At 39.4% G+C, this 956,262-nt stretch overlaps 5 protein-coding genes across 8 annotated transcripts; 2 read left to right on the top strand and 3 right to left on the bottom strand.

Moving 5' to 3' along the window:
• Positions 1-518: 518 nt before the first annotated feature.
• Positions 519-25,428, top strand: PANK3 (pantothenate kinase 3). Its single transcript, XM_068417231.1, has 7 exons — positions 519-796; positions 10,300-10,652; positions 12,440-12,693; positions 13,770-13,946; positions 15,561-15,684; positions 17,419-17,544; positions 18,938-25,428. The coding sequence occupies exons 1-7, from the start codon at positions 769-771 to the stop codon at positions 18,986-18,988; spliced, it is 1,113 nt and encodes a 370-aa protein (XP_068273332.1). The 5' UTR covers positions 519-768; the 3' UTR covers positions 18,989-25,428.
• A 23,533-nt stretch (positions 25,429-48,961) lies between these two features.
• LOC137672792 (rho GTPase-activating protein 7-like) lies at positions 48,962-94,202 on the top strand. Its single transcript, XM_068417198.1, has 11 exons — positions 48,962-49,015; positions 80,888-80,959; positions 82,473-82,554; positions 83,980-84,043; positions 85,310-86,670; positions 87,133-87,303; positions 88,009-88,168; positions 89,573-89,771; positions 91,485-91,704; positions 93,487-93,601; positions 94,055-94,202. The coding sequence occupies exons 1-11, from the start codon at positions 49,009-49,011 to the stop codon at positions 94,070-94,072; spliced, it is 2,469 nt and encodes an 822-aa protein (XP_068273299.1). The 5' UTR covers positions 48,962-49,008; the 3' UTR covers positions 94,073-94,202.
• A 1,149-nt stretch (positions 94,203-95,351) lies between these two features.
• On the bottom strand, positions 95,352-114,082 carry RARS1 (arginyl-tRNA synthetase 1). 2 transcript variants are annotated; one of them, XM_068417166.1, is made up of 16 exons: positions 114,026-114,082; positions 112,107-112,205; positions 108,255-108,389; positions 107,552-107,740; positions 103,656-103,767; positions 102,535-102,635; positions 101,991-102,112; positions 101,558-101,678; positions 101,114-101,243; positions 100,682-100,786; positions 99,573-99,751; positions 98,929-99,038; positions 98,098-98,203; positions 96,698-96,870; positions 95,869-96,116; positions 95,352-95,499 (listed from the first exon to the last, which is right to left on the bottom strand). In XM_068417166.1, exons 4-16 carry the CDS (start codon positions 107,702-107,704, stop codon positions 95,390-95,392), a joined length of 1,770 nt encoding a protein of 589 aa, XP_068273267.1. In that variant the 5' UTR covers positions 107,705-107,740; positions 108,255-108,389; positions 112,107-112,205; positions 114,026-114,082; the 3' UTR covers positions 95,352-95,389. The 2 variants fall into 2 exon arrangements, with proteins under 2 accessions (XP_068273267.1, XP_068273265.1); XM_068417164.1 differs by lacking the exon at positions 112,107-112,205 and having other exon boundaries at positions 114,026-114,077.
• A 567-nt stretch (positions 114,083-114,649) lies between these two features.
• WWC1 (WW and C2 domain containing 1) lies at positions 114,650-187,320 on the bottom strand. Its single transcript, XM_068417186.1, has 23 exons — positions 187,118-187,320; positions 153,815-153,924; positions 147,745-147,948; positions 145,975-146,051; positions 144,948-145,027; positions 143,885-144,014; positions 143,235-143,381; positions 142,115-142,188; positions 136,643-136,885; positions 135,079-135,168; positions 132,178-132,716; positions 127,840-127,948; positions 125,995-126,075; positions 125,000-125,086; positions 124,047-124,239; positions 122,525-122,677; positions 121,829-121,929; positions 120,914-121,061; positions 120,053-120,217; positions 118,504-118,596; positions 117,424-117,654; positions 115,902-116,023; positions 114,650-115,369 (listed from the first exon to the last, which is right to left on the bottom strand). Exons 1-23 carry the CDS (start codon positions 187,234-187,236, stop codon positions 115,303-115,305), a joined length of 3,363 nt encoding a protein of 1,120 aa, XP_068273287.1. The 5' UTR covers positions 187,237-187,320; the 3' UTR covers positions 114,650-115,302.
• Positions 187,321-202,357: 15,037 nt separating this feature from the next.
• TENM2 (teneurin transmembrane protein 2) lies at positions 202,358-725,827 on the bottom strand. Of its 3 annotated transcripts, XM_068417288.1 has the most exons (30): positions 725,602-725,827; positions 681,434-681,709; positions 509,193-509,276; positions 432,451-432,660; positions 380,596-380,830; positions 368,414-368,652; positions 329,246-329,368; positions 319,137-319,342; positions 311,462-311,657; positions 308,521-308,622; positions 288,650-288,844; positions 281,965-282,165; positions 280,239-280,451; positions 253,885-254,031; positions 243,636-243,846; positions 239,141-239,260; positions 237,385-237,646; positions 236,396-236,663; positions 234,343-234,486; positions 232,564-232,813; positions 229,595-229,615; positions 225,479-225,711; positions 223,763-223,917; positions 222,394-223,268; positions 216,320-216,495; positions 214,518-214,753; positions 209,906-210,202; positions 207,397-209,011; positions 204,288-204,418; positions 202,358-203,119 (listed from the first exon to the last, which is right to left on the bottom strand). In XM_068417288.1, the coding sequence occupies exons 1-30, from the start codon at positions 725,825-725,827 to the stop codon at positions 202,358-202,360; spliced, it is 8,409 nt and encodes a 2,802-aa protein (XP_068273389.1). The 3 variants fall into 3 exon arrangements, with proteins under 3 accessions (XP_068273389.1, XP_068273390.1, XP_068273391.1); XM_068417289.1 differs by lacking the exon at positions 509,193-509,276; XM_068417290.1 differs by lacking the exon at positions 509,193-509,276 and having other exon boundaries at positions 280,266-280,451.
• Positions 725,828-956,262: the final 230,435 nt, after the last annotated feature.

The following is a 956,262-nucleotide window of genomic DNA, read 5'->3' as shown; positions in this document are numbered from 1 at the left end:
GGCGGCGCGGGCCGGGCCGGACTGCGGCTCCCGGCGCGCCTCGCGCCGCCCCGTGAGGGGGCGGGGGGCAGCGCTGCGGCAGCGGCGGAGCGGGCGCGCAGGAGTCGCTGCGCTGCCTCGGCCCCATTGTGTGGCGCGGCCGCGGCTCCCCGGTGCCGGCCGCCATCTTGTGCCGGAGGGGGTCCGCTCCGGGCCGCCGCGCGTCCGCCTCGGCCGGGGCCTCCGCAGGGGGCCGGGGCCGCCCGCCTGCCGAGAAGGGCCGCGGCGGCGGTGGGCAGCCCCTGCGCGCCGGGCCGCGCCCGAGCGGGGCCTCTCCCACGCCTCCGCCCCCAGGAGCCGCCCTGGGCCGCTGTTCCCGGCCGCTGCCGTGCCCCGAGGCGGCGGGAAGGGCTGCCCTCCGCGGCGCGACGCGGCGGCCCCGGCGCTGATGCTCGGCGCCTCGCAGCGGGCCGCGGCGCAGGGCCGGGCGTGAGGGCCGCCGCTCCGCGCCGCCTCACGCCCTGTCTCCCCGCCCCAGCCCGAAAGCCGATGCCGCCGCTGGACGAGCACCTGCCCGGGCCGCGGGCGTAGCGGTGGGCGCTGCCAGCGCCGCTCCCGAGGAGGCGGGCGCCCGCCGCCCACCGGGCGCCGATCAGGAGACCGAGGGCCGGCCCCGAGGAACCGCCGCCGCTTCCCGCCCCATCAGGCGAGGGGCAGGAGACGCAGCCCGAGCGCGGCGCCGCGCCCCGCCCGCCCCAGCCGGCAGGAGAACGGGGCCGCCGCCGCACCATGAAGATCAAGGATGCCAAGAAGCCGTGTAAGGCCGCGGGCGGGGGGAGGCGGCGTGCGGGGCCACCGTGGCGGGGACACCGGGGGCCGGCTCGGCGGGTGGTTCTGATCGTGCGTTGGGGAGCTGCCTCCCGAGACCCATCTCGCTCCTGGGCGCCCTTTTTAAGTGAGGGTTCGGGGTTCAGGTGGTCTCACAGCCCCGTGTTTGCGTTGGAAGGGCTTCTCTTTGAACAGTGAGACAGCCAGGTTTTTGGGGCTGGGTGCTGTTTTTAACGAAGATGGCACTTAATCCGTGTACTAAACACCTGCACAGCCGGCTGCAGTTGCTACAGTTTTGTTTTTTAAGGGCTAATCAACTTATGGTTTTTTTTTAGAGAGAATATTTGTTAATGTTTGGATACAGGTCTTTCACTGAAATAGGCTGAATGCTCCCCTTTAGTAAACACAGCTGTAATAATATTTAGTACTATTTATTATTTTGGAATATACATGTTTGTTTTGGAGGGTACAAACATAGTTCAGATTCAGGTGAATGCAAACAAACCGTCTAAGGCTACCAGTACTTTTTTGTGGAGAGAATCTGATTGAGTAAAGTTAGTCTACGTACAAGTGGTGTTTTCCCAGTGTAACAGATACACAGCTGGTGAGTCAACACACCTGTCAGACTTACACAGGTGAAAAGGGGTGCAGGTATTACTCCACTGAGACTATTTTTCTTTGTCATAGTACTTAAAGAGTTATTTTTAGGGTGAGTTACTGTATGGAAAAGATGGCTGGTCCTAAAGAGCGAGGCCTGCTGTTACTCTCAGTCATATGACATGCCTGTCTAATGAAGAGCATGCAACTAAGAGAGTATATTCGAAGTGTATATTTTAATACATTGTTTGAGCATCCCAATGAGAAGAAAATCATCAAACATTTATTTAACACAGGAAATATTAGTGTAGCTCTAGAAATAGCTGTAAACATGGGATTGAGTTTGACTTAAAATACTTTGTTTCTTGTGATGTGTTAAGGAAACCCCAAATACACATCATGTACCACACAGCCATCACCTCTTATTAGTGCCAGTGTGTGGAAATTGCTGAATTGACTGTAATAATGTTTCTGAAGAGTACAGTTCAGACAGCATTTTTTTCCCTAGTATAATATTTAAGAAATGATATCAAGACTCTGAAGCACCAATTGGCCATAAGATGTTGTAGTGGTTTGGTAATTTAAAATGGTGAGAGTATGGCTGCTTCTAGTGCAGAAACCTGCTGATTTCAGGAGTGTCTCTGCTGGGCCTCAAAGACTTGTTTTCTGTAGTGATGGATTTAAACCTCACATTTAAGTAAGAATGCCAAAAGTTATCAAGGACTTTTAACTGCTTAAAAATGCTAAATCTGTAGTTGCACTCTTCCAGTTCTTGAACCTGAACTTTGATGTTGGTTTTATGATGGGAATAAGAAACAATTGGAACTGCATAAGCAGTGAGGGGGAAGAATACAGTGTCAAACTACGTTGTTTATTTCAACTTGACTCTCTAACATACTTTGAAGCCGGTGGCTTTTTTAAAGATAATAGCACTTAGTTTCCTAGGCAGTGAACTTCAGACTCATTCTGCAGATCTCTGCTCCTGGTTAGTCACACTGTGAAGTGGGAGAGCAGCTGAATGTTCAAAGAGGAGCAGATCCACAAAAGCACTGAAGATGGAGAAGTCCATTGATGTTCAGGGGCTCTGGTGCCCAGTTACTGCTGTCTATTTAGCTTATATGCTCACGTTGACCTGAAAGCTGAATTGGGCTCACAATACCACTTTTAGACTGTCTAGTTACAAATTATTTGGCTAGGACAGTTGTAGACACTTTTCAGCATGATTGCTGAGTGGGCATACATTTCTTAGGTGAAGTAAGTATTTAATCATCTGTGCTGGAGCCAAATTTGATGCAGGGGAAAGATGGTTAATCATTATTTAACGAGAGGTCATTAACCTGTTGTAGAGCCTGCAAAGTGGAATTGAGAAGATTGCTTTCACCTACCTGCACTTTTATCTGTGATGTTTTGCATAATGAAAGAAAGTGTGATTGCACTGAGTGCCATGTCTGTCATAAGAGAGGGGAGGGTAAAATGGAGACACCTAACAAGTTCAGAATTTCTGATGTGGATACACTGCGTAGACATGCTTGTGCGGTCCTCCCTTTTACATCCTCACCTGGCTAGTGCTGTTGATACTTTGTTCTTGTAAAACCTGTGAGAAATGCAGCTGAATTCATGGAACATGGCTTCTGAGATTGGCTGTCTTGAAAGAGGCTAGTAAGTGATGGGAGGTGATAGGCATTTTAAAGGAGGATAACAGAAATTCAAATTAGTAAAACCTTGTACTGTTAGTGTAGCAATGGAAGCTGGAGAGGTTGTGGAGTCTCCATCCTTGGAGGATTCTCAAAAAACTTAAGAGGTCTTCAGGTCTTGGCTGGACAAAGCCATAGTTGACCTCATCTAGTGCTGGCAATTTTCCTGCCAGTGTGACCAAGAGGTTAGACTAGGTGACCTCCAGAGGACCCTTCACCAGCAGTTGTGTGATAGCTCTTCTGAGGAAATGCCTATGGGGAAGAATGGCTGGCAATTTTAAGAGGAACTCCCAAAGGTTATTTGTAGGTGGAGATGATAAATGTGAGAGCAAAGAGCCTTGCAGAACTGTTGCTGTGTGAGATCTGTCTAAAGGGAAGAGAAGAACCAGTCATTCAGAGAGGGCTCTTCATGTTGGCGGGGGAAGGCAAGGCCTCCGAGAGGAGGAAAGTACCCACGCTATGTATGTTCTTCAGGGGAGGTGGAGTCCTTCCTCTTGGCTCTGGAGTGCAATGGGCTGCTGAAGGAAAGGCAAAGACTTCCAATATTTAATGCACAGTGTATGTTACTTTATACAGTGTGTTTCTTTTAATTGTTTATTAAAATAGTTTGAGAACAAATGCCTACATTTCCCTTGAGGCAAACTAAGACACATTAATGTATGAAAGTACATAGCAGAGATTTGCAAAATGCTGTATCAATATAAAGAAAAGATGAAAACCTTAAGTTTATATTCCCTAATGTGGTTCTATGGACACATGTAGTCATTGTGGACACAGTGATCCCATGCAGGATTTGTCTAGTAAAATTGATGAAAAATCCATTTAAATTGCTGGAGAATCTCTCTTAAATTGCTTTTTCTGTTCACAGAACTTGCTGCGTAGTCTTGTGGTATCCTAGCATTTTCTTACTAGTCCTTGAAAGCTGATTATTAGCCCATGGCAGATGTTACAGGCTCTCATTTCACTGCAGTTGAAAAATATATTTCTAATAATGGGTTAATAATGCCGGGCACAGTTTATACTGTGTTTGCATCTGTAAGTGTTAGATTATGCCTCTGCATGCTGTATCTTGCTATAATAAAAACACCTACCCCCAAAGAGATTGCTGCTGAATTGTCAACAAAATTAACAGAATGAGCAAGGATGGAGAAGATGAAAGCAGCGATATTTTGTCTTGTATTAGCTTTACATGGTAGCCACTTGTAGATGTGATAAACCTAATGAAGAGCAGTTACAGTAATTGCCAATTACCACCTGTCCTTCCACTGGTAATCGTGGCCTTTCTGTAGTGTGATCAGAGGTGGCTGAGTGGGAAAGTGTGGTGAGTTTAGAGTTTGATGGAGAAGTTTTCCCGTGAGGGAAATGGGAGGATGTGACAGTGCACGTTTAATTTGTGTGTTAATTCTGTCCAGCCCAAATCTATTTTGAGCTGGCCTTGGGATATTTGAACCAAAAACCTGTTACAAAACTAGTTAAGCAGAGAAACTCTCTGGTGTCTCAAGGGCTAAGGACGCTTGGTGTGCGGTTTTGCTCCGTAGAGGCTCATAGGCACACATCCGTGTACCGTGGGTACACTTTGCTGCCTAGCCATCAGGTTAATCCCACTTGATTTAGCAGTTCAGCAACCTTTGATGTGTTTTCTCTTAACCTGTCCCTTTGGACATGTTAGCTGCCTTAGACTGCTAGCTGATTTAGGTGCTAGAGTTTGCCATTAATTTTTATTCTGCTGTATGCAGGTGTTTTAGGGAAGTACTGGAAGCGTAAGAATGTGTACATGTACATAGGAGAAAATGCATTTGGAGAAACTAAAAGATACATTTAAGTTTCCGTGTTTATAAACACTGTGTAATAGTTCAGTGTAACTTTTATATAGTTAACTTGTTTGCCTTGTCAGTAATCAGATAAGAATGGGATCAAGGTTAGTTTTGTTATCAAAGGCTACGTACTGAGCTGAATTAGAAGATAAGTTTTGTGCATCCGAACTGATAATACTGCATACTTTCATAAAGAGTTGTTGCAGTGCTGGCAGAAGTAAACATAAGTTTTCATGTGATTTCATGATCATTTTTCTTGTATTTTAAGCCAATATAGAATCCCAAACTGCAGCACGCTTTAGCGGCTGTTCCCCAAGCCACACTTGTACTTAAAGTGCAACAGTCTTATGTCTTAATAGTGCGTAAGCTTTCTTACAAAGGTGACGCAAAATTTGGTAGCCTGTTCTCTGCTTCACTGACAGCTGTGACTTTATTTTTTTGTTATGGTGCAAAGCTCCCTGCTTGAATTAGGAGGTAGCTACTCTTCTTCAAAGGTTAATTCTTGTTAATTTAATGCAGCATTGACCCAGGCTGTTATTTTATCTTACAGTGAAGGAAGTATTTTACAGGTGTTTGTGTTTCAAATGTGACATTACATTCATAGGAAGGAGTTTACCCGTAATCTGTTTCTCAGTCTTTAAAAGCTGAATACAAATAAAGCATTAAACTGAAGAATCTTATGCTTGACTGAATAAGGGGGAGATAATGAAGTCTTTGCGTGTGTACTTCTTGCAGCTTTGGATCCAAAATGGATGTACAAACTCAAAATACTAATATGTGGTCTGTGTGGAGAACTTTGAAGGTCCTCTGCTCTGCTGAAGCAGAACCCATAGAAAAGGAAAACACTTCAACCTTTGTACTTGTATTGGCATGAGAAAGACATTTTACTATAATTATTTCCTTCTGGCATGTAAAGACCTTATATGATAAGATATAAGTAACCTTAAGATTGCTGCCAGAAACGACATACACCAAGAACTTGAGAAGTGCAAGCACAAGAGAATGAGACCTCCCTGTGTAGCTATAAAGAAGAATCTAAAAAACAACCAACAGCCATCAGCATGGGTTTTCTTACTAGGCAGAACTGCTACATCATTGCTTGACCACAGCGCCTTGTGACAGCACTCTTCCCATGCAGGAAGTGCTTTTCTACATTGCAGGAAGCAGTTCTAGGGAATCCTCTTAAACATCATTATTTTTTTAACTCTGAGCAGGTTGCCTCTCACTTCATGGCACGTACAGAACAATCTGTTGCTTTATAGCAGAGGTTCCTGGTTGCTGTGGCTACGTAGGGACCAGAGTGGGTCCTGGCAGAGCTGGGGAATGAAAGAAAGTCTGGATTTGGAATTAAGGAGGTTGGATATTTTGATAATCCTCTTGCTGTCCTGTTGGAGACAGTTCAATTTGGTCAAAACCCCATTAAACCATGTGGGTTTTGACTTCCCAGTTTGTGTTCTATTTGCATATTTGTCTCTTCTCAGATAGTAAAAATATGTATTTTGTGTCTTCTTAAGTAGAGCCTGGCTTGACTTCCTAAAAGCAGAAGGCATGTTTTTGAAGCAGCTTTATGTAGTCTATTGACTTGTTGAGTAAAGGGCTCGATTCCTGCTTTTCTTTTTTCAGATTGCAGCTGACCTCTGCAGAGAGGAGATGAACTTCGAGAAGACAGGGCACTGGATTTGTTCTGTGAATAGCAGTTAAATTCTCAGCAAGGAATACTTCTGAGCTGTGCATCTTTTTGTAGTCTTCCTAGGAATAAGAACAGTTATAAAGAGGAAGAGCTGAGAAAAATCTTTTAATGACCAAATCCCCATAGAGCTGCAGAAAAAACCCAGTTTTAATGCAGGTGCATTGGCTCTTATGAACTGAAGCTGCAGAATGGTGGTTACAGTTACGCAAGTCCTCAAACTTGCTATCTGCAGAGCTGTGGGCTTGGTACGAAGGCTGTGCAGTTGGTATTGGTCTCATCCAGGCATGTTTCTTTCACGATGACTACTGTAAGGATAAAGCTGATACCTGGGGATTTTTTTTTTTTCAAAAGATTGTGGTGCTGTAATTCTACTCCTAAATCTCTCACTCAAAGCAGCATGACCCATAGATGTGAGTATAAAAATACTTTTTATAGAATCGTTTATATAGTCTCAGCCCAAGGTACACACAATGCTATTTTTATCTTGTTCCAAGACAGCTTTCAAATACAAGACTGCCTCAGAATTAAATTTTTCATGGATTTGAGAGACTATCCCAGCTACAGAGGCTGATGTGTATGCTGCAGATACCATGTATAAGAGTGAAAACTCCTGTGCTTCGAACATGCCTCAAAGAGTAGCAACGTCACCTTAAGCAGAGTGCTCATACATGTGGTGTAGAGTAATGCACAGGTTCCTCGTATATATGGCATGACATAAAGTAGACATGTCATCTTCAGTCATTGCCACTACTAGCCTGGCTGCCCTCTGGAGGGGAGGTCTTGTAGGAAACTGGAGCATGCTTTCCATAGTATATTTTCTGAGTAGTCCTCCACCCTGAATCTCTCTGTGGCCCTAGTTTAACCCTGCAAATGAAATCACTTCTTCAGTAATTGGAAGAGAAACTGGTGTTTTCATATGGGTTCCTGTTTTCTCCATTCACACTGTATCCAGATAGGATAGATCCTGAGCCAAGATCCACCCAGAGCAAACTGATGTGAAGGCTGCAGCAATAGGAGGAGAGTTCACAAGGTTTCTGTGTTGTGTCTATGTACAGTTACATTTTAGCTCTGTAGAATCAGTGTATTTCTAATATTTAAAGGTGGCTCAAGCATGGATAAATCTTGTATCCTTGCAGTCCCAAAATCGCAGCTACAGTTCAACTGATTGTGCACTTGCCGTATATGTGTATGTGTATCCCCTTCTGTGTTTGGAAAACAAAATGGCTTTAATTTTCCTGACTAGACCTGTATGTAAATCAATCAAGAGTGGCTTACATACACAAGAATCCTCGTGTAATATTTTCTTCTGGGTTCCTGGTATAAGGAGTAAGTTGGCAGTACGTGGGCCCAGTTGCTTGTCAGAACTCCTCCACATTACAAATGAAACTTGAGCAATGTATTTACCAGCCAAATCTTGACAACTTTTCAGTAGAAAAATGTGAAACTTCTTGAGATTTGTCTCAGAGGTGAAAACTGACCTATTTCTTCGGTCTTAAAATCCTTAAATTGCTGTTAAGATCATTCAGTTAACCCAGAAAACCAATACTGTACAGCATGATCCCATTTTTCAGCATAAAATATGTTCTCATTTGAATTATGGAATAAACTTCCTTACAGTTCAGCTGTTCTTGTTTTTTACTTGGTATACAAGATTCATAAACCTTAAGATTTTTGGAGATGTGACTAATGCTGTATTTGCAAAAGCCTTTAGGATCATTTAACATGGGATGCAGTGGATCTTCTGACAAAGAGGCATGACTTGCACCAAATCTTCCTTAAGCTCATTACTTGAACTTTCAGCTGTTTCCCCCTTTCTTGTTGTGGAGGCCTAGATCCTAGTTATTAGGTAGACCCACTGAGCAGGAAGAATCCCAAGTGGTTTAGGTAGTACTTGGCTTGCTGTGTCCTGATTAAATTCTGAATGGGTTGGAGTGACTCCTACAGACACTTTCTGGTCTAGGTGAATCAACTTCCCTTCTTCTGTTTTGGTCTTGTGACATTGTTTACGACAAGAGGCTGGAACTTAGTGAGATCACTTAATAAATCATCAGTTAATTGTGGTCAAACAGTAAGATGAGAAATGTTCTTACATCCAGAGTCACAGTGCAAAGAAGTCAGATAGGCAGTTGTAAAGTCAATTCATATGTGACTTTATGCTTAGTCTTATGCTTAGATCTCAGCTTTATAGAACAGATACCAGGTTTATAGAACTACTTTATTCCAACTTGGAGCTAGATTTTATTCACAGAATTTATCCTTGTATTTAAATTTTGTTTTTTAAGATAAGTAAGGTGACCGACTCAATCTTGTTTGTTGAAATCTGACAGTATTCTCCGGACATCCATTCCTGAAAGTTGAGGCAACTTTTATGTTTCTTTTCTTTTTCGATTTTGCACTCATGCTATAAATGAACTGGCATGCAGCCAGCCTTGACTAAATACATTAAAATATTTTGGTAGGCCATTCTTCTCATGAGTAGATCACACTGGTGATGTAAAGCCAATGTAATTATGTCTTACACATGATGAACGTGTTACCATTCTTTTGGTTTTGTTCCTGAATTTCGTGCTTCTATAATATATGAATTGCATCTGAAAAAATAAATTGGAACTCTACAGAATATTAAAAAAAAACAAAAACAAAACAAAACAAAAAAAAAAAAAACAAACCACCAAACCCAACAACCCAGCAAGTTATACTGTCAATTAGGAAATAAAAATACAAGCTTCCCAGCTGGATGTTCAGGATCTTTCTTAAACACAAATTAAGTTTGAAACACTGTTTCTGGGAGATGACAGTGGGGAAACTGTGAGATGAAGATGTTCTTTGGTTGCTGAGTATCTCTTTCACCACACACGGTTAGGAAGATTTATTGATACTGGCATATTCAAACCGTAGTCCTAGATGACATAAACCATAGAATTGTTAGGAATTGTAGTCATGCCACAAAAGTGACAAAGACAAAATACTTGTGGTTTAGTGTTGTTTTGTAGTACAGATACTCCCCCTTCCTATCGAAGACACAAAAAAAAGAAAAATGGAAGCTAGATTCAGTAACATTAATTTTCTCTCTTGCGTGTACTTCTTGATACTTTTTGTTAGCCCTTTGTAACTTCAGGGGCTATATGAACAGCTCTCTTCAGCTTCATGAATTGAGCATCTTAACTGTGTCAATTTTTAAAATACATGCAAATAAATTAATGCTTTCCTCTCAAACAAAACATGTGAGCAAGAGATAACTGTTGGAGGAGGAATACCTGTCCTGCTGCTGTTGTCAGCTATAATGTGTAACCTGCTTTCTCACAAGTGTGCATTGCAGTCTTTGTGCTAAACTATGTCAAAACGAATACTTCAGGAGTGAAGGTTATTTTGATCTTTTGTTCTCAAAAAAAAAAAAAGTGGTTGAATTTTGTTTATGAGTTGTTATGAAAGATATTGTTTGGGGAGTTTTTAGTTGGGCTTTCTGAGCATGTGTGACAGCATTTAATGAGTAAATAGAGTTGCTCATTTTTTCCGTTTTTACTTGCGGCCAGAGGGATATTTAAGACCATTTAATGGAAATTAGTATTAATTCTTTGTTCCTGTGAGGATTTTTGTTAATGTCTTGTTGAAAAGTGTAGTGTTGGTTTAGTCTTAAGTTACATCTATTGCTTTTGTCTTTAACAAAGCTAATAGATCAATTCTTGTATCTTTGCAGCTTTTCCGTGGTTTGGCATGGACATTGGGGGAACTTTGGTGAAACTTGCATATTTTGAACCTATTGATATCACTGCAGAGGAGGAGCAGGAGGAAGTTGAAAGCTTGAAGAGCATCCGCAAATACCTGACTTCCAATGTAGCCTATGGATCCACTGGCATTCGAGATGTCCACCTTGAGCTGAAAGACTTAACGATTTTTGCTCGAAGAGGAAACTTGCACTTTATTCGATTCCCAACTCATGATTTGCCTACTTTTATCCAAATGGGAAGAAATAAAAACTTCTCAACACTACATACGGTGCTCTGTGCCACCGGCGGTGGTGCTTACAAGTTTGAAGAAGATTTTCGCACAGTAGGTAGCCTGTCTTTCCTCGGACTGAAGCTGATGCTAAAGGCATTGCTGATGATGGGTTAAAATAAGCAGTATTTTGAAAAACTGTGCAATGCTCAAAGATTATTAATTGTTCATTTATTTTTCAGTTTTAAGTATGATAATCTAGAAATATGCTTTCTGACATCAGCATCATAAACATGAAGATCTAATGCTAACAGCTCGTTAGAGACTTCCATTAATGCAGTGAAATGCAGGACACCTTTGTGGAAGTTAACCATTTTCTAACCTGTGTTTTCTCTGATGGGAAATGTGCTTAAACTGCTGAGGTGCTTGAGTCACTTTGGGTTTTCTTTCCTAAGCAGTCTTTGATGACAGGTTTTCAATGTTTGTGGGTGGGAATTATCATCATTAATTTAGTCCAGTGCATTGTGATCTGTGACCAAACACATCTCAGTCTTTTTTCAACTGGAGAGTGGCTTGGGATTTTCCTGAGCTGTTTTGACTCTTCCCTTGACAATCAAAATCGATCATTTGTTTAGCTGCAGTCTCTATCCAAAGATAGTTGTTACCGAGAATCTTATGACAGTATCCAGTACGCACAGGTCCGAGTTTTCAAGTGGCTGCAGACCTCTTGTGCTTCTAGAGACAAGAAGACTTCCAATATCGCAAAATGTTTGGTTTCAAAACTCTGCTTGTGTTTCCATTCCTGTGCCAGTCCTGCATTGAGCTGGTACAACTGTTTGTGCGGTAGGGTCACAATTTATACATCAGAGCTAATTCATTATCTAAACCCCCACAGAAATATTTTATGTTGGAACAGTTCCATGATCTGCTCAACAGTGAAGCCTCACAGTTGTGCCATGGCAAGAAAAGCTGAAGGGCTCTGGGGGAGGAGGAGAGGAGTGGCAGTGCTGTGGTCTGATACTGATGTCAGTCAGCAGTGTGCAATCCGGTCTGATTGTGCAACTTCATAATCTAACTGCAGGCTGCTTTCTAGATGTGAGCTCAGCTGATTCAGAGATAGACTTTATGGGTGTTTTTTCTTGGATTAGCTGCCTAATTGGACTCTCTCACTGTTGGAACTCTCTGCTGTGGCAAGGGAGAGGGTGTGGTGTGAAATCGCAGCCATCCTGGAATCCACAGCATTTGTTACATTGTCTTTCTGCTTTATGAGCGCGGCAACTTTAATGTCATGTGCAAGACTGAGGAAGAACTGTAATAAGGCTAAAGTCCCATAGAATTTCTGACCTGTGGTTTTCTTATGATCCTTGGAGTGTTAATACTAAGTTGCAAGGATAGTCAGTATGATGCCATTGAAGATTTTATCTTAGGTTTTTATCTGCTGATGTCTTAGAAATGAGTGTTTGACTTCTGAGATGGGGGAGGAAACCCACAAACCTTGAAAAGATGTGCAGATGTGTGTTTCACCAAGATAACACACGATGGCGCCTCCAGGGTATTTGGTGGCCTTTTTTTGATTAAGATTGATGAAAAATGTTGCTAATTTTTCAATGGATTAGTGTCTTGAGTATCTCAAAAGTTATCTTTGGGCTTACCAAAGCAGATATTTATACTGCCTGTCCTTGATTCAGGTATGAGATTTAGAGGCAGAATAATTGCTAATTGATGTATTCAGAATTTATGTCTGAATTCTTTGTTGGCTTTATAGTGGGATTGAAGTTCCTGAATTAGTCACCTGAAATAGCTTATTGAAGTTAGGCAGTACAAATATACTCATAAATTTGTAGCATGTTTAAACAATGTTAGAACATGTTGACACTGTCTTTTTTTCTTTTTTTTAACAGATTGGAAACCTCCAGCTGCACAAACTGGATGAGCTTGACTGCCTTGTCAAAGGCTTATTGTATATAGACTCTGTCAGCTTCAATGGCCAGGCAGAGTGCTATTATTTTGAAAATGCCTCAGATCCTGAGAGATGCCAAAAGATGCCTTTTAACCTGGATGATCCATACCCATTGCTGGTTGTTAACATTGGTTCAGGAGTCAGTATTTTATCAGTCCATTCCAAAGACAACTATAAAAGAGTAACTGGAACAAGGTAACTTAAAACCCTAAGTTGGGGATGTTACTCTATGGAACAATGAGCCTTCTGTTTTCAAAGTGGTTTCCCTCCCCGACTCCCCCCACCTATCCCTTCCTTCACTCTGTAGTATGGAAAAGTATTTTAACTTTAATTTACAGCTCCATTCATTGAAGCCTTTCCCCATAATTCTGTTATTGAGAAGATTTAGCCAGTATCTTCTTTATCAATCTATGAGTGTGTCCTGGTTTCATTGGGATTTGGTGGCCAGCCATGGTGATCAGGGCCATTAGCAGTTAAATGCAGGGCAGCTGCCCCAGGCTGGCCCACAGGTCTATTCTATAAAATTAACAATCACGTTCACTGTAAAAGGGAGGGCTTGCTGGGGAGAGGTGGGGCTGGTTTTGCTCTCCTCTCTTCTGGCCTCCCTTTTTCCTCATTGCTGATGATTGCTATTCCTGGACAACCTGCTCCAATCTGTAGCTAAGTATACTTTTGTGTGTTTTGTGTTAGCATTTATATTGGTTTCTTTATTTTATTAAATCTGTTTAATTTTAACCCATGAGTCTCCCTCCTTTTCCAAATTTCCTTCCTCAGTTGGGAAAGGGACATTGGGTGAGAGAAAAACTGTTGTTTAGCCCTGGGTGTGGGCTAAACGAAGGCAGAGTGCTAGAAGTGCTCTGTAGTGAGAGTTTTATAGGTTTTGTCTTAAGTTTTGATAAAGTGTCCAGTGAAGCTGTGTTTCTCTTGCTTCATAAGAATAAATACATCCACACATTGTACAGAAAATGATCAAGGATCAGTCAGAGGCATGATGTGGGTATTTAGGGAGTTTTAGTCTCTGATTAAGTCTTCCAGCTACATTTTGAGAGTTTATAACTATTTGTTAGCTCTTACTGTATGGCTGGCTTCTTGTAAGTGACTTATATAAATGTTGACTTGATTGACAGCTGTTTGTGTAGTGAACCTTGAGAAAGAAAGCAGACAGCTTGGTATCTAAGTTGGAGGGCTTGTTTATCTTGTTGGTCAGACATAAGAAAAGAATCTTTGATGTGAGGAAATACTGTTTAAAAACAGCTAGTTTTCTTTCTTAGTCTAGGTGGAGGGACCTTTCTTGGTTTATGCAGTTTGTTGACGGGCTGTGAAAGTTTTGAAGAAGCTCTGGAAATGGCATCCAAAGGAGACAGCACACATGCTGACAAGCTGGTTCGGGATATTTATGGAGGAGACTATGAAAGATTTGGCTTGCCAGGATGGGCTGTAGCATCCAGGTGAGTAAGAGATCTTTTTGTTGGTTCTTTTCCTGGTTTGGAGGGCTTCAGAAACGAGACTTAAACAATTAATAGAGAGAAAACTGCTTTTTGCAAACTTTTATTGTAGTCAAGTTAAGTTTCCATCCTAAAAATATATTTACTCAGTTTTCCTGAAGATTTAAAGCCACATGCAACTGCAGGTGCCTGCTAGCTAGGTGTTGAAGAAACCTCACGTGATATGTCGTATACAGCTTTACATGAGCCAGAGAGAATGTGAGGTGATCACAGGAGTGACAAGAGCAAAGTGCAGAGGAAAACCAAAGCAGATTACTTTTGGACTTCCTAGAATCTTTTAGTAGGGCCATTGTCCAGAGGGAAGGTGAGTGGAAGAAAGCATTCTTGTTGCTCTTACACTAATATCTCTTCATTTTTTTTGGAAAGACTCTGCTCTTTTTGATACATAGTTGTCAGTACAGGCACCTGGCATAATGTTTTAACTACTTTTCTCACTGATGAAAGCTGTTGAACATAAACAGTTTGCACCATGAGAATGAATGTGTTTTACTGCCAGTTTCAGAGGATTTTTGTCAAGGATGCAAGTTTTATTTCCGTTGGGGAAGATTATTGGTGATGTTACAGCTTCTCTACCCTTAAGAAATGTAAGAAGAATAAACTTTGGGAGTGAAACTAATGTTTACATAAGAGAGTTCATTAAATCTTTGCTCTTATTCAGTAGTAAGAGGTCTTGATTCACGGTAACTTAATTCTTCCCCATCTCCAGCCAGCTGAGTCCAAGCCTTTTCAGAGAGCATATGCTGAGAGGTTTTCGTGTGTGCAAACTTCACACTTTTAGTCAGCACACCTTAACTCGCTCTGTATGTAGGTACTTCTTGTTCTCATTTGCTTTTTAAGATCCTTAGGATCTTTAATGACTGTGAGTTTTAGAATAATCAGGATTCTGGCTCTCGAACTGACTTAGATATGGCACAGAGTCCTTAGTGGTAAAATATAATGCATAGCTGTAGATTCTTGTCTTGTTTTTTCTTTTTTATAATTCATCTGTCTTCTGTGTGTAGTAATGGAAATGTCCTTCTAATCTAGAACTCTTCATTTGTACAACCTAAATAGCAGTCTGTCAGCTGTTTATGTTCTGTTTCAGAGGATTTTGTCCCATCGTAAAACCATTCAACTCGTCTCTGTTTTATTTCTGCTTTGAGAATAGAGGATTGGATAGATACTGTGAGTGAGGAAGCAAGCATGAGGAGTTGGAGTCACCAGTCAGATTTAGGCATTGACTTAATTTACAGTGACTAGGTTTGCAGAGTAGTCTTGCCTAAGAATAAGACTACTTTTTGCTGTATGTACTTCTTCATGAAAGTTAACAATCTAAACAAAAATACTTTTTCAGGGGTCACTATTGTAACAAGACTGACTGTTTACTGTGAAGGAATAAATACACATGTTGTAGTGTCAGTTGTCAAATTGCTATATTTAATACAGACTTAAAAAGGAGGGAGCTCCTTAAGAAGAAACATGAGACTTGAGTTTGTTATAGCATAAAAATTACATTCTGAAATTATTTCAAATGCACATGAATCACTTTGTACTTAATGGAATTCTTTCCTGTTATAGTTTTGGGAATATGATCTACAAAGAGAAGAGAGAGTCTGTTAGTAAAGAAGATCTTGCAAGAGCCATATTGGTCACCATCACCAATAACATTGGGTCTATTGCCCGGATGTGTGCAGTAAATGAGGTAAAAACTTTGGACAAGGAAATGATCTATCTATAGGTCTATTATTTGGTTTCAGATTAAATGACTGCTAAAATGATGTATAATTTTAAACCTTTTAGTATGTTCTCAAATGAAACAAACTTACGTAGTATTAAAGAACTAGGAATTGGTTCAGAATATTTTGACTGTCTTTGGAGAAGTGGGACATGGATATCTTTGCCAGTGGGGAGGGTAACCTGATGAGGAGGGCTTCAGACTAGGTTTGTTAGGGAATGGAGCCCAAAGCCTGCAGATAAGTGAGGGAGCAGGTGAGCACAGGTTGTTGTGATGAAAGGACTTGAAGTCCCCTTGTGAAAGCAGGGTAATTGGGGGCCCAACTTAAGTCTCTGTACACAAACACATGCAGCGAGGGATACAAGAGATCTGTGGAGGTGATAGTCTCAGAAATATCAACAACGTTGTTAGCCGCTGCTGCAGCTACCCTCCTTTTGCTTAGAAGCCAGACTATTGTATTTTTCTGGTTTTAATATTGCAAGTCCTCCCTCAGTTTCCTCTGTCTTTCTTTCATGTCTGTCTTGGAGAAGAAAGTTAGTTTTGTGCATATTGAGTTAATTTTGGCTTTTTTTTGCTTTATGGCAAGGCTTGATAAAAAGAGAGTTAAAATGAGGGTGAAGTTGAAAGTACATACTAATAGTCTGAGTCTGAGGCAAATGTATGCATTTTATATTTAAGGGTGGGGATAAATGAGTACAAATAAGAAATCATAAACAGCACAAATTACCTTTATTCCAAGGGTTTTTTTGGTCTAATTCCAACTACATCACAGAACTACAAATCATAAGAAATGGTTAATAGGGATCCACAAACTAATACCGTGAACTGATGTATAAAGATAAAATGAGTTTAATTATTTTGACTTCCTGCTGTAGAGCAGAATTATGTGTGACTGGGTGCCTTAACAGTGTATTTATTTTGTCTTCACTATGAACTAATCAAGACAGTGAAAAACAGTTGCATGTTAGTCATTTGAATACGGGTTGAATTGTCATACTAGCTTTTGCAGCAACTTGCATATGAGTATTCATCTAACATAATTAAGTGCTTATTTAAGCACTAATACAATTACATTTTCTTTGGTTCTTGCTCTCATATCATTAAACCAGTGTTTAATGTTGCTTCCACTTAATGTTGGATTTATTTCAGTGAATGGGGAAAATTGAACGATTTTCACTTTTTTACATTTGACTTGATTAAAATCACAGCTCACTTCTAGTATTTAAGTCTTAGTCTAATCTTATACTGAGGTACATTGAGGTCTGAAGATGAAAGGAACATCTGTTATATCTTACTGTCTTCGGCTTCTTTACAGTGCTGCCTTGTTGCATATGGATCAAGCAGCATTGTACAGGGCTATGAAGGCATTGAGTCTTCTCTACCAGATATAAGTATTTTTCATTCAATTTCACTTTTAGCTGTGCTGTTTCTTTGGATTAGTTACTGAAAATGCTCACTTAATTTGAAACACAAATGCTACTTCTCTGCAAATTAAGTCCTTTAGTTCTTGAGGGTTGCATGACTTTTCCTTTTCCCCAAGTATGCTGTGTTTTAAATTTTGGAACCATGTTTTAATTGTGGGTTGTTTGGGTGTTTTATTTTTTTTCTTGCTCAAGACAGTCCGTTCTTTCATAGCTTAATTTTTCAAAGCTGTGTTAAACAGTGAAAAGATTTAATCCTTTGCTGTTTTTCTCTTTTTAGAAAATAAACAGAGTTGTGTTTGTTGGCAATTTTTTACGTGTGAATACTTTGTCAATGAAGCTTCTTGCATATGCACTGGACTACTGGTCAAAAGGCCAGCTGAAGGCCTTGTTCCTGGAACATGAGGTATGCTGTGGTTCATTTATCTGTATGTGGTGTTTTACCCTAAATCAAAAATGCACGTATTGAGTAGCTCTCATGTGTGGTAACCTGAGACACCAAGTACTCAGTAACAACTGAAAATACGAGGAAGTTTCTCATACTGTATGGGTTCTCTGGGGACATCTCTCTCTGCCGGGGGAGTACTTCAGTCACTTTGGGGTATCTCAGTTCATGCTATAGATCTTTGGAGAGGGACAAGAAAATGTTAAGCTCTGCACTAAGGTTCAACAGTTTTTCTTGGGTTTTGGGTGGCAACAATAGTTAAGTATTGTATTTCAAAAGATTACAGAGAGATCTCAAGCATGGGCCTTTGAAATACTTACATTGTTCTCAGCTGAGCTTGAGCAACATCCTGCAAGTCAAGACTGCTTTTAGCAAGGACTGCTTTCCTACCACCACAGATAAACCTTAAAGTTGTTGTAGTGATTTTATGCTCTGAGACTAACCTGCTTTTGGGCAGCTTCTGCAACCTAGATCAGTATGTAATGCTGAGAGCGCTGTCCTGTTTTGGTTAAAATATAGGCTACCAGTATTAATTACAGGTGCAACAGTTGAGAGACTTGTAGCTTTTTGGCAGTGGGCTGGCAATTTTTGTCCTCAATTTGTTTGTCTGCAAATATTACAGCATTACATCTATTCCACTCAGTTGAGTCTCACAACTTTTTTCCTTTGTTGCTTATCCTGAGACTGACAGTAGTCTGTCTTGGTGCTAGTATCTGCAGTAATAGCAGAATGGTTGCTTGTTAGTTCTACCCCCTTCAGATTTCTCTTGGATAAATTTTAAGTTTTTGCATTTGGTCAAGTGTATGTTCCAAACACTTCTATATTTTGTAGTTATAGGGAGAGGGAACATCTTGTTTCCCCAGAGGGGAAAAATAATCCAACAGGAGAACATGGTTTTTTTGTATGCGGGTAAGTAAACAGTCCAAAAAGGTGTTGAAGCTTGGACGTAGTTCTTAAAAAATGTGAGGTGCAGTTAGTTTAAGAAATTTTTGATTTAGGAATAGTGTTGCTGTGGATATGGAAGATCATTTGGCAACCAAAATATGCAGCTCCTATAGGAAAAACAAACCAAACCTGATTTCCATGCGTTAGGAGTCAGTGATACATGTCCTAGAAGTCTGGCAGTGTATGGGGAGGCTTATGGTGAAATCCCCTAAAGTTAAGCTAGATAAGCATAAAATGTTTGTTTCACAAAGCTTTAAAAAATTATTATGAAAGATTATATATTGAAAGTGTATGGTGTTCTTTCTGTAGCATTGGTCCACCAGATGCTTTGTTGTCTTTGAAATATGATCAGTGCAGAATTTACTACCCTACTTGAACCTGAAATATTTTTTTTGTTTGTTTCAAACAGGGGTACTTTGGAGCTGTTGGTGCTCTTCTTGGGCTGCCAAATTTCAGTTGAAATACCAGATGTCACTACACTGAACTGTTTTCCACCTGAATGACACTTGTGGCAATGGGAACTAAATCTGGGGAGGGGAGAAGAAAATAGCAGATTTTCTGTAACTGTTTTTAAGAAGTGATGAGCTACTGAATATTGCCGTTATAAGGAAGGGGTTTTCACTCTGTTGGTTATTGAAAAGTAAAATGTTCGGGGATGTCATTTATGTTCTTTGGTACATGTAGCCAGTATTGAGCTTTTAATACGCAATACATCCTCTGAAAACAAGCTTCCAAAAGAAGGAATGCCAATCCTTTAAGTGCTCAGTGTGAAAATATTGCAAGTTTATTTCTGAGGCTTTAGGCCCATCAGTTTTCTATAATTGATGAACGAAAAATTATTTTCATTAATTATACTAGCTTATGAGCACAACTTCCCATGTGTACTTACAGAAAACAATTTTAAAAACAGCAAGGTACTATCTACAAGATGAGGAAACTGTTGGTTTCCACAGTAAGAATAGTAATGATTTTATTTTTATGTGTAATGGAAATAATATTAATGCTTTAATTTTGAGTGGGAAGAATAGAAACACAAAAAATCAGCCAAAGCAGCAGATTAAGCTGTTGCTGTTTTGAAGGTTTTGTGAAGATATTCACTTGCCCTCTTCATTTACTTGAAGATGCAGCTGGTATTTTGGGAAGATCCCCTCTGTCTTTGGTTGGATTTGAAAAAGAATTTAATGATTAATGAAGGCAGGTTTTGGGGGTTGGAGTTGGTTTGTTGTTGTTTTTTTTTATTTGAGGACATGACTTCCAAAATGCCTTCTAGGTTTTTTGGTGTCAGAATTTATAAATTCTGACATCATACATCGTTATTTGTAAAGGTACCACAAAGCCTGAGAGAGTTGAAGAAATCCTTATAAAATAGACTAAATATGGACCTCATAATTCTGATGCTTTGGCTCATTTCTGTGGAGGTTTGGAAAATTTCTGCCCCACCCTACTAATTTGAAAATGTGATTTCTCCTTAATTTTATAATAATTAGAATCTAGTTCGATGTTGAAAATTAAAGGTTGTTAGCTTGCTTTTGGATTGGGAAGTTTGTTTTTGAAAGTTGAGGGCAGCATCAGAGTTTGTATTGCAGCACCAAATGGACCAATATTTAGGTGCACTTACAGTATGGAACCGTTCATCAAATTGTGGCCTTGGGATAAAATCCGTACTCTGGTACTGATCCTTAGGTTTTTCTGTATACTTTTAAAATTTACAGTTGTGATTACTGTAATAAGTTTAGTCCTGAAGCCAGGGCATGAGATCTTAAACTTGTAAGAATATTATACAGCCATTAGCTATATGACTCTTTGTGGACTAAAGAGCTACCCAATTTTATGGTATCATTTTAATGTTGAATATTTCGTGTAAGTGCATGAGGAGCAACCAGACTAGAACACATTCATATGTTGGGTTTTACGATGTTTTTAAAACTGATGGCTCAAGTATTCCACAGCGTGGCTGTGTTGTATTCACAGACACATCCACCTAGTGTATTAGAAAAATATGTGCTATTTTCAGTCTTCTCTTTCTTTCCTTAAAATTCAAAGCCCCATACTAACATTATATGTTTTTTTTAAAAAAAAAATATTTCTGTGCTCCTTCAAGAGTACAGTAGCTTAGAGTAGCCACTATGCCAATGGCAAATGCAGTTCCATTTATTGTTGCTTTTCCTGGTACTCATACTACATGTCCATTGTGCTTGCTTTGGTGTTTCATTTGAGATGTAAAAAAACCAAACAAAATTACACTCACAGTTCAACTGATCTAATGCTAAATCAGAGCACTTCAGAAAATAAGTGAATATGGGTTTTAAATGCTGTATACTGTTCCTTTTAAGTTACGGTTAACTATAGAAAGTAACCTTTATTTGGTTATAAAACTTTGTAAAAACTTAATTTTCTGAATGTTTTGACAGATGCCTGAAAATTTTGTGAACCAACTGTGTATTTTTCTTGCAAAGAGAAGTACTTTAAGACACATACTACAGCTTGATTGGAGACAGTTCCTTTAGACCGTATTTATTGCTACTTCACTTCTCATTTTGTGATACTGAAAGAGAGCTGCTCTTGAAGCAGTAGTTAGAAGTTACTTGGATATGTAACCAGAAGCACATGCAGAAGATGATTACCTAGTGACCATGGTTAATTTAAACCATTTGAAGTTGATACGACCTACGATACATTTTTAAAGTAAATTGTACAGAGTTACAGAATAAATCAATGGAGTAATTCTTGAATAGCTGTACTGTATAGAAACTACTGTGAGAATCAAAAAGTATGCCCTACCTCTGTTTTACTTTCTTGAGCTTCTAAAAAAATTGGCTTGCTTTTGCTAGTTTTATCAGCACAATTGTTCCTTCATTACAAGGGCAACCAGAGAAGTTTTCAAGCCCTACTGTAAAGCCCAGAGGTCCTGTATTTAAGCCACATCTTTGGGTTTCATCTCATTTTCTCTCAACTTGGAAATTGTTACTAGAGTCTCTAAAGATTTACTCTATCACCAGTAGAAATGCTAGGCATCACCGATAGTTGCAAGATAAGCCTTAAAGTCCTTTTATCTAAATTCTCTTCTAACTGGGTTGAAAAGGCTTGTTTCTTTCGTACAGATCACTGAAGTAGCTTGCTTTTTGCTGATCTTCTGTGGTTTTACTTTCACCTTGCCATTTCTTTTCCTCAAAGCTAACTGGTTGAAGCGGCTTTAGAGTGAATTGATTCAATGGGATGTACTACAGTAGAGAAAATTTGGGGTTTTCTTAGGGCTACTGTTGTCTTCTCAAGTGGAACCACTTCTCTAGAGATAAGTTGTGTGAAATGTCTTCTAAAGTGAAATGTAAAGCTCATTTTGAATGTGTAATCATTTTCAGCTCAGTCAGCCATGTGAGTGCCTTTTAATTTTTTCATATAATGCCAATTTTGCTGGTACTGGGACTTTATCCAGGAGGTTTCCTAACCAGTGTTGCTTACCAGAGAAATGGCAGACAATTTTATTGGCCATGGAGATGATCCCTTCAATCCAGCGTAGCTAGAGACGCCAGGAAAACAGCATCAGGTTTCTGGCTTCCTATCCCTGTAGCCCTTATCTTGGGGTAATGCTTTGGCATTGCTTGGTCTCATCCCTGCAGCTTGGTCTTTTTAAGTATTACGCACAGTTTTATTGTATCTCCCTAAAAATCATGCAAGTTTTTAGTCATGTAAGTACAGACTATTTCTGGCCAAATAAGTTAATTTTCAGATGAAGCTATTCCAAGTTGGGATGGTTATTAAACTTAACCACTTCCACCTTTCTGGTTCTACTAGGGTAACTGCAATTTGAACAGGTAGGGAACTTCTACGATACATGTTGAGTATTCAGCAAGCTGGAATGAACACATCCTCAGCGTTCTTTACTGAAGCTAGCAGAGGTTTAAGTCTAAACACTTTTTCATTCTATTAGTAAAGCCTCAATAAATTTAACAGTTTGGAGAGAAGCAGCACTGATACACTTTCTTTGTCCTATAGTTTGGTCCAGATTTTCAAAGGGCGTTCAGGTATCTCACCTGCCTTTTGAAGATCTTTCCATCTCTCTCTGTAGTGTTGTGCAAGCAAGCACCTGTGTGATTCTACCAACACCTCCATTCATAATTTGAGAGTTGCGGTGTGGGAAGAATATGAGACCAGGTTGTCCCACTTACTCTCAGCCTGTCTATTAAGAACAAAAGTTCAGTTCTGGCTTCTCATTAACAGATTACATATTCCTTCAGTAGTACTGTGAGATTTCTACTTGCATTTGAGTTGTTGGTAGTACACATGCAAGGTGATTATATTGCCTTTAAGGGTTGTAATACTAACTCTTTGTCTCTATAAAGTATAGGTCTTCAGGAAATACCTACTTCCAGATAAGTTGCAATAACTTCTCATTTCTGAATGTTTCAGAATAACAGTAGGATTTTAACATTTGGAACTAATTAAAGTGTCTTTTATCTAGAGCAAATCTGCGCTTCTTAAAGACTAGATGGTGTCTTATGCATTCAGTCATTAACTTACAGTAATGCCTAAAATTGCGTTCAACCTATTTTTAAATATCACTTTCACTGTTCACATTGTGGATACTAGGTGACTATAATCCTGAGGAAACAGTTCAGTTGAGCTCGGAACAGAGATGAAGGTCAGTGCGGTTCTGTTGAGCTAGTTGTGGTCAGCTTTTTATCCTGAGTCCATTTGCACACGTAATAAGATGAGTGTTTTCCTAGTGGCAGGGCTTTCTGCATCTTTTTTTGGATTATGTAGGCTTAAAAAACGTGTAATAGAGCGTTGCTTAGGTTAAAAAGCAAACAAAAATCTGTGGGTCAGGTTAGAAGTATGTGACCAAGCCCCGCAGGTCACAGTGCAGACCTAGGATCATGCTTGGCACATAGAGTTACTGTTTCAGTTGTGTTAATTTTTCTATTTCCTGTTAACGCACAGTGAGTGGGGGCAAACTTAACAATCATTGTGGATAAAATGAGTGAATTAAGTCCTCAGACATGACCATGGGAGATTAAAAAAAATGCTTTATCACAGTATAGAGGGATAAATCCCTACTTAACTTATTTAATTTTTACTGATCTGTTCCAAAGTACATCGCCAGTATTCTGTTGTCTGTGATAAAATTACTGATTCTTTAAGTTTAAAAAAAGTCTGCGAAGAAGCCTGTTTTATTAGTTGTGTTTACTTCACACATGTAAAGCATATTAAGTATTCTTAAAAACACACTTTCTGGAAACATCTCAAAAAATGCTGTAATATATTTGTAATTATTAATGTGCTAATGGAATATGTTTGAGCAGTCTGGGTTTGCATAACTTAGTGCCAAATCCTGCTCGCTTTAGTTACTTGAGTAGGTGATTCTCTTAAATGGGGACTGTTTGAAACTAATGAGCAAGATTTGGCCTTGAGGTCTTCTGCCTGGGAAACACAGTAATGCTACTTTGCATATTCCTACTGGTGCTAAATCATTTGTTGAAAATAAAGAGTCTAAATAGAAATTGTAAATAAAATATTTATGGCCTGGTCCTTTTGACAGACTTAAATTTTATCATTTGCAAATATTTTTTGGCCATATTTCAAGTTTCCCTTTTTTTTTTTTTAGAGTATGTGGACTGTGTGTGTTAATGTGGTAAGTCATTGGCAGGTTTGGCTTCATGTGCTGCTTTCTGTAAGGCCCGTAACATTCCCATTGTGCTTTGTGATAAGGATGACTTTTCATTGCTGGATTTCGGTGTTACCCTTCCTCTTGTTTTGTCATTGTAGCTGTTAAAACAAATGCTATCAAGTAGAACACTATCAGCATTTGTTCTCTGCTAAAACTTCAAGAAGATCAGCCATTACTGTAAGCATTTGGGAAAGTTATTGAAAATGCAAAAATACCCATTTAAAATAATTTTAAAAGATAAATGTGTGAATTAGTCTTGCCTATAAAATAAACTGGAATATGGTGTGTCAGTTGCTAATCTTTGCTATAAATTGCTAGCATTTCATAATTCTTCTAGCATCAATTTAAGAACACTGTAAATACAAGCTTTGGGAGGAGGTATATTAGTTTCAGATTGTGCATTACAAAAGCATTTAATTATGAGACTAGTGAATTAGTATTTTGAGACATTCAATTACGACATCTAGAACATTAAAATTAGTGTGTTGATGTTATAGAGATAGGATATAGAGGGCTTTTGATAATTGCACTTTTTTACATTTCTGAGTTTTGGCATTTTAACAAACGAGTCTTTAATTTTCCATCTACTGTCTTGTCATACGCAGGCCTTCTGATCACCAATTGCTGTCTTCAAATATTTGTTTTAGTTAGCAAAATGGACAGGCAAACTTATAAATTATAAACCCTTGTAGGATGGAAGTTCTCCAAAGAGCCATTTGGTTAAGTTGCCTTATTCTATTACGTTGCACTCATGTTACGTCTCCACTTTCTTGTTTACTGTTCAGACACTGAAGATGTGATGTAAAAATATGTGCTACAAATTTTTATTCATAAATTACTGATTAATACCTTTGTGTCACCTGTTAATACAGCTCTTGTAAATGATACCTTTATGCCATCTGTAATACAGCTCTTGTAAATTGTTTAAATTATTTTTCTTTTTATAGATTCTCATTACTGAATGTACAGATTAGATCCCTTTAATATGTCACCAAGTAATTTGATTGGGGCCCAAATATGGCCAATGCTGTAATTCATCCCATCAAAACTGTAAATAATTCTTACTGCTTGTCTGCATGAACGAAGTTTGGGTTTCATTTACTATGTCATAACCCAGCTCCTCTGTGATGGGCCTACTTTTTACAGTTTATTTTCCTGGTTTTATTGCCTTTTGTTCTGTATGAATGTTGAGACAGTACTTTGTCTTTTCCTAATAAATAATTTGAGATTGTTCATTGTTTGCCTACATTTGTGGGTTTTGGGGGAGGGATTTCTGGGTGTGATTTCTTTTTTCCTTTAGGATAATAAATTGCTGTGATACTTGATACTGAGGGTTGTTGCATAACATTTTCTACTAAGGAAACATGACTGGTGTGGTTTTCGTGCTCTCCTCTTTTAATAAGCCTATAGTTTAACAGTTCTTAGATTCAGGTCCTGTTTTTAAAAACATGTATTAAAGAACATTAGTTTTGCAGTCTTGAAGTAGAAAGCACGCCATGAAGCTACCGTAAGCTTTTGCCTTCCAAATTAACTTGAGAGCACGTGCTGATTCATGCACAGAGGTGACTCAGAGTGATATTTTCCTGTTGAATAAAATACTTCATGTATAAACTGCACATTATATATAAACTGCAATTACTCCTCTGTTGGAATTGTTCTTTGCTTATGTTTTGGAAAAGCCAAATTACATTGTCCTAAAGTTTTTCTGAGTGGATGCCTGATGGGCAAGAAGTTGTCAGGAACAAAGTCTGTGCTGCAAGCAGCATGCTGGCAATGCATCTTGTGACAAGCTTGCTGTGTCAGAGACTGTGCTTCGGGGTTCACTGTACAGATATTTTAGCCATCCAAACGACAGATTTTTGCTTTAAACTGGCTAAAATTAAACCCTGGAAATTCCATTGTGTGTTATATCTCCATCGAAGTCTGGCAAAGAGGAGCTCTGCACAGTGAGTCTTTTTACCTAGGGGAAATGAGCTTGTAAGAAATACAAGTTCCTTTACAAGTTTATGGGGTGTTGATTTGTTTGGTTTGCTATTTTTTTAATGCAGTAATCTCTCTTCTTTCTCTGAGAGAACTAATAGCCTTTTGTGGAAGCTGGTTTGCATTTCAGCTGGGATCCTTAACTGCTTCCTGGTGCAGCCTGTGTGCAAGCTCAGGGGACGGGGTAAGCTGTGTGAGGTTCATTTAGTTCTATCTTACCTGTGGATCTGATTAAAAAAAAAAAAGTTAGTATGAAACAAGTGAATTTCTCTTACTGTAAGACTATTCAGCCAGCTGTATTTGAATTTTTATTGGACTCAGAAATGCAAACCTCTAATTTAATAATCCTTGTAACTTTGCTCTTTTTAGAACTATAGATTAAAAATGAAGTTTGCCTTTTGTCCCAGAGTGCAACCCCTCTGCTCCGAAGACATTTCTGTCCATCAACAGGTGTTCAATAACTATATCCACTTTCTGCCATTTCGGGCTACAGGATGAAAAAGCAGCAGCAGTCGCCTTGTGCACAGCATGTGGGAGGTACCGGGGTGGTGACCACGTTCTCCTGTTTCCAGTCTGGAGGGAGCAGACAGAGCACCGATACCTCAAGACTCAGCACAACGTCTGCTGCACCACGAGCATCTCTCTGCCTCGGGGAGGTGCATCATTAGGGCTACAGAGCAGTCGGTGTTGCTCCGTGTTCACAGGCAGGATGGGCAGGGAATTTTTATGCAACCTGTAAGTACGGAGTTGAGAGAGTTAATTTGGCGATGGTGGCTCCTTTGTAACCTTACAGGGTCACGGGGGAAATTCCCTCCAGGAGGCTGCAGTAGCCCTGTGGCGGGCCCTGACTCCTTGTGTGGGCCCTGGCAGCTGGATGCAGGAAGAGAAGTGATGAGAGTAGCTATGTTGCAGCAGAGTAGCTATGTTACAACTTCCTAAGCAGTTATGGAAGAAGGAATATGAACTTTGCAGGTAAAAATTTCCAAGGATGCAACAAAGCTCTTCAGTTTCTGAAGGTGTCTTTCTTGGAAAGGGCATAAAGCTATGCCATGCAGGAAGGAAATGTGTGCACTGAGAGTGCTTAAGGTCTCAGCAACATGCTTGAGTTGGCAAGCAACTTGGCGAACTTTTAACGGGGGGAGGACACGGATACCAATGTGGTGTACAAACATTTTATCTCAACCCTTCAGATCTTGGCTGAGCAGTGTTGACTGAATGAAGCTTTTGACCGTGGTTTATTGCAGCATTCTGCTTTGTTTTTCTTTACGTAATTATAAAGGGGATTTACATATCATTTGTTTGCCCCAAAACAGCTTACGTATTGAGCAATGAGTGGGGGAAGTGTTCTAGCAGATTTCTGCATGATGAAACCCGAAAGGAGGAGGGATCCAAAATGACAGCGTATTTCAAGCAGATGATTGAAATGCATTCCATCAGCTGAGGGGGAAGAAATGCAAAGAGTGAAGATTCATAGCCAAACTCCAGACTCTGCAAGTCCTGAAAGGTAAAGGGCCTGCAGCCTGCGTGATATTGAGGCAGAGTAAGCACCTAAGAAATTACTTGCAAATTAAGTTTTGAGTAGTTTCTGTACTGCTTGTGATAGCCCTTTGAGTTTGGTTGTTCAGCCATTTTTTCCATCCTCCCTGTTGTCCACCTATTCACTCTGTATTTCACCAGTCTGGCTCGAAGTTAACTATGAGAGCTGACGTGAAAGGCCTTGCTAAAGTCAGGATAAACACCACCCGATGCTCCTCCATTAGCTGCAGAGCCAGTCATCATAGAAAGCTATCGGGTCGGTCAGGCACAATTTGCCCTTATTAAGGCTGTGCTGTCCCTCATCACTGCCTCATACTTTGTGTGCCTGGATATGTCTTCCAGTAAGACTTGCTCCATAGCCTTCCTGGGCACTGGGGTGAGGCTGACCAGCCTGTAGTACCCCACATACACCTACCTGAGGATGGGTGTGACATCTGCCTGCCTTCTGTCACCAGGAGCCTCCCTTGGTGGCCATGGTCAGCTCCATCCTTGACCTCAGACAGAGCCTGTGTGGTCCCACGGCATCATGTGTACTCACCCAGCTCCAGGGCTCCTTAACTGGTTTCCTCTCCAGTGGGGAATGCCTTGCTCCACTGCTTCTGCTCCAGAGGGAAAACCTTAGAAGTGAGAACCTGAGGCAAAGAAGGTACTGACTACTGTAGCCTTTTCTGCCCCAGTCTCCTGTTACTGGCGATCACAGGGCTTAAGAAACAAAACAGGGTGCTTCTGTTGAAGACCAGTATATCGGAGTGAGTGGTATCAAGGTGAATGGCCCTGAGTTTTGGCCAGAGACTGGTGGCAGCAGAGGAATGCAAGCCCTGAAGCAGCAAGGGAGCAGGTGTTGCTAGCAAGGGGATGCAAGGAGAGGTGCTTTGCACAGTAAATGCAAAGATCTAGTACCCAAATAGGTGGCATTGGGGATGTAGGGGAGAGGTGGCACTGGAGGAACTGACTGCAGCAAATTAAGTTTGCTGCTTTTAAAAAGTACTCTTAAGTCAGTGTTATTGACCTGGAAGCAGTGCTAGCTGTTAACTCCAGAACTGATGTCATCTGCACTATTAGACTTTGAGTTTACAGCCGCTTATCACTTTTCTGCTATGATCAATTCATTACAGCTTATCACTTCACTTGAATTCCCTGGCAAGGTCCTTCCAGAGGCCGTGCGTCCCTACAGTCTGCTCATGGCAACAGGAACCAGAGCATTTTGCATTTTCTCATTCTGAGTAGATACACCTCTTTCCAGGACAATCCTTAGCAGTCCTATCACATACCTGTCTGTAACTTTTCTTAATGGAAAGGATGATTTGTTTCAGCATTTCAGGCTGATGGATACACTTGGAGCAGTGTAACCTCTTCTAGGGGGAAGTAGAGAGACTTTGCTCAGTTCTGCGTTTAATTCCCGTGGAGTTATGTTTCACTTAAGGATCTAAAATCTTAACCAAGATCTACAGGTTTATGGCTGCTTATTAGCTTGGAGATCAGCCTGCCATCTGTGAGCAATAGTGTTCCCCTCACTTCTGTGAAGGGGCTGTATTAAATGTATTAAAGGTTGTGAGTCTTTCATAACCCAGATGTGCCCAGATATGCAAATTATCGAGTTATCTCTGACATAATCTGTTTATATACTTTTTATATCACAGGCTTTTGCTGGTTTGCCATCTGTGGAGAGTTATTGATATCATTTGATAGTAGCCAATAAGATTTCCCAGGGAACGTGTACGAAGTACAAGGATTTACATCAGTAATTTAAAAGTAAGAGGGAAAGACATTACTTCTTAAGAAAGGCTTTTCAGGTCACCGTTGGAGAGCTGCGTGCACGGCATGGGGAATGCTGAATCGCTGTTTTGAAGCCAGGTGTGGGACTTGTGACAAGGTCAGTGCTGGACAACACAAACCTGCTCACGGATGCCTCTTTTCCTTCTTCCCACCAAGTACGTTGCTGTTAGTCATTTGTCCCTGGTGAAGCAGAGGTTTTAGTGAAGGATCTACCTTTCATGAAAGGCACATTGCTGAGCTAATGGTGTGCACAAATACCCAAGAGTAAAGTGCACCTGTTCTTACCGGAAAGGATAATGGCGGGGGGGAAGCTACAACCTGGCATGGGGAGGGCGGGCAGAGAGTTGCCAATGCAAACACCTCTGCTGCCAGACCAAGAGAGGAGCTTTAGGCAAATATTGCAGTATGCGGGAGGCTCCCTTAGCACACAGATACGGTTACAAAACACCCCACAGCATGTTCCAGCCTGGGAAATTAAAGCAGTATTAATTTTAAGCTGTTTGGTGACAGTTCACTAGCTGTGGTTGTGCTTCGGCTCGGTGTTCATTTCCTCTGTATCAACTAACAAACCCCAAATTAATCTTGACACAAAAATAGGGGCTCATTTCCCACCCATGGCTCCATAGGCGCTGCCTCGGTGTGGTGTGTTCCCCTACAGCTGGATATGGCTGATCAGGACGGGTGGGAGTCCCCTCTTGCCGGTAGCCCGTGACAGTGGCACTACATGCCCACCCCATGTGGTTTTGTATCATGTTTTAACTTCTTCAGCTCTTTGAAATCTGGAAGTGAAGTCTCTTCTATTGAGTTTTCCCTGTATTCTCAGTGTGTATTTCCTAGTTTTCCAGAATTGGCAGCAGTTTGAATGGGGAGAGAAATGTTTCTGCACCTTCACCAATTTTTTTTTTTAAACTTTTCACTGTTAGCGATGGATCTTGGCTCAGGCTCTGACATGCCACGTCCATGGAAGTGAATGCAATGCAGCGTCATGTTCTTGCATACATAAATGCAATCTCCTGAATGGCTTTGATACCAACAGAGTGGTGATTCTGGACTTAGACTGCTGCAGTGAGTATCAGAGCTGAGCTTATGTGTTCTTTAAAGTGTACATCCTATAGATGCATTATGCATATGCGCATGTGTGTGTAAAGTAAATATTGAAGCCCAAGCTTGGCCCTTACACAGGAGGCTTTGTGGTGAGCGCTCTTTGAGTTGAACTAGCACAGAGGGTGTAAGCTCCTGCCCGAGCCGGTGTGAGCAGCGCTTGCACACCCGAGAGGGCCAAGGCAGGGCAGTTGCTACGCCGGTGTTTTGAGCAGCCTCTGTGTGGTGCCAGGGCTGGACTGTTGCAGCCAGGGCCACCACAGTGACCCTGCAGCAAGGGCAGGAGAGAATGCTGGGGCCTGCAGGAGGGCATCAGTAACGGGGCGATGGCTGGTCATTAGCACCCGGAGGGCCCCGCAGATAACAGCTGTGCGGGGGCTGCTCCCGCTCCTCGTTGGTATAGTGATGAGTTCCCTCCTGTCACGCGGGAGACGGCGTTCGATTCCCCGAGGGGGAGATTAGAGTGCCTTCTACTGTCCTGCGCCACCCTGCTGGCATCAGCCGTGCTGCGGTCGGTGAGCGCCTGCCAACCAAGGATGCGGGGATGTTTGTTGACAAGGACGTGAGTCAGGCCGCTGGCGGTGAGGAGGGCTGTGGTGGTGCGATGGAGATGCCACGGGTGTTGCAAATACTCTGATAAAATAATTGAGATTTGATCATGTAGAAGAGTCAGATTTGAAACAGGTAACCATAGGCACTGTTAGGTTTGAAATAGGTAACTTAGGTTTGAAATCTTACCAGGAAGTTACTGGAGTTTCCTATGTTTTGTTTAGGAAACTAAGGAGACCATCAGGGACACCAGTTATGCTGCTTGGAAACCCCCTTACCCTTTCCATCCTGATTTGAATATCAGGGATAGTTTCCAATCAGTAGAGTAGAACTAACCAATGATTGTTTTAGAATAAGATTATTGATAAGGTTAAAATTAACAGAACCAATCATTGTAAAGGTTAAATTTAAGAGCGAGCGTACTATGCATTTTTGTGTAAAAGAACTTATGTAATAGTGACTCAGTGTATAAAAACCATCTGATGGATTTTAATGTTTGGTTGGACACTTATGGTGGAGCTATGCCCTGTGTCCCCAGCACTGCAATAAAGTGCCTGCTTATCTGCTTCGTGTAGATGAGTTTTCTTCCCGATTGCTAACACGGGTGTCCTGTGAGCACTGCAGGGCTCACGGCGAGAGCCAGCACCGAGGGGCTCACGGCAAGGGGCAGCGCCGGGCACGCCGCCCTCCTGGGCAGGGTGCTGGGTTGTGTGCGGAGCAGAAGCCTTCCTCCTGCTACAGTATGAATACTCGTAACAGAGGCAGTCATATTCCCCTAAATGAATTTCCGATTTAGCTGCCTCTAGTGCCTGTTCCAGAAGAAACCTAACCTTAATTTTTAAAATTAATTAATCACAACCCTTGATAATTTGCAAGAGACCTAAATTGCCCTTATTGTTATAATTTGGTACCTTATTGGCTGCCAGCATCCACGTGCCTCAGCTAATCCTACTGCCCATTCTAGAGTTTTCTTGCTTTTTCTTCTAGAGTTTTCAGCACCTTTGCAGGTGGTGACTGATACTGGTATGTGGGACTGAAAATGTGAGATTCAGGAACTGAAGCTGCAAATCCAGGCTGGGTCAGCTGCAGGTCCTGCTTGTGTGCAGGGGGGGACTCTGCAGCACAAACCCTTTGAGTCACAGGCTTCTTGGCAATTGTCTTTGGTGAGAATTATTAAACATCTTGTACAGAAAGAATACTTAAATTTAAGTTTCTTCATGAGCAAGAGTGAGTTTGATTGTTTTACTCCAAGCAATGTGTTTGCAATAGGAGTCACAGCTATAACCCCAGGTCTAGAGCTTCTCCCTGAAAATTTGCCCGTCCCTCATCTATACTTGCAGAGGTTGATCTAGCTCTTCTGGAGCAAGGAAATCCAAACCTGCTTCAGTCACCATGTTAGCAATCATCTGTTAGTTTGTGCTGGCTTCTGCAACTCTTTCTCCCAGCAGTGGTGGTTGGTTCCAGGTGGGCTTCACTGGGAGGCTGAAACCACTAAAGAAGTGAACCTGTCTCAGCTTAGTTCTAACTTTGTTTTCAAATGTATTTGCTAAGTTTTGTTAAACTGTTTCATCCAACCTAGACCGTACTCTGGGACACCTGCTCGATCTGGGAGCGCTTCCACGGACGCTGGGGTCTGGGGCATCCCTGGGGTGTGCCCCCACCCTACAGCCCACCACAGGCGAGGGCACGGGCGTGCTGCGCCCCTGAGCTGGCCCTGGGGACCCTCTGCCACTGTCACAGGGAGAGCAGCGACAGCCGACAGTGACACATGCTCGTGGATGATCCCACTCGTGGGCGTATGAACTGAAACCTGCAGTGACTTAGAGATGTGTTTAGCTTCTCTTCCGAGAAGGCTCGTGCAGCTGCTGCGGGACGTGTGAGCGTGGTGTGTGACGTTGTTTGTGTTCCTGCTGTCAGCGAATTCTGCACGATGTGAGTATAAACCGATGGGCGGCTCCGGAGGAAAGGGTAAGCCTTTGCTTCTTGAAAGGTGAGACACTGGAGCAGAGGCTACCTTTCATGCACAGATGCAATGTTGAAGGTAAAGTCGAGTTGCACACTTCATGGGCTCTCACGTTTAGGACATGCAGTTTAACATCAAAAAAACTTGTGTTAGAATGCAGTTTGGCACAATAAGGCTTTCGGTCACTCCTGGCAATATTTGATATAACACATTGCTGGTCTCTAGTCACTTCAGTTACCGAATTGTAGGATTTGGAACACATTTTTCCAAATCAGAGGGTGTCAACAAAATACTAAAAGAAATGTCACACCTAAAAGCTTCCTGCCCAGTCCTTGCAGCTCGTGCTGATGGAAAGTGTTGCTGGAGAAAAAAAAATTCAAGTGCTTTTGGAGAGAGTTCTTAACAGCTCTTTCAACAGATATGTGAAGCTAGACGTGTTGAAATAACACTTGTCACTTACATGTTTATTTGAAATAGGATTCTAGTTTATAGCATCATTCATGATTCCATTAAAATGCCTGTGTTCTCTGAAGAAATACAAGACTGCTGTCCTGCCCTGTCTTACTCCCACACACACAACAACAGTATTTTACTCAGTGAGTGTCTTTTTCAGGCTCTAATAACCTGCTTCTCAGCTCTTCGTTCTCTGTCTTCAGAGATGTGGTGATCCTCTTGAGCTGTCAGTTTTTAGCCTGGTATAGACTTATAAATGTATCATTCTGAGACTATGAAAACTAAAGCTGGGTTTTTTTGGCACAATATTGTCCTTTTATAGAATTTCCTGGGAAACTTGAGAGCATCTTATTTTAAAAATAAATTAATCATTCCTTCAGCTTTGGACTCTGCTTTCCCTGCTACTTAGCTATGGATAACCTTTGGGTAAATTGCTGGAAAACATGCCTTCATTTTTTAAACGTTATTTTCCAATCCCTATTTTTTTAAAAAGGTGTTGGGTGAGTTGGGTGACTCCCTCAGGCCCCATGGAGCAGCTCTGCGGGGCACAGCCTCTCCCCAGCACGTCGCTACTCGCTCCTCAGCACGCAGGAGTTGCCGCTGTGGGTCTGGTGAGCACCACGTCTGTTCCACTTGCTTTTCTCTACCTGTAGGTGCTCCTGAAAGCCTGCACAGGCTGAGCACCTCCAGCACGGCATTTTTGTGCTTGGCCCCGGCAGCGCACACAAGCCGGTGCCCATCAGGCCCGTAAGTGCTTCCTCGAATGCGGGTCTGGCCCAGCTGGAGCTTGGTGCTTCTCGCACATCTGCAGAGCTGGGCTGCAGCCCAGCCTGGAGGTGAGTGTGGTTTGTAGGCGGGCGAGCTGGCCCAGCCAGGACTAAATGCCCTTCGACGCCCTGCGTGCTTGGTACGGCTGTGTTTCAGAGGACACAAATGAATTATTTATCCAGTAAAAGCACTTGCATGATTGACACGATGCGTGTAAATAGGCTGAAAGAGCTGAGGGAGGTGTCGCAGACATACGGTGGGCTCTTCTGTAACCCTGGGCAGTACGAACCTCTCCTCGCCACTAACCCTGTCCTTGGCAGGGTGATGAAGTGAAGGCTTCAAGTGAAACCGCTCAAACAAGTTTTCTTTAATGATTTAGGCAGAATAAAATCTTCCTTAAGCCTCTAAATTGCTTCTGCAAAACCTGCCATTGGTCCTTCTGAGTCATCAGTTGTCACCTTCAGCCCTGGTGCTATTATTAAAGCGGATCTCTGTGTTCCTTCATCGAGATGGCACCCGGTTCTGTAGCTAATACCTTTCCTTCTAGGGCAGCAGCTCCTGGGTCTCTCCTTCGGGCGCATCCAGCGGTGCTGGTTGGCACCTGGTTAATGCCTTGTGGTGGCAGCTGAAGGAAATGCCTCCAGCTGGTGCTTACATCTAAATGTTTGCACTAGCATGTTCCCACTAGGCTAGCTGAACAGCAAAATATTGAGTTCAGTGCACTCTCACTACTTGATGTTTTTATCATTTAAGGCTTGAGACAACTTGTAAATGTTTAAAATAGCGTGAAAATCCCTGTGCTGGCACGGACTCCCAGCCTTATTGGAATCCAGTCTGCTGTTCTCCTGGTGTAAAAGTTTCATATGTTCCACAGAACAATTATGGTAAAGCGAAATTTTAAATAAGCAAACCTAAATGACAGTTATCATTTAAAAGGAAATCCGTAACTTAAGAGTGAAAGATAAGAGTTGATAATCAACCAACTGTCTATCAAGTGAAAACCTTGGCTTCAGTGAGCTCCTGTAATGCCGTTGATTTCCACAGTTTTTCCACAAAGGTATTAACTGAATCTTTGTCCATATAAACTACAAATAATTACATTATTGCCGGGTTCTGTGCACTGGGAATGTAATACGTAACAAGCTGAAAAACTTTTCTGAGTGAAGGAAGAAGGAAGGGGGGAGAAGTGTTATGGGAAGCAGGTGAGTGTCTGCTCCTGACCACAGCTCAGCTGCGGGAGAAACAGCTCGTCCCGGCACAGGGAGACAAACCTTTGCAAGTTCCCGGTGCCAGCAGGTCTTTTCACATGGACAGGCTGAGCCCACTCCTCATTTTAGCAGCTCTGGCCCTGGCCTTTTCCAAACTCCAGTTTTTCCAGCCGCGGATGCTTCAAACTATGCTCTCTATAGAGTTGAGCTCACACGAGTCTGCCCTTTTCCTGCTGTGAAACCTCTCGGCCCTGCAGAGGTACCAGCACTGGGAGGGCTGTGGCTGCTGCAGTTGGTAGCTTGGTTCTCGCTCATTGCTCCCTGAAGGTCTCTCGCCTTTGCCAACAGTGAAGCGTGTCTTTGAGCAGAAACGGGAGTGTTGGCCTGTGTGTGCTTGATCCTGCCCTTTCCAAGACTCTGACGTTAGCTCCTACAGCTCTCCACAGGCTATCTGCTGATGCCTGCAGTCCCCATGGTTTGGCAGACAGGGGACAGCACATGCTCGCTTGTATTTTTTGGAAATGCTGAATCCAAAATAGGAGGCACCGACCTGAGCGACTGGATGGGTGCAGCACCCCGGCCCCCTTCCACCCATGAGGGTCTGTCCGGAGGGTGGTAAGTACCTGTGTCTGTAGGACAGCTGGAGGCTGGCAGGTCGGGGTCACACCCACAGGGCAGGAGAACATTTATTCATTTCAGTGCAATAAAATTAATAACAGGTGACCAAAGTTTTCCTATGGATGTTTCAGATTGGTTCGACTAAATGTAATTGCTACTTTAATTTCTCTGTAAAGGCAGCCCTCAGAAGTGGCAGCTGACTTGCCCAAGAAAACACAACTGACAGTGTGTCTCTGTTCGGTAACACAGTGCTGTTTTTTCCTGCCTCGTATAATTAATCCTAAAATCTTGGTTGAACATGCCTCTTCTTGAGGAGGAAAGAAGCGACCTCTGTGTTGCTATTTGTAATGGAGGAATATGACTGGGGGTGACAGAGATACAGGCTGCTTTTACCACCGTGGTATTTGTAAATAACATTACGGATGACAGCAGGTTTGCTCTTTGCTCTGAGTGTGAACATTAACCAGGGATATCTGATCTAGTTGTAACCTCCCTCTGCGAGTGACACCTCTCCCTTGGCATGGTCTGTTTTGGGAAATGACAGCTTTAGCTGTTAGACTAGAGATGGGAAAGAAATCTCTTACGTAGGTATCTACCAGCCGAGACGGCCAAATTTTGCATATAAAGAAAAATCCCTCTTGAGACTATGGGCATGTTTTGGTGCCGATGCCCAGCCCTGCTGCTCAGTGCCTGCCCACTGCAGACAGGCACAGGACATGCCTTGGCTCGCTGACAGTGTGCCTTGAGTGCTGTGCGAGGCCTTTGGCCAAGTGACAAGCCACTTATCTTCAAACTGTATACTTTTTTATTTAACTGAATAAATACTTTATGCTGGCTAGTAAAGCTGTCTCTTTGGGCAAAAGAATGACTCAAGTTTAACCTTAGCTGTTACGTCATTAATTACCTATCTTTTTTAACAGTATGCACATGCTCACTCACCCCTTTACGTATTTCTGAGGGAGAGTGGCAGTATCCAGACACGTGGGTATCGGCTGCAGCCAGCGCAAGCTGAAACATCTTGCTCAGGTGCAGATGAAATCCAGATGTACAACGCTCGAGTTCTCCACAAGGGAGGTGCTACGTGGTAAAACAGTTGTGTCTTGGCCTTTAATACTATGGGCAGGTTCAGATGATTTTTGCAGCGACTCAAATGACTGGTTGTTGGCTTTTTTTTTTTTGTTCAAAACAGTTGTTTTACCATTCTGGGTGATTTTAAAATGCCAGAGTTTCTTAGACACATCTGCTGAGCAAGGATGTTCACTCCATCTCGAGATGGCTTGATGTTTCAGGAAATGTTTTGGCCCTTGCAGGAGTCCCTTGGTGGAGCTGTGAATGTGAGAAACTTCTGGGAATGCGGAGCAACTTTGCTGCTTTTTCCTACCCACAGCTTTATTTTTAGCGTGCCTAATGTTTAAGCCCAGGGTCATGTCTGGGAAACAACGGGAGGTACTTTAGTTCCTTTATATGCATAGTCTGACTGTTCAGTCTTGATTTTGTTGGCTTTGTGAAACAGATTTTGTTCTTTACAGCTGTGATAGCTCCATGAAATTGTAGGTGACTCTCACAGACTCACTAGGCATCAAGGAAAAAAATTAAGTGAAGCAAGACGAGTTTTATGCAGTATGGCCAGAGTGTGCCAGCGCTGCTGTGGCTGGGACTGCTGGCAGACACCAAGCCCAAAGGTCATTCTGTGGAGCAGCCGCTTGCTGTCCCCACGCAGGGAGCTGCCAGCTGCCCGCCGGAGGTGTCTGAGCGGCGTGCAGCCCTCGTGCAGGCAGCAGCCGTGGCCAGCAGCAGCCACTGCCCGCGGCGCTGCCCACAGCAGAGCGGCTGCACAGAGCTGCCACCAGCAGTTATGGCACGTTATGGGTCTGGGAGAAAAGCTGCCATGGGCAGGAGGCATGTCAGCAATGACGGGTATTCCTCCGCTGGCCTGATTCTGCCCTTCTAAATCTCTCATGACCTTTTCTCAGCAGCAGAAGGAAAACTGCACTTCCCCAGGATCAGGCTTGAAGCAGAGCTCTGCAGGTGGCACAAAATGCATTTAACAGATTTTTTAATATTAAACAGCTCTGGGTTTGGTTAGAAGCATTGCCAGCATAATTACAGTGGGAGGTCACATTAAATGTATCGAGCAAACTGAAATGAACATGATTTTGTTGCTTTGTTATCTCTGTCCCTGCTGCTCGTGATGCTTTTTCCTTCTGAGCAGCAGCCAAATCTAAGGGCTGTGTGATGCCCTCAGCTGCCTTGGGCCTCGTGTCGAGGAGCTCTGCTTTGCCCTTGGAGGGCTCAGCGTGTCTCTCTGTCCCCCTGCGCAGCCCTCCAAGCACTGGGACAGAAACCAGCCTCTTGCACAAGTTGCAATATGTATCTATTTCTGCCATCACTCTTCAGGCGGCTGCTTACGTTGGTTTTAAACCGAAATGCTTTCATCCCATTAAGTCTCATCTTTGTGGAAGGATTTTTCCCTGTAATGCATCCTGAACGTGGCCAGGGAGGTGTCTGCAAACCGTCCTGCGCAGGGTGAGCTCGCTGCTCCGAGCCTGCCCCTGGCAGGGAGCGGTGGGGAACGGCTGCTCGCGTGGTCTGGACATATTCGTGGTTCTCTCTGGGGGCTGTGGAGTCCAAAACCCCTAATGACTCTTTTTGAAATGGAAGCACATACTTAGTGCTTTCTCTTCATTGTGATACTAACTTCAAGTGTCTTAGAAATTCAGGCCATGAGACCAGCTGTGGATATAAGTTTGTTGTATCAAATGCATTACGTGTGGCTGAGAACTACTTGCTCTGCTCTGCAGGTCTGGAGCATGCAGTGGCTCTGAGGAGGGGATGCTTAACGCTGTAGTTCACAGCCTCAGAGCAGTCACGGTGCCTGTCACCAGCTGTGCCTCCATTCCTCAAATTTCCTTCTGCTGGGGGACATTAATTAGGTTGTCTTAATCAGGATGCAGGCTTGCAGCATCAGTCCACAGCATAAGGAATCAGCTCTGAAGACTCCCAGGGTGCTCTCAGACCTCCCCAGGATGCAGTTGTGTGCTCGGTGAGGAGCATCCAGCTGTAGGGCTTTGGTGATTTATCAGCTGAGGTATAGACAAGTGTGTGTGTTGGTGATGTGTGTGCTGGAGCAGCCCGGTAAGGATTGCTGTGCACTGAACTTACTTCAAGAAATACCAGCAAAATTTAGTCCTGTGAGATGCCAGACCCAGACCTGCTGCCAGAAATAGAAATAGTGGATGTGTAAAGCCCACATGTAACACCAGCAGCCATTCAAGTTATTTCCCCATCAATTTCTTTTGTTTTTCAGGACAGATTTTGCCAAGGACCTTCATCAGTGCTGAGCTACATGGCAGGTATTTGCTTTTTGGCCATACACAGCGGCTTCTGTTATAAAGCTATTTCATTCTTATGTCCCAAATGGGGAGGAACCTAAATTGAATGATTGGATGTGTCTCCACTTCTTCCAGCATGCTCTTATAAGAACATTTATGTGGGCACCACGATACAGGCGTGTAACTGAACAGGTACGTGGCGGTGTATTTTTGTACGTCCCCGTCGCTGCTTCCAGCCCCTGTGTGAAAGCCCTGCCCAGGCAGCGTCCGCCGTGTTCTGGAGTTCGCCCTTATGACAAAGAGCCAAGGGCACCCTGCGACAAGGCGTTTGGAGGGAGCTGTGTGGTGCCTGAGAAGATGGTTTCCCTGTGTCTTGCTGCGTCTGCACCAGCCTGTGTTTGTGTAAGTAAAATAAGGCTGCAAGGCCTGAGCGTTATTGACCCCTCTGTATGGGGCAGTGAGTGCATGAGCGAGCAGACAGCACAGGACGGAGGTGCCTTTGGAGCGGGGCTTCTCTGAGTATGTTCCTCAGGTAACTGATGAATCTGAGTCCTGGAGAGCTCTCCTGTTTGAGTGGTCTCTGCACAAAACCTTCGCTCGGGTTAATCCCATAACACAGGACAAACATCCCACTCTACTTCTAGACCAGGCTGCTCTGTTCAAAATAAATATTTTAAAAAAAACAGCAAAACCCACCCCAAACAGACAACTGCACACTAGTAAAGGAGACAGCAGGCACGCAGCCTACCGCCCAGGCACCGTAAATTACCAAGCTTGGAGAGGAGGAGGAAGCTGTCACACGGACAGTTAACGCAAAGGCACCGCGCTCCCAGAAACACGCGTAGCCTCGCTCCGTATTCATCGCCCTGCGCGGCGGGGAACCGCTGTGTTTATACGAGGTGGGAGCGGAGCCTTGGAGCGGGGCTGAGCTCGCGGCGGGGGCTGCTGCCCTGGGCTCCGCTCCCCGCTCTTGCCAGAGGGGTGTTCACAAAATACCCCCAGACTCCTCCTGCAGAGAAACTTCTCCAGTCCAGCTTAAGAGGCAAACGCCAGGAGAATGGACTTGCTTTGGTCCTAACGTGCTGCAGTTTCTCTGGATCCGTAGGGGCGAGGATGGAGGCGCCGGGGAAGCCCCCCCTGAGGCGATGCCTGAGCGACCACCCCGGGGGCTCCACCAGCAAGGCTGGGGACGGCTTCTGGAAGAGTGCAAGGGAAAAACGCCTTGCAGGTCAGTCCAAAGGCACATGCCATCCTGTGCTGGTGTGAATTGAGCATCAGGGCTATGGCCTCGATCGAGGAATGGAAACGTCTGCGTTTTTGGCAAGCGTGCTCCTTTCAACGCTGCTGCGTCGTGCGCTGTACCGGTGTGTCGCTCCAGGGTACCTGCCTGTGCCTGCGCTGCTTCTTTCCTTTGTGGGACTAAGTGGGTGTACAGCTGTGAATTTTCAGATTTATCTAGAATTTTGTTTCTAGCTTTCAGTATTTATGCTTGTTCTTTGGCTAGAGTTTTGTAGGCATTTTAAAACGCGGAGGTGTCAGTCAGCTGCACGGTGCCAACAGCCTCTTCTCAATGCACGCGAGTAGTTTTTAAAGCTGTATGGCCACAAGCAGTTGCAAGGACAAGCCCAGAAATAAGCCTGAGGGAGTAAACAAAGGAATATTCCCTTAGATACCAGCTCTTGGGTAATGCTACATAAAGAACTCAGTACAATATAGCAAAAATCATGTTCTGAGAAACTGGTTGTTAGTGCACAGACAAACACACTGCTGGCCTGTTGCTTGGGGAGGGAGGTGTGAGCGTTGCACGGCAGGATGAAATCAGTGTTTATGATGTGCATGCGAAATGAAACCTCCTTCCAGAACAGCAGTGTTGCTAGAAGGATCTTTGGGGACTTTAAGCCTGGTATATTGTGGTAAAAATACATATGCTCTTAGGAGCAGTGAGGAATACTAGGTAGGTGAATACAAGGAGTTTCTTCCAGAGCTTTGATTTCAGATCTGGCAGATTTTCAGGGTGAAGTTGATACACAAGTGCTGGATAAGCCCAGGTGTAGTGGAGCTAAACTTTTCCAGACCATCTCTGATTACACAAAGTACTGTCATGTCCTGTTAACAGCTATTGCGGGCAGCCCAGCACTGGAAGGCAGTGCTGAGGTTATTTTGAAGTTGAACTCCAAAGTTTTTAGTGGACAGGGGGTAAAAAAAAAAAAATGCATTACTCGGCTTTTGCCAGCACTGACTGCAGTAGGAGCCAATTTGATGCATGGCCAGGGCACTCCTATTCCAGTTCATGTTCTTCCTGCTGCCATCTATTGTCGTTATGCTTTTGGGTGTTGCTGATCTTCACAAGGACTCCAGTGAACAACATGGGCAAAAAATAAGATGGTAGGTAGTGGGGGTAGCCTGACTGAAATAACTGAAACGTGAAATCTCCGATTCGATCCTTTCAGTCTGGAAATCTGTGCCCATCAGAGCAATGCCGGGGTTAAGGAAGGACACCTCAGGAGGGGGGCTGTAGAGAAGAAGGCGATCCCGAGGGCTGGCGTGAAGGCAGAGCGAAGCTCTGACCAGGCTCGTTCTGCTGGTACTCCATAACAAATAGTAGTGGATCTGCTACATGTACAGGGTAAGAGTAATAAATGTTTTAGTTACTGAAAATGGCTTTCTAGATGATTTCTTTTAAGCAGCATGGTGGGTTGCACATAGCCCTTTCCGCCTGTAGTTCGCCTTCATCTTTGCAGAGACAGATTTTGGTGGTGGTATTTCCACACAGCAATCCACTGTTCTCTTGCCAGTGAGGCGTCCTTCTCTCCAGGGCTTAACTGTTACTGCACACATCCCCGATCCTCTTGCAAAACAAGAAGTAAGTTATTCTTTGGGCTGAAGGTAAGGTTCGGTTTGGAAGTTTATTGATGCTGCCAGTGAGACGCGATATGCTCCTGCCCTAGGATGGAGCAAAGAGGTTGCTGGATTAATTTGGGACTTTCAGTGGAGGAATAGGAGATAGGGAATTGTGTTTGTGTGTAAGTTCTGTGATTTGAGGGTCTCCAAGGTCCTTAAACTGCTGTGAAAATCCTAGCTTTCATTTGTGTGGGCTGGTCATGACTCTGGCATTGGAGCACTGAGGTGTCTGAGCTGGATGGAAAGATAGCACCGAACCCATAGTCACTGCTTGAAGCTGTGGAGCCCATCACACCAGCCTAGCACTACAGGCTGTTGGAGGCGGTGAGGGTCTATCACGTGTACATACAAGATGTGTTGGTCAGAAGGAGTATTGAGCGTGAATATTACTGAGATGGGGAAATAACACAAATTCTACCAGATGGATAGTCTCTTTCTTCTGTAAAACAAGAGCCAGAACTTAAATTACAACTTTCCCAGATGGTGTGAATAAAGCTCACCAGGATCAGGAAGCTTTTCGAGGAGCTCAGAGTTGCTGTTTCTCAGGAAGGTTTGCGTTATCCCTCTGTCCTCGGGTGGTGTAAAGGCACGAACTCCCACTTCTGGTTCTGGAGCATATAACACAGGTCAGCCTTCAGGACCACAGTTTACTGCAATTCTGAGTTTCTCAGAAGTTGTAAAATAGCAATCCTGTTATTAGTTGGAAAATATACACACATACATTGAGAGAAACGGTGTATCAAAATATGTTTTGCTTTAGAAAATAACCCTTCAAAAAATAGAAACTCTTTCAATAGTTTCCTATGAAAAAGTGCATACCGCTGATTGAACTCAGCCTATCCCTTCCCAGGGCAACACAACTTAGGTAATTCTTAAACACCCAAGCTACAGCTGTCTTAAAAATCCATAGAGATGGTCTCTTATTCCAAATACAAGCTAATGGGCTTTTGGCAGTCTGGACCTCTGCTCTTTAAGGTCTTTAAATTCTATTGAGCCTTTCACGACAGCTGTTCTGGCACTTCATATGGCCAAAGCTGTTCCCTGCTGCCGTCGTGTGTGCGCCAGAGGCACAGGCCTTTGTCCCGAGGGCTGTGCTGGTACGCGTGCCGTTGTTGGTGATACGAGTTACAGCTTCATTTTCTCAAGTTTCTGCAGATATCAAACATGATCCGTTATTTGTCAGAGGAGAAAAATTATTTTTAATATAGTGCATTTGATAGACTTGCATTAGAGAAAGATGGGGGAAAATTAGGCGTGACAGACTCCTTGCTTTGTCAAAGGAATTCTTCATACTCTAATTGTATTGTTTTCTGTGCAACAACAGAGGCATTGTAAGTTATTGTGACTGAGTCCAGTCATGCCTGAGATATTACTAGTTCTTCTACTTAATGGTGTTAAAACCAAAGCTAACACCACAAAAGCAACCATATTCAGTAGAGCAAAAATTACATTTTCTTCTGCCTAATATCATTGCATCTGTTCTCTTCTAAAAACAATGTTGTCGTAAGGCTTTCCCATGAAGGAATTGGGGAATTCCTCAGTGCACTTGTATTTCTGAGGCAATGCAGAGGAGAAAATAAAGCCCCAAGAATGGTATCAGACCTGCACGTGCCCAGACGTGGAGCTGTGCAAGCCCTTCGCAGGAGCTGCCTCCCCCGGTACCCGCCAGCTCGCGGGCATGGGGCATTACAGCGAGCGCGGCCGCGGGGGTCCCTCAGCAGGGTGTCAGGCACTGCTGTCACCCGTGTGCCGAGCGACACCTCGGGCAGAGCCGTGGTTGGTCCCAACGCCCCTCCATCGCACCTTGAGGTTTGGGCTGCATTTGGGAAGGGAAGAAACTCCTGCGCCGAGCCACATTTTCAGCCATTTGTTTCTATTTTGGGACATAATATAAACCACACCGAGAGCTTTCGAGGGGGAGACAAGCCAGAGCCTTTTGAAACAAATCACTTTGTGTCAGTCCAGCCGCTGCGTATTACGAAGGGCTGGGAAGTAAAGAGTTAGCAGCGTGTTTGGGGCTGGTCTTCCTCTTTCCCCTGCATGGCAGGTTGTGCTCGGTGTGGAGGTCTCCCAGGTGGTCCTCGGGGCTCGCAGGAGCAGAGGGGCTCAGAAACCAGTCCGCCATGCTGGGAAGGGGTGGGGGGCCAGGTGCACCCCTTGGCTCTCCTCCCCTGGGCTGTCGGGGGCTTTTTGCAGGACGCTGGTGGCTTTGACAAATACTTTGCAGTGTTGTCACGAGCACCCAGTGAGACAGCGGTCCCTCCCTTCTGCCCAAAGGCTGGCGAAGCCGTACGTAATCCTACAACAATAAAGCGTGCCGTGGCCCGTGCTGCGGGGCGGTGGGTGGCAGCGCTGGCTGGAGGGGAGGGCTCCCTCCGGCTCCTGCGGCGATGCATCCCTGTCCCCAGCGGTGCCTGGCCCAGCCCTGTCCCTGGGCTAACGCAGCCCACCCCGGCCAGGCGGAGACACTGATCCCCTGCCTGCTGGATGCACAAGGTCCTCTCCTGGGGTTTGACAGGCCCTGGATGGGGGGAGCTCCCCCACGGGCATCACCAGAGGTTGCTTTGTCTTCAAGGGAGGTCACCGCAGGCTTTGTAATTACATTGCGACCTGGTGCTCTCTTCTCCTGCCTTGCCTGTACAAACAGAGCGGGTAGGAGCAGTGTTTTAGCTGTGCCACAGCTCTGTAGGCAGCTGGGCACATTGCAGAGCCCTAAGGTGGAGCCCTGAACATGCCTGGTGGGAGCAGCAGGGAGGTGAGACCTGGCCTGGGCTGGAGGTGCTCAGGGTGCTGCAGGCCATACCCGGGAGCAGGACAAGGCTGTCCACCACTCAGCCAGGTCTCTGCCTCCTCTCCCAGCAGCAGCGGCCTTGCTGAGGCCCTCCTGGGGCTGTCACTGAGCAGGGCAGAGCTCTGCCATGGCTGAGCGGGTGTGGAGAGACACTCCACCCAGGCCGAGCCCACACTGCTCCTGCTCATCTCGGCACACCACCAAGCACTGCCGACCTGCCCAGGAGTGCCTGCGACAGCAGTAGGGCCAGGCCCTCTGAACATGGTTTTTAGGGACTGGAGGGTGATTTGGCTCCGCATGGGTTGATATTTCCCCACCTTTCTAGTCTTGCAGTCATCACCAGAGACTTGTGTTGGCTCAAGCTTTCTTCTAAGACACCCTTTCCCTGCCTGTCCCTATTGGCCGCCTGTAGCCCGGCCTCTGCAGGGCTTGTGTCTGAGCACACTGCTCTGCTTTGAGATGAAACATCTTGTGTTGACTCATTTTGACCTGGGCAACCTTCCAGAACAGACAGTTGCACACAAGTTACACTGGGCTGTGAGAAAGTAGCATGGACTTTTTTTCCTAAATATAAGGGACAGAGCTGTGGGTAGTATTTACTACTCTGTACCAGATGCAAGAGCTTTCATACAACTGCTTCTTGGCTTGTTCCACGCTCTGTGGAGCAGAGCAAGGGATGGCTACCTGGGCTGAGCCTCCTCCTGGCTGCAGAGTGGAGCAGGTTTTGGGATGTACCTGGCTGGAAGCTTGGACACATCCTTCATTTGCTTTAAGGAGAGGTTCAGGGTCTGAAGCCAGGGGCAGCGGGGAAGCATGATGAATATCAGCTAGTGCTCTCACAGCCCCCACCCCATGCAACACGCACAGGTGTTATGGGGCTGAGGTGGTATTCGGTGAAGGAACTATAACATTGTCCTCACCCAAACCTGCTAACTGGAACAAAACCTCACAACTGGTAGCTGTTGGGAGAGGGGCAAATGCTGGTGTTACAGCGCAAGGTTTAGGGTGTTCACACTGAACCAGACCAGGTGGCACCTACCTGGTGTCCTCTACCCAGCACTGGCCAGATGCAGAGGCGTGGGGACTCCAAGCCTACAGAAGCACACTTGTGTGAAAACAACATACATTACAATATTGCTCCAACTAAAAAGTATTTAAGATGGAAGAAATGGGCATCAGTGACCCTGGAAACGTCTGCAAAGAAAAGGGAAGACGATACCCTGCTCTGCATGTGACAGGATGGCCAAAATGCTGATGTGACTTGTGCACATAAACTCCAGGTGACTTCAAGGAGGAGCTGAAGAAGGTCATTACTTTTCTGACAACAGTTGTGATTGCTCCTGGGCTGCTGTGCTTAGCCCAAGCATCGCAATTCAAAAAAGAAATTGGTAAAGAGGATAATGCTTTCACTGGAGACCATGTAGGAGATGCAGCTACTGGATTCCTGCGGTTCCTCTTGGCCCTGTGGTCTCCAGCAATGACAGAGGGGAGCAGCAGGAGCCTATGCTGCTCCCGCACTGCTGCTCCTGCAGAGCTGGGTCGCTGGCTGAAACTCTTGGCACTCAGAGGAGCCTCAAAACAAGAAAAGTTTATTAAAGGAAAGGCAAAATAGTCACATTCTCCTGGTGCTCTTTCTGGTTCTCTTTCCTCCTCTGATGCCAGCATCTACCCAGGCAAACCACCACTGCCTCGCTGCCCCGATGGCTGCCAGTTGACCCGCCGACTACACAACTTGTGCTCACTGCAAGCCGCACAGAAACGTACTGCTCTGTCTTTGTAAACAGGCTAAAAATACCGCGGTGCTGTTCCCTGCGGGCCCGGGAGGTCAGAGAGACTGGGAAGGAAGCCGGGGTCAGGTCCCCTCTGGGGACCAGGCATCACACGTAGGCGCGGAGCCACGAGACGGTCCCCTCGGGCTCTGCAGAAATGGGGGCTGGCTAGAAGAGACCCAGTGCTGGTGTCCTGCCGCCCCGGCCCCGGTGGCACGGGGAAGAGCCTCGGAAAGCCCCAGAGCTGTGGGAAGCCCAGTGCGGCAGCGGGGAGCAGCCTGGGCTGGCGGGACTGCTCACAAAGCTTGGGTTTGGTTCTGCTCCTCTGCTGAAGAGTAATTCTTCTCTTTTCTCTGTCAGTGCGTGTGCTGGGTTTTGGTTCAGATACCAGTGTCCTACAGAACGCTGCCTTCTCCAGGCAGTGCCAGCCCCAGTCAACCAGGGATAACACTGGCTTCTGGGCCCCTTTTTTGAAAGGTGCCCTGTGTGAGGCTTGTGTCGCCATTTCCTCTGATTTCTGGAGTCAGAAAAGACTATTCTTTCAGACACTTTATTTCAGAAGCAATCAAAAGCTAATTTCTGTTCTCATCTCACCAGCGTACCTTGTTAAATTACGTGGCTATCCTAACCACAGCCCGGTCAGGGTGATCAGGACTGAGTCTGGATGACTCCCTCCACAAATGGTGCAGAAGTGTGTGCCAACTAGAAACCTCATCAGGAGTTATTTGAGTTTCCTATATAGGTCTGGCAGCCACGAGGACCTGGAACATTTTTGGGTTTTCCTTCATTAGCGCTTAACCTCACTACCTCGTGCGAGACTGTGCGGCACAGAGTTAATCAGTAATGAGCGCTGGTGCCCCGTCAGGCGTCTGTTGTGTGCTGTGAGCAGCTGAAAAAACAGAGACCAGGGATCAGCTCTGGTCTCCCAGCAATAACGGCAGTGATCTCTGCTGTCATACACTACCTGTTTTTCTCCAGCTTTCCACTGTACTTGTGAATTTGAATTTCCCCTGCGTGAGCTGTGGCGGTGGGAGCCAGGGATCGGCTGCTCTCCTCGGGTCTGTGGGAACGGCCTGGTGCTGGCCAGCTCAGTCTCAAAAGAAGAGGGAATAGGTCCAAAACGGAATAAATGCACATGGTGGGCAATAAACACATTAAAGCCCAAATGTGCTACTAGCATCCTCTGAAAACCCAAGGGAACCCCACAAGGCCCAGCTCTCGGGGGTTGCCGTGGAGGTGGGCGCTGCTGTCTCACCCACCCGCATTTGCCCTCCTGCAGCCCCTCTCGCCGTGAGCCCGCTGCCCTCTGCGGCAGCGCCTGGCCACGCTCGCTGTTCACTGCGACATGAATTCAAACCGTGGCCAGCTGCCTCTTCTCCAGCCAGAATGAATTCAACAGAGAGATTGTTTTAAAGAAAATAACCTTTGCTGTGTAAAAGAGTTTCAGTGTCAAAGCACTAGGTTTAGCATGCTTTTCCCACTGCCTCTGACAAAACTAAAGCAGAGCATCAGGGGTGGTGTCCGCATTATAGTACTCGGCGATTTGCTTTGCACTGAGCTCATTCAGCTGGGCCACGCTCCAGTTTATAGAGGATTTCTCACTGTCGGAACTCCAGTGCTTTGAGTACCTCTGCGCATTTCATTCATCAGTCCTGCAGCTGATTTAAACTCTACGTATCCTGCATTTACATCCTGACTGTATTTCTTGGTGGGGCCCGTGCCACCCACACCTTTGGCACTGTCAAACTCAATCCCTGTTGCAAACTCGGTTGTAGATGCCGATGTGAGACGGCAGAAGAAGGGGCTGCTCCTGAACACGGAGGGAAAGAGGAAGGACACGGCATGTCAGAGCCCCGCCGAGATGCGAAGAGCTGCTGCAGGGAGCTGTGACCGGGCTGCTCGTTCCCAGGGAGGACTCTCCTCCCCGTCCTGGGTGGGATCTTGGCGGTCCTGCTTAAAGCCGAGCAGACGAGGTTGGAGTTCAGCTGCCTGAGGCAGGACTTGCTCGCTTGCAGGGACACAGGAATAACTTCTGCACAGGACAGCGGTACGTTGCAGTACACTCTCCCCATGGAAGGTAGGAGGAGGCTTATTTCCTTTCCTTGATTATTCTATTCCTTTAATGTTATTACCAGAAAGCAGGGAGTGAGCTCTTTTGGGGGATGGGACAGCAGAGGTGTGGGTCTGGCTGTTCCCTCCTGGGATGTGCTGCTTCTGTTGGGGCTCGTGTAGAGCGAACACGTGAAGTTTTACAGTGACGGGTTTTGTTTGGGATTTAGGGAGAAAAAGATGCGGTGGTTAGCGATGGTGAAAGCGAGCGCGCAGCGGGCGGCAGCCGCACAGAGGCAGCTCGGGCTCGGCACCGCCGGCCGCGGAGGGACGCGGGGCGGCGGGAGGAGCCGCGCTGGCCGCGGGGCCCCGCTAGAGGGCAGCAGCGACCCGGCTCCGACCGCGCTCCGCGCGCCGCGCCCCGGCCCCGCAGCGCCCCCCGCCCCGCCCCGTTCGCGACGGCTCCGCGGGCCTGCAGCCACCGGGAGTCCCTGCGAGGACCGGCGAGCCCTTGCGGGGGTGCCGGTGTGCGGTGCATTCCGCTGTACCTCCCGCAGCCGCTGGCCGTGGGTGCCCCGCGCTGGCCAAGGAGCGGAGCGTTCCGCTTGTGAGACACGGAACTCTGGGCCTCGCCGTGTGCCGGCCCCGGGCGGGCGGGGCAGCAGGACGGGGCACCGAGGCTCCGTGCAGGGGCACCGGTACCCTCAGCGCTCGCCGCTGGAGCCCCGTCCGTGCCCGTGTGTGTGCAGCCAGGGCAGGGCAGGCTCCGCCGCAGGGACGCGGGGGGGTGGCGGGCGGCGGGGACAGCAAAGGTGTCAGCCCTTGGGCAAACATCAGCTTCGGAGGACAAGTCACCCTGAGCGCTGGTTGCCCTTCCTGAAAAGCAGTGGCCACAGCGATCTGTTCACTGGGAGGGAAGAAGCCGAGAGGGGACCTTTGGGGTGGGTGTCCCGGCACCTGGCAGGAGCAGGGGCTGCGGAGGGGCAGCGGGTGCTGCTCCAGGCTCCAGAGCCCACCTGTGCTCCCAGGTCCTCCCCGTCCTCCTCATCGCCGGAGGAGGGTTCTGGGTACGGGTGGAGCATGTTTGCTGTCTCAGCTGGGTCGACCCCTCGGTTGCTCTCCCGCCTCCCTCCTGCTGTGCCCAGCTACCTTGGGCAGGGCTGGAGCACCCGCAGCCTGGGGGAGCTGGTGCCCCCATGCTGGGGCAATCCTGGCATTGCTCTGGCCATCAGCTGCGCCAGCTTCACCTCCCGCCTTTGCCAAGGGCTTGCTCTGTAATGCTGAAAAAATCCTACAGTAACTCTGATGGATCTGTAGGAGGGTGTTAAGTGTCTACATGTCAGATGATGGATTTTATTTTATTGCTCCGTGTAAAATATTTTGTATTCTCTGGGCAGGAGGTGGAAGTGTTACAGTGAATGTTTTCAGAAAATGAATTAGTGTCATGTCGCCCCTTCCCAGGGATGCTCCCCTGACAGACGGCCGCCGGGGCCTCACCGGCAGCTCTGCTCTCGCCTGGGCTTTGAGGACTGTTTGCCAGGCCCACAACTGGGAATAACACTGCATTTCTTGTCCTTTGCCTCTCTATAAAATAAATCAAGCTGAGTTTTCAACCCTCTGTTTGCTGGTGCTTTCTGGCCAAGTTTTGAGTCAATTTATTTCTCATTGCTTTGCGTCACCCTGGCGATGTGCCGAGCACGAGAGCTGAGAAGAAACACAATTAGTTCGCTGCATTTGAGGCCAAGGCTGAGCATCATTCCATTGGTAGAAACATGTCTTCCAGGCGTTGGAAAAGATTTATCTTTTAAGGTAGAAAATTACTTGTGTTTTGGAAATGAATAAATAGTTGACACAAGCTGAAAGTCATAAGATGAGAACGCATTACGCTGCCAGATATTCACCATAAGAACGTGATGCACTTGAGTGCTGGTACAATAAATGCAGTGGGAAGCAACCCAGAGGGATGCTGGCTGGAGGGCAGGAGGGGCTGAGGGCAGGGAAGGACCCACCTTGCCCCACGGCTGCTGCACCACGGGGGTGCTGGGCAGGGAGAAGCCACCATCCTTTTGCTCTCCTAGGCACTGCATTCACTGGTGAGAGCTGTTTGTAAAGCTGGTAGAAGTGCTCAGCACAAAGCACAAGCCTGAGGTGGGCAGCAGGGCGACCCAGGTGCCAGCAGTACCTGTTTGGGGTGTGCAGCAGTGGGGAAACCTGCTGGGGTACTGCAAAGGCCCCCCGAGTGATTGTGGGGCTGCTGGGGTCAGCGCTCCCGGCCATGAGCGGGGGTACCCCCCGTCCCCAGCACTTGTCATGTGGTCAGAGAGGTATTAAGAGACCAGGAAGTGGTTCTGAAAGCGTTTTCGTGTGGTTTGCTGTTCTTTTTGGTATAAATTTGCCATTCCCGTTTCTGAAGTCCACCATTTAAGAACACTTCCAGGGTCAGCATTATCTGACACCTGCCAAAAACCTGGCCCTCATGGTCTGGCAAGACCCGTGCAGCAGGGGCTGAGCGCACACACTGCCCGCTGGACCCATCCCTCCTCCACCTCTTCCCGTTTCCCTTGATGCTCCTGGGAAAAGGCAGGACCTGGAGCTGTTGGAAGGCATGCTTGTGTGGGAAAGGAACTTGGCTTCTCTGGTGAATAAATAATATCAAATAAGTAGCTGGTTTATGCATTAAAACAAAGCTTTATGAAAGACAAAAGACAAAGAAAAAGCCCTGCTGACAGCTCGGTAGGTTTTGACTGTGGTGCCTGACGTCTTCTGGCTGCTGGAGCCTGGGGACCACTTGTGGGTCTCAGCTTGGTTCAGCAACCTTAAGCAGCTGAAGTAGGATTGCTGGCCACCCTGGTTTCAGCTTTCCGGGGCTGTGGTACTGCAGACCTTGCTGCTGCTGCCATCGTCTTCCAGGAACGGGGCAGGAGCCGGGCGTTTGTGGTGGGTACACAGGGTGGTTATGTGAAGGGCCCAGTGCTCATGTGCTGCACAGCAGCTTCCCGCTTTCCTTCCCAGCTCCGAATTCTCACACATGAATGAGGATCCTCTTGAAATTTGACCTTTTTTTTCAGTTTTTAGTCCTCATATTTAATAATGGTTCCTCCCTTTTTTCACCAAGCAGCACAGGAATCAGATGACGTCCCTGACTCATGCCACCCGACCTTGCATGATGGGGCCTTTCTATGTGTTAGGCAAAGCCTATTGATTTAATTTCTGTATCATTATTCAAGCTAATGTGGAATATGTCACTGCTGATGATGCATTGAATCGAACAGGGCCTGAAAAATAGGGTGAAATATTAAATAAACCCTGCCAAAGGATGGGAAGGAGATGGAGGTGAATGTGCACTAAGGTTACATGGTGCCATGGCTGCTGCACCTCTCTGGCTGCATGCACGCTGTTAGTGCCTTTGGCTTCTGGGAAATGTTGGCAGGGCCACCTGAGCTGCTCAAACACCAGCACCGGTTGCTGCTGGGGCACATGGATTGGAAGCCACGTCAAATAGCAAATGGCCAAGCTTGCATCCAGCCCCGTCTAGCTCCTGTGCCGCTGTGCAGCTGCAGCCGTGGCTCTGGAGGTGATGCCGGCGGAGCAGTTCGCTTGATGGCTACCTGGGGCAAGAGGAGGACAGGCCCTTTCCCACCTAGTGCAAGGAAGATGAGAGCTGTGCATCGAGGTGGATGTACTGTCCCTTTCACCAGCACGTCTTGGCCTAAGCAGAAATAGCTGTCACACTTGCCGTTACACTGAAATACGTGATTGTGCATAAAGATGCGTCTGAAGAGTGTGCAATAAACAGATAATGTCTGTGGCTGCTTGTCCAGGGACGGTGCAAAGCCCTGTCAAACACAGCTTTCCCATGGCTCTCGGGGTAACTTGCCACTAGATGTCACAGCATGCTTGGGTTTGCGGCGGGGACCAGGAGTGCCACTGGCTCCAGGACCCCCACCCAGCCCACCCTGAGCATGGATGAAGCTGTTCCCTAAAGTCCCTCCGTTGGACTGAAGCAAATAAATAGCATCTTCATGTCTGTCCTTTTCTTTTAGAGCATTTAGGAAACATTCTTAGATTTCATATGTCATTCAGCAAAGCCGGAGAGACCAACAGGTGAGTAAAGAGGTTCACCTGCTGCCAGCCCGCAGGGGTGACCCCGATGGGACCCTCCCCTGGCAGGTACCCAGCGGCCCTTCTCCCCCTGCAGCAAAGGGCAAACTCTCGTTAGCTGCAGTTAATTTAGCAGGAGCGCACTATATGTGTGTCAAAAGCTCTTGCTCTAAGGGGGACACAGTTTGCCATCAGTCCCGCTGCCGCCAGCACAAGGCAAACGGCAGCCCGAGATCGTGCAGCCGCATGGCACTGGCCTCTGCCTAAACCACAGCAAAAGGCTATTTACAGGCGCATGGGAAACCGCGCTGGGCCCCGTGCTCCCTCTCTCACCTCAGCTGCATCTTTAATCAGCTTGGCAGCACAGGGAATGTTGATTTTGTGTGCTTTTGCATTGGATGTTGTGCCGAGCGGTGGTAGGATACGTATGTGGTCGGGTTTGGGCAGGCTGGTGACAAGACAGGCAAGTCATCATCTAAACTTGTTACAGTTTTATTAAAAAATGGATGTATCTTTAAAAGACTAGAAGTAGATTAGTGTGATGCATTTGCTGAATAAATGACAGCATTTAAAACCTCCTGGTCGAAGTGAGTTATGTGCAGACCCAGACTGGCGAGGCCACACCACCACCTGTACCCAGGCGGTTCTTCAGTGAAGTGCAGCTGTTGGGGTAATGATGGCACCACTCTTCCATCTCAGTGTGCCCTCCCTGGGGCCTTCACTGGAGGCGGTTGGATGAGTAGGGAACGCGGTGGCTCTGCTCCAGGGGCTGTACCTTTCCCGATGAGGAGGCAGTGATGATGCCCCAGAGCCAGCAGCTTTCCAAGTGGAAACAACCCCCAGAACCACTCTGCGCCCGGTGAAAGCGCACAGGAGAGGAGCTGCCCAATATCTACCTGAATTAAGTATCTGGCTCAACATCAGACCAGTCGAGTCAATGGGCATTCTTCCTTTGGTTTCAGAGCTGTGGGGTGGTTCCTCCATGACCTGCTGCCCAGACCCCAGGATCCATCTGCACTGTCAGGCGCAGTGGTGAGCTGGAACGAGGGAGGCATGCTAGGCGTGAATAGGAAGGACTTGAACCGACATCCCAAGACTGCCGAATGTTTCAAGGCAAGTTGTGCACACTCTTCAGCGCACACAAGCAGAGCTCACGTGCAGCCCCAAGGTATGGGATCCACCCCTCGGTTTGACCTGGAGTTGCCACAGCCGTTGGCACAGGAGTGATCTTCTGTTGCCAGGAGAAGAGAGCACACGATGTTCAGGGAGGAGAGGTCAGGTCTCTTCCTGTTTAGATGTTTTCAAAAAATGCTTGAGCATTTTAGTGGAAAAATGACTGAGGGAACCATCCAAATTAGGAAACAGGAAATACTGCACTAGCATAAATATAATTTTGACAGCTGAAATGAGAGGCAAATGGTTGTCAGGTAGGGCTGGTAAGCATGCTGCTGGGCCAGCAGCTCGTGCTGAAGCTCAGCAGCCGAGGGGCATGTTCTTACTGCCCTGCACTGGGACGTACCTACTCAGCAGCCACTACTAGTGTTGTGCCAGCTTGGATGTCGGAGCCAAATCCCTGTGTGTCTTTCATCTCCGGTTCTCCCAACATAGTGCCAATAGTCAGTAGATGTGTCCTTCAAGTGGAGGACTCCTAGTATTTCCAGCAGCGGATACTGAAAACCATGACACTAAAATCAGAAGTTTTATGGAGTATAAATTAGTAGCAGACGTTCCAGTGCCAGGTTACCTGTGCGATGAAATTAGCTGTTCATCTCTCATGTCAGCCCTGCTCTTGACTCTTTCTCCCCTTCAGCAAATCACTGAACCTCCCCAAGCCCCTTTCTAGCCATATGTTAAGTTGATGTAATGCTGCTTTGAAGTCTGTGTAATTACTCAATTACTCCTGCATCTGATTGCAAGTAATATTCCCTTAGGGCTATGATTCAGTTTTGCCCATTGATTTGCTGTGTGACCTTGAGCACCGCATTAAATATACTTTTAATATTCAAAGCAGTTGTGCTCATTTATGCTCATGATCATGCTATCCAATCTCCTACTCTATACCCAACTTTCCAAGCAGAGTATGCTTGTTATTTATTGCGAAATTTAAAGACAGAAGCTAACCTCTTCTAAAATACAAAAGAGATTTGGGAGCCTAAGCTCCATTCAAGTTCACCTCAAGCGAGTTTCAATGGAGCTTGAAGAGTCTAAGAAATTTAGATACTTCTGAAAATGTCACCCTAGCTGTACCTCCAGGGTCTGACATTACACAGACACCTGAATTACTACGGCAAGTTCCTTTCGCTGATCCACCCTGATTGCTGCAGAGCTTGCAAAGCATTAGGTATGCACATATTTAATGTCTACTAATGCTGGAGGGGGAGGATGCCTCAAAGTGAAAACTATTGTACATTTAAATGTGTTCTTCTTCAAAGCTAATCTCAACCCCAAGCCGAGTAAGAACATCTTCCTCCAGCTCCCTGGGAGCCGTTTGGGAGGGCTGTCTGGTGCTGCTTGCTTTCTTATTTTAGTCACCTATATGTTCTGTGCATTGGAGGGATGAGCTCTTGAATCAAGGAGTGGTGGCTGTTTGAAGAGAGGTCTTCTAGAAGCATGAGTGGCCAAGGGAGAAGTGTGGTAGAGCTTGTCCCGTCGCTAGGATTGGCCCCTGCCTGTGACGATACAAGGGTTTTGAGAGTGGGTTTTTTTGTGCATGTTTCTATAAGGAGCAACTGTGGTTTTCTTTGGCTTTGTTGGAAGATTGCTGTGAAGTAACACCGACAAGATGCAAACCTGTTTTCTGAGTATTTTAAGTACTTGTACCTTAGTTTTTTGTGTATGTTAATTGAAAGTAAATGAGGCTTGGAAAAGCAGCCAGCATGGGTTTGACCCTGGGACCATTCTGGAAATAAGCAAACACAAATAACCCTTTCCTAAAAATGTTCTTGGCAACCCCACCCTTCAGGAGCAATCTTCTCTGCAACAGTGTAAGCCTGGACAAGGTCGGCAGCCAAGGGCTGAACTTTAGCTCTTGTTCGTGCTCAGTAGTTAGTTACTCTTACGGTACAAATAGCTCCCTGGAGGCAGGAGGTAACTTGCTGAGAAACCATGTACCAGGTAGAGTGAGTGAGGATTGCAGCGTCTGGCTGCTTATCATCCCAACCCAATGAAAAGCCATAGGCTGGGGGACAAGAGCTTGGAGTGGGGCCTCAGTGACAGCAGGATTTCATCCCCACTCAGTGTTCCTCTCCGTACCTGTATTGCAAAGGATTTAAACTGCAAACTCTCTGTGCTGCCATTAATGCGTTAGTGTTGTGAGCAGCTAGTGTCGGCACACCTGTAAACAGGGGCTCTGCTGTGCAAGGTGCTGCTTTGAATCTGCAAAGGGCTTCATGCTCCTTGCCTGTGAAACAACAGGGGAATAAGTGCGGTGTGTAATTTCTACAAATACTCCAGCTTCTACAGAGGAAGCTCTCAAACCACTGAAGCAGTTACACAACATCAGTGAAGACAAGGGTGGTGACATACTTGAATGGTTTAAAAAAGTAAAGCCACCAGACCTCAGCTATGTTCTGATTATTTTCTTTGAATTTGCTTCCTTTTCGTTGCTTTTTTTATACTGAGATATAAATAATGTTAAATTCCAGATCACCCATGGGTCTGAAATTTAGCTGTAACAAGGACTTCTGCCAACTTTTACAAAAGGATTTTGCTAACGTGAAAGAAAAACAGCTCATACATAATAAACACTCCTCCTGACCCATGTTATTCTTTTGCATTTAAGGTCAAACATCTCTGAAAGGAAAAAGAAAAAAAAAAAAGATAAAGGGGATGCAGAGAGTCAGCTGCAACAACAACCCAAACCTCGGTGTGAAGGTCCTCCCATCAGGCTTTTGATTTTCAGGCTGCTCACAGCTGCCACCACATTTTTTCCTTGGCCTAAATAACATAAATACTGGGCTGGTAGTGCTTTTCTTTACGCTGGTGTAAATCTAGGTTGGACCTCAAACCTTGACTTGACCATGCACACACTTTATCCCTGGGATCTCGGCAGGACAGCATGTCATATAAAATTAATCATGGGTGTAAATCTATGCAGGACTTCTGCCCAGTTCTGTGAATTTGACTTGAGGCGACCTCAGAGCAGTTCCTCTGGACTTCAGCTGGTGCAACACAGGCTGACTTCGGCTCAGTACATTCTGCTGTACCCACCATGGAGGTTCTAGCCAAGAGCAGCTATTTGGTAATGAACTGATAATTTTGAAATTCTTCCAGTTTTCTTTTTCTTAGTAATATGTCTCTCTGTCCTGCCAGAGAAAATACCTACAGGTTTCATAATCAGCTTATTCTGCTGCTGAAGTGAGTATGTGTTTTGAATGGCTAAATTAGATGTTCTTTTTGCAGATATTGAGCAGAATACTTCTCTCCTCCTTATATTAACTCCTTTTTCCAAGCCCATGGCCTCATGATTCAAGGAAGACTAGTGAATATTTAAGAGGTGTTGGGAACATGCTGGAGACGAGGTATTATCATACAGTAGCTAATTTCACATTCTGCTGATGGTTAAGTGAAGATGCTAAAAATGCACTTGAAAGAGGACTGGCTGGTTTAGAAGACTGGCAGCAGGAAAGAGCTTCTGGGCAGTCAGGGGCTGCTCTGCGGTCCGCATGCTGGGTCAAAGCGTGGCCAGGCTGAGGAGGCCAGGCTGCCTTCTCCCTGCCACCCTGAATGCTGTCTGGCATGCCAGGGCTGGGATGCTCTGTGCTAGCCATGACATGAAGCTGGCCCTGGGGGGCTGCTCTTCTGGCAGCCCACCAGGCTCTCCCCTGGGTGCAGTCAGAGGAAACATCAGCTTTCAGAGAGTTTTCTGATCCAACCACTGTCTTTTGACCATTTTCTAGGGTTTGGGCAAGCCTGACTCTGCTTTTAAAAAGTCATCTCTTCAATCTGTTGTGATGCAAAAAAAAGTAAACAAAATAATAAAAACTCTACACAGAAAGCCATAAAGTGACTAGGCCCTGCAGTACAGCCCACTCATTCATATATGCTGGCTTCACCTCCTGCCTAGACAAATCCATGTTATAAAGAGTGACTGCTCAAGTCTGCAGTGAATTAGGGGGAGGCTGTACTCACGTGAACATGTGACGATCTTCACGAGTTGTGGCATGGCCTAACACTGGTTCTCACGTGAAGACATCTTTCTTTACATTTCCTACAGTTGGTGCTTACTGTATTGATCCTTTTAGACTGCTGCTGCTCAGCTGAGCTTTGAGCAGTAGCAAGGACCCTCAGGGAGCATGCAATGCATGCCCCAGGAACCACCAGCCATCATCTGAAGACTATCATGACAGCAGTGGCTCCTGCTCTCAACTCCTGAAAGCCAGGGTGAAATATAGGCATTTCTACATGCCAGGTTGGTTGACACAATCCTGAGTTCTCCTGAGTAGGCAAAGAGCACAATCCTCCAGCCAGGGAGCTGAGATGCTTGGGTGCCCCACTGGTCAGCGCCCCAGCCAAAGGGGTGTTCATACCCTTGACAGTCCTCAAGCCCAGTTTCCCTGGGCTTTCTCCACCCACCCTCTGGTAAGGGGATCTGCTTCCTCAGAGGAGTATGCCACCCTTTGATGCTCACTGCTGTGTTGACAGAAGGGCTGAATTCCTCTTGTTTCTTGAAATAAACTTGCAAAACCCTTGACCTTCCTGAGATGGAGGAATATGTTTACAGATTATTTAATTCCATTTGTCTCCCTGAGCATGTGAGAGAGACGGCAGTGGGGTTCAGGGAAGGGGAGGAGTGTGACCAGCCCATTTCAAGATCATAGATAAGACACCGATGAATCCCATCTGCTTCACAGTGTGCAGACATTCCCATTAATTTTTGGAGGGGCAAGGAAAGGAATTATTTAATGGAATCCTCTGTAATTTTTCCTTTATATAAAGTTCACGACACAGCAGTGTGCCAGAAAAAAAATAATCTTTTGTATTGTTATTGATACTTGCAATGTCTTCCAGGACACCAGTGCTTGCAGACTTCTAAAAAAATATCAAGAGATAATTCTGCAGCAGCTCTTTTCTAGTGTTACACCATCTAAACTCATCTTTAGATGGTGTATCTGAAGTCAGGGTGGCCAAAAGAAACAAATCTTATCAGAGGACAAAACAGGCAAAACACAAGGAGGGGAGGTTACTGGTATACCTGAATTAAGTGTATAGTTTTATTTAAAGGTCTTCGCAGCTGGAAAAAGCTCTTTAAGACAGAAACTATCTTTGCTCTGAGGCTGTAGTGCTAGGAGGTCTCATGGGTGTCATCACCAGGTACTTTTAATAATGTCACCATTTCCAGGACTCTTCGCACGAGTAGCATGGCAGGAGAGGAATTGCTAAGGGTAGCTGACTGGGGATAATAGATAGTAGGATGAAATTGAGAGGAAAAACTTAATTGGAATTAACTAGCTGAGAAAAGCCTCTTGATCTGTCAGACAGTGAAATTGCCTCCCAAGAGCCGTGGTATAGTCCCAACCACGTGTGCATTTAAAGCCAGTCTAATGTCTATGATTCCCTGAGTTAACTGGAGTATCTCAATAATTGGAACTGACACAAAGATTTATCTTCTTTGATTGACTGGCTTTCATAAAGGCTCATCTCTTTGTGGTGCTGCACAGAGCTTTGGGGGCAGCTGTTTGCACTTAAACTGCCAGAAGCTGACAATATGTATCCGTTTCAGCTCTTCAGATGTGTTCTTTGAAGAAACACTTAAATCACTGCGATAGACAGTACTAATCAGTCTGCGGGAAAATGGAGCATCCTTACCTGGGGCTCACTGCTATAAATCTTCCTGTGCCAATGCTCCGTTATCATACACGGGTAGAAAGCCATTTAGGTGCATTACTGCGAAATGCCCGATCAGCCTGAAAAATTGGGCTGATTTTGGCCAAGACAATAAAAGGAAAAGGTGTTTTGCCAAATGCATAAAAACAAATGGTTGGTTATTTTAGCAGAAGCTCCCATTTACAATAGAGGAGGATTAATCCCACCAAGATGATGGAGATGATAGCCTGTGCTGATCTCAGAAAAGGCAGCATGCGGCAGCAGGCTGGCCCTAAGGGTGAGGTTGGTAAGGAGGGTTTGTATTCAGCATCGCCCGTTCTGCTGCTGTGTGACCTTGTGCAATGGCAGCATGTCTCCTCTCTCGGTCTGCCTTCTCAGATCCAGCATGGCTCTGCAGAGCAACACTTTCTCCTCATATTTTGGTCCTTTTTACCGTGTGCACACAGGACCTGGGGAGCTGAGATGCCTTTTTTGCTATGGTGAAGCACAACACTTTGGAAATCAGAATTTACAGAAACATCAGCTCTCAAGCTCATTAGTGTATGAGATTTACGAGATATGCCTAAATGCATCAGGTTGGCAGCAGGTAGAGGAGTAAGCTATTGCTACCAAATATGAGATCTGCTCAGCGTGTTTGCTAGTTGCAGCACCTGGACAAGCTTCAGGTAATAGCTCGTGGCTGTTACTTCATGCTTGCAAGGCTGTGGGAGGACTGACTCACAGCCTGACTTCTCAGCCTCTCGAGCACACCTGCCTGTCAGCGTAGATATCTACGAAGAAAAGTTGTGCAACGCCAGCCTACAGGGAGAGAAGCCAGAGCAGTGCTGCTGAATCTCTTGCAGGTTTCCTTTGAGCAAGTCGCTTCATCTCTGGCTGTTTCCCTCAGACGTGTCTGTTTGCCAGTCCCAAGGGCACCTTCACTGTCCTCCCAGCGTCTGCCCCATCTGCAAAAAGGAAGCTTTATGCTCTGATGATTTCTCTCATGCTTCAAGCTGGCTGAAGTCTTGCTCTCCCATTACACCTTCAAGGTCACTAATTGGTAGACGTGGATGCTCTCGCTCCTCTGCAGGCTCCTCTGCTGGCCACGGCCACAGCCCTGCAAGCCGCTGTGGAAGGTGTGTGTGGGGGTGGGACATTTCCCCTGCACCAGGATGCCTGTGTGTGTGTGTGTGAGTTCGTTTTTCTTGCTCGCTTTCCCTGTTGCTCCTCGGCCTTGCATGGTGAGACGAAGGAAGCAAGAGAGCACAGCAGATGGGAAAACAGGAGGCCTCCTCCCTCAGGGACACAGCCACAGCTCCTGGTGGGACCCCACAGCCCAGAAGGGACATGGGCGCCCGGGGGGGTTGCAGATTCGGGACGTGCGGCCATACGGCACTGCCCGGCAGAGGGGCAGCTCTTACCCAGCGGGTGAGAGACGCCAAAGCCATGTGGAAACCACTTGTCTCGTCGTACCGGTCACATCCTGGTCACCGGTGCCTGTGGTTTCTGGAAGGTGCTAAGCTCCCTTCTATTTCAAATAATTTATTTTCCTAAGGTTTCAAGGTCTTCAAGCGTGGAGAGCCAGGTTGCCTTTCTGTATGGTCAGTGGTGCGGTTATGCCTCTGCTGTTCATTGCCTAAATGAGACCTAGTTGGGGAAATTAATGTAAATGAGATATGCTAATGTTTTGCCTGGGATGTTGTCAGGTATAGCACTACAGTGATAATATTCTGATTTACTTTTGAAGCGTAAATGGTTATAAAGGAGCTTGCATCTCACTGGAGCATTCTTGTTCAAACTACTGTTTCTTCTGCTATGAGAAGTTTAGGTCAAATATATCTATACAGATACAGGGAGAAAAAGTTGAAAATCTAAAGTGAAATTTAAGGAGTTGATAGAAGATGGTTATTTAAAGAAAAAAAAAGAAAAAAGGAAAAGGTTAAAAATACACTTTGAGAAATTCAGGCTTTGAGTGATATCTGCCAAGCTGGAGCCAATTGGTACAACAAAGAATTTTACACAGATGTATATTCCTTATTACACTCTTCTATTAAGTTTCTTCATTCCTTCTATTGTTTATAAAGTCTTCTCAGTAGATTGTACGTTCTGCTGAGCTTGATTGTCTCTGCATGTGGGCTCTTGGGTTATCAAATAAATCCTTTTTTTTTCAGAAGAAAAAAACCCCTTCAGTCCAGAATGCCCCCAGTGAAGCAGCTGGACAGGGACTGGGAAGGGTCTAATGGAGAGCCCTTTAGCTGATGGACATGGACCAAATCCAGCCAGTGATGGCCACCAAAGTGTCCCAGGAACAGAACCTGTGGTAAGAAGGCTCTGCTGCCATTTCAAACCCCGCACAGTGGGAGCAGCAAGCAGCCTCTGTATTTGCTCTCCACTTGGCTCCGGAGGGTTTTGCTCCTGGCTCCCAGGCTGGTTTCCCACACCTGTCCTCCTTCAAAAAGTCCTTGAAGAGTGCTGGTCTGAAACTGCCAGCTCGTATTACAAGACATGAATTCTGCTACTTCCCATGTTGTGCAAGAGTGCAAATAAATACATATTGGTTGTAAAATAATTCAGTGTTTACAAAATCCAACTAGACTGCTTGGCTTTTAATAGCATCAGCCCTGAATTACACGTCTGGACTAGACACAGTGCAGAGATTAATTTCCTTTAATTTGTTCCAGAGTAACTCACCATTTAATTTAACTGAGCAGTTCCTTGTTCTCCTATTCTGGAATGATGGATTGTGAAATGCACTCCTTTAAATTAATCCAGATGCTTGATTTCTGTCAGCGGAGTAATCTTTCTCAGTGGTATGCTAAGTATGCTTTTAAAAGGTATGGTGAATATGAATGATATGCACTTGGTTGATGATTTAAGTGTTTACACTTTCCAAACATCACAGAAAAAACAAATACGGCTCAGCTGCATTTTTTATAACCTTTCAAAAGTGATCATTCAAATAACATCAAAAGGACTTAAACGGATTTCTAAACTCGATGGTGAGGGCAACTCCCCTCTCATCAGAGAACCATCAATTTGAAATGGGACTGAGCAAAGCTTATAATATTTCTGATTGCAGGGCTTCCATAGATCATCCAGAAAGCTTTCTATTGGAGCCATTAATGGTAAAATATTTCATGTGGGTGCTGTTGCTGCTTATGCTGGCTTGATATTGCAAGGGAACGGTGCCCATTTTTTTTTTTTCTTTTGCTGTTTTTACTTCTTAAAGAAGAAGTGGGGCATTTCTGGAGAAGACAAAAGAGGGAGTGTATGAGCATTTTGTATTTCTATACTGTCTCCTTTACAAGAACTGCAAAAAGTTATAGTGAAGTTGAGTAAGTGATATTGATGTAAACCAACCCATCAGGCCCTATCAGCCCAGGCACTCCCACACTCTGTGTTATCAGAGGTAAGGACTATCTGAATGCCACAACTAGAAACTGCACAGCATTCCCTGGGTCCAGCTGGAACCCAACAGCAATAGTTATTCTTAAATGTGGAAAGACAAGACAAATCCTCCTGTCACTGAAATAAGTGACAGTGCTTTTTAGGCAAAGGTAGATGTCCCTAAACTTTTAGTGACACATGAACTGCGGTACACACCTGCCTACCCATGCATTCTTGGCAGGTTTACACCTCCAGAAAACGGCACAGCTAACGACTGACCTTGGCTGAGATCTGGGTTCCTACTTTGTGTGTCGGAGCAATGTGTTGGAAAGGGCATTTGGAATCAGGCAGCCTGAATCCTTTTACTTCACTGCCAGTGATAGACATAGAGATGGTATCTTCTCTGCAAAAGAGATTTAGAACTTACTGAGAAAGATGTAAAAGGCTTGTATCATCCAAAATATTAGGTCAAGATGTTTTGTAGAAAGTGGGAAACTGAGCTCTTCTGCAGGGCACAACTTACTGAGTGACTGCATGTGCTGACATCCTGGTATTGACAGGATAAGGTGCTTTTTTCTTGATCCTTCTAAAGCCTTTTACATATGGAATACATACTTGACTTGTTACCTTGCCTAGGTAGCTAACGTGTACCTTATACCTTCCAAATCTGTGATTCTGTGATTCTGTGATTCTGTGAAATCTAACTCTGCACCAGCCTACGACATTTGGCTCAAGTAACTTTGTGGATATTTGGCAAGCAGAGGAAATGACGTGTATTTTCTGCTATTCTGACTTAGTCACCTTTACCTGCCTCATTGCTTAAAAAAGAAGGTGAAGAATTGAAGTCTGCTTCACACCTCTTCCCAGCCATCTCTCAGGACAACACATACTGCTGTGACCTGCCAAATCCACGTCCTGTAACAGCCTACACAGCCAAGCCATCCAAGGGAAAGTTGTTTGACTCAATAAGCTACGAGTTGCGTTATGCCTGGATATAAAAAAGAACATACGCAGCCTCCCATCGTAAGCAGGCTGGCACCAAGCTTTACTTCAGTCAGGCAAGGACTGGGTACTGCTGAAATCTGAAGTGAGCTAAAGCAAATCAAGATCTTTTGATCTGAAATGCCTTTATTAATGGGTTTTAGTGGGTTGGGTGGTTTAATGTCAGTATTTCTTTTTTGAACATCTTAGCAGCAATATTCTTCAAATTCAGAATGTGTGAAATATACTCTTCTTTTGAGTTTTGAAAGTCTGTTATAGCAAAGTAGTTCAATAACCAACCCAAAGGCTTTAAGGTCTTAAAACCAAGCTTTACTGGCCTTGCTATGTTTCCAAACAGAAACTGATTATAATATTGGTTTACAGTAGTGCCTGGATAATGGATGCCTTTTACACCCATCACCTGGTAGTGGAGACCTTATGGTCAACTAGAGATGTTTTGGAAGATACAACCATGTATCTTAAGTGTATATTAAATTAGAATCAAAATCCAACTGGGCTTTTCGGTTCATGCTGCTGCGTGATAGGACCATTGGCTCAATTAGTCTTCAGACCTAGGCTTACAGCCTTTCTTAGAACCAGCAAAGGTTTGTTAGCCAGCACGGGTGCTTTCAGCTCCTCTAGGAGAGGAGCTGGGAGAGGCTGAAGGACCTGACAGACATCACAGAACCAGAACTGGGTGTTGATGTCTTCGGTAGTGACTTTGGGTTCTTTGTTATCCCCTAAAATGCAAATCACTCCTAAACCACAGTTAAGGCTTGGTGTCTCAGGCAGTTGCACTGGCAGTACCTAGCTTGTCTCACAAAGGACTTTTTGCCGGGATGCCGAGAGCCTCCGAGGCGCTTGCCAGGGGCTTTGCATAAGCCGCTGTGAGTCACGGGCCACTCCATAAGCGGCTGCAGTGCTGTGCTTGCTTTGGGCCAACCAGCTTGGGTACTCTTGACATTTCTGGATGTCTTCTAAACATGTAATGCTGATAGAAATGTTGTTTAAATATTTGTGAGTTATTTAAAAATAGTGCGTCAAATAAGCAGCCTTGTGACGCCCGACAGATCTCTGGCTGGGACGAGCGCTTCGGTGCCGAAGGAAGAGGTCAGCATGAGTTATGTACACAGCTTAGACTCTGACGAGAGACGTGCTGGATCCATAAAACACAGAGCAAACTGGAGAGCCCCAGTGCACGTGGGGCCTGAGGCGAGGGAGTTCAGTGGTGCTGAGCAGCCTGGAGCCTGGCTGGAGGGATGCTCAGCCGCCCTCCAGCCGGTCCACGGCTGGGCTGGGGGCGGCTGCCCGGGTTTGGGCAAGCACTGGTGCATGGTGGCTGGGGGAGCACAGCCATGCAAGCAGAAATGCCCTCTGGGGGCTGGAGGGCATCCCTGCCACAGCTTTGAGGTGTTCAGACTCTCATAATATTTCCCCTGCTTGGTGCCCATCTGCATTTTTAGGAAGCTCAAGGGAATGGATTTGCAATCCAACCTAAGGTCTTTCAGCAGCTTCTTCTCAATATTATTAGATGGAGCATTGTAGGCCAGGACAGGTGGGTGCTGGACAGAAGGGAAATGGGATTCCTGTGATAGGTGTGAGAGCTGGACATTATCTATTAATTATATTAAATATATTTTTAATGAGCTTTAAAATATTCATAAAATGTTTTAAAAGCTGTTTTCATATGTGAAGTGCATTCTCTTCTTTCAATAAACAATTACCATGCAGAGATTAAAATAAGCTACCAGGCATTGCTGAGATATGTTACAGTCTGTTAAAGAGGCTGAGCCTACTATAACAGTTGAGTCTAGTTTTATGTTGCCTTTAAATCGATTTGACACCAATTCCAGACCTATTGTAAAAATGAGATACATGATTAGAGCAGCACTGTCATCTTTCCAAGGTTTTTCCACATTTCAGAATTGCTGCAAAGGAAATTATTTTTAAAGCATTCAGAATATTGACCTGTTTCTTGGCTCTTGTCACGAGCCATATAATGGCTGCAACTGGAGATCTGCTGTAGTTACCTGTCTAGACGGCACATTTTGTACATCTTCAAAATGGATTTACAAGTTACCACGGCAATTTTGCATTTTGCCTTACAGATTCTGATCTGCAGTCTCTTTTTTTTCCCCCCTCATTGGTTGCTTTATTCTCATTCTCTTCGACATCTTCTCATTTAAAGTGCCAAAGTGAAAAGCTAAAATGAGTCTCAGCTTTTGTGAGGCCCAGATACAAGCTGTTCTCCTTTTCAGATGAAGATGCTACACCTACTTATGGAACTTAATTGAGGCTATTTACTGAAATCTTTTGGCTATTATTTCTTCCAAATGGCAATGGCATTTTCAGAAGTTTACTATAGGCCTAACACTAGTGATTCAAATGAAAAGTTTAAGCATGTCATAGAAAGAGTGCATAGAAAAAAACATGGATAAAGAATTGCGGAGGTTTCTGGAAAGCGCTCAAAGATTTCAAAGAATTATCTGTTGATGATAAACTTGAGCTGGGAAAATAGCAAATGACATAAATTATGTCATAAAATCAGTTCATAATCTATAATAATAGATTTGGCTGAAATTAACCACCACACTTTTTTTCTTTGCTCTTGTTGACACATTCCTGGAAATAGATTGGTAAACACTCGTCAAATACCTTTGAAAGTAGTTTCAGCCTATGGGGGGAATACGAACGGATCAAAGTTGCTGTACTGTTGGTTGTCCATACCGAACAACAGATTTGCTGGCTGTAGGTAAGATCTATTGGTGCCCAACAGAACAAAATTATGATTTCACAAATTCTTGCAAATAATGAAACAAGGATGTGAACGTGGCCAAGCTGAACTACTGTGGAGAATTCACACAAGTATTTGTTAAATCTCTTTAATCTATTAAAGTATGGAATATTCTATCCAAACCTCATTACCTTTCAGATTTTACTATTCTAATAAGTAATTTCACCAATAAATTATCATGATTTCCAAAGTTTATATATTCTAGTGCTTCTTATTCATGTGAGCTATCATACCTAGCTCTCCTGTAATAAAATACTGCATGTTCCTTTGCATCACATCTCTCACATTGATGGCAATACCACATTGATGGTAATAACACTGGACCACCAGTTCCAAGATACTGAAATTCAGATGTCTTTTTAATTCTGTGACATTTATTTAGCTCAAAAGCAAGAAGTTCTTGGGAAAACTCACAAGCAAACCTGTTCTCAGGAGATTTCCAACCAAGCAGATCTGAATGCATGTGCAGATAAGCTTGGGATAGTCTTTGATCTAGTATGGCTCTTGCCTATTTCTGCTTCCTGAGCTGTTAAGGCAGATATTGTTAGAAACCAGCAACTGTCTTTCCATGAGTAAAATCAATCTGATAAAATTAGGAGGTACTGGCTTTGGCTGATTGATCGGCAAAAAATTGACCTGTCCAGCTGCTTTGATTTGTTGCTGGAACAAGCATCCACTGGATTTTTGAGGAATCCTCTGTCCAGCTGCTTTGTTCAACAGGTTAGGTATAATGAAGATAAGAAGAAAAATAAGCACAATGCACTATTCTGCTTTTCTGGTTAGGCAAGAAACAGATGTTTTTCAAGAATTATGACCAAAAGAGGATGCAGAGTTTGGATACAGATCCTATTTAACAAGTCTTGGTTCACAGCAATATCATAGCAGCATCTGAACTCCAGAGGGAAAGACTTGGCTGTCTGTCAGCCTGAATGTTACATCACCTGCTTAGCAAGGGACGGTGGCATGCTGCAGCGTCCTGAGGAAGGTTCATCTGTGACACCGTTTCCCTACGTAGCAAGCCCCAACCCCGGTGCAGTGGCGGTGCTGCCAGCAGAAGGGTTAGCGTCTGCGTGCAGCCTCTGCTGCGTCGGTGCTGGAGGCACACAGCTCGCGCTGCCTCTGGGCTGGGAAAGGAACGGGTTAGAAGGGATTGTTGAACAACTTTACACCTTCAGGCCTGGTCTATGTGTCAGAGGACATAGCGGCATAGAAGTGATTGTCAGAGTCCCATGGGGCTTACCTGCCAGAAGCAGATGCTGTACCCGAGGAGGTGGTCAGCGGTGGGCAGAGGGTTGTGAAAGGCGGCTTTGTGAATCAAAGCTAATGGCAATCTGTTGGCTTCTTATGTGGGAAGAGTTGAAAGAAGATACTTTTCCATATAATTCCACGCATATTAAGTAGAGGAGTTTCATGACATTTTGTTTCCTCCTGTGCGATCAGCTGGCTCTCCCATTCTACGCAATGTCTTTGGCAATGGTCACCACTGTCCAAGGCAGGACACTGTGTTTGCTAGTGCCTGAACAGGAGCTGGCACACATCTCCAAGGCTATGCCATGCCTTGCTCTTTTGGATTTCTTTCTCACATGAAACCCCTCTAGGGTTCCCTTCTAGGGAACATGTTATGGCTTCTAAAATTTATTCTGGAGAGTCGCAGATCCCAGCATGATTGCTTTGGTGGGAAAAGCATTTTGTCATTTGTGAAATAATACTGCTTTGAATAAAAAACCAAGTGTTAATGACAGTGAATCTGTACGGGCCCATGTGTGGTGCATGCAAAAAAAGTTGAGAGTCATCTATTCCCAAATACCTCAGGTGCAAATATAAATACGTGTGTTCTAAAAGCTTCCTCAGGACCATTTCAGCAGCTTGTTCATTCCACTGTGCAGGGTCTCCTCTAGCTGGAGTGTAAATAAACCAAGCACAAGTATTCTTATGATTCTAGGAATGCACTTTAATAACAGAGATGGCAAAACCTTTCAGAGAGGATGCTTTACTGGAAGTAGGAAAAGTAAGAAGACAGATTTTGTGGAGCTCTGTTCCTCAAGCATCTGGGCCAATACACTGTAGTGTTAATGCTTTTATGTAGAGACTTCAGAAGCGTTGGTGGCTCTGCCTTTAGTGTCACCTTTGCCTTTGTGATTGGCTCTTGAGATAGAAGAAAAAGGTAAGTGATTGAGAAAATCAAAGTGCTCATTTTTCTCGGTCGACAGGGGGTCAGAGCTAGGGTTTTGCTCTGGGTGCCCTGTTCTCTGCACCAGGCAGTTAAACACTGCTGTGCACTGTTCCCAGGCAGGAAGGTTTGACAGGAATATACATCCCTGGAGGGGAGACTCCTCAGGGAACTCTGTGCGCCCAGTACAAGCATATTTCTCCTGAGCTTTTTCAAGTTAAATGTTCTTGGTGAATCTATGAAACAAGATCTTATGTTCTTTTGTTGCTGTGTTCTCTCACCCACATTTTAGGAACTTGACTAGTTCTGGAAGAATTCTTCAATTTGTTTAGTCTAATCATAAAAATTCCTCGAGAAAATCCCTGGAATTCATTGGGATAGCATAGTGTTTTCTTCTTTAAAAAATGCTTGACTTTTAACAACAGAAGACGGAAGCTGAGTTCCAGCTTGAGATTTGACCTGCTCTAATGACAGGCAGATTTTAATGAAAATAATAGGGGTGCAGGGATTTAAAGAAGGAGTGAAGATCCAACCAAGTCATTGTCACCTGCTGGACAAGGTAACACTCCATGCTGCTTTCCAGGATCAGCAATTCCATGATATTTCCTTTCATACCAACGTAGAGTAGTTGTGATTATTGTAGCAGCAGGTAAAGAGTCATATAAAAGGACCAACTTCTTCTAAGGGATACAGGAATAACAAGAATGCTTTACCTTTCCCTTTAAAAAAAAAGGGTTTGTGTTTTATTCTATCTTAGTTCTGGTATTAGAAGGGGAATTCTCTCTGGTTTTTATTTTGCAGGGATTTCTAGAAGAGGTAAGGAGTACATTTTCTACCATTGTGGGTTGTTGTGACCTAATTGTTGAAGGCTGAGTTTGGAAAGGAAGACATAAAAATGAGAATTAATGACTACCTGACCTTGTCATGGACAAAAATCCATAGCAGGAGTATCTCTAGATTTCAGGTCTGCGTTTCCTAGGTGAGCTTGGACATGTGAGAGCTTTATCTGCTGCAGGTTTCACTGAAAGGTCCCAGTGAAAGCAGCCAAGCAAAGTTCATTGGGAGATGGAGAAAATACTATGAAAACTATTTAAAAGATTTTAATTGTTTTTTAAGATTTTGATGGTGAAGGCTATAAACATCAGCTCTGAGTGGTTTTCAGTGACTACAGCCCAGACAAAGCATGAGGGTATGTTTTCTGTAATCCAACATCTTTCTGACTGACTTGGAGCCACACCAGTTTATCTTGATTTTCAGGGGAAAAATCTGCTGTTAATTTCAGGGGGCCATTGAATATGCTTATTTTCTCATACTTCTGTTCTCACACAGATGCTTTCTGACAGAAAGACCAGAATGATAACTAGATGCAACCTTTATAATATGATGGGTTAATGCTTTGTCTTCATCGCAGCATCACTTTACTGTATCCAAGAATCTATCTTTAACAATATTGTCTTCCTCTTTTTAAGCAAGGTTAAAGACTTTATTCAGCTTACTCTTGTCACAGGAGAAGAAAAATAGTCACGCAGTCCAGGTTTTCGCTCATACATCTTTGCTCCCTGAAATACACATAATAGCAGTTTGTCTAATCTGCCTTGCATCATAGATGATGAAGTTTCAGTCTTTGTCCTTGGGAAAATACTTTTCAATCAATGGATTTTCTTGTCGGGCAATTTTGGAGTTTGTTAATCTCTTTTTTCTTAATTTTATCTGATTATTTCCTATTTTAAATCCTTTTCTACTGAGCTTGTTAATTTTCTTCTTTGTAACTGACAATTCTTCCCCACTACTTTTAATATTGATCTCTTTTAACTCTGTCTTAATGTATTGCCTGTATTTTGTTCTGCAATTTTTCTCCCAGCTGGTCTAACTCCTTAATTAATCATGCAGCTTTTCTCTGAGCAACTTGTTTCCATAGAAATATCTTTCTTGATGCCTACTAGTATAGTCACAGCTGAAGTTATATTTCCTGATCTCCTACGTTAACTCAAAATCATCAGCAAGGAAAATGGAAAACAGTTACTTTGGGATCTTACAAAGAGAAAGACAGAAATGAAATTCTATTCAGCTTTGATTCCTGAAAAGTGTTTGTTGTGGAAGGCAGTAAGAGGGAACCATGGGAAGAAAGGAGTGAGGTGATCTCTGGTGAACACATTTGCATGGGAAATATTCCAGTGACATCACAATTAAAATATGCAAGAAGCTTGGCTTTAATGAGATGTGACTCCATTTCTTGGCATAGTGCCTGTCTGAAATATCTTCAGTAACTTGGGGTGTTTGTACAGTTTTGGTTACGTATGAGTGAGGGATTTAGAAGCAGCAAGGCCATTTTTGAAAATTATTCATTTTGTTCATGCAGTATTTTTTGAAGTTGTTTAAAATGACCGGCCCTGGGATTGTCTTTCGCCATATTTGAGCAATCTCCATGTCTAAGCGAGGTCTGGAGATGCTCTGTACAGAATCTCTACATGTGCTGACCTACAGTAGGCTGATGGCTGTTTTTTTGGTCAAGTTACGTCAGCTTTTAATGCCAACTGTTAGAAAGGTTCTGGAGAGTCTTCAGCAAGGGTAAATGGTTTCAGAACACAGGAAATCAAGCACTAATGACCATTTGAGGAAAAGATCCCATTTTCCAGGCTGCAGTCCCAAACAATGGCGTAAGCTTTGGGGCTTCAGTAATGTTATTGGGTGGTCCTTGGTGAGCTGCACAGCTGGGAACGGAAAAGCCCAGATGAGCAGGAGATGGATTGTCTTGTCATCTTCCCCCCAGCATGGGAACCTCCATCGGCAGCCCCACAAGTCTGCAGCCAGGCAGCTGGGTGTGGAGGGCTTGACACTGTGAAAACACCCAAATGTCTCTTCTGAAACTGAGACATCGTTGTTCCAGACATCCTTGTGAAAACAGTAATTCCTAATTCATGTATAGGTGCTAAGGACCAGCTTCTGCAGAGTGTAAACGTACCGTGTGTGGGCTGAACCTCCTCTGGTCAGAGGCTGGTGCAAGGATCCCTCAGGTTCATTGAACTATAGGATGGATAAAATGGTCAAGAGAGGGGAATGGGATTCCTCCCTGAAAAGCCTTCAGAAATTCTTTACTTAATGCTATGTCATACTGAAGTAGCCCCCCCCATAATATTTTCTGTAGGCCGTTTCTTGATCAGTTACCCATACAACACTAGGAAGCTTGCCATAAGTTTATTGTTAAAGTAACTTAACCACCTTAAAGAGAGAGAAAATGAGCATTTTAGGACTATGCAGTGTCACCTCATGGCCCAAAGGAAAATGAGAGTGGGGAAGAGAAACTGCATGGTTTAGTTAGAGCATTTCTGTCATATGGAAGCAGTCTAGTGATGTTATCCCCAGATTTAAATTATGCATTCTGTCTTCCTAAGCCAAGCACATAGCTGAGAGTTTAATCAGTGGAGGGTGTGTACTTTTTATACTGCTTTGGGTGGGTCTGGCAAAGAGCATTTTCTTAGCTAATCACAGATAGACACCATATATCATGCTGCCTTAATTTCTTTTGCATTGTGTACCCCAGTGCAAATATCAAACATCTCTTTTATTGTGCCATACAAATTGCCAGTTTAGGAACCAATTCCATGACAAATGAATCATAAGTCTGTGCAAATTGTGCATTTGATTGCTATATGGGAAACAAATCTAATGCTAATGAAACACACCTATAAATTGCAACTTCATTAGGGTATAATGAACCTAAATGAGACTGGGGTAAATTAAATGAAGAGAAAAAATGCATTACTTCACTTCTTAAATCTTCATTTAAAAAAAAGAAAACAGACACAATCCGGAAAAATTATTGTTTTAAATAGAAAATTTCAGCTTATCCACTGCATTCAACCTCCTTTCTTTCTGCTGAGTTTTAAGTTCCCAGCTGTAAGAGCCTAAACATTACAAGAAGTTGTACAGAAATTTAGAGCCTGATCCAGTTATCATCTGGAGTGGTTCGTAGAGTTTGAATTATCTTTTGACCTCTGTAAATTAAGACAGCATCACACCCTTATGTCTGCCCTATGGAACTGTAATGCCTAACAAACAGTCCAGCAGCTATAAAGTTATTAGTGAATTAAAGTGAACTTCCAGGGAAATAATTTTAAATGTATTAACACTTTTGATATGTTCTTCAAAGACCAGCCTCCAGGACACTCTACCTTGTTGAGTATCCCTGCACAATGGTTGTTTGGGTTGTAAAGGCTGATCATCTATTTTTATTAGAAAGCTACAATTTTGTATTGCTTATCTTGGCTTAAGAATCAGATCAAAAGCTTTTCTTTTTTTCTTTTTAAATTTAACGTGACAAAATAGACCATCTACAGGTTTTTGGAGGGGGGAGGGCTATATTGGGTTAGGTTAGTAAAACAGCGTCATTAAAATCAGAAAATAAAATCATAGCAGCAATGAACTACAGCAAATGCAGACAAATCTAGTTAGTTCAAAGGTCACAAAGTGCGCTGATGTTTCTAGCACGCAGATTCATTGCTCAACTGCATATGAATTTTTCAGACCACAAACTGTTTTTTGTCTAGACTAAGTCCATATAAGCAAAATAAAAGTAAAGGTTCTGTCTGTTCCATGAAAACTATTGTAGCAAGGGACCTAACTGCAACACTAGAAGCACATCGCATGGCTGGGTCACACTCAGTAGATGGATCCCAGCTCCTGTTCTGTGCCATCTAAAGTCAAAAAGTCTGCTGCTAGGCACAGTAGCTCCTTTGCAGGATGCAACATCAGTCTTATTTTTTTGTGTGCAGGGTAGAGGCACCATTGTTCTAGGTATTTGTTGGGAAGGAAACACTGGAACAGTAGCTAATTTTGTAAAAAATTGAGTAATCGATCAAAATGACATCATCGGCAAAATGTTAAAACATTGAAGTAAGCCAGCAACTAGGCCATGAGGTGTTGATTTGCCTTCAGTTACTCCTTCACTCTGAATGAATGCAGGTAATTGTCAAGAGGATGGGGCCAGACTCTTCTCAGTGGTGCCCAATGACAGGACAAGGGGCAACGGGAACAAACTGAAACTCGGGAAGTTCCATCTGAATATGAGGAAAAGCTTCTTTACTGTGAGGGTGCCAGAGCCCTGGCACAGGCTGCCCAGGGAGGGTGGGGAGTCTCCTTCTCTGGAGATACTCAAAACCCACCTGGATACGACCCTGTGCAATGTGCTCTAGGGGAACCTGATTTGGCAGGGGGTTGGACTAGATGATCTCAATCATGTACAAGAGTCCTGTAAAAAACAGCCATAAGGAGCTTCTGTGTCAGAGAAACGTTGTATCTGTTTCCAGCCAGCAGGACTGAAGCACAGAAAAGCAATGTATCTGGGGTCAGACTGCAGGGAGCTGAAGCCCCTGTTTCTCTCCCCATTTACCTGGATAAGAATTTTCAAGTGTGGATTTGGAAATTAGCGTTACCCTCCCATTTCTCCTGAAGTCGATGGGAGTTAGATACCTAATTCCCTTAAGCCCTTTGGAATTCTTATAAAGCAAACACCACCTTCTCTAACTTAAGTAGAAGCAATTAAAAGACCAGTTAATGTGGTCTGCAAAGAAAATGCCTTTAAACTTGTCTAAGCCCCAGTACCAACATGGCAGGCTAACGAGAAGGACCTGAGTAAAGATCCTACTGTCAGCTTGGGAGCCCCAGTAATCAGTTTAGGAAGCTAATGCCAAGGAGCTGGATAAAGATGGAATTAAGGTTGCCACAAAGTACTGGGATACATTGCAATTCCCAGCCGTGATAACTGAAGAGTTGGCTGCGGTTCCAAAACACCATCATGACAGTAAAGTAGGAACGAAAGGACAAACATCTTGGCTTTTTCATTTTCCAGGCATTTATATTCACTATCTGCATGGAGCCTGAATTATCCTGGCAAAATTCCAAGCAATAATGCTTTTTTATTCTCTTCCTCCAGTGGGTTAATAAAGTACAATTAGGCTTTGCTATTTTGCATTGCACAAGGGACAACAGAATAAACATTTCCACTTATTTATGATCCATCTCAGCTTTTGGGGATTTTGACAGTTTTACAAGTCCCTGCCTGCTTACCCTGGTCAGTGCAAACCCCCTGCTTTGAAAGCATCACATTTGAGCCTTCAACACTGTGTAGACAACATGTTCAGACTCTCTAAGTAAGAGGAGATAAAACTTAAGAAAAAACAGTTCTTGAAAATCCTGTCACAGGTATAATGCAGTTCTCAACATCCTCAGGAAATCATAGTTTTAACACAGCAAATGCATTTTTCACAGAGTGTGTATAAAATGAAAAATACCTTATTAGCAGCTGTTAAGTCATAGGGAAGTAACAGAAATCCTTATAGCCCCAGGAAGATGCACAGACCAGAAAGTTGCAATGGGAAACTCGTAATTTTATCTTCAAATGGACCCTGAAAAAACCTTTGTGCTCCCACCGCTGCCAGCACAGCTGATAATGGCAGGATCTACATCGCTGCACAAAGGACCTGCCAGCTTGCAGCCGATGGCTCGTGAGCTGTAGGAAAAATGCGTTGTGGGGTTTGACACGTGGCTGCCAAGCGTGCCCAGTGCTTGTTGACTCCAGTTCTGGAGGAGGCTGAGGGGGACGACAGTGCGAGATTGTCGGTGATGAGAGGAGGCAGCAGCATCTCGCTGTGCTGGAACAGTTGGCTGTGCTGTGCTAAATCAAGCAGGTCTTGAAGTGGGGGCTCTGGGCATCTGCTTGCTTGTTGCCATGGGGAAAAAAAATCTTCCTATATAATGACAAAGACTGGGTAAGAACAAAATTCTTTGGGTTGGTTTTTTTTTTTTTCTTTTTCCATTTCCTTACAGATTGGTGTAATATGTAGTCAAATTCAAGAGTCAGCCCTACCCTCTTCTCTGTTCTCCTGTCTGTACTTGCGTGGTGCAGGGAGGAGAGGCTACGCAAGTGCCTCCTAGCTGGGCATGTCAGGAAAAAAAATCTGTTCCTTTTCACAAGCACTGCCCTTCCATGCTACATGAAAGTGGACATGAGAGTAACTAATGTAGAGGTGCTGCAAACAGCATGAAAACCTCCCAAACTGCTCACTGGCATGGTTTTGGAAGATATTCAGACTTAAATACAAATCGCTCTGATAAATTAAGACCGGACGACCATGTGATTCTTACCTGTCAAAACTGGAAAACTATATTGTATATATGGCAGTGCATGTTCCCGTGTCTCTCCCTGCGTGTGCCTACCACTGCCCTTGCCCTGCCACTGAACATGTGGTAGCCAGTTCAGGAAGCCAAAGCATCCCAAACCTGATCTTGCCAACAAAAGCGAATGGTTTCCTGCCAGTTCGGCTGGCCGGGCCCGCTCACACAGGCTCGGCGGTGTTGGTGCAAGGAGGGATGGGAACACAAGGTCAGGGAAAGGCAAAGAACCAGGACTCCTGCTTTGGCAGCAGATCTGTGCGACTCAGAAGTCATGCTGCATCCCAAGAATAGGTTCATTGTACTTATGCCTTCAAATAGAAAGTTGTGTCCTCCCATTGTATTTAGAGCAAGTATTTTTAAAAATTTGAAGTACAGTTTGACACTCTTCTATAGTTGAAGTTTGTGATCATCTTGTAGTAAGGCTGACTGGCCCGTTTGATACACAGCTGCTCATTGGTTTCAGTTGCTGCCTCTCCCTTGTTGCTTGGAAAGTGCTTCTTTTTGTGAGGAAAACATCTCAGAGAGAATGGCTGAATCTCAGCACAGATGTCTCTTCATTATTGCAAGCATCCTGTCAACACTGATGTTCATTCTGATAGCGATTTAATACACATTGTACCATCTGGTTTCTGAGTACCTGATGAATCTGAGATTGCCCTCCAGCCTGCAAACAGGATAGTGCTCAGATGGGGGAACGCATTTTTTTTTTTCAGGTCCTAAGCCCAAGTGGATGAAGCAGAGGAGCTGTTGGCCAAGCTCTGGGGCTCCAGGGAGAAGGAGGCAGTGGAGCACAGAATGGCACCACTGTGGAGAAGAGGGGGGCAGCAGCGTGGAGGGCAGGGTTTGCTGGGGCGTTGGGACAGGCACGGCCATCAGTTTGAATGGTGTTTTCAGTGGGACTGCGCTGAATCATCTTCAGCACAGAACAGACCTATGTGACATAGCACAGCCAAAGGATGGCACAGGTCACGTACTTGTGTGTTGTTTCTCATAAAAAATCTGGTAGTAACCTATCGCCCGCAGCCCATGGGGAAACAGCTGGCTTGGCGTGGAAATTTTGCTGGCAGCCTCTAATCTAAGGTAGAATATTGAGCTTTGGAGAAAATGAATTTTTTTCCATCTCCTTAGTTATGAAATCGGTTCATGAGAAGGAGGTGACATGTTTGGGTTGCTCTGCTATTTCTCTTGTGCAGATAGAGCCCGAAAGATCCTAAAAACTTGTCCTCTTGTATGACACGTAGCTCACAAGCAGATACGCTGCAATTGCAGTAGTATTTGGGGGTGCTGCTCCATACCGGCTTTCTGAAGGCTCCCCCAGTTCCAGTTTCTATTCGGGAAGAGTGAACGTCTCGCCAACAAGCATCTGAGCAGCTATTCTAACCTCAAGAAGAACTAAGCAATTGCTATCAGCTCGTGTTTATTAGTACATCTATTTTAAAAGCTGGTCAGTAAACCTGGTATATTCTTTTGTAGTGACTGTGTAGCTATAGAAATGGGAAAGCAAATTCTGACCAGTCAGTGGGGCTGGCTGGGAAGGTGCATGTCATCATGGCATGGCGAGGTGGAGTAGACGGGCTGTGAAGCCAAGCGAGGATCAGAAGCTGGAATGGGTCTGCTGCACAAATGGCTCATCTACACTACCTGTCTTGGCAAAAAAATAGTGTGAGGGTCCTCTCAATAGCCCCAAAGAGTCTTCAAGAAGATTGTCTCTGCTTTTTGTGCAAGTGTCTTAGATAGGAGACTGAACTTTGGCAGCTTTTAAATGCATGCCTTAAAGCATCATGCAAGCTGCCAGAACTGTGATTGTTAGTTTAGCACCTTCGTTAGGGCAGGATTTATAAGTATCTGTTGCATGTTTATAACAGTTGCTGCCCAAAGTGGGTATGTTAGTGTTAGCTGTTAATGCTGCTCATGATCGTTGCTCTTCTTTTACGTCTCTGTGGCTTTTATTCCCAGAGCTTTAGAACTCCCTGGGCTCCCTGACCGAGAGCACTGCTGGGGCGCTGCATCTGTATTCTGCCACCACTATCGGATGCGTTCTCACTTGTCTTTCAGGCTGCACAGCCCAGAAAAGCAAAGCAGTCTTGCACGTTCAGTACTGAGTGCAGCCCTATGGAGAGCAGTTACTTCCTTTTGAGCAATTATTTCTTATTTTCTTTCTATTTCCTTCTCTCATATTGATCATTATCATTGTAATACAGGCTGGTCTGGGAATTTCCTTTCGTCAGAGTAAAATTTCTAGGCATCCATTATCTCTTTATGATTTCAATTATTTCAATTTCCAGTAAGACTGGGAGGAGGCAGCATAGATGTCCCTGAAATACAGAGGTATCAGTAGGACCCTTTTGGTAATTATTTTAGCAATTAAATAATTGCAGCAAATCTAATGGCAAATAAATGTAGACATGCAGGCCAAGAACTTACTAGTGCTTCGTGTGTTGTCTTCTAACAACACAGCCATGGCATTGCAACATGGGACTGTGCAAAGGTGTGTTAACAGGGCTGAAGATTTACATTAGCAAAGAAAATTCCCCCAGCTCCTGTGTCCTTGTCCTATGGAAGAGGCCACCTCTAAGTGTGAGAATGCCACTGTCTTTTCAGTCGTATTCATTTAAAATGTCATCACTAGCTGCAAAATATTTTCTAGCCTGTTCTTATTTGCATCACTGTTCATAGCTCAGTTTGCTCTAAAAATAGAGTTGTACTTCAGTCATGTTGGGAACTGGGGAAGCTTCAACTCTTACCCAGTTACTCCCCGGTCGGAGCTCAGGAAAGCTGTGCACAGGCTTAAGCTGACTAGTTTAAAGTGAGGTCTGGAATGAGGACAGCTATAGTCTCTCCACAGCTGAGCTGGTCGAGTGTGTCTACTGGGTTTTTCTAAGTGAAAATCACTTTGTGAAGACTCTTAGTGTTAGACTGGTCATCCTCCTGGCTCTTTTCTACAGATCTTTTTTCTTTCGTGTTTTGCTCTGTGAGTACAATGCTTGCGTTTTATCAGGCCCCTCCCTTGGTATTCAGTAAATGCTGTGTTGTGATAAAGATGATGATAAATTATGGCACTGAGTATAGTAATAAATGTAGACATAGTGTATATAAGCTATTGCGGAAGAAATTAGTTTCTGTTCTGCAGTTTGAAAAAAGAAAAAAGCAGTAATGCATCTGTTTTATGTAGAAATAACCTTATCATCCTGTGGTATCGCTTTATTCTCAGATGAAAAAGCCACAGAGCTTTGTGCGGGGAAGCCTTTGTTACGGATGGCATTGTCCAAATGAATCAAGTGATTTAAAGTTTAGAAGTAGAATAATAAAATCATGGAAGTTCTGTAAGTTTTTGATGAGTTTCTTCAGTCTGTTGCACTGATGACTTACAACTGAGCAGTTAGAGCCAAGCAAGCAGTGAATTTGAATTAGGTGTGTATGTGAAGTGCCGTGGAATCCTAATCTTTGTGCGTATGTGTGAAGAAAATAGTTTTAAGAAGCAGGTGTGTTCCTCTAGCCTAGCATGCTGCATTTTAAGGTGCTTTAAAAACATTTCTTTCTGCTGACCATGCTTGTTTTTAAGGTACTTTTCAAACATTTCTTTCACAGTAGTCTTTGCCTTTTTGTTGGTGTCTGTTGTAATGTGCCCTGGAATACACGCAGAAGTACAAAAAGTGTAGTATGAGAATCCTCTCCTCTTCAATAGACCCCGTAATTTCCAGTATTTGTAGAGTTTAGAGCCTGCTGGCGTGTACTCATGCTAAACATGTTTATGTTTTTGAGGCATCTGGTGAGTGTGCTGTGATTCTGCGAAGTTATATTCTGCTCCTGTGGGAATGTTGCAGTATTGGCCATAGGGCTTTATGAATTGTCACAAAACGAGCAGTTAATTCTTGACATCTGCTGTGCTGAAGTGCCTGCCAAGTCGCGTTGGTAGTTGGCAAGGAAATAAATATTGATAGACCCTAGCAACAGGTACTCCTGAGAACTCTTGTTCTGGGAATGCTTAGGCTGTGTCCAGTGTTATTAATGTTGTGATAGCATTTTAAGTTTATTTATAGGATTTGTTTGTGCCTTATCGCCATCTCTCAGAACTGGAATGCGTGAATGGGCTTTGCTGTGCAAGGGCATAGACATGTGTATCGTACACCCTTCGCTGGTGCCTCATTTTGACATATAACAGATGCTTCGCTGTCCAGATCTCAGGGGTAGTTGTGTACACCGATGTATGACACCTCAAGTATGTGCTCATATCCAGGCTGTCGTATGTTCGCTATCCGTCCTATGTTGGAATGACTACTCCAGAGCTATGGACATGGCAGGGGGGTTGGAACTAGATGATCTTTAAGGTCCCTTCCAACCCAAACCATTCTATGGTTCTGTGATTTAGTAATATACTAACAAAACATTCATGTACAGGATCCTCTGAAAATAAAATCAGCTTGCTTATATTGTGAAAGCACTAACTCTTGTGAGCAGTGTAAGTGAACAATTTCATGTTCTCGTTGCAGAAATTGAAGCCAGAGAAGCCTGCGACTGGCTGAGAGCGGCCGGTTTCCCCCAGTACGCTCAGCTATTTGAAGGTACAATCGCAAAGGCTGGTCATGCACCTGACACTGAATTCAAGTAGAATTGTTTACATAGATAATCTCTTAGAACCTGACACTTTTGACGGAAGCGCTTCCGAATTCTGTCATGTCTTCATGCAAACCTGTAGAAAAATAGCAACCTGGTGTGTGTTCTTGCAGAAGTGACATCTTAATTAGCTTAATACTCAGTAGTATTCTGTAAAGGACCAAATCCTTCCTGGTTATTGTTAGACTGTAACTCAGTCAAATTTCTGCTTTTGTGATTTTTAGTTGCTGACAATTTTTTCAGGCTCTTTTCCTTGGAGTGTTGGGTTTTTTTTCCGACTCACTGATTGCAACCAAAACTCATCTAAGACTCTCCAGCCTGTGGTCTTAGGCAAGATTGTTTTCTATTGAAAAAGAATGTTGGAAAAATCATCTTGCAATCATAAGTTTTTAAGATAGATAGATACTCAAAAGCAGCCAGCCACAGTCACACACTGCAATTTCAGCATGTTTTCATGTTGTTAAAGATACAAAGAGTGCTTATTACTTGTGGGGGAGATAGGGATTTGTTGAGAACTTGTATAATTTTCAGACAACATTTGTGCGTATACCTTAGAACTGTTCTTCTTTGAAATATGTTTATTGTTACAAACATTGAATGTAACAAAAGCTAATCTATTTTTAAGACAGATTTTTATCAAGGAACTACAGTTAAAAGAATGAACAATAACTTCTGCCTGCTCTCATTCGCATCTCCCCTGTTCATTGCAAAATTAAACACAGAAAGTCAAGCAATAGAAATTTGAAAGCTGTATGAAACATGATGTCTCATGGAAATGCTTCCTGTTTGACTACAGCAAATTTTATTCTATAAGCGCTCAATCTTACAGTTTGTTGGAAATGTACATTGCCTTGCTTCTGGATAACGAATCCTCTGTATTACCTTGCTGTTTATGCAGTGTCCTGGCTTAACTGGGTAAATTCAGTTTAAAAAATAAGCCAAGAAAATACTGATGGATCTCAGTGGTTCCCTCATCTGCAAAGCTAAATCTCAAAAGCTGAAATGTTGAGGTCTTCAGCCGGTTTATTGATTAGCTTCAAGCACAGCATGATTTGTCAGGCTCGCTACACCTCAAAGAGCGTATGTCACGTGCTGCATTGTACCTTACCAGCAGCAAAAGCCCATGGACGTTCTCCTCATTTTATACTGTACTTGAAGGCAGAAGGTGCAGAGAACCTAACCAAAGCAAAACTTTAATTTTGTATTTCATGGCTATGTTAGTCACTGCAGGCTCCTGGAAATGCAGCAAATGCTTGTCTACCTATAACTAATGACAGCAAGCAGATACCTACATTTATTCTACTTGCTCTAAGGAACTGATCCTCACTTACTTGAAGGACATTTGTGTGAGTATATAGCTATAGAAATAGATTTAGATTTATTTCACCTATGATAAATATGTTGCAAAATTCAAAGTCTTTGCAATTATAACTCAGATCGATTCTACTTCTTTGTTCACAGACATGCAGTTTCCTATTGATGTAAAAACTGTGAGGAAAGATCATGAATTTTTAGATGGAGATGCAATTGAATCACTCTTCAGGTAAACATTAATTATGAATCATCTTTAATACCTCCAGGCTCCATAGTTACTTGTCACGTCTTAGTTTTTGTCAGAGATTAACAAAGTCACCAATGCTGTGACTGAAGGAAACCACTTAAGCACATACTTTAATACCACTGAAGTTGGTTGTTTTAAGAATTCAAAGGCACCATAAGCATGTGTCTGCACGTCTTCAGCCAAGGTCTCAGTGACGTTACACTAAGCATCAAATCTGTCTTTTCTGTAATGTGAAACGTCTGCAGGCTGAATAAGAATAACCAGTCCCCTGCAAATGTAGGGCAGCATGGCAGTTTGCTGTTTAGAATCGCGTATTACAGAGCGCAGGGATTTCCTCTGACTGGTGAGCTTCCCCAGAGCTGTTCCACCAGCTAAACAGCAAAAACGATCTGCACAAGAGATATGTTTTCTGTTTTGTTTTCCTGAATATTTTTTGGAGTGAGAACCAAAGGCATTGATTTAAAATTATTGCTTTGCCACAGCTGTTCACAGCACACAAGTGAAATTGCGTTGTCAGTGCAGTCAAACTCACGGCACTCTGGACTCTCCCCCTGTAAGAGTGCCAGGGTAGTGGAGAGGCATTCTTCTTCATTAGTTACTGCAGTTTTTGAAGCCTTCTTGTTAGGAGACGGTTTGGCAGGTGAAGTGAACTCCAGACTGTCAGTGCCATGCCACTTGGCCGATCCAAGGAAGGCAATAAGGATTTCTAGCTCCTAAGAGATCGGGAAGTTATCCTTCTGGCAAAGTGGTTTGGTCCTTTTCTGTATTGTTAGGTCACCTGAATTCAAATTGTGCTTCCAACAGGAGTACCAGAAGGAGCTGTTTGCATATACATCTCTAATGCACAGCAGGTATCAGAGAACTTTGGATATATTTTGTTTCTTGATATGACTTCTGTTCTGAGTGTTCCTTGAAGGCTGCCAGTGTGCCTCCCTGTTGATGCCACATATTTGTTTGGCAGTTAAGTGACTGACTAGTTTGGGGCCTTATTGATTCCACAAGTTCTAATTAAGATAATAAAGTCCTTCCAAGGATACAGGTTAATGTCTTCATTTAAAAAAAATTTTTAAAAGAAGCCCACTCAGAGTTTCTTTCATTTTTCAAAATCTTAAACCAATATACAGTTTTTCACAATCATTAAAGCTCATAATGTGATTTTTCATTAACTGATTAATTATGGTCCTTTTTAATTTTAAGATGGCAAGACTGGAACTGTGAACATTATGGGGTTGTTAGCTGGTGCTGTTTTTGGCAAAACATATGGAGAACTTCTAACAGAATATCAGTTTTTGACACCAATAATGAAGAAGCTGTAGTAGAAGTTCACAGCTAGTTTGGTGTATGTTTGTTTTCAAGAAATAAAATAGTTTAGATTTAAAATTTCTGTCTTTTTTTCTTACACCCTAGACGGTTGAACACACTGAACAAGTGTGCATCAATGAAAGTGGAAATAAGCCGTCAGAGGAAACAGGTATGTTTGTAAAATATAGTTAATTTGCTCATTAAAAATGTGTTGAGCTATTTTATCAAAAACCTGATTTTAAAAGGTGTATGAAGGATTAGCAATTTCTGAACTTTTTTTCTATTCTCTTCCATCCTGCAAAGCTCTTCCATTTGCATTTTCTGCTGAAAAAACATAGTGTTGGAGATTGAAATAATGTAATGTTCATTTTGTAGCTTTGTAAGGTAGGTTAGGGGTGGGTTTTGAAACAGTGTTTAAAAACAATTTGCCACACATTACTGTCCAGTAGTTGCACCAAGGCCCCACCTCAGCATGTGTTTTATTGCTTTCTTAAGCTGTTTCACATCTTATTTAAGGCTTGAAAATGAAATTTCACTCTTATTGACTAAATGAAAGATAAGAAATTAAAATGGACAATCTAAACATTGTCAGACATTGTCAAATGTCCAGCCAGTAGAAGGTGGATAGGTTTTAGCTGTGCTGGCTTTGTCCTCTCCTGCAAAAAAGTACTGTAGCTAAAACAGAGTTATAGCCACATCTTGGCTAGTTAACACCAGGATTGTAAAGCCTCTTAGGCACCATGGATTAACTGCAGGACTAGTGAGCAAATAAGGTCATCTTTTGGAAAAACATCTAGTTTTTTGAGAAGTTCCACTCTGCTGTCAGGGAAGACTGAGTCAAGCAAGGGTCTGCAGAGACGAGGCAAGTCATTCCCATCTCTCTAACAGTTTGCTGGCCAGGCGCTCACTTGGAACGGGCCTGGGGCAATGGAGCACCTGGGGCAAATGGCCAGGGAGGCTGAGGTCTCCAAGGGGGTGCACCAGATACTGATGCTGCCACAGTCCCACAGCCAATGCTTCTTTACCTGAAAATGGATGAGTTTTGGTCACAGAAGTGTGAAAGAGTGTTTGATCTGTTTGGCTTTAGGAAAGGCCATGTAACCCCAATGTAATTATCTTTTAAAACCTTTGGATTTGCCGCAAAATGGATTTTTTCATCCTCAGATCAAATCTGTCATGTTTTCCTGTGCTAAACTTACCAGATTTGTCAGCATGCTTGGGAGTAATTTCTCAGCATGTTTTTCAACTAACAGAACAGAGCTCAGGGCAGACCTTCAGCAACTGAATGGTTACATTTCCGTATGTCGGTCTTGAGGGTTTTGGAGGTAGGCAGAAAATTTAAAAGTCCCCTTTTTTTGTTACATTTTTTGTTAATTTACAGTTTGCCAAACTTTGCCCTTGAACTGTACTTGTTTTTTTTCTCTCTCCTTCTAAGAGTGATGACTCTGAAGATGATGAACCTTGTGCAATAAGTAACAAATGGGCTTATGAGAGGTGCAGTCGGAGATGGTCTCGTATTGAGAGCCTAGAAGGTTTCCCAGGAGAGGAAGGTGCTAGTGCATCAGTCCCAGGCAGTCCAATACTGAAGGGCATCAGCAACGAGGATACTATCTTTCTGGATCACGGCGAGAAACATGATGTGTCCTCAATTCACAGTACTAGCAGTGGTGACAGTGACATTGTTAGCTTCCCAAAACCTTTTGAAGATGTGGAAACCAGCACGAGTTCCTCAAGATGTTCCTCAATTAAGGTGGCTTCACTGGACTCTACTTTTAGTTGTTCTCCTCCCTCCAGTGAATTTTTAAATATCTCCAGTGAGGAGAAGCTTTTGGATAAGACACCATATAAAAAGAGGAAGAGCCTTCTAAAGACAATGGAGAAGTTGCACTTAAGGAGCTGCAACTTAAGGAGTGGTCACCCAAAGGTCAAACCCATCATAAGTGAACCTGTTCTTCTGGAAGGACTTAGTGAAGAAAAGATGAAGATACTGAACTGTGTAACTATTTCCAACCTCTCTGGCATCCAAACAAAGAACAATTCTTCCTGTTCTCCCCAGAGCTGCAATAGCAGCAATCAGTCTGAAAACAGCAGCGCAGTGAGCACTCCAAGTCCTGTTATAAAACCAGGAAGCCACTGTGAAGGAATGGGGGTGTATGCAGAGGACTTGGATTCTAGCCAGGTCTTGCTCTGGAATGATCTATCTCAGCAAAACCTAAAAAATGACGTGAAGTTACGAATGAACCAGATGATGTTTCAAATACCTCAAGGCCATAAACCTGGGACTTTCCCCAAAGTACTCACAAACAGCTTCCTGTCTCCAGTAGACAATGCTTCTGTCAACTGGAGAACTGGGAGTTTTCATGGGTGCAGGAGGAGCCGGAGCAGAAGCAGTTCCAAGGACTCCAAAGCCCCCAGGAGTCCCCTTTCGTGCGCAGATAACAGGCTAAGTGTATATGACAACATGCCCAATATTGAACTTGACAATGTGGAGGCAGCACAAGTTGGTGATGATGATGTTTTTTCAGAACTGAACAATGTTATAGAAGATGTCAAGGGTCTCAAAAAGTTGGTTGATCAGTGGACAGAGAAGTTCTCAGATGATGGGGATTTGGACTTTGCCAGTGACTTGACCTCTTTGTATCCATCCTCACCTAAAGACATCTGTCTTGAAACAGAGGGCTCAGAAGATAAGACAGCAGACCTCCCAACCACTGAGGGAGAGAGCAGCTGTGAACTGGGCAAGGAGATCAGTTCTGTGGACCTGACATACATGACAGACTCTAAGACAACCAACAGGTCAGCCACCCTTGGGTTTCCCTAGTAGACTGCCCCTTGGGAACCCTTCCCCATTGAGTCTCTCCACTTGCAATGTAATCGCTTTTCCAGAGCAAAGTACTCTTAAGCGAGTCTGTTCTGGGCAGCAGGAGCTGCACCACTGGTGCCAGGTACTGCTGGTCTGTAGGCACTCTGGTGTCTACATCTGCTCTGACCTCTGTGGAAAGTAGGGTGCTCGTAATCTGCGTGAGCACTCAGACATTTGGAATCAGACTTTGTGGCTAGCTTGCTGCGTTTCTGATTGAAACATCTTGTAAAGCCGGAGTACCTCCTGGGTGAGAAGTACCTTGTTTAAATGCAACTAACCATACGGTGTTTGGGAACTGCAGGTCACGTAGAGGCCTGGGTGCTTCACAGATGCAGGCAGAAAACTAACAGGGACAATGGCAATAGTCCTGAGCTTAAACAATATTTATCCTGTAGGCACAGGAAGCAGCACTGCTCTGTGGAAGAGAGCGTGAACTTGGAAAGCCTTTCCCTCCAGAGCGATAGCCTGTCAGCTGCCCAGCTAGCCCGGACACAGAAGCTGGCTTTGTTGAAACTCACTGCTTTAATGGACAGATACTCCCCTTCCAGTAAGCAGGGCTGGAACTGGTAAGTCGTCTAATATCAAAGCAGCCTGTGTTGGAAAGAGAGGCTTTGATGTAAGCAGGTGAATTTCCTTGTCTGCCTAGATGACACATGCTCAAGATGAGGAACTACACCCTGTTAAATCGCTGACAGTTTCCTGGCTATTTCAGTGGCTCCAGGATTTCCTCTGCTCTGGACTGCACTTTTGCTCCTTGCTGGTGGTCGCGTTGTTACTGATTTTAAAGCACATGACAGTTTCCTCTTTAAATTTTCCCATTGGCAGGGCTTTGTCAGAGGTCCTGCACAGAGATTGCAGGGCCTGAGGGGAGAGCTGGCTGGGCTGGGAATCCATCTCTTCAGCATCAAGTCCCAGTTTGAACTAAAACAATGACAAAAAGTCAGTCAGTCAGAGGACTTAGAAATATCAGCATCTTGTGGTAGGGATCTGGTACTTGAATATAGAAAGAAGTGAAAAAAGCCTGCAGTGTCCTAAAGGGATGGAATATATTTCACATGAGGATGCTTTAGTAAAGCTAATTTCAGTTTTGAAATGAGAAAGTAATTCCTGTAATTGCCCTTAATGATTTTCTCTCTCTGTTATGATGCTATGTGTACAGGTATGGGGCAGAATTTGGGGTTGTGGCAGCCTCTCCCATGCGTGTAACTAAAGCAGCAGGTGGGACTGTGCTGGAGAGCTACTAAGTTGGATGCACTGGCTTTCGTTTTCAGGACTATACCGAAGTTCATTAAAAAACTAAAAGCCTCTGACTACAAGGACAAAAATGTGTTTGGGGTTCCTTTGCTTCTGAACGTTCAGCGAACAAGCCACCCACTGCCTAACGGCATACTGCAAGCACTGGACTATTTAAGAAGCCACTTTCTTGACCAGGTAAGAACTTGGGGCAGCCCAGAGCAGCTCTGTTCCATAAATGGCTCTGCTCCAGGGAACCAGTCTCTGCTTCCAGCTTTTGTGAGGGACTTTCTTGCCTCCTAAGGCTCTGAATAGGCAGAAAGGGGTAGGTCTGAGTAGGTGGCCTGCAAGGACATACTGATGCTGTGTCCTTCTGGGAATACCTTTAGTCCTGTATTGTATTTTTGTGCCTTGCCTCACTGGAATCATCTGCAGTCAGTTCTCTTGGTGCAGGCAGTCGAGCTGTCTTCTCCTGGTGAGGTGGCATGTCTCTGCTGCCTTAGGAAGTAAATCTACCCCACAATGTCATTATTCCCTCTGTTCTGTAGTGCCAGAGCTAATGTGATGATTAATCTTGTTTTAGCTGAAATGTACCACTAAGCAGAGATAAAACAGAGCAGTGCCTGCAACATCTTTTTCTGGATCTCAGATCCATAGTTGCCGTAGTGAAGATACGTGCATGGCAGTGACAGTCTGTGTTGCATATGCTATTTCCGTAGCATAGGTGCAGAAATGGGAGACCCCGTGACATGAGACATGTTAGTTAAAGAAGGGGCTTTCTTTTTCTGTGCTTTGCAATTGTACAGGTGTGTACTGTTATGCCGAAGTACAACAATGTTTGCTGGGAAGTTACAATGCAGTGTGGTGTCACATACTAGAGTGTGAGCAGTCAGTGTCCTATGAAGGCAGTGTGCTTCATTTTGAGGTCATGGTGTCTATTCAGTTAATATAAATAAACCAATGAATTTAAATACTGTCTCAGTGGCACACAGCAAAGCTTTCAGTAGAAGCTTTGTGAGGTCAAGTTCATGGGAAACTTTTATAAATCTGTGTTTTGTCTGAAACAAGATCGACATTCATGTTAAAAATCATAATTTCCCTCAGAATGGCAATTGCCCTTTGCCAGCCTGCAGATATATTAGATGTATCAGACATATCAGATGTTAAACCTGAACCTTGTGAATCTCACAGGCTGAGTTTGTTTGCTCCAGCATGGGCATCAATATACATTTGGTTTTGGATGAACACACGTTGGTGCACTGGAAACTTGCAGTTCTACTGTGTGAATGTAGCTTGCTCAAGCAAGATAACAGATGTCAATAGTAACGATTTTAAAAGTAAAAAAGAGTAATTTTGCATTAAATGAAAAGCAAGCAAACAAACATGAAAATTGGTGTCTTTCACAGCTGGTTCTGTGGGTGTCAGTCCTGGTTTGCCTGGGAGGAATATCCGTGCTGCTTCTAATGATGCAAAAATATTTGGGTGTTAGATCCCACTACCATGGGATCTTAGCTATCAAAGGAAAGTGAAGGATCACTTACTTGTCAGAGGTTTGATTCCTGATGAGTCCTCTTTGTCTTTAATATTTTCTTTTACCTGTAGGTTGGCCTCTTCCGAAAATCCGGTGTTAAATCCAGGATTCTGTCTTTAAGAGAAATGAATGAAACCAACCCGAACAACGTATGTTACGAAGGGCAGTCAGCATTTGATGTGGCCGATATGGTGAAGCAGTATTTCCGAGACCTTCCCGAGCCTATATTTACTAGCAGGCTCTGCGAGTCCTTCCTCCACATCTACCAATGTAGGTCACAAAAGCTATAGTTTTCCAATTCCCTTGAATATCTCAGTGTTCAGCTGTACACGGCAGTGGCCAGACTAGGACTAGTACCATGTCCCCTTGTAGTCAGAGGAGACAAGTCAGGCAGGACATTTCTGAAAAGATGAGTTTATTGTGGCTCTACACTAAACAGCCTCACAGCTGCATCCGATGGGCCAGCTGTTTTCTAGCATTGTGTCTTGTCCTTTGAAGGATGCGGGTAATAACATACTGTGTCTTTAAACGGTCATTTCCTTATGCAAAATTAAGAAAGAATCCAGTCCCCTTGTTCATGGTATGATGTAGCTCCTTGTGCAAGAACTCATGTTATATTGTTGAAATGTCTTTATTAAGGTGCCCAAGCACAGTTGCTGTGAAACAGCATCTTTGCCTGGGAATGCCGGCAGCTTTCTGCTGTGCTCTCACTGTTACTGTCCTTGAGACTCAACCTGGAAAAAGACAGAAACGTGAAGCTGAAATCTAGCACTAAATATAGTTTTAAACAGGTTCCATCTCCAGTACTTTGCCCTCAAGGGATTCACTTTCAAAAAGCAGCTGGGTTGGGGAAGGAACCTGCTGTAGGGACTAATGATGGTGTTGCTGTAGGCAAGTTTCTTCTTTTGAGAAAAGGTTTTGAAAGGCAAAGGATGGGATTTCTGAGTGGACTGGTTTTCAGCCTGTTGTATGTGACTTTTATTGACGTGAGTACATGAGCTCCTGCTGTTCTGTGTATGGTGCAGGTTTGTGAAAGTTTGGTTGAGTTTTATTTTTTAACCTGTTAGGCTTTTAGAATTTTGGCTGAAAACAGTTTGTGTATTTGTTTGAAGCAAGTTTTCTTTTAGCATCCACAAATCCTTTTTGTGAGGAGGTCCACAATTCCTCTGTCCAATGGATGTGGAACTGTTTTCTTCCATTTATTATAACCTGGCCACTGTCCACCTCCCGTCTCTTGTTTTGGGATAGAGACAGTAAATAACTGAATTCTACTCACCCTACTCACCCATTTTGTGCCTTTAGCAAGTGCCCAGATTAAATTACTATCTTTTGGAGAAATGTGCTGCTTTCACCAAGAAGCATGTTTTGTGGGTCCTGCATATGTGTTTCTACTTGAAGGGAAAGAGAAGTGATCTTCTGCCCTTTGCAGTGGTGTAAATTGGAGCAATCCTCATGACAGGAGGATGCACGGCAGGTTGAATCGTACAACCCTGCAAGAGCTGTCTGGGCACACAGGCTCGCTGGGTTTCAGTGTGAATTAAAATCTGTTGGCAAAACATTGTTCTCTCAATTGACTTATCCGAGGGCATCTGTTCTCTTCATGCCCGAAGCTGAAAGAAAAAGATGGTACAGTAGCTATATCTGCTCTGAAATGTCATTCCAGGGTAATATTTTATGGCGAGACAAGCACTTATTTGGATCGTAACCAGAGCCGGTTCAGGACAAATTCATTAGCAATGGTGTTCAAGATAAATTACAAGTCAAGCACCAGCACCACTGGGTGCGAATGTGCATCTTGACAGGCAACAGGAGAAAAGTGTACTTGTGCGGTGACTGTGGTAAATGGCCTTTGTGTTGTCTCGTGTGAGCTAGAGTGACAGGAAAAGGGATGAACCCACCGTTTCAATGCCCTCCTTGGGGGTCTGTTGATGGATGCTTCCTCTGCAAGTCACGTGCGATTCCCATCAGTTTTTTTGTTTTCAGATGTGCCAAAGGATCAGCAGTTTCAGGCTGTCCAGGCTGCTATTCTCCTTCTCCCAAAGGAAAACCGAGAAGCTTTGAAAATCCTCCTGTTCTTCCTACGAGATGTGGTTGCTTTTGTTGAGGAAAACCAGATGACCCCAACCAACATCGCTGTCTGTCTTGCACCTTCTTTGTTTCACCTCAACACCCTGAGACGGGATAGTTCCTCCTCCTCCACTAGGTATTAGCACCTCGATGCTGGCATTGCTGCTGTCCGTAGCGTTCTTTGCTGGAACAATCTTCTGTAGCTGGCCTGGGATCAGTGTCTGCTTTTAAGGGGGAAATAGTGTCTGTGTCTTGGGGTTGTCTCAAATGCAGTTGTTGAGGTCCAGCGGGAGCTGACCACAGTGCCTGCAGCGATCCAGCAGCTCGTTGTCCAGCGTAGAGAACAACCTTAAGGCCCCGTTGTCCTGCTCCTGACTAGTCTGCATGCGAGCTAGCCTGCCGGCGGCTAGCAACCTGCAGTTGCCCACAGGTCCAGCAGCCCAGGAACCAGGTGTGTGCCCCACTGTTTGCTTTAAGGTGGTGCTGGCCATCGAAAATGTAGCTCCTGCACTGGCAACCTGAGCCCAAGTGCAGCTTTAAGGCCCTGCAGATACCTGTCAGGTTGTAGCAGTTGCTGGCACTGGTTCTGCTGGGTGATAGCGGATCGTTCCTGCCAAACCGAGCCACAGGGATTCTGTACATTTATCTTAATAAGTAAAAGTATCTGGGTTGCATAACACCCCCTGTTCCTACGTGCTGGGAGGAAGGTGCCCTTGGGCCAAAGCAGACAAATAATCTCTGAGAGCATTCAGGCCTTATCTGGTCTCCTGAGGCAGGGCGGTTTGCATTGCTCCGTGCTCCTGTGTATGGACAGACACGTGTCAGGGTAGAAAAGGACGGCTGGCTTTGATGGAAACATTGTGCACCCATCAGAGTAGCGAGTTCATCACCTCATGGGGGGATCTAAAGCCTAGTTCCAAAGCAGAAGCTGTCAGATGTGCTATTGGCATCTTTCAGGATAACAACACAGGCTCTGGATAGCACAGAGAGGGGAAAGAAAACATGAAGGACTGCTCTTGTGACTGGCACAAACCATCTGGCCATGCCTAGAGCCCAGGGCTGCCCAGCTCTGCCTGGGCTGAGCTGGCACACGGCCAGGGAGCCGTGTGGGCACTGTGAGGGCAGCTACAGATGCAATGAAGCTGTAGTGGCAGCAGGTCCCTCCCGGACTGCGGTTGTGTTCGAGCGCCTGGGAATCGTCCTTTGAGAGCTGTACCTCTTCGGTTTACATGAACATTATGCTGAAATAGTAGGACCAAAAATAGAAACTGAGTTTTCTCTTTGTTGTCACTGTTTAGAAGCCAGGATGCTTTGAAGCTTTAGCTTTTTTGTAACTGGGCATTAATGCCATAGTGCAGGGTTCCGACTTCAAAGGGTGGAAGCTGACAGGTCTGACTCTGAGGAGCAGAGCTGAGGACTCTTATCTTCCGCCCAATTTTCAAGCCATTTGGCAGGAATGCACACAGATAAAAGCATCAAAAGCCAGGATTAATGATGTCATCTCATGATTATGAATTAAAAGAGGGGACTGTTTTTGAAATGTGTTTGGTGTGGTTTGGGCCAGAGGATTTCAAAGGTTCTGCACAGGCTTTGCAGGGTATCAAAGGAGCATGAGATTTGAAGGCTCCGCACACAGCAGTTTGGAGTCTTTCACCAAGTGCGTGATGATGTGCTTGGGGAATAAAAAGCCTTGACTTGCCTTTCTTGGGCATACAGTACCACTGGTCAGGACGGTAGGGGCACTTTTGGGGTGTGCTGTCTGTGGACCTTGCTGCACATGAGCCCCTTCGATGCAGCGTGTTTTTGCTGGAGCTGCTGGTCTCCAGCCCCCAGGCAGCCCGGCCGGGCAGGCACGGTGTACTGGCGGTTCACAGCACCTTGCTCACACAGCCTTCCTTTCGCCTTCCCCTCTCCATAGATCTAGTCAGAGGAAGTGCAGCTTGGGGAAGCCAGACCAGAGGGAGCTGAGTGAGAACCTGGCCGCAACGCAGGGCTTGGCCCACATGATAATGGAGTGCAACAGACTCTTCCAGGTACGTCGCTTGCTGTAGGGAAGCAGTAGCCCCGAGCAGCCTGATGTAGGCAGCCTGCTTTGGGCCAGAGCCCCACAGAGGGCCCTGCCAGCCCAGCTCTTCTCTGAGCCGGTGATGGGTGTGAGTCCTGCTGCCTCCAGCACAGAAAATCAATGTCATTGCACATGTTACCGCGACTATTTGTAAGGGCTCTGAGAGCACTCCTCCATTTCTCCCTCCAACCCGCAATGGCTGTGGGGGTTTGACTCCCTGGGCTTGGGGCCAGCTCAAGAGTACCTGTGGGGCGGAGGTTGCCATATGCTCACGCAGGGAGGCCCCGGCCAGGGCCAACCATCCCTGCTTGTGGGAGCAGGTTGAAGTTGAGGTTTTGCTGCTGGGGCCTGGCTGGAGCAACAGCCATGCCTGTGCCTGGCCACGGACCCCAGTAATCTGGACCCGGACCTTGACCCACAGACTGACTTCCCGGCTTGACCTCGGCCTTTCCTCGTCATTACGGACTCGCCTGACGATCACTAGACTGTGGCTGACCCTGGTTGCTGTCACTCACCTGATCCTGACTTCCCTTTGCTGACTCACCTTGGACTCCATTACCATGGATGTGTCTGATGATCTGGACTCTTGGTTGACCCTGGCTGCCATCCCTGGTCCAGCTCAGGTACTGTGGGACTGGCCAGCTGTCCTGCCAGCCCTGTTATCCCACTCGACTCCCAGCCCCTTTCCCTCAGGGGGCTGCCGGCCCTTGGTGCACCCTGACAGTCAGCTCGGACCTTCTCACGCTCCGCTCCAGCACCACGGCTGGGCAGCAGCCGGGGCTCCCCAGCACTGATCCCCCCCCAACCAGCCCCTTGCTTCTGAGTGACACCTGCCCCCCCCAGCCCAGCCTGGGGTCCGATCGCCCCATGGCATCAGTCCCCAACCTGGCCAGGGCTCCCAAGTGACCCCCTTCACCCCCAGCCCAGCTGTGGGTCCCCATTTCCTCAGCGGTGGCCTGAACCCCTCTGCCCAGCCCTGATGCCTGCTGCCTGCCCCACACCTTAGTCAGCCCTGGCAACACGGGGGCTGGCCCCACCCTGGCTGCATGGCCCCCCGAAACAGCTCCACGGGGACTCTGAGCTGCCCTTGGAACCGCAGATATCCTGCATGCTCCTGCTACGAGGGGTGTGGGGGCCCTGCCGCTGTGCCCCCTGCCCCACCACAGGAGGGGCTTGGTGCAGGCACCCAGGGACAGCCTGGAGAGCGCTGTCCCCCTTCTGCTGGTGACCTCGAGGAGAGGCTGCTGAGGGACGCCAGAGATGACATCTAAATCTGGGTGATCTGCTCACGCCTGGCAAATAAGGTAAAGAGGATGGTGGGAGTCATCAGAGTAACGTTGGCTCTGGGAGCGTGGGTGATGGTACTGTGGTTGGAGGGTTTCCGGAGGTGCTCTTGGGTGTTCTGAGTCCTCAGTCCTTAAACTGCAGACTGAAGCAGAGCAGCCCTGGCCATGGGCCTGTGGGGTTTGGTTCCTGCACAGAGAATTGCTCTGAGCTGTGCCCATGGCCCCTGTTGTCTGCCTCTCTACCTGGGCTTCTGAAGCCATGCTCCTGTTCGCCCTCTCTTACTTTACTTCCTCCCTCCCCGCTCCTTTCCTTCCTTCTTCCCTTACTTCTTCCTTGCCTTTCATTTCTTCCTTTCTCTCCTAAGGGGGTGCTGCTCCCCTAGAGCATCTTCCCTTCCCACAACTTCACCCCAACAGACACAGACACCTCCAGTTGTTTAGTCCCTTTATTGTCACCCCACAGGGAACAGCTACATCCTCTGCACAGGCTTAATCCCCAGGATGTCAAATCCTTTGGCCATGATGGTGGCAGTGGCTTCGCACAGCAGCAGCCTCCACATGTTCACCTTCACGATCTGGCCTGCAAAACACCGAGGGAGGAGCTGGAGCAGCTGCTTGGAACTAACACCACCTTACCCAGGGGAACCCCATCCACCCACAACCTGGCCCTGGGGTTGGGCAATCAGAGCCCCTTCCCGTTCTCCCCAAGCCAGGCAGACTGACCAGCCCTCGTGTTTCCAGGTGCCTGGTTTCTCAACCCTCCTGCTCCACAGGCAGATGACGACACAGGCTGTGCCAGCCACCTTCAGTCCTCCCACATGGACAACACTTGCTCTGCAGCAGCAAGTAGTGTGACAACATCCTTCCCAGCACAGGGAAACACCCTGCAGATTGCCTGTACTGTGGTATGTGACACATGCACATACAGCACCCCTAGGCCAACACTCACCACTCTGCCTGTCCTTTTCGACGCAGTAGCAGTTGTCGTAGAACTCGGTGAAGGTGGTGGCCAGCTCATACAGGTAGTCACAGAGCGTATGCAGTAACAAGTCCTCCAGGATCTTCTGCAAGATCTCAGGGAACCTCAGGATGCACTTGCCCAGTTTCCACTCCTTCTCATGGTCAAGGATGAGCACCTCCTCCTTGGCAGCCTTCCGCAGCATCTGTTCGTTAATATTGGCCAGGCGAGCAATAGCCCTGCAATGATCCAGAAGACAGTCACAGCTTGTGAGGGTCTCCCTGCTCAACCTGCCCCATGGCCACTGACCACCTTGCCCAGTCCCAGGCTACCAGGCCAGAAGAGAGCAGTCAGCCCTGGGAATGCACGGGGCGGTGCTGCCCTCGGACATGCTCTGGGCACACACGTCGGCACGGACAGCTGATGCTGCTAAGCAAACCAGGGCTCAGGGTGCCAGAAACAGTGTGGGGTACGGTGACACCTGAGGCGAGCAGCTGCTGGAACACAGGCTCACCACTCTCCAACCACCTAAAACCCCTTATGGAATTACCAGAAACTCCCCCAGTTCCCTCCCTGCCAGCTAAAAGCCCGGGATGCGTGTCGCACAGAGGAGCCCTGTTTCGGATAGCACACGACACCATTTCCAATAACAAATAAAATCTTGCCTATGGCACATACCAGTGCAGCTGGCTGCTCTTACCAACTACCCCTAACAGCACTGATGCAAGTAAGTCACCCCTTTCCCCCATCTCCCTTTGTGATAAAGATGCAGAGAGCATCAGAGACCAACTCCAGGCGACTCCCAGCACACTCAACCTACCTGATCCGCGTGAAGGCATACAGCAAATATGCAGCCGTGTTTCCTCGGTCATCCAGCATCTTGTCAAAGGAGAACACGTAATCGTTTAGTCTGTTGTGGGAGAGATCTGCATATTTAATACATCCAAAAGCGACTGACGTCTGGGCAGCTTTCAGCTCTTCTGCTGTGAGGACCTGTTGCAATTTCGAAACAGGTAACAGTCGTGAGGAAGAACGTTACGTTGGCATCACAAACCGCAACACGCAGCCATGGCCACTCGGCACAGCTCAAGAGGAAAGCCCAGGCTGCTGAGGGGACTTTCCCCACGTGGTACTCAGGGAAACGCTCCCACCCACTTTTCCACCTCGAGACACCAGATAACCCCATATCCACTCCTCACTGCTGCAATCAAATGGCACTGCAGCCCTGCCCAGGCTAAGGCTGACTCCCTCTACTCCTGAAGGCCTGCAGGACTTCTGTGCCCCATGATGCCATACAGGTTTGATGCTCATACTGTGCTCCTGCTTCTTACAAACCTCGTGTACGCGTAACAAACACGTAGCCCTCCTACCCTACAGAGCATTTTGGGCAGTCCAAACACCCACAAAACCCCTCTCTGGTGGAACAGCGCCCTGTCAGCATGGCAAAGCGCTTTGTGTCTGACTCAGAGGAGCCCTTGGGAGATTTTCAAGGTAGTTTGTTTCTGTGCTTCCTCGTGTTCCTGTTTAAAAAGGGACCTTTCACTTTCACCCTATGCTGCACAGCACCAAGGAGCTGAACTTCCCAATCCCACTGCCTCACACAGAGTTTGATCCTTCTGTTCCATTCTGTGTCCCACGCTGTCCAGCTCTCTCCAGGCCATCATGATCAAAGAGAGACAGAAATCTCATGAAGCAAAGGGCTTGCAGCAAACTCAGCCACAGCCTCCAAGGGAAGGGTGAAGCCTGATGCCAAAGCCCCCACAAATCCCCAACCATCCATCACCAGAAGTCACCGCTAGCCCAGCAGGCCAAGGCTGCAATTTTACGTTCTGCCACCACCTCCTGCATCCTGGAGGAGTCATCACTGTTGCCATCATACCAGTGAGACCTGATGGTACCTGCAAGGCCAACTACCCTGCCAGGCCCAGTTCTCCTCCCCTGTCCTCAAAAAGCTCTGCAGTACCAGCCAGAGCCCAGTGTGCTGCCTGCAGCTCACATTTTCTCACTGCTATGTACTCAGGGATGCTCCTCTTTCCCCGTGAAAGCACCTTGCCCGAACTGCTATCAAATAATGACAGTGATTGTGCACACAACCCACAGCATCCCCTGGGCAGTTTGGCAGCGTCCATGTTCTCCACTCACATCCAGAATGAGGAAACCGTAAGTCTGTGAACAAACCTGGGAAGTTCTCAGGGAAGATAAGCAATTTGTCACAACTACCTTGTCCCGTTCCTTGTCTTTCAGCTTGTCCATGGCTCGTTTCAGCCCTTCTTCCAGCAGATCTATAAGACGCACTGTATCCCCTGAACGAGTTTTGAACTTCTTCCTGAAAGCACACAGCCAAAATGACCACCTACCTAAGAGGCAAAACACTCCCACAAAAAAACAGGAATCTCAGAGAACACCCATGGGGTGGCCAGGAGGGGTGAGCAGGAAGGCTCCAACAGTCAGAACCGCCCCAGTTCCAGACATCAGGCAGGACACAATTCCAGTGCCAGACCCCTGCCCAGCCCAGCAAGTCACCTTTACTTTTATAACAAAGCTACAGCAAACCCATCCAGTCTGCAACAGCACCTGACCATCAGAGCACAGTGGTTTAGCCACACCTTCACAGAGACACAAGAACAACTCTGGAGCACAAGGGCCTGGCTTACAGACCAGGACACAGAGGTTCTTTTCCCAGCGTTCATTTCATCTACTGTAAGGCAGGCAGGCAATAATGGAAATCATGGCCTTTACCGTTGCCATCTCCCAGTATTCACGTCAGCTTCCACTGCACTTCCACCAGCCATTCCCAGAGCCCCTCCCCAAATGCCAGGCAGCAGAAGCCAGGCCCAAGAGGGAACCTGACCACAGCACCAGTGACTATGTGGATCAAGGACCATGACACACAATGAGATGACACAGTTACAAATAACAGCATGGATGCGGCGCTTTTTTTTTTGGCATGCCACATACATACTTGTCAACAAACAAGAGCAAGTCTTCTGCTTTCACTCAAACATCCTCTTCAGAGAACATACAGAGCAAAAAATACATCCAAAGACTTACTTGTCTTCTCCCAGCACCACTCCAAATGCGGCATGGGCCACTCTGGTTACTTTGGGATCATACCAGCCGATCATCTGTCCAGCTGCAAACACTGTTTGTAAATGCACCGACTGCAAGGAACAAATACCAACAACTAGTTCTCAACCCACTCCTCCAGGTACATTTTCTTTGCAGCTTTATCTCCTTCACAGTGCTGCTTTCACAATGAGACTTAAAATATTTCTAGCTCCACACAAAAATTCCACTTCAGACAGTTCAACCTTTCAAGAGTTTTCCTGGCTTACAGAAGCAGCAACTTGCAAACTCCCATCACTGCTCAGAAACAGAGCTGACAACTTCGCATTTCGTCACGTAAGGAGAGACCCAAGTAACAGCAGTACAAATCTCATTCCAGATCTATTGAGACTTAGGCTTCACCCACCTCCAGTGGTAACTGAGTCTCTCCCTAATCAATCAGTTCTAGGGGCTCTTCATGGAGACTGCCAGCCAGCAAACCAGATTCACCAGTACACTGATAAGGACAGGAGTGACTATACCCTGCTGAAAACCCTACAGCGTTCTACCTGTGTTACTGTTGCATCTGTCATTTAACACACCTTCTGATGATCAGTACCAGCAGTGACAGCACAGGTTGGCATACTCACCTGGCCACTATCGACAACATAAATAAGGATATCAGCCTTCTCTTCACACAGCCTGTGTTTAAGAGCAGCTAAGTCAGATGTGTCGTATGTGTAACCTCCATCTGATTTCATGATCGTCAGTGGGACAGGGAAACCCGGGACAAACACGATCTTCCGGCCATCATCGACCTGGACAAATCCTAGAAAAGCAATGGAAAACATTCTGAACATATTGAACGGGGAGGTTTGTGGGCCAGCACAGGCAGAAACACTTGCCTTCCCAGATGCTACCAGAAAGAAAAGGCCATGCACTCACATTATCAAATAATTAATGGCTTAAAATATGAAAACACCTAAATGAGAACTCCCCTGCCAACCAAGTCACATTCTGTACTGCACTGCCAGAACTCACACTACGCACAAGGAAGCGCATCTGTACAGATCCGGCCTTACCAGAAGATACCTAACTGGATTTAAAAACTCCTGTCACAGATCCACCTTTACAGCCAGGAAAACAGCATCACAAAGTATGGCATTAAAGGCAACAGAAACTCTATGGAGATGCAATGAGGACATAGCACAAAGTCTTTCAGAGATAGGGCTAGTCGGAACACTTCAGATGGTGAGATTCAACAACTGCCAAATCCAGACAGGAAACACATCAAACCAGAGACTTGTTATGCTCCACTTGGCTTCTTGCCAGTCTCAAAGTGGATCAACATGATCCAAAAATGCCACTGTCTTCACACAGATTTCTCAAAGTTCCCATACAGGCACAACACTAAGACCAGGAAGTCTGTCCTATATCGCTCCTTGACTATTTACTAAGGATACAATAAAATCCAGTAGTACCTCATGCTATTGCCTACAAATATCACAGACAAACTGCTTTTGGTGTCAGCAGGAAAGATTCAAGCTTTCTGGAATGAAACATACAAGAATCAATTCTGCTAATGCTTCTCTGGGAGGAAACAAAAGATCCACTCAGGAAATATGACTGAGAAAAACAGCAAGAGTGGAGAACATACACCTTCAAAAACATCAGTTCTAAGTCTCGCTCAAGAAGAGTGAGGTTACTTTGCTCATTCTGAAAGCTGCAGAATTTCTGACTCTGAGACCAAAAGCCTCACCTTTATCTTCAAATTCTTTCACGATGTCTTTCATCATCTCGTGGTAGAAGGATTCCCCTCTCTCTATGAGTGTGATGTCCAAGCAGTTGTAGATTTTCTGGAACTCTTGAGGGAAACAGAACAAAACACTTCCATTAAATGCACACAGTGGGAATTGGTGGCATATGTTTGCTAAAGGGCACAGCAAGTCCCTAAAGGCATTTTCCATCTCTTGGTGAAGCCATCAGACTAGGACTCGGGAGACAAAAGATTTAGCTGAAAGCGTCCACAGACAGCTCAGTACGTTGGTTGTATCAGCTTTTTTCTTTAAGCTTCTCATAACAGTGTGGCAGCGATTTCCAAAAGAAAACTAGAGGATGGGCTCAGATATAAAGGTGAGCAAAGCCACACTGTTCTACTGCTGAGACATGTTTCCCAGTCTGGCAAAGTCACCTTTCCGCGAGACGTCACAGATCAGCTCCCACGCTTTAATGAAGTCTGGGTTTTTGCTCTGCAGCAGCACCACACATTGGTAGGCACGTTTCTTAAACTCCTCCTCTGTGTCAAACCTCCTCTTGGATTCCTACGGTAAAACGCACTACATGAAAAAGCACCTCTTTCTCCCCTGAAACAAGCTAACATTCCTAACAGGCTCTCCAAGCATAGTCATCTCAAAAGACAGAGAGGCAGCATGCTTACGAAGTCCCTTAATCGTGCCCCACACAGACAATGCAATACCGGATACTGCAATTCATTACCCACTGGCAGGTTATTGCAATATTCTATTAACAGTGATTCAATTCTTTTATTTCTCCAAAACTACACTGCAATTTGTAAAGCTCCTCAATCTGCTTTGTAGATGTTGACATAAATATCACACTTATTTGCTACAAATACCTTGTAAAAAGCTTGGAGATCCCCAATGGGAGGAGAAACAGTTAAGTAATCCGGAAATTTGTCTTGGAGGTGAGCAATGAGCATTCCAAACTGGGTGCCCCAATCTCCTAAATGGTTTAACCTTGAAGCAATCAAAGAGCACAATGATAATGATTTCTCAGACATATGCTTTAAAGTACACACATTTAAAAATACATATATTCTAAAGGAAGAAACACAGAATCAGAAATCACAAACAGGCAAGCCCCCTCAATGAAGCTGCTGCCCATCTCGATTCCTAACCCAGCTACACTTGCTCACCTTAGTCCTACTACACATAAAGGATTATTTATTATGTGCTTATAAAAAAACACCAACACAGACCAAAGCATCGAGACAGGTATTGCACACATTTAGTCAAACAAGCCCAACCCACCCAAAAGTTGATTCTCACCTCAAAACATCATAACCTGCAAATTCGAACAGTCGGCACATACTTTCTCCAATGATGGTAGACCGCAGGTGGCCAACATGCATCTCCTTTGCAATGTTAGGGGATGAAAAATCCACCACCACCTTAGACAGTACCAAAGGAAAGAATGAATAAAAGGCAGCAGCCATTCCCACCCTCCCTGTGTTTTGCCAGGTTTTGGTGAGGTGGGGGGGGAGCAGGGGGAACAAGGCTCACCTCCACTGACCCTCACAGCCTCTTTGCTGCCAAGGGCACAGAGCAGCAGAGGCTCAGGGATCGCTCTCAGCCCGACCCTGGCACGACACGCCATCCCCGGGGAGCCCTGTCCCAGAGACCACACCAGGCACACGCAGACTACCCCATGGCCCCCAGTCCCTAAGTCACATCCCATTTACTCCGCTGTAACAACCAGCTGACATGGACATCTGCTCTACAAATCGCTTCAGGGGGAGAATTTCAAAGCTGCCTGCAGTCCAGCGCATTCCATCCACATGGGAGCAGGATGCCCACGCGCTTACTGCCATACCTTTTTCCTTTTGCCAACAGCGGGTGGTTGAACTCCGTTCATCAATAAACTGCTCAGCTGCTTCGACACAAAATCCTTCCTCAAGTGGACATTGATAAAGCCTTTAGAGAATAAAACCAGCAATGAGTGCTGGGGCTGCAGAAGTGCCTCAAACCACTTCTTGTTTGCTCTCCCTTTGGATTTCTGTTTCCTCGCATCGAGGACAAGAGCATACAAGGTTAGCTTGACAAAACAAAAAATGTTTTCAGCAAAAGGACAACAAAGCTGTCAGTAAAAGACAGTTTCTGTTCCCAGATTACAAGAGACTGTTTCGCACCACTATAACCCTCACTGTAGGAGTTAGATTCTGCAAGTTAGTCCACTGACATAACTCCTTTTTGCACACGGTCACTCAAAGGGGAATTTATAAAAAAATTTTTTTAATGAGAAAATAAATAATCTTGCCAGGGTTTGCAGAATGCAAAAACAAATCCTGCTTTGTCTCCCTTTTAAAAATGAATATCCTAAAACATCGTTACACCTGGGATAATCCATGCTTGTGGAAAAACAGTTTTACTTTTCCTGCTTCACAACACTAATGAACGAGCTTCTACCCAAGCACTCAAGGGCTGTGCCATGTGATTTTTGTGTTTATGCTGCAGCCCTAAGGAATATGAGCCTTGTATTTCTTCCTGTGGTTCACAGGGACAAAACAGAGGCATCAATTAATAACCTCCTTGCTATTCCAGCATCTCGGTGCTGAGAGGACACGGTCTCCTCACCATGCAAGCAACAGCGAGAAGGGAATATCGATTTTTGCTGTGATTTCAGGATTGTGGCCTGATACCCATCACCAATATTTGAAGGGGAAAAGCTGGTCCCTTAAGGATCAGTGGAAAAATTGCTAATTAAAGGGCTCAGAATTTCACTTGCCAATTCTAATAGAGAGGCAGATTTTCTGCTGCTGCACAAGTCTGAGGGTTACAAAGCTCACCAAGACAGAAGCAGCTGATTCACCCCGTAACGGCAGTTTTAAATCACAAAATAGTTGAACCCAACTCAACTTCCCCGATCACCATCCACTATGAAATTGCCCCATCAGCTTTAAAACATACAAAGTGTGTAACACAAAACTACCTTACCAGGACCGGCAATTTCAACCTTCTCAATGCATTTGTTGGCAGGAATATTTTTTGTTATTTTCTCAGCGATTTCTCTTGGGCTAACCTTCTGTTCCTTGGTTTTGAGCAGTATCTGAAACCCCACAAGAAGATCAAGTAAAATTCAATCCTCCAAAACATTCTACACAGTGAAACAGAAAGCATAGATACTGTGGCACTGAAAGATCCTCACGATTCTTTAGCTTCGTAATGCAGAGACACACACAAAGAAAAACATCTCTAGCAAATTTTACAGATTAGATCGTCTCTCTCTACAGAGAAGGCGTCTCATTAGACCCAATGCGTTCACTCCCTTCTGCTAAGGGCAATGAGAGGACAGTCCCTATGTCAGAAGAAAATCTTCCAGGCAAATTTTCAAAACCCGTTAAGTGGTTTGGCAAATTCGTATTTCTCGAAGCTACTAAAAGGTACAAACTTTGAAAATCAACATATCTGGCACAGTCCTTCACACTGCTTCAAAATCCTGTTCATCGGTCTCACGGGTATCCTCAGCTCTGCCAGCATTCCTGTTTGAAGTTTTGAACTATGCCTACAGTAGATGCTGAGTGTGGTTTCAGAGCAAGTCTGCTGATTTGTGATTAAAAGCAACCAAAACAAACCGCCTTCAGTCCTACCTTAGACTCAAACTCAATAAATAAAAAAGTGAATAAATAAATAAAATCCAACAACCCAAGCAACCAAAGATAATCCTAGCACTGCCCAGTTTTCTTCAAAGAGCATTAGAAAAACTGCTGGTAAAGTAGCTCTCCTTTTCCCTCCAGACATTAATGGCCCACTGTGAGGAACTCCAACAACACGATGCAAGTTCACGTACAATGATAGCATCAGAATGGTTTGGGTTAGAAGGGACCTTCAAAGATCATTGAGTCCAACTTCATAATTTCTCTGCCCATTCCCAAAGCATCTTCTCACACAGCTTTTTGCAAACCTTACAAAAACACCCTTTAGGAGGACTGTATGAGCTAGCCCAACCCATCCCTTGCAAAACACTACATTCACACTGTACAGAACTACCACAACTACTTGCTTCTGAACACATGATTTTCCATTCTTACTGTGATGTGTTTGAAAATAACCCATCACCTCACCCCCATCAAGGCCACAAAGAGCACATACCTCTTGGTCAACTCAGAATTTATACTCACTACTGCTTGGATTTGCTAACCTGCAGTCTGCTGCAAAATGAGACTTCTACTTAAGTTTCAGTTTCCTGTTTAACCTGTCATACAGCTGATCCTAACAGGATCCTTACAAGATGGTAAAGGCTTAGAATGGGCAAGAAAAGAAAACCTGTGTAGCCGTTAATGCTACTCAAAGTGCAAACTACAGGAAAAATAAATGCAAAACCAGATTAAGGGGATGCTATACCAGATTACAGGCATGTTATCTGCATCATTCCAGAAACAGTCACTGTACTCCTATTGCTCTAAGGAGCAAGCAGAGCTCCTGGCTCAAACCCCAGGCATTAATATGCTAATGAGCTCCCAGAAAAACAATATGCATTTGTGAGGGCTGTTTCTACATGGGCGCATTGCAGGGAGAGGCTGCTGCCTGGCACGTACTAGTGCTGCCCGTGAGTCAGGGCACTCGCTGCTCCTCTGGCAGTCACAGTGACCGGTGTTCCAGCTCTGCGCAGGGGACACCCTGGGGGAGCAAGGCTCTGTGGGGAGACATGCACCAGTCACATCCCTAAAACTTAGGCCAATGGAAAGTACATAACCCTGCTGCTCTCAGAGGGAAATGACTGCACTGCATCCCCTGGCTCTGCTGTGCTGATAGGCCCTGAGCATGCTGCATGGGTGCGTATTGCCGAGCTCAGGTCCAGCAAATACGGCATGCCTTTCCAGGGAACAAACTCCATAGCCAGTACTAGGAACCCTGATTCGCCAGAAGAGCTGACAATCTGGAACTTGAAACCCTGGCTTTAAGGGGACTGTTCAGACACTGAGTTATGCAAACGACATCGACACTGAGAAGCCAGGACTGCTCGAGAATCCCAACTGTGACTTAATTGGGGTAAAGCAGTGGTCAAAAAAATGGCAAAGCTCTGAAAGCCCGTGTCAGTGCAGTCACCCAGGGTGCTCCTCTGGCTGGAGCCCAGTCACAATGTGCTAACGAGACCATGGGAAGACAACATGTATTTGTGAGGGCCGTTTCCGCCTTGGCACTTCAGACCAAGAGCCTGCTGGCTAGCACGTACCGATGCTGCCCGGGAGTCAAACTCACTGTGGCAGGACAACAGACACAGCGGCTGCAGATGACAACGTGGAAGAGTAGAATGCCACGCGTGTCGGTGCAAGTTGGATGTCAAGATTATCAGTCTAATAGGTCGATAAAAGTGAACTGACAACAGAACACTTAAAAAAAAAATGTTGCTTAAGATTGCAAAATAAAAAATCTGTACTTACAAAGAGTCTATCTCTTCACTCAAAGGCATCAACGCATTGAAAGTCTGGGTACTTCAGCACCTAAGCTAGGATGCGCTACCTTCTTTCTCCCCACCTCCGGGTTTTACTTCAGGACAGTCCCAGCCCACTGAGCAACTTGTGAAGTATCTCTTATTCTGTCTGCGTCCTCTTTGGCAAAATATCTTCCAGAAAACAGCAATGCCATAATTTTCAAAGTAACTGGTGATACTAGCCAGGTTAAACCCACCCCCTCCTTCCTCTGCACACACGTAACATGTGTTCCGTAAAGTGGAATCATTCTTACACTTGCCTGAAAACCTCCAAGATCAGAACATCACAACAAAAACCCCGTTTCCTGCCTTTTGCTCAGTTAAAAGAAAATATAGATTCCACCAACCATAGATGTGGGGATGCCCACACAGCCTCCCCTCAGCAAATGCTTGGATAACAGCCAATAAGAAAGGAACACAAGCACAAAAAGTGTGCAGAACAGCGTGCTCAAATCCATCTGAAAGAGCATTTGTCACAAAACTGAAAATGCTTGAAAGAACACACCACCAATCAGTCCAATTCAGCTGTGACCAGGGAACTAACAGGAGACTTCTAAAACAAAGGAGTCAGCTGGAGCAGTGTGAAGGACGGTGCCCGAGCAGTGGCCTCTACCTGGCTGGACACTGCGAGAAGGTGCTTCACGCACACCACAGCCTCTGCGCAGGCCCAGCGATGACCTGTGCCACCAGCTGCCGCGAGCGGCCCGTGCCGGAGCTGGCGCTGGGCAGTTCAGGATGCAGCACGCAGGGACCCCCGCGCCACCCGGGCATGCAGGGGAGGGCTGGGGCCCCTTCTTGCTGCTGTGGGTGTCAGGAACCTGCAGCACCCACACCAATGGGAGGTGTGTGCAACGAGAGGAACCCACACTCCCGGAGACGGGGCACCTGCCCTGTAAGGAGGGGGGGTGTGTGTGCACATAACTCTGTGCAAATGTGTGTGGGGACATTATACTTCCCTGTCATTACAGAAGAGCATTTGGAGATTTGTAGGTGTTTATCAACATTTTGTAACTGTCCAAAACTGTGATTTATTGTTTTGCTGATATTAGTTCCAAACATATAGCTCACTAATTGGTAGTTAATTGCACATCGTTAGTAAATCAATGCAGCACTTAAATTCTGATTTGATTAAGATCCCACAAACTGAACAGTTTTTCTGTGTGACACACATGTAACTCTCTCATACCAGTCATCTAAACAGAGGTTTAAAGGTGTACTCTGTGAGGGCCAATGCTTCCCCTAAAATGCCATTAGATATTCACTGAATTCTCAGCCCAGAGGCCTGCAACAAGCCTGAAACAGGTCCAATGCTGCAACTCTCACTGTGCTGTCTATCACTTAGCTTCCAACAGACCACATCCCCATTTTTAATTCTCTTTGCAAGATCGTTCAGATTTACCTGTGTTATGCCCATGGCGCTGTTACACTGGTAATCCCCAAATTTGGGCTGCTGACTTGGCGTCACCACCAGCGGAGGGTTTTCTAAATCTGGGTAGGCAGCCCGAATAGCAGCTCCAAAGATCTCCTGAAGACAGCTGTTGATATTAATCATACTTTTTGCTGTTTTACTTCTTTCCTCTTGAAGGCTCTGAAAAAACAAAATCCAGAAGGCTAAACTGACAGCATCTGAGGAGCCGTTACATCCCACTTTTTTTTTCCTTGGTTGCCTGGCAAAGCATGGCTGACAGATCTGGCTGACACCTCTAGGCACAGGAGAAATATACAACTTAAAAATCACATGATTCAAGAGCTGCTTCTCCCTTTGAACCTCCCATCACCGACACTTCCCCTGAACGCAGGGCTGCATTACTTCTCATGCCTTTGTCAGTGATCCTGGTAGAGACCTCAGATCTGCTGCCTGTTACATGACTAGCCAAGACTTGACGGTGTGGACTCATTAACCTACTGACGTTTTCCATAAAGTAGGTTTCTGTTTAAGGAACGAAGAAATATCTGACGTGCCACCAACAATTAAGGTGTCAGAATGCAGACCGAGCACGCTGTCACACATCACTAGCTGTAACAAACTGACACCATTTATTTAGCTTGTTTTGATGAGAACAAAACCCACATGCTAGAGCATTAATTCTTTATTCCCTTACCTTTTGAAGGAAATTTAACCGATACTTAAGTTTTGCGTTTTCGTCTCGCAACCCTTCCAAACTCGGGGAGACTCCCAAGCATCCAAAGTTCTTCAGACGCTCAATTTCTGCAGTCAACAACTTGATCTCGTTTTCCTGAAAAGCAAATTAAATTGTCACACAGTAATTCTTGGAGGGGGGAGACAGAAGTTGAGGAACTGCAAAATCTCAGATACAGTTCTAGTTTTGCCTCATAAAGGTAACAGCAATGACATGTAAGTTGAATAATACCAAAAAATTAATGTTTAAACGTGGTTTCTATTTTTGTAAAAAACAAGAATTCTAAAACATTCTTAAAAAAAGTCAGTGAGACAATAATCTCACTAATATCAAGAGAGAAGTGCAAGAAAGGCAACAGGTCATGCTAATAAAACGTATTCCCCAAATAAGCACTTTCTCCAGCTTTTTTCATCTAATAAAGATGTCACATGATTTGAGTCAAAATTCCCCAAAGCCTCCTCCAGCCAGTTTCACCATCTCACAGGCCACAGTTTCCAGAGGATGAAACCACACTCACTCACACAACCCCAGTAAGCTCAAACACCACCTGGAGACAGAAACGTCAAACAGCGCAGCGTGCTGCTTCACAGGGGAATCCACAGGGCCACTGCTGCAGCGTGCACTCACGTCCACCTCGCCACACCACCTTTCCTTCCCTACCTCCAGTGTGGCTTCTCCCTTAAGACTGACGTAAGGAGACAATTCAGGACATTCAGGAGCAATCAGGAATTCCAGGTGGACCTCTGTGCTCCAAATAAACAACCTTCCCTGTGCTTCCCCGTGCTCCTCCACACTTCACAGCCCGGGACAGAGGCAAATGCTACAACAGACAGTGTTAGCCCAGTGGCTGGAGGCTGCTGCAAGAAGCAGTAATTTTCCTCACCCCACCCCCTAAAGAAACCAACTATCTGACACTTCAGCTCTGTCGTCCATTTCTTGTCCTCCCGCATAACAGCCTTTGTGTCCATCAGCCACAGATCCAGCTCACAAATAGAAGTCTGGAGGCTATTGAGAATTTAAGTGACTCAGTGCAGCTACGGAGGGAGAGGGAGCTAGAAGAGGCAGGGAGCATTCCCCACCCTGGCTCGTCACCCCGGCTCTCCTCTACCAGAACTCCCACAGCAAGAGGCACCTCAGCTACTACTGTAGTCAAATAGGCCACCGAACCTTACCAAAAAGGGCTCATTTACTTTGTTGCTCTTAAAACAATCAGAATATTTAATTAGGGAAAAAAATTGGGCCATCAAATATTCTGGTCTTATACATCCACCTGAACAACAGCGCCCACAAATGTCACTGCAACTAACTGCAGATGCTCAAAACGCCTACGCTGAGCCAAAACAACCTTAAGACTGGGCGGTGTATGGAGCAAGCTCAAAATGAGCCCTTTTGAGGTCATTCTTCATTTATGCTTCAGCTTCCAGCACACTTTACAGCCTCAAGGTCTTCTCTGCTACAGGAGAACAGGATGCTTCCTGCAGGCTCAGATGTGAAGGAAGAGGACTTTGAGAAAGAAAACCTTTATCAAAACCTCTGGTTTGGCATTTAGCCAACTAAAAGCATTGAAGAGCACAGCTGTAACTCAAAAATAACTCACTTCAAATAGTCCATCACAGCTTTTCCTTTCGCAGCCTATTACTTCTTTTTTTAACCCAAGGCAGGCACCCCCAAAAATCAGACTGTTTTTCCCTCACATACATATACACACCTTCCTCCACATAACCAGCAGGAAAGATGTTTTTCTTTTCGATTTTTTGACCTGGTTTTTCAACCTTCTTTTCGATTTTGCCTGACCTGGTAGCATTTCATCTAACTTACAGACCCATCTGAAAAATTTTCAGACTGAACTTCAAGTTTAAAATAGCACAGGAGAGATTTCATTGCATTATGTTACAGTTGTTTCACTGTAAGTTTAAGTAAGCGTTATTGCTACAAACTGACTTAAAGGAACATCGGAGCAGTAACATGTGTAACTCATTCCCCCAACCCTGGAATGTGCTTTAAGAAAAGCACAAAGATATCTTCTACTCTTAATATCACGCTATCTGTAAATTCTGCGTCCACCCAGTATTACTTTCTCTCTAGCAAAGTCACCAGCTTCAGGACAGGTTAGCAAGATCCTTAGGAGAATTTTGCATCGAAGATAAACATTGTCCAGATCCAGAAATTCACATTCTGCTTTTGAAATTAAAATCACTACATATCCAAGCCAACAAGCAGCTCACACGTATTCCTCCTGCATTAAAAGATTCCCCCAAAGCTATAGCCACTGAGATACTTCAGTACCATTGGCAAGCTTTTCAGAACAGAAATTCGATTTGGATTTTCCTCCACAATCACAAATGCCTCCAGCCACCCCAAGTGAAGACTCGCAGCAGGCAAGATGACCAGTATCTTACTGGATCTTCTTTCCGTATCGTTAGACTACAAGAGAGGATGAGGAAAGAAGTTTATCCACGTGCATGGCCAGAACCCACAACAAGGGTTCTCAGCAATCACCGACCCCTGGGGCAGACATCTGGCCCAAACAGCTTTTCCCACACAAATACAGGGTGACAGCTAGTATCCTAACCGCTTGCATTTGGCCAGGAGGTAAAAAACTCCAAACCAATGCCACAGCTCAGTAACTCCCATCTAATTCTTTCCCATGACTGCACCAACACAGTAAATTCACAGCAGACACTGCAGACAGGAGGCATCAGGCTGGCCCCATTTCAGATTTGACCAAGTCCAACATGCCAGCCCAGACGGGCACATTTTCCTGTCATGTTTTGTGCCCCTCTTCCGCAGAAAGTTTCCGTGACAGTCTTTTGTTACCTGTGTGTGAACTGACAGCACAACATTTCACCATGGTGGTCTAGCTGCCTACCCCAACATTGCTGCTGCCATTTAAGTCTCCCTTTTTGTGCTCATCAACAGCTAATACAGAGGATGAAATGAACTTTTAATTCAAAACCACACAGCAGAAAAGCCTGAACCCAGCAATGGTTACAGTGAGTTCCAGAATGGATGGGGTTAAGATCACAGCTGGGACAGCCACAGGGCTGGGTACAGCAAACAGCTCCAAAACTGGCAACAAGGGCACCCTGGTTCATGGGCCAGTCAGGAGGGGAACGCCACTCACGACACTCCTCTCTCTGGTGACCAGCGATAGGACATGAGGAAATGGAATGAAGTCACGCCAGGGGAAGCTCAGACTGGACATTAGGAAAAGGTTCCTCCCTGAAAGGGCGGTCAGTCACTGGAACAGGCTTCTCGGGGTAACGGTCATGGCACCAAGCCTGTCAGAGTTCAAGGAGCATCTGGACTACACTCCTAGTCATATGGTTTAGTTGTAGGTAGTCCTGTGAGGAGCAGGGAGTTGGACCCAACGATCCTTACGGGTCCCTTGCAGCTTGAGATATTCTATGATTCTACACCCCACACCCATAACCACGTTGCCGAACTCGCCTGGAAAAAGGTCTTTAGATGCTTGCATATTATAAATGCCCCTTACCACAGCAACCTGTGATAAACCTAATTCTCTAGCAAATCACCTATGAACATTAGATGTTATTAAAGTGATATTATAAATTCTACATTTTTCTGAAATACAAACTGCTACATTAAACTACAGATACCCCTTGTAACTCGTGTCTCACAGTACCATCCAAGTGAGGAAGGGAGACAATGCCAATACATCTCTGATCTACAAAATGTATAACTGAGAAAACGAAGGAAAAAGCTCCTGTTCAGGACAAAAAGTGTCACCCCCTGGATTATGCTACCTGCACAGCCCTGGACATAGCACAACTTGTCAGTAAAGGGTCATACCTGATGACCACCTCATGAGAAGCTGCGGGAACTACATGAGGCCATGCTGACATCTCCAAGGCTCTTTGGTCAGCTGAGTACTAGAAATCTTCCCCTCACCTGTGAATACAAAAAAACTATAGCTTTTTCAATAGGACCAAAATCATCCTTAAATTTTCCCTTAGCACATAAGAATGTCTTCCAAAGACCCCGCTGAATTAACATGAAACTTGTGTAAGCTTCTGTCTCTGGGCTTTAATGTGATTGAGCTTTTCTCCATCACGTTTGAAAAAAAAAAAGATAAAATGGCCTGAGAAAGCATGGCAAAGGGGTCACAGCATCTCTCTCCCTTCCTGCCTCCTGTGCAGTTCTATCTCTGCTCCTACTACACTAAGCCTTTGCTGAGCCGGCTCAGTGCAATAACTGGCACATGCTCTTTGCTCTTCGTTGGGATATTTTCCTGAAAAGCCGGTGATTCCTGCTGGACGGCTCACAACAGGCACCGGGGTGTGCTGGAGCTGGCAGCAGGGAGCACGTTGCTGGGAGCGAGGTGACAGGTAGATTCAGGCTCAGTAATTCCACGTGGCCTCCTTCAGCCTCCTGGAGTTAAAGAGCTGAACACTGTCCCTCTTGTTCTGCTTCAGAGTGACTGGAATTTGTTTATGGACTAAAGACCAGATAGCAGTGACAGCAAGAGGAGAACTACCTTGCTGGAATACCTGAGATGCTGTTCCTCTCCTAGCAGCTACAAAGGAGAAATGCACAAACACAGGCAAAAAGGAGTTACAGAGATTCAACAGCCAGATTTATTACCTCAGTATTTTATGGCAGTGCTTATCGTATTGAATTGTGAGTAGAAAACATACTGAAAAGTGTGTATGGTAGGCAAAAACCCATGAACCGAATGTCCAGGATCTCTCAGTTACGTGCTCTTGGGGCAATATACAAGAAGTTTACCTGTAGGATTCAAAATTTTCCTGAAGCTGCCTCTGTACTCTACTGTCAGCATCAGTCACTGGCTAGGACAGACCTGGCAATTCGATTTTTTTTTCATTATTCTTATCATAGTTGTTGAAAAGGGAAAGGGTCATCACCATCTTTTTTCCCAACCCAAAGCACCTTATGGTTGCAATACTTCTGAGAAAGCCAGGACTGCCGTTAGCATACTGCTCTCCACAGGTCCTCTGAAAGCGCCTCCCCAGCTACTCTGGGCTCCCAGGACCCCCCGACCCGGCGCTGTCCCTCCCGGGGGCAGGACCCCCTCCTGCTCATCACCCGCCTGGCAGCAGGGCCATCCTTGCACAGCTACCGCAGCGAGCAGCCCGCTAAAGGGGCAGCACAAAGAGCGAGGGCGGTAACGCACAAAGCCGTGTCCGACGCCTTCCTGGGGCTTTTTTTTTGGAAGTTTTTGGCAGAACTTCACCTTGACCCCCCACGCTCGCTGGGAAGTGCCGTGAGCTGACCCACACCCCCGGCCTCATGACACAGGGTCCCAGGAACGAGAAGGTGCTGTTAGTCTTTGTCTCAAGAGAAATAAAAGCTGCGGAAGGTGCTTCAGCCCCCGCCTGCTTGCTGCCTTCCCGACCCAGCCCTCGCCTCCCCTGCAGCCCCCGAGCGCACGGCGGGGCCCCCGCTCTGCCCAGGGACCCGCCTCGGGCTCCGGGCACTGCTGAGGTTCCTCCGCGACGGTGCCCCGGGAGCCCCCCCGGCCGCGCGGGGCGGCACTCGCCTGCCCGGCGGGCTCGCCCGCCACCTGCGCCCCCGGACAGCCCGGGGACCTGCAACGCCTCCCCCGGGGGAGGCCTCCGGGCCGTGCCGCCAGGCCCCAGTCGGGGCGGCCTCCACAGGGCCGGTCCCGCCAGGGCGCCGGCGGGGCAGGGCCGTCCCCGGGGCCCTGCCGTGCCGCTGTGCCGCGCCGCCCCGCCCAGCCCCGTCCGCACCTGCCGCGCCAGCCGAGCTGCCGTCTGCGCCACGCGCGCCTCCATCCTCGAGCGGCCGGAAGCGGAAGTGGCGCACGCGGAAGCGGAAAGCCCAGGAAGAGAGGTTCGAGCGCGGCGGCAGCGCCCCCGGGCGGCGGGGAGGGCGCGGGGAGCGTCCTGCGTGTGACGTCGCGGCCGGCGGGTGCGGGCGGGAGCGGCGCGGCGCGGGGGGGGCGGTGTGGCGGCCCCGGGGCGCGGGGGGAACCAACAGAGACGGTGTCTGGTGCGACACAGCGACCGCAGGGCCGCGCTCCCGAGAGCAGGGCCGGGGCTCCGACCCCCGTGTGGGCAAAACAGCTCTGTCCTGTACCCCACCAGGGCGCGGGGAGCGACATCTCCAGCACCTTCAGTAAAACCTGTGTTGAGGATAAAAGAGAGCATCGCCGGAGCACGTAGGTGATCCCCCCCTGCCTTACAGAAGGGCCTGGGCTGAAGGACTTACAAAGCCAAACACGTTAAAGCTATATACATGCAGCTAGTGACGGAAACAAACCACCAAAAACAACCCCCCAAAAACAACTTAGGTGCCACCTGCTGAGAACATTCACACAAGACAAAAAGCGAGAAGGCATGTCTGTCCAGAAAGGTCACTTTATTGGAAAAGCCTAAAATGCAGCCCTCCTCCCACAGCAGTGGTTTCAATGGGCTCCCCAAGTTACCTTCACACACCCATGACAGACATGAGCTGCAGTACAAATGTTAAAAGTGCAAGTATCCTCGACTTCACACCCACTTTTATGACCTGGCAGGAAACACAGATGCTTCACAGCTCACAGAGAATTCGTTCACAGCACTTGGGAGTCAAAACTGGCTCCCTGCATTCCCCACAGGGTACAAAATACATCACTCAAAGGAGAGTCCGATGCAGAACATCATAGAAGGTAGGGGTGAGGTTCCTTCAAATTTATTTTATTGCAGTAAAACCTCTAAAAGGTAGAGCTGTACAAAAAGTCTGAACAGCATTATTTAAGAATAACAGCACCTTACGCTGCATTTGTTCTTATTTAAAATTCTATTTCCCAAAAATACATTCCTAAATATACAAACTATACAATCTTGTCACTTTAATGCTGGTTTCTGTGATGATATAGCTTTAACCTAAAAATCTTCAAAACATCCACATACTGACAAAAGCTCTAATATACAAATGCCTTGGTACCTTCATAATTCCACATAAATAACTTCAAAACCCAAACTGCATTTGTAGAATTGTCCGGAAAGTAAATACTTTATGGTGATCACACATCATCCGCAGAGAGCGTTGGAATGTTTATCCTCGGCCGTGTGAAAAACGCCATTTTCTCTCTTAAAAAAAGATGATCAGTTGTTAATGCAACAGAAGCCTTGCCAGAAATGTCCATCATCCACATTAAAATTTATCCCACCAGCTGTCACCACAAGGAGCGGCAGCACGTCCTCTCACAACCTACACCTCTGATTTACATATCAGACATGAGGCATCCTTACAGTTACGCTCACAACACTGACCTTATCCAAAAGCCCTTTCAGAAAGGCTCAATTTTTTGGCTTTCTAGGCACATTACTGAGGGAAGCAAAGAGATGCTTCTGTATTAAACAAAGGATTTGTGAATTTGTTGCCAGGTGGGGAATGATTTGGAGTGCTGCCAGTTGCTCCGAGATCACGTGCAGTGCTGCAGCTAGTTTCCCCGACTCTCAGACCTTACATTTTGATATAAAAATACAAAAGTTTTTGCTTAAGCAGAACAGTTAACTACTTCTACAAAGATTAGCTTTCCTCATCAGCATCTTAGCCATCCACAGAAAAAACACGGCAGCAGTCAGTTTTTCCTCCCCTTTATCAGTGACCTGTAATTACCTGAATGACTGGACTTCCAGAGGCTCCTTCCGACTCTGCCCTCGCAGCCTGTGGACATCCTTGGCAGCAGCTCTCATCATTTTATCGGCCTTGAGCTCACACTGGTGTTCTGTTTTTTCCACCTAAACAAATAATGGAAGAGAGTTGTTTGTGTTTCCAGGAGGAATCATTTTATCCCAACTCATCTCCAAATACAGCAGTATTTCAGCTGCAGGTCTAAGGGGTTTGGAAGCTGCTGACTCTGGAAATCACGAGCCACAGAAGCTAAACTGAAGGCTTGTCAGCTAACCATTGTAATGGAGAGAGCTTTTTGTAAGGTCTTCCAGCCCTTTGGTAAGAATTATGGGTGCTATCTGCACCTCCTTTGTATCTTCTTGATATATTTTTTAAGCCAGCAGATCAGCTCACACAAGAACATGGCAACCCATGTTCCAGCTGCGCCCCAAAGAGCCCCTCATACCAACTCACTCCTACATCTGGTGCCATCATAACTTAGTTTCTGCCTTGTGTGAGCAGAGGTGCCCCAATAAACCACAGAAGTTGAGAAGGAGCCCTGTATACGAGTGAGAGTATGATGTAGGTGGGGGTAAGGTAAGTGCTAGCCATGACATACCACACCTACTACAGACCAGGAGGCTGCACTTGACAAAACAGACAGCATTTGTGACTCCTCGTATTTGCACCTGTGCTAAGGCAGGAAATCTCTGTGCTGGTAAATGCATGGGTTTGGGACAAAGAGAACTCTACAGGAAGTTAAAGAGGGGACAAACTCCAGCAAAGAACAAGAAGTCCAGCATCTACAGGATTAAGATGATAAGCTACGGAACAATACTTTTTTTTTAAAAAAAAAAAAACCTAAACATGACAGAAGGCTGCCCACCTTGTTCATCACCGACCCAGTAAAGCTTCAGAAATGTCTGAAGCTTTACCTACCTTATCTGTAAATACATTCCTTTTGAAGCTCATGATTTTTATTCAAACCCTCTCCAGAAAAGTGATAATACAATGAAAGACAACTTTCATAAAAGCAAACAAAATGTTCAATGAACTGTTTGTTGAAATTCTTGGTAACTAGTTCTGTCTCCTTTCCATCCCTGTCCTGCAGTCCACCCTTCCTAAGCAGAAAGATACTATTAAGCTCTTAAAGCCAGAAAGTCTGCTATCATCTGACTTATATTATCACTTCATATGGATAAGAATTCTATTCTAAAGCCAAATGTCATCCATGCACAAGTTTTATGCAGCCGTTATTTCTCTTAGAAGAGGCAAAAGACATAACTACTATCTTCCTAACCCTCATATCTGTGGGAAGGCAGGCACAGACTCTGCAGTTTGTAAATACCACACCTGAGAACAGCCAGACACTCAAGGACTGCAGCTTCCATTATCAACCGCTTGCTTGATGGGAGCCATAAGTGGAAGACATGAATGACTGTAGTGCTAAGGCATCATTTCTTGACTGTCCAAAGCCCCCTGTTTCTCAAATCATGTTGAATAAAATCCAAAGGCAGGTATTACTCACTCGTTTTTCCACTAGCCTCAGCAGAAGTCGAAATCTCTCATCATCCTTCACCCACTGCGGCAATTCTTTTTCACCCTGACTTTGAGCTTGTTCCAACTGTTCCTTCAGTTCCCTCAGCACCGAGATCTCCTGAACCAGCCGATCGTGCCAGGTTTTCGAAGCCTGCAGGTCCAGCTCCAGGTCTAGTGAAGTGCGGATTAGGCGCTCAGTACCGAAGGACTTGATTGAAGGCTAGAAAAGAAGGGGCGTATGAACACAGTGATGAGAACTGTCCCGACCACTCCCCATGAAGGGCCAAATACATCATGAGACCCATTTTTCCCATTTTTTCGCTATTGATCCTGCTTTCCAATCTGTCTCAAGACAGAAAGCACAAACTCAAGCAAGTCTTATAGATAAGCCTTTTGATTTTTTTGTTTCCACTAAATTTCTTCCTTGGCAGCTTCTCCAAATCAAACAAGACTTGTTTGCGCACCTTGCTCCTAAGTTTAATGTCTCATCTTCTGATGAATCTACAACGCAGCAGAAAAACCTGTGCTTGTTTTTTTCCAGTAACGTATTATGTTGCTTTCTGCTAGTTTCAAACACAAGCTGCCTCAAGAAAACCATCTCCTTAGCAGCTCAGCATCAGTGTCCCGGGGGAATTTCAGTGACTGCCATCACAATGTGCACAGGGGTTCATTGTGTGCCATGGAGTCACCACAACGCAGTCACCTGAGCATCTGAGACATCATTCTCCTCACCTTTTTCCCCAGCTCCTCACATTTATTATAAGTTCTTATAAATCTCACAACAATAAACACAGCAAAACTGTTTGTGCTACTTCTGCTCTGACAAGATGGAAAATACCAGGAGCCATCTTCCTAAACTGATTGTTCTAAATGAGCCCCAACTTAAACATTCCTGTCATATTCTGATATATCAAAGAAAAGTAGCCTTGAGAGACTTCTCACACACAAAGGTTGTGAAAGAACACACATGGCAACTGATTTATGTTTGCAAATTCTTCCTCTAAAACAGTTTTCCAGTTTTTGTAAGTGTCTATGTGAGAGAAAAAAAAATAAGCGCTGATGTTTTTACCCGTTTCACTCTGACGCTTCGTCTCTCCATTGCATTTCGAACGAAGGGGGGCTTTTTGGATAGCGTTGAACTGTCACTATCACTGCGATTCAGCTGGAAATGAAAGTGAAACCCACATATTTTTCATGAAAGAAATACAAGCAGTGCATACACACACAGTTAGCAAGATCAGAGGGTTCTGTAAGTGATTATAAGCAGTGATGTAAGCAGAACTATGAAGTTTTGTGAAAGGCTGCAGCGGACAGGTACCACCCCAGTCTGAGTACACAACATGCAATCCATTTAGCACGGCCAGATCCTGCCACAAGCCTTGAACGCTGTCCCCTTCTGGGAACAGACTGCACGGAAAGAGAGACACTAAGTTAGGGTATAATATGGGACTCTACGCCACTGCCCTTCTCCTGTGCAAGTAACTAGGCTGGGCAAAACAGCCTAGAAAAATAAGCTCTAAGTAATAATAATAAAAAAATTATTCTTTTCTATCATCTGTAAAACATTGGCCTATTTTATTAGAGTTTCCTGTTTTCTCTGGTCACCTGTATTTTAAGCTAGTGGTGCAAGAGGTAGGTTTACCTGTAACCTATCCGTCTGTGTTTTTCCACTTAAGAGTTGTCATGTTACACATGTACAGTCTACCTTCTTTTGTGATTGTCTCTAGACCCTTAAAAAGAGCTCAACTCAAGTAGGGCGTAACTCTCTTCTCAAGTTCCTTCTCAAAGTTGGGGGCGGGGGATAACAGGCTGTGGGATCTGTATGTGCTGGGACACAGTGCCTCTACCACCCAAGCACAGGCCACTGCTGCAAATTGAAGGAGGTTTGTTTCTATGGAAGCACCTGCTTCTGAATTGGAGAAAACCTGCACATCAAATCCGGCTCAGCTGTATTAAGAGCATGCCCACTTAGGACAGGTCATGCGTGATAAAATGCAGAGCTTGTTTGTGTGCCAATTCAATTTAAAAGATGAGTTATTTATAGTTTAGGCTGACCCTCAGTCCAGGAAATAATTGTGGACAAACATTTCAAAGCAGTGGCAGTGACATCCTGACCCAGTATGTGGCCTGTTCAGTTACCTTCAGACAAAGCACACTGGAGATTTTCAAGCTTCCAGTTTTTTTGCTGACATTATCAGGTACTTACCTTTCCATTTCTACCAAGCTTTCATGTTCATCTCATCTAACGTCAGGTGGACACAGCTAACTCAGTTCAGGTTAGCACACAACAGTCTTAAAGCAGCAGGAAAGGGCTTGATATGCAGCTTATTCATCACTGTCTTACAGCAGCCCTTTCAGGTTAGTTTGGGTATCTCAACATGCTGTATGTACCACAAACATATGTGCACATATATATTTTACAAATTTGTGCTTAATACTACTAGTTCCAAGGAAAGATACTGTCTAGGAGGTGAGGACAGAGCAACTTCTGAAGTCAAAGGGGGAAAGAAGAAAGCAGTGTCAGGTCTCCGTGAAAAATTCAGACTAAGTGAACACTGATACCATGCATTCATTAATGAAAAACAGCATTTATAACCTCGGGATTGCATTTTCCTTACCCGACACACATACTGACTTTGTGGTCCTGGTGAAAATGTTTTTGAGCGGATGATAGTGCTACCTCTGACAAACTGGGTTTGGGGTGGATTTGCTCCTCTTTTGTCTTTTGGACGAACTACGGTAGAAGACTGTGCGAGGCTCTCTGTGTTTGTCTCTTTATCCACCTGAAAGACAGATACTGCAGAGTAAATGCCAGCTTGCTGTCTTACCGGTGACATGTACCCAGGGCTGTCTGACAGCCGCCTGTGATACATCTCTGCTTTCAGTCCCAGAGGCATCGCATTCAAAACCAGATATTCTTTAGCCCTTTTGATGCAGTGTCGTGACACTTCACTCTTTGAACTCACTAGCTGCTACATTAACTGTATCGCTCCCTAAGGGCTCTGCATCCATTGATCGCTGTACAACACAATTGATTCCAACGAGCTTTGCCTGTTGATCCAGTACATCAATGTGACCTGGCAATCTCACATGATTTTAAAGACCATTCCCTTACTTGCTGTGCATCTGCAGCAAAGATCCAATTCGCTGTATGTACATGCACAGAGAGCACGTGTACAGCACACGTTTGTTAGACTACAACGACATTCAAAATTAAACAAGGTCAAAGCCACTGTCACATTAATGAGAACAGTTTTCATGAGGAGCAAAAAGGCGGCATGAAATGATGCTATAATAACTGTGAGACAAAATGGTCACGCAGCGTTATTTAAAATAAGATTTCAGGTAGATAAACATTTAAACATCAATGATGAACTTTCAAATAACTGCTGTAGCCTTGCTCACGTCAACAGCAATCCAGTCAGCTGAGCAACGGGAAGCTTAACTCATCTTTCTGTTCAAAAGGCCCTTGAGTTTACCTTCACTGCTATTTCCACGTGCAGCTGGGAATTCAGACTGTCTTCTGTTTCCCACAGCGATTTTCCGGCACAGAATTCTTCCTCCTCCTCTGCTTCGTTTTCACTGATCTCATCCTGTTCTTCCTGATCAGGAACCTCTTCGTCTTGCCTGTTAAGAACAGCTCCATTATTGAACTGGCCTATGGTGGGCAATATTCCTGTAAGATGCTGGATAGAAACACATCCCCAAGGCAGCCAGTTGTACCTGGCAGGTCCTGCAGCCACTGAGATTACACAAACACAGGCTTATAAGGGAATAATTGAAACTGGAGTGAAGCTGCACCAGAAGGCAACCGTTACAGCCAAAAACTTCTTACTGATCTTGCTTCTGAAGAAGCAAGCTGAGGGTTCAGCCATGTGGTCTGAGCTTAAGGTGAATGCATCTTAAGGGGAGCTCTCAGAATGCCATTAATCTTAGTTTAAAAAGTGATGCTGGACAAAATTGAAGCATTGTTTTAACATCCTTTTCAGCTCCTTTGAACTCACAGCTGGCTTCTCCATCAAACCCACTGCTTGCTTTTTATTTCAAATGTTGGGCTTCATTAATAAACTCTGAATCTGAACCATGTAAACAACTGCCAAAATTAATACTCAAGCAAAGCCTTGCACCATACAGTGGAGCTTTCATGGACATCCACAGAACATTGTACAAATAACAAAATTAGCACAGTGCTATTGAATATTTTCAATGTTTATCAGCTTTGTTCTCATTTCCCAAGCACAACCTCCAGAACAGAAGAAACAGGATTTTTCACCAAAACAGAAAGAGACAGAAGCAGCCTCCCACAGCTCTGTATCATCTGCTTTTTTCTCTGCACACGAATCCCCAAATGCTCCAATCATCCCACAACACTAAGATGGTGGGATGATACCTACCAGCTCTCTCCACTAGTTAAAGTGCTTCTGCTTTCCTCCAGTTTCTTCTCCACAGCTTCCAGTTCAACAGCTGTCTGCTCTAAGAGTGCTGAGACAGAGTCCTGAGGAGAGCAAGAGGCTTCTTGAGAAGATACGACTCTCACAACCTGCAAAGCACCCAGCCTTTCTGGTCAGAACAGCCCCAACCAGCTTTCCTGTGGCAGCAGGAGAGAGTCGTAGTCTCTCCACCTGCGTTGTTCAAGCAGCCTAGTGCTCAGTCAAGCCTGTGTGAGCATACCTGGCCCACCTCCCCCAGTTCCACGAGCATATGCACGTGTGCAGCTATAGGCTGAGCATATTGCATGCCATGCACGTGCAGAGGTAAGTCTGTATCTTGACTCGTTCAGCAAGTTCACTGCAGCAAGGTGAGCTGTCTAGTGGGAAGAAAGGCAAGAGCTCACACATCACTTACACAACACCACATACCACATCCCTCAGCTTGTGAGGAGCAGGTATCAGTAAGTATTTAGCCCAGGACAAGGGCATATCTGTAATCAACATGTTAATTATTTTGCTGCACTTAATGACATTTTCAAGTTCTAAATATAAACACACTAGCCTTCACTTCTTGTCTACTGTAACAGTCCTTCAGCCACATAAACCCTCCCATTAGTACTGTTTTGAAGAGATTTGTTTGATTAAAGTGGTTGTTCTTACTGTTTTTTCAGTGCAGGGTATTTCAGAGTGAATGTTTCCTTGTTTACTTTTCCTGTTTTGCTTCTGCAGATACTTATAACTAAGGAGGTTATACCAACGGGTTGATTTCTCTCCGGATCTACATATTTCAGCAAGGCTAATTTGTGCTCCACCCTATTGAGAGCAAAACCACAGTTTTAGTGTAATAACAAAATGAATGATTATCACACCAGTAAGAAGAAATGAGAATGAAAATCCAGGACTATGTGACTTCGGCAAGTTTGACAAAAACAAGAATTGCCCTGTTTATCCCCATTTCAACAGCACTAGTACTGCTTTATGTTTAATTATTTTTAACATCGTTCAGGGCTTCCAATCCAAGTAGCAAGTGTTTCACTACAGCTCCTGTGTACAAGAATCCAGAAGTATGAATAGTGCTACTGCAGCCAGGATAAATCACAGCCAGAGCTTCAAAGAAAAAGAGAAAGGAACAAGAGATGAAGACTCCCTTTCAAGAAATTTGCAAGGCTGACAAAAATCACTGCCTCAGATTGAGATGCTTTAGCTTTGTATGTTCCATTCCTCTTCATTTGCCTTGTCATTTTTTACTGCATTACATTTAGCACACATCCTGACATACTCAAAGCCAAAGTAAAACTGATTTGCAATTTAATGCGTGCCTGAGTGGACTCCATTGCACCAGCCCAGTCTGGCAGACTGCATGCTGAGCACACCTCCTGCAAGTTAGCATGCTCTCACCAGGAGCTCAGGCACTGTAGAACTGTACACGCTGCCCAAAGGAAAAAAAAAAAACACGTTTGGAAAACAGATGTTTTCTTGAACCAAAGTGTGCTTTGCAAAGCAAGTGAAGGAAGAAATGCAGAGGCACTATAAAACATGCACCCTTCCAGTCAAGGGAGAAGCTATGGAACCCGTGCAGGATGAAACATCAACTTTTCTGTAACTTAACACTTGCTTATGTCCCAGCTCAACACACCCTACTCACGTTCTGGAGTACAATACTCTAGAAATAGTTCTATTAAAATCAACTTGCTCAGGTAATACTGAGCAACAAAAAGGCTCTTCTAACAACAGGGGGCAGCTGGCTATGGCAATACTAGCACTCAAAAAACTATGTTCATATGGATTTCAATAGTGTAGATTAATAGCAGTTTTAAAAAAATCCTTTAGAGATCTTTAATATTCTACAGTGGCTTCCAAATTTCCTCTAAGTCCATTCTCAATTACAATACAACTAATGTTTCCAAAAGGAAGAAAAATAGGTAAGGTTTCACATTAAATCATGAGAGAAGGGAAATCTAGTAGTCTGACACCAGTAGTTCTGTCACAAAACATTTATCTAACAGATCTTTTTTTCCTGATTAAAGTTGTTATTGCGAAGAACACTATCTGGGAGAGATAATATAGCTAAGGATCATCAAGAAAACTTTCACAGAAATTGCCATACTTCAGAGTTTAAAGTTTTGTCTAATTAAAAAGAGGAAACAAACACAAAAATATTAAAATAGAGATTAATACTAACCAAACATTCTTCAAGGTGAGACTTATCTACAGTGCAAACATCGACTCTTAAAGTCTTCTGGCGTAAAGCCGGGTAAGAGATAGAAACCCAAAATACTTCATTGTACACAAGATTGTCTGAAGCTTCCACCGGCCTTGTGCGAAACAAGCAGCTTGTGCTTTCTGAACAGGGCAGGACAGCCACGCGGATGTTCCTATTGAAAAAAGGGTTGCAATCAGCACTACCATACAGGTTTGCAGTTCCCTCCATTGCAACAGCTCCATAAATCTGTAAGTGAAATTCATCCTAAGCACTGTGGACACTACTGTCCTATCCTATTCTTCACAATATCAGTCAGCTGAGAAAAAAGGCACATCTCGTCACAACATCAGAGACACGAAGAGGCATGAGTTGCTGTGGACTTCATCCTTCTGAATCCTTTAATCGAACATCATGGGATTACGTTTTACATGGTTGCTTACGTCTGTGCAACTTGTCACACTGCTAACGTACCCTTTCATAGGTAGAAACAGCTACCCAAAAACGAATCCAATTTTTGTCAGCTTATTCAGCACACGGCTGAATTTAAACCTAGAATGAGTCTAGTAGAAGCTGTACATTCCCCCACACATGCATATGTGCAGGTGTCTGAGGATGAGTTCTGTAGCAGAATGAACACCCCCTCTCCACTCCACGCAGTTGCTCTGGGCACTGCGACAGTGAAGAACCTTGCTGGATAGTGCTAATTCCAGGCAAGTCCTTTTCTAGCAAATACAGTCATTGGAGGAAAAAAATGCACCTTATCTCAGTTTGCGGGTTTATTAGTTCATAAATGTTGCTACCCATAATAAAGTGTAGAAGCATTTCAGAAAGGGTAAATTTTTAAGAGTGTGAAAAACCAAAAACTAGTATCTGTTTAATTCTCACTGGAATCTAATAAAAATACTTCAAGCCTGTTTATTGCACCCACTTACACTTTTTGATCTTGTTGTAACAGCAGTGCTGGAACATTACTCAGCTGGATGACCAGTATCGCAAATTGCTTATTTTTGTCATCATATCTGAATTGGAAAGACACAAAAAAGCATTATTAGAGAAGTCTGCCCTGGACTCCATGAATCAGTATTTAACTTGTTTCATTAACACAAACAAACAATGCTACAAATTTACAAACAAGACAAAACAATAATGGGGCCATGGCTGGCCCATAGTTTAAAACAAAACCAGTTTCATATTACGTGAAGTTTTGCTGCCAGAAGATCCATAATTTAGAACACTCCAGAACATCGGAATTCAGATACAATGGACCAGAGATTTGAGCTTTTCCTGAGGTCTAGCTAACTTGCTGTGTTGTAACTAAAACCTTTTGAAAGCCCTTATATAATGACCGTAATATAAACAAGTTACAAGTAGCAATACTTGAAGTACAACAGTGAAGATGTTATGGGTAACCATTGTTTTACTGTTGATGGCCATGACAAGAGAGTTTTGCACTACTTATTTTTCCTCAAATCATAAATAACCTTCCACTAAGTCACTTAAGGAGGATGCCTCTGTGCCTGCCTTCCTATGCCTTACCCACTACTTGCGGGATTCAGGTGTGGTCAATGATTATGATTGCCATTTACTTTCAGCAGTTTTTCCCCTACAAGCTGCACACTAAAGGAGACTGCAAGCCAGCAAAAGGCTTTCTCCAGCCCAGCGCTGTCAGTGCTCCTAATGCTGGTTTGCACCCTCATACCACACTATCACCAGTTGATTTCCACTGATATGGAAGAGGATAACTGGGCCATGGACCTCCTGGAGTCGAGTGTAATTCTCAATTACACTACAAAGAGGGTATTAGTTAGTTAATACTAATAGGACAGGATAAGCAGGATAAGAAAACAGAACAGAAAGCACTATCTTAAATCCCATATATCATTCTTTCCATTGGAAGGAAAATCCAACGAAAATGTGTAGCGCTTACCTCATTGCAATTTGCACTTTAGCTGTCCCAGCTGCTTCTGTATCATCACTGTCAAACACCATCACTTCCGACACACATGGTCTGAAAGAAATCAAAGACAATTAAGGACTTGATTTCCCTCTTATTGAAGTGCTAGCATTTAGGTGATACAAGATCTTTTCCCTTCCATTCAGGGGTTGGGTATATGGATTTTGTAAAATCAGCAGCTGAAAGAAAGCCCTTTTAAGAAGTAAGTGCAATCATCCTTAGAGGTACATATTACAGTGCTTATCAGCAGAAAGTCATATGCCTTCCCCCTTCACTGCCAAAAAAAGCCACACAAAAGACTGCAAAAACAAGGCAGTGGGGGATTTTTGAAAGGGTTCCCTTGACTGGATTTTAGTAGAGACAGCTGACTGCCCAGCAACAGAAATAAGACTTAACAACTGCAATCCTGTCCTGCATCACGACAGCAAAAACTCGCAAGTTCGATTAGACTTAAGTCATTCCTTTGTTTCTTTACGAAATCAAACTTCCTTAAGCACATTTAAAGTGACAGAGTACACTGACTGGTCTTCCTTGAAACAGCTACCTGCATCATTTCCCTCCCAATGTACTACTCCTCCGAAGTTTTATGCACTGAAAGTCCCCAAAACTACATTCATTGTCTAATTGACTCGGAGGCTATGTTGTAGCACACGAAAACAGGATTAGCATTCTTCTAAGTATTTTCCATATTACTTAGCACTCTCTTGCATTTCATTACAATTCAGCTACAGAGGACAAACGTATTGCTCATCCTACCCTCACCATTTATTCTAGGCATCAAAATGATATTGTAGGCATTACAAAGGCTGGTAAGTCAACAACCCAAACAACACTAAGTAACATCAGACATGCGAGTGTGCATGGGATGCTTCTGTAACTGTCACACAGTGTCCCTCCTCCCCTCTCCGCAGAGCTCCCTATCCCGCTGAGGGGACACGGGACCTAAGACACCCAACTGTCTGACTGCCTGACTTGAGCCCATGAGGGCTAATTTAAAGAAGCACTGCACTTTCTCGTCAAAGTGAATTGTGCTGTAAACATAAAAAAATTACTCGTTTATCTAGAGAATTAATGAATATAATGAATGAATGGGGGGAATATGAGATGAGCAATTTTTTACCTCTACAGTTGTGTCTTGCAACAAATGACCCCAGAATTCATCTCAATGCCAATAAAAACAGTAGGAAAACCCATGTTAGATGCAGCCAAACCAGTAAACTTTTTGTCAAACCACCCCAGACAGTTTTAGCAAGCAGCAGGGGAGGTCCAGAAATCCAGCAAGAGCCACGACGCCCAGCTCCAGCTATAAGCTATGCACTTGGGGGGAGAAGTCCTGCAGAAATCACATACTGGATCCAAGCAGTAAGGAACTGCATCGCAGCACGTACACATCCATAAGGCAGTTCAAGGTGCTTCTGCTATCTTCCTTAAACATCCCAAAGTCCTCTCACACTGCCTGCGGGCTGTCATTGACACCAGAACAGCTGACTGACAGGAGGGGAACTTTATACCTGCCAGATGGCTCTGCTACCCCCATCAAGGCAGCAGTCACAGCTTACCAGCACCTTCCCAAACAGACCAGCTGTTCACACAGTTCTCTGTGAGCTTGCTTTCAGCTACTTCTGTTATGGGAAGCATGGGTCACTTTGATAATCAAATTCAACCTGCTCATAGTTTTTTTAGAAGGATTAAGAAATCTGAGATTGAGAACTTTAGCCACCAAACTACAAAAAAGGTCATAACCAGCAGTATTCCAGCTGACTCCTGTGTGCAAAGCTGAGTCATTGGCTTCTTCCTAGAGAGAGATCTGATATCTACCTTTGTACAGACGCCTCATACACCCCGCTATCTCCAGCAACAGATTCATCAGACACTGCAGCTGACACACACGCCACTTTCAGAGCCGTCCCTCCGGCTGTATTTATACCTATCAGAAAAGCACAGAGGAAAATCAAAAACAGGTGTTAATGAAAACAGTCTGCATCAGGAGCAGCTTTTTTTTCCTCATCCTCCCCTTGAATTGCATTTTTCCCCCACCCAAGTATTGTTAAGCAACAGCACATTTCTGAAGACAGAGAGGACACAGGTAGGGCGGGCTGTGCCCAACAGCCACTGTGAAGTTAGTGCTTCAGGAACGTGCCTGACTGCCCTGGAGAATAAAAAGCCCCTGGACAACCAAGGAACAGCCTATGTGGTGGAGGCAAGAGCCAGGCTTCACTGCACAGTCAATGCCCATGTAATACTCTGGCCCTGCAGTAGCGTACCCACAGGGTGAGGTTACACACCAGTTGTGCTGAGCGCATTACAAGGGGCTGCCCCAGCACCTCCACAGGTGCAGGTCCTCGCAGGCAATGCGAGGAGAGGCTTTCAGAGCACTGGGAAGGCAGGGATGTACCCATGACAAGATGAGCAACGTGCAGAAGCAGCAGAACTTCTAAATTCTAGTGAAGTTATAAATATGAACCAATAAAACAGCTCCTACTGCAAGTCACCCTTAAGCTGGTAGCAGGCCTTCTGGTCCTACCTACCCAGAGAGCAGCGGCCAGGCAAACGTGACTGACCAAGCTCTGGCCAAGTAAGGGTTATGCAGAGGGAAACCGCTCTCTACCCTGCCTGGAGAGCTTAAACCAAGTTTAGCTTCAAGGAGGAGGAACAGCAAAAAACCACCACCCGCCTACCCCTAAACCCCAAAGGTCAGTGTACACAGGACAGAAGATAGGTCCAGAAAGGTCAGGTTAACTAGCTAAACATGGAGAGAAAGAGAGATTACAGGATTTAAAGTAGCAGCCACATGCAGGAATGCAGGGAAAAGGAGATAGGGAAGAGAAACAGAGGAAGCTGAAGCAAGGAGTTTTGCACAGAGGTGTTATCTGGCATAGACTTCTTATGCTACAAAACAGGGAAAGATACACCCTGGAAACTTCTGCAAATTCTGCACCTTTTCACTTGAACCATCCCATTTCTGCAGACATATGCTTCAGGCGAGAGTCTGGAGAACTGTCTGCCAAGGTGGCTAATGAGTGCTGGGACGTAACTAGCTCTTAGCTCTCCCTCACTGTCAGGGCTTTGGGAGACCTGCTCCAAGAGGGAGGAGGTGCCGTGTTGTCACACTGGGAGCACCTGTAACCCCACAGCAGAAGGGCAGCAACACACTCCAAGGGGCTTTCATCTTTCAGAAGTGGTCCAGCTTTCCTGTAGCCTTAGGAAAGCACATGCCCCCAAACCAATAAATGGTTGCTATCCCATATTTTCTTTATTACAAGGCAAGTTTGTGTTGTTTTGGGTTTTTTTTTTGGCACAGTCTCACAAAGCCACTTAAAGAATTAAAAGCAGCTTTGAAAAAACATTGGTGCAAAAAGTGTGCAAGCTCAACATAGGGCCGTGGGATAACATAAGGACCTGTTCTACAATCAACAGAGGGTGCTACAGGGAACACCAAGATACTGCACTTTGGGCCCATTCATCCGCATGTGTTTTGACAAAACCCTGAATGGTATTTTTCATCTTGGTATTCCCATGGAACCGCTGGACAGAAATACATGTCCAGACCTTTTCCCCAGAGGCCAAAGCACATGTAAAAAAGTTAGCATATGTAACACACACAGTATCAGTCATTAACTGAAACAAATGGATCCATCTAATACTGGCGTTCCCAGTTTAATCCATCCTCCCTCCTGCCGTGTGCTAGGGCCTGGCCCCTGCTGCACTCTTGATCATAGGCTATGCTGGAGGTATGTGGGCAGGGTCAAAACTATGTTTCTTCTTTCCTCAATGCTGCTTTGTACCTCCTGTTCTAGGGTTTTAATATGAAAATAATTTATCCTCGCTGGCTGGCTTTCTAGATCAAGTTGTTGGAGTTTTACACACCACTGCCAGAAATGCCGCTCCGGGAAGCCCTCTGCATGAAGCTTGCTTACTGGGAAGGACACCGCAGGTTGGTCTCCATACCCTTAACCTCTTTTTCTCTTTCAATTACCGATGTCATCTAGTCATTTCAACCCAGAAAGCCTTCATTTTTGACCACTTCGCCCGAGCATCTTGTGGCCACGGGGGGCAAATACAGAAGGTGCACAAAACCTGGCAATGAAGTGGGTATCTGTTTGTACAGCAGAATGCTGAAGTGCAAACCTGAATAAAGATGAACGCTTCCCTGAAAAGGATTCATCATGGAACCATCCTTTTCCTTACTTTTTTAGCAAAGGACTTGGAAGCTCAGCCCTGCAAGTCTTACACACACACTGAACCTGTAACTTTTTCATGTGGCTAATTAACACAAAATTTGGATCTTCCCTTTTAAGCCTTAAGTCTCTAAAGAGGTATCCCACTAAAAAGAAAGTTTATGGAAGGGTTCAGCACTGACTCAACTCACTTCTATATTTCCAAGCAGGCAGATAACACTTCCTATGTTTTTTCCCCCATTTTTTTCATTCATATCAAGAATTTAAAGTTTGCTCTTCACTTCCTGCCATCTTCCCTTCCATGGGCTCTCCTGGGCACACCGTGAGAAGGCCCTGAAGAGCCATGTCATGCACTGTCCTCACATCCGCACCGTTTCCTCAGAGAATGCCAGACTTTGCCAGATTCCAGGTTTTGCTATTAGTTTCACCTAAATTGCTCAGGTGTCACTCAGGTGAGAGAGGAAACCTTATTTCAGCCTCAAAGGTAGCAGAGGTTCTGTTCTAACAGAAACAAAAAGCAAATCCCTCATATGCATGCTGTTCAGCTCTACTCACAGGAACACGTGAGCATGCTTTGCCCATAAGGCCAAGTACCAACCACCCCAGATCCAGCCACCATGTTTCGGGTGTTACACTGAACACCGCCCCCCCCACCCTGAAAATGCCTGAGGAGTAAAATCTCATCTCATTAGTGCCCTGAAATAAACTACTTATGGTGATTATTTTGTCTGCTGACTGGCTAACAGCAATAATCACTTAATCTGCTTAACACCTGAGCTTTCACTTTAACAGCCTTGACAAATCTTGAAGAGCTAAAAAGGTGAAAACTAATCAGGGCCCAGTTCTAATAAGAATAATTAGTGTTTCCTACTCAAATGCATAATACCTCTTGCTTGTAGGAAAATAGCAGCTCGAAGGGGAAGATCTGCACTCATGTCTTTTATTGTATTTTAAACAGTGTCAGCCACCTTAATGCAGAAGGCAGTGGTAACATGGTGCTAGTTCCCTTTATTCACATAGGCTGTTTTATAATCCTGTGAAAAACAGAAACAAACTGCACTGCTAGTTCATACCACTATAGCTTGCAAGTTTATAATGCCTTTAAAGCTCTTCACTGCAGTTACAAGTACAGTCATTTCACTCATCTCCATTGGATTTAACCCAACTAGAGTCACAAGGGCTTCAGACAGGCCCTACACGAGTGCCCTGACTGCTGCTTACTGCTTTCCATCCCCTTCAGCCCAGCCATCATCATTCTAAAAAAAGGATGAACCCTTCCCACCCACCAATAAGCCATATGCATGTATGAGAACATCCACTATCTCTAAATGTCTTATTTTATCACGCTCACAATTTAAACACATTTTTGTTGCTAAGAGACCATCCCCCTCAAAAGAGCAGAAATTCAAGCACAGCCTTGACATGTCTGCTCAGCTGAGGTTAATAAATTCACTGCCACTGATTTACTGGGAACCAGAGCAAGACGTTGTGCATGCTGAGGTGGCGGGGAAGGATTTTTATTATAATTTGTTAACTATTAAGCTAAATGGCTTTCCCAGCCTTCCTCAAAAGCTTGGCCAAAAAGTTTGTGTCAATATGGCATTATGTGCCTCCCAGACCCAAAACACTAGATGACATTCTGAATAGTTTAGTGCCAAATTAAACCAGGAATCCCACCACAACCATTTACCCTCACACATGAAATCCCTGTAAGTTGTGTACGCATGCATATAAGTACACTAAAAACACACCTAGATACAGTCTTCTGCAAGGCTCATCAGATCAGCAGTATTTTTCATGTACAAATTAAAATACCAGTCCTTTCTCCCAAGCAAGATAGGACACCCAGCTGAATACGCTTTTCAACACAAAGACATCAAGATGACAGACAGCTTTAGAAATACTTGCTTCTCAATGCTTTATAAACTGTATTAAAAATAAATGCACGCATGTGCATGCAAATAGTTTGTTACCATACCTTGACCTAGATGTTTATCTCCTGCTCTAGGCTCTTCCAATCTACAGTTGCCACTCCCAGTGTTTAGGGTGAGTTCTGAGAGGTTTGTACTTATCTCTGCATCATCAAAATCCATATGGCTTGAAAATGCATCACCAGTTAGGAGTGGGTCTATCACCAGTGGAGAGCAAGGTGGAGATGGAGAAGAGAGAGATGACCTTGGAGATAGCGATGTCATGGATTTCGGAGTACCAGACAATGATCTCAGGGCCTGCACGCGACTGGTGGTATCTGCTTTGTGGGTTTTCGCTACTTCGTTTTCGTGAATAGTGGTGATACAGCCTGACGGTCTAAATCCAGTGGCTCCTTCTAAGAGCAAGTCAAGCTTGTTTTGATAGTCTGAGTCCAACTGCTCCAACTGCTCCAGGTGCTCATAGTAGAGATCAGTGAAACTGGCTGAGGTGGATGAATCCTGGCTGGAGGTGGCAAGAGATCCTCTGCTAGATGCAAGAGAACCAGGGCTGCTGCTCGAGGAGAGGGAAAGCATGCTGGTGGAGAGACTGAAGGAAACAAGTCAGAAAACCATTATACTGTATCTCCCGATTTCTCAGGAAAACACTGCAATGTCACCAAATCTCTACGCCCACATGGTACATTTCGCTTTGTTAGCTCAGGCCATACGTATTAGTCCCCACAACAATCCAGAACCACAGCCTACCCAGTGGAAAAGTTGTGTCGCTTTTCAATAAAAATAATATAGTTCATACACATTTTTCTACTCACCACATCGACCTCATAAGAGTCCTTGTTTAGCCAAAACAACTCTAATGAATAGTTTCAAACCAATTAAAATTAGTGACAACATTCTCCTCCCACATCTGTCTGGAAAACATCTGTGGTTCCTGTTAATCTTGAAAGCAGACCACAAAAACCAGCAAGGCCCATGCAAGAAGATGAAGTTACTGCAACAAACTGTCTGACCATATGGAAATTTTCTTCCATTTACCTCAATCTTGGACCCACAGCCAAAAGGCAATATCACAGCTGCCTGGGACTGGCCCTCAGAGATCACAACAGCTAGCAGTTACCAGAAGACTGCTACATGGAATCCAGGGCCAGGAGAGCAAGGGAAAGAGTTGGGGCTGGGCTCTGAAATCCATTCACACAAATTACTTATCCCTAGAGATCTAGGTTCAGAACATAACTGACAGCAAAACTAATTTTAAGCAGGTGCTGAATAGAAGTCTGTTCAGATGAGAAAGCTCAGATACTACAGCACACTGTTTTCTGCTCAGAAGACCCAACAAATCCTCCAGTACTGACTACAATATATAACATCCCTAGAAATTCCATTTAAACCAACACTCCTGCTCCGGATATTGAATACCTTGCTCATTACTGACTGTTTAAAGACCTTTAACCCTCACTTCAGATATGGATTAGCTATTGAAAAATTTCTGCATATGTATAAAGGGCTTAAGTTGCCCCACTGAAAAACAGTGAGGATGTTAATAAGCCTAATAATCCCTTATTTATTATTTATGGAGTAAAAGCTAGAAGCTGCATGTGTATAATTATGCCCATGACCTTATGAGAAAAAGGCAAGTATGCAGAATTTAGTATAATTTTGGCACAAAACATCTTCTGCATTTGCATGCCAGATGTGCACTGCATCATGTTCATTCAAAAAAGCTTTTGGGTGAAACATAACTGAAACATGATAAGATGTTTTTGCATTTTGGCAGTATATATAGATCTAGAAAGGACTAATAAATTTAAAGCTTTTCAGTGTATTTCACTATGAAAAGGGAGGGGTTTTAATTAATCTTTTCCTTATCAACAAACAGGGCTCAACTTCATTTTGTGCATACCTTTGAATGCCAGACATTTTGCATTATGGGGTTAATAACAAATGCTTATTCTTATGAAGGCGCATGCCAAGAACACTGGGCACATAGTTAGGAAGAAATTAGTTTCACATGCTTCTTGGTCACCTCAAAAGATCCCTAATCAGCTAGATGAAATGAAAATACGATGTATTTCCACTGCATAAGAGCATCACAGATAGCTATTCTCCATGGTGGCTTATTTACATGTCAGTCTTGTGCTAGGATTTCTTTCCAGTCTTTTCGGTGTCATCTTCACAAAATGAAACAGAATCCAAGTGGAGCAGAAGCTACAAACAGAGTAAATTCAGTACACGCTGATAGCAAAAACCTCAACCAAACAAAAACCCCACGAAACTCTCTTCCTAATCAAAAAGAAAAAAACATAGTTTTAGCTAATGATGATTTGGCCTTACTGCCTGTGGTCATGCATTTGTCTGGAAACAATAATCCTACTCTTCCAAAACTACAGCCTGAACAACCAGACCACATTACGACTGCAGAAACATTTCTATATACCATACGAACCACAACAGATTCAGGGATGTCTCAATATATTGTCTACATTGCAAGCAACAGCACACTTGGAATTAATTCAGAGAAATATTATCATGACATTCACACATGAATGTGTAGTTGCATTACTAAGGTTCACTTCACTTGCTGTGTGTTAAGCTGTCTGTAACATACTTTATTAATATAATACTTCAGTAACCAAACATTAGTACAAAAAACTCAGCTATCCTTAGTCACCTAAATGTTACATGTCCAAAACAGAAGGGATTGCGCAAACTCCTCCCGTTCTCAGACAGAGGCACCACCACAAGGTTATTTATCCCATTCTCAACCATCCATCTGAGTGCGATGTATAACCCTCCAGGCTTCTCCTTCCATTGACTACACAGGGGTCTTAGGTCACTACTGTAACTGAAAGGCCTTTTCGACCTCTCAGTTGGGAGATGAAATTGTTAGCAGAGAAAGGCAGTTACACCATGTGCAGTTAAAGCACCTACAACTTCTGTAAAAGGTTACATACCTTTTCAGCTGGGTGTGCAACATTGCAACTAATCGTGTTGTTTCTTCCAGTTCTCGGACTAGCTGATTTCTTTTGCTATTCAACTTCAATCTAAGAGAAGACAGAAGAAAAAGATGAGCTAAAGCAGCATTTACTATTTAAAATGAAGAGTAAAGGCAAATTCTATTTTTTCAATGAAATCCTACAAAAGTTAATACACACTGTAACATGGGACAGAATTTGGTCAAGATGTGTAGGTGTTTATCAACTTCTAATACTTGTAAAATGTGGAACCCAATCCTGCAAACATTCACAACAGGGAAAATAATTACAGCTAGTACTATAAAAGTTAATGTTTCTAGGATCAGGCCTCAAAAAGTCCGGCAGATTTTGCTCGTTATACACTGTTGCATTCTTATACTTACTGTGCTAATAAAGGTGTAAATGCTTTCATTTGCTTTCAGTAAGGTCTATGGATGACTAAGGTTTATACGATTTAGTTATTAACCATCTCATTACGGCTTTACATGAATTATGGACTTCAGCAACATCTCAGTTTTATTTCACACCTGAATTGGTTTGAGACACAAACATGCGCACTTGGGTGCTCATACCCTAACTTAACAGGGCCCTGGACAAGAAATCCTTCTCCAGAAATATGCTATTTCTTTGGCACACTAGAACAGGACCATATTCCTAAAAACCACAAACAAGTGTGTTAATCTTACGGCAAGACCAGAAACACTTGTCAAACCACAGATATTTCAGTCTGGTAAAAGTCCTGCAGCTGAAACATCTGAGATGCCTACATTTTTTCCAGCATGACAAAACCATGAAAAGACTATGTAGAAAATTGGTATAGTCTGGACATTGAGCATGTAGAAGAAATGAAAATATAGAGCCACAGAGAGTGAGTGCAAAAGGCCTATTCCATATACACTCAAGAGAGTGCTCCTAGAAGTAACATTGCCATAGCCACCCACATTAATACATCCAGATTGTAAAGCGCTTGTAGGCAATGCCTAATGCAGCATTCACCCTCACTGTACATTCCCATGAGATCTCCCCCTACAACACAAGTAAAATTATAGAGGATAGCTGGTTTTTCAGCTAGTTTAGATTCACAGGATATTCCATGCAACTCCCACAGCCCTGTCAAATACCAGTTCCTACAGGAATCACACACAAGGATGCTCAGAACAAACAACAAATTTTAAAAATTTTAAATTCCATCTGTTGACATTTACCAAGCTCCAGACGGCACAGCAACTGTGGAAGCTGCTGCGAGGTGCTGGCTGCATACAGATACATTATAGTACGCTAACATTATACTGGGCTATTTTGAGCATTTCTTACACACTCATAAAGGATCCATTTGTAGGAACAACAATCTTTCCCCAGCTGGGGAGTAAGACTTGCAGGCAGTTTCTTTTGGGAGATGATTTCAGAAAGATTATAAGTAGAAGTGGTCTCCTGGAAATCTGAGGGCACGCTGCTATGAGCATTCAGCCAGGGGATGTTGCTGCTTGCTCCCGATTACCTCTTGTCCAACAAGGCAAGCTCTGCCCTATGCCCAGTCACCTACCTCTCAGTTAGAGCTTTGCTTTGAGTGTCTCTAGCAGCCTGAAGGTCTTCCTCCAGGCGCCTTCTCTCCGTCTCCAGTCTCTCCACCTCTCCTCGAGTCCATTTTCTGGGGCTAATAAATCGCATTTCTTTTAAGAGCTCCTCCTTCTCATTAATTAATATTAGGCGATCCCGCTCAGAGTCCAGCACGCCAGGCCAGGCCTCGCTGTCAAGCTTAGCCAGTTGTATTTTCAGGTTTGCTATTCTACAGAAAAAAAAAACAACAACCCAGTTATTCCATGAGAAGTGTCTGAGCTCCTGCTCCAGACACACAAAGGTACAGCACAACCAACCACATCTTCCATGGCTGTGAAGAACGCTCTCAGCTCAGGGACAACTGCCCTCACCCCTCATGCCCTCCTTACCAGGGTGCTGGCCAGTGATGGCACCGCCACGAGCTGACACGCAGAATGGGACTGTAACTGAGGTTTGCTCCCAATGGTAAGCTTCTCCAGCTAACCTCCAGTGTCCACCAGTCAGGGAAGAGTATAACAGAAATTCTGGATCTCAAAAAAAGCTGTCAGATACACTACAGGGCATTTCATATGCCTGACAGCTAATGATCTTACAGTACTTGGTGTGGAGAGTATATATCTGGTCTTAATCAGTTTTATGGACAAGAACTGTATACACTCTGTATACGATTCAGATAGGCTGATAAAGACCAGTGGTTACTCAAAAGTTTAGAAACTATTTTTGTCTTTACAGTGAGGAAGTTAACCATATGCATGCTGCTACTGGAAGAATCCAACTATTGACTCAACATTAAGCATTTTGCACACATTAAAGAGCTACACTACTTCTGGTGCAACATGCACCTCAGGATGTGAAGACTCGAAGACATAAATCCAGAGCCACTTACTTGCATGAAATTTAAAGTCTCTTTTAATTAGAGGCATCATTCCAGATTTCAGTTTACAGTCTGTATCACTAATCCTTCAGCATCACACCACATTATCTCAGGCAGGAACATGATTACTAAAAGCAACAGCAACACAGATCTAGAATTTAGCAAGAGTTTTGATTGAGAGCAGAAGAGAGCACAGCTCATGGCAGGTAAGGAGGCGGCTCACTCCAACCATCTGCCCATTCCCAACTTCTCAAGTATCTGAACTGCTCAGATAGCTCCACAAATGGTCAGCTTTGCCATGCAACATAGAGAGGGAAGCAAAAAACAAGCAGCAGGCCAGGACACAGAACCAAGGGCAGTAATGTCAGTCTTCCCAAAGGAAGCCGTCTCCTTTGGACTCACTGACCTACAACTCTTCATTGCCTGATGGGGTGATCATGGTAGTTTGGTGAGAAACAATAGTACAGATAAAGCTGAATAACAGTTACCAAAGACTTGCATTTCTGGAACTCAAACAATCAGAAATGATCGAGTGGGGAGCAGAGAATGGGTAGGGCAGAATGGGCTGGGGTGGAGAAATTACAGAAGCTTAGAAGGCAAGCAAGGACAAAAAGTATCTTGCAATATAAGGCATAATATTTGCAAAAAGAATTCACCTGACTGAAGACCAGAGAGTCAAGGCATACATGCCCCTTCATGGGATTAATTCAGGTTAATCTCTCAGGTTTAGTGAATACATAAGAAATGGAAGTGAAATGCGATACATGTAAAATGAAAGTCCAATATTCATCTCCCTTTGAAAAGGGCTTTGTGATCTGGTGGCAGAATTACCAGACTTAAATTGGGCACAACATGTGGCTACTAATCTGGATTCATCTCTTTTGAGAGCTTGGTTTATGCTACAGAAGCGCACAGGACGGTGCACGCTTCCTCCAGCAAACCAGCACGCATGCAGGCACAGGGCAAATTCAACACCAGCTAGCAAAATCAAAGTGTGTGGAGTAAGTAATAAGATGCAGATCTGGGCAGCAGCAGCTACACGACCGCTGAATGGCCTCGAAGAATAAAGCTTTGTCTTCCAAGCTCCGAAGGCCAAGAGCAACTTGAGCCCCGAGAGAGCCTGTGAAGGATTAGGCTCACACAGACTGACCTGCCTCCTCCATCACAGGAGACAGACTAGAGATCACCTTTCTGAAGGGAAGCCTCACTTTCTGTAAATGCATTTCCCACAGCAGGTTCCTTACTCTAATTAAAGTTCCATAATTGATAGATATTCAGCTCAACTATGTTTAGGTCTTCTTAGGAGCTGTTTTGTTTTTGAGTGCCTGATTAAGTGCAATACTGTGCTCCAACAAAGAATTAACAGTGGCATTAATTCATAAGCCAAGAATTCCTCTGTGCATTTCGAAGGGATATGAGTGTAAGAGGATTGGTTGGCATTAATCTGATCACTTTTGGCATACATTTGCATGGATATGGCTTTTCCACTGGAATTTGTTCTCTATGCATTTCCGAGTCTAACAGCTTTGTCAAACTAACCTCAAGCTTTACCCTTTGTAAATGATCATTCTTTTTCCCCTTCTCAGTTAAAAGGAGGTTTATGTATTCTGTTTTCCCAATAAAACAGCATCATTACAAAAGAAACGCTTTTCAGACTGTCTGGCCTTTGGCTGCAAACTCCAGCCCTTCAGCATTCACCGACCGAGTCTGAACTACATCATTGCCGAACCGTGCCAGGTTTGCACTGCAAACCAGCAGTACTGGGCTCAGGTCATACCATCTTTCTGAATGGTCACTAGCTTGCAAGATTGAACAAAATACAGAACAGGAAGCTCAAGTTTTATTTAACTGTTCTCTTTTTACCTAGAAAAGGCAGTTAGATGATTTATTCATTGACATACAAAGTCTCTTTTTTCTGTACTGGGGAAGGCTGGTACTTATCTGTGATACAGGCATAACACGTAAAATTTTTAGTCTCTTTGGAGATCGTTCAGAGCACATGCATCTCCACAGAAGCATACATTAAGATGTGTCTCCACAACCAGTAATTAGCAATCCCATATCAGATCAGCCTCTGTTCTTCAGAAAGAAAAATCTAAGTGGGAGGTGTGGTCTAAAAACTGACCAGTCAAATACCCACCATTGTTGCAATGCTGCTAAATGTGACATTTAAATATTCCACCCTAGGAGATTATAAAACATACTTTTAAAATCCCAGAGTTACCACCAGTCACACAAAATCCAAGCTGAAAATTTAACTATTGAAGGAACTAAAACAGTGCACAGAGCACAAGTGCTACACAACTGAGTTACTACTATATGTCTGAAATTGTACAACATAAGTTAGTTGCACCTCTGATTACATTTCTGCTGCAGCAGCTATCTCCTTGTTAAGATGCAGCACTGACATCTCTTTTGACATGATACCCATTATCAGTTTCCAATCCAATTAAGCTGAAGGTCTGTCACTGCGGTTGCCCTTTGTTCTTTTTTGCAGGTTTAACATTATCTGCCCTATGGCTCTTGTTGTCTCACTGAGCTGTGAAAGGAAAGGACTTAGTGGTGGGTAAGGGAACACGCAGAATTGTACTCTGACAGTTCTGGTGTGGTGAAGTTGAGCAAGATACTCACATCTCTGCCTTTAGTCTAGTCCACCGCAATGGTGTAAACAGTGTCTGCAACAGTCCACTTTCAAAATCATCAGACTCTTAAATCTAGTAGTTCTAACCTAATTAATATGGGATCACCTTGATTTCAGGCCTTAAGTTTTACCTTTCCAGATAATGCAGAGCTAATAAGACAGATGTACTTCCACCATTTGGCTCCCTTCATAATACGTACATGGGCAAAGTACTTGATCGTCTATTGTGTTTTTGGAACATTTTAATATGCTGCTGTGGGGACAGGAAACACTTCTAACATCACAAGGAGGAATTTTCACAGGAGCAGAAGGTTCCTTGTGAGTCACTATATCCATAGGACTGTTGCAGCTTAAAACAAGTTATTTGTTTCTGCAACTCCTGCTAAAGATCATGCCAAAACCACAGTGCTCTGATAGCTGGAGATCTTTTCATTTTAGCATCAATTATTCATGCCCATTCAGACCCATCTTTCCTCATGATGTTTTTTTAAATTCTGAGAAAATCTATAGATAATCTAAGGCAGACATGAGGTATCAAACATTATTTAACTGCAAGGCTGTGCTGTATGCCCTTCATCATTACTTCAAATGAACTGCCAAATGTGCTGCCTTTATAAAGTTCTGTCTCTTTTTAAAGAGCATATTAATTATCTTCTCAGGTTTGTCATTATTAACTCGCCCTTCCTTGGAAAAGATACAGGCTAAAGTAAGAGTGCTCCACTTCAATCTGAAGACGTAAAGTCAGTATGAATTAAATTGCAGTCTTCAGCAAAGCTTAAAAGTAAAAAGCAATTTTAACACTGAAAAAGTAACCACTGCATCTGGAGGATTAATAATTCTAATGTTGTTTTAAAAAGTCACAGAATGATTTGAATGTCAAGGTAAATCTTGGATTGGCAAAATAGACAGTTCTGATAAAATTGCTCCACCTGGGAAGACAAGTGTAAGCACATGTCAAAAGCAGCTGGGTACACACAGTCTTTGACAACTGCCACAGATACAGATCAGTTTTTATGCCGCTGAGAAACATGGCCTATTGGCCATGCCAATATACTAAAATGAGAACATTATGAGTAACCTCATCCTTAAAGCTCTTATCTCTAACCAGAGACTGGAGAACAATCCTTTTCTTCGCATATATCCCAAGTACAGATTGTACCATGCATCTGAAGTTTGTTATTCCGCAATTGCAAAGTCCCTTTAGACCAGTTAAAATTGAAGTCACCACCATCGATGGTTACCTCACTGAACAAGGACTAGGCCAGCCAAAGGCTAAATAATAACACCTGGTGGTTTTTCATTTAACTAAACAGATGAGTTAGCTATTATCCATTTAAAAAAGTAAATCCCGGAAAACTTTTGCTTAAATTGGCCTGTTAAGTAGATATGAATTTTTAAAACCTATTTTTCATTCATCTCAGATCAGAGGGCAAGGGTGAAAACTTACATTCTTACAGCTAAGCAGATAAGCTCTGGAATGATAGCCAGAGCTGGAATCATAGCAGATAAGCTCTGGAATTGTAGCCATTGACCATATTTTGATACGTTAGGTGTTAACACAATATACATTTCTCCTTATCAGACTTAAAGGCATGCAAACATTCATTTCATTTTGAATAAGGTAAGGAGATGCCTTGCAGTACAGTCGCCTTATTAGGAATGGGGAAGCGTTTGCAACAGGTAGCAAAACCACTTATGTCCCACAGGTGTGGCCAGACAGAATTCTTCATGTATTAGTCACTCCTTAGTAATTTGTAGGATGGTTATTTATTTCTTGAATGATAACATTGGCCCAGAAAGCCTATTGCCTCACTGGCTCAAAAATTACCATGTTTATTTAGCAGTAACACTGGGTTTCAATCTGAGTGGCACCTTTTCTAGTGAAACCTATCTTCAGAATAAGCTGTGTGACAGCCAAAAGGTACAACAGTCCAGAGAATTACCTTCTCTTTGCTTCTTCATATTGAAGGCGTAATCTCACTTTCTCAGCCAACTGGTTATTGCTGCTGGTAATAAACTGAGACACAAAATATAAAATCAGCAACTTAGTAACTACTCCTCTTTTGATATTTCCTATTGAAATTAATGATGTTACAAGTTACACTTGCTCTTGCCAAACTCATTTACTAGTTAAACCAATCACAGAATAGGAAAAAACTGCCTTTGATTAAATTGTTCATGATTTCTTCAAATACTTAAAACCCCACAAGATTCAGAGGCTCTTTTCAGAAAAAGAAAATCTACCACATCTATCTCGGGCTTCTATTTTCACACACACACAAAGAGCTTTGTAATCTTTCTTTTAAATGCTGTTTGCAATCTTTAAGTGCTGCATCACATTTTGTTTTGGATGACATCTTGCTTTGGCTGTAAAGTCTTAAAGACAAGGGACATCCCATCACACAAATCTGCAGATCTTTAGTCACATGTGTGGCACTGACTGAAAGTGGCTGCAGGTGTTTAAGTGAAGGTTCACAGGAGAGGCTTCTGTGATGTCCTGTGAGACATATGATATACCCACAGCGCTGACCCAAGTCCTTGCTGAGGCTGGCACCAACCCCACAGTTATGATGTTGTTGCACAAGTGGGACTGAAGGTTTATGAGTACTACACGTTTGATGGCATCAAAATATCTGCACATATGCTGTTCATTCTCACTTGTAACACACTAAAACCCAAACGCACTCTTAAGGGAAGAGTCCTCATTAGAGCTCAGCCCATACGTAGCTGCTGAACATTTCTTGTCTAGTAGCATATCACTGCTATAAAGAGCTAGGGGAATATTTGTATCACAAGAAGCTACACCTACAGGCAAAATAAAACTTACTTCCCTTTTATTCCCACTTGGGTTGTTCTAATAGAGACAGTGTGGGGAAACAGCAGGCTGCCTTTAGAGATACATTAACACAGCACACAAAAATGAAGGTCACACTCAAGTTTAAACCAGGAAAGGTTATCATTTCATAGATACTTGCCCATGTTTGGAAACTCGTACTAAGGCAATACTACATATAGTTCAGAGGAATGTCTCCACATGCACTTGGTTTCTCAAGTATTACTCACATTTCCTGAAACATCCGTCTGGGAGCTGACATCCAGGTACTGCCGGGGTAACAACGGGCTGGAGCTTTCCACGGACACGCTACTGGCCCACAGGTCTGACTGGGATCCTCTGTCATTCACAAAGCTGTCTTTTAACCTGGCTAGGCTCTAAAACCATAAAAGGTCATGAGGGGAGCTCACTTCTGCTCAAAGTACCTCAGCAGCTACATAGCTTTAGCCTAAACTACATGATTAAGATCTGAGCATGTTTACTGTGTGCACTCAGACTCCGCAAACATGAGGTCAGGCATGGCTGGACTGCACCTCCCACAGCATGAAGCGGCTTTTTGTGGCTTCTAGAATCTGCTCTTTGACAGTAGCACAGTCACTGTGCTTTCTTGGTTCATTCTTGATCGACAAACCCCGAGACCAAAACACTCACATCTAAGCAAGTGAAGTGCTTACCACAGTCAGTTGCTATATTTTATACTTCGTATTTCCAGGATCTGAAGAACAAAAAGGCTGCAGTCCAACCACAACACAGAACTAATTTATGTTAATAAAAATCTCAATTACATATTTGAAATACAAAGTACCTAAATAACTTCTCAGAAGTTCAAGCTGATAGCAATGGCAACAGAAAATACTATAAAGTCATCCTGTTTTAATACCTGAATGAGGTCTTGTTTTTCCTTCTCCCCTGATGTGATGGCCTTCTTGAGAGCTTTCATTTCACTTAAAATGGCTTGTGCCTCATCAAGTTTGTAGCCACCTTGAGTATCAGACATTTTCATGTCAATTCTGCATGGAAATTAAAAAAAAAAAATCAGTAAGCTAACACTTCATGAAGTCCAGTTCATTTAATCATCCTAGATGCATGCATCTTGACATTAATTTTTAAGAAAAACACACTCCGAAGTATAACAAAGACAACAGAAGGAACAAAGAACTGCACTCATCACCACCTGAGTGACTCCATTCAGACATACATTAAGCTTCAGAACTCTGATTTTAGCCATATCATCTCTTTGATTCCTTAGGGAGGACAAAGATGCACATGAAACCCCCAAAACAGTATGTCTGGGCAGATTGCTGCTAGTTACCTTGTTTCTAACCTAGAGAGGATCAACTTAGCCATCTATGAGAATGACCCTATTTTCAGTCATGATTTCAAAAACCAGGCACAGACCTCACATGAATGAATATATTTGCTTGCACAACCTAATTACAAGCTGCCACATCCTTCCCTCTTCTCAAAGGAATTCTACCACAGCTGATGTCTATAATAAATAAGATATTAACCAGTGACATTATTTAAAACATGCCAGATATCCAGTCATACAAAGGTAAGTACCTGAAACTTTTCCTCCCCTTCCACTCGACCTCATTTTTTTCCCCAGTGCCCTAAAACAATGGCTCTTATAATTAAGGTTGTACTGTGTCATCCATATTGAGCAATACTAAGTAAAACAGAATGCCATTTAACTGATGAGATCCTGGTTCAAAATCTTTTTGCCATGAAGTCAGTTCTGATGTGGTCAATCACATACAGGCATTGATTTGAACTACTCCATGGCTGCGTACTGCTTTCAGTTGCATAAGCCTAAAGATATCAGCAGCAACATATTTCAGCTTAGGTTATTTAGGCAGCTATTTATAAATAAATGTAGAGGGGGATGCATTACAAGCCAGAAATGTTCTACGCTGAAAATAAGATCTTAAGAACAAACTTACTTCTTCAGTGTTTGAAATCCATGCTCTTTGTACTGGAGCTCTTGCTTCATGTGAGCTACTTCTCTCTTGAGTTTATTAACCTGCAGCAAGTGTCATATGTTTAGAATGATATTTTATATGAATATTACGGTACAGCACTAGCCATTCAATTCAGAACTTACTCAGTGTAGAGAGCACTCTAAACAAAGTTTCCAGATAATCAGTTCATCTCAACAGCAGCTAACAGCCCTGACTGCATCCTCCCTCATCAGGACACTGTCCCTGGCTAGGGCTTTATCTAGTACCCAAACACTACACCACTTAATAAGGGACTCAAGGGAAGTTCCAACCTCATAAGTGGAGAAGCTGAGAAAAATTCAAGAGAGACAGGAATGACACACATGTCAATTTTAGTCAGAAATGTTTAAAATCTTCCCAGTCATTAAAAAAAAAAAACATCAAGCAACAGGACAGGAGTTACACTGCAGCAATAGAAGCCATCCTCCAAGATAACAAACTAGAAGACCCCACTGCACGAGTAACACACAGCAGGATCACAATCCATACTGTAAATTCACTGACCCTACAGCTTGCTGTTTTATATTCCTCCACAGAGGCCAGACTGACCTACTTTACTTTAGTCCTTCCTCCTCCCCAAACTGAGCTCTGCATGAGAGCTCACACTGCCGCTGCTAACAACCCACACTAAGCCCAGGACAAAACAGCTGCCAGTCTCTGGAGAGAACTCGCAGCTCTCCAGAGCTGTGGCACACCGAGGAGCCAGCATGCAGCTGAACACCCCACAGAGTATCTGCACAGCAGTGTGTACTGCCAGCTTTCAAGGAAGTCTGAAGTCTAAGCAAAAAAAAACATGTTTCAAACTCTTAAGACGACAACGTTTGAGAACTCTCAGAAATTATCTCCTAGATTAAGAATGGCAACTTTAGCTCTTTCAACTGCTTTGGCATCTCCTTTTAGTACTTGCCACGAGGTCTGGAAATATCTGAAGATTACTCGTAGCAAGCAAAGGTCTGTTTGTACTACTTACCCTGGATTTTGTAGTAGCAATCTCTGCTTTGAGGATCTCCGGGTCATACTTGGAACTTGACGATGAGCCAGAGAGCACTAGAACAAACACAACACCTAGTTTAGCAGCTCTACCTTCCTCCCCACTCTTCTACCAGCCCTACCACAAATCAAGACCTCCCATCACTCCTGCACACCCAGATCTCCACACATTGCTGGTGTAGGTCTTTTACCCATTTTTCAGATCTTTTCTCACCCCTCAAAGGCAGGGCAAGGCAATAGTGCAGTCAAGTACTCCACAAAAAAGCGTATACTAAACAGGCCAAAGCACGTCCTGTATCTCCAAAGTCTTGACTTGTTCCAAGTTAACACACTTAACTCGAACTCCCAAACACGATCACTCCATTCAATAGTGTACCTTCCTGCATTTTCAAAGGCATTTAACAGAACTGAAGGGCCAGGCATTGCATAAAAGTTTATTTTTTTTTTTTAGACTTTCTCATTGAGTAAACAATTCACTGAATGTTTAGAAACAAAGAAAAGCAAAGAATGAGAAGAAACTGAAAAATGTGATGCAAGTCTTCTCACAGTGTTGAGGACACGACTGATCATACAATGTGTCACACCGGATTAAATCAATGTCCCATTAAGAGCAGAGCTCTCTTCTTAGCGGTGGTTAAAACTCTTCTGCTTCAGAAGGTATAGAAGCTCCCCAATGTGCAATGTTTTTAGAGGTAGCTGTAGGCAAGGGAGATATTTTGATCCTTGCAGTTTATGCCCTATAAAACGTGGGAAAGCATTTCTAGGTCTTTCTGTTTGGTTGTATTTTTAGACACAGATCACATCACACCAATGTAATTCACATTCACAGCGTTCTCAGGGTATGTAGGTAGAGTACTCTTAAGAAAAGACCCAAATCTCTACTTCAGAGATGACAGACGGGACCCTAGTCAAATAAGAAACCTTCAGTTGACAGAAAACTGTTTAAATACTTTTTAACATCAGGCACAGGATTAGCCAGTGGAATTCATCACCGTAAGGCATAACTCAGGAGGAGTGAAGTGTGGAAGGTCAGTCCACTGATGTGGCTAGCAAGAACACAGAAAGTCTGCAATACTAAGGATTATTAAAAAAATTCTGAAGACTTGCAGGAAATAAATCCTCCTCTAGACATTTTCTAGCTCCTAACTAGGAACAATAAGGAAGTCTGGCCTTCCATAAACATTTCTGCACCAACTCTTGAAACAACAGGTATTGATGTTTCCTGTGTGACAAAGAATATGGAGCACAAAACAACGTTCTGCATACGCAGAGAAAAAATCCACCAATGTTAGCTTTTATGTGGCATAAAATATAGACCCTTATCTCCCCGAGACAGTCATGCAGCTACCTGGGATGTTAAACTCCAAAAGGGCCTGGGAATGCTATCCGAGATGAGCCTTCTTGCCTTGTTTCTATACTTTGGACAGGGGAAACAAGGAAAATACTGTATAACTTCACTTTTTCATGTTGACCAACCACCACATTTTTTTTCACGTTTGTTGAAGCCCATGCTGAAAATCTGCACGCTGACTCCAGTGACTGAGCCAACCACAATAGTGTTTCATAACAATTATCCTTCACCAAACAGGTGCAAACAGCTATTGCTTTTGAGACAAACTGAGCAAACGTGGAGAGTGACACAGCATAACACATCCCAGTGCTCTATCAGAGGACCAGCTTCAAGCATTCTGCTGCCTTAGTGGGTTCATGACTGAGAAAGCCACTGGATAAGAGTTCACCAACTACTCACAGCTGGTCTGAGAGCCCAGTTTGTGCTCCCAAACATCATGCAGCTGCCGATATTCCTGCTGGGCCAATTCAAGCCTCTGCTGTTTCACTTGATAGATCTCCTTCTGTGCAGCAATCGCCTCCTGGGCCAGGACAAGATAGTCTTTCAGCATATGCTCCTGCTCCCGCCGCCACTGCACACGAGGGTCTTCTATCTGTGTGGTTTCTTAAAGAGAAGACAGAAAGAGGCAAGATCAATGGAATGCAGGTTTGTACTGCTGCCTGGAGAAGCTCCACCATTTATAGCAGTATTTTAAAATAGCCCCTTGCCCCATCCTGTAATAAAAAAGTGGAATAAGGACATTTTCCTGTTTGCTTAGGAGGTGACCACTGATCCACAATGAACTCCAATGAGCTCTGCAACACTGAATCACTGTATAGAACAATTCATAACAAAATCATCATACAACTCTCCAGCTCCTCTGGTGCTAAAGCCATACTGGTTCTGCCTCTTAAAACATCCCCACAAGCATACGCACACACAAGCTCTAAGATACTGACTTGGACTGTTAGACTTACCTTTATTGCGACTGCTTTATAACATTACTAATAAAATACCTCTACTTCACTGATTAAAAAACTTTCAGAAAACATCATTGCCACATGACTGCATTATACTGCATCCAACAACATGAAAGCAATCACAACTCTGCCCATCCTCATTGGCTGCCAAGTGGCTTTTATTAAAAGGGGAAAAGAAAACCTTCTCACTCAGACTCCATATGTAAGTAAAAATAAAGCCTCATTTAATCACAGAACGTATTTATGAAAGCATCTCAAGCAACATTATGTAAACAGCATCTCAGAAGGGGAGCATGCATTTCTTCACTGAAAGCAGGCACAGCAGTAAATCACTGCAGAATACAGGAGGCGGAGTTTAAGAAAAATATTTTTTGGTAACACAGGCAACACAGTCATGACCAGATACATCACTTCCATCTCCATTACCCCAACAGAACCAATGCACTGCTTTTCAGATTTCTAATCATGAAAAAGGCATAAGGTCACAGACATGCAGCTAGTCCTAATACTAATTAGGCAAATCTATTGTCAGTGTTTGTCACTGTTTTGTGAAGAAGTGTCCAAAATATTTTTCATTTCTCTTTCAAGGCTATTATATGCTCTTGCTTGGGACAGGTTCCACTATTCAGTTGACTAAGTGCTCTAAACTGTCTAAACTACTGTGCTTGAATGAGGATGCCTAGTTACCACATAATGAATAATTAATAAAAAGGAGCTACTTGAGACTATCAGTAGGAATCTAATCTGCATACCTTAAAAGCCTCTTTAAATATTTAGTAAAAGCGGCCACAGTGGAAGGTATGAGCAGCTCTTAAGCGAGTCAGACATAAGACTAACATCGCAATACACAGGACGCAGGGAAGAGAACAGTTTGACAATAATCCTAGGAGCAGAACAAGAAATAAAGGATTTTACCCAAGGGATGGACACTCAACCGTTTTCACAAGCTGTCCATGATCATGCTGAGGAGAAAATTAACAGGACACTCCAGCAATAACTTGTTTTAACAGTATCTCAAGACCCGAAAGAACACATGGCATTTCAAGTTACATAGCAAAACTCAGAGAAGCTACAAAAGATGACTAAAAAAACCCTTTTAACACACTAGCAGTATAGTTTGTAGAAGAATTTCAACAAAAAGTCCTTTATAGGTACTGTTAGCAGAAGCAGCATTTCAGCTAACGTAATATTAAAGCTAAGCCTGGACCTGAAAAACTGCCCAAAATAACTTGAAAAAGCAGCTACCTGTGCCACTGTAGGTGCTGGTGCCCTCCCAAACAGCACTGTGGTCTCTCTTCACGGGAGCAAAAGAAAAGCGAGGAAGACACAGCAGCATATCAACAGTAAGAGCTTGAAAACCCCAGGCTCCTGTCTCTTCTTGCCTCCAAATCCCATTTTCCAGGTAACCATCACGCACACCCAGATGGAATCACTCCCTTTACTCCACAGCTGACCCAGAAGTGGAAAGCCTGCTGCGAGTTACCCAGAGAGCTGCCCCCCATACTCCCAGCCACGCAGCTTCCCCAGGCCAGACTGCACGAACAAGCACCAGCAACCATGACTCAGGGCTCTTCATTTCAAGCTTAATGAGTATGTTGGCAAAGTACCCACAACTCTTGAAGTCTAATTCAGGACACTGGGTCATAAGTCTACCTGTACCTATGGCTTCTTCAAGCTTGGTTATTTCCAGTTTTCCCTTAAACTGGCAGCCCAATCTTCCCATAATTGCAAGAAGGGTGGCGGAAGCTGCTGCTGAAGGGAAATCCCTCTCTTATGAGCAACCAGGAGGAAGACTATAAAAATCTACACCATCCTGAACGCCTCTGTTAGGCGGTGAAACACTGACACTGCCCCAAACACACAACCACCTGACAAAGGGAACGCTCGGCAGCCAGCTCATGGAGAGGACGGACAACACGCTTATGTACTGAAACTGCTTTGTTCCCATTTTTCTAAATATTCACCTCAACCTTTTCAGTAATCACAGCACTAGCTATCCCCTTGATTGCAGCTTTGATTTTCAAACATGTAGTAACAATCTATGAAAATGTTGGCCAAGGGCTCTCGATCTGTTCCAGCTACTAAGAAATGTAAAATACATTTAAAAGTCAGATGAAAGGACTACAGAAAGGCAGGCTATTACATCATTTGTTGTCTTGTGAATTTTTGATTTAACATTGAGCTTGTCATAAATAGATCTGATTGTTTCATGTTTGAAGAATGCAGTCTTAATATGCTTGCATCAGCATCTGGCAAGAAAATCATAGTTTCTTTGTGCAAATCAAAATCCAAAGAAGTTCTCCCAGAGACACTGAGGGCTATGCATTAATACTGTATTAGGAATATTCTGGGTACTCAATTTAATTGTATTTATTTTGCCTCAGAGAGAAGGTTAGAAGTGTTCTCCATCTCACTTTTTTAAATGGTTCGTGGCTTTAGATTTAATTTACGTCTGTCCTTGGGCTTGTTCTTGATAATTAGTCTCAAATACTTCAAATATGCAGCAAGAACCAACATGCCGCCATCCCCTTCACACCCTATGATGACAGTTCCTTCCTGCACAGGGAATCTGCAAGAGACCTTGGAGAGGAACAAGGTTTTGGACACTCTCCAGAGGATACTTCAACATAAACCACAAAGATGAGCCTCTTCATTAGCTGAAGGTAAGTGGATTTGGTTTGCTTTATCATGATTTGGATTAGAGCTGGCATAAGAAATAGGGTCATGATTTTGTTTCTCTTCTTTTTAACCTTTTAATTGAAATTCTAGGTCAGGTCTTGTAGACTCTGGCATCCCATAGAAGTGAAACTTTTTAAGAGCAACTGCTATTAAGCAGGTGTCAGCATGGTTTGAAGCCTTCTCTGCACACCCTTGAAGCCTGTGGTGCTTGAGTGGCACAGACCAGGGGTAGCTGCCCCGGACCACACAGGGCTCAGACCTGCAACCAGATCTTTGCACATTCACCCTGGGGCCAACTCAAATGTACAACTAAGATCATGTTTGGTTTGTCCCACCTACATGCTGCAGTTTCTGCTAGCTGAAACACTCAGGAGGTCTGACAAGCTTCCATGTCCCACAACAGGCTTCAGATCAAGGGGTTTTACCTGTACCTGAACTGTGTCCCCCCAGAACCACAGCTAGCCATCCTTGTTTAGGCAAATGCCAGTGGAGCAAGTTAATGCCTCAGTTTTGGCTAGGATTGGCCACAGAGACAAGCCCTCAGCTTCCTCCAGTGTGGACGGGAGAGGAAGACCAATGAGAAGATAAAAATATATCTCAAAGTTAAGAGAAAGTTCAGAGGGGACAAAGAAAAGACTCTTGGAAATATCTCATTTTACTTGAGCCAACTTTTTCTTGTGGTCAGAGGTGACCCTGATGTTCACTGCAGAAGGTAGGCTGAAGATTATTTCTTTTGGAGAGAATGACAGCTCCCACAGCACCTGCAGAGGCTTACATCTACTGCAACAGTCCATGTCACTGCCTGATTCAGAGGAGGAAACTGATCCAAGGGAAAAACCACCAGGCCCCACAGATGTTTCACTAGGAAGGGACAGGGGACAAACAGCTCCCCCAAAAGCACTGTACAGGTAAGACTGAATTGGCAGGAACCTCTTAATCCAACACTTCTGCCTAACACAGCAAAGCCCTTCAGAGTCACTGGAAGGTGGCACACCCCTGTCTCTGGGCCTGGAGCACCCTGGTAGACATCCCAGCACCTGATAACAGCAAACCTCCAACCATCAGAGAAGGGAAGAGAAGTCCAACCATATTTTTAACTCTGGAGAACTTGCCCAGGCTCTTCTCCCTTCCTGGCTGCACACAGTCATGAAAACATTAAATCATTCTGAAGGAGGTAAAAAGGAGTCTTAACGAGACTTCTAAACTCACCTCTTACTCCTTTTGTAAGTGTGGTCAGCACAGGAATAACCCTGACCCAAGTGAGACTGGAAAAAGCATTAAGATTCAGACTGTCTTTAAAAAGCCACCTCATTGTTGACTCTCCAGAGTGCTTCCTTGTGGAAGTGAAATGGACACAAGACACAGTCTTACAGACCTTCAGGAGACCCCAATTTGTGTCTTGCAATTTAGCACCTTCTCAAGCAAAGTTTGTCCAGTCCTCTCCCCTGCAGATCTCCCTCATGTTATCCTGTATGCTTGTCTACCCTTTATTCCCCACTAACCTTTCCTGTAAAAAGGAAAAATCAACATCCCTTGCCTCACAGAAAAATAATTAGGATAAAACCATTTAAAGATATGTAAATAATGTGATATTGGCATGACATAAGGTCTAAAAAATATTTGTGTCACCTTCACATCTAGAGACATTTGATCTTTGTATTGTGGAGGCCAGTTAGTGCTTTTTGAGAACAGGCTTTTTTCATTCTGCATTTTTAATAACCAAGAGAAGCTGCTAAAACCTGGAAGGTGCTGTCTCAGACCAGGTGAAAATGTGGCTTTTCTGAAAAAGGGAAGGGTGTGAAAATAGCCAAGAAAAAGAAAAAAAACAGACTTCCACATTTTTATTTAAAAAAAAAAATCTTGCAACTTGCTGGAAAAAAATTGCTCAATTTCTCAGCTGAAGTCCTAGAAGCAGATTTTAAAACAAACAAACAAAAACCCCAGCCCCGCCCCGCCCCCCCCCCCCCAAACCCAAGAAACTTCAAGGTACTTCTGTCTTTTAGAAGTTTTTCTCTTCGCATGAGTTACAAACACCCTCAAAAGGGCCTGAGCATGGTTCTGCTGTGAACTTCTGGACTGCAAATGGAGCTGTTCTGTAAAGAGAACCAAAGTCACTGATTTATTTTATTAATTTTTTCAGGGGATTTGTTCTAGCACAACCCAACACACATTTCCTAACAACATCTGTAGTGATATATCAAGTTCTGTATTTTCTTGTAATTCCAACAAGCTTATAAAGCTCAACACTTCTGGCCTATCAAGCAATCTAACAAAGACAGTAAGCAGGGGCTTAGTTTGAGGCTACAGATTAAAAACACCACAAGCCTGAACTTAGCTCTTTTCCCACTTGCACACCTCTCAGGATACCCCCAGCCTACTTGAGCATTTCCTCTCCAGCGAAGGCAGTGCCAACTGCTGCAGCTCAGGGAGCTCATGCAGTCGTCCAGCTTATCCCTGCCAGGGGGATAAACACAAGACCTTTGCACTGTTCCCGATGGTCTTGCCACAAGGACGAATTCCAGGCTGAGAACAAACTCCAGATCACAGCTACCTAATCGGACTCCTCAGCAGAGCCAAATCTCACAGAGGTGTGTCCATAGTATCAGCTGGAACACAACTGCTGATTTGAAGACTGAAAACCAAAAGGTTTCAAATTCCTGTTTTAAAGAGGGAAGTAACTTGCACAATGGAGGACAGGATTTGATTTCACGAGCTGCAGATCCCATCTATTCTCAAGCATGTTGTCAGTGATTTTGTGGTTTTGTGGTCAGTGTATTCTAACACAGGCACAGAACAATCACTCTCTAAAAATACGATAACGTGTCACTTACTGGTGTTGTGGTCTATGTAATAAACTCCAACCTGAGGGTCATAAGCTTCTTCCCATCCTAACGGCAATTCATCACTAATGCAGTCTGCAAAGGTTAGTGGTTTAGTATACCTGAAATGCAAAATAACATAAAAGATGAATAAAAGAACACTCCCACATGTCTATTCCAAATAATTGATCAGAAAACAAGTACAAGGGCTTCAGTATAGAAAACAAAGAAAGTTCAAAACTATTTTAAAGCTTTTGTTCTTATCAAATAATACTTCACAAATTATTCTCTTTCTTCATCTCGAGTTACAGCAAGATGAATTCATTTTGACAGAGCTCCCGAGCCTTGCCCGGCTCAGCCAGTACTCGCTCGACAAAGGAACATTAAGAACTTTGCCAGAAACAATCCTTGTCTCTCAACTGAAAGAACAAGACTGTTTGCAGGCAAGTCCTGTATCAAAAATATGTAGACAAGAAGGAGCAAGATGAGAAATGCAATTTGCATTGCATGAATAATTAAGACTGCACAATCAATAGCAAGTGTTGAGGACTGTGGGACCACTTGTCATGCAGCTCCACTCATTTGCATTGCAATATGTTCTGTTTCATTAATGACAAACTAGATTAGTTTCTCAGTATCACAAAAATGTGTAACCCACTCCGTTCAAACGAGGAAGTATTTCCACAATACTGCTCTGATGAGTTTTTCTATTAGAGACCACATCCAGCAACAGTCTGAAGGCTCGTATGGCTAAAAACAAAGCTTGGAGTACCCACTCCTTGAGTGACCCCACAGATTTTAGTCACCAAAACCATGCCTCTTTCCTCCCTTTGACTCCAAGCTGACGAGGTTCGGCTTGCACCAACAAAACTCCCGACCAAGTGTATCACTGCAGGGAGGCACAAGCCAGGAAGAATTAAGCCTCCAGGTATCTCACATATCCAGCTGCCAAAAGCAAGTCACAGCCCCACAGGCCCATCCCGCAACCCCAGCACACCGCATGTGCCCTATCTGAAAGGAGGGCCATGACTTCGTGTTGGGGCCCGTGAGTCAGACTTACCAGAAAAGCCCTTTGGGCAGAAAGCCCAGGACACACCGCAGACCACCACACCCCCCTCGAAGCAGTTATGCTGCACATACTAAGAGTAACTCAGTGAAAAAGCAGCCACGGAACTGTACCGAACTCTGCCACATACAAGCAGTGTGCCACAGCAGGGTAAGGTGGTTAAGAAAGCAATTTTCCAACCCACTGTAAAAGACGGAACAGGTTTGCAGGAAGTGTTTCATATCCAAAGGTAATTCAGCAGGGCTTGCAGTTAGATAAAGAGTTTTATTAAGTTTTCAGCAGACTTGAGCACGCTTTATCAGAAGGCAGTGAGCAACCAACTGGCAGCCTGATGTTAACATCTTACAGTCACTCATTAGTGTAAAGGGAAATTTTAGGAAAAAAGCCTCCAACCGTAAGATGTTCAACATAAAATCAACATTTAATGACCAACATAATTCCCGCCCAACATGACCTGGAAGTCTGGTACACGGTAAGAAGAAGGTAGAAACATTTCTGTAAAACCTGTGTAAGCCACTAAGACCCCTACTTACCTGCTGGTGCATTTCACTTTCAACACATTGCCTTGGCCATCTGAAGCAGTGCTTGAACCACTATTTTCTCAGAAAATTTCAATTTAATTTCAAGCTCTGCAGTGCAGAAAAGAACTCAGAGCTTAACAGAACTGTGAAGCTTTCTCAGTAAAGTTTCACTGAAAGGTTTATTTTTACTGTTCTTACTCTAGACTGTGTACCAAAAGCATGTTTGTATAGAAAATAGAGATTACCTGAAAGTAAAATAGAATCTCAATACTTCTGATTGCTGTCCCTTATCCCATGTTTTTCCCTGTGGATCAAGCGGTTTCCTCAGCCCAAGCGTACCCATTATGTGCTGCTCTGAGCTGATCAAGGCAAAGATGCACAAGAGTAAAAAATGCAGATCAAGGTCAGATACAAGCAAGCCTCTGGAGATAACACAGATGAAAGCACTGTTGCAAACGTGTCAGCAATTTTAACTTAAACAATTTCACCTCTCTGAAAATCAAACTGCTAACATTAAATAAAAGCAAGTGGAAGCAGGACAGGTAGAGAAGAGGGAAGGAGCAGTGCTGAGCACTGGACTCGGGAGCACCTGCCCTCACCCCGTAGAGGGGCACAGACCCACTGGGACAGCACGGCAGGTAACAGGGAGCACAGCTCGCCCTGCCCGGGCTGCCCCAGCACCTCCGCCGTGCCACGCGGCAGGGCACGGCCGCCGCCGAGCTCCCTGGGCAAAGCGGACACAGGGGTGCTCCTCAGGGCGCCTTCTCCTTCAAGCCCATTAAAACAAAACGCAGAGAAATCTCAGTGTCTTCGGGATAGTCATGCATTTGCAAAAAACAGCAGACAGCCACAAGAACTGGTCTGCTTATTTTCTTGCGACGGAACAATCAAGCTGATTTTTAAAAGCTGTCTAAGGGCTGGTCTCAACTTCACATACATCAGAAAACCACCTTGATGATACTTCAACGTAACTGCTGAGGATGTGTGTTGTAGTAATTATTTGATTGCCCTGATAAGCACAACATTGTTCTTCCATGGCCAAATATTTTATTAAAAAAAAAAAATCAGTGAAAAATTTTCACTTATAGTCCATGATAAAGCCTAGATTTAATGCTTATAAGATGCTATTTGGAACAAGGGAAAGGAGAAAAAGTTAGCATTTATTTGTAAAAATATATTTAAAATCAAGAGGGATAGAGTGTGCCATCTAGGCCACACAAAGTCCAAGTGGTCTTATCCAGTGCATCATTTGATTAGTAACACAAAATATTGCTGCGAGTTGGTTTCATGATTGCTGTTTTGCAACTTCTACACAGAGTTTTGTCCGAAGAGGTGTCATTTCATCCTGGTTTGCACAGCCTCTAATCTTGCACACCAGCTTCCATTCAGCCCTCTGGACTGATTAAACCAGAAGCCACGCATTTCCCATGTCCCAGCTGCAGTGCCAAACATTTTTGGCAAGTGATCCAAGCTAACAACCCTCACCATGGGGCAGTAATTAAACCCATACTTCAAGTACACTAGATGAGGGTGTGCTGCAGGTATAAAACATACCTCCATAGCTTAATTTGTATTACACACTGAGCGGAGTTTTCTGCGGCAGAATTCTGCTCATGAATCACATCCAAGATTAAAATAAAACTTTTTCTTTTTAAAAAACCAGCGTTGAGCTGCACTATCAGCCCCAGGACTTGGGACTACTTTGATCAGGGAATGGTGCTGTAGTGCCAGCTTCGATGCTCCAAAGTTTAATACCAAACTCAAAGCTTCTGCTCAGCTTTTGTCCAGTCCTGTTTTGCTAGAAGCAGCTGAATGCCTTCTAGATGTGCTCAGTAACTGTCAGACTCAATAGGAAGCCAGGACCAAGGAACTGAAGGATGCTTATTGCTATTTTCCATATGACGTGTAATGCATAAACTACATCCAGTCAGTTCTTTCAGCCGGAGTTTTGCAAAAAAGGAGAGAAAAAGCAAGGCAGGATCAGTCTGCCCAAGCAATGACACAAGCCAACTGGAGACCTGCCAGTTACTAGGGCTCAGAAACCAACAATAATTTCACCTTTGAGATTCAGATTTTCAGCATATTTCACAAGGAGCACCCACCACCAAGCACAGACTAGTGCTGTCCTCACTGGCTGACCACAAGCTTGCAACTATCCCATTTGTACAGAGGAGTAAGTACTCATTAAAGGAAAAAATCTGTCATTCAACTAGCAAACAGAAGAGTAATTAGTTTTAGAATTAAGAGAGTAATTCCATTTATTAGAGACAACATATGTCATATAGCTATTTCCCCAAATAACTACAGCTTCATAACCAAACTACTTACCCTTCTAAACTCCTTTCCCTTGCTGTTGTAGGAAAAACTGGTACAAATCAAAGCCGCAATGCTACAATTACAGATGAAAGACATGGAATATGTTGTGTAGCCAGACTATGAATAAAGCATTAAAAGAAAAAGAAGATTGTTTCCTTGTTTTAAGATATGATTTTAGGGGTTGTTATGAAGACTGAAATAAAACTATTTCCAGAAGGGGTCCAAAATCAAGCATCTCCCTAAGCATAACTCACAATGTAGCAGGACAGATTAAACAAGTAAAAGGTAAAGTTTCTTTCTCACAGCAAGACATGATTCAGTCAGGGTATTATTTCTGCATAAACCAGGACTGTTTCTGCATTTAGGAAGTTAAAGCTAGGGCACATCTGCAGAACTATTTCTTTTGAAACATCTCCTTTGCAATTCACAAAGCTTCCTAGCAGCCTTGGAAAAATCCCATCAACTCAGTCAAACCACATTACCATATAATATGTCCTCTCAGTAGCTAGACTCAAAGCAGCAATCTAGAAAAACAGACCCCTTTCACCCACTGTGCTTATAACTAAGGAAAGAAACCTACAAAGTGATTTATGCATTCCTTACTCTCCTCTGTTAAGGAAACTTCCAGATACATTCATCCAGCTTTCAAAAGAAAGCAATTCACCTAGAAGTTCAGAAAATCCTGACTTTGACTTCTGATCTCCGGTCACAAAGAGGAAACCAAGGGGGAAAACTTGAAGTCTGTAGGTATAGCATTTTTTATTAAACCCAAACTAGCCTAGTTAAAGGAGACACCACTTTCAGACACATAATTTGTCTGCATCTTCCAGCCACACTCACTTTGCTCTCACACCCCTTAGAGCATCAGTTAGACCACAACTACCCCTGAAGTGCTTCATCTGCTTCTAAGCCAGAGGCTAAACTTGGTGTGGAGTTCCTGCAAGAGAAATCAGCCTGAGCTAGAGAAGATGTTTGTAAATCATAGCCTAAGTCTGGCCTTCTAGCTCACCAAAAAGTAACCCACATGTTCATCTGATATCAACTTACCTGTATCTCATGTTCATCTTACTTGTGACTGCCCTTCCCCATTAGCCAAGTTTTAATCAGGGTCATTTTTAGGATCATTTAGTGTTTTGAAAAAAGACACATCACCTTAGATTTATCAATGTCCATCATATTTTCTTAGTTTTCAGTATGTTATTTTTTCATTTGATTTCATTCAAGAAATTCAAATTTACTTGAGCAAGTGTAATTCCTCATTAGGACACCTAGAAACCAGGTACCCTCAGCAATCACCACACACAGCAAGTCAAGGACACAGTTTCAGAAACTAATCCTGATAACAGGGGTAAAAGATAACAACATCACCCAACCTCCTAACCCGAGGAGTATCTTATGGCCTTCAGGCAGAAGCAGGCTGAGGGGAAAGCCATTGCCCATCCACCCACCAGCCACTGAACGCACCGAGACACTTCCATCTTTGTGAAACATTTGCCCCCAATAGCTCGAGAATTTGTACACCAAATGATGTTCAAATCCCGCTCCCACAGTAGGAAACAGAAAGTTAGTTTCCTAGCTCTAGTTTATAAGTCACATCATTTTTAAATGAGGTTTTCTATATTTCTTATAATTTTTGATCTACCACCTTCAGCTTCTTTCACAGATAAAACTGGAAGCCAATGTTATCATGTGCAAACACTATTAAATGGAAACTTGCTCATCTCAGATTCAGAAAGCCTTTCTAGAGTATTTTAACTCCACTGTTGTCAATCAAAAACCTCATTACACAGGAAACTGAAGGCAAATAATCCCTGTATAACAAGTTTTTGATTGACAGAAGGTTTGTTAAACACGGCTCTAAGATCAGAGGTTTCTGACAGGAGCAGGAGATGGGTGAACTGTGCCACTCACAAATCTGGAGTTAATACTACAAAGGTAACAAATTCTGAACTTCTTAAAACAGGAAACATTATTTTTGGAATTACCAGATTTCAGTGCCAATTGGTGGCCTACAGCAATCTAGCAAACCCACTCATAGCTTTTGAGTTAGGCTCATGGCTGTGAGTCCATATGTGCACATACATATACGTGCAAAGAGCAAACAGTGCACTTGGGTCACCAAGACATTAAGCATTTATAAACCAACAGTGGATTGCCAAGTTTCTATGCTGTACATAAACCCACTTAATCCCTGTGTTTCCAGAGTTCCTCAAACCCCCAGAACACAGTAAAGCCATTTAAACAGTAGAGCCTTATTTTAATCAGTTCAGCACGGATCACATGGCCTTATACAAAAGCCTTCATGACTATGAGTGAAACCACAGACCAGGGGATTTCCTACAGTTCACTGTACGTACAGCAGTGGCTCACTGCGTAAGGAACAAAGATAGCACCTGGATCACTCAGGACCTTCATGTCAGCTCCTCTTAGGGCTACAGCATCAGCCACCAAAACCTAACAGCTCAACAGCTCCATTCATTTCTCCCCATCCCTCCCCTGCACTCACAGGTACACAGCAAGTGTATGAGGCACACAGGTTTCATGGGCAAGAAGTCAAGCAAGATAAAATTATGAGTTCTGGCAGATATTTCCACTCATACCATTTCTCTTACAAAACCAAATAGCTTCTAAACCCAGCATTTTGTGGGAGAAGCTTGGAGTCAAGTTTTATTTTCAATGGCTTCTACTTCAATTATTTATTTTTTACACAGCATTTCTTCATGTCTCATTTGAATAAAACTCACTGCTCATTACGTGCCAGGATGTGCTACACAGACCAGGACAGAGAACAGGCTAAAAGCCCCTCGATTCCAGCTGTGACACTGGGGTAGCTGTACACAAAACCCTGAGTTTTGAGGAACCTGTCAATTGGTAGAGCTCCTACTGTAACTCAGAAGGCTGCTGCAAGAATCACTGCCAGGAGGCTCGACATGATGACATACAAGCTGCTTTGTTTTTAATGAGGTCATCCCATCCTCAAGACAGACGATGATTATTTTTAAACTTCAGCATAGAAAAACCTATCACTTCACAGACAAATTTTCTAGGACTACAGCAATCTCCTCCTCACAAAAGCTTTTAAAAATAGACTCCTACACATTTATTACTCAACTCGGTGATCCAGCCCTCAAACACACCAGGGCTATTCGTCACTATAGTAACTATTTTCCCTGGGAGCATCTTTCTCTCACTGCAGATAGAATTGCCTTTGGAGGCTGGAGGTGTGGCAGTGAAGAGGCTCTTTTTTATGATCTTGCTGGCAAAGCTTTCCTCGCCCTGTCGCTACACACCTGGGCATGATGAAACACTCCCTTGGATTCCCACTCCAACTGCAATTCAGGGAAAAGGTGATGAGAACAGCTCATCCCTAACAGCCAGTATCCTCAGCTGTGACACAACAGGCAGCTCTGGGCCAAACGACACCCTCAACTGCACCAACACCTCAGCAACTGCAGTGGGTTTAGAAGGGAAGAACTCCACACCAAGGGGAGCAGAAAGGAGTAATTCAGGACCACCATAAGCAGACAAGAACTATGAATGGGAACGTGCTTCCCAGGCAAGAAGGAGAAGCCTTTAAGAAGTGATGACAAATTTGAGAAGCATCTTAACTATGCTCCAAGGAGTCTGACGAGATCAAATATGACATTTCCAAGTTTTGGAAGCCAGACATTATTCCAAGACCCACACAAAGGCACCGTCACCCCAAACAGATGTCATTTCAATGCCTGTGTGTACAGTATTGCAGCCTGGTCCTGGTCTTGCTGTGATAAAGGATAACTAGCAACAGAATTACACCTCTTACAGTAAAAATGGGGTAGAGTCTGAGAAAAACAAATTATTTGAAGTTGCTGCTGTAAACCAAATTTGCTTAAACTACAACCTAAACATCACAAACACATCTCAAGCAACTCAGACTGCAGAGTGTTTTCTTTTCAGAAGTGGTTCCCTTTGTTGCCACGGTTATTTAGCATCTTCTCAGACTCCCAAAGATCTCATTCATCTTGCATCTCCTCCTGGCCCCTGACGCTCCAGGCACTGGGCCACCTCTGGGATAAGCAAGCCCAACATCTATCCTCAGAGCTTATTTTCCAAGCTATCATAATTTTAAACAGTTTTATTGACACTCAAGGACTCAGTGATGTTCTCTACTGCTCTTTGGCCAGGACATGAGAATAACCCCTGCACCTCATTAAGGTGATCCCGAGTTGTACGTAATTTGCCAGTTTAGACCCTCTACTTTCGCATGAGTTGGTAACATCCAAATTCTTCTTTTTCTACAGAAATTAGTCACATGCTGCCCAAGTAGATTCTACACAAAGCAGATCAGGAGACACCAATGACACCTGAAGTCAGGCAACAGCCTACATTTTGAGCATTCCAAACACAAATACATTTATACCTGTAATAGCAATACATTTCTATTACTCAAACAGATTCACAGAAGCATTGAGCTATATAATACACAATTTACCACACCACCAGCCACAACGAGCATGCCTAGTATGTATCAGAAACAGTTAGCTGCTTGCTTGTTCTATCCACTTTTGAAAAGGCTTGCATGTTTACAAGCTCTACTTTGCACATACTGACAGTCTGTTTGCCTATGCATTTCTTTTCAGTACAGATCATTTGCCCCTGGAAGCAAGGAACTACTAAGTTATTTGCAAGAAGACTATCAAAAACCACTTACAGATTTTTAGATCATTCCCAGAGATTAACAAACTGGTTCTGCTAGCAGGAGGGAGGCAGGAGGTCAGTCATACCTTCTTAATCACTCAAATGCAAAATTCCTGGGATAGTTCAAGGTTAAAAAGTCAGGAAATGGGAGCCGAGGCTTCTCACAACATTAACTTGCCTGCCAGCCTGTATATCCTGCATGCTTTCCTGAACTGATTAAGCAGAAAAGATTTAAAAGAGTAAGGTACAACTTGATGAGAACAGTGCAACAGTACTAAACTAAAAGCATGCATGAGTTGGCATTTAACTGTGCAAGTAATTCAAATGTCTTTAGTTTTAAATAGTTGAAGTTAAGTTTGCCTTCAGTTCTTCTAGGATAAGAAGCAGCCTTGCCACCTCCACAGCCTGAACAGACTAACTAAAACCAAGTCAGCTCTCTCTTCACTCAGAGGTTTGACTGTTCTCAAAGAAGGGGCCTGGTCACTTCACAGCAAGGGGTAAATAGTCTACCAAACACCCAGAGTTGTTAGACTAGTTTCTTGACATATTTGGCAGATTATGAACTGGAAGCCTTGTCTCTGTTCTTACAGCCTGCACTCCTACTTCTCTGAAAGGCTGCCTGTAGTGTGGGTGGCAGCAGTTTACATTGGCAAGATGCCTCAAGATAAAGAGGTGTGTAGGACAGACTCCCCCCCACAATACAGCTCCTGTAGCAGGGAACCAATAGCTACTGTCAGCAAAAGATAAATATTTGAGATTTTTGGCAATGAGGTAAGCACTGAACAATTGCTGTACCTCAGCGTTCAGGAACACATTATCCCATGGACAGCAGCATGTAGAGACAGACAGCGACAGCAGAGTGGACTGACCCTTTGGATGTCTATAACGGGGAATGGATTTGTGGTTCACCCCACAATCTGACTTCATCAGAAGCAATGCATGTTGCTGTATTTCTTACCGGCATGTTCTATCCCTACTGTGAAAAAGAGCAGTATGACAGCAAATACCTCCTGCAACACTACCAGCTCCTGTGCCCTTTATTCACATGGCATTTGAAGTGGGAAAACAGACAACTCTAGGATGTCACTGGACTCATGTAGGCTCCCTAGTCTACCCAATGTAGAAACCAAGCAATGCTAGAACTGAAGTGTTTTTCGAAAGGGACAAGGGAAGCACAGGAGGCTGGTCTTACATGCATGTAGTTTGTATGCTGCTCCCCAGTTCACCTCCTACTAGCACTGGGCTAATTGCTAACTCGGTACAGCAGCTTTAGTAGGACTGCCTGCCTGCTAGTTCTGCATTATAAGCATTCTTATTGAGTTACATAGCTATTTGATGTTCCCCATCCCAAACAGCAACATTAGCAGGCTCTTTGTTCTGCATCACTTGCAGAACGTAGTCCAAGCAAGCAGTAGGGCATCATCACAGCTTCTTCTGCTCTTTGGCCTAAGACAGAACAGCTGCAGCCACTTAGCTTTTAGTCAATCCCTAGATCAGTTCTGGAAACATTACTTCACCACTCACTGATCTGACAGCAGCCTGTCAACTCAGAAATCTTGTCCAGATCAAGCTGAATCCAGCTACACATAGGAAGCAACCAAGTCAAGCAAACCCTGAAGAGGTCTAAGTGCAGTCATAGGACATGGGCCCCTTCAATGCCACTGTAAATTCAGCAGTACCAGGTATGAACATGAATACCTGTGCACACGTGCAACATGCTCTAGGTGACCCTGCTTTGGCAGGGGGTTGGACTAGATGATCTCCAGAGGTCCCTTCCAACCCCAACCATTCTGTGATTCTCTGAATATTTCTGGCTGCCTGTAAGAATCACAGGAGACACCTGGTCAAAATGATCTTGGAGCAGTGAAGAACACAGAAGAACAAAAATCCTTCTAGTTGCAAAGCAATTGTGAATTCAAGATACAGAACACATATTTAAGCATAAGCATTGCCCTGCAAACTATAATCCATGCCATATCCTTCAAGAGGGACAAATCAAAACTATTTCAACAGACTCAGCCTTGCGGATTGGCACTGAAGGCAGCCTTTGAAAATGAAGGCATGGCACCTCACTTCTGCTCCAAAGAGGAGAAAGCCCAGGTCACACAGCACCCAGCTCACAGCTGCAGTGACTGCTGAAGCACATAAGCAGCTGGAATTCACAATATCAGCTTTACTATCTACTGCTGTTGCTATTAATGCAATGCCTTCTCAGTTCCTGAAAAGTCATACTGCATAAAAATAAATGGAAATGTCATAACAAGAACAGATGTCTAGAACAACCCTGGGAGAATAAAGCTTTAGGAGATGCAAAGAGCTAGAAGCACAAGAGTGAAGCTAACAGGTTTACTACCTTTTTCATCCAAAGTAACAAAGCCTTGATTTATTATGTAGTTAAGCCACAAAAATATTATTCCAAACTGCATTTATTGACAGAACTGTACAAAGCACAAAACATAGCTCAGTACTTCACACATTGCAAGGGAGTCAATACAAATCAACAACAATTGAAGTTTGCTCGCTCATTTGAGGACAGCAAAAATGAGATTTGCATCACCAAGTGAGTTTAATTGACTTACTCTTACAAACATCATTTATTTTGAATGACCCACTATCAATATATTTTGCCAACAGATTAAATTTGTGTTAACACAGAAGTTATAATGCCACTTGCTCTTTGCATTCCCCTTCCTCACCTATCTCGCACAGCTTAAAGCCCACTTGCAGTCCTTCTACCAGCTCTGAAGTGGCACAAGCAGCCTGCTGAAGATCTGCATGCCTGGCACTCAGCTCAGGAAGAAAGAAAATAGTCCACCTGCAGAGAGGCACAGGCCAGAGACTCAGGGACCACAGCTCAAACTGGGAGAAGGACTATAGTTTTGGTACTGTTTACTTCCAAGACTCTGGAACAGTGCCACTAAGGTGAAAGCCTTCTTCAGGTTCAGGACAAACATGCATTTCATCACATGCAAAGCAAAACATATCAGTGTCATGGTATCTTGAAACTGGGATACTGCTCATAGCACCCTTTGCCATCCCCAGCTGCCAGGTCTGGGGCAGTGAGGGAGACAGACCCTGTGCACGGGGAGTGTCCACAGGTGGAGTGTGTGTGACATCAGGAGAGCTGCCCACTCCCTCCCAAAACACCAGCCCACAGCCAGCTGGCTCCTCCAGGGACACTGTGCTCATGGGGGACCCTTTCCCTCTTCTTTACATGGAATTTACACAGCCACAGGAAAAAGAAATGAGTTTTCCCAAAGCATTCTAGATTAGTGTATGAGACTGAGAAAGGGGACAGTAACTCCTGGATTCAGCACAAGGTTCATTACACCGAGTTCCCTTGTCTCCTGACCAGGAGGAGCATCTTAGTCTTACTCAAAATTTAAAAAAATTTGAGACAAATCCCAGAAGCACCATGTCATTTTTCAGAATTCAAGGGAAAACTCCTTGTGAAAGATTCATTTCCCAAGACTGTTTACAACTCAAATATTATTGCAGGTAGAATTACCTGAGGATCTCTATGATTTACAGCACTCCCTCTCAGGGAAGAGCAAAATATTGCAACTTTTATAAAACAAAATAAAAAAATCAGAGTAGCCCCTGAAGACTAAATTCTGGTTTTGGTGATGACGTTATAACTTTACTGGCATTGATGCTATAGTACAGGAAAGTTTCACCTCAACAGTACTGGCCATTCACCGCTGGAAGTCACAGAGCTAATCAGAACCGCCAAGGCCTCCTACACCCACATAAGTGACCGAGATACAGATTCTTGTGAGAAGATAAGCAGCATTCTGGTAAGTCAAGGTGAGAGCAAGCTGGTGGTCCTGCAGACAATTCACTCCTCAGAAACCCAGGTCACAAACTCTGCACTGGAAAGGTGTAGGTAGGTTGGCATTTAATGATCCTCTCCCTCAATTTTCATCGTAACTGAATGGCTGGTGGTTATTGTTTCATTACTAGTGGTTTCAAGGTTTACAATGACAGCCTGCCAAAAAAGTTAGCTTCAAGTCTCTAAAGGTTCTGTACTTCATTCAAGCTCCTGGCTCATATGACAGCAGAGACACCAGCTTCAGTACCACCATACTAATCGCTCCACACTAAGAAGTGAAGGAGGTGCATCACAACAGAACAGGCTGCATTTCATCCTGGCCTTACAAGCTGAATAACTCCAAAGCAAAACACAAAGATGCTACATTTGTCTTAAGTATGATGGCAAACGAAAGCTGGGGTTATGGCATCAAGCTCGGACGAACAAGGAAGCTGGCTAGCAAGACCATCAGTTTTGAGAGAAATGGTGTGTTCATGCCATCCCATGCTTTGCCCAGGAGCAGGCTGTGGACACACAGCATATTCTCTGTAACCCAACCAGATACAGCACATGCCAGCCTACCAATCCTGACAGCTCCGCCACTCAACAGGACCAAATGCTACTTCCAGAGAGCACCAGAGGTGATGGCAAGACTACTCATCGCACTCCTCAGCAAGTCAATTCAGCTCATTCGACTGGGAGATGAGTCTTCTCATACGACAGCAAACGGACTGCCCCAGTCAGCAGGAGCAAGCCAAGCTCTGTCTCCCTGAGCAGAGGCCACACTGTTCCACAATAGCTAAAACCAGACTTCCCAAGATCCTTAGCACACATCCAAATTCCTAGCACACATCTAGATCCTCTAAAACTGGAAAGGATCCAAATTTGATATGCAAGATTTTTGCCCAAATGCTCTAAGCTAAGCATTTAGAAAGCAATTATCTAAAAGACACTGGCAAACACCTGAATTCCTCTAACAAAAAACACACAGCACACAAGATTAAGTTCAAATAGCCATGGAGAAAGAGAGAGGTTTTTAATTCTATCCTTGTCAAGAGAAAAAAATACCAATGAATTTTAAGTATCTGCTCCCAAAGTTGCAGCACAGTCTCAGCAATAAAAGTGCCACAGTCACAGTAAAGCTGTAATGACACTTAGATTTCTTCAGGAAAGCAGCATTTATCATTTTGCGGCACACATTCATAGTAGTAGTAGCAAATGTTGATTTCTTTTTTGCACTACAAGGGTTGCTTTATCTGTACCGTGACACTTTCCTGGGGCATGCTTCACGATTAAATGCATCCAAAAAAGCATTTTAAAAAAGGATCAATTTCTAGGCAATGAAGTTTCTTACCCTGAATCAGCATGTTACTGTACAAGGACATGTGCTAGTACAAGCGAGGGAGAATTGTGTCAGATCCACAGCACAAAGACATCAGCAACTGAGCCAGGCTAACGGCTTGTCAATCCCATAAAAAGCATCCCTCCCACCTTCCACCCTACATGTCCTTTCCTTGCTCCTCTTCCCAGTCCGGCAGCTCCGCTCTCCCCATTGCACCCTCCAAGCCCCCCCACAAACTGCTTCCATTCAGTAACACAACACACGAGTACCCAGACTTTTCTGCCCAGTGATTTACAGTCGGGTTAGCAGGACTCAGCAGTCGATGGCACGCCAGCGACACAGGAGTGTCAGGAACTGAAGCAGCGCTGGGGAAAACCGCAGCCCCCCTTGCTGGTTGTGATGAGCTGTCTGGCGCTCACCAGATTTCTGGACACCAAACTTAGATAAGCTTCATCTGCCGTGGAATCATAATTAAAACTGGTCCTCTCGAGCAGCCCATCTTCTCCAGCTGCCAGACATTGCCTTCCTACTGCCTTCAGACTCATTACTTATAAACGAAGAACATAGAAACAGTCAGCTTTAGAAGCTGGTCCCTCGGATTTATGTGCACCCTTAGACTACGCCAGCCCTGCCGCGGGGCCGGTGGACGCCCTGCCGCCGGCCGCGGGAAGCCATCTCCCGAAGACACGACCAGGAGCTGTTGGCTGGAGCTCTGTGCAGCCGCAGGGCTCGCTGTCGGCCCAGCCGGGCCACACGCTGTGCACATGGCTGCAGAGGAATGTGCTCGCTGACTGCACCTTTTCATCTCGATAAGGATTTTCAAGGTCATGTTCGCTTCCCTGCCGGCTCCTCCCCAGCCCCGGTGAAATCCCAAGCATGCAGCCCTGGGCCCTGGTGCACGTTCCCACCCTCCGCGTCTCCCAGACGCCAGCACAACCTGTCGCATTCCCCGCGGCAGTAAAGCCCGGCCTTCCCGCTCACTGGGGCCGGCTCCCCGGGGCCACCAACACCTCTCCCCAAGAGCAAGCAGGCGCAGCACCGCAGCGGCAGTGCTTCGCCAGCAGGCCCAGCAGTTCTGTGCTGCAGAGTCAGGATAACTCTGCAGTGAGTCTTGTGACCTCCAGGATTAACATTTCTGAATTAAATACCTCATATTAAAACAGCTCGCAGCCTGGGCCACAGCCTAATCAAACTCACAGCCCCAGAGAAGGGCTCTAGTCGTAACTCACACTGCGCACGCCAACGCACGTGGCTGCACAATCTGGTGAGCCTGGCTTCAAGGGTGCTGCGTGGAGGCTGCCTTTGGGGACAGCCCCCATCACCCTGTCCCCACACCCACAGAGCAGGCAGCCAAAGCAGCCAGCATCAGCAGCCAAGGGGGAAGAGCTGCCTGCCAGCGCAGGGCTCAGAGGAGAGGCAGAGGTGGTGGTGCTGGGCCTGGGAAGCACCTCTCCCCCAGGGCACAGGGGATGCAGCCCCCTCTCCTCTGCCCAGCAGTTATCCATGCACAGATAACAACAAGCTTAGGACCCACAGACACTCCTCACACCACGTAAGATTTCTACATAACCACTGAAGAATCATACACACTGCCTGCTTACAAAGCCAGCTAATTATACAATCTGTTAAGCATGTACGCACACACAACGGTGCTTTGAGTCATTAGAGGACGGGATTTATACTTCACTGCACGCATCTTGCTCTTTGTGAGTGCGTGCCTGGATACAGCCAAAACGCACACAAGTATCTGGAATGTCTGCAGCTCGCTTGCCAGCGCATCTGAATACAAAGCTGAGCCCTACCAGAGTGACTGCCTCTGTGTGACCCCAGTTGCACATATCGTTCCCCCAACGATGTTTGAAATCCCTGTTCCCCTTTTTACCACTCCGAGCACCTGAAAGCAGAGTACGGCATAATGTTTAAGCCATATTCTGAAGCTGTAAGAGTGATGTTAGCGAGGAAAAAGCAGCAGTGTAGGGGATGGGTTGCGAAGACAAAGAGCTCCATATTGGAGCCAGCAACTCTGCCTGCCATAATGCAGCTGTCCCGGCCTTAATCCCAGCAGAAGGGCCCTGGCACTCGGGCAGGCAGGGACCTCGGTTCCTATGGCAGCAGCCACTCCTCGACAGCCAAGCCCATGCCAGATGGAGAGCCCTCTCCTAGGCGTTTGCCAGACCGATAATGCCGTGGCACATCAGAGATGCCGTCTCTGATTTTCCATTTCCATGTGCCGGATTTTCCATTTTTACCTTCTACGCGTTACCATTTAGCCTGATTATTTAACGTGAACTCCAAAATAGAAGGATTTTAAGCATTTGGTGCATAAAGCACAAAGTATTATTTAGAGGCTTTGTAACGGGCCAAGCTAAACCACCTCCATTTTCACACGTTTCTCTTCCCTGCAAGACAGGGGAAGCAGCAAAAGGCACCAACTCTGTCAGGGTTTCAGGTTTGTCTTGGAAAATATGATTTGGTCAAAATAAGCTCTTAAAATCTAGTATAGACCTACAAACCTGGCAAGAGACCATAGGAAATCACATCCTCCTTTATGCAATTTCAAGCCCCAGCACCTGCTTGTCTATGTATTTTCTCTCTTTCACTTTTCAACACAGGGGATGTAACCAGGAAAAGAAGATGCTATGCTCACCTCACAAAATAAGCCCTCCTTGTAGAGCAATCTAGCAAACGAGTCACAGGATCTTCAGGTGCTTTAAGGCACAAGACATTTCACTCCTGAGATTTTATTGTGGGTCACCAGAGACATCAGGCAGAGCACACCCTGCCTTTCCAGGAGGAACAGGACAAGAGGCAGCATTACTTTCCAAAAAGCCATGCTTAAGAGCCAAGTTAATTAGCAACTCGATTGCTATGTTCAACTCTTTTATACACCCACCTTGCTCACACAAGAAAGTACTAACAAATTTGACTATTTAAATCACCACTACTGGATTTCCAAGCTAACACCTCCACAAGGAGATGCTCACATGTCAAGAGATGTCAAATTCCAGAACAGAATATCTCTCTATACGTTTAGGTTGTTCTCATCTCCAGTAACCTTAAACAGCACCTTTCCTTGAAATTTAGAGAGCAAGGTTCTGCAAAACAAATTACTTCAGTGTCAGTCTTCTCTATGCACAATCCAAACCCTGAATAGCTGACATTATTAGAAAGACATCCTTGTTCAGCTTACCTCAGTCATGTTTTCCCTTCTTCCACCCAAAAAAAGGAAAAATCTGGGGTTTTCTTTTAGACAGTGTAAAATACTATTTTGTTCCAAGATGCCTCAATAACATTTTTCTCCATAACTATCAGTTTTTGTAGCCTTTATAGCCGCCAAAGGATAAGCAGCAGTTGAATACGTAAAGCCCCATTTTAAGTATTACTCAGTGAAAACCAGTATCTGTAGCAAGACACTTCAGGTAGAACTAAAGCAGCCGGGGAGGTGGGCAGCATTATCAGAACCAGACCTCTGCAGGTACACACCTCCCCATAAGGGAGCTCAGGGCAGACACCAATGAGTACAGCCTGCACACACCATGTGTGCTGCTCTCCAACCAAATTATGCCAGGCACTGGCATGTGCCAGTGAATTATCACTTGCCTATGTGAATTATCAGTTGCCTGATCTATCCTCAGCTGTAGCTTGTTTATAACTTACTGAAGTTGTTAGAATACAACCAGCACTGTTGCTCAAGGCAGTTACCTAAAATATCTCAGCTATTCATTTCCATCCTTCTTTTCAAGTCAAAGCTGTGTTTACTGGATCTGACATTGTGCCTTATAGCACTGTACATCTGGTCTTAAGCAAGCCATCATGAGATGGAGCGAGTCCAGAGGAGGGCGACCAAGCTGGTAAAGGGTCTGGAGGGTATGACCTACAAGGAATGGCTGAGAGGGAGCTGTGGTTGTTTAGCCTGGAGAAGAGGAGGCTCAAGGGTGACCTTATTGCAGTCTGCAACCACCTGAAGGGAGGTTGTAGCAGAGTGGGAGTCAGCCTCTATAGGCCTAGCAATATAGACATTGGAACGGGCTGCCCAGGGAAGTGGTGGAGTCACCATCTCCAGATATGTTTAAGAAAAGACTGGACATGGCACTTAGTGCCATGGTCTAGTTGACATGGCGGTGTCAGGGCAATGGTTGGACTCAATGATCCCAGAGGTCTCTTCCAACCTGATTGATTCTGTGATTCTGTGAGAGCTCACAGGTTTGAAATTTGCTGCTTAACTGAGTACTGCTTCACCATCAGCACCTGAATGAAATGCAACTCTCATGCCAGCAATCTTTTCAGCAAATAGTTTCACTGTGTTATCCATTTTATTCATTTCTACCCAAATGCTGATCTACACTATCAATGCAGAATTCTCAACATGTATATTAACTTACTCCTACCAGCTCAGCTAAATAAATCATTATCCATAGTTCAGGTCATCTGCAAAGACCAAGCTGAAATTCTGTGGCAAACAAAATACTCTTGTTGCCCTTGTCTAGTATCTTTAAGCTAACTTACAGACCAATCCAGAGAACCAACTTCCTATTAAGTTCCAAAAGCAGTGATGAATCTGCAGAACTATTAAAAACACAGACCTTACTGGCAGAGGTCTTTGAACACTCCTCCTTTCCATTAAAAATGTCCTTTATTCAATGTCCTTCTAATAATTGCCAAATCAATAGCATAAACAGATGCTTCTACTGTTCCAGACAAGAGAAGACAAAGGACAGCAATATTGCAGAATCTGCAGTGCTTGGGATGAATGAAATATGACATTGAAATTCTCTCTAACAGCATTTCAGAGAAAAACGTTGAGTGCTTTGCTAGGCTCCCGAGCACCCGCATGCTGAGCAAGGCCAACATGCAGGTAAAATGGTGCCTCCAGTTATGCATGCAGAAGATACAGGGAGGACATCCAGAAAGCAGCACACACCTTTTTAGGTGTTACCTTCACAGTGTCGCAGCAGATGGAATTACAGTCCACAGTGCAGCACTGAGAAAGCATCAATCTGATATATAAGCTGTCTGCTTTGAAAGACAAGCTACAAGTGACACGGCTGCCTCGCTGATCCCATGCTCACTACCCGCGGTGCCAGGCAAGCACAGCACAACTGCACCGACTGCAGCTCGGGAGCAAGCCATGGCTTCTAGGGGAACCACGTTTGGTGGGAAAGTCACTGCCACCCAGCAGGTCACTGCTGCAAAAGACAGTCCTTGGGCCATTTCAACTGCAGCAGCAGAAACTGGGGGAATCAAATTCACATCCCATTCAGCCTCTACCTGAGCAGCGCTCATTTAAAAAGGGAGGGTTGTTAATAAATTAATCCCTTCTATTTTTCCTCATTAACATAAAATACAAAATATTGACATAAAACCAGCTCATACAGCCCCACAGTAATCAGAAACTTCACGCCTTGCACATCAGCTATTCCCCTGTCTGCACCTGAACTGCTTGATGGGCAAAGTGTCCACCATATAAAGCCAAGAAGTCACCCACTCACAGTTCAGTTTAAGAAGGACTGCGTTTGTTTACCCCAATTTTATCCTTTCTGTGGAACTAAACCAATTCATATTCTTCACGTACTCAGTGCTGCATTTTCATCCCCTTACGTGACTAGCCAGCAGCTTAGACACACCGATGCTCTGACATGGCAGACAATAACAAATTCTCAGTGCTCATTGTAAAAGCAATGACTTTTCACAGTTACCTGGAAACATTATTTCAAATCAACCAAAGTACAGCTTTGTACAGCAGAGCCCCCAAGCACCAAAGGGGCATCACCTCTGCTACTTGCCTCCCTGATCGCAACACAAGACAGCCACAGGGAATCCAGGGCTCTTTGATCACCGAGGAGCAGAACCTACCCGTGACCAAATGAGAAAAACAAGTAAACAGGAGCGAAAGGGCAATTTATTACACCTGTGCCAGCCAGAAAAATGCATATGGAGTCCTTAGTGCATTGAGTGCATTGCCCTGTTTTCTTGTTCAGTTGAATCAAAGCATCCCAGAAGCAGGCTGTTACAAAACAGGAGCAGGAAAGCTAAATCAGACAACACAACTCCCAAAGAGGGACTAACCTCAGTGGGGAGGAAAGAACACAAGAACTTTGCCAGCTTTTCCCATCCACCATGGATGTACTTTATATTCTTCCCAAGGCAAAACTGCTGCGCAAAGGAGAAAGCTCACAAAGCTACAAAAAGGAGCAATTCCAAAATGAGCCGTCAGGAACACGAGAGAGGGCAGTAAGCAACACTTTCTCATGGTCCAGATTCAAGAATAAACCACAGCTTTCCCAAGGGGTAAACAGAGAATTTAGGCTGATGTAACTGAAGATGCTTAGGTCCAGTTTTAAGAACTGAGTAGAACTTTAATCCAAAAAATTGTGATTCTTTAGCGACTGACCATAGCAATACAGAAAGACCTGCCGTCACAGAAGTCCAACACTACCTGGTCACCACTCTGCTGCGCAAGCAAAGTGGTGACCTGGTGAATCTAGAGAGAACGCAGGCTGCTACTTCCAGCTGCAAAAGGATCCCAAAGAAGGCGAGGGCAGGCACGGAGCATACAATACAATTGCATGACAAGTCCCAACCTCATCTTATCACAGTAATATTACAGGTGGACACTGAACTCTGTTTTCTCAGCAGGATGCCTGTCAGTTGCTGTCCCATTTGCAGAGTACCATTTAGTCCGATGACTGAAGGACAAGATAAACCAGTCACATCACCCCACCCTACGCTGCATTGTCACAGAGCACTCACCGGCCATAACCCCGGTTGCAGGAAACAGTTATTCTATAGCAGTATTTCTCCCCATTCATGATGTTGGAAGGTGTATACTTTGTGTATAATACTTTAAAGCTTTTGAAAACCAAAAGCATCAGCAACAGTGCATTCATATTAGTTTTTTTAGCATTATATGAAGAACTGAGGCTACAGCCTTTAAAGGCAATTCACTTCACTTGTACAAAGGCTACCTCTTTCAGACATCGGCACTCCAAGCTCTATTACTCATCTGCCTCCTTCCTTACCTACAGGATATTAAAGTTTAGACAAAGGTATTTGACATTAAAATCAGTTGAGAAAAACATCCTAACAAGTTTCCAAGTCTATTTGCTTTTCTTCGCATGACAAGCTTTACAATATTTCTTGCAAGTCCCTGCTTCACGTTTTGTTCAAGACTTACTGATTATCCTAATTAAAATAATGCCCAAAGCACACCAAAAATCTTTTAATAGAGTGAAAACTAGAGTATCAGATCTATTACACCACCCAGCCTTTCCCCTCCACTGGAGAAGCATTAGAGCCTTTGGACATCTCATTTCAACAAGAAGGTTATTTAGTTCTAGAGTTTGGAGTAAAGTATTTAATCGCTAAAGGATTTGCAAATTACACATGAATATGCATGTAGCACTTCTCACCATGACATAAATCCTATTGTATATTTATGAAAGGATTGCTTTGCCTCCAGCTTCTACATGTATATAAACACGTTTTAATCTTCAATTCCTTCCTCCCTCCCTTCTTTTTAAGGAATTGCTTAAACAAATCTGCATTTTCAGAATCTATTATCTCCAGTGTATTTCTTACTTTTTTTAAAAAAAAAAAAAACAAAACGCTGTAAACCTTCTCCCTTCAGGCAAAATGCTTACTTTATGAAAGGCTTTAAAGACCCTGTAAGCATGGCCATAAGAGAACTAAGCAGCAGTGTTATACAGCTTGTGAGAAAGAAAACAGAAGCAACAATCACTCGGAAAAGGAGTGCTCTGAGCACCGGAGCTGGGAACACAAAGACATGAAATGACAGGTCAACAGCTTGCCTTGGACTGCAAGGACACTAGCTAAGGGGAAGTAAACCCTCCATAAGCATCTAGGAAGCAACACAAATAAGAAAACTCTTATTGTAAAATCCTTAATTCATACTGACGTAAGTCCACCATTCCCCACACCTTTCATCAGGTATCCAGGCTGGTCACAACACAGCTGGATCAAAGCCACACTTCAGCCTGTCTTCAACAGTGTGCCTGGCAAGAGGCACTGCTGTCATTCCACGAGGTGTTACCACACATCTCTGCCCAGCAACTCCAGGGAAGTAATTCAAATAACACCTTTAAAGGTCATTGTTAAAATCATTTAATTTAGGTTCTTTCCCTGCAAATCTATTCTGTAACAAATCTGATTGCAAAGAGACACTTACCAACATGCAGCACTCCATCAGAAGCAAGTATCACAAGCAGATTTCCAGGCAGAACGATTACGGGTGTGAATTACCATTTGGACTGTTCTCATTTTTGTTACCACACAGCAAAACCCTAAACACCAAGGAGTTAACTGCACCAGCTGCCTTCCTCTTTCAAGGACCTGGTGTCACTTGGCTCTGTGCAGAAAATGGGAGCAGCCATTGAGTCCCAGCCCCCATCTTGCTGCCTCGGAGTAGAGAGCACAAGGGCTCCAGCAGCAGCCACAAAGACACAATGAGACATGGCCTGACACAAGACCAAGTCCTCCCACCCCCAAATAGTCACTGCCTGTTCACACATCTAAACCAGGGTGTGAACTGCGGCACGTTCAGATGCAGTCATATCTTCCTCCAATATCTGAGCGATCTTTTCCCAACAGGAAGGAAGAACCACCACAGCATATGACTCAAAACCCATGGTGACCACACTAGAAAGGACCACCAGCCCATCTCAGCTACTGAAGATGCAACACAACTTGTCAGAACTACCATCCAAAACTGCAGGAGCCTGTGTCTGGGAAGCAGAGAGAAAATAAACCAGGAAGCACTATGGGGTATTAGCTACAGACTACTGGACAAATAGAGAATAAAGATGAGAAAATTCAACACACAACATTTGCTTTAGGGATAAGAGTGGCATTTACAAAGGATGTGTGAAAACAAGCCTGAGTGGAGGACTCTGTGTGATCAGTTCAGCTGCAAATTTGTCTTTGCAAACTGAGATTTTTATCCATGCAACCCTTTTGCAAATGACCAAGGCAGGTTCCTCGGCCACATACCCCCCGCTTTCCACCCACACATTCTTCTCCTAAAAAGAAATCTTAAAAAGGAAGCGAGGAGTAATGTCCAAAGAGTAAGAGATCAGACAAGCAAACAACATGTGCTTTAAGAAAGTATTTACATTCAGGTTGTGCTTCCCTTAGCATCATGCAAAGGCCATGATGGCAGATACCTTCTAAATTGAATTACTAGTGAGCCAGTTGCACAAGAAGCTAGCAATGCCATACAATAGTTTATGAATAATTAACAGATGACATATGGCAATATATCTACCTTTATTCAGAATTATAGACCATCTCAACTGAAAAGAGATCACATTAATATTTGACAAACTGGATTTAAGTTAAATCTGGAAGCTCCTACATACAAATTTAAAAAGCAAAAAATAGGAAAGTTAAGACATCTAAGATCTTGCAAAACCTTGGTGCCACAGAAAGCCATGGGACACTGTAGCAGCCATGACATTCCACTTTCCTGCATATATAAGTTAAAATAAGACCAAATAACACTCACTAAGGACTGTAAGGGGATCTCTTTACCAGACAAATCTGCCTATGTCTAGAATATTGGAAAACTTTTTTTCAGAACTAGCTGTTAAACAGCCTAAAGCCTTCTATGTATGTGTCCACGTAAGAATTAAATAGTCAGTGTCCCATCAAGGCAACAGATTGTTTAACTTTGATGCTTCGAACTTGCGGTGCAAAATACTTACTAGTGACATAAGAAAGACAAATTGCAAGTCTGGCTTACTGCCTTGCTGGCTGACAAGCTATTTAGGTCAGCTGGATGTAGAGATAACTTCAAGGAATTTCAGAAAAATCTAACCTAGTGAGTGAACTGACAACTGAGGTGGAGAGAGATCAGATGTTGAGAAATGTTGAACAATGTACTGAACAGGAGAGTTTAATCTCATTCTCTGCAGGGTTAACACATACCACTAATCAAATACACCCGAGCATCACCACATACATGCTCCAGCAAAAAAGTCTGTTCAAAGTGCTGATTTGATTTCAAGTTTAACCATGCCAAAGCTCTGCAATACAAAAATGTTATTCACATTAAAGATTTTTTTTGTTGTTGTTAAAACACAATTCAATATGAAAAGCTGACCTGGAATGCTACATACAGTACAGGTCATCCTAATTTAGACAAGCCTTACCATTTTATCTTAAAAAACCTTCCTTTTCATACCAAGTTCTCCCTTGAGAAAAGTTTCCATCTCTGCTATACAGGAATTCATTCAGAACAACAGCAAGCAATGAAGCTGCATCATTAGCATCACTCTACTAGCCATAGGGAGCATCTGGAAAAATCTTAAAAAGAACACAAAAGCTGCTACAGCAGCAGAGACCTTCCAAAGAAGGTCTTCTAAAGTCTTCCAAAGAAGAGAGGGGCTCAGCTAGCCAGAGACTTTCCTTGTTTGGAAGGTTTCTGGCTATCTGAGCCCCTCTCTTCCCACCAAAACAGCAAAAGCCATAAGCAGCAACCAGAAGACTGAACCAAAGTCACATCAGATGTTGAGGAACAGAAGTGGCACCATTCTGAGCAAAGGCCAGGGCTGAGCAGCAAAAGCCTGTCTAAAGAGCATTGCAACAATCCACCAGCTGTTAAAAACCAGAGCAGCATCACTAATTGAGCATGGACCTTACCCTGTGTGCACTGTTGCAGTAGAACTGTCACATCTCCTAGATCAGTGACATAAGGTGCAGAAGCACAGCACACGCGTGCTGCCTCGGAAATCCTAATAAACCCCCAGCGAACCCTGGGAGCCCTATGGAGGGGCAGGCAGTAGGCAGGCTGAAGATTTCCCCTCAGGGAAAGCAGCACTGGGGCAAGCAGAGGTTTCAGCTTCAGAGCACCATGAAACACCCATTGCAATGCAGGCAATGAGGAGCCACCCTGGCCTGACTGCCCAGTCCCTGCCAGCCCAGGACAGCAGCTGCCCTGTTCCCAGGGTGCTGCCTGTTTTCCCCACCCACCCACCTCCTCCCTTGCATTTCAGCAGCTGCAGAGCAGGCCAATTCCACCAAATGAGTATGATAAACTCCATCCTCCCAAAGGGGTTACTACGAGCTTCTCTGTAGGCTGAATCAGACTGACTGAAACAGCACCACCCAAGACAGGCCACCAACCTGAGATACTTCATAGGAAACAGACTGGATAATTTGCAGAGCTGCACCATGTGTGACAGTCAAATACTTTCCATTCTCATCCCCACCCAAACTCCTTTTGAGATAATTTGGATAAGCAGCTCAAAAACATACTCAATCTTTCAAACAGTCCAACTATGAGAACTTCAAGTGTCCAGGATGAAGCTGCCAGGGAGATGACTCTTCCCATTCACTCAGGAGTTAGGTGCACCGTCCAACAGATCGCTGCTGCCAATCCATGGTGCCAACCTGCCTGAGCCCCTCGAAGGATGTCCCACACTGGATGGCTTGGTGGCTGCACGGGCAAGGGGACAGCCTGCGCAGCTGGGCCACCAGCATGCCTTCTAGCAGCTGCAGAGGCTCAGCTGGCTCAGATGCCATGTGAAATCAGAAGCTGTGCCTGGCACAAGCAAAATTAACTGCAAAGTTACCCACAGCACAGCTTCATAGAGCAGTTCTGGGGCTACCTACGTTTCCCCGTGCTGCTCTAAGGGTCCAGAAGATTATTTTGGCCACTGCTGTTCCTCTGCAGGCCATCCACCCAGTGGAAGGGTTGTGAGGGATGAAATAGCAGTGAGCCCTCTCCTCAGCAGGGGACAGCCCTTGTTCTGAGTACAGAGCTATTAAGGCAACCGTAAGCAAGGTATGAGAAATTTGCAAGTTGTTGCAGGGTCATTTAAGCAATAGTTTCACTTACATTTTAGTTCAAAATAGTTATGTGACCACCTTGCATCCTAACTCTGCATAGAGCAGATATGAATGACTGCCTCTTGCAAATCAATACTGTTTATTGCATGCTTTAAATCAATAAAGCTTTCCTCCACAGAGTAAATTCTTCTAAAACAGTGATTAGGCATTTGAGGAGAACTAAATAGTTTCACTGAACAATACCATTAGTCCTGAAACACCAGCTTGACATCCCAGCCAGAAAGCACTTTGTCAGAACTAATTAATCCCCACAGCACCTCTATAAGATTGAGAAAGCAATTCATCTGCTTTTTAAATGTGTTGGGTACTTATGTTGCAGAACATAGTGTCTGGGGTGGATGCCATAAGCACCAGCCTAAACAGAGAACAAACCAAGCCAGCAGAACCCATCCAAAAGCATGAAAAACCAGAGAACACTGACAGCTGTAGGATTTGGCTTATCTGCATCTTCCTCTTACACACCAAGCCTCCTGTGACTATCCAGAGTCTTCCAGATGTCACTTGACTGGATGAGTGGCAGTGAAAAGCCATTATTATTCTACTGGGAGCAGTTTTGTCTGTTGTTTGTTCAGCCAATTATCTATGCATGTAGCTTAAAAGGGAGGGGGGAGCAGTAACCTTAGGCTCTGTGAATAAAAACTCTGGGTTTTATTTGATGAGTTAAAGCTAAGTCTTCATTACCACAAGCAAAGCACGTAACTTTACTAACCACGTCTCAGGAATGGCAACCATTCAGCAGAAAAGTATTTCTCTCCAAGGAAGCAGTCGATCTACATAGCACTCATAGATGTGTATGCAGTAGCACTAATCTACATACCTCCACTAGTCTACATACCTCCACCTGACTTTGCCTAGCTGCTGCCACTCCCCTTTATTCACTTATTTTTTCAGCTAGCACTTGCCCTGTTTGTTGGGGCACTCAAGGCCACCAGGTTCAAGCCGCCAGCCCCTGCACAGGGAGAACATCAGCAAGGCTTTCCCAAACCAGCTGTATGATCTCTCCTCCTCTTTGAGAGAGACTTGAAGTTCTCCCATACTTGAGACAACCAAGTGTCAAATCAAGCCCAGGACATTTCAATCCCGGCAGACAGCGAGATCAGCAGAGTCTCCATGATGAGTGCAGGAACGCATTGTGGGGTGGTGACACTCCTCAGCATGCTGGGCAGAGTGCAAGGCTAGCCTTGGCAGTGTGTAGTCACCTTCAGGAGCACAGAATATGAATCAATCATTTGCTAATAGATTCCTCCAGCAACTGAGATAAGAGCCCAGTCGGAAAAGGTGGTGTGGCAGGTCAGTGACAGGACCACCCTCAGCTACCTAGCACACAAGTTACTTCATTAAACTTTTTTGGAAAAGTCTTCCCATGTCTTCCAATAATTTTTTTTGTACAAGCTAGAGGAATTTAAATCAGATTCAGAGATGAAAAAGTTTGCTGCAAACTCATCTTCCCATATCTATGCTAGCTATGAAGACACCAGTGCAAATTACACCTTTAGGAGATGTTCTACACCACTGCTGGTTTCATCTGGGCTCCAGCAAGTGAAAATTCACTCTCCCTGTAAAACTCAATCAGAAATCACAGGGCACAGCTAAGCACCTCCAGCTCTGGGAACGCCTCCTTGGTTGGGCTGGCAGAGAGCCCGGCCAGGTCAAGTGTCTGGGGACAGTTTCACAAGCACACCCTCAGCAGCATTGCTGGGTTGCCACCAGAGCCAGCCCCGCTCCCACACCTCGTAGCCTCCCGCTCAGCCCCAGTTGTGCCAGCACAAGTTTCTGCACAAGCATACACAACCTGGATCAACCATTCCTTTAAAATAAACCCAGACAGTAAAATAACATTTCTCAGCCAGATCAGCTTCTGGACCTCGCTCCCTGCACTGATACAGAATTTCACTCTGGCACCAGCAGCTTAAGGTGCCCCATCAGGAACACCACCGAGCACCTGCCCCAGGTGACCAATGCAGCAGCCACCTCTCACCTGCCATACCCACACTTACTAGCCAATTTTCTGCCATTCCACTGGATGAAGTTCAAGATAACTACTTCAATATGAAAGTACATGACCTACATCGGGATGAAACTGTCGATCCCCTTGCCAAATAAGTTTCCAGTCCGTGGCAGTGTCGCTCACTTCACAAGCCGTGAGTCTTTGAGGCAAAATTGAAGGACTGATTTTGTGAGCACAATGACCTTGCCAGAGCAGAAGATGAAGCTCAACCTACATATTTCTAAACAATGGAATTTACAGAGATTTCTTCAAAAGCAATTCTGATCTTTTAAGACTCAGAATTCCCCAAGACGCATTAAAAAGCTGCTGAGTTGAACAAAGCTTCACGTTTGTCATCTTTTTTCGACGTTCCATAGGGAAGTAAGATAAAATAATGCTTTTAGTAGTTCTAAAGTCACTGCCAACATCCTCTGCCACTACACACGTGTGTGTACCACACCTTTAACAGTGATGCCCTTGTTAAAAAGCATCATACCGGTTGTTTCCAGCCGCCCTCCCCAGTTCGAAGTGAGCCCACACAAGTGAGGAAGCACACTGGCTCTGAAGGCCATCCCTGCAGCCTCCAAAGCAATCATTACATCCTACCACAGGGTTTGTCTGGGGAGTCTCAGGAAAAAAGAAACCAACAATAAAGTTTGTTTTTTAATAACTTAAGAGGTCTGATTGATTTCAGCTCCAATCCACTTTTCCAATTACAGGTGCAGCCTCTGTTAATTCATCTAGGAAGACTCTTGATATTAATAAACTAATAAAATGTCAAGTGTCACAATAATCTTACTTGCTGCCTTTGTCTCCCTATATACTAGCACTTATATAAAGCAGTGAATTTTCATTTACTGTGGGGAAAAAGATTATAAGAACAGCACAAGTCCTACATATTAAGACACCTGTTCCCAGAGATGGCACTTAGGTATCTATGAAGACTGCATTTCTGTCACTCACTTCTGCACTCATGGAAAACTGTTATCAACAGCTTCTATGGGCACACACTGAACTACCTGTTCTTTATAAAATAATCAGCTATTTTGGGGAATGTAAACATGAGAAAGCAGCAGATTCACATACATATGACAGGGTGTTTGGCTAGCTATCAGTACAAGAAGGCAACATGAGGCATCAAACCAGCAGCCTTCAGCTGCATGACCTATGCTGCTGCCAGTGATGAAAGAAAAATCTAGGAAAGAGAAATGCTCCACCTTTGAGAATTCTTCTCTTACTGATTTTCATCTACAGAAAAGCACAGCTCCTTTTATTCTTGCTGCTTTTCATTGGCCTCACTTCTTCTAGCCCTTTTATTTTGGAGAATTCCCACATTCAAGTTAGCTATACTTAGCTTATTCCAGTGATTATAGTTATGCTATAAGCAAATAATCCAAGTAGTGGACAGTTACATGTGAAATTTTAGCATGATGTTCGCATTTCTAAACCTTTAATACAGTAAGTTTGGATAACAAGTGTGCTGAGCAGACTGGGGATGAAAAGCTTCAAAATCAGAATAATGAAGAGGAGACAAAATACTCTGCAGTATTTCACATCAAGCCTAGAAGGCAGACCCAGCGGGGCACGGCTAGGTGATTGTGCTCTGTATGCAACATGCCTAGCTTTTCTTCAGTAAGATCCTCAGGCTCAGCAAACCTGAATCTTCCTCAGTAAATAGGTGGCCCTAACTATTTTAAAAGCACAAGGTCTTCTTCATGTGACAACACAACACATACATTGGCACATATTGGCCCTGAGCCTTGGCAAATCTCTTCCCTAATTCTCTTCACCAAAGCTCTACTTTGTAGGTTCAGACTGGAAAAACCCCCATATGGAGTAGGAAGGGGTTTCAGGGAGCACCTGCAGAATCTAGGCTTTCAGTTAATAAACATCTCCAACCCTTTATGTCACTAAGAGCCTTCAAGAAATGAAATGCCACCAACTGAGGCACTGCTGCCTCCCAAAACTGAAAATATCTGCTGCTGTTCAGCAGCTTCACCAAACTTAAGCTAGAAGTGCACCTATTTCACACTCAACAGGAGTCCAGTGATTAGGGTAAAATGAGAAGTTCAATCAGCTCCATTTAAAATAACCGTGAAAAAACTGCTTACACCACCTTACTAGTAGGAAGAGTATGAGAATACAAATATTGGAGAGCGCAACAGGTTATCAGACATCTCCAAATCCTCTGTGCAACCAGGAAGCTTCTGGGTTGAAAGGCAAGGAGAAGAGAGAAAAAACTACCCTCTGCCAAGATAGTTTGAGGGAGAGTAGAAGTTCCCCTAAACCTGTAAAGAACCCAAGGACAGCACACCCACAAGAACCCAGATATCCACCTCCAACCCTCATGTCTGATGAAAGCAGAAATCTCATTTGGGGCACGCTGTTGGGGCAATTCCTGATTCACAGTGATGTGTAAGAAAGGCAGCAGCTGCTTCTAACTGTTCTGAAACACCATTTTCTGTCTGGTCATCAGGACAGCAGCTTACAGTGCAGACCCCCTGTGTTAAGAAAGCAGCTGGGACAACTCTCTGGTATGTTTTGCCAAATGATGTGTACTGGTGCACACCGGAAAGATCATGCTTGCTTTTAAAACTCAGAATGACAAACTTCCTCCCCTAGCTCAGTAAGGTTTAATCTCCCATTACACTGTATCCAAATCCTGAATTATCTAATTTCAAACAAATCTACAAAAAAAGTCAGCTACGTGAGCTTCCTTTTATACAAGGAAAAACACAGGTAGGTTCCCTCCCACCTGGTCACTAGAACTACCTTACAGCTTTTTCACCGAAAATTCTTGCTTACAAGGTACCTCGATTCTTTTCTGTTACACCATACCACTGGTACAGCAATGGTTAAATCACAAAATTCTTCAGATTATTTAACCTTAGAGGACTTCACAAAGTGCTCTAAAATCCACAGGCTTCCCAGGACTGCCTTGAAGTCTAGTATACCCTTAAAAGGCACGAGGTAAGAGTGCTCTGGCATGCAGTTGCTTCAATCAAGATTTCAGGCATCTTAGCATCACTCAAGACAGCTTTACAGGAGAGTGAGATCCCACCAGGTACCAGTGACTTCCTACTGGCAAAGTCTAATGGCCCCTCTTAGAACTGGTGTTATGAGTTACCAGAGAACTGGAAAACCACCAGCCCCACCAACCCAGCTTTTGATTTCACACAGCTCAAGGCCAGCTGTGGTCCCACCTCACACGCCCTGCCTTCCCTTCCCTGCTGCCAACACCCACCCCCGCGTGCCCACGGCCTGGCCCGCTTCCCTAGCAGCCCATGAAACCAACCTCATTTAGCACAACCACAAACCTGACACCAACTGTGGTCACAGAAACAATGGGAAAGCCCATGCCCTGAAGCTAGAGGGTATCCCTGCTCGTGTTTACTTCCACTAAATTAAGCTAGAATGAAAGATTTAGGGAAGGTTTAAAAACCTGTGTGTCCTATCTTCAGCTACCAGTTGTTGCTCCCTGAATAAACCCATCAGGTATTACAAAGGTGCAGTCTCACTGACAAGGGTTCAGAGCAAACCCTAACACATACATCTTCCCCCACAGCCCTCAAACTTGCAGTTTCCTAATATCTATTGCTTTTTGCTGGGTAAGAGACAGCATGTGTAAGCACAGCACACAGAGAGCACTGGAGCAAATACTCAAACCAACCTCTCAGCTGCAGCAATTTTAAAGATGACTTGTAAAAGGCTAGGGTTACAAATATTTAAACTTAAAATACACTTAAAATACACTGATAAAGCTCAATGACCAGTGTGTAAATCCAAGTTCACTACTGCAGGGAGTAGTAATCTTACTGCTCAAGCTAATCAGAAATTCCCCATCAGCTGGTTTTCACAGACAGTGGTAGTTAGTTGAAAGAGAAACTTCCTTCCTGTATGCCAGAGCAGGGTTTCAACTCATACAAGCACACGGCCCCCCAGGTGATGAGTAAGTATTGTGTAACATAGTTGTTCTCATGTTGGACCAATAAACTCTTCAAAACCTTGAGGATTTTCAGGGGGAGTGTCCAATCCAGCTTGTTTTCTTGGTGGCACTACTGGAAGATGACTCAGATGCAAAGCTCGTCAGGGCCATGTGTATTCAGGTGTATTTCTATGTGCACAACAAATGTCATGTGATACGAGTTATCAGTATGTGTCTGAATATTCTCCTTCAACAGTGGTGAGCAGGTAATGGTTCTGCAACAGCTCAGTACACATGTGTAACTAAGGCACCCATTTAGTTATTCCTGTCATTTTTTAATCACTAACCAAGGACATAAGAGAATTTTTATAAGCCAGTATTAGGCCTATTAGATTTCTCACTTGCCTTCATTCTCTGTAACAAAATAAAGATGCCAGGAAAGCACTCCTAATTTAAGCTTGTATTAACTTTTATGAAGGTTAAAAAACACACCTTGAAACAACTGTGTTACTAGCCCTTCTCAACCACATTACTGTAACAGAAGCCCCAAAACAAGTTCCAAACCCCCAGCTGGCAGCAGGTTACATTTGTGTACAGTACACACAAGGATTATTCCTGGAATGCAGAACACTCCTTGAAATCTTGTAAAATTGGACAATCATTCACTTCCATGCTTAACAAGAAAACATCTAAGTAGAACTGGAAAGAAGGCATAGTACTAACATCCCACTGACAATGGAAGCCCCTTCAAGGAACTGATTGCTGGGGCAAGGGGAAGAAAGGAAAACAAATTCAGAAATTACCCCAGCTGCCCCGTAACAAGAACACTCACTGTCACATGGGGGAAGTGGGTAAAATTTATGAACAACAAACCTCATATTCAGATTGTTGGGATTTCCAGCTTATCAAGATGGATTTTTGAGTTGCTGTGTTCAGGAACTTCAGCTAACACAGCATTAAACATGAACTTTAGAAACTTCTGATTTCAACAGCGATACAGTCGTTGAGCTTCCTGCATGCTCAAGCTACTGTACACCAGCTTGCCGTAACTGCCTCAAGCATGGAACTAGAACATGCTAGGACAGAGCATTGCTTGGAAAATGGCCTGGGTCTCAAACAGTAGACTGTTTGCTGTTTCTCTTACTTCTAAAGTGAGCAATATAGGGAAAGAGCTCATCAGAGCCAGCAGGCACAAGAAGAGACCTGCTGGGAGGCAGAGGGCGATCAGAAACGCACCCTGAAGTCAGTGACCTCAGCGATCGCCACACTGACCAAAGCCACAGAGCACTGGCAGAGGTGGGCCACGACTCAGGACACGACCCACCGACACCTCGGACCCCCCTCTGCCAGTTCCTCCCCGCTCCCCCGAGGCGCGGCTGTCCCGGCGGTGAGCCAGGGGGGCTCCAGCCCCCGCACGGCGCGGAGGGCAGCGTGACGCCAGCCGCGTTACACCTGCGCTACGGGCAGCGTGCACTGCGGCTCTGCAACATGTCTGGAGACGGGAACGGGGGCGGGCAGGAAGATGCGAAGGATAAAACAACAAACCCCACTGCTGCCCCTCCATCCCGCACCTCCCGAGCAGCGCCCAGTGCCCAGCCAGGCCCGCGGGTAACGAAACGGCCGCCCTGTCCTGTCCTCAAACGGAGCCGGGAGCCAGCCCCGAGCCCAGGGCCGGCAGCAGCCACCGGCCGGGAGCTCGGAGCAGCCGCGCCGGGCGGCAAGCGCCGCTCGGACCGCCGCGTCCCCCCGCCCCCGCCCGGGAGAAGCCGTGCCCGCCCCGCTCGCCCGGCCCCGCCGCCACCCACCTGTCGCGGGGGTCGACCCAGCTGGTGGTGCGGCTGCCGTGGTCGATGTAGTACACCTTCCCGTCGTAGTCCCGCGCCTCCTCCCAGCCCTCGGGCAGCGGCAGCTCCTTCCGCGGCATCGTCCCCACCGCCGGCCGCGCTGCCCCATCCACCGCTCTGCTCCGCACCGGGGCGGCAGCGGGGGCCGGCCCCAGGGCAGGGCCGGGCCGGGCCTCCCCTCCCGCGGGCAGCGAGGAGCGGTGCGGGGGCCGCGCCGGCCCAGCCGCGCAGGGAGGCGCCGCCGCCGCCGGCCAGCCCTCACATGCCGGCCCCGCGGCGGGGGCGGGGCGCGGGCCAGCCGAGGCGGGGCGGTCCGGGGAGGGCGGCGGGGGAGCCCGCGATCAGCCCTGCGGCGCGGGGAGCGCCGGCCCGCCCGGCCCCTCACGCCTCCATTTCCTGCTCCGCCGGCGGCAGCCCGGCCAGTCCCGGGGCGGCCCCGCGCCCTGCCCCACGCCCCGCCCACCACCGGCGCCCCGGGCGGGGGATGCCGCTTCTTAAAGGCTGGGCCCGCCCCGCCCCGCTGCCGCGCGCAGGAGAGCGCCCCCTGCCGGCGGGGAGGGTGGGGGCACCTGCGGCGGGGGGGGCCGGTGATGGGGGCGCGCCGTGAGGCGGCCCGGGGAGGGGGGGGGGGTGCCCGGCCGGGGCACCGGGGTTCGGGCGCTCGGGGCAGAGCGGGTGGGGAGCTACGAGGCCAAAAGAGGGGGGGCTGCCGTTATAACCGCTCTCTTGCACACAAGGGCCTGCGGTTCAGCCTGGCCCTTCTGAGGCGAAGCACAAGAGTTGGAGGACAGGGGCGCGATGAGGGTGGCCGAAAGCAGAGTGGGGTCTGCTGGGTGCCCCCGGTGAGGCACGGGCCGGAGGGCATCAGGGGGGCTGGCACTCACACGGGCAAGCATGCAAGCGTCTCCAGCCTGGGTGGCATCCCTCAGGCTGCGAGGTGTCCATGGCTCCTGGGTGTGCTGCCCTCCGGGCTGCGACTGACCCCCGGCAGTGCAGGCCCCAGCAGTGCTGACCCCCGGCAGTGCTGACCCCCGACAGTGCTGACCCCCGGCAGTGCAGACCCCCAGCAGTGCTGACCCCCGGCAGTGCAGGCCCCAGCAGTGCGGAACCGCCCCTGTGCTGGCTGGGCCCCACACAGGCGTTGCCGCTGCCAGGCCGCATTTGCTGTCAGTGAACGAACAGCCAACGGAGCTGCCCATGCAGGCCTCCACAGGGGTGACATTGGTCACTTTTCCATTTATGTAGCTTTAAGAGTGAAAGCTCTTTGCAGCTGGGTGTGTAGATACAGTGAATCCATCACCAGAAGGCAGGGTCATAAAAATAAGTTAGGGTAGCACAGGAAAGTCCCAGGCAGAAGCCATAAGCCAGCGGGCGGGTGACGGTGTCCGCAGCGCATGGCACATTACCCCTTCCAGAGCAGGCTGCTGCTGTGGCTTGGCTGTTGCCAGTACCTGAGCATGGCTCTGGCATAGCTGCGGTGCAGTATGGAAGGAGCTATGAGGATGTGCCTTCCCCAGGCTCTGTCCCTAGATTTCAGTAATTTAGGCCTGAACAGACTGCCTGTGACAAAATGCCACAATAAGCTCAGGCGGTGGCATGTGATCAGGCTGTCAGCTAGCGCAGGTGACCTGCACAGCATGGCAATGAGTGCAGTTTTGTGTGAGATATAGCGTTTTCCCCAGGGAGCACCAGCCAACACCAGTTTCCTGCTGTCAAGGGTGGGGGAAAGGAAGAAGTTTTGTAGAGCTCCAGCTATTGAAAGAGCAGAATGGAGCAGGGAGCCCTGCCAAGCACAGGGGTGGAAAAGCAAACTGGAGGATGGGAAGACGGGAGCCCCGAAGGGCTGGAAAGGAAAAGTAAAAGCGAGAAAGACAATTAGAAATAACATCTCATTTTTGTGCCAGATTTTGAGGGTAGGATAACTTCTTTCAGGCTTTCTGACAACCTGCTGGGAGTCAGAACTGCTAATTCTCCGGAGGCCAAAGCATAATGCAGTAGCAGTTGGCTGGTGAAGTGGTTAAGCAGGGAAGAAAATGAAGACAAGTAAAATTGAAAGTGAGGCATTTGGAAAATAGCCTGATTTAACCCCATTTTGTCTGAAGCCAAACTTGGAGGGGCCACTAAATGTATTGCTTTGATGAACAGGACCATACACAAGGCTTTTAAATTAATAATAAAGCAAGAATAAGGGAATAAACACTGTATCTGTCCACAGCTCTGAATGAAGCTTGTGGTTTCTTTTGGAAGCGAAGGCTCGGAGCACTGGGAGCAGTGCCGCTCCAGCGAGCAGACACCAGGACTGCCGGGAGCCCTGGGCCGATGCCAGTGGTGTGCAATGGATTTCTCCAGGGCACTGGGCTAGTCACTGTGGCTGTCATTTTCTCTGTACTGCTTTTAATCTCATTGATAATGGCATTTCTGTCTTTGTAAAACACTCAGCAAAGTACTTAAGACATTTAGAAGGGGGAACTGTAACAAGAGAAAAAAAAAATCAGCAAAACCTAATGTTTTTAAATATTACAAGAGAATAAGTGAATAACAAAGTAATAACAAATTAATGGTTATTTTCATGTTCCTGTATTTGTGGTCTTGTGTTCAAGCACAGATATCTCCAAAAGGCATGTTTTGTTATAAAGTGTTTCTTCAAATTTTCAGAACATGGGTAGATCATACAGAGAAAGGCTATATGTAAAGAAGCTGACCAAATACCTTTTCCAGATGGCATCAGCTGTGTTTATGAAGAAAGTAATTGTGTCTTTTTAATGATAATTGCTTTTGAAATAAATATCTTGGAAAATATTTGCAGGTAGTTCTGATTCAAGTTGAAAGATCTTATTTTCCCCACTCCTCTTTATTTTTTAACTTAACTTGTGAAAAAAAATCCTCTCATTGAACCATATGAATTTATGAATGCGATCAGGAATGTGTGTGTATGGTAACTTGCTCCCTTTTACCACTCACACTCACAACAGAAGAATTCAGCGTTATCAGAGCCTGTTTGAACTGTAAAGCAATAAACAAACAGGTGATTGTTTCTCATGAGCAAGGAAAGGGAAGGTTTGGTTCGTAGGTAAGCTCTTACCTATGTGAAAAGGAAGAACAAGAGCAGAGAACAAAGTCTGCAGAAACATCATGGTTTTTTTGCTGTGGGGTCAATGTCTCCAGCACGACCTCATGTGCTGCACACCGCCGTTCCATCCAGCTTTGCAGAGTCCACAGCGGGCTGGCTAAGAAATTACTCAGTAACGAGAGCAGCCATTTTCTGTTGGTGATTTCTGTTTCGAGGAAGCTAGTTGCTTGCTGCTTGGGTGTTTTTTTCCTAATACAGTCAGAAGTCTGTGTTTTTATACTCAAGACTTAAAGCTCTATTCTTAATTGACTGTGAATAACAAAACCACAAATGTCAAAAGCTACTAGAGCACACTATCTGTCTCTCAGCCCCCAAAAGGTTTCTTCAGGTGTCTGAACTGAAATAGGAGGAAAAACTGGGTTTAAATTCACTCGCCAGGGAATGATTACATTTACCTGAAATACCACATATTTGTTAAAACCTCCGGCACTGGTGAACTTGAAACAATCATACCTTTTCTGTGGAGGGTTACCTTACCCTTCTGGAAAGCCTCTTCCCCAGCCTGCCCACCCCCAGACTGTATGTCAATTTTTTTTCAGTTTCCAAATGGCATTTTAGTTTTTTTAAAAAAGTCAAAACCAGCTTTGGAAAGATGGAACATTTAATTTTGGAAGTACCCCAAAGCCTTTCTTCTTTCAGAAGCCATTTCCAGCCTGGCAGGAAGAGCAGAGGTCCCAATATGAAAGGAACTTTCTGTAAACATGGGCAAAGCTGCTTCATTCTTTTCTTTTAAACTACTCCTTAAAAGACCCATTGCTGGAGGCCTTAAAAAAAAAAAAAGCAGCTGACATCCACAAAGCCGTGCGGTTGCTCTGGCAGGTGTTGGCTGCGCCTTGCCCGGTGTCCAGCCGGTCCCTGCACCCCCTGTTCCAGCTGAAGCATCTGTCGCTCTGTTCCACACGCACACAGCGTTTGGTACCACGCTTCCTTGAACACGTTGTTGTGTAGCCTAGATGAGGTGTGTGGGATGGTGAGAGCTTCAGGTTCAGCTAGCAAGGTGACTACTCAACAGTACCTGTGCGGCAGGCTGGGTTTCCCACTGCCCCAGGAAGGCTGCTGGCTGGATTTCTGCGGTGTTTTGGCTTCTCACAAGAAGGTCGTAAGAAGTCCCTGACTAGTTTTTTGGTGAAACAATACGCTATAGAATCATAGAACCATTTAGGTTGGAAAAGACCTTTAAGATCACCAAGTCCAACCATTAACCTAGCACTGCCAAGTCCACCACCATGTCCCTATTTAACTATGCCCTAACTGGGCACAGTCTGGGACAAATAATTTCACCTGGGACTTGCTTTTTTGGAAATGTGCTGATCACTTTGCCACAAAGTGCATCCATGCAGGCAGATGCTCTTCTGGTCAAGTCTGCTGCATGGGCAACTCTGTCTCTGTTTATCCCGCACTGAGGGCTAAACAATAACCAGTTGTTCTATCATGCAAGACCCCTCCCCAGCTGAGAAAGGGAACTGGGAAAAGGAGGGAAACTCATGGGTTGAAATTTAAACAGATTTAATAAAACGAGAAAACCAATATCGATACTGATACAAAAGACTCAAAGTTATACTCAGCCCATAGAGTGGTGGCAAGTTCCTCCAGAGATCACAACCATTGAGAAGAGAGAAGAAGAGGAGAAGAAGAAGAAAGAGGGAGAGGAGAGCAGAGCAAAGAGGCCCCCCCACCCCCAGCAGCTTTCCCACTTACAGTGACCCCGCCATTAATGTTACAGAACACACCTGTGGGCCAGCCTGGGGCAGCTGCCCTGGCTTTCACTGCTGATGGCCTTGATCACCACCCCACAGCTGGCCACAGACTGAAACAACATGGAACAGAAAAGGGATTCTATAATTTTATCCCCATGAAACCAGAACACCATGCTTAGTGATCCAACAAGGCTGCTTAACTCTTTGACTTTGTTGTACAGAAAACAAAGCTCTGGGACATTTTGTCCCTTTAGTAGTAGTAGTTAAGGTCTTACCTTCTGACATTTTTTTTTTTTTTTTTTTTCCTCCTGTTTCCCACCTCACATGACTGAGGAGTAGAGCAGTGGCACTGATCAAACCCCAGGGGATTTCAGGAGTCCCCCGAAGTATATTGGGAGAGCGTACAACCATCCTGCTGTATTAAAACCAAACCCACTTTTTATCTTTTATTATGTTTTCTGATTTATGGTTTCATACATTCTTAGGTGTCTACGCAGGAAATAAAACGCTGAGGTAGTTGTTAGCAAATACTCTTGAACACACCTGAGGTGCTCTAGTGTAAAAAGCCTCTTGTATCTGACTCCTAAGCTCACCGTAGAAGGAGAAGCCTAAAACGTACAGAGGCACCAGTTGCACCAGGCGTCAGGAAACCAGACTCGGAAAGCTTTGTGGTTCTGGGGCGAGGAGCTCACAGTCCCGCTGGTGGCTGGCTTTGGTGGCAGCACCTTAACACAGGGTTAAGCAGCTCCGGGCCCTCCAGCTTTTGTTTCTGTTCCCACCCTTACTGACAGCTCCAGCTGTGTGTGGGAAATATCATCTCTCCCCTAGACAAACTACCCAGTCCCTGATCTTTCCTTCGGGAATTATTTTTTCTTTTATCCCATCATCCCAGGTTGCAGCATGACCCACCAGACACCTGCACTTGCACAGTGAAGCAGCCAACAGACTGACTTAAACCACACAGGCTTCTTCAAGGGGCTTGTGTTGAAGCTAGCAGAGGGTGGAAGAGAAAGAGTGATCAATAAAGAAATTTTTAAAACTAATTAAAATAAAAGGACAGCTGGAAAATGAGTGTGGGAAGGTTTAAGACTGGCTCATCATAAGCAAATCAAACTAAATAAAGGTTTCTGACAAAGAGGAAGGTTTAATTCATCCTTTAATTAAAGCCTCAGGCAGCAGATTCTGGATTTCTATGGTAAATTTCAAGCTACCTTTGTCATGCTCTTTACCATGAACAGCAGTAGTAAACATAATGCAGCTCTTTATGCTACCCTAAGCACTGAAAAAAATGAGCAGAATCCCCCACATTTGTTTATTAAGTAGTAAATATATTGCTTACTTTTGTAAGTGTGTAGGATAAAAATTGTGTATCTATCTAAGGGAAAAGTCAAGAATGTCACATGGCATCTAAAACAAGAGTGAAAAGTAAAGGCAAGAGACCTAGGGGTGAGCCTGGAAGCTACAGCCTTAAGGAGCCTCAGCCACTGCAAGCCTTGTGAAAATACAAGTGTGTTTGCAGCACCAAGCCTGTAGGACTCCGTCCAAGTTGACCCTTCCCCACCCTTCCAGCCCTGAGCCCCTCGTGCGGCGCAGGAGGACGCAGGAGTTCTCAGGCTTGCACTGACCAGATGCTCTTTGAGCTACAGCTGCATCACCGCACGCAACAACAACCTGCCAGGTCTGAAATAATGTTTTCCAATCCTTTGCTCTGGGTATTTTTTTTTGGTGATGCTGTTCAGAAGTAACTTGCCGTAATCGGGTGCTGAAAGCGAGTGTGTGGCGGGGCCGTTTTACACAGGGCTGTTGATGAAACAGGGTGAGATCCTGCGGTGCGTAGGACAGCCCCCAGCCATTGCTGAATCAGGGGTCTCCCAAGCCACGCGTCAATATTTACACCAGCACGTTCAGGCCATCCCCTGCCCCAGGCATGGCTGGCTCTAACACGCCAGCGTCGTTAACCCCCGAAGGCAGGAAAACCCTCCAGCAGCTGAGCTCTGCCTTGGAAGAACAGGACACATTGCAGGACATCTTTGATAGGGATAGTCCTCGTGATTCCTGGAGCTGTCAGGACTGCCACGAGCACGTCCCTCAGCCACAGGTGTGCTCTGTGTCGCCTTCATGATCCTTGGCACTTTGTACACCCGCACCAAAGATCTCCGTCTTTCAGCAAACAAGCCTGCAGCAAGGGAATAAATTCCTGACTATGACCTTTGGGTGCTCTGAGATTTTTTTCACCTACTAAAAAAACCAGGATGGGTTTTTTTTTCCCCAAACAACCCTTATCTCTGTTGTTTTCTTAGACCCTTGGGTGCCCACTGGAAGCACTGCACTGCAGTCACCCCTTGGTGTTGCTGGGAAGGTTGGACCTCTGTCTTCCCTGAGTGTGGGGACATCCCCTGCAATGTACACTAGGAGTTGAATGTGTGTTTTCTACCGTGCAATAATTGGGAGCTGCTTAACCCAAATGGGAGCGTGCCCCAGCGGAGCTGGAGCTGCTGCCATAGCGGTGAGTGTCTCCGATCCCAGCATGAGCCCCTGCACCAGGTGCGGGGCTGGGGCCCCTGGCCACCCCGCACAGCTGAAGCTGCTCTGTGTGATTTGCTGTGGGGCTCAGCACAGGGCAACGCTGACACTTCGCATTTCTGTGAACATCAGCACGGCAGCATGAGCTCTCTGCCCAGCTGCGGTGGGGGACTTGGTGACATGGAAAAGGCTGATATACTCAGTACCTTCATGGCCTCTGGCCTTTCCTGGTATGATCTGCCTTCAGCTTGCCCAGGGAGAAAGTCTGGAGCAAGGAAGCCTTACTCTCTGTGGAGCAGGATCAGGTAAGGGAGCAACAAATGGGACATGGACAGGTCCCTGGGACTTGGTGGGATGCACCCAGGAGAGCTGAGGGAGTTGCTATCTTTGAAGGGTCATAGCAATTGGAGGAGGTTGGGGCAATTGGGGCAGAGTGGCTGATAAACCAGAGAGTCTTCTGCTATCCAGGGGGACAGGCTGAAGAAAGGTGCTGATGGGAACCTCATGAAGTTCAGCAAAGGGAAGTGCAGAGTCCTGTACCTGGGGAGGAACAACCCCAAGCACCAGTACAAGCTGGGGGCCACCCACCTGGAAAGCAGATTTCCAGAAAAGGACCTGAGGGACAAGTTGACCATGGGGCAGCAATGTGCCTCTGTGGCAAAGCAGGCCAACAGCATCTTGGGTTGCATTAGGCAGAGCATCACCAGCAGGTTGAGGAGGTGATCCTTCCCCTCTGCTCAGCCCTAGTGAGACACATCTGGAGTGCTGGGTCTGGTTCTGGGTGACCGTGTGCAAGACAGACATGGACATACTGGAGAGAGTCCAGCAAAGGGCCATAAATATGATGAAGGGACTGAAGCATCTGATGTAGGGGGAGAGGCTGAGGGAGCTGGGACTGCTCAGCCTGGAGAGGAGGTGGCTCAGGGGGGGTCTTGTCAGTGTGTATGAACATCTGAAGGGAGGAGTAACGATGAGGGAGCTAGGGTTTTCTCAGTGGTGCCCAGTGACAGGACAAGGGGCAACAGGCACAGGCAGAAATACAGAAAATTCTGGTTAAACATAAAAAGTACTAATTTTACTGTGAGGGTGACCAAGCACTGGAACAGGTTGCCCAGAGAGGTGGTGTTCTCCATCCTTAAAGATATTCAAAACCCAGCTGGACATGGTTCTGAGCCCCTGTTCTTTACAGCAGGTGATCCTCACCCATCCTGTGACTCTGTGAAACCTCAAGAAAGGAGCTGAGCTCCAAGCCCTTCATCAGCCTCCACCCACACCACCACCCCCTTCTTTTTAATAAGGGCCCTGTGCTGTGTCAGGTGTGAAAACTCTCCTCTCACATGCTTTGTCAGGGACTTTTTAATGGCCTGCCTTCCCCACCTGGGCAGAGACTGAGGATGTCTTCAAAAAGATCGCTACAGTCCACAGAGGCAAACAGGAATCTGATTTTTATCTCTAGGAAGAACTTTTGATAGATGAAAATGTCTCATTTATCAGGAGGAGCCTATTGAGTCATTGACTGTTGCTGACCACTAGAAAAGAGATAGGTGGATTACTGATTTATAGCACTGGGCAATATTTCTTAATATTTTACTTTCATGTATCTGATTGCTTCAGTTGATGAAGTTTGGGGAGAAGTATTTGACACAGTCACAAGGCCTGGGCTTCAGCAGAACAGGCAGTAGTACAGCCAACACAATTCTGCTGGCAGATTTGCTTTTTATATGCAACCACAAAATTAGACTAAAGCCTGCCAGAAGCTGTCATCTAAAGATGTAAAACTTCTGTAAATATAATTTCTCCAATAGCAATGCTGCTGAGCAGCCGTAACACAGCACGGAGAGTGTTACAGTATACTGCCTGCCACCTTCTGTACTCATGATGGCTTAACTGCCACTTCCATTGTAAATCCTATTTGTTACGGATTTATAAATTGGCTGCATTCGCTTGCTTCTCTCTGAAAGCTGGCACACAGCTCTCTCCCATGGTATTTTTTACCACATTTTACTTTATTACTTGCTTTTTTTTTGTCCGTGGCTCAGAAGCACCGCAGAAGTAGCCTGACCCTAACCCCAGAACCATTAAATACTCAGTAGAGGCTAAGATGCTGCACAAATATTTTAACAAACAAGGAAATAAGGGAAAGCCTAACCTGCTACACTAGATACATTTTGAAGAGCTACTGCAGAACTTCTGGCAAGAGGAACACCCCAGCCCTGCCTCAGGAGGTGTGGGGAAGTCTGGGCTGGGCTGGTGGCACCTGCTGAGCACTGGTGAACTGAAGCACGTGGGTGAGTGCAAGGCAGCTGCTGGGGCACTGGCTCTTGCCTTGATGCAAAACCCACATTCCCCAGGTTAAGAAGTGGCTCTCGGGGCCGGCGGTTGCAGAGGTTGACCGGCCTGCAGCGTGCAGGGTGCTCGCAGGCAGCCACCCAAACGGTGCGTGGGAGAGGCTGGCAGGGTCGAGTCCCTGCCTCCGCTGCCATGCTGGTTCCTTGCCTGGGCCATCTGGCTGAATGCCTGATTGGGGAACCTGAGCACATCACACCGGTGCTTCCACCTCTCAGTTTTTATTTATTTTTGGTGGTGGTGGGGAGGTTGAACTGGCATAGTGAGCTCTTGGTCAGCTGAGATTAAAATTACCAACTTGGCCCCTTAGTCTGATGGGTCCAGCTGTGAGGCTGCTGCAAAGCTTGTTATGATGACTGTGGTGTGACCCAGTCTCGACTGCTTGTTAAATACCGCTTGCTTTTCCGAGTAGCTCAGGTAATCATCTGTCAGGTCTTGCTGTGGACACACACAGTTTGTGACCATGACTCTGGATCTGCCCAGCACTGCCGCGCTGGGCTAGGCAGACGCAGAAAAGGTTTTATCAACACAGAGGAGTTTGTGCTTTGACACTGGCAATGGTATTTGCCTATCTAGAGCTCTTGGTCATGTTGAAGCATTGCATAAAACTATGTTTATGAGGGAGATGACAGACATACATGGTAAGGGAGAGAGAATTGTTTAGATATTATGGACCTAAACAAGCAGTTAGGGCATATAAGGTATGTCCACTGGTACCTACCAACACCAGGAGCCTCCTGTGCCAGCCGCTGACCCATGGAGCCACCTGCTAGAGCCAGTACTCCTTCACTGTTTTCCATGGGCTGAAAGTGACTGTAAGGCTGCAAGTTCTCTCTGCTAATTCAGAGATCTGGCAAGTAAAATGTCTTTTGCAGCTGCCTCAGCAACTGTACTGGGGCGGACGATGACCCTGTCTTAAACTCGTCTGTGAGCACGCAGCCCTCGGCACTTGGTGCCACTGAGGTGGAGAAGTGGGTTTGATTCCAGAGGAGTGGCAGATTTCAGATGCAATGAGTAAGGTTTAAACTAAGTAATCCCTGCAAATAAGAACGCTGTATGCTGCAGGCTGTACCTGAAGAGGTTGGGAAGGAACTTTCCTTGTTGGCATCAAACTGAGAGGCAGCCCAGAGGCAGAGGGGTCCCAGTACCTCTTCATTACCCTGCTTAGGTAAAGCCAAGGAGCCTGTTACACTCTACATCTGGCTAGTAAAGCCCCATTCCCCATTCCCATATTTGAAATTGCCCAGAAACATCTACTCTTAGTTCCATCTTTGGAGAAAAAATTACAGCTATAGAAGGTCTTGTCTTCTGCATAAAATCTGTGTTTCCTGAGATTAAGGGCCTTGTGCCTAATATTTGGATGGTGTAGGACTTGTAAGGCCAGTCTACCTTAGTTTGTAAGGTAAGATCTCACCTTTGAACAGAGGCACAGTTAAAATAAAGGCCACCTGAGTATATGACTGACCTTAACAGGTGGTTCTCATGCAAGATCACCAGATGAACACAGGACAGGATGATAGGGTGACAGAAACTTTACCTTTTGAGTTTCCTAGGGCTGTAGCCTCACAGCTGAATGTCGAACATGATCACCACTGAGTGCTTTAGGAGTGTTTGCAAGAAAACTTGCCAAAGGATCAAGCTCACAGAAATTATAGCACAAAGCAGTTAATGCAAATTATTCAATGGTACTCAGTGATGATGTGGTTTTCTTGGGCTCCTGGGGAAGGCTGACGCTTGTTTGTGCAGGAAACTTGACCAACAAACATGAGACAGCCTTGGGAGGAGGCGCTATGGTTGTGTCCAGTGCAGATGAGGGATACCTAGCTCTTCTGCTCTTACAGCAATGATGAGCCTGGGCTACATGAAGATCAGGGGCTTACAGGGTAATATTACAGAGGCAGAATACTGTTGGCGTATTCATTTCTGGCAGGAAGCTTCTGAGAGGCTACATTACCCAAGGAATGGGAGATGAAAACTAACTTTACCAGAGCTCCCACACAGGTTTCAGACTGGCTCTGCACATTCTCAGAGCCCAGCCTGTGTGCATGTGTCAGCTCTTGCCCTTCAGGTAGCAAAGGAAAAAAAAGGTCTAAACGCTTCCTTCCCCATGTTCGTTCCCATGAGACTATCCATTGGCCTGGCCCAGCTTTTAGGAGGAGCTTCTGTTGGTGCCTTTATTTGGGACACACTGAGGCTGCTAAGGTGGCTAACAGGGCACTGCTGGGGGACTGGCGCAGGCAGTGGCAGGAGGCAAAGGCCAGTACCTCGGAGCACCTCACGGACAGAACTGCCATCATGTGGCAGGAGTGCCATGGGGTGCAGCCTTGAGAGGCAAAACACCAGTGGTGGTGAGGAGCAGGGTGTGCTGAGACACGCGCCTACACCGACAGCCAAGTCCCAGGCTTCGGGCTAAGTCAGGAAGCAAAACAGTTTTGAAATGCAAGGTTATAAATATACTAAATTCCTTCAGTTACAGCAATCCAATAGGAAAAAAGGAAACGTACTCTAATGGCGACTTTCCATCTGGTTTAGCTTCAAACAGAAGCCTGCTCTTGGGTTTGTGTTTGCTCTGCAGACACCTCAGCTTACGCTCAAGTGAGTCAGGAAGGCAAACCCACGTTGGTAGCTCTGGGGCTGGCCTGGCTCACACACTGCACCTTCCCACAGCGAGGAGTGCTTCTCAGGCCAGGTCCTTGCACGGCTGCCCTCAGCCCATCCTGATCACAGTGCTGTTGGGGACACAGCCACAATGTCACTGTTAGAGCCACCACTTAACTACTCTCCCATAAGAAGGATCCCAGTTCATGTCTCCTTGGTGTTGCTTTAGGTTAATCACCTGTTCCATACAGAGAAGTGTATCAAGGAGAGGAAAAGTGAGAGCTTTGAGAGGAACAGGAGATACCAATTTGAGGGGAGTGAGGAAAGGGAGGGTTATAAAAAGGCAAAGGGAGAAAGATATCTCAGGATATAGGGGAAACTCAGATGGGACCACAGGAGAAGAGGCAATAAGTGGTTGGCCATGGCCTGGAAACCACAGATAGCCCTGGATAAATGGTCTTTGGTGAGTATTTAGTTAGCGTGACTGGACTGCTTTCAAAAGTTGTGTTGAAGAACACCCTGATGATGTATAGGTTATCTGCAAAGGAGCTGGGCAGGGAGCGTATCCCCTGCAAATCTGTTCCATCTCCTCCCACAGTAATTAATATTAAAAAGTACTTCACTTTTAGTTTAACTAAGTTTCCTTTTGAAGTAGCAGAATCTCTAATTCTGAAGAGTTTCAGCTTTAGGAGAATGGGAACAGAATAAAGGACATGGGGGACTGTGCAACAGGGTCTCATTTCAACCCTCTCAACTGCAAGAAAAATTCCATTCCAAAAAATGACCGAAGCAACTTACCAGTACAGGGCCAGGGTGATCCAGGAAAACTGTGATAATGAAAAGCGTCTCCACCTTGTGATGTCTTATGCCTCCATTAAAAAAGAAGTAACAATACTTCTTTAAGAGGTTTCACTTGTAAAGAACAGGCTGATAATGTAACAGCACTTCAAGTCCATCCGCACAGAAACACATCTGCAGCGATGGCCATACAGGACTTCATCTGAAAATGCACCCAGACTCATCCTTCAGAGGAGGAGTAACAGGGCTTGGGGCCCCAGGGCGTGCGCTGCACAGGGCAAACACATGGGTGTAATGCTCTGCTCAGAACGGGATGGCTCGTGTTTGCACAGCCAAAATGAGATGCCCTTTCTGCTTTAAAAAGGCCCTAGAGTGAATTAATGCCCATCATCAACCCGAGCAGCTTTGTCGATATCATGAATCATTAAAAACCTCATTTGCAACCCCAAAAGCAAAACTGTTCTCAAAATTAAGTAGAGCTCCCCAGCTACATATTTAAATGAGATAAAAGCAGCGGGGCTCTGGTTGATGGATGGTTCCCTTTCAACATCAGGAGTGACTGTTTGCTTAGGAGAGGGTCTTTGATCTTACCTCCAAGTTTTAGATGTGGTAGAAATAAGCAATCTCCCAAAGACGACAGATTTCATGCAGACTTCCTGGCTCACAGCACGGCCTTCCATGTTCCATTTAACGTTACGTTACTGCATTTTCAAACTGTTTGGATGTTACTTGAGTGCAATTAAACTAATTCCAGGACTGAAACATGGCGGTTTGAGGGTCGCTGGCAGGAGATGCGGTTTTGGGTGATGTGTATGCAGGACTTTGCTTACCCTGAGATCAAAGGACCAGCCCTCTGTAGAATCCACGGTACAACAACAGCAAGTCATTTCGACATAAAAGATGCTGTGTGCATTAGGCGACAGCGAGGCACTGATATTTTTTCATTTTTAAAAGATTTCACAATGGAAGACATGTAATTCACAGGAGTTTTAGAGACTTTATTTATGTATAAACAATTTAAACACTTTGCCATAAATTATCTTTGCCTGTCTCTAGTCTTTGCTTAGCAGCAAATTAAAATTAATATAAAAACTCAATGAACAATTCATACATGTATATTACAAAAAAGTTCTTGTACCAAAGTTCTTATTAGACTTTTTTTTTCTTTTTTTTTTTTTTTTTTTTGGTGACTGTAATGTGATTGTCTCAGTTTCTCGACCAAACAAACACACCAATAATTTTTAAATCTGAAACAGTGATTGTGCCTTCTGGCTGATGTATGTACAGGGTGATCTGACGTGGTGCCCATTTGCAATAGTGTAACACAATGCCCACAGCTCTACTGGAACTGATACCAACAAACTACTGAATCTAAACAGACTACACCCTGTAACTGTGTTATACTGTCCACAATGGAAATCTTCAAAGACAAACAGAGTATGAAATTTATTTGTAGTGATTTATAGCCACCATTTTGAATGTTAACTTTACACTCTGCCCTCTTTGAATAAGTTAAGCTTCAGGCCAGACAAGTGGAGGGTCAGAGTGCAAGTGTGGTTTTGTTACTTTTAAATATATTTTTCTTTACTATTTCCAGTGCGCTCTCACTTGCATTCTCATTGTCCTCCAGTTGCTACGCACAAATCACCCCAAAGTCATGTTTTAAATGCACCTGTATTTTGCTTTAAATGAAAACCTCCTGGATATTTATCAAACAAGCAGTCTGAATCACCTGTGTTTCACCAGCTGGTTAGTGACAGTGGCCCACTTGGATTTCTTAGTTTGCTCACATGTGAATGGAGTGAGGTAATACAATACGAGGCCTTCTTTTTTGTTTTTCTTTAGACCCAGAACAAGTGGGTAATATTTCAGGGGTACTTTTTAATTTGTATGGTTAGAGTTTTCAGTCTGGCTTTAGTCCACTTCAGGATGTGGTTTTTAATCACATGAACAGTAGCATCTAACTCAAAAAATATGAGCTTTTTTGCCACTTACTATCCCAAAGTAGCTCAGCCTAGTGCCCCCAGTTAGGTCTTCATCTCCTTAGGAGAGGAGATAACAGTTACGACTACTGATTCATCCAGCAAAGGATGACAGCAGGTTAATTTGTTACCTCTTTCCCATTTCATTCTGTCTTAAAAACTGGATGTTGCTGCTACTGTCTGCTAGCTCTGGGTACTGCTCCACGGGCAGGACATAATATCCCTCGTAACCTTGAACCCTTCCCGTGTTCAGGAGCTGCTGCCTCTCTCCATCTGTCCATACGCGGCTGCCCTCTCGGCCATCCCGTGCCTTCTGCTGCTCCTTGGCCCAGGCTGATCCCAGGGCTCGCTGCCGAGCCTGGTCTAACACTCTCGCCTTTTCCTCGTCCAGCGTGTCGGGGGTGAGCCCGTAGCGGATGTTGATCAGCAGGGTGGAATACTGAAACTCAATATTGGTAAACCTTCGAGTCCTCCCATTGACGAGGAGCGTGGGCTGGGAGACGGTGACGTTGACTCCGCTCTCCAGGACCTTCCGCCCGCTGGTCATTGCGAGGGTGACAAGGTCGCTGTCGGCCGAGCCTATCTTGACAAAGTAATGCGTGTCCTTCCCCTCGATGCTGTAGTGCATTTTTTCCAGGTAGTGAGCACTGTTAAGGACAGAGGCGATCTTTCTGCTATCGTCCGTGGCTATGCTGGAAATGCCAGTGGTGACACGGCCTTCCTTCACAGCAAACATGACTCCCTTCCCAACGATAGGAGTGGTTGTTGCGAACCAGTGACCTGCTTTTTCTCTAATATTGGCATGTAATCTTTTAGATATGACCTGTCCCTCCAGAGCCATGAAAGCCTGGTTGTGCCTTTCTGTCGTCTGCTGAACTCCTGTAATTAGCTGGGGAAAACAAAACAGAACAAAAAAACACCAAAGAAGATACAGATCTGAAAACAGTCATTTCAGGGAGCGATACTAATATTTGCTTTGCTTTTTTAAAGGAAAGCCACGCAGTGAAAAATTCTACGCTATGGGAAAACCACCCTCAGTTACCCACCCCTACACATATCTGTTCAGAATCAGGTAAATACTCATTTGGTAAATTATTTTGCTATCAGTAATACCAAATAAAATAGTTCTCATTAATCCCTTTGTAGCATATATGTACCTCAAATCTCAATTTTGGAAAATTATATGATGTCTGTTACAATCATAAGACCCAAGTCTAGCACAATTTTAATCGGAGCTTAAACCAAACAGATTATTAAAAGATGACACTTAACTTCCAGACACTTCTGCCCAGAGATTTCAACCAGTATATGTAACTCAAATGCTTATGAAGGTAAGCCTTTTTGAAAATAGATGAGATTTGAGCTCCAAAATACCAAAGCAATTCCTGAAGAGAGGATTTAGATTCTCAAATTACTTAGAAGCCTGGAAAAGCGGTTTGTTTAGGTTTATATGGCCATTTCACTTGTCTCACCACAAATATGAAGTGAGCCTTGCATAGGCCAGTACTCTTTCCAAGTTTATTAAATGGGTTGGAATTTATTATAAAGGTGGAAAGCATATATCATTTTCCACCTTACACTGACAAGTAAGTATGAATGCTGTAACTGAAGTTAACTGGAGTAGCAAACCAAAGCCTCTCTGAAAAGCATCAAACAAAAAATGATGAGAAATCCTATTCCAGGGTGAGATATAGTACCTTTTCTTAGCAGTACAGCAAGTACCAACCTAAGTTTATTGCAACACATATGTTGTTAGGATGGTTTTACTAAAGGTATAACAGATGATAAATTACCCTGACAACGTCTCCCTTTGTCATTGCTAATCAAGTTAATCGAGTTACAACTTGTTAATCAAGGAAGAACTCAATAAACAACAAACTAATGACACTGTAATTATGATAACAATGAAGGCTGGCAAGAAAGGCATACGTTTGTTAGTATAAAATCTAGCTATACTCACTTCCATTTTACAATTTTGTAAGCGCAGAAGAGCCAGCCATTCTATTCACAGAGTGAGGCAAATTTATCACGAAAAATAACTTCATATTTCTGCCTACCTGTCCATTTTCACATGCTTGACTCTCAGACAACTCGTACGGTGGTGACACAAAGTACATTTTTGCTCTAGGGAAACCAGGAATAATGTTGCTAAGCTGAAATCCAAACATCACCAACCAGCTTTTGACATCTAAAAATCAAAAGTAAGCAGGCAAGTGAGAAATAAATGTGTGTAATAAATGCAAGAAATCAAAAACTTTAGGAAATCCATCCTTGACCTCCTCAATTTCAAGTAGCAGTGGAACTCACCATTTATATTACAGCGTGGCACTTTACAGAATTGTAGTAATCCACCATGAACAGGCACAGGAAATGTTGCTTTAAATTTACCCTAAATAGTTCATCAGGGACATACCATCTCTTTCATTCTTTTTCCATTACAGCACAGGAATTATGCAAACATTTTACTGTATACAACACTTGTGCCATCTCTGACACCTTCTGATGTGGCTACTGTAACCTATAAACTGTATTGTAAAATGATGTTTTATTAGGTCAGTACTCCTAAAAACATCTGCAAAGTCCTTAGGGAAAACACATGGCTTCTTTTCTACGTCCTACTTCTATTAGCTGGCATCAGGTCTCGGGAGGCTCCATTAAATGCCGTGCGAAGCTAGACTTGTAATGCAGATGTCTAAATTTAGGTGCCATGAATATCCTCCCCATCCCTCCAGGCCCAGTATGGAAGGGTAGGAGCTCCACGGGAGGGTTACAGCTCAGCTCCGGGGTGAGCTTCGGGCAGTTCCAGCTCTGGGTTTGACCAGTAAAACTGTCTTTATATCTAGTTGAGAAACCTGAGTAACTAAATGAATAACGGTAATTCTCACTCAGCAGGTATTAATGATGTTTTTAACCAAAAAAAAGCCCACAACCCCGTTTTGCATTTGTTTGCTGCTTCTCTTTTCTGGCTGTCACAGAGATAAGCAGCAGTGTGGGAGCATGGGCACTTCTCACTGGATTTGGACCTATGTTCGTGACTGTTTTTGTTTAAAAAATCTCTCCTGTCTTTTCCAGTGGCTTCCTCTCCTCGCTGGCCTACGATGGCTCCCAGTGCTGCGATTGCCACTTCTTCGTGTGAGCCGAACTCCGTGTTTGAAAAGAGACACGACTGTGGCAAGGCTCTCTCGACGCAAGGGTCACTGCCTGAACTTGGAGCCCTCTGGGCACGGTGTCTGCAGCAGGTCGGCGCACAGCGGGCTGGGGGGCTGCCCGCGGGCATGCACTGCCTGCAGAGCACCCGCCCGTCCATACAGACCTCCGGGACGGGCTCAGGCTCAGCCACCACACGGCACCTGCCTCCTATTGCAAAGCGTGTTTTCCCCGTATTTTTAGCAGAGGTAATGTTACATCATAAAAAATGTAATACTTCTTGGTTGTGGGCACTTGACAGCGAAAGTCTTCTTTTCTTAGCCACTCTGACACTAAACTAAATAGTAAAATACTCTGCTTCTACGAAGATGTTTGTATGTATCTCCCATCACATACTGCCTACCACATTTTTCCTCTAGCTTTGGACAGCACAAGGCTTTGGTTTATTTTACGGTATAATGGTATCTCCCAAACAATTCACTTCAGCTGCCCTAATTCTGAAAAAAAAAAAAAAGAGGAGGACCTATATACAAGGTCGTTACTATTTTCCTTAGCTAACATGCTTTGCAGCACTGCACTTGCTACAGGAATTCCTTTCCAGCAAAACCTGTGAATAAAGCAGTGTCAGGGGTTAACAGTAAGAAGGGACTGGGGGGAGGTTTTTTTTTTCTTTTTTTTTTTTTTTAAACTATGACAACTAAGGTGCCACCATAATCACTTCTTGTGCAAGATAATCTGTTTAGTCCACACAGTAACAATTCTTATTTTTATCACTGATGAAGTATTTTTACAGATTACAAGGTATGTCTTATACCAAAATGCAATATAACTTCCTAGATTTCATCCAGTGGATGGATAAATTAAATGAACGCAATTTCAGAACGTTGCAAAATATCATAAGATGACACTGGAAATCTAAATCAAACAGTGGTGGATGAAAATAGGAATTCTGTTGAATTTAGGACAACAGAATTTGATCCTAAAGTAAATTTAGTCACTAATATTTTCACACTATCAGACACGAATCACATTATCTTCAAATTGCAAAGTAGCAACAGCAGAACCGATGGTGTGTTACACACACGATTATGTCCCAATGTACTAATGAAACTTACTAGGATTTTCTTTGAAGGAAATACACACTTTTCTTGACATTCAAATTACTGCTAAAATTAAGATCGCTCCTTTTAAAAAATGATATCACTGCTCTAATTATTGCATATTCAATTCTGAAAAAAGCTTTTCCTAAAGACATATTAATTACCTTTCTTTTTAGAAATTGCCAGCAGCTAGTTCAAGTACTGTGTGATCTTACTAAGTGAAAAATTATTACTAATTAAGAAGAGGTTACAAGTTTTACCCAATTCCAACATACGCGATCAAAACTACTTTATTGTTTCTCTTTCTCAGCTCTACACATTCCATAAAATTTCTCAAGTCTTTCAGAAGGAAATAATTTTTAAAAACATCAAGATAGTTGTTTTAAAGACTAAACACTGTTTGCATATTAAAAGTTAAATGGGAAAAGGAGGTTTAATTACATCCATTCTTGGTGCTAATTCATAATGTGCCCATGGGCTCAGTCAGCAGTTGATTTGGAAAGTAGCCCTGAAGGGAAGAGACGCTGAGCCGTTCTCGTTCCCCATTCTGCAACTAACCTGCTAGTGACTCTTGTAGGTGACTTCACTTTTGCTTATATCAAATTAGAATGAACACATCTTCATACAGTACTAGTTCAACAGGGAGCACACTATGGCTGTGCTGAAACCGAATATTTAGGCAAAATTTTAAAATTTTTTTTCCCCCTCCATAATTCATTGTGGCTTCTCATTTAGTGCCCTTCATTCGGGGAGCAGTATCAAAGGATCAGGACTAGCCAGCCCCTTTCATAGCACAAGAAGGAAAATAGCCCAGCCTTAATGGGAGGATTCAGCACATGGCTAGTAAGAAGTCTGCTTTCTTTCCCAAATCAACTTCCAAACTGTAGTGTTATTTATAAGAAACGTAACGAAGTCTCACCTGTTACATAGTTCTTTAGATCCAGTTCATTGCTGAGAGGGTTGTTACTCTTGAACATGTACAGATTGAAAGGAGCAGGTTCTTTACCAATGTTTTTCCACATGGTGTAATCAGGAGATGTCCAGCGTCCAGCCAGGACATCATAGTCCCTTTGGGTAAAATGGACAAGTTTGGTTAAAGGATCATACAGCCCTCCATGGAACCCAATAACCAGCTGGAAATCGGGGTTAGAGTCGTAATAAATCTCCCCATATGCTGTGTACTGAAGCTGTTTGATCATGAGGCCGTTGATGCTGAACACAGCTAATGGAGTGCCTGTGTTATCAGAGGCGACATAATATTCTTCCCCGCTGCTACTCTCCATTGCAAAGAGGTGGCCTTGGAGATCGTAGTACAAAGAGGTAATTTCTGAATTGGAATGGTTGTAGACATGAGTTACCCTTGTGGGATTGTGAAGATCAGCATAAAAGTACTGTAGATGATGCCCTAGGTTAGTCTTACAGGAAGCCCTTCGGCCGAGTCCATCATAACGGTACTGAACGCTCCACCCATTTGCTTTGTTGTAAGCTCTTGTTAAGAGTCCTTTAGAGTTGTACTCAAATACATCTGAGCCTCGCTGACACAGGAATCCATCATCATCGATTTTGTATGGTATGTCACCTAAGCGTGTAATTCTGTCTCTTAGGTCATAGCGCAGAGGCATCAATCGAACGCTGTTTCCAGGATTCAAGAGATGAAGGTTTCCATTCAGATCGTAACTGTATCGCCAGGTTGGCCTGTCGTTTACTGCTACGCTTTGCAGTTGCCCATCTCCATCATAATCATAGGTATACTTGGTTGTGTTGGCATATGGACCAAGTTTCAGTTCTCTTTTAGTTACCCTTCCCATGCTGTCATATTGTACGGTCATCCAGTACATCAGGGATCTGAACATTTCATATTGAACTTCTTTAATGCGTCCATGGGTATCAAAGTGCTTACTCAGTGTCATAACTGCTGTAGTAATAATTTGATTTATATCATAATAAATAACTCCAAATTTGCCAAAATGCTCTACTTTGCCAGAAATTTCATCGTAACGGTAAAGATCAACTGGAAGAGGCGTCTCACTGATTATGGGTTTGATGCTTGCGATTCGAAAGCTGTTATCATGATATGTATAATCGAACCTTGCATTGACCATCCCTTCTTCAGAGAATCTGTAGATTTGTTTGTCAACGAGAGGACCAATTTTACGATAGCGGATTGTACAAGAAAATCCTCCACTTTGCAAATTCACCATTTTTAGGACACCTGTAGTTTCATCATATCCAAAAGTAACTGCAGTGCTGTCATAAACAATTTCTGATAATTTGGAGAGCTTTCCATACTTGTAGAAGACTTGTCGGCCAGTACCTAAAAATGATGTTTTCAAAATCCTCCCATCATCACTGTAATCAAAAATCACTGATGCATTGCTTTCAGGAGGATTATAAATATTTCTAATGTAGCCAACAGAGGTGTGAGTTGACATGCTGTGCCGAGCAACGCTTGGCATGGTAACAGCATGAAGTCGGTCTGAAGAATCATACTCGAAGATGTACTGTCGTTGACTCTGAAGCAGTAGTACCATCGACTATAGGGAAAAAATTAATACACAATTACTAGCTTTCAGCATGTGACCTCTGCAAGGGCATTAAAGAAAAGTTTACTGAAGAAGCACTAATGTTAAATGAATAAAAAGAGAATGAGATACATTAGCTAGGGGCACAAAGCTGCTCAGGAATATTGTCAGATTGCCAGCTGAGAGGATCTGCTACTTGGAAATCAGTATGCTGACACCCCAGAGAAAGGGTGGGTTAGCAACCCATGACCTGCCATCCCTTTAGTGGGACCTTATTTTTTTCTTTTTTTTCTGAGGGATGCAAAGGAGTTAGATAAACGACTTGATTTATCTTTCCACTAGCAGCTGTAATTCACAACTGTTACTGAGAAATATGCGAGAAACTAAGCAGAGTACATCAGCTCTGGTTTGCTCAAAACAACAGATTCAAAGAAGGAAAAGGGAAAATAATATGCAATTTTGATGTATTTAAGACACTTTTATGATTCAAGTGTCTTAATTAGGCTAAGTAAAAATGCATTACCATATTTTCATTTAATAAGTAATGATTAGAGATGAATTACCTGCTTCTACCTGAACCTTTTGATAGGTTTAGTCATGCATTTTTGTTCTGAAGCACAATTCACTGCGTTAGTTTATGCTGTTATATGGCAGCCCAACCGCTTTCAGGAAAATATCAAAAGACCAAACCATGAACAAAGTATTTCCCATTAAAAATTAGTCAAATTCACTTGAGTAATTGAAAAAATAAGGAATTCTGAGATCAGGTACAAAGGGATTTCAACAGCTAGAACATGTCAAATTTTAGATCATTTGTGCGTATGTTACGTACAGAGCTTAAAATGAAGCCAAATTGTACCTTCTCTCTTTGTAGCTAATGTCAGAAGGTAAAACGTCACCACCTACTTTTTCTAGATAGGTGTAGCTCCAAACTTTCCCATCTGCAAACATGCGCGATATGATCCTGCCTTGCTTATCGATATCTGTCCGTTCACTCATGGCGCCGCGCTGAAGCCCAGCCAGGCGCCCGTTGAAGAAATAAGACACGTTGACAGCAGCCAGGCCGCTGCTAGGCAGCCAAAGGAAAGGCCGTCCTAGCTGATCGTAAATTATCCTCAGTGTAAATTTCCGGTGATCATCATAGATTTTTTCTGTGCGTATGTTCCGGTCGTAATCGATGGACAGTAAATTCCTTCCGTGCACCTGTTGAATGAAAGATGGCTGCGTTCAGTGAGCAGTGGGCACTACGCCGCTGTGGATTTTCAGCGTGAAAATAGCGTGCACATTGGACAGCTCCATTTCCCCGCGTTTTTGAAAACTGTAGGACATCTTCCCATTAACTGGCTTTTGCTTTCTACTTCTCGGTATATTCAAACACGTAACTTTGAGTGTTTTACTGAGATATTTCCCATCTCTCTGCAGCACGGGAGCTGTAATCTTACAGAGAAAGGCTTCCCTTATTGTCGTAATGGACAGACATACTGCACACCTAGGTCTAGTGCAGTGTTAGCACTTTAGCAGAGAAACTAATTATTTTGCATGGAAGTAATCTTTCTACTGCTGCCATCAGTAGTTCTTCACCTTCTTCCCTACAATGACTCCAAGAACAACAGAAGAAATTACAATTTTGTGTGTTCATTGAGGTTTAGCCACTTACGTTCTGTAGCTACAACAGCTTGCATATGAATTAATTCATTTAATATTTTCTTCATTTACTTTCCAAATATTCAATAGATCCCTCAGCAACCCAATCACTTGGGATGGGTTTCATTTCTTCTTATTAAAAATCCTGATCATACAGGCTGGGAAAGATGGACTTCTAGTTTTGAGAAACAAAAGTGCTAAATAATTAGGTTAAATATTTTTATTTTTCAGTTACAATTTTCAAATCAAAGTACAGCATGAAGTGTTACAGTGCCAGGTTTTAAGGTTTTTTTAAATAAAAGAGAAAAAGATAACCAAAGGAGCATAACAATGCCAAATGGAGAGGCTTCTAGTGCTATAATCAGAGATACATAAATATATTCACTGGAGGCTGAGCCACAGAATTCAGGCTAATGCTGTAATCTGATAAAGCTTCTTAAGTAATTTAATTGTAGATCCATCATTAATAAAGTAGAAGTCTTTAAATTAGATATGATTTGAGAGCAGTGACTACTTAAAAAGTATTCATCAGTTTCTGGGAATTTGTTCTTCAGCTTATATTTTACAGTAGCTTTGATTAAGCAAGGTTTTCTCTTATCCAAAATTAAACTGCACATCAAACAATATGTAAATTAACCCTGAGCCTGTCTCGAGGACATAAAAAATATTCTGAGATAATTTCACTGGCAGGGGTAAACTCAATTCCCATCCCAACCAACTCTGCAGGAATTCAGTTATACAGAAAGCAAATGTAAAATTAATACAATTTTCTGTTTGCAAAGAAATAATTATTTCAAATTATCGCCCATTATCCTAATTTTTTCCATTAATAAAATTTAGCTCTTTAACAGTTTGCATTTCCTTAGTGAGCGTCATTAGAAAAAGCTCTTTTTTGTGGGTTTTCCTGAAGGTTATCCCAGCAACAACTTCTCCTCCTCAGAGAAAAGACAGGGTATTTTTTTTTAAAACACCTTGGCAAAATAAATCATATTCTGCTCTCCCATTGTAATGGAAACAAAGCCAGGGAAACCAAACTCAACATTACTACTTTCTCAACTGGTTACTCTAGTTGCGTAAACGTAGGGTCAATCCCTTCCCTTCACAGAGCTCTTGGGGAAGCAGAAGAGAGCTTTAACTTCTCAAAAACATTTAGCTAGAACATTAAACGGCTCGTGTATGACTGAAAGGCCCCAATTTCTTAAGGACAGGCAGAGTTTGTAAAAAGAAAAAAAAAAAACCAAAAGTCTTTCAAAAAGATTAAGAACTGAATTGTAGCATTTGTTTTTTTTGTGCGGGTTTTTTTTTGTTTGTTTGTTTTGGTTTTATTTTTTTTAATTTCTGAAGCTTTACAAAGCTGTTGGGATTTCCGGGGTTTCTTCCCTCCATTACAGTAACTGCAACTGTAATCTGCATGTAGGAAAGTCTGACTCCAGGTATCCTCCCTTTTCTCAAAAACATTATAAAGTTTATTAGTTTTGTGTTTGTTTTTTTTTTTCTGTGAAAAGCTAAAGTATTAGGGTTTTTTAAATGATTACACAGAAGAGCTATGCACACACAAACATCACTTGGAGAATAAAGCAGCACCTGCTTGGATAATTCAGTAACTTCATTTTCATTTGCAAAATAAGTAAAACCAAAGGGTGTAATTGTAGTGTCATGTTAATTATATAGAAACCCAAACAAAATGACTAACTCCCACTCTTCCTGGGAACACTAATAATGCTATTACAAGTACCACGACTGAAGATTATCTAAGCAGCTCCCTCTTTTATTCCACTACCTCCATGCGCATGTGGGTTTCCCTTGGCTGCTGCTGACCAAGTGGCAGTGGGGACGAGCCCTCTGTGCCCTGGGTAAAGGTCTTGCAACAAAAATCACTGATGTGATGCTGCGCTGTAACAAAGCCTCTTCAGAGGGAAGCTTATCAAGACTTTATCTGAAACTACCGCAAGACACTGAGCGTGTGGCATGTAAAATAGCAGCAGACAGTAAGTGGGATAACACAAAGGTGAAGCCCAGGTCTTCCTTTCGTGGATTAACGAAGTCTGCCCAGGCTCGTTCGTGCCGGCCGGCAGGTCCAGCTCAGTGTGCCTGCGGCATGGACGCACGGCGCTGGGGGCACAGGTAGCAGCAACACCTGAAGAAAAGGGCTGTGGGCTCCAGTAAGTACTCCTAAGAGGCGAATCCCATACAATAACAATCCCTTTTGGTAGTTCTGGATTCTGCACTGGGGATTCAGGAAATGGCTCCGCACGCCCTCCCACCGGTCATCCCGGCGCTGCGTCAGTTCTGCAGCAGTGCCCCACGTCCGTACCAGTACGTGCCACAGCTGTCCCAGCTGCCGCAGCCCACCCTGCCTGCTGCCTGCTCCCCGCAACGTTCCAACACACTCGCTCTATTTCATTCACTAAACAATTTATAAAGATGAATTAGAATAAATGAGATGCAAACAAATTCTACGCTTTCTCCCTCATTTTCAAATTTCATTTTCAGTCCACTCAACCTGTTATAATCTCATAGTGATTTTCATTTAAAAGAGCTAAACGGATATGTGATTATTTACAGGAACTAACACCAGACAATTAAATGTTGAGGTGTTGCTAGATAAAGCGGTGTTTTGATTTGCATAAACATGATGCAAGAAAACCCATCTCAGGCAAGATTTCAGCTCTAAGATGTGTTTAACTTCAGCTAATTACCACAAGTACCTCTATTAAATTTTTAGCATTGAGAATTAGGATTACAGCAATTTCATTTCAGGGTCCTATTTATTTTTATTTTGAACACCTAGTCAGAATGCAGAGCTGATCTATTTTCTACTTATAATCAACTTCTGCAGGTCAACGCATCAAAAATCAATTACGCAGCCGTGAAGTCTAGTCATTAAGGATTAGCTGCTAATCTCATTCCATTTTTTGTCCAACCTTCCCCCTCTCCCCAATAGGTGCACTCGGAGGTTTTGTGAGAATACAGAAAGGCTTGTTAATTCAACACTGTGAATTAGGTGTTAAGGAATAGAAATATACCAAAATCTAACATCCCAGTCTTACTATTTTTTGTAAATTACTACACAGTTGTTTACATCTAATAGAATAAAAAATATATTGCATTTAATATATCATCTTGAACACACAGAACTGTATCTCATGTCCAATGATGTTGCAAGAATTATTAAAAGACCTTGATCAGCGGTACATTTGTTTTCTGCCCAGTATCTGAAAGCCCTGCCAAAACTGTACCTACTGAACAGCCAGTGAAAGTTTAGGTACTTAAGGGGTGAAAAGCAGGCCAGCTAAGCACAGAATGGGATTAATCCGGCTGCAGCAGATCTTTAATTTGGCAGGGGATGGATTACATGACCTGAGTGTCTTTCTTATCTTATGCTTATGACTTTGTAATTATGGCAATTATTTTCCAATCGTGCCATTTGGGAAAGGGAATAAACACAATATGCCTGTGTCAATGAATCTGTAGGGGGATTTTACAGCAGCAGAACGTAACTGCTCAAGCTGTGATTGTGTTTACTCCCAGGACTAACTGTGGTAAGTGTGCCATCATTTTTACAAATGGTGAGTCGTTGGATTCCCCCCCCCCCACACACACTTTCAGAAGCAGAGTGACTTGCAGCAATATTCTGGGTATTTTTTCCAACCTCTTTTAGAATACTTTTAGTAATGAAGCTTCTGTAGCTGATTGCAGCAGATGATCCCATGCAGTTCACTGACCTCTCAAATAAAGAAAAGACTGTCATACCAAAGACAATCCCAGAGGTGTACATTTTTAACAAAAATAGGAAAGATGTCCTTCAAAATGGAAAATTAATATTCTGCCCACAGAAGAAAAGATCATTGTTGTAATGACAGATTCTACTTACCCTGAGCTTTCTTCCAAACACGGTCACTTTGCCTTTAATCTGTTCCTTCCTCAGACGCCATTCAATTGAGTTTAAACCATTTTCCATTGGCAGAGAAATATTACACCGTCCTATGGTGGGAGTCACAGTCCCAGCCAGGACATGAGGTTCGCTGTGAAAGCTAATGCTCATGCCATTGGCATACATCACTCTCAAAGTACCATTATTACAGAGCTGATAGCTGTTCCTCACTTGATCTACAGCAATAATGAAAAGAAAATAATTTAGCTACTCCAGTCATAAAGAAAACATATAGCTTAATTTGATTGGTTTTTTATTGCACTCCTGTTGATGTTAAATGAAGTCAGCCTGCAATTACCATTTACGTGGTACTATGGTGGAAATTACAGATGTTACAGATTCATGTAAAGAACAGTAGTGTAACAGTGAGCCTGCAGAGATACTGTGTTTATTTCATTATGTTTTCCCTTTGGTCTTAATCGTGAATCAAAATGCACAGTGATATGTGTTCAACCACGTAATTTATTTCTAATACGAACAAAAACTCCTGAAAACTGAACTGCTGTATAAACAACAAACCATTAAACTCCAGGACAAAAAGAAAAAAAGACTGCTGGACTCTTTATGAGTAGGAAGAAGTAAGCGCCTCTTCTTTTTCTTTCCCCCTGTTTAAAAGCTGTCTCCAAGCAGAGGCTTTGTACAGCAGTACAGTTTGGCTTTAAATCCTCAAGGTGTGAGTTTCCAGCAATGCAAGCTGGCAGCCACACTCCTTCACTCGCCTGCCTTCCTGCTGCCCCTCCCAGACATGCGCTAGCCTGATGTGCACACCCACAGCCTTCTGGCTGTCGGAGAAGAGTTATACAAATAATCCCGTACTTTTATGGCCGTGCAGTTCTCCAGCTGTTTGACACAGCCAAGTCCATTCTCAGGATGGAGCGCTACAGTGTGCAACTGTCACCAAAGCATCAATATTTGTCTGACAGAAGGACAGCATCTACACAATTAATCATCTGGTATAAGAGAAGTCAAGTCTTTGTAACCAGACATGTCACGGTCTAATAGTCTATAAACGTTGACACTTACGTCAGGAGGAGACTATTGTTCGATGATATTTTTATTCCAGTGACATTATTTCTTAATTAAAAATCCCCACCACTCATCAAATTCCTTTCAGTCTATCTTTGATAACTGACTGTTTTCACTTCATCAGATACGATGCCTGTGCAGTGCTGGAAAGCTCTACGCAAACATTTAACCACTTTCTTGCTGATCTCTCCTGCCATACTTGGGCTGTAATGCTGTTCTCGGAAGTGCTCACTGTGGCACAAGATCATCCACTGCCCTAATTGTTCTACATTTTAATTAATGGTAGTGTATAAACTGGGAAGATTTCATTTCTAATAGCGGGAGGCTACTTGAGCCTCTCTCTCCACAAGGATCTCTACCCAGGCAGTCAGCAGTCAGACTGTGTCTCTGGGGCACTGAAGTCAGAACCAATTTGGCAGTGACGTACAGAGAAATATGCGAGTGGGTAAAGTGAACCTGACCCGAGAGGTAACGGCAGGAACTAACTTAGGCCAGCAGATAATGACCATACCTATTTGACAGAAAGCATGACTGCGAAATGTCTCTTACCTGTCCTGAAGACCTGTCATTTTAGGAATAAGCTTTATGGGAGTTTTCCTTGCAAACCTTATACGTTTTTCCCCTGCCCATGGGTGTACTAATGACACAGATCTGTTGTGAATTGCTTTGGCAAGTTGTGTGTGTGGTTAGATGTGCTGAGAAGTGCGCTTTGGTACCTTGAACAACTGTATAGGAAGCCTCCACAGAGGAGAGATTTGTGATGACCGTGACATCGTCATCCCGATTAGAATTCTCAATGTCGATGGTAATAGACTTTTCCATTTCTCGATGAAGGCTAGTTACCACTCCAGTGGGACGCGTTACATTGGTCAGACGCCCTTCATGATCATAGCTAATAGAAAAGTTAGTGAGAGTGAAAAAGCATGAGGATATATGTTCATCAATACCCAATGTATTAATAATGCACCACATTTGTGCAAAAAAAACCAGAAAGAAACAGATTTTCAAGAACATCCTGGCCATACCTATTTCTCTGTTCTTGAAAGAGTCTATAATGATGAAATAATAATTTTTAGAGATACTGATCTCAACTACATGAGTGTAAATCCAGGTAGCATCTTTTAAATTACTGAATTAATTAAATTATTATGGATATACAGAGTGATATTTGGCTCAAACAATTATAATTTGTAAATTCTTCTGTATTTTAATAGTTGCATTTCACTCTAAGGACGTGGACTTATGGTGGATACTACAATATACAATTGCATACACTGCATATTTGCAATGGAATACTTAGTGAAAACTACTAAGTATGGCCTTAAGTGACATATCAAGGAAAGAACTTGCCATAAGAGATTAAATAAGACATCAGCTTGAGAACATAATAATTTCATTTAAATCTTATCTGTGGTATTGAACTGCATTTTGGGGTCAGTATTTTGGCTCATAAAGATGAATGATGAGAAGTTACAGCACAGGATAGGTCGGAGGTGCACAAAGGGCAGCAGTCAGCACTCAGAATATACCTTAGAAGATAAATTAAGTGCTCCAGAGGCATAAAGACAAAAACATAAAAGAAAAAGGGCTCTCCATGAGTTTATTAAGTTAAATTTATTTAGAGGTATAAAGCCTGAGGAGGAGGAAAAGAAGGAATGCTGCCTGAAATAAAATCATACTGTTTCTCCCTTTCCTTTAGTATGCTCTATTTGTGTGCATACGTATGCTAAAGAAGCAATCCCTCGGATCTTAAGGGCAAGAAATGGGGACCTGAAACAAAATCAGTATTCCAGTCTGACACTCTGCTTGCTGCAACTTTCTACTTGTGCAAGAGTCTCTCACCCAGCCGCTACCAAAGCGCACATACTTCTAAACAGCAGAAAGGCAAGAAAAAAGTGTCCTGTGTAGATAAAGGGAAAAGTTTAGGTAGAGATTGAAACCAACTGGTCATCCTTCGAACGTAGAAATCCAGGGAGCAGGAAGCCTGGAAGAGAACTGGTAAATCCATTGCACTGCCTGAGAGTAACAGAAGAGAAGAGGAGCACGTTTAGTATCACGGAGCTAGCCGAGTTCTTTGTACGTCGTGGTTAGCTGTGAAGATGAAAAAAAATCAGTGCGTTCAACATGACTTTTTACAAGTAAAACATTCAGAAACCTCAAAGCAGGCCACTTGAACTGTATAGCATATCTCCAAAATTAATACACAAATTGGCTCCTCAGTTAATACAACCATAAAACATGCCTTTCAAATCCATTGCAAATGGTTGCACTCATTCAACTGAATATTGGGGAGGAAGGAAAAAAAATCACCTGTGGAGCAACAAGCCTTACCAGAACCAATGGAAGTATTAGGCAAGGAAGTAAATCAATAAAACAAAGCACCACGAGACCTAAAAGGGACCAATAATATATTGGTCTCATTTAAGCAGTTCAGGATCAAATAAAGATTAACCAGCATGGTTTTTCTTAATAAAAGTCACAAGCTTCTACCGAGAGATAGATAGATATATATATATATATATATTTACCATATCAACAAGATACTGGCTAAAAGACAGTATGTTGAAATAATCTATGAACGGGGGTTTGGCTGAGTCTATATAAAAGCCTCCACAAAAAAATATTGAAAAGTACTCGTAAAGTATAGATGAGGGAAGAAGTTGATCCAGTCAAGCATCCACCTAGCAAGGAAAAACAAAAAGTACAAAAAATGGACAGTTTCAAAAATCTTGAAGGTCAATAATGAGACAGGCCCTAAGAGTCTGTATGGGGACTACTTTGGTATGTTTAGTGATTAGCAGAGTGACAAAAAGAATACTTAGGTGTCAAATATTACAGAAGGGACAATGTTATTTAAGACAAACTAAAAAAGTCTATGCATGGCTTGAGCACAACTATGCAGAGTTTGGTGAACATCCAGAAAAATGGTTGGCCAAATTCCCTATCAGCAAATATATTTTAGGCAATGCAAACGAGACATTAATTTAAACTCTTCATTCACATTGCTGGGTTTTTAAATAACCCAGGAAAGATTCCTGGGGATTGCTGTGGGCTACTCACTGAAAATCTCTGTTCAAAGTGCAAGGGCAGTCTAAAAAGTAAATATGGATGAGGATGTACAAAGACTGAAACAGAAAAATGAAAATATTCTAGTGCTATTTCTAGAAATTAGTGTTTTGCCCCCCACCATGAGGCATGCTTTCCAGTGCTTGTCACAACTTTTGAAATCAGCAATGGCTGAGATTGAAAGGGTTTATAAGGAAGCAATGGACGTGCTTGAAGTGATACATACAGAAGTACTCTCTATAAATATCTGCAGACCATTTAGTTTATGAGCTAAGCATATAAAATATTCACTACTTAAATGTTATATACACACGCAGTACCAATGTATAAAGAAGGCATTTCTACTTTATCCATTGCATCAAAAAAATCCTATTAAAAATTACCTTAAAGGTAAAAAATTTTAAATTAATAAAACAGTGCTGGATGCACTGAAGGCTGTTCTCCCATGCCCAATATTATGGCACCTCTATGTCTTCTGCACTTTCTATTTCTAGCATTCTGGTCTTGGAGGTCTGAGACATGTACTGCTCGACAGCTTGTAGGCAGGAGTAGCTAGGACAGTGCCATACACAGTACTGCAGCAAGGAGTAACAGCAGCTTCTGACTGAACACAGAGCAGGGTGAGGTGCAGATCCACATACATTTATATATATCCCTATTTTCTCTCCCTTATGAAAATGAAGCTGATTCAAGAAGAAAACTGCAGCATTCTTTTAGGATGCTCCCGAGACCAAGCAGAATACCACTGAGGACCACTTCAAAGATCTGTGCTTCATGCCCAAAACCTAGCTTAAATTACCCCATGTGAGCCTGCTGGTAGCTGTTATATTATTTAAGAGCCTTGCCTGTTCCTGCCGCAAATGAACTGCATGCATATACCTACACACTATATATATATATATGTATGGAGTGTGTATACACACATAGATAAAAATAGTTTGTGTATGCATTTCTCTGCATAGACACATGCATGCCTAGACATACTGCACAAATTTAGTTCTATGAGCATTTTCAGGGTGCAGTTTCAGAGAAAAGAAAGGAATACACCCAATAAGATAGCCTGGGACTTCAACAACTGGTTGATATAAATGCACTGAAATAAATTTGTCATAAGAACTTTAGTTCATGTAGTATTTTACTAATTAAAAGACATTTGTTCTTTTCCAGTTCTGCTGCCATATTAACAGTTTTGGGTATTGATTATCTCTGTATGAATACATGAATGTAATGGCACAGAAAACTACTTCGTTGTCCTTATAAACTCTCATTGGCTAAGTATTTCTTTCATCTTCAATTGATATCAACTTATAGCTACCAAAATAAATTGCATAATGATGAATACAGAATTTTCCACTTTGAAGCTGCTTCGAAGAACAAATAGAAACCAGAAACCAGTACTGAGTGACTGTGGACTGTGATTGTTTAGGTTTGTAAATTTGATTTAAATAATTCTCATAATCTTATTCATAAACCCCTCAACGGTGGGGGTACATGAGATGACAAAGCATATTACGGCATCACTTTAAGTCAGCTGCTTAGAATCAGCCTAAAGGAGGGGCCTCTATTCTTCTAGTATTTTGTAATTACTATCTCCAGTGCATATAGCCAACCTCTAGTCCTCACATAGGCTTTTCCACGCACATATACATACCTTCCTTTAACGTCTTTGTGAATGGGATTTTATGGTTTTTTTTCTAACCTAGGCAGGAGTCACCGTGTATAGTTTATTTTATACACGCACTATAAAGTCTATGCATTTTTAATGCAAAAAAATGTCTATACTGTCCTCTCATCTTTGGGCTCTATGCTGATGAGAATGTACGTACAAATCTGGGAGAAAGTAAGTTATTTCCGCTGCCTCATCAAAGTTACTAATCATCTAAGGCAGTACCTCAGGCTGTACTATTTAGACTTAAATATGGTACGTAACTTCCACTGACGTGAGGCAAGGCTTGCACATCTTTTCTTATTTGATCTTGGAAAAAAATCTAGTCAACATGTCAGCACTATATACACATTAAATTATATTTTCAGATGCATCTCAGTAAGACATCAAAGCACCTACCTTCTATATTTACTTAGGAATCGTAGTACAATTTTTCTGATAAATTATGCTAACTTAGTACATCACGTGATTCTCAGCCACCAGTTATACCAGTTTTGTAACTTGTAACTTTCTGATGACCTTTTTTAACGTTTCATTGATTTTGATGTAGAGTTTTAAATTATGTTGCTATTTAATTTTCTACAATTAATTACTGGTGTTTTGAGAAATAACTAGTTTATATGACTTCTGACCTGAATATTGAGCTAGCTACTGAGGAAAAAACAACAACAACAAAACCTATTTAGAAGGGCATCCAGATCTCATCACCAATAATGCGAGATTTTACCACCGTCTAGTACAGCGAGCTCTAACTTGATCTTCTAATCAGCAGATAATACCCTCATGCATTCACATAACGGGATTATTTTTGTAACTAATGTGTGGTAAAGAAATACTGCTTGCAAAATATTAAGGAGAATTGCAGTGGTTCAATGTCCAGGGCCACATCAGGAGGGGCCCACGAGAGGGCACTGCTTTCCTTTGTACGGAAACGAAAACACAGTGTGGACAAAATACTGCTGTGAAATGCTCAGTTACATCTATTTTGAGCAGACTGAACACAGCTCTTTCTATTCTCGCATTGCTTATATTTTCTCTAAAAAGAAAGAAAGTGGTGGCCAAGATGAATGCATTAATAAATTAAAATAGGTGTGCGTCATTGCTAGTCTGTAACCTTAAAAATAAGCCTACAATTTAAAATTAAATATAAAGCCCTATTCATACCTTCTACCCACTAATTTGAGAAATGGTATTTAGTACTCATTCATTAACTATTTGAAACAAAATATATGACATCAGACTTGCCATACATATTTTCAATATATCATTTAGCTTCTGTTTTTAAAATTTTGATCAATAAATGGCAATAAGACTACTAAGGATAGGACAACTATTAATAAAAATCTGACTAGTTTTTCTAGATTTTTAATATACTTTTGAACTTCATCTCTGATGAATTTCATTTGAAGAGGTAGTTCTGTCTTTTTAATCTATTTGCTCACGAACACCAGTGTGCTTTTGGGTTCTCTGCAAATTATGGAAGTTACACCAGGGGTCTGACAGATAGCTGGGGATCTAATTTCCTCACTTGTCTCAAGAATGAGCCATCAGTGAAGTTAATCAACATTTTAACAACCTTGAGTAATACATGAGTCTGATCAGAAAGATATATAATTTGAGTTCCACCAGAAACCACAGCATTAGGGTTCCTAGAGAGAGGCAGCTCAGTAGGAGCCAGGGATTGCTGGGGGCTGGTCTGGATGCAAGCTATCTGCAGCCTCGCTGATGACTAAGAGCAGGGGCCCGCTCTGGTAAATCAGACACAGGTTTCTGAATGCGGTACATAGTCCTTGGTGCTGGAGGTGGGTGAGCTGCCCCGCTGGCCTCAGACTGCGGGCAGGAGTTTAGGTGGTTTGGTACCCACCCAAAGGACCCCGCAAAACCGATGAAATCAAGAAGCCACTTAATCATTTCCAGTATCATACTAGACTGAGATGTAACGGCCTTATTCAGTACCAGTGAAATGCCTACAACAAATTTCAGTAGGATCAGTTTAGGGCCTACTCACTACTGTTTGAAAAATAAATGTACGCTTAATATATCCAAAAACATTCTTACTCATAAAATGTTGTCCATCCTGTTTCATCACTCTTCGTTGCTAAGAGACCACTGTTTCCGTTATATGTCATTAATCCGAGCTCCAGGGTCTGCGTTGAGACCAGCTTGAGTCCACCATTAGTGCCAACAGCCAGTGTGACAATCTGATTATCCGGCATCAGTAAATGGCGGGGCATCCCACTGGCATCCCGACGGACCTTCAAGGAGTTGCCACTGTTGTCCATCACCTCCGTGACATCGTTATCGCTGCTATAGGTGAAATTGTACAAGTACTCCCCGGTAACAAGGCTGAGAGTGTACTGGTGAATCCCGTCAGCATTGAAGACATACAGCTCCTGTTCTCCTGGAGATGCAGCTTCATATTGGTTAAAAGAATTAAGAATGGGCCTGTTTTTACTGACAGCCCTAATGCGGATATTTCCAAGATCAGCTATGTAGATGGTACCGTCTGGGGCCACAGCTAAGGAAGATGGTGAATTTAAGATGGCATCAGTGGCATACCCATCATCCCCAGCATAGCAATTACAGTTGACATCATTTTTGCAATCACAGTCTGAAGCTGCCCCTGCAAGAAGGCATATTTCTCCATTGGTAGTTACCTGGCGTAGCCGATTAATTTTTTTTTCATCTGTCTCACTGATGTAAAGAACTCCTGTGTGTGAGATGGCAATGGCACTGGCTGATTCAAGTGCAGAATGAATAGCCAGTTTGCTAAGAGAGTAGTCTATACCAGGAACCTGGCAGTGCATGGGGCGTCCAGCAATAATGCTAACTTGATGATTTTCTGTGATCCGTAAAATAACATTGTTCTCTAGGACATAAAGGGAGTTGTCCATGGGATTGACAGCGAGATCAGTAGGCCACTCCAGCCGTACCTATGAGTTGCACAAATTATTACTGTAAAACTCATAACTGAAAAGTACACTTCTAGTGTTTAAAATTCCATGTGTAACAACAGCAAATTAGTGAGGGGTTTATCAGCGTAAATCATGAAACCAAGTCATGAACGGCAACTATTTCAAACAATGATTTTGTTTTTCAGAAATATTAAAGCTACGTGCAGTGGTAACTTTGGCTAATTGTGTTGCTGTGCAAAGAATGAAAGCTACATTGTGGAAGCTCTACAATAATTATAGAAAAACAGGCAATTAAGACAATAACTCCCATTATCTCAACCTTATTTCTCTACAGTTGCATAAATAACCTGTGTTAGCCACAGTAAAAGGATGGTTCACTCATTTCAGTAATGAATCAAATATGCTATCATCTTGTGCTGCATAATATATTTCTTAAGTGGCCAGGCAGTCATCCAAAATAGATGCACATCTCTTCTAAGGCAGAGAAGAAAAGACATGCAGTAAGAATCTACCTGGGTGACATCCATGCTGGAATCACAGCTGAGAGGTCGAACAGCAGTTAGGTCATTGGAGCCCAGCAGGGTTGATATAATTCCGTTCTGATCCACTTTTCTAATCATAGTGGCATCAACAAAATACATGAGTCCATACTTATCCACTGCAATTCCTGAAAATATCAAAACCAGGCATCAGTGAAGCAGTGAGGCTCCCAGCTTCAAGGCAGGCTTCATCTTATTAAAAAGCTTACAAGATGGTGACGTTTGTTCCCTTCCCCTGTTCTTTCCTCCCTTCCAACCTGAGCACTGTTCCTGGAACCCTCCAAGTACCTGTAGTTCTGCTGAATAAATGGCGTCAAGCAAGCGAATAAATGGCATCAAGCTGCTGAATAAATGGCATCTTTAAAGCCCCTTTGGGGCTTTGAAGAAAAGAAAACCGCAGAAATCCCCAAAACATGCCAAAAAGCCAGCAGAATGCATCAGCTTATTTATAAATTCAAACTCTGTATGATAAAACAATACATAAAACCAATTAAAAAAATATCTCCTAAGTTTTAATCTCAGAAATTTGAGGTGTTGCTTTCTTCATCTGAAGGATCTGATGAGGATGAAGAATTTTTAGAAATCTTTTAAAATTTCTTTAAAAATTTTGAAAAATTAAGAGAGCATTATATTCTTTCAGGATACTTTTTAATTCTTTGACCTGTTGCAGTAAGGAATATGGGAAGAACATCTGGTGTTTCCAGATGAAGACACAGGGGTTTCCAGCCTAGAAAAAAAAGGAAAGCTTCAATGCCCGTCGCATTGGGAGTCCTTGGAGAGGAAAGGCACAGCATGAAAGGGTGCTCCTTTGGAGAACAGAAGGGTGCCGCTGTCTGTTGGGAAGGAGCGCAGGCTTTTCCTCACCTGCCTTTCCCGCTTTGATTTGGCGCACTGCCTTGTCCGTTTCTTGGGCTGAAAATAAAATATTGATCTAAAAATTTTGTCTTCAAATGGTTGCAGTGCTCATCCTATTGGGCAGTGAGAGAAGATAAAGCTGTATCTTCTTCACTTCTATCTAGAGGTTTAACTTAAAACATGCAAGCAGCTCTGTCCTGTTAATATACTCTGTATGTATTAACTGAAACTACTACTTATGCAAAGAAACAGGATCTTTCATTTCTATTCGCTTTTAAGATCATCTGGTTCTTTTCAACCATTGAAATAAAAACCGAAGATGTTTGAAACACCTGATTAATTCATCCTTCCAATAAAGATGAAACAATGGGAAAAAAATCTTAAAAAGAAACACATCCCCAAATCTCTACATAATCTTGAAAACTTTTTGTTAAAAATTAGAAACTGGAAAGGGCAAAAATCCTTTAATTTTTCCTCCGCCTCTGAAGAAAAAGGGGATACATAGAATAAAAACTCATGAAAAAAGCCACAGCGGGCAGCTTTTCTCCCCAAAGACTATATCTCAAACAGCAATTTGTCTCCCAGTTTACAATCTTGCTTCTTGGAGTGAGCGATACCCTGCTAATTTGTGTTCTGTTCTCCTTTTGCGGCATTCAGTGTCGGGGTAATAAAGTTTGCTTTAACTAAACAAAGCACGAACACTTGCCAATCCACTGTAATTAAAGCCCAGAATAAAAATTACCGAGCAAGGAGTGATTTAATTGCCAGATAATTATTTCCACATCCAGCCTAGTCTCACGCAGTCATTTTCTCTAGCTTCTTTTCCTACTTTACCTCGAGGGCTCATTAGGGTTGCGTCCACTGCCTTCCCTCCATCCCCACATCTGGCTTCATCAAAGGGCAGGCATTGCTCTCCAGTCCCCGCTACCACTTCCGAGTTACCAGCCAGGTCTTTCGTGCCACTGAGGGACTTGACTCTGTATATCCGTCGGCTATTGGTGTCCGACACGTACAGTGAGCCTGAAACAGGGTCCACGGCCAGATAGTATTTATGAGCGGGATTGTTGCTTTAGAGAAAAAGAAAGCATAAAACAGAAACAGCTGAGCAGTCTAGAAACTTCACAGGCTTTCAGAGCGTAGATAGTCATCAGGCACAGAGAGATCTGGAAAGCGAGTCTGACACCTTCATACAGAGGTGGGGTCTGAAGGACTGCCGTCTGAGGACCTAACTTGATTAGGGATTGGTCAGTGTTTCAGAAGGATTGTCATTTTAGATCTCATTCACCCTGCTACACCAAACATTCCACAGCAGAGCCCAATAAGCCAAAGCTGCACAGAAGATTTTCTTCTTGATCTCTTTAGCCCTTTAGATCTGCTCCAGGTCAATTCTCTTTGGCTTATCTCTATCTGCTGCCGCTCCTCCCCGCCACCTTGTTTAACTTCCCTTGAAAGCAGAAGTCATAGGAGTAAGATGAAAGAATCAGCTTCTGAGTTACTTATATTATGCCACAAGATTTGTGAGGTCTTGTATAAATACGAGGCAGAGGCATAACAAATTTATTCCTAAAGCTAATTTGTTCTCATTCATTCTTATCAAGAATCTCATTTATGGCAGATGAAGTTGGTTCTATTAACCAAAACCAGAGACCCCGAGTGTCTGACTTCAACTCCAAACCTTCTGTTATTGAAAAACTGGTCCTCAGTTTGCGATTAGAATGGGTGCTCATACAGAAAGCTACTTCTCTTCTGAAATATATGTTTTCTGACAGCTTGTCACATTTTGCAACTACTTTAGCAAATCATCTGCAAATTGAGAAATGTCAGTCTTGGCGATATATATACATTCACACACACAGAAGTGCAGTGCAGAAATATTTTCAAAATCTTGCCTGGCTAGTTTAACTCAATTTAGTTGGATTTTAAGCATGATGTGAATTTTCCAGCCTTTGGAACCTATGGGTGAGCATAAATAAGGTCAATGGTGGTTTCAAAGAATAGAAGACAAATGAAGACAGAAAGAAAAAAAATGAAGGTTACTTACCAGTAACCAGAGATATTTGCCTCCAAATATCCACACTCCTAGTTTCATGTGGCAAAAGTGCCCATCTCCAAGAGTGAGGATACACAGAGGTAAGTTATGATGGACATAAGCCATTTCTTGATCAGACTCACTGAAACTATAATAAGGCCACTTTTGGCAGCACAAAGACAACTGCATTCATGTGGTCATGAACAGATCTGGAGGAATGAGGAGGCCCAAAAATACCACTTTCTACAGTTATCTTCCTCTATGCCAGTCTTTGACATGGCATGATTTTTAGGTCAATAACAGTTTTTTCTAAAACTGTAGAAAGTAGGAAGGCGATTGGTTTGATCAAAATTCAGTAGGCAGAGGTAATACCATCTGCTGAAGTCTAGGAGTGTAGAAATCAGAGATGAAAAAATACAATAAACAAAAAACACTTGGCAGGTTTATTTCATGCATGGATCTCAAAGAACTTTAAAAAGATGGGTATTACACCCATTTTACAGAGGAGGAAACTGAGGCACAGAGAGGTTAAGTGGTGTAGACAAAGTTATGCAGGGAGACTAGTGACATGCTTGAGATTAGAGTGCGATCTCTTTATTCCCCAAGTTCCTCTCCTTATCTTCAGCAACAGACTGCACCTCTTCACTAGACCCTTATCACGTTCCTTCTCATCTCTCTAAAACAAAGCTCAATCTTCTTTGCCACATAGAAAAATATTTCTTTCCACTTACAAGATTTCTCCAGTCTCTCGAGTATCTGAGCCATACAAACACCTCCACATTTGTTACTGTTTTGAAATTCTGCTCTCTTCTTCCACCATGCTTTCCCCTTACACTGAAGAACAAACTTTGCTGTGATATGGTGTGCCATACCTCATAAATACACCCAAACTTCACTCAAGGCTCTGCAACAGCAGCAGATCAGCTGAGGATCGAGCGCTGCAGCTGCAGGCTTGCTGCTGCCCGCAGTGCCTTTTGCCTGGCCCTTCTAAAACATGAGGCACCCCCACCTCTGCCAAACGCAGAGACCGGAGGCAGGGACAACCTGGAGCTGGGCACTGACATAGCCGCTTGCTGCCTGAGGCAGAGGCCTTGCTTGGTCCCAGGGGTGAGAGCTGCTCCCAACAATGCCTGGGGGAGCAGCAGCCACTTGCCCAAACTGGCCAGGTCCCTCTGCTTTTCGGACATGACTTTGCCAGCCTGTGTCTGCCTTCCTGAGGGAGCACCCCCCTGCTCCCTTCTGCCCACAGCTAGCCCCAGCTATGTCCCACTGTTACGAGGATGGGGTAAGGTGTGAGTCAGGGTACAGAGCAATGGCAGACCATGGGCTTCTTTCCCTCTCCTCTCCTGCAGTCCTTAGTGTGTCCAAGCAGCTCTCCCTGACTTTCTCCACTGGAATCTCCCCCAGGGAGTCAGTCATGAGCTTTTGTTCCAGATCAGGGAGCTGCAGACCTGTTGCATGCATACTCCTTTGCTCTTTCCTGAGCTCCGTAAGGAACAGGCAGCTGGAGACTCTAGACGTAAAAATATCTGGGGGACTTTGGCAGAAGATGATAGGTGAAAGGCAACATGCACTCATCGTGTCCCCAAAGAAACTCAAACATTACCTCAAACAGGGATGTATTTTATAAATGAGTAGTAAATATTTCTCAAACTGGCATCTGAGCAGTTAAAGACCTCTGCCTCTCTTTTCTCCATGCCATTGTAATGTTATATTTGAATTATAAGAAGATATTCAGTATGGCTCAGAGGTCTCTGCCAATAATGTCTCCGCCTCTAGCCCTCCCTGATGAATGCAGCAGTTACCACCACGTGCAGCCTTACTCTGGTCTGGGAGGGAGCCTGGTGCCTGACAGCACGTACAGGCAGGATCAGCTTGTCCTCCCTGTTCTTCTCATACGTGCATCACATTCACAACGTTGCAACAATAGCTTTTCTTTAAATTTAACCAAAAAGAGAAGCTGCCCAGAGCAAATCTCTAAGCACCTGAAAAATTAACTAAGCTTATAGTTGCAAATGAGGACCCTCCAGCATCACCAATAATCATTAGCAAATTGTGAATGAATTCATCCAGATAAGAAAATTTAGTGGAGTTACACTTGCTATACCAAAATATATTGTAAAGGGGAAATTATACTGTTTAGTCCAGACATCTTTTGCATCTAACTTGTATCACAGAAATGGAAAGTATGGTTTTAAAAGGGTGATGCACAGGACACTCTGGAATAGTTTACAACAGCTCTTCTTGTTCTTGCCCTTGATATTCTCCAGGGTGAACATCCTCCCCATCCCAGGTGTGGCATGGAAGAAGGTACAAGCGCTTCCTATGCTGCTGCCATCCAGAAGGCCCAGTGCTCAGGTGAGACAATGAAAAATCTTTTCTCCTAATGTCCAGAAAGGTTATGCCTCCCTCATGAATCTTGCAGTGACTGCATCTAGTGCAGGTTGACTAACTGTTAAATGTATTTGATGAAAGAAAATAGAAACTAAATTATGAAAAAGGACAGAGGGTTCAGAAAATCATTAATGACCGGAAAATGAGTTTTTGACCTATTTGCAGTCATTAGTGCTTTTGTGAACCTTTCTGGCATTTGTAAAACTGCTGTTGTAGTTTACCTCAACCATTTAGACCAATTATAAACAGCAGGGAGAAGTGTTTATATAGAAGTTAGCTTGGGGTTCATTATACTTGCATTCTACTAGAAATTTCTAATTACTGTCAGAACTTATTTGGTTGCTTTTTGACTGCATTTCATAATTGCTAACGCTTATCATATTCATAACACACAATTAGCACATAAAAATGTTTCTATATATGGCATATGAAGAACATAACATTACACAAGAAGCACAACACAAAAAGCAAACACAATGAAGCAAACAAACCATATCAAATTATATGGGAAAGAGCTCGTGTCTTACCTATGTTTAAACTCTTTATTTCTTTATAGAAAGGGAACAGAAGAAAAAAGAACAAACAGTTAGCTGAAGAATAGATGGTAAAGCAAACATAGTATTTGTTTTATTTTACAAAAGGACACAGGAGAAGATATCTCTTTTTAGCACTAGCCTTAGCTTGGTTTATGGATGAAGAGTGACTGGAAGTGATAGAGTTGCAAGCTAGTTCCCTAGTAGGATACCCTTGTCCCCAGCCCCCACACCCACGTATCTTACAGGAAACCTTCTGGACCATTGAAAGAGTTTTCACGTGGAAATTTCTGTAGCTTGTAGGCTAGGAGAGAGAGAAACTGGCAGTTTTCTGAATATAGAACTGGAAAGGGGGAAGCACTGGGCTTAGGATATTGTCCATGAGTTGGGGCAACCTCTTTAATCAAAATAGATTTCCAACAGGCTATTTCTAAACAAATTTCTACTACACAGTTTACTTTCCTCTCCCCCAAGTCTCTAAAATAACTGCTTAAAGCAAGTTTGGATGCTACATGGTATCTATTTAAGCCCATCAAAGAAAATCTTAGGGTAAAAAAAAAACCAAACCTTCTAAGTGAGCAGTAAGACACTGTACAATGGGAGATCTATAGCATTAATGGATCCCTAGTGTACTGTCTAGAAACAATGCAAAGGAAGAGTGTCCTCTACTTCCTCAGAAGTAGATGAATACATTCTCCACACCACAGCGTTTCACTGTGTTTATGTCATTTCCATTTAGGAATATCCACTGAGTGAAACAAGGAGGTGCATGACTCCTGAGCTGCAGCACTACTGCACAGCCCCAAACTTGCAATACCAACGTTAAGTGTGACGTGCGACATCCTTGAGTCAAAACTCCTATTAGCCACTCAGATCAGGCACCTTCATAAAGGACAGTGTGAAGCAAATATGCACACTGGGATATTCTGACTTATAAAGCTACTCAAGATTTATGTTGGCTTACGTAAAACCAAAATTACACCCATTGTGAAATGTAAATAAAGTGATGTATTTGGTTTATAATACTTACGGACATACTATTTGCAATGTTATTCAAGCTACTTGATACGCTGCTCTCTTTCATATTTAAATGGCTCATATCTTCAAACTCTTACCCGGGTAACTCATACAGATTTTAAGATGACCACTGAATAACAATTACTGCTACAGATGATGTTTGCTGGAATAGACCTTAATTTGCTTTAGAGGAACAGGGGGGCAAAAGACATCACTGCAAATCCTAAAAATCTGTGTGTCAAGTCATTTGCAGCTGTCCAATAGCACTCAAAATACAACAGCTTTATTGTTCGTTGCTAATAGTTATAACAGAAGCTAAAGAAACTATGCTATGGAAAACAGACTTTCATCAAAGAAAAGAGAAAGTGGACAGAAGCAGATTAAGAAGTCCATCTTCTGTTTCTTTACTGATGTCCTTTCCTATTTCCCCTCACACGTGCTGAAAAGCCCAAGTTCTCTCTTGCATAGAGAGAAAGCAAAGTATTCAGACTGATACTGTTGTAAACTTGGAGACATTTTCAAATACCAGGTGTGCTAGGAAACTGTCACTGGCTGATATGAGGAAGTGAGGTGCCTATAAATGCCTTAAAGTAAGTATCCTAATTTGAAAATGTTTCTCTTCACCTATAAGCCTTAGTCCTATTTACTAGAAAGCTAAACAGAACTGAACAAATCAGAAAAAAATCAGCATATTCTATATAATGCAGAGTTATAGTGTATATTGATACAAATATTTATAGCAGATCACACATCCATACCAGCTACCTTCTGTGGTTTATACTGAGCTGCTAGCAGAAAGCACTGGATGATCTATGACTTTTTTTTTTTTCCCTTAAATATAACGAGGCAGCCTGATGGTGTATGAGGTAGGTGTCAGAGAGTTATTTCAGAGTAGAATTGGCCTGAATCAGATCTCTTTTCTCTTATATAAATTGGAATTCACAACAGTGACATCAACAGAATGACATGAATGGAAGAGAGGTGTAAAATAGAGCTAGGCCTCCTATTCTCTAACAGTCCAGTCATTTTGCGCTTTTTCCCACTAATTAAAAACCAAAAGTACAGTGGAAGCAGAGGAATTGGTTATTGGCCATATCATTAAAAAAAAGGCTAATGACCTAAATTCACTCAATGTACTTTGCAGCTATATCCAATTATAAGAGCATTAATCCTATCCCCTGAGTGGGCTGCAGAAGTATCAGAAGACAGCCAATGCAAGCTATTTTTCCTCATTTTTCTGCAAATACTCAACAATGCTGCATGAGTCATGGCTTGAAGCAATATCTCTTGCCTCTCCTAGAAGAATGAAAAAAGGAGATGGAACAGAAATGGGTGAAGGGGTACACTCTACACTCATGCCTTCCCTATTAAGTGACCAAATCTTGCTGTTGGGGGCGGGAGGGGACATGGGATGGGGGGACAGAGATACAATCTTAAAAAGAGTTCCAATGATGCAAAGTGACTCTGTGCGTCAATCTTAACTGCACTTACCAACCTACAGAAATAGACTTACGTGTATGGAAAAGAAGTGGGAAAGTGGCTCTCAAAACCATTGATAGGAAAACCTCCCTTCTAACCTCATAAGACTGTTATACCTTTGCTTGTCAGTGTGGCTCAATACCTAAGGGCAGTCGATACTGCAGTTTTCAAACAAACAAACTAAATGATGTACAGTACTGACGGGAGATTGTATCAAATGATCACCAGCAGGACAGAAGACGGTGGTTTGTACTTTCTGTACAAGTTGGTTTGTACTGTTTAGTCCTTCTCTATAGTCATTGCTCTGATAAGCTACAGACTTTGAACTATGCATTTCTGTGCCCCATTTCTCCACTGGAATTTAAATAGGTTGAAAGTGACAATGTTTTACAAAATTATAAAAAGTAATGGTAAAGGCTGATTTGAGCACAGGCTACAGAAATTAAATGCCAAGAGTAACATCTTACCTCAGCTCCAATATACTAGTAACATTCCTGGATGGGAAGATACGCCGAATATAGTTAAAATCTCCAACAAAGAGACTTCCATCAATACCCACTGCCAGTGCTACAGGGGCCAAAAGTTTATTTCCTTCTGCCAGACCATTGCAGCTAGGACAGGATATGCTTCTTCGGCGCCCGTTCCCCATAATGCTGGTTATCACAGCTGGCTGCTGAGTTAGAAACTGATTTTCTCCATTGCCTTTGTGCAATATACCTAATAACGAAGAAGAGAAGAAGTGGTTATTATCGTCACTCATTGCAGGGGACTTCAGGTAATTCTCTTTTCAACAGCTGCTCTTAAGGATTGTACCCTGAAACGACTCCAGCATTTGGTTCTTCAATGGTGCAAAAACAGTGAAAGAGCTTGCAGTAGTAAAAATAAAGGTGTAACGAAGATTCTCTGTTAAAAACCACACAGATACACAATCACAGACCCAAACCTAAATCCAGAGTCCTTTGGTATTCATTAAAAGAAAACTCTGCCATACAACTCTTTGGCCTGGCACAATGGTTTAGACTGTCTTATTAACTGGGAAGTGAAAATGCAAGCAGCGGAGACATGCTCCTTATTTGTGTCCCTGGATCCTCTCACTCCAGTTGCCTATGTTATGTTTCGTTTGGAATTTTGTACCAACCTTACTGTTCTCTTCCCCTCTCAGTCTTTCACACTTTTTTTTCAGGAAAATTGAAAATTGAGAAATGGAGATGCCAGAGAAGACAAAAGCACAGAAAATGAAAAGATAGGAGAAAGATGAAACACCTACAAGGGCTGCTAAGGATCAGTGATGAAAGGCGAGAGGGAAGCTAGTGGTAACCATCTTTATTAGGCTTCAAGAAATGCCTTTGAGATAGGATTTATTTTCAAAATATTGGTTCAAAGAACAGATCCCAGCTCCAAGAAAGGAGCGTATTCTCTGACAGAGGGACCATTTTCAATGTATCAAAGATTGCAGAAATCTGGCTGGAAACTTTTAGCCTCATGTTCTTTTGGAAACGCAGCTGTATGATCCTAATGTAACTGGCTCCCCACTGGTGACAACAGTGAGTATCAGGCACTATCCAAATGGCTATCTCAACAGTGTTTGCTCCACTGCACAGCACTTACAGTGTGTTCAAATAGCCTGATCTCACCTATTCTGAGCACTACTTTAGATTTCTTGAGCAACAATATACTTTGCAATTTCTAAATTCAGGGATCAGCAGGGAGGCTGTAGAAAACACTTTACAGGGATCAAATGAAAGATATGCTAAGCTTTCAACTCCCTAAAAGCCTCTGGTAAAATATGAAGACCAGGAACATTCAGCTTAGGATATGTAAAGACAAAGAGGAGTGAGGAAAAACAGAAAGGTGACAAAAGAAAAAGACAAATGAGACTCTCAGTCCTCTAAGCCCCATCTCAGATTAGAGGGGAAAAGGTAAAGAAAAGGAACCAGGAACGGGTGTGGTTAATATCAGAAAAACAGGCAAAGAAGACAGGAAGACATTACAGAGGAATAAGTGAACAACTGAACAGAGGATAAAGATTTGGACTTTAAGATGCTGTGCAGAATAGTAAAAAATTTGTTGGAATTCTACAAAAATTTTCTGACAACTGAAACATGTCCCATACCTTACTGAGCTAAAGAGGAAACAAAAAAAAGTGGAGATACTGCATTTTTTTAAAGTGTAAATATAATGGAGATAAAAAGCGTTCAGACAAAACTCCATATAGCATAGAAAACACATGGAATTAACTAACTCACCACTCTTAACATTAAGTACATGATGTTTATCCAAAGACCATCCTCCTAAATTTGAAGGATCTAGTTCAAATCCTTGCAGCAGTGCTGTCCTCTTCTCCCATAAAATGAGACTGGGGCAAGTCTCATATTCAAAACCCACAGAAACTGAAATAAAATAAAATCGAATATACTTGCTGAACAAACAGTGAATTAAATGTCCAGAGCACATTCAAATCATTCATCATTCCAGTTCCCTAGCCCCCTCAAGAAGACGGAGTGATTATATTCCTCTCTTTTATTCTACAATATTAAATTGAAATCTTTGACTAGACACAAATTTGAAACTTCATTCACATGTACTCTGCGGGGATCCGATCCCTTTTCTTTGAGTAGCTGGCAAGGGGAAGTGACTGGTTTGGTGAGAGAAGAGTAAGAAATATAATTTTAAAAATATAATATCAGATAACAGGACAAGATCAAACCCTGAATTTGCCAGATGTGCACCGCATTATTGTGTTCATTTTACATACCTTATACCAAAGAGCAGTGAAAACTTTGTGTGCTTTTAAGCACACATGCACTGTAAGCATTAGTCAGGAAGGCAATATCCTATGCAATAATGTAAGAAAGAAAAGCTATAGTAAAGAAGATTTCAGAAAATATAGAAAAGAAATAAGATTTTAAAAATAAGTTTTTGTTTCCACACTGGCACAGCTCTGATGCCCATTTTTAGCACTGTTGTGCTATCACAATTGTTCCATACTCAAATGAAAATGAAAACTTAAAAATATTATGATGATCACTCTTTTTCCCACCCACTAGAACCAAGCGAACTAAAAATAGCTCTAGAACTACGAGACTGAACAGCATTAGAAAAACACCATTTTCATTTCAAACACGTTATACCACAAGAGGCTATAACAACAACATGCGTGAAAATCCAAATGCCCTGAAGAATGCCAGCCAGTTCAGCACGAGGTTCATTTGTTAACTGAAAGAAAATAAAAACATAGTGATGGACTAGGTTTCACCTAAGTTCCTGTGGCCAGTTTTTCCCATTGTCTGGTCTACACCTTCTGAGTCAGCTACCAATCAGGAAACACAGTGTCCTGGTTTGGCCTAAACCAGGCCAACTTTCCTTTCAGTGATTTTTACTTTCAGCTAAGTCTCCTCTAAGTAACTGCACTTTCTGAAACTAACTGCATGTTTTGCAGACAGTGTCTGCTTCCAGGACTGATAACGCTCGAAGTTTGTAGTTATCGCTGAGGCACCTGTAGGGATGTTATGCAGAAAGGCTCTTGCTGTACTTATTCCTAGAGAAACCGAGGTCACTGCTAAATTCCTCACTGCTTACGAGTGAAGAGCCACAGGGCAGTTGCACCTGCAGGGAGGAGCAGACAGGGCAGGTGACCCAAAATTGACCAACGATGGTATTCCATTCCATACACGTCATTCTCGGTATAAAGCGGGGGGATCACGAGGGTCTTGCCCTCTTGCTGCTATGGCCGGTGTCCGAAGAGGACTCTGTCTGTTTTCCTGCTGCCCCCGATCCCAATCTGTGCATCCCTGAATCCAGCTCTCGACCGTCGCTGGGCCCAGCCTGGGCCTTCCCGGAGCCTGCCCTGCAGTGCTGGTGGTGACGTGGCCGACATCAGGGGAGCTCGATCTTGGTTTTGTATATATATTTGTATATATTTGATTATTTCTATTATTATTATTATACTCTTTTTCATTATTATAGTTTATTAAAACTGTTTTAACTTTCCAACTCATAAGTCTCTCTCCCTTTTCCCTTTCCCTTTGTGGGGTGGGGAGGGTTAACAGAGAGCATCTGCCACAGGTTTAATAGCTGGCCCAGCTTTAAACTGTGACACACAGGCATGATGTTGGAGTTTAGACCCTCTGAATGTGATATTTAATGTGCAAAAGAAACATAATACAAAGATAAATGGTGTCAGGAAGACAAGAACTGTTTAGTCCGTATTTGCTTCTCCATAAGAAATCTTTGCAATTTTCTTACTAAGAATTACAGGTGTTATTTGGAAAGTTTTGGAGCTTGTATATGCTGACTTACCTACAGCATCCGACAACCCATAAACCTTCTGCCCATATGCATCTGTTTTGTCCCAGATAAATGTATACGCCAAGTTGGGAGACGCCTGAAATGATTTTTGAAACAGATGCCCTTCTACTGCTACCATCAAATGAACTTTGATTAGATTCAGTGGCACAAGTGACTGAGTCATGGCGATCTTAAGTAAGGATTTGTATCCAGCAGTACGGGAACTCAGGTAGCTAAGCTTTATACTAGAGCCAGGGATCTCAATTTCTTCATGAAGAACCTGAATAGGAAAAAAGATCAAACATTTTACATTACTGCTTTGTTATTTTTTTAGAATAATATCTCCTTGATTATTCTTATGGATTTATGACTTTCTGCTACTGGGAATGCTTATCTTCAAATGAGTGCAGTGATGCAGTTCAGCTAACATTTCTGGACAAATAATTATTTGGCGTCTGTGTACACTGCTTTTTAAGAGCCCACTGCTGGCAAAAGTGCAAACAAGTACTAGTTTTACTGCAAGTTATATGCAAGGGAAACAGAAGAAATACAGTCATAGGAACCTGCAACTTGCACTAACACTTAGTATAAAGTAAAGATGAACTGAATAAAGTAGTGAAACAATAACACCAGTAGTTTTCCTTTGTCCTAAATAACATATAAGAAAACAGCCTGCGGTTGGCAGCACACACCAAGCCTTTGCAAAATTCTCTTGCAACACCTAAGCTGTCAACTGAAACACAGAGATATACTTGATATATTGTATGATAACTAGAAAGTGCAAGGTAGTCAAAGATAAATGTGTCTGGGTGACATAAACCTAGGATATCTCCTGCAGACCTCATTAGAAAACCTGGTATCTGTCAGAATGAATGCAATTCTACAGAGGCATTTGCTACAGCAATTCCAGGGGACAAATGGTGACTCTGTGGTAAGTGCTCAGGTCAGCACTAGCATCTGACCACTGATTTCTATATTCTTTTCACTCACACTGTTCTCACCTGGGTTTCTGGTACAATGGGATTCCGGCCAGGAGCATCACTGAAGAAGGTTGAAAGCGGTGATGAAATGATGACTGGATCAGGACGGACAAAGCCACTTAGATCACAGCTGGGAATGGAATTCTCTTCTGTCTTCATCACAAGCGTGTCCATGGCATAGAAGCTATTCCACGGCAACCATACTGTCCTTTCCTGACTCATAAACGGGGCCCGTTCAAAGTGCAAGGTTAGGGATGCTCCACCATTTGCAACCAAGTCAAACCTAGAAAAATGTGGGCTTTAGAAGTGACAAGACTGAGTAATTCCCGTAATAGCATTCCTGGCTAATGAAACAGGTATATAGGTATACCTACAGCAATAGGTATATCTTAAGTGTCATGCTTCAAATGATCAGTAATGGGATGTGAACCTTGGCAACTAAACAACTGAAATCCAGCCAAGACAAGCAATGATTTGAAGTCATCCGGACAAGCCTTGTTCCTATATATTATAAAATCTGCATTAAATAATTAAAAAATACCCAATAAAAACCCCATCACATTTATTATTACAAGTCACCTTTATATATAGAATCAGCAGAGAAGCCAAGTTCATACTGGGCCGGACACTGAATTATCCCTTTCTTAAAAGATGCTGTCCATCAAGCACAGAATGGGACACATGGCAGTAAGAGAATTGTAATGAAAAGTTTTGCTGTTTGTATTCTACAAGATAAGAATTCCTGTCCCCAGGACAACTGATCTACTGTTTCTCAGGGAGATGAGGTATTTACCCCCAGCCCCCTACATAATCATAGCAATAATGTGGAGCTGCACAGGCGTTTTGAAATCTGGCCTAAATAAGTAAAATACTTCTAAGTTGTTCTGACAACAGAAGCAGGTATCAGTTGTTTCATGTAAATGCTGGTAACAAATTACTCAATGATTTCAATAATCTATTCAGATCTAAATATAGTTCAGTGCAGCATTTACTGTAGTATTAAACCACTGAAATCAACAACAAATTATACTTTTATTATAACAGCATAATATTCTGGGAAATGTGGAAATTAAATACTCCCTATAGTTCAGTTGACTCATGTGAATTATTTCAATTCAATTGTTTGCATGCAAGATCAAGAGAAAATGGCAAATGTTTACAATGCATGTGTCACAGATAAACTGTTCTAGTTACCAGCCAGTAAACTAGATAAACCACAATACACTGATTTTTGTTTGTCTGAATTTGTCTGCATTCCAAATCAACTGATACAAGGGGGAAAAAGCACTTTTTTGCACAGCAGGAAGTTGTCTAAATATATTCAATTAGAATCTTTTGATTACATTCTACCCTGAAGAAACTCAAAAGACAGTGGATCTTCAAAAGGAAATAGAGGCAGAAGGGAACTTTTAACAAAATATACTATTCTGTAATGATACTGCTTTTTTTTTTTCCTAGCAGTGTTAGCCTGCCTTGCATTTTAAAACAAACTATTTCTGGTTTCAGCTAGATATTGCTGTAGTCTACAAATGTTTTCATAGATACAGAGCAATTTAATTGAAAGGAGTCTAACATGTTATTATCAAAAGTCAGCCTTTTCATATTTACTTGCAGTTAGTATTGAAAATGGCATGTGAAAAATTACTTTTGTGTTTACTTCATAGCTCTTTGCCCTGGAAGGAATGCAATGCATGATACCACATGGTTCCTTTAGATCACACCATCTGTTAATCAGCAATGATAGGAAATAGGTACTCAGTGAAGCAAGGAAACTCACGTGCCATCCTGACGAGTGATGGTATAGCCATACTTTGGATACTTGACAAATGACACATTGACCCCAACTAGAGGAGTTCCATCTGTAGTCACCACTTGGCCTCTTACAAGGGACACAAGACTGAAGAAGAAAGATAATTAAAGGTATTAAAGTTAGTTACAAAAGCAAAGTTACATTGTTTATAAACTGAGTAGTGGAACACTTGTGCCTCATTTACTCTAAATCCAATTTACTCCAAAGTTTTTTGGAATACTGAAGATACCACAATATTGCCCAGCTCTCTCTATATATCTAAATCAAGAAATTGCTTATCTGTGCAGTGAGGTCTGTGAATACAGAATGGGAGTCAGTGCCTTCCTTGTCTAATGAGGCTTTGTCTCACTGTCTGACAAGGCTTTGCAGAGTAGAAAGCTACCTCACATTCAGCCAAGCCAGGAGTGTGACCCTGAAGTCCCACTGAAACAATGATCGGGCACTTCTCGAAAACCACCCTGGCTACAACAGCATGTCTGTGGCTGCCTAATACACTTCAAAAATATGGTGCAATGCCATACCTCTGTTTTATACAACCAATTTTCCCAATTAAGGTTCATAATCCTTCATCTTAGGGAGTGACTGATGTTTGTACGCTGCATTTGGTCCCGATTTGTAACCCTTGCTTTTCACTTTGTCAGCAGGAGAAAGGATTTGGTTTTAAGGCCAGCTTTACGCACGGGCAAAATAAAGAGTTTTCTTAGCCAACAGGTCAAGCAACTTTGCTTAACCTAAAGGAGATGATGGCTGGTTATTCCTGTAAGAGGCACAGTCAATTTTTCTTTTGAGAGTGCTTTGCTGCTGCTAAGTGCACAGCGGGCAGAAATTGCTGCTGCCTGCCTGGCTGCATCCTCAGCCTCCGGAGCGCTGGAAGCAGCAAGCCCCACTTCCCCCTGCTCGGCTGCTCTCTGGCATGGCCAGTCTGTTCTTGCCCCTCTCCTCTCCTCTCCTCTCACCCAGCTGGACAGGAGTCTCCAGCCCCTGGCTCCTTTCCCTTCCACCTTCCCTGTACCCGGAAAGGAGGAGATTGGTGAGTCGAGGAAGCTGCACGGTAAAAGGGAGACGGAAAAGCAGAAGCTCCTTGTAGACGGCTATCCATTTCTACACTGGAAACGTGAAAAAAGGAGAAGGTGATCCTGGGAAACAGGGAGAGAGTTAAATCCTGCTGCAACCCATAGTCTCAGGGATCACAGAATTGCGTTGTGCTGTAGTCCTAGGTGAGAAGATTTCCATTTCAGCACTAAGTGCTTCCAGCATGAGCCACCAACTCTCATCTGTAGCTACAGAGAGCCAGAAAATGAAAAGCCCCGTTTCTGAACTGACTCTGTGCTGGCAGGAGTGGAGCTGCCCCTGAATCCCAGCAGGCTTCAGGCACACCAACAGGCACAGCATCCTGACCCCACAGATTTCTGGCCTCAGGCTTGTAGGACAATGGGATTAAACTGAGCTGGGTTTTGCGGAAAACTGACAAAATGCAGTTGAGTTCTGGGACAGCTACGATGCTTGCATCATCCCCATATCAGAGAACATCTACTTTCATTAGTAATATCAGGAACTGATTTCAGGTCTTTTCTATTAAACTCTGAAATGTTCAAAGTGCTGTGATGTAAATTTCTAACTGTATTATACTGGCTATTTAACAACTACTTCCTCATATTTTTATTCCAAACAAGGTGTAATATTTTCTTTGACACTACATAAAGAAGAAACTAATTAATGAAAATGAGCCATTTCTGTTACTTTTCTTTTAGAACTTTCAACCATTTCTTGACCCTCCAGGTCAAATTTTAACTTCCAAAATCAACATTTTGTAATAGAATATGTAATTTAATAGAAACTGATACCTGTTGAGAAAATCTACTTGGGAATACATTGGACCAAGTTATGTTACACACACACAGAGCAATAGTTGTAGGAAGATAGTCACTCAAGCTTCTACAGGGGAACAGTGCAGAATGCAGATTTAGAAAGAAATCACATAGCAGAAGAGAACTAATAATTTTTTTCTACCTTTAATTTCATGACTTAATGGATATTAAAATTTGTAGCTAAAATCTGGATTTATAAGAAGTAATATCTTGTCTAACAGTCACACATAGGACAACAGTTTTTTTGGTAATCTTTTAGAAGTGTAACTGACAAATTAAGCTGATATATTAAGTATTTTTTTTTTAACATGGAAGTTAAATGTGAAAACACATAGTTATTTTTTTTTCCTGAAAACTTCGTTTCATCCTGTTTCTGCACAGAAATGATCAGCGAGAGCTAAGTAATTTTGCAGTCAATACATTTTGTTATTTATTGCTTTAGCAGGTAGGAAATAAATTCCTTTGCTTATACTAGTACTGGAAAAAATCATAACCACTGTTTTGTTCCAGGTTTTCTTCTCTTCCAGTAGAATGAGAGGTTGAGCTAAGAAGAGAGAGAGGCCATTATCTTTCATGGCAGCTACTTCTTGAGACTATGGCAGCTTCTGTATATGTGAAATGGAGTCTAACCCTGTGCCACTTTTAAAAAGTCAAAACCCTTAGTTTTAAGACTTTCAATTTGACACTATATATTAGATTTGCCTGAAATCGGTACCTAAAATAACAGCTGAGCTGTAGAATTCTCAAAAATACTTTCACAACTTAGAGGCTAAGGCCAATTTTAAAATGTCATTAATATGCCATTTGCAAAGGCATGTTAAAATATGCGACGTACTTCAGAGAAATAAAACAGAACTAAGACTTCTGCCACCAGGAAGCCTAGAAAACGTATTTAAAAAAAAAAATCTAAAATTTCAAATGGGATTTTTTCAAAGGAGCCTCAGGATTGAAGTGCTCAGCTCCCGCTTAGTCTAGAGCTCTAATTCTTAGACTGTTTCAAAGACTCCAACCCATATCCATACATAAACAGCTTGTTTCTAATATAATTTCTAACATTCTTGGATGGCAAAAGAATGTCTGCATATCACTACACTCATCTAGAAATTGGAACTGATAATCACCTGCTTTTACAAAATACTTCAAGATCTAGGAATAAAGTGTTGGATCATATTAATAAGACAACTAATGATTATCAGATGATTGTGGAATAGAGATACAGGGAATACACCCATTTTCATTCTGGGTGGCTTAATGAGGCAACAGCTCAAGTGCTGGTTAGCATACAATACGTAACAGGAAACTGCTCCTCTTCACTCAAGGGAATTTTGCTGACTGTAACATATATAGAGCAGCATGTACCAAACAGCCTGTGGACTATACGCTTTTTATGCTGTAGCCTGTATTCCTTTTTGGACAAATTATTTAGCCTCATGAATTAGTAAGCTTCTTTCTTGTCTTGCTTTCCTTTTCATGCAATATTGCAGAAAATTGCAAGAATTCCCTCATTTTATTTTTACAGAGCTGAAGAAAAAAAAATCACAATCAATTTAGATGAAAACAGAACAATTTTTTCCATTTTTCTAAACAACCCCATGTGTGTATGCACAGAGCATTTTATAGAATAGAATAAAGTCCATATTATACAGAGTAGGATCCAACAGGGCTTTTCTGATAGAATATAGAAACCATTGTGCTATTTGAGCATCGCAGGGATGAATGCAATGGGAACCTGCCTGCTGTATCCAGAAACATTATGATCCTAATTTTACACACAAATATTTAGTGATTTGCTACACATCACCCAGTAAGCCTATAATGAAATTCTGTCTGAAAAAACAGTTCCCTGTAATGAAGTCCAATCTTTTGGGCATTATCTCAAATTAAGTTCCTTCTTCAGTTTTAACTTTGGCAATATGAACATAATTAACATATTCTTCAATTTCTTAGTATCTTCCATGGAGACACATTTAAATAATATTGATAAATAGGAACACCACTCTTTTTGTAAGCATACAATGGCATCAAATACCAATTAATGATATGCTGGCTTTTAGATTCATTATAAATATATAATTAACAATCATAGGAAGAACAGACATAGAAAAAGAAAATGAAAATCTAGTCAGATGCATTGATGACACAAGCAAAACAGCAAATAAAACAGTTTTATATAAGGAATAAATAATAAACTCCCCTAAGTTAATGTATCTTTAAAATAATTCAAAATGTTAATCCATGTGTTAATTGCACTAAATAAAATGTGATCTCTTTCTAACTGGAAACTAGTTCGCATTTTTCCCTTGTTCTAGATTGTAGTCTTTGTAAAATGTAAATCTCAGAAGCTCCTACTCAGTGGCAGGAACCTTCTTCTAGTGTTGCCAGCATGTTAAAATGCTACTAAAAGTCCGAGTTATAAAATAAAGGCCACATCATAAGCTGCAACAAAGTGCCCTCAGTGGGAATCATGCCTGAGGTGCAAACACACGAAGCACCTGAAAGTAGCATCTAATGTTAAAACATGAATAAATTCTCTGGGACAAATATTCCCATACCGTGCAACTGCACAGATACAGCGTCATATTTATAGCTGCTACCTGCTGTTGAAGGGATTTTCTCCGGGGATGATATGAGTGCTGTCCTTCCCCACTAAGAGCTTGATTCGATCATAGAATGACTTCACAGCTGGTGAACCAGAATGGCTCTGTGGTATGATGTCAAGAGGATCACGTGAACCCCGGCACAGCAGGCTGTTTTGACAAGTAGATTGGAGGCAGCAGTCTGGGTCTAGGCAGTCAACCAAGCCATCTGAAAGGTAACAATCATCAAGATACAGCCGGCTGCACAGTGCTATCAAGCAATCATATCTAATGGGCATCTTAAGGCACTGGGAAAAAATGTTAATGCTTGCTCTTCATAACATCTCTACACCATAAAACTGGTAATTGAACCAATAATGCAATGAGGATGGGACTTTCTCAAGTACGCTGGTTAAACAGCATTACTGCTACAATTAATTTAAAGCAGTGTTAGATGAGAATCAATCCCAAAGAAATCTGTTAAGGGTTGAAACTAGGAAGAAGGAATAGCAGGAGGAGTACAGGATTTTTTGTTGAGGTTTTTTTTTTGTGTGTTTTTCTCTAAATCTTTCCATTTGTTTTACAAAGTTTTTAGATTTCCTTGCTGGTCTATAAGAGTCTTGGGAATTATGCTGTTTAATTTCATTTGTTCCATTTGGGGACACGAGGGAAGGAGATGGGGGTGACAGAGTAAGTTGTCATTACCTAAGTAAAATAAAAATTACATTGTACCCATTTTGGCAATTAATAGGAAAGTGCTGCTGGAACTTCCACCTCCCATAAATAGCTGAATCAGAACTTGTTTGCCTGCTTGGATAAGGAGGGATCAGTCACAAAGCTGGTAGGTTCAGTCATCATATCGCATATTAGGTTGTCCATCAAGAATATTTCTTAAGAAGTATTTTTAAGAAAAATTAGAATTTAAACACCAGAAATTAAAATGGAATCCTCAATGGGGAGACCGATGTGTATACTTAGATATATCACAACTGACTATTTTTAGCATACAGAGTAACAACTTCTAGCATCATCCTTTCCTTTGGTATCATCATTTAACTGAAATATGTTCTCTCAATGGAGTTCTACTGCAATTTATAAATTAATAACCATTTACTTTAAAATATTATCTCTAACAATTTAGAAACATTTGTTAATCTACTCTGGCAAGAATCAGGCATTCAATTTGCAATCTACTTAGGTCTGTAAACTTTCAGAGGCTCCCCAAGGCATATTAATCTGACTTTTGAGTACAAATATGGTCTGGGCACATACTGAATATCATACACAAGAGAGAATGCTCCATCAGGTTAGCTGACAAAAGTACCTTAAAGTAAGATCATGACTCCTGTATTTTCAGGATTTTCAAATGCCCAACAGACCAGCATTACCCTACACAGTGATAATCTGAAAAACAACAACAAAAGAAAAACCAACCCAAACCTACAAAAAAAGCTTTCTTATTTTACAATTAACCATGTAATTCCAATGGATTGTATGTGCCTGAAACGACTGTTTCTGATTTAAAACCAAACTTGCCAAGGTATGCTGACAATGTTTCATTCAGCCCTCTAAGGAAATTTAAGTTAGACAAACTACCTTGTTGTGAGAGATATACATTGCCTTTAGGTCAGTCGCCTGTTCACATTAAGAGCTCCATTCATCTTGAAATCCTTTCCAATGTGGTGGTAAGAATTTTCTTTTTTTGCTACAGTCCATTTTCCACCCACTTTCATTGTAAGGACACCATAAGCTTCAGACTATAACTCGAGGCAGTTTCCCTGTTAAGCTCTGAGAACTTTTTGTCGGCATCCTGCATTCTTTCTCGGTTTGTGACACCTCTACAACTATGAACTCAAAACTGCCCACTGTTTAGTCCACTCAGTTCTTTTATTCAGACAACCACCAGTCAAGAGAATCCTATCAACACATTAGAAATAACAGAAGCAAAACACAGGATATAAATTACTCCCTTTGACAAATTTACATTTACCTGCTCAAGCTGCACCATATTTCTGCGATACCTGTTACCAGAGGTGAGCGTGTGTTCTGTCTGTAATGACCTCATCACACGGCAGATTATGGGCTGCTGTGAACGAACGCTTCTGATGACACCATGAACTTTCAATTGGCATATCAATCTCTCAGCATCCTGTCAGTCATGCGAATCACATCTTTATGCTCACAAGCCCCCTTGGATATAGTCTGACATTGCAATCTTCAGTAAATTACCCTGTCACTGCCAATCTCACCGTTATCTTACAAACAATCAAGCAGGCAATCAAACTGCTCTGAATTGCCAGTTCAGGACCTGGGAGGCTAGAAACATCTCCGTTCAATACCAGTGAGAAACCTGCGTATGATTCCTTTCATGTAGGAAGGTTTTGATGTGGTTATGTGAATTCAGACTCGCACACTTTCAGATGCTTACAAGAATATTTAGAAAAGACAGGCATATACCGTAACATAAATATACATGATTTACTTGTTTGGAACATTATTACTTATAATATACGGCTATATTCCCCTGTACTAATTTATTCCCAGATGGTAGGATTTGGGAGTTAGGATGTTTTTAGCTTTTGCCAACTAGTTGATCCAGCTTGTTGCAATGGCAGAATGGAGGTATAGCTCTGTTCAGCACACGCAGCCAGAACCTGAGCACTGCTGTTTGGTGTCACAGGCTTATACACCATTATACTGTTTGCGTTCATAGTTGCATTGCTGCTATTATTTACTTTTTTGCTCTAAAATCTCTGACTCTATGTATGAAAGAGTATTGATTACTGTCAGAATATATTTGTTTCTAGTTCATGTTTGCCTAATTTGCTATCTGGACATATTATCACAGAATGGCTGAGGTTGGCAGGCACCTCTGGAGGTCATCCCATCCAACACCCCTGATCAAGCAAGGCTACCAAAAGCCGATTGCCCAGGACCATGCCCAGACAGCTTCTGAGTATCTCCAAGGATGGAGACTCCACAACCTCTCTGGGCAACCACCTCCAGTGCTCAGTCACCCCCACGATAAAAAAGTGTTTCCCAGCATACATTTGTGCCTGTGGTTGTTCCTCCCCAGGTGCAGGACCTTGCACTTCATGAGGTTCCTATCAGCCCATTTCTGCAGCCATATTGTACCACTACATATGAAGTGAAGTAAATACTTACAGAATCATTTAGTTGCATTAGACTCAGTTGATTAAAACAAGGGCTAGAAAACATGTACCTTCTGTAAGAGAAAACTCTGCCATAAGCATGAATTTTAATTAGAATTCAGTATTTTGTTTTTTAATATATATTTCAGAGCTTGTCGTCTTCCAGATTTCCTCAGGCACACTGAATTATTTATATGGTTAATTCAACAACAAAAACCTCACCATTAGCCTCACCAAGATATTGCTGCTTTTCATAGCATACACATCTGAGTTTGAAGTGAGTTAATCTGAGTTTGAAGTCAGCAGCTCTCTGAAACTCTGTGTGCTAAAGGGAAGAGACTGTAGAGGGAGTTAAGATGGTGCTGAACCTCCTTCAACAATTTGAGATCAAAAGAACTCCTGACTTGGCCTTAACTGAGAAGAAAGAAATAGGAAATTTTGATGCGATTTAAACTGGCAGCACAGGATTAGCTCTCCATCGCTGTTCGTGGTTTGTCTGAATTCCCAAATCTTTTCAGAAACAAATCAAGCGACATAGTATTCCTCTTGAAGACTTCACTTCTGCTAATGGATACACACATTTCTCGACATTCCGTGATCTGTTCCACAAGCTTTTTGGCAGACTTAACTACACAGTAAAAATACATTTTTAAAGTATTACATGTAAGTAGAATAATCTACTCGTGTGTGCCTTGTTTTAAGATGGCCTTATTATTGTGTTCCTCTTGAACATCATTACAAGGCCTAAAAAGCTCTCAGTAGAAGTAGTGAAATATTTTACTGCTAATGTACTTAGAACCTCTCCTCATCAGTTTTCTTTCACCACTGAGTATCTTTCTCACCACATTCAGGTGACTGGATTCCAGATTTGCACTACACCTTTCTTTGGAAAGTTGATGCTATTGTGGTTTTTTCTTTTTTCAACTTCTATGAGTAAGTTATCTTTAATTTCCACTCTTCATCAAATACTTGCAGGTTGTGCTTCAGGTTCAATTCACGATGAACGTTAGAATGAGTCAACTTTGCCCTGACATCCAGATGCTTGAGAAACTCCTTTCTGTACCCAGCAGGGGACAATTTTGTTCCCAACGCAGCACCTCAGAGCACATGCTCAGCAGAGGGCATCCTTACACCTCACCAGCTCCAGGAGCTGGGGGCTTTCAGAGCCTAATTCCTGGAAATTTTTCTTTTTCCAATAAACATTTCAGAGTGATGATTAAAACGGAGGCGGGGAAGGGGGGGGAACAGCAGCTACTATGAACCCTGAGGGCAAAAGGGCCTTTGATCACTCTAAGGGCAAATTAGTTAATTTATCATGATCTGATTTTAATTATGTGTAGTATTAATATACCCAAGGTGAAAGAATTAGAGATGCTCTATCAGATTATCAAAAGAGTAGGCCTTCTCTCTGCCAACACAGAAATATTTTAATTGAGCTCTAAAATGGCATGCAGAACTCTTTCCATAGACAGGCTATTCTACAATCCAGTATATCTTATTACCAGGAATTTTTTATCTAATATTTAACCCAAATTTTCACTTCTGTAGCTTGATCTGATTACTGTTACCTATATTGGCATACATCATTCAAAATAAGTCCTCAGAAGTTCCTGGTGCTAACAAGAAAGGAAATGCTTATGATCCTGTTCCAGCCCCGTTCCTCGATTACCCAAACCGGAAAGCGATCTGTGCACTGTCAGGATATCCATTATACATCTGGCTTTTATAACAAACCGTGTGCACAACGGAGTATTTCCGGAACCAGCACCAAAGCTGCCTTTCAGGAAAAGCTGGACTGTAAATCCCAAATTGTGGTAAAGTAGAATAAACCTGGCTTCTGTGCAAGCTGGGTGTGCCTCTGAACACCCCAAAAACTCCCTAATGAGGTTTTAAAGTACCCTGGAACATGACATTGGTAGAGCAACAGCCCCATGTCCCTTGCCCACTCAGCATCCCTGGGCTTCCCAGAGCTCTGGCAGTCAGGAAAACCCTCATCCCTAAGAGCACCAGCTGGAAGAAACTACTGCAGGCGTAGCTCCAGCTACGCACTGAGCATATGGTGGTCCTTCAGAACTGGTGGGTACGGGTGCATTATTGCTGCTCCAACTTCAAACCACGCATCGCCTAGAGCAGAGCTGACCTAGAGGGCTCCAAGAGGAAAACAATCTTGAAAAAGATGCTTGTTCAGTTCCAGTGCACACATGGACACCTACGCAGCAACCGGTGGCTTTTTAAACCGTGGAATTTGTAGTCACTGAATTTCTTGCTTTCGCTGCTCCGCAGGTTATAAGAGCATGTTATTGTAGTAACATATCCCGCGAGGGACAGTGTAAGGATAAGCTGGCTAATGTGTGAAAAGGCGATTAGAGGCTGACATGAAGTTTTAACAAAATCACATACAAGCACACTCATTAGCTCTTGTCAAACTCACATAATGTCTAGTTTTGATACAGGTTTTATACTCGAGCCTACGTGACTCACTCTAGTCCCCATCCACAATAGATTTCAACTACTCATTACATTTAATGTTCTAAAACTGACTATTGTACAGGCTCTGGGAAGGTATTTTCAGCGCCAAGAGTATTCTGGGTATTTATATTGAGAACTTCATAAAATCTTTTGTCTGTGCTGAATTAGAGACCCCTGCTGAGGCAATGCTTGTCGAGGCAAGCTAAATTACATGATTTGCTTTTGTGCTGTGAAATACTTGTATTATCTTAAATGTCACGAGCCTGATGCAGTATCAAGTCACAGGATTTGTAATTTTCTAAAAGCAATTTTTTTCTACATGTTTATTGCAGGAAGACACTTCTCTTTTCTTTCTATTTTCTTTCTGTCTAATTTCAGAGATGAGTTTTCTAAGACAACTCAAATAAACAGCCTTTCAATCAGTCAAGTGCACTGTCCTGACAGTGAACTTCTCTAGAAATGTATTTTTCTCGTGAATTGAAGAGAATTCACACTGGAGCAGATAGTTGGCTTTCTCTCATTCATTATCTTTAATGTATTGTGCCAAACAGAATTACCACCAACTGTACTTGGTGGGGTTACAGCTATATAGCAACAAACTGAAGGGCAAAATTTGCCTTCTGAGATATGCACAACTCTCTTTGGAAAGCCAAGTGGAAATAAATTAAAATGTACTGTAAAAAGAATGTCCCACTTAGCATAACAAACAAGGAATTCCTCATTCTATTTAGCTTAGTATTCCATACTGCTATGGGTTGCTTCCTTTCCTTCCCCACTCAATTTTAGTTCAGATAATTATATTTCGAGGAGAAATGCTATCTGTGAAGTGATATAAGCAGTGACTGCATTTAAGCTTTTTTTTTCTTTTAAAATCACCTGCACCTCCCCTCTCTATCCTGATCTAATCTGAAACAAACCAATTTAGCAAAATTTTGGCTGTTTTCCGTTCTCTGAGATTACATCATTTAACTGTCCTGTCTAAAACAATTATAAACATGAATAGAGTAAGTTTGAAAGGATGCAAAAGGTGGGGGAAGAGAGAAAGAAGTAAAAGAAAAACCTAGAAAGAGTAACCCAAGTGGGTGATACAGGACTCCTGCCAGGGCTGCTTTTGCAGAGGCCAGAGTTCTTAAATCTCTCTCCTGAATTATCCCATAGAATTCAGGACAAAGGGCCCTCAAACGAGTTCCTGAGATCAACTGCATCCAACATCTAGTGAAACTATTCTTTAGAAAATAAATATGATGTTTGCTATGCATTACATGGTCCATTTCACTTGGAAGCACTGTAAGGTCTAAGGTGAAATCTAGTTAAACACACACAATTTATGAAAACTGTTCCACGATACTAAAAGCATTTCGCAATTTAGGAACAACTACACTATTACAAAGAAGTCATTGTAAAAAGATGGGTATAAATAGCCCCGTAGTGATTTCCTTACGCAATATGTCAAAAGAAATATGAACTTAAAAAGTAACGTACCTTCTCCCATTCCTCAAAATATCATTTCTAATCCCTTCATTTCCTAAAATAAATCCACGGTGAATTAAATGGGTTATACGTGTCTATTGGGGGATTGTACATTGTAATCACAAGTACAGGTCTTAAAATAAAGCTATTTCTAATCCCCCCAAAAGATGCTTAATAACTATTAGACTAATGGGGGATTAAGGAAAGGGATTAGATTTAGAAGTGGCCACAGTAAGTAAATTATGTAATCCAAACATGTTTTGGAAAACAGAAGCATTTTCCAATTAAAGTTATGGTTCAGTTTTGAGTTTTGTTGTAGCTCTTGTGACTGACGGTTTGACAAACTGATGGGAATGACAATGACTCTGACCTTACAGCACGTACTGGAAAGGACCCCATGCAATCTCAGAGAGATCTGAAACTCAAAATATAATAAAGCAAACCGAAACAGCAACAATCACAAAGGCATGAGGGAGAGGAGCTCTGCAGTGCCACACAGCCTGTGGGTAACTCAGCCTGCACCACCTGCGCCATGTACAAAACACAGCGCGGCTGAATCAAAGGGTTTGTCTGTTGGGTTTTTCAGGTATACCTTGTGAGTATGTGGAGAAACAGCTCGGTGAGCAGGTGTTGAACAGCACCTGAGCTCCCTTACAGAAAAACTCTACAGAAACATAATAAGGATGATACCGTTAGAGAGTAGTAATGATCGCCACATTAAAGTACTGAGCTAAGGGTCAGAAGACAAGAAATTAATTTCTGCCTTTATCATAAAATCCCCATGTGAAAATGTGTGGGTCAAATGGACTTTTCAGGTTGTTTGGACCTTGGAACAGGCATAGATTTTCAAACCATCTACCCTCTCACAAGAAGCAATGAGCAGTAACCTCTCCAGCCTCTGGAAAAAAACAACTTCACCCTGCAAGCGTCGAGAACGTCTGAAGAGTTCTCCCCTTAATCTTTCTAGCTCTCAGCTAGACCAAACAGTTTTCTTTCAGGTGTGACTATGGAAAACAGAAAGCATGCATGGAAATGCTGATGAATATTCTCTATCTGTAGTATGGCATATTTATTCTATGTATTCTTTCACTTTGATGAACTATTTGCCTTCCATGAATTAAGTTTTAGAATTCTGCCGTTTTAAATTGGTATGAACGGCTGAATGGTCTCACTTGTCATTTTTTCCTCTGTTTGCCTCTCTGTTTTACAAGTGCAGAATATTGTCTTGGGTAAGTAAGTAAACATCTTATTCCAGTATTTCTAATAATGTTTCCCAAACTCATGCCTTGTTTTGAGGAAAACCTGGTGATACATCCATTTTCAAATTTTCCTTCAAAGCCTGTAAAAACTGCAAACCGAAGCAGTTCACCTGTCAGTTTCTTACATTGCATCTTAACACAAGTTTAGTGGGTTTTGTTGTACAGTTAAATGCCAACTAATGTAATTTGGCAGTTAGATTCTGCTCTTTACAATTCAGTAACAGCTATAAAGCAAGTTTCAGTTTTCTGAAACTGAATCAGCTTCAGCTCTTTTAAAATATTTCTGTAAACACTGATTACATGTGAAACCAAGGAACTAACAGAGGACTTACAGATTAAAACCAGCAGATGACATTCAGAGGTGGTTAATATCACGTAATCAAAACCAAATATACCTGTTCTTCAGTTTGGGACTTAGGAACAATTTCTACACACTGAAATTTTACATAAAATTAAAGCACTCATCTTAATGACAATTTTACCCTATAAGCAGCCATTCAAATAAGCCAAATCTTTCTTTGCAGTTTTAGGAAATACCGTAAGAAAGACATTTATTAATCAAACAACAAATGCACCTTTTAGTTTAATTATTGGCCAAAGAAAAGTGAAGGAGTCTCAAAGCTGTGTCTGATGTTTGTCTTTTAATAAAGAGCAGAAGTAAGTGAAAAAGGATCTACCTGACTTACTGAAGACATTGAAATGAAAGGTATAAGAAAGCTACTTCAAATGAAGGAGATAGATTAAGCAATCTTATTTAGATGGCACAACTTCTCAGCACTGCTTTCAGCCCAGCGTAGCCTAACACACCATGGAAGGCTCTACAAAACAAGACAAACTACAGCCATCTCTGAAGATAAACACAGAACACAAAATCTGTATTTAATAGGGATATGTCTGATAACGGAGAGGGAAAATTGAACTGGGATCTCAGAGCCTTACCATGTATGACTGTTCAGCACACCTCACTCAGTCCTTTTGTCTCTGTTTTGCCTGCACCCAGGGGTAAACAATACCCAGTTGTTCTATCACCCAAGACCCCTCCCCAGCTGAGAAAGGGAACTGGGAAAAGGAGGGAGACACGTGGGTTGAAATTTAAACAGATTTAATAAAGTAAGAGAACCAATTATCAATACTAACACAAAAGACACAAAGTTATACTCAGCCCATAGAGGGGTGGCAAGTTCCTCCAGGGATCACAACTGTTGAGAAGAGAGGAGGGAGAGGAGAGCAGAGCAAAGATCCCCCTCACGCTCAGCAGCTTTCCCATTCATAGTGAACCTGATGTTAATGTTACAGAATACACCTGTGGGCCAGCCTGGGGCAGCTGCCCTGGCTTTCACTGTTAACAGCCTTGATCACCACCCCACAGCTGGCCACAAACTGAAAAAACATGGAACAGAAAATGGATTCTATAAATTTCATCCCCATGAAACCAGGACAGCCCTTTGAAGTCTGGCTCATGAACTGTGCCACATGACAGCAAGCTACAACTGCTTACACAGGTTGTGTACATGAGAGTGTGACCCTGGCCTCTAGCACAGAGCAGCTAAATATCCCGCTCCATCAGCCGCTGTGCCGGCACACACCAGCACAGAAAGTTGTTTTGCAATTCACAGGTGCCAAGAGCCCGCAGGAAAAAGTTCTGGTCTGCTGGGCCATGCTCTCCACCGTGGGCATCAGTGGAATGTGGGGCGGGACTGAGCCTGCCTGTTTGCTCTCGCCGCTGGCACTGTGGGTCCCCACGTCCCTCCACGAGGCCACATTTGTGGCTCACTCAGTTTCATTTGTTTTGGAAGCGTAACACCACCACCTGACAGCAATAACAGCCAAAGCCTTTCTGAAGGAAAAGGACTCAGGAAGAAAGCCTGTGTAACCCTGGGTTCGTTAGGGACAGGGAATTGAAAGACTTTTGCTCACCTCCCTCATTATCCTTGTTATCAGCACAGGCGGTTTCCATGGCGACGCTGCATCCGGGCCCCCTCCAGCCGGCCTGGCAGACACACTGCCAGCTGTTCTGGCCCAGCGTGCACCTCCCGTTGCCATTGCACAGATCGGGGCAGCCATCTGGTTGAAGAAACAGAGAAGGTAAGTACAAGACGCTCTCGTTCACACCGCTGCTCACACTTCCGACAGTATTACTGTGCAGACAAAAAAGCCTCCTTCCTGCGCGTGGGACAAACGCTCTCCTGGCCCAGATCTGCAGCCCTGGCGTGGAGAAGGAGGGTAAAGAAAGGGGATGCCTCAGAGAAGCAGGGATTTAACTCAAGCCAAAAGAGAAGTCCTACCATCAGCCATAATATGTTAATATTATCAGCCATAATATCAGCCATAATATCAGCCATAATATCAGCCATAATATCTGAACCCTGTAAAGGTTCAGATCTTGAGTTAAAGGCAGTAGAGAGAAGTAACAGTCTGCTGACAGAAGATCACAGCCTCTTACAATTTTCCCACTGCATGTGCATGTACACATGTATATGAGGGAGAATGTCTTCTGCAACAAGCATGTCAGTGGTCAGGGTGCCTTTTACAGGGCGCATTGCATAATTCTCCACAGCTTCTCTAAACACAAAGTTTAAATAAATAGTTTTGAAAATACTTTCCTTCTTTAACAGTCACTTTAAAAGACCTACTTACTTAACACTAAGTTTACTTATATTATGGCAAAATATTTCATGCTTTCTGATAGATATGTTAGAAGAGGTATCCCACAAAAGATGTATGTTTTGAATTGATTATGGATATGATATGACTTACTGTATAGAAGAGCTGAATTAGGAACAAAAATATTCATTTGCTAAGGTAATGTTCTAACAAAATGCCCATTGGTAATAGATTAACTCTATTTTCCTGAAACTAAATGAGTCTCAGGAGGCACTACTGTATCTTACTGAATATACATTATCAAAAAAGGGTAAGAAAACCAAATTCCATCCTGCAAGGTGCTTGAAGCCTTGGCATACACAACCAAATCCATCAACATCCAATCCACACAAGCGTGTGTATTTGTGGAGGTTAAAGAAGATTTGAGTGTCCTGCAGCAGACCTCTCATAGCAACTTTTCACTAGTTTGAGCTGGAGGAGAAGACTGTGTTGCCATACTGACAGTAGATGTTGGATCCCAATCATTCACAAGCTCTCTCATTTGGGTTGGAAATAGAGTCTAATCCTACCATCTCTACAGCCACCAGACGACATAGAATAATTAGACTCATTGCTTGGTCTGGGGCAGAAAATTTCATCTCAGCTCACAAAGCTTCACACTCATTTTCCCCTCCACCAGCAGTGATGGGTCACTATCAGCATCAAGATCTGCAGGGACCTGCTGCAGCCCTCTCGGGTCTCATTGACTGGCTGGGTTAGCCCTTTGCATTTGCCACCATGACCCCAAGATGTGACTATGAAGTACTCCACTCCCTTCCCCAGGCATTTTAAGAGCACCAGGGAACTAAAGGGCACACTACCAGAGTGTGGATACTCTTTCCACCAGCTGTGAGTGAGGAAGGCAGCAGTGGGAAATATCCTGAAAGCAAATAAATGTTTTCTTCGAGCCACACCGCTTCAGATGTGCAGCACTGGAGAAAGACTAAGACTGGAGAAAGGTATGTCGCCTTTGTGCCCCTTGGCCTCTGCAGGTTACTGGGAACAGGAGCAACTGTCAAACTAGCACAGCTTTCATACTAGTGTGGAAAGGCTGAACAGCCTTCCAGAAATCACTAATTTACACTGCCTGGGTGTTTCTACAAACCTGGTCAGAAAGTCACAGCTCTGAGTTTGTGTCTCTTCCCACTCCTCCCAGCTGCCTTTGCTGCAGCCAGGTGATGTTAGAGTAAAGCTCCTCTGATCTCATACTGGTTTTCACACTGCTGCAGGGGTTTCCCATGCAGGAAAGAGAGCTGCCTTGTACCCCCCAGTACTCACACAACTGGTATCACAATAAGTAAGCATTCACTTTTACTTTTCCTCGTTGGGTTGTTACCTGATACATTGATAGTGATTAATTAAATTGTAATAGGACTAAGTAGTCCACAGCCACATTAATTTTCAAAGTAATTCTGAAAGCTTCCTTTACTTTTTTTTTTTTTTAAGAAATGAATGCTGGGCCTGGGGAAGCTGCCAGGCTGAGACCTTAGCTGTCCCACAGAAAAGGTTCTTTATAGATAACAGCAACCAAAGTTCCTGTGCCTTATCCTACCAAGGTGCCTGAACCTGCATCATTTGTAGCACTGGCACAGCAGCTTGATCTCCACCAAAGCTCTGTGGAGTAAGACACCAGACCTCTGTGAACAGGGCCAAGACCATTCAGTTCATTTTATACAGAAAGCTATCAGCAGACAGAAACAAGTCCTAGAAGTTTTATTTCAATGCTGTTGTGTATTAAAAAAATACAGTGCCCCTTTCATGTAACTGTAAGGTTATTTTGACATTACATATCTTAGCTATAAAAACTTGCACTTGCTTTGCAGTACAGGTAATATATTTTCAAGGCATTTATTTCATCTCTTTCATTTGTCAGGTTGTTTGAATGACCAAAATGATAACGTTTGAGGGGAGGCACCATACCGTTGGAAAAATTATTTGTTTAAATGAAAAACAAATAGTAATTGTGAACATACACACACAGTTGGCTTTATACTGAGGCACTGAGGAGAATTAAATCACCAAAACAGTTTGCTTTGCAGTATATGAGCAAGATGAAAATATGAACAGTAGGGAGCTAGCAAAATCTCTGAAAAGTTTTACGTGCAGCTGGGGATTAATGGACACGACTTTGCTTTTAGCTTAAAGAGAGAAGCAAGCATCACTGGTATAGGCATGATGTTGCTAGGAAACACTATGTTACCTCCACAGAGTTTATTTAAGTGTGGCCTTCCAAAGACAGACTTGGTGTTTCAATAACATAAACATCAGAAGGAAGGGAAAAAACCAGCAGCAGACTACAATAAGATCCAAGTACTTTGCCAATAATGACTTGCTTAAAAGATCTATTAAATTAATGATGTATTAACTTTCAAAACAGCTTTAAGTAATGGACTATTTAGATATTTTGCATGGTTATGTGTGTTTCCGTACATGCGTGTGTGCATATATGCATTGCTGTTTATGCCTGTCTGTCTTCAAGCAAATATTTACAGAGCATTAGAGTCTATTAGACCAAAATTTGTTCTAAGAGCCTGTTGACCACCTAGGCAACAGAGCTCCATTATGATCTATTAATAACAAGTTTTCTTCTAAAAAAAAGTTTATATTTAGGCAGTGCACTGAATATCTCTATTTAAATCTTCCTACATGTGCATGTGCGCAATGATTAGTACCAATGAACATCCTCTGCACACACAGCATTTGCACATGGCTAACGGGCCTTGATGCACTTCAACGGGTTTTGACAGTGGACAAGGTCACAAAGTGCCTAGCTGAGGAGCGCTCAGAGTCTCAGCAAATGTTCATTGCTCACAGCTGGACACATGGCCCTTGCTGGAAACGCACACTGTACGAAGCATATCCTAACACTAAGTGCTTTGTTAAAGCTTGCTTTCAGTCTGCAGTCCTAGCTCACACCGAGCAGTGTATTACCTCCTGGCTGTCTTATGAATTCACTCACAGAGTAAGGTAGTCAAAGAGAGAGTAAGGTAGTCACAGAGGGAAAAGGGCTATCGACATCTAACCTTAAGAAGTAATCCACCATGGTATGAAGTGCTCAGTCACAGCACAGAGAAGGGCCCTTCAAGCTAAGCAGACAGGTTGCTATTCCTGGTGTGCACAGAGATTCTACTCATCTTTTCTATTACAGTATGCTTAATGGAAAATGTCAGAAAGCTAGGTTAAAAAAGAAGAAAGTGCTTGTTTAAAGTGCTAGATTGACAACCTATTTATTCACAGAACAGGCAGAGTACGGGCAACAGCAGTTCAAGTGTCTCACACTTTTCTAGCAATGTCTCTGCACGGGCTGCTCCTGCTAGAGGGGAAACACTGATGCAGCCTCCCTTCTCTTTCAGTCTCCAACTTGCCTGTGGGATGGTAGCTGGGAGCTTTAATAGAGGTACATATGCATTTACAATTAAAACAGCAAGAAAGACTTCAGTACTTTTTGCAATGTAGCAAAAACAGGAATCTGTGACTAGCATTGTGAGGGACCGTCAGAGTAAGAGAAGGTTTCAAAATCAAAATACTAAAATTCATTCCTCTCTGTACCACAGATGGATCAAATGCCCAGCAATCACGTAAAGTGAACGCTGGAAGGCAGTGGTAAAGGAAAAGGAGAAAATAAAGGCATTATATCTCTGGATCTCACAGACAATGATGTAAACCGGTGTTTTGTACATATGAGATCCCGAAGCACTTTTTAGCATTCTCACTGAACAGAACAGTCTCTATCATCTCGCAGTTCTGGAACATTAGGGCTAGTGTTTAATGCCTGAATTTATTTCCTCTCAGTTTTTTTCCCCAACTACACTGGAGTAACAGAACAGATTCATTAATGGATTTCATGGTGTTTCTTGCTTCTCTTTGTTCAAACAGGCTGTTACATTCTTACCTTGCTCATGGTGTAAAAAGCCCATTTCTTGGCAAGTTAACATCATACCACATCTACAGCAGCAAGTACCATGAGAACACTGACTCTCATGGATCACAAAAAAGGCTTGAAGACAACTCTGAAACTCTACAATTTGGTAAGCAGAGATTCAGCAAATTTAACTGCTTCAGTGCCTGGGGACACTTTCCCCCCTCCCCCCCCCATATACCTACATTGTTTTTCAGTACTTGAAAGACCTTCACTTACAATTCCTCAGCTTATCCAGCGCAATGCACATAGGATGAGGGTATATTACCATGAAAGGAACTTTAGTGATACATAGTACAAATGAATACTCAGTAACAACAGGAGAGGACTGTGGCTTAGGAAAAAAAACAGTGTATCTTTGCCATAAAATAGTTGAGTTCCCTCCTCTAGGAATCAATTAGATTTCTGTCTCTTGACTGTGCCTGTTACTAAGAGGATCTACCATGGATGCTAAGTAAATAACATAGTATCAGAAGAACAGGAGGCTATTTAATAAAACACCACGAGAAATGAGAACCTGTCAATATGAGCAGGAGTATTTAGTCAACTACTACTATTTATATACAATTATTACATTCATCTTATTTCACATTATTAATATTCATGGCAGAAATAGATCAAGAAGGTTCAAGACCTTTGGTTAGACGCAATAGGAACAGCAAGCTCCTGTCTGAAAGCCCTTATAATCGAAAAGACAAAATGAGCTTAAAATACTAGATTTTGTTATTTGTTTGTAGAGCTCCACATTGCCACAGTCCATGACTGGACCTAGAAGATGCTATAACAATACAAATGAAAGTGTTATTCACAGCAACAACAGAAAAATATATAGTCTAGAAAACAAACGTTGCTGTTACTGAGGTCATTGTAAGCAAAATTAAGTCTACTGCTTCCTCCAGGCCCATGTAAGCTTTAGCTATTTCTACAGTTTCATATTTTCAAAACTTATGAGAGATTTATGAAAAGCTGAATTTAACAAGAAAGTCTGCAGAATCATTACGACTAGTAAACAAAATCACTATGGACAGTGCTTGTTTCTAAGAAAATGATAGGGCTGCATATATTTATAAGAGAATACTAATAGATTTTATCCACAATAAAATTATTCTGAGACTAAATTGTAAGGTGATTAATTCATTTTTTAACTCAGCAAATTAACCTCCATTATCTAGGCAATACATCAAAAACTCTAATCCAGTTTTGGGTAAATTCTGCACAGAGTTCCTTTTCATTCCACTGATACTCACAAACTTCAGGTATACAAATACACACGTACCCAGCTACTCAGGCATATACAGATTTTCCTTTGCATAAACTACTTTAAAACTCCAAAACAAACATTTTAAGTAAATCAAAATATAAAGGCACAAATTTGTGGTTTCAATCTAAACCTTAATAATCATCAGAACTCCCAGTTACGGTGGGGCCAATCACTCTGAAAAAGAAGAAAAGGAAAGGGCAGCTAGGGAAAAAAGTTAGAGAAATCTTCTTCTTTTTAAAGTTTTCAAAATTTTAAGGACTAGGCAGCCTCTTAGTATAATTAAAGGAAAAAAGGGAATAGGGAAAAAAAGTAAAATCTCTCTAGGTGATATCTTGTAACCACTTAGAGAAGCAGACAATGTTTTTAGCCTCTACTCAGTTTGTACATGGAAAATTACACATAAATCAAGAGATCATATCTTCTGTTTAAGGGGAACATTTAAACTGCATTTAAATCCTCCTCTTTACAGCTGTTAAATACAGAACTGTAGCAATTAAAAATAGTCTGGTACCTACAGAATATAGAGAAATGGCATAAAAGCAGTAATGGTAATAGCCTGTTTAATTTGGATTTTAGAGGATGATCGCTGTTTTCATATTTTCTGTTCATTCCTAGTGAGTTGCTGGCATGCTTACAGCTATCTAGTCAATAATAAATGAGGTACATAGAATGAGGTACCTAGCAACACTGAAAATAAAATTATGCTTTTTATTTGCTATTGTTATTTTTTAATCCTTCAATTCCAAAGCCTACAGGGCTTAGTTAAAGCCAAAGAAAGGGCATACAAATAAAAATGACACATAGTATTATGGTAGGTGCACACACACACACGTTATCTTCTACACAGTAATATTTCAACTAAAATAAACTCAAATCCAAAACACATAACTAAACGTATGTCAATGCAATATAGTAATGGTTGAGTGAGAGGTGAGGCCCCTTTGAGTGACTTTGGATAGTTCCAGAACAGGCCGGAGAGCCATGCAGAAGCACGAGCTCAGGTCTTCGAAGCAGGATAGACATATAGATTGACAAACTGTTAAGAATTAGCCCAGCCTTTCAGTGTAACAAAAAGCCTGATTTCAGTGTTCAAGTACCACAGCCGTGCTGCTTGCGGTTCCAGAGAGTGCCCACACAGAGCAGGGGCTTCTCTGTGGCACCGAAGCATTTGTCACCAAGATGCTTTGCCTGCCTTCCTTGCTTCTTTTTTTTTTTTCCTTTTTATTTTTCAGAGAAAACTTTTTTTTTTAAATTACCCGATACCATAAATATTTATTTAAGCTAGATATCAAACAAAGGGATGTATGGAATAAATATTTGCAGATGTATTGGGAGAGATAAATACATGCCTGAGTTAAAACTAAAGAATGAGCCAGCTACAATTCTATTTATTGAACAGGCTGAAAAAAATGGAAAGGCCGAGAAGTTTCAAGAATCCAGAATCCTGATTTCTTCCACTTTAATACTTTCTGTGCAGGCAGACAATTACGAATGTTAAGTAAGGCTCCTTAAATTGTCTGGGATAAGTAAGCCAAAACAGAATTTCCTCCTAAATTCTATTTACTATATATCTATGCAATTTCTGTCTTTCACATGTCAAGGCAGGAACTCAGAGAACATCCAGCTTTCCAAACAAAATAAGAAAATGTGAGCAAAACATGCGTGACTGTTTAGAAGGAGAAGTAAACCTGACACAAAACGGAACTACAGGTATTAAAAAGGAAGTCTCAGGAAAAGTTACTTGCATCTTTCTGAAGAAAAAAAACTATAAAAAAGATACAGACACCCACCCACACACAAAAAGACAGAGGAAAGCATGTTGTAATACAGGTCACACAAATTTGAGACTGAAAAAAACCCCCACGGGTGTCAGAGCATCATGCCTTGTTAACAAGGGATTGTTCCCAGCAGCACATTCCATTTTATCCAGCCTCATTTTAAGCGACTCAGGCAGTTGGGCTCCCGTTCCTTTCTCAGAGGGAGACACCCTCGAGGTCTCCCTCTTGTGCACAATCAACCAAGTTCTCTAACCAAGTTGGTGTGACCCCCCTTCAAGCTGCCAACAGCTGTGAAGGGAAAAGTGGGTAACAGTTTGTGCTACACTGTCCCGAGACTTGAGGAAACCAAACAGATCAATAATCAAAAAATCCATGTCTGCTCAGAAGGCTGGGTATACACAAAGAGCTTCAGCTCAGTCCAAGAGTTTGGACTATTTATAAGAGACAGTTTCAAGAAAGAAGGGAGACTGCTTTGATGGGAAGTTTAGTCATAAGACTGAGAGGCTCCTGCAATGCTAAGAGACCAAATGCTCTGCTGTAGCCAGGAGACTAGATCCAGTCCTGCAATTGTGGGATGTCCATGGGATCCTGTCTCCACACAGCCCCCACAAGCTCCACAGACTGCAGGCAGGGGTACGGGACGGTGCGAGTTTGCTACTCAACCTCCTTGCACACAATGCAATTCGCTTTTTAATTATTGGAAACATGTTTTGGTAAAGTGTTGGTATACTTTTAGATATACTTATTAACTACAAAGCTTCAAGAATCTCACACATGCTGATGCACAAAGTTGTGTCATGTTGCCATACTCCTTACCCATTCTATCCTCTTCACATCATGGGGAGAGACAAAGAGGAAAAAATACAACAATTCTTATGTTAAGTGATATCTGTAGCTGGCAAAAAGGTATTTGATATTGTGCTGCCAAAGCCCAGACAGATTTCAAAAGCTTAGTTTCATTTGGCTAACTGAAATTTATAAAATTCAACATAAATTACCTATTTTTTCCTTGTTTCAGATAGAAAACAATGCAAACCCTAATTTTGCAATTGTTAACAGCTAAGACTATGTATGAGCTCAGAATCATACCCAGCTTACTGAAGTACCTCTAGTATTCTATTCTAACTTTGGAGGAAAGTTCATATGGTTTTAAACGTTTTTCTGGTTTCACATTCCGTTATGCAGTTTTCATAGAGAACCCAGACAACAAAGGATGCTGCTACTCCATCCCGCGCTCCCAGTCAGACTCAGCTTGCCAATGGAGATGGCGTGGTGCCATGCTTATCCAAAGCTGAACCCCATTTAATGATATTGTGAATGCAGCCTGTATAAAACTCGAGGTAAGCCTCATCCTTCACCTGCTCAGATATGAACTTTTAAAATCCATGTATACCTCAAGATGCTACAAAGGTAGGACCTAATTTCAAATATTTTCAATCTAAGACCCTGCCGATATAAAAAGTAGAAGATCAGGCTTGAAAAGGGCAGGATCGCTTGTTGCTACCAAGGCTTTGGCTGGTAGCACAGAGTACTCCCAGATCTCTCATTTGATTGAAAACCCTCCAGTGAGGCAGATGGACTTTTTCTCTGTGAACGCCCTGATGGGTCAGCAGAGGAGACTACATTGTCACTGGCTAGCTTTTCTCAAGGCATAAATGCCACCCAGCATTTGTAGGGCACTGTAGTGAGGACAAGCAGATATTATACCCTTATGTTGCTCAATATGCTATAGAAGACGCTTAGCTATGGCGTCGAGTGGTGAGTAACAGCCCATCCAACGTACAAGAGGGCTGTAGGAAGTCTGCCTTAAAAACTGTGGGCCTGAGTCTAATGCCTGACCTCATAACTAACCCTGCTTTGAGGAAGAGGTTGGACTAGACGAGCTCCTGACAACCCCTCCAACTTGAATTATCTATGAACCCTTCAGTTTTAGCGCTTTATAATTCATAATTCTCAGGGCAGGGAATCCCAGTTTTCTCAGGCATTATTACAACATAATTATTTGCTATTCATCAGATATCGATGTAGAATTTATAATTTAGCAATTAACTTTCAGGTATGCAAATGCAGATCCTGTATAAATGTGCAGGTTATCTCTATCAGAAGAATAAATATGAGCCTTCACATAAGTATGCATTTTCCTCCATTACTGTCTAACAGATTAGCATGCTCTATGAGCAAAAATCCCTTAATTTGGTACAGACCTTTGGAACCCCTTCAGGATGACAAGAGCTATACAGACAGGTGTATTACATTTTGCACCTGATCATCTTAAAGTATTAATAACATGGATTCCAATAAATGGCCGCACACTGTATGGTTTCAGACTACGGAGTCCAAACATTTCAGCTGTCCCACAGGAAAAATCAAAAGAAAGCACTGAAGAAAAAAAAGTAGTTTTTAAGAAGTATTGTGGGATAGTTTGGAATCAAAAAAGCCTTGATAACATATACTAAAAAGCTTCTCATATCCTTCTGGATTGCAGGAATCCTAAATCTTCATGATAGTAAAATATGCTTAAGTAGTGACAAAAAATAATGGATATTTGAATACTAAAATAAATATATCTCACATGTTTGTTAGAGACAGAATTTATGGAGTTTAAACATATACAAATATAAAGGATGAAATAATGCTCACAACATAGGAGCAGTATTCTGCCACATAGGCAACATACGTAAAACAAATTAAAATACACAAACAATGCATTCTGGGTTATGTGAGTATTTGTGTATGCTGAGCTGTTTGGCAGATGTGGGATAGAAAATGAATATTTCACTACATAAAATACATTTTATAAACATGCCTTTAATTATAAAGTGCTACGCATCCATTCTGTATCCCTTTTCAGCATACATAAACCTCATGAATATCACTCAGTTTTCCAGTTTTTATGTCTACCAACTGCACAACTAATAAAAGATACAGAAATAAAAACGTTGTTTTCACAAACAAACTGTTTTTAATCCTGCCTGCACAGACAAAGCGTAGGATAGCTTTCTTTTTATTCCTTCTTTATCTGCCTAAGTGATGAAGGAAAAAACCTCATAATCCTTCAAACATAGCCAGTTGCTTTGATATTTAAAATACTAAATAAATCTGGGAAACTGATTTTGATTTACTGGGGAGATCATCTTCACCATTTCACCCCCAAGAAAGCCAGAAGTATTTAATCTGCACTTGGAAGAAATCTGAAAGAGAAAAGATACCTTAAGCTCTGCTTGCTTTATATTAAAAATATTTACTATCTGGCAACTGATAGTACTGTTCCTCCCCTAGCCTCACTAGAAGTGACCTTAACGCTCTGGAACAAATACTTAAGTCTTCTGCTTACAGACAGAGTATTTCTTTTCCATTTCTCCACTGAAGTCATTAGAAGCACCAATGGGGCGTTTAACTTGGTTGCCTTGGATCTATATTTGACAGAGTCTTTAAGCCATGCTGGGACAGGCAGGATGTTATTAGTTATAATGGGACTGTTTGCTATGAGCACTTCTCTCCGGAGGAGAAACAATATCTAAGCGAGTTGGAGATGCAGCCAAGAAATCTAGAGATCGCTCCACCTCGGCTGCAATACGATTGTATGATCAATACATTGGATGAATCCACTTTAGTCACTTGTTCCTGTCAGGTGAAAAGGCGCACAACTACGTATTGTCATGATATTTGCTTCAGTTTTAAAAAAGAAAAACAGGGAAAAGCAGACTTAACATTATTAAAAACAAAGACCAGCCAAATTTCGAATAACAAAAAAACCCCCAAAACAACAACAAAAAAATCTGTTGCATGAGACATCTAAAGGACAGTTCGCTACAGTTTTGTGCAATATGTTTGCTCTTTGCAACACTGAAAATACAGCATGAGTAGCTAATAATATCTCTAAACATATCAGATGCATGTCAAGGAAATTTTACTTCTGTTTTCTATCCAGGTTATTAATTAGCCTTATTTATCCTCAGTGTTCAAATAAAATTATAACTCTGGTTACCGCACTCTGCCCGTTTCACATAATTTCAGCTGGGTATAGTATTATTTTTCACTTATTATCCATAGTTGAGCTGTTACCACATTTGAAGGAACATGTCAGAAACACACATTAATTAGGCTTTCCTTTAGACAATAACGATTTGTACAAAGCTGTGAAACCAAGCAGTATATAGCAGCCTTTCCCACTGCACAGCAATATTTCATCATTTTGGAGCAGAAAATGAGAAGTACTGCTCTCACTTCAACTGCAGAGGGCTTCCATAATACTGCACTCTCTATTCCCTGACTAGCTAACAGAAGAGCACCCTGCAACACCCAAATGTTAGCTGAAGGTGTCACACCTGAGGACTGCTGCAGTTTGTCTCCATTGAGTTTATGAGATCTCCACAGGTCTTAATCAAGCAAAGTGAACTTTGGAATGGCTTTAGGTTTCAGAGTAAATACATACTTGGGAATATATTCAATCAGGCATAGTGCATATCCAGTTTACTGTCATAACTTCTGTAAGCAGTTAGGAAGTTTTCGCAAGAATCCTTCTTAACTGGGTATCACTCACTGGAAAAACTATCCTGCAGTTCAATGACATCGCCTTTCTCCTCAAGGTACAAATCAGTAAACCAAGGACATTTAAGTGCGTTTTCCAGCCTGCATACCTGCTTCTCATTCTGAATGAAACAATTTACTAATTTTAATTATTTCTTAAGTTGGAATGAAGTTACCTAATTCAAGTAAGGGATCAGTAGCAGCAGCCTTGTGAAACATTATCTTTAGCAAACCTGTAATTTTTAGTCATCGGACAAAAAAAATACAAGCAACGCTGAAAAAAACAGACATCTTCCTTTTCACTTCACTGTCATTTGTTCCCATTTGAATGACATCCCACATTTTATAACATCTTTTTCTCAAGCAATAAAATACAGAAAATAAAATAAATAATTAAGATCTAGAGGCATGTTCTGCAAATAACTTTCTTAAAAGTTCCCATTTAATGTCAGTAGGAACATTCACCTTAAGAAATCAGACACATTATATACAACTTACTAGAAATTTTTAAAAATACAGTGTTTTACCTCAGAAATGCTGACAAAAATCCTTAGTACAGCAGGGGAAACTAACTATAAAGGTTGAATAAGCAGACGCAGTTTTAAATGGAAAGCAAATATGTTAAATTAGCTCAATACTGTAGAATAAATATTTCCCTTCACAAAGCATCTCATACTGAAAATTTTCCATGCAGTAACACTTTTAAATTAGGTAATAAGGATTTTAGGAATTCCATGGTGACTAGAAATACAAATACTGGTGAAAGAAGACAGATTTTACTTATCAAATTCTCTCTGTATGGAAGATTGAAAGATTAAAAGGACAGGAGAAATCATTGGGGTTTAATAAGCACTGCCTTCATTTTATTTTACCAAATTTCATGTGGTATGAAAATATTAACAATTTGAGGAGACACTTCAGTGTACCCACAAAGTTTGGTGTCCGAGTGATATCTCATATGTAATTAATTCTTTTGATAAAGGATATGAACTACTGTTTGAAATTAAGGGGAGGGCTGACCAATTTTGATTCACTTTTTTCTTCAGCATATAAGCAATCAAAATGGTTATACAATATATAACAAAAGATTCCAATGAAAAAATCATAAAATGGATAACCTCTACAGGCCCCTCCGGATTTTAATTAAGGAAAGCTGCAACTACAAGCTAATCCTTGAGCATCAGTATATATTTTTTCACTTCCCCTTCAGCCTTCTAGCCACATATGCAAGAGTAACACAGTATATACATTGTTAAGGCTTCTGGTCCATAGCCATTCTCTGTAGAGGAATCATGCAGAAACAATGAGTGCAGACCTGTTTACACAAGCTTAACAGTTTCTATAGTGTAACACCCACCTAGTATTTCCTTCAAGCAACTGTTGCCCTCTCAGCTTTCACAAACAAAGTGACCTTGACTCTGGTAACCCGTTCTCTAAATATGGAAGGCTTTCTCCATTCTAAATCAATATTTCTGACTTACTTTTTTGGGGGAAAAAAAAAAAAAGGTTCATTCACAGGGCACAGTGAAGATATATATGGATTGGCTTCATGATAAAGAATCAATTAATAACGATCCAAGGGAGGCAGTAACAAAAAGCATTTTTACCCCTAGTTTCCAAAGAAGCCAACAAAAAGATGCATTTGGTATAAAAATCTATGTCACTATACCCCCTCCCCGCCCCAATTCAACCATCTATTTACAATGCTGCATGGTGAGCAACATCAACCTTCATTTCATATTCCTAACAAACTCCTGTGCAGTGATTTTCTGTCTTAAGTCTAAAACATCTTTTCAATTTTTTCTGAAACAAGAAAAGGCATATTGCCATTATTTTTCCTGTAGTGTTCTCAAATTACTCTGAAAAAAATATGTAAGGAGTAGAATTAATCAGAATCTGCTAACATTTTAACAAATTCATACTGTGCTTTCACTTTTCAGCAGTAAATAATGATCTACAGCTTCCTGCTTTCAGTAATACTTTTCCTGTTCAAATGCAAGAGACTCTGCAATTTAAAAATAAAATAGGGAAGAGAGAGAGACACTCAACTTCCTTTTCTATAACTGCTTAATTCTGGGCACACTATCTTGCACTGTAAAACTGTACGCTATAATGCTAATTCCTCTATTAACTTCAGAGAGAGGTGATCTGTAGCCCAGCATATACAGATTTTGCCCTGCTTTATTAAACAGAAAGCAAAGAAGTCAGATCAGTTTATATTTAAAATGTGCTGAAAAGTTGATGGCACCAGGCTGCATTAGGAACTGAGTTCTGCTCTCTGATATTCCCAGTGGTTAAAACAAAAAGTCAGTTCTCTCATCTGTACTAATGTGTCTCTTGGTTTAGGAGAATCAGCATCTTCTGGGACATTTAGGGTTTTGTGTTTGTACATGCTGAATTTACAAAAATAACTTCAGTGCTATTCTTGAGGAAACTCATTCCACAAGCAGCTCAGCAATCCCTTTTGATTCCTAACAATTGGAAAATAACAGTATTTGAAGCAGTACTACTTTTAAGATCAATAAATCACCATGTTCTAGGTAAACATGTTATTCCTAAACTGATTTTTTTTTGTTAATTTGTTCTTTTGGATAATTGTCCTCTTAGTATTGTTTCTAGACTAAAATAACAACCTAGTAACATTTTTCATTACAAACTGATTTAGTTTTTAATTAAAAAGAATGGTTTTAAATCATGATTACACCATAACATTTTTATTTCTTAGATAAAAAGCTATTATCACTACTATTTCTTTTCAGAACAGGGACTGCATCTTGATGCACTGTGGTTCTTTAGCTCAGTTGTTCAATGCTGTGACAAACTGACTATCTGAAGGCAAATTAAAACCTATGTGGTCCAGATGCATTATGAATCTTACGCATTTGCCACACTCATGAATAACTTTACTCTTTCAATATCTCCCTAAAAAAAAAATCTCATCTGCAATTTTATAATTAACTGGAATGAATACAGAAAAGATTAATCTTTACTTTGTACGGGTTTCTGTAAAAATATACTAAAATGTTAAAAGTGTATATATTTTTCAATTATATGAAAGATTAACTACCAGCTCATGTAGTTCAGTGCACCCTAATCACTCCAGAACATTCAAGAAGAAATACTTAAACTTTGCAGCTATTTTGTATGGTATCTTATTTTACAGCATTTTAAAAGTGAGCCAGTCTATTGATGCCGAGTTGATCAATCTGCTCCACGCTGGACTGTTAAAAACTGCGAATAGAAACTAAAAATACAATGGGATTAGGAAAAAGCAGTAAACCCTGACATTGACTGGCAGTTTGTCAAAATTATGGCTCCCTATTTACAGAATGCAGGAGACCCACAGCCTTTTAAAAGGCATTGCACAACAGAGAAAACACAAATGACTTGGGTAGGACTTATGTGCCATTATGTAAGCTGGGTTTGAGAGAACGCAAAAATTGTTTTACACTTGAACATCTGGACTCACTGCATGGCTCCCAATAACCAATGAGACAGCACAAGAAAAAGCGACAAATCCCAGATGTTAGACATCAGTCATGGGCCATAGAACTGGCAGATAACAGTAAGGCGAGAGTAAAAGTTATCTTCTAAGTTTAGTAGAATGAGAGGGAGAAAAGATTTACATGGATAAGCAGACAACCATGTCTCCTCTGCCTAAATTTTCTTTAGGGATAATATTATGATCCATGTCACACTAAAGTCTTTGTGAAAGGAAAAGTCACTACTTTTCCATGGAAATTGCTTAACTATTTAAGAGAGGTACTTATTTAGAGTGAAATATTTAAGTCAAGTGTGTAGCAGCCAGTGCTAAGGGTCAGCTCTCAGATTTGAAAATGTTCAAGGAGACAGCTGGACCATGAATCCTTTCTGCTCTTGTCCTGTTACTGAATAAAGAGAGAATGAGGATAAATACAGTAACCTTCATTTCTCATGTCCCACTTCTCCTTCGGCTTTTAGTACTACGACTGTGAACTGCGGCTAGATGAGACACCGGTATTGCTCTGCCTCTATCTATCCCAGCATGGATGTGTTTTGAATACAACTGTCAGAAGGAGATGGACAGTTATATGTCAATCAATACTATATTACTGAAAAAACTACAGAAGTATGTCCTGGAAACTGCAGAAATGGAAACACTTAGTTACCATTTTCATGGCAGCTAGAAATCAGGTAATAATGACCCCAATATTACTCCAACTATCTCTACTTTCGACATACAGAGATGAACATGGACCATAACCTCAGACCTGAACACCTTCAAGAACACTCAGGTTTGTATTTAGTTCTTACATTTCAGTTCCATAAATGATGTTTGTTATTTCTTTCGGCAAACAAGATACACTACTTTATATGACTATTTCTGCTGGACAGAAAACTTTGCTTCTTTTTATATCTATAGAAGAACTATATCTAAAATGAAATAGACTGAGGCTACCTAGAGGAATAATCTCCAGAAGCGCGGTTATCCTAATAAGCATTTCATAAGCAGGTCAGAATAGGAATGGAAAGAAAGAACAAGAGAAAAGAGACGAATAACATAAATTTTGTAAAAACTTTGTTCAGTAAGAATGGCTCAAGATACCTCATAGCTGGTACCCTGAACAAGTCCTCATATTCAATTCTTAAGATCTTAGGATCTTTTAAAAAAGTGTCTTAGTAAGGGCTTTTAGCAAAAGAAGGATGTATCAAAATTCAACATCAGTGTGTATTTCACCCTCAGTGAGTAGTTACTGCACAAGAGATAACTGACAGTTTAAAGATAAAGCTTTCAATAGTTCCATTTTTTCCCCAAAGCCCTAAATAGATCACACAGCCAAATCCTGAACTGACACTTCAGAGATGCCTCAGAGACCATTTTTTCCTTTTTCTTTTTGACACTAATGTTTTTAATACAACATTCAACTACAAAAATATTAAGCAGAGAATTTCAAAAGCATCCAATATCTTTGGAAGACAAGCCTCTAACTTCTAATGCATCCTGCTGGTAATTTGATACTATTTAGGAATCGGAGACAAAACTGACAAGAAGCTGAAAAGGTAAAGCCTTGTGTCTGAATTGTTATTCCACAGAGTCTGCAGCAGTCAGGCAAAACACGTTTGGCTTTATTTGCATCTTCAAGCATGAAAGATTATGTGAAACTGATATTGAAGATACAAGAATTATACTTTGAGAATGTATAAGCAATAATGCAAGTGATTAAGGAAAAGAGCTTTAACAAGCAGGCCTCAAAAGGATGGGCAGATACTGTTCTCTTTTGTATTTGTTTCTTAGTAATAATAAATATTTTATATATATATACACACACATACACACATATATATATTTCTCAAGATCCGTTGCTACCTTTCTATCTCCATACAGCCTATGTCACTGACCTCTCGCAAGTATTCCCGTGTCTCTGTTGTTGTGTATCCAGCAACACCATGCGGTTCACTCACTTGCTGAAGCTGTGCTTGACACCACAGGGTACAAAATAATACAGAAAACATTATCTGTGGAAGAAGAGAAGATTGCCTCACGCTGTGAATACTCCTACGAACAGCAAAATCAGCTTTGCCCTTTCAAAAGTTAGATCAGCTGCCTGATTGTTCGCCCTACCCCTCTTTTTGTGGTCTTTTAAGAGTTCAAGAATTGGCCAAAAAAATCAATATAACTCATACAGAAGCCTCTCCAAAAGGAGAAAAAAGAAACGTGATTTTAGTTTGGGAAGCTATTCACCATTATCTCCTGGGTGCATCTCTGAAGACAAAAATGCAGGAAGCTTTGCTGAAAACACACTCATTAAATTTTTTTTTGGCTAGAAATGGAAGAAGTAAGGTCATGTTCTGTAAATATCCTATATACAGAGAAAGAAAAAAGCCACTCAAGTGTTCTGACATGTCACTGTGACATATTTCAATCATTTACAGGAAGTCCTCAGCAAAGAATGCAAACAGGAAAGTTCTTCCTCATGAACAAGCTTGCCTTTTAAGCCAAAAAAGATCCCCAGCTGCCCTGTGTAAATTCTGCAGATGAAAAGAAATTATGTTTCTAAACTCCCTGAAAGTCAAACCACTCTCACTGTATACAAATCTCTGCACAGAATATTTCCTTCCAAATATATATAATCAGCTATCTTGCTCAGCTATGATGAAGTAAGAGGATGCATACGGTAATTCTGGATTCCTTAGTGCTACAGAAATTGCTTAGAAAGTTTACTCATCCCTGATATAGAAAAGTAGCAAAGCATATTTTAGTTACTGGGATAGGAATTTACAAAGTTACAAATCAGAAACAAAAATTAGCATGAGATTCAAACCAAGAGCTATTTACACAGTGTGTAATCTGGGGACTTTACAGCCAGGAAATTTTATTCAGAAGTTTTGGAGGTGAAATAAAAGACACATTTACAAAACCAACAAAGCACTCCAATACGAAATGTAGTTGGAAAAGATAAAAGGCATTATCTTTCCAGGAAGAAATTTCTAATTGCCTGTTTACTGGGAACTCGCATCTTTACTGAAGCACAGTGATGTTGGGCTAGACGACCACTGGTCTGACTGACTAGTACATTTTCATGGGTCGGTTATAAAACATAACATGATATAACATAACATACATGACCAGAATGTCATTTTATAAGGAAAACTTCTACCTTATGAGTCTGTCTATGCTTGCATGATGGAAATGAAAATGTAAATTGTGCGCAGAGAATGACAGAAATCGTTGAGAATCTCTCAGATTAATTCATGAGGTATCTGCTACTCTTCTGTTTTGCTGAAGAAATGCACGGAGGGGGAAACCACCCTATCACACTCCACATGAAAGCTTGACACCACATACTTAAAAAACAGCATCACAGATGTGCTTATCAAGAAACCTGCTACCAGGTGTAAAGACAACAGGATAACTGTATTATACAGGTGAAGAACCTGAATCTGCAGACACAGAAACAGCCAATGTCTCTGACAATTGGTCATGTAATCATACATATTACCAACATATTTCTGTATAATCAGTAATGAAAAGTGGTCATGACCCAAACATTCTATGCATTTTTCAAATCAAATGAAAAAATGTGTTCCTTTCTCCACAGAGCATGCAATCTAAATTTCTATCATCGTTATTAGAGGTTTTTTATGCCTTGATAGATTATAAACTGCCACAGATTTATTTTAAGTTACAAGTGCATTGGAGAAGTCTAATATATCTAGCTCCTTCTAAATTGCACTTTGTCAGATACGATGGCTTTCCACTGTCTCCTCCCACACACTTTCCATCTCTCTTGAAAATTGCCTCATCTTTGAATCATTACCATTGTAATTACAAGACGAAAAGTCAGTAGTAGAAGAAAAAATCTTTGACACAAAGAGCATTATCATGGGACAAAAATATCCTACTGTATCCAAAGATAACACAATGCTGCATTATTAATGTTTCTATTGGTTATTGACTTCATGATAAGATATAAAGTGTAAAGATTTAAATTTTTACGTGGTATTCCTTCCAGTCTAAAAAAAATATAAACACATCAAAAAGCTGGAAAGGGTATAGTCATCCCAAAACACTCAGGGAAAAAATTTCTAGTGAGCTTCTTAGTAAAAACAGAGGTGGAATACTATCCATCTAGTGTTGCGCTGAGTGAGTCTTGGTACTTCAAGTATTTACCTATTGGGTGTAATATTTGCTCTTCATTTGGATGTTTCAGAGTGGCTCAATATATACATTGACAACCCATTGTTCTGCAACTACAGAACACATAGATTAGTCTCCTTGGTTGGATAAATGATCAATTCTACTTCTAAGAGCGGCATTAGATTCTTAAAGGGGATGACAGTACAAATCTTAACATAGGCCATTATAAAATAAGCTACTTAGAAGGAATGCTTCCTTTTAAGCTGATTCGAAATCAGACTGCAAGAGAGCTCATGTAGTTAAATGATTTCCTAGTCAGCTTTCTGCCCCAGGGCAGGATGAATTATCTCTCTGCTATTCCTGACAGACATTTGTCTAAATTATTGTTAAAAGCTCCATTGATGAGGATTCCACAACTTCCTTAGACAATCTACTTCAGTTTTTCATTTACTGTTACAAGGCTGTTGCTAACACCTAACCCAAATCTCCCATACTGTAACTTAAACTCCTTATCTTAATCACCCTGGACACACAGAGTCCTCCCTTTTTCCTGCACATTTTTACATATCTGAAAATATTATGTTATTTCTCACCATGCAGGTGATAGGATCGTGGTTCTTTCAAATCTTTCTTCTTTATTCAAAGACCTGAAAATATAGAAGATAAAGTATTCCAAATCCGTTATTTACTAAGGAACACGTCCTACCATTTTACACTTCCAGTACAGAGGCCAAGGACTCAGTGGAGGAAAGGGAGTGGCAGACCCTCACCTCTGGAGCTCGATCCTGAACAGCAGTACTGATACCAGACGGTTTAGTAAAAGTAGGCCACAGAGTAGGCCCTAAAAGGCCTGCTCTGTGTAACCTTTAGACAGAATCAATTTTTCTTTCAGTAATTTTCCTTTCAGCTAAAATAACTGCACTTTCTGAAGCTAACTGCATGTTTTGCAGACAGAGTCTGCTTCTAGGACTGATAACGCTTAAATTTACAGCTATCACTGACTCTTGCTTGTGCTTATTCTTAGAGAATCCAAGGTCTCTGTTAAATTCCTCACTAATTACAACGAAGGGCCAAAGATAAACAAGACTGTGAACAACGTCTTTGTAGTGTCTTAAATGACTTGATTCACAGCTCTGGCACCAGGAGTAGAGATAAATCCTGTAAGAACCAGAGCAGGATCTTCGCCTCGGAGCCACCTGCGTGTGTCAGCAGAAAGGCATCAACCACGCTTGCGCAGAAGCGGGGTCACACAGCGGACAGCATCACTATGGGGGGATCACGACCCCCAGAGACCACCAAAGACCCCTTCCCCAATTTAGTACGCACGCGCAAGGACATTACATATTAGCATATGCATAAGGTTTCTTGGAATATGTGGGCTTTACTCAGGAATTGTATGAATATTCATTTTTCTATAATGTATATAATGAGTGTGCTTTTGTCTCTCGGTGGACATGTTAGGTGGAGCGATCCCCCATGACCCTGGCGACGTAATAAAGTAATGCCTGCTCGTTCATGTTAAACCCAGAGTTAAGGAGTTTTATTCCCGATTTTGGTGACAGTACCAAGGCCAGGGAGCAGAGTCTGCAGAGATGCACACATCAGCCCTGCTTGCGTTCTGCTGAGCAGGTTCAGCTCTTATGGCTGTCAAAGGGGGTACAGTTTATTTGCATTGAAAATAAAAGAAAAAAGGAGCAGAGAAGATAAGAATTGTCCTGATTGTAACCTGCAGCACAGTATCCATATTATCAAATATTCCTTACTGCAAAATCTTTCCTCACTTTCTATCTGAAAGCAGAGTGCTTAACCTACATGTAATGTAGGACGTGAGGAGACAGAGCAAAGCTTTGGGAATACGACAGGCTGCCACAAAGAAAACCTCATATATCATCTTCTGGTGAGAGCTTACCTTACAAGATACAATATGTTTGCAGACTTTTAAATTTTACTCATAAATATTTAGGGTTAAATCCTGGTTTCACTTGTCTCTCAGTGAGATTTTTACCAATGACTTAATAACAGTCGTATTTCACGCTGCAGGGATATGAATTACAGATGGAATTACGCTTTTAAAATTGTATTTTTGACTGCTTCTTAAGTTCTCCATATATATCACACTGTCCTTAGTATACAATCCTGATAGTCTATATGAGAACACTGTCCACAACATTTAAAACCAACAGTTTTAAACATCCGATTATTATGTTCACTGAAAGTAACAGATCTGTTTTATAACAGCATGCTTTAACAACACTCAGATGATTCAAGGGAAAGCTAAATCCTCCATCTTAAAATTCTGGCATGAAATTGGTTCAAGATTTAGCAACTGCTATATCCTTAGTCTTTTGCTTTGTTATTAGTTTTCCAATATTTTTTTCCTCATCTAGATTACCCTCTATTATTTAGTTATAACTTCCTCCATAATTGCAATCAATGAATAGTAATCAGTTAATAAACATATCCTGACAGGTCTATTTTTGCACTGGGAAAGGATTAATTTTCTTTATCATCACTCCAGTAAGCAATTTTTCTTCTTACCTGAAGTAGCAAAGTAAAATGTAGTGCCTGGTGTAGAGTTCTGCTCTGCTATGTACAGTATTTGAGCAAGACCAGACAACACTCCTTTCATTTTCATATTATTTGGATATAGATTTACCAAAATCTGTGTAACTTGGAATTTGCATTCACTGATTTTTATGTGTAATTCTATTGCTGCACATAGATAAAAGCTGCTTTGTACAATCAGCTTGTTAATGCTGAGCTAATAGTGGCATTCTGGGAGACTTTTCAGAGTGTTTTTGTTAAAACGCAGGTAATGCAGGAAGAAACCGCATTTTTGCTAAATTTTTTGAGCTCAGATACTCAACGATGAAGTGCCAAAGAGTGTGCATTCTCTCAACTATCTATAAAGGCCTAATTTGATATTAAATAGAATAAAATATCCTGAATGAACTTGGATACCTGCAGGTTGCTATAATGATTTCTTTTCCACTGTCATGTGAATACAGCACATGAAACTGGTAAAGAAACACAAGCATAAGAAAATATATTTTGGTTTGTATATAGAAACCTGGGGGTTTTTCCTCACAAATTAGATCTATTCATTCTAAGTGGGCAAGTTTTTCTCCTGTCTTCAAGAGATTTCAGAGTAGGTGTAGCAATAAATGGAAATTCAGAGTAAATACACTCTCCTACAGGATTCACGGTTTTCTGATTGAAGTCCAAATGAGGAAATTCTCAAATGTCTTGTGAGGTAAGCCTGGCCATTCATTGCTCCTGAAGACCTAATATGGATACTCAACATTCAAACTATGTACAGGGAAGGGAGAGTTTCAACCTTTGTTCATATGGTATTTTACTCTGGTCCGGCCTGGCTCTGCCTTAGGACAAACAGACTGTGCAGTTTGCCAGGTACCTTTCAAACAGGCCTAAAACAATGGCTTTGGATTAAAAAAATAAAATAAAATATTTAAAAAAAAATTTTAAAATCAATGTTTGAATACATCAAATTTTCATTCCTGAATATTACCTTTTTAGGTGGACACCCCTCCGTAAGTAATTCTGGCATTAAATGGTCCATCAACCTTTCAGTTGAAAGCAAAACCATAAAGGGAGTACTTTTAAATTGAGTTTCCGTAAAATTTAAGTACACTTTAGTTCTTCACACTAACGTTTAAAACATCTTGAGCAACTCGTCTTTGTTCCAAAGTATCAGTCCACACTAAGGACAAATTTTCCAGTGGTAACTTCTAACATTTTTTGTACAAATACTGACAAATATCAGTTTTACCACCATAATCGTCTAAACTCTCTCTGTTTCAGCCCCATATAACAGGAATCAGTGGGATGAAGCTGAGCTGTCCCTCCGAACTGAATGCCATTTCTGGCATCATGTTTTGTGCTTTTGTAAATGGCCTCACAATCAGGCCTGATGATATGAACATATGAAAATTCTTACTATTACAGGCCTGTCACAAGAATATATATCTGTCTCCATAAAACAGGCAACTTATGACTGCACAAATTTAATATATGATGACTAGAAGAGCAAACCTAAATTTTTTTGTCCTAGTCTCATCTTTGCCACGGGCAGACCCACGTTAAGTTTCAAGGAAATCATTCTAATACACACCAAACAAAAAAAAAACACATGCATATTTTAATCACTTTAGCAGTGTCTCCATTTAGCCTGCATCCAGGACTAAACAAGAACCAGTTATTCTATCACCACAGACCCCTCCCCAGCTGAGAAAAGGAACTGGGAAAAGGAGGGAGACACGTGGGCTGAAATTTAAACAGATTTAATAAAATAAGAAAACCAATATCGATACTAATACAAAAGACACAACATTATACTCAGCCCATAGAGGGGTGGCAAGTTCCTCCAGGGATCACAACCACTGAGAAGAGAAGGAGAAGGAGCAATGGGAGGGGAGAGCAGAGCAAAGATCGCCCCCACCCCCAGCAGCTTTCCCATTTATAGTGACCCTGCCATTAATGTTACAGAATACACCTGTGGGCCAGCCTGGGGCAGCTGCCCTGGCTTTCACTGCTGATGGCCTTGATCACCATCCCACAGCTGGCCACAAACTGAAACAAAATGTAACAGAAAATGGATTCTATAAATTTTATCCCTGCAAAACCAGGACAAGCAGTATCACCCTTCCTCTGAAAAGAGGAACTGATTATATACATCAATAATAGGGGAAATATTTCACAGCTCTGAAAATTAGACTAAAAATCTCACTTCAGAGTTTACTAGTTCAGCTGGTAATATTCAGAATTCTTTTAAGATATCAGTACAAGGCATCCTTTTGTGTGCACAGTAATGAAGACTTTAAATACACTAATTACCTCTAAACATAGGCATTTTACTAAAAGATTATAAAGCAAAACAAGTTTTGTGCAAAGCAGCAACTTTTAAAATAAGCAATTATTACACAATTTAATGCAAAAGAAATTTATAAGGCATTTTGTAAAGATCTGGGAAGTAATATGAAAACAAAATGCCTGGATTAATGTAGCAGAGATATGTTGACACAATGGAAGTCAGAAAGCAATTGTGAAAAAACACTCTGCATCTATGCTGGTGACAAAGTGTTCAGTCATAAAAGCTTTGATTTAAGTCATATTAGCATAGTGTGGTGGAAGCGTGCAGCACCACAACATCAAAGGATATGCCCCAAAAATATGTATCTATTTTTTCTTTTTTTTTTTTTTTCTGCTCTCCAATAAGAGCATACTTTTAGTTTCCAACTCATGTGTGTATCAGAAACGCTTGTATATCCAGGGAGAAATCAGAGGGGAATGAAAAAGAAAAACAGCTTGAGGGATGCAAGAATCTCACCATACTTTTAAGTAAAGAAATAACAATTCACTTGTAATAGGACTGTCCCATTAGGGTCCCTGATTGCCATGAAAATCTCAATTGATCTACTCTTTTTCTTTGTTAAATTTACCACTTTAAGATAATTAAAACAATTTAACATTGGATTTGGACTCACTAGGTTTCTTTTAAGTTATACCTCACAGTCTTCCAAAAATTCTTCAGAGAAAAATGCTCTCGCCTGAATCTCACATTGTCTCAGCAGTGGGATACTCTTGTTCCAGATAATTTTGCTCAGGCTTCTCAGAAGAGATGCGACCACTCAGAATTTCCCATTTTTGATTACAGCATAAGGAAAATTACAATTTTTCCTTTGTTTTCAGTAACTTTACAAAATAATCCAAATATACTACCTGACTGCTTGGAGAGACAAAATAAAGAACTTCATTTAGAAGCAATTAATTCCTCTTCAGAATAAATTTTCAAGCACTGTAACTGAGAGGATAGAACATCATTGCTTTGTGTAAGTATAACCTTTTTGAACTTCCCAGGCTGACACATCACAGCTGAGATGCAATCGTGTTAGTCACAGCACTCTGCATGATGCCAACGCTGCACTGAGCAGCACACTATTAGGCAAGGGTACAGCAGCATGTGGCACTGCCACCAAGGCCCTCCCATGCTGGGATGGTCTGTACGCGAACACCATGCCCACTGTCACAGCACAACACAGGAGAACGCTAGGGAGCTATTTCTGTAACACCAGGAACACTTATTCCTCCACAACTTGACCCCTGCTCTCTGCGGTGATGGTGGTGATGTGTTTCAGATGTGATGTATAATAGCAGGAGAGCACTGATGCATCAGACCAGGAAATTAAAAAAGATGCCATTCACACAAAGGAATGTTTAGTTAAGTTTGAAAACCTTGGCTCAGAGGATGCTGTGATGGACCATTTGTTACATCTTTACTTACTTATGTTCATTTGCTGTGGAATTTGTGGTTGTTTTTTTTTTTCTCTACAAATCAGTTTATTACTGATTTTAAATGATTCCAAGGCCTCATCTGCACTTCACCCAACACGTTTTAAGTCAGAGATAATATTTGAAAGCACTAGGGTCCTTAAAGGAACAGCCTATTACAATACACAACAGTAACTATGTTTCTACGATTTATGAAAAGAAAGCAATATGTGCCTGTTTCGGTGCCTGTCGTTTGCCTACCAATGGTGCAGTGCTCCCCATTCCAGCCCTCTCTGCATTCACATTTCCCATCTTTACAAGTTCCGTGCTCCGTACAACGGGGATGACACACGCGCTGGTCACACGCCACTCCTGTCCACCCTTCTTCACAGCGACACGCTCCACCAATGCACACCCCGTGAGTGCCACAGTCTACAGAGCACACTTCTAGGAGAAGAAAAGAATAAAGATCACAGCTAGCTTACGCCAGCGGCAACGGGGGAGAAGCAGCAGCCTGGTCATGAAGGGAAGAGTGAGTAGAACAGGCACGCTTTTGCTGAAAATGTGTGCTGTCAAAAGCTGGCCTGTTCATATTATGATCAAAACCAGCATGTAACTTTTGCTTAAAACCAAACTAAATTATATTAAAAAGGTGTTTAAAAAGATCTGCTACTGTATGCTGGACAGACTGCTGTAGAGCTGCATCCTCTATTCAGATACAAACAGGTTTCAGCGGTAGCTTCCTCAACACCTGTCAGCAGTGCAGAGGGGAGCATGTAGCTCTGTTTTACTCAAACCTGGACCTCTGGTGATTTTGATACAGCTATTACTCACCTAAAACTCATTCAGCAGAGAATGGTGACAATTCAGGGTCACTTAGATTCTAGGAGTGATGGGTAAAAGACACTTTTCAAGAGAGAGATTTTGGAATCCTATTACTAACATGGTGAGTTATCCGGTGTCTCACTCCAAAAATTCTTCTACTGCGCTCTGCCAGGTGAAGTTGTAGAAAAGCAGAGGGGTCTTTTGCCTCATGCATCATCAAAGAAAGTGACAGTGAAACTCTAATTCATGACTTTTTCTGGCTGCTGATGCATGAAGCAGAAAAAACACATCTTGATATTCATTTCACTGGTGGGGTATTCTAAGTCGTTAATCTTAAGAAATAACTGAGTAAGTATGAAAACTGTAATTATTATTTTGAGATACATGCTTATGGCCTACAGCTCTGTCTCAAGGTTCATCTCACAATATAAATGCAAAATTCCCAGTGTTTTTTCCCCACAAATAGAACATTTGCTGTCTTGTCAAAATTATTTTTTTCTCTTTATCTCCTTCTGTTAGAATAATCAAGTTGTACAACTGTAGCTTTGGAGAGGATGAAATTTTTTAGCCTACACTTTTGTGTCTGCTTTTTAGTGTCTCTCGCTCTAAAACTATTTTTTTTAAATATTCCATGTACAAGTGAAAAGGGAAAAACACATTTCATTTGAAAAGAGATTTTCCTGTTCTGTGATGTTTTAAATAAATGAGTAGCACTTTGATGCACAGTAAAGCAAACCCCAAAAACGTACTTAGTTGTAGTGTTTTCCATTCACCTAATGTTATAAACATAGTTATAAATTACAGAAGTGCTCCGTAGTTACAATTTGTAATTACAGTTGGGAAACAGATTTGAAGCACTTAAGTAACTTTTTCAGTCCAAATGAGGGTCAGTATTAGAACGAAATACAAACTCCTAAACTGCATCCCCCTTGCCCCCCAGCTGACAGTCACAACTTATGTCACAAAAAATAGTATCAAAGATACATGAACACTTCTTCCCAACATAACTAAACAGGACCAAACATGTTCCAGACACAATCTCCAAAATTATTTACATTTCAAATTTGCCATACATATTAACTTTTTAACAAAATAGGACCATTATTGCAAAATCAGGAAGAAATACTTTTCTTACCAACGGAGCAGTCAGGACCCATCCAGTTGGGATCACAGCTACAAAGACCCGTGTCAGACAGGTAGGTACCATGCCCACTACACTGGTCTGGGCACTGGGCTCTGGGAAGCTCACAATTTATTCCACCCCAACCCGGGCTGCAGAGACATTCTCCATTCACGCAGACGCCGTGGCTGGAGCATGTTGGATCTAAGCAATCAACTAAAGAAGAAAAGAAAAACAATGTAGAGAAAGGTCAGTTCACACAATACAATGTTTGGAAAACACGTAGATGCATGCTCTGCAAAGTTTGTATCACTGTGATAAACAAAGCAAATTGATGTAGTTCTTCAAGTCATATTAACACCTGGCCTGAGAATGGGAAAGTGCAAAGTAATTCGTGCTTTACATTAGCTCCAAATAAAACAGGGTGTGACTGAACAATGAAAGCTTACTTCAGGAATGCTGTAGTGAAGAAGCACAAGGACGTAAAAATAACACTTAAGTATATATAATAAGAGTTCCACACATAAGCCTTCACCTAAGGACATTTCTTCTGAAATACATTGAAGTTCCAATGACTCATGTACTATATTTAAATAACAACAAAAAATAAAAAAATTAAAAAATCGCACATTTTAAAGGATATTTTTCTTTGGAGTATCTTCATCAATACTGCTATTATGACTATTGAAATGCTAAAGCATTGTGAGAATACCATCATGACATCCACTTTAAGTACCCAGAAGTCAATATATCAGTGGCTTTCAGCTTCATTTAGACTCCTAAACTATTCAGGCACTTCTGAACATTTGATTCGTGTTCCATTAGTAGCTGAGCTGTGAAACTGAGAGTCCTAGTTACTTCAACCTGTATTCTAACCAGAAGATAATTCCTCTTAAAGAAATAAAGAAAAACTGATATAGATACAATTAATCTTTTCTCACTCTAGAAACAACAGAATAAGAAAGTGAAAATAGTTATGATGGAAAATCATCCAATGAAATTTCACTTGCCATTTCAATCCTGATAAAGGAATGTTATGAGCTGTCTTTCAAATAAACTCTATCAGTAACATAATGGTTTTCCAAATTTTTATCTTATATCATGAATTTGTCTAAGTACACTATGCTCTACTGCAAATACCAACATAGAGGCTTTACCAGCTGCTTTTGCTGTGGAATTAAGGGCCAAGGTCAAATTCATGGCCTAAATAAAACGAATTCATCTCATGACTGGTAGATATTAGCTCACAACAGAAGGACCAAGAATGATTGGCATTCTCTCCTGCAGCTCTAGGAAGATCTGAGTTTATAATGAAAGCGATTTATCTCTCATCTTTTCCAAATTGATCCTTCTAAATTAAGGCAGAGACATTTTCACTCTACCTTATGTGAACAATACTTCATCTTGCAAATCTCAACTTTTCTATAAACATAGAGTCTTGTCAAATTATTTTATGTAGTTGCAGAACATTTAAAGTAAGTGTATAGATTAGATACAATACACAGGATTGAGGCAGACACATTTAGAGATGCAGTAACATGAGTTATCAGAATAGTTTTGATTTTAATTCAGATTACAGTAGTACAGGAATAAATTACTATAAAATTTGTTATAAGATTTTAATTTTAATGATGACACCGGCTACACTTTTTTTTTCTTTTCCTTTTCTTTTAAGATTTAATGTTTAGTTAATTGGACATGAAAATATTATAATGCAATTTCATATTTATAGGTAAACCAAGATTGTTTTGTGGTTCAGATAAGATCTGATAAATTCATAAATTGTTCTAAAATTATCCAGAGTGCTTGTCCTGTACTATTATTCCTTCTTGGTGCTTAACAAAATTAGAAACCGTCCAAAGTTTAGAATATGTCTTTCATACTATTTCTGTTGCACCCGAAAGACACAGAGCTGTGATAAAACAATCTGACTGAATAAAGAAATAAAGAATACAAATATTTAGACCAATTTACTTTTAGGATGAAGGTTATTTTTCCCCCCTAAATTCAGTCTACTTTTTTAGATGATGATATTTTAATGGAAAATTTAAAAGGGTAATATGTGTATAACATTGTATGTGGCAGGACAGCTAACTTCAGGAGATACTGATGAGTCCTAATGTACTCTCCATGTCATAGATGTATCAACTTCCTTCTCAAATGAAAGTACTAATGAAAGCAATGTGGAGCATATGAAAACCACCACCTTTTGCTACATAACTTAACTGTCTTTCCTCTATCCTGAATTACAGTAGTCATGCAGACAAGACTTATTTCTGCAGAATAAGCCTATCAGTGCCCCTAAGCCCCCAATCTTCCTTGTTTTAAAGGATAACACACTAACCACCTTTGTCCTTTGTTCTAGACATACATACTTCATAGCTGTTGTGTTCAATGATATGGGTAAGTAATAGCTTTCAAAGTTTAAATTGAAGAGAGTTTTTACTTTGATCCTCAGCTGCTAAAATTAGCATAGCGTGATTACCTGCAATAGAACTAAACTGACTTATGCTGCAAAGGTTCTGGCCTCAAGTCTTCAGAAGGGTTTACGGTGCTATTTAATAAGGATTTATAAACGGAGCTACTTTAGTGTTTAAACAAAGAACGCGCATTAGCAAGTACGTTAGACTTAGAATTCATAGCCCCTTGGCAGCTCAGATCATTAGAGCTCATTTAGTATCGGGCCCTCTGTAGATTTGACAAAAAAGGTACTGAAAGCAATTTATATCCCCCTAAGGACAAAAAAGGAGGTCAAGGAGTTTTCTGAACAATATGTACCACAAAGCCCCCAAAGAGCCATGAATTACACTTACAAAGTTAAATGTCATTGAAAAATGACTCGACCATGAACCTGACAAGAAAACCACCCTTAACTTAACCTAATTTGGCAATTTCACTCGTCTCCCCCCAAACCAGATTGAATGAAACCTGACAAATATGCCACTTCATCTTGTGTGCAAATTTGTTAATAGAACAACAGTGTTTATGCTGCAAAAATTGTGCATCACAAATATTGATTTTGGTGCCACTTTCATTTCAGGTAAATTGTTTGAACAATATGACAGTGATGAATATCAGAAATAAAAAGCTAACGGGAAGAAAAAAATGCTGCCCCACTTCTAATTCAATATCCTAGTTGGAAAATAGCAAATGAATCAACCTTCATCATTCCTTTTGGAAGCTCAGATCAACAGAGGAGATTTTATATATTATATATAAATGGGGACGTATTTATTTGTATCATTCTACCATTAGAATGGTAGAATTCTAATTAATGCAAAAAATTTAAATAAGATCAGATGACTACCTGCAACTGGAGACACACCACTTCATATTATACCTTTTTTACTGTAGCTCTTGAATTAATGTGAGAAATATGTACAGAAGAAATGGAATTTTAGCGTAGAAACATAATGGTTGGCTTTTATTTATTTGTAAATAAATTTATTGACTTACTTATTGCCCACTGATGTATGCAAAAGGTTATTTTAACCTTTCTTGTCATGTTATCAGCCCCTTCCAAGTTTGCAGTCAATACCTCCTGCCTTTGTAATCCACTTATCTTTTTAAGAAAAAACTCATCCTTTCAAGCACAGTGTTGATTAAATAACGTATATCCTTTCACCTCACATAGTAATTAATCTCCCCAAAAACTTTGTTCACTGACAATATTTTGTAGTGTTTCCCACTTTGGATGGCGTTAACACCTTTGCAAGAAGATATGCTCTAGCTTGTTCTATAAACCTCTGGAGTTGGTGATGCTTTTGTTGCACCCATTTCAAACATTCACCTGAGGATAAGCTGAATGAAGCACTACAAGAGCCTATTTCTCTTATAGGAGTGCTAGGGGATTCAAGATGTCTAGCCAAATATACCACAGCCATTCTAGACAACCGAAAGCAGAGAGAGAACTCCATGCAAGTATCTGGAAATTACAATCAAGATGAGAGAGGAACTGCTTATCAGGTAAAATTTACAGAATCAAATGAGAGAAAGATCATTTTACGCCATCTACCATAGTCTCTCTAATAATATGAGCATTTATACAACAACAGAAAACATGATGAAATTTATATAACTTAACTAGACTAAGCAAACCATTGCAGTTAGTACCAGAAAGAGAGCTTCTGCATTCCTGAGGAATAGACTGGATGTTACAGAGCATGCTATAAGACAGTCTTTTCCATCTTTGATTTTGATGGGAATGCTAGCTATAGCAAGGCATTTCAGATAATTTTAAAATATTTCCTATAATCATACACTCAGGGTGACCTGCGAACTATCAAGTCTAGCAGACAAAACAGAATTTTCCAGATACAGCTTAAAATGTAACCCATTAAAAATAGTGGAAAAACTCTACTGACTTCAGTTGAGTTCTGGATTAGAGCTTTAATAATCAGTGTCGTGAAGCTTTCCTGGAAGGAGACAACAGGAGTGAACTGAGGAAACAGTTGCAATGTTGGCAGTCCCACTAGTGAGGATCCTTGCCTTTTTTTTTTTGCTTTTAGCAAAATAAGTTCACTTAGAGTAATCCAAGATCTTGTCCTCAAGGTAATGACTGTAGTCCACGCCCAAAGAATAAAACCCTTAGTGGTTTGGGTCCCTGTAGTTTTCTTCCCTTTCTTTCCTGATAGGAGAAACAGCTGTTTACTACAGGGTAAGATAAAAATCGATACACGTGTGGACAGCTCTGCATCCCACTCAGAATACTCCATAGAAACTCTTTAGTCCTAAAACCATGCAGCTCCAGGCCTATCACTTTAGTTCTCAGACTGCTCCTCCTTTTGGAGGATTAATAAACTCTGGAATGTCACAGAATCACAGAATCACAGAATGTTAGGGATTGGAAGGGACCTCGAAAGATCATCTAGTCCAATCCCCCTGCCGGGGCAGGATTGCCTAGACCATATCACACAGGAACGCGTCCAGGCGGGTTTTGAATGTCTCCAGAGAAGGAGACTCCACAACCTCTCTGGGCAGCCTGTTCCAGTGTTCGGTCACCCTCACCGTAAAGAAGTTTTTCCTCATATTTATGTGGAACCTCCTGTGTTCCAGCTGGCACCCACTGCCCCTTGTCCTGTCAAGGGATGTCACTGAGAAGAGCCTGGCTCCATCCTCATGACACTTGTCCTTTACATATTTATAAACATTAATGAGGTCACCCCTCAGTCTCCTCTTCTCTAAGCTAAAGAGACCCAGCTCCCTCAGTCTCTCCTCATAAGGGAGATGTTCCACTCCCTTAATCATCTTCGTGGCTCTGCGCTGGACTCTCTCTAGCAGTTCCCTGTCCTTCTTGAACTGCGGGGCCCAGAACTGGACACAATATTCCAGATGCGGCCTCACCAGGGCAGAGTAGAGGGGGAGGAGAACCTCTCTTGACCTGCTGACCACAGCCCTTCTAATACACCCCAGTGTAGGGGCCTGGACCGTGGGAAAGTTATAGAGAGAACATACCAGTACACTGTTATGTAACAGCATGAGATAGCGAGAAAGCATAGGGATGTGGCTTGCTTAAGTTTATAGTAAGTATCCAATTAGAACAGTAGAGGTGGCACGCAGCCAGATTATGGACAATACTTGTAGCCAATAGCTTAGTGTGTGACCGTTACATAAGAGAGTATGTAGGTTATAAAAGTGTGTGTTAACCAAAATAAAGAAGCTACTAGAGCACCATATTGGTGTGCTGTAGTTCCTTCCTCGCGCGGACCCCAACACCCCAGGATGCCATTGGCCTTCTTGACCACAAGGGCACACTGCTGGCTCATGGTCATCCTGCTGTCCACTAGGACCCCCAGGTCCCTTTCCCCTACGCTGGTCTCCAACAGGTCTGCCCCCAACTTGTACTGGTACATGGGGTGGTACATGTCATTATAAAGTAGCTTGAACTACTATTGCTCTGAGGATGTGCCACGGTATGCTGAACTGTCTATTTAGCAATCGTCTGGGGAGTTAAATTCCCTTTTAAAACCATACTAATATATTTTAAAAAGAAAAGTGGTCCAATCTATGTTGTGCATTCTAACAGAAAACACTGTGAATAAAACCAGTATCGAACTTTATCTATGACCACATTTTGCATGGGTTATTTTGTTAAATTTGCCAATTCTACGTACACATGGAATTGGACACTTTCAACATGAAGAGCTTTTCTGCATTTAAAGGACAGGTATTATTTGTGTGTGCCATCTACCTTTCTTTAATCTCATATGATTGCAGCTAACAGGAGTAATTTGTCCTACATTAAGTCTGTAAGTAACATGGATACCTAAGTCTTTCAAATTTGTTTCATCAGCTTCTGCCTTAATAATGACTGATATGTTTGCTTTGTGTGGAGCTGCAGCTATACCATTTTGTCTACCACTGTTCGTTTTTCCTCTGCATTTCACATCTAAATTGTTCAATAAATATAATCCATAAGAAAAGATTTATCTTCACTCTTCAACAAAGGTATTATTCAGGTTTACTTGTGGCAGACATTCTTAGTACTGCAAAACAATGTATACAGAAGGTCAGAGGTTTTGTCTGAACTTTGATAGATCAGTAAAATTGTGATGGACTACATTTTTACCCCTCTTTTACAATAATCTGTTACAGTAGTTCTACATTTAAATTTTTATTCTGTTCTTTCCATTTTTTTCTATCTGTTAAGAACTCCAAAACCCAGAAAACAAACACACAACATAGAAAGAAAATGTCCTACCTTCTTCACAGTTTTCTCCTTTATAGCCAACAGAACAGACACAGTTCCCTTCGATGCAGGAACCATGACCTCCACATGAGGGATCAATACACTGGCTGATGGGTACGTCACATTCTGGACCTTTCCAGCCACTGTAGCATAAGCAAGTGCCTTTAGAGTATTGACCGTTGCCACTGCACAGAACCGGGCAGGCAGCTGGAAAATTGAACGAAAGAAAAACAGCATATAGGGTCATACATGTATTCATGTAAAAGTGCACTAAGAATCCATTACCAAATACTTATACATATATTCCATTATGTTAATTTACTGGAAAAAACCTAACATAATTTGTAGTAGTTCAGTTCTTCATTTCCCAAAGAAATAATTTGATTACTATTTAATAAAGCACACATGCGTTGGGAACTTCTGAGAATACAACTACTATTCTTTATAGACTATTGATGATATTTGGGATAACTAAGGAGGCAATGTGAACAGATTTGAGTCTGACATTACTCTGCTTTGTTCCACTAGTCAACATTCAATTTTCACAGACAGCAGAAACATTCAGCCCCCAGAACATTTTATTATATAGCATCTATCTTCTTCCATAACACTTTTTTAATGTCCCAGATATGTTTAGACCCTTTGACTTGTTTTTTTCCAGTGTAAGAATCTCGAACACAGGAATAACACAAGTTTTCAGCTACAACAATACACCTTGCCAGCAATACCCCTGCTGAACCTTGTTTCCCCAAATCCCAGAGTGACTGCTTTAACCCTGTGTGTATTGCCAAGAGAGCACCATTAACCCTTATCCCTCTCTCTTGTACTATTAAGGGGGTAAGACACATTCTGAGCAACTATTCATTTATGCAAATGAAGTGAAGCCTATGAATAATAAAGGTAGTCAGCAGGTCTTGGATGTCAGGAATCAGATGTTGTACGTATGCAGAGCAATGAAAAGAAACAAGTGGTTTATTAAAAGCCAGTTGCACATTAATGTTACACTAAGGCATATTCACACTCCTATATGCCCACATCGCCCATGTGAACATGGCGATCTGTGAACTTACATGCCTGCCAAAGTCTGAATGTGTGGTCACCGGCCAGAGAAATGGAAAAAACAACAGAGGAATAAGAGAAAATGGGAGTAATGAAGTGAATCTTTGAGAGAAGGTACACTTTTGTGCTCTTCTCTCTGATGCAGTTTGATGAAGACAGAAAAGTATTTCCCTGTCTTTTCACCCTTCAAAGTAATTAGAAACTAACAGCTAGTTTTACAGTGCCAAAAATATACTCAAAAGCTACTATTAATCATTAAAAGGTCATAATGTCTTCTTGCTTCTATTATCCCTTTAACCTGAATGATCAAGAAGAACCCAAGTAATTGATCTCCTACAAAGAAATGTGTAATTGTCCAGTTACACAACATCTCCACTGTTCAGTCCTGTAACCCTTATTAATCTTAGCTGTTTTATTGATCTGCTGCAAAAACACACTTCAGGATAGATTTTTTTCACAAATTTTCTTATTTGAAATGGGAAAAAATTGATCAGAAAAAAATATATTTAGATTTGTAACCTGAGATGTTATCTAAAATTTAAGAGTGCTGAGAATTATTTCCATTAAGACTATAGGTTGGTGTGCCACATGTCACATGTATAATCATTTTTAGTCTATTTTTTCTACAGTAGAATAATAACAAAATCAGTATGCTGAAGTTTGGTTTTATTTTTTTCACTACCCCTCCTCTGTCTTAGGGCCATATTGTCCATCCTTTGGTAGCAATAGACTTCTTTCTACTTCATTCCTGGTATTCTCTCTTACTATGAGTCTTGTTAAAACTTTTTTTTCCCCACTCCAAAAATGAATACAAATCTGAATAAAATATTTTCAGCAGCAACGTTCTGATTTCAGATGTGACATATATTCACAAGTGCTTTACTGAGTTCAGTGAAAAATTCTATGCTAAAGTTCCACTGGTTTTGCTTTTTGTAGCTGGTTTCAAAATTAAGTTTACTGAACCAGCTGGACTGAATTACAATACAGACAAATATCCATTATGTCCATACTGCACTCTAGGACAGCCTATTTTACATCTTTTTGCACGTCATCATCAAACACCCTTCCATGATATACATATGCTGAACTAGTAGCAACTTGAATGCTGCATGACTAACTATTCCTTCTCTCCGCATGCGTTACATCATGGAGTCTATCTCAGTTTTTCAGCATGCACTGCTTTTCGCTGCCTACATATGCTAACTGCTGCTACTGCAAGTCATATAGGCGGGCCATAAAGAAAGGGATCAAACTAGGAACACTTCCACTCTTCAGGTATGAAGACCTGGGGAGACAAACAATTCCTTTGTCCATAACTCTCTACTTCACTGCAATTACAAGTCTTGTTTGGGCTGACATAGATACATTTTCCCAAATCACTGCAAGAAAGGTAATCACTTCAGTCCTGCTCTCTTTACTTGTCATGGTGTAGAGGATCTCAAGGTGAGTGATCAGAAGGCAGCTTGTCCTGAAGACCTAGAGTAATCATGAGTGGTAGGTTTCTTGGTGCCACCTTCCATACCCTGATACGCTGTAGAGACACTGTCCCTTTATCTGGGCCTCATCTTAACACAAAAATATCTCTCTCTAGGACAAGGCACCTCTCAGCTCCTGTATGTGGTGGTGAAGCTCGCAGTCCCTTTGCTCAATTCCACCGCAGAAGGAAGTAATATTGTTAGATGCAAATTCTCTACACGCTTCTGAGCCATTGCAGAGACTCAGTTATCATTATTAATGGCTGCTCAATGTGGATTCTCCAACTGCACTGGGACATGCCAGCATATGGCTTGCTTTTGCCCATCAGCCTCCTCACCATGCTGTGGTAAAGCTGCATAGAAAGAAAAGGTCCCAGGAAAGCTAAACGAATCAGTAGGCAGTAGACACTGTCTTCAAACAAACCACATTTGTTCAAGTAGTCATAAAGATAAAAGTTAGAGTTGACTTACAAGCTGTATACAAGCGAGGAGTAGCTTTGTTTTGCTGTTTTACAGGTCAACAAGGCACTCAACACTTGAAAGGACTTCTGTTCTGCAAACCTCTCCTCTGGAGTCAAAACTCAAATAAAAACAATAACTCTATTTGAACAGCACAGTCCCCTGCAAGAGGGGCTGAGCAGAAATAAATCCATTATTAAAATAAATTAGAAAACAAAACCAAAAAAACCCAAGCAACTTAGATGTGACCACTCTAGATCTAGCCAGATAATACTATGCCAGCCACCTGCATAAGACTGCTTCTCTCCTCGCCTTGCCCCTAAGTCTCATTAAGACATGAGCAACTGTGGTCCAACTAAAAGAGATGTATATCTGCTATTTGGAATGTGTCTATGGGAAGGCCATTCTCAGCTCCCACTTTTGACCTGAATTTTCAGGGTTCAACTTCTGGAACACCAAAGACTGGCACAGCAGAAGAAAGATTACTAGATGGTGCTGGGTCTTGGGCTAAAGAGCTCTCACAGTAGTTTTTCAGTGTTCCCTTACTCTGCTATGGTGCTTCAGAAATTTAAGTAAAGCTGAAAGCCATGTCACAGCTTTTCACTCCTCTATTCATCCTCCTACCAGGTGAAAGGTCTTGCTATGGTTCATAAATCTGTTCAGTCCTTGTGAAGCTTCTAAATTGAACAGTAATCTGTCTTCAGTGGTCTGCCACTGCAATGTGCATTGCCAAGATGTCAGTGACACCAGAACTGACTTTGGACAAATGAGAGAATCTGTCATTTAACCTTAGGGATGAAATGAATACAGTTAAGATTAGGATACTTGTAACCTAAAGCCACAAAGTTTAATCTACAACCCTGTGCTGGGATTATTCTACAAACTATATATCAGGAATATCGCTTTGAGAATAAGAAAAATGACAGAGGTTCTTGGTCAGATTTGGGCATTTCCAAGACTGCCATGTCACTAAGATTGCAGGAGAAACATGTAAGCAAGAATGCAGGCAAGTGTAGGTTATAACAAGCTGGCTTGTCACTGCTGTAATAAATAGCTCTTCATTAATGTTTCTGCTATGGGTTTATAGGCTGTCCTAAGCCTATAAACCTCTTGATTCTCTAGAGAGAGAATCAAGCTACTCTTCCACAAAAAACAGAAGTAGGCAGTCTAAAAAGAGGTCTGCTATGCTTACTTGCTAGACTGTGTTGCTGCAGGGCGAGACCCAAAACAGTCCACTCTAAGTTTACATCCAGGTGGCTTCAATTAATGTGCAAACAACTCAATAGTCATCTGGAGTTCTTGTTATCTAGGACTGCTTATTTTCCCAACGCAAAGTGGATGGCCCCTATTCCAGGGCAGAATTGACTGTTCAAAGTCCGTTGAAGGAGGGTGAAGGAAGGTTGGTTTATGTAATGGAACAATCAAGTTCCATCTCATTTCTGTGGACAGATAGGCTGCATAAAGACAACTGTGTATCACACACCAGCACTGTCAAAAAGTGGATAGAGGTCTTCAGGAGTAGTTATGGCAACACTCAAGTAAGTTAAGCACAAAGGTATATCTCCTGAGTGAAGTCTGAATAAGCCCAACAGGTATTAACCCTAAATGTGATGTGACTCTGCCCTTTACCAGTATTTGAACAAAACCAGACTAAGTTCTTAATATGGGTCTCAGGTGATCAATAGATACTACAAACCTTTGAGTCCTGTATGTTGCACACATTTAAGACCATGAATTGAGCAGGAAAGACCAGTCAAACATCCCTCTAAAAGTTCTCTCTCTAAAGGTTATCTTTGGATAGGTATTTTGGAGTAATGTTAATATTCCCTGATGCATGAGGAAAGGTGATTTGATAACAGCCTGTTACACATGGACTAGGAGGGGAGATGGTAAGGGATAATGCCCAAATGGTCTGCCATCAAAAGCCACCATTTTGTCCAGTGACACTTAACACACAGGTATCCCAGCTGCAGTATGTGTACACACTCCTTTCACCCACCCTTATGATATTCACATGTACGTACTCACCAGAGGTGTTCTTCTAAAGCATGGCAAGAAACCAGTAAAGGATATCTGAGGAGTCAAACTCTTGGAGGCTGTTGCAGAACTTGGTTTAGTTACACAGCTGCTTGGTTGAGAGGCCTTCCCTTGCTACTTGAAGTTCCAAACACGATTTGGAGGCAGAGTTCTGGCTTGGTTCCTCTTGCTGTAGAGCAAACATTACCCTGGTGCAGAGAGAGTCCTGTACCACTAGGATCTAGGCTGTCAGTTCTCTACTGCAGACTTTTTTTCAGTTCCTCCTCATAAAATAGACAAATTGGTATACTTCTCTTGAAAGATATTTGAGTCCCTGGGCACAAAAATATGCAGACTTGAAAGGTTTTTGAACTTGCATCTGCAATGCTTCCCTGTCCTGGATCAAGTCACAAGCAATGCCTTTATATTGCTCTTATTTTGCAAGCAGCTCAATTTTACATCCAAATATAAATTTTCAAGCAGGGCAGAAGGAGGTTAGCTTCCTTTGTGCCATCTACAGGTTTATTCAGAGCCCAGCAAGCTGTCAGGAGTCACTCTATATCAAATAAAAATTTTTCAACATATGTATCACAGAATTTTGTGGTGAGATGCTCATAGCAGGCTGGTGAGGGGATTCACTCATCTGGGTGGACAGAATTGCATCAAGCCTGTTGGGGTACTGTTTAAGTAAGGACCAGAATGGTTGTATCCATAATTCTTTTAAGTCCTAATCTTGCATATAAATCCAATTCTTCTTACCACAAGTTGGTGTGTATAAAAGATGAGCTTGACTGCCTATTCACAATGTACGCAGTAAGGAAAATTAGAACTGAGTGTTGAAGTGCAAGTTTAAGGCTGCACTAACAGAGCGCTTAGACACCATCTAAAGTGCCCTAACATCCTAAGTACTGCCAACTGTTCCATCAAGCAATTTTAACAAGATTACCTGAAAAGCTAAAACTCATGGAAGAATATTCCCTGATTGAACACATAATTAGACAGATTTGTGGAATGAAAATCTACAAAGGCTACTATACACAAAGAGACATCATCTACTGTAGGAAGTCCTAACACAAGTTACCTCTAGAACCAAAAGAATTTACTGGAGAAGCATCAAAGATACAATTTTTACTCTTCCTCAACTATCTGCTGTACGCTACCATCAGAGCTGAAATTCTGGGCAAAATGGAATTTTGGTCTGAGCTGTTAGAGCTTTACTTGCGTAATACAAGCTCTATATGAACAAACACATTCAGAAAAAAAACAATATGAAGTATTTATACTCCTATGTAAGGTTTGTTCAGGCCTTGTTGAACTGTACAGAACTTTGTCAGATCTAAGAGAAATAAAGATTATTTTTATCTGTAGATGTTCCTGTTTCGGCAGAGGAAGTGAGTTTCAGTCCTGAAACTTTTGCTAAAGAGCACAGATTAAAAGAAATGTGCCTGACAGCATATGCACTTACAAAACTGCATAAGGGTCACCTGTTCTGTACATGTGGTCACATACTTGTACATCTAATTGATCTACTGTAACTATTATAATCCAACAGTGGAGGATACGCACTACTATTGGCATGCATAGCGCTTATTGAGGCTTACACAAAGTTTGCTTGGGGTGAGACAAAATCTTGGTTCTGTTTCCAAACATACAGACATATTTTGAGTCTTCTCATCCAGAAGAATTTCCAAATTTTTTGAGTCTGGTTTTGCCCAAACAATTCTTCCTTATATTCATTGGTGCAAGTCAGCCCAGTGTCTCTGATCTTGGGGGAAGTCATCATGTATCACCAAACAGAGTAAATGTTTTTCAAGTCTTTAATACAACCATATTAACATTCTATACTTGTCTCTCAAAAATCATCTGAACCTACAGATTGGGCAGTTTTGATACGCTCTTTGGACAGAGTTGCACAAATTGCTAGTTATATAAAAAAAATGAAATACACACTAGCATAATACAAATGAATTTCTTTGTTTCACTGGCCACCAGGAATTGTACCTGAAGACAGATGTAGGTCAAATTTCTTACCAATGAACCTTACGAGTGAACTTTCTGGGTGCAGTTCCTCTAGGGGATAATTAATTCAGTCTCTGTAATAGCTCACACTTGGACTTCCTTTTAGCAGAGATTAAGCTGCTACTGCTGAGAGATCATGCATGATTTTGCCAGTACATAAAGAAGATGGATTAGCGTTTATGACAGTCTAATCTGAAATCAATAAATGCATTCCAGGTCAGCTCCAAACTGGAGTAGAAATACAGGAAAGATCCAAACCCAATCTCATCTACAACCCGCCTGGTTTCAAATACCTAAAAAATACGAATAGGGTCACATAGTACTGTTTTTTTTCCTCTTTTTGGTCTTTATCTTGGTGATGCATATGTAGCATTTAGTCTACAAATGCTAATTTCTCTTCAATGGACAAATTAGATTAAGATGTATGCAGGTGAACACATATTTTACTGATGCTAGAGCTCAATCCTACTACAATTGCATACCAAAGCCCTGAATAATTTTAGATTCACTCCAAAAGCTACAACCAAGTTCTTGCCTACAATCAACTTCCTAAAGTGAAGTTATATCTATTTAGACATAAACAATCTTCATTTTTGAATGGCTTAAAATGCACAAAACCACTAAAACCAAAGGAATCACAAACGTTTGCATTTTAGAAAATCAGCCCAGTTATTTAAGAAGTTAATTTCTGACAATCTAGAGCCAACAAAATGTTGGCTCTGGACTTCACACTATTATTTTAAACAAAACAGTACTGAAACACAATAAATTATCCCATCCCTTGTTAAACAAAGTGTATGCCCATAAGTTATTTTTAAAAATTAAGAGACATTAAATATATGATTATTCTTATTTATAGTTTAAAACCACAATTGTTTTGTTTGACAACACTTTCCTTCATCTTTTATGTTTAAACCTATTTTAATCACTTGGGTGCACATTTCACTACTTGTCTGCATGCCTATTAGTTTTAACCAGAGTTCATTTATGGATATGAAAATCTGAAATAACTTCTAAGACCACTCCATGATTTACACTGTTTCACTTTTACTAGTTTATGCTATTTTTCTGCTACTTTCCTGGTAAGAAGCTGCCCCATCCCTAGCAAACAGCCCCAAGAAAATAATTCTGTAATGAGAGACTGAATGAGTCCAGGACCATTTTCTCTCATCTGTTCTTTATGCCACATAAACATGATATTTGCATGGTCAGGAAGAATGGTGTTTGACTAGACTGCCTGCTCTTCAGAGATCACTAACTTCCCTCAGACTGAAATGTTCTTGAGAACAGTGACAATTAGGAAGATCTAGAACATCTTTTAGGTTGCTCTAAGACCTTGTGCTCCTCCAAGCAGAAGTCGTCTTGTAGAAATTCACTCAGAAGCAGAAGAATGAGCATCTATGACTAACTGTTACTAACATTATATGCTTTATTAGTTACTTCATGAAACTGTTTACTTTGACTACAGAACCACAAATAATTTAACTGATTTAATAGTAGTGTAACTCTATGCTTGCAGGCATCAGGTCAGTATTAAAATGCAATGTACAGCCCTTCATAGTTGTCATGCTCCTCAATCCTTACCCTCAGTTGCCCAAACCCCAGCCTTACCAAGCTCCCTTGTCTTGCTCTGTCAAACTGCACATTAGTAAGCAAGAAAGATTCACAGAAGAATTTCCAGAAGGACAAAAAACCCATCAGGTGTGTCAAATCTCTGACATTCAGAAACCATTTGGGGAAAGCAGCACACGCTGACTTAAGCACTAAAGTATGGATGCTTTAATTAATCCGGGGTGAATTTAATTGCTTTAGTTAAGTGGAAATCGGGTTAAAAATGATGCAGAGCATGCTGGGGTGTGTTAAAAACATGACATATGAGTTGGATGAATCGATAAATTAAAAGCGCACAGATGTTTTAATTAAACCCAGGAAAGTTAACGAAGATCACTAGAGACTTTTAAGCCTATGATTAATTCGATTCATTTAAAATACCTGTAGAGATATGGAGATGCCTCCATTTTGGGAGTTATAGAAGTTCTCAATCGATAAGTACTTAAGCTGTTCTACAAAAAAAATAGCAGGATTTTTATAGAAGTGACTGAACAGCATTAATTGCACAATGAATATTTACATTATTCTGAACACTCAGCAAACTTTTGCTTTGGCCAAGATTTATCAAACAGGTCATAGTTTTTCTCATTGCCTTCAGTGTGACCTTATCTGTCAAAAAGACAACACCTGCTGTTCCCTCCTCTACCATTCTATAAAATATCTATTTCCATTAGATAACTGTTTTGCTTACAACTGTTACAAAAAAAAAAAATCTATGTGAGAAATACAAATATGTCTTCCCACACTATCTCACAGCAATTTCCAGAACCACAGCATATTTTTAAAATGATCTCTGTGGTTATTCACTTGGTACAAGAAAATTCTGCTTCATGAATAGACCCTTACAATATTTTTAGTAACAATAACAATGCAATCTGTAAGAATAGGCAAAATAAAAATTAAGCAAATGTCAGATACATTGGAATTAATTTAGTGGTGGATTGAAAAGGTTGAAGCCCCATTACTGCTAGCGTGAAGATGAGCTTAGACAATCTAGCTAACCATCAAAGATCTAAGTCTTAGTTCTCTAAAGGTATTAAGAGTCCTAAGAGCAGAGAGACAAAGGCCACTGTACCGCCTCACTGGAAAAGTCACAGCTGAACATAAAAAAAAATTTCAAGTAGTATGAAACAAACTACAAATTGGAGACAGAGAGAAAAGAGGACATTTGAGCTCAGCTAGACACTTGAATGATCAGCTAGGTGTGCCAGGGTTCAAATGTCTCGAGGACTTTCTCTTGTCAGTGCATTCTGGATTCAACACTTCGTCAGCCTGTTGGTTCCCCCTCCACTACTGCAGCAGCTCTGCAACTGTCTCTACCTACATTAAAGGAAACATCGTAGTTCTCTGTGCAGTACACTAAGATGATATGCAAAATGGTAGATCGATTTGCAGCCAATCCAGTTCGGGTCCTCCCTATCTTCTACATGCTTAAAGAGCAGCACAGTTCAATTTCTCTTTCACATGCATCAATGCATTCAAGGAAATGGGTTTTACTCTGCACTGGTTCTGGTTTACCACAGGAGAATGCAACTGACCAGTTTGCCATATATTTTGTGCCTTTGAAAATAAAGGCAAAAAAAGAAAAAAAAAAAAGCAAGAGGGAAGAATACTTTTCAACTGTCTGCATGATAAATGGGATTGGAAGAAAATGTAGATGGTGGATACACATGTCCTGAAAACACTGCCCTGCAATCTAAAACTCTTTTTCTGTGGGAACTAGTAACACAGAATCAGAGCTGTGACGTTCCTGCTTTAGATATTAGCAGTGAGGTTGATACGACTAGAAGAACATGCAGAGAAATAAATTTTACTTTCTACAAACAGATGGAAATAAACAGATGTTGAAATCGACTACTGTCATAGACAAGCATGTAGATCTTCATTTGTATGTCTTGATAACTTCATCACTAGAAAAGCTGAGGAGGAAGGGAAAACTAAGCTATTTCAGAGGTTTCGGTAGTTATCTCAGTGGAAAGAGCTGTTGAAGAATCAAAGAGATGATGCTTCAAACTCACACAAAGCAACAGAAAGGACAAACACCAAATACAAGAATTATCCTTCCAAACATATGTGATTCATTACAGAGAAGCACTAACAGCATGAAGTCATTCGTGCATCTAGAAAAAGAAATGAAAAAGTGAAACATTTCTTCAAATATTTTTGAAGAATTTGGTAAGATTTTACACCATTCCCAGTGAATGGTGTAAAAACTGTTACTTCTCTGGTAATGTTTTAGCTCTGGCTAAATAGCAGTGCAGCAGATGTAGGACTGCACACATAGGCTGCAGTACTCAGGGTATTTAAAACCCAGACTGCTTTGGTCTCATTTACATTATTATTATTTGCCTTATTAAATTTACCAGTAAAGGTTTAAATCATAACATGATTAATTGCACAGTTCCACACTAGCTGCAGATATGTAAACATTTTTCTACATTAGAATTAGAAATTTTTTTGTTTGTTTGAGAAAGCAAAGGGGGATGACAGCTAACTGAATTTCATCTCACCCAAATAGGGTCTAAATATAGGAAAAGACCTAAATTACAGGTTCAAATCTAGATATAATGTAGATATGAAAAAAGTCACACATGCTGAAATCTGAAGCTGTGCTTCAGGGCTGTTTCTGTTATTCAGGGATGGCAAATGTCTAAGGATCTCTTAACAGCTGTATTTCTATAACGTGACTTACAATACTACTTAATCATAGTCGCTTCAATGACATTTACCATCATCACAAGGACTCCAAGATGATCCCAACACAACTGCAAAGACAAACTCTTAGAACTTGATGAAATAAACAAATACCAATACAAGTCCACGGAGACAATGCAATCTAAAACCAAAACGTAGATCGCAACACAATTAAATAAGCTAACCAATTAAACACAAAAAACAAATTACAAAGCATACATCACAGTGAGTACAATTCAGCTCAGCAGAGTATAGTTAGAGCAGAGACATTCCTAGCCACTAATGTAAGTATTATAAGATTGAAAGACAGAGTTCTGGCTTGCCAGAAACTAAGCTGCAAAATGGCTTGCGTCCTGCATGTATTTGTATGCACGTCCACCTCCTTGCAGCACTGGGAACCTTTTGAAATAGTCTATTTATTGGAATTCCATTGAAACAGAAAATACTTGTGCAGATAGATGTGCTGTTACTGCACGTGTATAAGAAGGGAAGAAAGATAAAGTGAAGTAACTGATAATAGAGAGGGCTTCAAAAGCAGCTGTTAGAGCTCAAATGAATGTACCCAGCTTTTAATAAGTATGAAAATATTACTAGCATGCTGTTGAAGAAAAATCCATTAATAAGATTTTACTGCGTTTCCATTTGCTTTCCATCTTGGACATAAGTAAAGCAAACTTCCTTAACATATTAAGCCAATAAAACATGGTTGCAGTTTGTAGGCCTCAGCTACAGTACTGCCTGTGGCTCTGCCTTTGGTCTCTGAATTTCTACAGGCTGGGTAACGAGTGATCAGAGAAAGATGCACTGGTGTTCACTGAAATCAGAGACTCATAATCACTTACATGCCCACATCTTTTTACCTACGATGTTTTGTTCAGCAGTGGTATTAGCAACTTTTCTCAGTTATTTCCTTCCTCCTTCATTACCGAATTTCTCAGCATTCCCCATTTTTTTCTTAATCGTTTTAGCTTTGTCTTTGAGATTTTCTCCTAGAGAAGTAAGTCTGCCTTCTTAGCTGCACCACTATCCTGCAAGCTCTTTGGGAAAAGGAGTCGTTCATAATTGCAAGTTCATATGCTGCAACATGAATTTAGAAACATATGAAAGGGCAATGCAATCCATGGGCACAAATTTGGCTGTATGTTTACTGGTGGTTTAACACAGAAAACAAATAGTAATTAAGTTGCTATACTAGATGCAAGTATTTGGTATATTTAACAACATTAAATAAATAACTTAAAAAACTTTAAAGCATTTTTGCTGCCCTGTAAAGGCACAACTCTAACAAACAGAAGGATTTGGTTTTAAACAACAGGAGCATCCGCACTTGAAATTATTCAGGACAAGCTCTTCGGTAAATAAATTCTTTATAACCCTGAATTTAATGTTGAAATAGGCAGAAGCCATAAAAGCTTTAAAAACAACGAGAAGTTCATATTTTACTTGTTGAAATCCATACTTTTAAAGTCCGTTTTCTCAAATATTTACAACGCTAAAAGTAGCTCCTGGGTTCTATTTCACCTTTGGAAATATTCCCTTTGTAAATATCCCATAAAGGATATGAAGCACCAATTCCAGCCTGGCGCAGGCTAGGGAGTAATCTGAATACTCTTATGTCACCACCTCTTACTAATAGCACATGCCTTGCAAACACCTGCTAATACTCACATTTAACCTACAATGTACTATACGGACAGGTACATATTATTAAAGAGCAATGAAATGTTAGGATGCTAAATGACTTGTGTTGTAAAAGAAATTTAACAAGGTATTTGTTGTAGAATTCTGGACTCTCCAGTCCCCTGTTTTTACCTCTCATCTCCAACAGAGTTCATGAGGATCGATGAGGAAAGCTGCAGACTAGAAATGATGGTTCCTGTATTCTATTCCATGTCATGCTACTGACTGTGTGCCTTGAGCCCCTTTTGGAGCCAGCACCACTAACAATCAGAAAGAATTCAGCCTGTGACCCCTGCGGTTCTTGTCTCCTGTTTAAATTACCAATTAGAAACAGTTAAGAGTGGTGGATTTTGTGTTGGCTCTACTTGTCTACCTGATACTGGATCAAAGCTACTATCTTATTTCATGCAGGCAAGCTAGCAGCTGATAGACAGCAATGACTGTCAATCATTGTCAAAATAGGTTACATGTCCATTTATTTATTCTGTAATTATTTTAGGCACAGTTAATGGCACAAAACCCTTTCCAGGGTGTACTGCAGTTCCGTAAAACTACGAAAACTAAGGGCAAGTACTGCCCTGTATATAGAACTCATCGGAAGGGAAGTGAGGACATGATCCGTTTGCCAGAAATGAAAAATGTCTGCTAATAAAATATGAGACTGGGAAAACGAGAAAAAAAATTATAACAAAGGCATTTTAAGGCACTGAGTCAGAGAGGTGGGAACTGATGGAGAGGAACATTGCCAAAGACAGCCTTGTCTGTTCAAGTATCAAAATGATGCTTCCACCCACTGCGAGAGAAGATTTGAGTGACAAGCCAGGGCTGCGCTGCTGCTGCAGCACATACATAAGTTGGCACACATAAACACACAAAACCCCAAAACAAACCCACCCAGAAAGAGAAAATAAGAGGGAAGCTGAACATGCTGAATTTTATCAACTGCAAGAAAGGATGCGAGATGTGTGAGTGACAAGTCATGAATGTGGTATTTGCAAAGGAAAGCTCACCTTTTTTTTTTAATGAGAACGGTGTAAGTGATGAGACATGCTATGATTACGAACACATAAAATGTTTGCCAATAAAGTTATTATTTCTCTAATTTCTCTCTTCTCTCTAACTCACTATTTCTCAGCCCTCCCCTGCATTCTTGCTCTGTCACAGTGGACAATACCATCGTTCTACCTGTCACTCAGGTTCATAATCTGGATATTATTTTTGATTCATCCGTTTCCTCACCTCACATTCAGGCTTTGACAAAGTCTTACAGATCTGTTCTGCATTGCATCTCTTTGTCAGAATTCTTGACCTAGCTTTCAGCAAATGAAATCTACATTAAATCAACACCATTTTTCCCAGCATTGATAAATTCAGTCTTCTTCAGTCATGTCTGTGTGCAACAGTGCTGCAAAAAATCATGTTAATCTGTTAATCTAACCTTCAGCTACATGGCTCTTCTTTCCCTGTCTTGTTTCAGGTCTTTTCTTCTTATCACATAGAACATGAACTTCATGCTCCAACTTAGTTTACAGACCCGCTTCACCCCAGACTGCTCACTGCTAGAATTCTGACTTCAACCTCTCCCTGACTTACAACGCTTAAACAAGTAACATTTAAAAAGAGCTTTTCTGAGCCCTTTCCTATGCTCTGTCTCCTTTGGAGGCCCCACCATCCACATGATGTTATCTATCAGTCCCATTATCCCTCTTTAAAGCTGCCTTTTACCACAGTGTTTCCCAAAACTGACAACAGTCACACAGCTAGTGTGTTTGTAACATTGCCTGTCACATTTTTTCTTTATATCTCCACATCTGTCAATTGGTTCCCATTCATTCCCTTTCAACTTTCATTGACATGGTAAATTCCTGGAGGTAGGTGCTGTTTTTATTTGTTTTGCTTGTAAAGCACTAACCACAATAGATTAGCTTTAACAAGTACTATTGATCAATTGACAATCTCTTTATAATGCCATAAAAATAGCGTTTTTCCTGTACTATTGTTCCTTTCCCACTCTTTTCTCTGCCAAACCAATCTGCTTTGGGTACTATGGTTTACTGCAATCTACTTCACTTGTCTGATCTGTAATTTGTTATTGCATAAATTTTCAGTGATTCACTTGAATAGTAAAAGACACACATTTGCCAGTTTGACTGTGCCACCGAAGACTCGCAGTGCTGCCTCTCCACAGGTCCCATCTCTTCCATCAGGCTACGAACGTATGCAGGACAGGCAAAGGAGAAAGGTTATTCAGCATCACCTCTCACCTGTCCCTTCAAAGCCCAGTGAGCTTCTGTCTGCTTGCACTATTTTCAGTTCCTAAAATTTCTAGTCGAGTTATGAAGGCAAATCTTGTTTTTCTTACTCACACAGAGAAGATATACTAACTCCTACACATTGCCAGCATACGCTGGACACCACTCACTCATGTGGGCCACATGCTCTGCAGCGATGAACTCAGTACTGAATTAATCAGCAAGATGCACTCCGAAATGCATGTTTTCCCCACTGCAATCACTCCCAGAATCTCTTACGCCACTGGGAGCATTCTGGGCACGGCACTAAGAGAATAGTTTCAAGCAGAGTATTCAATGGACAAAAAAACCATTGCTTTATGCACTACTGCCCAAGCAATAAGCCTCTGAATAACCTCAGAGCAAGAAGAGTCCCAAACAACTGAAATTTGAATAATAACACAGAAAAAGCAAGAGTTGCTACTTCTAGCAATTATACCTTACTTACCTAATAATTGACAGCTTTTTACATTTTTATACAGAGATTAACAGTACATACATAACAAAGAAAATGTCAGTGGTAGGAACTCTCATTGTGGTGTGGGCAATCATCAGAAACAGCAAAGCCATTAGAATAAATTTAAAAAGAGACAGACTACAGCTTAGTAACTATTTCAAACTAAACAGATGTTGCAAAAGAAATAAAAAGAAATTTTAAAAAACCTACCCTTCTTTTTATACTTATTAAAGTGGCGCCGTCCTTTGCCAGTAAGCCAAAAACAAACAGAATGAAAATAAAATAATGAAAAACCCACACAAGGAGAACAGGAAAAGAAACTGTGTATAACACAAATCTGAATCATTAGAGTTCTTAAAATCAGATTAAAAAGTCAACTGATCAAACATGATACAAATTTCTGGTTTAAAAAATCCAAAAGCCTTCAATCCATTTAGATTAAAATATTAAACGTTTCTTATTACATTGCATAATCAACTAGAAGTATCCGCTAAATGGCAGCTTCATGGCAGCTAACATGAGCTACTTGACTCATTTTTTTTCCTTCTTTTACAAATTGGACACCATTTTGTAACAGGCTATGCTCATCGTGTCAATGTAGAAATCCCATGTGTTGGTACACTGTTTCTCCTTTTCAGATTAGCTAAATATGCTTATGATGCAAATCCACTTAGTATTTTAAAATGCAAAATTAAAGGGAGCTCTCAACACATTTGCAAAACAGTGCATGACAGTGTCTTTGGAAGTATTTTTGTTAAAGGACTGGAAGAGTTGCACGCCCTTCAAAAATAGTATGAGATGAAACAAAATTATAGCCAACTCTCAGTCACATCTAGGAACCCAACTCATTATAACACTGAACTCTACAAATGGTGGAAAGCAGGACACAACGAAGGATGCCTGCTTGCAGAATTACCACAGAATTTGGTAGTTGAAAGACCAAACTATTATCAGACATTAACAGCGAGAGCACTAGGTAAGAAGGACACCTTAACATACTTGGGCGATTATGTCATAGAGGTTACAGAAAAATAGAGATGAATACAAAAAAGAGACAACACACCAAAATAACATAATCATAGACGCATGTCTGATTCTTTAATCAATCCTTGGCCATAGCATCGTTTCTTATCACTAACTCCTACAGCTAATGTGCACAAGAGGTTACTCACAGTGCAGTTCAATTTACAGCAAATCTATCCACATTTTCTTTATCAGGATATATCTCTACCCACTGAATTATCTTTTGATTATCAGACTTTCTTTTTCTTTATAATGCCATATTTTATCCACATGAGATTAAAATGTATCATTACCTTTTTTGTGTGTTAGATGGAATTCTTAATAAGGGTAAACTCCAAATGATTTCAAAGAGAATCTTGGCTGAGCAAGGACTGAGTAAATCTGTTGATATTGGCTACATGAGAATAAGTTATTTCCACAGATAAAGAGGAGAAATAAAACCCCCAAGTATTTGGCGTTTGAGAGGGTGAAATTTCCTCCACTTCAATCAAGGTATGAAAGTGTATTTCAGCCTGTAGCTTGGGCCAAAAGTTCATCTCTTTCTAATAATTTTCATGGTATTTTCCTGGAGCTAATGGATCTAAAATCAAATCTGTGCTGTCCCTCATAGATTTCCTTCATTTTCATCTTTTAGAACTACATGGATGGAGTAAAGTAACAGAGGGAGTACCTGTGCACTGCCTGCAAATAGTTTGCAGATGACTCCCCTCAAGATTCATTGCCTCTGATGCCCTCAAGATCAGCCCTGTAACCGAGGATTCACTCGTATAAAGGATCATGTTACATGTATATCAAACTTGGGTTTCATCCAATGGGAAGCTCTGAGACTGCTGTGTTATTGCATTAATCAAGTTCTAAAAGCCATCTGAGGAGCTTGTTCACATTTTCTCCACATTTCTCTATTTGAGTCTTGCCTCAAATTATTTTACAGTGTAGAACTGAAACATTGAAAGATGTGTTGCTAGGGAAATAATAATAAAATCAGATGGAAAGAAAATCATTACCCTTCCATATTTGTGACAGCTTAAATATAAATTTAACATTATGGTAAATGTATATTAAACATGTGTCCATACATATAATATGCTAGAAAAGATTTAACTCTTTATCTCTTTTTACTGTGTTTTACCATGAATACAATCCCAATTTTGATTTCTGTCTTCTGAAACTGCTCTCACATATAATCAGCATTCAAGTAAGCAGAAAAAAATCTGTGGACATGTGAACAGGTATGACAGTGCCTGTGAAATGGGTGAGGCTTACAGCTCTTACACCCTAACTCAGTCACACACTTCTGGGTACGCCTCATAGTATCTAGATGTGCAGCTATGTGCTTGCAGAGGAACATGAGAATTCTGTCAACACACCCATTTTGTCATTTTAGGTAGTTCTTCAAGCTGCTTTGTTCTTTAGAGACACCATGACGTCTGACAAGAAAACACTAAGAGAGTTGAAAGAAGCTTCCAAGAAACCATTTCTGCTTTGGAGGGGGAAAAAGACAACACAGAAAGGATGAAGCAGGAAGCAGAGGGAATGCACTGAGGGGTAGGAGAAGCCTGACAGATACAGTTTGAGAAGTACCCTATAAAAAAGCTATTTATGTGGCATAGCCTGAATGAAGTATTTTCTAGAATTAACACAGAATACAGTGTTACACAGAGGTTCAGTACACAATGCAGGTTGCTCCACGACTCAAAATGCAAATGAGTTGATTTAATGGCCACGTATGTGTGAAGAGCGGCAGTGAAGCACACAGTCACTGCATGCACACTGTCACAGATTAACACCACGGAAATGCATATAGCTGTCAACGTGTATTTATAGCACACATCATCACACCATTTACTTTGTAATATACAGGTATCTCCCCTACGTATTTGCCAAGTGTCTTAATTTCTCAGGTAATGAGACAACATGCATGCTGTATTTGAAGCATTCTTTAAAATGAGTAGGGCTAGCACTGAAATAACATCATTAGCTTTCCAAGGCCCTTGGGGTCTTTTTCTTTTTTTTGTGCTGGGACACCTTTAAGAGCCAAATATGGAGACACAAAATGGAAATTACTCCCCCAAGTATGACTATACAGCTAATCAAGGAGCATTTCATAGACACGCATGGGTATGCTGGATGCCACCCTACTACACCAGTGAAAGAGGTGGGGCACAACAAACTGTCCTCAGGACTGGATCAGGAGTCTAAGAAGAAATGACCACATTTCTAAGGCCCTTCAAGGCATTTCAAAAAGCTTTCAAACACCAGGCTTTCTCCCTTTGAACACTAACAACCCTATGCCTGTGGAAAACAATTGTAAGCACCTGATATTGATAGTGGGCCTAAACCTCACACAAACTAAGAAGGAAGCAAACTGTACAATGCTATGACTGTGCTCAGGAACAGCAGGCAACTCAACAAAGTCATTGATTTAGACAATATATGTGCTACTAGCTGTGTAAAACAGAGGCTCTCCTTTATGAATTTTTTCCCTACGACAGCTATCCCAAACTCTCAGAAAAACGTAGTAAACACATACTGCCAATCCATAGTTGTCTTTTAGATCGCTGTTTACTCCTTGATAATCATGCATCTTCCAGTTTTAGTTGTTAAAATTTACAATCGACAATTAAGAAAAGTTTTATTTCAAGACTTTATCAAGTCCTACTTATTTTCCTAAAAAAGATTAACTTCCTTTGGTCAAAGAGTAACTGTATAAGAAAGAATGATGATACAAACTAGAAGAAAGGCTCAGCCAAGCCAAAATATACATTACATGCTATCGATGATGATAATCAATCTTCTGTTGCAGACCAATTAATGATTATCAGAAAGCATTGATGATAATTCCTCCCGTTTTACAGAAAATAAATCTTTTCTGCCATTTCTGCCTACTACCTTTGACACAAAAAAACCTGTAGTTATGGCAAGCTCATCAGCAATGTAGCAATACTTCCACCTGATCATATTTAACTAAGCGAGCTAAGGAAAAAAAAGCATATTGATCTATTTGAATCTAGCTTGGACCCATGCTAACTAGCAGGCACTGTAGATCCATACATCACAAACACACACTGTGGTTATTTGTAAACATAGGGAAAACGATACCTTTAGCACAATCTGCTCCATGAAATCCTGGAAAACAGTGGCAGACACCTGATACACACTCGCCGTTCCCATGACAATTACGTGGGCAGTCTTGCACTGAATCTGAAATACAAGCATCACAGGCATGTTAGTTGGTTCCTATCTAGGCTACAAATTCTTTGCCTGATTTTTCTTCAGTTTATTTTGTCTTCAATACTTAGAAGAACAATCCCTAATTCTATCAACACCACAAAGTTCAGGTGAAACAGAAAGGTACCAAGTTTTATGGCAGCATGAATAAGTGTAGAGATCTAGTGATATACTAAAGTCACATATTAAGTCTCCGAGCAGCATTAGAACTCAGTCTTCTCATCGTGCTCAAGTCCTCTGTTCCAGCGGGCAGACAGGACTGCCTCTTAAGACCTCTACAGCTATGTTTGAATTCCTATTATGCAGCAAACATAATGCCTCATTAGGAAAATTGACAATTTCCCTTCTGCAATGAGACTTTGATCTTGCACAACCACTTTTCCATGTGAAAATGATTATCCAAAGTATATCTTCTTTTCCTTCTACAGACATTTAAAGCCTCATAAATTAAGCTGACAGAAATATCTGAACATGACAAAGAGAAGCTCTTTTGCTCCAGCAAATATTCTTTATCCTAAAAAAAAAAATAATAAAAAAAGGTGCAAGTAGCTATGCAAGAGGATGAAGAGGTCTGTAAAAACAGAGGACAAAGTTTACCACTAGAGTTTAAGTGACTGACTGAAGTGTTGATGACTTCAATAATCTGAGTAAGCACACCAGCCTGATGATAACATTTCAGCTGTACCAAAATATTTATTTTCTACAGTTTCTGTTATTATTTGGATAATATATACACTACTTTGCAGAATAACAACCTAGAAATCACAGAATCACAGAATGTTAAGGATTCGAAGGGACCTCGAAAAATCATCTAGTCCAATCCCCCTGCCGGAGCAGGATTCCCTAGAATTCCAATTCTAGGAAATAAAATTCCAATTTTCAAATTAATTCTTAAAATCACTTTCCTTTGAAAGCTGTTGGATTTCAGCGGAACATATTTTCAACACTGAATTATTGGAACAAAAATCTAATTGGAATGTTGTTACTCTTCACTTTTACTTCCTGTTGCTGTGGGACTTGTGGTCCCAAACTAAATGGCTGTGTTAGTCCCAGACACCAAACAAACAGCAGCTGTACAACACAGAAAATGAATTTTGGATTTGGAACTAGCAGAAACATACAGAGTATTTTTCAAGCATAACTTTACATCTAATTTCACAGTTGCAGGACATTAAATAAAAAAACCCTAAAGCAAACTTTCAAAGAGATGTCATTAGCTTGGCCTCTTGAAATGATTCATGTAAACAATGAAAAGAAAAATTGAAACATAATGCTCAAAGATATCAATTTGCCTCATGAAGAAGCTTGTCTATAGATTTATTCATTATTTTGCTTCATGGCACACAAAAGCATTTTCTATATATTCAAAATCATGGTAAATTTAGTACTGTCTGTGAGTTAACATAATTTCTGTTATTCTTTCTCCTCTCCCACATCAGAGAAACTTTCTGAACCAGACAAAACACTATACTTTTCTCTACATTTCAGTCCAATTACTATTATTGCACTATCGAGTAGTCTACCTATTAGACCTTTGATGCTCTTGAAAGCTGTAGCCTAGACAAGGCAACTCTTTTAAGGACAGTTTATCACACCTGAAGGTCCTCTAAGCACAACAGGGGCATAACAGATATAAGCACAAATGTTCTTGTTGGTTTTGGAGAAGCAGAAAAAGCCTTCTGTGGGCAAATATGCAAATATATATATCAACCTGCATAGCACCTAGTAACTCTCACAAAACCACATATAAGCTATGGAAGAAAAATAATTTTTTCATCTTAATTGAGGTTAACAGAAACAATTATATTCATACTTAAAGACACAGTATTGTCTATCCTCTTACCTCTGTTGGGACTGAAGCCAACAAACTGAATTTTATACTAACGTATAAGGAAAAAATTAAGCTTCGTATCATTAATCAGGCAAGACTGGAAAAGACCTCCAACTATTTTTCATCAAGCTTAAAAAGTCATTTGGACTTTTTGCAATTTCTCTTTCCCTAAACTAACAGGAATTATAGATTTATACAATGTACTGCCATTTAACACTTCACCAGCCAGGACAGAATAGCACATAGACTATCTCAGAATTTTTTATGCCACTGAGACAAGATATTCAGCAAAGTTCATTAAATGCTTCAAAGTTCAACAAATCTTCTATACAAAGCTTGGAGAATTTAGACTCAGTTTGATTTTCAACTAAATGTAAGCCTATTCTTCTAACAAAACTGCAGGCTTCTCAGATCATAGGCTAGATGTTCTTCTGCTCTTGATTTCACCATGTTGAGGAGATGACCCAGTATTAGGTGAGTAGTAAGCTATTAGCCTACGGCTAATTAACCGACTCAATTAATGTGTGGGGTGACTGCAAACAATAACCTCATTCGCAGGTGTCGGTTTCTTGTGCTGTCTTTCGACTAAGATTAAACAGCTCTCTTGTTGGATACTATTCCACCTGGGTGTAAAGAAGCTTCTTCAGAGAAGCAAATGACAAATATAAAAATGACAGAGATAAGGGAGAGGAATATTAACTGGGGAATGCTTCAACCCAGACTGAACTTATCTGAGTCTTGTTTTCCAGAACTAAACTCGAGATCTATGGGAATGCTAAAATCTTAAAAGAGAAATCAGCAAATTAAAATCAGCACCCCATTACAGACTTTTTGACAGAGTAGTGTTGAAGAAAAAAAATGCACAACATAATATAGGGATAAACAGGCTGAATACTGAAGACTGCAAGAAAGTATTATGACTTTAAGTAAGGGAAGGTATTAAACAGAGAGGAAAAATGCTCAGCTTGTGATGATACCTACCCAAAACAACTGTACTGAAAGACACCACTTCTTTGTCCTTGCCATCATTGTAAAACGCCAGGTGCCACAAACCCACATCCAAGTACTGAACAAACACAGCCTCATTCTGCACAAGGGTCTGAATACTTCGACGTTCCCGTGGGGACTCCACCACACTCCATTTCTCTTTCCCATCCAAGCGTTCCATGAAATCATACTGCAGGGTAAAAAAACAGGAAAAAAAAAAAAAAAGGAAAACAAACAAACACAAACAAACAAACCCCCAAACAAACAGAAGTGAATAGAGAATGATACTTCAGCTCAAAATCCGACACTATATTTTCTCTTCTACGTTGTCATAAAATAGTATTTCTGGAAGATATGTCAATGTGAAACTAATATTTACTAGTCGACCATAGAACACAGAGATTCTGACTCTCATGCTTTCTTAAACAGTGACATAGAATTAGGCATCTTTGCTCTGCATAGGTGATCAAAAAACGTACAAGTGGTGTTTCTTGAACGGTTGGGTTTTGAGAAAGTTGAAATCAATGATTTGGCCTATCAAATTTTAGGTTCCTACACAGCTTTCAAAGCTGTAAACCTTCAGCCTATGGAAGACACCCTTTTCTAAGTGATCGTCTACAATAATTCTTGCTGCAAGAAGAACAGAAGTCTCAGATGCAGCTCCAGTGATATAATCAAATGGAAGCCCCCAGAACGTGAAAACAAACAGGAACAGCACAAACATGAAGTGTTTATCTAGTGTTAGCTAACTCAGCACCCGATAAAAATGCACTGTATAAATTTTACATCATAGAGTAAGAGTTGTTTATCTGATTTTGTATGTGGAACAATCGGGGGCAAGTAGGATACAAAAACCAGACGGAGCATGGAAAGGAATAACACAAATCAAGTGGCTGAAGACATTGAACTTTTATTAAGGAAAACTAAGAATTTCTGGTTGGATGGTTTCCAAGTAAGGTAGAACATTACATTAATCTTTAGAAAAGGGATCAAACAGAGCAAGTGATTATTTAGAGTATAAGAGGGATGGCACCATTAATGGCATGAAACTAAAAAAAGGAAGAAAGAAATTTAAGATGAATGTCACATAAGCTTCCCATTTATTAAGCTCAGTAATAGCCTCCCAATGGAGATGCCACTGCATCACACAATTAAACAGGAATGGAAAAAATACTGGTTAACCTACAACAGGGAATAACTCTGCATAACAAAGCAGCTGGACTAGGTGTCCTAGTAGGCTTTTTTTCTGTCTTTAATGTCTGTTATTCTGAAGCTCTCAAGCTGATGCTATGCTCAACTTACTAGCTCTCACAGTCCCTATCTAAGGGAAGCCCTTAAGAAACAACGAAAACAATATATCTAATCTTTTGACACTTGGATAACAAGTTCCCTATGAAAACACATCTTTAGACACATTTATCTATGTAGGAGTAGATAGAGACAGATGGACATTAAAGAAAAATGTACATGTTCAATAAAATACAGTACTAGTATGTGCTTGCTGCCAGTAGTTTCATTGCATTTCTCTGTTATCTCTAGCACATACAGTCTGTGCTTGCAATAGCTCTGAGAAAACATACACCTTCACTTGCTTTCAGTTTAAATAGCCATACTCTTGCATCCTAAACTGACTAAACATCCACAGAGGGCTGTCTTGTACACTGTATTCCACTCATTAACAGTGAGTTCTAGCAAATAATACACACTATATGCAATAAAGAATTTTGTATAAGCAATATTGAGTCCTTGATACACTTAGCCATACAAAAAGAGGGAAAACTATGAAAATACTATTGCCTTCCTGTTAAACATGTGGAACTGACACCAATATGCAGCCACAAAGGGAATCCATGGCAGGGTAGGAATTTGAGCCCAGGTCTACTAATGTTGAAAGCTATTGCCAAAGTAAGTGGGAAAGAGTAGAAGTGGAATAAAAAGTTTCACCAAACCATTATTATCATATTGCCATCCACTTGAGCCTTTTTTTTCACATAGGATTTTTGCAGGAGAAGGTAGATTAGTACATTTAAGCCAACACATGCCAGAGATCTAGAGAATTCTGACATGTCAGTAACTTTCAGAGTATCAGACGTGCCAAACACTCATATATCTCTCTCTTAAATCAATGACATTTGGAAATACTGCTAAAACCTATTGTCTAACAGTCAGAGGTTAAGGACAGACTCATCATCTCCTTGGGAAATGTTATTACTCGGGAAACATCTTGGGAAAAAGAAATCTTGCTCTTCAGAACAATTGTTCACAAAGGGTCAACTAAGGAAGTAGCAATAAAAGCTGACATTTCTCACTGGCAACATGCTGTTCGTCTCTGCTTGTGCTGGCAGGTTCCTCTGCCTCCCCTCTGTTTGATGCTGATTCTACCTCATCTAGTAGAGAAGGCTCAGCAGTTGGCAAGATCGAAGGGGAAGAGTATTCAGGCTGAAACTGCTTGAAGTAGTTTTAGCTGCAGAATCTCTTTTCACAACGATGGGGTGTGATCTAGTGAGAGCAGGTCCCTTGTCATGACTCCCCACAAGGCTAGAATTTTAACTTTGGTACAGGTAAGACTGGTATTGCCCCTCTTTAATCAAACTATGAAGAACCATTTCATGCTCAGGCAAAAGCAAAATGACTAAACCTGAATAACTTTATGAATGGTGGCGTACCGACACAAACTGATACAGAATATAACAACACATTTTTATCTCTCTCTGGATTCCTCAGGACTGAGGAAAAAAGAAGGAAAATGATGTATCTGCTCATGGTTCCCTGGGTGTACAATCTTTATGTGTCAGCAAGTACTAGGTGTATGTACCCCAAAATCTAAAATCCCTGCCTGAAGGGTCACCGAGATGGTACTGTGAATGCATAACCAGATAAGATTTCTTCACACGGTTGGCTGAATCATCATCTTGCTTCTTGTGACCCTGTTGATTTTCTGATTTACTAGACTTGCATGATTAATTACTTTTATATAACGTTGTTCTGAAGATATCACTCTTACTTTAAAGCTACTTATTGACAAATATGCATAGATTAGAAGACCCATCTAGGAAAAGAATGAAAGTACTTTCATGATCATTAAGAAGCAACTGTGGAATTTTTAATCTAACACATACAACTGCTAAGGAAGAGACAACTAAGTCACATGAATTAGGGAATGATCTGTCAAACCAAACTAAATCTCTGAAGTAATTTCGAAGTTTCACTGACTTTTTTTTTTTAATGATCTTTTATATTTCATGGCTTCATACTGAAAGTCACGCAAAAATGGCAAAAACTGCTCAGAAACAAAACACACCAGAAATCCCAAATGACTACGTCTTCAGTGTTCAGTTTTGCAGGGGGGAGTACCCACTATGATTAAAGATCCATCTAAGCAAGTGACTTGCCAGCCTACTTCTCTAAACAGATTCTAAATTCACATTCTCAGTGAGTTTGTTTATTTTTACTACACAGCATACCAAACCCCTACCACATACTTCTATTTACAAACCTAAATCTCATACTAAGTTCTTTCTGGGCAATTTGTTTTTATAATTTCTCCATTCAGTGCCTTCTATCCTCCGATGCATCTTATTCATAGGCTAATAAGAACTTTCTTTTTCCAGTAATCAGGGGGAGTCAGCAAAACAGTTTTGGAACTTCATGTATATGGCAGTGACTGCACTGCACAATGCCATCCCTATAGCACAGATCGACTGAGCCCAGCTGCATACATGAAATGAACTACTTGTGAAAGCACGGCGAAGCAAAGAGAGCTTACAGGGGTCAAGACTGAAAATGCAGAGAGCCTGCATAATCTTTGGGTTTTTCTTAGATTTTAAACTATTTGCATGCCTCCACAAAAAACCCTAACAGTGTTTGAAATTAGGAACTGAAAAGGAAGACTTCTCAGAGCTCTTGTCTTAATAACGGATGCATATTCAAATGGAGGGGGGAAAAAGAAGTAAAAAACGGGTTTGGTGTTGTGGCTAGCATTCGTCTTTATGCCAAAGCCCTGTAGGACCTAAGCAGCTAAGAAAACATGTGTCAGGGAAACTTGTTTGCAAAGTGCTTTAAAATTAGTTCTTCATGAAATCCCGTTGGTAATTATTAATTAAAACACACCCATGAAACATCTGGTACCCACAGTGACAGCCAACTGATTTGTTTCAACATTTGAATGTGCCACAACACAACCAGTACAATGCAGCACAGCATTCAGTAATAACAGCACAGTTGCCATCAGACAACTTTAAAGTAGTCAAAGCACCTAAATATAAATAAATAAAACACTGAAGCTCCCCAGCTATTCAAGTTGTTTCAAATAAAGCCATTTTCTGTTCTAAATAAAAACAGTTTTCATTTTGACATGAAAAATTTGTAAGTATAAAACACTCTGCTGGAAACAAAAACAATACAACTTCACGCACTGCCTTCTCCAGACATTACAGTGATGTTTCTATAAGGTTACCTTATTTCATGCGTCATTTGGAATGTTCTAACAACGTGTAGTAACATCATAATTGCTATAATCTCTGTAGAGTCACTTCATGCATTATTTGACATTTTCAGTTCATTTTCTATACATTATCAATTTTATTCATATGGCTATCTTCTACTAACTCCCTATTGATCACTCAAGCCTGCAATGTGTACTTTGTTATTTCTATGTAGTACTACACAGGCTGGAAGAATTTTGCTTGAAAGCAATGCATACCTGTTTCTAGTCTGCCTGCCACTCAAAACTGCATTTTTACCTCTTCTCTAGAGCTCCATTCCCCATGCACATGGCACACAAGGCTGCTCCGAGACAAGTTTACAGCTACATCAGTTTGACTGACTAAACCAGGCATTTGGAATATTTGCTAAACAGTAATACTGAGAAGGTTAAATCTCAGCAGGGTTCTCAGACAGGAACTGCATCTTGTTGTCTCAGGCTAATCATGTACCTAATTTGCTGATTATTGATTTGCTCCCACAAAGGATTTTACTTGGCTTGACATATTAGCACTGATCAGTGATGAACTGTCAAGTTTAGTTGTTCACTGCTTTACAGCTCATGTCCTTAACCTGCAGAAACAAGGATTTTAAATTTCAATTTTAAAAAATTGTCTGGTATCAACTTCAGACTATTTTCATTAATACAAAACCATTCTGCTCCTTTCTGTCAGAAAAAGGCTTCTTCTCACTAACTCAGGTCTGTAACAGCTTGCCTTTCTTTTTCCAAAATATTTCTCTTGGTAGCAGGTTGGCTGAATTTTTATTGCTGAGCAAAAATGCCAATCTTCTGCTGTACCACTCTGTTGATGAGCAACAGGACCCTGCATGAATATGGGAAAGCAATTCTGCAGATTATACTGGTGGATTTTATTAACTCCACTTATGGAAGAGGGAGGGCTGGAATTGCTTCCTCTAAAGACTGGAAAACAGGTTCTCTGGGGAGAAATCCAGCTCAGTAGGAAACACAGTTGATATTTCTCATTATTTAATTTAACAGAAAGGTCACGAAATTTATATCCTATCCACCTAAGGTGGAGTGAAAGAAATAAGAGAAACTTTGCCTGATCATAGCCTTCTCAGATGAGAACATCATAATGAAACCTAGAACAAATACATTTCATCACAGTGCAATAGAAATTAAAGTTCAGCTTGAATTAAAAAAATATTTTGCACTACCAGTTACATCCAAATGGATTTCTTGTAAAAGATATAGGCATACCTCCATCATGTCTTAGTCAGACAATTATAATTAACTTGTATTTATAGCAAACCTTGATGATTGCTTAGGAGCTTTGGTTGCCCTAAGCCATTTTCACTTCATGATTTATACTTTTGTTTTCCTCAACTAAATTGCTGAGGTTTTTTTTCACAGTGGAATGACAGGGGAAGTAAGCACCAAAATTCTGAATTAAATGAGACATGCTCAATGAATTATGCCATTACCTCATTGCAACAGTTAAAGATCCATAGACAGAATTTTGCTCTCAAGACAACATATTGAAGCATTACAGCCAAAATCAAAACATTCTTAAGAAAGGCTCCCACCCTGGAACATATTCTCTGTGGATATCTTCTGTGTTGCATGGATGTCTGGAAATGGCTCAAAATTAGTCAACAGCCCTCTACAATTTCCCCAATTTATCTAATCTTCGTATGGAACTTCAGGATGCTGTATGCTAACCTCTAGCTATATGCAAAATTGACCAGTTGTACCCCCCTCCTTGGGTTGTGGACTGCTGATCCTTATTTCTTACCAGTCAGATATATTCAATAACTCACAGAACATTTTAAAACAGCATACTACAGGAAGTTCATGGAGTTTGGACAGCCAAAGCTCCTTGCTCACAAATTCTTAGAAGCAGAGGTCATAAATCCACGTAAACCTCTTCTCTCCTTTCTTCCCTACTCTGTTTAAAGTTGAATTCCTCAATTCAGACTACAGGCAAAAATAAACACCAAGGAACAAGAGGCAATGCTGAATAGTCCCATAAATTTGCCTCACATTGGGAAGGCAGATCCAAAATTCAGTTAATGTAAGTGTAGTTTTCCCCAGAAAATTAATTGGTTCACTGCACCATGAGTTTGTGCATGCACATGGACACAGTTCACTTAGGGTTGACATCTCCTTGCAAGCAATATGAACATACTTTCCCTAGATGGCAATATGTAGCAATGCAATTATGTTAAAGCCTCTGGGCTTTTCGCTTGGATCGTGCATTTTAACCATTTATGTAATTCCAGTTTGCTTTACCAAATGAAAAAAAAGTAGTAGCAGTTCTTTGTAAATCAGGGCAAGGCATCTAGAAATGTTACATGAGGGTTTTCCAAAAGGGATCGTGGAGTTCTACATTTGCTTTTTGGAAATCACAGACTAAATAAAGCATTTTAAGTTTAGGTGGTAATTTCTGAATGAAAAGATACTTAAGTTTGGTCTGACTAACTTTAAAACTATCTTTACCTACAGCCCTTAGCTCTGTACTACAGGGTCACTGTAAAAATGCAGTGTTACTGAGTTTTCATCTTTGAGGCTGGTTACAAATCAAGAAGAACTGGGTTTTCCAACTGCAAGATTTGCCCCATGTTTGAGTCAGATATTATACCTAAATACTGTCTTTGAGGGAAAAGTAGTAAAATTAAAGCTCTCAAACATATGACCACTGCATTATGTTCTCTAATACGGCTGGGTAGCAGTGATGGCAAAGTCTGTTGCATACCCCAGTGATGTCATTCCAACAGCCTGCAGAGATTAAAACTTCTATGAAGATAAGATAATTATATGTTAACACATCTAGCTGTGCATGCATTCCAACTGTATACAGTGCTTTGATATTGTGGGTTTGACCAACACCACTCATCATTTTTGACTGGTGTATAACTGGAGAGGTTTATCCCAACTGGTGCCAAGATTTTGTCAGAGACGTAAAACCTTGAGTGCCAAACTGCAAGTTATCTTAAAAACCTGAATGGCAAGAACATCACTGATTACTTCTTTTATCACTGTACTGTTGAGGTATGTAATAACCTAGAAAACTTAATATCAGGGTGTGCAGTCAGATATCAAAAATGAAATAATTCCCAGGAATCCCTAAACTTGAGCTCCATAAGCTCCAACATAAATCTAACACAGACGCTCTAAACTTCTGCATTTTGACATTTAAAGCTAACAAATACATTGATAAAGTACCTGGGCATGTGATGGTGGGAGTCCTCTTCTTATATAAACACCAAAAAGAGCATCCTTCCCTAAGGAGATGTTGAACTTCAGGAACTGTGGCTGGCTGATATGGATCTGAGACCGCCAAAACACTCCAGGGGGCACTTCCTGGGTGACCCTGCGGCCAACTTCTGTTTCTCCACTATCTATGCTGCTATTCCTAGCGACCCATGGTCCTATAAAACAAAAGCAAATATAAATCAAATGAGATAACTGCTTTTAATACAGGTATTTTTATTGACTCAAGATGAACATCTGTGGCAATACCACCTTTTAAATCAAACTTTCGTTTCTTATTCTGATGCAATCTGCCTGCTGTTTCAATCAGCATGTAAGAATTTGGCCCCTGTATTTGAAGAAGGCTATGAACCTTTTTCTGTGGAGCATCTGCAATCTTCTAATCCCTCCAACCCTTTAATTCTGAGATTGCTCTTTCCTGATCAAATACAGTAACAGTACAGAGTCAATTAAGCACATAAAAATCTCACTGTGGTCTTTTCAGCTGCATCTTGTAGCAACCAGGGTATAAAAAAAAAGATATCAGAAAGATGAACTGAAGGGGTAACTTCAGTCTAAATGAACTGATTGCAAATTTTTATTACCATTGTTTTATATATAGTAAAGCAGTCCAGTAAACTCCAGGTCATAGACAAGAGTTGACAGAAGAAATGAAATGCACAGAAAAGGATTTAGAGGACTGTGTCCGTACTCTAACATGCATCTTCGCCCTCTGTGAAAGAAAGTTAGTACAACTCCATGTGCTGCCTATTAAGTTCTCTCTGCCTGCAGCAGGGCCCATCTACCAGTCTTTCTCCCTTGTGCTGTGGTTAGTTAAAATCCATCATTTGATGGTTCTTCAGCATGCATTATTGAAGACAAGACACAAGACCTTTCTGGTTGAGTGCTCTGGTCTCCAGCCCATGAAATAGTCAACCTTTAAAACATGATACGAATCCCTTCTGTTCTCAGATGGACAGGATGGTTCTGAGGCTACACATATTTTAAACATGGAGTGTGATATGTGAAGAGTTATCAGTGCTTTAAAGCTACAGTACATAGCAATGTTTGATCTTGTGTTCCATATTCCCAAACAACATGGTGATAAACCCATTTAAAAATTATTACAACGGGCACCATGAAAACCAGAAAACCACAGAAAATCCCTGCTAACATTGGATGGTAGTGATACCTCTGATACAACCTGACAGTATTTGTTAAAAGCTTAATGTTTACTTCATGTTTTTTTCATGGTATAATACTATTTTCAATAATTGGCAAGTTACTTTTGAAATATATTCCAGCACTGTATGAATGTAACAGGATGGCACAGAATGACATATAATTCCAGCAGGTAAGTACATAACAGCTTTTCTGGCTTGACTATCTTTAATTGAGAGCGCTGCAATAGCATGGTTTCAATTATACATTCCAAATTATCTATGTTAGCAGCATTTAACACTTGTACATAATGAAACAGATATTACGCTAGCACTGTTTTGAAATGGTAAAAGAATGCTCTGAATAGCAACTGCTATACAGTTTTGGGCAACTTGTTTGTTTTTTTCATTTTCTGTGTTAATGGGTCTACAATAACACCACAGCACTAAGAAAAAAAGAAAGAAGCAGCAGCTGCAAGGCAGGCTGCAACGAAAGGAAAAATGGCTGAGAACGTCAAGTAACGTGCTTTTAGAGCCACCCAAGAACACAGACATATCAGCCAGATTCAACCATGTAATGTTTCACAAAAACTACATGATTTCATTTCTAATGGATTACCATAACCGAGGATATCTCAAAGTTCCTATCTCAATGATGTCAGGCACCATCTCACTAGAATTTCAATTAGACCTTACCCACATGGATAAGAAAACCAGGTACAGAGCACATAAAATCACCTGTTGAAGGCTATACTGGAATCACTGGCAGAGCTGGGAAGTCAGCCTAAGGCTAAGGGCTCCTTCAGCTTCCTTGAGTACAACATTACGTTTACTTCGCTTCACAATTCCAAGTTATGGCAATAAATGATGAATTTTTTTTTCAACATTCTTAAAAAGTGTGCTGTGAATTATTTCTTTGGAAGCAGACTCTGCATACTTAAATGAACAACTGTATCTAATCCGAGAACCTTCAGAATCACAGAATCAATCAGGTTGGAAGAGATCTCTGGGATCATCGAGTCCAACCATTGCCCTGACACCACCATGGCAACTAGACCATGGCACTAAGTGCCATGTCCAGTCTTTTCTTAAACACATCCAGAGATGTGACTCCACCACCTCCCTGGGCAGCCCCTTCCAATGTCTAATAACCCTTTCTGAGAAGAAATTCTTCCTAATGTCCAATCTGAACCTCCCCTGGCGAAGCTTGAGGCTATGTCCTCTTGTCCTATCGCTAGTTGCCTGGGAGAAGAGGCCGACTCCCACTTCACTACAACCTCCCTTCAGGTAGTTGTAGACTGCAATAAGGCCACCTCTGAGCCTCCTCTTCTCCAGGCTAAACAACCCCAGCGCCCTCAGCCATTCCTCATAGGTCAGACCCTCCAGACCTTGACACGCTTCTTCAGGATCAGTATTTCCATAGTTAAAGTGAAACAGTCAAAGAAAAAGCTATTTCCAGGAAGTATTAAAGTAGGCATTATTATGATAAAAGCTGTATGAGTAATAAAGGTGGGAAGATTAATAGACCAGTGCCTCTTTCAGTATTCTGACTCTGTCCACAGACTCCTTATACTCAATGAATTATCCGCATTATATAATTTTTCAATTTGGTTAATTTCATGACTACAATAAAGCTGCTCCAGTCCACAGAAGCTAGTGCTAATCTTCGACATAAGGAATAACGAAGTCAGTAAGTGTAATCTATTTCTGAAATCCACACGTAAAATTGGTGGGAATCTGGAGCTTAGATCTGTTTGAAATCAGAAGCCTCTCCCCATGTTGGAATCTGCTTCTCATTTAGTTTCTTTTTAAGCAATACTTTATCTTTATACTTTTTAATACAGTGTACATATATAATACTTTATATTTTTTAATACAGTTCCAGAATTCAATGGAGCAGTGGTCAAGTACATTTAGAGATATGGCTTGTATTAGCACAAATCTAACATTCCAATTAGTTAAAAAATAAGCAGCTTATAGTCACTTAACGTCATGTAACATATATATAAAATATATATATAAAAACATACACATACACCAGGGCTATTAAGTACTGAAACGGCTCCTTCAAGTGATGTGGTGTTAAATGCAAAGTAGATATGACCACTGAACCTCTTTTCTTAGTTAACAGGTTTAAGTTTATTTTTTTAAACCTGAAAAGCAGAACATTATCCTAGCTTTATATTTGCAATGCCTTTTTCCGCACTAACAGCTTCACTTATAAACTCTGTCTCTAGAGACTCTTAAACTTTTTTTTATAGCTCTCTTCACTCTTCACCTCCTAATGTAGAGCATGCATCTTGCCACCTGCCTCACTCCCCTCCAGCTATTTTTAGAAGCTTTTCCATTTTGATGGACCACTGCAAATCACATTCAAAGAACATCAGCTGCATTTAAGTGAAGCTACAGATGTGACAAACTGACAAACCTGGGAAGAAAGACTAACCCAAACAACTCATAATACTGTGAACAAATAAATCCCAACATCATTATCTCTGCTGTGGGGAACTGTTTTAGATTTTTGCCTGCTTACCTCACAACCCCATGGATACTTGATTTTTTTTTTTCTGTGATTTCCTCTCTATAAACATTTACAAAAAAGAGTTTTAAAAGCATACTTCTTCGTCTTACCAGGGGAGCCATTTCAATTGCTCAGTCAAACATCTATTTATCAACTAAATAACACTTATTCATTTAAACTGCTGTGTTATTTACCCAGCTGAATTACTATTTTAGCATATACATTTGAAAAGACAGTTTTAGCACTCAAGGATATTTGCCTTTGAAGCTATCAAATAGGCAGTACATGACAACAGCAATGGGAACTTGTCAGCAGGTCTCATCTCTGAGCTGGAGGTCAGTTTCAAGGTGGCAGCTGACAGGACATGCCCAGTCAGCCTTTAATTTAACTGATGTCAAGCAGTGTCAGCTATGGAGGCAGAACTGTATCTACATTCAGAGCAGATATACTTGAGTATTTATTATGGGCTCCTCTCCCATACTGTAGTTAAAATTAAAAACTAAAAATGAAATCTGGCTACCAGCAGTGTCACGCTACAGACATCACATTTAAATAGCAATTAACTCCAGTGCTTTGACTGCGTGCCTTTATAACGGTGATGACTGTAAATTGTGTCTTGATAACACTTTTGAAAAATACCTAGCAGAATAACCATTCTAATGGATCCATAATGAACTACCAAGATAATTTGGACAATTTCAAATTAAATATAAGGAATAAATATCACCAATGTTGGTTAAAGAAAATTCTCTTTCACTTCTCTTCCTGTACCTCTGCATTTCTTATAGATCACTGCTGCAGACATAGCTTTCCTTCTCTTTTTATCTAACTTATTTTTCTGTTGTTTGTTATATAGTCAGGGATTTTCACAGATGACTTGGAATTCCAAAGAAATTTATGGTACAGCTGTGTAAAGGAAACCATTCAATATAAAAATACACTCCACTGACTTTTTGCCAAAAAAAGAATGCGTGGGCATTACTATGGTTTTCAATGATAGCTTGATTTTTTCCTCAGGTAAATTTGCTACTTATGACCAGACATTTCTCATTGTTTCAGAAAGGCAAACGAAAAAAAAAAAAAGTAGAAAACGTCTTTTCTACACAAATTTCTTCAGTGGAAAGATCAGTTCTATGCACTATTACCACACTGATCACTTCCTATATGAACTTATGCTTCAAAATACCTACTACTAACACTTAAGTGCCCTAGGACCCAAGTGAAAACAGATTATTTTTGAAATGTGTACAATAGATTGACTGTTGATGCAAAACAAATTCCCACAGATGCAATAAAGTAAAAAGCCAGGAAATGAGAGTTTGTCTGGAGACGCTGTTACGACATATCTTGAACTTCAGTTATGCTGAAGATGCTGAGGTACTAATGAGCTCTATTTTGTGAAGTGAGGAGGAAGGCAGCTTCTGAATTTGCATGAGCTTTCAGGAGTCCAGTAAAAAAGCTTCTGAAACGAAAAAAAAATCTCAGGTTTTCTGGTCACTACCCCATATATCTATCGTGGCCAAAGGAAAGGAATTCTGCAAAGGAAGTGTCTGTTTCAGACCACTGCTCTGGCTCAGCTGTAGTCAAACAATCTAGCCCTGCAGGTGAAATTAAGAAATATGCCTTAATACCCTGAAACACCTAAAAATTTAGGCACATTTTCACATTCACGTGGGCACGGCTTCACAGGATTCATTGTTTTCAGAATCAAAAGCAAATTGTAACTGAAATAAAATTAAGATCTGTTAGTTCACTGCATTTCACAAAGAACAAATACATACTAGCATGAATTTCTACATCAACATAACAATCATCTATGATGGTATATAATACACTTCCTCACCTAACTTTATACATAGCAACTCATACTATCACCATCAACACAATCACATAAATAAAACTCCTGTTCTGTTGAACTCAAATACTTTGCTTCTGCTAAGACAGCACTAGAGCCTGGTATATTTTCAGAAGACCACGTCTGCAAGCCTCCATGGCGTCCATATTAATACTTCTGCTTGATAACGTGTTAATTAAGATCTACATTACATTAGCCACATAACTACTTAATAAGATTAATCCACCTGGAAAACGATGGCATGTCTTGATTAAACTGAATGAAGGTAACGGAAGTGACATTTAAAATACATTGATTGTTATTATATTTTGATCATCTGTTTCAAAGAGTCTGAAAGGAAATAGTAGAAACCAAAAGAGTCATGTTGTTTACATTGCTAATGAGGTATGAGTTTTTCGTCTTTTTATCTTTTGCAACATGACAAAGACTTCCCTTCAGTTGTTCCTGAGTCCTTATACCGTCTAATGAGTAGGATTAAGTTCCAGCAGGAGCACAGCTGGGGCTAGTGCCAGTGTATCGGGCAGTCAAGTCAGGGCCTAATCTATTTGCAACTGAACCCCAACTCACCAACATGGAAGGGTGCCAAATCTTCCCATTTAATAATTTTGTTATTCCTTTAACGTTGCCTGCCTGCTGCACTGCCAGTAAAATATCTTAACTATTAGAAAATAATAATTTCTGTGTGCAAACCAAAATGTGACTTGAAGCTGCAGCATCTGGCAGAGGTCTTAACATCCTTTGGAGAGAGCTGAAGACAACCTATAGAGCTTCACAATGACTGCTGCGGTTAGCTTTCCATATCTACTCAAGGCAAATTTCTGCTAGATTAGTAGAAAACTGTTTTTCCCCCCCTCTCATGTCAAGCAAGTAAGATGGTGTCAAATTTAACAGCAATTTAACTTTCTTCATTTAATTACTGCCATTTTATTTACAATGCTGAATTTGATAACTGAAACAAGCCAATTTTCGTAACTGGAAACAAGTATTTTTCATGACACTTCAATACTTTACCATTTAATTAACTGTAATGGTCTTTTCAAAATCCACACACAGTGGTAAACTCAGTGAAATATCTCATAAACTGAGCATGAACCTGGATCAAGCTGGTTGGTCCCATGAGACACAAACCCTGGGTTATGTGTACCAGAACACAAATTAAAATCTACCTTTTCCAATTAGTCAGTGTATTTACGTTATCTGAAGTGATCTTTCAGGTCCACAATCCTTGCCCATAATTATCCCAGGTGCCTTTTAAAATGTGGGTTTCTAGGATCAGAGCCCACAATTTCTTACTGTGTTTTTCAGGTTTATAGAACCTTACTATAGCAAATAATTAAGATAAAAAATACTAAGTAAATTTTGAATTAGCAGAAAATCTGCTAAATTTGTGAGCACACCAAAGACAATATGTCATAAACAAAAAAACCTCTAAATCAAGTATTCTTTACTTGGATTTGCACCTGGAGTTAATTTGGATATTTCCACATAAATGGTAGTTTATCTTAGGTGTCCTCTGAAATCATTAAAGTTGACTTTTATAATATATTCTGTCAATTAGAAAGGAAACGGCACATAGACAGTCACATATTTTATGGAAATGCGTGTCTAGCCTACTACATAATTTTAAATGTAGAATACATTTTTGGCATAGATTAACAGAATCTAGGCATAGAAAAATCCCATAAGGTCATTTAATTCACATCTTTGTGAAGAAGCAATTATTCCCAAACATGCTTCCCCCCCCCCCAACACTTTCTCTCCTAATTTAGATTTATTACATCAAAATTCTAACATTATCCTTATGCAACTGTAACAGACAAATGGGCTTTACTCTTAGAAAGTTTTTTTTTAATGTCATTACTATCTCATCCCTGTAGCAATTCCACAATTCCATGGCAGTGATAACTTTTTGGTTTTTAAGTACTATAAAGGGATACTACCTTATCATTTGTATTAAGAAAGGAATTTTTCTTTACTTTTGTCTCTTAAATACCTAGTTCACCACAACTTCCAGAGCCTAAAGGCAAAAACCAAAAAGCTATCTCATGTTTTGTTTACAGTCAGAGCATGGTGGACTTCACTTGGAGTTTTACAGCAGCACTGAGGATTTTTCTACCCATTCCACTTGCCTACTCCTTTCAGACATCCCCAGTATTAGCAAGATGTAGTGTGTAATTACAAAAAAACCTGCAACTGTGTTATCTTAATAGTGATTTTTGTTTTCATTCAGATAGGAAAATGCAGTAATAAAGTAATTTACATTCCTCTTAAATTGCAGTTTTATTATTTCATACTAGAATTTAGTCTCTTAATAAGGAACAAGCAGATCAAATTGAAATATCTTTTTTTTCCTTTCAAATTGCTCTGCTTTAAAATGCCTTGCTTGCTGAGTAGGCACAGCTTGCCTTTAAGTGGCCGTTCTCAGTCTAGGGGTTAAAGGTTTCTTCGGGAGACCCATGTTTTGAAAAGAAAGGCTTCATCCTGAGTTGTGTCAATTATAGAAAGGTCACTCTCCACAGCTGGAGCCCTGAGCCCTGAAATGGCTGTTGTGTTAAAAGCTGTCAGAGGCTTTCCTGAAAACTGCTGGGATAGCAATATTAACTTGGACATAATAAAAGGAAAGGTGAGGTAGAAAAACTTTTCACCCTTCCCTGCTATAAGACTTTGTCTTTTAGATATTCCTTGTGTTCATCCAAACCTGTCATTCATATTATTCCACTGTGGAAGTTTACTTGCCTAAAGATTGTTCTTCCCTCTTCCCCCAGATTATCAACATTTCAGCAACCTTCTACAAAACGTCAGAAGAACAAGTAAACTTTTCCAATATGCTCTGAGGAAAGCTAACTGCAGCAATTCAAGACATAACTAGCGGTTCTGTCTCCTTGTCTCCTCTACAGGAGGTTACCACTCCCAAAAGAGCTGGCATCTCAGCCTCTTCACATGTGCAAAGCTAATTAGAGCAGGGCTGGGATAAACTGCCAGAATTTGCACTGAAGTGCCCCAGGCAGATGAGCACATTCCAATTCAACAATCCTGCTGCCCTATATTTGCACAGAGATGGCAACAAAAAGCTGCAGGGGAGGGAATTTGAAAACGTGTTAAACACTGCAGTTGTCTGCTAAGTGACCATAATTGCAGACCTGAGCTCTTCAGGTTCCTGCCTAAAACCATAGGGTCTCTCACCTGTGCACAATCTGGAAGAAGTTCAGCAGTAATATAAACATTCTGCCTTGTACTTAGGGATGGGCCACTCATCCAGTTTGACCTACAGTCAGTCAGAGGTGAAGGCCAAGCCAACAGCTGTCTGAAAAGCTACAGTTTTTTGCCACCCTACGATGCAGGATTTCATGAAAAGGAGGAAGCCAAAATTAGTCCCACCACAGAAAACGTCAAGAAGCTGAGATGCAGCAGCATCATTTATTGAAAACAGAAGCCAATCTCTGAAATGATGGTGCACACCAAAGAACAACTCAGCTTCCTTTCCCAGGTCTATTTTAAGGGAATTTTTTCCAATACATCCAATGCAACTATCCTGTGTTAGCGTTTGTTTCTAACACTTGCTAAGGCAATCAGCAAGTTTAACACGAGCCACAGGTCCTGAGAGCAAGACGATGCTCAGCTCGGAACTCTTGTGTTGACCAATAGCAAGTGCTCTTCTCTTCCGTTTCAGTCACCTCATCCCACCTTCACAGTACACTAAGGCCTATGAGGTGCTTTAACTAATTGAAACGTTCTGTCTTCTTATAATTTTTGCAATAAGCAGGGAAAGTCTTATTGTGATGCAGCAAAGAAAACACCTGAACCTCACCAGTAAAAAGCATTCAATTTAAATGATTAAAATCCTTTCCATGACATGTAATTTCTCTGTATTTTTAATACATGTTTTCTCAGTTTAAGAAAGTATTTCTGTTTCTAGATTTTCCCTCATTCTTCTCATTGCCCTGTCTCTGCCATCCTCCAGTGGAACACAGTTATTCTTTAGGAGAAAAAGAATCCATTTGTTGCCTACATTGCTCAAACTAATATCACAGGAAAGATTATTTACTATGGGTCACATTCTGCTGTCCTTGACATTTTCTATTAGAATTACATCCGAGAAAGAAGAAAAAACAGGCATTTGGTCCCCGCTGGAAGCCAAAGTTAATGACTTCTCTCAAGCAGCACAATGTACTTCTCCTACTAAGTCAAGCTTTTTCTCTTTCTTTGAGATCTCTAAACTATACCTGGAAACAGGACCTATAGCCAGTGAAATGTACATTTTTTGACTGAGCGCTTCTTCATTACTGTCTGAGGGAGCACATCTTCATTAGTAGATGAGGTTCTAGATATTACATAGTTTTGTGCACTAATGTATAGAGGAACAGAATAACAACAGTCGTACCCAGGCAGCAAAGCAGCAAACAACTACCAGCAATAGAATGCAGAAAACACCAGCAATGCTAAAAACAGCCTTAAAAAAAGATTTTGCATACATCGCAGTGTGAGTATATATATCAAAAAGTGCAAGAGAGCTGAACCCGTGAAGTGCCGAGCGCCACAGCCTCACCTCTGCCTCCCGTCGGCACCGCCGCCCCGTCCTCCGCGCCCGCCGAGGCCGGCCGCAGCCCGTTGTTGAAGGTGTGTCCGTCCGCCGGCTGGAGCTGCCAGTTCAGCCCCAGGAGGTGCATTGCTGCCGGAGACACAAGGTCGTGACAAATAAATATGCCGCGCACAGATAAAAATGTTGGGGGAGAGACTACAGCTAATTTCAATTAAGCATCTTTTGGAAAACACGGTAAATCAACTTGTCTCAGAGAAATGTTAATATGCTAAAAAACCAGCAACAACAAAAAAGCCCTGATGACTCACATAAATCTGTCTTATTTTTGTTCAGCTGTCAGATCTTCTAAATTACAGAAATACAAAAGGAAAAATGCTTACGACCCAGTATATATCAAAACAGAGAGGTAAGCATTTTGTTCAGACTTTGGCATCGTGTACTACCTTGCTGATTCACACATTACAGGGGGATAGACCCTTGGAAACAAAGTGCTACGGCAAATACTAGCTGCACATTTAAATTATATGTGATAATTCGTATGTTGATTATAAAAATAGCTTTAGCTCTATGTATACTAATGACATTGTAATGCAATTATTTTGTGTTTATTACAAGTTATTTAAATCAATAGATTTAACAGCCTCTGTCTTCATTTTGTAGATTAAACTTTGCTGACAAACCCAGGTCTTTGACCTCATAATTTTTTCTAAACCAGTGCATGACACTCATCCGTGTGGGCCACACGACGGAGAGCCACGCGCAGTGCCGGGCAGGGCAGGGCAGGTTCGCCTGCCAGCAGAGCTTTCCGGCAGCACCACAGCACCTGCCCCCCTCGGCCGGAGGCAGGCCGGGGTGGCCCCAGGTGCGGCGGCGGCCGTGCGGCTGCGCCTGACACAAGCTGTGAAGTATGAGAAAGGCCGCGGCAGCACCTTCGCAAGGGTGTGAGTTATAGGCACTGTGGTAGGGGCTAATCGAATAAGTCCTGTGCATAATGCATGAGACTTGACAGGTCTGAATCATTCAGCTAGTGGATTTATGGGCATCTTCACCTTGTATAAACAGAAGGTACCGGAATACATCTCCATGCTTTCATCATATTAACCCTATGGCATCCTCCCAATATAGAGTGGTGGTGAGGGATAGAAAAATCCGCAAAGCTGTTTTTATTCACTTTCTTTACATCCACCATCAGCACTCTTCCTGTTTACGTAGGATGTATGTAAACCTACATACCACAGAGAACAGCATTTGCAGTTACATACTAAAATGGTGTTTGCAGGGATTCACTGACAGTTTAGGGGCAGAAAATACATATGATTATGGGCACCTTTATAATTGTTCACTTCTGCAGTGTCAGATCCACATAAGATTAGCAGATATTTTGCATCCAATTACCAGCCATTGTAGAAGAGCTGTTGTGGTCCCAAACAGACCAGCAGTGGCCACACAGTTACGTGTTCAGAGATTAAACCTTAGGGATAGGTATGGCAAAAGACTTATCACAGGAACTGCAATTCACAGTGCTCGAGACATCACTCAGACAGATAACCTCCGAATACAGGGAATCCATTTAGATGTGACCAATTCTTACACATATTCCTAAAACCCAAGAAAACAAACCAAAGCACACCCCACCCCAGAATCCACCTATCCCATCTCCTGAAAATGTCTCAGCACACAATCTATGCAGAGTTTAACCTCCATATTTTTGACAAAAGCAGCTGAGAAGCAAGACAGCTTTCATAACATCACCTTTCCCTAGACATTCCAACGGACCAAGCAGATGTCTAAGAATAGTAACCAAAATTAGGAGACATTTTGTGTGAAGAGGGCAGTTGCCAGATTTTGCATTCATGCTCAATTTGCAATTTTTTTTTTTTTCAATTGGAAAAAAGATTTGAAAATACATTAAAGCATCTGGTATTTTAAAAAATACCAGGTATGAACCTGAAAAGGATGTTTTGCTGAGAAACTACTCAAAATTTATTTCTCAGGAATGTTTAAGAATTCCTGGAGAATATACAGAAATTTTATGTGGGGTCAAATGTTTTATTCAATTACAACATTTCTGTTTCGTCAAAACAAATATTTTAAAAGGCTTTTTAGTCAAATCTCAAGCACCTGATTTTCTTTTCAGTATGGCAATGAAATTGAAAAATTATTCTTAGAGCTCAAACAGCAAACAAGTCGCTAGCTCATACAGACTCTCCCCATCGAGTGAGAGACATCATGTGTGCTGTGGACGTGGGAGGGCCGGGGGATGCCAGGGAGCAGAGCAGCTTGTGGCGTGTTTGTGCTGTCAGCAATTCCCACGCGATACACACGCACCAGGGCTCCAAAGGCAGGGTTCAGCTGGCCCAGCCCCATAAGCAATGCGTGCATCAAGATTAAGTGACTTTCAGAGCCCCGAAATGAAAACAAATCATAGAGGAGAATTAAACTTTTGTGATTTATACTCTCAGTGTCTCTATTCAAAGTTCCATTTTTTTTTTGTTTTATTGCAAGCGCAACCATAAATGTAGGTCAATTGCAGAGATGAAAGTCTGCTGCTTCAAGTGTGAACCATTCCTCACAACAAAGAGATAAGGAAATCATAACTAGTAGTCTGTCCAAAAGAATTATAGTTGCTAACTTATAATTACCAGGTAAATTCAGACAAGGAATTAAAAAAAGATAATACCATTATTAACGTGGTATTAAGAAAAGCTTTGATTCATCTGCTTCCAAGTACGCCATGATTTCATTAATAACTCCATTGTTCTGTGTGTTAATCATAGATGCACATTAGGTAGGAGCAATTAGAGCTCCTTCCTAACGGGGCAGGGATTTGCATGTCTGCTATAGTCCCTTTCAGAGACACAGAAAAGATTACTATCTCCTGCACAGCTCACATATCCATTACGTGATCTACAAACTTCCACTAAGACAACTGAAACATGAGGAACGCTCACCTTCTGCCAAGAACACCTCGAGAAAAGTATGTCACAGGGGCCTGAGGGGAAAGCTCTGTGTTTGCATTGCACATAACAAACCTGACTGGCAGCCGAGCAGGGAGAACAAGGAGCTACCTATTCTCTCCTGCTTCAGAACGCTATGAGATGGCAAATCTATATGATTAACCTTTTGTTCTGTTAATCAAACAAAAATGCCTCCGGCAAAGGAATAAGTAGAAGCCCGTTTAATTAGAAATACGGGGATCCACTCAGAAGTTGAGTGCATGTGTATCAGAAAAGAAATTTGGGCGAGTGAATTTGTGTCAGTTACCTTTTTTTTCTGTTGTGGTGTTTGCTTTTTTTTTTTTTAAACTACAGCTGAATAATCCGTGATGCTGTGGCTTTGCCTTCTTCCCCAACGACACACCTTCATGAGATGTTACAATACTGGCCACATTTTCTCCAAAGGATATTCACCAGACAGTTGAGTTGGGATACTCAGCTAGATCCAAAGCTGATCATCAAGACGAGCACTGATTTTCCAAACCAGCCCACTTAAAACTCATTTTCCAGAACTCCCCATTTGGTTTATAGACTAACCTTCACCCCTGAAGATTTAAAGCACAAAAAAGTGCCATTTTATCTGTTACATGTATGGTATATTTATAAATTATATTTTACAGAGCAGTTACGTTACGTTATGTTTTGTAGGTATTATTTGCGTTTGTTTGCTTTTTTCCCCTCAACATTTAAGCATATTTTCTAAGCTCTTGTCCCTAATACCTGATTTTTAAACACTGAGCTTGTCAGAATTTATCTGGTTCATTTAACACTGACATCTAGTTACTCGGGATAGTGAATTGTGTATTTATATGCTCTAAAAAATGAGAATATAAAACCAATAAATTATTTGAGGTTTAGGTAAAAAGTAATAATCAATTTCTCACTCTCACCCCAGCAACACACACATATACACAGAGTGAAAGCGCCTCAAACTGGAAGAGAAACCTGCATGCACATCAAGAACAAAAGCAGAGAACTAGTTCATCACTCCAGGTGGTAGAGCTGTCACAGATCAATCTAAGGCTTACATAAGATAGAGGTTGCTATAGTGAATCACACACTATTTTAAGAAATCCCAAAAGGTATACAAATCCACAGAAAAATGACAAAACTTACATGCAAAACTTTCTTGAATGTTCTCTAAGACTCAGTAGTGTCCCCACATTCCTCTCTCAGCCTTCCCTTGTTCTGGCCATAAACCCAGTGCTCACTCCATGCAGAATTTAGTCTAACAGACAATGGTTTCCAAGTTCAGAAAGCTCTCTGTCTTCCCTTTGTGCTCTCCTGTCACTTTTGACCATGTATTTTTAAAATGAGAGACCCCTGGTGTCTTCATGTGCTAGAGATCTCCTTATAGTACAGTTCCGTGTCTGCCAACAGGCAGGGCAGAATCAGGTTTTGCACTTATCCCTTTACTCTATGGTATTCCTTCTTAACGGGGGAAATATGCAGATTAATGATCTACCATTTTCCCCATTCCTACTGCACCTTCCCAGTTGAGGTCTGGGAGATACGCACCACTTGCTTGTTAGAAAATTCACTAATCCCTAAGCGACCCAAAAAGATGGGAAGATTATAAAAGTGAACAGAATTCAGAATGTTTCCACAGATTAATTTTCCAAGTTGTCAGGCTTACTAAACCCTAAATTATTGTCAACCAAAATGAACACATCAAACCACGATCTCATTTTGTCAGGATATATCTAGTCATATTATGTTGAACTGTAGCAGACCAGTCTCTTTTTATGTGAAAAATACATTGGTCCATTATACCATGAACAACATTAGCAAAGAAACACTCAAAGCACGTTTGCTGTATGTAGGCTGTTGCATTACAGGCGAGCGGAAACACTAGAAGTTTCCTTTCCATCCACTCATGAGGTGAACAATGATGTAACTCTTGCTATTCCAGTACACTTAGTCTTGAGCAACATCAGTGTGATTTCCAAATCAGGCCTAATGAATCATAGGCCAAATGAATCACAGACATAATGAAACAAAAGGTACCTAACAAATCTTAGCAGTATGTAATTTTATAGCATATATATTCAAAGAACTATCTGCACATCTATTTTTTATTTCATATGGTCTGTATATTATTTTAATTCACCACAATACTTGTATGAAGCAAAAGAAATTTAGTGTTTTACACTTCTGTGTGCATATAAATGTGTAACCTGGATAACCTGAAAAGAATAAATGTATCCCCCCCCCGAAAAAATAATTAAACATTATTATATGCTTACTTTGTATTGAATTTTATTCAGCTGAGACTTGTGGTTCTTTACTAGTTACTACTTCTTGATCATGCAACAGAACTCCAGGAATATCAGAAACTGATCTTACTGATCTCAATTAGTATTCATAAAATAAGTTACTTAAAAGACTAGACACATAGTAGTTTAATGTTCTACTACTATTCCTCTGGAGAAATAGGTTCAAGTTAACCCAAGTCACAAGTGAAATGAGTGCGTTAGGCCTATTCCCTAGTGATTACTTGCCCCCATTACAAAATGAATGCACAATTCATCACAACTGACAACCTCTCCTCAAGAGACGCCCAAGACAGGAATAGCAGGGGTCTGAAGGTCAGAAAAGAGCAATGGAGGAACTGCATGGCAAAAACTCACACGGTGCCTGAAAACACTACACTGGATTCTAACTAGCTCTTTCACGTCTCTGTCTGAGGAGCATGGATTACTGGGTAGCTATAACAAGAAAAGTAAGAAGCCTTCCATAGCTCCTCCCACATCTGAAGAGGTTACAAGACAGTTCACAAATACACACACAATCAGAATTTGCTGAACTAAATCTCATTTGAGATCCATATTTTGCTAACATGTCTTAGAATTAAAGGAAACTGAACACAGAGGACAGCTGGGCTTTGTCAGATGGGCAATTCTGCAACCGTTATTTATGTATAAAGTACCTCATCATTGTGGACATCAGTAAAAGTTCTCTCCCACAAAATCTGGACTTGGCAACAAACACGCCTGACAAAGATTTCAGAAAGTCTTAGATGTTTTACAGAGGCTGACACCATCCTTTGCTCGGTACTGTTGCTGGCCAGCCTTCATCCGCATTTGCAGCAGGAGGAACACAAGCACTGTCAGTATATGCAGATAGAACGGCATGTATGACTCCTCCTATCAAACGATGGCCGAGGCAGTTGTCTCAAAGAAAGCTGCTGAATCCAAGGACCCAGACTCACAATTATACTAATGCCTTTTCACATTCTGTTACCAGCAGAAAGAGACACTGCCCCCATGAAGTTCTAATCTGTCACTCCTCCACTTTAACATATATTAAATGCTTGGAAAATCATTACCAAAAAAATACAAGTCTTTGTTACTGAAAAGCAGCAGTCTTAAAATAAACAATGTGAACAAGTATCACCTTTCCTTGCTAAAGAAACAATGATGTCTCTCATAAAATTCAGGACTAACTGCCAGAACTTTCTATTCTTCCCTGAATACCTAGTGTGACCGTGACAAGGATGCCAGAGTTCTCCGGAGAGTATCCAAGAGATCTCAGACAAATTCATCACATTCCCAGGCCTTTTCCTAAAAGCAAGCACCATATGGTTTGCTGGGTAGATGTCTGCCATTTTTGATGTATTATCTACAGGACAGTTAAAAGTAGTAATTAAAAAAATCCAAACCTATCATACATATGATAGAATTCCAAACATAAAACAGGCCGTGCAGGGTGGTGGAACAGTCTGCTGCTGCTACTGCATTATTCAAAAAGAGGGCTGGCTGAGAACTGCGTAAGGCCATAACGGAACCAAGTGACTGGGCCATAAAATGGCAGACGAAATCCAAACCCGGTTAAGATAAAATAACATATGCTAGAGAGGAATAATCTCAACTCCACGTACAAAATAATGAGCTCTGAACTGACTATTATCAAACCAAAGAGAAATTTTGGGCTAGATGATAAAGTTCCCTGAAAATGTCAAGTAAGTCAAACATTGAATCATTACGAGAAGAGCGAACAAAGCAAAGAATATTGTTATGCCACCTCCCCCCAACTCATAAAAGACCTACAAGAACCAAACCCAGCTGCTCCTACACGTATATAACACTCCTTGGTGTATCCACTAGTCCCAATGTTTCTTGAAGTGTTTGATGCATTTTTACCCCTACACTGTACCACAGCATGTCCCTACCTATCCACCAGCCCAGACAATCTAAGGAATGTTTAGATCAACACATCCCAGTCAAACCCTTGAATTTTTATGCTGCAAAGCATTTCCTAGAAGCAGTACGATTTTTAGGTACCCTAGGGCATAAGCTTCAGTACATTTAAATCGGCTGAGAATGTAGTATATAAAATGGCAGTTGCTGACATGCCACAAAGTTTGTGCAGGTTTCTCAACGTAGTGTAGTTATTCACCAGCACAACAGTAAATACTCTATTTAATAGCAAAGCAGAGTCAGTTATGATTATGAGAGACGTATTTTCAAAATATCTTGTCCCTATCTCAGGCACACAGGAGATAAGAATTTAATTTTTACATTTGATACCAGAGATTAAAGATCAGGTAAAAAAAAAATTCTGTGGACTACCAGTACTTAGGGAATTTATGAACTCGTGTTGTAACATTAATGATGAAGAATCCTATAGACTTCACATTTAACATTTGGATGTACTCCTGATCATATTGTCTCCTCCACTTGTGAGCATTCAATTGTTTGCAGGAAAGGTTAAAGTAGTATTTAAAAAAATAGATCACTTTATCTAAATTTAATATTACTGTTGGTAGAATGTATGCAAGAAGTACTGCTTATTGACTGTGACCACTGAAGCTCAACAACGAATAGATGGCTTACTTTCAAGGTCATTCATTCTCAGTAAATCATCTTAATCATCAGTATGCTATTTGGTATGCACTATGTTTTCTTAATAAATTTAAATTGAAAGTTCATTTGGGAACCCCATTTAAAGCACCACCAAAATACACAACTTTAAGAACTAACAGATCACACTATTTTCATTAAAACAATAAGTTTTCCTGTATTATGGCGAGAGAGCACAATAAAGAACCATTTTTCTTTTATCCTACACACAACATTGAACAAGACCTTTCACTTCTCAGAGTCACTTCTTTAGTTCACCATGTTAAAAAGGAGAATTCCATCAACCACAATGACACTGCTGCATATTTTTATATCGTGTAACTTGTTTTTTTCCACTCCTCCATCAATTGAATTAAGCTGATATTGTTATTCACATACAAGCTTCTGTATGATACCCATCTACAAGTTTCTACTCTTGTTAACTGTGCCTGAGCTCTTCAATAGTTTTACTTAAAATAACAAGAATAACTTCTTGTAACTTTCCAGAGAAAGACACAGTGTATTTTCTGATTACATGAGGAAAGCTGTGAGGACTGATTACCCAGGAAGTTTATGAAACAATGAATGTAATAAATATCAGGCTAGTGGACCTGTCAGCCTTCTCACAGCTGCAGAGAGAACGTAGCTTTGTGCTTCTCCAATCCACGAGTGATCCTATAAACGCAGTCACAGTAAAACTCGAATTTCAGCACCTCACTTTCCGGGACGTGAGCTGAGGGAAACCCTCAGCAGAGGCAGACCCTTATCTTTGCTTCTGCACTCTCGGTGAGGACAGCGCTTCCTGCGTAAGAGGGGAAAGCACAGTGCCTCCGCGCTGCGGCAGAAGAGTCAGGCATGCTCCTTCCGCTCGCCAGGGAGACACGGGAGACATTGTGCCTTTGGAAAACACAATGGAAAGGAAAGTTGACTTCATACCATCTTAAACATAAGAAAGCAATCCTTAGGCCTGATTTCACCCTCAACATGTAAACTCTTTCAGACAATAAATTGTTTAGAACAGGGCTTTTGCTTTATGAAGCATCCAGCCCCAAAAGCATTTTCTAGAAACACACCATAAAAGACCTATGAATGAGTGTATTGGTATAATCAACATCAAAACTTTGCTGGGATTTATCAGTTGCTTTCTTTTGAATAAATGTTACTAAAGATGAAAAAGGAGATGGAAGGAGGGCTATAGGATGGTTCATTGTCACTGTGTTCATATGGAAGAAACAGAGGCACCTAAAAAAAGCAATTTTTTTTTTTTATTTGGTCACACCTCTCCTCCCAAGCTGACGGATTTCTTTCCCTGTGCACATCAGCAAACTGAATGGAATGAATTTTCAAAGCACAGCATGAAAGATATACCCACAAATCCCATTAGTAGTAATATGATTTGTGTGCTTATCTGCCGTGCAATGCTTTGAAAGTTCATTCCTCTATGTCCAACTTCAGTCTTTCTACTTCCAAAAATACTTGAAAAGCTTACACACGCTTGCAGTTACTTTGGGGGTGGGGGAAAACTGAAGGACGTGAAGACCTGGCTCCCCATTCCAAGGATAACAACAGGAGAGCAGAGCTTCAGCCTGCAGGAACAAGAGTTGTACCTTGGGTAGCTGCTCGTTCCCCGGTCACCATTCTAACTGGGACCGAGAAAGAATCCCTGGTTTAGACTTTTCGACTTTTCTCTTGTCACTCTTCTTGACTGAAACATTTTGATTTTGTGCCATTTTCAGCAATCTTTTTTTGTCACAGAAAGGGTAACAGCATTGCATGCTACCTTCAGAATCTGGAATCTCATGACAAAGACCTTAAAAGAGAAGCAGAATACAGCGCACTATTCATTTATTCTCGTGACAGGCCTTAGATAGTACAGAGCATAGAAAACTGTCACAAGATTGATCAGTTCCTGAGACTGTATAAAATGACTCACTTCTTAGAGCAATTTTAAGAGTCAAGGCTGCAATCGTTTTGGTCTTGCATCTGAAATAGACGGCTGTAACTACTAAGAAAAGTGTTTATGTTCTTATTTACCTAACGCAGCATCTTTCAGCCTGGAAGGTCCCAAATCACATTATACAATATCCACTTTACCAGCCTTGCCAAAATACAGCCACTTTTAGAACAGTAGAAAGGGATGCTCTTGACTAAAACACAATAGAAAACCTATTTTTTTTTTAGCAATTGTGAGCATTTAATGCTAATACAAAGTAAATTGAATCCAATTTTAATTTCACACCTAAAAGACACCATTATCATGAACAAAGTACCCAGCTCGTCTTTATTCTGTTCCCGTAAGGAAGAAGAACCTGGTTGAGGCTTGAAACTAACGCTTCAAGGAATATAGACACAAATATACCCTCTTAAATCACTGATGCCTGAACTTACAAGAATTAGAGTAACTCCTTGACTTTTAATACTGACTGTAACCCTAAGGCATATCATGTCAAACATTTATTCGACTGCATTCTTCTTCCGAAACTGCAACTGCCCTAATCTCCACAAACTTTGAACAAGATTTTCATAATCTAACTGTTCCAAAGCATTCAGACCTTAACTCAACCTCTGACTGTTAGCCATATGGATAAGAAAATAGTTTTTACCTTTATTACTCCTTTGCATACACTAAATGAAGCGGAACGGCATGATTACGAACGGCCAAATTTCTGTCCACAGTGCAAAAAAGTATAATTTCTACTCACAGAGTATATTCTTCCCTTAAGAGAAATTGTATGGAGTAGTTTAATTTAATCACCTGACTGTAAAACCTTGCATGAATGATAAAATTTAAGGTTTTACTCTCTACACAACTAATTATTGGAGTTAAAAGTTCATTGCAAAGCAGAAATAAATGTGAGGATGAAAAGTAAATACATTTCTTCTCCCAAAGCTTCTCATTCATTTTCAACACTATAAACTGTTTATACTTCATTATATGCTTCAAAAGGTATATATAAACATAGCCTAAATTGTACCTTGATATTGCGATAAAGGTACAGATCATATTTAGCATCTAGGCAGATTTAGACCTTCTGTATGCCTTGCAAAGCTGACATTATTAATGTATTGTGAATTAGATGTCCTACTGATTCAGAATGGAAACATATATGAAAATGAAACATATAGATTTTATTTGATAAATATCTTACACAACCAGTCTGTTACAGACTTGTAACTCATACTCCATTGTGGGTTTTTTTATGGCAACTTTTTAAAAAATAAACAATTATCAAATTGGACTTCAGTTATGTTTTCAGAAATTTTTTTTGCATTGTCCTTACATAATTTCTATTAAGCATTTCCCATAACGGGTTTACTATAACTGGGATATATTCTATTTTTAATCTTATACCTGCCTTATTCTTGGCAGGATTCAAAGTCTGAAATTTGCTTATTTTGCCTTCACAGGAAAAATAATTTTTCTAACAAAGCAGAGGGTGAAAGCTTGCCCTCCTGCATCTCATCTTCCCACCTAGAATTCTAGAGCAGGTAAGGAAGTGCAAGCTGCAAGTGAGGACATGATTTCAGTGTGATCACACCAATATGGAAGTACATTAGAAAACAGAGAAATCAATGAAGGGTTTATATGATGCCAGGATTTTAGTTTCAGATCACTGCTTTATTTTGAAGTGGCAGAGTTACAAGTTTTCAGACTGCAGCAATATACATTTTACAAGGAATTTCTATGTGTATATGTGTGTGTGTTCATATATGATTATCAGCTGCATCACCAAAACATCCTGTTACACAATTTCATCAGCCACTATAGGAATGAAGAAAAGCTTGCATATGCATTTTAAGTCCCAAGAAACATCATGATAGCATACCAGTCTACATAAACCCATTTCAAGCACTGTGCACCATGCATAATGGAAGACAACTATATTTAATTTGGATACCTACATCCCGATTCAGCTAAGGAACATCATCATAATATACATTTAATTAAATATTAATATTTGTATTACTTTTCTTTATCTATTATGTCTTGAATCGTCTTTTATAATATGGATGTCTTCTTTTAGCCCGCACCCAGGGCTAAACAATAACCAGTTGTTGTATCACCCAAGGCCCTCTCCATCTGAGAAAGGGAACTGGGAAAAGGAGGGAGACTCATGGGTTGAAATGTAAACAGATTTAATAAAGTAAGATAACCAATATTAATACTAATACAAAAGTTATACTCAGCCCATAGAGTGGTGGCAAGCTCCTCCAGGGATCATGACCGTTGAGAAGAGAGGAGAAGGAAAAAAAAAAAAGTAGAGGAGAGCAGAGCAAAAAGCCACCACCATCCCCAAGCAGCTTTCCAATTCATAGCAACCCGTTAATGTTACAGAATACACCTGTGGGCCAGCCTGGGGCAGCTGCCCTGGCTTTCACTGCTGATGGCCTTGATCACCACCCCACAGCTGGCCACAAACTGAGACAACATGGAACAGAGAAGGGATTCTATAAATTTTATCCCCGCAAAACCAGGACACATAAAATTCACAGCAGAGAGTAGAAATCACTGTTACAGATGGAACTGCTGTCCACAACAGAAAGATGAAGCCAGCTTATCGTATAGAGCATCTGATATCTGATCATTTTAATGAAGCTTTCCATCTCACATACAAAATGGTGCAAAAGCCAATTCCACTGTCTGAGGTCAGCAATGCAGCATGCTCATCATCAGTCAGTTTAGAGCTGTTTAAAATCAAGGCCCATTGTAATCAAGGTCAAAATTGTCACTGACTTCAGTGGAGAGAGCTTCACTCCAGAACTTGTCTATATATTTTAAGTATCTGAGACTGCGAATATCGTAACAATGCCTGAAAAAACAGTGTTTTCTGCAGGCAACAGCGATGCATCTCGTAAAAAACTTTACCCTCCAAAGTCAAAGGTTTAAATTGCAGGGCGAATTGGACATAAGTGATAATGCATTAGCACACGCATCACTGTATACAATTAATTAATCATAGAATAAAATACGAACTAGATTACATACCCTCAAAACCCTTTGCCGTCAATTACATACACTTTGTAAAGCATAAGTTAATTATGTTAAATGATTAATACAATAAATTTTAACATATGTAACAATGTTACTTAATAATACCAATAAAATAACCAGGAATTATCCTTCAAATATACGGTAGCTAGAACTACACATTAGTACTTCACAGCTAACACTCAAGTTCCACTTCTTCATGTCTGTAACACCCAGCTGGCCAGCAACCACACCAGGATTATATATCTTTTTTTCTTTGATGGATGAAACAGTAAATAATATCTTAAAAAAGCCCAACCAAACCCTAAACTATATTGAAAATCCATCTAGCATTTCAGCCTCACTCTTCACTATGAAATTTATTTTCCTTTTTCTTTTTCCTTTCAAGAATTTCCTTCATCTTGGAAGCAGGTATCAAAGCTGCTCCTTAATAACTTAAATGAAAAATGACTAGAAACTCCTCAGCGTCACTGTATCTGACAAGTTTATGCAATGTATTTACCTTCTTTCACAATATTGCTAACATTTAAGTACCCAGAAAGTGCTACAGCTGAGATTTTTTTCCCATCCATTTCAATTTGAAAATGATGCATTTGATTTTACGGTCTAATAAGAGAAAATCTGCTTCTGTCTACTGGAAGTGGCTGTCCACACTAATTAGTGAGAAATAAAATATACACAACCTTTATTTTGCTAGGATATGAACAGATATTAAAATGAAGACACTACCAAACCTATTCACAGATCTTTACAAATCTCACCTTCCAGGACAGGTTTAAAAAAAAAAAACCAACCCTGTGATAACACCTACAGTTATTTCCCCAATTTTTCCATTTAAATGTGATTTTGACAACTTAATGACTGCATTCTTTCAAAAATAACCATGGTATTATATGACTGCCATGTAAATGTAGCTCAGGATTGCTATCAGTTCATAAAATTATTTCAGAAACCTGTTCACATCCCGTGTTTTTGCAGTTTACATAAACTGCAGCTCTCACTTCATTCTTGCAAAGTATTTTAACATTTGCATTCAAGTCCTCAGAGGTAAATTTTCAGCTCGGATGCAGGATTAACAAATTTTCATCCCTATATTACGCTGTGGAATTTTATGCAAAAGCAGTTCTCTTTTTATAGAGGACCGCAGGCCTTTGGGACGAAACAGTCTCTGGAGCATTGCATTGTTAGCACTCAGGTTGCAGAAAGCACCATGAAAAAAACCTGCTTTCTCACTGTGCTTTCTAAAACGTAACATTACCCAATGCAATAAGTAATGAAGCTGAAATGATCAGATATTGTCCTGAACAAGGTAACGGACTGCACAGTACCCGTGAGATCTGAAGAAGGAAGGCATTATACTCTGCTGTATATTTCTGAGTCAGACCTATGAAGTTCTTTGAATCAATTTTGTATTTGAAATATTTTCAGAACTTACCTTCTTCATTTTAGCAAGCTAGACACAACACACTCACTGACTCTTGTCAGGGAACAATGGGAGGGACTGAGCGCGCAGGGGCTAAGCACTCTCATTGACAAAACCCGAGGATGCTGCAATAATCGTCCTGAGAGGCTAGAAAGGAAACAAGACTCTATGCTGACAGCTTAGCTCAGCGTGAACTCTCATTTTTCACACAGAGCTAATTAAAAACTGAAATTAGTTAAATATGGAAATGACACTTGCAAGCACTTTAGCTGAATTCTGGCAAAATCCCTCTAGAGTGCTGCGACGCTACCCGCTGTTTCAAAACTCCCCAACTGAATTTCACAGTTAAAAGGCTGAGCAAAGCGAAAGTTATTACAGAGATTTCCAATTCAAAATGTGTCTGTAAAATTCTAAATTAAATTTCATGGTAGCCCTTTTAGTAACTAGGGACATACTGTGCAGTCCAACGATATGGTGCTCAAATAACGTCCCCACATGTATTCTCTGATTATCTCACCTTTAGGCACTGTGCTGGTTGTGCCAGAACTGTGAGGCTCACAAGGATACCGGCACTACAATGCAACAAAGATAAGCCATGTACTGCTACAGAAGCAGTTATTTGGAAAGCGCGGACGCATGGCGCATAAAGGAATTACTTCCACAGTTTAACAGCAGAAATCTCAGAAAATTAGAACCCAACAACCAAAATATTTTATGCCTCATGATCTTAATTTATAGTTGTAAGTGCTGAATAAATATGCAGAGAAGGGTCTATACTGTAATAAATTGCATGGCCTATATATACCAGTGCTTTACAGGCAAGGTAATAATAAAAAGCACTTCTGCATATTTAAACAGGAATAAAGAACCAAGGGACTGGATATGCATAAAAGGTATGATGACTGACATTAGCTTTTTGACTAAAGCACCATGTGAATTCCATTTTGGTGCACGTGACTTGCCTAGTATGCATAAAAGCAAGGATATTTGCCCAAGGGCAAATATGATTTCTGAATGCAATTTAACAAAACCCACGCATGGAGCCGATAATTTTGGATCCACACCAAGGCATTCAGGAGAGCCAATCACTTTCAAAACAACTGGAGCGTTCTGATTTTATTGTTTTTCCTACATTCCATCCCTTTACCCTGGAGGCAATCCCCTCCCACTGGCCTGCTGCCACTATTGCACCAACAAATTTCTGTCTAGGAAAGTCAGCAAAAAATGCCACATAGCATGAAAGCCACTGTTACTCCCAAGTCTGCTGGCAGGGGGTATTGCTGCACCCAGCCTGCCAAAACCTCTTCCCTGGCAACTATCTGTATAATCTGTATATTACACCCAGGCTTTGCTAGACCAGGGCCTTGAAACATCCCAGCTTACCCAGCTGGAAGGGATATGCTGCAGCTGCACCATCATACCCTCTTATTTTATTGAATTTTGAATATGCAGTTTCAAAGCAATTCAAATGAATTTGCCCAAGGCCTCAGATCAGTTAAACTACTGATACCATCTGCAGCAGGCTTCCTAAATTTGAAGCATTTAAAAACAGGTGACAGGATAGGAGCTTTCAATATAAGGACTGACACTCATGAAAAGCCTGCTAAACAAACTTGGTTATGCCCCATTTTGGCAAGGACGGAACTGTATGGCTTTCAGCCCAATTCTCACAATAGCACTCATAATAAAGGGAAGTTCCATTTTAAATTATTTTTTAAATCACATGTATTTTTCCAAGTTAAAAAGGAAGCATTTATCTGATCACTGAGTTTCATCTATTTTAGAGCATCTACATGAGTGGAGATAAAGAGCAGACTATGATGAACATGAACTCTTAACAAGAGGGTGTATTAAGGAATCCAGAAACCAACATCTAGCAGGTTGAGGCCTGTTTCAAGTTTATGAAACTCCAATGAGGTCATTAAAACATGGGTTGCTCTAAAGAAGGAAATCCAAAGGCATGATTGTAATATCCTTCTCTTCAAGTAATATTTTTAACAATGCCCGTTGCTTAATCATATTCGATACCCTTAAACATCCCAGATGATGCTGAAAAGTATGTATACACAGTATCATTTAAGTCCTGCAGGGACACGGAGACTAACAGCAAGACTACAGTAAACAGATACTGCATTTTAACCAAGGTGTTCTACAAAACAGTGGAACTGTAAATATCCAGAAAGGGCAGAATAATAATTAAAAATATCTTGATGCCCAGGACCATATTCAGTTACACTGAGCTGAGTCTCCTACAGATTCTGCACTGCCAACAAAACCCAGATCTGCCAGCTTAGGACACCACTAATGTTTCCCCACTCATAATGCCATCCAATTCTTCTTCCAGCAAGCAGAGGCAAAAGATTAAATTCCCTGTCTAGCAGTTGTCCACGCCCACGGTCCATTTAGAATATGCCTGATTAATAGGTACAAGCTTAAAAACTACTGGGACGTATAGCTGGCTGGCTATCAAACCGGGAGCCAGAGCCTCAGTCAGAGGAAGCAGAGCATGTCAGGTACCTCCGTGAGCCAGGTACCCCCAGAGAGTTTACAAGCTAGTTCTTCAAGCCATAGGCAAGAATAAGACTCCTAAGATCATTCAGTCTCACTCTGAACTGCTGCCTCATACCGATTTTCTTTGTAAACAGAGCCTAAAATCATCCCATAAGAGGTGGAAAGAGTCACTTCTTGACTTTGCCAAATACAGGGTCCTCAGTGGGAGCTACAGAGATTTTGCCCCGTAAAGTGATTCTGGCGTTCTAGATTGTCTAAGTCATTAAATGAATTCTTTGAATTGTAAAACTTTAGTCAAGGTCATTTGCAAATGCAAACTTTGCATTCAATTATGTTTCACCAGCGGATGACACAATTACAAGAAACAAAACTATTTTTATAACTCAATAGTCTTTTCCCCTTGGTTATCAATTTTTAAGCACAAGGCAAGAAAAAAAGTGTGCTTTTCAAAAAATTCTGAACACATAAATGTTTCAGATCAGTTCTACTGCACAGAACAAGAAAATGTTTCTTTTAATAGGTGATTTGATGTAATTTGCCTCATGATTTTTCTTAAGGTACAGCAAATGTCGAACAGAAAACAGCACATATTTCGTTTCAAGATACAGAGCCAAATTCATCCCTGCATCTTCTTCATGCCCCATTGGTGTAAGACAATTATTTTCAATGTAGCTATATCAGTGTGAAAAAGGAATAATGCAATCATGAATCAAGTCCATACTATTTTTCATGACAATTCCTCTTCAGCAAAGACTCAGATATAACCTAGTGAACCACAGATCACAGTAATATTTTATAAAATTTATTCAACAAAATTTATTAAATAAACTTACCTTTCTGCCTGTATCTTAGCAACCCTTAAAACACCAGAACACGGAACAAGCCTACAAAAATTTTACCTACAAATGCAGACTTTGCTTTTGAGAATAGCTGTGCCAGCATTGATGGCCATAATTACGAGAATAAATTTTGCAGATTGGGGCCATAATGCATACATTTTACCTGTTCCTGCACCCAGTCCTTAAGGTACCTCTTAATTAGTGGTATAATTTTCTAGACTATTCACTAGATCTGTCATGTAAATTCAATAGCAAGGACATTAAGGCTTCATTACAGAAGACATAAAAATAAAAGTATCCTTAAATAGCTTAAGTGTTCCATGGCCACTTGTCCCATGTTTCATGGTTTCCACTGATACCAGTAACAGTGAGCTGGAGGAACAAACGTGGCCAAAGGCATTGCATCTTGGGCTCGGGCATCCTTCACAGGACCAGTTTTATGCGCTGTGACCCACTATGGCCAACGAAGTACCACATACATGTTATGTCTTACTACAAACCCATCACTAGAGAGCCAAGAACAGTGCCATCGAACTGAGGTTCAATAGCTGCATGCAGAACAGGGAAGTGAAACTTGATTCCTCATAGAAAAATGCCATGGGACTATATGAAAACTGCAGGAGCTAGTCCACAGCAGTTTAATCATATCTTTAGATAGACGGCAGTAAATCCTTCATATTTGCAAGGAAAACTGGTTTACACTAAAGCAACCTGCAGTTTTCCTTTCTAAGAGCCAAGAAGCAACTTTATAATCTACACATGAAGTATACAACCACTGTCAGCTTTGTGAAATGAGGGAGAATGCAGTGTCAATAGGACTGTGTCTAATTGATAATTAGACCAAAGAAAGAGATACGGGGTTAAACCCCATACTCTTAACACAAGATTGTTCCCTCAGTACCTTTTCATCAGCTTCTGCATGATTCAGAGTTTAAATTAAAGCTTCTAACCCTGAGCTCAGTGTTGTGAAAAAAATCATAGGATCGTTTTGGTTGGCAAGGACCTTTAAGATCATTGAGTCCAACCACTAACTGAACACTACCAAGTCCACCACTAAACCATATCCCTAAGCACCACATCTAGTTGTCTCTTAAATACCTCCAGGGATGGCAACTCCACCACTTCTCTGGGCAGCCTGTTTCACTGCTTGATAACCCTTTCAGTTAAGAAATCTTTCCTGATATCCAATCTAAACCTCACCTGGCACAACTTGAGACCATTTCCTCTCATCCTATTGCTTGTTACCTGGGAGAAGAGACCAACACCCTCCTCGCTACAAGAAAAAACAGTTCAGGGAAGCCAGGGTCTTTGCTCAGCTACAAACAGGGCCAGATCCTCTCTGCTTGAGCCCTGGGACTCCTTATCTATTGTGGGCAAAAGAGACATTTCGTGATCTGGGAAACTAATTTCTTTATTAGCACCAGGCTGACATCGCAGATGTCGCTAGTCACCCCCTAGTTCCTCACACCCCTCATGGCTTCTCACTGGCACTGAGAGCCCTGCTGTGGCCTGCAGCCAGGCCAGGCGCGTCCCTCTCGCCTGCCGGGCCCCTCGCGACTCTCCCCCCGCTGTCCTGCCACCAGCACTGCACGGCCTTGCTCTGCACAGAGCCCGGCCAAGCCTGGGGCACTCATCCTCCAGCAGTGCCAAAGGCTCCGTGTTCCCCAAGAGAAACGGGACAAACACGGCCCCCACCACTTCAGAAATGCTGTAACCAAACCCATGTACGATAAATGCGGGAAGGAGTGCAAATGATTCAGTAATGTAAATATCGATGCAGTAGACACGTAAGAAATGAATTTAGCAACATCCCCTGTTAAATATCCTCATACAGGATTTGTCAGAAATACTGTCAAACGCTGTAACTAAAAATCTGAACCGTTCTCAAGCAGCCACAGCAGCACTACTCTGGTGTACATAAGGCACTGGTATCCTGGAGACTGAGCTGGCAAAAAGTTAGAAAACAAAGCATAATACTGATGGTTTTCCTCCTTTTTTTCTAAAGGACAAATATGAATTTATCATTACTAAAAAGTATTCTTGACACAAGCACTGCAAAGGACAACTAGCTGTGACAGGGACACAAAACTGACTTGTGAAGGCCTGCCTGGCAGCTGCTGGGAGAGCAGAGAGGTGGGAGGCGCGGGGTCCTGGACCCCATCCCCGTGACTAACCCCGACACAGAAGCAGGCTGTATTCTTTGACATCACCCAGCTGCCAGCCATGGCATGCTGCTTAGCTTAGTTTACCTTGAAATCTCCTCATGCATGGCTGTACGATGCATTCACGTAGGCTGATGATTTAGTGGTTGCCCGCTAGTATCAGAGAAGTATTTTTCCCTTCAGTGTCTGCTTTGTAAATCAATTGCTAAATTATGTGCTTCACAGTTTTTTGGGCCTCTATCTGATATAAGACACCTGCTGTGGCGATAACTGACAAAATATATGGAACCTGGGCTGAGGATGAGGAAAAGACAAGGAGGACTCTGACTGTCTTCAAGCATGCGACCTGGTGGCAGAAATGCTCAGGCAATGGCAAGCGAATGCTGTAGATTGGAGCTATTGAACTTTTTAGTAGCACAAGACACTGCACACCATTGCTTGTTCCACCAGAGTACAAGCACTTAAAGAGCAATCCTCAAAACAGTAAAATAAGACGTACTCAGTTGTGTTTCAATTCATATACATCAACAAGAAAACTTGCATTTTTCTATACTAATTCCACAGAGAAATCAAAGAATATAAAGCTATCAAAAAAATGAACAAAATTCTACAGAGTCAAACTTTAATGATCAAGAAAAAGAAATCTAATTTTATTAATCTGTATCATGGAAATATAAGCGATTTAAAGCAGCATTGCAACATCTCTCCTAATTAATCTAGATCAGGTTATTTGGATGAAATCACAATCTTACTGCGCAGATCAAAATATTCACTGTCTTCTCCACAAAACAACTATTAAAATTTTTAAAAGCAATTTGGGACCATTGGCAAACAGAGTTGTCGACATTACAAATAGTTACTGCTAACATTCACATCTCCTTATATTTTTTTCTTTCTTTTGCAAGGACTTATAATTTTTTTTTCAGTAGAAACATACAAATTACTTTCCTTGAAACCAGACTCGATTCCTGCAGATTCTGAAATGAGAAAACAAGTTATCACCACTAACAGTAACACAAACAAAACAGAACTTCTACATGTGATAGCACTGAAAGAAGGAGCATGTAGTAGCACCATTAGAAGACAGATGAGTAAACCAGAGGTGGGAAAGGGAGATTACTGTGCAGAGTAATTTTGAAAGCTTCACTACAGGGTTGGGATCTGCTCCCTCCAACAGAGAATCAACCAGAAAGCAGAAATAACATGCTGGTCTTTCTCCTTGTTCTGTAAAGTTCTTTTCATCAAGTTGCATAGGAAATAGAATAGAACTTGTCATCTTTGCTTCAGAACAGAGCATTAATGCAAAATACTTAATTATTATTGTTACAGTTTTTGCCACATTGGATTGTACTTTAACTCATTTTACTTTTTAAGGTGAACATCCTGCTAATACAAGACACCAGACTGATAGCCCCAGAACCTGGTATTTGCCACTTATTCTCAGAATAGGAGTAGCACTGAAAGATTCCCCAAGTGGTCCAGTTTCACTCCTACTCTGAAGAATTTTCTCCTTTATCATTGTCTATTCTGGAAAAATAACATACCTCGGCTAAAATAATGATAAAAAGTGACTTAACACTGAGTGTGGGCAAAAGGGTGTTGTGCTATACCTGATATCCTGGCAACAACCAGTGGATTCACTTAATATCATGGGCTTGGTTCCCCTCAAGAGAGCCTCCTCAGAGCTGGGCAGTGCTGATTTCTATTTCCCCTCTTCTCAGCTTACAGGAGGAAAAAAAGCGCAGGGTGCGCTGCACTTCCTGAAGGAACAGTGCTTCCACAGTAAACAGCCTGAAAAGCAATCTTTTGCCCCACAGGGACAATAATTTGGGGTCCTGAAATAAAAACGGATAGATAAGGTTGCTCTGGGAGAGTAAATCCTGCATCCTAAAAAAAACAGGAAGATTTTAATTGCTTTGGTAGCACCCAATGCTACAGCCCTCTCCTTGCATAAAGTTACCTGGGAAAATCAAACTAGCTGGGGAACAAGTGGTTAGGTGGAGCAGAACAGTGAGAAAAATCCTGACGCACAAGTCCCCAAAGCTCAGTTGACCCTCATATTAAGTCCTAATAGAATATCAGAACTCATCTTAAATAGTATACCAATATTCTTCATTAAAATAACTAACAAGATGTTAGTTATTCACAATTAAAGGTGTTGAGATGTTAGTCAGAAAAAAATATTTTGCCTATTGTAAGGGAAAAGAATGAGAAAACATTGCTCCAAATGTGATAGGAACATCTAGGATTCTTCGGAAGGTGAGTGTAGTGAATCTCGTGTTATCATTCCAGCTCTTGGTGAAGAAGTCGCTTCATTATCAACAGACAGAAACATTCACACATATCTCTCCTCCTGAACTACCTGAAAACAGGCATGAATTGTCTATCATACTTTACCACCCTGTGCTATGATTTCTTTCTGAAACCCAATGCTCTTCATTAGATCTAGTGATCACATCATTTTTAAATACCAGAATATAGAGCCTGATACCACTCAAAAGAGACACTCAAAACCAGCAGACCCAAGATCCATTTTTTACAGTAATGTAAAATATATACATTACTGAAACTCAATTTAGTCATCTGGAATGTAGGAATAATAACATTTAGTTTCCCCACAGTAAAGTGCTTATAAGCTAAATTAGCATTAACAACTATTCATCTCAATTCTAGAAAACAGTGAATCATAGCCTTAACTTCAAGCATTATTTTTAAAAAATGAATAAATTTCATTGAGCAGGAAATAAAACTTTTGTCTTTCTTTTCAATTCCTCTGACTATCATTATTTACCAGAAGCTAATTTAGTCTATTTACAGAAAAATCAAGTCCTTTTTTTTGGCTCTTCTGTGCCAGAATTAATCAGAAGCAGCATGATTCCATGTTTAATTTCAATCACAGCAGCTATTGCTTTACAAATAAAACTTACAAAATTTATTGCTCCTAAATGAGATGCTTGCTTTTTCTTAAGGAAAATAAAACTTAGAATAATGGGTTCCTCATGAACTTTTGCTTAATTATGAGAGTGCCACAGAATATGTGTTTTCCCTTAATAAAATCCCAGTGCATAATTAAAATTGCATTTTCTTGAAAGATATCAGCAATATCTGGGTCATCTAGAAGATGTCCAAACCATCAAGCATTAAAATGCCCATAAGGAAATACAATTTGGGGAAGGAGGAAGAAAAAAAAATATTTATGATTAAAAGAAATCTATCAACCCTAACTTCGCCCACGGGGGCAAGCGCTATGAGGTGGTACATGCAATTCCTTTTGTAGACCTGGGGACTTAGTTTATTTCAGTTTAAGTTGACAAAGCTGGTTATCAATTTTCTAGCTAGACTTACTAAGAGGATAGCAGAATTTAGCCCCATCTGTTAGTCCTTGGCTAGGACACCAGTGCTATTTGTTTTCCTAGCATGGTATCCCCGTCCATTTCTGACTTGCAAGCTCATACAACAGATTGATGGTGCCAGAGAGACACCGTGAAGCAGTGTCTGCACCACTGCCAAGGGCAGGGAAGAAACGGATGGTCAAATCCAGATGATCTTACGTTAAGAGAGGAGGAAATGAAAAATCTGCACGGACCCCCCCACCTCCCCTCTCACCCCGTGCTCGCAGGGCACCTTCGGCCAGTGAAACAGAGAAGACTTTGCTTTAAAGCCTTAGAGGTGCCTGAGGATACTTTCAGCTCAAATTTTGCCCAACCACAGCCTGGTTTTAAATCCATACCATCAAAATGAGAGTTAGAGGGATTTTCCTCAGCTTCGTAACTGGGACAAACTGCTTTGTCCTAAATGGCTTTTGCCTAAAGACTTTCTCTAGTGCTCTCTTTCACAGAAACGTACACAGGGAACAGCAGTTTTTTGCAGACCTGGCTGATCTGTAAATCTGTTGGGACAGTCTAGATTTAGTGTTCAGTGAACCTTACGTATGGTGTACTAAAACTTATATAAAATATTGCACTGAAACAACAGCTGACCCTGTAGCAACCATCGGTCTAAGTCACATTTCTCATTACAAGAGTACAATTTTATAACTTATTATCAGTAAGTATTAGTGGCCAATATGTACTAGATTACTCCAAAATACTAAACACTCTGAGATACTGTGAATTTCACCAAAGAGAAGTATTTCCAGTTACTGCCTCAGCTATTTTTGTACACTTCTCCCCTGCTGCAGAACAGCCTACACAAACTATGATTAATTTTCCCGTTCCTGACTTTACTCACATGTGCACTTCCAACAAACTTCAGAAAGGTATACGTGGAATAATTTCAAGAATGGGCCTAGGGTAAAATTCTGACAAATACATAAAATAAGCAAACTAAAGAATAGGGGAAATATTGTAATTGGTTCTGTCAATTTATAGTAATATTAGTTACTTTTAGTACAGAACAAAATATTACCTACATAGGACTTAAGTGCATCTATTAACACACAATAAAAAGCAGGTGAAAAAATCAGTAAAATATAAACATAGAAATCAGTTCAATTTGTAGGTATCTATACACATAGACACAAACAATAAGCAAAACTAGAGACATGTATAATATAATTCTGTCTACTACAAATTTGGCCTTTTCATAATCTGCAGCCCAAACTCTATTCTAAGCTTGCCATTTCAATCCAGACCTTTTACTTCCAAAAAAAGGCTCTAGGGAAAAACTGTTTACATTTAGGAAAAGCTTTAAAAGGTAAAACTATCATAGAATAATATCATCGTTATCTTACCAGACTAGTCAGAGAGTTCAAACTGAAATGGCATTTTATGCTAAGCCATAATGTCTCAATTTGTAAATGGCATGCAGGGCATCTGTATTACTGAAAACCAGGGATAATGACTGCAGGATTTCCAGTTCCTGAGCTGACAAAGGGGATATTTCACGAAGGTGACACACATGGGTTTCAAAGGCCTCCCCCAGTCCACAGCTGGCACTGAGAAGTAGCGTGACTTACTAAAGACTGAACACACGTTGCATGCTGCGCGTGCATGTTGATGTAAATGGTATTTAACAAAAGACATCCCAGCAAAAGAGGGTAGGAAGAAGCCCCACAGCACTACAGACACTTCAGGTGAGAAGAAAGCATCTAGGATTTTGTATTTTCCTTCAGCCAAGAAAGGACGTGATCGTGTTCAAATTTCCAGCCAAGGGAAGATTCACTGTTCTCTTCAATACAATTATATTCCTTCACCTTTACCTACAAGTACTCGCATGCCTAACCCTTATGAGACTAGCTAAACAGTGACTGCTTAAAAGAATCAACCTAGTTTCAAAGCATGTCTCCCACCCTTCGATCAAATCAGTAAATCTTTCATCTGAAGATTTTCCTGAGCCACCTTACTGAGCAAAGAAAAAGACTGAATTACTGCCACCTCCAAAACCCCGTATCTTACCCTTGGTACCTGAGGCCTGTTTAGCCTTGTGAGAAACACAAAAGTCTTTCGTCTCTGAAAACAGAACGATTTGGGGTCACACAGTAAAGCTGAGTAAGAAAACTCATAAATTTTGGCTAAAAGCACCCACACAGAAACTTAGTGGTGACCTGCTGCGTTAGGTAATTTACCTATGGGTCAAACCCCTGAGCACTAAACTTAAGAAACTGCTTTGTACAACTATAAAAAACCCATACAATTCCAGAGTCATGACTATACTAAGAAAAAGCAAGGTATGCAATATATGCAATGCCACCTCTTTTGCAAACTGCTCTGGGACTGTCAGAGTACACAAGCTGTAGCACGCAGCCAAAGCTGTTAATGGAAAGCATTTAAAACAAAATCTGCTGAAAGCACGTGAAGGTCAGCTTACAGGTCAAAAAAATAATCTATGTGTTGAGAGAACTAGAATTCCTAAGCTTTGGGCCCTGAGCTTTGGTTTGGACCTTTCTATTAGGAAAAGCTAAGGTTTGTGCTCAGGATAAGGCTCCATACTCCAAAGGTAAAAAATAGGATGGGTTTTATGAAGTCAGTCCAAGGCCATGTGCTGCCCCTTCCCTGGGAAATGACTGAGCGCACACTGGTCACAGGGCAAAGGCATCCACCATGTGAGGTGACATTCCAAGGTCCAGGCCACGTAGCTGCCAGTGCTTGGCAGGGGAGGGTCTGCAGCACAATCCACAACCTGCAGTTCACTCTTTTCCCGTGTCTCTGGGCCCCTTGAAAAAGACAGTGCCAGAAGAAGCCCAGGGACTGCATGGATCATTCTAGCACACTACAGCTGCCCGATGACCTAAAGCCCTCAGTTGTGCTGTACTGAGGACTACTCATCAGCAAAACACTACTAAAAGTAGCTACTAAAAGGGCTCTTACTTCAGACTTGGGTTGAAATGCAGGATGGGATGCAGATAGCTCTGAAACTGGTATCCAGGAATTCTGAAATGGTGAATTCCACACTAAACATCTGTTCCTCAAATCATGGAAACTACAGTCAAAAGTGTACACTCTCAAATGCATACACAGTCAAAGCAAAGCAAATTCCCACTCTTTCAATTTACCTGTCGTGTATCTAGTATTCCAGGAGTTTCCAAACAACGTTAAGCAAGTTACACTGGGTTTAAAAGTATTTTTCTGTTCTAGCTGTTTACAGTTTTCTACTGGTAAATATAGGAGAAAAGATGAGTGATTTACGAATGCGCACTTGAAAAAGGCAAACAACATATTAAAACAATACTTCATAGCACAGTGAAGTAGAGCTAAGCAGACCATTTTCACAGTGATTTTCATAGAAAGAACATGCAGAGATTTTTGACAGGAAAAAAATAAAAAATCTAAAGATGGAGAGAACTGTGAGTATTAGATGTTGTTAAACCTTTATATGTCCTAAAGCAAAAGATAAAACTCGTTCTGTCAGAGATCTATATAAAATCTAAAAAAGATATGAAAGTTACAGCTTTTCAACCTCAGTAATTTCCACTTACAAATATTCTGAGATGAGATTGACTGAAACCCTTCACCAAACTACATCCTAAAAACCAATACTATTTCCAGTCTCTCTGTTAATATGAGAGCGAGTAGTGCTGATCAAATGACCGAAAACCAATCAAGTAGCAAGATGTATCTTGCTGTTTTCTTGGATGTCTATAAATTCACTGCTTTCAGTAGCGGTAACACGCTTTCCTTAGCTGCAGGCCTAATTGTCAGTACTTGCCCGTGGCTGCTTAGACAATTGCACTGACCCAGGTTGTGAAAGCAAATAGTCCCTGAATTGACTAAGGAGTGTCAGAACGACAGAAGGAAAAATTGGCTAAGGGAGCACATCAGCAGCTGCATGTGTATCCTCAGGTGGTGCTCAAGGAAAATGTATATTTTAATTCGTAGCCCATTTGCTGCAAAAGGATAGAAGTTTAAGATATGCCATGGAGTACAATATGGCAATCCAAGCAAAGAAAAGGAAAACGACTTTTCTGTATTTCTGAGAACAAATAGCTGTATCTACCATCACATCATTGTTTTACGATTACCAGCTAATACAACAGCAGACAGAAAGTGCAGCTGCGGTCCACAGAATATTTGGCATTTCTGGGCCAAGCATAATCCCTCATGTAATGAAAAACCTATTTCTATTTCTGCATCCTCGCTACTCTTCATACTGAAGAGGCTTGCGTCTGTCTCCCATTTATTGAAGCTTATTCTTCATCTAGACAGCCAGGTCTGGTTTGTATTAGAAATTAGGTTTTAAATCACTGTTTTTCTATTATTTATTTTAGGATTTTCAGGAAACCTCCAGAGGTGCAGAAAAATTCTTCTTGTGAAAAAGACCCTAACACTCTTAATGAACCAAGCCCCAAATCCCTGACCCATGTTAATGAACTTTAATGTTTTTAAGGTTCAAAATAAATTCTGGCTATAAAGACAATAACATTATTTTAAGAGTTAAAATGGCATAAAAATGACAAAGAAAAGTTAAAAACTCCCCATGCAAGAGTAAGACTAATCAGATCCCTGAGCTTTTCTTAATGAGCAGGCTCCATCATGGGCCCTTCCTTTCTTTTTTCTCATGTAGTTGGGGTTTTGCATTTCAGCGATTAATGGAGTCCCAGGATGTAGAAGGGGATATATATATATGAAGAAAGAAACAACAGGTGAAATAAACTTTTGGCTCAATAAATCTTATGGGCCTAAATTGCATCTTTCTCTTTGTGCTCTCTGCTGTCTTGTGGACACTTTTAACACAATTCTCTATTTTTGGGTCCCAGCTCTGCACCACGTTCTTATAAACATGCACAGTTCTCTCCTTGGAAAAGACCTTATATGATATAGGCATAATAACCCACTACTGCGAGGTAAATGTGACTGCGATGTTGCATTGCCTTTCCCTGGTAACTGCTAGCATGCGTGCTGGGAAATTATTTAACTTCTATTTCACTTTAAAGTATTTTGCATTTACCACAGACCAGCAAAGATGCCACAAGTTCACACCTGCCCTTATATCACCTGGGGATACTTGCTACATACTCCTGACATTTTTCCAGCATCTATTAATTTTCTCAGCGTATCAAGCACTGTTTTCCTCTCTTTTAAAAACTTTTAATAACTGAACACAGAAATCCTCTAGCAACAGTACATTCTTACAGAAGAAGAATCTCCTTTCTCCTGCAAAAGAAAACATTACCCCACAACTCCAATTCAGTTGAGACCGATTCCCGCTGCCAGGAGCAAAACCTGAATTTGCTGATAAACCACAAGCCTTGGATCAAACTAGCTCCCCTAGAACTACACAGGGGTTCCATGTTGTCCATGCTTAGGAGGCATAGCTGTAGCACAAAGTTCCTGATTTAAAATTGAAAATTTGTAATTTTGTTCTTCTGACTACACAGGATTATTTCGGCTACAGTGCCAAACCTTTTCATAGTAGCAGTTTGCACTTGCTGTTGATACAATTGCACTAAAGTTGGTTTATGTGGCCAAATTGGGATCCTGAGAACCAGGATTTGAGGCCTTGGCTCCTGCTGAAGTACACACGGATAGGGCCTTCTGGAAATCTCCCGCCTTCCTCATGTAACTCTTCAGCCTCTGATTACTACTTCAGTTACACGCAGTCATCTGCGCCTCACAGAAAGCAGGAAGTCTCTTGCAGGAGGAATGAATAAATTGAAAGGAGAAGATGCAAATACACAAAATATGAAACATAAATGCAAAAATATCGCACTCAGATTTAAACAAACCAGCAGTTAACACTGAGGTACAGGCAGCATATATGCAACAGACTGACTGACCTTTCCAAGAGTCTGGCCTAATCCAGGTCAATTCCTGCAAGGCAAGTAAAGTGCCGCAGAAAGAGGGTACCCCTTCCCACCCAGCAGATGGGGAACCTATTCTGCCACACTGGCACTAGTATGTGAAAACAGCTCCTATTCTGTGGCTTTCCTCAGAAAGTCTTTAGTAAGAAAAATGTTGGAAGAAATCAGCTGATCAACCAAACAGTAAATTAAAAAGAGCTTAAAATTAAATTAACTGCAGCACTGTTATGTATCATGTATATTACCTTTTAAAAATTAAACACGACACAGGGGGATAAATCTGTACATCCCAGAGAAGAAAACAAACTAAACCCAGAGCATATTTAAAGTTTTAGGTAAGGTCCTGTGAGATCAACATAAAGGAATGAAATTCCTTTTCCATTCAGGAACTATATTAATACAAATGCCTGTCTTTTCTAGTAATTATTTAGTAATAGCCAAGATAAAGACATTAATAGTGTCTAATAATCACAGTGGGGCTCAGTAGTGATTCTCTCATTATCAAATCTGCTCAACATACAAGTCAAAACATGATTTTTCTAACCAACTACATTCTTCATTTTGGCATTCTAATTCAAGCTTCTGATGTCAGAAAGAATTATGAGAAATGAAGTAGGACAGAATTCCCTGAATATTAAGAAAGTAAACATGCATCAGTCAAAAAATGAGCCTCTCCTTCCTACGCTTCTTACTCTATTAAATAAAACAGGCATTGGCTCCCCTATACCCATATCATGGTCAAATTCTCTTGTGTAAAACAAGAATTCACCCATACTCAGCGAAAGGACTACATGTCTTAGAGTTTAGCACTTCTCATTATTCAGGCAAAAAGGCCTCAAATCACTAGAAATGACAATAACTCCTTGCAGTGGTACAAACTGGGGGACTCACAGGCTAGGGAGCAGCTCTGCGGGAAAGGCCCTGGGGTCCCGGTGGACAGAGAGCCAAGCAACATGCCCTGGCAGCAAAGGAGGCCAACAGTAACCTGGGCTAGAGGAACAGAACCACAGCCAGCAGATTGGGGAAGATGATTATGTCCATCTGCTCTGCACTCATTAATCCACTTCTAGGTATAACTGCATCCAGTTTTGGGCCTCCCAATACAACAGATACCAATAAACTGGAGCAAGTCCAGGGGAGGCCACCAGGATGGTTGGGGGCTGGAGCACTTGCCCTGGGATGAGGGGCTGAGGGAGCTGGGTTTGTCTACTCCAGGGAAGAGATGGCTATGGGGGCTTAAAAGCAGCCTGCTGACACCTACAGCTTCATACCAAGAAGACAGAGCCAGGCTCTTCACGCTGGTATATGGGAAGAGCATGAGAGACAAAGGGTATACATTGAAACAAGGCTCAACCTCGATATAAGGAAATACTTTTCCCCCACGAGGACAGTCAAGCATGGAACAGGTTCCCCAATATCTGTCCTTGGAGGTCTTCAAGACCAGATTGGACTTCAGAGATGACCCAAGTTTGAGCAGAAGACAGGACTAGAGACCTCCAGAGGTCCCTTCCAACATGGATTATCCTATGACCTTGTAAACCTAAACCTGAAGTGCAAAATTTGACCCAGGGATCAGATAGGTCGTCATGGAAAATGCTATTTTTCCTGATTATAACTACAAAGCTATCATATGAAGAATCAATAACAAGGCACAACACAATATGAATATGTGCTAGGTATTCAAACTCACTGACCTTGGCAAGTCAATGACTTTATTATTGGACATATAGAATATATAAGATGGCTGGGATTTTTTGCACCTGAATAGTGAAAGTAAGCAGGTAGCTCAAAGTATGATGCAGCGAGACTACGTAGAATTAAAGTCTGAATAAGCAAAAGCTGAAATGAACCTGAAAACTGTTTCTTAAACAATTTTTTAAATTATTGAAAGGAGGTAATTTCACCACGTTATATTACATGGTGAGTAAAGTCTTCTGTCATTTCGTAGTCATGTGTCATTTCTCTTCCCACTGTTCAGCTTATTTTGCTCCATAGTTTCTGTAGTCTGTTACCCTGCTGTTAACCCCATTGAGCAATAGTTGTATTCCTAAAGGCAAACACGTACTTCTACAGTTAAATGAATAAAATCCGTAAGCATGCAAAGTGCAAGACAGCACAATGAGTTAATAAAGAAGCACAGCAACAAATAATCAACATAAATGAATCCATAAATGATCAACTGGTGATCTCAATATAAATAGCTGCTAACAGAGTAACGTTTCCCTAGGGAGAAATGAGACATTTTACGTTTACACTGAACATTGACTTTTCAGAGAGAATGACCACAGGTTTATTTGACAGGTGTCTCTGACTTGGCATTATATCAGCAAAATTTAATCTTGAATATCCCTTATGCTTACCCTTCCCCTGAAAAACAGTCTCGTCTCTGTATGTTGGGTTAGGTTAAAAAGCATGTCTCACTAAAGTATCTCAAAGCTTCTTCATCATTTTTTCCCCCGACTTTCTGCAAGACCTGTTTGCATCTCCTTATCTCTGATATCTCTTTCCCCCGACAAGACTTCATACCTGTGATTCTGGGATTAAATCCTAGACTACTAAAAAAATTCAGTATTTTGCACTGTTGAAAGTGAGAATAGGCTCTGTTCCACAGCCATTATGAAACCCAGGATATTTTCTTGCTTGTGCATGGTAGGACAACAACAGCGCATGTGAAGCACAGCATGTGCTTCACAACTGAGGGAGGGGAAAAAAAGCAAGCGGCTCTGAGGAAGCCATTCTTGCAGCTTTAAGTAGAAAAAGCCAAAACTTGTACTGTATAAATAATAATTGCACTACTAAACTAATTTTAAACACTCTCTCTCTAAAATTTCCAGGTTAGCCATTACTATACTATTACATCACATTGCTCATTTTTGGGATACTAACCTCTACCACACCACACGTTTTGAGTAGCGCAGCACCAGCTAGTATAGCTAACGTCAGCTAGGCAGTTACACCACTCAAGTTCACAGAAATGTTTTAACAGCTTCTGGGAAGCACTACCAGCATCTGTGAAAAACGTTTTCTGAGACTCATCCAATATTGTGTCGTGCAATATACATTAAAAAACATACAGAACTGTGCCCCCCAAAACACAACCCCAGTAACACACCAAAGAAAACATCCTTTTGGTCTCCTGCTTCTTGCCAAGGTTTCAGAGGATGTTTGTTCGACCTGGTAGCTAAGCAGAAAGAGTTTTCTGTTTCATGTGCTAAGGACATGATAGCACTTTGTGAGTTATGGAAACATTAGTCTCACTCTAGTTTCAAGTGCTGACGTTTACTGTATGAAAATCCTCAACAAAGACAAAGAGAACTGAACAGGCTGATAAGGCTGCCCCTCCCCTGAAAGGCAGCTACTCCCCTTATCTCCTACATCTCTGCTAGACAAAACAATAGCTACATAGGCTTTTCTTGGAACAACTCTGCAGATCAAGCTTTTATTTTTGACTCAGGAAAAGCACAGACAAACTATAGCCAATTAATTTCACATAAAAATCCTCCTGTTCTTTGTGGCATTATGCATATACAGCAGCTGGAGCGTTTTGTCTCTAGGAAAATTGTCATCACCTAATGAACCTCTCACACCTTTGGACTGTGAAACAGGACACATCTAAAGTTCCTGGAGCCAGGCTCCACGATTCCCAGCACTAGTGCATATTTTTCTTATGGAATGGGGCCACGAAAGGCTCAAAGTCTCTCTTCTCAGAGGTAGCATCGGACAAGCTTACCGAGCTACTACTACTCTTTTCTCTCTCAGATTGACTGATATCAGTCAACAAGAGTCACTGAATGTGTGACATTTAGAGTATGACAGGCATATTCTAAAATTTAATTATTGCCCCTTAACTGACACCTATTTTCAATGCAAATTTAAGAACAGAACCTTCTGTCATCGGCTAATCTTGCAAGACACAGAGCTCCCTCAGTTTGCATTGACTTCAAGCGAAGCTGATAGCAGTGATTGGCAGCCAGATGACCTCTGCTGCTCAGAGGTTCCATCTTTGCATGATTTTCCCTTTCTTTCAGTTTTGGTTTCCAAAATGTCTAGCATATTTGATTTCAGTGAAGTCTGGACAAGACAAAGTCAGTGGTTTTTATGACTCTAAAGTGAAAAACAAAAAATGAAACATAAGAAATCAAATGAAATGTAGGTTGCCATTCATCAAAAACAACTCAGAGGGAGAGATAAAATAAATTGATACTAAGTTAGCCACTTCAGCAAACTTTTTTGATAAGTCCTGACGTGTGGAATCAGGGTCAAAAAAACAATTGGACTTATGAGTGGAAGAAATTACAAATATGAATGAACAAGAAACTTCACACAAGCACTTACATTAGCAAATATCTGACTCATTTGTGGGAAGGAAACAATTCAAGTTGATATCAACACCTGAAGAATACAATTTTATGCAAACTGTGGTATGTACACATATCTGATGCAGGGTAAAGATGAGACTCCTACTTCCAAGTGTAATTTTTTCAGAAACCCCATAAATTTTATTGTTTCTCACAGAAACAAATTAATACTTTTGTGGACACAAGAGGGATAACCAAATAAATTAGCCATTTATTTGCCTATATGTCTTTTATCCTTAAAAGCCTACTACGATGCTTTCTAATAGTAAGAAATTTACCAAAGTATTTGTTCTGTGCACAGCTATTTTTCAGGCTTTAATTTTAAATATATATAGGGAATAAAATAAAAAAAGACAGACATTTTCATCTGCTTAATTAACTGCCAGACCCTTTGGCAATTCAGCCCTTTCTATAGCACAGAAGTGAATATAGTATTTTAAGTTTATGCAGACAACTGAAATTCATCTTAAACCTCATGAGTCTTTAAGGCCAAATAACATGGAAGAATAAATGAGTAATAACATTTTCATGTACAACATATGCATTAAAGAGGCAGTGCAAGCATGCTATTCTCATAATTTCTTTCTGTCATTTTCCTTTTACTTTTCCCATACCTTCTTGCACATGACAGGAGTAGATAAAATAGCATCAATACTCTTAAAGTTGTATGTATGAGTCTTAACACACTATTTTCAAGTGGAGCATCTTTAAACCTATTGTAGCTTTTAATTTCCACAGGAAATAACAGTTCTATTTTTTTCCCCCAAAGGCAAGCCTAAATACTTTAAATTACCATATTTTTAACATACTGACATGTTGATGGTCAGCTGTTCTTCGATGCTCAAAGTTAGATTGGCAGATATCAGAGCAGTGTAGGGGCTTACAAAAATGTGGTATTTATGTTTGGCAGCAACTACTTTGTGAAAAACACAAGGTGACTCTCTTTCTCCTCTCCTCCTTTCTTCTTTTTTATATTTCTTCCCCTCCAAGTTTGGCATGAATCTAAAGAGCTAAAAACTAATTTAACATGACAAATGCTTTCATCACTCCCTTAACCTCTGAAGTGAACACTCTGACAAAGACAATATGTGTGGTATATGCTTTCCTTTTGACACTTTATAAATTACTGTCTTGTAACTGGGTTTTACCACCACTCCAATATCTTCAGGATGTCCTAATATGAATGGCTGGTTCTACATTCTTCATATGTCACCCCAGGATAACAGGAATAACTCCTGGGCCTTGTGAAATGATGTACGTCTCAGACAGGATTGTAGGACAATTTTATTTACATACTGCATGCTGGAATTTATCAAACCATTGTGCAATACTACCAACTTATACTCCGCATTTCATTTACATCTGGCTACTGAAGAAACAGGGAGAAGTGATAAACCTGGCTTTAAATAAGCAGACAACATTTTGTATACCATGTAAGGAAAAAGTTAACTGAAGTGAATTTTTCCTATTCTCCACTATTAAAAATAATATAACGCTCAGCCACAGAAACACCTTCAAAAGCTCTTTTTCATGGAAATGATCTGAATTTTTTTGCTTCTGTCTATTCTTTTAACAAAAAACCCCAAAGTTGCTTAATTTATTTTCAACTTGGTGAATCTGATGTGTGTCAAAGTTTCTGCAGAAACTCCGTCGGGGTAAAGGAACTGAGGTATAGAACAGCATGTCTAAGACAGCAAACTGTACACGTACAAAACCAAGCATATTTGGCACATACACATGCCATATCACAGCAGACCAGTGCCACACACACCTGCAGGGATTCTTCCCAGCTATCAGTCAGGATAAATTTCAGAGGAAGACCTAGGAAAACTCAGATAACAATGGTACTGACTGGCCTATAAAGGAAGAGCCTATCTAAATAGCCAGAACTTCGATGGCATTTTATGATATAAACTATCAATCTACATGTATCTTAAAAAAGAAAATAAAAGCCAAAGTTTCCTTCTAACAAGACATATGGTCGTTATTTTGACAAATGTTTAACTTCTTAAAATCTCAGTGGTATCTTTACTTAACATCAATTACGTAGTGTGGCAAAAAGTTCCAAAGGTTATTATGTGCTATGAATTTATTTTTAAAGCTTTAAACGTTCTGCCTTTTAAGTTCATTCATTGTATTTTTATTTGTGTGTTATCGGAAAGGCAATAGGAATGCCTAAATACTTTTAAAAAATATTTATTCTTTTCTATCTGTTACGACACTTTTTTGCTTGTATCTTTAAATCAACCCTCATTAGAAATTTTTTCATGCCACCCATAATCTTTGGCAGTCCTCTGAAAGTCCAATGTTTAAATGTGTAGACAGCGTGTTTTCAGTGATCTATCCATATCAATTCCCCCATCTCTTTTATTACAGGACAATTCATTTAGAAATCCTGAAGACTATGAGAACTTCAAAGTATTCTTTCAATATAATTTACCTCATATTTTCCAGCATTGCCTTTTTCATCTAGTCCTGCAATAGTCTTGATTAGCATTGATGTGATCATCTTCACACAGCCTAGATATATTGACAAACCTAAGTAGCAGAACCATTTGCTGCAAATTTTGATGACTTCTTCCATAACTATTAGTTTTAGCTAACGTTACGCCAGTGATATAACCTCTGCTATGGTGGAGAGCAAGAAATTTTCTTTGTGGACATGTACGGCAGAAAAACATTATCAGCACCTTTAAAGCCTCTCCTATGACTGAAATTCAGACAGCAAAACACATCAGTAGGAGCTACTGCAATATGGACTATTGCAGTCCATATTGCAGTAGTTAAGTTCCTCCTATGGGAACTTAACATCTTTCTTCATCCTAAAACTGCCAGCTCTCCCGGTAGATTAACAGTTCTCACTCTCTCACTATCTCAATGATTAGGACAGAACTGGGATTTTGGTCTGATCTGAACATTATTCTGGTCACCAGTTTTGAAAACAGAAAAACATTTTTCCTCCTGATAGAGCAAGACAGAGTTATTTTGTAGGTCAGGAGCTCCAAAAGAGCTGCAGAAGAGCAGGACAACTAGTATTTCGCATTGCTGCTCTTTCCCCAGGAGAGACGGTATTTGCTTTTTCAAGGACTCAAGTTCTGCATGTACCCAGGAGAAGGTAACCCTCCAGAGAACTGCAGAACAAGGAAAAGGTCTTCAGGTGCTTTTTAAAAATAAGGATATGATTTAGCACCTTAAGTACCAAGCACCTTAAGTGATACTATTGGAGGACAGCAAGTCCCAGCAATTTGATGGGTGGAGTAGCTTATAGCTGATGGTCTTATGCCTGCTTTTTGTCATGTGGAATGAATCTTATGAGTTTTTGCTGAGAGTAAGGGAATTAAATTAACAAATGGCCTAACTAAAGCACATCCCTTTTACCTTTCTGTTGTTCTCATGCACCTAAGGCAATGCAATCTCTTTTTTGTTTTCTTTTCCCTCTTTTCCATCACTTCCAATTATGATCACAGTGGATCCATCAAATTTATTCACAGGATTAATTGCAGCTATTTTCTGGTTTTGACAGCTACCCTTCAATCTACTTATTCTTTACTGTGTATGGCATGAAGCTTGTCAGGTAACTTCTCATTATTTAATCCTTGAGCCAACACTCTCTTCCTAAAACCTGCTTTCTTGCGTTCACTAGCCAACTCTATTGCACTCATCATTCTTTAGTCAGGAAAGAAGATCTCAAAAACTTCTGTCAAAATGGATCACTTACGTCATTACTTGAAATGATAGATCATTCATCAATTATTAAGAGTTAATGCATTGCCTTACATTCTCTCATCTTAGGTAGTACATGAAAGTGTAGAAAGGCATAACCATGTTGCAAAGCTTTGTTTTAGATTACAGTAACCTAAATACCAAGGAAAAATACATTTCATAATCCATCACTTCAAAGGTACGCACATGATTAAAATATTCAACTTGCAGTATATCATTTCCCATGTGCATAATCACTCAAACAGAGAGCTGCTGTACGCTAACTGTCAAGTTCAATAAATCATGTGCTTTCCAGTCTTTTTATTTATATATCAGACTAAGGCTGTTATTCTTCTGAGGTTTTCTATAAAGAAATACAGAAAGGTGGTTAGCTCTGTAGTATTGAGTATGCTGGGATGGAGGCCTGGCCTAAAGCGACAGCAGCAATAAAGTAGCCAGTCAGCTCTCTCTCGCTACTGTATATATTGATTACATATGGAAGCTCATTAGTATGAAAAATGGGGTTTCCTTAGAAAACAGTGTCTATCCTCTGAGTCACATTATATAGGATAATAAATAAATAAATCATTCTCTTCAAATGGAGAGAACAGGGAGAAAATTCAGAACATCTTTACAGGGCTTTTGAGCACTATATATGAGAATAATTTCAGAGATCAACCAAAAACCACACAGAACAGGTCTGGAAAGTATTAACAGAAATATTGACAAGCTACCATAATTTTGCTATTCACTCAAGAGAAGCTAGAAAGTTTGTGCAGCATGTCATTGTCATCACTGTATTGTCAAATGCACTGTAAAAAGTAGAGAATACACAGCTATTTTGTGTAGACACTTAGAAAAACCTCCAAAAAAACAGACAATGAGGGGGATACCTGGGGAGGGTGTCTCCTTTTAGCCCGCACCCAGGGCTAAACAATAACCAGTTGCTCTATCACCCAAGACCCCTCCACAGCTGAGAAAGGGAATTGGGAAAAGGAGGGGGACTCCTGGGTTGAAATTTAAGCAGATTTAATAAAATAAGAAAACCAATATCGATATTAATGCTAATACAAGACACAAAGTTATACTTAGCCCATATAGTAGTGGTGAAACTCTCCAGGGATGGCAACCATTGAGAAGGGAGAAAGAAGAGAAGACCAGAGCAAAGAACAGAAAAAAAAAGCCCACCATCCCCAGCAAAGTGTCCAATTTATAATGAAGGTGAGGTTTATGTTATAGAATACACATGTGGGCCAGCCTGGGGCAGCTGCTTTCACTTCTCACAGCTTTAGCACCTGGCTGCTAATAGCCTTGATCACCACACCATGGCTGGCCACAAACTAAACCAAAACGTAACAGAAAATTGATTCTCTTGTTTCACCCCAGCGAAACCAGGATGGGGGTAAAGTCAGAAATGAATTAAATTAAGACAGACAAAATAACAGGAGCATGTTAAAAAAATCCCAAAAGACCACAGAAAGAATTAGAACATAGTGTGGTCATTATTAATATATTTATCATAGGAAATAAGCACAACATCTAGAATTTCCCTTCTATATGTTTGCTTACAAAATACTAAGGATGTATAGAATACAGAAAATAACAGCACACAAAATGGAACTAACTATTTAGGTCTAACACCACCAGGAATTTAGGCACACAGGCAGATACAGACTGAGACTTATTAATCAAAATGATTTTGTGTTTTTTATCTAAAGTTAGCATGTGATGGCAATATTAGAATTCAAATGTCAGTTGCTCCTGTTATTTATATGGATTCACCACCTACCACAATTTTTTCCAAATATTTTTTAAGCATATGGTCATACATCAAAAAATCACTACATCACTCCCTGTTTGGACCATCTATGAGATGCATATTCAATCCCTAAAGTTAACTGCACACTGAGAATCGGTTTCTTGCTTCCACTGCTCTAATGACAGTGAACAGGACTTGTACATTTTATTTTTCCTCATTCATCAGTATAAGGAATAATAATTTTCTTTGCTCAGTAAGAACACAAATTTGTGAAACAGATTGACCATCCTTTTATCTGCTGAATTTTCATTTCCTGACATAGCCATGTGATTTGACAGAGAAAACACAGCCTTACCTATGAAATATGCTAGCAGGATGGCAAGCAGGACTGCAGCAGCAATTGCAGATAAAGCAGCACATTTCCAGCTACAATACTTGGAGGGTTTTTTCAGCTTGAACGCACTCCTGGAGAATGTATTTCTAGGTAACAGTCTGGGAGGTGGAGTATAAACTGTTCCTGAGGTCAACGGGTAACCAGGGGAAGAACTACTGAACAGCGGAGTAGTTCCAGAAGATGTCTTAAACAAGAAATGCCTGAAAAACATAAAATGGAACATAGTTGAAAATGGCAAGCCCTGTAGTTAAGAAAGAGTATGTCCTATTCCTGTTCCATTCCAGCTGCCATAATGAGCTAAATTCAACTAAAAATAAAAATGATTTTTTTATGAAGAAATAAGGAGATGAAAATTCTCATAGTCTTTTTGCTACCAGAGCTTAACAACTGTCACTAAAACACAGTGTCAGGATATGTTCTGTCAGGACATCTGCTTAATCCTTTCTGTAATTAGATGCAACGTGGACAGATACTAGCTAACACACCAGCATGACCGATGAAGTGTCTTTGAGTACCAGTTGAGATTGAAAGAAGTGCGAGCAGCCTAGTAACAAAGCTCATATTCAGACATGATGTCACTATCAATTCCTTTTTGCCTGTGTTTGATCAGGACAAAGCAACTAAGTCCACTAGAAAATACCTGTAACCTTTAATTAGTACAACAGAACACGTAACTTTATGACACTTAACTTTATGACAAAACATACTTTCTGAGGTCACAGGTTTACATGTGGTCTTCAAGGCCACTTGTTTTGAGACAAAAGAGCTTTGAAGATCCGTTCCACACCCTACCCCTTCACAGCTCTGAAAAACAAGTGCTCCTTGGAATCAATGAGATAGAAAATACTCAGTAGTCTCCAAAATCAACAAAACCATAGCCTAAAATAACCTACACCTTACCTCGAATGTAAAAACGTTTAATGATTTTATTCAGATCAGAATGCAGTTTGTCACTCTCAAACCACTTGTTAGAACTTTGGAATCAATTTCAGTCACTGTTTATTACAACAATGATTTGGAAGTTTGACATTGTAATGTGTTTCCTAAGTACTTTTTCCAACCCATCATCATGCATATGCATACTTCCAAGCATAGAGTTTACTGTATACTTATTATACAGAATAACTGAAGTGATTTTAAAGATTATTAAAGCATTTGTTTTTAAATAAAACCCAGAGCGCAATAAATGGCACAGAACTTGCATACAGGTAGCAGACAGTAAAAGAAAGGCTGGCTAGGTTTCGCAGTTTTATCATTAAACATTCACATTTGAAGACAGTCTCTGAGAATATACACTGCAGAAAAAACTTCAGACACACAAGTACACAATAAGAAGTGGCTTTCAAAGCCTAATTATCTCAAGCAGATTAATTCTGTGTTTTTTTTTTTTAAGGTAGTATTTGTAAAACAAAGAAAGTATTAGAATTAAAACGGAATATTCTAACCAGTTACTTAACAGAAACCTTCTGTCATTTTTTTCAAATAAAGCTGTTCTTTTTTTCCTCATCAGTGAGGCTCATCAGATGTTAGAATGATTTCTTTTCTGCACGTTGTACATGATCTATGAGAAAACACAGGAAAGGCAGATGCTGAAAGGGTTTCCCCCTCTAAATGACCTAGCCTTTTAAATTAACAAACACACCTTCCAGTTACAAGAAATAATGAAAGTCTGATTTCACAAAACACTTCACTTTAGATGTTTCTTTACTTTGCCACAATTCGGTTAAAATAACTGTTGGGAAAATGATGTTATCAAGCTGGTTGTGTTACACCAGATCTATTAACACCTCTGTTCTTCTTGTCTGGTTAAAACCTGATTAACACTTGTTAGCAGAAGCGGGTTTAGCCCTTTCTGCTTGCTCTCCAGTGTTGGGAACACAATACCGCTTCCATGATAGGAACTAGGGACTGAAGTGACATGGAGCAGGAGGGAGGAAGGAAGGAAGGACTGACAGACGGAAGGACAGAGAGATCTGGTGAGACAAAGGCAGACGGGAAGGCTCATCTCTCTCATTCAGGCCAACTCTGCATCTGCCTCAGCCCAGGATCCCTTCTCCTCGTAAATCCTCATGGTGTGAGTGGCCCTTTCAGGTTCGCACCTAAGGGTCTACAACAAACAGTTCTTACAGTTCTTTCTTTTTTCTTGCCCAAAAGCAGATCTCGCAGAATCAAACTGGAAACTGCAGTCCTTGGCACTGTCTTTATCTGAAATGTCAAGGTTTTTAAACCCAGGAATTTTATTCTTTAGCTGAGAAGGCAGCTACAGTGCCACCAGAAATTTTAATATAAAGCATTGTTAAAGTAAACTCAGATATATAATGAAACTCTGCTCCCATTAAAATTGAATTCATGAATATCCAGATATGTTTTAATAGAACACGTCAATCATACACTGTTTCATGTGAGAAGAAAAATAAGTAGAATAAAAAATAGTTCCACTGTGATCCACTTTGAGATACATCAAGTAGATAAAGAAAACCAAAACATTATCCATGCAAACATGAGTTCTATTATATTGTTAAAACTGATCAGAACTTGATAGAAGCAAAAAAGGCCGATTGCAATGGATATGTGGAATGGTATCATTCTCAAAGCAAAACAAGAAAAAATGTAATTGGATAAATTCTGAATTTTGTCACACCTGCAAGTGGCAACCATTAGCACACCAAGTTAAAGGATAGTAATTATGCCTTAAATGTTTTTAAAAATACATTTAACTAAAGACATGTTAAATATCCACCAAGCCCTTTTGGAAAACTGGCATTACATTCATAAATTTGAGACCAGATTAGAAGAAATACCTTAAGTTACAGTAAAGCATACCAGAAAGACTGAGAACATAATGGGTAAAATACTTGGACCCCCAGAGTTTTACATCTAGATTCAGCTACTGATGGAAATAAATTGATTTGTCTCAACTCCATCCCTAAACCCAATGATCTATAGCTGTATTTTTATGTGGGATTTGACATGCTCTGGTACAACCAATTGTCTGTGGGCCCAAGCTGCACAGAGGGAACATGAGCATTTATCAACATTAATTACAGTCTCACAGCAGTAAGACTGGGGGGTATTGTACAATGACTGCTTATGAAAAGAAATGATCTTATTTCTACCCATTCACTTCATTTCAAATAGATTCCATGTTAGAATTGAAAAAAACAGTACATTCTGTCTTACCTGTTCACCTATCAAACACTATTAAGAAAAACACATTTTCTACCTCACAATGAGCACTAATTTGATTTAGATTGGGACTAAATTTCTATTTTGAAAACATGGGAGTAAATTTGCTAAGTCTTAGCCCCGTCTCCCGAATTTCTGTGCATCATGAAGACATTCCTACACTGAAGAACTACAAAATATGATTATCGGTGTACAACGATTCAGTAATTTAAGCATCCATGAAGCTACGGAAGGAGCTGGCACGCTGCTCGCAGAAAATGAGTTAAGCCTGTAGCGCGCTCAGTGCTCTCCTCTGCCGCTCACCAGCTTTCTGGGCTGTAAAACACTCCCCGCTTTGTTTTAAGCAGCGTGTGCTGCTGATGTGCTGGGTCACAGACAGGGACCTCATCACTGACACCAGGAGAAAGGTGACATCTATGAAAGCTGAGCTTGCAAGGGGACATTTGTCCACAGTTCTGTGGACTAATGGTAAATGGAAAAAGCTATATTTTGCTTTCTTCATTAATTCAGAGCGCTCTATAGCATTTTTTTTCCCCACAGGTCAAAAGGACCTCTGGTGTTCAGGGAATAGTGATCCGACAGCGACTGTATTAACTTCCATATTCTTTGAAAGAACAATCTTTTTTTTTTTCTTCCTGCTTTCTGGACAGATTGTCATGGCAGCATGCTGCAAGAATCAGCTGAGAAAAAAAAATTGGTTTTGTGATGAAAAACTGTAACAGAAAGGAAGGAAAAGAACAAGATACTTCCTAACATAAATTGCTTCTTTGTCTCCTCATACTATCCTAAGCTTATTCTGTATGAAAAAAGAAACAAAGTTGTAATGCTTAAATTGCCTTTTTTCATAGTTTTTTTTCATAGGTTTTTAACAGTAACTAATAAAAAAGAAAATATGCGTACCAAGAGAACAGTAACAGCTCAATTTAGTGGTTCTAGGACTTAAAAATATCTTCACACTGTGGTAAAATCACATCTGTCTATAATTGTACTAGCCATTTATTCTTAGCGGAAAAAATGAACGCAATATAGAACATAACATGCTGGCTTTCATTGGGGGGAAAAAAAAAAAGATCTTTTGTAGTCTTCTAAGTCCTCCAAAAATGTGGCCATGAGTCATTTTATGTCAGTGGAAGCCTCAAAGTGGCTGCTAAATTCAGACAGTGAAGTGTTATGGCATTTTTCTAACTTTCATACAGAAAGAAACCAAGATTGCAGAAAACTACAAGCGGTTCTTATGCCTTTTATGCTAAGAATGAACTCTGAGCATTAGACTGGTGCAAGCATTGGTGACCTGTGTAACGGTCTCTCAGTCTTTCCCCAAATGAGATTTAATTGCATGTTCTTGCTCTCAATTTCTTGCAGAGAACAGGATTATCAGCCAGGTTTACACAGCTGAGAGGTCTCTGACATGGTAAAACTGCAGAGAAGTCTCTACCCTTTTTAGTGCCCGGAATACAGGGACTTTGGTATTCCCCAAATGCACTAAAGTTAGCAATAAAGCTTTAAAATGTTATTTACACGTGTTTAAATAGTTTAGTTACAAGAAATTGTCTCAATCATGTCACGTCTACAGACTAAACTCAGTATGATACATTTTTCCATGATGAGCTATTTAAAATACACACTTACAGAAATGAACTGGCCATTTTACGCAGGTGTGCCTATGTGCACCCTCACACCCAACTGCCTGTCACAAGCAGAGGACAGCCCTCATGAGGACACACTATTTTCAGTGTTTTTCAGCCTGCTGCACATAATTTTTAACTAAATGTGCACGGTGCAGGAGCTAAGGACACTCTATTAGGCACAGAAACAATAATTCAGAATTAATACATCAACGCCAACGGGACACTTCTATCCGCTGTAACATAACTCCGAACCTCACAGCAGCCACCCAGCTTCCCAGCTCTTGAAAGGTTCACAAGTCCTTAAAGGCTGGGCACTTCACATCCCCAGGCAGTCTTCTAAAAAAAATGCAGAGTGTTAAGCAGAGTGTCACCGATGTTGCCTTAAGTACCAGATGAGCTTGTCACTGCCATCTCCATGCTCTTAACAAAGACACAGTTGGACACACAAAAGCACAGTAATTGAAAGCTGCCTGACAGGAAGGTAGGATGTTGTACAAAAAGGCAGGTGCCAGCCTTTGGGCACCCTGATCTGTCATATTATTAAACAAAAACAAATAAGCGATGTTCACAAAGCCACGGTTGAACATAGAGTAGGTAAAAAAAGGCAAAACGTGTGTTGTACCACAGCTGCAGCACTAGTTCTGTACCAGATACCTCTTCACCAGACAACCTGCATTTGATCTGGAAGATGTTAATTAAGATACTGTTGGATAAGCTTTTACAACCTTTGCTCTCTCTCTAATGCCCACGTAAGCTGCGCCCCTCCAGCACCCTCCTGGGGCTCTCGCTGCCTGTTCCAGTCCTGACCCTGGTACCTCCCGACAGCACAGCCTTGGCTCAGGCTGCTCGGAAAGCCGCTGAGTCGGGACAAGGAGCTGCAAGAGAGTCTGTAGAAACATAAGGTGAAAAAAATGGGGAGAGGAAGGACTGCGGAGATGGAGACCATTAGTAACTCACGAATTTCAGAGGGAGAACACCAACGTGGAAGCGCATAAAATCTGGAAGAGGAAAACCCGTGGAGGCTAGCAAGGATGCAGTGGGTTGAATGGCTGGTGGTGATGGAGCTGGTGGAACATGGCAGCTCAGCCACCCCAGGGAGCTACAGGGGCCACCCCTGACCTTCCTGCCCGGTGCCTGTGTGGCCAAGAGATTCTGGGTGTCCTGCAACAGGTGCTGAGCACACTCGCTCAGCCTGTCAGCTTAAATCCTAGGTAGCTTCCGTGTGAGTTAGCCAGTAAATAAGTGCTTCACCCTTTAAATTCAGCCATATCCTCCTTGCACTATAGCTTATTCTCCAGGAATGCAGCAATAAAACTAGTAGTTAACAGCTAGTAAAGAGTTACAGGAATAGCCAAAGATGTAACAGTTACCCTGCATATGTGTGTACATTAAATGGGAGCAGGATCAATAATGGAGATACAGGAAGATTTAGGCAGCTCACTCAGCTCAAACCATAGGACCTTTCCTTTCTTAAGTGGAAAAACTCGTGTTCTTTCTGCTGTAAAGATCTGCGCAGTATGTTGCATAGTGCAGTCAAAGTGATGAAATCCAATAATGCCTACATTTGTTATTCCGGTAATGACGATAATGACAACAGCATTTTGCATTTCAGCAGGTCCATTCATTTTTAGCTTTCTACATCAATTAATGAACATAACTTCAAAACACTTCTATTTTAAAAGGCATACATGTAAGCTCTTCACTAGCTCTTAATTCAACCACTCGCTTAACAAAAAAAGAAAAAGTACTAGCAACAGTGCTATTTCACGTCTATAAATCATAGAGAATAATAGAATAATAAGCTCAAATCTAAAATAATTTTGTTATCAGTCTACTTGTAAAAGTAAAAAATAGAAACCTAAATCACATCCTTTGAGATGATTTTTTTTTTTTAAATAAGCAGTAACACCCTAAACGTACCTGCCTCTTCCTGTACAGTCACTCACGCTGCCTCTTCACTCTGCAAAACCCAAAACTTATAAATGCAAACCAACAAGGTGTATAAAGATATCAAAATATTGAGACATTATTCAAAATAGGCAGACAATTGTGGCGAGCAGCTGTAACTCGGCACTTCCACACATTCAGAAACTTCAAGTTTACATATTCAGTTCAGGAGTTCTGCAGCTGATCTTGACACCCTAACATGGTACAGCATCTGAATTCAGTATTAACAGCATTTCAAACATTTAATTTCTTTCTCAAAAAAACCCCAAAACACAAACCCAAAACCTCAGCACTAAATCCCACTCGTCATGTACTCTCTTCTTGGCTTTTCTGCCATGACTGCTCTAGCCCCACACAGCTGCTGTGCACCGTGTTCCCTCCTCCACCGCCTGGAAGGCTGCAGCTACAACAACACTGAGCGCAGAGGTTTCCCTGCTGTCATGTCCCACGATTTTCAGTTCATGCTCTGCACTGGTACAGACTGGGATACAGCTCACGTTGCTACCCCATCCCTAATCTCCCGTTTCTGTCCTGGCTCTCCCTCCTCAGGCTCGCCCAGAGTGACTGTGCTGGAGCCAGACTGGTACAGCAGGAAATACAGCTCGAACCTCCGGAGCAGGTGTCGTGGTTTAGGCCCAGCCAGCAACTCAGCACCACGCGGCCGCTCGCTCGCTCCTTCCCCTCCTGGTGGGATGGGGAGGAGAATCGGAAGAAAAAGGTAAAGCTCATGGGTTGAGATGAGGACAGTTTAATAGGACAACACAAGGGGAGAAGACATAAAAGAATATACGAAGCAAGTGATGCACAATGCAATTGCTCACCACCCAGAACCTGCTGCCCAGCACGTTCCCGAGCCACGACCCCTCCTCCCCCGGCCAGGTCCCCCAGGTTATACACTGAGCATGACGTCCTATGGTACCAAGTATCCCCTCGACTAGTTCGGGTCAGCTATCCTGGCCGGGTCCCCTCCCAGCTCCTTGTGAAAATTAACTCTATCCCAGCTGAACCCAGGACAGCAGGCAAATATTCTGAAGAGCAATATGGGAGTATTTAAGGTTAATTATCAGATTACTCAACCTTTAAACTGAACTTTGCTTAAACGACCCTATATTTGGACCACTGCTCTTATAGTAGAGCCCACAAGATCTGCTAAGGAAACAAGATACTGTAATCACCAGAAGCGTGACCATCATCCTTTCTCCTGAAACACAGGAGAAACATTAGTATGTTACATTCTTTATTGACGCCTAGTAACAGATCCATGTGAGCAAGCTCAAAGAAATTACAGACATTAATACAAAATAATCTTTACAACGAAATGATTTGAACTGAAAATATTTCCAAGTATGAGACTAATTATGAGACTGAAGAATAAGACTAATTTCTATTTAATTTTGTCTTTTTTTTTTCTCCAGGATTAAGTATTATTAATTATAATGGAACCAGCTAAATTAGTATCAATATAAAGTACCAGAACAGGCATTAGTACATTAGGCAACCTCAGCCAAACACCCATCCATGAAAGCTCTTCTGTTACCCTCACTTGTGAGTCATTCCGTTTCTGACGGGTGCCTGCAGACGGCCCTGTGTGAGGGGACTCTCACAGTGCGAAGAGTGATGCAAACCTTCCCTGCAAAGCCATACTTTTCTCCCTGTGCCCTCAAAGGATCTCAAGCTTTAAAGCAGAGCGCTGCCTTTCTAGTTGTCTAGAAGTAATGAGACCCGCACTGGGATGTTCAAAGGTAGTATTTTCATCATTCATCCTCTTTGAAAGCAATGATTAAAGAAGCAATAAAGGAGCACCTCTTAACTGGAAAACACAGAAACCAGCCCTTTGGAAAGGAAGAGGAGGAGACGGTTTGAAACAGACTGCAAGAGGACAATAAAAGTTAAAGAGCATTAAACAGCACCTCTGAGCCTAAAGGTAAAGCAGCTAAGTACTGCAAAAATGAACCATAAAAATAGCACCGTAAAAATGCTATGGCAATGCATTACTGCATCCTTAGTTAAAGATATTTCAACCCTTCCTTTACAGACCCTTATTTCAAAGAAAACAGAACAATTACATAGCCAACCTTGGGGCCTGTTGCAGCCACACAGAAGCAGCGGACTAGGGAAGCTGTAGTCCATATTTGTTTGCCTTGAACCAGAAACAAGCACACTAAAACCAAGCGCACATCATTGGAAGCGTTCGAGGTCAGGTTGGATGAGGCTTTGAGCAACCTGATCTGGTGGAAGGTGTTCCTGCCCATGGCAGGGCGGTTGGAAACAGGTATCTTTAAATGTCCCTTCCAACCCAAACCATTCTGTGACTCTAAAAAAAAGTGTAATTCACAACTCTGTGTAAGCATTTTGCAATCTTTTCACTCCACTAAAAGCAACAAGCTACTGCAATACAGCTAAGCATAATTATGTAAAAGATACAAAACCTCAAAGGGTACATGGAGACTTGGGGTATAGTTGCCTGAAGAGGGTACAAGAAAACATGTGCAAGCAGTAAAAACATACTTTACATCACAAAGAAAATAAATCAAACATGATTAACCACCAATATTGAAACAAGAGGTGGAGAAAGGATATATTTGGAAAATGTGCTGTTTCCAAACAGTCTGAATTTAGCCCGAGCTGCCTAAGATAACAAAGGAAAGAAAGGAAGGCAAAAACATTCTCACCAGAAAATATAACACGCAGACAGACACATGTTGTATTATTCACTGATTTCAACGCTTGGTACTGTTAGATAAAGAGACGACTGGAATCTAAATTGTGATCTGAGTTTTGTAGTGCTGACATAAAGCATTCCCTTCAGGCAGCTCAGGTACTGCTTTTTGTTTCACCATCAGTAATGTGCCCACTTGCATATTATTTTCAGTCGAGAGCAGAATCTACTGAAGGCAACTGAAAGGTGAAAACTAAAAGTTGTGCAACTCTCTGCTGATAAAGCGGGTGCTGTCAGTGCTGGCTTTGCCTCCTGAGCACTCCACTACTGACATTAATAAACTGACAACAAGAAAAAAACTTCAAGCATAGTGCACTGTGAAGAGGCAGTATAAGAGGGATCAGTGTCTCACAACAAGGTAAAGCTCTAAAATACAGGCTGAACTAAAAAGCTAGCAAAAAGGTGTTATTTGTTTTTGTGGCTACTGGTATGAATTTAGATGAAATACCAATTTTAAAGTGGAAGAATTACAGGTTAATTCTGAAAGTCTCCAATGATTCTGCAGGCATCAATTTCAGCAAAAGTCGCTGCAAACCAGGGGAAAAAAAATCATCATCTTGAGTTAATATTCTTGCGATGAAACTTGTCATCAAGTCCTGTCAGGTGTGTTACTTCAGAAAAGAAGAAAAATCAATCCTGAAGCATCTCCAGAATAGTCTTAGAACACAGCAAGCCTGTCAGGATGTTTTCTAATATCTTAACGCCTGCCTATGACAAACCTATCTATGAAAAAGCGCCAATTAACGGCCGGGTATCTTGCAACCTCTGAAAATAACAATATTCATAAAGTAACCTTTTGTCATCAGCATGAATACATATATATTCCCAGAGGTTTTATGATTAAAAAAAATAGAAAAGGAGAAGAACCAAAGGTAGCAATGGAATTGATAGTCTCCACACACAGGGAATAGGCATAAAATCAGACAGTAAAAGAAAAACAGCCAGGCAAACGCCCAGTCCTGTTTCTCAGGAACGACAGTATTATGACAAAGAATCCTTTTGTGAATACCCCAAAGGAATTCCCTCCCTATAAAGTGTTTGGGAAGCTGGGAAAATCTTAACCCATTAGCAATGACATATTTCAGGTACTATTGTACCCAAGAACAACTTCATCTGAAAACAGATAGACAAGGAACAGTAGTGGGTTACTCTACACTGGAATTAAAAGTACATTATAACCCTGTGGGCAATGAACCACACAGCAACAACTGGCCCGGGCTGAACAGGACCAACATTTTTATCTTGTAGTTCTTAGTGATAAAGACCAAATCCAGGATGCCAAAATGAAGTTCTAAATAGTAGCAGATGCTCTCACAGAAGCAGCAGTGAACAGCAGAGCTTCATTCTTAAGGGGTTTTTTTGGCCAAAGTTGCCTCCAAACCTTCAGTAAGTGAGAATCCCTTTCCTTTCTTTTTTTGGACATCTCAGGCTTTGGATAATTTGCATTTGCTTTTCATTCCCTCCACTTCTTGATGGCACTTGAGCAAAGTAGGGCAATGTGAATGAAGTCCCTTGGGAGCGTTCCAAAACTGGGCACAGACTCCCTGCTCCTTTCAGCCTCATTTGTTCCCTGTGGTGCTACAACCACTGATTAACTGCTGGGTAACAACACCCTGGGTGTCATAAACTACACCGACTCCGCCCAGAGCTCCAAACCAGACGGCAATCTTTAATCAGTCTCTGGGAGGGACTGGGCTGAGACTGCAGGGCCGTGTAGCTGTACCACACCTAGGTACTCTGGGTGTAACCCAGTCGAGCAGCATTAAATTCCCCAGAAGGCTGCAATTCAAACATAACCTCTCAGAAGCTGCAGGAACCAAGCAGCTGACACCACAGTACGAGCCAGCGCCACAAGCAGCCCAGCTCCTCTACCTGTACGCTGTGCTTACAGCTCTCTGGGCAGGCCAGAACACCCTGCCATTCCCATCACTTTTTTTCAGCACCGCAATGGCTAATTTTAAATTCTGGGAGATCAGCTCTACCAGCTCCGCTATTTAAAGTGCAAGTTAAATATGTTTGACATTCCATACCCCAAATGACAACAAACCAGAATATTTAGAATGGCAGCACATCAGGCATTTCTTTATTTATTTATCTTTCAGGCCAAAGTGCTGCACCTTTTCATTTAAATGCAACTCTTTGCCCCATGGGCATCAAGCTGTTAACACATACAGAAGAGATTAAAATAAGGTTGCGTGCGGGATGAAATATAAATTAAAATTATAGTACTGTCAGTCTCGAATCTGCGATTGTTTCTTAACATCTCCCAAAATGTGTAATTTCAAATGAGCCTCTGTTTGTTATTTCAGGAAAGGCAAAACGTATAATTTTTCCGCAACACAGACAACGTGAATTCTAAGTAAGTTGTCCCTAAGCCTGTGAGTAAAATATGCTGTACTAATACCATGAGTTGTGTATGCAAGGATGGGCCAAAGGAATAAAAGGCTTTAAAATGGGACATGTGAACAGAGATATGTCCACCTGTCCGTCCTCCAATGCAGAGCGCATCAGAGGCTTGTAGGAATTCTAATGCCAATAACTCCCAATGCTGCCTCGGCCAAAGCCTTCATTGACATGAAGTGAACTGAACTCCATCTCCCAACAAGCCAAAAGGTTTTCTCTGTACAGTGCATCCCCCTGGGGTGTCCGTCCACACCACCCACCTGGTCTCCAGCGGGACGTTGCTGTTGAGCACCCAGCTGTCCTGGAGCTGCACGGACTCGGGGGTGGTGGCCAGGTCGTTGGGCGCCGGAGCGGGCGCGTGGATCTGGTTCCGGCGATTAGTGAGTGAGTTCCTGTTGAGGGAGTTGGCAGAGGAATGGTGATGGGACAGTGAATGGTTGTGAGGAGGAGGGAGAGGTGGCCTCAGCGTTGACTGGCTGTGATGATTTGAAGGGCCTAAAATAGAACAGAAAAATAAATCACAAATGCGTGTTGATGCGTATTGTACCTGGCATTTTCAAGGGACCACTGCCTGGGAAAAAAAGCAAAACCCCACAAACAGGAAACTACGCCTGTGTGCCTTTTGGACCTCGAGGTATTAAAACATGGTTCAATCGGATAAGTGATCATTAGAGATTAGAGATTTAAAACAGCGTTTCGAGGTTGCACAGTCTCTATTTACATTTAAAAACACTTCTTTATGGATTCTCGGTGGAGGAGCCAGGACAGCAATCTAGCTTGACCATTCAGTACACCCACCCAGAGGAACTTTTTCCTCTGTTTCTATTAGGATCTTTAAGGAGATGCACATTAATGGATTAAATACAGCTTTAAGAATACAGTCTTAAAACTTAATCAGAGATCTCGATCTGCTTTCACTCACTGTTATTTTACTGATCAGCTTCAAACAAACAGTATTTGTGCCAGTGAAAGAAGATTAAACTCCAAGCATGAAAAGAGAGCAACAATGCAATGACAGTATCTTTCATGGTCTCCCACGTGATCAGGATTTGGCCTGTATTTTTCTCTTCAGCAATGCCACAAACACACACAAACAAATCTGAAAATTATGCTACTTTTTCTGCCTCCTTCATTGAAAAATGACAGATGATGTTTTCTAGAGATAAAAAAGCATTTACACTTTTCTCATTCTTTGAGTACTGACAATGATAATAACAATACATTTTTCTAATCAATAAGGCAAATGGATTAAAATAAAAAGCACACAAGAAGAAAATATAAGTTGGTGTCATTCTAGCATAGCCACTTCTAAACATAAAGGCAGAATGGTAAATAAGTTTAAGTGCAATTCCATATGTCACAATAACTTCTAATACAAATAGCGAAAGAGAGTAAAGAAAACAAACACTGTAAGTGTATTATGAACCGTATGCTTTAGTCTTTATATCAACTTGTAGTTTTCTAGTGAACAATAATCAGAAAAATTAATATTAGCAAAATTATAATTATAATGATGTGTGTTTGTTTTTAGAAACTGAAGCACATTCTGTACTTAATGAATCAAACAATCAAAAAAAACCATCACAAGGCAAAACCATTTGCAGCTAAGCTGATCTACTTCTATATGAAACAAGGAATTATAGAAAAACTGTTGAACTGATCAAATAACTGTAAGTTAATTAAGGCCAATATTTAAAAAAAAAAAAAACAAAACCCAAACCCACCTACAAAATCAACAAACTGTTCAAGGGGGGCTAATTCCAACTGAGAATCAGGCCACACAGCCAGGAACTGAGATCATTTCAGGCTGCTGAATGCTCTTCTCAAAACACCTCTCGTGATCAGTGGGATATTTCAGACTCCCACGTTAAGCCATCCAAGAGAGGAGAAGTAGCCCTCTCTTCTCTTTAGCGTAGGGAAAAGCCCACGACACTGCAGCTCGAACACAGGCGGTCAGCGGGGCGAGCTGGCACGGCCCTCCGAGCCGCGGCACTGGTTGTGTCCGGCCCGGTCCTGGGCACCCCGGGACCAGCTCCTGCCCGGCACGGCTCTGCCGACTGCCCGCCCCAGGGAAGAGCGATGGCAGCACCGACTCCTAACAGCGACACAACCAGGGAACAGACAGAGAACAGAGCTCTTCAGAGAGAGCGTGGTAATTTTCTGAAGCGTTTCCGTGGGCCTGGGGACACACCGGCTGACAAAGAGACAGACAGGTTCACTGGGACCCGCGCGAGGCAAGTACAAGTTGTCCTGTGACAAGAAACTTCAGGAATGGAACGATAATAAATTCTGTATCCTTCACAGGCTGTTTTAAATCTGCACAGAAGTTTCCTTATCTTTTTTGAACGTCTGTTGCCTGAATGCTCACCCTACGGTAGTGTCAACTGCTTTATACAAAGACACCTTTCACAAACACATCCTGAATTTTAGGGCCATCATATGTGCTGCTCACCTCACTATCCTTGCCTCAGGTATGTATTAGATAAGCTTGACAGAGACTGTTTAGCCCAGCAAACTTTGCGTTTAAAACGCCCATTTGGACCTCGTAAGACATAAACATCCAACCTACGTTAGGTCCTGCGCCATTCCCGAAGAGCATGTGGAGCAAGGCACAGAAGGAAGAAAATGTGTTTGGACAATCTCCACACGCACAGAAGCTTAAGTGGAATTGCTCGCCTAGTCTGTGTGCTGGCTTTAAACAAAGCATGTCTGGATTTCAGCAAGTGGATATTTATGAGTGATAAAATACAAACATGTTACCCTTGTGTTAAAAATTACTTCAGAAGATTCATGTGCTTCGTATTTTCTCTACATACATTTGATATAGCTTTTGCTTTTGGAGGATAAATATGGAAAAGTCATACCCACATAAACCAAAAAGTTTTGCTCCAAGAGTCACAGTAGTGCCACCTATATAAAGACTCTGAATCTTGCAACCACAAAATCAGAGGCTGTTCTTGTAAGTGAGCCAACTGCACATCAATAAGAATGAACAGAATTTCTGTAAGATTAAGGAAGCAAGAACGGAATTCAAGTTACCACGAATTAATCTAATCTGCCTCAAGACTCAGTTCCCACACAGTAAATAAAACGTACCGCACAAAATAAGCTGTGCAGAAGTAACTGGACGTATACTACAGCTGCAAAACCTCAGAAATCTGGCGTAAAATGAATGTAGCATTAAATATAGAATAATAAAACAAATACCGATATCAACATTATATAGATATAGCTTACATTAAAACATATAAAAGCTTGTGTACATAAAAAGTACTAACTAGGGAGCATGCACATACGAGTATGTGCATATGAGAGAGAGAAAAGCTTAGTATGCTGCTTCTTCATAAATCTGTTTAAATGAATCAAAGGCAGAAGCTGAACACCACTGAACTTGCCAGGGATATAAAATTGGATTCACATCTGAACATCTGAGCACTTCTTTATGAGCATCTTTGCCTAAATTAAAACTTCAACAGCAGTACCTGCAAATGTGCTGAGCTCGGAAGTTCAGAAAAGTAAATCACTTGTCCCGTAATGAAAGATCAGCAGCCCAAGGGACTGGCACAATGTACCTCAGGATATGACAATCGGCAGCCCCTTGCTGATTGCTTCATTATTTGGAAGCTTAAACACAATAAGCGTCTCGATGGAGTACATCTGGCTTTTTACATCAGGAAAGAGTTTTGTGTGGGTTTTTTTTTTTAATATAGCAGTTGCCAATATCGGTTTGAAGACAAATAGCGAGGAAATCACACCTTTTCTCAATTATTACATGAATTTGGGGTTTCACTAGAATACACTATACAATCTCAAACATTTAGGATTGAAGGAGGAGTCTCTTAAAACCGCCATGAAAATCAGAGAACTGGAAATCGGAAGTACTGGTACCCTCCATGTTTTGGCTTTTTTTTTTTTTCATTTCTGATTTAAATTCACAAATAGACAAACATACCTAATTCTAATGGATTTTAGTACACATTGTGCTGAGCGCTTCTGAAAAATCAGGGCCTGATGACCATATAATCAACACGTGATTCTTCAAGAGATCTTACTGCGGTCAAGAATATCAGCAATGCTCCTTTCTAATGTCCAAATTAGAAGCTGAGTGAGGATAAATTGTGTTCTAATTAAGTAATCTGAGAACACAAAGTCTGATCTACAGAAGTAATGATATTTGAAGTAATCGTAAGCTATATAGTTCACTTATTTGGGTTTAATCAGAACCAAAATGCTAAAAAATAAGAAAAAAAGAATATTTTGCTTTGTTCATTCTTTTATCCAGTAAAACAATTAAACCAATCAGGCTAGCACAGAGGTAAAATTCAGCTAAAGACAGATGCAAAACAGCACTTGTCTCCTTAAAAACAAACACACACTAGAAAACCAACCCTGAGCATAATTCTGTCCCTATGATCTTCCCTTCTTCTGCACACACAAGAGAGAGTAAAGACCTGCAGCCCCAAGCACAACCCGTGGCCACTGCCTGGCTGGGCACAGGACAGGGTGACAGCAGAGGTGCCACGGGACTTGCCATGTGGGGGGCAGGACCCTTCGGGAGCCTGTGCCGCTACATCCCAACAGCCTTATTCTGGCACGAGCCTGGCAACCTCAGGGACCAGGGAAAGCCACTGGCTGTCACAGCGGTGCAAGTACCGCAGCGATGGCTATGTGCTCCCGAGCACACGCTTCAGACACCACTTCTCCGCTATTTTCACAGTTCAAATGTCTCCTCCTACACAAAGTGAAACTTCAGATCTGCTTTAACATGGTCAAATTATTTTTCAAGTTCTTCCAAGGCTTTAGTACACTCACTTAACACATGCGCTAAATCCATGCAGCACAACGATCTGAGGACATCAAGTTAATCTCCCACCTCAGGGATTAAATTCAAAGCAGAATCAGCAGCATCCCTAATCTAAGCAAAGCAATCACTTCCCTGCATCCCAGTTCTTTGTCAATACTACCTCAAAAAAGTAATGTAGATTGTATCTTAGTTGTGCTGATTTAGCTTCTGTGCCACAATTAAATGCTAGAGACATATAAACACCTCCTCATCAATCTTTTTCACAAAAGAACTAAAAGAAAAAAAAACCCAGGCATATACTATTTTTCTGACATGAACAATGATGCAGCTATTTCCTCATACATCTAAACAATATAAATATTGAACACAAACAGATAACAAAGCTGATGCACTGAAAGAAAAAAATGAATAAAGTAAACCCACAGAAAATCCTTGTTAGCCGGCACTAGAAACCCCGTCTTCAGTATTCCTCATTCTTTATTCAGATAACTCTACCGCACTGTTTTCTCAAGGAAACCACATCATCTGCTACCACAATGAGTAACAGGTTTTTCACAGAACCACAGGGCCACCTTCCAAGCTAAATTCATCTTCATAGGCAGATCACATTACTCTGAGTCAGGAAGAAAAGAAAGCTTCGAAACACCCAGGAATATAACAGTGTCACGAGGAGCTGCTGTCTCCACGGCCAGCTTTCACCCTGGGATTTCAGCCTGCGTTTGAGTTTGGCAGGGTGGGACCAGGGTTCCTTCCCAGCAATATAGACTCTGTTTTACGCTGTATCTGCTTCAGTTCTTCTGTTTGTTTGCTTTAATTCTCTAAATTACTTTGTGCAAGACCCTAATGTTAAATGGAAACTAAAGGTTCTGAAAATGTTTTCAATATATGCTGTAAAGAAGCAAGTTATCTCGCTCATAACCATGGATATCATTAATTCTCTCTCTTGTTGTAAACCCAAAACATTTGCCAGGTGTTCCTTCTTTTGTCCATGTGTTTTTACAGTGTTTGAGGCAAGAATAGGCTGAATGACTGGCTGTCATCCCAGACTGTACGTTTCAAACTGAAAATTCAGTAAATGTGTCGTATAAAATTGTAAGTCACTTATCAGTCCCTGCCAATGCACTGCAGCCACCTCCTCAGCACAATATTAGAATAGGAAATTAAATGTTGCTGAGGCAAAAAAGAAACAACAAAAAACCAAACAAAAAATACCCCATTGCTTACCCACAACATCCAGACAATCACAGAAAAGGGGAAAGGTGGTTTAATGGATAAAGTCTAGGATTTTGTCACAGTTTCTATATCCTGCTCCGAGGCAACCCTTGAGCGATTACAGATGAAACATTTGTTATCTATAAGCGTCTTTATCCGTATCCTTCGCAGGAGCGTTGAAGGTAAATCACTGCACCGCTTACAAGGCGACCAGGTACTGCTGCAGTGTGAGCCAGGCAAAGCCTCCCTGTCTGCGTAGCACGAGTTCATCGCAGGGGAGGCCGAAGCAGCAGCCACCAAATTAACTCCGCCAGACCTGAGCTGTTGCTGTGTACACAGAGCACGACTGCTACTCCATGACACTGCCGAGACCAGAGGTGCTGAGACTCTCTGTGCAGACGTCCAAGTGCATCTAGACCGAATCAGCCTGCTTGCAGCAGGAATATCAGCTTGTTCTCAGCATTGCTGGAGCCAAAGAAATGGCAGATTTGGCATTTGTACCAGATGGGTGGGCTAGTTGTGGGAAAGTGGGGTGCGTACTCATGCAAGCGAAGGCAAAGAAGTCGGACCATTCACCAGGAGTCTAACCTGATAGATGACAGTCATATATCCAATTTTCTTGATTGGTTATGTAGGTGACAGTCACCTACAAAAAGGTTAAAAACCACTGCCCTACAAAATAGTATTATCTGACATACTATGTACTAATTATATTTGCCAAAATACATCACTTAAATATTCATTACCACACTGCATGAGGTGCACTGGCTGCATAAAATAATGGCTAGTCCATGGCAAAATACATCACTTTAATAATAATGCTTTATGTGGACTCAGTGTCCTGTGACACTTTTATACAGGTATGTGTGTGTGTATATATGTATATAAAGGTAGATATACTATTTCCATTTTTACATATCATAAAAATGAGTCACGGAGAGGTTAAAGAAAAGAGTCTTCTTTCCAATTAAAAAACAATCCATGCATTGCACATCTTTCCCAATCAACCTTCTCATCTAGTTTTCCAATAATGAAATAGATACAAAACATATTTCAGAGAGTCTAAGGGTGTATTTATCTTCTTTAGCTTAGATATGACTTCTGTCTGAAGAAGGCACTGATGTAAGAAGATCTAAAAAGAAAAGTGTACATAGGTATTTCTAAGCAATGAAGTTCATCATTACTGTCATAATTACCGTGGAATGTTTTAGTGCAGAACGCTCAGTGTTGCTCTATAGACCTGTTTCTGCAGAATGGGAAAGAGTTGATCCCTATCTAGAGACTTACACAAACCCTCTCCAAAGCTTACACACTGATGCACTGAGAATCACACCAAAGAGAAAGTGAAGACATACATTTTTCTGAACAACATTCAGAAACTTCTGAACAGAAATATTTAGGCCAGCAGTGTCAGCCTGGTGACATTCTCCAGATAGGAGTACAGCTTGAAAACTGCTGTTTCCCTGCATGGTCCAAGGAGAAGCTTGAAAATTTTCATAGTGACAAAAGAATAATGGTACTGTAATTTCTAATTCGCTGTGAGTCTGGAGCCAGGTGCAATAGAAAGTCATCCCCAAATCTATTACAGCAGCACTTCGGATTTTACACCCCGCTGTCAGCTAGCACACAAAGCCGTTTTCCAAGGGGGCAAAAGAAATGCTAGTCACACGTGTTTTAATGCAGCACATTATCTTGATTATTTCAGAAACGTCACAGAACATATTAAGCACTGTCCAAAACAATCTTAATTTTTTTTGTTAAATCTACCCTCATAAAAAATTTATACAAGAAAGAGTCTCTCAAAATAAATTACTGAAAGTAACTGTGTCAGACAGAAGATCTAACAGGAGACTGAGATCTCGGCAATGCCTAGGCGAGCTTTTTAATAAATCAGCCTTCCAGGTACTGCAGAGCCTTTAAGAAGGAAAGGTCTATCAGCAGAGTAATGATTTGGAATTCTTCTGTTGTTCTAAGAGTCTGTAGTGTCAAGCCTCACCACTGAGAAGTTTGGCAGCTGAACTATTCATGAAACTAAATACACTGAACATGGCTTTCAGCATCCCGTAATTTCTCTGTTTCTCAGGAAATATTATCATCACTTCCCAGCAGCACTAACTTTTGTCAACTGCTGAATTTTTTTCTTATTCTGTCTTATACTATTGCCTTGGGATGATTCAACATAATGCATACTACATACCAATCTAGAATGTTTTCAGCTCAACAGCAGTATCAACAAAAATAGACTAGTTTTCTTGTTTAAAAGAAGAAAAAAAACACGTTCTGTCTTACTACAATGCTTTTTCATGGGCTTTCAGGGCTAGAGAGTTTTTTTTAGAAATATTCACAATATTACGCCTTCAGCCCAAAGAAAGCATGAAAATAATAATTAAATACAGTTTTTTCTTTAGGCTGAACCACCTGATAATCAAATGGTGGAAACAAACGCTCATATGCCTTGTTAATGTGAAGACTTACTGACATATACCAGTAAATACAAGGTTCCTGGAGGAGCTTCCTGGGACAATTCAACTTCACAGCTCCGGGGAAGCCAGTTATTTACTACCTGAACCATCTGTTTCCCAACACGTAGAACAGGTAAAAATAATTTGTGTAGACTATATGGAAAAAGTAAGAGGAATGTTGCATAATGCTGTAGTAAAGAAAAGCAAATATAATGCAATGTATATGTTACACCGAATCAGACTTTTCAATAGGATATTTCTCCTTTTAAAAGCAGGCAAGGTACAAATCAGTACAAGAAAGAAATGAGCATTTGTCTGCCTCCAGGGTACCAAAAGCTGCAATACTACATGACTGGCGTTTCTTCCATAGGCACTGGAACGGGGCTTGAACTCTTTATTGGTTGGTAGTGGACAAAAACGAAAGTCACAAACCATTCAAGTAAGAAGTCCTGTCGCAGTTGCCTGACTCTTCAAGGTACCAGAGAGGTTAACTTCAGCTACCACAAACACCAGGTTCTGTCATTCAGAAGATGAAACCATGGGTTAATGAGTGAAAATACTGGGTATCATACAACAGTGTATGAAAGCCCTCACACAGGTTATCACTCAGCAGCAAATGAGCCAACATAAAGCCAGCAGTTCTTATTAAAAAAAGCCCCAACCAACCACAGCCCGAAAGTCACACAGGATAAAACAGAAAAATCAACACAGGAGAACTCCAGCTATGAAAACGATCAGTCTTTGTCAGTGGGTGCCGCAGATGGGCTACAGCTTCTCAAAATACGATGTCTGACGTGCCCGGCTGTCAGGGGCTGATCCCAGTCCCCATCACCTACAGCCTCGGCGCCGTGCGGGTGCCTGGCACACCACTGCCCCTGACCCCCAGCGCGGCAGAGCTAAGGCACAGCCAGGCCCCGGCAGACGCCAGCAGGCATTGCCCAGGGATCCAAGGACTGGGAGCACGGAGCAGAGCAGAGCCGCCGGCACAGCAGAGCTGAGGCCAGGCCAGCGCGGGGAACGTCAGCCCTGGTCTGGGAACCACCTCCCTGCACCGACCCGGGGCTGCACCTGCGGGCCAAGGTGTGCTGCTTAAGGCACCGCTCCACACCAACCACAAAGCAGCTTTCAGACTGCAGCCGGCTTTTGGGCAGCTCGGAGATCAGGAAAATTAACTGCCTAACACCATCATGATGAGGCACCCACCGAGTTCATGCTGTCCAGCAATCCTCTCAATAGCACCCCATCAAATACTTAACTACTGCTGCATTTACCATGAGTGAACTTACTGCAAGGCTAGAAAAACACTCTCTAGCAAAGAAGAAATGAAGCAGCCCACTGAAAACTCTGACTAGCTGGAGAAGACCAAGTGTTGTCTTATCTAAACAGCATTACCAACATCTTGCAGAAACTTAATCCTCATCAAGACATTAAACCTCAGTGCAGCTCTCTACTATGTGAGCTTGAAGAGGCTCTCAGAACAGGGCTGTGGGTCTTTTTTCTTTTCCTTTTTAATAAAATACACCTGTCTAATCACTTATGATCAGTGAAACAGAAAACACTGTCACTGCTCACTTACCTGACATCCTCAGCCTACCTCTGACTCCACAATTACAATGCAACTATCAGCTTTGGGCTCCCCCTTTGAATACGCACTGGCCTTTCCTCTCCAGCACGGAGAAGGCAATCGCATTTACAACCAGAAGAGACTGTGTAATCGTGCTGGCAGACACCAAACACTGAAGTGGGCCCACACTACGAGAACAAACAGAACGCAGGGGAAGTGCAGTGTCTTTCGGCGATGCTACCTGTTCCCAGTGGCAAGGGGACAGCAAATAGCACAGCCCTACCCGTTATCTATACGGCATACATTTGTGAAAACACAGCTTCACCACAGGTACTCAGATCAACACCACCTGTACCCGTCCTCCTTTGTCTCAAGGCCATGATTTTATTTTTCTGAGGAGACCAGCAATACAAAGAGACTCTAAGTAAAGAGCCATAGAAATATAGTATTAAATGAGCAATGAGGAAACAGATTCCATTTTCTATTTAGGGTATAAAAGGAGCTATGATAATGGAATTATACAGTGTTTCTTCCTTCAGAATTTCTGAGACTACCACAGTACTAAGTGGAGTGTAGTACTGTGAAAAGGAAGAGAGAAAGCAGCTCTTAGATGCAATACTGTATTCACAGTAATGATAGAGGCAATATTAAAGAAGAATTTAAAAACAGGAAAGGAGGATGACCCCAATATTTTATCCAACTAAAGTCACAGGAGACTAGAGAGTATACAATACACCAAGATTGCAGTTTGGCTAAAACCTCTGGATAAACATCTGCCACCTTGCAAAAATTGCTAACAGCTTTTTCTAATGATGAGAAGTAATCAAAAATCTATGTTTGAAATCTCTGCTTTAAAACCTGTGTGGATTGCTGAAATCCCTTGGACAGAAAAAGTTCACAGCGGTTAAAGCCATAATGCCATAGATGAATTTCAGAAAACCCACAGACCAAGGGTCAAAACTTTTTGATACTGAAGTTGCCTTGTGAAATCATGACAGAGAAGAAAAGGAGATCCAGGAGGATTCTGAAGTAAGTCAAAGAATTCTGCTTCTCGGAGACATGGGGGCAAGGAAAGAGTCAGCAGAAATGAAGGGAAAAAGACACTAAATAAATGTGTCCTATGAGCTCTTAAAGTAGCCTGATAGTAGTCTTCTACATTGAAAGGAGCCTTCTCATGATTGTGTGTTATACATTGAGGTTATATGCAGATTAGTAAGTAATTTGGCACAATACAGATCAGTAGATGAGAGCAGAAGGTCCTAGACCCCCTCTTCTACATTATATGCTGTTTGGATAGCGTAGGGCGCTAAATTTGGACTAGATTTAGTTTGATACACCTGGATCAAAAGTCCCCACCATCCATGTGCTTTGAAGCAGCCTCAGGGACCAGTCATAGTCCCCACTAGAAGCGGGAGTCCGTTTACATCAATTTGGCAAGATACTAATAATTTAGTAGATATTAAGTTGCAATTCTGTATTTAAAAAATCAAATAAGATTAGTTTGGTTTGATATTAAAACTATGATACAGAACGACAGCATAATATCTTCCTATTTCTAAATTAATACGCAAGAAAAATCTGTGTTAAGTCTTCACAGCTATCTATAGAGAGATGCTCAACATGTCAAGGCTTTTCTGCAAAGACCTCTTATCAATGACATTTTCCAAGGAACATTCAGAAACAGAGAAGTCAAGCTTAAGAAATTCCAAAGTCAAGAGGATTTTTTTTTCCTAAACATCTCTAGTATTGTAAGTGAAAGTTATTTTCATTATATTATTACCAGTAAATTTCACCTATCTATAGTTTTAGGCAGTGGGATACTTATTAGGTGTCCTTACTTAACATGGAATGAACTAAAATCAAATTACTTTAAAAAATAAACCTTATCTAGCTAAACTGTTGCTGTTAGGTAGCTGTGACTCTCCATGCCAATAACAGTTATCTTATGAATTAAAAAAAAAGAAAGATACCTATTCATTTTTAGTAATATTCTTGCTACTGGTATATGTGAAAGATTTTCATTTACACTCATTTATCAGCTGAGACAACTTCACTAATGGGGAAATTTATTCTGATAACAGAAATCAAACTGCACCTTGAGAAGGGTATCACCGGTGTGTTGGATAAAAGTACGACCTTATATGAAACACACCTTTCACAAATTACAGTTATCTTTGACATAGTCACAAAGATGCTCAGATAGCAAAGATTTTGCTTTAAATCAGTGTTTTGGAAAGAAATATTTGCAAACATGGGAAGGCAGAAGAGATGTTAAACTGAATAGTAAAACATGATACAGAAAGGGATCATAAAACCCAGTAACCTTGTACTCTGGCACATGGACTACAGAGTTTTTATCTCTCAAAACTGCTTGTAGTCAATGTTACCAACACTGAGTTGATCAATACCAACAACTACAGTGTAATAATAATGATAATACTACGTGTCCTCTAAAATATCTGCCTTGTGTTCTTTTTAAGGGGCTTCATAAATGAAGCCTCATAAGGTAAGGATGTTATCAGAACTTTACAGGCACATAAACTGAAATAAAGAGCAATGAGCTAATATTGAATCATGTGACTGAACCAGTCCCCTGGTTTCACCCTGGTCTTTTTCTCTTCTTACAACAGGCCTTTCTCCCCTGGCACATATATTTCTCCAGTCATAACAAATTAAAACACATGAAAACTAATTCCTGTGGGTGCTAATAGAAAGTAACCCATGTTTAAGTTTAACTATGACTTCAAATAGGTTTGGTTCGTTTTTTTTTTTTCATGCAGATTATTTGAATAATGTATTTCAGTGAGCAGAAATAAATGGGGTAGCTTCTACATTGGATAAAGGTCTCAAAATGCAGTCTCGTTCTGCCTGACCTTTGAGCTAGCTGTAAAAGAACAACAACAACAAAACCCAAGCAAAAACCCCACAGCTGATCATAGATTTTCCAAATGGTACGTAACACAAGTCCTATCCATTGGAGAGAATTACATTTTTAAGCTAATGCCTAATTAGTACATTTTAACAGAAATATAAAACCAAAAGCTACCCTCTACAGGGCAAGTCAATCATCATTAAAGCTTAACGACTGTTCCATGCATATTTTCTGCATCATAAAAAGTAGTCTGGAATAAAACCCAGACTACACATCCGTGTAGGATGCTGATAGACATCTTGATATGGTTTCACTACTTCTATTTACTTGCATGTTGTTTGATACAAGCTCAGGGAAATATGGCAAGCTGTGCCATGAGCAGACGGGGAGAGAACTGTTGCTGTACGTTGTCTTTTTATTAACTGAGACTCCACAAAACTCTAAATTTATGAAACACTCAAGAAAAAATTATTAAATTATTCATCAGTGATAAGACAATTAAGAAGCAAGCTAAGGAGCAAGCGGAAGCTTGGTCCTGAGGGAGAACAGCTGGTCCTCTCATTAAAAGTAGGTTTTGGCAGCAAAACACTCTCTGAACAGGGGAACCTGCTGCTAAAGCAGCCTCAGAGTCAAACTCAGGAGCAAGTGACAGGCTCATGTGAAGAGCAAGGTGGGTATACCGTGGGTACCGCTGTGTGGCTGGCACAAGCTGCATATGCCCTGCTTTTGGCAAAAAGGTGCCGTGACTTTGCTGCACTTCGGAGCCATGACATTAGACTGTACCTGCCTCAGCCATGGGGCAACTTCGTGCTGCTGTGCCAAACTGCACCGAAATGAGCTTACAACCCAAGGGAAGAGGTTACCTGCCCTGAACAAACCCCCAGCTGAGCATGGAACCCAGGGTGAGGATGGTGTCAGAGTCACTGAGTCACCCTGCGCTCCCACTTCAGATCCCTCGTTTATCAAAGAGAAGCACACTGCAGACCCCGATGGGGCACTGGGTTGGTAAATACAGGAAAGTTTCACGAGCAGCCTGCGACCTTCTCAGGAGCGGGTACCATGGACGTGCTGAACGTGAGCGTTGTTCATCTGCACAAAGGACAGCCCCCCACGGTCAGGAAGGGATCGTCTACCTTTGTGGTTGTGATGGTACAGGTGCTATTGGAAAGAAAAAGGAACTGTGCTATTTTAGTGACAAGAAAAGCCTTTCAGAGGTGGAAAAACAGAAGGAAAAGGAATAAGAAAGGGAACAGAAAAACAGCACTTTGGCATAATGCCGATTATGGAGTGAAACAGCACAGGCAAATACAGCACCATCCTGCTCTAACAGACTGGTTCATAGTGCTAGAGCTTTGAGGGTGTCTGAAAAACTCAACATCAAATACCATTGCTCCATTCCTCCTCATCCCTCTCTTTCTGCTACCTACTATCTTTAGCTTGTGGGTTTTTTTCATACCTTCCGTTTGTAGTTTTTATTTCTTTTCCTGTCCTGTCATCTCTGCAGTAGTTCAGATTTACCCCTCAGCTCATCATCTCTTACCATCTATCCTCCAAGATAATTAATCTTAAACTCCTAGTAAAAAAAACCACCAACAACAAATCATCTCTCACTCACAGCATCACAAAGGACTTGTTAATTTGTACAACTCCATTGCTGAAATACATAATTAGTGACAAGTATGATTTGTGTTCTTTAGAGACAGTATCCTTAAACATGTCTACAGCAAAAAAACTTTCCTGTAGCATCTGCTGAAATATGAAATTCCCAGTCACTGACACACCTTGTGCTATACGTTTGAGAAACTTTTTCAAATAACATAAAGGTCCATAATTTTTGGTGACACAGAAATACAAAATCAGATGCTTCATCTTAATTTCATACAATCTTACTTCCCAGTCAGATAAAACACTGCTAAGAATTTTCCTCCCTAAATGCCATCTTCTTCTTTCCCATGTTTCCCATGTGTGTGGAGTATCTTTACAGCTGGACGTAGAAAGACCCAACAGTTTTTTTCCTAATCAAATAATTCTCTTTAAAATTGTTACTCCAATTCTTGCATAAGACTCAAAACATCTTGCGTAACTGTTGGGAATTCCGACAGCCCTGCATAGCACCAAACCAGTCTCAGCCTGTTACAAAACCCGATTCATCACATCAAATATAACAATTTCCACTCCAATCTTTCTGCACCTATTTGTTCACTTGGGCCAGCTCCCAAAATAAACATTTTAGCCTTTCCTACTGCTCCAGCTATGTTACACCAGAGTGGGTTTTGCATAAAAAGAGAAGGCGTGCTGTCTTTGTAACGTCTGTAGGGCCTTAGTTATAGATACGTCAGATGCTCCAGACAGGCACTCAGGTGATGCAGATGTCAGCTCTCCACATGAACAGAAGGGAGTTACAGATTCAGTTTGAACCAGTCCTACACTAATTTACCCTAGATGATCAATGAAAAAGGAAGCATAGACAAAGTAGAATTTCTAAAATGGTGGAATTTATACACAGCAAGTTAACAATTTATTAGGTACACACAGTTACCTGGGTATGTACAGGGATACACAGGACAAGACCCTGATACACAGCAATGATCCCCGTGTGCTCAGGAGCACATGCCGAGCAGGTGAAGCCAACAAGCCCCGCTGGACCCGAGCTGGGCTCCCAGCAGAGCGGCTGTGCCAAGCAGCATGAGCTGGGCTGCCGGGGCGGGGGACGGGTACACCCTGGCCTTGGACGGTGCCAGGCCCCACGGCCCAGCACCACAGAGGCTACGGGGGAGGAAAGAGGAGTTAAAGGAACATTGTTGGGAGGAGGAGGAGAGGAGTGGGGTGGCGAAGGCAGCCGAGGAGCCACCTGCCCGAGGGAGGGGGGTACAAGGAGACAGGGAACCACGAGAGCAGAGCGGGCAAGTTGGAAAAGGAGGAAAAGAAAAAACTGTAGAGCTCCTCTGAGCCAGTCTGCATTTCTCTTCAGGCAAGATTCAGGGTAAATTAAGAGAGGGAAACAACCAGGAGAGCTGTCAAGGACAGGGCAAGGGAATTGCACAGGCAGGAGGAATGCAGGATTGAACAGGGTAAACTGTACTACACACATTACGCATATCTATATAGGTATATCACGTATAGCTACATCATATACTGTAGACATTTCTATACCTGTAATTACTTATAAATACACAGTCGTCTTTTTTTTTGATTAGTGCTACAAATGTGCAGCAGTTTTTGTAATGTACATCTTTCCCCTTAGTCCTAGTGATACTACCTTGTTTCCAAATTCTGAGACATTACTGGGAAGTCCTATGACATATACTTCCTAAACCTCAGAGGGTTTTAAAAATAGGGAGCCAATAGCTATACACCTGTAGCATGGTAAATTAAAAAGATACTTTCACAGACACATCATTATTCTTTCAACACTGTAGCTTTTACAAAACTAAATTATTATTCTTTCTCAAGAAGGAGCAGTTTTTGCAAAAAATGCTTCTGCTAAGGAAAAAACCAAACCCATGACCTTAAGTTACGTTAGAGAAATTATTTTAATCCTGCCACTTAGACATACTGTTTGAAGGGTCAAACTCACCCAGAGTAGAGACTGATAAAGGAATTATTTTAACCCCAACACTTCAAGATACCATCTTCTGAATCAATCCTACTCAAAGCAAGCAATGATAAGGCAAAATTGATACTTCTATATATTCTATAATCTTCAAAAAAATAGATTGCTATTTCCTAAGCTAACATAAACAGATCTGTCTCTTCCTTACGCATTAACAATTAATATGGATCCTGCTTTTAGACATCTCTAATGCTTTGGGCTGTGTTTATGGTGTGATAACCGTGTCATTTTGAGACACAGTACACCAAGATGACAGAAAGACATAGCTGAACTGTTCACTCACGCTCCTATCTAAGGGACAACACTGTTACCTCGTTACACAATAGTGCCCCAAGCAATGAAAAGTTTCATAAATCTTTTTCTACGAGTGTTGTCAGCTACTATTCTTGCCTGTAGCTGAATGTGATTATAATCTGTTTTCACCATACAAGAAAACAAAGTGATCTAGAATATAATGACTGGGGAACATTTTGGAGCCCTCCTGAGCTGCAGGATATTTCCAGCTGCTAGCATAGCTGCTAACGGACTTAATAGAGCTAATGATTTCTAATACCACTAACACCAGGCTATTTTCACAGTGGGTAAATAATGACTCTCTTGTTTTGGAAATAGTTAAGGAGCCATGCCGATGTTTGATAAGTACATGATACAGTACAAATGCAGCAATATTTGGGTAAGTAATGGTAGGTTACACCATATCTAGAAGATAATATACTTTTTTTTATTTTATTTCTTTTTATTTATTAAGTTCTTTTATTTCCTTTTAAGAACTTAAAAGTTTATAACCCTGTTCACACTACTGTGACAACAAGAAGATTTCACTGTACACAATTACAAGTAATGTTTTAATCTAAGCATAAAAATGCATTTGTTTCGGTGCACTGCACCTTTGTTTTTATGTTGGTAATTAATATTATGACTCTTCACTAGAAATAAAATAAAAACTAATTGGATAGTAAAAAAACTTTTCTTGAGGGTTGAACGCAAAAACTGCATCGATGGGGCAAACTATGAATACCATATATGCCTACAGTATTTTACTTCTTCATGACTGTATGTTTCTGATGAGAATTAACAACATTTACTCGTTTTCCTCTTTTCCCTGTGTGTAACCTGTGCTACCCATTGAAAGGCATGTGTTCCCACCAGGGAGAACTCCACTCCGTAGGCTAGGAGTTTCCTTCCAGTTTTTTGTTTGTATGTGTCTCCATTTAGCCCGCACCCAGGGCTAAAACAGTTGCTCTATCACCCAGTGTCCCCTTCCCAAAAGAGAAAGGGAATTGGGAAAGGCAGGGAGACACGTGGGTTGAAATTTAAACAGATTTAATAAAATAAGAAAACCAATATCAATACTAATAAAGAAGACACAAAATTATACTTAGCTCAAAGAGTGGTGGCAAGTCCCTCCAGGGATAGCAACTGCTGAGAAGAGAAGAGACGAGAGCAGAGCAAAAAGCTCCCCCGCCAGGAGCTTTCCCATTTATAGTGACCCTGACATTAATGTTACAGAACACACCTGTGGGCCAGCCTGGGGCAGCTGCCCTGGCTTTCACTGCTGATGGCCTTGATCACCATCCCACAGCTGGCCACAAACTGAAACAACATGGAACAGAAAAGGGATTCTATAAATTTTATCCCCGCAAAACCAGGACAGTGTGACATCATATACAAAAAATTTCTCACGGTAAAAATCTATTTCCCCTTCCCTCAGCTCCTTCTCTCCAGAAGTTACATATCTATATAAGCTACACATATGAATCTCCTTTTTTTCCTTAAAGACATTGGAACATTATTTCACATAACGTTCACGGTAGCTATAAGGACCATTTGGGACTTCTACCCTACTCACTGCAGTACCCTGCAAACCCAGCATTTCGAGCCCCGTCACTTACCCCTGACTTTTCCCTTCCAGCATCTCCTGCCCCACGCTTGCTCCTCTGCTTGGAGCCTCCAACCCTTCCGTGGCCCTGTGGCTGCTGAGTGGGGATGGGGTCAGGCTTTGTCGCAGGGAAACCCAGGGCAGCAGCCAGGAGCTGCCCCCTCTCCCACCTGAACGGAGCTGCCCTGTCTCAAAGGCATCTGAGACGCCGGCTGCTCCGTGCAGGGGGCACGGCATGAGGGGCAGGCAGGCCACGGAGGAAGGAGCACTGGTTTGAAAGCAAAATTTACTGTGAAATTCTGCACTGTTGAAAGCGTGTCCCTTGGCAGACAGTTTTGCTGTCATTTGAGCTTTCTGAGCTGTATTCAATAACAAATGGGATTCCCTAAACAGGATTGTATTTCAGCATGCTCTGTGTTTCTCTATCACCCAAAATGGTGGTATCAAGCTGTTTACAATTCTAACTTCTCAACAAGCAGAAAGAAGATTATATTTCTGATCAAGGAAATAAAGTAAGGTTTAAATAAAACAATTCAAGCTAGACAGAGCTTCTAAATGCAAAATGAAAGAAATAAGAGGACTTGATTATGGCACGAACAAAGGATAATAAATGGTGTAATGCAACAAAGCAATATCTGCCCATTATAAACTTTAAAGATTTTAGGAAAGTATATGATAACCCCTATTGTGATTCAATTTCACGTATCTTGAAATATTACGGGAAGCAAGCAAAAATAATTAAGTTTATCCAACTGTATTTCAAGGTATGGCTTCTACAGTTAAATGAAATGCAAACTTAAGCAAAGAGGCTAATACAGCTGCTGGTGTCAAACTGAGAATGCAATCTCTTCCCTTGTTATTCACTGCCATCGTTTCATTATGAGAAGAAATTGTAGACAACAGAAATATTTCATGGTCTCAGAGTTAATCGCAGATTTTGTTTGTGCTGGTGATACAGCAGTTCTAAACAACAGGTCAAACATGCAAGGAACACCAAGAGATTGCTCCACATCACAAATAAATCAGGTTAAATATTACGAAAAATAAATCTAGCAGGAACTCCAGGTTCCAAATCAGGTTTTGTATTAGAAGGCCAAGAAATACAGGGTTTGTAAATTCATATACTTGACAGACATGAGCAAGCCACTGGAGATAATCATAAGGAAACGATACCATGATCCAGCAACGTGACAGCTGCATTCGCTAACTTCAATGACTTGCTCAAATGTTACTTCTCCCTTAACACACAGATACGGAAACAGGAAAGCCACCAGATGCAGTTATTTATGCATTCTGAATGCTAACACTTTCAGAAAATATTAGGTATTACAATAATTCCTGAATACTAAGATTCAGAATTCAACATTTTTTTTTCAATAGCACTCAATATAAGACAGAAATTCAAGATACATTAAAAACTAAGGCAGAGCACACAACACAGCTGGCATACCACTGACAATTTGAGAAGCATGTCAAAGGGCCTACACATTCTCAAAACTGAGAATATTGAGCAAGTCTGAGAATAAGATGGTATGCTGCTCAAAGAATAAGAACTAAGGACTGCATAATTAAAATCACCTATAATATCCTAGGGGGGCAATATATTACACACGTTAGCATATAAAAACTGAAAAAGGGGGAATTTTGAAGATCAAGGAGCTCTTCTGTATCAATACAGGAGTTGTAGTGCCAACTAAAATTAGATTTAGACGTGTAGATCAGGAATTTATGGTAGGAATGGATGGTTGTTAAAGAAAAAGGTAATCATCGGACAGTGAATGAAATATTTTCATTATTTGGAAAAATGTTTATGGAATGGAAAGAAGTCCAGTAGAAAGTTCTTAAGGTCTTGAAAATTGAGAAGATACACAGGGAACAAACCTTGCTAACTCTAAAAGTTATATTTTGTTAAAAATAATTAAAATACAATATATTACATGGTCCTCGAAAAGGCAGTAAAGCTATGTAACAGGTGGTGGGATAGGAGATGCAATGCAGTGTTGAGAAATGCAAAAGCAACTTGACATTTTTCTATTAACTATTGATTATAAACTACCTAAATGAACTCCAAGAAGAAAAAGGCGTGGAGGGATGAAGTTTTGTAAACAGACCAATGAAAATAACTGTAATACAGTAGATATTCCATGATAATATTCTAAATGCACAACAATGGAAGAAAATAAAAATGCAGCACATCTGCTAAGCTCTGACATCAAGTGATGGCATGGTGCATCCTTATTACCGAAGAGAAAGACAATCATGGGCTGACTTACGACATACCCTGAGTTGACACGCACGAATATGCCACATTAGGAAGTACAGCATCCTTCACTCTCATGGTGTGGCAGGTGTTATGTGTTACCCTACATCCATCATGCCTCATTCATGCTTAGCTTTGTGAAAAAAGCAAAAAGATTTAAAACGTCTACTTAACACAACTGTTCTCTGTACACTTCGATCAGCATTTAGAATGGGAACCTTACAGCACCCTCCGCTGCAGACAGAGCTGACCCACGCTCATGGGGAGTGGAGTAAATGCAGAGCTACTGAGGACCTCAGTGCACAGCCTGGGCGGGCACACAGGCTGTGGTAACCGGGGTCACGGTGCCAAGTGCGTTCCCAAAATCTCCTAAAGCTTTCTGCATTTGCATCAGTGTTAGTGAACACAAACCCACCACTTCTGTATTGACTATGTCCCCAAAGAGTTTGTTCTCACTATCTATATAATGTGGACTTGGGTAAGAAATCATACCGATTTTGTGAGAACTAAGAGTTATAAAAACTACAAGGTGCGTAGACACGCATTTTTGACACTCAAGTCTGAGCTGAGTGAAGTCAATATTTAAAAGTCTGTCAGTAATCCCTCCCAGTGAATTCTGATACTAGTGTTTCAGTAAGGTGTGTGCATACCTGACTATGGCGGGTGAGAACAGGCGCTTACTGTAATGTCATCATCAGGTGACAAGCAGAGGATTTGCCTTGATGAAGTGCTATGCCCCAGACTAATAAAGGAAACTTAACCAAAGGCTCAGGCAGCCAAAAGGTGGCTTGTGATCGACTCCCCACCACAGCAGGAAGCCATGAACACAGTCCTTTGGTTTCAGCCCTGACAATCAGGTACGCTGCTACTGCTTAGAAGGACAGGCAGCCTTTTAGCTGCCTTTTAGAGATCACCTACACTGCCAAAACTGATGCAGCAATGTATTTCTCTACCGTCATACATTAACCAATTATGTGAGAACCCCAACTACCAGGTTACACTAACAGATCTGTTGATCAAGCCCAGTGGATTTTCTAAGTGTGCAGAGCTGGTTAAAAAAGATTGCACACCCATCTATTGCGCAGAGATCAGGCTCCTGGCCCGTGGGTACCCAACCAAACGTCTCTGCAGGTGGTTCAGCAGCATCATCCCCTGGGAGGGGTGGCTGTGCAGCACCCATCGCTCCGGTAGCTCTTCCAGCGCCGGCACTACGGCCACGAACCAGTGCCCAGCAGGGAGGTCGGGGCCAGGCTGGGGCACGCCGAGCTCTGCAACGAGCACCAGACATCTGGTAGTTTGGCGTCCCTCTGGTTCACCCTGGAAGATCCCTAGCTTGTCGCAGGGACTGAGGTATCCCCAACTCCAAACGCAGGAATCCTGTGCCTGTATTCTAAGCACAGTTTATGGCTGGGCATAAACTGCAGAAATTAAGTTAGAGGTTCCTGTTCAGTCCAACTACTTCGCATTATATATTATTCTCTTCACTTGTGAGTCACGCCAGTTATTGGTATATGTTGCTCAAATGAACTGCAGCACCAACACAGCAAAATAAAAACAAAAGCATTGCTTAGGCACAGCCGAAGTACTTATATTACTGTCATAAATGACACAATAATACACTCTCTTCAATTTTCTAACACTTCACAACTCTTCAGTGAAAAAGGCAATACTCTGCTGCTCTCATTTTTTGGTAATTCACAAGATTCATACTAGCCAGTCCAGATGCAAGTATCACACATTTGTTCTTCAGATAGCATTAGTTCACACATCTTATTTTCTAACTCCAAGCAGTTAGAAGCCCAGTGCAACTGCAAACAAAGCTGCTGGTCAAGGAGACGTCGCAGACTTAAAACTGAATGAGGCTTCTCTACATCATAAATTGAAGAGCTACGGTGCTACGGGCGTTGTTTATTCACATTTGATAAGACTGTAAGAGACAGGCATGCTGCCTGCCTCAGTTTTTATAGGGGATGTGGAAAAAAAAAAAATAATCTCATGATTCATAGAAGCTAGAAACAGCTTATCGTTTATTTGTGGTCCCTGAATTATCTATCTGGCACTGTCACCGTCAGGCTTGCGCAGGCATCCTGCTGGGCTGCTGTCTCTCCCGTACTGCAGAGCAGGAGACCTCTGAAAAAGGAAAATCTATTTCCTTTTTATTCCTTTTTCTAAACACACATGTACTCTCTGTAACTGTATTTATTTTCTTGAGGTAAAAACAAGAATAACCATTATGTGGGAGAAGAAAAAAAATAAGGGAAGGAAATGTAAGTGGGAAACGCTGTCACTGACAAGGACACTGCTGGAGCAAACGCACAAAACGTATTCACTTGCTTTGACGTTTCACAAAGTTAGAGCTTCCAGAGTTGAACAAGGCAGGGGAATATTATTTTTCTTTGTCTTTAGATATATGCAGATACATATATATTGCTGCTGTTACCAAGTAACTCAATATAGAGTTTAAATGCACATTGCACTTCCTTATGACATTCCTCCTATTTCTCTACCAAATTTTAACACAGAGGCTCTCCCTCCCAAACACATCCATCCGCACTGTTTCCTACCAAGCTGGTGACTGTCATCTACAAATAGTCAGTATTTATCCTGGGATGTACATGAATGCAAACCACCTTTTCCTTCTACAGCACGTCCTTCCGTACGGTGCAGCACGTTTCCCTCCTGAAAAGGCACTGTGCCCCACCATCAGCGTTTGTAACACACGGGGAACTCACGGTGTGTGAAGTTTACCCCAAGCAAAGCAGAAGGGTCACCGAGGCACTGGAAGGCTGCGTACGCAGCGGGTCAGGGACGTTGGTCTATAGACAGGAAAAAAGGAGCAGAGGGGCCCCGGCTATATCGCTTCTATATCCCTGCTCACCTCTGATTATTTTATGAGGTTCCCATTATCAGCCTTCATACCTAAATAGATCTGTTGAATAGTGCAGAACCCTTTTCCCACGCTGCTCTCCACTAGGCTATGCTGATTGCTCTCGTTATTCCTTCTTTCCAACAGGGAGATATTCATTACTCAGTACGTAAATCTGACTCATTTCAACCCTTTGCTTACAGCTCCAAATCTGTCGCTACACATGGACTATGCTAGTATTTCTTCCCTACTACACTATTTCACGTCACAGCTTTTACCTGAACAGATTTAGGGAAGGAACTGAACACAAACTGTTAAAATGATTATTAGAAAGAAAAAAATCCACAGGAAGCGGAACAGCTTCCTGAGGCCTCTGGAGATTCAAACATTTCTTGTTTAATTCTCATTTATACCTCAAAGTTTTCGAGCTAGTCATTTTAGCAAATTAAAACAAAAAATATTGTTTACAAAGACAACCACACCTGTAAGGCAACGTGCCACAAAAAGCTCTACAGCGCTCTGGACTTTACTCAGCTCCCTGCTAAAAACAAGGAATAATGTCTTTAAACCATTATTCACTTCCATTCTGTGACCTCCTTTCTACTGCCACTGCATTCCTCTATGTAAATCAGATTTATTTATTCACAGGCACTGGCATACCATTACTTTTGTCAGAACTGGTCTCGCACGTACTGTTGTCTCTGCGTTCTTATAAACGAACTGGAAAAGCAATTAAGATTCCCCGGCGTTGCAGGGAGGGGAGGGGGCAGGCACTGCGCTGCTGCTAACACAATCTCCGTGGGCGTACGCTGGTGCGAAATGACTGCATCTCTGCGTAGAGGGAGAGAGGAGAAGTGACACAGATTAAAACAAATTGTTGATCCATACCAGAGAGGAGCTAGGCAAACAATAGCGGTAAAAGCATAAATGTCAATTTGGGATGATAAAGGGTACAATCTAAATGTAATATGAGAGGCCTCCAGACAAAAGGAAGAAATAGAAATTACACATCACTGAAGTACCAGATGCAATAAACAAACAAATATGTAAACACACACATGAATATGCATATGGAGAAATTCAGATCACAGGGTTGACTGCTCAAGAAACCAGATTTCAAATTAAAACACCGAACAATTTCAGAAAAGTTTGACTGCTAGATTTGAAGGAAAAAACCTTATTTATACTCTTGGTAATTTTGTTTTAGTTTTGAATAATCCGCAAGTATCTCAACATGCCTTCCCCTACATCCTGCATTTGCATATTGATGGCACAACTGTCCATAAGACACCGAAACCAACGCCAGGAGATTTTTTTCTCGCAAGAAGCTGGCTTTTTATGTGCTGAAAGAACTGTCAAAAGGTTTCTCTAATTGCTTTCAGAATTTCCTCTCCTCTTCCTCTTAACGTTTTCTAGTACCCTACAGCAGTTTGCCAGATGAATTAAGGTTTCAAAGCTTATTTAAATAACCTTATATCTACTCCAGCCTGGTGAAAAAAATAAAACATCATCCAACAGCTAACATCTCGCAAGCCAAACTCACTTTTGGTTACTAAGAATTAACTATGTTAACCTCATATTATGAAAGACGTACTCTTGTTCTTTCAGGAGTTCTTTTCAGAAATGTGAGCTTCTGCTGCATCTGCCTCACGCCCAAGGTTTTCATTCACAGCTACTCCGTATCCCAATAACGTAAACTTCCTTCTTGTTTACAACCAAACAGCATTGACACTGTGTATTTTCAGTATTTTAATTTCTGCTTGTATCCTAGAGATACATTAAAAGGAAATCTCAATATGCAATACAGCTGTTTCAAATACTGCACCTATTCACTGTATAGTGATTTTCAAATATTTGTCTTATTCTTAAAGATGTAAATAAAGGTTAATTTCAATGTAGCTCCTTCTACACCATTTTTCTAAGATTAATAAAATCAATAAAAGAATTTGAACAAAAAAAGAAATACTTAAGTTTACATATCCACAACATTTCTGACAATGTTCCATCTGTACATCCATCCCATGCACTACAAACTCAACCAATTATTAATCTTGTCCTGCACTGCCTACTCAAATATTCTGTTTTTCTTCCTTATAACACCCCCAAACCGCCTGGTCATCATTCTACAAAAACCATATTGGCCTTGTCTTGTTTTAGAAAATGTCAGGCAAAAAGCTTACACTTTTTCTGGAAGACAGGCAGCAGGAATATCTTGATTTGCCCATATTAAAGAAAACAGAGGAACATTTGGTGTGAACAGCTAGAATACCCTGTGCTCTGCAGCAGAGATAAGACGTGGAAGTGCGGTGACTCTGTCAGGGAAATGCTCCTTGCCAGCCGTGTGTCCATGCACACAACAGCTATATTTCGCTTTGAGAATTTCACAGTTTCAAAGACTCTGTCTGCAGTCAGTTGCCTGCCTGGATCAAAGAAGGGTTTTCCTCTCTCCCCTGCAACCAGGGCTCCAGGCTACAGTACGCCATAGGGTTATGGCAGTCAATACAGCACTATCACATTTTTCAATTTATGTGACAACAAATACTATCAAAATCATTAGGAACTGGTAGCAGTAGCCTCATACTCTCCCCTGGACTGTCCTGACTGACAGCGTCTCTGCCCACATGGACTGGTGATGAAATTCCCAGCAAAGCCTCTCTGCAGCAGTGGCAGCACAGATAGGAAAGACAAGAAGTGGCTAACGTTTTCCTACCACCTGCTCAAAGAGGACCAGCCATCAACTGTAGCAGATAGGGGCACCTGAACGCATGGAATCCACAGAGTCAGAGGGTCTTGGACAAGGTGATGCTGAGGCAGAGATATGGCCCTCTCCCAGAAGGGTAACATTAGTGCTTCCCATTTCTATCTTACACTGCTGTCTCCACCGTGAAGTCCTCTGTATTCAAGTCCTGCTACACCTCCACCTACAGAAGAGGTCAGGAGGACCAGGGATTATGGAGAGGAGAGTAAAAGTTAGAGAAGGGGGTTTCCACTCACAATGAGCTGTTGTCCAAGAAGTCTAACGGTATCAGGAGACTTGGTGATGACGCAGAACTTTTCCTAATGTCAGTGCTGTAGAAGACACTGCTGCACACCATGCACTCTCCAAAGCGTTTCATGATGGGCAAAGGATCCTACTGTGCAATGCAACACAGAGATGAGAACCAGACCTGCAGAAGCAGCCACCAAGGGATGCCAGGCTGCAGAGACAGGACACTGGAACTAACCTGAACAGGGGCTGGGACTTGTCTCTGACTAGTTAGTCAGAGAATAGGAAGCCTAGGACTGAGGGCTAGAAAAGATGGAGGTGGGATGAGGAGTTGGGAAATGGAAAGCTGTCAGTCAGGGTGACGGAGACAATGAGAGAACAACACATGGAGGTGCTGGGAGAAACGTGACAGAAAGATAGACCTAACAAAGAGAGTCGAGAAAGACAGAGACATTTGAAAATCCCAGTAAAGGAAAGAAGGAAACAAAACAACAAAAAGACCCATACAGAGTCAGACAAAGAAAAGAGTGGAAGTCAGTTCATAAGAAACACTAGAAGACGAGCCAGGAAAATGAGAATTAGGACCAGACAGACAAGCAGACTGTGTACTGAATTAATAGGAAAGATGGAAAAAGACCACCATGAGAACAGTGGGAAGAGAGCCCTGCTGCCCTGGGGCACACGCCAGGGCTGGCCACAAAGCTGCTGAGGGCTGAGGGTACCAGAATAGTTCTGACAATTAGCCAGCTTCTACATGCTTGATTTTGCAACTTTAAGCTTAAGATCTTTTTAAGTTCTGTGTGTTTTATCTTTCTTTGGCCATTTTTTTTTTTTTTTGTAAAACGGAGAATTACTAACAGTGAACAGAGCACTACAGTTTCAGCTGGTGAGCAGGAGCTGCGGCTGCCACCAAACAACACACAGCTATTAATTTATTTGAGGGTTATCCTTATTATTTCTCATCACAATAATATAAAATGAGCTATGTACATGCACTGATGGAAAACAGACTTCACACTTTCTGTCAGCAGTGCTGTATTTGTTATAAGTTTGAATATTTATTTGAAGTTTCCTGAGCTGCTTTGTTAGCTAGTGAGTCGATCTCAATTTTATGTTGACACGGAAGCAGAGCAGATTAACTTGGAAACGATGCCCAAAGCTTGAACTGCTGCTGGATCATTTGTCCTTATTGAATGAAGGCAGATTTCTGCATTATAACACACACTGCTACTGCTGCCACAGTTTTAAATATTGTTCTTTTCATCACTCTTTGTCAATTATCCTACATTCAGAGGATTTTTTTTAACCAAATAAATATTCCTGCATGGTGAATGTCAGAATTAGGAGAAAAGTCCCGAAAAGCCAGCTTATAAATGAAATTCTGATTTCAGTAAATTCATTCGTCTCAGATAGCTACATTTCCAGAATAAATTATCATCCTTAATATCATTACCTGAAGATAGCAAACCTGTATTGTAAAGGGTCTTGGCATTGAATGATGATAAGCATCAGAGGCTTAATGTTTAATTACTGAACAGAGTTTTCTGGAGAGTTAAGTGCTAACATAATTCACTTGCTGCTGTTGGCTATGTGGCAGAATATTGTGATTGTTACGATCTGTCAAGGAGAAGTGATTCATAAACTTTGCTGCGTCCTACTCAAATGCACAGCTGGTGGGGATAAAAAATGGACAGCTATTTATGGCAGTAAATCCCAACAGGAAATGTGTGACTTTAAACGTACATGAAAAATCAGCAGAAAGTCTTAATGAGAAGAGGAACATGCATTCCTATACATTGTGAGGCACAGAACACAAATTAGTTACTGGTATTTCCCTTATATTTTTATGTTTCAGGGGTTAAGAGTAATCTCTGAATCATAAGGGTTACGGTGATTAAACTAATGCTTATGTTAATTAATGAAGGTACCCTCCCTGTTCAAGAAAGAGAGCGAAGCAAGCTGGGCTTGGCATCTTAATTTAATACCCTCTCAGTGTCAACTATGCAGCAAAGGGACAAAAGAAAGGGGAGATCAAAGAAGATTCAGTTGTCTAATGTTTGTTTCCCGCAAATAGTAGGAACACACCGTTAGTTCACCAAGGAACTCAAGACAATAACATCCCCACATGTGCTCACAGGGATTGATAATTTAAGTGACCCACTGGCGATGGCTTCGTGGGGAACAGCGGGTGTAGGTGACCAACTCGCAAATCTAATGTGATTTTTTTTTCCCACCCCAGCCTGTTCTTTCGTTCCAAACCCTTGAGCAAGCCAAAACAGAGTGAGTCAAAAATCCACACCCCCCCTCCAATATATCAAGAACAAAATTATTCATCTGAGCTTTTTTTTTTCCCCCCCAAAAATGCTACCAATAGAGAATGCAAGAAGGCGGCAACAGTGCTGCGAGCATTTCTGAAGGCGCCGCATCCATCAGGGCTGATGCTCCCCACCAAAGCAATCTTTTCGCAAAAACAAGCCCTTAGCACCACAATTGATAATGTTCGCTTTCAAAGACAATTTCAAGAGGGAAGAACATGCAAGTCTCATTTCTAGATATGCTGAACAGTAGTAAGAACAAATGCTTGCTGTGGTGGTAATGAGAGGCCCAATTTCTATGCTATATACAGCGTATTTTAAAAAAATCTACTCTTTTCAGTATTTACATGCATCTTTGTATGCATGAGTGAGATCAAAGGAAAAAAAAAGAAAGAAATGCTTCTTTTTCATATAGGAGCCTAAATGGAGATTAATTCCTGAAAAACTAAAGCTTGATTTTGGATATTGAATACATATTTAAATTTGTCTGTCAGAGTTCTGTTCTCCACTCTCACCTGTTTCAATCTAGTTAATGAAATAAAGTTTTATATAATAAATAACGGTGGGATTCAGCCAAGGAGTTAACAGTAATCATTAAATAATGAAACAATGCAATTCTTGCAAAACACATAGCTTGAAGTTGCTTGCAAAAGAACAGATACATTAAATTTGATCTTTAAAAATGAAGCAGAACTCTTAAGTTGTTTGGGAAAGTGAAAGAAGGCCCTGTGATTATGCCATGGCTGCAATAAGGAAGAACTGAACTGTTCACTGATAACTAGAAGGAAGAATAAGAGGAGGTGTGAAGAAAGAAAAAACAAGAACAGTACAGAAAGGTGAAAAATAGAAGAGATGGAATAAACTACAAAGTCCTTCATCAGAGAAAGGACTAGCAAGCAGCATGGCATGTTTCTGAGCTCAGCAATGAGAGCAGGGAGCTGGTCCAGGGAGCTCAGCAATGAGAATCAGTTCAGACTTACACATGAAATGATAAATAAGGAGTAGCACCTCTCAGCACGGTGGGACATACTCCAATGGGGTCACTGACAGTGGGCCCAAAGCAGAGGTAATTACAAGCTCATTATTGCACAAATATCTGTAAGAGTGCAGCTTTCCAGCTGGTTTTGACAAAGTCCAGACTGCTGCCAGAAGAGGCAGTTTAGTCCCAGCTCTCCCACCCCAGCCTCTTTCCCTTCTGTTGGTAAGTGACCCCACCAGCGTGCTTCGAGTCAAACCAGCCCGATAATCCAACTGAAAACAAATCCTGCTATCTGGACTGCCTGGCTGTCAGTCAGACCACTTTGACGATCCAACTCACTAGACAGTTTCTAGAGCTTGCCCAAAGGAAGGGAGAGTGGCAGCAGCAGGAAGCCAGAGGCAGGGGAAACGAGGGCTGAGGCTTTCACAAGCAGCACAGTCTTTGGCTGGAGGTAACCAATGATGAAAATGTGCCCCAAGGTATGGATCAGCAACAGGATTCCCTGGCCAAGAGCTGATTAACTTGGGATCTCTACCAAACTCCACCCTCTCCTGCACCGTGCTTAATGCTTGTGCCACTGTGAGGGAACCTGGTGCCAGGAGCTATCAGCCTGTGAACTAAGCACCAATTTTTTCCCCGGGGGTGAGATAATTTTCATATCAACTCCATGGGTCAGGCCTTTCTTGGGAGTACTGGTGATGACACAAAGTGGGGATGGCGGCAGGAAAGCACAGCCCGCGGGCAAGTGCGGGCACCGACCTCAGCAGCAGAGATGCAGCTCCCTGAGCTGCTGTCACACCATGGCCTGACGCTTTGCCGACGCCCGAGGAAACGGAGTAAGGAGTTCTCAAGCCACATGGAAAAATACATAGTGTGAGGGGTTATGTATAACTAATTACACGTTATTTCACTGTGCTCTCCTAAGCACTATTTACAGAAGACCTAGGCTTTTAAGAAAATCATTAACAAGAAACAAGTTTTCTGCATCCCTCCAAAAATAATTGTAAGTGATCTTAATCACAGTTTTAGGGAGGTGAAAGAAGAAAAAATATTCTAATAAACATTATAGTAAATGCGTTTAACACATTTTGAATGATAAACATTTTGCCAGTGGTCTTATGACTGAAGCACATATATTCATAAAGTCCATTGACTTAATGCATTTGTACAAGTGGTCAAAAAGATTTCTGGCACAATGGTGTATTCAGACATGTGTGTGTATGCACACGCTCACTGGTCTATAGTTTTACTAATTCTTGAGTAGTTCAGTTTGCTAACAAGGGTCATATTTTAATTCTGAATTAATATTAGAGAGTATTTTACTGTGTAGATGAGTCCCTATTTAATAACAGGATATTGATAATTGAAATTTATGGCATCTGTTAAGTACCTATTTTAGTAGTAAAAGAGCTGGATAATAACTTGTGTTTTTGTAAGACACTAAACTAGAACTGAACTAACCTTTGTTTATGAACTCTTTCACAGCTGGCTATGGCATTCTCTTTAAGGCATTATAAAGACTCTCCCACTTTACCAACATGATATTTGGCCAACATCTTATTGCACTTCAACACAAGACACATGCAGGCTGCACTTGTAATACCATGAAGCTATATATCACTTTTATGAAAACGAGGCACTTTAGAAACATTAATGCCTTTTAAGAAAAAGTTATCAGTCTTCCGTAGAAGTGACATCAGCCAGCTCCTTTTCCACGGGCCAGGGAAGTTCAGCTCTGTTCCGCTGTGGCTGCTCGTAACAATGAGCTTAGTTTGAGCCCAGACCAGAGCTAACTTGTACTGCCAAACCAAGGCCATATTTTGCCCATAAGTCTCAGCACCGGTGGATAATCAAACGAAAAGGCTCTCAATAAAGGCATCATTACTGAGACACTCTGAAATGATGGCCTTTTCGAAAAGCCTGGTGCTTGCTGCTTCTCAGCACCTAGAGAGGTTCTCAGCAACACTGATTAACCTGAGCGTATCTTCGTGCTGTGGGACCACAGCTCCTGGTCAGGCAGGAGCCCGCGCCAAGCAGGACGGCAAGGAACTGTGCAGACCTACCCTCTGAAGTGGGTTTGTATTTCTGCATGCTGGGAAACAGTTTAAGGGTCATGCTAATAAAATAAACTGGGGATACATCCAATAAAACAAGGGAATCAACGCATTCCAGCCCTACACATTAGAGCTCATGTTCTTTGTTTTGGATAATGTAAGCATACTCTTCACTGTAGCTCAGGTATATTTTTTTTTGCCATCTTTTACTCTAACTTAAAAATTAGGGTGCTAAGTTTCTTTAAACAAGAATCTGAACAGATTATAACCTCGTCTCTTTATGTGCGTGTAATGGATGTAAGTGAGAACACAGCATCATCCCTAATACTATCTGACTTAATTTTTCTGGGGGCTGCCCATTGGTTTGGGGTGTTACATCACACATTCCCGTACCTTGTTCTGATCCTGGCCCCCCTGCTTCGATAACTCTGCAGTGATGTTTCCTAACTGGAAGTATTCTCATAAGACTTGATAACCTACAGAACACATACACTAAATGGCTCTTCAGAAACACCTGCAGATGTTTCAAATTACTGTAGCACTTCAAAACATAAGTGAAGTACCTGTAAAAGTACCCAGAAAGACTATATAAAGGGATTTCCATGTCCACAGTTCAACAGAACTTAAAAAACCCACCTCACCCCTTGCAGAATAGATTTTTATTGAAAATGGGGTTAGGCTGAATAAAGGAAACAGTTTACCTTTTGAAAGAAAGAACAGGTTCCTATTCTTCCTACTTGCTTTCAAATGGCTGACTTCCCCAATGCACAATGTAAACGTCATTTGGATTTCCATACCTAACGCCTTGCTCAGTTCTAAACTTTCCACTACCTCTGCAGAAACTAGCTCTGTCCTGGGCTTGAATTAAATTAGAATTACTTTTGAGGGAGAAAATCGAGAATGCTTCTTACAAGTTTCCACAAGGCCTTAAATTGTCCTAGCAGCAATGTTAGAGCGTTTGCTGTTGATAGACACCGGACAGATTAAAAATCACAGGAATTAAACTGAAAACAAAATGTTTTCATCAATTACACTTCCAAAAACCAGCATCAGATGCCTTTTTTCCCCTGAGATGATTCTGGGGAAAAATGAGTTGCACTACCGAATCCAAAATTTTATCTAATGTATGACCTAATTTCCTTTCAAAAAGAAATCTCTTACACATCTTCAATAACAGCATATTTAGATGATAAAAAGTAGCCACAGTGGTTAGTAGCAATTTAAGACCAAGCAATGTAAGTGTTTCTTAAACCCGTGTCCACTAACAATACTGAAGCTAATGGTGTTCCTCTATATATTTGTTTGATCTAGTTTATTCCAAAACATGTTTCAATAATTTTGAAACACAGAAGCAGCAGAAAAACATTAGTTTATACCTGCAAAATGTTACCAAAAAAACCCACAGGAAAATCTCTTAGATGTTTCTTACTGAAAATTTAATCTTATAGAAAATCAGCGCTGCTTCTTACGGCTTGGATCCTATCCCCCTGCTACATGGGCACAGAAACATCTCTAGTATACAAGTGGTACGATATACTGTTTTTCTTTATTTCAAAAAAACCAAATTCTAATCCTATGGGTGAACTTTCATGCTCTATGTGAAAGCATGTAGTTGTTCTGTAAAGAAAATATATAATTAATATACTATGTATTTTTTCAGAACATGGCTATTGTGTAATGAATGCTTTGTTTGAAGTCCTTCATAATAGCATTTTGGTGTATCTTTTTGCAGAACTTCCTTAAAACACAGTGCAATTTGAGCAGCGCAGCATGACTGACCATTAAAAAAAACAAAACCAAAACGCCCCCCCAACCAACCCACACCTAAATCTTACCCACTGCTGTCTCCCAGGAAATGGTGACAGTTTCTGTGAGAAGCCTGGGACCTGTGCACATTAGAAATTCTCTCCTGCAGGGTTAGCAGGTGTGGGCTATGTCAAATAAATTTACTGCAGTCTGTGCTAATAACTAAAATTATAGAAAACCTAGACGAAAGTGCTCTGCATCCAGCTAATTTGCAGCTACCTTACGAGACAATAACAAGCTTCTAACAGTTTTTCCCTTTTTTAAAAATACACTAATTATGCTTAATGTTCCCTGTCGCATTAGCTTTCATGGTAATTATATTTCAAAACTTTTGCAATTAGGGTACAGTTAATATTGTGGAATATTGCAATTATTTTTCATTGTGACACCTCTATTGAAAACTGGTGGCATAATGATTGCATTGTTCAACTAAATCAGAACTGTAGAAATATGGCAAATGAATCAATTATACATTATTATTTCTAATTACAGATAATGCCTTTTTCCTTGCTTTTGTCCAGAAGAATTTCTCAAATACCCAGACTCTGCCTAATTAAAAAAAAAAAACAACTAACCGATTTCTCCACCTTCATTTTTTTTCAGACACATACTAATATATACGTATAGCATATGTACACTGCACATTACATACAACACATGTGAGCATGGACACCTGTATGGGTACATCAACATATACAGAGATAATTTACAGCTGATAGAGGTTCAGTTAATGCTAGCTATAAATGTAAATACCACTAAGTTGTACTTACTCTGTGTAAGGATTTTACCCACTGATCAATTACCTCGGAGTAACTCCAAATGCACGCTACAGCTTTTCTAATTCAGCCCCGTATTGCCCCAAATGGCATTTCCTTATTTCTGCTCAACTTTCCTCTTTAATAAACTCAAGGTCTTTGGCTCTCTTTCATTACGCCTCTAGCTCTCCTTTCCATCGTTAAACCTAAACATCAAAACCCTCAAATTACAGCCCTGATTCTGTATTTATTGATGCTGAACAAGCTCAAGCATTTGATAAATGACAACAGCACAAATGTCCAAGAACTAATATATATAATAGTTAAAATTTGTTGTTTACTCCCAGGCTTTGAAGAGGCTGTTTGTAATTAAGCCATTCCATAACCTGGTAAGACAGAATACTACTACACAGAAGTACACTCTGAGAAACACAGTGGAGGAGTCGGAAAGGAACTGCTAAAACAAAGCAGCCAGACAGGTAACAGGAGACATTCTAAGCATTTTAAATACTTTAGTGATTCTGATAGTAATTATCATTTACCAACATTTGCATTCTTCGTATGGAATTTCAATCAAACCTCGCTTAATTAAGTTTTCATTTAAATTACAATAAACCAGTGATAAATAAATCAATGATCGAATCACTGACTTCAAACAGAGAAGACCTTTACCAAAAACACTGGCGTGCCAAACCCCACCATCTGTACACTTCCCAGCTACCAGCCTAATGAATTTCAAGGTTATATTACCATGTGTAAGATATAATTTCTAGCCAACACCAGACAACAGAAATAAAACATGTATAAGTTGTCACACCATTTCTGGCATGAAAAAAAAATCTGGAAACAAGTTTACATGACTCCTTATTCCCCTTAGTAAAGAACAGTACAAGATTAAAGCAGAACTCCTCCAAATGTTATTACAGGCAGAAATCTGAAAATTTAAAATCTCAGCTTATTCATTGTGGAGTAAGGTTTTTTTAAGAGTAAAGCCTCTTTTGGTAACCTGAACAATGAGCACATTTCCAAAATGAACTAGAAGTCTATCTCCTCTGACCCTCTGAAACGCTAAAAGCTGATTTGAGTGATTAAATGACAGCTAGAAGTCCCGAGAAATCTGGCAGAGAATATAATTTTTAAGAATGCCTCAAAGTCCTGCCATCACTAATGTCTCAGTTATCACCCACCTTTCCATCATTTCTTGGCTTGTAGTAATTGATTTTTTTTTAAAGGTTATGTAACTTTATTTTTCCAGACATACTATTTGTAAGGAAATTTTTATTTCCATTACCTTAGCCATACAGTGTCCACCATCTGCTTAGCACTGACAAAATACAGGACAAGTAAACGGAGCGTGTTTCTCCCAGTCTGGGTAGCGCTGCTTTAGTACATGTCTATATGGGAAGGAGAGCTTGACTCACAGGGGTTGTGTACATGTATATATGTATGTTCGATATGAAAATCGCCTATAAACTATAGAGGTCTCCAGGATGGACATGGGCAATAACCAAACACACCTAGCAATATAAATATCTATTAAATAACATCTGCTGCAATATTACCAATAGCAAAATATTGTAATAGCTTTGAAATAGTGTAACAATGGGGTTATAAATAGTGGTTAGTGGTTTAAAAACAGAGATTGAATTATTTTCTTCATGAAAAAAAAATATTCAAAATAAGTAGCTTTATTTCCTAAGCTAACGGCCACATATAATATAAATGCTATAAAGTCCATCATATTTGAGAATAAACTTATTTTCAAAGACTCCTCAAAGATATTCTTAACTGGCAAATTCAACAGTAAGAACATTTTAACACAATAACCATTCTACAGGACACTTAAATGTTCTTGTTTTCAGTTGAATAATTCTGTCCAATTCTTTTAGAATTTTCTATCACACTACAGATAAAAGTTTTAAGGTAATGATCACCTTAAAAAGTAGGGGCTACAAGATTTTGAAGATTTATGAAATAAAGACAATACTTATTTGTACCTATTTAATTGTTAGCTCTTTCCCTGGAGATGTATCAAGCCTATTGGACCAATTTTCTGGAGCAGTGAAGCATGTAAGCACAGGTGTTAATTACCCCGTTCTTCATAACGATCATTTTTTCTATTGGACAATAATATTTGCTTTACTGACAGCTGTCAGAATATTCCATTAAGATCTCCAGAGGTCACAAAACATACACTTCATCATGTGACATGGTGGGCAATGTAACATTTGAGCATAGTGATGCCCATCCAAAATGTGAGTAAATTTCACTTGTGTACTCCACGGCTTTTGCAGAAGAAACTTGGATATTCCAAGTTCATTCAGAAACCCACTGTTATTTTAATTTGCTTCATTACACATTTAAAAAATATTTTTTAATCAGATGTGTGTTGTCCTTATAAGTGGTTATGCAATTTTATTTCCTGAAATCTTTACTATACAGTTTTATTTCCATGCAAATTCCTGATGACTTGATTAGCCCAATAAAGCTTATGTGAGGCATAACCATTCTCTGTAATGACACAGCAGAACTACATGTTGCTCTGAGCCACTGACATTTAAGTACTCTCAAAGTGGGTACCAATGGCTTGTTTGGAGCTCTTGCAGACTCAAAACAGCAACCCAACTTTATTATCATTGAAAGCGACAGCATTATATTTCTTATACTTGTCTCGTCTTTGTGAAGATTCAACTTTTTTTTTTCCCTGTGGTGATTTAATTTTTATCAATATCAAATCTTAAATGTCTCATGAAAAGGATTTAACAGAGATAAATGGAACTGCAGGAACCTGAAGTTTGATTCTAAATTCAAAATTCTTCACAGTACAGCCTCTATGTCTTGACTAATACATAATGTTTGCAGTGGACCAGCCAATAAATCACTACTATTTTAAGCTTGATTATCTATTCTTTTTTAAATCCTGTAAGTAAACTTCTAACGTTTTCAGATAAAGAACTGTGGCATAAAAAATTCTGCAAAAATCCTAAGGTTTACATTGAGAGAGCATAAAAACGATGTATATTCTGATATAGATCACTTGTAAAGAACAAGTGGTTTTATTATCCTTACTTCAAATTGCTTAGCAATGAAAATTCAGCTATAGAGCATATTCTTTTGTTGGTTTACATTTTGCAGTTGTGAAACAGAGATTGCCACAAGAAAAAGTGCTAAAAGTAGCACTAGGCATTGAGTTAGTGGCTCAAACAAGGTTTAAGAACAAATTAAAGCAGGAAAACAGTTTCATTACCTGAATTTTGATGAATAGGGTACAAACAAGGAATCATTAGAGAGCCTTTAACCATCATCTAATAACACGGATTAATAAAAAGCAGCTAGGAGAGCAGTAAGAAACCACGTTATCTTTAGTTTTATGAAGACTGTTAGAGCAGGCAGATTTGTGCCACAGGTTGTTCTGTCTTTGAGCAATTTGCTGTATGTCTGTTCTAAAGGTTCTCCATTGCTGTGAACTTTACCATGGGAATATTCAGCAACGTTCACATACCGTTATTATACTATTAAAGTAACAACGTCTCATATCTTCAACAGATTTCAAAATGCAAATTGAAGGTGGAGAAAGCATCAAACTTCATGAAAATATGTATGTACTTCCACATAGAACTTGGCAATTTCTATAGGAACACGGTGGCCCAGTGAGCCGAGAATTCTGCTCTCAAGGTTGGGTCGCTTTGGGAAGTACTAACTGCTTCCCATCTGTGACAGCTGCTCTGTGCTTGCTTTGCAGTGAGAAAATAAAAACTTTTATCTGAAAAAAGGCACAGAAGTCTAACAGTTGCTCAGAATGAAGAATAATGGGGGGAAATACAGAGAGTTTTGGTGTTGGGAGACACATGCGGGGGTTAGGAAAACCATACAGAGGAAAGCTTGCTTTTTTCTTTTCTCTTTATTTTATCTGTTCTTTGATAACACTACGCTTAAACCAAAATCTGAAATGATATAATTACACTACAGTTTTCTCAAACTTTTTAGATGCTTTCTCGTAAAATCACCTGAGAGGATTTTCTGGGAACTAGGACTAATTAAACTGCAGAATTTTTGCACAGACTGAACCCTAATGGTGATATTTCTGTAGATCCTTTTAATATAAGCCAGCATGCTAGAGCATTAATTCCTGAAAAGAACCAACTGCAATGTATTTTTTTGTTAATCAAATGAAGCTAACAGACTGGTTATTAAAAAGCAGTCCAAAATTAAGACTCCCAGAAAGACGATGATGTATTTAACGTATATATTTAAAAATCTAGCTTAAAAAAGTAAACAAAAAGAACCAACCAAAACCACACGCATCCTCCCCTCACCTCCAAAACCAAACCAAACCCAACCACCTAGAGAGAACAAACATCAATCCAGCTATCCAGAAACTGAACTGGGGCCTGCAGATCCCTTAGGAATTTGGAAATTTGAATTGAATCTGCCTGTCCTATAAAGAAAATACTATTCTATAAACCAACTTACATTATCCTATGATGAAACCACTGAATGCAAAGGCTGCTGATCCAGCAGGGTCCACCAGTACTAATTTCCTCTAAGACATTTAAATGTTCAATAATAAGAAGTTGCCATCATCTGAACTAAACCTGCCTGAACACTTTAACTTCCATGTTACCCAGAAGAGTCACCTATGGTGTTGGGGTTCTGGGTCTTGATGAGCAATCGCTGTAGCACCCCAGAATAAAACTGGCATGATAAAGAGCTATGAAACAGTACCAGTTGCTTTGTGACAGCAGGATATTAATGGAAATTGTTCCAAAAAAAAGAAAATGAAACAAGACACACTAATGTATTTGCATTTCTGGCATGATCTCAGGGGAACGGAAGAATGAAGAATGTGGAAGCTTTCCAGCTGTCAACAATAAAAAAGAAAAAAGAAAAAGAAAGATATTTAGAAGAACTGGTGCGTGGTTGGAAACACAAGTGAAGCAGTAAGTTTTGTGGGCATCTGTGTACTTCTGGATGATGATTTCTAGTGATTTGTATCATTTAACTTTTTTCTGTAAATGATTTGGAAGAAACAGCTGCGCTACCCGTGTAGATGGACGGGGCTTCAGCTGCTGACAGCACACTTCTCAAAGTGTGGTTTCTAGTCACTCTCTTGAGTCTTTTCCTCAGATCAGTTTTATAAGTACAGTCCCTCACCAGCCTTTCTGCATTACCAGCACCACCAATTCCCAGGCTGTTCATACACATCGGTCTCCATAATCTCATTATGCTTTCAAGTCAGTCTCAAATCGGAAACTCTTGGAAATTCTTCCTTCAAGGCGGTCTGGTTTTCTCTGCGCCCTCTTCTCCAGCTGCACAGAGCACTCACGTATAACTGACTGGCCTTACCATGTCTATTAAATTAATGGATTTCAGAATAAATAGCTATTCTTTAACTGGTTTCTGCCTAGTGCCTGCTTCAGACCAAAAGGAGACAAACTATTTGTGAATATTTAATTAAATTTTGCTACATTTTTAGCTGAAAAAAGATAGGGGAGGAAGGGACAAGAGATCTGGAAAACACAGAAACATCTAATTAAAACAATAATTATTTTATTTTTGAAATGTTGAACCATTTCATTTGGAAGATTTTTAAGCAAGTATTTTCACCTTTCATTTTGAGGATTTGTGTCTGGGTTTGGTTTTTTTTTTTTGTTTGTTTGTTTGTTTTTTTTTTTACTCACATTGAATGAAAGTTAAACAAAAAGGCTGAAAATTAAAATGGCAAAAAACCTGAACCCACATTTTGCTTTAGATTGAAGTAATTCATATTGCTTTTCCTAGCCAAATTTGCAAATCAAAGAAGTCCAAATTTCTTCTTTCATTCCCCATAAGCCTTACCAATTACCTTTTTTTTTTTTTTTTGGCTTCCATGTTACTCCTTTTTGCTTTTGTAGCAAGTTTTCAGCTACACTGGAAATGAAGGTCCCAGGAGTTGATGAAACTATAGGCTCACTATGGGTTCATATGCACTCCCAAACCACCCCAGTCCCAATCCTCATTTTCACAGCTTGACAGAATAATTCAAAGCCATCACTTACCACTTGAGCTCTAACTCCCCAAATTCCCTTCTCTTGACTTCGTAAATTATGGTTTCACATACCTGGAAGCTCATAAACTTACAAAGATTTTACACCTTTTCATGTCTGCTAGTCCCTATAATCGACAGATTTGTGTCAAGTGAAACAATTATCCACCTGTTTGTGGGAACAAGTCCTAACAAACATGCTCAAACACAGTGTTTTGTTACGCAGAACATTTCACACTTCATTATGGTATGTATTAGCTCAGGAGTTAGCCTGGCGTTTGGTGTGCAAAATTCCCACTGATTCCAGCAGAAACAGTGATTTGTAAAATCCAAAATAATTGCCGTGGCCTATCCATTATAGATTTAACTAATCCAGTGTGCAATATTAAAGCCCAGATTTCTGAGTTCTCTCCAAATCACGTGAATTAGCACTTGGGACTTCCCATTTTATTATATACTAACAACTGTCCCCCACGTTTGGAGATTCAAGACCAAGAGGGATGTTTTAAAATAACAAGGTCCTAGATCTTTTTCTCAGGGAGTACTGAGACAATACCGAACTTTTCTGTGCTGTTATGAATGGCAGTTTTGGGGCATGGTCGTTCACAGTAAGCTGGTCCCTCTTTGGCAGATTTTTGAAAGATCTGGCAGCAGAGTAAGACTCCCTAGCTTTTAAGGTTTTGGTATATATAGGCTTCTATACCCACATATTGCTTTTTAATCATGTATAAAAGGTCATTCTCATTTTCTACAGTGTTCCAGTTATTGCTCCTAAATTAACAGAGCATCAAGGACAAGGACTCTTCTCAAAGGAGTACAGCTTCCATGCTAAGTTGCCAAATCTCTTTCCTTTTGATTTACTAGTTTCTTTCAGATCCCAGCTATACAAGGTAAGCACCAGCTATCACTATAATCATAAAGACGCCTTTATGTTTCTGCTTGTGTGTATATATTTATTTTACAAATCATTAGACCTGACCTGAGTAAAAGGAGAGAAAAGCTCAATTACTGAACATCACACTGTTACAGCCCTATGATATCCAACACAAATGCATTAAATAGAAAGGAACTATTGTAAAGGAGCGACATGTAAGGCAATACCTTGGTGGGGTGAGGCAGGGACCGAAGGAGAGCTGAACGACAAATAGCACCCTACGTAGATGGAAAAGGTCACTGCAATAAAAGCAGCCTAGGGAACTGGGAGCAAGCGCAGCATTGCTACAGAGTGGAAGAAAACACAGAATCCAAACAAACCGAACAGGGCGAGAGATGCAATTTCATTCACTTGTGAATGCCACAGATTGAGCTGCGGAAACATTTGGGGAGCTGACAAAATGGAACAGGATTCCCTCTGTGCCTTGATGTCAAGATATCAGAAAAAGTAAGCATTTACTCAGGCCAGTAATTAACTTTTACAAACATTCAGAGTCCTCAGCTTTTCTGTGTAAGAATCTGGTAGAAAAATAAAATCCATATATTTGTAATGTAATAAAGAAGGCAATATTGTTTGGTTGATTAGCTTATGCGAGAAAAATAACATCTCATCCGTAGTTTTAGTTTGTAATTATTACAAACAACATACGAATTACAAACAAAGGAACTGGTCTGTTCAAGACTTCCACTCAACCTCCTCCAGTGCCTGAATCTGTAGAGTGGCGCAAACCAGCCATCCACAGGCAGTACCAGGACAGACGTGGCGCCAGTCAAGAGCATCACCACAGACAGAACCAAGCTGCAATGCCATGCTCAGCTCTGAATGCATTCCACAACATCAAAGCCTCTGAACACTTACTTGGCCTCCCAACACAAACCCCATGGGTGTGCACCTCCATCGTGCTCTCCCTACAAGAAACATTTGTAAATCTGCATCAAAATAAAGCAGCTGTTTAATGGAGGAACCACACACTTTTATTACATTTCCACTGTAACAGTGGCTGCACAAGGTTACTGCTAAAGTTGAAATGGAAAGAGAGCCAAAATCCTGGTCTACAAAAGCATGCGTCAGCAAAACCCAGCAGAAGATTCAGTAATGCAAGCAAAGGAGTCCTCTTTACAATATGGCTTAATCCATTTGAGGAATTGGATTAGGAAATAACAGGAGAGCATATTTTGCTTGGGTGAGCTGTATTTTCAGTGGAAGGTTTTGTCAATAAAGCTATATGTGCAAACCCTTTTAGTGTACATATGCCCAGAGGGCAACAGGGCTCTTCCAGGTAAACAGAAGGGGAAAAATATTCAGCATAAAATGACAGAGTTCAGATTTCTCTCTGTTTATGCTAAAGGGATATAAAAGACACGTATGGGAGAACTGTCAGGCAAAGCATCAGGTATGAATGGGGAAAAAAATATCAGTGAGAACAATTAATGACCACTGAGCAGTTTCTCCTGTGATGTGGTGAGTTCTTTATCTCCTGTAGTTTTTAGAATAAGATTGAACATCTTCTAAAGGAAATAATCCTAATTTCTATTGATTGCATCATGCTTTATATGAAGATAAACTCAGTTTCTAGAGATGCTGATGTGATCAACAGATGACATATATTTACAGATTTGCCCAATAAGATGCTAATATTTATAAGCATATTAGAAATAGGTATTATATAACTGTAAATTTATTGAAATAATTCTATAAACAGGAATAATAGTTAAGTACTAGGTGAATTCATAATGTATCATTTAAATAAAGCAGAAGTGTACGGCTTTGCCTTATCAAAATCAGAAAATCCATAAGACAAGACAGTGAATAGATGAAAAGTGTCTCCTTGCCTTCAAGAGTTTGTAACAGCACTTATTTGGATTTATAGGGAGAAAGAATGAACATTTTAAACTTATTGTTATTACAAAACCAACCAACCAAACAGAAAACAAACCACAGAACAACTATTGCAAAGAATTCTGAAGAAATTATATCCTAAATTTTAGGTTCTCGATTGTATAATCTGTGAAGCATACATGGCTTACATGTGCTTGACTCTTCACTTTGAATCAGCTACTAAATAGTGCTGGTGACAGTTAAAAACATGAAATGTTTTCTGAGTGTTGCATTTCCAAATAAACAGCTGCAGAATCCACTACTATGTCATTGCCAATGAAAAAGGAGGGGTAGTTCAGAACATTCAAAACTGTATCAAAAGACAAACTTATTAGAAAGCCTGAGAAATTCTTTCCATATAGCACAACTTATAACAGAGAGCATTAGCAAGAACAATTTTAGGCTTTTCTACACATAAAAAAACCCCACACAAACAGCGTCTGGACTCAGCATATGGAAAAACAAACAAAAAAAAAAGATGAAAAAGAGTTACTCTGCTTATAATTGTAATATCCCCAATGCCTTTCAGTTTTCAAGCAAGCTACCAAGGCTAGGCACCCATTTTCTTGGGATGACAGCACAGAGCACTACTATCCAGCCTTTAAGTTCCAAATGCATGGCATTTATTGGTGATCTCAAACCAGCTGCTAGGAGACAGAATAAGGATTGGCAATGAGAAAAAGCAAGGCCTGACTGGCCTCGTAACTAAGGTGGTTCCCAGCCATCATGGTGGGTATCGGGAAACAGCAGAGTGACATGCTGGAGACAGGGAACCTTGGGAAGTCGGTACCTCACCTGCTTTGCCGAGCTGCTTTTATTACTAGAGGCTGCCAGTTTAACACATTTACAAGCCTTAAACTAAAATGATGTAAAAGCAGCTGAGAAAAATCTCTGCGGCTCTCAAAACCATGGTGAGCTTCAGAAAAATACAGGAACAATGGAATTAGAATCTGTTCTCAATAGCTTTTTCTAATGCATTATCATTTTTATTACCATAGAACCGTCTGTTTGAGATTTGTTTGTCTGTTATGATTATGCATTCATAAATTAATAAATACAATGTTTCTGCAATATCTTAAGAACTAGAATCGCATCTTCTGGCTGAAATTCAGACATCTGCTGGCATCGTCAACATATGCTACACAGATTAGCAGCAGCAATAATACCAGTAATAGTTCCAGCAACATGGAGATAATACTTACGAGAAAGTACACCCTTCAGTTTCAATGGAAAAACCTAGTTCATGCTGTTCCCTCCATTTCTAATTCCAGTCAAAAGCTCTAAAATTAGACCTAATGCTCAAGAGATGCAACAGAATTAGAACATGACTGGCCATTAAGGGTTTAGAGAATTTACGTATTAAAAACAAATTGGGGGAAAAAAGTATCTATTTAAAGACCTTGCTACTAAATGCATACACTGTTTAAAACAATATGCATACAAAGAGCCTATTGCTTAAAACCTCACAGCTAGGAGCCAGTCTTCACAGTATAAACACTAGAAACCAAGAGCTTTCAGTTTCTGTTCAGTCTTATCTACTGTAGTAGAGGAATCTTTATTAGATATTGTCACCTGATGAAGAGAAGTCTTTGATAAATATACAGTGTTTTGTGCTCTTCAGCTACATTAACCATTAAGTGTAGAATTCTTAAAATTAGCATTGCTTGCTTCTACTGCTGGAGCAGCACGTAACAGCCATGGGTGGCAAGGTAGAAAAAAGCCTATAGCACTGAAATTCTCAATAACAACAGTGGACCCAGAACCAAACATACATAATTTCCTCTTAATTTGGAAACAGAAATTAAAATAATCAATCTGCAACGCTTTTTTGCATTGTTGTAAAATGTCATCAGAAAAAAAAGTGGTTATAGCATTTCCCTGTGAATATATTGACTAGGAAGCACTGTTCCTCAACATAATCGTGTACACAGATGTAACACAGGGCTGCCTTTTGCAGGCAGATATTAGAAAGCATAAAAAATAATTTAGAAAAACCAACCCTGCAACCTTAACTGATTTTAACTGTTGCTGATCTAAGCATAAGTTAGCAAAGTCTAAAATGAAGTATTCTGAGAGGTTTCAGAAAGAGATACTGCTGAAATCTCAACAAATGCGTACAGAATTTAGGACAGAAAGGTGAAGGTGGAGAAGGCCAAAACTGCTCTTTCGGATTACTGTTCCTCCCTACCTCATCTCAGAAGTCATGCACAGAGACCAAAATAAACAAAACCAAAAATCAACAGACACAAGAACAAACAACAAACACCAAAGTAAAACAACACCCCCTTTCTCCTCACCCCCAACTGTAACATTGACAAGGAGAGGAAGATTTCAATCCTGATGAAACAGTTTAGAATGAGGACTTCCAAATGGAAAAAAAAAATTTCTGCAAAATGAAAAATAAATACTGATCAAGCATTTTATGCTTATCTTCTGTGCAAGCGTGTGGGCAAGACCTCTACTACCTGTAATGACAGTGTATGAGCAAGACAAGTTTGATGGCACCATACTGAGCAGATTGAGAAAGAATGCTCATGGACTTCAAGTCACCACAAGAAAGTTGCTTTGAATCTGAGCAGCATTAATCTCACCCTTTTACTAGTCAACACCGGGAAACTACAAAACCTCTGAGAGTGCAGAGTGTGGAATGGAGTGATCTGTACCATTTGTTGGGGATGCACAAGGAGCTACCACAAACCTACTCACTAAGTCCTGGCCAGCCTTGTGCCATATAAAGAACCCATAGATCTTCCCCACCTCTAAAAGGTACTAATTGCTGAAGTTGTTATAGTGGATGGCTTGGAGTATTTCCAAGGATGCACACTTTACAGCCTCTCTTGGCAAACTGTTCCAATGCTTGATCTCCTTGACTGTAAAAAAAGTTTTTCTTATGTTTAAACCGAATTTTCTATATTTCAATTTAAGCCCATTGCCCTCTTGTTCTCTCAGTGGACACCACTGAGAGGAGCCTGTCTCCCTTGTCGTTACTGTTCCCCATTGGGATGAGACCCCCCTGAGCCCTTTCTTCTCCAGTCTGAACAGTCCCAGTTCTCTCAGCCTCTCCCAGTGTATTAGACGCTCCAATCCCTTGATTACCTTAGTGGCCCTTCACTGGACATGCTCCAGTTAAGTCCATGTCTCTTGTACCGGGGAACCCAGCACTCCAAATGCGTCTCACCAGTGCCAAGCAGAGGAGAAGCAGCACCTCCGTTGACCCTGATGGCAGCGCTTGCCTAATGCAGCGCAAAGGAGGTGCTGCTGGCCTCCTTTGCCCCAGGGCACACTGCTGGCTCATGGTCAATCTCTTGTCCCCAAAGATACCCAGGTGCATAGCTGCTTCCCAGCTGGCCAGCCCAGCATGTACTGGTCCAGGGGGTTACTCCTCCCCAGGGGCAGGACTTTGCATTTCCATTTGTTGAACACCATGAGATTCCTGTCAGAATGTTTAATGCTCCGTATTTAGCCTGGGACATGCTGGCACAGCCATGCATGCCTAGGCTTCTTAACTACAGTTTAAACCCATGTCTTTCTGGTGATAAGATGACGGTGCTACCTACAGAGATAACCAAACTCTTTTATTCAGTCTCTTAAGTAAGCCAAAATCAATCCTTTATGTGAAAAAAAAATAGGCTATGGATTCTAGATCTTTGTTGTTGCTGCTTTATTTTCTACCATGTAAGTTGGCAGATAAAGAAACTACTTTCTCCGTTCAGTAGGGGGTGATACTTAATCATCTGAAGGAGATGTAATTATTTTTCCTATAGGATTCATTTATTTCTTAAAGATGGCTATCTTTTGTATGGGTTTGCATTACACTCTGGAAACTGGAAATTTCTGTTTATTTGATGTCAGATTGTAGAGGGTTATAAAACATATACTTCCAAGCACTCCCAGCAGAGGATCTCAAATAAGACCTCCAGCTACAGTGCATTGATGAAAGTTCTGGCTTTCTTCAGAAAAAAAAGATTTTTACATACTGGATTAAACTGCAAGGAGGTGGTGGTAATTAGACATTATAATTAGGAAATCCTATAGACAGGTAATATGTGTTGAACGCAGGAGATCCTTCCAGATATTTATGCTGAATATAATGAATATTGATATTTTACATAATAAATTAATACAAACTAGGGTCATAAGCATAAAAAGCCTCATTCTTTATTTCAGCTCTAACTCACAGACAACACTAAACAACAATTCTTTCACTCAAGCCAACCTGTTTCTCCATTCCTCTCTCCTCGCTGCCAATAACTGCTTGTGAAGAAAATCAAAGCAAACCCTGTCTTCTAAGCAGCGTCCAAACTGCTCTGCAGGCAAATATCGTTATGCTGAGCCAACTGCTTTGTATTATTGCCTCTGAGCCAAAAAGACATCTTAAAATGGAAAAACTGGGCATGATCCCCCTTCCAGTTAAACTTCAGGAACTTCTTGGGAATCGTTGGCAATATCTAATGCACAGTTTAGAATTTTCCCAAAACCAAAATACTCTGAAAATCATTCTGCATTTACTTTCTCGTTGTTAGAATGGTTGACGATGAATGTATCCAATTATGGATCCATCATATCAAAAACTATTGTGGGAGTAGGTATATCCTAGGTGTTTTACTCAGGTTGAAAACCAACCAACCAGTTGTTCTGTTGGGATTCCAAAATTTAGTTTAATAGGAATAAATTCTATATAAAAAAAGTAAAGGCAAAGCTGCTGGCAACAAAAAACCTTATCTTTTTTTTTTCCTATGTAAGGCTGAAAACCAGCCTATTATATTATGATTGAAGCCATTAAAATGGCATTCCAACAAGATGAGTCACCTTATATTACCAGAAAGAAAATACATACAATAGATACAGGAAGAAGAAATAAACCTTTTCCTACTGTTAGCTGTAAGAAATCATCCTAGCAAATGGTGTGACACTTATCATGGATAAAAGGTCTCATTTCCTTCTACGATATTTGTGCTTTTCAAAATACTATCAGCAGGTGCACCAGATTTCAAAAACCTCTTGTCCTTCATCGCATATAATTGTGCTGCATATTATATTAAGAAATACAAGCAGAGGAATCTAAGTGATGGGAGTTCAATTAAAAACAGCATAATATCTGTTGCACAGAAAATGATTCTGCAACTGAAATCAGGTTCTAATGAGAGAAAGAAGGAATACATTTTCATGTATTTTTAATTACACAGAATTTCCTCAAACATGATTTTTAATAATATATTCCACTAGGTTAACATCATATTTAAAGAAAGTGCATTTCTGATTTCATTTTAAGCCTGATTTTGAGCAATTATTGTGTCATTGTTCTGCAGTAGAAAGGTTGAATTCATTTACTGGGTGGTTATGCTAGTTATGATTGATGTCGCTTCTCCACATGATAAACCAATCACCCCGATGATGTAATGTCATTTTAAGAGTGCTATAATCACATTTCTCTCAAACTGGAAGCTCTGATGAGTTCTAACAAAGATTTATTGTAGATTAAAGGCCTTCATAATATCAACAATAGATTGCTCATTTGATGGAAGATTTGATTAAGTAATTTTTTTAGGCAAATGAGTTTTCCAGATATATCAAGAATGGCTATTGTGAAGGGCACAGGGCAGTACAGGGGGATGACTATCACCTCATATCCAAGACGACTCATCTTAAACTTGTTGAGGAGCTATCCTGTAATCGTAGAGATTGAAGCAAGCATAAGTGTACAATCAGACAAACAAGAGGACACTTATATAATGTAATCAGTACAAGACCTGCAAATATTTCATCTTCAGCACGTAGTTTGAAGACTGTGATACAAATGTTTAAAGAAGAATCTAGAAAGTGCTAGCAAAAATTTATTAATGGTCAAAGATTACCTGGAATCTAAGCCTTAAATCTAAATAGCCTCAAATCTTCCTTTTTAACCCAAACCTAAATTTAAACAAAATATTTAAATTTATTTACTTCCACCCAAATGTATGGGTCTATGTTGCTAAGTTTCCATTTGAACTAAAACAGATTTTAAAAATTATTTAAAAAAAAAAAAAAAAAGCAAAGCATGGTCTACCTTTCCATGTCATGTAGGTGGTAAAAGCTACTCTGAAAATCTTTCCAGAATAAGGATGAGCCACAAAAAAAAAGGTGAGCTTTTCCAATTTAAGGTACTTATCACTATCTGTGGTATTTTCTTATAAATTCTCTAAGGAAACATTGTGAGAATTACAGAAAAAAAATGAGATCGCTAGAAAATGTTTATTAGTTTCCAGAAGATGTACTAAGTCCAGGAGAACTCATGCTACAGAACACTCTCAGTGGTGATCAAACAATTATGCATGTGGCTATGGTTAAAAAAAAAAGCTATTTCTTATACCCTGGGAATTAAAAGTCATTATGTAATACATGACTGTTTAATAAAGAAGGAAATGGAATATTTTGGGGAAAAAAACCTGTTAAAATGTAGAACGAACAAATCAGCCATTCATAAACAAACCAAAGTATATCTGAGGGTGCCAAAAAGGTTCATTGAGACAGTCCACAGTAACAAGTGTGAAACACTAAGCTGTTAAGGATATAAAGAAACAATGACTATTATTTAAAAAGAAACAAAGAGCTTTTCCATCAAATTTTCAGATATTGTTTTACTGCAGTTTCCTTCCTTTGGCCTCATAAGAAAAGCCATGCTGGTTCACTCAGTCTCCTACGGCAGCTATAAATATCAAGTATTCAAGTATCCTCCAAGTATCTTTTTTTGGTTCACATTCCCTGACCTTGATCTTCTACTCAGCAAACTTCATTGCATCTCCCTCCCATTTACTTTTCCCATTCCCCTTTAAACCCTAATACACTGTTTGATCCACCACATCCTTTGAACAACGTTCTCTGTTTTGTTCTTCATTCCTTTCTTCAGCTGTCAACATTCACCTGTTCCTGAGCTCCGAGATGAAGCAGGCACGCCCCCAACAACTCACTCCTGACTGGTAATGGTCCATCATTAACCAGTGAACCAGAGCTGCTTTTTCCATGAATGTCATTTTATGTTTCCCTGCCCTGAATTTCCTCTGCCATTTTACTGACCTGCTACTTGGTCTCACAAGGTCCTTTTGTGATTCTTCACAGTCTGATCTCATCCTTAGCACCCTGCCATCAGCTACCTTTCTCACCCCACACCTCACCATCTTCTCCAAGTATCTTGATATCCCATGAAAATTCATTGGGGAGCTCCAGCTTCTGCTTACCATCTTTCAAATAACGTCTTACCGTGTAGGAATCTTCCCTCTTACCCTATGTTAGTTTAGTTTCCTTAAAAGCACCTAGTGACAGATTTTGCTGAGACCCTTTTGAAAATACAAAGGCCCTTTATCAACTAGATCATCCTTATTCAGAAATGGCTGACCCCTACAAAGAACTCTTGAATGTTTCTAAGGCAGGACTACCCTTTACAGATGCTATACTGACTCATCAAAGACAGATCATATCCACTTTTTTTTTTCCCATTTCTATGGGTTCTACTGAGTTGCCCATTACAGATTTTGAGGTTTGCAGCTCCCCAGATCTCCCTGAACCTCTTAAAAAACCCCCTCAAAACTGGTACCATATTTTCCACCTTCAAACTTCAAGTATCAAGGAAACTTGGCCAATTTCTGAATTATTAATTCTTTGTGTAATTATATCTTAACATATCTGAGATAGCAACTGGATCATAGGGTCAAAGGATAATTCAGGATGGAAGGAACTCCAGGAGGTCCCTAGTCCAGCCCCTTGACAAGCAAGGGCAGCTCTGAGGTCAGACCAAGTAGCTCAGGATTTTAACCAACCTATTCTTGAAAACCTCCAAGGACAGAGACTGCACAGGCTCTCTGGGCAACTGGTTCCAATCCAATGCTTAGGGAAAAAGTTTTACCTTATATTGACTCTGAATCTTACGTTTCAACTTCTGCTCAGTGTCTCATCCTCCCACCACGCACCACCAGCTGCTGTTTAAAGGGCATTGTTCAAGTGTACTGTATGCAGCCACAAAGGCCAATATTATTGTTACAGGAAAGAGCAAACTTGAGCAGATCAGAAACTGCATATAAGATATAAATTTATAGTGTTTAGTTAAATAGACAGGAATGACGCAACAGATATTGATGTTCAAAAAAAAAAAGGGCAAAAATAAGGAGCTATAATAGCCATCTTTTGTTTTGCCTGTGTTTCTAAAAAGGGATTGCATCTTCATTTCTCAGTTTTTGGCTGTCAAAATGAAAATTCAGCATCTGTTAATAAAAAGAAAAGAAAAAAAAAACCCTATGCACTACAGATTATATGACTGATAGCAGAGCTGCAAATGTTTTAAAACAGCGGCCTGAAAGACAAGAATTAATTTGCTGAAAAAAAGCAGTATCTTAGTTAAATGTGACATTGGGAGTATAGAATCAGACAGATCCTGAAACAAGAACAGACACAGAATGGCAGAAGCAACACACATTTTTAGATACAGAACCTCATCACCTACATGAGATACTGGACTATGTGCCTCTGCAGAACAAAGAACCATTGTGTGTGCACCTCTCTCTTACGAGATGCCTCAAGGAGCAAAAACCTACTTGGACAAATAAACCCCTCTGATGACAGAAATGCAATAATATTTTTTATACTACTTATAACACTCCTAAAACTAAAAAGGCCTCTATAGTAAAACGAAGGGAAAACATATATGATGTATGGTGTTTATAAAAAAGTTTCCCTGAAATAAAGCACTAAGATTGTTGTTCACCTCGTTTCCGTATACACTCTGAATTTTGTGGTCATGTAAGAACACATTTGCAAAACAAGGCATAAAACCAGCACAAACATGTCACAAACAAACTCCATATGTTTGCAATTTCCTTACCACTGCTGGCAGCCTGCTGTGGCCCTGAACACGCTCTCAGCAGATATGAATTAGGAGAGAACTCCTCGTCAGGATTGGTGTCCATGATTTGATGGGACGTATTGCTGTCTAGCAATGGCATCTGGCAGCTAACTGGTGGAGGATTATGAGAACTGGGCAGCTGAGCAGATGGAAGAAGGCTAGACGAGGATGTAGGTGGAATGGGACGACCTGGGAAAGAGGACACAGGATCAAAGATCAGCAATGAATGTAATGAAAAAAACCCAAACAGCCAAGTAATTGCACTGCAACTGTCCATCGTTACATACGATTACTGCTGCACAGAGCCACAAAATCTCTCCACTGGTACAAACTTGTCCCTTTGTATCATATTCAAGGCATTGTGAGCAGCTATGTTATGAACTCATTTCAAAAATCTCTCCGCAGCAGCAGCAGCTTGTAACTCATCAGGTGAACAGAGGCCGGTGAATGAGAGCAACTGCACGCCCCTGGATCAGAAGCAGCCGTTCTGCATGGGCACCGACACACACAGCAGCCAAAATCTCTTAAAATTATCGTGGCATTCTGAATTTTTTTTTTTAACCAGGGAAATCGCTCCAGTACAGGAATCTATCAGATGCACGTAACAAGAACCACACCAGGGCTACCTCCAAGCTAAGGTTCTTCCTGCATTGTTGTAGAACTTACCAAAACCCACCGATGGATGTGATAGGAAGCACAGGGGGCAGCAGGACTGAAAGGGAATGACTCCGTTTGTAGAGATGGGCTAAGCTGGAATATGGGTTGGAAGCTCTACATAAGCTTTCCTGTGCTTTCACTCTCATTTCTTTCTGCACTGGTGCTGTAGGGACAGAATTTCTTGCCTAGCTCACCAGACAGATTAATTTCAACTCTGAAGCCCCATCCTTAATGTGCACGATATACCTCAGCCCTCTGTAACAATATATTTTTGGTCAACTAAACTAGTGGCATCAAGTCAACAAAAAAACCCCGTTCATACTTATTTACTCTTTGCTTTTGTGAATTTTGCTCTCATAACTTCACAGAATCACAGAATGTTAGGGATTGGAAGGGACCTCGAAAGATCATCTAGTCCAATCCCCCTGCCGGAGCAGGATTGCCTAGACCATATCACACAGGAACGCGTCCAGGCGGGTTTTGAATGTCTCCAGAGAAGGAGACTCCACAACCTCTCTGGGCAGCCTGTTCCAGTGTTCGGTCACCCTCACCGTAAAGAAGTTTTTCCTCATATTTATGTGGAACCTCCTGTGTTCCAGCTTGCACCCATAACTTTATATCAATCCATTCCCTCAAATGCACACAGATGAAGACAGGTTTTGAGGGTTTTTTTTTTGCATTGCCTGATAGAACATGGCCAATTATAGGGATGAGAGGAAGAAGAGAAACACACATTCTGATCTCTGCAAGTTTATCTAGTGCACTGGAGAAATTGTTCATGAATAATTTATACACAGGAAAATATGACCTCTGTGATACTGCCAAAGTCTGCGAGGCAAAGCGAGATCTGCTGCATGCTAGCTACAAATGTGAAACTGGAGCAAAACTACATGAAATGGTGCTTTCTTATTTCCATTGTTCTTAAAGAAACAGTAGCAGAGGAAATACACACTGGCTGTCTCATTAGTTACACCTTCATTTTTGGAATCAAGAACCCCTCACTTTATAGGAATTACACTAAGGTTTATATCATTAGCTAATCTTCTAGAGTCACACATCAAATTCCAAAGGAGGTAAAAAGAAAAGGCAATCAAGAAAATGAAAAAATTCCAGCCATCACATACAAGTTACATCTGGGGAGCAGCAATCAAGCAAAGGTACCCATAGATACTAAAAAAACCCCTTTCAATGCATAGTACCAGAAAATAGCACGAACTACTTTCCTACCTTCAAAAAGTTTGAAATCAAATAAGTACCTGGAGATAAGCAAGTGACTATTATGCTTATTTTTTATTATATTTTAGCACTGGATAAATTCATAGTAAGACTACATGACCAACTTACCATACGACAGCAATGGGTTTAAGCTACTCCATAGTAACCCTCATCTACTGTCTTTTATGGTAGAGAAAATTCAACATGCATTGAATATTTTCATTGTGGACTTGCATTTATGAGGAAATAATTCTAATATTGATGACATGAGTAATTACTGTTATTATTCAGGATTATGCTATTCTTATGAAATACTACAGTGAGGATCCTAAACATTCAAGGGAAGTGATTGAGCAAAACCAGTTTCTAATTATTTCTTTGCCATGTGTTGGAAACAAGCAGAGAGGCTGAGGTTTGACACACCTCAGACACAAATGTGACACTGTGCCCATTGTGTGCATCTAATTTTCACATATTCTCGCTCTTCTTCAACATGTGAAGTTAAAAGAAGCACCTTCATAAATTCAAAATCTGCATTTACTGTATCATACGGAAATATATTACTGCATTATAAAAACATTGGACATGTGATGTTATGAGATGAAGGGAAAAAGATTCTTCCATCTGTGTAAACCGCATATCGTATTTCAGAGAAATTTAGGTACGTTTTTGCAGAATACATTGAGAGAAACGAAAAAAACAAGAATTCTTTTGCCAGGAAAGCCAACCACATTGTTAGTCATGGAATAATACAGCCCAAATCCCTCAAGACAAGGTAAAATGTCTAATTACTACAGCTCTGTTCATAGCTTAAGAGGAAACAGAAGGTATCAAGTAGTTAAAACGTTGCATTATTTCGGTGGGAAGTTGGCTCCTGAGGAAGACTTGTCCATAAGCACATGTTAATTGAAAAACATAGATGTCTGTGAGCCACAGAACCTATTGCCAATCTGTCCTGTGGTTAGATTTCCTAGTAAGCTGCCAAATTTGACTAAAACTTTTCTTGTGGTTGGGGCATTCTTGATCTTTCTGTCAAGCTGATTTTTGGCATCCACTAAACACTAAACTCCCACTACAGCCTTTCTCTTCACAGTAGTGGGGCTCTAGTAGAGAGTCTTCTCTCTCTGTGCCTTTCCACCCCCAGCCCCTGAAACACACAGAATATCTTAAGACACCCAATCTTTTGTAAAATTCGGTGGGAAGTGAGTTGAAAAATGACTGAAGAGGAACAGAAAGAGATACTATTAAGCTTTGTTGCCTTAGGAAACGAATGTAAAGGGTAACTGTCTGCAGTGCCACAGTTGAGAGAATGGCTGCAAAACTACCAAACAGAATTGAACATATTCAGTTAGGTGATAAAGAGCATAATAAATGCAATTTATTTGTTACTATATACTCTTTAAGTTAGAAATAACGTGTTTGATTCATATTGTTGAATACTAGTATCTTGGTTAAATAAGTTCAATGTATTATTGTACCATTTCAAAAAACAGACTAAGCTTTACACGTTTCACAAACCTGAGCTTCTTGCCAAACCCATTCACGTGTCTGCAGATATCACAAGTGTCGTATTTTGAAACCCCCCATCTCTTGAAATGATTCTAAATTTCCACCACTTCACAATGGGACTTGCAATACCCTACAGTATTATAGAACATACTGTGATGCATGGTAACATCAGTATTCTATTACACTGCTTAGTTAAATCCATAATGTAAATAGGATTTCATACAATTTGTGTCTACTCTTCATATATTAATATGATAAAGCTTCTACGAATAAGATTTTAGCTAGTTGTGCATTGACAGAAACTCTATGTAATGGATACTTACTTCTACTGACAGCAATAATGTAGTTGTGTAATACACCCAAAGAAACATGGAACAGATACAACTGCTAGAAAGGGAAACCAAAGTCTGAACACTGATATAGCACAATTTCAATAGTTAAAAATAATATTAGTTCTTCTTCCAATACCTGTTCATATGCATGCTCATACTGCATATACTCATGCATGGCAAAGACTCATACAGATACTGAATACAGTATTTCTAGGGCACTTTTCAAAAAAAGCAAGAAGACAAGCAAAAAAAAAAATTTTCCTTTTTTCCCCCCTCATTACAGTCTCCTGTCATTTATATCATCTTATTACTTAGACTTAAGGAAAAAACTTGGTAACTCTCCTTCTGGAAGGCATTCTGATTTGGGATAGCTTTGGGTTTCCATGCCACATGGCACCTCATTCTGCAAGGGCTTTTTTTAATCCTTTTATCACTTATATTCCCCTTTTGTCCCCTAAGAGTATATAGCAGACAGCATATACCTACTATTTCCATTTAACAGTCACATCTTTCTTCATCAGCACAGAAACTTTTATGAAACCATTCCTCAATTCCTGCTACACTTTAAGTCTCTAAGGGTTAAAAACTGCCATAGAATCAACGTTCAAAAGTCATGCCACGCTTGTAGCTCCACAACCACCTTCAGGAAGACATCCCCAAAAGCTGAGTATGCAGATCAGACATCAGTGGGAGGAATTCCTTTACTCTCCTTGTTAAGGACAACTTCACAGCCAGACTGAGGTTCAACAAGGCACAAGCTTACCAGTGGGAACCTGCCACATATGGTCATGGTGTAACGCGGCAATGAGGTGACAGAGCAGACTGTCTCAAGGCCAGACACTTACAAGACAGCGAAGAAGAGTTCTGTTCGTCTTAATCACAATAATACATTTGGGAAAGAGCTACACCTGTTGCTGTTAGCGTAAAAGACCAAAATCCATCACCAGGAAAAGAAAGAAAAAAGAAAAAAAAAAAAGAACTGCCTGCAATCACTCCTAGCACTAATATACATAAATAAAAGGCAATCAAAGAAGAGAAGGCGGCTGCTTATCAGTTACTGAAGGATTTTTGCAATGCGCTTTCCATAATCCCCCTTCTTCCTCCTCTTGCAAAAAAAACTCCATCCTGGAGTTTCGTGGATGAATAAAGCCCATATGTGTGTGATACCCTGGCCTCTACCTTCCACCACGGTGCACGACAGGAAGCAGGGAGAAAACAGGACAAAAATAACCAAAATTTAAGAATTCTGACACATAAGCAGTCACTGTGTAAATATGCATTACAAAAATACACCTTGAAGAGCTGTTAAGTAACCTTTCAGCTAACTGTACTATAGCATAGTATTACTACCTAACATATAAGAAACATAAATGCATATATATTTATATAAATATTTCTATAGTTAAATAAATTTACCCACACACATTTAGATAGATACACATAATATCAAAAAAATATTATTTTAAGAGGTCTAGAGGATCAGTCCAGACTCCTTACATAGCCATTTTGCCATTAACGTTGTCGAGGTGAAGATCACAACTGTTTGTTGCCATACCACACTCTTAAGTTATCCACTTCAATATAAAAACTTATTTTGTTAGAAAAGATCTGAATCCCAGAAGTGGTAAATACAGATCTCAAAGCTTATTGTAGCTGCAATGGAATTCTCAAACTCTTCCCATCAGGAGAATCCCACTTCCAAGGTCAGCACATGTGTAGCAAAAATCTGTAGATTGTTCAACCCCATGCATTTTCAGCATGTCACACTAAGAATTTCATATACCTAAACAGCGTATCTTCACTGATAAATTACATTTATGAAGGCATTTTCCTATGTGTAGAGGCTTTTATATGCAAAATCAAGTTTCAATAGCTTTAAACAGCTGGTAATCTTCATAATCAAGAGGTTACGATGTAACTATTTTGCACTTCTCCAAGTTAGGCTACCTGCTATTCATGCAGAAAATAAATATCTGTAATAACTACAGTTAGTCACTTATATTCCTATCAATAAAGTCATTTATGTCTTTGTTCTACAGCCCTGGCCATCAGGACCAGGACTCAGGCATAAAAGATATACGCGAGCCAAAAACTCACTGTGCAATCGTCAACACATTAGATTGCAGAAAGAAGGGAAACTAAGACAACTTTTTATTTTTTTAAACAACTGTTTGACAGATGCAGTAGCATTCAAGTATGAATGCAGGAAGCCAGGGAAGTAAAAAGTGAAAGGAAATGAGTTGTTTCTATGTAACTGATGCCATCAGAACAGAACCTGTAAACCACTTAACTGGCAATTAAGATTTGACATTTACTGATTGAAGCTGATGTTCATGTTACACCAAAGTGCAGCACCCTTTATAAAGTAATCCCATAAAATTGTTAGTGACTTAAGTGATGGACAGTACCATTAACAGCAGGTGCTGCGTTGCTCATATTTACTAAAATTATATAAGGAAGGGTACCTAGTAATGGCGTTGGCTGGACATTAACTCAGGAGAAGGATCAGATCTCCTCCTCCTCCCTTACTTCAGGAAACAGCTGGAAAGCTGAGCAGAATCAATACACGGAACATAGCCAGGACCCTGCTGCCACCGCCCTCCTCCTCCAGCACACAAAACATTCTCACTACATTTCCACTACATTGTCAGCAATGTTAAGTTCACTTTAAAGAGTGAGAAACGTTGCTAAATGTGTCAGGAAACAACTAGATAACATAAGATGCATGTTTTTGCAGTGCAAAGCACTATAAATTAAGCAGGCAGCTGATGAAGGTGAAACTTTCCTGAGGTATAGCACGTTCAGCAGGCTCCGATTCCTCCCCAGAATAATTGCTTTCTGCAAGTAAAAAACCCTGTCCTTCAAATATGTGTGCAAAGCACGTCTTGCCAGTGGGCTGGGCACTCTCAGTCATATTCAATAAATTAAATATATATTGTCATAGCTGGCATAAGGAATATAGATATTTTGTATTTGATGAAATTACTACAGTTAACTGACAACAGGAAAAATCACCCATTTGCTGTCTAGTAACAGCATCTATTATTTTTGCAGCTAAAATGGCATTTGTACTTCAGCATACTGGAGGCCAGTGTGGAGCCCTGGCAGGCAAAGCTTTTCTCAGGGGTGAAAGTCATTTTTCTCCCAGAGCTAAGGGGCCTGTACTGCCAGCTCTCAGGAGAGAGACAAGACACACCACCTAACAGTTACCTCATCCAGAAAGTCACGTAAAGAGGACTCAGTTAACCCTTTATTCATCAGACTTGATTTCAAGTCGCCAAGACAAAAGCCCAGAATGAAGTATGCAAGAAAAAGGAGGAAAGAAATCTCCACAATTTGTGATCATTTTCTTCAGCATCAAGTTGCTTTCTGTTGCCTAAACTCCTGTTGCGTTTTTTCTCTAAGACAAACAAGCTTCAAAATAGCAAAAAAGAAAGATATAAATCAGGATTTGGATGACAGGGAGTTATCACCAAAGAAAGGTACTTCCAGTGCTTCTGAAGCTCCTATCTCTCCGAAAGCAACAAATGAACAAAACCAGCCAAGCTAAGAAAAAGCCTATTTCACAGGAGTCAAAGGAGAAAATAAGCTCTTTCCAAAAGCACGGGGCAGGTGTTCCTGCACAGACCTGTTTATTGATGTCTTTAGGTATTTCTCTGCATTAAAACAGATAGTCAGAACAACTAAGGATGAAGCTGATACCATCAAATCACACCAGCGAAAGACAGAAGGTGGCTTTGAAACAATTAAAAGAGAATGCCAAAAAAGAGATCTAGACCCAGTACGTCATCACCTGTGATTTACATATCAATGAACCAGCAAAGACAAATCAGTCCTATGGGTTTGTACCTTTTCCATTTAACAAAATGAACAACACCCTACGTGCCTTGCTTAGTTTTTTCAAAACTTGTTACGTAAAAAAAGCACAAAATCCAAGCAAGAGCACAAAGAGTGAAGATAATAATAACAAAAAAAATTCTGTAACTATGGCATACGCAAGAATGTGCCCCAAAAGGCAATTTATATCAATGTATAAAGAAAGATTTGCATCTTTTGTCAGTAGCTCCCCCGAGAGCAGAGCTGCAGAGCCCGGCACTCAGAGAGCCAGGTTACGCCATTTTCACCAACGCACCATAGATTCTGCTCTGCCAAGGAAGAAATGGTGGAGCCATTTGTGGAGTGCGATAGCTGTATCTACATATACGTCTGCAGGCTGCATATATGACGAGTTGGCTACTGTCCGCTCTGCTCCCTGGGGCAGCCTGGAGCTACTTTTCTTCAGAGGGACTTTCTGAAGACTATTTCTTCTTAAGTACATGCTATAACTTATATTTACGTTTCCAAGCAATCCTACGGGGGGTAAGGTGGGGTAGGGATAAATCAAGAAAATCCCAAACAAAACAAAATAATCCTAGATTCTTCATGACAGTAATGCATAAAGTCTCATTGGTTTAGCCTTGTTATAGTTCTGGTTAAATTTTGCTGGCAGGACAAGAAATTGTTTATAAGGTATTACACATGATAGAAAAAAAAAGAAAAATTTTAAAATGGAATTCACTTTCTGTCACCAAGAAAAAAAATCCAATGTTAAAATATATTCCTATTTAATATGTTCCTTTTCCCTGTCCTCTGAAGTAGAACCATTTACTGCACACCCAGGAATACAGTTTGAGAACTACAGATAACAGAAAAGGGACGACTGAAGAAGAACCAGCAAGTCCTGGTCTCTATTTTTTATTAAGGATGCATTCTACAAGCTTGTTCAAGTTTTGTTATCTTCCTTAAACCATTCGACCTCTGTAGGTGGTTAATATTCCCTCAAGTACTGGGCATGTGTAATTCCTGAATATGAAAACCCCTGTACCAATGCAAGATACTACCATTACTAAAATCTATGCAGAAGAATAAGGCTACCTTGGAAATCAATCAGTTCTCTTCTGACCTTCAGTGTTAAGTTAATTTTCCTACGCAATCCATCTACAAAATATAGCAGTTTTATGGAATTTGGATATTAAAAATAAGTAGACAGCCATGACTCAAAAATTACCTAAACCAATTCAGTATTTAAAGGAATAATTTGCTGCTGTCAAAAGCTAATGTCACTTAATTCTTGTCTTGTTAAGTCATCTGATGCCCCTTTCTTTTTTAGTTAAACAAAGATAAATAATAAAAACAATTTACAGTTAGAAGATGTTAGGGTTTTGCTGCTGTTCAATGTCTTTTGGGCAGATTAGATTCTGTAATGAGAAGTTATAAGCCTCATTTTATAAAAGCTGTTGCTGTCTTGGGAAAAACATCAGTGAATAAGATTAGAAAACTCTTTTCCTTCATGAACCTATTACACTAGCAAGCTGATTACTTGGCATATGTTTGATACCTTCATAGCTGGAAAACAGTAATTTGTTTCAGTGATTTTTTCCCATCACTCATAAAGTCAAAATGTCTTCTCCAATCTTACCGTACTTCTGATTTAGCCAGTAAAATCAGAGCAAGAAGAAACAATTCAGATGAACATAATTCACGAGCATTTGCATTAACTTAGCTTCCCTAAAAAAGGTTTTACTGAACTAACTATAACTAACATTAAATTATAACAACTCATCAACTGCTTGTTCCTTGTGGGACAGAAATAACATTCTAAGATTAAGAATGTATTTAGAAGCAACTTACTGGAAGATTCACAACCATCATATGTGACTAAATTTCCACTTTTATAGTGCAGCTTTTAAAAACAGGGAAGAAAGAAAATTTCCTATTTATCAATTGTATCAGCTCATACAGAGCTAAGCACTCATGCCAGGGAATTCCACTAATGAAAGGGTTGTAATTACACCCTGGTAGGTAATTAGCAGGCACCCTATGAAATCTACCTCCTTACATAAATCTACAAGTACTTGATTTGATCTTTATTCTAGTGACACAGAGAGTTCAGACTATGCTGTGCTAAAAACTTGTTTCCACTATCCGAACACCTCCTGTTCACCTTATTTTACCGAAATGCTAAATACTGTTAAACAACTACTCACGCCACCTCCACTACATATCCTCCTGAACGATGTTGACTTTATTTCTATTAGAGAAATTTATTTCCAGGAATGTTGCAATAATTAGTGATACAGATGCCTGGAGTCACTAATAGGTGGGAAAAATAACATTATCTTGAACAACATGAGAAAACTCCAACCTGTAATTATTTAACAAACTCTGTGAAAGTCACACAAAGAGAATACTAACTGGTGGGAGCTGGATAACGATCAGGGAGGTTGTGTTAACTCTTTGCAACCTACTGAAAAAGCAGCTCTAATTTCTGATGAACAAATGTGAAATGACCACACGGCTCCACATGACCAGTATTATGGAAATGGCTAGATAATTTAAATAATATGCTTAAAACCTGCTCTATCATATAGTGCAGTGCCAGTGATATATTCTGGCTAATTCTGCTTCAGGTTATCAAAGTCTACTTTTCTTCGTTACCCCTGGAGTTTGAATAGAGTGTTCCTCTTTGCTTCCTAAATGTGTGTGGAACGTACTTCTGAAATAGCGCTAAACATCCACTGTGATACACTCTAAAGATGCTTGTACCTTAGTGCTGGGAGATACTATGGTGCAGTAAGAAAAGCATGATGGGAATTAAACTTCCATTACTCTTGATACTGATACTTACATTTACATGATATTATCCTGATATTTACATTTTTCTTGCATCATCTGGTTTCTTCTCTCAAGATCCAATCTTGTGTTTCTTACATAACCCATAGTGACGTTAGTAGAAGTCTTGGGTGTACCAAGAAGCTGAAGGATTGACTTCTCAATCTTGTATGTCACTGGTGGGATTTTCCAAAGCACATAAGCACGTTAGCATTTAACTTCCCTGTGTCTTACTGCATCTTCAGGCAGCAAAAACATTTTTTTTTCTTAAACGTTTAACGGGTGCTACAAATGTTTAAGACTGTTATGGTATGTTACACTGAACCTTTGTGTGCCCTGACAAGAAATTATCAGACCCCATAACAGATCCTGCTTCAGGAATGAACATGTCACCATTTAATAGCAAACCACAGCGAAATCTCAGCTCCATATAAGTCAATACAAATTGTATTTTTGCCTTCAGCACAGCCAGAATTTCACCCTAGAGTCCTGAAAAGCTTTTGCACAGAGACAAGCTCCCCTGACAGCAGTCTTTTCCTGACTGGAATACCAGGCTGCTGTGTTCATTCGATTCAGGATGGTCCCCTGTGCTCAGATATAGAAATACAGCTTGGAGCTAAACCGCAGTTCAAAACCAAAGGGGGAAATGAAATACCATCACTAATACGGAGCTAGGCCTATTTAGCCCTTTAAAAATCTCTCTCATGTCTTCTGGTAGAGCTGACTATTCCCTGAAGAAAACACGGAATACAGAAAGTATCCAAATACAGGATTATGGACAAAACTACCAAACCACCTGCAAATAAGCAATTTAAGTGCAGATAAAATTCTGTTGACTCCCAGTACTGAAAAAGGTTTGAAATATTTCCATCTTTGTAAAGTTGATTTCCAGTTCAGAGTTTGGGAAGTAGACTGAAATAAAGAAACAGAATATAAATTATGGAAGAAAGGACAATATTGTTTACTGTTTGTGGGCTGCACCTTAAATAAACACAGGAATCTGCTCACTTTCCTTGCATGAAAGATGAAAAATGTTGATCTCTTAAGTGAGGTTTATGTCAAATTTCATTTTATGTGAAAAGATTTAGCCAAAATGAAGCCTTTCTGAGTGGCAGCTTGCAACACAACAGCTAGCGGGCCAGTAACTATTTTAGCATTGCTGTGTGTCACCATAATTAATGGCACTCTGGGAGAACAGTACAGGAAATTAAAAAGACAAAATGTCCTTTAAATGAAAAAAAATTGCGGACACGAAAGACTACTATATGGAAAAGGGAGCTTCACTGCGCAGTACTAAGAAAACCTGTACCCAAAATTAGGCACAAAATTAGACATGTTAAAAAGGTAAGAATCCTTTTCATTATAGTTACAGTTAAATTTGCCAGAACGAAGGAATAAAGATACATGTCCTTCCCCTAAAAACAAATGGGCTTTGTTCCATGCCTTTTGGTAAAGTAAAAACCCCAATGAAAGTCAAACAGGCTACAGAAGAGCTTGAATGTGCTATTTTGTCTTTAAGCGTGAACTGTATCTTTAAAATACTGACAGTTTCTCTCATCTTTTCCATCTTAAAGCGCTTTATACCTATAGCTCAGAAATACATGGACAGAGAAGAATTAAAGCAACTGAAGCTGAAACATGCTACTTAGGAATCCAAAGTTTGTTTACACCATTAGAAGGCACTCAAATATATATCCCCATAAATGACAAGGTCCCAGTAGCAAATTAACAGGAACAATTTTCCCATCTCAGGAGCTGTCAAGATGGGCTCTGTTAGCCAATTTATCTTACTCTAGCACATCTCTGGTGCTTGTCAATCAATGCGTGAAACATTTGGTGCTGATTGCCATTTTTCTATCCACTTCCTTTTGCCTCTCGTACCAGGCAATTTACTGCAAGTCAATCAAGGTTGAAGCAGACCTTGTTTAAATAAAACACTGTTGAGTTCTTTTCACACCAACAATTTCAAAACCAGAATGAGCTGTAGCTTTTCACATTTACATTTATACTACTTTCTCTGTTTTTCCCAAATGCCATGCTCAAGCTATAAGTCATAACTAAACTCAGCTGAAGGCTTATGGAGAAAACAGTCGGGGAAGATGAACTGAATATAACTGTATATGCATTCACTGTCAAAAATTCAGTCTATCGATGGAGACAGAGAACATGAAAAAGTACTTAAGCAATCTGGGAGTATTTATTTTTCACCCTTGCTTGAAGTCAGGTCTCCACACCATAAAAACAACTTCTAACTTGTCTGAACTTCTTAACTCGGGATAATTATTTCAAATATTCATTTGCGCTGGAATTTTAAGGTAAAAATTACATCAACTACTATACTTACAACTGCATGTCACAAATAAAAATATGAAGAAAATCAATTCTCCCAACTAAAAGCTTGGCACTATGTTAAATACACTGACAGTTTCCCTCTCACATCCAGACGAAACAATCCCACAGCAATTCCAGGTCACAACACGTCTAATTTTGGCACTACCTTGGCATCACCTGTAAGCAGTGAGGTAGAGAAATACAGCAGAAACAACTTCCTTTGCAATACGTAATATTACCTGATGCACAATTGAAATGACATACACATACAGAACATAACACAGCAAACACATTTTTCAAAACTTTGACTTGTTTCTGCACAGTAGGACTTGGTTTTACAAACAATACCTACGTAAACTCTCTCCTATGCACAATGCTATTTCAGTTTTCAGGTTCATCATGGATTGCAAAATTAACCATGTGATCACTCACAACAGTGGAGTGTTCTACTATCTTCTGAGTTAGAACAGCAATTAAATACCTGAAGCACGCGTTTATGTACTACAACTATACAGTGACAACAACAATTTATTCAGTTTAATCCCGTTATTTATTAGATATACACACACACTAAATCGAATGACATACAACAGCAACAAAAGAAAATGCAAGGCAGGTCAACCCCTAAGATCCCACAAGTAATAACCTCATTTGCTAGTACTTTAATATGAGACCTAGTATCTTCTCAATTCATAGTAGACATGATAAAAACCGTAAAACACTCACAAAGGAGTCAAAGACTGACTGAGAAATAAAACCAGCATATTATAAGGCACACACAATCACTAGTTCTATCCTGTGCAGTATTTACAAATCCTTATATTATGCCAACATAATCACAGAATCACAGAATGGTTAAGGGTTGGAAGGGCCCTCTGGAGATCATCTAGTCCAACCCCCTGCCAAAGCAGGTTCACCTAGAGCACGTTGCACAGGGTCACATCCAGGCGGGTTTTGAATATCTCCAGAGAAGGAGACTCCACAATGTGTGATACAGCTCAAAGGGATTGTATTTCACTCTCTCTTGGATAAAAATACTAGTTTAATTATAAAAGAAATGTTAAATGTTTTAGAACATTAGTCTCATAAGAATCAAAAAACCTCATGCTGTTTATCCTCACTAGGGGGGTTACTGCAGGTAACCCTTCTGAGGCAGTCCCCAATTTAAGGATCTTCCTTTATGCTGCTGTAAGTAACAGGAAAAAAAATTCACACAATATATGAGAGTTAGGTGTATACCACAGATGTGGGTATTTATATAAACACATACACACATATACGCACACACACAAGTATATGTGCACACACACTAGGATATACGGTGTCCTATCCCTACCAAGAGTTGACCTTTGAGTTATTTTCAGAAAAAATTTCTCCTAGCTCATGAGAACGAAGATGTATGTTTTACTTTATATTGATGTCACTAAGAAAAAAAACCCAAACAACAAAACAGCAAGTTAAAGATAAGAAAAAGTATTGCCTGCAAGGCAAAACCAGTGAGCCTGAGATTCATGCAAATATGATGTAAGCATATGCTTCAGTAACAGTAGCCATAGCCCACAATAAAAATTACCTTAAAGGTAGTATAACAATACAGATTCCTAGTTTAGACTTAACTATGACAAAAGACAATGGGTGATTTTCTTGCCTAGTCTTCAAAAAGGTGCCTCCCCCACTAAAGCACAAAGAATCACACTTATATAACATTTATTTTACCATTTTCAATGATAGGAGAACACTTACATATTAAGAAATTTTCCATTCATTCCTCCTCACATATCTAAAACATCCCTGAAGAAAAAAAAATGTCATTTCAATCCTCATTTACTCAGAGCTTGCAGAAAGCCCATGTCTCGAATGGAGGTTTACAGCTGGACTCTGTCAATTCATTGAAAGGCATTTCCTCCAAAATAAAACCAAACACAACAAATGAAAACCCCTACACCTGCTTATGAACTGCTTCTCCTTGCTTATAGCAAAGATGGCCTTTTCATCACTAACATATTTTTCCCAATAGTTATACCAATTTCTTGGTATATGCTTTCTGATTATGAATGTAAAAGGGAATGTAAAATGTTTCTGCCATAGAAAGAAGCAATAAATGAAGGGTGAAATTATTTGATAGCTGAATGCCCTAAATAACCAATTGGCTTAGGTCAAAGCACTTGTAAGATTGTCCTCTTTCTGCTCACCCGCACCCCCAGGTCCTCTGTCCCCCAGATCTTCTCAGACTTTCCACTAGGGCCCTACAATGACTGAACACAACATTTGACGGGTTTTAGGGGAATGCAGATGAAGTCAGTAGGACAGAGAAGATCGATAGAGAGAGAAGCATCATACATAGCCTGACATATCACCTGCCAGAAGGCTACAAAGGAAGAGTTAGTTACAATTCTCTCTGAAAAGTCAATCACATATTTCACTAACCTTACTGTTAGCCAAAAGGCCAGGGTTTCTATCTGTTCCTATCATCTTTCTTTTCCCCCAATACCAGATTGTTTAAAGCTTGTACCTTAATTTTAACCTGAACCTGCAATTTTAGCTGTTAAAGAGAATTGCACTTTCCTGCCTCTCTACAGCCCCAGGGACTAATTGAGAAGATTACCTGAAGGCTCGAGGTCTAAACGCTCAAGGAAGAAAAATGTGCTTAAAACGATTCCTACAAAGAAGAATGACAGAAATAGGAACAACTAGGAGATCTTTCTGCCACTGGAGGTTTTTGTATTACAAATGACGGTATGCTGTATGTGATTGTGTGCCGGGAAAGACAGTAATAAGACAGTACGTTCCAGTGATTTATTTTATTGCAGTACATAGAAAGCTAATTGATAGATGAGGAGCTTGTTTTCACTACAAATCACAGAACTACAAAGGAGTCTTGATCTATAAATATTATAATTTAAGCAGGGGTCAAGTTTCTTCTGTCTTTGCTAACTTGCTATGGCAAATAGATGAAATTTGTTAAATATATAAGGCTGAAATAGCGCTTCTCTCCAGCTATCATGGAGATCATGTTGAAGTGGTACTGAGGACTACATGGAGTAGGTAAGTAAGAAAGAGTCAAAGACAATTGTAAAAGATGCCATTTTACCTACACTTACTGAAATGAAAACTAGAAAATCCACACTCCTCTTCTATCCAAAGTCATGACCTCATCAAAAACTGATGTACAAAACTGTTCCAGCAAGGTCGGTTAATAGAAATAATACATCACAATCCAGTCCATTTGGGGCTTTTGTTCTTAAACACTTCAGTAAATGGGCCTGTTTGTTAACTCCAACAGATAATTATGAAGTGCAATAAAAAATTCAAATTATGTTAATAGGCCAGAGAACAACGGCTGTTTGCAGAAATCACTGGCAATTACTAGACATAATGGTTCTCGATTAAGCTGGAGGGTATTTTCAATCGTTCATAATTCACTATTTTAAAAGTATCATAAAAATATATGTGTGAGCTGTTAATAAAACTTTCAGACCAACAATGTAGTAGTTCGTCGCTGAGAGTAATACCTATTTTATTTTTCAAGTGTTTTTTCTCTTGTGAATGGTATGTGAAGACATTATTAGTGAAAGAAAGGTAACTACATGGGATTTATATCTCTTAGTGCTCCTACGAGTAAGAGGAGCTATATTCCTTTCTTAACCACCTTCAGTTTCCCTTAGGAATAGCCAGCAATCATGCATGTCTTTCCCAATTCTATTTTTAGATACTGCAGCTCACTATATAAACTCCAATGCATATGTGGGTGTGAACAGGGTGACTCACTGCTTGTCCACTTTCAGATTTTTACTTCAGATATTCTTCAAGGAAATAAAATGAACCAAAAGAAAAAAATGGAAAAATTAAGGCCTAAAATAAGGCAAAAAAACCCTAAGGATCATCTTTCAATTATAAGCTTGATGCACTAGATTTCCACCAAACCAAATAAAACACCTTTAATAAATGAAGCCACTAAGGAAAGATCAATAGGCAATAATTACTTAGCCACACTTCCACTAAAACTACCACTTACTTATTTACCACATGTGTAACCTTGCATTAGGAAAATGGCACATTTAGCAATTGCTAAATTCTCATCATAACTCTACTACATACGATTAATGATCAACTTACTGAAGACATGCCTGAATATCCTAAATACATTTAAACACATCTGTGCACTATGTTTTATTTATTTTAAAATCAACCACACCTTAAAAACATTTTCTTTAATCCAACCACTTTGATCTTCCTTCTGCCAAGAAGCAAAACATTTCATTTTTATTCAAATACATTTGCATACATATTCCTGAGAAAGAGTAAATCATTCAAGAACAGTTCCTAACTGTAGGAATTTATATTTTCATATTTAAACAGTAACTTATAAGACTTGAGCACTATACTGTGAATCAGCAGTGGAAGACAGTCATTCATCATCCAGACCTTAGGATCTGTTGAGAGTCTTTATTGTTTTGTCCTCATTAAAATGGTGCAAACCAAGAGCTGACATAAATCTGTCTCTCTAAATACTTTCCCCTTTAATTTTTTAATTGTTCCACACAAAGGGAAAGGTTAAAGTCAATTAAAAGAGATACAAATACCATTATTATTGCCCTGACAAACTGTTAGTTATTGCATCTGGTCATGTCACTTTAGCAAACCATTACTCCCATTTCTGAACAAATTAGTAATTACACTGTTTATTGACTTTCCTTAGTGGTTTTTGTTTTGTTGGGGGGTGTGGTATGTTGGTATTTTTTGTAATCCCTTCATTTGTATTCCATTTTCTCTTTCAGTTCCATTTTCTCTTTCACTTCTTACTTTTAGTCTCCAACTTAAAGCTAAAGTAAATCTCAAGTGTAACAGCTGGACAAGAATACCTACATATGGACTAAATTGTAATTCTAACTTCATTCCAAATGGGACAAAAAGATTCTGAATTCATTCTTATACAGTAAAAACTTGTTTTTCTGTCTCATTAAGACCATCATACAATACCAAAAGATGCTTAAAAGCATCTGGTGATGACGGAACTGTTGAGAAAATGGAAACAAAAGTACTGATGAAGGATAATCTAATGATACTGCAAAGATTTTGCTTTCCTGTACTATGTCTAGCAAAACACATGCATCCCAACACCCCCCCCGCTACAAATCCAAACAAAAAACCTCATTAAATAGCTGCCATTTTTATGTTACTTCATACTGTTTGGCACTGTAAGCAGCAGTCACCATTTCACTTAAAAAAAAAAAGAAAAAAAAAAAAAAAGAAAGAAAAAGGTAGGGGTTAAAGTCTCCCAGAATTCCCAATGACCTCAATAGCTGCTGTGCACACAGAACTCCAAACAGAATATTACCACTAACATTATAATCATAGTAAACAAGCATCTGGCTGTCATTTAAAATACAGCTTTTCTCTATTGATAATAAGAAGCATTTTCTGCTAATTTCTGTTATCTGTAAATCTCTCTTGGCATTCCAAATCTGCACTTAATGTGCTGTACATGCTTCACTTTATGCACAATGAACACTCGCATCAAACGTCAGCATGTCTTCTTGTTATCTTGAAGATAGGTAGGGATTCATTCAATAAAACATCTAAAGAATAAGAGGATAAGTAGTAAGGAGATATTTACTTATGCCACAGATATTCAACAGAAACATGTATATATTTATTTCCTTTTACATTGGGGAAATAATCCTAACCTTTTGCAAAAAAAGAACTTTTATTTCTTGGCCAGCTCATTTAATTTAATTGCAGAATGGGAGGTGAAGTCAAGTTTAGGTCAGTTACTTCTTTATCCATGCATCGCATCTCTAAATGAGCAAAGTGCTACAGTACACCCGTCCCAAGTTAATCGCAGCTGCTCATTTTCAGGTACCACTGATTTGCTCTCAGCTAACCTGTTCCTACAGGATATCTGCCCAGGTGTAAACCAGAAACTGAGTCACAAGCAGGTGCCGTATTTTGCTTTTCATGCTTCTTCTGTTAGCCAACTAGAAAACTAATCTGCAAGTGACCCTTAAAAAAAAAAATACAGGCACAGTACACAGGTAAGAACCTGCAGCCTTGAAAAATTAAACTTGTGCAACAAATTTATCTTCTCCTTGATTTACTGTTGTAAATCACAAGCAACCCAGTTGACTGAATTCATACTATGAAGTCAGTACAAGGAATGCCACAATTCTACCACAGGTTTTGAACTTCAAAGTGGGCTTTACGAAGTATTTCATACGCATCACAAATAGCAATATATTTGTTAAATAAAAGAAAATTTTAAAAATCTAAATTGACTTCAATTTGAGTGCCTTTTTAATTTTTATTAAGCTTTCTTTCTCATCCTCCCCCACCCCCCCCCATTTAGATGCTTGCAAAATAAATATAATTATATCCAACTTTAATAACTTTGGTACCTTGAGCTGCAGGTGCTAGTATGCTGTATCTATTACCATATTTTAAGCCCTTTTAAGAAGATTGCATTAATTTCTATGGTAATTTAGAACCCATAATGCATTCCAAGATGCGAATAGATGTTAATCACCACAGAATGATTCTCCTGTATACTAACGAAGTCATGCTGTAACCAGTAACTACTAACTTTTAAAATTCAATATTGCTACTGAAAGACTTGATTAAAATTTTGTTAGAGTAACGATACCCCTGAGAACGGTTTAAAAAACCCAAACTAATCAACAACTAAATGAACTGCTATATCCTTCCTATAGAAATTATTAGGACTGAAAATGTTTATAGTATCCATTCCATTCTTTGCCCAGTATTAGAGAAGTTATCAATGCATATTTATCTTCTGCAACTACCACAGACTTAGTATAGCAGCTAGCTCAAAGACAGCAGACAGAAAAGAGTCTTCATTATTAAAATTATAGTATGTTAAATATTACAGGTACATCACTGAAGAAAAGCTGACATCAGTGATTGCCTAACTATTCTGATATTAGAATATTTACACTGATAAAATAACGCAAGAGTTTGCCTCTATAATTTAAGTCAAAGGTCAGTTTGTTTTATCAACTTGAACAACCTCTAACGGAGCAACATTCAAATTTAAATATCTATACAAAGAAGTTAAGATTGGCAACATTTTTCTGAACCAAGCCCATTTAGAGCTTTTCTGCAACCTAAAAGTAACTAAGGGGTCCATTTTCTGCATTAGCCTGTTCGTTGTTATTGCTTCTTGACAGTTATTTAAAACACCATGTACTAAAGGTAGCACGTTGCTTTGCCACTATTAGAAAGGTGACCCAAAATGAAGGAATACTCCCATCTGTGTCAGAGGTGTTGCTCAGTGACTCGTTACACAGGCTCAGAAAAGCTTTCTGCTTTGCTACAGCTTGCCCTCTGGACATGTAGGGACACCGGTTATCTGTTTCACTGCTATGTCCATACGCGTGGTACTGACTGTATTAAACCTTAGATCTGCCTTCAGTAATGAAGGAAGAAACAGCCTTAGCAGAAATTATTGCTGTGCTCCTCAAATTCAACAGTTTCACTTAACTGGGGATGGTTTCAGCCATGTTATTGCATATGAAGATTATAGTTCCGTCTTTCCGGACCTAGAGTACTAATTTCTTGAGCACTGTGGTCAAAGAACAAGCTTTTGGGGAGTTTACCACAAAGTTTTGGTTTAAGAGTTAGAATAGACTAGCCTATTTCAGTTGGAAGGGACCTATGGCAATCATCTAGTCCAACCGCCTGAGCAATTCAGGGCTGACTAAATTAAAGCATGCTGTTAGGGACACTGTCCTCTTCAACACTGATGGGCTTGGGGCATCGACCACCTCTCTAGGAAGCCTGTTCCAAGGTTTGACCACTCTCTCAGTAAAGAATTTTTTACTGAAAAAATATGAGAAGGGCTATAGGAATTTTATACAATTAGAAGCCCTACAGAATTTTAGTAACAAAGAAGAAAGTTTAAAACACCTAAGCAAGGGGCTCATCTGGAGAAGCCTCAGATGAAAGAAGATGGCCCCTCACTTCAGCTCAGAAACTCTCCATTCCTCACCTCTTCCTCTAGCTGTCAACACCACCGTATTCTTCAGTGGTTCCAGGAAACTTGAGACCAACAAGGGCTCACGAGCACACCTTTGAGTTTCTGGCCCCATTTCCCCGTGTTCACAGAATCACACAGAATCACAGAATGTTAGGGATTGGAAGGGACCTCGAAAGATCATCTAGTCCAATCCCCCTGCCGGAGCAGGATTGCCTAGACCATATCACACAGGAACGCGTCCAGGCGGGTTTTGAATGTCTCCAGAGAAGGAGACTCCACAACCTCTCTGGGCAGCCTGTTCCAGTGTTCGGTCACCCTCACCGTAAAGAAGTTTTTCCTCAAATTTAAGTGGAACCTCCTGTGCTCCAGCTTGCACCCACTGCCCCTTGTCCTGTCAAGGGATGTCACTGAGAAGAGCCTGGCTCCATCCTCTTGACACTTGCCCTTTACATATTTATAAACATTAATGAGGTCACCCCTCAGTCTCCTCTTCTCCAAGTTAAAGAGACCCAGCTCCCTCAGCCTCTCCTCATAAGGGAGATGTTCCACTCCCTTAATCATCTTCGTGGCTCTGCGCTGGACTCTCTCTAGCAGTTCCCTGTCCTTCTTGAACTGAGGGGCCCAGAACTGGACACAGTATTCCAGATGCGGCCTCACCAGGGCAGAGTAGAGGGGGAGGAGAACCTCTCTCGACCTGCTGACCACACCCCTTCTAATACACCCCAGGATGCCATTGGCCTTCTTGGCCACAAGGGCACACTGCTGGCTCATGGTCATCCTGTTGTCCACTAGGACCCCCAGGTTCCTTTCACCTACGCTGGTCTCCAACAGCTCTGCCCCCAACTTGTACTGGTACATGGGGTTGTTCTTGCCCAGATGCAGGACTCTACACTTGCCCTTGTTCGGTACCACCTCTCCCTCCCTGCAGGTGAGAAAGGACCAAGGAGCCAAGGCTGGGAGGGGAGACAGTGACAGAGGGCCAAACAGGTCACACCTTCCCTGGCCACAGGCCATTCCAGGTCAGAGCTCTTGAGACCTGCGTTATCTTGAATTATAAAACACTCCTTGGGGATGGAAGGATGCAAGGGGCATTGGGTGTGGGTGTGTGGGAAAGACTTGCAAAACACAATGGTACAGTTGAAAAGGACAGAACAAAAGCGTAGAGTTGCAAAAATCAAACCTGTGCCTTTCTACTGCAATGGATCTTAGACATTCTAACATCATAACCCGACAACACAAAGTGTTCCTAAACCAACAGAATAAAAACCCTGGACAAGACTCAGTGTTTCATTTGCTATAACTCCACTGATTCAATAGGATTAAACTCAACATACAGTACTGAAATGAAGATGAAAATCAGGCCTACCCACGTGTTGGGAGTAGGAGACAAATAGTAGAAGTTAGTATAGACAACTCTCAATATAGAAAAAGGATTAATGCCACACTTTGTCAGATGTCTTTTCTCCACGTATCAATGTTTTACATAGTTGGAAAAAACAAAAGGGCCTGAAGAGGCAACAAGCATTATGAATGCCTCTGAGAGCTGTGGGCTCTCCAAAGGACCAAGAGGCCACAATAAATTAACATCATTTAGAGGAACGGAGGAGAGGACCAGGCAGAGCAGTAGCAGAAGTATCTATAATAAAGTACACATAGGGACTCCTCTATTTTGGCTCACAAATTCTCCTTCCTGATATCAAGTTGCAAATTGGGTAGCTCAAAGAACAAGATAACCAATAAAATACAAACGGAAATTTAAAAAAATAGAAACAGTTGAATAACAATGCTTTATCATCTTTTTTAAACAGGGAACCCCTGTAACATCCGTGATGGTAAATTTCCAAGGACTATACAGCCAGACATTTAAAAAAAGTTGAGCCCTTGAGTAAAAGATACACAATAAACTTCAGTGCTTAAAAAAAAATAATCATAACAGTTAGAATCCATGACAGCTTTTTTTTTTTCAAAATATTTCACTGTAATTGCAAAATTGAAGAGGAATTTTCTATCATATAATTTATGATGTCATTCAACCCACAAAAAACCTAAGCTAGAGTTAGGAAGAATTTTCCCATTTACAGCATGACATTACAGTATGTGGACCCTATCGATATTTTATGACTTATAATAAAGCATTTGGCCTTTGTCTCTGTCAAAAATAAGACAATTACTGTATCTACCCCTTCAGCCTGTTCTGCTGTAGAGTTGTTTGGTATATCTTAGAAGATGAAAAATATGTTCTTTTATATTTTTAACTTGAACAGCACAGTGGATGCACCTCAAAAAGATTACTTTGTGTACCTTTTTCAAAAGGCATTCCCAGATTCCAAGAAGAAAAAAATTGAAGAGTTAAATATAAAAGTGTGTAAAAGCTTAAGACTTGTTTAAAAATTAAAATCAGTGGTGATGCACAGAAAATGCCAAACACTTGATCAGCATTATTCTTCAAGAAATCTGGCTCTCTTTTTTGGTAACATCTTTTGAGTCAAGTTTCTTTTACAATTTAACAATTTCCCTGAAACTTCTTTCTCTATTTAGGCTGTACTACCTAACAAATGGCTTCTATGTCCTTTTCCTCCCTTGAATGGCCATGCATATTTTGCCAGAAACATGAAAAGTAGGAATGCAATTGCATTTGTGCTGATGCTAAATGTTAATAGATTTGCCTAAACGTCTGCTAATAGCACCCCTAGAATTAGCTCGACTAGTAGTGCATGCCTAATGTGTTGTTTTTGTTGTTGCTGCCTTAGCTGTTTTCTCCTTTTTTTCTCAGTAACAAAAACAAAGGCATTTTTAGTAAAATGTTTCTATACATCTGCAGCCTGTACAGCAGGCATGCCACTAACATCAGGTAGCACTGACATAGCATCATTAGGGTTATAAATCCCAACGTTCTACTGTTTCCTTAAATTAAACATGAAAGGTTTAATGTTCTTTTAAATTAAACATGAAGCCCTGACTTTGCCAGCCAAAATATGTCCTTCTATCACCTCTTCTAATGCGTCCAGGTCACTTCTTTTGTTAGAGAACTTAGCTCCATGCAGGCAGAGGATGATGCTCTTTTATCGGTGTGTACTTTCGGAATGTTGCGGGTGAACAAAGCCTTTGAAAAACATTTTTTACAGGCCAAAACATTTAATAAATATGCTTTACACTCCCAGAGCTCCAATTTGCTTAGAATCACAAAGCAATTTACAAATGTAGAAGATTTTAAAATAAACACTTATAAGTAGCTTCATTGAACAATCGTATTTTTAAAACTAAATCTGTGAAAATCAGATAATATTGTATTATGGAAAAAAATCTGTTTTACCAATGTGTTTTTGCAGCAGCTGTACGAATGCATCATGTTATCAGAGTCTTCTACTGTTTCAAAATATAATAAACATAAAAAATATTTTGGAAGACAACACCTTTCTTTTTAATAAGGACTGCTAATTTCTAGCTGTCAGCTGACTAAGCCACCTTGAAATACTTTACTGGTATTGTAGTGCAGGACAGATACTTAGTCCTCCTGTTGCTGTTAAAAGTACGTAAAAGGCTGCATTCTGACTTTAGTCTGCAGACAGCCGCTGCAGACAGAACATTTACTACTAATGGAAAAAATGCACTGCAGAGAAAAAAAGCCAGTAGTTGTTCCCGGTCCAAAACACTAACTTTCAAATCTTCAATTAAAAATTCTGGTCCTGATTCTAACTATGATAACATATTAAAAACCCTCCAACCTACAAGTCTTTTCATCTATGTCAATGGAAACACACCACTGTAAAGGAACACGAAAAATAAGAATCAAGTCTCTGATTATGTTACCTTTCAGAAAATTTGTTAGCATGTTATTAGCAAAATATTTGTTAATTATAGTTTTAATTAAGATACAACAATAAATTATCTTTGCAACATTTCTGCAGCTATTTACAACCCCCGAGACTTAGATATCTCATTCTATATCTGTAAGACTGACTGAAGTAAATTAAAGTTATACCACGATGATTGCACTTTGCTCACCCAAAATTCCTCCTGGAACTTGAAAGGAGGAACACAATGTTCCTCCAGATGCCTCAAAAACCACCACAGCATAAACGTAAGAACCGCTGTTCTTATAAAGAATGCCTCAAACCTGGTTTTCAAGAAGGAAAATCCTGATTTGTTTGTTCTTTTTTTAAAAAAAAAAAAACTGATTGCTACACTGTTTGCATAATCTAGAATCTTGCTAATGCCAGTCAAAATTAAAGAGAGATGGCATGACTGGAAAGAAAAGCCTGTATATAATGGATCCATTTGCTACCTTACTTAGGTGTCACCTGTGTCCCTCATCTCAATAACTTAAGATTATCCTCTATAATAAGCTTCCATCAGAGGATACCACGTGCGGCTTTTCTGTGGCTTTTCTGTACAACGCATATCCTGCCTATACCAATAAGGCAGGAGTGTCTCAAAAGTCTAGGTATAGGAAGAGTCTTCCAAGGTAGACTGCAATGAAACATGGCTCATCTACAAGCTGTACATTTATAGCGTAACTTCTGACTTAAGTTTGGTAGCACTGCCTTCATGACTGAGCACAGAAAATTACAGCCATTTGATTTCACGTGAATTTAGACACTGTCAGACTGCTATGAAGAGCGGGGTATGTGATAAGAAGCACATCAGATAGAAAATACACCCCGCACGTCAACACGTCCTAGGTTCAGGAGATCAGAAGCCACCTGCTCCAAGTCTCAGCAATATCAATTTTCAGAATTCTGCAGGTCAGGGGTATTTTTTCAATTACAATTATCAGGAAAAAAAAGTCTCTCTCCAGTATACACACTGCCATGATTTGAAAAGTCAGGTATGCCAGATTCAAAAGCAGTGTTTTTTCTTCCTGAAAGTAAGAGAGCTCGACATGCCCTTTGAAGAAACACGTCCATTAGACTTTACCTTTCAGTGACAAGTATACACATATAAGGCACAACTTTCATTATGGTTCCTACCCAAAATGGCAGTGAGCTCCTCACACAAAAGGGGACAGCGGGGGTTCCCTCTTCACCCCAAGTCCAACCAGAGTACTTCTGTCATCCTATAAACATGTTACTTCAGTTGAAAGCAGAATGATGAGTTAGTTTCATAGGTATCCCACTGCGACTGTAACAGGAAAACAGAGCTTTATTCATTTTTTTCTTTTTTTCCACCCACCCCCCAATCTTAATTAAAAAGAAAGAGCAGCCACATGGATACCTTGCACATCACACCTATACATACCACCTTCTTTTCCATGAGTCAGAAAGCGCAAAGAAACGCAAAACTAAAACATGAATATTTGAAAGGCCAAGTATTTGTTGGATGATGAAAGCTAAGTGGCAATTCAAAGTCAAATACATAAGAGATGTTTTCTGTGGTTCTGACTGTGGTTCAAGGACACAGCAATGCATCAGCACTAATACAACTATATCACAGCAGCTGCTTTTTCTGTATTTTTCCCATATTATTTGTACTTTTCTCATTACATATCAATTATCTGGGTTTTTAAGGTCAAAACGTAACAAGGCTAATATATATCTGCCAGAAAACCTGCAAACAGAAACAGGTTTTCTAAACAAAACCAACAATTATTCAGTTTCACACCACTGAAGAGGTCACTGCTCTGCTGACATAAGCAGTACTTCCTTATGCTGTGCATCTGAAGCCTTTAAAATATTACTAAGGGATATATGTGTGTGTAAAATAAAAATTAATCTCTTTAGACTGTATTTACTTAGTATTTCCACACAATTACTAACAAATTAGTTAATACTAGATAGAAAAAACAGTTTTGTTTCTTCATTAGCAGCTCTTGGAAATACACGGCAATAAAGAAATTGTACAGTATTATTCAAAACCATAAAGTGCATCTGATGAGGTTTCATAATTTTCCAACCAACTCTACTCAGAAAGGAGAATTGCTCTTCTTCCCCCCCTTTAAAGAACAGAAATGTTTTTCCTCTCTTCAGCCAAAGTATTGCAGTAGAACAGTACTTTGGTTTAAAAGGTACTCAAGCTGTTTCTGTTCTTCTGCTTTAAGAAGTCTTTCAAGTGCTGCTATTTCTGTATCCCTCTGGTAAGTGTATTTTGCTGCCTTAGTTTTGTATAGAAAGGAACAAGACCAGGTCAAGGATGCAAAACAATGCCATGGCATAATGAAGACCTGACCAATGCTATCTTTCTAATGCTCTGTTGTTTATTAACATCTTAATTTTTTCTAATAATATTTTCTTATTAATGTCACATTGCATTCCATAATGACAACTTTTGCTTCATAAACATATATACATACACTAGAAAAAATAACTGAAAAATATCCCAGAAATATTGCTACAGCAATAGCAATTGACAGCAAATAGCTGTTCCCCATTACCTTGAATTTTCAACATCATTATTTCTGCAGCCATGTTATTTGATTTCATTATACAGGTGAGCAAGATCTTGCATTCGAAATGTCTTATACTCAAAAAGTGACTCTTAGCTGGTAAAAGGTATATTAAAACCAAGCATGTTCAAAGCTGTGAACCAGGGAAAGGTATAGTCACAGCCACGCAAAGCTTACGCTGAAAAGATGACATAGAGAACCAGGTATTGCACTGGATACACTCTAAAGTGTCACAGCCCTGCTGTGGCTCCTTCTTATTTTGCCCACATTAAGGAGCAGCACAAGAGGAGAAACTATTTGATTTGAATACCAGCTCTATTACACAATTAGCATACATGGCAAGGATTTGTTAAAAACATAATAAAAGATAAGTGAATTGGTACTGGAAGGTGCTCCTCAGGAATAAAGTCCCTTTTAAAGTACTAAATCTAATATTTTCATTAGGAGACGTACTAATGATAAAGTGCTATTAGTGTCACAGCTATAAAAAACACACATGAAAATTTAGTTATTTATTTTATTTCATCCTGCGTATTCTAGAAGAAGCAGAGAAACATGTTTGGATTTGGATTAGACGGTTTTAACCATCAAAGTTCAACCTTTTGACAATGAGCTGTTTGACAAGCCCTACAACGATACACTATATAGAGACATCTCTAGTAGAAAGACAGGAAGGTAACAGAAAGCAGAGTTACTCATTTCTCCAAAGATCCTGTCATAAAGTCCTAATGAAAACACAGGGCATACTTTTCTCTAAAAGGCTTTATACCAAAATGCGATCATCAGAAATATGTGCATATTTTATCCCGCTCATCTTCGCAAAAGTGTTCACAACCATAGCCAATTTCTGTAGTGGCACTGTCAATACAGCTATGAGGAAGTATAAAAGATTTGCTGTACTTAGAATGCATCACCTTCACTTCTTAAGTTTCAGTTCCTTTAGCTCATGGAGTAGTTGATGATAGAAAAGTGGACTACAGTTGGCCATCAGAAGTCATCTAGTTCATCCACTCCCTACCCAACCACTGCTGGTAACCCCTTGCCTTCCCCCTTCCCTTCCCCCATCAATCAGCAAATAATTCTCCAAACTAAGGCTCTTAAACCTTTGGGAGACCGTAAAAGTATTTTGGCAACATGTAAAGCTATCCTGAAATAAAGACAGCTTAAGCAAGTAACAGTCACCATTACAGAAAGCTTCCCTATCATACCTACATCTTGAAGCAGTTCAAACGCAACTCAAAGTTAAAACAAAAGCTTTAGTGGATTCCAAGAAGCAGTAACCTGTGGCATCTAAAAACGTACTCTTTGTATCATTTGAGACTTAATCTACAGAGCGTGTTATAAGACATCATTATGGTGCTTTCTACGTGCACAAAAGTCTCTGATCTTCCTTGACATTTAGCAGTCAATCCTCATCCTAGGCAGATGGTCAGAAGTACAGCCTCCATACTGTGTTCTTCCAACTTCAGCAAAGCCACAAAGATTTGAAAACACAAACTGGACTTTACTTGGTTACATGCTTTGTTTGCCTTACAGTGCTTTACAGAGCTGGTCCCCCTTTTGTATGATGCTTTCTTGTTACTCTATTTGCCCCCCTGACATGGCAAAGTACTGCTGACTACTTTCCTCCCACCAAATTTCCAAGATGCCTATTGACAATGGCAAGCAAAAGGACGATAAGGCCACTGCTTTTGATTTGGATAACAGGATATAACCTCTATACAACTATTGTTCCTCAAGCATAAACTGATTCCAGTATTGGAGATAACAAAATACTGGAATCACAGACTGGATTCCAGTTCTTTAAACCAGTCATAGACTGCATTAGGCAGGAGATTCAGGTTTGTTAACATCTTAGCTACCTGTCCCCCCCTTAAAAAAGTGTTTTATTCTATTCAGGCCTTACTCTATGTCTACGAGCATGCTACTCATTTTCTGCTCAAAACTATATCTTGAATATAATTGTCTGTGCTGTATGTTGATGTTGCAGAAGATTTGCACAGATAAGTATACTAGTCCTCCATCTCCCTTAAGGTGAAACCATGATAAAGACCAAAAGAACCTCCTGGTTGTCACAGCCCCATCATGACCTGAAACTGTAAGTCAGAAAATTGCATCTCTTGTAACATGCACCACGTCCCTAACTTTACTTTGAGAGGCAGCCTTACTGTTTGCTGGGATCCAGAAGGAAGTAGCCTTCTAGTTCTTGAGCCTTTTAGGTCATAGAATCGTTTTGGTTGGAAAGGACCTTTAAGATCATCAGGTCCAAGCCTTAACACAGCACTGCCAAGGCCACCACTAAACCATGTCCCTCAGCACCACATCTACTCATCTTTTAAATACCTCCAGGGATGGTGACTCAACCACTTCCCTGGGCAGCCTGTTCCAATGTTTGACAACCCTTTCGGTGAAGAAAGGTCCTTTGTTCCAATCACATTGTGCGTAGGTGGTCTTTCCCAAGTCTGGCCTTCTATGACTCATCTGGAAAGGCCCCTATTCCCTTCCCTTACATCAAGCCAGTTTCTGTATCTGTTTACAAAGAGGCTGATATTGTCATTTCAAAAAATATTCTAAGTGTTCTCAATGTAGGTGTCTAAGATTTATACAGAAATACTTACACACTTCCTCTTGATCTCACTATTAATGCGTATGTACCTTTGTAATTTGGGCTTCATTTGTTTTGCTTATCCATGCCATTTCCTGTCTTCACGTTGTCAACTTATGTTTCATTCTTTTAATAGAAAACAGTTTATGACTGAACGCCTGGAGGGATGAATCCTGAATGACGTGTGCTTTTGCACTTGTCAATCTTTCCAGTCTTTAGCTTAAGATCTTTTGATAATCTTTATATTTTAAATGCCAGCAGCATGTAGTTTAGTACCATTTTGGTTTAGGTGAACAATAGTGTTCAGAGAAGAGTGACAGAGAATATTACTGGTTCCTGCGAGTTGCTGTCTGACAGAGATCTGACCTGCAATGCCTACATCCACTACTCACATATGGGAGAGGAACTTGTAAACATGGCACGCAGCATAATTAATGTAGTAATTCCCAGCCTTCTCAAATCTGCATTTTATTTTGCTTCTAGGGACTTATTCTCTTCTTTGGCATCTTTCTCAGCTTATGTTCAAGAACATTTACTGCCTCCATATTGCAAGCTCTCTCTACCAACTCAAAATTTAGTCTCAAAATTTTCCTTATGTGTTTGGTTTCATATGCACTATAAAATTCCAGCTCAAGTACAAGTTTCTTGCTCTAGTCATAAATTTTTATTTTTGGATAGGACTAACATATCCTTTCCTGAACATTTCACAGCTTGCTTCTATATGTGTATACCTCTGAGCATAACATCATCATCTGTGTGAAAGTGTGTGACTAAGATACACTAACCTATACCAGTGTCTTGCAGCCCCATGAAGGTACAGAACAACTGTATTATGTTTGCAGTTGGCTATACTCCTGTATTTTAACTATGGAGATTAATTTAATTTCTGAGTTGACTATTAATTAAATAAAGTTTACTGTTTTAGGCTTAAAATTTAATAATTAGGATTTCATTTTATTTTAGTACTAATAAAATCTTATTTGGGACCTATTACCAGTAACAAATGCTAAGCTGAATTCATCTGCCCCTCTGAAAACATAAACAATTATGGTAACTTTGAATCAGTCCAACTCAAGAAGTTCAACATTGAAGTGCTGAAACTATTGTAATATTCATAAGAGAACGTTTCAAATGAGGAATAAAACTCCATGTTCTTTATCAATATTGTAGCTGCAGCTTATGTTTAAAAAATTGGTATTACTCTGCTTCATAGAAAGCAACTCATATCTTGGGAGAAAACTGAATAGTTATTTCTTTCATTAGATCTTAATAATTTGCAACAACTGCTTTTTTTTTTTTAAATAAACCTTCACTCTCTTCGTCTATTTCTCTTCTCCTCTGCTCCCACAGAAAACAAGTTATTCCTCACCTTTGGAATGTTGTCTTGTTCACGCTGTTCAGACATTTGTCTGTTTGGTCGGTGCAAAGCGAGACTGTCTAGTTTGCACAGGCTTAGTTTGCATCACTCATGTTGTACGCTGCTGAATAGCACTGACGTAAAAAAACCCGCACCTTTATGAAATTAAAAAGCTGCATACAGTGAGGTCATATCTACTCAAGAGGAAAATATTTTCTCTTAAGCATTTGTGCCTGACTTCTACTGTGAGACATTAACACAACTGTTTCCAAAAAACACCCATCAAAACCAAAGAATTGGAGAAACAAATAAAACAACTCTTCAATGTTCTGTAATGAAATTGAAAATCAATTCCATATGCTCCTAGGTAGTTTGGGAACCTGTCCTCTTCCTTGCTGTCCCTATGTCTAACATGGCCCACAAGCCCATCAGGGCAGGGATCAGCCACTGAAAAGCACTTAATACTGTATACGTGATGAATAAATAATGCAACATTCTCAAGGTCATAAGGTAAAACCAAGACATAGCTGGGAACATTAACATGAACTTGTACCTTAGTTGTCTTTATGAAGTAGAGGTGATGAAAAAATAGCATGTCATGATGGAAGCTGTGCGAGTACTGACACCTTTCAGGAATAATGGTTCTAAAAAAAATAAAATCAATATTTACACTAATTCCTATCCCTTAGCTCTTGAATGAGGAATTGTAATGGTTCTGTGATTCACTTAGGCTTTTCTGAGCTACTTCGCAAATATACCTTATTCCCCTGACTGCTTTTTCCTTCAAGTAAGTGTCTATCCTCCTAATGTATTTCTCAGCACAAATTGTATGCCAATACTGTTCTCCACAACAGTCATCAGCACTTCACTGGATCAACAAGTAAGCCAATACACTTGTTCATACATCCTTAGTTTAGGAAGGTTGAAGATGCTCTTCAGTACCTGAGGAAGTAAAATTTCTGGAGCTCTTTTGTATGTGCTATCGCACATGTAAGATGATACACACACTTCAGAAAGGTAAGTGGGAATTTTCCGCTAGCATTCTGCCATATGGAAGTTCAATCATGTGAAGATACAAGAAAAATAAGAAGTAGAAAGGAATCAACTGATTTCATGAACTACCTACAGCACACAATCCAACCCCAAATGTTAAGTCACAGAGTGATTTTTACATGCTACAATACATGTTAATCGTTATGCATTAATTCAGAAGTCTCCGATTTTTCACTTGCAGAGCTAATGAAAAATGCTTGTAACATATTTGAAAGCTAAGATGTACAACTGTTCTTCTCATGTCTGAGAATACAGGTGACAGGCAAGCACCTTGTTCACATACCACTAGTTGTGCTAGAACACACCAACACCTAATCAGAGAGACCCAAGCTTATTACCAAGCCCACAGGCAACACAGAGGAGATACTCTGGCTGATCAGTGCATGGAGCAGAAAAACATTTCTTTACTGAATTCCATTCAGTCAAATGCTGCCCACTCAAAATAAGTAGGTCATATTTAAGTATTAATACCATTCTGCTCCAATGGTGAGGTAAGTTTAAACCGGTCAAAGCAAAAAGAAAACATCTCTCTGTTGTGCCAAGAGTCTGTTTCATAGACCAACTCACTTTTGATGAATTTGTAAAAATTCTGTAACAACGCTGAAAGCATGCAGTGGAGGTGCTCTTCTGCCAGAAGTTTACCAAGACAATGAACGCAAATCAGAAGCAATACAGAAAGCACAAGAAAAAGCAAAGAAGTGAATCTGAGGTTAAAATGGGACTTAAAATGCAAGTAAGACCTGAAAGCAACAGAGGAAGGTAACCATCACTGCCTCAGCTGGGCAGAGAAACCTACCCAGGGCTTTAGGAAAGCTCACAGCAAATCCACCTGTTGGGGGCTGAACTTCACAATGCACTTCTCAGTGGTGACCTAGAAGAACTGCGCATGCTGGAGAACCAGTTTAAGTATTCAACAGTACTTAATGCATTTGGCAAGTAACGTACTACTATCACACAACTAGCTGTTAGGATGTAAACTGGTGGCAAAAGCTCCTGGGAGGTCAAAGTTACTAGTCATCTTACTAGAGAGACTAAGCAATGCACTAGAGAAACCAACCTTTTCTTAAAACATGTTTAACTATAACCAATACGAAAAATATTTGAAAATCCCTAATTTTATGTGGATTAATCAATAAATAAGACGATCAATTAGGACACGTTTCAGATGCAAATGCAGAGACCAGAAAACTACCGTAAAGCCCTCCTAACAGATTTCAGAGTATTCTTAATACTCTCCACCAGTTCTGACTGCGAGACCTGACTGGTTTGTCTGTAATGTAGGAAAGATTACTGCATTTCTCTTAATGAATTCATATGTCCATGCTACGTTAAGAATGTGAACACAATCTTTCTTCCCTGTTTCAGAGTGAACAAGAAAGTCTCAAGTAATAAATTTAATTCTACAACCTGTACGTAGGACACAAGAAAATTCTTCAGTGCCTCATGAATAGCAGGCTTTGCAACGAGCAGAACACTGCAGACTAAATCTCTCAGAAATGAAACATTCTCGGCCACAATCACTAATCCCCATGACCTGGAACAACTTGTTGCAGAGTGACCATATAAAGATGAATTAAAAGACCTTGAGCTTTCTAGGCTGTGTTTGGTCTAGAGATTCTTGCACTGAGGATCCTTTCTTTTTTCTCAGGCTGCAGTATGCTTATCTCAGTGACACTTCTGCTGAACCACACACTGTTCCATCTCAGCTCAGAAAAAAAATAGCATTTAGGATACAGACGGACATAGAGCTGAAGCCTACCTACATAATGCAAACTAATGGTGTTCAGGTATGTGCCCTAATATATATGTAAAACACACTTTTCACAGACAATACTATATATATACACATATATAGGCATATTAGATGTATATATGTATATTATAAAAACATATAATATGTTTTATATATGAAAAGCATTTATATATGTATGTGAATCATTATTTAATGTATATGATAACATATATTGCATATGTACCGTATAAATACATATTCTACACATTTTATATAAAAAACCTAACTGGATATTTAATTGCAAAACAGTCATTAATAATTTTGGACAAAACCTGTGTTTCCTCACATGTTTTTCTGTCTTCTGCTGGAGGTTGCACAGGTATGGGAAAACTTAGGGCATCTCAAATGAAAATAGCAGGTGCAAAATCAAAAGCAAATAAAATTAAGGGGTTCCCTGCAGTACCTATAGCTAAGCGGTAGAATTTCTTCCTAAAACATATTATAAATGTCAGAGTTTACCCGAGTTCGAACAGTGAGTAGACAAAAGAAAAACACCTCAATGGCCAGGAAATATAAAAAGACTAATCCTGGTTGATCACAAACAAAACGTAGAACACTTTTCTCATTTTATGATATGTACATGGAAAAAAAATCTTGAGTTCTATGTCCACCTGTTCTAATTGAAAGATCCTCCTCTGGCTGGATGGCAGAATCCATTTTCTTCTCAGGAACTTACTGCTAATTTTTTTCACCTCTATCTCTACATTTCTTGTGAACACATACATTGGTTTTGCTAGGTGCTAATACAGCAACAGTTCTTTCTGTTTAAACTCTGGAATTGTCAAATTTTTCCATCTATGCTTATCATGGTCTTTTTTACTATACGAAACAGTAGAATTAGGGCTAACAGGAATAAATTTCTCATGCTATACCTGCAATAGTCAATGGTTGCCTATGGAATTACTATATTCTTACATGCTTATTTCAAAAATTATAAAGCACTCCACATTTTGCAAGTATGATTGGATAATGGTGCTCCTTTCTCGTTTTAAGGTACATTCCTCAAGTTCTAAGTTTATTGGCTGATTGGTCTCTTCACACTCTTTTCCACACTTGTTTAAAATTATATACATTTTTAAATAATCCATCCTTTACTCTCAATATATCTTTAGCTTTTGGCTCATATAATATTTTACAACACTGTCTCCGCTTAGCCCGCACCCATGGCTAAACAATAACCAGTTGTTCTATCACCCCAGACCCCTCCCCAGCTGAGAAAGGGAATGGGGAAAAGGAGGGAGACACGTGGGTTGAAATTCAAACAGATTGAATAAAATAAGAAAACCAATATCAATGCTAATACAAAAGACACAAAGTTATACTTAGCTCATAGAGTGGTGGCAAGTCCCTCCAGGGATAGCAATCCTTGAGAAGATGGAGGAGGAGGTAGAGGAGAGCAGAGCAAAAAGCCCCCCCTCTCCGCAGCAGCTTTCCCTTTTATAGTGACCCTGCCATTGATGTTACAGAATACACCTGTGGGCCAGCCTGGGGCAGCTGCCCTGGCTTTCACTGCTGATGGCCTTGATCACCACCCCACAGCTGGCCACACACTGAAACAACATGGAACAGAAAAGGGATTCTATAAATTTTATCCCTTCAAATCAAGAACAGACACTAACTCAGTGCACCCTAATGGGCTAGCCTAAATCCATCAAGATCCGCCTTTCACAACCTCAGAGAAAACAAATGATAAGGGGTCTCTTGTTTACAAGGAGCCTTCTTTGGTAACCGCTACACAAACCTTTCTGACAGGTACCCATTACACACACTCTCATAATAGACTTCATTTGAGAGTAATACCCATTTAGGATACAGGAGTTTATATGGAAGGTAATGTGGTAAGTAGAAAGACGGCAATGTGACCGCAGAATACACTTATGTCCCTGTAAGGTTATAAGCCTTCAGCAGAAGTACACTGTGGCCGTATGCTAACTGTACCAAACCCAAACGGAACGGGAGCCCAACTCCATAATAGAATTCAGCTCTTGGGAGTTCAGGATGAGTTTTTTCCTTCTTGAATAGTAAATTCATGAACACATGTAGCTTTCATTTGTATTCAGCAAGTATATAAGCACTTGTTAAACTTTTGGAATATATTTAAATTATGTTTAAATGTTTCAGTGAACAAGGGCAACAGTAGCACTAATCAAAATAGAGCATAAACTACAGGCAATTTCAAAAATCCTGTTTATAAGCACAGAGATGACAAATTGTTCTTTAAAGTGAGACCAACAAAATGGATGGTATTTCATGTGTTACGGAGACTAGTACTTTCATAACAAAATTATGCTAAGGAAAGCTAGAAAATTGGACTATGAATATCACCAAAAAAATCACAAAATTAATTTTACAGTTTCAGTTACCTTTTTGATTTACAGTGCTTTCCACTAGATCATTTCTTTCTCTCTCTTTTCAGTCTGCAGAGAGTTAAGGTCTACCGTATAATAGTGACACCACAAATCTAAAACTTAGAGCAAGAATAACACCACTAAAATCTCTTACCTTGTTTCAGGTAATAAATAGATTGCCCTGGACAGAATAATTTTTGCCTAACTGATCAATAACTGCATTTTATCAATTTCTGCTATCAGTTTATAAAACTCATTTTTTTCCTGTTTCTTTTATAGAGGCAGTCCATTTTGACATGGCATCAGTTCTAATTCACCAGAACAAGATCAAACCCCAGTAACACTGAGGTAATCATTTGATGTTCAATATGAGACTGAGTAATTTCAAAGGAACACGTTCATGCTAAAGGGATGTCCATATATTTTAAAAAACACAACTACTACCAAAGTATTTTAAAGTCTCCTGGGGCATCAACAATTTGCAGTTTATCTGCTGGCTTCCAGCTATTACATAATGGGTAATTAGATGCTGAATCTTCTAGAGACTTAGAAAAATAGTCTACATGTTAATTGCTTTTATGAGTCCTTTAATGTAATCTGGGGACAGGAAGAATTTTGGACTGTCTCTGAATAACAACATTACTGACAGGAAGCTTAATTTCTTTCCCTTTTTTCCCCAGACATTTCTTAGAGGTTTTGACAGATTTCCTTCCCTCCTCCCTGTAAACTACATGTATATATATTTTTACCACCACACTATTACATTTCCTATTTAATTACAACCAACGGTCACTGACCAGTTTCAGTCTAGTGTCCTACCTACCACTAGATTTCCACCCTTCCCTCCCATGAAGAGATAACTGTATTTTCAATCAATTCCTTGTTTCTAGTAAAAAACCTTCTCCTTTCTTGTTTAGCATCCCTTTTTTTGTCAAATTATAATTGAAAAAGGGGCATTTGCTTTCCTTTCTCCTTCCAAATCCTCCCAGTGACCTTTGACGTTCCTACAGACAGAACCATGAGCAATCTCATCTTGCTCTCAACAGGCTGACAGTGGTGAATCTTTTGGCAACAAAGCCACTTGGGCCACTGACTGCTAAAGGCTTAGAATGTTGCCTGTAAATACCTCAAGAAATGAGGTGAATGTCCTGTGCTGAATTGTCAAAAGCAGAATGTTTGCATGATTTAGTTGAGAAAACATTGAGTGAACTTGAGAAAACAGAAAACAAAAAACCCCACAAAAAATGAAAAAAAACCCAGAATGTTCAAAATTAGCGTGAGAATGTAGAAACATAGGAACTTCCAGAATACTCCATCAACACTGTATCTTGTCCTCAACAGCAAAAAGTATGCCTAGAAAGAAGTATATGAATAGGAGAGGTTTATAGTCAGGATTCCCCAAAAAATTTCCCGAGGCTGAATTTCTCCAATCTCAACCAACTTAATTTTGTAGTCAGAAGGGGAAAAAAAGCATAGCAAAAGAAAGAATTAGCAAGGAAATAAATCATGTGCTTCATGAAAATGAGTAAATCATGGAAATTCATACACATGCTGCTACAAGAATGTAACCATTTTGTGATGCTCTCCACTTTGGCCCCCCAAAATAAAAATAAAAAAAAAATTCTGTTCCAATTTTTCTCTCAGTCATTCAACATGTATCAACTAGAGGATAATCCAGAAAGTTCACAAGTTCCCATAAATTTATGATGTCCCTTAACCATCTACTGTAATAACGATGCTATTCCATGGCAGGAGAGCGGGGTACAAGAGACAAGATCAGCCTAAACACTGAGACTCATCAGCACAAGACACAAGAAAAATACACATTGATAAAAAGAAATCACAAGTGTTGACATTAACTGTAAAAGGGTTTTTTTCCTCTGTTTTGTTATGCTGTTGGGGATGTAACATGGAGGCAAGCAGTAAATTCCACAATTTTTCTGAACCCTGTGCGTTCTCCAGTTATTGAAGTATAGAATTCCAGAATCACCTCTTTCAAAGGCCAATGCAAATCTGAGCATATAAAGTGCCACACTTATCAAGTCTTCCTAAAGAATTATATTTAATCACAGAATTCTTGAAGGGAAGAAAAACTACCAAGAAGCAGTCTGTGCTGCTGTGAACAACAGGCTTCTGGGTTGTTAAAAGTCTTAGCTCTCAGACAAACCCATAAAACCAGAAACTGCTTCCAGAATATACCTAAAGAGCCCAGTTGAAAGCAGTACCTGGATTCTCTTCAGAGAAAGTTTAGAAGAGAAGAGGGGAGGGGGGAAAAAAAAGCGTTGATGCACAATTCCTGACTCAAGCCCAGCACTTACTGGAATGACAGCACTTCAGTCTTACCAGTGTTTATTCCACCCCGTGCAAAAATGGTTTGACCAAAGCATGGACTAACCTCTACCAAACTGCCATGAAGAGCAGAATTACTAGCCTCAGGACTATGTAAAAATAAATGGAAACAAGTGCTTTGCCTGGAGAGCATAGTGGGGGAATGATTAATCAACACAGTTCTTCAAACGTAAGAGGAGATGCAGGAAGGCAGATGCTGGTCGGCATGAGGAAGGAGAACACTTTTGCCCTCAAGAACTCTACAAACAGAGCAGGCAGTCTGAACTCCGGGTCCTGCCCACAGATTCAACGTGACCAGGACTGCACACATGAGAGCCCTCTTGCTCTTTGCCTTTTAAAAATCAATTTAGTCTCCTTTTCTCAAGATTTCCTACTCATGATCCTACTACCACTTAGGTACACCTCTGATCTAGTAGAACAGCATTGTTACTACAAAGATATTTAAGTAACAATAGGAAAAACAGAAAGAGGAGATTACCAACATATGTAATTGTCCATAACAGGCAAGCAGATTTTTAGCAAAAGTGGTTATCAAAATTTAGAGTACAATATATTACTGTATTACATACACTACTGGTGAGCTTCAATCAGGCTGTATGCAAGTTAGTAAAAATCAGAACAAAAGAGATTTATTATTAAACTAATCAAAATCTTACAGGTGTTATAATAAGTACATCTGAATTTTTGATGTGGCATGCTGATTCTTAAATTTTGCAAACTACTGCTCTACATGATACAGGCACCCTATTGGGCTCCATCAAATAAAAGTCTACATCTTAGAAAGCTCAATTCCTTAACACAAATTGGATGTCAGGCTAGAGAGGCTCATGTGTATTGCTGAATGAAAAATGGACCTTTGTGAAAGAACCCAAGGGCTCTAAGAATGTATTATGGTGTGCAGAGTCATTTGAAACTACAATAATCCATGTGCTTACCCTTCAGTGCTTAAGAACATTTTTTTCTAAACATACAAACAAAAACCCCTCCACATCCAGCAGAGTAAAGGGTTCCTACAAAAATTCTACCAAAATAATTTCTTAAAAAAAACCCCAACAAAACAAACAAAAAACCCACACCACAAACTTCGCTTTTTGTAGCTTCCTAATAGGATGTCACATCAGTCTGCTTACTCTTATAGGTTTAAATTTATATTCTATAACCTGCCAACACAAATAATTTGATATTGTCATAGTTTTAGCTCTAGAATTGTGACTTAATATGGTGGAATTAAGATGTACTGTCCATTTTAATGTGTACCTGCCCTCAGATTCTGACATGTAAATTTAGAAGTTAGTATTATCTAAGAAAGACAGTGCTTCAAACTAGTCAATGTACACTCCCTGCCATCCACAGAATTCAACTGCATATACACAAAAATTAAACTTTTCTATAAATACTTCTTGAAGTATTTTTTAATCACCTTAGATCTAAAAGCTACACACCCTCTTCCCACAGAAGCATCCCTGACTTTGCTTTATCAAACAAGCCTGGGAATAGAGTCGGAAAGAAGGCTGTGCCAACTCTATTGAGGTCAAGTGGATTGGAGTCTGCTTGTGCTATCTGAATCACACATTGGCAGATGAAAAGACATGCCTTTTACCATCTGTAAATTTTAATGTGCCAGCTTTTGGCTGCCACGCAACCTTGAGTATTTACTTTATTGAGGTACACAAAAAGAAAAAAGGCCACAAGAAGTTTTTATCTAGATTTAAGCTGACAGCAATAGATAAAATCAGTTTATGACATAGTTTAACCATTTAAACTTAAGCACTGAAGTACATTTCTCAACCATATAAAGAAGTTCTGATGAAAAAATACTGATTGTATCTTGATGTCTCCGTGGCTTCCTTTCTGCATTTTAAAAGAAAACAAATATGTGGATTTTTACAATGGCCTTGAAAACACCATTTCACTAAAACTGAAGGTACATACAAATGTCTGATCCTTTCAGGGCTTGTAGTCTCCAAAGACCATTGCAAATGCAAATAGCTATAGTTGTTACTGAGGAAACAGAAACAACGAGCAGAATAAGAATGGCAGTGGTGGTGAAGACAAGAAACAACATACGTGACAGAAATGATCTTCCTTGCAGCAGGGGAGCTGGAATCTAGTTCCATTTTGCACTCAGAAGTCATGCAGTAGACTGAGGGTAACTTCAATCAGCTCTATACACTTCACAGTATTTTAAATGACCATGATCCATGACTTATGCTTTGTCCAGAAATAGTTCACAGTGGCAGAGCAAAATACCTTTGGCATATTAATATGTTTGACCCATTGCTCTCCCCTTTAGTCTTTAATCCCATTCATATTAACCCCTTATTTCTCCAAAATCTGTACTGAATAGACTGATATTATATTTTCCCTATATCTGTCAATGTTTTTTAAGGAAAACTATTATTTTTTTTTTGTTAATCAGATGTCTACTGAAGCCAGAAGGGTACAACAGTATTTACACTTCTGCATGGTTGCCCTTTTCTTGGCACTAGCACAAGAGGAAAGTATTTTAAAATTCAAAGGTGAAAAAACCCCCCGAATCTGAGTGAAAAAGTACACAAAAGGCAGATGTGGAGACATGTTGTCTCTCATTTCAGTTCGACTGCTCTTCTGTACTTTTTCCTTGTTTTCACATGTTTAGCTTCAAGAGCCATAAACTTCTATCTGAAGAACTTACATTAAGTAGGATGAAGAATGTTCAAATTTAAGTGAAATGTAAGAGGAACTAGAGAAATTCTGCAGATTAGCTGAAATTCTGATCAGTTGTACTCTTTCGAAATGGAGGAAATTCCTTCACAGATATGTCAGAAGCAAAATCTACCGTTTCTGGAACAGAAGGAGGAAAAGCAACAAAGTATGCCACAGAGCTACTGCAGTTATTGTGGAAAAGCCTTTAAGCAAATGCAAATCTGGCAGAATGGATCTATCTGAATGCAGAAAAGAAAGAACAAAACATGAGATACACAGATCAGATTTGAAATCATGCTTTTCATCTAACTCAGGTCACTTTAACACCTACTGAAAACAAAAGAGAAATTCTAAACTGCCGGAGTTTTTCTTCATTCTGTTCTCTGAGCAGCTCTATAAGCAGCATCAAAAATACCGAACATCTAGAAACTTTAAGAAATTCCAACATCTTCCCAAACTAGAAAGATCTGAATTGCGAGCACTGCAGCTACTGAAAAGCACGAGACCCCTTCCCACAAGATTGACCCCATTGAATGACATTAACTTTTCTGTTCCAAAACCTGTTTTGATGTTGCAATTTATCTTTTCCCTGGAGGAAGTGAAAACACAAGTGCAAACTCGGCATCCAAAGCCTCCACTGCAGCTCTCCTGGACCACTGCTGGCCACCTTCCCCACTCAGACCTATTCCGTTTTGTTGTTACCAGAGACAACGACAAAAATGCAGAATTGTCATAGAGGCACAGAATATAGGAATTTGCAAATTATTTTCGCATGTCAGAGGTCCAAATATTTTACAAGACAGACCATTAAAAGTACCACACACAGGTAGTATCTGGCTGTGCTGCATACAATTTAATCTGTTTGCAAATCTTCCCTAGCAGTGATCATTACAGTGCACTCACACAGACACTGCAAGTCCACTCTGGTAGAGGGAATGGACTAAACGTCCTCATTTCTATGATTTTCAATTAAACTTCCTTTTCTGTTGGAACACAGATCACCTTCTCCACCACACATACCTCTGTATTATTAATTCGTTAGCTTGCTTGAATCACAGTTGAAAACCTTTCAGCCTTGGTTCGCAGCAATAAATTCAACTGACAGCTGAAATTTGGAACACTCACTTAATATTGATTCTGAATGTAATAACAAGCGACATGACCTTTTGGAGGGTGTAAAATATGGCTGCCACAACATCTGTGCCACATTGCTTGCTGTTTAGTAATATGCTCTAACAGCATGGAGCTGGCATTGAAGTTGAGCTTTATTATCAAGCAGATCACTCCATCTCTCTGGCTTCATTAAAAAAAAAAAACAACACAAAACCTTACTCCTCACCCCACCCCCAGAATGCTTCCCACATCTAGCACTTGTGCACACATCGCTGTTTCTAAGAGCTAATTTATCCTGCAATAAGAAAAGATATATCGAACTACTAAAAGACACCCTCTCTGTCGGACGTGGCAATTCCAGCAGACTGAAAATCAGTACATGTCTTTTATGAGTGAGGAGAAGGGATTTTAATCAAGCATCCTAATCAAGCATCTATCTAGTTACACTGTTTACAGTTATCTTCCTACGTACAAGAAAATACCTTTACGTCTTTCCTTCCATTCTGACAAAAACGAACACATTAATACCATTTTTGTGTGCTCTGACACCACAAACACCATTTTAATTTAGCATTACCCCAGGATACCTTGAACTAATTTTGCTAGGCTGGATACAGAATTGGTTGCATCTGATTTCCTTTCAGTAACTTCCTTTGAAGTGCTGGTGCTTTTAAAATATAGTCCAAGTAGGCAGAATATCAATTCTGTATTTTTTAAAAACCAATTTAAATAACTTCAGATTATCCAAGCAGTCTAACCAAGTTCCAAAACCAGAATGCTGCTACAGAAAACACACACCTCCCACAACGCAGTATAAAGATCTCCTGACATTTTTTTTGTTGATATAACAAGTAAACTGAGACAATGAATCCCTTTATCCTTATGAACAGCACCTCTTTTATCTCTTAATGAACAATAAACACAACGAAGCAGATCTTTACCATGACATTTTCATTTTGTATTTTGTGATTTTAGTTTCTACGCTGCCAAACACTTCCTGTGTGATATGGTCTAGGCAATCCTGCTCTGGCAGGGGGATTGGACTAGATGATCTTTCGAGGTCCCTTCCAATCCCTAACATTCTGTGATTCTGTGTGGTAGGTAGCAGCTAAAATTCTAAACGCTTTAAAACGTACCATTCAAGAAAAATTAAAGACCTTCATAGCTTATGTTAAATAAAGCTTATAAATAAAAGACCTGTTGGCACTCTAACAAATAGGTATAATATGAAGAATATGAAAATATTTGCTTTTTAAAAATCTTACTAGACCATATACTGCAAGCTTTGCTAGAATGTGTACCTGTCCTGGCCTTGTGGCCAGGCAGCCAGTACAGGGGTAACCTGTACCAAGCAGATTACGAGTATCTCACAGTTACACACCGAGAACTGGAGAGCTGTTCTTTTAGTAAATGTTTTATAAAAAGTTACAAAGATAAAGAACTGAAGTTTATAAAACTATAGCAAGTATATAAAAATATTCCTTGCGATGTAACCCTGGGATAGTGGGAACAGATTCTCAATATGTAAGCTTCAAAAGGCATTAAACGTCATTGCATACATGTACTGACGCATGCTAATTCACATATATTACATTTAATAAATATATGTATATTTGATTATTACTGAAGGCAGAATGAATCTTTAATGATTACTAGATACTTAGAATTTGAAATTCATTTAGATCAGTTATATATGCACACTATCATATTAAAATGGCTAGTTGCTGTCTTTCTGTCCCCTGCTCTGAACCAAGATCTGAACCAATCAGCTCTCCCATGGTGCTACCATAGATGAAGCTGAGACTGTAACAAAACACGATGAAAGACTGCTTGGGCGAGACACGAGAGAATGACTAGAAGAAAGAATTATTGAATTGTTTCAACTACAATGAAGTCTGGGACTCATTTGAAGGAGCTGGAGAATAAAACAAAATACTTTAAAAGCTGTAACTGACGTTTGAGTTCCTTCCAATCTCATCATTAGCTATTATCATAGAGGAATGAATCCCATGAAAGGTAAAAGTAGTAGAAGAAAATGTTATTGAAAGATCCGGAGAATCCATGGGTTTGGTCTTTACCCAAGCTCCCATGGTACATACAGAGTGTCCAGAAACTCCTGTAGTTTAATCTCTGCTTAAGTGTATTTGAAATCCACACACTTCAGCTGCATGATGGTTGTTCTCTTGAGGAGCAGTATTTGAAGTCCTACATGATGCAATCAATTGAAGTACCAGAGATAGCCATACACTTACAGCTTTGGAAAAGACTTCTCACTATGCAATTGTATTAGACTTGAGAGTTTAACAGCACAAACAGGCTTTCAAGTTTTAAGTAGTATATACCAAACCCACTGTGATTAGTCTCAGTAGTTTCAGACATGTCTTCCTTAGACGCTTAAGTCTACCGTTTCTCTGCACCACGAAACCAGCTGCCCTCCTTACCGAGATGCTGCTGTGGCCTTGCTTGCTCGCACCCTTTGAGGCATCAGAAAAACCAGAGGCAGACCACCACGAACTGGATTACTCCTACATTCTCAACTGAGACAGAATTCAAAACTAATCTGATTACATGTATATTATGAGCCACCAAGAATCTTTTTGCAGCAATTACCAAGCTTCCACAGATAAATAAGGGCATTTTATTTAGCACTGGGCTAAGCTATCAAGTAGTAAGCTTCAAAGGGAATGTTGGGGGAAAAAAAACCAAAAAAAACCCTGAAGTAGGTTTATAAAGCAGGGATATTTCTTTTTTACTGAACTGCAAAAAACTGTTTCAGACTCTTAAAGGTACTGAAAGACTCAAATAAAATATAATTTATCCTTTGGACTTTCAGAACTTAATTCCCAGTGATATAACTTTGTGTGTTCTGAAAGGCTCCAAAGCAGCCGTTGGAAATGCTGTCACTGTTTCTGAGACATCTCAAAACCAAGAGCTCTGGCTGGTTAGGGTGGAGGGAAGGCATGCTAACTAGCAGTGGCTGACACCTACCTTAAAAATTCATAACCAAGACTATATGACAATTACATTTATGCTTTTTAATTGCAACTAGAATTTGTCAGACAGCAATATATAAGCTATATGTTTGTTTATAGATAAAACAAGGCTGAAAATGTATAACTGAAGTAACACAGGGTAACCTTATACATGCACATATGCTCATGCGCATCTGTAAAACTAGATTTTTACCAAAGCTGTCAGTGACTATATTAACACAGCTGTAGGAGCACAAGCAGGCAACATAGAATGAAACTCAAAAGTAAAGGAGGAGGAGCTGTAAGCGGAGGAGGGATGCCAGAGGGAAAACCACAAGAGGCACTTTCCACATTCCTGCTCAGAAGTGAGGCCAAGCTGGGAAGGGAAGAGCTGAGTGGCAGCCCTGCTAAAGTCTACTTCCTTTAGTTCTATGAAATTCACAAAACTCTACTCTGTGACCTGAGCCTTCACAGCCAAGTGAGAATCCTCTGTTGTTCTTAGTAAACAATGAAAAAGTAAATGAACTACAGTTTTCAAATATCGTAACATATTACGAATACAATGGTGTGCAGGTTGGTTAAAAACAATCATTAAGTCCATTTAATTCTTGCCCTTTATACCAATCAGTTAGTAAATATGAGTTTCAGCAATACCTGGCAGTGATCATTTTTAAATTGACTCCAAAGACTGGACAATTGCCTCGTTAGCTATTTAGAACGAGATGCAACAAAAAACATAAGGGCTTGCAGTTAAGCACCATAGCACTTGCTTTCAGTTAGGCACCTGCGATTCTCCATTGATAATATGGCAAGAATCACGTACCTTGGAAGCGTGAGTAGAAAGAGCAACAAAAACTCCGGAGGCTTCTCATAGAACTGCCTTGAATTAGCGAGCAGGAAGCACAGAGTGTACTAAAGCATCCAAATCCCATCCTACCTCTCCTTCCCTGCAGCGCACAGCCAGGCAAGTCAGCATTGCAGGATGCACTTCTGTTCATCTAGGATCTAGACTTTTGAATGCTTAAATTTACAAGCCTGGAATAGTTAATCCAAAACCCTACCTACAAAAATAGGATGTTTTTTAAAACAAAATAAAAAGTGTACATAGGCAGTTAAAGCATAACCATAAATAAAATGTACTAATAATGGAGACTGAGGTGAATACTAATCCTATGAAACATAAAACTACACGTATTTTATTAAAAAAAAGTAACCCTGGCTCTAAAGAATAATCTTTCCATTATCATCAAAACATTAGTGTATATGAATCTAAAATTAACTATACATAATGACAAAATAAATTAAATTCCATGGATGCCATCAGTTCAAATTCATCATAGTATGTGTAGTGCCACTTTGTTTTAAATTCACCATAAAATGGGAATAAATATAAATTATATTTATAATGCCACTAATACAACAGAGAATATACTTCCTAACACCATACCAAGGGTGCTATGCCATAGATATTAGAACGCATGATCTCTAAAACGATCCCAGTGCGCGCCTAGGACAGGCAGACATTTACTTCAAGTACTGTATCCCTAAAAGTGACATCTGTTTTACTGAGAAGTCAGGTACAGACTCTGTCAGGAGGCTTTCTTAAGTGACACAGCAAATCAACAAACTCAAACAACATGCAATATGAGTTTGTAACTACAATTTGACTTCCTGAGCCAAAAGGTGAACACCTGAAAAACAAAGCAAAAACAAACCACCGAGAATAATTCTTTGAAGGATTCTCAGCTAAACTTAAGGAGAGTCACTTTCAGATAAACTCAAGAATATTTATTTGCATCTATGTTGTCTTCAAGCTGCAAGAAATTCCTTCAAAGGAACTTACCTGCATTAGCTTTGGTGCTCTTCTGAGAAGCATAACTGCGGAGACTGTGCCCCAGCACACGACGTTTTTAAGCACTACTAAGTTATCCACTTCTGTGGTCAAGATTTGTTTCAAAAATCTTTAAATGACAACTGCAATAAATGCTGTTGTCCAGAAGTATTTTAATAACATTTTAATTCCCCAATTTTATAACTCCATTTCTAGGTTGCTTTGGAAATTGTTTATTTGCTATTGTTAAACTTATCTAAAATAAAAGCTAAGTCAAGGGAAGATTATAAATAGGATTACTGTTTCCTATCCAGTTTCTTGAGAATATTTGCAAACTGAGACAAATCTTGGGAATATCCAAACTTGGGCTATGTGTCCAAAGAGCCTACAAGTGACAGCAGCTAAAAGGCAGCACCTCTGGTCTCCCAGTGCCCTCCACGGAGAAGCATATGGCAGCAAGACAACTGATGCCAAAGGACAGAGCAGAGCAATTAAATAGTGAGAGAATTTCGAAAGAAACACACTCTTCCATCTTAACTTAGATGTTTAGGATGGGCTCCAACTAATTCTAATAATTTAAAAACAGTTATCTAACCATAACTAGTCAAGTAGTTACCTGTGCAGTTAATGAACAGAGATATGCACCACAACAGGGAAATTTCTCCCATGCCACCCTAAGATGAAGCATACAGGAGGCATCACTCTCTAAGTGCCTGTCTTATTTTACTGATGATTAACTGTGATTAATCTTTTATATTAGCGCTAATTAGACAAGACGAATTCTATCTTTATTTTCTTATTTTCAAGCAATAAGCATCTTAAGCCCTCAGGCCAGAAGTTATTTGGAGCCTACAGAATGGCAGAACAATGTAATTTGCCTTAGCATGTCACTTGTGTCACCTCCATTTAATCCCTAACATATTAGCATATGCTACTTTTTATTACCCCGTTGAATTCGGCGCTGTTTATGTCTACTGAATCGTGTATGTTCTATTCTGTTGATGTGACTAACCTCCTTATTTGGTATTTTGCTTCAAGCTCACACTCCTAGAAAGAGCTGACTGTTTGAAAGCCTCAGTGTTACAATCCTCCTATATTCAGGAAAAGACTTTTTAAAACAGGATGTGGGTGTAGCCTAAGGATTTAAAATAAAAAGGCCTCTAAAAAGAATCCATTTGTAGAAAATAAGCCCTTGATATTGTCAGACTTAGCCTATAACCTGCACTTCAAAGTTCTCCTTATTTTTGGACACGTTATTTAACTCTATGTATATTCTATAATCTTCTTGATGGAAAGTAACATGATAGCCACAGAATCATCTAGACAAAACATCAACACCTAATTTGCATGTTTACTAGTATTATACATTGAAAGATGAGGGCTTCTTCTCCCCAGTAATTTCCCTGCTAGTATGATATCATATCAGTGACTTCTCTGTAGATTTTTAGGTCATTCTTTCATTCAATCACTATCCTGCATGGCAAAGCTTCTAATAGGCACAGTTCCACCCCCTTCCCTAACTTCACTGCAGTACTGAAGGCATATTGGCTGTACGTACAGGCTGATCTGCTAACACAGCAAATACAGAGCCATCTCCTCTCATCATCACCTTCAGAGTTCGGGCATACACATGACATTGCACAAGTGCCAAGATATTAATCTCAGGCTGTGGGTAAAATTTATCTTCCAAAGCTTTATCATTCTATGTCTGTACGAGATAAACCTCTCTGTGGATGTTTACCACGAGAGCCGAAGAGTTCATCTACATAACCATTTGCATGCGCATATCAGCCAGCTGCAGAAAAAATAAAAGCGAATAGGATTGGTAGAGCTCTCCATTGACACACCAAGCGTGACCATTTATTCAGCAATCATAAATATGCATTCTGACAATGTTCTTCCATCCCAGTATGCAAATGGAGACCAGAATAGCAAAGAGTAGTGAAACACACCCTCATAAACCCACAGTTTCCAAGTATTTTCCAGGAATACGAAGTCACTAAGAACAGACAAACGCAGGACATTCTCTGGAACCTCTGTAACAATGCTTTTTTTTTTCTACAGCTGAAAACATACTCACAGAGTCAAGTGGAAAAATAATCCAAGCAGCTTATTAATCACAAATACAGAACAAACATATCAGTGCAACCGAAAATCATCAATGCTAATGCAGAAGGCACCTGATTAGAAAATGCTCAAAAATGATTATACAGATGAGCAAGCCTGATTTTTGGGATCATCTTCTTTCTGCATCTGACATATAAATGTAGCTATTCTGATAAATCAAAGTAGGAAGCAGCACAGTGTAATACCAAAAGTTGTATTTTAGCTTAAATTGACGTGACCAACCTTTTAGTAAGGAAGCTGTGATTAAGTGTATGTTTATCTGTCACTCTGCAGACAGGTTGCAAAGCGGAGATGTAAAACATGCAAACCATGTTCTGCAGAGTGAGTCAAAACCCTTTCTCTTTATAGTAAAACTTCCTGGGACTAGTATCTTTGTGACCTTGGGGGAAAGCCAATTATATACATAATTTAAAGAGAAAGAAGAATCAAGAGCGCCAAGGGAAAGGGAAAGGAGTTAAATGTTGAAATGAGTCTAGAAAAAAAACCCAGAAGCCATGTGCCATTAATTCAAGGGACATTATATGTAAAGTATAATAAATGTAATCCCTTTCTTGTCCCTGTTTCTCTGCTGAGTCATCATTATGTCACATTTCACAGAACTGGAAAGTGGGTTGACCCACAGGACACATCTCTCAGCTGGGCAGGGCTGGTGGGACTGCGCTTGCCATCTACTGGCTGGAATACACAAGTATCACCACACTCCATAGTTTGCTGCTTGACAGTTGGCCTGTCAAAAAACCACATACGGATTTGGCAAGAGGAAGAAAATACGGCCCAAGTAGCACATGCAATACTTCTCAGCCCAACAGACAAGTGAAGAGGAAGCAGCCGTCACTAAGACGAAGGAGGAAAGAAACGCAGGAGAAGAGGGAGAAGCGGGGGACCACTAGTGACACCTCATGCTGGTAGCTTAGAGCCTGCAATATGGCCCTGCTGTCTCTGAAGGATGCACGCTACTCAGCTAAAATGTCTTCCCCCTCTCAGTTTTAGGATAAGTTTTTCCCAAAATGTCTTCCCAGGTATAATTCCCAGCAAAACTAAAATTATATTACATTATTACATGCTCACAGTTCCTAGGGTGATTATACATATGAGCACAAGTGGGTGCTCACGCCTGCCCAAGGTCAGGAGGGCACAGATAAGTACACGGAGAACAAAAGCTGGAATGCTGAGGCCCTGTTTCTACGAATCCCTGGTGCTCATGCATTTGCACTTTCTATTTCGACCTCTCAGGAATCAATTAAAAAAGTCACATTCAGAATGCAGCACATCAATAGCTCTGCTGGCAGCAACACTTGGACTTGTTTGACATTTACTGATCATCTGCTAAGCCGAACGCTGCAAATCCTAAGTTGTAGAAAGACGAAGCTAAGGAAGGAACAAATACCAGCACCACGAGGCTGGAGGAACAGAGAACTTGGGCTAGCATTCCATTAACTTGAGACAACTCTCTACACATAAGCATGATAAAGTGAAGTATCAAGCACTACAGATAAGTTGTACTCGCTGAATTTCTTTACTCCAACACTGAATGGCTTAAATGGTAATGTTTCCCACTACAAAAACCTCCATGAAGTCTTTGGTGTAAACAATAATTCTCTCTCTTTTTTTAATTAGGCCCTTCTTCCTGCCACACTTAAGAGTAACTTAGCAGGCTTTTAACACAATGCCATTAATAAAACATTGTCTGAAAATCAGGATTAAAATAATTAGAGCACCATGGAATTGCATCTTCAAATCCCATTAACACTGACTCAGACCATCGTTCAGAAACAGTTACAGAAAGCTTCATGAAAATGGCACTATTTTTAAACATTAAGGGATTCAAAATACTTTTCCCTTTGTTCCTTCTCTTCATTGGTGCTTAGTTCCCATTACTAGCATGTAGCCATAGGGGCATTTCAGTGCTGGTCCATCAGTATGGGAGTTAAAAAATGGTATTACGGAACTTCAGCAGTTTTACATAGCTTTCTAAGCTATGCCTGATGCTGTGTTTAAATAGCTCGGCTTTGGGACTACCATGTTATTAATCAAACCCCAGAGGAGGAAAAATACTGAAGTGAAAGTTGATTTCTTCTTAAGTCAAGATATTTTAATAAATTATTGTAAAAGGAAAACAAATAGAACCATATAACAACTTGATCTTTTATCATACTGAGTTTTGACCAGAAGTTGTGACATTCCGTAACTTTTCCCATGTATGTTAATGTTTTTTTAAAGAGAACAATAAGGGTTTACAGTGGTTTAACAGAACCCTTGATAATGAATATGAAAAATATGGACAGCCACTGATGCTTTATTAACCATCATTACTGGATGTTTCAAACTTTGGTCAAAGTGAAAACTTAATGCAGATACCTCTGGTACCACAGAGGAGTTCCATCAGGAATGTTGAAATATTTCTGACGAGGAAAATGTGAAGGGAATAAAAGAAGCTGATACCTTTTTTTTTTTTAAAATAATCTACTACATGAGATCCTGGGAGAAATGTACCTCCAAGACACCCCACCTACAAGCTGGTACAGCCTTTTGCCTCCAAATGGAGTGCTAGATATTTTTCTCAAAAACAAGAAACCACAACAACTAGAACAAATTACTGAAAAAGTACAGTCTAGTCCTATACATTACCATTTGTTTCTTAATATAACTCTGAGCATATTTACACATTGTAAGAAATATTAAGATTCCAATGAAAAATTTCAACACCAAGATAAAAAAAGTGAAAGGATCTAGAGGTGTCACTGAAATTCTCCGCATGCATCCCAAAACTATCGAATTCTCTTCCTTCTTTTACAACGCCAAAGAATAAAGACTTTTCTCTATCCAGAAGTTTAAATGGTCAAAACGACTTTCATTTCCCAACCCAACAGAGTGGGAATCAAAGTATGGTTCAGAGGAACAGTAAGGTCCTGAGGCTAGCCCCAAGCATGCTGAAGAGCTACGGCTGTTGAATTTTTTCCTTGATATGCGCACTAGTTACAGTTGTGCTTAAGTTTCATTTGAGAAAGAGCAAAAAACCAAAGCAAAATTGTGCCATTTCAGGTTTTTTTTTTTTATAGAAATGTTTCCATGAAACTACAATTTTATAAATAAAATGTGATTACTACATCTTTTCCCCACATCCTCTTAGATGCCACTGTACATCCTTCTCTGCTCAGATGCGGTGAAAAACTTTAGTCAGAATCTTTAGCTTTACATTTAATCAAGTGTTTACACAATTGAGCTTGAATCCTGTGACATCTTCACGTGACAAAACAATGAGAGGCATTAATAATTATTGCTGTTTTCCATTTAAGAAAACTTAAGAACAAGCCCAAGGATAGTTATGATATTTTCCAAGCTATTTTTCCAATTCATTTAATTCTATTCTTTGGTAAGGCTACAAATAATTATTGCATTATATAGAACGTGTGGTTTGTTTTCAGTTAACACAAGAGATGTAAAAAGTATTTTTCCTGTTTTTAAAAAAAAAGGTTATTTTCCTCCAAGTTGAGTGACAGCACTTAGTCCTTACAAAACAAAACCCCTGTATGTCTCCCTGATAGGAAATGGACAGCAACATTTCACCATTTTACCACTGTGGTTTATCATCAGCTATTTCACTGTCCTGCACTTTGCACATTTCATGCAGGACATAACAACACAAAACTCCTATTTGTTCACAAATCTATGACTGCAACATACTAGATAAAAATTAAGTCTATATCATTATTTGAGTCACCTTTGAAAGTACACTCACTGTGCAGCCACTTTTGTACATAAGATGGTAGCGAGAACGTGGAGGTACAAATCTGGGAAGCAGTGCTATGCAGACTGTACAAAACACACTAACATCCTAGAAAGGAGGCATTTTGATGGGTGAACGCTTACAGGCACGAGTCTTAAGAGATACTCAGTGTGGAATGACAGAGAGAGCAGGTTTCCCAGGGAGAAGCTGGTAGAGCAGCTCAATAAACCATCACAATCCATGTTATCTTCCACATATACTGGTGGAGCAAAGATGGGATCAGGAATATGGGTGCACAGGGACCAGGAGCACTTGCTGAAAGGGATTTCAGCTGAAACATTTTTACTAACATGGACCAATTATGCTGTCTCAGTTGAAACACAGGGATAATTCAGCTTTTATATCCCTATTGACAACAATATGTAGTCCACTAAGTTAAGTATCTTTGAATATATGCTTTGAAAACCTCTGAAAAAAGGCTTTTATCCTTCATCCACTAATGAACTATTTCTCAAGACTGAAAAAGAGCTTCACAATCTCCTACTCATGTTTTCCCTATGTAGTTAACTACAGCTAAGGACACAGAAAAAGAAATACAGTCTTCCTGCATAATATTTAAAGTCAAATGATGATTACTGCCAGAGATAAAACATGGTTCAGCATTTGCATCTATTTGCTGTCAGTGAAGCTGCTCTGCACAGTAATCAGAATTTTGGCCTAATGCTGAAAAAAATTAATGGAACAATTGTCCATGAGGGAAAGCTATATATTTTTAATAGAAATTTAAGGGTCTTAACACACTTTTAAAAGAAATTTAAGGATTTTAAGTTCCAGAAATAATTTTTTTTGTATTTACAAAAAACCTATTATTCCACAAAGGTTTGTGAAGACATTTGGTGACTTATTCCTAGACGAACGAGACAGAATTCTTCTATTTAGACGGAACTAAAGTCTTTTTTTTTTCTTTCCATTTCTGTCTTCTCTGGATTTATAACAACAAGATGCACTCAATTACTGCAGTTTATTCACATAAGAAAACACTGTCTTAATGAGAGCAAAATTAGTAACAGAACACATCTTGCTAACTTGAAAAAGTCTTTTTTTTGAACTCTATAAAGTCTATATAACTTTTATTCATGAAGGGTAAAATTTAAAACCATATCTACCTGAACCAAAGGCATACTTAAAATGCTAAATATAATTTTTCTTAACATAAACTAAGTCTGTTAGTTTTTCAGGGCGTTCTGACCATACTATAGAAAAGTATCTATCAGTGGTAACCAAGACCATATCAAATAACCATAATAAACATTAAAAATTTAAAAAAAAAAATGCAATAAGGAGAGGAAACTATTTGCTATGTATCTGAGTTTCCATTCAATGGTGCTCCTTTATTTAGTACTACTGTTAAATTTGGATAACATTGAATCCAATGCTTAGAGGTTACAGTCTAAAAGAGGTTAAAAATCATAACTCTTTGCATTTATGGTGTACCTATGAAGCTCTCTATGGGAAAACATTCGTGCATAAACTTAAATTATAACTACTCGCTATTTTCTGTGTATCCATTAATATATTGATTTTATGTGATACTATTCTGCAGATTTGGTTTTGAGTTTACAGGGATACTTAAATTCCCTTTCCCTGCCATGCTCTTAAGCCTACATACTATACCAGTTGTGTCAAATTAAACATCCATAGCTCAAATAAACAGCTGTAACATCACCAATACTGCTGGGATAGAGCACATTCTGGGGGCCAACATTTCCATTTGAATTCAATAGTACAGCAAACAGGGTTTTTATTATCTGGCACAACTGAAGGGAGAAGAAGGAAAGCAACTAAAATGGCTAAACCAGGGAATCAATTTCTCCTGCCCCTTTCCTTATGTCTGAAAAGAGACCCCAATAAAAAAATGCTACACAGGTCCCCCTACAACAGTCATACTTCAGCAGCAGATAATATTTATTAAACACATCTGATCTGCAACAGAACAGATTTTTAACCAACTTTATATGTAGCATACTAGTATTTGCCCATGTGTACCTGCAAGACTAATGAGCTGCACAGTTTGATTCATGTTTTGCATAAAACATGGATTTTATTCCAAGTCCAGAAATTATCATACAGCATGACTGACACAATTCATGGTCTTCTCTTAAAGAAAAAAAATCCTGTTAATACACCTCCAGAAAATAAACAATATATGCTTCTACCCCTAGCCCTTCTTCCTCCCTGCAGACAGACTCAGTGTGTGGTTCCTGAGGAATTAGTTGTAGAAGAACTCCCCTGCTGACAGCAAAATGCCAAATGCACGTCCTGCACATGTAGTGTGGCTGACATTTCCACATCTCACCAGGTTAACGTTTCTGACAAGTGCTTAAAAACATATATCTTTTAAAATGTGTGTTTATTGCTGCCTTCCTATCTCCACTTTATAATGTTTTAAAATGTTATTTTACTCACGAAACCACCTCCACATTTGTCTTTTGATTTAAGTAGAAGTAATTGCTTTTTGATGGTCAAATACCTTTTTGGAATAAATGGGTACATCTCAGTTGATCGATGGTATAAAATGTGCAAATATTATCTTCTTCATATACAACAGAACTGTTAAAAACTGAAAAGAGTCAACATGATTGACAGATTTAACAGGGCCAGCACTGAGAACGTTTTAACACCCTACCTCCTTTAATGTTGTTATTCTTTGCAGTAGGAGACCTTGGGAAAATCTGCAAAATTTTCAAGTGTTAAAGCAATTTCTTCCCTACTTCTATTTTTTTTCCATGCAAGTACAAATCCCCAGTTGGGACCTTTTACAAGCCAAACAGAGATCTGGCATACACACAGGACCAGTGCATCAGCTATTGCTGTAGTTGAGTCATTACAACTATTTTTCTTAGGGAGCAGCGTACAGTGTTTGCAGAAGCGCAGTAATAAAACTGTACCCAACACATTTTGTGCACACCTTTGGAAAAGTCTTAGGACATCACACACAATGGACATTATATTAGTTTTTCTCGGAACTTCTAAAGTGCTTCTGAACAGTACATCAGTCCTCAACTTTAAAATGTAAATCTTGGAAAGTGATTTTATCTTACTCACCCAAAAAGACTCTTTGTTGTACATCTGGCTTCATATAAAATAATTCTAGTACACATATATATCTACATACATTTACATATATGTTTTTTATATGCTTCTGAATTAATATTTGAAATATTTTCTCCTTATACTGTTTTCTCTCAATACTAGTGATATTGCCAATGACAGTAACAGTCACTGACGCTAATTAAACTTTTTGATTTTACAATGGGATTCATAAATTACTATTAATTTCTTTTAGAAATTGAATTAAATAACTAAGTATTGCCCAGTAACACGCTGCACACCATAAAAATGATGAAGCCCCAAAAACACAGGCATTTTAAACTCTGCTACTGAATATTTGCACCATTCAGTAAAGGCTGTTTTTCCTTTCTGCGCTGTCAGTCTTGTACTTTTTAACTTTGCCCCCTGAAGATGAAAAGTGAAGTTATTTTAGAGAAAATTCTCTTCCCCCATTCCCCTCTTTTCTTTTAAATATTGTCACATATTTCTTATAAGGCTTAGATGTAACTACGATTTTTTGCAATTTGTAAGGTTTATCTTTGGGTCCTTTAAATTATCATCTCAGTTTGAGTAATATCTTTCCTTGGCATATAATTGTGTTTTTATTAAAACATTACTATAAATATTATACTGTATTGTTAACTGCATCTTAAACTGCTTCGTTTTGTTACAAAGCTTTTAAAGCCTAAAAAATTTCTTAAACTCTTCTCTAGCTAACAGATTGAATCGTGATTGTGCAACAGACTGAAATCTCCATAATGGGAGATCATATCAAAATTCCTCTGGAAGTCTGCTACTTCCTAAATGAACTAGTTAAGATGCAGGGGAATACAATTGTGGGGGAGTGGGAGAGGAAGAAGGAAAGGGAACTAGTGGATTCAGCAAAAGAAAGGAACACAGCACATAAAATAACCAGGCTTGTTGACAAGGGAGCTCAAAAGCACAGTGAAGAAAAAGCTGTAACTAATTTATTTATTTTAACCAGAGGACGATAAAGAGTACCTGTCTGCTTGATATTGGGATCAACGTGAAAAACAAGCCTACCTGTCTGAGAAAGTCTGCCTTACACCAGACGCAACAAACCTGTCTTGCTGTGCCCCTACAAATACCTAACAGCATTCACAGACCTGTTGAAGGGAAGGAGACAAAAAGAAGACACAGAAACTTCTTCTATATTTTAATTTTATTATTTCTTTCCCCTATTTTATTTACTAACGTCCAGAGAACTAATTACTAAAGAATTACGATCAGCAGAAATTCAGATGCTAACCTGTAAATGGGATTTTTTGTGCTTTGTGTTAAAGGTGCTACTTAAAGAATGCTCTAAGCACTCCTATTCCCTACACAGGGTATACACACTGTATAGTGAAGTGCCATTAGTCAGGCACAGAAATATGAGTTTCAACAAAAAGAACAGCTGACATTTCGACATACAGGTTACCAACATCTCCAAGCTATCGTAACTAAAAAGCAGAGCAAGTAAGGCAGCTGAACGCCTGCAGTTCATCAATGAAAATCTAGGCATTCAGCTTGAGGAATTGAGACCAAAGATTATATGAAGGTTTTAGCAACCAACATGTTTAAAAAGGAAAAGCAAAGCAAATTCACGAGCGGAGTAAAAGGAACATTACACTCAATGCTGAGGGTTTCTTCTGGATAATCTGTGTGACAGCACTGTCTATGGAACCAACACTGCCCAAACTGCACAGAATCGTACCACCAAAGAAACTGGAAAGAGCTTTCTAACACTGAAAAACAAACAAAACTTTAGTATGCCTCTAACAGACTCGATCCTTTCTTTGTCTTGTTTTTCCACATCGAGCAAGACCTACTGTTGCACTCTCAGTCTTTGTCTAAACTCCACCACTGTGATAATGTGATGCTGCTCTAATATAACCCCATTATTCTTTTGTCTTTCCTGAAGTGAAATGCCACTTCTCTTCTTCCCTTTGAGGTTCACCTCAAACAATTGTCTTTGTTCTTAATGAGACTGATCCATATGTTTTCTCCTGCATATTGTGTTCAGTTAATGGGACAATTTTCTAGCACTACAAAACCTTTCTAATATTTGTTCCAGTCAGCTTTGTGCTCTTTTCAATAGCTGTTGTAACTATTACCTTTGATAACATGTCCCACATCCAACATGTTCTACTTCTGAATAGTCATCCCTCCCACAAACTCAAGCTTATTTGTCCCTTCAGCATATGTAGATCTCCTGTCCTCAATTTCTTCCTTTCTCATTGTATTGTCTGTGTTTAAAAAACCAAACCCAGAATGTACAGTGAAGGTATCGATCAGGCAGCCTGCAGCAAAGCACTACACACAAACTGATGCATCAGAACTATCATTTAGGTTACTAGTCAACAATCATACTTTTAAATATTTACTTTGCTGATTACCAATAAATCAACAAATAGTCATTGTTAGAAAGAAGCAAGTCAAATCATGTTGTTTACTTTTGCTGGTTTTTAGCTACTAATCAATGAACAAGAATGAAATTATGTATACTAACTCCCAGGGTTTTTTGCAATAAAAATCAGGAATATGTATAAAAATAATATAAAAGTAACTAGATTAGTGAGAGATTTGTATGAGTGTACGTGCACAGTGTGAAAATATTATAAAATTCACTGAAATTACTAGCGTCTCTTCTAATGCGAAATAGCTTAATGGCTTTCTTGATTTAAATGTAGACTCCTGTGGCTCAAGCAAGTTGCCCTGGCAGCCAGCCATTAACATGATATCATCAAGTTTCAGACAAACCACGTTGCCACGCCGTGCCACCTTACGCCAGAAGCGACAGCAGCACAGATCAGCGTGGCACACAATAGTAGCCTTACACTCACCATGAGAGAACATGACTAATCCTGGAAAATATCCAGTGTTATCAGGCACCCCATATGGATGCTAGACGTTTGCTGCTGCTTTGCTCACAAAGCAATGCTGCGGAGCCCTAGTGGTTTCAGTAATATTCCCAATTTTCTTTTTAAACAGATTTCATGGCTCTGTAAACAAGATATAAGATAGGATACAGGAGCTCACACAATTGATACCAATCCCTTTACATATAGTATGCATAGCAGTTGTTTTGCTTTAGATTACAGTAAACACGAGTCCAACAATTTATGTCCAATTTTATCTTGGTGAATACCTATTAAACTTAGTGAGCACTGAGAAATGTCTCAAAGGTATTGTTACTTCAGTTTTCTCTTATGTCCTTTCCCCATCAGATACCGTTTGAGTTCTCCCAAACATGTTGGCCCACTGAAGTCTAACCACTACAGCATTTATCTTGAGCAAGTTTTCAATTTCTCTCAGTAACCTGTAACTATGACAGGATTTACTAAAACAGTTTCCCTCTCCATATTCCATTCCCTTGACAAAAAGAATATATGCTTCGTCTCAAAAGGCTTAACATCATTGTTCAAACATCACCTTTTACCAAATTTCCTTGTTTCAGGCAGGCTTATGAAACTTCTGTGATCAAAGTGTATTTTCTCAACAAATAAGAGTTAGGGCTGGAAGCTGAAGAATTTCTACTACAGTCTGAAAACACACATCATCTGACAATTAAAAACCCTCACAACCTCACTGCATGGGACTGCAGTAGCCATACAGTAACCATAGCTACTCACTTCAATGAAAATGAAAAGGAACAGCAATGAATAACACTGGACTCATAAAATACATTATGAAGAGCCATACCAAATCCTGAAAGCTAAGAAAACCTTCTTAATGTAAGGGTGAAGAACACGTGCAAAACTACCAGCTTTTTGTTTTGCATTTCCCATGGACGTATTTATCTCTTCAGTAACATATTCCAGAAGTACACGCAGGCATCCATTCCAACACTTTTGGCCAGGACACAAACAGGAGAATTTACCAGCTGTGTATTGTCGTCTGATAAATAACAAGAAATGTGCCATTTTTGTCACAATCCTGTTACATTCAGGTATGTAAAGTGACATCTCTAGTAGAGAACTTCATGTGAAGAGGGTGAAGAAAACAGTTCACTACAGTCTTGTGAAACCTAGCACAGCACCAGCCTCTCCATTGCACATTTACAGAGAGCATTGAGACTAAAATTTTGCTTCAGTGCTGTCAGCCAGGTTTGTAAAGCAATTGTTACCGCTGACCTTCCCTCCCACCGTGTAGATTCACTAACTATATGCCATGCAGAAAAACATCAGCCAATTGTCGCAACTACAACATGGGAGGTACAGGAGGATTTAAATGTTATTTACAGGGTAATTTCTAGTATTTTAATTCTTATTTATGTATGGAACCAACATCATGTTACGAGGCAATGAACCTTTTGTTACAAATAACAATAGGGCTCCATAGCAGGCCTGCCTTTAAAGTCCGCGAGTCTAGGAGAAAGCACATGTTCCTCATCTGGCACTCTCACACAATTTAATGTTTAACCATTGCGGAAGTTGAAGTGCTGTTGCTTCATGTGCAACAGAGAACATTGTGATTAGATAAGATTTTTGATGATATTTTTTAAGATCAATTCTGGGAAATACCAGAAATGGGGATACAGGTGCCATTATTTCAGAACGGTGGGTCTCCACCCCTTTGCTATTCATGCTGCTGGAATAACCCGCAGTGATACAGAGGACCAAGCAACGATCTGGGTTCTGAATGGATGGGAAGTTCCAAAAATTATGTCAAAAGTCTCAATAGCATCAGTGCCTACACTTAGGTCAAGATTATTATGATTTCAGGAAACAAATTTCAGGGCTCACACAAATTAATTATCTTCTTTCTATGCCACAGAGATATAGAGATAGTAATACAGACTCGTAGAACAGTTAAGGTTAAAAGTGACCTCTGGAGGTCATCCAGTCCAACCCACCAACCTCAAGAGCCAATCTCAAAAATAGATAAGGTTAACTTCTCACTCATTTTCATTCCTGGTAGGAACACCCACACTTTATAACTTCAGATACCTATTTTTAGTGCCTCAAATAGGAGCAGAAAGAGTAAGGGAAGGGCCTAGAGCCCCTACCTTTGCTACTGACTATGTAAGGGGTCTAAATTTGGTTGGCACAAGCATATCAGATCCTCTCATACATGCAGACTTAAATAACAAGCAGTCTTCTACCCTTTTTGTGTACACTATGTTTCTATGTTTAGACAAATTATGCAATGTGCTTTTATATGAACAATGGAGATTGTTTCTGGAACTTAAAAATTTGTTATTTACTGAAACCTATATGAAATAGATGACAGCAAGACACAATGTTCATTTGACTCCAGCATCAGAGCTTCAGGCATCAGAATAAATGTCTCCCTTTGTCAGATCTGGCACATTCATAACTTACTGGTAAATCAGGAAGACTGTTTCAAAGCTCCCCCATTCAATGATGAAATCACATTTTCCCGGTAACCCCAAACATGTCATTTATCTCCGTCAGAACAAAGCCTTCAACGAACAATAAAGCAAAGCGTCACCACTCTTCATTAACAAGAAATCTGCTAGTAATCCTGACCGTCCCAATCTATGTGTGATATAGCTGGGGGGAGGCAGGGGTGGAACCAAAGTAAATAAAGGAAATGTGAACATCATGAAAATGAGCATATATTAAAGAAATAGTTGTCTTTTTCATATATTAACTTCAAAAACTGTGATTCAACAATAAGGACCTGCCTCTCCATTTCTTCTTATGTTTTTAGCAACTCCTGTTAACTGTATGTTAAATAATGTTCTGTCTTCATTTTTTTTCATTGGATCTAAATGCAAATCTCGCTTTTTTTTCAAGATACGTAATGAATAGCAGGCTACATTCACAAGAATAACTGACATTTCCTTGAGGTCAGATTTTTTTTTCTTTAGAAAGAAATGATGAAACGATAATAATTTGTCATATCACTTGACTGAAATATGTGCCACTTACACCAACATGGATCAGCAGATGCACTGCTGCATGAAGTACTCCCTCCTGCTATTACTTGCAAGGTAGAATTTAAAATATACCTAGAAGAAAATTAGAAGTGGGACTGAACAACCTTACCAAGCCATAGAACTCCAGCATTGCAGATGTTTAAGTACAGACAAATTTAGGAGAAAGGTGATTAAGATTGCATTTACACAAAACATATTAATCTGTCAAAAGCCAACTGATGCAACCTCATAGGAATATTTTAAAGAGCAACATCCTAGAAAAAAAATTATTCAGAACACTGCCTAGGATACGTGAAAGCTCAAAGTATGGTACACAAAGTCACCAACACAACTGAGTGTATGAATATCTCAGTGCTACATCGGAAATTCGGGCTGGGAGCAAATCAACAATCTGAAGTAGTATAAAGTAATTCTGAGTGGAAATTAAGAGAAAGGTTTTAGATTAAAACTCTAAACTCAAATATAATTAGTATCACATTATACATATACACAAAATCTCCTTTATTAAAACTTCAGCAGCATTTATTTCAGATGTATAAGAGAAGTGACAGTCATGCTGCATGTGAAAGAATACTTTAATCCAAGGCCTAAGTTACAGAACTTACATCTAACATAAGAGAAAGTTCAAAATCACCACTACACCTTTTCCTGTATGTACCTGCTATGACACAAAAACCTGAATTGCTAATGCTGCCTCTCACTTAAGAACAACTGGGAGCTCTCAAAAAACCAATCAAGCTGTTAGAGGTTACCATGATGCTGACCAGGCCTAAGATTCCAGTGGAAAAAAAAAAAGAAACAAACAAAATAACCCAGTCAGAAAAACAAAATAACCCACCCCAAAATGTAAACATACAGAATAAATCACTTATCATCAAGAAATGCAGGTCTTAAATTCAGAATCTTGCTTTTGAGCAAATAAATATGACATGTGCTGGATTTACCATATAAACAAATATGATATATTTGTATTCTAATTAAGTACCTTTCAGCTCTTAACCATTGATTAAACAGTTTCCATGCCTTAAAAAGATACACTTAAAATTCTTTCAGAGATGTCTCTAGCTGTCAAAGCTTAACTGGCTTATAAGAGAAAATAAAATGGTAAATTAAAAAACAAATATATAAAATAAGCGTATAAAATTCTGCCAAGGAAAAGCATATCCTGACCAAGCTTCAGAAACAAGACACTTTGGGATAACTTAAGATCTGGCAAATAGTTAAGACTCACGGCAACCAAATATCACATGCTTCAGAGGTTTCTGGAACACCAGAAAACCAGTGCAGATAAAACTGTATTAGGCAGCATTATACAGGAAGGGCAGATGCTGTCCTTAAATGCATCCAGGAGAATCCTACTGATTTATGTGCTTTGCTTTCACACTGAACTAAAAGAACCACGTATATTATATTCCCAGCTCAAAAAGCCCCATAAGTACCGTTTCAATCAATGTATACCCTCTGCTTTCAACACAGTTCTGTCAGCTTTTGATTAATTTTCACCTTTAGTGTACTAATTATTGAGTCCCTTAACTGGCTGATTAGAATCCAATACAAAGTGTATGCTGGACTCCTTTTGAGCAAATTCTTCAGCTTATTGAAAAAGAAATTACATTGAAATAGCTGCTAGAGTATGTTTAGTACTCATTTTACTCATCTGCACCTTGTGCATGTTTTAGCATAGATCAATTACACACTATGCCTCTTCGCATGGTCACTCAGGAAAGAACAACTTGTGCTGCAGTCAAGATTTATAGTCCTTTGTCTTCACTTGCACGTGCATTTTGGACTAATAAACACCTGCTTACGCTACTACTTGTGAAACTTTTACACAGTATGAACCATACTTAGCAATGACAACACGCTGTGAAGGGGATTTTGTGAGGTATGCATAAACAATTCATAAAGTACATGCACTTCTTGATTATTTAAAGATGTAAATTCACAACTTTTCCATTAACGGAATTTATTTTTCACGTCAAGGTGCGTACAATCTTTTGGATACTAAGCTGATAAAGGTTTTCAACTAACATAAAAGTGCCCACGACAGGCGTTCTAGTAGACATGAGCTTACCACAGATTTTATCCTCCTCCAACCCCCAACAAAGTACCTGTTGAACAGTGCAATTTACCTGAAAACTACATTTTTATAATATTCATCGAAGAACACATCAGGAGTGTTCAGATCTTGTAAACTATCTTTCTCAACCACTCTGCCCTCTTTAGGCAGCATACTCGGCTTGTGTCATTGCTTCGCCAGGTTCTCAGTAGCCAAACCCTCCATCAATAACTGTTACTATATAGAAGATGTATATATACATGTAATGTGTGTCTACCTATCCTACTGCTACAGTGTAACACTCTTCAGCGTATTTTTTTTCCCCCATTTTTTTCTGGACATGTAACCTTTTTTCATCATAGAAGAAAACCTTTGGTTTTCTATCTCTAAGTTATAAAGAAACAACAGTTTAAAACCAATATAATTTTACTATCTCTTTAACCACACCTTCTGATGTAACATGCTTAAGAAGTTATTTACCTTTAAGCTGATAGGTTCAAACATTGCTTCAATCAATAATTAAGAACTAACCCTGCAGTGTACCACAGTCATGTGTTTGCTGACACTAGTGTGCGTTTGCTTGTGAGCCGCACTGCCTGGAGAGGAGCAGAAAGGACACCTGAGCTTGGCTAAGAGAGCACCCAGCTATAAGACGACACAGGGGAATCTGAAAATGCAAGGTGAAATAGGAAAAAATCAACCCTGACTTTTGACAACTGGACCGTACCAAGATGTGAATTATGAAATCAAATTGTTTTTTATTTTTAGCCAATATTGCTCCAAGTGAAATGTAACTTAATTACCTTATCACGCCAGACAGTAATAGTTGCAACATATGAGACAGAGAGGAAAGACATACTGTCACTTTAGACTAAAGAGAATAAGCTGACAGAGATTTAAGTTCAAAAGTTAATATCATTCTGGTAATTCGGAGGCTTAAATTCTGTATGTTTTCTGTCAGAAGTAACAGAAGAATAGAACTCATTGCATATGTATCTACAAAACAAAACTGAAATTATATTACATGTTCTCCTCCAAGTAAAATAAGCAGGCATCTGTCACTCTCTTATTAAATAACACCACTTCAAGAGTAGTACCTGCATTTTCCACTCTAAGCATGGAAGGAAAGGAGAGTTGTTCTAGCCACAGGTTCACACAGTACATCTGAAGACCAATCAGACTAGTGTTTAAAAAAATAAATAAAAAACCCTTATGTTACACTGTACAATCTGACTTTCCTGTGAATGTAAAGAAGGCTCAGAAAGAGTTGCACCACAGTGCAACAGATGATAGATGGATATTAAGAACAGGACATAAGGCTATTTAAGTCCTGTACATTACAGCAAGCAAGATAAAAAGACCTTCTATACACGACACTTCAGAAAATGAAGGGAGTGAGATGTTAGTCTGAAAAGATTCATTTTATTAAATACAAATTATTATTCACCAATGAATTCTGCATTTCAATAAGCTTTGTCTCCTATCATTACATGACCCATAATCTATCAACTGCACAAAACATTCATTGGATATCCTCCTTGTGCTTAATAATGGCTGTAAATTTCAGTGGCCTAAGAACAGAAAGGTTTAAAGAAACCATTTTGTCTACTACACAATAAGAAACTGTGTGTCATTTGTTAGAGGCATCCTGACTGTGCCTGGAACCTTCTCAGACGGGTACCTCTGAGCCACTGTCCTGCAGGCAGCTATGAAATCCTGCTCCACAGTCATCTCCCACCTCCTACGTACACTCCCTGAAGGGCTGGCCCCGTGAAGTCGACAAGAACTGTGCCACAGAGTTCAGGGACTCAGAGATGCACATATTATTCCACTGTATTTCCGAATTTAGGTATAAATATAATGCAAGGATATATTTCTGTCTATGTAATAACATATATTACACAAAACCACAGCTATGCACATCACCTTCTTGATGCACTACAAATACACACACACACACACTCTCCTGTAATTTGCCCATACAGAATTTTTTCCATCTATTAATTAAAGATATTCAATTAGGAGGTCTAACTAAGCAAGCAAATGGGAAACCACAGCGAAAGTATGCAAAGTTAAAGTTGGGTAGGAAAAGTTATCCAGACTCACCTTCTCTCATATTTTGCTGTTTTAAGTTTAAAAGACACATATGCAGCTACCTGAAGTGTTCAAAATTTTGTAGTTTTATATAGTAGGAACCTTGTAGAAAATATATTTGTGGTTTTTTTGGTTGGGTTTTCTTTTTTTTTTTTAAAGGCAATCTCAATAGCTAATTAAAATCTTCTGCGAACACCTGTATGTAAACACTTGAAGAAAGCTAAGTAGATATTTCAATAAGTTCTAGGATTTCCAGATTAATTTTAGAAATCACATATGTTTAAAGAGATCAGGTAAATGTAATTTTTTTTAATTTTCTGAAATGGATCATATTCTAGGTTTGCCTCAGTTGAGCTCCAAAGAATCAAACAGTGAAATTAAAAGGACTTCCTCCTCTCTATATATGAAATGGCTTTGTGCACTGCTCAAACAAAAAAAAAAACCACAAACCCAAATGCTAGATCTAGGGGTTTATGAAAACATTGGTTCTACTCTGTCTTAATTTTCAAAAATGTATTGATGTAACTGAAAAGACAAAAATACCTGTGACTGATAAAAGTATATCGTTGCAAATATCAGGTGACAGTAACACCAGAAAGGGCGCTTGTAGGAATAAACAGTTTTGAACACACATCCGTAGTTCACACATGCTCCACTATTCATCTTACGTTGGGAGTCAGGCTTAAACAGATTTCTAGCCTGCTTATGCTTATGCGAAGAGACTTAAACTCGGGCAGTATAAATTTATGGCAGATATGGGAAAAATAAAAGGAGAGTAGGTCACTATGTCAAGAGAAGCAGCACAGCGATCTGCCCTGTGTCACTCTCTCAGGGGATCCCTGGTGCATTGGGTAGGGCACTTTGGAAAGAAACAGCACCTTAATGATGACAGTTTCATAGAAGCCCTTGTAACTCCAGGAAACAGCTAACCACAAAGAACTTACATGTAGGGAAAAACCCCATAATGTATCTTTTAAACCTATACAATATGTATAAATAGTAACTTTCCATAGAACCCCATGCTTACATGCCTCCTCAACAGGGAGGCTTAATAACTCCTCATGTCAATGGGGCTTGGAATAAACAATTTCTATTTTTATTTAGTTTATTTTTGGCAGTTTTAGTGGAAACACATTAAAAACATGTTATTAAAAACACAGCACAGAGGTTGAACACATTCTACATTCCAGTCGTCTGTCTAGCCAAAGGTTATAATCTTAAAGTTCAGTAAGTATTTTTTAATGAAATTCTACCACTACAACTAACACTAATGTTAGCTGACTAACTCATTGCAAATGAGAAGTCAAACCTTTGCAACACACTCCAGGGTGAGAGAGGAAAAGGCACATTTCAGAAATTACAACTTCTCAAGATCCACGATGTAAGAGAAAGTGAAGGGCGAGAGACAACACTTCAAAGCGATCTTGAAAATGTCTGAGTACCTAATACCATCCAATTCTTCTGGAAAAACTGGTATTTAACAGGAATTCCAGGAAATCTCACCTGGAATTCCTACCTCAGGTTGAGGTTAGAAAAAAGTATGAATATTTCAGTAGATATTTCTATAGTGAGAACAATGAAGGTGAATGAAAGGGAATTTCTATACACTAATTCGATTGTCACGTAAAATAACACTCAGAAGCATGGCCTGGTCAAGGAATCAAACTTAGAACTGCATTTAAATTAATTAAGAGCAGACTACAGAATTCAGCTACGTACACATATTCAGCATAGAAATTTTAAAAATATATTCTTCTGTATTCATTTGACAAGGAAAAGAGAGGTAGAAGCATTCTATAATTATGCCACCTCCATCTTGTTAACATAAATTCTCTAAATTTTCTAAGAAAATAGTTTAAAATTTACTTAGAGGCCTCAATACCTCAAATTCAGTCCTTTTATATTGTTACAATAAAGCTATATCATGGAGAAATGATCATATCAGGAAGGTTTGAAGCTACAGTAATGTCTGTACCCCAACAAACTACTCCAACAAACCGATCACAGAACTATTCTAATGCTTTACCAATCCAAATACTTCTTCCCACCCCAACTTCTCACTCTGGAGAGCTAACCCACTGCAAAGTCCCAGGGAACTGTGGAACTTCATAACTAAAGTGCAAAGTTAAAATATCCCCAATCAAACCAGCTACCACCCATGTGCTCCTGCTCAGGAATGATTTCACTTAAAATCACTGAAGGTTAACAGCAGCACCTGTTTTTAGAGAACATTTCTTAACTGATACAAAGCAGCTCAACTGCTTAGATTTTATTGCTTTCATATTTTGTCTGTATGAATCTCCACGTGTATTTAGTGTATTTGTGTACTCACAGAGATATTTCTGTCCTTTCCCATTACTTCACATTTAACTTTGAGACAATTTGATTTCTACTACCACCACAGATTTAGAAGGACATGTCTGAAAAAGCACAGCAAAGGAAAGCAAATACCATTTATTTTTTTGCTAATAATTAACATTTACAATACTTTTCGTATCACTACTACTTTATTACTTAACTAGCAGTATTAACCACTCCGACAACTACACGTGCCTGCAATGACATCACCTCCTGACACTGCAGATTGGGACAACTCTGAGCCACCTTAAAAGGAATGTCAATAATGCGTACCACAGACATGACTTCGAAAATGAAGAAATCCCTACAGTACATGTCAATCCTATCTACCTTCCTTAGATTCACCTAAATCTAGCTGAAACATACTTTCCGTATTTCAATTCTGCCTCTGTTCACAGAATTTGAATCCTTTAGCCTTTATTACGTGTAATGGTATTGCATAGTCATGACAGTTCTGGTCTTAATTTCCTATTTTAGTCTTAATTTCTTCCTGTATTCAAGATGTTGATGCAAACCCTAAATTTAAGCTACAAAAATGCAGGTGTATTGGATATTGCCTTTAAGATATGGAGCTCGCAATTTTTTACAAAAGTAACTTTTAATCAGACATAAAGTTCAGAAACCAACCTACAGTGAAGCTAGTTCTGGGGCAGATCTATGAATGAAGGATCCAAACCTTACTGCTAAGGGTAGAAGCAACGAGAAGTTTGACTGCAAATGCAGTTCTGTTACTTTTGACAAGGCTTTCTATAAAGAGAATGAGGCCCGACAGTGGCTAAAAGAAGAGATGCCTTTTATTACTCTGTCAATTCTAGTGACTGAAACAGGCACTTGGTAAATTAGAACACATGGCTGTTCAGTTTGTACGGTGTAATAAGTGTCAGGGAGGCTGCACAAGCTGTTTTTGCCATTGAAGAGAAGCACCAATATAAGTTCCCCAAAATGAGGATGATATCACAGGACACACAAACTCAGATTTCAGAATGAAAACTCAGGGGCAACATATACAACTAATCCTCAGAACTGTCATGTATCCTTTGAGTGGAAAGAGGAGGAAGGGCAGCAGCACGGTTTTGCCCTAACAATGAATATATTACAGTGCTCAAAGAAGGCTGAAGATTCTGCAAGCTACATAGGTAACAGGAAGATTTCTGGTATCTATAGAGGCCACCTGATTTTTTTTTTCCTAGTTGCAGATAATTTAGTTTTCCAAAATACACTCAATTTCCTACTTCCACATACTATTTAACCAAATAAAAATCATGCTTTATTTAAAAAAAAGATCATGTCAGTAAGTTTCAGTAAGGCCTTTTGGGGCCTCCTGGCATTAACACCACATTCGACATTTTCATTAATCAGGACCAGGTAGTTCAAGCCACATGGGATTTGAGGCACAGTGTTTTCCTACCCCGAAGTGTTCATTCTAAATAAAAAAAATGAACCAAGTACAATCAAGTCTGGCCAGTTTTTGAGCATATACACTACAGAAAAACCTGTGTCAAGCACATTCACTCTACTGAACCATCACTCAAAATCTAAACAATTATATTGGGATCAAACACTAACTCCCAACAATCCTGTTTAAGGAAATAAGTTCTGAAGCAGCATGAAAATGTATGACCAGGTACGTCTGTAAGTCTTACTGGCAGGAGAAATACTGTGAAGTTGGTTGAAAATACTGAACTCACTTGTCCCAGTAAGGAAATGGTTATCAATAAGTGTGCTGTATAATCTCAGCTTTTCACCTCTACTTATTATCCCAAGCAGATCTAATTCTTCAGACACAACAATCCCACCCACTACCCACTTTTCTATCAAAATGCTTGGCCTTCCACTGATAACTCCTGAATATAGTTATGCATCATGATTGTAAAAATCTTGAATATGGGGAAGGAGTTCACAAGTAACATAGTTTAAAATAATTTACAGTCATCATTTCCTCATTGCTTCTCCATATTAAAAAAAAATAATGTAACCAATTTTGGTTTACTTACTATTATGACATTAATAGACTAAAAATTTCACCCCAGATGCAGATCCAGTGTGGAATAAAGCACATTATATTTCCAGTTCCTAATCCAAACAAAAGAAAGTGCTTATAAAAGCAAGCTACGGAAATTCACAAAGAAAGCACTGGTCAGGCTCCCTCCACTTTTACGCTAGCAGTGAATATAAGTAAACCTAAACTAAGGAATTATGGCACTAGTATTAAAAAAAAATGTATATAATTTATTTTTTTAAAATCAGTTTTTCTTGTCTCCCTCCTTGCTCAAGTTTCACAGCATACATATGGGTATGAATAAGGAAGGGATTCTTCACCCTAACTTCATGCACAGCAGCTTGAGAAATGTTTCAGATTAACATAAATGATAATACGCATACATAAGGCTGTCTTTCAGAGAGGTTGGATAATTTGTAAATGCAATGTTTACACAGATTGGGTCAAGTCAAAAGGTTTGTAATGTAAGTATGTAACTCATGTAAATCTGTTTATCACTGCTAAGGAACATGGGATGACTTCAAATGCTCACCATCTAATATACGTATTTAGTGCAACTCACGTGAATTCTCATTCCGATTTTTAATTACCGTGCAGTCTTCACAGACAAAAATGCACTAAGATTGCTCTTTTTTTCTTTTATTGGAACAATTAACATTAATCGTATATTACTTCACAGGCACTGCTTTTCTACACATTCATTACTAAAATAACAAACTGAATGAAGTTTGAATAAAAGTATTAAAGTAACTACAAGTACAGATGTTTACCCTTAAACGTATTTCTGTCAATATTTCCTTAGCCAGTGTTCGTAAGGAGGTAATGCAAAGCTTCATTTATACTCACTATATGTATCAGGACTCCCAACAAAAAAAATAAATTACAATTCCTTTAAAATTATTTTATATTTTTTTTTCCCAGACATAATTTTTGGTTTATACTGTATACAGTTTTACTGGCATAACTTGTCAAAATTCTTTGTGAAACCATAAAAGCAGGACCAGGATTTCATCCTATTAAATGGACCTTGTTGGCAGGAAGGGAAGACACTGCATTTGTTTTTACTTGAGATTTTTAAAGTTTTAGACAAAGAGTCTGAATACATGTCACTGTGGAGTCCATCTTCTTTTTTCACCTACCAGAGATTAAAGTAGCCAAAGGTTTCTTCCTACAGTTTCCAATCCACGACTTTAATTTCTATCTCAAAATCTTAAAATTAAATATCCACCCATCCATATGGAGATCCAGACATTTAGTTTTTTGGATCTATTAAAATCTACTTATACTGATAACAGCATAGGGACATATGATTTGGCACAGTAAACACAGGTTTAACAGCCTAATTGTTTGGACTTTGTATAGTGGATCATTATGTTAATGCCTCTGCAGTGAAGTGCTAAACAGGAATTCCCACAATGAAGACTTCTCATTGCTGACTGGGAAGGAAAAGGTAGGACATACCGGGGTAATTTGGGAAGGGACTGCTCTTCGGGACCACAGGCCACCGAGCTCTAACAAAGAGAAGAAAATATGCCACAACACAAAACGCCATGAATTACGTCTTTGTCTGAATAACCCAGGGACACCAGAGGATTATATCTTGGTTTTACAACCTTGCTTGGGAGGAAAGAGAGCTTCACAGAGCTTTACAGGATAAAGACATGCTCTATGGAAGTAAACAACTCTGCATATTAGATATTAGGAAGAAATTCTTTACTGTGAGGGTGGTGAGACACTGGCCCAGGTTGCCCAGAGAAGCTGTGGCTGCCCCCTCCCTGGCAGTGTTTAAGGCCAGGTTGGATGGGGCTTGGAGCAACCTGGTGTAGAGGAAGGTGTCCCTGCCTGTGGCAGGGGGGTTGGAACTAGATGATCTTTAAGGTCCCTTCCAACCCAAACCATTCTATGATTCTATATACGTAGAATTTCTTACGGTATTCAACCGTTTCTTGAGATAAACCTCATTATTTTGTTCTGCAGTTGCAATGATGGCACTGTACATTATGCTCCCTTAAATACTTTCTCCCATGTAAACAAAAATAACACTGATCCCAAATGACATCTGAACCTGCTCTGTCTTCACAGCCCCAGATTCATGGACGTGATAGAAAACTTGGCTTGCTTAGACGATTAAGAACGTCATTGTGGAAAGATTTTTGCTTTGGTAAAAGACAGACTAAATGAGAAGTTTTCCATGGTAACCACGTATTTTTGAAAGAATAAATATATGGTTAACATTTTTCATCCAATAATAAATTGGGTCAAAATAAAAAAATAAATAAAGGGCATCAACACAGCTATATATTTTCTAAGTTCTTTTTCGTAGTCTAATATTTCCTTCAGTTTGCTGAAAAAGTTTCATCATTGTTTTCCCTAAACTATGTCCACATTTAACCACCCAAAATGCACCTCCACTGCATAGGAGATCTGTCATTAACTCCTTCTGAAAAAAAAGTGAAATAAAATCACCCAGCATGAGAATACTACGGAATAAGTCAACACTAGCAGATGGTGTTTATTTTATCACTGCTTGTGTTAAAAATTACCACCTATTTCATCAGTTTCTTTAAGGTAAAACCTTCATATAAAAAGTGGAAAAGCTATTTTTTATAAGCTGTCATAGAACTCCTTAAAATATAAGCTCTTGTTTTCATGGCTTCCAGTTTTCTAGGACATGGTGCAATACACAGGAGATCGGTTTGTATAAATCTGACATGATCGAGTATTTTGCTAGCAGCTCAGTCTTTCAACACACAATCTGTTTTGTTTCTCAAGCAAATTTGCAAATTCTTTAGTTCAAATACCGGTGTTTTCCAGACAAATTCTGTAACAAGTGTTAAGTCTGCTCCTAGAAGAGGCACTTGGCAGAACTGTCAGCTTGTTTTCTTCTAGGACCCAATAAGCAAGAGAGTTTTATTGCCCCCTCAGTTTCCTACATTCTCATTATTTTATTTTATCACACACTGTTGGCTATGCGGTTTATATTCTCTGGTTGATTATTTCTTAACAAAACAGTATGTAGCATGAAGAGCAGTTGTACAACCTGGACTTGGCTACTTAAAGAAATCATTGCTATAGTCCCATGATAAAACCAGGTTTTGCTCATGTATTTTTGAAAGAATTTCCATTAAAATGGAAACCCAAAAAACTTCCTAGAAATGCAAACTCATATAATCCTCAGTAAGGCAAACCTACATTGAAAGCAGCAAAGTGAACTAAATTCCTCACTACTGTGATTTAAACAGAATTATTATAAACACTACCTGCAGTATCCATACACAGTATTTAAATACAATTTTCAAGAAAGTAAAAGGAGTTATTTATATCTGAGTACTACTGGACATCAGTCTACCATTCTCACTGATGATCTTAAATGTCATGCCACAGAGAGATCACCCTCCTAAATCAAATCCCCGTACTACCAGTTGTGTTTTGTATCTAAATGTCATACGCACAGGATAAAAATGCAATCCATTTTCTTCCTCCAGAAAGGGCATAATCCCTATCTTAATTAGAGTTCAATTGATAAAATCCCAAAATTACTTTATGAACTTACTTGCACATCACAGATGACCATACATCTTTGAGATAGTGGTATGCTTGCTGTAACAACGTATGATATATATAAAGAGTTTATTAACTATATTCATTCAAATCTCCTTTTGTTATTGACAGGATTATACATAAATTCAGAGACTATGGACTCCACTACAACATCCAGATTTGTATGTTCACAGTTTACTCATGATCATCATGTTGAAACTAACAGCAAAGATGCTTAAATCACACTACAATGGCTGCAAAGTGAACCAAAAGACAGGAAATGGTACAAAAAAGGCTGCCTGGACAACCACTGTTACTGCACTGCAACATCATTTTTAATTATTTGACTCACTCCTTTCTCCCTCCCTCTTAAGTCTTCTATTGCACTCAATGCTCGGGTAGGCTTGCACACACTGCACAAGGAACTAATCCTTTTATCTTCGTTATTTAACAAGAAGCACAGGCCTCTCACCTCTGGTTTGACAGTAGCATGCATTTAAGAAAATAACAACTGGGCCAAGAAACTGCATGCTACTGTCAAGCCAGAGGTGAGAATTAATACTACCGTCAAATATTTTTGAGTTGCTATACAGTCATTAACACATCCTCATGTTCTTCTTTATTTCTAGAGCCCTGAACAAACAATACCAAACATTAAAAGCAACATATAAATCAAAGTTGTTTGAATTGGGAAGGGTATCAGGTTGTCAGGGAAAAGAACTAAAACAAAGAGAAACAATATTTGATGAAAAGCCTCAAAGCTTCGAATGAGAAAAGACATTGTCCAGATGGATGCAATTTGTGGGGCAAAACCCTTCTGTGATCCTGGAAAATGCAATGCACTCAAGTATTATTCTTTGAGATTTAGTATGGCCTAAACAGCATAACTCATTAATTCTACCTGTGCCAAAATCTCTTCTGCAACATCAATAATCATGAATGCTTCAGAAATGCGTAGATATATACAACATCATTTCTGTTCTTTATTAATTACATGCTCATTACCAACCATACATATGCCACAATGGGCATTTTTTAGCATTATATACCAGCACTATGGAAATTTAATTGCTCTACCAAACGCTCTGACTCCCACTCTTCTAAGAAGAATGGAAACACAAAAAAATGGTCCTCATCTCCAGTTTGAAAACACACTGAGAATTCTTGGGTTGCATTAACTACGAAATAATCACAGATGCTCAGTACTTTCCAGAATTTTATGTAAGAAACTGTCCCATATTTGCTCAGACACTGTTTGAGATTCAAAGCATAATGCCATTCATGAGTTTTTACCAACAATCAAGTAATTATGGAAAGAAGTGTATCAGAAAATCAAATTGGGGGTGACAAGAAAACCTTGGTTTATGTCTCATTTAAATATTAAGTAAGCAGAATATTATTCCTAGTTAGGGCCCTAATTCAGCAAAGTATTTACTTAAGTGCTTAAATGAAAAGCCCAAATGGAAAAGTACTTCTCATGTATGTACTAGGTCACAGTTGCAATGGAAGAAAAGAATGAAATATCAAAATATGTCTGTCACCTCATTAGCCAGTCAAGTACAAGGCAAAAAATGCAGTGTTGAGGACAAAAAACTATAAAAAATGTCCCCTGCTAAATTAGTAAGGGCACGTACTGATACTGTAGTTAGTATAAGTGTACGCACCCAATGACTGAAAACCATTTTTTGAATTTGACAAACATCAAGAGGAAGATGTCACTGAATCATTATCTTTGTACTAAAATTCCTCAAGATGTCTTTGGATGTATATTACCACAGCTTGTTAATATTTTCTTTTGCTAAAAAGTACATTGCAAGCTTTTTTCCAAACATCTGCCGCCTCCCAAAGGAGTTTTGCTCTCAGGGAAACAAAAGGTGTGGGGCAGGGGGAGTAGTGGTACTTCAAAAAAAAAAAAATTGTCTATCAATGAGGTGATTCCCTACAAACAAAAAACCTAACAAAGCCCCCTGATTGTTTTGCACAGCCCCTAAGACACAAAACTTCAGTGTCACACCAAGTGTGACTGTCTGAATGTGAAACTCAGATCAAAAAAATTCAAACCAAGACTAAAGACAAGCAGAGCTATCACTACATCCTTCATGAGAAAGTCAGATTTAAGGATCGCTGCAGAAACATGTATCACATGCAAGCTTTTACCAAGGGGATTAAACATATGTAACTGCCTTTGGGAAAATACTGCTAGATACAGGTACCATGCTGTTCTCAAATTATGCCTGTCTGTACCCAGATCTGGCCTATCTTACATGTCTTAGCTCTCTTCCTCTCCATGTAATGAGCCCTGTCCCATGAAGCAACGTCAGCTCAAGGAAAACGCAGCTCCTTCACCACCGAGTGAAGAGCCCCAATAAAAAACCCACCCTTACTCAGTTCAATCAAATCAGGAAGGTAATACTCAACAATGAAATAGGAATAAGCAGTATAGAGAGATCAGGTTTTTTTCAGAGAATATAAATACCCAGGAGGAAAAAACAAACAAACAAATCCCACCATACATAATAAGCAGAACATAAAGAGAACAAGATTAATCATTGTAAATCCCACAAATTCTAAACTAGGTTCTAAGTTTACAAGGAATACAGTTTAAGCAAGATAAAAACCTTACGTATTAGAGAGTTCTTTGTCTCAGCCAGCTGCTGCCAGCTTGTCTGTCTGTCTTTCAATTTCTCAGAAAGGTGTGTGTGAAAATCTAAATGAAATAAAACAAATACATTTTAGAGATGGCTCTTTTCCTCCTTTTCTTCCATTCCATTCACCTTTGGTGCAATACAGCCAATAGAAATGTTTCACCTCCTCCCACCCATAGCGTTTCTGAATAATAAAAAATACATTACTCATTATTATCTAGAGATTGAGAATTCTTTTATCTTGTGATCAATGACATATGAAAAAAGGCATATTGAGTAGCAGTAGCACTGGTGAAATCTTGCTTTGCAGCAGGTACATACACCCACCCTTGGTATCATTAACCACAAACAGGACGGAGTGCATAAAAATCTGGCTATAGTACGTGTGTTAGAATTTAACCTGAAGTCCATGAAAGTTCCCACACATGCTGTACAGCAGGTATTTAAGATCATACTAACTTATTTTCATTGCATTATCCTATAGCCAAGTATGTACCATTACATCCTTCTAAAAGCTAATCTTTATTACTTAAAAACAGACTCTTAAGATACATTTGGAGAATGGACACTTTCAGCTGTAATAAATCACTTCTTGTTTATTGCAGCAGCATGATGACTTTTTACATTGACTGTCAACATACACAGGCTCATTCTGCTGCATCTCAACTAGACACGAACCAGTGAAACTGCGCTGTTGCAAGGACAATTTTTTTTTTGTTTTTTTGTCTCATAAAAACTCTCCAACTTTAGGAAGACAGATTTTTAATATATATAAAAAAATAATTCTTTAGCTTTGAATAGACTTTCTCTTTGACTAAAAAGAAAACAGGTTTCTTTTGGTTGCACAACTAATTCAAATATACCTGGATTTTGAAAACATGAAGTAATTACGAACTCTTCTTACATTTGAAAAGCATAAAATCAATTGAAAAATGTTACTGAATTTCGTAATAACAGGAGAGTTTTCAGATGTACTAAACAGGAAACATAAAACCTATTTTTGTTTATTTACACGAATTTCCTTGCATAAACCAGTAAGACAAGAAGCCTAATAATTAACGTATGGTCACATCAATTCTTGTTCTTCACTGCCTTTAAGGCTTCACTGGGAAATTATTTTAGTTGGTACATCTCAGGTTCAAATCCTTAATAATTTTTATAAGATAATAATTTAATCTTGCACCCAAGACTCACCAAATCAACAATGAAAATGTGTTCTCTATAGCACAGTAATTTCTTATATGCGAAGAAAAAAGGCAATGCATTGACACTTAAAGATACAAGAACAGCTGACCAAAACAACAGAAAATAAACCGCTTCACGTGCTAAAGATATAAGACAACAAATTAGCTATTTGTTAGAAGCATGAATATTTTGAACCTAAAACACCTGCAACAGAAATAACGTGAAACAATGACAGCTCCTGAGTTTTACATTGTTGGCTTTGGGGGTAAAAAGTAATTTTAAGGCACAAATTATACTTTTACAAACAATAAAACCAGACAGAGTTTATTAAACTGGCTAAATGTCTCCTTGCCACACACGAAATTCAAGTTTGATGTGGTATGACTATAAGTCATTTTCAGGTATTTTGGCTTGTGTCTCATTAATTCAGCTTTACTTTTGAAGATATAGAGTTTTGATTTAAAAGCGAGGAGGAAAAAAAGATTATTTTTCCACTTATTTTTCCATTATTATCTTTCCACTGAAAGATAATCCTAAGAACAATATGCAAGTGAAGCAAAGATATGTGAAGTGCAGAGCGCAATGACTATCAATATAAACACTTCGGTAAATAAAAAAAAAAAAATCATTGCAAATATCTTCATTTTGGTGTTACCAGCAATTGCCCCAAAAATACAATAGTAACAGTTGATGAGATTATTTTCATATTTTCGTATTTAAAAAATAACAGACGTTAAATGTAAGTAAACACATGCATACACAGGAATACATCAAAAAGGAAATCATGGAATTGCTTCGCTAAGCTTTTTTCTTTTCCTTTTTTTATGTGAAAATGGGACCAAACTCTTAAATACAGTGCAATTGTGTGGTATTTACAATTAAAGAACTTTAGTAGTTTGCAATTTTACACTTTGTTATATCACACCCTATAATACGCACATTTTTTAAATCCTTACTGTCTCTATTTTTGTTTTAACAGAAGTTTTGCTTTCATTTCTCTTTCCAGAGGAAAAACCAGAATTAATCCATCAACAGTTGATCTATTGACATTTTATCACATTACCCTTTAAGTTTGTGTGTGTTACTCAATCTGCTATTTTCTCTTTTTACCTGTCTGTGGCCACCTTGGGATATTTGATTCTCACAGTTACAAAGGGTACAGATGAGGGCAACAAACTGTTCCCCCAAGGAAGCTGAGCCATCCCTCTTTTTGATGTAAAACATCAAAAAGTAATGACTAAAATAAAAGTTTCCAAGCTCTGTTTCTCCAACAATTTAAAAAAAAAAAGTTCATTACCAATGCCCAAAGGAGAGAATAATTTAAATGCTGAGACACTTGAAAAATAGCATCATCTGAAGGAAAGTCTCCATGGGTATTACCTTCCTTTGACACTCACAGGGAGTTAAACCTAATTGCATTTAGGGTTATCTCTAGAAGCTACACTCAGAATCAAACATCCTCATGAGGACTATTGTTCTAACTAATCTACTTATTAGCTTTTATTCAGATTTAGTACAGCCTGTTATAAAAAACATCTCAAAGGGATAGTAATGGATTTTGCAATTATCAGGCAGGAAAGAATAGACTCTGACCTATAATCTTTGGCCTTACCAAAAATTAGGAAAAAAATCTTTTGTAAGTAAATCTTTAGATCATTAAGTTAATTTTAGTCCCTATCAGACTTTACATCTGGAAAAAGTAAAACCTGTGTGAATTTACTATGCTTTTCTCTTACACGTTCCTCTAGGACACAAACCCCTCAATGTCCACAGGTCCATTTGCTCTTGCAGTAACTGACAGAGAAAGAAATCTGGTTCTGTACATTACTTTCAAAGATGATGTCTCAAGCCCCAGTTTAAGTTAAAAAACAATGCTGATACAGCCAATTTTAAATACTTGTATAAATACTAGCAACACTTTTTGAAAATTGAGAGAACAAATTCTGCAATTCCTAACCCGGTCTCCTGTGAGGTACACGATGTTCAGACTAGCTGCTTGTCTTCTGCACATTATTCAGCAAACACATTTTCTCCTCCTTTCCTCACAGCAGCCTCCTGAGAAACTGATACTCCGCTTCCACCATTCTATTACTTCTTAACATTTATCTAATCTCCTTCACACCCCAACAGTCTCCCACAAGGCCTGGCACGCTGATGAGACCTACATGACATCTTCTTGCTGTCCGACAGAAAGTCTGACAAGGAAAGGTTGTAATAACTCTCCCCATTTTCATTCCCTCTTTATTGCTATGCTGTGTAACCAGCAACCAGGAGGCACCTCTGAACACCTTTTACAGCATGAAAACTTCTTGCATTTTATAAGGCTTGCTTCCTCTACCCATAATTCTTATGCCTCTCTGTCAACATTCAGCTAGAAAATAACTGTGGAACTTTAAATATGACCAGAGCCTAAATATCCTCCTAAGCTCTGTTCTCATTTTCCCTCTTCTATTTATGAAAGTGGCATAATCCAATTTTTACTGGCAATAAACAACAAAAAGACGGTTTATTTTTATAAACTAACACTTCAGAAGCATTGAAAAAAGGTCTTACAAATAAATACCCTTAATTTCTTGTGCTGGTTTTGGTTGGGATAGAGTTAATTTTCTTCATAGTTGCTAGTATGGGCTATGTTACGGATTTGTGCTGGAAAGTGTTGATAATACAGGGATGTTTTAGTTATTGCTGAGCAGGGCTTACAGAGACTCGAGGCCTCTTCTGCCTCACCTGCCCGCCAATGGGAAGCACTGAATGAATTCCTTGCTTTGCTTTATTTGCATGCGTGGCTTTTGCTTTACCTATTAAACCATCTTTATCTCAAATCACGAGTTTTCTCTTACTCTTCTGATTCTCTCCCCATCCCATCATGGGGGGAGTGAGCAAGCAGCTGCGTGCTGCTTAGTTGCCAGCTGGGGTTAAACCACATTATTTCTCAAGCTGCTTCCCCTCCCTCCTCATATTCACACACAAACATCCAGTAACGAACACTTGCTCCATTTCTGTCACACCTACGCGCCTAAGGCTTGTCCCAATTGTCTCCGATTTCCCCTCTATTGCACACTTTCAGTAAGCGGTTGTTGTTCCTGTTAGTAACTTAGTACATTTTCATTGCTGTTTGCTCAACATCTATTACTGATCATTACGTTTTTTTGAGGAATAGGACAAAAACTGTAACAACTGACAGAACACACTCTCAGTACTGGGCAGGTCAAAGCTCTGAGGGAACTGGGGTTATTAAGTCTGGAGAGAAGGAGCCTGAGGAGAGACCTTATCGCTCTATACAACTACCTGAAAGGAGGCTGTAGCAAGGTGGGGGTTAGTCTCTTCTCCCAAGTAACAAGCAATAGGACAAGAGGAAACTGCCCCAAGTTGTGCCAGGGGAGGTTTAGATTGGATATGAGGAAAAATGTCTTCACCGAAAGGGCTGTCAAGCACTGGAACAGGCTGCCCAGGGAAGCGGCTGAGTCACCATCCCTGGAGGTATTTAAAGGCATGTAGATGTGGTGCTGAGGGACATGGTTTAGTGGTGGGCTTGGCAGTCCTAGGTTAACAGTTGGACTCTATGATCTCAAAGGTCTTTTCCAAACAAAACGATTCCACGATTCTATGACCAGCAAGAGATCTACTGCACCAGGAGCTGGATTTTCCAAGGGCATTGCCATGTCTTTTATACAGAATCAACTAAGCAATTAGCTATGTTAGAAACAACAGTACAGGACTTAAAATCACAAATACCTTCATTTTGATTTTCATTTCCTCTGGACTAATAAAAGCATTAGGATGTCCTAGCATCATAAGAATTCAGGGAAATACATAATTCAGATCAGCACTTTAGCAGAGCGCATAGACGTGTCTATTTCTTTGTGCAGAAGTCTGTTGACACAAACTTGAAGTGAACTGAAACTAAACTTCAAGTGGACTTATTTATGTAAAATTAAATGTTTTCTCCTTGTCTTATTTCCAAAAAGAATTAAATACAGGCCCTCTTAAATCCAAATGAATATGTCTACATAGGAGTTTCACTCAATTTCACAACACCACTTTCAAGTCATGCCACTAAATCACTGGTAATTTGGATGAATCTTCTCAAATGCCCCTGAACAGTCAAGTCCTAAAATATTCGTAATTGCCTCTTAATTAATTGACTTGCATAAAAAGAAAAACTCTTAAGTGAAACTTCATAACACTTTTGCTCTTCCTCACTTGTTTCCTTCTGGTTTTGTTTTGCTTTGCTTTTTAAAGTAAGGGTCAATTTAACAACTATTACCTTATGCTGTTAGGAATGGGTTAGTAACCCCACACAGGTCAATGACTCAGCTATGGGTCAACATCCCCATAATTTATAAAACCATAAGCCACAATTCTCATGGGAATAATTTCATAAAAACTAAGAAAAGGATCAGTCTCAAGTAGCAACTACAGGTACTGTATGGTTGCTTTCTCTTTCTCTAATACCTCTTCCATGCAAGTCTCCCTCCCAAATAACACCTTACTACTATTTCAGCCTCTGTTCAAACGACTATGTTTTTAGATAAAAAACTTAATGCCTGGAAAGACCAATATCTGAATTATTAGGCCAATAGGGGGAATTTAAATTACTGAAGTACAAACTAAACAGTTCCTGGTGAAAGTATAACTTTTTCAAATCTATTTGAAAAAGAAAACAAACCATAAACCCAGTATCCTTACATAAATATGGTGACAAAATTCACATTAACCAAGTTCTACAACAAAAGTGGTCAAGTACAAAGTTTAAATTTAGAGGGGACTGTATGCATTGTACTACAACCAATCAACACTTCAATTAAAGCACCCACTGCTGTTCTTCGTCACTTTCGGTAGCACACAAAACTGAGTAAACAAACACTATATAGAGAAGGCTAAAAAGAATTTAACTTTAAAAAGAATTCCTTAAAAAGAATTTTTCTTCATATCGTGGGATACAGATTGATATCCTGTACTTTTTCAGCTTGAAAGTGTAAACAAAGAATAAGTCAACCAAAATGTAAAAAACTATCTGCCATGTACTACTTTGGTTTATTCCCTTACAAAAAAAAAAAAGGAAAGTTAGCTGCTCTTGGTAAGATTGCTCTTGTTTTAATTTATCAACCAATGTCAGCAGAATGAAGCACTGTGACAGCTGTGAAATAAACATTAATGGACTCATAAAACAATGGAAAGAAGGTTTTTCAGTATAAGCATGCAATTGTAATAGCGCTAAATTATTATAACCACACGTTGGGTGTTGTGTCACCCTGCCCCTCCTCCAAAACAAACAAACAAAAAAAGCAAACCACCAAAACATGATCTCTTCTGTCAAAAGAGCAGTGTAAAGCTAAGACATATGGACAAAAAAGGTAGGAAGGACCAAAGTGCTACCACATTAGTCCTACTGACACACTGGGCAATGACCTGACTATCCCATAAGCCCTACCACATCCTGTATGCTACCACTGTAGCTCATTGCTCATTTAAAATCAAGCAAGCCCCTTAAAAACATAAAGCAGCACTAAACCAAATACATACGGCTGTGTTCCTAGGGAGCTGGTGATCGAGATCAATGTTCTAGCAATAATAATGCCTTACAAAACAAAACAAAGAAGCTCTTAAAGTAACAACTTCAGCATCTGACTTCCTCATTAGTTATGTTCTTCACTGTTAAGAATTAATGTTTTGTTTTTAAATTGTTACGGCAAGTTAATTGATTGATGAGCCTCAACCACCTTTAGACCTACTTTTACTTACTGATCTCTCTTCTCTTTCTACAGCAAGTTCTAGTACTGGAAAAAAAAAAATCAAATTACAGTTTTCAGGTATTTTAGTTGGTAAAATCTAATTTGTCATCTGTGCCTGTAAACAATTTTGAAGAACACACAATTCACAAGAAGACAAGTAGACAAACTTACTGTCTTACTGTGGTATTTTTTGGGGAAAAAAATTACAAAGGACAAGATCTCAATCTCAAATTTTACCAACTATGTCTTCAGCCTCTATAATGAGATCACCTATAGCTTTGACACAAAACTATTCTCAATACTTTTCAACAATGAATCTAAGTACAACCTGTAGCGCGTCAGATCAAAGACCTTTTATCAAATCTCTAGCCTAATGAAAAGTACAAAACTAGAGTAAACTTATGATGAAAATACTTCAGAATAGCTGCTGAAACTCCAGGAGTTCGTCTCTCAGATTTCCTAAAATTTTTATTCAACAGCCCTGGTTGGATTTTTCTTCCATCAGTTTCTCAAGTCTGGCTTTGAATCAGTGTAAATTGTTCGTATTGACAAAGTCCATGGACAAGAAGTCCAACAACTTCCCTGAACGTTATATGAAGTAGATTTTTATTCATTTTGGATCTGCTGTTTGTTAATTTGATGTTGTATAGTTCCCATATGGGAAAAAAGCAATGAACAAACATGCCTTATTCACATTCTTTACGTCACTCACCACTGTACAGACTCCCATCATGTCACCAGTCGCTGGTTTTTTTTTACGCTAAAGAATATTAAAGTCATTCTTCACAAGGCAACTATGCCATACTTCAGGTAACCCATCTCACTGGCTCTTACCTTTTGCAGTTCTACTTTATCGTTCTTTAAACAGAAGAACGAGACTTCAACACATTGTTCAAGGTAGGGACACCCCACACCTTTATACAATGGCAGTGATGATATTTTCTGTTTTGTTCTTTATCTAACCTCTCCACTGGTTCCTTTTGTTTGATGTAAGAAGGGTGTTGTTTGCATTATTGTAGTATCATATGGATATCCTTTCATAGGATTGTCCACTGCTGCACTAATATAACTTTCCTGAATAATAACAGACAATTCAGAGCCCACCATATTTCCTCATCAGTTATCAATTTCACCTGCTATTTTCTCTCCTACCCATTCAGCACCATAAGATTCTTCAAGAAATTTTTCACTGTCTTTGTCTTCACTACCCTGGATAACACTTGGCATAGAGAAAACAATGACCTCAGTATGTATCTGTTTTCCCAGCTCATTCAAAAAAACCCACCAAAATTAAGTTTGCCCCATGAATGGAACACCAAAGTGCAGGAGGAGGCTGTAACACACTCAAAAAAACCAGACAAATTCAGCTCTTTTATGTAACAACCTATATTTACCTTACACATCATGCAGGCTGCTTCCCTCTGCATACAACATAGGCTAGTAACAAATACCCTCATCTGTTTCCTGATAGATAGAATCTAGCCTTAAGGACCCTGCCCAGTTTCCACAAACCAAGCAGTTATAGAAGAGCCAGAAGAACTGCCTGGACAAGACAGATATACATAAACATATTATAAGTTTGTGCTGTGCACTGAGCGAGAGAAAGCATTAGACACAATGACTCAAAAGGGATAACATTTTAGAGTAAATAAACATAGACAATACTTTCTACATGTACCAGAAGGATATTTATGATGTGAACAACAATGCAATATATTCTATCTAAGCTACAAATACTGAGTCATGTGGTAAGCGACCTAGTTTCCTTTTCATTTTAAGTGTATTTTTAGTTATTCCCTGTTGATTTATGTTTTCATTAAAGCCTCAGGGATATGTCTTTCTGAAGTCTGCTGGAGGCTGAATGGACATATGATGCTTTGTAAAGAACACCTAGGCATTTTTGCCCAATGTTCTCTCTTGCAAAGTCATATGTCTAATAGGAGCTCAATTGAACAGAAAATAAGCATCATTTGTTTACCTCTATCTTATCTTTTCTTCAAAGGAATTTAAATGCAAATGTGAAATAGAATGAGCTCCAAGAAATGCATCGACTAGTAGTGCAGCCTTATGACTACAATCAACAAAGGAAAGGAGACTCTCTGCTCACTGCCACAGCATTCTGCAGTTGGCAATACTAGCAGTGTTCTGTACATCTTATTTTGCAACTGAATTTATATAGAATTACTTTGAAAATCATCCCAGTATTTATACAGAAGTGGTGTAATTCATTTCCATAACCTTGTGGAACGGCATATAACATTTTATGTAGACAATTAAGGAGATTATATAGATTTGAGACAGAAAAGACAACTCACCGATCCAGAAAGCCCTTGCCTCCGATTGTGCAGAAGATGCATTAGAAGAGTTTTCTTTTTGGAGAATTCTGAGCTTAATTTGCAATAAATAGAAACTTCCAATTGTTCTCAAACCAGAAATGTAAAGTCACAGAAATGAGGTCCACTGTTGTCAATTTTTTTTTTTAGTATCAAAATGGACCCTAAAGCTTCAAAATTTATGTATGGACTCCAAAAGTTCAGAGCAATTAGTAGCTGATTTTTTTGGCTTGCCCCTTCTCTACCACTAAATTAACTTACAACATTAGATTCTGTAAAATAAAAAAAGCACAAAATATTGCCGAAAGACCTAGCTTCAAATGAAGGCTCAATGACAGTAGTTATTATATCAGGACAGTCTAGGTTTCCCTACAGCAACTCTATAGAGTTGTGTGCGTGATGACAGCTCTGTGTCCTCTGAAGGCTATTCTTACTTTATCCTGTCTACTTTCGCATACTCCACAAGTTCAGTTTTAAGCTGCAGTTTTCAAGTATTTTGTCAATCACAGTTTATCAAATGCATTCTGCTAAGGCAGCTGTCAGGACAAGATTCAGCAATGACACGCTGTCTTAGTTCCTGTTCACTCCACCCTTAAGTCACCATCCCTTATTTTTATCTCTGAGGAGGAGAAATACTCTGGCTAGAAAAGACTCTACCAGTTCACTAAACAGGCAGTTGGGTCCCTATGTTGGCAAGGCTCCTGATCAACAGAACTAGGAGTACCAATAAATTCTCAGCAGCCCATTTATGCCTACTTTTTCCTTATCATAAGTGCTATTCTGAAAATACTACTGGCACTCTACACATAGAAGTGATTGAGTAAAAAGATACAGTGCAGGTTGTCGATTTATCCTGAAATAGCCTCTAGTGGATAAAAGCCATCTAAACCACAGCAGAAGACAGTGCTATTACACAGAATTGCCAAATTCCCCAGAAAACATTCCAGACAAAATTGTGGCCTCTGTTAGACACACATGCAAAATGATGACAGCATACATCACTGTTTGTGTACACAGTGAAAGATCAGTGCATCCTGAAGTATTTTCTTATAAATCCTGGCAATTAAGAACTTCATGGCATCTTACTCCGTATAAATGTTGTAAGTGATATTTCATAAAGGCTAAAACTGGGATTACGCCAAACTTGCCTTTTAGCATTAATTGTGTTATTGATTATATTACCTAAAAGAATGCTCACTTATAATGATAAATCATGACTGGCAAAAAAAGTAGAAATCTGTTTTTTTTCACTCTTCCACAGTTATTATCATGGAAATGCCATACACAGACAGCTTATCTCCAAGTATTTTATTTGATCAAAATGAGTGCCATTTGATCCTATACATGGTCTATTGTGGGATGAAGAAGGAAGTCTGAAAAGTAGATCCAGTGTTAATCTATATCAAAACCTTCTGGTTTAAAGGGAACAGAACGAAGAAAGTTCCAGCCTTCATTAAAGAGAAAGCAAGAAAAAGGCGAGGTAGTGACTTGAATTTTAGAAATGCTGAATATTTCCTGCACCAGTGGAGGTTAACAGAAACAGGCTGGCATTTGAAAACAGACCTTATGAACTCCTGACAAAATTTTCAATTGTTGCCCATCTTTTAAGTCTTATTCATTGTCCATTTATGCCATATAAGAAGGAACAAAGCAATAAATCAGCCACAGTAGTCTCAAAACTAAGAGAAAAATCATTAGGATATAAGCAGAGACATCAAACTACATTAAAACAATGTCTGAGTGCCAACCCTAGCATGAGAGAAGGTCAGAAACAGCTAGAGGCGAGAGTAAGGGTGCACAAAGAAGTCAGAGCCAACTTGGCTAGTCACCTAAATTGAAAAGATTTCACCTTTTACTGCTCATGACTCACTGAGACCCTGGTATTCATGTGAGACTCATTAAAGTAACCATTATATCTACCTCAGTATTGTACGTCCTAGAGTTGCCATTCTGGACACCTACAAAAGAGTGAAAGAGCAAGAGAAGCATTTTGTGATACCTCCCAGCTATAAGCCCTTCCCCCTCTCAACGATCTTCCCTTATAACATGTATAACACTCCATAAAAAAAACCCCAGGATTTACATCATTGCTCTATCACATTACAAATGGAATAAATGGTCTGAGATAAGCAAGATAAAATTAAGTTAAAACAAATTCTAGATTAGAGGGTGAGGCAGAAGAGATCTAATGTTCAGCTATGTAAAGGAAAGTGATTAGTCTGATGTGTACTGCAGGAACAGATGAAGGTGTAAAGGCAAAGTAACACTGCAAGGAAGGTACCGTTGGATGTATCAGCAAAAGTTTGTACATAACGCACCAAAAGTAAAAAGGTTTCGGCTGAGGAATGTATATCAAATTTGAAGTTTAATGATGTAGATAATTTAGAAGATATGGAAGAAACTAACTTGAACATTAAGGCATTTATAAAACAAGGCTTGCAAAAGAGTTGCTTAGTCTGGAGAAGCCAACTGTAGGTTAGAAAAAAAAGTTGAACTAGCGATCAATGAGTCAACGTGCCCATTAACAGCAGGAGAAATAACGACATAAACTTTAGCAAGACGGATTGATATTGAACACTCCAAAATATCTTCTAACTGGAAAGTTATTAACAAATGAAACAATTATGAAGAAATTGTAGAGTCAGTGTCACTGAATGCTTCCAAGAATAGGTCAGGGAAATATCCAAGGGATAGCACACTTGGACAGAGGATGATCGGTCAAAAAAGAAAAAACCAAACCCCTACACAAATACACACCAGGATGACTTTAGGTATAAATAGAAACCTAAATCCCAAGTTCTTCTACTTATCTAGCAAGTTCTTGCTCAGTATAGTGACCCTCGAAACTTTTTAATCACCTGACTTTTGTTTGTCTGCTGCACAAGGAATTTAAGCACTTTACTCAAGGTTGCAAACCCTACTCCAAAAGCAAGGAATATTAGAAACAGCACTCAGCACAACATGTGTATACAAGTTCTTTTGTGAACCTGAGCAAGCATGTCCCTTCCAACTTGGTTTCTAGGACTGAATGTAAAAAACAGGGTTTTGTTTGTTTGTTTGAAAGTGCAACAGTTGTAATTCTTTAGCCATTACTGTGACTGAGAGAAGTTCAGCAAACCTTTCAAAGACAGATCCTGTTCCTTGTTCTCCTTTATCACTCTCTATATACACAAAATTAATTTAGAAGTTAATACAAAAACTGTACCTCACGTTCACAGCTAGTTTTCCTGGTGAAAAACTGCTAAAAACGAAACTACATAGGTAGTGTCTGCCTTTGCACACTCCATACTGGCATGTAAAGGAGCAATGAACTAAAAAATCTGTAGAAAAAGTTGGAGTAAGAGTCAGTATACCTGAAAAGACAGCTGAGTAGGTGATAAAACAAACACGCAGCATAATTGGTTACAATTCTGTTAGATCTGGGAAAAAAAAACAGCTCAAAAGCTCCAAGGACCAATAATCAGAGAGGATTGTCCTGAAGAAATATGTCCAGATTGCAATAGGTGTAGCTGAGCATTTTATTCCTCCAAGGCAAACAAACTTAACACCTCACACATCCTTTCAGGTAAAGGATTAGGTATCATCCAGACACTATGACTCTATTCAGAATGAGGCAGGGAGGGTGTTGGCCCCATATATAAGGCCATGTTTCCTCTCCTTGACACTCCTGCACAGCACTCTTGGTTCAAGCTTCTATCCTCTTTTCATGCTGGGTACAAATACTGAACACATCACTATTTTTCAGTGGATCCAATGAGTGCATTAGGATGGAAAGGATGCTTTATGTATCAAATACTACATGGAACTTCTAGTTTGCCAGCTAATGTAAAAACATGCCAAGAGATAAATTTAAGAACACAATAAAAAGAACTTTCACGTGCCAGTATTTTTTTTTAGATTTTCTTTTTAGTACTAGCCATTGGGCCAATTTATATCAGTCTGAAAAAAAGAACAGTTGCTTTAAAAAAATCATTTTCCTCCTTCAATGTATGTAATCTCCCAATTCAGAGAAGATGACACAACATCTCCCCTCAGAAACAGGCCTACTAAACTGTATTTTCTAGATGGTGCACTAAAATGAACAAGGGATTAATGTGCACAGTATGACAGAAATGTTTATCTAATTGTCAAGAAAGCAGAACAAAGAGATGCAGTAACATGACTCTTCCAAAGAGAGGTGTTACTTAAGCACTGCCAGCAAGATGACCACTGGTTCCTGTTTAGTTTTGCAGGAAAGACAAGAGAAAGGCAATAGAAATGTGTTCCAGGCTGCTTAGAAGGCTATATGGAGACACAAGAACATAGGCAGGAGAGGACAATTCAAGTGAGTGAATGGGTCTTTAGAAACCCCTTTTCTGAACAGCAGACAGGCTGTGCCTCAGCCCAGGAGTAATCCCCCAATTGCCATTTCTTCCTTTCTTTCACAATACCGCTGCTGTGGCTAGCGAGGGACCGAGCAGTGCTTAAACAGGGATGTTAAGTACCTCACCAGTCACCCATGGGCCCATGAGCTGTACGACAAGTCGGGCTATTGTGTGGTGCATTAAAGGTATCAAATCATCTAGGAGTAAAGGTATATATCAGAAAACATGATTTAAAACCCAGCCTTTACTGTATGCAATGATGTTTATCGCCCATAAAACGTATATGGCTGCTGATCATATTTCAACACAGACACACCTATGGTTGTAAAACCAGCACTCTTCTGAACTAGGGAGCGAACAGAGTTCAGCAATTATGACAAAGAACCTCTCCTTTATAGAGGAAGTTGCAAATGTACTAATTCACCTCTGGATATAAGGATTTTACAAAGTAGCATAGCATGATACAATTAATATATTAATTGATGAAGCAGCCAATGGCACTCAGACATTTCAACTAGTCTGTCACAGCTGAGAGGCCTTTTCTGTCTCAGCTTATTCAGAACTACTCAGTCTTCTTATTTCATCACAAGCACTTGCAAATATTTAAGTTTTCACATATCAAATCCTATTTTTCAGTAATGACAGACCCTAAATAATCATCTGGTACATAGAGACCACCAGGAAAATCACGCCTATAAAAACAGTACTTCACAAAAGGTAGAACTACAAGGTGGTACAGACTACTTCTGAAAGGTGCAAGTAAGCAACATCACAGCTGAAGTAGCCTTTCCAAAAACAAATATGTTGAAGTTTATGACTCTTCCTTTTACAAGCTGACACTGACAAAACCCTTTTAAGCTGTTACTTACTGGTCAACATCTCCAGCATGCATGAAAAAAAATATGGGTAGGATCTTGTTTACCTAACTTAGACCGTGTCCAAATACTTGACAGTGAAGCCAGACCTCCTATACTCTACAGTCAGTGGAGAGAAATAAGCACTCCAGAGACATGTTCAGAGGGAGATCTTGTCTACCTAACTCAAAGGAATGAACTCAAGACAGAACAGTCGTCTTCTGGCAAGTATCCAAAAGCGTCTACCACTCTTTGCTGACTCTATAAGGAAATAAAGTGCTTTAGTTGCAAAATTGCTTCATTAAGCACAAGATAGGTGCAGAATTACGTGGACTAAACCTGTGCTTTGGACACTTCGTTCTTTTAATCCCCAGAACACAGTGCAAAAACAACCTTGCTAAAAAAATGCTCTTGCATGACTGGATAATATAAATTGATACAGCAGACAAGGAAAAATATTAAATTTAAATGTCACTAAGCATGAACAACCCGTGGCTGCATTAAGGTATGAGCTGTTCAGCCCCGGCAATGATACACTACACCAAGGCTTGTGATTGAGCCTACATCTCCACTATGTCAGAAAATTCTACAGAGACCCACTTCCACTACTTTTCAACAAACTCCTGTTGCTTTCTTCCTGGATTCTGAATGTCCAGGGAAGCCACTCATTGCACAGGTATTCACATTCCGTAACACACGACCAGTTTGAGGTAAGAAGTGTATAAAGGGCCACAAAATTTTAAATTCATACCCGAAAATCATAGCTAATGATTCTTTAAATGGAGAAGTGGAACTTTCTTGATATTGAAGTAACACATTGGCTTTTTGCATAATTGTGACAACATATACACAGGATTTGCCGTTGTCTCCGTTTAGCCTGCACCCAGGGCTAAACAATAACCAGTTGTTCTATCACCCAGTGTGCCCTCCCCAGCTGAGAAACGGAATTGGGAAAAGGAGGGAGACACGTGGGCTGAAATTTAAACAGATTTAATAAAATAAGAAAACCAATGTCAATACTAATACAAAAGACACAAAATTATACTTAGCCCATAGAGTGGTGGCAAGTTCCTCCAGGGATCACAACCATTGAGAAGAGAAAGAGGAAGAAGAAAGCAGAGCAAAGATCCCCCCCATCCCCAGCAGCTTTCCCATTTATAGTGACCCTGACATTGATGTTACAGAACACACCTGTGGGCCAGCCTGGGGCAGCTGCCCTGGCTTTCACTGCTGATGGCCTTGATCACCACCCCACAGCTGGCCACAAACTGAAACAACATGGAACAGAAAATGGATTCTATAAATTTTATCCCCACAAAACCAGGACAGCCCTATAGCCCATCACAGAGGAAATATACTGAGAGAACTCTTACTACAGTTCCAGTAGATAAATAAGAGTAACTAAGAGTAACCAAAGAGAACATTCATGTGCTAGACTGCTTACGTATACATACAGATTCACTGCAGTATTATATATTATCACATCAGCTCTATTTATTTAGACAATTTATTTAGACAGCCCAAGGTACGCACAGGAAGTTTTTTTTATTATAATTTTGGAGGACTTAAATGGCAGGTTTCCCAAGAACATCTATGATGTTTCACGAGTCTTCAACTGAAAATATGAGATTAACAGATCTAAGTGGGAAATTCAAGACAGTAATTACATTGCATACAGCAAATACAATATGTAAATATTACTGCAGTCTCCCTTACATGAAATTAGGGTACAAAGGAAGTAATCTTATATCAACAGAACTATAAGATACTGAATTAATTTACCTTTAAATATTGGATGTAGTCAATTTTCTGCTCATTTTCAGCTTTCCAAGAATCATCTTAATACTAAATATGTTAATATATCTGTACTCGTTAATGCTTTTTTATACTACAATGTTCTTCACAGGACCTTGTGGTTAATAAACATTATGTACACTATGTTTATTCGGTTTTAAATTTTAATTATCTTGGCTTTCAGAAAAAGAAAGAAAATGTCACTTAGTCTAAAAATGATGCAAGTGAGGCATGGTAAAGTAGCGTTGTTACAAACTCTCCTCATTTTCTTCTTGTTCAGTTCACCTAAGACAGCTAGATATATAAAACCCAGGGTGATTAAAAAGAATATTTAGGACTGGTTATTCAGATGTACCTGCCAGAGCTGCATAATCAAGATGAGTAACATCTGTCCTACAGCAGAAGCATTTCTCCTTTTTACAATCCTTTATAATTTAACTAGCCTGAAGATTCTGTTGAACTGCAAGAACTAAAGATAAAGATTATTTTAATGTTACTGTGAATCAGTTAACTTCTAGTTCTACTTTTCATCATAAAACAATTATATCTACAACTCTCCTTGCTGCCCTCCCGCCCTCAAATTCTAATTTGTGCTAACTGCATACACAAAACAACAGATGAGAGAGAACTGCATCTGTAGCTATAGCAGCATACCTTTCACTGACAGTGACATACTTTACCATTTGTAAAGTAAATAAACTGTTTTTCTACATTAGGATTATTCATTTCTCACATCTCCACAATGCTCCTTTACAATTGGGCTGAAAATCAAAATAAATTCATCTTTTATCGTATCATTAAACTTAGTAAGCATTTTTTATATCCCATTTTTCCTCCGTAATTCTCCTGTACAGGCCCAAACCCCTACAAAACCAATAATTTATACTTTTTCCCTTTATGTTTTTGTGTCAGACCATCATCTCCTTCAATTAAATGTAGATATGGACTCTGACAACAGCTACTAAAGGTCTATAAGAATTTTAATTCTACAGCAAGTTAATTTATCTTAACTGATCTTGCTTTGCTTATTTTACAACCAGAGGTTTTTTTCCCACTGTTGAGAGCACCTTCTTCTTTAATGATATCAATACTATCTAACAATCTATGCGGTGTTCACTCTTCCATAGATCTAATGTTTAATCACTTTAGCATGTCCCTGACCTTACTATTTTGGGGAACAGAAATACAGCAAGAAGGACAAACTGAGATGGTCGGGTAAATGAATTTCCCAAATCATTAACACCATGAAGAGCAAGGATTCAGCGAGTTACTTCAGCTTCATAGGATATAATTACATGTTTTGATTAGCAGATATATTTTCCCAGCCTCAGGTGTCAACAAGGGTTCAAGTGTATAACATGTATAAATGGGTGCTAATTTTACTAGTCATGAAAATGTGTTTCGCTAATTACATTTATATCCTCTTAGCCAATTTTCATTCAATATTGCTTCTCTGTAGTACATCCTCCTGTTTATTTCCTTACAATGACATCTGAGCTCTTCCAAACGACACAGTGATTCTAAAATTCAGTAGGCAGGACAAGTTACTTCCTCACTGAACATCTGTCGTAGTCATGAAAAAGTAACAAAATTTACAGAAGTCTATACAATTTTGTGGTGATTTCTGCACCTCTGTGAATTGTATCCTGTTTAGTATGTTATCATCCCAGACTAAAATCTCATGGCAAAAGCAGTGCTCTTATTCCACCCAAGTGATTGCTAGGAGTGTAAGAATTTCTGATTGTTGACACCAAAAAATAAGGGAGAAAGCCTGTTTTAAGAGAGTGAAGCCGTTTTCCCTGCCCTGCAGTTTCCTGACAAAGTCCTTCATGTTTTGCTAACAGAAATGAGATGAGGATTGACAACTGAAAGAATCCCTTTTCAGACAACCAGCCATCAAATGGTTTGGGTTGGAAGGGACCTTTAAAGATTGTCCACTTCCATGCCCTAATCAAAACCATTATAGAAAATATTTAAGGCTTTGGATAGGAACATGGGATAAAACTATTAACCACAAGGTGCTGGAAACTGGAATGCCTAAGTAAAAGCATGCTTCTACAATTCAGACTGCAAAACAAGAGAATACCAATGACCCAAAAGGTTTCTAACAGTGATATTGTTGCTTATATGTCATGATCTCTTGAGGCATTTTTCCAAGAGCAATCTGGTGTATGAATGGCATATAGACCGGACTGCGCTCTCTTCCCCGCACCATCAGTGTTACTCAATGTTATGTAGGAAATGGAGTGGTATGAAATGAGTCCACTACCTCTTCTGACCCTTATGCCTCTCAGTATGCTGAAAAATTCATCGTGATGCTGAATGGCGGCTACCTACAGGCACACACAGCACAAGGCAAGTAAGCATCATTATAACCAAAATCTTACTCTCTGGGTATCTTTGTTGTATATTTAAACATGAGGCAATTCCTTAAAAAGAAAAGTTATGAAACTTCACTTTTTAGCATGGGATTAACCTTCTCAAACTAGTGCTAAGATCTCTTACCTACCTTGTCTAATTAAATGGTTAATATGAAGCCGTAATTCACTAGAGAACATGAGCCAATTTTAGCAACCAGCTAAAGACCTCAACAGCTCAGTCCTTCAGCTTACAGCGTGGCCTCATGCAGTGTTGCTGGCATGGATAAGGCAAAACTTTAGAGCATGTAAGAAAGAACAATAGGCCAAGAACAGAAACTCCCACAGTATGGCTTAAGGAGTTGCATGAATGCATGTGATAAAATACTGGTTTAATCTACTCAGAGTCTGCTCTTGCCACTGGTACTTCAAGACCCTTACTAATTACTATAAACATAACTAAGTAAAAAAAATAATTAAGGGGAAAATCACATGGAAATTACTAACATATTCAGACTGTGCTAAGTTATTGCAGAAGAGTGCTAGCATAGGGACTGGATTTATAAGCTTGCACACGGATTGATATACTTACATCATAATTATTGACAATTGACAGACTTCAAAAATGATATTAAGAACTTAATGCAAAAACTTTCATAGTGAATGGATTTAAAAGAAAGCCTAACCATGCTGCCAAAAATGAGCATAGGTGATTTACATTTCCCTTGTAAATATTCTGAAAGATTATTTACAGAATAAGTACTACATATTCTCCTGGTAAGACCCGTGGATAATTTATGCTTATTCAGTACGTAACGAAAATATTGTCTCAAAGCCTAGCTGGCCCTCAACAAGTACCTAAGCACCGTTGAGAGTATTTGTAAAGAACACCGTGCCAATACCCCTAAAAAAAAGGTAAAGAAAGATTAAAACTTTCAACTTGTACTAGGTACAGTATGACAGATAACTGAGCCATGCAACACCTCACTGAAACTGCATGCAAAGCTTATTACAAAATGTAAGCTTTTAAAAAAAAGTAAGTAGACAACTGTAAAATATGACCTTAAAACTACGATCAGATGCCTGGGCACAACAGACCAAGTGATATTTTTTTTTTTTTTCTTACTTCTGCTTCTTTGCATGAGTTATATTATGTGTCTTCAGAACGATCTCGTTGGATGGAAAGACACAATTCAAGTAATCAGATTCATGATAAGAGGCTGCTTTTCCTTTGCTTTACTGTAAAGGCTGCAGATAGCTTTGCCTTTGTTTTAATATTTTAAATTTGAAAAATGGGAGCAACAAGGACATAATTCAAAGATATTGTATGTGTGTTCATTTTAACGGAGTCATCAGTACTATTCAGTTACCAATGGACAAAACCTCTTCTTTCATATGGCCTTGCTAAAGCTTTTAAGCATAAGCAGCCTCATTTCAGCGAATGAGAATACTCGCACATGAAGATAAGTGCATGTTTAAGTGTTTTAATCACAACAGGATTAAATGTGCATGTTCTGCACTTGGCTAAAAAAACCTAAACATACAATCTTCTGGTTTTTTTTTCTTTCCATTAAAGTTATTCTTACCATATATGATAGCTTTTAGCAAGTACAAACAAAATCAATGTGGATAGCACAGTATTTCATGTATGCGAAGAACGTTTAAAAATTAAATTTTCATAGTTTTAATTGTATATACATCAAGTCAAGTCAGCCGCCATAACAGAACAATTGATACATTCATGCTGTGTGTTATGAACTCTGATTAGTAGAATTCCTTTTCAATCTTGACAACTTCTGTATTAATTTCTTCTGGATTTCTTTGGGTTTTTTAATGCTATTTCTCTTAATAGTGGAGTAAGGTTATACATTGTACTTTTATTCCTGATCATTAGAAATATAAAGCACAAGACAGGCCAGAAACTGTAAGGGAGGGAAAAACCCCCTTAAATATAAGGGCAGGGGGGAAAAAAGAGGAGCAAAGTTGTGATAAAACTGGATGAATTATTAAACACTAAATTTGCTTTTATCTTTAAAAAGGCAGTACATTATGATTAAAACTTACAATTAAATAAAAATTGTGTACAATTCTTTTTTAATCAATGAATTAAAGAATATTTCACTATCACAGGCATATTCACGTCAAGAACAACAAACGTTGAGCCCACGGCTTTCAATTAAATACTTGGGGGAAAAAAAGAAATCTCTAACCTCTCCGAGTGATCACCTCAGAACACAGAGAGAGGACAAAGCGCCCCAGAGGAACAGAAAGCAATATCTGCCTTTACAAAGTGAGGGGTAGTGGAGGAAAAGGAAATTAATAGACCTGTCAGCTTAACTCTGATATCAAAAGACATGGAATCAATTGCTAAACATGAATTTTGTGAAGATAGGAGATGAAGATAAGGAACAGTCAACATAGATTTGTTACAAGTGAATTAGGAACCAATTCAAATTTGTTTCTTTAGCTAAAAGGGATGTGGTACTCTTGGAAAGGATTTCAACATCGTGTACCAGATGATATGTTTTATAGCAATTTGTTCTTCACCATGAAAAGACAACGAAAAGATGCCTGGCCCAAGGCAGGACTAACAAGTCATTCCTGAAAGATACTGTAGAGTGTTTCTATCCTTACGGACTACAAACTTTTAGAGCTGGTTTATCCAAAGATACGGTATGTGGTATGTAGATTTTATTTTATAATTTAAAAAAAAAATTGACAGTAAGTCTTTCAGAAATTACACAGTAAATCAAAAAGTAAATATCTGACCCAACTCAAAGAAAGGGAATAAAATCCAAGCGTACATTTCAATCATGCATACCACAAACATACACTACATTTAAAAATACTCTATGAATATTATCTTATCATATAAATATTACTTATGTCAGTTCCCACAGTGGAGATTTTGAAGTGAAAAGAAGAAAAAAGTGTTTCAGAAAAACATGAAGAAAAAACAGACTTGCTAGAGAAGCTGTAGAAGCAATCCCCACTCCTCTGCATCTCTCAAACTTATTTTGAAGTGACAGAGAAACAGATGATGTGCCACATTTTTTAAATTGTTACCGAACAGACCAAGTGAAGAGGAATGCATCATTCAAAAAGCAGAGACAGCAACAATTTCAGGAATAGGCTAAAAAACCTTCCCTCCACATCCGTAAGGACCCTCAGAGAACTGTATTAAGGATTTTTTTTTTACTTTGTATTAGACGATTTGTCACAAACCTGGGGACACCGTGTTGTGATGGTAAAATAAGAACTTTGGCACAGACGGGAAATCCCAGAGACTGACCGGTCAGCTGCGGGGCGGACCTGAGACACTCCGATCTTCCCCATGCATCGCCTTCTCCACCTCCTCAGGGAGCGACGAGGGGGTTGCCTGAACAGTAGGCCAATTCTTCCCATGCAAAGCAGCAATACTGTGCAGTTATTACAAGCCATGGCAGCCCAGAGCCCAGTCTAGGATTAAACACTCAGTGGTGTTTACCACTACTATTTATTTGCTTAATTCACAGATTAAAATTTTCAAGTAAAATATAAAGACACCATTACCTTGCTATCTCCGTTCAGCCCGCACCCGGGGCTAAACAATAGCAGTTTTTCTCTCACCCAATGTCCCTTCCCTGACTGAGGAAGGAAATTGGGAAAAGGAGGGAGACTCGTGGGTTAAAATTAAACAGACTTAATAAAATAAAGAAACCAATATAAATGCTAACACAAAACACACAAAAGTATACTTAGCTACAGAGTTGCAGCAGGTTGTCCAGGAACAGCAATCATCAGCAACCAGGAAAAAAAGAGAGACCAGAAGAGAGGAGAGCAAAACCAGCCCCACCTCTCCCCAGCAAGCCCTCCCTTTTATAGTGAACTTGAGAATGCTACAGAACACACCTGTGGGCCAGCCTGGGGCAGCTGCCCTGCATTTAACTGCTAATGGCCCTGATCACCATGGCTGGCCACAAACTCAAACCAAATCCCAACGAAACCAGGGCACTTGCTCAACTGAAGCACATTTTTGATATACTTGCACACTATTATTAGTTCATCTAGTTATTCAGAAACACAACATAAAAAGTGAATTTCTAGGTTAGCACAGCATGCCTTTGGGTAGCATTATATAGCCTGGGAAGTGGAATAATCATCATAAAAATACATGGCCTGCCGTGAAGATGTTATTTTAACAAAATGAAATCTGTATTTAAAAACCAGGAAAAAAAAAAAAAAGATGAACAATATTTGAGTGGACATGCAATGACATCACTACCACAGCTTTAACAGCCCTCGAATCTCAACTATATTTTAATGCCAAATTAGCTTATAAGCCATTTCAGTTTTCCTACCTTGAAAATCATTGCCAGCTTTTGTCATGAATCACACTGTATTTTTAGGACTTCTGTCAGGGGAAACGTTATTTACAAACACCTATGTGCTATTTAGCACGCCTAAAGTAAAATGAAAAAAAAAAAACAAATCCAAACCCCAAAACAAACCCCAAAACCAATCAAACAAAAAATTCCCTTTAACTCTTACATATCTAATACATCTAGCAACTATCTGTGGTGCACAACTTTGAAAGGCAAAGAGCCTCAAGCTTATTTTCTCCTTTTCAAAAAGAGAGAAAAAGTATTGAGGAGAGAAACAAAATGAATGCAAATTATACTATCCAATTTTCATATACCTTTATTTCATAGTAATGTTATATATAACATAGAACTGTCTTTACTGTTGTTAGTAGTATTTACACAGCAAGCATACTGCAGAAGAACAAATATTTTCCGTAATTAATTCAGAGTGTTACATGCGGTTTGTTGCTTAGCTATTGATGAAAACATTTAATTTAATAAAATTCAGCCTTTTCCTCTGTATTCCCTCTCTACATTCTATTGTCACTAATTACAGCACCTTCTCCATCTCTCTCTCACACACAGAGGGAAAGCTGCCAAGCAACTCCCTCCGGAGCCAATGTCACGGCTACTTTTCAGATTACTAGGAGGGAAGATGTAAACTGCACTGCCAGCTACTCTACCCACAGGGATTAAGTGTGTCATTTCAGAATCCGTAGTCTCAGATGAGTCAATCTGAAGTCCTCTTGCCCCACTCTGATACTTTAGTCAGGTCGTCCCAGCTGGCAGCTAGTCACCTTACACTACTGTTGCCAAAGTTGAACAATGAATGCTTATGTTTCAATTGGGCATCAAAATATTTTAGTACCAAACCTCCCCATTCATAACCAAAGTATTATCTAATTAATACTTAAATTAGATATTGCAGTTTTCAGCAAGCGTTCAGAAAAACTGAATTTTGAAACGGTTACAGATAGAGGTCTGTTAACCCAATGAAATACGCTGCATCTGCAAAAACCTCTATCACCCTGTTTTGTTAATGCTCATTTGAAGACACACTTGTACTGAACTATTTCATTCATTATTCTTTATTCTCATTAGTTTATTAAATGTCGAACAAAACCAAAACCAAACAATCCCCCCACTTTCACATTTTAAACATCTGTCATTTCTTGAGATGTAAATTTGTGAAATTAAAAAAAAAAAAAGAAAAACAGAGAGGCACTTATTGTAAGTCGTCTGGTCATCATTTGCTCATCCAGATACAAATGACTCCTTTAACTCAACTGGATGCCTCAGCTAGAATGACATTTGCTATCACAGGTAAAGCCAGAGCAATGTCTTTTGCTGGTCAGTTCCACCCCCAGAGCCATCTCCAGAGCAGGTATGTGCAGCAGAGGGGGCTACAGTGAGCTTTGCAAAAGTAGAATGCCTGCCTTCATTAAAGAAAATGTTTCATTTAGTGAGATTTCAAAGGCAATATCATATGGAGAGTGAAAAAATCCCAGTCATGGCTCCACATTAATAGCAAAGCCACCCTGTAGTTGGATCACTACTTTCACAAATGGAGTAACGCTTATGGTACCTCTCCCTTTAGATTTCCATCACAGTCAACCAAAAAGCTCAGGCATCAGCTCTCTCAACATCGAACAGCCTTCTGTTTGGGACTGCTCATGACGAGGAACCTCAATTTGTACGCCACATTTCCAGGCTCTTCCATTACTCCATATTGTACACCAGCACCTTCCCACTACAACCACACTCTGCCAACCCTAAGAAGCAGCTACGAGAGTCTGCCCACTAGGAACTATTCTGAAACACTGGCAAAGAGCATAGACTTCCACAACGATATCTAACTTCACTGGATGCAAAATTCTTACGTGCTTAAGTAAAAGTTTGTCATTTAATTCAGTGGAAAGATGACTTCAGCCACCGGATTCCTGCTGTCGTTGTACAGACTCTGAAAGCTTTGTAACTAAGGACTACTACTGCTGTGTATCTGTAGCAGAGAGAAATATTATGGCTATCTTTTTTCCTTCCACATATACTTACAAAACAATCAGGAAAAGAACTAAGAGAGAGTAAAGAACAGATGGGAAGAAAAACCAGCATAGAGGTAATTCTGCATCCTTAACAGAATATTACTCTTTTGAGATAACAATCACATTTTATTTCCTTATTGTTTTCAGAAAAATAAATTTTAATTTAGCAATCTTAGACCCCATTGCAGGATAAATATAAACTAGACAGCCTAAATACGTGATGGGCAAATGCATGTTAACCTCACTAGAATAGAACTGATTGTAACAAAAAAACCCAACCTACCACAACAGCAAAAAACCTATCTGACCAGAACGGAGGAGGAAATAGTTTTTTTTTCATTATGCAGAAAGGTATTATTTGCACCAGAGTTCTTGTAAATTTAATAACAGTCTATCAAAATAATATTCCTATATTAATTATAACATTACAATTATATCTTTTTAGGAATTATTACTTGAAACTGGTTTCAGAATATTTTGCATAGAATCTCCATTTTTTTCAGTAGAAATTCAGAAAGGACAAATGTTAAGGATACAATAGCTGGCAATATCTCATCACAGGACATCTTATCAAATTTCCCAAAGTCCAACAAATTCACATGAGAGGAATGATGAGCAAAATAATAATTCTGAATATTTAGGAAGTCAGTGTTCAAATGAAATTTAATTTCACCTTGTCTAGAATATTCTCTTTTGTCTTGGGGGAGGGGGGAAATCCATACTCTCTCACTTAAAAAACGAACAAAGAATCTGGCAAGTTAGCAGCAGTTTCAAAATATGTACAGAGATGAATAAAAGACAAAACTATCATCAACAAAAGTGATGATTCCCAACTCAAGCTCTTCTGCAGCTGTTTAGATGTGTACATACAGAGAATAAAATAACTGTAAGGCTGTTTTTCCTTCCTTGGGGAACTGCTGTCTTTTCCATCACTGCAAACACCACTTTAAGCAATTGTCACGTCTGAACATCTCTTTGCCTCTCCTCTACTCTTTTTTTAAGAAAATGTACTATAAAGCTTGAACTAGAACAGTATAAAATAGAGCAAAATTGTCACTGAATCTTAAATCTATTGACAAAATTCCTTCATACACATACATTTTAAAATACAGAAAAATGAAGCATTTATCTTTTTTATCGCCTTGAAGTAATATGTTCTTCAGTAATATCTGCTTAATAAAGCACTATTATCTGATCAGGTAGATCAACCTGTACAAGCAAAAGAAAGCATTATCAACTTCTGTAACTCACCATGTTCATAAAGTATAAACTTAGACTGTTGTAAGAAATGTCAAACTAATAAAATGTGACTAAGAACAAGTATGTAAATAGTCTAGAGAACATACTTGTTGGTTGGAATATCTCATGAATTTTCTCTTTCAGCTTTAATAGTCCTTTATGGAATATTTTGAACACAGCATAAAATTCTGTACATAAGCAGTATTTTTCATCAAAACCTAAAGAGGAGCTGAACTCATACAGTTACGAGTTACTATTGTTTCACTATTTTCAGGCAGCCTATTACAAAAAGAGAAGTACACTAGCAAGGTAAAGGACAAGTGAATTCTCCAAAATCAATAATGAGACATCCAAGAAAGGGATCTTCCTTTCAAGGAAACATCAAAGTCACGTACAAACAGAAGCGTGCAAATTTTTATGATTCTACTAATGTTTGTTCAAAACACAGTATATTGAAAAAAGGGCTTGTCCTCTACAAAATATCGATTTTTAGCAGTGAACTCTGACACATTCAATACCTTCCTGTCTCCTTGAAATTTTAATATAAATAGAAAAGTCTGAAAAAGCAGACACATGTATGGATTTAGGGTAAGGAAGATCAGCTAAGGCATAATTCTCCAGTTTTGACATTTGAATGAACATAGTCTCTCACGTTTTAGCACACTATCGCTGGTTGTGCCACAGATAGAATTTTAATGAAAGAACACATTCATCCACACAAACCATGTGCACAGGGATGATCCTATTTGCATTCTATGAAGAGTATGCAAATACATAAAGCACATGCAAAGCTGGGATGAAGTATGCAAGCGACAATATCCACTAACAATGTATAAAGAAAATAAATACTCTGAAATAAATAATTCCATAATCAGATGAAGCACAGCTTCATTAACACAAAGGGTTGTACCTGAAAAGATTCCTCCCATTACTGTAGCAGAAAAGTTCTCAGTATCCCACTATTTTACATAGCATTCCTCTTTACCAGTTTCACAGGGCTCTGCTCCTATTCTGCCATCTGAATACTTGACATCAAGAAAATTCAAAGTGGAGACTATCATCGTGCTTCCTTGCTGCACTACTGAGCTTACTTTAAAAGCCTTTGAAATGGTCTACTGACCACACCCCTCCCTTATTAACTTCTGAGACATAACGATGTTATAATCTATAAACCTCAGGGCTTCTTTAACAGTCCACAGAACAATCATTAAAGTAGCCACTCCTCATATCCCCTGTAATTGTATTCCAATATGCAGTGGAATGCAGTAAAGATATTGTTAGAGGAGCTCACTGCCGAAGACTAGAGTTAGTTGGAAAACCCAGCTGTCACAGTTCATTATTTTCTACAGATTCCACAACAGCCTGCCAGAATTTGCCTTACAAATTGTTCCACGCTGCCTTAAGAGAGGAAGACTCCAGAAAAATGCCTACAGGTTTCAAAGTCCACCTTACCTTCTGAAGGCACCAGCTGATCTGAGAACCTGACAGATCGCTCAGGGTTCATGCCGAGTAGTCATGAAACTGGGCAAGAAATGAAATTCCCAACAAACTGGTGTGTTTTGGGCAGAGAAACGTTACAGCAATTTCCATTTTCCAGAAAATTTAGAAACAACCCGACTTTCACTCTGGTTTCGAAGAAGATCAAATTCAAAGAGCTAACTGCAGACTTTGATTAGCTTATTGAACATTATATGTTGTATGTTCTTGGCTGTATGAAAATTCCAATAATAAGGAACATTGAGAGACATTCTTTGTCAAGCTTGGTGAGCTAAACATGGCCTACATTCATTAATGTAAATGACACAACTGATTACATCTACTCAGAAGAAAAAAAAAGAGAATGACAGAGCAATAAAGCCATGAAAATGGAAGGAACGTTTATTTTCTCAAGCTACTGTTTTATCAACAAAAAAGCACAGAAAGAGACATTTTCATGCATACCAGGATATAATAAAGTGAGAAATACACGACATCTAGGTAATCTTTCTCTTAATTTCATAGGTTCAGAATAATGTTCAGTAATCACTTTTCGCCAGTAGGATCTAATTTGAACAGGATCTTTCTAGGAAAACTAACACCCAGAAAAGCTATTTGGAGGTTTTGGTACAGAATTACTAGCACCCATTTGCCAATGTAAGAAAGGTTTACAACATCGTGTTGCAATGGAATCTCGGTTACTAGCGTTACACTGCAATTACCTTTTTAAGAAAGTAACTGATTCTAGTAATCCATTATTAATTTAAGACAGTGAAAATAAACATGCTAGCACTTCCCAGAGCAGGAAGATTAATAAAGCAATAAAGCAATGATATGTCCAGGTAACACACCTGACACATTTACTAATAATCCAGGAGGTGTTTTGGTTTTGTTTAAATAGAGAACCCAAAGAAGAATGCCCACATTTCAAATTCATCTCCCCATTGTTTCATCTTGGTAGCAAATGCTGCACTGCATCAAATGCTCTAATTGTAATGTACAGTACTGGAGGAAGGGTGAGAGAACTCCCAGTTTACTGTGCAGTATAAGAAACCAATAATTTCTATTCAGCAGAAAAGAATTTTAAACTCCAAACAGAGAGTATACACAACAATCAACTACATGTGAATATTCAAAGATATCAGTCGGCTGCACCAATGTATATAATGACTTTTGTATACTGACTTTCTAATCCACAATACAAAGTCAAAAGTATCTCAAGGAAATGCACAGAAATACTAACATCCTTCCCACTTCAGGTGAATTTCCTTTTCTCCCTCCTCATGAATGCAAGCTTAACCATCCACAAAAAGAAAATTAATACCTAAGAAACTTTCCCACACAAGAACCTACGTGCAACTGAAAAATCAAACGCAGCTTTCCCCCAGGCTAACTTCTTGTTAGCATCTACAGTGTTCAGAAAAAGGCTTTGTTGTTTTAATTGACAATAATTAGGGTAGGAAAATCGTGAGGTGAAACTTCTGAAAAAAACAGATCACAAAAACTCCACTTGGGCAAATAAATTAGCAATTGATGGCTTTTGAGATTTCTTAGCTGCAATATTATTTTATTCATTCACTGTGAGGTATTCTCTATCACATATTTTGCATTCTTTTTCAAGTCAAGACGAAAGGTCTGAAATCTGAAGTAGAAATTCTCCTACAGAAAAAGCTGTGTTGAAAACAGTACTGGCATTATCAAAAATATTAAGTACTGATTCCCCACCAAAACCCCCGAACAGTTCAAAGGTAAACACGTTTGAACTTAAATTACTTACTCTTTCTGGAATAATTATTTGGAAAAATGACTCTGAATTTCCTGTGAGGAAAATTATCCTATATTTAGGATTCTATAAAATGAGAATAATTAATTTTCTTACTTGCCCATCTTCAACACAGATATTCTGATAAAACCACAAAATGACAAGCATGGCCCGTGTTCATTTTTAAGCTCACCAGAACACAGAAGACTTTACTGGTGAAAACATAAAGCTCAGTTTCTCTTTGCCAGAGCAGAAATCATGATTATCTGATGAAAATAAAATTAGTCCTATTTATTATCAGAAAAATCCTTTACAATGCATTTAAGTTTCACTACATTCATTCATATACATATTTGGCACTTTAAAAGGCAGTTATTTTGTATTAAAGCTGTGCAACAGAAGTTCAGAAGGATGTGGACACTTAACATACAGTCACAGGTGGTGAAATATTTACTTCTGAAGTCCTAAAAAGAATCTTCCATGATTTCATGGACCTAGATTTGAAATGGTAACAATTCAACATAGGACAATATTTTATGTTAAAACGTCTCTTATACAACCAGTATTATCAGCTTACAATGTTCAGTAGTTCTGTCAAATGGGGTCTCTTGTCCACTCACATGATACTCATTGTAGGACCAACAGTTCACATACACAAAAACAACATGGTAGACTATTAGCGCTATTTTTGCTGGTACTGTGCAATATCTTCTTCAAATGGAAGACAAATGTGATTTTTAAATACCTGTTTGCTAAAAACTTTCAAAACATTTACAGTTAGGGAAGTAGCATGACTACAGCCAGGCAAGTGATCTCATTGTAACACCTCATTTTTGAGAATATAATGTAGAACTGAGCACAACACGCAGAAACTTGATATCACAAATCTAAACTGAGCTGAAATTATATATACAAAAAAATTAACTAACTTCCTGTAGAGTTTTACATTAGGAAGAACAGAAGCATCAGAGTTTTAATTATTTCAGATAGTGGAGGTTTATTAAATCTGTTATCCACTGAATACTGACTAATGAGTGAGTAAAAAGCAGAATAATTCTGTTTCTAATAAGCTCTTAGGAATGGTAGTTTTGCAATATAGAAGTCATACCAGAGTTCTGCTGTTTCTTTACAGGATAGTGCTACTCTCTTCAGTAAGGATAAAATCCATTGCTCTGTATAGAAACCACTATTTAACAGTGCCTTAATTTACTATAAAATTATGATCTTTCTGTAGAATTTGTTAATTATGATACAGAAATCTTCAGGGGCCTTATCCTTTATGAATTATACAGAATAGTAACACCAAATAAAAGCAAACCACAGTCACATCAACCACCACAGAAACTCATTCTACTTTATATGACACAAGAAATTTCTAGTAAACATTCTCGTAGTCTGCTTTCTTTTTAGACTAGGGACCATGCGTATGACCCAGATATGAAGAAATGACCATACTGCTCATCTGGTCTAAAGGTATGCATAAACTTACTTATGGATTATGGACATTTGGCTAGTCAAGACACAGAGAATCCTTCTGAAAAGACAATCTTTGTTCACTGATGCTTCTACTGTCTTACAGACAGAAATGGATGTACTAACTCAATCTGCATCTGAAGTTTGATGTAGCCACTATACTGGATGGGGCTCAGGTTTACATGCATTTATTTTTGCTACGGTTTATTTCACCTGTGTTGAAAAAGTATAACTTAGTTTTTGAAGAAGACTAAAGGTGAAAAATGAAGCAGCATAGGCTCACATATGAAGTCAAATTATGTAAATAAGTATTCAGAACATCTTTCTTGACACAATTGAACAAGCACTCTAAGTCAAGGCAGTCCTATTTTCCTATGAAATAAATCAGTTCCATATTTACTTTATCTTTTATGATAAAGAAATCTGCCTTTTATGATAAAGTTTTTAACTTTCCAATGATTGGAAGCACATATACAACCCTCAAGAAAGATGAGTGAAGATGTAAGAACAAGTAGTTATGACTGAAAATATCAATCCATATCCAATTCTTCAATTACTTATATTTTTGAATGAACTCTTATTCTATAGTTTCTCTGTTAGCATAAAAAAAACCCACAAACCACCTGAATCAGACATTTAATAGAATTTTTACAGTATGCATTTTGATTCCCTACTGCATTAAGCATTCCATAGAATACAGTCTCTCAATACGCTTCAGGTAGGCAAAGCACTCGAGAAACTTTTCAATCATCCACAGCCAAAGTTTGTAATTCTCCCTGTTTAATTATCCCATCACACTCTGCGAACAGAAAGTGTTTTCTCAAAATACTGGTCAAGCCGTTTTGCAAATCTGCTGGCTCCTGCAAGTCAGAACGTAGCAAGCTTTAGTCCATTAGTATGACAGGTAGTACTCTTACTAACAACTGCTTTTTACTCCCTCTGACAAATGCGCTCTGTGCCACGGCTGACGTTTGTGTAGTAATCAGGACTGATGGATAGGGACGCCAGCGCTGCCGAAAGTGCCCCCCGTTTTAATGTGAGCGATTTGTCAAATGTGCTGCTATCGCACTGCTGTCAGGCGCAGCCAGGAAAGCACTCTGTCATCTTTCCACCGACCAAGGTCACTTTGGTAGGGACAGGAGAACTCTCCAATGCAATTTTCATCTTTACTGGCTATGTGCATGGCCTGGTCTTTGCAGCATTTAGTTTAAGCAGTCATTCAAAGTTTTTTCAAAATGTCCTTGTTACCAAATACTAAATTAAAACAGAAAAATAAAAGCACATTGAAGTAAAAGTTGCACAGCTGCCTAACATCCATTTTTTCACTCCTCTCAAAAGAAAAAAAAAATGCTGATACACCCAAGCAGTAGCTAAAAGCTTCATGCTCTGAAGTACCAGATTTCAGACACTTCTATTGCAGACATACCATCTACATTCTCACCACCAACTGTCCTTCAGATAAAAACCCACCACCTAATTATCTTCAGCTATAATAACTGTTATTATTTTCTGTTGCTGTGTGTTATTTAACAGATTTAAGAAAAAGTACAGTACCATGAAAATTATCATTTTTTAGGGTATAATCTTACTGAAAGATGATGGCTTACAAATAAACCTCTATTCCAAGCACTGACCACTTCCACACCTATCCATTTCAACAAATACATTTGGAGTTTCAAAAAGGCAGACTTATTGTAAATCCCTGCTTGTCACGTTCTCGCAAGACAGACTTAATTTAAGAATTATTTAACAATACAAGGACTTCTGCCACCAGAACACCTTAAATACAAAGACAACACAGTATGAAACAATGACGAAAAGATCAAAGCCACAAATCTACAAAATATGTCTGTGTATCGTCATGAAATTTTGAGTAAACTGGAGTCTCCAAAAACAAAAGATACAGAATTACGGAGAAGAGTAGAACCTTTACTCTCTGCCATATAAAATGTAGAGAATGGGTAACTGTTTCTGCACTAATTGTCATCTAGGAGCATATTACAAGGTTTTTTTGCAGTATAGAAGCCTCCAATTCTTAAGCATGCTTTTTTTAAAAAAAAAAATAATTTGTCCATGTTTTTGTGCCAACACTCAAAAATACAAACACACAAATGGGATTTCGATGCTTATGGATTTTACAAAACAAGTTAACTATATCTTCAGCCACTTATATAAAAACCTGGTCTTCAGCAACTAAGGAATTTAATGAACTTAGATGGTGACGTTAATGCAAGATGTGAGAGAAAAGTTATACCGAAGGCATTTTTGAAGTAACAGTTTACTGTCAAAAAAAAGTCTTTTACAGATTAAGCCAGAATGCAATAGGTAAATCCTATCAATCTTATCACTTAAAGAAACACAATACGAGTTTGTCCATGAGGCAGAACACAAATCTGCACACACACACTCACTTGCCTACAACTCCATCCTAAATCTAGCATATTTACTGACAAAACTCAAAGCCTGTAAGAAAATATCATTCCAGGTAAAAAGCCAGAAGATACCTAGGCAGAAAGGAGCTGTAATAACAGAAAGTGAGATAAATCAAACCACGCTAATCTTTTGCTTACAACAAAAACCTGAAAGGTGGGGGCAGCCCCGCACAAAGTTACTCTCACAGCTACATCCACCCCAGTCATATTGGCAACTATTTTTGTTTTCAAAGATGGCAAAGATGAAATAAAGAGTCTAGTTCGCAAACACTGATGCTACATCTTTTTTTGCTATGCATTCCTTCAGAGCCCCAGATGACTGATAACAGCTGAGAAAACCTCTATTACTGCAAAGTCACTCTCAACGCTCCTACTCACATCCTAAACTGCACGCACGGCTGAGTTGTTTGATAAAACTTTCACATACTGTAAATGCCTTCTCTCTAACTTGAGCGGACATTCATTCTATGACTGTGAAGCAAATACACATTCACTGTTTTTGTGACCACAGAAAACCTACTCTCTCCCTTTTTCTATGGCATATAATCACATCAAGAGAGACTCCAGGGTTAAAGAAAAGGAATGTTCGAAAGTCAAGAAACCAAAAAAGGTAGACATTGTTTCACAAAGGGTTGGTTGACGTTTTTGTGGTGATACCGATTTCTAAAGGAACACAGGGTTTGGGGATATCTTTCTGCAGTTCTGTTGTACATCTCTACTGTACCTGTAGAAGTGGTAATTTTTGGAGTCTCATACATTGACAATAGGCATTGGACAGAAAGGAAGAATATCTGTTCTGCTGTACTTTAAGTTGTGGATGCCCAGAAAATAAGAAAGCAGCTATGCTTGAATGAAAAGTCTTGAGAGGCAGCAGGGGAAGGAAAAAAAAAAAAAAAGAAACAGGAAAATAAAAACATGGACATGTGGGAAAATGCAAAAATCTAACTGCAGCAAAGATTAATGAAAGTGCGTATTCAGGACACAGGTATGACTATGTATATACCTCTCCCTAATTTATGGAAATATATGTGCAAATGCTATCATAAAAACGTTTCAAGTTGATCAACCACCATGATGGAAAGCTTTTGCCAGTCTCAGTTCAATCTCTCCAGATCTCTCCTCACGTGAAAATAACGGTATCATAACCAGTTCTTAAACGTAAGCACTTCCACAGATTACATTTGGACAATTGTATATAAACGTACACAAACACATTACTAACACAAATAAATGCACATGGGAAAAAACCATACAGACAGAATCCTTTGGGGAAGGGAGGACTTTGGAGACAGAACAGCAGCAATTCAAGGTCTAAAAGTTAAACTATGTGATATTGTACTTGAGAACAATCCTAAAAGAATTTAAGATTAATGTTTGCATACAGTATCAATCAGCAAAATTAATACCTAGTTGCACTGAGAAGTAATAAAGAATGTGGGAGCTTTAAAATAAAATATGATCACACAAACAAAAATTATCATCATCAAAACAAAAAGGAAAAGGAGCAATTTCTAATCTGCTCTTACACTGATATAAAGGAAACTCTTTCAGCATTCCTTATCAAATAGTAAACATTCATAGTCTCATCCTCACAGATTCATGGCTAATACTATTCCCTGTACAGGAAGTGATAAATTGAACCCACATGTACCTTCCAGTTTCTTCAGCTAAACGCTTCATACTGCCTATTAAATACTTGAAGACAGTCTAGGAATTACCAAATTACTTGAAAATCTTCAAGCAGAAACAACAAATTACTTCCTGAAAGATAAAAGTAAACATAAACCAAAACTAAAAATACTAAATTGTAACTTTGTACAAGATGAAGAGTTGAGATATAAGTATATCTCAGTTCAGTTTATATGTTAGAAGGAACTAAAAAATTAGTCAACAGACAAAGAAGAGTTATTAAGCATGCTAAATAATAGTAAAATGATAATTACACTGGAGATTTGTCTTAATAAATGAGATGCAAAGGGGTCTTTATTACCCACCCATGTGCATTTAGAATTTAATTAGTTATCACCTCTAAATGCTAATACCAGAGCTGCCAATCAATCTCCTACACAGCAGATGAGGAAACTCCCCAAAATATCAGAAGTGAATACTGAAGAACTCTTTGGTTAGAAAATAGTTAACCCAGCAGCAATATGGAGAGAAGGAATTCCTCAGAGAGCCTAAAGAAAGAGATGTTTTCATCTCATTACATCTACCTTCATAATTATAACAAACTCATCAGCCTCTAGATGAATACCACGTATAATCATTTTCCTGCGTATTTTCCAAAGCAGGAAACTTAACAAGATATAAATGCTACAGACTAATTTAGGCTATTTGCAGTTCTCATCTCATCTTGAACCTAAATAAGAAGAAAAGCAGCACAGTTAAGCTAAAAATAACTAGATAGAGACTTTTGCTTATTTATTTACTGTAATTCTTGCTCAGAGACAGGTAAGTAACAGGCTTATCCTTTTTAAAGGTAGGTAAATTTAGAGCATGGCTAGACTATGGTCTTTAAATAATAAAAAAGTAATTCAAAGAACTAGAGAAGCTGGCATGCTTATAATCTACCGAAATGGATGTTTTCATTAAAACTTTTTAAAATACACTAAAAAAAAAAAAAAAATCCCAAACCAAAAAACCCACAAAACAAACAAACAAATCTGAAAAGATTACCCCACCAAAGATTAATTTCAATGACATTAATAAGAAAAAACAAACTAGAGGACTACATCCAGTTGAACAAAATCAATCCCATATGAAGTACAGTAATAATAATCAGGAAAATCCTGACCTACCCAGCAAAAGTGGAGCTCTGCCAGAAACACATTTCTTGGCAAGGTTCTGTGCCCACTAATTAGAGACCGAACCATTTGGGGAAAGTTACTCTGTGTCCTCAGGAATTGATGCAGAGCTGTCCAAATCCACCCACCTCTCCAAAAGTGAAATGGTGGTGTTACACACATTGGCACAGAACAGGATCAGGCAACAGCGTCCAATGCGAATCAGGAGGATTACAGATGAACTGGGGATAAAGGGTGGGTGTATGTACACATGCACAACACCTGCTTTGTATTCCCCCAGAAAGGCAATATTTTTCTTCATTAGCTGACTGTGCTGGAGAGCGTGCAAAGCTGCCAAACCTTTGCAGCCACAGCAGTGACGCTGTTCCGTAGCTCCATATGAAGATCACTGAAGGAAGCAATAGTCTGTCCCGTGAACACAGCTATTTTTATTGACAGATACAGAAAAGGAAACCAGTCAATATCCATGTACCCATCTGACACCAAACACAAATTTCCTGGTTAATCCCAAACCTTTTAAATTTATTTTCTTCACAATCTACCTCACAGTATAAATACGGAACCACAGGGAGGAGAGACACAAGAGTTATCTTGAAGAGTGGTCCCAGCTACGCCTTGCTCTAACATGGCTCTATGTTCCCTGCTTCACACGCTCAAGAAGGAATTTCCTTCTAGAGTCAGCCTGCACCACTCCAGTTAGGATCACCTGAAGTTTTTAAATTCACTGCTATGACAAGTGATACGCACACCGATCCCATTTTGAAGTAACCACATTTATAGGTTTCTAAAGTCACCAGGACAGTGGGAGCTCTGCTGCAGCAAGCCTTAAAATCTGGCCTGATAAGGAAATTGGTTTTTAACATACAAAATAGACTGAAGTATCTTTTAACATTTAATAAGCATCACGGGAGTCTTTCAGATGCGACATGATTAAACTGTACACTGAAGGAGAACCCTGCTTTCTTTTTCTACTTTGCAACTTAACAAACTTAAATTTCACATATTATGAAAGAAGCATTTAAAAATGCCCTCCTGCCCCTGAATCACAAGCAGTATTAACGGATAACTTATGACAGATAACAATGAGCAAATGCAGCAGACAGAGGCAGTTAAAAAGAAGTGACACAATCATTTGTATTTTTTTGACAAAATATCCAAGAAGTTTAACATAAAACAATTAACGTTTCATTTTAAATTCTTATTTGCTTGCTGAAAGCATATTTTACACAAACATTAAAGACAGCTTTGCAAAAATAGCTACTATGGCTGAAGGGCTAAATGCGACCTGAAATAGGTTGAAATCATGCGAGCAGAAAGATTTCATAACTTTTTTTTTTTTAAAAACCCAAACATATTAGCATAGCATGTGTCTCACTGTCCTTCCTGTCGGCATGCTTTACGCTGCCTTTGTGCACTCATTGCTATGCTTGAAAAGGTCATAAAAGAGAAAGGACAAAAAAAAAAAAAGGGATAAGGAATATCCGAGAACATCATAAAACAACGCAAAGTGCTGACTCATGCTGTAACCGTACAAAGCTGAAAAATAGGCCACTGCAGAGGAAACGATGGGAAGCCTGAAAAATTCCCTGCCTTCAGTAATGTGTGAAATTCATATTTGATAGAACAGCATACAAAGGAGGAGTCCAACTTTCAAGCAATAGCCTTAATTGGAAAATCTTCTGGCACGCACTCCTGCCCTTAACTCCTCGTGCAGGCGACAGACCAGAGGAGCTGGGCAGCAGCCCTCTCGCCGGTCACCCTCCAACAACGGGCAGCGTTGGGTCTGTGCAGCAGCCACCGCTGCTTCCCGGCGCTCGGGTGGGGAGAAGTGCTGCAGATCTCAGTTCGGAGCCTCGAACGCTGATGGCACACTGGAAATACTGCCTGCCCCCCGCTCCGACTCCCAGTGTCTTTTTAGCTGACTATTATTCTGTACTAATCAAGTAAAGCAGACTAATAACTCTCCTATTCAGACATAATTCATTATCCTTATTTACCCAAGCTGGCAAAATTTAGAAAGATTATTCCTTCCAGCCTTTTTAATTACCAAAATTCTACTTGCTTTAAAATACCATAGTCTCCCCTGAGTATTCAGCAGAGCTGAGGATCACCATGGCAATAAGAAAATGGTGCCAATGTTATCTTGGCACCGACTGCCTACAGATCTCAGGAGACAGCATAGGAGAAAATTGAGCTCACGTAAAAGCAGGAACTCACTCTAATGATTTTAATATACCTTTTATTTTTGCTAATTTGATGTTAAAGAAGTTGAATTGAAAAAAAATCCAAAACTTAGAAGCATACACTTTCCTAAGCAGACGAACAAACTAGCTAATGAGTTTACTATTTCAAGGCGAAATCCGCTTTACTTACACAAAAAAAAGCAAGATCTTACAGCTAGTAGCTGGACACATGTGAAAGTGTTGCTAAAGCACTGGAGGAAAGAAAAACAACCCACATGAAAACAAAGTTTGAGAAAAAAAAATTCTGGAGTTCTTCAGTTCCCTTTAGACCTTAGGTTCAGGCATGCGATGAAGCTTCTCTCTACAACCACAACATGCAGAAACCTGTAGTTCTGCTGCCCAGCATAACAATGCCCACGTTTGGGGTTCATTTGTTTGCCTTTTCCTTTTTTTTTTTTTTTTTTTACCCCCTTCTCAAAACTGTCAGGGAGACAGGGGATACCTTTTATCAGGACAGTATCAGTAATCTCATGCACAACACAATCACACAAAAGCTGGCAGCAACACAAACAAAAAGGGAATGTTCTGCAGTGACTGCAGTACTGCTCTGAACTTTTAAACTACCCTTCCTGTAAAAAGCCAACGCAGCACCAGACTATCTCCTCAAGGCCAAGTACTATGCAGACAACATGGACAACATATACTAGAAGAAACTACTACTAAGCCATGCAGGTCAAGACACGAACAAAGAGCATCTTCCCTTCAAATTTACTGTAACGCCAGTACGACTGCAGGTTTTCTTTTTACGGTACCAAACCAGCCACCGATACATTATGTTCTTTTGTAGTCAGCAAACAGGACAGAGAGGGAAAACAGATGATGTGTCATCCAGTGCCTACAGACACAAAAAGACAAGCTAATTCTGTAGGAGTTGAAAGATGCATTCGAAATTTCAATAAAGAATGAAAATGCAATATTATATTGCAAACACCAAAAGGGGATTTAACTCCATATAGTGCTGAGTGACTCTGAATTAGCAGACTTCAATGTGAAAAGAAAATGCCAATTCCCTCAATTCTCATTTTATGAATCTGTTTTCTAATTTGTATGTACCACTCTCTCCATATACACACAGAATAATTTTGTAAGTGGTTAATATAAACTTATGCTGGCATTTTTGTTAAGGAAGTAAACGGAACATATTAGAATATTGTTTTACAATGATGTGTTAGTTGCAGCAGTACTTCTGCTTAAGATAAATTTTGGGGGAGCAAGGAGAAAGATTATAGCGGGGGAACCAAGAGTGACTCTTCCACTTCCTGCATTCTGATGGTCAGAACACTGGCATCAAGCATATAAAAGCCATATGCAATGCCGGGCTTTTACAGAGTCAGAAGTGTCTAGGATATTCAAATCTTCAATTTGAATCACATACTTGCTTCAATCAGTGTCACTTGTGTCTCTCATAAATGCCAGAGCTATCAGGGTACAAATTCATTCACAAATTAAACTGAATGTTTTAATTCAAAAAGCAGACATTCTGATGCAGACAGGCTTTTTGTTAATGTAGATGAAAGGTTATTTTTTCATCAGAAGTCAGGGAAGGAATAAATATTAAAAAACTCTACATGTGCCACCACACAAAATTATTGATACCTGGATAGCTCTAGTTTAATATACAGGTGTTGCAAACACATTGTACAAGAACTGCAGTTTAGTATGGGTTTGAAATACAATGCCAAGATTGCATAGAAAGCACTGCAAAACTTTGCAAAAAGGATATTGCATTTCAGAACGTTAAATGAATTCCGATCATCATGAATAATACCAATTCCACTAGTGAGGCTGAAAAAGGCTCCCTGCTTATACAACTTCATGAGAACATTTTAGCCAAAAATATAACAAGTTGTACTTGGGATAAGTACGGCTGGTAGAGGAAACAATCCTAAAGTTCCCATAATGAAAAATGTGATATCATGTTGAAAATTATTGGAGTTTGACATGGAAAAACACGAACACAGACTGTTGCCCTTTGCCACGCCAGCCTTAATTATCTAAAAGGTCCAATCCCACTGTTTACCCAACTTGAAACTAGCAGGACTACGATTTGCACATCACTGTGATAGGATGCTTAGCTGGTCACCAACACACACACAAAAAAAAATCTCAAGAACTAATCACCACTATTTAATAATAGAATTATAGATGGATGGGTTATTTTCTGCCCTCAGAACATATGCATTTCAAATGAACATTCCTGGAAGATCTCTCTTAAACTTCCCAGGATGGACTCTTCAACTGAGCTATTTGAAACTGCAGTTCCTGCTGTTTAAAACAATGGGGAGTGGGAGGTAGGAGGAGAACGACACCCTTCAAACCGCTAGGCCTCCTGACAGTTGCTTAGCACACATTTTCTGAAAAAATAACAGGAATATCTGCTGGATTACAGTTAGAACAAAGCTAATCTTAACTCAATTAGCTTCTTGGCTTTTCCCCCATGTGGTATGTCAGTATCAGAAAATTGCAAGAAAGAATTAATTAATTTACAGTTATTTTTAGATATTAAGCTCAACCTTTCAGGTTACTTGCCTTCCCATAACAAGACTCTATCCTTCCCAAATCAGTTCTTCTAAGTAAGTTATTTCAGATGTAACCAAGACAAAACCGGTGATCCAAACAAGAACAGATCATCTTGCTTAGCTTAAATGTCCTATGCAGACAAAATTATTCAACCAAGTACACACAAAAGGGCATAATCTAGCGCTCTAAATATAAATGGATGCTGCAGGTTATAGCCCTCTATACACAGCATTCATGCATTTTGGTTCTCGATTCTTCATGCAAATCCACACAACTGAAACCGTATTTGGAAATACATTTTTTGCCATTTGAAATAAAGAACTGTTTAGTAACAGAGATATACAGAAGCATGACGTTAGCTGTAGAAAGCTCTTTCTGTCAGTCAAAATTTGTTTTGGTTTAAAAAGACTAGACTACTTTTTTAGACTTCAATCTTCCTTTTGAGCCGAATTCAAGCAACGTAAAAGTGTTACTGTGTCCAGAGAGGATCAAATATGAATTCAAAAGAACAATTACTACGTAGAATCAATGATCTTCAATAGTAATATACACTATTTTACTGCATTATAGAAACTAGACTGCAACCTTTCTCCTAAATGATTGGCCCAGAGTTTAACAACTGACCACTAAACCTGCACGAAGTTTTTTCATTCATGACTATGCAGTTCTTTACCTCTATGTTTAATACTTCCAGCCTTCCCTGAGTGTTTCCCCTAAGCGCTGTTTTACAGATTAAAATGAAAATACTGCATGCTTTATTAGGTTTAGCTCTCTTATAATTACATTTGGGCTAAGAGACCAATGTTGTTCGTCAACGTGAAATGCAGCTCTTTGGCACAAATGTTTTATTTGCTTGTTGTTTCCCCCTCCACCTCTCTGGCATATGTCAAACGTTTAAACAACATGATCTTGATGGCAGATTAATGTTAGTACTTAATGTACAAGGTCAGCTTTTCAATGCAAAAAGCAAACTGAGAAAATCTAATTGTTTCAAAGCTTTTTTAAAAAAATTAAGTTTAATCGCAATGTTTTTAAACGAAAATAAAACTCACATTTGAAAAAAAAACCAAAACCCAAAAGACATAAATCGATGCCAGCACTTTCCAGTTTACAGTATATTCTGAACAGCAGTTCAGAAGCATATAAACAAAAATGCAGTAGTGTAGGTTTGAAACAAAAAAGTTGTAATGATAAGCCTCCTGTAAAAAAGGCCTTCTGCTAGCTATATTCGTAACAAGCCATGGCTCTACAAAACACAATCCAGCATGAAATACGAGTTTCAAATTAAAACCTGGTTGTATCACAGCAAGTAATCAAACTATATTGTACTCACTTGTGACATATTAGTAGACTAGTTGCTAAACCACACTGTTAGATACACAGAATAGCATTAACCAAAGGGAATAAGGCTAAAGGGTCGAAAGATAACAGCAGTAGATAATTCATGTATTTACTGGTCATTACATCCCTGAAAAAAATTTACTCTTCACATGGTCACGTTTCATTCCACTTATTATTTGTGCATGCACTATGCTTTGCACCTGCACAATGCAGAGCCAAACCCTCCTTACTCTTGTGATGGTCATCATTCACACCTCCTTCGTTCACACAAAAGGGTGAGTAAAAGTCTTATAACATTGCCCTTCATCACAATTTTGTCATTAAAGTGATTTTTTTTTTTGTAACACCTATATCGCCAAACCTTGTTTACTGACCTCTATTTGACTGTATACTTGCCTCATCCCTGGAAACATTCAAGGTCAGGTTGGACAGGGCTCTGAGCAGCCTGATCTAGTTGAAGATGTCCCTGCTCATTGCAGGGGGTTTGGACTAGATGACCTTTAAAGGTCCCTTCCTATCCAAACTATTCTATGATTCTATGAGCGTACAAATTAATTAGGAACTGTATCAGTATGGCTACTTACTGAATTTTTGTTTTACTAAGTATGTTCCGAAAGGATGTAGCAAAATTCTGAAATTAATAGAAAATTCAAATAAAGAAATGTAATATATACTCCCTCACTCTGTCATTATCATCTAGGTCCTAGTGATTAGAACAAAGATTCACTCTGAGATTTAGTAGAACAAAGTCGTTTTCTAAAGTAAGCACGTTTCTGTTAGTAGCCCCTTATTTCAAATTACTCATAAGCAAGAAGAAAACCCTTAAAATATTCAGATACTACATCTTTATGTAAGTAGGTTATAATTAGATTATTAACTCAACAATGCATGGATCATACCTTCCCGCATATTTGTTCAGCACTTAACATAACTAGACGTCAACGTACTGAGACATACGTACCCTACCCAACAGAAATCAAGAGGAGGGTGATTTCAGCAGGGAAAATAGTTTGCTGGCAAATCAGTTGATTTGGTTCCAGCTATAACACTGACCTACTTGTACAGTATATTGTAAGGCATTTAAATCTCGCTACTTCTTGTAAAAGATTAGACAACCTATTCCACAATGAAGAAACCAGGTTACTGTTTCCTGATTTTATATTTTAAGTGAGCAATTATCTAGGTGCAATTCTTACAGCATATGAATTCAAGCTTTCTCTTTCCAACAATTGTGATATTCCATTACTAGGAAGTAATGAATGTAGAAAGACAAGGAGCTACCCAATCCCTTTTCTCCAAGATCCAGTATTACCAGTGACAGAAAACAGATCTAAGTGCCTGTCCACATTGGCGCAAGCATGCGTGTGTAACAACTGCAAGGCCCCACAAACCTAACTGAGGGAACACTGCAAAGAGAAATTAATTAATATTTACAGAGCATTCAATCTCAAGTGCTTCTGTAAAGATCTCTCTCTCCTCCTTTCTTGGGTTCTGTTATCGAACATGCAGGAGGCATAAATACATACAGGTAGGACATAAAAAGCTACTCACATGACTATTACGGATTGTGCTTTCAGAAAAAGTAGTCCATTTCTCTTCTATCAGATCCTGCTCTAGCCCTTCTTACTCCTCGCACACAAGATGCTAGCTATTCATAATAAAGTGAACCATTGTATTTATAGGCAATGGTATGGTAGAAGCAAACACGAACATGGAAGAAAACAAAGAAAAAACAGTATTGAAGACTGTTTTTGCAAGTCTCTTCTAATTTCTTAAATAAATAAATAAATAATGGTAAAGTAACTGCCTTGAATAATAATCCCTTTTGTCTTTATTTAAAAAGAAAAGTATTAGCTAGAAACATTTAATGAATTAAACTAATCCCAACTCAATATGGTATGCCCATCAGTATATCAGATATTGTTTATCTGAAAAGTTACGCTGACAAGTCCCTCTCAGCTTATCTTGCAATATCTGTTTGAAATCTTCCCCTTTTTGATCCTGTTCTGAAATCAGAAGCAAGTCGCCTCTAGCATTTGGAATTTAGCTGTCAAATAAATCTCCATGAAACATGTCAAAAAAAAAAAAAAGAAAAAAAGATACCAGGTGCCAAAAAAGTTACACACTGGCCTCATTCACTACTGAAGGCAACAGAATCTCTATACGTGTCTTTTTCTACCCCCACCTACTAACTTAATGCTTCACATTCCTTTCTGCTGTGAACTGCTATGAAACCATTCCTCTAGTAAGTTGTACTGTCACTGCAGGTAGTTTACACAGATCAAAATAAGCAACCACCATTCCATGTACAAAAGTTTCACTCTTACTACTTACACCACTTCTTTTCCTATTTGCTTTAGATTTTGGTTTACACTTTTCACACTGTATACATTTATGAGGAAAGGAATAAGGCGCTTTCATGTTTTTGGAAACCAACCAGAATACTACGGTATCAATGCAATTAAATAATTAAAAATATAATGATCTTGACAGAAGAGGTATTTCAATATACCTCTTGGCATAATGATAGCAACTGAAAACCCTTCTAGACTGCAACCTGCTTGGCATTTGCTTATTTATTGACTTACTCATTTCTATTCTGTTTACAAAGTGGAGGTAATGAAGGAAATCTCACTTTTTTGGTAGTTTTTTGGGGGGTGTCTCGTTGAAGCCACTCTCCCTGCATTAAGGAAAAGACTCCCATGGAATGATAAAGGACCCACTGTTACACTATTAGAGGAGATGAATTGCATTAACCCCTGCCCTTCCCCATCGTACTCGCTGCCCACTGGAAACAACAACAGAATTACTAAAATCCCACACTCTCTAATGGGATGGTAATAGGATTCAGAGGCCATTAGGGTAAAGGCAATCCATATTTCACAGTTTAATAAGCTCTTGCTGAAGATGCTGGACCCCTCTTCAAAGCCAACAATTACTGATTTAGTATTAACAAATCCAGAACTGTAAATACTGCAGAACGCATTCGAGATGAAGTCAGCAGCTTACAGTGACAGACTTTAAAATGTGTGTAGAAAAATGAAACCACTTAAATTGAAATAATTTGTAATTTGACAGTGATACTGATCATGACTATCATTTCAGATTTCTTTACATCCAATGTTATGGTTACTCAAGTTTGCACAAAATTCTCTCAGAGTTCTGTGGTGTTTGTTTTGGAAGGTGAGCACTTTTGTCCTCTTTTCTAAGCACACACCTCTTGTCACAAAGAAATAAAACAGTGAACACAGAACTGGAAGAGACCAACTGAGTCATCATGAAATCAAGTTCTCCCCAATCATAGATAATCACACAGACAATTTATTAATATTATGATTACCTATAAATGGATTGTCGCCTAGGCTGTAGATTCAAAAGAACCCATCTTTCTCCAATAGCATGCCTTGAAGTGTAAGGTGTAAAATACATACTTACTCTGCCCACTGCTAACTTAACTATTCTTTAAAAACACCCTTTTATATATTTCTGAAAGGTGAATGTGCTGAATATTTTCTTAGGTCCTTTTAAGACAGAATCTTCTTATCTGTATGTTTGCTGTATCCAGGTATTCCCTATTGTCTCGTGTTAACTGACTGGGGACATGAAGAACAGTCCATAAAGACCCAATCCACTTTTTACATTCCTGAAACCAAAAATATGCCTCATTTAGATACTCACCATGAGCGCTGCTGGATCTAAAAACCCCCTTTCCACTATTCTTTTGTTTGCATTTCTGATGAGGGAGAAAAAAATCCCAAAGAAAATGGATGCACTTTTCAGAAGTGATAATTCTGAGACTCAGTTTTGCCCCCACAAACATTCATACAATTCTCAGTGAGGTAGACAAGAGCCACTGTATCTAAAAATATGGACCACTGCTATAATTTCGTGCCTGAGAGATCATAATCACATAAACACAACAACGGGTCAGTAAAATAAAATATACAGACATAAACCAACTAAAACCAAAAGTCTGCAGTCATTTCAAACTGAGGAAACTGATTCTTCACCATTTGTTTTCAATAGCTCTGACAACTTTGTCACATTTTTGAACTTTAATAAACATCCATTTACAGAGGTAATATTTCTCTTTTGTTTATATCAACTTCAGTTGGTCTTCAGTGTTATACAGATAAACTGCGAGATCAGGCTGTTCAGCATTAATTCCAGCTCACGAAATAAATCTGTATTAAAGGCCACAATATAAAATTCCGAGGGGCCATACTAGTTTCTTTGTGTTTAAAATAGAAAACAAGCAGGTATTCCACCAGACAGTGGTTCTCCAGATACTTGTTGCCTAGTAAGTCCCTCTCAGAACCCAGCAGAGTGTCCAAGGGAAACTGAGCTCAGCCTAGCTTGCTTCCTAAAAACGTCATTTTGTCCCATAGTTCAATAAGGTACTTCCTTGGAGTGGGAACTCATCAGCTTAATGAAAAAACCCCTGCCAGCTCCCTGAAAGATAGTAAGGAAGCACGAATAGAAATGCCAGGGTTTAATGCCAAATTAACTGTATGTTTCTCTGCACTGGATTGAAAACACAGGCTTTTCCACAAGTCTCGTGCCTTCTCAGCAAGTCTGTCGCTAGGAACCCAAGCAATGGAGAAGGAGAAACAGTTACGTTTAGCTGTGCAAAAGCACTGCACCTAGACCTCTTTCATGCGAACACATTATCCAATCTTCTTTTCTGAGGTGGTGTTTTCAGACATTGCAACTTCACATACCAGGACCAGGCTGATCTTGGAACTTTTCTGTGCTGTTTATGTGGAGAGCCACCAGACTTCAACAAGGACTGTGGATATTCACTATTTATCAGAACATATTAATAATGAATGTAAACACATCTTTCATTACCTCCACGGTTTATGTTAAAAGCATATATTGAAAGAAAAATTTAGAGTTGATATTGTTCCCGCTCCTCCAAAAGTAGATACACTGAAGTTTGAGCTCCACTTCCATATCTTCTTTACTTAGTCACATGTAATGCTTAAAGGAAGTTTTCAGTACACTCAAGGAACACTGGGAGAAGAAAAACATAATTATTCCTGCAACAATTAACTATGTTTAGCTCACTATTAAAAAAAGTTACACACACTATTTTGAAAGATGCCTTCCAGAGTATTTAGGGGCATAACAGAGATTTTTGAAGCATATCCTCCAGGCAAACTGACAGAAACAACTAGAATCCAAGTAAAAAGGGAATTGATGACGTAACTAATTCTAGGACAGGAATTGTCCTATCAATACTTTTCAACACAAAACATAACTACATCATGAACAGAAGAAAGATATCAAATGCCACACAAACAGCCTCTTTAAAGAGAAAAACAGAGAGCGTAAAACCCAATAATTTCTAAGGATTTGTTTATACAACAATATACGTGTGTCACTGTGACACAGCCTGACTCTAGAATCAGGTTTTCTTTCGAGTTTAGGTAGTATGGTTAGGTAGCAACTGCAAGCACCTTCAAAGATACTAAAAGCCATGTGTAACCACAGTGGTGTAAAGAGAGCACTAAAGCTGCATTGGTACACCTTCCCATGCAAGTATGCCCTAAAAGGACCTATGCTGCAGCACAACAATTTATCGAATTGAACAGTAATTTGTGTGTTATGGATACATACTACTTGGCTCCACTTTTTAAGAACTATTGTGTCTTCTTTGTGGACAAAGGTGAAAAACACTTGATCAGTGGTTCACAGAATGACAGAATCACAGAATGTTAGGGATTGGAAGGGACCTCGAAAGATCATCTAGTCCAATCCCCCTGCCGGAGCAGGATTGCCTAGACCATATCACACAGGAACGCGTCCAGGCGGGTTTTGAATGTCTCCAGAGAAGGAGACTCCACAACCTCTCTGGGAAGCCTGTTCCAGTGTTCGGTCACCCTCACCGTAAAGAAGTTTTTCCTCATATTTATGCAGAACCTCCTGTGTTCCAGCTTGCACCCATTGCCCCTTGTCCTGTCAAGGGATGTCAATGAGAAGAGCCTGGCTCCATCCTCATGACACTTGCCCTTTACATATTTATAAACATTAATGAGGTCACCCCTCAGTCTCCTCTTCTCCAAGCTAAAGAGACCCAGCTCCCTCAGCCTCTCCTCATAAGGGAGATGTTCCACTCCCTTAATCATCTTCGTGGCTCTGCGCTGGACTCTCTCTAGCAGTTCCCTGTCCTTCTTGAACTGCGGGGCCCAGAACTGGACACAATACTCCAGATGCGGCCTCACCAGGGCAGAGTAGAGGGGGAGGAGAACCTCTCTTGACCTGCTGACCACACCCCTTCTAATACAGCCCAGGATGCCATTGGCCTTCTCGGCCACAAGGTGAATTAATGCTTGGTGAGTAAGTTTTAGAAGTGTTTTCTTTTCAGATGTTTCTTACAAAGATGAGGAAAAATATGTTAGTAAAAACAAGGAAATAAAAACCCACAATCTACAGAATACTGAAACCAAACATGCCCAGCAGGTGCCATCATGGAATCACCTCTATGAATCAACACATAATTGAACTGTTGCTAGCTGAATGCCATCACATTAATAAAGCTTATTTTTTCTGTGTTCACTGCAGTGGACTTAGATTCCAGTGTCTTTTTTGTCTGATACTGACTAAAAAAATCAGTTCCATAATGTAATGAACCCATTTATCATCCTCCTCCAGAAAGGATGAAAACATAAAACAATGTACTCGCCTATGTTCCACAATCAGTAAATCTATTACAACACCTGTTTTTTCATGCAGCTAGCTCACATACTTTTATTGTTCAGAACAGTCTAAGTTGTTTTTTTTTTTCAATTCAAAATTCTCCACCCCAAACCACAATAATTGTGAAACAAACAAATAAAGAACAAATCAAAAACCCCGCATACCCTGCTTGCCTGCTCTAATGCAGATCTCCTTGAAAGGACTGTAACAGTGTTAACTCACATTTCATCTATAATACCCTTTCCTACCTTTCTCAACTATTCTTCAGCACAGAATTATAGTTGTTTTAAATTTTGATGTTAGATCTATAAAATACCACTAGAAACACAAAACTCCTTTTCACTTGCAGCATAAATTAGAATTCAAATCAACTCCTTCAGAGATAAAAGCTCTACATCTGCTTAGTTTTCCAGAAAACAAAACAAAACAAAATCAAGGCATGGAATATTAAAAAAAAAACAACCCTCAAACTTGCAGCTTGTAATAAGCAACTATCAAAACAGTTTTTTAAAAGAAAATAGAACCTTAAACCATAAGTGATCAGTTCATTCAAAAGATTTCATTTTGGAAGGTGATGAACAAGTGACAAAACAATAAATTTTTTAAGGATGGCCAAGGGTAACTGTGTAAACACGAAAAGAAAATGTGCTGCCTGCACTGTAGTCCTGATTTGCCTGGTATTTGACAAATGCTGTCTCAAAAGACCATTTTAATTTTTATTTCAGTCATTCTAAAAATCCTCTCAAAAAAAGGTATTAAGGAGATGCAATATAATGAACTATAATACAATAATCATGGTTTGGACTTCTGTCAAGTTTCTTAGAAGTAAATGAGCATTTATCAGGAATTTGCCCAAAACAAGTAATTTACATTCATTTTCGCAACAAGACAGACATGATTCTCTTTCATTCAGCTCTTGGTTAACTCTGATTAATTACTTCACTTCCAAGTTTCATTAGAAGCATATTCATCTTTTCTAGGTAGCAAAATCTGATACACTGCATCTCAAAGTCTCATATTAGAAAACCGAACATCTGCCCGTTCCTTACATTCTACTGACCTCTAGAGACTGTATGTATACATGTATAGCACATATACATTATTTATGTGCATGTACACATACTAGAGCAATGTCACAACAGACTGACTTTAGAGAAATCTGTATGCAGTATCTGATGTTACAGTTTTTACCCTAATCACAAATTGCTCTTAGAAATTTTCTTTCCTGTGTTTTCTAGACATGAGGATTCTCTTGCTATTTTTTCCCTTTCCTCTCTGTCTCCTTCCAACCCAAACACACCATAGCCTTCTTTATCTGTTCCGTACAGAATTAAGCTACAAGTATGAAATATCAATATAAATATTGAGATAATCCAGGTTTCATTTAAGCATGAATACCTGCTGGGGAGGGAGCGCCACAAAACCAAAGCTCAGTATCGACACCTTTTCCCCCCACCAAATGATAACACCTTGCAGTAGCTTCCTTGTCTCCATTTTGCTACCAGGGAAAAAACTGTACGAAAGCCTGTGTTGGGTTTGACATTCAGACCAAAAAGAAAGGGCTGAAAGTTTGAATTTGTCCACTAAAACCTATTCAAAATAGACATTAATCCAATAATAAAGAGAAATGAGGGGAACAGAAAAGACTATATTTCTCCATACGAATGTTGGCATAACTGATATTGTTACGAGCCATCACTTGGTAATACTGCGTGTCAAGTATAACAAAAAATATTATCACAAATATATACAAAATTAACATGCGAAATTTTAAAGGCACATTTTCCAACTGAAAATACTTTGTATTAAGTTTCATAACAAAATGCCCAGAAGATATATAAGGGGTTTTCTAATACTGCTCATGTTTTATAGAGAAGGACCACTCATAAGATACTTTCATAGGACTTTATCTTCTGGAATCTCACAGACAAAGACAAGTTTAGAAGAATGATGTGAAAAAAATGTCCTACTTCAAAAAGCTTTAGATAAAGCTTTTTTTTTTTTTACTTTGGGGGGTGGGGGGGATAAAGCTTTTTAATGTAACATTTCACACTGTTATAATCATATCGCACATGGTAACAGAATACAAATTTTATTTGGTTTGGAACCAGCTATGAGCTACAGGTTGAATTTTATTAAATCAGTATAAGCTATAGATAGCAACTGAACTCTATCTTTCAAAAATGGCATGCATAGAGTAAGAACTGCGTTAGCTAAACATATTTTACACAACAGAGCTAGAAGAGAACCTAATCCACTACTTCAAGTTACTTAGGATTTACTTCAGCATAAATGAGAAAAACATATACAGCCATGTCTTTTCCTTTAGAAGTAACATCCTTAAGATAACTTCATTGCCAAATCCTATTTCTATTTTTTAAAATTATTTTTATTCAACTTATATCAAATTTTAATGAAACTATCATAGTGATGAAACAAATTATATAGATGCATTTGAAACAAGCTTCCCAAATAAGTCATTAAATTATTATTATCTGCAGTACATTTTCCTATGTACACGTCACAGCTTCAAATTTCAATAACTTACCGCAAACTCCTACACATCCATTCCTCCTGGATTCCAATAATGTGAAACTAGGTATGTATTTTAAAATTTGAAATGGGCTTAAATTAAAATACATAGATTCAGATTTGTGTGTTTGTTTATATGCACATAAGCATCCATAGACAAACCTAGAAATATAATATTGCTGCTGCTGAGAAATGTGGCATTAGACTCAATTGTCACCAGAATTATTTACCCTATTCAGCTATTCTAAGCTTTTCATAGTGTACTCATAAATAGAATTCCACTATACAAGTACGCTTGCTTTCCTCTTCATGACTTTGAGAACTGAGAAATACAAAGATAAAAGTTTATTCCTTAGGGCTATATTGTGTCATAAGCCTTTAAACTGAATTTGCCAATGTTTTCAACAGGGAATTCTCTTTAGAAGCTGATGACATATTACGATCTTTTAAACTAAATTACGTACCATTTCATTGAACTGACAAGTCTGAAAGTAAACCAAAGTAGAGAAGGTACAAGAACATAATTCTGGTAAAATTCTCTCAGTGGTAACAGTCAGGCTTATTTTTCTGAATGACACAGAACTATAAAAATGTCAAAGTGCTCATGAACTTTTGGCCATGCCCAGCTCAGATGCACAATGTTCAATAACAATCGCTAATTGTCTCCAAAGCCCTAGGAACTTTGAAGTTTGAGCAAAAAAAAACCCAAACACACAAAAAGCTACACATGACTATTCAATAAATATATATATATAATTGACATTTCCTAAACCATACTCATGAAACGCAGGAAGATTTCACTTCTTGCACATAATTAAGTATGCAAACAGTTTTCTGAAGGTTAAAGAATTACCTTAGTATGTACACAGTAGTATGTGTGCACAAATTCAACAACACATTAAAGCAGCAGAATATTAAGGAAAATCCCTAACCGGTAATAGCAAATCTGTATAGGAAAAAAACATTAACCTAAAGCTTGTCAGATTAAAGAAGTTTTGGTGCACACATCTGCAAAACTCCATTAAAATCCTAAAACCAAACTACAATAAATAATCTGCAATGCAAATGACATGGGAGATGACTGTAGAGATCTGCCACACATTTTTCTATCTGCATTTTTTTCCAATTATAAGCAGAAGCTGAAATTTTCTTACACAGTAAGTAGCAAATTAAATAAAGCAATGCTACTATGTATTACAAAATTCAGTGAAACATAGTAATTTTAATTCTAAAAACTGAAATCCCTTCTCTAAAAGGTCTTCCAACTAATTCTTGTTTTTCCTTTTTTATTTAAGATACAAATAGGTACAAACCAGCTGAATGCAGAGAGATCACATTTTTATTATGACTAGCCTAAGTTTTGCATGTTTATTCTACTTTACATGAAAAGCTAGGATTAAAAAAACAACGTAACACACATTACTGTTTTGAATTTGAAATCAATTACAGTTGATGATCATCTCCAAAAATAAATATTCCCACAGATAGAGGTCAGTGGTTGCCTGAAATTGCATCATTTAGCACCTGTATACTAGAATCATCCACTCCTTTGGGACTGCTTTATCATTTTATCAGATTAAATAATAAACCAGTAGTTTTAGCATAGGACATCAGTTTTCTATCCACGCATTTGCCATTAGTTACTCTACAGTTTATTAATCCGAGATTCATCACAGAAGTTCTCTCAGAATTTAAGCACATAAAATGCTAACTCCCAATTGTTCATAGATAAAAAAATAATGTACAAATAAAAAAAATAACATACAAATTAAGAAAGATTTTTTTGTTTGTTTTTAATTATGTTATGTGTTGATCTGGTAAGCTTTTACTGTTCTCAAAGGAAAGCAACTTCGGTGCTTTGGAATTCTAATTTTGAGGTTGCATGCATTTAATTTCTTAATTTATAATTAAACATTTGTATTTTGTGAATATATTTTTAAAAAAACTACAAACTTTTGTGGATACTCTTTCAGCCCTTCCTCTGAGAAAACATGCATATGAAACAATGTTAATACTAGTGATAAAATGTTTAAAGTGGCAAGTAAAAACTAAAAACCTTAAAAAAAGTCAGCTGTCTCTAGACGCGCCTCATTTCAGCACATGTACTTTTTCAGATTTTCAGACTGAATAGAACCCAGGATGATGATGTAAAAAATTACTGATCTCATATTATTAAACTACCAACAGCCTATATAACCATTTGCCTTGAGATTTTTCTTTGGCTTTTTGTAATGTCACTGAATTTCTTTTCCTCTGTGAAGCTATCTTTACTTTGCTCTCCAGCAACATCTACTGGAACATCAGTAAAATGCTGCTATTTATATTAATCACCCATTTAACATCAGGAGGGCAGAGGCAGCAAATGCCAAAAGGAGAGATAAACGATCTGCAATTCAGATCCTGCATTCTGGGCTCAAACAGATCAAGTTAGCTCCTCTTCAACCTTCTACTCTTCTGCTATTTCATGAGGAACAAATTCTTTATGACTAATTCACATCTAAAGTCATCTACCATTTACACTTAGGCGTACTTTATCTAAAGGCACAAAATATCATTTGAAATATCACATTGCATCCAGGACTTCCATTTTTGGCAGAGGAGTTACTCTTAACTTCAGTTTGATCCAACGTGCACTTAAACAGATCTGAAGCGTAAAAAGAGCTTGGAAAAACATATAGAAACATTTGAAAGGTGAAAGAGGGGTGTAATGGCAATTCCAATGCCAAATAATAAACAATAACAAGTTCAGCAAAACTATAGTTAAAAAGTAGAAATGTCCACCACAAATCAGTGAAACGTTTACCAGTTCTTCCATCTAAGTCCTCAGAAAAAAATCTGTCCCTTTATATGAGGATGAATATGTATGATTAACTACCACTGAAGGTAAAAGTAGTAACGCGTGAAGTCCCTCTACACTGATGGGAGACTCGGCTTCCCTGGGGGCTTGATCCCATTCAGCTGTGTGGTGGCTTGTCACTGCCTATCTTGTAAAATCAGCTACTGCAAATGTACACAGAAGGCACCGCCACTGAATTTTGCAAGGTACACAGCACCGCGCATTCGTTCGTCTGCATGCAGGATTGAGTCATCAGGGTAAACTCGCATAAAGACAAAAGTTTTCAAGTAAACGTATTAATTTCTATCTGCAGTATGCTCATTTGTAGGTCTGCAACACTAAAAATCTACCTATCAAACAATGTTTACTCTATGACAGCTTATAAAGTTAGCTTTTCATAGCTCTGCTTTCAGAGCCAGTTAATTAGTACTCTACTTTTACAAATAACTCCGATCACTGCAATATTATTTGCTTTCCTTTAAATCCCTAATAATGGTCTAACTAGCCTTGATTGCTCCTTCACTTTTCAGTATGACAATGAAATTCAGAACATCATTTCTGCTCAGAATCCCTTCCTTCTATTTAGAGTCTTAGTTTGCTCATACAGAGAGCAACTGTAAAATATAGGCGCAGAAATGTAGGGAGTGGAAAAAAAGACACCAAAGCCAGCACAGACCAGAAACAGAAGTCCCAATAGCTAAATATTCCAGTTGTGAATAAAAAGCACTTATCGGCATGTAACATTTTAAAAGTAATTAAAATTATCTTTGCCTTTGGAATCCCTATAGAGCCTCAATGTATTTTTATAGAGAATAAAAGGGCATGTTTCCCAAAACCACAAACACTGTAAGCTATGTAATTTTATATTATCACAAGACTTAAGTTCATAGGCTTTCCCTGATAAATTAGCTCAATAACTATTAAACAGAAAGCCCTTTATTGTAATCCAAGTGCACTTGTGGACAGCACTTCCAGAGTTAACTCCATTTGACAACTGACATAAATCCATTATTCTAATTTAGTGATTGCTTTACTAAACACAGATGCAGTCTATGAGTTTTAGTCACGTATTTCATTCAGGATGCTACTTAATCTCAATTTACAAAACATAAACACAAAATAGGTTTTACAGTGCGTCTAAAAGGGTACAGCTATTCATCCGATGAAATGCCAGGCTAACAAACCATATTCACCTAGACCTAATCTCAATGCTAGATTTTACCTTACTAAATGAAGAGTAAACAAGTACAATTAATTTTTCAGTTCAGCTCTTGCAACCAAACTGCAAAATGCCAAGCTCCTCGAGGGTTGTAAGACTCAAAAGCTTTTCTTATACTGAGATTTAAGCACTGAATTTAACCTTAAGCAAAGTCCAGCTTTCACAAAAGCTGGTTCTCTGATTTATTTTGACACACAGAGAAAAGGGGGGAAACAATCATTCAGCATGAATACAGCAGCTTCACAAACCCATTTCTAATTCAATTTATAGCACATACTTTACATCTTAAACAAAAGGAATCTGATACGCCGCCGATGCTGCCTCTTGCTGCAGTTGCCTGCCTGTTAGAAAACGCTGAAAATCTACCGCTCTGACCAAGCCGCTCCATAAAACATTCGGATTCAGACACTTCTTACCTGCCTCAGTTGAAGGCTTCCTTCCCTTGTTAGCAGTATGAAGCATCCTCTAGCCTTCCCAGTCCTCACCACCAGCCTCAAATTGCACAGCTAAGTCCCTTTTTTGCAAGAAAACGCTTATTGAAAGTGATTAGTTTTTGTTGTCCCTTTTAAGTCCCTCCCGCGGGAAAGAGCAGGGGAGCGATGTGACGCCACCTTTTAATCTTTTGCAAGAGTGAAAAGGCAGAAAAGGAGCGCTCGATCAAACTGAGCTTCACACATGACTAAAACTCGCCTGAGAGGCTGCAAGCTCTGGCTAAAGCACCACTAGGCGTAAGTGTAAGAACAGAGAAGAGGGGAGAGTCAATGAAATGTGACAACGTATGTGCATCAAAGACAGGAAAAGAGGGAGAGAACAATAAGAGATAGATCGAGACAGCAATGAGAGAAAGAGAAAGAATGAGAACGTGAGGGAGAATAAGCATGAAGAAAAGATAGGAGAGTTTTGAAGCAAAGAATTTGCAGAATAAAGCCAAAGTGTCTGGCAGCTTCTGTTTGTATCTCAGCGAGCATGACATACTGCCTCTCTCATTTAGCAACACACTCTTGTCTCTTCCAGGTTTGAAAACTGAGATAATCACAATGTGTGCCTGTATTCGCCTGATTGGCATACTTGTGTGCAGTATACCTGAGATTCCCCTCGACCAGCTTCTAGAGATGCATTTATGTGCAAATAAGTTCATATATTAATTAGGAAAGACACCTCCCCCACCCCCAAAAACCAGGAGCTGCTAATTTCTACATCAATTTACAATATCGTTTAACTGGCAGATGGAATTCTACTTATAACTACTAACAAACTGCCACTGATAAACAAATGACTGAACAAATGTTTAATGTTGATAACTGAGTTTTCATAGCAACAAAACATATTAGCATTGCTAAATCTGTGTTTAAAAAAAGAAGTATTACAGACACGTTCTTCTATTTATCTTGTTATTTCTGTATGAAGCTGCACTAAGTAGTAGGAGAAGAAAAAATGTGACCCAGAACTAACATTTTTAAAGGAATCCATCAGACATACGATCAGATTTCAAATTTTTAAAAAAGCGATTACAAGCTAAAAACTACTTTTAAAATCTCAAATTAAATTATGAATTTCTACTTATTTAGAAAAGGTCCACACACTAAGTCCTCATACAAGTAGTGTTCATTTTCATGCAAGATGGGAGTGCTGTGTGGCGGATTTGTTTGTTTTTTTGTTTGTTTGGTGTTCTTTTTCTAACAATATATACCATTTGTAACATTAGGACAGCTTCTATAATTTGCTTTGTTTATACCTTTTACCTTTTTAAGGTAAAGGCAAACAGGCTTTTAGCCAACTGGCAATTGCTCTGCTGGCCAAAAGGCATAATACTCATCTGCAGAACCAACGCAAGTTCACAATCAGACTTGGCTATTACATGGAGATGTAAGGTTAAGAGGGGAACAGAAATGTAAACAAACCTGAAAAAGAACATATATTTTCTCTTTGCTGCAGCATCCAGCTGGGGCCTCCCCCTGGATCCCAGCATCTCAACTCTATTAGGGAAAAGGAAGGACTATGTCAGTGACAAAAGAGTCTGGAAATCTGGATCTAGATCTCAGCTGTATGGCATACTCCTGTGTTAGCCTATGCAAGTCACACAGAGCTATGTTTAGACATCTGTGTCTTAATGGACCTAGCTAGTTTAACAAAAATGTTTTAACAGCTCTATGCAACTCAGTATCCTCTTTTGTAAGGATTTCCCAGTTCCAGAGAGGAGGTTATGAAGATGAGTTGATGAATTATTACCAGGGAATTCATGGCCAGTTTCAACACTGAGTACTTATATATCATTATTGTACCAAAAATTTTACAAGAATTGATGTTTTTCTATGAATGTTAACCTCCAGAATCTCACCACAAACCATCATGTTAAGCTTTGTGCAGACAGAATTCGGGTTTCATAATTGTAAAGTAAAACTTCAAGAACAACTCTTTAAGCTTGCAAACTGTCCCAAACCCCACACTTACTGCTAAATTTGCGATTGCTTCAGTGTTTCACCTCTTATTTTTTGTTCCCTGGGGATTAGCAATACACTTACATAAATACGGATCCATTAAAATCAGATTCTCACTAATCTTCTTGAGCAACCTTCATCACAGGAGCTTAGAGTAAAATTTACCACAAGGAGAAAAATATTCATAAGAACGCTGGGCTTTTAAACCTCTCTCCATATGTGCACCAATACAGCACTAGCCTGACCTAGCAAAGGAGCATTTTATGTGATGGTTTACATCAAGTATTTCTCTTTGCTCTGTTGGTGTAAGGAACCTAATCGAAGCCATGTAGCTGCTTTAAAGGCCTCCTGTTTTCTCCTCTGAACATGAAGGAAATAAACACCACCTGAAGATTTGGAGGACAGGAGAAGGAAGGAGAAATACAGATCCACGTGTTCAGTTATTGCACATTTTTCCAGAGTATTATTAATAAATATTCTAATGGAAGTGCCCAGCTACCTTTTTTAAAAAAAAAAAAAAAGTCCCCAGTTCCTGTAAGAAGGTCACTCTGCCTATGCAGCGTGTGCCTAGGCACATGCCTGTGCACACTCAACTTAAAACGAATAACAATACCAATTAGGAAAGAGACCTTTCCTGTCTTGTTTCCCATTTCTTTTTGTATTTTCTCACCGTTATTGGAAAATTGCTTTTCTCGTGGAAGTCTTGATAAGCAGTTTCCATGTATCTTGCAATGTACCAGATTATATTCATGACAATAATTTTCAAAAAAAGCAAACACATATATACATGCTTCTTGAAGTATTTATTCATTCTCACAGGCTTATCTACAAATTCACAATGCAATCAAAACCCTGTATTTACATTCAGGGTCAACAAAACACTTGAAAACATCCATGCAGTTTGTTTGTTTGTTTTCCTGAAAGATACAAGATCTTGTGGCTAAAACTAAGCATAAGCTTACATACTATACTAAATAAATTCTTTTCTACAAGAACTGACCTTGTGTTTGAACTAAAAATGTTTGGACACTGAACTGCTTGAGTCCTGACAGCTCCAGTGAGCAAAGCAAGTTATTCTCCTATGGAACTAAGTTATTCTATAACTCGGCCACATTTCCATAAGACAGGCTTAGGTCTTTGACTAACATGAACGCAAAAACTGTATTTTACTGCTGTTAAATGGGCTTCCACTTAAGCTTTCTCAAGCAGTACTCCAGTAGCATACAGGCACCACACCACAGAACATTACAAAATAACTACACAATGAAATGCACTAGTAATGCCATTTTGTGCAGACATAAATAACTGATTTCCAACCCATTTTTTATCCTTTCACCATTACACAGAAAACAACTAGTCAGAGCTTTCCCTCAATCTTACCTGAGGAAGCCAAGTCAAGTTTAATCACAGAAAACCCTCTTGATCCTTTACTTCTCTACTCTGCTAGAAATCTGGATCATTCTTCTGTTTTAGGTCTAGGACTTCATTAGCCTACATGCAAACACATACTCTACATCTGTGACTTAAAACTTGCACAGTAACAGAATAGTGAAGAACACTCAACACGTTGCATTGTTTCAATTATGCTGAATCCCCCTCCCCACAACCCCCCCCCTCCCCCCAGGAAAACGCACCGAGAGTGTTATCTAGAACACGGAGCATCATGACAGCAAACTACAGGGAAATAAGTGGCAAAAGACTACAAAAGTACTCATGCCTGTTAAAGGGACTCCTGGTCAGAAATACTCATGGACTACCTATCCTTTGGAGCTAAATGAAAACCTCTGGCTATGCAAAAGAGCTAACGACCACTTTCTCTTACCAATATCCTTCTGTATTTCACATTTAGCAAAGACTTCTTCTTTGCCCATTATCTAGTCAGATGTCATGAACACAGAACTAATTTTTCCAACCTTTTGTTTTTTTCTTCTGTTTCAGACCTGAAGGAAGACTGTGTCTGAAAGCACCTATTTTTTTCTCAGTTATATCAGTTGTTTTAATAAAACATACCACCTTTTTCTCTACAAACCTTGTTTCAATAATACCTTTGGATCTTTCTCTTACACCACAACCACTATAAAAGAAGAATAGCCCTGTGAGGCCCTTCATCCCTCCCCAACCACCATTCCCCAGACTGCGATCTGTTCATGGCTCAGAGGAAATACAACACAGTAGCACAAGGGCTAGAACAGAGGCAGAGCATACAAGAAAATCCCTTGTGTCTTATATTGTCCATACTTAACTTTCCAGCGTCCAATTTACGACAAGAAATGAAATTGGTGTGGTAAAAGAAGCATCACGATCAGACATAATTATACTGGAGAGAGGCACAAGTTAAAGACCTTGCGCAAGCACAAGCTACATGTAGCATCCTGGCAGGGTGAAGGAAAACATGTGATGCTATTGCTGGTATGAATTATAAAACCACCTAAATAATGCTTTTTGAGCATAACTGAATACATGTGATAGCATCATTATAAATTAAAATTGTTTATGACCTCCATTTGGTCCAAACACCACAACCTTACCCATTATATGCATGGTTGAACAAATTTATCTATGACTGCTGGCGTTACATGATAGAAAAAATAGCCAAGTGTTATGCAAAGGAAACAAAGAGAAAATACCAGCAGAAGCTTCTCCAGTAGCAGCAGCTTGTAATTTGGCTCTGAGTCATATGGATTTCTTAACGGCTACGGAAAATAATCTTTGATTCTTATCATTGTCAACTCAGTAAGTGATAATAACTAATATGTAAGTTGTTATTTGTTTATATAGTTAATTTTTAGTTTTCTCTATTTCATAAAATAAGTGTTAATATATTATGAAATCAGTCATTTCATGAATGAATGGAAATCAGTACTTTTGTAAATTTTGCTTGACAGAAGAACTAAAATAGGAGATAATCAGTATGTTGCTGGTTATTTGGGAATACTAAATTCCAAAGGACACATAATTCCCCTCCTCCCCCCATTGTATTTACTTGTAAAACCATAGAAAAATATGCATTGAACTGGCATTTCAGAATTCAGACTTCTGTGGCACCAACTTGCACTACTGTCTGCTTGGTACACTTCTGTTTAGAATTTTTGCTCCAACTATAGCTCTGAATACAGTCACACAAGCTAAGGCCTTTTAAGACTGTCATCAGTACATCAAACAATTCCTGAAGTATCTCCCACAGAAGATTTACGTTTTTTACAACAGCAGTAAACTGATTACCTTCATCTGTGCCTAAATGGCAGCCAGTTCACGTGCACCTCCTGTGCCCCAATTACCATTAGGAATGGAAAGACTAACCTACTTATAAGGTACAGGCTTCCCTGCCATGATTTCTTCCTATAACATGGGCTGAGAGCTCCTTCACACTGTATGGATATGTTCTGCTTGCAAAGACAAAGGCCAGCTTCCAGGAGAGAGCTGTAAGGCTCATAAAGGATTTTCTTCACCACTAGATATTTTAAGTTCTCCACATGAAGTACAAATCTACAGAGTCAATAGAGTACATAGCTTCACAGAGCATACAATTCATTTCAGAGTACTGGGCAACGCATTTAAAAACTGAAGACAGCCTAGGTTTACTGCCCAGTCCTCTGAATTAATATGCAACATTCATGCCTTAAGTATACCCTTGAGCATTCAGTACTTCTCTGAGCCACAGCTTTGAAGATGTGTTGGTTTCCTATGCACTGCCTCGACCTATATCCAGGCTGACTTCTATTCGTAGATTATTTCAGCTGTGAATTCCATTCCAGATGCTATATATGCTTCTTTGCTACACCTATGATACAGATGCCAAAAGCAGAAGGATGTCAATAAAATAAAAGGCCACTGCTGTCGTTCCCTAATAACCAGGGCTCGTCAAAATACACGCTTTTTTTTGTGAGCTGATCTTGGCACAAGCATATTTCCTTCATACTGTGAAAGCACAGAATCAAATCTAGAAATGTCCTTAAATTACTTGTTGTTATGCCAGGGTCCAAAGACCTGCTGACTTGCCTGGAGCTGAGCTTGGTCTGTGCCATGTGCCAAGGATGCCTAAAACTCTTTCAAATGGAGAAGGCTTCCCTAAGGGAAGGGAAAATAAGCCTGCAACAGATGACGAAAAAATGAAGAAAGGGAAAGGGTTATTAAAGAACAAAGTTCCAAGATGAAAACAGAAAAATGGCTCTCCATCTCTAATACAGGGCACAGTAGAGGAAATGGAACACAGGGACAAAGGTCTCACTTTTTAACACTTGCTCCTGTTTACTCATGTCCTGATCCACAATTTTTGCACCAAAACTCCAGTTTTCACATTTATAGTGCAAAGGTCTTACAGGATTAGGTCTTATCCTACTACTAATACCTGACAATTCATTAAATGCTTCAAACTGTTTCATGTAATGATCAAGTGGAATAGTCATATACTATAATAGAACACCTAAAATTCCACTTATCTCACGAAACAAAATTGTAAAGCGCTCTGAATCTGCTAGGTCAGCTGAAAGACTCCTAGAGAATTCTGAAGACTTCCATTTCTGCACGTTTATGAGAGACTCATGATGAACAGTTAACTTTACACCAACAGTTACCACAGCAGCGATGATGTAAGAAGCACTGGAGATGCTGCTATACAAGCAGTGCCAGAACAACAGTCTATATAAACAACTGCACCCTCCCTACTTGCTGCCTGCATATGTGCAGAGTCCTACTTGTAACATGAGTCAATAGGATTTTTTTAATAAACAGTTTCATGCTGTATGTATACTATGACTCAAGCAAACGAGTAGATAAGAAAAAGAGTGTGTAGTTACAAGAAACTCTGGTTTACTATCTGTCTGTTGTGGTTCAGAATAGAGAGTAAAATTCCACCAAGGCGGCTTGACGTGGCATATAAAAGCACCCTTAAACACTTCTCTTGGCATGCCATCAGCTCTCATCAGACATCGGATATTGGTTTTGATGAACCTGTGGTATGAACCAGAACAGCTGTTCCTGTCTTTATCCCTGTCACACCACTAACAGAGAATGCACAGCGAAGCAAAAGATAAAAAAAAATTTGGTAAATGTAAAGTACTGATTAGAATGTTGAGAACAGCAAGAACTTGACATGATTGACTCTTGAGAACTTTAAGACATAGTATTTTAAGTAAATGTTAAAAAAGTGACAGAAATGTTCAAAAAAGCATATGTATATTAAAAGTTCTATAAAAAGTGAAGATGACATTACATTAGAAATGATTAAAACTAAAAAAAAAAAAAAAAAATTAAAAGCACATTTCAATTTTGGTTTTAAGACAACTGTTTCACAGTTCTGAAACACAATCAGATCACATTATAAATAACAAGACATGGCTTTGCGGATATGTTCATTCTCTTAAAAATATCCATAATAAGTAACTTGCTGTATTTAAAAATAAACAAAATTTAATAATAACATTCAATATTTTTTTCCTATTTTTTTTTCTTTAAAATAGACAGACTTTGATTCCATGGAAACTCAATTGAGACTGTGTTATTTCTTCCACTCAGCTAACTAAAAGCACTGGTGAACTATCTGGCTGCTATTTGAAGTGTTGGTCAACTTTATGAAGTCAGAGACATTAGAGCAAAATGTTTCCAGTAAACAGTTTCTGACAAAGTGAAAAAAGTAGTGTTAACTATTTTTACTTTTAATATTTTTCAGCCAACCAGTTTATTACAGCCATTGTCATTTTTTGACATTCTCTCTCCTGTGACAATCACAGAAGCAATTCAAAACTTTACTTATCAGCCAACTCTCTTTTACAATAATCTGATTCTCACTTGTGAAATCTGGAATAAAAAGGGACAATTTCAGATGCTGAATACCTAAAAAAAAACCCTCTGGAAGTTGCCAGGAATAAATATGAACTATGCTATACAATATGACGGAGTCACCACACACAAGTGCTCGTCTTAATGCACACCACCTAAAGCATGACTTTTAAGGGGTCCAATCTTAGAAAAAAAACAGAGAGGCTACCTTATAAACGCTCAAATTGTTCAATAACCTCAATTACCTCTTTCCCTGAACCTCCTGGTTTATTTTTTTAGAGGCTTTTTAAAGCACATGTCCTCTCTCCGTGACTCAATACCCCTATCCATGAAGGGAATATAGAGATAACAGCTGGTACTTTGGAAACTACTGTTGAAGACATCAGGAAGGGGTATCAACACACTTAAAAAAAAACCAAACAAACACAATCAGAACTTTTTTAGCTTTTTTTTTTTCAAAATACACTATTTTCCTCCATTACAACTGTGCTTATTGACCTCAATGGGAAAACGTTTGGATCCCTGATAGAATTTTATATAACCTTACTCCTTATCCATAATAGATTTTCTGGTGATTTAGGTTTCAAGGTAACCATAATAATGTAAAGCAATGCTGTGTTGTTGTGATTTTATTTTTTTTTTAGTATAAAGGATATGACTGCAGTCATGCAATGCACAAGTCACAAAGGATGTTTTAAACATTCTGTTGCCTGCGTATCTCTATCGTATCACCTATTTTGTCTCAACTCTTAACAGATTTTCTGCTAACCAGATTCACAGAGCATTAATTGACATCAACCAATACATGTTCATGACAAAGAAAAAAGAAGTGTGAAGAAACATATAGTACTGTGAATTGCATTTTTAAAATGCTGCTCAGTTTGATAAGAATTAGCCAAACCCATTCTACTACCACAGGTAATGTCTGACTCAAGGCCTGAGTAGTTCCAACACATTTTCCGATATTGACCAGAATGGAAACATTTATTTATACTTGTCAAGAAGTTCTTTAAGAGCAACAAAAGGGTGTCATTGAAATACTTTCAACATCTGCTGATGTTTAAAGCTCACAAGGTAAAATAAGTGTTTGCCATAAAGGTAGCGGGAAGAAAGACCTCTTCTCACCCCGATGCGATGGAGCTGCAGACAGCGAACAGAACGATCGAGCCTGCCGAACTAGAGCTGCATTAATCACTAAGTCCATAAAGCATTTACAGGCTTTGTTATGATGCCCGGTATTTACTGAAACAGCAAGTGAGGAGGATGCTGGTGCTCAAGCTGTTCAGCCCCACACACAGTGCTTTGCCCCTCAAACCATTACAACTGAATGTAACACAGCTACACAGGTGGCACCCACACAGGGGCTGGGAGGCCGGAGGTTTCACTCGAGATACTTTCATCTCTACCACAGCACTCACTGGAACACGGAAACTCTCCTAAGACGGAGTCTGTCCGGATCAAGGTGCTCGGGCCAAAGGAGACCAAAGCTCACTCTCCTCCCGCCCCGGCTGTCCCGGGCAGCCCCGCCACCGCCTGCCGCCTCGCCTCCCCCAGCCCTGTGCGCGTTAGCCTGCATTCAGTCTCTCTTTAAACAGGGAGAAAAAGAAGAACAAAAAAAAGAACAAAGGAAAGAAATCCTGAGTGTTGCCTTGGTTGTGAGGTTTTTTTTGTCGGTTTTTTTTGGTTGTTGTTTGGGTTTTGGGGGTGGGGGGGTTGTTTTTCTTTTTAACTCGGACTTAGACACAGAAGCTGCAAGAGCAGCCCGACCCTCAGCGAGGCGGGAGCTGGCAGCAGCGGCCACCGCCCGCCCGGGGCGGAGCCGCCCTCCGCTCCCCGCCCCACAGCGCGGCGGCCCGGCCCCACCCCGACACGAAGCGCCACGGGGGTCGCGGCACCGTCCTCCCGCGGCCGCGGAATAGCCCCTGCGCAGCCAGGCCGAGAAGCCGCGGGCCGCCCCGCGCCCACCCCGCAAGACGGAGCACCCACCTGCGGGCGGGGCGGGAGCACCCCCTCTGCCGCCGTCCCGTCCGCCGCTCCGCTGCGCGCCTTGCTCCGCGGGGGCGGGAGAAGCGCGGGCGCCCTCGCCGCCTCCCCCCACCCCGCCCCGCGCGGGGCCCGGCCAGGCCGGCGGTCGGGCGCGAGCCTGAGGGGAGGCGCGGCACACCCGCAGCCTCCTCACGGCTGCCCCTGCCCGGGTGCCCGTGCCCGGGTGTGCCTGCCGTCGGGGGGGGGGGGGGGGGGGGGTGTTCGCTCTCGCACAGCTGAGGGAAGCTCAGCTAATGGCGGACAGGTGTCACAAAGCGCTGCCCTGAGCTTAACACCCACCTTCACCCACCTGGGGGGAGGTTTCCAGCACCGAGGTTTTCTTTGGAACAAGAACAAATGAGCATCCTGTGCCATGAGAAGGTGGCACGAAGAAGCCCAAGAACTTAGATGAACTCAAGTCATGTTTGGGCACCAGCAAACGCATGATGCTGGACCTGAAAGACAGGGGAAGTGTGTGCACCTTCCACGACGGCCCTTCCGAGGCAAGGTTGGGAGAGAAGAGCAGTATTTGATATAAACCAGAACTGACAATGTCTGAACGGAGAAAGAGCTCCAGAAAGAAGAAAGTAGAGAGCCTTTGGATACTAGTTGGGGCTGCGATGTGCGAGGAATACCTGAACAGCTCGGCAGGGCTCCCTGATCAAAAAGAGATGCCAAAGGGCTAACACTAATGGCAATTCTGTCTAGCCACAGTCATCAGCATGACAAGGCTGGTGCTGTAGGTGCCTGAAGAAACAGATCTTTTATTTTCTTACAGAGCCAGGTGTAGACTGTGGGCTTTGCTCATGCATAAAAACCAAAATTAGCACAACTGATAGCTGCTAGTAATGTGAACAATTAAGGTGTATAGTTTTCACTTTAGATTAACAATTTTCAACACAGGATCCCAGTGAGTTTTTAACTACACCGCTGCTGAATGAAAAAAATGACTTTTTACATGAGTCCAATCAAAACTGAGAGTTTTAAGTTATAATCAAATGAAACCTCATTAAAATTTAGTCGCCCTGTTAGCCACTCGATTATAATTCAGCAAGACCAAAAAGCCATTAAAAAGCACACAAAAAGAGAGAAGGAAGTTGAACAACAGAGGGAGACAGGGACACGCAGAATCGGTAGACATTCCAAACAACAACATGCAAACATGGAAATGTTTTTTGCTCTGGCTACAAAGCGCTCACTCAAATATTGAGTGTTTCAGTCTTTAAGCAAAGCACTTACTTAGAATCTTACCTCAGCCAGTTCCCTGACAGCCTCAAAGTGCATCGAAGTTCTTTCCTCAGTGGGATCTTTCATACTTTCGCACAAGCATATCCCAGATTGTAAACATGCTACACACCATCCGTTGTACGCTGGTGAGCCTTCCGTATATGGGCCATAAGGGACAGGAGGGAGCTCTTTACCAGTGCAAACTGACATTGCCATTGCATCACCTACACGTTCTTAGGAAAGGATTGTTACTCTAGGTAGTAAAAAAAAAAAAAAAAAAGGCAGAAATGAGAGCCCCGAGAGCCCTGACTGAACTTCCACCTCTCAGTCTGTCCGCACAGGTGACAGATGCTACCTAGTCCCATACCAACAGCCACCGAGTGGAACGGGAGGTTGCATCTATTTTGTTTTTTAAGTGGATAATGACTCCATATGCTGTCCTGCAGCCAAACAACAAATAAAAATTATAACGTACAGGCCAAATAACTTCCTTGGAATCTAGACATATTACTGTGCATAAATTCCCTTCTTAATGGTTATAAACAGACCAGAGCAGTATACAAAAATAACATTCTACACAGAAGCATTATTATAATCAACTAGGTATGACATTTCTGTGCCATTTGGGTTAACTTTCAACAGCATTCTAACATAGCTTTTCATTTTTCTTGCTTCAGTAATTTTATTTCAAAGTAGAAAACAACACCTAAGGTCACAACTACTAATAGTCACAGAAGTCATCCCAAATACAAAAAAAAATTTTTTTATTTGCAATAGGCACCCCCAAAAAACCACAGGGCTAGTACTGACAACTTATTTCTGGTGTGATGACTAGAAAATAAAACGTAAACAATAATATTTTTATTGTTCAGAGAAGTTACATTGAACTCCTGGGAGTCAGTGTGTTAAAGCACGCAAAATCCATGACTGCAATAGAACTTTGGAGATCAAATTGCATCTCAGTTTGTGATTCACTGCTGGAACTTGGGAAAGACAATTATCTTTGATGTGGTCAATTTTTTCTGTTTATATAATGGTGGTAATGATACCTCGTAGGACCCGTTTAAGGGTTTAATAACTAACGTTTACACAAAATTTTCAAGTTGCTAATTATGATTATTTTGCTAAGTGTTAACCTAATACATATGTAAGAAAACAATATTAATGTATTCCCAAAGATGATTATTATCATAATTATTATTAATGCCACCCGCACAAGTGCAATCGTTCCTCATGTGCCAAGGCATGATGTTTGGGTGACATTACGGGTACCTGACAGGAAAGGCATGGCGCGGCGCCTGTGCACATTGCTCTGGCCAAATTAAAAGTCATAATACATGGAAACAATGCTAGAAAAGGAAATGCTGGAAGGAAGCTATGCTAGCAAACACAGTTGTGAAACACCTTAAAAAGCCCCATTTAGAGTGAGCCTGGATCATTTAGACTGAGCACTGTGACTTGCTAGCTCTGCTGTTGGGTGGCAGCAGAGCCGGTGAGGGTGAGGAGGAAGCAGCAGGAGTCCCAGCGCAGACAATCAAGGACACAGCTGCAGCAAGCCTGAGACAGAGGAAGAAGTGAGGACGTAGCAAGAGTCCTGGTGAGAATGGGAGGACACCGGGAGAGAGCTGGGGAAAGAAATGTCGTTGCCAGTTTTCTCAGGTAATGTTTCACCCAGAAAAGACTGGGAACCACGGCACTTGGTACAGTCCTCCTCAAAATAGGGCAAGGTTTTATTCTAGCAAATATGAATACATTAGGGAAGCAAATAATTGAGAAGATTTTAGAAGGCACCGGGAAAAGAAAAATCCTGTAAACAAGACTGAGCAACAAGTCTTTGAAAGAATCCTTTTGTTCCCAGCACAATGCTCCCAAAATCTGCTTCTTCAGAACAGTATTCATTTAAGAAAAAAAAAAAAAGGAAGAGAGAGAGAAAGGGAAAGCAAAGAACCCATTTTAAAGAAAAAGCACTTTAAAATAATTTTCTTACTCTTCAGATTTTTTGCACCTATGCCTGGAGGTACATTGCCCACACTCCTAAACACTGGAGGTTTTTGGGCTTTACTGTTTGTATGGTTTTTACCCTAGCTGAAATAGCATTCCCTAGCAGGGCCAGCACAATTCTGTAGTCAGCAAAAAAAATTCCATTGATTGGTCTGCCAGTAGCTAAAGGAAAACACATCCTATACAGTCTGTCCTGGTGCTTATGGGCAGCCAACCGGTGAAAATATATATACCTCTTAGGTGCAGCTCGCTGCTCAGAACACATCATTCCAGCTGCAGGTAACAGCGAGTGTTCAGCTGCAGCTAAGAATGGTATGTTCGCAGTTTCAAGATGGGCAAAAAACCCACACCACCATTTCCCCGAGGAGCTTTCCGAAAAGCCAGCTCTCTGCCTTGGGCCAGGAGCACCTCCGCAGAGGTGGGAGGGGTGTGAAGGGGAAGCTACGGACGAAGGCTCAGGAGGGAAGGGGAAGAGACAAGACAGGAGGAGCACAGCAGCCCAGGCCAGGAGCATATATGGTTTGGCACTGGTAAGCTGGAGACTTCCAGTGACCCTGCACTCTTACGGGGACTGACTGGCAGTGTTTGCATCATGGGATATTAGGATCAAATTTCCGTTGATTAGCTTATGGCCATGTCAGATCAGAATGAAGCTTCAACATAATAAGGATTTCCCTAAGAAACAGAAAGGGACTGCTATTAGCATATCAAACAAAAGCACAGGTTTCATTTTATTAGGCAGTGTAGGAAAAAAACTTCATACCTACACTTCTTGCTCCTATAGTGGACTTTCAGTATAGCCCTGAGGCTGTAACAATTACTGTCACCTTTACTAAAGATTATAGCCAATCTACCTCTGCCCAGAAAAGGCAAGGATCATGCTTGAGCTTGTCACAGTCCACTGCACCTAAAAATATCAACACTTTAAAATTATTATATATTCAAAGTATTTTATGACTCTTGAAGAATAGACACAATAGCAATAATAATCATAGAATCATAGAATGGTTTGGGTTGGAAGCGACCTTAAAGATCACCTAGTTCCAACCCCCCTGCCACAGGCAGGGACACCTTCCACCAGACCAGGTTGCTCCAAGCCCCATCCAACCTGGCCTTGAACACTGCCAGGGAGGGGGCAGCCACAGCTTCTCTGGGCAGCCTGGGTCAGTGTCTCACCACCCTCACAGGGAAGAATTTCTTCCTGATATCTAATCTAAATCTATCTTCTTTCACTTTAAAACCGTTCCCCCTCACCCTATCCCTACACGCCCTTGTAAAAAGTCCCTCTCCAGCTTTCCTGTAGCCCCTTCAGGCACTGGAAGGCTGCTATAAGGTCCCTCTGGAGCCTCCTCTTCTCCAGGCTGAACAGCCCCCAACTCTCTCAGCCTCTCTTCATAGGAGAGATGCTCCAGCCCTCTGATCATCTTCATGGCCTTCCTCTAGTTTCTGTAATGAAGACCAATGGCTTTAGAAATCAAACATTAACATTGGTACATTTTTACTCTGTCTCTGAGAAAATCTGCTTCTCAGTCAGTCCTTCCTTGAAATATTCAGGCAGCTAGGTACACACAAATTTGTGTGAGTCTCAAAGGTCTGAAATTCCTAAAAGTTTCACAAAGACCATAAGATGAGTACAGAACAGGTACCAAAGTTGTTGTCCCTCCGACAGAAGAATTTTGACACAATCCAGGACTTGCTTGTTCTATTAGTCCTGGCACATCGGCGTGCACAAACCGACCTGCATACGACCTGCTCCAAACCTGACAGCCTCCGTCCTGCTAACGGACTGCGGGTAAGGAGAGGGAGGCGGAAAGGAGGACTGCTGGAAATGGGTATGGGGGATTGGAGGGTGCTGCTGGTTGTGGATGCTCATGTGTGTGTTGTTTTTTTTTATTTCTCTGTGCTAAAATGCTACAGGCTCCACTGAAGTCATTAGAGCTCTAGCAATGTACCCTAGTTTACAATGTGATCTTAAAAGTTCTCATTTTTCTTTCGCTGATACTAGCACCATTTATCTCACTGTTATTAAGTCTTTACCAGAGTAAACTTGTTTCTAAACTTTCCCCAAAACCCTAAAACAGTTTCTGCAGCCTGTTACACACATAGCATATTTCTCAAAGCAAAAATAGCTACCTTTAAAAAAAAAACAAAATTGTAATTAACATGTATGTATTTTGGCTGCAGTGAGTAGTAAGAAATACAACTTACTGTAAGGAAAGTACAATTAAACATATTCACGGCATTCAACTTATTAAAATTAGATGACAAATCTAAGATAAAAGTGACGTTTAAGTGAATGATTTCCATAGTCTATGTCCCCGTATGTTCTCAATGTGCAAATGCTGTCCTCTGAAAATATCATACTGACACAGAAGCCCAGACAGATTCCTTTCAGGGCACTTAAAAGTTTTCTATTAATAACTAATGAAATACAGTGACTTATTGCAATATTTTTATACAATGCTCTTCCTGCTTTGAAACTAAATCCAAAACTATACCACGAATGAGCAACATAAGACGCTCCCTGAAGGGCTGTAGTGGTGTGGGCGAACACATTTCTTGTCTCCCCAGAGGGGAAGCGTGTCACATCCTCAGTACTTCCAATCTCACCCATCTACAAAGCTACTGACTATTCCCAGCAAAAAATCTCTCATATTCACACATACTTTTTATGTGCTATGGGACTAACAAAAGCAAAGCAAAACAAAACCCCATTTTCAAGCATACATAAATCAAAACCTAAAAGTAGAAGACATACAAATAAATTCATCTGAAAGAAATAATTTAAACAGCTCTAACATTGGACTGCTGGTGTGTCTATCTATTAGAAAATACAGCAAAGCAAGCAGTGACTTAGAGGTAGCAGGCCCATTGACTTTAATGAGGCTAGGATTTCACTATGAATTTAATCTGCAAAAATGGCAGCAGTGTTCTTGCAGGACAGGGCAGGGCAGGGCAGACTACTAACATGATTGAAAGGGGTACCTAAAAGCGTACCGAGTGTGTCACCAGGGTACACAAGCCATATTTTGATGGAATGAGAATCCAGCACAATACAGCGCTATATATTGCATTGAAAGCCTTTTTGCTTTGGTCATTATTAGGATCTATTATTACAGGTTTTTATTAAAATTATACATAATTGTAATTGATACTGTGTTATTATATCCTCCTCTATGTGAGAAGTAATGAATGTCCTAAATTAAGCAAAGAAACAAACCTGTAGGTGAATGCAGGGTTGCTCACACTGTGATTTATCACAAGGAAGTATTTATCATCCTATGGACTGTTCTAAGACAAAAAGGCAGGGCAACATTTTCTAAGTTTTTTACCAAAATTAACATTAGAAGTTTGGCTTTTGTTTGAAACACAGATTAGAAAGGGATCCAACAGATTAAAAAGTATAGAGTTCTACTTTATTTATACAAATTTGCTAAAGTAATCATTTAAGTATGTACATTTTCCAGTCGTTCATAGGTAGTACAGATCTGGGAGAGCTGCACCATAGGTACAGCTCACTCAGCCATATGCTGCTTTCCTTAAGTAACTCATTATACAAAAAAATAAATATCTTGTGACAGATTGTTTTGGCAGCTAAAAAAGATTTAAATTTTTTGAAAGCATTTGACTGAAAGGCAAAAATGTTAGATAGATGTTAATTTAACAGATGTCTAGTTTTGCATCATCAGCCTGAAACAGGCAATTTCTAGCAAGTCTCCTTGCTGTATCACAACATGAAATCCTATGAATTCCATACGGATATGCTTTTCACAAACTTCAAATGAGCCATTCTCATTCAAAGGGAAGTGAAATTGTTGTGAGAAGATGGTACCACCTGGTTGTAATTCTGATCAAGCAAGTAAACACATCCAGGGATAATAAAACTGATATACTATCATTTACATTACAGTCTGGAATAAAAGAACATTATTTGAGACTATATGTTAAAAGCATTAATTTACATGAGAGAAGTAGATTAGATGATCTCCCAAAACCCATATAGATTCTTGCAAGTCTAATTATCATATGGCTAAATATGAACCTAGGGGTTTTTTTATTTTGCTTTGCCTATCTTAAATAAAAATTTTTGTATGTTGAGTATATTGTCATACTCCATATATATATACCTGCAAAAGAGTTTAATTCTCGTTTTGTATTGGTTGTAGAAGAAACTGAAGTAACTACAGCCTAACTAAAGCAGTTGTTGCTAGCACCATTACCTACAGTCTTAGGAAGCTTTGGGATTCAATCATCATCATAAAACCCATTTTGATGGATTCATGACTTCAGTGGGTTATACTGCATAAAATAAGTTTAACACAGTGAGAAATTTTTCCTAAAAACAGTACAACACAGTTGGCTATATCCGTTTTGGATCTCACAAGTGGCAACAACTGTTCTGTGCACTTTTATATTGAATTTGCTTATAGTATTATTGCTCCCATTTTGCAGAAGAGGAAACAGAGAATAAAGAGATTAAATTACGTGTGAGATCAGGAACTACTTACTACTGATTTAGAAAAGATCCTAACATACATTCAACTGACAAGCTTGAAAATCTGTTGCTGAAATATAATGTGTGTTTGCTAATGCCACCTGATCTCTAAATAATGAGGATCAACAATATTTACCTACTTAATAGGAATATTATGAGACAAATCTGATTCGTGAAAGTGTACTTAAAATTACACTCTCTGATTTATATGCTTATATAAATTGCATTTACCTGTTCTAGTTGTGATCTACATATTGCGGCAAGCCAATGTATTTGTGAAACTGAATCCAGACTTAAAATCTGCAGTTTTGAAAATGGAGAACATGCTTCTTCAGGAACAACATTCAGCTGCTCCAGATTCATTATCAAGTTTGTCACCTTTTACTAAGTAAACACCTGTTATTTCATGACCCTGACTCAGTTTTAACTCTTTTTTTTAAAGAAGCATTTGGGCTGGATCTTTTCAGTTTTCTGTTAATTGGGAATATGTCCCATTTTTTGATTAAGAAATAATATGGCAACACATAATTTCTACAAGCTGAATAGTATTCATGATAACTCAAAGAATTCTGGAAGATAAAATAAAATAGTTTCTTTCTAAGACTTTTTTCTTTGTTTTAACATAAACCGAGTAGAAAAATTCTAAGTACATTCAGATTATTCAAAAACAACTTTCTGAAGAATCAAAAATGAAAAGTCAAGTTAAAGAAATGAAGTTTCTCTCCCTGGTGAAGGCATACCCTGAAGTGACTTACAAAAGGTTTTGAAATTTATGGAAATGCTTTTACAGAGTCACTTTTCACAACAGAGAAAAGTTAAAAACACAAGAAGACTATAAACTAAAAAGTAGGAAACACAGTAAATAAGGAACCCAAAAGAACAGTTTTGCCTACATATCTGAAATACGTTATGTCACTACATCAAGCACAAAAGATCTCTTTTTTAGCGTATCTTTACAATAGGAAGGAGAAAAATTAAATAAAATGTGGAGATGAAGTTTTCCCACAAGTAGTAAATCCTCATGGGATATCAAGAATCTGCTTATGATTCATACTTACAATCTGGTCATTGCTGCTTTATATACACATCTTTGATTTTTGACCTTGCTAATGAGGCTGTGTGGAAATACCATCAAATGTTTGAGACAGATGTCAAACACCTGTGAAACCTACAGTAAGGTGATGTTTGCAAGCTTGATTCCATCTGCTTAACAGAAATCTTCTTACAAATACTGAAAAACATTACTAATGAAGTTATTCTTTATTATTATTTTTGGTTTGACTAGTATAATGATTTAACAATACTGACGATTTTCATTTTGCTTATTATTCTGCTACATAAAATGAATACAGAACAATAAATCTTTGTATATGTAGCACATCTCATGTTGATCACAAAAAAAACTGGGCTTAAATTAAAACAAGCCCCCCTTGCTCCTGGATTGGCACACCTAAAAGATGGCATACAGGAATGGATCAACTGAAGGCATTTCTAGAGACCCTTTGAAGAGAAGATAACAGCAGTGTCTCAGTATCCCTATTACCCATTGGGGGTGTTGCTCTTGCATTTTCATTGACATGTCAATTACTCAGAAGGGGAGTGGGAATAAAGCCTAAGGGTGTTGAGTTATAAATTAGGACACTCAAGTTGACATAGAGATTAGCTCAGTCTTTGAGGAAAGAAGAAAGACAGAGTCCTACAGAATACCCACTATCAACTGATCCTTCTTCCACCTCTGAGTGGTGTTTGAAGACAGACATTCTCTAGAAGTATGACAAAATTCTTGTCCTAACAAACATGCCCTGCTCTGACAAACATGAGCAATTCAAGAGAAATAAAAGTCTCCTCCCAAGTTTAAACAAACACAAAAATAAAACCCAAAACTCAAAAAAAAAAAAATTTTTCAACACAAGAAAACCCTCCTGTGCTGAATTTTTCCACACATCCACTAAATTTAAAGTAAACACACTTGTATTAAAAAAAAAGTTCAAAATGCTAAAATACATTATGTATTCTATCTATTGTGTAGCAATTCCTGACCAACTACAGCCTTAAAAACAAGGAAAAACCTGTAAAGCAAGATTGTTTACCTAAAACCAGCAGTATATGCTTTAATACTTTAAAAAGGTTCAGAAACTCTTCTTTCTAGTACAGTAGTGAGGATAAGTGACTAGAGAAACAAACGGGAGTCTAGAAAAGTAGGTTGTAGTCTCAAATTTGCTTCAAGTCATTTGCCTCCCTCTTCCTCAATGTCCTCATCTGTAAATGGAGATAACGACACCAACCTTTTCTATGGAAACGCATTGCAACCAGCTGATTACGAGCTGCCTGCAATAGCTAAGTATCATTGCGGAAACAGTAGCTGAAATTAGAAAAGTCACAATATATGGAAAACTGCCATTATGCAAACTATTTGTGCAGCATTTTGATGATGAAGAAGATGTGCTGATATGCCCCTTTAAGTTCTAAGGAACATCACGAGACCACACCAGTGTAAATCAGTCCATTTCCAATAACGCTGTTAAGCCATGCATGGAAAGTGCACTAAAACACACTCATTTTTCCGTTTTCACGGATTCAATACAGAGAAATACCATCTCCTAAATACGCTTCATTTTTCAAAGTTCTCTTGCTAGACTTTCAATTTTTTCCAACATTTTTATGAAGTCCTCGCACAGTCTTTATAATCTAAGCACCGTTTTTCACACTTACATTTTCATTCACATGTTGAAATATTTCAGCTGTATTCAGTGACCCACAACTTAGGAATATGCAGTGGTTTGAAAAAAAGGCTAAGACAGAAAGCAACATAAAATAAAAAACTGAAATTGAGAGTTCACTGGTATTGACTACGAGGACTAAATACTTTGCTCAGCAGTATAATGGATAAGAATTTTAAAAAGCTGACACTTGATCAAACAGTTGATAATCACTTCTCCTGTCGTATGGTAGGTGGTGTTGACCTATTGATGGCTTTATTAATAAACTTGGGATGTAGGTGTAAACCCCACGCAGATCTGGCTGCCTGGACAGAAAAAAAATTAAGCACATCCAGCCTTTATGCTATTGACTTATATCTGTTTTCCATTCAGCTCCTTCAACAGAATAGACTACTCAATTTCTTGAATATTTAGGAACCAGATTCTGGATAGTATGGCAAGTTGATATTGTGCAAATATTGCATCATTTGGAGGAAACATTCTGCTGAGGACAGTTGAAACTTCAGTACATGCCATTTCCACTGAAATGGAATTCAATATAGTGGAGATCACAGATGAATTGCCTTTTTCCTCTCTCCATCTAAAAGCTGCATTTTGAGCCCACATTATCTTTAAAATTAAACTGATAGTAAACAGTTATTGAAAAATGTTTATGAATATGAATTAGAAGGCACACAGATTTGATAGACATCTCATTTTCAGAAAGTTGAGCAAAAACGGTTGCATTATCAAATTCAATAGAATAAAAAAAAAGACTAATTCTTCAGTCCTCCAGCACTTCTTAATATTTTGTTGCATATTTAAACAGTATACAAGTATTTTATCATTAACATTATTTTCATACATTTCCTACAGTATGTTTACTTTCAAAATCAGGCTCCTGCTTATATAATTTAAAGTGAACTTAGAAGTGTTGCCAAAACCCGGAATGAAAAAAAAGCTGGTTTTGTTTCCTCCTTCACGTTTGTAATTTTGATGCTGACAGAAGCACAATGCTATATACTGAGCACTATCTACGTTTCTAGCTAAAATGCATTTATCTGCTCTGTGACAAAATTACTAGTAAGGCAGATTTTGTTTCTCTAAAATTCATGTCTCTCATAAAAGAAAAATACAAAAATAAAACCCACATAATAATTAACTATCATCACAAGAAACTTATCAACGTGATATACTTGAACTATAAAACTTCAAAACGGTAGAATTCCTGTAGCATTGTGATTATTCCATCCTTAGCTGTACTGTGTGTCCAACTGATTTTGGGTATATATAGTTATATATATATAGTATAAATAGGGACATTACAGATAGTTTTTCACCTGGAAAGTAAAAACAAATCAAATTGATATTACATTCTGTTCTGTCTAGTGAATTTACCCAGCATCTGCGGAACTTTCAGAATACCTACCTTTTAAGTTTTCTGGATCCTGCCTCACTCTTTCTCAATTCAGTCATTTTCCCACCCCTAATTATTGGAGCTTAATTTTGCTTTTTATTTTAATTCACACAGTTCAGAGAAAAATAAAAGTTAAAGTTACTGTACCTTAACAAATGTACCTAAAGAGGCACTATTTTTGCATGCATGAAAGCTCAAAGGCTCAACAACTCCCATGAGAGATTACTCTTCTAACACTAATTAGATATTTGCTAATTAGTGTCTGATGTGTGAAATGAAAAACATTTTGAAGCTGAAATGGATAGGGTCTATAAAGATAGCAGTGCTATCCCAATTCCCTTTTTTCTGTTATCATATTTCATAAATATTAATAAGATCACATGATACTACCCCTTCTATAAAATTATCTCTCTGAAAGAAGTCTATTGTTTGGTATAATAGGGCTGTGTCAATATTTTGCATTTAGTGTAAAGCACTCAATGGAGGGAAGTGTTTTCTCTCAATGTTAAAGAGATGTCACATTTCATGCATCATTTTTATGCTGCATTAACTGGTCCCTCTTTTTAATAGTTTATCTTTATTGCACTGTAACAAAGAATGCAAAATTCTTCATTTGAATTGAATAATCCTTTACATTTCTGAATAATCTTGCTAAATTTTTCTCATTTCAAATGCATCTGGAATAAAATATAAGTGATGAAATCAGTTTTTTCTTAAGCAGATACTGAGAACATCAAATTAGTGTCTCTGCTGGTCATTTCCAGGAAAGGTTTTGGAATGTTAGAATAATTAAAATGTAATACTGTCTTGAAAAGTAACTTATAAATTTATATTACAGATGTTTGGAAAATATTTATCTTTGATCATGCATGGAAAATTGTTCCAAACTGCCATGGAGAGTTACTGGTGTCATTTCATGATACAAAATGATTTATCTATCAGATATTAATATTTACATCCAAGAAGGAGTTTCAAAGAAAAAAAATCATTAAGGTGGCACAGGTGAATAACTTCAGATGAGGAAGTTAATTCCAAACAGGAATACTCAAGTGCTGTTTTATTGTAACTCCTCACCTGTAAATACTGGCCATATCACAAATTATACCTAATCACAGGATTGATACTGAAATTCTAAATGATATCTAAGCATGAATTGACAACATAATAATGACTAGATTATCACTTTCCTCAGGCTGACATTTTGTGATTATAATAATACCGATCAACATGATTAAAACTATAATAAAATGCAAGTTCTAAGAACCAGAATAAAACAGACACAGGCAAGATAATATACGGCAAGTGAAGCTACAATTTTGCATTACACTTTTTCAATGAAATTTCTTCTTTTCAGCTTGAAGTTAGGCAGTTCATTAGTCCCCAAAGGTGTTTCCGAAATAGAAACCACCTCTTCTACCAATACAATATGCTTTTCATTTTTCACATATTCAACAGAAGAGTAACTTCTTCAATATCTATTTATCCTGAGACAGTAATTTATACTTCACATTAGTTTGATACCTTTACCTTACTTTCATTATTAAAGCATCACAATATTATTCACACTGATATTCAGAGGCAAATTCTGATTTCACTTAAATTTGTTTACTGATGTAAACATATTAATGTCAACTACAATAGCTATGCTCTCTACCTTTAATTACTGTCCCTTCCTTAAGAAACATTATGGGTTATGTTCTAGAACACAGTGAAATATTTTGCCATTTACAACCCTAAAGATTGCTTCCGTAACAGACGGTGATAGGGATACGAAGGAAATAAACACAGTTCTGATCAAACCTACGTACAAGTGGTGCCCTGAGCTGGACAGCAGTCGAAGATGGAAGATGACTACTTTTTCTGTGATTACACAGATAAGCAAGAACCAAACTCCAGAGTTTCAGGGTTCCTATTACCTGCTCCCTCACACATGGCAAACCTTCCTCAGCTTTGCCTTAGGAATCATTCTCCTTCCAAGCCCATGACACAAGGGAAAGAAGTCACCAAAGGCAACTTCACTGTGAAGAGCACCGAGTTCTCTCCTTTGCCGACAAACGCAACGCTCATTAGTTACTTTACTTCCAGATTCAAGACTTGTTTGGCTGGGGAAGACAGGGTTGGCACACTCAGCTGCCGACTAACATGAGGTAAAATTCTTGCAAATAAATTAAATGTACACTTGTGAGTTCTGCAGATATTAATGTAGTTGTGCTCTGCTGATATTGTGAAGGAGTAAAAAAGCCACTACTTGTTTGTTTCTTTGCTCTGCAAAATAAACAACTGGTTAGAGCCAAATCTCTCACAAATACAGTATTTATAGTGCATCTATTAGGAAGAAACAGGGCAAGAAAATTAGGTACTTGGACAAATGTTTAAACTGTTAGGAAAAAAACAGCGTAAGAGCGACTCAGCTTTAACAAGTTGCTGTGTTCAGGGAAGTGAAAACTGATACCAAGCACACCTATAATCCAGATTTTCACTGCTCTGGATACAATGAGGGTATCTTTCCAACAAAATACAGAAGATGATTCCGGTTCAAACACGTAACTTCCAAACCTGAAAGGAATCACTGGGCATTTGGAAGTATTATTAAATAAACAAATAAATAAATATTTTTAAATAAAAACTCTGCACTAGCATATTTTTGATGAAAGTTTTGCCAATACATTTAGAGTTCACTTAGGTTATGCAGCTGCCTCAGAGAGCACCGAAGTCAAGAAAGTGAGCTGCTGGAGGTAAGCACAAGTTGCTGTTCCTTGTAGAAATCATTATGGTCCTAAAAAGACTGATCATATACTCATTGCTAAAATTTACCTACTGTGTCATCAACAGAGTAGTAGCGACTGCTGTCCTGAAGCAGTCCATAAGAAACACTTTCACCAGGGATGATCAAGGGACAAATCACATTTTCCTTCAAGCAACTTTTACTTATGTAAAAATAGAAGAAGTCTTGGAAGGACAGGAACGTATCTATTTTCAGAAAACACGTAGTCCAAGCAACAAGCTCTATTTTTTTAATAGGTAACTTCAAAGAAAACCTACATCATTGATGTGTAGAATACCAATAATCTGCACCTTTGTGTTCTTCTGTTTTTCATCAGTCTTACAACCTGTTAAAGATATTTCATTAATATATTAAAAATATTTAATATTCAGTATTTAATTATTTTAATTTCCACTGCTTTCTTAACACTCTTACAGCGTCCATGTATAGGACTGCAGCGTAGGGCTAATGAACCTCACTGTATGGCTTAAAAAAAAAAATCCACTAATTAAACTGAATCTTTGATAAGACTTATTTTGTGAGCCACCATCTATATGATTAGGAAAAGGCTTGTCTAGTAACTCATAGCAGCTCACCACTTTCTGTGCTATTTCTGCCATTTCCTCGCAAAATACTGAATTAACTGAATCTCTAGAAAGGGCAATTTCTTTTGCTTCACTTATCCAGCAGGGAAGTTTTTCCTAAAGCACACAGAGAAAATCACAGCAGAAAAAAATTCCAGCCTTAACTTGAAATAAAAACAAATTTCTAAAAGTGTTTCTGTTATGACCAAACATTTATTCATTAAAATGTCTGGAGAAAGAGTAATAGCTTAAGTTTTAAGATAATGAAATTCCCTTTCTATGAAAATGAAATGGTATTATATTGTGTAATAAATGATTGTTTCTGCATTTTCTCTCTCTTTCACTAACTGAAATTTGACTTTCACTGGCAAAGTTTAATTATTGAACTTTTTATCTAAATAAAAAATGGAGAAGAAGAATTTGTCAGAAGACTGATTTTATACGGCTGTCAAAGAATAACAGGAACACATTCTTAGTAGGTATTAAAAGTATTTAATAGCCTTGGATTCATGTAGCTGCAGAACTTTCTACACGTTGCTGTAAAGCCTGAAAACCCAATTGCACTTGCATGCTCTCCTAATGTTTCCTGGCACACGGAACCTGCTATTTTTTATCAAATGGATTTTGGCTTTTCACACAATTCCATTGTACTTTGGAACTGTTCAAATTTCTACATTCTCATTTTTTTCAAATATTTCCAAGTGCACAAGCTTTTATTCCAAGAATGAAAGTCTTGCATGACTGAAACTTAATGAGCCGAACATTCTGCTTTAATGTTCCTCCTAATGGATCAAATGGAGCATGTGTTAAAAACCAAACAAACAAAAACCACACACACACACGCCCCCCTCCAACCCCCAACAAAACCCAGCCAAACCTAAACCCCACAAGGCTCTGCAAATGACAGGTAAGAGCTGGTTGATAAGCTGTACAGTAGTATCATCACCAAACCCCACACAGCCAATATCCACATGCTCTCCTCCACTGGTCCTAAGAAAATTTGTTGCAAAAACATTCTGTGCTCAGGAAATTAAACAAATTTCTGTGTCCCCATTATGGCCACAACTGTTTCTAACACTGATCTCACATAGTTTAACTCCACAGATCTGTGAGAAGTGTTCTATCCTGTCATACTCACGTGGATGTTTAATGAAGGGTCAATGGTAGGAACTGTTCCACAGAAAAAGAGAAACTGAACAAAAATCACATACATTCATATCATATTTATATAGATGAGTATACAGAGCATAAAAATGATAAAATATTTCAATGTCATTCATTAGGTATTGCTGGAAGGAGTTCAGAAGTTTTATTAAATAGACTCTTTAAGTACACATAACATGCATGGTTTTCATATTTATTTTCACTTTCTTTGTTCTTTGGTTATCCTTTTACATACAGTAATATTTGCTAGATAATATTAATCTACTGTGGGAGACCGAACCCTTGGGGAGGAGGAGGGTAATGGCAGTATGAAAAAGTCCTGTACAGCCCATTGCATAGAGGTACTGTCAGAGTGCCCAGGCACTAGGACAGTTCGGTACTTACTGAATGACAGGAAATGTGACAGCAAAGGAGATGGGGAGTTCCGCTGCGTACTCCTGCTTCCGCGTTTACCCAGCCCAAGGAGCTGGGACACTTGAATAAACTGGAAGGCAGCTGTTGAACAACTCATGTTAATGTACTGTTACCCCGTGGAACTCGTTGCCACACTATCACTGGGATAAATCACCTGAACGCTGAAATCCACTCGATACGGAAACACCAAACAGAAACAATCACCATCACAGGAGTATTACAAAGAATAAAAATGATAAACTGTATAAATCCTCACGCTACCACCAATAACTCTCTAAGGCTTAGATTTTTCCACTTAATAATTTACATATTTATAGCTTTTATATATCTCTCTTGTAATTTGTTAAATGACGTAATTGCTATCATGACTTGTATAAGGAGAAGCTTGATTGGTTGCACCGAACTCCTAACCTAACAGTAAAATTCCCATGGTAATAAACTGCAAGACGAAGATTGGCCCCTGAACCATCTGTGCAGACATGGCTATGGATAGTAGCTACAAATGGTGCAAAGGAGTTACAGCAGCACTAGGACTGTAGAATACAACCACACTGACAATGTTTCCCGTAACATGACTGATTTATAAAATACAACCTATTGACATAATGTTTCTCGTAACATAACTGATTTACCTTCTGTAACTTCAGCGTGATAGATATTGAAAGAGCCACTCCGATGATCAACAGCAATTTTTCATGGCATTTTTGCTATTTCAAACTTATTTTTCCTTTACTGTTTTTGCATTCACTACACCCAAAGGATTAACCTCAGCTTCTACTCACAAATTATTTGAGTTTAACGAAACATACACATTCACTTTCCATCTCTGCAAAAATCTGTGAAAAATATTCTTATCGCCTTGTTATTATCCATACGATCACCAACGCTCTCATCAGTGTAAGTAAGCGCGTGTAGGGCAGACAGAAGCAATGGACCGTCCTACCAAAGCCAGAGCGCAGAGCTCTCGCCGCAGCGGCGGCTGGCAGTGGCGCTGCCAGTGCCTGCGGAGGCGGCCAGGCTCTGAGCTACCCAACAGCACTGGCCTCTGGCCGTGCCAGCCTCTGGCCTGGCCTCTCCGGAGCTTTGCTTTCAGCTCTAACAATGATTTTTTTAATAACCAAGTGGCTATTGCCTGATTTGTTTTACTTTTCTTTAGCTTTGTGTACTTGGGTGAAATACCCATAATTTTTCAAGAAATCGTAACGCTGAGCGTTAGTCTGGGCAGCATTCGGTATTTCTGACCCCAGCGTAAGGACAGAGCATGCTGCAGAGAGGGGCGCAGGGTGACAGGGGAAATGCCAGCACGATAAACGCTCCAGGGGTCAGTTAAAGGAAAACAGACCTGGGAGGTGGGCAAAACTGTTTTTAAGGGTAACGAAGACAACAACGAACAAGCCTACACCTCATACGAGACACTGCGTATACAGTAAATTCAGAAGTTACACAGAGCTGCAGGTCAGCGAAGCAGGAGCAGGGTGAAAGAGCATGTCAGCAAATTAACAGGAGCCCCAAGCGTTGCGTAGAGCGAGGAGGATGCAGCCCACTGACAGCAACCCCACGCTCTCCCCAGCAGCAGAGAGACTCGAGCCTCCCCCAGCAGTGCCAGACCCCTCCTGCAACACCAAGGACTCGCCAAAACCTCCCTCCCAGACTGAAGTTTGCAGCCTTGGGACCCAGGGGCAGTGGAAGTGTAGCATAACATGAAAAAGGAAGGGGTAGATGGTGGGTAGTGTGTGCAACAATTTTAATTGTATTATTATTGAGACTTGTATTATTTAAATTTTTTTTTAATTGAGATTTTTCCTGTAACAGCTTTCTCCCCTCTCTCTTTCCTTCTTTTGCTGCAATAGCTATGTCTGGCCTAACAGTAATTTTTTGATTAGCCTGTTATGATTTTGATTACATTTACAATAAATTCTTGACTTTACATACAGTTGTTACATTTTTGTCCATAACAAAGACTTGGGTGATAAAATTAAGGAGCTAACCTGCAGTTAAGGCTAGGACCGCAGTTCCCCAGTGGAACTGTGAGTTTTAACAAAAACAGAAGATCCAAATCATGCTTCTATAAGAGCAGGAGACAAAAGCAGAATGTATTCTTTTAATTATTCATGTTCAAAATCCATATAGATTTTGTTTTGCAAGGCTAACACTGTGATTAAAGAACAGAAGGAAAACATATGTCTAAAGAAGCACTGTTAAAAAATACTTTGGAAAAATGTTTCATTGCATAAAAAAAAAATATCTCTAACTTCAGGAGCTATTTAGCTAGATATTTGAGCACAACCAACAGGAAAAAATGACTGAGTCACTCCAAATGAGTGTGACTTGGCAGGTCTGCAGAGCTCAGCACTCTCTCTGTCGCCAAGTGTCATGCTTCATAGAGAAGACTCACGCATCAGGTGGCCATGTCACACTTGTATTTCACTCTGCATAAATCTCACACAGAGATATCTTGACAAGGTTTGGTTTATGCCAACACAAGCATTGCTCTGATGGGGACTGGGAAGACCAAGAGTTGGCAGCTAGATCAGCTAAGGTGCAGTTTTGACTCCTCCAGCAGCTACAGAAGTTACCCAGGAAACTATTGTGCCAGTCGTCGCTGGAGCCTCAGCACTTACCCATAACGTGTGTGCGATGTCCTGAGAGCTGCGCCAGCCGCAGCGCCCACGGCCACGCTCTGCCGCACCAGCAAATCTAATGCACGTTGACCTTGGTAATATTTCTGCTTTTAGGCTCTGGAGACAACTTCTTTGTTTTTGTCAAACGAATGATATAATGAAACCTGTCATGTGGCAAACCACATTCAAACAGATTTTAGTGTGTCATGTAACTAGTATTTTATGTTTTATTCTATTTAGTGTGTAAAGTTCACTCTTTCATACAACACTCACATGTTTTGTTTAATTCTGTCTATATTTTATTCTATTTTGTCACATCTGATTAACCTCTATTTGAAAGTCTTGCTTTGCATTAGCACACTGGCTCTATTCATATCTGTTTTGAGCTACACGGATAAATCATGTGCTTGGAGCACTGCCTCAGTAATCAAATTGTCTGCTGAGAGTGCAGTTCCATGCTGTCATTTTTGCTGGTGGTGAACCCTGTGTAAACAGATCCTGCCCTCCTCCTCTCGCACCCACTCACCCCTGCCCGTCCTGCCAGCTCTCCCCCGCTCAGCACACTCAGCTGTTTGTGCTGATGAAAGTGGCAGGAGAAGGGGAGACGACTGCAAACGTATTAGCTGAGGGTCCGCCTTAAAGAGTGACTGCTCCAGCCTCAAAAAAAAACCCTGAACAAACAAAAACTCAAACAAAAAAACCACAAAACCCCCCAAACTGAGTGTCATTTATAAACTGATCTGGAAATTTCACCTGTGCAATTTCACCTGCACAACTACAGGAACTGTCATATGGGGCAGGAGTGAGAAGCTGAGCAGAACCTCGGCAGGTGGCTCTTAACCCAGCCTTGCTGGGAGAGAGCATCAGTGTAGAGCTCTGCTTGGAAAGCAAGAAGGTGCTGGGGGACAACATGCATCTTAGAAGTGAAAGGCCATGGTCCTGTACATTCCCCAAAGAAGATAATTATGCTAAAGATTTCTTCCTCTATAGAAAGGCCATTTCAACTTTGAGCTCGGTTTCCTTTGTGTAGCTCGTTCAGTATGTATCATGACATCCAGCCCTTATTTTACACTGTGTTTGAAGAAATATGGGTACGCTCTGCAGATTGTGGAAACCTTTGAAATACTCTGTGGCAATTTTGCATTTTTATCATGGTTTTTCTCTATGTATTGTTCAGGAATATTACCCATCTATTTTTTTAATAATTTTTAGAAGTATGTGCCATATAGGGAAGAAATCCATTCTAAGAATTACTGGAAGCTAACAACTCCACAGTCATCCAAGAGAATTGTTCTTCCACGTACAAAATCCCTGCAGTAGCTACCGAGTGATTCAGACCACAGCGCTAAGCTGACACCTGCTTTACAAGACTCAGGAACACTCCGCATTAGGCACCTCCGGGTCTTTTACTTTAATGGGATACTGGTTCTTCCTTTGCATTTGCTGCCACCCTTGATCTTCCCAGTGCTCTGATGCCACGCACAATTTGGCTGCTGGCTTACCAAGAACAGTTCTTGTAATAAAATGTGCCCTGCAATCATCTCATTTAGAGAGAAGGTTTCACCCTGGGAATAGCAGTTTTCAAAAAGAACAACATTTAGCAGGAAAAGAAAAATGGCTCTTCCTTTATGCCATTTTATGAAAATTCCCCTGAAGAGTATATTGGGTAAGCAGCTACAGCCCAATGCCTTTTTAAGGCACAGGATTCCTTGGAAATTTTGTTCTCCAACAGAATGTTAACTCTGCCGATGTTACACATCTCCTCCCCTTGCACATTTATTTCCTTATCCCATCTTTTCAACTTACTCCTTTAAAATACTTTACAACATCCCTGATTCTTGGACCAACTCAGTGAACTCATTTCCTCATTAAAAATGACATGCAACGTCCCACACCTGAAACTTCACTAACCTGAAACCAGGTGAGCTAATTTAATTAGAGAAGAATGCAAGCTTCTTCATTAAATGTAATAATTCCTTTTTCCTTTTCAGTGACAATTTCTTGACTTCAGTCTCAGCATGCATTCTATTTTATATGACAGTGGAAAGCTGGAAGAAGAATCACTGGTACATTACCATAGTTTTGTTTACCATGTGTGGTAAAATGTTCTTAGATAACACCTCTATTTGTCTGTGACACAGCAGGGAGTAAATGAAAATGTTTATTCTGACCCCTCAGCAGAAAGAACTCCCTTAATCCACTCACTGATGAGATAACACTGTAGGATTACAATAATCAACTTGCAGTATGTCCTCTATTAGGGCACTAAAGATACGGCATTTCATATCCACTGGGAAATGATTCTTCGCTTACATAACAGTGACAGTCTTTCGCCCTTTGAGATCACATTTTTCACCCCATGCTGAGCCCTCAAACTGCTTCTGTATCAAATGGCTAATATTAAGCTAAATACTACAATTCTAAAAGCCTGCAACTAAGAGAAAAATCAATAGTGGGCATTGCAAACAATTAAAGTAATGGAATGATAAAGAGACAGACTTTAACAATATACTTAAGCTTCTAAGCATCCTCATAGGGGTACAGTCACAATGAACTGCCTGTGAAGGGCTCGTATTTAAATGTAGATACAAATCTCAATCACTTCCTGCCCTAACAAATTTAAAATTGCTAATACTGTGGGCAAGCGATTGCTACGTGGATTCCACCACAGTTCCAGTCATGACCATTGCCTAATGTCACGCAGACATTCTCCATTTGCTACAGAATTAGTGAGTTTTGTCAAAATTCGAATAATGAAACATGGGGAGGAGGGGAGGGCAGACGAGAACATTCAGATAATTCATTCAAATCTGGATTTTTTCTATCCACTTCTCTAAAGGAAATTTTAAGTGTCAAAAAATATATATATTGTGCTCATTATTAAATGCTAAATACCACAGTGTTTTGAGCTGCCTTGTGGCCATTGTAAAGAAAACAGGTGTTCTGATAGATTATAAAGTGTGAGTCAGAGGATGTGCAGAACAGAATTTTAATGAGGCTGCGAGCACAGAAGTCTGACTAGCCTTTTGAACATGATGCTAAACACTGAAAGTACTCTTAAAAGAGACAAATAGCAGGAACACAACTAAAAAAATCCTCATTAATGTACACCAAGTGAATGTGATATAGAAAGTCATTAAGGCAGGTTTTGTAAGGTGCTGGAGGAGCTGATTACTGCAAGTCAGATGCTCTGGACAAGCCCCTCAGAGCTGGGGTTGGCTGGTTCAAACGGGGATTCATCATTTTCGCCTTTCGGCCATCCGACTCCTGACGCTAAAACATGCAAATTTCTTAATGATTTGCTCAGCTATATGAGGTCCAGTCTGATGTTATAGTAACAATAGCAGAAAAGTCTTCACTGAGCACCTAATCCAGCCTCCCGTCTCCCTTCTCCCCCGTACCAGCAGCAGATGGCACAGAGCCGCTGGGTGGGCTTGCTGACGCGAGCTCTGCGACCTTCCCAAACAGGAGCTGAAAGCTTCCTCATCACATCGGATAACCATTCAGAGCACTCCTGTCATTACATTCACACAGAGCCTCTCCAACAGTTTTAAAAGACTATAAACAAAGACGTTCTGTGACTGACATGTAGGAATAAAGTAATTTTGAAAAAATTAAGTAATCCTTGCAAGCCTGATATCTCCAGAAAGTTTTTTGTTACTGATAACAAAATTGCTGGCTGAAAACCAAACACAGGTGTTAATGAAGGGAGTACATCTGGGTGGGGGTGAATGAAAAGGACTGACAGTGGTCTTCCAAACTGACACCACACCAACTGCCCGTTAGATAGTTTTACTCACATGATTAAACCGAAGGAAAGGATGGAAGAAAAAAAATCGTTATCTCTGCACAGTTTAAATGAGCACTTGCACATATAGTCAGTTCTGTGAAAGTGTTTGTTTTGATATCTGTGAGCTCGAAGTTCAGCATGAATGTAAATACAGGAGTGGATCTTTTAGTAATAGCAAGAGGACTGCATCAGATACAAATCCATGTGCAAAATACAGAGAAAAAAATATGTTGAGCAAAAATATGACATTTGCTTTATATGAATTAACTATTTTAGTATAATTCCATTAGACTGTTAATTAACCACACACTATTAAGGTTATTCTGTTCCTACAAATTTCTGTCAAGCACATACTATCAGTATCAGTACTGTGTTTCTGCAGCTATCTAGTCCATGCTTTGTGAGGCACACAAGTTGTTAAGTGTATGCATTTTTTGCCTCCTACACACTCTTGGACATATGCTGTTTACTTTTTAAACTCCACAAAGTGAGCATAGAAAATTACTTCTACACAGAGAAGACTTCTTTAGCTCAGCCTTAGAAGTAACATCCACTTGGGTTTCTGACGCTGGAAGCTCATGCAAAATGACATAGCATTAACAGTAGAAGGAGGGAGCTACTCATTATTGCAAGACCTAGATAAAAAAAATTCGGGTACAGAAGTGAGAACAAGGAAAAAAGCAGCAGTCTCCCTTCATAAAGTTCATTATAACATCAATGGACAATCTCTTTTGATGGCACTGGACATGCGATTTGTAACACAGAATGAGGATCCACAGCCTCGAATACAAATGCAGAACAGTCCGATCAACTGGGCTGTAGTAGTTTTCAATAGGGAGGGACAAGGTTTTGACTGCTCTCCTGAAGCAGAGAAGGTAAAATGGCCAAGCAATGGGGATACCCCCGAAAAGGTACGGGAAGTCCAGGTGAGAACTTTCAGGAAGCCTGAATAAGGGATGCCCTTGGGGAAACCAGGCTGCCAGCCTGCTGCCAGCTTTCCTGGCTTGGCTGGCTGTCACCTTCAAGAGACCTAGAAAGTGTAAAAATCCAGAATGCCAGGACAAGGTTTGAAACCCAAAATGTCAAAAGTTGCTTGGAAAAGGTGGTCACAGGTTATTTGAGGGAGGGCTGTGCTCTTCTGGTGTCCTTAGGGACATATGGATGTATAAAAGAGAGTGTGTGTGTGTATATTTGTATGTACATCAGAATATATATCCTATGGATATAGAAATGACAGCTTCCGCTTCCACACAAAATATCCTCTAGCAGGGGTAAACCTGGAACGCAACTTTCAACAGGCAAACTTGTAAAGCATAGGGCAGGTGCAGACAGAATACTCCTAGGAGTGGTTTAATCCTTTCAGTAAGCCTTTAACCTTCATACTGTATACTTTGTGTTATTTTCTGCCAGAGTTGTTTTAGTTCTGTTGTTCTTCTGGATAGATTTACATATTTTTAGAACTAAGTCAAATTAAATTTCTCCATATTTAGATAATCTTATAAAAACTTATAAAAATCAAAGTGAACTTTCCTGTTCACTTTGATTCTTCTCCCTGCTATTTTAATTTTGAAAAATGTAGATGGAAATAAACGTGGTAAAGCCTAATTAAGAAAATCCTGAAGCTGAAAACCAGTGCATTAAAGAAAGAAAAAAAAAGTAACCGAAAGAGAAAGTATGTTGAAATTCCAGTTTGTATCCTAGCAAGCAGAGGGGACCTACAACTAAAATGTATACACCAATGCCTTAGTAAGTACAAATATAATGAAACTACACCAACTACACTACTGAAGTGCCAGCCCACACATAAAGTGCCTCTAATATTCTAGCTTAAAGCATACATGTAGGTGGTGGGAAAGGTGACTGAGTTTCATTCTCCTTGGCCATATACTCTGGTCTTTCTTTAAAAGAAAAAAAACACAACAAGAAACTGGAAAAACAAGAGTACATCAGGATGAATACCTCTAAATTACTCCACACGTCCAGCTCTCTCCCAAACACATTCAAAACAATTCATGATGCAGAAAACCTGTGACCTGAACACACTTTCTGCACTAAAAATGCAATTTATATAACTTATTTGCAATGCTTATGAACAATACAACACAAACAGCGGGTACGTCTGTATCACAAGTATTCAATCTATAAACTGCCAAGCACCTTCAGCTAATTCTTTAGCGCTCCTGATTTCCCCCTTCAGTCAACTGAAGATCAGTGGTGCCAAGGATATTCATTCAGCCGTGAATGCAAGATCATCTCTGAGCACTTTACAGAATTTTTCTCTTAAGAAGCTTTTTAATGTACAGGGGATTTCTGCACCAAGTGGATACTTGTTAGCACTTTACAATCTAGTGCAAAACATAGGTTCTAAAAAAGACATTAAAGAATAGCTTGAATGGGTACTTTGGTCATCTCAACAACAGTTCCTATCTCGATATTCCTGTGGATACTGGACATTTTCAAGGCATCTATTTACATACACACAGCCAGAAAACATGAGCGTTAGAACTGTATCTTATTTTAACGAAAATAAAAGAAGCTTCATAGGTATCTTTGTATCACAGGCTTTATTTTTCACTAGGATTTTTTATTTCAATTTGTAAAATGAATTATATAAATTGAGATTTTACAAGCTTTCTTTAGAAGGATAAATGTCTCTGCTTCCAAGCCTGTTTCACCTAACACCCCGTTCTCTCGAAATCTCTCAAAATCTCTATTAGTACAATCCAGCTAAAGTGTGTGGCCATTGCCATGAGGAACAGATATTATTGTTTCAGTTACCAACAGATGGCTTTCATGCATACTTTTTTTCAGTCTCACATTCAAATGCAAACCTGCTCTAACAACAACTTCTTCCATGTTTCTGTTTCTTAGAGTCAGCCCTAACACCAGCTTAATGGAAAATGAGTACTTGATTGTATTCTTACTGATTTCAGCAACGAAAGTTACCAGTAGCAAAGTCCAGGCTCAGAGCATGTAAAAGTTCTAAAGTTTTAGCATTAGCGTGCTATATAAGCCATTTAAGTTACATTTTAAAATAACTCTATTGTAAACGTTGCATATTAATCACTTGCCTACAGAGAGTAGGTAGGTGTTTGACAGTGTTGCCAAAGAAATGTCAGTAAATGAAAACTAAGTGCCTAAATTTTCAGTTGGAGAACAATAGCCCTTCTAATTATTGCACATAAGCTATAGCTCTTGTGTGGTAAACATCCAATAATCAGTACCTGAAAGTTAACCCTTTAGGCTTGAGAACAAAACATTTAAAATATTTAAATGACAATATTAGTGCAATGGCCCTTTAAAATTAAAATGCATAAGGTTTAATAGTGTACCCTCTGCCAATTCCCTAATTCAGTTCAGAACGCTCAGATCTTCAAGGAAATAATCTTGTTATAGCATTTCCATTTCATTCCACAATGTCTTCCATAGCATGTAACAGAATAATCAAAGGAAAAGGACCATATACATTTGATTTTTTTTTTAAATTGATTCCTTGACAATAACCAGTGCATGAGCATGTCTATAAATCAATTGCTTCAAAGACTTATTCCAGGCAACTAACTAAAGAGAAATGTTTAATTGTCCCAAAGGAATCCTTAGCTTTTCTTCCCTTCCTCACTATGATAAAACTGAAAATTGCACAAATACACACCTAGTTCCCAATATCAAATTTATCAGTTGCTGGTCTTGTATAAAACAGTACACCCCAAGCCAGAGAGATCAACTTAACAACTGGCATCAGAACTGTATTGTCTTCCCTTCAGCCCCATACAATAACCTCCAGGTGGGAGCTGTAGAGCTCAGCTGGGCAGCGGGACCCCCACAGGTCTGCCCTTGGACCACAGAGAGGCACAGCACAGCATCGCCTGGCCACGCGGGGCCTTCGGGCTGGAGTTCAACGACTTGGAGCTGGAGGCAACAGAGTCACTGACGTTGCTGCAATAACGGCTACAGACTAGCAAGCAAAGTTCCCTGTTCTAGTCACTAATGCACTAAATGGTTCACCAAACTTTGTCCTTAAATGAAGGAAAACATACAGCAAGATGTAAAAAACACCCCTCTCTTTTGTGGTTTTTTTTTTTTCCCCAAAGATTTCATTTACAAGCATAAATAACCTTCAGAGGATTTCCACATTTGAGGTACAGCCAAAAACGGTACCATAGGAAACAGCTGTAACACAGCCTGTTAAATGTATTCATTTTTGTTTTCTGAGCATCATTCCAGTGGCACAAATGATATTTCCCACATGCCCTCAGTCTACAAAAATGATGATGCATTCATAAATTACTGATGCATTGCTTAGACATACTTTATAAAATTAATAAATTCTTCATGAAGCAATGGAATGACGTGAAAGCTTCCAATAGAGATTGTATGTAGGTCTTCCTTGGGAAGCTGTTAAAAAGAAAAGCCCCTTTAGAATTAAGATTAAGACGGACCAGCTCACGATTAGACAGAGCACTCACACAGCAATGAAATTAGGAACAACTTCATTATTTTCCTGCACTCTAAAAAGACTAGTAAGAATTACACAGCAAGAATGTAAAAGAAAGAGGAGAATCAAGACTGCAATAGGTAAAGACGGGACTTTGTGAATGCTGATGTACGGTAGCACAGGCTGCTGTGTACAACCAATATCTAGTGAAAACAGGACTCTCTTACCTTCTATCATCTCTCCTGGAAAACTGTCAATTGAGAAAGTAACTGACTTTACAGTACATTAATTAGTGCATGTTGAGTATTTAGCAACAACTTCTCAAGTTCTCACTTGGGGTACAAAAAAATCCACAAGGTCTGTAAAGCATCTACTAACATGTGCTCTAATCTATTTCCATTGAATGTACAATTTTTCAGCCCTAGAAAACTCAGAAAAGCATCACACGAGAACAAACTCAGAGATACATATTAAATAAATATTAAAATGTTTTCAAATTATTTATAGAAAGATCAACTCTGCCTTCTCTCAATGGATGCCAGAATTAAAGAAGTTCACTTTTTCTTTTCTTCTCCTAAATGTCTGATGTTTCCTACTTCTTATTTTCACCTAAATATGCCAGATAAACCTAATCATGCTGCTCAGATAATCCTGCATGGCTAATACATACAAACAAACTGAAAACAATATATGCTTTTCCGGAGTGGGTTTAGAAACAAAAATCATACAACAAGTTTTTCTTATGCCAGGGCAAAACAGGAAATGAAACGGTAGCCAAGGTAACTATATCCAAATACCCATAAACTATATCATGAAAGCTGATGTTCTTCAGCTTTAACATTAGGCATCCGAGATGGCTGCGCACTGCAGACCACAGCGGAGACACCACCATCCAGGATAAAGGCTGGACAGTTTGCACAGACGGGTAGCTAGAAGATTCCTCAGGACAACAGGACAGAGAGAACGACAGAGATACTGAGCGCTCTGATCGAGCAAGGTGTATAAGCATGTTCAGAGTGTACAGTGGACTACAAAGGGACTGTAGAAATACTTGCATGAAAGGTGTGCTTAATTGCTTTGCTAGACTTGAGGCCTCATGATTAAAGCATCTGGCAAACCCCACTGCAAACGAGGTTTGTATGTGACTACACTCAATGGAGCTAAGCAAGTCTGCTGAAGAACGTAAATGTTTTCAGGGTAAGGGCCTCATTTGTTCGTCACAGTCTTTTCCTGGCTGCTTGCTTACATTAGCATCAGCCAGAAAATCTTAAAAATCAAACAGAAACATGGTGCTTTGTTTCCAAAAGTATCATAATACACACCTTACCATCACTCATGCTGCACCTGGCTAATATCCATGATAGGCTCTATTACTTTTCTTCGCTGCAATTATTGTCATCATTCCTGCAATGCCCTAAATAGGCCTTGCACTTAAAATATTAGTTTCTTTCTCAGGTGTCTTGGATATACAACTGCAATATTGAGCTGTTTATGGTTACAAAATGCTATGAATTCCTCTGGCACTTTTAACTACGTAATCAGCTCTACCTTAAAATTAATAGATCCACATAGGAGAATTTAATTCCTTAAATATGCAGTGAGTAGCAGAGACTGTTTAGAGTATGAGGGAGATCATATTTGTAAACCCACCCATAATCTTGGGATAAATGCATATTTTAAAAGACTACTGAAATGGAAGTACTTTAGATGATGGGATTGAGGAATGAATCCATTGAGGAAGCAGAGATGCTTATGATTAAAACAAGAAGTTGGTTGAAAGTTAACAGACTGGAAAAAAGTGTTAAAACCAACACTTTCCATAAACCACCAAGTACTTTCTATTTATAGAAGTATTTGAAGTTCCTTATTTCTGAACTACTTATTTCACAAGTAAATTAATACATAATTCAAGTCACTACAAATAACAATCATGTGCAGAACATATGCTTGACATATCAAAGTTATTCAGGAGAGTGACAAATTATATTTTTAAATTATTGTTGGCGGGCTAAACCTAGAGAAGCCTTGTGCAACCTCCTTTGATCAATATTCTGAGTTGACACAAAGATCAAGGTTAAAATGTGGTCATCACATCTTAATGAGGACCTTGCTTGCAGAGGAATCCCATATGAACTGATCCCTGAGTGCAGCCACATATAATCAACATTTTTCTCTAAAAAGAAGGAAATCTGAAGTTCAAATACCTTTGCAACCGTAACAATTGGTACTAGTTTCCAGCAGAAGGAGACTAGAAATGGATTTAATGAAGCAATCAGCTAATTTTTAAGTGATTCTCCACCAACCTTAATGACAAACACCAACAAGCTAAAAGTTTGGTGTCAGCAAAGACATAGGTCTGAGAAAGAGAGAAAGGAGAGGAGCAGCTCACTCTGCCCATGCCAGTCACTCCGTAACAGCAGTGGTACAAGGCATTGTCAACATCTTGCTTCTGTTCAAAGAAATGACCAGTGTGTGAAATCCCATATTGTACCTACAAAGCCAGTATGTTGTCCATACGCAGCAGGTAACACCTATCCACAGTAGAATTGCGCACAAACAGGGACCTCACAGTAGTTCTCAAACTACGCACTGCAAAAAACTGACTTCATCATCCTTATAGTGAAATGACCCTACCCACTGAGGAGTCTGGGCAACAGTGAGTGACAGACAGATGACTTCGTTAGCCAACTGAAATGAGGGAAAGATTTCCCAACTGAACAAGAGGCTCTACTTCCACAGATTGTTAGGATTAACGGTCTATTCTATTGCTTTGTTTTGCAGAAGGAGCTCTGTAGGTTTTCTACTAGTCATGTGCCCTGAGTACTTACAAACCTGGACATCCTTACAGATGTGTAATATGCCTCTGCAGCCACCCAGGGGAACCTGTTCAGTAATGCTTTATGGAATACATTGGTGGCAAAGCCAGCAGCACTCTGTAGCACTTACATTTAAAAAAACATGTATGAAAAAATCCTAAGATGGCCTGGCCAGTCCTACTGGGTATAAGATACTAGGGTCCATGTCAGAGCTTCATGCTCCTGTGCCACAGAAAGACCTGATGCTGACCAATGTGAAGTTCAGAGACATCCCAAATGACTCATTATTTGGGTCAATTCGAGAAGGTCATATCCAGACTCATAAAAAAACACATAGCACAATTCCATGCAGACAGAAAAACTGAGACAGTCTACTTCCTTGAAGGTTTCAGTACATCACAACCTATGCAATACCGAATTGTTTTTTCCTGCTGCAAATGTTCAATCCAACAGCATGTTTTGGTTTAGAGACAAAAAAGCACAGCCAACAAGATCATCTTGAACTGTTTGACAGGCTTTCTTCCCTTCTGAAAGCCTCAGATTGTGAACATCTATCAAGCCATCCTTTGGAATTTAATTGGGATGTAGTTTACACTCATAACCAAACAATAAAGTTAGAGTACTGAGTTTCAATCACAGAACTCTAGCAAAGAGTTTAATTTATACAGATAATTAAAATCACCATCTTACTGTCCTTTCCTTGTTCTTGGTACTGTACTAGAAATTGTAGATAGTGGATCACCAGTGATCTTATAGTATTAGAAACTTCTTCAGAGATGAGTAGCAATTTTCCTACTTGAAAGCAATACCAGGCTTCACTACACTGAACTGAAATGAGCACAGCACAACTCCAACTTCTTTTACTTATCCTATTTTTTTAAAGAGCCAATAATACCTTTTGAAACGGCTTCTAGTAACTTGCTAAGTTTTAATAGCATTTTAGTAGTATTAATAATTAAGTAGTGATTTTAAATGTAATAAAAACCATATACATCCTCTGACTGAATGATTAAACAGGTGCAGGCCCAAAGTTAAACAAATTTAACTTGGCATTCATTAATTTTACTTAATTTAGAATAAAGAGCATGTATAACTTTCAAAATGCTAACTAGAAATGTGACAATAAAACCTCAAAATGGTTTCAAAGAGTTACATTTTGCACGATTTCTGAATTAACCTAAGCCAATCGCTCCTTCCTCCTAAGAATTAAACAAGAATTCAATTAGACAAAACCATTAAACTGGCAGCTTTAAGAGCAACTCTTCTTTTTGCATTCAAATGTAAACACTTCTCTTAATACCAAGGCAGGCACTGTTAAAATCCCTTGTATTCAAGAGAATCCTTGAGTCTTGTTATATGAAGGAATTGTGATATCAGGAAATCAGTTGCTTGATTATTTTTGTTTATTTATTTTCCAAACTAAAATAGTATTTGCCAAAACACTTCAGATTAGAAAACAGCTTTATTATGAAATTACAGCTAGTTGGTTCAGACTTCTTACAGTCCCCAGTTCATGTAAAATGTCAGGTTTACATACTTAGAAGTAATCTGAGCAACCAGTACCAGAAGAACCTGGACAGAGGATCCACATTTATTTCCATGGGATTAGTAAGGACTTTCCAAAATAAACCACTTGCAAAAAAATGCATTCAAATAAGGACTAGGAAACACTCACTGCCTATAATATTCTGGGATCCCAGAAGGGAAACCTTTTCCCACACTCTCACAAAGCTTTGCACATACTTCTTATTGTCACGTGTATGAGAGCTGGGCTGGAAAAATGATAAACTTGAATCGGTAGGTAGTGTGTGAGGATGAAAGGAATTACAGGCTCTGTTCTCCTTTACATGTCAATAAAAATACCAAATAATTAGTACGTTATCACTTGCTTCAATTGCTATTCATGTTCGTCAGGGTATTTTCTTAGGACCAAGTAACATTAGAACCTGCTCACTGCACAAAGGAGAGACATCTTTAAAAGAAAAGGCAAATAACCATCTGTCGCTCCTTCTTTGCTAAGTGATACTCACTTCAGAAGAACACCCAACTTTTGTACGTACAGAAAAAGAAATTAAAAAGCAGCATAACAAGCAAAAACTGGTACCTCCCTGCACCAGGACACCTAAATGTCTTCTGGAGTCACATTGCTACTGGGGGAAGAAGCACAGCACACAAGAGGAAGAAGAGCGTTGACACAGCACTGGTCTCCACGCTCCTCTCTGACCTCTTTTTCTGAGAAAGGGCAGAGGTTTGTTTAAGAGGGAAATAGCCATGAAAAGTCAGAGTAGAGAAACCCTGAAAAGTAGCAGCATTAAGAGGCCAAGACAAGGCTAGAAGTAAGCCAAGATAATGAGGGCAGGAAAGGCGCCAGCCAGAACTGGCAGCCAATTAGCTGCAGGGCAGAGTGAGCCAGTCAAAGCCTCAGAAACACTCCTTCCGTGGCAGAAGCTCCCTGTTTTGGCTGCCTTTTCAGCTGCTCCAAACAAAGGGGTTTCCTCATGCTGCATGAGAAATGGGAAGCAAGAAGGTGTCACGTTGGCCTGGCAATTCTTCCTTCTAGGAAGAATCTTTGCATATTAATAGGATATTAACACTACCTGCTTATTCCTCTCCAGGCAAGGGAAGGGATCACCTTGCAGATGAGACTGCTCCTTGCTCTTCTCTCCACCATGCACACGCAACTCTTGAACATCACCTCTCATACCAATCACTCATGAAGAAAAGTAAAATACTTACACCACCCAGTTTCCCTGCGTGAGCAAGTATGGTCACTGCATTCTCCTGGATAAGCAAGGGTTTGCTTTTCTTACTCTTGCATAGTCTTGTGTTACAGTGTTTGCTTTTCAATAAGGCTAGATACTAGCACTGTTGCAACAGGTTAATTATATTCTATTTTAATAAGCATCTTGGTTTAACCTCTGCTTGTATGAGATTAAACTCTCAACCTCACCTCCGCTTTTTTTTTCATGAGGGAAATACCAGACTGTCTGTGGTAGTTATGAATAGTTTTTCCAATACATCTTAATATATTATTAACTATTAGTGCAAATGTTCTGCATGCAGTACCTGCAGTGGTCTTTGTGATTATGGTCTTAGTGATTATCCCAGCCCTCAAAAGTTTGGTGTGAGGAACTGCCCTTGCACAGACTCCTGGTCAGAAACCACCGGCTCTGCACAAAGCACACTGAAGTAACCAGGAGAGAGCAGTGAGGTGTGTTGAGATCCTATTGTCTCTTATGGAAGAGCCTGTGGACAAGTCCCCCAGCTCTGTTCCTCCTTCGTGGTGCTGAAAGCGTGTGATGAAGGTGCCTGTGCTCAGGTTACAGCACTGATGCACTTCTGGCACGTTGCGGATCTTTGCGTAAATGAAGAATCAGTGACGGCCTCTCCAACCCTCTCCTCACCCACCTCAGAGAGGTCCCCCTTTGGGGATGATGGTGGCAGGGAGGGGACACAGGCAGCACCATTCAGCCCAGAGGGACTGATATGCCTCTTAGCCCAGGGGTTCCTCACCCCTCTGATTTTGTCAAAACAAAGTATCATGTTCAATAGAAATGCAGAAAATAAATCAGCTGTAAGTAGGGGTGGAGAAGTTTACAGATTTATCTAAATCATAATATCAGCTACTCTTAGCAGACCAAGCCAGGCAGAGTTTTTTCTGACAAGTAGCTGATGCCGCCTCAGACACTTCAGCCATGTACTCGAGGCAGCCACCAAACTCAGAGGTGGGTATTAACCTGTACCTACCTGTACACCTTCCTCACCCGCTTGTCAAGCAGGAGATGAGAAAAACCTGATTGCTTTTTCCTCTTGGCTCTTCAACCTTAAATTTTCGTATCAGGAGTTCAAGGAGTCTTCTCAGTGGATACTATTGGTCAAATGACAAGTAAAATGGTCCAGCAAAGATAGCGCACACTTGCATTTAAAAACTTTTCCCCATTTTGTGACTTGCTTCGGATTTGCCGGCCCAGTCATCATTTCCCCTGACAGCCACGGGGTTTTGGTTATTGGTGGAACCACGACCATATGAACATAGAAATGACCATACCACATCCAGCCCCATACTTCAGTACACACTGGGTTTTCCAATCCACACAGTTGTGCGAAGAAATGAGGAAGTGGAATTCAATTGAACAAAACAACCAAGAGGGAAAGAAAACCCAAAGGCAATTCCTCTGATCAAAAGCAAAGACATGGAAGAAAATCAAAATCTTGATTTTAACCAGAGATTTGGGGGAGAGGAGGTTCCCAGATTTGTCTACCTTCAGTATTTCTACACTCCTGTGCTGTATCGGAGCCCTTAGTCACACTGTTTCTCACTAGCAGGTTAAAGAAATATTTTCTACTGCAGGATGCACGTGATTTTTCATACTATGGTTTTAAGACAAGCTTCATATTCATGAAACAAAAAAAAAAGAAAGATCAATGTTGTGTAGTATTTAGATTTGGCATATCTAAGTAGCCATGATGAATTAATCACAGCAACAATGAACTGCCAGAAAAAAATTCAAGAAATACATTGAACTTTCAAATTTTACATTGACACAAAATAAACCCCTGAAGTTACACAATTACCATAACACTGTTTTGGCTGTGCACAGTCAGTTAAGTAAGATTAATTTAACAACTTTTAATTATCAATATGTAATAAACATCTTCATGTATAGGCCATGCTTGTTCATTCATGTGCTCTGGAGTGTATTCAAAAATTGTTTCTTCAATTAGCTAGACACAGTGTCTAACGAAGGACCTACTTCTCATTAAGGATTATTTAATCACATGGAGATTGGAGGGCATTTTCATCAGCTATTTTTGAGTTCTTGATTAATTTAAGAGATGCTTAAAATGTTTTTCATATGTATTTTCACCCTATAATAATCCCACAGAATTTGCTCTATCCCAATCCATTTTTCTACTACCATCAAGCACAGGAAACACACATACATTGTCAGAGATGTGCCAACAGACCTCCACCTATAGTATTCACTACTCTGAAGCTTGCAACAGGAAAAGGGAAAAAATAACAGTCCTTAAAAAAGTACAGGAAAAAAAAAAAAGCAAGATACAATCCTGCTGCACAATTTCACTTTGTCTTATAATAGCTTGTTGGGTTTTTTTAAATCTGTAAACCTGTAATAGTATTATACTTTATTAGGATTTTGCAACTTAAATCATACCTTCTAGAAACTAGAACAGTAGCAATATTTTTAGTTTTACTTGCAACTCATTAATACCTTGGTTCCCACCCATGAAAGATTATATTACAGTAGGTAAGCTGATACTTTTCCAATCATCTGTCCTGAAATCCATACAGAAATGCATTACACAACAAAAAGGTCTCATAAAGTACTGCTTTCACTCTAGACAGACAATGAAGGAGAGATTAAATTTGTAGCTTAAGTACTGGAGTAAAATAAATAAAGCAGTAGATGTCAACATATTAACAACAACTTAATCTCTTGAAAATGAGAAGCAGAAATGAAATCAGAAAAAATATGCCTGACAGCTACGGTTACAAGTGACACACACAAATCTTGTTTATTGTTCTCTTTCCTTGTGAGCTGGTATTTTATGTATCCTGCTACTCAGGAGCTGATTATGAAAGCAATGCTGGGGTCAAAGATTTTCTTACAACTATTCCTCTCTTTTAATTACCACAAGAAATGCAGAAATAGGTCACACCAGCTCACACACCGCTCTGTCTAGCTAATTTAGTATGCTAACTTCTATTAGCAGTACACCGATTTTGCCTATAGTACATCACAAGCTGCTGACACTTTCATATATACAAATAATTGCTTTTAAAGAAAGTATTACTTCATCAGTACTAAGTTATGGAGTACTAAGTAATTCGTGAGAAGCTCATCTGAGAAGTCTACCATGTGGCAGGGTTTCCCATTCATTTAAATAAAAACAGTTGAAAGGAAAAGTATCACACTCTAAGTGTTCCTCTTCCCTCTACTATTATTTCCATATATCATCATGAATACTGAATGAGCCCTAACAAATACAGAGCCTGACAAACAGCATTGCTTTTGGTGAGATAAATCCTGCCTTGAATGGCCTCATAACCACATTCCCTTTCTGCCTTATCTCCTAGCTCTGCTCTGCGCCTATTCAGACCACTATTTTCTCTGCCAATCTTCTAAATCCTTTGTCTTTCTCAACTCATGTTCTTCACTTTCACTTCACCCCCATTACCACTCCTGCTTGTCTATATTTTAGCTTTATTTTAGTTAGGACAGTGTGTTACAACACGTAAGAAAAGGGTAACTGTTACGAACAAATACTAGAAATCAGCACTCTGTATCTGATGCTTCATTTCTAACATACCTGTCATACACACATCATTTCAGACCTTGGGCACATTAAAGCAAATTCACCTACATCAGTGATTTTCCAAGTTCCACACTTTCCATAACTAGACAGCAATGTCATTAACACTTGCACATTTTCTGTGACATTTTTGCCTGAATCCTTTTTCCCTGAACTGATAACAGGAATAGAAAACAAATTATATGGTCTATACACGTAAGTGATTTGTAATGGATTCATTTCACACCACGACATAGTAAGTAACACCATCCAGCATGCAAAATCAGTATCACAGTTTGTGATTAAATGGGAACAATAACTGTACAAAATGTGGGCAAGATATCCAGGAAAGCTGACTGAGCTCTCCCGGTACCCCTCAATGACAGCCTGTGCCGAGCAGCCTCCGTAATGGCCTGGAGCGGCAAAAACCCAAGGACATTTAGTTACAAAGTCATGGCTGTGAAGTGGTTAAACTATCCTGCTTCCTCCAGGGGAGTACAGAATCCATCTTCAAGAGCATGGCCTTGCACAGGCCAGAGGGACTGGGAAAGCTTGTGGGATAGTTGCAGCAGCTGTAATTTACTCAGTGTACTCAGAACTAGAAAAGACACCCAAAAAACCAATGAGCTGTTTGTAAAAGGAGATCTTATTCCACTTCATTTTGAAATTTGTTTCTTTGATTTCTCTCAGTAAAGAAAATTAAGTTGTCTCTCAGACTGGGATGAGAGTGTACAGGGTTAAGTCCCATGCAAATCTATTTTCTTTGCCTCTGAAATCTTGTAGAGTCTAAAGAAACAGAAGACGCTTCAGGATCTCTACTAGTATGATTCCCCAGCTCAGTCGTTACAGATGACAGGAATGCCCAGCATTGTTATTTTTATATGATGCAAGAGCCTTTTAAAAGGTAAAATTAAGACACATGACTAGGAATTGTCTAATTGCAAAGCAATATTATTCATGCTACAAAAAGCCTTATGGTGGAGAAAAAAAAGAAAAAAAGTACAATCCAAGGAAGGTATCTGCAAGTATAAGCAAAATCTGAACTAGCACCCATAAAAAAATTACTAAGAATGTGAGGTCACCAATTTCAGATAAAAAGATTTGTTCATCAAGATGATGGAGAAACATGTAGAAAAGTGACTTTAAACTAAAACTGATAGAATAGGCAGATCTCACTAGATACACACCAATTAGCATATTATAATAGTCATGTAAAAGAATGGAAAAGTTTCCAGTTGATTTGGGTTCTGATTTTATTGTTGATTATTTGATCCTCCTTTTTCTTGCTTTCCCATTGACAAAACTGAGATAAGAATTGCAGAACCACTCAGAAGGGACCTCTTTACTCTGAGCTGCTGCTCAGATCAGGTTCAACATGGACTGGAGACTGGCCTTCCCAGGGCTCCCTCCAGTTACTTCTGAGGGGCTTGCAGGGACAGAGATTTCCCCAGCTTTTTTTGGGCAACTCTTTCTGGATCTTTTCAACAAAAGAGAAAATCCTGATGAAATCTAAAGAAAAAATTGTTTTAGTGTTCACAGATTATGAAGAGTTTGAGCAGAAGTTGTGAGGTTTATAAGTGTATTTTCAATCTGGTTTATGTAAGACTATCTACACAGAGCAAGTATGTATGTCAATGTATGCAGCCCAGTGTCTCCTAACTAAAGAGCTACATGACCTCAAGCATTCTGCAGTCAGGATTTCTCACTGGGATGTTTTTACTGTATTAGGAGGAAAAAGTGAGCAAACAGAATTTTAGGGGAAAAAAAAACCAAAAGCAAAATGTATAGTTTTTCCTTGCTGAGACTTTTTCAATCCCCAACTACGATGACCGATAGAAATGGTACATACATGAAACGGATACCGTTCTTTAAACTGATTCAAGGTGACTGCCTCTGTGTATTTCTCTGAAAATTGTGCATAATCCTTGGTCTAAATAATATACAGTCCCAAATAAAAAATTAACAACTGAAATCAAAGGACTTACCTTGCTTGTGCCTTCTTTGACCAGACTCAGCAGTTAAGACAAACATTACAAAGTTTTCATACTGACCGTAGCATTAAGAAGGAAGCAACATAAATATTTCACCTATTTCAAATGTTGACACTTGAGAAACACATTGTATAGGTACACAGGACAGAGTTACACATGTGGTGCCTCTGTTAGAGGCTGACGAGATTATTAGTTTAGAATTATCCAACACTCACCTGCTTAATTTCTCAACCATAAAACTGCATTAATCTTACGGTAGTTTTTGCACTTACTATAAGACATTGTGATTTTGTAAAGCTTTGTATCCCAAGGGAAGTCAAAGCACTTACAGCACTTTACAGATAGAGAACATCTCTAGCCAGGTTTGGGGCAGGAAATTGTTGAGGCACAGGACTGATAACTCCTCATACATTTAACAGAAAAATTCCTCCTTAAATGAATAAGGGAGATACTTGGTTACACAAGTCTTTACATAAACTTCAAATCACCATGAGAAAAAAGAAAGAACACACCACACCAAGATTCAGTGTTAAAGATCACAGTCATGGTCTACTGTGTTGACTAGTACTTTTACCAGATGGTTACCTTTGATTTGTTTTTGAAAATGCATTGCTTGAAGAGTCAAGCAAAATTTAATCCTGGTATTATGTTTCTTATTAAAATCCTAGATGGTTCTACACTTGTGGATTACTACGATTTTGAGACGTACAGCTACGTTGTAGAAGCAGCTTCACAAACTCCTCAGCAGACAAATCCCTACTTCTAAATATTATACTAACTCCTGCTCAGGAAATCCTATCACACTGAACCCTCTTTTATTAGAAACTTTATGATTATTGACCTCAGCACACTTTAAACTGCCTGAATACTTTTCTCACATAAATACATTAGCTATATTTTGCTGTAGCATACTGCATGGGCTTAGCTTCAAATCCTACTCATAACAGTTATATTGGCAATAATACAAATAACACATAATTGGATTTTTTTCAAACTGCTAGTCCTCCCCCCCAACTCGCAGAGTGCACAGAAACCTTCTCATTATTAAAAGCTTTCATTTTTTTTTCTTTTTTAAAAATTCCTCTTCTCAAATTCTAATAGACACAGAATACTATTACTATATAGCAAATTAATGAATCTTTACAAAACTGCTAGTAATACTGAAAAGAAATAGTAGACATTTAGGTTCAGTCTATCTTACAACATTCACTGTATTTGAGAACGTCTTATAAGAGAATGATGTACTGAATAGGTAATGACATTTCACTTTGAACATATAGACGGTACTAACAACAGTTTTTTCCTATAGATAATTAATGCATGAAATTTTTAAGTCATGGAAAAATGTAATAACTTGAGTCCTTTTCAGTATGATTTACGATAAAAAGTTAAAATTTCAGGTTTTCTGCATAGATTAAATGTAACAAAGGTATTTTCTCAAAGATACTGCAATGCCTTGTTCATAGGAGTATTTACTTTGAGCAATTGTGCTTATTTATCATGTACTATCTACTCATGCACTTGTGAATTAAGCTATATAATAAAAGTACATATTTTTATATATATTTATATATTATATATTTTCATATATTTTATAGATTATATATAAGCCATATTATAAAATCTCTATCAAAATGAGAAACTCGAAATGCACTTTTTACTTTTGAATGAATTCCATGAAACAGCTTGTCAAAAGTATTCATATCCTGACATTTCTATTTCTGTCTATTTAACAGAAAACTGAGTCATCAAACCTGATGTAAACAGTTCTAATTTTACCTAGCTTTACAGTCTACTTAAAGGGCTATAAAAAGATCAGTTTTAAAAAGCAGGAATGATCTTCTAGATACGATCGTAGGAAGGGACGCTGGCTCCTATGGCTGGTCATAACCATCAGCAGAACATTTTTACATGATGGCATTGGACAGACAGAATCATCCAAGCAGAAAACTTGTGTAAAAGAACCTTTTTTGGAAAAGGAAAGCCATACTCTACAATTATTTTAATGAAGTGAAGAGAATTAGTAGTTTCTCTCTTTGAATTCCTTGAGGTTTCTAAAAGATACTGACTTGCTTGATACAGAGAATCATCTCAGGTGACATTTCTTTGCCATACTGCAAACCCAAATGTAGTATCATTCTGGTAGCTCAAGGAAATTAAAAATAAGAAATAAATCCCAAATTGGTCTTCTCTTAAAACACAGAATGAAATGCAAAATGCAAACAAAAATCACTTACAGGAAAAGAAAATTAATCACTTACAAATCTAAGTATTAATCACAAATAATTGAATTTGGTTAATAGTTGGTGGTTTTTTGTGTTGTGTTTTTTTTTTTTACCCCAAAAAAACCCATGGCAGCATGAGTCACTTCAGGAACATCAACATTCTCAAAACTAAGGTCATTTGCTCCAGTTGTGTAAGCTGTTTTTTTTTCTCTGCTCCATTAACAGTATAATTATTTGTGGAAACTAATCATTAACTTCGTGTATTTGTCACAGCAAGAGTCTGAGTCCATTATTTTTACGTTTTTTTGAAAGCTCCCCATGATTTTTGACATTTTGGAATGAAATGAGTGAGTGGGAGGGTAATATGCAGGTGAACAGCTGTACGAACTTTGCTGAGAGCTTTAAAATAATAGTCTCTGCACTGCATACACGGTTGGCAAGGAGCAAGACTGTGGAGCTGCGCTGCAGGGGGCAACAGCATCAGTCCAGCAGACTTGAATAATGAGCTCAAACACCTGACCTGGCCAAAGGCAATCACAATTAAAGAAAAAAAAAATCTTTAAATCTAAAGAATCTTTAAAATCTTCAACTTGAAAAACGTCTCGAGATTTCAGCAAAGGGACCAATCTTCTATCTACCTCTAGAATCTCGGGCACTCCCTTTGTGTTTCCCATCCTTACGCTGCAGAAGAATAAAATATATGCAGATTGCAACATGCCTCAGGGCCTCTGAACAGCCTTTTAACATATATGACAGACCTAGTGTGGGACCAAGGAGTTAAAGCAAACTCTCAGGGGCAGCACATGAGTATCTATGAGAAGTAAGCTTTTATGAAAGTCAAATAAAAGAAAAAATCTATTAATGCAGTACTACAAAGTGTACATGTGTAGTTCAATACAAAATCAATGGGGCATTTATTATTGTGGCAACTTCCAAAGTTCATTCCATTTGGTTCCTTTGCCATTATTTATGTTTAAGATGCCTACAATAGTATTTGTAAACAAGAAAAATAACCTGAAAATCCCTCTTTGAGAAGAAACTGGGGAAGCTGGAAAAAAACACCTTAGGAAACAAGTATTATATATACAACATAATGTAACATCTTCATATTAAAGATGCATTGGAAAGTTGCAAATGACAGTATCCGAAAGCAAAATAACTGTGAAATTTTTAACCACAGCTACAGTGTCACTGAAACTAAATTCTGATTTTTTTTTTTATAGATCAGAGTTTGTTTTGACATGTCAAATATAATAGATAATTTCTAAGTTGTCATATGGAAGTGGAAGAATATTTAATGTTTGTACTGCAAAAACAATAGCTACAAGAATGAATCACTTGTTCACGATCATGAACTGCTAAATAGAACAGCCTGTGAGATATTTGATAAGAGAGTCTCACATGCCTATTTGCCAGAGCCAAAAGCAACACTTCTTCGAGTTTTTATGCCTCCATTTGTATGTGTAATTTATTCAAGAGACAAGTAAGTGATAAATTATCCATAAACGTAATTTTAGCAACAGAGCATAGAAGGGTTTTGCAGCTTACCTGCAGGTGATTCACTACGGGTAGTACCTAACACGCTCTCACACGCACTGCTGGCACATTTCCTTGATGAACAGCATCAGTGAGGAGCAACTAAAATCCACCGACAAGACGAACTCAGAGGAGTAACCTATTTGTGCCACCCTGTGCTATATATTCATATGTAGAAAAGGGCTAAATACAGTAACACAGCTGACACTACATCAGCTGTGGGTAACTGCCCAACTTCTCTTTTTATCGTATGCCACCTTTAGAGAACAGTTTTCTTTTGCATCTTTGAGCAAGACAGGTCAAACGTATGCTGATAAATACTATGATAATCAGAGTAATCATAATCAGAGTATGTGCGTTACACAAAGCAAGAACTAAAGGAGAACTTTTAGGGATTTATTGTAACGATGCAGTTAACACTTCGTACCTGAGATCCTGAGCCTGCATGTGGAACCACACCTGGTCCCAGTGTCTTCAGGGGGAGACTCTCAAACCCCAACTGTTGCCAAACGTGCTTTAAGCACATCCTGATTTCCTGTGACTCTACCTACAAGCAAGTTGCTAGAAATTAGCTGCTACTATTGAGTGCCTGACCATCAAGCAGATTTTCAGCTTCATGACTTGCATCTGGGTAAAAGTACTGCTCCTATTGAGTTCCTGTAATACCTGTCTTTTGTAATTCCCGAATAGTTCAAACAAAACCCTAAACCCCATCGTGACTTTAATAAAGATTATTGTTGTAGCTGATGATTTGTATCATCAAAACAGTTTTCTCACACAGAATTTTTTCAAAACAAGACAATATGTACTGGGAAATCAAAGGAAAACTAAGTTCACTTTAAGAACTAGGGCAATTCAAAGCAATTGCTTGCTTGTCACTTAGGAATGCGATATTCAATGGTATGTACATTAAAGTACTTGAAAAAATATATGGTTTTTTTTCCTTCCCATTGTTCCCATACTCAGAAGCATACAGAGTCTCACTGGCTACAGAAAAAACTCTCTGAGCTTTGATTTACAGACTTTTCCCTACCAGGGTGACTGACACTGTTTTTATAATCGTATACATCCATTTCAAATACTGCACTTTAGATCATTAGTTTCATAAATATTTTCTCTGCCTATAGCACTGATAGGTACAATCAAATAGCTCTAATGGATTAGCCTTACAAAGCCAGAACTTTCATCACAGTATATATGAAGGACTGGCACAGTAAGAGAAACGGACCAACTCCACAGCTGGCATTGAGCAAAATCATTCCTTGGCAAAGTCACACGTTTTACTACTGGAGCTTGGACTTCATTCACTGACTTCAATTCACACAGAGAGAGGAAACAGATCACAATTAAAAATGTAATCGAAATAAAATGATTTAAATAAATCCTCTGTTTACCTTTTAATGGCTTGATATTTCTATTCTTAGCTGATTGTGGATTGTACATTATTAAGGAGGCTTGCCTGGCTCTGATTTGAAACCCTGAGTTAGGCACACATAGCACTGCTTCGATGAATAAAATGCACACCTGCCCTAACAGCCTGTCTGGTAACTATTAGTCATGAATAGCAGCATTCAGGTAGGTGGGATCTTCGGGGAATAAGGTCTGAAACCCTGAGTTTTACTTCTTGAGATTGCTGTATTCGCTGGATGGCAATTGAATAAAAATAATGCTCTGAAAACCTCACACAACTGCCTGGAAACATACTGTTCCTGCAAGGCTGGCAGATCCGGTTAATTGTGAGGAACTCCTTCGCTCATAAAGTGAAACGGCTTCATGTCATTTCAACAAGGGTATACCTGGGAACTACAATATGAATTAATCTCAATTTATCTGCAGTACTGCCTGCATGCTTTACGAAAAGTATATGTGTATATATAAACAGGGTAGAAATTAACTTCCACCTAAGGCTACCACCAAACGTCAATTAAACTGCCAGACTTTCAGGGGTTGGTATTCTGTCTCTCTGCCCGGGGGAAGCTTTGTATTCAATTTATTGTTGAGTAAGACAACCAGTTTGGCAGGGAAAATAGATTAACAAATTATACAGTATTTTTTTAAAAGGTGAACATAACTTACTGAAAACAAATTTAAGGAAGCTTGCTTAGTATTGTTATAACTATTTTTCAATGTATAAAGCTGGAGAGGGAAATAACCATTAACTGTCTGTAAGCAGGATCTAATATGAGCAATGTAGGTTAAAAATACACTCTTGGCTTTGTTTTATTATTTCACTGTTTTATTAGCATATAAATATTGGTGGGAAAAGCTGCTGACATGCCCAGCCAGAGGATGCAAAAAACCAGCTGTGTTCGAAACAAGATACTAATTCATTAACTGTTAAAAATGCTTTGTTCTTTCTATTAAACAAACACATAAATTATCTCTGAGTCTGTCGTTCTCTTTGTAAAGAAATAGTACTCACCATTTCAAGCTTAGGTCTGTCTTCATATTGCCATACCTTTAGAGATGCTCAAATAGGTGTCAATTAGTATCCCAATTCTACCCAAACACAGCCATTCAAGCCCAAGTTGATTAATTACACTAAAATTCAGAGTGCTATTGTAGATAGAAAGGGTACCATGCTTGGGTTTACCCCACACAATGCCTAGACTGGTTATTTCCATACACGGACTTTGTGATTTGAAGGTCCCCCCCACCCCTCAACCCCCAGAACTGACAAAGTTTCCATGTCAAGCAGAATATAAAATTTCCAGCATGCTTGCATGCTGGGTTGTCCGCACATGGGTGCTCTTCCCCATGTTGGGAGTTCCCATTTACAAAGGCCTGGTTTTGGCATTGATTCTGCTGAGATAAGACCTAGGCTGTTTCCACATAACATCATACATATGATCAAACTCTTCCTCTAGGGTGTAAACTGAGCCATTCTGAGGCAAAATCTCCCCAGGCAGCCAAATGTCTGGAGAAGACCAACACCCAACTGGGTGTTTTCACTATCAATTTCTTGTTCACTAACAGGGCCAAGTGTCAGAAAGGCAATGTGATCTTTAGTGGGTTCCCTCCCCACTAATTTTGAGCAGAACTCTGTTTTATCTTGTGATCTGAAGAAAATCAGTATTTACAGAAATTATCTATGACTGCAGGGATAGAAGGACTTCTGTCTCCTCAATGTGTAATTAATTCACTGTTCTGAGAGGCTGAAGAGAAAACAGAGCTATAAAAGTCACCACGTAAATGCACATTTTGTTTGTTTGGAGAGCACGAGAACATCGTCCCATGATTGCTGAGGCTCCCGGAATACATATACGTCCGTCTTACACCGGAGAAAAACTTAAGCCAGAGAACAGTGTGACCCGTCTGCAGGATCAAGCACGTGTGCAGGTACTGCTACAGCGGTGCTCATGCAACGTGAAGTCTCTTTCAACCATCTGGCAATAGGACAATGGGGGCAAGGGGCATTTATTGTATGAGCTGAGTTTCTTCTGCTCATCCCAAGTAACAGTTTTCCTGCATTTAACTCTCATTACAACAGTAACATGGGGACTACCAAATGCCATCACTGTAGGTGCCCTGTAGCTCAGATGCTGGGAGCACACGCTTTTGCACTTTCTCTCCGTACCCAGAGTATATTACACAGTGTCTTTGCCATTCAGCACACACTCAGCTTCTGCTCTTCCAGGATCCATTAAAGGTTAGCAACATGCTCACCATCAGCTCTCGCTGTTTGGCAACAAATATTGGCTCAAGGGTTCTTTGCTTCAACTGAATGATTTGCAAAAAGTTACCAGTTTACAAACACAGAACAGCAGAAACAAAAAGGCCTGAGAGAGTGCTGTGGCAAACAAGAAAATCCTCACAGATGGAGCATCTACTCTCTCGTTTTCTCTCCAGGAGTATTCTTCACCATTTAGATTCTTCCCACATTTAGTTGTACAGTAAAAATATCTTTTGCTGTCTTTCCTCAAGGCATCATTCAGTAAAGCATGGAAAAGGATTGAAACAGAAGTATAAAAATTACTAAAGAAGCATAAAAATTATTGTGCAGGACTACTATATTTTGCTTTAGAATATTTTGCCTGTCTTGGCTATTCTAACTTTTAGTCTTTTTCCACAGGGCCTGATGGGCCTTAACCTTTGCAACGCTAAGGGCCTTCCTTCTGCAGTTCTGTGGCTGCCCCGTGACCTCACCCCTCAGCGATGGGGCAGAGGTTTCCCCTTGTTTCCATGTTGATGTTCCTGTCCTGTTATTCTCATGGCTTTGCAGCTGCAAATCCTGATATTGTTGTTATGTTGGGTTCCTCATGGCATGAAAATCACTACTTCTTTCCTCCCCCTTTTCCTACCCCTTGTTTTGTAGCTTCTCCTTCCTTTAGAAGAAAACAAGACTTAATGAATAATGAGGTTGATAACAGTCATGTAAGTAGGCTATAAGCCAATAATATGCCTGCAGAAAGCTTAACAGCCAGAGGGTGTGTGACACCCACCCTGGTCACATCACACACCGCAACTAATGAGGGCATCTTAAGCAGGAATGAGCATGGGGACACCTGAGAAGGTCCTGAGGAGAGTTATATAGTCCCTGTGGGACAGGTACATGGAGGGGGCCCACCTGCGGCACTGGAGAAGACACTCATCTGGGAGACCCTGCCTTTCCTCTGCCCAGCTGACCACTGGGAAGTATTAATTTCTTCTCTCTCCTCTTTTCTTCGTTACTACTTACGCCCTTAGAGTTAACACATGCCGTTAGCTATGGCCCCCCACAAGTAAATCTTGCCGCATGTAATCCTGTCTCATCATCCTTTCTGTAACGCTCTACCGTTATATTCAGAAGCTACGCCAGACTAAACCTCAAAATAACTCCTGGCACCATTTTCTTATGCTGTGGAAGATGAAGGTAGTTTCAACAGGAAACTGAGTTATCACATTAGCAACTGTTCTGGATCACTATCACTTTAAGACAAAGGGCAAATAGGGATGTACAGCAAAACAATCAAGTTCCAAAAGAAAAAAAAAAAAATCAAAGCAACTGGACTTGTTATTAAAAATTGTATTTTTAATTGTATTTTTGCCTAAAATGCTAAATATTCATTCTCATGGCAGCTTTTTTTTTTGTGTACTTAGGTAGAAGTACACTATTTACTGTGGCAGTAGTGCCCAAATCTCATTTATTGCATGGACATCATTAGAGCGAGCAGAGCTCAGAAAGGTTATTAGAGCCTCATCGGAACTACGAAAATGTCAAGTCAGGTGGGAATGGTGATATGAAACTTATTCCAGTTATCTTATGTTAATGAGAAGAAACAATGCAGAGTTTTCAACAAAACCAAAACAAAGCAAGGAAACCAGCAATGAGATGCATTTGTGACCAAAGCCAGCAATATATTCACTTTTATATATCCCCCACATCATTAAAACATGTCTATCTTACCATTAGTTGATCATTGCTTTTACCTCCAAGCCACGAAGTCAGCTGTAGCATGCTAGAGGTTGCTAGTTACATTGACAAAAAACAGGCAAGTAAAAACCAGCAAAAAGCCTCTGTGAAAACAGTGATTTATAATTGCTCTTCTCTCACTAGTAAAATTCATGTGCCATATCACTTCTTTTTTCATAAGCTTTTCTTTTCCCCAGGAGATCCCTCAATTTATTGGATGAAGTCAGGGAGGTCTGACAAGATTTTAGAAAAAACAAGTATACATTAACTCTACAAAATTAAAAAAAAAATTGGTCATGTTCAAAATCCCTATTTTTTCCTTGTTACACACCTTTACTGTTTCAGAGTGAAGATGTCTTAATAGGACTGTCAAATAAACGTGTGAGTATGAAGATGCACTTTTTACATTAACTTTGGAATAACATGTTGTAAACCAAATTAACTGGGATTTTTTTTTATATACAGAATATATCCTTCCTGGTTTTCAGATATAGCTTTTATAGATGTAGGAAACACACTAACTCAGGAGTGTTACATGTGAAATATATATTGCCAAAAAAACCCAGACAGAGCCTTGTAACAAAATACTACCCCACTATAACAGCTCACATACATTGTGCGCACTGTGTGCATTGAGATCAATGCGCACAAAAAAGGGTTTTTTCAAGACCAGTAAAGGAAAAGTATTGGCTGTGATCTTTTCTCTTCTATACTGTATGTCAAAGTGTTTTTCTTTTACATTCTGTTCTACAAAAGGTCTTCAGCACCTATTTTGGCAGAAAGCTTAAAATACTACAGGAATCAGAAAAGAAGTGCAATAGTGACTTCACCAAAAATTGAAGCTGAGCAACAGAAAGAAAAAAAGATCTCCAGTAATCTGTGTGGGACATCTGTTTGTTGTTTTGCTTAGACCTGTTTGGTATAAATTACTATCTAAATTTTGGACTTTTTTTTAAAAAAAGATCTCTTCAGTTTTTCAAGAACTATGCTTACACAACCCGCCTATCTGCAATCCCATCAGGGGTCATCCAGATAAACCATAGCCTACAGAGCAGGCAAGACCTGAACTGGAAGACTTGATTCTTGGCCAGAAAAAAAACAAGCATTATTAAAAAATAATAATTATAAGCTTACACCCTAGTCCTCCTATATATTTTACACAAAAAATGGTACGATAAAATAACATTAAAAACCTGACAGATGACCTTCAGAAATTAAGGTAAGAATTGGTACATTATAACAAAAGTTTCACATTCTTATTTTCCTCATTTCTGCTTATTTAACAGCCTGTCACATTGATTTGTTGTGTGGGAGGATTCCAGTATCGCTGTCTTTGATGGGACTGCAGTAAACTTGAGTCTGTAGAGCAAATTTCCAACCATAAACCTGCACATATTTACACATGTGTTGCAGTAAAGTCAGTTGGACTGTTCCTATGCTCAGTTTACTAAACTTAATTTGAAAATAAAATTTTCTGGAGGCCTGATATGGCCATCACATCACTGTAGCATGAGCCTCCAATTCAGAGAGACTTTCAGACTCAGGCCTAAATATAATGACTCCAGAGACAGTAAAACAGCTCAGAACAAATGGAGTCAAGGCAGAAAGGGCACAGGCACCACACAAGAAGGGAGAGAGGCAGGAAAAAGCCAGAATAAAGAAGCAAATAGAACTTGTGCTCCAGGTCTCCTAAAGTCACGGTTGCATAGTTCATAAGGTTTGAAATTTGAAAGGCTATGTTGTCTTATTCAGAAATGTTATCTTGATCTATAATTACATCTGGACCACCTAAAATAAGCAATTAATTTTTATCAATACAGATTAATACAATTTATGTATTTAAGATCCAAGGAACTGATCTATGTGTTTGTAATCATTGCTCATTTCATTTTGTGAAGCTGCCTATTACTGGCTTATTAAAGCCTCATTATATTATTAAGTCCAAATGTCAATCTTGGTTCCAGTCCAGGCTCTTCTCTCTGTATTTAGTAATTACCAACAGAAGTAATTTCCAATAGCAATGAGTGTGACACTTGCTGACCAATATGAGTTTACAGTAACATTCTGAGACTTCATTTCTTTAGCTAAAAGGATATATTTACTCAAGACTAATTTGCAGTATTGGAAAACGTGGAGCAAGGAAGATCTTTATATCAACTGTCTTTATATGCAAATAGGGAAATGGTTTTACATGGGGAAAACTCTCAGCAGAGCTACCCAGTTTACACAACCACCTGTCTCACCCGTGATGAAAACAAGCCACATATCCTAGTAGAAAGTCACATGTTTATTAGAAATGGACAATAGAATCTGCTCCAGCTCAAATCTCCAGCTTTCATGCCATCTAGAAGGTAGAAGCAATTATTTGCTTTCTAGCACAAGTTAAGCTTGTCATATTTCCTATTATTTTGCATATTCAGGAAACTCACCTCAGTAACAATGACCATAAACCAACTAAGATTAGCTCATTTCTCCAAGAAGCAGTATTTTGATGCTGTTTTAAAGGTATTATGGCATGAAATTGTAATTAAAACAAACTAGCAAAAAAGTGAAAATTGTCTTTTAGAATTTCAGAAATCAATGAAATAATGGCTTTGTAGATAACTGTTCTGCAATAAGGAGGACTAAGAGATCTCTTAAGTAAATAATTAGGTATATCACTATAAGCCAAAGAAGCATTTAATAATTACCCCAACCTACACTGGATTAGGAATTCTAAAAATATTCTCCATATTAAAACAAGAAGACCTAATCTACCAGGAACAGCTTCCAGGATTCTGTCTAATGTGTTGTCAGTATATTTCAAATTCAGAAATCTGATTTTAAAAAGCAACAGATTTTTCAAAGATTATTCTCACACTGGCTAGATATGATACCCATCTGTGAATTAAAATAAAGGAAACTCTCAAAATGTTCCTTAAAATCAAACATATGGTAAGTGTTCAGTATGTCAGGCTCGAGCTAATTTCTCCAGTAGCGGGGCCTCTCCACATCTGACCAATTTCAAGGTTTTGTTTTTGTTTTTTTTTCCCATTAATTTTAATCTGTTGCAAAGGTTTAATGAATTCAACAGGAATATTTGTAAAGTCTGAAAGAATAATTTCAGAATAGTTCATTTTAAATGCAGATCAGAAAAGTATGGTTTTGTTTTCATTTTCAGTTTAGAAAAATAAATGCCATACTGACAAAAGGTTGCTTATGATTAGGAGAAAAAGGACGTTTTAAAGGTGTTTTGGAAGAACAGCCAAACTAAAGGAAAAGGTTCAGCTACTCAGCTTGCTCCGTAATATTTTGCTGTGCTATGATCTGAACCAATTCCAAATGATAAATTTAGAACACAGTCAGCAGGAAATAGAAGAGGGGTCTCAATCCTTTTGTGAATCTCTCCACAGGCCGTGAGCCCAGTACCTCAGATATCCACATGGAGAAGAGAAAAAAAACAGTGGGAAATTTCCCAAAATAAAATCTAATGTGTTAGGGGAGAGACAGAGAGAGAGACCAAGCACGCACTTCCTTTGCTGGAATGCAAGCAGCCTCCACCCTCCTTTCCCCATTTCTACCTCTACATCACCTGGACAAGCAGCTCAATAAAGATGTCCTCGTGTGGGCAACGCGGTGGCAGTGCTGCCTGTGCTGCACAGGGGGACTGTGGGCCAGGCCGGTGCCCAAGCCGCTTGTCACCTCCAGGAACAGCGTCTCTCTCAGACAGTGGCACCAGCAAAAAGCATCTTCCCTCTACAACATACATGCACCCACCTGGGAAAGGAGAGTCCGTTTTGGGACAGAGCGCTTTAGTAATCCTGAATATTAAAAATATCAGGTTTTTACAAATGAAACTTTGGCCTTTCAAAAAATGTGAAAAAATATTATGAATAAACCATTTCAGCAGGTCAGTAGAAGAGACAGGGAACAGAAAAGGAAAGCAAAAAAATAGCAGACTACGACGATAAAAATGGAAAAACACAATTTCCAAAGTTAGAAGCTTACTTGAACTTGAACCAGAAACTCCCACCATCATTTCCCTTTCTTGGTTTATGTATCTATTTATTAACTTACTTCCATTTCAAGATGTTATTTTAAGGACTCAAATCTGTACTGCTTGGGGACGCCTGTTTCTCTTTGAAACACTGTTGGGAGATAGATTCTAAGGGACCATTTATTTAATTCCATTTGTCAGGCTTAGAACAAGAGATCCAAATACAGATTTTTCAGATTTCTCTATTAGTTTTTCCTGGTTTTCTAAAATATGTAAATGTCTTTATTAATATTTCTGGCACATCCAATGGGTGCAAGTTATCAAAACCATAAGAAGGCTGTGGAAGCCTTCTGCGAGGCTGCAGGCATAGAGATGAGTGTAGTTTCCCAGCAGCAGCTGGAGAGGGGCTCTAACAGAGCACGTGAGTTTTGACAGGTGGTAACAGACAGCTCTGCACACCTCACTCACCAACGGCTAAAACTCCCCGCAACTGGGTTACTCAGATTGAGGATTTTGTGCTCCTAAGTTCCTCAGCCTGTCCTGGATAGGTTTCTTATTTTAAAAAACAAAAAAAATCAGTTAAAGCTGCTCCAGTCTATTATTTTTAGGCAGCTACCTTTGGAGGCCAGAAGATGACAACAGAATGGAAAATTCCTTTCCTTCTGCAGCTCTGCAGGTGCACTTGCATCATGAAGGAGCTTCTGAATAAAGCAAATTGTACATATTACTACTGCCTTCAAAATAGCTTATGAACTTTTCAGTCCATTGTGATCACAGTTCCCTGTATTAGAAGGGAGCCTATGCCCTTAAATCTTAACTCTGTGAACTCTTTCCTTTAAAGTACCCAACATGAGAACTTTTTCAGGAACAGGAAAGTCTGAACTCTAATGAGATCCTCTCTGACAATTGTAGAATAAACCCTTCTATTATATGTACTACAGAGATTGGAAACACATTTGCTATACCTCTCATTTTTCTTTACAATCCTCTCAGTCTCTTAACTAGAGTACAATGTCCCTGACTTGAATTTATATCATGCTTTTCAAGATGCAATAAGCAGCAGATTGCAGAACCTAATCGCTAAAGGAAAGACAACATCATGGAGAGAGACACTATGGTGAACTAGAATAAACAAAGCAATATATTAATGCCTGCAGTAATAAATATATAAACATGGACAAAGTGACACTTCTTCATACGCTCGCTTCTTTGACCATCAACCAATTGACTGACTGAGCAGCAAACAAAAAAAATTCATTCTGGAGTATCCAGCGTTAAGCAGATTTTCTGCTGTGTAGCAAATGACTGAAGGTTGAAGTTATTCCAGAAGGCAGGATCTAAGTATCTGAGTCTCTGTGTATAGGAGCAAGAGTAAGGGAGGCAATGCACAACAACATGACACAAATCTTGGTATCTTGACTGTATATCCTCTGCTATCCTGCACAACAAATTTAAGTGCAAGATACAGGGAATGAAATATGAGGCCTAAACTTGGAAGCCTACCTAAGGAGGTAGGCATTGTAGTTCAGGGTTTGAGAGTTCCCTAAAGCTCTGCTAAAGCCAGAAAAGAAGTAAAATTCCCATTCCTAAATGAATGGGATATCAGTTGTTGCTGTTTCAGAACCATGGAAATAGTTTTATTGATTTTAATTTTAAAGTTTAGAAACTGTGGCCTTCATAAACACATAAACACTAAGTTCAAGTAAAGAACTATATCAAGATCCTAAGGCAGAGTACAAGCTTGTAAGACTCGTCTTCATACATGCTGTGAAATGTGGTCAGAAATTAAGGCTACACTTTGAAAGCAAGACAATGCCAGCATTGTGGGGTTTTTACTTTGTTTGCTTGTTTTGTTTTTTTTTCCCCAAGAGGACAAGAGGACCAGCTGCTGAAGTATGTGTTTCAGCTCTGTGTCACATGATACTACTCACTCTCTTTGTGACCGTATCACCTCTGTCTCTGTTCAGATCGAGCTATCTGGACAAGCAACGTGGAGCCTCATGAAAACTCAGTTTCTGCTGGAAGTGGAGCACAGGTAACATTACTGGTATGTTATCAAATGTCCCCACCTCTTTGTTTGGATAGTGACATCAGTGTTTGAACTGAAGATGAAGTGATCTTAACTACTGACAACGGTGAACTGAAGATTTAGTTAAAATATCATAGAGAACTACTACAGGCTTATGAGTGGAACCAGCACATCAGCCCCCCCATTGGCAAATGGCATTGGAAGCCCTTTAGCTATGTCCAATAACAAGAATATTGTGCAAATACATAGTACACTCCACTGTCACGACAGTCACAAAACAAGGAACAGCACTGAAGTCCTCCTCTTCTTTGGTCATTATCATTTCCTGCAACAGCACCCTGTGAGACAATGCTTCCTTCTACCCTTCACCATTGCATACAACACTTCAAAACTCTTTCTTTCAGAAGACAGAATTCTGATTTCATCACATATTCTGTTTTATAATATTGGAAATATATCTCAAAACAACTGAGTCTTCAGCAGGTCTATCATAGATTGTGTCTACAGCACTGCATGCTCTCCATGAGGTTTTCTAGAATTGCAAAATAATTCACTATTAGCTTTTTAATTTTGCGGTTTTTTTTAAGTACTGCATGTCCTCCTAAGCTCATTGCATGCTTTCATCACATCTGACCCATGCAGGTTAAGCACCTGAATACAAAAGCACAATGTAACTAAGAGGTATATTCTCTCAAAATGTGCCTCTAAACAATCACAGTATTCATTTTTTTAAATAAATATTTTGCCTCCCTTTGTTTTTGCTTTTTTGTAGGGAAAGTAATTTGATGAAAAAACTTCATGTGCCATACAATATCTCCTAAAAACTAAATTTTAATGACTGCATTAAATAATGGCTACAGGGCAAGAGGAAAAGGGCTTGCATGGCAGTTTAATTGACAGAATATCTGAAGTGCCCTTGAAAATTATTTAAAAGTTTATTACAGTCCTGGAGGTCAAGAATGAAAGGCTTCAAACAGCAGTTCTGCTGAGGTCCTTCTCTGACCCAGATGCTGTATCTTTGATGTTCCTATTAATTCAAAAATTTAACTTAACACACAGACACCTTCAAAAACTCTCCTCTTTTGAACATTTGCAATCCTTCATATACCGTAGAGCTCCATAGTGTTTGAATCTCTGACTGGAACATAAATCTGTGATGAAGCGTAATTACTTTAAACCAAATAATCTACAAGATGCCACAAGCTATGGCAGAACACACTTTAAATGTCACTAATTTATTATTCAAGCTGTAAAGAAGTGAAATATGTTGAAAACAAGTATAAAGTGACACAAGTATTTTATATATTTATAAAATTCCTCACAATGTACTTACAGCATTCCTTTCTCATGAACATTGTCACTGTAATGAATTTTGCGTGATAATATCCACCAAATAAATAGTTATTGCTGAACTTAGCAATAAAGTTTGCAAAAATTAAATCACTCGTGAGAAAGGGAGTATGCTTTCTACATTGGCATTGCCTCCATCGGACATCTTGGGATACAGTTTATGCATTAGAAGCATTGTAGCATGCATAGTTGTGCAGAAAATAAAAAATGCCTTCATACTGAATGGGAAACCTAAATTTCCATTCTGCCAGAGGACAGAGAATACCTTAATGACTCTACCGTATACAGAGAATTATCAGCATAGCAGGCTGAGAAAAAAGAGGTTAACTGACAGATACAACAGCTTCACCTTAACCCAGATGTCAGGAAACATGTCATTATTGCTATTCAAAGCTGGAACAGAACACTTAAGTGAGTCACATAAAGCTGAATAGGCAGGTATCTAAAATACCACGTGTAAGAATAAATTCATAGCTCACCTCATCTTAGAAAAAATGAGGTCTTTTCTGTTTTGTTTTTATTTCAGAGCTTATTATTCTGTTAGATATCTTCTCTATATGGCTTTGGACCATTCTACAATATCCACATGCGGTCTTAAGATAAACTGACCATTTTTTCTCTGAGTTTTCTGCATTAAATCAACATAATTATTCAAAGTCTTCAGAAAATCTGAGCTCAGAATTCGGCCTAACTGATCTCACTGTCATGTAGAATATAATCTCCAAAGCAATCCAACATGAACCACAGTTTAAACATGTTGATGACAGTTGATCAGCAAATATACATGGTGAAAAACAAATCTGCATGCTTCGCTTCCTTGATTTTCAAGAATGTAGAGCATTTAACTCATGTTTTAATTATGACAAAACAGGGTAACTGTTTCAAAGGAAGTGAAGGACAACATATACAAACTCTGGTTTTAATTCATTTCTTCTCTTCCACACACATAACGGGTATTATTAAAAGGACTCACGAATTGCCAAAATAAGGCTCATCCTCTTATTACTTTCACAGCACATATTTTTATATCTACATAAAAACCCAGAAAGTTACACAATCACCATTACGTCTGAGAACCATGGGGCATGTCATTACAGAGGATCATGTTATGGATCACAGGACCTGCTCTCACACACAGAGTATCCATACGGACTCTCTTATTAAATTTAACTAGTTTTTCATATTTCCAGCAGAAGCAGAGTTATAGGCATTTTAGGAGAATTTACTTTAAAATAAATTAGTCTCTTGCCAATACCAGTGAAAGGAATATGAATGGTGAAAGGATATCTAGCCTTAGTCTGAAAACAGCTACTGGCTGTAAACACCACATACTGAAATTACGATACGAATTAGTATCTCCAAGACATGTTAGAAACCTTTCTTCACTTTCCTTAGAACAGATTTATAAATCTGGTCTCCTCAGTGGAGGTGAATAATTTACAGTTCCCCGCCCCAACTTGATAATGAAAATGAGTCCAATTTGAACTTTTAGCTCTTTGACATTGGAGAATATATAATGCAGAATTAGAATGTAATATAAATGCAGGTTGGATCAACCTATTAATCATTTTGTGATCTTAGTGAAAAAAAAAACCTATTAAGAAAATTGGTCATTCAAATGAATCATTACATTTCAACAAATGTTAGCTTTTGTATTCTTCATTTAAGAGGAATCCCTACTTTACCAGAAGTATTTGTCCAGTATCACCTTTTTTCTAAAACAAGACTGCAGTTACCCCCAAAACAAATTTGTCCCCACAAACTTAAATAACAAAGATAATTTTTAACCCTGAAAGAAAAGTCTCAAGCATTTCTTCTAAAAAATAAAATCCTTAAAATTCTCTTCCACTTTGTACCCATTTTTGTAACCGCATATCTTTATTACAACTGCATATAAAACTTTATAAAAGGGCAACAGTGCAATAACAGCATGTTTATCATAGCTAATACTCAGGTAGCAAGATGACTTGATACATAGATTAAAATGACGAATTATGACGCTTTCATCCCTTGGTGATGACACAGAATGATTTCTACTGTCAAGATCATGAAATTCATTGCAATCTTCCCTACAATTCATATCCCAGTTGAATTTGAATTCATACCAAAAGGTTTAAAAAGGTCAATGTACCAAGCTAGACAAAAAAGATGCCTGAATGGACATTGAGTATTCTATTATTTCAAGCATCCATCCTTGACAAGCAAGCTGCAATTAAGATAAGATTTACTTTTATGCATCAAGTCCTTTAGTTTGATCTGTGTAACTGCACACACTTTCCTCTGTTGTTTGAAGCACCATTTCAGAATGTTCAGCACAAAAGTACATAAAACTATCAGAAAATACAGTTGTTTCATTCTGTCACGGAGCTGGTCTGAACCAAGGACAGAGAGGATGGTCTGAGCAGCAGTACACTCAGCTAGAATTCAAGACTCCCAGCTTTATTTCCCAACTCAATGACCGCCTTACGCAGCCTTGGACAAATCTCTTCCCATCTCTCTGTCACGCTCTCCAGTCTATAATGCAACTGTTCATAATAACAGCATCAAAGTGATATTAAAGAAAGAAAATTTATTCATTAATTTTGATGCTATTTATCTACCACACAATGGGGACTACTATCACCCAACGCAGGGGCATTTCTTATTTATGCAAACCCTGGTATTCCAGTAGAGCTAGTTATTCAGCAAGTGCCCCATCTCCTTGTTTCTAACCCTACTGAGAAACCAATTAAATCTGCCCACTGAGCTTTCCTGTGTCATTGTAATGGAAGAAAATCACACAGCCTGAGTTCAAATACAGGCTTAAGAAAACCTAACCCAGAGCACCAAAAGATCACACTGCTTAGTATAAGTAAATCCAGACTTTAACCTTCCTCAAATAGATGTAATTCATAGAATTCTGTAGGTTGGAAAAGAACTCCAGATGTCAACTAGTCCAACCTGCTGCTCAAAGCAGGCCCAAATACAGCAGGATGCTCAGGACATCATCCAGTGGCGCTGAGTTTCTTCAAGGATGGATAACAAGGTACCTGTCTGGGCAACCTGTTCCAGTACTTGACCACCCTCATGGTAAAAACTTCTCCCTTGTATTGAATTGGAATTTACCGTGTTGCAGTTTGCATCTATTGCCTCTTGTCCTACAGCTGTACACCTCTGAGAAGAGGTTGGTCGCCCTCACTCTTCCATTAGGTAGTTGTAAACAGAAATACGGCCTTCTATTAGGGGAGAACAAATCCAGTTCTGGCAGTCTCTCTTCTAATGTCACGTGCTCTAGACGTGCACTAAATGGAGCTACTGTGTGCACATCTGCCTTGGCTATAGATCGCATCTCTGTTACATGAATAGTGACCAGATCTGTGACTCTTCTCCAGCCTGAAGTTAGAGCTTCAGCTGAATGATATGTCACTCTGTCATTGAGTCACATTAATTGCTACAAAAAGGATTACGTACCTTTAAAAGGGATGGCTCTTGCTCCCACATCTCTGATGCTAATTTTCTCCTACATGTGTCAGATTTTTCACAGCCATGTGTCAGGTAAGTCACTGGTTGATGTACTCTCAATTATCCACTAGTTATGATAGGAACTCAACATGGTACAAAAATATATGATCTTTATAAAACAAGAAAAAGGCAGAAATTGGTGGAACATGGAAGACTACGAACAGTTTCTGTGCTATACCACCTGATAAGAGGGCAGAAAATAAGGCTCTAAGCCATTATTTGTTCAGCTTCTGTAACACAGGAGTATGGCTCAAGGAACACCCCATGAGACAGAGACAAATATCAAGGTGACATAACTGTTGTATTGCTGTCCAGCATTGTACACGTGACTGACCATTTCTCTCTTGAAAAACATTACCAGGATTGAAATCTAGCTCCTTCCTCCTCCTTCTCGTTATCTGAATGCTGTGCCATTGGACCAGTAGCGACAAACACATATTCTTGATATGTTAAGAGGCCAGAAAGGAGAACAATGGATTCCCAAAAGGGTTCACAGAATAGCAAACTAATAACCACATAAATGATTAAGGGGATTGAACTGAAAACCACCACCTAGAAACTGGAAATCTGTGATGCCTGGCAAGTTGTAAGAGAAAATTCTGTCCTCTTTGTATGATGTGAACAAACATCAAATGCACGTATGAAGTGAGCATCAGTACTAAACAGCAATCTTTTAGGGATAATAAAACCAAGAACTTAAAGAATAAAACTAGCTAACAATGTGTATGGTATAAAATACCTATTTTTTCTTTGCTATCTGAAGAACCACTACTTCCTTTAAAGGGGCATTTTTTGTTTTGTTTTAGGTTTTTTTTTCCTCCTCCCCCCAGTTGCTACATTAAAAATGCCTTAGCCCATTGCTGCTTAAGTTAGGTAAGGACAAGAGATAGTAATTAGATAAAGATCTAGCACTCAGATTTTTAACAGCCTAAAAATGTTCAGAGATGCCAGATATTTTTACACAGACCCATTCTCTCTTGTATATTACAACTGAGAGAGCATGAGAGAGAATGACCATTTAGGTCATTAGAGCAACATTTTCTACTCACCTAACTGTCTTTGGAGCCTAAGTTTCATTGATTTTCCATGGGACTTATCTTCCTCAGTCACTCCAGGGCTTTTGAATATGTCATCATTAAGCAGTAATCTAATCTTTTTTTTTTTTTTCATCAATTGCTACCAGCCCTGACTACTGGAAGTCAAAACCAGCCCACTTGCTGGCTTAAAATAAATACTTGAAACTAAATCATACAATAAAATTTTTTTTTGCTATAAACACTATTGACAGAAGACCACAAAAACACACCTTGGAAAGCTGATGGGTGTTGCTCAGTGAAGAGAAACAGATTGAAATAGTCAGAAAGGTGAATCCCCATTAGTCACCCAGCCTGTGAACACCACATAAAGCTCCATTTTGCCATACTTTTTTTCTTTTAATAAACTACTATCTTCAGGTATTAAAGTGGTTCAGGACAATTAAACTGCCATCTCAGATACGCTAACTTGGCACAAAATTTTAGTCATGCGGCTAGATCTGATCTATTCCCATCCATTACAGTCTGATGAACTGTGTGTAGTATGATAGTGAGTAAAAATCCCCTTACTATGCTGCTAAAAATACCAGTACCATGTTAGAGATAAGCATTTAAGCCACACAAAGCAACAAAAAAAAGGAGGAAGTTAATAAAATGTGCATTTCTCTATTTCTTGTGTTTTGGGAAAAATTTGCAGAATCCCGAATTCTTTTTTATGTACATCTCAGACATTACAGGGCAACTTATTATTGAAAGAGGTTCTCTACATTTGAATAAAACCAGCAGAAAAATGAGACTGAACTTACTCCCAATCTAATCAGTAAGGTATAGAAATAAGGACAAATTCCAGATTTTTTCAATACTCTAATTTTCACGTCCACAAATTGCAGACCAACTCCCTGCTTGTGTGGGCTGATAGTGGTTTCACAAAAGTGGACTTGAATTAACGTATCTGCAGTATAGAATTAATTTCAATGATTATTCCCTTGAATATCACGTTTAAGGTCATCCTACCCCAAAAAAGAGAGAAGTGTATGACTACACAGCATAAATGTTGCAATTTCTCAGAGACCTCCAGTTGCAAGATAAGCTTGTACCCCTTATATTTCTGCAACATATTGCTCTCTTGTAGGTCAGTATAAGAGGATAAGGAGGTAATTATCTTGCGCCCTTCTCACCCACTTGGTAATAATTTCTTCCCTTTATCCCCTTTCTACACTCGTCAGTATATCTAGTGATAGACAAATTCTACTTCCTAGTGAATACTGAATATTATTCCTACCTTTTTTACAAAAGCATAACAGTATTATGAGGAACATTACGAGGAATATTATTAGGTGGTTTAAGACCTCCATGTTTGGCCCAATTTCAGCTATGAAATGAATTAAACTGGAGAGAGTGTCCATTTGACATTTATACAGAAGCTTTGGCGATGAGTCCGTCTCAGAAAATCATGCATGTAGAATTACTCTTTCAAATTTGCTTTTGCAAGAAAGTTTTTTGATATGTATTTCAAGCTGATGAGACCCAAAACCCAATTGCCTGTTGCTAGTTGATTCTCGGAGCTTCATTTTAGCTGTGTTAGCTCCTGTTTATTAAATTGAAGATATGTATTTTTTAGTTTTAAACAGCACTTTGTAGTTTCCATGGCTGGCAATTGATTTGTTCAGTGAAGAAAAAAAGAACGCTTTCATGTATTGCTATGTTTTTTAATTCTCCGCTGATGTGTGATTAAGTATTCTCTTTCACACAGAACAAAGGGACTTGTTTCTCTGTTATTTTCTTCTCTTTTGTTTTAGGAAGTACAGATGAATCCATTTTATCTTAATTTGATACTTCTAGTAAAAATTAAACTGATTATTTACTTTATAAAGTTTTTTAAAGTTCTATTTTTTTTCCAAAGTTAAAGATAAGCTAAGAATTACGTATTTTATGTAGAACTTTTTTGCCTGATAAATACTGTGAAAGGAAGGCCACTGTAAAAAATATACACATAAGTTTGATGTGAAACTTTAAGTCTGAAGTCCAAAAGCACTTCATATTCCACAAGGACCTGCCAGTCAGTTCACCTTACGTATTTTCACTCTCAACCCTTTCCAGAAGTCAAAACTGTTTTACAGAAAGGAAGGAACTACATAGTTAAATGACTTATTTTATGTTTAATATAGCAGAACAAGAAAAAAGCAGTTGGATCTAATTTAAATTAGCAAAGATGAAACAGATTCTCATCCTGATCCCACATTTCAAGATATGAAAATTCAGATAAAATTGAAGCTGCAGTACTTAAAAATGATAGATGTCAACTTAAGAAACAGGCTGAATAAGCTCAAGGAACTAATTGTCATGATTTGAATTCAAGCAACTAAAAAATAATTGTGATAACCGAAGAACAGAAGAAATCAAGACTGCAAAAATTTAGATGCCAGGTTATGGTCTGGTCTTACAAAAAAAAAAAAAAGAAAAAGAAAGGCAATATTAAAGAGAAGGCATACTATTGCAAGGTTAATAAAATGGAAATCAGATATTGAAAAGACTGGATTATTTTTGGCAGCATTAACATTTACAATAGGCTGCATCCCCAAACTCACATTTATCCAGGCATTTATGATATTTTACTCCTGTTTGGGGGGCAGGGAGAAAGTATTTTAAGGAACAAAGACTTTCTGGGAGCAGGAGCAGAACCATTTCATATGGAGTTGAGATGCATATTGGCCAAAAAAGGCTCACTCAGAAATGTCAGATGCAGTCCTTTCTAATGGTGGCAATTAAACAGATGCAACTCTCAGACTGACAAAATGAGTTTGATGAAATACAATCTACTATAACTTTTTAAAAGCAAATATGTATCACTGGATTAGTAAGCATCAATATAGCTTATTTTATAAAGCAAAATGTTGTAAAATGCTAATACAGGTAGACAAGTAGGGCATTACCTTTTCAATATTTTTTTTATTCATTTGCTCTAACTGTACAAAGAAAATGAGCTTTACGCAAAGCAAAATCTAGCAACCTACACATCAAGGCATACCTTCGGCTCACATCTGCATACCTTCAATTACGTTAGGTGGTCTCATTTTACGAAAAGTATTAAATACCCTACAATTCCTACTTTGCTTAATTATTACAACAATAATTCAGTTGAGTTGCAACTGGAAACCTGACTATATTATTCTTCCATTTTACTAAGCTTTACAAATGAAAATCTATTATGTCTAAACAGCCCGTATAAAAAAAATAAACGAAAAAATCCAAGGATATTAGAAAGCATTGCTTCCTTTAAAAGTGTGCTCAAAGGCTTTAGAAAACATTTAATAGCGCTCGATAAAGTGATTCATTCTCTTTCCATTCCTCAGCCATTGGCTCTGTAATGGAGATGAATCCCTATAGAAAAAGTCGTTAGGACGGGTCTGCATACCCTGAATGCCACGATGTCCCTCTTTGTTGGGCATCCCAGGACAGATGGCTCTGCACGCAGTCTCTTTTATAAAGTGTACGGCAATGCCAAAAAATCAGTTGCTATGCAACCTCAGTATCCCTTCACACCAACGGAGGTAGGTGATGTATAAGCTTGAAAAAGCTAGTTGTTTAGGGCAAAGAGCCTGCAAAGATGTTACAATTCCAGGCTTTCTCATAAGTCATCATCAAAATAATCTTCAGTAGCTGAAATGGAGCACTATGGCAACCTGCTACCACCCCCCGCCGACCTGAACCAAGGCGAACCTGAACGCAGGGTGTCAGCTGGCAGCCTGACAAGCGAGCAGCAAGGAATCCTGCGACAAGTGTTTGGTCAGTGGATCTCCACATGGTAAAGCAACGACCTTTTTTATTTCTCAGAGGAGCACCAGACAGTGAGACATCTCCAACAGGAATAGAGACTACACTATCCTACAAACTGACACAAGCATTTGCCTCCCTCCCTCAGGTTGTGGAGGTGGTGAAGAGATGACACTGCTGGAGGTGTAAGTGATTTAACTGCTAAGCGATTATATGAAGAGGGGACTACGACCTTTATTTTGCTAACTGTCTATTAGAAGAACTTGTCTAATTTTGACTGGGACAAATTAGACAATTTCCAGAAATAGTTCTTGACCTTGAGCACATAAACCTTGAAGGCAACTATCGCACAGCAAATAATTAACTGATATATTACTGGATCATACTATAGCATCCTTTAACAAGATGACATTCTTCATATTCAAGCAGCGAATTCCTATTTTCCAAGTCTGAGTTCTGCACAGATAAAAGCGAACATTAATAAGGGAACAGAAACCAGAGGCTCAAGTATCTGAACCATGAAGAAGAGAATCATTTAAATTGTTTCAATCTTTTGTTTCTGGCACCATGCCGTCTAGCCATATAAAGCTGTAATTGAAACCATGCGGTGTGTGTAGTGGGGTCATTACTGGCTCTGACCGAGTCGTCTCATGCGCTAACCATGTACCGATTTTTTGCATCCTTAGGGTCAAGAACTCTTCACCTACGTATTTGTTAGCACATATGGGTTCTTATTCCTTCTAGGAAATTAAAACTATCTAATATTTAAGAGCCCCAAATTGATTTCTGAGTCCAACTCCCATGTGATACTGAATGGCATGTCTAAGCATCCGTAAAATAAATCATCTGTGAAGATATTATATTCATAGACTTAAAATATAACAACGGTTTAAATAATTGATTTGTAATTCTTTGCTATATGATCAATACTCAGTTTACTGCAAATCCTTATTTGCTGAGTAATAGCTTTCCACTGCTAAAAAGAATGCATCCATTTTAGAATGAAGAACCTTGCCCAGAAACAATATATGATTTTAATATTAACTATAATTTTAATTACGTCTAGAGGAGATAACATCTAAGTATCTCCTCTAATATGCCCTGAAATGAAACCCATATATTTTACACAACATATAAATTTAAAGTCTGATAATTATACTTTTGTAAAATTTAACACAATCGTATCTATTTCATTAGTCTTTACTCATTATCTTAGAGCCGTTACAGATTAAAGTTTCATTCAGGAAATACAGGTGAAAAGTCTGTTACTGTTCAAAATACTCCTTGTCCTCTAAAGTAAGGCACTGCCAAGTGAACTGAAGCAACAGAAAAATACAAAGATACAGGTCTCTGCAGTGCAAGAAAGCTGTAAATTTTGACCTGAGAATAGTGACAGGTTTTCAGAACAACTACTATACTTTCAGGCTCAAATCTTGCTTTTTTTCCAGAAGTATAAATAATAAAAATATTTCACACTATTGATGCAATTACTACTACTCTTATACATTAGGCATTTAAACTTCTTTTACTATCATATGACAAATTCTGCTATCTATAGTAAGATTTCGTAATGTTTTCATAAACAGTTCAAAACAAGAGAATTAAGTAAAAACGCATCATCAAAGGTCTGTCCTTATTCCCTCCCTAAAACATTTATAATCTTTAACACCAAATGGGCTTGTGTTGTCATGCAAATAAACTAAATCTATGGTGAACGTAAGAAGAAAAATCCAAAGAAAACAAAGCCCCCCTTTTTAGTTTTACAAAAGTATCACGAGATATTCTGAGGAGGGGGGAAAGATATATAGGCAGAGAAGAACGCATAGATTGCTTCTATCCCATCCTGAGGTCAGGATTTCACCTTTCTTCTTTTGAACAGTGTTAGCCATTTCATCAGCCTATGAAACCATAAGCACTTAACGTTTATATTTCGAGCTCTAATAATCCCTGGCTGCCCTGGAAATTCATGGGGGGAATAAGTTAAGCACTTCAACTTAGGAAGCAATATTATTAACAAGAGGTATTTCAGCTTGTATTTATTTGTGGGTACGAACCTGGGCTGTGTTATCTGTGAAACTTCTTTATTTAGATATGAATGGAAGTAACTGCAATTCTTAAATAAAAATGTATTGTTCTTTCACGCTATAGGGGAGTTGATCATATTCACGTCTGCACATGTCTGACCAAGAAGCTTCTTTGACAAAGCAGCTGATCTAAGTGTAGCTGTTTTGCTATTTATAGGTACAAGTATTCTCATAACAAGTAAAGACAGGAATATTTTGAAACTAAGATGGTGGCATTAAAAAAGTACCCATTTTATTTACACTAAATAAAAGCTAAGCTATAGCACACAATTAGTGTAACATTTAACAAGATTCTGTGCAAACAGTCAGCAACTTGTAGATTTCCTCAGCGTGATCCATTTCCTTCTGTAGCTTAGCAACATTAAGACTATAACAAACAAAAATTAATTGTGCCAATGCTGATTTCCATATGTGATGCTCATCCAAGTGCACTGGAACCATTTACTTTTTAACCTGCAACATCACATGCGTACAATAATAAATTATTACAATGCAGCTCAGGGAAGCGCAGTGGTGTTGTGTTGCATGTAAGGAGGAATTTCACCGTATCAGTAATGTTGACTGTCAGTGGGAGCCAGTGCAGCTGAAGCAGATGTTTCATGTTGATAAGCAGAGACTGGAAAAGACATTTCTAAGCCACTTTTTCTTTTTTCTTCATTTTCTCTACCATACTTGGCAATAACTGATTTAGTACATTTGCCATGTGCAGCCACTCTGCTTAGTGTAGACTTCCTCATCTCTTTCCATAAATCCAAATTAGCATTAGTCATGCTAAATCACAAACCTCCTCCTTTCAAAGCTCCTTCTCACTCCTCCCACTGGGAACTCTCTCTTGCTATCAGATAGGGGCACTTAACTTGCTTTTGGTTTATCCTTTCTTAGGGATTTAAGAGGGAAAGACTCAGTCTATTCAACACTATTTATCAACGCAGCTATAAAAATTCATATACAATGGGAATCTACAATCTAAGGCATACATTATCTTATTGCTAAGACATCTGAATTACAAAATGCAAATTTCAGTACAATTCTATAAAATTGTAATTATACCCTGCCATATTCACAGTATTTGTTAAATCCACCACAGCATGAATAGTCAAAACTAAAGACTAGCATTACAAGCCAGAACTAAGGTAATTAAAACCTCATTCTGAAACCAAGCACAACAGGTAGGTCGGTACAAAAGCTACTCTAGATTTATAGAATAGTTTGTATTGGATGAGACCTCTGGAGGTCACCTAGTCCTACCCCTCAGCTCAAAGCAGATCCAAGAAGACCTGGCTGCTCAGGACCCTGTCAGTCAAGTTCCCAGAATCTCCAAGGATGCAGACTCCATATCTGCTCTGGGCCCTTATTCCAATGTTTGACCATATTGAACAAAATTTATCATATATCAAGTGAAAATGTCTTGTGTTTCAACCTGTGCGTGTTGCACCTTGAAGAACAGGCTGGCCTCATCTTCCCTACACCCTTCCACTTGGCAGCTGTGGACAGCAACATGTGTCAGAGAGGCACGGGAAGGGCATCCATGCCAGCCCTCTGTGTACTTGCTTGGCGTTCTGTCATTTGAGAGCAGGAGTGGACAGAAAAAGGTTAAGCACTTATCCACCACCTTTCTGGAAGAAATAACGCGGCCGACGCCGAAATGGTCTCCGATTACACGCCTGCCTGTGGAGTCCCTTCTATAAAGCAGTAGCTTTCCCTGCTGCCCTTAGGGCATGACTTTGGATATCCACACAGGTTACATTCGTCCTGGATAGTGTAGCTCCAACACTTCGCTTCACCTTCCTCTGGCCATTCTTTAGATTTGGGAATAAATTCCTCCTTGTAGGTGACATCCCAAACATTGACCTAAAGGACAAACTATTTTTTGAGTATCTCTGCAGTTTTCCTCTCCTTCCCCACAAGGAAGGGCCACGTTAGCTGTCCATCCCATAATTCTGCAAGTCAGCTGAGTTCTGCTGAGCTTTAGGAACTGTCTATCAACCTGAATTTCAAGGGAAGACAAAGTTTTCCCTTACAAATTAGTTTATAAATTAGATAACAGTTTACAAATAGAGAACTATGCTGGAACACATTCTGGAAGATGTGAACACACTACTCAATGCAACCTGAGTTACAATAAAAAAAAAAGCACGGAAGCCTAACAATAAGATAAATTATACCTTCCTCAGTGGTTAAAATATTTGAAGTAGAAAAAATAATAAAAATCTATAAAACACACTCTGGAATTTATTGTCCTTTAAAAGCTCTGTAATACGAGTTGCAATCGCATCCCTACTAATTAAATATATATTAGGCTACAGAAATCAATGTAGTTAGAGAAAGTAAATCAAAGGCAGAATGTAGCTCACTGATTATAGTGAAAACAGCTTGCTAAAAATGTAAGGACTCCTAAATACTGTGAGGCTTCTCAAGGTATTTCCTTATCATTAGGCTGCTAGTTTTGTGAAGTCAGAAAATATTTAACATGTATTAAAATTTAGTTGCAGAGGAATGTGAATATGTAAAATTTTATTTTAAGAAGTACAATTTATTTAATTGAATTACTAGGATAAAAATGAGAGACATTAGAGGACATCAGGGACACATTTTTAACACTAAGTTAAACACTAGAAAAAAAAATTCTACAAGCTATTATCTAATCACATAATCTACATTGCCAAAATCTTCAGGAGTAATGCAGGTAAAAGGTGTCTGTTATTTTAAATTTCCAGAGGCCTTCATCACCATCACTGCAACTGTGCAGCCTTTTCCCAGTCATCGATCACTGTAATGTCTGCCCACCTTAAAATGGCAGTGAGTAAAGACTCATTATTCCAAAACTCTGCCCTCCAAGTTCCCATCCTATGAGGTTTGCTGTGAGGATCTACATGCGGCGTCCCCTTCTCTTCCACTGTGAGATGAATCCAGCCTGTTTGATCCACTAGCTCAGGGGAGATGCTACCCCGAGGGGCAAGTCAGGGGTTGTGATGCTTCGGGGCTCCCTGGGAGTGAGGGCTCACTTGGATCCATTGACCACTGCCAACAGGGCAGCTGCAGAACCACTGGTCCAGTTCAGCCTCCACTAGTGAAACAGTGGGAGCTGGGTGCATGTGTGCAGAGGAGAAAACAAGGGGGACCACCGGCTCTGCCCTGTTGGAGAGCTGGGTAAAAAAGGGCAGAGCTTACACAGGGAGGAAGGGCAGCTCATATAGATCCAAACTGCTTTGGAGCCATGGTTTTGGGGAGATATTCCCTGTTTATGCTATGCAAGGAAGAGAGAAGCTGCTCTGGAATAATGGTAATGGACAAGAGACAGCCCTTTGACAGAGATCTTTCTGGAAAAAAGGAGAATTCACACAGATTTATTCAGGTAACTCACTGCACACGAACAATATGGGAAGGAACAGGGTAAAATACTCTGAAGCACCTACATGACTTGGCAATCTTCATTTTGGAAATAGATCAAGTTTAGTGGGAGTATGAAATTCCTGTCTGCATCTGATGGTATGCAAAAATCTCCCTTAAGTCCTGTGAATATTTTACCTCGATGTAAACCATTAAATCTGAACCAGAAGGTGAGCTTGATTTCATATCTTCTGGTTATGGTATATTTAAAAAAAACCCATATATATATATTTAGCTCTCTATGTAAGTAACAAAAAGAATGCAACTGGACTTCTTAATTCTTGAATTAAAAACTGTAGCATTGTTAAGACACTCTAGTTACTGATAAAGACTTCTCTACATAATATTTGTATTTTAAGTGAAAAAATGCAAAAGCAAAACAAACAGACCTCTAGCAATGAAAACCACTGTGAACATGGTGCTGCCTGTCAGACCTGTGCCTGCAGGTATAAATTGGTATGTTGCAATAACTGTATAATCATGCATAAGAGAGAAGTATCTTTCCATCTGGATGTAAAGGAATCATTTAAATACCATTAAGATTCTAAACCTGAGAACTTCTATATACACATAAAGCTTCTAATCATCTTTCCTTTCTTTTCACCCATTCAGCCTTTGTGGTATTTATGACTGGTCAAACATTTATGTTTGTTTGAATTAACTAATGGCTTAGGGTTTTGTGAAGGTCATCATCCTCGTTTACACACATGGCTGAATTACACATTTCCAGAGCTAAAAGCATCAGATATTACATTTTGAGTGAAGTATCCTCCCTATCAGGGACTGCAAATCACCATCTGCAGCGATGCCTTCCTTCAGCCTTGACATTGCCCTAAATGTCAGACACCACCACCCAGCCATCCAACCTGTGCACACTTCTGAAGGTCATGGCTTTCACATTGTCCAGTCTGAGCTCAGACATTCAGCACAGCTTTCTGGCGTGAGCAAACCCCTGTCCCCACCAGCATCCTGCGGTACGCTGGGCTACCCCTGCAGCCCTTCAGCACAGCCACGCTGGCTCCTGGCTCCCTGTCCTTCCACGGAATGAGGAACCTTGTGAAGAAAGGAGCCTGCAAAACATACTAATCTGTCAGGTCTTTTGTTTTGTGTCCACTATGGGTCATCTAGTCCTACCCACAGAAAACTGAGAACATGAAAAAGATCCTGAGCGTACATCCAAACCCACAAATATTTCTAAAACTGCAGGACAGATCTAACGTGTGAAATGCTCACTTACTGTCAAAAAAAAAAAAAGTACATCAGTATTAACTATACAATACTCAGTAATGGCAGTTTCTGTCTTTTCCCCTATAGCAACTTTCCTATAGCTATTGCTCCCACAGCACACTGCCAAAAAGACGAGAGGAGAAAATGGGAAGGAAAGAGAAAGAAGAAAGAACAAAAACTCAGCCAAACTTCCTTGGCTTAAACACTTGCAAGAGGAAGCAGCCATCTCCCATAACTGCACTTGACTGCAACCCATCACAGAAGGAAAACACAACAGGCAAAGAAGCTGCAGCTGTTACTGGAAAAGATGTATGAAAAAATGCTGCCAAATTTATTTCCAAAAGTATCGCAAACCTGAATATCCCAGAACACTGAGCGTCTGCCATACAGCTGTATGTAAAGGAGATAAACATATATAATGGCATTTCTTATCTGCCCGCATGAAATAAAGGGAAGTGTAAATATTCATTCTCTCTTTCACAAAAACCAACCAACAGGAAGAAGTAGCCACAGACCTCGCCTGGAAAGGCTGGCTCTCTTCAGGGAATCTTGTAGGGTGCTGGAAGTTATGCTAACCTTTTATTTCAGAGCTCTTTCCAGTATATTATTTAGGTCTAACGAATTAAATGTATAATAGAAATGCAGAGTCATATAAACATAAGCAAAAAGCAACAAAAAATGCATACGTATAAATTATATAAGCTAATGCTATTTGAATTGCTAATATTTTAATTACATATAATAAAAATTAAACAGATACAAGTTTCTCACAGCACATGGTCGCCAGTGTACCGTGGGCAGAAGCAGATGCATGTGGCAATGTATCTGAAGATTTTTTAAAAGTTTCCTGCACTACAAAGTATAAATTTAAAAATTTTTTTGTGATCACAACCAGAAGGGCTAACCTTTCACATATTATCCAGCCGCAGGAAATATTTTGTTGAATAGAGAGTCACCAGAATGACAGCACTTAAAGATGTAAAACACTGCTGTTCATCACAGCACATCATTATATCTGAACCTTTAAATCACGACTATTTAGCTCTCGACTTTGTTAGCCGCCTCATATAGCTTCTTAGCTGGTTCAACGAGCTGATGTTGGTAACACTAACCCATCTATCCGTGCATAGTCAGCTACCGAGGTGACTGCAACACTGAGGCAGGGTGACAGGTTCAATCATTTGTGGGCAAAAAGAACAAGTTTTAAGTCACATTGCTCTCCTTTCCCGCTTCTGAAAAGAACAGTAAGGAAGTCGATGAGTTATTTTAACTGTACCAGAAGCCTTAACCACCCTCTAATACTAAAAGTGCATCTTGGAGTCTGAGCAGCTGAAGGAAAAAATATATTCACATTATGCTGAATTCTCAAGGAACAAACAACAATATTCATTTTGAGTCATTATTTACCTAATAGACCACCAAATGCAAATACTCTAAAGTATGATTCAATTCATGTTTTAACAATTACGCCTTTTCTTAATAGACACATCCATGTCTTCTACAGATTATTAAAAAAAAGAAGAAGAAAAAGAAGCTCAGTTCCACCTTAACAAACGTATTGTTTTTTAATAAAGTACAATATAGCCAAAACAGTGTTTCAAATGAGGATGCATTTGCACAAAGAAAGCTTGAAGAAGCAAAGACACACACTCTTTGTACCCAGGATCATTAACCAGCCTTACCAAAGCTGGTAGAATTTCAGCTCAATCTAGTATATCATACTTCTCGTTAAGATCAATCCCCATCAATACTGAGATGCAGTCAGTACGCTTTCATTACTTAACGGCTCAAGACAAGGTCTCCAGTTTCTGGATTACCAACTGTGTTGTCTGGCTATGCAGTGTGAAGACTAATTCTCACCTTTTTGGCATTGTGGGCTTTACTGCTTCGGGAGGTACAATGGCAAAGTTCATTTCAACTTTCTGAATTGATACAACTTGCCTGAAGTTGGCAGGCATGCGTCTGTGTGGAGGTATTACACATGTACATATGTACACACCACCTCTTTTCTCTCTTTGTTCTCAAAGAGTGACTAGAAAGCTACATTTGTAAATTCAATAAATAGTCTGAGAAATAAAATAAGATTTATTTTTGCTATTTAATGAGTTAGTTGCATATAGACTAGTGATGCTAGCAAAACAGGCTATACAGCTGAGGGAGGGATAATAAAACCCAGGGATCAGCATTCTCTGAAAGATTTCAGCTCTGTCACCCAGGAGGGTGACACATTAACTGATGACAAACCAACTCCAGAACATTTCAGTCTATGGAAGTTAATTTAAAATCCTGAAACGTACAACATTTTTGAGCCTTGAGAAAATTAAACTTTGCTTTGGTTTCAAAAGATGTGGCTTTGATACCAGCAAAAGGTAATCTGGTAAATAAATGGAAAAAATATGGAGTTATTTTAAGTGCAGCAGTTTCTAGAAGAAGAAATCTTAGCAGAATTGCTATCTCTGGTTGGAAGGCATCAGCCATGGGCTAAGAAGGGAACAATATTTCACAAGCAAGAAAGGAAAGTCATTGCAAACAGACTGGCTTTTCTCACTGCACCTATCTTATCCTGAACTGACTTCTAACATTAACTGAACCCAATTACCCAGGTTTCTATATGAGGAAAAAAAAGACAAAAAAAAAAAAAAGAAAAAAGCTAGCAGGGGGTTAAACGAAGCTGTAATATTCCATTGGCATTAAAACTGAGTTGGGAGTCCATCAATATCCAATAAACTCATTTTGGTGGCAAACTATTTAAATAAAGTTACAGGCTATTAAGGGATTTCTCTAACGAATTGATGTCTCACTGCTGTAGAGAATTTCTGCAGTGTTTTATTTAAAAATTCAGTTAACCCTTTGATGAATGAAACAGTAATTTGTTGTACTGTTCTGACAGGCAAAGGTATTATAGACTTAACTAACATATATAATAGCTCTATTTTTAAATTATAAAGAACTTTCCTTTTAATTTTGAGAATCAATCACCTTTTTTTCCCCCATTTTGCCTGACATCACATCAGTGGTGCTGATGAGGTGACATTAAGTTCAACTAAAGTACATTAATATTCCTCAGACCCTTGTAAGAGCAGCCTTCCCAGCACCAAACCCGAGAGACCCTTACTTCTTGCCCTGCTTGCTTTGTGTAAATAATCCCATTGACACACAGCACAACTTGTGTGGGTAGAGCAGATCTGCAGGAATTCAGATTGCTTTCCTGATCCCAAAATTATAAAAACAATTGCTTTTCTCCAAAATACACTGATACAATTGCTGTTAGATCTACAGCAAACGAGAAAATTTCATGCAACCATTCATCAGTACTGTCTGCATAATTGTTGCTAAAACCTCAGGAGCTTCACCATATTTTGTATTCAGTAGAGTCATTTTATCCTGTACAACTCCATTTTTTAATGATAATTTAAAAATTGACAACATTATTCTTCATGACAGAAACAGTTCATGATGTTACATGAATATTAACATTGCAATAAAATACCTGCATTTTGACAAGATAAAACACAAAACTTAAAAAGTTATTAAAATAACCTGAATCAGATTTTTTTCTTGAACTACAAAGTAGCCGATATATTATAAGTTGTTCTTTTAAAATGTATGTTGGCTCTTTATCCTTCCTTTTCCCACATCCTAAAAATAACCCTTGCATGTTGGGGGGGGGGGTGTGGGTGTGGGTGTGTGTGGGGGTGTGGGGGTGTGGGTGTGTGTACATCATTGTAAGACTTAAAAGAATCAGAGAGAGAAGAATGTTTGTCACATATGAAAAGCAGCACCAATAATTATTCAATGAATTTAGAAATCACCTCCAGCAGTGAAGTATATGAGATTCCTGCTGATATTGGTCATCTGAGAAATAATGATTTATTGCTGTTCAGTGCATGCTTACTTATGTGGATACAATTTTCCACTAAGAAATCAAAACAAAATAAGAAGCCCAAACATTTGCATGGTTCCTTCAAAGAGACTGAGAAATAAATTGAATACTAATAAGTATGTTTAGCACAGCTGATTTAGTCCATGTCCATGAAGTGTAAAACATGCAAAAAACCCAATGTAGTCAAGTTAACTTTACATATTTTTTGTAAATGGGTTAAGAAATAAGTACTCTTCTGCATAAAATTAGAGGGAGAGTCTATAACATTCATTTTTTGAGAACATTCTTAATGCTTCCTATTACTTATTTGAACTTCCATTGACAACTTCATTCATTTGAATGCAGCTGCTTTTGATTTACAGCAAGGTAATCAGGCTCCACATGTGAAATTTTAAGTCAACTCCGTTGGCTTAACATGGAAAAAAACGGAAAATAAAAAGTCAAACTTTAAATCTGGCCTTTCAATTTGTGCCTTCAACTACATACATCTTCGATGGCTGGATCTTCGATACCCTATCTGAAAATGGGTATTAGGACATGCATGAAAAGTAGCCAGGTACCACAGTAATATAGACCATAAGAATGTGCAGCACTATATCCCACAGACTCATCACAAACAGGACTGGATTACTCAAAAAAGAAGTGGAATGCCCCAAAAAAGTACTATTATCTTTTTTTTTTTTTTTTTTTTTTTTTTTTCAGAGTACTGCAAGACCAATTCCAGTATGTCGTGCCTTATGTACAGTTTTAAATCATTAGTAGGGTCAGAAACCTTTGCAACCAGCACCCTAAAAACCAAACCAACACCAGCCCTCCCCCAAACCCCATGGTAACAATATTTGAAGAAAGCCTTTCAAGATGTTGAGTGAACACTGAACCAATTAAAATCAAATGCATTCCTATCATGAGCAAGAGTTGTGCAGTACCAGGAGATAAGGGGAAAGCATTGCCACTGATTTCCTGCACCAGTTCTCTGGGGGCTACATCCATGAGGGAGGAGAGGAGACATGTAATTCCTGCTGCTTTTTTCTACACATGAGTGATACTATCACCATACCTGGTTCTCTTCACTTGCCCCAAAACATATAATCAGTAACTCTAAGGTTCCCGTTTTAACTACAAAATGCACATTTGAACCAATAAAGTAAGTTTTCAAGAAAAAAAGAAAAGCAATGAGAAGCTGTATTGCTTTTAAGTCTGTAATGCTATTTCTATAATTTCATGTGGTTAACCTACAGGGTAATAAAATAACCTTAACTTTTTTTCTTTTGAAGCAGATCTGCCTGTTTTTCACTTTGTTTTACAGAAAAAGGAATCCAAAAGCATTGTCTTAATGTCAATGCTTGGATTAAAGAGATTTTTTTTTTAAATTAAAAAAACCCCTCTAAACCTTTCCCTGACAATGTGATTGAACATTCCCAAAGCTGGTAGAATTAACAATTCTAAAAATGTACAGTAATGCCAGATGCTGCAGCCAGTTGTTGTTGACTATTTAAAAAAAATGTAAATTTGAACACATCTTGAGAGTATGATGCTCTTTTACAACTCTTATGTTTCTTACAGAGTTCCAGCTGGGAAATTATAACTGGAAGACATCTGTCCTTATATTCCAAAAATCCGTAAAGGACAAGCTTTTTATCAGACTGGCGAGAGCTTTTTGTTGAAAATATAATTTCACAGATAATCAATTATCTATCCAATTAGATAGCTTTTTGAATAAATCCATCTTTTCAGAAAAGGGAATGACAACTCCTCAGCCTCCCACTAATATCCTACAAATATCCTAATCAGCTTCCTACAGTCATACATGCTCTGTGAAGCAAAAGCCTGATTGGGTCTCCTTGTAATTGTGAGCCTAACTTCATCTAATAGCTCTTGCTAAGTAATAAGCTTACCAGATATCGCAAGAAAATTATGGCACCAAGTTGAATACGTACTTTGTACTGCTCCTGAATGAATATGAATGCCTGTTTAACTTTACTTAGCACTTGATCCTGATTCCATTCAGCTCACAGAAGAAAAACAGTCCTTGATATTAATGCAGCAAAATCAAGTCGGTAGGCACGTAACCCACTCAATTTCCGCACAATATTCAGTTAAGAGTATTTAACTCTAGATAAACAGATGCCTATGCACTCCTAAAATTGGGTTTAAATATTTGAAATTCAAGAGCCAAATATTACATGGTGAAAGATAACTTCCTTCTGATCCAGGTGTCATACAACTGTTTACAGGCCTGAGTCAAGGAAATCACATCTTTCTACTTACTGAGGTGCCGAGGACCTTCCTCTGCAATCACCACGCTGAAGACAGTAGACAATACACAGTCTGTGCAATGTCAGGGAACACAAGGCAGGAGAAATAAAGCACTTTATGAGCGAGATAGTGACCTCTAGATGATCTCCAGCCATTCCTTCCAACCTAAAGTGTCCTGTGGTTCCCTAACACAGACTGAAGCGCAGGACACTAATTGTCTTTTTTAAAAACCAAATAAATAAAAAGATCCAGATAGGTCCTAGTATGAGCCTACAAAAGAGAACTGGTTGTTCAAGAGAACCTTACAATGCTAGACTAGAACTGTGCATTTTGAAATCTCACTTGTTTTATTTAGGCAGTCCCCCTTAAACATTGTTCTCTGTGAAGTCCCAGGTGCACAAAATTTTTACACTTCCAATTGAGGTGTGAATCCTCAATCAGGAATGGGCTTAATTCTGCTCACAGTTGTCTCATGGGTTACCTACCTTTTCCCCTTCTCAGTTAAAATTGCACACGTACTTAAGAGAAACTCACAAGTTAAAAGGCTTTTGATGATCATTTTAGCTTTCAAATTCACCAGATATGTGGCTTTTCTTCTATACGACTCCCTTCAAAATCTTCCAGATGTTTTTACTAAATAGAAATCTTGCGCAACATCACAGTCAGATGTTAAGACACTTGTACTCCATCAGTAATTTCACTTTAAACGGTCAAACAGCAAAGTCAACCAATTGCTCCTTTGTTCCACTGCATCAAAAGAGATGAAAAAAAAGTTGCAGTAGCAAGCACAAAAAAGTAGCATTTGAATTTTAACTGGAACCAGTAAGGTCAGAATGATCTGTGCTTACGCAGCCAAGTCTAGTAACACGGGGTACGAAATGACATTGGGTGAGTATTCCAAGAGTTAATGAATGCCAAGGGGGACACAAATAAATTTATGTTGATATTTTGATGGAGAATTTGAAAGAGATTAGGTTCGTGGCATGCTCCTGAGGGAACCATGACTAAGATAAGAAGTATGAGCTATGCGACTTCATTTCTGAGAATTACTTAGAAAATAAATAAATAAGCAGCCACAGAAGTTTTGATGACTGGTGTACAGAGACTTATACCTGGCTTCCAACCCTTGGGGAAGAGTTAAAAAAGACAGTCCAAGAAATAATGGATTTCCAAGCAAAAATAAGATATATTGAAAACAAGTGAACAGAAAATACAAAGTGGGGGTGGTAGAAATGAAAGCAAGATGATTCCAGTGAACTACAGAAAACCAGCAAATTGTAAATAACACATTTAAACCATCATGAAGATAGATTCACTGAAGTCCTTGGTACCTAAATGTCATTGTTCTATTTTTAGGTGCCTGGTATTTAACACAAAATATGACCTGTACTAATTGATATTTAACTACTGTATTCAAGTTGTAAACATGATATAAAGGAAAAGACAAGATGAACGCTTTATAGACATTAAGAATACAGCGTCAGCAAGGACAGTGATGGAAATTGGAAAGGTTTAGTTTATATCCTCCAAGATAGCATACTGTACACATCAGTCCCTCATTGTCTGTTGCACTAACTTGCATGAGCACTATAACTGACAGCTTGTTAACAGCGCATTAGGGACTCTGAAACCCTGTGACAAACCACACACAAAACAGAGTGGACAGAGACTCTAGTCATAAATTCTATTTTAACAATCCCAACTGAAACCCGCAGGTCAAAACTGCATCTTGATTGCATAAGAAATAATTATGATTGGGGTGGGGCTAGAAAATCAGCATATACAGGAGTAAGAATACAAGAACAGCCACATCAGGTCAGACAAATGGTCCATCCAGCCTAGTTTCTTGTCTCCAACAGCAGCAAGCACAGCGATAGCTCCCACACACTCTCAGCCTCAAGCAACCTGCAGCTCCGGGATTGCCTAAGCCAGGAGTGGTGTTTCATGTTTAATAGCCACTGATGGATTTCTTCTGCTATGAAACCCTCTAAATGTATTTTGACCCTCTGTAAAGTTTGAGCACAATTAAGTGGTTTAAAATATCTTGCTATTGCCAATCTTTCTGTGGATATTATCCTAATATTCATCTTTTGGAGGTAAAATAAATAAGTTAATATGTAAATTGCAACTCTTATTTTTCTGCATTTCTAAATATAATGTAGTTACAACATGGCTTACCGCAGTCTACGATGGAAAATGTCTATTAGCATGAATTGCAACGTATCACATGAAAGACAATAACAGCATCATAACACACAGAGAAAGCTATTTGTGTTTTCCGGTGAGGGAATACAGAGCTACTGAATGTTGTCCTTACTTATCTCAGGATGAAAGCCTTATTATAAGCTCATTTCAGTTGAACAAATCTCTCTGGACTCCCTGCTGAGCAAGGCATTTAAACTTTAAAGCTAAAGGCATTCATTTTCCTTCGCTGACAGTGAAAACCTCACTGCACAAGCTCCACGATGCACATGGAAGCTCTTAGATGGCTCAGTGGCAGAATGCATTAAGGCATTTAGCTGCTTACTGCGTTTCTCTGCAGCGAACGGACATCAAAGGCATTCATTTCCACGGGTAGCAAGAGTGGACTCTTCAGTGCAACCATCGTTATCACGCTCAGGTTTAAGTGCTCTTTAGATTCCAAATACAGAACACAGTGACAAAATATTCTGGGCAATATTTTTCAGATCAATCTGACTTGCTGTTATTTCTGAGGAGTATTTAGGATAGTGGTCCAGGCACTGGAGAGTCGAGAGGCCTGTCTCTGGGTCAAGGCACATAATATCCATCAGTATGGAAAAGATGCGTGTTACAGAAGCACAGCTTCCTATTTTTCACTATCCATGTTCCTAACAGCTTCTACTACCAAAGCATTTTTTCTTTTCTTTCTAAACAAAATAATCTTCTGCTTGTTCCAGCTGGTGATCTCTGGCTATGAAAAGTTACCGTCAAACACAAATATACAAAAGTCTGACTACACACTACAAAAAGGACCAAGCACTTTTGTATACACACTTATCAGCAAGATCTGAAATGCTCATCTTCTTATGTATTGGGTGACTCAGAGATCAGAGCCAAAGTTTAATCACTCCAGTTCACCCAAGCGTAACATTTAGCCAAATCAAACACCCAAATCATAAAAACTCCCTGCCACATACAGCAAGGCAAATAAAAAGTAAAGTTATTTTCATCTCATGTATCTCTTCAATTTTACTTAGCTTAAATGTTGGATCTAGTCCTACACTCACCAATACTAAAATCAACAGAAGTTTGCTCTATTTCACAAGCATAGCTTTTGATCATTTATTCTCAGAAGAAGCTGCTTCTACTGTAATACCAAAAAAAGTCTTTTTAAATAATGATGCTGTAAATATGGCAAAAAGAACAACTCAAATAAAATATTACGTTGTCTGTTATAATTTATGTGTGGGGCTTTATTGTTGTTTGTTTGGTTAGGCTTTTTAAAATAGATTCACAGCTTACTGCTGCAAATAAGCATGAGAGTAACTTAATACTAATTGTTTTCAGTACCTAGATCAGGCAGATCAGGAAATTACTGTGCGACTGTAGTGTTCATTATGTAGACTGCATGCAGGTAGCAATACAGAGTTCACAACACTGCAGGAATAAAGCATGAGACCAAGCCAAAATCTCACCGTAACACGGACTGATTGACATCTGAAGAGCTAAACAGATGCTACAATTATGGAAACACTAGCTTATCAGACTGTATTTTTTAACATATCTATAACAAAAGTAAAGGCAAAACACTACACAAAAACAAAACGCCAGCAACCACCGTTGTTATTATTATTAGGTCACAACTTCACTGAAGATTCTGTCCAGGTCAGTCTGAAAAAATTCATAGCCCTAAGAACTCATTCTGTTAGGTGACAAATACTTTATCTTAGTCTACAAAAAATATGTATGTATGCTACTAACTTTTAAACGTATGAATATTTGAGCTATTTTACACTGAAGTCAAGAGACTATTTGCTTAAAGAACTGTATAAATACTTTTCCTAATTAACACCAGTATTAACAGTAGTATTTAGCACTTTACTAATATTAAGACTTTTACCAGTAAAATAATGAAACTGTTGCCAGTTCATGTTATTGAAAACTGTGGCAGGGACATTATTTTTATGACTACACTATACTACATGTTTTGCTTAATACGTTAACTCTACAATATAATGCACATGATTCAAACACAAGATTTGAAATGAACCTAATAATTAAATGAAGACAGAAAATCTTAAGCAGAAGGAACAATCCATTCTTCATTAAAAAACAACCAACCAAGAATGGCCTTCAATTGTGGTAAAAAAGACTCAAATTAAACATTAAGAAAAACTTCCTAATGACAAAGAGAGCAAATAAGAGGAACAGATGACTAGATGTGGTTAGGCCTTCACCATGCCTAAAAACTGATATGCCTTGTCAATGGACTAAGCAGTCTTTAGAGGTCTATTTCAGACTACAGCTACGAAAACGTCTCTCTAATGTCAAATTAGCATGTGAAATTGTTTTATGAAAATGAAAAATTGTATTTGTTCTTAAAGCTGTCTAACAATACGCAGAAAGAAAAATCTGCTGGAGCAGACACGAAGACAAAAGCAGTTCTGCTATCTAGACACCAGGTAGCAAACACAGAAGTCTGAAGAATCATCTCCAGCACCTATGTACCAGGAAGCAATCGCAGGAGGGATCAAAAATTATGTCGTGGTTACCTAGAAAATTAAGAATTCCTTTTACAGCTCATCAGATAACTACTAAAAATATAACAGAGTATTTCATGCTTTTCCTTTTCATTACAAGGGTTTTAACTGACATAACCAATATTAACGAAAATTACTTAACACTCCACTTCATACAGCTCAACAAGAATTTTAGTCTGATGTTCAGCAAAGATTATACATCCATAGTAGTACTGATATACCATTTATTAGGCTCACAAAAAGAATGAGTTAACTATACAATCTGTTGTCTTTTGCTGTAGTCTGCTTGCTCTTATATTCAGGCTCTGCTTGTTACTACTTTGAAAATACATCTGTAGAATTGGCTTTAATGATTAAGAATATTACAGAGAGAGACAACCCGCAATATGGTAAATGTTAAAGTGGCAAGATTTTAAATTTAAATTCCAAGTGTCCAGCAACTAAGCAGGGCAAGCTGAAAAGAGTGGGAATTGCTACAACGTTGGCCCTGAGTCAATTTTGACACGCTCATTACCTACTGTAACTACCAGCAATTTTGGTGTTTGGCAAGCTTTATTTTACTTCCAAATATTTGCATAAAGGCAAAATAAGACATTTTAAATAGCCTCAAATCAGTTGTAAGAATAAAAACCAGCTGCATTTACCGTCCTCCTAAAAAGGCCCCGCTGCTGTACCAAAACCTGTGGTGTTCTATAACTATGGAAATTGTGATACAAAATTGCGTTCACTTTTATCTTACCCTAAGTAATACTATTTTCTACAACTGTAAAGGAACTGCACTATCATATACTATGCACTATCATATCATAATCTATTTAAAAGAAGTGGCACAGCTACAATAAAAGTAATCCTTTTCTGTAGCTTGTGTTCTTTGCAAATCACCCAAATGCTAGCAGTTGAAGAGAGCCTTTGATTTCTTTTCACGCTGGCACTGTAAACCCCCTCTTGTTCAATACACACATATCCCTCAACTTCTGTCAAAAGCAAGAACAAATTTCCTAACCAAAACTGAAAAGTCCTTGGCTTTTCAAATGACTATAAATTGCATGGCTAAGTGCATATGGCCACAGGGCTGTCACAGTTACTTTTCTTGACAATTCATCATAGCATACTAATTCTGTAATATCATTACTGTGTCTCTTCTCACTGTACTGATCCAGCCAGTTAATTTAATCAACTAATAATAGATTCAGAAATGGATGCAAAGGGCCCTAGCACTTCAAATTATATTACTAGAGATGCACAGCAGTGAAAGCAATGTATTCTGTACTTGGCATTACATATAACCCCAGTAAGTTATATTCTTCTAGTAAGTTAGAGATTTTCCTTTAAAAGGACAAGAAAAAAATATTTGTAGAAGTTCAGAAAAGGTCTTTCTCAACAAGATTAAAAAAGCAGTTTATTTCACACTAAGCATAAATTACAATTACATTGCATTAATTTGAAGAAAAAATTATAACCAACTATTTAATCAATTATCATAATTACTGTAGGTAAGTTTCAAGGTAAAAAGCACTGCAGGAAAAGAACTATATATCTGTAGTGGAAGTTAAAGGTGTATGATTAATTGCAAAGTAAGCCATTCAAACATGGACAATTAATTTTATTAAATTTTAATCTTCTCTGAAAATGTCAATGATGATTAAAAACATTATTCTCTAACATCTCAGTCCATTTTGCATGTCACGGAGACTAATACTTAAACTTTATATGAAAAAAAAAAAGGAACCCAAAACAGAAGCAAAAACTGAAATGCAGACTGCACCCAATTTTTGCTTCTAAAACACTAACGAAGTAGTACCCTACACAATTTCTGAGTATGCAACACAGTCTCTAATATGATATCTGCTCACTTCAGCTAAGAAATCTCCACAATCCAAAGGGCACAACCTTCAAGATGCCACAGACCTAACGCGAGGACAGGCATACTTTATAGGCATGTAAAAACGTGTCATACTTCAAAAGATGCTACCAGCTCCCAACAATATTCTGATATGTGTGTGTGCACGCAAGTGTATCTAACATACATAAGTGTATGTTCAAAGCAGCTGTACCTGTCATTGCCAACGTATTTTTGCTGTACTGTCCTCACATGATGAGGAGCAGAGCTCTCACACACGACCGTGTGGAGGGCAGCACTAACTGCATGGGTGGCTGTTCCCTGGTCCTGGCAGCGACCAGGGACCGCGCTCACCTGGAGCTGCTGACTCGGCTGCTTTAAGTCCCATTTGTACTATCAAAGTGTTAAAAAAGACAAGGATGCCACTCTGGATACTGTGTACTGTGAGAAAAACCATGTTCAACAGACCCAATTTCAGCCCCCACATAGAATTTTCTATTCAAGATTAAATCTAGATGAACTGCCAATGTCAATCCAATTAATCTTTTGGGGAGCTTAAACTAAAGTCAGTGAATCTCTTCACTTGCTGAGGCATTTTGTGTATTGGGGCCTAAAACACAGCAGAAGTGTGTTTCCTGATGTAAACAGTTAATTTTGGCAAAACCCAGTGGGCAAGGGTGATAGAGATTTATAGACTTACTCTCTGGCCATGTTTCAGGAAGGCAAATGTTTAACATTTTAAAAGCGATTAGAGGCCTCCAAAATGCAATGAATCTTCTGTACCTGCCAAAGCACTCTCCCTGAAATGAGGGTGCCTGAATTCAGACTCACATTAAGGCTGGACTAAATATCTATTTCTTAAAACACATTATGCAGAGCTCACCATGTACTCTCTCTAACGTGTCCAACGTCACTTGTTACTAAGCGCGATTCAAATTATGCCGACCTAGTCTAAAAGCAAGGCATCTGCTTGAGTACCATAATCTAACAAAACAAATAATTTTCCTTTCATCAATATACAACAGCTTTGTTCATTAATGGGAAACGTTAGGTGGTGAAGTATTGAGTGCTATGCATTTTACGCTTAAATCAATGTACCGTCTTGCAGTTATGCCACCTAATGTGTTTTTAAGTCATGCGCTACAGAAATCAATGTGGTTCTTATTTGATATTCAGTGTTAAGTTCAGCCTCATAAATTTAGAATTGCACTCTGTTATTTTGATGGTTATGTATTAACCATGTCCTGTAAGTTTTATGCTTTTATATTCAGATGTGCAGTAAATCATGCCAGTTATACACAAATGGCACACGGTGGCCTTATTTTTACTGTCCGTCCTAGAAGAAGAGGATAATTCATTTGACCTATCAGGGAAGAAAAATACAGTATATCAGATAAATTTCAGAGGGTGTATCAGTAACAAAATTAGGCTCCATAAAATTTAACTGAGACTTTTCTGAGACAAACTGATTTGCAGCAGATAAATGTGTTTGATATACTTCATCTTACCAATATTTTACACTGGAACAGGCACACAACAGTTGATCAGTCTTTGTAACACATCTAGCAGGTGCTATGCTATTGTCTAGAAATCAAATGCTACACTGTAAATATTTTCTTCTAAAAAATTTATATTGGTATACAGAATAAAACCCAAACTTTTTCCCAGCAACTTCTAAGATATTTCAATAATGGAAAAACTTTTCTTACTTTGTTATTTCTTTGAAGTATCTAAATAAACTTTCTCTTGTATGGAAAGCCAGTAATAAAAAGCACCAGAAAACCAGTGCTCTGCAAGGTATGCTTTTTTTGTGAGTGGAAACTTTATTTTTCTTCCAATTTGCAATTTAATTTCTTGCCACAGAACAAACCACAGGTCCCTAGACAACATGGCAATATAAAGTCTTTTGCTCGCTTATTAAATGTGGCTTTTCTTGACCATTTCATACCAAATGTTTTTCATACTATGGTAATGTCACTGCTTATTGAATATTTTTCAAAGCAGTTGTCATCCATAGAATTTGAGGCTTGTTTTTCCCTTCACCATTGTACTGGTTTTGGCTGCGATAAAGTTAATTTTCTACATAAGAGCTCGCATGGTGCTGCAAGGCCCACATTTGGATCTGTGGCCAAAACAGTGTTGATAACACAGGGAGGTTTTAGCTTTTGCTGAGCAGCACTCACACAGTGTCAAGGCCTTTTCTGCTTCTCACCCCACCCCACCAGCGAGCAGGCTGGGGGTGCATAAGAAGCTGGGAGGGGGCACAGCTGGGACAGCTGAGCCCAACTGACCAAAGGGATGTCCCACACCATATGGCATCATGCTCAGCATATAAAGCTGGGGGAAGAAGGAGGAAGGGGGGGACGTTTGGAGTGATGGCGTTTGTCTCCTAAAGTAACTGTTACGTGTGATGGAGCCCTGCTCTCCGGCGGATGGCTGAACACCCGCCTGCTGATAGGAAGTAGCGAACAAATTCCTTGTTCTGCTTTGCTTGTGCGCGCGGCTTTTGCTTTACCTATTAAACCGTCTTTATCTCAACCCATGAGTTTTCTCACATTTCCCCTTCTGACCCCCTCCCCCATCCCACCTGGGGCAGTGAGTGAGCTGCTCATTCCCCAAACAGGTACAAAACAGCCTCACATACCACTGAACTGACGAGCACCACCAGATTTTCCCAGCCTGACAAATTTCCAGGTCAAACAAGGAGCCAACAGTGAGACAGTGTGTGACAGAAGACACTATGATTACACCAGAACTCCTCTATTGTCATCCACTTTCTCAGGTGAAATCCTGAAACCAAAATCCTCTTTCATTTTCCAAGAGCGGTTAAAACTGAAAAGGCCATTTAAAATCATGGTGTGCAGCACTGTAATCTTTTTTTTAATGTCACTATAGCTTAAAAACTAAATGGATAAGAATAACAGAAAGACTCTATGTGTCTCTCCTGATAGTAATTCAAATCACAGAAAATAATCTGACAGTATCTACAGTGTAATCCAGGAGAAAAACAAGAAAGCTTTTCTTTAAAACTAGTCACGTATACACTGCGCATTTGCATGGATTCCTATCAAATCATACCTCAACAGTTCATTGCTTAGCAGAATAAAAAGGTGTTAATTTATGTCATCACAATGGGCTGGAGTGTCCTGGCTCCGCAGGAGGAGGTGCTGTACTCATCTGCCCACAGCTGACCCTGTCGAAGTTCCTTGGAGTTAAGCCCTACATTTTGTGAATTACATGCTAGATCTATACTCCAGTATATGCTGCGCTTTACAGTTCAGAATTAGCCCTGCCACTACGGTAATAAAACCAAAACATAAATGAACCATGAAATGTATTAAATGAGGCACTGCCAAAGAACTGCACTGGGTTTTCCGTGACTTGGAATAGGCAAGTAAGCTTGGTTTATCAGGCCTCACATTTTATATCGACTTAGTTTCATTTTTGAACTTATTTTCGCTAGTTGCTTTTGTTAATAAATACAGAATGACTACACAGGTCTAATTTGGGTGAGTTGATCACAAATAAGGCTACTCTTACGTGGCCTTGTTAGAGGAAGGCGATGAAAATTGATCCTGTTTCTGCCTATGCAGCCTTTGCCTATGCACTGGGATAACTACTACATATGAGCCCTGATGCAATGACTTCTTCCAGTACAACTTCTATCAACTAGAACTGCAAACATCCTATGGTAGGAGATTTCTTATTAAGGCTATTCTGAATTTATTGCAAAGCTAAAATACTGTTTATGCTATGCATTATTAAAATATGTGATGGCATTTGATTTTTCGTGCTTCTGCTAGCAAACTATCATCATCTGGTGCTAGGAATTAAAACCAAATTCTCCTGGGGGCAGGATCTATCTGTTCTAGAAGATGCATCAGTGCAGAGAGCTCTGTAGTTTTGGAGGCCCACAGGCCCTTCTTTTTCTGTTGGAACAGTCATCAAAGACTATCAAGTGCACTGTACACACAGAGAAACAACAATTTTCAAGAAATTCCAAATGACTGAGAAGTATAATCATACTCAAATTGGCTGTTGTAGAGTTTACTATATATACACCGGTACTTGTATTCTTCTAGTGTATTTTTTTCTAAAACACAACAACATGCTGGCAAGCAAAATTAGATCCTCTTATCTTCCAATTTTTATTATAATCCTGAGTCCTGATTTTCTCTGCACAAACCACATATAGATTTATATTTTGACAGTGGGAAGTGGGAAATATTTATAGTTAAAGAGAAGGAAAAAGGAGAGAATGCTACAAAGTATGTTACATAATAATTATCTCTCTCTAAATGAGAAATATTTTTATTCATCATATCTGGTAAGCTGAAGGAGTTCACTGCCACAGTAATTTATGGAAAGGATTCCCTAGAACTGAACCAACTTGTTGGTGGGCTAAAGCCCACAGAACAGTATCATGAGGACTGTGACAATTTTCCTTTGAAGAAAAACTTCATTTTATGTTAAAAGCTAAGGTCAATGTCCAGCTGAAAGTAATTTCATAGAGACACAGAAAAGAGAGAGGGCAAGGGGGGGAAGAGAGAGACCATACTATGGAAACATAACTTTTTAAAAAACATTAACCTACAGGGTCCATTTCTCCCAGATGCCTTCAGGAAAAAAGTTTCCAGGTAGGTTTCACCAGTACACCAACAGCTCATGTTTTAACAACCCAAGGGGAGATACAAAGGCAGCAGACTCTTCAAGGATAAAGAGAAAAATCTGTGCAGCATGTTTCCAATTTTGCTACACTGGCATGGAAAAAAACCCCAAACAACTGAAAACAACCAGCAGCAACAAAAAAAATCCCTTTCCAAACCACAAACTTTGCTGAACAACCTAGCCCTTGACAAACCAAGAAAACTCTCCAGGAAAGGGTAGGTCTAGAACGGATCAACATGGTGACTTCCATGGAGCAAGGGAATATAGGTCAGACTGCGTAAAGTCAACAGGAACGACTCCTCCACACTCCCACTCCGGATCACATCTGCCCAGCGGCTGGCAGCAAGAACCAGCTTCTAAGGAATCATCAGGTGACAATGACTTTGTACCTGAAAGGAGAGGTGGGAAAAATGCAATCAAGGAACACACCCTGTTTCTTAGAAAGGGAGAGCAGGAAGATGCTCAGGAAACCTCATTCCAGATATTCTCTTATTTTCTCTGAAGGACTAACGGAAAAACCCCTCCGCTACCACCAGACTCTTCACACCACACCTGTGCCTCAGTGTTAGCACCACAGCACACAGGAGCGCCAGCTTGTGCCGGTATCCTTGCGCCTACAATAGGATGCTATTGCAACAGTTGGGCATTTGTATATGATGTTCATTTATATACCCAAGGTCATTAAAACTTGGTTCTGCTATACATACCAATGCATTACATCCATCTTTTTAATGACTACTTCTCACTGGGAGAGCACTGTGCTTTAAAATCTGCAACGTATTTTTCCTGAAATGTTATTCCTGCCTACCATGGGAAAAGATTTTCCAGCAGCCATTAGCTACAGCCATTTTCACGTCTCATTTTAACAAGCTATAAAAGCAGAACAACATGCCAATTACACGAAATAAATAAAATGAGTGGGTACGAGATAGCTAAGAAAACCTCTTGCACTGCATAGATTTGTTAGAGAGTGTGTTAGGGTTTCGCTAATGCATTTATAATCCTGCAGAACAGTCAGGCACATCTGCATCTTCAGTACAACAGAACGGCAAAGATGATACAATCCTCAGAGAATTTCTATTTGAAATAATTTTAGATCTGTTTTATGTATACCAAAGAAGCTGCCAGTCAATCTGATCTTCAAACACGCTGAACTCCACAGAGGGAACTCTGGTAAACTGCAGACTGTTCACCTAAATGCATTTATTTTAGCAACATGAAAACTAGTTGCTGTATTTGGCTAATAATATGTTGCACATTTGGAACTTTGTTAAATACCTTAATTGTGTAGCAGAGAATAAGGCAGTTAATTTACACAAAAGGACACAGAGGTGAATTTTATGTCTACATCTCAGAACAAAATGAGTAAATTCACTGAACATATGGCTTATTAAATTTAATAGTTCCTTTCCAAGATGATTCTGATTGCCATGTTTTGAAAGATAGGATTTTAAAAAAATTTCTTTTGGATATTTGCCGTTAAGCAGATACGCCATCTGTCTCCCCAAATGAAAAGAAACTCAAGACTTTGATTACTATTTCCCTAACCAAGATTTAGGGTAATGTATTTCTAGTACACTGATTAACTAGATCTGACATCACAGCTCGGACTTATTATTCTCTTTCAAAGAACTACCCAGATACCTGCACAAAGGTAGTACACGATATATGATGAGAGAACCATAAGGAAGCACCATCACCTCTTGCATCGCTTTCAAGCACACTTGGTGACACCGTGTTATTCAAATAGGCATCTTGTATTTTCACTCAAGTTTTAAGGAGACAGATGTCTAAAGCATAACACTCCAAACTGGACTTAGAATTTCTGTCATAAAATGCTCACATTAAAAAAGAAAATAAAAAAGGAGGCCCCTCATAAATTTCACTGTAACAGTATATATCACAAATAAGACGCTGGACTGAGCAGATCGCACAAATTCTGTATATCAAGGGAAAAGGTGTAAGCCTGACAGTACGCCAAGCTCTTGCAATTCACATATTTTATACTTCAAATCCTCAGAAGTCCAATTCATTTTTCCTGTCTAGTTATTTTCTAAGGAAATTTTTTTTGCTAGTAGCCTTTGAGCCAACACAAGCAGTAACTCACCTGTGTCTGAACCAAAATGATTATTTCATTCCCACTGATAAATGTGTAGATTATGCACCTACCTCTTAAGTCACCAAGTATCTCTTTCAAACCCAACGTGAAGTGGGAGAGAAGCCCAGGAGCAGTGATCAATGGGCTGTTGGCTCCTAATCAGTCATAGGGGCCAAAAAGGTAACACAGCCGTCGCTACCGCAGAAATACTGTACGGGTTGGTCCTGGCTCAGAAGGTGAATATCATTGTTTGTTTAAATGACATGAAGCTTCAGTTCGGACTCGGGCATATTATGTTCAGCACATTACAACGAGCTCAACAAAAATAAATCCTATGTATAGTCAAAGGCATGGTGGAAAACCACAAGTGGCAAGAAAACAAAAATACATAAAAAACAGGTTTCATCACCCAAGACCTACGTATACTATGAAACTGATTTATTGCTACAACACTTTTCTGCTGTTTTAATAGCTATATTAATCAAAGTATTAATCAAAGCACCTTTTGAACCAGAGCCTGACTCCTAACTCACGCTCCCTCAAGCGGTGCCAGGTCCATGTAGCGCTGCCCTCTGTGCCCTGGTCACCACCGTGAGGCAGGACAGCCCAAGGCAGATGCAGGCAGCCGTAACAGCTCCCTTTTCTGTACACTGTGGACAGAAATGGGTTATATGAAGGTTGCGATGAAGTAAAAAAAAAAAAAAAAAAATTGTTTTAAAAGTTGCGTTTTAAGCTAATCTTTTTTAAATTTTCTTTTGTCCTGGGACCACACAGCCAGAGCAGAGGCTGCTGTACCCCTGTGGCAGGACGCCTGCCTTCCACCTCGACAGGATGAAACCTGCACAACTTCCAACAGCGTATGAACACTTTTTAACCTTGTAGCACGGCAAGAAGCACAACCAGCAACAGCCCAGAAGCATTTTGTCACACTGCTAAATAATGTATAACCACACAGGGGCAAAAGGAGAGTTGTGATATAGTTGGACAAAGGGGGCACAGGAAAACACGTGCAAGCGTAAAATCTGCAAGATAAGAACAAGGTCTGTAGAACAAGCAGGAAAGATGTCCAGAGGAACACGTTCCCAAGCTTAGCTCAAACCAGCACAGGCTGTGCAGGTACCTCTCTCCTCATGCAGAACAAGATAAAAAGAGACAAGGTACAGAGAGCCTCAGCCGAGGGGCTATGCAACACCATCGCCCCATCAGAGGGCATCCTTAATTAGGACATAAAAAGCAGGAACGCTCGGAGGCTCACCGGGCACTGCTTTAGGCTTGAATCAGGCACGTGGTGGGACCGCAGTTCATGTGCTGCCTGTTACGGTCCCCTGTGAGAGTCTGCCTGGGTTACAGATAATAATGCTTACCTAACAAAATTACCATAAGATAATTTTTCTTCCAGATACTTGATTTAGAGTATGAACCAGTATTCACGCATGTGTTCAACCTGCGTGATGATCTTGCTACTGCTAAATAAAGGCTGCTTGGCAAGGGCTTTGTATTATCTCTTTAATAATAGCAGCTGAAATGAATTTACCTAATGGGACAGATCTTTCATAGAAATTCTTGTACAAAATTATCAGAAGTCACTTACGGAACTTTATGTTTGAATAGCATAAGAAAAAGTCTGTAAAAAAACGTTGCCTCTGTCATTTTAATTCCTCAGACTTCAGATGAGTCAAGTATTTTGAGACCATCAGTATGCAGAACTCATTTCATACTTCGAATGCTTTGCGCACAAATAAACGCAGTGTGGACCACGGGCTAGTACACTCAGCACTGCTAGTGCTGTGCATGCTTATTCCAGGTTCCTCATCCACAATCACCACTTTGTTATAGCATTGCGATAAATTCACAATTTGTATGCATGCACCCCAGAACGTTCCTTCACTGTTATTGATAAATTATAATAATGAAATTACTCTCTGATTATTTCTCAAAATCATTCTTAAAAAAACATTAGGCTTATTTAATTAAATAATAATAAATTACTTATTGGGGGGGCAGGTAAGGCCTATCTACAAACCTCATATGGAAAGCTACAATACAAGCTCTCTTTTCCTGCTGCTAGCTCTTGTCACAGCTGATCTGTTAGAACAGGTTTCACTACATTTATATTCTGATGCAAAAATTATTAACTAACCAATGATAAATCCATTCACAAAAAAAGCACGAATGAGTCATACAAGTGCTCACATAAGAAATGTGAAGCAGAAATAATAATATTAGGTGTTTCAGTCCAGCATCTGCCTTTGGATATGAATGTCTCATTGCTATGAAAGTCTGTTGGGCTTTTATTAAATAGCAGACTTTTTTTTTGTAACTGCTGAGTCAAGTTTGTTGGTTGTAATTCCTGTTAGCAATATGCAACTTCTGTCCCTACTGATATATGCTAATTAATTACTTTGAGTTTTAAAAATAACTTTTTTTCCTTCTTTAAAGAAATTACAAGAAGGTATAATTTTATTCACCCTGCTTGGTATACACCTTATACTGCATAGGGAGACTTGAGTGACACCAAAGGCTGCTGACGGGCTTCTGAACAGGCATTGCATTACTCCTGATTATTTTATGTCAGAGCATTCTACCATCTCTGCAAATACAATAAAATATCTTATAAGGTATTTGTGATAATCTCAATAATTTTTCTGACCACACTCACCCTGACACAGTTCAGATTTCTAACAAGCTCATATGCTACAGTACTTCTCTGTTGGTTTATAAAAAACATGTGAAAGCACGTCTTCAGGTCTCTGTCTATACTAATTTCAAAGTCACTGTCTACTTTCTCTTCTCTCTCCCTCTGCAAGTTTGTACATCTTTATAATACCTTCTGATTAATTTATCACATAGTGAAGATTTTAAAAAATCATTATCCTTTTGATCTAAAAATCCTTATATTTCATCTTTAATATGTTCTTTTGAGAGAATCTTTCTGGAGAAGTTGCCATGTATGTTCTGCTCCTCTGAGACATAACAGCAGAGCTCAAGTAAGACTTTAGGAGCTTCAAATCACATTTAAAATGGTTTGAAAAGTTTTTGTTTGTTAAAAAAAAAACCAATTTCTTTCATGCTAAGAAAAATGAGAGTACTATTTCAGTACATATGGCACAAGACGACTAACAAAAAGGAAATACATAAAAGCAATATTTGAAAGAGTGTCAAAATTTATCACAACAGAAGTGATTTGAAGTATTTCTAAGTGCAGTTATTTCGTGAGCTAGACTCAAATAAGGAGGGACAAGAGTAGAGAAAAGAAAAATATTGATTTCTTCAGATCATTTTTCTAAGATGATCATTATTTCTGTAAGATGATCTGCTCCTCCATTTTTTTTTAAGCCATGCAAACAATTCATCATATGTAGGAAAAAAAATATCCCTCACTTTGCACATTCATACTGTAATGTTGTGCTTTACAAAGACTGCTTTTACGCCATCACGTGTCCAACAAACCTAGGAGATTATCTAACCACATTAAAGTCTTAAGCTCGAGGCACTACGTTGTATCAAAAAAAATGCAGAAAGGGAGAATAAATGGTCTTTTCAGGCAAAGACTAGCAAATGACTTAATATTTTTACCAAGACCGAAAATTATGGGAGAAAAATATGATGAAAAATACCAGTAAAAAATGAAATACCTAAAAAAAGAAGTAGTTAATATAAATTATCAAGGGATTGAGCAAAGCCATAGAAAGCATACAGCTACCTGGTCTACCTTCTTTACACTTCACTGTACAATTATTTTTCTTAATGATGCTGACTGTGAAGTCCTCAGAAATATGTTCAAATCCTCCCCCACCCAACTCCAGCCTTCAAGTTCAAAAGTGCTGCAGTACTGATTGCTCCCAGAATGTTTTCTCAGGATCTTTAGCAAAACAAGTGGACTGAGGATAAGACAGAAAACACTGATTATTAATGCCTGCCTGCTGTGGTTATAGGTCAGTCTTCTAACATTTATCATAGGTTTCTTATTTATCTTTTTCTCTTAAAAAAAAAAAAAGCGCCATACAAAATATCATTATGTCATCACACCAGGCTACCTTCAACTGTCATGTTATCTATGGTAGTACAACATAATGAATTAATTCAAACCACCCAAAAATCTGAAAACATAGCAGAGATTCTGCTTTTAAATTAACAGAAATGTTAATTTGAAAAGATTAGATGGCATTCTGTCACCTCAGAGAGCCGATACAGTGCTCCATTATGCATAGAACATCCTTACTTCTGGGTAAGGACATTAAGTCAACAAATACAGAGTCCACAGGGGAGAGAACAATGAGTCCTGACTGAGACAGGCAGAGGACAGGCTTGGAGCGTGATCCAATGCCAAAATTCAGGATTAAACTGAATATGGGTACCTATCTTCAGATACTCTTAGGGAAGCTAAATTATAGGTCAAGAAATAAAGTACCTCAAAGAATAAAAACTGACTATGAATCATAATAGAAGTGGTCTTGAAGTATGCAGTAATTATCCAGAAAATTAGAGTTGGCAAATTAATCTAGACGATCAAGACTCAAGGAGTCTTTGAGCAGCTACCCAGGGATATATCGATGGGACTGGGCAGATAAGGTTTATTATTTCACTACTGAATACTGAAAATATAGAGAACTCTGCAAAGGAAGGATACAAACTGAATTATTTACATATATTGTTAGCTTTAGAAATAACCATGAAATGCATAAAAATGAGAAAGAAAATAGAACTCCGAATATTTGTATCTCATTCACACACAGATAACACAATAACAAGTATTCAATTCCTAGCCATCTCCTGTCATTCACTGACACATTAACCCTTCAAGGCCAGCAGCTTAGATGGTTTGCTATAGTAAACGAGGTCATTACAGTGAACATCAGTATTTATATACAGATGAAAACCACCAAAACTTATTCTCTGTATTGCTATAGCATACTTTTGAAAAACAGCATACAGGCATGGTTACTAAAAACATTTTTGATGGCAGATCACTACTTCCTTGCACAGGTGTGTTGTTTCATTGGTTGTCCTAAACCTAAGCATTTGATGAGTTCTCTGCAGCCTCCTTGGACGACTCCTTCCTTTGCACTTCGTGTCCCACTATTCGTTCTCACCCACTCGTCTTTTCACACTGCAGGAGGTCACAGGCTTAGCCTTGACCTAATCCTTCCTGCCCCACACCTTCTTTCTATTCATTGTACAAAACTGTTCAGAAACAACTTTTTAGCACAAGCGTTAGTGAAGTTGTGTTTTACTTAGCAAAAAGAAGCTTAAAAAGAAAAAAAAAAGAGCTACAAAAGACAAACTCTGCTCTGTTAAGCAATTATACCCATTTCCTTATTCACACTGTGTAATATAGCTTAAAGCTATAGCATTATGTGGGAGACACGAAAATAGCATACAACTCCTTAAAAAGAATTCCCCTCTTTTGAAAGAAAACTGGAAAGAGGAGTAACTTCACTGTAATTCACCTTATTTCAAGTTTACTAAATAGAAGTGTTCTATGGAAAACTGATAAATCCATTTCTTATCTCGTACCACTCAAGTTTTTTTATTTTTAAAGAACACTTTTTCCCCCAAGAATCAAGATTACTCACTCTTACAGCTCAGCATCTGAGGAAACAGAAGCTATATTTTCACTCTTGAACGCTAATTTGATGTTGAGAAAAGTCCCTTAACCATTTGTGTGAAAAAATCCAACTGCTACCTTTCAATATTTCTGAATGACAGTCATGGCTCTAAGCAAACAAATGATGCTCACACATTGTGCCTTGCCTACAGGCATGTTGCTATAACTGAATGCTATTATGCCTTCTTACAAGATGGTATCTCAGTTTCAACAGGGCAAACATCGCAAGGAAGTATCGGTTTCCATAGGCGTCTTGAACTTCCTGGCAAATACAATTTCATCAACTGAATGGTCTTCCTCTCTGTATCAGCAGTGCGCTACTGGAAAGCCTTAGAACAACTTGAACAGTCGGCAACTTCTGAGATATTTATAACCACTTCAGAAATCACAAAAGCCATCCTTTTCACTGAATTGTTGCTCTGCTATAAAATCTGTCCTAGAGAGATGTTTTTTGAAGGCCCTCAATAATACCAGCATGATTCTTAATAATTAAAAAGTAAAAAACCTACCAAAACTTTCTCTTCCTTCTTAGCCTATAGGAAAAGAATCTTGTTAAGTTCATATTTTTATTTCATTTACCTGGATAGCCGGCATTGTGAATGTGGGAGCACAGAGAAAATACCAAAGGATGGAAGGTATAAATATGAGTTCCTATTGCATCTAAATACAGTCTGATATACTCTGTGAATGAACTGTACCTGGGATATATTCCATGAATCAACAGAGCTTCTCAGACTCCAGCTTATGTAAATCTCTCTCTCCAACCCCATCACCTGACCACAGATGGATAACCACTGTGCAAGCACAGACTTAGGTGGACAGATAGGACAGACAGAACGTACAAGCCTAAGGCTCTTACATATTTTTAATATTAGGAAAGGGTCATTGAACTGGATGCCTTGAGGAGCCAGCACCGAGTATATCAGTAACTTATTTTGCAGTAACTATAGCTCTTTCTGCAACTTCATTCACAAATAAAACTGCCTCTTCTTCTGACACCAGTGTTGTTAAGCTGCACAGTACTAAGTATCTAGAAACTTGAGGTGATTTTCTCAGAAGTGAGTGATGTAGAGTTTCTATACAACTACAGTGTAAGAGGTGTTAGTTAAATGTATTTATGTAACAAACCGAAGCAGATAACCAGGAAACAGTCTCTTTTTAGGACTTGGTTGTTCCAAATAGTGCTTGATTTCCTGAAAGCAACAGCACCTGAAGGATTGAATCTACAGACAGCTCTGCTGCCAGTTGTGCAAATTATTCTCCACAAGGCCGCTTTTTCTTGCCATTGCTTTACACAACTACAGAAAGAGGTACCGCTTAGAAGCGGCACCTCTTCCAAAATTCGGTGGTTTATAGCACAAGAATGTGGAAGATCACAGCAATGGCACCCTCTGGTGACAAACAGTAACACATTATAATGAGATAAATTATTCAGCCTGGAAAAACATATAAAGCTACTGCTTCCTGTAAACCTATCACATGGAAAGCATTCCCACAGCAAGTCGCAAAATGTAGGTGGGTATTTATAAGAACAAAGATATCTAGCCTTAAATAGCAGGCAACTTTACTGAAAAGGTAAGTTCTTCAAAATCCTTCCATCTCTCTGGTATCATCATATCTTCCTTTTATGGGTTCTAGTCTAATCTGATGTTCATTAATGCCTCCATTTAGCCCACACCCAGGGCTAAACAACAGCCAGTTGTTCTATCACCCAAGACCCCTCTCCAGCCAAGAAAGGGAATTTGGAAAAGGAGGGAGACTCATGGGTTGAAATTTAAACAGATTTAATAAATTAAGAAAACCAGTATCAACACTAATGCTAATAACAAAAGATATAATGTTATACTTAGCCTGTAAAGTAGCAGTAAAACTCTCCAGAGACAGCAACCATTGAGGGAAAAGGAGCAAAGACCAGAGGAGAAAACTCCCACCTTCCCCCCCAAACTTTACAATTTATAGTGAACCTGACATTAATGTTACAGAACACACCTGTGGGCCAGCCTGGGGCAGCTGCCCTGGCTTTCACTGCTAATGGCCTTGATCACCATCCCACAGCTGGCCACAAACTGCAACAAAATGTAACAGAAAATTGATTTTATTATTTCATCCCAGCGAAACCAGGACAATTAACCACCAGACAGACAAACTATACATTAAAAAAAAAATGGTCCTCTATTTTTATCATAGATAGTATTTCATGCTCACATATGGTTAAGATTTCAGCATGGTCTCTACAGTGCTACCAACAGCTTTGGAAATGTTGAAGAACATTGATGAGAAGACTGTGAGCCAAAGACTTAACAGGTGAGTGTTTTGGAAGTGGACAAACAGCTGCTCATAAGCAATATTTCACTTGATTCAAGAGGCAGAACTTCAGCCTTTCTGAAGCATTGCCAATCATCCCCATAGCTTCTTACAGCAAGAACGTCAGAGAGTCAGCAATTTCAAATGCTACAGAAAGACTGAATGAATATATAAAAGTACTTCCCTTATCAATGTCGAGGAAGGAGACTGTCACAGAATGTGCAAAAGCTTAAATTAAGCAGAAAGTTGTCTTTAATCCATGTGAATATAAAAGTAAAGAGAACAGCTGATTTCCAGATTGCTCCTATAGTATCTGACAGAAGTAGTCCGATTCTGCCAGGAGCTTCTGCAAAAAGTTGAGTCACAAAAAAACTTCATAGGTAAAAACGTAACACTCAGGGCTCATGAACTGGATTTCCTCTCCTCCGATCTAAGGAATGGAACTTATGGCACATCCTTATCATTTACAACTTAAGAACTAAGTAAAAAAAAGTTTTTTAACAAAAGAGAGTAAAGTAATAATAATCTCTTCTGAAACTCAGTAATTATGGGATTCTTTAATTTTCAACAAGTTCTGTTTATTCTAATACACACATATTAAAACTTCGGCACTAGAAGAGCTAAGGTATAGTTTCCTATCCATTTTCTAACTGAAGATGAGTTCTATTCTACCTGAATAGAATGTTACATTTCAACAGTACATTAACAATCAATTCAAATGCATTGTCCTTGGCAAACTGCCAGATTACTTGAAAAGAACAGTGTGCAGAGTGTAAACACAAAGCATATCAAATGAAATCTTTAGAAACTGTAATAAGACTTAAACACCCGCATACGTGTGTAGCTGTACACGTATGGCAAACAGGCATTTCACTGTACTATCAGAGTTCACCGGTCACTCAGGCCAAGATTCATAAATGAAAGGTTGACTAGAAAAAACAGTATGTACCTTGACCTTATTATGCACTAATCAGTGAAATATGCAAGCCTTTGTAATTAGGAAGATTATTACTAGTGGGATATGCTACATAAACAAAGGTACCAGTATCTGGCTTGACAAATTTAGAGGAGGCTTTTGGTAAAATTTCAGAGTCTTTTCAAAGGGAAGACAGCACATAAATTCAGTGTATGGTTTCCTGTGATGTGTGCTTCAGTTTACAAGGGAAATGTGAAACATAATTTTTTTGTTTCACCACAATAAATTTTGTTAAACACCACGTACAGCCAAACCTTCCTGCAAAGGTTTTATCGCTCATCAGCCACTCACAATGCATTTATTACCAAGCTGATTAACTTTATCAGATACACATCTCTGCTACAGAAAAGTATAAAAAGGCATTATTCTAACTCAGTTATACTTTGAACAAAGGCGCTGCCATTTGCTTACCTAGGTGACCTATATCATCTAAGTTTGCTTTACTAAAACTAATAACTGACAAACTGAATGACGTGCTGTAATGGAGTTCTTGTTAAACATAGTTCCATCATTTCTCTCTAGCTGACGGAAAGGCTCATAATTAAAATATTAATTGAAAAATCTCATGGTTATTTTGAGAGTTTTTTTAAAAAGCTCTCCATATTGTGACCTTCACACAATGACGTAGATACAGCTGCACGCAAAAGCTCTTTCATTATGAATTCAGGAAAAAGGAAGATCACAGCTAGCCTCAGCAGTTTATGAACCCAGCTGCTGCAGTATTTTCCAGGTAGCCTTAATTCACCAGCCTATATTTCTGTTTTTCTCAGTTTCCTGGCTAAATACTGGATTTCATTTCCCAGGTCTCAACTCCTGGTTGCCTTGGTTCATGCAGTTATGTAGGGGACATTCATATAATCCAAAAAAGTAACTCTGAAGAGAGAGACTGCAAAACAGGACACAGCTTCAGCCAGGTCCTCGTATGGTACATGGACAAAAAGTACTATGGTCAAGGCCCAGCAGCCAGAGCGTGCCATAGATTGTGTCACTGACATCTCAGAGAAATGACAATTTACAAATTTTACAGACACTGAAGCCCTGACTCAAATGAATGGGCAAGAAGATTACAGACACCCATGGTATTAGACCTCGCTACACCATGCATAACAGATTTTCCATTCATTTCATCTATAATCAGGAGGGCGGTTTTACTCTCTGGGAGAATAAAACCTGAGAACCTGACGTACATCTCTTGGCAGCTCTGGACTGAATGGAAAATCCAATGGCTGCCAAATTGCCGAATGCCAGCTCCAAGCAACTGAATGACAAAATGGCAGGTTTTTTACCCTTTTAGGCCACCTAAGCAGAAGTGTCACTATTGCCACATCTGCATCCTTACTCTCTAGAATATTACCACACTCTGTTCCAGACAGTATTTATTTAGCTCTTTCAATATTCCTGTATGTTTAGCACTACTTCCATCACATCATCCTGCTGACCTACACTACAGCTTTAGTGGGTTATATTAAAATTGTAACAAATGCTTAAGATTTTATATACTGTCATTTCATATTCTTGTATTCCACAAGGCTTTAAAGTTTACCAGTACTACATGTCCATTTTTTGTCCTTAACCCCATCATCTAGCCTCCCCCTGCACTGAAGGCATAAGCTGTTTACCTGGACAAAATTGTAGCTGATGTGTAGTTAAGTCCTTAGAAGTCGTTCCTGCTAGTCAATTCCCTCATTAGGAAACCGCGTCCTATCAGAAGTGCCCTCAGGTTTTGAGAGCACATCAAAATTGGATCCACTTAAGCAACCGAGCTTTGATACTGTGCTTAATGACTTTCTAAATTTGTCATTTACCAAGTACTTTACAAGCCTTCCTCAAGAAGAGATGAAGCATGCCCATGCACGGCTAACCTCCCTAGCACTGCTTCTTAAGAAGTCTAGTTGGTGTATGACGTACACCAATGTGTATGGAATCAGCGATTCCATTTTCTGAGTATATGATATTTCATTTATATCTCATCATTTCCGTAGGACCATCTGGGCACTTTCTCCGTTATGAACAGATCGTACAACTGTGGCAGCTCATCCTCTCTTTCATATCTGTCCCTCCTGCTGTTTCGAAGCTACCTGGGTCAATCTGTGAGGCAAATGGGCGCAACGTTCCCAGACAGTACTAACAGCTGAAATTAGTCCTCTGCAATATACAGTAAGTCTACAGCTTCCCTGCTTCTTCTTGCACACAAAACATACATATACCATCTCAAAATGATAAGGGCATATTATCTCCCCCCCCCGCCCAAATTAAAGACTACACAGATCTGCTCCAACTGTATGACCATTGTTTAAACACCCCGTTTCAACAACGAAAGTATTTCCCATAGGTGAAAGTGAGTATTTCTTAGTAGGAACACTTAGGAAGCAAGCTTAATCTCACACTTTTTTAACCCAAACAGAATTCTGTCACCAGGAAGGTTAAGACCTTCTACTTTCAAACTGGTCTTGCCACTCAGAGACATTAGCATGCACACAACAAAACCAAAATCTTCTCAAGAGTAGAATCACGGTTTCACCATAGCCTTTTCAGCAAATTATGAAGTGTGAAACAGAAAGCTGAATAAAAAGTAATAAAATATTGAGAACAACCTGTCAAAATTAAAACAGTAAAAATAAGAAAATAAACTCCTCAGCTGTCATCTGATGGTCTGATGCCTCTTTGCACACTCCTGTGATGCGGTAGTATCTTTTCTTTTCCATTGTAAGTTTAAGTCTGTTATTCAACAACATCCCAGGACAAGCTCAGATTATATTGCTCATAAAATTGAAGCAACAATAAAATATGAGGTCAGTTTGAATTATGGGGTGTGTTTTGTTTGTTTTGTTTTTTAAGATTTACTTTACATATGCATTTGAGAAATTACTATATGAAATCACCACTGGAAACTTCATAGCAGGGGAAAAAAAAAGGAAAATATGATTTCCCTATTTTTTCATAAGATTCAATCAGTAGTACAACACATAAATACAGTTCCTCATATTTTATCTTACGATTTTCCTGACTTCATTTTACTTTATTCATGGTACTCTATTTTTTTTATAAGTGATATGCACACATGGTATTGTCTGGTATTCAAACTTTTAATTACTACAATAAAAAACACCACCAAAGTGATGTAGAAAAAATAATACAATTCATTGTCACCAATATGTCTAGCATAGCAAATATTCATGGATATTGAACCTGAAAACATCTGTGAAGCATCCTACAACACTTTTCCATGTGACTTGAACCCTCACACCTGATGCTGGAGTGGAGTAGGGAAGATCTTCTCCAGGAAGAAAGGGAGATGAAGCGAGGAAAGGGAAAGTGCATGGCACTACCAGGTTCAACATCAGGACTCTCCAGGTTCATTCCAATAATGCACCACTTTTCCACACCTCACCAGGTATAGCTGGGCTATCAATACAGAAATGGTTCCGTACATTCAAAATTATTTGCTTTTCATAGGCATTATCTACAAAGAGCTTCCAAAATCACAGTGTTTTATTGCGGATTTATGTAAAACATACACACAGATTGCCACTATTTCCCTTGTTTTGCTGAAGTTTGAGATTGCTTTATTTCTTCCCACTCATTCTTGTCTTGCTGCTTAATTCAGAATCACTACTAGTATGATAAAAGCATTCATTCCTTGATCATTTTTTTTTGTCTGACATTATTGAATAACATGTTTTCAGTCCTGGAAGTTCTCCTCCTCCCCCAGACATGCTTTTTTTCTTTTCTGACACATAAACGTGAAACAGAAACATACTAAGTGTTTGATATTATTATACCACAGTAGAAATCTCATGATTAACATTTTATGTTTTGTCCCATTCTACCAGTGATATTATCCATTATATACAATAATGGTACTAATACAAAAAGTGTCGAGGTAACAACCTTCTACCAAAGAAAAAAGTCACCAACACCATTCCAGATGTTTTCTCTTTTACAACGGAGAATTAACATGAGGTAAATTCATATCAAACTGAAAGCCCTCTTTGTGGATTGTCTTTGGGTCTCAGTTCATTTCAGCACTCGGAAGTTATTACTGAAATCTGCTGTGAGCTTACATGCTACTTTTCTGTTCTCCTTTCCTCTACCTAGGATTATGTTTTCATTCTGTATTACTGGATTGTTCAGCTTTTCACTCTCATCTGTCTAATGTGGTTGAGTTTAATCACCTCCCTAACAGACTGTAAAACTGGTCAATAACAGCAAAACCAGGAAAAGAGAAGACTGCAGCTCTGCTGCAAAAGCATTCTGTACATCAGTCCTCCTTAATTATGACCATTCTGTTTTCATGGATTTTTAACTGGAAAGTTACTTTATTTTAGAATGTGTTTTATATTTTTTGAGAAGAATATAACTTTCAGCTCAACTTAAAAAAAAAAAAAGAACTGCTTTACTTCAAAAAAAGAAAAAAAATAGCCCTGAAAGAGTACCTGTTTCAAGGTCACTACCTACTTAAACACAATCAGCACCTAAGCTTTACTCTGGAAATACGAATACCGTAGGCTTAGGAAAGAACACATGACAACTGATGACAAACACTACTTTCGAAAAGTTTTTTGTGATGTTTTGGAACAAACAGTTACGGGATTTAATAAAAGGGAAGAAAAAAATAAGCATTCAGCAACCCTCTAGTATATCCCCTATCCTCCATACCTGTGGGTCCCCTCAAATAATTCTCTCTACAAAGCTGGCACATGACATGAGAGGTGAGTTCTAACTGACATTTAACATTTGCATGTATCAAAAAAAGATTAATTTACTGAAATCTCACAACTCAATACATCATGTTGAATAAGAATTTGGTGACAGATTTGCTGTTATACATTCACATTGCCATGTCTAAAGAAGAGATGGCCAGATCGAGACAGTATTAAAAGCTGTGAGATATGGTAAGAATTTAGAGCCTAATCAGACTTGTGAAAATGAAAGTGGATCATCAATAAGGTGTTTTGATAGGAAGAATTTTAGTATACCAAGTAAAACATCGAATTTAAATGAGTTTCCATTATTTCAATTTATCTATAAGCATTTCAAACCTGCTAATATTTCAAGGATCACAGAATTCTAATTTATGATAAAATTAAATCATATTAAATCTAGAAGTGCAGAAAATGGTCATAAGCTTTGTGAATGGATTTGAATAGGAACAAAATCATATTGTTAGAGCAATTTTTAGAAATTAAACCTCCTCTGTGCTACTTAGAGATGTACTAAAAGTGACAAAATAGATTTAATATTACAAGAAAAGTGAGAGGTATGGTTAAGTTGTGCATTTTTTTAAGTATAATGATATAAATTGTGATAGCACCTCAATATTACAAAAAAATAATCACCTTTTGGAGTTGAACTACTGTTTTGTAACACAACAGTTGAACCACATTGGGGGAAAAAGCTTCGATGATACTTTAAATAAATTCAGTGGTCTATGCATCATGAGTTCCCTCTAATACTGCTAGGCATAAATGGATAAAATCTCCTATCAAGAAATGTCTTGTTTTATGCTAGTATCCTGCAAATGTGAAACCGAATCAGAGTGAATTTCTCTTGAAGTATAGATTCTTGTTGCTTCCTCTTCAAGATGAATACCTAGCAGGTTATTGATCTGCTTCTGAAGGACATAGTGTTTATTATGTAGGAAACCACTGCTGGGCACAAGTGTGAGAAATTAATGACGGTTTTTCAAGTGTCCACACTGTGGTGCTGAACCAGTGGGGCAACTGTCAATCTATATGATAATGCATCCCAAAACTTCATAAAAATCAGTGAGGTGAAGAAGCATTGATTTTTTATCTAACCAGGATTTGCGAGAGAGTAAGGCTAAAAAGTTTATTGAAGTTAACACCTCTGTGTATATAATAGTTGCTTCATACTTGCAGGATTTTTTTTTAAACACCCAAACATACAGAAACCCTTACCACAAAAACCTTTCCAAGTAAAAATGAATTCCACATACTGGTTTGTTTCTTGCGTGCCGTTTATTCATGCCCTTCTTTCTCTTAACACCAGTGTTAGAAAAATTACCTATTCAAAATGGATTCACTGCACTGTATTTCCAATTAGTTAATAACTCACTTGTTATAAGGAGAGAAATGAAATGCAAGCAGACTCATTCTTTTAGCAATGTCTGCAACGGTATGCCTGAAAGTAAGTCCTGAGATTAAATTTTCTCAGACAAAAGGTGCGACACAGTGCTTCCACTACAATGGAGACAATCACCTTCAGAGAAGTGAATTCATGCTACCGAAATGAATCCTAATCATTCCATAATGACAGAATTTCATTAGTCAGGTTTTTTATTTCAAATTACGCACAGTAGCCTTATCAAAACTATAATAAAGTCAATGGAAGTTGTCATATCTTCTGTGAATGGTATCATTAAAAAAAAAAAGAAAAGCAAAATTAATCAGTCATTGATTCTTTTAAAAATATTGCCTTCCTTGTATGCATCATTATTAGTAAATATACATTTCCTCATCAGTTTTGATGAAGAAATGTATCCTGCTATGCCTATGGAGAGGAGATATTACTTGAAGATTCAATTTAAAGCAACAAGAAGAGACTGCTGTTACAAACAAAATCAATTGCACTTTTCTGAACTTTTTTGCTATGAATATAAAAACTGTAATTCAGTTTTGCCTTGTTTGCTTTGACAAGCAGTTGCCTTGTGTTCTAGTGCCTGGCACACCGGCTTTGTTGAAACGGAGACAACTCACTAAGCATGGGGAGGAGCCTAAAACAAACAGCTAAAAAAAAAATCCTCTTCTGATAGGCGCCCAACATATAATAAATTCAATTTTATCACAAGTAATATGTGTAGCAGAGAGGTGGTTTCATTAGCTGGTATCAGCTGCCTGAATAGTTGCTCTGAGGGGTATATAACGTTAGGGAAATCCCTCTTCACCTTCTCAGAATGGCAACTATCAAAACCTTCCGTTCATATTTTAACTAAACTGAGTTCGCACCTTCATCACCCTGTAGGATGGACGGCAAATCCTGCAAACCCATTTTTACTATTTTTCCTCTTCAAATTCATTTAAAAATACATGAGCACAGAAAATTCCCCAGGTAAAGATTTTTAGCTGATACGTATGAAGAACACAAATCTGGGTTACAGGCATTTGAAAGGACAGCTGGCTTCATGCAGTTTACCTGGAGAACCAACCAATGTCCAGGTATTTTGTCACAAATGACTGTTGCACTGTCTAAAGACTCATTTCTATGAACTTAATAAACTATACTAACCAGAAGTGCTTTGCCTCAGTCTGATGCATAGGTTTGCTTTCTAAAAGCCCTCCAGTACTTACCAATAAGCAAAGAGCAAATTAATTTTATTTTTTATAACTTCAAAAACATGAAAAAACACACAACATTAAATCTGATTGTTACAAATTAGCACCATTGTTATGGCTACTAGCATGTTGTAGTTTACTAATACTAGTTCAAGCTGTGTATAAAAACCACAGAAACTATTTCTCTTAAGGAATTTCTTCCTGCTTCTCATCATTAAATTTAATTTAATGTACTCTGAGCACAAACTTCCTTCAAAGATTATTGCATGGAAAGTAAACTGTAAGATAAAACACAATATATATCATATGATATACACGTAATAGAGTTGCCTTATATTGATGCTAAAAAAACCCCCAACATTAAAGAGCAGCTTTAGTCAAACCGAGAAAGGAAAGTGAAAAATTCACCTTTAAAAGAATACTCATGTATTTTTAAGTTTGATCACGTTCTCATACATGTGTATTAAGAATATATTGAAGAAAAAGGCTTACCATTTTCCTCGTCTGACTTATTTTCATTGTCGGAGTCGGTAAGTGTGAGCGCTGAGTTTTCACGACTTGACAGACCAGAACTTCGCCTGGATTTGATCCCTCTTCCCCACAGCCTGATGGCATGCTCGGGGGACATTCCTCCCTCCGTGTCTGAGTCAGCATCAGAGCCAGTGCTCAAGGAATAGCCTTGACGGAGTATTCCTATGTCTGAGCAGTAGCCACTTCGATGGGGAGAGGGCTCACAGATTCCTAGTTCTGCAAGGGTGAAGTTTGTTCCTAGAAGGGCAATTACAAAAAAAAAAAAAGAAATTAAATCATTTAAAAGCTATGGGATTTATTTTAAGTTTGAAAATAACAGACCTTTTTAATTTCTCTTAACTATGCTGTATGCCAAGCCTATGTAATGAATTACATACAGAGATCTCTGGTGCACAGATCTAGCAAGACTTAACTAAAACATATTGAATATAGTTAAAATGGATGAAATACACAAACCAAAGGTAAGAAAGGTCTCTAAATTTTAGGTTACTATTTTGGTCCCAAATAATTAATCACTTAGGTATGTAATTAATGTAAAGCTCATGACAAGTGTTAATGACATGACCTGCTTTATTATGTATCTAATCCTGTATTTGTAGGACCAGAGCATGAGCTTTGAAGTTAAGCATTTGATTACTCAAAAAGACGATTTTTTTCTTATGTAGCTGATTTTCTCATACACAAGTCTTCCACACAGATAGGATTTTTTAATTCTATTTTTCATATACTTTCCTATTTCATAGAAAATAATCACTTTGAGAAAACAGAATTTATAGATCAGGATCACTTGAAAAGAACACGAATCTATCAGTGATGTAACATGAAACCTTGTCACCAGTTCTGCGCTTTTTTACATTTGGTGAGATTGGTAGTTTAATATCTGCTGTAGAAATCAAGATAGACCTCACAATCATCGTAATTGTTTTCTACCTTTTTTTGCCATATTCAAGAAGAAAGTGTCATTGACACCAAAATTAGGAGGTCATTGGTTTTAAAGGTAAAACTTTCAGGAACAATGTCAAAAGATGAGACCTTTAGCAGTTAATAACGACTCAGTGGACAAAGTCTCATACATTTTTAAAACACATGGAATCCCTCAAGGTTCTCAGAAAGTATAGACTTGCTGCCTGATTTCTGCTTATGTATTTGTTTCCTATAGTGATGAACAAGACAGTAAAAAAAATATAGGGAAGTATTCACTAGTCTCTAAGGCTTTCAAAGGTTTTGAAAAGAAAAAGTGATTTTAGCTTCATTATATTGGGCTGAAAATGAAGAGCAAAGACAGACTGAAGTTGCTGGCAGTATAACTGCCAATTATTTAATTAGTTTCTTAATTCACAGGGAAACTAGATCTGTGGTCTGTGTTTCTAAAATGGCAGTTTTATTTTGTCCAAAAGCAGTTTATATTTTCTCTTCTTCCTCTATATATTTATCAGAATGAAGCTATATAGTGGAAGTTAAAACACTAAATAAAAAACATACTTAGTGTCTTCTATTAATAAAGACGTTAACTGGATTTTTTTTTTTTTTAAAGTATTACAACTTCTTTCACAGATTAACCAGGAAAGATCATACAGTATTAAATCTATCTGGTTCATCTATCTGTATCAGCCCTCTCCAGTCTCACACCTAGCTTTTCAAGTATTTTTTGGACACGGGATGTATGCACACATCTACAGAAAGTAAAACTGGGCCCTACTTAACATTTATTCCTAGAGCTCATCAATTAAAGGAAGATGATGGATTTCTTCTAGAAGACTGAGCTACGACTTCATCCAGCAAGAGCTAGACAGCAGCACTGAGCATGACGAGAGGGAGGAGGCGTACTCTCTTTCACCCCCATGTGAACCAGCAAACAGGCCAGCAGCAAGAGAGTGGCCAAGCTCAGGTAAAGAAGTATCATCGACTGGATATTTCTAAGGAAATGAAACATCTACTGGTGAAATTGAAAAAGAATGTAAGAAGCCTGACATTGCAAAAATCAGCTCTGTTTCATGAACACCAAATTAACCTGAACCCTCCTAGTTAGTATATTTTAACCTGCCTCCTAATATTTATTCCAGTAATCAGAATTTTTGTGGTTTAGTCAAAAGCAATGAACTGAACAGTCCTAAAAATGAGCTTCTCAAGTGCACTTCAGTAGAGATTTTTTTGCCTTTTTTTTTTTTTGTTTAAATAAGAGCTCCAGCATGACCCTTAGATGAAACAACACTACTTTTAAAGAAAATGTAAATTTCAAGCATGTGCAATTTCAGTAGAAGACATTTAACAAAACCAGCTTGATTAGAGTTTTGTTTTGGCCATATTAGCCAACTATTCTTAGACTCATAAAAAAAGAGGCCAAAATCAACACAAAATATAAAATATGTATAAAAAAAAAATGGAGTGAACTGAAGCCTACTAGCCCCACACTTTCTGACCTACACAGGTAGAGTGCATGTTGACAATTAGATACACGTTAAAATTACCAAACTCATCATGAAAGTGAAGTTTTTCAAGTTTTCTTGTTTGCTGGTGGCATAAATGTCTACAAATACACACCAATTATGAATATATTAGCTTAATTAAGCTGTTTTACATACACGGTAAAACATCTTAATGATATTCTATAGATTTTAACAGCCATTACATGCCCAGATTATTTCACTCTGATTAGCATCCTGCATTGATGTCAAAATCTGACTATAACGTCTGATGCAAAAAGCAATATTCAGAGAAATTCTTACTGTATTTGTCTGAGGAAAATGGTAAAGGCACTGAAAGTGCAAAGAAAATACAGTATTCACAGAAATCATTCATCCATTTGAATTTTATTATCTGGGAACTTGGCATCTTCCAGAAACGTGGAGAAGAAGATTTCAAAACTGACCAAATTAAAAAAATTGAGAAGTGGATCAGATCAACTCAAGAACACAAAAGGATTCAGCCTCCGAGAAAGGATTTTCTATGCTGCTTCTCAGATATCTCCTTACAGTCTTACAACAGAAAATCTCAAGCATCCTGATGATAGACATGAAATATTCTAGAGATTTCCCTCTTTAGCAAAAACATGTTCTTATCTGGTAGACTTTAAATTAGTTTTATTTATTAATTTTCAGTGTTTGCTTCTGCAAAGTATTATTTGAGAGTGTTCTGTAAGACAGCATAGAATGGCAGAATAACTTGTCCTTGGATACCCATGGATAACCACATAAGAATATATTTTGGAGATGTTTTTCACATCTGTATACATACATAGATTTTTCTATAGACATACATCTATAAAAGCATTTTTCAGATATATATTTTATATCTAAATATATACAAATGTATCTATATATATTATACTTCCTGATATCTTCATAGCCCTTAATTTACTGTAAAATCTGAGGAAAAGGATATAGAAACACTATAGTTATGTTCTCTAGACCTTTTCTTGATCTGGTTCATATTATCCTACATGCCTCTTTTCCCTAAAATGAAATTGTCCACATCTCTTGAATAACATTTTGTATCAGAAAGAGCATGGCCAGCAGGATTAGGGAAGTGATCGTCCCCTGGACTCAGCACTGGTGAGGCCGCACCTCAAATACTCTGTTCAGTTCTGGACCCCTCGCTATAAGACAGACATCGAGGTGCTGGAGTGAGTCCAGAGAAGGGCAACGGAGCTGGTGAAGGGTCTGGAGTACAAGACTTATGAGAAGTGGCTGGGGGAACTGGGGTTGTTTATTCTGGAGAAAAGGAGGCTGACGGGAGACCTTATCGCTCTCTACAACTACCTGAAAGGAGGTTGTAGCAAGGTGGGGGCCGGTCTCTTCTCCCAAGTAAAAAATGATAGGACAAGAGGAAACAGCCTCAAGTTGTGCCAGGTGAGGTTTAAATTGGATATCAGGGAAAATTTCTTCACTGGAAAGGTTATCAAGCAGTGGAACAGGCTGTCCAGGGAAGTGGTGGAGTCACCATCCCTGGAGGTATTTAACAGACATGGGGATGCAGTGCTTAGGGACATGGTTTAGTGGAGGGCTTGGCAGTGCTGGTTAATGGTTGGACTTGATGATCTTCAAGGTCTTTTCCAACCAAAACGATTCTATGATTCTATGAACATATGAAGTGCTTTCACTAATATAATATTCTCTTATTTGCTCAGCCATTATTGCACATTAAGGTATTAATGGCATTAGTAGACCACCCTTGTAAATTCAGATAGAGGATATAGTTCTGGATGCACAGAAATAATTTATCCAGTAATTCATAGCACAAAGAACCCTACTATTAGTTCGCAAATAAAGTATAGTCCCAAAAACAATGAGAAAAAATCTAACCATTTCATATCCACTCATACTGGCAGAATACTCCATATGGGATCTCAAAGACAGAAAGGTCACCAAGAACAACGCAGCCTTCCTTGCCCCCACTGCCAGTAGAAACTACAGCACCTGCAAGCTGGAGCAAGGAAACATAGACACAGCCTGGCCTGGGGTTAAGATTTAGTGTCTCCTTCAAAAGGTATCTTCCTTACAGCTCTTTAAGTGATTAGGAGATCAAGCAAATCAAGACCTCCCAGAAGAAAAGCAAAGGAAGAAGGGCAGTAGTACCTGTTGCTTGCCATACCCTGGGAACTCAAATTGTACTGCTGTGTATTCAGAGAGAAATCTGGTCCATGAGCTGAAATGCACTACTAGCACTACCAGTCAAGGCAGATGGATGGCTTCTACAGAGTTATACAGCATACTCTATCTCTAGGTCTCGCATGAAGTTGAGAGTAACTGTATTTTACTGAAACTTCTCTTGCAAAGTAGGACTGAAACGTACAGGCAGAATCTATTCTTGCACATTCAAAACTTAGGGGTATTTTCTTTCAGATTCTTGTATCATCTACTACATTGCTGGTGACACTAAGTGAAAAGAGATAAATAACACCAGATCCTTATTGGTGGAAAAGAAAGAAACCTCTTTCTCTCAAAACACACACCACAAAAAAAAAGTCACAAGGTTTTTTGCTTTTTCATATACAACACAGCTTACTAGACTCCATCCCCTATCCCTTCATCCCCACCTGCAGAAATCACTAGACCATTTTCATTAAAGCAGTTAATACCAGCTGCTCCCTTAAGGTGTATGTAATCTCTCATACAAAAATAGACCAGTAGTATACTAGTTTAGAAGTGTAATATGTTATGTACTTGATCATCACTGCCCATAATCTACATGCTGCGAATAGTCTCTCGATAGAGTAGAAAAGCTGTTTTCCTTTTAATTAGTACATTACTTCTATTATCTTTTAAGCACAATTCCATTTACAGAAATCTACTACTTAGGTTATTTAGTATATAAATACTTACTAAAAGTGTGTTTAATTCAACAATGTACAATTCTACTCATTATCTCAGCTACGACTAGAAAGCATTACCATATAAGAAAAGGTTATTTTCACCTAACCTCTAGGCAGAGATCTCATTTGGGTAATTACAAATTGCATGAATTGCCCTTCTGAAGATTAATCTAATCCAGCTGTGATCACTACAAGATGCCTCAGAGGAAGATCTCGGAAACCAGTAATGCACAGATATGATAAATTTGCCTTCAACACTAGATCAGCAGTTCAAAACTGGGCTAAGTCTAAAATCAAAAGGATAAATATCACTTACATTCTTTGCTACTATAATCAATTACAAGAAGTGAGGATAACAAGAATTCATTTAAGACATTCCATCCTTTCTCAAACTTTTGTTATGTTCATAGCTATAACGATTTTGCTGGCCTGAGTACCACAATTTAGCTCCAATCTGTGGTATATGAAAAGGTCGTTCTTTTTAATGAACCCTGATGCACCCTTAATTTTTTCCTCAATTCTTTATGCATTCATTTATTATAATGACAGGAAGAACAGATGATTACAATCTCATTTTTTTATCCACTTACCATACACATTTTTAACATTTACCCGTTTTTACTCATCTTCCTTATCCTATAAACAACTGCCATCTTTTGTATTTCACCTGTTTCAATACTATTCTTTTCCCACAGTTAAAGATCCTGTTCTACAAAATGTTTTACTTAATTTTGTTTCTACTTCTGCACTATCAGATACTCCAAAGTGAGACTCCAAACCTAAGCTGAGGGATACACTACCGTCTTCCTGCATTTTTGAAGCTTTTCTACTATTTTATTTACAATTTTTGAAAAAATATTATATTAATGTAAGCCCTTTCTTTTACAAATGTTGTGTGTCCACCCCTCCTTGAAACATCGTTATAAAATACACTGCATCTTTCTGCTGATTTAAATATACTTAAATTAGAAGCGTCTTTTCTGTGCAACATACAGGAATTTTAACCACGTAATCACAATGAATAGCCTCTGTGGCAAATTTAATATTAGCATGAAACATGCCTGGAAAATTCTCACTCCTACCATCATTGATATTACAATGACTGCAATATGCCATTTCTGAAGAAAGCACAAATTCAAAAAGAAAAGCACAAGGAAAATATAAGCTCTCCTTTCACTGTGATCCCTCCAAGTAGAGGAAACATGCCACGGTTCAGGAGGCCAGGTAAGAAAGAGGAGATACGAGGCACACTAGCCACGAGACTCATCAACCTACAGCAGGGCTCCGGGCTAGCTTTTCCTCCCCTTTGTAATATTCATCAACATTATTACATAAACTGAACTGTTTACCTGAACTCTCCTAGCACTCTTATTTCCTAACTCTCTGTCTATTTTTCCCTAGTAATAGTCCTTTGGTAGCAAGGGGAAGGGGCAGTATAAGCTCCTGTAGAACAAACTCTCCATTTATCAAACACTAAAAATACCAGAAAATGGATTCCTTAGAAATAGGAAAATAACAATAATGACCAAGCTATACCTTGTTCTAGGTTTTAAAATCTATAGCTGGGGGCTAACAATAGCAGAGCTTCCTACACATTTCTGTTACTGCCTACTAAGAAGATCTGCAGATGACATTTTCATTTAAGATTATTAAATTCCAGGTATTGCTTGTCAGGAAAGCTAAACATTTTATAACTAAGCGAGTGTGAACTTTAATCACTTAATGATGATAAATCTTACTTTCATAGAGACAGAGGCTTCAGGAAATGCTTTATAGATGTTACTGAGAAGTATGAGAACACCACAGAGGTCTTGATGCCCATCTCCAACGTGCTGTCACCCAGCCCACACATGCATACATACATACACACCCACTCCGGTAATATTACGATTTAGAATATACTTGGACATTGTGAAATTTTGTTACAAATACTAACACAGTAGAATGCAGACAACAGTTTTTAAAATTCAACAGAAACACAATGGTTTTCTTAAAAGTGAAACTCTTGGCAGCCTAGGTCCCTTCTGCAGCAAACTGACTAGAAGCAGCAAACAGAAATCCATATGTACATTACAACAAGTGGTTTGAATTTGAAATATATTTTCTAGCTTCTCTCATCAATGACAGCAAAATCCTTTAATTGCCTTTTTTATAATCCTCTTTTTGCCTTGCTTCTTTCTGACTTGGAGATCCCCAAGCCTCATACCAGGATACAGATGTTTCTCTTTTTTGACATAAGTCTGTTGACAGTATTAATACAGTAGATTCATATCCACTTGAAAAAATTACGGGGTTTATGAAACCAGGCATCTAATGAGATTTCACTCTAGCTCACAATATTATATAATCTTCAGCTATATGATTGTATTCTATTTTTTCAGTAAAATTTCCTCCTTTAGTGACTGTGGAGCTACTCTCTCTTTTTTGAAATCTTCCTCATTCAGTCTTTATATACCAAATAGAGAATACAATATTTTTAATTACTGCATACACATTTTCTACAGTTGTGCTGAATGTAGTCACTGAGAACATCTCAAAGTCTACTTTATTTATCTTCACCTCCTTGTGAGGTGAGCTTTTATCATCCCCATTTTATAGCTTTTAAACTAAGGAAGGGGAGAATAGAACAGCCTCTTTCCAGAGCACACACTAATTTTGGCAGAACAAGCACCATCTAAAAAATTATATTTCTGACATCACCTTATGGTGATGAACTTCTTTTTAATTAAATGCTGGTTTAGGGCAAAGTATGCATTTATCGTTTTCTCCTCAAATGCCAATGTTGATTAAGAACAAAATCAGATTTGGGAGGACAAGAGGATGGACCTAGGTGGCAAGCATGATTACTTCTTATCCACCCTACACAGCCCAGGTTAAAATGTTATTCTTCAGGTTAACATTTTACTTTCTTAGGCAGTCTTTCATTTATTGCAAGCTTTCCAACTTTTCCTAGAACCGCTTCATTTATGACAATGGCATGTGTTATTCCTACAGATCTGTCCATTCTGAAACCTGAAAGAGACAGGAGAGAAAGTATGCAATTCTGTAAGCAATTGCTCTGCTCTCCTCTGCTGCTTCGCCCTTCTGCGCTCTGCCTAGGCGCACTTCTCCTCCTCCTCCTCGCTGATTAAGTGCCAACAGGACACAAATCCAGGGCTGAGCCTCCCCTATTCTTCCCCGTGCCGGTGCTCGGCAGCAGTGCAGGAAGAACAGCTATGGGAAAGTCCTGCCCAGACCTGACCCCGCAGGCTGGCAGCAGCTCCTCCGCACACATGCAAGCTTGCTTCGGTTCTGCACTCAAACTCCAGTAACTCTACCGTATTTCAGCAGAGGTGCATAGACAGATAGCAGGGAAAGGTTCTCCAAACTTGGAATCTCTGGATCAAAGGATGGAGATACTTTAGTTTAATCCACACAATGGTCATGTGATGTTCTCACTGCAGGCAAAATAACATGTTTTCTCTAGCACCGTTCTCGGAACCAGTCAGATACTCCCTGTCTGTCTCCAAACAATCAACCCAAAGTAGACAGAATTCATGGCAAATTTCAATCTAAATAGTTTGATCTATTGAAGGTTTGAGATGTTATTATAAGAAATGTATGTACACTCAAGTATACACGACACATTAACATGCAAATAAGATCTTCCTTTCTCAAAGCAACTTTAGGCCTCTCCATGTATTTACTTATCTCTAATGAAATGTATCATCTATCATTTCGAAGGCAGTGACTGTTTTGTGATCAAAATCAAACTAAAACTCCACAGGGTTTTCTGTGCTAACCATGCACAATGCATACCTGTATTTGCATAAGTATGTCCCATGTCAATGATGGCATCCTGGGCAACCTCCAGCAGAAGGGATAAAAATCTATTCTCTCTAGGGCTACTTAGTGTCTAGCAAAACCATGAGTATGACCAGTAATCTAAAACAATTCTAATCCCATTTTCTGCACTTTTTGTTAAAGTGACAAGAAAACATGAGAAATGTTTTATATTTAAAACTACAACAATACACCGTTCTACTATGTGAACAAGACTGGCAATGCTTCTGCAATGTGATAATAGACATTTTAGCATTCTGAAATTAGTTGTGCCACATTACTCATGCCAAAATACATTCACTAAAGTAGAAAGTTAACAATGGGCTGTGGACTAGCACAAACTAACTTCCACATATTAAAAAGAAAGACTGAAAGTAACCCACAAAAACCGTGACTGGGGGAAAAATAGCACAAATTCTGTTCTTTTAAACTGTAAAGTGTAGACAACAACATTGTGCTAACACAACTGTCCAAATGATCTAACGTGCCTCTGCAGTGACAAATAGTGCATTTTGGGGATACAATCTGTACCAATTCACAGCTATGTACTGTGATACACTCCAACAAGAATGTGGTTATCAATGACTAAAATTCAGTTCCTATTACTTTTTCTTTTACAAGTAGCAGAGAAACAACAGAACATGAAGCTTCGTGGCAGGTAATGATGTTCTTGCTGTAAACTGCCCAGCTTCAGTCCAAACACCATCAAAGTAACAGTGGTTTTTGGAGGGTGTTGGGGTTGGGGTTTTTTTGAATGGAATCTTATGAAAAGGAGTTAGAGTGCATATTTTCTATTCCCAGTCCAAAATTACTCAAACAATGGAATGATTTTGTTATTTGCCTGTTTCCTTTTTAGAGATCATGAATTTCTAAATAAAATCCACCACAGAAGCATCAAAAAAATTAAGAATATACTACACTTGTGTACATAAAGTAATAGCTACCATAGAACACAAAAAGAATTATTTTCAAATTGCTTTTTCATGTTAATCAACCTGGTCAACACCTGATAATATCTCCTGTCACACTAGCATAGTATTTTCCTATGAAGGAATAACAACTACGGCTCCATGGAAAATGCAGACTTCAAGGAGGAGTCAGTTTTAAAGATAGTACAAGGAGAGAATGAAGTGCTCTCCTAATAGACAAGAGCTAGCATTTAGTATCTGTGTTGACTATCCATCTTTGAAATGCACAGTTAGGCTCATTTAGCATAAAGAAGTACAATAATTAGACCATGGTACCCACATAAGCTAAGATCTCTGTTTCCACCACTAAAAAAATGTTATGAGTCATTTGTGTTGTAGTCTAGCTCACAAAGGTGTTGGTCTTCTGTTGTGAAAGCGTTTTAGTTATGTCAGAAAAGGACAGTGAGTTCTGCTTGGTCTCCAGGAAAAAAACTTCAGTTGGCCAGAAATATATAGATATGAGTACTTTTGGATGAAACCACTGTACAGCTACTAATCTTCATCAATCCACAAATATGAGTTCAATTATTAAGATTTCTATGAAACTCTGTAGGAAACTACCAGGGGATAAATTAGCTGGTGATAATTTGCTGAATTCATGAAAAGCCTTTTCTTATTTTTATCCTGTTAAACAAAGATTTTAAAACAGTAAAAAATAAACCACTGTTCATGACCTGATAAATAAACTGTGCTCTCAAGAAACAGTAGAAGTCACAAGTAATAAGCTTTCATACTTGCATAATTGTTTAATTGGGAACTCTTGACAAACCTGCATAAGCTGACATCACAGACGAAACCTTAATTGTTTTCTTTTATACCTTGCTTCACAAGTTAGGAACATGGATACTCTATGTTTTGTGAAGGTCCCCAGGCACACATAAAAATTTCTTAGCACTAGCAGCTGTCAGCTGTTTAGTCACAAGGTGCTTCTTCACTGTAAACATCATGTCACCTAGAAATAATGGTACTGTAAATTGGATCGTGTACAGTAGAATAAAATAAGTTTAAACCATTACTCGACTCAGAACTTCTGTGTTTATATTCTGAATTATGTTGCTCATAACAGGTTTTAGAAATGTCAGAGACACCAGCCTTTAACTCTGCATTTCTAATCCTGCTAGGGGGGCAATCAGCAGACAATATGAATGACTTCGAGGGGCCGATAAAGGAATTAATCTAAAATGGAAAAAAGAACTTCCCCAAAAATTCAAACAATTTAAATGCAGCACCATATGAATTAAAAAAGCATATTGAACAAATCCATAAGCTTTATGCCAAACTTAGAGAATAATGAAATTAAAATAAATTGAGCATTATAATTTTGAAGAAACATAATCAGGTATCAAGGAAAACAGATGAAGCCCTTTGAGAAAGTATAACTACTAAGAAACAGACACAACCACATTTTCTTTTATTCATCACTTGTGTTCATTTTATGAACAGATCAGGAATTGTCGTTATTTATTTGACTGAATTATAAATTGCTTTCAGCTTTTAATTTTTAATCCTAGTAAAATAATTAGTTATTTTCACGGTCAGTCAGTTGTGGTATTATAAATGGAACAGTTGGCACCAATTGGTCCTGAACTTCGCTACAGATTAAATATATACCCTTAATACAGGATTTCTTTTATCTACCATAATTTGTAGACTGCATATACAATCACGAACACAAACTGGGTGCATCCTGCCCTTTCTGGCATGTACAACAGCTGCAATGCTATAGGCAGCAGCGCAGCAGCTCCATCAGTTCCACTGCTGGAGCTGACTGGCCTTACCAGGCTTCTGCAGAGCTATGAAAGGAAGAAATGGGACCTCCTTCCATGCACCTCTTTTCCTTCCCTACAGCGGTATTTTCCACACACACAAAACAAGCTGCTATTCTGACTCCCTTTTTGCTAGTCACTGCATAGCCAAGTGCAACATCTTCCTTGCAGCCTGTTGCGCTTGGGCCGCTGTGCTGGCAGGCACACGCTGCTCCCAACGTCCTCTTCCTACCTCAGGAGCACAGCTCTGCCTGGTTAATGCAATCTGTTTCTCTATTTCATCTAAATTTCTGTCTGTTCCAGTGGTTTAGAATTTCAGTCCCAGTGATTTAATTTTACCTTAGATTACTTTTCCCTTCTTCTTCAATGAACAGAAGTGAAGATCTGTGGTATGTGTCAATAAATAGTTTATAGATTATGTTTATTCTAACTTTCTGCTGTTTGAAACTATGTCTTTGTTTTTATAAAACTCCATTTTAATGATAGGGCCAGTTGCCCTTCTGTTGTCCTTTCCCTTCCATTTTTGTCTAAGATTTGAAGAACTGCTGGCACTGACTTTAATTCGGTTAATAACAGAATGGAGATACAAATGTCCCAAGAAGTAAGTTAAGCTCCAACCACCACTTCAGCACTGATCCTCTGAAGAGGCAATATCAAGATACCTCAACTAAAACAATGATTTTGTCAAATCTTCGTTTATGTGTGGGAAAATTGACCCTGATTTTTTAAAAAAAATTACTTTCAAAACCTGATTTTCCTCCACTAAGTCAACTATTCTATACAAGACCAGTTGTAATAAAAAAAATTTTACTGCCTAGCCCTTCTTTATTGCTTAGTTCTATATTAAAAATCTTCAGTCTAAAACCAAAATCTTATTATTAGGAGATAACACAGTAAATACTACAAAGAGAGCCAGACCAAAATTTGGTTCATTTGAAAAAGAGTTACTGTGCAGGCTGTGTTATCTGACTATTTTTAACACACACGTCATCTCACTTTGTAAGTGCCTTTACTTGCTTCATAAGTGCCTTGCAGATCAGATGAAATAAATTCACATCTCGCTGATAAAGGTCAAGTATACCTAGGTATCGCACGATGCTTTTTTTTTTTTTTACTTTTCAAACTCCAATTATAGAATTCTTCGGATTTAACAAGTGCAAGATTAGATTGGATTATTCATTAGTTCTCACACTAGTTCACACTTTTTAACCTACCAACCATTTGCAAAGAAGCATTTTAAGCTAGTTCATATATTTCTGTTTTGGCTGTATGGAAGTCACAGGCAGTTTTCAACCTAAAATCAGGTTTGTTTTGAAAGGGAGTATGGAGCAGGTAAGGACAGCACTGAAGACTAGGGATGGAAAAAAAATCTCTCTCCTGCTTAGGGGACACCTCAGATGAGAAAGCTTGCCCATTCTGCTCCCAGGTTCTTTTTCCGTCATGTGAATACTGACAGAAATACTGCGGCTGTGTGGTACTGTTGCACATCTCTTGCCTGTAGCCTTTCAGTCACTGTATCATCTGAAAAAAATTTTCTTAATTACCAGTGTGATAAAGCACATGAGCTAAACTAGCCAGTAGCTTCAGATGGCTTAAGCTACCATGACAGGCTCTAGATACTTTACAGATTTATCCATCACTTTCAGACTGATGAACCTCTGATGCAGCTAAGCATTTAGAACTTGCCAGTACCTCTATTTAAATTTCAGATTTGTGGTTCTCAAAGGCATTTGGTTGCTTTATTTTCTTCTTTGTCATCTCTTTAATGACTTCAGAACAGGGAACAGGCATACAAGTTGGAAAACTACCCTTGATTTAAGTTCTCCTACAACCTACTTTTGCCATGGAAACTGAACACAGCATATGTTTTATAGCTTTTTTTTTTTGTCTACTTTTTTTTAAAAAAAAAAACCAAACCTAGGAATCTGGTAAACAATGTGCATGGATATATAATGAAGTAGGAAGCCAAAAGGAAGATCCCTCAACCCCAGACAGTGAACAACCCAAAAGTTTTCAGGGATTTCTGATCTGGAAAGTCAAAAGAGAAATCTGTAGCTACATAATCAGAAGTGTACAGTACTTATTAACTGTGGTTCTCTAACTCATTTTAGGGATAACTTTAACAAGTTCAAAAAGAGGGACTCACAAATCAAGACTTTCAAAGTCAACTAAAGATACTTATTTTTTAAAGCAGAAATTATCTGTATAAAATCATAAAATGGTATGAGATATGGCCTGGTAGAAATCAAGCACTAAACTAATCACATCCTGTTGATTCTATTGAAAATTACTAATATCTAAGATGTTTGAAAATGAGTTCTAAAGTGAAGTTGATTTTAAAATTAAATGCAGGATAACATGCATGGACACCACATACCACACATCCTCAGGACCTACTCACCCGAGCAAACATTGTATGCTGACCACATATGTACCAGAATTTTCCCACGTGGTTTTGTGGGCAGGAGCTGGAGAGCCCTTGTTAGCACTGCAGTCTATGGGTCCTCCTCCTCACAGGACTGGCTTGACCAGTCATGTCTAGCCAGAATTAGTAGAACCTGACTTCAGAGGACTGGTAGCAGAACATTTGTGAACAGGGAACTGAAAGAATGAGCATCAGGCATATGCTCTCTTCTAGCTAAGCCACTGGAACTATATCAAATGAGAAAAACACTGTCATTTTATTTCAACTTTACCTAGAATTTTGGCTTTTTATCTTTGACCTATTTAACAATACTTGCCTCTTCGGAGTTCTACTGCAGGCACAGCACACAGCAAATGGGTAATACAGCCAAAAATTTGTTTCCATTGCAGGCTAATGCCACTGCTATTCTTTTATCAGCTTTTAACACTTTTGTTATCAGCAAATTGCCCTTTTTGGAGAGGGGGGAAAAAAACCCTACTGAAGTCTGCTTTTATGAATGCCTCAAGCCTTCAAAATTAAGAGTGAGAATCTTGTGGTCACTGTATACTCCTGTCTTAAGAGCAGATGGGGCACTGTATAGTTTCGGTATTAAGTACTGTCAAGCTTCCTTTCAAGCGATGAACTATTTATCTACTTAACACAGAACATAGCCAACTTTTGTTAAGTTTCATATATTACATTTATTTCAAAATACTTGGCATTATTAATCCTTTTTATATTGTTAATATAAAGATTCTGCTTCAAAACCTCAAAAACCCAGAAAGTTTATTTTTTTCCCTCTTTTTTGCATTGCATGCACTGATGAACTAGCCTGCTCAGCAAGCATTTAACAGATTAGACACTTGAACATGGTTTCAGGCAATGCTCTCTCATGTTTCTGCGTATTGCCTGATAAACACTTCAAAGTAAACCGCTCATAAATATGAAATGAAAAGCCGAGAAGTCGTTATGCACAGCTTTGAGATACAAATCTCTTTATTCCCCTCTGAAGTGGAGTTTGATTGACATAATGAGTCATAGATCCTGTCCAGGGACACACTGCCTTATCCCCTTTTCCTCAGGAGACAGGGAGTCTTTAAAGAAATCCACTTCAGAACTTTCTGACAGACAGCTACAGAAAAGTTGAACGCTACACAAATTTATTATTTTCTATTAACACCTACTTTAACAGCTATGACATATGTCAGAGATGGATTCCAAAGCCATGAACAGGCCCCAGCACCTAAACCTTTTAAAGGAGGCCAAACCCAAGATGTACATTTTTACCTAGTTATGACTGACACGGCAATGCAGGCCTTGGATCTGAAAACAAAGGAAGACTCAGAGCCAGCGAGGGCCCTTGCTGCGCTGGGTACTGCGTCCTGCCGCTGCAGGGGTCTGCACAGCCACGGGGCCCCTCCGCGAGTCTGGGGAGTAACAGCTCCATTCCCACCCATGCAGGAACAGCTGTTACCAATAGAGCTTCATGAAGAAACAGGTGAGCCCCTTTGGCTTGGGCTGGTCCACTACTGAGCCTCACATGTTCCCTTGGATGTTTGCAGAAGCAGCTCCTGAATGCAAAACTGCATCACACACATTTGTGGCACAGACCCTGCTACTGCCTGGCTCTACCTGGCTAGACAAGTCTCACCTTGGGGCGAGAGGAGAGGAACGGAGAGGAGATGAGAGGAGAGAGGGGATGACCCAGGCATACTATCACCTCAAGGAAGTCCACGTTGCTACGACCCTTGTTAGAAGGCATATTTGTCAGGTACAGACCCCCTATAGTAATTTCCTATACTTGAGGTCTATGCTGTGAAGGAGATTAAGACTTTCATGTGAGAAGGAGCAGTTAAAATCATCTAGCCTGAAAAACCTCGGAAATGCTAATTTAGATACTGCTGTTAATAAATGATATCCATATGAAAACGACAAAAATGATGGCATGTGTAATCGTTGGCCATTGCTATTCCACAAAATGTCTATTCCACAAGAGGCTGAGCTTTAAGCCACCATGGCGAAACTGCTAATCAGTAGCACTATAAACAAAATTATGGTGTAATAAATTGCTACCCTACAATATTATATTCACAACCTGCATTTGTAGTATTTCTGGAGGTTTTTAGAACAAATCCAGCAAATACCTGCCTAAACCGAGATGCAACTCCTGGCACTTTATTTGCTAGCCATTCTGTATGCATTAAATTATTCATCGGTACTGGCTTTTGTTAGTCGCTACTCCCTACGTAATAACCATACATAAAGTATATTAAGATCCACCACTCACAACTTCGCTTTCTTTTGTTCATGGTAGTGCTATTATTAACATTAGACATGAGCCATTCACATAATTTATACAATAATACATACATCATTAAGATCTAAAAAGCAACAGTAAAAAATTAGCTTAATATGTGGTGTTCAAAACGCACTCAAAAATATTTCTATTTTGCCAATAAAAAGAAAAGGCTAGTATCTATAAAAAAAGCATACAGTGAAACAATGAATGGTGAGAAGACTAAATATTAAACCAACTGATAAATAATGAAACATTCAAGCCTGGTTTTGCAGCAACAGGCTGAAAGGGAGATTTAGAAGCTTAAGATGATGAAAAAGCCACAATGTGGTACCCCCATCCATCTACAAAGAACATTGCTGCCTCTTCTCAGTCCCCAGTGACTGAGGTTACTAAGACATTGTTTTTCCTCTGAAACATTTATTGTGAAAAACTTTCACTTTTGTTACTTATTGCTTGCAAATTGCAAACACATTTTGACCCTGCCCTATACATTGTGAGCACTCTTCCTTCTCTGCTGTATATGATCATTCACATCTTAAACGTCAATAGTCTGCACTGGCTTTTCTAATCACTAGTAAAAGTACAAATACATGAATTGCAAAAAATACCGAGCAAAACGGGGAAGTGCTGAAAAAGCCAAAAATCTAAATCAAAGGTTACTACTATAAACAGGCATTCTCCAATTTTGCGATTTTTTATTTCAGATTGCCCTTTCTATGTAAATCAAAAATCTTTGGCCCAAATTGCAACTGTTTGTAACTATTTTGAATTATTTGTGAGGAATCATGATACATACAACTAAGGAGTTATGAGCATGCATCTTGGCACATACTTCAAAAAAATGTCATGCACAAGTATTAATTTTAATACATGTATTATTCCAGGGTACTTCTGATAGATTGCCACACTGAAAGGCAAATGAGGCATCTGAAATATTCTGAATTGCTGAAAGTCTTCACAAGATCTTCTGCAGCACTCACAATTCATAGGCAATTTAATTAATATTAGACATATGAGTAAAATTAGATACTTCAAAAAAAGAACTAGACCCTAAAATAAACAAGCCTTTTCGATGACAATTGTGTTACAAATAAAGGATGTTTCTATAAACTAATGTTTTTTTTAAGAGATTACACCTCTGTTACTGAGCTTTCATTACAAGATATGAAATATTTTGATAGGGCTTCAAGCAGCATTAGGTATTCTGATGAGGTCCAAAAAGCACAGCTGTCAGTCATACCCTTGGCTCTGTCAGTCACTTCAGCACACTGAAACCAAGTTGTCTCCAGGATAAGTGCTCCTCGGAGATCTGCAGTTGCCGCTTGACCTACAGCTGAAAAGCAAGTGCTTTGCTCACTAGATCTATTAGCCCTTTGACTTCATTCATTCACTAGCTAAGATAAATACATTGCTAAAGTGAGTGATTAATTCAATTTCTTTAGAGAGAGTGCTAAATTCTTGAAGCCTCTAGTATGACTATCCATGGAGGCTCCAAAACATTCATATGATTAGTTATTAATTATGGAATTGCAGTTAGAAATCTGGTAAGAGTCACTAAGTTTTTAATTTTTTTCTTTTCATCTTCTCTCCAATAATACCCTTTCCTTTCTGCACCATAGCTTCATTTAACATAGACACTAAAACAACTATAATCTCTATCTATTTTTATGTTATCTTTGCGCTGGAAGCCTGTTCAACAAATCATCATCCTTCCATTCCTGTCCATGCTTTCCAGGTTTGACATCAACAATTGCTTACTGTTGCTCCTAAAGGAACAAGACTTCCATTAAAAACTGCAGGAATCAGACAATTCAAAAGACAGGAAGAAACCCCAGAACACTTATGCACATACTGTTGAATGCAAGCCTTTCCTTCCAACAAATATTTAAAATTACCCAAGATATCAATGTGTAACAAGGAGTCTGGAACGCATTCTGACATAAAAATCTGGGAATCTGACTTGACAGTCCATTGTTTTGACATGAAAAATGCCATCTTTTTTCTTCTATATTTAAAATATATCTTAGCATCTTCTGATCTAAGTATGGCACTGTGATGAAAATACTCAACAACGCAAGTGTCCAACCTAGAAAAGGAAGTTCCCTTCCAATCATGTTAACAATTTTTTTCATTTGTAACTAGATAGAGAATATATATAGTCAGTTTTGATTCCGTCTTAAGTTTTGTAAATGAGGCTTATGTTAACCAAACAAGTTCCACATAGCTGGACTTAATGGGGTAAACAAATCCACAACATATTCTGGAAGCATCTATGGGGACTACGTGTTATAGTCAATTCTAGTTTTACATACTGGAACAGCTCTAACTGTAACATAGAGGCCATACGCACTGGTTCACTCACCTGAATCACCTTAAGCTTCACCAATTTTAATAAAAATAAACCAAAACAAAAACATACACGAATGCCACAAAACCCCACAGAAGTCTGCAAAACATGCAAAGAGGAGCGCTTCACTTTCAAAGCTGCTGGTAATGCAGGCATTCATTTTCAGTCCACACAGAGCAGTTGCAGCTTAGTCCAGAGAAATGAGTAAGAATATTTTCAGCTCATGCATATGTTTATATTTACAAAAAAATTCTTGCCATTTACGCCAGTAGCTAAAAATTATTAAATTAGCTAAAAATTTCTGATAAATAGTCAAACATCCAACAATGTTGTAACTCAGAGCATATTAGAAAACTGGCAACCAATTGGAAGAATATTTTTTTGAGGTCAAACTAAAAAAAGTAAAATATACATAACTATATGCACTTCTTTGGCTGCCATTTTCAGTGACATACATATACATATTCTAGTACCCTCAACTCAGGAAACAATTGATTTTGGATTAAAAAAACGCTTACTTGGATGACCCACACTGCACAGCTGTCTGCGCAATGGCCAACAATAACCTGAGCTCAACATAACTTGAAGGCTGCCTTCAGAAACACTGCATTTCAGTGACGGAAAGCATGAGCCTTCCTACACGGTATGCACTGCACTATGCATTTAGTCCTTTGAGAGCTTTCACAATGAATAGACTTCAGTTATTACTACCATCATTATTATTAATGAAAAATACACATGTAAAATTAGGTTTCCAACACAATGTTTTATAGCCCCTATTTGTCTCTGTGGACATACACCATAGTGGCTTTAACAGACCTTTAACACTCGCTGACTAATTACTCTTTACACTCAGGACCCAGCACTGAGTTTTATTCAGTAAGGAGCAGAAAATAGCATCTGTGGATTGGGCTTGCAAAGTCCACTGCATTAATAAATTGACAGGCTACAGGAAGAGTCGGTATTAAACAGCTCCTCTCGTCCCCCCAGTACTCCTGTAACAGCCTTCACCAGCCACTGAAGCTTCCCCTCGCAAACTTCTTACATACCATTTATTTTTATTTCCTAAAGTGACTCTTTTCAACCTTATAAAGAGTCAGTCTTCCAAATACATTGACACTGATAGAAAAAATATTACAGGGACTAGATATCACTTTAAAATATAACTTTCCAACACAACCAAAGTATGCACCAGCAAATTCAGCTTTCCTATGGAGAGCACAAACGAACCATACAAATTAATAGACCCCAGCAATTCATCAGAAAAACCTTTAGGCTTCTATTTCAAACTCAAACATATTCTAAATACGAAAAAGCACAGGGAAAATATTCTGCAAAAAGCAAGCACAAAGAGAAAATAAACCATGCCATTTCTTAATAGAATAAATTCAATCTTTACTCCTCTTAAAAGAATTTTAAAGATACTGTAAAAGAATAAGTGTATGGAGTAAATTTCCCTCATCTCATTTGCATGATACAGTTATAGTCAACATAGCTTACCTGGAGTCTTGCCTTACTTTAGCTACAAAGCTAGGAAACCAGAACACTATCTTCAGTTACAAAAAATACAAGTGTTGTGTGTCTACTAGTCAAGCTTCAGTGGCAGAGATTTCATCAGGATGAAATTATTAAGGACTCTAATCATCTTTTCTAGTATAACTATAGGTAAAAACTGGTAACACTGAAATTCAAAAGCATGATATGTGTTTTATTTCATTAAGCTAACTTCAAGAATAGCTTACTCCATTTCTTTCGTAAGTAAAATTGTATTAGGAAACAAGCCTTGTGAACTGCAGCACAATAAGCAGTAATGGCGACACTACAGCACTCATTTTGAGAGTCAAAAATGACCTCCCTAGACTGTCGCTTTACCAAGGAAAATAATGAATTAGTTATGGTGTATTTCTTACAACAAAGCATTTATTTTTCTGTATGCCTATAGAGAATATTTGTCAGATTGGCTCTTTTGCCTTTGGAATTGTTAACCACTTGTTTAGCAAGTCTACTTTTTGCAGCAAAGAGCTATTAATTAAAGTCCAGTAGCACTGAAATCAGGTTGGACAGACCCAAGTAAAGACACGTCTACTCCTACACCTCAGTCTACTTTCCTTACTCCCCTTGTTTTTCCTCACTTGTTGAAGCACATTTTCTGTTTCCCTCTATAAATTCCACAAAATCCTCCCTATCAATGAACCATATTCTACTCTCAAGCAACCTCTGATTTCTCAGTTTGAAAAAGGGAAAGGGAAGTGACTCAACTAGGAAACAAAATTCTCATCTGCCACTGCTTGATCAGTTACAGCTTATGGTTTGATCTCCCCAAACATTTTCCCATTATAAAAAAAAATGAAGGCTAATGCTCTATGCATTAGTGTACATATATATAAAAAAGACTTCAAAATTTAATAGTAGTTTATAGGGACTCAGCTTTGTGAATTACACTTATACAAAAAAAAAAATCTGAAGTAATTTCTATTTGATTTGAATCCCATTTATGTATAACAGTATCTGCTATGTTAAGAGATCCTGACAGGAACAGGCCAGCTGTAATTGCAAGCACATGAAGCTGGCAGCTGGCTCTCTTCCCACTTATCCGTAATCTTCTCAAGTGGGGGAGGAACATTACCAAGCACTGTGTAAACCTTCACTCCTGCTTTAGAATTAAAATAAACCGTGGCATAAACAAATAAGGAAACCATTAGATTAGTTTTTACTCAGATCAACCATTTACTCAAAGGTCACATTTAGGCTAACTTCCTAACTGGCAACACGTTATGTGTACATTTTAAAAGCAATGTGGCATAGAAATAGTCGTTTGTGACCAGCTATATCACATTCATCATTAGGACTGAAACAGTGCTAGCCCTGCCCATCAGAAAAGTGTAAGCACAAGGAAAATACAAACCCAGCATAAGAAAGACTGGAAAAAGTAGCTGTATAATTCCAGTCTATTGGTCCAATTCATCAGAAAACACAAATAACGATCCACGACATACCACTTACATATAACATGAAGAGTAAGGTTCAAGACAGAAAAGGAAGGGAGCTCAGTATTAAACCTAACTTCTGTACCCTACTACCACAGCCTCATCTTTGCTGTGATGCACTTTCATGGCCAGGAAAGAACAGTCTAATGGCTTTTGTGAATTGAAAACTGTATTACACGCAAGTCAAAACTCTTGTAGGACTGGATCTCGATGGTAACAGATGTGCTTTGATTCCTTCTGCTTCATGCACATGAATTGACAAGAGATAGTGACCTGTAGACCTATATTTGTTAATGGCATCTCCAAACTGGAATAGCAAGAAGACTTTTTTTTTTCAGACTAGAAGAGAAACTAATGGTAAATTACAATGTAAAGGGCATGACAGAGGACTATGGTTTAGTTTTTTGCTTCATCTGTTCTGAACAGGAAAAATATCATCATCAAATGTCTTACAAATAGGTCCCAATATAGATCCTTCATAGAACAGTGCCAATGAAGTACTTATTTATATAGAACATTCAGTTTTACTCTGAACTTATCATTATTTGGAAGCTCTTGAACAAAGTATTCACCCCTCTCATTCTGTGATATCAGCTGTGTAGCTTAACATCATTTGCAGCCATGACTGTGACAATGGAACAGGAGCTTGACTTCTGTTGGGACTTCTGCATTGGATCGCTACCTTAAAATGCTTGATAGCCAAAGTCTTTATAAAATTAAATTATCTATATAAATACGTCTGGGTAAGACTTTAACTGCACAAACCCAGAAATGCTAAGAAGAAAACTTGAAGATTAAACTGATAAATATACCTATACAAACTCCAATTTTTATAAATGTAATAGCTTTACTTTGATGTAATGGCTTCCAAAAATCAACTAATGAAATCGAAGTAAGGTCACTAAAATTCTAAATAACAATGCCCACAAAGTGAATTAATGCAGTTTATCTACTATTCTAAACTCATATGATTATTTTTTTCTCAGTGTCTTCATTTAGATACACCTATAGTTTAATTTACTTGGAGGCATTGATAATTACAAGCATTGTCTCCATATAAAATGTTTTGACTTTTATGAATAGATTTTTAAATTACTCAGATTATGTATGGATGGGATTGTTTTGTTTAGCCATTTAAAATTACTTGGAATTTAAAATACTTCTTGCATGCATTTTTTGTAAAGTTCCACAAATTCCAAAGACTTTATTCTGCACTTTACAGTTACCTGAGGGTAACTCATATTTTCTTGCCTTCTCAATACAAAGTCGTGGATAAATAAACTCCTTTTCTCCATGGACAGATGGGGCTGGTCACCATACATATAATCTATACAGGTATATTTAGCACTGCCTGTATTTGAGCTACATCATGCTTTACAAATATACTGAAATATCACACAGAGAGAGACTCATGCCATTACCCTCCATGTTACAGACAGGAAAACAGAGCTCTTAAAAGAGAGCTTGCCTGAAGACTTACAAGGATTCTTGGCCAAAGTACAACTACTCCTCAAACCCCGCATTTTAACTTCATGCTTTAAATCAAGGTTGGCTAGGTAATTCTCTGAAAGGAATATTTATTTTTGACCCTGAGGTGAGGGTGAGATGTACCCTGAATTTCAGAAAACCAGAAAATCATCTTGTTTCAGGTGTTTCATGAATGAAATGCAAGACTGACATCGCTTATAGACCAGTCTGCAAGTCTTAGCTACTTAATTTTTTTCTAAACACTGTAAATATTGCACATGGGACTGCAAATAAGTTGTTATCAACACCAGTATTGCAAAGAATCAAGTGAACACAACAGCATACTCGGAACACAATTTTTCTTCTGCACTCCAACCACAAAAGCACTCATCTGCTACAATAGTGAAAATCCCCCGGATTTAGACCAAGAGGATGGCTGAAATATTTGTGCTAGGGCTTCCAAATGTCAAAGGGGCCATATCCATGACATGCTAAACACTGCCTTTTTTCTTCCCTCACGATGCAAGGACATCCACGCTCAGCTCAGGGCTACATTTTCCTGCTGCCTTTTCCCAATGGAAAGCTGATTTATGATTAGATCTCCTGACACCACAGGGCACTAATAAGTAAGAGAGTACTACTGTAGGGGAGACTGTGGTAAATCTTCATTTAGAACGCCACTAAGAGAATCAACAAAAACACCTATCTCTGGAAAAGATCCTGCATAGTGAATACTGGGTTTAGCCAGCAAGGGGAAAGACTTCTCAAAACATGCTCCAAGTAGTATTTATAATTTTTGAGGAGTCACCACAGTGAGAAAATTAACTTTGATTCACAATGAAAGACATGGTTATCACTGACTTCCGAGATCTTATTCCTGCTTATAAGTCACAGCTAGATGACTCCTAAAGTTTTGGTAAATTCAGCTCATTTTTTTCTCCCCTTATTCCTTTAATTTTACCATTCATCTCTAAGGAGTCCTGACTCAGCCTCCACTATGGCGTCTCTTGAAGCCTACCTTTCCCGTTTCTTTGACTATCTTTTGTTCTTCCTAATCCAGCAGTGTCAGACTTCTTTATTAAATAAATTATATTAATAAAGCTGTCAAACTGCTTGAACATGAGTAATTCCTATGTTCATAACACCCAGTAAAAGCATGTCTTTGACTTCTGCTATGTATTTTTAAATTCTATTTTGTAACAACAAATAAAGCACTCTAAGCTTTTCTCTAAATTATTATTACCTTTCTGTGATGGATAAAGGCAATATGTATTCACCAGAAACACCAGAAAATTAGATGAAGGCAAGAAACATGGAATTAACTGAAGTGAAATTCTCCCTTGTGATGGATGGCTTGAAGTTTCACTAATCAAAGAAGTTTGCTTAGAATCAAAATAAGTTTTGATTAGTTAAGAATACATGCTACACACACAATAGATAAGGAAAGAATAAACCAACGGTGAAAATATATTAGCTAATACAAATAAAAATGGATTACTAATCTAAGTGCAAAGATTTTTTTTCCTTTTTCTGCTCACAATGTTATTCATGCCCCTAAGCAATTCACTTAATCTTTTTTCTCACACGCTTTGTCTGTAAAATGGGAATGAACCAACATAACTTATCCCAATGGTATAATAGGTGAGTTAGAGTAAGGCAAAAAATAAAAAAATCCAAGCATCTCATCATTATTTAAATAGGATTTGGAACACCAGTATGGCATATATAATTTTAGCTTTCTCTTCAGGAAAAAATCCCTATGATTTACTTAAAATGTATATGCTTTTCACTCTTAAACATTCAACTGAGTCTTTGTCTCCTTCCATTTTATATCATTTTCAGCTACATAAAAGATGAAGTAGATGCACTTCAAGCTGTTTTCCTTAGACTTTAAATCTTGAGTAACTCTTCTCATTTACCACCTTTCACCACAAATTAACATGCACATCCAGACAAGTTCATTATCATTTAGAGGCCTGTTAAAAAGATGAAAAAAGAACTGCATCTTAAAGTGCCCTGGATTATCTGTGCTACTTGTTAATAAAAATCAGTACTGAATAATTTTATAGTTCATAATAATCAGTTTGCTTTTCTTCCTTTCTAATCTAAAAGCTCTGAAAGTAAAATTTATGTTCTAAGTAAATAAATGCTCATTTTTGGAAAGTACCACCTTATTTGTTTTCTGAAGGTAAGAATGATGTCTATATAAAATAAATAATAAACACAACTATATAAATAAAACCATGATAAGAATGCATTTTGGTGCTTCTAAATACAGTACTTTGGGGAACTGTAGTTCAAAAATTACTCTTAGCATGTAACAATCCTAATTCAGAGAAAAATGTCACCTGCATCTTACAGATTTATATAAAAGTTCCATTATTAATACATTTCAAATGTTTGTACACTACCTAGGAGAATAATATATTACGTTCTTCTGGAACAAATAAAACCAGGCTTAGCATATGATTGTCCTGCTGACATGAAATTTCACTTCACATTAGCAAAGTGACAGTTGCTTTATACACAGCCCCAACGCAGGAGAACTGTAAAGTGAACATTCAAATACATGAAAAACAGAGGTGGAAAAGCAGTCACAAAATCACTGTAAGTAAGCTTTAATAATGTCACAATGAAAACTGTAAAAATTAAAATGGCTGCTTTTTACAGTGAACTCAGATACACCATGGCTATTAATTATTACGGGATTAAAAAAAAAAAGGAAAAAAAAAAAGACACTGTTCTAGCTCTAGGCCCTGCAGCAGTGAGGCACTTCAGGCTCTGAAGCAGTCTCACTGAGTTCAGTCACAGACATGACGAATATGGATTGTAGGGGAAAAAAGCCTTAGGTGGGGAAAGTGATACCACAAGAGCAATTCAAAATGCATAGAAGTCAATGCAAACGCTGCCTGTAGAGTTCAGCATCGCCTGAGCCTGGGAAGGGCACCTAATAACGCACCACACACTAACTCTGCCTCCAATGAACTCAGGCTTTTTTCTTGGTCTCAGTACTATATTAATTTAGATCTGCATTGAAGTTATCTAAAAAATATCTTTAAACATATTCTTCAGAAATGGCTTTTTTTTGGGAAAAAAATATTTGTCCACCAACCAGTAAAATCTTCCACTCCCAACAGCACTCTCATAAAATTAATTTTTATGTTGCTTATCACTGTATGTGAATTCCAGCTGTATTTTTAAAGGCACCTGGAAATCTAAACAACAAATAAAAACCCCTAAACTCTGTAAAGGGTGTCAGGTGATCACAGAAATCCGTATCCTGCTAAAGGACAAAGTGCTCCCAGATCATAAGGTCTTAAAAAGAGACTGAATCCTTGAGGTTGATAAAACATAGCGACAAAATATTGATGTAAAATAATATACAGCATTTCAATTACTCGTTGTTTTGTGATCTTTTGCTTTATTTATGCCATTTTTCCTTTTCCAGTCTCCAATTTACTTTTTGATCCAAATTGTTTTTGAAAGCCTTACTATGATTTGTTCTGGAAAACAGACAAAAAAAAAATCTCCAAATAATATAAACATCATGGTCTTTTCACCTGTCAGCAGGATGTGTTGAAACTTCATTTGAGAAGAAAATAAAAAACTTGTATTCAAATTGATCTTCCCCCAATGGACAACTTTAGCAGATCAACTTGTACATTCAGAGTATTTTAATGTATCGGTATTTTAGCATGCCACTTACTAGCCTAGCACTCTTAGCTACATCTAGCCTACAAACTAAACATACAATGACCTGGAAGGTGGAATCATCATACCTACTTCATAATATTTTGATATTTTAATTCCTCAGTTTTCTATAACATTAATGCACTGTTGGTTGACAAAAACTAGAAAAACACATAGTGCTAGTAAAACATTTCTGTTGAACAGTTGAGCATTCCTCCTAACTTCTTATTTAATTTTACTTAGTGAGGTGGAACTGCTTTCCAAGACGCTGGCTACCACTCACGTGTCCCACCGCCCACGCCAGGGTACAAACCGCTCCCAGCACGCCACTGCGCGGGTTGCGCAGTCTGGGCAAGCCGTTTGCTTGTGCCTCATCCCTCCTCTCTCACATAATGCTTTCTCTCGTTACCATCTTTTAGAGCACTCTTGCACTTATAGGCAAAGCCTGCTATGTTAAAAACTATGTTCTATTGTGACAATTCTATGTTTAACATAGGGTTATTTTGAAATCCTGCACATTAGGTATCCCATATAGATAGGGACATGACTACCACTGCATTTCAGAGTGAGTCCCAGTTACACCATTGATTTTTCCTTCAGCCTGTGGTTTTGAAACAGTAAACAACTATATGTCAATATGAATTTAAGAGGCTTTTTCCCTCAAGACGAGAGATAGTATTTATATCTGTAGCCTAAATACTTCTTAAAGGACCTCAATGAACTCACAAATTACTAAAAAGGCTCTGTACCAGAAGAAAATTTCTTAAGGTTTTAGGAAAGGCATTTTGCAAATTAACACAAAAAGGCAAATGACAATTTAAGAGAGCTGGCAGCAGGATCATTTGAAAAAGCTCATTAGTTCTTGTTAAATTAGAAAGACACAAGCTGAAGAAGAAAGGAAGGAATGCTAAATGCAGTTCAGTCACATCACCTTCAGGTGAATAAAGACAACCACATATACTTCAGCCATCCTTAAGCATCACTTGTGCCATATGCACTAAGCAACAAGAGCAGAGAAAGAATAACAAGTATGAACATCCATTATATTTGCCACCACCACTTATAACCTCTTCTGGGCTACGGAAACCTCTGGGAACACACTCTCCCCTTCTCTCCTTCTCCTGATATTGTCAGATAACGCTTCCCAGGTTGCAGAATACACAATCTGTTTTCCTGGCTTTCACTTCCCAAAATGGAAACATACCGCAGATAACAGGAGAGGAGGATCCGACAGGAGTGTGAAGGTAAGCGGGGTTGCAGCAGCATTTGCCTATGCTGCTGAAAGTACGTACGTCACTGACGAGCTTCAGGGTCCTGCCTCCATCTACAACCACGCTATTGGCTTCCCACAGATCTATTTGAATGTCGGCCACAGCAATTCTACTATGTAGGCAAGAAGCAAAACCGAATCACCAGCTGATGTACCCAAGCTGTACAGGGCAATGCTCACTGATACCATCTTACACATGCTTTTCCTTTTGCCTCCTTCCAGGTTATTTTGCAAAGCTGCATTACCAGTTCTCTCCATGGTTGAGATAGCCACTTTATTGATAAGACTTTCCAGATAAGAGCTAGCTTCACTAGAATTTTTTTTTCTGGGATTTTAAAAGCTTTTATTTACCAGTATCATTCTGCACAGGTTAGGAGTCCTTAAGAAAGGGCAACCAACATGAGAAAATCATGTAACTGGTTGGTGAATGCAGAGAAAAAAGGAAAACCACAAATGCATTCAAAATATTTTGCCAAGAATCTAAAGATTCTTGCAAAGAATTCCTTGAGAGCAAAAAAGAACTAGAAAATTTGACACACTCTACCACCTGCATATCCAAAATACAGATTTCAGCAGAAATATAATACTTCAAGCATAACAGTCTCCTTGACAGTAAGACAAGAAGCCACTTTCCACAAGTACCCTTTCTCCCTTTATCTGCATTTCAGATTACACTGTATGTTAATTTACAACCTCAAGTCATCAGAAATTTAAGATAGTCCATACAAAGACGCTTTGAAGTAGAACAGGAGGAAGTTAAATGATAGGGATACGCAGTTTGCCCTCCTACGCAACAGGGTCTACTCAGTACTTCAGCTGCTCAAACTGCTAACAGATTTCCTTTGGTTTTTTAGGGGGAGAGGTTTGTGGCTGCCAAAGATCACATGCAGAATTAAAGCACAATACTCTCTTCTCAGAGCTGCTGACAACAGAAAAATATCTTTTAATAAAAAGGCTGTCGGAAGGTAAAGTTTGTGCAGAGATTTAGCTCAACTTCACCCTCTGTCTTGAAAGCTGAAGTGATAAAGGCCTTTTAGATACGTCATCGCTGTAGGGGAGAATTTCTCTTACATGAGCAAACAATAAATGAAGTACTTATTTTAAACATCTAATTACATAAGAATGAGATTAACTTAAACTGAACAATTTGGCATTTTTTCAGGCATATTGTATAAGCATAGTTCTAAGTAAATTATCCTGCTGGATTTAATGTAGGCTTTAAATATATTAGGTACAATACTTCTTACTTTAAACACACATACTTGATATTCACTGATGCTACCAATAACTACAAGTCTGTTTCCTCGCTAAACAGTCACACGACCTCCAGAGACACAGATCTTAATTCCTGAATTTTTATTCTGAAAAATTTTCCTAATTTTTATTCTGAAAAACGGTACTGTAAACATGTCCAGGGGCTTAATTTATTCAATCGTTTTGGGGAAATTTACTGTGCATTTTGGTAACAGCATTTGTTTTGATATGCTACCGTTCTTCTCTCTTGCAGAACACTATTTCAGTCCCATGAAGATGCTCTAAGGTAAATATCAGTTTGAGCCACTTGTTTAATGTTTGCACATTCCTGGTGCAAACACAGTATAGAAGTCTCTCCCATGCCTGACAAATATACTAACTACTGTAATTTCTCTGTTATCTGGAAGACAGAAAGAGGAAGAGGGAGAAAAAGAGTATCAACTTCACCCTCTCCAACTATAGCTTAAACAACGAGGATATAAAAATAGCGAAGCTGGGGTAATTAAAATATTCTTAGAAACCACTATATGTAAGGAAAATCACAATTTTCAGGAAAACAAATTTTAATCTAAATTAAATTCTTATTCTCCCAATCCACTACTCCACAGCTGAACAGCTGAGCAAATTGATACTTCAGATTCAATAACTGAATCAGTACTGTTACACAATATTTCTGTTTCACAACACAATATTACAACTGTGACAATCACCTCTTAATTCTGTGTTTCTTTCATCTGCCAAGTCATTCCATTTATTTTACATTGTTCCCATGCACAGATAACCCATCTTGCTCTACAGATCATAATCACATTTTGGAATACAGAATCACAGAATCAATCAGGTTGGAAGAGACCTCTGGGATCATCGAGTCCAACCGTTGCCCTGACACCACCCTGTCAACTAGACCATGGCACTAAGTGCCATGTCCAGTCTTTTCTTAAACACCTCCAGAGATGGTGACTCCACCACCTCCCTGGGAAGCCCCTCCCAATGTCTAATAACCCTTTCTGAGAAGAAATTCTTCCTAATGTCCAACCTGAACCTCCCCTGGCGAAGCCTGAGGCTGTGTCCTCTTGTCATGGGAGAAGAGGACAACTCCCACTCCGCTACAACCTCCCTTACGTAGTTGTAGACCGCAACAAGGTCACCTCTGAGCCTCCTCTTCTCCAGGCTAAACACCCCCAGCTCCCTCAGCCATTCCTCATAGGTCAGACCCTCCAGACCCTTCACCAGCTTGGTCGCCTTCCTCTGGACTCGCTCCAACACCTCAATACCAAAGTTTGTGTTTTATAAATATGACATCTGTATGGTAAGAGGATAGGTTGCCACACTTCTGAAATTTTTTGGGGTATACATATTCTTAAACTGGATATTAAGATCCTCAGCAGTAAAAGGGATACTGTAGAAAAACTGGATAAAACCCTATCCCATTATGTTTTTGCAAGCTGTAGAAAGAATGAGGAAACACACAGATCAACAGAAAATTCACTCTAAAACAATACTTCAGAGGGATTTTATTAACAAGGACTGTTCTGCCTAGCGTATTGATGTCCACAAAAAAACCCACAGCACTCAGAAAACCCCCTGCATGCGACAGATACACTTGGATCAAGGTATAACATTGTTATGCTGTCATAAAAATGAAGGAAGAAGATGAATTTAAGAGACTGAATTTAAGATGGAGGAGTCTGTCAGGCAATAACAGCTTATAAGAGTTACAAAGCCGACATATAAACATAAAAAGCAAAGCTGACATTTGATAACGACAAAACCTGCTTATTCCAAATACACTCTCAATTACAGTCATTCTGGATTACACAAAAAGAAAAAACACGTTCAGGGAAGTGCAGTATGACAATGCTCATCTCAGTTCCTATGCTCTCAACCTCCCAAAGCTTCCCTACATGTAACGGAGTCTCCTCAACCTCCCGCCCGGGCAAACACTCGCAGGAAGAGAAGACAGTTTCACAGCTTCCAACCGTGCAACACACATCCCACCCATGCACTGACACTGGGGCAACGCAAGAACACGGAAATTGTGTCACGGCAACTTCTTGTGGTTTGAAGCTGAATGTCACCATGGCAGTTCAACGTTTTCTTTAAGGGTCAATTCTAGAAAGCAAGCGAAGCCTTACCTGTGCAATACTGTCTCTCAAAGGCACGCAGCTGTGGGTAGTGGACCTTTTCAAAAAGACCGTCACCTCATCTGTGTTGCTTTGTCGCAATGACCCCAGAATAGCCAATGCACAGTAACAAAAGCTTCATTACAGTTTGTTAATAGTAAAAACAAGCACAAAGATTCATTTTACTTAAGAAATGGTAGAGAAACAGGCAAACACAGATGAGGGATTGTTGCACTGAGCCAACAAGAGAGAATCACATAACGGAAGAACTGAAGATATCTAAAACCACAATCTGTTGTGTACACTGTGATTTCAGAGAGCAAGTAACGTTTCATTTTTCTGCGCTGTGTTCTGGTTGAATTGTCCACATTCAAACAATCCTAAATACAACTACTGGACTTCAGTCCTCTATGAATACTAGATAATATATATTTCCAAGGCCCTCAAATGTAATGTTCTTTCTTCTGTTTAGACTGCTGCTAGATCTGTAGGCAGTCTTATAAACCACTTTAACCTTATTTTAATTTTTCATTATGAAAATTATAAGTGTTCATTAACTTCGGAAGACATAGCATTACAGGTGTGATGTATCATTCCCCATATTATTAACAGACTACTTTATAAATTCAGTGCTTGAAGCAGATATTTTTAATAATATGAGTTTTATTTTTGTGTTTGTAAGAATTTATAAAAAAATTTAATAGGAGCGCACACACTTAGTTGTCTATCCACACACAAAGTTTTATTCACTGTAATGATCTTAAAATTAGTGCCAAAATATAATTGCACCAAATTTAACAGACTCATTAGAAACTAAAACCCAAACCAAGAAACTATCTGACTAATACTACCCTCGCCACCTCTCCAGCTCTTTGGTAGGATTACTTAAGAATGAATGATATTCAGATTATCACTTTTTGTGTAGTAAACTTTTAGCATATTGTGAATAATTTTCATTGAAGGTAATAGTTTCCCATGGAGACTAAGCACCATTTTAGCTTTGCTTCAATACTGCTCAAATGCCTATCTTAGGGATAGAAAAAAATCCAAGAGACAATTGGATATCACTATGAAATGGAATATTACTTATAAAAGTTCTTTTGTCCTGTAACTACATAATTTGAAATATTCATATTATATTTATAATATTTAATACGTCATCTTAAACTGCCATCTTTAAAACACAGTATTCTAGCGGAAGTAATTCAAAAAAGCTAAAACACAGCGCTAGACCAGTCACCACAGCAGAATGGGCCATTTACTTGAGGGAATGAAATTTATGCAATTTGTTCTACATGATGGTCTTTTTTTTTTTTTTTTTTTTTTTTTTTTTTAAATTACCAGACTTAACATTGCCTCTGGCTTAAATAGCAAAACCTAAAATACTGATAAGTTTTACTTCAATACTTATACAAATTGAATTGATCAATGGATTTGAGAAGACAAAGTTGTACTGAACTGAGTCATCCTGCAACTGAGCACTTACTATTTCATATAACCGAAATTTAAGCTCGTTTATAAGCAGTCAGCACACAAGTTGCTAACTTCTAGGTAAAAACTGACCAAACGCTATTCTACCTTTTTCACATGGAATACCGGAAAAAATACTACTGATGTTGGATATTTGTTTAAATTTTCTTAACATCAGACATTTCTTTACATTCCACAGCACCTGGTGGAACTGCCAAACCAAAAAAACCTCAGCTGTAGCCCTCTCTGTAATCCCATCATACATGAAACTTTCCATGAAGTTTAGATCACCTATGAATACATTGAAAAGATATGCTAAGAGAAGAAACACAGTGAGAGCAACTACCAAGATTCAGAACTTAAGAGTGGATAAATGAGCTGATAAGGAGGAATATGACAGTGACACGCTTGCAGCCAAAAGATGTTTACAACACTAGGAGTGGCAAGGCATACCTGGGCTGATAACTTGGATGAAGGAAGAACAGGATGGATACTGGTAAAATCTTCCAAGCAAAATTTTTATTAAGCTGAAGAAGCATCTTGCATGGAAATCAACAGAAGACCAAGGTTTGACTTTCAAAATTATGCTGGACAAACTACACTGAAAGACATTTCAGTACTGATGATCAAACTGTTCTTCTTTCATAATCTGCTTCAAGCAAGTATCTTACTTTGTGAAAGTAATGACCGTGAAAACATTTGACTGTCATATGGAAAACAGAGCTAACTAGTATCATCAAACATGACGGTGGTTACATAGAGCTCAGAGAAGAGAATCACAAGCACGACAACAGGCACTGATTTTAGTGTTATGTCAAGAATATTTTCAAGTGTCAAATTCAGTTTGTAATAATCCAGTTTTTGACCAAAGTTTAGAAAACTGCCTAGTCCTTAACTACTAAGTTTTCCACAACATTTCTTTACGCGGGTAATTCCTCTCTCCATTTTCTGGACTTGCTCGAATTCAGCTAAAATGAAATCTCTTACTTTATTTCTTACTGCATTAAGAAGAAACAGAGAACTGGGGTTTTTTTAGTTTTTCTGTATAAGCTTTCTGCATCCATTTTAACAAGCTTCTATCACACACACATACAAACATTGAGACCCATTCTCTATCATGTGTAAGAAACAGCATTCTTCAGAGCAGCTTTTCTCTAAACAGTTTTAAAAGGTATCTTTCGATTCTGAATTAAACAGGATGTAGGGATTGCCACCAGCAGAGGAGTAGGAATCACAAACAGCTATAACCTAAATATTCTCAGGAAATGTAAGCAAGTAATTACAAATAAAACTGCTTACATTCATGCAACTTGTTTGGCAACAGCAGTATACCATAAGGAAAGCTGCTACAATTCATAACAGCATCTTGTAATAAAACAGCTTTATGCATCCCTCTCAAACTGTTTAGTGCTCAAATCTCATCAGATGGCTGAGTAAGCATTACACTTTGGGACAGTAAATCTCTGTTTCCAATATGGTCTACATTCACAGACATGTACTTTTGCATTCAGTATAAGACACTTCCAGCTAAGTACTCATATAAAAAAATAGCAATATATACAAATATCTGCATGCTATTTTGTCTAGTCAGCTATCTAAACTCTGAAAAAATTTAGAAACCTTGAAGGACCAGCAGCTCAACATTTCTGATTGCTACCAGAAAACGCTAATTTGAAGTTTGGATTTATAAACATGAAAGTAGTACGAAAGGGCTATCTTTCTACATGCCACTGTCTCTTCAACATGTCTTTATCCACGTCACTGAGGCATATACGGCATTGCTATGGTACATTTTGCTTCCTTTAGAGAAAAATTAAAAGACAGAAAGGGCTTAGAAATGAGCAATAAATCTGAATTCATGACAGAAGATGATACTATACAGGCAGGTGCTTGAAGAGCTCTACCTAGAGAGACAGATAGATGGATAGAGCTCATAGACTGGCTTAACTGCAGCATCTAATTGAAACTGTAGAAAAAACGCCAGGTATTGTGGAAGTTCCAATAAAACAGAAAAGGGCATCACCAGACCTAGCGCCTAGCAACTGAGGCCAGTTTCAAAAATTCAAAGACAAGCTGGCATCTGCTTTTAACATGGTGGCTGACTTCCCACAGACGCAGCCCGTCAGTGGAAATGATGGATTTTCTGCCTATCGATGTTTTCAAGACTCCAGAATGTGCTTCATTCAAGGACAGATTACTGGGATCAACGTAGAAAAAATCTGATGAAAGTTAATGAGCAACTGGACAGCAGGCCAAACAAGATAACTGGTAGGCCTTCTAACCTTAAACTCTGAGTCCAGAGACAAATAATATAGAACAAAATGAACAAATAAAAAATACTGGGCCTTGCTTACTCAATTATACTTGCTGCTTGTTTTCTTTTCTACTAATTTTGATTCCCATTTACAGGCTTTAAGTGAATTGGTCATCAGCACTTTGACCCAACTCCAAAACATCCATGGTTCTCTAACGAAGAAAATGAGCTTTGGGTGGTGAGGTTTGTTTGTTTGAAAGTTTCCTTATGTTTTTTTTACTAAGTAAACTGTTTGTATTTGGGTGCAGTCACAATATTTGAAAAGCTTCTACAAATCACATAATCCATTTGAGGTATTAGGAGAACAAACAGGGACAAGATAACAAATACAAACATAGTCATCGTCACCACAAACCAAAAAGTTTTCCACTGAGTCTAAAATTTAGTCCCCAACAATAGTATTTCGAACGAACGTGGGGAAAAAAATAAGGTTTATAAGACAATTACAGAATAAACACAATAAACACTTAAAACCTGTTCCCAATGCATTTGAGCTGAAAACTGACTTATGCATTGGAGCAGCGCATACACTCTCATGCTTAACCCATCTTTCACACACTCCAAAAATCTACAAATGTCTAATCCTTTCCTTATTTTTCTGAAGATGTGGACCTTAAAAACATCCGGTATCGGAGTGTTCAGCAATGTATAATGGAAAATAAGTCTTTTGTCAGTTTAAAATTTACGGATTTCCATATTTCTTTCTTCCTGTACTACAAGAAAGGAGGAGGAGAGGCAAACAGCATAATTTCTTTTTACTAGAAAACAAGCTTTAGAGGGGTTCCCAAGTTCACAGCAGAAACAAAACAACACTCACTAACGTAAATTCTGGACTATATGACTTTTAAAGACTAATCTTCTGGGACATGCCTAGGATGCAGGGACAAAGATGCTCAATTCAAACCCAGATCAAGAGTAAAAGCTTTTTAAATCTGAGATTTTTCATGGCAATAGGTGTATTAGAAAAGCAGCTCAGTCTCTTCCTTTCATCAGTTTGAGAACATTCACAAGTAACCAGTCTCCTTTCCAAACTCTTCTTGCTGGAAAATACAACCTAAAAACTATCTGTGTTAAACTGCAGATCCTTCTGAAGACAAAAACTCAGAGAAGTTGGAATATTTGCAGAATTTGCACAAGGTAGTCATTTCTGTTAGTAGGATTAACCAAGAAATAAGTATTTTCATTTAGAGTATCTTATTTTAAAAAGAAAAATATTATTTCACCTCCTTAGAGTACATTATTATGATGGATTTCAATATGAGAAAGAGCATCCACATGGATATGCCTAAATATTACAAATTTCTTAGAAGAGTGTGTGCACGTGTGCATATGAGAAAATGGAGAAGGATTTATAGGATCAAAAATTATTATTTTCAGTATCCAAAGTCTTAAGACTTCTATTACACAACCGAGCAAAGGGATGGGGAGGAAAAAAAGTATACAAAGAATAAGTTTTCTTCACCAGTCAGTTAGGCCCTAGCATTATAAGGCGAACAAACACTACTCCTCTATTTTGAAGCACAAGATCTTTTTGCCTGATACAAACTTGTAACTATAAAGTATAGGAAGTATAATTCCTATTAATTTTGAAATGTTTTTGAAAAGGTATTTGCATTAAAATGCTTACTAAGCCTATTCTGGAGTAGAGGTCTGGTTTTTAAAAAAATTATTTTATTCACAGTGTGCGCTAACTACATGATTTGATAATGTCTACTTTTTAGAAGTGATCCTTTTATATCTAGTTTACGTAACGTTCATGTAACTTTGTAAATGGTTAAAAAAAAAAAGAACATAGTTTAACTTAATCATCAACTAATAAGGAGTCCAAAAGCAGTAAAAAAGGCAGTAAAAAAGACAGAAGCCCTTTTTGAAAGCTTAAATAACTGTTTAGAAAAAAAAGGAGCATAAGTCTATAGAATACCTAAATATTTGCATTGGAAATCCCTGTATTCTGATTCTCTAATTTAAACTGTGAACAAATGCTGATTTTTAATAATGATCACTAGAGAGAAACTGCCAAGAATAAAATATTATTCTCTGAAAGAAACTGTGTGTGCACACAGAATTCACGTATTATGTCTAGCTGTCTGTTGTTTATTCTACAAGTACATATTAATATTAGAATAGTACTGTGTTTTTCAACACTGGTCATATTAATTATTACTGGAGTCCTCTGTCAGCATCGTAGCTTCTCTATATAAAGTTTCACAAGACATTATTTTATTAAACTCAACTTTATCTTTATTGTATTCACCTAGAACAAGATTCCCGGTATTACTTTAATTGATTACACTGTGTCTTTATCTTGCCAGTTGATTACACTCTTTCCATAGCAATGACATTTTAAACTTCTACAGGCTGTATGGCAACGGCCACCTCTGAACTGCTGGGCTGGAACACACCTCCTGTCACTCAGTACCCGCTCTCTCCGAGGAGGACTCCCAACGGCCAAGATGCTGATATAGAAGCTCGCGCAACTAGTCAAATAGGTAAGAGAGCAAGAGTTACACCTCCTTGCTTCCCTGTTAGCCAGCCTGACTTCTCAACAGTGAGTTCCAGGAAGTCTGAGCAACCGACCACAGCCAGCAAATTAAGTTACAATGTACAAAGATATAAAATGGTGAAACGCCAGCAAAGAAGGACGGAAGGGGAATGAAAGGGAAGTGGAAAGTAAGAGATGATCAGAACAACTTAAATACCATTTACAAATCAGAGAGCTTGCTGCCCCAATGGAAAAACAAACAAACAAAACAAAAAGAAACACAAAAGAGCAAGAGGATTTATGCATACGTACTTGGAAGTACGCTGAAGACGGAGGGTCTGTTCCTGAAAAGCCACTTCTAAAGAGATTTCATTCTCATTTTATGTTATTGTGACTCAGATCTAATATACGCAAAGTTTTAGTTTAATTCCTATTTATCAGCAGATCTTAATATTTTTTGCTCAAAAGGCCACGCGACTGATCCTAGACTATAAATGAGAGGAGGCATGTTACGTTTTGGGTTAGACTTTCTTACATTTTCCTTTCCTAAAAGCATATTTGGGGAAGTGTGCTATAAAGGTTTGTACTTTTATTTACTTGCTAGTCTAGTAACACTGCTACATAGCTCCATTATTAACAATATCAATACAGATCAAAGCACAGATGAAAAGTGCTTTCATGTTTTTAAATCACATAACTAAGAACCATATAATCTTTTATGATTTGGGGAGGGAGAAGCTAGGGGAGGGAGTTTTTATTCAATAACTTTGCTTTATTAAATAAGGTATACACATTAAAATATAATTTTTTATTTCTCACTAATGCTGTGCTTTCTAGAGAAGAGAAACTGAATGCAGTTGTCTCACCTTAATAAATATTTTACACTGGGATCGTGTTTCTCTCAGGTAACCATTAAAACTAAAGTAAATCTTGATTCAACAGCAGTGCAAGTTACATGTGTGTACCGGTTATTACAGGAAATTTGCCTTGAGGCCCTTTTCCCCACACAAGCCGCCCTACATCTGATTCCATGTTAAGAGCTTCCTCCTTAAGCTTCTGCCACCTGCCTCTGCCTTGGATTTTGTTTGATTACCTAAGCGTATGGATATACCAAAAAGCAACCTATTGCAGAACGCCACTCAAAACCTAACATGACAAAGGAGAACTAAGAATGTGCTCCCACTCTAACTAGAATACAAGAAAAAGTTTTGTTTAACATCTTTAATCCAAATCTATATATAGAACATTTAATTTTCAAAAGGTCATAGGTTCTGGAAAGAAATATTAAAACTAAAGTTTGTAAAACTCAGTTGGATTTGGAAGGGATACACTAAGTCGAACATAAAAGTTGAGTACGACTCGTGTTTCATGGCAAGACAACCAAAATCCCATCTTGGTGTTACTGGGAATATAAGCAGAGAGACAAAGTCTAGTTAGCCTGTGAACTTGCAACAGTAACTATCCTCTCTACACAGCAGCACATTAGTCCTTGCTGAACACAGAACACCTGACCTCAATAACTTCAAATCTGAACAAGCTTCATCACTCTCATGAAACGTTCTTAGTGCAGTGTGGTTCTTCGAATGTGTCCCAGTAAATTATTTGGTGACAGATTTACGATGTGAAGAAGAACAAGAAGAGAAAACAACATTCGTTTTTCTCAGCAATCACAGTTGCCCAAGAGTAGGCTGTAAAAAATAAAATGTAGATTTATCAAAATGGTTTGGGTTGCTTTGGGTTTGGGTTTTGGGGTTTGTTTTTTTTAATCAACATTTTTCTTTTTTCTTCAATAAATCTATTCAATATATAGGGAGAAAAGATGCTGTATGAAATACCAAAGAGATGATGAGCAGTATGGCATAGTAACACAACTTCATGTGAGCAAAAACTGAGCGCATTACACTTTGCAAGTGCCCCTCTCTGAGGATTCTACTGTGATAACTTGATTTTCTACTTGATGTTAATAAAAATACTGGACAATATTAAGGGACATTATAAAGGATTTATTATAATCATTATTTATGACTCCCATTAACATACCTATAGTGCTAAACAGGATACAAAAGCATATGTTTTTCAGTGTAAAAGAATAAAAAATTGAATTTGAGCTGACATACAGAAAGGTACCGGCTGTTGTTCTTTACTGAAATTATCTCACCATACAAAAAGAGATGCTGTAATATATACAAAGCAATTCAACTGTGGTAAAAAAATCCAAAATATTTCAGAAGACTGTTGGGTCCAGTTTAATATGATCATGTTTCTTACACTTATTTTTAATAGCTTCAATCATATACTCTAGTTGTTCTAATATTGCAGAGCAGAGATTTACTGCTAAACTAGATCCGACCAAGGATGAGAAGGCAGTCAATTCAGTATAGCTATTGGCTAATAAATTTTGCATCAGCTGAAGCCTGACATTTGGCTCAGGCAGAAATACAAAATCCATGAGCTATGAATGCCAAGTGAGGAACTCTGGAATAGTAAGGTTTGCAATCATCCCTTTAAAAGCCAGTTTAAAACTTTTAACAACTCAGTAGAGTGCTCTTTTAAGCACAATTTGGTTACAAAGTATTCTGGAAGAAAAGTTGCCTTTCAAAGCAACCTCTGTAAAAGAAAGGTTTTCCAAAATCCTCATTTTTTTTGCGTTAAAGGACATCTACCTTCACCATGCTATGTCAGCACATTAAGTCAGAAAGAAGGTATTTTCTTTAAAAAAAAAAATATATATAAAGTTTGATAACTGTTTCTCTTTGGTGGAAAAATACATGGCACGTACAGAAATTCACGTATTACCAGAAGATTGTAAAATATTCCAAATATTCAGAGGTGTCAGAACTATTGCCAAACTTTTGACATAACCTAGCAGAAAGTAGAAAAGTTTCTATTCATCTTAAGATACAGCATTCAAAAAGTACTCCTCAACTTGAAATAGAACTTGTAATGTTTGAATGTTCTTTCAGATCCACTGAAGGACCTTACCTTTCAGATCGATTGACTAATGAATTCCTGCAAGACCTGCACAACCAAGTGCAGGTACTGAATTACAAAGATGTTTCTATCTATACTAGAGAAAAATCTAAGACAAATTAATAGCTCAAGCATGCATTGGACCTGTCATTTTAACCAAAAATCTGAACACCTGTTTTGAAGATGATCAGAAAATAGGCTTGACACAAAAACACTAAAGCTATTCTGAATTACTTTGTAGAAATATTACTACTGATACGTTAAAAACAGGCTTTAAAAGGGAATTTTATTACTTAGAGAAATTATAGGTAAACACCTTAGGAAAAGCACAGTGGAAGTAATGCCAGACTAAGGTGTTTCAGGAAATATGCAGTCACGTCACCCTTCATGCCTTTATTCCAAAAATTCTAAATACCACACCAGAAAGTAGCATCTACGACAAAGAGAAACTTCCTTTGGTAGGTGCATTTGTCAGTGATGAGCACAAAAAGCTCATTTCAAAACATGCAAACGATGATGAAGTTTTTAAGTTGTATTCTCAGAGCTAAACTTCTACTAACATTCAATTTTCCTATCAAATGTGTTATTCACACTAGCTTAGAGAGGTATTTCTACTTCAGAGATCTGCTTTTTCATGAAAAATGACACAAGTCTGAACAGAAGGACAACAAAATACTAAAGAAAACCAAGAAGATCTGTTTCAGACTTCTGAGCTCTAAATACAGTTTTTGTTATTAGCATTTCACTGTTGAACCATCATAAACAAAAATGGAAGTAGTACAACTTGGTCTTATGCTTAACCCAGGAATGTATGATCAGGCAGCAGCTAAAAACAACTGCTTTGAGCAGTTCCAGTGCCATGGCTAAAGAGATACTTTTCAGTAAGTCAAATGCACATAGCTCTGATAACAGAAGAGACAAAATATTGAGGAAAATATCTACAATTGCTTAAAAAATATGTCGAGCTTTTTTATAATAGAAGAATAAAAAAATTCTCTAAAGACTATTTATTTTAAAGCATGTTTATTTCCTACAGAATTTAATCCCATCAAAACACCCACTCAAATTTAGAATAAATTTACATGTATAAATTCCTAGATGCCTGCAGCTGGAAACCGCATGCATAAGATGTAATGAACAGTATTTCCTACTATATGAACCGCATTTCTATCCATATGATATTAATATAGAAAGTGAGAACATTTACCAAGTCTTAATCTAGATCTATTTGCCGCATTATCTCAAATTTCATGTCAGTAGAGGAACTTTACAATCAGAAAGATACTGAGCTTTCAAATACAAAGATTCATCATACAGACTTATTTTCTAAATAAATTTGCTTTCTAAATTTAACAAAAGCGGGAAAATAAGGAGTTACTGCTCGTATTATTTATCAAAAAACTTACTTTGGCTCTCTAAAATAAACTTCATTCATCTACACATAATACTGACTAGCAGGGGGTAACAATAATTAAAAAAAAAAGTCTTTGGAGCATTTCAATTCAGTTACCAACAATTTGCACTCCCCTTCATAAAGAGGGTGTATAAGAACACATTAAGAGCAGGAGGAAGATGAACAGTTGTCAAATCAGTAATCAAGAGAAAAAGAACACCCTCATGAAATGCCAAATAATGACCTAGTAACTAAAATGAGGCACTCGAGCTGAAGCATCAATCATCCAGATAGGGAAAAGGAATATTGAGATGACTCCTGTACACAAAGGCTGAACAAACCACAGTGACAATGGCTCCAGTAGCTCGTACGATCTAGTTGCAGTTTGATGCGTTATCTCTAGGTAAATACCTAGAAGCAAAGAAAGACCCTACAAGAACAGAGATTACCTCAGAAAATAGAACTGTGTGTTTGACAGACCAAGCACAATGCAAACATTTCCAAATGTCTGTACACAAATGTGAGAGAAATAAGGGATTAGACAAGAGTTTAATTAGCAATGCTAATTAATAGATATTTTGATTTAAAGGTGAGGACAGACACTGACTGCTGGCAGAGTGCTTTGAACAAGTTGCATGACATGTAATCAAGTATAAAAAAATGACCTTTCATTGCATGGTCTCCACAGAGAAGTGTGATAACTTAGAATTTCCTGAGTCACAGTATCAGAAACGTGTAGTAGAGAACTATGATACGGCATTAACAAGCACACATATAAAACAGTAGTTTCAGCAATTAAAGATGTACTAGATAATTTACCTTCCATTGAGAGGGGTACAAACATTTATGCCTTAAAACTGCCCGTATCTGGCTTGATATAAACCATATCTGATTCTTGAACTAAAACCAAACCAAGTAATTTATTTTTAAAACCATATCTAATTGTTGACTGAGTAACAATTTAACCAGGCTATTTGGTCAAGTCAACCAGATGATTAAACACTGTTCCTATGAAGCAATGTTCACTAATGGTTTCAACACAGACTTATGATTTTTTGAGACAAGTGAATACTTGAATGAGAGCGAAACTATGTGTGTGTACAGTGCAAAGGTATAATCACAGTTTTTTCAACTAAAAACATTCAGATTATTAATTCATTGGACATAACAGGTATTTAAAGAGAGGAACAGTTTATAAAAAAAAGACTACTTCACCTTGCTTACAAGTTCATACAGGCAGGTTATTTCAAATATTAGTCCTAGGATCCCGATGCTGCGATAACATATTATAGCCAATTATAAAAGTGATTAGATGGGTTTCCTCCTTCCAGTTTTTATGAGGTGACAGGTAAGCAGTAAGGGTAAGCAGTGATAAAAGGAATAAAGTGATAAAAGCATTCCCGTTCCCACATTTCAATTACATAGCAATTGAGAACAGGAAAGGAATTCCAAGGCACCTGATTAATAATGAATATACGTTGGCCATATGGGGTTTTACCATAACAGTGTTTTAGTTATCTTTTCAGTACAGGTACTCTGTTAAAGACAGACAAATTTAGGTGGAAATGCCATTATTATGGTTTCCCTCATTTACAAATAGTGAATCAGAAATCTGAGAAGGGAAAGAACTTCCTAATTTAACATAAAACAGCTGAAATAATGGTAAAATGGCATCCGTTCTCCTACAGTTCTTTCATTAAAACTCCTTATAACACTGGTATACTTTAACAAACAACAGAGATTGTATACCGAGAATTACTGTAAAAGAAACCAGTTCTGACTTTAAACATACCTTGTCTTGGAAACTCATCCGACTCCCTGTGAACCAGGTCAGAAACTCGATTTCCATAGTGCATCCTGGTGTCATGATCATACGCCTTCAGTGTCTCACTTGAGCTGTAAGACTTCTGAGTTGGTACTCTGCAGTCTTCACTGTCCAGTGAAGAACTTGTGTAGCGACACTCCTTTCCGCACCGGCCCCTCGTCAGAGAACGGTGTCTTCTGTCTTTTATATCCATTATTGTGAGTCAGGTAGGACGTTTTCAGAAAAGCCACTCTTAGATTTGGGGTCAGTCACTGTCACCTAAAACCAGGAAAGGATAACAAAAAGGTGAGCAACGTTGCTACTACGTTTTGTTTTATTCTATTTTCCCTGACTTAACCTTGAAGAATAGTGCAGCACAGATCGAGAAGAAAGAGAACACCCACATGATGCATCCTTCGAAATTGAAATAATTTACCTGAAGGGGGGGGTGGGGGTGGGGGTGGGGAAATCAAATACTGTAAGAGAATTGCATTCTATCTAAATGATCATCTCATTGAAGAGTTTAAAAAATAATGATAAAACAAAAACACTGTTATCTTTTGATTTTTGAATGAGCACTGATAACAACATGGAACTGACAGAATAACACTTGCTCCTGTTATGCAACAGTACAAAGAAAAGCAGACTCAAACCAACTTTTAATTATTTCAGTTCTTCCTGCAGGAGGGCTTGTAATTAAGAATGAAGCATGCAGGAGAGTTACATAGAGGAGATTGTACCTATTCAGCATTAACACATTACAAAGGTGTACATTACCCTTTAACAATGTGTTCACAAGCAGCAGCAACTGACTTTATTGCCCCTGGATAACATAATCCAGGGCCCTGCTCTCAACAAAATGTTGGACCAGGTATCTCCAGGGGTCCTCTCCAGCCTTGGTATTTCTGCATTTTTATGATTCTCTGAACACACTTTGGGAATTGGCTGCTCTTGTACACCACAGAACATGGCTAGATGCTCTTCTTCACAATCCCTCAAGATGACCAGTTTATCCATCTCAGCATTCTGAGGTCTTCAAAATTGTGTAAGTATCTTCTTGCTCACCAGACCAGAAAGAGAGAGATTCTGACAGTCTACTTAATTAGGACACCCTTACTGTGCCATATATACTTTAATATATGCACAGTTAGCATGCATAAACTGCTAAATGAAAGATACTGTAGAAAGCAAGAAATACACTAATACACCCTAACCACCAGGGTACTAATTATTTTGAGTTGGTATTTTTATGTATGTCTTTGTCTCATGGCATCCTGTGTCCAGGTCTGTACTAGGCCTGAGAAATCCTCATGACAAAACTTTTTGCTGGAAATTAAATCTTCCCCCACAAAAAATACTCAGATTTGCTAACAAGCAAAAATTGGAACAAAACCTCTGCTTTTCTACACACGACTAAGGAGGTGAAGAAACAGTTTTGGCAAATTTAGCTGGGACAGGTGAAGGCATTTTGTTTTCCCTTTGTCCCCTCTCAGTTCAGGTGCCTACTCGAAAGCCCCCCCAGCAGAATGGAAGCAGGTCCCACACACCAGCTACGCCCAGTCCCAAGCCAGAGTCTTAAACTACCAAAGCACTTCAGCAGTACGGTTCCTTCTGCTACCTCTGCCACCAAGGTAACGCACACCAGGGAAAGATGATAAAACCCCAGAAAGCAGTCATGTCTCTTGTTGTAGTTGTTTGCACCCGTAGAAGAGAAGGTCATGACACCGGCATAAGTATTGGCTAAATCCTTACTTCTTGGCTGGAATAGATTATGTCCCTAAGAGAGAATAAATGTACTTGGCCAGAGCAGCTAGTGAACTTGAGAAAAGGTTTCTTGGCTTCATTTAGATTCTGGCACTTAGACTTGCTGTGTTTTTTTTTTTTTTCTTTCTATATTTTAAAGAAGAAAGTTAGGTAACCAGGAGAAACAGCTGCTTTAAGCCACCCACAGGTACTCTGCAATCTGTGAGTGATAAAAATTGTAAACGTGCTTTCACTTTTTCCTCCTTTTTCTCTTATTTTTAACTATGATGGTACACTTCAGAGGGGGGGAAAAAAACAACAAACACCACACACAGAAAAGCCAAAACAAAATCAGAAGACATACAGCACTTGAAACTGGGAGGGTTAGTTTTAGAGAGAAAGGAAGACAAAACATACACTCCCATTTCTCACCCCTCTGAAGCTCTGCTGGCTAAGCTTACTTCTCTATATCTGAATTATTGAGTTCAATTATTTGGTCCTTTAATATTTTTTAAACTGTAAAGTATGTTAACACTGGTAACACAAACACTTGCTTGAAGTTTGAGGAGATATATGATCGTTTAGATTAACAAAGCCTGGCTCTTTGATGCCAGTTCAATGCTATCTCATCAAATTCAGGTATCAATATATCACAATTATAACACACAGAAACAGATGAATACAGTACAGTATTGAACAAAACCTGCCGATTACTCCCTGTGTGTCTTCACGCTCCTGTTCAATACAAAAACCTATTATTCCATATGAAGGTATTGTCTATGAGCTCAGAAAAACAAACAGCTTTTTGTTTTTATTATTGCTAAACTTGACGCTGTCTGGCCCGATTTCTATTGTTTCTGAAAGAAAATTTAATTCCTTGTTACTACAGTTAAAAGAAGGATTTCCTATGACTGAGAGAGAACTTCTGAGTATTTCCATGATATTAGCTTATTAAAGCATCTTCTCAGGCAGATAACACTTTTTGAAACTGTTGCCTCAATAAACGTGCTTTTGTAGAGTTTTGCACAATTACCCTACAAATACAAAAACCAAAGGAATGGTAACACAGTGCTCTACTGTTGATAATGCCAAGAAATATTCCTCAGTCACCCTCATGTGCAGAGTACAAGGCGCAACGTCTGCACTGTTGTTACCATGATAAGTCCAACAGGTTAACACAAGAAAATAAATGTAGAAATATGATAAGTATGGCCCAACAGCTTTACTTTGACCTTTCTTAAGGGAAATCTTGTTACAAGAATCAGATGTCATAGAAATTGGTGAATAACCTGATGTTTACAACACTATACTATTAAAAATGTCTTGAACTTTACTAAATTTTAAGAGATGCTTAAAAATACCATAGATAATTTGAAAAACATTTTATTAGGGTTTTTATTCAATGACATGTTCATATTTATTACAGTACTTCTAGTTTTTTCCTGATTTTTCTATTACTTGAGGACAAATCCCAAGCATCTGGGACTAAATATATCTACCTAAATGCAACAAAAAAATTCTCACAGATTCTTCTCTCATCCTCACCTCTGCTTTGGGGTTTTCTATGAACAAAACCATCAGGTAAAAAAAGCAGTTCCATAGCATTGTCAACAAACCACTCCTAAAATTCAGACAACAGCATCACCACCCAAGGCTTAAATACGATTAAATAAAGTTGTAACACACTCCTAGAAAACTTCTTTCATATTTTTCTCATACTTATCTTAAATAGATGAAATACTGTTTCAATTCAATGCCAAACACCTTCCCTGTTAGATAGTCAAATCTTTATGCAAAGTATTCCTGGAAAGGTAAAATGTGATAGCTTTGGTTAAGGGAGAATAATGGTGAGATTCAATTTGAGTCTAAAACTCTTGATACCCTTTGACTTGCCTGTCTCAAGGGCACTCTATGAATGGTTTATTTTGAGTAATTGACCTAAATAGTAACTGATTTAATAATTTCTTTTGTTTCAAAGGATTTCACTAAGACCGCTCATATTGACCCACTTACACTACAGAGTACAACCACTAACAACTGACTTGAACTGTTTTTCTCAGCTATCATTGTTGTAATCATTTATGAAGCACTAATAGGACCCACATCTAACTTTCTGAACAAGTTATTTATGGCTTGCAAAAGAAGTTGGTCAAGTTTCAAAGGTGTATAATCTCAGGTGATCTAGACCTTCCATGGTTAGTAAATCTAAAGCAATAAATGGGACATGCTGTATTTGCTGCTGATGCATGGACACGTATCACATGTCCCGCAAGTTACGTGTGTCTAATAAACTACGGACTACGGACCCACTATTCACCCAATGTAGGATTTCTTCTGTTCATGTGCAGCAACTATTTACCTGGACACGACTACAATACTGGTAACAAGAGGGTAAGTGGTAACTGTGGGGTAGTCCAAGGGCATTAAAACACTGTATGTCAAGAGGAGAGGCGAGAAGAGGAGCTGAGAAATGAAAACCAGTGTTTTGTTTAGCATTTTTTAAAAAAAATTGTCCACTTCTTTTTGTGTTAGCAAAGTCAAATCAACAGGAGGCACGGAAGGAGGACTCAAATGAATTTTAATGGCTTAGCAAAGCCTACGCTAAAACTCTCTTTAAATTTGAAGTTGATTTGTACACTGATCTTGCTTAAGTTACGTGCTTGTTTCTTGCATTTTCTAATGGTCCTTTATACTATTACAGCGTACGTGGCCATTACAACTGCCACTCACAATAGACAGAATGCAGTAATCACTTGGAAGTTCAAGACAAAACAAAGCACTACACATTTACTTCATGCCCCTAAACAACCTAGCACAACTAGATCAAAATATTACAACAGTGCATATGATATTAGAAAGACTTTTTTTTCTTTAAAAAAGTAGTACACCATGTACCAATCTATTCATTAAAAAACAGGTCTCTTAAAAGCCTGTACTTCTTTTCATCATCAGCCATTGGAAAAAAGCTTGTGATTTAGAGATTCAAATGCTCTTCATTATTTTATGCAAAGACTATTTTTGAAATGAAAAAATTCAATAATTCAGCTTTGGCACAGTTCAAGTTTTCAGGGAATAAATAAAAGGGTTGTTGAACTGTTGTATTTTTTGCCGATTTTAATATTAGTGAAAAAGTACATGTCTACTTCTGGATCACCTCTGCCTTTTAAAGAAGGCAATAAAAAATGCAAATTTTTAATGAAATGCTACTATACTACGTACACTTTTTTACATGAAATAATGTTGATGACAAGTATGCTGGTTTTGATTTGGGCCAAAAATCAAAGCATATCTGGACAGTCTGTTTGGTGTAATAATGTAACCTCATATCCCATTGGTAAGTCTTTCTTCAGATTTTTCATATTCTTTTTTTTGCTCCAAATAATGGATTTTCCTTTTAGTATAGTACTCTGTGTATTGCGTTGAAAATTAGACATATTTAGTACGACATCTGAAATAGCTGTTTCAGAACAGTTTTGATGAATGATTCAAGTTTAAGTAATAGAAGACATACAGTGCTTACAGGCATTGTGTTGTGCTTTACAGCAGAGAAAAACAGCTTTTTCTTTTTTTTCTTTTAGTAAATAAAAGCTATAGGAAGTGTTTTCAGACTAAGGGCAGTCAAAATTGTAAACACAACAACAAAATCAAATACTGTACCAAATATTTATATCATATATGTATTTCTATCTACTTAAATATACATATTTTTATTTCCAGACTATCTTCTGAGATTTCTGTACTCCAGGAACTTCTTTCAAATCCCAGAACTGTTTAAATCTATTATGAAAATAACATCCCATTAAGAAAATAACATGCCATCAAGAACTGATGAAAAGCCCAGGAGCTATGAGACAGCTTTCTAACAGTCTTCCTTTCACATCATTCACTGACTGTTAAGATTAACCCCTTATTTTCCACTGTATGTTGGGCAGTGAGGGTTGATACATACAACCACATTCTCCTCTCTGTACTGAGAGGCTTCAGAGTTGCAGCTGACCAGTTGACAACTGAGGAAAAATGAAGAGTTTCTTTCTTAAAGGTACTTTATGTCCATTGAAAAAGCAGCTAGACAAACTCGGATACAAATTCCTAAATGTTATTAAATGTGGCTTCTGGTTTATGAACCTCATGAGCTGGGGGATCACCATAGATTTGGAAACCGTACCAGTAAAATTTCATTATTAGCTAAGCATCCGCCAGTGTTCAAGGTGTGAGGCAGAGTGTGGCATATATGAATCAACCAATTCTTCATTTTCATTTCATCTGCTACAAACTGTGTGCTTTTCCCCCTCTAAGAACAACCTGAGAAATAGCAAGCTTTGCCAACACTCGATAGGTTCCAGAGCAGGAAGAAAAATATTGGCCTTTAAGCCTCCACCACACAAAACTAATTTAGTGCCTCGATTAGCCCACACAGTATATTTACATGATTTTTCTTGAAAAGTTGTTTTAAACTCACTAAAATATTACTTGCATCCTGCATATTTCAGTAGCTGGTCATCAAAAGAGTATGGCAACTATCATGTTGATTCCCATCCTAGATGTTACAGCAGCCATTGGGAGTAGATTGCATCACACTGACTCAGCAAGATGGCCATGTTTTGTACAAACATGTGACACAAGCAATGAAAAAAATACAGACATTTACAAACAGGAAAAAGTTTAACTCATTTTTCAGAGAAGGTCTTATAAACCCACCCAAATTAGTACTAAGCAGAACATTACGGGTTATATAAATGAGGCTGAAATGACATCTACTTTTCTTCCTAGATACACAGAGGTAGAACAGTAGAAAGTTTGAAAGACAAGCAAAGAAAAAGAAGTGACAGAGTAAAAATTTTTACGTGTCCTGGAGTTTCTCAGCTGTGTGAAGTTTTCAAGTTTTTCCCCTTGGAGAGTGTATTTCCTTCTTTTCTGAATGAGGTATTAACATTCCCCCATTCCAAACACTGCCCAAATGAAAAAAAGTAGAGTTTTTATCCTGGGATAACATATTTCCACTCCTAAATTCAAAGCTATTTCCAACTATTCGTTAGGCTTTAGGACAGCCATGAGAGCTAAATCTGTATTACCCTTATGCTACAGAAAAAGTTAAACACCGAAAGGGTCAATGTCCCACCTGAGGTCATACAAGTTTGCTGCACACTGGGAACCTCAAGTTCCAGTTCTTGGTTTTCTGCTCGCATTATAATTGTTATCTACATACTTCCATCATTCTACGCAATCAGATTAAAAAAAAAAAAAAATCAAGTCACCACAGAACAATACAACAGACCAACTTATCAATTAATATAATGACTTAAAATTAGTATAGCTGAATAAGTTCACAAAATGGATTTAAAGATCAAACTGGCCACTTCAAAAGACTAGGTTTGCTAAAAATAATTGCCTGAGGAACACTATTACTTCTCTACTGCCTAGAAAGAACAAACAATACTGTTACCTACTGCTAAAATGCTGTTAATGAAGAAAGGTAGAATAATTTATCATTGCATAATTAACACAATGCAATTACGCATGCTTTAACGATTCTGTATAATAGTTTCCTATCACTAGAGAATACTTTTGAATCAGGAAATAATTGTCTAAATAATTTTTGATTAAGTCTTTGATCAAACTGATCAACATTTTTAGAAGTGAGATAGATCTAAATGCCCATGCAATGAATGACAACTTGCTTTATTTAATTGCCCACTGGTGATGTTCTTTTTTCCTTCTAATCCTAGGGTAGAATGCTGTCTTTAATCAAGTTAATGCGATTTTTAACCTTACTAGCAGTGGAGGCAAGATATCAAGCTGGTTGGAGCATAAGTTGTGCTATTTCCTCTCTCTTTTGCTTTCACCAACACTTAGCCATTAGTTCATTTAATTTTTTACCAGCATTTACAGGTGTTCTGTCCTCTTGTAAGGCTCCTCTATTTTCTCAAAAACGTTATTTATCCCCATAGTTTCAGTTGCAGATTTGTATGCTGTTCATTTCCACAAGCCTTTTCCTTCACACCCAGGCTAATCCATCACCTGTCTCCAAGAACTCCTGGGCACTGTGCTTCCATATTAGACTCAAGGGTTTTGATTTTAAACATATGACCATGCTATAAAGTTGGAGAACTGACATGAAAGGACTTGTACTTTTCTTGCACCCAAGCAGGTCCAATGCCAAGAATTTTAAGACAGTTCCTTCCTAATTCCTCTCCACTTCCTTACATTAAAACATTCTATAATTCTACACCTGTTGGGCACTTTCATTCCTGCTGGCAATAGCAGAAGCTGTACCACTGAGTAAAAGACCAGCCAAAAGAAAACCATTAGGAACACACCTTTCATTTCTTCTTTGCTCTTAATAGATTAACACACTGTTAAGGGTGAACTTTTCCAGAACCTGACATCAAGCAAAGCTCCCGTGTACATCTCATCAGAGGATGATACTATAAGAAGATCGTGTTGCTGAAGAGATTTCTCAGCCATTTTCAAACCTCTACAAGACTATTCTCAGAACTCATCAAATGTAGTAATCATGCAAGCAGTTATGAGTTTAGGTACTTTATTTCTCATTTCAGTTGAGAACACCACCTGCTTTTGACTCTAAATTTACATCATTCTCTCTCATCCCGTTCAAGAAACATGCCCCTTCTTTCTTTACAGCTTCCACGGAACCTCTCCTACCTCAATTCAATACTAATCATTTTCATATGCTCATTAACAATGCTTTAACATGCTTTCTCTCTGCTTGCAGTGTCAACCTACAAAGATTTTATTCAAAGAAGGCTTTACTAGAGACCATTTTTAAGGCTGTATAAATTTATCACGATAATAAAATGCAACAATATCTTAAAATGTCTAACAGTATTTAGTAGAATTTCTATAAAGACAGCTATTCCCAATTACACAAGTAAATAACCCACTCAGCTAAGCTCTGATACTCTCCTCTATTGGACAAAAAAAAAAAAAAAAAAAAAAAAAAAAAAAAAAAAAAAAGGAAAAAAGGGGCAGGGGGGAAAGAAAAGAGTCCTTTTGTTTGTGTAAACTATTAGTCTTACTCCTTGGAAGTTCTCTGCCTTTGTAAACACACAGATTTTACCAGAAATAAGAAACTCCCAAAGTGATCCTTTGTTTTAAAGGTTCAAGGCAAGCTAAGAAAAAGTTAAAGGGAAAAAAGAAAAATGAATGGAAGACAATGGAACCTCATGTTAAGGCACATGAAATAGATGACATTATATCTCAACAGCTTCCACAAAAGTATTTTCTGAAACATTTTAAATTCTAGATCACCTCAGACAGCAATGAAATGTTGCATAATGAAGTAAGAAGGCTGCACTATAAGTTTCTCAGCTAACAACTACACCTCAAGTGTTGTCCCATCTTTCAATAAAGGAAATAAATTCCTTTATAAAAATTAATTAAACCTCGCAAGAACAGATAAAATGAATACAAAAATTATATAAAATGACCAACTGTAACTCAAAATCTCTGAAGTGAATTTCCAGTGTACACACAGCAAGGGGTTGGCAGGGACAGAATGGAGGCCCTGTCACCCTGAAAGCTGGTCCTCCCAAACCTGCAGTGCAAGGTTTGCTTGCATATTATCATGGCAGAAGAGGACAGAAAGGGTTATCTTGATTAACGGAAACCTTTTTAATAACCTAAGTCAAGAAAAATACACTTCTAGGAAATCAACCGGCCCAAGACCACAAGCAGCAGCAAATAGCTCATAATATTGTACAGTCACTGTGCAGACATTACTACATCCTCTGTGCCACCCACAAATCACAAAGAAAAAGGCCACATCACTCTGGAGGAAAATCACTCTAGAGAAAAGGCCACAAGCTTCAAGACATGTTAGCTACCTAGTCAGTTAGGACAGTATATGTAACCCAACATATAACTTCACACTGCAACTTCCTTCTGCAGACTTCTTGGATAGGACCATCGCTTTGCTTACTATCTTCTATCTGTGGGTGTCTCCACAGAAAGCTTGGCATTTGCTGGTGGATGAGAGGTTTCCTCTGTGTCACTTTGTCAGCAGTCACTGCTCACGTGGCTGAGTTGTCAGAAGCAAGCCCATCCTGGCTCCTCAGCTGCCACAATGCTCAACCCTGTATGTGATCTTCCTCCAACACCTAGCAGGAGGTGCCTGAAGGCACCTGGAGACAGCAAGGTCTTAAGCTGTACCAGCACAGAACATGGGAACTCACATGGGGATTTTCTCAGATAAACTACTGCATAAGAAATGCAAACCACCATCTCCTATTCACCATGTGTGGCTGAGTTTTAGAAAGCAAGAACAGTCACAAGGAAGTAGCCAGTTAAGAACACTCTCAAAACTGCAAGGAATCTTTACAAAATCTATTTTGTCCTTTCTTTCCATTGCCATTTCACAGAAAGAACAATAACAAAGCTGCAGTGTCTAATTTCTTCCCGAGATTAAGCTCACTGCACTAAAGCCAGCCCCCACAATTTTGCCATCTGGTGCCTAGATTGCCGTGTATCCAGAACAGAGATGCCTACATTCTTCGACTGCCGTGGTCAAACTTCCCAGGCAAAAGCATCAGCTTTTTAAGACAAGGATACAGATCAATCCTAAGGGAACCTGGCAAGAAAGATGTAAAACAAATTTAAACCAAATGTTGTTTTACCTACTGCATTCAGTTGTATCACTGACTGTTGCAAAATAAAATTTATAACTTCAATGAAAACACTTGGTTTTAACTATCTATTGTACCTGTACAGCTATATGGAGATCCTGTTCTACATCCACAGTACATGGAATTTAAAATATTTCAAAATCGCTATTAAAATTACTTACTCTCTAAAGATATTGAAATCGATAAAGTTTATAGCTTTGTTTTTCAAACCAGAAAAGTAACTAGAGGTTCTTCTACTAAGGATTAGATGTTATGTACAGAGAACAAAAATAAATAACTTATTTTACCAAAAATTACATCATGAAACTAGAATTTCTACAGTCATAACCAACTTATTAAGAAAATGCAAGCCTTAAAATGCTGTCTTTGTTCCAATGCTCTATTAGCTACCTAGGTAAATGATTTTTTAATATGATTATTTTTAACAGTACTTTACAGATGGCAACAATATTGCATTGAGTTCTGCTCCCCCTACAAAACAAGAAAGATGTTCATGAACTGGAGCAAGTCCAGGGAAGGACGTCAGTGTCTCAAGGGACCAGAGCATGTGATCTGCATGGAGAAATGAAGGAACTGGGCTGCTGAAGAGATGGCTAAGCGGGACCTAGCAGTGGCCTTCCTGGACCTAAGAGGCTGTGAAGAAGAGAGAGCCAGAGTCTTTAGTGAGGGCAACCAAAGGCAAGTGAGAAACCATAGGTGCGAACCATAGTATGGGAAGTTCTGATCAGAAATGAGGTGCGTGAAAAATACTATGGGGACAAATATGCACTGGAAGAGGTTGCTGCAGGGGCTGGGGAATTTTACACATTCTCAAGACTCAACTGCACAAAGCCCTTAGTAACTTGGTCTCAGTTCAGCATTGAAACTTGGATTAGGTGAGCTCCAGAGGCCCCTTCCAGCCTCAATGGTCTGTGACTCTGATATTCTTAATTTAGGAAAAGTTCCATAGTCATTAAGAAAAAAAAAAAAGGTATTTATTTACTTTTGAAAGCTTTGTAACTGAGCATACAGGCTTAAAAAGTCAGAGCTTTTTAAAGTAGACAATGCATCTAAGCTTGCACGTTTAAAGCTGAGTTCAAAGCTTCAATAGCACAATAAGGTAGAGGCTACATTATGTCTGCACACGTGTGCAGACTGCAGAGGACCAGCACACATGACTGCAGTGGGGTCCTTGCTACACAGTCATGCTGATGACAGAACAAAAGGAAGTCACACAGAAATGGTACATCAGAAAAAGCAGAATGGGCTTTGTTGCTTCTTCAGTTTCACAATACAGACCCACTGAGGGAACAGAAAATGCCCGAAACGCAGTTCTAGAGTGAAGAAAATCTACAGGGACTAAAAGCACAGTTTAACAAAAGTAACAATCACAATCTTTATCATAATTCCCAAGACATTACTGCAAGCTCATACATTTCCAAACATGTCATTTGACAGTGCTAACTTCGAAACAGTCCCTTCAAAATATGAAAATAAACCCAAAAGGAAACAACTCTGCTGTTATAATGACACTACCATAAATCTAAAGAAAACAGCGCTTGTAAAGGAATTGTAACCTCGAACACCTGAGAGTCCACCTCTCCACCAGTCACAGCACATTCCCGTGTCATGTATATCAATGCAGACATATTCTTTTTCCACTGAGGGTATTGTCTTTAGTTTGGCAGCCCAGCAAGCATGGCATCCATCTGTGCCTATCCTATAGGTATGTGGCCAATGACCAACTTTAGTGGTGTGTGTGTGATACTCAGACATATGGTACATTATTCAGTTTAAAAATCTATATATTGTCATACACCAGAAAAAAATCCTTCCATTACTATTTCCACTGCAGAATATAGCACAGATAGCAGGTATGAACCCACGACCCCACAGAAGTCAGTGGTGGTTTCTCTTCCTGTATAATCCCGCCTGCCAAACTGCAAAAGGCTTGTTAATTTTAGCCAATATACTGGGTGGTGGGGAGCCAACCTTTACTCTCTGCTGTATTCAGTTCAAAGCAGGGGTCATTCTCTGTGCGTTGCGAACGCAAACCACTAGGCCTGGGTATACAGACGGAACAGTCGTATAACTGCATTCTGGGGATTAGTATAGGAAAGGTTTGGTCTCCCAGGATGACCCTGGTGTCCTGGTGAACCGGGAAGGAGCTATTCCATTGCTACCAAAGGTGGTTTTTAGTTATTGTCAGAGGAAGAACTGTTGTCCTCGGAGCAGGTCAGAAAACCAACTGAAATTTTCTGGGGTTTTTTGTTTTATTTTCCAAGTTTTACACATCACACAGTCTTATTCTTGAGGAACCCCAACAGCATTGGAACTGACCTCTGGAGAGAGCATCACCTACGGTAACTGCATCAAAAAGTTGTGATTGCTTTAGTGTAAAAAGCAAACAAACTAACTAACTACTCAACCTTTTCCCCAGCACCTTCACTTTCCTACAAGTTTTTCTAAGAGCTTCAGACCACCTGTGGAGAACCAGGGACAATTTCTGCCAGCAGAAAATGTGAAGGAAGGAATACTTAGATACACTACATGAACTAGTGTCGGTAGTTCTTGAGTTATGCAGAGTCAATAAAGTATTCTAATTAATCATCTCCTTTTTAACTTGCCTTTTTTGCAGTTGTCTGAGATGAGTTGCCATCGATGTTGATAGGTCTAGAATTTCAAGCTATATATTCCTATGTTCATGAAACTTGATCACCCAGACATACGCTTCTGGCTTAATGGTAGTCACACATGCACCTCAATCCCCTGGACAAAGACTGCTGTAAGTAACATCCTACTACGTCTTTCACAAACAATTACTAATGCTCCACCCTTTAAAGCATTTCTCCTCCCACAGGAGTGGCTAAGGGAGGCTTTAAATAGCTTCAGTACATTGTCCTGCCTTACAGGCAGTCGGAAAAATAGTCTCCTGTCTCTGTACCTCTCAGAGTAGGAAGGAAATTGGAAACAAACACTATAAATGCTTAATTATCCTGAACCGAAATCAATAAACTATGAACAGTTTTAACCTAATTTACCAGGAAACAGAATTGGAAAGTTATCTGACACAGCTTTTCATATAAATTAAGAGCCATCAGATCGTAAATTTAGGTCAATACCAAAACACACAATGACCTACAGGTAAAATGATCCATATACCATTACCAATTCACTCTGTTGTCCAAACTATCTCAGTAATTTCTAACTTTCATGAAATCTTTTATGAATTATTAAAATAAAAATAAGAAGCAAAGTAGAGAAAAGAAACCTCTTTCTTGAAGCAATTTTCAGTAGTATGCATATGTTGCTCTTAGAAAGCAAATTCTGCACAAACAGTGGATGAGACTGTGACTACCAACTCCCAGAGGCGCCGGATCTGTGAGCTCAGTCCGTGGCCCGGTAAGGCGGTGGTCCTCAGGTACTGACAAGAGAACTCCACGTACCTCAGAATTAAAGAGCTTCTTACAAACCTTAGGCTTCTCATACTCCACAAAAACAGAGCCTCCTACCCAAAAAAGAGCAGGACTAGAAAGTGTATGTTTGAGTATTTTGTAAGTAGCATAGCCGAAGCCACTTAAAGTGACATCTCTTGCAGCCATTACTGCAAAGATTTCATGCAAGACCGAAATTATTGAAGGACTTTGGACGACTCCAGTTCTGTCTTTCCAGTAACACAGAGTAACAGGTGGCACTGAAGGCTATATCTGAATGTAGTGCATTAGGCAGCAAGAATACCTTCTTTATTAGTAATTCATACTGACTTCATCCTAGAAAAAGCTATTCCCTGAACCATACAGCCAACTTTCTATGGACAAGAGTTTTGTGCTTACACAAGCAGCTAGAATTTAAACCAGAAAAAGAAAACAAGTATTTGTTCAATCATATGCAATTAGACTAAAAAAGAAACAAACCGAGAATCTGTGAACAAACTGCTAACCTCTTTCAATTCTAACACCATTAAAGATACCATGATCAATTTTTTTTTTATTTCAGCTACCACAAGAAGAAAGGATTTCCATTTAGATCACTCAGCTATCCCCTGTTTGATTCCCATTTCTTGAGGCAAGCTAAAAGAATGACAACCACCAGGCTGAGCAAGCACACTAAGAGTTAAGTGAGAGCAGAAGCAACAGAAATCAAGCTTCAGCAATTTAACAAGACTGTCCAACTCCACAATTTTGATTGTAAAGTAAGTTTTAGTCAAGAGCTGATACACGTACACAACTCAAAAACTTCCTTGCTTGAATTTTTGCATAGGCTATTCTTCAAAATAAATAGAGAAGCTATTTATCTACTTTGGCTATAAGTCCTATTCCTCATTCTCATAAAAATATTGTCACGGACAAAGCAGTTTCCATGAACTCTTGTTCCTTTCATTTTTTAAAAATTATTTAATTTTCTTTTTCAGCTTCAAGTCAACTTTCAACTCCAATTTTTTTTTAAATAGTGTAATAGCATGGTCACACACTAAAATAATAAAATGCAAAAAAGAGCACAAGAAAAAGAAATACAATTCCTTAAGAGTAGCTTGCAGATCAGGTCTCTCTCTTTGCAATTTAGAATTGGTGGTTACATTCATATATTACAAGATCTGCAGAGGAGAGTTTCTACAACACACAAATCTCAGTGCCTAAGACTTAGGGAACTTCCCACAACAAAGACCTGCAGTAACCTAAATTGCAACTGAATTTATGTAGGTAGAATAACCTTTATTTGAAAATAGTGATTCTTAAGAATAAAATAAAACTAGTTATCTTATTTCCTATAAATATCTTCAAGGAAATTTATATACTCAGTTGAACTGGCTCAAATTTTCAGAACTAATATTAGTTCTCAGAAATTCTAGCCTGAACAAGCAAACCTTCCCCTGTGTTTCACAGAGGTGAAAAATGTCAGATATCTGCCTTTAAGTCATTTAGCCATCTGAAATGTTTTTATATTCAGCTCCAAAAACTTACATGAGGCTACTGGAATATTTTCCAATAATCAAGACTACAGAATGAGGAAATGTTCCATTTAGAAATTGAGTTTTGAGTGATAAGAATGAAATACAAATTGGTCCATAGTTCCATGACTCCATTTAGACTGCACCAATATTAGCTCTAATACAGTGCAAGCGCATCACCAGACAGATGGTCAGATCAGTGCTTCAAATGAGTACGATTTAAAAAGTGTAATTCAACATGAAGTCGTGACATATCAGTTAATTAGATTTTTTTTAAATGAAGAATAAAAATGCTTTTAAAAGAAGTTATTTCTTTATACATAAGACTCACCCATACTTCCTAAGAATTCCAGAAATCAGATAAGTCTAAGGATAAGCCTACTTATCTATGTAGAACCAGGCTAATCCTCACTTTGCTAAGTAACATAATTTGTCAGAAAGACCAAAAGCGTGTTTCCTTATCATTCCCTGTAAGAACTTAACTATGGAAAAGCAAAGTGTCACATCACAAAAAGCACCCATAATTTCTATTAAAACATACACACATTAGAATTACAAACGCTGTGTTCAAGCTCCACAGATACACCAAACCCCTCTGACTCATGTTAGAGCCCTGTGCACTAATAAAGACAGAGTAACAACGACGGAAAAGTGTTTGGGGCAGCAGAGAACCGTGCTCTGGATCAGCGTGTGACGAAAAGCAAAACAACTCCCACCGAAAGTGCCCAAAGGAGATTTAATGGACAACTAGGTACAAAATTTGTAGTGCAGCAGGTAAAACTGAAATATTTTTAAAAAAGGAAAGAAAAGGAAACCAATAAAGGTCAGAATATGGTGCACACATTTCACAGCAGCATACTGACAATACTAAGATTTTCTTTTCTCTGTTTATAATCAGAACTTCATTAACGTTCCTTGTGTTTTAGCTACTTGATTTTGACCCATTTCTGCCTCTCAGCTTTTACCAGCTTCTTAATTTTGACGGTTCCCCAAACCCATCTGCATTTCTGGAAATCCTACTCCTTCATTTCTCTTGGTTTCACAAATTCTAGGTGGAGTTGCATTTGAAACAATCTACAATTCTCTTTATAAATGAATCCAGCATGGGGTAACAGCACAGATTTGCAAAATTCAGCTATTCCTCACGTGCATTTCCAAAACTACTGAAAATTAATTAGTTTCTACTGTGTATATTTATATGCAACTCTTTGAAGTAACCATTACTAGCCAGTAAAAGTCACTTGGAATAACGGGTTGATAAAACAAAAATAACGAATACACTATTCCCGTATCTACCATTCAATAATACTTGTAAGTGTTGTCCTGCATCCAAAATGCACTGATAGAATAAACTCTATATCTGACAAGTAATGCTGACCAAAATGATGAATATTGAAGTATGCTGAATATGCCTTAAAAAGCGAAGTCTAAAGACTTTTCCTCCCTGGAAGGTAAGATTTTTCTACCAAGACTCAATTCCCTTTTGTACCAAAATAAATAAGATATTGGGAAGAAATTCTTTCCTGTGAGGGCGGTGACACACTGGCCCAGGTTGCCCAGAGAAGCTGTGGATGCCCCCTCCCTGGCAGTGTTCAAGGCCAGGTTGGATGAGGCTTTGGGCAACCTGGTCTAGTGGAAGGTGTTCCTGCCTGTGGCAGGGGGGTTGGAACTAGATGATCTTTACGGTCCCTTCCAACTGAAACCACTCTATGATTCTATAATTCTAAGATTTCACACACAATTGAGTTTATCTGCCTCAAATCGATAAAAGCATTAAAATCAATCTTAAAAAAAAAAAATACAGTTAACCAATCTGATTATTACTGCAAGTCTTGTAGGAACACAGATGTGCTGAATATGAAATTTACCGGTTGAAAGGTACTTTAGAAGGTTTTTAGGCATTACTAGAATGCTTTCAAAACATGTGCAGCCACTTACGAAAAGTATTCAGGTGCTTTACCCAGTTTGAAAAGGAGTGCTTTTTCATGGCATTAATTTTATAATGAGTCTTTTCAGGCAAATTTCAAAGAATGTATGGTTCACATACTTTAAACTGAATTCACTTATAATTCAGTATTTGACAGAGCTAATGCTTAATTGTTTCTAAAGAGTCTACAAAGGAAAATATTTCTTTTCTTATTCAACAAACATTTAACTAAAATTATGTTTTGCTTTGTTTTCACACTGAGGATTGGATTTGACACTACAAAAGAGAAAAGCAGCCTGTGCTAGTTAATGTGATTTTAATTATTGTAGTCAAAATTCTCCTTGTTTTGTATTAGAAAGAATTTAATAAGACCTAAATTTTTGGAATATATCATTAATGCTGATAGAGGAGGCTTTCTTCTAACAATTTCTGTTTCATCATCCAAACAATTCAAAGAATTACTGACACGTGAGTTAACACTAGCAGTGTGCAGTTTTGCATCCAAATATAGACACAACGGCCATTTTCAAAAGCCTACAAAACCATGGGCGTAGCTGTTTTAAGCTATAAATAATGTTAATGAGAAGGCCAAAGTTATTGTTTCCTTTTCAAGTGTTATAAATCTTATATTTTCTTATAACAGATACCAGAAGCTACTTTCTGTTTAACAGTGCAAGGTTAATAAACACTTTTCAAATAATGCCATAATCTACTGTGTAGATCTTCAGAGCCAGTTTTATCTTCTTCACACAAAGATAATGATGATTATCAGCTCTGCAGCTCCCATAAATCACTGCACCCCCACTGAGTTGATGGAGATATGTTGATTTGCAGCAGCTCACAATTCTGCCAGTTTCTGCTGCCAAGCATGGTTAGCATCATCATTTTGAAAGCTCTTTTTCAATGAAAACGCAAAGTTACATACTAGTAAAGGTTTTGGTTTTGTCAAAAATATGCTTGCATTAAAATTTAAATACATAATTTAGAATTTCAGTCAACTCATCACAGTAGAGTTACACATGAGCTGATTCTAAATGTCTGAGCAACCGTGAACAAAGAAACTCAATGTCATTGGACACGTTCGCCATGTTCATGCTGTACCTGCAAACTCAAGTGTCTGCACGTTCTAAAACCCAAAAAGTGGAGAGTTGTGAACTGTTGTGCTGTCTTACGTAACTACCTAACAAAACATATACTTGTCAGGAAAGAGATCTGTACCACATCCCAGTCTACAATGCTGTAAATGGCCTCTCCATTTCTTAAACTTCAAATATATTTAAAACACAGCAAAACAATGCTGATATCATACAATCAGCAATGGGAAGTTCGCCAGCTTCTCTCTCTACAGGGCATTGCTAGAGCACAGACTATTGAAATTTAAAATTAAGGCAGCTGGTAATTCTACCGAGGTCTGAAACCTGCAGTTCTCACGCACGGGGCCTCCTCCCCTTTTCTCCCACACTTACCGCTTCCCAGTTAGTACCCGAGGAGGACAGAAGTGTTTCTGACAATGGGTACACCCCACCCCGCATCCTGTTTGCAGCAGTGGCAGTGAGAAGAAATCCAGGGAAAAGGAAGAAGAGAGGATGTAGGTCTGATACGTCTAAACTCAGTCTTTTTAGCTCAGGATTTACTCAAACTGATGTGAGGTAACTCAAGCTGAAAGCACCTTTCAGTCTCCGCTGAAGCCTATGTCAGTTTTTTGCAGCCACAGTATGTGTTGGCATGGAGGCTCACAAGCCCAGGCTCCCTGCTGCATGAAGAACCATTTTCATTTCTTCATTTTAACTCCAACTGGAACCCATAGTTGGGTGATGTGGGGACTGAATATGCTTGAAAATGGCATGGACTTTATTTTTTTTAATAGAAAGTCTTCAAAACGAAAAGAATAAAACTGAGAAGTCTTACATAATCTGGGGGGTTGGGCAAGATGACCTCCAGAGATCCCTTCCAACCTCAGCCTCTCTGTGATTCTGTGCTTTTTACCTCTAAAATCATATGTTCTTTTAAAAGAAGAAGAGCATTATGAAGAATTGTCAGCAATTCCCAGTGTACATAGATGATGGAGAGGAAATGCAAAATAAAATGTAAGATTTGGACCCCAAACTTGTAGCGCTTCATTTAAAAACTTGAAATTAGTTGCTTTAAGGTACTTCCAAGGAGACAAGGACCAACAGGGAGGCAACTTGGTGAATATTCACATGCAAACTTCAGCTTAGTTTTCTTTCAAATCCAACGGTTTTCATTTCCTCTTACACATGACATCCACAAACGTTCAAATGCAGGACACTTTTTTCATTACGGAACATAAGAAGATGGGAAAATAAATTCTGCAGGCAGGGCAGATAGAATGGGAAACTGTATAGTAACTTATAACGCAGTAATTAAATAGCATGCATCTTGTTCACTTCTGTAACTCTGCATTTCATGTATTTGGGTATTTATTTCTACAAGTACATATTCTGGGTAGTTTAGTAAAAAACCTTCAAGTTTGTTATTACTTGATGGATTTTTAATCTGAATAGAAAATACTCTCTTCAGATTATTTTCAGAATCTATGGGAGGCTTTAAAACCTCCCACAGACCTCCAAAGGCAATTATAGCAAAGGGGGTTTTTCAGATTTACACCTGACTGAGCTGGAAAGGTCTGTGTACATCAAATATTAAAACAAACTCACTATAAATAACCTCTAACTGAAGCACAGCCCCAGCGACAACCACAATTTTTTTTTCTTTTTCTCTCATTTTTGCCCCTTGACACTGCAGTGCGAAAACAGCAAAAGAAAAGATGCAATATGTATCCATAGAACGACCTAAAATTTTCCAATTCTCATGATGTTACCAGGGAAGGAAATGTACAGGCGGTGTATGTGGTCATTACCTTCACATTCCAGTTTCTTTATCGCATAAACAAACACACTGACCAGAAAACAGAGCACAATGTTAACTACAATATAATCCTGCTACATAATTTGTAATAAGGTATTTGATTTTGAATACTATAAAAATATAAGACTATTCCATATCTCTCCTAAAATATTTGTAAATTATATCACAGATTAAGAGGTGGCCCTAACTATCTGAGCACCACTTCATATTTGCTTTATGTTAATAGACATTCTTTTGAGTAGTTGTGCTTGAACATGTTATAAAGAATAAAAGGAAGCATTATTTAGCAGTGGTTTTAAAACCCTGAATAATTTCCGTAATTTGTGACAGTCCACAGATTTTGATAGTATCTCACATTGATTTTTATGTTTCAAGATGACAATCATTACACTATTATCTGCAGTTTGAGCAGTGGAACCTAACCTCCTAATTAGGATGAAAAACTGCTGCAGTTGCAACCCCAGTAAGTCACAATAAGTCAATAATTTTAATAAGAATTAATTTAAAAAACCCTACAAGGTTGTATTAGAAGATATTCCAGCATGTCTATCGATTAACAGTTGGTATTACATCCTATAAAGGGCTCATTAAATATAACATCGGTCTAAGTGTAATATTTTGGGTTTTTTTTTGATTTATTATAAAGTGAAATAAAATAGAACAAAGCACTAAAAGATTATTAAGGTAAAGTAGCTTTTTGATTGGATGTGTTAACTTCACACTACACTTGAGAGTAATACTATGGAAGACTTCACACTGTGCTATACTACAAGGATATATGACTAAGCAAGCTGGTAATTCCCTTGTATGTCAGCATGAAATATCTCAACAAACCTCACAAATTTCCAAACATAAAACATCTAGCTGCTGCAACATGCAGAATCAGTCATGTCTTGATTACTGTGACCCTGTTTATTACCACCCCACAGACATTTTTCTTTTTAGGAACATGTAAAACTGGGATATGTGCACTAAAAACATGAGGAGATTTTATTTTCCATTTTCTGCTTGATTTTGGAAGGACATCACTAATGGAAAATGCAACGTTTTATTTTGAGAGCTGCTAAAATAGTAACATTTATTAACATGGCATCTACCAAGACAAACTTGGAGACCATTAATATTAGCTATAATATTATTATATCTTTTTAACGAAAAAGCTTTTACTACTCCCGTTTCCATTTGTCTAAATTAAAAATCTTTTCACATTAATATTTGAGGTTTACCAGGTAAGAAATGTCTTTTTTCAGCATAGACATTTATAGCCTTAAAGCTCATAACAAGATTCAACAGAAAAATAAATTTAAGTAAAAGCCTGAGAGTGATACAGTTGTAAATCTACAAACATACGTACAAATCTGTGAGTTGATGCTAGGTGGCAGTACTGTGTAATTAAAACCCAAAGAATTCTTCACTGTATCTGATTCACTTCAGGTATTTTTTTTTTTTTTAAAAAACAACACTCAAACATTTTGAATAATAATTTAAATAACAAAGAGATCTCTTTTTTCCCTTTAGTTTCACCTCCTGAGAACTATTTTACTTATACATAAAAGGTCTCAAAATTAAATTTCCTATCCATGAACATATGTTCTAGCACAGCAGCATTATATCAAACAGCTCACAAATTAGGAGCCAGACTTTGTTTCCATCCTGCAGTATTACACCCCTATTCTTTGGTATTACACAATTTCTAACTTCTGGGTAGGTTCTGACCTTGCTTTTATCTGCATCTCATAAACAGAATTACCTAGTGTTTGAGGTACGTGCTTTTAAAGCCTGTTTTAGTCTCAAGATGTATTTGATTGAAGAGCTCACTTCTAATCATTTGATCCTTTGAAATGCTACTGCTTTTAACAAGTTACATGTTCACCACAGAGTAGTTATAATTATTTGTAGCTATCACAGATGATCAAGTGTTACACGTGTTTTCCTATATACAGGTTCGGGAATGTGTCTCACTTTGTACAATGATTATTTCCAGAAAGAAAACTTGTGCAGTTCACACAGTCACTTCAATTATAATTCTGAAAAGCTTTCCCAAGTAAGGTAAGTCAGCGTATTCAAAAAGCATCAACGACAGAAAACTGTTAGGAAAAGGCTCAGTATTGTTATGACTACAGTAATTACAATAACATGCAATGTCAGTTAAATTTGGCTTATTCAACAGTGAGTCCTGCTTATACATTATGCAGTGTATGTAAATAATACAGTGAGGATTTCTTCTTCATTTAAACACATCCAAATGGGGATACAGAGGAGCTCTTAATATAATATTAATACAAGAACAACATATTTGTTTTTACTGTGAAACAGACTGTTAAGGACCTGAGAATCACTGATTATTTATGAATAGGTATCAAATCTCTCTTCCCAGATTTTACTAATGATGCACATACATTTACTGTATTCATTACAGAGTATTAACTGAGATGTAGAGTCCCACCTCAATAAAAAAGCAGAGTAGTGAATTAACAGACTTCAAAATCACAGCACTGAGACTTACAGATGGAAGTAGAGGACACGTGGCTGCTCCCTCGCTATCAGAAGCAAACTTGTCCAACAGTTCTTGAATCTAGTTACAAACACATTTGACGTCATTGCTTGTTCTAGTACTCACATTTCTCTTTCTTTCCAGTTTTGACCATCACTCCACATTTTATTATTCAAAAATTCTGTTTATTTTGGGGTCTTCTAGTGCAGAACATGGATGTTCTGGTGTCCAAAGTTATCTAAAAAATGCTCTACAATCACAGAGTCCGAGTGTTCCGAATACACATACTGGTTGTTTCTAATTCTGCAACACAGAGTGAAGAAACTAATTGTGTCACTGGAACACAGCAAGAACTACTTACCATGACACTAGCTATCCGTAACAACAATATAATCTGCAGAAACGTTAAATGATAGAGATGGCGGTTCTATTTTGGCGTACGATATTAACATTTAAATATAAGAATGCTAATTTCTGCAACTGTGGTTTGTCACTCAGTAACTTGAATGCCTGCCTGAATTCTTTTAAGGCACATGAGGAAAGTTACTCAGGAACAACAACAACAACAACAACAACAAAAAAAAACAAAAAAACCCCCAAAACTAACCAAAACACATCTGCTGAAGAGCTGAGTCAGTCCTGTACTGCCTGGTGTTGTGCTACCCTGCTGAACGAATTCTGGAGGAACTAAACTGCAGCTGTGAACATTTTTCTCAAAAAACTCTCTTCCTCTCACTAGTCAAATTGTAATTGTGGCCCCTGTGGCCCTGCAAAGACAAAGGATCTTCATTTCAATCTAGTACCGCAATCTAAGTAATCTTAGAAAGAAACGGAACTCAGCTAAGGAACACTGAACTTTCCAACTCCTATGCAAGGGAAAGCAACACTACTTTCTTATCTCTTTTAGCAGCTTTTCCAGATCTTTCCCACTGAATCATAATCATTTATTTATTTTTTTAGTAAAAGGTTAAATGTCTTTCGGAAATGACAGCAAGCCAATGTACTGTTTTTTTCCACAATGCAACAGTTTATAATTGACTGCTTATGTAGTAATTGCTCTATTTATAGTGATTATTTGCATGAGAGAAGTGATTGACATCACCTGGTATTAATGATAGAGAGAGGGTTTACTTCACATTTATGACCTAAAGCTCTTACACAAATGATTTTCCCTTCCTAAGATGCTGATGTTCTGCAGTCTTAGGAACGCATCTATGAAATGAAATGTCAGCCTTACCTTATGTACATTAACTATTCAATAAATATTACTTACTATTCTTTCAAAATTACTTTTACAGTCTTCTCTTTCCGCAACTGTCTAAAAAAAGACTCTTCCTAGTAACTTCGCATCTTGGATCTCTGCCTTTTGAGTATCCATGTTCGTAATGCTGTTTTTCCTCTAAGTATTCCAGCACAGGATGTACTACACGTCCTTTGTGATGGACAAAAGCTCTGATGTGCTATCAAGCAATAGCGTTTCGCTATCACAGAATAAATTAAAACAATTGGCAAAGAAAGGAGGGATGGAGAGAAGATCCTCCTTCTCCTAAGTTCTGGCTCTCCAGCAAAGAGTGTTTCAGATTGTGACTAATAATCAGATTCACCTCTCATGTAATTTCACTGAGGTCAAGTGAAACTAAACAGTCATTCTGCAAGAAAGCAAAATATTCACAGAAGGCTTATAAACTTGCAGTGTAATTCAGCTACTCATTAAAAGGATAATAAAGACCATGGCCTTTGAATTATTGTGCATTTGTATTTCTTTTCCATGCCTGTGTTCTAGAACTGTAGCTTACAGATATTTATACTTTGAATGGTAACACAAAGCCACATTTTATAGGAATGACTGAAAATACTGTCTGTCCCAGATTCATTTGTCAAATTAATTTTTAAGAGATGAGAGCTTGAATATGATTACAATTAATCCCTGACAACACTTTCTTCTTACTAGAGCCCGAGCCTATAAATGAGAGGAAATGCTCTTTTTTATACAACACACTTGTTCTTCACACCACAAAAGGCACTTATATTATTGTTAAATAAATTATTTAAAAAAAAAAAAAAAAAATCAAAGACAGAGACCTGCACTTGTGTGGCACTATCTTCTTAATGCCGTCACAAATCAAAACATTTTGGGAAGCTATACTGGGATGTTACAGGAAGGACTGATAAGAAGACTTGTACAAAGCTTAACATCTTAATTCAAGGCTTAGCTTCACATTTGACAAGCTACTTAGGAAGTACTAACACCTCTGTTGCCCACAGCGAACATTTGAAATTTATCAAGGAGATAGCCTAAGGGTTAAAGAAAACATCCCTTTTCCCCTTATGAGAGTTTATAGAGTTTCAGCAGAGCTTTAGCACAGAATTTTGCTTCACCCTCTCCACCTCTTTCTCTTGGCTGCACACAGAAGTTGTCAGTACAATAGGAATAATGACAATTTAGGATGAACTTTCTCGAGACAGGTCCCCTCTCTGCCGCCCTAACTGAGGCCCGGTGAACGCAGAGGGGGTACAAAGAGATAGATGGAGATAGTAGGAAAAAGGTTCCTGCAGAGCTGCCATCTTCTCTAAATTTAAAATCTAGGAACTGAACTCACAGCTTCGCACCAGCAGCTGCACCAGCTGTTCTTCCTCTTCCTACTCCGTACAACACACAAAGGAGTGCACTTTCTGGACTGCGATGAGGGAGCTGAGACAGCAAGGGACCCTTCCAGGTATCCCCTGAGCTGGGCATCTGCACTCCACTTGCTGTCCAGCTCGCTCACCTTCCTTCCATGGCAGCTTGCCTAAGTCCAGCTCAACTGTAAAGAAAACTCAGGTTTCGATTTATGATGAGAATATTGATAGGGTTTATTACGGATGTGTATGATACAATGTGCTATCCTTTTTGGAATTTCTGTGAAACCAACTTATAAGTGCATCTACCACTGATTCTTATTTACACTTAGACACCCAATCCTAACATACCAATGCAACTCATTAGTTTCTTTGTTGTGATTTTAAGCATACTGTTAGTATCCTTCAAGACTACATCATAATATGAAACTCTCTAGTTAGCTGAAATTTATTTTCAAAAACATAAGAATAGTGATTAGGTATAAAGCAGAACATATACATCATGACCCTAAGCCAACTGTTAATTCTGTAAAATTAAAAGCAGACAAAAGAATTGTTAAATCACGTTTGTGAGTATTGGCAAGCCATGAAGAAAAACCTTCGCTTCCCTCTCTCTCTACATATCTTACTTTTTTTTTTCTAAAGGCAATCTTCATCTGTGACCCTGTATGGAACCAACATCCATTATATGAAAAGACAGCGTCTTAATCAAAATGACTTCTTATAAAAGTCTATTTAATAAAAAGTCATTGTTTTAATCTAGTAAGTGTAATATCCAAGAAAACTAAACGGTGCCTCTTTATTATTCAGTTACTGACGCTCCTCTGCAGCTTATGGAGATAGTTCTCTTAAAGCTGAATGTATTTTAGAACACAATAGAAAACTCAGTGACATTTTCTAATGCAACAAAAAACGGTTAGGCCAGTACCATCAATAGGCTCCACTGCTATGACTTGCACACTACTTCTGAACCCTCCACCTTATCTGAGGCAAAACATTCAGATACAAAAACTACACTCACACAACTAGGATGCTTAACAGGTATATTATTGTTTAATAAAAATCAATATATCTTGGAGAGAGCAAGCAATTTGTAGTCGTATCTTGGAAGGATACGCTTTACCTGACATAGTTTGAGAGAACATTTCACTTAATATGTATGTTCTGGAAAGAACTAACGAAAATGGAAATAACCAAGGACAAAATAGCTGTTGTGATACTGCATGAGAAATTTTTTTTCTTACATTACACTTCTAAATACGCAATCATGTATGAGTTTGGTCAGTGGGCCTCCTGCCTCAGTGCACAGGTTCAGAACACAGAACAACAGACAATTTAGATATGCTACTGCAGCACACGCTCATTTCTTGAAAATGAGAGTTTTTAATAAATAAAGAGCTGAAAGCTTGCAGCTGTTAAGACTGACAATGCAATCCAATTTTTTCATAGATCAATGAAAAACTTCACCTGTAATGACATCCACTGAAAAAACAAATTGTGTCCGTGAGTGGGACCTTTAAGTTTCTCCCCTAATGTAGACTTCTCATTCAGACCAACACCCTCCTACGATAGGAGAATGACCATTTACTTAATCTCCCATCTGAATGCTGTTCTTCAGATAAAACCAATTTCTTGGACTTCTTCCAGAACGCAATCCTACAGATCTCCTAACACTACTCAGACTCTCAGCCCCACTACTTGCAAATGCATTGAAACCACAGACCAGACTAATTTGCACCTTTAAGAGCTTCCCTATTGGAAGCCTGTGTCCAGCAGCGTATCTGAGTAACTCAAAGTACATTTTTCCTAACAAATTTATTTATTCAAACAATCAAAACTAAAAAGGACTGTTTTCATTCCTACCAATAGCTCCCAGCAATCCTTTAAAGTTAACTGCCTCTGAAATATGCCATATAGCGTCATTCTCATACTCTGCCTGCCCTCATAACTAGGCCATGCCCCCCATTTAGGAAGAAGTTTGTTGCTGCTTAACAAATTTATGTTTATCTCTTGCCCTCAGCTTCTGTGTACAAAGTGTGTGACACCGGGACACAGAGGAGAAAAGAAGAAACAACTAATTAGTGATCCAGTCACAGCCCTAGATACTCTCTTGAAACTATTTATCCTGAGACATTTTATCTCCGGACATTGTTTCATTCATTAAGAGACTAAAAAATGAAAGCAATTTATTACGAAGCGAAGTCACTGAAACACACCTGATAAAAATAGAAGCGCAGGCCTCTCCCACATCTGTCATAATACCTAGTGCAAAAAAAGGCCAGAGTCCTGAGACGTAAAAGCAACAGGTCCAAGGCCAAGTGCAGCATGCACCTCTCAGGCCTGCAAATCCCACCAGCACTTCTTCAATGCTGACGTTTCCCATCCATACAAGCGATGTTTTACCTGCTGGTGTAAATAGGAGGTCACTGAAGTCCTCGTTTAAACATGCTTTTGCAGCGGATTTTCTCGTTTCTCTCCTATTTCCCTGCCAAGTCACACTACCGCCTAGTATGGTGGCTGAGGCACGAGAGAGGTGGTGAGATCTTTTGGGAGGTGACGTCATGGTACAGCTCAGAGCTCAATTATACTCCTGTCACAGAAGAGTTTTCTCCCTACCCTCTCTGCCAAGTGATGTAAAGAAAGTAACAGCAACACCTCTACATGTTTCATATCACATACATCAATCTTTTCTAGGTTATGAACAGCATTTTAATAATTCCATTTGTTTAGAAGCCTTTCCTGCCCTAACTCCTTTATTTTTTTCAGGCCTAGTACCATCTCCAATGGCCCATTACCTGCAAAGCCTCCACGAGATTAGGACAGCACACTCAAACTTCCTGTACTGGTTAGCCTTAGTTTTCTTAAACTCTAAGGAGTCAAACGAAGCCACACTCCACTGGTGTGGTATTGAATGCAACAGGGGGAGCTGATTTCTATTCCTTTCAGTGAAATCTGAGGGAGAGGAAAGGAGAATTTATTTTCCCTCTGCAGGGAACTGCCATGCTTAATGGCTGACCAAACTGTCTCAGACCTCTTCTAGCCGCCTCCCTCACTAACAAGACTAAGTTGTGGTACGTAGCTGTAGTGGAGTTGTAATTATCTAAGGGTATAAGCAAGACTAGTAACAATAATGGCTGCCATTAGACCAAATTATAGGATAAAAAAAAAGCTTTTGCAAATAAGCTGATTTTTAACAAATTTCTCATTCCCTTTGCAACTAGGAAGCTGTCACTGGAATTTCAGCCCCATCCCACACACTAACATGTAATGCTCTTTCACTTCCCTCTATCAACTTAAACGAATGCGTATTTTCTCTCATATACAGGCCAAACCTTGACATTTATAAGCATTCAGAATTGAGATCTCCTCAAAATCCAATATGAAAAGCATGTGTGCCCCTCAAGACACATTGCTGGCAGTCAAATCTGTGGCTACTGACAGCAGCACTATGTGACAGAGTAATAACTACAGTGTATGACTACATACATTATCCACACTAAAGTGATATTCTCAATTACAATCAAAATTCATGAAGCTCTACAAAATGCCAGGTCAAGAGGATTTAAGTGTCATTTTACATTCTAATATTTACAAGCGCATGTTTCACAAAATGAGTAAGATATATTCAGTAGTATCACGTTTACTTCCTGTGGAGGCACTAGCTAAAGCACTCCTAACTTTTATGTTAAGATAATAGTTGAAGGGTGTTGACAGTTTTAACCTACATCCTTTTATTCAGAAAGACTTCTAAGCCTGAATCTTGGTTCTTTGTTTTAAATCAGGGATGTATTGATTAACTGTGAGAGTGAACGTATCTCAGCAGTGGCTGAGTTGGGTATCCACTATGGAATTAGGACAGTTAAACACTGGAATCGATCCTCTCATTGTAGAGCCACAGCTGCTGTGGCAAGCAGTTTCTCTAAGCTATTAATTTTATTATTAGCACACCTGGAGACATCGCTTCCCTGAGGGAAAAGCAATTCAATTGTGTGTGCTGCAACGACTAGTGGCATATGATCAATGAGACAGCTGGGACCACAAGCTCCCTCTTGGAGCTCGGGGTGGGTATGAGAAAGTAGTTCGTAAAACAGTGACGACACAAAGTAATATTGCTTTATGGTTTTTTTGCACCTCATTGTAAGCATATAGACAGCTTACAGTTTCCAGTGTCCGGCACTTTTAAGCCTTTTTGGAGTAGTTCACCAGTCTCAGTCTTTCGAAGGTATCTTCCCTATGACATCTGGTATCAACAGATGATCATCCTTGTCCTGACCAATGACTCCTTCCATCATTCCACTGTGCCTCCAAGGGAGCAATATGCCACCCTCCCTTAAAAGGCAAGGGCAACACTTGTTTAACATAGAGGAGAAAGACGAGTTATAAGTTTCTGAAAATTTACTTTTATTTCATAAGCCTGTTAACAACGAAAAGACACACAGCCCAACAGGCCTGGCAGCAAAGCACCAGCTATAACTGACATTCTAATCACAAAATAATTGATGGGTCTCAAGAACTCTGATCCAGCAATACTTGAAATTTACTCAATATTTAAACATAAGAGTAAGTAGAAATTAGCAGGAACAGAGTATAAAACAGAGACCACTCAGGTATTACAGGTGTATATAAAAGATGCACCAAAGTTTCCACACACCAAAAAAAAAAAAAAAGACACACTCGAAGAACAAAATATCCAAACCTCTCATAAAAACAAGCTAAATATAACACCGCATCTGATAGAAACCATAAAGCTACAATACCCCTTGCAAAACTTTCAGGAGCTTTTCATCATTACTTGATTTCTGTCTGAATCGCCACTGTAGCCAAAGCAAGTTCTTTGTTGTGAAACCTTTTAAGAGATGCCACGCATGTTGTAAATACCACAAATTAACAGAATTATTCAGCATTTAAGACTTCCTGAAAATTATTAGGTCAAGCTGGTCCTCAGACCACTGTCAAATTTATGCTTGTTGACCCTGGTCTTTATATTTTTCTATTACATTTCTGAAGACAAATACAATCCCTACAAATCCATCAGAAGGTATGCTACATTTTGGAGAGCAGAAGGAGAAATCAAAATGAGAATTAGTTTGGGGACAATCCAAAGCTATTACTTTTAAAATACAAACTTACATATTTGCTTTCAAGATGCTCCACCTACCATTTTTAAGTGTGGCAAACTGCCTTATTTCAAAAGAAAACCATTGTAGAGCAGCAATTTAAACAGCACATTCTATTATTATTCAAAACGCCAAATTATTTTTTTTCCAATAACTTATCCTAGTCCTTACATAATTATTGAAAAACCATCCCTGTCTGAAAATCCCCCTCCTACCCCTCCCCCCAAATCACAGAAACCCTACAGACATATTTTCATTCCACAGGCATCAAAACTCCAGCTAAAATAAAACCGACTTTCTACTCTTAACTACACGATCTGAACTAGGATTTTATTTCTGCTGCACAACCCAGACACATACAGGAAACAATTAGGAACTCCTTCAAACAAGTAATTGGTATTTTTTAAGTTCCACTCCACCTCATCTTTTTTCCTCCTGTTTAGTATTTGGCCTAATGTAATCTAACAAGATGCAGATACAGCTACTGAGTCTCTTGTTTTTCTGCCTGCTCGGTTTGGTTTTTGCACATTTGACTGGCAGCTTGTCATCAGCAATCATCTATTAAATACTTTCTGACATGTTCTGGGGCATTTTTCAACATCAGGCTAAATGCCAAATATTCAGGACCTGCTAGTACATACTCTCCAAGAGAAGGGAAAGTAAATTTCTTATCATTACATTTTATATTGTATACCCACCTTGTTTATATAAGGGATTTTTTGTTAGTTTAAAAAAGAGGAAAATGCTCAATCAGCGTTCATCAGTCTATGTGCTTTTCTGGAAGGGCGAGTTGCTTCCCAACTAAAATTATCATCATCATCTGATACAGGCTAAAGCTGTGTAAACTGCATAACACATGATGAAACCCTATGGTTTGGTTCAAATCATCATAAGGCAGAATAGTACCAGGGAGAGTATTAAAAAAAACTGTAGTAAAAGAGAAAATCACCAAGCGAATCCTTCTTTCTACACGCCTCCTTCCACAAGCTTTATAATGAGCATTAAGTATTTTATAGACAGAAAAGAAATGTAAAGGCAGGTTTACATAACTGGAGAAAGACCCCTGACAGCAACAGCTACAGCCCAGCCCGACGAACAGGCAAGGCTCCGCTCTCACCTTCCAGACTGCGTAGTCACTGACGCCCCTTTGTAGGTGGATACCAGTCATTATTAAATCTAAGCTCTTATTAATTCCAAGTGTGAATACGTAAGGTTGAAGGTAAATCAGGCCCCTGGATCAAGGCCGAATGAACACATGACCTGTTTAGTAGAGCGCAATGGAGACCTTCAGTGACTGCAACCGAACTAACCCAACCACAACAGCTATTTGATCATCATGCCAGCAAAGGAGGCAGTTTGTGTGTATGTTTAGTTTGCCCGGGGGCTTACGAACTACCCTTTGAGCTGGTAAGCACTAAGGAAAAACAAAAAAAAAAAAAAGAAAAAGAAAAAAAATCTGGCATCTCTAAGGCCAACAGATGAGCAGAAGGTATATGTGCTGATTGGTTGTTTTCAGCTAGAAGACAAGTACCCCCTGCTTAGTCCCCAAGAGCCTGATAGAAGTCAGTTTGCACTCTGAAATACACGTTTGTGCAGCTTCTGTGAGCATACTAGAAAGACTGTCTATTATGACAAGGAACAGGGTAAGGTTTTTTGGTTTTTTTGAATACAGAAAATAGATATACAACAGCTGTACCATCTGATCTACAAGCTCCTGTTATAGAAGCGTGCTAGGTTTTGCCAAAGGAAAAAGGCACCCACTCCTCTGCAGCCACATCTCCTCCTCCCTCTTAGTGTCCAGCACCCATCAAAATGTAAAGATACAGCCATCCCTTCTGCTGTCCACCTATACTTTTTTAACCAAACACAATACATAACAATTACTCATCAAATGGAACAGTGCCACCATTTTAGGAAATGGTCAAAAAGCTTCACAGACTTGGGGAAAAATGTTGTGGTCAGTTTGCTGTGGAGAGCAGCCACGTACACTCTTTGCTATCAGTCAATATTACTAGAGAACAGAGGTGGAATCCGTAAGAGGGTAGCAAGGAGGTAAGAGTCATGGAAGCAGGAAAACTTTAGTAACCAGGAGGAGAAGCAGAAAGAGGGGGATGTTGCGCAGCTCCATGCTAATGCACTGCAGTAACCTTTAATGCCACACATGGTCCTTGAGGCAGGGTTTTGCAACTCAACCATATTCAAACCCTTCTTGGTCCATCCATTCACAGCCTACTAACTTAGCTAGCGTCCTACAGGCTGGCAATCAGGGACGACTCCAGCAGTCTATCCCATTTCAGGTTTTGATCCGGTTTTGATGAGAAAACATTGATTGTGAGCACGATGAAATTCCCAGATTTTAATGATTATTTAATATGTTTAAAATTAACCTATTATTATTGCCACTTCTGCGCTAAAATCCTTCTGTCGGCCTGGTGTATCCATGTCTTATTTGTGCAATCAAGAAATGAAGAGACTTGGGATTCACTACTCCGATGCTGACAAGCTATTTCACATAATCTAATCTCTGAGCCATATTTCAGTCAAAGAATCTCAATGACTAACCAAGGAACAACAGGTATCCTAGTCAGCAGATGTTATAGCAAAAACAAGATGTACCCTTTAGCCTTCTGTTGCCCCTGTTTTTAAATGTGAAATAAAGTGATACCTTTGTAATTCACTGTATGCATACATAAAAACTTGGGGGGGGGGGGCAACACAGACCTAGCCAAACCACCTAGTTACTTTAGTTAGTTGAACTTTGGGATCTCTGTCTCGGTGAGAATTTTTCTGCACAGAAAAACTACGAGATGCCTTCATTTCAGTAGATTTGAGACTGCATAGTTTTACAGTCAGATAAAATCTTTAACACCAAGCTTCAGCAGTATAGTCAGTATGATCTCCTAAACGGGAGAAATAAGACCAGGCATTTAAGGATTTAACTAATTTCATTTACTAACAGAAATGAAGGTCTGAGTTTAGAGCTATTCTGTGTGTACTGCCTGTCTGATACTTTTTAAAGAGAACATTAAGAGCAGAAATTGCTAACGTGGAATGCACACTCACAGCAAAGTATGCAACTCAAAGTAACGCAGGCATTGCAAGAATACCAACATAATCAGCACAGAATATCATTAATCTAATCAGATTACCTGCTTATAGACAATAGACACTTCCATTTTCTTACACGCTTAACCACAGGTCTGCCTAAGCACTGAATACCAATTACTTTGAATTTGGTATACAGCAGAACCATGAGCAGGTTTAGAGTACAAGAAAGGACACAATACACACCACCAACTGTATTTGACACATGCAACTGGAATGTGCACATTAATACAAGAGAATGATTGTGATGAGGTAAAATAGAAGACAAATTCCCAGAGATTCAAGCCTACTGAGCAATCAATTCCTGCCTTGAAGACTAACGTAAGAATTCTTTCAAGCTGTTTATAACCAATATATTCCTCACTCAAAAGAAGATTAAAGTCTCAAAAATCACATCCTAATATTTTTCCTTTAATACTTGATGTACTTAAAGAGAAGGTGTCATAACATCTCACATAAGTAAGATGTGCTTTAAATCCAAACACGGAATAAATGAGGAATCATCAACACATGGTAGCTGGTCACTCAAACCAGGATTAAAGGCAGGAGAATGTAATTTCACAGCTGTGTTCTAGAGGACTTGCTCTTCCTGGTGCCTAGAAAAATTCTTTTCTATTTTGTTGTCTAGCCCACCAATTCTGCCAGGTATGCACTCATGTGAATACACTTAGGAAGGCTTACCTCTAGTCTCACTTTTCTTCTCTTAATAAGTTAGTTCATAGATTTTCACAATTTGTTTAGCTATTCAATACCTACATCATTTTAAAGTGACAATTTATTGCCAGATTATTTTATTTATAGGGATGCTATCACATAAACATTTACATATTTCTTGAAATTTAAATCAATTAATAGTCACAATGAAGCTAGCAGGACTATTCACCTTCTTAAGCACATGGTCAATTATTTCCTGAACTGGACATTAAATTAAATGTATTCAAATTAATAAAAACATCTTTCCATCATTTTGTATTGGAAATATTATTCCTTCATTGCAACACTGTTATTTATCATCTTCACACATTTACATGATGAAAAAATGGTAAAGACTTTATTGTTATGTTTTGGAGGGTATTTTCACTTTAAACCCAGCTTACCTTAAACATCCAACATATCTCCCTGCTTTTGAAGGTGCTGGCAATTCATATATGAAACTGTCTACAGCAGTATTTTATTCATAAATTTAGGGAAGGCAATATGATTTCAACTTGTAGATTGTAGATTAGATAATTATTGTTTAGCAAAACAATATATTAAGCTAAGAAACCCTGGATATAGTTTGGAATTTTAAATGAAAAAAAAAAAAATTTCTTCTTGCAACAGATAATTGGACAAAAATATATCAGGAGACAGTTATTAAAAATCAATCAATACTACACTAAAAAATGCCTGAATCTGCACTCATTCATTCACATTTCACCAGCTTTCACCCAAAATACCCCTGTCTCTTCAGATCTTTTTTCAGACAAGTTACAACAGAGTACCTGAAAAACTACGTGCAAGCATTTTCATTTGCTTGGCTGTAGACTGCGTGATTTACATCAGCGGTAACACAACAGTTCCTGGAAGTACAGAACCAAACCTCCTTTGGTAAATTTTAAGCTTTTTGAGTTGTTGACTGAAACTCAGCACAGCCACAGTCGTACCTGTCACGTGAACGACAAGGTGCCTGAGAGAGACAAATTTTCACCGATTTAAATGTCCTACAGTGTTTGCTACTTTGCCTATAGAAAAGGAAAGAGAATCACTAAGAAAATATTTTTTTTCTAAAAATGGATCAGTTTTAAATCCAACAAAATATGGGCGTAATGTCTGACTTGATCTTATGAGAGGAGACTGCAATTCTCCTCAGAGATCCAGCATGATTAACACCTAACTGGGCAGAGGTTCAGGGGCATATTTTTCACCTCTCCAAAAAGTAAAAGTCTCACTGCATTTAGGGAGACTTGACTGATGTTTCCCTAGCTCAGGACCTGTCATGACATGCAGTGTTCACCCATGCCAAGGAAAAAAGGAACCACTGAACTTTTTTCTTCTCATCCCCAAGCCCCCCAACCACTTCATTCTCCCCTGTTTGACACATTAAATTACAAGTAAAAGATAATCCAAACTGCAATGCAGAAAGAAGAAAGCAAGCTGGCATCCATATAAAAGCATGCAAATCCTTTACAGAAATCACTCCATTTGTAATAACATTAATAAAAGACATTTGCTAGATTCCTTTCTGTTTGATTTCCATCACCTGTACAATGCTTGAACCGAAGGGGTGAGACATGCACAAACCCAAAAAAAAGGAAATAAGGCTCTTATTCCATGTGGCCTTCTTTTCAAAGAAACTGGTTACCATTCTACTGAGATATATCAACATGAGGTAGGTATTACTGGACAATGCATTAACGAGACAAAGTATTAAATAAATCACATGCCAAAATACATATGCAAATTGGGCAAATATTTGATTTACCACAAAAAAGCAAAGTACTGAAATAAAAATGACTTTTTTCCCTGGTAGGATCTAAAAAAATCCTTTGAGTCAAATAAGTTGTTTTCATACTGTTATCTGCCCCAGTGACGCTAAGACAGCAGCATATATAAGTGCTGACCCTGCAAACACTTGAACACAGAAAAAACTCTACTGACACATAGTTCTTAAGTGGCACTCCTCATCATTCACAATACAAAGTGCTTTTACTACCTTGGATCAGTGGAAGACAAAGAATATGTGTAGTTTTATGAACTATACATCATCAATGTAAAGATTTGTTCCACTTGATAACTGTAGTATTTGAGTAACTGCAAATGAACTTAAAAACTTCATACAATTAAAAAAAATCATATTTTTATAGCTTTCTTAATATTGATTTATTTTTCACCTGCTTTACCACGTTATTAAAGTACAAAGAGATGGGGAAAACAATAACATAATGAAGAAACTACATGTTCTATATAATGTACGTTTGTAAGCACACCTTTTAAGATTAAAGAAGAAAGATTAAGAAGGAAATACATGAAATTTTGCAAACGTGTGAGAAACAACAGTTTGGATTCCTATGAGTACTCCAAAATGACTACTATTAACAACAAACACTTATACATATTCTTTTACTTATCTATGTGTTTCTTTCCTAGTTCTATAGTGTATCCTCACTGGATTTCAAAGCACACTCTAATGTTCCAGAAATAAGTCTTTGAGGAAAGGACTTAGAAATGTAATTTCTACTGAAATGTGGTAAGTGCTGCACTGAATGACAAGATGAATATGCATAATTCAGAGGCTAGAACTAGTCTGAACTAAAGAGTACTTGGATAGATGTACGAAATACGCAGTGTATGAAAAATGAGGACGTGGCTTTTTTTTTTTTAAAAAACAAGATAACAGGGAAAAAAAAAGACAAACACTTCATACAACTAATGGAAAGTGACACTCAAACTAAGGAAAGTAAATTCTAGTGTAAACATGCTGCATCAACCAACAGTCTGATATGACTGTGCGATTACTTTTACTCCATGAAGATATAAGGTCTTTAGCCTATAAGTGACAAAAATATTTGATGTAGTCTAGGAACATAATTAGTCAGTCACCGTTTCACTAGATGACTAGTGAAAACAGCCTGACTTACTCTACAATAACCTGATAATGTGCCCATGTCTGAAATGCTAACTGTGGATATGAAATGCAAGGAGATGCTTAAATACCCGGGGTTGGCACATTTCTAAATACTTGAAATGAGATAGCTCTTTCCTTTGCTTATATACGTAAGGGGACGCAGTTACACCACTCCCTCAGTCCTGAGCGCAATAATTCCGCTCTTCCACTTGTAAATCATCATTTCACTGTATGTTGCTTCAGGTATTTCCTATAGATCTAACTTATCTGAGGCACAGAAACAAAGAATGAGGTGAAATCAAGGTACTCTTATTCCCCTAGCCCCTGGCAGATGAGAGGATAAGTTTCCACATCTTAAATAAGACAGTGTTATCAATATGTGAAGAGAACACTTGCAAAACGAAAGCTGGTGAAATGTGAATGAATGAGTGCAGATTGCACTCAGAATTCGTACTTTCCATAGACAGTTAACTGCCATCGGCCAAGGAGCTGAAAGGAGGCTCTAGTGGCCAGTGGTTCAGCCCTGCGGGCAGACCTGGAGAGCAATGCAGGATATGGAAGTGAACCTGATCAGAAAATGGATGTATTCTAGAGTTACATGGATCTTTCCATGACACAGACGGGCTATGCATCAATCTTATCACAGTGTTAGAATAGCTTGTTACTAACCTGTGGGGTTTGGCTTAAAAATGAAGAGCCAGTAATGAACACAGCATTTTTTGCAATATATGAGTAAATTGTTGCATGTTAAAGCTTTAATACTGTAGTTTCCACTTAACACTTCTTATAACTTTTTTCTATATTACTTCATTAAGGTGTAGCATACACTGCTATAAAACTTCTCCTACCAATGAAAAACAGACATGCTTGGGATACAAGTGAGCAGCTGTTTCATAACTCAAAGCATTATTATATTGTAGTTAAGAACAAGAAGCAAAGAATTAAACTGGTAGGGAATTTAGACATAATCTAATTTCACAGGTTGGAATTTAACCATGACACTGCATTTAACACCTTTACTCCTGTGAACAGTGAGTGAGTTCTTTAACGACCACAAGTGGTCAAGACCTCAGTTTTAGATCTCATCTGATAGACACGCTAATGAGGTTTCCACTGCTACTAGGTTTTGCTCAGATTGACAGCCACTATTCCATAATATTTCCACATTTCCAGTCTCTAATGGAACCAAATAGTAAAGCTGTGCAAAAATGGTAATACAGAACTTTTTTTTCCCCTCCAAATCTCAAAAGCAGATTGACTCAGGGTCAGGATGAGCTTTAAGTACACGCATGCATCAGTTCTTTTACCTTACAAAAATTTTGCAATCCTTGACATACAAAAAACACATACACATACCTCTCTGAAAGCCACCACATCAGAAAACCCAGAACATTCTTTCAATATATCATGACTACAGAATGTTCTTTACACAAATTTAAAGGATTATTACTATATCTTTGCCTTTTATACATAAAAGCATAATACATACACAATAGACTGGAGTGTCTCAGAAGGATGTGCCTTGTGCTAGCTATAAATAATTTAGATGGAAAAAAAACATGTTATTAACCAGAACATCAGAACTGAATAATTATTCGAATGCTTCTCTGAAACACAAGTATAACATTTATCCAGTGATTACCACCTCCCAATTTATCAGATAATCATTCATTTTTTTTTTATCTTATGAGTATTAATTAAAAAAAAAAACGCCCCAAATCCTAAACACAGCTCCATGTAAACCACACCACTTCTTAAATACACAGTTGAAGCACTGTCAGTGGCCATGGAACAACTGTTGTAGAGAAGTGCTCAACCTGTAGAACACATGTTGCCTTCAGTCTGCTGGAATTATTCATCTCGGCCCATGATCTTCTCTTGGAAAGCTTTTTTTTCAGGACAGAGAAGGTCAGAAGTACAGATTAATGGACTGCACCAGTATCTGCCCATTCACAAGTGACATCTTTCACTGCAACATCTCCCTTACAAACCTGGGAAGGGATGGTGATGAGCCTCTGTGAAATAATGTGCCTTGGAATAGGACGGATAAAATTCATGGTGTCAACTACTTACTCCCAGCTACTGTCTTTCACAAAGCAACTGAAGTACACAAGATGTGCATTATATTCTACGTGCACGTATACAATACACCAAGTACTTTAAGATGGAGCAATTTCCAGCCATGGATTAGCAAAATGGCTCTTGTGTGTGGCTCTCCTCTAACACTATAAAAAACTAATGGCTTGGTACAAAGCTTCTAAGAGATAAAGAAACTACTGCACATTACTCTGCATTACCAAATGCATATATAATAACACAGTAAAATTTTTTCCCTAAAACCTGAATTCCTGTGCTTGAGCAACTGCACTGTTGTATTGTGACTATACTGCATTGTATAACTGTTTTTAATGCGTTGGCATCAATTTAATGATTTTTGTTAAAATTACCACATAATGTTTTTTTAATCCAAAGTCTCAATATAGTTTACTAACTTGGAAAAGCATGTGGGTTTTTTGTTGGTTTTTTTTTTTTTTTACTTTCAGGCACAGTCCTATTAGCTGGCTTACCCATAACGTTTCAATACATCAGTAGCAAAGCCAACAACTATTGCAGCTCTAATTTACCAACCCAAGCATCCTATCACCTCCCTCTGTAAATATTATTGATTACATTTCACAGGTAGATAACACAAACTTCGAAGGAGATGAAAGACATTCATCATTTATAAACACTGGTAAAATGAGTACATTCTCAGAAACATTTTTCACGTAAGTACCCATATTTTCTAGTAGTCTGTTTATAAGCAGATTTTTATTTTTGCTTTCAATCACCCCCTAAAAAGTTTCAACTATCTAAATTAGCAAGGAACTTATCTGCCAACTACATATCGCATTTTAAGCCAGTATCTCTCCAGTTCACCCTTCCAGACCTGGTTTCATCCTCAGATTTCAATTAATTATACTAGAATTTATCAGACCTGCAATCTAGATCATAAAGAAGAGCTTTGTGAAGGTGCATGTTTTCTTAAACACAAAAATAAAATATTTTAAACATTATTATTTTCATACTATACAACAGTAATAATAATTAGCTAGATACTTCAGTAGTGATTCACTGATTATGTCATTAGCACCAGCAAATCAGAAGTTTCAAAACAATGAAGCTCTTCTCTACGTTGCTTCAAGACTGTGTTAGAATTATGTAAGGAAATAAAGAATTCCACCCTTATTTATCAGATACTTCACAGCATACATTGTATTTTCTAAACTCTGTAAATTACATTCATGTGGCATGTGCATACCAGCGATTTTTTGTAAACTATTCACTGTCAAAATAATGGAAAAAAATACAATTACCTGTTTTTTTTCCCCTCAAAATTGATTTTTATAACAACTCATTTCATCTGGAATATTTTTTTCTAACAATATAGCTATACCATATGAAATGAAAAGAACAGAATATGTTGTTAAATCTGACTTCAATGACAGTCAATTACCTGTTTGCAGTCCTATTGCTTTGCTAGTGAACAGTAATCTATGTAAACAATGTATTCAGTGGATCTCTGCACTACAATCAATGTACTTCACTATTTTCATTACACGTAAAATGGAATACAAGGGATTTTAAAGTTTATTCATGTTATTTATTACACCAACTTACAGGCAGAAGAGTCTAAAACTAAATCATCCTGAAAAGCAGAGTAGGAGGGGGTTATTTGAGATACTGTTTCCTGACAGATAGTTCCTATTACTCCTGTCTAAAGTGAACTACTGGCTTCTTCCCAATTCACTGCTGAATTTCTCACCTGGACAAATCATCTATGGGGTTGGCAGTCTTAATCACAAGACACAGGACTGGCTGAGATGATCAGAGTTTTATTGGTGACTCTGCTATTTCTCAGCAGTCTTTGTATTCTTGCTTCAGCATCATCAATATGGAAAATCTGTAACTTCCTTAAAATACAGGTCACAATACTCATTTGCACATTATTTGAGAGTACAAGTGGTAACATTATTCTAGTAAAGGAAGTGGAGAAATAAAGATACATTGGTATGTAGGATATGGCGTTTAGTGGGGTTTTTTGGCTGTTTTGAGGGGCTTTTTGTTTGTTTTTTCTGCTCATGTTTTTTATTTTTACGTTGCTGTTGTTTGTTCTATTTTTTTTTAATTTTTTTTTTTTTAAAGAGCGTTCTCTTCAAGTCAGTCACTGAAATAAGTTTAAGATAAATTGAAGTTCAGTACAAGGCGCTTAGGCTTGGCTGAACAGTCAAGGCAAAGCTGTAGAAGAGCTCCTTGCATAGGTAGGAAGGCCTGGAAAGCAGCAAACAAGCAAAAGCTGCAAAGCAAACCCCGTGCATTGCATTCAAGGGCAAACGCCCTTTGGTTCTAGTGACAAGACACTTAGGCTGTGGGGAAGAGGACATGACAGAACACCACTACTAGCACCTGAACAGAAGAGTCTTCCAATTTCATTTGTGTTTTTCTGACCCCAGCTTTGCCTCAATCACCTGAAGATAATGTGCAGTCCAGTAAGGCACAGAATAACAGGTATCAGCATCCAGTCAGATCCACAGCACTTGATGCTGTTCTGGTGATTTTCAAAACAGAAATTAAGATCTATCATATTAATGTATTTCTCAATAAGTACCAGCCAACATTTGAAGCAAGAATCTGCACTACTAAACTGAAAGCCCTTCAGCATTCTTTTGAAAGCCTGGGGGACTAATGATCTAAATAAACACTACTGAAAAATTTTATAAGCATCTTTTGCAACTGCTGCAGCAATGGAATTGTGTATAACAGAGAAGTGGGATTAACACAAAAAGTATTTATGAAAAGATGTCTGAAGGTCTTTTCTTAGATCTTAAACAATCTTTGTTCACCCCTACAGTACAAATAACAAAATAATGACTAAATAATATATCACAGAATATGGGGAGGAATGGGAATTAGAATCCTCTAGGAAAGTTGTCTGGTGAAAGCTGAAAATACTTTTTCTTTTCTTAAGTTATGCTTTATACAAAGTGAAGTTGGTCCTATCACTTGAAGCCACAGATGTAGGGCTCAAAAATAAATAATTATTCCAATAAATGTGAACTTCCACTCTGTGGATTTTTTATCATTTATATACTAAAATGCCAACAATATGTCATGCCTAAGAAATATCCTTTTATCCTATTTTAAAGCCAGTATTCAACTTAAATGGTAAGGCATATCTCTTGATCTTGTTTTGTAAAGGTTGTACTTGCTACAGGCTTAACACAACTGTGGGAGATGGTATGGAAAGGATCGATAAAGCAGTATTACCCTTTGTGATAGTGAACCTCTGCAGGACACTCCAGCTTAACTCTGTTGCCTGCACTTAGGCTTCACATTTTCCCACTGGGAGAATGGGCTAAAACATAGTAACGGACTAACAAGACAAGAAGAGGTGTGTAAAAATTCCCCTCCTGTTCCTTCCCTACAGTTGCTACCTTTTTGTAAGAGCCATAAAATAAAAAATATTCTGTTAAATTACAGAGTTTGTTTATTAAAACAAAAATATACTCACAAGCCCTTCTGGACACAGGTCCTAGCTTCATCAGTGTAGATGCAATAGATTATGATTTTAGTTTTAGCAGCATGATTTAGGAAAAAAAAAAAAAGTACAGTGCCAGAGAGCTGTATATTATCACTGTGAATTTTACCAAATGGCAACTCCCTTTGGTATTATAGAAGCATAAAACATGTAAAAGTTTTTGTTTCAGCACAAACCAGGCTGTTGGAAATGACGTGTGAGTGATTTTAGTGAGGCCAGTAGGCTGTGCTGATGAAAAGTTCTCTATAGGAGAATCTGACTTACAAGTAAAGAGGGTTCTTGCTGTCTGAAAAAAGATCTGAAGAGACAGGGGTATTTTGGGCACAAAGCAAAGTAAACAGCTTCAATTATAAGTAGTAGAATGGAAAAAGTCACAGGCACTTAAGTGGGTTGGACATAAGATGAAGACTGGAATAAAGTCAGCAGGGAAGAAAAGAGGAGGATGCTAAAACCACACAGTTTTAAATACAGATTAGAAGAAAAGTTTCACAAACTAGGACAAGTGTTTTAAACTTGAGTCAGACATGAAGGCTCTGACAGGTAGAGCATACAAAGGTGGAGATGACATAGTACAGCAGAAAGGGAACCTTCTTTTAATACACATACAGATTGCTACAGAACCACATTGCAAAGCATTAAAAACATTGGTACAAAGACTAACACTGGAGTCAAGAAGCAGTTGTGTAATAGCACTTCATCAAATGTGCTAGAAACATAAACACACACATATAGAAATAAAATCAACTATCAAAATCTTTGTGCCCTTCAGAACTTAAGCATTCTAGAACAGATTACAGTGAGCCACTCATACAGCGTGTCCTTGAAAAGCAGCACACGTGTCTTACATCCTCGCTCAGACTGGAGTTTGAGATAAGAAGCTTCTTTTGAGTTTCTCTAGAATGGTGCAAACTAAAATAGAATATCACATAGGAGTGAGGTTGGCATGAAATTGCAACAAAAGAGTTAAAAAACAGGTGATAGCAGCCGCTGGAAAAAGTAAATAAATGACCCATTCTGAGACAGAGACAGACAAATGCCAAAACCGTTTGAGCGAAAGGAGGCATAGAAATAACACCGATTAACTCAGGAGGCCCTAAACCTACTGAATTTGGTGGGAAAGCTACCATGTAAGTATGCATCTCTGCTTTCACCAGTTGTAGGAGCTGTCATTTCCCTTTTGTATCTTCTTTTTTCCTCCCACATCGCCAAATCAATCACCTGCATCCCTTTACCCTTCCCTTTTCCACCTTTACCTGCAATCAACTAAATCCCATGAGGTCATACCTGAAGCTGGACACAATGGGCACATATCTCAAAGCAGCGATCTGTGGACAATTATGGCAGTCAGAGTCATGAGCATTTTTGGGGAGAAAAGAAAACATGTGGGGAATGACTACACAGTGCTGATTTTTTTTTCCAGAGGTCCATTACAATACCTTCTACAAACAGTTCCTAACAGCAGCATGACAATACTCTGCCTCCTAATGGGAAGTTATAAAGTGTGAAAGTGACAGTGGGCAAACGGTGCAATATGAACAGCCTAATGAAGGAACATGAACTGCCTCACTTCTCCAGCAAAGTTTAGTTTAAGTGCTAATTACAATGAAATCCAAAAAAGGGATTCAAATTTTTTTTTTTCAAATAAACTCTCAAAAACAACTAATTGTATTAGAAAGATGCTTCCATAACACCACAGTTCTAAAGTATGTGTATGTTAATAATTTCATAAAAGAAACTTCCAATCAAGCTAATGAATGTGAAAGGTTACCTGATGTAAGCACACTGTCTGTCCGGACTTCAGAATTGTAACCTTTTTGTGTGCTGTTGGGTTCTGTTTGGGAGCAGGCTTTTGGTTTATTATTTGCTTGGTTTTTTTTTCCTTTTAAACAGGAATTGGCTATGAGTCTGAGCAGCATGGAAGACAAACTGAGCAAGTGCTTTCTTGTCAGGGAGAGCCTTGTTAATGATTAAGCAGACAGAAACCCTTCTGAAAGAACCCTATATGATGGAGACACGTCATATTTGTTCACGATACAGATAATGTACACAACTTGAAATTTTCTGAAATATTACTTTGAATGTATTGCTTTTATTTTATTTTACTATTTCAAATATATCCAAGTATATTATTTTCCAAAAAACACATTTCATTTGTTTCCATCGTTAGTGAAACAGGCACTGTTGTTTACCACAGCTCCATACAGGCACTGCATGGAACCAACAACTAGGGTGCTCACCCTGCAACAACTTCTTCCCCCAGGCTGCAAAATAGACAAACAATTATCTCCAGACAATAAAACAGACGGTGAGATGTTTAAAGACTCAGGAGGCCAAGAGGCCCCCACTGCTCCTGAGCGTGGGTGATGTCTGAGGCACATCCCTGCCCCTCTGACTAACCACCCTGCAGGATCTCAGGCCCGATCCCAAACCCTACAGGAGTCTTTCCATTGGCACCGATGGGCTGTGAATCAGCCTCCAGCGCTTGGCTGTATGAGAATAAATTCATCCAGTCCCAGGAGCAGTCAGCCAGGGCACAATACTGAATGGCTGCCAGTGAACTGAAGACTTTCCCAACCCCCCCACCGTACCCCAGTGCTCCTGCCAACCACTTTGTCATCCTGTAAACAAAGGTTTCTGTAAATATGATGAAGCAAAACCCCACCTTGTTTTGTACTCAACAATCCTGTAAGACACCTCCATTATTAGGTGTTTCTGCTCTAAACATATTCAGAATTTAGACTTACTAATACAAATTTGTGCTAGTTACAGACAGCATTTGGCAAGTAAAGTAACCTGGAAAAATAAGTGTAATTACATGCAAAAATATTTCATATTGTTAATGATACATATAAGTGCTTTTATTACACGGGGGTAATAAAGAATAGGGTAAGATGATAACTTGTGTTCATGCTCACAGTACGTTTTTTTAATATATACAACACATTTATTCATTTTCAGAACATACACCCCATTGCAACAATGGAAGCGGAAGTTATTTTTGATCCCAGCTCTTTTGCTAAGTGGTGTAAAACAGCTACCATATTCCTTCTCTTGCTGACTTTAGCTGTGGGAAATATATTCCGATACTGCACACATGAACCAGTTTTGTCCTTTTTAACCTGCCCTATGGTTTCTTATCTATGCCGTCAGCTCGCTAGAGAGTATTTTGTCATTTGCTGATATACAGAACTCTCAGTTTACGAGCCAATTATTAAACTTCCCATCCAACTAAGTGCAGGTGGCACGAGCAGCTTTCTTCGGAGCTATTGCAAAATCGTATGCGTGATACAGTTTACATTTGGAATTGAGTGTCATGGTCTCACTGAAGATGAACTGTGCTGTAGATAAAACTAAGCCAGAAATACTAGTAAAGCTCTATTCATTGTATCTTGTCACAAAGTGGAATCAAAATAACAAAATTATCTAAAAACATGTTGATGACTGAAATAATTTCATACTAATGTTAGTGCCCAAACAATTAGACTTTAGAATTAATCTGAAGTTTCTTATGCTAAACGATGCAGAAATATATATAAAACTGTATACATTGCTATGTACATATCTACATTTTAGGTATCTAAAATATACATTATTACACATAGACATTTTATGTATTTAAAATATGTCTATATGTAATAGATACTTATATAAATATAGATGTTTATAAAATAAGCTAAATAAATTGGGATCATTTGTACCTTTACTTGAAAAAAGTGATTTTAATAAAATAATCTCGTCAGTCCTTAATGACTGAAGATTTAAATGAATAATTTCTCATTTCCTAATAAGCCTAGACTGACTGATGAAATTTCAGCAAAAAAGCGGTTAAAATTCATCTTAGCTTTTCAATGCAAAATTGGATTCCACTTTATCAGAAAACTTTCAAATGCAATATTACTTTTTGTTATATATACGGCCTGCAACTTACCTAGGGCACTATTTATCATTCAGACAACTTAAGTACAACACAAAAAATCACCTTGAGACAAATGAGAAATTCTCTCTTGGGAAACCCAAAACTGTATTAATATGATAAGCAGTGGAGCTTCACTTTTCCTTCATTAACTCTAGCAGGCATTTCTGATATAGCCAAGAAAAAAGTTTTTTTTAGGTAAAAAAGCTAAAAAAAAAAATTAAACAAAAAAAACCCCTCCAATGTTCAACCATCCTTCTGTCATATCAATCATTTCCAGCTCAACCAAGCTTATTCATTGTTAAAAAAAGATGGAAATCAGCTGAAAAATTCAATGCCCAGAGGGAACCCAGTGTTTAAATAATCTAATGCATTTGGGAAACGAAAAATTCATTTCAGGTATTTAGTAGCCAAAGCAATTATCAAAAGCTGACTATCAAAACTGGGCTGAGTCTTATTTCATCAGATTTCATCAATCCTGCTGCAACAAAGAAAATTGTGGGGAAAAAACCCAAGTGTTGGCTATGTAGCCGAGAAATAAACTGAAAAAACATGCAATTATTGCAGTTATCTTTCTGTCAGTATTTCCTAAATACACTGCTCAATACATACTAAAGATAATCTATTCAAACCACTGAAATATGCATAGCAGAGTAGCCATTTCAATTTCTGTCTCTGCAGTCCCATTACGTTATCCAAAGCTTTACATGCATCGCGTCTCTGTGTGCACTTCTCTCGCTCTTCCCAGTCTCCTCTTAAAAACAGGAGAAAGATCTACCCCTGAGTAAGCAAGATGTTTAACATCCTAGGATTAGTAATATTAAGACCCATTAGCTGGGCAGTGTGCAGGAAAACAAGTCTGTTCCGTGCAATCAGGGGTTTCTGAAGCAGATGCGCACCCACAGCGCCTACCAGTGTACTAGAGATGTTTAAAACAAGTGCTTTCACTGGGGTTTCTTTAAGTTAGGATTTCTTTAAGTCAGGATTCTGGAAATATTTTACATTTCACTGAAAGAAATTCTCAAAAATTACATTTTTAAAACACTTCACTGAAAAACACCAACCACATTTTCAAGCAAACAACGTCAAGTTTTAAAAGAAATTTCTACCCTTGAACATAAACTAGCATCCACGCAAATGTGTTTTATGCCTGCAGAATCTATCATATCAGGCACTTCAGCTTGATTAAATGTTTTATGCTCATAGTTTAAGGTGGGTTTATATTTAGTTCAAAATAAAACCCCTCATCATCTTAAAAGATCATCAAGTAGGCCTTGGACATACGGACATTATGCAAATGCTGGTTAACAGATAGGCCTGTATGTGTATATGGGTGAGGATTACACACATCTGCTTTGGAAATTTACTGAGTCATACTTGAAAAAACAGAACAATTTCCACTCAAAAGAAAAATTATTTGGTATACAAAGGTCCCATCAGCAGAACGTGATTTTTCACAGTATGCTGAGGACCAGTGCTTACTCATTTCGCACCAGCTAACCTCACATCTCTGCCTAATTAAAGCGAACAGGAAATTCAGAGTCAGAGAGAAGTCTACTGTTGCTACCATGGCCCACAAACTATCTTGTATCTCAGTACAGCAAAATATCTGAGGCATCATTACAGCTTTCCTTACCCAACTGATATTTAAGGGTAATACACAGAAGAATCAAGAAGACTGCTTAGCTAACAGCATGACTAGTTAGCTATCAAGATCCCTGAAGAAATGGTAAATATAAACTAATATTTTTGGAGTGGTATTCACTTGGAATAACCGCTGCTTATTGAACACTTAGCGTCCGAGATGCTGGTAGTATCTTGGATGAATGCTAAAGAAAAACACAATGCAAAATGATAAAAGCCTCTCATGAGAAAGAAATTAACAGCATGGCCTCTACTGTACTATTCAATATATTCATTCATGACTTGGATGAGGGATTAGAGTGCGCTGTCAGCAAGTTCGCTGATGACACCAAACTGGGAGGAGTGGTTGACGCACCGGAAGGCTGCGCAGCCATTCAGAGAGACCTGGACAGGCTGGAGAGTTGGGCGGGGAGAAATTTAATGAAATATAATAAGGGCAAGTGTAGAGTCCTGCATCTGGGCAAGAACAACCCCATGTACCAGTACAAGTTGGGGACAGAGCTGTCGGAGACCAGCGTAGGGGAAAGGGACCTGGGGGTCCTAGTGGACAACAGGATGACCATGAGCCAGCAGTGTGCCCTTGTGGCCAAGAAGGCCAATGGCATCCTGGGCTGTATTAGAAGGGGTGTGGTTAGTAGGTCAAGAGAGGTTCTCCTCCCCCTCTACTCTGCCCTGGTGAGGCCGCATCTGGAATATTGTGTCCAGTTCTGGGCCCCTCGGTTCAAGAAGGACAGGGAACTGCTAGAGAGAGTCCAGCGCAGAGCCACGAAGATGATTAAGGGGGTGGAACATCTCCCTTATGAGGGGAGGCTGAGGGAGCTGGGTCTCTTTAGCTTAGAGAAGAGGAGACTGAGGGGTGACCTCATTAATGTTTATAAATATGTAAAGGGCAAGTGTCACGAGGATGGAGCCAGGCTCTTCTCAGTGACATCCCTTGACAGGACAAGGGGCAATGGGTGCAAGCTGGAACACAGGAGGTTCCGCATAAATATGAGGAAAAACTTCTTTATGGTGAGGGTGACCGAACACTGGAACAGGCTGCCCAGAGAGGTTGTGGAGTCTCCTTCTCTGGAGACATTCAAAACCCGCCTGGACGCGTTCCTGTGTGATATGGTCTAGGGAATCCTGCTCCGGCAGGGGGATTGGACTAGATGATCTTTCGAGGTCCCTTCCAATCCCTAACATTCTGTGATTCTGTGATACTGCTTGGTTTGTAAGACTAGTTTGCCTAAGTAAACTATGTTTATGCTTAATATAAAAACATTGTATCAGTTTGGTCCCTGAGATGCATCCATTTAGTTACGTTCCTAACAAAACCTGTTCTTTTCCTGGAGTCACTAACACAGACAAGAATGACCTGTGTAATCCCCTGCCTTTGCACCTTTTCTTGGTTCCAAAGGATTCTAGTTCTCAAGATTTTCCAGTGTTAACAACTCTGTAACAGTTCATCTTTTTAAACAGTTAGAAAATGCAGAATTTGTTCTAAGGCAAATTAATTATATTACTGGTCTTCACATGGCAAACGTTTGCAAGGAGTTTTTGTACAAAGCTGCCATACTTCAAGGAGTCAGTATAGGTAACAGAACGTCAAAACATTTTAGGCAAAACACTAGGTTACAGGATATCTCCAAGGAAAAAGATAACCACCTTCAACATATCTAAAACCTTCTTGTAGGGTAATTTTGTAGGCCCACGATTCACAATTTCTCTGAAGAAAATGCAGAAACATACCAACTAATAAAAAAAAACAATATCAGGATATTCATGACTTGCTAACAAGCATAGCAGGATGGACGGAAGTAATTTGACTCTGCCCTGCTGAGTCGCTTTGGCTGTCCATCTACACAGAATGAACCTAATTAGCTGATACCAAAAATGCCACAGCTAGAGCAATGGGCAAAATGTACAAGGGAAATAAAATCAATCAGCATGAGACATCCTCATTCCCATTTACTAAATATTAAGTGCAGTATTTTGTCCCAAATTAACTAACAGCTAACAAAGGCCTTATTTAATAGCATCCTTCTCAAACTCAGAATGGAAGAAAGATTATTTCCGAGTACCCAATCTCATCCATCCATTTCAAATTCTTAGAGAGTACACTATATCACAGTGTAGTTCAACTTGCATTTGTCACAGAACATTCAACCACACAACACTATATCAAAATAACATTAACGGTCTGTCTTAAACTCAAACAGATAACAGTAGGGACAAAAATTCATGCTGACACTTTATTATGGTCTCCTACTGCTGTGCAACATACACACCTCCCACACCTCCACCAGACACAATAGCTTACATTAAAACAAGAGTACCTGTCCAGATTTGTAACCTCTACCCCAAATGCTCTTGCTGTACTGCATGCACAAGCACCTGACACCTGAACATTTTCTCTAGGTGCCTGTCTTCAAGGAGCAGATCTGGATTTAAAGATGAGATCCATAATTTTCTCTTTTTAGCTGTATTAACCATCACTTTCATATAGGAGCACAACAGCTAGTAAAAATAAAGATACATTTTAGTTCATATATATATAGTCTCATTGATTAATGCATTCATTCTATCAACGTGAGCACACTACACGCAACAAGGGGATCCATTTAGCATACATTGCGTTTCACTCTCTTCTTCAGCTTTTACACAGGTAGTAGCTGACATTTCCACCTAGTCCACACAGCAGCATTTTGACCTTGCTTTTAGACACTCTTTAGCGTAAAATAATCTTTGTAGTTAGAGCCTTCAACTTATGCTGAATTATGGGTACTTTACAGTAAGGAAATAAAAAAGCATAGTCAAATGCTGACAGCACTCCAATGCTTTTCCCACAAGTCCTCTGAAGAACCAGCCAATTACCGTGCAATTGACACAAGCGGCTGAAAGAAGAATCCTCTTTTCTAGTGTTCGAACATTTATTTGCAAGCAGCACATCAAAATCAAATGTATACTTATTACAGACACAAAGGCATGTTTAAGTCACATTGAAGGGATAATTTTATGATACTTGTAATTATTTTCCAAAAAATTATTTTTCTATGCTGTTTGTAGTAATCTTTTGCAAGCTTTAAACTTAAATCTGTTTCTTTACTAAAGTGTTTTCTTGCAGTATATGTGAATACTCATTTGCTATAATAGGATTGCTCATGACCATCAGGCTTCTGGCATTGATCTTTATAACAGAAAAAGGAACACTGAAACATTTGCTCCTGGGGGTGAAAAAATACCCAGAAAGGACTGCATGTTTTTTTAGGAAAAATTTACAAAAAAGGAAGCAGATCAAAACTGTGACTAAATAAAAGATGGTTGCATTCCTTTTGCAGTCATGACAAACTGTCAAACATTATTGACATTAAAGAGTTTTATCTAATAGTAAATCATTAAGACCTGGTATTAGGTACCAAACATTTCTGGCAGAGGACAAGAAAAGGAAGATAAAAGGCGATGTGAAGGTAATAATGGCAGCACTCATGACTAATTTTCAGCTTTGCATATAAGTTTATTCACAATGCTTGTCATTAGTTTAGCGGAGTCTTTCATATATGTGTATTTATGGACACATAGACACATCTTTTTCCTCCTTTTCCCTGCAAATGTGAGAATTCTTTTACGTCTCTAAATAAAAATATGAATTGACAAATACAGAAATTTGTGGCAGAAAACACCCTGGATAACACCATTTCCATGAATCTTGCTCCTCTAGTGTGTACTATTACTTCCATTATAAGAGTATTATACTTCTTTTTAGACAGAATGTACCTTACTCTCCAACAAATGAAACTGCATTAAGGACTGAAAGCATAATATACTTTTAAAAGGCATGTAACTGAACGATAAAGAAAAAAATAAAATCAAGAATTAACATTTAAGTTACAATATGAAATAACCTGCTGTATCCTTCAAAAATAAAATCACATTTAAAAGCCAGGAAACAGAAAAATTAGTGAAGGACCACATTTAAATATTCTTCCAACAGTCTCATAAAACTTTCCAATAATTTTTTGTAAACGTGGCTTTACTCTTTTCTCAGTAGCAACACATAGCATATCTTTTATATTCACCTCATTTAGTTTTTAAAGCTCATTTCTAATCAAATGGTAGCAAATTTAATGCTTTAACATACAAGCCAAAAACCAACCCTGCACCTGGGGGTTTTCTGGTTTTCTAACAGTAGCAAACTCCTCAGTGCTTACCATAATCCTCATGGTCTCGTTCTCATCCTAGCCATTTTCCAGAGAGTTGACACCTCTTTCTGATTAAGGCTACCTTTCATAAGGCAACACACATCAAGATTGTCCTGAGCACCAATTCAGACTACATTACATTCTAAACCCTTAAAGTAAGCTTTATGTTATATTTCCCAGAAAGTGGTTAATTTGCACTGATCCGTTATAGCAAGCTGCTTCAAAGCTCCTAATTCAAAAGTCTCTGTTTTTGAAAACTGGATGTGAACCGTTCCAATGTCCCTTGAAGTAGGGAACAGAAGAAAATGCTGATTTCACAGTTCATATGCCCAGGAATGAGAAGGTTCTAGTCCTCATGCAATAGGCTTACATTTGAATATTTTTCTGTCCCTTTAGTTACTCATGCATTTTATTTTTATGTTTCCATTGTACAAGAAAAATAATGGGATGATGTTTCATGGTTAAGTACAGAATAATTGTAATCAAGCTTCTAAGGTGGGACATGGCTAAAGTAACTCCTGATTATTGTGGTTTTCTATATATAAACCATCTGAATTTAATTCTGATCTAGTCTTTGTGAATAAATGGCACGTCTCTCACTTGCAAAACAAGACCTCTGAAACACGGAGAAGTAGCTGCAGTATGAAGGGCATGTTTCACATGATGTAACACAGCCACTGGGGCTAGCGCAGAAGATTTTCTCCTGTCACAACAGATTGTCAAATTATCACATTGGGGTAATGATTTCACATTTAACAAAACATTTCTGCAATGTTAGCCCCACAGATACTTGCTGCAAGGGCAGTGACTTCAACGGAGGGGAAAAAGCATGCTGAGGAAAAAGTTGTAAATTATTGACTCATGCGGAGTTAAAGCTTTGTGGAGAATGAGACCAGATGACAAAGGGTCCACCCTAAAAGTGAGTGCTAGGTGACATGCAAACATGCAAAATCTTATAGGGAACATGGAAAAGTGTCATCACTAGTCTTACTCACTGTTTGAATCACAGAGGAATTACAACGCTACATAGCAGTCCACCTTAATCAAAGGTGAAAAGATAAATACTAACTCTGCAAATCTGGTCTAATTCCTCACCCAAGGACTGATTACTTGAGATCTACACAGGAAAGGGTAAATTTAATCTTTCATCTAAGTTATTGCAGCTAGATAAATTACAGAGGCCCACATAAAACTGATCTTCAACTACCACTTTGTGAAAAGAGAGGAGTTTCTCACCTTTCCTTTTACCAGATCTGTCTCAAAGTTCCTGCAGCAAGATTTCCTTCCCTATATTTAGAAACCAATCAGTGCCAGCAGCTGCAAGATTTGTGCTCCAAGCAATCAAGGGTGCGAAATACATAAGTCAAGAAATCCAGTGAGGAAGAAATTAGTGATCAGACTTTAGAGGAAGCTCTTAGGAATCTACATTCATCTAGAAATTAAGAGGCAAAACCTTGACTGTTGCAACGCACAACACTTTGAGGCACAGTTCTGAGGTTGGGAGCTTTCAGTCTAAATTTCAGAACAGTTTGGACGACTAGCATGAACCTACCAGGACAGTCAGAAACTGCTAAGCACATAAAAAAAGTGCGTTGATCACTACAAGCTGCAGAAACAATTAGTACAGCAGGACATAGGGGGAAACATGAAGCTGTTTTGAAGCACTGTATCGCAGTCTTAAAGTACAACCATCTGGATACAAGGTGGTTGATGAAGCACTGGATCTACAGTGTTTGATCACAGTATCTCCAAATACTTTGTATTTTGAAGACTCTAGAACCTGAGTTTCACCATGCACGTGATGCAGAAAGGGATGTTATTAAAAGAAGAACAAGTAATTTTTTATTCACCATGATTATGTCATTTCATGTTCTTCCTCAGAGTGAAAGATGGCACAGTGGGAAATATTTCCTCACTAAACAGAAGTTATTGTATTGTCACAGGAATCCAGAATTACTCAATTCATCTTGGGCAAAACTACTGGATTTCAGAATTGCACTCAAGCCAGAGAAAGGGTAAGACCTAATAAGCAGGGTACATCCTACCAGTCAAGTTAAAGACTGAGTACATGTTATAGATGCTTTATCAGTACAAATGCACATATTTACCTTGGAGGTTTTTTCAATGACAGAACAATACAAACTAAGGGCATGCCTATCTCTCACTCTTTTCATGGCACTAAGAGCTTCAGCTTCACCAGTAGCAAGATACTACATACAGCCTCAAAGTCAATTTGCAGTTGCCTATATGCTGCACTTGCCCTAAGAAAGCCTTTAAGAAGTAACAAACCTTTCTCAAGATAGATGCAATCATGTTAGTATTAAAATTTATGTCCTGATTTATTGAAATTATGATTCTTAGGGTTGCCCTGTTAAAGTAGAAATAAAGGTAAGAAACATCCTATAACGTATTTCAGAAGAAAACTGTTTTTAAACTCCTAAATGATTTAGAACATATGCTTCAAGATAGAGAGGTGTTATCAAAGAATATGCTACAAAATTACACAAACTCTACTTGAAATACTGTCTTACAATATTGCTGTTCTGCTAAATTAGATATCGTTAGCATTTTTCACACATTACTTAAAGATGCAACAAATATTTAGTAACTGCAGCCTGTGATCTTCTATGGCCTTTCTGCAATTCTAAGATTTTTAATCTCCTATTTTTTACAAAATAGAGCATTATGCAACTGTTTTATTTGCAAATTGCTTTAAGGAAGCTCTAGTCACAAAAAAACAGGCTAATTCACTTGCCTTCTGTAAAACATACACTAATATGAAACTACGCTTGCCTCTCAACTGTTACTGCTTAGCTTCCAATCACTAATTTGATATCAGCAAGCTGTATCTGGTTTACACAGAATAAAATCCAAACAACCCTAAGAAGAACTAATCACTATTCATTCTCACTTAGACAATTAGAAATCATAAAAGTTGTTTTCTATTGATTTGGTGTTAAGCTGAGTTTAAGTTTCCATATCATTGTCAGAAATGCAGAACTTTTCCATAGTCAGAAATGTCCACCCATGAATTAACGACAGTTTGTCAATAGAAACATCTAATGAATCTGCTCTTCACAGCTTCTCTCATACAAATTTCAGACTATGAACTAGAAAGATCAAACTTCTCTAGAAATTGTAAATAGTTACATTTCACAAAAGCTTTTTTATACTGCTGGACATGTAGCCAAAGTTCCCTCAAGGACACACAAGCAAAGTTCCCTCAACTATAAGGGGTAAGGGGCTAATAAAACAAAAAAATAAAAGAAAAAAAAAAAAAAGGAGAAAACACAGAAGGCAGGCATAATTTCCTACTTTAAAAAAACTAGTTAAGGTCATAACTGTAAAGAGGCTGAAAATATGTAAATCTGTAATCAAGTCTTAAAAAGGTTTTAATATCTCTCACAGTATCTCTCCTACAGGCAAAGAGAAGAACGGAAATCTTCAGCTCATCGACAAATCCCCACAAGAGTTTTTGTGGACAACTGATGAAGCTTATTTTCATTTGATTTAATTAAAACAAAAGGCAACTATGATCATAGCCATCTTCTACCTCTAAACAAAACCCATTTTTTTACAACTTTATTGCTGTAGTCATATTGCAGATCCTGTTTACATCTAGCAATAAAAAAATACATCCTATTCTTAAAACATATGAGAGGTGCTAAAGTGCTATTCATTAGTTCTTCCAAGTTCAGTAACATATCTTTCTATAAGAAGCATAAGACTGACTACCTCTGATATTTTGGAGGTAAAACCTTGAATCTTGTGCAATAACTTCAAAAACACAGCTCAGCGTGGAATTGCACTTTTACAGGAAGGAGCCAGAACATTCTGTGATTCTTCTTTTTTGACATGTTAATTGTTCTTCCATACACAAGGAGAACAAAAGCAGCAGCATGCCGTATTTATTCAATGAAAGTTGAGCCACAGGGGTTATGGTACATTCTTTCTCCAACATCAGCCAAATTATCTCAGTGCCCAACTTTTAAGAGGCTGCAATAATACTCCATCATCTGAGAATGCTGGTAGGCTTATGCATCATTTTAACAGCATGAAAGCAGATTGAGATCATCTCCCTGTTATAGGAACCTGGAGACAAGCAGCAGCCCTGGTGAATCATTTTCATACATTCTTCCTCTTAACAATAACCTTAAAGAGACACTACCATACTAGTCAATCTTCATTCAGCATATACAGTAACTTCTTTTTAGGACTGAAAATGAGTTTATGTTGTGGCTACAATAATACCTGCTATATTCTTTTATATATATATATATATATATATATATATATTTGGAAGGCTCCAAAAAAAGCTCTTTCTGTCTACGAGAGAACCCAAGTTCCCTGAAATTAGTTTTGGGAAAAAAAAGTAGAAATAATCTTTGTAGGTATGAAAAAATGCATGATATACAAATATTAGCTTGAACACATTTGATTGTAATGCTTCAGAAAGAATAAAGAAAATTCTCTTGAACATTCCTATGAAAAGTTAATACTAACATAATTAGATGACTACGCATACGAAGTAACTATGCATGCAAACCTTCACAAAAACATAGATATTTCTTTAATAAAATGAGAGAATCTCACAACACAACAGAGAGGCGACTGATGAAATAAAGGTAATAAATTATTTCAATTCTTAACGAGAAAGCTCATGGCCCTTATAAAATCAGTTTATTTGAAGACAAGATCTTTCCAGAAACCTAATCCTTTAAAGCTGTTTTTTTTTCTTTTTCTTTTTTTAAAGTAATTTTAATAAGAAAGAATGGACCAAACCCTCCCTTTCAAAGAAAAAACATTTAAATGTGAGAGCATTGAAATTCAGTTGAAGTTTTGTCTTCATATTTGTAGGAAATTTGGCTATTTGTGGATATTTGTAGGAAAATACCTCAATTTTATTTTCAGTTTGACTTCAAGTAAAACAGACTTAAAATAGAGCACCAGAAGGGCTTCCAATTTTTGTTAGGTAAGCAATACTTACATTTCTCCTTCCAATATCACAACAGCAAGTATAACTGTAATTCTAATTATGCCACAGAGGTTATTCCTTCACTGTTTCTTGCATTGGGAAAAAAAAAAAAAAAAAAAAAAAGAATACAATGTATCTCTCATTAAAATACAGGGTAAGTTGGTCTATCCAAAGGGCAGTTTAGGGAAGAACACTATCCTCATTTTAAATCTAACATTTTTTCCTGGAGCGTAAGCAATCATCACTACCTTAACTTACGTCCTCTTTGAATTCACACATGAAAGGACTGAAGGTTGGAAAGAGAAAATGTACCTTGAATACAACAACTGCTTGAGTCAAGAAAAAAGGATAAGGACGCCCTGAGTGAGTGGTGTTTTAGAGAATGGGTATCTCCTAGTTAGTAGTGCTTTAAAAATAATGTTCATTTTTCTTTGGACATGCAACATTGCTCTATAAGCTCTGGTAAACACAGCAGCCTGTGCAGTGCATGGCTGTAGATGTCAAGGACAGCTGTCTAGTGCAAGTTTGGCAAGCGGGTGAATGGTGAGAGAGCAGGAACAGCTGGCTGAGCCAAACAGAGCACCTCGCTCTGCTCCGCCAGCCCCCAGGAACCAGATGAAGGGGTGCGGCACTCGTGTTGCAGGGTGTCTGAGCTTGGGACACCAATGGCCCAGAGAGACAGGTGAGAATGGCAGGTTGGTTTCAGGTAGTGCCTCAGGGTAAAGCAAATAAGAGAGAGACTCATAAAGGAAGACTGGCAATTCAGAAACTAAATATCCAATAACATTTTGATTTTTTTTGGTACAGCTTCCTATTTTAGAAGTACAGATTCATTCAGGACATTCTGAAATCTATAGTCTTACGTTAAAGACTTATTTTTCAGCCAAGTGAGAGATCTGCCTCAATACAGAAACTGAGGCACAAGGTATTACCCGATTCAGACTACAGGATGCCACCAATACTCAGTGTTGATTGAACTTCAATGACTTTGGCCCCTCTTGCCGCCCAAACATTCCCAGGCTGTAGCACTGGGTCACAAGCTCCTATACTGTGTTTTATTACAGGAGACGACAGTTGCAGCACTCAGAGTGAGATTACAGCGGGTAGCTCATTACCCAACAATATTCTGCTTGCAGGCAAGCAAACTGGCAACCTGACAGTCTCTCAACAGTCTTCAAGATTGGAAGAGATGCAACAAAAGGTTCATTAATAAAAATACCCAGCAGAAGAACCTATATAGTGACTTCGGACTCAAGCTAAACGCCAGGCTAAGTACCTTTTCCCTTCTCTCAGGATAACAGAGACACTCTTTGGTTCTTGAGTCATGAGGTAAAAGAAGCTACAAAAGTCATGTTCAAACCACCACAGATACTCCGAACAACTGCCCCACGTAAATTTCTAATGCTAGCAGGAGCCACTGTTGCCAGGGAGGAAGCATGTCACTATATGAGAATGACTAGCACCGGGAGAAAGGAGGTGTGGGATCTTCTTCATGGCCCACTTTAAAGAGATGTCGGTACGCCCTTCCGATTGCGACAGACAGTAGCATTAAAGGCTTGGCAGGGTGTGCCTGAGGGCTTCTACTTGATCGTGCTTTTAAAGAAGTGCCAACAAGCTCAGAATCATGGAAGGAAGCAGGCGTTACAAAGCACATATCCTTATCAAAATTCTTCTCCAATCTAGGAACAAATATTGTTGGAATAGCTTCAGAAATCATACGTTAATTTATGGTGTGACAAGTAGTGTCAAAATAAATTAACTCCATTTGGTTCCTTTAACTATGACAGTGACCGCATTCATTGGGGTTGAGGCACTATTCTTTCTCAATTTGTTTTCGTTGTTATTTATCCATACAGCACCAGCCCACTGAAAATCATATATCCATTTGTTCCAGCTGTAATTACTGCCACTCTTTGTATCAAACTCTATTCAGCATATGAACAACAGTTAATTCATGAACAGAGTAACATCCTGCTGAAAACAAACGTAAGACCATGTTTCAGGGTTCTGCAGAATACACACATCAGGTCTAAAGCATCTACTTGAATACTTTCTTAAATTCAGGCTACAGCTATACCAAAGGCCATTGAATTATGAGAGCCAAAGATAATTACAAATGAAAGAACCATCTATTTTATACTATTTCTCATCTCTGTGCACTTGGCAACTGTGGGTGAAAACACAGGCCTGGAAAAGGCAACAGTCAAACTACCATCAAGCTGTTAAGAGTCCTGCTAAAAAGCTTATAAATGTCAAGGAGATTGTTTGTCTTTAAAAAAAAACACGCACACCCAAACACAGGAACAAACAAAGCACATACAAACGCAATGTGCTGTTTAAAGACTATACCATAAGAATTGGCGGTGTTTTTTTTTTTTTAACTTAATTGTAAGTGTCTCTTGACAGAGTGACTTAATGACATTTTGATAATTTGTTCAATTCAGCTTGATTACAAGTCTGCTACTTTGACATTATCTACTTAGAAGGTACTGAACTAGTACTCAAATGTTTGATATTAGAGTGGCAAATCATTTGACTGACAGACCTTGACCAAAAATACAATTAAATCATTATACAGATAGGTATTCCTATAAAAACAATCATATACGTTATCATTACTGGTCAAGAGAGTTATCAGCTCTGTGAATCTCACCTACATTCACATGTGCATTATTCAATGAGATACAAGAATGCTCTGTAGCAGCTGCAGATTGCATTCATCTTTCATATCAAAAGAGCAACTATACAAACAATGAAACTGGTGCTGAGTAAGTAAAGAGGACTAAATAAATACAAAGACTAAACACCTATTTTAGACACCAGACTGAAATAAAGCATGTGAGTTAAGGAATATATACAATCAAAGACAGATACTGACACTGAGATCTGTACAGAAAAAGCACAGGCATAAGAGATGCTGAGGAAGTCCATTACTCTCACTGTACCAAAGTCCTGCTGTAACAAGCCAAAAGCATAAAAAGAATCTCAAGAATAACACTAACTTTAGGTTAGAGAAAACCTCAGGTTTTTCTCATTTTTTGTGTTCTGACATTGTATTTTAAATGTTCAAATTTCTACCAAAAAGTATAGTTTTAACAAGATAGCTACTTTACAACTGAATTCTCTGCAATATAGGATATATAAATAAATTACAGTGTAGTTTGATTTCTTTGAAACTTATGCACACTCATGCAGTGCCTTTTTTGCTCTTTTTAACATTTTTTTTCTTAAAGGAAATCATTAAGAGAAGCAGACCATTAAGCACAAATGGTACCGATCGCTTTTATAACCACAGATTTTCCTGTGATGATAATCACAGAAGACTTGATTATTCTTCTCCAGTTAAGAAAAATCTGGCATTTCCTTTGAGAGGGAAACTTCAGAAATGCTCCAACCACAAGGGAAAAAATAAAAAGGGGAAAATAAAATAAAATCAAATAAAATCCAGCAAGAGCTTGTAATCCAGGAAAACAGGTTTCGTTGCAGGGTTCCTGTGGATAAGGGAGCCTTTCTACCACAGCATCATCCAGAAGAAACACACGCTGCCTGTACAGCACGTAGCACAGTCTCAATAACTGTTTTTTTAAAACTGTCGGTACACATACTTCCAACACCTTAGACTTGCTCTTGGTCTGCAAGTCTCTTTGGGCAGCTTCCGAGCTGGCTGTGCATATCTGCAGGCTACAGGATGCTGACTTTGGGCAACCATGACCTCAGAGACAGCGCGGCCACATGTCTGAAACCTCTGGCATAGACAGGATGCCTTAAAAGATCCCCCAAACAAAATCCATATGAAGAAAAAGAGAGAATGTCCAGGAAAGTTCTGATAAATTTTCCAGCAATGGGGAAAATAATGGCAGCCCTCCCTCAAGAGGACATTCACTCTTTTGTCAAATTTGGAAGAAATCAGGCTAACGTTTAAAAGTGAGCGAGGACAGCAAGGGAGAGGGAGAAGCAGGGAAAACAGATAAGACTAATAGCATCGTCGCATTAAGACCCAAGGATAAACATGCTTAATTAAATAAGCATCCCTCACTCTCTGCTGTCAAAAGCTCCCCATACCAGGTTGAGCAAAAGGAATATAAAATTTTCCTAGTGAGTAGATGACAAATTCAGGGTCTTTTCGAGTCAATGTCAATTCTGCCTATTTAACTAGTTATCATTACTTTCAGGAATTCTAGTATATTAGCTTCCTTCAAAGTTACTTAACCTACCTATGGTGTTTTCTACCATATTCAGAATTTTTCTTCATTTTTTTTTTCTTCCTACTGTTGTAGCTCTGGAAGAGATGTCATTTTATCTATGGCCTGAATTTTCTGACCTCCAGTTCCCAAATTTCATGTTCCAACAGAACATTCCATTCCAAATGTAACAACCAAACAAAAACCCCGCCTCCCAGCTATTCTTAGCAGTCTGTTCTGCTATGCCATCACTGCCATAATATTTTTCCATGCTGCTTCTGTACAATCTTCATTATTACGTGCTCTGAAAGCTATATATCTGAAACAAATAAAGGAGGAACATATGGGCCATCAAGGTCACTTATTTAGTGAAAAGTCTTGCTATGAGAAGGGAGTGCTGCTTCAGAATGCTGCTGTGAGGGATGACCTTAGAGATGATAAATGCTGCTGTTCTTTACTGTGCATGTCACAGATTAATTCACTTGATCTGATCTGATGGTTCCACAGAGTGCTAACAGGAGCTAAGTGCTACTGGCAATAGGAACTGATTGGTTCAAGAGATGTCATTATCTCTGAATAAATGCCTTGATAAGAGAGAATCATTTCAGACCAAGAGCTGACGGAAGTAACTGATACATCACCATAAATTTTTCCTCATTCATATAATTCCCAACGATGCGCATATTTGAGCATGTGTTTCATCACTTCAGTTGCTCCACTTTTCTAAGAAAATCCTCTTTTTCTCTTGCATGAGTATTTCTATTAAAATTCACATATATGGTGTACTACTCAAGTAAGCACAATTTATTTTACGATAACACCCTTCTCTTGCACTTACATGGCTCAGCTGAAGAAGCAATACCAAAACCCACGCCCCACAGAGGTCTAACCGTAGGAGTAAATAAAACTCACTAGCTCATTCCTACTCTGTTCTTCTGCCCAAATGTTTCCTGTATGCATGGCAGCACTTTGTTTATGCCTAAGGTTCACAGTGACGAAGGAATGTGGCAACAGCGCCGCTGTCTACAACCCAGAACATGTGCGGTGCCTCTGTGCAGCAACAAACCCAGCACAAACCACGCACCTGTCGTTAATTCTCCTTAAAAAGTCAGAGGAAAGGAGAAAATAATAGTGACAGCAATGCTGATCTTTCACACAGTAATACATAACCTTATGAGAGGACTACACTCTTTTTTTAAGTCGGCAGAGGCATCTTGAAGCTTTGATTCAGCCATGTATATTCTGAAATGGGGCAAGAGTCAAAGGATATTCATCTGCCCAGCAGTTCTGAAAATGGCAGCTGGCTGCAGAGGCATCAGCTGGCTTTATGCTCAGCACTGACAGCCCCTCAAGGTGCTACTCGGCATCGCTTTTTCTGTACAAAAGCCCTAGGAATTCAAACTGAAGTATAAAGAGCCCACTCTATAAGTCTTCAACAGTATCTTAATGGTACTTTATCTGCTAGGTGTTTTTACTGACTTAAGAAAAGACTTCAGGTTCATATTCTACACAGACTTCTACATACGCACTGATTTCTCCCCATTTACTTCTGAATATTCACAGAACGTGCAAGTCAGCACAGCAGAAACTCACTGCTTTATGGATCAGAGTTAAAATCTTTGAAATGAGAGTCCTCCTAAATGTATCAGTAACCTCTTCTGGCACACAAATTTCTATATAAAACCCCTAAAAACAGTAAGACTTTCTTAATCCAAATCATAAAGTTCTGTAACACACAAAAATCTTCAGTAACTTTGCCATCAGAGCATATTTTCATGATTATCAAATAATTTTTCAAAATAGTATGTATACGTATATGACCTCTATGCCATTTAGTCTTTCTACTATGAACATAAGGTTGGAGCTTTACTTTATTTTTAGCGTACTCTACTTCCATAATGGCCCCTATTATAACAGAGTGTTATCTGTATCACAGTGATGTCTCTTAATTACATTAAGCCCCAGTGGAGTACCCCTAAAAGAACCACTCAAAATTCTCATTTTTCCAAAGCAATAGTTACAAAAAATTATAGTGTGGTAACATGCTAACTACTCTGTCTTAGAAAAACCCAGTTTAGCTTTGGTTCATTTTGGAAACACACAAAACTTCGATTTCAGGCAAGTAGAATTTACATTGGGGGAAAAAAAAATAAATTTCTAACCACATGGGAGAAAGGATCGTCTTAATTAGGACTGCTCTTCTTTTTCAGTTTGCCATCTATGCACCAATTCTGATGTAGCACAGACTCTTTAGTCCTAAATTTATGCAATAGAGTGCTCCATTTTTATAGTAATTTAAATGATATTTGGTTTTAACTTGAACATTCCTTTAAATTATTTTCATAAAAAAAATCCAGAAAACAGAAACTTGGTATGATAGACTACCTTTGTGAACATTTTTAGAATGCATCTTCAGTAGCTGTTAATAATTAACATGATCAATAAAGGGTTCCTTAGTTACTGGAGTACAATCATTATCACAATCATTACAAGCCATGAATTTATTTCCCCATACCTAGGGGCTAATCTACATAGTCTTGTCCTTCACTGAAATTTTCCTGATGTTTTCCCTTATAATTCGGGAAATAAAGTACATTTTTAATTGCCTAGAAGAGCAGATTACCAAATTACAAGCATATATTAGACAAGTGCAAAAAGCAGTAACTTACATGTTTTTTTCTGCCTTCAATTAGGTATTTTAAAAGTACAACAATAATAAGTGAAAGAAAATAATCTGTGAATTTAGTTTGTTGTGTTTTTTTAACGACCTTTTCCACATGCACAGTGGGATCTATGTAAGAACCTACCTACAAGTGGAAATTACATACTGACATTGTTAAATGTGTTAAATCCATTAATTATTTGCAAATCCCACATATCTGATGTGAGAAAAACAAACAAAAACATTGAAGAAAAACACAACGAAAAATTCACAGAACCCAGATGCTTAAACTTCCTAAGAAATTTAGGAATGACATAATGCTTTTATAGAGCCCATTTAAAATAATTAGGATGTAATAACAATGTAGGGCAAATGCAAACTCACTGCAAACAAAGGATAATGCCATGTTTTCCCAGCTTCAGTAATTTCCCTCATTTTCCTCCATTGTATGTGCTAGACATAATGCTTATAGTCTGAAAAACGACTAGAAAATTGTACCTTTTATCATCTGTTATTGTTTCCCAGTCATTCTATATTGCATTTGTTTATCAAAGCAACTCTCATACCATACTCACACAACCCCAGGATTTCTTTTGTCTCCTTTCTGCCTCATTAGAGGACATTTAACAATATCAACTATCAATTTCCTTGTCAGGTTTAAATTAGGATAGTTATTACCTGATCAATCAATCACTCATTCACGTCAATAACTATTTCACCTATCTCCAGCTTTCAAGAGTTCAAGCTACCTTCTCTTCTGTTACACAAGGCAGCTGTTACTTCATTGCTTCCTTTTACTAAAGCAGTATTTCAGATACGTTATGCTCACAAATGCCTTGTTTTAGTCAAATATTTGTCATCTGCAGCCGTGAACTTAATTATCCGTATTATAAGGAATTTGATTTTGAGTTGGCAAAATTTCTTTTTAAATTAGGGATGCAAACTGAGATGCTTCACCTGAACAGGTCACCCATTGGACTATGTAGGAGACACGTCTGGACTCTCCTCACATAACAAACACTGATAAGGTTTGTAACTTAAAAAAATGGACCAAAACTGTAGGGACCAGAACTGAAGCGTTGACACATATTTGTGTTCTTTGGTATGTTTTGACAGGCTGATTATAATTAAACATTTGAGAAATACAAATTGTATCTACCTTATAGAAAGCAAAAAAATATTGCATCTCCCTAACAAAAGAAATTCCTTCTTGAATAATCACACTGAATTATTGCATCACTTGATAGCTTTTACCCCCCTGCTCCCCTCCTATGAAGCGGAAAAATCTCACAAGAACTTCTTTCTCCCCTGTGATCCAGAGAATCTTGACTTCGATATCATGGATAAAATCTGACCTTATTGACATGCATGAATTAGGCATGACTTTGCTCTGAATTTATAATAAATCCTGAGCATACTTTTAATAACTCTCGCACATAGAACAGAATTCTGCTATATACTCTGCATTGAAACATTCAGGCTAGGAAGATAAATTCAAAGTTTCACTGGCGTAAGAATAAACTGGTACCATGTGCTAACGTGTATTTTAGAAATGAACCACTAAAAATTCTTGCTTAGTTTAGCAAATTGTTTTCTCAAGAACTTCACTGCAGGCTTGCATCAGACTGCTCCTACATTCTCACATTTAAAGGAATACAACAGCCCATAAATCAGGACATAAGGTCAATGAAACTCTTTCAGATCAGATTTCTTTTTTAAAAATAAATAAGTGTATGTACTAATCAGTATATAATAATCTCCTATTAAAGGAATATAATGAGCAGCCTCATGCTAGCTGAATTAATTATTTCCATTCCTATGTGTTTAAGTTCTTCCCTTCTGCTAATCCGTTTATTTTCTGGTTGTCTAATTATTCTTGTACGCTCCCTGACTTAATTTTAAGGTTATGTTTCAGTCTTTCTGCAATTATATTCATATTGTCAAAAATGGCGTGGAGATTATTTGGTCCTTTTTCCAGGTGATATATTAACTCCTAGATGAAGGCTTGCAGATTACTCAATTCAAAAGAGCATTCATAATGCTCACTTCAAAATAATTCGTCAAAACATATGTTTGCATAAAGCTATTTTATTCTGATACACAGCACACATTGCTTTTTGAATCCTCCTTTGACAGGTGCTTTTGTTCGACTTATCAATACTTCAATTCTCATTTAGTGCTTAATTTAAAATCATACGTTTTTTAATGTCAATGTTTTTTTCTAATATTTTGTTCCGCTGCAAAACTAATTAAATGAACATTTATTATGTCTTTCTTTTGCAAATTGTTTTTTGTGTTCAGACTAACACTGCAGTTGGCCTTCCCAAGAACTGAATCCTCCCAGCTCTATCAATGATCATTGGAATTCCACAAATATTTTACATTATCTCAACTTTTAATCATTTAACATTAAGGATATTATATAAAAGAAATAAATCCTATGCCTCAGAATTTCAGCACTAACATACTGCCTACCAACACACATGTGAAGGTTTATAGTAAGAAAACTATCATATAATTTTACTCCAGAGCCCCATGACTGACAGAAAAAGTTTCATTTTCAGTCTCCCTCAGTTGTGTTGTCTGTAATTCCTGGTTTTGGCAGCTCTTTCCCCAATAAACTCTGACCATTAATATTGAGACATAAAGGAAGTCAGGGGAATTCACATACTTTATGTTATGAGGCACAGCTCTCTAGGCCTCCTTCCTACATATACACACAGTCACATAGAAAATTAAAAAAAAAACAACCAAACAAACAAATAAATAGCCCTTTGAAAAAAAGCAGCCATGTCAGTACACCACAGAACATTTTTTTTTTAAATTGCAGCAACTGAAGCCTGACATGTACAATACAGAAAGAGAGAATTTCAAAAGGCACGTATTATCACTGTGCCAGTTTGATGGCATATAATTCCTGTATCCACAATGGATACCAGGAACCTGTTCAGACAGAGCAGCAAACCAAAGCACTAAGTTTTCATCACTTTGAGGACCACTGGTCCCTAACAACTTTTGTGACAAAAAATGTCATAGTCACAGGAAAGAAGAAAATTTCAAGTTCACATCAAAAATTACCATATAAGGCGCTTCCCACATTATGCAATTATTTGTTCACTACTGTGGAGCAAATATGGGCTTGTACTGCAAAAGCAGCTTGTCCATGTCAACACAGTTCATGTCCAAAGAAGCTGCAAAACCATCATAGTGAGAAGCTCAGGTTAAAAGAGCTGATTAAAGGCTTTAGGAAGATGCAATATAATAAAGCACGGAGAAACACTATTCAAAACTAAAACTGACAGAATTGTTTAACTTACAGAGTTGACTCTGGCACTTAAAGTAGCAAAAAATGCACTAAACCCCAGATAGAAATATGTACACAGGACCTTTCGATGCCAAAATCCTTGCAGAATCCTGTCGAAGTCTTTGAGGACTGGACTTCTTTAAGTTAACTCCAAAATTTGATACAAGTCCATCTATAAATGTTATTACTCTTACAGTAATATAAACAAATTCAGTAACTGACTAATTATTAATTGAAAATAAGGAACTTCTGCTAATCAGTAAGTGGCAGCTCCAAGAAACACCCCCGCTTGCTCAACAACCCTGGCTTTTCTACGAAGTACAAGAAAAATCCACGTTTTATCCACAAAACACTGTTACATGCTTTGTTAGCAACTAGGAACGGTCATATCTCATTCTTTTCCCATCAGTTCATCTATGTAAGTGCAAAAAATGGCAAGAGACAGACACTTAAGTAAACATTTTACATTACAAATCTATGAACACGAATAAAATAGTATTTAATTCCAACAATTCCCATATATAGAGGTGGGGCAAGGAAATTGCGGTAATATCCTTACCCTTAAAACTGACTTGTGCGAATTTAACCCAGTGTTTGTGCACAAGATAAAAGTGAGCCAAACATGGATGTCTAATTCTATCGCGCTACTGCTCATCTGAATCTCAGCTGCATTACTGGCTTACCGCATCCTAAACGGTCTTTTAAGATAACAGGTCAACAACAAATGCAAAAGGACATGCAAAACCTGAACTGCAAAGGGAATGGCAACAGTGCATTTGAACTGAAATTGAGTAACAAAAGTGGTTTCTATCCCTCGCAAAAAAATGCAAGATCCTGGTTCACTTGGCAACCAAGATTTATAAGCCAGTTTATCCTCTTGTTAGCTAGAGGCGGCATGAAAACGTTTTGGGCTGGCTGGCGATGGACTACAAGAGCACATGACGTGATGCAGGAGGGCAAGACTAAACAACACCGACTGCCCCTCAGTTTTTGCTTGCTCTCAGCAACGACACTCAGGACCAGCAATAGTTAATACTACAATTCATGGAGTTGTTATCAATGATCAACAAAAGATATAGCTAGGTACCACTGAGAAACAGGCTGGCTCATTTCCTTCAAAGAAAATAACCTAAGTGCAAGAAACTTGCTACAGGGAATCAACTGACAGTGAAAGCCTTGAGACAGCACACTAACAGAATGACATCAGACAAAAAAAAAAAACTGGTTTATATCAGTTCAGCCAGCTGCTAAAAACCACTAAAGTAGCATGTATAAATCTGTTTTAATATTCATCATTTCAAGATTTTAGAAATGTATTTTAAAAATTGATGCAGGGCATTTTACTCCTGAAGTGTATTCATTATTCTGTATGTAATGTCACTACTGAATATACCCAAATGAACATGCACATTTCCTTGTTATCACATGCAGCAGCTAAAAATGCCTCAAGAGCAACTTTTCAGTCCTAATCTCTTAGTACCCCCATCTTCCAAACTCACATAGGACAATGCGAATCAGGTTATTTAAACTGTAAAATCTATTAAGTGGGAAGCATAGCTGTAATCTAACCACTCAAGTAGCTTTCTGAAATTACCATTTTTTCAAAACTGAACACAAATTGTACACCCAATAGAATAAAAAGGAGCATAACTATGACTTGTACACATACTTCTAGTGGCTTAATGAGCAAGAGTGAGCCTACTTTGCATATTCTTTAATGAGAACTTTCCAAAGGCAAAGTCTAATGGTTGGGTTTTCCTGTCAGTATGAAGGTTTAGAATTAAACTTGAGCAATGGGCTGCAGAAGCTAACTTAGACTATTTCTACTATTATACTGTTTCATTCAGTTGTACTCCTTTTTTATGGCACAGAAAGAACATTTTCCAACAACTTAAAAAGACTTAACTATTTTCTGTGCATTTTCTTTTTTCCTACCTGCAAACAAACTAGCATTCTATGTACTAAAAGTATTATCTGCATATTAATCATGAGTTACTCATTTTTACAGTATCTTATTTCTCACATCATACCTGCAGATGGTCCTCATTCTTCCAGTAGAATTTCCCTACATGCACAATAGGCTCCGAGTTCTGCCAATGAAGTAGCTCTAATTCTTTAACTTCCCGTGCCTGATTGTCAGTCCTTAAGCACCTTCCTTCATCTACCGCCCTAAACAGAAACAAGCTAGAAAGAATAGGTATGAATGACTCACCAAAGGGCCCTTCCTTTCAAGGAGCAGAAAACACTACACGAATAACTTGGTTTCAGATCCATGGCAAGAAGTAAATGTGAAAATGCAGCATCAAGTTCCATTGGGGCAATTGCAAGAAGTTTGTCTTCAAAGTCCACACAGACACATGCAATAACAGAGATAGAGATTCGACCTATGTCTAATGAAGTATCTTCAACGAAAGCAGCAACATGACAGGACCAACCAAGAATTTAAGCAGTGATGAGAAACCATAATAAATGGGCCACTTCTACACTTCAGCTCTGCAACACTTGGTGCACTAACAAGCTGAAGCAAAAATAATGGATTGATGTCCAACAGCTACATATTCAAAAACCAACAGTATTTTTTTAAATTGGTGTTTTATTAGTTGTGCTATATACAATTAGGTGATAAAATATGAAATGATACATAATTCAAAAACATAGTTTAAAGATTTATCACATAGTTTCTTCTACAACACCTATTAATCTTCAGACAGTTCCTATAAAGATTTACTGCATTAAATCACATAAGTAAAGAGGGAGCAATCCTGATTTACATTAAAATAGAGAAAAATGCTACAGCTCTGACATTTACCCAGGTACCCAAGTTATTCTCAAGTACCTGAGCTCATCTCTCATTTCAGTGATGAAGTTGTCCAGGCAAGAACAGTTCCTATATGTCAAATACAGATTAGTCTGCTTCTTGCCAAGTGAGCTCTCTGTCATGTCTTTCTGTTGTCCCAAGCTAATGTGTATTTTATAATGTATGATTATCATGTTAGCTCAGAAACATGGCAGCGAAAAGGACAAGAGAAATAATATCCTCCAAATGAAGGTAGAAATATCTGAACGAATATCACATTAATCATTCCATTCAGATAGACACACTTCATTCAAATAACATTAACCACAGAGGCATACTGGGTTGAAGGAGAAAGGAAAGAGGCATGCTTCCTACAACACTACACAACGTTCAGATAATATTAATAGTCCAATTTGCCCATTTCTACATACATATGCATTTTATAGTTACAGAGTTACTAATTTATTGTATATAAAATAACAGATTAAAAAAAGAGAAATTTCTACTTTGTTACACATGATAAAAATAAACATATTTCTATCCATGTAGTTCTTTCTGAAACAACTGGGAAATTATTTGTACAGAAGGTGAAGGAACCAGACCTGCAACGTGTTTTCCACTTGTAGCACTGTATTTTTTTGTTTCCACATGATGCAAAAGCTTAGCATTGATTTCTATTTAGCCAAATACATAATTACATTCTCATTCAAAACATTCTAGTGCAAACTTAATTTTTGAGTAGACACAAGTTCTTCTGCTGAACTAAAGCCTTTTACACTCTTTAGACTTTTAATACTCTTGCAATCAGGAAAGCGAGCAATGACAAGAATGATTTTGTTAACTTCTTCTGAGTAAAGACAACCTTCAATCACTCTAATTCAGGAGATACTTCCCCTGGGTTGGAGACTTTTGCTTTGCTTTTGCCTTTGGTTCTGTACTTCCAAATTATGACTGAACAATTCGGACATTCACTTATCACCACAACCAGTACTTCTTAGATGGATACAAAGACAGTCTCAAAGTAACTTAACTTTTATTGCTTTTCATGAAATTTTGGAGTCTTCATATGTGATTTTAACTTTAACATGAACTATGAAATAGGAACCCCTATAATCCTTTTTCTGAACAGTGTGTTACAAAACTGAACTCTAGACCCTGTAGTACAAATTTCAACATAGGCTCACATTCAAAAACTCAACAGGAGCCTTGTATTTCTCTACAGAGATTTAAGTTTTTGGCAACCTCTTCCAAAGAAGAATTATGCTTTTCTTAACAGCTACATAACGGCTAACGTAGCTTTTCTTATACACAATGAAGATCTTTTTAAATTTTTGAGATCAATAAGAAATTGGCATTGAAAAAAAAAACAACCTCATTGTCTTCTAACAATAATGCAAAAACTTTTAATTAATTAGAAACCGAAGGGCTATTCCTCAGCTTAGACATTCCCCCTTCCCATCCTGCAAATTCTTACTCAGACAACCTGGTACGGCTCCATAAAAGTCAGGGAAAGGCTTAGCTGAAGACCTGTGGTTCACATGTGGACACAGGTAATGCAAGCTATATGACTGACAAGGCATGAAAATTTGAACAAGTACTGATATTTCCATTAATCAGCCAAACAGTTACACACTTTGCTTTAGTACAGTAAGCAATTCATGGAAACTGTTCACCACAGGAAAACTAAATACCCCTAAGTCACAGCAACAGTAGCTGAATTACAAACTACAGAGGCATTGTTTTATATGCAGAGTTAGGAAGAGAAGTGAGTATCTCACATCACAAACAGTGCATGTCTGTGGTTTATCATTTCAGCTAAACCAATACCAGTTTAAGGTGTCCTATCAAATGTCTACCTTCAAATTAAATGTATTTTATCTATATATAATAAAATACACTTGATATACAGTGTCTGACAAAAAAACACTTTATCTACAGATTCTGATAGCAAATCAAAATAATTCAAGCAACAAAATGCACTTTGTGGAAGGAGCTTATTTCACTGTGTAGGCTAAACGTATTTTGAGGAAGGATTACACTTTGTTTAGCAATTTATTTTATTGACAAAGCGTATTTCATCAGATATTGCTTCGCATTTTGTAGACAAATGCATGTTGTCAAATACCCTATTTCCTTTGGTGGATGAAAAGTATTTTTCCACAGATTCTAAACTTCTCTGGAGAGCACAGTGGATTCCACACAACAGTGGGTTCTACAGAGAAGGTGTCTGTATTATAAATTTGTTAATAATAGTATGACTTTTTAAGAGTATACCTATATATACATATATTATATACATAATTAAAAATGGCTTTCAGTATTGATACGATTGTGATCTGTCACAGGAATGAATAATCATTACAGTAAGGTAAAAAAAAAAAAAATCAATATCTAAGTAACTTTGGGTTCTGTAATTCTAATTTATGCAGTGGTTTGACTGAAAATTTACCATCAACTCAAAACAAGTATGAAGTCTTAAGAGTGGTAACTATTAAACATAGTTATTCCTGACATTTTTGAGGACAATTACCTTTCATTGCTTTCTTTCCAAAATATTTTCTTTTTTACAGGACTACAGTGTTCACTTTATCAGACAAAGAACCTGTTCTAACATTGTGACAGAACCTAGACCCAACTTAAGGTGATTACTTCAGATTGCTCGTAGGCTAGTTTTAACAAACAAACAAACCCCACGAAAAAAAACAAAACAACTCTCCTGGCCCTGCAAAAACCACACACAAACCACAGATGAAACAGTCCTTGCAACAACTGATTAAATCAAGTCTATTCACATATTTTCCATGCAGTTGTGAGAACAGTTCAGAAAAAAAAAAACAGGTGATTCTGAATATTCAGTCCAGTTAAAGCACACATTTTAACACCTGTATTCTAACACCTATTTTCAAAAATACTAACTTCATATGTGTATTTTCTCTGTTACCAACTGTAGTAATTTCAAGTTAAATCAGAATTAAACCTGGAACATGAAAAATTGTGTCTTATTCACATTAGCATTAAACTGATGGGGATTCATTCTTTGAATATCAAAGAAGTATTCTTCATGAGAAGTCTGTCTTTAAAAATAACTTGTGGACAGACATCACGTGAAGAGCTGCAGAATTATCAGCTATTACCTTTAGGGGTAATTTACCAAGAAGGTTTAAAGGCACTCATTTGCTACAGAAGCATTTGAAGAGTTATATCCATTAAACAGATGTGAAAGCACTACTACTGAGAGTCCTATCTTCATCAAGCACTCTGTTTGCTATTTCTTTTTCACCCAGTGTTACTTTTTTGCTCCACTTTAATGATAAAAGAATTAGTCATTTTCTTCTAAATAAATTCCATCCCAAGCAAGTAAGCAAACCCACAGACAGTAACAGATAGCTTGCAGATGAAACCTAAACACACAGAGAGCATGAAAGAAAATGTGCAGTTTACTCTGAAATACTCTGTAGGAATCATCTACATTTATTTAGAAAGAGCACCAATATGTAAGCAATGTTTTTCCAAAAATCCAGGAAACATTGAAACAGCTGGTGCCAGGGGAAATTTTGCCTTTCATTGAAGAGTAAAGTGAGAAGAAACAACAAAAAAAAAATCCCTCTCATATTTGAAATGGCTGGATGGTCAGCAGAGGAGACATCATGTAACTGAAGTTACTTATCTCAAACCAACGTATTCTTTTTCCACCTTGCAGTCAAACTTTTGGGCATTCCTACAGAACTAGGGTATCTTGCAAAGAACCGTACTGATGACTGTATTGTTTCTCCAAGTGACAAAGTGTTTCCTCACTGCCTGATTTGAAGCTATCATGAAAGAATTTACGCTAACATCTCCTGCTTCCAAGCAAAGGCCTGCTATTCCAACAATCCAACTAGAAGAGAGTCAGAAGCTAACCTAATGAACTGCATGTGCAAGTTCACACAAAACACATGACCACAGATTTCATATACCTGTTCCAATCATATTTGTAGATGACGACACTGGCAGTAACACTTCAAGTATTTAGCTACTCTTATTTTATAGGATCAATATTTGTTTCACCTGGAATAAACTCAACACCTAGTAGGAATAACCATCTGCTTAGTTTAGCAGCCAGCAACAGGCAGAAGGCTCTGCCTTCGGAGGAGGCACCCATTGTGGCAGCCTGTGATGCCTCCGTGCCTACACAGCAAGTCACCAGGGTTTGGTACTTTGGTAAGGCTTTTCCCTGCACCAACAAGACCTCTCATTTTTGTAACGCTGCCTGTGACCACAACTGATGAAAGCCTTCCCCCTTCTGAGGTCCTCCCACAGATACCTTTCCTCATCCCCCATCCACAAAAGTTACAGTAGGATGAATAGACAATGGTGCCCCTCTTCACTAAAACTCAGCCTCTCCCCTCCCAGCCTTCTCAAAACCATCTTTCTTTACAGCAACTTCATTCCTGAGGAGCTCTGATAACCAGCTCCACTTTCAGCATACGACGGATACAAAGAATGTGTACTTACTGAGGAATCAGGAATGTTTGTATTTTGGACTATTCTGCGCATCCAACTTGAACACAGGATGGCTTCCACTATTGCTTTAGCACAACCTAAGGGGGAGTATGGCCTGCTACCTAAAACTCTCAGCAAAATGGCATTTGGGCAGCCTGCCCATCTGTCTGATGTGCTGGGCAGTGAAAAGGATTACAGCCATAGTTTACCGCTCGCTGCTCCACCCAGCTAATCAGTTCTTCCATGGAGGAAGTTCTCAGTGTTCTTGGCCCTCATACAGGCTCCAGATGGTTCTTTGGTAAAGCTTCTCAAAACCATTTTTGCCACTACATACGCCAGAAGTTGTCTCATGCAGAATTATTATTTTCAGGGATGGAGAGAAACAAAGAAAAAGAAAGCATCAGGGAGAGCACAAATGTGAATAAAGACTATAGCATAACAGTAATCTTACTTTTTCCTTCTCCAATTCAAAGTTTTGCTGGTCCTCGGCATAAAATTCAAGTCAAAGGCTTTATTTTCTTTTTCCTGCTGTACACATGCTATAGTCACAGAGCAATACAAGCACAAGAGAATATACCCCCCCCACGCAAAAAAAAAAACAGACGATACATAGTCTGCAGAAGCATCCAAGAAAATCTGTTGTATGGCTTCAGTGTGCAAATGCACCAAAAGAAGAACTTGGTACTAAAATATGCAAAATGACTGACATTGCTATTCATTTCATTGTAGAAGGTAATCAAATTGGTAAAACACTAGTAGCCCTTTAGTAAATCCACACCTTCTCACGCCTGATATGTTTGCAAGTGGATTTCAAATCTACAACCATGATCTTTCCAGGGACTGAGGTTAGGCTGGCCATCATGTACAAAAGGCATGAAATTAGCCCTTTATCAGTCTGGCTGCACCTCTCCTCCTCAAAGATGGTACACACTGGAATTAGACTTTGCTTGTGACAAGCAAGGCAAAACTGGCATCGGGTACTCAATCTTTTTCCATAGTGTCCATCATTAAGATTTCTCCCCATCCATCACTGGGGAAATCACCTAGAGTTCCTTTTGCAATGAGAATACATTCCTGTAAGACGACTCCTTGTTACTTTTGCTAGCCCTTGCTTGTTTAGCTCCAGTTGAGCTTAAGCCGTCCCAATTTCACCCATCTGAACATTTTCCCCCCCAATGCTCTTACTAATCTCCATGTGATGAGCTTAATAGGTTCACACTATCAAGAAGTAAGTTCCATTTTTTGCATTACTTTTCAAGCATGTATGCAGGTCCACCCAGGTGCAGTTAGCTCCAAATGACAGTCACTCAACACTACAGTAGTAGCAAAGGTCTTTCCCTCTCAACACTGCAAAGGTAAGACTGGCTTAGAGAGACCAGTTCAGATCCTGATCCTGCAGTCCCAGCTCACTTCTTTCTAAGTCTCGCTTACATGTGCCAATATCTTATCATTTAGGAATGCACTCTTGGCCTTACAGACGAAGATTATGGATCAGTAAGCCCTTTCGAAACCAAACACCAGCTTTACATTGGGTTATCAAAATCTACAGTAATTTGAGAAAGAGTATCTCTATAAAACAAAGTCCATATTTTGAATTAATTATACTGTTTCATATTGTAGATCGACATACAAAAATATATATTTGCAAGGTCATGCATATTTAGTCCTCTGTCTTCAAGGCAAACTCTTCACCGACTTGCTTTGAAGTTGCAAATTAATATAACATTAGGTGCAACAACAATCCACACATTGATACTAAGTATCTCCTAAATAAAGCAGAAATAGTCAAGCTCACTCTTGTCTCTGTCACACAGAAAATCACACAATAAAAGCACTCTAAGAGCTGACAGATTATAGCTCGCCTAACCAGCACAGGTTAACTAGATAGCTGTATTTCAATTAAAGAAAAAAAGCCAATTGTTGCATGTCTTATTATCATACTAAAACATCTTGGCAACAATTAACAGCTACCCAATTCACAGAAATTGCTTTCATTATTTTTGAAGCAGCTACTTTCTTTGAATGTAATGACTAAGAGAAAAGAAACAGATGTTTCTGTTGCTAAGGAGATTGAATTTAAAAAAAAGAGATAAAGCAAATATTTAGAATATTTTTTTAAAAAAGGAAAACTTCCACTTGGATTTAACTACTTGCTTTATAACCAGCAGCACAGCCAGCTATCACCTAACAAAACACCAGTGTGTTTCTTTTTTTGCATTGTGATTGTTCTACTGCAATATATTCTGCATATTTATTCTGAGACAACACAACATAACAAATGAAGACGCCTGGACACATACACCAGCATTTCTATGTCTTGAGTAGCTGCAGATGCTCATTGTCAAAAGTGGGTATCTGCATAATAAGCTAGAATTCTGCTAAAGCGAGGGAAACTTCAACTGTCCGTGAAATACGCCACATTACAGTTATGACAAAGCTAATATTACAAAATAAGAAGATGCAATCTTGTAAAACAGAAAATCTCTCTAGCAGCAGGTAGATTGTTTTAATATACATGTTCACATTACTGTAATTAACCTCGTGTTATAGAAGCACAGACCAGATTGCTGCGGGGTATAAGAAGCTAGGTCAGTAAAGACCTGTATGAAGTAAAGCTGCTTCTACTGTACATGCTCAAAAAGGCAAGATTATATCCATTTGCCAGTAAAACAGGTAACCAGGTGCTAGTTTAAAAAAAAAATAAAAATCCAGTTATATTGAGTTTATTATACCAAAAACATAATTTTAAATTATTCTGCTGAAACCCATACTTTGAAAGTCAGGTATATTGTTTTTCTACAGTAGATCAGGTAAGACAATGGTAGTCATACTGTTTTTTCACTCCAGGTCACTGTAAACATCCTAACATTATGAGAAATGTTTATGTAAATTACAAACTTGTATAAGGCACAGTAAAACGAAGAATAAATAATCACTTGAAGACAACTAGCAAACCACAACCTTCTCTGCATACCCCTTCAAATTTCAAAGAATAAAAGCATAGAACAAAACTTATTTGGACTATGAATCATCTTGCCTCACATACCTACTGGAATTGCAACACTGCTACAGTGCAGCATAGTCTTGTCACTCTCCAATGCCCTACTGACATGTTTTTCTACTGCATTATTATCACCCTTGGAGGACTCCCTATTACTCAAAGCTGATTTATTCTTGCAAGGTATCTTGCTCTCTCCAATATCTCCTTTCCTGCAGTCAATGGCAGCCATCTCCAGGATGACATCTAGCCTGTTTTCAGGCTTATTGTAACTGATTCATGTCCCAGCTTCAGTGGCAAATATATATAGCTGTCAGGTGGAGTACTGACGGTGGTAGCTCTTCCTGATACCAAAATACCTGTAAGCACTGAACACTTTGATCTCTCACTGTCATGGCAGTTTAGCTCTATCTACTTCTTCTCTTTTCTTTCTATAACATCTGATTTTTGAAGATCCTTTCCAAGCAGATATAGCTTGCCAACTAAAAGTTAACTTAAGATTTGATTTCAGACTGATTCAGAACTGGAGCTTCTTTTGTAACAGGCATTCAAAGCCTAATGAACCAGCTTATACCTGCCACATCTATAAACACAAACTGCACAATGAAAAGTAAAGTACAAACCTGGTGGAAAATGTCTATTTACACAAGATGCCCTTCTCAAAGGTTTTTTTTTTTATTTTTTCTTTAAATTCACAAAAATAAGCTGTTCATCAGGGCAAACGCACCAGCCTGGACTGGAATGAATGGAACTGAAATGCAGCTTTATCCACTCATTCCTCACGTGTGCTCTGTTCCACCAAACACATTTATCAGACACCTACACAGTCACACTACCTCAAACTCCAGTCACAAAGTAATTATAAACAGAGGGCTCCTTCCAAGAAGGATGCTGACTGCGAACCTTTTCCTTTCCATGAGGTAGCTCTGAAATACTTCAGGATTCATCATCAAACAAGAAGGGCTACATCATTCTCAAGCATACAGAATTTCTTTTGAAATCACACCTGTAAGAATTCAGCGCCAGTTCCACAAAAATCTAGAACTGCCAGTACTGGGGTTTTCAGTACAGGAAAGAACAGATAAAACCATAAATAAAGGACCAATTACCAAGAGCACCACACCTAGGATTTTACATTTCCCTTCATGTCAGATACCCTTATTCAGTGCTTGTAGTAGGTTACACAGAAGTACTTCATAGAGCATCATCTATGATGAGCTATAACTCTTTTCTTTGGGCTCTCCAAGGACAGCCACAGAATGCTATTTCAGAGTTTGTAGTCTGCATCTGGCCATTTCAGCCTCACTTTAAGAAGCAGTCAGATATTTATCCTAATATTTCCCCCAGGCTTGTATTCTAGGTCAGCCTGAATATCTACAGCATTTTCCCCCATCCTTTCACCCACAATCCCATATTCCCATAGAAGCAAAAAGATGAGTTTTCTTTTAAAAATTATGACATATATTAACACCTGCCCTTTGTTAGAAAAATCAAAGGTCAAAGCTCAAATGTGTTTTGGGTTGGGTTTGTTTTTTTTTTTCCACAGAGCCTTTTTTATACAAAAGCTCATAACCCACTGAAGTATATGAAAAATATATGAATTATACAACTTCATGGCACAGAATGCAGATTATTGTTAGTAACATCTGTACCTAATTCCAAGAGAATCCTTATAAAATACTGAATACTATCAGCATCTATTTATCAGCACTCATCTTCGTATGCTACATAGTAATCAGTCAAAAATCCAGGATTTCAAACATCGTTATCTTTGCCAGTACATTCTTACTTGACACTTATTGATAATTTTGTATTTTTATACAGTTAGTTTTTCTCATTACAGCCTCTCACTCTGAATACTCGTATCTAGAGTCCACCAAAAATATTTTAAGATACAGGAATTTTTTTTTGTTTTTTTTTTTTTTTTTTTTTGTAAATCATCCTAGACTTACTGTTCTGCTTGAATTATTCCCATCTTCCATACATCTGACAGAGGCCTGAATTTATCCAAACTAAGATTCAATTTCTCATCTATACATTCAGGACTCAAGAAATGACAGTGCTTCATTTGTTTCCTCAAATCAAATCTTGGGTCTTAAGAAATGCTGCTAAATAAATTTCTCTCCCAACAAGTATTTTTGCAGTGCTAAGGCCGACGTGCGGGCATACGCCCTGATAAATTTAAAGCTGCTCCTAAAACTAGATCAGTTAAACCCTATTAATATTTTACTAAACTCCATAACAAAGAGAGAAATGCGAAGAAATAGTGTCTCTTCTACCTTAAAATATGTTTTAGTAAAACAAGAAATTGGTGATATGGCATGATTTACAAGAGCATAGGTAACATCTTATTTCTACTTCTGCAATCATCATTCATATTACAATGATCCATTTTAATTGAATAGATATCCTTACTCTTTCACCATGCTGAACTATTGCTGGTAATTCCAGGAAGCATCCATTTTACTTTATTCATTAAAAAAAAAAGGCAAAACAATTTTTTGATGCATTGCTTCTTATTTGGGATACAGATTTTAGGCGAGGGGTGAGAAATGGGAAAATACCACTGTAGCAATACCGACTTATTGGTTAGTTTGTAATTTAGAGTAATTTACTCTAAGTAAGTTTTATGCTTACACAGGATGGTATTCTGCCTTTGCTGCCAAAACAGTTACGCAGGAGAAAAATCAATAGTAGAAGTTACATTGGTTTTCTGGTTTCCTTTCTGAGTGCAAATATTTTATTTATCAAGTTGTGATTGTGCGTTTGCTGCTTAGGAAATAGAAGACACAACTATTCAAAAACACGAGTGTATAAAAAAAAAAATCAATGGAAAGGAAATAATTTGCTTTAGGAAAGGATAAGAGCATACTTAAAGATAAAATTGTTTACAAGACTACATACTTAGAGAATATAGACTTTTTACTCACATCTATTGATTACTATTTCAGCACAACGATATCATGTATCTTTAAAAGATATAAAGAAGTGCATTTATGCAATCTCATGGAAGTGAATCCATTCAGTGGAAGAAGAGTTTGTGGTTGGCGGGAAGGTTGTCTTTGGTGGTTGCATTTTGGTTTGGTTTTTTTGGGGGGGGGGGGGGGGTAGGGGGAGGCTTTGAGCACAGAACTACGCTAGAAAGGGGAAAGGAGCCAGAAAATTAAACAATTATGAAAAGCAATATGCACAAGCACACTAGATATTACTGTTAACTCTCACTGAAGGCACCTCTCAGGAGCTGGCCAAAACATAGTACAGGATACAAAGGTATGTGCAACTGGCAGTAGCAGCCCTGGAATTTGGCAGAAGCCACACGAACAAGTCTTTGATCTATAGGCTTAAAATTAGAACATTAGTGTTGGTGATGGATGCTGTCACTTAGAAGACTCATGAACATTTCACATTATTTTGTATATTTTTGTTCCCTTTAAAAATCATTGGAAACTAACGAATCAAACACAGTAGAGAGGCAGGTAAGCCTGACAGTAAAAAGAGGGTTACTTCAGCAATTTTCTCAAGTAGTTTTGATTATTCACACCAATGTGAGTTTACAGAAAGTTTTCAAACCATACAGAAAATGCTCTTTCATACAGAATGTCAGTCCTAAAAACGCAAAAAATTTTGCATCCTTCAGACCCAGGATGAAGAAGAGCACTGAAGAGGGCAGTGACTGAGAGTTTGTTTTCTTCCCACTCTCACAGAAGAAGGGAATTTACAGTCAAGATGCATAAAGCTGAGAAACTGAATCCCCCCTTGAGGATAAGTTCAGGAGGGTTTTGTTCAAGAAGTTAAAATTGTTTTTTCTTTAAAGTAGTTACCTTCTAAAGGCTTTGATCCACCATGATGGGATGACAGCAGCCTTTGTTGAAAAGAAAACAAATAAAACCCCAAAACAAAAAGCAAACCTAACAAATATGCTGAAACACTGATGTCAGAGCAATAGCCTCTGAATAACACAGAAGGTGCTGGAGAAGGACACAATGGAGGGAAACGCGTCTCTGTATTTGTTTGGGAACTGATGGCGAGTCTTTGTCAGTTGTAAAAAGAAGAACAAACCAAAAGGCAGAAACAGGCAGTGCTCAGAGGCTAGGCAAACACCACAGAAGGGAAGTAACTGAGAGGTTACCAGCACTTCTTCATCACACCAGCAAATTCACAGGAACAAAAATTTAGTGAGGGAAATAAAGAACGGACAGTACTGGTTCAGCACTGCAAAGTCAACAGCAGAGCCTATGACAGGCTGAGAACAAGAGATGCCACCAGCATCCGGGACAGAACCCAGGACAAATTCCCAACCCCAAACCCACAGCTAAGGAAAATTCATTGTGACATGCAAAGACAGAACATCTCCCAAAACCCCAAATCAGCTGTGTACAATCTTCTTGTGGTACTTCATGTTCTTACTCTGTCCTGGGCGTCTGCAAGGACTCCTCTCTAAGCTGCTGGAAACCTCTTAAACAAATACTTCACTGCTAGTGAAGAAAGGCTCTGCTCCTCACAAACATCACAGCATTAACCTCTCTTGTCCTAGCATGTGTCTCGACTCAAGTCAAACCCATAGCAAACTCCCACAGCCATTCGATGGGGAGCAGTAAGAAGGATTTTTTTTCCTCAGTACCTGAAAATCCTTCCTGGACTCAGTATTTTCCAGAGCAATGTAAAAAAGCAATATATAGGATCTAGCCACCATTTTGAAAGGTTTAAATGGATACATTCTCAACCTCAATTACTGCATAGAATTATAAATGTGATTTCACATTCAGCTTTGATCCTGACCTGCTGTCTGACCTTGGGAGATCACTTGGTGTTACTCAGGTTCCCTCATAAAAAATAGGCAGCAAAAACAAACAAAGCAACCAGCCCTACCTCCTCCAGACTACAGCAGGGGATTTTGAGATTGAGCTATAAGGTGTTTTGAGATTTTCACTGAGGACCTACTACTGCAGCCTTTTTCTGACAAACTGCAGTTGAGATACAAAGATGAAGTGAGAGCTTCTGGACCAATATCTTTTATCCCTTAATGTTTGTTCTCCAGGAATTTGGTATAAGAAGTACTTGTCCATCTGTTAACTATTTGAAGATGGGCTATGAAGATCCCTTAAAGAAAATATATGAACTTTTACATAAAGTATATAAATACATTTATGATAGTAAAAACAATTTTCAGGAATCCCCTATTTCATTTTTCTAATTATACAGAATTGGCAGAAAACTGTCATGAAAATCAGACTTGTAAAAAAATAAAAATAAACTAAAAAAAACCTTCACAATGCCCCCAGATTTTCTTTCCCAACATGAGCAATTACTTCTGTTTTTCTCATTTTAATTTTCTTATACTACATAAATTTTGGAAATGCAAAGATTCAGGCACTTAGAATAATTTACTTTATAAGTAGGGAGCACAGCTCTTAATTGTCTAAAAACCAAAGAAATACAGAGTCATGGTGATATGGGAAAACAGGCAAGAGTTAAAAACATCTTGGGATGAGAAGGCAGGGAGACATAACAACAGGCCCGAAGTTCTGCTAACAAGCGAAAATGTATAGATAAGAGGAACTGCTGGCACACAAACAGGTTAGAACTGGTCTTGCGGTTTAGAAGCTCAGCCAACTCAGCATTCTAGGACAAAGGTGGAGAGTACACAGTGAAGAAGACTACGAGCCTTCATCCTGAAGATCCCCATAGACGACCACCAGATAACAGTGCGCAAGCGCCAAAAGGAGGAGATTTATGATAGTAAGTTCCTGGAAATAATTACCATAGTCACACCTATTCCCAGAACTAATTGTAATAACCCAGCCCATATTAATGAATATGCATATTTTGTATAATAAATGGATGCTTACTTTGTGGTCCGGTGTGCAAGTTTGGAGAAGAGATCCCCCTTGCACCCAGCGCTGTAATAAACATACCTGCTTTATAACCCTTTAACGAGTTATAGAGTGTGATTCCGCATTTCAATGGAGTCAGAAAGTAACCTTTTAGTAGAAAATATATAATGACAACCAACTGACCCATTGCAAACAATGCAGAAAAATGTGTTGTTTTTTTTCAGCGTGAAAGCATTCGCTTGAAATTAGGCGCTTGCCATATCTAAAACATACAATTTTTGCCATGCTTTGAAAGACATGGGATACAATTTAAAACATTATATTAAACCAACTCCAATTAAAAGATTTATTTTACAAGAGGCACAATCTAGAAGTAGTTTCTTAAGAAATATTGCCACTGAATTAAAAAGCTTGAGTAAGAATTGTATTCAGTAAAATTAAAATTCACAAAAGAATAAAAAGCTCAAAATTAAAAAAAAAAAAGGTTTAAATTTTTATGGGAATAGAGCAACTAAAGTGATATTGCCTTTACTCTTGAGCTACTCCTAAGCAAGATAGCCTACTTCCTCTGCTGGACACATTGGGATAAGCGTGTTACTGTATGTAATTACACGAATTCCCACGGCGTATGTCCAACATTAATTAAATTATAGGGTGTCTTGTGAGCATTCTGTCCGGCAGTTAGAGACACCACAAAAGAACAGATAATTTGAAAGGTTCTTCTCTTTGTTTTATTTTTTCTTTGCATGGTATATATTATAGGATATGCAGAGTTATGATATGCAGCCATTCATATAAACTAAATAGTTTTTGTTGTGTTAAGAATCTGAATAAAAGCCCCACTTGAGTGAAGAAAAATTTCTTTGGATGCCAGGAGAAATAAACTCCTAACACCCTCATTTGATCCTGAATTTGTCAGGATGGGCCACTCCAGCAAATGAAAATCCAGGAAGGCAGGAAAAAGGCGTATTTCTCTTAGTAAAGCACTCTGAAGTAATTCAGTTGGGCTGGAAAAGAGTGAAGTAGATTCTGTAAAGGAAAGTGCTGAAACAAATTGCTTTCCTCTACAAAAACACTTTCCTGCAGAGATCTTTCTAGGCATTTTTCAAGCATAGATGGAAGTACTTCGGTTGACAATATAAACACATCTCAGAGCAAAACAACATAAAAAAAATGAAGTTGTGACTACTCACTGAAAGGGCAGGTTGGCAATGCTCTGTTCTGCAGTTGTTATGGGTGGTGTCTTTAGCTCATCAGGTGAGAGAAAATTCTTAATGCGTTGGGCAATAAAAAGCAAGAAGGATCTGTCAGAAAGAAAAAGAAGTATAACTTTCAGAAAAAAGGAAATGTAAAATACTAGCAATAATCAAAGGCTTTTAAAAGTATTTTGGTACTTATCTCTCTCAGTTTTTAGCTACCAAAAGGGCAACACAATCTACCCACTCTAGGACATAAAAAAATAATCTTCTAAACGCACCTTTCCTTATGCCTCACATTTTCCCTGCTCCCTGCCCTGAATGTAGCCACCCAAGAAGTGAGATTGTTTGGTCATTTAACTTCTACATTGCTAAAACTAGCAGATAGGAACAGACCGTGTCCTCTCTACTCAGTTCCCAAAGCAAGAAAAGACATGATAATCTTGGACAGTATTCCTCAAAACTTTTGGATCAAAACATTATTTCCTCCAGGCATCTTCATTGTGAAAAGTTTAAATTAAAGTACTCTTAGATGTGACCACACAACAGACCACTTGGTGCTTCCTCTAGCAATACTTTATACTACCTGTAGGTTCCCACATTTTCTTCACAATTTTAATCATCCTCAGAAGTATTTTTGGAAAAGAAAAATCACCTAACATGTCCACAGCCTCAGCAATTCATTTATTTTTCAACTGGCCAATGAAATGATGCAGGTAGAGCCACAACTACTCGTAAGATGACTTGGAAAAAACATACATTTCACTTTGCACTATGAAATTGAATAATAGCGAAGAAGTGATTGGTCATGTTGCCAAAGAAATTTGAACAGTTGATACCCACCCACCCAAAATCACCACAGGCTGGAGGTGGGAGCAGACAAGCAAACCATCAATGCTAGAGCCAAGTATTTCATAAATACATACAAAAATCTATAAAGACAAGCTAATTCTTTCCACTGTTATGCATGTAACTTTTAAGCAATTTTCTTTTAACATTGAGAGTATTTAACACTGCCAACTTTATCTATTACTTTCACTGAATTTAAATTAATGGTACTTATTTGTGGTTAAAAAAGAAGCTTGATGTACTAGCACTACTTAACTGCTGAGGTCTATATCTCCCTGGAAATGAATAGGCATAATTGTATTTCAGGCCAACAGCTTTCCATAAAGCATCAATTATTTAAATAAGACAAAGAATTCGATACACATTGTACATTAGTATCATGTAAAATCTTTAAGGTCGGAATCATGGCATAAGATCTTCTAAGAATATGAATTAATGCAAAAAAACACCAGTGCTTTTATTTCAGAAATGTGAAAGCTGAAATACAGATAACCTCACTAATTAGGGGTTGGAATGCAGTCTTTACTTTCATAATCTCCTTATTTTCACTATTATGCTTACTTTCTTTTGTGCAATCCTATCAACCTATGCCTCAATGCAAATTATACGTCTATTACATACCTCCCGCTTTGGTAATTCTGTGCCATTTACAGTATTTTCTTATAATTGCTAATTCTTTTATACCTTCCCTCTTTACATATCACTATTTCAGGCACTGCTGAATTTGGAACAGAAACATTCATAAGAGCAGCATCAGGTTACACCGAGATACAAACACTGATAATCTACCAAGAAAAAGAACAATAAGTAATTTGTGAGAGCTAAAATCTGCCTCAAGTCACTCACACAAAAACTGGCAACTGGATGGGTACGGCCATCTTTTAATCCTCAAGAAAGACCATCTTATACAGGCTTTTAAAACTGATCGTGGGGACTCACAGAAAGACACGTGTGGCCACTCCCAGCTAAAGTTGATAAGTATTTTGACACTGAAAGCCAAAACAACTGGTGCACGCCGCGCTCCTGCCCAGGCCCCAGCCGCGGCCCAGCGTGCTGCCCTGCTCGCCCAGGAGGGAAGGGCCTGCGGAGCCAGCCCTTCCCAGGAGGCGCCCGCCAGCCCGCGCAACCCCTCGCGCACCACCCTGGCCAAGGAGCCGCTGCTGGGAGCCGTGCACGCTGCCTCTGGTTTGACTCTTATTGTCTTCTCATGTAGCCATTTGTAGGGGAGACACAAAAAATGATGCAAAAATGACTTTAAAAGAAGACTAAAGCAAGGACAGAGGTTTTTCAAACTCACAGAAGAGTTAAAAGCATTTGATTTTCTTTCTCCTCTGACACTGTAAAAAAAATGCAGTACTGCCACAATTACTGTTTTCAGTCCTTCCTCTGGGCTGTTTTACACGTGAGAAGTCCAAAGAAAGATGAAACAGTCTAGCTATAACTGAATAATAAAAAAAAAAATCCATCCTAAATCCATGTAGTAAATGAACGAAGTAACAAAAATAAAAACAAACTTCATTATAGGGTTTTTTGGTAAACTACTTGTTACCAAGATTGGCTAAAAATGCCATCTGACAAGTTGCAAGATCTCTCTAAATTCTAACAATTAACTTTTCACCTTGATGTGCCTTTCTGTACGAGGACAGGTGACAAATATTTGTCTACATCTACCAGCATTTCCAAATAAGTGAAACCAAGCAAGAAGAGAAGCAAAAATCGACAGAATGGAGTTGTTCCTTTCAGGCTTCTCTCACAATAACAAATAATACCAGATTCTTTAAAAATAATTTCAGCAGATACTACACAACCAGCGTAAAAATAGAGTACGCTATTTCTCAAAAGAGAAGGCACGTCCCATGTACCAGCCTGTCACTGACCCTAAGCATTTCTGGAGTCTCAGAGACTCTGTGTCTCTCTTCTAATTTATCAGCATCTAATGATGAGAGATAACTATTTTCTAAGCAGCAGGAGGAACAGGGGAATGCCTTTCTAGTACCTGGAAAAGCATCTATTTGCTTCACAGTCATACTGCAACTTCAGGACAAAATTGTCAAACAGTCAATTGATCAGTGAAGAAGATAAATGAGAATTAAGTTTGTACTGAAAACAAAGTAAACAAGGGTAATTTTGCCAGTTACATTCTCGTTAATGGTATGGGGTGAGGGTGCCCAGGCGCTGGCAGTGAGGCTGCGGGGGCCGCTGTGAGGAGAGGCCGGGGCTGCCCCGTGCCGGGCACGGCCGGTTCCGGCTGGTTCCGGCCAGGCCCTGCCGGCTCCACAGCGGCCCCACCGCTGGGCACTCCCCTGCAGCGGCGTTCGCATGTCTCCATAATCCTTCTCAGCGTTAGTGAAAACAAGGCACATATAAAATTTTAAAAATCCCCGTGGGCTCCTATTTGTGCTCTGGGACGTACAAACAGCGCTCTTTGGCCACAGGCTACGCTGCCTTTTAAATTTCAGCGAATACCAAGTGTTAACAACCACAGTAACTGTGCACCTCGTAAGAGTACAAAGAGGGTTAATTAAACGTCAAGAAAGGTTGTAAATTACTTTGAGTGCCACTGGAGTAATTGATACAAAAATCCGTAAATTTACTACATGCTGCAAGATCTGGTCCTTACAGAGTAATCTGCCAGTACCATTGAGATGGCATCTGTAAGTAGTCAGACACTTAAAAACTTTGAGAGAGGATGTGGCACACTTCATGCTGTCGCATGTCTTGCCCTTGTTAATGATTAATTAATGAGCTGTGTTTCTTAGATGAAGGTTACAGATGATACACGCAGTAATGATAGAAATGCAATATCACAGCTGCAAGCATATAAATGCCAGGGAACTGCAAAATCTACATAACACAGACAAGTTGTATTTGGTCCTGGTCAGTATATACTTTATGTCATAGTCTAGTATTAATATTTCTTTAATTTTTTTTTAGTCGCTAGATCATTTAGTGTAAGGTACTCACCCAGGAGCGTCACTAAAACATTTTCCTGCTCATTTTTGAAACCAGCCAGGCAGCCTCCCCTGACCCATCACGGCAGCGCCCGATGCCACGCAGCACTAACCACCCCCGTTCACTGCACCCGAGAGGCCACTATTCCCATTTAATTGGCTTGGATCTTGGCACGGGAAGATTGAAGAAGTGTCCACTAACACCATGTGCCCAATTTTCACAGCACTTAGCATTACATAGCACTTCACTGTATAATATAGGACAGCTCTGGGTACTTTCAGCTGTAAGCAGAGAAGGATAAGGTTTTCTATAAATTAAGGTATCCAGTAAATAAGGAACAAGTAAGCATTTACTCAGTATGCCACAGTCTGTTTAATACAGGTATCGATCACCATACAGAAGGCTATGGGACAGAGATCCCAGTTTGCCTCTCTCCCCAACACTGCAGCCATGTGCATACATTAGTAGCAGTCATTATCTTTGCGTGCAGGCTAAAAGAGGCAACATTGCTACCAGAGGCAATTCTCTCATCACCTTAGCAATTGGCTTCCTAGTTTTGTAACATCTCCCCTCCTTTGAGCCAAGACAGAAACTGATGTGGTTACTCAATGAACCTGACTGGGCACTTGACCAAAATTTTCCTGTTTCTTTTGTCTTCTCCTGCCACGGTTTTAGCCTCTATCAGTTCTTTGTTCTGGCTCCGTGTATTGCCATATAAATATGCAATGCCAGCACATGGGGCTGGGGCGAGTACACGGGCAGGAATGAGCACGTAGGAATGTCCTGATCAGGTGATAATGACTGATGGCGGAACTGTAGCGTAAGACAACACACAACAATTTACGTTGCAAGATGATCCTCCTCTTGAACTCTTTGCTTCATTGACTTCACCCCAGCCGCAAATTAAAAAAAAAAAAAGCAAAACCAACTCCAAAACAACAAACCAGTGATCTTACAAACGACACCATACTTGGTTTCACAAGACTGATTTGTTCTTACACAGCATCTGATCAAAATACTGCGTAAAGCAAGTGTTCTGAGGAAAAGATACCACCATGCAACTTCATCCAAAGACCAGGACAAGTTTAAGTTGAAGATTTTAGTCTTGGCTATTGAATCCTTTACTTTCCCTCCCCATTCTCTGCTTTTTTTTTTTTTTGGCAACTTGAATAACTGCACTCTAATATAGCCCATGTTTCAATAAAGACTGATAGATGCTTGTACAGAGTCTACTTGTAAGTAAAACTGGTACACAGCATTGAAAAAAATTAAGACATCTAGTACTTTTATGTCAACTCACTTTGAATGTGCAGTGCAAACTTTATATTCAATGTATAGCACTATTATCCTCAAGAAATTTGTATAAACTAATGCTTTATAAAATACCAAACATTCCAACAAATCAGGGAACACCTAGAATTTGTATACATTTGAAATTTAACATAGATGTCAATTACGGAAAGTGATATTGATCAAAACCTAACACGCTTCACAAATGAGAGTAGAATTTTCAAGATATGCTTTTCCTCATCCTGACATTGATACATATAATGGAAATTAGGTTTATGAGCGTTAGGCCAAACTTCAAAGAAAACATATGATTTCTTCTTCCTATTAGCCAGGAAAAGATATGAAAGTGGTAGATTAGCAAATGGAAATTAACTGAATTTTGGGTAATGAATAATAATAATAAAGCTTTTAACAGCCATGGAATTATAAATACAAGTTTTTCAATATATTACAGCTGTAGAACAAAAAGAGAAATGAAATTACAAAGAAGAAGAAATTATAGAATTCTCAAGTATGTAAGTTCTGTACCACTTCATAATTGACATCTTTCCAAACTTCTAGCTTAAAAAATTAATCCTTTTCTTCTAATGACTATTAGTAATAGTTTAAGACAACAGTTTAAATTTTCAAGAGAAATCTTGACCAAAATCAACAAGAATGGGAATGCAGTCCTTGATGGTAACAGAAAAGATGATGGCAAAAATCTAACAGCACTGCTTACAAGAGGCAGAGAATGAAAATTGCAGCTGAATCATAGCAGGATACAAAACACAATACATCGGAGAAGTAACTTTGCTCATATCTTCAGAGACACAGCAATCTTAATCCAAATAAAAAGAAAAGCAGTAAAAATGAAAAATATACCAGCCTCTGTGACATATCTACTGAAATATGTATCCAGAAGAGCAAGGAGAAAGAATGCAGAAGCTGAAGTGAAGCAATATGGTCATCCAAAATATGAAGATCATGATTCCACAAATAAATTAAAAACACTACAATGGAGCACCACTAAAAGTTTGTGCTTAACAAGCAACAGCTGTAGTACCATCCCTGCAGGAAGAAGCCTCTTCTAGCATACAAATCAGTAGGGCTGACACTAATAAAGCAAAATTATGCTCAGTGAAAAAAAAAAATCATTCACCACCACTGCTGGGTGTTTTATCCGTGGTCTGTATCTAGTTACAAAACAGTGCTTTAGACAGATTACAAACCCCTGGATAACAAACTTCACAGATTCTGTCCTGTTCCAGGGTATCAGGAGTTCCTAAAGCTGTAAGGGGAAGAACCTGAAAGAAAGAGACCCAAAAAATTCTAGAGGATAAATTACTAAACCAAATATTTTCCCGTGAATTTAAAAAGACAGATCTGAAAGGAAAGTTCATTAGATTTTTCAAGAACAAGTACAGTATGTATTTAACATCTACAAATAACACTTCTTGTTTGCAAATAAAACAAAGGACTTGCAAAGTGTCAGGTGAACAGGAAACATCTACCAATAATTTGGAGAGTGAAGAACAGGCCAATTGTGAAAAATTCATTAGTTTCTCAAGAGGAAGAAAAGGGAGTTGGAAGGAGAAAGCAAAGTGTCCGAGAAAGATTCATGAAAGGCACTCTGGTGGTGTGCAGGAGACCAGCAAGAAACACATTCTGGGCTGTGACCACGGCAGCTTGTGACTCAGTAAAGCCTCAATCTGTATGAACAATGAATGAGAAGACCACTCTCTCTTGATATTTAGTTTTGGTTTAGTTTTAAGTAGCTTAACTAAGCAAAACATTAATCAGTGTCACTGTAGAGTACAGACTACAGCATAAACCTGAGCAATTACTACAAGGTGCAAAGTGTTAGTGTACATACATGCACACACAAGCACCACAACTAGCAGTCTGACCCAACAGAGTCCAAGGGATTCATTGAAATGATATAAACAAACAGTCAAGTAGATAATAACTCGAGCAACTGAATCAGGAGCTTCACTTGTAAGCACGAAAATAAATATAAGACTGTATTTACCATTACTTTACACTGAGAGTTTCAAATTACAAAGGATAAAATAAAATGAAGAATAAAACTTACAGTGAAAATGCGAGAATATCATTAACTTTCAGAACTACTGCAAAGCTCCAAAGATGGGCATCACGGAAACCGGCCTCAAACAGCAACAGACAGTTACTTCGGTGAAGCTGCAAACATCAGGGGAGCGGGACAGGGAACAGAGGAGGTGAATAATCCTCTTAGGCCAAACACAGCTCACGTAAGGATGCTTTACAAAGTGTCACAAACACCATGCATTTTCACGAACTGTTTCACCTGTAAATATATTCTCTACCGTATACAGTATTAGTCACCCGTTAACAGCAACGGCTGCTGAAGAGCACTGTAGCACCTTGATGCTGATATATTGCTGCTAATGAGCACAAACTGCACTTTGCACTCAACTGTATTGAGGAAGTGTGGAAAATGAGAAGGGATTTTCCACTCCTCTATATTTACCCATATTTAAAATATCTAAATATGGCCTGAAACTGCCTTTATTTCCACCCCCCACCCCCCCCCGCCGCAAATGTGAGTTGTGTTCTAACAAAACTACTGTAATGAAATTTCCCCATCTCTAGGCATAGCACTGCTCTAATAAAACAGTGACATAAAACCACGTGGTTGGTTGATCTGTAACACAAAATAAAAGGCCAACTGAGTGGCAAGCCAGAACTGTCGTTTTAAATTAGGGCATATGACAACCCTAATGTGATTTGAAATTCAGATTTATATTAGGCCTCATTAAGCAGTTTAGAGAAATTCATACATCTTTTTATTAGGTCTTTTTTTTTTAACCTAATTACCTTTACAGAATAATGTACATAAATACATAAATAAAAATACAATATTTCTAATCATAAAATATTTTAATATTACATTTTTTCAAGTCCTATCATCTCTCAGCTATGAAAGTGGAAAAGGAAAGTGCCTTCACAGTTCATTAAAAAAACCCAAACAACAAAACAATGATAAAAAAAACTGCCATATGTACTGGATGTCGCTTCCAAAATAATTTCAAAGTAAGCAGTAGCAAATATTCAGAGAATTAAGCAACGAGCTGACAGTTGCCATTTAGGTAAGGGTTATATTTATCCTAAGCCTGAAGCCAACTTACTCTAAAAATTGTAGTTTAAAGACAGATTTGCTTTTTTTAATGTAGGTTCTGTTTATTATTTCTAGTCCTTGCCTCTTACAATACCTGTCAACTCCTTAGCCTAGGGCTTAAGCCAGGACCTTGATACAACACAGCAATAAAACATGCGTATCTGTAAATGCTTATGGCTTATCAGTAGTCCCTCATTAACAGAAATAATTTCATTTCTTCATTAGTCCCTAAAGAGCCACGTGTACGTTCTTTGCCAGCATAGGATTCACTGACTGTGGTTTATTCCTTTGCAAAAAAATTTCTGCTCAGTATATTTATATGGTAACCACTACAGTCTAAAAATATCAGATTTTTTTTTTTTAAATGTATTTACTGAGATAAAAGTTACTTTTTTTTTAAAAAAAAATACACTTTTGGGAAAGTAACACATAGAGAAAACAACTTTATATTCACCAGGAGATTTGGTGCTGTAAGGCTAAGCAAAAAGCCATCTTGCCAAGCACGGTGTAATTCTTCTGCTCCCAGCTACTTCTATCGCCAGTGCTCTGCACTGAGCAAACAGGACAATTTTAAAACATCTAAAATTTTGCAGACATACACATATTGATAAAATATACCGCGCATGCTTCCATTTTTATAAAACACAGAAAAGACTCAATGCAACAAACGAGCTTAAAGGCCTCAATTGAGAGTTTTGGCATTCGGATACCAAATACCGGAGAGCACCTAAGCGAGCCTAAATACACTTAGATCGGATTTTCAAGTATTAAAAGCTGAGACTGAATCTATACATAGCCACTGATAAAAGCAGAGCTTAGAAGGACACCGACTGCTCCTGGCTTTGCTAACTTAAAACAATAACAGGCAAGAAGTTTGAACAGTTTCCCCTTTACAGTGAAAACGGTAACCTTAAATATCCATCCATACATGGGCAGGTCAGCTTTCAGGTAGTAAATCGCTGGAAAACGTAATTTATCTAAATTCAGAGTACAGAATTTCGAATGACCTTTTGAAAAATACTTGGTTTATAAAAGAATACCACAAGTTGCACCTCGGTGTTCGGTAATCCAACACAAATATTGCTGATGTAAAAAAATATGATATACAAAGTGCAAAACTGTATAACCATAATGGCTAACCATCTGTAACATGATGAAAAAAATACCAGCATGGTACCTTATGTAGCTATGGCTAATAAATTCTGGTTTGGATGTCTGCTGGGTTTAAGTTTTTTAAATATTTTCTACACTATCACACTACTTGCAAAGAATCCTCAAGAAACTATCCTGAGGACAGACTGTCATCCAACTTTTGTTCTCACATAGGGATGCTCAGCTCTCAGATTTTTACACCTTTTCCTGCTTCTACCAGAAAAGCAAATGTTCGCATGGAGGCTATTATTCAGCACTGTTCTTTCTCAAGTAAGAATCTTTATCCCGTGACATTTACTCCTTAATACTACGGTGGTCAAATTATATTCAGGACACATTTGTGCACCACACACACTTCTCTGCTCTGGTTGACCTTGCTTGAGCAGGGAGCCAGACTAGAACTCCAGAGGGACTCTGGAAGTGGGAGGAACTGGTAGGACTCCACCAGTCCCTTTCAGCCTCATACATTCCATTATTATTTACATGCCATTATTTACATACATCATTTATATACTGTAATTGTGCGATCTGCTATTTTTTATTTTTTGAAGTGAAAGATTTTCAGTATTCATCTTCCTCTTTTCTTTTTGATATGCTTAAAGGCAATCATTTCACACTGTCCTCAAGTGCAAGATCTAGAAGTTTATTAATGGAAGTTTCATACATGCCCTTAAAAATAATAAGGTGCTAGGCACTCCTTTCCTGATTTGTTTGCTTTCTATCCAGTTAATAATATCATTACAAAGTTGGTAACCATTGCGCTTGATTTGTGAAACGAGAGAGCAAGACAGGAGAAAGAAGAGCAGAAGTTTAGCAAACACAAATTGAAATTAGTCTGACAAAGACCAATCACTGGAACAAGAAGGAGGGAATAAAGACACACTTTTAATATCTGTTGATCCATTTCTATGAAACTTAACACAGGGCAGTCATCTTGAAGGTATTAAATTCCCTTGAGCTCTCTCAGAGAGTAAAATGAGATTCGAATTAGCATCACCTCTGAGAAGAGAAATCTGAGGTTAATAACTGTTTGCTGGCTGCCCAGCTGCCACTCAGCACCCGAGCCACACAGGGCCGGGCAGAAGTCCTGCTGATGGTTACAGCAGGCAGGAGGAACCTGCGGAAGGTCTCGCGGCAAGGTTTAAACGATGGAGGAAAACAGGAACTGGGATTACTGTAGTGGAAAAGGGATGAGGGAAAGATCATAGGGAACACGAGCAGAGAGGAACTGGTAATCCTTCTGGTGGGAGGGCTGCTGAGGGGATCAGGGATGAAGGACAGAAATCTGCAGGCAGGGAAGCTTCATTAGTTCCACTATCACAGACCAATTTGTTTACAGGAAAGTATTTCGGTTTGTTTGTTGTTTGCCTTACAAGGATGAACAGGTGTCTTAATATATTCTGTATGTGGAGTAATAGAGGAACAGCCAATACTGAGAGCACTCTGTTCAGGCTCAATTTATAAACGGAAAAGTGATTCTGCATTCAACAGGAAGGATAAAAATGGTATCCTGCTGTTCACAGTTGGAGACAGAATTTAAATATCCTGTAACATAATTTGGTACATCACCACATGTCAGGCTTGACTTTCCTAATTTACACCAGTAAATTCTTACACAAGAATAAATCTTTTCAATTCAAGACTGTAACTTCTGCTTTACACCAAGGCAAGCGGAAGAGAGTGAGGCCCTTCCTATCTTAATAAGATTTGTCATCTACTGTTAAATGCATTAATGGCAGATATAATCATGTTAGTATTGTATTACAAGATAACAATATTGGCACTGGATTGAAAGGGGAAATAGATTACTATTTGGTCTTAAGTCATTTACATCGTCATTCACAAAAATCAATTAATAGGTTGCAGTGTTCTCCTATTTCAGTTGCTTTTTAATTAAAAGAATAAATCAAATCACAACTAAAAAGAAAACAGAAGCACCCACTTTACAGAAAAAAGTTTTTAAAAGATGGTTTTAACATACGCTATTATGTTCAGTTTTAGACGATACAAGGTCCCAACAAAGGCATCGTTTCTCTCAGTAACGGCACCCCTGAAGCCTCCCTGGTACAGCGGTGTGTAGCCGCAGATGCACAGTTTGTAGGAGCCAAGGCCAACAAAGCACCAACCCCCCGCAAAGCCCCCTCGCCCGGATGACGCTCAGCCCCGTCCCTGCGCACCCGCCGCCGGGGTCCATCCAGCCCCACCCGCTCCGCCCGCCCGCAGCGCCCCCTGCTGGCCGCCCCGGTGCCTTCGCTCACACAGTTCGCGTGTAACGTCTTTTAAACGTGACGCTTCATTAGAAGAGGGCATACAGACCCCTACAAAGACACATCATTTAACTGTAGAAAATGATTTGCCTTCTTACATCAGCAGGATCTGATTTAGGGAAAATTATCAAGGGGGTTTAAACATTGCACCAAGAATTGGAACTTTGTGGCTTTGCTCAGACACTATAATTCTGTGGACAGATGACTGGCAGATGAATGAACAAGAAAACAACAAAATAGGTGGACAAATGCTAAGGAACACCAAGAAAGCAGGTAGCTACAAACAAACAATAGAAGATTAAATGTATAGGAACAGAGGCTGCAGAAGAGATTCAGCACGAAGATTCAAGAAGAGAAAGCATACACCATCCATCCATGAAGTAACCCATTAGGCAGGTACATCCTCCCCCTTCTCCGTATCGCAGAGAGTAGTTTCTAAAGGCTTTATGCTGCTTTTGACTGTCGCGGCATTCAGAATGAGAAACACAGAGGTGCTAAACACAAATATACAGGGAAAAAGAAAATGTTAAAACAAGTTTTGGAAGAGAAAGTATATCCTGTATCATTGGAGAAAGGGACAAAGAATACAAGTGACCTCAAATTCCGTCCAAGATGCAACTAGAAGGAAAGGAAGTTAGACATCATTTGACGGGGGGAGGGGGAGGGAGGGGCAGGGAAGGGGTGGTGGAGACGGGGAGGGGACGACTTTAAAAAAAAAAAAAAAAAAAAAAAACAGTAAAGGAAGACTTTTCATTTGGCTAAATTAGATTTCAGCCCTGGACTGAACCAGGATGATGAAGTCAGATTTCTCCACATCATTTCTCGGTCAGGAGATGGACGGGTCATCCTTTATTTCTCCTGAACCTTCTCTAAATCTACAGACACCTATGTACTCAAGAGCTGCTTTCTTTGATTCCCTTAAGCTTTGCAGCAATCTAGCTCTTCAGAAGCTCAGCAGGGGTAACAGGAGACTTGTCTATCTTTGAGGAAGGAGAACAGCTTCAGCCAAAGAATATTAGTTATTTGAAGCAGCAATAAGCTTCCTGAGAGATACCTGCCTGGACCTGAGAACGAACAAATTACTCCCAAGCTGCTCCATCTTTTCCTGCTCTTACCTTGCCATCTAGATCGTTCATGAGGAAAACAACATAGAGAAGACGTGTTTTTTTTTCCCTTAAGGATTACAAGTCAAAAATGTGTATGTTTTTAGAGTAGGGTATTTCTCTAGTAGAGATGAACAACAGGACTGAGACAGTAAGAAGGATCAGTAATGCTAAGAACTACAATTAAAACTAAAAATTGATCTCAGGCTGCCCTACAAATCTTTCATTATTCTTACCATTAGCATTAGTCAGACTCCTATAATAAAACAAGTATCATCCTTCAAAGGGCAGGTGGAGAAATCAGTTTTCATTCATGCTAACTAAAAGACCTGATAAAGGCTACTAAATATTAAGATGCATCATTAGTCAGTTACTTTCCAGATAATTTTTGGATGCGTGTTAAAAAACATTCTCTTCTCTTCACATTTAAAATAAAACTCAAGCACTAGAAAAAATTAACTTTCAGTGTTTTGCTAAATCTAAAGCAGTTTTAGGATTATTAGGATCAATCTTCTAGTGCATTACACGAACTTTAATGTCATCAATTAAAGGCCGGGGGGGAATAATCAGGCTTAACAGGTGTAGGGAAAATACAGCCACTGGCATTCAACCACATGCCAACAATTGCAAGCTTTCTGGAATAGAAACTTATCACACAGTTTCTGATGCTACCGTATGATAAATCTATTTTTAAAAAATGCAGTCCATTTCATAGCTATAAAAACAAGGTCAAACATATCCACATAGCTAAAATGACCTTGAAATAATTAAAAGATGAACAGGTACCCTTCATATTTTTGCTCAATTGAGACATACACCTAACAATACTCATTCTATTTCTGCTTTTCTAGCAATAGGTGGCACTATCAAATACCACTTTCATCAGTATGTGCACCATACTTATATGAATGATGTGTGCAACCATATCGCTCTGTATTCGAGTGGAACATCTGCAGGGAAACGTAGCTGAAGTTATCTTCCTTTCTGCCTCCCCAAAACAGAACAGAAAACACATCTTGCAGTTGTTTTGTTTTCTGTTTTAAGCTGTAATAATGCCCAAACACATTTTTACAACAGTTCAAAACTCAAGCAAAATACGTTATTGTTTTGAAGAGTATGCTACTTTAGCTAAGCGGCAAGCAGATAGACATGCTACACGCTCCAGCAATCTGTACAATAATATTAAGATAAAACAAAAAAAAAATCACAGTTTTAAAATAGGTAATCTTTCAGCACTTTCAGCTACCTTTTTGTGACCTGTTAAAATACATAGTATTACTATTTTTTCCTTCGATTTCCATATTTTCCCTGATATGTAGATAATATGCATGGTTGGCAGATAACACATCCTTTTATCTTGCAAATAAGCACTTTGCTACTCTCCCCCTTCAACTTGTTGACCACCTTTCTCTTTCTTCTTACTTCCAAACTCACCAGTTCCATTCTCTATGCAACATTCACTCTACATGCTGCTACCTCTTCTTCTCCCACTAGCGGTACGCTGGCTCTGCAGTCCTGATTTCAGAAAGACGCTTAACAGCTGCAACACAGAGCCAGAACCCTGAGCTCAGTATTTACGAGGCTGATCATGTACATAATATTTTTTCTGAGATTTGCCACTTCCCCAGTGTAATGTTTTGAATTCCCAGCTCCAATATAACATGCTTCTCACCTAAGCTGTTCACATAAGGGATACGCTTCATTGGAAAGAAAAGTATACCAGACTAAGTCTCTTTTGGATTTTAATTTCTTTTGTTTCAGAGTAAAATGCACTGGAAGCCCAAGAACAACTTCTGTTTGTCTCAAATCAAGGAAAGAATTAAACACCAAAGCTGTTTTCTTAAGTCTGTTCATTATTACGGCAAAAGCTTTAAATCAGTCTTAAAACTACTACATGTCATTAGGCAACCTTCTACTCTTTCTCCAAAGATCAGCTGCATCCCTACAATTTCACAGCATTTTCTAATGCAAAGCATGCCCAGACTTCATCGACAGTGCGCTGACACGACATGCTTCACTTTCCATTGTCCACTGTCCTTAGTCGTTCATTATCTCGACTGCTGTTCCTACAGGATAATGATACACTTGGCCTCTGCCTATGACTAACACATTTTGCTACAGGGCTTCTTTTAATTGAAACACATAGCATATACTTTCTCTTTTGGAACAACAGCCAAACATTTAGTAGAGAACTTATTTGCTTCCCCAACTGGTAGAAAGCAAAAAGTGTATGTTTTTAAGCAGGGGGTATGCAGCCCAAATAAAATAGCACCTCCCTTGCTGTACCAAACTTGGGGATTCTCACTGTGATCTAAGAAACATTAACTCCAAGTTCTACTGTGCTAAAAGATGCCTTCTAGCAATAAATCCCCCTACTATAAACAGTTTCAATAATAACGAAAAATATATGAAATTGCTAAAAAGTCTTCTCACCTTTTTAAAAAAAACCTGCTTTATGACTTGGTACCCATGTAACGATCTCAATTCTAAACAACCAGAATGGATTCTTTTAACTACAGAATGACTCAGAGCTGAGCTTAGCCAAAAGCCAGCAATCAGCCCGTAACTACAGCAGATGTTTCCCCAGCTGAAGTCACTCAGTCTAATTCTCTCACCCAGTGACAAGAAACCGGACATCTAAGACTCAGGAGCTGTCATATTTAGGTTCTCAGTGATAAGGAATTACTACTAGAAAAGTTATCAGGTGTGAAACACACACATTTAAATGAGATGATAGCTTTGAATAAAAAATGATCCCAAAAAAAGGGCAGCAGATTTTATTTTAAAGGCTTCATTAGAAAAAGTCTGAACTGTAAAAATATTCAGTTCTTTCAACTCCATTTGAACAAAGGAAAATAAACAGTCAAGACATCTCACTGTCTGGCTAACAGAACAGCAGCAGCCAATGCGTGTAGAAAAAAAACCCAACAACCCCTTTTACTATCTTGATGCACTGGGCAGAAATAGTTATTTTTAATTAAGATAAAATTACTAACTTCTGACATTAATCACATCAATTTTTGTTTCACTGAGTACCCAGTTACATTGCCCACATGTCAGCAATAAATCCTATTCATAAATACTTTTACCGTTAGAGTTCCAGTTTATATTTTCACATTACTGTCCTGTATATGTTTAATCTGTGTCTCTGTAGCATATTCTAACACACTCTGGTTGCCCTGGCCCCAGGCATACCTCAACACTGCTTCACTCAGTGCCAGAAGTAAAATAACCCTGGCATAGGTGTATAAACACAGGAAACCTGTGACAGCAGTATCCATCTACTTAAAGGACTCGGATGACTGGCACTCAGTCTGCAAGTCAGTAATGCTCGTCTGCAGCAGGTGGAACGGGCCAACGGCCAGGAGGTAACACCCACCTCAATGCCAGAACAGACTCACTCTGACCCATGAAAAGAGAAAGGCTGGTCTTGATCTGCACAAGACGTGTACACCAAGCAGTGAAGCCTGTGGTAGAGCAATGACACTCACATTGGCTCCAGCTCCCTCCAAGAGCTCCTGAGCCTGGACATTTCAAATTCAGCAACCATCACAGCCAACACTGTGTAATATAGCTCAGGCTTGTTTGACTAATATTTGTAATTATTGATTGCTTTTCATTGTTTTTGGATGATTGCCTAGTAGTTGTACATAAACACACACTTGTTTGAAGTCTGGACATTTCCCTGGTGTCTCAGTCTCTCGGAAAGCTCCCATCACAGTGACCCCCCAGTCCCCATGTAACAATGGCTACCACGTCTTCTACCCCACTGACTCATAGTGCTGCACAAAGTTAGATGGTGCCGTTACTCAAAACTGAGAGCGCGATGTCTCACAGCAGCGTACTCTCATTTATCATGAGTAACACAGTAGGTTAAATTGAAAAGGCATGTTTCTGCTGTGCAAGAGAAGAACTGTTGCAGGAGATATCAACAGGTGTGCTCCATAATAATTTTTAAATTGTCATCTTGATTTATATATGAGTGTGTACAGCATTACATGTCCTGAATGATTACATTTGTTTACATATAGACCATCAAGGTTTAGCTGCTGAGGGCAGTAAATGTTGCACTGATCATTGCTGCAAAGCCAGCTAATCCAGATACCTCCTTCTCAAAACCTGTAAACTAAAAAGACATACATTATCTTCACTGAGCAATTCAGATGAAATTTTATTTATGTAAGTTTGGCTTATTCCAATCTGCTTTAAAAACCAACAAGAGCAGACTGCATAAGCAATAGTCTTTTAGAGGACTTCTGAAAATAAGCTACTAGTAAATCTTCCCTGCATGTGGAACAATATTAAATTTCAGCTCTGCCTCTAGCATAATTAAGTACCCACAACAGCATAAAACCTTCATTCAGTTATGGTGTTTGGAGTGAAATGTAAATTTGTCTTCAGATATGAGGTTGATATTTCAACCCCTTCACAGCCTGAATATCATATTATGGGGGTTAGGGGAGGGGGGAAGCCACAGAACAAGCAAAACTTTTACTGAGCACTCCTCTTCTCCAGGTACTGCATAATCAGCAGAAATAACGATTAAATGCCCATGTCTCTGCCATCTTCCCCCAAGGGAGAAAAGAAAATAAAAAAAGAAACAAACAAGAGCTAAGGATACTTTTAAACTGCTGTCTCACTAGAAACAATTACTTTATTCCTTCTTATGACATTCACATGGAAGTTGGTTTTTTTCCCCCCATTAAGAACAGCTCTCTTCATGGGAAACAAAAACAACAAAAAAAGTTATTTCGAAAATAAAAAAGCAACACAAAGGCTTGATTATGCACCCAAAGTCTATAGCACTTCAGCCACTGTTGGCAAGAGCATGGGCTGCCTACTAAGAGAGTGAAGCACAATACTGGCTGCACTTCACTGACGGGAACACTTTCCATCACCTCCTCCATCCAACTGCCATGGAGGACATCAGCTGTTCCATGAAGATCCTCCTCACCTGTTCATGCGGAGATCCGACTGACACATGTATTTATTTAACACTGGATGATCATCCTGGCCAGTACGTGCCCGTGTCTGAAGGCACCACTGAATCTACTTTCACACCAGGCCATTGTCCCTAGAGCAAGATGTCGTGTCCTGAACCAAGACGGCCAGCTTCCTATGTGTAATACAAACGTCCTGACCGGAATATCTTGTGGTCACAGTTGGGACCTGCTTGAATGTCTATAAAGGTATGAGTTTGACACCGCATAAAGCTACAGGAAACCTGAAACATAGTATCCGATGAATGACCAAACAAGATTAATTCATTTTTGGTAACAACCAGACAAAACTAAACTTAAGAAAAATCAGGCTGGTTTTATCTTGATCTATAAATAAATTATAAAGATGACACTGGATCAGGTTTATACTGAAATTGTCCTTACTCTTAGATTACATTCAAAAACTCTTTCATTTGCATGCATACCTCCTACCTATTAGGCAAAATACAGAAAATATCTGACATTCAGGTCTGGTTTTTTTGGAAGGCCAAGTACAGAAAGGAGGCATCAACAATTACATTTTAAGCACATACTTGGGAGAAGAAAAAGAAAACGAGCGAAGGCCTTTACAATGTCACTTCCTAATTTTTTTCCTCTTTCAAGCACTTTACATATTAACTTATCTGCAGAAATATGAGAGACTAAAATGATTTGTCAATATTCCAGTTTTTTCAAATTATTAAAATTGAACAAAGAGCTTCTGGAATAGACGTAATTCAGTATGTTCTTCATACACCAAAACACTGTCCCTTTAAATATTTCTGTGGCTATGTATATTTTACAGAAAACACTTTCATAAAGGTAGTAACAATATTAGTGAGATATATATATATATATATATTTTTAAGGAAAAAAAAAAAGATTTCTGGAACACTGCACACTCTCCTTTCCCAGAATATTTAGAACTAACTCAAGTCTCAAATTCTTGTTCAGTTTTAATGGCCAGAAACCGACCTCATGTATTTTTCAAGTCTATAAAAAAATGTCATTAAAATGTATATTTAGAATTTTCTCTTGCAGCATGCCTGTATTTCTGAATGTGCAGATGTGGGATAACAAAACACTTCAGAAAGCCTAATATAAACATTATTGTAAAACAATTACGGTCACTTTAAGAACTTCGAGATTCCATATATTACAGGAGCTCAGAAAGATAAGAATACCCATGAATCTACCTTATCGCTTCAGCTACTTACACTAAGTTAGAACACAATTAGGAAGTTTTCTGGTTTGTCTACATATCGTATTGTTTTGAAGCCTCAACAGACGATTTACAGCAATCAGCATTTTAGAATATAAATCTTCATCTACTGAAATCCATAAAGTGTGTACATTAAAAACAAGCTTGTACTATTAAGTTGGGATAATAATTACTTTTCTGTATTTATCTCCCAATGTTACTACAGCTAAATAAGAAAAAAAGCAAACATTCAAGCACTCATTTACAGACATTCTCTTTATAATGAGAACAACAATAAAAGCTATTAGATGGTACATAGCTAAAGGAAAAAGCTTTTCCTTTAGGTCAAATATATCAGTACTGGCTTGTAATAATCAAAAGAGAAAGATTATTCCTTTAAAATCCTTTAATTCTTGATATCCACAGTTCTAATCCTCAAGTCATTGTTGAAGGCCACTTTAATGTTTGTGTTATACTGTTTAAATTTTGGTGTCAAGACTTTTTTCCCCAACACTAAACCACTCATCCTTCACTTTCATAATTTATGTCATTTTAGAAGCCCTTAATTTAATTAAAACCTTGTAAAACCAAGCAGGTTTGACTTCATTTTCTATATACAAAGGAGGAGAAGCACATTACTTGGATATTTTGTTTGAACAGCTCATTTCAAAATTTATTATAGGTTACTATCATACCGAGAATAATAAAGATATATTTTTAATTACTTTTGCTCACAAGAACAGGCTAATACATATTCCATCAATATTATGATCCCCTTGGATGGAGAGAAGCTAAATGCTAACCCAAACAGATTTTAAAGCTATAATTACTTGGTAAACAAGGGAATCATACTAAGTAATTATACATTGAGTTCATATTAAATTAAACTAAAAAGTTTTTAAGATCCTCTGTATTGTATTTTTCTCTTTTGCTCCTGCCTGCTGCAGTGTCATTGAGCACATCATTACCCGAGTGACACTGCTCTCCAAATGTGTCTTACACAAAGCAGGCAGACTTTGCACAGCGTACTCCGCTGTGGTGATGAAGTACAGATAAAGATATAGTGCCACTTCACGTACACCATATTAAACAGCAAAATGTTGCTTTGATGATGCAGTGCCCAACTAAAAAGCCACAAACCAGGAGGTCACCTGGGCAAGGTCACGCAGAAAGATTATTTCTAATCTGCTTTAAAAATACTATTAGGGCTTTTTGTTATGATATCCGTAGAAAGGCTCTGTGGTTGGCTGAATGACAAATACTGCTATCTGTAACATAAAAAAAGGTGAAAAGAAAAAAAAAAAAAGATTTTCCTGCTCTTTTGACCACTCAGCCATTAAAAAAACTTTTCATTTACAAGGACTGACAACCTCCTCTGCGAAACGTAGTATTTCAGTATTAGCAAGAAAGGATCTCCTTAAAAGACCATGTTAGAATAGAGCACTGCATACACAACAACACCAAGTTTCTCAGAACAGTCTTTCAAAGAAAGATACAGGCTGAAAAGACTAAGAATTTCACTCGAACACTTAGCTTGTCTCTTCTGAGCATTTCTCCCCAACCCCAAAACACATCAATAGCAAGCTTTGCTAAACCCGCAGGTATGACTGTTAAAGGTCTTGATACGTCACGTCCCTGTTTCACAGGGATATCACCTGGTAACGCCACAGCTCTTCAGAGGCAGCATTCATCACCTTGCATTGGCAAGAATTTACCAAGTTTCCAGAAAAGCAAAACATCCTTTGTTCTGAACATGCAGGAACATACGTGATTAAGGGGTGTGCTTTTTGGACCTGACCCAAACTTCCCAAGGTACTTAAAAGCTTTTCCAACAAGTTCACTGGACTTACACATAAGACTAAGGCAGCAACATTACCAGGGAATTAGGCCTGAGAAAAGAATGAGCACTACAGGTCATACCATGGGGCAGTACAGTACTCATCCAAATACTTTACTTATAGGGTAAGAACTGGTAACGATGCTTTTTAAGCTGCTACAAAATTATGCAATTGTAGAATGATGTTACAATCTTGTATTCTGTAGCAGATTTTTAATCTTTAATTAGAGAATAGCAAAGATGAATCACACTTTATTAAAAAAAAAATTAAAAATCAAACCTTGCCATTAAGCTCCTTTTGCATGCGTAGCACACAGAACATTTTGTACAAAAAATAAAGTACAGCAGTAGACATTGGTTTAATCCATTAAATAGCTCTAAAACCCTTGGTCTATGTTAAAGAAAGCTGAAATCCTGACTTTAAATTAGTTTGCTTATCTAGCCCAATGCCACCATCCAAACCCGTCCCCCAGTCTCCTACAACCTCAGGACCGAATCCTGACACAGGCCCTGACTCAGTCAATCATAGCACCACGTGGCCAAATCTTTTCTCCAGTCATTAACCGTATCTGATAATTATTCCTGCGGGTATAAAGCTGCACAACCTCTCCTTGCAGTGTAAACCCAAGCTGAAAACACATCTAATCACAGCTCTGCTTCCCTCTCCCTTCTTTGACACACCTCCTGCAGAACATGGCACCAACCTCTTAAAGGCCAAATTAAGCCAAAGTCATCAGGCAGCTCTTGATTTACCTCTAAGTAATAGGCATTTGATCAAAATAGGGGTTTGTATCTTTTCTCAAATTTAGCTCACCACACAGGAGGGATTTATAGCAACAGCTACTACCAATAATACATTTTTTCCAAATGGCCTTTCCTCTCATGATGTCAAAAGCTGGCATTCTGAAAGGAGCTGGCTTCTCCCAGCTTCATGGGGGATGAAGCTGCAATTGCTTTATGTCCCAAAATAATAAGACCATGCCCTGAGAATCTGCAACTACCAACCAGTTACTGCTTCAAGGAAAACCCAAATTAGTAACCTCCATTCATGAACGAGTTAATGCTTACATAGACTACCTATAAAGCTTTCACCCCGAAATAAAGTAGCAGTGAGAAACTAAAGAGTTTTTTCTTCTGGAAAATCTCACATTTTGTCCTTCTGACAACAGAAAGGACAAGCTGACCAAGCTAGTGAAGCACAGTCTAGCTAGACAAGTAAAGGGTAAAGGGAGAGAGCTATTTCCAGAATACTCCATCCCAGAATACTCTAAGGGATCACAGTCAAAATACAAGAATGTATTGTGTTGAGATCTGTAAGGACGTGTGCTCGATCTAGCGCAACAAAACACCTTGATTGAGAAGCTGCAGCAAAGGGATTGGACCAAAAGACCTCCCAAGGTCCTTTCCAAACTAAATTATTCTATCATTTTACAGACTAAAATCTGGAGTATTTAAATCTAGAAACAACATAAAGATGCAAAAGTAGTGAGCTACCGGACAGGCTTCAAATTAAAATTCAGCCAGACATATGGGCAAAATGTTTCTGAAAAAAAATTCATGACAGTGAGAAAAAGGGCAAGATTTTTCCTTTATGCAAAAATACTCAACTGCACACAAACAGATGAGAAACAAGTAATTCTGCATTAAAAAAAGCTGTTGGCTGTGGCAGATCACAAGCTGCACATAAATCAAGAATATCATGCTGTTCCTCACTCTCTAAATATATATTATGTTTATATTTATATAGGGCTGTATAAACAAGGAAACAGACTCTGAAATAATCCTTCCAACTGTGCTCAGTCGCAGTTCGGCACGTAGTTTGCAGCATTGCACTTCAAGAATGAGGAAAGCCAGAGAAAGTCGAGAAGAGTGCCACAAGGATGATCAGAGAAAACACGACCTACATAAAACCAGACTGAAAAAAATCTAGATTGCTTAGTCTAAAGAGGAGTTGGCCCGGTAGAGGAAGGGGATGAGACAAGATCATACACTTTCAACTGCATATAATGCAGAAGTGAAAAGGAAAGGAGAAGTTTTATTCATAGTCATGTAGTTATTAAGTTTGCAACATTAAGAAATCTAACTGCACAAACCAAAGTAAAGGTTGAGATTATGAAATACTTCTTAACGATAAAGATAGAGAATGACTTGGGTAGGTGGGATAGAGGTTTCATAGATTTATCATCATCCGAGGCCTTTAAAAACAGCTTAGCCAACTACCTGATAAGATTGACATTAAGGAGACTGTATCCTGTCCTCAGGCAAGAAATGAACCAGAGTCCCTCTTCAAGTCATCTCCAGTCCTGTTTTTCTATGAGCCTATCATTTCTGCTTGGTTGGAGGTTGCAGTGTTATCTAACACTGTATGACTGTCATAACAGCAAACATTATTTGGTTTTGCTTGCAACTCACTGCCCTCAAAATCCTCACTTCCAACAGGGGGTCTCGTGCCTTCGATGTCATTCAAGCATGCCCTGAATCCCAACAAACCAGTAGCAGTCCTCATGCAGAGAGAGGTTAATGGGTAAAGCCCAATGTAAAGCCCACTGAAGCCTCATCCCAAAACTCAGAGAATGGTGCTGGCTGGTAAAAAAACACTATTGTGCATTTTGGATCAGCCCTGATGTGCAGAATAGCTAAATGCCTGTGTTCAGCATGAGGATTTTATACCATCTCGAAGTGTTGTACGGGCGTGCATATGGCAGGGGTTTGGAAGCTTTATCACACCTAACTCGCAGAATCACACAGAAACCTAATCTTTATAAAAATACTTCAAAAAATCTGAATAGTCTCCTTTTTCTCTTAAATCTTGCAATGATTTGCATTAAGATTGCGGATTTTTGTATTTTGACATAATTCATCTCAGACCAAACCAGTTCAGTTATAAGCACACCTGGCTAAGAATCAGTCTGCTCCAAAGCATCAGATCACCTCACATGAGGTCTGGTATTTCACAGAAATCATATTATTCCATTATGAAGTCCTTCGGTTAAAAAAAGTTACCATATCAATAAAATCTACACATTGTTTCCCACTGACACTAATTAAGTATTTAGCTTTAATCAGTGGAAAAAATGTATGAGTTATTAATCCTTTTCAAAACCATTATAACTAACTCCATGGCAGTAATTCAAAGATTGAACTTCCCCACACCCTTGATGTGGGAACAGAGGAACATGGAGGCAGCTGTGCGCCAGCAGAGAGCTATATTCTATTCAACACTCAACCACAACTATTTTTGCAACAGTAAATACAACAGCACTGGGTGTGAATCATTGTTTTGTTTGTTTCTGCTTTGTTTCTGATTTTCAAGTAGTCATGAGTGAAATACTGTGCTCAGCCTTTCAAGTATTATGTAAACTCCAAAATAAGAGATGGCTCCCTGGTTAGGACTGCAACTTGGAACATGAGCCGCAGCAGTACAGCTCTTCTGTGCAAGCTGACTTACTTTCTTCATCTGGGGTCTCCATGAGTAAAATAAAGAACTCCCTCTTCCTTCCTACTCACGCTGTATGTCTTATTTTCAGATGTTCAGGTGTACTTGACCTTCAAACCTCTACTTCGGGCATGAATTTTACAAATTTCTCAGACTACACTCCAAACGCCTCCATGCTGCTATGTAAGCCACAAGCACTCCAAGCAAGGTTTACTTTATGCTCTTTACTGGAATACCATGAAAAAACTCTTCTCAAAGACATTACTCCCAGTGTCCTATTTTCAAGATTTGCTCTCTTTTCCCCCTAATTCTTACAAAAGAACGAAGAACATTCTCCTGGCCTCTCCCACCCAATTCTACACCTTCATCCTAAAGTTGGTGCTTTGTTGTTACCAGCTTCTATGTTCCAAGCTTCCCCTGCCTTAAAGAAAATCTCAAACATTTTTATATGTCTGGGTTTACATTAACAGGCCTCACATCATATGACTACCGAAGAGTCAGCATAATAATCATATGCCTGAGCCTGAATCCAGACAAAAGATCTGTAGAGCTTTATTCAATGACAGCAGAAAATTCCTACTTGGCTCTCTTTTTCATGGCTGTATTACAGTCTCACACTATGCAACTCCAATTTTCCTGGGGGAATGTATTTTTTTTGCTGTTCCTCTGAACATAATACTAATCTCATCGTGTATTTGTCATGTTACTCTTATGGCTTCCAAAATTTTTTGTGCATCCGTGCATTCTATGGAAAACAGAGCATGTCTTATTACTGTACACTTCACTTAAAGGCTACTCAGGTAATGACCTCTGCAATATTCCACCCGTGGCTTTCAGCAGCCGGACACCCTCATTCTGCTGATAGTCTTGCAATACACGGACACCGTTTTGTTTTGCATAGCAGCTCAGTTCATCACATTTAATGGAAATTTACTTATACCAAAGACTAAAATTAACTCACAAGAGAAACAGAACACATCTCTCCCCACCCTGCCACTCCCTCCTTCCACAAACACCACTGCCACACAGATACTCTCTGAAGAGTTGCTATGTAACAAAACCTTTTTTTGGAAGGTGATTTGAAAGAACACTGCAATTGAAATTTTGGCAGGGCTGGAAAACAGAAATCCAGGTCACACTTCAGAAAAACCCACAACAAAATAAAACATGCAGAAAGGTGAAGGCAACAGCCTTTATTTTTGCTTTATTCAATGACTAAAAAAAATTTCAAGTCTGAGATGAGATCATTTTATCTTTGTATCTAAAAATATAACTCCTACTTTAATTAAAAACTTTTTATACTGGATATAATGGTAACATAAGTGTCAGAAGTTTAAAGAAAGACAAGTCGTAGGCACTTAAACACCCTGTAAAATTTCTAAAGAACATTTCCTTAACCTACATCAAAGTCTGAATCATTCTTGGAATATTTCACTGACTACAGGAGAAAACATAACCTCTTTGCAAGGGCGCTTAATTCAGCAGCTTCTTGTTAGGGGACATGAATGCCTCTCAATACTAGGAATTACTGAGCAACATGAGGGATCATAAGCCTGAAGGACACTGGGAAAAGAGGGGAAAGCACACAGATCCTCCCCCTGTGCTCTTCAGAAAGCACTTCTCCCTTTGCAAAGAGAGTGAGCGCTGCTGAGGTTGAGACTGACTTGTCTGGGACTTCTCAGTCCTTCAGCGACGCTGCGGAGTCCCAGGTACTGTGAAGGCTCCATATAGGGACTGAGGCACAGAAAGTGCAAGGTAAAGACAAAATACTGAACAGCAGGGACTACGGAGCAGATACAGAGCATATCTGCTGCTGCAAAACACGTTACAAAAGAGTGGAAAGAGCCTCTGCATTTCCAGTGCTGCCACAGCAGAATTTCAGTCCCTGTGAACATTAACCAGTCCTTTAAGAACAGGAACATCACAACACAGCGCTGCGTCACCCTACTTACAAGTTCACAGGTGATTAGTATAAGCCCGACAACAGGTGTTCAGGTTTCAACTCTAAATCTGCTCTTAAAACATTTTGAAATAAATATTCCTACTTTCCACGTCTTGAAAGAAGTTCCCTCCCTATGCCAAAAATAAGCTTCATTCTTTGGCCAAAATATCTTCTTATCACAAGCCACAAAAGCAGTACGAAAAACATATCTCATTCTGGGAAGCCTTTAATTTGTATACACGTTTTGCCTCAAACTTAAAAGGAAAAGCAAACTAAGAAAAATCCCCAACATTCTAGATTAGCATGTTATTGTGACAGAAAAATCAACAATTTAATTTGTCTAAATTTAGTATGTGGGAAGAAGCACATTTTAGTGGAGCCTAAAAATATAGCTTCAACCTTAAAGGGACAAGTAGTTTCCCATAAGAATTACAACAGCTTCTCCAGAGAAGTCTGTCAAACCATTTTGCAGTCAGCTTAGTACTTTTCATAGATACTGTTCAAGGTGAAGGGGCAATCCTAGTTCATGTAGCCCAACCTCCTGCACATCAACGTGCTGTGACATTTCATTTGATTACTACTAGTTTGAGCCCAATAATCCATGTTAAACTACAGCAGAACTCCTAGTCTTGATGTAAAGATTGAGAGAAATAGATAATTCACCATTTCCTTTGGTACTTGATCCTAATGTTTACAGATCAGTTCATCACTCGTTATTTCTCTGTCTACACAGGTAAGGATTGTTTGGGCCCTTTCTTGTATTTGCAGAAAAGTAGTGCTGATTTGTCAGTTTCTGAGTCCTCAAGTTTCTCATTCTTCCATTTCTTATTAGCTTCACTTAATATGCCTTTACTTCTTAGCTGTAAAGCTTAGCATCTGACTGAATCAGAATACATTATGTTTGAGTACAGGCAGGATCAGTATAGATAATTCTATATTACTCCCTGCCCTCATTATTTACTGCTTTGGTAATCTTTGTGTCATTTGCAAATTTTATCACAGTTCCATGTACTTCAGATCAATGATGAAACTGTTAAATGGTGTCAAGCACAGTGCTGATCCCTATGGAGCTGCACTCTATTATTATGACTAATTTTTTAGGTTTGTCAGTTGGCCAGTTCTTAATCCTTTTAACTTGTGCTTCACTGATACAGGGCAGTGCTATTTTTCAAACTGCAATGTCATGCAATGTGAAGAACTGTCTTTCTAAAAGGGCTGTTACAGCTACAACTTCACCTTTATCAGCCAAACCTTTGAACTTCTTTAAATATTGAAATTAAGCTTGCTCAAGATTCATCTCCTGTACAGCCACGCATACTGAGAATTACATCCCTATTGCTTATTTCTTCGCAAATCAGCCTTTTGAAAGATTCCCAATAACCTTCCCAGGACTGATGTCTGGATGTTCAGTCTGTAGTTATTCCAAGTCTCTCCACGTCCGTCTCCAGAACAGAAGATTTCTGAACAGAAACAGACATGGAGAGACTTGGAATAACTATGGATTGAATATCTGATCTTACCGTGTCCTTACCATTAACTCTCCTGAACAGGAACAGACATGGTAAAAACAGCTCATGGTGCAAGTGCTGATGCATTAACACAGTTAACGACATGATTTTTTTGGTAAAAAATAAGGATATTAGGATACAGAAAAATAACTTTGAAATTTATGTCCACTGTAAACAAAACAGGTTTCCCTTCTCCCTCGGATCAAACTTTTTGAACCCTATATAGAGGCAACTATAGGATTTTAACATCTTTAGTTCATCTTTAGAAAGGAGACTGTGGTAACTCAGCAACAGATTCTGTAAGAATCTGAACATTCCTCACTTTTCCGAACTTCAGATGACAAGTAACACCCAAGTACTGCCCTTCAGTATCATTTTCCATTCACTCTTTTCTCACCGCTGTATTTCATTCTATACTGCTGCAACAATCCCAGTGAAGAGAACTGCCAAAGCCAGCACCTTAAATTGTGCTAAAGCCAAGAACACGTTGTTCAGAGAAAGGCTATAGATCAAACATATTGCCTGTGGGTACTGACCAGCCAAAGGGTCGTACATACACCAAAACTCCAAAAACAAGGCTCAAGTAACAGGGCTGAGACATCCCAGCGCAGTTAGCCCTGCTCCCTATCTCTAACTGTAGGTTAGCAGTAGTGATCCTGATGATAGTTCTTGGCTATTTGCACCCTCAATCTACAAATCAAACTGGTTTGCGACAGAGCCAAGGCTGTTGTCTTTCCACCTCTCCCAGAGAACTATACACACCTCCAGCTTAATAGGAGAACAGCACAAAGAGTTTTCTGTGAAAACATTAATAAGTATGAAAAAATACCATGAAGCTCTCCGTATTTTATTAATTTGATTGATTCTAATAGTTACAAACAAGTTTTCATTACCCAGTATTGTTGCATTTTTAAACAAAGACCCCAAAACATTCCACCCCTCTTAATGCTGCGTTGCACCTTCCTCCCCTATAATCAATCCTAGAGTAGACTGCGACTCGACATGAGCGAAGGCAGCAGACTGAGCTGTATGTAATTACCCATTTGATCCTATTAAGACATTGAATTCTAAAATTACAAGGCTGAGGACTGTGCATTGGTACACTGCCATATATATACACGTACTCAAACAACTTCAGTCTGAAAAGCTACCTGCAGTTAGTAGTTCAACTCCTCTAAAACACAGAGATACGTATTACTTAACACAATGCATTACAATAACAGAGGTGTTACGCACAGCTTCATCGCTTTTAACAAGGTTAATGTAGAGAACAAAGTAAAACATCCAAATATATAATTTCTTTTTAACATCATTAATGAGCACATTAATGCATAGGTATTAATTTGACAAGAATATATAAAATGTATGTGTGAATTCAACCTACTTTTCAGGAGATTCCAGAACTTGATTTTTCATTATTGAATATCTGAAATCTCTACATAATCATTTATAATGAAAATTACAACAGCATAATCCACAATATTGAAGCTCAGAGAAAAATATTCAGCACCACAGAAGTGTACGATAAACTGTCAGAACAGGATTTGGCACATTGTGTTAACAGAAATAGTAAGATACTTCATTTACAATCCCAAAGAAATCTGGTTATTTATCTCAACTCATCAGGAAAAAAAACCTTCATTCTGAAAAAAGTATGCACATGCTACCACAGCTTTCAGATAAAGATCTCTATGCATCATTTTATGCTCATTTATATCATTTGCTTCTTTGCTACCTCATTAATAGACACCAATACTCTTCTACTATTAAAGTGCAGAACTATTAATCATAAATAATCTACATTTACTTTTTAAATATTTTTTTCTGCTAACTTCAATATATTTGTGCAAATACATTGTTATATTAAGAACAAAATACAAGCACCTCAGTGTTCTAAGAGCCAGAAAACTTTTTACACCAGACCTCCAAAATGCGACTGAGTTCCACCCTCCTCCCCAAAGGATAGCCAGCTCCCTCAGTAAGGGGAAAGAAAGAGTGTGCAGCAGACTCTGAACTTTGTACTCTCTTGATCAAAGGACTTTCAAAGAAGTAAAAAGAGGAAAAATAGGAGAGATGAAGGCATTCAGTTGCCACCAGCTGGAAGTTCTGTTAAGAATAACACTTCCACAGCTGGAGAAACACACAAAGATCAAGCTATGAGGGAGCTGCGATCCTAGCTGTTCACATTAAAGCTAGAGCTACTCAAACCTCTTATTCTTCTAGATATTGTAAAATGTAAAGTCTTGAGAAAACACCCTCCATTAGTTGCTGCCTGTAATGGAAGTGAAGAATGACCAACCAAGAAAGAACTTTTTTTTTTTTTTAATTAAAAATCAAACTTTCTTGGCAACTGCAAATAACAAACAGTAGTCTTGACAACCACAACTACCTGAACATCCAGCAAGAGCTCAGAAACAGATACCGTTGCTCTGCTGTCCGAGTACCGTACAGTGGCTAAAGCCTCTTGAGCAGGTCTGTAAGGAAAACACTTTCATGTGGGGCAGGAAGGGATGATGGGGGTCGAGGTGTAGCAAGCCAGTGGCTGAATCATGGGGGGAGAAGTTAAACTTGGTTCTAACTGTAATTAAGCAAATTTTTGAACAAAAGGAAGAAGTAAATAGTAGCGTGAAGTGAATTGAGTATCAACTTCAAATTACGTTTTTTGCTTCATTTGGAGATCACCTCATCCCTTCTAATATCATCAGGAAAATCACATTTGATATCAAGTAGTAAATTTTTTAAATTATGAAAGATTTTCTATTAACCATAGAAATAATATTAAAAATCTCATTCTTTCCTCAGCAAGCACTATCCAAACTAATTCAGAAAGATATCTGAATGGAGGAAGGAAGAGTGCAAATGTACTTTTGTCTTAAAAACTGTCCTAGAGGCACCTGTTGTTTCAGTGGCAAGAATTAAGTTCCATGGGTCTTTGGCATACAATGTCAATAATTAATCAGTAAGGATTTTTGTGAATGTTGTTGGACCGCCAAATACAGTTTTGGTTATACACAAAGATACTGACAGCACGGAATGAGGCAGAAGTACCGAACATTAAAGCCACCCACATACCAAGCCCCAAACCCTTCTATCATGAGCCGTCCTAGAAACCAGCAACGACAGCTTACATCAGACGGTAGCACACCGTCAGATGGCAAACCCGCTGCCTGCAGTAGTAAGCTAACATTTTAAAAAGTGCACACAAGAAGCAAGGACATAACACCATCCAGCTGGTATAGTAAAGGTCTATTCTCCTCAAGTTAACAAAAATAACCCCTCATAAAAACGGTAGTTAAGAAAATATTTAAAAACTTCTACTAAAACTATACTTTTTTCATATGAGAGCCATCAACAAGGTTACACAGATGTACGATGCTTAATGCTTCCTGCTGGTGACTTCAATTGATTTCCAGTATTTCATAGTTCCAATGCATTTATCCCTACTCATCTCATGCAGGAATTTTAATAGTGCCAGTGAATGAGTGATACTACTGAATACAACACAGTATTTATTAACAGCTTGAAGAAAGTGTGTTCAAATAGAAAATGGCAACATATTTTCATGGCTGACTGCACTGGGCTAACCTAACTAGCTTTAGATTTGTGTAACTTGGTATATACTGTTACAGAGCTGCTTGAGCAAAGCAAGGATTTATTTAAAATAAACATTAAAAGCTGAATACAATGTAAAATAAAGCAACATTAAAATACAAACTTCTCGGTTTAGTTAGTAGAAAGATTAACAGAGAACAAGACATATTATCACCACAATTTAAATACAAATATGTAACTATCAGCTAATATGGATCACTGCCAACATTTAGTGAAAGAATATCCAAATAGTCTAGTACGATACTATACTACATATGTAGCCTTTGCAAAAACAAAGAAGTCATAAGGTTAAGGAGGTGAGGAGTACCTTGGTGCAATTTAAATGCTTTGATCTGACAACTAGGTTTGAATTCTAGAAACTGCAACAGGACTTGTGACCCATATAAGACTTCAGCTCTCTTTGTACCAAGAACAATATTCATTTCTTTATTAATGACACAGCAGCACAGTACAATTGACAGGCATAAAATTATGCAGAAAAGTATTACCAAGACTGCTAAAAGAAGGAAGAAACTGAGAAAAATACAGCTTTATGTATTACCCTAAACAAGTCCACCATGTAGTACGATACAGTCTGTAAATGACATCCAGCCCCGACTTATCTCAGAATCTGTCCTTTTTGCATGGTGGACGGTTAGATATCTGTAATGGACATTTGTCTGGGTCCAGAAATGCAGGAAATAACTTCATCAGTGTTTGCCTACGGTCCAGTATAGCTAGTACTCACTTAAAATTACCTAAATCCAGTATTAGTTGCTTTGGAGCACAGCAACACAGCATCTTCCTCAAAGAAATAATAGAAACTAATCCTTGAGGACCTCCATACTGCCAGACCGCTGCTTCCCCGACCACAGCCAGCAGTCACAGATAACTCTGACATCTATAGTGGCACAAGTCTATTTTATCTCTGGCTGTACCTGCCAAGAGCATTGGGAAGCAGTCACCTCAGAAAGCAGCCATAGTCCCAAGCCCAGGGAAGGTGGCACATACATGGTCCTACCAAGACTAAGAAAGTCAAGTGGGATTGATTGTCAAATCCTTGACAACTTTACCTCTCAAGCTTGTACTTCCACCATGCAATTTTTCAAAAAGCTTATTAGTACTCCACCAAACAGAGACGGATTTTAGATGACCAGAAGCATATTCCTGACACCATCTTATTCACCAGATCTGCCAGTCAATCACCAAATAAAAAGCCTTTTTCATAGAACAAAACTCCAACCCACCCTGCAGCCTGCCCTTTCAGACACCGAGCAGTCTGGTTGTTCTGCGAAGCACAGGATCCTTACAAGATGGGCCCCCACACAAAAAACAGAACTGCGAGCAGGATTGCACCCTTGTATCTCTGTGCCCTTGGAAATTGAGTCTGTTCCCATCTGCCCAGCAGCCCCAAGGTGAGCATAGCAGGGATAAGAACTAAATAAAATGTCACAGGCAAGACAGACACTACAAAGAGCAGTACAGGTTCAGCAAGTAAGCGTAGAGTACATGGATTTCAGGTGCACTTCAGTGTGATACAGTGATCTTAACAGGGGTAAACTGAGCATCTAACTGTGGTTTACACAGTTCTCTCTGCTTTAACAAAAATGGAAAAGTGAACATAGAATTTTAGCCTGACTGTATGTTGAAAGTTTATTCCATAAAAATGTCTTTAAACTATTAACCTACTCACACTTTTGGGTTTTTTTTTTGTTCTGGTTTTTTGTTTGGTTGTTTTTTTAATTAATTCAGACATCTAAATAGAGAATTAAAAATTTGGGCACATGCACATTTGAAATACTCTTTGGAGCACCATACACAAACCAGCAGGTGAAACACATTCGTCCCTATCTTCGACAGATACTGTAATAGATAATAGTTCACTTATTGAGCCAAATATTATTTAACATAATAATTATGCTGTACATTAATGCTATTCTTCATTTTATTTAACAGTTTATGATGTATAAGCCAGAAGAGCTTGGGATAAGAATCGAGAAATTATTAAAGAGAGAGGAGAGAGTAAGGCAATTTCTTATTAGTTAATTTTATCTTCTGATCTTTGTTATGCCTGGCAGATGATGGGTTTATACTTCCTCACATTAGAAAGTCCTATTACAGGAATTTCTCCAGTGCCCCCGTAATTTCTCCTCCTTAACATTTCCCACATTGCCTACCTAAAAGTTAAAATAGGAAAAAATAAAAGATGTGGTCTCTCTCTGTCCTATAAAACTTCCATCCTGTTATACCCTTACAGCAGAGACCAGAGAGGAAAACCTGGAAACCAGTGGAATGGAATGGAGTGATGTTTTCACTAGCGAGGTGGAAAAGATTAAGATCTGCCTTATTTTTTCAAAGATGCTTTTCACCATCTGTGCTCATGACAGTTTTATCCTGGGCCAACAAATGGCCTTTTTTGAAATGTAAAATTAATTAGCACTGTGTTGACAAAGCAGACTGAAGAAAAGACACTTCTTACAAAACCATCATCGTACAGTAAGCATTCTTTTTAGTATAATAAATCAGTAAATGGTTGTCACAGAAGCGAAACGTCAAACACTTACAAAAAGACACATAGATGACCACATAGGGACACAAGTGTGGATAAAGCATTGTATATTTTCTGTCAGAAAAATAATTTTAAAAAAAGAAAAGGAAGATATTTGCACATACACTCACAGAAATACAGACGTACCAGTTCAGGGGAGGGGAGGAAATCATAACGTCATTTGTCACATCTCTGTGCTAAAAGATAATCTTTTTCTCAAAAAAGCAAACTAAACTCTATCTACCACTATCCTGAACATTAATCTACTTTGCAGTCCACAGCATTTTTGTTAGCAAATGTATTTTGCTATGTACTTATTGTTTCATTTTGCAGTCTTCTAATAGTGGGAATTGTAATAATTGTAATAATAAACCTCCCATTGCTGTGTCACTCTCCGTCATTGGTTTATAGCTTGTATAACCCCAAATAACTTTCTACTGTAGAAAAAATGTACTAAATCCTTATAGAAGAAAAATTTACAACAAATGCCATATATATTTCCAAGCAATGTATTTGAAACATTCTTTTCATTTTTATGCGCAGACCTAAGCTTAGAACATTCTGTCTCTCTAGGAAGAAGAGAGATTATCACTTAAATCATTACAAGAAATACTGTTCCAGTTCTACTTAGGTGTTAGTGATGTTATCAGCTCCTAAAAGAGAAAGAAAATTCAGGGCTGGAGTTTGGCAAGCTTTACAATAAAGGTTTTTACACTTAAATCTTAGTATAAAGCTTGCAGACTTGATTCAACATTGATTAATGGAACCGACTATTCTTCAACTCTCAGCTAAATTACAGTTAAAAGGCAGATGAGAAGATATAGTTATGCTTATGTTACAGAAATTCAAGCATTTTTGTCCAATGAACAGCTATCAGACATCTTATTTGAGTTTATCCATCAGATACGGGAAATATTTATGTGAAAGTGAACAATATGCAATAGGAAGGAAAACAAGTTGAAAGATAAAATGTTACATTTCTGTAACAGATGATCATGTAGCACTATCTTCCAGTAGTTTCATGTCATTAACACAATCTCTTTTTCATCAGAATATGAATTTTTATGATGAAAGTCTTTAAGTAACACTAATCTTTCTATTATGACCTGAGGGAATATATTGTAATAATATTAGAAATCTTCATTTGTTTCTTTATTCAGTGATTCAAAGATGATGTCCTGGTTTAAACAGAATTAAATGGCAAAAAAAAACCCTGCCCTTTTAACTTCCTCTATACAGACCAACAGCACAACTCACTTTGTGGAGGAAGCTAATACCTTCTGAAACAAACTACCACAGTATTGTAATATTTTACCTGTTATCCCAAGGTCAGAGCAAAGGTGTTGCATCACGGAGTAGTAAGGCCATGGGAGCCCCAGAACTGAGAGCGTGCTTCTTTATAACTGCTGGACAGCTCGTCAAAGACTCAAGAGGCAATAGAAAAGCTCTTGTACTAGAAACATTAAGTCAAGAATCTGGAATCAGGCTAAAAATCTGTTGACCAATAGCAACCATAAAACTCGATTCTTGCTGTGTAAGCACTCTTCCTTCTACTCCCTTCAAATGAAACATAAAAACAATCCCAAAGCACACAGACAGACTACTCCACTTTCAGAGTTAGGATGAGGTCCACGGCTGCTGCCTAAGGACCTCTGGAGAACTAAAGGGATAAAGAGTATGAATCCCCCTCCCAATTCTTGATAAAACCAGGGGAAGAGGGGAGAAAACTATGTGACCCCCCCTTGCTCTCCCCCTCACTGAGCATTAGCCTGGTCTCTTCAAGGATCAGTTGACCCCACCTGTCACCTCTCGTGTAGCTTTTAGCATGTCATATGCCCTGACTGCACTGTAAATTAGTCAATTTGGCCCTCAAAAGATATGTATTTGCAAGGGTTAAAAGAATTTTAAGGCTTTTAAGTCATACTTTCCATTGGCTAATCATTACTCAGCTTGAACTCCTGATGGTGAACTCCTTGACACTAATGAGCCTAGACTGGTTCCTCTAACTCAAAATTACCTTACTCTACTTTTATTAGCAGACCAATGACCATAATGAATTTTTGACAATGGACAGCTATTCAGCACAGATCGACTTAAGCAATTCTTCCATCAAGTTTAACTGTATTGTGTTAGAGGAAGCAACTGATTGCTACCGTAGACCTGTGCCTCCCAAGCGAGTTGATTTCTTCTCATGCACTACATAAGTAACCAAAAGGCAAAGAACAAAAACCCCAGACACTGGTTATGGGTAGCCAGATCTGTTATCAAGAAAGCAGAAAAAAAAATTGTGTTTCACTGAAAGCCACAAGGTTAGGTTACAGAGCAGATAATTAAATGAAAAAAAAAAGTAATTACTAAAAGCAACCCTGAACTACCTACTCTAAGTGACCTACAGACCTAAAGATACTTATTGGTTCCAACTCAAATTTACTCTTAAGTAAAAATGCACACGGAGTCCAAGTGTTGCTTTTTCCCCACAAGTGTTGAAATGATTTGGCAGCTGGCTGTAGAGGATCTGTTTCTCCCTCTGTGCGCAGTTTTTAGCAGTAGCAATACCATATGAACAAAATGGAGAGACTGGAGCAAACATCCTGTGCTTAACTCTATTCAGTCAGGACTTGAGAAAGCTAGTTAACTTTATGATCACTGACAAAGCTCCCAAGCTGAAGTTTTCTCTCGGTTGTTTTGTTCAAGTGACCACAAATGAGGTGGTAACACCTTGTTTCTATCAATTTCAAGTAGGTTTTAATCACTGAAGTTTACAGATACACTTATGTTTTATATACATAACAGCAAATGGAGTAACAAACAGGTACAGGAAAAAAAAAAACAAACAAGCTGTATGTCTTGTGGTATACGAAATACGGTATGCATTATGCCTCAACTTCCAAAGTTAAAAAAAAGCCTCTCTAAATTCACCCACAGCTTTTGATCTCAAAATAAAACCATCTCCTCCTCATCTTAATAATTTTAGACTCCCCTTTACACCCCAGCTGTAAAGCAAAAGATGGTGATGACATTTCAACTCCAAGGTACATATATAAACTCAGAAGCAGAAATTTATGGGTCAGATATGTCAAAAATACCTTAAGAAAAATCATTTCCTCTTACTAAGAGTCTCTGAAAGCTCATAGGCATTGTCAGATCTTTTCTAAATTGAAACTACAGTGCTGATCTGGATATTTATTTACTTACACACGCATATATATATATTGCATATTATATGTGCAGATGCTGAAATATGTTTGTGTAAAATGCAACCTATAAATCCCCAAGACACAGATACTGCTGATGTCTGACACTTGACAAGGTCTAAAACAGTTGAAATAAAGGATTCCACAATTTATTTCAAGAGTTATTTCATAAGATGTCTGAATTTAAAAAGTCATGTTTATCAAATAGGCAGCTGACAGTTCTCTCTTCTGTAATCTCAACCTAACAGATCACAGTATCTCCAAACCTTACATTCTCATTAAGAAGTGAGCAGGTGGGTTTCAGAGTACATGAAAGCATCACACTCCTAGTAGAGGTAACCTTTTTTGTCCTCATTAGGATGAGTGATGACAGCAGTGAAAAAAAATGAAGCATTTTCTCCTTTCTTTTTCCTTCCTTTTCCCAGTATAGTAACAATAACCAGCAGAGAGGATTCTTTGCAGCAGATGAACAGATTCACGCTGGTTTTATGGTTTAGTTTATTAGACAAGAAGTATCCCAGGTATTTCTATCTTGTGTTTGACTCAGGATGACATAAAAAGAAAATGCTGCTTGCTATTGCAGCATTTGATCCAAAATTCCTTCATCCTGTTCTTATAACTTTGCATTTTGTCTTTCCTTCTATCATTTTTTCCAACGTACTGCAGGATACAAATCAAACAGCATACCACCAGAAGGGCAATGATTGCAAGATTAATAGAACACGCTAACAATCGTATGGCAAAAGACAGCAACTAAAGTTACGAAAGACCACCCTTGTGTAAAATCAGCTGGACACTTAATTCAAAGTGAAATTGTAAGGAAATGAGAAAAACCTGGTAATTAAACCAGAAAGCCCTAGAGTTTATACCAGAGAATTTTAGCCTTTTCCACAACAACTCATGGTATCAGAAGTAAATACATTTACACACACAAATGCACCCTCCTAATATTTCCATCTTTCTACACTGATCATTACACATAGCTTCACTAACACTCCTTCCTTCCCAGAGGATATAGCAACTGGAAGGCATGTGCCTGTTGAGCCACTGTCAGGCTTACTGGGTCATTCTACTCTCTTCGAAAACATCCCAGAATATGATATAAAAGGCCACACAAGGAGAAAGGAAAACAACTCCAAACTGTTTCACAGGTTAAAAAAAAAAAAAAAAAAAGTCATGCTTCCTAATCCCCCTTCACATTTTTCCTGTTCTCATCAATTCCCTGTACAATTCTTCTGCCTGCTCTCCAGTCCTCACGTCAATGGCAGAACAGACAGAATTTGTGGACCATCCCAGGTCTTTTCATTACCAACACAGCCACAGACTACTGGCTGCAGCAAACTGCTGCCCTGGAAGCAGTAACAAAAGCAAAGACAGGGAGAGCTCTTAGACTTTTTCAGTGTCAGAAACCAGAGGTAGTCATGGCCCATTCTTTGGGGCCTTGGGGAGGAAAGCCAAGGAGTTCTCTAGTTTGTTCCAGCCACAGGTACAGCAAGGGAAAGAAAGTGGGGAAGAGTATAGAGGAGCTGATTCAGTCTCATAAATCCTCCATTTAAGAGCAGAGAGGCACAGGCCATTGCATTTCCATTCATCATTATTTAATTCAATCTTCCCTCTACCAGTTTTTCTGCAAGCAGGAGGCTGGAAGGTCATATAAGAATGTATGTGCTGCTGCAAAAGTTGCAGAAATAAAGGACAGCCAGAACCAAAACAGATGAGTCCCAAAATCAGCAAGAACCCAACTATGTCAGAGTACAATCGCACTTGATATGTAAAGTTAAAATTTTGTTCAGAAATGTTTTTTTATTCAAAGATTCACAAATAACATTGCATCTTCAAGAGCTCAAAAGGCAAAAAACCCAGTGCTCTCTAACATGATGATAACAAGATGTCTAAGATATGCCCAAAAGACTGAGGTTGTAGACACTGCCATAGTAAAAGAGAAGCCAAATTGTTCAAGGTCTTGAAAAAAATATAGTTGACATTAAATACTTCGCAGTATATCATAAATAAGGAGGAAAAAAAAAAAAGTGGTTTTATTTTCTTAAGTTTCTTAATGCTGAAATACAGTTCCTGTTCAAAAAATCTCATACGACTTATTTTAAGTTTTGAAAAACAGACATATTTTGTTTTAAATTAAAATAAAAAGCTTTCATGTTGTTTACAAACGGCAGGGACAAAAGCAAATATGTGCAAAATAATTGTGCATTAGAAAACAAAATAGGTACTAGCATTAATTCCTACTACTATGGAATGCTAGCAGCTTGCCTGAAATTAATTTAAAAATATTAATTACATTCAGTCACAGGACCATAAAATTAAGCAGTCTAACGTATCAACACTTGAAAAATACACTTGAACATACTTCCCTAGTGAGTAGTGGTCTAAGCTATCAGCTTCTGTAAAATTCAAACACCAACACCTCTATCCACAGAGTTTCAATGACAGCACCTACTTAACAGTTCAGGGAGCTAACAGCTACAACACTGCTTTCCTCAATCTATGGGCCGTTCCAGCACTTATCCTGTAGCTCGGGATATTGATGAATATTAGAATGAAACAACTGGCAAAGACTAGTTTCATAGTTCTTGTTCAGAAACATGTGGGAGGTTTTGCAATTTATTTTTCATGCTGCAGCTACTGCTTCAGAAAGTCATAGGGCTGGACTCAACTTTTTCCTTGAGAGAAGCAGAGAGTATGAGGAACAGAGAGAATAGCATATCTATCTTTTCTTGCCCTCACCTATAGGCAGGAGGCTTTGAAGGCGAAGGCAAGGACGTAACAGTAGTTTTGCATCCTCACAGATTTTGAGTTGTAGGAGAGGCCATTGTGCTTTTCTTGAACCATCACACTTCCTGAACGCCTACCTGCCTGGGGCAGCTATAGAAGTTGAACTCTTGTCTTTACAGACAGCATAAGATATGTCCAAGGGTGTGGTATGGTAGAAACACCACAGCACACTCTCTTCCAATGGGAGAGGTAAAATTCTCTATAAAGTACTGCTTCTGAACTTACCTGCCATCCACTTTCACCCCTTTCCTCCCTTTCATCTATTTTTGGCTGAGTATGTCAATTTTCTATCCCAATAAATACAAGTACCTCGTACATTATGCAGTTACCAGAATTTAGGGTTTAACTAATATTATTTCAGGTCTTGAATTCGTAACCTTTCCTTTTCTATTTACCACATTATATAAAGTTCAAAACATTGAAGCTGAAGCTTCAAGTTCAAGGTTGCAGCCCATCTTTAATCTTCTATTAATATTACAGGAGAGCAGCTCTGGAACATTATGGTCCTTTAATTATGAAAAATTAGTAATGATTAGCATAGCCATATTTTACAAATAAGACTGTGCTCTTACTTCTGCAAGTATAATCAATAGTGTTCTTGTAAAATTTGGTTTGCTAAATCCACTGGAGTGGAAGGACTCGATAATTCCCTTTTAAAGTGACTTCTACCATTTCCCAGCTGTCTAGTTCTCTACATTAGTCATGACAAAGTTAAATTAAAAATTCTAAACTGTCACCCCAGGGCAAAGCTTGATAGAAAAGTGTAGAGCAATACTCTTTAAAACCAGTAACAAAATATACCCCAACACTACAGAGAAAATACACTCTAATTTTTCTGTATGTATTTACTACCCTAGCCCTTTTTAATAGATACAATTTTCATGAAATCTGATCACAACACACAACTCAAATGAGTGTCTCACACTATTCTTTTCTTGAATAGTCTAATTCAATTGGTCACAGCAATGGAATCTCGTATTCATGAAGGCATGTGTTTAGGCACAGAGGTTAGATGTCACATCTGTGATTGATAACGTTTGTTTTGTGCTCTGCTTTTCAGAGCACACTTTAAGCAGCATTTTGCTTCTAAACATGAGTGGGTGTAAGGACACTCAGCATAATGGAATGGGCCAGGTTTAATTCCCTTAATCACTTGGTCAGGGCAACAGAATTAACTGTCCACATCTGTTCCCTCCGTGCACACACGCTTAGTTCTTCCTCTTATGCAATAAAGGAGTGCAGGGTCATGATGCCATCCATACCTAGCCTGCGTTCTCCTCCAAAACTGAATCCACAGAGAGAACCCACGGACGGACTGTGGATCAACACAGACTAATTTTGGGCCACAAAATACTTGTGATGTGGCAAAACCAGCTCAATCTTGAGCCTCAAGAGTAACTTTTTATACAATAATGTAATATTTAATGTTATATATTATATTACATATAATATGTATAACAATAATATTATATAATATGCTACATGCATCCAAAGGAAAAAGCAGAGCTTTGTGTCACTTGTAAACAGATAGACAAACACTAAAACCCTGAAAAAAAAAATATGGTAGCTTATTGAAGGTGATCTTGATAGATCACTGCAAACAGAGTACAACTGCACTCATAGTGAGGGTGATCTGTTCATAACAATCAACTTAACCACAATGGTAAAGATGATGTTCAACATCATTAGTTCACACTGATAGAGCGCTCTGGATAGCTGCTTAACAAAGTCCAAGGAGAGTCAGATTCAAAAGAAAAATTGAAAAGGTATAATTTAAAACGGCAATTAATTCAGACCCATTGGTTTGTGCTTCTGGCTTGCCTCCGAAACACTGTGTTTCTGTACTGCTGAAAGCAAGATGATGGAGGGCAATTGCTCCAAGCCCCTGGTGTCCACAAAATGGTGATTACCATGGTGCTGAGTCTCAGTCTGGAGCCAGTAATGAGCCACCTACGCTCACCCAATTTTGACATTTGTATCAACTATGCTTGTTTAAGGATGAACAGACACAGAAATATTAAGTTCAGAAAAAAAACAACAGAGTTCAATGCTGGGAAACAAGCACTGAATCACCAAAAGGGGAAATGAGGAGTCGCCAACAACCAGGTAAGTACAGGAAACAAAACATGGAGTAACAGGCAGGGATCTTCAAGAGACAGACAAAACCCATTAATTTATAGGAACTGCTGCACTATTTTCTGGTATAAGAAATAAACTAGTTTTGGAGAGAAAGAAAACAGCTTTATCCTTTAAGGCCAAGGACTTCACAACAGCATTGGCAGTAAATACTATGTTTCACCAAGAAGTTCTTCTCTGCAACAGGCATCTTAAGACATACTAGATGCAAAAGGAGAGACTGACAGAAAAACCTACAGGTCAGCTGACAGTGGGAAGGTGTGGGAGAACTTCCTGAATTTGTTTCATTAAAAACTGATTAACGAACTGTTCCTCACTTACACCCTTTGCAGCAACATTTGTGTTGTTTCGTTTGGATGCTGTGACTACTTTCAGTTGGCATTTTGTCCTTTGTCTGACCTGAGCTAAGGGTGATTTCAAGATAGCAGGTTAAACACAAAATAATCCCCTCTCAAGGCTGTAGCAGTCTATGAAATGAGGCAGGAGTTAAGACACCTCTTAACTCCCTAGTACAGGCTATTCCACAGAGTAATCCATGAAACAGGAGGCTGAATGTGCCTGTGCAGGAGCCTTGGGGGCCCGGAGGGGAGCTGGCATCCCAGGGAACAGGAGAGAAGCCAGTGTAGTCCAGAGAGCAGGGGTGAAGCACCACGGCACTGGGGCATCAAGCAAGGTAGCAGGGAGCACACCTGAGCCCCAGAGTCCCTCAGGAGTTTGTCGTATCAGCACTGAAACCTCATCCTCCTGATCACTGCTACCAGTTTCTACATATGCAGAGTGCAAGACAACAGCACTTCAAACCTGTCTGTGGACCTTTGATTTTATCACTATAGTAAATAATAAAGAAGTGCAAATGAGGATGATAATATTGCTTGTTTTACATGCAGAAGGTCAGAGAGCATGAATTAGCTACTCTCCTGTGTAGGCCACTGCGGGCTCTCTGACGGGGGAAGAACAGACTACAAAGGGCACTATTTCCTCTCTTGGAGTTAAGCAGAGATACGTAGTGCTGTGATTCTGCCTCATCTCATCCATGAGCCCACTAACAGCCAAGGAACGCGTAGGAGAAAATAATCAACTACTGTCTGGAGATAAGCAACATATTATTTCTCCAGGGAGCAAGTGGGGGAACCAGGATACAACAGCTGTTTTCAGTCACACTATTTCTGCCTTGGACTGCTCCCACTACATATGCTGCCTTACCATGGCTTGAAAGGAATAGCCTATATTTATAAATATAGAGAGATAAATAGATAGGTCTGTGTGCGTGCATGCATCTGGTTGTAATGCAAAAGTAAGGAGAAAATATCCTTCACACACACATTAATGCAAAAGTAAAGAGAAAATAGCCTTCCTACATACATTTATTTTAAAGTGTGTGTGCTAGCATATTTTTATTTTAGAAAACTGGTTACTTCATCATTGGATAGTGTCCTTACTGCACTTAGCAGTTTGGAAAAAAAAAAGTATGAATTAAAATGTAACTCACAGGACAAATAAGTATTTATCTGAATTTTTAAACAGCCTGGCTATTTCTCTTCTCCTTTTCCTACTATAATATAAAGTATGTTAAATGGAAAAATGTGTTATGAATGCAAATCCTCTGTAAGTGAAAGTGCATGGAAAGAGAATTAAGCTATTGAGCAAAGTCTAAAATAATTTTTCTACCAGCACAAATGAAAAGTAATGTGGCCAAAAAGTAAACATACCTGCAAAATCAGACTGAGGTAATAAGTCAAATCCCCTGACCTGTATATTTTTGTAAATTGATCCAGAATTCATTCAGTGAATACTTATAGGTAGTGCTTGAAACAACAATTTTTCCATAACTGGAGCTTTTAGAAATATTTGCTACAATACTGTGATGTGTACCTAAAAGAATGATACACTTAATAGCATTCAGTCATCATATAATTACGTGCACTGTATACAGCAATCATTTAATGATGTAGCTAAGCCAATTTAGGACAATATGCTCATCCACTAAGCTATTACAGCTTAGAATGGCATTCTTATCCATTTTCAAGTTCAACTTACCATTAATTGTTTAACATTAAGAGTTCTGAATAAAGTCAACAAATTAGTATGCTATAGTTAATTGTAATTAATGTTGCTGTGTGTAAAATCCTACTTTCATGAAGAGTAAGATGGCAAAGAAGATAGCTTTGCATTTTGCTAATGAAGTTTGAATTCTACTGCAAAACAACTACTTACCACTACCAAATTAAGAATTAACAAAGAACAACCTACATTTTGTAGAAAAAATACTCTTACTGTCATTATTGAGTTCATAGCAAGGGCATCTGCATTATAAGCCTCTCCAGATACATACGTATGGACACATACACAAATATATATATATATATTAGTAAAGGTGACACATCTTCTCAAGAACTCCGATTTATACTGTTTCTAACCGCAATTTACTGTCTTCTTTTCCCAAGTCTGCGTTCTACTTCTTTCTCTCAAGTTTCTATATTCAACTCAAATCTGGGAGGGAAAAGCAAAACAAACAACCCACAAGAAAACAAAATCAAAGCCAAATAACACAAAGGATTTTCATCTTTATCTATCTGCCCATATCTCTTGGTTATATAATCACAGCTGTAATCTCTAGTAAATGCAGACTCAATCAGATAGCACAACAATGACGGGGAAGATCTCTCAAAGCTGTGATGTGTTGTAGAATCCAAACCGACTGCTAAAGCTTCAAAAAGTTTCCATCAAATGACCAGATGGGGATGCAATCCTTCAAATCTTCTACAACAATAAGTGTAGCGAGACCATGAAACATTAGCTTCTCAATCACCTGTCTCATAAATATTGGGAAGGAAATCCAAAAGAGAAACTTTTCCTCGTATGTTTCTCCAAATTTATGCATAAGAGACTGTACCAAAACATATCCTCTTTCATCAAATAACAAGTACTCGTTTGTTTTGTGAATCATATAATTTCATATTTACTTTGCTAAAATTAAACAGTGAAGTTTCTCGTATATGGTGAGAGCACATGCATTTGTCTTCCTGAAGACAAACGTACTCAGCATCAGCTACAAATTTGTAACCTTCAGTGCAGCAGCTGAACAATATATACATTTCCTTCGTACCATTTTACCTGAGAGCTCCATAAGCACCACACTGAACACACTAACAACACAACAGCTCTTCCTTCTCAAACAAGGCACCAGATCAGTTCATTACATTTTTCCCACAACATAATCGAAGATTTAACAGTCATTGCGCAAAAATAATCGCTACACTGAAGATGTATGAGAAACTTGTTAGGGTAGATTTTGCTCCCAAAAAGCATACTATGAAAGTGTAACAGACAAGCAAATTAGAGACAAACGTTTCAGAAAATGAGAAAATAAATTAATAAAGCTTGAAGAGTATTTTTTTTAATTCTCTGACATAGTAAATTTAAGACTTGCAGACTACATGTATTTATTTGTCTAGTTTTGATGTAGCAGTTAAATGCAACCTAATGCGGCATTATGTGCATGGTGTTACACGTTCTCCGAAATAGATTCTGACCAGCAAGGATTTTATGTGAGATTGTCTGTCAAGTCTTAACTTGAACTATACTTTTGTAGTATTACCCTCACTTTAAATTACTGATTCACAGGAAAAGGCAATTTCATCATTTTTCTTTCAATACTCAAAGATTTGAGACTATTTTTTTTAACTTTTATTCTGTGTTTACTTTTTATCACTCAGAGAAATAACCACAGTTATCTAATGGTTCATAGATTAATATTTTGTAGCTAACATAACTAGGCCATGAGAGGAATCAGTATGCTGTACAAAAAAAATTACTTTGTAGGTAGCTAATGGAAATTCACTTACTACAGAAATATCACCGGCTGCTGACAGATGAATGATTCACAAATTCAAATGAGAAAAAAATACTCTACAAAAAGAAAACACATTTGATTTTAGCCACAATGTAGAAAAGTGTTTACAAGATGTTCTAAAAAAAGACACATTCCTTCCAATGCCCTTGTAAGTGTCCTCTACCTGGGTAACATGAAAAACCTCATCCACTAACCCAAATCAACAAAACTACCACTACAAACAAAAGAACTATGAACTTACAAAAACGAACTTTTGTCTAAAAGTGATATATTCTTGCACCACTAAGTAACTGATTCAGTCATCTACGGTAAAGACATATAGTGGAAAGCATGTAGTAGCTCCATAGTGATATACTCACTCTGCATCATGCCATCGGGTTAGCTGTGATGGCTATTCAACCAGTAAGTAAAACAGCAAAACGAGATTTCACAATCCTGGTTTAACTGTCAGGCTCAACAATGCCATCTCACCTAAAACGTCCGAAATCTGAAGTGGGCTTTGACATCACGCATCAAGCTAAGCAGCATCAATTCTCTTCTTCAAGAGCCTAATAGACTAGGTCCATTCTTCCAACAAATTCACTGAAATATCTGTAATGATCACAGCTCTGTCATTAGGGGTGAAAAAGCCTGCTTAACAAAACCTGAAAAAATCATTGCGAAGTTTGACAGATTTTTAAAACTAACGATTCAGTAGCCATTTGCTATCTGACTTTCATTAGAATTTTTTTCATTATCATGTTGCAAAAACCTATTACATTACTGACTGAAGCTATTAGTCACTAGAAAGCCACTACCATGTTCCCCAAACTGGGGAATCATCATTACCATTAATTTCAAAGGATAGCATTAAAAGAGACAATATTCAATATTTAACTCACTAATTCCACTGTAATTTATATTATAAAAGCATGCAGGAGGGTTATGCCAGCCTGGATGACTGGTCATTTTTCTGAACCATTTTGTTTTCTAGGGAAAGCCTCAATAGCATCTAGGGCATCTGGGGATACCGCAGGGGAATTCAGAGTTCAAGGTGCAGTTCTGTAGTACCGATACAGCTGTAGTTGCAGAGGGCACCTACTTCCACATTTAGAAAGATGTTATTCTATAATAGGTTATAGGTTTTCCCAAAAACATGCTTCCCATTGAGACACTGTATTCCACCGAGAGCCACTGTATTCCATTATTCACAGGGACAATGGATTAAGTCATATGAGAAGACTGAAATAGTCCCTGCCAGGTGTGTCCCAGGTGTAAGACAAGCTCAGCTCTTGTATTCCAGAATTTCAGCTTTTAGTCAACACAGATCTTCAAAGATGGCAAGTAAATGGGAAACAAGATGACAGCAGGATTGTAGTGTTGCCACCCAGTTTTCATTTGGGAGAAGCACAGGCACTTCTGCACTATAGGACACAGTCATGGTCACCAGTGAGATACATCTGCCCTGCTCTCCAAAGGATTTTGATCTTGTAGAAGTTCAAAGAGAAGAGCTAAACTGGACCATTACTGAACCTAAGCCTTGGTAATTGAAAGAGGAATATGGTCCCATAATCTGCTAAAAGCAATCACTGAACAGGCCACCTAGCTACCACATATTTCAAATATAATACAGCCATTTTAGTTATTTCAAAAGACTCCTGTCCATGTTCAGACTAATTGCAAAGGGAAAAGATAGCCTCTATAATAAAGCTGTTTATCTGAAATTAAACATTCGATTAATTTTTCTTTCCCTCCTACACTACTGGAACCTTATCCAACTTCTATCATCTTCCAAAACACTTTCTAATTGAAACATTTGCAATTAAGAAAAAAATCATGATGGCAAAAGGTGCACAATTAGCAAACCTAAAGACATGCATCTTTCCACAAAAATTATACACTTCAGGCAATAAATCCAGTTCCCAAATGAATCTATCACGTCAGGTCGGGAAGGAAAGAGCAGTTTGTAAGCTGAGTGGTGAAGCACCCAGCAGAGTTTTGCCTGCCGTTCAGAGGCAGCGGACCCAGACCCTTATCTGCGGGACTGCAACAGCCCTTTTCCTAAGTGGAGAACAAACCTATTTTTCAGTGCATTAGCTTATCCTGCACCACTGCTTCCCTACTAAAGAAAAGATTGTTTTCCGTAATACAAAAAGCTGTTACAGATTTACTATGTGAGTAAACAGATATGTTGAATAACTGCTAAGTAGGGAAGATGAATAATAGCTCCATGGACTTCCAAAGTAATCAAAGTGGAAATAAACATTCATTTATAACATTCAGCTTTTAGCTATAATCTACTGGTGATAGACACAAGTAAGATTTCATACACAATAGGAGAAATGGCACCAAGTATTCATACAACTTCTGGAATAAGATAATTAGTCAACTACAAACTTTAAAATAAACCTGTAAAACTTTCCTCATCAATGTCACATCTGAGAGGAGCAGGGAAGGGGGAGGAAGGAAGCTGGAAGGAGAAAAAGTACCACTATCCAACCAAGGAGATCCATTTGGGGATCACGGCAGAACTGTGATAAGTTCACCACCCAACCACTTAACACAGAAAGCATTATTTTAAAATATACAGTGATGCCTACTGTGACTTCTGACATGGACAGACCTGTTCATAACAAGCCTAGGGAATTACACTCCAAAATGTTCATGAACTGACTGAACCAAGCCAAATGACCCGTTTTGTCTCCATTTAGCCTGCACCCAGGGCTAAACAATAACCAGTTGCTCTATCACCCAAGACCCCTCCCCAGACAAGAAAGGGAATTGGGAAAAGAAGGGAGACTTGTGGGTTGAAGTCTAAACAGATTTAGTAAAATAAGAAAATCTATATTGATACTAATGCTAATACAAAATACACAAAGTTATACTTAGCCCATATAGTAGTGGTGAAGCTCTCCAGAGACAGCAACCCCTGAGGATGGAAAGAGAAGAGAAGACCAGAGGAAAAACCCCCACCATCCCCAGCAAACTTTCCAATTTATAGTGAGCATGAGGTTTATGGCATGGAATACACCTGTGGGCCAGCCTGGGGCAGCTGCTCTGGCTTTCACTGCTGATGGCCTTGATCACCACCCCACAGCTGGCCACTAACTGAAACTACATGGAACAGAAAATGGATTCTATAATTTTATCCCCACAAAACCAGGACACCCTTGGTCATGGAGCTTATGTCTTCGAGCTTAAAATACAGCTGTGCCAGAGTTAAGTTTAGAGCAGATAAGTGAAGTGAGAAGGAAGACAGCAAGAAAGATTTTAATCCACATTTCTGTTAGCTCACCACCTGGACCCAGGAAGCAGTACACCAGCCATAGTCCTCCCAGCTCACTATGCTTGCCAATATTCTTTTTTGCAAACAAGGTAAGACACAGATGGAGTAACACGTAGCTGCTCTTGAACTACCAGGAGAGTCCTGTTTTTACTCCTGTTTGCGCTACCTGAATGGAGAGCAATCTTAAATCAAGCATTGAGTATTTTTTCTTTAACCTTGGCAAATTTTTGTGTAGTGTGTGGTGCCGGGGCCCATCTTTCTTTCTTTTTCTTTAAAGAAAAACACTTAGAAACAAAGAAAGCCAGCCTCCCTACCCAGCTAAAAAAGTAGCATGTATAAGCAAGGTTTGATCCAAAGTTACTGCAACCATTGCAAGGCATCCATTAACTTCAACTGCCACAAATTCAAGCTCATCTGTATGTTTGTTGCTCCTTATTTTGAAAATGAAACTGGCTAGCTATAAATGATAGGTTCTGCTGTGCCAATATTATGGCCTACTAAGTACTAAACAGCATTTCATTAACAAAATTAAAGTGACATCTAACCATCTTTTAAGTGTCCTTCTTTCAAATGCATCAATTAAATTAAACTGCAAATGGACAACAGTGGGAAAAACATGTTCCTGCAGAGCCTGCCCTAAGCAGGTGATCCTTTCTCACACAGTCATTCAAACAGCAGGACAATAATGACTATTCACAGGTTCAGACCCTAATATTCAAACACAGCTAATTCAGGCTTAACTGATGCTATTTCTAAGTATTGTTACGTTGCAAATTTAAAGACGCTCCTACTCTACAATTCATAGGGACTAATTACTTGTTTTCACGGAAACTACTCAAAGATTTTTGGAATACCCACCAGGTTTCAGCCTTACTAGGACTAACCCAATCTGACTACACATAGGACTTCTAACACTTGGTTCTAGGAGCCAGGAAATTTTCAATAATCAGAGACTCTTTGGCATGCAAGGCTAGATGGAAAACCTTTGGCAAATGGAGGTAGTAGGAAGCAGCAATCATAGCAGCTTTTCAAAAGATCTGAACCACACACCTCCTACTGCTTTTTTTTCCTGTAAGAGCAAAGGAATGAAAAAGTATTGTGGCTGTCTCCTTTGCATGGCATCGCCAGGGAAGAAGAGAATGACCATCTATGTTGGGAGTACCAACCGAATCTGAATTCTGACTTGCCCCAAGAAGACTGCTGAGGCAAACAGAATGACCCAGCTCTCCCTATCCCAGTACCCTTGTGCAAAGGGGAAAGGCCATCCAGAAGCTGGCCTTAAACTAACCGGGGTATAATTATAAATCTTAATCTCCGTAACACACGCTAAGTTTAAGATCTACAGAACTGACGATGTATAAACTCCAATATTTGCAGTCAATGAAGGTTATGGGCAAAGAGTGACAGGCATTGAGGAAATGCATAAGCTGCCCTGTAAAAGAGCAGTCTATTAAGGGCTTATATTTTGGATGGTTTGAGAAACACAGGAGGAAGTTATTACCAGTCCTTTAAAGGAACAACGCAAGAAAAAGGCAATTTAAGCCTGGAGGTAGCTGATACAGAATGCCAGCTGAACTAGAGGAACCTACGGAGGCCCCTGGGATTGCTGGACAGATAGATGTAAGAAGAGTTTCAGTTAGGTAATTAGAGCTTCAACAGAAGAATAAATACTCCACAGGCAATCCACAGGTTCTTCTCACCTCTTGCAACTTCTCTCCAGCAGCGACAGCTGCTTGCAAAAGCGAAGGGAAAGGTCTCTCTCATTCAACTCATTAGTTAGTAATCCTCACTAGTAATACAACAAGGAGCACAATACCAGGAGGAGCTGCCAGCCCTTCCCTCCACTGCTCTGAGGCAGAATGCAGGGCTCGAGGTGTCATAGGCACTCACCCTAGTAACAGCGATGCAGTGGTGGAGCCAAAGGCCATGAATACACTTTTGAAAGAGAAAAGACACACCCCAGGCAGGTGAGGCAATATCAGGTCACACTTTTTCTGTGTTATTCTCCTGCTTGCCCCTCTTCATGCCAGAAGGAAAGAGACTGCTGTTTGTAGCCAGGCTCCTGATGCAGAGGTAGCACCTTGCTAGCCAATGATCCTAAAGGAGTAGGAGGAAGACAGCGACGATAGTGACCCACCGAGAATTCACTGTTTCAGCTTTTTTCTCTGACAGTAAGATCATTTACCAATGGAAGGCATGTTGGGTATCAGTGTCATGATCTCAAAGAGACTACTTCTCTACTTTGCCCTGCAATGATGAAACAGTCAAAGTACCATGAAGATATTTCCACCTTCCAGAGGGCCTGTTTTAGAAGGATTACTGAAATAATTGTGACTTTGATTCCCTAGAAAAATGCTGGAGCAAGTTCTGCTGCACAGTGAGCCACTTAGGCATTGGACCCGACCACTGATGTGATCTGAAAAGTTATCTTCTGTGCAGCTTCACTCTCATGTCAAGCAGGTTCCACACAAGAAAGAAGGTGACAACATTCTCGATTTCAGCCAGTATCCCTTAGCAGGTAGGAAAACTGAGAGAGAGACAGCCACACAGCTTACTCTTTGTTCCATAGCCAGGGCCATTGGTGTCAGCTAAGATTTGCACTGGAATACCATGTACTTGAGTATTGGTTAATAAAGCTGTGACCTGCAAATTTAGCTCTGCACTAAGAGACTTTTCCTCAGACTGCTCTGTGCCTGCAACAAGCAGCTGGAGAGAAAAGGAAAAGGAGAAGATTTAGGTTAGTCTCTATGCAGGGAGACAACTAAAGCCAGCTCACTTCTCAGCAAAAAAAAAAAAAAGTTTTGTTCTTTTTGTGACCAAGGCTACATACAAATCTTTGCTACTACACCTTGCTTTTTAGATTATTAATAATCTACCTGACTGTCTACTTCTCATAAATCTTTCCTGAAAAGACTTAACCACCAAACATACGCACTTATTTCAGGCACCTTAACTGAAATATCTAGATGCAGATTTTTTTTCCTCAAGGATTTTACACAGCTACAGATGCAGGATAAAGTCCAGAGGGACATTAAGAATTGATCTTAAAGTGAGTAAAGCTTACAGGAAGTTTTGATCATCTTATAGGCACCCACTCATCTCTAAATGGTCAACTTTCTTTAAAAATCAGTTCTCTATTGCTTCACTTCCAATAGTGATCTGCACATTCAGTTTCCCTCAACAGTGTTTGCCAGTGTTCTTTAGCTGATATTTAGGCCACATGTTCCCAAAACAGAAGGAACGGATCAAAGCCATTCACCATGGAAATATTCTGTACCTTCATTGCTATCAGACCTTCACGCATCACATGAATGTTTACATAAACTCCATCATGTTTTAGGTAACTGCACACATGTAATATAAACACTCATGACAAAACAAACTGTTACAAGTTTATTAAAATTACAGATCCACTTTCATTGTACTGTTGTGTTTACTTACAGCTATAGTTACAACTATAAAGTTTCAACTCATTCAAATATCCTTCTCTAAACTAAGATTCATCTAAAACTTCCCCACAATTGGAAGGAGTCTGCCAAAACAATTATTTTTCTGTGTGATTAATTAATAATCCGTTTGATTTTAGTGCCCAATCATCTATGTTGAAGTGGAAAACCATTTCCCTGTCCTTTTATGGGCTAATTTTTTTGTGGATGTTCACATTTGTATGTTCTTATGCAAAACTAGTATACCAGCCATAGCTCCCTCTCTCAAAAACCACAGACAATGATAAAAACATTTTCTCTGTGTCAAAACTATGTAGAGAAAAGTTAGAAGAAATGCCTAGACAAGAAAACATGCCTTAAGAGAAAATTCTACATTTCAGGCTATACTCTTACCAACTCTTCACAGGCCATGACTTTCTGAATGTCCCTAGGCACAAAACCAAATGCACTAAAAACCTGCACACATGCACATCCAAACCTGTAATCTACATAAACAGGAACTAAGATGAAAAGTTGTTTTCTTTGAATGCCTAATTCTTCAGTAATGGTGAAAGCAGGTATCTACACGGTGACAGCAGAACTAGGCAAACAGCATGCACTGATGGGCATTTTTAATTAAATTTGATTTTTTGTATGTTACGTGTATTAAGCTGCATATCACTTACTTTAATTTGTTTCAGAAAACTCATTTAATGTTGCAAGTATGAAGTGCCTAACATTCCTCCCTAGAGCATGTATTTTTATATACTATGATGCACTTAATATTTACCTTTGCTACTTTATTTCAATTGGTGCAAAGCCAGCACCTCATTTTTCCCACCGAATCGGATTCAAACACAGTATTTCCTATAACACTGGCAAGATAAGTGTAGCAAGTAAAGTGAACTTTATTTTCAAGGTCAAAAATCTTGTCTCTAGTGTCACTGTTATATTTCAACATCCAGTATTCTGCCTTTCTAAATACTCAACCATTTTTTTTCGTTGGAAAAGGTGCTTATGATTTATTTCCATATGCAGTAGAATGTTGAAGCACACTATTATAACTTATTTCACTGTAGATAGCTGCGTTTTAAAGAGAGACTGGAAAAGTCACTAGGCAATCTATACTTGCAAAGAGCTTTGGAAAAAATCTGTTGTTTACATTTAATAGGACTTTCTATATTTTACTGGTTTTACATGCATTTACATGTAAGCCCTACACTTCTATGTAACAATGGCTTCAGAACCGAATTTATATAGTTTGCATTTACACACATTCATCCACACCTTTTTAAACTTGTTTCCCCCAATAGAGTTTACATGTACCACTGTACAGAGCCATTCAAAAACACAACAGAACCAACACACCTAACTTCACTAGTTTAGGAAAAGTCACTTTCCTAAACATTCTCATTTTTCTCCCCTAAAAAAAAATAATTCAAAAAAATCGATTTTCATGTCCAGAGTTTAAAGAACACATAAAACTTCCCAGGAGGCATCTAGATTCTTACACAGCTAACTGTAGAAGTACATGCATGGAGACAGGCTCTGTTTGCTCTTGTACATACGCACACTGATGTGAAAGATGATTCACGATGGTAAGTTGCTATGCTAAAATCTGGCAGACCTGGACTCACATCCACACTAAAAGCTCCTCTGGGTCTCTCAGACTGTAGTTCAAAAAATTTACACTAGCTAATATCGCTGTGCCCACAAAAGCTTTGCATGAACAAGGACAGGCACGAGAAGACAGTTTTCTTCCTATCACTTATACTGCTTCCCCTAAACAGCACATCAGCATAAAACTATACGCTATTCTGGCATACGGTGCCTGCTCTGCATGCACAGCTATGGTACAGGTACAGCACTGGGCTGCAATTGCTGCCTCTCCACGTACTTCACATGGCACTTTCTACAAGGACTTCACATAGAAGTTATTTCCATACTCTTAGAAGTGTTTCACTGGCATGCTCATTAATGATTTTGATAGGCTCGCATACCCCTCTGAACGATCCCTGGTGCTTTCCTTGCCTGTGTAGGCTGAAAAACAACAGATAAACCTGGAAAACTGAGACCAACTGAAGGCTTTAAATGCTTTTACTAAAGACACAAAGGCAGCTACAGTGTGCCCCAGACTAGTACGAAAATCCTTCAATGGCAGCTACTCATACATTTTATACAATTTTAACACACGTGTAGTTCTGAAGGGTTACCGTTAGTGCTTTGGCTAAACGTACACATTTAAATACCAAAGTCCCTTAAGAATAAAACTAGAATGAAGACTCTATTATCCAAAACCAAAAAGGGTGGTACCTTGTTCTTAATTTCCACATATTACTCGACTGGCATTATAGTTAAAAAAAAACAAAACAAAACAAACAAGCACCAAAAGAAACAAAAAAGTCCCCAAACCACAAAGCCAAATCTCCCTATCTCAGTGCAACTTTGCCTTCCATTAATCCAACAATAAAATCATCTTCTACAAAAGCTGCTCCTGAATTAAAGAAAGAAGTGTGACTTAGGTTCAGTTGTTTCCTTAACTATTACCCCAGAATGTGTCTGAATACAGCCGCTGGTGTAAGACCATATATGCATCACACATCCATGAGCAACCTGCTCAGCTAAACAGAAGTTTATAATTCAATGTTGTGCAGCTTGTTGCTAAAAAATCTTACAATCACATCCCTATTTAAATGACTACTAGGTTATTAATGTTCAGCAATAAACATGAAAGTAGACTATTTATTCCTGTTTGGCACTGAATGTCAATCAATTCAATCAAAAAAAAACCTGTTTAAAAAATAATTAAAAAATTAATAATACCTAAGCTTAGCATGCTTCCTAGTTATCTGATAATATAGAGTTAGTCATCAAGGTGGATTTAAAACAACGTATCTGATCTTCAACAGCATTATGAGATGTCAATGCAGGCCAACAATTGTGAGACAAAATTCAGCTAACAGAGAATGCCTCGAAGTATCTTTCAAATCCGTATGTGGATTAGGCGAGACTGTATTGCAGAAAACATCTTCCACGTTGCTGTAGCCGCTCAGCTAAGTGACTCTGGATAAGGATCAGAACAAGGGGCTCTTTGAGGCCACAGAGACGACCAGGACACAAATTTGGTCTCTTTTGTGGTTGTAAGAGTCTGATACAGCCAGAGTAATTTCTTACGCTGCCTCCTACATAAACGAAAAGTACAGTGTACAGGAGCTGGTTTGTGCAGTAAGACATTAGAAAGATGAGTCACTACCAGGTGGTATGAAGGGGCTGGGATGTGACACCTCAGGTCAGAAAGTATGGACCAGTTCTGCCTATGGTTAGTATCAGCGAAACTATCTTTTCTATTGTAGCACAGTGAGTATTATATAAAACTATTCTTCCCGATAAAGATCTTGTGAAATTACAAGTCAATTATAGTGAAAAAGGAAAAACAGCCTGGAAAAAACTTGCCATTTCCATGAAATACTAACCTTCTGAAAAAGCAAGTCAGGACTGAAACATCTCTTATCAGTTTAGTAGAAAAAAATTTAATTTATATTCTAAGGTTGTATTTCCTGTTAAGGATCCAAGGCAGGGGAGGGCAGACTTTTTAGAACTACCCATTTATATAATAGAATATTATTGTTTAAAGGATCAGTCCAGTAATTTTTTGGTGTTATCTTTGAGCATGGACTTCGGTGGTGCTGCTCCTATGAGTGCCTTTTGCAAAAAATGTTAAGGATTGAGGGATTAAATTCACAGTAAACTGCAAACAAACACAAAACAGCTTTTCAAACATCGGTATATTGACTTGAGCAGTGTAACAGTGGCTTGAGCTTTGTCTCCATCTAATTTGACCTTCAGTTTAGTTTGACCTCTCAGACAAGAAAGTCTAGACATTGACCTTGATTGAACTGAACATTTTCCCTTTTCTATGTTGTTCTAAATAATTTTAAGCACAAGATCACTAATAGAGCTTACACCATTACTTACTCTAACAGTACTACTGTTCACAAAAAATTTTCTTTGACTACAGAAACAAAACCAACAGTATTTGACAGGAAAATGTCAAAGCCATGACCATAGTATATTACAAGTTTATATATACATTGCTGTTTTTCCCAAACGTTCTTTAAAAAGGCAAAGAAATTTAACTATTAGCTCCTCAAATCAATGCTCCTACCACTGTTGATCTCTGTGATCTAACAAGAGAAAGTACCTTCTCTATTTTCTCATGCAGCTCTTTGATTTTTAGTATGCAATATTAAAAACAAAAATACAGTCCACTTTAATTTGACATCCTCATGTGTTAATTTTCCCCAAGCTACATAAGCAGTTGAAATCTAATGACACAGAATCACGATTATTTTATTTTCATTAACCACATCAAAAATAAGCACATGGAGAATTAAAAGATTATTGTTTCCATATAAGCACTGTCTTAGTAGAAATGTCTAAAAATAAGCAGAATAAAAATTTTAACAGATTATCTGGATAAAAACTTTTTTTTTTTTAAATATACTGAATGTATGTTAACAAATGGAAAAAAAATACTTCCGTGAGTTCTTAGACATTGCCAAGACACTAAGAAACCACACCTGAAAAAGTTCTCCTCTCGATATGAATTAAAGCTCAGACCTCACAGCTGGCTTTCTGAATACCACACAATCTATACCAATGTAATATATGAATAGCTTTTACTTATTACTCAGCAACTAGAAACCTCAGCATACAGACAGATCTAAATTAATTGTCAGCCTGGTTACTGATTTGCCAATACACAGGAAAATAATGCCGAAATACATTGTTTGTATGTATTTTAAATCTTGACAATGCAAGAAATACCACCTATCTTTAGGTTGCCAGCCCCTTGTAAAATTCCACTTTACCTACCACTTACATAAGCCCCTTAGAAAAATACCTGTCATCGTTCTATATGGTGGAGATTCATCAGCTTCTCAAATCAGTATAATTTGAATGACGATACAAATGTCTTGAAGAGAGAATCACCTCTAAATTCTTCTGAAGTTTGAAGAAAAACTTTGAGACTGTACAACCAAAGTTAACTACAAAACTTGCACAAAGTAACCGCATTAACAGGTGATATTACTTTTCCATTATCTCTACAATTAACAAAGACTACGGTTTTAAATGCATCCGATTTTAAACAGCATTCCATACAATGCTCTTTGAGGATTAGATAACTACACTTACTGACAGCTTGCGTTGCATATTGTTTCAGTCAAGCTCTGTTTTCTTAAATTGCTACAATACTACTACTTCTATACTTCTTTAGAACGCATACATTTCGAATTTCTTTGACCTTATATAATCTTTTAACTATACAACTAAATATTATAAACAAAGTCTCCTTTAATTCTGTGTTCCTGCATTTCAATTCTGTTATAATACCACTTTTCTCCATGTAATACAAGGTTTGGTAAATTTAAACAAGTACAAGGCAAACATTACATATATAAATATTTATGTACACACATATACACACAGAGACAATACTTGCCATTACATTTTGAGCCTTTTGAAAGGACAGAACACTTAAGTATAGAAGCGTTTTTAAAAAAGCATAAAAGCGACATATTAAGACATCAGCAGCATTAAATAACCTGAATTTGCTACAGATAAATGTTTACACTAGCATTTACAAGCATCGTAACAAGAAGTGTTGAAAAAGGAGTCTGGTTCAGAGACAGAGTTAAGAGTTCAGTTCACATCCATTAAGGCACCTTATTTTAATTTCCCTTTGGGTGTATGCAAGAAACAAAACAGTATCTTGTCAAACTGCCACTCCATGTAAGGTGTAACAGGGACTTGGTCTGGCGTTAGCATCCGTGGGTACATTGTCTCAGCAACGTACGCAATACATGCCAGCGATCTCTTCCTCCACAGCTATGAATTTATTATTAAGTGCAATTTCGAAACAGCTCAGTCGCAGGGCTGTACGTGAAACACCAAAGCGCTTCTATGTTTACCATCTTAGCAAACAACATAAGATTATTGTCCTTTACTGCTTCCTGCAAACCTGCAGCAATCATGCAAAGCAGCATTTTTTTTTTAAATTCCCTTTCAGAATACAAATGCCTGCCTTATTTCTGCCTGTTCCTAACCAAGACGCACTGTGGACAATAGTTTCTGAATCAGCGATACCCTTCCACACTGTTGGCAAAAATGGAAAAAAAAAATACTGTACTTGAATGCCGGAAGAAAAATAAAAAAGAAAAAAAAATGAAGCAGCTTAAAGATCAAAGGCAACATTAAAACACCGTGAAAATAAAAGAAATACCAGCGATCAAGGATAAGAAATAACAGGCGAAAAAGCAGCAGCAGCACTTATTGCAGCGGCACAGAGAATCCTCTTTCCCTGGAACTCATGCAACTAATGACCTCTCCAACTGCTGAATTAAACGGCTCCAGGAAACAGAACACTTACTGCCTGGTTTTACGACACGTATCAGAAGTTGTCAACTCTACTAATGCAATTACAGAAAAGGGGGGGTGGGGGAAAGGTAGAAAGGGAGAGACAGAGACCGAAACGCTGCAGCTTTAGGCGCTGCTGCCGAATGAAAAGCAGGAAGGAGAGCCCTGAGCATGTAGGCAAGTAAGAAGTGAAGAGCATTTACCAGCAGCAGCAGCAGCAGCAGGTTGAGCAGCCCGAGTGCCTCACACCGTCTCTGGGAGATAACTTAGCCCCGGTGCGGATTCCTTCACTGACGAGAGACACCCCTGTCCTTCCTTTGCTCTGCTCTCCTATCCTTTCCTTTCCTTTCCTCTCCCTTCCCTTCCCGTCCCGTCCCTCCCCCGAGGAGCGGAGCAGCGGGCACAGCAGCAGCCTCCCACCGCCCCCGGGAAGCGGCGCGGAGGAGCCGCGGCCGCGGAGGGAGCGCGGTCCCCGTCAGCCGCCCGCGCCAGCCGCGCTCTGGCCGCAGCCCCGCCGGCCCCCGGCTGCACGCGCCGCGGCCGGCGCCGCCAGCCAATCCCCGCGCTCGGCACCCGGCCGCGCGCGCGCAGGGGCCCTCGCGCGCTGCCGGGGCCGGGCGGCGGCGCGGCGGTGAGGGCTGGCGCGCGGGGAGGGGGCGGCAGCGCCCCTGCGTTACGCGGCGGGCGAGGCGCCGTGCGGGCGTCCTTGTTTCCTTGACCGTAACTGCGCATAGCGGGCGGCAGCGCTCCGCGCCCGTCCCTCGGCGGAGCGGTCGGGCTGCCCCAGCCGCGCACTGCCGCAGAGGTGCGGGAGCGGAGTGGCCCCTCGCCTCCGCCAGGCCAGCCGCCCCGGGGCGGGGAGGGGGGCGCTGCCAGCGGGCGAAGCCGGCGTCAGGGTGCCTGTCCCGCCGCCTCGGCGAGGGGACGAGGATCGGGAGGGGAAGGACTGGGGCCGCGGCCCCTGGCGGCCCTTTCCCGCCGGAGCCGTGAGGAGGCGGCGGCGCTGAGGTAACGGCGGGCGCGGCGGGCCCCCCGCCGCCCCCCGCACCTCCAGCCGCGCCACCTCCGCAGCGGGCGGGCAGCCGGGCCGTGAGGGGCGAGCGGGGAAAGGGAACAACGGCAACGAAATCTCATCACGGGAAAAAACTTTAAAAATTGCTTGCATCTTTTTGCCACAAGTTAGAAACGTTTCAACAAACTGCTCTGCACTTCTTCAGAAAGGAATTACTTGAGCTATAACCTTCCCCTTCTCAGTGAACTGGGCAGAGGTGAGCCTCAGACACCATGTTCCATATAATGTCATTTCCCAATACTGTGCAGAATGCTTACCTTTTCTGTAAAGTGTAATTAAATGTTTACTCTTATCGAACCTGAAATTGTCCCCACCCACTTTACTACACATCTGTGAAAGCACCAATGGCACCAAAAAAAGGAGCACTAAAGCAAAGTGGATCAGGAAAGGGAGAATGGCAAACTGCTAGACGCAAGCTGATGTCAGCCTATAAAACTTTGTACAGATTCTTGGCAAGGCCAGGAGGAAAGTAGCAACTTAAATTAACCAGGATATACAGAAAGAGCAGTGAAAATGAGCCTTAGACATGGGTAATGCAGAGCAGCAAGACTAACAGTGCTCCTAAAACATAACAATCTTCATGTCTATATTCCATAAAATATAAAATCTGGGTGGAGAAATGAAGTAAACTAGAGCACATCGGATTACCTGTAGCTGGGAAAACCATACTGTAAATGTCTGATTAGAGAGAAACTACAGCAGAGTTAATTTTCCGACTGCAACTGTAGTTTTGTAACTGTCAACAAAGAGCTAGAGTTTTAAGGGGCAATCCAGAAACCAGCAGGGAAGTATCTCTCAGCTTTTCAAGGTTAATTGAGAAGAGGGGAGAGCTGAGCATACTAGTAGAGCTTGGTAAATTACATGCAATGCTGTAGCTTGAGGACTGCATCTATTCACAGGGGTGATAAGATCCATGTAGCCTCTGCTTCTCCCTGGCTTCATCTTTTTCTATGGCATTTCACAGATTTCAAGATGTGTCCTTGTCTCAAATACTGTGTTCTAAATTTTAATGAAATATGCATGGTGATGTCTTGATTCTGCAGAGAGACTTCTGCACAGAAGATACTGTGATAGTCATTTTACTGGAAATAATCACTCTGCTTGAAAATAAACTACATTGCAAAAATGAATGTTAGAAATGTATTAAAAAGATTGTTGCAGTTAAGTAATGGGTTGTTCCTATCAGGAAGAAAGACTGAGAATTAGACTCAGATGGGAAACACATCTTGTCAAACTACATTTTGATGCAACGCAAGTTTCAGTGAAAAAGGTAACGGAATGTCTGCAATAGCAGTCCATAAAGCATGCGGCTTGATCCTTATGATGATTAAACAGAAATTAGCAAAAAACAAAATTCATTTAGCCTATACACTCTAAAGAGATTTGTAAATCTTCATCTCAATTGGAGTTTTTCTAGTAGTGATATACAGGATATTGCAAAGCTACTTAATATATCAGTGATTTGAGAGAAAAGAAACAAACGGCTGATGAAATGCCACGCAACAAAGATTTGTTTGTGGTCAATTATGATGGATGTGGGTTAATGGCACAGACCAATCTGGATGCCTTGGTAAGGTGCCCTCATTTGTTCAACACAACTGTTGAAGTCAAGGTCAGGTATCTAGTGAAAAAGAACGTGGGTTACGTTTCAGGTTGGGGGATTGTTTTCTGGGAGGCCGTTCACAGTAAACAGCATTAGTTTGTCCTGGTGAGTAAGTGAATATACGCTCCCGCTGTTATGGGTTAGTAAAGATGACAGCTGTGAGCGGATGGGCAGCGGAGAGAGTATCGAAGCAAAAATAAACAGAAGTTACGTGTCTAGGCATTATTAGCAAGACCAATGTGGGAATACTGGCTTTGTGTCCACACTTAGGATTAATGATAACTATGTAAAAATTAGAATATCTGAGAGACAATTAATGTGTGTTTTAGGAGGATAACCATGTCTTCTCCCTACAGTGAGAGTCCTAAATAGAAGACAGGGAGCTATGCTCTCTCTTCCTCTTGTTCTCTATTTAAATTGATCTTGGATTCTTTTAGATGTGGTGATAGAGCTTCGACAGAAGAGGTTTGTTCCCATCCCTTTCATCTGGTGGTAAGGATGTTCTCCTGGGAATGGGAGACGTGAGACTGAATATGCATGAGGCTGCAGAGAATAAACCAAATAACCTCATTTCTGAGGTTAGAAATCTAAGTACTGGATTAGTAAGTAAATGGTGACCACAGGCTACTCCTCCTCTCGCACACTTTAAATCCTTTAGCTCTGTTTAGTTCTTTAGAAGAAAGAATCCAAGTGTCTACCTTCAAGAACAAGTTCCAAGCAGTGAATCCCAAGTGAATGTAAGTATATTTCTTCAGGCTTTAGTAAAAGTGCCCTGAGGAATGGGACTGCAGACGTATCACTGTCCTGTTTCCTGCTGGCTATATTAGTTACCACCCTGTACCTGAGATGCTTAAAAGGTGGGCCTGTGATACACAGCCTAGAACGTGCATGCTTTATTAGCTTCAGTCCCTAAGATCTTTGGAGTCTCTCTCAGTATCACCTTGTCACTTACAGAACCTGCTGACACGAGAACATCTTGTCCACTTTCAGAAGGGCTGTGGTTCTCTTTCTCACACTTCTTTGAGAATTGACCTTCAGTGTGATTTGAAAGGAAAGGAAAAAGAAAACAACAAAAAAGATTAGCAGTTTACTGGAGATAAATGCTGCATGCTTGTCCCCTTGCCTTTTAAGCATGTGTTTGAATTTGCTAACCTGGAACTGCTGATTTTTCAATGTGTCCTTATATATCATTATTCCTCTATTAGTATGTAGCTGCTCCACCACACACATTCCTATAGCTTGATCAAAACAGGCATAATTAAAGACAGTTTCTGGAAGCTGATGCTATGTAAATGCATTGTACAATGAAGATGAAATTTTAATACTGCAGCTAAGTAATGACTGGAACACTTTACCTATGGAATGTGAATTCTGTGTTGCTTGGAGTCTTTAAATAGAACTAAAAATCTTTCTGAAAGATATGATGCATCTCGAATGTAAATTGTGGGACTGATGGCGTGGTTACTTGGGTGAAGTTCAGGTGAAGTTCACTGGCTGGCATTACACAGGAGGTCATGCCAGATGATAAGCATAGTTTTTTTCCAACTCTGTAAGCTATAAATCATGGTATGCAATGATCCACCATAACAACATAGGCCTCAACTCTTCAGAGAATAGAATGAGAGCTTATCTTACTGAACAATGCCTCTCAAATGCTTTAACACGTTGTAAAGAGGATTATTTTAATTGGTACAATTTCCCACATTTATTATATATATTGGAATATCATTAGTTGCACCTCATTTAGATGTCCTATTTTCATTCTTAATCCTATGCCTGCAATTGCATAGTAAGAAATACGTCCTCCAAACAGTAGTCTAAATTATAAAAAAAAAAATTAAAAACCACCAAAACAACCCCCCAAAAAACACATGGGAGTATCTGTTCCAAGAAAGTAACCACACAGTGGTATGGCAGAAATATCTGAGTTATCATGCATGCAGTGAGCTAACAACAGAGAAGGAGTGGCAATATACAGAATTTTAACACACTGGAATTACCATCTTTGGTAATTCAGTAAACGTGGTACATGTTTGACATTAAAATAAGGGAGTTTGTGTCACCTCTTAAATATTGCCAGAAGCTGTCCGTAATTTGTCAAACAAAAAGAAGAGAAAGGTGTTGAAATCATACTAGTATTTTCACGTAGTTTCCAGTCGCTTTAGCCTTTTTTTTTCCTTCCCTTCTCCAGCCAGCCCATCTACCTTGTAAGAATTATAGCCTGTCTTTGAAATGGCTCAAATGGAAGTACCGAGCAGGTAGAAAGCTACTTGCTATATGCTTGAACAGCTCTGAACAATTCAAAGCCATCAACAAGTTTGCAGTTCTGGAAGAAGAAGAGGAGAGAAAAAAAAAGATAGAAAGTCTTTGTAGGTAATACCTGCTCAGTGGAAAGTAAAGAAAATGTGCAGACTTTTATAGGCATGGAACACTGTTGTACCGAAAGGATGATCATTTTTCTTTAGGGAAATTGATGTCTGCAAATGAGCATGTTCAGTATGCACAGCTGTCCCCAATGAAACCCCCATCCCTATGAAAAATCCAGTAGCACACCACCTGTCTGTCCTTGTGCATGTCAACGGTGTGTTCTACACACGTGGAACTCTGTACTTACATGCCTAAACCCCTCCTCCCCTATATTGTCTTCACAAATATTTCACAGGAATTCTGAAGAATGTGGGTGCCAACTTATTGTTAAAGTAGACTAGTGCCATCTCTAAGCAAATGATGAGCCTCTGCTCATCTGGCAGATCAAGAGGAGAAGTCACTGGGCTCTGAGAAGAATTCTTGTGTTCCAACAAGAATTTTCTTGTTTTCTCAGGAAACACCACCTTGGAGGTATTGAAATGAGGTGTCACTGTTGAAGAGTTGGTGGGATGCACTGTTTCCACTGTCATTACTGTGCTAAGAGTGCTTATGTAATAATTCTAAACTGCTAATACAAATGTTAAACTAAATACACAATTATCAGGGTAATTCCTACTCGCATGAATGAGGACCCAAGTCTGTTACCTTCTTCTGGCTTGTCCAGTTACTGGAGTCATACTGGTTTCTAATACACATCTTAGATTCCAGTTCCTGAATACTGAAATCTGTATTCTCATTACTGTTGTAACATAAATGGAAGATACAGTTGTTAACTAGTCCTTAGTTTGGTTTTGCAAGCTACTGATTGCTATTGAGTGTAATTGCAAGCTATTACAATGTTAATTCTCTTAGCCATTTTAATGACTGTGACACCACAGAGGATGAACAGTTTCACTTGTGTTCCTGCAGTAATCACTGAGAGGTTGTAACCATTACGTTAAAGAAAAAGTACCTGCTTTATGTAGTTGCCTGTATATAGAAATGCCTTTGCATTTTTTGTCTAAAGGTGATTCTGATGAAAACCATGGAGGTCAGGGAGCATTCTGGTTAGTAACAATGAGTTCACTGATGAAGTGAACTAAGGATAAAATCAACATTTATTTCTGATATCAGAAGTATTTTTTTCTCAGCTCTGCATGACGTGGTATTGGTGTGGATGAGGTACACTGCTGGTACATACTCGGCACCAAAGTAAATGAACCTAAGTTTAGGTAAATGGCAACACACACAGTTCTAGTACCTAGTCTAGGTGAAAGGTCAGTTAAATTGTTTAAGCCACAAAAAGTGGTAGAATAATATATCTGGAACAACATGTAGAGAAAGAGAAGAGAAAAAGAAATGAGCAAGGTGTAAAGCATACAGTAGCTGTTTTGCATAATATTGAAACTACTTCAGTCAGTACAAGATTTGAAGTCAGACTCAAAACCAATATTAAGGCAGCAGTCTGCTTCAGCAGTAAGCATGTAAAAAGGTGCAGATAACTCATTACTGGAAGGTGCATGTAAAAATGCAAAGAATGATTGGGGAAAAAATTATGAGAACCAAAAAAAATAGTAAAAATAGAAGTGTACAATATATAAAATAGGGCATGCAATTTCTGACAGTTTACCTTCTAAGTGATACACTTCTATCCTTACATAAAATGCCAATGCAAACTTCACTAACAGCATCTGTTCCTTTTAAATAAGACCACTCTGGAGACTAGGGGAAGAATTAGAGAGGGGAAAAGCTGAATTTGTTACCTAAAAATACTATGATATATCAGTGAATCTTTTAACTTTCATAGGTTCACTTGGCGTTAGGAAATACAATAGAACAATTTTTTTTTTCATTTTCTTAGTAGGCAAGAATTACCAAGACAATGAGAAATATTAAATACTAATAAACCAACATAAAATTCTCAGGATTGGAATAACTTTTTCCCAACAGACAGCATAAATTCTGTGTTATGGTGTAGTATTTTTAATAAAATTAGTGAAATAATAGAGACTATGTAACTGATGTTTATTTTAAGTAAGCTATTAGTTAAACAATTAAATTGTTGATTTGCTTAACCTTAATTTAGCCCCATCTTTCATAAGTAATTTTTATTCTCTGTGCCTTCTTCTACCCTCTTCTTTTAATGCAAAATATTTTCCTTGAAAAGAAGTTCCATAGAAGCACACAAAAGTATCCACTTGCTTTATTTATCTTCTGACAAAATCCAACCAAAATCAGGGTCAGGGCCCCACTTTTGCTAACTGACTAAACAAGATGACACAGTCCTTTCTCTGTGAAGGTCACGGTTTAAGTGCCTGATTTCCTGAATATTTTGTGAATGAAGGATGACGTACTTAGCTGTTATCAGTTACTTTGTGTGACGAAAGGCACAAGATAAAAAGGAAGTTCTCATGTCTGATCTCCTTTCATTATCTGTTGCGTTAAACTGCAGCGAGCAGTCCACAAGGAGCCCAATATTTAATGCCTTGGCTATAACAGCACTGGGCAATAGATTCATAAAGTGATATGGTGTACACAGCTTATTTGCTGTAAGTATGTATAATGCAAAGAAACATGTTCATTTATCAGTCCTACCAGTAAGAACCCCTGCAGTGCAAAAAGAAATTAAGGCAGCCATAGAAGAATGGGAAGTTAGAGCAGGGGCTGTATTTGCAGGGATGTATAATCTAGAATGTCTGTTTTAAGTTTACAAAAATAATGCATTATAACAATTGCTAATTAAATACCTAGATTCCAAAAAAATTTTTTTAAACTGTAGATAAATAGGAAAGAAGACAACAAAACATAGTAAGGTTTACTATGTCTAGATGTTTTATGAAGTTGAAATTTAAAGTTCTGAAAAAGGTAAGAGAAGGCAAGTAACCCAAGGAACAATGAGAATATGTACTCAACTAGATTAGTTTAATGGCTGTTTTCTTTTCTGTTGTTTTCTTACTTCAACTTGTATATATAATTTAAAAAAATGAAGTCATGTCTGCTATATAAAATCTGCCAAATTAGTGAGGTACAATTTCCTTCTAGTTTTAATGTCACTTCATTGTTATTCTGCTGTATTTTCAAACAATTGTTTAGTTTGCCATGCTCATTAAAGACATCATTTCTTTGTACCCAAAGGAACTTGTAATTGCTGGTTAACACACTACTATACCAGGACTTACTAAGCAAGTTCTTCTATTATTTCCATTCTCTTCCAAAGACATAGAGGTATACTTCAGTTATTTTAAATAACTGTCTTGGTGTTCTCACATTATTCAGTGTAAAATATGAGAATGGCAGAACTTTCACACTGATACGTGTTTGCCGAATTGACATTTGTGAATCTGTATTTACATGTTCTCTGCATTCTCCTGTCCTATTAGTGTCAGAAAGGTTTGGGGGATCCTTTGTATTTCTCATGTCATAAAATATTCCCAGGCTCATTCCTGATCTTGGGGGAAAAAAGGCTGTCAGATCCTCAGTGCCAATGTACAAATGGGATATAAAGGCACCTCACAAAGAGAACTTAAAATTCTCCCACTGTTTCCTTAGGGATGTGAAACTTAGCCTAATAATATCAAGATTACTTTTTTTTTAATTACCACTATTGAAATAGTAAAATGAAATAGAAACGCTGAAATATGCGTTAAATATAAAAACATGTACAAAATAAAAATAAATATATAAAATCAAATACATTTTTTACATTGCTAATAAGATTCTGCAAATGGAATTCACTCATCATTGAGTTGTTCATACACAAGTTAGCATAAGAATGCTGCAGTCTCAGGCCTGATGACCTGCTTCACTTACAGAAAGTAAAAACTGACTTTTCCAGCATTCCAAATAAATATGATTCTAAACATAATTAAGAATATATGCCTGTTATGTAAGAAGACACAATTTGTACTAATTCATTAATGTGTTCATATTCAAACTTCAACACGTTAGTAACAATGGGCCATAAAAAACTTGGTGTCTGTCCATGACACCAATTATTACTACTGGCATAATTAAGCTTGCCTCTTGCAATTAATCACCTTGACTGCCAACAAATAGTGTATTTATCTTCATTATCTTCCCACATGTAAGCCTTTCCTTTATGCTATACAGCAGAAGCTGATACCACGTTTGGCTACAGAACAGACGGAAATTCAGCTGTAACATGAGTGGAGGCGGAAGCTGCCCATCACATCAGTTACTCAGAACGTGAGCTTCAAGAGCAGAGTGTAGTCAAGAAACGCCAGGTTGTCATTTAGTGGAGCTGCACAGTTGGCAGAAAACCAGCCAACAAGAACATATGAAGTGAATTAGAGCACACCCATTTGGGCAAGGAACTCTGTGTATTTAAGTATAAAACCTGAGTACCTTTAAGACTATGATTTTGTATTTTCAGTGTCCTCATATATTTTAATTAAAGACAAACAGAATTACAGACAATACCAATTATTTTTCTCAAATGAGAAACAAAAGAGGGCATGCCAGACTAATTTATTTGCTTTTGTTTGCATCTCTCTTTCCATTATTATTTTAACAAATGAGTTTACTAGCAGGAATGTTTGGTAAAATAATGAAGCAAATATTGTTAAATATTGAGATTATTCATAGCACGACCTATAAGTTATGTTTCTCCAATTGGAAGAGAGAAATGTGTTGTACGACCTACATACCCATTCAAAAAAAGCTTGAATATTCAAAAAGCTCTGCTTATGAATGAATTACAGACAAAAAATTATGCATAGATATTATTCAGCAAACAGTTTAAACATATACATCAGAAAAACTAGTTTGTTTGGAAAACTTGCAAACACAAAATGGAGCAAAGAAATTATTCATTATGAATTATTTGCACAGCATCTGTCTTACTTTCTCATGTTAATTGCCTCTGCTAAACCACATTTTCTCCCCCTCAGTATGTAAATTTCAATGATTTTGCATATTCTCTGAATACCCAGTAAATGCAAGTTTCATTACCTTACCGCTTATATCTTTTTTTGTCAGCCTAATTATACTAAAGTTTAGATAATTTTAAAATTTGACCTACCAGCTTCCTGTAGATTGCAGCCTCTTCCTCTGGATTTGGAGTATTGCCTAGTATTAAAAAAGAAAGAAAAAAAAATATTAAAAACATGCACATAAACTGCATTTGTGAAAGATCTTGTAAAGAACATGTTAATTCCCGCTGTATTTAGATATATTGAAAAAGGTAGGGGTTGTTTTTAATCACAATACTTTTAATGTAATTATTATAAATCTAGGGCATGACCCACAATCCATTTGAATTAACACAGAGAATTTTACTGACTTCTGAGAGCCTACACCAGACCTTCCCCTACAGTAACCGGGCAATGTATCACCGTGTCCTTTTGTGCTTCCTAGGAGGTACCACTCTAGTTGTATATAATTATTCTTTCTACAAATACAAGCTTATATGTCAGGCAGTTTGCTTGCCTCTCAAAATATCTTTTTTTCACTGAATTTTCTGACTTTTTGATTCTTTGACCACTGACTCGCATTGTGTCTCCAAGAAACACCGTGAGAAGAAAACGTGCACATTATATCATGCCTTTTCTTTGCAATAACTTCATGCCACCAGTAGAAATAAAAGTGTCTTGTCAAAAACTGTACTGGTCTTAGAAATTAAATGCAAGTTTAATCCTTCAGGCCTGTTAACAGAAATGCCCCCCTGGCCAAATCTGTCCCACTGGGTCACTGAGAATGTCAGCTAAGTAAAGCCTCAGGATCGGTTCAACATTATCAGCATATACACTTCATTAAAAAGACAGATCTGCAGAAAGCACTCTTTTTATAGTGCTATACTTAGAAGCCAAGCGCTTTGAGTAGTACAAAGATACACTTTTCTAAAGGCATAAAACCTTCTGTTTAGGATTCCATCTCCAACGTACCACAAAATACACAACCCTGAAATTATGGGGTTTTTTTTTCTATTTTATGCTGAGGTCACAAAACAATGTGTTAACATGGGTAGCCCAACTGGGTAAAAGCATATTTATTCATTTATCTCTGCTGTGGGCAGAAACCTGTCTGAATGCTTACAGTAAGCGTTTGGCAATAGCCGTTAGTACATTCCCAAGGCACAGTAGGTAGATGTTATGGCCTGCACATCTCTACCGAAAACTCAAGTTTTCTAGCACCTTAATGGATAACAACAGGGGAAAAGGAATCATGATACAGTAGTTTTTGGATCAATATGAAATTTGGTTGACTCATGCACTATGGGTATTTGTGGGTCATAATGGAATTTCTGTCTTAAGAAGTTCCCCAGTACATGACACAAATCTCAGTACTATATTTGCTCCTGATCCATCTGCCCTTCTGTTCTGTAACGCACCAGGCCTGTGTTGTCAGATGACTTCTGAAATGAATGGCACCAATAAAATTTTGGGCCTTATCTTCAGCAGCTCATTTTTTGTGATTTTTTTGTAATATACCTTTAGGCTACAAAACACATCTATAGGTTTTTCCTCTCTCCTCTCTCATGTGTTGTCCTGTATGCTGCAGCAGTTCAGTGAGCTGAGCTGATTCAAATGAGCCTTGAAATGTTAAATACAACTTGTAATATCAAAGGTCCTCATATCAAATAATTTTCTTCCTGTGGATCCTAGGGAGATTAAGGACTCGTGAAGGTACTAAAATGTCCACTACTCACATCACATATCTCAGCATTGGCTATGTCATTATCTGTTCATTGAAGGAATGGCTGGAAAATACAGCTCCAGCACTTCTTTATTTGTAAACCAGGCACAAGGGGCATAGTATTAGGTCCATGTGGCAAAGGGTGAATGCTAAGTGTTGAGTAATTGTGTGACAGTGTGACAGAAGCCTTCATGCACAACCTTGAGGTGATGTTTTCTTTGCAACTGGTGTAGAAATTAAGTTTTGGGTCAGCCAGTGACTACATGCAGTATGGCTGCACTTCAGTTTTTCCTCCAGTCTGGTTATCCCAAAGCCACAACTTCTCTTTTTTGTTATTTTTCTGGTTTTGCATTCATATCTGGCAGCAGTGTCTGTTTATAGCTTGCTTACCTTTACCTCTGAGCTGAATTAAGATGAAGTATCGTTTGAATCGTCCAAAATACCAGCCCCCAAAACACTCCTGTATTTTCTGAATTGAAGAATAGGAACTGTCAAGAAATTACCTGCTTCTTTCCCACCCTTTGCTTTGCAGATGCAGAAGAGACACTTGGATAAGAGTCCTCTTTAAATTTTACATCTATTTATCAGCACAGCCCTTGTATGCTTGCCGTCAGATGCAGGACAACCGTACCAGTGCTGAGAGGCTGAACTGCATCTACAGTACAAAGTCTGGCACGTTCTTCCTGACACACACTTTTTATACTATCATTAACTTTAATTCTCATATCATAAAGCAGGAATACGACTTCTATCTATGCGCTTCATGATAGTCTTAGAAAAAACCCAAATATTTTGAAAGGTAATTAGTAAGTCAGTGTGCAAAATAGGGAGATTGTGTTTTCCAGGACTGGCATTCTAATTGTCAATGCAGTCAGACATGGAATCACATGTTTCTAAAGATGCTATTTGAATAACTCCAAGGATGACAACAGAGTATAAGCAGGCATTACTCAATATTGCCAACAATTAAAAGAATTATATTAGGATATGGAAAAATATCCCCGCACTTATTTCAGAGTCCTTGTTTGAGGAGAAAATGTGGAGTCTTGATACCACTGTGGAACAACTGTTAACTGCATAACGACAATCACAGTATACAGAAATGAGTAGGGAGTATTTTAATGGAAAGCATATAGCCATTTGCCTTGCATTAAAAGTCAAAGGCAATTAAAACATAATTTAATTAGAGAATATCTTATCAGCTGTAAAAAGTAAAATTGATTGATATGCAGTGTAGGGATAACTTGGCTGCTGCTACTTGTAAAGTGATGGTGAAGCTGACAAATTAGTCACTTTTTTTTATTTGATAATTTCATGTATTTTTATATTTTCTTTCACCACTGAAGGCATTTTAATTAGCTAATGTTTGACTGCTCATTGTTTGGAAATGGAAAATGTTATAAATATATTGTGATCTGAAGAGTTGTTGGCATTCAGATTAAATATCTAGCATGACTATATCCTGCTCTCTCATTACTAAAAATATTTATCTGATAATGGAATTTTTCTTATGTTTCATTCTGTCTGTATTACTGTCCAATAAAATGTTTTAATCTCCAGCTTAAACATCACATGTAGCTGGAAACAGGTCAGCGTAGCTGACAGCAGCTCCAAATCAGTGGGCAATCTCCTCATTTGGAAGAACTGGTATCGCTTACCCAAGGGCTGAATTTGGTCGTGCAAGGAGTAACCGATCAGAAGTGATGAACGCTGACAAAACAGCAAACCTATTGCTATTTAAAAAAAAAGGGATAGCCAAAAAAATTTAAAAAACACTCTTACATTCATTAAACCAGAAATTTGTACTGAATCATTACTTCACTAAAAATTTGAAAGGTAGCTTGAGTCCCTAATAAATTTTAACAAAATATCTAAGTATCTCTTTTTTTCTGCTCTTTTTATTCTTTACAAGTGAAAGAGTTGATGACATGGTTTCATAATTTTTTGGCTGTTCCTTTAGTTTTGTACTAATATTTCTCTTCTAATGAGAGAATATCAGCAGACTGATGTGTACATGGATTACAAATTAATGCATTACTTCCCTCAGAATGAGCAATTCTACAAGGAAATCCTAGGATGCTCTCAAAGGACTGGAAAATAAATTAATTAATTAATAATTTAAATTAAATTGATCTGCAAAACTTGACCACAAACCAGATGCCAGCGCTTTAGTGGTAGGACACCTGAGCTTTGTTTATAATCCCTCTGTCCACAGAACTTCTACAGCACTCATATAGATTGACTGGATAAAGAGAAAAAATATTTTCCTTGACTAAAATAATTTCTTCAAGGATTTTTTTTTTAAAAAGGTTTCTGGTCCTCTTTTACGTATAAAAATCCATTCCTTTTGGGTCTATCAAAATCTTTTTTGACTGCCTCAGCTATGGTTTTTCACTGTCAGGAAAATCTGTATACAGGCACTTCTATGAAGCCTAGTTTTCTATACGGGCTAACTTGTTTCCAAGTGGAGAACAGTAACAACTGAATATGATTCATAAGATAATTTCTGTTTTGGTCAAAGAAAAGAGATTAGTGTACACGTACACCTTTTTATATTAGAATCAATTGAAAAGGACAGGTTTTAATATTAAATAGGCTATGAATAACTAGTCTCATTTAAAAGCAAGAAAATATATAGAATTCTGTTTAAATATTGGAACAGTCTGAGGAGGGGGGAATAATTTGAAGTAACTCAGTAGGTCTCTGACTCCACTGTGATATGTTTAATTTAAAAAAAAAAAGCTAAGGAATAGCAATTAGTTGAGTGTCTCAGATTGTTGGAGATAACAGCTATAAGAGATATCAGATCATATATATATTTATATGCTCTTCAATTATATGGCAAAAGAGAATGAATGTTAACCCTGCATCAGGTGTATAACATCAAGAAAGAAATCTGTACGAAAACGCCATCATGGTGTGATAAGATGATAATACATAACAAGTACTATTAATACATTGAGGTATGGTCCAGAGATTTAATTTTTTTTTTTACCGAATTGTTTGTTTGTACATGGCAAAGACAGGGTTGCAAGGAGCGAAAGGAGTTGCTGCTCTGCAACTCATAATAATGCAAGTCTTTCTGTGTGAAGTAGTGCTTAGGAGTTGGTTGAAAAAATTATTTCATTTGAAAAATCACACAAAAAGCTGTAAAAAACCCAGCAGTATGTTGCTAGAGACTCATAGGTATACTGTTAGAAAAGTATATTTACTAATAACTAGCCTGATCGAGCTGAAGATGTCCCTGCTCATTGCAGGGGGGCTGGACTAGATGACCTTTAAAGGTCCCTTCCCACCCAAACTATTCAATGATTCTATAAACTAATACCAGAGAGTAATTTATAAGTTTGTGAACAAAACCACTGAGAAAGCCTCTAGCTACATGCAAAGGAGATGTTTAATGAAAAACAGTGCAGTTATTAGGTCAAAAGCTCAAAGAGATAAAACAGCAATTTGTTATTTCACCAATTAAAAGTGATCGGCAAGTGGTAGTTACACAGCTTAATAAAATATCTCTCATTTTTGCTGCTCATTATAAAATCTCTGTACTTCAGATTCTTTGTACTGTGAATTTATTAAAAATATCTGAAAGCACTAGGTTGCCAAAAACGTATGAGTAACAATAAGTATAGTTAAGTAACAAAACAAAACCTTGGAAGTAATGGCAGGCATGAGAAGTGTTTAGGAACTGTTAGCTCCGCTCCTATTAATTTTACAAGATGCTTAAATCTTACATGCTAATCTACAAAGATAAAATGTTCCACAGTCTGTGCATGAAGTTACCGTTGTTTTCCTTACTGCTGTTGAAAATATCATGACCGTTGAATCAAGGTATAAAGAATTTAGCAAAAGTGCTAGTTCACAGACTTCATTTCGTGCTTTCAGTGTATTTCATACAACAGGGTCTGGGTACTATCAGAATGCATTCAGAAACAGCTGCACACGGGTAATCAACCATCAGGCTCGAACTTCAGTATCTATAGGAATATAAGCTACACTGTGAGGAAGAGAATAAGGCTCCTAATTTAAGTGATCCAACTGTACTTTTGAGTATTCATTACCTTTACAGGGAGTCCTCTTAGAGCTCTAAGACAGCCAGCAAGATAAAAGACTCCTCTCTTCAGTTATAAGGAGATGTACAACAGAAATATCTGCTTTATTTTTTCATTTTGAAGGAGTTTTTTTATTTATTTGAGGTTTTATTTGTTTTTTACAAGGAAGATAAGGAATACCTTGAAGAACACATTACAGAAATGAAATTTAAAGAAATACTTTAAAGTAGTTTCATATATTGATGATCAAAATAATTTCTGTTTAGCCTAGAAATTCCCCTGAAGTAAACATGAGGAATAATCCATGACATAAAGTAAAGCCATGCCTTTAAACATATATTAAAAAAATAGTTGACTACAAACAGAAAATAAATTCGGGGAATGCAAATCTCTAGAGGAGATGGGTAATTTGTATACGATACTGTTATTTCAGCATGCCAGTTTACATGTGGGAGGCTGAAGAATGCTGGCCATGTCCACCTTGGGAGCAACAGCCACACAGTTCAAATGTATGCTTTCCCAAATCTCCCTTTCTTGTTTAAAAATCCTTCTCTAATCATCTGTGCTACAATGCTAGCAGGAACATATCAGATGTTGTTATGAATTATACAGGATAAAAAAAGATTGAGAGGAAGGGTCTGGATGGCATTAGAATGCATTTTTAGTATATAGGGTTTCTTTTGAAAATGGCAGAAACACTGTTTTTTTACTGACGTAATGGCTCTGTTTAGCCTGCACCCAGGGCTAAACAATAACCAGTTGCTCTATCACCCAATGTCCCCTCCCCAGCTGAGAAAGGGAATTGGGAAAAGGAGGGAGACTCCTGGGTTGAAATTTAAACAGATTTAATAAAATAAGAAAACCAATATTGACACTAATACAAAAGACACAAAATTATACTTAGCTCATTGAGTGGTGGCAAGTTCCTCCAGGGATAGCAACCATGAAGGAGAAAGAGGGAGATGAGAGCAAAGATCCCCCCACCCCCAGCAGCTTTCCCTTTTATAGTGACCCTGCCATTGATGTTACAGAACACACCTGTGGGCCAGCCTGGGGCAGCTGCCCTGGCTTTCACTGCTGATGGCCTTGATCACCACCCCACAGCTGGCCACAAACTGAAACAACATGGAACAGAAAAGGGATTCTATAATTTTATCCCCACAAAACCAGGACACATGAGCAGTTTCTTAAAAAATTGTTAAAACTTCCTAACAAAATCTATGAATAAGAAAATAGGGCAGGCGCTAGTATATTTTTGATACATACTTCACTCAAAAGAATCCCAAAGCCCAACACCAACACTATTGATCATGCAAAACTGTAGACTCTAGGATAATCACTGCCATGTAAAGAATGTAGCACCACGTTCCCAACGAAGGGTTTCTAATATAGTAAAAGAAATCCTCAAAAGTTCTTTTAGGTGATGGTAGGCCTGACAAAAATGGTAATGGCTTTTTCGCCAAGAAACTCAATATAAAGGCAAATATAGAAGAGATGTGTTAGTCAAACATAAGTTATTGGACTCAGTACAGAGTAAATGGATGAAATTATATGATATGCTATAGAGAAGGTCAGGTTACACAATCTAATGATCCCCTTTGGCCTTAAGGCCTGTGGTTCTGTGAAACCCTACTCCTGCTGGAACTCTGTAATTCATGTACTGCTATTGATTTATTTATAAGAAACATACACAGTAATAATACCTGTGCATGATTATTCATTGTATTTGTCCATGAATTATATCAGCAAAAATATGTTTAAGCAGAATTATGACTTGTGTCGTTTTAGTTTCATGGTGAGACCAAGGCCTAAGGAGGAGAACAGGCATATTCATTTCCTGAAGGGAAACCACAAAGTGAATTTTTTTGTTCACTATTTCCCACCGTTGCTATTAGCAGTGCAGCTTCTCTGTAGCAACAAAGAGAGCTGGAACAGACAAGTCCCAGGTGCTGTTGCTGTAACATCCAAAAAATGTTTTTTCCAGAGACTTGCACCAAATACTGTCACTTCTCTATGTGTTAACATTCACATTGTAGCTCTCACTAGAGATAGATTGGGGATATCACTGGGAATTTTGGTAAGAAAAAGTCCATTCATGTGTTGACAGATGATCTCCATGCAAATAAAACAAATTTTTACAAAGAAATCAAGCACTGTAATACAGCGTGACCACAATTCAGAGCTCACACGTTTCTGATTCTGACTCCTGATTCTCTAAAATGGACATTTATTTTGTGCTTCATAAAATGATGCAACTGGCTTTTTGTTTTCAAGCATCATTAAGAAAATAAAAGAGGTAGTAAATTACGATATAAATATCGTAGAGCACTAACCGTAAAGTATTATAGAACTAGTAGAGCCTAGTGTTCTATGTTTGTGCATTTCATTTTATATGTACATATAAAAAACTGGTGTCTAAAGAAATCTGTGTGTCACTTAAACTTGTAATATCAAATCTTAATTTTGGGTAAGAACAAAATACAATTAAAAAATCCATCAGAATATATAGAAGAGAAAAGTCTTGCACTTATATTACGTATATCCTTCTGCTCTTACAAATATTTTGGGTATTGAATTTTAACAGCTTTTCCTCATTATCAAATTTTCAAAACAAAATCCTGAAAGATACCTGAAGCTGTTCACCAGTACACAACTGTTATTCATATGACATTTCCTACTTTTTACTATAATTAATGCCAGTATAATGATATTTGGGAAAGAAAAAAAAAACCCATCAGATATATACCAGAAAACATATAATCCACTTACTAAATAAAATGAGGAAAACTGTTTTTACTTTCTAAATTTTTATCTCCTATAACAAATTTCCATGTTCAATGGTATTAATATCATTATTTGAGCCGTAAATATTATTTTAGCAGACAATCTGTCCAATAACTTTTATTTCCCATAAAGTGGATTTTAGTTAAAAGAAAATGTTTGCTACACATATGTTACTACTACTGTCTCAGTTTATGGTTTGTTATTCTTAAACCAGTGTTTGCTTTGCTTAGTCCTTGCTTATTTGTTATTCAGTATTTAAACCATGTAACAAATTGGAGTCATGTGATAATGTCAGAGCTGGCTGATATATAAGTATATAAATGTCCACTAAAGCATGAATTGCAAATAACTAACATAAATACACAGTTATCATATGAATATAGGTTACATTTGTGTCAAATTACACCAAAAGACTCACACACACAGTGAAATCAAATAAAAACTAGGCATTTTAAGATGTTTACCAATGTGTTACCCAACAAAAGGCACTATTTTAAAACTAGTTATTTTCTGTTGGTGTATTCTGAGTATTGCCATGTTACAGTAAAAACAATTCATTTTTTAAATATTCTAACAGTAAATGAACTAAAGAGTGTTTCCCAAATGACTGGAGAATAGCCTGTTGTCCTGTTTAGTTGGCATCTCCAAAGGACTGCTCAGGTATTTTATTCGTATGGCGAGTGTTGCAGTTGGTAACCATTTGACTAGATAAAATCCTATAGATTAAAAACCATACAGATTAAGCATTTACATGGTTAGTTTCATAATTCAATACCTCTTTATAATTATACTCGCAATGATTATACTGGCAATGAAAACAGGCAAGGTAAGGCCTGTTTCTGAAATACTATTTTCAATTAGACCAGCAAACATTATCTGAAGAAGCTGACAAGCTTCTGGACGTGCAAGTCTTTTTTTTCAGATCCCGAACCACCAAAAGCTAACAATGCTCGTTGGCCTAAGAAAAGATATTATCCCTTCTTCCACACCATGACAGTCTATAGCTCACTGAGTGTGCTTGCCACGTATTTCCAAAGGAATTTATGAGCAGATCTTCCTTCAAAACATTTTAGAAATACAGCCCTGAGTACAGATGAGCGATAAACCTGCAGTCATGTCGGAGACTGTGTAAAGCACAAACTGACCAACCCAACCTGTAACTGTAATGAAGAGGAAACTACTTCACGATCTCTTTGTGGTAACAGGGCTGCAGTCAGGAGGCAGTGACTGTCAATTCAAAGTTTCTTACAGCTCCCTGCATTCCTGTTGTTATCAAAAGCAAGACTGTTGAAATGATCTCAGCCAGAATACAGGCACACACTAAAGTATGTACAAGTGCTTCTTGAAAGTGGCTTTATATTTTTTTTCAGGGATAGGTTATGCCTGTGAAACAACATAGACTTATGTATCCTGTCACTTTTTTACCTGAAAAGAAAATCATAACAGGATAATGCTACTGGACTTTATTACAGGATGATTTATTTTCACTTCTGAAATCTTACCAGATATTTCTGCTTCTCAGAGATAATATGTCTAGGTAAATGAAAGGATAGGAAATAGTGCTGAAGAGCATACCAGCTCTAGGAGTAAAGTTAGATGAAGTATTTAAATCGTATTAAATGAGGTACAGTATGCAGACCCTGTCCCGCTCTCTCATGTACACGCAAACAGCGCAAGGATACTCACAAAACGCCACTGAGTTCTGCCCCTGCAGTATCTCTGCTACAGGTTTCTAAAGGGGCTAGCAAGACTCTTGGTGTGCATTACTCCTTTCTCCCATAACTTTTAGCTGGGGCTGTATACTTAGTAGTTTGAACATCTGAAAGCACAGGAGAATAACTAGAGAGAAGGGCATAAATGAAAAGGTTGTCTGATACCCTGAGGCATTCTTCTCCATGGACTGCTAGCATACATTGACCCTTGGTGGCTTATAGATGCTATTTCTTGTGGAAGTCCAGCGCGAGGGGGATTTTCATTCCAAATCTTTCTGGGAGTGTTATTCCAGGGCAGTAGATACTTCACTGAATCTCATATTAATAAGCCATGATGTTAAATAAAGCACAAAAACCTTAATCAAAGTTATGAGGATCAACAAGAAGCAAAAAAGTAGCTAATAGAAGATTAGCTGCTGAACAAAAGTTTTCTATGATTAATTATATTATAGCACAGTAATTTAGTTTCTCTCAATCTGTAACTTCAAATATCTATACTTATTAGTTGCCAACCCACAACATAATAAATGAGATAATGAAATAAAGATGTTTTAAATATCCCTTTCTATTACATGTACGTTTTGCAGCATGTTAACAGACAAGATGAATTCTGATTTTTTTAAAGGATATATTAGCATATCATTATGTTCATGAATGCCAAATACTAAATTGTTCATAAGAATAATGTTCAACTACTAAATCCACAGGAATTTTTAAACAAAACAAAGTATTGTACATTAGATGAAGGCTGGCATGGGTTAAGCTTATAGCAAATGTGGAGACATCACACCTTTCTCTATCACATTTTCACCTGCTCATGTGCTGCACGCTTCTGCTTTGATGGAAAATTCCTTTGGGTCTTCTTGGTGTGAAGCTGTTGGTGCTTGCAGCAAAATTTGCAGAGCAAGTGGTGAATAGAGAATGTTTTCATTTGGTTGTTAAGCCAGAGAAATCTCAACAGCATTTTTCACAGTTCATGAAAGGGACCATCACTTTTCTGTTAGCTTTGTTCAATTTGGGAGCAAGTTACACAAGCTTTTTTCTTTTAGGAATTTGTTTGGAAAAAAAATATTTCTTTTTCTGAATTTGTTTTAGAAAACTGCAGTTCTTAGATTCCAAATTTATACAAAAGAAATGTGCAGTGTTCCCCATGTAAACAGAAGAAGCTCTTAAGGAGCATTGCAAAGGCTGAGGCACTGTTATTTGTTTTCCTGAAAGCAGTGATGACAGTCAAAGCACGAGCAGCGTAGCTTATTTTCTATATCAACCTTGCATGTTTTCCTGTCAGCTTTGCAGTTTGTCATCCACAGCTTAGCCTCCAAATGGCATGAACTTTGAGGACAGCATGCTGAAATGAAAGACTTGCTACCTCCTATAGAGAAGAAACCAGGCCACCAAGGAGTAGCAGAGTATCTGTTGATTCCACTTTATGTGGCTTAAATTAAGGAAAAATATTCCATTATTACTAGAAACATAATACAATTCTGTTAATGGTAGTATAATTTGTTGTTACTATTTGGAGTGAATCTGTGAGGAATCTAGCTAGTACAACAGATGAAATCATAAAAGAAAGTACTAAATGCAAAATCTGATATACAAAAGGAAAGAACGAGTTGGAGCAGCTGCAATAGCTTATTATAAATACTTCTCAGAACTGTTCAGCTAGAGCCGTGTTTGCCAGCTGGAGTGCAGTTGTTCTGAGAGGGAGGTGAGATATCTATCCCTCCTCTCCATGTGGAGAAGCAAGGCAGCTAAGTGAGCATAACCGCACAAACTGGTACGGTATTTTATTACCGAAATGATTCTCAGAGACAGAAACGTGTCAGACCACTTTATGCAGTGCTGCCAGAGAAGTGCCTGGCCACTCTGGAGCACATTGATAAAGTTTAGTCTTCTATCACTGTAATCTTTTCATAAACATTATCAATTGGTGGGGTTTTTTTATCCCTGTTGTGAGTGTCAGTTACAGGTGTGTGGTCAGTGTGCTCTCTGGGATACCTGCCGAATAGTCTCCTAGTTCTGCCAGGGGATTGAAGGGCTGGGAATTGTACGTGTCCTGAGCAGCTACGTTTATGACAAGAAACTGCCCATTACATCACATTTAGAATTTACCTTGTCAGGTTATCATGGAGAACATTAGTTTGCAAGGTGATCAAAATTAGTATTGCATGAATTAAAAAAGGAGTTCCAAACATCCATTAATATTTAAAGTACGTGCAAGAGGGCTTTTTCCTTACTTAAAACTGGCATACACTGAGTTCATTAGCAGCACGTTGGTCATTATGTTATAATCTGTTTGAATATGTTAAAAACATGGCATGAAACTAAGTTCACACAGCCTTGCTGTTATACTGGTCAAACAGCACTAATAAACTGTTTTATTTGAGGTTTGATCTAAAGCCCATGAGACTCTGGCTATTGCATTCAGTGGGCATGGAGTTCAACTGATGAAACTGAGCACTTCATCCTTGTATAATTCAATTACTTATGTCACTTGCTGAATGTATTATTTCTTAGGTAATTCTTTACATGTAACCACCAATAGGTGGAACATCCAAAAACGCCAGACAAGTTTTTTGTTGCTTTCCTTTTCAACTCTTTCAAATCCTATTTATTACTGCCTCCTGCTTCTGCTATCACTAGTAACAGCAAAAACTAGTAACAGTTTCTCTTGCAACGAGAAATATTTATGGTATCATTATGAAAGGCTTTCATTGCTTTTAGTTACAATACAGCACATCTCATGTTCATTTTAGAAAAAGATACTTTAGCAACTGGTATTTTATTAACTGCTGCAGTGTGGCCGTATTTTACTGTGAATTGCGGGTACTCAATATAGTCATACACGTCCACGTAAAGGTAGCTTGAGCTTTTTTCATTACTTTTGTCCATGTCTGGTGAATCTGGCCACCATCATATACAATCACATGGAATCACAGAACGGATGAGGCTGGCAGGGACCTCTGGAGGTCTTCTTGTCCTGACTCCTGCTCAAGCAAGGCCACCTAGAGCTGATTGCCCAGGACAGTGCCCAGACAGCTTTTGAATATCTCCAAGGATGGAGACTGGACAACCTCTCTGGGCAACCTTCTCCAGTGCTCAGTCACCCTCACAGTAAAGAAGCGTTTTCTGATGTTCTGACAGAGCCTCATGTGTTGCAGTTTGTGCCCTTTGCCTCTGGTCCTGTCACTGAACACCACTGAAAAGAGCCTGGCTCCATCTTCTTTACACCTTCCCTTCAGGTATTTGTACACATTGATGAGATCCTCCCCCCTGAGCACTCTCTTCTCTAGGCTGAATAGCCTGAACAGTCCCAGCTCTCTCAGCCTTTTCTCATATGTGAGATGCTCCAGTCCCTTCATCGTCTTAGTGGCCCTTTGCTGGACTCTTTCCAGTAGCTCCAGATCTCTTTTGTACTGGGGAGCCCAGGAGTGGACACAGTGCTCCAGATAATGCAAGAATCAAGTCTGGGAAACATTTATTCATAATAATACATAAACTAAAGCATAATGTAAAAGAATTATGAGAACTTATAGTTTAAAAAAAATAAGAAAAATGGAGTCAGAAGTTTCTACATACAAACATCACTAAATGAAGGGAATGAGATTTCAGGTTCATAACCGAGTAGATGAATACAGAGAACTTTTTGCACTCTCTAAATAATAGAATAGTACGCATGTCTGCTGTGGAGAAGACGAAACATGGCAACTCATCCATTAATAAGTATCTATTTTCCTTGAAAAATGGCTAAATATTCAGCAGAGTAATTTAATGTTCTGTAGTAAGCTTAGAGGCATACGGATTAAAATACCCACATCAGTGGGCTCTGTTCAGTATTCCCACCAAAACATTCACAAACCTCAGCAGGGAATTTTCCTCAGATCAGCTAATCATGTATTGTACCCTGCAAATGAGCCCTTAAATCTCTAAAGTTGATTTTTGTCTACCAGACCACAAAACTGTCTTTCTCTCCTTCTTCTGTTAAGAATCCTCTCTGCCCATGTACTGTACCTCTCTATATATGCCAAGATGTAACTCCAGCTATTAAATCTAAAGAACTAAAATATCACAGTTTAAGGCAAAGCAAAAATTTAGTCTTTATTATAGAGACTCAAATAAAGCCAACAAGAAGTGTTTATATTTCAGGTGAAATAGAAGACTGAAATTTGGAGGCATGTGGAAACACTTGAAAAGGAATTAGTCACAGCCATGAAACGACTAATAAAAAAAGCTTCCAGGCTAGCAAGCAGCAAGCCTGTAAGGGAGACAATGGACCTACTGGACTAACAAGAACTGAAAGGAACGACTATGTAGAAAAGTGGCATTGCAGAGTAGCTAAATGACAAGTCTGTAGAGGTCTGCTCCAAAAATATTTGAAAAAAATACGTACCTCAAGAGCTAATGGTCCCAGTATTTTGCTTGATGCCAACAGTATGTATCAGGAAGAAACCAACTAAAGGAAAGGGACCTGCAATACTATGAAACCAGGGTCAACGACAAATTATTTGATAGTATCAATTTCATGAAGATGAAGATGAGGAAGATTTAGCCATACTAGAAGATACTATACTGATTAACAGGAAAACGGTAATTGCAGTAGCTTAGAAATTACCAGCACTGAGTAATAGTGAACTCAAAAAGTCAGCAGCTGAACTTCTCACAAGGTATGCTATTTATTATTAAGAATCAGGGAGAAATGGGGGGTAAAAAAGTAGCTGTCTTTGAAAGTAAGACAAGCAAAGGCTGCATCAATAACAGATAACTGACTAACACAGCAATTGAAGGACAGCATATTCATCCAACTCCAAAACAAGTATGGTATGATAGGGTCAAACATCTTTAATCTCCAATTTACTGTATGAAATGAAGAAGCATTCAGTTGGAACATGCAGCGATCATATTCTATATACTCTAGTACATTAAGTGTCAGTGGAATTAGCTGTAAACCTGACCTAGGAAAAAATAGTTTGTGCTTAAAATTACAGAATATCTACATTTACATCCTAATCCTTTTTTTTCTCCACCTAATGTCAAGTTCTGCTTAACTACTGGTAGATACTGGATCTTAATGACTATATGATTTTGACCGCAACTGGGATTATTTGGCAATGCCACCCCCAGCACGGGACAAGGAGAAGGAAGGGCTATTAAGAGCAACACTTCTCTTAAGCCTTTTTCTGGTATTTTATGAGTGCCTATATCAATGTTTTTATGTGTTTATACCTATCAAAACAATGCAGCAACAACACCTTTCAGTTATGCAGTTCCTTTCATCCAGGAACTTGAAAATATTTCACATGCTTTAATTTAGTTTCACATCTACAGAAGTGTGCGCAATAGTGCTTTCTGCCTTAAGGCATTTCACTGGATAGGAGTGTAGAGGTTACACTTGGGCCAGGCACGGTCAATGTGCTTTTGGCCTACATCAGCTAGCACTCTCCCCAGACAACTCCTGCACGCAGCTGAGGTGACAGCATTGGCCAAAGACCCCTCCCCACCCAGCCTGTTTTGGGTATAAGAGAATGCATGAGAATGCTGTCATGCCAGATTCTGTCCCATTTTCTTTACTGTACAGAACCCCAGCCTCACATAATGCCTTTTATCCAATAACCATTTAACATAAAATACAAAACCAGTGCAGGGATATGAAAGCTGAAGGAAGGGCTTCCTGCGCTAGAGTCCATGTGCCCTTCTTGTGCTCTTTCTCACTGGTGAAATAAGGCTTGAATTCCCTTCTGCATCATAGCAGAACTTAACTGGAGCGTGAGAAAAACATGAGAGGGCAACCCCCCATCCAAAAAGACCATGAACTCAGACTCGCCATTTCCTGGGAGACAGCCCTCTTTTACAGCAAATAAATGCATGGTATTGTTGTAGTCATGATACAAGGGGACAAGGAAAGTTTGAAGGAAAAGTTATTATCTTTCTAAGGCTAACTGATTCAGTGAGACAAAACCCCACCTTTTTTCAGGTCTGGAGGTTTGTTGGTAGGCAAGACAAGCATTGGGACTACTACCGTTGCCTTCCAGTGGGCTATGGATGAATATGGAAGGCTGTCAGAGTATCCATCAAGGACAGGGCTAGGAAGCAGGACAGATCGACCCCAAATCATCATTCCTTTCCCCCTTCCACATGATTATACATCATCACCTCTAATCACCTCCGGGCCAGTGATGAGCATGCATTAAGCCCACTTATGCAGACTGTATTAAGTATGATTACACATTACACTGCAAGGTTATATGAAATACATGGATCAATGTATGGTAAGGCTCCACATCAAGGCTCAAATATTCTTTTGACAGTTGCAAGGATTTTTTTTTTACTGTTTAAATTTTTGAGCTAGGAGTAATTTAAATATAATTGCTTAACATCAGGGCAATGTATCCTAACAACAGTGGTGGTTGCAGACCTGGGGAAATGTAGCGCTTTCCAAGACATTCTCTGCAGCCGGTCTAAAGGGTAACACGATACACTTCCATTTAGGTAAAACTGGTCCATGTGGGCGCTGGGAAGATCAGTCTGCCAGGAGGGAGAGTCTCCCAGTGCTCAGTGTTGCCCAGGAAAAACTCCGTAGCTGGCAGCAGGGCTGTGGGGAATACACCTGACCACACAGGCTCCAGGCAGCGTGGCACTCAGTCACTGCTACACGTTGTGCAGTTTGCTCTCGTCACTCGGATCCGAGTGGGTATCCAGAGACACAGAACCGACACTCTGCAAAGGAGGAGAGGGCTAAAAACAACTGACGCAACCTGCAAAGTTTTGCACAATCTGAGTGTGGGTTTTCAGGAAAGCATTTTTCGATTTATATTCCTATGCTTCTTTTAAGTTCATTACTAGATTTAGGGCTTAAGTTCTATTTTTCTGTTACGAACAATAACTTATTTTTTAACCAGTCTCTCTTGCAACCAATAACTATTGTCTCTTTTGTAAACTGCAGTCCTTGTTGCCAGTAATGTGTGTTTTGGGGGAATGATTTAAATGACAAAATGCTTACTTGTAACAACAAAAGAAATGATACAATATAAGCTAAGTTTTAATAACTGAAAAGATCTTTAATTAAATCACTCTCCATTCAGAGGCTAGAGTTTTATTTAACCAGCTGCCCTATGGAAGTTTTTACCTAGAGTTTTCATTTCCCCAGTACACAGCTGCAGAAAAGATTTTATTCTGGTGAATGAAGGGCTGTACAACAGCAAGGACAAAGCTCACTTAAACTAACAATGAAGCCATGGCAAAAGTCATAACCTTCTGCTGTCTTAGGGGAAGGACACTTTCTGAATATAATCTCTCTGATTATGTCTAGTATGCAAAATGCAGTTTTATATCTGCAGCTCAAATAGATTTCAGTATTACCACTGAATACTAATCACTGATGCAAAAAACGTACAGGTCCCTCAAGGCATTTCAAAAATCTTGATTATTTAATCAGTGCTCTTGATTTATAAGGCGAGCTGGTTGATGACTACCCAAATGTGACACATTGGACACTATCCAGATGGAATGCCAGCTTTCATTTGAGGTTAAAGAGGTAAAACTCTGCAAGAGAGGTTTTCCAGTATCCTGGACTACAGCTAGAGTTATATCAGATGATAAATAAAACCTGGCAGTTTGGCTTGCAGATAGTATTAAAAGAGAAACTTCACTGAACTGTCAGATGTAAAATGAAGTAATCAAATTTCTTTCTGATTATTCTGTTTCCAATATGGACTTTTTACTTATTTCATGTCTTCCATCTTAATGTCCTCTTACCTTTTTAAATAGCATGACTTTACTTTTTTAAAAATACATAAGCAGTGAGCACTGCCTTTGCATAAGCACTAATTTCCCAACCAGCTGGATGCAAAATTTGAAGAGTTCCGTTTCTTTTCCCCCTAACTACAAATATATATATGTATTTGAAAATAATTTTGTATCTACATCTCTATGCATCAACATATGCTTAGGTATATATGAAAATCATTTTATTTCCTGCTTTAAAATGCAATGGAATTGCCAAAAATTGTTTAAGATACAGATGCATAAGTTACATTCATTTCTGAACAGGTTTTACTACCTAGGTTACTTGGGCTTTGACAGTCCCATCTCCATCTTATCTCGTCAGCAATGATACTCTGTTAAAGAAGTTTTCCGTATGAAATTTCCAACGGTTTTCCTATTAAGACTTTAAGGAGCAGAATGACTTCCAATTGAGATAGCAAAGAATCAAATTCTTATTTAGACATCTAATTCTAGACCTGATCCCTAGAAGTTAGCAATCTGACCACTTTATGTACATGCCTATATGGATACAGAGGCCTAACATTTCAAACTGAGCTTGAAGGTATGGTCCTTATTAGAAGCTGTGACTGGCACTTAATATTTACAGCAAAGTTACAAATACAGAGGATTATTTTACCAAATCAGCCCTTTGTCCTAGTTCATGCTGCAAGTGGGAGGCACAAGCAGAGCACCCAGAGGCACCCAGCGCTGGTGGCCTTGCTGCACGCTGGGGGAGCCAGCCTGTGCGCTGCACCAGCCTGTGCGCTGCACCAGCCTGTGCTGCTGGGTCTTCACCGTTAGTTATAGCTGAGCTATCAGTAATAAAGCTAATATATCAATGCAGATAACCACAGCTCTGTGGCAAGTGGTCAGCCTGTCATTTCAGCAGAACTGAACATGTACCAACCTACAAGGATAACCCCTCCGAACATACAAGCAATTCGAAGGTTAAGAGGCACCCTAGAAGGCTGACTTGGAGGTCAAAAGCATCCTCACAGCCCAATGCAATCCTCTCAAGCCTTCTAAAACCAAAATGACTAAAATTATAATCAAAACATGGGAACTTGATGGAAAGTTTAATTATAAATAAGCATTAGAAGTATCAAAAGCTGTCAAACGGACATGCCGTAAAGTTACATCTACAGCAGAAACAATGCCTGAAGCAAGAGACTTGCCATTAACCATCCTGTGCAGTGGGCAAGAGGCGTTCCTGGGAGTCGATGGTCACGAGGGGCCCGTTAGCATGGAAATGGAAACGGCCCCTCTCTGCAGGAGCAGGGGCGAGTGCAGGAATTCACTTGGCACTGCTGGGCTGAGGAGCAGGCGTGAGGCTCCCGGCTGTTCCCACCTCGGGTTTGGCAAGGTGCAGCCCGGCTGCTAGCAGCGCAGTTGTTCAGGCTGTTGCCCGCACAGTGTCTGGTGTCGTGCAAGTGGGTGGTGATACAGCCTGTGTAGTCCCTGTGTCCTCGCTCCCCGCCTCCCCACTAGAGATAATGTCATGTCACGTTTCCCATACCTGCATGGCCAGTGATCCAACTTGCACTGAAGTCTGAGGGACTTGGTTCAAGCTCTCAGGGTGCATCAAAGAGTAGGCGGCAATGTAACACAGAGATGCGAAGCTAAACTTTAAACTAGCTTGCTTGGGCATGAGCAGCAGCACCGGCCGGAGCAACAGGAAGAGCAGCATGTGCTGATTTACTACGCGTAGCAGCCTTGCTGACTGCAGCATAGCTGTACGCTTTCAAACTGCCTCGTGTCTGACTCCTTTGTTATGTTCTTTCTTCAGTACCTGTGTGACTAATACTCATAAAACATTGCTTTCATTTTAAAAAGTTTGCTAGAAATTTCAGTAGTCTGTATTGCAATGGCACAACAAAAGGAACCACAGAGAAGCGCCTACGGTGACCAGAGCCATTGCAAACGGAGCTGCGCATGGGCGGCTCTGGCCGTGTCAGCTGGGTGCCAGGCAGGCAGCAGCCCGGACTCCAAACTGCTCCCAAAGTTGTAACAAGCGATGGTGTCACCTCTGCAGACGGCTCGCATCTAAGTTTTGGCAAAATTGCAGATTTGTATTCTGTTACGAAGCCAAAACATTTTAATAACTGCAAGAGTTCACTTACAAAATCTGTTTTGTTTGGGCTTGTGCCCTTTAAAATTACATCCCTGTATCTTCCTCTGTACATGTAGATTTGTATCACCTGAGGCTTTTGAAAGAATACCTTACTTGACCGGACTTGTGGGGAAGGCAATCATGGGGCAGTTCTAATAGCTGCATTATTCCATTTTCTGTCAGGAAGCCAAAAATCTGCTTGAAACACAGATGGCTATTTCCCTGTTATCATCTAGCTCCTCAGCTGATCTCCTTGCCATTTCAACTTCATTCTCTGTAACAGCTTTCCCTAAGTAGGAAAGATTTTGCACCTTCTTCTTTAAGAGAACAGAGCTACAATCTGCAAAGTGAGGATGTTTTGATCGTATATGAGCATGTCTTACTGAGGACTGCGCCGCTGGATAACACGCTGGGTGACTGCCTCAGGCTCTGGGTATCACAAGTAACAATGTCATATATATCACAGGTACCACCAGGCCTTCTGCCATGAGTACAGCATGACAAAAATAGCTTGTAGGGATTATGTCCCCACGTTCCAGTCTTGCATGACAGCACAGCAGGAAAAACACTGGAGCCAGAACTTGCCTATGCAGGAAAAGAGGGATCTCTTCCCTGCAGTTAGAGATGCTGCAGGGCAGACTGCTGGGGAAATCATAACCCTGAGGGAGACAGGGACTGGAACTTCTGTTTACATGTAGCAAATGACACAATTGCCCACCTTGCCTTATCCTTCCCCCAAGTCCCACCTAGCCTCACTACATGTAACAATGTTACAGAGATCAAAAAGCCACATGATTTCATAACAGGCTCCATAGTTTTTGAACCTAGAAAAGGGAGTCAAGAATACTCTTCTGCTACCCTGTCATTCTGTTTCTGCTATTTAAATTGGGGCAAAATTTCAATTCTCCTTCACTGGACCTAACTAAGCAAAGTTGAAGTCAGTTCTCTGGATGCATCTAAACCATTAAGGACTTCCAGAACGGAAAGACCCTCTTTTACACCTCCGGTATAAAGCCATCGGGACATTGACTCCTGTCAACTTCTTCACATCCTGGTATAGACACATATTGTGTAATCATATATTCAATCTTAGCTATGGCCTTAATTCTTCTACTTCCCACTTCGTTCCTTATATATACATGTCTCCACCTTCTCAAACTATTTTTTTTTTCAATAAAAAGAAACCAAAATAGTCTTGGCAAAGCATCTCGTAAGAATCACCTTGTGGATGGGGCTTGTGGTTGACAGAACATCACACAATAGGGACGAGAAAATTATCTGAATAATTTCATGTATCTGACACCAGCAGCAGGATATAGATGTGTTAGGTCAGGACAGAGAGCTAACATATTTCAGGAAAATGCTTGGACTACTACTTTTAATGTGGGGGTAAGTGTACATGAAAGCTGAAAATGTCATTATTCTTAACTGCCGTTAAACCAATGACTATGCAAAAATCTGTCTACGTTCAAAGAACTTTTCTGTTCTTTGCTGCAACCCTGTACTGCTATACCAGAAACATAACAGATGCAGTGAAGTTGTTTTTTTTCCAGTTGATGGTGCAACTACGAGAGGAAAGATCATACAGACTTTCCATTCTTCAGAGAGGCTGGGTTTAAATAAACGCTCAGTATTTCTGACTCTGAACAAAAGACCTGATACAGAAGTAGAAAGTAATATCCTCAGTATTGCCTCGCAAAATTCTGCTTCACAAAAATTACCAACAGTAACATCAATACATAGAATCATAGAATAGAATCATAGAATGTCCTGAGTTGGAAGGGACCCACAAGGATCATCGAGTCCAACTCCTGTCCCAGCATAGGACAACCCCAGAATTCACACCATGTGTCTGAGGGCATTGTTCAAACGCTTCTTGAATGCTCTCAGGCTTGGCACCATGACTGCTTCCCTGGGGAGCCTGTTCCAGTGCTCCACCACCCTCTGGGTGAAGAACCTTTTCCTAAGATCCAACCTAAACCTCCCCTGGAATACCTTCCTGCCATTCCCTCAAGTTGTGTCACTGGTCGCCAGGGTGAAGAGGTCAACACCTACTCCTCCACTTCCCCTTATGAGGAAGTTATAGACTGCAATGAGGTCTCCCCTCAGCTGTACCCAAAACATTACACACAGGCAGAATTTTTAGTGAAAACAATACTAAATTCCTGTTTTCAACAGTTATGTTGATTCCAATCTGTCCCCTTCATGTGGGGTATGCTATTTGAATACATGTGGTAGGAAAACAGACAACTTATTTCCAGCATTTTTATATGCACCTATATCATTAAAAATAGAAAGTAGCAATAAATTTACTTTATTAGTGGGAAAACTGCAATTTTGTATGATTACAAAAGGGCAATCACTGGGAAATTTGAATGTTTCTGAAAATACACTGCAATATGTATATTAAATATAAGGAGAGATAATCTATCTGCTTCCAGACAGATTATTCTGATTTGCAAGGACAGAGAACTGAGAGACTTTATTCCTTCAACTTACACACACCTTTGTCAGAACTAATAACCCAGTTCAAAGGCAAGAAGTTTCACAGTACTTAACTATGTGGCATCTAACATGTCATGATGACAGAGTTCATATGATCTTATATATCTGGACATCAAACGCCCTTTATTTTTCTTAATTAGAAACATAGATTCAATGCAACTTGTCTAGCAAATAAATTAAATTCATATACATTACCTCTGAGCAATGAGAAAGAGCACTGATTGAACAAGGCTGTTTAAATCTCTGCGGTTGGCAGTGTTCATCAGTGAATTTGTTTACAAAGTAGAAAGAATGAGATGCTGTCAAAGAATGAAAAATAAAAGCTAGATTTCTTGGGAAGGAGACATCCGTCTTTTTCTATTTCTAAATGCTGACGAGCAGGGTTTAAGGAGGGCTAATGTCATCCATTCATCTTAATTAAAGAGTTAATTGCTCGTGTATCCTGATTTGGTTAGCTGATCTTAGTAGCATGAAAAGCGCTTGCTTCTATGTATTTTATTGACCACTATAATGACATCATCAGTAAGACTCGGGATTTATTCATGCCTCAGCCTAAACTCATAACTTTAATAGCCCCCTACATGATAAAACTTTCAAGAGGGAAGGAGTTCTTTAGCATGGTACAGAATACCGAGAGGTCTGTTCACACCCTGTTCAGAAACTGTTAAAATGTCTCAGTTCAGCTGTCATTGAAGTATTACTTCAAAGTCTAGAGTCAAGAAGATAAGTAAAAAGTCATTTTAAAGACTAGTTCTCAGCAAACGTATATATGGAAATAGCATAAAACATCTAAAAATCGCATATCAAATATAAGAGACTTATTACTATTCAATTTTTCACATCTGTAGTCATAGCCAAGTAAGCACTGACACAAAAACAGGCGAGGTAGACAGCATGTTCTATGGATTAAAGACCAAATTGGTTTAGTCATCTGTCTTACAACACAAAGAGGGGAAACTCAGATCTAAAGAAATACCAGTTAACTAACTAGCAAGCCTGTGAGGTGTTTCTGTACTATATCTTTAAACATTTACTGCAATTCCTGATGTTATTTCTTATAGATTCTTCACAAGAAATAAATTAAATTTTACATAAGAGGAAAATGGACAGTACTACTGCTTTTTGATTAATCAGCTATGCAGTACTTAAAAATGAAATAAAAGAATACATTACAAAACATAATAGATGATATTCACTTATCCTGCTAATGAGTCTTCAGAACTGATCTATTTATGTTATGCTACTTCCATGGAATCAATTTCTATTGCTAATAATGCACATAACTTACACGAAGGGTCGAAACGGCCTTTAAGAAGCACCATGCACCAAACGTAACTCATCCTAACTCAGTCTCGCACGCTGTGAGCACTTTGTAACAGTCACAGGGTAGCTCCTGTGCACACTCCTGAAATATCTAGCAGGCACTAAGAATAACGTGATAGGGTGCTACAGCTCATCTAGTTTTACTAATTTCAGGGGGGACTTCACTTTGTGAGTGTTTTCTTTATGCAGTTTAAGCTTCTCAGCTGACTGGTTCAGAGGCTAGTACTGGCTCCCATGCTTGCTCTGACACACAGGAGATTTTCTTATTAATACTGATCAGGTTTCTAGGCTTTCTCAGAAAACTTTCTGTAAAATATAATTTTTTTAAATTCTAATAATCTCTATATGATATGAACACAAAACTACATTGCCCCTCTCACAGAAAAGCGGCAGGCAAGTCCAGGACATACAATTGAGTATGGGGCAGTGGGTCCATGTTACCCCAGACCAAGGTAGTGGGAACCAGAAGCGGTCTGGCTGCGTCAGGTTGATGCTGCCTCCAAACTAATTAGCCCCACTGAGAAGCAGTATGTGTGAACATGGACAGAGGACCATGCTGTGGCAGCTGCTCTCCTCTTAGGTCTCTAGTATGATGCCACGTGGCTCAGGAATGTGTCTTCAGCCAGTTCATGCATCTGTACAATTACACAAGAGTGTGCAATGTGTAAAGGGAACAGCACTGGAAAGCAGGAGATTTGTTGGCTATCGCCAACTCTAGAACTGCCCAGCTGGGTAACCTTTAACAAGCTGCTTCAGCTCACTCTGTCCCAGTTATCCCCCAAATCACCTCTATCTCTTTTTAGAGATACTTCAAGATTCATTCATGGAAAGGCGCTAACTGAGAGTCAAGCAGTATTATTATTTCTGAATAGTTCACTACTGGAAAAGGCAGCATGGTCAATGTGTGGGGTTTACAATCAGAGGAGAGGACAACAACTGAGGTTGGATGGGACCTTAGGAAGTCATCTGTCCCAACCCTGAGCTCAACACAGGGGTTGTTCCAGACTTGAAAAACTCAAGGATGGAGACTCCACATCATCTCTGGACAACCTGCTCCAGTGCTAGACTGTCCTCAGGAGAAGGATTTTTTTCTTTATGTCAAGGAATGTCTATGGCTATGGAAAAGGCGGCCATGATAGCAGAATTTCTTAGTAGGGTTTAGATGTTCCTCATCACCTTCTTCTACAGCTTGGCTCTAATTAAAAAAATATTTTTAAATTAAAGATTGTTCCAGTTCTACTTACTCTCCAACCACACTACTCAATCAACCTTTCTGTCATATACTTCAGTCTGTTTAGTGCAGAATCCTCAAAAAGGCGGACAAGAACAATACTCTGCCATTTGGGCCTCTGTGCAACCGTATGAGCTTAGAGAGTCACTTTGACATCAGCCAGGGCACAGTGGCACTCAGTCAGCACTGTACACAGGCAGCTGTAGCCCTGCCAGGGATCCTGCCCTGTCTCAGGTGCTCACCAACACCCATTCAGATAGCTCAGAAATCTCTGCTCTGCACTCCTCCAACTGCCCATGTCTGCAGAGTGGTGTAGGAACCAGGAAACTGTTCAGACCACGTCTGAGCCTTCAAACCATGCCAACGCTTGCTCTTTTAAGATCTTAAACATGCAGGTCAGTGACCTTGGAAATAGTTTTAAGCAACTGCAACTTTTTAATTAATTTTAAATCTCTTCTGTTATCTCCAGCTTCTTTGTTTTCTCATGCCTGTTCTTAAATTACAAAGTTATTTATTAAACACTTAAGGGAAAAACTAAAAACGTTCTTGGATATAGACTGTGGACTAGGAGCAGTGACTGTCACTTTTGAAAGCTACTTTACATAACATTAAAATAGAAAGTGAGTAAAGAGAAAGCGTAACATTTTGTTGTTCCACAGAAACACTTTTGAAAATGCTGGAATAAAATCTCTAATGGCTTGTGAAGTATTTAGTTCAGTTGTTTAGCAACAACACCTTTTGATTTGTAAAGGTTCTACAATATCTTAAAATAACCTAAAAAAGCAAGTTTTTAAAGTTTTCTTTAACTCACTAAAACCACCTGCTGTAGCTTGAATAGAGAGTAAAAGTTCATACGCACAACTTTCTTTTGAGATAACACTTTTTTGAATTACTATACTATAATTTTTGTACACTACATCAGGCAATGGCTAGTGCAACTTCTTACAACATTACCAGCTTACTAATAAACATGTGCATGAAGCGGAACGGCACATACAAGTTATAATTCTTTGGCTGTGCATAGAAACATAAACAGGTCTGATACCATCATTTGAAGAATTGAGGAATTAAACCATCCGAAAGACTGACGTAAAGGATTGGACATGCTAAAAGAGATGGTGAAAAGAGGCTGTAAAGAAATGGAACGGCATTCAGAAGTGAAGCAATAGACCCACAATGGTTTGTGAATGGAAATAAACATAACCATGAGAAAATGCTTCATCAACATAAGAGCCACAACAAAGCTGTGAATCTCAAGATAAGCAAAAATTGTTTTTGAAGAAAAACACTGTGCTAGGTAAGACTTCAAAGACTAGAAAAGATCTAATAGACAGAAATGAATAATATAAAAAATACAAAGGAAGAGAGACCAAAAAAATCGTACTAAGCACAAGATCAACTTACTCTGTGTCCCTGGTATTACTCTGTTAACCCTTTCGGTGCCGACACTGTGGAACCAGTTTAGTGATTAAAGAGAATGAATATTTTAACACCACAGCAGTCGTCTGCCTTCGGTCAGCTCCGCAGCTCCTCTCCTGAGCCTGCCTCTTCAACCCTCCATCCTGTGTTTCGCCCCGCTATATATCTCTAGCAGCACACCTGCAGTTTACTTCTTGGCTGGCAGGCACAACAGCTACCTTGCCCAGCTCTTTATCACGCTGCTCCCATGCCTACCCACAGAATGCACAACTGCCTTCTCAGAAAGAAGCCACACAAATCATTGTGCCCTGGGTGGAAAGCCCACTCGATGTTGTATTTCTAATCACAGAGAATAGGAGACAATGCATTCAAAAGAGGGACACAGAGTAGGTAATTAAATGTCATACCGGTTCTAGGGTAGAAAATTCTGCTATTACAAGCAACATTGTTTTGCAAAATTCAAAAACACCCACAAAAATTATTTTTAACTGGATTAAAGGAAAACAGGCAGGTAAAGCTATGGCTTTATGCAAAATGCACTGCAGCATTCCTTGGCCTTCATTCTGAATCATTGACACAGGGAGGATTTTTGCCACAGGCTTTAGCAGAACAGAACTACCTATTAATGGACTAAAAAATTAGCTATTTTCTTCCTACAAATTTCAAAATAATTTTGAATCCAGAGAAGATATCTAACACCTTTAATCTATAGTAAGATAGGATGGTAGGCAGAAATGGAGTTTAAATGGTGCTGGGGAAGCTGAAAACTAAGTGGCTGCCACACAGAAAACTATGCATAGAAAAAGAGATTTAAGCGACAAATCGCAGTCTGACACATGTTCAATGCTAGATGAAGAGAAATGAAATGTTCGTGGAATTTACTTTCTAATGTCTTTGTATGTGGGTTTCTTTTTTTTCGTTGGTTGGTTTTCCAAAATTTCATCCTAACAGCTTACTCCACATCTAAGGACATCTAAGGACAGCAGACTCCAGAAACTTTTCACTGAGAAAATGTTGATCATGATTCATACACTTCTAAACACCAATTTCAATCCCCTTTTTCAAGTGATTTTGGTAGCCATTGAAAAAGTGTGTATTGTTTTGGTTCAATATATACTATGCCATGAAAACTAAATTCTGTTTACAGCAAGGCCAGATTTTCTATGATTTTATTTTAGACAGTAATTTCCACAGAAGAGATTCTTGAAATGTCATTACTAATGACATTACAACCTTCTCTAGTTGCCCTCAAAACCTAGCTGTTTTGTAGCAGATAATATTTGACATCTTAGTTTGCAATCTCGGAAAGAGCCAAAAGAAAATAATCTGTCCTATCAGAAAAAATGGCTTCAGAATTTGGTAAATAAATCACATTTCTATGGTGACATGATAAAAATTGTTTGAATCAAGAGCGTACCTGCTTTGTGATTAATTGTAGATGTCAATGCCTAGAGGTACCTGCAAGGCAATTAGCACTGTACTTGCCTAAATGTCACCCCGTTGTAAATACAGAAGGGAAATAAATAGACAGATTGGCCTGCTGCATGTTATTTGGATTTGGAACAAGAATCTCAAAAATGTGAATCCTAACTGAGCCAATTTTTTATTATGTGCTGCTAATAAGCTACAAAAGACTTCTCTCTTTTTCTGGTACGCTGTGAGGCTCGTGCCACCCATCTCTCAGAAATGACATGCGGAGATCCTTCCTAATCAAAGCCATCATCATACCGATGAATCCTAACAAAAACAAACCTATACAAATTGCTGTATTTATCACTGTAAATGCTGAGACTGACTCAGGTAGAGTTTTCTTCATCACTGGAGCCCAGATTGCTACATTTTATGATATGCTTTACAGTGGCCATTTAATTTCATAATCCTTTTCTGTCCTGTCTCCCCCAGTCTTACAGTCATATGAAGGACTGAGAACAGGAACACAACTATAGGCTGGGAGTTAAGGAGCTGACAAATAGAGGCTGATGTCACTGCTATACAAGACTGAATATACATTACCAGAATATCTATCAAAACTGACATTTAATAGTTTAACATCTATAAAAGGTAACAATAAAGCTGATGACCACCCCACCCCCCCCGCCCCTTTCAGGGCATTCAATCATGTTTTTGCAGTGGGTTAAAATCTTCAGGAAAGTAACTGCATTTAAAGATCGGGGGAGGGAACTTCTCTGTTTCATCGTATAGCCAAGATTTTATTTTTTTCCTGTATTTTTCTCCTTTTAACTATAACATTATCTGCTGGTGGCCTTTGGAAAGCTAGCGGATCATATGATGCTGGCTCTCCTTCTTTCCATCTGCTAGCCTGCATTGTAGAGAAAACTAAAATATATATTAAATATTACTTTTGTATGAAACTAATTAGTACAGATGCTGAAAGAATCTCACATGATCATAAAAGGTTGTGTGACAGAACTTCTCTGTTAAAGTAAAGCTCATCTCAAAAGCTGGAAATCCTTGTCTTTATGGGTCTTTCATTAGTAGCACACACTAAACAATGATCACTGCTGTACGATGAGAGACAAATTAATGAATCAAACATTACAGATTTCATCACATTGGCTCATTTGCATTTAAGCTGGTTTCCAGCTCTGTCATGCATTTGCTTTTAAACGAGCCCCTGTGGATAGTGCTGCAATGTTTGATTCATTAATTTGTTTCTCAGTGTACAGCAGTGCTCACTGTTCAGTATACAGTGAAATACTTTGAAAATATTTGTTTTAACAACCTATCTTTTATTTTAACAAAGAAATAATAACCCTGAAGAAGGAAGTGCTGGCCATTTTGCAACACAGCCCCTGCCAAATCTCCCAGTTGCTGCCCCAGCCCATCGTCATACCACTGTGATATTATCTGGATTAAGTCTTCACAGCTTGCTTTCACATATTCTACAATTTCATAAAGCTTTGAGCCAGCTCTTTGGGTTAGTATTATGGTGCCCAATTCAGCTCCTGGGAAGTTAAAGGTGGCTTTAAGCCTTTACTCTCTGATCCTTGGATCAGTCCCAAAGAGTGTCTTAGATCAGCCTCCCGGATGCTCGGTGACTTTCTGCCACTAGTGTGCCCAGTACACTGGTTCCTCCACATTATAACAGAGTGGGTTGCTTGGCAAAGCCATCTCTGTGAGAGCTGCAAAACTTTGGAAATGGTTTTTGGTTTGTAACAGCTTGAATTGGGTGACCTTACAGTACGCTGAAAGCACCATCTGTTTTAGAAGAAAAAAGAGGCATGTTCCCTAGCTGGTCAGTGCACGAAGACAAGCATTTTGGTCATTAGCTGGGTCACTGGGTTCTCAAGTTCCTATCTGAACCTTAAATTTTTAAGTTTATGTACTTGAATACAACACTAATTATACATGTACAGCTTTGTTGTAGGGATCATTGCTCATGTTTAATTCTAAAGAAATAAATACATGTAGCAAATGAAAAGGATGAAAGTTGTTTTAGTAGGCACTAGGAATTGGAGAACAAAATGCTCCTCTAGCTAGAACTTCCCCTCCTCTAACATGGCCATGATGGATTATAAGGTTATAAAGGCAAGCCCATTTGACAAGAAGATATATTTGGACTACAGGATTCATGGAAATGAGGGCCTAATTAAATGAGTTGTTTTTTTCATGAAGCAGGCAGGTGTTCGTATGTTGAGAAACAGAGTTAAGTAGTATCAGCATATTACAGTGCACAGTCATTTTCCTCCCACTTTGCTTTTTTTTTTTTCCTAAAGAATCTCTCTGAGCAGTGTATTATACATGTTGCACAGGAAAAAAAAGAAATGTAATTGATACCAAAAAAAAGAAAGCCCTCAAGACAGAAAGGCAACATCCTAAACCTACGTTTCAGAGGACTCAAATGGAAATTAACATAATTCTCACCTTTCTTACCCCAAGTAATCCATAGATACAACTGTACAGTAAAAAACAAACTACTAAAAGAAACAAAATCCCCTGCCTCAGTGTCAAACACAACCAGCGAAGCTACAGTATGCCAAGTGCAACGAACACAAAGTCTACCCTACAGCCAGGATAATATGATACCAGGAGAGCCTCAGTGGGCTGTATAGGAGATGTTGCCCTCTACTGATTAACACACACAGAGAAAAGTTTTCTCCTGTTCCCGTCACAAAGCCCCCAGGAAATACTATTCATTTTCAGTGCCTGTGTAGAAAGGGGGGATGAAATTTGTAAGGGACACCCATACCTTTGGAAAGACAGCTTGGCATTTTTCCTAAACCGTATACCTGGTATTTTCCGCAGCAGAAAGCTTCTTGGCCTTTCCTTACAAATGCAAGAAATGTCATATTTAACCATATCCTTAGTTCTACCTGCAAGGAATTATATAATGCTCATAAGGTGGGAAATTCTAAAAATTATTTGAAAGGCTGGAGTCATTTCAATGTTTATTATTAAAAGTGTACCTCATTGAAAAACACATCTTTTTTTAAACAATAATCTCCACACTTTTCTTTCTTGAAAGATTGTATTTCACAAAGACAGATCAAATACTCTCAGATTAAAGCTAGGCTAGCTTCATATGAATGCAAGAATTTATAATTATTCTTGCAGGAGCTTGCACAATTCAATTACAAGACACTTTTGTATTAAATGCTCAATAAGGTCACTCTTGCTGAAGGTAGAAATCACTTGCTTATACACGTAAGTATACTGAGTGAAATAAATATGGCAACAAATACTCAAAAAGAGTGGCAGTAAGATGAAAATACAGAACTTGATGTCAAGAGCATGTTAACTACACTCTGCTATTGTTTTCTCCCCAACTCTCCCACCAGCCTCATAAGGAGCTAGAGCAGTAATGATGGAGGAGGAAATAAATCTTTCCATGAACAAATGTGTGTGCTGTCCTACTGCTACTTAAATCACACGAATCTCTTTGGCTTGTTGCTTCTCTAACTCATAGAATAATTCCAGTGCACAGCATGGTTTAGTCTCTTAAAATAGCTGACTTCGTAACAAGGAGTGCCCTATCAGATTTCACAGTATTCTGGTCTGCTTTCAGAAATCAACCATTTTAAAAGCCCCAAAAAAACCAATCCACACTTACAATTCCATACCCCTGGTAAGCAAAAAAAAACCTCCAAAAAACCCCGAACAACCCAACAGTCTTAAATTGCAGTGAGGAAGATTCATGTCAAACATCAGGGAGTTAATTAAGGTGTTTTGAAGCCAGGCTTTTAGGCACCTACAGAAGGTGACGCTTCTCCTTTTAAGGTTGGTGCAACAACACTTCTGAGTCTCCACTCGCTGGAATACCAGTCCGTTGATATCTGTATTACAGATGACAAAGTTAGAGGAAACCTCTAACCATCTCAACCTAATGAAATCACTTAAAGTTTATTTAAGCGCAACAGATTGCTTATGCTGCCTATGAATTTCCATCACACTCTATTTTTCAGTGGAGACAGCAGGCTAATCTCTGTCAAGTATAGCTGAGGTAGAGTTTTGTGTCAGGCGGTGCTGTGAAAGTTAGCTATCATTCTGGTTAACTCTTCCTCAGCTCTTTCCAATATTTATATATTCTGTTTTATTTATTCACTAAAGAAAATTGATTCAATAAAAAAATCAATGCGCAAATAAACTAATGGTCTTAAACTGTGAGTATGAAAGCGTCCTCCCATACTGCTCACTGATATCCTTTCCATTTACAGAAAACTCACATATCAATTAAACTCACCTGTTAATTAAAAGCTTGTCTGGAAAATTCCTTGCTAGTTGGAAGCAAAAGAAAGTGTAAAAAGTATCTGAACGCTAAAGCTTTGAATTTTAATTACTTACTCCCAGGTTCGTTCGTGATCCCTCAGGTGTTGGCTGGGCAACAGCAAAGAACGGGAAAAAAGAAACAAAATGATTTTGTAATTCCTGCTGTGGGGAAGAAAACGTATTGAGAAGGCTTCCTATTTTCTCTTCTTATCTTGTTTAGATTTATTCTTTATTAATGTACTTACAAGAAAGTATCTACACACAAAGAAAAAAGATTCTGGAAGATTACAGGCAACTACAGTGAATAATTGTTCTACAAATTTGATCGGTTTCAGGTTTTTTTATAATATAAGAGTTCCTATTGTGTTTCTCTCACAATACAGAATATCAGTATAATTATAAAAGGGGGAATAATGTGTATAAATTTGGCATAAGGGCTACAGTTTTTATCAGATCAATGATTACATATATATTTTAAATTTGATGTGTTGTTGATTTTATATGCATCTAAATAGAGAAGACATTAGCAGATCTTAATAAAAATTCTGGAACTCGTAGGAATTGGATCCCTCTCTCCAGCTACCCATATAATAATAGCTGGTTTTTTTGACCGTTTTCATTCTTTCCTACATTTTTTAGACAAATTATTTTTAACAGAGAAGGATACTTTATCTTAAGAAAGAGAGTCTGTAAACTAAGTATGGAGGCAGTGAATAGTTTTTCTGCTCTTCCTCATAAAGATAATCACCCTCTACCCTGCAAAGTCACAATATTTTAATAACCTGACTTTTTAGTGTCCTTTTATTAAGGATAAATATCTAAGATTTTGATTCGGATCAGTAATTCTTACAATAAGAAAATTCATTTGTGACATTTTACAGAGGAACTTAAGGATTTCATGAGGTTTCTGATGAGTCTTTGCATGGGAAAAATTGAGCCATCTGAATCAGACAGAAGATTTACACATTCAGTTCTCCAAGAACTGGAATGAGGACTTTCATTTTTTTTATGACATACACACAGCATATGTACATCTGTTTAAAAAAGTTCAATTATCGGTTAAACTACTCTTGCAGATTAACTCGCACACAAGAGGATGACAATAGCATTTGCAACTGAAGTAACTGTGTTCATATTATGTAATTTTTCTTCCTCAATGTACTTAAGAATGAGTTTCAAATTGTAAAAAGCAAAACTTCAAAAGGAATATAATTGATAAACAGTTTATTTACTATCTATATAAACCACACTCAAATATACTGAGTGAAAATACTAAGCCACACACATACACGAGTGTGGCTATTCAATTCTGACATAGGTTATAAGACAGTTAAAGAAGCAGATGCTTCTTTAAAGTGCATTTAAGGGACTGGTAATGTTAAATAGCTTAGATTCCTCTTGTATTAAGTTCATGATGAAGGTTTCCTCATCATATGACCAAGGCTTTATGAACTGTAACAGCACAAGTCATTTTTGGCTATTACACTCGCAGAATCACAGCTTTTTTAAGCTTCTGGAAATTCTTACGCTGGTTAGGTAAGTGAACTTCATAAAGGACTCCTCTGGCGTAAGATACAAACTCATCTGAGTGCTACTGTTTTAGCAGTATATATTCAGTTATATATTCCAGTAGAGACTTCTGCTTACTGTATTCAGCTAAAAATTCTGAATATTGTGCAATTCAGTATTTTTAGGAGCCTTAAATAAATTAAAATATTAAAGTGCATTAGGAGTGGATGAAGAATAAACCACAAGAAATTTTGTCACAGTTAAAAAAAGGAGAAAAAAAAAGGAAAAGCAAGCAGGCCTCTACCATCCATTTTGTATTAAAGCTGAATGTCTTTCAAATGGAGCCAATATCTTGTTTACAGCAGTTTACTGGGGGACAGGCCTTATAAGCAGAGTCTTAATTATAATGGAAAATGCATTGCACCAGGTGTAGCCATGATACATTCAAATACCCATGCTACAATTACTGAGACATTTTATGAATCTGTAATACATAAAAGAATGCCTTATGAAAATTCAAGACATCAGCAGGTCTTATGTAGGTTACTTGTAAATATGACTTTAAAAATTAATACATATTCTTTCTGGAAGAATGAGAATCTTCTCTGAAAAAACCACAATGCCGTATGTGTCTGAACTTCAACATTAAGAGCTGAGAAAATATTTTGTAGCTAACACAAAGTGTAATTTCCAAAGTTTTTATTTACGAATTTATTCAAACGACAGTTCCATCTTCTATTGTTATTTATAAAAGGCCTTCCTTCTCCAACATGGGACGGACCCACCACATTCCCTCCAAGGTGATGAAAATACCTTTTAGAATATTTTACACCCAATCTATTCCTATGACAGCAGAACGGACTGCAGGCACAACAGCATTACACTAATGTACAAGTATCTAAGACAATAAAAGTGGCAGGATAACTTGGATTATCCCAAGGAACAGATAATATCCATCACTTGTGAAATCCATCCATCTCAGTCATGACAAGTTATGTACAAAAACATGACATGAAAATGTAACAGAGGAAAAGTTTGTGCTATTACTGAATGCAGACAGCTGGGGTCTGCAGACCCCAGCGTGCCCCAGATCAAGGTGCACCAGGTGAAGCTCACCCTTGACTGGATTTTTTTAAGATATAATGGCATTTGTCGAGCCAGGTTAGGAAAGTCTATACTCGCGTTTTGCCTGATCTGCAAACTGTGTAATCCTTCCACAAACACCAACTGTTGATTCTGGATATAATAGTCTGAGAAAGAGAGAAATCGTTATGCACCTGATGCCTCGCAGTCACTGATGCAATGAATAAGTCACTGAGAGTCACAAAAGTCTTTTTATTACCAATTATAGTAGCCACTGGATTCTTTTATTTCCTTAGTTTTACTGATCCTCTGGAAATGAGGGTGGAGGATAAAAATTCAATGAGAATTTTTCTGATCATCAATTTTGGCGTATATCTAAAGTATGAGGAGATATTATGCATCCTCTTCTGTTTTTGATTGAACAACTAAATTAATAGGAACAAACAGTGGGAAAATACTTTGCAAGTTTTTCCCAACGTTTTGCATTGTGCAAAGCCTTTAATAAGAACAGCAGCTGGAAATACCTGTAAGTTCCTAGGAGAAATGGCAAATGCTAAAGATCATTTTCAGTCTAATTCTCATGAGTTTTTCTCTCCTTAGCACTAGTTTCCTAATTTTTTTTTCTTTTTTCTGTACATGAATTCTCGAATTAGTCTTCTCTTCATATAAACATTCTATCCTTAAAATTCAGACATGTTTAAACACCACCACAAAAATCTTAGCAATTTTGACTATTTCCAGGAAGCATTTGTCAGTACACTCACTCAGTTCCAAATTGCTCTAAAAGTGCTACTTAAAGAGCAATAAGAAGTTGTTATTCATGCAGCCGTGCTTTTTTGTCATTCTTACTTGTTGGCATCCAACATGAACGCCAGTATTTTCTGCATATTACTGTTAATTTGTGCTTCACAGGGAGTGGCTGTTCTTTTCCTTTATGGCAGCAATCAATGACTACTTCTCACTAACTATGAGACAGAATCCTATATAGAAATGGCAAATCATATTAAGCTTCTATACAATCCTTGATCTTTTGCCAGCGTGTCTGATCTATTTCCAGAGTACACGAGTCAGGCTATGTGCCTTGGTTAATAAGTAAACAGTTCCTGTAAAACTTCTCTTTTCTCCTACCGTCTTAACCCTCCATGTTGTTTGAAGAAATCCATGTTGTATTTCAAACAGGATCTCTTCTCTTTTCTTAAGAGAACATTAGTAGCGTCTTAGTTCTGGAACTTTTATAAAGGAAGCACATTGCACAGTACGTTATTGTCATGATCAGCACAGATTTTCTAAGTCCCAACGGCCTGGACTCTTATGAGTGAGAAATTTCACTTCTCCGAAGGAAGTGAAAGGATAATATATGAGAGTTAGAATGGAAATCATTCTCTCACTGCTGAGCGCTTTTCTGGTTCTATTCTTGGCAAATATGAAAAAACCTATGTCATTATGATTAGTAATACAGACATGTATCAACTGAGACATGGCCTATAGCTCCCAAAACAATTTCAAATTGCCACTAAACATTTCAAATACTCAAATTAGAAAATTTTAGCCACTGCCGACTTGGCAATTATTAATCAATTCTTTTATCAAATAAAAAATTATTTTGGATTTACTGTTATATTTAACAGTAGAACTATTTTAGACATGTGAACTGCTGGTTTAATTTCTACATGATCTCCCTTTCGACATTTCTGTCTGGTGCAGAAGAGGAAAGTACAGGGACTCTTCCTCAGGACAGACCTACCTATGCTGAGCTTAGTGGTAGTACAGCACAGGAGACTTATCAGCTGGACACAGCTAATGTGAGATAGTTTCAGCCTCATATTTCACACCCAAAAGAGCGTGGGATGGAATCAAAAGCTGCATTCTCCAGCACTGTGCAACACAGCTCTTTCTCAAATCTGGCTACTTTTCCAATCCCACTAATGAAAGGGGAAAACAAAAGTTAAGAACGTGACCCCATACTGTGAGCTTGTATACGAGGTACTTCTGCGTTCAGATGAACGCTGCTGAGATTGGGGGCTGGGTCACATTTTTTTCCTACCGGCATCATGACCTTTCAGCAAATTGTGAATGTCCAATTTATATCAAAATATGGTGATGACTTTTGCTAATTTCAAGGATTTATAAATGAGTATGGAATACTTTGTCAGTAGAAAAGAAAGCACAGATCAATAGATCAGAGAAGGATCTGAGCAGAGCAACAATCATGCTATAAATGTCAGAGCTGAGCAATTTCCACACAAATAAAATAAAGCTGCCATTGGCAAACAGTTTGAGGCTTGAAGTGTTGGACTACTGCTGTGTGACTGTGTTACAATCCCAAGGTCACTTAGACGGAGAGCACGTGGCACGACACCCGGCGAGCCAATATCGCAGCTCTGCCTTTACATAGAGTTACTCCCCAGGAAGACAAAGCTTAACACTTCAAAGTGACTTCCACACCCCATGCCCCTTTCACAAACTAAGGAGTTCAAGTCAGGAACTTCTACTTGACAAGAAAACGCAGAGTTTCTCTTTTTTCTATTAGTTTGTAACTTCGCCTTTCAACAAGAGAAAGAGGAAACAGGGAAGCTGCAACATTCATATCTTGTAATTTGTTACAGCGTATGGTTTCATATCCTCTCACCAGAACGTCGCAGAGGTCTGACAACTGACCACGGTTTGCCTTCTGATACAGACAGCTGATACCTGACGCTGAGAGCATCAGGTTGGGTCTTGCATGAGAATCTGAAGAGCAAATGTGACTCTCAGTCTTACAATGTGAGTGTTCTGCCACAAGATGAAAGTAAACTTTTTTAAGGTAGGAAAGCCGGCTATTATAACAATGCTGACTTCCAGATTTTCACCTCAAAGCTGCTGCTTTTTCATGAAAACAACTCTTTAGTAATAAGACTTCTGCATCTCATCTACAACTTGAGACTGATATATCAAAGTCCTATTCACCTCAGATACGTCTGTAGTTTCTTTATCATCTTCTTTACCTAGAGGCTAACCAGTCTAGCCTTCTGTCCTACTGTTCAAACCATGCATGCATGTTATGTCAAATTAAACACCCCATTTTAATGGGATCCCAATTAGAGTGTCAATCTCTCGAATCTAAAATATTATTCAGCATTTTAAAAATATATTATATATATTATATATATTATATTATATATATAAATATATCTATTTATAAATTATTATATATAATATATAATTAATATATATAATTATATATAATATATATAATTATATATATAATATATAAATATATAATTATATATAATATATATATAATTAATTATATATATATAAATATATATATTTAAATATATTCATTTAAAAATCAATGAGCAAGCTCAATAATGAATATGAGTAACAAAAGAATATATTTTGGGATTTTTTAAGTTTGATAAAAGAGTAAATGGGAGATTTTCAGAAGGATTCAGCACTCAAGAGTTCCCCTCCTGCCACGTCTATCCAGGCATTCGAAAGCGGTCAATATCTCACATAATGAGAACATTTGAAAGTGTGACCATTTCTTTCAGTATCTCTATGACGAACAGACTTTTTGAAAACATTGCCCTGCTGCCTCTAAGCACGATGTTCTGGCGCCTTAGGTTAACAATAATTAGATATGAAACTTCAGATGTGCTAACTGAACAGCTTTCATGAGCCTTAAATTCATAAAGACAATAACTTCTCCTCCTCAATGTATTCAGTACTTGCTATGTGAAATATTACTATAATTTCAGATGATCTGTAATCTCTTTCTGAACCATGATGCACACGCAAGCGCTGTAAGCTTCTTGTTACAGGGTACACTCTGGTTACAGGGTACACTCTGGTTACAGGGTAACCAGTTTTTTGACATTTAAAATATCTAGCGGCATGACAAGAATTTGTATTTGCATATACATAAATTGTGCCAGGGAAACTAGACAAGTGACAAACCATCAACAACAAGCTGCAGCGTTGCCTGTGGCTTTCACATCAAGCATGGCTGCATATAAAAATGTTACGTTGCGGCTTGACCACCACAGCCTCTTTTTTATATATACTCTTCTGAAAAAGAAAATGTATCTTTTAAAAGTTACTGTAAAGGAGGAAACTGTTTATTATATTTATTTGAAACGTTTTTGTATTGGCAATCCATTGAGGGGAAAAAAAAGTTTCCTTTCTGCTATGATACTTGACTTCTACATGAGGATTTTCTTTCCCATCCATCCCTGACTATCAGCAAGGGTATCTCCTGAGGTTAAACCAGGCTGTATGATGCCGGTGAAAGGTTCGTTATAGCTTACTGTTGCATCCCACCGGTGCATCTTCCTTCCCTCACCTGAAGAAGCAGCTGAACTGTACAACTAAACCTATGGCTAGTGAGGATTAATGTCACAGAAAAGTAAAACATGATTTTATTTTCATGTGACTGATAGTGCATATATTCCTCAGAATCACAGCAGAGTCCAGAGGGGCATTTCATGCAGTTGAAACAAGCAGCTCATGCAAACTATCTGCAGCTTAACCACATGACAGACCCGATGGTGATTTCATAGTTGCCAGTGAAACAAACTCCGATTCCTCCCAGAGAGACAAATGCTGCTGCAAAACAACACAGAACGTTTCACACCTTGGCCTATGAGTCTTGTCAGAGCTGACCAAAAGAAAAGGAGAATAAAGTAACAAAGAAACTAGGCTAAAAAGGAAACTAAATTAAACTTTAAAAAAACCCTAAAGCTAGACACTAATGCACAAAGTAAAAATACTTCTGTTGCATAACATCCTGCTTTGTCTCCAGGTAGTAAGGTTATGTATTGTATGAGACAGTGCAGTAAGTGCACAAGTGCCAAATTCAGCATTTTGTACTTTCAACTAAGACATTTGTACAATGCAAGATAAAAATGGAATGTGAAAATAGGTATGAAATTCCTTTGCTGAAGATTTTTTATTTTTTTTAATGATGTCAAATTTTTTTTACAATTGCTGATGGGTCCAAACTAGTATTGCAAGGAACAATGAAATTGTAAGAGTCAGAACTGTGAAAGGCTCCCAGGCTCCCCTGGTTTTTGGTGAGGAGGAAGGAATTGCTGTGCAGAAAGTGCTCCACTCCAGCTGCTGGGAGAGGACAGCTTTATCATTGACCTGTGCATCGCATTTCTGACTCCACAGACTGCACCTGCCCTGGAACCCCTGAAGACCCATCATAATTAGTTCTTCAGAAAAGGTAAGTAATTCAGGCAAATTCTCACCTCAGTCAATTTAGGAACACAAGCAACCCAGGAGGTCCCAGGTGCACACACCGGGTCTACAACAGACACTGATGAACTCAGAGGGAAGACAGTTTTGTGGCACATGCTTCACCGAAACCTGACATTTGTAAATGAAGAGTACAGATGTATTTAGGAGACAGAAGAGTTGTACTCCCTGTCTCTTCCTGAAGTGCATGTTTTGAAAGGAGGTATGTTATTTTGTGAGAAAGAACAGCTACATTGATGCATGCTTGGTAGGTCATAGCACTTCAGCTGATTAAACAGACGTCTGTTACATACCTATTAATCAATCATCTCTAAGTTGATTTTACGGTTGCAAGTAGCACAGTCACATTTCAAGCAATTTCTACAATTATGGAAGCAGCTAATAGCTCTATCCTGAATTTCATTACACAAAAAAATTAGTCTGATTCTATAGAAAAGGCTGAATAATGGAGGCTCTTTTTCTATCACTACTATTAACAAGGTTAAATAAAAGGCAATTTAAGAAAACCACTTTGTTTTACGCTGCTGAACTGATGGTCATTTTGTCACATCACCTGTTTGTTTCACATTACCTGATACTACGCATCACAAAGTGACTTACCAGTTTAAAGAAAGAAAACATCCCCAACAGGCTTTATCAGTTTCAGAGCCTCGTATATTACACAAACTTGCTACTAACCTTCCTGTTAGGAATTACGACCTGGAAGAGGTTTTAGGCTACATTTTCTTTGTCTGTAACTTCTTGTAAGTAATTACTGCCTCAGGCACCAAACACACTCTGTCTTCTCGCTGCTGTGACACACTGATGTCCACACTGCATATGAAGCTATGGATCTCAAGAATGCCAAAAACACAGTCATGCCAAACTGCCAACTAGTGAAAATTAACTGTTATACCTCTATCAAATATTTTCAAATCCCCAATGCTTTGGGTACGTTAAATCTTCAAAAATGCAACCAGATAACGAGTTCTAGTGATATTTCTATATAATACAATACATTTGTTTGTTAAGATGCCACTGAAGATTGCTTTTATATTCTGTAGTTTGGGCTACATAATTTGGAGAAGTGAAAAAATGCTTCTATCAAGCACTTGACTGACAGTTCCCTACCTGGACGCCTACATAATCGTACCTAGAAGAAAAATCCCTTTACTAGGGTAAATTAACTATTGGGTCCCCTGTACAGCAATAAAAAGGGTGAAAGAGCCTTAACTTAGAGATGACTTTACTTAGACTTCTCCGAATTGCTTCAAAAATCATCTTCCTCTCCTGCCCCTGAGTATACAGATAGCAAATGACACAAGCTGCCTATCTTGGGAACAGCAGTTGAATTCCCAAAATTAGACTCTATGACTACCTGCAAAACTCCCATCATATTAACTTTTCTCCATTTTCACAGTGACTCTAAATAGAGAGCTTAACACAGTATAGCACTCGTGCAAACGGTATCAGCCACGGAAAGCGCCTTTTCATAGCAAACACCATATCCAAATGCCTTTACTTTGTCAAGCACATTTTTTAACAAAGCAGTACAATATATTTCCTTCCTTCTTGGAAGTCTCTGTGTTCTCAGTTGCTATTTCAAAGTAACCTAGATATGGAGATTAAACAACCATTTGGGAAAAAGTGCTAATCAGAGGGAAATAACATTGTCTAGTGTTTCTTAGCCAGAGTGGCTTTGGTGTGGATTAAGTCTACAGCACAGAAAACGGAGATGACTCTTAGAAATAAGAAATGAAACCATCTATTTTCTGTGACCTCCTACAATAAACAAGGCTTGAGCACAGCAGCTGCAAGAATCCCCTGCATATGCTGGCTGATGGCAATCCAGGGCTGACTTGATTTCAGGCCGTATCCCTTGTGAATGACTGAAAAGCTGGCTTATTCATTTTGTGGCCTTATTCCAATTGCCAAGGTTTATCTCCCCAGTCTCGCAATCCTTTGTGCACACAGCTCTCCATAGGAAGTCTCAGATAAAATCCCCTTCATCATCAATAAAACTAAGTGCTGAGAGCTGACTTTCGCACCCGCTGTCCTTTCTCCACAGTTTTGGGTTCACATGACACAGTGTACTTGTGGCGCTGGGTAGCAGTTGCTGAAGCAGGGTGCCTCGCTTCAGGCCTACATTTAAATGCGGCTCTGAGGTGGAGACTCCAGGTGGGCCACATATTGAAGCGAGTGAGTTTTCATGAAGACAGCTGAATCAGACTCAAAAGTCTGTTGACAAGTCTGCACTGTTAAAATTGCCTTTACAGTCAAAGGAAATAGACTTTACAGTCAAATAGAAAGAGATAAGGGAAAACAAAAAAATCATCTGAGACTCTAGAAGGTGCAACTGCTTCTGGGAAACAACAGTGATCATAAAGGTCAGAAAGCTGTACAAATCTGTCAGCTTGCACAACCAGAGACAGCGGAGGATCAGGTAACACCTCCAAATTTCAGTCACTGGCAAATAACACAGAGAGGGCCTCCCTGCAAGGGCTGATGGAGGCTTCCACCTCACAAAAAGATACCTGCTTCACTTCAATTGCTTCAGGGAGTTCTAAAGTGCCTTACTCAAACTTGGATTAACGCCACTGTTCATACAAAGCTCAGCTTACTTAAAAAATAACAACTCACATATTCAATAAGCCAAATGTCTCCGTCCATGGCTTCCTTGGTTCCTGCGTTACTTATAAGAAATGCTCATAATATTTTGAGTCAATTTGGAGAGCTTTTTAGCTTTTATTTTTTAAAACTGTGTTTTTCAAAAGAGCACATGAATAATCAAAGCAGAAATAATGAGTCAAATCAGCAAACGCAGTAATTTCTGTGTGTAATATAGTTTCAAATCAGAAATTGAAGTCATATTTATACTAATAACAACCTTAACATCTTAACAGGCTCCAATTTTTGCATAAAAATGATACATTTTAAATATCCAAAAGCTTGATAGGAATTTTATACTCTGTTTATGTTAAACCAAAAAAAAGTGAACTTAAAGTAATCATGTAAATTGAATGATAATAAGAGTTCTTTTATATTTTTAGACTACTTCAAATGAATAATTTAAAAGGCATCAAGCAAAATATTTTATTAACATAAAGTTAATGGTATATTTTTATAGTATCTGATTTTCAAAAATTTGTACTAAGGCATTAACATAATCAGCTCATGTCAGTAGTGTGCCATTTCTCATGCTTTTATTTTTGACTAGTTAATGTACTCCCTGGCACAGACATTAAGTCTAAACCTTATTCCTGAGCTATGATTACTGCCTTTATTAAAATACTTGTAATTTGTTAACTTTTACACAAATCTAAAATAAAGAGGATGTTGTTCTGTGAATTGAAATTTCTGCTAGGATGTATTCCAATGACAAAATCAAGGGCACAACAGTGAGAAATTCCAGCAGTATCAGACAAAGACAAAGAAAATAAAAAGGATCAGCCAGCCTATGTGTCGCAAAGCAGATATTATGTTGTGAAACCAAGACAATTATAGAATATTAGACCTTTCCTCTTCATTCCCAGGCTAGAAAAAGAAGAAAACCACCTTACTCAGTGCCAGCTCGAGGACTGGGAAAATGATCCCACTAGCATAACATTTGGGTTCTAATTCAAAGTATAAGTTTTTTCAAAACAGAGATATACTCTCATTACCGGTGGTGAAGAACGCTTGAAATGTGATTTTTCTCCCATAGTCAAATATTCATAGTAGGTGCAGAAGCTGTCTGCAGGACGGCCACAACCTGCAGTAGGTTTCCAGCTTCAACAGCGGAGACCATGCAAAAGCAAGTATTTCCTTGGGTTGGCATCTTCAGGTTCTGTTAGGAGATGAAGGTCATGACACTTACTATGTGGCAGGTATGGGTTTGTAAAACCTCGCAAAGCCTACATTTAAACTACATTAAAATCCACAAAGGCTATACCACATTTAATTTTTTAAGAAATTATTATTGCATATAACCCATTAAAATATTTCTTCTGAGAAATAGGGATGCCCTTTTTATTTTTTCTTCTGTCTTCACAACTAAAGGGCACATAGAAAACTCTTGTTCTATCCAGACAACTCTCATCAATAATCAATGTAAAACTGACATTTATTTCTCTGTGATTGCACTTTCTAATGCCCGTTGTTTTATCATCTATTCCAAAATAAGTTTTTATCATTAACTCTGATGATAAATATACCAGCATTTAGAACTGGATGGCGCATTGCCATTGGCTTTGCTGTAAATAGAGTGAGCTGAAGTCAGTCATGTAACATAAGGAAAGACTAAGCAATTGCAGACTTAGGGCTATGGAAACAAACTTGGCATGTTTAATTACCCTTATCAAAGGACTTGATACTTTGATAATATACTGTGTAAAAATGCTGTAACATTTGAGAATAGTTTGAATTAAAAATTCCAATTGATGGTTTGTCAAAATAAAATATAAAAAGGCTATGAGGGTGAATATGTAGCCTCATGAGTCTTCTTCAGTACTTCAGTGTCTTAATAATCACCCAGTAAACATGTGAAGCCCCCAAATACGTTCAAATGATTAATTTAAAAAAGAAACAAAGCAGGAAGATTTTTGAATGTGGAGTCCTATGACAGACTTCAAAGATCCCTTGAAAAGAGAACACTTTGTGATGGAAATATTTTTCCTCAGGGGTTTTCTATCACCACTTGAATTTTATATGCTTTCCTCATAATGTTTTGCCCATTATATTATCATCTTCACTACAGCAGCAAGCAAATTATTAAATGATGAGAAGATGAAGAAAATCCACAAAATTGCTTGGTCTCACAAGTTTTGAATGGGGGGAATACATGACATTTTTTCATTCAAATGGAAAAATTAACACTCTACGGCAGGCATCATCAAATTTAAGGCAATAAACTCTTCTGATACTGTGGAGGTTTTTTTTTCGAATTATGAATGACACAATAAAGATTTTTTATTTTATTTATTAAACACTCCTAGATGTACACCGGCGTTCCACCTGGACTTCCACATCTCTGGCATTGAAATTTTTCCCATGCAAAGACTTACTTCACAACCTGAGGATTACTTGAAACACCCCACTTAGATTTTTAAATCTCAGAGGACTCTGCTCTGCGGAAACTGCATTTTCCTAAATATGCATCTTGTGTGGGTGTATATGTGCATCCTTGTATTGAAAACATGTCTACAATATCGTAACAAAATACACAAAACCCCCACAGATACCAGTTCTATCACTCCTATTACAGAGAACAAAAATGAAAAAATCCCAAACCCTAAACCCAGAAATAAAATAACCCCAAAGAATACAAAACCACCTTGTTCTAATGTTATTTCAATAGTAAACATTATTGTCTGAATACTTGAGCTACTAGAACCTATTCCAATTCCTATTCAGTTTATCAGCAAATTTCCAGTAACTCATAAATGAAAGGAAAATTAAACACAAGGAAATATCTACCATTTCTGCAGCTGAGTATTTTCCTCTAATAGTCATGTCAGAATATTTTTTTCTTTTTCTAATCCAATGCCATGTTACATTAACATCAATTAATCATTGGAAAGAACTACCAAGTCAATTTGTACATTCTCATTTCCTAAAATCTTTAAACTCAGACTGAATGGATTTCCAAAATATACTATTTATAAAAATAAGTCATTCCTCTTACACAGGAGTAATTAGATAAAGACCTATCTCTGTGCACAGATCTAGAAATCAGATTACATGACCTTTCCGACAAAAATTCACGTATCTAACTCCATCAAAATGATGAACAAAGCATGCAGAAAAGTGGAGTCCAGAGAAAGCCTCATTCATCATACCCTCTACATTGTCATGGTGCCTACGTTAATTTGTGAAACACAGACCAGTGAATGAGTTGTGAAAGGACTATGACGGCCGGGGAAGCGTGGCTGAACTGGAGTAAGGCTGGTGTATTAACTTTCTGGAAATACTGGTAAACAGCTGTGGAACAAGAGGAAATCTTTAACATGCTCCAAAGGTGAGTACCATGAACATTTCAAAATGACGAAAGTAGAAAAAATAAATTATCTTTCACAAAATTTCTTTATATATGTCACAAATCAAGCTCGCACTCTTAAAAGTGGGCTTCAATGATGCTTAAGATCCATGCTGAGGGAAAATGTTCATCCATTATTATGAAATTGCTGAAAATTAAACTCCATAGAGAAAAATACCACTTTCTTTTTACTGCTGCAAAATGTTGATATTTTAAAAAGTTTAAAAGAGATATGCTTGCTGTTAGGGCTGGTTGAATGGCTAAAAAAAAGAATTACCCACTTACTACTTCTCTAGTTTATAAAAACATTAATTATTACAAGCATGGCAATATTTTAATGCAGTTTTATTCTCTTTTCATTTGTTACATTAACAGCACCTTCACAATAGATATTTAAGTCTAATTCCATTAAAGTGTAACCAAATTTAAACAGTCCAATCACCTAATTGAAAATAATATTCACTACAGTGATATCTAACTATTGACACATTGTCCTGTTGTTAACACTGGTTTTATTTTGAGCTAATAACAACCACTCCCTGGAAATCAAGGATACGGAATGTCTCCTTTCAGCCCTGCTGAGAGACTCTGTAACAGTACCCCTCCTTGCTTCACCAGCTAAAGATAATTCTAGAAATACTAATTCCTGAAGGAAAAAGAAAAAAAGACCAAATAAATAAACCTGCCCTTTTGGCAGTTTAATATTGTATCTAATCATTGTTCCCCTGTCCATGAATGGAGAACAATCGGGATTAGTATCTCCTCTGGAAATTCTGGGGAACTGACCAAATCAATCAGTATTGGTAAATGTTCCTAGAAATGTTTCAAGACTGGCTTAAGGTTCACTACCCCTCACTGCAAGCAAAGCCTTGATAATCTAGAAGAGAATTATTTTAAAATGATTGTGACCATCTTGCTTGTGAAAGCAATGAATTTAAACCCAGAACTGCTTTTTTTCTTCTTTTTTTTTTCTTCTTTTTTTTTTTCTTTCCTTCTAGCAGGACAAGCCCCTCACTGGATGTTATTATGAAAGACATTCAGTCTGGTTTTGTCTAAGTAATTAGATAAAATATTGTTTTGGAGTGCAGAGATGACCAGCCTTTGTAAATCAAGTGGCAGGGCTTATTAGAGATAGAAAGCTCAATATCAGGTCTCCAGAGGAGACACAGAGACAGGTGGATGGAAATGGTTTGGTGGCCTTAGTTCTTTACTGTTTAATACAAGTAGGCAGGAAACAAGATCACAATTTTCTGTGGCCTCCATGCTGTGGTTATTTTCTGCTGAATAGAACAGAAATAAAAGTTTTCATATGTATTTTTGGAAGTAGAATTCTTACAGTGGTAAAATAACTGTAATCAAGAACAAGCTGAACATGGAGTGTAGAAGACAAGAAAGTCTACGTAAATATATTTGAAATGGAACTTTACAATAAACTTCTAGATTTAAAAAATTCTCTTTTGGGGTCCATATGAGAACATATCTTACAAGATGTTTACATGGATATTTTTGGGGGTATTCTCAGCTGGTAGTGGATTTATACAACCTTCTATGATTATCTCATTTGAATTAGAAAGCCATAAGCAGTCAGGATAATTCTTCATTGCACCTGCACCTACACAGAGGAATAATTCCTTATCGCTTACTGCCAAGATGGAAAAACGTAGGTGGCCCAGATCAAGAATATGTCATGTACTTGAGGAAGTGATTAAAACTATAAAAAAATAACCAGCAGACAGCCAGTCAGATAGCTAGGATATATCTGAATGCTAAAATTCACATCTGTTTCCTAGTCTCATCCAAATATGATGATCAGATTCAGGATTTTGGCTGAGTCTCATTAAGAAAAAATTAATTAAAAAGTAAAAATGTTGAGAGAAATGGTGAGTGTACAGGTTTACTATCCTATAGTACGTTTTATACTGTTCCTTTACTCCAGCAAACTGTAAACAACACTACAAAAATTCTTCGTCTGCTTTGTCAATACAATTTCTCCTTCAGCCATGAGTAAGTACACACCTAAATACTCTTTATCTACTGTGTATGTACAGCACTGTGGATACACCATCCGTGCTAGGGAGACTTTACACTCAAGCTACGTGCTAAGGATTTTGCTCTTTGTGTATACATTGTTCTGTAATGACTCAAATTCCTGCCTCTACATTGCTTATTTAAACAACTGCATTTTTTTTTCACAGATTGAAATACAATGCTTCAGTCTTATAAGAATTAGTGAGGGAATAATAGCAGTGCACATACAAAAGGAGAACAAAGTACTCAGATATTTCCCTGTATGTTTTATTTTCATCCATCCACACATTACAGGAAAACACACAATTCTGTGTACACAGACACTAAAGCTTGTATGAGGACCTTAGTATAAAATACAAACGCACTGCATTATTGTGGGAGTCTTCATCACGGTGTCAACTGCACCTTTTTCTACCTAGTACTCAACTTCTCTTAACTCTTAAAGGCAAGAATTTTCATTTGGTGATATTCATCTGGACATCAATAGTAATTTCTCTGTCTTGCCTTACCATATGTTATTATGCAATTCAACAACTATAATCTATAGAGAAACAATGCTTCATCTGTTGATTATAGTCCCAGGAAGAATAGCAACAAAAAAAAAGAGGAAACAATACTTTTAGAACAAGAACAAATGGTAATGTATTGAAATACTAACAGAGAGACATCCGTCCATTGCAGGTGTAAGAATAACTTTCCATACTAACCGCAGCACCATATACTCAGTGGATGTGAAGCGCGTAGCTTGACGGATAATCCGAAAGAGCTGCTGCTTTGTTTTCTTCTCAATATTACCTTAAACCTTGCCTTTTAAAAATATTTATTTTTACAAACAAAGCAACAAGTTCCCACTGCTGAGGCTCCTGATTATGTTGAGACTATGCTGATGGTAGTATCTCGTAGTATCCTTGTACCCTTTACTTTGTTTCTTATACATGGCTTTATAGTTAACCTGCAAGATCTCTGGGACAAGGACAATCTTTTGTTCTTTGTCTGTATGTACTGAATAATGGAGGGTCCTGATTTGTGACTGGGCTCACAAGTGCTATGATGTAATACAAATAATGAATGAAAGCACTTAATTTTTAATTTAAAATAAAATTGTCAAAAGTGATTACTAATTTTAGACTTATCAACCAGAAACAGCTGGGATCTCATTGTAGGAGATCCCAAGCATCTACACTCTCAGATAATTCAAGTGCAGCTGGAGTGCTCAGATTGAGCACCCAATATCCTCAGCCCCAAAATTAATTGAGGATTTTGAAAGTGCTGGCTCAAACATTAGCACATTCCGTTGATTATCCTTTTGAGAGGCCTGTTTTTCCTCTACTCGCCATGCAAGGCAAAGGGGCTCACTGTCTTTTCTTCTGTTGTGTTTCATTAATCCCTTTCTTTTTGAAAGAACAGGTGCAAATTAAGTCTCTACTTGAGGATACCTAAAGAATCAAACAACCTATACCTCAAAATCTAAACGCATTTCTACCTGTGCCTTATTTCTACCCATGCCATCCTCTGCCCACATACTGGGCACCCTCCAATAATTTCCTCCAGCAAAGAGAGCTGGGACAACGCTGCCTTGGATGCCGCCGGTGTTCTTGGACGGTCAACAAAGGGTGCTAATGGACATGGCAGCTGGCTTTCTCCCCCTTGAGGCTAAACATTTCCCCTGCACTAACTCCACACTTGACTGATCCAAAAGCTGACAGCTGTGAGTTTGTCCTGAAACCATGCTGCAGTAACTGCTGCCATTTCACAATATAACTCTACTTTCTCATGTGGATTTAGTGCCAAGTACGCAGCAGCTTGTGAGCCACGCAGTATAGAAAAAAAAAGCAGAGAGAAACAAACACATTTCATTTCAGTCTACATTACCAGCACTTTTCCTTCTTTATTGCAAGGCTATGAGCTAAGGAGGAGTGCAAAATGAACTTGAGGCATATTAAGAGATACACCAGTAAAATCTGCTTTTGCATGAATGACAAACAGATAGAATTACATAGTCTAATGGAGATTTAACGGGATTAGCTCTTAACACTATATTGTATTTTATTAACATTCATGAGTGTGCTTCCAGTGATTTTCATTAGGAATGAGTTGAGAAGAGTTCGGAGATTAAAAAAGTGGAGGATGTCTCTGAAATGATGCATCTATATGTGATAGCTAGAAGTAACTCCAAAGTTAGTGCAGTATTTTGCAATTCTTGTTCCCACTATATAAAGCTGGATGCTCAACTTCTACTTTTCAGACCAACGAACAAAGGAAACCAAAATAACTGAAATATGTAACCTATATCAGGAAATTCATAGACAGTAAACTCAACACGTGCAGTATGAGTATGTGCAGTACAGTATAGCAACAGTTGTCAATTCACAGCACTCCATTATATTTCTGTTTCCATTTGATTTCATTCTCACAGCCTGAAGCATAACCAAAGGCTTAAGAGAAAAATTGGCAAATCATTAGTGATTATATTCCATTAAGCCTTTAGAAAACTAGACAGTCTACCCAATTTTTAGCAGGTAAATAACCATTTCAGAAGGTAAATAGCTACTAAAGACTATTTTGGTTTTCTGAGCATTTCAGAAATGTTTGTATGTCTCACAAAATTAATTAACATTTAGAGGAAATCAAACAACTAAGTTATACTTTATTTTCAATAATTAAATTGAATATAAAATATTTTCAAAAGCTAAAAATTCAGTCCTAAAATAATCACCAGAAATAAAACGGGTGTAATTATCAGAAATGCTAACAACTCTCAGAACGCCAGCGTCTTTGGAAGCCAGGCCCCTTCTCACTTCCATGCCTGCACATGACCCCGAAAGCCCAGGGTAACTATAGGTGCCACACCTGACATTTCCAGCTCCTGATCTCAGCAGCCAACTCATTTTGAAAGCTAAAATTATTTTCTCTCTCTGAAGTTCTTCTAATAGCTTATTTGTGAAAAATGCCAGTCTGAATCGATTCCTTGAAGCCAAAATTCAGGGCTGAAGAAAATATGCATGCATTTATGACAACAATATAGCACTGGAAAAAGCAATATTACTGTAACGAATCTGGAACAAACAATGAGTACTGGAAGAGGTGGAAAACGGACTGCTCCACCAATGCCAGAAAGATTTCATGCTGTAAGACAGTGCTGTTTCTATTTTTTCCTGCCTTTTTTTTCCTCTTTTAAGAGAATCAAAACTGATTTAAATAAGAACTGTGAACATTCTCATGCATTTGATACTTATATGCCACATTTTTATTCTTCTAATACTTCACTTAACATTAGGGAAAGGGTTTTTTTTAGGCTTCTGAAAGATTCCACAGTCACAGTGCCCAATATCCAGATTATCAGCAGAAGAGCTAAAGCTCAGACAGCAGCAATGCTGAATTCTCCACACTTCTCTCAGCAAAGTGCCTCAGCCTTGAAGATCTCACCTGCAACAGAAACAGGGTTTTTCAACCTCCCTAGCTCGGATGGTCTTTGTACTCCCTTCTGAGACTGTCCAAGGGTGTTAATTATATCTGACTGTAGCCTGAGGCCTGGGATGTGAGCACTTGCCTGTTAGGAATGAACTTTCACATTGCTGCAAACCTGTACCAGCTCTAAAACAATAATGAAGAAGTAGAAAGCCTTACATTTCTACCTGTCACTTGTCACCAAGGTCTCTAAACATTACTACTCTTACTTAATTTTCTTTTCAGAATAGGATAAGTGTGGGGAGCATTACCATCTGTATGGGAAAGACGAATGAAACACGGAGCTGCTCCAGCTGGAGCACCAACAAGGGAGTGTGAAGACAGGACAGCAGAGGCTGGTCTCATTTGGCACAGAAACAAGGTCTCTACATTCTCTCTTCTGATAATACATCCACACTGACATTGTGAAAACTGCTCTGAATATGCACAAAGGGGGATAAAAGAGGCTTAAAATATTTTAAGTAATTTCTGGGGAAAGAGATGTGTTTTGATGACCCAGCTTCAGTCCAAGAGGAGCCACGTGCTGATACTTCAAGTGACCTCTGGAGGAACCTACTTCATGCCACTGATTCTTGAGCAGCCTCTGAAGATTCACCAGCTAAGGTGGTCCCTTATTGTTGGGTGCTGTGAAGGATCCCCAAAAGACCACCCCACCTCTCAAAAATCGCCCCATGTCCTGCTACTATGGGAAGTAGCACAGGGAGAAAGAAGGGAGATGGCATTCAGGCCACGCTCATTCTCCCATGGGAGCATTCGAAAAGCCACGTACGGAAGGCCCCTCCAAAGGAAAACCTGGGCCCTCAGCTCGGGTTCCATTCCTTCACAACGCATTTTCTAAAAGTCATTCATTCATTAAGCAATGATTCTTACTTACTTGTACTGATTTAGCAGAAAAAAATACTATTTCCATCTCCTATTAAATAACCAGTATGTCCATCTGATACTCAGTTTTGTGTGTAGAATCACAATTCCAAAATAAAAATGAAAATGCAACATGATGCAATGGTTATTCATCACTCATAACCGCAACATTTTCTTAATATAAGCCAATTGCTTATATAAAATTGTATATTTAAAGGATGTGAAAAAGGCTAAAGAGAACATAGCATGTTTTTCTCTTCTCCTCCCTTCACTAAGTCAGAGAAAGGGAGCACAATCACAGTAAACATCTAGTCCTTCTGATACTTACTTCATTTTCATAAAGTACTGTTTTTGCTTGTATGCTTAAAAAGTAACAGAGAGATTTGCTGTAAAGCTGCATTAGGAAATGGATGCCTTTTAAATGCTGAATAAGGAAAGAAATTAATTCTATCATTTCAGATCAAAATAGGGCACAGCATAAGGAGCTGTATTTTGAATTGAAATGAAAAGTTGTGACTGAAGCTGGTAAAATTACTGAAAATACTGTTTGTTGAGACTGTATTCCTTTTGCTGTTCACAACACATTTATAAGCGGGCTACTTTGTATGAATCAGATCGCAATTAGTGGACCCTGGGTGAGAACATATATCTCAGCATCAGAGTTGCTGATGAGTTATTCATTTTACTCTGCATTATTCATGATGTGCAACTGGTCAGCTAAAATCACGGTATCACTTTTGTTCCTGGTGTAGACGAAATACTTTTAAACTGAAGAACAGAAAATATGCCTACTCATGTGTGAATATCTTTGCTTGTGAGTGGTGAGGGCAGTTTTTATACAAAGGACAGTCATTCCACCAACAAACCCAACACAAAAATAGCCAGTAAGGCGAGGAACAGAAAAGTCATCTCCTATTCAAATACTGTTTGTGATTTTTTTTTCAGTATTTGACAAGCCTTGTTTGTGATTTTGTACGTAATTACAAATAATGAGTCCTAAAAAATGGGTAACATCATGTGTGTCATTTAGTTTTTTTGCTGGATGGATAATGTCGCCACTAAGACTTGAGAGAAAAATTTGTATTCTTCTAACGTTTCTTTTGACATTCATTTTGTTCTTTTTTATTAACTTGAGTTTGATTTTTGAGAACCATGAGTTAGAAGTCCCCTTCCACATAAATATTAGCATGTAAGGATTAACCATGGCTCCACTCGAGTCAGCAGTGATACTGAAGATACTGATCTAGCGAGGCACTTAAACACATGCTTAATCACTTTGCTGAAATTATTACTATTGGCTTCAGTAAAATGCTCTTTTTGCCATATATTGGAATCTAATGATCTTGAAGTGACGGTTAAGACAAGCTGGGAAGTAATGGAGAGCACCAATGTTCAACTACCTCCCTCCTCTGCGGTGTGCCTCTGCTGCCAGGCAGAGGGTAAGAGCCACCAGGCACCTCCTTGTGGGAGCCCGCAGAGCAGAGCAGCGGCATTTAGGCTACTGAGTTGTCAATATTGGCACACAGCAGATTTCTTCAGCAGGCAAATGTAAGGAAAACAGATATCCATATGGACTTTCACATTGCACATGCCATCCCGGATGAATTTATATACCTTGTGCATAAGACAGGATACATGCACTTCTTATACCTTAAAACCTAGAAACTTAGTAAGTGATAAATGTTCTGGTAGAACGTAGAAGATAGCAGATCAAAAAATAATAAACTGAGTACAAAGTATGTGATTAAGTCTGTGTAATTTTGTATTTCACCTGAGACATGAAAAAACTTATCAATCTCAGACTCTCACGTATTAGCACTTTCCATCACATTTATAGAGTGTGCTCCTTAAACACCGTCAGGTATCTGGACCTAGGTTATAGTATAGCCAAATAAATCAGATGGACTAATACAGAACATAAGCATATCTCTGCTCCATAGGAAAATGCTAGGTGGGAAATCACACATAAAAATCTCAAATTTAGAACAAAATGTTGGAAGTAGAATCAAGAGGTATAGATGTGAGAGTCTCCTAGCAGTATGGGATGATAGAAAGTTAGAGATTAATGAATGTATGTAACTGATACATCATTCTTAATTGATTCTTCCTCATATATGCAAACACGAATGTATACCTCAATGTTCTGCTACTATAGTTAATCCCTCTTCAGTAAGGACACATGCGTGTACAGTCTCCTCCTACATTTCCGCGTTACTAATTTGTACCATCACAAAACATATCTTATAGTTTGCTTTACTACTGAAAAAAAACAGTTTAGTACTGAAAGATAAGCCAACATTTAAGCAGATACATTTCTTCTGCAGTTACTTTAAAATGGATATTTTTTTACTTTGTATTGTTAAAAACAGCCTTGGTCAATCAAAGAGTTTCCTTGTTGCTGAGTCTTGATTGCTTCCATGACAACAGTGTTATTTTATAGCAAGAATATCCTCATGTATAATTAAGATACAGGATGTTATATGCTTGTTTATATTGAAGTTAAAAGATAACTTCAAGAACTCATTATGTTTCTTCAATTGTGGTCTCTGAACAGTACTGTTAAATCATAAATATTAAGAATTAAAGTATCAATGTTTTGTTCTGTAATGGAGCTGTTTGCATAACTTGTTAAAGCTCTAGACTTCTCCATTTAAACAGTATTTAATATGATTAACACATTATTTGGAAACTGCAAGTCATGATAATCTAATAATCAACAAAAATAAATAAAATAATGCCCCAAAAAAAAGATAAAAAACCCTAATCCATACACAAAAATACAAGCTCATTCAAAAATGCAGTCTCTACCACGGTATGCACCTAGTATGTCCTAAAGCATTGCAGAATCCCTTCCCACACGCAGACACAATACAGTCCGCACGTGCTGCATGCAGACTCTGCTGCCAGCACGCATCTGCAGCGAGATGTGGGCTTCTCCTGAGACTTCCTATTGGGAGCTCGGTGTCAGTCCTGCCTTCTTTGCTTTTGAGAATTTAATACATACTCAGGGTAACAATTTCTTTTTCTACTTCAGTAGTGATGTGACGATACCAAGGACTGTGACACAGAAGAATCTGGAGTTCAAAAGTAAAATCATTTAATGAATGCATAGCACACGCCTTATTCATTATGCTGAATCCAGCCCTGGAGTTGGGCAATGCACACACTAATTCTCTATATTAGAAATGTGATTCTACATTCCTCATTTAGAAAATAGCACTAAAAAATCAAGATGTTTGGCTAAAAAAGCTTTCATACCATTTTGAACTTTCCTAGTATGTTTTTAAAAGCACGAGATAATCCTTTTTCTCAGCTATTGTGTTTTATTCTGTTGAGGGTTGCTGGCTGTAAAACATTGTACCTCCCTTTAAACTTTTCCATACAACTTGATTAGACAGCAGTAATCTCTAATGCTTTCATGTGCAAATGTAGGAGTGACCCGGAACAAACGAGTTTCCTTCATCGCCATAGCAACCAGGACGATGGAAGAATGCCACTCACCAGGCAATGCAAGGCAAATTTCATCCCTTTGATGTTAATTAACAAATTGCTTTCAGAAAAGTCAATGCATTTTTCTTCTTTAAATGTTTGTGATAAATTTTTAATATGTCTGAAAATGAAAGAGAAATACAGATGCATCGGCTACTGACAGGTGAAGCACGGACAACTACCTTGGCAGATAACCCATGCTACAGCAGCGATGAACCTGAGGAAGGGTGTGCGTCAACTGGCTGCTCCTAATTCCTTGGGTGAATTTTGGGACTTGGAGTTAGGGACTGATGCCTCCAGCTAGTCCAAACGATTTCTAATGCATACTGTGATGTGGGCCCTGCTATAAGGAAGTGGTCCATCCGTTTTGAGTTTCTGGCATGAAAAAGTAATGGGATAACAAAAAAAAAAATTGTAAGGATGAGGTTATAAGATATCCTAAATCATTTTAATATATTTAGCATGGAAACCACTTCTCACATATGTGAGATTCAGACATTTTGTCTGCATAGTTCTTCGGCTACTTGTTACTCTTCCTCTTTCCCCTATTGTCCTAAAGCTTTACAACAGTTACCAGTTCTTAGTATAAGTTCTTTTAGGGACTACTGAATTGTTCCTAATGTTGCTCATAAGAGAAGTCTTGAAAGTTGTCAGACAGCCAAAACCCACCAAGAAACCTCATCAGACTTCCTTCTATGAAGGAGTACGCCAGTTCACTGGTTAAGATGATTAATTCAGACTCTTAACCAGATAATGTGTTTTCCCTTCTGTCCCAAGCTTTTTAGGTCATCCAGGACTAGCCATTTGGGCTACAACTTCACTACAGAGGTGATCTGAATAACTCCAGTAGAGTCAGGTGAAACAACCACACTGCAAACTAATACCCGACACAAATTGATTTGATTATTATATGGTATGTTCCTACTGGACTCTGTTAATTTGATCTGTATGTTCTATTTCCTGATACAACAGCTTTCTTAAACAAGGTTTTTGCTTGCAGAGAAGCCTTCAGTTAGAGGCAACTGTAACTTGAGTTAACTTCAGCAAAGGAAGTTCAGACTCTCTTCTATTCCTACTTATTCAATAGGGATAGCAGAACCTCATAGGGTCACAGGATGTTCAGACATTGAACAGGCTGCCCAGAGAGGCTGTGCAGTCCCTGTCCTTGGAGGTTTTCAAGACCAGACTAGCGAAAAACCCTGAGCAACCCGGGCTGACTTTAGAGCTGCCCCTGCTCTAACCAGGAGATTTGGACTTGTGTCCTCCTGAGGTCCCTTCCAGCCTAAAATATCCTATGATGCTATTATCTGATGTGAAGATGGACACACAAAAGCCTGTGAGATGCCAGATATTATGACAAAAGGTAAATGAACAAGAAGTAAGTTTTAGAAATCCATGGTTTTGATGGCACTTACTGCCCCAAAATACTTTTACCTGCAGCTGAACTGAAAACAGTGCTCTGATTGGAGACTAAAATGCAAGTTTCTAATCCGCATCAATGATACATTTATACCAAGAAAACCTTCCCTTCCCTCTAATGTACAGATTCCCCTACCCCAGTGCTATTTTGCACCTCCCCATCATTTAGGAATTGTGTCATGAACTCCACAGAGTTGGTCGAAAGTACGTTACAGCGAAAGATTCTCCCTACCCATCAATTAGAAAAATTACAGAATAATTTCCACTTGTCCTGTATTTCAGTATGATCTTATTGAACAAGCTTGCTTTTCAGCACAGCAGGAAAAGTCCATTAGAAGAATAATATGCAGGAATCCCACCAGGGTATAATGAAAGACTTCACAGAAGGTAAAAAGCCACCTCTTTACTGATCTTTGCTTTTTTTGAAAACAAAAAAACTAAACACAAATACGCACAGCTGTAATCCCAGAGAAGTAAACGTGGTTTGCTGTCTGGTGACTTACTTATATCTCACCCTAATTCACCCTCACATTAGCTACACTTGCCTATAAAGAACATAATTTTACAGTCCAAGTCTGTATCTGGTGAATTGCCAGGTATTGGCCTGTAAATCTTCTTCAAGCAGGGCAGATGGTAAGAGGGAATGATGAACAAGATATATATCCCACCTTGTACAAGATAATGGACTGAAAAAAATAGGATATTTGAAGATGCATGAGAACCCTTTGTGCCCAATTCAATGGTAAGAGAAATGTCCAAAGTAAAAAGCTTAAGCCAAATACTAAAATAGTTTTCTAAATCAGAAATTTTAAGATATTAGAAATGAGTTTAAAGAGATTCAGTGTGACTCTGTATCCTGAAAAACATTTAGATTTAAATTCAGTATCTGAAATCCAAATCCTTTGTATACAGTGATATGAAAAGCACTTCTTTCAACGACTTATATTACTTCCTAAAGAGAACAGGACTGTTCCAAAGCCTCTAAAATGCATTGATGTCTTTTGCTAAAATTTTTTTCTCTTGATATTTCCTTTTTTTTAGTTACCTTTTTAATTTATTATTTTTAATGTACAAACCTATAACAGAATAATTGTATTTTGACAAGATCTCCTGGTCAAAGAGCTGTAACTGTTTTCTACCAGGCAGGTTTTCAGCATTGTCTTTCCACACCGATTTACATACAGGGACCTGTTTTCTGTAGTTTCACATGGGAAAGGGGGTTTTGTAGCCATGTGAGAAGGTATCACTCCTATCTGCCAAATAGAGAGTGGGGCAGGGCGGGGAGCAATCATGTTTTCTTGGGAAAACATGAAAATATGCATATGCAATACAGTAAATAAAATGAAAATAAACATGAGATTTTGAATTCTATTTACTGGAAGTGCCTTGCTTAACTGTGCAACTGCTCAGCCTTGTATGTGAGTCATGCTAATGTATGAATTCATTCAATACAGTATGATTATTTTGCCAAGCAATATATTAGAAAACTCTTACCAGAACTTCCCAGAGCAGCCAGTCATATAAATTTATATCTCAGAACAAAAAGAGAAATCAGACTGTAGTCTAATATGGAGCTACATAAGGATCCTTCCCAGTATTCTAAATATAAACTAATGTACATAAACTTTGTATGATTACTTTCTAAATTAGCATACTAAACCAAAATTACTATCAGAATTTATTTGGAAAATAACTGGAGTTTGAGGAAAATACAGCACACTAGATGACTCCCTGGGAGCTGATCTATATGTTTCTTATGTATTTCCAAGATACTTTTGTTACAGGTGTTACAAGAAAAATGTTAAATTTTATATATGCTACATACAATATATTACGTTTGCTACAGAAGTAAAAGTACATCAGTACTTCTACAAGCATTAAGATGTAATACTTTCTAAAGGGTCTGCCAGCAATGGAGGTGGTGCCCGATTTGCACATTTAAGGAGACACAGAAGCGGACCTTAAGGAAAATACTGGAATGCTGTTCATAAACAGCACTGTTGGAACATTGTCTTATTTTCTACATCTACAATTTGCTATCTATACGACATAAATTACCCCCAAAGTACTAGGAAAACAATCAAGTGCCTGAAAGGACCAGATCATTTTAAGCTGGAGTCACCATTCAAATGAAAGACCAAGTATGTCCATCAGCTGCACACTTCAGTTCACGTGCGTAAGCAGTAGAAGCATACACCTACCACAGGGATTACTGAATGACCACAAAGGCTGAGAGCAAAACCTTTCAGAATAATGGGAAGGCTTCATATTTATTTCAATTTTCATTCTATGAATGAAACAAAATGAAAACATAGCAAATCATGCTGGAATATTAGTATTTATGTCTACTGATGGTATTTATTATTGCTGGTTTATTATGACTACTGGTATACAAAAAAGATTTAAGATAGTAACAGTAGTTTAGTAGTGGTTTAGTGTCATGTAAGGAACTGAGCCAAATTCATGTTGGCAGACAGAGCAAATTAGCAGACTTAAAGATTAGTAAAAATATTTCAAGCCTATGAAGGAGGAATTTCCATAGCTGTTTTGCACAAGGATCTGGCTTCTGTCATCTTCGGGGGGGGGGGGGCGGGCGGGGGGAAGCTTAGGCAAATTTTCTTTCTTGCACTGAGCAGAAACTTACAGTGTAAGCAGTGAGAAGGAGAGGATGACAGTTCTTGGTGGTGGCACTAAAATTAAACAAATGGGATTTTAAAGCAAAGAATTTTGTTCACACAAACACACACACTTTATTAATTGGTTATTTCAAAAGCAGCCCCTCAGACTACTCTGTATTTGGGAGGTGCTTTGCAGAGCACTGCCGTACACCACCTGACACCACAGAGGAGGTAGGTGTTACAGCAAAAAAGCCCTACTAAAAAGACACAGAGGGAAATCTAGGTTGCACACATACAACTCTCATTAATAAATCTTCCAGTAGAGTGACTGGAGAAAGCAGACATATCCCAAATAGATAAACAGGCCTCTGAAAATCAGGGAAACAATGCCAGCTAACAAAGAAACCCACGTACAGCCAAGAGGAGAGGCGCCTTCGTTCACGACTGGCAACCGAGCTGTGCAATTTCATATTTTCCCATTATGTTTCCTATTGAGACTCTCTATATGCTTTCTATAGTTTACAGCAGAAGGCTGAGGAAAGGAGACTCTCTGTTGACAAAAGAGCAAAAAGAGAAGAAAAGAAGTTGTAATTTTTCCTGCTTGATGGCTGAGCAATCACCAGGACACCTTTCCCTTATTAAACAACAAAAGGGAAATGTGAATATGTAATGTTTATTGGTATTTTCTGTGCTTGGCAAGAAGTAGTTTGCTTCTGCAACTGTGATGTGAAAAATCTCTTCATGCTGGATGGCTTTAGTCTATCGGCACCCTGATGAGCACTAAGAAAGAATCACAGAAAGACCTGACATCAAATTGGCTGCCAACACCACCCTCACTTTACTACAGTACAAAAAAGAGGAAAACAAGGATATGCATGAACAGTATGAGTTTCTTTTTCTGTGCTTGGTATCAAGTAAGTTGCTAATATGTTTGTGATATGAAAACATTTCACACATATATCAGTGCTTCCAGGCACCCAATTGAGACCGTAGCAACAACAGACTTCACTGCGTTATTGCAGGAAAAGACTTCCCTGCTTTGCTTGCTCCGAGTCCTTTTGAAAGCAAAATCAGTGACCACTTGTCTATACATCAACGTGCTTGTCTTCTCTCCATGCACACTGTCAGCCCATTTCAGAAGTACAGCAGAACTTGCTTATTCCTGACTACATCAGAGAGAACAAGACGTATAACGTCCTTTTCAGTAATCACTAACAATTCAAATACTTTGTTGTCTTAATTTCATACCCTTTTAATGTCTTTTATCAGCCTGTCATAATGCACAGCATTCTGTCTAATTCACAGCACAGGATAATCTAAAATAAACATTCTGATGAGGAGGTGGCGAGGTAAAGACAGCTGCTTGTCATACAAAAAATAGAGCATATATATAATTACTTTTCCGCAATGCCTTACTTTTATAAAGCATTCCCTACCGGTTTAGCCAGGTCAGTACGCTACGTGCTACTTGCACTGCACTAGCTCTACATGATTCGATAGGTAATTACTTATCATAACAGTGCTAGAGAGATGTTCTCGTGCATTCAGAGACAAAGGAGTCGAGAAAAAAATACCTCCGTTATTGATGCAAGAGTTGGACATTCAAAGCTGACTTATGCTGGCTATTTACGTTCTTATTTAGAGGACCCATATTTTACTGTGAATCTTTTGACTTCGTATTCAATATACAGCAAACCATATTCTATTTGAAAGAAACATCTATTTAATTCATCAAGAGATATTTATCTAAAAACATCAGGAACCTAACAGAAATAAAATATAATAATGTAATTATAATACCACTCATACTATGTTCTCCTGTCCAATGTTTACTAAATACAATCATGTCCATAAATAAATACTTTAGCTCAAAGACGTACTGTCAGTGAGATATATTTTCATTAAACATATTTCTTAAATGTTAAAAAAAGTCAAAACACTAAAACTACAATGATTCAAAATGCTATTTTTTTTCTCAGATGCACTTACTTCATTTTTGCTTATAGCTCTGCTCACATTCTACCTAGAGTAACAGCACAACATCATGCCATGCTGCAGACAGTATCGGAAAATACCCCAAAATGCTTTTGGTTTTCTTTTTTCATTTTTTTAAATTTAATTTATTTTTCCTTTCCATGTCATGATTTTACTCTTAATACTTAGACACTTTCAAAATACAGCTCATAGACTGCTTATCAGTGTCACAGTGAGGATAAAAAAGAATTTTGCATATTCATCTATTGAATAATCACAACAAAATGTATTTAAGCACAGTAAGTCAAATAATTTAGAATGTAGCAAAGAGCTCTTAGGTCCTCAGGCAGGCTAACACAAAACTTAACTTGTGATACTCTTCCAGTAGGTGAGAAATTATAAGATGTAGTGTACAAAGCACTTATCTGTTTTACAAGCAGAGTTTTCCTGAGCGTGTAAATGCATCCCTTCCACGAACTGCATTTCAAACACATGTAGTTCCCAGGTTCTAAATAACAACATTTTCCTATACTGACAATATGATTCTAGCCACTATTTTCCAACTTATATTTAAGGAACTATTTTTCAGTAATAATGGCATTGGCTTACTGAAGTTGAATTCAGGATACCAAAGAATAGGATTTTCATTTCTTGTCATTATTAAAAATAGTTTTTAAAAAAAGAGTCACATTTATTTGGCATACCCTAAGGCTTATGTGTTTTTAGGTTCTGGTGTATTATCAGCATCAAGTGCTACTTATTCGCTGCTAAGCTGGTATAATAAATCCATTTCTTATTTTATATTTTAGTGGCCAGTAAGGGAACACCAGAGCATTGAGCATTGTATGTGACATTCAGCTAGGCAATCTCTATATTGTTTGGTAGATTTGATTCTCTTTTCAAAGCAAAGTGGGGCTACAGATGCTTTTTACACCTCTGCTCATGTATGGGTTGTGTAAACCATAAGTGTCCTAGGGGTATCCTCTTTTTGCTGTCCTAAATAAAAAATAAGTGAAAAAAAAAGATTAAATGAGAGTGATGTCAATGCACTACAATGTCAAAGTCCTGTTTCATGTTGGTCAAGATGGCTCATCTCACAGTCTGTTCTCACTTTGATGTCGAGGAAGTATGATTGTGCTGTAGTCTCTGAAGCCCTTTCCCTTGTCAAGTATTTTGAATTTTATGATAAAATGAGGAGGGGGAGCAATGAGGTTCAAAGAGCCAAACAGCATACAGGAATGCTGCTATGAAGCTAACTAAGCTAACTCTAAAGATATAAGCAGAGCGCTAAACAATAAGGAAGCAGATATCTGATTTCATTTTAACTGTTAAATGAAAATCCTCTATTCCAGTACTTGGACTTCTAAACAAGACATCTTAAAAAAGAAACACACAACCCAAGCAAAAAAGCCCATATCTGGCTACTTTACATAATCAGGGTTTATAATTACAAAGGTTTCTTTTTCTGCTTTTTCTTTAAAGGAACTTCCTAAAAATGATCTGCCCTCACTGTTGTTGTTCACTGTCAGACTAGGAAAGTTCTATGAAGTGCAAGCATTGACAGGTATATTAATTCATAAAAGGTTTTGTTTTAATGCAACAAAATCCTTTTAATTCTGCTTTTGAAATAAAGTGGGAAAGCAAAAACATATTAAATGCTCGCTATTAATATTTCATGCCAAGATAGCAGATAGCCCTTATCTTCAGGCCACCCTGCTGTCACAGTCACCCATGCTGTCTCCAGGGAAATCGCTATCTACACTACAACAAGTAAGTCACATATCTAATATCACATATAGATTGCAGATATATGAGACCTCTTGCTTTTGCCTCTATGAAAAAAAAAAAGCATTACTCCAGTCACTCCCCAAAATATTCAAGAATGTTAGTCAAAAAATGGTATATTGCTGGGAGAAAAATCAACAAACATTAAACAGACTAAATTCAAAACCATCCTGTTCTGGAATCCAACTCCCCTTATGTGACACAAGTGTCCATCCAAGTAGCAGTGAAAGAGCGGAATGTCTACAGCCACAATTTATGGTATCGGCAATCATAGAATCATTTTGGTTAGAAAGGACCTTCAAGATCATCGAGTCCAACCGTCAACCTAGCACTGCCAAGCCGACCGCTAAACCATGCCGCAAGCACCACGTGAAAAATAGATTAATCCAATCGGAGCAACAAATGACTGAACATTCCCCGCCCCTGTATCTCAGAGACCATTTGCAGAGGATGACAGTTTCTCCATGCACAGTTGATAGAAAAATGCCACAGGCTTTTTCAGCACCTACAGCAGAACCATACAAAGAAGCAAGACCGCAGGCAGCTTCCTGACACCATCTCCAGAGCCCCTGCAGCCTCGCTGGGCAGCAAGGGAAAAATCAAGTGACCCTCCGCAGGGCTCCCTGCTGCTCACTGCGGAGCACATACAGCTCTGGGATTGCTAATGGCCCGTCCGGGTGCTACTGGACAAGGCCATAATGATGGATGAACTCATGAGGTCACACCAGGCCAGAGCTGTGAATCCTATACATACCAGAGAAATGCAAAAAGTCATAGAAAAATTAAGGTTAGGTTACCTTGACAGCATCTACTAAAATCTCCTTTGAAAAGAAGAGCTAAGTTGCCTCACAGTCATCTTACTTTCCACCAGGACCCCCAGATCCTTCCTGGGGGACCCTCCTCCTTGTCTCTTACCAAGTTGGGTACAACATTTGCTTTTCCCTGCCATGACAACCTTCCCCATTCGCTACAACCTTTCAAGGACAGTAAACAGCAGCCTCACAATGACAAGGGCCAACTCCCTCCACACCTTTGACTACATCCATTCCAGTCCCAAGCTGCTGTCGTACAGCTGAAGATCTATTGTATCACTTACAGAAATATTGGAAAGGATCTGGCACACATATAACTGTGTGTTATGTTAACATAACACACAATCCCAGATGGGTTCACAAACAGAACAAGAGGCAGACAGAAATGATTGCTGAGAAGAGGACACAACACTGAGATGTCACTTGAGACAGCCTGGAAGGGCTTTTTTTTTCTCCTCTTATTTGGACAGGGAGCAAAAACTCTCCCGTCTACAAGGAGAATCACAACTATGGGATATGACAATATGTGGGCTTTACAGTTGGGTGAGATGAATACAAATAGTCTTAGCCAGAGATTTTGAGGGTGAGAAGAAAGAGGAAGGATCATGTGTGCGGTACAGGTGTTTCAATAGAAACTATAAAAGACTGCAGTCATTGATAGTGTACAAATATATGGGTAAACATATACCCATATATACTGTATACAAATATATGGTAATTGTGTATGTTAAGTATACACTATAAAAGCAGGATGTTTACATCATCTTTTACAGAAATAGCGCAAAGCAAATTACACTTCGTTGCTCTTGTGCTCCACTGATCAATACGGGGATTTGCCCACGGAGCCTCTCCTGCACAGCAGACTTCCCACAGGGGCCCAGGGGGGAGGAGTGCCTGGAGAAATCCGTCATTCTCCTGTTATTGAACACGCTCTCTTATTCTGGGGAGGGCCAGTAACATTTTGGAGCTCCTGCTATGCTTCTACCATTGCTTGATATGCAGCTGCTTTACGCTTTGATGGAACATTTTAACAGAGACAGCCTAAAGGGTCATGAGAATCACGCGCTTGGTTGCACAAACTTCCCCCACAGGAGGGACAGATTTTAATACCTCCTCCACATCAGGAAAACTGGAAAATGCGCAAGCAGGTGACTGAACTATCTGGAGGAATTTTCAGAGAGCAAATACCATGTGTAATATTCTTCAAGGAAAATTGTACCTGCACCCTGCTGCTGTTTGCTTTCCCATTCTAAAATGGGAACCTGAACTTAACTGAGGACGATTGCTTAACCAAGAAAATGTAGAAATATTCTAGATCCAAAAATATCCTGTTTGCAGAGATTAAAAAGAAAAAAGGAAGGATAACAACAATAAGAATGTGGGTTTATAAGACTCCATTGAAATTTCTGTTTTATCTGCTCTCTTGTTTCAAAAAAAGCGTTATGTATTCCCAGACACAATTTTTTGATGTTTCCCAATAAAAAGGATTATATAATTGTGTACATGTTATTAGCAGTGACACCACTATGCTATGGAACCAGTGACAGTTTAAACTTAATTACAGATGGCAGCTTATGAAATAATTATAAAGAAAAGACTGGACAGCAACCACAGTGATTTCATGCTTCCTCTTCATGTGTGTTTAGCACAATATTGTTGAGTCCCTCAACTTTAAAAAATAATGTGAGTTATCAATCAGATAATACCGTTGCAGAGTGGGAGGTTGACTTACAGTGTAGGAAATGATATCATGTAATGTTTGCCACTCAAAGTCCACGTCTTTGCACAACGCGTCCCCGCAGCCTGCAAGACTGGCTGTTGGCCATATAACGACCACTGCCAAAATAAGTACTAATTAGCAAGCCAGGTTCACAGGCTGTTCAGTCAGGGCCGTATACCATATTGAACAATGGATTTTCAGAGCAGCAGAACATTCCCTTGGGCCTAAAGATCTGAACTGAAAAAGCAGAATTTGAGTATGAGGATCTTACACCTGCTTGATTTCATTCTATTGCATTCATTTTCAGCCCCAGTGAAATTCCCTCCCGTCCATGAATTCACTAATTAAATTGCCAATGGCTTTGATACTGATGGTACCTCACTCCAGGGAGAACTTTGCCTGGCTCCCCAGAGATTATTTTAATGTGTTCCATCTTAAATTGGTAGGCACTTTTTAACCTGTTCCTTCCTGATTCCATCTCACCTTTACGTTACTACTATTAGTGCATTAAGCCTGTAACTATTATCTTTTTAGTGAAGGGCTAACATAGAGTAGCTATTAAGCTTTTCAGCTTTCTACATACCTTTTTTTTTTCTTCCATCCTCTTAAGCAGAGGACCCAACAATTCCTTTTGTTATTCCCTGGCTTCTTATGCATTTTAAAAGCGTGCTCTTTCTGCCTTTTACGTAGTTTAATAATGGTGCCTCATTTGGAGCCTTTACCTTTCTGGCTCCTTCTTCAGATTCACCCCCTCCATCCAGTCCCCTTCCTGTAATACTGCTCTCTTATAGTTTTATTTTTCCAAAGGTGCTGAAGAATTTTGTTGGGACTTTTTGGGTTTTGTTGGTTTGGGGTTTTTTTTGGTGGAGGGAATAGGGAAGGGAGATTAGGAGTATTTAAGTACAGTATACTGGTATATAGGTGTAAGCCTTATCCTAAATATAGCTTCTTTCCTGTCAAGGCTCTTTGTGCTGAACAGCATTCATTACCAATGTATCCCTCTTTTGGCACTCTCATAAACTGCTTATGATTTGCCAAACAATAGGATGTTTGCTCTTTCAATAGCCAGTCACTTCTGCTACATGATTTTTTTTTAACCACGTGATCAAATAATAAATAATCTAAGGTCAAGGCTGCTGTACACTTTCAGTTTAGCAACTATGCTAAAAATTAGGGTGCTTTTAGGATCAGAACACTTTTTTCATCAAACACGAGAAGTGTTTGGGAACATCTGTACATTAATATCCACACAGCAATATTTTGCAATTTGTATTTCAGACAGAATTTGTGAATTAATCATTAGTTTTTCATTATGTACTCAGCTCTTCAGTGGGACATTGCACCTTAATAATTATGTTGCCTGTAGAATTGGGCAACAGAAGCTGATTAACAAGTCTCTGCATCATATTATCATATAAGATAATTCCAACTGGAAAGAACCTCTGGAAATCATCTGGTCCAGCCCCTCACTGAAAGCAGGGCTAGCCTCAAGGTTAAATTCAAGTTCGACAGCAGGTAACCTGATCATTCAGGACTTCAGGGTCATGTGTGAATGAAACTTCTATGCAAACCCTGCTACACTACTGAAAAAGGCAAGCTGAATAGAGAAATAACTGGTGAAGTCTCATACATCACCGATCTATTCCCACTCTTCAAGCTCTTTGATACATTGGACAGCTATTAATGCATACACAGTTGCTTTAGGGCCTCTTTCTAGACCAACATACCACGGCTTCAGAAGGAGAATTTTCCAACACACGTTCCATGTGCCTACTATTTCTGAGGCTTTCTGCCACAGCTGAAGATCACACCCACTCCTCTAACTATAAACATTTTTAGAGTAAAACCTAAGGGGGTGTGTCTGTTTTTTTAAGGAAAAGTGTGCAATAGTTTTTTACTTATTCATCCACAAATGCCATTTTGCAATTTTCACATTTTCCTCCAATTGCAGAACCTTAAGAAAATTCCATAGAGCTCTCTTTATAATCTGTTCTTGTTTAGAAATCTTATTGTTTCTGAAAAGTGCAGTTCTATTTTTATTTAACAATATTTTCATTACATTCTATATTTTCAAGTATCTTAGACCACACCTTTTAAAGTCCAAAACTCTACTCTCATCAGTCAGAATGCCTGATGTATACTGATAATTAAATACTTTGCTCAAGGAATACTGAAAATATACATTTTTTTTTAAAATATCAAGTCTTACAGAAAACAGAAAAGATGAAGACCACCATATTTTCAAATCATATCATACAGTAGTCTAAAATATTAAGAAACACCACTGTGTTATGATAGATAATATTGTAGTTAGGAGTTTACATATAATGTGATTGTGATCTGAAAGATGTGTAGCTTAACATTAAAAATACAAAATACACATTATACAATGACAAAACACAAAATGAGTCACATAGAGCAGTACAGTTTAAGGGACTGATTTTCCTCTACATAAATCAGGAGCAATTCTGTAAAATCAGTGGAGACACAGTCTGTGTGAGAAATGAATCAAGTCCAACATTTCTTTAATCTGCTCAGCATTTCTTTTCCCTATTAGCAGACTTGCCCTCCATTCTCCCCAAACACAAGGGACAGAGTAGAAAATTGTCACCTATAGGTGATAATGGTGACTAATAGCATCCCCTGTCATACCAATTATTTAAAATGTTTTAATGTAATCCTTCATAAGCCACTACATATAATTAAAACAGATGGAGAGAAGAAAAATTACAGGCAAAACACTGAGCAGAAATACACACACAGACTCACTGCTGAACTTGTTTGACACAATCCAATGTTTCTTGGTAGAAGAGCGAAGTAGTTCCAGAAAGACTTGGTGAGGCAACCTCTATGAACACAGGCAATGTAATCATTCAAGAACATATCAAAAAGAAGAGGAAAACAATGGAGAGGTAGATGTTGTTAGAATAAAGCAGGAATGGGGCCAAGAGATGCCTTATGTCTAAATCATGTGCTTTTTCCCTATTCTTGGGGCTTTGCTGGGTCCTCACCTAGTCACAGCCTTGTTAGCCAAGCTCAAGCAAAGCACAACTAGACAGACAAGATGCACTGTACATAAACCAGTTAGCAGACTGAAAACTGCACATTTTTTGCAATAACAAAAATGCAAGATTTATCTTTTTTTTTTTTTAACGCTCACAGGGCTGTTAAAGAACTGGAATCTTTGGGCTTAAAATATGGACACCAGTCATTCAGTGTTCCCACACACCATCAGTGAAAGCTGTGCCAGTGCTCGGTGTCAGCCCAGCTCCTTAGCTGCACAGAATGAGTTACTGGTCTGGCTCACTAAGAAAATCTGACTTTTCTTGCCTCAGTTTTTGCTTTAACCAACATAACTGTTATCAGAAGTTACTACAGAAATTCGGTGAATAGCATATTTCTCTTGGAAATAACACTGAACTAATGACCTAACAGAGCATTAGAGATATTTGTCATTACAGATTACATCTTGTGTAGGAGTTGTAAAAAATGGCACTGTTAACATTGCCATAATTAAAAAAAATCAGCCTCATCTCCTCTGTTTTGCTGCAGAAAAGCTAGCCTGCTACTCATGGCATCCAGTTAAATCCTACTGACATATCCCCCACTTAATTTTTCCTTCTAAATTTTCATATTACTGCTGGCAAATAGTGGACAACTTGCCCTCTGCCTTTATTTGAACATTCTACATAAGACAATGGAAAAAGGTAAAATATTAAACCTACAGAAATTATTTCTAAAACTTTAATAAATTGGTTCAGTAATACTACAGAAGCATGTCTTGTGACTTAAAAAGTTAAAAATAATATTTCTATTGCTTTCTATAGGTGTTAGAAACATTTCTAGAAAACTCTATGAAATGCATTTTATCAAATGCTATTTAAGAACTATGAAATTCTATAGTATTGTACCACAAAATTGCAATACACCGAACTGCAGCAACGCTGAGGCAGTTCCTGCGCGTACTGACAGTACCTGATCTCGCCTGGCAGACAGGGAAGCTGGAGGACACGTGTAACCTTTTTTGTATACGCACATTTAAGTACTTTTTTCAGGGACTGGATATAATCTCTGCGCGCAAGCCTGCATTAGCCTGGCACTGATAATAGCACTAACTTCTCCTGTCTGGTCTCACATGTAAAGAAACATAAGCCGTACTGCTGCTCCATTCTGAGGCCCGCGGCAGCTGCCTCGGGCACCCTGTGCCACCGGAGACCTCTCCGGGCTCAGTAAGCCTCTGCTTAACCTCTCCCAGGGCCACAGGTCAGAGTCACAACTGAGATCACGTTGTTCAGAGACTGTAAATGGTCCACAGCCACATTTACATTATTGGTTTCATTAGGATGGTCGACGAGTAGACAATTATCAAATGTCTGACGTTACTTCTATTTTTTATTCTGAGCTTTCTTTGAAACAGACATCCTCCCAAGACACAACATCCAAACCCTCTCCTACACAATAACTTCAGAGTCTTTGAAAGAATAAGCCCATCTGCTGGCGTAGTGTCCCTTACTCAGGCCCTTCCAGCGGCACCTTAACTTACCCACGTGCTGCTAACAAAGTACCAGCTTGTCGAGTTCAGCTCCTGGGCTGTTCCCAAAACCAACACCTTGCAGCCGGGGTTGTGATACTTCTATAAACTGGAAACTAGGGCAGAGCAGTTTGAAGCACTTCACTGCTGACAACTATACACATTAAGCACACATGCAAAAAGCCTTTTTTTGTCTCCTTGGATTGGTTTGAACCCTGCTCTCAGAAGTGACAGAAGATGAATTAATCTCTCTCTCTCATCCGACTTCATGGCAGTTTCACTGGCCCGTTCTTACACAGCAAGGTTTAATAGGAACCGATTCACTATACTTTTTAAAGGTATATTCCCATTCTCTGTTCATTTTAGTTACTCCACTTCTGAAAGGGGATTATAAAGCTGGAAAGGGAAGAGTGGAAATCAAAAAGGAAAAGAGATTAATACAGTGCCTTGCCTCTACAGGAGCTCTGCCTTGAAGGTTGCCACATCCCCATTTCTTGACGTAACATTAGAAGATGATTTGACCTAATACACCACATTATTTATAAATTATACTGAATATGCACTATGATACATTTGAAAAGATGCCATTAAAGGAACTTCACACATGGGGAGGCTGTATAGGCTTTTTGATCAGAAAAAGAGGACATTTGCATTAAAAGAAAAAATGTCTCAAATCTTAGTTAGAGATGTCAAAAAATTTAGTTCACTTATTAATAAGAGAAGTTTCATGTTCATAAGATACTTCTTCCAGTATCATGAGCAGAATTTTAAAAGGGGCCTGGGCCACATGTTCATATTTCAGATTAGGTACCCACACTTTTGACAAAGGTAGTTTTCCTTGTGATCTCTCTGAACTTCTGAATTTTCCACATTAGAAATTCCAATATAAATACAGAAGAACCTTAATGGTATTAATTTTGTCAGTGATCTCAAAAACACTTTGCATTATATGATTTTTCTGATTCATCAAACTAAAATTATTAAAATGAATAAAGCAATAATGTAAGCTTTAAGAGGTTAATGGCATAATAGCAAAAGGAAAGGGAATTCAGTGGAAAACCAGTGAAAGCACTTCTACAAAAATAATAAAAATACAAAGCTTCCAAGAGTTTTGCAATATACCGGGGGAGGGAGGAAACAAAGCATTGCCAACAAGTCACAGGTATACAGTGTGACAGAAAGTGAAAATGTTGCCAAAAGGGAGTGATAATGGTTTTGTATCCATAATTCATTCCTCTCCAGGGATGCAAGATTACGTAATGTCGTGGCATTGCTCTATCCTGATTCATTAATAAGTCCTACAGACTATTTTCTGCATTCATAAGTTGGGGTAGTGTATGAAACGCAGAGCCACTTTGTAAATTACTGACTCACATTTTCCTGACACTGCTGAATGCTCTCACGGTTTGAAGTTCAATTTCATACCAGTGGTAAGACAGGGTGAAAGTTTGAGCGACAGCTCAATCATCATTGCACGGGCCAATAAGAAAGACTAGGATTAATCACACTGGTGTTGAAAGAAGAAAGAATGAAAGAGCAGATACGCTTCCCAGTTGATCATTAGTTTGCGGTAACACAAAGGGTGATGGAAGCTTGAAGCAGACACAGATAAAAGTGGCAGTAATAAAAACTGGCACAGATAAAATATGGGACTCGGAATAAGGAGGTGAGAATTGGAAGAGTTCAGAAGGAACAGCAATTAAACAAGGGGGAGAGAGAGCGTTTGTGAGCATGAGTATGTTACAGAACAATTGGCACAGACACAGCAAGTGAAGAAAAAAAAAGGATGGTGAGAAATCAAAAATAAGGTCAACAAAGAAACAGTGTTGCATTGTAATGGAAGAAGAAGAAAGAAAAATCAATTTGGAAAATGACAGATTATTGGAAGAGGAGTTATTGCAGAACAGAGAAAGAATCCTAAAATTTTAAACAGAGAAGTTCAACATATGAGTGAGAAAGAGGGAAATGAAGTATGGAGTGGCCAAGAGAAATTACAGTGCTACCTAATCTGAATTAAAAACACATCTTTCATTTCCACTGAACATAAATTCTCAGAAGATTTCTTTCTATATATCATCTCACACTTCCCAATTAGAGGAGAGGTGCAAATGTAATTCATCATAGAAAACACTGTGTCTTTCCCTCCCTTCACCCCAACCATGAGAAAACCTGTGGGATATCCCTGAGGCTTCCAAGACATATCTATATGATTTTTAAGCTGCAACAACCACTCTGAAACATGTGATTTCTTCTTTGGCTTTGAGAGCTGGGTTGTGTTAAGACTGTGCAATCAGGAACGCTTCCTGGAACTGCTGCTTTTCAGGCCCTTAGGATGGGACTCCAGGAAGAAGACACATGCATTGTCCCTGTCTTTACTGCCTTTCAGGATAAACTACATTGGGTCAGAGAAGGTATAACGGACACATGCTCTTCCTCAGCCTGGCATCATAACTTTTCACTCAATCCCACAAGTGCAGTCATGAGGCTTCACAAAGGGCACTAAAGAAGTAGCAAGGCAGGTGGTGGGCTGATGGCCTCAGAAAGCCTTGACGCTGGCAGGGAGGCCCGGGGAAGTGCTCAGAGGACAGCTGTGCTGGGCTGCAATGGCACTGGTGAAGAAGCCAAGCTGAGACCTTTCATACCAATCTCAACTTTTCACTGCAGTACTTTACAAAACAGCGAGCAGATGGCACACATTTCACAGCAATGTATTTGGAAATTGCCAAAACCAGGGCAATGATAATATTTTGACAAGCTAAACAAGTACATGTAGATGCTTGAAAGCCTTTATTTTTATTCATTTAATTTTTCATAGTGCTCAAAAAAGTCCCATTCTTCAAGCTCCATGTACTTTCTAGTAACAAACACTACTGCAGTGAGTTTGCATCACACCCAGAAATAAGCAATTAGTGGCTCTGTCCAGGTCTAGGGTAATGAGAGATACCCACAAAAAAAAATGTAGTCAGTGCTGTGAAAAACAGCTGGAACTGTGAATTACTCATTCTGAATACTCTGTTTTTCCCATCCAAGTATGGCAAGCTGTATACATGTGCTATATAATCTAGAATTTGGAAAAAACAACAATGTGTCACAACCAAGCATCTCATGAGATGGAGAACCTGATACTAGGTGATGAACGTCTCCAAGAAGCATGGAAAGAAAGTGCATGCTCAAAACTGTAAAGCAGGCGCTTGACTCGCACAGAGTGTTAACATCTCACGGCCAGCCAAAGGTCTGTGAAAGCTGATTGCTCCTTTGCCTATCGATCTGAAACTCTGCCTTCAAATTGCTTCTAGCTTTTCTTAATTGCTATCTTCCTGTAACCGCTTGACAGTTTGACAGAGACTGCATTTCTGAATAATTTGTCCTTTTTGTTTAGTTAGAATGAGGTTCAGGGTGTGGTTAATAATGGGAAATTGGGAAAGAATATTTTGCATTGGAACACAAGCGCACAGTGGCACAGAAGGGGATTAGTACAAATAACTGGCATGAATTCTTAGTGGCAGCACCTTATGGCTGTGCCCATGAAATTGAAATCCTAAAATTTAATCTCACAGAAAAAAGAACCTAGATTTCACAGTGGACTTGAACCTAGTGGAAGAAAAAAAAAATTACACCTACACCACAATCTTCTGTGGTATCATGAGGGCAGATATAGAAGACAAAAGGGATGGGGAGATCCAAAAGACTGAACTGAAAGCAAAGGATAAAGCACTTGGCTCCCTCTCATTCTCTTTTATTTTACTGTGGGGATCTAGTTATTGTCTCGCTGATCCACTGAAGTGACTGGCATCTTATATTAACATTTCAGCCTGCCACTTCCATGTACACCTGTGCCTGTGATGTGTGCCTGCCATCATCCAGTCGGGTGTCCTAATCAAAGACACAGTAGTATACTCAGGGTTTCTTGTTTTACTCTTCATTTGATTAATGTGTACATCTGGACTGAAAAGTCGTGCAGAAATATTGTGTTCAAAGCACAGGAGGCTTAGCAGGCAGCACCACCAGAACTGAAAGACTGCTAATTGAGCGCTTCCCAATAACTTATTGATTTCAATCCAGTCTCCCTAGGAAGCATGTCAGCAGCAACATTGACAGCTAGGTACATGAAGAAACAACAACAGGTAATGGAGCAATAGTGTTGGGAGAAATATTAAAGACTCTGCTTTTCACAGAACTGATCTGAATCCAAATCTGAACAGTACTTGTCCAAATATATATGTGACAAGAAGACACCCTAAATTACAAGAGAATCAGATTTTTCAGGTTGCTATCATTTGAAGCATTTTGTTCTGTTAAAAATAAGCAACACTCAAGGGAAATACATTAACAAGTGACCATATATTGGGATTAATAAAAAGCTCTCACTGAAAACTAAGCTATCAGCTTTCCTTTAGACAGAGGGTGTTAACATAAGAATGCTTAAAGAGTATTTTTGAACAAATATATCCCCTCAGATAAGGGAAAACTACACAGAACCATTGTCTTGAGTGACATGATAAGATAATATGTATTAGTCAAAAATGAACGCTTCCACAAAGTCCTGTTTCATACACAGAAATAAAACTTTATAGCAAGTTCTGGCTGTTGTAGTGTTGAATTGCTATTAATTTTAAATAATCTTTGACAACTATTGGAGAATTTGCTGTGTGTATTTCCAGTTTGTGACGAACTAAGGAGCCTGCAGTTTAGACACTTGATGGCTGGTGGTATAAAAAGAAAAATATTGTACGCAAGAGACCCTCTAACAGCGTAGCCTTGAAGTACTATGCTGGATTTTAGAGCTGACACATCTTTTGCTTTGTACCTGTATCTGTGACTCTGGCATGTTCAAATATGCTCTTTTGTCTCAGATCAAATGATCTAAATTGCCTTCAACTGAGTTACTGGAGAAACTGTCACTGTTGTCTTGGGCATTTTTCCCATCTTAGAACAAAGGACAGGTTTTTTTAAAGCCACTGCCATCTTGACTGTTGGGCTGAATTGTTGTTTCCTGGAAATCCCTACGGATTCCTTTGGATATTATAATTCTTTATTGTAGTTCTTTTTTGGTTTAGAGAGCAACAATTCAGTTTTTCCTAGGGAAACTGACCAAGTCTCTACAGATATTGCTATGAATGTATTGCATATACAAGTCTATTGGTTTTATGAAGTTAGAGATCTTCTTAAAGAGCTGATGGATAGGAAATTCCAAATATTGGAAATGTCAATGAGATCTTTTTAGTATCTTTATCAATAGTAGTGACTACACTGTTTTTAAGTAGAGTGACTCAGTCTCATCAGCCTCTGTGAGTTATCTTGAGATCACAGCACTGCCCAGAGCCTTTCCTGTCTCTGTCATCTCTATCCTTGTCATGACTCCTACACCAGAAATTGCTTTCCCAAAATGTCTTCCCTTGAATCAATTCAGAAACTTGGATCAAGTTTATGGCTAGATAGGTCATTTATTGGTTGTCATCAAGGTTGTCTTCACTCAAGTAGCAAAGCAAAATAACTTTGCAATACAATACAATGGTATTGCTACCCCTTCAGTAACCACTGAAATACGTGTCCATCAGCTGTAGTCCAAAATTTGCTCATCACGGCTGTCTTGACAGCAAGTCTGTGTTCTAAGCTGCTGCATTATGTATTCAGTGCAAAGCATATACATGGTTATCCTCATCATGTGTTTGGATTACAAAGGATGCACACCCTTGCCATGCTTGGATTACTTCCATTTACCAGTGAATTTACCTAATTCAAGCTTTTGAATATATACCCTGCAAGTATATAACCATAGCCTGCAAGAGCAGGCTGCCTGTAGCTGGTCAAGATGACCATTGTTCAACATGTCCAAGTAGTTACTGCACATAATCCTACACTCTATTACAACCAGATGCTCAGCAGCCCATAACGCAGGTGCCAGGGCAGAGGCGCAGCCATGGCTCGCAGTGGGGCTGGAGCTGGGGCCCAGCAGCTGCTCTCAGCTCCAGACCCAGCCGAGCTGGGAGATGATGCTGATCCACTTACCATCCTAATTCTGTGTAAAGCAGCATTTCTCATCTCCTGCTAAATTTCTTTACCAGCACACTTTATGTTTGGGAAAGAAACCCATTATCTGGCACACTGCCCCTCAGTGGCTGAAAACCCAG

The sequence above is a fragment of the Nyctibius grandis genome, chromosome 22 (assembly GCF_013368605.1).
Source record: "Nyctibius grandis isolate bNycGra1 chromosome 22, bNycGra1.pri, whole genome shotgun sequence".
NCBI lineage: Eukaryota > Metazoa > Chordata > Aves > Nyctibiiformes > Nyctibiidae > Nyctibius > Nyctibius grandis.
This window is presented reverse-complemented; position numbering and strand designations above follow the sequence as displayed.

Bases quoted from the DNA above. Each gene is read 5' to 3' on its own strand.
- RARS1 (XM_068417164.1), bottom strand. From the start codon at position 114,070: ATGGAGGCGCGCGTGGCGCAGACGGCAGCTCGGCTGGCGCGGCAG. The intron at 101,679-101,990 runs GTGAGAATCAAC...GATTGCTTCAAG, and splicing joins GCAGGTTATGATGTTTTGAG to GTTAAACCATTTAGGAGATT. The intron at 99,039-99,572 runs GTGAGTATGCCA...TGTTCCTTGCAG, and splicing joins ATGTTGTCGATAGTGGCCAG to TCGGTGCATTTACAAACAGT.
- WWC1 (XM_068417186.1), bottom strand. From the start codon at position 187,236: ATGCCGCGGAAGGAGCTGCCGCTGCCCGAGGGCTGGGAGGAGGCGCGG. The intron at 146,052-147,744 runs GTGAGTAGTTGG...TGTTTGTTCTAG, and splicing joins ACTGGGCTCTCAGACCAGCT to TGCTCTCTGGCTCATCGTCA. The intron at 122,678-124,046 runs GTTAGTATTAAT...TGCTCTCAATAG, and splicing joins CTCACCTTGAAGAATGTTTG to GGTGGAGCACAAATTAGCCT.
- PANK3 (XM_068417231.1), top strand. From the start codon at position 769: ATGAAGATCAAGGATGCCAAGAAGCCGT. The intron at 797-10,299 runs GTAAGGCCGCGG...GTATCTTTGCAG, and splicing joins CAAGGATGCCAAGAAGCCGT to CTTTTCCGTGGTTTGGCATG. The intron at 15,685-17,418 runs GTAAAAACTTTG...TTCTCTTTTTAG, and splicing joins GGATGTGTGCAGTAAATGAG to AAAATAAACAGAGTTGTGTT.
- TENM2 (XM_068417288.1), bottom strand. From the start codon at position 725,827: ATGGATATAAAAGACAGAAGACACCGTTCTCTGACGAGGGGCCGGTGC. The intron at 214,754-216,319 runs GTACCAAAGCGC...TTATTGCTGTAG, and splicing joins TTCCTATACAGTTGTTCAAG to ATCAAGTGAGGAACAGCTAT. The intron at 204,419-207,396 runs GTGAGACTTCGT...TTTGATTTTTAG, and splicing joins TCTAAAGAACTATGTAACAG to ATGTCAAAAGCTGGTTGGTG.
- LOC137672792 (XM_068417198.1), top strand. The intron at 80,960-82,472 runs GTACAATCGCAA...CTTTGTTCACAG, and splicing joins GTACGCTCAGCTATTTGAAG to ACATGCAGTTTCCTATTGAT. The intron at 87,304-88,008 runs GTAAGTCGTCTA...TTTCGTTTTCAG, and splicing joins AGTAAGCAGGGCTGGAACTG to GACTATACCGAAGTTCATTA.